Below are 1,062,672 nucleotides of genomic sequence, written 5' to 3' on the forward strand. Positions count from 1 at the left end.
CCTAATCATTATATAAACACAAATAACAAATTTACAAACATTACCTTCACATTCGCCTAGAAAAATATATTTGTCTGTTGAATTAAAAATTTAAAATGATTTACCCCATAGAGAAGTCCCATTGACATTGTCCGTTCCTGTCTGACAACTTTGTTTCTTAACTGTTGGGTTGTCACAATCAGAGTAGATAATCATGACGTACTGTTTTCCTTGTCACAGTTTCCTTTTTAATGATCATGTTGGTTGAACTGGTTTAACCACCACGGCTAAAATAATAACAACAATTCACAAGGAATGTTTTTTCCAGTTACTATTGTCACTCTCAGTTTAAAATGAGAATAGGTTGATGATTTTCAGTATTGGAAGTGGAAGGAGTGTATGTCTAGGAGGTGGGTATACTTTGACCCCAACATCCAAGTCATCACCTCCTGCAAGGCTGATCACATGCAAATCATACAATATGCTTGACCTTAACAACTCACTATTTGACAAGCAGCCAACTGCACAATGCCAAGAATGTGTCCTCTGAAAGACAAGAATAAACTTGTTTTCTTTCAGTTGATGAGAAGTTTATCAAGTTCAGCCTTCTCTCTTCCCATAATGCTGGATGCTGAATGTCAGAATGGTACAGGGATATGAAAGGATAACCAGGAAATCTGCAAACTACAGAAGGGGCACCGCCCTTCCTGAATCTGAATCATCTAATTAACCATCTAAATAATCAACTCAGTGTGAAACATACAGAAAGAAAATCAACATCTTGTAAATACAAAAAGGTGATTTTTTTCAAAAGAACCTGAGTAGATGTGAATACTAAATGATTAGAGGAGCACAGGTGATTAACAATAAATAAATAGGAGACCAAAACGCATTAAATTTATTAATAGGTAGGTGTGCAAATGAGTAGCAACAACAGTAACATCGCAGTGCTTACTAATTGGCACATATAAATTTTCTTAGTTTCAGCTGTGTTTGTGTTGCTGACAAGGTTTGGAAAGGGGCCCAATTGCTGTTACCAGTGCCATATAAAGAAGTATAGAATAAGATGTCTGGATTTGCAGACATGCTAATTTTTCTCTCTGGACAAAGAGCATGGTGTCTGAATAGTTTTTATTATTTTTTATTTTTTTCATGTAGAGCAATTTTCTTCACCTCTGAATTTTTCAGTTATTGCTTCATTGAAAGTGGCAGCACAGCACCTCATTCCCATCAAACTGATGACATGGCCATATCTTCATTTCAGAATGTTCTTTTAGCTTGCTAGCAGACCTATCACTGACTTGTCTAGTTTTTATTTTTGTCAGTGATATTACTTTTTTCCTCCCCTTAAGTCAGCCAGCTAACGCAAATTAAATAAAGGATAAGTTGAATAATGACTGTTGCACTGCTCCCATCATACCATTAGGTACGTTTTTTGTTTGAACAGGAGTTAAATGTTGCAGCCTCTTTCCCTTTACTTGTACCATCCATTGTACCTCATGGAACAAACATTTTCTTCAGAACTGATTAGTATTCAAAAAATCTAGCAGTGTGCATGATGGCTCACTGGTAAGGCTCACACTTCCGTGGAACTGAGCCATCGTTACTGTTAATTTCACCTAGGCTTTTTTCCCATTACTGAATATCTTCTTTGAAAAAGCCATTCATGTTTATTAATGCACAAGTATATTATAGAATCTATTGTTTCCTTGTGGAACTTATGCCAAAGATTATTAGTCAAATTAATAATAATAATTAATCAAATTAATTAATAATAATACACTTCAGGTGCCTCATTTATACAACAATATTACAATCCAGTGTCATTTTAAAGCTACAATAAGCAACTTCTGGAGATCAGGCTAGCTCTAGCATGAGACTCGAAAGTACAACACTCCTCCTTCTCCCTGGGAAGTTAGAATCAGAATCAGATTTAGTAACAAGTACAAGGAATTCAGTGTGGTCCAGGTGTCAACATAACACTTGACAAATTACAAAAACCTCTGTGTAGTGGGGGTGGACTATGTGTATGCATTTTAAGATATACATGTACATGTAAATACACTGTAAAACCCGATAAGTTTGTTTAACTCAAAAGTTGTTGAAACTGATTACATCGATAATTTTGAGTGAAATATACTCAATTGTTTTAGCTCCAGAAACATTCTATATTAAGTAGCTTTTACTGGATAATGTTAAGTGACACTGACTTAATTTTAGAAGTTAAAGTAACATTCTTGATTAAGTCACTTTTGCTAGGTGTTTTTAGGTTCACAGTACAAATTAAAATCAAGTATAGATAACTCAAATTTTAATGACCTTTATCAAAGTATATAATTTCTCAGTAACATTGTTCATGTTGTTAACTTAAAATTTTTAAATTCAATGAAGATGTACAAACTCTGCTATTATTAAACACTTTAATTAATTTCAACTCAAAATTGCATGAGTGTACATAAATTCCTTTTTTAAAGTAGACACTTGTTGAATGTGAATATGTTGCTTGGTTTCTGATTTGCATCTACTCCAGACCATTCTAACTCAGGCAATAACTACAACTCTAATGGATATATTCAAAACCTGCAACAAGAACCTGAATAAGATCTGAGTGGCAGGAGAGATAAACAGTTTGATGGAGCTATTCCTCACTGACACAATGAAGGTCTGATGACAGCAGAGAAGATTATACTTCTGCAAAAGTTACTTTTCATTTATTTTAACTTTTAATGAAAATGAAGAGAAAATTCTTTCTATATTGGAACGTTTGAAAAAAATGTAACTCTTTGTCAGACAAAAGAGATTAATTGTATCCCATGAACTGTCACATAAATTCTAACAACATGCTCACTCACATCCCAGGCCTTCAGAAAGCTGGAGTCATCCTCATGCAGATTGGCAGGCAGAGCTTGGAGGACAGCAAAACGTCTGACATGGATGTCAACTTGTTCCTTCACTGTGAGAACATTGTTGATGTACTATGGATGCTAATCAGCACAGCCATAGAATACTATGCACCTATGCTCCAAGTCCTCCAAGTCTCTGATCAGAATAAATCTTTTCTGTGTGAACACCATATGTCTATCGATAGTGTATACTGTGAGACTTACTGTGTCATTTAGTTCTGACAGCTGATGCACGGAGAAGTTGTCTGATGATGTCCCATCAAATGATCCTAAATGCTCACTGTAGCAACACTTGTAATTCCTGCAAAAGCAGTATATGTTCAATCCTGCTAAATTTTGGAAATTCCTAGTGCCTGGCCTGCAAAAACAATCATTCTATTGAATTTTTTTAATTTATGTGTTGTGCACTCAATATTCATTCCACATTTTAATAACCATAGGCAATAAATGTCTATTAAAATAATTGTTGACCTTCAACATACCAGACTGAAAACTCTTTACATCAGCTGGCTGCTTCAGTTTTAGCCTGAATAGAGGAAGATTAAAAGTCCGACTGTAATGTTTTAAAAAACACCAGGGAAAGTCTCTGTGAAGCATTTCACAATAATCAGTTATCAGGCATTAAATGCATATATTGTGCTCTCCCTAGATCCACAATACAAACCCCACCTCAACAAATTTGTTTTCAGTGGCAGGTCTTAACATAAGCTTTGCTGGTTGGACTTGGGTACACCATTTAAAACATACTATTGCATTTAACCTCTGTAATGCTCCATGTCACAAAGCAAAAGTCGTCTCAAACTGGTTTCATGAACATGACAATGAGCTCATTGTACTTCAACGGCCTCCACAGTCACCAGATCTGAATCCAGTAGATCACCTTTGGGATGTGGTAGGATGTGGGGTTAATGCTCATTCAGTATATGGGTTGAAGATGGGTAAGTGCCTGAGTATTGCAGCCATTTCAAATAATAATAACCTTTTAAAATAATTAACACTGCAACACTATCTGTGGAATATTATGTATGACTGACAAGATTTGGTGCTGTGTCATGTGATCATATGGTCCACACGGGATAGGACGTATGGATACAACATATATGGAAATAAGTTACTGGGTTTGCATGTAGAATATTAGGTAGATGAAATAGTGTACATAACAATGCTTTCCCTGTGTTTTGCACCGGTGCCAATAAAATTGTGGTGGATTATTGTAATCAAGTGGTATTTCAACAATTTAGTATTGTACTTCCACAAAGCAGAGACTGTTATATCCTGACTTTTAGTGCCTACTACAGGATCAACCTCCATCCTACAGTTACCCATAATGCAACCCAGTACCATCTTCAGTTAGACCCTCCCTACTCAGTCTAGGTCTTTCAGAGTCCACATCTCCAGTGTGTAACACAGGCTTTTTGTTGAAAAAATTTGTGTTAAAAGGTCTCAAAGGAGGAGTATGCGATTCTGGGGAAAGACTGTTGATATTTGAACGAACGACAAAACAAGGCCGCGACACTAACAACTGGGCTAGCTGACCAAAAGAGAAATATAGCGGCATAGAAGTGGATACTCTTTCTCATAGCTGAAGCAAAACAGACATTGTAATAAAAAACGTCATCAAACAAAAAGTTTGCACACAAACAAAGCATCCAAAACACAACGGAATAAAACCAGTGTGAGTTAGTTGTTTAGATTGGTTTACAAAACTACAGGGAGAGAGGAGAGGACCATAGGTTTGTAGCTAAGCTAACAAGAAAGGTAATGTTACCTGGCATAGCATTTCAAATTATGCATCAAACCAAATAATCGTTCATTTACAGAACAAACAGGTATAGAACAAACAGCGAGACAGCAAACTGTGGTTACAGTTGCTGATGTGAGGCTAACATGCAGAGAGGACAAGATGGTTTCCCAGAGCCAGCTCCAGACAGCAATAGTAACAACTCTCCTGCTATTATAGCTAATATCACACCAACAGCATATCTTGGCACACTAGAAAATAAGCTGAATGTCCCTGGGCAAGTAATTTAATGTTACCAGACACACAAATGTGAGACAGGTACCTGCTTGCTAACTAACCAGTTGGGTTTAGCTATCACAGACATTAGCAAACGGGACAAAACAATGCTGACCTATTGGCTCTGTGAAACATAGCAAAACTAATGTTACCCAGCTGTCAAGCAGAAACAGAGCAACTTCTACATCCCTCTTCTTGCCTTTCTCTTCCCTGAGGTCTCTCCACCATTGGAAAGGGATGTTACCACAGCTCTTAGCCCTGGCCTGACCATAGCACTTCATTTTCAGTTTTTGTTTTTCTGACCTTCTCCTCTTTTGCTGTTTCTCAGCCATCTCTCTTTCTCGATAATGCAGTTATATTGTGGAGTTTGACATGTTAGCATATGCCAGATTTACTGTTTCCCACTTCCACCGCCCTCTTTCCCCCATCTCCCCTCTTCTTCTTTCCCTTGTACTGTGCAAAAACACGAACACCCCCTGTTGCTGATTGGCTAGAACAGTGTTGTGTGACTCGGTCTGAGCCACTTTATTTATTTCCCATTTACAGAGCCGGGGTTAGGTAGGAACTCTGGACGTTTTTAGGTACACACACAGAATGGACAGCTTGCAGACCGTGAGGAGATATTTACTGAGTTCGAAAAAAAGTGCGTTGGATTAGAATCGCTGACTATACCTTTTAGGCAAAGCAATCAGTATTTACTTGAATTAAGTCAAACTGCCTTGCATAGGCAGCACAAGATAAACCAATGCATGCAAAAGATAAATCATCCTAGATCCAATAACTATAATTTTGGTTTTATCCTCATTTAATTTGAAATTGTTGTTACACATCAGAACTGTAGTATCTCCAAGGCATATGATTTTAACTGTTGGGATTGTCATTCACTAACTAACTAACATGAATAGTTGTATGTCGTCATTATAGCTAAGGAAATTTAAATGGTGTTGTTGTATAATTTGACTGAGTGAAATCATGCATATTGAAAAAAGGAGTGGAAAATGTATTGAACCCAAGTGGATCACTATATGGAATGTAACAGGTATTTGAAACATCAACGTGAACTAGTAGCTGGTAAAAGTCATCGCCACAGATCCTGCTACACGGTGTACACCAAAGATTTAGATACAGACAAAGACACTGGGGAAATTAACTTGGACAAAGAAGAATCCCCTTATGAATCAGTGGAAAGAGTGGCACTCTATAAAGTTTTTGCAAACATTAGGTAAGGAACATCATACAGTGGTACCATTTACAGACATGACCACTAAACTGGTGACAGAAATGGCTGAATGTGGTGTAACACAAGTGACACCTTCTACAAAGGAACACCTGCAACACCTGTGAATCTTATCATACCAAATGACAAGGAAAGCTGTTGGTGTACCTTGACAATTTGACAATGGATGAACTTGTAAAGGTTTACCAGGAAGCTCTAAGATCAAGTGAAGGGGAACAAATTGAGCAGTGACAAAGAAATTCTATTATAAATGGCACTGAACATGAGGGATGATATTTGGAAACAAGATATTGCTTAAGCATGGCCAACACATACATCGGATCTTGAGAGGATGAACAGTGCTCCTACATCTCTAGTGGAGTTTCTCTACACAATCCTAAGAGGTACATCGATAGTAGGTAATAACGAATCTCAGAGCATGCAAAGGCTCACAGCTTCATTCAGCCAAGACCTAGTTTATGCTGTTACCTGTGGCAAAGTCAAGCCTGCAAAACACATTGTGTTGCACTTTGCTGTCAAGTCACTTACTGGTTACGTGGAACTGATACAGATACTGAACAGTTGGCCATGTGTTTTACATTCTCAGGCAGAAGAAATTGAGGATGGAGGAGGATGAAGAAGTTGTTGTGAAATTGGTTGACCATGATGATAATAATGACAATGATGCTGACTAAACAGAATATGAACAGTAAAGAATGCATGTTAGCATGACAGTATAATATGATGTTTGTGATCATGATGATGACGATCATCGGTACATATAGTAAATAAGTGAATGAAAGAGGGAGAATTCTTGATTTTGTCTATGTATGACATGTTCTGTTCAAATGAAGTGACAATACTTTTTCATTCTTTGGATCAATGGTTGGTGTCATTGAAGGTTGACAACTGTGACTAAGCTAGCACTTGGGGAGAGTTATCATTTTGAAATATTATCTACAGATATAGACTTTTTCAAAATACCTGGACTAGGTGAATGACAGAAACTCATCAGTTGCATTACAGGAATTGTAGGATCAAGCATTTTGGGAGTGTCCTTTTACTAGATACTAAAAGTAAGGACATCTCAATCTATGCACAGCACTCATTCGATCATTCTTTTTAAAATCTTTCTCTTGAAAGTCCCCCAACGCAATGGAAGTACAATAATAAATTGAGTACCCCTATTGATAAGGATCAGTATTGTTTTCTGACCAATATCAGTGTTGTACTGTTCAGATGAAAAATATTTATTTTTCAAAATGTTTAAAATTTATCAAAAAAGTTTTCCTATTCTAGCTTTTTATATGCCCTGAGATAACCTCTGTCGATATATAAATAAAATTGAATTGAATTGAAAATTGAATATTCACTGACAAAAACTCTTGACCAAATCAAGCAATTAATTTATCTTAAGACGTATGGTCTGTGTGGTCTCTTTTAAAGATTCAAAAAAGACCTACCACAGTAAATTTTATTTACATAAAGTGCCACCAAATAACACTGATTGCTGGGCTTTTTTGACACATGTTGTGCATGTCTGGAATGATAATGGAAAGCAAAATGAAGCAGTTGTTCTATTGAACTTTAAATATTAGTTGAAGAGAAGACACTTTTGGGACTGTAGACATGCATTCATCCCACAAGGAAAATGTTTTATATATTACTGGAAAACATAAATAGCATGATGTCAGCCCAACAAATAGGAATTGGATGGTTTTTGGCTAATCTTTTAAACTCGCTTGACTGGATCATTTCTGTAAATGGATAAAAAATAATATATCGGTCTACATAATAAGTGAGTATAACTCATGTAAAAAAGTGGTCAGTCTGCGCTGATAAAACAGGTGCAGCGGCTATTTGTATACATTTCCATTCCCTCCTCCCATATGCTGGGCTTCTCAACAGAAACACTTTCAGCGACATACTGCATGAGACCAAACACATAATTTTCAGCTGTGCTGCTTTTTGTCCATTTCACTGGTGCAAAGTCTCTATGGGGCCTTAAGTAAATAAGCACAAACACAATTTGACTGTTTAGCAATTAAAAAAAACTGCAAATCCTTAGTAAATGCCCCCATCTGTCTACTACAGGGTGCTGCTGTCCTCCTACTCCAGGGGTTTTCAGTCTGACACTGTCAACCCCCCTTCAGTAAAAATCAAGACAACTGGGCCACCCCCCAACAACCTCTGTCGTAATCTCCGTCAGGGATTTCATGGAATTTGTTGATAATGATAAAAGATTAAAAACCAGTCTCACCCTTTAACATTGTCTTTAGAAACAGCAAGAGTGCTCCCTGTCTCCCCATTAATCAACCTCCCTCTTCCTATGTCCCTGTCTCCCTCCCTTCCTCCCCATCTTTGATTCACAGTAATGTGAATGGAAGAGGAGGATCCAGTTGGACTGCTGGTTCAGAAAGGCCAGGTGGGAAGGACAGTACACAAAGAGCTCTTGGGGAATATGAATGAGTGTTGGGGATTTGCTGCATTGTAGAAATTCTAATGTTTTTCCCTTAGCTAACTGTTGATGCACACACTCACACAAATGGATGAGTCGCTGTACACAAACACTTAATCTGTGAAGCACAAACAAACACACACACACACACACACACACACACACACACACACACACACATACACACACACACAGAGAGGCTAGTTCTGGATAGTGCTCAAGCCCTTTGCATTCTCGTTTTTACACCAAAACGAGAGGCACCTATCCGTCAAAGCTGCTGGCTAGTCCTGTGGTTCTTCAGAGGACGTTTGATGGTGCAAAGAGTGAGAGAGTGCTGCACTAAAACGGGAAGAGAGTAACTGAAGAGAGGAGCTTGTCTGATAAATGTAATTAGATTTTCAGGTATTTGGTCACAAACCAAGACAATTAAGAAATTTGGAGAGTTAAAGGATCACCAAAGTTTTTTTCAATTCATCCCTATTTCCGACCGAGTCACTGAGCCACACCGCTAGCATGGATAAAAAGAAAGTATAGTAAAACCAGAGAACCTTTCTACAGTAAATAGCCTTTTAACAACTAGAATTCTAGCTCAGTTGTCATCACATAACCTAATTCTAATTATGGAAGTTTTGTCATGTAATAACAGTTGGTTGTATGATGATGTGTAAAAAAATTAAGTGGACCTCAAATCAAGATAATTTTATCAAACTATTGCTCTCATGGTCAAGAAAGAACTTTAATGTTCCTACTATAGTATATCGGTGTTTTATTGAGATTTTCAATGCAGTCTTCGTAGTAAAATATGAACTCATGTCCTTTACTACAGCAAACATCTGTAATGTTTGAAGTGAACAAATACAGGCTGGGAAAGCACTCCAGCAGTCGACTCGAACACATAAAGTGAGGTGAGAATTCACTTGAGAATTGTTAGTAGCAAAGAATCTTTCTCTCAGTGTAGGTTTGGAGTTGCATTTGTGTGTAAGTGTTAGATTTTTGTTTTTCCTGCTGTATCTCTGATTTGGATGCAGACGCAACATGTGTAACAAGGTGTAGTTACATAGTGCAACACAACATTGCAGTTTAAAATTTTGAACAACACGCAGTATAGAAAATAATAAAAGTTGAAAGATGACTTTAAAGATATCAACTAAACTAAAGCTTAAACAGTCACTTTAAAGTTGTATTCTATCCACTCCACTGAGTCAAAAGGCTGAAAGTGGGCCTTCAGTGTGGTGAGCAGGAACAAGAACAAGGCCTTGTCTCCAGCGTCTGGGAGTTCAAACACTGGCTGTAAGCAATTACCCCTTTCTCATTTCAGCAGCAGACCGTGTTTCAGACACACACTCTCTCTGAAGGACTCTAAGGGAGTGCCAGTATACCATTGCTTATCTTTTAGCCACACACACACACACACACACACACACACACACACACACATACACACACAAACACAGCACACAGTGAGAACTACTTAATCACTCCAATATGTTGGAGCCTTAAAATGGTTTCTTGCTCCTGTAGGTCTCACTCAGAATACTGTTGATGTTGTTGTGAGGTAAACCACATAAATCTTGATGCTCTATTCTGATTTCAGCAATGGTGCATGAGAAAGAAAAGGACGCATTTCCAAGGACAAAGAGTTGACAAGCTGGCAGCAGTTGCAGCGTCAGGAATTTTTCTCTGGTTTGGTAAGGGAGAACCATATCATTATTTGGTGTTGCAAATGAATATCAGGTGCTGCTGTGCTGCATTTTGGCTCTGTCATGTCTGTGATCCACTGCCACTCAAGCCGGTGTGCGAGGTTCCAGCAGATGTGTGAGCAAAACAACTCTTTCATGTCTCATATGTGGTTCCTTTTCCCTCTTCACTGTTCTTATGTGATGAGTCTATTTTTGAGTCTATCTCTGAAGTGTGAAAGTCACCTGTGAGTACATCCAAATGCATATATTTATATTGTTTTACTTAAAAGTTTTTGAAGCAGAAAAAGGAAGGCCACAGTTTTTTTTTTAAATAAAATAAAAAAACAGAGATAAGATGATATGCTGCATACAGTAATTAACACAAGTACAACCACAACATATATTATATTGTAGCACTTTATTAGGAACACCACATTCCTGGGTAGGGTGTCCGTTTGCTCTAAAAAAAAACCCCTCAGTTCTTTGTGGCCTGGGTTCCACAAGATGTTGTAAACATTATTTTGAGATTCTGGTCAATGTTAACATGATTGCATCAAATCTTTTCTGCAGCCTACGTTTGCTTTGTGACATGGTGCATTATCATGCTGGAAATAGCCATTAGAGATTTAGTAAATTGTGGCCATAAAGAGATTCACCTATTCAGCAACAATATTTAGACAGGCTGTGAAAGTCAAACCATGATTGGCTGGTATTAAGGGTCCCCAAAGTGTGCCAAACATACCCAACACTATTACACCACCACCACCGCCACCAGCCTGGACTGTTGACATAAGGTAGGTTGGATCCGCGGATTCATGCTGTCCAGCCAGATTCTGACCCTACCATCTGTGTGCCTCAGCAGATTCATCAGACCAGGCTACATTTTCCAGCCTTCAACTGTCCAGTTTTTGTGACCCTGTGTCTTGCCCAGGGGCGGCAGAGACAGGCAGAGGGACCCAAATGCTGGCACAGAGGTAGCAGGTAGGAACAGGCACGTGATGTTATAGTGAGAATTCAAAACTTAGAAGAATGCAGGCAGGCAGGTGTAAAGAGGAAAACAGGTGAGCACATGAACTGGAATGGAAAAGGCAGGAACATATGAATGCAGGAACACCAACGAGATGAAACTGACCTAGACTGTGAGCCGAGAGCAGATATATACAGTGTAGATCACTGCTTATTGCAGAAGACAAACAGGTGAGGTGGGTGTAGGAGTCAGGACTGGGTGATTGACAGACTGTAAGGTCACGTGACTGTACTTGAGGGAACCAAAGCAAGAGGGAATGGCAGGTCTGGAGGAGGGAACAAGAGAGCCCAGAGACGAATCATGAAAGCCTGTTTCCAAGATAGATTTCTGTTTTTGGTTGACAGGAATGTGGTCTTCTGCTGTTATAGCCCATCTGCTTAAAGGATCGACGTGTTGTGCATTCTGAATTGCTTTTCTGCTCACCACAAAGAACGGTTGTCTGAGATTACATAGCCTTTCTGTCTGTAGAACTGCTGCTCAGTGAACCCAGGAACTGAAAATCCCAGGAGCAGTTTCAGAAAATATTTAAACGAGCCTGTCTGGCACCAACACGCCATGGTCAAAATCACTGAGATCTCATTTTCTCCCCATTCTGACATTTGATCATTAACTGAAGCTCCTGACCTGTATCTGCATGATTTCATGTATTGCACATGACTGGCTGATTGGATAACTATGCATACGCAGGTGTACAGGTGTTCCCAGTAAAGTGTTCTGTGAGTGTATATGAACACAAATAAGCTGCAATTGTATATTCAGTATGCTTAAAAATTAAAAAAGGGGGAAAGACAGTTGCACCATAGCTGGAAAGCCAACCACTCACTGATGGAGTACCAGAGTATTCTACCTGTGAGAAAGGATCGACGTAACCTAAATACACTTCAAATAAAACACCAGACTAATAAAATGTGCCACCACAAACCATGTGACTATCAAAAAGTGGGTGAACTCCCAGGACATTTACCACAGCCGTGACTGGAGGCCACCACCAGCCGCAGCAATAGAAACAAGGGACTGAAACACCGAACTATATAAAATCAATTCTACACTGAACAATAAAAAATTAAATACCTAATACTAAATAAGTCAGTCAGTGTTCTGCCTGTAAACCAACAGAGCACTGTTACAAATTTGTTGTGAGGTAACATTGATCATTTTCAATGTTAAATTAATACATTGCATAATACCTCTGCACCAGCTAACAGTCATCCATCCCTTTTCAGCTTTTCTACCTACTAGAAAAGTTATGGCAGACCCACTATCAGTTATTAACAAATTCAATACCTCAGGGTGCTTGCACTCCTACAGTACCCAAAAAATAAAGACACTAAAATGAATATAAAACATAGTTAATGATAAAAAACCACAGGTTTGGTTTACCAGAGCCACAAGTGTACAAAACGTTCTCAGATTGGCTATTGCCTCCTGCATGGTTCCTAGTGTCCCTATGCCACTCAAGTTCATGGTGTCCATGAATGTTTTCTTCTTATCCTGACTTTTGGACAATGCTTTTGCCACAAACTTACCAGCAAAAACCTTTGGGCAACCCCACAAGTTATACTTATACAGTACAGGGCCATCAGCAGTAGCAATGACAGCTGTTATACGGGACAATTTTCAGCTTTGGACAACTCAGTGTGCACCTTCTGTGTACACCCTGGCAGTACATATGTGCAGCATCTTTATTTGGGTTATAAAACAGTCTGCTTCAATTTAAACATGTACATTACTTAAATGATACAATAATGTTTCACACATTAAGTTTCACACAAGTTCAATGGGGGGGGGCATAAACAACAAGAACACTGTTAGATATAGGCCAATGATAACAATACTGTCATGACCAAATTAATTAACAACATTCAGATTTTGCACCTTTTGTGCAGTGAAACTCTGCTACTGCCACCAGAATCTCCTGGCTGGAGACTGGCAGAGTATGTTGGACTGTCCAACATGGAGTGAAGGACTGCCGCATCTTGCTGTGAAACATGGCTACACAGCAACAGTCTTGACACAGCCATCATGCTGGATGGGCTAACTTGCTACTGAAACAACAGGGAATCATTGCTTTCTGTTCAGACTCGTGGCAGCGGACTGTGAGTTTATATCCGCAAGGAGCGGTGCACAAATGTTGTGGGTGCATCCAAAGACTGTTACAATTGTCAAGTGCTGGCCCTACTATCTGCAGAGAGAGTTCACTGCTGTTGTTATTGTAGCAGTCTATCTGTGAGAGCTGTACAGTGGCATCAGTGGTCAACAAAGGGCACACCCCAATGGATTTTTCATCATCACTGGTGACTTCAATTATGCAAAATTAGACTGTTTTTGCAAAAATTCTCCCAACATGTCAAGTTTGTAAAAGGACTAGAAAATACAGTTGACCTTTGTTTACATCCAATGTGTTTTTGCTAATGTAAGAGTACTCACTCTTGCTCCTAAGACTGTGTGGTGTTTGTATGTCTTTTCTATGTTGCACTCCATGAGGAACGACATTCTGTTTCCTTGTATGCATGTCCAGCTTAGGTGTGGAAATGATTATAAAGCTGAACCTAAACCTGAAAGTGGGTTTTCAGAGGTTTTTCACAGAAAACCTCCCTGCTGCAGGCAAAAACAACACTATGCGAGTGGTGAGGGTGAACCAAAACAGTCAACTTGTTGCTCGGACAGCTCTGTAAAACCAAGGTGAGCTGCGGATTCAGGTGATAATTTTCTGTAAGCCCATCACTACAAGCAACCCTTTTCACATTGTAACACCATATTCACATGGTCACTTGATATATTATTAGTATCATATCAATTGTAAATGCTATCTTGTGGACAAATGGGGCCTCGATGAGCCTATACTGCCAAATGTGAGACCCAAACCTGAAATGAGGCTGTATTTTTACTTTATTTCAACCACTAATGGCCATTAGCTCACCAAGTTAATGCAATGATCTGGTTACACCCTGTCTTTCTTCCTCCTGGGTACTGCGTATCTACCTGCAAACCATGACATGCATTTGACAGTTTGCACAGAGAAGAGAGAAATTTCTTAGTAAATTATATTTAAATACAATTGACCTGATGCTGATGTAGGTTATACACCAAAACGGCCTGAACCAACTCAAAACCCAATACATTCTTGAGATCCATTGGGTTTGGTTCTGGATACTCAACCGTTCTTGTAAATTTGAAATGGTAAGATTATTGCCGGATTTAAGCTGGAAGCTATGTGTTAGTTGCAAGACTACCTGATGCATGCATGTGTGCTTTGATAGTTCTATGCAGAACTGTGAAGGTTTTACAATATAACCCTGGCTTGCTCCCAAGTATTGCTCTCAATGGCTAGGACAGACACAAAACACAGCCTGACTACCAATATGGTTCAGCTTTGGTGAGGCAAAGTGAACTGCCGTCTACTGTAAAATTAATGGCTTAATTTGGTTGGCCATGAAACATTTAGTACATTCAGAATTCATTCAGCATTAATTCATTATTCCTGCCTTTTTGTGACTTTTTCTCTGTGTATCACCTTTAACTTGTTTTTTAAATTCATAAACTTTAGTTGGTCATACTTCTACGGAGCAACTACAGTACTATGAAAAGAACAATAGCCAAATCCACCCCCTACATACACAAACATGTTTTTCACTCTCTGTCTCTCTCTCACTCCACTTTTTTTGCACATAACTCACCCTGTTTTGTGTTGTTTGTATTCTGGGCCATTTCTGACCATTTCAGGTTAAAAATGAAATAAATTATTAAATTGATTAATTGGCACCCCTCCTGGCTGGTAATATTTTTCTCTATACCTGGGGGTTGAACAAATCCCATCCTTGGAATTTGCTTGCAGTAGTTCCTGTACTGTATCTGCTAATTTACCATTATCCAAAACACACCATAACTTGTGTCTTTTGGAGATTTTTAGCCTTGCTTGTGGCATGGCCGTATGGCAGTGTGGCTAACTTAAATCACAACAAATCATCAAATCGACAATCATCTTCCCGATGACGTTACACACCAGCAGTGCACCCATGAAGGCATTGCCAACAGTATCAGCCTAAGCTTAGCTATGCACTTAAACACAATGGTTGTAGGAGCTCAGACAACAGTGACAGGAAAAGAACATGATGGCAAGAGTCGGGCTGGTCGGAAAAAAACTGGTTGACATTTGGACCCACTTCAAGTACTGTATAATGGCACTGAGAGAAAAAGTGAGGATGTAGTATAGGAGAGAAGCCCTACGACTACACTATCACTAGGAAGAAAACTACAAACTTGACGAGACACCTCAAGCCTTACCACACAGAATTTGAGGTATATTTAATAAGTTAAATAACATTATGTTATGTTTAAAGCAATATTAAGCCAGCTAATACAGGTAGTGGTGTAACGTTTTGTATGAGCATCTGACAACAATGGGAAATTGCTGTGTTGTGTTGTGTTGTCAGCTGTGTCTACCAACCTTTTGCTTGCCATACATATTTAAGGTCTTGTCAATTTTGAATGGGTCCATGCAGCTAAATGTAGTCTATTTGAGACCTCTACTGGTTATTAAAGTGTAACAGCATATTATGTAGAAAATTGGTTTGGGGCTTGAATAACTTCTGTTCGGCAGTAATTAGCTGTCTAGTACTTAGCTTAGTGTTTTATGTAAAGAGGTTCTAAATATTTTCTTTACAAATGTATTTAATTGGTATTGCAAAACCTGTTATAAACACTTATTGTATGAGTATAACACACTCTAGTATAACCCTACTGCTAATGCCCACAAAATTAAAGAATAAAATCAACAATTTTTCTGGCACAGTCCTGATAAAACTTATTAAGGCAGGATTTATTACAGAATTAATCGTGCAGGGTTCCCTTTTTCTGGATTCTTAGGGTTTGTGTTATTAAACAGAAAGTTAAGGTCATAGCAATGGTTGAGTTGGATAATGCTGGACTTGCTCAGGTTGCTGCATCTTTCCACACTTCCACATTGTTTTATTGTCTTTGATGTCTGGATGTATTGTTAAAATTCAGACCAGACACCTTCTCTGCAAAGCTGTATTCTTAATCATACAACCTGTCACTTTGTGGCTTATTTTCATTTTAATTTGCTTTTAGCCTAAAATCAGTTGGAAGAAATCTTGAATGGAGATCGCTGAAGTTTGACTTAATGCCCATCTAATGCTCAATACACATTTTTTTCAACTAATCTTCCAATGACTAAAAGAAGACTAAAATGTCAATTATTTTCGTCGACAAAAACTAAACTAAAATATTTGAGATTTTCTTTGACTAAGAGAAAACTAAAATGTCCAGAGTTCTAGTTGACTGAAAATTTACATAGAATTAAATGAATGAGGTTGACAAAATATGACTAAAACTAACACAGACTTTTTTTTTTTTTTTTTTAAATCTCAGGACTAAGACGAAATCTAAAAACTTGTCAAAATGAACACTACACTACATAAAACTTGATCAACCCATCAGAGTAAAAGTCTCATACTGAGAATACCTGTACATCAGTACAGACAGGACAGAGACTGTTTGATATGGAGACAAAGATGCTTCTGAACAGATTATCAGTAACCTGATCATGTTAGTATCATACAAAAATTTATAATTATTATATTTATTATTTAAGCATACTGTTCAGAATACTACAGTTTGTATGCCCAAGCACCACCAAGACCATAAACATTGCTTTAAAGCGGCACTAATCAATCAATTTCACATAACCGTTGGATCAGACAGATTACACAGATTTTGGTTACACTGAGAACAAAGAAAATTTCCAAGTTCATAAATTTAGAAATAATAAGCAGGGAACATCCTACAAGCATATGCATTCTGCAAGGTACAACCAGATAACATACGCCAGTGAATGTACTTTTCTTAAATGAATTGAGCTTGATGAACAGCTTTCTATTAGTCAGTGCTGCGTGGCCTTTGGAAAGTATGTGGTTTATTTTCATTTGAAATTGTATCTCACCGTTATCGCTCACCTCCAACAATCTGACATCCGTTACGATGGACCTCTTGCCAGCTAGAGCCCTCGGCACTGAGAGGAATCTTGCTGTCATTTCATCATCTTCTTTATTAAGGAAAACATGACAGAGGTTGCCAGTAATTATCTGGAAGTAGCATTTTGTAAACATTCAATGAAGGATAAAGTAAGTGGTCGTATGGGGCAGTCCCTTATTTGTGATTGATATGTTGTCTCTTGACAAATTGACCATATTGGGAAAACTTCTCAACTATGTCAGCTTTATTATGAATGGTGAGCTACTGAATGATTATGTTTGTCCTGTATTAAGTTACCCTGTGTTACATGTTAAAATATTAGTTCCTCCCAGCAGAGGTGTTATTAATGATGCCTCTTACAATGACCAAGTTTTACAGATAGTTTTCCGCTACCAGCCAGTAGTTACAAAATAAATTCAGCATTAGTGTCAAACTAACTTGACATATGATACAATGGTGAGCTCCGTACCTGGCAAAGAAGCCCATTGAAGCCCATCAAGCCCATTAATGAGAAATATAAAACAAACATATAAAACAAGATCATACCTAGGAGAAACCCAGCCAGACAACAAAACCCGTGACCATGAACGTGCAAATGTTTTAACCTGCGTTAAAGACCGCAGCTGTCCTTCATTTAAAGTATTACCACAGTGTGATCAGACAAGCTGAGTTTATAAGTAGACCAAAACCATGACAACCCAGAGTTGAGACCAGGAGGCAGAGCTGCGGTCTTACACGCTTCTTTGTGCTTCCATTACAGTAGTCACCCACCCAAAACCCCATAAAGACTGTTTCTGAATGACACTGAGTCCTGGGGATGTAAATTTGCTTCTTGATGTAAGCATGTCAACAGAAATTCTTCCAGACTTAGAGGAAAGGCTTTCTTGAAAGTTTGTTTTAGTTTTTAATAACATTAGGGGGTTGTAATTTCTGTGGCAAGTCTTACAGTAGCATTATAAGACACTGAGGAGTTATGTGCTTCATTGCAAACCTCATCAAAATGAATCACATGGTTTATTAAAGTGCTTTGGAGCTGGTGGCAAGCACAAACTTTGTAGATATGGACCATATAAAGTTCATTTTTACTGGAGGCATAATGTATCTGCTCCTGTTAATGTTATGTGTGCAATGGCATTGTGTGAATGCCAGTGTCAACATAATAAGGATCTAATAGCTCAATTAAAGGAGCAGAGTGTGGAAGGACATGGCGTGAGTTGTCCAGTGGGAGGATGCACAAATGTTTTTAAGGTCAAATCTTCATTTACCCCCTATGTCACGGAAACATAGATTTTACAGACAGCAGTATCAGTGACTTATACAGAGAATCTGCTTCTCAGTCATTATCTTTTCCAACTGAATCAGATGAATTTGTCCCTCAACTGTATGAGCCAGGTAGAGAGACAGGCATAGATGAAGGTGATATGGATATGTCAGAAAATTTCAGTGATCGTTTTTTGGAAACGTCTGAACATTGTTGAGATGCAAAACAAACATGAGTTGGGTCAGACAAATACTTTGAGTAAACTTACTTCATGGTAAAATTGACACTTTTTTATCAGATGAGATAGCGTTTGTTTTGCATTCTGTTCTTGTGCATCCTTAGAACCATTTTATCAACTTTAAATGGTGTCGTTTGCTGGTCCAGCTCCACTTCATTCATTTTGGAGAAGAACAGTCCCAGTGAAGCACTTGTTCTTGCCACAGGGAAGAAGCTGACAGGTCAAACTCGGAGGATCTGTTACACTCATGCCTCATGACAGTTCATGCTGAGTGTAGGCCACAAGGTTGTGAATGACCATATTCCCACCTTAATCTCTGCCATCTGTTTGATGTTTTGAAGATATTACTGCCTCAATATCCACTATCCCCTGGATTTGGGCTCCACATTTGAGTTCCTTTAGGAGTAAAGAAATATTCATTTTTTATTTTTTTCCTTTAGAACAAATCACTGTATATAGTGGTTGATTATGAATTCTCGTGTTCACAAAGGTTTTTCTCCATCATCAATCCAGAAAAGGGCAAAGAAGGTGAAAGAAATAAGCACAAGAAGCAACTGTTAGTGAACCCAAAAGTCATCCTCATCAAAAATCTCTCTGATCATGAGTGGAGAGAGATGTGTTAAAGATTGGCCAATGAAGCTGTTAAGACTGAACTCTTACACAGCACTAGCTTTATGGGACAGTATACACTTCACTGAACCTAAACTTTGACATTTGGAACAGTATACTTTGATATTTTCAGTGAGCCTTAGTGTTATAAAAAGCAGTTTTTTTGGTTATGTTAAATCTATGTGAACTGTCTTATTGTATATTTTGGTGGAATTACTAATGCCCAATAATTACTTGAACAATAAGGTCAAGGCAAAGGCATTTTATTTACTGTTTTTATTTATTTATTTATTTTGTCATTTTTGTTAGAGGCTGTTGTTTCAGTTAGGTCTAACAAGGGGAAGAGGGGAAAACTGAATTAGATAATATAATTCTGAAACTGGCATTCAGTGATTTACTTTTTTCAAGATTTTAAAGAAGGGAGTAAGCAACTTGTTCAGAAGATTTGGCCACTTATTCATTTGAAAAAATCTATGCTACTTGCAGGGAGTTTGCATGGATATCCATGCATTTGAGCTAATTAAAACTGTCTCTGAAGAACATTTCAGCCTTTGTTTCAGTGTGGCAGCAGCAGCAGAGATGAACAGAAAATACAGTGGAGAGAGAGGGGATGATATGCAGCAAAGGGCCCCAGCTGGAAGCGAACCTTTGCCGCTACGACAATATGTGGTACATGTTCTACCAGGTGAATCACTTGGGAGGCACAGCTGTTTAAGTTTTTGAGTGTAAATTTATCCATTTGATTGTAATTTGCAAGCTGTGCATTGAAAAAAGTAAAAGAGTTGAACCTTGAGATGATTTTGTCTTTGACTTAGGAGGATGTAGAGTGTGTAAAGTGTTATGATAAATCTGCAGCCTCTGATTTGAGAATTACCACACCAGAGAGCAGTGCCTTTACACTCGGCTGTCCACGGTGTTTACCTTTATTTAATCAGGTGCCAATGACACCAGGCTGCTACTACGTAACCACCATACTATATTGCAGACTGTAATAATAAATACACACCATAAAAACTTGGATTGATGAAAAATGAAGTGACAGCCACAACATTAGTGGCGCAAAAATTGTAAAGTTTGGCCCAAAGGAGATGTCAGAGAAAAGGCCATGTTGTCACTTATCACAAAAGAGTTTATCCTCTGTCTGATGAGTATAACAGTGTTGAGAGATTTGCAGGACAGTTATCCTTATGTTTTGGTCTGTAAAGTTAACAGAGTGACAATACATAGGATCCATCCTCAAGTGCCACAACAGATTCACAGTAATCTGGTCTTGGAGTGGCTTGATTAGTGCTTGATAAAAGGCAGGTGCACTGGGAAGGTGTTTTGCAGGTGCAGATCATTCTGTGAGGATATTATTGCATGTGGCTTTTATTATTTTCTTTTTTAGTTCTTTTTTTTAGTTATTTTCTTGCTTTTGAATCTTGTTCTCCTCCTGCTTGTTTTGAGTCTTGCTCTCCTCCTGTTCCTCTGAATTGCTGTAAAAGCTTCTGAAAAGATAAAAGCAGTATTTTTATTCAATATCAAAAAGATGTTCCAAAAATATGAACCCAAAATTCTCAAGCATTCTGAAACAAGCTGATTGTTATTCTGAGCTGTTTGTTCTTGGAGGTGAGGAGGCTGATCTGATCGTCAGTCTGGCTTCCCTTTGTCCTCCATTCTTCCTCCTTCCTGAGCCATTTTTCATCTCCTGCACTTAACTCCACTTCCAGCTTTCGTTTCTCTGAGCCAGCTGCTGTTGCAGGCTTGCCTCCGGTGCATCACACCTGATCTTCCACTGTTCTTCACTTCTCTTTAGCTCTTGGTCATTTTGAGTGAGCAGGGCCAGGCAGTCTATGTACACTTTAGTGAGAGCCTGCCTTTTTCTGATGACTCCTTTGAGGATCTCATATTTTTATCTGAGCTCCTCTTGGAGCTGAATCTCCATCTGCTTCCATCCATTTTCCAGCAGGTTAACTTGCTCCTTTAGAGCCTTGTTTTCCTCTTTGAGACACTTAATCTCAGTGTTGCAGAGTAGGGGGTATCTCTGAGGCCCTGTACAGTTTGCTGCTGTTGTACTGCAGCCAGCCTGTACTGCTTTGGCCCCAAAAGGGCAGCACTGAACTACATTGGCCCAGAAGCCTGAAAAATACATTCATTCAGTACATGTAGTTCATGTCTTAAACTCCAGTCCCACCTTCACACAACCTGGAGATGTATTTATAGAGTTGAATCTACTTTAGTCTAAAGACAAAACTCTTGAAACACTCAACAGAGGGCAACTGCACTAGAACTGCTGTATCCTAGTGTATTCATTTCACTCTGTTCATACTGTTAATACTGCTCATATTGTATAGATATTAGGGTATTCATAAATAACCCTCACTGTTGTGTATATATCACTATGCATGTTCACTTTACTCTGCACTTCGCTGCTTTTGGCACTTCTGGTTAGATGTTCAACTGCATTATTTTAGACAGAATATGAATCAATACTAGTGAAGAGTAGGCAGGCCTAGAGAGGCACAGCGATGAAAAAAAGTTTCCAGTCAAATGAGAAAATCTCACCTGGTTTCTTTGTCTGTGCATTTCAGCTCAGTGAAGATACTGAATGGCAACAAAGGGAGCAGTCGTACTTCACAGTTGAAGCTCAACTTGAAACTGTATTGGTGTTGTTCAAGTTACTGAAGTTAAAGCTGTAGACGTAGATTGTTGTTGTTTTGCAACAGTTGACGGTTCGTTTTCACCAAAGACAGAGACAGAGCTCGCTTCAGGTTGCTGAAGGTGAATGAAGTTTTTCTGCAGAGGCAGGTTCCTACCGGGACGTCCATTATAGTGTCAGTGTTCTACAGTGATGAAGTGATAACTGAACATTCTCATCATGTGTTGTGTTTCATCAAGATTCTAACAAAGCTCTTGATGGCATTTTACAGCTCCCATCTGATTCAATTTGAACATTCATGAACTTATGGTAAAAGCACTATGGGAAAATATTGACATTACATTTTCTTTTAAAAAGTTCAAGCACAGAGAAAGCACCAATATCTTTTTATTGGTAACAAGAAGTGAACAGATTTTTTTTCTCTTGATAGTATAAGAACAAAGTGGAGATGGCACAGTGTTTCCTGGTCTGACCCCCAGTCAGTATCTTGTATTACTACTTTAACATCCTGGGCCCACATTGTTAAAGACATACAACAAATCAGTGAACACAAAAACCCCATAAGGTACAAAGACTCAAACTACCAAAGGCCCCTCACTTCAGTGACTGTTGATAGTACAGTACTCTATACTGTATATCTGTGTCTTAGGATCCATGATAAAGAAAGTGTTGATGTTTTTAGAGTGCTTTCCTTTAATAGATGTCAATAGACTATATCAGACGTCAGTAAATAGTGGGTTTTCGGCTAAACAGCAACAACAACATTTTTCATTCAGCTACAAAGCAGGCCACATTTTTATGTTGTGTGGATAGCCATTTTTTTTAATAATTATATTCATGGGATCATGAAATGTTGATTTATGTTGGATGTGTATGGTAAAAAAAAGGTGGGCTATAATCATGAGTATTTCCTTATTGCTAAATCCAATTGCAAAGTATAATTTGATTAGGTCAGCCACTGCAGGCATAGTGCAGGGCAAGTGGTCACTTCTGTGGTGTGATGAGGTTGATCCAACCTTGCAAAGTGATGTGATGTGGTTCCTTGACGAAACAAAACGAAACAAAATGAATGAAACGAAACAAAACAAAAAAAACCCAATTATTTTTCCAGTTTTCTTTCTTGTAAATTTACCACTTTAATCTCAGAGAATACCTGGGTATTTTTCTTATAAATTTACAATTTTACTCTTGGAAATTGAGGGTTTTTTCTCGGAATATTACCTCCCTCCCCATAGTTAATTTTTTATACTTATAGGTAGTTGTATGTTTCTAGTGTGATTTTATCAACAAGAGCAAACTAAATACACAGAGCAAATGCACGGCAATAATGGAATAATGCTTATCATGTAAATGAATACCAATTTGAACTAATTGCTCTGCAGCCAATGGAGGCGTTAAATGGGCTTTAAAAAGTTAACGTTTATTGCCTTTAAAGCAGGAATGTCAGTAAATCAGTCTGCCTTTATCTATAAATGAGTAGGAGTGATTCTGACAGTATCTGTTGTCCACAGCTGCTTTATTGCATGTAAAAAAAACCCCTGCAGCATCTGAAGGCAGCAGGACACATACTGTACATCCTCATGTCTTATTTTATCTCCTTACTCTTTCTTTCAGGTCTTATTATATATCCCAGTGGTTGTACTTGACATGGACCACATTAACCTCTTTTTGTCCCTCTAGTCCACCCTTCTGATCAGATAACAATCGTGTCACGGATAAATAATGGTAAATGGTTGTACAGGTAACGATAATTTAACAGTCGTAGGCTTTAAGTTCATGTCTTTTAGTAAGCACTCTGTAATAATTTCATGTTCAAACAGTTAACGTTAAGCACTGCATATTATCAAGGCATTGAATAATCTTATGTGATTTTTACTTCTTGCTAGTCTCAGCCATCCAAGTCCCTTTCTTCAGTTGTTTTGGGCCTTCTCAATATTTGATTACTGTTTAATGAGTCTTTTATTCTTGATGATTTTAATAACTACCAGAATATACATATTATATTTTCTTGTGCTACCCCCTGGTGTTGTTGTCTATATATATATTTATATATACATATGTGTGTGTGTGTGTGTGTGTGTCTGTGTAGTATTAAAACCAGTTGTCGGTCTTGACCATCATGCTTGCAAGCAACCAGAGAGCATCGAGCAGATCCAGCAGCTGACGAAAGGAGCCATTCTTCATAGTGAGTACTTATACCTTTGTCACTTTAGTTCATTTCAATGACATTACTTACGTATTTTTCAAATTACATTGTGGTCCTTATTAAGTAAAGAGTGTGAATACTTATTTCAGAAATATTCAAATATTCAATTATTTAAGTTCTGTCATATTGGCCCTGTGGTTCTAGGATTACAACTTGCTTGCCCAGGCTTTGATAAAGAGTCCATTTTGGTAGTTAACATAGAGGCAGGCAACTGTGTAGAGTTGACTGATGCTACCTGTGAGTTAAAGAGGGATAACTGTACTGAATATCTTGTGCTCCTTCACCCTTTGAATGAGTTGCATAGACTCTAAGTCTTGCGATAGACTCTGTCTCCCTGACTTCTGGCACAGACAGTCGTGCTCTCTGACTGGAAGGCAGGTATGTAAACCTTACAAGTAAAACAGTCCTCCACAAGGAAACCCTTGTCTTCCATGCCAGCCATAAATATATGAAACATTAAAGATTTTTAAGGTCTAACTTAAACAGCTGTCAAATTAGTAGGACAGTGTCTTGTAGACACTAACAAAAACAAGTAGAAACCAGAGTGCTACAATATACTGTATTGTATTACAAAACAAAACAATGCATTAACTTCAACATTACATTTTCTGTTTCATAAAGGCAAAAAACCTACCGCTGTATTGCCAGTGTGAGGGTCCTCATTAGTCTTAGCTGCTGTTCCTGTCACCTTGCGTGTTGCTGGCTTTATCTCCCTCCAAAAGGCCATCAGATGAATAGAGTCGCAACTCTGTGAGACAAATGCAAATATGTTAGGAGTGTGCAGTACTAAATTGCAGATACAATAGCATCGTTTTTTTTTTTTTTTTTTTAATCAATACAACAACATATCAGGGTATTAAATAACAGCCTTTCAAGAGGGTATGTGCAAAATTGCCTAATCTATGCCAACATTTATAGAAGAAGAAACGACATTTTAGCTTACCTTGTGTAAAGCATGTCATCGTTTAAAGCAGAAAATTGCTCAAAGCCAAACTTGTTTCTGATAGACATTTTCTCCAATTGTTTCTGTAGCCTCAGCTCTGCATGTTTCAGTTTCAGTGGGGTCCAGGACTAGATTGAATGCAGCAGGCTCAGTAATGGAGCTGTAGTCATGATCTTGGTGATCTACACCAATCAGCCACAACATTTAAACTGGTATCTTGTTTTAATGTTGTGGCCGATTGGTGTACAACCGTTAGGGGATCCTTATTTTGGACTGTGCCTGGATTCTGTGGTCCATTTCTTTTGCCAAACCCCAGGCTGTGGGGCAGGCACGGTAAAGTTGTTCTTCTCAGTCCCATTTTTCGGATGTCTACATGTGGCTGGAGTTGCTGGCTTGATCAGGTCTGTACTATGAAAGTGTTGGCTGCAGACTCTTGTGTGATTGGTAATGGTAATTTTATCTCATCAGATATTAACTTCTTCTGCAGTTCTTTGTCTTTTGGAAATGTCTGGAAACTGAGAGCAGAGTTGAACCTGGCAGAATCATCATCAAACCATCTATGAATAATGAACACTTTTGAGGCAGAGTAAGGGGAGGTTTTCTCGTTCTCCCCATTCTGCTGACCAGTTAAAGTAGTGTTAGCTGCTTATGCTAGCTTTACCTGCCTTGTGTTGACTTGGCACGTGTCCCTCTTAAATAAATAGCGAGGTCGGTGGTCCCACTGGCAGATTTCACAATACCGTTGATCTGAAGATTTCAGGCAGCAGTGGACATGACAGTCCAATGTTTCTTTTACTATGGGAATGGATGGCTTGAAGCAGTATTTAACTGGAAATGGTAGTTGATAGCAGGTGAGGGACACACACATGGTAAAAGACACAAGACTGCAGAAAGAGAGAGAGAGAGAAAGTTAGTTAAAAAAATAAGATTTTGACAGCCATACTGATTTTTTTCCGCCAAATATCATGCAAAATTTGGTTGGGATGAGTGGTTGTGTATTTATTATTAATATTATTACTTAAATTTAACAGGGATAGTGCACATAAAAATAAAAAAAACATTGCTGGAAATGCAATTTTACATCTGTAGTCCCTGGACAGATGTTACAAAGTCACCCTAAAAACAGAATAAAAAAATATAAGATTAAAGTCACAAAGTTATTGAGATCATTTATAAGCATGCAGTGCAATAATAAAAGAAGAAGAGAATATGAACGTTAGTAAAAATCATCATATACAATACTTAAATTACATTCCCAGGTACTATATAAAGCATGCAACAAAGAAACACATAATACAAAACATAATATTTAATACGAATATATGTTTCAATTAGACTCTAATTGAAACATAAATCAAAAGCTCGGGCAAAAAACCACAAAGGGAGCATCAAATACATACTGTACATCATTCTGGCAGAGCCACATGCATGCAGATACATGAGGACAGACTGGCAATAGACAGTTACATCTGACTAACAGAGCTGAATGTTAATTGACCATTTCTTTAAATGAGCTCGAAATAAATATGTTTGCTAATATTTGCTGGGACAGAGTTCTATTCTTGTGAGGCTTTAACACAAAGCGCAGACTGACTAAAATAACTTGATAACTTAATGTTTGGGCTGAATCGCGTATGTATACTGTATATGCTTATTTCCAAATGCTTATTTCCAAATGATTTCCAAATGATTGGAAATAAGTATATCTTGTTCCAAATTAGATCCCCCTGTTTCCTTCATGTCTCCTCCTCCCCTGTCTGTCTGTGTGTGTGTGTGTGTGTGTGTGTGTGTGTCTATTAGTGTGTGTGTGTGTGTGTGTGTGTGTGTGTGTGTGTGTGTGTGTGTGTGTGTGTGTGTGTGTGTGTGTATTTGTGTGCATCATGGGCTTGGCTTTCCTCAACAGGCTCCTGTTTCGGTTCCAGAACCTATCTCCAATCATCTTGTCGCCTCGCAGCACAAGTACCCCGGCTATTCTTCCACTCATTGTCAGATTGTGCCGTCACCTTCAGTGTTAGCAACTGTCTCACCCGCTCTGTATCGTGCACACTAGAGTTTTGCTGTCTTTTCTGGTGCTGTTTTCTAACAGTTTTTCTCCTGTCCCAAGGATCCCCAGTGCCTGCTTCTCCGCCAAGCCATCTCATCTGCCCACGCCACTTCAGCTAACCATCCAGCCCTTCCACTCCTCAGCCAGCCAGCCATCTGCTTCCGCCGGTCTCCGCCACTCATCTCACTCGTCAGCCTGCCTGTCCCCTGCTTACGACCCCCATCTTTACCATTCCAATTCCAATTAAACTCACCATCCACATCCATCTATTTGTGTCTGTGTCTGATTTTGGGTCAGGAAAAGAACTTTAGCCTTAACAGAAATGTCAATTCCAAAAAAAGAAAGTTGCAAACTTGTAACAACTCAACAGTTATAAGAACAAAACATAAAGTAGAATGAAAGTAGTGCGTTAACATTACATCCATATTTACAGCTCTTGACATTAAGGTTAGCTTACCTTTATATAAATGTTGGCGTGCTGGCCCAAGTTTTTACTGTCTGTCCCAGCAGTTTTGTAACTACTTCTTGTAGGATTTACAGTAGGATTGTGGAATTACTTAGTCACATTAGTAGTTCTGTTTTTTTTTTCCTTCCAAGACCTAGTTAAGTTAACCAACATTACAGGCGTGTCCACACAGAAGGCATAGCATGAGCTGCACATTAGCAGAGCAGCAGCAGGAGTGCTGGTGCTCCGTCTTTGTCCACACAAGAGGTGTTCATGCACCATGTTGAGCTGTAGGTCACTTGTGTTTTCACAGCCAAATACACAATCGATGTATTTACGCGTGCAAAACGCAGGAAAATAGACTGGGAGCATAAAAATACGCTTCTGAATAAAATGGTTTGGAAAAACATATCAGAAACACCTCTCAATTTATTGTAATACAGTAATATAATACAACACCAGCACAGTCCATCATTACCATACAGATAAGCCAAAACCTCTCTGACACAGTGTCGACAAAAAAAGGCTGTTATATTGAATTATACTATTCTACAGGATAACATTAAGTAGGGCATAACGTCTTGTTCAGTATATACACTGTCTATGATTGACGGAACCATATTATGTTTACTACACTATATTGTATGTCACAGAGTTGCATGCTGCATATACTGTACATATAAAGGGAAGAAAATTGATGATATAATGTTTGAAGCACACAGCTGAAGTAACCATAATTCTACCACAGGCATGTGCTAAAATTAGTTGTATTCAAGGTATGGCAATTCAAGAGCCAAGAACCCAGCCATTGTGAGGCCCCCCAATTAGTCTCTCTGCCAAAATAACACTTTTCCTTGTTTAACTGACAGATACTCTCTCATCATTTAAACAGAAATACAGACTGACTGCACTTGACAGCATGAATGAAAGGCACAGTATTGAGTGTAGGTCACCCACGTTTTGGCAGCACTCAGAGCCCAACACACAATCGCTTGAGTGAGGTGTGTAAAACAGAAGAAAATAGATGTGAACCTGTAACAATAATACGCTTTTGGTTCGTTTATGTGTGTACTGAGAATATAAACATGACCTGTTACACAGCCTGCCTAGACAGCAGGACTGATTATAATTGGAGCGTATTTGTTCATCAGACCTGTGTGAGATGAATGACTAAAAAAATGCAGCTGAAATCTGTGTAGAAATGCCGTCAAAGCCAGTGCGAATTGTTACATTTGAAGTGTATCTATTCTGTGAGACAAGTAAAATGCTCTTTGGTCGGACACATATCCATCGAAATATTCCTGTAAAGATTTCACACAATTTTCCCCGAAGGTGGTACATGACATATAGTATTGGGATTAAACATACACATATCCTCACCGAGTGATCTTGTCAAATTTGTCCTCTGTTCATACTGTTGAACAATGAGAGGAAATGATGAGGATTTCTGAAAAAACTCTGCAAGATGCAGCCTTGTGAACCCACATTTCAAGAACCAACAGTGCTACTTTCCTGCAACTGCCCTTGACGATTAATGAGATTCCACGTCGTACAACCTAGGACTTTTAAGGCTGTAGCTCAGTTCTATTTCTTTGGAAAGTTCTCTCGACTTTACTCGTGCACTGAGAAGATGAAAAAATAGAAAAAAAGAATCTGGTGAACTGAACGTCTCCATCCATTAGCTACCTTATACTGCTTATCCTTTGAGGGTCCCGGGGGGGCTGGACACTGACACTGGGCTATTGCCCCTGGACTTTTTCACTGGCCTAGTGCACCTGAAATAATTTGCTCTGATCATATATGTGTATGAGGGAGTGTCATAAAAACCTTACAGAACCATGGACTGCATCAAGAGGGGGAAGAGAGAGAAAGAGAGAGAGAGGCTTTAATAAGCTATCACTGCCACTAATACCAAATATTACAGCTTCTTAGTGATAAAATTAGGCCTGTTTTTTAGCTTCATAACTAATTTGATTTATAATTCATCTGTGATTGCGTGGAAACATCCTATACCGATGTTTCCACGCAATCTGATGAGATGAGAAAATCCAGGTACAATAATTACGCATAGGCACAGAAAATACAAAAAAAGCAGACCATAATATTGACCTGTACTGGATTGAGGATGACAAAATATTAGGAACACCTTTCAGTATAACACAGTAGTGGTAAGCCATTTCCAATTAGCAGATCTTGGGTCTCTGTCTGAAATAGCCCCACACTTTAGATGATCCTGTGCGAGGTTTTGTAGCTGCAGCCTGTTTTCCTGTGAATCCATGCGTTGTTCTTTATTTAGTTATTTAAATAAATACTAAACAAATAATGTGTACTCTGTTTCTGTTTCAGTAAATACACAGTGACAGACAAACAAACAGGGTAATGTGCAGAAACTGACATAGTACATATATATAAAAAAAACAAAAAAGGATGGAATAGTCATGATAAGTATAATAATGATGCAGTTAATGCAAATAAAATTAGTGTTTTTTGGGAGATCTATTCTAGTACATGTGTTTTACATGTATGATTGTATGTGATGTGTATGGAAGAGAAGAGAAAAGATGAATAAAATAATAATTGCAATAGTAATAATAATAATAATGAGGATGTGTCCATGTGTCCATGTGTGTATGTATGTGTAGTGGTTTGTGTTATATGGGAAGCCAAGTCAGATTGATAAATGGGGTCCTGCATGTGTGAAATGAATCTATTTGATTGGTTTTTTAATGCTATGTGTTTTCTGTAGAGATGTATTCAGGTGGAAGTATGTGCGACTGGGATGTTGAAAGCTTATCTCTGTCTTTCTGGTGTAGGAGGATTGTCTTTGTAGCAATGTTAAAGCGACCTGTATGGATTATTTGTATTTCAGTGGTTGAATTGTTGAAAGATCTCCTCGCTGGCATAAAAATGGGGAGATCGGAATGCTGCGACCTATGGCTGAGAACAGTCTATGTGTGATGTTTGTCCGGAGTGTTTGATAGGTGGGTAGAGCCAGGTGGCATGAATCATCTGTAGTTTTTAATTTGTGTATACAGGTGTTATTGTTTGTGAGTCCCATTTTGTGTATATTATATTGGGTGAAGTGACTAAGTGAATAAGTTTCAGTGTGGAGTTTTTGACATTGAAAAAGATTTTGCAGATGTGCATCCAGGAGCTGAAGTCTAATGTAACAGCCAGATCTTTTTCGCAATCTCGGACCCGCCATGGGAGATTATTGCCTGTTTTTATTAGATGTTTGTACATTTTTCAAAATGTTTTGAGTTGAGTTGATTGAACAGGGAAGGTGTTTGCAAATGGTTGCAGACAGGTGTGAATATTGCTCCTGATGTAGGTTGGACCAGGGTCATAGAAAATAATATAGTTTATTTTGGGTAGTATGGTCATTTTTACTGCTGCTATTCTTGCAATTGGTGAGATGGGCAAGTTGTTTCCACTGGGTGAGGTCTTTCTCAATGCTTTTTTGTAATGGTGCATAATTCAGAAGGAGATTTAAAGCAGAATGTTACAATTTTTGATTGTTACCAATTTATGGAATAATCAGAAATTTTTCAGGGTAAGGATATGAGATCGAATACTTCTGGAAGGGTTGTTTTAGGGTCAGTTAGGTATAACAGGATATCATTTGCATATAACATAATTTTGTGGTGAAAATGATCAGTTTTTATACCTGTAATACAAATTTGAAAATGTTTTAATGAAAATAGCAAACAGTAATGGAGAGAGTGGACATCCCTTTTTTTTGCCCAGCTGCAATTTGAAGCGTTGCAAGGTGTAATTGTTGGTTATGTCTGATGCTGACAGGGATTTGTACAGGACTGTTGGTGTGAATTAGAGCTACTTTGACTTATATTTCGCACTCAAACATTTTGACTTCGCTATTCACAAGAGGCATCTGCTGATGTGAACCATGCTTTACAAAAAAGAGGTCTCAAAAGACTTTTGATCAACAATTGTTGAAATGCATCAAGATGGAAAGGGTAACAAACTAATCTCAAAGAGTTTACATATTCATCAGTCCACAGTTAGACAAACTGTCTATAAATGGAGATGATTTAGTGATGTGGCTACTCTCTCTAGAAGTGGGCGCCCAACTAAGATGACTCCAAAGGCACAACACAGAATGCTCAGTGAGGTAAAAAAAGAAGCCCATAGTAACAGCCAAAGGCCTAAAGGAATCAGTTGAGCTAGTTAACCTCTCTGTTAATGAGTCTACCATAAGTAAATCATGGTTGCGTGGAGCATGGTGTCCATGGCAGGACATCATGGAGGAAGCCACTGCTCTCCAATAAAAGCATCACACTGAAGTTTGCCAAAGAACACATTGGGACTCCAGAATGCTACTGGGAAAAGTTTCCGTGGAGTGATGGAACTAAGGCTAAATTGTTTGTGAAGAACATGCAGCACTATATATGGCCTAAAAAGAGCACTGCATTCTAACATGAAATCATCATCCCAACGGTGAAGTACAGTGGAGGGAGCATCATGATTTGGGGCTGCTTTGCTGCCCCTGGGCCTGGACAGCTCACCATGATTGAGGAGAAAATGAATTCCCAGGTTTATCAGGGTATCTTACAGGATAATGTCAGGGTGGCCGTCATCATCTGAAGCTCGGTAGAATTCAGTGATGCAGCGGGACAATGACCCTAAACATGGAAGTAAATCTATTACAGGATGAATTCAAACTTAAGAAAATTCACCTTTTGGAGTGGCCCCAGACGGAGCCCGGACCTTAACCCAATACAGATGCTGTGGAAGGATCTCATGAGAGCTATTCACACCAGACATCCCAAGAATATGGCTGAGCTGAAGCAGTTCTGTGAGGAAGAATGGTCCAACATTCCTCTTGAACGTTGTGCTGGTCTGATACACCAGATTCGTACTCACTAAGATCAGATCACATTTCATGAACAATTAACACAGAAAACTAGGTCATTCCTAATGGTTGACATACTTTTTTTCCCACTGTAGGTTAAAGTTTACTGGGCTATGGTCTGAGATGATTATTGGATGAATTTTATTTGGATGAGTTATTAATTTGATAAGTGATAGAATTACTAACTAAGAGTTTGTCAATGCAAGAGTAACTTTTGTGAGAGGGTTAGTAGTAGGAGTATTCTGTGTGATGGGTTCTCAGATCGCCAGCAATCACTAAGTCCTAGATTTTCCATGTACAGTATTTTTTTTATTTTGTTTTATTATAAGATGAATGCCATGATCTGTGAATATTGACAAGATCTGATCTGAGTAGTTTTGGAATAAGGATTGTATTAAAGTTTCCCCCTACTATGATTGTTCAATCAGAGAGACCGATGAGATGTGAAAATACTGTATGAAAAAAAGTGGATTGTCGTCATTAGGTCTGTACGTATTGGCTATTTTTTATTTTTTTTTAAATTACTGATGTCTCCATTTATGACAACAAAACAACCATCTGGGTCTATTATTGTGGTTTTGTTGTTGTATGGAGTGTTTTTATTTATCAGAATAGAAGCCCCTCTGTTTGAGAATTCATTTGGTCTTAGGTTTTAGATGTTCTGATGCTGTGTGATGTGTTTCCTGCAGAAGGCAGAAACCGGGGTTCATTTTAGCGAGATGATTGAGGACTTTTGTACGTTTTGCTGGTGACGTAACTTGAGAGATGATATTAGTAATATGGTAGGTTAATGTTGATAATTACTTTCAATTGCCTCTGCTAGCTTTCCCCTGTGATGGGCCTCTTATTCACGCAGATTACTCTATGGTACCAAACGAACAATCAACATAAATAAAGAGAAGAAGACATAGTTACACAAATACACAGAGATGAACCAGGAGGTAAGGAGTGTGTGTGTGCGTGTGTGAGAGGGAGCACGACAGTTAGTAGGAATGAGGGAGAGAAAGATGAGGAGAGAGAGAGAGAGAGTTGTCAGGAGTGAGTGATTGAGAGCTATTGGTATATGGCCATATGTTATCACATGGACCAGCTATCCCTGCAACCAGGGTAGTCCGTTCAGCCTTTCTGTCTTTGTTGTTTCAGGATTGGGTGGTACAATACCTTCCGTCTTTCATTTATGTCTTTTGGGAGTTGGTCATTCGACCAAAATGCCATCTATTTCAGCTCCCGCCCTTTGCTCTTCAAGAAAATCCATGCTTTGACCGGGCACAGCCATCTTTGCAACGCACCTTTGTTGTAATCAATAACATCGGTTGCGTGGATGAGTCGCCCCAGCCCTAACATAGTCACCGACTGCCGTTTCATGTTTTTCTTTTTACGTTTCTCGAGAACCGCTCATCCAAAATACTTCACGGGCGACACTTCCTTGGGTCCTCAGCAATACACCTGCCAAGTTTGAAGTCCGTTGGATGAGCAGTGGTTGAGAAGATCAAAATACAGACAAACAGACAGACAGACAGACGGAGATTCCTCCATTTATAGTTAGATTGTCATGAGTTAATTTCACAACAACACGCACTGGTGTTGTGAGTTCATGCCGTGCTGTTCTGCACCATCCAGACAACAACAGGTTTTTTTTCATTTGCTGAACTGACATACTTTCAGTGTGACAAGTGATGTGACTGGCTGACATATGTATTAATTACCAGACCCTCCCATCTGTATTCCACATCACCAAGTCTGTTGTGACTCGGCTGTATGAACCAACCACAGTCTGTGAGCCCAAGACCACTGTTTATTCAATGGGAAACTGTGGGTGCCTGTTGGGACTATCAAAGACTAAGAGACATGTAGTCTGTCTTTTGTCTTAGAAATGGTAATTACTGCTTTACAGAACGGCTTGGGGATGGTTGGAGGAATGACTTCATTTCATCCACAGCTTCTACCTTCTGTATTTTCACAGCGGAGATCCAGCTTTTCTTAGTCTGCTCATCATGCACCATGAAGCACACTGATTCTCTTTGAATTTCTCTGTAATCACCCAATTTTTGTTTTGACGCTGTGTTCTCTATTCTTACCTATACTGTGTTTTAATGAAGATTAATTCACGACATAGTTGCTCTCATTTTCGCATATTTCTGTTTTTGTTGTCAAACAACGGAACAAGGAAAAAATAGCCCATTGATTTCATTGCGGTTCAGATGTCATTCACGCTGTTGTGTCACGGTGGTAACTAAATCCTTAGGCTTTCTTATCACTATACAAGGTAGTCTGTCAAAATCATGACATCACATGAATAGGTAAATGACTGTTGTAATGTATCACTGGCTGTATCAAAATTTAAAACGAGTGATTGCACAGAAAGTTGGAGATGAGAGAAGTTTGTCTTCCTAACTTCACGGCCAGACAGTCCCAACAGAACGGGCAGACACAGCCTGTCATAAATACAAAATGGAATTATACACCGATCAGCCGTAACAGCACGTTAAACCTCTGGTAAGTCCCCCTTTGCTCTTAATTACCTCTAAGCCTGCTGCGTTTGTCAGCCCCTGTCATATATATCAACATTTAAAACGAGTGATCACAAAGAGGTTGTCTTCTTAACTGTACATCATGTTTAATATTTGCACGACTTGTGCCACAGTGTTACCCATGTACTAGATCTTTGACAAAAAGTCTGCAACCCTGTTTGTAACTTATCCAGTATGATATGAAATACAGTGAAAGAACCCATTAGCACTGATATTGCTTAGGGAGTCCTTGCTTCATACAGGTAGAGTAGGGACGGGGGAGTGACTGTATGGATTTAATGAAGCTGTAACTGAGGGGATAAAAAAGTGGGACCTGTGCTACCGCTTTACAAAGATCAGCCACAACATAAAACCAGTTATAGTTTTAATGTTTTGGCTGCATGGTGTATATATATACCGTGTATGTATCTATATATATCTATATATATATAGATATATATAGGTATATATACTCCATTCAGCTACAACATTAAAAATGGTAACTGGTTTTAATGTTGTGGCTGATCGGTATATATATGAGATACTGTCAGTCAATTGGAATTTTTTTTTTTTTTTTTTTTTTAACTTCAAATCATTGAGGTGAAATTTCCGGGTAAAATCAAGGTTAATGGTGCTAAAATATGAGTGATAACTAGCTGGGCTGTTAACATTATTAAAGTGCCAGCAACTACTGTAAGTCTGGGAAACATACCATTCACTAAACAAAGAAAGAGGACTCTGCAGTGTACTGTCTGCAACCACACATTGGTTTGTATGGGACTGTATTTTTGTGAATAACGTGCTATGTCATGGTGACGCCCTGCAATTGAATGAATGGCGCTTGAATGGGCATGTTGACTGTGAAATCCAGACAGCCCTTGTCACGCAACTGGACTGGGGGGTGGGACCGTAGTGTGTTGAAACTAGCTGGAATCTGGCAGGCAACAAGACCTTCGGCAGTATCTGGGGCTGTGAGAGATAGGAATAAAAAGGCAGAGGAAAGGAGGGAGAGAGAGACAAGACCCCCTTTTAAACAAAGATCCTGCTATATTGCCGTTAAGATGACCCCTCATTATGCTGACTTTGCTTGTTTACATTGAACCAAACAAAGCCGGCACAATGCCGCCTCAGTGTGTCCTTTTAGATAGCATGCTGGTGTTCTGGAATCAGAGGCATGGAATGAGGCTCCAGAAGCCAGTGGAGAGAGAGAGGTCCCAGAACAGGCAAAGGTCCAGCACAGAGAAGCCTGAGTGAAAAGAAAGGACAGGGAGGAGCTATAGGGAGAGAGAAAGAAGAGATAGAGAAAGTGATATGTATACAGCTTTGACATCATGTGCTTGAGGGACCACAAAAACATATGAATCGGTTTCAAAGGAAGTTTACAGTAATCTTTTAGCCAGGTCCTCAGAACCCAAAGTCTGATCTGACAAGGATAAGGCAGCGAGGGAAAGCTTAAATCATGTAATGTGGTCAAATTTTCTAGTTTCAGTTAAAATTCTAGCTGCAGCATTCTGACCCATTTGAAGACTTTTGGCGTGTCGCAGACCTGAAAACAAAACCATACAATAAACAAGCCCGAATGATACAAAGACGTGTATCAGGGTCTGGGATCTCAGTTTTATCAGAATTTAAGAGCAGGAAAATATTTGACATCCAGCTTTTCACACCAGACAAGCGGGCCTCTAATTCAATAATTTGAAAATGACCATCTGCCTTTACTGCCTTTGATGTAGTATTATTATAGAAACACATTGTGTTCAAGAGCAAGGTCAGCGACTGCAATTTTCCAATCGTTTTAGGGGTACAAAGATCTATGGTATCAAAAGCTGCATTTAGATCCGGTAAGAGAAGCACAGAGGTGGAATCTGAATCCATAATAAGCAGAAGATCATTCACCACATCAGTAAGCGCAGTTTCAGTGGAGTGACAGGCCCTGATCAAGGGCAGAGGTTTCACTACAGCGGTCTTAAAGCTGGTGGGGCAGTGCCATTTGTGAGTGGTAAATTAACAAAGCAATGTGGATCCCAAAAATGGCCTGGAGGTCTTCGGATAGTTGAAATGGTAGAGGGCAGGTGATTGGTTTAGAAGCCAGCAACAGCTTAGACAATGTTTTAGCCTCAAAATTTGTAAAAATGGAGACTATTTAGGATTCAACATAGTGCTTGGCTGGTTCTGCAGAAGTAGCTGGAGATGAGAAACTAATTTTGTATCTAATCTCATCTATTTTACTGCAGGAAAAGTCTAAAAAAAAATAATGTGCTGTAAAGGGCGAACAGCTAAGAGAGTGTTGCTTTTGAGAAGGTTTGGCTGCAATGTCAAATAGATATCTACAATTGTGGGGTTTTTTTTGTTTTGTTTATTGTTACTAATTAAGTGAGAGAAATATGCTGCTCTAGCAGCTGACAGAGCATGCTTGGAATTCAATACATGCTAATGCCTAGAGAGATCGAAAACTTCCAGTTTTAATTTACACCATTTGTGTTCCAATCTCCTTCAAGCCGGCTAAAGAGAACGTGTTTCTTCAATAAACCCGGGTGTAGATTTCTTTTGTTGTGGTAATAAGAGGAGCAACATAATCCAGGAGACTCAAACAGGCAAACACCAAAATATAAATGTAGTGTATGTACAGTATATTTTGATATTCAATATGCATAAAGAAGTGACGTAAGATTGCTGTCTACCAGTATTACAAATAGAGTGGAAACCACTTATAGTGATCACAGTTACAGTGATCGGCCTCTTACATGGTTCAAAAAGCTTGGGACAGAATCTTTCCTTTACAGATGCTGTTTGAATAATTTGCTTATAGTAATCAAATAGTCTGCTTACGCTGCTCAGTTTGGGTCTTTTCATACATGACAACATATGGCTGTTGTAGTCTGCTACAGCAAGCTGTCATATGCCTGGACTCCCTGCGAACTTATCTGTACGAGGTTTTTGGACTGCCACAGTGTGTAACGACCGGCCCTTCCTACTCTCCCAAAATAAGTCCATTGTGTGAGTTTGTGTGTGTGCGTGTACGTGTGCTTGCTGTGCGCCCGTATGTGCCAAGTGATATCTTCCTCTACTCACACCGCCGTGGCTCAGTGAGTTATTTTGCCCTCCTGTTCCTGCTCTGCTCGCATTTTTGGACTCTGACAGTTTGTAATTATCGTCCCCGCTCTCTCACAGCAGCAGGTATGTTACCTGAGGGGAGTTTAATGCTTTCACCCTGACCATTTGGACTGGACATAGAGAAGGAAAGGGCCACGGCACAGTTTTTGTTATTTTATCTATAAATCAATAAATAGCAAAGCTGTCGTTTCATTACTTTATAATCATGTAATAAATATACAAATGTCAATTAGATGCTAATCTGCATGAGAAATAAAGAAAAACTGAAAAAAATCTGTTATAATAATCCTCCACTTACAGTGATCATTTTGACTCGGACAGACGTGAACTCTGTAAGTGGTTTCCAATGTATATAATGAACTGAAGGAGAAACTTCTCATACACTATAAAGCAGCTGTGGACAACAGATACTGTCAGAATCACTCCTACTCATTTATAGAAAAATGCAGACTGATTTACTGACATTCCTGCTTTAAAGGAAATAAACGTTAACTTTTTAAAGCCCATTTAAACGCCTCCACTGGCTGGAGAGAAATTAGTTCAAATTTGCATTTATTTACATTTTAAGTACTATCCCAATATTACTGTGCATTTACTCGCTGTATTTAGTTTGCTCTTGTTGATAACATCACACCAGAAACAGACGTAGTTCTTTATGACAGCATATTAGGGCTTCTGTAGCTAAATAAAAAAGAAAATGATGGAGCTGGGGAAAGGGATTAAAATTCTGAGAAAAAAGATTTCAACATTAAAGTGGTAAATTTATGAGGAAAAAAAGTTTACTTTCTGAGATTAAGGTGTTAATTTTACAAGATGATGAAGTCACATATTTACAGGAAAAAAACAACCTTATCACAGATGCCACGCTTGCCATGTGTTATGCCTGCAGTGGCTGATTTAATCGAATTATACTTTGCAATCGGATTTAGCAATAAGGAAATACTCATAATTATGGCCCAGAAATCCCCATATTATTATAACCATCTGAACTCTGATTGCTGTGAATGGGCATATTCAGAAGAAATCAACAAACTGATTTGGAATGGGTTGATCAGGAACTACAACACATTTCTTGCAAATTTCTGACTTTTTAATCTCAGAGAATATTCAAGTTTTTTTCCTAATTTTGTATGTCTTGTCTTTTAAATTTACCACCCTAATATCGGAGAGTATCCAAATTGTTTCTCGTAAATTTCAGAATATCATTCCCCTCCCATGGCTCTGTGATCACAGTCATTGTTCTGAGACGTTCACTCCCAGCGCAAAGTCTTGGAAATATTTTCCACCAAAACACTAACAACTGTATTTTGGTGGAAATAGAGTTGCTGAAGAACCTCCCACCTGTTTGCATCTGTCCTACCACCTGTTTTAACATACACATCAAACATAAACCATCATTTTATGATCCCATACATTTGATTATTAAGGAACTGTGACCAAGATATGTACATGTATGAGTGGGCCATTTTATTCTTCATCGCATTTTCATCAACAAACTGAGTCACTACTTCAAAATGATCTCAGACTTATTTTTAACATATCTGACTTCATATACCAGGGGTCAGCAGTTAGGTTCAACTGCTTCAATCAATAAATGATTTTAGGATTGCATCTGAAGAAAGATGTAATTTTTCCTGTTTGTAATTAAGGACTAAAAGATAAATTTGTCAATATATGTGAATATATCCTCTGTGTTCCACCATGAGACAGGAGAGGTAAAGGATCCACACAACATAAAGAGTGGCCTACTGTATGGTTGAATGAAAGATGTTGTTGCTGTTTGAGGCCCACAACCCACTATTTACTGACCTCTGATATAGTCTATTGACATCTAAGGTCTTTGTACCTTATGGGGTTTTTGTGTTCACTGATTTGTTGTATGTCTTTAACAATGTGGGCCCAGGATGTTAAAGTAGTAATACAAGATACTGACTGGGGGTCAGACCAGGAAACACTGTGCCATCTCCACTTTGTTCTTATACTATCAAGAGAAAAAAAATCTGTTCACTTCTTGTTACCAATAACAAGATATTGGTGCTTTCTCTGTGCTTGAACTTTTTAAAAGAAAATGTAATGTCAATATTTTTCCCATAGTGCTTTTACCATAAGTTCATGAATGTTCAAATTGAATCAGATGGGAGCTGTAAAATGCCATCAAGAGCTTTTTTAGAATCTTGATGAAACACAACACATGATGAGAATGTTCAGTTATCACTTCATCACTGTAGAACACTGACACTATAATGGACGTCCCGGTAGGAACCTGCCTCTGCAGAAAAACTTCATTCACCTTCAGCAACCTGAAGCAAGCTCTGTCTCTGTCTTTGGTGAAAACGAACCGTCAACTGTTGCAAAACAACAACAATCTACGTCTACAGCTTTAACTTCAGTAACTTGAACAACACCAATACAGTTTCAAGTTGAGCTTCAACTGTGAAGTACGACTGCTCCCTTTGTTGCCATTCAGTATCTTCACTGAGCTGAAATGCACAGACAAAGAAACCAGGTGAGATTTTCTCATTTGACCTGGAGAAACTTTTTTTCATCGCTGTGCCTCTCTAGGCCTGCCTACTCTTCACTAGTATTGATTCATATTCTGTCTAAATTAATGCAGTTGAGCATCTAACCAGAAGTGCCAAAAGCAGTGAAGTGCAGAGTAAAGTGAACATGTATAGTGATATATACACAACAGTGAGGGTTATTTATGAATACCCTAATATCTATACAATATGAGCAGTATTAACAGTATGAACAGAGTGAAATGAATACACTAGGATACAGCAGTTCTAGTGCAGCTGCTCTCTGTTGAGTGTTTCAAGAGTCTTGTCTTTAGACTAAAGTAGATTCAACTCTATAAATACGTCTACAGGTTGTGTTAAGGTGGGACTGGAGTTTTAGACATGAACTACATGTACTGAATGACTTTATTTTTCAGGCTTCTGGGCCAATGTAGTTCAGTGCTGCCCTTTTGGGGCCAAAGCAGTACAGGCTGGCTGCAGTACAACAGCAGCAAACTGTACAGGGCCTCAGAGATACCCCCTACTCTGCAACACTGAGATTAAGTGTCTCAAAGAGGAAAACAAGGCTCTAAAGGAGCAAGTTAACCTGCTGGAAAATGGATGGAGGCAGATGGAGATTCAGCTCCAAGAGGAGCTCAGACAAAAAGCCAGGAGGGAAAAGCCAGACTGACGATCAGATCAGCCTCCTCACCTCCAAGAACAAACAACTTCAGCTAATTTTACCCCAGAATAACAACCATTTTGTTTCAGAATGCTAGAGAATTTAGCATCTTTTGGATGTTAAATAAAAAATGTAGTATTTATCTTTTCAGAAGCTTTTACAGCAGTACAGAGGAACAGGAGGAGAGCAAGACTCAAAACAAGCAGGAGGAGAACAAGATTCAAAAGCAAGAAAAGATGGAGATCAAAGACAATGAGAAAGTAGAAGATATACATATACACATACAAATATAAGATGTACTGTGAGCTACATGTAACAAGGCAGAAGGTATGGACATATAGTGAGCCCAACCTTAGGAGACCTCAACTGATTTTTCTGTTTTTATTAACGTAATTACAGTCTTTCCATTACCTTAACCGTATAATAGTTGCCATGAATAACTTGCCAATGAACATTGTTATTGAAGAGAAAAAAAAAAGTTGTCATAGTCATCACCACTGAAGTTTTTGTCAATAGGGCAGAGCTGTATGGATGCCTAAGGGGTTTTGCATTCCCTTCCCTGTCTGCCTGTTTCCTCCTCTAAATGAATTAATCCTACTCTAGCTCTCAACGACATTTTGAATGATCCAAAGTAACAATAATAATACAGCACTTTGAAATGTTCTTCTTAAATGGGCCATTAATTTATATTCAAAGAACATAAGCACAGATTCCAATCTAATTAATTTCGAAATTTTAGTTGGACAACTCCATCTCTTTCAGGTCTTTGACAGTGAAAGCCAGATAATCTAATTCAGTACAGCTGCATGTTTGTTTCAATACAAGTCATAGCCAAAACGATAAACACAAATTTCTGCCAATCTCTTTTCCAGTGCCAGACAACATATTAACTAGACACTTTCTGCTGGACTGGCATGCTTAGCTGAATTTACCAGAACTCTCAGAAAAGCCAAGTGACAGCTGTTAAGCTGCCACTTGGTTTATCTGTATATTAATTTATCCACAGGCAGGAGAGAAAAGATTTCTGGATAAATAAAGTATTCGTGTGTAAGTTATTTACAAAGGGGTAGCAGCTGAGGAAACATTTCTTGGATATACATGCAAAAGATTAAAGGGGAATAAAGAAAGAATATGAGCAGAGTGCTCAGCAAACATTTTATCTTTGCTTAAGTACAGGGCCAAGATGAAAGCTGAGGCAACATCAAGACCCATCAAAGAAATGCACTGGCCTCAGAATATGAATATGAATTACTATTATTTTTTCAGAAATCAGTTGTTTCAACAGATTATGTAATAAGAAGGCAGATTCTTTAATGTGACTTTTTACCCATTTGCAAAATGAACAGCATGATTATCAACAATCTTGTTCCATGTAATACTTCCAGAATGGACTTGGCCTACATCGTGATCGACCAATCGATCAAAGTTTTAAAGCTGGAGGAACAAAACTTATGTGACGCTTATGTGACATCAGGACTTTGGCTCTCTGTACTTTGAACAAATTTCAGTGGTTAATGTTTGTTTCCCATTTGTTTTTTTTTATTCTGATGAAATAGAATAATTACAGCATTATTGGTATGCACCAAGTGGCAACCCACCATGATGTCACCCATTGGTTTGTGAACTACCGTTCTGAAGCCTCGATCTGGCATTTCGGCCGCTGCCATCGTGTTTGTTTGGAGCCAGAAGTGACCACATTTGGATGAGACGGTGGAGCTGGGGAGGGACAAGGGGTGAATCTGACTGAGAACCAAAGGACACCGTGCACGGCCACCTATACTGGCAACCTGATTGCACCAGGCTCCAGCAGCCAATATGATACATTTCTCACCCATGCAATGTTTTTTTTCCGCCCTGGTCTAGATCATTGGGGACAGCTACATCCGGCATGGGTCCTAGAGAGCTTCAGGCACCATAGGGAACAACCTAGGTGTTGATGGTATCTACATCTGTTGGTTTGGCTGGGGTGTTCTGAGGTGGAAGAGCAGCAGTATTGGATGTCCTCCTCGTCCACTGCGGTGGGAATGACCTGGGGGGTGTCTGAAGCGTCAACCTCATTGCAGCAATGAAGGAGGACCTGCACCACCTCCACCTGTGGCTTCCAGACATGAAGATCACCTTCTCTGGCATCACCCAGAGATGCAGGTGGAAGGCTCACTAGGCTTGCAGGTTTATGAACAGTGTTATGGCTACATACACCGATCAGCCAAAACATTAAAACTAGTAACAGGTTATAGTATTGTGGCGTATTGGTGTATACTTGTTCCTAAAAATTATGTTGCACTAAAGTTTCGACTACCTCTTTTATTATGCAAACTTGTCTTGTGACATTTAAGTCCACCTGTACATTGATCCACGGCTGTATTTTTATTTTGATTTTTTTAAGGTAGTTACAGTCAATTGTAAATTTCACAACTACATTATTTATTTCATCCATTCATTACATTCTTTTATGCATCTTTCCAGTATTGCTGGAAAAATGTGCTATAAAGGTATTTATTAATGATTATGTCATTTTTATGATGCATATCTGTTTGAATTTTAACGATAGCAACATGCACAGTATTATAATTATACGAGAACACATGATGGAGGTTTTGCTAGAATTTGTAATGAATCAAAAGGCTATTTCTATGTTGGCTTTAAACAACATAAATATTAGAAAGCTTTATTAAATGTTGCTGTCCTTGAACATTGACAACAATGATCAAAAGTCGGATGTTAAAGTTTGTGCTTTCCTCATGTGTGTATTATGTACTTCTCCATTTTCTCCATTACGAGGCATAGGGTAAATTTGTTCTGTAGTGTTCTTAAAGTGTTCTGCAGTTACTGGAAAATGCACTTAGTGCTGTTAAATCATGATAAAACTATGATCACACATTAAACACATTTTTCAATTACAATAACTGTAGTTATGAATCAAACTAATGTACATGAGCTGTACTACACTGACATTTTAGAAGTCTCCATCAAATGAAAAACATACAAAGACATGTAATATTAATTACCTAACCTAACTGCTTTGAAATCTAATCTATCAGTTTTTCCGTACACACTTAAGAGTTTGTATGCCTGAAACACACCTCTAAAGTGGTAACAAGAGTGCACATCTATTACAGGAGTCACATTTTGTTCCTGGGTGCACGTCTGGTTGGTCAGTTCTGGCTGTTTCTTAAAGAACACCCTTTTGATGTCAAATTGGGAAATACTTTCATCTGTGAAGGTGTTGAGTGTACTAGAGTTGATCAAACACTTAAATACAGTTTATTTTTTTCAAAATTCTGTTTTTAAAAATGTTACTACATTCACCTTTCTAACAACAGCAGAAATGAAGTCAACTGGATTTGGTTTTCTAGTATCATCAATGCAACCCATTTCAGAACTTAGGATGTTGTCCATGCAGTCTCTCTTCTCCACAACCAGATGAATGGCACCAAATACACTGCTCCTTATGTGAGGTCTTCCTTCTGTTGGCACAGCGTGGCTACCGTTCGAATTACAGTGAAGTACAAACACTTTACTAATGATATGGTGGATCACAATGAATCACAGGCAGATACCAGCTTGTCAGGATAGGTGCATGAGTGTCTGCTTCAGTTGAGGACTATTGTGTATTAACTTACTGTGTTGAATGAACAAGTTCCTGCATGACAAATGTTCTTCTATACATTGTGCGTTGTACATAAGAACACATTTCTAAAATTTTTGTGATATGATCAGTGTTTAAATGAATGGCATTTCTAAATAGAGACTCTAACATGTGTCAGTGACTCATCTTAAAATAGTCCCATGCGCTAACAGAAGGTCCTCATACTGAACAGCAGACACACCAAAGTGGAAGAAAGACATCAGTGTAGAAGCAAAGTAATACGTTGGCAAGATTTCCTGTTTCGGGTTTTCCATGTACGTTAAGACAGGCCTGTAGTCACTTGATGTTGGTAAAAATGAAAAGAGTGGCATCATGATCACAGACATCATAAACGGTAACTGATGATTTCATTAACTGTTTTCTAACCACACATTCAGATACATTTTACTGAAAAATTACCCCATGTTAGGGTTTTGTATTTCAGCAAATTTCACCACTAAGTATTGGTACATTTAGAAAATGTGCTGTGTAATTAGTGCATAGAAATGTATCTGTCTACCTTCTTGTCCATTGTTTCATCATAATCACCTAAAGGAAAACTGTCTGAACAAAATAAAGTCCTTACAGTTCCGACTCTACTCCAGAATGATGTGTATATTAACATTTTGCACTAACAAGGCACCACATCTGCACGTGTGCGTGTGCAATGAAAATGAGAATTGTTTATGTTTATTTATCTAAGAAGGGACAATGCACATGAATTACCATAAGCATGTGGGTGAATTGTGTAAATGTGCCATACTTAGCCATACAGGCTAATTTTCCTCTACAGTCCCCGGCAGGTCGATGGCTTATAAAAACATTGAAGTAAAACATAGAAAAGCATATAAGCACAGACAAACAGTAAAACTATGCAAGAATTAGAAGACAAATGCAACAATTGGGACTAAGAGCAAATTAAAGCAGAAATAAAGACCCTGGCACCCAGCAATCCAACATTCAGAGCATAGGGGAAATCATTTAGCCTGGCAACACGCAAGTTTGTAACATAGAAACTCACAAAGCATAGCATAAAAATCAATATGACAGCACATCAAAAGTAACACACCACAATTAACACTTGACATCACAATGACATAACTACTAGGCTTTATGGTGACCTTAAATTTTTCAGTGGATATAAATGAATCTAATTTTAGATCTTTCTGTAGATTATTCCATATCCGGGGTGCATAATAAGAAAATGCAGTTTTCCCCAGATCTGTCAAAACTCGCAGTACATTTGAAAGCGATCACCTAGAGGAGCATAGCTAATAACTACCCAAGCTGAGGCAAAGGATGGTACAGAGGAATTTTACCCAGTGTCGCTTTATGAATAAAAATATACTAGTGTTGTTGTCTGCGAGTGGTCAGTGATGTCCAGCCCACCAATTCATAAAGAATGCAATGGTGAGTAAGCGACCTTGCATTAGTGATTAAAAACATATTGGTTGTACACTCGAAACAGCTGTAACTGGCCAACCAAAAGTGCACCCAGGAGCAAAATGTGACTCCAGGTACACGAAATCAAGGCTCCATAATATAGAGGAGGCTGCATGAATACACAATATATCCCCATGATCAATCACAAGCAGAAAGGTAGATTATCAGCATTAAAAGTAAAAAAAGATGTATTTATAAAATAAAAGCCTGTTTCACTCTGAGCTTCCTAACTAGATTAGCAATATGTACATCAAATAAAAGTTTGTCATATATCAATATACCTGAGTACTTGTACGAGGGCACCAATGGTTTGATTTACCATCAGATGTAAAAATGTTAAAATCATCAAGCAACTGTAGGTGAGCTTTTGAAAAGACCATGAACTTTGTTTGTTGAACTTTGGCATTTAATACCAATTTTAAACTAAACAGAGCAGTTTGTAATGACTGTAGTGCAGTCTTAAGATCTTGTACTGCTTGTATTATGAAGGGAGCGTGCATATAAATTACAGTCTCAACAACATAGAGTTGAATTTTTGCTTGACTGTCCTTAGCCAATTCATTTGGCCCTAAAATGGAACCCTGGTGGACACCCTTAGTTATCTCAAGAAAATCTGATGTATGGCCCGCCGCATAAACACACTGGGTTTGGTCAACAAAATAATTTCTGAATCATTTAACACCCTTAGGAATAACGCCAACATTCCTGAGTTTGTTCAGCAGCAGTTCATGATCCGCTGAATCAAACGCCTTGAGGAGCCTTCAAGGATCTTAGCCAAGACTGAGAATTTGGAAATTGGACGATAGTTGTTAAGTTCTGAGGGGTCTTTATCATTATGTAGGGGGAAACATGGGCAGCCTTCCAAATTTTAGGTACGAAGACTCAAAGATATGAGTACTATCTTCTTGAGTAATATCTTCATCTTTAAGAGACAAGATCACGATTCTCTCGACCAGTAGGCTTTTTATGATCATGTCTTTCAGAGCCTTACAGACTTGAGCAGCTGAAATAGGTTTAAACTTAAACAAATACAGATTTCCATCAACTGCTGTAGGGGTATAACATGGGACAGGTGTATTTACATTCAAACTGTTAAGAAAGACCCAGCACGAATAAAATGTTTACTAAATGGACTGATCATGGCAGCTCTGTCCTTTATGTTATCTAAGCCAACCAGAATGTGCTCAGGGAGACCCGAAGCAGCATGTGCACCTGACAATGATTTAATTTCTTTCCACAATTGTGAGGGGTAATTTAGGTTCTCTGTACCTGATGTAATATAAAACTCTGATTTGGATTTTCTAATCATTAAGGTGCGCTTGTTCCTTAGAGTCCTAAATGTAGTCCAATCAGCTAAGGAGTTTGAAAATCTAGCTTGGACCCATGATTTGTTTCCTAAATTAAATAGCACTGAAAGAATGTCCGAGAACAAGGGATTATCCCTACCTTTGATCCTAAACTTCTTAATGGGAGCATGTTTATTAGAAATAGAGAGGAATATCGAGTGAAAATACTTCCATGTCAGTTAAACATCCGGAAAAAAGTAACTGTGCTAAGATCACTGGAATACAAATCATGGAAGAATGTCTGCTCTTCAAAACTTCTAAAATATCTTTTAAAAATGAAACAAGGTATTACATGGGGTATTTTTACATAGGTAAATGCTGAGTGTACGATGTGCAGGCACACCACAAACATGTTGTCCTGAGATAAAAAACTACAAAGTTACTTACTGTATTAATGGAGCAAGATAAGATTCATACTTACTCAATTTGCAGTCAAATTTTTACAATCAGTGGGTGTCAATCCATTTAAATCATCAATTGAAATTGACGGGGGAAACAAAATCTCAACCCCTACCCTCTATTTTCCTTTTTCCCTCTTTCCCTCCACCTCTATTCTGGATTTAGTTCCTTCTTTTCTTCAAGCTTTTCCTTTTCCTGCCTTCAGTGTTCAATCCTAACATTATCTTACCTTTTCACTTTACCCAGACAGAGTAGATTGCTGCTATTAAAATTTAAAATGCTGTGTTGATCTTGCACTTCGAGCTCCTACCAGTGTTTACTGTAGGGTGTTGTCCATTTGTGGCCACCCCTTGTTCTGCTCACTACATCTAGTGGAGACATGGTCCCTAAACACAGGTGTTGGTCTGTGAAGTATTTAGCACTCCAGAATTTTTGCGGGTGCTATACCAAACAATGCCACTTAGCTATAACCAGTGGCTTTTTAGGTGGTAAGAAAGATGGGGTACCTACTTGGGATAGGTGCAAGACCAGAAAATTACACAATTGGACATAATGCACTATTGCACATTTTCCAAACAGTTTAATACAGGTATGAATCTGACTGAGTACATACCTGTTCTCCTCAACGTGCAAGTTCCTGCTCAATTCCCTGTTTGTATGTATATCAGTCTAGGCAGCTATGCTTGCTCTGCCGATCATGCCCAATTTTACCTGTCTGGATGACTCCAGCTGCTTTCATGTTTAATAATCCTCTCTGAAAGATGCCTGAGATCTTGAAAGGGAAGGTGTTTAAGTTCAATTTTTTCTTCAAAAGGCAGCCTTTCAAATTCGTGCTGTAGAAGATAATCCACTTCATTCATGGTGACTGCAGTTTTTCTGCTTTATAAAAGAAATACTAACTTCTGAAAAATAAAAACAAATGACAACAGAACTTGGTACAACAGTACAAAAAGCCAATCAAATTGCCATGGGACAACTGGCAATCAGACCCACCAGGCATAAAATTGTGCCATCCACTTTCATCACCAAAGACTTTGAGCATGCGTATTTTTGCTATCCCCACATAATAAAGTGCAAATAAACACACAATTCTTAAACCATTCTATCCAACCACTGGCCTTAAATTGTAGAATAATAAGTAACAGCAGCAACTGAGGATTTTTTATGTCATGAATTTATCCAGAATTATAGTAATTCCTAAGTCACTCAGAACCACTAAAACCTCACTTTTTATCTGCTGCCAGCAGATGGAGCTCGCCCCAAATGACCTGCCACCACTTGCATTAACACAAATGTTTCTAGCAGTAGATGACTGTTTTTCACAGACTCAAATATTGTTTTTGCAACAAACGTGGAGGTTGCATCTGCTTGCTGATACAGTATTTTGCCGGACTAATATCTTTTTTCCCCTGGCATCTTATTTGACTTTCTGCTCCTCCAGTCGAGGTCCATAGAACTGTGTTGATAGTACATTTGAGTCTTTCAGTCCTTTGCATGTTGTAGAGATTATTGTGGTCCTCTCTACCCAGAGGAGTAAGGAGGGACAGAATAGAAGGAACACTCCTTCTCCTAGTGATGAGGGAAGGACCTAACACAGGTGAATTTGAGGACTTTTCCTTCTACAACTCCCAAACTGATTATGTTGTACTTAAAAACAGATTTAAACTTGACAACAGCTGGTTTACTTTGTTAATTTCTCTTGATACTCTAAAAGTTGTATACTTAAGTAATGTTGACTTAGCCTACACACGCAGGAATCCCATGTTCGTGACTCCTCCTTTCTCCACAGTCGCAAGCTCCTTTTTGTACTCCTCGTGAACACATAATATCCCATCCCAGAATAAAGCCTCAGTTTTCTTATCAGTTCAGCTTGCCTCCATCTCTGTAGAAAATTTGAAGTCTACTGCCTGTAATAAAGAATTAAGTAGACAAAACAAAAAGAGACAAAAAAAAGACAATGTAATACGTGACATATTTTTTCATATAAACCAAAATAGTATTTTCATCACCTTTGTAGCCTATACACTTTTGTTTAGTTTTGTTCAAAACATGTGGTAGTTAGTGATAAAATTAAGTTAATTTAAATAATGGTAAGGATTGACTGAATAACAAGAAACAAAATGCTGCCTTTTTCGTTTTGCTATTTTTTCGTGTCACACATACCAATTTAAGAAATTTTGGATTTGGTTGACTATATGGCTTTGAATACATCTGTGAAAACAACAACAATATCAATAAAAAATAGTTAAATGTACATTTAAGGTAAATGACACCTCTCTAGAACCACAGCTGTTGAATGGATTGCTATGAATTTTTGCAAAGACATCCATTGCCACCATAAGATTTTCAAGTGAGATGTCTTGACACCTTATGGATTATTATAAAATTTAGTACAGACTTTCTTAGGTACAGAATCTATACTGTGCTCTGTGGCACCATGAACAAAGTCCTCAAAACTCTGTTGCACTCTTGCTCAATTCCTTGTCATAACCTGGTGCCTTCAGTGCCCATAATGCAACACAACTGTCAACAGTTCAGTAGGAGATTAGGGTGTTTTATGCTAGTAGTGGCCAATGTACAGTAGTCAGAAGCCTCAAGCAGAGATGAGGAGTGGGCAACAGAGGTCTGGTACGCTCCACACCACCAGGCTTTTTTTTCATTTTCAAATTTGTAGTCATCAATCCCAACCGACTCACTTGAGGCAATTTATCAAATTTTTGTGCAGTCACACATAAGCAGTAGTACTCCCCAAAACCTGGAAACACACACCAATGTGTATTGCTGGAGTTCCACTTTATTATATTTTTCATTGATTTGTCACCTTTATTTTATGAAGCAACTGGAGTAATGTATTAATATTGTATCTACCCAAGTCGAAGCCAAAGTCCGTGACTAACTGACTAACTGAGTGATGAAGTTACACCATAAATCAGCCGAATGCTGCTTGACTGGGTTCTAAAGTTACACCACTGGTTGGCTGGCCAAGTATTGGAGTTTGCCCATCAATTCCGAAGGAATGCAGTTAAGTTTAGAGGTGAAGTGGAAGGAGGAAAGGTAGGGAAAGCTACAAGACTACAAATGCAGAGAAGAGGTGTGGAAACTGAGAACCCGTCATAGTGCTTGAGTTTGAAATTGTTATGCCAAAGACAGTAACAATAGGATATTTGAGTTATGATGTCAGAGGGTTTATCCCTGCACCCCTGTTATCTTTCAGGTGTCAATGAATGGAACACACTGCAGGACAATGTAAAGGAAAGCTAATATGCGCTAGATGTGGAGGAGAAGATAAGTTGGGTAAATGTGATCAAGATACAAAAATCAGACGCTGCAACTGTGGCAGTGAAAACAGTGGTGCTTTTGGAGAATGCTCAAAGACAAGCTTAAGAGATGAAGAAATATAAATCCAGATCCAGTGTCACACGTGTGGTAAATTGCACAAGAGAGTCTGAAAATAAATGACCGATAGAGGCTCAGTCTCCCATATCAAGTCAGAGGCAAACAGAAGAAAATCCATCTATAAGAGGATTGATGATGATACACTGATGGTGGATAAAATCAGCTGTGCTTTCATCTGTAAGACTGTGATGTGGCAATGCAACAACAGAGAAAAAGTGATAGAGACACTGGGGATTAATAAAGTTAAAGCTGAATTGATTCATGAGATGTTGAACCCTTCTAAATATGATCGACTGTCTGAAGGGGATTTTTTTCATCATGGTATTTCATATCCTCCAATGGAATGCCAGACGTTTAATTGCTAATGGGCAAGAGTTCAAAAAGTTGTAGCTGATCTGGAAGTTTTACCTGATGTTATTTGCATACAAGAAATGTGGTTAAGACCACACTTGGAATTAGGGCTTGAATTTGGAGTTACAGCTCTGTTAGATGTGACAGAATTGGAACACAAGGTGGAGGGTGTGTAACATTCCTTGCGGATACTTAAGGTATGTGAATTTTTACAGTCCTTGCAAGAAATTTTCAATGTGAATATTTCATGAGATCTCAGGAGGTGTTGATAGATGAGAAATAGGAACTGGACACTTTAATGCCCACAATACTCTATGGGCCAGTGATCACACAGACACAAATGGAGAAGTAGTTGAAGAACTAATGGAGGAGAGATCACTTGCTTGTCATAATGATGGAAGAGGTACCAAAGTGGATGATACAAGAAATTCAGTTTCATGCTCAGATCTTAATCTAGTCTCCGAATATCAGTAATTTATGTGAATGTAATGTAATGAATGATACTAACATAGGTAGTGATCACTTTCCAATATTGTGCTCTATGAATTTTGATTTGCATGTGCAAGAAGGTTATTAGAAAGATGGTGTTTTCCTAAAGCTGACTGGGAAAAATTTTTAGAATGTTGGATTGAGTACATTGAAAGAATTTTGATGGAGGGTGATGTGGTTAGCTATGCAGAAGCAGTGATGTCCATGATTATTAGTGCTCCATCAACATGTATTCGTAAGAGCACAGTGAATGGGAAAAGGAAACTGGTTCCATGGTGGAATGATGAATGTAAAAATGCTTTAAAAAAAATAAATCATGCATTCTGAACTATAAGAAATCATTTGAGTCAAGATAATCTGATTGACTATAAAAGGAAGAGAGCTTTGGCACAGAAAATAAATAAGACATCCAAGATGAATGCATGGAGACAATACTGCTCCTCCATTGGCAGAAAAATAAAATTGGGTGACATTTGGAAAATGATTAACAAGATGACTGGGAAAAGAAAATCTATTAAAATCCCAGTGTTCATATGTAGACGGAGATTATCTGGCAATTACAAATAAGGAGAAAGCTGATTTAATGGGTAAGAAGTTTGTAAGTGTACATAGTGGAAGTCATTTAGATGAATTACATGAACAACGAAACAATGACATTTTATGAACAAAGACTGATGAAACAAAGAAAAAGGACAGTGATGGAGCGTCATGTCAAGACAAGTCAAGTCAAGTCAAGTCAAGTCAAGTTAATTTTATTTATATAGCACCAAATCATAAGAGAAATTATCTCAGGGAGATAAGAATGCAGATCTCTTCATAATAATATTTACAGAGACCCAACATTCGTGAGCAAGCAATTAGCAACAGTGCCATGGAAGAAGTCCCTTTTAACTGGTAAAAACCTTGATCTTGGCTATATGAAAAAGGGAAAAAAACAGACATTTGACTAAAAGTATTCAGAGTGCCATATTGAAGGTTGAAAGATGGTCATATGACTGAGGATTTAAGTTGGCAGGTGCAGAATCATGCTACATGTTTTTACCAGAAAGAGAAGGTTAGATAACGTGCAGCTTATTTTATAGTGAAAGTATGGAAAAGGTAACAGAGTTCAAATATTTAGAGTCATGGTTTGATGAGAAATGCATATGGAAGACTCATGTTAAAGTGGTTGAAACAAAATCTAAAAAAGTACTGAATCTCCTGAAATCAGTTTCTGGTTATGAATGGGGAGCAGATAAACAATCACTACTGGATATCTATAAGGCCTTAATTAATATGAATATGTATTGATTATGGGTGTATGGTATACAGAGCAGAAGCCAAAAATTAGACACAATACAGTTCAGAGCTCTAAGACTCAGTATTGGTGCTATTAAAACAACTCCTACTAGTGCGCTTCTGGTGGAAGCTGACAAAATACCAATATATATTTAAGATGTTCAAAGTTGTCATAGGCATATTGGGTTAAAATTAAAGGGATATGGAGAGGAACAACCTATAACAAAGGTGCTGAGTGATTGTTGGAAGTATTCCTAACAACGAAAAGGTAAAGGATTTGGTTGGAATATTAATACAGCAGCAGGAGAATATGATTTAAATAGGCTAGAGTATGGGCCAAAATGGGTAGCATTCCCCCGTGGATATTTCCAGTACCCAATATGGATTTGCAACTCATGGAGCAGATGAGAGAATGGATTCAAAGGAATGATGATAACATTGGATATCTGGTTCAAGATTATGTAGATAGGAATTATTATAACTATATGCCAATATTTACTGATGGATCTAAAGATCCAGGGCGTGAACATGTAGGAGCAGGAGAGTACATACCTGAGTTTGATGTAATCATATGGAAAAGCACAGCCATTGTATCTAACTTATGTTTATGACGATTTTGTTATAAAATCAGGACTTCAGCAGTGCAGAGCAGCAGCTCGGAAATGGCTTGGAAGTGACTGCTGGTCAACATGGAGTCTTAATGGGCACGGTTGCAGGCACTTTTGCATTCTTTTTCCATTGTCTGACAACAGAAACAAAAAAACATGTAAATGAGAACAGCTTTATTCGGAATTTGGCTGTATTATATTACTACTTAACCTAGTCTTGTTCCATTTTGCCTTTGACTCTGCCATTTATTTGTTCCTCTCCATTTTCCCTGCCTTCTTTCTTTCATCCTAACTTTCTTTCTATTTCCTTGCCTTGAAATAAAGTCAGTAAATGCTCATTATTTTATTGCTCGATTTAACTGCTGTGACTGTTTAAATTACAGTCTTTTTGTCTGTTTTCTCTGACAGTTGTCACACATAGTCATTACCATCATCACTATCATCATCATCTTCATACATTCGCCCAAAATTAAAAAGTCTTACATTTTGTATACCAAAAAAAGTCCAATGTCCCTGTCTGGATGCCACTATTGACTTTGACCTCTTTTATCAGCTGACTCATGTTCAAAGCACCCGGCTAATGCTGTCTTAATCTCGTGAACTTCACATAGCTAAATCTTTCACCAGTGTTCATTACCTTTGCCAAGGAGGTTGTGTTTTCACCCATGCCTGTCTGTTTGTTTGTTTATTTGTCAGCAGGATTATGCAAAAAGTACTGAACCAATTTGTACCGAACTTGGCGGAGGGAAGGGGCATGGGCCAGGGAAGAACCCCTTAAAGCTGAGACAGATCCGGATCATTTACTATGAGCTTGGATTTTTTTTCTCTGAAGTCTGGTGTATTTTGTTTGACAATGGATTTGGCACAGGTATGTGCTCTACTGATTGCCATTCTAGTTGAAGTATGTTATCAATTTGTGGCTATTTTATGTTCCTTGTTCTGTTCATAAGGACCTGCTATTTCATTTAGATAGGGACTAAATATTCACAACATCTAAATTTACTTTGTTATTATTTCCTAATACTATCTGACAATTTCATACTAAGGCAGGTTAGACTTGAGGTATAGACGGAAATCGGAAGAAGTTTTTATCCCATCCAAGCATACAGCCTCAGTTTTCCTCTCTGTTCAGGTTGCCTGAAAATTCCACTACCTATAATGAAAAGTTAAAAAGCAGAATCTTTGGTTTTATTCCAAATATATGGTATTTGAAAATGTCTGACAGAATAACAAGAAACAAAACCAGCTACCTTTATGATGTCCTCTTATGTCACACATACTTTCCGGGTGTGATCAACTATATGGCTTGGAAGACATCTGTGAAAACAACAATAACAATAAGATATCAGTACATTAATGTTAAAGGATTCCTTTTTATTAAATGTCAACCCATCCACCACTTTGGTCCAGTGTGAAATGTCTCAACAACTGTTGATTGCATTTCCATGATATTTTGTGCAGACATTCATGTGTCCAAACAATGAATTCTAATGACTTTGGTGATCCCTTGACTTTTTATCTAGCGCCACCAGAGGGTGAAAGTTTTCTGTATTTCTCTATCTCAACATCTAATCTTGGATTGCCTAAGATTTTGTACAGTCATTCATTCTTCCCTGGTGGTGATTCTTAACGAACTCATTATCTAATTACTTTCCCTCTAGTGCCAACATAAGGTTGACTCAATTGGGTTAATTGTAACCAAAGCAGTGCCATATACCCAAACATTGCCTGAAATGGCATTTTAATTTTGTGATCAGGTAAACAATGCAGCAGCAGTGGATTCACGATGCAACTTGCTACATACCTTGCAAGAGAATGACTCAAGCATGACAAGTAGTGGAAGAGGGACATCAGAACTTCCCTGAGAAGTATTTATTTCCTGGATTAAACATGCAAATGAATTTAATTGGTTTGTGTGCACATGTGGGGCGCTGTAGTGGGTGTGGTTAATCACACTGGTTACATAAACTTGGTACAAGGTTCTGGTTGCATATTCCAAAGGATTATTTTCTGCATTTCATTGCAGGCTCACAGGGGGGTTTTATGTGAATTTGTATGTATCAAAAGCTGATAGGAAGTTTAAAGGGCCAGACCTCCATATTTTGAACATGGCCTTTTGCCTCACCAAGTTTTGGTAATACTGCATAAAAAGCATGCGTTTGTTTGATTTGAACACTTCACAGTGATAAAGTAATACATTTCAGTAATGAACAGTATCCTCGGTTGCATTAGTATATTCTACTGTGTACACGCAGTTGTAAGTTTATTAGGTACACCTAGCTAAAACTACTGCAACAGTCATGTAATTAATCCCCCTTCATGAAGGTTGTGTCAAACAGGTGTTTATTTAACTGTATGATAATTTTGGAGGCTGTAGTCTGTGTTGCTGTTGAACTGTATTATGTTATGTTGACAGCTGTTCCTATCATTTTGTCCACCCCATTCAAATCAGCAAAGATAGGTTAAATAACAGAAACACCTCTCTGTATATGGCAATACAGGGATGATTTATTGTAGGACTGATGTATTAGACATTACTTTTAGCTAGGTATACCTAAAAAACTGACAACTGGATGCATGATTATTTGGAAATGAGAAGCGAGCAGAAGTGGAGAAGTGTTTTCCCCAATGTCCTCAGAAGGGGATTAGTTGCCAGAAGTTAGATTTTCAAGTAAGAAGTCTCTCTACTCAGCTTTTACTGAGACACTCAAACCAACCAGAGCCCTGCGGGGATTTACACCTGCGGGGAATAACACTCAGGGGATGCAGTGCTCAGAGGCTTTTCTCTGGCATGTCAGAACTAGGATTCCAAAAGTTGCTATTCTTAGTGATCACTTTTTCACTGATGTCTAAAAGGGCAAAAGGGTTGTTTTTTTTAGTGTTGCATATCTCCAAAAGCCCTTGACTTCTCTGTAATGTTGATGAGGTTGTTGATTACCAGTGGCTGGTTTTCAATATTCTTCTAGGTGTTGAGATTTCTTCACTCCATGTTGGAACAACATAATTTTGATCATCCCTCTGTGATCCCTGTTGTTAATAGGAATTAATATCGGTAGTAAATTACTACTGGTTGGACTCTCTCTGTTCTCCTTTATCTACATACTGTTTTTGCAAAAGACAACGTACAGACAGTTATTTCATTATTGCTTTGGTCAGTTTTTTATCATTAGTGGTCTCTTTTTTATTGACTTGTGAGACTTTGTGACATTTGCTTTAGAAAGGTGCTAAACTTCTCTTAACTGGATGGACTGGATGACATGTTCCCCAAGCTGGGTGTGGCCTTGCAGGATCCTGGTGAGACTAGGTGAAAACGTGTACAGAGTCAAGCTGCCACCAAGAGGGAGGACAGATGCCCTGCATCTAGGGAGACTGGCCCCCCACCAGGGCACAGCTACACCACCAGTGACTGGGGCTCAAGGAACCCTAGACAGCACCCTGATCCCCCATCAGCCCGTCTCCAATAATCCAGGGGATTCACCCTGCCCCTCACGACCTGAACCTTTTCACTTTAGTGCTGTTTTCCCCTCCCTGACCCCTTCCCCTGTCTCTTTCATTGCCCTGGCCTCGCCTCCAGTTCTTTCCCTTCTTTCCCCAAGATGTACATAGCCTCAGAGATATCACTGGCCCCTGGTCGTCTAAGAGATTTTCTTTGCCCCCACTTCGGGCTGAGAGACTTTGAGAAGGGGGGGACGTGAATTGGACTGGCTGACATGTTAGTGTTTAACTGTTATCCTGTGAGTGTCACTGTGTTGAGAAATAGTAGTTCAGCTAAGATAAAAAAAAGGAGTGTTATTGCTGTTACTGAGTTCTCCATGTAGTCAGTGAACATTATGTGCTTAGAAGCTGTGAAGCCTGTCAGTCAATTAATCCACCTATGACAGGGATTTGTGTAAAATAGCATACCCGTGATTGGCAGAGAGCATGTTGTTCTACCAGCTAGCTGGAAGGAGTTCGTCTGCAAGCGAGAGCTGAAATGAGAAGTCAGGTTTGTTGTTTGTTATTTAAATTGCCAACAAAACCAGATAACGTCTTGCAGACTTGTTACTGAGGGAAGCTACAATACAGTCAGTGCACATACCTAATTAGACTGCATCATCACGGAAAAAAAAACAATAAAAAGTGAAAGGCCATCTCTTTATTTTCTCTCTGTGTCTACTGCAGTCTGAAGGTCCCCTCTAATTAGCAAATAAGGAATGCATGTCCTTAATTGAAAGAGGTTAGAGTAACAGTCTGCTCTCTGTTTTCTCAAAATGGACAGTGCTGATGTTTTGTATTATCTTTCTTTTTGTTTCTTTGGAGCAATAAAAGCAAATAAAACCAGGCAGGTATTGATTGGCATCATCGATTAGACCAATGGTGCGACACTAAACTGCCTATATAAATAGAGGAACCTTAGGGAAGGGAACAATTATCACAAAATAGAATTAGCAATAACCATAACTTCTTCCTGTGTTTAATGTATCAATTGAACTGATTTCTATTATCACAAACAAACATATTAGTTAACTTCTGAAGCTGGCTGGCTTTTTCAACTGTACGTCAAAAAATTAAACAAGTAAACTGTCTGTTTATCACGAATCTGGATGTACATGACTGACAACAGTTATATTAATTATTAGTATTACATCTATAAATTGTTTTTGCAGCAGTTAAATTGTATTTTAGGTTAGACTAGCACACACTTCAACTTCTAGTCTAAATGAACAGCTCAGGCCCAGACGTGCTGCTTTATTATGAATTATGTAAGGGCGCTTTCACACCTTTAGCTCAGTTCATTTGATCCCTGCTTAGTGAAAAATGATACAAACAAACAAACAAACCAAGAGTTGTAAACATAAAGTCATATGCCCTGATAGGTAGCTCATTGGTAACAAAGTGGCTGTTATCCTGCATCATCAGAACATCATCAGATCATGTGGTGAATTCAAATTCTAGTGACTGACAACCGACCATCCTGCACTTTAATGCTTCTGATGTATATACGGTACTTACTGTATGTTTTCTAGTATCACAGAGAGCTCACCAAGAAATAACTGATCATGAAAATTATTAGTATTATTAGACTGCAAATTGACTGCGTAATATGAATAATGACAACCAGGTAGAGAAAGGACGAAAAAGAGGATTCTTATACCACAATATTAAGGACTACTGTGCATGCATACATGTTACCCCAGATAGATAGATTGAAGGCTGCCAGGGGTGACCTGCTGGCGTAAGGAAACTGCACTGGGGTGGAGAAGCTAGTTACCCATTCCACACATCCTTGAAGTGCCTGCTGCATGGACTCCCCAAACCAACCAGAAGCAGAACATGAAGAAAACAGTCTGGTGGTCCACTGAGAGGCAGGATATAAATGGACAAATCCGGACGGATAATATGGTATCACATCATCAACGAGAAAGACAAATATTTGGAGAGATGCCTCAGAGGCTGATAATTCCCAAACAGAGCGAAAGATGGAATGGGAAATCCTCAAGCTGGTAAAGGAGCAATGCCTTTTGCAGAAATCGTGGAGGAAAGCCAAGGACCAGGAAAAGGAGGGCTAGAAGAACCAGATCTATGTAAGACTCATACCTAAAGTAACCTGAGAGGACCAGGAAACATAAAAGCCGCAGGGAGAGAGCAAGGGTGAGCTTCTCCCAAAATTCCTTCAAGTACTCCCAAAGGCCTGCTGGGGGGGGGGGCAGGACACTGCAGACCACCGAGCAGGAGCTGGAGGCATGCATCAAAGAGCAGGTAAGTGACAGCCAGTAGGTAATCACCAGGGCACGTACCTCACCCACTCAAGCCCTCCTCGCAGTTCGACACCACTCTCCCCTAATAGTCTTAAGTAAAACAGGTGGTAGAGTGAGCAAGACTGAATCACCACCAAACAGCGTACCCTATGGGGTATACAAGAACTGCCCCAGGCTCTTGAAGCGTTTGTGGGAGCTGATGGGTGTTGCCTGGAAAACCTAATCCATTCCATCAGCGAGGAGCACAGCACACAAAGCCTTCATCCCAAAGGAGAAAGACTCCAACAACATCAGCCAATTCAGAGGCATCACCCTACTAAACGTGGAAGGGAAGATATTCTTCTTGATGGTGGCAAAGCACAACACCATCTACCTCCTGAAAAACAACTACATCGACACCAGTTGTCAGAAGGCAGGCATACCAGGGTTTCCTGCCTCTGTGGAGCACTCGGCCATGATCTGGGAACAAATCCAAACAGCCAAGCGCAACAAATTGGATCTCCGCGTAATTTAGGTTGAATCTAGCAAATGCCTGTGGGTCTGTTCCCCACCAGCTCATCACTTCGCTCTTAACCTCTTCCATGTACCATCATGCAGTCATAGCCCAGGAATTATGCCTACTTCCCTCTCTCTCATGGCTCTGCGTGGTGAGTGGATAGGTCCCAGCATTATAAAGTAAATGCTTTCATAAGTCTGAAAATCAGTATGCAACTTTAAGGACTGTCACTACCAAACACCTATTTTCTCCAATTAAGCAAACCTTTTTGGGTGTTATTGCAGAAAACCTGAAGTTTCATTTATGACATGATTATTTTGGTAGAGACGAAAGGGAACACTTAAACTTTTATTTGAAGAGAATTTCCAAAATTTTAGCACAATTATGCGTATCAAAAGTATTTTAGTATAAACTAAAATACAAAATACTAAAAGTATTTTAGTATATATTTTTTAGTATAAAATAGTCTCTATATGTTTTTTTTTTCATGAGAAAGCAGGGCTTATATGAAGATTTTAATATCAAGATATGGAATGAAGAAATAGGGGAAGCGAATGATTTCAAGCTCTCAGGAATAATCATCGATCCTGAACTCAAATTTGATAGATACACAAAGAAGATTTCAAGAATAGTAAATACCAACCTTAATTGGTTCAAATTCATCAGGCACTACATACCCATTTCCTCTCATTTTTCATATTGTATGGCAGTATGGGCTCACGCATCACCATCTACAGTCAGACACCTCACATCCTTATACAGTCAGGCTTTGAAATGAATGGACAAAAAGCCTGTCTGGTGGCATCCCTGTCACATTCTGAAAAGATACAATCTACTTAGCTTTAAGGGCTTCACTCATTTTTGTTTTTTCAAATGAGTCTTCAAATGTAACAACAGTATAGCCCCAGAACCTCTTTCCAGATGTATCTGAAAACAAGACAGTAACAAAGTAACTAGGAGCATGGTGATAACAACTGTTAAGTACCACATTGTAAATCTAAATTTGGACAATCAGCTTTCTCCATTAAGGGCTGTCAACTCTGGAACACGTTACAAACTAGAATCAAATTAAGTACAGATATAAAATCCTTCACAACAAAGGCTAAGGGCTGGCTAAAAGCAAACCAGAGCTGTAGCCATTTTCCTCTAATTGTACTCGATAAATTGTACTGTTTTTTTCTTTTCCTTGTTTGTATGTCATGATATTTCCATATTTGTAGTGTTGTATGGTCTTATGAGAATGAAAGCTGTATATTATATTGTGAATGTAAAAGCCAAACTGGGGGCATGAGTTGAAAATTAGCAATAGCTATAAACTGTGCAGCACATCAGTTTCATGTTCTGTATTGAAACTATGTTAAACTGGATCGTCCCTATCAAATAAAATAAAATTCAAATTCAATTCAAATTCAAACTCCATGGTTTGAATACAAGTTGAAATACAACACTTACTTGTCGCATACGTGCAGTATGCGATTTTAGTGAAATGTTGTTGATTTGAGCTAAACAGCCAATCAAATTACATTCCTTCCTTCCATCTTCCTGAGGCAACGTGTTGATTGGCTAGAATAGTGTATGGTTCTGAACCACTTTGTTTGCCATTAATAGATCCACAACAGATATTTACTGTCAGGTGTGTGTGTGATGTATGTGCTGGCTGCATATGCGCAACATATATGAGTCATTAGTAATTATTAATAACATAAAATTTTGACAGTCCGATGCACCCTGGGCGAACAAATGATTGTGGTCACAACCAAAACATTACTGTCACTATCGAAACACGGGACGTTTTGTCAAAAATACAGTCTATTGAGTAATCAGCTAAGATGTTATGATACTGTTTGGTTCAGTGTATATAAAAACTCATGAATCCTTAACTTTGAAATCACTTAGTCCAACTTTATGCCCTTTACAAAAAAAAGATTGGATTAAAAATACAATGATTATCATAAATTACACCTAAAAATTGTTAAAAAAAATAATTGTTACTAATTTACCTTTGAAAACCTTTTAATAAAATAGTAAACATATATATTTACTAGGTAAATGTAAATTAAATGTTAAGAGGTCGAGATAACCCTTCTTATTATAAATTACTGTGTTTCGGTAGTGACAAATTTGGGGAGAGGAAAAATATTCCAAAACTGTCAATACAATATGAGAATTAACTGTACAATTATTAAAAATGTGTACTTTGGATATTATACAATTGACATACATACAACGTTTGGGGAAAAAGACACGTTTATTTCAAGTTTCCAACGCCGACCTATATTATTGTTTATACAGATGTCTTACAGACAATTGCAATCAGCAGATGGATTAAGTAGTAGATTTGCATAAAATCATGCTATAATTACATATCCACCATCATAGAATGCTGTGGTTGGTCCATTTGCTTTCAGACCACAGATGAACTGCACCAGAGTCGGCTTGTGAGAAACAATCTCAGTCCAGTTGTTTGGTCTGCACCAGAGTTTGATTCTCAGCTTTCAAACCAGCCCAAATGAACCTGCTAATTGCGCAAATGCATCAGGGTTCATTTCAACCAAACCAAACAGGTTAGTTGTGAAAGCACTCTAAGATTTATGCAATTGTTTAACGCACTGGACCTTATCATATAGCAATGGTCTAGGTTTGACAAAACCAGAGGTTATACAATCTATCTTAATATACTCGACTTACTGTAATGGCAGATACACTTTTGCTAGTTTTGGTTTTAATCCTATCTTCACATTTTCCCAGATATTTTCAGATCAGGAGTCATACCAACATGTACTCTTGTACATGTTGAGTTGAGACTGTGATCAGAAACCTATTCAATGAACATACAGTAGGTTGTATACCGGGGAAAACTAAAAAGTCCTCAGCTGCATTTGAGTTATAAATGTCATTTATGACTTATAACTCAAGCACTCGAGCACACCCCCTCTTCCTCTCCTTGGCTCTCATGTCATGGAGTCTCCAGGACTAGAAAGTAGTACCAATTATTTTATTCAATAATTTGGTGTATACGTGCTTTAGATAATAGGGTAGACTTTGTTGGCGCAGCTTTCAGTTTGCAAAAGTTGTTTTTATCCAACTAAATCTTCAGCTCACTGGCTTATCCTTCACCAACGACTGTCATCAGTTCACTAATTAGCGAGCTGACACTTTCTGTCCTCCTCTGGGACTGAAGGGAAGCGTCCAGTTTCCACAGCCAAAGGCACAATGCTAGAACTTAACTGAGTTATAACTATATCACCACATACAGACAGTTTCGGGACAATTTTATGCGAATCCAAAAAGAAATGCACAGCTCTGTTCTCCACTTTATCACTTTTTGTTTGTCTACAACCCCAGATCCCTGCGGCAAAATCCAAAATTGGAAAGATACAACATTTCAAGAAACGTTGCATGCACATATTCTAACCAAGATTTTTCCAAAGCTTAACCCTATTTAGAACAGTCCCCAGAGTCCTACCAGCGGAGTCTGACAGGATTCTTATTCCTTTTTCAAAAGTAAGATGATCATCTAAGGTAAAAACCTCAATATTTGTAACTCTCTGAGTATGATAAAACACTGAGCAAATATGAAACACAGTACGTTAAGGAATCCCCTTTTCTCTATAATATATGATCTGAGTTTTATCCTTATTTATTTTTGTTGCCATTCACTGCATCAGCAATGTACAATATTTACTCTGAAGATCCTGTTCAGTCTCTGCCAGAAGAACTATATCATCTGCATGAAGAGAAGTACTGACTTTAAAATCAGAAAGTCTGACCCCCAACACCTGCTCTTTAATTTCAACCAACCTTTTTTAGTCATTATTTTGCACAAATGCAACTAACACTCGCTAGAGAGCTTTCACAGCTTCATAAAATGTCCCACAGTGCCAGATTCAAGTAGTTTGAAGCAAAGGAGATCATGACTCACACTTTCGAAAACCCTCTGGAAATCTATAAAGTAACAAAAATTCGGGCACAAACGATTGTGCAAGAACACATTGAGAAATGGCTCAAATAAACCTTAAACTGAAATTTGTCCACATTGTCATAATGCAACCAATAAATTACTGGGGCTGAGAAAATATGATGATACATTAGAATTAAAAACAAAAATACATGTTTGATGCACACATTTGTTTTTGGTTTTTATAATACAAATTCAACATGAACCAACATTTTATGATCCCATAAATTTGATTATTAAGGAACTGTGACCAAGATATGTACAGGTATGAGTGGGCCATTTTATTCTTCAGTGCATTTTCATCAACAAACTGAGTCACTACTTCAAAATGATCTCAGACTTATGATCTCGGACTCATTTGTTACATATCTGCCTTCATATACCAGGGTTCAGCAGTTAGGTTCAACAATGGGCCAGTTTTTTACAGAATTGTTAAATGGGGGAGAGCAATTAATTTTATCTAAGAATAAATGATTTTAGGATTGTATCTGAGGAAGGATGTAATTTTTCCTGTTTATAATAAAGGACTAAAAGATATATTTGTCAATATGTGTGAATATATTATATAATATATCCTAATATATCCTAAGACACAGATATACAGTATAGAGTACTGTACTATCAACAGTAACTGAAGTGAGGGGCCTTTGGTAGTTGGAGTCTTTGTACCTTATGGGATTTTTGTGTTCACTGATTTGTTGTATGTCTTTAACAATGTTGACCCAGGATGTTAAAGTAGTAATACAAGATATTGACTGGGGGTCAGACCAGGAAACACTGTGCCATCTCCACTTTGTTCTTATACTATCAAGAGAAAAAAAATCTGTTCACTTCTTGTTACCAATAAAAAGATATTGGTGCTTTCTCTGTGCTTGAACTTTTTAAAAGAAAATGTAATGTCAGTATTTTTCCATAGTGCTTTTACCATAAGTTCATGAATGTTCAAATTGAATCAGATGGGAGCTGTAAAATGCCATCAAGAACTTTGTTTGAATCTTGATGAAACACAACACCTGATGAGAATGTTCAGTTATCACTTCATCACTGTAGAACACTGACACTATAATGGACGTCCCGGTAGGAACCTGCCTCTGCAGAAAAACTTCATTCACCTTCAGCAACCTGAAGCAAGCTCTGTCTCTGTCTTTGGTGAAAACGAACCGTCAACTGTTGCAAAACAACAACAATCTACGTCTACAGCTTTAACTTCAGTAACTTGAACAACACCAATACAGTTTCAAGTTGAGCTTCAACTGTGAAGTACGACTGCTCCCTTTGTTGCCATTCAGTATCTTCACTGAGCTGAAATTCACAGACAAAGAAACCAGGTAAGATTTTCTCATTTGACCTGGAGAAACTTTTTTTCATCGCTGTGCCTCTCTAGGCCTGCCTACTCTTCACTAGTATTGATTCATATTCTGTCTAAATTTATGCAGTTGAGCATCTTACTAGAAGTGCCAAAAGCAGTGAAGTGCAGAGTAAAGTGAACATGTATAGAGATATATACACAACAGTGAGGGTCATTTATGAATACCGTAATATCTATACAATATGAGCAGTATTAACAGTATGAACAGAGTGAAATGAATACACTAGGATACAGCAGTTCTAGTGCAGTTGCCCTCTGTTGAGTGTTTTCAAGAGTTTTGTCTTTAAGACTAAAGTAGATTCAACTCTATAAATACGTCTACAGGTTGTGTTAAGGTGGGACTGGAGTTTTAGACGTGAACTACATGTACTGAATGACTCTATTTTTCAGGCTTCTGGGCCAATGTAGTTCAGTGCTGCCCTTTTGGGGCCAAAGCAGTATAGGCTGGCTGCAGTACAACAGCAGCAAACTCTACAGGGCCTCAGAGATACCCCCTACTCTGCAACACCGAGATTAAGTGTCTCAAAGAGGAAAACAAGGCTCTAAAGGAGCAAGTTAACCTGCTGGAAAATGGATGGAAGCAGATGGAGATTCAGCTCCAAGAGGAGCTCAGACAAAAAGCCAGGAAGGAAAGCCAGACTGACGATCAGATCAGCCTCCTCACCTCCAAGAACAAACAGCTTCCGCTAATTTTATCTCAGAATAACAACCAGCTTGTTTCAGAATGCTTGAGAATTTTGTATCTTTTGGATGTTGAATAAAAAATGTAATATTTATCTTTTCAGAAGCTTTTACAGCAGTACAGAGGAACAGGAGGAGAGCAAGACTCAAAACAAGCAGGAGGAGAACAAGATTCAAAAGCAAGAAAAGATGGAGAACAAAGACAATGAGAAGGTGGAAGAGGAGACGAAGAAGAGAGAAGATAAACAAATGAATGAGAAAAAAGAGCAGAAGCCAAAGAAGAAGAGGGAGAAGAGAAAAAATAGGGGTTAGCTACAGCAGAACATCCCTCACCCTGAAACCCCCACCCCTTTCCCCTTTCCCCCGTACCCTAACCCCAAAATAAACTCTTCTACAACTAAAGGGCTACATACCCTTTAGTTCAAAGTAATTGGAATCTTGATGCCACAGCATACAGTATATTTTAGACAATAGAGAGATTCCAACTTTGTGGAAATGGAGAAAGAATTTCCTGTTTCATCATGGCCCGATGCACAAGAAACTGTTTTTCCTGGTTTGGTGTAGGAGAACTGGACAGAACTAAAAAAGAAAATAATAAAAGCCACATGCAATAATATCCTCACCGAATGATCTGCACCTGCAAAACACCTTCCCAGTGCACCTGCCTTTTATCAAGCACTAATCAAGCCACTCCAAGACCAGATTACTGTGAATCTGTTGTGGCACTTGAGGATGGATCCTATGTATTGTCACTCTGTTAACTTTACAGACCAAAACATAAGGATAACTGTCCTGCAAATCTCTCAACACTGTTATACTCATCAGACAGAGGATAAAATCTATTGTGATAAGTGACAACATGGCCTTTTCTCTGACATCTCCTTTTGGCCAAATTTTACAATTTTTGCGCCACTAATGGTGTGGCTGTCACTTCATTTTTCATCCATCCACGTTTTCTGGTGTTTATCTATTATGACAGCCTCATGAGGCTGTTATTGTTCCTATAGACTTCTAGTCTTTTAGTCTTGTTGAAAGAAGATGACAGAGGAAGGAGCAAACTTTGTGAAAGGACTTACTGAAGTATCTTTAAACAAGTTATTTTTTACCACAACTAATTTGTTAGATAAGGAGTCACACACAAACACAGACGCACACGAGTGTATCTCGTGTCATAAATGTTCATATCACCGTAAAATGTGACATGAGCATTTGCACTGTAATGCATTTCATGAATAAAACACCTGAATGAGTAATCATGTAAATATGCAATAAGTACTCCTGTTCAGCAATGCTGCATTCATGGCAGTGCAACCAAGATACAGGATTATGCAAAACAAATCCCAGTTTCCGAAACAACATTAAGCTTTACTTTGATTAAAGGTTTCAGATTATGTTCACTGTTTAAAGTTGCCAAATTTAATACAATTATGTCAGGATATTACCTTTGCCACTATCTAGAGGATGGTAAGATAACAAAATACAAAACAAAGAAGCCATTGTTGTATGAGCCATATTAGTGCTTAGCACATTAACACTGCACACAATAATTTGACATCACACATCTTGTCATACTTTGATAAGACATTTAGCATTGAATTGAATGGGACTTCTCTAGATTGCTGCCATCACTGATTAATATAAATTCTGGGAGAATTTATTGTTAATTTTTTAGTAACAAGTCGGAATGTAAAGTCCCAGCATCACTTATTTCTTAGTCCATTCCAGGTTTGCTCATGAATGCCCCTCTGTCTGTGAAAGCCAGACTCAGGGGCCGACTGTCTCTTGGTAGGTACAGTCAGGGACTCAGATAGTAGCCATGTGTTGAAACCCCAACACACAGCAGTCATCCCTGGTGACACTCCATCCACAGCAGTCATTCCTGGTGCCTCTTGAGAGTTAAGATCTAATCCTTTGAAGTGAAAGAAGATTTTATAAGTTTTTTTTATATGGTTTAAAACAAAAGTCTAGGTAAGATGGTAACTTCAATGTGAATCTGTTTTAGTAAAGTTTTAGCCCAAATACCTCTCTGGACTGACTGCTGTTACGTCTTGCCAGCCTGGGACAGATGAACAAGGCACAGGGGGCCTGTGGGTAGTGGTGCGAGCAAGAAGTCCTGGAAAGCATACAGGTAAAAGTCAATCAAAAGCTTTAATGGAGCTATTTGTAATTATTCTACTTTAAAACATTCAAAAATTAACTACAGAATGGGAAGAAACAACAGTCTTGAAATTATGTCAGTGATGTCTATGTATTGTGTTGCTGCGACATCTAGTGAACTTAGCATGCTAACTAGCTAGCCTGGGTAACCCTTGCCACTTTGTTCCTCCGGAGGGAATAGTGAGTCACTAGCATCCAGTCTGCCCTCAGTCCAACATGAGAGGAAGAGGAAGTGACGCTTCCCAGTGGGCGTATTCTAACCTTGCACCAATCATGTTGAAGGTGCTGTCCCTGGTTAGACTGGGTAGCCAGTGAAAAGAAAAACAGGAAAGGCAACGATGGTTGAAACTCTTGGCAAGCGACCACTTTGGCCACCACCACCACCGCTGCTCCCCGCAGGAAACCAAAGAAAAGAAGTGATAGAAATAGGAGCAAAACAAGAGGAAAACATTGCCGTTGCTTTTCACCACTGGAGACAGCTCGTGACGAGTGAGGGAATGAAGTTGGATGCTGAACTCACAATGTTTCTTCTAGAATGGTAAGTAAACAGCTGTTAATGCTAGCAGTGGCTATGTAGCATCAGTTTATAAAGGTAGCTGCTGTGGTCTTGCTAAAAATTGAGCTAAAACTGACCTTAGCAAGCTATAATGTAAACTATAGGCTGACGCCATACGTGAGGAAGATTATAAGATAGCAGTGATGTCTTGACCAGCTCGACTGTCAGAGTTTTGGCAGTAGATTCGAATTTTGTATATTCTTACACTGCCGTTAGTTAGTAGTTGGCTGTTTTTTATTACTGATTATTGTATGGCGAGCAGTTCACCATATTGATGGCACTTGGCATCACTAGAATGAGATAACCTTGGAAGGTTGGAAAATTCGCTATACGTTTATGAGGACATTGCAAGGTTTATTAAGAGTGTCTAGCTGTACACAATCTTGAACATTCGTCATCGCTGCAATTAGTAAATCATGTTGTTCTTGCACAAGGTATGAAGGAGGACCTCTGACACCCACCCCAATAAAGAAAGGAATAGAGATCCTAGTGTATCAAGCACTGGATCAAGTTTTACTGACAAGTAAGTCTAAGATTGCTGAAGATCCAACTTATTTTATGTTTGCTCTGTGAAGACAATGTGACCGTCTAAGGTAACACAGAGTGTCTGTGCAGTTCACATTTGTGTTATGTGTGATGATATAAAATTGCTAGCTTTATACATAAATGCTCCTTACTCTGCTTCTGCACTGTTTATTTGTTTGGTAAGAATGCTATTTTTTCCTCATTCATAACAAAGACAAGCCACCTTCAGAAAACAGGAGCAAAGGGACCAAAGAAGCACTGGATTTGGCCGGGCTTGAGTGCAGGTAGAATGCAGTATATTGCACTGTGCATGCAGTTTGACCAGATACTGTTCTGATTTCACAAAATCTTGACTTGGGTATCTTTGATGGGTAATAATAACAAACATAGTACATGTGTCTTTTTTTTAGCCTCAGTGAAATGAGCATTGCTGAAGAAGAACCGAATGTTGATGAAGGAGTCATCGATTACTTGAGGAACAGCATCAGCCAGTTATTGAGTTTGATGCAAGTTATTGGGTTGGATGAGACAGTGCATGACACGACTGCTGAATCTGACCCTTCGCACAGCCACACACCTCCAGTGAGCCTGCACATCATTCAAGTGCACCTCGAGTGTTGAGTGCGGATGAAATTGTTGGTATCAAAGCAGCCACTGTGTATGATGAATGCTTTAAGTACCTGGCAGACTTTATTGTTCTGCTTTGATGAATAAAAATCAATTATTATTATAAATATAATAATAAAATTAATTATTATTATTATTATTATTATTAAATCATAACAGAGGTAGGCACTTTTCATGTAGAGCAGGTCTAGACCCTACTCTTTATAATATTATTTACAGAGACCCAACATTCTCCAATGAGCAAGCACTTGACAACAGCAGCAAGGGAAAAACTCCCTTTTAACAGGTAGAAACCTTGAACAGAACCTTGCTCGTGGTGGGGGGCCGTCTGCCTGGTCTGATTGGGTTGAGAGAGAAAAAAGGGGGGGGGGGGGCACAGCGCATCAGACTATGTATAACATAAAGATGTGGACAATAATGAAACTAATAATAAAACTAATAAGTATGATCATATGGTGAATAATAGTACTAATAAAATTAAATATAATAATAGAAATGATAATAATTGAAGCAGTGGGTGTTGAGCAGGATCATGGGGGCAGTAGGTGGTTTGCAGTCACAGATCCAGACTCTGCAGCACCAGGGGCAGAGATACCTGCAGAAAGCGACAGGAGGAGAGAGGAGAGAGACGAGAAAGATAAAAACTAAGGGAGAGAGAAGAAGTCAATTATTAGTTTATTAGTTTATTTGTTTATTTATTAGTTTGTAATCAGCCTTTCATACAAAATGGCTTCAGAAAATTTTCCCTTCAGACTAACAGAAGGCCAAAAAAGAGGATTTTGATTATCTGGCTTTTAAATTGTGTTTGCAGATAGAATAAATAAAACACTGTGTGAGTATTGTCTTTGATTTTAACAAATGGTTGTTATTCATATAGTCATGCGCATAGACAGAAACACACAAATACATGTTTGGGGAAACCTTGATTGATTCAAACTGCCCACACACTTCAAACTAACTTCTGAAGTGTATTAGTTCTGTACGAATAAAAATCTAAACGTTTCCAATATATTTTAATTGTATAATATTACAAAACCACTGCAATTCTATCACCATAGTAATTTTGTTGCTTTAGTAGTTACCAAAATACCGTTAAATTGTTTATTTGGTAAAACAGTGTCTTGTTTTAGAACAAACACTGTTGTTACAAGTGCAACTCCCCAAATAGCTGGAAAAGAGAAAAAAATGAAAACGAAGAAAAGGTTGTAAGAATATTCAGCATAAAACTTAACTATACAACTGTAAGCCACAACTTTAAAACTAGTTGCCGGTTATAATGTTGTGGTTGAATGGTTTATATATATATATATATATATATTTGTTTATATATACAGTATATATATATATCTACACATAAACATATATAGTGGCATGAAAGAGTTCAGGCAACCCTGGTCAGAAATTTTTTTACTATGAATTGATAAGTGAAAATGTGTGAGTGAAAGATGAACTGATTTCTAAAAGTCATAAAAATAATGGTGAAACATTCTTTTAAACATTTTGAGCAAGAATAGTGTAATATTTTTGTTTTGTACAAAATTACAGTGAAAAAAAGAAAAGAGAACCATACAAACATTTGGATACCCCAAGAGATTTGAGCTCTCAGATAATTTTTAGCAAGGTCTCAGACCTTAATTAGCTTGTTAGGGCTGCGGCATATTCACAGTCACCGTTAGGAAAGTCTAGGTGATGCAAATTTCAAAGCTTTATAAATACTCTGGCTCCTCAAACCTTGTCCCAACAATCAGCAAGCATGGGCTCCTCTAAGCTGCTGCCTAGCACTCTGAAAATTAGACTAATTGATGCCCACAAAGCAGGAGAAGGCTGTAAGAGGATAGCAAAGTGTTCTCAAGTCGCCATTTCCTCATTTTGTAATGTAATTAAGAAATGGCAGTTAACAGGAACTGTGGAGGTCAATTTGAGGTCTGGAAGAACAAGAAAACCTTCAGAGAGAGCTGTTCATAGGACTGCTAGAAAGGAAAAATCCAAACGTCAGTTTGACTGCAAAAGACCCACAAGAAGATTTAGCAGACTCTGGAAATGATGGTGCACTGTACTGCTGTGCAGCAACACCTGCACAAATATGACCTTCATAGAGGAGACCATTCATGCAGACAGCCTAACATTAACCACCAGAGGTTTTAATGCTCCCACAACACTTGTTGCTTGTTACTTTTGTCACTTTGTTACACTTTGTTGTTGTTGATCTCTGTTTGAGGGCTGTACCATTAGAGTCCAACCCCTGGATCAGATCTAATGTTTCTCTACAGCTAATATTAGTAGCAACCTGGTCCATGTACAAAGCATAATTCATCTGAGATAGTTCACCTTGAATATTGATACTTGATAATAGCCAAGTTCAAAGCACAATGCTCGGCCATGCAGAAACAGTAAATACGCTTTGATGTGGGTCTACTTGTGGGATGATGTGTAGCTCTTTCTTGTTCTACACACCTTGGACATGAAACTGTGGAAAAGCAAGCAGATGAGGCAGAACCAGTCCCCAAGATTTTCTGGATAAATGCAGAGTCACTATTGCACAGCTGCTACGTGTGTGTAATCATGGTCTTGTTGTGTGCATGACTTCACTCAGTTTTCCTGCCCAACAGAGGTGCTAACAGGCAAACTAGGTAGCCAACTCTTGTAGTTAGCTATCAAACACTTGTCTGCTAACGTTGCTGCTCTGCATCTCAGTGGTTATTCGCTAATGTAAGGCTTCTTTTTATTTCTATGGATCATAGAAACACAGACAGTTTAATGAATAAAAAGATTTGACCCCAAATATTACATATATGATGACTATGGTTTCTATTAACTGGTCAAATTATCTTTGGTTGACTAAAATTGGAGGACTAAAGCTACAATTCCTAAACTGTTCATGTGTAGATGTAAACCCCCCTCAAATTAAAGAGGAAAGATTAACCTAATGGTCATGGTTTCATTTCAAAGCCAGTGTGATGAAGCACAGAGCAATTACTACAAAACAGACAAAAAAAAGTGACTGAGAAATTATTATTGCTGTGTAACAGCAGGGCCTATTATACTTCCCTCATTAAATCTTTGCTGATGAAAAGTTATCATTACGTATGCGGCTCTATTGGAGTTGATAATAGGTTTGCCTGTATGTTGTCCAGGTTGTTTGCTGGCACCACCACAAAGTGTCCCCCTACACCTTGTTCACCTGTTCCAGGCTGGCAAGTTGGCATTTAAGGGCATAGAAGTATGTCTACTAAGAGTTTAGTAAAACAGATTCACACTGAAGAAATGTATCTTTAGCAAAATCTTCTAAAAACTTTTTTTTCACTTTGTTGCCATGGGCTATTGAGTGGAGATAGGTGGGCAGAAATGGCAATTTTTTTGCCAGTTAAAATTAATCTAAAACACAATAAAATGAGGGGGTCTGAATATTTCGAAGCCACTGTAAACTTATTGCAGCTGTCCACAGTGCTGAAAGTTTTGAAACACTTTGCTTTTGTTTTTCTTGAAAGACAAACGTGGTAATGAGGACAGTCCCCTCACAGGAGGAACCTCCACTTGGAGTGGAAGTGCTCCCCTTTTACGCCGTCCCTGCTATTACCCTGATTCCACGTGTGAATACATGAGATGGAGTAAGAGTCTCACCGCCTTTGTGCGGTACACGCACTCATTTTGAGGCGCACACTGCAGCCTTCATGCAGACCCATCAACTGTTTGTGCATTATAGAGGGCTTTCCCAGAAGAAACATCTTACAAAACAGCAGCTGTCTAACTGGTTGCAGGAGGGCATTACACAGGCCTATGTGTCAGCAGGAAAGGACACCTCATAGGGCATTCGTGTTCATTCTAAGAGAGCCTCTTGACCTCCTCCGTAGCTCTTTTCAGTAGAATGATAGTGGGGGATAACGGTGCAGCGGCGTTTTGGGCTTCCCGTGTCTTTTTATCCTTTTCTCCTATGTGACACATCTGAGTTTTCCTTAACTCACTCGGTGTTGAGTGTGCTTAATGACCAGTGGCACACCGTCGTCTCACAGCGTGATGGGTGTGTGTGTGTGTAAGCACAGGTTAATATGTGTGCTACAGACACACACTATGCCCTCTTACCGTGTCTTGCTGTGCGCAACCACTAGCCATGTGATATCTCCTGACTTCGCAAAACATTTAGCTTAATTATGGAATGCGCATGCGTCAGTGTCTGTGTTTGTCCGCCAGAGGCTCTGTCAGTTTGACAGTTTTTGTCCCGTTTTAAGCCACATTTTACACTATTCTTTTAAATCCTGTTTGTTTTACCTATTTGGTGGGAAACGAAGTAACGAAGAAGGAGCTGGATCCTCCAGCGTAGGCCTTTTTTCATTCTCTGAAGCATTTTTTGGTCTCGAGACCCGACCGGTGCCTCTGTTTCCAGGTTGGAAAATTGGCCGTTTAACCGCTGTGCAGACCCCAAGTGACTAAGTCTCTCCCGGCTCTTCTGATGTCTGTGTTACAGCCAACAGTCCAGTGCAGCTGTCTGTCTCAGTTTTCTGTTTTTTGCTGGCTGTGGTTTTCCCTCTTTTGCAGCTCCACTGATGGCTCCATCAGGGGAGGCTGCTGAGTTGAGGGCTAAACTGTGATAAAATTGAGTGGCTCATCTCCTCCAGCAGTAGAGGGAGCTATGTTCCCGGCTTACATGTCTCAAGCTTATGGGTAACCAGCGGCCCCTTGGCCTTGGATGCAGCGGCTACTCCTGTCAACGGTCCTAGCCCGACTTCACCTTGCTCCTCTCCCTGGACCCAAGGAAGTGTCGACTTTCAAGGGACGAACGGAGTCTCGAGAAACATAAAAACAGAAATATTAAATTACAGTCGGTTCAGGCTGGGGTGTCTCATCCATCCAACCAGCCAACCAGCCGACGTCATCAATTAGACAGCAGCCCTTAGCAAAAATGGAGGTTGGCCATTGTACATTTTCTGTTTCTTAAACAGCTACGTATCAGTGAAAATGGCTTACAATAATGTTAAATTGAAATCTCTGTCAAGCGTGGAACACAGTGTTGCACTTTCTAAATCTTCCACCTGACCCTCAGACTGCCTTCCCACTTGTTTTTTAAAAACTTTTTCAGATGGTTGCTCCTAATAATTTAGCTTAACTGCACCTCTGTCTACTGGTATTTTCCCCTCCATTTTTAAACATGCCACAGGTTACCCTCTTTTAAAGATGCCCTCTCTAGAGACCCTTCTGTTTTAAGTAATTTTAGATTTAATTTTAAATCTGTAAGCTGCTGTTGTTATGGAAGATTTTAGAAAAAAATTGTCTCAACCCAACTAATTTCTTGTATGAATAACAATTTAATCTTTTAATCACAGCACTGAGACAGCTCTGGTCAAAGTCACCAATGACCTACAGCTTGAAGGTTGCACAGGCCAGGATTCTATCTTAATTTTTCTTGACCTCAGCTAAGCCATTGACACAGTGGACCATCATCGTCATCTATGTTGGCATCAGTGATGTGGCTATGGATTGGATCGCTTATCTGTCAAAAAGGTCCTTCTCTGTAACACTTGGAAATTCCTCCTCCTCTTGTGCTCCTCTATTTTGTGGGGTCCCCCAAGGGTCTATTATGGGTCTCCTCTTATTTACTATATACACGCTACCACTGGGGCTTGCATAGCCATGATTTTGCCTTCCATTGCTACGGGGATGATACCCAATTGAATGTCCCAATAAAACCTGGTTTCACGGATGCATGCTGTATTTTGTCCCGCTTTGCCAAAATTAAAAATTGGTTGTCCCAAAACTTCCTGCAGCTGAATGATGCCAAATCAGAGGTAATTATAATTACCCTTGGCACCAGCCCTAACAGCATTAAGAATCTATCCTCTAGTCTGGGTACTTTATCCAATAATGTCCAAAAAGTCACCCACAACCTAGGTGTTATTTTTGACTCAGAATTGTCCTTTGATGCTCAGGTGAGTAAAGTGGTGCAGTCCTGCTTTGCTCAACGGAGAAAGCTAACCCAGATAAAGGTCATTTCTTTCCTCTGCAGACTTGGAAAAGTCATCCATGCTTTTATCACTTCCAGACTTGATTATTGCAATGCACTATATTGAATTATCAACAAGCAAAACATCCAAAGACTGCAGCTGAATCAAAATGCTGCTGCTAGACTGTTAACACATACCAAGAGAAGTGACCATATTACTCCAATCTTTCCATCCCTTCACTGCCTCCTGTGAGTTTTAGAATTGATTTTAAGATTTTATTGCTTGTTTTTAAGGCCTTTAATGGTCAGTCCCCCGCCTACATCAGTGATGTGCTAACTCCCTTTGAGCCTGATTGCTGCTTGAGATCCTCTGCCAGGGTCCGACTAATGGTTCCTAAATCCCAACTTGTCACCAAAGGTGACTGAGCCTTTCAGTCCTCAGCCCCTCAGCTGTGAAACTCCCTGCTGGGAAATCTCAGGCAGGCAAATTCAGTGTCCTCTTTTAAATATCTTCTCAAAACTCACTTCTATTGTATGGCTTTTTCTTGATAGTATTTGGTGTAATCTTTCAATTATTTTATCTTTTGTATATCTTAAGTTCCTGGTTCTTTGTTTTTGTTGTAAATTGTATTCTTATTGTTATACACTTTGTAATCTTGTTTTTGAAAGGTGCTATATAAATAAAGGTTATTATTATTATTATTATTATTATAAACATCAAGCCCCTGCGAGTGTTCTGCACCCTCCTTCCTGCTCTGTTCAAGTCCACTTTTACAGTTCACAATTATGGTCCCCACTCTCTAACAGCAGCAACCCAATGTTGGGCTCCCCACACAGCTCCCTCACCCACGTTGTTAGATCAAGAGGAGCAGGATAAGGGTTTAAATGAACAAATTAGACCTTACCACGATTTTTGTATTCATAGTTTTACCACCTGATATCCACTTGGATGGGGCAAAGCTGCTCTCTGCAAACACTGACTTTGCATTAGATAACCTGAAAAATGCGTAGGACTGTCTGAGTGAGTCCATGTCAACATGAGGTAATCCACATACACACTAAAAATCATGTTTACTGCCTCCATAAATTTACTGGTGAGGTCCCTGTTATGAGTGAAATGTCTGCAATATCTGGCCAATTTCACCCCCTACCTCACGGGGCATAGACTGTGAAACTCAAATTCAGCTGCCCCATGTGTAAATGACATTCCAACACCAAGACAATGTAAACTTTTCTCCAAAATATCTCGTTCATTAAACTTTAACAATCTTATTACCATTACACAGACTGTAATTCCACCATACCTCCCCCTTCCTCCAGATCTGGTCTGCTTAATGAGAGATCACTGTCAAAAAAATAATTTATCTGTCAAGATTTTATTTTGTCCCAAAATCTAGATTATTTCCTTATCACTGTATCGTGGCTTACCCCCGATGACCTCTTCCCTCTCAGTGTAGCCACTCCTAGAGGTTACTCTCACTTTCGTTAACCCAGGTCACATGCATGAAGTGGTGGGGTTGCTGTAATTTACAAAAATGCAGTAAAGTGCTCCATTATTTCTATAAACCCTTTTTCATCCACTGAATTTCTGGCTTTTATTATTGATGGCACCCCACTGATCCTATGCCTACTAGTATACAGACCCCCTAAGCCTAATATTCATTTCATTAGTGAATTCTTTGATCTCCTCTCCCACATTGCTCCGGAATTTGACAATATTCTCATTCCTGGACATTTCAACATCCACAATTGCTGTCCCTTCGATGTCGTGTGATTTTATCAATTTACTTGAATCTTTTGGCCTCAATCTGTGAATGGCCCAAAACATGTTAGAGGACATATTCTCAATTTAGTTCTCTTCTCAGGTTTCTACATACCCTGCGATAGAAGATGTTCACCTATGTGACCAGATGACAGTCATTTTTGATTTCGATGTGCCACACTTGCCCTGTCCATCCTGCTGTTCTCTGTTCCCACATTATATGTTCTTCAACAGCCACTAGGTTTGTAGAAGCCTATAAAGAGGCTCCTATCGTTACCAGTAATGAGACTGCACCATCATCTCATATCAAATTCTGAAGGATCTCTTGGGTAAATACCAGTTAGCTGTCAAAAATACCAGAGCACGATACTTTTCTAAACTTTTTGACAAAATATGTCACAATCCCAGGGTACTTTTAAGTGTGTTAAACTGTGTCACTTCCTCAACTTCCACCTCATGCTTAGAAGATTCTGCCTTCAAATGTGAGGATTTCCAAAATTTCCTTAGATACAAAGTACTTGACATCAGAGCTAGTATTATTCTACCTGTAACTACTTTAAACATCTCCTCTGAGAAGACTGCAGTGCTAAATTCCCCGAACACCATCATTCTTCCAGAACTTCATCATATTATTTCTTCTATGAAAACTTCCACCTGTTCTCTCAACATTTTCCAGCTAAACTTTTCAAAGAATTTATTGGCACCATTGGCCCAAGCATTCTCTCTATCATCAATAGGTGGCTGGAAGCCAGCCATGTTCCACAGTCTTTCAAACATGCAGTTTTCCAGTCCCTTTTTAAAAAACAGAATCTAGATCCTTCAGTCCTCAATAATTACAGACCAATGTCTAAGTTTCCCTTTCCCACTAAAATTCTTGAAAATTTATTTTTTAACCAACTGCTGTTCTATCTGGCTCAAAACAAAATATTTGAAAAATTCCAATCTGGTTTCAGAGCCTTTCAAAGTACTGAATCTGCATTACTGAGAATAACTAATGACCTCCTTCTAGCTCCAGACTCAGGTAACTGCTCTATCCTTCTGCTCCTCAATCTAACTGCTGCCTGGACACAGTAGATCATTCAGTTCTCATTCACAGGTTAAACAAATGGGTGGGGCTCTCTGATACTGCCTTAAAGTGTTTTTCTTCATATTTTTCCAACAGACCCTTCAGTGTCTCTAATAGCAACTCATCTTCTTCCTCAGTCCCCATCTCATGTGGTGTCCCTGAAGATTCATAACTTGGTCCGATCCTCTTCTCCATCATTTTGCTTCCGCCAGGCCACATTTTTCAAAAACACAATATTTCTTTCACTGTTATGCAGATGATAAACCATTCTACCTTCCTCTAGAGCCTAATAACTACAACCAACTATCTGATAACTATCTATCTTAATAACTGCCTTCAAGACATCAAATCCTGGGCGGCTGCACAATGTCTTCAGCTCAGTGAGAATAAAACAGAGGTTATTGGACTGACCAACATTATTTCTCCTCATTTTGGCCCACTGGCCCCCTGTGTTAAATCACATGCAAAAAATCTTTTGAGTCATATTCAATTTCAGGTTGAAGTTTGACAAATTAATCAGGTAGCAAAATTAAGCTTCATGCAGCTCCACATCATCTCCAAACTCAGATCAATTCTCTCTCCTTCTGACCTGGAGAAAGTCATCCATGCCTTCATATCCTCCCAACCTGATTACTGCAACTCCTTACATATTGGAATCACTTATTCTTGTTTAACTCGTCTCCAATTAGTACAAAACGCAACAGCAAGAGTTTAAACAAGAACAAAAAAGAGGGAGCACATTCTTGCCTCCCTACACTGGCTGCCTGGTAGCTACAGAGTTCATTTTAAAATCCTTATGTTTGTCTACAAGGTGCTAAATGGTCTTGCCCGTTCATACATTACAGAATTACCTATATCACACTGTCAGAGACCTGACATCATCTGACCAAAGACTTCTGTCTCTCTCGAGATCTAGGGCTAAGTGTTATGAGGACAGGGCTTTCTCTATCACTGTCCCAAAACTATGGAACTCCCACCATGCGATTCTTCCCCACTATTGAGATTTTCAAGAGTCATCTTAAAACATACTTTTACTCCTTAGCTGTTAACTGTGCCTAACTTAACCAACTCAGATACTTCTTAAGTATCTCTAGGTCTACGTTTTGTCAGTTTGTGTTTTGTGGGACCAGGCGCCTAAACCATTAGTGTTATTGTTATCATCACTCTGATTTCTTTCTCTTCTGTTGTGTATCTTTCCTTATTAAGTTTTTGTTTTCCTTTGTGTATTCTGTAAAGCACATTGGATCAACTTTGTTGTGAGTAAAGTGCTATGTAAATAAAGTTAAGAGTTGAGGCAAGACACAACCCACTGTACATACCAGTAACACACAGTATATCTGATCCCGGTTTACAGTCACAGTTACAGTCGCCCTTTTACACCTCTACCATGTAGCATTAGCAAGATATAGACACATGTCTTTCTCACATTTCCTACTCATTCTCACAGAGAATAAAAAATATTGTTTTACTGTTTTCCTATCATTAAATTGCCAGTTAAACTACTTCCATTCCTCCAAAGACATGAATAAATACACTGATACAGCAGCTACAGCTCCAGAGAAAGAAATGCATTGTCCATTTTGCTCCTTGTGAATATTACATTTATTGGTCTTCTTCATCTCTTCTGAGCAGAGCAGAGCTCTTCAAAGGCAATTAAAACTTTTTTTTCCTACAGATAACAAATAGGACTTTTGCTCAAATTCGAAGCTAAGTCTTGACATTTTATTAGCTCTTTGAGAATTTCCCCCTCTCAGCAAAAGGCAAAAGGAATATGAAAAATCAAACACCAATTTTAGTAGACTGTGTTCCCGTGTGATGTCGGCCTTTGACAAACTTTAAATATTGTAATATTGACTGAAATGCCTCCAACTTCCCCAGCGTTAGGTAGTACAGTAAAAGACTGAATATACTCTGGTTAAAGCTTCGAATCTAACACCCTGTGTACGCAGAAGATGTCGCCTGAGCAGCATGTTAGCATAGCAGCAGCAGCTCTGATGCTCTGTCTGTGGCTACACGGGAGACATTCAGGCACATTGCTTAGTTGTAGGTCACTTGCCTTTTGGAAGCACTCAGCAGTTGAAGCACTGCTTTAAATCAAGAAGGAACAATGTTTTGTGTTTAAATGATGAAGAGCAGAAGTAGATGATAGGGAGGAGACAAGCAGAAATATTTTTGTTTGTCTACCAGAGTTGTCAATCAGTGTTGGGCTGTCTTTTTCTGTGGGTTGGTGTAGTTTTTTTTGTTAGATCTGCAAAATTATCACTGTCAACACTTTTCTATTGCCTACTTTTTTAAAGATCTGTTCCTTACAACTGCACTCCACTGATTTACCGTTGCAAATTACATACACATACACACACATACACATATATGTATATATATATATGGACAGTTTTAAAATAGATGAAAAATCGATGCATCAGAACCAGAGAAGAACCTTTTTCATTCCATACATTTTTTCACATATTCAGTAGTTTTCCCCAACACCTGTAAGTAGACTTTGACCTGTAAAGTTCCCCTTGAGGGTTTCCTCCCCGGTTGATTCGGAAACACGTTTGGTTATTTGTAGCAAATGGCAAGTGTGTTTTACTACTACAGGTCATATGTTGTACTATACTGTATGTAATGTATGCTAACAGGCCATTAAAAGTTACTCTGTCTACTCTGTCTGAAATGCAACAGAATCTGCTTACGGGATACTAACAAGGTACAATAAGTGCAACCTCGAAGGGGAGGGTCACTTGAATGATGGATAGCTAAGCTAACACAGTAGAAAGCTAATTTGCAAGCATGTTTACTACAGCCTGATCATACTTTGGTTAATATTACTGCAATTTTATCTAAAACCAAACAGGCTGTGGGTTTAACAAAGCGGTTTTATAAATTTTTTCTTAAAAAAAATGTTACAGTGAATACATTTCAGAAGGTAGTGTTTCATTATGTTTTACATAATACTCATGGAGAGTATAAAGTCATATTTTGGAGAGAGATTAGCTTGTTATAAAACTTTAGTTTGTTTCTCTTATTGTTTCTACATTTAAATCAAAGTGATTGTCAAAACTCAGTTGATGTGAAAGTATAAAGAAATGACGCATGTTGATTCAAAACCTTTACTGAATGTTTCTCTTTGTTAACAGTTGCATTACGCATTTCATTACTGGTTATCTTCTAAGTGTACAAGTAGAACAGCTAAGAGGGTAATGAAAAGCAGCTGACTGTTTTTGACTTGACTGTCAACCTTGCTGGTTGTCATGTTCCCTTTGAGTCTCCCATTTGTTTACTGTGAACCCTACTGCTACACTGCTGTCCTGCTGTGTTTACTGTAGATTCAAGTTCTCTACACTCAGTGTGACTGCGTACCTTTTCTGTATTAAAAGATATAACAAAAAAACAGACAGAAATAATTTACATAATGTAATTTACGGTAAAATACTGGCAAACCTCACCATAAAAAAATCTGTGCAACAGTTGGTTGGCATTATTTGAAATAACAAATAAAGCCCTTTGTAAACCTGGGTACAGATCATTGATACACTTAAACTGTTTTTGTTTTTACACATTCTCTCTGAAAAACAGATTGAACTGATCCAATAACTTTTCCAGTATACTCACAAAGCAGTTTGGATATCTTGAGAAGACAGCATGTGTCCACATGTGTGAATCCATGGTGAAATGAATGAACAGCTTGAAAAAATGAGCCACTTGCCCTGGTTGATTAAGAGTAATGAGTCACTGAGTCCAGACTGGACTGAAAGGGCGCTCAGCATTTCTGCAGCTAAAAAACAGAAACGAAGCAAGAGTTAGATTGATGCAGTGCTTAAGCATGATGCCTACACAGAGATAAACTCACAGCCTTCTGTTGTTCCGAGTTCCAACGAACTAGACACAGAAGAAACTAGCACTCTGGAATAAAGTTTTGCGGGTCACTTTTATAATCAATAGAGTATCAGGGCTAAACCTAGAAACAGACACATTTCAGCACTAAGCCATCATCAGGGTTTGTTTCACCAGCCTAAATACACAGATGCCTCCAGTGAAGCAAACAGACAATAATCATGTTTGCTACAGCACTGTACAGTAACCAGCCAAATACATGACGGTGGTGAAAAGGATTTGCAAATTGATGTTGTACACCATTCAGTCAAAATATTAAAACAGGTAACTGGTTTAAATGGGGCTCATCGGTCTATGTGGATGATTTTAATTATTAATTTAATCATAATCCTCAGGGATGATGACACCATCAAGTGTAGGAAGTGAATACTGATACTAGAGGGTGCTGCCAGGTAGAGCTGACCAAAAATGAACAAACTAATCTTTTGTACTGGTATTTTAGTAAGTTTGATACGAATTGAGTGTACACTGGTTTGTACTGCCTCCAGGAAATAGCCGTATGCCTGCACTCTATGTCTGACACTGACAAAACTTCAAACTTTCTCCTGCCTACTCGCCTTTTATATGTAACCAAACGAACAGCAGGCCGTATAAATGAAAGCAATACAACCTTAAATAGTGTTACGAACTCACTTGAGAAGTGTGTGACAAAGATTAGCTTGTTTTCCCCCACAGGGATTACTGCTGCTGAGGCAGTTCAGTATTACAAGCCCATACTGTACTTCTCTTAGTGCACCAAAGGACAGGTGGGACAACAGACATGCCACACTGAGTAATGGGCTGTCTGATACAGCAAAGCTTCCAAATGGTTCCATCCTGGTTGCTTCCAGCCACACAAGAGCAGGAGATGCTAACCAGCAAATCTGGATCTGAATCACATAAAGTGATCTGAAACACACACAAATAGAAACTGTGAATGCACTAAAAGAATTGTAGAGTTTCCAGTACACCTGTTACTGAGCAATAAAGTTGGAAAAGGTAAAGATGACTGGACAGTTTTGAGGTGGAACATAAGCAGCTGAGTGAGTAAAAGATGACACAGAGATCACGAATATAATACTACCTAAATGTCCCCTTTGTTTACAGTTTTACGGACTGGCTAGAAACCATCTTAACTTCTACACTCAACTACCCTCTAACTGCATTACCCCTATTTCAGTGGGAGTTTTGTTTTTGCGTAAGTCAATCATGAATATCACAGCATTGCATTTGCATTTTTATTCTTCACTATGTATAATATCAGAAATTCTAGTTAATATAAACTGTTTGCATCAGTGGTTAGCCAGAACTGTAAAAAATCCAGGGCATGTTCTACTGATCTTGACACATGTAGTCTTAGGTCTGGGCCACAGCACCTACCTCACCTGTTTGGACGGTCGCAGAACCTCCTGCCTTTCACTTCGTTGCCAATGTCAACAGGTTAGAGCAGCCACACGGCCTGCGTGAGATGCCCCATGTCTGAGGCACGGCTCGAGCCTCAAACATGGTGCATCATCTAGAGTTTCGGCGCGGAGAGTATTTGTCACGCATGAGGTTTACAGCAAAATTATAAAGGTAAAAGATCTGTTGATAGTCATATTGACATCATACCAGCAACATTACATAACTGACACTTTTCACTATAGTTTCAATCACTAGGCTATATCTGAATAAATTTAAAAAAAAATTGTCATTATTTTTTTAAACCATTTTGGCAATTGCATGTTATGAAAAGAGAAAGTGGAGGCTACATGTGTACTACATAGCCAAAGTAGAAACCCAATGTAGGCTAGAATTATATTATGTCAATAAGTTAACAGAACATTAGGTGAAGGGCAGTAGTTTTCCAGTGCTGTTTCTTTCTCACTCTGTCACTTTCTCTCTCTCTCTGTCTTGATGGCCATTATCAAAGGCAAAATTCAATGTACAAAGATAAGGGCTGGCAGTAGCAGTGCCGCAGCAGAAACATTCGCAGTGTGGACGTGTGTGTGTGTGAGCCGCAGCAGTTCAGCGAGGTAGCCAGGGATAGGGTCCATAAAACTGGTTTAAAAATGCAAAATTCAGAAGGACGACAGTGACTCAAAAATAAACAATACAGTAGCTATTCAGCAGTACTGCAGTGAAAAATTTATGGACTGCTGAAAAAGCTAATGACATTTACACCTGTGTAAAACTGCCCATGTTTACTATTGTTGCTACAGTAGACTTAACTTTCTGGGGCATTTGTGATTCACTGCTGATTTTAAAATTAAGAAATTAACTGATTACTTTTAGCTAAATTTTATAAGTTGATTATATCAAATCCAAATCACAGCAAAAACACATCCTATCGAATCAGTTTAGAATGAATTACTATTGCAGGTGCAATAGTGTATTATCATACACTGTCCTTCACACAAATGTGCCCGCAGACATATCTTAAAATCAAAGGTTCTCAAATACAGTGTTACATATATACAATTTATACTTGATAATGACTTACAGGTTGAATAGAGAAAACCTGGGGAAAAAAAAGCATATTCATTGCATTATATGTTGCTCCCTATATTTGCGACTACTGTTTATATCCTGCTTTCAACTGCCACCCACCACTGCCCTGCAGATCATCGACAGAGCCCGCATGCATCGCATGTGCTAGTAACCTCTCCATGTGGGCTGACCCTCTACCACATACAAAATGGGTGCGTCCGGAGGCCCACAACACTCATTTCCTATTTGACATTAGTCCCCCATGGGGGGAATTGTGGAAGTGAGAACTGAGAAATAAGTGTAGTCAATAGAGGCTGTAACGGTGAAAGGTCATATCGCATTGTGGAGGCCCATTACCGTATTACTGTTACCATATGTATCATTACTTATAATGTACTTGTATTTTATAGTCTTTATAATCCCATGCACAATGATTTCATAAGGCCAAACACAAAGTTTATCATACATTCATTCAATCATTAACCAAGCTTTCTCTCAACTGTCTCCTACTTATGCCTTGGTTATAATTACTGTAGGTGGCTAAAAGAAAGATATTTGGTGGTGGCTGAGAACAGGATGGGAGACCTGGGAACTGTGTAAACTAAATTAAGTATGCATGTATGTATGTATGGGAGTGATGCTGAAATTACCCCTTGAGAATGGAGTTAAACTGTAAAACTAACAGACACACAATGCCACATGCCAGGTCACTGTGACCTGGCATCAATCCGATGGGACCCAGATTGTGCAAAACAGGAAAACTATTAGGTTAAAAATACACATCTTCAAGGACAAGTCTATAAGTGTGGATGTTCCAGATCTCAGGCCTGTCAACCCCAGAGGAAACTTTTCAAGTCTGACAGCCACTGAGGTATAAAATATTGAGACTATTCTTTGTCAGGCAGTTGCTCTCAAGATGACTCGGTTTGCTTGTACTTGTTGTCAATACAAATAACCCAAAGTGGATTGAATTATAGTCTGTGTCTGTGATTCTTTTATTGCAAAATCTCTAAAAAGCCCATCACTGTATTTGAGGGTTGTGGTACCTGACCTACAGTTTTTTAAGCAAAATAGTAAATTGCTGAATCCACCACAAAAACTTTAAAGCCTATAATATTTGTTATAGTTTCCGCGCTCCTAGCCCATACTCTGAATTTTTATCTAAATTCTCAGAGTTGTTATCAAGTTTAGTCCTTAGTATAGATAAATTAATTACAGTAGGCGATTTCAGTATTCATGTGGACGTTGATAATGAGCCTTAGAACTGCGTTTATCTCATTATTAGACTCAAATGGCTTTGCTCAGAGTGCAAATAAATCCACTCACTGTTTTAACCACACCCTTGACCTTGTTCTGACTTATGGCATCGAAATTGGACATTTAATAGTGTTTCCACGGAATCCTCTTTTATCAGACCATTATTTAAGTTCTTACTTTAGTTCCTATTACTAGAACACACACCATTAAAAAAAAATGTCTTTACTAGATTTCCCTCTGACGGTGCTGTTGCTCTAGCTGGACCAATTCTGTTTGACCAGTGCTATTCACCTTATATATGTTTATTTATGCTTCAGGTTGTATTATTAGGAAACACTCCATAAACTTACATTGTTATGCGGATGATACCCAATTGTACTTGTGAATGAAGCCTGATGAAACCAATCAGTTACCTAAACGTCTACCATGCCTTAAGGACAGAAAGACCTGGATGACCAGCAACTTTCTGCTGTTAAACTCAGACAAAACTAAAGTTATTGTATTTGGCCCCCAACACCTCACAAACACATTATGTAATGATATATTTACTCTAGATGGCTTTGCCCTGGCCTCCAGCACCACTGTTAGGAATTTCGGAGTTATCTTTGATCAGGACATGTCCTTTAACCCCCACATAAAACAAACTTCAAGGACTGTCTTTTTTCACGCAGCATTATAAAAAAAAGGCACATCCTGTCTCAAAAAGATGCAGAAAAATTAGTCCATGCTTTTGTTACTTCTAGGCTGGATTATTGTAATTCCTTATTATCACGCTGCCTACACAAATCTCTAAAGATTCTTCAGTTGATCCAGGATTCTGCAATGCGAATACTTGCAGGAACTAGGAAAAGAGCTCATATTTCTCCTGTGTTAGCATCATTGCATTGGCTCCCTGTAAAATCCCGAAAATCCTCCTCCTCACCTACAAAGCCCTTAATGGTCTGGCACCATCATATCTGAAAGGGCTCATAGTAACCTATTACCCCACTAGAGCACTGTGTTCCCAGAATCGGATAGGATAGGATAACTTCTGGTTCCCAGAATCTCCAAAAGTAGAATGGGAGGCAGATTCCTCAGTTATCATGCTCCTCTACTGGGGAACCATCTTCCAGTTTGGTTCCAGGAGGCAGACACCCTCTCCACGTTTAGGAGTAGGCTTAAAACCTTCCTTTTTGATAAAGCTTATAGTTAAGATTGGCTCAGCCTCGGTTTGAACCATCCCCTAGTTATGCTGCTATAGGCCTAGACTGCCGGGGGATTTCCTATGATGCACTGAGCTCCTCGCACCTCCTCTCCCTCCCCATCCATATGTATTCTTATCCCATTAATGCTCATTACTAACTTGACTTCTTCTCTCTCCCGTAGTTTTGTGCTTTCTCGTCTCTTTCCTCTGTCTTCCTGTCGCTTTCTGCAGATATTTCTGCTCCTGTTGCTGCAGAGTCTGGATCTGTGACTGCAAACCACCTACTGCTGTCATGATCCTGCTCAACACCCACTGCTACAATTATTATGATTATCATCTATTATTTTTATATTCAGTTTCACCCTATTATTAAAAATATTAGTTTTATTATTAGTCTTATTGTTATTATATATCTTTTTGTGGAACCTACATTGTGCAATGTTCTCTTGCCTCCTGCTCTCTCTCTCTTTCTCTCCCCCTCCCTCTCTTTTTTTTAACTTTCTCTCTCAACCCAATCAGTTGAGGCAGACGGACACCCACCATGAGCCTGCTTCTGCTCAAAGTTTCTACCTGTTAAGGGAGATTTTCATGAAAGACTCTTTTTTTTAACCTGGCTTTTGATTTGTTTTACACTGGCTTTAAATTTAGTTAATATAATTATTTAATAATTGTCTTTATTTACATATTTTTCTCTTGTGGCCTGGTAATTCTTGTTACCTTGTAGATTTCTGTTGTAATTTAATATGTATTTCGTGTGCTCCCCTGTGCTCTTTTTCTTTTTTTTTTTCTTGTATTTATTTATTTGTTGTTTGTTTGTTTTTCTTATGTCTGTAAAGCACTTTGGGAAATATCTGGCTCTTTAGCTGCTAAATGCTCCACTGCATTCAACACCTGGTCTCTAACTGAGTCTCTCTGCTGTTTGGCACTGAGCAGGCAGTGTACATTGGGTTTTTAGAGCTTTTTAATTGAAAACAGCTGCCTGTTGCACCAAAAAGCAATGCTAAGAGAGCAGAAGGAGTGAACCAAAACAGTAAAATTAGGTTCATCACCTTGACTTGCCTTTCAAATTATCACGCTTACACTGTCATTTGATACACTGTTAGCATAAAATCAATTATAAGTGCTTTAAGAATTTTTAATATAGTAATTGACCAAGTTTGTGGAAAAACATCAACACATCAGACACATATTATTTTTCCAAGCAGAGTATTTCTGAACGTCTTAAATCATGTCTGGAAGGGATCTTTCAGAAATCAAGTTTGTGATTCTCATTTTTTCTTCCCCTTTTGTTTTAAATGAGAAAGACCGTAATACCAAAGGGGAAAACACATATCTTGACATTGACCTGTGTAAAGTACATGACAGTCAGTGGTGTGTGGACTTTCAAATATGGCCAGACATCGAGTTCCCTTACAAATGCATGTACAGTATATACTGTATATGCAGACATTATGTAAACATTATTATCTGCAGGTATCTGTAGAGTCTGGATCTGTGATTGCAAGCGGCCTACTGCCCCCAGAATCCTTCTAAAATTATTATTTTTTAATTATCACTATTATTACCCTCTATAATTGTACAATAATTGTCATCTTTATTACTTGCCACTTACCATACATCTGCTGTATTTAATAATTCTTTAATACTGTACTTCAGCATAATTTTCCATGTTGTTGGTTTGTGTGGGGGCAATTAGACAGGAAAACATAAATCTCATCCTGTTTGTGTGCAGAAAACGTGATTGACCTCATGATAACGTAGCTGGATTTAAACTTTGTATGTAACTGGACCCAGACGCGTGCCATAATTTATACTGCACTTTTACTGATATTACCTATACCAATATTTACTCGACGAATGATTTTCTTACAGAAAAGTATCAGGTATTTACTCGTGCTAAAGTGGTTTTGTGCGGCTTTTTTTCATTCATATTATTCCACAGTAGTCGGATCTAACTAAACCTTACCAAAGTTATGAAATGATTAATATCCAGTAGGTAGAAGTGACTAAAACATTTATTTCAAATGTCATCCCAGTGGCAAATACAATCGATTTTTATGAATTTGAAACTTTACTGTAGTTGCATAAAAAAGTCTCAAACTACTGCACATGGTGCATAATGTCTGCACCATATCAAGAAAAGAATGTTTTATCAGACGAATGTGAGAAAGCAGACATGATAGACATGCCTTGCCCTTGTGCTATAAAAATATGTTTACATTCTTGAGTCAGTGGGGGTTCATTGTATTTGGCAGAGTGTAATATCAAAGACTTTGTTAGATGTAACTGCTGTAATTCAATTGGCAATGTTTTATCATTCTTATTTACATCTTAACTGGCTTAACTACCTCCTCAAGCTAAAAATACATTTCATTTTCAAAGAAACTCCTCAGCTGAATTAATTGAAATGTGGAAGTATCTTATCCTACCATGTCTCCTTAATTCCCTGCTGGCTCCGGGAATTATGGAACGGCAGGTACACGGCAGCAAGCCAGCTACCCCTTAAAGTTTCCCGAAAGAGACTTCTTAGGCCTGCTTATTGAGCCGTGTGTGTACTGGCCTATCGATCTTTCCCAGGCTTTGAGGAGAAAAGGGGAAAGGAGGGGAAGTTGAGGATTCAAGCTGTGCTGCCACAACAGCAGGGTTAGCAGCCATGAAAAGGAGAGGAAGACCCAAAGCAAAAGAGAAAGAGACAGGAAGTGTGAAAAGAGGCAAACACACATACCCATGCCAGTCTTTTCATCGCCCACTCCTATGTGGTGCCCTTAGGCTAGCTAAAGTTTAATTCTACAGTGACACGTTCGCTTGACCAAGAACTTTTGGTACATAGACCTTGACTCTTATGTCTGAATTGCCATGTAAGAACCAAGAGACTCTTGCAAAATCCCACTGAGAAGCTTGCTCTTCCACAAAAAATATCCAACATTTCTGAATTTCCATTCTAGCATTTGGAGAGTTAACCAGCGTGGCGTGGCATCCGCAATATTTTTGCCCCCAGGACAAAAATGCAGTGTTGATGAGCTGAGAGGCCAGCAGGGTCAGTAGAGACCTGCTCAAGCCAACAGGCAAGAAACCCCCAAAGAAACACCTCAATTCATAACAGTAACATTTGGTCAATTCCTGGATCTGGATCCCAGTAGAGCTTCTTTTGATATAAGATGGAACTCGGATCTTCAAAGTAAAAAAAAAATCACTGAAAAATCTGCAAGAACTGCATGAGTGAGCAAGTTTTCAACCTCTAGCTGAATGTTAGAAATTCCTAGTAAAGGGGAGGCTCACAGTGCAGTCAGACAGGTACAGTATGTTCTACTGCTCTCTATATTTGTTTTATCGACAATTTCTCTTGGCAACATCCATACAAGAAGTAGGACAAACTACAAAAAATGAAATGAAACAAAACAGTAATTGTGTGATTAGACTGTGAACTTTCTGTCCAACCACAGCCGATTTTGTTTAATACTGAAAATATAAAAGTCAATGCTGACTTGAGGCACAAGATGGGACACGTTGCTTTTTCAGTATTTACCCAAAACCATAATCTTTCCATAACCTGTACTCATTACTGAAAGAAACTGTTGGAGCCAGGAGTCGATTAGCTGGGGTAGGCTCTGTCCAACATGCAAAAAATACACCTCTACAGTTCACTAATTAACATGTTGCGGATGGTTTGTTTGCAAACAGCTTCACATAGAAATTGCCACAGCATTTAACAACTCCACAAACCCACAATCTTGTCTTTACATTTCTGTTTTAGTACAGGTTAACCCTTAAATGCAAGGGGTTTTTTTCAATTATTTCTACAGTGACCTGGCACTTATATGACACAGATAAACCATATATTGAAATTGTATTGCTTGTAAACTTTTTAGAGTGTATTATCAACAATAATGAACACGCACAAAATGTATTATTTGGCATCTGTAAAATGTACTGTATAATCATAATCATCCATTTTAGATGTCATCTTTTTGTTTTTTCAAAATTTGTCAATACAGTTAATCCAGTTCATTGATGCAATGTGTAGTATGAGTTTAAATCCAATTATCAGTAGACCGAGCGGCATGACATCAGACTGTGCCGCTGTAATAGATAATACATTTACAAATATTATGGAAGTAGCACAGTAAGCGGGCTATTAATTAATGACGTCAGTGACAATTTGCCAGTTTTTGTGACCTATGATTATGGGAAGGGTAAGGATCCTGATAAATGAAAATACAGGTGAGTACGGAGGAATCCATAAGCACATTCAGAGATGAATCATTAACACAAAACTGGAAAAACTGAGTATATGATGAAGACGATATTGACAAAGCCTACGAAACAATACATAAAACAGAAAAATTATACAGATAGGCTGTGGATAGCAAAGGGGATAGAAAATATAGAAAATATATATAAAGATATTTATAAAATACAGAACTATAGAGACAGAAATAAATAAATGTAATAAATATATCTGGCCTTTAAACAAAATATGACTTGGAATGAGAATAATATTGATTTGCATAAATTGCTATTCATAGTAAATTGTGTAACGAGAAACATGAGTAATTTTAACGCTTTTGACGTTTACTGAATTTCTAAATTATTAAAAGGTCTTGTGGTTATTATCTGTACGTTGGTTTTAAGGACACTAAATAATGTAATTAATCTTCAAATGCGCATTCAACGACGGCGGTGCTTTTCCCGGCAGGGGTGCGTAGTTCCAAAGGTGGAGGTCAGATGCTGTTGGCTAAGTTATGGCTCTGAGTGACTTTATGGTCCTCCTGGATTTGTGAACTTTGTGTGACACAACAACGCAGTAGAACAGTCTCAAAAGGATCCACATGAATAGGTTGAGATTCACAAATACATTTACATTTAAATGCTAAGTTGATGTACAAACAGTGATATACAAGTTGTAAATTAGAGGCACAGATGCGAATACAGATTTACAGATCCAAATCACTCTGCATTTACTTGTGCATTGTGTTTTACGAGTTATTTAACTTTACATTTGTTTGTGAATAGTATTGGCACCATAGTGCAGTTCAGACGCCTGCATGGACAAGAGCAGGAGTTTCGTACACATGGACGGTTGCAGACAGTGTGCACGTGGCCACAGAAGAGATCATACTGAGCCCTCAAGATCATCACACTTCCTGAACTGAAAGAAAATGTTGATGTAACTGTCATACAGGCATCAGTTATCTTTCCTCCAAAACATATTTAGAGAAGCAAATCAGTAGCATATACAGTAACGTTATTCTGTAGATGACTGAGTTGGGAGCAGAGTGGTTACTACAGTCGACACAAAAGCTAGCAGTGAGGTTGTGAATCATCATTAGTGATGAATAAAGGACAGGGTGTAAGAAGAGTGACCTTAAATCGCAAGGACACATGCTGCTCTAGACATGTAAATTCCAGCAAGTGCGTACCAGGAGAAACCTAGGCAGGTCAATTATTAAACGAGAAAAGCATCCCCCCTCACATCGTCTGTAGCTTCCTGCAAGAGTCTCTGATGTCACATCTGTTAGTGAAGACCAAACGCTGATGGGGACTGATTGGTTTCTTCATGTACATCAGAGAAAGACACATACTGGATACACCCAGATACCAGAATACGCAAAACCAGACACACAGGTGCAAGTGCGCAATTAGCAGATGGTTAAATACACACGGCCAACCTAGACAAACACACCTGAAACAGAAGATTACATACACATGCACACCTGTTCTGGGGCCACATTTATATTAGCACAATCTTAAGATAATTTAATACATTATACTTCCATTTAATTCATTAAAGAATTGTCAGAGCAGCAAAGATTTTATAAAAATTTTTAAGAGCTGTAATTGGTATACAGTAGCCTCTTAAAGAGTGTTTACAGAATCCCAAACTGTGTACCATCCCCCATGTCATGAGGTCAAATGCTATTTCAAGCAGCAAATGGAGCAAGGCTCTATGAAGCTGACCTGATGACGGTGCTAGATGGAAAATCAGGAATCACCAAAGTCATTACAATTCATCCAGAGGGGAACATACAGTAAAAGTCTATACCTCACTTAATGGCAATCGATCCAAAAGTTATTGAGACATTTCACTAAAACCACAAACGTCGACCTCCTGGTGGCACTAGAAGAAAAAAATCAGGGGATCACTTTGTTATGTTTTGTCCAAGGTTGCATATTGCCATTCCCTTTACCTTCATGACCAGCAGATCCGATTAACTTTCTAATAAATATAATGTTTTCAGCAACCCTAATATAGCTTGTGTTTGCATGCTATAGAACCAATCTACTGCCCCTGAAACAACTTAACAATCAAACTTACCCAAAAGAGCTATATACTGTTGTACTGTGTGATAAATTCTTTTATTTCAAGGGCAACTGTAGTTTATTTTATAACAACTTTCTGACTGCATTTTTGATCTCTGACAGTAGCTCTATATTTACTCTGCTTTGCTAGTTTGAAAGCTAAGAGGAATAAACTGTATTGTTAACTGTAATGAACATGTCACCCAATGCAGTGTGTGTGTGACAATACTTGTTAGTTGGATACATTCAATGCTAGCTGTTTTTTTCATGGGATTTAGTTATTCTTGAAAGAATATGAGGCAAAATATTTTGATGAAGCCTAAGGCTGGTTCAGGCAATTTCAGCTGCTGCTGCCACTGCTGACAGCGTTTCAGAAGACCGACCTCCACCCCAGCATCCACCTATGGGCTCCGACCTTGTCGGTGCCCACAGGACAACATTGAGCTCAACTCAGCAGGGAATGGGGAGCAACAAGGTCAGAGCCTAGATGGAAAATGTTTATGCTGTACATATTCTACATTTACAGTATATAATCTTAATGATCTATTCTACTGGGTTGGTTGACTAAAACATTTTACAAACCCTTATGCTTTCAAAACATTTACAAGAAACAATATGCATAACAGGGTGCTTCAGAAATTAGTGTAATAAATATAATTTTCAGTTAAATTAGTTGCTCCCCCCTTGTTACAATGTTCAATTATTCAGTAATATGAGACTGCAAATGGCACATTTTACTTTGGCAGCCTATAAGTTCTGCATAGATAATGAATCAAACTTAAATGCTGATATCAACATTCGTAAACAATTTTCACCAAGTTTTCTTTATTGATAATTTGTCCTCTTGGGCCCATGTCTCAACTAAATTGAGTGGTATAAAACATGCAACCAGACATGGCATTTATGTTTTTTTATAATTGCATACAATTAAGGCCACACATACAGTATACAGTACAAACACTGGTACTAATCATTGATGTCCTGGATGTTTGGTTTCACTATGGCCCAATTTACTTGTCATCTCAACTATCTTGTAACCGGATATATCCAAATGTGAATTAATTCACTGTCATTTACGCTGAGCCACATGCTTCTTTTTTGTCTGAATGACAAATCTGATTGCATCCATCATGCAAATACTACTCCACTCCAGAACTTGGTGGTAATGCTACTGAAACTTCTCAACTGTAAAAAACACCAGAAAATTAACATGTGCCTAAGCAGTTTAGTTACAACGATAATAGTTTCGCTGGCTAGTTAACAAGTACAGTGTACACAAACTTAAACCAATGCACAGAAACATTGCATTTATGGATGAAGGGAAGCTCTTACTCACGCTGTGCCCTTCCCCCATGGTTGTAATGACCTGCTACCAGCGTGACTCTAATGTTTCTTGGATGCATTTACAATTACCTTTTTGGTATTCGATAGCTATCCAGTCCGTCCATGACCCATAGGTGGTTTAGTGTAAAGTGGGTCATACAGTATGCGAATCAATAGCTCTGCTCTCAACTGCAAATACAGAGAAAAACACATCCTTCACAAAGATCACAAAAATGCAGATGGTTTATTTTAAAGTCAAGGTTGTGTACTTAAAGAAATGTGAAATGAAAAATAAGTTTTCTGAGTTCTAATCCTGTGTCCCTGTGTTAACTCTTCATGTATCTCTTCTTACATGCTCAATACATGTAAAAAAAAAATCATTTTTGAGTATATTTATATCAAAATCCCTCTCTTTCCTCTTGTAAAACAAGATTGCTTTTGTTGACTCATCCTGCACTAGGGGGCAGTTAAGTAAATGTATCCAATCAAATGTGATTTGAGTTGACTACCTAACCCTGTCCACAATTTGGCTAACAGCTAGTCCTCTGGCGGTCCCCTAGCTCCATAGTCGGGTTTCCATGCAATGTCGTCAGTGAAATGAGTGTGGCAAGAAAATGAAAACAAAAGGGATGACTGAGAGCTTATAGGAGCAACATGTGGAGTTGTTTTCAGTTTGTGATCTTTAATACACTTGCAACTATTTCTCAAAACACATTTTCAGTTTGTCATTATGGATTATTGAGTGTAGACTGATGGGGAAAAAAAATACCACTTTGGTGGCTGTGGCTCAGGTGGAAGAGCAGGTTTTCCACTGATCACAGCGTTGGCAGTGCGATCCCCAGCTCCTCCTGTCCGTGTGCTGTAGTGTCTTTGGGCAAGACAGTGGACCCCATGTTGCCTCACTTGAAAGTTGCTTTGGATAAAAGTTTTTGCCAGATGAGTAAATGTATAAAAGTGTGCAAAAAGTGAAGGGGTCTGAATGCATTCCGAATGAATTTGTCTTGTTAGCTAGCCAGAGCAGACAGATGTCTATCTTAGGTTGCATGTGGTAAAGAAAAGAAAGTGCCAGGGTGAGTGCTGATACATATTTACCTCTAAACAGTAATTTTACTGGTTTCCAGAAGGTTTCTTTATGTGTAAATAATAAAAAAAAATTGTATATAAGCTATCATATGACATTGTGGCAATGAGATTCCATCCTCATGGTGCGCGTGCATCCTTGGATTGTTGTTATTATTGGGTATTGTGTTGCCATATTTGCTAGTATAAAGACATCCTATCTACCGTTTCACCGTGAATTTTAAAAATGACACAAATCTCTTGTGCACAGGGCCCTGGTGTGAAAGGCGCTGTAGGCGAGCTGGTAGACAGTGTCAGCCATTAATTGGTTGGTTTGAACCCTGGCTCAACTGTCTGCCTTTTCTCCTGATGTACAAGTATGGAAGAATGTAAGTCACTTTGGACAAAGCTTCTGCTGTAATGGCTCATGGGGATACCGCAGGTCAAGTAAAGAGAATCGTATAAAAAAGAGAATAACAAGACATTTTAGAATCTTTGTGCATATTCAGCATTTTTCTAAAGTGTCTTGACCATGTATAAGAAAATCAAAGTGCCTATCTTTACGTTTTGAAGTTTCGAGGGTGCTCACTTGACAGTACAAAAGGGTGTTATTTTAATGGGCACACAGTGGCCATGAGGGATGGTACTGTGGGAGCCCTGAAGGTGCAGCTCTCCTGTCTTTCACTGTAACTTTATCAAAGAAGTTAAGAAAAAAGTTTGCAGCAATTATTTGTCTCTGCTGTAGCGGCCGCCCTCATCTCTGCCTGTAGTTAGTCTGAGCTAAATGAAGCACCAACTGCTACTCGCTGCTGAAACATCTGATTTAGATGTGGAGACAGAGAGGAGACATGGGGTGACGATGGGAACAAGATGGGAAGAGAGAAAGTCACAGAGGGGAAAAAAAAGACGCCTTGAGAGTTTTCCTCTCCCTTCTAACTGGTGTGAAAAGATGGTTTCCTGCTGAATGATGAAAGAAGCTTAAAACTGGTTTGTGCCTTCTCTGGTCTGCAGTGACTGCACTGTTTCTGCTTTGCTTGTGAAATTAGGGAGGCGCTCTCTTTGTTGTCTTTATCCTCTTCCTTCCTACACCCCCTTACTGACAGCTCAACACTCTCATCATACAGGGAGAGTTGAGAGCAAAAATGGCTTTCCTTCTTTGCCTTGTATTTCTTCATGCGTTATCTTTCAGTCTATTGGAGCACGGATTCCTCCATGCTGTAGTGACAGACGCTGGCACAATTATTTATTGGAATTTCATTTTACCACAGTTTTCATTTCTGATCAGTGCAACATGAAGAGATTAAGAATCAGGGGATTATGTTGTGACGTTCACAGTATGAGAGTCTGGGAGAGAGAAACATATTTTTTAGTGGTTTGATAATTCAGCCATTTACTGTATTTACACCAGTTCAGTAATTGAAACGCTAAGTGCGTGTTTAGCAGCAAAATAATACATTAAAAGCCAAGTCATTTGGTGACTCGCGGTATACAAAGAGGTGTACAGATCAGTGTAATGGACCTGTAGTGCGTAATCTTTGACCTTAAAGGGCATTAGGACAGGCTGTCACTACAGAAATTTAACTGTTTTTAACTCAGGGGCTGATGTGGCTCTCCAACAAATAAAGACCTGATTGAAAACATTCTGCGGGTGTCAAATTACCAATGGCTCACAGTAATGGCTCAGTATAATGTACATATTCAAAGCACAAATTCCATAAGTAAAAAAAGGTGTGTATTATTCTTTGTTATGTTTTTTTCTAACTTTACGGAAGTTCTGAGAGGCAAGGGAAAACATTTTTTTGCTAAGTGTTTTTTGTTTTTGTAATACTCAGTCCGGCCATGGGAGTCTGAAATGCACCACTACCCCAGTCTTTTTTTAATAAAATCAGTTTTAGTTAATAAAATATCCATAGTTACTGAATAACAACAACAAAAATGCTTTCATATAGTGAAATAAAAAATACAGATATAAAATGTACATTTGACACAATTATTGGCACCCTTTTGAGGAATTAAAATTAGCTTCCCAAAAAAATAAAAAACAACAAATATGACTCACCTGTGCTTAATTTTCAGTGTTCACATGTTCATTGATTTAACCAATGAATGATGCTTTTACTGCATTTTAGGCAGTAAACCGATCTTATTGTTTCCAGTTTATCTTTCACAATTGGCAAAGCCAAGAGAGCTGTCTGAGAGCATCAGAAATGCTATTATCAAAAAAACATAATTATTCCAAGGCAATCGACAAAGATCTTGAAATCCCTTTTTAAATAATCTGTAATGTTATCAACAAGTCTCACAGTCACAAAAAAACTGTTAAGACGCTTCCAGGACATGGTGTTAAGAAGAAACCCGAGGAGAGAGGTCTGCAAAGGTTGATGCGGATTATGGAAAAAACACCGCGCAAGACATCTAAAGATTCCAGGTTGACCTGGAGCAAACTGGAGTGGTGGTTTCAGTCCGTACCATTCACCACACACTAAACCAAGTAGGGCTCCATGGGCGAAGGCCAAAGAGGAAGCCACTACTGAAAGAGAGGCACAAAAAGGCAAGACTAATATCTTCCAAAACACTTTCATAGTTAATCCAAAGGACAAAGACCCAGCAGACATCCAGCAGCTCAAAAGAATGGTTGAAAAGGAAAAGATGTACCTGTTGATAAAGCTGAAATCTGCCATCGCAAAAACGACTCCTGCAAACTTAAAAGAGCTTGAACGCATAGCAATGGAAGAGTGGCAGAAACTACCAGCAGACAGGTGCAAGATGCTTGATTTTTTGTTTGTATTAGTTCACTACTATGCAAGTTTTATTTCTTTTTTTAATTTTCTTTCGTTCAGTAACCTTTAATATTTTATTAAATATTTTGATTATACAAAATTGGTTCATTGTAGTATTTTCTGAAGATTCTAAATTCTGCACTTAAAATTCAGGGGGATCAATAATTTCACATAATTTACCGTCATGTCTTTCTTCTGGCTAGAAATGTATTTCAATCGGCGAAGGCACTCTGCCAGGGAGGAAGTCAGGTGAGATACTGTAAAGAGCAACAAAGTCCACAAAATTAGCAGGTAGTGAGGGATGCATGGGTCAAACACAGGACTTTCACCTCGCAGACAGTGGTTTGAATCCTGTATTTGCTCATTTAGTTAACTTAGTACTGTCAGTTTTTTCTTCATTTCTCTTCTTTCTTCTCCCATGTGTAGGAACTATAAAATCTCATGTGCACCCCGGATGACAGGCACACAGAGAGGGCTGGTAAAGAGACCGACAGGGACAGTGCACACTTTATGGATTTTTTTGACAGTCCACCAATGTGGCGGCCCACTGGGATTTCTCCTGGTGCTCTTGTTGGCACGTCTGACTATGATTCACAATAATCACTCAAAATCAGCAGGGGGAGGCATGTAGAAACAGCTTTTTATGGCTTGCACAACTTTATCTCCATTCCCCCCTCTCCCTTTGTCTCTCTCTCTCTCTCTCTGAGTGGAAGGAGTGAATGTGCTGAGCAAACGTGTGAGAACAGTTGTGGGTGATTTCTATCTTTTTTCAATCTTTATCATTCCCTGTAAATGTTGTAAATAGTGCATATTGTAGGTGTTATTGTGTTGGTGAGCGCATAGAGGGGTTTTAGGGAGGTTGTGTGTGTGTGTGTGTTTGCAGTCGGCCAGTGTTTGCAGGTCTATGGGCTCAACGCCAATATGGGTCTGACCAAACTGAAAAGGAAGCACGGTATTAGGATCGCACCAGCTTTGCTTGTTCAGTAGAGGACTGTAGCCTGTCTGTGGGGCGGGTCATCGGTCAGCGTTGCATTAAGTCGCACAGTGCGGTGGTTATCTTCGTAGACAGTGTTGAAAAGGCGACTTAATCATAGTGAATGATACGTTTGTGTATGTTCTGCCTCGTGACACAACAGCGAAAAAACTGACTTTTTCTAATGTTCTCCAGTTCGTTACAGATGAAACACTGACAAGGGAATTATCTCAACATGGAAAAATGGTCTCCCACATGAAGCAAGTTCCCTCAGGCTGCCAAGTACCCTCTGTTAAAACATGTAGTGTCACGCAGGAGGCATCCACACACGAGTCTGAACAACAGGAATGAGGAGCTGAACTTAGCCTTCAAACTGAGTGTGGATGACTTTGATTGTGTAAAATTTGCAACATCAGACACTATGACATGTTTTAGTTGTTGTAGAGAGGGGCATCTCATCAGAGCATGTCCAGGAAAAAAACTCTACATCAGGACAGACTGATTTTGATAACGCAACTGCTGGAAGAGAGGAAACTGAGAACCAGAATCAGAATGAAACAGAGTAAAAGAGAACGACAGCCAGGACAGTGTTAAGGGACAGGAGGAGACAGGGGAAGTACAACAGGACTAACAGGTAATTGAAGGAGGACAGGAGGGGACAGGTAAGAGACAGGAAGCTGTAAAACAAGAGGAAAATTGTTTAAGTGAAGGAGCTGTAAAGGATGTAGTGTTGGGAGGAAGACAGGTTTTACGTGGAAAGTGATGATGAGCAGCTTAAAGTGCCTCATCTGAAAAGGAAAACCAGAAACAACAGTGGAAATTCAAAGGTGAAAAAAAGGGGCAGCAAGCGTGACAACTAATATGGTGGAGGAATCCGTTGCTGACAGCGGGAGTGAATCTCCTGGCTCCAAAGTTGTTGGTAGCCATAGGATTAAAAGAGCTTACAGTGTTGAAAAATCAAACTATTCTTACAGAAAACAAAAAACATGAAGGGAGTGAAAGTAGAGGATTACTCCTCTGACAAAGAGCTGCTCTCTATCTCCGCCCGGCTACACAGGAGCCATAAAGGGAGAGGAGGGTTTATGGACAAAGAGATGTACAGACTGAAGAAAACTGTTCAGAAAATCAGACAAGAACTAAACAATGAAGATGATGATGACGAATAAGATCTTCTAAATGTAGGTGTTGTCGATATATATGCTATCTTGCCCTGAGTCATTTCAATACCAGAATGCTGAATATAAATGGGGCAAGAGATGCAGCAAAAAGGTCTCTGTTGCTTTAATGAAACTTAAAGGTACCGATGTGAGAGAGACTCAAAGCAGCATTTTTACTGGTGGGGGGGTTGACATGTCGCTACTGCTAACTTGAAGGAGAAAAAAAAAGGAGATCTACAAGAGGCAAGGTCTGGTAAACATAGAAAGCAGAGTAGCAACATTCAGATAACAGTTTGTACAGAGATACCTTATAGGTCCAGGAGATGTTGTTTGGAGAGACTTGACAAGCTGCATTTTAAGGAGGACAGCTGGTCTGGTATCAGACACTGCACTGTTTTTAATGTTTTTGAAACTGTGGGGATTACCTCCTTTTTATCAAGCACTTTTTAAACATGGAGCTTTTTTAAATGGAAGAGACTGAAGCCTGCGAGCCCTCTGTACTGGCTATTAGAAGAGCCTCTCATTATGGAGCCTCGGGCAGAAGTCTATTCGACAGACCAGGAACTTTTTAAATAGGTGGACTGAGAGACTGACAGAGGAAGAGGTTAAGATGCCGCTGGAGTACAGTGGTGGGTTTTGAAACTCCTGATAAGAATGATCGATTTCCAGAGCTGGTTTGTGTTCCAAATCTGGATGGGTTCTCAGGATTGTAAAATTGAAGTTAAAAAACAAACAAAACATGAATAAAGGGTTTTGTGTGATTTCAGAGAAGTTTATATCTGTATGACTTCACCAAATAAAGTAACAAAATATTATGTAACACAATTGCAATGAGCTGTCGACCTTCTCTGAGTGGGCGGGCAGTGGACCGCAAGAAACGTAACTCATGGCACCCAGAATGCAATACACTGCTGGATTGGCATCACCGCACCCTCTACTGTACCTCTCTTCCTATTGGGGCGCACAGCGAGTTACGAAATCAAAGCAAGAACACTGAAATAAAAGAACACTGAATTTACAGGGTAGGTTCTAAAAGGCAGCATAAGAAAATTTCTACATAAATGTACAGATTGGTGTACAAATAACATACAGCCTCTCTCTCACTACTGGATACTGTGTTTCCCCTTTGCAGCATCCCCCTTCCCACAACCAACTCCAAGGGCTCCAAAGAAGTCGCCAGCAGAGAGCCATCACTTTGTCCATATGGTCACTGGCTCTGAAGCTGCTGACCCAGCAGACTGCAGCAAAGAATACTGCATTGGCCACAACATCTGAAACATCTGAAACATCCTGCTGTACACATCAAAGGACCTAAGCTTCCTCAAGGAGTAGAGTTTGCTCTGTCCCTTCCTGTAGACACCCTGTGTTGCATTTCCACTCTAGTCTGTTGTCGAGGTGGAGTCCACGGTGTCTGTATCCTTCCACAACCTCCTCCTCCTCTCCAAGAATGATAATGGTGTTGACTATAGTCCTGGTCCTCCTGAAGTCCACAACCATCTCCTTGGTCTTGGCCACAGTCAAGAGCAGGCGGTTGTTCCCACAAAGTGGTCCACCAGTTCTCTGTGCTCTGCCTCTTGTCGACCGCTAACACACCCCATTACTGCCGATTCATCTGTAACCTCTGCAGATGACAGGACTCAGAGTTTTACTGAAAGTGAGAGGTGTACAGACTGAAGAGGACAGGTGAGAGGACAGTCCCCTGTGGTGCGGCTGTGCTGCTGACCCACAGACAAGACACACATCGCTGCGAAAACTGTGGTCTGTCAGGTAGTCAGTAATCCAGGAGGTTGTGGAGGCGTTTACCTGCATATTCTGGAGATAGACTATAGAAGTCAAAGAACATGATTTTCACAGTGCTGCCTGCTTTGTCCAGGTGAATATAGGGCTTGCTGAAGCAGGTAGATGATGACATTGCTGACTCCAACCTTATGTTATTTTCCATTAATTTCCTGCGGCCAGTTATGTTCAGTAGCTCCACTAAACTTTTAGCTGAGGTGAAGGCACACAGTCACATCGGGAGACTGATAATAATAATATTATTATTATTAATAATAATAATAACAATGATAAACTATATTTATATAGCACCTTTCAAAAACAAAGTTACGAAGTGCTGTTCAATGAGAACAGTAAAATTCACAACAAAAACAAAGAGCCAGCAACTAAAGATATATACAAGATAAAATAATTAAAAGATTACAACAATTACCATCAGTTAAGAAAAGGCCACATGATAAAAGTGAGTTCTGAGAACAGATTTAAAATAGGACACTGATGTCCCAGCAGTTCCCCAGCTGAAGATCAGTCACCTTCGGCGGGATTTGAGAACCATTAGTAAGGCCCTGCCAGAGGATCTCAAGAAGCGATCAGGCTCATAGGGAGCAGATCACTAATGTAGTCAAACAATAAAATCTTAAAATCAATTCTAAAACTCACAAGAAGCTGGTGAAGGGCAGCAAGGATTGGGGTAATATGGAGCATTAAAGGACAGTTCTATGTCGAATATAACACCTAGGTTGCAGGCTTCTTTTTGGAACTTATTGGATAAAGCACCCAGACTAGAGAAGAAATTGTTAATTCTGCTAGTGCTTGGGCCAAGGGTAATAATAATTACCTCTGATTTGGCGTCATTCAGCTGCAGGAAGTTTTTAATTTTGACGTAGCAGGACGAAATATAGCATGCATTTGTGGTATCTGGCTTTATCGGGACATACAATTGGGTATCATTTGTGTAGCAATGGAAGGCAATTTCATGGCTATGCAAGATTTGCCCCAGGAGTAGCATGTATGTATTACATAAGGGGGGACTTAAAATAGAACCTTGGGGGACCCCACAAAATAGAGGAGCACAAGAAGAGGAGGCATTTCAAAGACCTTTTTGACAGATGCGAGAACAAAAATCCAGAGCCACATCACTGATGCCAACATAGTACTGTAATAATCAGACATTTTTTAAAATGCCAACAAGAGCATTTCTACTGTGTTTCACTCTGGTCAGCAGGTGTAAACTGCAGCCCCTACAGCAGCCAGTGTAGGGAATAAAAACAGTTTGTTATATCACCTCCAATAGTCACACAGTCACCCAGCTGCTGAGCCAATGTCATTATTATTAATTTGATTTTCATTTCGTCGCTCACTCAGCAGGTGAAGAAATAACATGAACAAAAAGTAATGTCTGTGGAATTAGTGCTGACATAGAGACAAAGCGAAACCAGAATTAAGACTACCTCATTCAAAAATAACACTGATAAGGTAGGGCTCTACAGTGTGAGTATTGCACCTTCATATGCGAGTGAAAATTACAGTGTGCAAATGTGAAAAATGATTTGGGTGCATCGGCATAAGTGACTCTGAGTTCCTAGGGATGCCAGTTCTAAACCGGCTCTAAAGTTGCAAAGACCCGGAGCATTTTGTCAGTACAAGAGGAGACCAGCACGTGAGGAAATGTGGGTTCGGCACTCATGGTACATGCAGCTTCTCGTCTCTGTCTTTCTCCCCACCTGCTCTCTGTGTCTGTGTTTGACTGAGGGCATGGCTGAACCTCTCCAACATACACAAACACGCACAGAGCGACAACAAGGCAGAGAGGCCGCAGAGGAGAGAATGACATCGTGTGAAGTGGAACGCATTCGTTAACCACAACAATTCTTGTTACTGTACTTCAATAAAACCTTTGCAAGTAAAAAGCCAGTGACAGTAAGGTGTCAAAACACCTGTTAAATTAGCATAAACTTGCAGAAAAGCCATATTTTCAGCTTTACCTGCAGTCTCCCATCCACAGCAGGCAATTCCTTTTAAACTTCACCCAATACTTAATGTCAGGAAGACTATTTATTTTATTTAGATCTTACATTTGTTGCTCAGGGAGATATTATTGAGTTAAGTGACTTTGCTGTTGTAAATATTCTTCCTGTTCTGAATTTATTATATTTTTTTGAATATATTTTTACAAAATAACAATATTTAGTAAAAAAAAAAAAAAAGGAAAAAAAAGATGAAACTATCAATAAATTACTTAACAGATAAATTGTATTGACAAGAATAGCAGAATTGATAAAATCCTAACCAGACACATTCTTTGTTCTGACACTCGTATTAGCGAAGTTCAGTTTACACATTATAAATAGTATAATATATTATATATAGTATATTCAGGTAGGAGCTTCAATTTTGAGCCAATGCTGATCGCTGCTTTCATCAGTTAAAATAACAAAACTAGGTAAAAACCTAGCATGTGGCTGGACTGCCCTTTATCTGTTTGCTTCTCTCCTCCTATCTGTGCTCACATATACAGTAATTTAATACAGTCGAATTCCCAATCAATTCCCAATAAAAATTCCCTAATTGACATGTTTTCTGTTTCTGTGGTCAGAAACCAGAACAAGAATTAAATAGTGGCTGAAACGCGGCCCATTAACACTACATGTTAAAAAGGAGTTAGCGTACATTGAAAAATGCATCGCGGCCCTGTGTTAGGTCTCAAGTACCTGTCATCTTTCAAAATTCTTCAGTAATCTCCTACTTAAGTCAGTTTATCCCTGTGTCTTATGCATATTGTATGTTTAATATTTTAAAAAAAGACACATTCATTTTATGCGTTTAAAAAATAACTATGCCCCTAAATGTTTGTCTGTGCCACCAGTGCCCCTAAAATTAAATGTAAGCATAGAGCCCTGAGTGGTTGCCAGTTTGCTCTGGAAAAATACAGAATGCTAACTTCAGGAACGGGTTTTAATTTTTTCAGAGAGACCAATGAGGGGAGAACAGAGGGTAGGTGATGTCAGGACTTCCACGCTTTATGTTAGCAAGCAGCGCAGTGTGTCTTCCCAAATGCTGAATGTTGTAAAGGGACAGATGTCTTAAATTGCTAATGGTACATAATCAGTGCTATGTGGACTTAATTGAAAAAGCGGGGGGGAATCTTATCAACATTTGTAGGCTATACGGGGTTATCGCATGCTACAGACACGTCAGTGTATGGAGTTTAATTAATTCATTTTGAGGCATTTGCGTAATTATCTCACACAAGAGATGCTTGTGAGTTTTCTCTATGATCCATGTTAGCAGTGCCATACAAAGTGTAAGGCAGGTTTAAAGATGACCACGTAGAGGCCTGATGGGTACATGTGGAAACGTACAGCAACACGTAGATACCAAGTCAAACTGGCCACGTACTCACAGTCGTCTGTGAGCACACTGGGCCTAATGTACTCTCCATTTGCTGTGCTCTCTCCAACACAAGTAAGCTTTAATTTCCCGAGCGCTCTCTCTAGTGCACACATGCAGTGCAATCCACACACAACTAATACTTCATGTATGGCTGAGAGTGACCTTGACACATCCAGCGAGCTTTCACTGTTCATTTCAATTCGCTTCTCCCAACTTCCCACCAGCCATCACCCACAGCAACCATCCGCACCACCCAAGGCCAATAAAGTGTTTTGAATTGGAGACATTTCTCTTTCTGCATTCTCTATACTCTCTTCTCTGCTATCAAGTCTTTAACATCACAATACTGTGTGTCCTACATGATGTCCTACAACTATATTCGGGTTTATGTCAGTCTTTTTCCTTTGTTTATTTATCCATCACAAGTAACTGGAAAATGTGAGATTTCAGTTTTCACTTTTTTCAAATTACATACATTTTGCTTTTTTGACTAAAAGTGCTCATAATGTCAAAATCATGAGATAGTAAATGTTTTTGTATTTCATTTTTTTACAGGTGTGTGGGAATTTGGGAGAATTTATAGAAACCAATTTATGCATAGCAAAAAAGAAATAAAAAATATTATCATATATAAATATTATAATTTATAAAAACTTTAATGTCACAAAACTTCACCTTCAGCAACCTTCAGCAACCTGAAGCGAGCTCTGTCTCTGTCTTTGGTGAAAACGAACCGTCAACTGTTGCAAAACAACAACAATTTACGTCTACAGCTTTAACTTCAGTAACTTGAACAGCACCAATACAGTTTCAAGTTGAGCTTCAACTGTTAAGTACGACTGCTCCCTTTGTTGCCATTCAGTATCTTCACTGAGCTGAAATTCACAGACAAAGAAACCAGGTGAGATTTTCTCATTTGACCTGGAGAAACTTTTTTTCATCGCTGTGCCTCTCTAGGCCTGCCTATTCTTCACTAGTATTGATTCATATTCTGTCTAAAATAATGCAGTTGAACATCTAACCACAAGTGGAGGGTAAAGTGAACATGTATAGAGATATATACACAACAGTGAGGGTTCTATATGAATACCCTAATATCTATACAATATGAGCAGTATTAACAGTATGAACAGAGTGAAATGAATACACTAGGATATAACAGTTCTAGTGCAGCTGCCCTCTTTTGAGTGTTTCAAGAGTCTTGTCTTTAGACTAAAGTAGATTCAACTCTATAAATACGTCTACAGGTTGTGTTAAGGTGGGACTGGAGTCTTAGACATGAACTACATGTACTGAATGACTTTATTTTTCAGGCTTCTGGGCCAATGTAGTTCAGTGCTGCCCTTTTGGGGCCAAAGCAGTACAGGCTGGCTGCAGTACAACAGCAGCAAACTGTACAGGGCCTCAGAGATACCCCCTACTCTGCAACACTGAGATTAAGTGTCTCAAAGAGGAAAACAAGGCTCTAAAGGAGCAAGTTAACCTGCTGGAAAATGGATGGAAGCAGATGGAGATTCAGCTCCAAGAGGAGCTCAGATAAAAATATGAGATCCTCAAAGGAGTCATCAGAAAAAGGCAGGCTCTCACTAAAGTGTACATAGACTGCCTGGCCCTGCTCACTCAAAATGACCAAGAGCTAAAGAGAAGTGAAGAACAGTGGAAGATCAGGTGTGATGCACCGGAGGCAAGCCTGCAACAGCAGCTGGCTCAGAGAAACGAAAGCTGGAAGTGGAGTTAAGTGCAGGAGAGGAGGAAGAATGGAGGACAAAGGAAAGCCAGACTGACGATCAGATCAGCCTCCTCACCTCCAAGAACAAACAGCTCAGAATAACAATCAGCTTGTTTCAGAATGCTTGAGAATTTTGGGTTCATGTTTTTGGAACATCTTTTGGATATTGAATAAAAATACTGTTTTTATCTTTTCAGAAGCTTTTACAGCAATTCAGAGGAACAGGAGGAGAGCAAGACTCAAAACAAGCAGGAGGAGAACAAGATTCAAAAGCAAGAAAAGATGGAGAACAAAGACAATGAGAAGGTGGAAGAGGAGACGAAGAAGAGAGTAGATAAAAAAATTAATGAGAAAAAAGAGCAGAAGCCAAAGTAGAAGAGGGGGAAGAGAAAGAATAACAGGGGTTAGCTACAGCAGAACATCCCTCACCCTTTTTCACTTAAAGAGAAACTTTTTTTATACAAAGCAGCTTTAGACAACTCAAAGTGTAGGAATCGCTCCTACTCATTTATAGATAAATACAGACTGATTTACCTGATTTAAGTTCCTGGTTTAAACACAATAAATGTTAACTTTTTAATCTGATTTAAACGCCTCCACTGGCTGGAGAGTGATTAGTTAAAATGGCTTATTTACATTTCAAGCATTATTCCATTATTACTGTGCATTTGCTCCGTGCATTTAGTTTGCTTTCGTTGATAAAATCACTGAAGCGCTCTGAGACGTCACGAGCCAAAGAGATAACATAGGAAGACGAATGCATGATATATTCATCAATTTTGCACATGTCACACAGCTGTTCCGATTGAACGCGTTGGCGCATGTAACCCCCAGACTGTATTCAGTCACAGTTATAAACAGTTGACCTGAAATCTTCAGTCAGAATGAAAAAACATATAGATGGAACTGCACCTAATGAAATGACATTCTGAAATGATCTTCCCAAGTGACCTTGAGCTGCCCAGCGCTTCCCCCTCAATTTGTATTCATCTGCAGTTGTGCCTAAGCCTGACCAGAAGATATTTCATAGTACGTCGAAATGCCATGTAGGGGCACATCTTATCCAACCACCTCGGAGTATGGAGAGGAGGAGGTGAAATAGGGATGGAGTGAGAGGATGAAGCAGATGGAAAGAGAGAGAGAGAGAGAGAGAGAGAGAGAGAGAGGTTGAAGGTGAACAGGGAGAGTATGAATATTGAATGCTTAATGTAATTTCCTCCATCTGCGCAAAAGAAGATTGACAAGGGGCCCAGCTACAAGACTAGTTATGGACAACCCCACCACTTTGGCCCCGCCACCCCAATCTGCCTACCTCACAAAATGAACCGATGCTATACAGTGTATTCAGTAATTACTACTCATTTTACAGTACACTTTTAATTTCTTTTCCATTTAAAACTGAAGCCTTTATGCAGATTTCCACAAGGATTGCTTGCCAGGTTGCCTGTGCAGTCATGAGTGGTGTGAACAGAATGATATGTCAAGTAAAAAGAATTCATTGTAGTTGTGAGTAATGTTCAGGCATTGCAGACAAAGTGATAAATTTACCTCATGATCTGATATTGAAGCCTGGCACCTTACAAAACTTGACATTAAGATTGGAATCTGATGGGCTCCATTTAGGGACTATCTTAACCGTGCATGCATAATAACCAAAAGGGACTTTTAGCCATGCTAACCGCATGGCTCTATGGATGGCAATTGGCCCAGACTGACATATCCTGAAAAAAAAACTTAATGGACTGCGATAAATATGCTCAGACATTGATGGTGCTCAGACAATGAATCCTAAAGACTATGGTGATTTCCTGACTTTTCCTCTTGCGCCACCAGCTGGTCAAAGTTTTCACCTTTCCACTTATCCTAGCGCCATTCTGGTCAGCATTTCAAATTGGATAATACTTTGGTTTATGACTAAATACTTGCAAAAGCAATGACATTCCTTTCAGCCTCAGAAGTACCTTGTGTTTAGTGAAAATTAGCAAATGTTAGCATGCTAACACCCTAATTTAAAATGGTGAACATGGTAAACATCATACCTGCTAAACATCAGCATGTTACCATTGTCATTGTGAGCATGTTAGAATGCTGATGTTAACATCTCTCTTAAGTATAGCCTTACAGCTCGCATGGCTGTAGACGCTTAGGGCTGTATTTTAACCGTTCAATCGCAACGACAAGCAGAGCGTGGTGGGTCTTGGGAAGCTTGGACTGTGTGGGTTTCTCCAAGTGCACCTGCTATTTTGGTGTAGGTGCAGCGGCGCAAAGTGCAAAAGGGCTGGCGGAGGTGGAATACAAACAGGAGGGTGTGGTGTTTATAAATTCACTCTCAGCCAGTCACATCACTGGTCTCCGTCGCTCTGACACGGCTGTGCCAATCACAGCGACGCACGGCAACAGCAGCTCAACAAATAGAAAGAGGCTCCTCCAGCAATGTTGTGTGGATGGTGCAGAGCGGCACGACCTGAACACACAGCACCTCAAACCTGCAGCCAGAGGCAGATGGTGTGGCAGTGACACACAGGATTGATGAGCCGCTGTGATCCGACATCTCCTACTTAAGCAATAGCAAACCGACTCTTATCAGACCATCAGACCAGATCTGATGTGTGTGGTGTTTTACGGGGTTATTTTTCAGCAGCTTGGTGGCATTTGCATGTGATTTAATGAATCAGTCGTGCATTCTGGCACTGCGCTCTGGCACGGCACTTCTCAAATCAGAGGATGCAAGATTTATCAACATACGTGTCCTGTTGCCTTCAGATGCTGCAGGAATTTGATGAACTGAAGGAGAAATTTTTCACATACAGTATAAAGCAGCTGTGGACAACAGATACTGATCAGCCAAGATCCTTGCTTTAAGCACAATGATATAATTTTTTAAATGCCAATTTAAACATCTCTACTGGCTGGGCAGCAATCAGTTAGATTGGTTTATTTACATTTTAAGCATTATGCCATCATTGCTGTGTATTTAATTTGCTCAAACTGCACTGATAATAGTCATCTTGGAACCACCCCTGTTTCTGGTGCAATGTCAATCTGCTGCCATTTTTTCCACCAGACACGAATCCATTGTTACCCCTCAAGCATTTGTCTGTACATTTATTGACTGTACCACACTTTAAGTCAACATTGGGATATAGTGAGGTAGCTGCAACTTTTTGCTCAGCCCAAATAACTCCAAACCAGTAACTCCAAACTCAATATTCAACCTTGAAGTACATCCAACGTAACACATCCGCATGACACTTAATATACATGATGGTAAAGAGGTCAAAACAAGACCAGGACAGAATTCTGCCTCTGGAACTGTAAGACTACAATTAACAGTAATACTTTATACTGAAAGCTGTGGTGAAGTTTGATAAGATATCTTAAAGTGACAGGTGAAATCTTATTGTGCATATCTGCCATACAAGACCAAAAAATGTTAATCATGGGATTTGTACAGGAATGTACGCTGTGGAGCACAGATGTTATTTTTGATCCGCTTAGCAAGCTCTCAGAAGTGTTTTCACACACGCTTGTCTGGAAAACTGTCTGAAGCCTCAGATGTTTTGCACCGCAGGGTTTGCATGAGTATTTCTGGCCTGCAAGGTGATAATTACAATTTACACTCTGCAGGCTGCTGCAGAGATGCAAAAACCAGTAGGAGTAGCAAGCAAAATACAAGAGGAGATAACTGCTGGGTGCATATGGGGGCCAGGAAGAGACAGAAGTGCATGACAAAGTTGCTCCACAAAATAAATCACCACAGATTTTGGACTATACATAGTTTTTCCCTTTGACGTTATGGGTTATTGACTATAGATTGATGGACAAAAAATGACAGCTTCCATCCATTTACAGTTAAATTTACAACACAGTAAAGCCTGCAAAAAGTGAAAGGGTCTGAATACTTTCTGAAGCCACTGTATACTGTATGGTAAATATACAAAGATGTAATTATGGATTTGTGAAGATACATGTAGTAAATGCTTTTCTAGGTCTATGCAGAGAGGGTTGTTATGGGTAACAGCAGGTCACACAGGCTCACAGAGGAGTTGACATGCACATCTCCCAAACATCAACAACACGTTGTGCAGCTCAGTCAGATAATCAGATTGGATGATCCAACTGCTGTTGCGGTACGGGTTTAAAACAGAAAGGGAAAGAATTGCATTCACTAATCCCAGTCAGCTCCATTCCCAGCACATTGCAATGGACTGGCTTGTTTTCTGTCGCACCAGGTGTTGGATGGGAGGTTTACACTATATTGGCCCGATTACAAGAAGATCCTGATTGTAAGATTACTCCCCTTTTCCAACAGCTGTTTTTGGACTGCTTTTAGACTTTTTGAAGATACAGCACACTCTCACACCAGTCCTGTTGAGATACCACTATTCCAAGGTGAAGAGACTCCTCACCCTGGAAGCCTTTTCTCTTGTAAAAATGAAAATTGTAAAAAACAACAACATTTAAGCAGAAGGTAAGTCCCACATTTGTGGAGTTTGTCTGTCACATAATCACACTATCTCTTGCCAGGATCTCGGAAGAAGTCAAAAATATTTTGTTTTTGACCTTGTTTTTTGTCTTTTTGAGCTTCTCATCATTTGTGACAGTTGTGATTCTATACTGCTTGAGAGATGATTCAGTCCATGTTCCATTTCCGCAGTAAATACATCCATCCATCCAGAGGTCATGGACTCGTTTTCTCTTCCACTCGTCATGAATTTATTTCCTGTGTGGCAACAAAATGCAGGAGCATTCCGAAACTCCTGTAGATTAAACTGATCTAACAAAAAACTTTTAGGGTTGACTAACTTTAACATGTGCACTGTAAACAGACTTGAAGATAGCTGTTAGCCTAGCAATATAAAGATTATGTGATTACTACATCTACAGTCGTTAAAAACAGAAATGCTGGCATGTGCGTGTGATTGGTTTGAAGTTGTTGGAAGTGTGATCACATTTTTTTGCCCCAGAGGCCATGTGGCATAACTTAGTTAAACTATATTTATGACAATATTATGTTTCTAAACTAATTTGCAAAGTAACAACGTTACCACAAACTAACAGACACACAATGAATCTACGAGCTTTGGGGGTCTTGGTGATTTGGGCCTCATAAGATCAGTTGCCGTTGGGGCAGTGGTCGCTTTACCACAAGTAATTTAACTAATTACTTTTGCTGTTAAGTAATTAGTAATGTAATTTTTAATTCAATGCATAACAAGAAATGGATAAGTAATTTAATTTTTCAAGTATGTTGCCCAAAGTTCTGCATAATGTGTATAAAATCAGTGAGTTTGTATAAAATTAGTTACCATATACCCTCTTGGAAACAGAGCAGCTTTAATAGAGTAGATAGAGTTTTTAGGAAGCCAGTTTCTGTTAAACCCTGAGCACTTTCTTCAGTAAAAGGCTCAGTGGAGGTTCATAAACTTGAAAGTGGAAAGACGGAGACTGACTGAGTGAACTTTGCTGCTTTTGCCATTTTGCCAGTTCAGCTTCACTGAAAAAGATCTATTTTCTTCATATCTCACTCTTGCACTCAAACACACAAACATACACACACACACTACAGGTCACTACACAAAGCCACAAAACTGTCACTTTGCTTTCACAAGTCATTTCTGATACTCCTCGGCGGTGGAGTATCAAAAAACACAGCACACAGGGTGTTGCAATTCCCAAAAGCAACACTTCTACTAAGAATTGTAATTAGCCTCTCAGCTGACACCTGTGCTGGTTGTCAATACCAATAAAGTCAATAAAAAGCATTTGCAAAAGAAGTGATGTGTTTTCCATCATTTCTGCATTTTTCTATATTAGTATCAGCAGTACCACCAAGCAACATTCTTCAAGTTTTTCAGTAGAGGGTTTGTATAAACAACAGCTAGTCTATCTCTCAGTACTTTTCAGCTTCTTTACTCCATCTGTCGCACTCAGTTCCAAGCCCATCCATTCATCCTGAAAGCACGAGTCCCATAAATATATACTTTTATTTTTTTTAAATGGCAAAGTAATTTCCAAAAACAGCTGGGCACTGTTGTTTCCACAAGCATTACTCAAATAGGAAAAAAAATTTGCATTTGTTGTGGAGTATTTTCAGCAGCAAATTAATACACATTTGGTGCTCTAGTGAGTATTTTTGGCAGCAGGGGGGTTTATGTCAAAATAAGGTGTGTGTGTTTTTATGTCACCCAGTACAACATTGTGGCTCACTGATGTGTTTTTGATCATTTTTGGACACCAATGGAGTTCTGTGGCACAAAAGACTGAGATACATCAGGCTTTGGATACACAATACTTGTTATTAAGATCAGTACATTGTTGGTTTGGGTCATTTTATTTGTTGATCAGACAATAATTACACAATCTCACCAGCCTTATCCTTTTTATTCTTGTTGTCACTGAATGTCAAAATGTGAAATTCCCAACTCAGTGTACTCTGGTGATACAACATATCAGCTTTTTGGCAAAAAAGTTAGACAAATCAGTTGTACACACTTCAGACACTTTGGGATAACTGTAGAGAAGCAGGACGTTGATATACAAACAGGTGACAATTAAGGAAAAACCAGCATAAAGTGTCTTAGTAAGGTGTTGGGCCACCGTGAGCCACCAGAACAGCTTCAATGTGCCTCGGCATTGATTCTACAAGTATCTGGAACTCAACTAGGATGAAAACATTTCTTCCAAAAGATATTCCCTCATGTGATGTTTTAATGATCTTCCATAGGGAAGCAACAGGGTTATGATCTGGTAACTGCAAAGGCCATAACATATGGTTCACATTGTTTTCATACTCATCAAACCATTAAATGAGCCATCGTTCCCTGGACGGGGGGGGGCATTGTCATCCTGGAAGAGACCACTCCCATCAGGATAGAAATGTTTCATCACAGGATAAAGGTGATCACTCAGAACAAATTTGTATTGATTTGCAGTGACCCTTCCCTCTAAGGGGACAAATGGACCCAAACCATGCCAGCAAAATGCCCCCCACAGTGTAACACAGCCACCGGATCCCCGCACTGTTGGGGTCAAGCATTCAGGTCTGTAACATTCTCTTGGTGTACGCCACACATGCACTCTGGAAAGACTGGCTTGCTTTCCCCGATATAAAGCATGAATATACTTAGTAATTTTCACCTCAACTACGTTAATAAGGGGAACTGATTAAATTATCATTATCGCATATTGAAAATTCAAGACAGCATCAAATATCATCAAAGAATTGCAGAACAGAGCATCAATAGTTTTTAATAATGTTTTCTATTACTGTGCATGTATCACCATGTGCAAGATTAGTTTTCATATAGTTTTTGTGTGAAAAATTGCTGCAGTGAGTGAGGCAGCCAGTGGTGGTTGCCACAGACACTCTGACTCCTACAGCCACCTCACCTGACACCACCTGCATTTGTAATCAACCGTGACAATGAGAGAATCACCTATATGCTGGATTTTGTAGTTAAATACAGTAGTTTATGTGTGTTTTCTATATTTAGTGTGTGAATTCATCAGCTATGTACTTTTCTACATCCTATAGAAGCTTAACAACCAAGAGGTGCAGGGTAGTGTCTATGTGCCTCCGTTGTTCAGTCCATACTCTGATTGTGTGCAAAAAACTGTTCAGGTCACCCACCTCCATGTCTGATCACTTTTTTAATCTCAGAAATTGTCCTGTTTGTTGCATTAACAGCTGCTGTAGCCATCAGCCCTCAGACTTTGTTTTGTTTGGAACACTGCCTCCATTCTCCACAGGAACAATATGTATATCAATATTCATGAGGGCTTTGCATTGACCATTCATGGTTAAAGTGTTTTGGGCGGAGAATAAGGCTTGCCAAATTGTGCATGTTTTCAAGTTGATTGTGATTTATAAAGGGAAATTGCGTGAAGGTGTGCATGTGCACAGTTTTATAAGTGATTACTTTTGTGAGTAAACCATTTTTGGCTTTTGTGTGCCGTACACTTTTAGTATGGATCCTACACACTGTTTTATAAATGAGGCTCCAGGGGCTGATGAGTGGAGAGGAAGCAAGTTTGGTTGGGAACTAATTAACCTGCAGCACCCATCCCGGCATCTCGTGTTGTTTTGCTTCAACCCGACCTTTGTCTTCTCTGCTCATAACGGCTCTCACTCAGCTCACTCAACTGTTTCTCGAAGACTCCACAAATGAGAAAAACACCAATTGTCAGCAAATATCAATTTACTTTTCCCATTCTGCACGTCTCAGAGGAAATTTACACTAGAATAACTGACTGTGGTTAAGGGGTGTCTGAGCAAAGAAGCAGAACAGAGATGAGGAGAATATATTGTCTGAATCTATGAAAATTTGACCCAGAATGTAAGAAAAAGAAGATAATTTTCCTCTATAACTGATGCCTAACTAGTACAGCCACCTCAAGATATTAAAAGTAACAATAGTTGGTGAAGTACATTAGGAGCAGGTGGAAGTGACTAATCTGAGACATTATTGGCTCCTGGTAGACTCATCTTTCCTCTCTTCTATTATCTTCTCTCAGTACACACCCGGTCTGGACCTCTAAATGTATCACCCTTTCAGGCCATAAGAGTGTATGGCACACCAAAATCATATGCTGGTGTGGAGTGAAACAATATACTTCATTAAGCTGTCGGATACATAAAGATGTCAACTTATGAAATCAATAAGTATTTTTACTTAACTTACTGTAATAATTGTGTATTTTTACAGTAAATAAAAAAAAAAAATTACCAACTCAAAAGTATGCTGTATCATGACAGTAGTAGAAATAAGAAAAAAAACTGCAAATGTTAAATGTATTTAAATCAAAATGCAGAATAATTATTAACAATAAGAGGCACTAAAAGCTGTGTAACTGTAACTAGATTGTAGCAACGAATCTCTCCAAAGTCCGAATGCAGCAGGAATCTGGAGTAAAATCCACAAGATAAAAGCTAACAGGCACTGAGTCTACTGTCTGACTCTGGTACATGAATGAATCTTGCAAGCCCCAAAGCTCCCCTATTCTCTGCATTCTCTGGCATAGAGGCTGCAGTTTGGCATGTAGTGTCGAGGGAAGTGACTATGTATGCTAGTATCAGTGAGTCCAGTAAACGTTTTAGTACTTAACGGTGTCAGCAGCTACAGTAAGTCCGGAGGAGAAAAAGTTATTTAGTCAGTCACCTGTCTAGCTGCTCTAGTGAGCTAAACTTTGTCATACAGTACTCAAGTGAGTTTGTAACACTATTTATTTATATTTACATGCTTCCATTTATATGGCTGGCATTCAGTTTGGTAATTCATAAAAGCTAAGTAGGTGGGAGAAGGCAAGAGCTTTTTTCATGTCGTCCTGGAGCGCAAGCAATGGCCATTTCCTGTAGGTCGTACGTACCAGTGTTAGCTTGTTTCTTATCAAACTCGCAAAAGTGTAAGTAGAAAAGATTAGTTGGTTCGTTTTTGACCAGCACTACACTCAGCCTAAAAGTGTTTGTTGGTTTGTCTTACTTTCTCCCTCACGTTTCTGATGGCGAGATGAGAACTTTTTTTGTAACTTAAACTGATAGCATGCCCACTTCACTCAGCAATTTGCCAGGTGTGTGAAGTGGAGAAAGTATGCAAAATTTATACTGTTTTTCATTCTTCACACAAATATTTCCTCTAGCTTTCATGCATACACTCAAGTGCAGCATAATGAATACTGAGGAAAGACTGGCCAAAAGTGTGCACCACTATTATACGAATATCACATCTCAGGCCATAATGGCAGGCTTTCCCACCCACCTTTAAGTGTGAACATACAAAACAGCTATAAAGATATTTAATCCATTACAGACAATATATGAATCAATTTGTAAAGCAACTTTGCACATACCCTTCGCCACCTTAACGTAGAGGGGTTTGTGCACCCCACTGGTCATGGGACCTGTGTTGTCTGAATAGCAATAGCAGTCCCCTGCTAGGGTTTCCATTATGTTGGAGTTTTCCTTGGAGAATGAGAGGGTCGCCTTGATGCGACTGTGAGTTGCTGAGATGAAGACTGCCTTTGACACTATTGACCATCACATGCTATTACAGAGACTGGAACATTTAGTTGGCATTAAAGTAACCGCTCTTAGCTGGTTTAAGTCCTATTTATTAGATCGATTTCCGTTTGTGCATATTAATGATAAATCCTACACATAGTCAAAAGTTAGTCCCGGAGTTCCACAAGCCTCTGTGCTTGGACCATTTCTATTCATCTTATATATGCTTCCTTTAGTCAATATTATTAGGAAACAATCAATAAACTTCAATTGTTATGCAGATGATACCCAATCGTACTTGTCAATGAAGCCCGATGAAACCAATCAGTTAGCTAAACTTCAATCACGCCTTAAGGACAGAAAGACCTGGATAACCAGCAACTTTCTTCTGTTAAACTCAGACAAAACTGAAGTTATTTTACTTGGCCCTGAACACCTCAGAAAAACCTTATCTAGTGATGTAGTTACTCTAGATAGCTTTGCGCAGGCCTCCAGCCCCATAGTTAGGAATCTCTGAGTTATTTTTGATCAGGACATGTCCTTTAACTTCCGAATAAAACAAACTTCAAGGACTGCCTTTTTTCACGTAATTAACATTGCAAAAAACAGGCATATCCTGTCTCAAAAAGACAAAGAAAAACTAGTCCATGCTTTTGTTACTTCTAGGCTGGATTATCTCCTTATTATCAGGCTGTCCAAACAAATCTTTCAATACTCTCCAGCTGATCCAGAATGCTGCAGCGCAAATACTGACAGGAACTAGGAAAAGAGATCATATTTCTCCTGTATTAGCATCTCTGAACTGGCTCCCTGTAAAATCCTGAATAGAATTTAAAATTCTCCTCCTCACCTACAAAGCCCTTAATGGTCGGGCACATGGTCATATCTTAAAGAGCTCATGGTACCCTATTACTCCCAGAACACAGGCTTGCTGAGAGGCCGAGCCTTCAGTTATCAGGCTCCTCTACTGTGGCAGGCACCCTCTCCACGTCTAAGAGTAGGCTTAAAACCTTCCTTTTTGATAAAGCTAACAGTTAGGGCTCACTCAGGCTTGGCTTGTACCATCTCCTAGTTATGCTGCTATAGGACTTGACTGCCGAGAGACTTCCCATGATGCATCAAGCTCCTCTCTCCTCCTCTCCCTCTCCTGTAGTTTTGTGCTTTCTCGTGTCTCTCCTCTCTCTTTCTGTCGCTTTCTGTAGGCATTTCTGCACACACTGCTTCAATTATTATTATTATATTTAGTCTTAATATTATAATGATTAGTTCTATTATTGCTATTATTTGTATTATACATCTTACGTGGTACCTGTACTGAGCTATCTCTCAGCCCAACAGTTATGTCACAGAGTCACCTGTATGCTACTGGCTGCAAGGTGAGAGGTGCAAAGAACATAAAACAAATTAACATAAATAAATAAACCACAAACACTTTTGAACATAACTTACTTTATATTGGTAAGATGATTTTTCAGAACACACTATGACGCTTTGTCCCAGTGCAAAAACAACAACAAAAAACAAACAACTCAGACCAGCACTACCTCTGTTTTTTTAAGTATTATTTTTTTAATGAATCTATGCCAACTGCATATTCTCTCCAATAACATCTTATGTCTACATGAAAATTGTATATAAATGAAACAAAATCAAAGGCTTTTTAGGATACTCATGAATATACTGAAGTGCTTTGGACTTTCATTACTTCCTGTTATTTGTATTGACATCACACATCTTTGATAAGACATTAGGCGTTGAAATATATTGGACCTCTCTAGATTGCTGCCATCACTGATTAATACAAATTTTGCAATAATTTATTATTAATTTTCAATAACAACTTGGAATGTAAAGTCCCAGCACCATTTATAAAGTATCTTAGGCCTCGTTCAGACTGAGAGCCGAGATCCGTTTTTTGGCATATCCAAATTGTATCCAGATTGATTTTAGAAAGTCTGGACAGCAAAAAACAACATGAAATGTGATTTTTGCGAATCTGATCCAAACCACATTTGGAAGTGGTTTGAAATGCAATTCCAATTTGATCTCTACAGATGTGTTTCTGTCCGGATACTCTGGCTGCTCAAATCATATTTCATAGTGTCTCTTGAGTCACTTGCAAAGAAACACACAACAACGTCAAATCCAGTGTGACGGTAGGTGCGTAGTTACTGATCCCTATGTCGCTACTATGGCAAACCCATGCGAATAGGATGTCAGGACACACAAATCCAATCCGATGACTTGCAAATAACAGTGTTGAAAGACTGTCCTAAAGGTCAAATTTGAGAAAAAAATGGATTTGCCTGCAGCAAAAGGAACCTTCATGAGCAAACCATGTTTCTCTGTGAAAGCCCGATTCATGGGCCAATGCATCTTGGTAGGTACAGTCAGGGACTCAGATTGCAGCCATTTGTTGAAATCCCAACAGTAGGGCATCCCAGGCGAATAATACACCATCCACAGCAGCCCTCCCTAGTGCCTCTCAAGCTCTCTGCTCTGTGCATCTGCAGTGACAGAAAATGTTGGTAAGGTTTAAAACAAATGTCTCTGTAAGATGGTTACTTCAGTGTTCAATGTCTGAGTGCTTGTACAACTTGCCAGCCTGGGAGAGATGAACAAGGTGTAGGGGTCCTCTGTGTGGTGGTGCGAGCAAGATGACCTGGAAAAACTCAATGAAAAACTCCCAATGCTTTATCTACTCTAACAGACATACAGGTAAAACCCAAGGAGATCTCCCAACATATTATCTATTCCAATAGAGCTGCATATGTAATGCTTACTTTTCATGACCAAATTTAATAAGCGAAGAGTAACAGACAGGAATAAAATTGTGCAAGAAAAATATTTTGACACTTACATTTTTTTGGTTGTTTTGTATGATTGCTCTGTGCTTCATCACACTGGCTTTGAAATGAAACCATGACTATGAGGTTAACTTATCCGTTTTAACTTGAGGGTGTTTACATCTACAGATGAACAGTGTGGGAATTGTAGCTTTACTTTTTACTTTTAGCTATGGTTCTCCCATTTAGTGGACCCAAGATAATTTGATCATTTAAAATAAACTTTAGTTATGATGTCTAATATTTGGGCTCAAATAATTTCATTCATCAACTGTCTGACCTCTATGATCCGTAGACATCAGATGATACCCGGTATCCCCCGTGGTGACGCTGTGCCAGGCATCAACTAAAGACTGAACACCTTTGGTCTGATTTTCAGTGAGGGACAGAACTGCTTAGCTGGACTGAGGACAGTTGACCGCACAGCCTTACAATAGCAAATACCCACTGACATGCAGAACAGCTGACAATAATAATAATGTTAGCATACAGCTGTTTTTCAGTTAAGTAAACTAGAACAGTTTGCTACCTAGTTTGCCTGACAACCAAATAGTAGCTAGCATTGTCTGTCTGTTTGAGCTAACAGTTAGCTTCACTGTTGCTCAGGAAAACTATTTAAACACTATAGTCATACACACAACAATACCACAAACACACACATAGCAAGAAGCTTAAATCATCTAACTGACTCTTTGTGCAGCAGTGACTCTGTGCAACTTGGTAAAACCTTGTGCATTTATTTTGAAAATCCTGTAAGCTGGTTCTGCCTCCCCTGCTTCCTTTCAAATAGTTTCCTCTCTAAAGTGAAAAATGAGCTATAACTCATCCCAAAGGTTTCAATGTACCACTTAGTAGGAAGCAGCAAAAGCCGTGACAAAGTGTATTTACTGTTTTTGCATGGCTGACTATTGTACTATGAACTAGCTGGTATCTCTATTCATTTACAATTATGAGAAAAAGTCCAAGGAAAAGCACCCAAACGAGCACAAGACACATTATCCTGTTTGTTAATGTTATCACAAAGGAAACACCCTTCAAGGCCCCTGTGTTATCACCCACACAGAGTGACCTTATATTTACCATTTGCAATTCTAAAAGTTGAAAAAAAATTAAAAGGAAGAACACCTGACTCCAGTGAACAGGGAAAAAAAAAAAATCAGGGTTGAAAATACCCAACCAGAATATGACCAAGACGCCTTGGCAGGAACAGAGGAACACAGTTTCTGCTCTGAGAGACCAAAATACGTCCCATCCATGTTTGAACGTGAGGAGCAATCTGGTTCACTTCAGAGATGGCAGTGTGTGAGTGTGCATGTTTGTGTGTCCACAAAAGGGACACGCAAACATGATCTGGGTCCGATCTTTACACATTTGAAAATATTCATAGCAATCCAAGTTTATTCAGGAGATGTGCATTGCTTAGAGTGTTTAAAGAACATTCAACAGCCAAAAAAAAAAAAAAAAAAAAAGTCACACTTGTAACAGAGTACATATATAAAATACCTTGGGGTTTTTCCAGAGGCGCATGCATCTGTTATGGACTAGATAGACCAATGTGTAAAATGCCTGGGGCCTTCTCATAAGTGGAGAAATAGGTCAGTATCATGCATGTTGGCCATGAAGTCTCGTCCAGACAGACTCAGCCCGTCAGATTTCACACTTCATGTCTGTCTCTGGTCCCAGCAGAGATTTGCGGTCCAGTGGACATGATTGTGGAATTTTAATTGTGAGCCTTTGTTTTTGTATCTTGTGAAATTCATTTGGGTTTTTTAACTTGAATATGAGTGTGTTTTTAAATATTTTATGCATTATGCATGACTTACCTCACATCTCCTCCTGAAACTTATGTTCATGTACAACAAATTTACTTGTGTTTTGTACAAAATATAATGCTGTCTAGATTACAGTTTAATCAATATGATAAGGAAACATGTATAGTGAACATAAACTTGCTACTGTCAAAGCAAAATGTTTATAGTTAACATTTCTGCAAAATGTTCTGCGTCAATGTATTTAATTTTCTTTCCCTACAAAATCTGATATTGGCAACTAAAACATTATTAATGTTTTTATCATTCTTAAAGCACTTTGATAAGGTATTGCAAAGCTTGTAGTCAGGATTAGATATTAAACAATTCAAGGATGACCTGAAGCAGGGGATGGAGTGTATTGGCTTTTTTTTCAATATTTTACCAAAACCATTATATTTTGACTATATGAGTTGCCTTATCTTAACCATACTATAAGTGTTTGTGTTGCCTAAAAATACCTTAAACCATAATTTCTTTGCCTTAACAACATTTTTTCTCTAACCTTACCTATAGTTTTCCTGTAGAGATACTGTAGAAAGCGAGAATTTCAGAGATGTTGGCCTTACATGTAATCCTGAGTTCTGCAATATCAATATTCTTGCGATAGATTTGGGAAATACTATGAGACTACTACGCATTTTAACAACCTTAGAACAAATATGGCGTCCTGTACACAAACTGTGGGTTCAGACTACTAAATCACTTAAAACCGCTATAATCAATAATGATTTTTTTTTCAAAGAACAACGTATTAATTGTGAAAACAATGCAACAGTGAACGGAGTCGCTTGTAGCGATGAATCTACCAAGAATTATCACATGACTCTGCAACTCCCCTCAGCTTTAAGGGGCTTTATAGCAAGTGTCGTGTAATTGTTTAGCTGTTTGGCCCACAACCTTACTGTTTCCGTTAACTCTCAATGCTATCATAGTGTCAGCCGCTGTGGGCAGCTGTTTTCAGCGAAAAAGGTCTAAAAACCCACTGCACATTACCCGTTCAATACCCAACAGCAGACAGCCTGGTGGAGACCAAAAATAGGGCTAAAAGAGTGGGTAATGGACTTACATTCACTACGAACTCTGAGCTTTTGCATGACAGTTATACTTTAAGTCCGACTTCAAGACCACAGAAAAAATGATGGTTTGTGAATTTTTTAGGGTAAGTCATTTTCAAGCCGGTAGGATGTTAGATTTCATAGGAAATGCTATGAATCATGTTTTTAAAAAAACCTTACTTTGATGTGATATTTCATGACTAATTCCTTTATCTGCATTGAAGTTGGTTTTTCAGCTCTCTTTCACAAATACAACCATTCATCAGCGTTTACCTTGGAGGAGAAAAGACAGCGTGCCACAGGTGTCAGTATTTTGGGGAATACAGATTTCTGAAGAGCAGAGTGGCAGGAGGCAACCGTGGGTATGCTTGGGAACGGGGACCCAAGGGCAAAACAAGCACACTGTGCTTTGATATAGTGTGTTGATCAATTGGTCAAGAGGCAATTGATGTCACAGCTAGTGTGCGTGCGTGCGTGTGCGTGTGTGTGTGTGTGTGTGTGTGTGTGTGTGTGTTTGTTTTTGCCAGTCAGGAGTCAGGAGGCTATGAAACACAGGATCGAAGGACAGACAGAAGCACTAAACACATCTTTGTTTTGTTTTTGTTTTTTGTAGAGATGTATATGATCACATTCAGCAAGTTCAAAGATGACATGTTGATGTGTCCCTCATAGCACTCCAACTGAAACACTCCAGAGATGTTACTGCTAAAAATACTTCTGTCAGAAAGACATGAAAAAAGTGACAAATACACTTTCAGATAATTTCCGTATTAAAATTCAGAGTGCCATACATACTTTTGCATCTGTTCAAATTGAAACATCTGGACTAGGGCTCATTGGATGAATGGCTCACCCGATGTGCAGAGAAAAGAATGTTGTAAGGCTGAATTAGATATTGCAGAAAATAAAACAGCTGCATTATGGTATTTTCAAGGCCTGACTTGATTGAAAGTTAAGTTAAAAACTAGAGGTGCCTACTTTGTAAACATTACTGGTGAAAGCTCAATCCTTGCTTTTTCTGTACTGTTGACAGGTTGACGAACCTTGCAGCACAAATTAAAATATAGTTCTATTCTAATGATAAGTGCAATGAATTTTCTGGATATTTTAAAGGATGAGTCCGGCAGTATTCTGTATTTTAGTTCTTGTCAACAAATTGCTTGGAAAATCCAAAACCAACAATATGCAAATACTTTTTGGCTTTGTTTCTCAAATCAGATCTTTAGGACAGACTGTCCGCAGTGTTATTTGCAGTTGATCAGATCAGATATATGTGTCCAGACATCACCAGCCTACCCGCATGGGTTGCTGTGGTAACGATGTAGGTGTAGCTAAGCTGGTGAAGCGGCTACTAACGCAGAAGCATGGGAAATGGAGGTCCATCATCCCGCCCTCCAACCACGCTGTCAAGTTGTGGTGCAGAATTCCTCCATTGCACAAGACAAGTTCAGCGACGGAGGAGGCTGATATACATTGCAATGTTCAGGGCTGCAGTCATGGCGGGCTTCACTGTGCAGTGAGAGGTGTACTGCCATCAGCAATATACTGATTGGTGGGAACGTGTAGTATTCCGGACCTTTTATGAGGATAGGTGGCTTGTCAATTGTAGAATGTGCCGGGGGATGTTTGATAGTCTCTGTGGCCATCTAGACCCAAGACTTGTCCGTCAAGACACTCACTTAAGGTGGCCAACGTCCATGGAGAAACAGCTTGTAGTCGCCCTGTGGTGGCTAGCCACCGGGTCAGGATACCAAACGGTTGCACGCCTCTTTTGGATGGAAAAAAGAGGCATCTGTGAGATTGTGCATTAAGTTTTTACTGAACAAGAACATCAAGCTTACAGTAGGCGATCTCATGCGATCTCATGCAAGGCTTCGTGAATGACAAGTTCTGGTAAGAACATACAGTAACTTTATAACAGTGAAAACAATTTTGCCATTAATGAACAATAGTAATTGAAAAATAAGAAATTCTGTCAAATATGCCTACAATTTAAGTAACTACACAGGTCTGCTCATCAGGACTCATTACAACATATTGGAATTGTATTACCACTTCCACTTATATTTGGCTATAGTTTGTGGCACTAATAGTGTGTGCTGTCTGATGGTCTCTATCTTTACATCTATCCTTGCAACAGGTTCACAGGAAGTCTACACAACTGCAGGGTGTTGCAGAACTCTGACATTAATGCCAGAGCTGAGAGGAGAGCATTCTTTCCTCCTGTCATTAAGGTTTTTTACATTTTTTAATTAATTATTTTGGTAATAAATAGTCTATATAAGTATATTTGTCTATAGAAGAGTAGTCAGAGGAATCAAATTAAGAAACAATCAGTTAATTGTCACACTTTTCTATCACCTTAGAACACTTAATTCATCTTTGGCACAGCAGTTCCCATAATGCTCCTCAGTGATTCAGCCTACCACCTGTGCAGCTGGATCATGAAGGGATGCGATGACGCAGTGAGGCTCACAGCGGACCAACTTCGCATCAGTCTAAGATTGAACAGAGCAAGGATGACTATTGAGTGCACCTTTGGAGGGCTGATGGCCAGGTGGCAGTGCCGGAGCAAACATCTGGATGTGGACATTATGAATGTACCAAAGGTCATCACAGTTTGCTGTGTGCTTCACAATGTCCGTGAGGTCCAGGGAGAAGTTTTTGAGGATCTCGGCCATGTCCAAGAAACTAATGAACAACAACCGTGTAGGGCCACAGAGACTGAGGGAGCATGTTAAATTATTCAGTTTACTCCCGGCTTGCAGTCATGTAAATATATACTTCTTTTGGTAATTTTCAGCACTAACAATTAATATGTTTTAAGTTTTTATAGGGCTGAACAACATGAAAAAAAAAAAATTACTGCAAATATTTTTGACAGATTTTGTGATAGCTATATGATTCATGATTTCAGTGGGAATAATAACTTTTTGCATAGCAACTTTTGATTTTCTCTGAAAACTGTATTAATTCTTAATAACATGATCAATTTTTCACATGTATAACCACTAGAGAGAGAGGAAAGTCAATATTGTTGTGTAAGCTTTAGTCTTTATAACATTCAAACCACAAGTAAACTTTGAGCAGTAACCAGTGTTTTCAGAAACAAATTACAAATATAAAATAATTCTCCACAAAGAAATCTCAAATTCTTCAGCATTGTTATAGACATGTAAATATAAACAATAGGAATTATTTCCCCATGGGGACAGTAAAGTACAACTTAGCAATCTAATTTAGACAACACTGAGAAGTAAATATACCCATGGTTTACATGGTTTAATTAAAACCCACTGGGCCTTTAAATGTAGCAATGTATACGAAAAAGTTACGTTTAACTGCTGCTTTTTCTTTTAAGTTTGCAGGAGCCCTTTTTTCTATGGCGGATTTCCGCTCTCTCCAGAGGTTTTCAATGGGATTTGGGTCAGGACTGCTGGCCAGTTTAAAACAGTCCATCTTTTCCTTTTCAACAATTCTTTGTGCTGCCGGATCTGTGCTTTGGGTGGTTTTCCTGCTGAAAGGCCCAAGACCTTCACCTGAAACCTAATTTTCTGACATTGAGTAACACATTTGGCTCTGAAATGCCTTGGTAATCTTCTGATTTCCTCCTTCTTTTGATACATTTAATGCCTCTAGCACCAGAGGCAGCTAAGCGGCCCCACAGCACAATAGAACCTCCACCATGTTTAACTGTATGTAGGGTGTGTTTTTCCTTATGGGCTTCATTTCATCACCTATAAATAACCTAATGCACTGCAAAAATTGAGCACAGGTGAGTTTTACTGTCTTTTCTATTTTGTTTCAGGAACTAATTTAAATTCATCAAAACGGTGGCAATAATTGTGTCAAGCTTACACTTTTTGTCTGTATTTTTTGTTTCACTATATGAAAGCATTTTTTAAAATTTGTTTTGTTTCAACCAGGACTGCAAGTTAAAAAATGTATGTAAAATAAGACTTAATATTTCGGATGGATAGTAAAGCATAAATATCTTTTCTTCCACTTCCTTCTAATACAGATCCAGTGAAGGAACATACATAGCTACAAACAAGTCATTGTTTGGTGAAATTCAACATTTTGAATTTAAAGAAATTACACATTGGACTTAGGGCATGATAACCAGCTTGACCTCTTGTTGGTAATAAAAACTGTTTTTGGATGCTGCATCTTGAAATGCTGCTGTTTAACTGAGCTTCGGTAACATAAGCTCGCCCAAAGTGAGCCTTGTTTTTCTGCTGGCTCTTATCAGTATTGCTAACGGTAACACAATCAGCTCCTATGTGAGGCTCAAACTGGAGAAACAATTAGCCAGGGTTTCTGCTTTTTATACTGGGCTATTTCGTCACACTTAGGCAGGGGCCAGATAATTTCACTGAACCAAACTTTCAAATCCAAGCAGAGAAACATAAGATAGTTTTGAGCACAAAATAAGTTTAGTACACACAATATGAATTTTGTTGGATAAAATACCCTTTATTAATAACAAATCTCAACCAGAATCCATGAGATATGTGTAGTGGGGGGAAGACAAAAATTTTGAGTAGTTACCTTAGTACTTTAGCTTTGTTTGGCCTAGTGGCAGTGGTGACACACTGAAAGTGGTGCATTGCAAACTAAAGTTAAGCCTGCGACCTGTCACCTTTTTTCATCCAACTGGAGTTTGCAGGCCTTAACATGACAACCAAGGCACTAGTCATTGTGCATTTACATTTTGAGTTAACATGTTTTTTCTTAACCAGGTAAGATATCCAGCTTTAGGCAGCATGTTAATACCAGGTGTAAATGCAGCCAATGAGACCTCTTTCAGTGGCTGTGGTCTAGCAAGTGCCTCCAATAATTTTAAACCAGCACCCAAAAGGGGATATTTACTGACGACCTGGGGCCATTTAAGAGGCGCTAGACAGTCAAACTGTGAAAATGGCATGTTTGGTCTTATGCAACATTTATTTTAAGGTGTTCCTGTTCAGAGGTGCAAAATTTGGGTGGAGGGAATTTAAAAATATCTTTTTTATCTGATTTATCACCACATAATGACACCTGTAGCTAAGGATACTGTGTGAAATTTAACATCAGGAAAAAGAAGGTGTAAAATCTGCAACATTTTATCAAGGAGGGAGAGAGACTATAAACAATTCCTATGAGGGAAGTCAGAGAGAGCAAGAGAAATAGAGAAGCACATTAAAAGATGCATTATAAAGTTGCTTTACCAGAGCTCTCTGCTCAGCATTACAACACATGACAAAGAGCAGCAATGCCACAACCTGTTATTTTCCACAGATTTGATCTTTGTTTCCTCTGTGGCCTCCTGCATGAAAATGTGTTTTTTTCTGATTTTTAATCCCAGCTCACAGCACGTCAAGACCGGTGAAACATGATTTAAGCAGTTAATACTTATTATGTAAGCTGTTATGTTGTCATGATTATCATTATTTTAAGTTTTAAAGAAGACTCTAAAAAACTCTCCAACATTAATTTTCTTATGACATTCAATCATTGATTATTTTTTTGAACTGGCAAAATCAAGCTTTTAACTATTTCCTCTCATATATCCTTCCTCCTTCAGAATGAATGCATGCCTGCAGTTCCAAAAATATCTTTTCTTAAAAGTTCAGCTGCATAAAGCATTTTCTGTTGCACTCCATGCTTTCCAGATCTTACTTCGCTGCACTTTTATGTAAATCAGATGATCTCTGGCTCAGTTATATTGGTAGTGTTAGTTAATGCCCTGCTAAACAGAACAATTGCAGAAGCAGAACCCTGTGTGTTAATGTAGTTGTATTTTTTCCATTTGTTTATAACTTTTCTTTACAAGGGGAAAAAAACAATACCATCTATTTGATACTGCATTCTCTTTTTGTTGCATTAAGACTGCACATTTTTCTTTTAATCTTAATTGCACATTGTTCTTGCTGTTATTTTGCACATTTTTGTGATGTATTCACATTACACACGACAGCCTATGCATGTAACAAATAAAAATACTTGTAGCCTCGAATAGCATTTAGGGTAAAGTAATGTACAATACGTAAATACATGTATGTCAGTAAGATATTTCCTAGTTACTGTAGACAGCCCTTCTTAGGTTTTACAATTTCACAGTATTTGAGAGTGGTGGCTTGAGTGAAAGGGTGGACACTGCAGGGTGTGAACTGGTTAGATGTTTTTTTTGGAAAAACTCTGCTTTGGCAGAAATAGTTATATTTTTCCCATGGTTGATTCAGCACAGTAAAATAGGTACAATACAAAGTTAGAACTTTGCTCATTTACAGACTTGCTAATTATCTGCTCTCCGGTTTAGGCGCACTAATAGAACATATACTGCAGAAATCCCTATATGCAGCTGTCTTCATTAGCAAATACTAGGTTGGGCAGTTATTAATTCTAAATACTTGACCTTGCAGTACATAACATGCTATGCTACATTACACTTAGATTCCTCTGGGAAAGACAGATGTTTTTTTTTTTACGGCATTCAGTAATTGCACTAACATGGAGAGAGGTTCAAAGTGTTAATCAGTACAATCACTCAATTTGATTTTGTCCATGTGGTTGTTAGCAATTACAGTGAGATGGCTCATGCCCAAACACAATCTCCTTCTCCCTGTTGGAGACCATATTTAACATGTCAGCTTGAGGTGTGTGCAATAGCTGACTGGTTCTCCACTGGCTTAAAATCAAATCACACCAGAGCTTTCATTCTCAGGTCTCCTCTACTCTGTTTCACAGCCTACTTCCCGCTGAGCAAATCAATGCAACAAAATAGAACTAATTATGGTTTGTGTACTGCAATCTGTCCTTAAAAAAATTTTAGAAATTTTGCAAGTCTACTTGTACTTTAGGGGACATACAGTCCCTGTTGAAATTATTGGCACTTCTGAATTTTAAGTACAGAATTTAGAATAGCTTCAGAAATAAATGTGGATTAACCGATTTTGTATAATCAGAATATTCAATCAAATGTCCAAAGTTACTGAACAACAACAAGCAAAAATGCTTTCGTATAGTGAAATAACAAATACAGACATAAAATGCCGCTTGACACCCCTTGATTAATTTAAAGTAGTTTCTTGAACAAAATAAAAAACAAATAACATTCACCCTTGCTTAATTTTCAGGTCACATGACCTGATTTACCCAATGAATGATGGTTTTACTTCATAAAAAGGAGCTGATTGTTTCTAGTTTCTTTTTCACAATGGCAAAGACAAGAGAGCTGTCTGAGAGCATCAGAAATGCTATTATCAAAAAAACATAACTATTCCAAAGGCTACAAGGCAATCGACAAAGATCTTGAAATCCCTTTTTCAACAGTTCATAATGTTATCAAGAAGTTTCACACTTCAGGACATGGTGTTAAGAAGAAACTCAATGAGAGAAGTCTGAAAAGGTTGATGCTGAATGTGAAAGAAATGCCACATAAGATATCTAAAGAGCTTCAGGCTGAACTGGACCTCCTGATCTGGAGTGGTGGTTTCAGCTGGTACCAAACACCCAACACTAAACCCAGTGGAGGTCAGTGTGCGGAGGCCAAGGAGGACACCATGATTGAAAGAAACGCACAAAAAGGCAATGTTTGCTAAAACTTTCATAGATAAGGTACAGTGTTTCTGGGATAATGTGCTATGGACAGATGAAACCAAAGTAGAGCTCCTACTGAAAACTGTGAATCAGGTTGTTTATTGGTGACAAAATGAAGACTATAAGGAAAAGAACACCCTACATATAGTAAAACATGGTGGAGGTTCTATCGTGCTGTTGGGCTGCTTTGCTCCCTCTGGTACTAAAGGCAGTGAATGTATCAAAGGAATTATGAAATCAGAAGATTACCAAGCCATTTCAGAGCGAATTATGTTACCCAGCATCAGAAAATTAGGTTTCAGGAGAAGGTCTTAGGTCTTTCAGCAGGACAAAGCACACACCCAGATGACAGACATCCACCAAGATGGACTGTTTTAAACTGAAACTTGTTTTAAACTTAAATAATTCCAACCAGGGTTGTAATCATGTCAGATGTGTATTATTTTTTCCAGTAAACAAAAATCTATCAACTTGGCCTCAGGGGAAGTTTCGGTCTGTCACCACCTGGACTACATAAAGCAATCTAAATTTTGTCACAAAGTACTGAAAAGGTTTGTAATAATTAAAAGACTTAAAGTTGTAATGCTTCAAATGTGTTTTCTAACAGTTATTTTGTTCATGTATAAGAGCTGACTAGGTGGAAGAAAGTAAGAACTATGAGTATGAGGCCGTGGCTATTTCCTGGATGCAGTACGCACCAGAGCAGATCCTGTACATACCGAACTCGCAAGAGTCTCAGTAGAAAAGACTTGTCATTTTTTACCATTATCTAACACAAAGTGTTACAGTTGTAATGCTATCTGATCACCTCCACCTGTGGTCTAACTTTGTATTGTGATACGATTTCAGCCAGGCATACGTGTAATCAGTACAGTTTGACTAAATTCTTAGGAGAAAAATACACTCAGCAAGTTAAGGATCTCCTAACTCCACTCCTTCCTGCTATTCCAGGAAAGTCCCGAAATCTACCTCACCCTTTCCTCAGCAAAGGGAAAATAGGTAGAGCCCAGCATTGCTTCCCTTACCTGCCGTGCATAATGTTTGTTACATAATTGGCATTTTAAGATCACAATAGGGACAGAACTGAGATAATGAGAACACTTACTAATACCATGTTACAATGTAGATGTAAGGCTGGGTCAAGCTACCAAGTATCTGCTCTTTGCTTTGGCGAGAGTAGGAGTTATTTAGCAGCTTAAATTTGCCATGGGGCCCGGCAGAGTTATGATGGAACAGCTTGATACCCACTGTGGAGCCTAGCGATAGGTCAAAACATCATTTAATATGAATGCTGGGCTTCCATTGGAATTGTTACGCAACTTTTGGCACTTTAAGCTGTGTATTGATAACTGAGTGGTGTAAATGCAGATAAAATTGCACAAGGCGAAAATCTACTCTTTTCTGGAGACTTATTATAAATCTCCAAGCATCAAGAACAAGAGCACTTTAAATGACACATTTCACAACACAATGTTCACTGAACTGTTTATGTAGCCAAGGTATGAAAGAGATAAGAGATAAGAGAGTGGGACTAAGAGTGGGACTCAAAGAAACAACAAAACCACATTGACACTTGCACTGTCTTGGAATCATTATTAAAAAGCTCCAAACGTTCATGAAGAGGTGTTTGTAATATTGTGTAGATGATTTGAGAATTGCAAAACTCAAGTCAGTTTCAACCCTGCTTCACTGCTCTTGCTGACAAGTGGCACCAAAAGTGGATTACATTTCTAGACCCAGGACTGTAATCAGAGCGGACACCGCCAACAGAGCCAATGCTGGCCAATTGACCCACAGACAGTAGCCTTTTTTATCATCCATTTAAAGATCAATATGAAGCTCATCAGCTCATCAGCTCGACTCTACCAAAAATAGGACAAAATAAAATGTAATAGCTGTGGCTACATTAGAATAAACCCGTAGCAAGGGTTAGAGAGAATAATAGAGGTTTCTTTCTCTCTTGGGTCAGGTACAAGGAGATTTTATTATGTCTCTCAGGAGAACCAAAGGAAGAAGAAAGCCTAGACCATGGTGGAGGAAACGAGGACAGTAGAATGGGAAAGAAAAAATATGGATACAATATGGGGTTAAGAGAAAGCTGACAATTTGCAGAAGGAAACTTGGCAGTAGTTATATTGGATCTAGATGTAAATTGTTTGAAACATTTCCAAAATTTGCACAATTTGTTTTTTTCTGTTGATTTTTGTTCAAGGGCAGTCTACATCAATAAGCAAGCAACAAGTCTCCAACAAATGGTTAGACTTTAACCATAACTTAGCAACAAAAGTTATGAAGTAACCATAAGTGTCTGTCTTTTTTAGAAACTGAAACCCATATAAATTTTGACATTGATACATAAGATTTAGCTAGTGCATTTACTTAGCTTTATTGTATAATAAGAAGGTGGGTGTCATGGCCTGTTTATCAGACATAAAATGCTTGATGTCTCAAAAGTTCCTCCGAATTAATGACGCTAAATCAGAAGTCATATTATTTGGCCCTCCTGACCACTCACATACAAAGGAACAATAACTTTAGACACTCTGCATGGAATCTGGTTGTTATTTTTTGACTCCAAGCTTATCAAAAATGCAGCCACCAGACTGCTGACAAACTCCAAGAGAGGAGACCATATCACTCCCATCCTTGCCTCTTCACAATGACTAACGATCAAATTCAGAATAGCTATTAAAATTCTATTGATTGTTTCTAAAGTGTCAATCTCTAAGATCTAAATAAATGTCTGATAATCTATCGCCACTGATGAAAGTATTGCATTGTATTATGCATTAAGCATTATACATGCTTTATATATTTGCATTATTTCGAACTGGGTGTCTGGTGACATTCCCGGCAAAAATACAGTATTAAGTTACTGCTATTGCAAACCAAACATCTCTTACTGCTGCAGCTTCACATTAAAAGCATTGAACGAGTGAAACACAAGTGACTTTTATTGACTTTTATTCTGAACTAGTCACAGGAAATGCAATGTGTATGTCAGTGAGCTTAGCACTTACCGCTATCGCTCATCACAACGATGACGTCAAATCCAGAGTGGTGGTAGCTACGTAGTTACTGACACCTATGTCATTACTACAGCAATCTATGCAGATAGGCTGGTGATGTCTGGACACACAAATCCAATCTTATCACTTGCAAATGAACAGTGGGGACAGTCTGTCATAAAGATCTCATTTCAGAAACAAATCTAATTTGCCATAGATGAAGAGCTGCAGGCAACAGGCCACACACCTCCAACTTCTCAGTGAAAACTCCCCCTACCCTGCTGTTTGCAGACTCATGCTATGTGTAGCATAAAATCAGACCACGGATGCTCACAGAATGATGCAAAAAAAGCCAATAATTGCCTGATTTCCTCATTAAAACAACAGTAGTTTGTTTTGCTGCCCCCAGAATTCTCTGACCTTTAGTATTAAACCGCATTTTCTGTTACCACAAGTCACTATAGGTGTTGCCAAATCAACCGGGACTGAAATCTTTGAGATTGCCAATTTAAAGTCCTACATATATTATATCATATTATACTCTGTGGAATGTATGAAAATGATGAGCATGCCCAGTTGATTCTGATTTTGTATCAAGATGGCAAGAGGAAAAGATCTAGGTGACTTTGAAAGAGGGTTCATTGTTAGGTCACAGATGGCAGGAGCTTCTGTCACAAAGATTGCAAATGCTGCTTAGAACCATGACATAAAATACAATGATATCTTCATTTTGATCTGTGGAAAAGACATTAGTGAATAGGGTCGGAAATTTTTGTCAACAGCGTACATTTGATGACCGTGATGCTTGTGCATTAGTGCAATATGTAAGGAAAAAGAGATGTAGTGAGAACACCCCTCATTTTCATAACAAATACCTTTAGGAGACAAACAGTGGTCTTTTGATCAAAGTTTTGTAGACTTTCTGGACCCAATAAGTGACCTTATGACCACTTTATAGTAAACTCTTCAGACATGCTCAGGACTTTTCAGATAATCTTCTCACCCTATAATAAAGGTGTCAGAAGTAACATATGCCAGACCTGGCACTACCGTCCTCAACATGAAGAAACGGACGTTTTGATCTGATAATACAATTAATGACAGGGTGTGAATTTTTGTTATCACCCTGGTGGTCACCCCAATGTGGAACTCTTAAGACAAAACTAAAAAAAACAGGACAAGATACAAATGTCCTTGGAAAAAGGGACAAAAGACTGCATTCAATATTCCTGTCTCTGCACTACTACATGCCCAAGCACACACACACACGCACACACACACACACACACACACACACACACACAAACATAACACCCGGGGCTGTCTCCAAAGAGCCTCAATAGACTATCATAAATTGCCAGAAACATACCAGGATGACATCCTATTGATTTTCTTTGTTTAAAGTACATGCTTGAAATTAATGTGAACTAACGTTAACTATTCAGTAACCCAACTAATATTATTCCTCAAATGTTTTTTATGAAAATTAGCTCAACAAGAATTTAATGCAATGTTCACTGTAATGTAATGCTGAGCAGACCTCTGTGAATTTGGTTATTTTGAATATTATATATATATATATATAGATAGATATAGATATATGTGTATCGTTATTACACTAGACTCTAAGACTTTACCTCAGTACATCTTCATTACAGTATCGAAGATCATTTTGATCATTAACTTGTCTCATACAATTCTGAATAATCTCCCTAGTGCACTGTGATTATTACTATATGCTTTTCTTTATATTCTATGTAATATGCTCTCGCACATAATACATGTTTATCAATAGTAATTTGACCGTAGCAAAAATCTGAAGCGTGTCATCTCTGCGCATAAAACTTAAATCTAATAAATGTCTATGGAAAGTAATTTCAAAATCAGCTCCTTCCTCCGTCTCTGCAAACAAAGAAGAAGGATGCTCATTGGAGGAAAGTTTCAATTTGGCGTGATAATCCAGTTGATAAAAAGAATCACACCCTTTATTTGGATGAAATCTTCTTGGCACATTTTGCACTTTGACACTTTGGTACCTGAACTCTTTGCAGTTCTGTCTTTGTGTGTAACTCAATACTAAACTAAGTGAATGTAAGTTTTGTAATGTATTTCCATACTTTAGTAAGTCTTGCCTGATATTATTTTGAAAGTTTTGTTGCCCACCCAGCGAAATTACTTTGACTTTTTATGACTTTTTAACGAGTTTCGTTAAGGAAAGGGAAACTATGAGAGTTTATCTGACACCAACTACAATGGACCAAGGACCCAGCTGAGAGAGTGCATCTGCCTGCTTGCAAGAGCTCTTCTCAGCCTAAATAGCTGAATTATTCATTTTTAAGCCCTAGAGAAATTATTCATTCCCCTAGCGCTATCTCTGATAATCCTAATTCACACACTTTTTATTTCACTATTGCCAAAATAAAGTTATCCAGTTCATTTTATCCTTCAAAGATCAACTTTGTTCATCTCTTTGATTCTGGCCTCATTACTCGGTATTCATTACTAAGGCTGCATTTATTCAGTTGCTTATAGACTTTTAGTTACAATAAATATCTTCATTTATCATTAAGTTGTTGTCTTGTGATGTGTGTTATTTTAAGACAGTAACAAGATAGCATAACTACTTCTGATTATAAGACTGATTAATTTGATAAATTAATTTCCCTATCTAAAATATAAATTGGTGCTCTTCAACAAGTGCAAACTTAAATTTACTGTGAATCTCAAGTGCAGCCTTTTTTTTAGACAGGGATATTATAGTAGGGTTGCAGTGTATAAACCCCTCATTACAAGAATGAATGAGATTTGAGAGTCCAGTAGCGCAAAAATCATAGGCACTGGCACTATCACATAGGCATCTCTACAGATGTGTGGAAAAAAGTCATATGGTCAGATGAGTCATCCTTCACCATATCCTGGACAAGTGGGTGGGTGTATGCGTGGCGTACAATGGCATAGGCCTGAATGCTTGACCTCAACAGTGCGGGGATCCGGTGGCTCTGTTACACTGTGGGGGGCATTTTGCTGGCATGGTTTGGGTCCATTTGTCCCCTTAGAGGGAAGGGTCACTGCAAATCAATACAAATTTGTTCTGAGTGATCACCTTTATCCTGTGATGAAACATTTCTATCCTGATGGGAATGGTCTCTTCCAGGATGACAATGCCCCCATCCATAGGGAACGAGGGGTCATTGAATGGTTTGATGAGTATGAAAACGATGTGAATCATATGTTATGGCCTTTGCAGTCACCAGATCTCAACCGAGGTGAACACCAACATCATGAGGGAATATCTTTTGGAAGAAACTTGTTAATCCCTCCTGTAGAGTTCCAAAAATGTTTAGAATCATTGCAAAGGCGCATTGAATCTGTTGTAGCGGTAGACACTTAATGCCGGTTTTTCCTTTGATTTGTCAACCATTTGTTTTGATAAATCTGCAGCCTCTGATTTGAGAATTAACACACCGCAGTGCAGTGCCATTAAGCATGGCTGTCCACTGTGTTTACCTTTATTTAATCAGGTGCAAATGACACCAGGCTGCTACTATGTAACCACCATACTATATTGCAGACTGTAATAATAAATACACACCAGAAAACTTGGATTGATGAAAAATGAAGTGACAGCCACAACATTAGTGGCGCAAAAATTGTAAAGTTTGGCCCAAAGGAGATGTCAGAGAAAAGGCCATGTTGTCACTTATCACAAAAGAGTTTATCCTCTGATGAGTATAACAGTGTTGAGAGATTTGCAGGACAGTTATCCTTATGTTTTGGTCTGTAAAGTTAACAGAGTGACAATACATAGGGTCCTCAAGTGCCTCAACAGATTCACAGTAATCTGGTCTTGGAGTGGCTTGATTAGTGCTTGATAAAAGGCAGGTGCACTGGGAAGGTGTTTTGCAGGTGCAGATAATTCGGTGAGGATATTATTGCATGTGGCTTTTATTATTTTCTTTTTTAGTTCTGTCCAGTTCTTCTACACCAAACCAGGAAATGGGGTCATGATGAAACAGGGAATTCTGTCTCCATTGCCACAAAGATGGAATTTCACTGTTTTCTAAAATATACTGTATGATGTAGCATTAAGATTCCAATTAATTTGAACTAAAGGGTATGTAGCCCAAACCATCAAAAAGTCCCAAACCAAAAGTAGACAAAAGAATATGGACAGGGAGTATAATTTTATGGTATATTGCTTTTGGGACATTGGATGGCCAGAGGTGGAAGTTTTTCTAGACCGGTGAACACAGCTGATTCAGGGAGTTACCATTAGGGAAAGGGCTGTTTAAATCAGATCATCCAAATGATATTTTATTTTTTACCCTCTCTTTTGTCAGATTAAACCGTGCCAACCAAGTACTCTTTCAAGGGTATTAAGACTAATTTGATCACCCAATTGAATCTCAAATACACTTGAAAGAAAGATTCCCAAAGAAAACTGTCTCTTTTTCCAGACCTCCAAGATTCACAATGTGTTGACCTATTGTCTAACAGAAGTCTTAAACAAGTGACATAGTTAAAGGTAGAAATAGAACATTACATCGGATGACTCTTTTGAGGAGCTCATCTTTTTGTCTGAGCTCCTCTTGGAACTGTCTCTCCATCTGCCTCCATCCATTTTCCAGCAGGTTAACTGGCTCCTTTAGAGCCTTGTTTTCCTCTTTGAGACACTTAATCTCAGTGTTGCAGAGTAGAGGGTATCTCTGAGGCCATGTACAGTTTGCTGCTGCTGTACTGCAGCCAGCTTGTACTGCTTTGGCCCCAAAAGGGCAGCACTGAACTACATTGGCCCAAAAGCATGAAAAATACAGTCATTCAGTACATGTAGTTCACGTCTAAAACTCCAGTCCCACCTTAACACAAACTGTAGACCTTTTTATAGTTGAATCTATTTTAGTCTAAAGACAAGACTCTTGAAACACTTAACAAAGGGCAGCTGCACGAGAACTACTGTATCCCAGTATATTCATTTCACTCTGTTCATACTGTGAATACTGTCTTAGGATCCATGATAAAGAAAGTGATGTTTTTAGAGTGCTTTCCTTTAATAGATGTCAATAGACTATATCAGAGGTCAGTAAATAGTGGGTTGTGGGCCTCAAACAGCAACAACATCTTTCATTCAACCATACAGTAGGCCACTCTTTATGTTGTGTGGATCCTTTACATCTCCTGTCTCATGGTGGAACAAAGAGGATATATTCACATATATTGACAAATATATCTTTTAGTCCTTAATTACAAACAGGAAGAATTATGTCTGTCCTCAGATACAATCCTAAAATCATTTATTCTTAGATAAATGAATTGCTTTTCCCCATTTAACAACGCTGTGAAAAACTGGCCCATGGTTGAACCTAACTGCTGACCCCTGGTATATGAAGTCAGATATGTTAAAAATAAGTCTGAGATCATTTTGAAGTAGTGACTCAGTTTGCTGATGAAAATGCACAGAAGAATAAAATGGCCCACTCATACATGTACATATCTTGGTCACAGTTCCTTAATAATCAAATTTATGGGATCATAAAATGTTGGTTTATGTTTAATGTGTATGTTAAAACAGGTGGTAGGAGAGGTGCAAACAGGTGGGAGGTTCTGCAGCAACTACATTTCCACTAAAATACAGTTGTTAGTGTTTTGGTGGAAAAATGTGACTTAGACTTTGCGCTCAGAATAAACATCTCAGAACTAACTAACCCTAACCCTAATATTCAGAGATTAAAAAATTCCAAGATTAAAGTTGTAAATTTACAAGAAAAAAACTCAAATATTCTCTAAGATCATAATGTCTTTAATATGCATTGTAGTTCCTGATGCACAAAAGCTATCACCTCATCTAAATTAGTATGTTGTTTTCCTCTGAATATGCCCGATTCACGGCAAAGTCTCTTCAAAGTCCGGATGGTTACGGTAATATGGGGATTCTGGGCTATAATCATGAGTATTTCCTTATTGCTAAATCCGATTGCAAAGTATAATTTGATTAGGTCAGCCACTGCAGGCATAGTGCAGGGCAAGTGGTCGCTTCTGTGATGTGATGAGGTTGATCCAACCTTGCAAAGTGAAGCCATGAAGCCAAAAAAAAACAAAACTATTTTATCGTAAATTTTCTCGTAAACTTGTGACTTTATCATCTCAGAATATAAAAAATGTTCTTGTGGTGTTCTTTGGAGTTCTGTCCAGTGTAACAGAGACACTGTTTTTTTGAGATATATGTTTTACAACCCTGTGAATACCACAAACCAAATAAAACTCATAAAACCAAAACTATGCATATCTAGATACCACTAGGCCAGGTTGGGTGAACCAACCCTTTAAACTTGGTCCTCCTTGTTAAAATACCTGGGAAACATTTGTGACAGAGGTTACAGAAAAAAGTGTCAAGGGATTTGACAAACTTTTTTTGAAAGTACAGTATAAAACTTTTGGCCATGAATGTATTCACTTAAAGGATGCTTTTGTTCTGAATTTCCAAGTAAATGAGAAGAGCTTTTTTGTCTTTCAGAACATTTCATGCATTCTAGATAGTGCATTCTGAAAGTGGAGGAACTGGCTGAACACCAGAACATCAGTGATCTTCTCACTGATGTTAGCAAAGAGAGCTGTGTGGAGATATTGTGGTGAAGAAGAAAAACTGCTCTCCTTTTCATTCTCTCCCTCAGTGAATATGGAGATTAATTTCAACTCCATATTCGGTACAGGACTCATTCCATCTTCTCATTATGGTGTTTATATAGACTTTTTTTTCTTGCACTTTCTCAGGATTAAAATATTTTCACATGAAAGACAAATATAACCAAAATATATCTTCGGACTTGGATAATGAATATCAGAGAGGCTCTGCAATGGTGTTCGTATGTTGAGGAGATATTGAAAAGGGATATCCCCCTTTATCTTCTGGCATGACTGCTTTAAGCACTGCTCTCTTCAAACAACCACAGAGGAGGGGGAAGTGAATGCAATGAGAATAAAAAACAGACTTTCAAATTCGTTCTACTCATGCAAAGTTGTCCTTTGAGTAAACGTGTATTATTCTTTTTAAATCATGATCAAATCCTTATGCTTGTTTAATTATTTATTCAGCCTTAAATATGTATTTACTTATTTTTGCCCCCTTGGGTACAGTGCAACAGGCTTTCAACACAACACTGACACATTAACACCTAATACTTAACACAGAGTCCATTACTTACTCTACTAGCTATGGTCTAATCTCCACCTACTTCAGAGTAAAATGATGGCTCCTTAGCTGCTAAATGCTCCACAATGTTCACCACCTAGTCTTCAACTTTGTCTGTCTGCTCTTTGGTGCTCAACTTGTAATGTACAATTTGTGAGAACTTTTCAGTTGAAAACAGTTTTGTGTTGCTGCTGGAAACAAGGCTAATGAAAGTGGTGAGAGAGACCCAAAACTGTAATGCTATGGGTGGTAAAACCAAAACAATGAGCTGAAAGATGCTAAAAACTCTGTATACCTGCAGGTGATCATTTTCCTTGGGTTCATCACCAATACCTACATTTTTGACGTTACAGAGTCATTTTCTCCATTGTTAGCATAACAATAGTGATACATGCAGTTTTAATCTTATATTAAAGTTTAACAGTTACCAGTTCACACTAAAATGTGCCAAAAGTTGCGAGAGCATTCCAATGGAAGCCCAGCATTCATGTTAAATGATGTTTTGATCTATCACTCAGCCCTGCAGTGGGTATCAGGCCGTTCTGTCATAAATCTACTGGGCCCCATGACAGGCAACAACATTCTTTCGACCTGACCTGGCAAGAGGGTGGAAAGAGAACATAGCACAGTGCAGGTACGACATAAAGATGTATAATAATAATGAGACTAATAATAAAACTTATAATAATAAGGTGAATAATAATACTAATAAAACTAAATATAATAATAGTAACGATAATAATAATTGAAGCAATGGGTGTTGAGCAGGATCATGACAGTTTGCAGTCCAAGATCCAGACCCTGCAGCACTTGGGGAAGAATTACCTAAGGAGAGAGACGAGAAAGCACAAAACTACGGGATAGAAGTCAATTTAGTAACGAGCATTGATGCGATATGAATGCGTACAGATAGAGAGGAGGAGAGAGGAGCGTGGTGCATCATGGGAAGTCCCCTGTTATTCTAAGATGATAACTGAAGGCTCTTCCTCCCATTCTACTTCTGGAGACTCTAGGAACCACAAGCCAGCCTGCGTTGTTGGAGCGCACTGTTCTAGTTGGGTAACTGGGTACTATGAGCTCTTTCAGATTTGATGGTGCTTGACCATTAAGGGCTTTGTAGGTGAGGAGGAGGATTTAAAATTCTATTCAGGATTTTACAGGGAGCTAATGCAGAGATGCTAACACTGGAGAAAAATGATCTCTCTTCCTATTTTCTGTCAGTATTCGTGCTGCAGCATTCTGGATTAGCTGGAGAGTATTTAAAGATTTGTTGGGACAACCTGATAATAAGGAGTTGGGATAATCAAAAACAAAAGCATGGAATAGGTTTTCGGCATCTTTTTGAGACAGGATGCGCCTGATTTTTGCAATGTTACGTAGGTGAAAAAAGGCAGTCCTGGAAGTTTGTTTTATGTGGAGGTTAAAGGACATGTCCTGATCAAAGATAACTCAGAGATTCCCAACAGTGGCTTTGGAGGCCAGGGCAAAGCCACCTAGAGTAAATATATCATTACATAATGTGTTTGTGAGGTGTTGGGGGCCAAGTTCAATAACTTCAGTTTTGTCCAAGTTTAACAGCAGAAAGTTGCTAATCATCAAGGACTTTATGTCCTTAAGGCATGATTGAAGTTTAGCTAACTGATTGCTTTCATTAGGCTTCATTGACAAGTACAATTGAGTATCATCTGCATAACAATGAAAGTCTATGGAATGTTTCCTAATAATATTGCCTAAAGGAAGCATATATAAGATGAATAGAACTGGTCTGAGCACAGAACCTTTCGGAACTCCGTGACTAACTTTTGAGTATATGGAGGATATATCGTTATCGTGCACAAACTAAAATCGATCTGATAAATTATGCCAATTATTGGCAATTAAATGTTCCAGTCTCTGTAATAGGATATGATGATCAACTGTATTAAATGCAGCACTAAAATCTAACATGACATGTCCTCTGTCCGACGCAATTAGAAAGTCATTTGTAACTTTCACCAGTGCTTTCTCTATGCTATGATGCACTTGTCTCTGTAATAGGATTTGATAGTCAATTGTATCAAATGCAGCATTAAGATCTAACAAGACAAGTACAGAGACAAGTCCTCTGACTAACGCAATTGGAAAGTCATTTGTAACTTTCCCCAGTCCTATCTCTGTGCTATGATGCACTCTAAATCCTGACTGAAAATCCTCAAATAAACTATTACTATGTAATAAGTCTGGTTGGCGACAGCTTTCTCAAGGATCCTAAAGAGAAGGGAAGGTTAGATATGTGTCTTTAGTCAATTAAAACGTCTGGATCAAGAGTAGGCTTTTTAAGAAGAGATTTAATAACAGCTGTTTTAAAGGACTGCGGTACATAGCCTGTTAATAAAGACACATTGATTATGTCTCATAAAAAAGTGCTAACTAAGGGTAAAACTTCCTTAAGCAGCCTAGTTGGGATGGGGTCTAAGACACAGGTTGATGGTTTAGATGAAGACATTGTTGAAGTTATTTGGCAAAGGTCAATGGGAGAAAAAACTGTCTAAGTTTATCAGGTTTTTACAGCAGTTTCTAAGGTTCCTGTGTTTGAAGATAGATAGGTCCCGGTTGAGGGCAGGAGGTGGTGAATTTTGTCTCTACAGTTGGAATTTTATCATTAAAGAAGCTCATGAAATCATCACTACTGAGAGCTATAGGAATACATGGATCAATGGAGCTATAACTCTGTCAGTCTGGCTACAGTGCTGAAAAGAAACCTAGGGTTGTTTTTATTTTCCTCTATTAAAGATGAGTAATAGGCTGCTCTGGCATTACAGAGGGCCTTCTTATATATTTTAAGACTATCATGCCAGTCTAAGCAGGATTCTTCCAGTTTGGTAGAACGCCATATCCTTTCAAGTTTTTGCGTAGTTTGCTTTAATATGTGGGTTTGGGAGTTGAACCATGAAGCTAAACTCCTTTGTTTTATTATCTTCTTTTTTAGAGGGGCAATTGAGTCGAGTGTCATTCTCATTGAGCCTGCAGCACTATCAACAAGATGATCAATTGGGAGGGACTAAAGTTAGCATAAGAGTCCTCTGTTATATTGAAACATGGCAGTGAATTAAGTACTGATGGAATCACTTCCTTCAATTTAGCTACAGCACTATCAGATAGACATCTAGAAAAGACATTTCTGCCTAATAGTGTGTAGTCCAGTACTAGGAATTCAAAAGTTACCAAACACCTGTCCAATAAAAGAGGATTCTGTGGAAACACTATTAAATGTTCAGTTTCGATGCCATAAGAAAAAAGGTCATCAGAAAAAGGTCAAGGGAGTGGTTAAAACAGTGAGTGGGTTTATTTAAACTATGAGCGAAGCCAATTTAGTCTAATAATGAGATAAACGCAGTTCTAAGTTCTTATCAACGTCCAGATGAATATTGAAATCACCTTCTATAATTACTCTATCTGTAATAAGGACTAAACTTGATAAAAACTCTAAGAATTCAGATAAAAATTCAGACTATGGGCCAGGAGCGTGGTACACTATAACAAATAGAATAGGCTTTAAAGTTTTCCATGATGGATGTGTAAGACTAAGAAAATGGCTGCGACTCCACCTCCTCGGCCGGTGCCTCGAGGAATGTGAGTATTAATATGACTGGGGGGAGTGGATTCATTTAGGATAACATATTCATCACGACACAGCCAGTATCAGTGAGACTAAATATATCAATATGATGATCTGATATTAGATCATTTACTAATACAGCTTTGGATGGGATAATATTTAAGAGTCCACATTTAATTCGGCTGTTTTGTTGTACTTCTTCAGTGGTGGTCTTCATTTTTATTAGGTTTTTGTGCACAACCCCTTTTCTGTTTATTTTTGAGTTAATTAATTTTGGTGGTCGGGGGGCAGACACAGTCTCTGTAGGGTTTTGGGTGGGTGACTGATGGAATGGAAGCACAGAGAAGCATGTAAGACTGCAGCTCTGCCTCCTGTCATCAACTCTGGGTTGTTATGGTTTTGGTCTACTAATAAACTTAGTCAGATTTCTAGATATGAGAGCTGCTCCATCCAGTGTGAGATGTATGCCGTCTCTCCTAATCAGACCAGTTCTTCCCCACAAAGTCCGCCAGTTATCTACAAAGCCCATGTCGTTTGCTGGACACCACCTGACAGCCAGCGGTTGAATGATGATGTGCGGCTATACATGTCATTGCTCGTCAGATTAGGTGGGGGCCCAGAGAAAACTATGGAGACTGAAATTGTCTTTGCACATGTACACACCGACTCACATTCATTTTTTTGAGCTCCAAATAACAAACTTACTATATTTATGTTTATCCTTAGCCAGCAGTTTCAAATAGGATTCTACGTTGCCTGCTCTGGCCCCAGGACTACATTGGACTATGGCCTCTGGTGTCGCTACATTCACGGTTCTCAAAATAGAGCTGCCAATAACCAGAGCTGGATTCTCACTGGGTGTGTCGCTGAGTGGGGAGTATCTGTTTGGAACATGAACTGGTCGGTGGTGAATCACGGGCTTCTGCTTAGGGCTACGCTTCATGTTATGGACCGGAACCCTGCCTCCCTGGCTTCCTGAGTGCTTGGGAGCTTCCAGGGGTAGAGTAGGAGCTACGTGGGGTTGGCTCGCACTGGCTACTGGGAGCTGGCAAACTACCGCGGCTAACGGTTTGGTTTCTGTGGTGCGGAGCCGTGCTTCCAAATCACTGAGCCTCGCCTCCATCGCTGCAAATAAACCACATTTATTACATGTACCATTATAGCTAAAGGAGGCTGAAGAGCAACTAAACATAAGACACACCGAGCAAGAGAGAGCAGGAGAGAGAGGAGAGAGAGAAGCCATCGCTAACTGTTAAGCTAAAGCAACTGGCCAATTTGAAAAGCGTGTATACAACTGTGAAATAGTGAGAAAATCGCTAAAAGAAGGAGAGAGCTAAGGGTGCTTAAGCAGAACTAATGTAGATTGAAACGTACAGCTGGCAGTTAGCGCTGTAATGAAAAAAATAGCGAAATTAACTGGGTAGAGCCAAAGCAGCAAAACTCCTACCACACAGACGCAGACAACAGGAAATGACACAATACGCTTACCTCAGCACACCAGCACATCTAAAATGTATCTGCTCAGGTGAAACTACAGTGGCTGGTCAAACTGACTAAACAGGCAACTTTATCTGGCCTGCTCAGTTGTCCAACCACCATCACTGTAAAACTTTTCACAAATCAGCAACGTAACTGACATCATCTTTTCTTGAATCATGTTTCTTTACCTATCTTAACAAAAAAAGGGTAACATGGAATCAAAATTAATTTCCACGACAAAGAGAAGGCTAAACAGTGGGTTCCAGCATTACAGAACCCCACTCCCACACCCTATCCTTCCACCCCTACCTGCACCCACACACTAAACATAATCTTCTGTAACTGGTTATCGTAAATGTACTGCACTTATATAATGCTTTTCTATTCTTACCGACCACTCAAAGTGCTTTACACTACATGCACCACATGCCACATTCACCCATTCACACACACATTCATACAGTCCTTTTCTATACATACAGTGCTTTCTATACATGCACACATACTCAGACATCGATGATACATCGGGGGCAATTTGGGGCTCAGTATCTTGGCCAGGGACACTTTGATATGCCGACTTGAGGAGCTGGGGATAGAACCACCGACCTTCTGGTTAATGGACGACCCGCTCTACCTCCTGTTCCACAAAGTGTTACATTCACTTTTGGCTATAATATCATCAGCTAACAGCATGCTAACCAACTACTACCAGTTAACACCATGTCAATGGTGCATGCTGCTCAAACCCAAGCAACAGCCAAATAACACCCTCAGCTCCCTCATTTTAGAAAGCAATGAAGCTTACACTACTATCTACCTATCTAGCCCACTAAGCTAACTAGCATACTAACAATGTGCTAAGAATGCCAGCATCCCGCCTTAGCCACCAACAGACCAAACAACAAACACCATGTTTAAGCCAACTAGTATACTAAGCAAACTTGCATGCTAACTAGTTTGCTGCTTATATATAGATTTGCAAATACGATTACAGCAGATCAAATATACTGCCAAATAAAGAAGATGTCCCTTTTGTATTGAATTAACACTTCTGGACATGTTGAAGATCCAGCAGTCACCATATTTTGCATGTGTAATAATGTGTCATTTTTATTCAACATTGCATCGATATAATAACCTTCAACTTTCAAGTAAGATAAAAATGTAGTCATTATGGTAATAATAAAACAAAATAGTTGTATAAATTGAAATTTCAACTTGATCATGGCGCTAGATAAAAGTCAGGGAATCTGCAAAGATTCATCCTGTGGGAAACATGAATATCTAATCCTAACATGAATATTCTATGGAGATCCACCCATTAGTTATAGAAACATTTCAATGGATTAATTAAAACTTTGACTTGCTGGTACCCATCAGGGATAAACAAAGTCTGTATAGGCTTCATCCTCTCGAGACCATGAATGTCAAGATATTTCTGTCTGAACCAAATTGGTGGACCAAACATCCTAGGACCCTATTGCCATCACATTTGCATATAAAATGCTTTGTGTGCCTCAAAAACATACACTATATGAGTGTTTTTGCATTATTTAAAGATTGTCAAATCTCTGTTCACAAATCATGTCTGGATTTGGTGGCATTTTTGGATTTTTCATTCATTATGGCACAAAATCATCTGTAGAGTCAGCACAGCCTGATGTGTGCCATGTGCTCATTTCCCACTTTGCAGATACATCATTTGATTATTGATTAAACTCTCAACTATGCACCTATGTGTGTGCTCTACCTTGGATTATAACATATGAGAGAGTAAAATCATGTTTGTGTTCATTGATTGTTTATAGAAATGCATCAGATGTACAGAGGACACGTCTTTGAGTGGAAGACAGCTATAACAAAATGTATACTTAATGTTCCTGAAGGCTCTGCATGCATGCAGGTCAATCTGGGAATGGTAGTTGTGAATTCTGCATAATGTACATTTCCATAGCATTAAGTCTATAAGCAAAAAATCATTCAGGTGTGTCACAAATCTGATGCAGACTTTTTAACAGATATGCTTTCCTTTGTCACAAATTAATACATTCTGCTGATCCTTCTTTACTAGTCTGTCTTAATATTAAGCTGCTACCAAATTAACTCAACACTTGCTGCAGTTTTGTTTAAACACTAAAAGCCCTCTAGAGAAGGAAAGGGATTATACTCCCTGTATGGCTTGATAGGTTTGACTAGAAAATGTGACTGGACTTCTACCTAGAAAATGACAAGATATACTTAATATAAAACAGAGGAAGGAAAGCAATAAGAGACCAAAAGAGACCAAAACAAAAAATAAACAAATAAAACAGTCTAGTAATAACCTCACAAGACCAGACTCTGACCAGACAACAGGAGTCCCTAGACATATTGACCAGCTGTAACAGATCCACACTGTTCAATGAGTAGTTCATATTGTCCACCAGGCGTGATACAGAGATCAATTCTTCCCGTGTGAAATAAGGGCTTCTCTAATAAAGGTCTACTTCTCTCTAGAGTTGAGGTAAATCAAAGGTTTTGAAATTTTACAGTAGCTTTCCTCGGTTGCTTAGAACCACCCCTGGACTGGAAATAATCTACCTTTTGCTTTATTATTAAAGCACTACTTTGTGTCTGGTCAGTAGAGATTTGACATTTGTTTGTTCATTCAATTTATCTTGAGTACGAGCAAGTGTGTGAGTGGACGCTTCTGATTTTGTAGTTTGAACACGTTGCCAGTGACAATTTGCCGGAAGAAGAGGAGAAGCGTGTCTGTGGTAGTGTGTATGACTGTGGATCTGTGTGTGTCAGTGAGAGAGTGCATGAACCTGTCTGAACATCCCTGAGAGATGAAGGTGTTTGTATCTGACATTTGTCATGGTGCAAGATGTTTATCTTGCAAATAGAAGAGTATTGGAAAACAATGGCGGATCGATAGGCAGGACCCTGGACATGCTCCAGGTACAAAAGCAGCAGACAAGGTTAAAGTGTTCTTGTAAATTGTAGTAGTAGTGTTTGTAGCGTTTGAACCTATAGACATGGTCAGGTTTCTAATTTTTTTTTTTCTCAGACACAGTTGATTTTAATTACTTTACATTTTCTGGCTATATATCGTGAAATCAAACAGACCATTCACCCATAATTTCATTTTTTATTAAGGTTGTCACTATTGAAACAAATGTTTTCAATACTAAAATGGTTTGCAGGGTGGTATAGTATACAGTAGCCTTTGTTTCTTTCTTACTTTATTTTATTCACTTATTTTATTTTTTATCTACGTTGTTAAATTGTATTGTATTTTATTTTATCTGTCATTTTATTATTATTTTTTATTATTATGTTTTTGTTCTCTTTTATCGATTTATAAAAATATATTTACCAGTTTTTAGTCTAGTTTATTATTTTTTTCTATTTTACTATTATTGTTATTTTTATTATTATAGCTTTTAAAACGATTTTACTGTATTTCATTGTCAGCATTTTTATTCGTTTTGTCTTTTTAATCTATTTTTTAATACACTTTTAATCCACTTTTTGGATTTTTGCACTTTGAACTGCACTAACCTGTATGGAAGGTGCTTAAAAAATAAAATTTGATTGATTGACTGATTGATTTACCTGGTGTCAAACCCTCTCAGGCATTCCCCCTTTCTGTAGCGTGCTTAAGCGATACACTACCATATTTAATAGTATTGTAACTTGTCTTCACCAAAGCTCTTTTCCTCCTTACTCCTCCTAGAGTTATTGAAGTACTCACTATATCAACTGAGAATGCTTGTAGTGTTCATGTCCAAATATACATTTAGATCATCTTGTTAACTTATTTTCACAGTGCTCTTTAGTGGTATCAGGAAAACACATCTGTCAGCATCAACAGCTCATTAATGTTTAGGTGATTACCTGATTATTAGCTTTCCAACATTCAACAATACATGATGCTCAGATACAGGATGAGAGCATAGACTGTAATGTTAGCAGCTAATAATGTCATCAGCTGTTAATCATTTCCACTTAGTTCCACTTGTTCTGCTCACCATTGGCCTAAATGCTGAATGAAAGAGGATTTAGGATATAGGATGGTTTTTCTTGTTTCTGTGTAATAATGGAATTTAAATTGTTCAAATATCCCTCTGTGCATGTTTTTGATGCAGTTCACATTATAGCTGCATTATCTAACGTTGTTATATGAACATGGGTAAAACGACATTGTGTCATGTGTAAGGGATTGCCTGTAGTAATGCTCCTAGAGAGAATTATTAACCATCTTTGCAGTTTCCCTTAGCTTTATGGAGGATTTTAGCATCTTTCAACTCTGCATTTTGGTCCACTCTCACTGCTCTCATGGTGCCATTTCATGCAGCAGCAGGCAGGTTTTCAGTGAAGAAGCTCAGATAAATCCACTGTATTCTACCTTCTCAGCACCAAAAAGCAGATAGACTAGCAACAATTTGGTGACTAGCTGACGAACATACAGTAGTTGAGCATTTAGCTGCTGAAAAGCAAAATATTTTTGTTGAGTTGGTGGAGACCAGAACAGAGCTAAAAAGAGAGTGAATATTGGAATTATATTTGTGAAATCGCCAGAAACATGACTTTAAGTCAATGCTAATGTTGCACCATGTGTGCTTGATGTGTAAATAGGCAAGTGTTTCCTAATATGCCAGGTTGTCTAAGGTGACAACATGCCAATGTTGTGTTTACAGCTTGTTGTGCCACCACCAAGTGATAAAAAAAAATTGATTACCGCAGTTTTAAGTAAATATCGTAGCTCTATCTGCTTGGTATTGTTTGTAACTTAAATTTTTTTTTAAAGTACATGGATACAAAATTCTTGGTTCTGAAACTTTTTCAAGGCTGAATGTGGTTTCTCAACTTGAGATTCTTGAGTTGGCAGAAAATAAACGGACACTGTTTCACAAATCTTTACCACGGTTATTAATTGTCTTTAACAGAATCCATGTTGGGCCATTTAAACTTCTGGAGTCTTGATGAAATTTAAATACAAATACCTAAAGTTGTAAATCATATTCTGTCTAAATATTTCAATCTAATGTAATGGTGAAGACATAAAATATGGCATTTTTACAATGGATATTTCACACAATATAAGCATCATAAAGCTTCACTCAAGGGTTGAAACAAGCAGACACTGAATATGGTGAATTTATGTGATGCTACAGTGTGGATTAATTTTTTTCTTATTTTTCTTCCTTATTTTTATTCTTATTGTGCTTTTTCCTAAGAAGAAAAATAAGTGGGGTTAAAGATGTTAAGTAGTAGAAATACATAGAATCAGTCAAAAAATGTTTCCCTTTAAGTTTTGAAGTAACTTGAAGAAGAAGCCATCTTTAGCCTCAAACTTTTTCTTACACAATAGAAAATTGAGCATTCACTTTTTTTTCTTTTTTTTTCTTTTTAAGTTTTTTTGAAGTTTTAATGCATAAGAATATAAAACATGTTTACAAAAACTGTTTCAAACCATGCAGGGCATAACAGGTGGGGAAAAAAAGGCATTTTTCTATTATTTAGCTTTCAAGTGAAAATCCAATTGACAGAACAGACACTGGCCTGTTTTGCACCATGTACACAATGAGAAAGAAGTGGAATTAACTGTAAATCTTTAAGTTGTCAGTTAGGTGAGCGTGTTTGTGGCAGTTTTATCCATTCAGCTGTAGTATCTGGCTATCTGTTAGCGCCAAGTTTAACTCCCGTCTCTGAGGCCTTATACGTCCGTCAGCTGCATACCTGCCACCAGCTCTTCACTCTTGAATCAATCAGAATTTGGCACTCAATAGAGCAGAGCACTATGGTCTTTTGCTGTCGAGCTGTAGACCTGGGTTGACAGTCTGCAGATGAAGAAATGGGCTAGAAACATTGAGAGAGGTTTAAGAGAGAAGCTGAGGAGAAAAAATAGAGGGAAGGAACAATGAATAGAGGGGTGGAGGAGAGAAATAAGAGTAAAAACAAAGGTGGAGGGAAAAAGGAAAGGATTTTCATAGATCCAAGTAATTTGAATGTGTCTAGCGTAATATATTGTATATATTATTTGCATATGAACAGATAATATGAACAGATAACATGCTCTGAAAAGATATGAATCCAATTTTTTCAGTAGTTATTTTTTTCTTCTCTGCCACTGATCTGTCAATGACACAATTTGCCAAAAACATCACAATAGCTATTCTACTTATACTGGTTGTGATCCAATTTAGCAAGGGAGATGTTAGTTTAGTTATTTTACATTTTATTTTAATGTGCTTTGTTTCATTAAGTGACCAAACTAAGACAAACATCTAGAAAAGCCAATCAGTGTATCTTTTACATGTTCAGTTGTATTGAGCCATTTTTTGTGTTTATTTTTCAGGGGAGATGGGCCCTAGAGTAGCCATGCAGAATGCATGCTTTATGGTTGAGTCGCCCTATCTTACTGTTTGTAGGGAACTTTTTTTAGTGGTGTTGAACTTGATTCAAATTGGATTGTCTGTAGTGTTAGTGTTTTAATTTGCAAGTGTATCTGGTGACAACTGCCCTCCAAATTTGCTTATAGTACAGTATATCCTCACATTTATTTATTTATTTTTTTTGGTTGTTTGAGTCCTCTATTTATTGTTTCTCATGCCCTTTTTTGGCTTACAAGCTCTGGTTCCAGTTTAGTCTTAAACTTATATAATTGAGTATCTCTTGGTCATATTAAAAACAGAAACAGAAGTGTAGATCCAGTAGTTTTAAGTTCAATATTCACACATTCAGGGAGATTCATCCTCCGTAACCTTTCATCAGTTTTCACCAGATGTGACCTTTGTAGCAAACGTCGTTTTTTTACCTCATGATTCAATATTGAAGTATTTCATTGACACCTGGCATTTTTCCCGGACATTCCTGCTCCCCTTAGTATGAATTGTAATAATTTTGTTAATCCTCTTACTTTTCCCTCTAGTGCCTCATCGACATTATTACGTCCAATACTTTGGTTTGTGACCAAATACCTGTAAAACAAATGACATTCATAGCACCCTCAGCTGCGATTATGTGTTTAGTGCTAATTAGCATATGTCCACATGCAAGCATACTAAGGTAAGATGGTGAACATGGTAAACATTAAGGCTACCCCCTAAAAGTTAAGATTCGATGCATCAGTTGAGAAGACCTGGAGTCGACTTGCATTTTGAAGCCCGTTTTTTTTTTATGACACCAATTTTTTTTTTGCTGCCTCACAGTACACAGAGCAATGCATGGGGCAACAGTGTGGCAAGTTGTTAACTTTACAAACTGATTCTTTTCTCAAAATGACCAAACCACAAACCTAACTGTTGTGGAAGTAGGGACAGATGATGGAAACGGAGGGCGACAAAACGCTGGACAGTGTAAGGCAGAACATACTCTGAGCTCCAGTGTCTGGCTGACAGAAACTTTTAGTAGCCTGACAGGAGAGACACTCTGTGATGTGGTAGGATATCATAACTGAGCTTTGAGGAAAACACTAATTTTTAGATTTTCTGTGTGGGAATCTCATGTGGAAATCAGACAAAAACATTAAAATGTGAGTATTTAGGTAAAACCTGAGTCATGTACAGGAGTATGCTGTGAGGTGGCCATAAAAACGAAAAATCTAGATAAGAACCAACGAATCGCAAGCACCTCACCAGTGAATATACCAAAGATCATCTGCAGACTTTCTCCATTTAATGTCTAATTTGTTTATAAACCCAACAAGCCAAATGTACATTCATTGGAATCTCCTCCTGTTACCTGCTCAAAATCTTTTATTATTTTTTAATTATGCCATATGACTCAAAGAGCCATTAAGGCCCATCTTTTTCTAAATACGTTTCATTTTTTTAAATGTCAGATCATCTTTACATTAATCTGGGCCTCCTCGCATTATACAGTGCTTTTGGAAAGTATTCAGAGCCTTTACATCTTATGTTGCAGCCTTATCCTAAAAAAAAAACAAAAAAAACATTTCCCATCATCAATCTACACTCAATTCCCCATAATGACAAAGTAAAAACCAAATTTTTGAATTTTTGAAAATTCATTGAAAAGGAAAAACTGAAATATCACATTGACATAAGTATTCAGACCCTGTACTATGACACTTGAAATTTAGCTCAGGTGCCTCCCATTTCTCCTCATTATCTTTGAGATATAGATGGTACTACCAATTCGCACAATATCAAAGTGTGAAATGACCAATGAAGATATGAAAATTTACAGCAACAAGCAAACTGCATGCCAAAGCCAACTATATTCAGAAGTGGCTTTGACTTCCGAGGTGCCTCTCCGATGGTGCTCTGTTTGGAAGGGATGCACAACATCTCACTTGGGTACAGGCTGGAAAAGATCAGACTGGTCCTGGAACTCAGACAGTCAAGTTGCAAATTCATCAGGATACCTGGTACCAAGATCCTGACAGGGAGAGTATGAAGGGCAGAAGACTTTGTGGACCAGGCAACTTTAGATTAAAGCACCAAGAACTCTTTGGAAGAACCCAACCACTAAGATGTGGTCTGGGCTGGAGAGAGCCACAAAAGCATCCAGGAAGAGAGCATCCAGGAAGCATGTGAAAAAAAAAAAAGTTGCGGTATGCTGAACTATTGACAGAGGACAAAGGCTGGAGAGCAACAACCCATCCAGTAGAATTCTGCTGGCGTGGCTTTGTCAGCTTTTCAACCAAGCACTTCCCAAAAAACATTGGTTTCACATCAGCGAAAGTCAAAAAAGTCCTAAAAGGTCTCAAAAAAGAAGCAGAAAGGGGAAGTTTTTCGCTCTGGCTGCGAAGAAGAGAAAAGAGTTGGGGGAACCGAGAAACCCCATAGGGGAATCACCTGACTATCAAAATCCAGCTGCAGGGAGGGCAGGGATACGTCCCTGAGTAATACTGTACTCCACTGCCATTCAGGCATTTTGTTTCACACTACAAGGCGAGATTAATTTAAAGGGGGGGGGGTCGAAGAGAGAAGAAAAAGAGAAATATATAGCTCTTTAATTTGCATGGATTAAGACGATGAAATTAACCACGGTGTGCAACAATGATTCAGTGTGTGATGAATTGACTTGGGATGAGGCATGAAGTGGTTGCTCTGGGCTCTAACCTCTGCAGATAAATATAAAGGGGGATGTGTCTATGCAGGCAAGTAAGTGTGTGAAGGGAAAATGAAACATTCATGCAAATGACTTATCTTGTACGGTGGGTTGAGTGTGGCTACTTCAGCGCCAACTTAATAATAGCATCATAGCACCACACTCCATCCCACCATATTTACATATTTGTATTAAAATGATGAGATACTTTTAACCCTGAAACCCAAACTTTTAAAACTTATCTTTAAGTCTTCTCCCAAATTTCACCCAATCAAGTTTTGTAATTTATCATTATTAGCACCAGTATGAAAATGACATTGTCCACAATATCGAATCCAAATGTACTTCCCCACCCATCCTATCCTCAGTGAGAGAGATAGATTTGGCTTCTAGTATGATGCGATCTGCCATCTCTGCTGGGCATAAAAATCACCTGGTTGAATACGTTATGCACAATATGAGCAACTGTTTTAGAAAATGCTGGTTCTTTAGCAAAAGAACAAAAGTTCAAACAGATGTACATCAACATGTAAGGAGGTAAGTCAGCTTGAGCTCCCAATGCGCATTTTGGTAAGAAAAATCCACTCAGCCAACTAGTGCCTTGAGGTTTGAGTATTATTTTAGCTCAGTACATACTGGGTCTGGACCTCTAAATGTATCAGCCTTTCAGGCCATAAGAATGTATGGCACACCAAAATCATATGTTGGTGTGGAGTGAAACAATATACTTCATTAAGCTGTCGGATAAATAAAGATGTTAACTTATGAAATCAATAAGTATTTTTGCTTAACTTACTGTGATAATTGTGTATTTTTACAGTAAATAAACAAAAATCTACCAACTTGCAAGTATGTTGTATCATGACAGTAGTAGAAATAAGAAAAAAAACTGCAAATGTTAAATGTATTTAAATCAAAATGCTGAACAATTTTTAACAATAAGAGGCACTAAAAGCTGTGTAACTGTAACTAGACTGTAGCAGCGAATCTCTCCAAAGTCCGAATGCAGCAGGAATCTGGAGTAAAATCCACAGGATAAAAAACTAACAGGCACTGAGTCTACTGTCTGAGTCTGGTACATGAATGAATCTGGCAAGCCCCAAAGGTCCCTAATTCTCAATCCCAATCATTCTTTGGCATAGAGGCTGCACTTTGGCATGTAGTGTCGAGGGAAGTGACTATGTATGCTAGTGTCAGTGAGTCGAGTAAACGTTTTAGTACTTAACGGTGTCAGCAGCTACAGTAATACCCGAGGAGAAAAAGTTATTTAGTCAGTCACCTGTCTCGCTGCTCAAGCGAGCTAAACTTTGTCATACAGTACTCAAGTGAGTTTTGTAACACTAATTAGGGGTCTACATGCTTCCATTTATATGGCTGGCATTCAGTTTGGTAATTCATAAAGGCTAAATACGTGGGAGAAGGCAAGAGCTTTTTTCATGTCGTCCTGGCGCACAAGCAATGTCCATTTCCTGGAGGTACGTACCAGTGTAAGCTTGTTTCTTATCAAACTCGCAAAAGTGTAAGTAGAAAAGATTAGTGGGTTCGTTTTTGACCAGCACTACACTCAGCCTAAAAGTGTTTGTTGGTTTGTCTTACTTTCTCCCTCACGTTTCTGATGGCAAGATCAGAACTTTTTTTATAACTTAAACTGATAGCATGCCCACTTCACTCAGCGATTTGCCAGGTGTTTGAAGTGGAGAAAGTATGCAGGATTTGTATTGTTTCTCATTCTTCACACAAATTTTTCCTCTAGCTTTCATGCATACACTCAATTGCAGCATTATGAATACTGAGGAAAGACTGGCCAAAAGTGTGCACCACTTTTATACGAATATCACAAATCAGCTCATGATGGCAGGCCTCCCCACCCACCTTTAAGTGTGAACATACAAAACAGCTATAAAGATATTATTTAATCCATTACAGACAATATATGCATCAATTTGTAAAGCAACTTTAGTAAAGCTCATACCCTTCGTCACCTTAACATAGTGGGGTTTGTGCACCCCGCCGGTCATGGGAACTGTGTTGTCTGAATAGCAATAGCAGTAGCCCCTGCTAGGGTTTCCATTGTGTTGAGTTTTTCCCTGGAGAATTAGAGGGTCGCCTTGATGCGACTGTGAGTCACTGAGATGAAGAATCTGACTGGTTTAAATCTTAGCGCTGCCTTTGACACTATTGACCATCACATCCTATTACAGAGTCTGGATCATTTAATTGGCATTAAAGGAACTGCTCTTAGCTGGTTTTAGTCCTATTTATTAGATCGATTTCAGTTTGTGCACGTTAACGATAAATCTTCCATATACCCAAAAATTAGTCACGGAGATCCACAAGGCTCTGTGCTTGGACCATTTCTATTCATCTTATATATGCTAGGCAATATTATATGGAAACACTTCATAAACTTCCAATTGAACTTGTCAATGAAACACCTCAGAAAACATATTATGTGATGATATAGTTACTCTAGATGGCTTTGCCCTGGCCTTCAGCACCACTGTTAGGAATCTTGGAGTTCTATTTTATCAGGATGTTTCCTAATTCCCACATAAAACAAACTTCAAGGACTGCCTTTTTTCACCTACGTAACATTGCAAAAATTAGGGACATTTGTCTCAAAAAGATGCAGAAAAACTAGTCCATGTAGTTTCTTCTAGGATGGGTTATTGCACCTCCTTATTATTAGGCTGTCCCAACAAATCTTTAAATACTCTCCAGCTGATCCAGAATGCTGCAGTGCAAGTACTGACAGGAATTAGGAAAAGAGATCATATTTCTCCTGTATTAGCTTCTCTGCATTGGGTCCCTGTAAAATCCTGAATAGAATTTAAAATCCTCCTCCTCATCTACAAAGCCCTTAATGGTCAGGCACCAACATATCTGAAAGAGCTCATAGTACCCTATTACCCCACTTAGAACACTGCGCTCCCAGAATGCAGGCTTACTTGTGGTTCCTACAGTCTCCAAAAGTAGAATTAGAGGCAGAGGGTGTCCTCTAGCTATCAAGGTATCACTGCTTAGCCTCCCAGGAAAGCAGGAAAGGATGCTCAGACTTACCATTAATCCTGTCAGTGGACCGGTGGACAAACTCTTTACCCTTGCAACATTACTACAGGGGCAATAGGAGTTTGCCCATCCAGTCTACATGTGTTTTGTGGCTTACAACTGTGTCTCTTGGGGATTCTTGTGGGGGAGTGCTGTGGGAGGATAGGGTACCAGGGTGGTTGCTATGTGCCAACCGTTCCTTATATAACTAGAGTCAGAGTTGTGTACATATTCTCAGCAGAAAGTCACACACATTTCCAATTGGTGATGGCGTCCGTCTGGGTTGTCTCTTAACACTGATTATGTTTGTGGTTCCATGGAGAGGATTTTAAGGAGCTCTTTGCTCTTTGCAGAAAATGTGGTCCTGTAGGCTTCATTTGACAGTACTCTTCAGAATATGCTGGGAAAGTTTTCAGCCAAGCGTAGCAGCTGGGATATCTAGCTTCTCCAAGACTGAGGCCATGGTTATCTGCTGCAAAATGGTGGATTGCTCCCTCCGAGTGAGTTGATGGCCCAGGTGAAGGACTTTATGTTTATCAAGATCTTGTTCACCAGTGAGGGTAAATGGAGTATGAGATTGACAGGTGGACTGGTCAGCAGTATTATGGGTGTTGTACCAGACTGTTGTGGTGAAGAGGGAGATGAGCTGGAAGGCAAAGCTCGGAACGTAGATCGATTTACCAGTTGATCTATGTTCCAACCCTCACCTATGGCCATGAGCTTTGGGTAGTGACCATAAGAATGAGATTGCAGATATAGACAGAAATTAACTTTCTCTTTAGGGTGGCTGGGCTCAACATTAGAGATGGGGTAAGGAGCTCAGACAGCTGAAGGGAGCTCGGTTGCTGCTTCTTCTCGTCAAAAGGAGCCATTTATCATGTCGTCATCTGATTAAAACACAATGGATAGATCTGGCCTAGGAATGTCTTGGGATCCCCTGGGAGGAACTGGAAAATATTCCTGGGGAAAGGGATGTCTCGGCTACCTTGATAAGCCTGGTGGCAGCAGGATAGATGGATGGGTTCATAGATGTTCTTTGCACATAAGATTGTGGTATGAATTTATCTTTCACTCGATTGAAAGATAACTTGATGATGATTGCAAGTTTTAGCTATAACTACAGATCATGTATACATCTTATTTTTGATCCCTTCACTTTTAGGTTGATTTTCTTACTAAAGTCTCTCAAAATATGACTGACTGACCGACAGAAGTCCAGATTAGAGAAAATCTGATCTAATCAAAATGTTGAGACCCATATCTGAGTCAACTTCAGTTATTAGTATGCACTCACAGCATCTAAGCAGTACAAGCACTGGTGAGATGTTACTTCATGCAGATGTTCACCTTAATGGATTGCCCAACTCAAGCAAGTTTCAAGAATCTAACAATTTTTCATACCATATGGAAATGAATAGATAACTGGAATTTTGAAAGGACAACAGCACCATTTGGAAAATGATTAGCTGTGAATTAAAGTATATATCATTTGTATTGCATGAGCTAAAACATAAAAAAAAAAATTTGGTATGTTCTCACAATAAAATGATTATCTATTGAGCCTTTCTTTCCTTTACATATGCAGTTACCAGATGGTCTCGGAGTTGTATCTTTTTTTTTGACTGGAATAACAGCAACCTCCTACTGTTATAAGCAGTAAAACAGTCCAGCTGATTTGCCTTGAAATCCAACCTGGTGGCACACACATCTAAAATGCAGTTTCAAGGCCAAGAAAGGCTGCCAACCTTCTTGGCGATGGCCTTGCTTGTTTATGGTTATTATACTAATACCTCATAACTAATGTAGTGATAATGATTGATTTTAAAATTCTACATGCTGCAGCATTAAGATGAAAATTATCACAAAATAGCTGCAGAGGCTGGGATTTTCCTTTACCTATTCCATAATTACTTCACCCCAAGTCTGCCAAATGCCCAAAATGCCCCCCATCCACCAAGACATGGTATGAAATGTGTACACCATGGGAAGCAGACTACTAGAAGGGACTGTCATGGTTTGAGTTGGAAAACTGCGTTCCTCAGGCTAAAAAAGCTGTTAAGATTTCAGATTTCACATAGGAGGTACCCCTGTATCAAACTTCCTGCAGACTCAGGCTATGCAGCCACATATGTGATCATCTCTGTCAGTGCTTGAGTACATATTTTCCCCTCTAAACTAAACTAAGAGAATATATTCCAAAGAGGTACATCAGAAGTTCGCTCTCCTTTGCCGCGCCTTGATTTTTGTCAGCCTGTATTTTAATTTCATGTAATATGGTATGAAAATTGCTTTGTGCGGTTTAAAAGACTGGAAAGTTTGCTGTTCTATACTCATCCTTGCTTATTCTTTTTGTTTCTCCTTTATGGCAATACAAATTCATACTCTGTGTCAAATTGGATAGAGGAAGAATGTCTGAGTTCAATATGCTTATGAGACTATAATAGATGCGTTAAAAATAGAGAATTCATGAGAGACAAAAAGCAGACAGCTTCAGAGATGCAGCAAAGCAGGAAAGAGCAGCAGAGGTCTTGCATTCTTGCTCTCTTCTTGCTGCCTGGCACACGCTCAAAGACAGCCCTCAAAGGACAGATTGGAAAAGACATAATCATCATCATCAGCATCATCATTATGGACTATAGGAATATGGAGTCGTAGAACATACATAGAATATAATGTTTTCAAACTTTTCAGGTTTTCAACATATAAGGTACCTAAACCATCCCGTGTGTGTCTGTGTGTGGGTGTGGGGTGTGGGTGTGGGGGGCAAACTAACTGTATTATTTATTTGGAATTGAAATTAGAAATGAAATAATTTGTATTAATTTATACTTGTCACATATTTCAATCTTACACTTACAGTAAATGTATTAGATGAAATTAATATCTGGATATCCCATATTTTTGCTTCACGGTTTGTGAAAAAATATGTTGAGGATGTAATAAAAGTGAGCGCTGGATGTGACAACTTTAAGCATAACAATTTATACGACAGACTATATGAAAATAATGGCAATGTGGTAAAGTACATCATGTATAACACTTCTAAAAAGTGGTGCTAAGAATGGTCCTAAACGTTGACTTATGAGTCAAACAGAAGTATGACTTAGCTTAGTTCTGTATAAACAAGTCAGGGGATCGCTAAAGTTATTATGGTTCATTCTGAGGAGAACATGAATACCTGTACCAAAATTCATGCCAAGCCATCCAATAGTTGTCGAGACATTTCAACTAAAACCACCAAAGTCAATAGGATTCATCTTCTGGAAACCCGAATGTATTGCCATCCATGGAGCCATGCATCTAGCATTGCTAAAAAGACATTAGAGAACAATATAGTGACAATATACTAGTTAATAGGTTATACTCATCTGTGGAGGTCCCTGTGTAGGTAAACATGTTGTTGTACTCATTCTGAATCCATCACATAATGAATTGGAAGCAAAGCCAGCGAACTAGTTCAGGCAGCCCCACTTGAGGCTGCTGCTGCGCTCACATGACATACTCCTTTCACTGCACCACATATCCAACACACCCTTTTAATCATGACAATGTACTTAAGCCATCAGTGCCCTGCCTTTTCTTTTGCAGCATGTCTGCACACACTGCTCACCTGCAAGCAATGTGCTGCTTGCTGCCACTGCTGCCGCCCGCAAGCTGTCAGAATTTCAAAAGCCTCACCTCCACCCCAGCATTCATCTGTAGGCTCTGAATCTAGCTTACCCCTGTATCATTGCTCCCCACTCCTTCCTAAGTTGAGCTTTTTTGAGATTTTTCTTGTGGGGAGCAATGACGTCAGCACCTAGACACCAAACATTAATGTTGTACATATTTTTTGCATTTATATAATAATCTATTCCACCTGAGTTGGCTGAGTGAACTGAATTAAGAGATCTCTGGAGCTCTCTTAAATAATTTGGGAACTGATGCCAAGTCTGAGGCTCAAAGAATATTTCTACCTGACACTTAATTTCATCATTCTTACATTTGAACACATTTTACACCAGAATTTTATCCTCAGTAGCTTTATACTGTGTATGCTGGCCCTTGCATATACAATATATAAAGGGACTTATAGTTTACACCGATCAGCCACAACATTAAAACCGAGCTGTCACAAAGAACATAGTGTATACAGGCACACTCAACACATGGTGTGTGCATACACCGCTACTTAGCAATAGCTAACATCTGCACAGCTGGTACAAGAAGCCTCCAGCAGTCACATTTGCATAAATAACGTATGGTGAAAATTTGAGGTTAAGTGAGGTATTGGTAAAGTCCTCCATCGACTGTTAAAAATAATATGACTGTTTTCTGATTTGTCACCAGGCACAAAACCTCTTGGTGTAGGTTGGTAACCAAGAAAAAAAAAATAGCTGTTGGTAGGAAATGGGATGATAACAACGAAATGTCTGTGCTCTTTACCATATTTCTAAGGGTGAGCCCAGCCACCCTACAGAGAAAACATATTCTGGCCACTTGTATCGATGACCTGATTATTTCGGTGACTACCATACCACTCATGACCACAGGTGAGTGGTGGAACATGGATTGATTAGTAAATCAAAAGCACTAAAACGAGTAAGCATATTTCTTGAAAATTTCAATATACAGTTTTTAGCAAAAGTGTGGCCATTCTCTGGACAAATTGCATATTTTGTTGACTTTTGAAGTCAAAAGAAGTAAATAAAACCTCTGCAGCAAACAGGCATTAAAAATTTGCATTTCATCAGCTATTAATGTACAGTTTATTTCATGAACTTAAAAAAAAAAAAAAAACTAAATAAAATAAACTAATTGTGGCATGTGCAAAAGTTTAGGTACCTTTATATGTGCAAAACACTCAGAACTTAATTAACTTATTATGCCTTAATTGCAGGTAAATAAATACAGTGCATTTGTAAAGTATTCAGACCCCCTTTTTTCAGAATTTGTTATGATGCAGCCTTATGCTAAAATCAAAAAAAAAAAAAAAAAATCCCTCATCAATCTACACTTAATACCCCATAATGACATAATGAAAAAAAAAAAGATTTTTAGAAATGTTTGCAAAATATTAAAAAGGACAAACTGAAATATCACATTGACATACATGTATTCAGACCCTTTGCTATGACACTTTAAATTTAGATCAGGTGCCTCCCATTTCTTTTGATCATCTTTGAGAGGTTTGTACACCTTAGGTGGAGTCCACCTGTGGTAATTTCAATTGATTGTACATGATTTGGAAAGGCGCACACCTGTCCATACAAGGTCTCACAGCCGACATACATATTGGAGCAAAAAACAAGCCATGAAGTCAAAGGAATGGCCTGCAGAGCTAAGAGACAGAGATCTGGGAAGGTTCCTATAAGCACAGTGGCCTCCATTATTCTTCAATGGAAGAAGTTTGCTACAACCAGGACTCTTCCTAGAGCTGGCCACCTGACCAAACACAGCAATCAGGGGAGAAGGGCCTTGGTAAGAGAGGTAACCAAGAACCTGACGGTCACTCTGGCTGACCTCCAGAGATGCTGTTTGGAGATGGGGGAAACTGCCAGAAGGTCCACCAATTCTAAGGGTCACGTGTGGTTCCTCCAGACGTGACGCTTAGAATTGAGGCCAAACACTTCGATCTTGGTTTCATCAGACCAGAGAATTTTGTTTCTCACAGTTTGAGAGTCCTTTAGGTGCTTTTTTGCAAACTTTCATTGAGGAGAGGCTTCATCTGGCCAGTCTGCCATAAAGCCCAGATTGGTGGAGTGCTGCAGTGATGGATGGAGGTGGAATCCAATCAAGATGTAGAAACATCTCAAAGATGTTCAAGAGAAATGGGAAGCACCTGAGCTAAATACCAAAAGTGTCTGAATACTTATGTCAAAGGGATATTTCAGTTTTTCCTTTTTAATACATTTGCGAAGAAATCTAAAATTAGGTTTCCACTTTATCATTATGGAGTATTGAGTTTAGATTGATGAGGGAAAAAATGAATTAAAACAATTTTAGAATAGGCCTGCAACACAATGTGACAAAAATTGAAAGGATCTGAATACTTTCCAAATGTGCTCTATCATAAGGAACTTTCAGTTGATGAAGCTTGATAAATTTTTTTGAGATTGACTTTTTTTTTTTTTTTTTTGAGATGCCTCATAAGAGCAGTCCTAAAGGCTGTAAGGAAAATATCCAGTTGCAGAGTGGTTAATACTTTTTAGGATCTCCTGTGTGCTTATGTTAGTATTCATCACATTTTAAAAGTACAGTTGCCTAGCACCTGAATTGCTTTGTTATAGATCTTAAATTTTTCAGAAAAAATGTACCATCTGGTACCATCTGCTCTGTGCGATCCGACAGTCTCTCTTCAATTCAGTGATGTCATGATTTTTCTATAGCGTGCTCTTTTTTATAATAGTTTATTTTTTATTTTTATGGGAGCAACTGCATCAAAGCCTGTAGCCAGCGTCTTATTAAATGTATTTACAAGATTGCTGGAGGGTTGCTGATGTAGTGGGATTTTTAGAAGTATGTTCCAGGATGTTTGAGGTCAGTTAAGGAGTAACACAGCATTTTTTAATAATTTGCGTGGTAGTTGGCTGGGTACAATAAAAAGACATTAAAAAATATGCAGTGATTGTCCGAGGGAGCCAAGTTAACAATTGAAGAAATGCTTGCGCAAAAGCCCATAGGAAATTACGACATCTAAAGTGTCATCTAAGTTATGAATTGGCTCACTGACATGATGTTTAAATTCAATACACTCACCTAAAAAATAAATTTTAAACTTCATTTCCTTTGGCAACTGTCTCATTATAAATGTGCATATTAAAATCCCCCATTACAATAGCACTATCATATTTACCGTGAATGCATGTGAGAAATTCACAGAATCTAATTAAAAAGTGGCAAGACTGAGTTTTGGGGGTCTATAGATTGTTACAGCTAAAAGTGGCGGTTGACATTTCAAAGTTATAGCATTAGACTCAAAAGCAGTAGATGTTCTAAGGTCAACATTTTTTCCTTTAGAGTTCCAGAATATATTGCAGCTGTTACCTCACCTTTCCTTCCCCCTCTACAGGAATGGGAGAAAGTAGAATTTTGAGAAATCTTTGTTGGATAATGCCCTTATATTCAAAACAGCCATATTTAACTTTGCTGGCAGTTGGACTGCTGTTATATCTGTAATTTCAGGAGGTTTTGTATTGATGTAAACAAAACTGTTCATAAGAATGCCACGGGATCTTGATTTCAGCCAAGGCAGGCGTGCATTTGCTATATTAACAACTAAAGTTATATGAGGGTATTGAGTACAGGGGATAAAATGATGAAATTCATTAAAATAATAAAAATCTATCAGCAATGAACAACTAACATTTGTTGAGGTAGTCCCATAAATAAGGCAAGGGTATTGCAAGATTCAGTATGTCAATACATGTAGGGGGTTTTGGAACTTGAGGAGACTATGGGCAAAGAAAAACTGTCAACATCAGAGTGGCACCAGTGGCACAGGTGTTTTAAGTGGTCAGTCATTTGCTTGGACAAGCTGCAGCGTAGCATCCAAGTCCTGGGTCACAGAAGAGACAGCGGGTTGCAAAGAGATGCTTAGGCTCCCACAGATGGTTGCACCCAGAGCTGAGATTTACTTCACTTCGGTAGTTACATCAGTAGAAAATCCCAAGATAAGTTCATCCTTTTTTCATAATTCATGTTGAATGCGTTGAATGTTCTGTTGTAGCTGTGTGTAACCATGTTTAGAATGTACACATACCACCATTGACAGGCAGAAGTCAATTAAAGCTACTTAAAACACAATAAGGAACCGGACAAAAACACCAGATTGAAACACTGATTAATGCTAGATTTTAGATATGTACTCATCTAGAAAAAAAAGGTATGGATTGCAGTTCATAAGCAAAAGCGCAGATATTATTATCAATTGTTTGGCGGTAACCAGAAACCAAAGTATGAAAAGCAACATCTGGATAAGGCAAACTGATTTTAGAAACAAGTGCTGCAGGCAGATGAAGGTAAAATTGAGCTCTTTGGCCACAATGACCAAGGTGTGTTTGCAGAAAAAAAGGACCAGCATTTCATGAAAATAATAACCTGCCAACTGTTAAGCATGGGGTTTGAAACATCAGTCTTTCGGGCTGTGTGGCAGCCAGTGTAAAAGGAAACATTGTGCAGATAGAGGGAATATTGGATTGCACTAAATATCAGCAAATTCTGGATGAAAAATGTCCTGCAGTCAGTCAAGAAAGTGAAAGAGAAAAGAGGCTGGCTTCCACAATAGGACAATGAAGCTATGCAAACGTCAAAACCCATAAACGAGACCAAGATTCTCAAGCTGAAGCTTTTGGTACAGCCCTAAAAGTCCTCCGACCTGAACATCACTGAAAATCTGTGAGTACACATGCTGTACATGCAAGACAGCCTAAATATATCTCAGAACTTGAAGTGATCTGTAAGAAAAATTCCCTGAAAATTCTTAAATCGAGAATGGAAAGTGCTGTAGTTGGCTACAAAAAGTGTTTGCAAGCTGTGATATCTGCCAAAGGCAGGGTCACTAAGTTCTGACTGAACAGGGTACCCCAGCTTTTGCACATGCCACAATTACAATATTTATTTTTTTAAGTTCATAAAATGAAAAAGATTAAAGAGAGGCTCCTTTTTAATGACTGTTTGCTGTACGGATTGTGTTTATTTCTTTTTGGCCAAACTTTTGCGTACAACTTTATTTCTAACATACATTAACAGGGGATTGAGGTTAAGTCATCTGTGTTGTTTCTGGGAACCAAATTCTTTGGGTTTTAACAACCTAAGGAGGATTTTACATTGTATAACACATATTTTACATGTGGTGGGTTTTTAAGGTTGATTCTGACATATTTAGGCTATTATAATAAAAATATCTAAACATTTGTCCAGTTTTATGCAAACATTATTGAACTAAATGAAAATATAATAAAGATATTTTGTATTTATCCTTTAGAATTGTATGTTGGTAGAATGTCATTGACTTTTAAAGAGCATCCAGACCATTAACAATTAAAGAAAATTAGATAAATCAGAAAAATATAAAAGTAATCAGAAAATTGCACAAGGTTTTTTGTTGCCTAGTGCTGAATTTGTCATGCTAGTGCAGTTACGCTGAGTGATGTTTAATTGATAACCTCTGTATTTTTTAAATGGCTACAGCAGCTCACTGGCTCCCACAGGCTCAGTGTTGGCAGCAGTTGGCCAATAAAGCAATTTCTAATACAGTCAAATATCTTCACTTGTGGAACTCGCTTAATCTTCACACACACTCAGCTGGCTGAAAAAGTAGACTTCTCACCTGTAAGGTAAAACCAGTCAAGTGCTTCTCATGTTTTTATTCATGACATATCGAGGATTTAACTGGTCTATTGCGCAGATTCAGCTTTTCTCTTAATACAGGGACTTGGGAATTGCTTCATCCACTTAACACACCCAGTAGCTGACCCATGCTTTGAAAAACAGTAGTACACATGCGTAATAGTGTGCCTGGGGCTCAGTTGTGACCCATATACCCCATACCAAGTCAAGCTGAGCGGGTAATTACAGTATGCTTCTCAAGCACGGTGTCTGCCCACTGGGGGATGGACGTCGCTCTAATTGAGGTATTACCAATTGCTTCATTTGGAATTAATCCCTTGGTCAAAATAGGCAATTTAGGAATAGTTTAAATGAAAATCTACTCGTTGAAGTGTGGGCCATAGGAGTGGGTGGATGTGCTCATGTGTTTTTGGTGTTACACCAGCCACTGACAACTCACTGTGGTTGATTTTTTTGTAAGCTTTCAGACACAAATGGAGGAAGAAAAAGGCTACAGGGGAGTTAAATGAGTTTGTGGCCTTCTTCTAAAAAGTACTGGAAATAAATTTTTCCTCTGGGATTTTTATCAAATTTATTTAATGATATGAAAGAATATGATTCAAAAGAGGTTTAATAGGATGTGGCACATTAATCATTCATATCAAATCATTTGAGAGGTTGGAATTTTATGACAAACTCAAAATACTCTGTTACAGGTCACTTTAGCATTCATAACCACATCCCATAGTTTAAATCCAAACCGATAAGTAGGTAGAACATTTATGCAATTTACGGGGCAATTTTAAATTTTTAATATAAAAGAAGCATCTTCAATTTAGCCTGAACAACTCTGGCACATGCATTTGATGCTTCTTGAAGCGTTGGCCATATTTCTAAATGCTACTTTTTATTACCATCAGTCTTCCCTGTAGGGAGCAGGCAACAGAAGGAGAACAAAATTATCCAAATGTGTATACTCACACAGCCTAACCGCAGCAGAATATATTACACAAACACGCAGTGGAGAAGGATCACCCCTGTACTGTGTGTGTGTGTGAGCTGTATGCATCTCGTATGCCCCCTGAGATATGTAAGTTTACCATTGTTATTCCGTACTAGTCGTTGCATTCCCAACATGTGCTACACCTCTCCCATGTGTATGAGTATAGATCGGCTGGTGAGTGCATCTGCAGTGCTTCAGTGATCCGTCTCTCAAAGTGACTTCATAACATGCCCTCCAAATGACACATTCTGTGCATTCCTGCAACATCTCTGTGGCAAATCCCAAAGATCACATCAAACAAGCTTAACTCACAGCCGTGTAGCCAGCTGTTGACATGCATATAGTATATGAACACACATACATGTTCAGCTTTCATATAGGTTGTATGAGGATCTTCAGGATCCTGGAAGAAAGGAAGTGGAGGACATAGTCACTCTTGATGAAAATGGAGCAAGACAAGTGTTCTTCCTTGTCAAAGCCCAGCACCTACATTGCCCACAAAGCAACTTGACTCGATTCACTCTACTGTACAGATTCAGCTGAGTTACGTTAGTAGCGACAAATATAGCCTCAAGCTGCTGGCCTCAAGCAGATATGAGGACTGGGGTTCTGGAGAACTGGTAAGTACTCTTTTTTTTGTCTCCAGTTTTTTCATTTTCAAATTTGCAGTCTTCAGCCTGACACTGCTTCAAGTGACATCACTTGAGTCAGTTTTATCAGATTTCGAACAGCTCCCTCTGGAGCTACAAAAGGCTTTATACAACTATTTTCACATTTTGTTCCGAAGACCTGTAGACAGACTTCAGTGTGCATAATTGGTGGAGTTCTCCCGTAATTTCAGAAGCCAAATCTAAGTTTAAGTCTTTCACACTGATGTCCACTGCACACGTTATTGTTAAACCCAATGCTCACAATGCAGTAATACAGAGCGGGAGACAGAGGTTGACACTCGATATCATATAATTAACTAAAACAGCTGGCTGTTGCTAATTTGGCCTTGTGACTACAGGAATGTTTTACCAGGTGACCAAGAACCTATTGAGAAACTCAGGAACTCTTTTGACCGGAGTAACGGGGAGGAATTTAGATCCTCTACAGTGTTTCCAGCTAGCTAGTTTGCAGGGTAGACACAGACCACGTGACTGTTTCAACTTGTGTGCAGCTTCATTGACAAAACAAAGTAGAACTTGTGCTTGGGGGGCCTGTGGTTCAGGAGGTAGAGCGGGTCCACTAACTAGAAGGTCGGTGGTTTGAACCCCAGCTCCACCAGTCTGCATGTCAAAGTGTCTGTGGGCAAGATACTGAACCCAAAATTGCCTACGATGTATCTTTGGTATGTGAAAGTGTGCTTTTTTTTATAGAAAAAGGGCTGTATGAATATGTGTGTGAATGGGTGAATGTGGCAGTAGTGTAAAGAGTTTCGAGTGGTCAATAAGACTAGGAAAGCGCTATGTAAGTGCAGTCAATTTACCAACTGGGTGCCGCTGGCATTTTTAAGAACGAAGGGTGATTATTTCTTGTTAAGTTTATTAACATTCAGAAGCGAGAGTAATTGAGCGTGTTCTCACTCCACCAATAGACTTTACGTTGCAATGATGTCACAAAAACAAAACACACTTCTTTAGGCTGTGGGAATATTTTACAACCATGAAACCTCCATGGATTAAAAACTTGTGATAGAAAAAGTAATAACCACTCCTGTTTGCAGTACAAGGTATCTTGTCAACAGTTTTACAGATGTATCTTTCATAATGGAGGTCTATGGGGAAAAACCTTTTTGGGGCAGCAGAGGATTTTTTGGCTGCCACACCACAAATGGCCACTGGGGACAATTGGCAGCCAAGTGACTGCGCCAGCTCTCTTAATACGTCAATGCCTTTTATAGGGTTCTTGCTTGACAACAAGTCAACTGGAAACAGACAAGACGTGGAATGAAACTGAATAAAGTTAAGTGAAACTAAAATAACATTAAATTATGATAATTAATATAAGTTTAATGAAAAGATCAGTCCAATCAGAAGCACCAGATGATGCCAGACCTATAGATCAACCACCAAGATGTCCAAAAATGCCCCAGGTTGGTGGTATTGGTCACCCACACACACACTGACACACTCATGAATACAAATACCCATTTTTCTCCACATGGATTAGCTGCTTCACAGTTAAGTAAGGTAGTAGGAGCGTAAAGTCAAACAATGGAGCTCCTCCATTGTTATGATGGAAGGAAAGGAAAAAAAGAGGAATGGGCAATTGTTAGAGAAATGAAGAGAAAGTGACAATTGCTGGGGGATAGAAAGAATAGAATAATAACTTGAAAATGAGATTGCAAGCAAACAAGGAGTTATAAAGAGAGTGTGACAGGGAAGACATGAAATGAGTGGTGGAGAAAGAACACAAGACAGTAAAGGTTGGTAAATGCTCGAGAGAGAGAGAGAGAGAGAGAGAGAGAGAGAATGTCTGTAAGAGCGAAATGGCTGAAAGAGCAAGCCAGATATGGATAGTAAAAGAAAGTAAGGTTGATGGCACATGCTGGAAAAAGTAGCATGATATTAAAGGAAAAGGAGGGAGAAAAATATTTTAATAACCAGAATGTGGGATAATAAAAGAATTCTGGAGGGAACACAAAAGCAAAGCAGCAAAGAGATTAAAAGAGAGGGGAAGGTTGAGAGAGTAACACAGACAAAGGCAGAGAGAAGAGTTAACACCAATGAAAAATAGGGTAGTGCTTAGGTGCATGTGAAGTATCAGGATTGCTCTGTAAAATCTCTTAATTGATGTAATCAGCTAATCTGATGTTCGTCAGTTTCAAGAAGACCTAAAAATTCTGGAAGTTTTGATCATGCATTCGTCTATTTCAGTTATATTATGGGTGTCAAGGATTTTTCACTAAACAAAGAATGAAAAAAAAAAAAAAAAAAAGTCCTGCCCTTAGGGTACTGATTTTGTTTTAAGTGATCACTGTTGCAGAAAAAATAAAACTTCCAGTTTCAGTTGGACTTAAAGCCACAGTAACGCTATTGCTCAAGTAGTTTGGCAAGGTGTGTGTTTAGACTGCAGTATATGAAACTTTAAACAAATGTCAAGTTAGGTAATAAGAATCATGACATTTCACTGGTAAGGTTTAGTTTTATGACTCCGGCCAGTGGTTTTCAATGTATTTATGAAGTCCTTCCTGCAGTGTTGCAAAGACATAAAGAGAGTGCTGTCTGAGTAGCAGATGAAGTGCTTCTATTCTCAGTGTGAACACTAGGTGGAAAGCTTTCTATGTAGTTTCCATGTTACATCATATGAGCAGACATCATGAATGAAGTAGTGGGAAAGCTGAGTGGCGGCATCTGGTGAAGGGAGGGTAAGTTAATGGTATTTCTTCTTTGGCTCTCTCCATCATGCTCACACACTAACACACACTTACACACTAACACTCCCTTCCCCATCTCTTTTGCTGCTATTATTTCTGCCCATGGGGATCTCACTGTCAATTCTTCCCAAGACTCATAATTGCTTTGCTGGCCTCTCAATGTAATGGCCCCATACCGAGTAATCCTGAGCACTGGTCCTGTGCTCAGCCTATGACTAAAGATTACTATTGATTCCTCCCTCTCTCCCCTTCTTCCTATCAGTCTCCGTCTCATTTCTTCACTTTTTCATGGCCAGCAGTAATTTCCTCACTGTTATCCTTTGCTGTTTCCTACCCCTGTGCTCACATGTCCTCATGCGGTCCAAAGCAGTGCCCGTATGGGTAATTCTCCTCCTGCGTGGCGGTCGATGCTTTGCTTTTTCTTCCATGGCTGACTTAGTCCGCTAAAGATTTATCCTTTTATGAAGTCGTAGCATTGCAGTAATAGTGCAGAATATAAGTATCTCTTAGGGATTCGCTGTAGGTTGTGAAGATAGCAAAATAATGAGCAAACACATTTGTTTAGCTGAAGAAGGCCATTACAACACTTAATAGGAGAAATAATCAAAGAGGAAGAGCAAGTGTGATGAGCTACACACTTGGCATGAGCCAGTGGTGGATTGACAACTACACTGCAGCAGAGCTGAGGACGTTTGACTCCGGGGTTGGTGTTAAGATCGTAGGTAGCTTTTAGATGTGCTGCCCACTCTTGCATTTCACACAGAATCTGCTGGACACTGAGTTGTTCAGAAACTCATTTCACAGTCAGTTTAACAACCCACTCCAGCAGGAAATTTTCCTACACTTATTCTTTCAAACCACAATCTCTTCTGAGGAAACTGAAGCTCAGATTCTCTGGGAATGAATGCCATATTTCTTTTGTCTATTGTAGAGAGAGACAGAGAGAAAAGTTATAAAAATGACAATCTCATGTTCTCAGAGTGAGTGAGTGTAGAACAATATCTGTTTCCTGTTCCTGGCAAGCAGTAATCCAACTGACTATTCCTTCATTTTCTATTTTACTATGCAGCCATAAACAGTACAGTATATTACATGCATTGCTGAACAGAGGGCCACGAATGACACAAGTTATGAATCTGAAAACATGAAACCAAAAAAGATCCTCACAGGGATAATAATATGCACAAAGACAGCTCATGTATTAGAAACTGGTGTCAACAAGGACAATTATCTATAATAAAATGGAAATTTATCAAAATGAAAAAGGGTTATGGTGGCTTATAAATGCAAGTGTTTAATTCGTTTGGACTGCGGGCATTTGTAACTGACTTGTACAGTTGTAACTCTCATGAAATATGAACTAAAGATATTTGTTTATCAGAGGTTTTTCCTGCCCGTATTGACTATGGGCAAAATAAATTTATATCTCAAATAAAAATCTCTCATCCTCATTTATGGTATTGTGTGGGCAGGCTCATACCTTACCATCTTGTCGTTATTTTTTTTTATAAAATATAGACTTTATAGGATGTACGCTTTATGTTTCTATCGACAAGATTTAGATTGTCTTACATTTGGTTTAATTTTCAAGCTCTTAAACGAGACATGCAAAACTTATTTGTAGTTTAGTTTTAGTTGCTGCTGCCTGTTACAAAATGACCTGATATTAAGAACAACAAATCAAACCTTTTACATCTACAATAAATCAGTGTGTGCTGTGGTAGGCGTCAGCCCCCGTCACAGGACTTATTTGTTGATGGTGTACCTAAAATTACTAAACTTTAGGAAATGGGCAATGCAATATCTGCATTCCTCTATTTTGTGGGAAAATGCTTTCTAAAGTTAGAATTAGCTAAGAGTTAGCTAAGTCAAGTGGCTGTTTCCCAAAATTACTATCTTTTAGTCCTGGAGGTCGCATATAGTTTTATTGCCTGGTCAAAACACCTGCACTTAACATACACTCGAGTGCCAGGGTGAAGATAGCCTCTCGAATCGGCTAACTCAGACTTCGGAGGCCTCAAATTAGCTTAATCTGAACTTTAGAATTTTGTCCCCTATTGCAGCGTAGTTTATCTACCAAGGAATCAAACTATGTCCAGTATGGGCGGGAGAGATGATTATAGCAAGCCATGACTCTTTAAATGTCCATATGGCATTTGCCATAAATGTTTACTTTCTGCATTATATGGGCTTTTATTTTCCAACAAGTCCTCCCAAGTCCTTATTAACAACAAAAAAGTTTTCATCGCCTTCTAAAATGACTCATATGAGTGTTTAACAGTTTCTTTCTGGTGCCCCTGTTGTCAGGACAACATCATTTGTCAAATGCTTGATATCTGCAGCATTGTACTTCTCTAACATTGTCTGACTCATGTTAGACAATTTAAAGAAAAGGATGAAAATCGATGCAGCAGAGATATTGTCTTCTTTTGTTTGCTGTGTTCTTCTTCCTTGGTAAAACCTAGCACCTGCATTACCACAATGCAACTCGAGCGCCAACAGTTTGGTTAGATATTTGCTTTGTTTCATTGGTCATTAAGACTGCATAATCTACGAAGAACATTGTAACGATGCTATATTTTTACTACAACCTTAACAGAATTCCACCATGATGAGTGTAGTGGTTCTTATGTATATGTTTTGTGAATACACTAGAATACACTGTAGGCCTCAGACTTACTTTTGTGTGTATCTGTATATCGATGGATCATTATATTTGCACCCAGCATGTACTGTATGTGTCTCCACTGTGTACATCTAGTCCACACTGGATATGATCGCACTTTGTCACTAACACTTCAGATAACCACCACTTCAACAGTTATCTGTCAGGTTGTGCTTTCCTGTACTTTTGCAAAGGAGTCAAGAGAATGGGCTGAAAATGAGCTGTCTAAAATAGCTTACAAATTGTAGACAACAGAGGAGAGGGCAAATGCTTTGATCTCAGCTGGGCTGGTACTCAGATAACTGGATGGATGTGAGGAAAAAAGTCAAGACAAGTGAAACACTTCTGGTTATACAGTTACTGTGTGTGGATTGAAAACACTATTGCATTTAAAAGGGTTACACTGTGGTCATAATGCATCTCTGACCATCCCTAGAGGTGGATGGGATTCATATTCATCCTCATTCCAATAATATGGCAAGGTGCAACTTGATCACCTGAATTCTACAATACTGTGATCCCATATGTATGGGGGCTATCATTTATTAGTAAAGGGGCCAATTTATTAGGTACACCTAGCCAGTGGTGGAAAGTAAGTACAGGTACATGTACTTTACTTGAGTATTTCCACATTTGTTATGGTACTTTATACTTCAGTTCTACTATATTTCAGATAGAAGTATTGTACTTTTAACTTCACTACATTTATTTTACAGCCATTGTTGCTTTTCAGATTAAGAGTCTAAATCAAATCACCTATGATAAGCTTATAAAAACCATTGTTCAAGATGAAACCATCCTGACCTTTCTTGCTTGTGACACCTCCAGTGGTGGAATAAGTACTCTGATATTTTACTAAAGTGAAAGAGTAAATTCAAACTTCCACATCGAATTTACTGAAGTTTGTTGCCTTGATATTTTGAGTTTTCTAAACTTTTTCTATTTTACAGTGTAGTAACTGAGCTTTTCAGATGCCTATGAGTTGTTAGCACTTCCACCAAACACACTTCCCATCAAAACTTTTCAGAGGGTTTCATGTAAATATCTGTTCAAGGCCCAAAGAGCTCAAATGATCTAATGTTTCACACACACACACACACACACACACACACACACACACACACACACACACACACACACACACACACACACACACACACACACACACACACACAAGCACACAAATGAAAACCGATTTTAGTAGTAGAACTTTATTTAATATTCTTTCCTGTCTCATTAAAAATCTTACAACCCCTCAGATTTATCTGGTGACCCTGAGGAGGTCCGACCACCATTGCACCTAGCTAGAGGTATGCACTGATGTAAATGAAGGTTATAATGTTGAGATATTTTGATTCAACTTTCTGATCATTTTTTAAGGCTGTAGTTTGTGGCACTTTTGAATTGTATCACATTATACTGAGGGATGTTTCTCAGTATTGTGTGTTCAGAGAATTGCTATGAAAGGTAAGATGTGTCCTTTTCACATGTCCACTCCATGGATGTGTTGAACATTGATGCTGAGATATGGACTGAGGCATACACCAAATGCTATAAAAGGAACTGAAAATGTGTGGCTGTGAGACAATCTAGGTATTTCACATCAAAACAGTTCATCCACAACAATCCACAACAATAAGCAACCTTGAAAATGGTATGTCTCAGGTCTCTCATATTGCAGAGTTGAAATACACACATAAACAGATATTCAAGACTGACTAATAGAGGCAACTTTTAAAGTCTGATGAAAAAAAACTGGATACTGCTCCAGGATTTATTTCCTTCTACTTCCATACAGTACTGTATTTCACTTAATATCATTTAATAACAGATTTTCCAAAAATGGACTGATATATTTTTGTGTGGCTTAAAATCTCATTCTAAAAAATAAAAAATTAAAGCTGATTTTCTTTCACTTTGAAGAGGTAAAATTTGGCTTGTAATTTGGTTTTAGCCATCCATATCAGTGTTTTGAAATCATTATCCAGATAGTAAAATAATTTTCTAGTCTAGGGTGGTGAAGATTGTTTACAACAAATCAAGACAAACTATGGAACCTTGAAACTGATAAAATGTAGTAAAAGGTTATCAGAAAAGTCCAAAAACATAATTGAATACATCAATAAATAATATTGCTATTTAAAAATTTAAAAAATTGTAAAAAAATAGAAATGAAGCTTCATATTTTTCCTTTGACCTACAATCACTTAGTGAAAAAGCAAAAAGCTTTTTGTTTTTTTGAACATTATTTCTTTATCTATTCATTTAATTTTTCAATTATATTCACCTTCACTAAATACTTTGTGACCTGATGAACAGTAATGTTAACCACTATAACAACAATGGAGCGACAAGGGAGTGACACTGACCCTCACACGCAAGAAGAGCCTCTCGTAGCCCGACTACAACACAGGTGCCTACACAGTGCCTTTAGTGACTGTGGAGGATTTGCCATCCTCCCTGTCTATTCAGCAGAGAAGCTGAGAGCTGGACAGTTGCTACTCATGGCCGTCTAGCTCTGATGACCAGCACTACCCATGCACATTGCTATCCATACACAGAGTGATGATATGGTCAATGTGCCTACGTCCCCTCACCTCCCGCAGGGTCAAACCCTACGTATCCAAACCACATCTCAAGCAGAAATCTACCCCCCCCCACCTCTCTGTTATTACTGCCACCAAAGAGGTTATGTCTTCACCCATGTCTGTTAGTAGGTTTTTTTGGGTTTGTTTGTCAGCAGGGTTATGCAAATATTACCAAACCAATTTGCACCAAACTTGGTGGAGGGCTGGGGCATGAGCCAGGGAAGTAGCCATTACATTTTGGGGCAGATCTGGTTAAACAGGCAAATGCAGGAATTGTTTCTGTCCTTAACATTGCGAGATAGGCCATCATCAATGGCCTTGGCGGAGGTATGCGCTCTACTGAGTGAATAAATTGTATCTATGGTAATTTATTGGTCACATGATGGTTCAGTTAATTGTATATAAGTACTTATACCCATACCCTGATGAAGGTGAAACAGGTAAAAACTTTTGGTAAATGAAGTGTCATGTACTGGAAAGCCATTGTGTGATGCAGTTTCATTTTGATTAAATTATTCAAACCATTAATATATCCATCTTGGCTTTCTCATGGCTTTTTGGGTTGCAGTTGTTCTGGCAGTTACAAGTCTGATTCAAAATGATCCGAATTTACTCTACTGTTCTTTCCATTCAGATGAGGCTACTGAAAGATTGGTTGCTAAGGTCCCTATGAGCAAAAATTATGCCAGTGTATCATGGCACAGCACACAGAAGAGTCCATCTTCCCCCTATGGTACTGAATAAAATCTACTTTGTTTCCCTCTTGGGTGCCGATGCATCTCTTTCTTTATGTACACATCAATGGCTGTTCTATATTTTTCACCTCAGAGAGGGAGAAGGATTCAGAGGAAAACTTTTTTTGTTCGAATCTCTCTATTGAATATCCAGTCAACCCAGTCTTGGATCATGGTGTCTACTCAATCTCCAGTGGTACTAGACTCAAGTAACTTCCAGCTCTAATACCTGAACAGTAGTCATTCATAGCTGAACTCAGCTCAGCCATAACAGCATTTGGAAACCGCAGCTGGATTTGTAGTTGTGTAGTTGTTCTGGAGTAGCTGTGGAGCTTATTGCAACTATGGAGATAATTTTGGATACTGTTCAAGAGTCTTGAGAGTAAAGACAGCATCAAGCATATTGAAGAAAAGCTCAGTCGTAAACGTCTCCTTTTCAGTCACTTGCATCTGGCAAAGCTATCTCCAAAGCAGACCTTCTGCTCACCGTGATCACTGCTCTCTATCACACTGAATAAAGAACGTAAACTCAACCGTTGCACAGCAGTTGTCTCCTATTCAGTAGTAAAACAAGTCAAACCTTCGCATTGTCAGTCTATACTGCAAACTGAATGAAAAAAAATGTCCTTATCATGTCGAATTTATCAGTCTAGTGCTGCAGTGGTGCTGTCAGTGGGTGATTTCTGATACTGAACTATAATTCAAAACTTGTGTTGTAGGTATTTAATGATGGGACAGCTATTAACCCCCTGAGACAAGTATAAATAAAGTTTAATATCCTGGTGACACCCATTTCCCCTTGTGGTTGCCATTTGTTGCTGCAGAGGAAAAGTAAGCACAAAGCAAATCCATAAGAGATATAGTTAACCACTTTTTTCTTTGGAACTACTTTTTTTTTAAATGTCCGGTTTAGCTATTTATGCTATGTTTTCATTTACCTTTCAAGTTCTTTAGATTTTTGCTTTTTCACAACAATTTAGTTTTCACAGAACCATATGTAATGAATTTCTTTCCATAGCATTTTGAAAAGACACATATCAATAATTAATATAATTAATAAGTAAATATTATTAATGTTAATATACAGTATATATAGTATTTATAGTAGTATATATATACATACTACAGATTCCGCTTTAAAAGATTTCTTTTAAATTTTGATATATTTCATAGGTTTTATCTTCATAACTTGGCCAAAATAAAGATGGCGGCCAAAGAAGCTTAAATGACTTTACACCATCTTTTTGTTTTATGCCTTTTTCATATATAATACAGTGGTAAGTGGTACAGTTCTGCTATTTAGAATTTCATTTGAAGTTATTTTTGCCATATTATCACTGCCAATTCTATTTTGATCTAAACTGATCTTCAAAATATTAATCAGGTTAAGAAAAAACACTGATGCGTGCGATATGCAGCAGAATTTAAAGTTAATCCCTCTGATTACAATGCAGCAACACTCAACATAATTTTGTTTCAAACCTTTCTGCCATTGCTGCCCAGGAGCAATAACAATGCAAACAGCCCCCAATATTCCCTACAGCAAAAGACAGACAACAGGCAGTTCCTCCGGTGCTGTGAAAAGACTTATCATCCAACAGAATCTCACTAAGGAGTGCTAGCTCCAGCTGACAGCCCTCTCCCCCCAGGAGGTCGCACCCTGATCCCAGCCGGTTCGACTCAATCACAGTTTTACTTCTGTCTGTGACAGAATCTCAGTTGTCTGCTTTAATGTGTAGTAAGTGACATAATCCTGATGGACAGTTGAGTTTGCTAGACCTAGTAACTTTGACGTAGTTGAAAATAATCAACCAAAAACATACAGATACAGTTTTTGTGGTTTACAGTTCAAATCTCTAATTTTAGTCGTTAAATTGATTTAATATTATTACTCCAAGCAAGGAAACACCTGTTCATTTTTCCTCAAAGTATGTTTTACAAAAATGCACTTTTCCCCTATGATCAGTTTTACATAGTATGTATTTAAACTGGTAATGTATAAAAGCCAGTAGTGGGCAGAGGACGGCAACTAGGAAGAGTTGTTGCTGGACTCAGTTGGAGGCCGATTTACTGGAAGCAGTGTGTATCACAGTAGACTGCAGCCTGACTACATATTGAACCAGAGACTGAACTGGTACAAAGGAGTCATTTGTACTGTTTTAATAGTGACTCACTGAAAAATATTCACGGGTATCATTGTGTGTACAAGTGCTTGTGAGTTCTCTGAGCCTTTTTTTTCGTGGTATTCATGATGTCTTCTTGCCTTCTGGGTTTTATTTGATGATAATGCGACCCTTTTTAGAAAATAGTAGAAACACATCCATTTTGTGTAAGTATTCATATACAGTATACTGCACTTATATATCTCTGGACTGGACTTCAATTATTAATTGTTCTTGTGCAATAATACAATTTTATTGCATATATTCTTTGATCTTTAAATTAAAATGAAAGTAGGTTTTAGCTACATTTCCGTAGTGGCTTTAATCTAATTTCCCTCTTTGCTCAACTAATTTAATCTCAAACGTAGCTTCGCTATCCCTTGAAACATTAATTAACTTTTTTGGTGACAGCAGAACAAAGCTGTTTTGGTGAATGAGTGAGCAAAGATTTGCCTAGTTACACATCCAGGAAATACAGAGCAACATTAATATTAATTTGGAGTGTTGTTTGAGTGTTGTCCACCTGATAAATGTTAGTCGAAGTCAGTCTCCCTGATGCTCCATTTTGATTGCCAACTGCTAAGAAAAATATCTGGCTCTTTAGCTGCTAAATGCTCCACTTTGATCACCAGTGAGTTGCTAACTGTGCCTGCCTGCTGTGTGGTGCTGGACAATTAACTTGAAGTGGATTTAGCAGAGGTTATTTTATTTTTTATTTTTTAACTGAAAAGAGCTGCCTGCTGCAACTGGAAGTAAGGCTGATAATGGTGCTTAGACTGAACCAACAATCAGATGGACTGCCATTGAATCTGGTGAAAGTTGGGTGAGCATTCCGGTGGAAACCAAGAATTCATCTTAAAAGATATTTTGACTTATCATTAGGTCCTGCAGTGGGTATCTGCTTGGTGCCATGACAGGCGACACCATTCTCTAGCCCTGACCTAGAATACCTTTAAACTGACCGAATGTATGTTTAGTCCTACTCTCCTGCCCTCACCAAAGCAAAGAGCAGATACTTGGCAGCAGGACTCAGCCTTAGCTTTATATTTGCCTAGGACAAGCAGCCATGGCCGGCCCCTCTAGCTTGACAGGCAGTTTCATTTGAATGCCATGGCCCACTCAGTAGTCCAGCCATCATCCCTACTTATCTAGCTCCACCAGTCATGCTAGTAGTTACTACTAAATCAGAAAATTTACTCTCTCTGACCCTGTGCACCTTTGAAACATTCTTCAATGCCATCCTCACCGAAGCAAAGAGCAGATACCTGGCAGATGAATTTATATCTGCTCTGTTTTTGCTCAGGTTAAGCCGCAGTGGCTGGCCCAGCTGGTTAGGCGACAGTTTCACAGACAAGGCTTAAGCCATGTACCAGACTAAAATACCCGTTTGAGTTGTCTTAACTCAAAGTGATTTGCACAGACTTATCTTAAACTAGTTGTAGATTTAGCCTGTTCTAGATTAAACTAAGCCATTTGCAAAGGGGAGGGTTAGAGCTACTCTAGGACTAAATTGTATCTAAAATTAATCCTTCAAGGAGGCAGGTATAACTTCTGACTTCTGGCTGTAGAGATGGATGTCGTGTTCCCATCAAGTGTCCATCAACTCCTGATGCTGAGGAATAAAGGAACCATAAGAGTTGGTTTTCCATCGTTGTTTTTAGTGTTTGGAATGTGAAAAACTCATTCCAGTGTTCAAACGATAATTTTTTTTTCAACCCAAGAAGATGCAGCAACGGGATCATTGCTATAGTTGTGCTGCAGAACTACCTGAAGCAGCATTGCTATGCGGCTCCTCCAATTGCAGATCAGGATCAAGCAGATGTGCCCATGGCTGAGGCAGGGGATGACCAATGAAGACTTGAACACAGAGTTGCTTTCACATTGTAGCATTGAAGTTAGATGAGGTGCATTTAAATATGGAATTTGTTTATTATTTTTGCTTTGATAATGTTGGTTTTCTACAAAATTAAAATAATGTGCAGTTAAATGAGTGACTAAACCAAGGCTGCTTTACAATGTAGTTTGTGGTGATTAAAATACTCCCAAATGACAAAACATTTATTTTTTTACAAATAATATTGTCCATCGCAGCTGGTAATTACAATTGCCTCACTACTGTATCTTTTTTGGATTATAGCTCTCTTGTCCAACTTCATATCCAATTCAACCTGTAGAATTCTCATTTTCATTTAATGTTCCTCCTTCAGACTTTTCGTTTTATGCTCATGGAATTCTCTGTCTTACATTTCTTGCATGGTCATCTTTTTCATTAAACCTCTTCAGAAAAAAAAAGAACAGTTAGAAGCACAAATAAACTCATATGGTCTTTACAATAAAAGAAAAATAGAGATTGACACAAACAATGGAATATATTCACCAAAGCAAGTACCAATTTAGTTTCTTTGGTGTATTTACCATTTGTGCTCAGGTCTTCATCTGAACAGGCCAAATGGTCATTGTCTCGTATACCATCCAGAGGTTGCTGGTGCTCTATTATTCCAGAGAGCAAGTCATTCAATTCATCAGACTTTTTTTATTGGTAAGCCACCACTAGCTTTAGTCACTCTCTTCTGATGTCTGCATTCTCTATTTTAAAAGCCATTTGAAGGATTTTAAACTGAGTCAAAATTAGACGTCACTCGATAATTTGGTTACATTTTCAATAGCAATGAATTCACTGCAAATTGCAGCACTCAATTCAATTCAGTTTTATTTATATAGTGATATAACGCTATAACGTTAGCAGTGCTAGCACCAGCAGCCTTCTCTTACTGCAGGTTAAGTCCACATGCCTTTGCTGAATGTGGTTACACATTGGTGCGGTCAAGTGGTTATTCAATTCAATTCAATTCAATTCAATTTTATTTATATAGCGCCAAATCATTACTGAGGTTATCTCAGGGCACTTTTCATATAGAGAAGGTGTTATGGAAGATTTTGTCAATGGATCAATGGAGCTATGACTGGGTACCGTCAGTCTGGCTACAGTGCTGAAAGGAAACCTAGGGGCTGTTTTTATTTTCCTCTATTAAATATGACTAATATGCTATTCTGGCATTACAGAAGGCCTTCCTGTATGTTTTAAGATTATCATGCCAGCCTAAGCGGGATTCTTCCAGTTTCAGGTTTTGGTGTAGTTTGCTTTAATATGCGGGTTTAGGAGTTAAACCATGGAGCTAAGCTCCTTTGTTTTATTATATTCCTTTTTAGAGAGGCAATAGAATCGAGTGTCATTCTCATTGAGCCCGCAGCCCTATCAACAAGATGGTCAATTGGAAGGGACTAAAGTTAGCATAGGAGTCCTCCTTTATATTTGAAACATGGCAGTGAATTAAGTGCTGATGGAATCACTTCCTTAAATTTAGCTACAGCACTATCAGATAGACATCTAGAAAAGACATTGTCTAATGGTGTGTAGTCCAGTAATAGGAATTCAAAAGGTACCAAACAATGATTCGATAAAAGAGGATTCTGTGGAAAGACTATTAAATGTTCAGTTTTGATGCCATTAGTCAGAACGAGGTCAAGGGTGTGTTTAAAACAGTGAATGGGTTTATTTAAACTCTAAGCGAAACAAATTTAGTCTAATAATGAGATAAACGCAGTTCTAGGGCTCATTATCAACGTCCAGATGAATAATAATCATTTATCTGTGCTAAGGACTAAACTTGATAAAAACTCGGAGATTTCAGATAAAAATTCAGATAAAGGAGCACGGTAAACTATAACAAATAGAATATGCTTTAAAGATTTCCATGATGGATGTGTAAGACTAAGAACCAGGCTTTTGAATGAGTTATAATTGAGTTTAGGTTTAGGGCTGATTATTAGACTTGAGTTGAAAATGGCTGCAACTCCATCTCCTCGGACGATGCTGCGAGGAATGTTAGTATTAATATGACTGGGGGGAGTGGATTCATTTAGGCTAACATATCTATTTATTAGGTTTTTGTGTACAATCCCTTTTCTGTCTTTTTTTTGAGTTAATTCATTTTGGTGGTTGGGGGCAGACACAGTCTCTGTGGGGTTTTGGGTGGGTGACTGCTGTACTGGAAGCACAGAGAAGCGTGTAAGACTGCAGCTCTGCCTCCTGGTCTCAACTCTGGGTTGTCATGGTTTTGGTCTACTAATAAACTCAGTCAGATTTAAAGATATGAGAGCTGCTCCATCCAGTGTGGGATGTATGCCGTCTCTCCTAATCAGACCAGGTCTTCCCCACAAAGTCCGCCAGTTATCTACAAAGCCCATGTTGTTTGCTGGACACCACCTTGACAGCCAGCAGCTGAATGATGATGTGCGGCCATACGTGTCATTGCTGGTAAGATTAGGCAGGGGTCCAGAGAAAACTACGGAGTCTGACATTGTCTTTGCACATGTACACACTGACTCAACATTCATTTTTGTGACCTACGATTGGCATAATCAGGTGCCGCTACCGCCGGCGTGAATAACAATCTTACTATATTTATGTTTATCCTTAGCCAGCAATTTCAAATAGGATTCTACGTTGCCTGTTCTGGCCCCAGGACTACGTTTGACTATGGTCGCTGGTGTCGCTACCTTCACGTTTCTCAAAATAGAGCTGCCGATAATCAGAGGTGGTTTCTCAGTGGGTGTGTCGCTGAGTGGGGAGTAACTGCTTGAAACACGAACTGGTCGGTGGTGAACCATTGGCTTCTGCTTAGGGCTACGCTTCATGTTACAGACAGTCACCCCGCTGTGCTGGCTGCCTGGCTGTTCGGGAGATGCCAGGGGTAGAATAGGAGCTACGTGGGATCGGCTCGCATCGACTATTGGGGGCTGGTTAACTACCGCAGCTTACGATTTGATTTCCAAGGTGCAGAGCCGTGCTTCCAATTCACTGAGCCTCGACTTCATCACTTCAAATAAACCACATTTATTACATGTAACATTATCGTCAAAGGAGGCAGAAGAATAACCAAACATAAGACACACCGAGCAAATGAGACCAGGAAAGTGAGAAGGAGAGAGAGAAGACAACGCTAACTGCTAAGCTAAAAGAAGTGGCTGATCTGAATAGCATATAAACAACTGTGAAGTAGCGAGAAAATCGCTAAAAGAAGGAGGGAGCTAAGGGTGCTTAAGCAGAACTAATGTACGTGAAAATGTACAGCGGGTAATAAGCCGCTGTAATGAAGAAAATAGTTTAATTAACTGGGTAGAGGCAGAGCAGCAAAACTCGTTGTCAGTCACACAAACGCCGGCACAGGAAATGACAGAATACGCTTACCTCAGCACATCAGCATGTCGACAACATGTGCCCCAGCAGCTGCGTGACATCTTAGATGCAATAGTTAACTGGGATTGTACATTATATTGTGCAGAGGACCTCTGAAGCGCTGTTAGAGTGAGCGTTAGGTTCATGGTCACCTCCCTGGCCAAGGCCCCTTTTGCCCGGTTACTCAGTTTGGCTGGATGGTCAGCTCTAAGAAGGGTCTTGGTGATTCCAAACTTCTTCCATTTCTTAATTATTGAGGCCCCTGTGCTCCTGGAAACACTCAAAGCTTCAGGATAAGTGAAGCAAAGAAGATCCACCTGACCACAATTTGGTCAGGTGCCACAGCAAAGGGTCTCTATGCCTTTGTAAATCGGAGAAAAGAATAATAATTGAAATAATTTCTAAAAACATGTTTTTATTTTCACATTCTGGGTTATTAAGTGTAGATGTAGATAATCATCTACAATTAGCATTTATCCATTTAAAATTAAATCTACAACACAAGAAAATGCAAAAAGTGAAGGGGTCTGAATATTTTCTGAAGTCACTGCAGATACAGGTGTGTTACACTGAATCAGATGGTGGGGCTGCAATAAACAGAGGCCTTGTCTGTGAATTTGATTCATCTTCCTCTTTTCTCACCTGACTTAAATATGTGGGTTTATAAATTCTGACTTTGCTCCCCAAACTGTGGATCCATATGGTTCTCCTGATCCTAGACAGTTTAATCAATAACTGTGAGCACAAACAAGTCTCTCCCAAATACAGAAAGCAGAGAGCCAAAAATCTCTTGGTAAAAGCATCAGTAAACAAACCCTGGAGCTGCCTCGCTGGCAGTTAATGGGGGACAGACTTTGTGAATAAAATTGAGCCTTGTGGTTTTTTTTTTGTTTGTTTTTTTGTTTTGTTTTTAGTTCTGATCTTTAGTAGAAAGTTCACAAAGTACACTTACACAGAATTTGACCAAGCTGTAAAAGTCCAACAAGAATGACATTATGCTTTATGTACAGTATAATTCAGTATCTGATCTACACAGTCTACAATATTATGGTTTAAGTGTTTGTTTATAACTACGTTGTGGGCAGGTAAATTTATGTTTGCTTCTTCTAGTGCTCTAAATTCTCCTGCTAATGACTGTAGAAACAGAAGAAGTTGCGAGTACAATCCACCTCCTCTTGGTTATGTCATAGTCAAACCATATTAAAGGAATGAAACTTTGTCTCACACTAAGCTCTCCCCTTCAAATCAGTTACAAAGAAGAATTTTAGAATATCAAATTGAAGCAATCCCCAGGATAAGACCTTAGAAGTCATACCTGCTTTGATTTTTTCACTGTCCTTTTTTAGTATTAGACAGCACAATAAGTGCTATTACTTAAGTATTTCACTTCTACTTTCAGGCTTTTAATCAAAGACGGTATATACAGGGCTACGTGCACACACACACGCAAAGGCAAACACATGAATGAGTACAAATTCGCTTGTACTTACAGAGGCTGCAAAAAGGCAGACTGAAACTATAAACTATAGTCCAATAAAATTATTACATGTCAAGGTTTGTAAAGATGCTGATGTCATTACTTCTGCCCACTGTGTCCTGTTGAGCAAAGACAGTAAACATCTAGTTGGTACTATGACTTACTAGGTACCATCTCAAATCATATTTTGCTCTAATCAATTTGGAGAGCAATGCTTATCTATACAATGCAAATCAAAGAGGATGTAGGTAGTTGAATTAACGTCTTTATCATTGGGGTTTGGGAGGGAAGGGAGAGTTGGGTGGGGTATGTACCCCTCACTTTTCAAAATCATTTTTTGTTCACCTCCCTTTATTGTTTCAGGTTTATTTTTAACTTAAGTCTCTTTGAAAATTGTTGTATTACTGTCCAGCAACCAGTTTCCAAATGAGAAGATCTGGGTTCTTAAAAATACTGACACACTTATCTGAGTCACCTTCGGTTATTGCCATGATGCTTAAAGCAATGAGCCTAGCAGGTGCAAAGAGTGGTATGCAGGGGTTTTTAAATTTTTAGTATTATTATTATTTTTCAGTCTCTAAGGCTACATATACAGGCAGCTCTGCCTTATTGTTAAGGGTTGTTGGGGCTGTATGCATCCTGAAACAAATACCTGCAGACATTACTCAGAGCTGAAAAGAAGGTATTGCTATCTACATTTTTCGGTTGAAACAATCATTTAATCTGTGTTTTTAATTTACTGTTAACCTTGTCCTTTAAAGACACCAGAATTGAACATCAGTCAAAAATAAAATAATAATGTACAAAGCTTGAAATACAACATTAACAGAATTATCAAAAAGTATCGCATATCTATAAAGGAAACATTATAATACAGAGGCCTGCCTCAAAGTTTGACGTGTTGTGCATTCTGAGATGCTCTTCTGCTCACCACAGTTGTGAAGAGTGGTTATCTTAGTTACTGTAGCCTCTCTGTCAGCTCCAGCCAGTCTGGCCATTCTCCTCTGACCTCTCTCATCAACAAGGTGATTTTTTTCATACCATTCTAAATAAACTCTCGATACTGTTTAGTGTGAAAATCCCAGGAGATCAGCAGTTTCAGAAATACCCAATCATGCCACAGTCAAAGTCTCTGGGATCACATTTTTCCCCATTCTGATGTTTGATTGAAATATTAAGTGAAGCTCCTGACCTGCATCTGCTAAATTTTATTTATTGCCATTCTGTATCTGTAATAGTTTTAATTTTACTGACGAAAGCTATGACTAAATATGTTCGTCAACTACTTTTTTCTTTCCATGACTAATGACTAAATATATTTGGTTTGGACCCACTTCATATAAAAACACTGCTAAAAGAAAAAGCGAGTGTGTAGTTTCTGGCTACAAAATCACTGGAAAGAAAATCACAAACCTGAGGAGACACCTCAAGGTGCACCACACAAAACCTGAAGTAACATAGCGAAAAGCCATATTAAGCCAGCTACTACAGGCAGTGGTTTAACGTTTTGTATTAGCATCTCACAACAATGGGAAATTTGCTATATTGCTCACAGACTGGAGTTTAACCTCACTGAAAGTCAGCCCAGTCAGCTATGTTTACCAACCTTTTGCTGTTTTTGTGTATTAATCATGCTATCCATGCTAAAGCATGAACAATTTAGTTGTCAGACAAATTTAAGGTCTTGTTGATTTTGAATGGGTCCATGCAGCTAAATGTAGTCTATTTGAGACCTCTACTGGTTATTAAAGTGCACAACATACAATCTAGAAGGTTGTTTTGAATAAATTCTGTTGGGCAGTACTTAGCTGTCTAGTACTTAGCTTAATGTTGTATGTAAAGATGTTCTAAATATTTTCTTTGCAGATGTATTTAAATGGTAGTGTAACACCTGTTATAAACACTTACATAGCTAACATGAATCTGTGATGACGTTGCTTTTCTATCTCTCAAGGAAATAAGCTTGATGTATCAATCCTCTGATGGTGTGGTCACTTTGGGCCAGCCTGATCATGCTTTGGTTACAACTGATCCAGTTTCTGCAAAGCATTTTAGAGTTCAATGCACTTCCCCCTTAGAAAACTTTAGTCTAGCCATAATTTGATGTGTACAATGCCCCTCTTTGCTTAGAAAAACATATTGACTTTTGACACTTTCACTTAGGTCTGATGCCATATTTCCCACTATCACAATGCTACTTAGTAAGCAATGATCTTCTGGAAACCTGAGGCACAGCGTTTTTAGAAAAGGTGAACACTGGTTGCAAGTTGAGTTACTTGAATGAGCCTCTGACGAGTAGATCAAACCCAGGTGAGTGTCATCTGAACGTATGCTTCAATGGAAGGGATACAACTCAAAGAAATCTGACTTTTTGTACAAAGGATTTGGTCGATTCCCCAAATATGCTTCATTTGATTGCTGACCTAGAAATAGAGCAGAGTCTTAAATATTTCTTTTTCATTTTAGATTACATACCTTCCCATATTTTTAAATGTTTCTGATTCCTTAAACGCTCTGATTATTTCAAAGTTTAATTGAAAATATTAGAGATTTCAACGTGGTCTCAGACTTTTGGACCGCACTGTATATTATTTGTTAATTCACACACACACCCTGTATCACCCTGTCATTTTGTCATGTATTTGATTGACATTGTAACATAACTTTCCTTTTGGAATAAATTGAGTACACTATCTATCTATCTATCTATCTATCTATCTATCTATCTATCTATCTATCTAAAGGACACTCATTGTTTGGTCATACTGGCACATTGCCTACACAGACACTAAAGGCCTGGATAATTAAAGGTCATGCCCTTTTAGTACATATGGAAACATTCACACAGCACAGGTGTCATAGTTGACTACCTTTTACTCCACCATGGAGTCCTTTCAAATGCACATTGATGCTACACTGACTTTAATGCTGTTATCTTGTGGAAGTATTGTTAACTCCAAATGCTTTTGCAGATGACTTGTGACCATCACTGCATGGTCAACGGTGTTGGCAAAATGGTGCAAAATGATGAAGGGCTACAGGGTCAGGATAGAAATTATATTTGAGGTACTTGAAAGCCTGCTTCACCTGCCTACATGGGCTCAGAGTGGCCCGGGTCCGGGCTTCCAGAATCACACAGCAATTTTTTGCCTAAATAAGAACATTTACATGTCTTTATTCTTCAATTCTCTTGTCCTTCCTATTGCTGAGAACAAAGGAAAATACATTTTAGTTGAATTGTTTCCCATGGATAGAAAAAAATTATGTAACCTAATTGCCTTCTTTTCGTACTCTAGTTTCTCCACCTTGAGTTTCACTTTTTTTGATTAAATGTTTCTCGTACTCAATAATGAGTTCTAAGTTCCTCTTGTAGAGAGACCTCACATTGTGTGCTCCAACCAGAAACAAATAAAATACATAAAACAATTGCTTTAACATTTAAGCATTTTCCCTTTGCAAGGCTCACTTGAAGAGGGGTGCAAATCTCAGATTGACAACCCTGTTTAAAATAAGGTTAAGTTGTTACCACTTATGATCCTATTGGCCAAGATGTAGAGGCCACAAGCTCAGGGGGAGGAAGATTTCCCTCTTCCTGCAAAATTAAAATCATAGCAATGGAAGCAATTGATTCATTTTAGGATAGAGAGCACTTGAAGCAGTTATTAGTCCCATGCGCAGACCACCACCATCAGCAAGTAATTAAAGATAAATTAATTACAGCCAAGTGTCCATACTCTCACAATCTGTGTTCAGATGGGTAAACTGAAAACTGCATAAAATTAGTAACAAAGGACTAAAGTGTATCCCAAAGCTCTCTGAGCATACAGACAGCGTCTTTTCATCTAGGGCCTCCAACTGAGAAAATAAGACATGTAAAATGGTCTTTTTAATCCATCAGCAACCACAGATGACATGCCAATGTTTATATAACAGGTTGTTTTCACCGTTACCTCTGTATGGGACAGTGTTTAGGTGGGTGGCGGCAGCAACATTAATGTCTCCCATCAACTGTGGTGAAAGTAAACACATGTTATTCACTCCCACAATAATTAGTATATTATGTAATGGTGTTTTATTAGCAACCCAATAGTTTAACATTGACTGATTAACACATAGCCCGCACAAATGTGACCTGTTGGGAGCTGCCCTTTCCACCAGGGTCTGATGAGACACCCCGTTCCACCCCTTCTATTAAGGGGCGCCCCTCATTATTTCAGAGGTCCAGCTCCTCAGCAGGAGTGTACTCCTGTGTAAGAGGTCTCCCTCCTGTCTTCATTTCATGTTTTTCATGTTGGCTGCAAGCAATGTCAAAGCCATTTCATTGTGCTTTTGTATACTAATTATATGCTAAGACAGAGAGTGATTGAAGCACTAAAGCCTTGTACTTATTGTACTTATAAGCTATGAGAGTAAGCCTACTTCATACTTTGAATTATGATTTTATATTTATTTTTATTTTCTCCCAAGCATCTAAAAGAATAAGGCTGTCGTCATACACATGCGAGGAATACATATAAGCAACATATTAAGTTAATCGAGTACATAAATGTAATGATAGTCAGATGTACTCATACCTTGATGATGTGGCAGTGATAATATTAGCATTAACTTACACATTCACACAACTGGTGATTGTTGCCAGATGTCCTTCCAGCATTTGGCAGCTGCAGCTGTTGCTTTTAGCCTGGATCATGTGTTTAACTTCTTTGTATTTGTTTAATATTAGAGTTTGCTCTTCATTTGTAAAATAAGCCACTATGCTACCAGTAGACTTATCCATGTTTGCAACTGGTCATATGCTACAAACACCACCCCTTTTTATGTGAACAAGCTCATGACTAGATTGGGAAAACCTGGGTTGACTTACTAAATTGATAATGGCTATCTTATGACCATTTAGCATGACTTTGGTTGTTAGGCTTACTGAAGCCAGATAACGAAAGATATCCTAGGTATGTTGAACAGGTATGTTGATGCAGAGTTTGTTTGCACTGCACCAAGCCTCCGGTTGTTTCACCTCCTGCCTGTACTCTGACCCATCACTGTGATTAGTACCACTACTGCTGTGTCATCTGCAAAATTTATAATGTGATTGCCCGGATGCTGGGCTGAGCAGTAATAGGTCAGTAGGGTGTAAAACAGGAGTCTCAGGACTAATCGCTAGTGGGAATCGATGTTAGGGATGGTCGGGAAGGATGACATGTTGTGAGTTCTAACAGACTGTGGCCTATTTGTTAAAACGTCTAGTACCTAGTTGCAAAAGATGCGCTCAATCCAAGTAATGACGGTTTTTTTTAACAGTGTTTGTGGCATTGTGGTAGTGAAGGTGGAGCTAAAGTCCAAGAAGAGTAGTCAGAAGTAAGAGTCCCCTCTCTCCAAGTGAGTGTGGATTAGGTGAACCACAGATGAGATGGTGTCAGTGGTGGAGCAGTTCTTTCTGTACGTCTACTGATGGGGATCCACTGTGACATCGTCGGTGTCCCTATAAGTGGGCGATGACCAGCTGTTTGAAGTACTTCATGACTATCAGGGTAAATGCTACCGCGTGATAATCATTCAGGCATGACAATGATGAACTCTTTGGGACAGGGATAATGGTTGAAATCTTGAGGCATTTTGGTACAGTTGGCTGGGAAGGTTAGATGTTAAAGATATCTGTCAGCACCTCTGAAAGCTGGTCTGCTCAGCCCCTAAAGACCCAGCCTGTGATGTTGTCTGGGCCTGCAGCTTTGCGGAGGTTGAAATTCTGCAGCGACCTCCTCACATTTACTGGGGTCACACTTGAGGGGCAGCTCACCTGGTGGCGAGGTAAGCTTGATGGTAGGAGAGGTATTACAATCCTCCAAACGACCATAAAAGGTGTTGAGGGCATCAGAAAGAGGTGTGTCCGTGGGGTTTTTTTTGTTATAGTCTATGATGTTCTTGATGCCCCTCCACATGCTCCAGGTGTCGTTGGTGGAGAAGTGACCCTGGATTTTGAGAGCATACGTGGCTTTGGCCCTTTTAATGCCTGCAGTCAGGTTTCTCCTTGCTTCTATGAGTGCAGATGCATCACCAGACCTGAACGCAGAGTCCTGGGCTTTCAGAAGAGAATGGACCTCTGTGTTTAGCCAGGGTTTGTGGTTTGGGTTGATGGTGATTGCTCTGGTGGTGGTAACAATGTCGACACACTTATTGAAGTAGCCGATCGCGGATGCTCGGAGGCCCACATCTCCAGTGTTTATTGCTGCCTTTCTGAAGATCTGCCGGCTTGAAGCATAGAGGCAGCGTCACTGGGGCACACTTTGATGGTCTTTTGTGTTGATTTGCTGGACTTTAGCACATGACGGTAGCCAGGTACCAGCATGATAGAAATGTGGTAGAGAGGCAGAGGTGGAGGCGGGGGATAGCTCCGCATGTCCCCTGTCTGTTTGTGTACATGCGATCAAGCGAATAACTTCCTCGGGTTGCAATGGTGAGATGCTGGTGAAACAACGATAAACACCACTTTGAACTCCTATAGCAAATAACGTGGCTGGCATTTGATTGTTAAGTGTTCTATTGCCTCAGAGCAATGGCTACTAATCAGGGAATAGTTTAGGCACCAACCTTTGTTGATGTATGTGAAGAGGCCCCCCTCCTCAGGTTTCCCCTACAGACGCTTTTGGTCTGCTCGTAAGAGTAGCAGCCTGTCAATCTGAAAAGCAGTGACATGTTGCCATTTTGCCAGGTTTCTGTCAGGAGAAGTACAACTAAGTCCCTCATCTCTCAGAACACACTTAGTCTCAGTTGGATCAAATCCGTTTTATTGTCCAGTGAGTGAACGTTGGCCAGGATTCACTCCTCACTCTAACCAAACTGCTAGTAGATGCTCCATATTTACAGGGTAGTATTTACAAATACCATTGCACAACTAACAGGACTTCGAGCTAAACCAACCTCTCAGACTCACTAAATATGCGCATAAAACATGACACACTTTCCAAGAGGTTGGTCTGTGGTTACTCCGCTTACAGAAAACTCATGAGAATACACAGATCTAGATGCTGGCTCATTGTTGGAGGTGGGAGAGGTGAAGGAGAGACAGATGGGTGTCAGCTGGGGTTTGAAAAAAGCTGCTGTCATCCAATACAGGGGCAGCACTCAATTTGAATGGACCAATCACAGGACCCCACCTCTTTCATCACCAATACACACAAACACACCCACTGAGGGGAGGAGAGAGACATCCGCCAAAATCCATATCCAAACTTTAGTGGCTATATTGGGACTTTGGGGGCTCGGTAGGTTACATGGTTTTGGCTTAAATGCACTGAATCAGCTTTGTACTATTGGTGATGTCCTTCATGAACACATCATTTTCAGTTTTGATTGATTACATGAGAAATTTCTGTCTGATCTTCTCTCACTCATTTGAAGTGGGTGGGGCTCAGTTGGAAAAAGATGATGTCAAGAACTTCTGTGCACCAATCAATATTTAGCAACATTTGAGTAGCACTCTGATTAGAGTTTGTGGTGCAAATATCTGCCAATTTTTCGAAACTTAAACTTTGGTTGTTGCTTATTTTTGTAATGAATGTTTAATGTTATAGAGAAATACTTAGGACATGAAACCATGTTTTCAAGGACATTAACTGTAATTTTAAGTATATTGCAATACCTGATTTCTGTATAAGAATGAAGTTAATAAAGATTAGTGAACAGTGTGATAAAATGCATTAGGTTTAATACATGACACTGAATAGCAGAGTCAATCTAAAAGAAGGATGTTCCACAATTCCCGTCTGTGGATTTTCCTCTGTTGCTACTCCCTGCCTCTTTTCCTCCATCAGGAAAGGGCTCGACCATCACCTTCAACCCAGCCTGCCCACTCTCCCTGTCCTATTACACCACCGTATATCCACTGTACCTCTCCAGTCCCCTGGTAGGTCAGGGATCAGGGTAGTTTGTGGGTGCTACTCCATTAATCTAGTCGGCATGATGAAGAAATTCATCGGGGGGGGCAAGAGGGGGAAGTAAATTGCTTGATTATATGAATTGATTAATTATCAATATGAACTGAAGAAAACTGGAAAATTATTGTTAATCGACTGTAAAAATAATGCAGTAGAAAAAACAATTTAAAAGAAAGAAATCGGTGTATTGGCTGCATTTTTTATTTTTTATTTTAATCTTTGTTTAATTTAGGTAGTCTCATTGAGAATGAGATCTCTTTTCCAAGAAAGACCTGGGAACAAGAAAACATTAAGACAAACACACAATCCGCAAATACAAATAACACAACTAAGACACGAGTCATAAAAAACAAAAGATAATAAAGGTTTAAAATCTACAAGGGGTATGAAGGACTCCAGTTTGAGGGCAGTTTGAAGTTCATTCCATTTAAAGGGTGCAAAATAGCTGAAACCAGTTCTGCCAAGATTAATGGGGAAGTAAGTAATATCCAAGGTTAAGTAGTTAGTGGATTGTGCACTTTAGCTATAACATTTAAATGTTAAAAGAGATGTGAGGTATTTTGGAAACTTTAACAATAGAGCTTTATAGGAATATCATGAAGGGAGACGAAATTTCGGATTAGTGATAAAGTGTAAAGCACTATGATACAGATGATATAGTTGCTGAAGTAATGATGGGGAAGTATGGAAGTTCAGAATGTATCCATAATAAAGTACAGACATTAAAGTTGACTGCACAATAGTTTTACAGTTTGAATAAAAACCGAGCTTGATTTTTAATTTTGATTAAAATGTTAAATATGAATCTTAAATGACATTTGAATTCCTAAGTATTTGTATGACTCAGCAAGAGTGAAGTGGGTACCATTTACAGTTTTAATGAGGGCATAATCCGATTCACTGGTGGAAGAGGATACAACTTGTTCTTTTCTGCATTGAAGACTACTCTGTGATTAAGAAGTGATAATTGGAAAGCATCAAAGGTGGATTGAAGACAAGTCAGAGCCAGGGCTGGGGTGGAGCCAGGGGCATATAAAATCATATCATCTGCATTCAATTGGAAGAATGATGTTATTTATATATAATATACATATTAGTGGACCAAGCATAGACCCCTGTGCAAATGGTACATTTTGAATGGGAGATGTCTAAAGAATGAGAAGTAATATTCTGTATATGGTAACAGTCAACCTTTCTCTCTAACAGTCACCAGAAATAGCACTCTGTCTTTTCCGCTCGTCTTCTTTTAATAACACCACCAGGAAACAGTGATTCTGCGTGTGGGATTCTGAGCTAAAAGAAAAGCCACTGTGTCATACGCTGCAGAAAATACTGACAGACGTACAGTACTGTATAGTGTTATGTCTGTATCTCTCCCCTTTTTTCTTCTTTGACCTTTTGTTTCCTTGACAGAGGTATTTTTCTCTTCCTGTCACCACTATTTATTTGGGAAATGCTGATATATGAATATATGCTGCAAACAAGCTTTGAACGTCTTCTGAGAGGCGATGAATTTTGAAGCAGGCTTCAAAAGATGAAGTTTGGTATTCTTTCAAGACAGCCGTCAGTTTGTGACTATGGCTTTTTTGAGGACGTCCATGGATTTTTTTATGCCAGCGTCTTTTGCTTCTGCGGAATACTGACAGCAGTCTCTGCCAGCATTTGTTTTGAATGCCAGTGTAAATCTACATGGAAGCAAAGAAATTCTTTCAGAAATACATGAAAGCCATTTAATTTATTTCCAGCTGAGCTGCAGCAAGAGAAGGAATGTCTCATTTAATAACATTCTTGGGAGTTTTTTTTTTTTTTTTTTTACAGTTGAAACAGTTTAAAAGGATTCAAAAAAACTGTAATTCTCAATGCAGGTACTTAATTTCCACATTGTTATGATTCTTCTAGAGTGTTCTTGCAGGGCAGCTACCAAACCTAGAATAGCTGGCAGCTGTGTAAAGAAGTCAGCCAGCTTTTAGAGTCTAGGAAAGTGATTTTCAAAGTGGGGCATGGAGATCTACATTGGGTCCACAGCAAAATCAGATAATTTACTGTAAATTTAAACAGAAGAGTCAGATGTACTGTAAATCCAATTAGATATTTTAGAATAAACTGGCTAATCATGGATTTCACTACAGCCATCTTTATTAGATACCAACTGCACGGTTATCAGATTTTGGATTATGATTGTTTCTGTGGCTCTCATGCTATTTTGATAGGCTTTTAACAACAAAGTAACACAGTGTAACTCAGCTGAACTGAAAAAGCTATTGATTTGGTCAGTGACAGTGGTGATTCAGTAGAGTCAGTTTACTTTGAAGGTTATTATATACAGCTACAGACTACTAGTACCAGATGCTTCAACTATGTAGAGCTTTAATAATCACTTTCAGCACAGATAGAACACAAAAGTCCACACACTAATACATCTGCTTCTGGTGTTTGTGTTTTTTAACTTGGCTGGACATCAGTACAAGTTTACACCACCAACCCAATTGGAGTATATTTTTCCATGTTGAAATTGGATCATTTGATATTAGCGTTACTTAATTTCTACTCGGATAGTGAATAAATTGGCTTCTTTACAGAACACCAATGCAAGTATGTAATGATATTACATTTTTAACCCTTATCTTTATAGTGACATTTGGTACAGACAATTACATTCCCCTCAGGATAACTTTGGCGATCCTCTGACTTTTTATCCACCCCCATCATCAGGTCAAAATTTTAATTCACAAGCAAGGACCATGCCACAACAATATGACTTAACAGGTTTAATGAGGAGAGGAAGTATTGAATGATGGGGATAAATAATGGAGGTGAGGGTGAGGATGGATGGAGAGGTCATCTGATTAGTCCAGTCTGGGGCATCTTGACATTCATTGGCTGAGGAGAAGAAGATCAGGCTAGGGGTTCTTTCTCAGATGATGGTTTGTCCAAGCTGACTATAAACCCCGAAAAATTCAGGATTAAATGGAGGTGAGCCATTGACAGAGGCTGTTGAGATTATTGTGAATGTAGGTACGATATGCCTGAGATGAACAGGCACTAAGAATTTTAATTGTTTGATCTGAGATGACCAGTCTGGCTGCTGAGGAAGCCGCTCCAATGTGGAAGGAATGGATCGAGGAGCATTCTGGAGATATGTTGTAGATATGATGAATTTGTTGAAAGAGTGGGGCTTGAGTGGGTGAGGTGAGGGGTTGAACAGACATACTGAGATAGCAGCCCATATGGGCTGAGGCAGGAGTCTAGACGGAAGATGTAGATGGGAAATGATGAATGACCTAATTGGTCGGTTTACTTCTCCAGAGTGTGAATATGAGAGAATCGGGAGTGTGAATAGTGATGTAGGACAAACTGGGATGAAGAGAAAGACCATAGGTAGATGAAGTTGAACATTCTAATTCTAAGGTTAGATGGACTGAGGGAGATGAGAAATCTTAGTGTAGCGAAAGGATGCAGAGGCTGAGAAAATCAGATGTGAGCAGCAGCTGATATATTATACGACATCATTAGATCATTAATACTGAAGTATCAGTCTGTAAGCAGCATGTAACTGTTGTAGCTGTTGGAAGTAGAGCTAGTTTGAAATACTTTATGTACAGTTTTATATACAGGGACACCAGATAAATCTGACAGGTTATGAATTGATTAATGGGAAAGAGGAAAATCCTAATCTCGCATAGGGCACCTAAGTGGCTAGAGCCTGCCCTGCCCGTGCTACATGAACAACATGTGCATGATGAAAGGGGTTTTTTATTAAAAACTTGTCACTTCAGTGGAGTATGACAAGCGATGTCTCTTATCCCAGGGTCAAACCTTGCCATGTGGTTATTAAAAGAAAAAAAATTCACACTTTGATGTTAAGGAGGAAATTGGTTTTGATCCTAGACTGCAAGTGCTTTTTTCATGTCTGATTGTGGGACCCAGTGGGTTTGGAAAAACCTATATTGTAAAAAATGTTTTGGAAAACTGTGAACATGTGCTGAGTGTAGAACCTGATAACTTTGTATGGATTTATCCTTCATTTCAACCTATGTATGCTGAACTGCAAAAGATGAATAAAAAACTTATATTTGATCACAGGCTACCTGATTATTTTGAAGATGAAAACCTTTTTCCCCCGACCAAAATCACTTGATTAAAGTGGATGATATTACGATACCTTTCAAGCTGCTGACCATCCAGAGGTGGTAAGTATTTTCACACAACACATGCCTCACAGAAACATGGCTGTTTTGATGCTGACATAACGTTTTTCACCAAACACAGACATCCCATCAATTTGAATACCAATTATCTGGTATTGTTTAAAAATCCTTGAGACAGATTACAGCTGAACATATAGCTCAACAAATCTTCCCAACACAAAAAGCCTTTTTTTTTAGAAAGTTTTGATAATGCTACAAAAGATCCGCACAGTTATTTAATCATCAACCTCACGCCTACCTGCCCAGAGAAATAGAGACTAAGATCATGAGTACTACCCGATCAGTTGACAGTTGTCATACACATACAGACCAAACAGCATTACATAACAGTGCAAATACACAAATACAGACAGCTCGCTCACCCTCTCCCACCCAGACCCCCAGACCTCAGCTATTGCACAAGAAAAATGATTTAAAAAGACCTGGATAATAAATCAATTACATCAGCATAAAGAGGAAGTGAAGCAGTTTGTCTCCAGGTTATTTGTAGAACAAATAAAACGAAGATTGAAAGTACGCACAAATAAAACACATAAACACGTTGCTTTAAGATGAGAAAATAAAGATAACCTGAAGAAGCACAAAGACTTCAGAAAGATAGGAAGATTATTCCTATTGTAATGAGCTTTGTATTGGAATGACTTGCATCCGACTTCTTTGAAAATTCTAGGTAAAAAGAAAAAGGGATATTGCATATGTCTGGATATGAAGATTTATATGGAACAGAAAACTATTTCCACATAGGAAGGACATTTAAAATAAATACATCTGAAGATGAACTGAACCCAGTGAAGTTGACTTCTAGATTTAGGTTGCAACCAATTAAGTGAGTCATACACCTCGAAACAAATCTGTAATATATCAGAAGAAGTGTAAATAGTAGCGTCATCAGCATAAAGATTAGCAAGCCAATTTGAGCATTTGGAGGTAGGTCATTTATAAAAATAGAAAAAAAAAAGTAATCCCAAGGTGGAACCTTTTGGAAAATCCTTTTCAACAATTAAATAGCTAGACTGAGAATCCTGAAAGACAACACACTGACATCTATGATGAAGATTGTGAGTTAAACCCAACATACCAAAAGCAGCTTATGGTGCTTATTAAACTCAGGTGCTAAAAGAAAAGCATGCACCCAAAGATATATGGTTGTCTATATGTAAAAAACAACCCCTTATATGGAAACGGCATGACAATTTGAAAAACTGTCCTTGGGTGCTATGTATTGTCTTGTCTTTTTCTACCTCTTTTTCTACAGATAAGTTGTTAAATATGGGAGAGTCAATCATGTCCAGAGTGAAATGTCCGTACGAGGGAGGCACATACCTGAGGAGTGACGGAGGTCTCAGCCAATAAGAAGATGACTGTGCCGACAATGTTATTTACTATGTTTAAACCTAATATCTGCTGGACCAGGGAAAGAATAGTCACTCAGACTTTTTGAACTGATGTGAATGCTGTATGCTTGTCAAGGATGCATAGTCTGGTCCAGAGCTCTGTAAGCAACCTCAATCTTTAAGACACTGCTGTATTTTAATAAATAGATGTGAATTTAACTTTTTGAGTCCTGCATACTTCACTAAACGAATGGGCGAGTCCTGATGTTTTGAAGGATGGACTCAACATTATTCACATCGCATGGTTCTCCACCTTTGAAAAGAGGGGTAACTCTGGCACATTTCTATATGGGGGGAATTTTAAAAGTAGACAGAGATATGTAAAATAAATCTGCAAGGGGATACATTATCACATGAGCAACAAGTTTTACAAATTTGGTTTCCAAATTGTCTGGACCAGCATTAATATTAACTCACATAGCATGAAAAATACCAGTTGGCAAGATTTTTCTAAAGTAAAATTAGACATTAGGAGTGATAATGTTTGAGGAACCGGTGGTACCATAGAATTTAAGTGTTGGGAACAACAGAGAGAAGAGAAATGTTGAATAAAAGCATGGGAAATAAGTAAACAATCAGAAGTAATTCAATTATTAATTAATATCTGGTTTATAAAGCTTTTGTTAGTTTTATTGAGAATATGGTTCAATTCATTCCAAAACTGTCTAAGGTATTGAAAATCCTGAGAAAAGCTATCTTTATAGTTTTTGGATTTTGCATCCCTTGTTTTGGTCTTACATAAAGTCCTGAAGTATCTGTAGGTTTTCCAGTCAGCAGAATCTTCAGATGAACAATATTTTGCCCAGGCTTTATCATTTTGTTTCCAAACATTGATAAGATATGAACTGATCCAGGGTAAATGTCTACCTTTAACTCTAATTATTTTCATGTGAGCATATTTATCATTTACGTTGGTAACTTCAGAATAAAACAAGTTCCATGCATCATGGAAGCATTAACTGAAATCTGCCCTGGTTGATAGCAACTAAATATTCCATGATACATTCTACGTTAATATTTTTGCATTGTCTCAGTATAATATATTTAGGAGGAGAACTTGGAATATTAATTTTCCAGACACAAAGTATAACAGAATGATCACTAAAACAATCTGTTATAACACCAGTTTTAGTTATCCTTTCAGGATTAGTGACAATTATCCAATCCAACAAAGATGAAGTCCCATAATCCACTTTAGTATATTCATTAATTAACTGAGTGAGGTTTACACTACCAACTAAATTTCTATCTTTAGAGGAGGAATGATCAAGCCAGTTGCTATTGAAGTCACGCAGAAGAATCGTTTCATTATTCCTCTCAAGAAAAGTGATATATGAGAGAATACACATTGCAGTCAGTTGGAGCAGAGGGAGGACATTAGACATTAACTGGCTTGACATTAGGAATGACACATTCAGAAACAAGATTTGCATAAGGAAACATCTGGCCACTCAAACTCCTCTAGAAGCCCTATCGGCTCTATACAAATTAAAATTATCAGTTTTTTTTATTTCATCATCAGAGATTTTACTACGCAGCCATGTTTCAGGAATAATCATAATGTTGGGTTTATAAAGAATAACCCAGGAACTGAGGAAATCAATTTGAAACAAGGCTCCTAATATTAAGACGAATAACCTTTAAACTTTTGGCCGATCCAATTGTGCTTATAGAAACAATAAAAAGAGGCCCGAAAACTGCATTGGGAGGGAGAAAGTGATGGTGGTGGAAATGGGGAGCGAGAGCAACAAGCAGGACAGAGAGACAAACACCATGTGTATACACACACACACATACACAAACACACACAAACACACTTACAATGAAAACATAAGAGAGGTGAGTGACACGTTAATTAAACCACAGGTTCAGACTGCTACATGGCCTATTATGGAGAAGAAGAGAGAGTGCCACAAGAGTCAAATAAAATAGATTATCCAAGAATCATGTAAATTATATTCAGATGACCATAGAAATACATGGCCTCAGATAAAAAAACAAAAAGCAAAACAAAACCTCCAAAACAAAGAGCGTGATTAGGATGGGTCTAGGAGAAGATGTACAGCTGGAGCTTGAGTCCTTTCGATTACTCAGCACAGTAGGAAAGTTGTCCTTGTCAAGAAGTGGGATCAGCTGGTTCAAGAAGGCAACCGTTTCTCTTCCTTCACTTTGTTCGGAAACATTAATAAAATGAAGGTTGGATGACTGACTTCTGTTCTCAGCATCATCCTCAGCATTATCTTCACAGTGAAGATAAAGATCCCTGAATGTTAAGACCAGTTTGGATGGCCACAATTTTTGAATCAAAATGAGCAGTCATTTAAACTTTTATTTGTTAAATGGCGTCCCAGAATGTTTTGAAGGGAAACAAACAATCTGACCTGACTGACCTGACCCATGGCGAGAAGCAAACGGTGATTATCTGCTCACGAAAAAATACTTGGTGGAAAAGATCAGCAGCAGGAGAAGAATTAGAATTATATACTTAGAAGTAGATGTACATCAGTCGATGAAAGCAGTTATAACAGGCCCAAATTAAAAGCAGACTTTGAACTGTAGCAGGCAATCAAGCTGTTGCAGCCATCTCAAAAAAGGAACACACCCTTACCGAAAGCTCTGAGCCATGCATCACCTCGGAAAGGTAAAGATATTTTCCACCATTGTTCCTCAGACCTTTGTCAGTCTCTGTGATTGCTTTATATCCTTTAAAAGGAAAGATGTCCGTGCCAATACAAAAAACTAAGAAGGCAGAAGAAAATTATTAGACTGTTGGCCGATAAAAAAAAAAGGCCTAAAACGCAAACTCCAAGCTCTAATGCAGCAGTCATAAGGCTTTCTGATTACCTCTACCTTACGCAGTAGTTTCTATAATCAGACAGCTTCTAGGAGGACTGATAAAAGGTCATTTTTGTAATTATCTCTACAACAGCAACAATAATAAGATGCCCTCGTGTCAAGTAGTTGTTGCTGTTGAAAAAAGAAAAATGCGCTGACGACGACCTAAAGATGTTTCTGGTGTTACACCATCTGAGTCAGACAGCCACAACTGTCGACGGAGGGGAAACTACTGACTGAATGAATGACTGAATCATTTGGATGCGAAAATGAGAGCTATATTAAACAAGCAAGGATAAATAACTAATGAAAAACAAGGTGAGAAGGAGGACCATCATATTACTTTGACTCTGCCTAAATAGTCTGATTTACAATGCAGGGAAGAGGCAGGGGTGGAGACTCAGGAAGACAGAGGACTGGATAAAACAAATGCGAATGAGGTACATAAAAGCCTTCCTGCACGTGACTGTAAAAACGCAGAGCAAATCATGAAGAAATTATTATCCATGAGCAGAGGTGGATAGAGTCCAAAAGTTGAATTTGTTCATAAGGATCTGAAAGGTTCTCATATGACAGACTTGTTTAAAAATCTATCCATCCCATCAGAAAAATCAGACCCTACCACTTAGAAGTTGGATGGGTTTTTTGTAAATACTCTGACAGAACTCAATATCCCTTTGTACTTTGTGAGATACTGTCAACTCAAAATGGACTGTATAGCTCAAGGACAAGAAATAGAAGAAGAAGAGGATGCAGCATTGGCTCAGATAGTGCTAAAGAAAAAACATAAGCCCCCACACTGGATCAACTTTTCCACTTAAAACTCATATAATACTCACATACTCATTTTCTATTGGTAATAAAGTCACCCAACATTTTTAACCATCTCACAAGTTGTAATGATGACAATCTATAAAAGACCCCTGCGTTGATACCATGACGTCATTTTTTATCACATCATCTTGATACAAAGATAGCAGACTTTAAAATGATCCACATCCTGTGTTGGTTTTCCAAAAAGTGTAAGATGCTTCAGGGTTAATGCATAAAATCTAGGGAGAATCCAAACAAGTCAAAGAAGGTGACTCTCCAGAACCCTGCTTGTCTTTGACTCAGAAGGAAGTTCTGAATCAAAGACAAGCAGGGTTCTCCATATTGATGTCCAGCATGGGTGTTTATGATAAAGTAGTAGAAAAATACATTTCCCACTAAATAACATGAGACCTTCCAATTAGTGATTGTTCATTTTAAAAAGTTTCTCAGTAATAATCCACCAACACTTGTCGTCGTGAGCTTATCTCCAAAATAGATTCATAACAAGCGTGAAACAGAAAGCGTGGTCATATACGCTAAGGGAATTCTGGATCTCATTACCAATTTTAAATTTCTGTTGGAAACGGGAGAAAATGCACCACTGTCTTCGCTTGAGTTTACATTAAAAACAAATAAGGTGTATTGCTCCTGAAAATCCTTGATGCGTAGAGGTAAATCTTTAAATCTCCACGTAGCTGTAAACTGGAAAGCTTTGGCAGGAAACTGTCTGCCATCTTGACACAGGGCCATGTATTCTACATTGTGGATAAAACTGAAGGGTGACAGTTCATTTCTACCTGTGAAGACTTCAATGTTAACAACTCCTAAAATGACAAATTTAGGCATCATTCCCAGGAAGAGATTCTCTTAGTTACACAGAAAATATACTTCCAGCTCTTGAGCTGATTCAGGTCTCTGTGTCTGTATGAAATCTCTGTCAGGGCTACCTGCCATGGACCCATGAAGTTGATATATTTTGCTAAATCCCCGTTGTAACTAGAACTCTTATTACTTTTAAATCATCAAGCCTCTCATTGGAGGGCAGGGTTACGTAAACCGATGAGGGGTTCGAGTATTTTTTTTAAACATTTTTTGGGTCACAACCCCTGACCCAGCTGTTGAATTTCTCTGGCCAATATTTCCAGCATACTAAAATATGCTTTTCTCCCTTTAGAGTAAGTTCATCCAAGCTTTATCGTACTTGATAGATCTTGTCTTTAGCAATTTTTACTCTTTGCAACTCTGTTTCGTGAAACATTCCTTCGATAGGTTCTCTGTCATAATCTTTCAGATTGTACACGGGGAGGATAAGGTATGCATTCTGACACTGTGAACACTTTGTCCGTATAACTCTGTCCCATATTTTTCATTTTCTTTTTGTTTTAAATAGCCTTAATTGGTAGCATACATAAACAAAAAAAAATTACTTAGATCTGTTCCAAAGTCCACAACATCTCTGATCAATGAGTTGCAAATCTCAGCGATTCTATTCTTCATCTGCGATGGAGACCATTGGTTTTAGTTAATCAAGAAATGCCTCCATAATGCCTTGGCCCTGTAAATGGGATAAATTAACCAGTTTGTCCAAAGTCTTTTCATCAACTTATCATAGTGGTGAAGGTAGAATCTCAGGCGACATTTGTGGTGTTTTTTGCTTGAGTGATCGACTTAACACCCATAACAGTTTTCTGACCTGCTAAACATTGTTGAGAAGTCGAAGATTTCACTGAACACAGATTTCACTGTGTTCAGAAATACTGAGGACAGCAACCAATCAATCATTGGCTTTTTCGCTCTCTTATGCACAGGATTGCTGGGTGAAAAAGCTGAAGGAGAGCCAGGTGAAGGAGATCCAGTATGTCCGATCAGCGAAAAAGTCTGATTTATTCGGAATTGATCCACTTTTTCGTTTCTTGGTTGTTCAGTCACCTGCTGATGTGTGATTTGCGAATAATTTTGTACAGTAGGTCTGCAGCTAGTTGCTTGTGAGAATTTTATCACCCTTGTTTTTCAGTTGTGCTGTAGTAATGAGCTTAAAGAAACTAGAATACTCTAGGCCTTGAAGGCTATTTTTTGTATTTCATGCCTATAAATAAGAGTGTTAAGTCAAATATTTAATACATGCATCAATACTTTATGATGTGAACATACAGTTAAGTGATAAGTATTTGGACGGTGACACAATTTTCGTAATTTTGGTTCTATACACCACCACAATGGATTTGACGACTCAAGATATGATTGAAGTGTAGACTTTCAGCTTTAATTTAACGCCTTTCACAAAAATATTACATTAACCATGCATTCCCATGCAATAGAACTTCCTCCAACATGTTTGACAGATGATGCGGTATGTTTTAGATCATGAGCTGTTTGTTTCCTTCTCCATACTCTTCTCTTCCCATCATTCTGGTACAAGTTCATTTTGGTTTTTCATCTGTCCAAAGAATCTTGTTCCAGAACTGGGCAGGCTTTTTTACATGTTTTGTGGCAAAGTCTAATCTTGCCTTTGTGTTCTTCAGTGCGAGCAGTGGTTTGCATTGTACCTTGTGGTAAATCCTCTGTTTACATTCATGAAGGCGTCTCTTGACTGTAGACTTTGACAATAGTACACCTACCTCCTCAAGGGTGTTCTTGACCCGGCTAGATGTTGTGAAGGGTTTTTCTTCACCAAGGAAAGAATTCTGCGATTGTCCACTTTAGTTGTCTTCCGTGGTCTTACAGGGCTTTTGGTGTTGCTGAGCTCGCCATTGTATTTCTTCTTTTTAAGAATGCACCAAATTGTTGATTAGGCCTCTCTTAAAATTTCTGCCTTCTGTCTGATAAGTTTGTTTTGTTTTTTCAGCCTAATGATGCCTCCTTCATTTGCATCAACACCTCTTTGGACCACATATTGAGAGATCCCTTGAACAGCTGCCAAATGCAAATTCAACACTTGGAATCAACTCTAGACCTTTTATCTGCTTAATTTCTCATCAAATAAGGAGCCAAGAGGCCACACCGTGCCATGAAACTGATCAATTGTCATTTGTTCAATTACTTTTAAGCCTCTGAAAATGAGGGACCATGTATAAAAATGGCTGTAATTCCGTAACAGTTAATGTGATATTTTTGTTAAACCCCTTGAATTAAATCTGAAAATCTACAGTTCAACCACATCTTGATGGCTTCGTTTAATATCCATATATTACAGGGTATATAGGCAAAATTATTAAAATTCTTTCCAAATAGTTATGCACCTAACTGTAAATGTTTAGATCTGTGAATGTTTTTAATGTTCAGTCTTTTCAGTATTCAATACTGAAAAGACTGTATTGCCTGTATCAGAGTATAAAATCTTAAGTACTATATCTATTTCCATATGCTAAGAAAATCTCTTTCTTTAGATGACCTGACTGACTTGGCTCTTGAAGCACTCCACAGCTAAAATGAATGCTAGGTTTCAGAGTTAATTTAACAGGTCCCTCCAAAAAAACAGCTGGCCCAAGTGTTGACCCAGTTTTTTATATGGGCTAGAACCAACACTGAGCACATGCTCCCTTTCCCCATGCAGTAATCTGTCTATGCCTGGGACAAGGACTTATCAAACAGCACATCCATGGGCTAATGAGTTACTTTCTTGTTCTACATGGCAAAAGTAGTTGAGAACTATTACTGCAGCAGTTGCAAATTTGTGCAAATGCTGATGCCTTTTTGTGTGATCCTCAATTTGTGCAATATCCCTTTATATGAATTTGAAACAAGTCATTTGTATTCTCCAATAGAGTAGTACTTTAAAGGCATTGTCCATAACCCCGTGAGAAAGCTTATAAACATGGAATAAAGAAAAAAAGTGAAGGCTCATCAACTGTGAAAGAATTACATTTATTTGCTGATGGCATCAGTAATGGTAACCTGAAAATGAAATGTGAAAATCAAAATAACATCAGGATCAGGCAGATGTAATAGAGGTCAGGTAGCTGTCAAACCTACATCATACTGAATGGGTTGACAAGCAGCAGTGTGACAAGCAGCAGTATGATGGGAGACCTTGAAGCCTCTAAAAAAGTAGTGAACTGTGTCAGGCACACTGAGGGAGTTGAGGGGGTGAAACGGGCATTAAAGGTCTTGCCAAGATCATTTTCCCCACATCAGATCCCAGAGTTGTCAGCATATGAAAAAGACATTTTATTTAAATTTATATTTCAGCCCTCTTTTATTCTCTTTTTCTCACTAAATATTTTACTGTCAGATTCTAACTTTTGACCTTAAGCTTCAGAAAATCAACTGAAACAGTATAACAGTAATTCTTAGATGAAGAATTAAGGTTTGATTTACAACGCTAGAGTTTGAATTATGAGAGGCAGAACCTGAAGATGATGACAACTTGGATGATTTGGATTTAGTTTGTTTTGTTGGGCTGTTAGGTGTGCCAAAATATTACTGATGCATAGATAGTAATGGTCTTTTAAGTGTAAAACATCCTCTCTTCTTAGATATAGACATATTTAGTTTAATGATTAATTTCCTCAAAAATACTATTTTTGTAACTAACTAACTCCAGTAAACTCATAAGCCACTTGGACACCTCTCTTTCGTCAGTTTTGTGTTTGTTGCTGACTCTGTGAACAACTCTGAACTTTGACCTTTGTATCTTCAGTGACAATTGGCACAATTTGACAAATTTCTCTTGACACACTAATTCAACCAGCTGGTGCGTCTCCAAATGCAGATTCAAGGGTGCGACAAAGTGCCCTAGGCAAAACTGTTGCCAGGCAACAGTTAAATACTGAACCATTCAACCAAACTGTTAGAGGTCTTTATGAATGGCAACAGTTCTCAGATTATATTCTGCCCTTATCTGTTCTTATTGTTAAAGCCCAGTTTATTTTATTTAAAACTTTGAATGGCATAGTTTTATTTTCACTGTGGTTGATTAACACAGACATTTTAGAGTATCAACAATAATAGTAAATTGCAGTCACCCCTTTCCCTCCCGTCTGTCTCAGTTGTCATTTTTGTTCATTTTTTCGTTTGTTCATTCGCAGACAGACGGATAGCATTGTACCATTTGTATTGCTCAACTACGCATCATTGACAAGAAACTGGTCCTCAAGCTGTCAGACAGCGACCTGTTTGATGACCAGTCCATGGTCTCCGAGGCTCCTCCATCCATAGTCACCAGAACATCTCTCAAATTTCTCTGCAAATTTCTCTTTCAAATTTCCCTTCAAACTGAGAAACTCCACTGCATCTTTCTTAACATTTTCAACTACCTCCTTGCCCATAGATGCACCAAGCACAAGCTCCTTTCCCCATCATTCAACAAGGATGACAAGGTTACTAAAGCAGAAGGTGAGTCACCTCAAACTGGCCACCTGAGCGTCATCACTCTCTTCTACATCCAGTTTTTGCAAGCCATACCCCATTGTCATCGCAGCCCTTCTATGGGGCCTGAGTGGTCCAAAAAGGTCATCCTTATTCACATAGACAATGACGTAGACAATGAGGATCACTCAACATCATGCATTCGCAAACCCACCTTAATCTCAGCCCAACACCAATTAATTATCCATGTTCCAGGCTAAAAGATTTCCATTATCTTCCCCATGTCCTGTTTATCTTTTCAGAAATTCAAATCACTGGTGCCTGACTCGGATTACCATCCAACACTGGGCCATTTATTTTCATCCACCATCTTCAACGGAAACCCAGAGCTACTCCACCTGATCACTCCATCCTATGTAGCCATCCTAAATAGCCTTTCTTCTAAAACAATCTTACTCAGGTTGGGTACCTCCTGTTGCCTACCATTGCCCACCCTTGACATCATATCTTTAACAAGCTCTATCACCTATGCACATTCAGTACTCAAAATCAGATCCTTCACCATCCAAGTTTGCATCAGCTGTGTCAACTTCTTCATTGAACTGCTCACGGACACAACACCCCCTTCCATTTCCTCACATGAATACACTAATCAAAGGCATATGAACTCCAACTTGCACCTAAATGTTTGCCCCTGACAGCAGACATCCTCATCTGATGCATCGAAACCCTTTGTGCAGGATAACGATCCCCTTCTATCAACTCTTGAATCCATCTTTATCCTAGGGTTTTTTGTGTGATCCTCCAACCACACTATCCAAATCTGTGGCCACAGGTCATCACGTTTTTACTTCTAAGTGCTATATGAAGACAACTGTTCATGCTTGAGGTTCTTGAAGACGTTTCACATCTCATCCAAAAGGCTTCTTCAGTTCTAACTGACTGGTGGGGACTCAAGGCATTTAACCTCTTGTAGTGTAATTAACTACTTGAGAATTGTTGATGTCACATGTGACTAACCTGGCCAACATGTGATTCGTTAGGATCACATGAATCATGGTGTGAATGGGTGTTCAGCTGCCTGGGGAGGGATCTCAAGACTGCATTGTAAGTGGCTGATAAGCGGTGTTGTAGATCACCTCCTCTGTTTAGTGATGATTATTCCAGCTTCGTTCTCTTCCAGGTCCAGATATTCCGGTCTCTTTGTAGCAGAGCCAGTGCCTTACTTTCTCGGATGGTGAAAAGGGTAATAAACTGCCTACAACAACTGGAAAAAGAAAAAGCCATTGACCAATCACTGTATTACCACATGTACCCCAGGGAAGCCACCCCCTGCAGCCTTGAAGCCACCATCCCCAAGATGCACAAGGAAGGAGCCCTGCCCAGACCCATCATCAGTAGCAACAACTTGGTTACCTACAACACTGCCAAACACCAAGCCACCATCCGAGCTCCTCTGGTCGGTAATATTCCACACCAAATCAAAAAGTCCCAGGATTTTGTCAACGAGGTTAGAAAAATAAAATGGTACTCAGATGAAACCATGGTATCCTACGATATCGCTTTGTTCTTCTCGTCCATTCCTACCCCGGAAGCAGTAAAGACTGTAAGGAAACAGCTGCTAAAAGACAGCACTATGTGCAACAGAACCAATCTCACCCCAGACCACGTATGTGCCCTACTCGATCTCTGCCTGACAACTACCTATTTCCAGTACAATGCGGGTTTCTACAGACTGAAGCACGGCTGTGCCAAGGCCTCATTGTTGTCTCCAATCGTGGCCATTCTCTAAATGGAAGAAACTGAGAGCAGAGCCCTGATCTCCTGCGCAGGAACTGCTCCCTGCCACTGGTTTAGGTACATGGATAACACATGGGTCAAAATCAAAACACAGGTGGAAGCCGTCACAGAACACATCAGTGCAGTTGATAGCAACATCACTTGGAAGGTTGTAAGAGGAAATAGTCTGGTCTTCTTGGATTGTGAGGTGTACACAGAAGATGACAGAAGCCTCAACATTGAAGTATATGGAAAACCCACACACACAGATCAATATTTACTCTTTGTTTTTCATCACCCACTGGAACACAAGGTGGGAGTTATCAAAAACCTACACCATTGGGCGCAGAATATGCCCACAAGGACCAAGGGGAAGGAGAAGGAGAAAAAAACACATCAGGGACGCACTTGAAACGTGTAGTTACCCAAACTTGGCCTTCATAAAAACCACAAAAAGATACCAAAAGACCCAGTAAACACTCTGAGACAGAAGCTTGTCCACCCTTAGGACAAAAAACCCAGACATAATCAGAGCAATTTAAGGTCCAAACTTCATTGCAGCAAGAAATGAATAGACCTGTAAAATGGGGAAACAACCGCTTCACAAGCGAATGACACAACACAGGAGAGCCAACTCTTAAGGTGAGGACTCAGCAGTCCACCTACATCTGCAGGACAAGGGACACTCATTTGAGGACAGCAATGTACACATTTTAGCCAGAGATTAACAATGCTTTGAAAGAAAAATGAAAGAAGCCATCTATGTCAAACTGGAACGACCATTGTAGCCAACATGCTTTCATCCCTCGATCCGTGACCCTCATTCAACCCATCATGACCATCCCTTTCATTCCGATAAACTAATTTGTGTAAATAAATGACATGGTCTTTGTTAATCAAATGCTTATTCACATTGTTGCCCCTTAGAAGTCACCACTAAAGCTCACTAATTAACACATAATATCTCATCTGTTTAAACTAATAAAATCTAAAATGAAAAAAAAAAGGTGTGCCTTTACAGCAAGTTAGGAACTAATAGTTCCAGCACATAACTCCCCATAAAGCCATAATGTTTTTTAACATTTAGTTTTTTTTTTGTATGGATTAAGTTAATTTGTAAAAACTAATTTTACTTGCCAATGCATACTTGCCATTAGACAGCTTGCAGTATAGGCAGAAAAAACTCAGGAACATGTTTCAGCTTGCAAAAAGACTGACACAAGAAACCCTGCTGGAGAAAACCCACTGTTTTACAGTTGCTGTTAAAACAGAGGTGGGACTTGGGCTGTGGCTAAAACATGCATGTGAACTTCATTTGATGAAGGGAATTGAATGTTGGATATTCCACAGTGTGTTTGTTGTATGCATATATACAAAACATATTGTGATGTGACTGACAGGCGGGACTTGAAAACTGGAGTGGATAAGCATGGTTGATTCTAGGAGTGGAGAGTGATGTAGTAGGAACAGGTGTGTGTGATCAAGCGTGAGAGTAAGATGCTGAACAAGAGATAAAAAGGGGGGAGCTGTGCGTAGTCGGGGAGTGTGTTCAGTCACTGTGATGCGTCACTCTTTGGGAGGGAGGATGTCATTCACAGCTTTAAGGGCTGCCAGCGATGATGACAGTAAGACAGGTTAGTGGTTCCTGTGTTAGGAGGGGAGGTTTAGTGCTTCCTATAGATAGTCGGGGCCGGGGGTTTAGCCAAGTGCAGCTGCCGCTACTGCTCTCCTGTCTTCCATCCCATGAAGCCATTCACCGGGGAGGTGGTCAGCACATCAAGCTCTGTCCCCGGGTAGGGGTGGGGGGTCTTGCTGGCTGGGTGACATAAGTGAACTTTTAAAACCCTTTGTATGAACTTTTATGTTTTAATAGCTTGGGGAGGGGGATAGGTGGATAGCTGACAGGGCAATTGTATGGTTTCCCTTATATTGCATGTTGGGTTACAGTGCCTGCAGATGAGGATGTAATGCCTGTTGTCCCCGTGGATGTGGCTGATCTCCCCTCGTTGGGTCCCTCCGTTTTTTTATGAATTGCCTATTGTGATTAATGAAGATTATTGTTTTGTATTTTCAAGTGTCTATTGATTATTTAAAGGCTCTGACTCGAAAGGCAGTAATTTCCTGCCAGTGTCAAACAATATACATCAGACTTCAGAGGAAAAAAATTCAAATTCAGTAAACAATCCGGATCTGCCCCAAAATTGATTGTGTTCTTCCCTCGACCATAGCCCTTCTCTCCACCAAGTTCGGAGGAAATTGTTCAGTAGTTTTTGTGTAATCCTGCTGACATACAAACAAGTGCAGGACTCTGGAAACAGTTCAGAAGTATAATCAAAAAGACTTTACTGAGAAAAAAGGAAATGATACACAGGAAGGCAATCAGTCGGGCAAACAATCCAAAAAGGGCTAGGCAGAAGCAAGGTCAAAAACATGAGCAGAGATCAAGAAAAACCGGGAAAACTAAACACTAGGAAAATGCTGGAATGCTTGACACTAGGGACAAAGAGAAACTAAATAATTGGACAGGTGAAACACATCAGGTCAAGGCAGACAATCACGGAAGCGGGAAACACACGAGGGCAGGAAGTGGGGATGTGAAACAAGACATTAGGGGAGTAACGCAAAATAAAACAAGAATTAAGCAAAAAAATGTGAAACAAAGAGAACATGACCTATGATGCTGGACAAGACATTACCCAAACAGACATGAATGAATACATAACCTCCTTGGCAGAGGTAAAAAACAGATACAGGTGAAAACGTAACCTCCTTGGCGGAGGTAATAAAATAAGGAATTAATTCGGAAATTTGCTATTTCATCTTTTTTTTAACTTTGAATATAGCTTTACTGTTGTCCCCAGTGTCCAGTTGGTGGTATTAGATTTGACTGTGTGATCAGGCTGCCCACAAGCAGCCAATTGTGGAAGGTCTCGGCAGCACCTGGCAACCTTGCCGCAATCAGCCATTTCGAATGCCCTCAGTCACAACTTAGTTTTACTGTTTGATGGTTGGCTGTTCCTAAAATATACAAACAAAAAAACAAACAAAAAAAGCTGTAATTACTTATTTACATTAAACACTGTATATGCCAAAATATTAGGTGTGGTTGGTTTCTATCTCTTCCAGTATTTACAGTTTACAGTTTATTAATTAGAACTTTGCCATTCCCACAGTCTGCCAGTCACTCAATGTCTTTTTTCTCTTTAAGTTTCTTGCATTGGATGTGCAGTGGCCTGCTTGCCAATGAAATGGCTACAGTGCAGGTGCCAAGTTAAAACCAAATCTGTCCTATAGCACTGGAGCTATAGTGCATCCCTATCACAGCACGTAGGTTTTGCACTATTTTTCCCTTTTTTGGTATTTGCACTGGTTTTCTTATTTTGGAGATTATTTCCATTAGCAATTGAACCTTCATACTTTATATGCTTCCATATTTGTCATGTTCTAGTATTTAAATTGCATTTGGTTAAAGTTTGTGCTTTGCCTTTCGGGTGTGTGTTTTGCCCTCAGGGTCGACCTCGCTACACAGTAGCACGTGACCAAGCTCCGCGAAAAACATGCACATGCACAGCATGTCCATGCTTGTCAGGAGGCAAGTGGCAGTACAAAGAGCCCTATGAAACATCAAGTGGTGACTTCCACACTAGCTCAGGGGTAAGATATTTGACCTTGGAGAGCTCTCAAATGCTTTCCTTGCTTTCAGAAAATCACTCACACACTCTGCTCTTTTCTTCTCCCCTCTGCTGTCTCCTCACTCTTTGAATCACAAAGGAGAGCCCTGATTGTGGAATATGCTTTCACACATCACTGATTTCTCTTCAGTCTAAGCTCTGTCACTTCCTTCTGCCTCTCTCTATTTTTACCTTTGTGTCTCTCACTCACCAGTTTCCCCCTACTGTGTATCTCTTGACTGCTAGAAACGAAGATTGGTTTTAAAGAAAGGTAGCTCAGATACGAACAGATGTCAAGTAAATGTACCTCAAATAAAAGATAGGTCCCTCTGTCAGGTAGACATTATCACTCAGAACAGATAACCAGTGGTAAAAATGTTCTTAAAATGTGCTTTAAAACAATGCAGTTCATTTCATCAAGTTTTGATAGCCACTTGACTGAATGAGACACTTTAGGTTCGAGTATATCTGTAATGCTGGTGGTCCATTTCAAAAGGTTTTTTTTCCCGACCCGATGGAATTAAGAGTGAGCTGTCTCATTTTTAAGCATATTTGGTAGTACATTTTGATAAGTATATATAATGGTTTTCATAGATGAGGTCTGTCATTCTGGGATGAAGTTAAAGGGAAATCCACCTCATTGGAACTGAAGTGCTGATGACATTGTAAATCACAAAGCTTAATTTCTAATCTCATTTGTATCTATCCTAAGAAGAAAATTGAAATACTAATTCAAATTTAATATTTCAAACATTAAATATGGATTTACAATATTTAACATTTGTTTGCATATACATTAATATTACATAATGTTATGAGTTTCTGTTTGCTGGCAAATCCTGCTTCTCTTTATGTAAAACATTAACCTAAATCATGTGTTTGGAACTACTTGACAATGCATCAGTCATATGATTATATATTACTGTGCATTTCATTTGGCATAACATTAGAGAAGTAGTGCAAACATACATTCTAAACGTGACTTTATATGGTTTTTTTTTTTGCAATTATAATAACTTTTTTTCAGAACCTCCACTGACACACCACCTCACTAAATGAGGAAATGTTTTGCATATGAAGAAGGACTGATGAAGCTATTTAAAGTTGCTGGAGAGTCTTTCTTTTTTTTTTTTTCATTAACAGCAGGACTTTGGCCACACTGCTGTTTGCTGACCAGAAGTATCTGTGGTGGACCAGCCAACCATATGCCATCCAATTCCCTGCTGGTAACCTTCAGCATGTAACTGATGTGTTGTTCACTCTGGTGTCTTTGCAGAAGGTCTCCAAGGTAGGTTTAGTTGCTGATGAATCCTTTCACATCTAAAACTTGTGATGAATGTATATTTTACTTTTTATCAACATTAGGTTATTACATAGCCATTCTACTGTGGTGGCAACAGAAATGTCAGATAATATGGAGAATCTGTGGCACAGTGCTTGCAGATGTAAAACTGGGACGGAGAAATGATTGTCGTGGACAGGAATGTTGCAACTATAAAAAAGTACACAATTTGTGTTGCCTCTTTAATCTTCAATATAAGTACAAGCCATGGCAAAGACTGAAAATTTCATTTGTACAGTTCCTGTGCTGTCCTTCCTTCTCGCAGAAAACATGGGGATAATGATCCTTACATGACTGCCACATTATCCCCAGAACACAGCCAAGTGTCTGCAAGAGATTGTTTTTGTCAAGATTGTTCCAGCCCAGATTTTAGGTTTGGTTTCCATTTCATTAGAATGCAATTACATGCTATGGCAAAAAATGTACACTTCAGAATATCATAGATTTTAATAAACTCATCCATAGGATTTATTGCAGGCCTGTGGCTTTGGACTGCATTATATTAAGAACAAGGTCAGGTCACAAAACTAGTCATGGTTAAAACCAAAATATTTTCTGTATTGAACTAGTAAATGGAGAAAAATGACTAACTACTCAATCAACACTTATGCTAAGGTTAAACACTAAAATTTGTGCCAGTCCCTGCCATGTACTCTTTTGGATCTCTATGGACTCAGCACTTCCAGATTCAGCTCCAGTCTCAGGTTCAGAAGGAACTGACCCAGCCAGAAGTTCAATCAATACAGCTCCGGGCTTCAATGTCATCTGGTTTAAAATTGTCAGAGGGGGTGCTGATGGGGCTCCACCTTCTACATCTCATTTGACCCCTCCGTTGGCAACACTACCTTGAAAATTGTTGCTATTTAACCTTTTACTAGGTGATGATGGAAGCATGGCTCTAGGGATATGGGAAATTTTTCAAAACTATTGGATGGATTGCCATGAAAGTTGGTGTAGATATTTATGGTTCCCAGACATTGAATCCTACTGACTTTGGCGCTCTCTTAAGTACAAATGCCAACCTGCTAATGGTGTAAGACAAAAAACATGGAAAACAGCAAAGTAATTAGGACTCTCCTCTGGGGAACACGAGTGTGCCTACAAAAACGTGTTCCAGCCCTCCTATATGGATATGTATGTAACAATTTTGACCTCCTGATGGTGCTAAAGGAAAAGTCAAGGGCTCACCATAGTCCTTATGATTCATCCTTATGGGACCATGCAACTATATAAAATTTTCATGGGGATCCATTCAATAGCTGTTGATATTTTACAATCTGGACCAAAGTGCTGGAACAGATTGCCATGGAGCCATGCCACTAGCATGGCTAAAAACACAAGATGGCCAATCACAGTGCTTGGGTCTCCATGTGGTATCACTTTGGTGGCTTAGCTGCACCTATTTTTTCTATTTTTGAGGGGGGTATAAATTCAGCTTTATGCATTATGCCAGCATGTTGCTGATGATAAAGAGGGTTGTAATTCAGCTCCAGTTAAAAAATATTGCCTCAGAAATGCTGAAACTGTAGTTGATACAAAAATGTTAATTTCACCATTCTTCTATACAGGTGCATTAAGGTGGATGACGGTTGTAATTATTTGTGTGAAGGTATGTGTGCCCTTAGCTTTACATTATTTTAAGGTTAAGACCTTCCAGCTCCCAGCCATGTACCATCAATTGCTAAGCAAACATCCCGTGAGTGTGCAAATTTTTACATCTCTACATCCTTAAAATTCCTCAGAGACAGCCCAAAGATTTCCGGATCTTCTGAGCTTCCAAATGAGCCATACCTATTCACAGAAGTCTTGTAGCTGGTCCTCAACTCCATGTGCAATAGCTCGAAGCAGAATGTAGAGATCAAGTTAGGTCAGCTCGCACTCCTCTGCTTTTTATTTCATTATTTTCAGACAGCTTGTGCAAGCCTCTTCTCTACTCCCTGTCCTCAGGATATGATGATGGTGAGTCAGTTCCCTGTACACTCCTATTTTCTGCTTGCTCCCTTGTTTCTGACAGAGTAGCTATGAGTGTTGCTGTTCATAGTCATTGGTATCTACATTCTCTTTCTCCCTCGAAGTCTGAATTTAGTTCCTTCTGCAATTCTTTCACTCTCCTTCCCTTGCAATTTTGTTTTCTCTCAATTTTCAGTTGAACCCATTCTTTGTCTCATTTCTCTAACTTTGTTTTTCCTTCCACTTTTCTCTGACTTTTCTCCCTCGTCTCTCTCTTCTAACTCTCATCTATATAGTGGTAAAAAAATCTCATTACCTGGATCTCCTGTAATGGGCCTCATTGGAATATTGGTATAAAGAAGTATTATGGGTACTGCCTTTACAAAAATTGACATACTGTACTTTCTGCAACACCAAGTAATATTTTATCAATATATTGCAACCAGTAATGCAAGTTTATCCATCTAGGATAGACTCTCCTCTCAAGGCTGATGGTTTGACTGTATTGCTTCAGCTGTGTACAGTAATGATAAATGTTATTGTTTATACAATTATATACATGTATACAAGAGAGCTAAACTGTGAGCCAGTACAGTTTATATGTACAAGTGAGAATGACTAATTTATATCCTAGACAAACCAAATTTCCTAAAAATAAACTCTCCTCTAAGTTTCATTCATACACAACTGTCCTACATTAAGCAAGACAGCATGGGTTGATTTGTATAATACCTTTACATTTTTCCCAAAACCTTCCTTTCTTTGTTAGTGCTAACTCCACTTTTGGACTGCAGAGGTTTAGGTGTTTACAATCTGCCCAGATTCCACAATCACCTTAATACATACGCCCCAACCAACCTGCATGAATTGTTAAAGCTGTGACAGAAACATTTCCGTTTCTTTCTTTTTAACCAAGTTTCATCAAGTTGTTCCATTTGTTCTCTTATGTGGTAGCCAGGTTAAAGTGATCTAGAGGACATCCAATGTCCAAACCTATCTTTTATGATGTACACTGACTTAGCACTTTATTAGGAACGCCAGTGCAACTGCTTATTAATGCAATTACCCAATCAGCCAATGATGTATTACCAGTGTAATACAAGAAATCATGCAGATAGAGCTCAGGAATTTCAGATACTTTTCACATCAAACATTAGAATGGGGAAAAACTGTGATCTCAGTGACTTTGACCATGGTGGGTGTCAGACAGGCTTGGTTTGAGTATTTCTGAAACCTCTGATCTCCTGTGATTTTCACACACGACAGTTTCTTGAGTTTACTCACAATGGTGTGAAAAACAAAAAACATCCTGTGAGCAGCAATTCTGCGGATGGAAACGCCTTGTTGATGAGAGGGGTCAGAGGAGAGTGGCCAGACCAGTTGGACCTGAAAGAAATTCAATTTAATCTAATTCAATTTTATTTATATTGCGCCAAATCATAACAGAGGTTATCTCAGGGCACTTTTCATGTAGAGCAGGTGTAGACCGTACTCTTTATAGTTACATTTACAGATAACAGATATACAGATATATCTAGCACCAGGGGCAGAAATACATGCAGAAAGCGGCAGGAAGAGAGAGGAGAGAGATGAGAAAATACAAAACTACGGTAGAGAGAAGAAATCAAATTAGTAACAAGCATTTATGAGAGGAAGAGAAGAAGGGAGGAGCTCTTTGCATCATGGGAAGTCCCCCGGCAGTCTAGGCCTAGAGGAGCATAACTAGGGGGTAGTTCAAGCCAAGACTGAGCCAGCCCTAACTGTAAACTTTATCAAAAAGGAAGGTTTTAAGCCTTCTCTTAGACATGGAGAGGGTGTCTTCCTCCTTGACCCAAACTAAAAGATGGTTCCCCAGTAGAGGAGCCTGATAACTGAGGGCTCTGCCTCCCATTCTACTTTTAGAGGCTGTAGGAACCACAGGTAAGCCTGCATTCTGGGAGCGCAGTCTTATACTGGGAAAATAGGGTTCTCCCTATTACCCCAGTAGAACACTGTTCTTTAAGATATGTTTGTATGTTTGAGACAGGATGTGCCTGATTTTTGCAATTTTATGTTTGTGAAAAAAGATAGTCCTTGAAGTTTGTTTTAAGTGGGAGTTAAAGGACATATTCTGATCAAAGAGAACTCAGAGATTCCTAACAGTGGTGCTGGAGGCCAGGGCAATGCCATCTAGAGTAACTATATCATTAGATTAAGTGTTTCTGAGGTGTTGGGACCAAGTAAAATAACTTCAGGTTTTGTCCGAGTTTATCATCCAGGTCCTTCTGTCCTTAAGGCATGATTGAAGTTTAGCTAACTGATTGTTTTCATCTGGCTTCATTGACAAGTACAATTGGGTATCATCTGCACCTGCAGAACTGGTCCAAGTACAGAACTTTATGGTTATGACTAAATTTCAGTATATGTAGGATGCACAAACTGAAATCAATCTGATAAATAGGACTTAAACCCGGTAAGAGTTGTTCCTTAGATGCCAATAAAATGTTCCAGTCTCTGTAATAGGATATGATGGTCAGTGGTATCAAATGCAGCACTAAGAACTAACAAGACAAGTACAGAGACAAGTCCTTTGTCTGATGCAATTAGAAGGTCATTTGTAACCTTCACAAGTCCTGTCTCTGTGCCATGATGCACTCTAAATCCTGACTGAAAATCCTCAAATCATTTAGAAAGTCACACACCTGGTTGGCGAAAACATTCTAAAGGATCTTAGAGAGAAAGGGAGGGTTAGATATGGGTCTATAGTTGGCTAAATCATCTGGATCAGGAATAGGCTTTTTTTTAAAAAGTTTAATTACAGATGTTTTAAAGGGCTGTGGTATATAGCACTCTTAATAGGCTGTACCTGTCTCTGTACTTGTCTTGTTAGTTCTTAGTGCTGCATTTGATACCATTGACCATCATATCCTAGGTAGGGTGATATCCTATCGTTCTGACTTATGGTGATAAGTCGTTCTGACTTATGGTGATAAGTCAGAACGACGTTGAGGATTTGGTTAAAACAGTGAGTGGGTTTATTTAAACTCTGAACAAAGCCGATTGATTCTAATAATGAGATAAACACAGTTTTAAGGCTCATAATCAACATCTAGATGAATATTGAAATCACCCTCTATAATTAATTAATCTGTACTAAGGACTAAACTTGATAAAAACTCTGAGAATTCAGATAAAAGTTTTTAGGAATAGGCTTTTTTTTAAAAAGTTTAATTACAGATGTTTTAAAGGGCTGTGGTATATAGCACTCTTAATAGGCTGTACCTGTCTCTGTACTTGTCTTGTTAGTTCTTAGTGCTGCATTTGATACCATTGACCATCATATCCTAGGTAGGGTGATATCCTATCGTTCTGACTTATGGTGATAAGTCGTTCTGACTTATGGTGATAAGTCAGAACGACGTTGAGGATTTGGTTAAAACAGTGAGTGGGTTTATTTAAACTCTGAACAAAGCCGATTGATTCTAATAATGAGATAAACACAGTTTTAAGGCTCATAATCAACATCTAGATGAATATTGAAATCACCCTCTATAATTAATTAATCTGTACTAAGGACTAAACTTGATAAAAACTCTGAAAATTCAGATAAAAGTTTAGAGTATAGGAGCGTGGTATACTATAACAAATAGAATAGGCTTTAAAGTTTTCCATGATGGATGTGTAAGACTAAGAACCAGGCTTTCGAATGAGTTATAATTGAGTTTAGGTTTAGGGTTGATTATTAGACTTGAGTTGAAGTTGCCAGTTATCTACAAAAGCCCATGTCGTTTGCTGGACACCACCTTGACAGCCAGCGGTTGAATATGACGTGCGGCCATACATATCATTGCGTGACAGATTAGGTGGGGGCCCGAAGAAAACTACAGAGTCCGACATGGTCTCTGCACATGTTTGCACACCGACTCAAAATTAATTTTTGTGACCTCCGATTGCCATAATCGGGTGTAATTACCACAGATGTGAATAACAATCTTACTATATTTACGTTTATTCTTAGCCAGCAGTTTCAAGTATGATTCTATGTTGCCCACTCTGGCCCAAGGCCTACATTTGACTATGGTCGCTGACTTCACTACCTTCACGTTTCTCCAAACAGAGCTGCCAATAATAAGAGTTGGTTTCTCAGTGGGTGTGTCGCTGGGTGGTGAACCATTGGCCTCTGCTTAGGGCTAGGCTTCATATTACACACCGAGCAAGAGACAACAGGAGAGTTACAATGAGAGAGAGAAGCGCTAAAAGAAGGAAGGAGTGAAGGGTGCTTAAGCAGAACTATTGTAGGTTTAAATGTACAGCGGTTAATTAAGCGCTGTAATGAAGAAAATAGCTAAATTTACTGGGTAGAGGCAAAGCAGCAAAACTCGCTATCAGTCACACAAACACCGACAACAGGAAATGTCACAATACGCTTACCTCGGCATCTCAGCCATCACTCATCAGACTTTACTTTGGGCTATGAACAGAAAGGCTACGGTAACTCCGATCACCACTCTTTACAACTGTGGTGAGCAGAAAAGCATCTCAGAATGTAAAACACGTCGAACCGTGAGGTGGGTGGACTACAAAGGTAGAAGACCACGTTGGGTTCCACTCCTCTAAACTGGTGGTGTTGGTGTAATGCGGACCACAATTTACCCATCCTCTAATGGATACTTCCAGCATGATGATCGTGAAAGAAGTGGGGATTGGCAGCATGAATGTGCTGCTGACAAATCAGCAGAAATGATTTGATGCAAACATGTCAACGTGGACCAAAATCTCAAAGGGCCCTGAGGCTGTTTTAATACCCGGTATTAGTATCCTGTTTCTAATAAAGTGCTTATTGAAAATTCCTATGCAACAATTCTGCGTTAGCAATTTCAGTTCGGTAACAACATTAAGTGCTAAAGGCATAAGTAGTGTGACATTAAATGCAGTACAAAGTAAAGGAGGTCAGCGTGGTAGATGGCATACCAACTGTCATGTCGTTACTGTATATGTGTGATTCAATTAAAATACATTTTCAGTCAAAGTGTTACAGTGGTATTCAGTGCAAAGGTTCTTTTTCAAGTGTGATTGAAAATTGGCATTTAATTTCTCCAAACTTCGTCTTACTAAATGAAAAAAAACAAAAAAAACCAAACAAACATAAAAGCATCCTATTTTCAAGTTCGGGGATGAATTTTCAAGCTCAACTTTTAAAACTTTTAGTTCAGTTCAGGCAAATAGGCAAGACACCAATGTGTATTTTTTTATATTGATACCCACCTGCCGGGCCCCTGACCCCCTGCCTGTTATAGCAGCCGCTTGACAGTGGCTAACCGTAGCCTAACTTTTTGCCTCTCACACAGAGCTGCTGGAGCAGTTAGCATTAGCAAAATGGATAAGTACCAAAAAATTCCATTGTGCTTTATTCAAAGCTTAACAAGATATTTAGGGATGACAAAAAAGTAACATTAACTGCAGTAAACAGCTGAGCTATGGCTACGTACTAACACTTCCCCAAAGACATACACTGGACAACCTCTTGTAGAGTTGCTAGCTCAGCCTCAACATAGGTACCCACAGAGTTACTCTCTCAAAGGGCCATAAATGTCCTTTGGTGACTTGGAAAGCTCTGTCAGTCTCCTTGTCTTTCCATCAGAGAGACAGAGAGTCTGACATTAGCTTTTCATGGCTGATTACCCCTGACTAATGGCTCTACATCTCTTTCCATGCTACACGGAGGGATGGTCAGTCAGTCTCCCTCATGTCCCCCTGACCCTCCAAGTCACACACTATAAAGTCACAAGGCCATGCCCCCTTGCTCCCTTCCCTTGCTGGAAGAGATGCTTCTTGCTTCTTGCAAAATTTCAGGGTGAGTTAGCCCTTAAGTTAACATACAGAAGTCATTAAAGTGCTAAGGAAAATATGGAAATTTGGATCATATCACATTAGACGATATTGCCCAGTTGTCATGGAATTGAACATGTTCAAAGTTCTAAAACAACTGCTAAATGGTCCTTGGGGTGAGAATTTTTCATCAAAGAATTGATAATAATTGCATATGTAAATATTTAACAGAAAATAATATTGCAGTGCTACATATGAAAGCAGCTCCTTTGTGACCAGTTTAGAACATGTTGCTAATGGTGCCACAGACCCCAAATTATTATTTGTCTTTCCTTTTAAACTATGGGTAAAATCATCTAATTCTTTGTTACAATACCAGTCCATACAAACATTTTTATATTTTTACTCCCAGGTGAAATTCTCAACTAGGCAGTTCTGACCAATATACAAGAAAGTCTAATATTTTGGAGATTTTGGAAAATTCCTTCATACTATGAAGATGATATTTTGGAGTTTGTATTTGTGTAGGCTTAGGTCATTGCAGGTATTTAAATAGATATTTGTCGGTAGATGCCACTGTGTGTATGCATATTTGCACAGGATGTCTATAAAGGTAGCTGGAGCGAGGACATTTGGGAAAGTGAGAACATTTTGGCTAGTCCTCACATTCTGACACACCTTCAGAGGACTGTTTGAGAGTTCAGACTTGGTCTTGGGGTTCAGGTTAGAATCAGGTTTAGGTTAGGGCTAGGGTAAGGGTCGGGGTTGGGCATTTAGTTGTGATGGTTGAGGTTAGGGTAAGGGGCTAGGGAATGCATTATGTCAATGAGTGTCCTCACAAAGATAGAAGTACAGCGGTGAGTGTGTGTGTGTGTGCTGACAGGCATGCTGCTGATGTGGTAGAAGACTGAAGAAGTGGGGGTGAGTGTTGGCCTCCACATACTGAGCATGTCCACTTGATGAACAATTATCATTCATTACTGCTAGCTGTCTCACTCTCTCTTTCTCTCCCACCTTTACTTAATACTCTGTTTCTTCACATCCTTCGTTCTCTTGCTTTTCCTCGATGTCTTTCAGTGATTGGCATGGAGCTGTCATTCTGTCAGCCCTCCATCAGCCTATCGATTCACTGATCTTAGCCCGACCGTGGACAAATGCTTGCACGCCAATTTAACTCTGTTTTCTCCTGCACTTTCCTCCTCCCCAGTCCCTTCTCTCTCTCTGACTTGTTCTTTAGCTCTAAGTAGTTTTGGCAGGGAGGTAAATAATCCATTCTAAACTTTATTTCACTGTGACAAGAAATATTGCTCTCTTCGACTGAGGTAAGAATTGGTGTGCCAGTGGTGTTTTGAAAGTGATCTTTTCATGGCTCAGGGAAAACACAGCCTGATATTCAGACTGAAAGGCCATTTTGTTTCCACTCATTATTCACTCTTCCTTTTCCTTTGTGTCTGCCATTTTCTGGGGGGAAGGATTTGTCTTTGCCGAAACCAATCACCAATATGCAATCACTCTGACATTGTTTTCCTTCGACACAGAAAATAAGCGATAATACAGGATGAGGTGTCATAAAATAATAAAAATAATAGAGGAATCCTATTGAAATATTTCTGTTATCAAAAATAAGAGTTCACTACCCTCGACCAATAAAGTTCTGTGTTACCAGGTATTTCGCCTGAAAAACAACGCTGTTGTAACATAAGAGGCTGCTGCCATGCTAGCAGCTCTGTGAGACTATACTGAGGCACAGTGGTTCCTTGAGCCTGCTAAAATGCTGAAAATGACAATGATAAAACTCAAAAATTCTGCTCACCATCTCATTTCAGCACACTAGCATGCTAACATTTGCTAATTGCGACAAAAAACATAAAGTAAAGTTGAGACTATGCTAATTGTATTGGATACAGAAATTTTGACCTGATTGATTTGACCAGACTGATGTCTATGGATATCTTGGCTTGGTTACCTCACCCTTTTTCTTTTAGAGGCTGAAACACTTTTCTGTCTAAATTTTAAGATAATGTGTTACTAGCTTTTAAAATTCAATTTGACATAGATAAGAGACAAATTACTTTGTCAACAGTTTCGGCTTCAGTCAGACTACCAAAATCAAATCATTTGACAAAATTTGAGATATAGGTAGTGATTTGGAGGTCTTGAACCAGGTAAGGGATATAAATGGAAAAAATAATCACAGAGTAATGAAAGTCGGACGATTTGAAAATCTGTTTTTTTCCGGCTGTGAACAGTAGGTTTAGCTTACGTATTATCTTTAGGAATTTTAGTTTTCTACCAGTTTATAGACATGCATTGCCTGCATAGACATTCTATCAGGTGCACTGTCGTAACGAAAAATGCAATAGGCAATATATCTAATTTGCAGCTCACTTCACAAAGGCAGGAAACAGTTTAAGCACAATGAGAGGCACTTAGACAGTTGCTACCCTTGCTATCTGTATCTTCTGATCATGTATCACCCATGTACAAATCTTGTCTCTACTCCACAAAAAGTTTATTGACGGCTGATTAACATTTAGTTCATTTGATTTCTCATTTCTCACCAATGTGTGTTCATTTTTTCAAACTTCATCATTAACAATTGTTGACTAATGGTCAAGTTCGCTTTTTATCTGAGCCTGTTTACTCGTGCCACAAATCCAAGTCTTTTCTGAGTAATATGGATTTAGTACCTTTAGTTTTATCACCATATTCACCAGAGATGTCCCAAGCCCATCCTTGGGATCAGCACTGGGGCTGATCCAGCCACATTTTAAAGGGTTGGGATAAGTTAAAATAAAACCAATCGAATTCCTATCCTGTACTCTAGTGTTTTGTCAACCTCAGCCTGCCAGTGTTGCAAGACTACAGTGTTACTGTAGAATGCAGAATTTCGCTTGCATTCGCTTGCAAATTAGAATGTGTGGATGTGAATATATTTGTGTGCACTGATGTGAGTCACTCTGAGTTCTGGCACCTGGATTGGCAAAAGAAACAGATTTGTGAAGCTCTAACTTGCTCTTAGCAAAGTGTAATGTACAAAACATTCAGGTAGCAGCTTCTTGCTTTTAGCCAGCAGGCCAAAATGAAATTTGTCTGTTGTTAGGTGTGTCTGTGTGTCTCTCCACAGCTGGTGTCTGTTCTCTGCCAAATATCATTTGTTATGGGGAAGAAGCTCCACTCTGAAACACCACTGTACAACCGCAAATGGACTGGTTGTTTCTATAGTTCGAACCCCAACAGAGTGATACAACTTCTCTCATTCATTGCATCATTTCATCATATCAGTTTGAGGAGTCACATTCTCCCACTCTACCTTGACTAAATTTGTATCCGGTAATAAGTTTAATACACATAACTTTCAGCTCCACCATTCTACCTGCATGCCTGCACACCCGCTGTTCATCAACTAATCAACTTCACAAGCTGCAGCAGTATACAGCCCCGGTTCATCTCTCCAGACTCCGTCAGATTGTTCAGTCCCTTTTGCTCTCAGTGTTTCACCAGTTTTTTGTTTTTTTGTGCTTTCCTCAGCCGATTCTCTGCTCTGCCATTGCCTCAGGTTCACTACGCCTGCTAACCAGAACACCAGCCACGTTCAGCCTCATCCTCGTCCCCGTAACAGGTCCACTGTTACCTGTCTGGATTGCTGATCCCCTGTCTGCTCTGCCCCACTTTGAGCCTGTCTGCCTGCTTCGCTCCTGTGCCCAGCTCAGCTGCCTGTTCCGCTCTGCCATTCCCTTCCCCTCTGCCATATCCAACCCCAGAGTATTCCACTTAGCCATCTGACAACCTTCAAGTCAAGTTACAATAAAATACCTTCTAGTTGTTTGTCTCCTGGTCTGTGTTTTCATTTGGTTCCTATGCTGCACTGTTATAACAGTTGTTGCTAGGGACTGATGTTTTGTTTCATACTATTAATTGATATATAACTCATTCCTTGGATGTATATGTTGTAAATACTGTAAACAACTCGTATGTGCAGTGTTATAAAACTGACGGGAGGGCCGTTCTGGAATCTACAGGTGTAGTCTGTGCATTTGTCTATGTAATTTGGTTACATGCTGAGTATACCTGATGAAGATGCAACATTAAAACGTCATAACTGTTAATTTAAGGGGCGCATGAATTCAGTATGCGGGGACCTTTTTTTTCAAAGTATTTTCTGTGACCTCCACCTTGAATGGCAGTGAGAGTTTTTTAGTAGTAACACAATTGTTGGAACACCTGCAGAGTATAATGTGCTCTATCCAAATCACTCTCCAGATAATTCTGTCTTAATAAACTTGATAAACCTTAGCTATGTATGTATATATATATATATATATTTCAGCTATGAAATGTGCCATTTCAAAAAGGACTCTTGCAAACTTAAAGGAGCTTGAACGCATAGCAATGGAACAGCAGCAGAAACTACCAGCAAACAGGTGCAAGAAGCTTCTAGATGGCTACAAGAAATGATTAGAGGCTGCCATTGTTGCCAAAGGTTCTGCATCCAAATATTAGCGAAGGAAACCAATAATTGCATCCGGGATACATTTTGTGTTTGTGTTTTATTTAACTACTATGCAAGTTTGTTTTTTCTTTTTTTTTTTTTTTTTTTTTGTTCAGTAACCTTGGACATTTCATTAAAATATTCTGGTTATACAAAATTTGTTAATTTCTGAAGACATTCTGAATTATGTATTTGAAATTCAGGGGTACTGGTTACCCCACTTCCTGGTTTTCTGCCTGCTGGCGGCTATTCCCCTGAACACACCTATTCCCATTTACCTATTTACCCATTACCCCTCTGTATGTATATACCTCCCTATTTCCACTCACCAGCTGTCAGATTGTCTTCGTGCTCATTGCCAAACTCTTCCAACTTTTTTTTGCTTAAATGCCTGATTTGCTTGATCATCTTGCCTTTATCCAGTCTCATACAACCACATGTTGCTTTGTCATATGGGGATCCAGCATATGACGAAACTTGGACATGTGTTAAAGCCTTAAAGCCTTTTCCTACAAATGAGGTTCTTGCAGCATAAAAGCACAACAAAAATGAATTAAAAACCTACTTCTGTAATCATTTGCATGTTGGTTGCTTTTCAGATCATATTGCATCAAAAGGAGGGAAAGAAAATGTGAGAACTGTCTTAGTTTTGGCAGAGTTTGGATGGTAGACACCAGGGAGTTTTCTGATAGGTTTTGCATTTCAAATTTTCACGCTTGCTGCCTTGGTAAGCTTCAAGTGAGACTTATAAGAGAGAGAGAGGATATCAGGACAGAGGGGCGCAACAGTCCGTTGGGCTTTGACACAAATTTTAATTCCACATAACTACATAATTCCAAGCTATTGTAAAAGTATTTATAAGAATTTTATTGAGAAGAAAATCACAGTTTTTCATCCATTCCAAATCTACTCAGGTGCAGATAAGATTTTCCAAATATGAAAACTTGAGCAAGCAATGTCTGTTTGTTTATAGCAAATGCTGTATTCTGCTCAATAGGTTTAATCAAATGTAAGTCAAAGTGCATGCATCAAGGGTACATCAATCATTGCTTGTGTGACAGTGTTTGTTGTACCAGGTACATGCCAATGCCAGGGCCAATGAAATTTCACAATATTTTCACATCATCCTTTTTGATTAGTTTTAAAACAAAATGACACATTATGTTGTAGTAGTTGTATGCAGTGGACCAGAAGTGTGAGGAAGCCTGTGGAGGCTTTTTTGCCGCACATTTCATTGTTACACCAAGCGTAAAAAGTTTTTTTTTAGAATTTCGGGCTTGAAAATGCAAGTAATGGGACAGTACAGGCTGTTTGAAATCATGAGAACAAAATATGAGGAAGTGCATTGGAAAATATTTGGTTCTTCGATAAAAAGTAAAAATTACAAGACTGTGTACATAAAATTGTAAGCAGAGAAGTTATTCCCAAGGTGCATTTTGCCTAGAGACATCCTTAACACTGTGTTACATGTGTCGATGATGGATGGTCGCTTTTCGAAAACTGATAACACAATCTGCAAATTAAATCGATTCACTTGCAAATTCTGGGTCAAATTTGGATGAAATATGAAATTGTTGTGCCTTGTTTTATTCTCATCTGTAATGACAAGGGAGAACTGCACTGAATTCACCACTATTCTGACTGGGTTCGTTCACATAGCAAAGGAGGCCAAAACTCAGGGGTATTGTAGTATTTACAACCATCTGTCATAACAAATGGACTGAAAAAAACATTATTCTCATAAACAAAGCTGAAATAATTATAACTGCTTGCTATAACATAAACCTACACACTGTCAAATGTCTATGTTGAGTAGTAGTAAGGATATCAATACAAGAAAAATTTGAAAATAGGAATTTAGAGTTGGTAAAATGAATCAATCAATCAGTACATCTAAAAATGTAAGATAATAGTGAAAATTGCCCATCACTGTTTCCCAGAATGAAAGGCAATGTCTTCAAATTGACATTTAGAGGATAAACACATCAGAAGATATAAGCAGTGAATCGTTGGCATTTGTGCTTGATGAATGACCTGAACAAATATTCAATAATCAAAACTGTTTCAACTGTCTGTCAGCTGACTAACTTATTAACTGTCAATAATAAACCCTAACACTTAATATATTCTCCCCTTAAAAGACTGCAACATTTTTTGGAGGCAATAATTGGTATGATATTGGCTATGAGTTAAGTGATGCTAATGTATAGTCTTCATCCCTTTGTCAGGGTCTGTTTGCCTCAGAATTGTGGCAGCAGTCCCCTCACTCTGCCCAAAAGGATAAACTGTCCTCTTCTGTTCTATGCCATCCTCTTCTGTTCAGGCTCTTACTCAAATGACAGGATCACTATCACGAGGGACAGCTACATCCGCTGGGGAATATTTGCATGTCAGCCAGCCTGTCTGCCTCTTTCTCTGTCTCAATTTGTCATCCTTTCATTGTCTTATTCTCTTGTTTTCTCGTTCCCTTTTTTATTCTACCCAACATACTCTTTCTGTCACTCATTCTCTCACTGTATGGTAGATGACAAACAGTATAACAGCTGTGAGGAACAAAAAGGGCCATCTGTATGAAAAAGGAAAAGTCTTACATGAAACCATGGAGACAACTGTTTTCAACATTGGTGGACAAACAATCGTTCTTGCTTGTTGCTGTATATATTGGTGTTCTTACAATCACAGAACAAAATGATGCCCAATTCTCTACACTGGCCCCATAGCTCTTCCAAACAACCTCTTAGACTTCAATATTGTATGTATGTAGAAAGCGAGTTCCAGCATCCTTCTTTTGTGTAGTTTTACACAGGGAACATCAGCATCTTCTCAGTGAAGGTGCTTTCAGAAAGTGAGTGATTAATGCTGCATCTACCCCCGGGAAATTTTGAGGTTCTGTATTTGGAATGGGTGGCAGCATCTCCAATCCTACCAATGACCCGTACCACACACAGCACACGGGCTGCTGCTATCCAAATGCTGTCCACTATGACCTCATCATGCAGCTAAGCAAAAGAGGTCGTAGATTAAAATAGAGAAAATGATCAGCAATATAACACAATTAATAAAACAAGTTTTGCTTACTAATATCATAAACATTGTTAATTAGGCTGATGTTGCTGCAAGATTGCTTCTCTTCTCTCTCTTCTGTGCTTTCTGTGTTCGCCATTGTCACGGGGATGGAAAAGTTGAGCCATTATCAACACCGACAGCAACAGCAAAGAGCTGTGCATGTACTTGAGAGCAACAGCCACCCTCTCTCTCTTTGCTGCCGCCGCCCATTTCTGTGGTATGGCTGCCATCGTTTTCAATGTATAAACGATGGCAGCAAAACCACTGAAGACAAAAACTGCTCTCTGTCTGAAAGCGACTGCTTGGCCTAAGTGTCGAAGCCATAGTAGTGGTCATAGCTGAGCCACACTGCTCTTTCCTGTTAAGCTTAGGATGAAAAAGAGGTGTCTTACCCGTTTAGGCTAGAAGCTGGTCTGAAACAGGTGGTGTAGTGTCAGACGCCACTTAGTAGCTTAGTGAACTGATCGTGCTCCAGATGAAAAAACAATGCAAGCTGACTTAAGAGATAACAACCCTGTTAAATACAACTTTCATTCCTATGAATTTTGGTCACTTGGCACAGGAAAAGCCTCTACAGGCTTCCTCACGCTCCAGCCAAGCCAGTTGAGAGCATGTGTGTCTGAAACATGGTGTGGTGGAGCTGACGCTACCATATGTGTAGTCTCCAAACTCAGCCCAGGATGATCCTAGTGACATCACTAGGCTTATGTTCTCAGTCTAGACAAATATCCTCTACATATTACACTGTTTTCACAAAATGTGAAGTAGTTTTCCTCACTGCCAGTAAAGTGATCAGTCGACATTCCCTTTAACAGATGTGTAGAAGATAAAGAGCCACATGCGTACAGGCTATTATAGAGACACAGTACCCAAGTTTCTCTAGCACTGGTGAAGGTCACTCTGTTGATGCCAGGAGCCTGACCAGAAGCTAGCAGCTGAATGACTGTGGTGACCTCCTGCAAGATGGCTCTAAACCAGCTGCTCAGAGACCAGCTGAGGCCTGTCCTGAAGCAGCTGTGCAAAAAAATCTATGTCAACATCCTCCTTACAGTCCAGAGTAAACTCGAACTATAGACCATCTTGCGATGGGATCACACAAGCCACGATGCTCGTCAACATGCTGGTGTTATGACGAATGAGTACTAAGCAGTCATTACTACATTATTACATGAGTATTCAGCAGTCATGGGTCGGACGACACCCCTCTTCGAACTCAGCTTACATTTTGATCTCAACTACACACCTGTAAAGTTTCGTGACTGTATCTTGCACAGTTGTGACGTTATCGCAGGGACAAAATCTGTCCAGAGATAGACAGACGGACAGAACTGCCAAATTACTAAAACTACCTAAAACTACCTCTGTGGTACTTCCCACTTCAGTAGGGATCTCAAAAACCACATTTTACCATGGTCACATACAAACACACACTCACACACACACGTGCACAGACACAAACACACACTCATAAGGATTACTTAAAAGAAAATAGCATCTATTTCTTTAGAAGTCACTATACAATGTGTGCCCTTTCACCTTCCACCTCAAAACATTGGTCTTTAGTGTCCTCAGCGAGACCAATAGTATATGTGCACACAAACTACATACAGTTTTTTTAATGTTCTCCAAAGTCTGATCATCTTCTTTGATTCCGGTGGTAGCTGAGAGGTTTAGTGCTGGCAAAACATCCATATTGGAGCTTTGCCCACCCTTAGTTTAAGGAGTCAAAATTCCTCTTTCTCTCTCTTCCTCAAGTGCTCAGAGAAATCTTCAAACTGCTTTATTTGCAAAAATCGACATTTTGCCACAGTTTGATACTAAATAGGCAATAAGACTTAGATTTTACTGTTGGGATAGGCATACGTTTCTTGTAGCAAAATGATGGGCTTTAAAACCAACAGAATATTGATATAAAACAGCTTACTATTTGAGAACATAAAATAATAAGATATAGATCCAGTCTAGCCTTGCTGTACTGATGCTCTTATTTGCTGCCCTATCTTGGCCCTGCATCATAGCACCAGAGTTCCTAACCCTCCGTGAATTGATTTAATTGAGCTAAATCTGAAGCTAATCCTAGCAGACAGGTTAGTGAATCTATTGTACACGCCCAGGCAACTTCTAGAACACTTTGAATTTGCTTGATTTGCAGGAAAAAGCTCCTTCAGTCTTCTAAAGACCTGTAAGCACTCTGAATCCTGGTCTGCTGCATATACAGTACATAGACAAAACAAGACGTTATGGTATGTAGGTAAAACTACATAGTTAAAATAGCATGCCATCGAATGCCATCAGTTGCACTCCTGTGAGCACTGTTGGACTCAGAATGGACAGTTTAAAAAGAAGTGATAAAAATTGGTGCAGCAGAATCATAGATATTGTTTTTATTGATTCCGTACATTCGTCTTTCTTGTCGAAGCTTTGTGCCAACATTAACCGAAATGCTACTCACCTGCTGAAAGTTCAGGCGGAGATTCAGATGTGTTATGCTAGTTGTGGCTAATCAAGCCTTTACCCTTGAGCAGAAATGATGTTGCTGTTCTGTTTCTAGAAAAGATAAAGAGATGCACTCTCAATACAACTTTTTGTGTGATCAGTGATGACGTAAGACACAACGTATGAATCAATGGAAAAGTGCCACTTGGAATTGATTGAATGAAAATGTGTTCTTTTGGAATCCGCCACAGCTTCATTTTTAGAAGAATAGAACATATTATTATTTCCAACTTGGCTCTCTCCAAATGCACCTAGCATAAACATAATCCTTCTACCTTCATCTAAAACCATGATATTTACACATAGTATTTGGACAGAAAAAAGGAAACTGTGGAATGTTGTCTGAAACATTTCAAAATCAGTGAGGGCTGGGAGTCTGGGACTGTGGTATGAAAGTTTTATTTGAGTTTCCCAATTTTTAATGTATAAATGTAAACTCTATTTAATGCCCTTAAAAATTCAGCAATGGATCGAAAAAAGTAGAGTCCATGACATGCACACTACCTTCTGCTAACAACCCCATAATGCATACTCTGCATTTTATAGATGGGAAAATCATTGTTTTGCGGCTCAACAGCTGTCAGTGATGACATAAAACGATGATGATTACTAAGTGTCTGAAGTCTCATTATTTAGTAGTAAATTGATTAATTGTATGGTTGAGTGTTTATTCTATAGGGAGTAGTGGATGAGTGAATGATATTGGACATGGCCCATGGCACTCTCAATCATACATACCCATATACTGTTAAATAATATAATAAGGTTTTAAGAAAATCCTTTCCGACTTCCACTGGACATAAGAGGAGGCAACCAAAGAGTTTGTTATGGCAAAAAAGTGAAATTTTCTTGACTGCCGAAGACAGTCACCTTATTGCAACTGAGCATGTCCTTCAACTGCTGAAGACCAGTCAGAGGGCAAAAAGCCCCACCACCATGACACCAGGAATATCTGTAGTTTATAGAGAGTTACTGACTTCAAACTCTTTGCAACAAAATATTAAGTATGATTACTTTATTTAAGCAGTTTGAATTTGTCCAATTTCTTTTGGTTTTAGGGCAAAATATTTCAAAAAGTATTAGTAAACTCAAATTAAATCTGAAAGTCATGAAATTAAACATTCACATCAATTGAGCTGCAGTACAGAGCCAAAATAACAAAACAGTACCACAAAAAAAAGATAAAATAAAACTGTTCCATATGACAAATATGAAACGATGAACATTTTGAGGGCAGAATGCTGCCTGCACGCCTTTGTTACTGATAGTCTGCCAAATGCACAGCCAAGCTTGAGGTGCTTCACCCACTTATAAACTACTTCAAAAAAAATCATACACAATATGAGACTAAGATACCTTGCTTCTGTAACTGAGCATATTTCAGGCTGAAACAGATTGCTGCCAGGGCAGGAAAACATAGGGAGTGATCCTTCTTAAGTGGGTGTGAATGGAAAATAAATCTGTAAAAGTGGATTCAAGCTTGTGTTTGTCCTGTTATTGGAGAAACTGATTCAATTCAATTCAATCCAATTAAGTTTTACTGATATAGCGCCAAATCATAACAGAGGTTATCTCAGGGCACTTTTCACAGAGAGCAGGTCTTGACCATACTCTTTATAGTTATATTTACAGACACAACATTCCCCCATGATCAAGCACAGATTTTGTGGTGTTAATTTTGGCATTTGATTAGATTTAGTTTTAGTCTTAGTCCTTTGAAAAAACTGTTCTTCACTTGTTCGCCAAAATACTATTCCAGGTTTAGCTTTAGAGGAGCAGATAAGAACTTAATGAAAACCTATTCTTTTAGCAGACATTTAGGGTAAGATTTAGATGGTTGACAGGCTACATTAAACCTGCACTCATTCCAACTTATAAACATGAAAGCAAACCGACTGAAAGGAACATTAAAGTAACATCAAGATGCAGCTCTTGTTAATGTGAAGTTAACGTACCGTTTATATAAATGTTGGCATGCTGGCCTGCTCATGGTTTGTCCCACCTGTGCTGTTGCCACTTCTTGGCTAATTTTCAGTGAGACTGTAGATGCATTGAGTCCATCAATCTGTTTAATGCTTAATGAAAATTGTAATACATTTCATCATATGTTTGTTTTCAAATGTTACTTTTTATTTAGTTTGTATAATTGTCAAATTTTTTTTTTTTCATAGTTTTCGCTAATGACATTAAAGTGGTACTGTTGAAAGTCCTGTCAGAGTTGTTTGCTTGTAGGCTCTTTACTAGTTGTAGGTTCAATTTTATGATTATAACCTCTAGAAATATTTCATCACATGGTAAGAAAAAGAGTGCTGACATGATTTATTTTACCATCTTTATTAAATAGAGGCAGGATGTTTGGACAAACTGTAGTATTGCCAGGGCTAACGAGCAGTTTTTCGCTGCAATAGGTCTTCAAAATGCTGACAAAGAAAAAAGCCTGCTGCTGCAATACGAGGGAATTTGTAATGTGACCTTGTCTATTCTTGGTCAGAAGTAATGAGATTGCCCAGTGAGTCTTGGAAAGCAATATGGGGAATAAATTATTTTTGTATCTTTTTGTAAGCTGCTGTGAAACTGACAAGCTCTATATCTCCCGAATTTCAGATTTGTCAGCCATGATGCCACTGTTGATACAGTTATAATCAACCACCTTATGATAAGAGCAACTCAGTTTGCTTTTGCCTTCTTTCAGTCAAGGTCAAACAATCTCTAACTTAAATAGCCGTCTCCTTCTCACACCGTCTCCAGACATGAATCATTTCTCTGGATACATTTGTAATAGTGTAATTTGAAAGTAATTTCAAACCTCGAAATCTGCACTGTTATTGATGACTATGTCAAATAACCTACCGGCAAACACACACACAAAGTCTGCACATTCACACATACACTCGTGCCAGTCGATTTCACCAATTCTACCTCATTAATTCAAACAGTCTGACTTTCTAAACATCATAAATCACTCCAAGACTAGCAGCCCAACCCCTCTCACCTTTTCTCTCCCTTCCACTTTCCCTCAACCTTATCTTCCCTCCATCTCTCCCTCTATGTCATCTATTCCCTCTTCAATCACTCTCATTGTCTCTGTCTTCCCCTTCCTTCTTTGGGAGGTTCTGAAAGTTTGTAGTATGCAGTCTAAATAGTGCTCTGATAAATTGGCTGTCTTCCATAGGCCTGAAGATTAGCCCAAGGGCAAACCCTCTCCTGTTTCCTGGGTGCCATGCTGAAGATGAATAACTGTTTATTAACCCAATGCAGAGTGAATCCTTCCCCACCTCATTATGGGTTAGAAAAAAAAAAACACATACAGGTAGCTCAAGCTTGTCAACGTAGCACTTTCTCTCTCTCACTCCCTGTCCCTGCCACTCTTCCTGTTTTCTCCTCCTCTCTTGCTTTCTCCAGCAGATAAACCAGTAGCCTGATGTAATGTGACAGTGTGCGTTTGGTTCTTGTTTGCTCCTTGACAACACAGGAAATTGGCTTTTCATCTTACAAAAAACACTTTACTCCGCATATTAGAAGGCATTCATCTTATTATGAGGGGCAGAGGGTAATTGGAATTTTATGCATCCGTTTTTATGGTAACATACTGAGGGCCAGATTTACTAAGGCTTTTGCAGTGTTTTTTCAGTTGCAGGTGCGACATATTCTGTCCCAGGTACATGTGCTGTAAGTATGAAACAAGTGCAACAGGAAGAGTTGCAGTGTTCATGTTATTTTAGCAGGTGTTTTCAAAGTGCTTGTCTCTCCTTATTACAAATGCATGTAAGAGAGGACCACAAGTAATCGCTGGATATCATCATGTATTCCCTGATTTATCAAACCTGCACTAACTGATTTTTGGTCCCTCTGGGGCAGCGGAAACAAATTATGAACACAATATTACTATATCATCTTTTAAGTTGATATAGCGAAATTGTTAACGAACGGTTGCATATTTGTACATTCATGTTTTCACCTGACGAATGTAAGATAAATATTTGTCACTCTCTTTTTGCTCTGTTTTTGGTCCCTACCAAATTCTGATGGAAATATCTGGCTCATTAGCTGCTTAATGCACCACTGTGTTGAACAGCTACTCTTAAACGGTTTCTGTCTTCCGTTTGGTGCTGAGCAGGTAGTGTTCAGTGGGTCACAGCCACCACTTGTGGCTGAGAAAGACGATATGAGAGTAGTGAGAGTGAACCAAAACAGTAAATTTGCAGACTAGACAATGATTGTGAACAAAAGCTGAAACTTTGCTATAATGTTGAAGCTTTAGAGAGCTGCAGATGATAATTCTATGCGGGTTCATTACCGTGAGCGACCTCTTTCACATTGTCACGTTCATTCATTATGACTGTAAAATACTTTTTTATAGCTGATTTAAGTACAGTTTTGCTTGGAAAATTTTCCACCTTTGAAAAGTGGCCATAGAAATAATGCTGATCTTTACACAAGACACAAGGATGGTTTTAGTTAGGAAAGAAATATGAACTAGCCCTTACGTTGTACAAAACGCTATAATGAACTTTTCATCCAAATTTCGTGCAAATTTTAAATGAATTCCCAGAAAATTGGAAAAAGAAGATGCAAACTAGTGGCTATTTCCATCCACTACTGTGTTGCAAATATTAGGAGTTGGATACTTTGAGATAACAGTGGTGCTAATCTCCAATTGGATGCCATGAAACCATTGCAGAAGAGGAGGATGCAGTGAGATGTTGTAATTAAAGGAGCAGCAGTTAAACTGCAAACAACGGAAAAAGATGTGGAAAATTTGATGAAAATATGACATCTCTGTTTGTTTCATGTATTAATTTGAGTAGCTTTACAGTCTTTTCATGTCTCCACACATCTGATTTTTTCATCTACCACAATTTTTTTGTCTCTCCAGTCGGGCTAAAGGTTGAGCTGAAATTTAATCCTTCATGTATGTCCAGTATTAATTCACTTGGTCTGTTTCTATTGAACTTTGTCACATTTTGCTTTGATCGGTATTCCAACTTTTCCACATTAGCTCAGTGTAAAAACCTTTTTGTGCTATTTCAACTTTTTTCCAAAATTGTGGTGTTTTCAGTTAGGTCTTTTTGTGCTCAAGTTGAAGATGCACATACAAAGGTTGGATGGAAACCCACTTAGAGCTCTATATTCGTGAATCCAACGTCCTGGTACAGTTTACAGTCAGATTCACTCAGCTCAGTGTGTCGGGGGCGAGCCAAGCGCATTTCGGTATTTTCATGGCCATGCTTTCTGCAGATGATGTCTCTTTTAAGTCCAGTTTACTTTTGAATTCCCTTTGGATATGTCCTATGGTGATCATGTTTTCCGTGCATAATAGCATGTAACTTTTTCTTGTCATCACATTGATCCAAAACCACCTGCAGTTCAATAACACAGACTAAACATGGATTTAAAATTTCAGTCTAGTTTTTTCATCTTGCATTTCCATGTCTCTGTAATTATTGTAAAGTCTTGTTTGGTTTGATTCAAGAGTTTTATATGCAAATATGACAGTATGGTAGTTTCCTGCTTAATCTTCATATTGCAACATAAACACAATCCTTGTAATGTTCCACATATACATAAGGATCTTTAAGATATCACTCTTTTATAAGCAAAACAACAAGTGTGATATACACATAAGCACGGATGTTTTTGTGGTTATTTTTGCAACAGTCTGATGCTTTTGTTTCACAGTATTACACCAGTGGACCTGCCATGTGTAACTGTTGCTTGAAATTACATGAAAGACATTAGAGACTGCAGATGGAACTGATACATCAAATAAAATAATTATGTTGTTAAGACAATAACATCAGGTGACAGGACATCCAAACTGCATGCTGTCACACGCTGCTAGCGAATGCACTCTACTGTGTGCGTCTGAGCGATGAGAATTTTCGTCTAGCTGACATGCAGTTGGTAAACTGTAGCTTGTGATCACACCATGACCCATGCTTCACATGGTCTTACTGTTGTCCAATAGTGAGAATTAACTGTGGAATACACTTTGTGTACATCCAGCTGAAATGGGCATGGATTTTGTTGTCATTTTGTGTTCATTAAACTTGAATTTGAACTGGACATTTAATAAACTGTGAAGTCACTTTGTGTTTATTAGGGCATTTCCCTCAGTGAACACCCCCCACACACACACACACACACACACACACACACCACCACCACCACTCCCACCAACCCTGTGTTCTCACATGGTAAGAACAGTAGAAGAGATATATATTTGAGCTTGATTTGTCAACACCTGAAGACAACCTGTTTGGTAATATACATTAATGTCATTTCATTGCACACATTATAACATTGAGGGTTGAAAGCAATTACTGAAACAAGGAAAACATGCCAGATAGATAAATCACTTTGTTTTTAATTAAGCAAGCTGAGCACAGAAGAACTGCTGAAAATGACATACAAGGTTTACTGACTTTCAGTGTGAAATTAGTGAAGTAAATGTAAAATCATAGCAAGTTTCGTCCTGCTAAATTCTCAAGCTCTCAAGAATTCCATCACTGCCCTGCGGAAATCTTGTAAGTCCAGTCGCTGTGGTAATTGGCAGCTGACATTGGACCCACATGTAAAAAAAAACAAAAACAAACAAACAAAAAAACAGTTTCATTGACCTGAGACTAAACCAAACCATTAAAAACCTTTTTTAAAAGCATAATAAAGTCAACCAGGTTCTATCAGTTACTGAAATTCTGTCTAACTGGAGATAGAAGGATTTTGCAGAACAATTACAGTATGCAAGTACTGGTGTGCAATGTGAATAGTGAATCAAAGTTTCACAACACCAAATCAAAACAAGTAACTGCAGAAAGTATGACTGGCATTTACATGGAAAAGCTACATTACCACATATTCTGGAGAATGTGTCTGTTGTTCTGTCTTGGTAGAAATACTGAAATATAAAAAGCAATACAGCCTTTGCTGGGAAATCAAACACAAAAACTAAATGTGCTTCTTGTCTTAACATTGAATCTCCATATAAGGCATGAGTTTGTTTTGTTATAAACATTTTTTTGGTCTTTGCACTCAGTTATCTAAAAAGCAATGTGCACTTGTCCACACCTGGGGTTAGATGGAGCAGTATTTACAGCATTGTATCTGCACACCTTTTTGTTACCACATCAGAAGATTTCTTTATGATTTTCAGCTCAAAAAATAACTCAACATTGAAGATATTTTGCCATTCAGGTTGCTGATGTGTTCACCTTCTTATGGTATAGACACACCACCAAGGACAGAACATCACTAACAGGCTTCTCACTCAAATGTTAAGCATAGATACTTACATGTTTTCAAATGCCAGATAAAATGGAAGGCAGGGATTAAAAAGAAATATTCAAAGACAGTAACAGGGTTCAGGATTATCAAATTTTAAACTGTTAAGCATAACATAACAACTCATTCACCACATATATAATATTATCCCATTTTCCCTTCCCCCAAGAGTGTTCCGTAGCCAAAGAAAAAAGGCATAGAAAAGGGGAATCCTCTTCCATTAACTCATTTTTGAAGACCCCTTAAAAGTTCCTTTTAACTTATCAAAATCGCTTTCATCTATGCACGGCAAAGGTCTTAGGCATACTTCATGACATCGACTCTCTGAGGTTCCAATTCACAAAACCTGTTGGTGTAAGCGAGTGTTCTTAGCTTCAAGCAATCGAATACAGTTTGCCAAAAGCAGGGCAGTAACAGCAAACGTAAACCTCCAGGCTAGTACAATGGAGTCTCTGAAGGAGAGTCAAAGTATCAGCTGTTCTCCCACAAAATGACTCTATTTTGCATCAAATAGCTCTGGTAGTAATTTTGTGATAAAAATGTTACACCAGAAAACCAGCCAAGAGTGACCATAAGAAAAGCCCAGTCAGCCTTTAGAGTTGGATGTTCTATCAATCCAGACAATTGCGGTCCAAAAAGCCAACATAGTAGGACGTCCCATGCTCAGTCTAGGGTTGTCCCTGAAGCAGCAACTCCATTTTCTATGTGTAGTATCACTCCTCAACTGACTCGTGTGCTAAGCTAGACAGCTAGCTGCACAGCTGTACCAGCTCAGGTTCAGGAGAAGCATTGGGAAGCTTGGAGTTGAAGATCTGCAGAGAGTCCTTGATGCGTGCCACCTCTCCGGCTGACAGCTTGAGCCGGTGGCGCAACAGACAAGAAAACAGATCTAGTGGCTGCGGTGCTGGTGGAGACAGCCGGTTAATCCGGTCTCTCATCTCCAACAACATCAGAAAAGCAGCATCCTGTGTACCCTGCGTGTAGGGGTAATCCAGCTGGAGAATCAGATCCTTGATGCCCTCAGGGTCAAAGTGCATGCTGTATCCAAACACTTTCAGCGTGTTGATCTTCATATACCCCAGATTGGACGTCTGGTCATCCAAGTCCAATGGTTCATAGAAGAGAGTTTCATTCACTGTTGGATCATCTGTGACAATGCGGCTTCGCAGGTAGATGTGCACTGTTTCAAAGAAGGACTTCCATTTGCTGCCCAGAGACAGTGTCCAGTTGTAACACTGTGCCGTGACAACGGCGTCCAGTCGAGTTCTCTCCCAGTCAGGGAAGTCAGGCTGGTTCACTGGCATGAACCAGCTCTCTGAATGACTTCCACCAAACGGATTAACATAAACCGCAGGCACAGGCTCCAGTGTTGAATTCTTCGTCGAGCATATCTGGAAAGAAATGCCCATCAGCATGTGGATGAGATTGGACTTATTTTTGTTACTCTTGAGGGTGAGCAACATTCTCTTCCTCCAGGCCGGATTGAACCAACTTCCTAGGCGGACATCGTTGCTGATGTAGATGGCATGGACCTCTATTCTGCTGTCCAGTCGTTGAAGCAGATACTTCACCTGAAGAGTGATAAATACAGGTACACAGATAATATTAGAAAGCACTGGTTCTCATGTTTTATGTTGTATATTAATGTTTTATATTTATATATTTTATTTGGATTATATTTTTAATTTTTATCTCCAGACCCAAGCTAAGATAATTTTTCTTACTTTCAGAAAGCTACAGGACATTTTTTTTTTTTTAACAGGCTGAGTACTACCCCTAATGAAGAGTTTACTGATCTGTATGTATAAACTCTGTGGAATGGCCTGTTAATGTTATAGAAATAGTGTGAAACCTATATCTATTTGCTACAACCTGCCTTTGTAAGAAGCTTCCCTTGCACACACTGCATACACAGCAGGGATGTGCAGAGAGCCCATTATTTGTATTTGTATTTGTATTCGAATTAAGGTAGAAAAAGGCATAACAATCCTGCTTTTTTTTTGTTTTTATTTAACTTTTAATTTTAATATATTAAATCATTAATTTAAGTGTTCTTCAATAAACTATTTTAATAATTATGAAGACTTTAATGGTATGTGGGTTTGTGGGTTTCAGAAACCCAGCAATAAACATGTATAACCATAAACATCATTGAAAGGGATAGGATATGGCTCTGTTGTTGATGTGGTACTTCAGGGGGGGTGGGTGGATACCAGGGTAGGATGCTTGATTTGTAAGTGATTGTGCATTGCAGAATTTGACAGATGTTTAACATCTTTGCCTGAATTTACTTTTGCGCACGTAACGGATCACCTTGGTTGGATCTGCACTGACTGTGAAATGCTACCAGACAGCATTGCATGGTTTTTTGGCTGGGGAAGCACTACAAGTAGGCCCAGCGCGCACCTCCTGGAATAGGGGGTGGAGGACTGTAAATGAGTGGTCAAAAATAGTAGACAATGGAGCTAACAATTGTTTAACACACATACCAGCATTTGGGGGCAGTGACCAAGTCCGGTGTTGGAGGTGCAAGCAAACAGATTATCGGCATTGAGATTGCAAGATCGATTGGTTGTCACTCTGAAACATTACTATTTTTTGGCCTCCTTGCGACAAAATGTAACACAATGGATAGTACAAGACATTCATTTATAAGCAGTCAGATTAATGATTTTCTCACAAGTAGTCATGTGCTAAATGAGCTCCTTTTAGGATGAAAGTTCATAAGTGAAGAAAGACAGGGGTACTAAATGATTCTAATCCAATACACTATGTCATATTCAGTGAATGGTCCACTAGCTGTCCGCTCTCTGTATGTGTTGAAAAAAAATCCAGTGTCTTTACACAGCCCTGGCTCTATAAATGGGAAACAAACAAAGTGGCTCGGACCGAGCCGAACAACAAGGCAACAGGCAATCTGTAGGGACCATCGCACCCCAAAAAAGCACCTCCTATCGTCTTTGTTTGCACCTCCAACAAGTGACGTGATGTATGTAAAAGAATGGAGCTAACTATGGATCTTCCTTTCCGGAAAAATGAGAGCAGCCTAACAGGCTATGCAAATATCCCAATCCTTGTCAAATGAAATTCGAAAAAAAAAAAACACACAAAAGGTAGACCGAATTTTCCACTGCCAACAATATAGGCTAAGTTACATGGCTAACAGGCGGTTAGAGTAGGTTAGAATAGTGGCGCTTTATTTCTCCAGTGTGATATCTGCAACAGTGTTACACACAGGGTGACCGAGCAGTGAGCACAGCGTGTACTTTAGGTAAACTAGCTAGTAACTACACTGCCAGAGCTACCGTAGGCTAATCTCTTCCTCCAAGTAAAACAAATTCTGCTACACATATTGCAGGTCCAACAGGAAAACAAAAGAAAAGTAACATTGTAATAAACTACCTCAGCCAACCAGTTAAGGTAAAAAAAAAAAACAATATCAAAACAAAATAGTCTACTATGTTTGTCCATATTTTAATTAGGCTGTACTGCTCTTTTTTTGATATGTGCTCTCTCCCTTTCCACTCCACTCTCCTATTGTCTTCCTGTCACGTCAGCACAAGCAGGCAGAGCACAAATGCAGTAAGCGCTCAGTTATGAGGAACACCAGCTATTTGACGTTTTTTTTCTTTATGATAATAGATATTAAAAAAGTATTTGTATTAAATAAATATTTGTAGAAACCCACTACATGTCCAGCCATCCATTACCAATACCGCTTATCTTTTTGAGGGCCATGGGGGGGCTGGAACCAATCCAAGCTGAAATTGGGCGCACTATTTGGGCTTTGCAAAATACCAAATTCGGATTTGTCTCCACCACTAATACACAGTAAAACTGATTCTGAGCCAGATCTGTATTTGTCCCTAATACTGCAAGGTTTTGCTTGACTGAACTTGCTTGGGTGCGTACATTGTAAACATTTGGGTTTTTGTTTAACTTGTATGCTTACTTTTGCATGCTCGGTATGTTTTGAGTCTGTGATGGGGAAAAATAATGAAATAAATAAATAAATATGGTTCACTCATAAGCCCAATTTACACTGCCATATTTCATGTTTGTTTTTGTAAGAGAATGTAGAACTTTTGCAGCACCATAGCATCCATGTAAAAATACAATACAAACATTTAGTTTGTCAATTTGTGGTGTATTTTAACGTGCGATTATTATTAGAGTTATGTTTTTTGCCTGGGCACAAAGAAACCAGTATCAGTGTCTCTTTTGATTTTTCTCATGATCTTTACGGTAATCAGAGGTACTGTATCATGTGGTCCACAGAGGTTATATATACATATGAAATAAGCTCTGAGAACCTCAGCGTCAGGCATGTCCAAGTCAAAGTTCAGATAGTGGTCCAGGGATGCGGCAATGCTTGGCTGGCAGGAGCCAAGATGGAGGAGGTTGCCATGGTGACAGGCTCCACAGCGGGTTGCATTGTCAGGGGCACAGGAGGAGCAGGAGGTGAAGGAGGTGCCCACAATGCAGGGAATGACTCCCTGGCAGGTGGGCTGCTCCACAGGGCAGCTACAGCTCTTCGCCTCCTCAGAGAAAGAGCCCAGCACTCCATGCTCATTGCAGTATAGCAGAGACTGGGCCCTGCTCAGCCAAAACCCAATAGACCTGCAGAGGGGAAAGAGAAAACACAATAATGTAGTTGTGTATACATACAACATATGCCAACACAGAAAACAGGTAACTGTTTAACATTTAATTTCAAACCAGGCTGAAAAGCAATGTTTCACTGCCCTTTTGGTTGGAAGTTTCAAGTCTGTTATATTTCTGTCTACACTGTGTGGTTGGGTGTGGCCAAAAGTGTGCCCTGTTGCACCTGTAATCACACCCATCACTGTTGTCCCAGTGTCCTGAAATCAGGAATACACCTGTACATCACAGCACCAAGGTGACAAGTTAAACAGCTGGAGGTCAGTGAAGACAACAAATCCAGGAAGCTGTTAAGTTGCTCTTATTGCACTCAGGGAGTTTCTGTTCTTGTGTTTACTAAACTGAAATATAAAATTGACAAAGAATTCAGACCTTTTGCTATAACACTTCAAATTTAGCTAAGGTTCCTCCCATTTCTCTTGATCATCTTTGCGATGTTTCTACACCTTGATTGGAGTCCACCTGTGGTAAATTCAAATGATTGGACATGATTTGGAAAGGCACAAAGCTGTCTGTACAAGGTCTCACAGCTGACAGATTATTAGAGCAAAAACCAAACCATGAGGTCGAAGGAACTGCCTGCAGAGCTCAGAGACAGGAATGTGTCGAGGCACAGATCTGGGAGAGTCTACAAAAACATTTCTGCTGCATTGAAGGTTCCCAAGAGCAAAGTGACCTCCATAATTCTTCAGTGGAATGCTGCAACATAACAAAATTTGAAAAAAGTTTCCAACAGATTCTTGGTCCCTTCTCTTACCAGGGCCCCTCTCCCCAGTTGAGTCCTGGGACTTCTTCCATTGAAGGATTATGGAGGCCACTGTGCTCTTGGGAACCTTCAGTGCAGCAAAAATGTTTTTATAGCCTTCGCCATTTACAGATTCAAATCCCATGTGGCTTGACCATGATTTCTCTGCTAATGTTAAATGAAGTAGTAAAAGGTAGTTACAGTACAGCAAGTGAAGCACTATCCAAAGCATCATAAATTCAACCACAGATGCAGTTGTATTCCAAGCATTAACCATATCCACAGCCACAGCATCAATCAGCACAGCCAGGCAGAGCAGCTGCAGCTGTGCTCACAGCTGGTGTCTGTATACTGTCGGAGCTCATCCTTTTGAAAGGCGGAATGAGCAATAAATGCTTTATGTAAAATGTCCTATCATCTCTCTGTAGCAACTTTAGAGTCTAACTTTGAAACCTGCCAAATATAGTAGATATTGATATGTTACTTGAGAACAGAATTACTATATGTTAATGAAACATTATGTATTAGTTGAGAGATAACTAGGAATCGATATACTGACAACTCTTCGTGAGTGGTTCCTAATTAACTCGGAATCAGCTGCTGAGTGGCACAAACTACTCATTGAGTATGAATTAGTTAGAACATTAGAACATTATCATACTGAGTTATTATTAGTAATGATATACTGTATGGGCATGTATGTCTGTATAATAACCAAAACACATGTCACACAGTGGTACATATACTGTATGTACATATGTACATATGTGTATTTCAAAATATAGCAAAAATGCCTGTTTTCAAAAATATTTGTTTACAGATATACTCTGTATATATTGTAACATAAATACTTAGATATATATCCATATCATATTTGAGGTATGGGTATTAATATTGTCATATTAATCATATATTAAGATATTTTAAGGATACATGCACAAGAAGATGAGAGAATTTTCCCAGTATCTCCCCAGTATGATGTAATAATTTACTTTAGGGAACACAATAAAGTAAGTAATAGAAAGGGTATCATGAAGCAATGAAAGATTACTCTCTCAGTACGCTGCACCACTTGCAGGGAGCAAAAATAATATTTCAAATTATATTTCAGTAATTGGAAATGAATGAGTTGTTATTATTTTTGTGATACTCTGCAGATGATTTAGAGTTAATCAGGTTAGACTCTTCAAGAAACTGGTCGGTACATCAATTAACAGGCATCTATGAAGTTATCATACATTAAACTTACCTCAACCACATCATTCAGTCTTAATTGCTTAATGGTATGGAATATTTGAAATGCCTACATGAAAAATATAAAACAAAGACATAAAGTGAATCACAAAATGATGAATATGTTACAATTATATAGCTTAAACAATTATTTAGACGGAGACGCATCATCCATGTCAAAATGGAAAACAATAATTTGCCCAGTCACAGCTTGGGGTTACATCTATGGGTGGAGCTTATCATTACTGACATGAGCTGGTGGCAGCCAGGACAGACAGCCTCTCACATTAAAACAGTTTCCTGTGGGACTGCCACTCAGATGCTATGGATCGAACATTTAGTTACATGTTTGACTGACTGATTTCTGATTGACCTTGAAATGCAAGAAACCTCTTTTTTTTTTTTTTCCTGTGATGTGATTTGATTTTAATGTTGCATGTGAAATTCATGCTGCTTGAACTATACTGTATGTTTTTCATTTAATTTTGTCACAGTAAATATATACATTAAATGGAAATACACTATATATATATATATATATATATATATATATATATATAGTGAAACACTACAATGTTTGTAGTGTTTATTTCTTTGTTTGATTTGCTTGTCTAGGCATTTTAATTTTTACACAGATTTGTTCCTCACTCATTCCTTGGTAACAACTCAAATATATTCTGTACCTTTATGTAGGGTTTATTTAAGGGTTTTTTTGTTTTGTTAATGAGGGGTAGTGACCTTCCCCCATTTCTTGTCCTGTGTGCTACTTCTATTCTTTCATTCTCCTTAGAGAGGTGAGAAAATCTCTCATTTCATAATATTCTCAGAGTTAAAAAGTTAAGTTTAAGTTTGGGAGTTCGAAAACAATTTTGGTGCAAAATCTTGGATAAGAACCTTACACACAAGACAAGCCTTACACTGCTGTTTACCTCATATGCATCCCATTTTAATGGGTTAAAATCGAATTCACAGTCTGCTCCATATTATCTATAAATGGAATTATTTATCCATGACAATTTGACACTTTTTTATACAAGGGTGGCTGTTTGGTATGACTGCAATAGAGATGAAAATGCAGACATACTGTACATAAATTACCATGCACTTTGGTGCAGTAACAGTAGCAACAAGTTCAGACTGAACATTGGCTCTCCAGAGATTCTGTACCCAGGCTAGGTTCAGGAAATCTCACATTGCCCAAATGCTTCAACCCCAAATAAAAAAAAAATTAAAAAAAACAGACATAAAATGTAAACTTGACACAATTGTTGGCACCTTCTGATGAGTTTAAATTATTTCCTCAAATAAAATAACAAACAAATATGACTCACCTGTGCTTAATGTTCAGGTCACATGACCTGAATTAACCAATGAATAATAGTTTTACTGCATAGAAAGGAGTTAATTGCTTCCAGTTTTTATTTTTCACAATGGTGAAGACGGGAAGGCTGTCCGAGAGCATCAGAAGTGTTATCAAAAAACATAACAATTCCAAAGGCTAGAAGGCAGTCGCCAAAGATCTTGAAATCCCTGTTTCAACAGTTCATAATGTTATCGAGAAGTTTCATAGTCATAAAACTGCTGAGATGCTTCCAGGACATGTCGTTAAGAAGAAACTCTATGAGAGCAGTCAGCGAAGGTTGATGCAGATTATGGAAAAAACACCGTGCCAGACATCTAAAGAGTTTCAGGATGACTTGGAGGAAACTGGAGTGTTGGTTTCAGTCTGTACCATTCACCACTTCATTGTTAATCCACAGTCTTTCTGGGATAATGTTCTTTGTACAGATGAAACCAAAGTAGAGCTCTTTGGAAATGCAGTGCATCATTGTGTTTATAGGCGACGAAATGAAGCCCATAAGGAAAAGATCACCCTACCTACAGTAAAACAGGGTGGAGGTTCTATCATGCTGTTGGGCTTCTTTGCTGCCTCTGGTACTGGAAGCGTTGAATGTATTAAAGGAATGATGAATTCAGTAGATTACCAAGCCATTTCAGAGTGAAATGTGTTACCCAGTGCCAGAAAAATATGTGTGTGGCGAAATTCGTGGCTCTTTTAGCAGGACAATGACCCAATGCAGACATCCGGCAGCACAAAGGAATAGTTGAAAAGGAAAATATGGACTGTTTTAAACTGGCCAGCAATAAGTCCTGACTTAAATCCCTTTGAAAACCTTTGGAGAGACTTGAAACCTGCCATTGCAAAAATGATTCCTGCAAACTTAAAAGAGATTGAACTCATAGCAACGGAAGAGTGGAAGAAACTACCAGTAGACAGATGCAAGAAGATTCTAGATGGCTACAACAAGCTGTGCTGTCATTGTTGCCAAAGGTTGTGCAACCAAATATTAATAAAGGGTGCCAATAATTGTGTCCAGTGAAGATGTTGTGTTTTATTATTTCACTATTATGCTAGTTTTTTTTTTTTTCCTTTGATCAGTAACCTTGTGCATTTTATTAAAGTATATTGATTATACACCATTGGTTAATTTGTATTTATTTCTGAAAAAATTCTAAATTCTTTACTTAAAATTCAGGGGGGCCAATAATTTCATGACTGAGTTTCATGTGTAATTGAATAATATAAAAAAAGCTGTTACGTTCTAATGAACTGTAATTACAAAGTAAACACCTGTGCTTCGATCTGCAGTTATACTCATTCACCTCGCCATTAGAAGCTCATTGTATTCACAGTAGCGTCATTTGCAACATTGTTATTAGAAACACTGCCGACTGACAGTATGCTGTCACATACAGATAGGCATTTTTATTTATGTTGTATTTCTTTCTTTAAAAGCCCACACAAGCCAGATGAAAATCCATAATCACAAGTTGAATAGACCGATAAAAGCGTATGGTAATATGGTCTAAAGCCCAAATATGGATGTAAATCACACAAAATCCTGCAGCTGTCGCAGCAAGTTTGTGTCAAAACCCAACACAAAAAGGAAGGTTTGATGTACATTCAACAGATTTTCTTTGAGCAAAACAAACATAAAGCAGTACTTTAATGATCTGTTGAAAACTTAAATGCATTCTCATCCCTTCACCTATATACTGTATTATCGTAGCATGTTTAATTTTTTAGAGGAGATTGGTAGCTGAAGTCAAACTACTGTTAAAACACAGATTTGTAAATTGTGATTAGAGCCAGAAAAATCCCCAGTAATTTGGATTAATTTCTGAAGAAATTCCAAATTCTTTACTTAAAATTCAGGGATGCCAATAATTTCAACCCGGACTGTTGTTATACTAACCTGGGGGATTGTTTAAAGCCTGTTTAGTCATCGGACTGCTTGTGTTTCTTGTCCCGCCTGTCTTATTTTTTGCGATTTTGCTGTTTCTCAGCAATTGCCTTGGTGAATATGTTATCATAAAAGAGAGAACCATGGTACTCTGAAAAAATAAATCCCTATTTGTATTTAAAATTTCCCTTAACTTTGTACAACATTATAAAGGAAACAAAACTAGTCACTGTTCCAGGCAAACTGGACATGTAAAACACATCACTTCCTGTGTGCCAGGGGAAATTTGCAAGCAAGACCGAGTGTAAGGCAATTCTGTAATCTGTTACAGTTGGATTAAGTCACAAATTATGTGTATTTGGATCTTTATTCAGATTTATAATGGAATTTGGTGTGGCTCATACTGGATGTTGTTATAATTTCTCTAGTCTGCATTACATTGTTTATTTAATGGCATCCATGCTCAATGTTCATATATAAACTATATCTTTAAATTCAGCTGCCAACAAAATAAAATCATTTTTCAGTTATGTAATTTAATTAAAAAGTTCAATAAATAAATAATTTTTATTTGGACAGCACCTTCAAAGAGGGAAAAAGTCAAAACTGAGTCCATATAAGGTTGTATTAAATTGTATTGGACCATATGCATGATTTTCTTTAGAAATTTGAGTTTGTGTATATAATGGGAGGAGTCTTAGATGAATGTAAGGTTGTTCTAATGGTTCTATGAGTAAAAGGAGAAAGCTACAGAGAAAAATCTGAAAAGCTCCCTTAGCCCATTAGCATGCACTTTTGAGATGGCCCACAACTTCTCCTCATCAGCTTTTCAGTTTTCTGTCAAGCTGAGAAAGGTACCAGGCTTCAATATAAGATCATGACGTTAAAATAACAGCTGTGAAACATTGATGAAGATTTATTCTGCACAATATTTCTGCAAATATTTGAATGTTTTCTTCAGAGCACACTGTCTGTGCATATATGAATAATGTTTTTGCTTACACCCCTAAGGGAAAATCCAAGACTAGACAATAGATCTGTTAGGCTACAACACATGTAAGTAGCTAAACAGGTTTTGCTGATATAAAATGATGATAATTATTCCTGTTGCATGCAGTTGTTGCTAGGCCACATTACTGACACTCCCTCTGGGAGTGTTGTGAGTCATTGATGTAGATGATCCAAGGTAAATGCAGGGTACAGCTACTTTATCTAGTGGTGATGGTACTACTGTGTCATAATGCCCAGCAGTTTTACACACTAAGACGTATTTATTACTGTATAATCTGTTGACAGCAGAGACAACCCAAAGCTGAAACATCTTAAATCGATGCCAGCATGTTTTGAATGGTAATCTGCTTAAAGGGAGCAAATGTGTACCCCACTCGCATATTTCCCACCTTACTGTACGTATAAATTTTAGGGGTTTACTAAATTTAAAGCTGAGCTCTTTCCAGACACATAGCTATGGGTTTTCCCAGTGTGCCCCACTTGAGGCGGGCTTTTAGAGAACCTGCAGCTGTAGTGAATCAACACAAAGCAGCCACCTAAATTCCCAGTAATGAGAAATTATGTCTTCTTCATTTAGTTTGTTTTCTGCCAGTGTATCCCAGTGGGTTACCTCTCTCGGGGCAGACTGATGCGAGGTTGGTTCGGGCAACGTTTGCTCAGGGTGAACAGTTTCCTGACGATCTTCTGGGCTTTTCCCAGGACCAGGGCAGTGCTGGACTCCAACTGGGCATAGCGCTTCTGGAGGGACAAGTCAGCCGACCAGAACTTGGCGATCATGGACACATTCAAGAACCGGTCAGTGGGCAAACGCTTCAGGAAGGCTTTGAATTCATCTGCAGGGAGTTTAACAGACATAGGGAGAGGGATGGAGGTGTAGAAAGGGAAGGTACAGAAAGAGAAAAAGAACAAAATTAGATGCTCTCATGTAATTCATATATTAACAATGCCCTTTTTTGAGCACTACAAACCTATTCACCATATGCTATTTTATCCCTAGTGGCATGTGTAGATAATGACTGAGAAAATGAGGGAGTTTCATGTGTAATTAGAATACAAAAAAAGCTGTTACGTTCTAATGAACTGCCATTACAAAGTAAACACCTGTGCTTCGATCTGCAGTTATACTCATTCACCTCACCATTAGAAGCTCATTGTATTCACAGTAGCATCATTTGCAACATTGTTATTAGAAACACTGCCGATTGACAGTATGCTGTCAAATACAGATGGGCATTTTTATTTATGTTGTATTTCTTTCTTTAAAAGCCCACACAAGCCAGGTGAAAATCCATAATCACAAGTTGAATAGACCGATAAAAGCGTATGGTAATATGGTCTAAAGCCCAAATATGGATGTAAATCACACAAAATCCTGCAGCTGTCGCAGCAAGTTTGTGTCAAAACCCAACACAAAAAGGAAGGTTTGATGTAAGTAAATTCATGATTTCAGCAGTTCATTTAATTTTATGCCATCCTAACATCACCTCTGCCACTTCCAACAACCTGTTAAAAACCATTTGAGCTTCTGAATTATTGGGATTTGAAAGAGTTTTGTGTTTACTGGCAGTAAGCATGGTAATAAAATGTAGTACATTCAACAGATTTTCTTTGAGCAAAACAAACATAAAGCAGTACTTTAATGATCTGTTGAAAACTTAAATGCATTCTCATCCCTTCACCTATATACTGTATTATCGTAGCATGTTTAATTTTTTAGAGGAGATTGGCAGCTGAAGTCAAACTGCTGTTAAAACACAGGTTTGTAAATTGTGATTAGAGTCAGAAAAATCCCCAGTAATTGATAGCCTTTATGTAAAATTAATGTTGAAAGGTGCAATTTTGTATTACACTTCCATAAAGCAAGGAGGCTCACGTAAGACAGGTTAAGAGAAGAACGGTCAAAATCAAATCAATCCTGACTTTTATGCTGCATTCACATCATAGCGTTTAAACTGTAATTATGGAAAAACAGTTCAAGTCAGCCTCTGACTTGTCCAGCAATCCATTCAGCTAATTTAAATGGAGCTATACACTTTTTGTTTGTATATAGTATCACTTGGTATTGAACTACTACAAATATATTTATATATATATTATAAATTTGTAGATTCTTAAATCCTTCTGAGATAACGCTGATGATATCATCAGGGTTCTTTAGAGCACTCGTTCCCTCCACAGCCACAGAAGACATTATGAATCTGTTTTCACAGGATGACTAGCACTCTCGACGATGAGTTAAATTTATGAATCTCTCTCCCCTTGTGCCCTGCCAAGAGCACATAATCATCAACGTTCAGATGGAATAATAAAGCAAGACCTTGGAGCCTCTGCTGAACAGCAGCCACTGTGGCCACAAGTGGGGCTTACAGTGTAATGACACACTGATTTTCCCTTCATTCCCAACGATCCTCTAAAGTCAGTAGCCGTAAAGATGACATACTTAAGTAATCTGAGTGAGAGTGAGCCCAGGCTACAACAAACATGCCTCCTGCAGCCTGTGTAAGCTTTAATGTAGGTTAGCTTAAACATACTGTGGGAGTTACCCTATAACTTAGTAGAATCTCTATACAGGAGCAGTTAATTCACCACTTGGCTGCTTGTAACAGAAACTTGTAACTGTTTAAACGTTGACATCAGCTGAATCTTTTTTTACCCAGATGCTGCACTAGGTGAAATGTCATATTCTGCTATAATGTCATGATTACAGTAACTTAGTTAAGTTATAATGTAAGTGGAAATGGTGCAACTGAACAAAGTGCCGAGTTTAGTGTCAAACAGGCTGTCGCCAGATTGTAGATTGCGTTATGTTTTCTCTCAAAACCCAAGTCCAGCTGCAAAGTCATCGTGCTGACAGCATCTTGTTCATGCACTTAGCTGTACATCAACAAGTAAAAGGCACTTCAGGATAATTTAAAAATCTATGCATGGTTATTGTTTTGGCACTTACATACGTAAGCTTTAGCTTTTATTACAAGTAAAAACTCTCTGGAATTAATTGAGTCATGCTATTCTGAATAAAATGTTAGTAACAGCCAAATTTTCCCTGATGGGTAACTTAGTCAGAACAGTTCCTACTCTGTTGCACTAGACACATGGACATCTACTACCCCAGGCAAAATGAAGAGAGGAATTCAAAAAAAATGGATATCATTTCACAAGTGTGTGTTTGTGTGAGTGTAAAATCTCCAACAACAAAACAGAAACTATTGGAGTAAATTACACCGAGAATAATGCTGGCACAGAAGACACAACTTGTACACTGTGCTGGGTTTGCCAAGAGGGTTTTGTTGTTAAGATCAGTTTAGTTCCATTATGGACCAGTGGGCAAATATTATGCCAGTGTGAAGCCTCTGGGAAACTTGAACCTATTATTTCTTTTTCTCCCAAAGCCAGCTAAGTGAGACCTTCTAGGATTGTTGGTCTGCTGGAGAATCATATTCCCATGTGCTGTTGTTGGCAGGTTGACAATGAGGAAATCTGCTGCCAAGCCAACCTGAGCTGAGCCCAACTGACGATGCTCAAGCCTATTACAGTGCTCAATGATCCCAGATAACAGAATGGTCTGTCTCTCTCCATCCTTTTATTTGTGTATGTCTGCTGCTTTCTCTCAGTGTGATCTTCCTCTTCTGGACTAGCTTGTTGGGAGCGTCTCGTTCTCTCTCTTGAATTTTCTGTCTCTGTGTGTTCCTGTCCATCTCCTTCTGCATCTCTTGTTACTCTCAGCTCCTTTATCTCTTTCTGTAGCCTATCTTCCTTTCTGTACTGACATGAGGTTAAATTAGTAGGGCAACATTAACTTTGTCATTACTCTGTTTACTGGGTACATTCCTCAGCTAGTCTGTTTTTAGTGCTTATTTAATTTCACCTCCACTGATCTTCACAAAGAATTAAAAGCTACGCTGAGCTGCAAAGTTTGAAGTTTACACAGGACAGGACAAAAGAGTCCATAGGATACAAATGGGATTTTGGAGATCAGATATTACTACATACAGTACCTATCGATCTATCTATCAATCTATCTACCTATCTATGCTGCTACTACCTAGCGATGAATAAGGTATTTTTAATGTTTCTTATTTCAGGAGAAATAGCAGTGGAATTTAGAGAATTAGTCACTGTTACATTTGAAATCACTTATTAATGTGATTATGAAATTAACATAATTCAGGTTTACTTGCTGACAGCGCAGTAAACGTGTACATAATAGTAATGAGGTTGGCAGTCGTCACCAGCAGACTGCTGATAGGGTCACTTCAGGGCTGAGTGTCCGACACATTATAATGTAAAATATTATGGGTTGTATCTTTATTGATTTATTTTTTCATTTTTGGAATCTTAGTTTCAGTTTTGTTTTTGGTATAGTTTTACAACGTTTTCAACCTCTATTCAGAGTTTGTTTTTGTGTGTGGAAATGACCTGTGTTATTCAGCTTTCATTTAGCTGCTCTTTCATTTTTTGTTTTATTTATACCAATTTAACTATCAGCCGTTTCTGTCTGCAATGTACCCATGGATGTACCGACAACCATCGCTGGATTACTTTGATAGTGAAGGGAACTTAAAAATGGGATAATTCTCAGGCAAGATCTGCAGTTATGAGGGATTTATATCATGTAATAAGGAATTTGTATTGCATCATGTCTACATGTTCAGATTGAAGAGTTAAGACTCAGAAAAGCAGTATATATTTTGATGCAATGCTGAGGGTTTTAAAATATCTACTGCCTCCATGAGCTCTGTGTTCAGTGTCCACTACTGCTGCTCCAGCTGCTGACTGCATTGATGAGATCTAAGGGATAAACTACAAAAACTCACTTCCTGTTGTTTTTAGAACACCTTTATTTACCTGTCCCTTTCACCTCCCACAGTACCTTTGCTTTATATCTCTCCCTCCACGGCCCTCTGCAACCCCCCAGAGAGGTGTGCCTCACAGTTTGTAAACCTCTGGCTCATAGTGTATGTATCTGTATCTGCTTGTTCCAACACTCCATTCCAGCTATATAAGGCTATATAAAATGTGTTTTTTAAGGCTGCACCATTACATCAAATTGAAATCTTCTACATGTCTTGTGCTTAGAGTGTTTACCCTAAAATTCAGCTTAACACACATGGCATCTTTAAAAACCTTAGCTAGAGTTTGAAATAAAGTTTTGTACATTTGAACATTGCTTTGAAGAAATGCTAAAACACCATAAGTTTGGATGAAGGGGACAGACTTGTGCATGATTCTGACTGACTAAAGAAAAAAATCAATTGGTAACATGATAATGAGCTCTCGGTCAAAAACCACTTGGAATTTCACCATTATTGTCCATTTCTGTAACTACAACGTGTCATCCATAACTACTGTTGACTGATAGATTCAAGTATGGCTGCCTAGATGGCATTTTACCCCATCTGTGAGCCCTCTGTTTATAGAGTTAGCTAATTACAAGAACCCATGTGAATTCTGTTTTGAAGGTAGATTTTTTTCCTGCGCACAGATACATGTAGTGACTATGACTATTGGCATCCTTCTGTTTTTTCAGCACCTTTCCTTATCACTCCTTCTTTTTCCTCACATCAGTGATTAACACCTCCCCTTGTATTTTTCTTTTTTCTTCTTCTGTTTTCCTCAAGTCTTTGACACTCTTCAACGTTCCTTAAGCATCACTTCATCCTAGCCTCTGTCTCTCTCTCTCACTCCCTTCTCACATACTCTCGATAGTAATCATTAGCACTGCCATCAAGCTAGAGGAATTTGTCTGTCTGTTTTCCTCCCTTTTTCTGACATTTATGACTCCATGTCCCAAATTTATGGACAATTTGGCTCACTCAAAACCTCTCCGATAAAGAGGCGGGGGGTTGTTTCCCTGATGGCTAACCGCGCAGGCCTGAAATCTCCATTTCTGCGCTGAGTTAGTGATTCATGACATCATCAAGCGGAGACGACAGCTAAGAGACTGGCTGGCTGAGGTCTGTCAATTTAACTCCCTACAAGGACATGGGATATTAAAAAGCAAGAGCCAGGATTTGAAGAGCCCAAACAGCCATATACAGTAAAGTGCAGTGGAGAATGAAGTCCATCAAACTCAAAGTATTCGCTGCCTCTTGATTTTAGCCAAACTAGTGGTGTGGCTCTAAGGTTGACAATGTCAGTCGGTTGGTCCAACTCTTTGGTCCAATATGAATCCAAGTATGGATTGCCATTAAACTTTGTACAGACATTCATGAACCCCAAAGGATGAATCCTACTGACTTTGGTGATCCTCTGACTTTTCCTGTAGTGCCATCGCAAGGTTGAAATTTGTAGTTCTATGTGAAATGTCTTGACACCCATTTGATGGATTCCCATAAACTTTGATAATGTCCCACATGGAATGAATTGTATAACCTGTGTAAACACACAACATTTTGTCTAGAGCAATCCTCAGGTAATAATTTTAAATTTAAATTATTGGCACCCCTGAATTTTAAGTACAGAATTTAGAATATCTTCACAGATGAACCAATTTTGTATAATCAAAATATTTTAATTACATGTCCAAAGTTACTGAACAAAAAAACCTAAAAAAGTAAAATGCTTTAATATATTGAAATAAAAAAATAAAAAAATTATTGATATCCTTTGATGACTTAAAATTAGTTCCTCAAACAAAATTGAACACAATTAAGACTCACCTGTGCTTAATTTTCAGTGGTCACATGACCTGAATTAACCAATAGCTGATGGTTTTAGTGCATAAAATGGAGCTGATTGTTTCCAGTTTCTTTTACACAATGGTGAAGACGGGAGAGCTGTCTGAGAGGATCAGAAATGCTATTATCAAAAACACATAACTATCCCAAAGGCTACAAGGCAATCACCAAAGATCTTGAAATCCCTGTTTCAACAGTTCGTAACGTTATCAAGAAGTTTCACAGTCATAAAACTGTTGAGATGCTTCCAGGATATGATGTTAAGAAGAAACATCAATGAGAGAAGTCTGCAAAGGCTGATGGGATTGTTGAAAAAACACCACATCTAAAGAGCTTCACGCTGACCTGGAGCAATCTGGAGTGGTGGTTTTATCCTGTACCATACACTGCACACTAAACCAAGTAGGGCTCCATGGGCGAAGGCCAAGGAGGACACCACTACTGAAAGAAATGCACAAAAAGGCAAGACTACTGTTTGCAAAAACTCTCATAGTTAATCCAGTCTTTCTGGTATGATTTGCTATGGACAGATGAAACCAAAGTAGAGCTCTCTAGGAATGCAGTGCATCAGTGTGTTTATAGGGGAAAAAAATAAGCCCATAAGGAAAAGATCACCCTACCTACAGTAAAACATGGTGGAGGTTCTATTGTGCTGTGGGGCTGCTTTGCTGCCTCTGGTGCTGGAGGCATTAAATGTATCAAAAGAATAATCAAAGATTACCAAGGCATTTTAGAGCCAAATGTGTTACTCAGTGTCAGAAAATTAGGTTTGAGGTGAAGGTCTTGGGCCTTTCAGCAGGAAAACCACCCAAAGCACACATCCGGCACAAAAGAATGGTTGAACAGGAAAATATGGACTGTTTTAAACTGGCCAGCAATGAGTCCTGACCCAAATCCCATTGAAAGCCTTTGTAAGGGAGGCCGAAATCTGCCATTTCAAAAAAAGGCTCCTGCAAAGTTAAAACAGCTTGACCCCATAGCAATGGAAGAGCAGCAGAAACTACCAGCAGACAGGTGTGAGAATTTTCTAGATGACAACAAGAAACGTTTAGAGGCTGTCTTTGATGCCAAAGGTTCTGCATCCAAATATTAGTGAAGGGTGCCTATAATTGTGTCTGGGGTACATTTTGTGTTTGTATTATTTCACTATAATGCAAGTTTTGTTTTGTTTTTTTTGGTTTCTTTTTTTTCTTTGTTCAGTAACCCTTTTCATTTTATTAAAATATTTTGATTGTAAAAATCAATAATTCCAACCAGACTGTACATGCTAAACGCTAGGAGATTCCCAACTATACTGAGAAAAAAGGTAAAAATATATATAAAAAATATATATACAATATAAACAAATCCAATGTCATGAATATTATTTATTGTTTTAATTTATGCATTTAACAAAAATGTTTAAATTTCATATTTCTATTTTTACCCTTGATTGTTTTTTGGTCTCTGTTGTATTTGACCCTTCACATACATGCCAAGGATCTATAATGCGAGGGTTACACTGCCATGTTGTTTGTGTGTTAAATAATTCTAGCATGCTAACATGCTAAACTAAGATGATTCCAGCTAATCCTCAACATGTGAGCATTGTCACTGTGAGCATGTTAGCATGCTGATGTTAAAAACTTTAACCATAACACTGAAACAACATTAAACAAATTTTCCAAAGGGGGATCGGATTAGAATAAGAAAACACCTTTATGTGTTTATTTTGTCATTTGATTTGGAGGACTGCAGTGGGCAGCCATTCAAATCACACAATCTTCAGATTAAATGTAGGCTGTGAACGTGTTAACTATATACAGTGTGAAGACTGATCAAGGTCCTCAGTTTCACCGTGAGCTTTATAGTTTCACTACGGGCAAATACAGCTATGGCAGGTAGGGTAAAGTAAATACAAGAATCGGTAATATACTGTATGCTATTTTTTCCAGTTTATGTGTCATGCTCCTTGAAAACAGTTTTTTTTTTTTCATTGATTTTCTGACAGCAATCAGTCTAGAGACGACAGTTTGTCAAAAATGGATGGTGGATTTGGTAGAGCTTATTGTTTCATGAGTGACGTGAATTCTGTAGTAGTCCTGTTGAAATAACCTTCACCTTCCTCTGTGGGGATGATGTGAATTATCAAGTGTGCATCTTTGGTGCCCTGCCTGCTGTTTATTCTTCAGATTTTGGAATCATGTTATACCAGAAATCATTCATTAATTACCATTGGTTATAAATTGTCATTCTGACATTATCTTCTTTATGCATGGCAACTGTTGACTTCAACATAATTTTCTTTTGCAGTTTCAGCTCCATATAGGTTTATTCTGTGATGCTGTGTATAATTAAAATATTCTGTCAAACAAATGTACATAAATCAGTTTTAACCCATGTATATACTCCGTGTCACAGCTGGAATTAGAATTGATGGGTTTAAAACTACCTGTCATAGGTAGCAGTGAACACTTGTGTCTGGAACATCTCCTTTCTCTTAAGATGCCTTTTTTTTCGGTGTTGTGCCCCTGTCTGTCAGTTACATCTCATTGAAGATCCTCTCATTAAGTCTCACATGATTTCTCGCAAGAACAACTTCAATGGTCATCTTTCTCCCCCCGTGCCTTTAATGCAGTTGCAAAAATGACAGACAATAAGGTTGGAGTTTGGATGTCTTCAGGCAAATGCGGCAGCGCTCTCCCTCTTTCTAATTCTGCAGTGATCCTGGCTGGGAGAGACGGAGAGGAAAACAGAGGGTCCAGAGCTGACTGTAAGCTGCTATCTCCATCACTTCAAAGTGTCTGGAACACATTAAAGGCGCCATCAAATATACATTGCTGAAACTGCTCACAAAATTGTTGGTAGGGAGGATTTTATGTTTGGCAGTCTCTATGGATCCTCTGTATTAAAAACTAGACCTAATGTACTTTTTTGAAGTAAGATTAGTAATTTTTCAATAGATAGATTGAGAAGACTGTCTCAATAAAACCACTTTATGTACCTCGAACATAACTTAAAGTAAATTTTGATTTTATCTAAAGGTTAATGGAAATGAAGCTCCAGTAGAGAGGAGACAGCAGAAGTCATCACTCTTAATTTGAAGAGCAGAGGAAAACTCTTGAGTTGATCAGCCTCAACCGTAAAACTCGTAACTGGTTTAAATGTTGTGGCTTATCAGTGTATATCCCCAGGGTAGTTAATGCTGATTTTGAATACCCATGAATCCTATGGAGGCATACAGTATGTGCTAAAATGTGTAAATGTTATGCAAAACTAAAGCGTCATTTAAGTGTCCATGATCTGATAGATTTCTGATCTGATGCTTTCTGATACAAAACCAGTAACAAGCAATAAAAAGCTTATAGTGTCTGCTGTTGCACATCCTTAGCTACTAATCCTGTCAAAAAAGGATCAGATAGAGAGAAAAAGAGTAGAAAACTGGTCTTAGTGAGTGATTCAGTATGATGCGCTCTAATTACATTTGCTTCTTAATAAAGTAAGCCTTTTGTTTTGATTAACCCCTAATCCCCTAAAGAGGATAAAAGCGCATCTTCTTACTTAACTGAAGTTGTGACTTGTCAAATACTTAAGTTAACAAGATACTGTATCTTCATTATGTTAATATAAAACAAAATCCGTTCACAATTACGTGTTGTACAAAAATATTTGCTATTGTGGTTTTAGCTGATTTTAAGGAGAGATGGTTAAGCATTTTTAAGGCAGCAGGGGAACTCATATTTCTATGTTGAAAAAAGTTGTATAAAGCCTGTTACGTCTCCAGATGGAGTTGTATGAAGTCTGATAAATGCCTCAAGTGATGTGACTTAACTTGGGGTTTAAAAATTTAAAAAAAATCTGCGGGTATAGACTTAAAAAGAAGTCAATTTAGCAGAACTCGGTTGCCCATTCCTTATCTCTGATTGAGGCTAGCATCCCCGAGGCTACATTATTCGCTACTAGCATAACACACCCACATCTCCCAACTAACTGTTGGCAGTCGAGTTGCATCGTGGGTAATGTAAGCGCCAGGTTTTGACAAAGATTCTGGTTCTGCTGCATCCATTTTGGTCCTTTTTTTGTCTGTCCATCATGAGTCCAACAATGTCGTAGTGTAATGCTAGAGTACTTTTTTAAAGTCCCTGTGTGTAGGATTTTAAAATGTCTGACTGGCACCTCCCAGCTGCAGTACAAAAAAGATGTGTAAGCAAACAGCAATACACACAGCCACTGACAATGGATAGGCCGAAATCAGCACCTTTAGTGCAGAAATTGACATCTGGATTGTCTCTTTTTTGTTACATCAAAAATTCTTGCCACCAAGATATGAAACTGAAAGATGCTTATTGAGCAAATAACCATTTATTGTTTTGAACCATTCTTACTCGCACAGTAACCTTACCTAAGTAGCACTACTTCTGCCTTAGTAATAAAAGTGCTCTACTCTTGCCAACACTGGCAGCTGTTCTGCTATGTCAGTCCCCCTGATGAGCGGACAGGACACCATGTACTAACAGCTCTCATTCAAATTCTTCACCTGAATCACTAAACTCTGGTTTTCAGTTGAATACAAATGGACCAAATGACAGACCAATTCCCTCCATGTCAGACATTGCTGCAGGGGAAGTCTGGCTTTCTAAGCTGAGGAATTGTAACTTTGTACTACTAAAACCCACAAAAGACAACACTGCATTCGAATGGCCAATGACTCAAACTGAAGTGTGTTTCAGTAAAGCCTGACATGACATCACACACACACAAATCCAAACAGTGACAGAGTTACATTTAACATCTCAAACACATTCACTGGCTCTATTTTCAAACTCATTGTGTAACTGAGAAATCTGTGGTATTTCTGTTTGGGAACCCAATATGTGCAAAGGCATAACACATCAAGGAAGAAATACTATTAGGGAGTGCACTTATTGGACTCTTGTGGGTGATGGTAACGTGAAAATAAAAATGCTTCAGTGTTGTACCTTCAGCCTCCACCTATTCATAGAGAAGATCAATCTCAATTAGTAGCACCATTTTCCCTTTTCCAAAAGACTGAAATATAAAAATAGTTATAGAGAGGAGGGCTGAAAGCCAGAGTCAGGATGACAATAGTCAGCAGGAAGTCTTTGTGGGTTTAGAATCCACTAACAGCTGAATATGGCTCTTGTATAGGAATGACTGATTTGTATACATGTTAGTGCCAATGATACATGCATTATGCAAGTTGCACATGGACAGGGGATTCAAAGATTGACTTACCATCATACACAAGAACTATGGTCCCTCTAAAATGTCAATCGGTTAATACTGCTAACACAGTGAACATGAAGCTTGAAAGAAGCATCCAAGATGGTGCAGAATGGAATTAAAAGAGCCTGACAGCCCCTATATACAGTTCATGAAATACCTACACTGACTGCAAGGCTTATTTCAAAATCTCAAGTTGATTATGTAAATCTTTCCGGTGCCTTAGATAATTATTGTCAGAAACAGTGAGTGTTTGAATCTGTGTGGGTCTGTTTGTGAACTGACTACATAAGCATTTGAATGCTAGGGTTGCTCTGAACTGAAATCAATTCCAAACATATTAACACCATGGAAATCCTTTTTTATTCCAATTATTGAGTGATAAAAAGAAAATTTTGGACTCATTGCACTTTTTACTGCATCGCTGATTACATGTGTTGCATGCAGCTTCCATCTGTGCTGGTAGTGGAATAGTTATTGTTGGGCAAATTACTTGAAAACTGTAATCAGTAACTTATTATGCATTACTCATTGAAAAAAATTAACAACATTACCTCACTGATTACTCAGCAGAAAAGTAATGTGTTACAATGTTTTTCAACACCCCCACATTCGCTTCTTTTGTAGTTAACACAAGTAGAAACAGAAAACAAGACACTGCATTTCAAAAAGCAGGCAGTTCTAGAACTTGGAGGGATTTACTGACCACCAAGCAGCTATCTTAGCCTCAGTGACACAGCTTTCCAGAAGTCGTGACTTCAAAAGTGTGGTTACACACCCTCTAATACACTTGAAGTACACGGAATACACTGTCATGTTCATGACACCAGTTTTAGATGACTTTAGCTTTGTGACATGGAGCATTATCATGCTGGAAGTAGCCATTAGAAGAAGGTAAATTATGGCCATAAAGCGTTGTACAAGGTCAGCAACAATAGTCAGACAGGCCGTGGCATTCAAACCATGAGTGATTGGTATTAAGGAGCCCAAAGTGTACCAAGAAAACATTCCCCACACCATTACACCACTAACACAAGCCTGGACTGTTGACACAAGGCAGGTTGGGTCCATGGATTCAGATTCATCTGACCAGGCTACGTTTTTCCAATCTTCAGCTGTCAAGTTTTAATGAGCCTGTGCCTACTGCAGCCTCAGATTGCTGTTCTTGGCTGACACGAATGGAACCCGGCATTGTCCTCTGCTGTTGTAGTCCATCCGCCTCAAGGTTCGACGTGTTGTGCATTCTGAGATGCTTTTCTGCTCAACACAGTTGTAAAGAGTGGTTATCTGAGTTCCTGTAGCCTTTCTGTCAGCTCCAGCCAGTCTGGCCATTCTCCTCTGACCTCTCTCATCAACAAGGTGTTTCCGCTCACTGGATGTTTTTTGTTTTTAGCACCAGTCTGGGTAAATTTTAAAGACTGTTGTGTGTGAAAATCCCAGGAGATCAGCAGTTTCAGAAATACTCAGACCAGCCCGTCTGGCACTAGCAATCATGCCACGGTCAAAGTCACTGAGATCACATTTTACAGTTTACAAACCTGACAAAAATGAATGGAAAATGGTACAATGTAAAAATAATTAGTAAACAAATGAAATGCAAATGGTTGTATTATATAATTATATTTCAGTTCTACAGTATGAAAAGTTATTATTCCATAGGGGTTATTGGATTATGTTTTTTTTTCTTTTTTTTGGTCAAATCTTTTTGGCTTTCGATTCTGTTGGATTTTTTTGGTGCCTTTGGCTAATAGATGGTGAGCATGAATGCACATATGGGGAAAAAAAGTTAGATTCTTTTTTTTTTTAATTCTAAAAAAATTAAGTTTTGGGGTTATATTTGTACTCGAGGACTAATCAATTAAGTTTTGTTACAGTATCATATTTTCTTTTGAATGGAAAGGGTGCCTCCTACAGAGGCATTATGGGTTGTCAGTAGCCATGATGTTGCTAGACTATGGAGGGTCTTCAGCTCTATTTATAGTGTCTTCTACAGTAAGTCAGCAAAGTCCTAGTTAGCCCAGTTCAACCTGCAAGAGTTTCTGAAGGCTCGTGTAATGTATTTTGCTGCCACACAGGAAATAGATTCCTGACAAGGAAAACGAGGTGAAAGTGACTCCCAACGTCAACTGCAGAAATAGTCTGAAATATCTGTCCAGCAGCCAAGAACTACAGCTGTTACAGATGACAGCCTATAAAGACATTTTTAACTGTGTCCACAAGCCTGACAGGAGAGCATGTAAGTTATGTGACTAATTGACAAATTACACTAATGTGGGAGTGTGTTATGCTTGAATGGATGTGCTTTATGTTTTAAATTTACATTTATGATCAGGTTTGTCAAACATTTGGGCCAGTACAGTAGATTCCTCTCTGTGAAATTTCTTTGCTTACTATTACCATTATTATCTTGTCAATCAAGTATTTTACATGACTACTCAATCTGTGAGAAAAACAAGAATCAAACTCCCAAATTCACTGTAAAATCAATATTGAAGAGAACTGCAACTGAGGCTCAATAATGCTAAAACAAAATATTAGTGAATTCAGTCTATTAAAAAAAAAACATCAATAAAAAATACAATAGTGACAATAGTATAATTTACGTTTATACTAGTCTCCTCTTTTTTAACTACCTGTCAGTGCAGCCAGACACCTTCATAAAAACTGCAACCTACTTCCTGTCTGCATGAGTAAAATCACTTATCCTTCCTCCTCACCCTGGTATTGTATTATCACCCAAGTCAAATTTGGCCTAACCTAGCTGAAACAAACACCTTAGGAGGCCAGTGCCCCTTTGGCATAGCTGTTTGAAGAGAAACTGCCTTCCTGACTCCTGCCGAGAGATCAGAGATGGATAGCTGATTTGGGTGAACGCAAGAGAGGGTAAGGGAGTTAGTCATTTATATCCAGCAAGCTATTTTCAAGTGCTTCCACCTGAGGGGAAACATCTCAATCATATTTCATTTTTTCCCCCGTTTACCTACGGAGGGTTAACAGAACACATATGCTCTTTTCAGCATTGTTCTGCTTCACGCTCGCATGGTTACACACTTTTGGGAGCTGTCCAGGAAACCGCAGCCTTGCATGGTCGGCTGCTGGGAGCTTCCCAGTAAAACAGAGTTTTCTGTCAGCAGGTTAAGGCTGCTCAAGGACATTTAACAGAAGCTTTTAAAAACAGGATAACATTACTGGTTCACTTCACCTGCCATCCACCATGATTGAAATATTGACTGAAGATGTGATACTTCAGGGTATTACTGAGTGCAGATTGTAGGGTGATTCTGAGGGGAATAAATTGGGGGGTATTACTGTCAGGCAGGACTGCTTTGTGTGTTTGTGTGTGTGTTTTAGTGGAGGTGGGAAGGGGGCTGAAAAAAAGTTACTATATTCTTCCGTATGTGTTTTTATTCATCTACTCTGCTGATATCTTATGTGTACGTGAGGTTTACATCTTTGATGCAAACTTTATAAGTAGCTATCAATCACAATTATTCTGTTTCCAGCGGAAAAACCAACTGGTCTTCTTACAACTACAACAATGATTTTCACAGAGCAAATAAAACTGCCTACGTAATGCATCTATGTTTTTCCAGATAGTGAAAAGAAAATATACACTATGTGCTGTCCTGTGTACAACAAGTTACTTAATACCAATTTAAAAAAATACATTACTTTACTAATTACTCAACAGCACAAGTAATTAAGGCCTCTGTATGCTACAAACAAAATGCTTGTCTGTCTTGGTGTTTGAAACCCCTTCCCCGATAAGGGCATCAAGTACAGCATTTTCTGGAACTCTACGAAACAGACAATCCAACAATAATGGTATATTTATAGGATTTATTGCAACTTGAGGACATCAGGGAGACAGCGGGATGCAGTGAAGAGAAGGCTATGACAGTAGGCCGATAAGGTATAAACACTTTAGTAGCCTTTAGTAGTTGGATAACGTCATATGAACTAGTTTGTTTTAAACACGCCAACGCCTTTAGTCACATTATTTGTCATTAGCCGTTACTCAGCCTAGCTCCGTCAATGGTGCATTTCACAAAAACGTCTAGCCACCACACGCAAATGTTACATCTTCAGTAACGGGTAGAAATAGAAAACCAGACTATGCTGTTTAACAAGCATCTAGCCTACATTTTGGAGGTATTTACTGACCATTAACAGCTACCATAGCCCCGGTCACTCCAGACAGGACTCCATCCTGAGGTCATGTCCTAAGTGACACACCCCCCAATCCTTGACAAACCGCATGATACCTGATTGTAGGCTTACCAGTGGCTGTTGGTAGGTGAGTTTATAATCTTTTTATAAATGATATCGTCTCCACACTCTGTATAGGGTTTGATAGCATTTTACTGAATCTGAATCCAGTATCAAATCTGCTTATCAAATCTCATTAAGTACCTTTCATTTGCAAGTAACTAAAGTCACCTGTCTGTCAACTGCTGTTGGACAAGAAGCAAGAAATACTATAATTTTTTAGCTGTATTTACTAAATTAATCAACATTAATATCAATTAAGCTAGCCTAATTAATTTTCTCCATCTGTATATCCCACCTGAAAATCAGATCAGCAGCGGAAGAAGCTGGAAGGGCACTCAGAGAGCGTAGACCTTGCCAATTTCAAACAACTTATACTACACTTCAGGGAAAAAAATTCAAATTCATAGTAAATGATCAAGATCTGCCCCAAAATGTAATGGGTTCTTCCCTGGCCCATGTCCCTTCCCTCCACCGAGTTTGGTGCAAATCTGTTCAGTATTTTTAAATCTGTTTGCAGGTATAAAGAAAGGCAACCAACACGTTTTACTGTAACTCCCTTTGGTTTCACTTGCAGCATGTGAGAAAACCTACAGCAGCCTCCCTATTATTAATAAAGGATAAATGGAGGACAGATACATGATGGCGAATCTTGGTGAACCTCTGCTTAACCACTGTAAGGCATTCCTTAGCATTCAGACTTTATACATTAAGGGGAAGCCATTCTGGCATCTGATGGCTATACCTAATAAGGGTGCATTATCCTTAAATACTCCCAAGGTCTCAGATAGCAAAAGGAATCCAGATGGGCCAGGGCTGCATTTGTCTGTGGACAGATGGGTTTTAATGGGGCACCCACTCGAGCTGCAAATTATCCCAAGTTATAGCAGCACTCTGTTTATGTTTTTACACCTTTGGCATTATCACTGAGTTCCTTTATGTGTGAAGGTTAAGAAGCCAAATGGGTAAGTAGACTATCTGTGAAGCAGAAACGCGAGTAATTTGAAATGATTTATATTGGAGCTACCTTACAAGTTAATATTTGGATTTTAAACTGCACTTAAGGGGAAATTATGGTATGTCTGAAATGCATTTTGGATGGTTGGATAACAACAAAACTACAACTCTCCCCATACACCTTTCTGACGTCGGATAGGGGTGCCTGTGTTGACCATTTTCTGTAACCCTCTAAAACTGACATTCACATCCACTTCACACTACGATTGGCTGGCTATGCATACATGAGAGAGGAGCCAGGCATTTTACTTCACTCTCTAGCTCTTTTCATTCATGTTTTACACAACTATTTGTGACTCTTTTAACGTGAACAACCAAGTGCAACATGAATGCCTTCAGGTATTCATGGAGACACAGTTTGAACATACAGTATGTGCCATTATCCCCATTTTAAATGATATGGTGTTTCTCCCCCTCTCTACAATGCCCGGCTTTTCACTCCACCCTCCAGTGTGGCTGTTTGGATCAACCCTATACACATTGGATTTCTGGCATGGTCGGACAGCACATCTTTAGAAGTAGTTGGAGAGGCCATAAACCAAAGTTTAGAGTGTTTCATATTAGAATAGCGCATGCCAAATGTTCAGTTAAAGCTCCTAAAATCATTTGAGCATATATGTTGAAGGAAATAGTGTTCTGTTAGGCCAAAAAAAAAAAAGAATCCTAATTTTGGGTAAAATGTCACATGGATGCAGCAGGTATTTGTACATATGAAATGCTGAATGTATAATATTGGTCAGTTTTATCTCCCGTAACAAATAAGGAGACTTTATATTTGCGCTTTTTTTTTTTATGTATTTTTAATTCAAAGTGTTTTACCCATGCTAACAGACTGAAACACACTCACTGAGCACTCCATTAGGAACATCTGTACACTTGCTTATTAATGCAATTACCCAATCAGCCAATCATGTGGCATCAGTGCAATGCATAAAATCATGCAGATACAGGTCAGGAGGCTCAGTTAATATTAACATTAAATATCAGAATGGGGGAAAATGTGATCCCAGTGACTTTGACCGTGGTCTGATTGTTGGTGCCAGATGGGCTGGTCTTAGTATTTCTGAAACTGCTGATCCTGGGATTTTCAGACACAAATGTCTCTAGAATTTACTCAGAATGGTGCCAAAAACAAAAAAAAAACATCCAGTGAGTGGCAGTTCTGTTAGACGGAAACACCTTGTTGATGAGAGAGGTCAGAGGAGAATGGCCAGACTGGCTGGAGCTGACAGAAAGGCTACGCGAACTCAGATAACCACTCTTTACAACTGTGTTGAGAAGAAAAGCATCTCAGAATGCACAACACATCGAACCTTGAGTTGGATGAACTACAACAGTAGAAGACAACGATGGGTTCCACTCCTGTCAGCCAAGAACAGCAATCTGAGGCTGCAGTGGGTAAAGGGTAACCAAAACTTGACAGTTGAAGACTGACTGGAAAAACGTAGCCTGGTCTGGTGAATGATGGATTTCTGCTTAGCCACACAGGTGGTTGGGTCGGAACTCGGCGTCAACGGCATGAATCCATGGACCCAACCTGCCTTGTATCAACAGTCCAGGCTGGTGTTGGTGGTGTATTTTTTTTCTTGACACACTTTTGGCCCCTAAATACCAATCAATCATGGTTTGAATACCACAGCCTATCTGAGTATTGTTGCTGACCAAGTGCTTCCCTTTTTCTTTACCTTCTTCTAATGGCTATGGCTAATGGCAATTTGTACAATGGCAATTTGCACAATATTTTGGTTTCTGAGCAAATCCCCACAAAACTAGGTAAAGGTCTTTATTTACCTGAGTGGTGGAGAGAACCAGGCCTTTACTGACTTATAGTAGAGACAGGCCTTTGTTTCTAATTTCCCCTGTTCCCCCAGTTAATGTAAATTAAACATTTCCTCCAGGTTTCAACATTTCCACAACACTAACTCCATCAATACAGCAGGTTTCATGCCATGCTGTCTTTTCCCCTGAATTATGCTAAACTATCATGAATGAAACTCTTCATTCTTTCATTCATTGACATCAAGGTCTATCAGCAGTTAGTCATGCATTTCTTTTCTTCAATCTATATTTCAAGTGTTCTCTGAAGCACCGTCCTCCTGAACTGACTCGTTGAAGAGTAGGCTGATGGATATGTTTTTCTCCTCTTTCAGCCTAAAGAAAGCCATTTTGTTTTCAATCCTTGGGAGCATTCACCTTGTGATTTTTACAAGCTGTGCCTTTAAATAACTATTCCTTTGAACACAAGAGGTGAAATCTCTCCCTTGCTCTAACTTTGCAGCTTATATTTGATGTTTTTTTTTATTAACCTTTAACTGTGGTTTGATAATGAAGCTTTTACAAAATGTACTGTTCTTGAGCCCACAGGAATTCACCCCCCCGGCCCCTCCCAAGCACACACACACACACACACACACACACACACACACACACACACACACACACACACACACACACACTAACACTCACACACACACATACGCACACAGTCAAAGACAATCAAGTAACAAAAGACACAAATGCACGCAGTTTATCTATGTGAAAGACTTCTATGGATACTGATACAACACACAAGCACACACAAAAATCCCCTCATAACATAAATCATCCTTTTTACCCTTGATGGTCAATGGCATGACGACTGAAGTGTTGATTGCTTGAATGTGCACATGCAAATGTTGTGCCTGCTCTGCTGAGATGTTGAATTTAGACTCTATTTATTGATGAAAGTGCGTTTATTTTCTGCAGTACCAGCCTGGGTGCTGACAACCATACAATGTCCTATAGCAAGCATGTCAACAATTACAGTCAAAAACATCTCTCCGTGATAAAGAGCATGTAGTGAGCTATATATCTTTGTTCTCTCAGTATGAAGGCGTAAATAAGCCTTTGAGCCTGTCCTGCAAGATGTCTCTGATGTTTGGAGCCCAGGGCAAAGTAAAGGTGTGTGCAAGAGGCTTAGACTGCACTGAGCTCTCTGCACTGAGGCAATGGGAATTACTTTGTTCCCTGTGGGGCCTGGAGGGTCAGGACGAGGAGAGACAGATTAAAAGAGATTGGCTGAGAGGACGAGAAAGATAGAGATCACTCTAAGGGATTTGGCAAGCGTTGGCACTGGTCACTCAGAAGATAAACTTGTACTGAAAAATTTAAATAGACTTTTCCTCCGTCCTCCCACAACTTTTTACACAAAGGGGAGATAATTAAAAATCCCAGTGAAGAGCCAATCTTGTATTTATGAATTGCAAATTTGGTCCCAATAATCTCCAACCAGTAAGATGTCATGGCTGAGGTGAGTAATGAGGGGCTATAAATATCAAGTGTCATCTGGTTTGAAATGAAAGGTGATCATCCCCTTGTATTAACTGAGTTACAGACTCATGTCAACTGTTTAATGAATTAAGTGCTTCATTCATGAAATGCTTAGACGGTGATTGACATTTGTTGACAAGTGTTCAAGCTGTCTTTATAATGAGTTTAGCTCATGTTGTAATGGACAGCGAATGGAGATGTCTTGTTGAAGAGTCTGCTTCTTATGTTGAGGTGTACACACTGTTTCTCTGACCAGAGCAACTTCCCCAAAAACAGTACAGTCTGACATGCAATGGGTATTAGTGACATTCTAATGTGATATACTGTAATACAAACAGCGCTGGTAACTGGGAGCACTAGGAGATTTCTCAGTGACCTGTCCAGCAGATTGTCCCCAAGTGTCAGACCACTGTTAAGAATGCAAAATGAAATGGGGGTAAATCTGAGAGAAAACAACAGGGGATAGGTGCAGTCATTCAGAACTGTAGACCATCAACCCGTGCCTACTTTTAACCTGATGGTATGATCTCTCCCATCACATGCAACTGGTCAAATGCATGTATAGTATACATCAACACAAAGGTCAGGGGAGGTGTGGAGTGCATGTGGTTGAGCAGTGTGGAGAAAAAAGGGAGAGCCCAGTTGAAAGAGAGAAGGAGAAACAGAGCAAAAGAGCTGAGCAGGAGCACAAAATTAAACATATGTTTATGAACAAGTGACATGGTTAGTGTTTCCCGAAAAAAAAAAAAAAAAAAAAAAAAAACAAGCTAGCAAAGCCACCCTCAGCATGTCATAATATCTTACCTACACCTCTGGAGTCGAATTTATGTTTTAACAAATGTAGCTCAACACTTCAATCATGCTACAGTACATAGGAATTTGGGAGATGAACTAATATGGAATAATAAAGAGCTGTATTCTCCTTTCTGTCAGGTTGAAGTACCTCCAGTTACTCAGAGCTACCCGAGATTCATGAAGATCAACACAAGTCGAGTCAGAGCTCTGAGGCAATGCCAGGTGCCAAACAAGCCCTCCAAAAGATTAAGAATATTAGAGATACTGTGTTTATTCCTGTAGCCTTAATTAGTGCAATTGCCCAACTCCAACTTTTTTTAAACTATTCTGGATGTCTTTTGAAGCAGTTTCTGTGTCTAGTAATAAAACAGAAAGATATCTTGCTGGCAAAAACAGTAAACACAATATTTCAGCAACTCTCTTACATTGTATGTGGTCTGTTGGGAATGAGTGGAGAGTGACCTGGGCAGACATCAGATTACAGTCAAAGTAAGCACTTAAATGGCAGACATGTTGTAGGATCACTTGTCATTCTACAACATACACTTAGGCCATTTTTTTTCTGTTTTATGCAGTTAGAGAAGGTCTAGAATGTTTGACAGTTTGGGATTCCGTAGATACAAACTTCAGTTCAATAATGTAAGAACACAGTTTTGATCCACCCCTCTTTGTCCAGTGTCACTTTAACTTACTGGAAAATCATAATGTAGACAGAACTAGGCTAAATTAATATCCTAATACAGGTAAACTCATCTGGCCTCTAGCTCTAAAACTAAAACAGTGTGAATCCAGAGCTTTCATTGACTCAGTTTAATCGCCCATCAATAGTCTGGTTTCAGATCTGAGGGAGAACAACATATTCCAAACTGAAATTCAGAGAGAGGTGATATATTTTAAGGTATAGATCTACCAGCCTTACAAGAACATAAAGCAGCAGAATAGCCACCTGGCGTCTCTACAGGAATTAAAGATTGCATTGAGTAGAATGTGGCACTGCAAATCTCCAGGCCCTGACGGCTTCCCACCCGACGTGTTTCTGCACTTCTGGGACCTCCTTGGGCCAATATTTCTGAGGTCAATTCAGACTACTTTAGAGAAGGGTGCCTTCCATGAGCATTCCAATGTAGGCAAGGATTTGCTAGTCTGTTCTAACTATAGACCCATATCTGATGAAGTCATACTTTAAGAGGTATATTCTAAACTGCTGGTCATATGTTTAGAGAGTTATATGGACAAACCTTTTCACACTGACCAGTCTGGCTTTATGAGAGTCTAGCATCAGATAATCGATATGCTTGATGCATATGATTAGAAGAATCCAGACAACTACACACTCCATGTGTCATCCTGTCTCTTGATGTTGAAAACGCATTGGACAGGCTTGAGAGGAAGTATTTATGGGCTGTATTAAGAAGTTTGTCAAGCAGGTATGAGTTTTATATGCCAATCCCTCAGCTATGGTTTGTACAAATAGACCTAATTCTAATCCTTTTCCAATTTTTCTTGGTAAAAGACAGGGCTGTGGGCTGTCCTAAAGTCTGTTCTTTATCTCCCTTGAACTGCTGGCTCAACGCTTGAGACAAAACTCAGTCACCTCCCGTATCAAAACATTTCATATTGTATCGGCCTTTGTGGATGACATTTTCATATACTTAATGGAAAATACACCATTCAGCTTGAACATTAAAACCAGTTACCTGTTTCAATCTTGTGGCTGAATTTATATTTACAGTATATTCAATATAGATACATATATATATATATATATATATATGTATATATATATATACACACAAACACACACACATATATATATATATATATATAAACAAAATTACATTACAGTACTTAGGTATTCAGATATATACATCACTCCAGAGCATAGGGAAGGAAAATTATGTAAAAAAAAATTAGGAAGTTGAACAAAATCTCGCAATTTGGACCACGAGACTGGAATATCTACTATAAAAATGAATGTTCTTCCTAGCATTACCTTTCTAATTATGATGAATCTGCTCTCTCCCCCATTGGATTATTGGGATTCATTTGATAAATGAAGACGTAAATATATCTGGAATAATGGCCATCCTAAATTAAAGTTATCAGTATTGCACAGATCTAAAGATAAAGGTGCACTTTCCATCCCTAATTCTAAAATTTACAATTAAAATCTACCAGCTCAGGATGTCATAGCTTGGCTTAATACTGTAAATGCACTTTAGTCTCATGGAACATTTCGAGGAAAAAAATCCTAGGAAACTAGAGGATGTTTTATTCTCTGGTGTAAAAAGCTAAACACTGCACGCTACATTATAGACCTATTATTGTCAACACAACTAGAAATTTGTGAGTTGTAGAGATGTAGAGAAACATTGGAGTGGAACCTTAAATGGCATATATATTTTCTTTTTGGGTTGTTAGTGGTTAGCACTGTTGCCTCGCAGCAAGAACATTGTGGGTTAGAACCCCTGTGTGGAGTTTGCCTGTTCTCCCCGTGACTGCGTGGGTTTCCTCTGGGTGCTCCAGCTTCGTCCCACAGTCCAAAGACATGCACGTTAGGCTAATTGGTGACTCTAAATCGCCTGTAGGTGTGAATGTGCGCACAAATGGTTGTTTGTCTCTATGTGTCAGTTCTGCGATAGACTGCCGACCTGCCCAGGGTGTACCCCGCCTCTCACCCAATGTCAGCTGGGATTGGCAACAGCCCCCCCAAGACCCTCAAAGCATTAGTGGTATGGCTAATGGATGGATATTTTCTATTTAAAAGAAAGGTCAGCACTTAAATCGCATAATGCATTATTAGGGGCTGTGCTTCCCTTTCCCCATTTAATGGACTGGATGAACTGTCTCTCCACCATGAGATTTGTGTCATGAATATACTCCCAACTACTGTCTGGGCAACAGAAGAACATATCTATGCTTAGAGCATGGAAGAGAGACTTTGATATAAAGGACGAAGACATATTCTGGGACAACATGTGGGAAAATACCTTCTGCTCCTCTAAGAACCCAAACTACCAACTTATCCATTTTAAGTTTTGTCACAGAATTTACTATATACCTCTCACTAGGTTTCCCATGAAACAAATACAGAGACCAAACTGTAATATGTGTCAACTTAATTCACAGGGAATCTATAACCACATGATGTGGGAGCGTCCCTCCATGAAAGACTTTTGGGGTAAAGTATCCAACATTTTGTCAGAACTGAGAGGCAAAACTAAGCAACATAATCCAACGTTGGTGCCTCTCACATTGATTCTCAGAAATGAACAAAGACATTGCAAGTTGTTGCTGGGAGTTCTTACCAGCCACCAAACAATGTATTTTGTTTCCATGACATTGTGCTATTGGAGCTGTCTACAGCCCGAATTAATAAGGCAACCTTTTCCACCTTGGAAATGTGATCAAATGCAGCATTGCAAATTGAGAATAATGGCCATGGTTCATGAATAGAGGAACACCGTATATTATACTCTACCTTTCTCAATAAGATACTGTTAAACAGTCTATGAGAGACCCCGGAGAGGATGTTTGGGGGGTTATTAAGAGCGAGACGCCTTGGGGAGGGATGATGAGAGCGATATATGTATATAAATCATCCGAATTGTTTGTATCTGCCATTTTCTGTGGCATTTGCAAATAAAACTTTGTTCAAAAAAGAAATCAGCAGTTATACCCCGACTGGATACGATTAGTAGGAATACATATTGTACCTGAGAGTCGTGATGATTAAAAAAAAGTACATTTTTGCTGTTTTCTCACATGTGGTGGGTGGTTATTACCAGATAAATGCATACTTTACCAAAAATATAAGTTATAATAATTTTTTCAGAGGCCTTAGACTTTTGCAGATGAACATTTATAACAGAAATGAACTGGCCCATTAAATGATTAAATCTGAGAACACATCTGGAAAGCTTTGCATGTTTAGACTGGTTGATGGTGATACTGAGCATGTTGTTGATCCTCAGCTTTGGTGGCTTTCCATTTCCCGTGCAAGATTGAGTGCAAATTGCACCTACCGTTTGAGTCCATTTTTTCATCTGCATATTGTTCTACTGAGGTGATGTAATTACTTGAACACATTTCAAGTCTTTATGGAAAGACACACACAGATCCTTTAGCTGATACAAATGAGGAGCAAAAAAATTACACTTTCACACAAACCCTTATTATTTGACTTTGAAGCCAGGCTCTACAGATGGGAGCAAAACAATTGCAATTACATTCCCATACAGGATAGGCTGCCACTTCACAAAATGGCTGCCTGTCGCACATACTACATCTCCCAGGATGCCTCACCACTAAGACAGATGTAGGTGCTTAAGCCACCTAACTGATGCAGGACTTGGGAACTTGAGGGAAGACAAACAAAGGGAGCAGAGGGACAGAGAGCGCATGGCTGGAAGGAGCTGTGCAAACAGACAGAGAGACCACATACATTGAGGAAAGTACCTTAATGCCTAAGAACTGTTCAAGTGGAAGAAGAAACCTTTAAAAGGGGAAAACTGACATTTCACGTTGAGGACTATTTGGAACCCTGTTGAATGTATAAAGAAGCTGTTTCTCCTCCAGGATATTTTTAGTGGGATATTGGACTTTGATTTTGATGAAGAAATCACCTTAGTTACCTGCTCATTGGAGAGTAAAACTTCATCTTCTTCTGGAACATTTATTTTTTGCCTGTTTTTTTCATTTATATTGCACTGCCCCACCCTAGTATTCCCTGGAGACCTTTCATGACATTACAAGGACTAGACGTAGATCCGAGCCTGAATAAGTGATATCTATTTAAAATATGACTATTGGTGTATGTCCTCCAGTCTGACTATCAAACCCTTCACCTCATACAAGTTCATTCCAGAGAGGATGAACTTTACAAACCCTGAAAAGAAAAAAAAAAAACCGTCTTTGGCTGTAGAAGCTCATTAATGAGCACCTCATTAACACGAAGGCCTGTCTACATGGTCATACGCAGCTGTGAAATGCACACAGATGCAAAAACACTTGTGCATTAAACAGAGATGCATAAACACACACACACACACACACACACACACACACACACACACACACACACACACACACACACACACAGCTACACACACTGAAGTGTACTTCTGTCTTTGTGAGGACACCCATTGAAATAAAGCATACCCTAGCCCCATATCCCAACCTCGACCATCACGACTAAATGCCTAACCCCAAACATTACCCTAACCCTAACCCTAATCCTACCCTAGTCCTAACCCTGAAATGGCCCTTTAAAGGTGTGAGGACCGGCCATAATGTTCTCACTCCCATAGTCTGGAACTCAAACTGGTCCTTACAAACGGATAGAAGAAGAAGTACACACACACATGCACACACTCTCACACACAAAAACACACACACACTGTGATGGCATTTTATACGCTGTGTCTCTGTGTTCTAATTGAGTGTCTAGAGAGTCATGTTGGCACTTGGCACCAGGAGAGCCTCGATTCAGTCACTCAGACCAGCAGCTGTAAGCATGCAACAGCAACAAAGAGTGGTGCAAACACAGTCTTTACAAAATTTGAGCTTTTAAACAGAATTTCAAACATCCAGACACAAAACAATGTGAGCATTTATTCAATTATTATTTGGAGTCATGTGCCTGTCTACTAGCCCACTATTCTCCTTTTAGCTCTGTTTTGGTCTCCACAAACTCCTCAGGTAAATATCTAGCACGCTGGCCAGGCAGTTGTTTGATATATATATATCTATATATATATATATATGTATATATATATATATATATATAGAGAGAGAGAGAGAGAGAGAGAGAGTGAGAGAGAGAGAGGGAGACTAACATTGTATATGACGACCTCATGATAAACTCTCTTGGGTTTTATCCTCTGTCTGACTGCCTGATTGAGCCATTCGTACTTTGGTGTGGTAGTGACAGAATTCAGCAAACTCACCTCATCTTAGTCCCCAAAATGATGGGACTGATGTATCCTCATAGCACCCCTAGACTACCACCTTAGTGACGCTTCACGGAGGTCGTCTCCACGTCTGAGGAAACGAGGTGGGTGAAACGATAAGACCATTACGCTGACCAACCCCCGCAGGTGCCATCTTTCCTGCCATCAGGAAAGATGGCACCTCCTTCTTCTCCTCTTATCTCTATCTTCAAGAAAAAAAAAAAAGGGGGAGTTTTACCTCAAGACTTGGAGAGGGGTAGAAGTTAGGGATCAAGAATAAAAAAGCAGAGGCTGAGAGTATGTGTAATTTTCTGTTTGTGAGTGTGTGTTCTATCCTAAAGCAAAGAATCTCTGCTTACCCCTTGCTGTGAAAAAAACTCTCTCAAGCTGCTTTATAAAAGCCAGTGCTCTTAAGCCTGACTTGACTCTTCTCTCCATTTCCCTTCTTCCGATCTTGTTCTGTCTTTCCTCTGTTTGATCATTTTGTCCTTTGCTTGCCATTTCCTCTCCTTACTTTTTATACTTCCCCCCTTCCTTTAGGTGAATACCGTATTTCCTCAAATAGTGACCTGGGCCTTTTATTTACCTCAACTGCAGAAGGTAACAGGCCTTTATTTGAAGCAGACTTGTATTAGAGGCAGACCTTTATTTCTTATTCCCTCTGTTTGAGTAGTATAATTGGTCAGATTTTAGGAGAAGCCTCATTTTGATCCACTACAGACTGCCCAGTTGTAGTTACTGCATTACGCTCTTAATGCCAACTCAACAATTCTTGTAACTGTGTCAAATTAGAAGCCCTCTAGTGGTTCAGTGGACAGAATCGCTTCATTTCTTAACATGGCTTTTATATTAGTATATTGTTTGCAACTACAGCTGGATGGGATCAAAGGACAACAAAGCAAAGTGGATATACACACCCACAGTGACACAGTGACTGAAATAGGACAATAATACTTTAGATGAGTAACTCAGAACAACAAAGTGTTGAAAATGTCATGATTATACTGTTGAATTTATTAAACTAAAGCGGTCGAAACATTATATGACAGGTACCAGGAGTTTATCCACCCCTTTTTTTTTCCTGGCCTGTATTTGGGTGGCGGCCTTTATTTGTGTCGTCCACACCCCTGGCCATTTTCGGAGACCCAGATTTTAACTCTAACCAGACTACTGATTTCCCCCCTCTCCTCTCCTTCATATCATCTCCTGGTCTCCCCTCTCCTTTCTCCTCATCTATTCGACTCCTTCTCTATAATCTCATCACTTTTTCTCTGCTTTCATGTCCTCCCCTCTCCTCTTGTCCACTTTCCCTTCTCTCTACCTTGATTTACTCTCCTCCCCTCTTCCACCTCATCTTTTGCTCCTCTACATGTGTTGAAGGATTATTAGCTACCAGGTTATGCCTTGCAGAGCCACGACGTAATCTCCCCTCACCCGGAGCAACATTCTGAGATGAACTGCCACTGCCTGCGTTCTTGTCAGTTTGGGGCTCATGCCCTTGGGCCATTTATAGGCCTGGATGTGATATAAGGAAGGCAAATAGCATATTGAGCTTCACTGATGAGCTACTCTTTTTGAGCATTTTCTGGCATCTGTCCCCTTCACTCCGCCTCAGGCTCTTTTGTTTCTATCAAAAATCAAACTGTACCTATCTATGTCTGTGGATTGTCACGCCTCTGTCTTTCTGTATAATCCTCCGATCCACCACCGTCTCCATTCCCCTCGTGCCAAAACCTCCTTTCGGCCACATCTGTGCTGGTTTGCTGATGCCAGCGGTCAAGTCTTTTGGGAGATCATGCTTTTCCACCACAACACGGCTAAAGAAAGTGATTGTCAGCTCTTTCTCTCTTCCTTGTCTTTCTTCTTCAGCCTATCTCCTTCTATGCATGCATTCATGTTGCTATGACGAAGAGTTAATAGGAATTGAGAAAGCTGTTGCGGCAGGGGGAACAGATGAAGCAAGAGATTTACTACAGATACTGTAGCTGCAACCCCATACCACTGGAGTCAGCAAGAGAAAAAAAAAATAAAACAGATGAAAAAAGATTACGAAACAAAATGGAGGGTGAATAAATAAATAACAGTTTGAGCTATGAGAAAATAGTATAGATACATTCTGATTAGATCTAATTTTAACTAAGCTAAAAAGCCATTTGGCTACAACATGGCTAATCCCAGCAGACAATAGCCAATGACAGCTATTGTGGAAAGGGGGGCTTTAACCCTCCAAACAAATGACAGACACCAAACAGACTTCAAAGAAAAAGTGCCTTATAATACAAACACACACACTGTTTGATTATGCTGTTGCATTTTTCCTGAAGAAAATAAATTACTTCATTTTGATAATAAGGCCTATTATAATAATGGCAAAAACCCTGAAAACTGAATAATGCTACCATTCAAAAGACCCTCTGATATATATATATATATGTAAATATATATATATATTTATACAAGCTTTTCACTAATATTGGTTTCTGCCTTTCAGGCAGTAACTGAATAACATCTTGATGGCGTAGGGGCGACCTTCACTGAAGGCTTCATGAAATCCACTAGAGGTGAATTAATGCTTGAAATGTGTGTGTGTGTGTGTGTGTGTGTGTGTGTGTGTGTGTGTGTGTGTGTGTGTGTGATTGTACTGCGGCTTCAGTGGGAGTTTAGCTCGGCCATTAGAAGTAGGCTGTCAAAATTGCAGCTTATAGAATAATAATGTTTGTTATCATAATTAATATGGTAAGTGCTGATTAAATCTACATCTACAGTATGCCCCCTCTCCTAATCACACACCACAATGGTGTGAAGAACCTGATGATAAACCACAAAAAAGCAAATTCCAACCTCTTGGGAGCCGATTTCCAGCTTCGCCTGCTGCTCATCATCCGTGTCCTTATCCCCCCTATCACCACACAATATGTCAATATTAGACAATTTTTTGCATCCGATGGTTTATGTCCGATGGTTTTTTAGAATACCTGTATGTGGCAACTATCATATGGTTAAGGTTAGGGAAAGATAGTCATTATGGCAAACAAACTATGGTTAAGGTATGGTTAGAGGTATGCAATTAAAACATCTAGTAAAGTTTAAAGAAAAATAATAGTTATGGTTAATTGCAGGTTATTGATGGGACAAAGACTCTGGTTTCTTGCATGACAGTCAAACATGCTACAAGTCCATCCACTACCCTGACCTCCACACACTTACATTCCACATTTCTACATAAAAGGCACACTGCTTCCTGCATTGGAGCCAAAAGTTTACATGTGACGTAAATCTTAAAGTAGGGAATTTATAACCTCATAATCCCATACAATAATCCCATTTCTGAGTTGTCAAGACTCATTTACACAACACAAATGCCACTTATTCGGTTTATGTGCAAAACCTTTGCCTTTTATCATGTATCTTACGCTCTGCTCTGTAAGATCTGACATGTTGCTGACTTGGTGGTAGAGGATTTTGTTACTATTTTTTAAAGTCTATTACACCTGTAATTAACACTTTTATTGGCCATGGTGTACCCTGTTTCACACCCAGTGCATGTCGGAATAGCTCCAGACCCCATGACCCATTACAATAGTTTAAAAAACCATGAAGGAAAATGTTTTTTCCATTACCGAATAGTTCTCATGATACGAAACTGACTAAATCATCTAATGTATAGTTCACAAAGATGTATAAAAGACCTTAACGTTCCATGCGTAGTTTAAGACTTCTAGTAGCACAATGGAGGTGTTTTTCTATGAGTGGGTCTCCACTTTGTTTATTTTTTGCATTTGCACGAGGATGCACAGGTAAGCGTGCACATGTGTTATACAATACACAGTGATACCAATGGTGTCACGCTATTCCACTGAATAACAGCTGGCAGTACCATGCCAAGATGATTGCGCAGAGAGTCTTAATGCAAACAGCAATTATGTGTATACAGCCAAACCCTAGGTTTCCATTCTTCCTTCAGCCTTTCACTGCTGATGTTGAACCTGAGGCCCTGAGGATCAAAGATATCAAGATTTTGATGGGTGAGGATAACTTATTATATATATGTTTCATCTTTCTAATGCTTCCAGCACAGTCATTTCAAAACTGGCTCAGGTGGCCCCTCTGTATAAAAATGGAAAGCGATGACCATAATAATTATCGGCAAATTTCTAGACTGTCCTGTCTGTCAAAAATGCTGCAATAATCAGTTAAAGCTCTCCATTCTAAGTCAACATCAGTCTAATTATAGAGCCAATCATAGCAACATTTCAGCTGTTACCTTAGTTTGTAAATAATTAAATTAAATGTTAGGACAAGAATAAAGACTGTGCTTGTGTAATAACAGATAATAGTAGTAGATAGGTAATAATAGATTCCTTTGATTAAACTGGTAATTCTTTGCTATTACAAAAGTTGGAGATGTCCATAACTGGTTCCAGAGCTAGTACCCTGTCCACTTTTCAGCATTATTGTTAAATACATCTTTATGCAGATGATATAATTTTATACTTTTTTGCTGATTGTGTTCAGTTGCTGTAGCTACCAAGAAATACAGTATCCTCTCTCCTTTAATACACCTCAATATCCTCTTATCATTTTAAAATTGTATGTTATGCAAATAAAAATATATTCATGCCCTTTCTCACTGACACTAGTTTTAATTTTGAGAGGGTCCTATAATTACAGTAATTTGGCATGGGGCTCAGAGCCGAACCAGCTCCCATTGAGTTGTTGGAGTATGATTGTAGGAGTTATCATTTCTACATTATGGAGGCGTTTTATAGCGATGCCCCATTCTGAGGCCCTTAGAATCTGTTTAAAATCCCACAGTTACACTACTCATCAATCCTTTTTTTAAGAAAATGTGACCAGTTTTCTCCCCATTTGATCGCCCACTGAATTCTCTGGGATTTCATAAAATGTATGATATGCAGATTTTATTTGTTACAACAGACTATGAGTCTGTTGCCAAATCATGATGAAGAGCACACTGCTTTTGCAATTATATTGTAATTTGAACCGATCTAGTTTCGTGTATGGCTTTGTAATTCTTTAACCAATTAATTTTAATCGAATTTTTCATTTCTCATTCTCCCATTAATCTGCATCAGTATACTGTAGCTGATTGTGAAAAGCACTTCATATCAGAGAACTCATTTGGACAACATGTTGTTGTTGTCTGTTCTGATTGATAAAAACATTTTTTAAGATCGGTTTCCTCTTGAGGTGTAGCAGATCACGGCAGCAGGTGATACAAATTTAGACTTATAGTGTTTCTTTCAATGTCATATCTTTTTCCCTGCCTCTTACATTACAAATGAGTACAGTGCCTACATGCATATGATTGGCTTCTGATCAAGAATTGCTCAGTTGCCTTGCCATGAGTTCAGAGCTGAGTGCAGGCTTTTCTTTAGATATACAGTGAGAATCATCAATGCACAACTCTTATCTATAATAATCCTTCCTTGTCTGCCTGCCTTGCTCAAAAAAGCCCTCAAGGAAAAATCTTAATGCTTTCCAAGATTTGTTCTGTATATAACATGTTTTTGTTACGTAAAATAATTTAATAACAAAAATATTCTGATCAATGATTGTTTTAATTCAAGCAGGAAGTGATGGTTATTGACTCTTTCTGCAAATGTAAAGTGAGTGATACCTGTTGCAATATCATAATGGTTTAATAATATCTAAATGGTTTATTCAGATGAATAAATCCCTGAACTATGAAATCACATTGGTTTCTACACCTATACATTTCTAAAGAATGACATTATGTAAAGGCTCTGTGCTTGAGAGTCTGGCAAGATGAGCACGCTGGACTCTAAAGAAACCCTCCTTTGTGTAACACATGCTTATGCTTGCTTTCATTCAAACAGTCCTATGATACACAGTGATGACAACAGCTATACCAAAATCATGCTAGATGAAAGACTTGGATTGGGATTCCTACTGTAAAAAAATGGATGGACAGATAGAGGTCAAGAAAGAAAAAACTACAATGGAAAAAAGGAATACAGAGGAAGCCAAGAAGACTGCCTGTGCCAAACATAGTCCTCCTGTGAAATAAATGAAGGAAGTGCAATAAAATGGTGGAGGAAGTGTTGCCAAATCTTAAGCTGAGGTAAAATACATCTCTGGGACTAAAATAATCCCTCCTTCCCATGTTGTTTTGGTAAATCCAGAAAGTGCTTTTTACATCTGCACCCTGAGACAGCATGCTTTATGAAAGCAATAAAGGTGAAAATGGGCAGACATTTAAAGCAACTGTGTCCTGACAGCATTGAACGGAATCCATGCCAGGATTATTTGTAGGTGGTACCAGGTATCAAACAGATACCTGTTACCTTGCAGGGAGGCTTTTTAATTAACATAATGGCGGAAGAGAGACAATTAAAAAACGTGTACTGTGTTGCAAAACTACAAGAGGAATACTAAGATGTAGAACAGAGAAGGTGGAGAAACCAGTAGAAGATGTGTACTGAGAGAGAGAGATGTAAACATTTATTATCAGGATTTATGGATTCATCCCTGATAAATGGCTGTCAACTGTTACAAGTAAATGCCACGTGTAACAAGGAAACAATGGTTAAATAGTGCTGTCTGTAGCTGATCTCACAAGGTAAATACTGTATAGATAAAAGACGCTGAACAATCAGAGCTGCAAGTGTTTACACACAAATTAATGCAGTCAGTATGTGTATTACTGATGTTAAATAATATTGTTTGCAATAACAATTAATATTGTTTCCCTAAAGCATAATGAATTCAGGGTTTGACTAGTGTCAAAGCTCTTCTTTGAATTCTGTTTCTCTGTTGATGTATACTTTAACAGAGGTCTTTCAGAGAAGCTGTTCTCTGTAGCATATGAGCACCCAGTCTGACATCAGTGTGTGAGTCACAAAAAACTTGGTTGGTTGTGTTGATGTTTAATCTAATGTGCCCTGTCTCACAGTCCGACAATTGTTCACCTTATATATGCTTCCTTTAGGCAATAGTATTAGGAATGTTTCCATAAACATCTATTGTTATGCAGACAAATACCCAATTGTACTTGTCAGTGAAGCCCGATGAAACCAATCAGTCAGCTAAATGTCTATCATGCCTTAAGGACAGAAAGACCTGGATGACCAGACACTTTCTGCTGTTAAACTCAGACAAAACTTGAAGTTATTTTACTTGGCCCCCAACACCTCAGAAACACCTTATCTAGTGATATAGTTACTCTAGATTGCTTTGCCCTGGCCTCCAGCACCACTGTTAGGAATCTCTGAGTTATTTTTGATCAGGATATGTCCTTTAACCCCCACATAAAACAAACTCCAAGGACTGCCCTTTTACACCAAAATAACATTGCAAAAATCAGGGACATCCTGTCTCAAAAAATGCAGAAAAAAACAGTCCATGGTTTTGTTACTTCTGGGCTGGATTACTGTAATTCCTTATTATCAGGCTGCCCCAACAAATCTTTAAATACTCTCCAGCTGATCCAGAAGGCTGCAGCGCGAATACTGACGGGAACTAGGAAAATATATCATATTTCTCCTGTGTTAGCTTCTCTGCATTGGCTCCCCGTAAAATCCTGAATAGAATTTTAAATCATCCTCCTCACCTACAAAGCCTTTAATAGACAGGCACCATCTGGAAGAGCTCATAGTACCTTGTTACCTCACTAGAACACTGCGCTTCCAGAATGCAGGCTGGCTTGTGGTTCCTACAGCCTCTAAAAGTAGAATGGGAGGCAGATCCTTCAGTTATCAGGCTCATCCACTGGGGAACCATCTTCCAGTTTTGGTCCGGGAGGCAGACACCCTCTCCACGTTTAAGAGAAGGATTAAAACCTTCCTTTTTGATAAAGCTTACAGTTAGGGCCGGCTCAGACTTGTCTTGAACCATCCCCTAGTTATGCTGCTATAGGCCTCCTCCTCCTCTGCCTCTCCATCCATACGTATTCTTATACTATCAATGCTTATAACTAACTTCACTTCCTACGGCTGCCATTATTAGTCTCATTGACTATTATAGTTAATCTAATTTTTATTATTATTGCTTTTATTAGTAATTGTAGTGTTGGTATTGTTATTCTTATTATTAGACCTATTAATAGTCTGATTATTGTCTCATTATTATTATTATTATTATTATTATTATTATTATTATTATTATTATTATTATTAGAGTAAACATTTGTGACCAATTTCCAATATAGTTTAAAACAGGGTTTCTTTCATAAACTATTATATGTTGGAGTGTATTAGAGCAAGTGAGATGTGCTGACATCTGAGACTAAATGTATAATGAGAGTGAAATGAACTGTCGGTCTGTTAAACTACATATGTTTATGTAGAAACTTTGAGTAACTAAATCTGAAAAACGTTGAACCCCTGTGAAGGTAAGACGCTCCGAAAGAACTTCTAAGTCGTTGACTGACGGGACATAAATAAGGCACTCTTTATTAGGCATCTGACACAGTATTTTTATTCACACCCTGTACAGAAGTAGGCAGAATCTAGTGTTGAGCCTCAAAGCTGGCTGTGTTTTGCAATTCCACAAAACCAAAGTTGTGATCTTCCAGACTCAACTTATTCATACCTTCCCAGGACATACAGCCTCCCAAACTGTACACGAGATCTGTCCAAAAAGAAAAGAAAATAGCCTTGGAGCAGGGAGCCCTTGTGATTTGTGTATGTGTGTATAGCTAGCTAGCAAGCTAGCCTTGGGTTTTGGTTGGGAAATAACGGGTGGCTTAGATTTGAGGGTATTATTCTCCTGTTTTCTCTCGCACACAGACACATAAAATGATTTAGTCTCTTCCTTGTCCTCCTTCTGTCTCTCTGACACACACATGAATAATCTCATACACACACAGAGTCCTCCCAGTTGTTTTCCTCTCACCACAATAAATTTATCAGCCCATCCCAGCAGACGAGAGTCAGCCCAACTTCCTAGGCACACCCAGAAGCTAAAGAACATTGTGTGTGTCTGTCTGCGTGTGGGTGTGTGTGTTAGAAGAGAGGGGGAGAGATAGAAATACAAAGAGAGAGAAGGAGGGAGAGACAATGAATACTAACATAGAGCTCTGAAAGTCAAACACTATTTGCCATGTAGATTACCCTCCTGTCATCTTTCTGCATTCATTTTTCATCCCAACTTGCCCTGTGTGAGGCGAGTGCATATGTGTGAATGTTTAAGTGGATTGTGTGTGTTCCTTAAAATTAGATAAAAGTTTGATGATCCCCTGGATACATGCCTGTGGGTGTACAGTATATGCCAGTCTGCGCTGTCTGTCCTTGTGCGTGTGCGACTAACCGGGAAGCCTTTTATGATATTTTTAGCTCGTTACTCAAACACAGTCTCTGAAAGTACTAAAGGCCTCATTTTTCATGACAAATAGCACAAAGTTAAGCTCTTGACAAAAACCATAAAGTCAGCAGAACAAGAAAAGCCTAACAAATACTCATCCTCCTCCTCTGTTTTCAATACTGTGCATCTTTAGGAAGATTTGATATGCAGCAAAAAAAAAAAACACCTTGCAAAGCCAGGTGCTGTCAAAATGAGGCTAAGTGAATGCACAGAAATGCCATTTACCTTTGTGATGTCCCTTACAAAGTTATTTCCAAGCAATTGGCAACACACACATGCAATCACCCGAACTTTAGTTCAGTTGAAGAAAAGCTGCCAGAAACCTGTTTCCAATTAAATCCTGCCAACACCTTCCAAATAATTAAGAAATGAGCTGGTGGTGTGTTGATATGTATCAAAAAAAAGAAAAAAAAGAAAAAAAGCTAATTTAGGAAGTGACGCCCAACTTGTTCTTCATTATTGCTGTCATTACATCACCCACCTGTGTCTCACTCTCTTTGATGAATAGTTTTGATAAAGCAGCCCAGCTCGCCGAAATCGATTTCACAAGAATTAGATTATACACCTGATGGAGCTCGGGATGCTAAGACACAGATTTCGGCTCTAAACTCTGTCACACATTACTGTACTATGTTTAAAAATGCAGCACTTTCAAAATGTAAGTCAAAAAAAGATTAACAGGCAGAGTTCCACTGAGTAATAAAGTGAGGCCTAAGTCTTGCTTTTTTAGAGAATGAATAAGTTGAGACAATATTGAATTCCAATTCAACTTTTCTTTAATTATCAACTTTTATAAGACAGCTTAGCTCAGTAGAAATGAGTCACACTGCTCTGAAGATATCTTTTTAATTTCATGAGGGGAAACGGGGCTCCACCCTTTATCGTGATAAATTAAGTTGTTTTATTCTGAAATTATAACTTTCAATATTAGTAATAAAATTACAACAACTTGTATTCCTTCTTATCCCTCTACTACTTGTATACAGTATATTTCCTACTATTACTACTTGTATTACTACAACTACTATTCCTTCACATCCTTCTATTGCTACTTTCAGTCACCCAAGAAGTGGACAACAAAGGTAATAGTGATGTTGTCTTAAATAGTGGACAAGTAAGGAGTTAAGGTTTGTCATGTGAGAGAATTGAATATTGTGAGGATCTTACATTGGAATTAAAGAATGATTCCAGTTTATTACAACTTGGGTTTTGTATGCATAGTCTGGGCCATCATTCCCATCAATTATGACAACATTTTACTTACCTAAGTAATTGCTGAGATAATGACCAGATTAACCAGTTAGGAAACTCCAGGAAAAAAAATAGGTTGAAACCCTGTTGACACCACCATCAATATTAGCTAAACATAAAAGGTATAACAGTGTTAGATCTATATTCTGACACTGGGATTATCTACATTACACGGCCAAAACATTAAGTAATAATGCTTAGTTGATATTGTAATTTAATGGTGTGGAATCCCCAATTATTTTACAATTAAACCAATTATCAAAAGCCCACAGCTTTGCCTTGAACCTGGAGGTTTATGGCTCCTGGGAGTCTGAGGCCTATTTGGCTGTGGGCAAGAAACATTAGAAGTCAGATAATTAAAGCGCACTATTTTGTGAGTCAAACTGAAAGTCAGCACAAAGCTACAGCAAGCATCACGGGTCAAAATTGATCCAAAAAACATCTCCGTAAAATATAATAGAGGTTTATGATGGACAGTTTTTCCCATAACTTTACCAGTCACCTTTGTTTTCTCTTCCACAAAGGTTTGGCTTCCCTGGAGGTTATGCCTATGACCTGTCTAACTGTGTCTCTTGCCCAGTCACTAATTACAAGAGATATTGCTGCAGTCCAAGATCTTGGTATTAACTTAGTGAAGACTATGTTACTACCATTTAGTTATGATTATAGTTTTAGAACTAATACAATAAGATCCAAGTTGAAATAAAATGGAATTACCCTTTAAAGCAAAATTATGTCAACTTTTATGGAGGAAATAACACAATATTCCTCATACAAAGAAAAAGAAAATGAATTCATAAGCCTCACTCAGTTCAGCACACTTAAAGGTTATGCTGTCACAGCCTTACTTGGTCTAACATGACCACTACCTTATGGTGGCTAATGTTCACTAATGTAGCAACAGTACTGAGTTAGTTTGCTAACTTAATGGGTTTCCTCTACTTGTGGTACTTTCATACTGTGTTTTGGTAATTGCCCGTATCCCATTATTGTAACTTGTGCCCATTGTCCAACAAATGTGACATGGTTAGCCACAACACTAAAATGTTGCATGCCAGCCATGTGTTACAGTCAGGGAGATTTTGGATTCACTTCAGTTGCTAGCTTAGTTATAGCTTACTTGACAAAACATCCCGGTGAAAATAAGGGCTATAAACAGCTGGCTGATAGACTTATAAGACAATGTCCCTCAACCTTGCTTCGGACTGTCACTTGAAAAGAACAGAACAGTGCGTTGTTCTGTCTTTACTCCAAGAGCTCTGCCAGAGTTTTAGCCATACAACACTAAATGCCACCTCAGACACATCATAAAACATGCAATAAACAGCATACCGAAGTTATCAGAAGCTCACGCCAGTCTTTTATATAATGTGTTTTGTTTTAATGAAGAAAATGATCAGTAACTGAACTGTAATCCAAGTAGATTATAACACATCATCAGTGATTGTGCTCTATTTGTCAGTAAATATCACGAGTGATTATGAACATAGTTAGAACAACACTTCACAGGTACACACCACATGAATGGAGTGTTATTGAGAACTAACAATCCAACTACAATCCAGATTGGAGATATAAATCATCACCATCCTACCAGTTACTTGTGGAACTGGAACAGGAACAATTTTATGTAACACAACCCCAGTCCAGCTGTCCAAGCCTCAGCTTTCTTATTCACTGTAACACCTTCAGTACCTCCTCAGCTTGTCTGAGCCAAAATGAAAACTGTAGTAATATGTGAATATATATATATATATATATATATATATATATATATATATATATATATATATATATATATATATATATGTCTATATATATATATATATATATATATATATATATATATATTAAATTAGTAATTTTATCAACTGAACCTCATTCACTATGAAGTTAAGGTCTTAAACAACAAATTATTAATGTGTTGATATAAAGGAATGAAGACATTTTAATCAAGCAGCACTTTCATCAGTGAAAATATTGATGATTGATTCATCCACCCAATTTCATTCACATTTTCAATTTGCACATTGAAAAACTTGAGTGGAAATCAAAAACATTCAAGAAAATTTCAAAATATTGCTAATGTGACAAAGTGCAATGTAAAAAGACTAAAAAAATAAATCATTCTGTACATGGAGCATGTGGCTTTAATTTCCATTGAAGCTTCTGCTCCACTGAAGAGACAAAAAAATAGAAACAGATGAAACATCAGATCTTTGTTAAGCATTGAAAGGACTGTACCTTTGCTCAAATTAATGCATGAAACAAACAGAAGTGTCAAATTTCCATCATGTTTTCAACAATGCTTTCTCCATTTGAGGTTTGACTGGTGGTCATGTAATCACATCATCTCGTTGGGCCCTCTTATTCTGCAATGATTTAATGGCAATGACTGGAAAATTAGTGCCACAAGCTGTTTATCTTGACTACTAACATTCCAACTACTAATATTCCCACAATGGTAGTGGATAATTCTTATTTTTCTTTTGCTGATTTTCTCAAAGTTAGGTTAAAATACTCTGCTATAGACTGGATTTTTGAATTTTTAAGAAAACAAAAAACTTTTGCCATCAGAATAATTTGAGAAACGCTAAAATCCCACACTAATTCTACCTATAGTAGCTTTGTTATAGCCTCATTTTCAATCTATTATATCTTAAAGCTGTCTATATAAGTATTAAAAAGTTTCATTGTGCCCACAACAGTCATGCCAACTAAGCCTGCACATGAAAGGGTTAAATGTTGGGTAAAGTTTGGGCCTTGAACCTCAGACCATATTCACTACTGACACATCCACTGGTAAGGTTTTGAATAGTCATTCCAAAAAAGACTTAATGGATTCCCTTTGCCAACAAACTCATTCAACACAACATCATAAACAGTTTGTCCACCTCGACGCCAAGTCAAGTTTCATATAAACCATTACAGCCCATACCTGATTCCATGAACTCTTGGTTGAAGCTGCTCCAGGCGTCTTTGCTCTTCACCAGGTTCTCCTCCATGACCTTAATGTCAGCGAAGGGACAGTTGCATTCCGGGAAGCGGGAAGAGCACCGGCACCAGCAGTCATTGTTGCGGCAGAGCAACTCGCCCTCTGAGTTGCATGCCACATAGCTAAGGGCTGCCTCCACAAAACGCCCACGCAGGGACTCTGGCAGGACATCTTGCAAACCTGGAAAAAAGAGAAACATATGGTAAAGTATTTCTTCTTTCTTCTATTGTTTTTACAAGCTGGTTCCACATGAGAGTTTTGTGAGGCTGGAAATGTAAATGTTGTGAATGTGGCATTGCATTTTAGCCTTTATCCTAAAAATGATTTTTTTCAATACATTAAAGATATCAGCATTGTACCTGCCATATCATTCCTTGCATCGTCAGGGTGTTGAAAATTATATTTCCTTAAAAGCAACATTCATTGCAAACTTAGCAACTAGGAATCGCTGCTGCTGGATGAAAGTCTTGTTTCAAAAGGTATCTTTTCACAAATTGCAACGGAATATCCCTTTAGTGTACATTTTTAAACATGTAACATGATTTTCAGGTCTGTCAATCAGTCTATGACATCAAAGTGAAAGCTCTTATTCAAGCACCAGTATACACATCAGAACATAGCTATTAAAATACTAATCTGCAGTATAGCCAGCATACCATCACTGAATAATGCATAGAGATACTGACACTAATAACACATCTTATAATGGGATGAGGCCAATAGAAATGACATGTGCAAAGACAACAGCTAATCAGCTGGCTGTGTCTATTGTGTGGGGGCTCTTGCCTGAAAAGAACAGTCACTTAACCACATTTCGAATGGCTCTCTGTTCTGTGGTTGACTGGTGAAGAGACTTCAACTACATATAGTTGCCGTGTTATTATAACAGGGACAAGAAAATAGGTTGTTTTCTATGAAGCAGCTCTCCTCACATCAATTTCAGTGGCAGCCCTTACTACAGGTACTGCAGGTGCATATACAATAAGTTTAGAAACCTGCCCAGGGGCATATTTTAGCAATTTTGGGAGCTGTTATAGCATCTGTCACCTAGTCTGCAGTCACCATAAACAACCTGCTATTCCGACCTGCCATGTACAGGTTGTTTCCTATTATTACTTCTTCCCACTCTGTAATGGAGATGCTCAAAGGATCATGAGAGCTCTTACAGTAGTAAAAGCCTTATTTTCATGATCAATGCATATTCAATTTGCAGACAGAAATGCAAAAGAAAAACACTAAACCTTGGTTTTCCTGCTCTGCATGGTATTTTAATTTTTTTTTTTCCATTGAAAATGATTCACCCCTACCCAGAAAGAGTTTTTTATTTCAAATTACTTTTAGACATGCAACCGCCTAAAGTTTTCCTATGTCAGGGGTTGTAAGGAATGTTCATGGTTGCATATAAAGACTTGACAAAGACACAAGAGGAATAAAGCAAAACTGGAATTTTCTGATGAAGGTGACCTGAGGCTTAATAAACAAGAGGAAAAAGGATAGAAACTGGAATTTATTTTATTTTATTTTATTTTTTTAATTAAGAGAGTCTGACTTGTGACATAATAGCACACAGAGACAGACACGGCAGAGACGTTTCGTGCATACAATGCTGGCTAACAGCTACAGCTAGCTTCTCTTTGTTGCAAACATGTACAAAACAAAAGAAAATAAATTGAGGCAAATATTCAGTTACATTTTTTTTAAAGAGCAAATTTGCTGTTTTTTCCTTCCAACAGATTTTTACTTGGTTGAGTATTTTTTCACAGCTAGTTTAGCTACCCCTTGACTCTTTGTTTTGTGATAAATTGTAATGATGAAGAGTAGGCTTCCGTTTCTGTGATACCATTTATTTTCTGGATAAGAACAGAATATACTGTACTGTATTGCACTGTGCTGTGTTTGTAACTTTTTTAGTTTAACTATCAACCAGATAAGAATAATAAATGCTAGCTAGCTTCCAGAGTGCAGTGCACTTTTCCATCCTATATGAGCAACTTAGCGCTGTAAAATGTATTAAGTCGTGACATTTGTGTGGAATGCATTAGCTGAACAACCTAATGAGCAAGCCTTTTTCCCAGGAGACATTTTGACATGTCACAGTAGGCAAAGGGCGGCCGTCAATAATTAAATTAAGGACGGCTGAATTCCATTTGGCTGCTTTGGTTTCAAGGTCCTGCAGTTGCTCATGATGGCTCACTGTTACACTGTCATGGGACATGGAATCTGAGTTACTGGAGAAGAGACAAATGCCGTGTCTGTGTCGGGTCTCATATGCCATATATACGTCCCAGCCCATATGTTAATGGAAGATTCAATAGGTATAAATCTGTATTGTCCGTGTTTACTTTGTATATTACTTTGGTAAGTGTTGGTGTTTGTAAAATCTTTCTTTTACAGTATGTTGTCCAGAAAGTGAGTATTTCTTTTTTTTTTTCTTTTGATGGGTGGCTTAAACGATGTTGGAAAGTTGGTATATATTATGCAATATGGTGAACATTGTGAGAAAAACGGTTTAGCTCTAAACCTAAAGGTGTAGGTTTAGGTGTAACGGATTGAATTGCTGTTTCATTAAGACAAGAAGGGTGGAAGCATTAATATGTAGCTCGCCGTCAATGAAAATATTCCACTGCTTTTACCTTTTTACCTTTTGGCAAATTTCAAGCGAGTGGACCTTGTGCTGACAATTGTTTGTCAAACTACTATTTTTAAGGTCAATAAGGAACTTTCAAGCTCAACTATTATCAGTGTTTATTGGTATTAGATGATTATTTGTTTGTTTATTCTTAGGTTTTTTTTTTGTCAATTAAGCACCTTTTTTGCTTCATTAGTCACAATTATCTGTTGACAGGATGACCTCCATAATAGCAGAATACCTCTTAACATTAGTAGAGCTTGACATGAATGTTCTCTATATATAGTATCTACAATAGAGAATATGGTTGTTCAGGTTGGAGGGCTTGTTGCTGCATTATGGGGATTTTACAATAAACAACTTCACATGAGAGTAAAAAAAAAAATTGTTTTGGTTTGATATTCCAAAGTACCTTTCAACCTCTCTGCTTCCTTCTGAATATTTTTTAAAGCAGTTTTCTAGCTACATTATTCGTTATGGTTATTATGTATATTAGAGAACGGGGGAAAAAAAGCTGTACATTAGTACTCCTCAAAATGTTAGTCATATCCATCATGCAGCTCTCATCTGCTGATCCAAAATGAATAAAAGTGCACATTTCACGTCTCTAGGGTGAATATTAACGCCTATTCGCCATTTCATATCATTTGATGCCACATAAACCCCAGCGATGCAATTAAGCCAGTATGCATGTTGCTGAGGTGGGGATGATATGGCAGGCTTATGTTGCTTGAAAGAGCCCCTCAACGGGACTCTTTCTGAACTGTCAGGATACACATAAACTCCGAGAGGGGGATTAGCTGAAAAGGAGTCACATCCTCAAACATTTGAATGGAAGCTAAAATGAAAGCCTTTTCACCAGCCAAGCAATCAAGTGAGCACATCGCTGGATGAAGGTTTTCTACAATATATATCAACTTTACAAGAACCTGGACAGCCTTGTTTTCAGTTGGCCCACTAACTTATTTCTAATGAATATCAGTGACAGTTCTGGGACTGTTTTTTTTTTTTTTTTTTGGGGGGGGGGGGCATACAGAATGGTGTTATCCTGCATTAAACTAAAAAACTTAAATTAATTTTTCATATAACATATTTCATGCACAAACTGGATTTAGGAGCATTTCACTTGAAAGTAATTAAAGACAGTATCACTTAAAAATAGCATATTTAGTGACAATGGTCCCATTTTTGATATACAAAAACGGATGACAGTAGAATGAAGGTGGTTGATTTACCCATTTCTTCCCTATAAAATGTACATTCAGGTTAAAGATATCGATATGTTTTTTGGATTACTACGCTGTTTAAAAAATAAAGAGGTTATATAACTCAAAATGTCAAGGCAACATATTGCAGTAAAATTTTGAATTAGGCTAATTAACTTAATTTCTTAAGATTAGGCTTTGAGCTCATCAAATGTATAATGTTTAACTCCGTTATTATTACAAGTTAGAATAACGTATTATTTTACATTAACACAACTCCGAATTTTTGCTTTTGTTAATTTGTTCATTTAATAAAGTAACTCTAATCTGTATGCTGTGCCCCTTTGAAATTTCTTTAAAAATGAGCATGAATTACTTTTTATCTTTTTTAAAACACTTACTGTGTCCAGCCTTATATTTATCCCTCGGGACAGGTTTTGCTGTACTGCCAGCGCTCACAATAATCCCAGGGACGTTGTTCGTCTTTATCAACCATATGACTCAAGTGTCTTACACAAGAAGGTTGCATGAAGCATCTGAGGTACAGACCTGTTTACTTCATCCTTTGCGCTGTTTTACTTTTGACCAGAGAGACGACCATCTGACACTTCAGAGATATGTATAAAAAGACATATAACGATCTCCATCTTTTTTTCATTTTAGAAAAAAAGAAGGATTTCTGGGGAATTTTAACCTTAATGCAATGCATGCTGGGAAGTAAATAACTAAATAATAACTTAAGTTGATGAGTTAAGTAAACAATCCATTGGACATTTTGTCAACTGAACTCATGATTTTTAGTTCTGAAAGTGATAAAAATTTAAACTTGAATCCGAAAAATTCAAGTTAGCGGAACTTTCTGTATTTGTAATGAACCAGATTAAGATTTGAAGTTTTCATGACCCTTTCACTTTTGTTTTTTTTCTCATGGAGTCAGCTATATTTGTTGAGAGAATTTCAGTTTTTACTTTAAATGCTGATTATTTAAGTTTCTCAGGCCTAACCACCTGTAGTTGTTATTTATGTCATAGAATATGAGTTGCAGTTTTTACAGTGTAGTGGCGCGACAGAGTGATGTTGCCGCTCGTCCAGTGTGTGAGCTAAGAGAGAAAGGTTTTCCTTTCCAGGTTTGCTTTGGTACACTTTTATGTTGTGATTCGCATTAGTGTCTCCGCGGCTCCGCCCGCTCAGCCTGTAGACTTTACAGTGGGCCTGATGTTACACACATAAAAATCGGTTTTCTAGAAGTTCTGTGAAATTTGACAAATATCAAACCTTCATGATTTAAACATGCATAATACAAATAGTAATTATTAATCTTCTTTGCAGTTCACCATCTTTTTATATAATGGTGATCTTATGGGAAACTGATTTTTTGGGCCGCAGGTGATTTTTTTTTTTTTTTCCCAGCATCACAATTGGCTACTAGAACAAATAGGCAGCAAGGCTTTTTGCTTTTCGTTTTGTAGCAGCCAATAAGAAACATTGTCTCTCATAAATCCTTGGTCGACACAAAAGAGGTGACCCCATGGCCAAGGCGAAGGGCAGCAGTTATCTCACACAGAGGGACGTAAAAACTTTATAGCTAGCAGAGATTACAAATGTTGAGGTTGAAAAATTACTGTTAAAGAGAGCTTTTGGATATGGATGAAACCAAGTAATGGTAACGTAAGTATCGGCTTCCGCGATGGTGATTTTTCATTACAGCTGATAACCGTACACTCACAAAGCATTTTGTTTCTATTGATACACCAACTTTTCGATCTCAGCCAAGCATAAAAAAGTTTTTTTGCGATGTTTTGGGATTTTTTTAATTATCTGTGTTTCCACTCAGGCTTTTTGTGCACAAACTAAAAATGCGCATGCAAATAGATGGATGGAAACCCACCTACTGCTCTGTTCCTGTTCCGTACAATTTTTATCCCCAACCACCTACGGTACGTTAGATAGTATCAGAACTGCTTTTGTTTTACAGCTGAGACAGAGTGTAGCTTTGAGAGTTATAGATGACACAAACAGTGGTCAGAAAAGTTCAGCCAGTGCTCATAAACCTCTTAGACAAAACTCCAATCTGAGTATCACAAGAAATGCCTTAGATAGAAGGGCATGATGATTAGGAAGGGGAAAACTGAAAATACTCTTAAGTCAGTCGTTATGCATCCAGGTTGCTACCTTCATTGTTATTACACTTTTATTTATAGCCTATTTTAAGATGAATTATAATTAATCTAACATCCATGTAATGTCCTCTGTTTGGTCGAGGGAGTATTAAGACAATCATTTCATCACTCAATCATCAATCAATTATCAATCCTCCATACTGTGAATTATTCTGATGATAAAACAAATGTGTTAGAAATTATGATGAAATGCTCCATCTGACTTGTCTTGACATGACTCTTATAATTTGTGTTTTTGGCTGGCAACAGTGATTAAAAACAATCTTAGTTGTATTTTATCTTTCCTTTTTTTTTTTTTTTAATCTTTCCAGGTGTCTGTTTCCACTCCCCACCCTGAATTTCAGGAAAAACCTGTGGGTATCTCCTTTTGATGGGGGCTTTTAGGGTCATTACCCATAAAGCTATGCTTCCATCCAGCCACAGATTTAGATCACCCCAGAAGACCAGAAATAGCAGGCCCATGGTTCTCTCTCTTTCTATCTCTAAATCTCCAGCAGGGACCACACTTTCCATTTTGGGCAATTTGAAGCTCTTAAGCCTCCCCCATGATCTGTTATCAGTGTGTGTCTGAGTGTGTGTGTGTGTGTGTGCATGCTCTCTCTAAGCTTTTCTTTGGTGAGTGCTTGGTGAGTGCTTGGTCCACTACACTGGAATGCACTTTTGGCTGGAGAGGAGATGGTGTCGGTACCCTTGGACTGTGCTCCCGGTATCAGAGCCTTTTGGTTTTGGCAGGGACCCAGCTTCAATATACAGTACATTACTTGCAGGCTGCCAGAAATGCTGCCGTATCACACCCTCTTTCTGTTTCTCTTTATGCTAATCTTTATGGCTGCCTGTCTTTTTCTTTCTCACTTGTGACGTTTCAGACTGTCAGTTGAATTTTCTGCAAACTCGTTGCAAAGAATGAATGCATACATTTTCCTCAGCTGGAGTCCTGGATTGTTTTGTGCCCTCTTTTGACAGTTTCTTTGTTCTTCCACAAATACTCAGCTACATGGTGCATGTACTGTATGCAAAAAGCAGGGCATTAAGGTTGGGAATAGTTAAGGCATGCTTGGTGGTGAATGAGTAAGAGCCTATAGGTCTTTCAGTTAAAAAGGAGTAGCTCTCTGTAGCTCTCCCTCTCTTTAAACAACCCTTACATTTGAGACTGCCACTTAGGGCTGTGATGTAATTGAAGGCACAGATAAATATTTGGCAAACGGTTTTTGTGCCGCCTTTTACAGTGACATGTGGTGAGCTGAGACTTTGTTTCAGTGAGTGCCCAGACTTAGGCCTGAGCACAGAGAGGCAGTTGACAGATCTCTCACCCCGGAGGAACTCACAAGTGTCGCACAGCATCTGTCCATAAACCCTGCTCCTGCTATTGATGGAACTCCAGCAGAGTTCTAAAGGCGTGTTCGGGGTGCTTTGAGGGGGGATCTGTTAGAGGTTTTCCTGGAGTCCTTCTGCAAAGGACAGTACACTGAGAAACTACTTTGACTGCCTTCTTTGACATTGGGAGTAAGCCTATATTGTTCTATTCTGGACTCATATTTCCGTAAGTGGGCTCCTGAACAGACTGTGATAAAATAGAAGGAGGAGCCTTGCTTGTTGTTGGAAGTGAAAATGGCTATCACTGTGTGTGCCACACATAATCTCTTTGTTTAATTTTCTGAGTTTTTGAGGTTGGAGATGCTTTAATTGGGGATAGGCTTTTCTATTTGGGGGCTTGTATTTTGGTCATAGTCAAGGTCAATTAAGAAAACCTATTCTCCATTTGGTGTATACAGTATCTTCTTCCTTGACGTATAGCTAACAGATTCCTCCAATAAACACCCAGGCAGCATATCTCAGGTTTGAATGTATACTGAAAAAAACTTTGAAAAACTGTGATGCAAAAATAAAGAATGCATTACAAACTGTCTCTTTTACATACAGAACCAATAGACGTGCTAGTATGAATAGTCTTATAACATTTTTATGTTTGTTACAGTTTACAGAAAATAAATAACAACATAAAGGGAAGTATTTTAAGGTAAGTATTTTACAAAAGTTCAGGAGCTAGCTGTTTTTTTTTTCTTCGGGTATAAGTATGCAAAACTCTTACTCCCAAAGCCCCTTTCTGCTTTCTTACCTCCTTCTTTCTCACTACGCGAACTACAGGGGGATGTTGAAGCAAGAAGCCTCATTAAGACATTGCCACAGAATCTTCTGGCCATGGAAATGATGATGGGTGTACATCATCAACCCCCATACTACTTAACTTAAACCACTTCATTTGGAGGTAACACCAAAAGTGAGCGCAACTAAAATGTTGGCAACAAAACTGTGCACACACAAGTATAATAGGTATGGAAGGTTGACCACTGTGATAGATGTTTTTAAAGGATAGTTTAGGTAAAGCATTCAGAATTTCCTTTTTTTTTAGCTATACTGGACTTTCACAACCTGTCTGATTGTCTGCAATATTGCTACATTCCCAGATCTCAGTAATTAGCTTGTACATTGTCATTATAACTGATTATGGCCTAAACGGAAAAACACAACAAAAGGGAGTGGGTCTTTCTTTTTTACAGCATGTTTTGAAATTATGACAATAATTCAGTAAAAAATTATTTAGAAAAAAAAACAGACAGTGGCAAATTGTACAATGTTCTTAGTCTGGAGGGTGAAGTCTTTTGATGGATGATTCTGGGGACTTTGCCAAGGAACAACGTCACTGCAGGTCCTGGTAAACCTTCTGTCAGGAGTAACCAAGCTGCTTATCTGAGATTTGGGGGTGAATCATTTGTAGGGCATGGATCCTGTACTCTCTGATTCTGTACACTTGCCTCAGGGTGCTGTGTTGTATAGAATTTTGTCCAATGAGTCCTTGTATATAGTCACATTGGGCATTGTGGTGAGAGCGGGGTTGCTTTCTTTGGTTTTGTGAGTGGAGATTATGTAAACTAAAGGCTGCCCAAGCCAACTGGTGCACTGGTTTCTATATTTTGTGTCCCTGTGTCTCCCCACACAGTCCTGTGTGTTGTTAACAGGCTTGCTCTTCCTGGACTCTTTATGTGTTGTTGATGCACTCATCCTCAAGTACACCAACCACACTCACACACACACAACACACACACACACACACACACACACACACACACACACACACACACACACACACACACACACACACACATGTTCATATACACAATGCAGCAGCACAACTAATAACTGAAGAGGTTTAATTTTGAAGGCAAAATGCTTTGCAAAAACATTCAATAAAAATTATAATGGTTTCGCAACTCCACTTCAAAGCATTGCTCTGACTCAAGGCTAAAATCAGGCTGTTTTTGTCAACCATTAATGATGAAAGCAGGGTAGCCACCGTTGGCACTAAAGCAGTGGTCTTCATTTCACAGAAGCACATATGCACACATGCACAAACACCCAGGCAAAGCCTACAGGTACACAGGGGCATGCTATCAGACAGATCAGAAAGAGTAAGAAGAGTGGAGTGCTGAACCATGAGGGGAATAGAAAATACAATGAACTATATAACTCTGATACTTGTTTTTTTTCTTTTTTTTTTCTTTATGATTTATCAGTGGTGCAGAGGCTCAAACACAAAGAGGTTGTGTAGGTAGAGTGGTACATCCTGTTACAATGGCGACACGAAAAGAATTGGAGGAATGTAGGATTTACTGGGGAGTATTCATCCCTTTGACGAGGCCAACATTCAATTCTGGAAGACTCTTCTCGTGGCTGTATTAGGACGTGTTTTTGGATCTTTAAAAATATCCTCCCACACAGATACCTGTTTCAAAATATCTATGTTTGTCCCATGCTTGTTCTTATTATTCTACACCAGATACTGTAACATAGATTTCACTTGGTGCTACAAAAACCAAAAACAACTTGCATGACATAATTTGTGTTGATTGGGCTCAAAGGAAAAGAGTTCGGAAATTCCAGTTAAATTGAACCTATCAGGCTAATTGGGTGGAATTGGATGAGTTTACCCTTGGACATTGCTGTGGTTGCACTTTCTCCATTTCCATAAAAAAAAAAAAATCATAAAAACAAACACATCACGCATTACACCATTAGTAAATAGAAAGGGAAATTATGTCTGCTGCTGAGGGCTTTTTCCCTCCTGACACCACTATTTAATAGTCAGTACTGTCTTAAAAGAGGGGAACCCTATCCACCACTGGAAAAAAATTAAATTTTAGCAAAGGCACATTAACCCACAACAAATAACTTAATGTACTCACAAATACAACTTCTCTAGGACTGGACCTGACAAGCGAGATATCTAAACTAATTTCCTCAACAATCTCCGTAATGTAACTGATAGGGTCCAACGTGAACACGCAATTATCTGGCAATTTTGAAACACACTGATTATTAAACATAACAGATGCCAGCATTTGTGCTTTTTCTTTACTCCTCTCACTAGTTTAGAGGGCGGGGCAGTGCCTGAATTGTTAATATCAGGTATGTCTGTGCACCAATAAGAAATGACCAACATAGGAATCGGAATCTGATCACTATTGTAAGTTGTTTGCATGTAGATTCTGCAAATCTGGTCAAACTGCACTTAAACAGTCCTCATGAAGCTTATTAACTGAGTTTTAATTGTTAAACTCTTCTTAATTTATAAGTAAGGAGTTTTGTTTTTTTTCCCTAACTTTAAAGCAACATTATTTGACATTTTTTTTGGCCATTTGGGGGCAGTAGAGCAAGTTGTAAACACAACATTGACATAATCTTAAGAAGTTGATATGGCAAATGTGTTAGCAAATAGTTCATTGCTGCACTATGTTCACCATCTAAGTGCTCACATTTGGCGTCATGCAAACAAATTCCTTCTTGAGTTGCAGAGCAATATAAGAGAATCTGTGGGACTCACCAATTAAAATTTTCTCTATGGTACAAACAAATATTCACGAGTGGTCAAGACCTTTAATGCGAGTCATGTACAGTAAGCTGGGATAAAGGTGAGATTTTAGAAGGAGGTAGTAGTGTGTGCAAATAAGTGCCACAGACTAATGAACCATTTCAACCATACGGGGGCACTATAATAAATACAAAAGCATTTTGTTTAATAACTCACTAACTGTACATTGCACAATTATATATTTTATATCCATGTGTTCTCTATATTGAACTGTGTCTTTAGTATGATGGTAGTATAATATAAAATAGTGTAATGTCTAATATAAGCCACACCCAATTCCACCAATAAAATTTTTCACAAATTGGTGAAATATGCAAAACTGCTTTTTGTTACTAGTCTGTGGAGTTTGGACTCAGGGAGACAAAACTGGTGTCAAAAGAGTGTCTTGAAGCTCCTTGTCAATAATTAATTTGCACATTTCTGATTTTGTACTTTGTATGCTATCTACATAACTTTGATTTCTGATGGCACAGGGTCATTTTTAGAAGAACAGTGTATTACCAAAACAATGTTCAGATTTCAAGAAATTTTACAAGGATGAATGGATAATTTACCATGCAATATCTGGTGTGAGTCCACCACTAAGGGGAGCAACGACAAACTTTTAAAAAAAATAAATAATTAAAACAGTTTTCAAATTACATAATATTTGTCATGTACATCCAGTACATGTTCCAGACTCAAATGATGGTGCTTCTACAGTTTTCCAAAAATGTATGATAAAGAATTCTTCCAAAGTTACAAATACAGGCTCCAAGTGACAAAACATCCATGTGTTATGCAGTAAAAATATGGCTTGCAGTAAAAATGAATCAGTTGTAATAGTAGTATTTACTTCGTACTGGAAAAAAGGTAACTTATCAAACTGGGGCCAGTGGCAAGGCAAGAAACGCTGTCCTGTGTTCTTTGTCTTGTTCTGTACAGAGACGTATCCCTATTGATGCTGATGCGGAGCATAGCAGAGAGCAACATTGTGGAGTGTAACCGTGGCCTTCATTGATAAGATGATGTCATAGGTCTGTGAATGTTGAGTCCATGGGCGGAGTAACGGTCGAGGTGTGATAAATGGAGGATTGTGGGAGTCCATGTGAGGTCCTGCAAGACTCTGTCAGAAAAAGTGACGTCTTCTATTCGACTGGACAAATACATCTTTACAACATTGGATATTTCTTTTTAAAACGGAAAGAGTCAGTTGCTTGTAGCCTTAATGTTGTTGGGATAGCGAGCGTTTTCAAGTCAGTTTATAGTCAAGTCAGTTTATAGTGATAGAATTAGTCAGCCCTAAAAGTGTTTTGTTTGCCATATTAACCGGCAAAAGTTTTTGAAGACTGGTATACACTAACATCTTTTGCTGCCATGGAGGAAATAATTTCATGACGAGTGACAACAAGATCATAATCCCCCAACGTCTTTACTGCCAAAATGAACGAGGGAGAAAATCTGTCAAATAGCAATTACAGCTGTCACAGAAGATGAGTCGGTATTGTAAAATACTGTCTGTCAAAGAAAATGACTCCGGCCACTTCAGCAGTCTGACAGGAGAGAGTTGAGTATGAGTCTCTGACAAGATACACTAACTTTCACAGAAGGATGAGTGTAAAACGGTTTCTTATCCATAAAAAATGTCTTTTACTCAGCTGTTGGAAAAGGGGTGTGTGTTAGATTCAGGGTTGTCTAATTGTCAGGCCAATATGTAATTAGTCAGTGGTTTACCTTGTTCCATCACGTTGTAAATACTGGTAATTAGCATGGTATTAGCATTGGTAATTAGCATCTTAATGTTCAGTTTTACAGTCTTTACTTCATAGTTCAGCTGTGTTAACTGATTCAGCATCATAATGCTGCACTTCGAATTTGTTTTGTTCATTTTCCCAGTTTAACTTGTCCTATTGAATAAAATCAATTGTTTAGGGTCCTCTAATACTGACACAGCGGACCCTGTGGTGTCAAATTTTCCTTTTTCTCTGTGGTAACATTTTTGTGAATAAAACTTGTCCACAAACTGGTGGAATAGTGGAATAGATAGCCTTATATGGCAATTTTAGTGGCATCAAATATGTTGGTTCCTGCATGAGATTCAATGTCTGTCGTTTGGTAGGCACAAAATGTACAGTGGGTTTACTGGAGCTTTTCTGTTGGTAACAGTTGCCTTCTGCTAGTGAAAACAAGGTTGACGAGAGCTGTGAGACTGAACCAGACAGTAAAATTGTCATCTGTTAAAACCAAAACAAAGAGCTGAGAGACAATAAAATGCTCCGGAGAGCTAAGTGGAACTGCAGATTTGAATGATAATTCTCTGTGGGTTTGTCTCTACAAGTGACACTTGTCACATTACACACAGACATCATTTGATGCATTGTTATTGTAAACATGTTGATTAGTGCAGCTTTAACTCTGTTGCCTATTCAGTCCAAGATACTTGTTGTAGAAAATGTCTTCAGGTGCTTTAAGTTAGCCTTAATGGGGTTATCAATGTTTTAGGTGTACAGTTTTAATACCTGCAGGTATGTGGAATGAATAAACTAAACTAATTGCAATACATTCATACTTGTTATAAAAATGCCTTGCAATGCCTAATCCAATTCAAGATTTTACATAGAGCTTCTGGTCTGAAAACAGGCTATATTTTTGTATTTTTTTTACTTTGTTAGATGCCAGACTGCAGCCAGATTCCATGCTGATAATAGTAATCATTTCAGAAGCACAGTGCACACTGACTGCATTCCAACAACACTATTGCCTTTGGCCTAACAATAGAAAAGCAAATTATACTTCAGCTTTGGAGAAATCTGAAGTACCCACTGTGAAGCAGTGGCTCACTGAAATGTGTGGCACCTCACTCGTGGAACTAGGTACAGTCTCAGGACAAACTCATATGACCGGAACGTTTGGAAGAGGCTACAGATCATTGTTAGTAATTATTCCATATAGTTCCTTAAAGTATAGGAAAGGACAAGGCTGGGTGGCCAAGGAGGAAAATGGTATTTTGATATTCTATTCTTTATGCTTTTTTAATCTTTTTGTCCATTAGATGGTCTGCCCCCAACCTTCATCTGTTATAGTCTGTGCTCATGTGGCCCAAAAACCTCAAGAAAGTTTTGACCATCATTTCAGTAGTAGTAGCAGAAGCAGAAGCAGTATCTGCTACTGGATTATTAACAGCTGAAGTAATACAATCTAAAGAAATTGCTTCAGAGGTAATGAGCTGTATTTTTCTGAAGAAAAGAATAGGAGCAAGGTAGTAAGCATGAGCAGCGACAGCCACCAGGAAAACTAACAAAGCAGACTCCATTGAAACTCCAAGGAAAACGACAGAACCCTATGAGCCACTGTTTGATTAACAAGCGATCTCTGAAAACTGTGGTGATGGCAGTTATAAGATAAGGTCAATTAGATGTAACTCCAAAATGTCTGGCTGTTCATAGCTTAATTTTTGCCATATTTGTGTTTACCGGGCTTCTGAAAGTCTACTTACTGTGGAGAGATTTTCACACACAGGAGGTGACATATATAATTTTTTATTCAATATGAAACTGCGATTTACTGTATTTAAGAGACTACGGCCTCTAGTTTCATGGCGGTGTGGTAAAGACCCAGGGCGGTATATGCAAAGCTGCTGACAGAGGTGGGTAGAGTAGCCAAAAATTGCACTCAAGTAAAAGTACTTACTTTGTAAAAAAAACACATACGAAGGTAGAGGTAAAACAGTCATCAAATAAACTGTAGTACTTGAATGAGAGCACAAAAGTATCTACTACAAAAACTACTTTAGTAGCAAGATACTTAATAAGTTAAAAAAAAAGAAAAAATACTGGCACAGTGCTGTCTTTTTCCCACTTTTTTATGTTAATATGACTAAAGTCAGATGGTTTCCAAATGGTTTTCTTTGGGTAAATATTAAGAAGTGAACATACACCTGTGTATAATATCGTACTTATAACATAAAATGTATTACCATTAACACAACAGACACACTTACTGCTCTCTCTCAGCTCAGTGTTAGTTTGGTTCTCTCATGTACGGACCTCAGACCAGCATTGACGACCACAGCTCCTTGTTTGAAAGCCATATTCTGACAGCGGGTGCTTAGTCTCATCTGAATCTCCCGTTGTAGCTTAGGCCATTATCAGTGCCATGAACGCAGTCTTGAAGGGAGTCGCTACAGTACAATAGAGCGCCAGGTGACCTGGGATCTGCAGACAACCAGCCTCCAACAATTATGTGCATAAATGAGTAAAATAATAAAGAAATAAAAGTAGTGTGATTAATGTATCCAATTGTAAAAGAGAATTGATGATCTTTCTCTAAAATCTACTCATGTGAGAGTAAAACGTATGCTGCATTAAAACTACCCCAACAAGTACAATTTACTCAAAAAAGTAACTTCAGTACATTTAATTAAGTGTAACTTGTTGGTACCCCACTCTGGGTGGTGGTAACAAGACAGAAAAGATGGGAAAATACAGAGTGGGTTTTCCCTGTACATGTATATCAGCTTCTTCTATCCTAAAACTCATCACAGAAGTTCACTGAGACGCATCAGCCTCCACTCAGACAAATCACATTTATCTGAGATAACTCGTTCTGTCATCTTGAAAATAAGGGCATGCGTCTCCTTCGCCGTCAGATTAAGTCTCCTCAGGTGGCAATTTCAAGCAATTTCATTTGTTTATATAAAAAATTACAATTACCGTAAACAGAAGATAGTACTTTCGTGTTCCTTACTAGTCTATTCCTGCAAAGCATTACACTGCACCTTAAACTGATTTACATAATTTGCTGCAAGACAGGAAGGTTATGAAGCCAACAAAAGGACCCCGACTTCTTTTTGTAGCATGATTGAAAGTAAAAGAGAGGTTTCGTATTCCACCAATATAAGTTTTAGTAAACAAGAAACCCAGTCTGAGCTTTACTGGTGCATTGAGTGTTCCAGGTGTGGCTGAAGGGGTTAGGTTAGGGACAGTGTGGCCAGACACGGTCCATCTACAGCCTGGTAGGATAACAGATTCCCCAGGAGACTGAGAACCAGTCATGCAGAACAGACATATAAACTACTGCAGCGAAAAGTAAAGGGTCATTCTGCCCAGCTACCACACAAAGGAGGTGAGAGCCTTGGCCATGTGGTGGATAGAGATGGTGGCAGTGTGTGTGTTCAAGTATGTGTACGTGAAAAGTCCTATCTTCTCAGCTGACCTTTACTTCAGGGCTGTGACTTGTGTGTGTGCATTATTTTAAGAGGATTATATGTGAGAGAATGTGTGTGTGTGTGTGTGTGTGTGTGTGTGTGTGTGTGTGTGTGTGTGTGTGTGTGTGTGAGAGCGCGCGCGTGTGTGTGTGCGCGCACAATTCAGCCTTACCCTTTAGGTGGATCTTATTTTCTGGGCTGTGCACCAACACAGAGCTAACTGAGTCCAAGCTGTCGTAGTTACTGCAGCCGAGAGGGCCCGTCCTTGTTTCGGTTACCTAGAATGAGAGGAAGGAGAGATGTATTATATATTTAATGCCGCATCAGCAGTGAAAGCCCTCCGACAGCAGGAAAAAAAACTACCTCCATCTTGTGCTTCCCTCCCACATCTGCAGCCAAAGTTGCCTGCAGTGTGCTGGCTATCTGATGGAGACGAGGGGGGTGAAATGTGGAGGGGGGGAACAAGTGCAGGTGTTTGTAAAAGATAATTTAAACGTTGAAGTAACAAAATCACAGATAGAAAGGGAGGGTTAATATTAAGTTGAATGCCTTTTTTACTAGTAATGCCCTTTAATAAAGGTCTGTTTGGTGCTAAAGCTCCTGTACAATGGGTTTTTAGAGCTGTTTCCCTACGAAAGCGACAGTGCACCAGAAGGGGTAAGTTGTGGGCCTGACAGCTAAACAATGTCATGGAACCCACTATAAAAATCGCGATAGCTGAGGGGAGCTGCAGATTCAGGTCACAATTCCCTGCGGGTTCACATTGTCACGTTGCTGCTATAAAAATGTTGATTACAGCAGCTTTAAAGGCATCAATAAAATCACAGATATCCATCCGTATTAAACAGCCTAGTTTGTTGCTTAAGGCCAACTGGCCCTTAAAGACCAAATCAGACCATCAAGGCTTGAAGGTTGGGGAAGCCTCGTGGTTTGGGTTAAGATAAGTACTTTGTTATGTTTAGGGGACCTTGGCTACTAGAGGGCTTTATCATTTGTCCATCAACTTTTGTCGTTTTGGAGGAGTTGCTGAAACAACCGATGCCGTTGTGCTTCTTGGGAATTTAATCTCGTTTAATCACTGTTCAAAATCCGTATGCAATATTAATCTGTAGGTAACCACAGCAACCGTACAGCTGCTTTATGCTGTGTTACTCTTTCACTCCGGCTGGTGAAACAGACCTAGCCATGTGTTAAACTTACTCCAAAGAACTCTTTAAAAAGTGGATGATGATTTGAAGGGGATGCCTTCATGTCATATCTTCTTGGCCTTCACCTTGGACATTATCAGTACACCACATTGTGTATTATGCTGTCTTCATATTTTATTTGATATGATGTCTATGTGATATTTTTGTTGGGAGAATTTTGTGATCACCTTTAGGAAGTACTGGGCATAATGTCCTTGTATATATTGATATTTATGCACAGCATTAAGGAGCCAGTGACACGACTCGCTTTATTGCTAACCATCGCACATTTTACCAAGCAGATTGTGTGTGTGCCTCGTTGAAACCATTTCTGACCACACCAAAGCCGTGACCATCATTGGCCCCTTATGATGCTCTCATATTCCAATGTAGTTTAGCTACACTACTAGTAAAAGAAATTGAGATTGGATGAAAGAAAAATGAAGTCAAATTCCTTCTATGCCCTACACAGCATAACTTGATGCTCTGCTTTTTAAGAAAATGTCTATTATGCTACACACTTCCGGAGGCAAAAAAGCAAAAGGCAGAGTAGCATATAAAAGTGCTCTGAAAATAAAGGATTCCTGATCAGCTTCTTGATATCCTTAAATTAATTTCATAAATTTAAATTCATTTCTGTACTTTTGTCAACACTGTCAACACATCTTCATGCACTCTCTCTGTCTCTGTCTTCCTCTATGGGGACAACACAGAGGAGATAATCGCATTTACAGTTTTGTGTGTGTCTCAGTAGGAACTAAATGGAGTGTTGTCTCTAACAGAAACAACAGAGTTACAAAAACACTACCAAGTTACTCTTTTTGCTGAAAAGACTTCCCAGAAATTTCTACTGTCAAGGTCAATGAAATATTAATTGTAGTACATAAATCTGACCTGGATATTGGTGCTGCTGAGATACAAGCCATGGAAAAAATGATACATTAACAGTATCCCACTTGACATGCTGTGTATGATGCTCTGCCGTAGGGGCTGCAGATTGAGGGGGAAACAAAAGAGCAGACAGAATAATGATAGAAAGGTAGATGAAGGGAGCGAAGAGTCAAGTATATAAAGAGCCAAAGGGTAAACACGGGAGAGACAGACATGTTCAAAGATCAAGCACAGGAAAGAAATAATGAGGGATAAAGGCAAAGGAAAAAACGAAAAAAGAACATTAAAAAGAATAAGCAAGGATACAACAAATAGTACATTTCTGGCATGAGTGTTCAAGATAGGACAATTAGCATAAGAAGATTGATATGGCCTCTGGCAAAGCCATTTTCTAGCTTAATCGCACTATTTGGCTAATAATGCAGTCTGGGTGAATTTTCCATCCCTAAAATATCCTTGGTCCTCACATCTTCACACTCTCCCTTGCATTAAGATTGCATCTATTATCAAAAGAAACGGAACTTATCCTTCAAGGCGCTATAAAAGATACACATCTCAGACAGCTCTCAAATATCATCTCGCTGAGATGGAGTTAAAGATTAGCAGGAGATAATGGTGAGAAGCAAAGGAGGATTAGTGAAGGGGAAAGAGGCCGTTTCGGGTTGTTGTTTAAGCCACAGATGTGGTCACAGATAATCTCTGCTTTAACAATGAAATAGGAAACTGTTGCACCTCATTCATGTTTTCGTCTTGACTATAGAACAAAATCAGCTGAAGTGTGTTCAGACTTTCAGACAAGAACCTGTTGACGGATGTCTGTGGCCTGGCACGACGCCAGAGACAAACAGCGGTTGCCAGAAGCAGGGTCAGGCTGTCACTGACTGTCCTCTCGCCTGTTTTGTTGGTTTCTGGTAATATATTTTCCTAAAAATTGTTTCTTTTTTTCCTCTCAATTTTACGATTTTTGTCATGTAATATTACGACACCTCGTAACACTACAACTTAATTCTCGTTACATTACGTCCTTATTCTCAAAATGTGGCCCTGGCACTGCGTCGCATCTAACAAAGTGTAACATTCTTATGCCAATTTAACCTCTTTATTTTGTTGCACTTGTCTTGTCCTGCCTTTAAGTGGTGTTGGGAGTTAAATTTAAATGGGCCTCAGGCAAAACAAAAACAAGTATTTATGAGTAACACTGGATTACCATGCAGGCAACTGCTCTGGAGCCCCAGACTTACAAAGTCCCCAAAAGCACCAGGTTCACTGCCTGACAGTTGTTTTATGGTAACTTGATTAACTGCAAAAATGATAGAAGAGTAAATTGTCTCTGTGCAGTTTCCCTGCGGATTTTGGCTCTAGACAACTGCAGCGCTGTGGTAAAAATACCCTGCCTTCCTCTGCGTCATAGAGAGCCAGTTCCTCTCTCTTTTCCAAACAGCAGATTTCACACAGATGTTACAGAAGGTCTTTTTTTGTCTCACAGTACTGTAGTCTAAACTGGATGTGTTATTGAGGTTCCTCCACTTTATTGCTGGAGATAAAGATAATGTATTTCACTCCCACCTCCTACTCGGTGCTACAGCGACACAGAGCCCAGAGGCGTACATGGACACAGGTCAAGTACATCCCACTCAGTGTCGTTTCCTCTTGGGTGATGAGTTGATCTAGCAGAACACGGCACGGCAGGTGGCTTGCATACCAGAGATCCTCATTTAGCAGAGACATGCAACGGATGCTCTTCTCCTAGTGGGAGTAGCTATGTGTTTGTTGTGCGTGTGCTGGTAAATGTGTGTGTGTGTGTGTGTAGGCGGGAGTGCAAAATCTCTGGGTGTTGGCATTTGCTGAAAAAAAAGGGCTATTTACCTGCCTGTCAGCCTTTAAGGATGAAACAGCTCTATTCTTATCATCATGGACGATTAAACCAGATGTGCATTTTTAGTCTATGGATTTTTTATTCGAATGTGTAAAATTATTAATTCTGAAGATAATGAGCGAAACAAATTAATGCACACATGTGTCATATTTCTTAATCTATATGCACATAACAAATGGTTGGTATGCGCTCACCTTATAGCATTAATGAGTTGAGTAGTTTCTGGAAAATAGATTTTATGACATTACATAATTTATATGCAAATATATGCAGCACCAGTAGGTGTTCCAAAATCTAATTAGATGAATTTGTCATTAGGAGAAAATAGTGAAAGTATATGGGCTCACTTATAGAGTTACTTTGGAAAATGGCATCAGGTGTAAAACTTTAGACTTTAGACATTTGTTTAGCCATGTAATATAGCAAAAGTGACATTCCTCTTAGATTTATAAAAAGAAGTAAAAAATCCTGAATGTCCAGGATAGCCTGATACTACATACATGACTGCAGAGTATTGTCCTATCTTAACAAGTAACAGACTGAGAGGAAGTTATGGTGGTTTGGGCATCTGATCAGGATGTCCACCGGACACGCTTCTGTTGGAGGTTTTCCGAGCATGTTCAAGTGGATGGAGACCCCCGGGGTAGATCCAAAACATGCCGGAGGAATTATAATGTATGTTTCATGGGGCTTGGAAATGCTGTGGGGTCCCTCAGGAGAAGCCGGAGGTTGTGGCTCGCTTGCTTAGCCTGCTGCTAATGTGACTCGGACCCTGACAAGCAGCGGAAAGGGGATTAATAGATGGATGGAATAATATTTTTGAGGGTATTTTACAGCCCCTGAAAGTGTGGATTAAAATGTTAAGTAATTCTCAACGTTTCATGACTAAATGAGAAGCAATCAAAGCTAAAACACTCTTAGTATTAATTATGAAGAGCTTAACAGTGAAAAAATCCCCTAATGTGCTTCATCAGGACTGTGTAGGCGTGGTTTGATCAGGTGGCATGCACTGACATGATAGTCTGTGCTTACCCCTACCTTTTTAAAAACATTTTGAAACAACAGTGAACTCTTTAAACTACAACTGCCTGAAACTGGAGTGCGTAAGGACTTCTTCATTTTTACTGGTCACAGTCAAAAGAAAGCAACACTGACCTGGCCATTACAGTAAGGGATACTGTCCATGAGAAGATATCTTCAGCCCTCTCTACAAATTTGAAACTAGCGAACAAAACCATTAAAGACTTGCATGGAACAGTGTGAGGAAAAGGTTTGAGCCCTGGAAACGTTCACCGCAGAACAACTTGAAAATCTTGCGAGCAAAAACAAAATTTCTTGAGAAAGAGACTAAAGCTCTAAAAGAAATAAGTTGATTAGCTGGCATACCATTCTCGGAAATGTAATTGCTGACTTTTTGGGGTAGATATGCATGTGGAACCAGAAATCCAGCTCCAGAGCACCGTACGGGTTCTGCAAATAACACATCCGGCTGTATCATCGTCCAACTTTTCAGCTCGAATAACAAAATGACAATTGTTAATTTGGCAGTAAAGATGACTCCATGTGTCCTCCACACTTAACTTATCCAGGGATTTGTATGAATTTTTTGAGATCAAATGAATAAGAAATAAATCAATTAATTAAAGATTACTCCTCTGATATGTTGGCAGTTAAAGCCCCATGTGGATGGGATTAACATTATGAGGGGAGATGGGGAATTAAATATTTACTTTGCTCCTCTGTAATTTAACTCATCATTCTGGGATTCCAGATTAACCATCGTGAAATTATAGGATGTGGTTCTGTAATAGACATGGACATTCAGCAGGACAAAGGCAAAAGCCTCCCCAGGGGTGCAGCGGAGAGTTGGATGTGAGACAAAGATACTGTGTGAGGTGAATTTGCTTCAAACATCATACCTCTCGCATTCCTAACTCAGTCAAATCCTAACACACAGACATGAATCACATAGTGATATCATGCAGTCTGATTTACACTTCCTAAGGATATCATTATCTCCAATGTCCATCACGAATAAACATCCATAAATCTATTGAGAAAGGACAGAAGAAAGACATTTCAGAACTTGCCTTTCATATTTATATATTATTATATTTTACTTTTTTCAAGATTTATTCAGTATCAAAGTAACCCCGTTATAGTTGTCTTTATATCCATGGCTACACTGCAAACAGGAGCTGCTAATAGTTAATTCAAAAAAACTTTTAATGGCACCAAATTGCCAAAATGCAAAACACTAAGCCCCTATTTTTGCCAGTGCCCGCCTGTAGCTGACATTACAACAACCCATTGGATGATCTCTCACGAGGTCTTGCTCTCCTGGAGACTTTAATTATTTATGTCGGCATTACAATGGTTTTAGCATGTTTCCATCTTTCACTTTAGCAGTTTTCCAACAAAAGTTAAATTTCACGATGAGCTGATAAAAAAAAGAAAAATAAAGTAGAAAGACAAGCAGCTCTTCACAAGGAGGTTGCTCCAGATGGGATTTAAATTACAGGAGGACGAGCAAGCCAAAAAATAGTAAGTAATTGCGGCTATAATTATTACTGGGATGGAAGTGCAAAATATCCACATTTTTGCTCAGGACACAATTAAAATCCCTGATTAGAGCAGGTACACTTAAAGTCACCCCACCTTCCCTAGAGAAATACAGTAAATCCCACTGAAATGGGTCTTTAGTCAATACATTAGACATTTGCGGGATATTACAGTTATATACCTCAGAGAAAAACGTGCCACCAAATGAAATTAATGTTTTTCTTAATAAATTAAATTTGGCATCCCTGTCTTCAGTTGAGCCTTTATCTTTGGGAGCCCTTTTGTCTCTCCAGAGCTTAAAGAATCCCTACAGCAAAAGAAGAAGACTAAGGCTCCAGGATTGGATGGCATTATGATGTCCACTTTTGGATATGTTTAATTTTCCAGTTCAAATAGTATGCTTTGGAAGGGATGTAAATACTGCCTTGATCACTTGGAAAAGGTAAAGACTCTTCCTTTGTGCTCAATATTTTCCTTTATCACCGGTGAATGCCAATGATATATTATTTTCAAAATCCTTATGAAATCATCTGGAAAATTATCTACATAAATTGGTTCATCCTGTTAAGAGAGGTTTTGTTAAGGAGCGCTCGCCTTTAGATAACTCCCATCATCTCCTACATATTTTAAGTTATAATAATACACGCACATAACACATCGCTAAACTGATTGGTGCACAGAAGTTTGTGAAATCAAGTTCTTTCCCAATTCACGCCAGTGAGAAAAGTATGGGCAAACACACAAATATATAAACCTCTCATATAATACAACCTAAACTTTGATCTTTGGTGGGAAAGTGTGTGTGTTTATGTCTGACCCCAACACTTTTGGTAAGATGCCGATTGAGAAAATGGGTTTTTCGAGGCCTATAAAGCTTCTAGCACTTAACAGTAAACTGAAGGGTAATGCTGAACATTTTATCTGGAATAATTTTTGGGGCATTTTTTTTTTCTTGGGATGATAGGATGCGGTAGAGTTACACAGGAAATGAAGGGATATAGCAGAGGGATGAAGTGCAGCAAAGGCCCCCAGCTGTACCTAAATTGTGGACATAGCAAATATGTTGTCAGTATCCTGAACCCCTTGGTCAGTGGTTTCCGACCTTTTTTTGTCTGACATACCCTCACAGCCTGACACTAACTGGCATTCAAATGTCTTCATTTGAACTGATTTTTAAACGAAAACCACTAATTTAGAGTGGAAATTATTACAGTTAATTTAAAAAAAAAACAGAGACATAGAGATTCTGGATTTGTCAGTGATAAGGCTTAAGCTCTGGTCAGGTTTAGATTTGCACTGCTGCCACTTTGAGTGCCAGAAGCCCACTGTCAGTCCTTGCATGAGTTGTTACGGTGTTACAGATGTGTTCACTACTACAAGGAGATAAGAATGATTGTTTTATTTAAAAGCTCAAAAAATATTGCAGGTATTTGTAAATGTAAATCATGTGTTTTTCTCTGTTCCACGCGTTTGGAGAAAGATTATACAAACTGTCTACGAATTCTCATGTCTTCAGTTTTTGTCTGGACATGATCCTTTAACAGAGTTTACTCTGAATGGAAACACTACAGAAACCAAAAGTCAAATATGCTGAATTCCATACACGCATGCAAGGAGAGGGTTTTCTTCATTCCACACTTAATTGGGAAAACATGTTTTCACCTGCAAGCAGCAGGTATGAATTGTAATTTAGGCTGATTTCTGCCCTTCAGTCGGAGTGTCTGGAGCAAAAGGCCGTGGTAATTTTAATGTTAGTTTTACTGAAGCTTTCTTCATCAGAGAACTTCTAGAAATGTATGAGGTGGGCGGACAGGAGGACTTTCACTTTTTTAAAAGAGTTTGAAAAAGTCCTTGGTATGTCCTTTGCTGTTGAGTCTGAGTAACACCAACTGCCAGCAGTCAGTCGAGGAAAAGTAAAGTGGCTATTGTAGAATTAACCCGTCATATATTTCTGAGCATTTCACACCTTTTTACACCAAAAAAGTTTTTTTTTTCTTTTTCGTCTTTAATACTAAACCAAATCAAGAACTGAAAATCAGGAAACAAAAATTTGGTGGCAAAAAATTGATGTAGATACAATACAATGTCAATTTATCTTAATTAATTTAAAGTATTAACCTCTGACAAGGGCCAAGCCCTGGTAGAAAAGCAAACAATGATGTATAATGGCACAGACAGTGGAGCCATAAAGGGTCTGTAGCCATGAGGTATTTGCCAGCTATGACCGGTTAGAAAACCCAGACTTTTGCCCAAGTTTTCTGTATCTGTCAGTAAGTTTGAAGTAATTTCATTAAACACAACTTAGTTTACAGCATGTTGTGCTCATGATGCATATTCCTTTACGAGTCACTTAACACCAAAGTGAAAAGCAGTGCTTCACCGCCTGTTGGCGGTAGGGCCAACAGCTTGTGGGGCCCTTGGTTTGCCCTGTTTGCCTGGCTTGTAATGGTCCATCTTTAACTTAACTAGACTAATTATTGTGACATCATATGCATTTACTTTAAAATAAACATCAATTCAATTGTATAAGGAAAAAAACTTTTACTTTAAGGATATACCTTTTTTTCACTGCTTTGGGTATAACTCACTCTATCAAATGTTTTGCAACTTTTGAATTATACATAATTCTGCATTACTTTGGCATACACAGCTCCATTCAAACCAAACAACATAATTTCACAAATTGCCAGAGAATTCATATTTTTACTGAAGACATGCTGTTTAATAGGCATGAGAAGCAGCTTGCAGCGGAATTTCTACAAAGTAGAGTTCACTGCATAGACATAATCGAAAGAAAATTTCATGGCTGCCAGTTGCTTATTTAACTGCTATTGTTGACTTATTTGCTAAAGACAGTGGATTGTTTTCGTGCACCAGTCATTCATTTGCCTCCCCCCACAGAAACAAATGAGCAGGATCTCAATTCATAATTAATTCAGGCTTACCAGATAGTCTTACGACTGAGATTCAGCATTTATACTTAACATGCTTCAGTAAGCAAGACAAATTCAAGACAGTTATTGTTCGTTATTTTTGCTCACATATGAAAGTGGTGGTTTGCTGTGCTAAAGCTTTTCAATAAACCTAAAAACTGCATTTCATTCAAGTATGAAGAGGTCTATTTTTCCTTTTTTTCCATCTTTTTAGACCGCAGCTAAGTTTGTCTAGACACTGTTTTCAATCTTTTTCTCAGTCATTAAAATTCAGTTTCATGTTCTCATAATAATCAAACTTTTCTCTCTTGGTAAAAGTAATTTGTAATGAGTTGAGGAGGTCTTTCTTGTGTACAAGTCACTCAAGGCTTTGTGGGGAAAGACATTTTCAAGCAGAAAAGTGCCTCAGTGTCCCTCTTAAAGGTACTAGGCAATAAAAACGGTCTGAGTGCCTCTCATCGGCCATCTCACCTCTGCATACTGCGAGCTTGCCATGGAGATAAGCCACCTTATTCAAGGTACACACAAAGTTTACACTTAGCAATTACTCATTTCAGTCAGATTTGCTATTTAAGCGGAAGCATTAAAAGAACCGTCCACCCACCCACACACCTGCTGCTATCACTTGAAAGCCAGCAGATCTGTTCCAAAGTGAAAAATGTATTGCTTGGTTGTGCTTCACTCCCAGTTGTCAAGGGGCAAAAAAAATAGAATCTAAACGAGGTAAAGCCCGGTAAAGGTGATAATAGGATCTATTTGTCTCTGTTCTTTGAGTGGATTTTCAACAAAAACTGTGCCATTTGCAATTAACAATGAAAAAATCTAGCTGGAGGTGGACTTTGGGTAGATGATGACTCACGACGTCAAGGCGCATTTAGTGTGCAGGTACATAAAACAAGCAAAGGACCGGCTTATGTGCCATAAAAAGATGTTAACCCACTTAAAATTCGAGGGTCAGAGCCACGCTGTCCTGGAATCAAACAGAATTTTACAAGAGTGATGATCATTTCCAGATGTTCTTAACCCCTGTGTGACACAAAAGCACACACACCTACAGGAAAGCACTCGGCCTGTAACCCAATCTGGGTGGCATATAGTCGAGTACAGTATGCATAAATATGCGTTTCCCACTGGGACTTTAAGGATCACGACATTTGCCATGCTTTAGTGCCTCTCTGCATTACACTGTGCTTTTAATCCAGTCTGCCATTTTTTAAAAATATCTCTTTTGTCTCTCCCCCAGCCTTTGAGCAATGATGCACCTTAAAATAAGCTTTAAAAATGATTGTTTGTGTTCATACTTTGAGAACAAGCAGAGCTATTTGTTTTAGGTGCAACTCTGAGGAATATATCCAAAATGGAAAGTTTTTACAGGAGTGTTAACATTTTCGTGTCTATATTTATGGGTGGTTGTTTGTGGATCTAAAGAACCGCGAACACAAGTCTACATACAGCAAAGAAACAGTGCATTTGCGTGCTTTATATTGAAATAGCCTTTTTTCCAGGGCTGCTCAAAAGCAAAGAATATGTATCTGGATATGTTCTGTAAGTAGGGCTTAGTCACTTGCTCTGTGCATGTGAACCTTGCTTACCTTGATTGCAGACGTGGCGATCTGGAGGTGGTGCAGTCGCCTTAGGGTGCTCTCTCGATCTGTGAAGTAGGAAGCCGCCAGCTGATGGAGCAGCTCCAGAGACACCACCGAGCTGTTGCTGTTGCTCTCTGACTTCTTATTCAGCCTATGCTTGTCCAGGAAAATGGTCAAAGATTCCTCTCCTGCGGATCAATAATAAATAAATCGGGTCAGTTTTTCTTTCACTGAATCTCTATTTATCTTGATCATTTTACCATGTACTGTAATGAACCCTTTTTACTTAGAAAACACTCCTTTTAATTTGACATTTCTTTGGCGGGCCTTCACTGTCTCACTGTGGTTTTGTGGTTTGTCTGTTGTGCAGCATATAATGTATCATTTGCTTTTACTTCACTCCCTTTCGTCAGACAATTAGAGAACCATTAACACTAAAGCCATACCAAAAAAGATAATCGGCAGCATTTTTCCATATACTCTGATGGTTGTTTCAAAATATGCTTGTGGCCCCTTCAGATAACTGAAGAGGAGAATTAACTGAAAGTGTCTGGGAATTATGTGTTGTCTTTGTTCAAAAATCTAATGAAAGCAAAATTTCTAAAATAGACACTGATTTCAAAGAGCGGTGAGTAGTACCTTATGGTCTCATAGAGTGCGGCTGATCAATACCAGTCACTCTGTTACCTAAATGGCTGGTGACATTTCAACCTTTCTAAAAACAGTCAGAGCTAGCACGGCTCTGTTTATTAGCTGGAAATGCTCCTATCCCCCAAATTAGCCAACGTGCAATCTTCACTCGGTTTAGTTTCAAAGCAGCGATGGAAAAGTGGAGAAGAAGACGTGGGAAAAGTCCGATTTTTAGGCCAGTTGTTCGACAAGTAAGGATTTTATCGTTTAGGTAACATTAGAAACTAGCCATAGCAAGCTAATGTTACGGCAAATGTCAGCTTGCCACAGTGTCATGTTCACTAACATTTTTAAAACATCCAGTGGTTCTCTCTGCTTCTGCTGCGTCTTGCCAGCTGTTTGCCAGTTTAAAGAGGGATTAAATATACAGGGGAACCTTGCATATGAGGCATGACAACTATAGCTTCTGCTCCTAGCTTTTGTGGTGGAGTTTGTTTATACCAGGTGTAAATGTACCTTATTGTCTTATCTTTAAACTTAGAGGTCGTGTCAGTTAGCTAACAGGCAGTTTGACATCTGTAAGTCAGATCCGTAAAAAGCAGGTGTGAAGGAGGTTACCTGGTGTTGTTGTAGTTTCCTACAGCTGCCGCTAGGTTTTGCTAGTGTCATTTTTTTGATTGCACCTGCAGTATACACTGATCCTCTGTAAAGTGTAATATTGAATCAAATTGGCCTAAGTTTTGCCGAAATTTTTATTTCCCTGGTCCTAAATAAAGCACATTATTACTTATGTATATGGTAATCACAGTTAAAGCCAAGAGACCAAGACTTTAAAACCCTTCAGAGAATCACAGAGAAACAAAAAGAGCAACATTAGCATGGTTTCAACAAGAGCTGTGTCTGTATTGACTCCCTATTTATTATATAGTGCACTATAGTTACCCTTTTAGTTACCATTTTATTTGAGTGTTTGTATTCTGAGTGTGAAATTTTCTACTATTTAGTGCCCTAAAAAATGTACACAGTATAATGACAAAAGTAGTGTCCATAATATGTTCACAACTTTCTGCTAACAATCCCACAACGTAATGCAACACCGCAAATTATCACTGTTCAGCTGAACAACTGTGATGACATAAAATGATGAAGACTAAGTGTCCAAATTCTGAATTTACTCCTTGCTATAGAGTAAACCAGTGTCTATTTTATGGGGATGAGTGAATGAGTAAACAAGGGAGTGATTTTTGACACAACCTCAGAAAAAATGGGTTGTAGAAGCAAAACAAGCTAAAGATGACCACGTGACCAATTACCAAGACTAACTTATGATAAACGGATTCTCTACATTTTTCTGGCAAGTTAAGTCTATGTTTTTCATTTTAACCCAGCTAACATTCGTGCAAAAAACAGTTCGAAGTAGAGGAAAAAGTAGAGGAAAAGTGGTAGAGGTAGAGGAAACCGCCATGAAAGCAAAACAGAATGAGCTGGAAACAGCAGGAAAAAAGAGAGGAAAAAAAAAGAGATCTGGGATGTGTGCATTTACTCAGCGACAATCTAATCACTATGCAGAGTGGCTCAGTCCAATTAGTTGGGGCTGTTAATTACATATAGAGTCTAACTATAAGTCTGCAAATGCATTCATCTCTGTTATGTCTCCCACGCTAATACTCCAGTGCATACGCCCGAAGTAAGTTGTCCGTGGGTGCAAACCTAACACAAAGTATCAGAGAGATTGAAGGAGACTGTGTGTGTCAGAAAACAGGATTTGTCTTCTGTGAACGGTGTGTATCCAAATTGGCTGCATTGTCAAATACTGGTGGCCCAGTCTCTGACAGCACTGCTGGGCGAGGGTAATTTCTGTATTAAATAAAAGTGTTTTGTCAATTTAAAGTCCATTATATCCCTTTTAAATGAGTAAGTATCCCCTTCACCATATATTATAGGGTTTGACCGGTCTAAGTACCCAGGGCTTGTAAATCTCCCTCTAACTCTTTTGAGATGTTTATACTCGCTATAAATTTTCTACAATAATAAAAACAGCCAACTGTAAAAATGTACTCATATATCTGTGCTGCTACGTGATGACCAGGATCAACAGTGTATGGATATCATGAGGTTGTTGCTCTGAACAGAACACGGGTCTAGCTCTTGTTTTGTGAGGCGCACGCAATCGATACTGCTGGCAATTCTGTTTTGTGAGTTACTTCTCTCCTCTGAGATCAAGGGTAAAAAGAAATCCAATAAAGAGAGGAATATACTAAGAGATGCGTCAATTTAATCCCTCTTCTGCTTTGTGAGGCTCTTGCAGCTGGGCACAATGTTCATCAGAGGGAAAGAGGAAGGGAAAATTACTGGGGAAAACAACCTTGGTTTAATGCTGCAGGTGCAAGGTATCACACTATTGCAATTGTTGCTTTTCACATTTTTCCTTGGAAAGAGGAAAAACACCAATAGATCCTGTACTTCTGCAGCACCACTCTAACACAGGCTATAACTCCTCTGAGACCTAAAATGAGAAGCTCCTCTATTTTTGGTTTGTCCCGACACTTCCCAAGCTGAGAATTAAGGTGAGTGTGTCATCTGCAGTCCCTCCTTACCTCCCAGGGTAGCAGACACTAAGAAGTGGGTCCCATACTTCTTGATGAGGTTTTCGTGGATTTGCTGCAGGGTTGGTCGTCGCCCCAGTAACCGGAGATTGCGCAGGAACTCTGGCGCTAAGGGCAACGGAGCTTTGAGGAAGTCTCTCTTCTCCGTGGCCAGGCTGTTCACCTTCCAGTGGCTGAACTCCCTGAAATGATCAAAAAAACATTAAAGGGTGAATACACCATCAGTTGCACTCGCTTTTAAGGTGGAGACTGTAATATGGTATACACACACACACACACAAACACCGTCACAAAAGATGGTGTTTGTGTGTAAAGGTACCTCAGCAAGCCAGAATAAAAAGGTGTATAAATGGCCAAGGAAAGTCAGTCTTATTTATAAAGCCCAATATCTTAGATTTGTCTTAGTGGGCTTTACAGTCTAATGGACATATGACACCCTCCGTCGTTGGATCCTCATTTCGGATGCGGGGGCAGAAAAGAGAAACTTCAGCAAGAGAAAAAGACAATAAGATATCCAGTGCAATGGTGATTAATTACTCTCTATAATGATATGCAAAAACAAAACAAAAATGCAAAAACTATACATTGGAGAGGGACAACGCTGTTGTCGGGATTTGATAAGAAAAACAGAGAATATTGTCAGACTTATCCTTTAAGGAATCCCTGGGAACTGGCTGTTCCTGCTCACTGTATATGTACAACATTCAGCTTCCTACACTTCTCGTGCACCCTGTTATCTAACTGACCAGACAAATGACAGGCAGTGGCAAAGACCTTATATCTGTTCAACTGGTCAATAGACCAACTAGTCTGGAAAATCCTGCATATCCATTCCCACTTGCTGATAATCATTTCATCCCTTCACTCCTGCCACCGCGGCACCCCGAGGTCTGCGAAGATTATGCAAATACCAGCAGAAGTACGGATCCACCTCATCTGCATGACTTTGCTGACAAACAAGAGGCGTGGAATATTAGCACATTATGTAGGAACTTCTCCGAACAAAATACCAGCAGCGACGCACTGTTTTCCCCACAAGTAATCTCTCCCTCTTACCCTCTCTCTCTCTCTCTCTCTCTCTCTCACACACACAAAAACACTCAAAGTGAACCATACACAGAGGGAGGTATATGTACTGTATCACTGTCTCAGTTTCCTACTGGCTGCTCTTACAGTGCCTTTTGCGGTCAATGGTTTACTATTACAAACAGCAGGATACTATAATTATGCCGTTGACAGGATTGTGACTACACTCGAATACATATAGTAGGCCAATTCCCTTAATAATACAAAATGAATACACATACGGTCATTCGGATGGTAGCAGAGTAAAGACAGCAAGGGGCCATAATTAGTTTTTAGTTGCTGCTATGCATATTAGTCCTCAAAAGAGAGCTCAGATTTGTAACCATTTAGCACAAACCATGACAAAGCTTCCCTCTGAAGTAATGGCCCCGGGAGCATATAGTCAAACTGGTGCTTCATTAGGTGGTTCATTCTCACATAATGCACCAATTAATGTCTCTAGCCAGGCCACAGTCACAGTGCAATTCATGCAAGATATCATTAACTCTGGCCACATTGTTCTTTCATGGAAGTAGGGCGGCTCAGGGATACTGAGTCTGAGGGGTGCGGTTTGGAACCGCAAGCAGAATCCCCGCACGCTTATCTGTTTGTTCCTCGTCAGTGTGTAGCAATTAGTTCATTTATATCAACTCAGATAGCTGCGTACTCTGATCCGATATTCAGATGCAAGTAATCTGTTACATGCAAATACCTGCATGTCGGATTTTCCTCACATGAAAGTATGAAAATATGAACAGAAAAATGTACTTTAGGTATCAATAGTAAAAGTACTGTATTGTTTTAAATTTGGGCGTTGTAGTAAGAGGACTAGTGGAACTAAGTACCCAGGGCTCCAACATGGGGACGGCCCTCAAAAAGCCTGGAATTAAAGCTTTATCCACAATTTATGTTATTATAAGTAAACTCATCCTGTTTGCTGAATAAATAGGTTAACAAACTGTTGTCGCAAATCTCTCTTGTTTTCTCTCCACCAGCGTGGGAGAATGCGTGACGTGCGTCAGGTGCCTGTGCGTGTTGTGCGCCGGGACGAGCGGGCGGTTGGTCCAGCAACCTTCCGGCTCCCACGGACGATCAGCTCTCTTTGAATGACGGTTCCCTATATGACGAGCCGAGATGGCCTGGCTTCCGTGCATGGGGGGAAGTACCCATCCGCCTCTCCTTCCAACCCGCCACGCTTGCATCCTCCCACCGTGTACCTGTGGCCTTTGGCATGCTGACGGCTTCTTTGCTATTATTACTTGCTGTCACTTAACATTACTCCCTGTATTAAAAGCAGTCGGTGTGAGAGGGATAGCAGGTTCTAATCCCATGTTTTCAGTTTTAATACTACCTTTTTCGTATATGGTATGCATGCTACTTCTATTTTGCAACAGACTCTTGCTGGAAACTAACTGACCTTAATTCTGCAAATAAAGTGTAAGATATAAGCCAGAGCAAGATGTTTCTCCACCCTGAAAGCGTTACAGAGCAATTACACTATGTTGTGCAAACAGGGCAGAAATATGCAGAGATTTCAGATTGTGCAGACTTTCTTTAATGTGTTATAAGCACTTCATTACCTTTCATTCTAAGAACTACTACGCATGCATGTGTTTATTTTTTTTTGTACAGGTTTGGTGAAGGATGTTCTAAAAGGGGAAGGGGGCCCACAGAGGCTGCATATGCGCAGAGCCCAGATTTTTGTGCTACACTACTGTTATTTTAAATTACATTACTGGACTATTATTATTATAGATTTAGTAGCATATAAGCAGCATTTTAATGTTGTAGCTGATCATGATGAAAATATTTGGAGCTATATGAATTTATTTATACATTAATATTAATGATATCATCTGCATTTATGTATATATATATACCTCAATGCAGATTATTCGAAAGGGTTCAACTTTTTCTCGACACTGTATGTATTTAATATAATGCATATGCTCATAAAATATTAACAAAACACACAAGAGAGCCAAAGTAATATAACTGCAAAGCATTCCATTTAACACTGACGACTGAAATTGTGAACGTAAACTGAATAATAAATAAATAACATCAAAATGAACAAATGTTTACATAATCAATCACTGATGTAAAAGTATGTGCTCCCTTTTTTACATACAGACTCTTTCTTTCTCCTTCTAGCTGATCTGCCAAACTGTTTCTCAGGCACGTTAATACATCTCACTCGTCAAAGGTGAACGCAGACTTACATCACTATCCTACGAATACCCTCTGAACACCCATTCCTGCCATATGAGTAATTACCTTGATGTTTTCAGGGGCACCTACACTGTCTTTTCTTCTGCCTGCACGTACAGTGTAGCCTTTTATCACACTCAGTCCAAGAAATTTCACTCTGTCCAGGCAGATAACTCGATCATATCTCATTTCCAATGCACGAACGTAGCATAGCTCAGGCACTCTTTGTTCTCGCTGTAGAAACACTTCTCTGCTTTATCCGTTGCCCCGGCCCTGTTTCATGATGATTACTGCAAACATATGTCTGCATGTTTTTCAAACTGCCCTCTTTCATCTTACCCAGGTTGCACACAATAGCAGGAAAATTATTAAGATCTATTGCAATCTGTTACAATCCAATGCAATGGCTCTGCAAGAAAGGCTATCCTTGTGACACTTGTACTGTTCGTTTTTTCCTTAAGACTGTGTCTATGAGAAAATGTTTGGTGGGGTTTTTGGCACTGCTGTATTGGACTGCATCAAACTGAAAGTGAACCTTACCGAGTTAATCATCAGCATTCAAAATTAAAAATCCAGCAATTTTATACTGGACCTTGATAAATTAATGAAACCTGACATATTTTAAAAAAAAAACAATGGTCAAAATTGATGTTGCAGGGGTCGGGGCATCCTGACTTCCCACTTGACACTTCCCATGATGCAAGTTAATAATATCTCTTGTTAGACCCTCTATGCCAAACCCTGGTGACATCGCTCAGTTTGTTTTGTCAAAATTTCAGAAACCTCCCATCAGTTTCCTTTTCAGAAAGAGACTTCTAACACCCCCACTGCTATTGTTTACTGCAACACTTTTTACAGTCACAGTGAGCTAACATGGGAAATCACATGGAAATTATTATATAAATATTTTCTGACCAAAAAAAGCACAGGATGTTTCTTTCAAAGTTATGCAGCAGTTTTATCCTGCAAACCCTTTTCCTTCAGAAGAGTGGCATCTGTGTAGACTGCAGTTTCTGTAAATGTAACCTAGTAATGTACTTTGGCATTGTCCTTCTGCAGAATTTTTATGAAAAGATATTACAAGATTCATAAGCTGACAGATTCCATGTTCAATTCAAAACGGACAAAAAGGAATGCAATGTTTTAATGTAGTAAGTATGTTGGCAAGTTACAATTATAAATATACAAATCCAAATCCTGTATTTTTAGTATTGTTAACGTATAAAAAATAAATAAAAATAAATGAGTAATAAACAGTGCAATCACACAATCTCCTGACGACTGATGTGCTCTATTTTATGTTTTCTAGAGACATACCCTTGGACTTTTGTTGTTGTTCATGAATGATTGGAAAAGATTTTTTTTTAAAAAGTTGCAAAGATGAAAGCTCCAACCAGGGACTAGAAAACATTTCGGCTCTTTTCTCAGTAGTACAAAGATATTGATATTTAATATCAGAGCAATACCCCTTTAAGACTCATAGAAGAAGTAAAAAACAGTGCTGAAAGAAATGTTATACTGGCACCAAATACAGTACAAGTATCTTGATATTTTTTAACTAGTTGAGAGTCAAGTGCAAAGCACCACACCAAACCATCATCTTCAACTCCTACTCCATCTGTTGTTAAGGGACTCAAGTGATTATAAAAGCACAAATATTTATTACTTTACCGACTCCACATCTCATCCCTCACTGTCCCACTTCTCTCCTAGAATATTGGAGAAATCAGTGGATCCCTTAACGGCAGGTCTGGGACACTGCCTGAATACAGTGTGTGTGATGTTTTTGGTCTGTGCCGAATTTAATATAAAAAGGGTGAAAAATAAGGCCTATTGCATTCTGAAATGAAATTTACAAAGTTTCCCAACTGAGTGAAACAAAATGGCCGAGGTGATTTCAACTACAATGCTTCGAACAAATAAAGCTATTCTAATTCCAGCAGCAGTTACATGACAAATATCCCGAAGCAAAGGTTAGTCTCATTTGAAGGCAGCAAACTACAACAATTAGTCTGCTGCTATCAAATGCATCAGCAGGCATTAGTTTTAGCTTAGTATTTAGTCCAGCAAGTCACAGGACGTCAGCCAGCAGTTGCAACCTGATTAACTGGAGATGATTTAGACCGATGTGTTTTTTGAGCTGCTCTACAGTGACTGAGCACAGGGAAGCAGAGCTGACGGCAATAGGGCCAAAAAGCAAAGAGGAGCAGTGCATCATTTACTTTTCTCCGTGCTTCGCGCTCTAAGACTTAACGGTGAGACTGCTGGCTGACTATTTGGCTAATGATGATAGATGGTGTTAATTAAGAGATTTTAGCACAGTGCTGATTGCTCCTGCAGCTCTTGCACATGGTTTTGCTGAAGCAGAGTTTTTTGTTGTTTTTTTTTCTTTTTTTTTTTTTATAGGAAAGAAAAAAAAAGGAAAACAGACTCTGCCTATGTAGACATGTCCCTTGGATGTTCTTCCTGCCAGCATGTTGGAAAATAACATCTGGATGTTATGAGCTGTCCAACACAGAGAGAGCAGCGTACGGCCCCTTCCAGGAGAGGGAATCCTGTAAAAAGGGGCCACAGAAGAGTGGGTGCAAATGTAGTACTGTATGCCTGCAAGCATTGGTTAGGTGTTTTATACTTAATACTGTATATTATTGTGTATGTGTATTATATACTGTTGTTCGAATCTGATCCAGACTGAAAGATTTCAATAATTATTGGATGGATTAAGATGAAATCTATTATAGATTTGGTTGCCAGAGCAGCAGCTGAAAGAGTCAAGACCCCCCATAATAATCAAACCACTAATTCCAGGAGGGAAACAACAGGGAAGTGAAGATATAGTCAGACAGAGAGAAACAGAGCTGCAAACCCTAAAAAGTTGTGAATTCTTTGATTAATAAATGTAAATAAGTAATAAACAAGTTAGCCTGCTAACGTTAGCCAACTGTTATTGCTAACTGCTAGCTAATTTGTCAGATTTGTCTTAATTTATTAAATTACCTTTGGTGCCCTAAAATTACAGGACTATTTCTAAATAGGGCTGATGATATCATCATAGGTCCAACCACTTATTGCCTTTTCTATAATGTTAATGTCAAGGCTCAATGGGTTCAGTATTGAAGGTAGGTTAACATTGGAGTCCACTGGAAACCCTGAGCGTCACTATACAGATGCCAAAGGGTTAATTGTGTGTATCTCAACACTAGCTGAGACCAAGTCGGAGGGAAAGTGAGAGAAAGACTAAAAGAGAGAACTGCAAGTTCACTTTACTGTATGCACTTCTGTATTCTCCACAGTACACCACAAACCTAGCCGTTCCGAGTTGAGAACTGGGCTCCAACTTTATAATGAGCGGTTTCACCTGAGTCAGGTGCAGTCTCATTTAAACCTCAACTTCATAAGAAGTGGCCCACTTACAAATTCTGGGGATTTCTGGAGTTGGTGGTTGGTGACGTGCACAACCCCTAAAGTTTCTCCATGAAAATTTTGCGTCACTGCTCTCAACCAGTTGTCCATGGAAATTAGCCTCGATCCATGAGAAAGCGTGGTGATATATTCCAACCATTTCCTTCAAAGAGTGTTTATTATGTTCAGGTAAACTTGCTTGTTTTTATAGCAAACGAAAGAATACAAAAATGAAAAGAGTTGGGGTTGACAAGGACACTATTGCAAGTACAGTTAGCTGAACATACAGTTCCGATACAAAATGGTACTTTTTTTGGTCCATTTTTTGTTCTGAGACTGTTTTACCTAAACCCACAGTAATCTGTGATGTTTGTTGCTCTCTCCTAATCCAGATTGTGTTCTATTAATGCAGTGTTTATCTTACCTAATTATAATTTATTAATGATTGCTATCATATTCACTATTTCAAATGACTACTAAATTTTAATGTAGCCACATGTTGGTTTCTCCCTATTCACAAAATTCCTTAGAGCAACATTTACTAAGACGGAAAGACTCTTAAGGACCTTATCGTTGGTTTGACATGTTTTAGCTCATTTACTAAAATCACATATACTTTATGTAACAGTTACTACAATTGCAAACCATCCTGCTGCATGTTTTTGAACTTTTTCTACCATTTCAGGCAGCCCTGCCTTGAGTACATGGAGTGGTAAGAGAAATAAATAAACAAAATGTAAAACTCTAGCGCAAATTCAAAATTGGTCAGGAAAATGGTAATTTTATGTAATCTAAGGAAGAGAAAGGGTGGGTTTTATTCCACTACAATGGATGACCTCCTTGGCCGGTTGATAAGGGACTGCTCTGTCTTGTTGAAATCATCATAAAAATACAGCTTTGTGTTACGATTGAAAACAGCACTGATAAGAGCAGTGAGTTTGAACAAGAACAGTAAAGTTGTGGGCTGTAAAACCAAAACCAATACTGAGTTTAATAGCAACAAAGCTCTGTCGAGCTGACGAGAACTGCAGTCCAGTGATAATCCTCAGTGGGTTCGTCAGTATGAGCGACCTCTTTCACATTACACATAGTCATTTGATCCATTATTATTATAAATATATGAATTATAACCACTTTGATTAATAAAAAGTGTGAGGGCTGCATGTGATAAGTTGTCTGAATATGATATGTCTGAATCTACAGTATGTCTACAGTATGTGAACATATGTGAGGAGCCACACGGACCCCCCTTAAGTGTGGCCCAGCTGTGACATGAACCCTCTTAAACAGTAGCACAAGCGACTAAAGAGTGGAGGAATCAGAGTTCAGCATGGGCACCTGGCAGGCATGTTCCGTATAATAGCTGCTATTATAAGCCATTTTCCCTACCTCTTGAACACTTTTTTGATGTTGCATAACTTCTTTACTTCATATCTATATGATTCCTAGTAATATTTATCCATATGTTATATACATCATAACTTTAACACCAACGTCAAAGACTATATGTCTGTTGTAGGTGTAATAATATGGAAGAAATCTTATGGGTGGCGGGTTTTTAAAAGCTCAATGTAACTAAATCTCTCAAAAGCCCTAGCCAGCTATGCCAGATCACCAGATTACCAACCATAGCCACAGGCCTATTTATGATTTGGTCAAAGTAGAAGCTGGTTTTAGTGCTAAAGTGCAAATTACTTGGGAATTACTCTAAGATGAAAATCTTAAAATTAGGGACCGACCCACCCATGAGTTTGCCTCTTATCAGTCAGTTAGGAGCTAACCTGCGCATGAATATGGCCCAACATTTACCAAACTCTCTTGTCAAAAACTCAATCAAAGGTTATGACTCCCAAATTGTATAAATAAATGGAACAAGGGTTGTTTAACTTCTTCAGCCACAGTCCATTCTTTTGTCATCGGATCTGAGTTCATTAAAACTCTCCTCTGTCTTTTGGGAACCCACTAGAAATAGGCGCCCCACCCAGCCTGGGGGGTGGAGGCTTGTGCTTGACTTTTTTAATGATATCTGAGTTGCTCCCGCCAGAGTGATTATACATCTCCTCAAAGGAACAGTCCTGTTATGACAGTTAGTGGGAGCTGTGACATGAAGGGAGAGGGGAGAGATTATTTGTACAAAAAGTTATGTATACCTGCAATAGATCAGTTTATGACTGATTCAGTGGGATTTTAAGGTGATCACAGTAAAGTTTGTTCAGTAAGTTTCAAGTCTGTAGGAGTCCAGGTTTGGATTTCACATTATGGAGGGGAAGTCAAACCAATTTAATGCCTGGTAATGTTAAATTGTGTGTGTCCCGAAACTGTACAAGACATCACCTGCCTACTTACGAGGCTGGCATATCTAGGTTGAGTGTCTCTGTCAGCTATTTTTACAATTTGTCATGCTTCAGCTGAATCTTGTTGGCTTAAAACACCAAACTGTATACAATCTATATTAATGCCACTGCTGAGATTTGACATGATTACAGCACATTTGGAGGAGCCACTTTTAGGTCTGCTTTTCAATGTGTTCAATGTACATAGGTGTCTGATGCTGCTCAGTTTTAACAAAGAAGGCAAAAAAGTAATGAGATAATAATGTAATGATCCATCCATGGGAAGAGAGAAATAACTAAGTACATTTACTCAGGAATACTTCTGACATACTTGTACTGTGCTCAAGTATCTTCAATTTATTCTGCTCCTACTCAGCTTCATTTCAGAGGCAGATTTGGATGTTTTTCAGTTTATTTCGATTTACACAGGTACTAGATATTTTTCAGATTAGGATTTAAAAAAAACTAATAATAAGGATCAAAAAAATCACGCATTGATGCTAACATTGCTGTGTGTCTGCCGGCTGTATTATTACGGAACTTTTTATTGCCAAAACAATATTATGAGGGGATATTAGGCCAGCTGTTGTATATCAACCCTGTTTCACTTCCACCAAGTGGAAAAACAATCAAAACAAGACAAACCAACCAAAAACACCAAAAAAAAAATCAATTAATCCTTCTTTAAAATTAGCTCCATCTTAACCAGCCAACCACTCCTCCAACCTAAATGACCATATTGACCATAGGTCACGTGTCCCTACCCAATGATATGACCCATAGGAGTATACCGACGGCCTTCATCACCTTGGTTACAATAATAAACACGAGGATAAGACTGTGTCATGGCTTGGTTAGCTTTAGGAAAAGATCGTGGTTAGGGTGAAAATGAGTACTTCCTTAAGCTTAGAGGACCTTTGTCATCATGGTTACAATAATGAACAGGAGGATAAGGTTGTGGAACGGTCAGCAAGTCCCGTGGGACACAAACAGTTGTTTCCTGTGTGAAAGTGTTTTTTGTGTGTTTGGTCCTATGTTTGTTGACTCGAAAAACAGGACCATCCTCCTCCTGATGAAGACTTTGTAACCTATATACTACGTCACCTAACTTCCCCCTTTTGCCTCTGTCAGAATTTCAGCTAACTATGGGATGCTATAAGCTGCTTGTATAGACGACATATGGGCTCCGTGGACAGTCTCCAAACAGCTATAAGATTCAAAATTGCTGCTTACACCTTAAAGCAGCAGTAATTATAATCCAACAATATAATAAATAAAAATTATAGGAGGCCACTCTGCCTGCATTATTAGTACTTTTACTCATGATACTTTAAGTACACTTTGCTGATAATAGTAGTTTTACCTGTAATTGAGCAAATACTCATAGTGGTATTGCTACTTTCCCTAACATAAAGGGATCTGAGTACTTCAGCCAGCACAAATATTACCTTTTCATTAATAAATCAAGTTCATGCACTGAGCTATTTGTATGACCAGCTGTAACATAACAAACATAAAACACAAAAATTACCTCAACATATTTGTGTAGATTTGTAAATCACATATAAAGTTTAAAATATTCACAAGCAACTGCAGATTCCTATGCAAACCTGAATAGTTAGTATATCTCTTCCAAGAACATACAAGCTGTACATTACGTATGCAGAGGAATATGTTGAGGTCAACCATATGGATACAAAACAAAAGGCAATGCAGATGGGTGTATCAGGTAGCGCATGCATGAAATTACTGCATGTCCGGAATATTTACATGTGCATCCTGTCTCCTTGTAAATATGCATATGTTACAAAGCAGAATATGATATTCCACTAACTAACTAGTAGAACCATACCAAATTAAACTCAAGCATGTCATTTCAAGAACAATACATTTCTTATTTGCTATTTTGAGAGCTGTGCTATAGCCAAACGCCCCCGTGTGTGTGTGTGTGTGTGTGTGTGTGTGTTTGAGACAGGGGGCTGATGTGTCCTAAATTCCTTCAAAATTTCCTTCAAAACCTAAAAAATTAGGTTTAGGGTTTATTAATATTTGTATCCACTCTTCTGGTCCCCAAAAGAGAGACAAGGTCTAGCACTTCAGCACGAGTTACCTGTTTTTGCATTAACATGAATTCATTTCAAATGAGAAGCCGTCAATTTGATTGCTTCTCGGGCTGAATAATTGTTCTGAGAGAAACTGAGATTAAATATCTCTGGAGTCTTTGACATGTAACATGCCCTGCAGTGTTAATTTGTTGAGATATGCTCTGTCTGTGTCTGTGTGGTACTTCTTTTACTTTCCAGAAATACATTTCTGAAACGGCACAGCTACAGTATATGGGCAGCTGCATTATTCATAACTATAACTGAAAGGGTGAGATTACTTATTGATGTGCATAGGTATTCCCAGATCACACAGTGAGAAAGTTTCCAAAGTTCTTATACGCCTGGTGATAGAATTAATGTACTCCAGTGTGGTTATATAGATAGCAAGCACAGGCACATGCACATCTTTAATGAAAAGATTTAGAGAAGAGACATGGGCAATTAGTACCAGTTTCCTTTTCCCATGTGTCTTCTGTGAAGAAATAGCTTTAACAATGAACTGGTTAAATACTCACTGGGATGCTATTTGACAAGAAGCTCTCATCTCTTTTGTCTGTCCGCTCTTCATCACTGTCTTTGTGCCTCTCAGGCTGCTCCATTTTTCAATCTCTGCAGTAGATACTGCTTTATCATTTGTGTTGAATTACTTTTACCTCCATTTATACTTCATATACAGATACAGATGGGCGACAAATGAAAGGAAAACCTGAAAAATGAGTGGGGAAATAGGATGACAATGCCCCCATCCATAGGGAATGAGGTGTAAACAAATGGTTTGATAAGTATGAGAATGATGTGAATCATATGCTGTGGCCTTCGCAGTCACCAGATCTCAACGCAGCTACACATCCATGGGAGATTTTGGTCCGACATGTTAGACAGCGCTCTCCACCACCATCAACACCAAATGAGGGAATATCTTTTGGAAGAATGGTTTGCATGCCAGAGAGAGTTCCAGAGAGGTTTACAATCAATGCAAAGACACATTGAAGCTGTTCTGGCAGCACGTGGTGGCCCAACACCTTATGTTGTTTTTTTCTTTAATTTGTTACCCATCTATATACGTTTAACTGCCCACAAAATTTACAAATCAACATTATATTTTAACCATGTAGCTATTTTAACTGTAGCATAGTTAAAATTGTGAACATTTCAGTCTCTAATAGTAAGTGCTGAAGTTGAGCCAATTTGTTCTACAATATTGGAAGTAAACCCCAGGAACACCAGAGATTATACTGAATTATAGAAGTTATTTGAACGGAGGCTGGCCCAGACGTGAGATCATGACTTTGGCTCTGTCTGGGAGGCCTAGATGAATATAATGTTGTTGGTCTTAAGTGTCTATGATTAAAAACTGAGAAAAATATCAATAGAAATGGGCCAGAACAGCTCATTGGCTCATACTGCATAGTTTAAGATAGAAGTTGTACATGCAATGGGATGAAAATAAAGTTTGTTTAAAACATAAATGAAGGAAAAAAGTCTGAAAAGCTCTCTGCACTTTTGCACTTTTGAGATGGTCTCTAACTTCAGCTTGAGACTTTCTTCCCTACATTGTCAAGTCATGCACATGGCCAAGCTTCAACATTGGACCAAGATGTAAAACTAACACCTGTAGAGCATCAGTCACATTTTATCCTGCACAACAACTAATCTGGTTAAAACCGATTCAAACTTATTGAGGATGAACCTCAATGAGTATCAGAAAATCTAACTGAGAACACTCTACGCCTGTGTATGTTTAGCCTATTTGTCTACATTTTTGCGACATTCTTTGAGTCAGGCTGCTTGTTCTTGTTCACACTGCACAGACAAAAGACTGAATGATCGTGAACCAAGTTCTTAACTTATAGGGAGCTGCCTTTTTTCCATGATTTCTAAATGGAGTTATGGACGAATATCCTCAAGACTGACTCAAGAGACAGTAGATGGAGTGCTTTATTAGTCCCAAAGGGAAATTGTAGTGTTACAGAAGCCACTTCACAAGAATCACAAAAACAATGAGTTAGGTAAATAACAAACAATGCAATTAAAGGCTTAAGTCTACACAATAACTCCATCCATCCATTTATCAGCTATGCCGCTTATCCTTTCGAGGGTCACTGGAGGGCTGGAGCCACTCTCAGCTGACACTGGGTGAGAGGAGGGGCACACCCTTGACAGGTCACCAGTCTATCACAGGGCGGACATATAAAGCCAAACAACCATTCACGCTCACATTCAGACCTATGGGCAATTTAGAGTTGCCACCTAACCGGCATGTCTTCCCACAGTCCAAAGACATGCGGAAGCCAGAGTATCTGGAGAAAACCCATGCAGGCACGAGAACATGAAACCTCTACCAAGAAAGGCCCCGGCGGGCCGGCAGGTCCAAACCCAGAGGCAACGGTGCTAACCACTGCGCCACTGCGCCATCCTGTAAAGCTGTGCTGCTGACCAACCGATGACAAACATATCGCTGCACACACTGTGGTCTGTGGATCTGTTGTGGAGGCGTTTACCTGCCAATTCTGGAGATTGACTAGAAAAGTCAAAGAACATGATTCTCAAAGTGCTGCCTGCTTTGTCCGGGTGAGAAAGGGCTGTTTGAAGCAGGTAGATGATGGTGACATTTGTTCATATTCAAATAATGTATCATAATGAATTCATTTGCACCCACTATTTTGTCTGTATTTGCGTCACTCTTTCTCTGGTTCATCTCCAATGGTCCACTGTCTATGTCCCCATTTGTTCTCCTCTCTCTTTTCCCACTGTGCCACTTAAACATGCCCCATCAGAAAACGTAAACTGCTTTATCATAAAATGAAATAATTCAGCATGTGGTCAAAAGCAAAAAGGAGAGATGTCCATTTCTCTTATTCTGTAATGAGATCAGGTTTTGTTAGAAACACCAGTGAATCATCCCCCTCCCCGAATCTGACTTCCTCCACCACCACCAACTCCCGCCCTCCACTTATGGAATACAGACCAAACCTTGGAGATATAATTCAAATTGACTCATGCTAAATTAAAAAAGAGAGCGCATAAGTATCAAGCACACAAGTGCAGGTAATTCCATTGCTTACTGTATTGCCCTGGAGGCATTTCCCCACAGACAATCTGCAGAATCAAAAAGAATGAGTTTTTGGATTTTTTTTTTCCAGCTGGGATGAAATAATTGAATCAGTACGTGTTTATACACAGATGCGGTGACACTTATTATCGCAGCGAGCTGTTGACTGTGCCCTGGTGTGATGCCATTTCGCCGGCACATTCACATACTGCATGCAGACATGTGCACACATGCGTGTATGAGGACCAATTACAATCTAATTCTAATGCACCAGTATGGGGTGAAGATTGTCTGCTGCCCCTGAGCTGCCAAGGACTCAGAAATATGACAGTTATTAGAACCTGACGCTGGCAGTGCTGATGAATACAACACCTTTCTAATAAGAGGCAACCACTCTTATATTACTTCCAATTTGACACAGCGCTCACTGCAGTATATTTTAAAATATCCAAACCAGGTTCAGTGTGAGATGAGTGATAAATAACCCATAACCTTTCTAAAGCCACAATTAACAATAAAAAAAAAAAAAAAATTCAGTCTAAAGTCTAAATAAATTCTAATGTCTTGTCATCAGTAATTTAAAATGTATGAGTGGGGCTCTGCTGTAGTCAGTGCGCCTGACTTTGTATGCTGTCAGTAAGGCCTGGTACGAGATTGATCAGGGAATGTGTAAGGTAGCCCATTTTTTATTTATCATGGCTCATGGGCTGCTGTCACGTGTTGCTTTGTGCACCTATGTGTCATTATTTTGCGTGGATTTGGTGTCAGATCAGTCAGTTTCAATGACCGGCCACCGAGAGTGCACCTCCAGACCGCGCATTCGGTTGAACAGCCTCTCTCTCATCTCATCAAACCCTCCCATTAAAATGACAAATGCATTGACAAATGAATAATGACACAAATTTGTTATGAAACTAGACGCAGGCCTAAATTTCTCCCTCTGTATCAAGCTTTTTATTGTTCCTTGTAATAGGCTATTCGATGCTATCTCTCGATCTTACCGAAGCAGCCCATGGTTCTCACAGGTTTTTGTGACAGGAGAGTAAAAATATTGGATTAGTCAGGTGACCTGATTAGAAATGTTGCTCCTTGTATCTTTGTAAATAGGCATTTGTGTTGCTAGCATGTTAGTCATTAGATTTTTGGACCTAAACGTATCGCTATCTTACAAAACTCCAACACACTTGCGGGCATTGGAACAAGCTGTAAACACAAAACTGACATCACCTTATAAAGTTGTTGGCACAGTGTTAGCAAACAGTTTACATACAAAGCAGACATAGCATTATTTTTCTGGTAACTTTATGAATGGAAGTCAAATATTCACTCTACATTTAACTCTGCTTTGGTCTCCACCAAATATTTAGGCAAATATTTGCCTGCTATGGCTGAAAATGAGCTTTAGTACACTTGAGTCCAATCCAAAACTAAAAATGTGTGATCTGGCAACCAAAACAATGAGTTGAAAGACATTAAAAAGCTTCAAAGTGCTGAGGGCAACTGCAGGGTTCGTCACGATGAGCGACTGCCGTCACATTACACATACTTATCTAGTGGACCAAACTGTGCCAGAATGCACCTTACAGCATCCTAAAAGCCTTAAAAAGTCTGACATCGTGGTAGTTTACTTGTTTCCATTGGTTTGCCAGTTCCCAATGTGCTAAACATTAGGCTTACTGCCAAACAACACAATGGGGTAGAACTAACTGGTTCTTTGCACAACCTGGCTACCGTCTGCTCTTATCCATATGGTCAATTTGTCTTCGGCTCTCACACTGAAGGGAATACAAATGAGCACACACACAGATATACACATACTTCTTCTGTTCCCTTCCCCTTTCCAGAAACAGCACTGCCCTCCTACATCTTTCATTAACCATTCCATTTCATCTTGTTCTCACTTGTTTGTCTTTTTCTTCTTAATTCATTTCCTCCCTGTCTATTTCTCTCTATCTTTTCCTTGCTCCCCTCCCCAGCTCCTAATCTCCCTCTCTTCTGCCCAGGTAATATTTGGACACATTCAGCTCTTCAGCTACTTCCTTGTTTTGCTGTTTGGAAACTCGTTTTTATGCTGTTTCACAATCATTTTCTAAATAAACTGTTTGGCTTCTGCTATCTCCGCCAGAGAATTTATTACACCAAGAGATTTCTACGTTGATCATAAGCCTAAACAGCGCAAATATAATGGATCAAAATTATAATTTCACAAATAAGTTAAGGTAATTCATGAAAGGGAAATAGTTTAAAAATTCTGTTTTTCTCGATGGTGAAAGCATCTTGACACTGTGCTTGTTTCCAGGGTGGCTTAGGAATAAGGATAATTATCGTGTTGTAGGCTAGTTCCTGACCCAAACTTGTGATGCAGTCTTGACAAATTATATAGAAATCATTATCAGAATTTGTTTTCTTTGGCATATTTAGCAAAACTTGCAACACAATTTAAGACAGGGTGTAAAAACTGATGTCACAGGATGTTTGCCACATCATGAGTCATCCTGCCTCTAGATACAGCAGGGAGCGAAAAGCTGTCAACTTGCTTGTATAATTCTGCTAAAATAAAATCAGATGCCAGCATACATGGCAACAGTGTGAAATACCCAACTGGGGTTTGTCTGGAGTTTTTCAGAGTACGGTTGCCAGTTCTTACAAAGATCACACTGCTTTGTTACTAAAGACTGCAACTTGTTTTTCTCAGAACAAAGAAAGAAAGAAATGCATAATTCTGCTCAGCTAAACAGTGTAACATTGTATTTGTTAAATGCCATGGACATGCATTCTACTGTAGGTTTTCCAAAATGTGTGTGAGTGAAGAAAATTAGGAAAATGTTGCTGGAATACAGACAAAAATAGAGTTGGATGACAGGCAGCCAAATTGAAACTGGCAACTGGCCATCCAAAAAGATAACTTTAGTGGTAATGATGTATAAAGACACGACATGTACTCATCCTCCACCTCCCACTATGAAGCAGCACACAGAACAGATAGCGATCTTGGCTGTTCCTGGAACTAGATCAATGACACTGGCTTTTCTCAGATGGACACCTCTAAAAACTCGGACTGGGTTCTTAAAGCAGCGATGAAGAGCCACTTACAGTTTTTCTCCACCACTAAGTTAACTTTTAATGTGTTAAAGTCTTAGTTTAAGTTGATCAGATGCCTTCAGCTGCCTGATAAGGCGTCTAATATTTCAGTAGCCTTCGAACAAACCAGGTCGTACAGTAGGGATGGGTAATGATTATGATTTTATTTATACCAATATTGACTGCTTCCAACTGTGGATTAATTTGAATTTGACTTGAGGTCAACATGTGACGTTTTCTCTGGGATTACGAGCTGCCTGTGTGAAGCAAAGTTGGTTTATCATTTATTCAGTTTTGGTGATGTTCCTATAGAAGTTTCAAGGTCTCTCCCAGGGGCCTTAGACAGATGTTTTACTAGTCCAGGTCGGCCTACCTATGGAGCAGCCTGCAGCTTTACCATAAATGGAAATAAGCCAAGCTATGCTGTGTCTGAGCTTCAATTTATGACCAGTGCATGGGCAGAGCGTGAACATTATATATGTTTCTATCTTATTGGGTGATGTGTTTGGGTTGAAGTAAAGATAACCAATTGGGACTAAGTTACTTGTCTCAAGAAACACAATAAAGATTTGAAGGTTTGTTTGTCTCCCAAATTGTTACTTACAATATATTTCACTTTAACCCCATCAGTGTTTTGTGTGTTTAATTGTGTTCAGAGTCTTTTGTAGAAAATCTTCCACAACACTTGCCATCTCAAGCCAACGGGGAAGTGGACTGGCTGCAGTGCCGGCGGGCCAGCAGCCATTTTGCTCAGGAAATCCAAAACGGTGCTAATATGCACACTGTCCCATTTGGTTGACGGTGTTAACCCCATTACACACAACAGATGGTATACACGCAGCATTAGCTGTGTTTTCTTTTGCTTTGCTACAGTTAGCCTGTTCTGTGGAGCCTTTCAGTTTGTCCACAGAAAGTAAACACATTAACAACTTAGTTGTGTGAGAAATGCTACACATTGGGTCAAATTTTAACAGCAGAAGTAGTGGTGGTCATCAGTTGCCAGACTGAACAACAGGACAGGATTTGCACACAAAAAAATGCCTACGTACACAGCTTACTAATTACTAACATGTTACTAATCGCCCTGTACTGAAGTGCATTTTTAAGAAAAAAAATACTAAATGTCCTATATTTTCACAGAGATCAATAAATTCAGTAATTTCTGCTTAAACTTTTAATGGCACAAGTGTCTTCCTCAGTTCAAACCATGAGCCATGGTTCTGTGATGTTTGAGAAGTTATCAAGCGTTAAATAGAGACATGTAAAACCAGCAAAAATAGGCCCAAAGCTGCTGCTGAAGAAAGGGGTTAAATTAGGGTTCTGACTGATCAGGAAGTGATAACAATTCGTGATTGGTCCTCAGTACCCATCCCTATCATATGGCATCTGAACATGTCTACAAGTGAAAGAGTTTCTACCTCTTTCGAAAGGCCACACTCGAAGCTGAGGTGAAAAGCCTGCCGTCAGAGCTGGCTTCATCAGATTTCCTCCCTGATCTCCTCTGTCTGGTGCGGGTCTTTATGGTCTCAAAACGAGCTGAGCAACGCGCTATTGTACAAGCCCTTTGTATGAAGCATACTGATGCCTGTACGCCTCATCTGGCTCTATTCTTGACTTTCTTCCCCTGCAATAGAAGTCTTAGAAGATTAATCATTTCAGCACCTCAGCAACGTTACGTCACACAACTTTTCACAACGTAAACGATAATAAAACTACATAAAAAAGTCACATTTGAAAATGAGAAGACAAAACGCACTAAATTTTTCATCAACTAATAAAAACTAAAAAAATGTGAAAGATGGGCAAACGGAGAAATGAATAATTACTGTTTCAATGCACATACATATTAATACACTTTACTCTAGGTCTTGATCAGTAAAGCAGAATCCTCCGCTGCCCAAAATATGTCTTGTTCTGAGAATGATTTAGCTTGTTGACTTGTTTCATCGGCTAACATTCTGCCTCTGTCATTCATGTTACCTGATGTTACTGGTTCGTGGAAGAAACAGATCTACGGACTAAAGTAACCTCCAATCCCACTTACAATCAGACAAGAGGCAGCACAAGAGGAGATGTAACATAATCAAGTGCTGTGGATGTGAATGTAACATTAATGTTACTTTCAGTCAGCTATATGCGCTGCTATCATCCTTTACAATCATGGAATGTGCAACTTGTTGGATACTATCCCTTAAATATCATTCATTATGCAGCTGACGTCCCTACCAGGGGGATGTGACTGTGTTCAAATACTTTTTAGTCGGCTCTCACTGAGAACCCTCTTTGTGCAAATTGTCTTTATGATGTGCCTAATTGTGATCAAAGTCTGAATCATTCAAAATAGCCCTCCTCGCAGAATACCTCTGGCTGAACGCCATCCCCTGGCAAGTAGAGTAGGTCAGAACACCTCTGGAGCTCTCCGAAATATCAGCAGAGATAGTAGTGATATCCTAAGTAAAGAAAGTTGATAAAGTGCCTTCATTCCTAGTCATAACAGTAATTAAAAAAAAAGCATCCGTTTTTGGCCAGTTAGGAATCATTTCCTAACTGGCTTTCTAAGGTCCTTTCTCAGGTGCTTGATAAATACAGGTCCTGAACAATGAGAGAACCTCATTGCTTTAAACTGTGGGGAAATGTAGGGAACTGTGTTTCCTGCAGCAGAAAACACAACAAACATCATGTGGTGTACGGACGAAAAATATTGGCTTCAAAAAAATCAGCTGAAGCTCATCTCCTTGTGTTTAAAAAAATCAGCTTTTAGGGAAAATCTGTTAAAAAAAACATGATGATAAACATACTCAGGAGTCCAATTTCCTGATGTTTTAATGTGTCCCATTGAGAGTAAATTAAACCACATTTACAAAAGCAGAAAGCAGGATTCAACATGAATCTGAGCCACTTGAATTGATGAGGATCAATTCCCAACTCACACCAGACTGCCTGATTCCTTGAACTCATCCGCTCTCGTATTCTGTGTGTTTGTTAGCGAAAGATGCAGAGAGCGAGAAGTCATATGGAGAGGAACAGACTCAGTGCTGAATGCGTGTGTGTGAGTGGGGCGTGGGGTGGGGTGGGGAGAGGAGTGTTTTATTCAGAAAACATAATCTTTTGATGATGAAAAAAGAGGAAAATGTTGCCCGGATTTCCATCCCATCAATGTTGTATCTAATGTAATCTTCTTTGACGGAAAGCTCTTTTTGATGTTGTATTGTCTCTGTGCAGCTCCAACTTCTCCCTCTCTCTCTGGCACATAAACATACACACACGCGAATGCACAACAGGAGGCTGAGGGTGTAAATGTGCATTCCAACGTTGTGTGCGTGTTCCCTGATTGTTCTCAAAGGGACTCGGGAAGGCAAGTCTCAACATTTTGCACTTGCTCCTACTGGGAATCTATACATGGAAACTAGGAAATGTAGTTTCCACAGCTCTCATTCTCGCTCTCTCTCCCCCACTTATGCAATTTGTGTACCTTCTGTTTAGTCAGTACTCGGCGTTAGTACTCAGCGTTGTGGGTGCGTTAGGTTTTTCCGAATATGCAGGTCAGTCTCAAATTTCACTGTTTTGGCTCACAAACCAAGAAACAAATAAATAAATACTTTAATTAATTAATTAATTAAATTGTAGTTTATGGATAAACTCAACCAGAATAGCCCGCACTAAGAGGCTCTCTTCCTTTTCATATGAATACACAAACGCTACCTGATTTTAGCCAAACTGTTTCAGTTTTACAGCCCACAAGCTTTACGGTTTCGGTTCACTTTTATTGTTGTCATTTGAAGATGCAGCTGTTCTCACTGAGAACGCTTTGATAAACCCAGCGTTAAAGTTCCAGTCCAGCTCGGCCGACAGGCTAAACCGACGGGTGAACATAGTGGCACATTTAGCAGCTAAACAGCCAGACAATGCTTTCAGGTGTTGGTAAGGACCAAATCAAAGTTAAAAGGAGAGTGAATATTGGACTTAAATTCATCAGTTGGAGTCCAAATGAATGCTAATGCTGCTGCAAAACAATCAAATATTTTAGACATAATTTAGCTAACGTTAATATGTACATTAAAGAAATGTGTCATAATTGTCTGAATGTTAGAATGTAAAGGCCCTGCATACCCATGGTAAACCCATGGTAAAGGTGACTGTACTGTGGCTGCTTAGATCTTTCCTCATGGCTGTGTAGGCATGGACAGACAGAGCTTGACTGATGTCTCCCTCACTCTCCTTTATGGAGAAAGTAAAAATGTCTGGAACAAACTGACAATACGAGCCAATAGTGAAGAAGGGCACTATGCTAGAGAAGTGGTTTGAGAAGTTTCTATGGATATTTTGAGACACACCGATATGATTTAGGTCTGACTCTAGGTTGCCACTGGAATCCATTGTTACTGCTCTGTCTACGTCTGTTGTCTGCCTGTCTGTCTGTCCTCTGCAAAGCAGGAGGCTACAAACTTTTCAGAGCAGCCACAGTTTGAATGTTATCACCCCGTTAAATGGCCATTATCAGTTGTCATTGCTCCCATAACTTTGCTTCACAAGGCGCAAACCTCCGGGCACCTACCAGGTGGCCAGGAGGTGCACATCATCATCACTTTCCTCCCTTGAAAAATAAACCTATAGGTCGCCCATACAAGCAGCCTATTACAACCCATAGTTACCTTTTATAAGTAGACAACCTCTATCACCGTAGTAATCGTGACGGGAGCAAAAGTCTAGGTGATAGTGGTGACGTCGCATAAAGAGACACATACACAATACAAAGGACTTTCAAACAGCAGACAGCTGTCCGTTTCCCATTTTAAACCCATAGCCAGTGTCTTTACTTTCATCCAAACCATGTTCTTTCCATAAACCCAACAGAGTAGTTTTGTGTCTAAATCTTGTTTCCTGCTGTGTGCGTGTATTGTTGTAACTATGACGACAAAGATTAAGCACGTGATAACAGCCCACTGTGCCAACTAGGAGGTGGAGTAGGGTCCTACTAACCCACTTCTATGCAATCAATGACAACTGACACTGGCCTTTTAATGGGGAGATGTCATTCGAAGCAGGTGTTCAGAGCCACCTTTCAAATCTACAAGGGGTGAGCTTTTACTAATATACAGATTTTTTTTAGCGTATTCCTTTCAATTTGGAGTTCTTTATGAACTCAAGGCAAGTTAGTGAAGCCGTTTTCTGTAAGTTTAAATTGGAGTGAGGCAAAATGGAAAGGAGCACAGTTCTCTCTCTCTCTCTCTCTCTCTCTCTTTCTCTCTCTTGTCCTTTTGTTTTGACGGATTTAGCTTTACATGGCATTTTCAATTTCCAAACCTCTTTCTGATGGCAAATAGCGCATATTCAAGGCGAAAAGCTCAATTCAATGTGCTTGCTGGCATCAATTTGCACGTAGTCCGTTTCTAAAGACAAAGTCTCTTGTATATTCACCTGCTGCCTTGCAGGCACTTCATTTCACACAGTTACTACTGGCTTCTCCTTAAACAGATAATACATCACTCATTATGGATACCTCCCTTAGTGCAGCAGGTTAATTCATTACACTAGTCCCTGATGTAGCCCTGATTGTTGGTTGATTCCTGTAGCACATTTAAAAGCTGACATAACTGAACGGCTTATCAGGGATGTTAGCTGATGATGTCCTTGTCATCTTTAAAGCAGTGCACCGAGGAAGTCTTAATTCTGTGCTGTGTTGCACGAAGACTCATTCATTCACTAAAAACCAAACAGCAATCATACGAGGGAACTACCAATTATCTGATTTACACAGCAAGTCATAAAAAGTAAAAACTTTTTTATAATGATTATTGTACAAGTAAAAGTTGTCACTAATTGGAGGGGTCCAATGAAGAAAATGGTTATTCACGATCTTAATTCACCTCCTGGACTTTGCAGGGAGAAACAAAAATAATGATCAAGCCCTCTGTCTCTACCTCCCCAAAACAAAAGGGCTGTGTGTTGCTGCTGCGAGTGTTAGAAGTCAAATAACGTCACACTCAAAATCCACAGCTGCGCATCAGAGTGAACTTGCTCTTCTTCACTTTGAAAGCTATAATACATGATGCGTATATCGATAAATGGAAATAACTAACAATTACGCTTTTGCCATGGCCACCTTGCGCAGGCAAAAAGACAAGCCGCGTTCTTATCTTCATTCATTTTTTGAAGTTAGTGTGTCATCTGTTTAATTCATGCTTAGGTCTGTTTCATCAACCTGGTAACATATCACCAAGCAGGATTACTATTGCTATGGTCGCTCTTTAATATACCGTGCACACTGATTTACAATCTTCAGACTTTTCACCTGAACCACGAGGTGTCCGGATATTTGATGGCGAAGGATCAGGCTGATGAAGCTTATAAACACAGCTGAAAGGGGCGACATGTTCCCCTCATTACCATGAACACTCCACTGCTTAAAATATTCCCCAGAAAATGCTCTATTTATTCATGTTTGAGAAAAAAACCACAGTGCCCAGCTTTTTAATGAAATTACTAAGCATTTTTGAAAACTAAAACTATGAATGACCTGTATTGAGTATCAAATATTATGACCTGTTTTTAAAGATTTACATCTTTAATAGAGATGAATGGACTTGGCACTGAGCGTCACAGACGGGGTCGTCAGAAAATATTGCTAGACGGATGAATATTTGTTGGTTTTGGTCATTTTAGGGGATGTGTCGACAATATTAACAAAACAGAATAGCACCGGCCTTGTTGTTTTGCAAGTTGAACTACAACAGCACCTGATCGAGCACAGCCAGCTAGTTTCTTGCAGACATTACAGTATCAAGCCACAGAAAAAACTTACATGTGCAGCACAGGAACAAGATTGCTCTGTAATCCAGGAAGGAGGAAAATATTTTTCAACATGTAAAATAAAGCCAATCAGATATGCTTCCCTAGGAGTTAACACAAATATACTGTATATGGTTCATTTTTTCTTACGTTTGAGTGTAATTTAAAAGGTAAAGTTAATTACCATGTCTTTGCTCCAAATTTGCACTCAGTTTAGGGGTTTAATTTCAGCATCAAAAAGGCCCCCATTTAGACCTTCGCTTTCAATTTGTCTCACTAAATGAGAAAGGACTACAGCCTGATGAGTTTCGCTTAGAGACCAAAATTCCGGAGCCTGATCCAATGAGGCGAGGTGAGGAAGTACAGATGGAGAGGAATGGTGATGGGGATTGGAGTATTGACCATGGCCATTTAAGAGTTCACCTCTTGCTTTTCTGGTGGTGCTTAGCAGTTTTGCCCAGCAGCACAAAGACAGTAAAATAACTGGAACCAAAACTGCATAATCAAAGTATTTTCAATTTTAACAACCTAACTGAAATTGAGCTAACCCTTCTCCCTCGAGGAAAAAGACACTAACATGCTTTCAAAGTTACTCTCTTCCCCTTTCCCTTATTCTCTCACTTACATATATACATGTCTCTCCCAGAGTTATACCGTCATCTCCCCCTCTCCGCCTTTCTGTGTGCGTTTGAACCCAGCTGGTGTTTAAGACCAGTGGTAATGTGCGCGGCAGTTGGTGCCTCTTTTGTTTCCTCCCTTTTTGAAACAGAGAGGTTAACCTATGAAACCGAGTGCAGAGACCCTCTGTGTACGTGTGCGCGCGGCAAGGCGGTGTGTGACCCACATTTCTGTTATATTCACGTTTGCGTGAGATGTGGTGGTCAGCACACACAAACGCATGCACAGGCACAGGCACAGGCACACACACACGCACGTAAAAACGCACGCACAAACGCACGCACACGCGCACACACAAGACAGCGTGCCCAACAGGCAATTGCTGCGCAGGCTGTTGCCTCCTGACTGTTTCCATCACAGAGCCACAGGCCTGTTTCTGCCCCGCTGCTCTGTCCACACTCAGCTATGTGGCTGATGCTGCGGACCAGAAGACCCAGAAGAAGAGTTCTGAAGTCAGTGGCAGCCGGTCAACCGAGGGCGCACGTGCGGGGCCCCACCAGCCACAAAGCTTCATTCAGAATCAGCAAGCTAAATAAGTAATGATTAAATCTTGGAGAGGAGCAAATTAAATAGTTTTTACCTTTAAAGCATTTAGATATGACTTCAAACGGAGTTATACAGTATGAAATGAGCGGCAAAAATGAGTCTACTTTGTTTCCTGTTACACGTGAACTCAACATTAACTTCCCCCTGATCCCGCCTTCATCTAATACAAGTAAATGGGTGTAAAAGAGGGCACAGAGGATAGTGCCCCAATAAAACGGTTGAATTCATGAGTGATTGGCTGAGCTGCCAATCAAGGCATCACACAAGGGAGGCGACTCCTGTTTGTATTTCTCATGCTCTCAATAACCGTAGCATACATCATTAGAGAAGCAGAGACTTTTAGCCACTCTGTTTCACTCTTTTAAGAAATAAAGTATTGAACTAGGTCTAATATTTGTGCTACCAGTACGAGGCGGGCACACCGCAATACTTTGAGTTGATTCAGCTTCTTCCTGTTTCTATCTAGCCATAGTACAATAGGACACACAATATCAGCCTTTGCCAGCTCTAATGGTCCAGTCTAGTAGATGGCAACAACGCAATGAACAAGCAGGGATCAATAACCAGATGGCATGATAGGCTAAATGTAGGGTGTTCCTATATTTATACGCACTGTTGCCTACCGTATTTGCAGTGCTATAACCATCACAGAAGCAGTAGGCCTTTAAGCATCAAGTAGAAAAGCCGAATAGGACGATCCATGTTTTTGTTTTGTTTATGAAAAACTGGAATGACTCAGCATTAATATTAGATTTAAGTGTTTATATTTAAATGGGTCAGTTGTTGAGTAAATGTAACAGGTTTCTGTAACTGGAGTCGAAGCTTGGTGCACCAGGCTAGACAACAACACTGGTAGTATGTGAGCTGGAGCCCTCAGTGCCCGCAGCCCCACCAGCCGCCACTTGTTAAGGTGGAGTTTCAAGTCTTTGTTGATTTTCTCAATTCTAAAGTCATCTGAGTCATGAATTGAGTCTGACAAGAGACCAAGTAATGCAACCAGAGTCCACACATCTGATGGTAAACATGTGGAAAATCGGCAATACTATGAAAAAATAACAATAAATCTTGGCACCTAAAAATCAATAGTTGCTGGCATTAGACACCAGGCCCTATTAACCAACATTATTACATTCTTCATAGATAGAGATAAGGGCATTAGCTACAAGCCTACGTGCAAAAAAAAAAGAAAAAAGTATATGATCATTATTAATTATTTATATATCATTGCCACAAATGGACTGACTCCAAACAATCCCTCTCATGTGCTGTTAGAGTGGGAGAAGATAGCAAACGCACAGGAAAGTGCAGACATCGCAACCTCATCCACTGTTAGTTTTCAAGCTTGTTTAAGGCTGTAGGAGCTGATGTAACTAGTGCGATGATGAGATTAAAGGATTTAACGGATTAGGGTTAGCCCAGGAAAATGTAGCTAACGTGTATTCCCATCTCCATTACCCCTTATTAAAAGCTAATGAGAGCAGCCGATTTTGCTCTAGCTCTTTGGAAAGTTAATGCAGAGAGAAGCCTGCCGGCGTCCTAAATGAAAATCAGATATTAGCATTAGTAAAGGTCACAGGGGTACAGTGAGAAAGACAAGAGAAGTGCTTTTTACATGCGACTGAGTCATTGTTTACTCCACCGTGTTTACTTTGTGGCTGACAGCTGGCTTCCTGCTCCATGACATATGTACAAAATAACTAGTTTCCAGCATATATAATTATAATCAGGGTCTAATTACAAAATTCTGAGTTTGATCGGGACTGTCAGTCTCTTCATTCAGCTGTCCATTGTTCTACCGTGTACATTATCTCCACCATCACTGATCAGACTCCTTTTCTGTTCCTGAAAAGATGTTCCACATTACTCCACTCAGAGCTACACTTTCCATTAGTGCACTGCAAATGATTAATATTTCATAGTGTAAGTCGCAAGCAAGTGAAAATAATAAGAATTTAATTAAACAGAAAGGCTGTAAAAATGAGCTGAATCGAAAAGAAAAACAAAATTTAAAATGCTTCTTAAAAAAGGAAATTAATATATAAAAGGACTGCCTGGATCCCAGGCTAAAAATAGGGTTGTTTTCTCATTTTTGTCTTGTGAAAAAGTAGTCATTTCATTCTGGCTTGGTACTGTTTCCTGGAAGCACATGTTTCCGGGCCCTTGCCAGCCTTGTTTCACAGCCACTGTCATTGTTTTCGTACGGATTGGGAGGAAGTGTGCCAGTGGTCCTGAGGAAAACGTATTAGGATGCGTTGGCTGAAAAGTACAAGTGCATTTGCTGCTGTTGGTGGTGGGGAGAGGCAGGAATCAAATCGCGAGAAAAACGAAATCCCAGAAATTTAGGGCTGCTTTTACACAGTGCACTCAAAAAGAGGGAGGGCAACGAGTCTCTAATAGCGAGGAGTGACGAGATGTTAAATATGAGTGAGTCATGACCAGATTGTACCTGAAATGAAGGCTCGTCCTGCCATTAGAGCTTCCTTAAGTGATGAGTGAATCCAGTCGGGACGAGCTGAAAGGACAGCCTGTTGTTCCGGTTACTTAGTAACTGAGAGAAGTTTTATATCAAACAGTAAACAGCTGCTAAAAGGAAACAGAAGTGCATTTCAACATGTCATTAAAGAGGCTGACAGTAACAGCTTCACCTCCCAGAGTCAGAATCAACCCTGTCTCTAGAAAAGGTGTTTGTATACAACTAATTTGCAACACCAAATACACTTTGCAGGATATGTAATATGTTTGCTATTGCTATAATGAGGGAATGCTGTGAATGAAGGTATTTGCCAGTGTGTAAAAATGTTAGCGTTACAACAACTATGACGTATTTCAATTGTTTTTCACCAGAATATCTGATCTTGCAATAAAACCTCTGCTTGTAGTGACTGCAGCACAAGACCGCAATCCGAACCCCAGACACATGTCCAAGCCTTGTGTTTTCTACACCCATCATCCAGCCAGATCACCTCCCTGCATCTCTGATGTGGTACATCAATGAAGAGCTTCATTCATTCATTCAAAAAAAACCTCCATTGCCTTCCAAGAGCCTCCCAACAGCCACATAACCATTACAAAAAAGATTCAACCTCTATAGTTAAGTTTGGGGAAATAAAACTACTTGACTAAGCCAGGAAGTGTAAAGAAAAAAGAAGCATTTGCCAAAAACTGAAAGCCAGAAAAGTTACGATTTCTGTCATGGAGAGAGAGACACACATCAGGAGGAGTTTGCCATGCTGCCTTCTCAATGATTACTAAAGAGGTCCTGCAGCTAAAAGCAGAGTCATATGACAACCTGCCCCACTTATGTCATGAAAAATTCACCTGTCATTTCACACTACACTTTCCTTTTATCTGTAAGTGATGCTGTCATTTCCATTGGATTCAAGCTGAGGCAGAGGGAGGCTGAAAGGAAGGGAAGGCAGCGGAGAGGGACGACGTAGGAGGGGGACAGGAAAATACTGTCAATTTGTATTTGTATAGGAAAAACACCTCAAGTTTGAGACTCCACATAGGAAGATGTGGTCAGAGCTCTATGAGCAACTGTTAAATGCAGACATTTCTTACCTCCTCCTGTCCAAGTGACCAGAGGGGCAGCAGGAAACCGAAACAGGCACCATCTGAGGGTGTAAGTGACTGTGTAACTGCAGACCAGCTCGTCACATGGCTTCACACACTCAGCTGACTTTTCCTGGGTGAATAAAAGCTAGCAAGAGAGGAAGAAAGCGAGCCGGAGCCTGTATGATTCACTTCAAAATGTTCTGTGAGCAAGTGTACGTCTTTTGAAACATAGTCGAAAGTCAACTCCTCCCACGGTCAAAGAACACACAAAAAAAAGAGCAGAAAAAGGAAAGCCACAGATAATTAGAAGATATAATTTTCAGGCAAGTCTACGTTTCTGACAGTACAAATGGCTCTGACAACTTTCAAGGCTATGAGCCAGGAGAATCTATTTTTAAAGAGCTCACGGATGGAGGGGGGGGGGGGTAAACGAGGAGCCAAAGGATAAAAAATCTGAATATATATATTCCAAGTTGAGGAAATGGAAATTCAGACTTCAGCCTCAGCGGATGCAGTCTATATCTATCACACTTGGTATTAAATTTGGTATAATGATAATGGTGACAGGGGCTGACATGAACTCTGGACCTGGTGCAGGACTCCAATGCATCATTTACAGACCAACCAGCTAACAGCCTCTAGACACACACAGAAACCTCCTGTGTTGGCACACACACTATCCTCTCCAGCAGGAAGAAGGTTTTTCTAGGTCCCATCCCAAGAATCGTAGGGTATAAAAGTGATTGACAAAAACTATGTCCAAATGAGCTAGTTTTGTTTCCGAGGTTCTCTGCTATATAGTGTATTTCTCTATTGCAAGCGGGGATTAGATAGATTAAATGAATATATAATTATGTTAGTCAATTAAACTAAAAAGAAACCCAGTGAATTTTTAATCATCCTGATTATTTATAATTCATTCATAAATAAAACTATTATAAACCCCAAAACACAAATGATGGCGGGGTTTGCTCTCTCCTCAGTACTCCACAGTCATAATCTATAGCTCTTACAGTGCGTCCAAACAAAGCATCTCGTTCCTTCTGTTTCTCGGCTTCCACGTGTACGTCACCAACAACCTCTCCTGGGCCGCCAACACATCTTGTCAGTGTAAAAAGGGTGGTCCAGCGACTCTACTTCCTGAGGCGACAGCCAGCCTCAACGAACAGGTTCTTCAGACCTTCTACAGGTGTGCAGTGGAGAGCATCCTGACGTGCTGCATTGCGGACTGGGACAGCAACTGCACTGCGGCGGACAGGACGGCCCTCCGACGGGCGGTTAAAACTGGCCAGGGGATCGCCGGCACCCGTCCCCCGGCCGTCGGAGACATCATTGCGGAACGGTTGACTATTTAAAAGCATCTTTAAGGACAACAAGCTGTTTGTCCCTCTCCCCTCAGGGAGGAAGCTATGCAGCATCTGGGCCAGGACCACCTGGTTAAGGAACAGCTATTTCCCCCAGGCCATCAGGCTGGCCAGTCCACAATGAACACATAACTATTTACTACATATGCCGCTGCTACCTCTTCAGATTTTGCGTACGCCCGCACACACACACACACTCAAACCACTCTGTTGTTCTCTGTTTACATATTGCTGCTACTGTCTATTTACTCATTTATTACCTTCCCATAACATTTGGTTCTGGTTTTAGTGGTGATTGTTAGCTTGGTGATTGTATTCATGCTCTCAGAATTACTTTATCTGTTTTTTGAAACTTGTTAATGTTATTTTATGCTGCTCCTGGAAACAGACAAACCATAATTTTGTTCATTTACATTGCGCCTGAATGTGGTCAAAGTGATCTTGATCTTGATCTTGATCTTGATCTTGATCTTGATCTTGATCTTGAGCTTGAGCTTGACCTTTCTCTGTCATCACTCATAAAGGTCAATATAGCAGTGTTGTCATTAAGCTGTATTCATGTTTATTTTGTCAGATGATTTCACAATTATATTATAGTCTAAAACAACCTCTTGGCAGAAGCAATTAGTATATGCCTGGTTAAAAAAACACCGGTGTGGACGCACAACATTTAACATGTAAACAACATTTCAAAAATTAGCTGCCAGGATGTGAAAAAGGTCATACTTCTGAGCAGGGTCCAACTATGCCCACTAACAAAACTTAAAGATGATCTGTAATAACAAGAATTATGTTCTCATTTGGCCTTATTACCGTAATCAGTGATGGATGTTGCTTTCTGTGTATCCATTATCCTGCTGAAACTATTTTTAAAAATGCATTCTCCAAATCCCACTCACTGTACTTTACCTGTTGTAATTATCGGGCTGAAATTATATTCTGCTTTGTTGTATTTCATCCAGACAGGACCTGTAGAATTCTGTCCTCTCCTAATATTCTTTGGGGAAGCTTTATGATAAAATGGATTTCAGAGTCTAGTGTGATGTATTATAAAGATATTGTAGGACCGTGTCTCAGTCCACCTTTTAAATGCCACAGTTCTGCTGAAGTTGCCTTTTTAGTGAATTTGAAAAATAAAAATATTTTGTGTCTGTTTTATGAGTTTGGAGTTATGAGCTGTCGAGACGGACATAATCCTATAAAAGCTTTAAATTGCGTCACCTGAGAAAACTAAGAGCTGACTTTTTTATTGACTGTAATGACCATCTACTATACAGTATATTATTTATATTACAAGTTGTAATTACTGCTCTTTAACTAGTTCAGGCCTGCGTTATATTTTCCCTGGTCCTGCCGGGCTCATAATTCAGAAGAGAAAAGGTCGCATGAATGTTAACACTTTAACCCAAATTTAAATTGGCTCCATTCGGTAACAAAGGAGTTTGAGCGAGCCCTGGACGAGAAAGTGATGAAAGCTGCCATCGCTGGTGAGTGCAGCCATTGACGCAGACGCAGTTTTTGTGCAGACAAACATGACACTTTTGAAAGTGGAGAAATGGCTGAGCCACTTCACATTATTTCTTTAGTTGGTTCAACAGAATTCCACCAGAAGTTGTCATAAGCCAAAAGGATTCCTTTTTAAAGTGCACATACACGAAGGTGCAGACCTCTCTCACCTGTAAATCTTGTATCTGGTGGAAAATCCCTGCTGGAACCTCTCTCTGAACTCGGTGTACTCCGGACATCTGTGGAAAGGTCCCTTCTCCGACAGCAGCCAGTCCAGCTGCCCCCCACTCTGCCTCGTGCTGAAGCCCCATGGTGAGGAGCTGGAGGGGGACGAGGAAGATGACGAGGACGAGGGAGACGTAAGGGAACCGTGGATTGCCTTCCCACCATGTCCCCCGCCGCCCACTTGTTCAGCTCGGGTGGGCCACGGCTGCCATAGTAACACCCACGGCACCCATAGGAGCATCAAGGAGGATGCCGACCATTTAGAAAGGCAGGTGGAGCCATAGGAGCACCTCTCTCTTCTCATTGGCCAAGGATTTGCCATGGTCCCGGTGGTGATGTACTAGGGCACCTGGGACCGGCATTTCTTCGGACAGTCACCTCCCACTGGCCTGAAAAAACAAACACAGAAACATTTGGCTTGGATTACACTAGAGATGGTGGTAGGAGGTTGAAACACTTAATCTTTTATTGTATTGTTTTGCTGTCATTGATAAACATTGCTGTCCACACATTGTGATTACAGTCCAGGATAATGAAGGTAGCATACCTATGCCCAAAGTGGTATTTATCGAGTTAACATCATTCATAGCATTATGATTGTCTTCATGTTGGTTCTGAATGTGAACGTGAAAGGGATTCTCTACATGTCAGAGACAAACGGAATTATCGCTATAATACCATGGCCATTAATTACATGTAGAAATCAGAGGGGCATTGTTTTTGTTCCTTCAAAGAAAAATTCTGTTGCCATAAAAATGATATTCTACTGACGAGGGAACTGCCTTTGGTTGATATTTACGGTATGTAAATGTGAATCTTTGGCCCCATTTACACTTTACATTTCACATTTCTCATATCAGGATTCCATTACAGTTTAATCGTATCTTTTTTAGCCAGACAACAAATCTGAGTAAAACCCTGCAAATGTGGGTTGGCACTACTCCCCAGTTCCTCAGGATCCCAAAAGGCCACATGTTGTTTGTGTGACATATGCTTTCTGTTGATTTGATTGGTTATATTATGCTCCGATTTGTTTAGTTGTGCCGTTATTGTTTTGTTCATTGTGTTTTTGTGATTGCTTCTTGTACTCAGGTCTCTCTTGGAAAAGAGATCTTAATCTCCATGACACGGCCGGATTAAATAAAGATTGAATAAGTAAATAAAAAATAAATATCCTTACATACTGCAGATTCCTAAAACAAATGTTTTATCAAATTATCACAACCAAAACATTTGTTTTGTTGTGTTATGTTGTGTTGTGTCGTAATCTGCCTTTATTCTGCACGTACTACCTCTCAAACTGCTTAATCCAGTGATATCCTGCATTTCCCACAATGCCTTTATACTAACTCCACACAATGAGCATGAACTAAACCCACTGCTGTGACCGGAGTACTTGACAGGAGGAACAGTATCTAAAACTCTTCCCTCTCAGCAAGATGAAAACATCGAGTATAAGCACATGCAGAATGCTGCCATGAGCTGTATGTCAGTCGTAAACTGTGGTCAGTCACTCATCATCTACCAGGTGGACTGTCAGTAGTTGTCCAGACATGCACTTGCATGCAAACTAGTTTTCTCACAGGTGTGATCACTCGTTTTCATGCAAATGAAGGTCAAATGAAACTCAGCCAACCTCGTGGTTCAGCAGCTGGAATGAGATGACATTCACCTTGACACAGAGTGAGCTGAAACTGTGCATCATCTACTGTAACCTGTAGGGGCAAGTTTTATTTTTGTCACTGTTACACGAACAGGAAGACTGATTTGTTCTGACACTGGATAACAATATTATAAAGAATATTCTGAGATGCAAATTCCATTTAATAAATTACAAAATTTTGCTCTACAGGGTTAAAAAAATATACAATTTTCATATATTAAAGGGAGGGATTACATTTTTTTCTCTTTCAGTATTGAAAAGTATATTGGTCAATTTATTTTATCCATGAGAATGAAAAACCCTAGAGGTCCACTTACTACATGCCGTTACCATTCAACACCTTACCAATTTATCAAATGACGATGTGCTCGCAGTGATGATCCTACGGAGAATTATCAACTGAATCTGCAGCTTTCCTCAGCTTTACAGAGCTTTATACTGTGCTCCAGCGCATTGTTTAGCAGTCTGGCCAACAGCTTTACTGTTCTGGTTCACTCTCATCCATCTCATTGTGTTGTTTTTGGCCACAGCAGGCAGCTGTTTACAGCGAAAAGCTCTCAAAACCCACTGTACACTACCTGCTCAGCACCAAACAGCCGACAGACACAGTTAGTGACGAGCTGGTGAACATAGTGGAGCATTTAACGGCCAGAGAGCCAAATACTTCCCTCAGGAGCTGGTCGAGACCAAAAACAGAGCTAAAAGTGAGTGAGTATTGGACTTTTCAAATGAACGATTGCATTCCTCCATAACTGCTGGATGTGTGAATAAGCTGTTTGCCAACAAATGCAGCATATCAGCCTGAAAGGTATACTGGTACAGGGACGACTGAAATGTTTTCTGCGTAGATGCAGCATAAGGAATGCTTGAATGAAACAGAAAGCTCCATGGACAAGCGACTGAATAAAGACCAGGACCAGACAACAGAAGCTGTCTGGTCCAAAAGCACTCACAGCATTGGGAAGTTTTCAAAGGTCATCTACTAGAAATCAAGGAAGCCATTCACATCAGCGCCAAAGACCACCTTTGACAAAGATTGAGTTTACCCTCTTCCCCTACATACAGTTTGACCATCTGTTATCTTGTGACTCGAGTTTCATACTTTTACATTATGACTACTGAGCAAACTCCATCTGCTGCGGAAGAAACGAATGTATGATTCAAAGATTTGGAGTAGATTAGTAAATAGACTTTAAGCTGGGATTGTTTTATCAAAATGTTATGTATTTTACAGGTTTTTGGATTGAAAACAGTGTTATGTTCACGTTAGCACAATGTAAAAAAAGGACCTTTCAGAGATCTGCAACTTCTGATGAATCAGAAACCAAGTCTGGTGATATACTATTCTGTTTTTTACAGTATGACAACAACCCCTGAAAGGTGTCGTTGAAAGCTCTACAAAAAAGCAGCAAGCGGTAAATCTCTCAAACTGTTTTATACTTGTTTGCTTTAAATTGCAGCCCTGAAGCTAAACAGAACATGTCTTGCAGCTGTGGATGAAAATATATATATATATTACTGTTTGTGGAGCAACTGCTGAGTCTAGAATGAAGCCTTACGTGTGTGCTATTGCCAGTGCATTTAGCCATTCATATATATATAGTGCATGAATTATATACAGGCAAATAATACAACTGACCCAGGAGCGCAAGATGCACTGCAACGGCTGTTTTTGTAATAGTCCTAAAGTGATTTTAACTGAAGTTTTCCTTTCAACATACTGTATGTTCATTTGATGGCTTGGTAAAATGTAGGCATACACTTTTCACATTGAATGAAAAGCTCTGTCTTTTGGTTCATGAATCAAACAAAAAGCATTCAGATGGTCATCAAAGCACTTGGTTTTTGTAAAGATTGCCAGGTTGATTTCATAAAGTTCGACGGCTGATCCTGACACAAAGACAAGCCACTGTGAAATGTCCTTGTGATGTGGCAAAGTTACACAGCTGTCAAAATGTGGGTGATCACAGCTATATAATCTTTCAAAGTTCACAACTGACATGACTTTATTAGAAGTTTCCAAATGACTGAGAGTCACTTGGAGGAACACAGAGTGGAGAATTTGCAAAGCAGCTTCCCAGCGTGGTGTCTGTTTGCTTTCTTGATGCCTTGTGTGTTTGGACAAGGATGTCATCACCCGCCTCCATAAGGATCAGGAGTGTTAGCGGCACACCAAATCACGCTACAGCTCAAGTGTGAATTCTCAGCCTTTAATACCAAACTCCTTTAAACATCGCTTTAGTTTAGTCAAAGCAGGCAAACCCACACTGTATTAACATTTTTTAAGGTGAGACTCTAAAAAGACTTTACAGTCCCCTTCAGAAATGTGGAGGCTCGCTCTTCATTTCACTGGTAATGACTAGCAAGATTGCTGGGTGGAGTCTTCAGGGGGAAAAATCTGCATTTCAGAATAGATATGTAAAGTAGTGGAGAAGTTGCTTTAAATGGATTGGGAAGCAAAGTATTCCCTATTTATCTTACAAACAAATTAGAGAATTAATTTCGGGTGGATAAATGCAGGCTCAGACATGAAAAAACAATACTCAGGGCACTGCATTTTTAGTTTTCACTCGCTGCACCAAGACATTACTGAAGTTTGAAAAGGCAATTAGTAAAGTCATTTGTCAAATGTATATATGCAACTAAAAGCAGGATGAACACTTGATAATTGGATGGTATGCTGTTACTATTGCATGTGCTCTATGGCCCAGAGGTAAAGATGGTGCTAATTAAAAATGTGCCAACTTGTGGATATGTAATTTCTCTTTTTGTTATGTCCTGGGAGGAGCAAAAATAATATACCGTGGAATAAGACAGTTATACATTCCAGGCCTAATAGCGTCTGGTTACTAAGTATAAAACAACAAAAATTTTAATACTCCATATATTTCTGAACATTGAGAAATGCCATATTAACATAATATACATATACACATACACATACACATACACATATATATATATATATATATATATATATATATACATACATATATACATGTACATATATACATACACATACATATATATATATATATATATACACATATATATACATATACATATACATATATATATATATATATATATATATATATATATATATATATATTAGAAGTGATAACGATTCACAGGACAATTCCTGCCATAGTTTCCCATTCCAAGGAACTGTGATATTTGCCTTTCAAATGAAGTTCTGTAACTTTTTAAAACCCCCTCTCTCTCAGAAATAAGGCATCCCCATAACTGCCAGGCCTCCTCTCCTCTGAGGCTCCCCTACTAATTATAAAATGCATAAAACATGCTGCGAATGGCAGCGAGACAATAGAAGGAAATTGTGAATTTTTAGCCCTGACATTTAATGTTCGCTTTGCATTATTCACACACCCTTTGCGTATTTACACATCTCTCTCCCCAGCTTGGGGGAGCAAGAGGTAAGGCAAAATGGCACGAACATCTCGAATCCATATTGGAGATGGAGAGGAAGAGGAGGAGGGGAGTGAGGTCTTCCAGGTGGAATGGAAAAATCGACCATGTGTCGCGCTTAAATAACATCTCAGAGATGACAGCAGAGTCAAGGGGGAGCTCAGGCTTATGTTTATTGGATTTTTTCCATCGCCTACACTGGGCTTGGTGAATAAGGAGCGAGTTGTTGTACTGTGTTTGCACAAAAAGGGAGAAGGCAAGAGGGAAATGGAAGAAACCAGAAACATGAGGAAAGCTGGGAGCGGTGGCAGAGGGACAAGGGGGAGAAAACCAGGACAGACAGAGGGAGCATGCAGGCAAAGTGTCTCTTGAAAAGCAGCTCCTTCCCCCTAGAACCTGCTCCTTAAACTTCCCACCCAGCCATTGAGTGACCGAGCCAAAGGCTGAGGTTTTGACCTCCCGCCTTGTCTAAGTAATTTGTGCTTCAGTTAGGAAGGCAGAGAATTATGTGGCGAAGCTGTTGTTTTTTTCTGCAGCAGAGAAGATAAACCTGCACAAGAATTCATTAGCTTACTCTCTGTGTACTGCAATTACTGCAGCTGGCAATCCTTATTGGATCTGGCATACATATGTGTTTCATGTCAGCTCTGTGTATCCCTGCAGATTTTGTGTGTGCTTCTGTGTGTGTGTGTGTGTGTGTGTGTATGCTGCTTTGCACCTGGCTGGGCCTTTGGCAAACATTAGAACAGGTGGAGGTCCATCAGTATAAGAGACCAGCTGTATTTCTAAACCCCAGCAGCTCACAACTCACCTCTCAGTGTTTATGCAAGTCAGCAGCATTAGCTAGCCAGTTGCACACCTGCCCCCCCCCCCCTCGATTCAGGCTCACCCCGCACCAAGGTTGGGAAAGCTAGGGATGGAGGACTGATGCTAACGTAATGGAATGACAGTCAAAGAGCGACAAACAGGGAGGTTAAGAGAGAGTAACAGAAGGAGAGACAGATGAATCCAGTGGGAGAGACAAAAGAGAGAGGAGGATAATGGCAGAGACAGAGAGGAGCTCAGATCTACATTTAGATGTGGGTTTGGGTTGGGGTGTGAATAGCAAAGGCTGGCTGGAGGGTAGAAAGTCGATGCCAGATTTTTCTGCTTGGACCTTTGCTTAAAGGTTTGATTTGGTGAAAAGGACAACAGAAAAGAAGGCTTTATATGTGCTGTCCCATTCAGTGGCTTGTGAAACACTTGTTTCACAAGCCACTCCGTTGTCTCCGTTGTCTCTTTTATTTAACTTTTCAATTTTTCAATTTTAATTTAAATGCTTTTAATTTAGTTTATGTGTATCAAGCCTTGCCATAAGAGAGCAGATCTCTTTAGAGAATGGGACAAAATTTCTCTCTTTGATACAGGAGATGAACATATGACATGGGTCTACTGAAAACATATGGTCAAGCCAAGCCCCCTGAAACAGCACTGGCAGTGAAGTCATTTTGGCGCAGTGACCGAGGTAAACACACTCAAATATTCACAAACGATCCAAAATAACTTGTATTTTCACAACCTAAGCTACTAGATACAATAAAATTTCAAAAGTAGCTGCGATTGGACTGAATTGGGTGCTTATTCTTGGAAACCTGTACATCCATGTTCCCACCAACACTGAACACATTCATATGAAACAGCAGCAACATGATAAAGGCGTTTTTTTTTAATGTTTTTTTTTTAAGTTAAGTTTATATTCAGCATTAATCACCAAAACTCATTGGTCTAAAACTTCATCCTAGAAGCCTTATAAAAATGTTGAATGAATTTCATGCCTCATAAAACATTTGCGGGCCGATACATTGTTTATACCCATGTTTACTTATGTTTACATATGTATGCACATTATTGCCACCAACTGTCAGCGGAATTGTTTTTAGTATGCCTGGGTCTCAAGTCTCCTGCGCGCACACATGCCTGAGTTTCCAAGACATACTAACAAAATAGGGTCCCACTCTTAAAAACATTGCTCATAGTGCTACTTGTGGTCAAAAACTCTACAGGGTACCTTTAATTTCTGGTTGTTACCTCTAACAGAGATTCTAGTCTGCAGCAATTCTACACTGTAAAACTATATTATTGTAAATAATTGAACTGCATAACTGGAAAATTGTTACTTCCTGGAAAACAGTAAATCATCAGCGGTGAGCTTTTGTTGCACTAGTAGGCGTAATCAAAGTCCAACCAATAAAATTAAAACAAATTTTGAAGCAATCTCAATACTCTGTCCATCCTATAAAACCAAACTGCCCTCATCTCTATGATTGATAGTTTATTGGTTTACAGTTAAAATTGGTCTTACATTTTTATGTAGTTCTCACTCTGAACAATCTGTTCCAAGATGAAATATATCACAATGAGAGAATATACAATGCAGTTTCAAGGGCTTTAAAGGTGAAAATCATTACAATTATTTCCATCCCTTATAGAGAGGTCCGAAAGGTCAACAAAGGCAGGCATTATCCAACCAATGATCAACTCAGGTCAAAGGAAAGGTCATGAAGGGGGGCTGACTGACACATGTTCAGACAGACCAAAGAAAGACGTGACAGGCTGGTATATGTCTGTGTGCATGTGTGTGTGGCCAGCAGGAGTGTTTTTGTGTGATGTGTTGTGGCTCTTTTGATAAGTACGGCTTTTTTTTTTGGCTCCTGTTGTCGGACTGCTTTGCCACACATTTGCTCTTAGCTGCAGTGCACAGTATTTCCAGGTTTCATATATAGCAATGTGGTCATCTTTGCAGGGGGTAATATTTGCCAAGTGACTCTGCCAAGCTTGTTGTAGAAATTTCAATTGTGCAAAACCAATATGACCTTCAAAAAGTCATCAATAAGTCATCAGCTGAATGAATTGAATAATCAAACAAGGCTTAAGACTTAATCAAATTGAGCCACTTCGACTGATCCGCGGCTTAATTCCAGTGTGGTTTTTTTCTGGGGCTGGCATAGAGTTTTCAAGCAGCTTGTTGACAAACCCAAAAAAGTAGAAAAACTTCATGATTCAAGCAGAAAAAGGTTGATAATTGTGCATGAGCCTATTCCTACATGTTGTTGTCAGTATTTAATGAGGCCTTTTCAAAACCCGAGATGAGATGATTGGGAAGCCACTACTGTGATGAAACATACCCATTTTCAGATGTATACTGATCGGGACTCATAATTCACAGGGGTTAACATTATTTTCTGCTAATCCTGTACTTAGTATTTTTCAGTTCTGGCACAATGGTTCGGACTTGTGCTTTTGACGGCTGCAGAAGCACCAGACCTTCATATGGCCCGGCAGCGGTTGCTGATGCCAGCAGGTCTCTCGATAGCAACACACTGCTATTTATATTTGAAATCGGCATTTTTCACTAGAGTGATATTCTAACTACATGTTCGGCTCCGAGAGGTCCGGCCTCAGGTATTAGTGGGGCTGGAGCCAACCGCTCAATTGATACGGCTTGAGAACACCATGGTCCTCCACCACACTAAAGTCTGCTTCAGGGGATTCTGGAGCGGAAAAGACCTCCACCTCTGATGAGCCGCTCCAACATGTCGCTCTCCATTTTTCTCTGGCCTTGATGTACCTGAGCAACTGCTGCATCAACACATCCACGCCCCCACCCCCGCTTCCCAGCCCCTTGCCCACTTTTTTAGCATTTTTCAAAATTAAGGAGTGGACGGAGTTACGCTCAGAGCCGGGGGTGAGGTTACACTTTGGGATAAAAAGTGTTCTGCAATTTAAAAAGTGTGATTGGATTAATCAGATGAGGAACAAAAAGGGTCATGAATGTACATCTGATTGAAAAAAAAAAAGAAAGAGAAGTGTGTAATCATCTTTTTCTCAGACTCAGTGCCTACAGGCTGAGTATGGTTTTGAACAAGCAGGCGGTTGTAGCCCCACCCACTTGTACACATGTACAATACACACACACAAGCACCACAGGATTAAGAAGCAGCAGAGCCAATAATAATTTCAGCATAATGCCGATAATGTTGGGAGACACACTCTGAAGTGCTTTGGTTGGAAACTAGAACCACTACAAATTATATGCTGTCTAGGCTCCCAGTGTGTGTGTGTGTGTGTGTGTGTGTGTGTGTGTGTGTGTGTGTGTGTGTGTGTGTGTTTATATAATGTCCCCAAAGGTGACCTAGGTAAATATGTGTGTGTTTGTCTGTAGAAGGGTTGTGTGTGTGTGTGTGTGTGTGTGTGTGTGTGTGTGTGTGTGTGTGTGTGTGTGTGTGTGTGTGTGTGTGTGTGTGTGTGTGTGTTTGTGTTTTTTTTGTGGGGGGTTTATTAATGTGCAGTACATAATACATACTGCATCCATCTGTGCTAGTGAGTGTTCATGAGTGTCTTATCAGTACATTCTCTGGCCAGTCTCCAGCTAGACAAACAAACACCCATATGGTCAATTAAGGCCCATCAATACCTCTGTTAATGTCTTTACCAGCTGATAATTAAGAAAACAAAAGCCTGTCACCAGCACACTCTGCTGAAAGTCATATTGCCCCACCTCACATACCTTACCTGCTGGTCAGTGTTGGACAGTCAGAAAATGGTATTACCTGGCCTAAATTGTTAGTTTCAACACATTAGGACAAGTCATTGTTAGTGCATTGCTATCTCAAAACAGAGCAGGTTATTAATAAAAACATATAATTGCTTTTCATAATATGAGTTAACCATCATGACAAAATAGCAAATAATGTGAATGGTATTTATTGCGTACGGCATAATTGGAAGTATGCTGGTTTACGACTTTACTAATAATAGGAAGAGGACGTTAGGAAAAAATAAGGTCCCAACGAACCACCAGTGGTGGAATAAGTGTCTGTGTAGTATCCTACCTAAGTACATTAATATTATCAGCAAAATGCGCTGAAAGTATCAAAAGTAGTTGTTAAGCAGAAAAATGGCCTCTGTGACTGATGCACTTACGTATCCAATTGTTACAAAATTGATGCATGTGCGTGTTGCATGTTATTGTTGAAACTGCTAGGTTTCAGAATATATATATGTATATATATGTATGGAATATATATATGTACAGAATATATATATGTATATATATATATATATATATATATAGTACAATATACTATATAGTATATTTAGTATATTGTTTATAAAATCATCTGAGACATTTAGAGGGGAGATCTCTCTCTCTCTAATGAAACTGCTAACTCATCTGTCTTTAAAAACTTTTTCTAGGGAATCAGGTCTCAAAGCTACATGGCCTACAGAAACAGACTTTTTGATAACTTTAGTTACCCTTTTGTAGTCACTGGCAGCAAAGCTGTTACCACAGTATACCACAGCATAAAACAAGCATTGGTCACAATCCAGATGATCCGAATAGATTTCCAATACAATGAAAATGTATAATTTCCCTTCGTTGCACATATGGGGTAAAACAAGCTATTCAAGTAAATCAATAGCAAGAAACTCCATCAGAGACCCCAGCTGAAAACACCATACGTCTGAGCAGTAAACAGAGAACATGAGAGGTACAAACACCGACTAGCATACCCCAGAAACACGAATGCCTCAGTGGCTGGCATGTTACAGTCTCATTCATTAAGCCTCTGAAAGTGTCAGGTACTAGATTAGAGCTTCAATAAATAATGAAAAAACTAGTCGACTGGGAGTTTAAAAATGCAATCAGTCGCAGGTTTCTGATTACCTGCCTCAAACCGGTATTAAGAATCGGTGAAAGAATCTGATTTCCATCAGTTATGTCCACAATAATTGGCCCTAAAATGTATCGATGATAGCATAAAAAGGCTTGTATGAAGTATATCCTGAAGCATAATGCATACAAAATTAGCTTGGTGACCGGCTTCGTGAGAACAGCATTTTCAGAGAACAACATGTACGTTGTGTGTTATTTTTCACATATTAAGAAGAGTAGAGCGGTGTATTACCAAGGTGCTATTAATTACAACATGTGCCTCGGCACCAGTATGACTAAATAATAGGCCAATTTTCCAGGGAGCTTTAGCACGAAACCTTTCAGGGGTTGTATTGTGGGTTAGAGTTGCACTCTGTTTACATTGCTACTTTGTTCCTTTCTACTGTGTAATTGCAGATGCAGGGTTACAGTCCTGCAGATGTGTTTCTTTGGATGAAACTAATTAATCACTTTATCTTTCAGCACAAAATATATAAGACTCAAGGGTGAGCACTGAAGCATATTGTAAGTTATTTCCTATTTCTAAAAAGAATCATTTGGTGTTATTCAGTAGATATCATTCTTCTTTATAAAGCCCCACATTAGACTAACCCACCCTCTGTCTTTTCATCTTTGTCACTCATCTGTTATTCCCTCCTTCCTTCTTCCATCACAGCACTTTCTCCCTCCCTCATTAGCTCCCATTCCTTCTCCTGCCCCCCCCTTCATTTTTCTCCATTTATGGCTCTGATAATTACACAAGCTGCTCACTACTGAGTCAAGCAGCCCCATAAAGACCCTATATGCAATCTGCAACATCTCCTTTATTAGTTGCTAGCTAGTTTAATCCTTTCCAAATAGGTCCACACAGAGTCAGCTGGCCCTCAGCTGATGTTTTGCCAGCAACAGCAGAAAGCAAATTCTGGTAATTGAAAGGGCCCTGGGGGATGGGGAACTCAAATTAGACCATACCGCACAGCAATATACAGTAGGTGTACCTGAGGCTATGTTTAGAATATACATGAGATTCACTTGTGTCAATACTCCCATGTGCATGAACAATCTGCTTCCTAAAGTCATGGTAATGATGCTGAGTGGTCACTCGTGACATAACTCAGAAAACATTTCAGGCGAGGTCCTAGGGAAATTGCCTTGAGGAAGAACAGCAAGAAAAGCAAGTAGGAGAATGAGAATATAAACTTGCAAATATTGAATTTCTCGAAACACGAATAAAGAATATATTAAGGCTTAATTTGATTTTTTTCTTAGAGTTGCAGTAACCTTTTTTTTTTTAACAAAGGATCAAATGACTATGTGTAACGTGAGAGGGGTCTCTCATTATTGAGTCTATTTTCACTCGATTTTGCACTTACCCTTAGTTTTAGAGAGCCTTTCAGCATATTTGAGAAATTTGTTTTGGTTTAACAGTCCACAAACTTTGCTTTTGAGTTTGAGTGCACTTATTAAGTCACTTTGAACGAAAGCCAAAAGAGCATAATGTAATATAAACACTGCGGGCACTCCAGCACCGAAGGGCAGACAAAGAAAGTTGGCGGCTCAATAGTGAACATAGCATTTAGCAAGTCAAAGAGGTGGATGTTTTTCTCAAAAGTTGATGGAAAATGGAACTACAAGGAGAGAGAACATTTGTCAGCCAACCAGAAACACCTATTGACAAGAATGCTACGTCGCTACATGTCTGCGAGACTTGTGAATAGAAATAGCAACTTTATAAGGTAATAATATCAGTTTTGTGTTTATAACTTATGTGACGGTCAAAAAATGTTTTGTATGGCCAAAAAAAAAGAAGACAAGTCAATGAATGCAGCTTTAAAATATAACATTTTTGTATATTTTGTTCATTTCCACAAACTATTATACTACTAAATAGTTTGTCAGGCCTTTTGCTCGTTTTCACGCCTCATTGATCCTGTTTATAGTGCCAAATGTAAGCTAGAAAGGCTTGCCAGCTGCCTTGAAGTTGGCTGAATAAAGAGTCCTGAAAATGCTAACTGCCTGGGTAACTTTAGTCCCAGTACACAAACTTAGGGGGAGAAATAATACAGCAAAATTCAAATGTCATACATGGCGGTATCATAGCTCCTAATTACTGAATCACCCCAAGCTGATGCTAAATATAATCAATTTTGCCTGCATCCACCCAACAGACAGTGAGCTCACAATGTTAACAAGCTCTTAGCGGAACCGTCCACAGCTGAGTAAAATCTTTACATATACAAACAGTTGGCAGATAATTGAGTGAGCATCAGGCCCCTTGTGGGCCATCATATGTTTACCAGTCTGGCCACGTAGGCTTATAGGGCAGCAGTGCAATTACTACTAGTCCAAATGTAGCTGTAATGATTATTCTCGCTATTACACATACAAAAGGGCTTTGACCGAAAACACTAACTAACCACAATGCCATTGTGATAATAGCTTGACTAGACACTGGACAAGCGGATTCGTAACATATTCTGTGCAGTAAAGCCACTTTGTCAACAAAACAAATCCATTAATGAGCTTATGGTAGTTTTTCTGGATGCACAGCTATTTGAGTGAGTGAATGCACAGATTCTGGTTGTACAGAGGAGCCTCTTGGAGAAATATAAATAAATATGTTCTAACTAAGCACCACTGCAATGTTAAATTAGGACAATATTGGAGTCGAGAGGTTAGCTTCTCATCCATACAGGGATTTGCTGATTGATTTTGCGCAATTATTTGCTTTTGTTATATTGCTGGCAATATATAATGGCATATCTCATGCCAGTTTGAAGGTTGATCTGAAGTTGATTGATTTTGGAACTGCCTCAAATTCATATTAACATAGGTTGTTTAAGAAGCCTCAGTGATGGTGTCCCTTACAACATTTGGAATGCCTCCGCTATTACTGTGACAAGCGGCAATGGCCACAGCGTTGACCGGCAGCATCCATTAATCAGCTGTGTAGTCAGCTCTGCCATCTGTCAATACTGCTAAGTTGACAATAACAACTATTAATGAATAGAATTAGCCATAGCCGGAGGGCAAACCACTTTTTAAAGGAAATCCATAGACAAACAAACAGCTGTCATTTACCACCGAATAGGGTCGCTTACTGCCGTCAAAAGCTTCATGAGAGTCTGACAGACATAGAGGACAAACCAAAGCCATAACCAGTGGAGACTGTGCTGAATATCCTGCTACTTAAACAGAGTACCTCATGCTCGGTTACACGCACGCACTCCTTCGAGACGATGAAAATAGAATAAAGCTCCCCTGACAGTTGTTTACCCAATAAGTGATGATACTTATATGCAATCACATTGTAGTTGGAATTTTTGTTTCTTATTTTTCAGGCCAGCCACAACAAAAGGCTGCCAAAGCACTGTTAATCAAAATATCAGTTAAGCTTTTGGTACAGTTATCACCAGTGTTACAATTAATGGGACTATGAGAATAGTTAGCACTACTGACTGGGTATCCCGGGTCATGTCAAAGGAATACTCTAAAGGAACACTTTAATTGAGCTGTTAATTGAGCAAAAGCACTTATGGCCAATAAGAGCATATCCAGGCGGGCCAAATTATGGGCTAATAGGCCAACCATGGTGTTAGAATGAGTCCAGTAATATGGTGTTGAAAGTTCCCCCTTGGCAAATCGCTCCTATCCACACACTAACCTGGAAACACAGGCTGACTAATTCTCATTCCAAACACACCCTGTATCAGTGATCTATAACCTTAGCTATTTTTTTCATGGAAAGAAGTCATTTTGGGCTGCTGTGACCAGATGCTCGGCACATGCACCCAGTACTTGGGTTGAATAAGAATGAGAGGCTAATTAAGCGTGGGAGATTTGCAAGGTTCAAGGGAACATGCTTTTTCCTCAGTAAGTTAAGCTTCAGTGGATTTCTTCTTTTAGAGAATGGAATGAAATCTAGAAAGATCTGTAGTAAGAATCGCAGTATATCCAGTGTTGGAACGTAAGTACATTTACTGAAGAACTGTACTTAAATCCAAGTTTAAGATACTGTATTTCCTCCAACAGGGACATTTTATTTACCTCAACTGCAGAAGGTAACAGGCCTTTATTTGAAGCAGACTTGTATTAGAGGCAGACCTTAATTTCTTATTCCCTCTGTTTGAGTAGTATAATTGGTCAGATTTTAGGAGAAGCCTCATTTCGATCCGCTCTTGTTTGCTCTGTTGAAGTTGCTGCATTACACTGTTGATACAAACTTCACACTTCCTGTAACCATTTCAAATTAAAAGCCCACTAGCATTTCAGTGCACAGAAACCCTCTATTTCTAAACAGGGCTTTTATTGTGAAATATTTGCTGGCATACAATATGTTAGTGCCATTTATTGGCACTTGTACAGTTGGCTGAGACATTAACACACATACACCCACAGTGACACAGTGACTGAAATAGGACAATAATACTTTAAATGACTAAGTCAGGTTAATAAAGTGTTGAAAATGTCATGATTATACTGTTGAATTTATTAAATTAAAGCAGTAGAAATGTACATTATGCTTAACTGCCATGAACATTATATGACAGGTACCAGGAGTTTATCCACCCTTGTTTTTTGCCCGGCCTGTATTTGGGGGGCGGCCTTTCCCGGCCTGTTTGTTCGTGTCGACCACGCCCCCGACCATTATCGGAGACCCGGCTTTTTACTGACTACCGATTTTTATTTGAGGAAATACGATACTCGCACTTTACTTGACTTGACATACTTTACTGTACTACATTGTAGAGGGAAACTTTGTACTCTACTAAACCTCTCTGACAACCAGTTACTGGTTACTTTGCAGTTAAGGATTTAACAGACAGAATTGATCTTATAAATATTTTATAAAATATGGTTTTAGACTGAAATTATAAAATAGTAATTAAAGCAAACATTTAGCTGTGTTACAAGTTCTTTTAATATTTTAAGTACATTTTGCTGATGATACTTTTGTACTAGTATTAAAGTACTAGGAGTTTTACTTGTAGGGTAGGGATGTCAATACAAGACCGTCAGTCAGTCTACCGCTTTGGACTAGACTCAGAGTAAATGTCCCAACACATATTGAATGAATCACCACAAAATGTTGTAGAGACAACCCTGGTCCCCAGAGGATGAATCCTAATGACTTTGGTGATTCCTCTGAGTTTTCCTGTAGCACCATCAAAAAGGTTTTCACTTACTCTGTAAAATATATTAACATCTCCAAGATTGACTGGCACAAAATTTCAAACAGATATTTGTGGTTCCAAGATGATCTCGTAAAGACTTACGTGATCCCTATCCTTTCCTCTAGCGCCACTGTGAGGTTGAAAGTTATGGTTTTTAGTGAAATGTCTAGAGAACTATAGGATGCAATATCATATAAATTTGGTGAAGCCATTCATGTTTCCCTCGGGACGAATTCTAACAACATTGCTGATCCCGTCACTTTACATCAGGCCCCATCATCAGGTCAGCATTTTAGTTTGTCCTAGACTGAATACTTATCTAATGACATTTCTATGACCCCCTGCTGTAATTCATGTTAAGTGCTAACACTAGACTAATATTTTAGCATTTAGCAAAAGTACCGCTGTGACTGAAAAAGCCTAACAGAGCCAATAGCATAGCTGCAGACTCTTAGTCTTGTTACTCCATTACATTTATCTGATAGCTATAGTTACTGGTTACTTTGCCAATTAAGATTTAACATAAACAGTCTATAATCTGCTTTTAAAAAGTGATTATATATTTAACCATTCAATAGTATATAAAGTAGCTAGAACTAGGATTTTGTGCAACTAACTACAACTATATACATAACAAATACTTTAATACTTTAAGTACACTTTGCTGATAATACTTTTGATAGAGTAATATTTTGAATACAGGACTTCTGTTTTTTGTTGGGTATTTTTATAATGGGGTATTGATACGTTTACCATAGTAAAGGATCTGAATATTTTTTCAACCACTGAATATATATGAAAAAAATATTTCTTGTATTCTTTTTTATTTTATTCATTTATAAGTATTATTTAATGAAATGTCACATACAGACAAATGCAGAAATCCTTATTCTCAAAATGTGTAAATGCGGTTGTATACTCGTGTGTCATTGTAAACTTGAAACTGGTGTTTTATGGTTTTGTTTTTTTTTTACATTTATTAATTTGATCATTGACTTATTTGTCTGGTATTTTACTCTTCACAATTCATTTCCATTATGACCTTTTAAATGCTGTGTAATGCAGACCTTTTTTTAAAATTTGCTGCTCGATCGAAAGTGCACTTTGAACTGATATTTTGTTACATGTTTAATGGATCCTTTTTTTAAGCGAGCCAGACTTTATGGTGTTTGGTCACATTTGAGGGTACAAGGGCCATGCCATCCCTTTTAAAGCCATTTCACAAGGTAAGTAATGGCCACTTTGAAGTCATTCATCTTCAGTAAGTGGTGAACAGGCAGGTAGAGCGCCATGGGCCGTCTAGCAGCCATGGAGGCAAGTGAGTTTGTTCTATTTGTCTATTCTCATTCAGCGCTCACCCACACAGCGGTTAAACCAGAGTTTAATCATACAGAGATTTCTTTGCTTGACCTATGAAATGACGCTCAATCACAGAGAAAGTTAATAACATATAGTAACAAAAATTAGCTGTGCTGTGTCCTTTCATTAAATTATATAAGGTTATATTCACATAACCTTATCAAGTAAATAAAACGTACATACTTCAGTTAATTCCACTGCTAATGTATTTAAGTTACACTTGTTATGTAGTATTACATGTAATTTCTGCCAAAATAACAACATGCAGAAAGAAAGAAGAGTTGAGAGACCACAGACTCACCGGGGCTGCCCAAACTAAATCTTTGGTGTTAATATGACTACTGGCAGGGAACCACAGCACATAGGATGCAGTAAAAATTGAAACAAGCGTCTCCTTAATTGTAGTGAATGAGAGCTTTGTCTGGAGAAAAGGTAACGGCAATGGCTGAACCTCTGTAGGACCTTGTTACATTACCAACACTATCACCATGAACGAGCACCGATATAATGACGATTCTGCTAAACCCCAGATTACGACAATGTTTACAAAATTATTTTTTTCTAGAAAAACGAGGGAAAAGACTCTGGTTATGACAAATACGTTACGTGTGACTTATTATTAGTTACTGTTTTTCTTGTATTGAGATTATGAGTTTAGAAACATTGCAATCTTATTACCAAATACTTCCTAGCAAGCTTTGTACTTTGGGTGGAATTTTCTTTTTTTTTTTCCCTGATATGAAGAAAGATACAGAATAAAGGCTCAACCAGTCCCTGATATTCTTTCTATAAAATCCACTCACACTTTTGGTCAGGTTTTGTCTAGCACTTCAAAAACCTGCATAGTACAGAGGCTACATAAAGTTACGATGACTGGATGCAGTGGCTCATGTGTGATTAGATTTGGCACTGTCTTACCACAAGTAATACAGATTATAATATAAAAATATCAAGCGGGTACAAAAGTGATAATTTCATTTTGTTATTTTGTTATGTAAAATAATAACATAAAATAACTGCACCATGAAGTAAAACAAAGAAGTGAAATTTCACAAAGTGGGACAAACTCAAAGTAAAAACAGAAGAAATCAAGTTAAATTGTCCCTCTTAAAATTGAATTACATTGATAATTGAAGTTTGTTGCTTTTAGTTTTTAACTTTTTGACAGTGTAAAACACTTGGTTATTGGTGGGGGAAAAAATAACAAAACAAACTTTAAATAATGGTTTGTAAAGGGACCAAACTTGGGTCTCCCACACAACCGTCAGATGCATTACAGGCCCAGCCCCCAACCCAACCTCCGCAGCCTTACTTTCTGCTTAGCTACGTAAAGGACAACTTCCTGTGTTGCCCATGAATGTCAGCACTGTAAGTAAATGCTAAGGATACTGAGCTGTGCAGTCCATGACTTTCAGCATGACAGTTGCTGCATGAATAATACCCACCTCACTGACTGCTGATAAGGATTTTCTGAGGAGTGCAAAAATACAAGTGGATTATGGTCTGAATAGACAAAGAGAGGAGTCCCAGGGCTAACATCGACATCAAGGTGCTGTAGAGCCAGAATCGCCACTGCGACTCTCAACCACTAAACTGACCGGAGTTTAATTTTCTAAAATGAACCTCACTGGTTTAAGTACCTCCATCTCACCCAGCAGCATCAACACTGCATCAGCATCACAACACCTGCATAAAAAATTAAGTTTAAAAGGTTTATCAAGCTGTGGTGGGAAAGAATGTGCTCTAACACTATAAAGAAGAACCATACATGGATTCAGTTTTAAAGGGTACTGTCAGATGAGGGGGGGTTATTTATTTATTTATTTTAAACGGAAGCCATGGTAGTGTCTAAAAAGATCAGATAAAAACAATGTGAAATGAAAAATTAAGTAGTGGGAGCTGGTAAATGATGGAGAGTTCCACCATTAATCAAAAACCTTGCAATGTCTAACCCAAAGTAAGTGTTCATTGACCATTCACCAAGTTGTGTGCGTTTTTGCTTTAAAATAGTATCTCACTTATCAGTGTCATAAAAGAGAAGGCTTTCAGGATGAGGATTTACCATTGTATTTAACAAACGTAACACTATCTTTGATAACAAGTTCGGCTGGAGTTGCCACCAGTGTAGAGATAAATACAATACAAGGCTGGACAGAGCCACCCACTTTATCCTCTGACATAAAAGCATCCTCGACTATGGCTTCCATGCAGTGGGGGAAATAATACACAGTGACTGTTTTATAACAAACCTTTTTTTTTTGGTATACTGTTTTGATTTTTTTGATTTTTATAAAAATGTAGTTAAGTAGTTAGCCAGACATGCTAACACTGACTCGAACAAGTCACATCCCTGCAAACTGTTTACATACTGAGTATCACTCTTGTTTCAGTCCCATGCAAACTGATTCAAAATCTGAAGAAGTCTAAAGCGTTACATTTTATTTTTATTTATATTTTATTTCACTAGTTTGTTCATTGGTAAGGCTGCATGAGATGATAGATGGTATATTGCATGCCATCTTTATCCCTCCTTGCCTTGAAGTCATAACATACGGATAAATCCTAGCATTGATTTTAATCAATGTCTTCTATATCAAATAGTTTCTGGGCACAGACAACGCCTGGTGTACTCCTACTATTCATGTCGGAGCAGGCCAGTCACCATTGGTAAAGATCACATTCTGCTTTCATTAGATTGGTATTTTGTGAAGACATTTCTTATTTGGTCTATTCTAGTTTCATGTCCGCAGACAAATAGCTGCTCTTTTCATTGCACTCTTATGGGCCAGATAGCATTCGTTCTACTCCTCTTAGTGCTTGTATCATTAGGAAATCTCAATACATCTCTTTGTTCCCAACACTTCATCCCCTTAAATAACCTCTATATCAGGGGAGGAGGGGGGGGTTGAAAAACAATTTGGCATCTACTGCATAATTCAGAGGTCCTCAAATTTATATCTGTTCTTCACCTAAATGAAAAACATAATTCCATCCCCTGGGTCCCATGCAGTCTCATTATGCTTGCCACTAGTGTCATGTGGGAATTCCAGCTGAGGTAGGATGAGAAATACTGTAGGTTCCAGCACATAGTTTAAGAAAGAATAGGGCATGATCGAGTGTATGAGTGGGCAGCATGTTCTATTTGTTTCAATTCTGTGTAGGCCATGCCAGTCACCAGGGGCAAGCATTGTACTATTACTACATTACCATGGGGGATGAGTATGACAGGGCAGGAACAGGATGACCCTGTCATCACACAAATCCTGTGCATACCTCATTGTAGCAGTATTGCTTCTGGTGGTGATGCTGAATCAAGGCCAGTTGAAAGGCCGGCATCTCATCTCTCCAGCAGGCAGTGCATGTTGACACGCGTCACTTGCGCTTCATCCAAAGCACCTCAGCCATAATGCATTCAGCTGGTGTTTGCATGATGGGCCCGGATAAAAAATTACAACCTTGGACCGTTTTAAAAGAATGATCTGCAGGAATTTCTCTGGGGAGCATATGTTTCTATTTGAACTTTATTGAAACCGTGCAAATGGAATCTAGTTAGCTACAAGCAGTGGAATTTGAATTTCTGAGATTAGTGAAAGAGGCATGATTGAAGACTTATTTCCCCTTCCAACATCATCAGTGGCAACCTGCTTCCATTACAGTAGTGCATTAGCAGCTGATAGTCAGTTCACTGAAATGTGTTTAAGAAGTCTGTTCATCTGTAACAGATGTACCACAGTCTCCTGGGTTACAATGGGTCTGTACAACTCATACACACACACACACACACACACATGCACACACACAGATGGGGAGTAACCGTATTTCCCACTGCATCACAGATAGATTGAGAGCTATTTCTTAATGATCTTTTCCCCTGGGATTCATAGAAAGGCATTTAGTTAGCAGCACTGCTCCTAAATAAAGCCCGAACAGGTCCTGTAATTGCTTCACAAGGCCACAGTGGCAACGCTTCATTTTGCTGAGCAGAAACTGCAGCAGCAGCATCATAAAAATGGCCCATCACGTTTCTGTGCTGTATTTAACCTCCCTCCGAACTACTGTGATCACTTCAACCTTTCCAGTCTCAAATCTCATAAATCTAATTAGCTTGATTGAAACTAAAATGTCAGTCAAGTGGTTCCCCAATCATCACCAACTTCAGCAAAAATGATAACTACACGTGTTAGGTCATTATGAACAATATCAGAGATGATAGGCATATGTAATTCTATAGTCATATGTCATTCTTCAGCCTAGGGATCCACTCGAGGCTTGATTTGTCACAGTTCATTATCGCTCATTGCAGACAATCATGTGGCTTGGCCCTTGTGAATATGGAGGATTATCTTTTCAATGATCTTCACCTTGAGGAAAATCTACAGTAAACCGTTTAGCGGCACTGTTCTGTTCTTCAAGCATGGTTAGATTAACATTGGGCCACAGTGACGATGGAGCACCAAGGAGACCTCAATTATCAATGGAAGAGAAACACACAAGGCAAACACATAGCACAAAGCTAAGAGTATGTATGTATCAAATGCTTAATTGAAAAGAACTCCCATTAAACAGACCAGTTGTACTGCAGGTAGCAGCCTGTTCAGTCAAGACTTGAGATATTACAGAGATATAACATCTTCTAAAGGTAATGCAGAAACCGAGACATTAATACTTTGCTGACACTTGCTGAATTATTAGACAGTGCCCATGATGATTCCTGGCAACATGAACATGTTTTCAGTTTAAATTGATTCGTATTTTTAACAAAACATTGTAGAAAGTATTCCTGAATCCTGAAGGTCTGGATAACAGTCAGTGTCAAGAGTCAAGATTTTTTGGGACAACATGTAAGTTTGAGTTTCAATTTGAACGTCCCCTGTTTGGTGAAAATATGAATGTTTGAAGGCCTTGTCCACTACAGTCACTTTCTCCATTAGGAAAAGCCTCCTGAGCATCCAAACTGTAAGTACATAATTTTTAATATATATTTTAAACATCTACAGTATACACTATTTCTACCTTTCTACCTCATTTCTACCATACCAACACCAGTGTGTTGCAAGATATATGAATCTTATTGGAATTTCTAATGAGGTTCTTTTTTATATGGTTTCAGTATGTGCATTAATACCCAGTAGGATAGTCTGTTATTTACTGTTTAGTGTGATCAGGGTTTACGGACAGATGCGGTACCAAAGTAGTCGAAATGACAAGTACAGAACATCCTCAAGGGTACAATGGCATATATAGAATGGCTCTTAATGTATATGAAAGCTACTGAGTGAAATGTCTAATATAAAAGAGTGTACACATGTAAGCCTAATAAATAGATTCCATCACTTAATCGCGCCCTGCTTTCTGTGAGAGATAGAAAAGGACCAGATAAAGGCAAGTTGAGTTATCAGCATGTAAGAATCATGTATTAGGCTGCTTGGCTGACACTAAATGTTGTATAAAGTCAGTGTCTGTATCCTGATTGGATTATAATGCACTGTATGCGCTCAAAAAGAAGCTTATCTGCTTATGATAGCCTTTAAACAACTCTTAAAGCAAATAGTTACCTATGTGTCGCTCCAAAACTGTACAATTTCATAAAAACTCTCTCTCTCTCTTTAAATTTCTGCTTGTGTCCCAGAGAAAGATGTCACACTCAGAACTGTCAAGCCAAACAGAAGGATTGTTATTTAAGAGCAGCAAAGTTAATTCCAGTATCAGTCATAATTAACACATTTAGGAGTTTTTCTTTGACGCGGTGTAGACTGCATACATTTTACGTGATATCCAAGGTTTCTAAAGAAATGCCAAACAACTTGGTGTATATGGTCTAAAGCTGCAGTCAGACCCAAAACCAGCGGGCAAAATTTACTTGTGCGGTTTGGCCAAAAGTTGGGGGGACAGGAAACAGCATGGGTAGGTTTGTGAACATAGCCTGCATGATCTTGGACGGCTAGCCATTTTATATCCTGCAGGTTATACTGCTGACAGCAGCCAATTGTGAATTATTTAGCTTTTTCAATTCAATTCAATTTATTTATATAGAGCCAAATCATAACATACATTATGACGAGGCACTTTACAGAGTAAGGTCAAGATCTTACGATATAGAGAGGAACCCAACAGTTCTCAACATGAGTAAGCACTTGGCAACAGTGAAGAGGAAAAACTCCCTTTTAACAGGAAGGAACCTCTGACAGAACTGGACTCAGGGTGGCTGGCCATCTGGCTCGACTTGTTGGGTTGAGAAGAGAGAGACTGGGGAGAGAGGAGAATGGGAGGGGAGAGGGGGAGAGAGAACAGAGAAAGAGACTAGGAACAGCTGTACAATAAAGTCACAAGCTGCATTGATCTTATCGACACTTGACAAAATTTTTCTGTCACTTTTAATCATGAACGTAGCTGGGTAGCATGTTATCTTCCGGTTATGAAGATGTCATGCCAATAATCAGTCCCACCTATTAAGTTCTGTTTTTTTGACTGTTTTTCCCTTTAGTCACCTGTCAAGGCCAGATCTAATAAAATCGCTGAGCAGATTGAGAACCTGGAAATCTAGAAACTGGTCTAGCACCAGGCTAGCACTACATGGCCTTGTAGAGAACTTGCGCAAAGAGCTCCCAACAGACAATATACCTTTGTTTAAATTGGTGTATCCGGACAAATCCCAGCACTGTTTAAACCAAACCCTTTAGGAGACTGTTTCTTTCTCAGTTTGATAGTAGATTGATGGATCCTTTGATAGTATCCAGTGACCAAGCCAAACAGGTTAGGGCTGAAAGCACTCCTATATATGGAAACCATAAAAATTGGTTATAAACACACTTTCCAATTAAGTGATTTATTGTGTGTCCTTCACTTGAGACAAATTAAGATCCACTGAACCATTTGCTTAATAACCAAGCAACCATAAAATCTTGTCTAGTCTTCAAACAAGTGTTGCATGAAGGGTAAATCATATATTCCATACTACTGAATGTTGAAAAAGGGATATTTCTAATCAACCATGCCTGTCTATGTGATTTCTTTACCATAATTTCCTCATTCATGTGCACCAGACCATCATTGCCTCGGACTGTATCATGGAAACCTTTAATGTGATGGCACCCAAGAGACATGATACCCGAGGTGTTCTTTACTATGATTACAAGTTAGCGACAAGGTTAGATACAACAGTGAACCAGGAACTACAAGAAACGTCTTTTTACTCATGCCTGTGCACAACCTATTTTTTCAGACCAGAATATCAGACAGTAAGGCTGCAGCTATAAGTTGTATTATGCACCCTAAAATTAGTTTGCAATAAAACTCAACAGCTTCACACACTTGTTACTAATTTTCACTCACACACACACACACACACACACACACACACACACACACACACACACACATTATGTAGAGTGCACTCTTTCATCCTCTCTTTATGACTCTCATATATGAGATTTAGATGTGAGGTGGGATGATGGGTGGGTGGGTGAGAGTTAAAGGTTGACAGAAGGGATCAATAGAAGTACACTACATCTGCTGACATATCTTGAAACAACTCCACTTACTATCTTAAAAAAAATTCACAACACACTGAAAGGTCAGTACTTTGACTTTCTACTTGTCTGTAGGGGAGTGTATGTGCATCTTTATGAATGTCTGTGCATTAAATTGGTGCGGCCTGACCTCTGTGAGTTCGCCAACACTTCTCTAACAATTAGTTTAATGGACCATTACTCCAGTATCTGGGTTAGCACAGTCAATACAATGACGTCCCACTAGTACAGCCATGGAAACTCTGCCAAACGCTTTAGATTAAACAGAGAAAAATCCACTTTTAGAAGTGATCTTCAAAGCAGGATGTTTATGTCACAGCACATGCAAGTGATCCCAAGATGGGATACATTTGTTGCCTTATACATATTGTATTCCAAACAAGGCACACAACACCCACCTGTAAAAACTGCATAACATGCTATAAAGCTAACTAATATTCTAATTTCAAAATTCAAAAACCTAGATGTGAATTGCTCTTTTTGCACTACTGAGGCTAAAATCAGGCTATTTGACAAATCTATGTTGTTTTAATATCTAATAATATATCTTGTAATCTAGTTTTTGGAATCATCTCTTTCATAAGGTCACTCAAATGAAACTTGAAAAACTAAATTGCAATGGTGCTATTAATGTCCCTCTATTTTTTTGAAAATAGTACATAAACACAAATTTAATGGAACAGCTTCCACTTTCTCCTTCTTTCAACATGAGTAGATTCTGCTGCTAAATGCATCCAAATTACACAAATTACACAATTACACCTCTAACTATTTGTGATCCAATACAGTTTATTTTCTGTTTTTATTTTTAATCTCTATTGGTTTTGTTCAGGTATCACAATTGTATAATTTACATTCCTACCCAATATATTTAATTTGCTTAATTAATTACATTTTTAAACATCTCCAAAGCTCACTGATTAACACCTTGTATCCCCTGTATCCTTTTGTTCAGTCTGTATAAAATCAGAAGTGCAGAAATCTTTTGGTTTTAAGTTGAGCTTTGTAGTATAACTTTTTTTTTTTAAATGACAGCTGAGTGCAGGGTCTGCACTTGGTATTTCAGAGTCATGTTGCCACAGTGACACTGCCAAATTTGGTACCAATGAGTTTGTACAGAAACCTGCTACCTATAACATTTGCTCACTGACCGCAGGGCAACCTGTGCTTTAGCCGGAGATGCTACATTGAAGTGCTGGGCAGAAGGCGTAACTGTTGTTTGTCAAGAAATATTTGGAGCTTGAAACACTACTAAAACCTAATTTTTCCATTTCCATTTGTGTACAGATATAATAAACAAGATACGTTTCATATAGTCAGCTTCAGGGTTGTTGGTCTTTATTCACTTTGAGAGAGCCACCCAAGATTTTAAGTAAAGAATTTTGAATATCATCAGAAGTAAATGCAAATTAACCAATGTTATATAATCAAAATATTTTAATAAAAAAATTAGACTTGCATAATAGTGAAATAATAAAAACATATCTTCACTGGACACAATTATTGGCAATTGTTATTAATATTTTGCTACTGAACCTTTGGCAACAATGACAGCCTCTAAACGTTTCTTGTAGCCATCTAGAAGCTTCTTGCACCTGTCTGCTGGTAGTTTCTGCCACTCTTCCATTGCTATGAGTTCAAGCTCTTTTAAGTTTGCAGGAGTCCTTTTTGCGATGGCAGATTTCAGCTCTCTCAACGGGTCCATCTTTTCCTTTTAAACCATTCTTTTGTGCTGCTGGATGTCTACTTTGGGTCATTGTCCTACTGAAAGACCGAAGACCTGCGCCTCAAAATGAATTTTCTGACACTGGGTAACTAAAATGCCTTGGTACTCTTCTGATTTCCTCATTCCTTTGATACGTTTAATGCCTCTAGCACCAGAGGCAGCAAAGCAGCCCCACAAGACAATAGAACCTCCACCATGTTTTACTGTAGGTAGGGTGATCTTTTCCTTATCGGCTTCATTTTGTCACCTATAAACAAACTGACAAAGAACATTATCCCAGAAAGACTGTGGATTAACTATGAAAGTGTTTTGGAAGATATTAGTCTTAACTTTTTGTGCCTCTCTTTCAATACTAGTGTCCTCTTTGGCCTTCGCCCATGGAGCCCTACTTGGTTTAGAGTGTGGTGAATGGTACAGACTGAAACCACCACTCCAGTTTGCTCCAGGTCACCCTGAAGCTCTTTAGATGTTGCGTGGTGTTTTTTCCATAATCTGCATCAACCTTCGCAGACTCCTCTCAGAGTTTCTTCTTAACACCATGTCCTGGAAGCATCTCAAAGGTTTTATTTCTGTGAAACTTCTTGATAAAATTATGAACTGTTGAAACAGGGATTTCAGCAGCTTTGGCGATTCACTTGTATCCTTTGGAGTTGTTATGTTTTTTTATAATAGCATTTCTGATGCTCTCAGACAGCTCTCTTGTCTTTCCCATTGTGAAAAATAAACTGGAAACAATTAACTCCTTTTTATGCAGTAAAACCATTATTGATTGGTTTAATCAGGTCATGTGAACACTAAAAAATTAAGCACAGGTGAATCTTATTTGTTTCTTATTTTGTTTGATGAACTAATTTAAATTCATCAAAAGGGTGTCAATAGTTGTGTCAAGCTTGTTTGTATTCTTTATTTCATTATATGAAAGATTTTTTTTTTTGCTCAGTAACTGAAGATATTCTAAATTCTGTATTTAAAATTCAGGGTTGCCAATTGTTTCAAACCAGGACTGTAGATGTCCCTTTCACGGTTCAATTTCTCCGATAAAAAGGTTCCAAAACTCGCCCTCTCGTTATCTTTTATTTCTGCCTACAAATTGATAGTCTTCACAAAACCGATTAAATTTTAACATCTTTTTCAAATAGATTAAAATCCATTAAACTAGATTTAATTAGACTAAACAGAATACATTTGAGGACTGAATTCTCACAGGGATAAGAATCTCAGTGCTGGACACTAACTGGCTGACAACAGTATAACTACTCTAATTCAAATAAGCTCAAACTCCTAAACGAGAGCCATTCAGTGTAAATGCTACGAACAGCCATATCTGAGGGATTCAGGAGAGCAAGAAATGATAGATAAAAAGCACAGACCTGCAATCTTGCATATAAATCTTGAGAGACAGGTGTTTCTGAAAACCATCACGATGGACAAAAGTTAAAGATCCTAAACACTCCAAAGGTAACAAAGAGAACATTTTACTCACAGAGAGTGAGCAATTTCAACCATAAAAGCAGGGCATCATGTCACCCATGGTCAAAATTAAACACCTTATATTTATCTATGTTTAAATAACCTACATACATATTTTTCTTCACTTCCTACTTACTACCGAAACATCTGAAACATCAAAGTAAATTTGTTCAAAAGTATGCAAGGCAAATATTTCCCCACCTGAACGCTCAGCACTTTTCAAGCTTAGAGAAATTAGCCCACAGCAGCCTGGGATACTGTCAGCAGAAGACATCTGTAAAAATGCACCATATCTAACCTTTTTCCCACTGACACTAGAAATGAGAGCTTACTGCAAGTACACCACAGTGATCTTGTCACATCTCACCAGCAACATAGGCAGAGTTTGCAAACGTATACCCTTTTTCCTCCTTATCCCAAACCAATGTTAAAAAGAGAGGGGGAAAAAGGACATTTAGATTTCCTTTAATCTTGCCACTCAAAGTTTAGCTCTTATTCCTACAAGCACTTTAGAAACTGACACGCAGGCAAATTCTCCTTTATCCATTCAGCATGGCTGCCTCGCTTCTTTGCTGTACATGTCTCACGCACGGGTTGACATCAGGTCTGTATACAAGCTATTGTTACACTCTTATTCCTCACAGCCCTCAGGTTACAATGTGCATCCACTCAATCCTGCTGCTGCTGCAGATGATGATTTTTCTGAGGTTTTTTAAAGGTTTCTTTCTTTCCTTTTCACATCTGTCGTTCTCACGCTCTCTCTCTCTCACTATTTACCTTACTTAGGGGCAACTTAGGTCATAAGCAAAGGAGATTTAAAGCTGTGAAACCAAACTGATTTGAAAGATGCATTGTATCAAGCACCGAAAGAATTATTTCATTTTTCACCCGGTTCTAACACCTAGTGCGGCCCCCCTCAGTCCTATGGCACATTTAAGCATCTTTCAGCTTTACATTTTCGTGTTACAGCACACAACTTCCTAATGTTTTTGGTTCACTCTCCTCGCTCTCATTAACCTTGTGTCTAGTAGCAGCAGGTAGCTCTGATAAACTCACTGTACACTATAGTATCTTCCCAGCACCAAATGACATGCAGACAAAGTCAGCAACATACTGGTGAACATAACAGCCAAATATCCTCTCAGGACAGAGCAACTAAAGAGTGAACAATGGCCTTAAAAGGCGACTAGAAACAAATGTTTGTGCAAATCGTTTAAATTAGCAACTTTTTGCAAACATGTTCGCCACAGCAATTTTATAGGGTGATAATATGGCAATGTCATGTTGACTGCTACCTGCCTGCCCCCAACTGGCATAAACATAAATAAATGCCGGTTTAAAGTTTCCTTGTACTTGGCAACACGTGTGGTTACTGATCTTAGCAGGAATTAATAATAAAGGTCTCGAGTTCCTTCAAAGTATGTGTTTTGACCACCTGGGGCAGCAAAAGCAGCAGAAGGAGAGCAGCTGGTGTATCTGTTCATAGCACAGCATTGTGGTTTAAGAGGATTCATCACTGAAGACCAAAGAGAACAGTCAACAATGTTGTCTGCCACTGTAATATTAGGCCCATACATGCATGCAGACTTTTGTCTTCTGACTCAAGTCCACTCCATGCATGCACCATTTCCCGTGATTCCGTTGTGTGTGGGTGCACAACTGGAGCGCTGCACGGGCAAACTATACAGAGAGGTAAAAACAAAATGTTAAATTAAATGGCTTTTGCTGAGAACATGCATGCCATAAATAATAGCAAAAATGGGTTTCAGATGAGGAAAATTTTGAGGATTGTAACCTAAGGTCATATTTTGGTGCATTCAAAGCCTGGTGGGGAATCTCTGACATTTGTTTGCTGTTAAACGGCATTGGCTATATATCTGACGAATCAAGCCAACCTGTATGAATAATATGATTTCGATAGCTTTTTCTGCTTTGTAATTACTGGCTGAAAACATTCACAGACTCTGGTATGATTTTTACCCATCTGATATATCCCACTGACACCAGGGCTTCCAACCTTGTAGGACCTCTTGTGATATGAATCTGATCAGACCGACAATGAATGTGAGCCAGCCTCTGTTTGCTGTATAAGTACAGGAATATTTGCAGTCTCTGTAATCCTCCACACACTGCAGGACAGTTCAGGACCCTGTAGATGGCTGTAAATATCAGAAATGTTTGACGTTCTCGGGGCGGTTTATAAATTGATTGTTGTAGTTAAGACTGAATCCGGACTGTAAATGTCTCAGAAATGCTAGGTCCAAGTTATCATCTGTTTTTTGACTGCCATTATAAATTTCTTTTGCCTCTGTGCTGCCCCCTTCTTCTTCCTTCCCTCTTGTCAATTTTGAGTTCAAATATTAGCTCTCAAATACGCACATTGATATCTGATTTTTTTTTTTTTTTAGGGTGAGTTCAAAGACTTCTTTACCAAAAAAATCTTGTAGCATGACCACCAAATGACCAAAATGTTCTTTACACATGTGGTACTGGGATGAATCAAAAACAACCAAACAATTAAAAAAAAAAAAAACTTGAAAATTTTAGGAAATATGATTATTTGCTTTCTGGCCCAGAATTTGATTAGAAGATCCATACTACTCCCATGTCTGTAGGGCCAATTCAAAGCCAACAGTCGATTATCTTAGCTTAGCTTTGTGTCCCCATCAAGTTGTTTTTTTATGGGGAGTTACATGTTGTCATTTTGACACTTGTGTTAGGATTACACAAAGTACTACTAACAAGATATGACACGGTATTTAGTAAAATGTAAAGATGCTGGTAGGCATTTTTTTTTTCTAACATTGACTGTTTCCCTTTGCTTCCAGTCTACAAGCTAAGCTAATCACTTCCTGGCTGTAGCTTCCTATTTAGCATACAGACATGAGCATGGTGTTGATTTTCTAATCTAGCTCTCATAAAGTGTATTTCCCAATATGTCAAACTATCCATTTAAGTTACAGATGTAAAATCTTCAGCCTCACAATGATCTCAAAACAAGATCATTACCTGACTAACTATGTTAAACACCAGGATTTCCATTGGACAAACTGGCTGAATCAGCGGTGTCTCTATTAGTTGGGAAGTGATACTTTGCTCTGTTGTGACTTTAATTTGTGATTTAGCCTAATAAACCCCAATTAAACGTGAAAATCCTGCCTAGCACAGTCTGATATGTAAAATCCACTGCTATTCCTGAGCTGGTAGCATAGAATTACACGACGTGTTTGGTACTGCTTCATTTCTGACAATCTTAATTCCCTAGGCACTGATGATAAAATAACGTAACTGGTTAAACCAATTTTATACCGGGCACATTTACCACAAGACCTTTGTATCTCTTTGTTATGTTTTAGCCTTGATAACAAAGCCCATTTGTCGAACACATTACTTACACATTACTGCTCTGCTGCTGATTTTAGTCCTGCCGGGACACAGAGAAAAAGTGTAACTTGGAAATGTTGAAATTTCTTTAACTGTCCACATTAGATGCAAATTGTTTTAATTTAGCCTGAGTCCGTTTCTTACTCAGGGGAAAGTGGCAAGGTTTCTCTGTGGGTAGGAAGAAAGCTAGGGTTCTCATATTAGAGGTAACATCAAATCTGTCACAATGTGTTGGTTAAGGTGTAGTGTCCTCAGTCACTGTGAATGATGATTTACCAACCCTGTCTCCTAGAAATTACGTTTCTATACAACAAAACTGCAATAGAAAACACGTTTTGTAGGAAACATAATACTATTTATTTAATTATGTTCAGAGGCCATGTTTTGGTTTTTGGGTTTTTTTTGGAATGAGGTGGTTGGGGTTGGTGTACAAAGTGCATGACTATCACACCAGAGACCGGAGTTCACATCCACAGCTCCATCTATGGTTTAGGCAACAAAAGCACTTTGGTTAAGGTTCGGGAAGGATCGTAGTTTTGGTTAAATGTGAATAAACACATTGTGTATGAAGTCCCTGTGAACTTTTTTTAGACCAAAATCTTTTCCTAACCTTAACCAAGTGCTGTGAGAGTCTAAACATAGCCATTAAAATGTGTAATAATGTTGTAGTCACAGTGGATAAGTGGATTTTGTACCGCAAGATCCGATATTTTGGAAGAAATTAACATTATATCCCCTATTTTTAAAAATGTACTACATCCTGATTACATTAGTAGAAATCATAAGCAGCAATTACGTTTCCTACAAAACATATTTGCTGTTGAATATTATATAAAAATAATTTCTAAGAGACAGGGTTGAATGTATTGGGCTGTGGTTTTGAAAAAATACTAGTCTAACCTGTCCTTTTAATCTAACAGGTTTGGTGGTTTACTGCTCCGCCACCATGGTTTCCTCCTATTTCTTTTCAACTATGATATTCTTGCGACAGACACATTCACCTTCGCATGATGATAACTAATGGTAGAAAGGTGACCGAAAAAAAAGGAAAAATAAAAAAGAAAGGAACCTCGTCTCAGTGTCTAAATTACTTTTTTTTCCTTAGATTTTAAACTGGTCTTTCTCAAGTCTATCTGGTGTTTACTCAGCAAATTCAATCCAATGGGAAAAATTATGAGAGGCAGTTCAAAGATCTGGAAAAACTGACTAAGCCGACCTTGAGTTCAGATGTCTTTTGTTGTTTTGCATGAAAAAAAAAGACTTTTCAAAGTCAAGAATGAACATTTATGCTCAATGGTAGAAATGGTTCAAAGATACAATTTAACAAGACTTTACAGTAATCCTAACAGCTCTGTGAGACTATACTTTGGCACAGCACTGCTCTGAGATAAATATGAATGTCAGTTTACTAACATGCTCACAATAACAATGCTAACATGCTTATGTTGAGCAGGTATAATATTGACCATGCTGACCATTTGTTGAATTGTACTAAACACAAAGTACAGCTGAATCTGTACCAGATCTTGTGGCAATACATCCATTCTCAAGGCATTTCACTCAAAAGCACAAATGTCAACTTGCGGTGGCGCTAGAGGAAAAGACTAGCATGGCTAAAGTGCTTGCTGGTGGCCCCCGCTGGCTAAGCCATGCTAATGTTGATGTTTGCAAAGCAGAATAGACCATGGGTACCTTAGGCTACCTTAGCTTGCAGCCTGATCACGTTCACAAACTTCTCAAACACTCAGGTGACATAACACCATGTCACTATGACAGACATGGTGTTACGTCACCTGACAATGTGACAATTACCAAGAAATTAATCAGAAATGTGGTATGTTTTTTATGCTAATTTGTTCATCACTCAGCATGTTGGAGAAAATTCAAATGAACTCATACATGCCTTTCTGATCACAGCTACATGGAACTCTGCATTGGGTGAATAGACAGAAATAATGTAGAGTTCAAACAATCATTCTCAAATGCAACAGACTTAGTCCAAGGTCTTATTAAGTTAATATTAACAAGGTTTTTTTTTTTTTTTCTCTCTCACAGTAAAATCTTGAATTAATTCTAATAAAATGCATGCATGGTTAATTTAGGAAAAAAAAAAAAAGAAAGGGCAGCAGATAGATGAAAAAAAGTTAATTATATTGAAGAAAAGGGAATCAGAGAAAGATGGTGAACAGACCACACCCTCGGAAGTGGGCTTGAAGTTATTGCCACAACAAATCAAACCAGTGAAACTGCTTAAATATTCATGTCAGAAAATGAGAAAGTATCAGTCAGGAATATTCCAAGATTAAATTATCTCATAACCACCAACCCTGCCATCAACATCACCACCATCTCCCACAGTGGCCCAAATCAGAGGTCCTGGGCTCCCTAATAAACGGGTTTGGACACATCATCGGTGCTCCACAGTGCAGCTAAAATTAGCAGAACTAGTTTGGTTTCATTCACTTGCATTAAGGAACATGGAGAGTCACTACTAGAGTAATCTCACACTCTACCTATCTCTTTAGCTTTAGCAGTATGCACCCGGCTTACAGGGTCCCACCGCTATTTTTTTTTAATCAATAACACATGTATTGGCTTTTCTACTAGAGCTGCACTTTGTGGATCGATATAACAATAGTTCTGCGTGGTGCTCTGAATTAATTACTCACAGACTAGCATGCATGACTCACCTTATTCCTACAGTAAAGATCTGGACACTGGAAACATTTCCTTAGGGAAGTCATTTATTTCTGTGGTCTGTAAAAGTTGTTTCATACTGCCAGCCAGGACTGCCGGATCCTTTGCACTGTGTGTATGTGTATAGAGTGCACACTCTTTGCTCTCTGCTCTCTTAGTGCAGCAGACAGTTTAAAAAAAAACCCTTTGCCTATCAGCACTTTGAGGGAAAATACTATTGCGTGGCTGCTCATGGGGCCTTTTTCAGAAATCAGTGCGAAACGGTTTTTCTGCATCACAGACAATAGGAAGGGAGAAATTGATCACCTAAAGTATTCCCAGGCCTCAGATTTAAGCAGCTGTATGGGGCATGGGGGGGGGGTTGTCATAGCTGCTTATTTCCCACTATGCAAACATCGGAACAAATGCTGAAGCCATTTGACAAATCATTTTCTCCAAGTGATATGGTTGTAAAGTAGCTGTGTGCATGGGGTTCCATTCCACTCTAATAACACCGAGCTGAGCTGAACTGAACTAAGCAAAGATGAGATGAGAAAATAGATTGGGCCACATTGAGCTCTGTGATGGCCTCACATATAAAATTGATGCTCTGTTGAAGAGGGGTGACATGACTAAGTAAAATCGGGTCGGTTAGACTGTAATGGACAAAAAACAAAAACGTTCCAGTTCAGCTGTGTGTGAACTGGTTACTTCATTCATTCAATTTATCTAACCTCTACCCTCGTCCTCACTTCCTCAGCTATGCTGAATTGCCTCATGTGAATATGCAGAACCACCATATCCAGACCCACATTTTGGGGGCTTTACAAAACTAGCAGAAGCTTCATGCTAAAACATTTTCATACTCCTAACCTAAACCTCTCCTGTTTTCTTCCGGTTAGGTTTGCTTGCTTGTACAAGTGCTCCAAGTCAGATTCAATAAATCCTCTTTAGTGCACAAATTTGTAGTTAATTATTTTTTTTCAACTTGATGAATACTACTACCTGTTAATGAGTTAATGAGATTTGATTGTTAATATAATAGAAAGCCCCAATTATAAGGCTACCTGTTCTGCTCCATTTTTTGGACAGTGTCATTGAAGTGTCAAGAATTTCTGTGTCCTGCAATCAGAAATCAGCACCCACAAAGGCAGGGAGCAGTTACTACAGAAGACTTGAAGATGAGAAAACGGGCTTAAAGAAACCGCATTACATAATTTCTGCCCTTTAAGGTTGAAAGGGCAGACAAAAAAAGGCTTTAACCCTCAAAAACTCATTCCCCAAGAGCCTACATAATACAAAAATGCATTTACTGCACACTGCATAATATTCAGAGAATGAAAAGTAGCGAATGAAGTATCTACCAATGCTACCAATTTCTTCTCCACTTTAAGCGAATTGCTTTACAAAATCAACTCTATTTTGATTATCTACACTCCATAGCTTATAGGAATTAAATATATCCCTGTTTTAGTCATGTGTCTAAGTGCTGAAAAAATATACATTTAAATCAATACCAGTAATAAGAATCAAAAGCCAAGATGGCAGTTACTGACACTTAAGCTGTAGATTAAGCTAGTTACCTTCATCAGGGGTTTAACTGGGATTTTATTCTATAAATGAGGCTCCTGCCTCATAGTATAGATAACAACTAGGGGGAAAAGTTAGCTGAAGCTAGTTGGTTGAGAGTGCAGTACTGTGGGGTGAAAGCCATTTGGTTTTGCTTTGTTCTGCAGTGACTTTGGTGGTGCAGATTTATATTATTTACATATGCAGTGGTGTTGTCGCACCTGTATCTCCCTTCTCTGTTTGACATTTTTAAGAACACATTTTGGTACAAATTTAAGCTACACAACGTGTAGACCTGTTTGAAAGGTCCAAAAAATCTAGTAAGTGGTCCTTTGAGTTTAGATTATTTTGTGACAATCTATGTGTTTCTTTCAGTCCCTTCATCTCAGTGTCCACAAGTAGGTCTACCTGGAAAGGGAGGTTATTGGCCTGCATTGCTGTCAAGCGCAGTTTCCGCTTCAATGCCTCCACTGAAGGGCACCAAAGCCAGAAATTCTGGCCTCATGGATCGCTAAAACCAAAATTCATGTAACACGAAAGTAAATTGCACGGATCTTGGACCATGAAGAACTCTTTTAAGTGTCTGGTGGGAGTGGAGGTAGAGAAGTTCATCCATAATTGGTGAATCTAGATTTCTCCAGACAGGGAGCTCACTTGGTAAAACTTAAGAAATTTGTTTATGTGTTATTTCCCATCAGTGGTCATTCCTACACCGGGATTTACAGGCCAACGTGGCAAAACAGCATTTATGAATCTTCTCTGTTAACTTGTGAAAATTGCCAATGAGTGTATTTCAACATTTAAAATCAATTAATAGTTTTAAAATCTAAGGATGTTTCTTTAAGATACTAACAAATATGCTAGTTATCTACGGTATTGCTCTACCGAATCAGTTGTAGACAAACCCCTGAAATCTTGCAGTCTTCTTTGAATAAGTTGGTGTCAAACGCAGACTAATCTAAATTCATGCTGTTTTCCAGTGGCAGAGAATTACCAGCCTACTTTCTCCGTCTCAACCTATTGAGGAATCAGGAATTGAGTATGTGTCAATCAAACATTTTAAATTTATTTCCAATCCTGCAAATTTCAAAATGTCAGTATTTTCCACTAGTATGCCTCACTAAATAAAGGCTAATAATACATCTTTTGTCCTTGCTCTGCCTAATAGTGCCCGGAGAACATTTTAAATTTCCTCTTTAAAGAATAAAGTGTTGCCTTTTGGGTAACGAAACACCTGATACAGAGAACCTTCTAGACCTTATCAAATCACAGTGAAATAAATGCACCTGCCAAATACCTAAAATGTCAGATGTCTCTGGTTGTAGTAGTTTAGCACGGCACTCTTGTGTAATTTGTGTATTTGGCAGACCTTGTAGACTTTGCAGATTTTTATATGTAAATCTCTCCTTGGGCTGGTTACTCCTTACTTGTGTATATGCATAAGCTCAGAAACCAAAACCAATATGGCCTGTGTTCTTAAACTGCCGCCTCCACCCGGAACAAGAGATTTATTACTCTTCAAGCCAGTTTTCAAGAACTTGATAAATAACACTTGGTTGGTTTTTGTTACCCATTCTAATACATTTGCATAATCACTTTAAGTGGGTATTGTTCTTGCTCTTTTGTGGCGTGTGTTACATTCTCTTAGTCTCTTTAAGTAGTATTTTAGTTGTTTTCTTGACAATTTCATATTTGTTTGCTACCTTCATGACAAGATCTCTTTTGAGAAAATATTTAGTCTCTATGAGACTTTTACCTAGTTAAATAAAGAAAAAAAAAGAAGAAAATAGTTCCCCCTGTTTATCAATGTTACATAAAGCTTAGTTTCATGACTTACTTTGGATTCATACAAGCACAAATGCATTTTAGATGTTTCTAGGGCTTCGGTGTGCACTATTTCCAGCTTTGTCAAACTGTGGTGTTAAATAATTATGAGCAGGTGAGTTGGGTGCTGAACCTTGGATCACATTGGGTGCAGAGCAGCATTTCATGCCAACTCCTGGCCCTCGGGGTAAAAGAGGAGAAAAGGGGACACGGGCTAAGAGGAAAGGTCAGTCGCTTTAAAAATACCAAGTCACCTTAATGAACTTGGCGATGAAAACCAACATGCCTTGTTTGATGTTTACACAAAATATAAAGATGCAAAATAGCAGGCAGACCTGTGAAGAACTGATTATTTCAATTACCGCCAGGGGGACTTTAAGGTGAGAATGTTGAGCTTTTTTGGCCACTGACATTTTCTTGAGTGTAGGCATAGGGATGTGAAGCTGGAGGCACAGTGCCCCTGGCAACACTGCCATGCCAACTCCAATCATGTGTCCCACATCACTACAGAACAGCAGAGTCCACCGGGGGGGATGCAGCCAATAGCTAACGAGAAACAAACACCTCTCTGTTCCTGATGCTCAATGAGAGACAGCCTTGAAGAGAGAGAGATGATCAGAGAGAGGGGGAGAAAGATGACTGGGATGAAGGCAGAGGAATGAAGAGAGAGCAAACAGAAATGGAGAGTTTAATCTGCTGGCTGCTGCCACAGAAAAGCGGGAGGCCACAGAAACAGCTGGTCCACTGTAGCTATAGTTGTTAGCTGCAATGGTAATTTCTTTTGGCAAAGACAAAAGCGCCTGGTGTGCTGTGTGTGAGAGATGACTGTGTGTGAACTAGACTGCAAACAAGTTACTTCCCCACAGGGTCTCTTTAAAAGTAAGGGAAGAGGTTTAGGAAGCTACCGATAGACAGTTTGATAAAAGACTCAGGTTTTCCAGAAATAAAGGCATTCCTGTCAGATGAAAACAGTCCCTGGGTTAGTAACTGATATTAAACTAAACCAGTTTGATTTAAGATGTCCTAATCAATTTTTTTTTTTTTTTTTTTTTTTTTTTGCATTATCAGTGGATGACGGATGTGTAATTAATGTGAAACAAGTCACTCATGGTAACAAATCCACCACAAATGACCAACCACCTCTATGAAGCCTTCAAACTCTTTTTTAGCTCATCTTTTGGTTTTCTGGCCTGCAGCTCGGCTCTCATTAACCTTGTTTCCAGCGGCGGCTGATGCAGATGCTTTTCTATGGAGTTGGTGGAGACCCAGCCAGAGCTAAACAGAGAGTGAGTATTGGACCTATACTCATCAGACGGCCAGAAGAACAATTTGGCCTTTGGCCCTTTGGATGTGTAAATGTGCCCACATGCAGGATGTATTAAGAGGGGTTAATACGATACCGTCATTCAGGCTTACCCCAGTGGCCATTTACCTTACTTCAACCCCAAAATCCACCCAAAATGCATTTCCCCCCAGACTGCCATAACAAAAGAGATGTCTATAACACTGTAACTGGGAAACTACTCCAACTGCAAACAAGGTTATTACTCTTTGCATTATTAATTTCTAATCCAAGAAGGCTATATATAATGTAAAATGTTCCCAGAGCCTAGAAAAGTAATTTTTTTTGTGCATGAGCCCCCCAGTATAAAGTCTATAGGCCGATCGGGAATGCATGGGCAAACCTGGAAAACAAAGAATTTTTTTTCGGTTGTCACTGTAAAAGACACGTGTCTATAAATGTTAACAGTATATCACAAACTACAAACAAGGTAACTATTACTCTTTGTTACACGTATTCTAAATTTTCAGACCATGAAGATTTGATATTTGTTGTCTATAAAAACATATTTTTAGCGGAGTGATGTCATCTCAATGTACAAGATTATCAAACATATTATCAAACAAATTCAATAACAGTGTGCAGGAAGGTTTTTTGAAAAAAGCTTCACTCTATGAAAAGCTTTATATTTACCTTAGCACTTTCTTCCTCTAACACAAAAACGTTTATTAGTTTGCTACTAATTTCTACAATGTATAAATGTATCGGAAAGACTGGCCGCCTGAAAAGGTAGAGAACTTTATTTCACAAATAAAAAGGTTGGCTAACTAAGCATTAATGGCTGCAGTGATTACTGAAGCGCCCTTTAATGAAAGCTGTTACTCTCCAGCTCTGCTCCACAGTACAGATTACCATGATTGCCTTCCTCCACAGTTAGACATGGATGTTAGGGAAGAGGAATCACCTCGCTCCTTCTTCTGTGGCTACAGCACCGTTTAGTGCAGCCCCACGGGGTAGAAGTTTGAAATTAATTTACTAAATTCCAAAAGTTTATAAAAAATGTATCAGAAGATAATGGAGGCCGCGGCTGAATCCCGTCTTTGCTGTATCTGTCAGTTGCCTCGCTCACACTCTCTTTGTATTCCTCTTTTCCTGTTCATTTCTCTATTCTGTCTCAGTCCCTTTTTTCTCACATAACTCGCTTCCTTCTCGCCCCTCTGAATCTATATCCACAGGCGTTTTCAGACTCTTCTTTCAGCTTCACAGCTATGAGGAGCAGCATTATTTTCAGGCTCCTAGCTTCATCTGCCTGCCTCTCTTATCGCCATGAATTTAAAAAAAAAAAAAAAACAGTTAGAGGAAGGGAAAAGCTCTGCTGAGGACATTTAATATGCGGCCTACATGTTTTCAATGGGCTGAACATTAATGTATGGCTCAAATTTTTATGCAGCTTAATGTAATGACTAGTTTGCTAGAAAAAGTCTTAACCTTCCCACCTCACTGATAGGAATATGTGTGTTTAGCTTTGCCAGTCAGAAGCATTAGAGGTTAAAACAGCAGTTTCAGATCAACTGCAGTGAGCTATCTTGTGGATTATATGTTGAATTGCAGCCTGAAGGTTCTGTGTGAACCTGTGTGGGGTTAAAATGGTTATCCATTTTAGTACCCCTAAAAGGCAACAGCAGTCTCCTCTATCATGGTAGTCAGTATATCAAAGTAATGTTTTCTGACAGATAGGAAGAGGAGCTAAACCCATCATAGCCAGTGTTGTAGTGGTAGCTGTGCAAGTGCTTAAAAGGTTGTTCAAACGTTTTAAAACCCACAACATGTAACTTTGAAATCAGAGACCGCAGCTCTTGTCCAGGCTCCAACCTACAGTCATCTCTCTTCTTTGATCTGTGACCACGACTGTTCCTAAATGTTAGTAGTTTTAGATGGCTAAACTTAACTTGACCTTAGCAATGGAGGTGATGATCAGATAATGCTCATTCTTAGAACAGTCTTATGGGTAATTTTCGAAGGCACTGACAGACCAATCTGTCAGTAAGGACCATCTTTTCACTGGAGAAAGCGGTATAGTGGTATATTACTATCACAGCAGTTTAAAAGTGTTTGGCATTTTTGTTTTGTTTGTATATGTGTTTCAAATACATCACTGTTGTTAAAACATAATGTAAAGCCTGAGCAGTCATGATTTTGTTTTTCTATGAGGTAGGAGCATGGCTCAATGCATGACAATGGCAGTCTGTCGGTCGGTTGGTCCACCACTTTGGTCCATACGGAAATATCTTAATAACTTTTGGATGGAAATCCTAATGACTTTGATGTTCCCTTGCCTTTTCCCTTATCACCACCATGACGTTGACATTTGTGGTTTTTTAGTGAAATATCTTAACAACTGTTTGATGCTGTAGCAAAGAAGCTATTTATTAAGGACTGGACAAGAACTAACACGACATTTGTGAAAGGACACTTCTCAAATTTGTGAAATTTGGAAATATCTAGAAAACATGAAAAATCTCGTTTTCATCTTGAGGCTCTGAACAAGATTGCCACATTAATATTGTGGCAAAAGAACATAACACTGCTAGGATGGTTCATTAGCTGGCTTTCAGGTCAATCATACTTTTATCCTGTGAAGGAGCACCTCTGAGAGGCCAGTGTCACTGTTACGGTGTATTATGGCAACTTCTGCTTGAGCACACATACTCACTACTGGCAGATCGAAAGTGGCTGCTCAGGAGAAACAATTGGATGTCAGACCCAGTGAATAATGAAATACCTGAACATTCTGCACATGCTGTTCAAGACTGTGCAAGACAGTCGCTGGGGCATCTGTCTCTCATTACTATGGGCTGGCCGCTGAAGGAACAATGGACATTGGGTCATCTGAGCAGTTCTCTTGTCATTTGCACTATGTGGATTCAAACCTTTCCTAGCAAAATGTATGTTTGGGATTTTATAATCCACCTCATCAGAAACCCTCTTTTACTCCATCAAGGACATCTTGCGACTGAACCTTCCTTTGGAAAAACTACAAGGATACTGTTTCAATGGTGCCAGTAACATTACTGGTTGCTTCTCTTGGGTACGAGCACGACTTCAGGAGAGTTGCCCTGGTTCATTATTTGTACAATGCTGCAACCATGCTCTGGATCTGGCACTGCAAGAGGTAGCACGGGATGTGCATCTTGTAGCGGATGGACTCAACTTTGTGCAGAGCATTGCCACACTCATCAGAGTCAGCAGAGCACAAAAACTGGTACCAGTCTTTTTTTTTTGTGGTGATGAAGGTGTCGCGTGCAACAATCTTGGGTTGTGTCCAACAAGGTGGCGTGCAAGGACAAAAGCAATATCAAGGACATGGCACACCTATGGCCTAACCTACCTGGATCCCGCTCCAGCAGGTGAGATACAGGCAAAAGTAGCAGGGCTTCAAAAGCAAGCTATGGAGGGCAAAAGTTGAGAGCCTTTACAGGCCGTGGCAAGAAGTCTGCAGAGTGCACAAGAAAGCATTTCTGGTGGGCTCGAGTGTATACATATCTCAAAGAATGCATGCGTGCACTAAGAGAGGAGAGCACTGCAGAGGACATTTTGGCTAAAACAAAGGCATGTGCATCAGCAAACAACCTGGATTTGCTGCCAGACTCTAGCAGGATAAGCAAGACGCTGTCTCGTTTTCGCAGCACGACAGCGGTGGAGGATGTTGTGTCAGAAAAGAGTGAATCCCTGTAGCGACATGAATATTGTTAGGCACTTTGATCTAGTGAAATCAGAAATTGAGCACAGGTTCAATCAAACCGGGATGACAGTTGCTGCACAGAGGGAGCAAATTCTCGTGGATTCCACAAAAGGGAGAGTGTTCACAGAGTCCGACCTGACTTCCCTTCAGATTCCCAGTAACATGGACAGGGCGTCTTTACGCCTGCAACTGAGGATGCTGGGTAACCTCACCAAACAAGAAACACTCCGCACTTTCCAGGAACTTGGACTTTATATGTGAAACCTTCATCCACAAACAAGAGGACTCTTAAAGTCGGTGGAAAAGCTGCTCCAGTTGTGTTTGTGTTTTCCTGTGTCCACCGCTTCCTCCGAGAGATATTTCTCCACACTTCGTCATCTGAAAACTTGGCTCTGTAGCACTGTCACTCAGAAGAGATAAACTGACATGGCATTACTTAAAGTCCACCGAGACATTTTGGATGATATTAATATTCAGAACCTCACAAGGGAGTTTATCAGCATCACTCCAGAGCACAAGTTCACCTTTGGAGTGCCAACACTTCGTAAGGCAAGATGCTGTTTTATTGGCATCTATTACACTGTGTGTCCTTGTTATTTGCTCCTGCCGCCGTGCAGTATGTTTGTATAATGATTAGTCTCCATGGTTTGCGATGTTTGACAGAATTTTAAAAAACAGCAGAGAGCCTTGTGGAGTAGGGCTGTATTCTCATTGCTGGTTTAGTGGTTTTACCTGGTTGAGCATCTATCAGTGGTTGCTGTATCTGTCACCTGCATCGAACCAGGTTGTTGTAGTCTGGCACTCCATCTGCTCTCTCTCCTTCTCTCTCCTTATCTCACTCCTCTCTGTGCATAATTTCTCTGGTTACCCTGATGTTTACAGTGTTTATCAAGAAGTTAATGTTGGCTGTTTTTCTACTCTCTTCGAAACATTTAGCATTGCCTACTAATTGCCTATTAATTCAGCAGCTGTAAGAATTAAAGTTATTGAACTGATGCATGTATTGTTAAAGTAGTTTTTGATAACTGAGTATAAGAAGGTTTTGGCTTTCTGCCTTGTGTGCGGTTCTTTGGCTAAAATCTTTAGATATAAATCATCCTGTCCGTGTAGTTCAATGGGGTACATGTACATCGTATCGTAGGATTGTAACTCTGTATAATTCTCAGATGAATAGCGTGAACTACACTGCAGACTGGAGTCTCTGTTAACAATCTGACAAACAGTGACAGTCGATGAACCTCTGCGGGGTGAATGTGCATCAGAAGATCCACATATACTCTCGTCTCTTATGAAATGGCTGCATTCTCACTATCCTACATTTTTATAAACTACAATAATCTGATTATAGGTCACATCTCTCGCCCACATCCACAAGCTGCCTCTTCCTCTCCTTGCAGTTCTCATGCATCAGTTCTGCATTAGTTAGTTGCTGACTTTGTAGCTGCTGTGGCGGCTTCGACATACAGCGTGTTGCTGTTCAAGTTTGCTGTCTGTTGTAGTGTAAAATGTTGTGAAATTAATATATAATGTTAACTATTAAATATAAATGATCCTGGCCATTCAAATGAATGCAAAAACCATGAATGTTGCACAGCAGTTAGTGTGATGTCATTATATAGACTGACTTTCTTTACTACCTTCTTATGTATACATGAATGAGAATTCATGAACATGAACCTCAAAAATGATCAGAAATGATATGATCTGATTATGTCTAAATACTTTCAGTGTCATAAATCAGAAGACATTGGTAGAGGATATCAATACGATAGAAGTAAAAAATGACCAGCAAAGAAGCTTTAAATCTGGGCCATCTTGCTGTAACGGTTCATCTTTGATGAACTGGCTCACGGGGGAAAAACAGTTGACCAGAAAACCAATTAACAATCTTGTACCATGGTTCCTTATTTTGTAACAGGGTGTGCTGACAAATAAAATGGCACTACAGGTACGGCACTGAGCAGTGGGTTAGGACCACCTGATTTTTGGATTATTGCTGTTTCTTCTGAATTGTTGTTACATGTAGAAGGCCAAAACATAAAGCATTTTCAACTGTTCAAATGGTTGTCGCTTCACTTTAACACCGGCGATCAGTTTCGATCATTAATTTCAATGCATTTTGAAGTTGATCAATGATGCTCAATGTCCTTGAGTCTTCTCTTACACAATATATCTGTGTTTTCATGTAAACAAAACAAACAAAAAAACAATATAAACTCTTCTCCCTATCTGTCTCGCTCTCTCCATTTAAATATATGTATATATGTGTGTGCATGTAGGTGTGTGTGTGTGTGTGTGTGTGTGTGTGTGTGACAAAATTTTATTTTGAAACATATAATTCATTCTATTGAAAGAATCCCTGTGGGATTAATTTTCAGGAAATTGATAAACGGCACTCGCATCTGTTCAGAGTCCTCGAATTTTCCCTTCATGAAAATGTTAATTTTTCCATAGATAGCGAAATTGAAAGACCTTTTAACCACAGGCTAGAAGATGCTTTTAGTGGGTTTCTCTAAAACACAGCAATCGTGTATACTGCATGCAGATAACAAAAATGAAAGATAACCAAAAATTGAGTACATTTTGTCTTCATCTTTGTTTTATTTACCTATATAAGATTAAAAAAACAGTTTAAGACTTTTTCAAATTTAGACCCTAAATAATAACATTTATGTTCTATCAATTCTGTCAACTTTCTCACCTACATAAGTTTAGGTTAGCCTGTGATAAAATGTAACAATAAAAAACAAAACACAACTGCCGAGAGAAAACCACTGAAAGACTCTCCCCTCGCTGACGTGATGATGAGCCTTGGAATGAAAAGTTGATTATGTCTATCGGAGAAACATCAGGAAAAAATGACATGGTTTATTTGGTACTCCCAGACATTGATGCTTGGATTTTTATCTGTAATGTTGTTCATCAGGTCTACGGAGAAATCCCCAAATCAATATTCCAATAGCGCTGTTGAGCATCACACACATTCAAAACTTATTATGAGCACATCAATTGTGTTTAATTCATGTGCAGAGAGCCAGCCATCTCAGCCAAAGACTATAATGCACACATGTTATGCACCCAAAAAATAAAGTCTGAACTTTTTCAACATGCCAACCTTTCAACCGCCATCTTGCGCCCTGTATCCAGCTCCCATAATACATCCGTGCCCGAGCCTGTCACAGACCAGCTGTCCACTTCAGACTGCTGTATTTGTATGGCCGTGTAACCGCATTACATTTCCATGCTACTTAAGCTGATAGGCAAATAAGTTTTGAAAAGGATGTTGAATATTTTAGTTGGCCCTTAGCAAAGCACCATAATGATTAAATTGGATAGTCATTTCCAGTGGAGATGGGAATCAGCAGTATAACCTGGCTCATCAGGGAGCGTTTTCAGGGCAGGACTGCTGACAAAGCTCCTGCCAGAAATAGCTCATGACTTGCAATTTAGATTGGACGAGAGAAGAGATCATTTTTAAATTAACACGATGTGACCCTCCCCTCTGATTTCTGAGAGACGTGGAGCTGTATAGCCTGACGAGACAGTGTATGTGATATAATAGGCTGCACAAATAAACTTGCAGTATGCGTTGTGAGGCTGTAACCTTACTTTTTATTTGCAAAGTGGTTCCTTCACTGACAAGACTTTTGTGAGACATTTCAGGTGGGTGGTAACACCTTTGATGGAGATGGTAAATTAGGTCAAAGTCTACATCAGCATGTAGAAGACAGACGGGTGTTAAAAATGGTTACATAGATATTATTATTAACAGCGGTCTGTGGCAGGATCTATTCATTTGTCATGGTGTCAGGTATTAAGCTGAGCGTGTCACCGATGTCATATCTTATTAATAGTCTGTTACAGTGTTGGGGCATAGTAATTAAAATGTTTCGCATATTTTTTATTACCTCTATTCCAGTCACATCTGTCTGATATGCACTGTCCTCCGTAACATTAATTCATTTATTGACAGATAGCCATTATCCATATTTATGATATGCAGACAGATCTACTGTGGAAATGATTTTCAAATAAAACAAGCATCAACAGGGAGGGATTTTTAAACTGAAAAAAACCAGCCACTGTGTTTGCTTTGCATGCCCATTCTGCAGAGTACAATGTCCAGCAGGAATGTGTAGCCGGATTGGATGTCAAGGTGAAATAAACACATAAAAGAGATCTAAAGAGTGTTTATTGAGGCTTTCACATGTAGTCAGGGTGGTGCTCGAAACTGTAGGGTTGATAGGTCCCCTGTTATCCATCCATCCTACACTGCAGCAGCAGCTGCCACTGTAGCCTATCGTTCCCAAGTGTTCCCTGTGACAGCTAACTCTCTAGTATTTGGATTTCTTCTGCTTCAGGCAACACGGTTCTGACACAGGGTGAACTTGTCTGGAATTATGAGGTGTCAGGCTGGACAAAACGTTGTTGAATGTGTAAAATGTACAGGTGGGAACAACACATCATGAATTTGTTCTTCAGTAATAATGATTAATTTTTTGTTTAACACACACACACACACGCACAATCACTATCTGTTAAGTAAAAGAAACACATGAAGGTTTTCTACATTGAAGGTGCTTTCATAGATGGACTTTCTGTTATACCTATACTTACATGCTATACTACATATAAATAGCTAAACTTGAAGCTGTCTTCTTTCATGGATGTTTGTTATTCAGGTTGTAACTCACAGATAGATTCTGTCAGCTTGTGTAGCTAACAGCTATCAACCCATGTTTCAAAGCCTTTGACTCTAAGCAAACGACAGAGTTTAGTACTACAAACTGCTACTTGCTTGTAAGCAAGGCAGAATTTGATCAAAAATACCTTAACACAGAAAAGAAAGTACAAGAAACATACTCTCAGGATGCCAATTTAATCTATTGATTATCTTTGTGCTATTTGAATGTCATCCATTGACATTAGTGTATAGTCTTGGAGGAAAGTAGCTGTGTAACATTAGACATATTGATCATAGTAGAAAAAATAGAGTTTATACCCTGAATAGCCGAAACATTAGAACCGGCAATTGAATGGTGCATACATACAGTATATATCTATTTATACACAGTTTATGTAAATGCTGCATACACACACATACATATATATACACATACATACACACACACATATACACACACACATATATATATATATATACACACATATACACTCTATATACGTGTTCCGATATGTGAAATGGTTACATGTGAAGTGTATTTTATATGTGTTAAATCGATGTGCATTTCATTGGGTTGTAAATGAATGTACATTTTAGAAGATAAAGATGCTGCATGTCACAGATAAGCTAATTAAGTCTATTATGCTTGTGTTTGCATTACCAAACAGGATGTCAAGTGATCATATAAGTGATTTTTCATTAGCTCTGTGGCTGGATGGTTATTTAATTTTAATGATTCTACTACTGTAGATCACTTATAAGTGACTTAAATTGCGTAAGATAAATCCATCTTTGGATTATTAAAAGCTTTGCCTTCACACAGTGAATAATGTTTGCTGGCTTATTGTAAGAGGTAAGTTTATTACCAGTCTTCTTATATATTGTGTGAGGTGGCCAGCATGTCAGAACAAATTGGATTGTCACGAAACCACACATTTTTTATGCACTATATCAGTACTGTGCAGTACATTTTCTGCTCTGGCTTTTGTCAAGAACAATAAATTGTCCGTAAATATAGCGGGGCTTAGCATTGTTTTAATAAAAGATAATATACTAGAAGTCTGTTTTGGCCCTTACAGGGCAACTACAGAATATGTTGGGGAAGATATCAAACTATCTCTTCTCTCATCTTTGCTTACAAGGTTTCAGGCAGTGTTTCTTTGCCACAAATAATGCAGTGGTATGTGGAATATGCAGAGCTGCAGATTTAAAGAAGTGTGGGTGTGTGTAGGTGCATTATAAAGCTGTCTCATCCTTTCCTTATCTTAAATGCAGTTCTGAAAGGTGCTTTTTACATTTAGCCTCCAGGCGTTATCCAACGTATCTCTGTCTCATCTAACAGGCAGATATGCACATAGACTTATTCGCACACACACGCACACATCCTTGTGAATAAATCTCAAGTTAAAACAGCGGATGTATACATATCTTGTACCTGACAGAGAGGGAATACATAAACCATGACATTTGGACTCTCAGAGTGCATAATGGAAAATGTGATCAATGGCAGCAGTCAAAAATGCATAATGAGAAATGTAATAGATGAATGTAATGACACTGGCCACGCCTGTTTGGTTTTCGCCCGAAAACGGCACAAAAAGCACAATAATGAATGATTTTACTTAATGAAACATGATGCCCCACATGAGGCCCCACAGTCAATATGTAAAGCACCTCGGAAAAAAAAAAGTCACTTTGCAAAAAAAGTCATTCCATGGAATGTATAACAACTAATGATATAAGGCAAATATTTGGAACACAATTCTGCATCCTCTATGTTACCATGTCATCGGACAGGAAAGAAAATGTATTATATTATTAGTAGGTGTTTTCTGTAAGGCAAAAAGAAGACTTCAAGAACGGAGGGAAAATGAATTCTCATGGACTCCCTTATCTTTCACCATTTTCCCTGTCTTAGCAGAGACTTATTCTTTGGATCAGGAGTCGCATTCATGGAAAAAGAAGACAGAAAAAGGTTACCTTTATCTATACAATATTAATTTCACATAAATTTAAGAAATACCTTCCATGCTGGTTTGGATAAAGGAATGACAGGCTTTTGGTTTTGATTGGAGGTGTCCTGAAATATCTGCAGGTATCTCCTCTTTGTCACAAAATTTAGCCACAATTAATTCACTATATATATATATATATTTTCATAGGTGTATCCTTTAAAATGTTTTCTTTAAAAAGGTGTTTTTTGCATATATTAAAGACATTTCCTACATTCCAACATAACTCTAATATAGTAGTTCACTCACAGCTGCCTGTCTCCCCTCCTGGAGCAGACTCTCATCCATTCTGGCGGGTCTTTGGTAAACAGGCCATCTTGTACAATACACATGGCAGAGTTCGCTCCCGGCCAAAACTGACAGATAGGCCTATTAAAAAAAAAAAAAAAAACTGCAGGGAAACAATGAGCAAAACAATAAGTTCTTCCATGTTTGACACTTTCTGTTTACACTTCCTCTTTCTCCATCTGTTCAGCCTGAGCTGACTCACTGAACACACTCCCACGTCGACGTTACCTCAAATGTACACGCTCATCTAATACACATCCCTGAAAACCAACCATAAAAGTCACGCACATCCCGATACGCACAATCGCATACATGCTTACACATCACTACCATCCCTCCTTCTTCTTCCCACCATCTGATTTATTCATGGGGGCTGATTAGGCTGTGAGGCCAATATAAGCCTGGTGCATCATTGTGAGGATAAATTGTTAGTTGGAGCCGCTCGGAAGATTTACAGCTCCTTAATGGAGCAAAATTGGAGGAGCGATGGTCGGTTTAATTAAGGAAGCTAAAAGAGCTGAAGAGCACCTTCCAGGCCACTGATGTGTACATGCAGAGAGCACAGGGTGAGGATGACTCATGGCGAGTAGATACGTGTGTTTACATGTGTTTACCATTATTTATTCAAGGAACCTGTGCTGAGAACCTCGCTCCTTTTTCCAGCACAACTTTGTCACAGTTCTATAATACCACTGGTTCCCCCGGGAGCCGCCAGACAAAGCAGTCCTCTACTGAGCCTCTGCTAGAGAAAGTGGACATTAAAGCTATGTTATAACTGCAAGCTTGAAAGGATCGTTCTAGTTTATAATAACCTTATTAGCCTTTGGCCATCATCATCATCATCATCATCATCATCTTTGTACTCGAAATTTAATAAGATCTAGGGATGACATAACATAAATTAAGTCAGCTTGGTCAAAAAACATGATCGGTAAGGGGATTATGCAGGTCTTAAACAAAATGCCATTTTAGACTAAACCAGTTTACAGGCTGACTTCCTGGTTCCACACTTACAGCAGTTGTGCGTGTAGTTTTCCTGTGCCATTTGGGATTATTATCGACATTTTGGATGGATTTACCTCCAGAAAACTGGTTTGGATAATCCTTCTAAACTGTCAGCTTGTTTACAACCTTTCTATTGTCTACCGCTTGGCTCTTGCCCCTTTAGACTTTTTGTTTGCGTTAGGAATGTTGCTGTCTTCCCAGATCTCGGTTATTACTTTGTGAGTGTGCACTTTAGCTCGCTCAGAACCATTAAAACAACAAAACTGTAAAAGCTGATTTACTGCCACAGACTCGATATGAATTTTTTATTCCAAGAGGGTTAACTGTATGCTTACTGGGAACACGTAGCTGATGCTACTTTAGCTAATTTAGCTAGACATCCAGTGGAGGTTAAAGGAAGCTACACTTGTTGAAGCAATGCGATTAATGCACTAACTCAACCCACCTTCACGCTTCCTTCAAGCTTTGAAGTTTTAATGTCAGTGCTTTCTATACTTTATGCCTCTGCACACAGTAAAGTACTCAGGCAACAAAAAAAGAAGAAGGAAAGAAGTAGAGGATCCATGTGATAAAAATGCCGGATTTTTTTCCATACTCGGAACCATATGAAAAAATAAAATGCCCTCACTAAACCACATCTAAAAAGGCATTCCAAAGTATGCACAGTAAAACTGCCTTGCAACAATGACTTTAGCACTAAACAGGGGACCAGTAAAGAATGCACGTGCCTGTTGAACCATGACAAGCTAAATCAGAAACTGATGTATCAAACAACTGAATATTGGACTTAGATTTGTCTAGTGGCCAGAAGTATGACTCTAATACTAACCTTGACTTGATAAGCTAAAGGTATATCAGGGCTGTGTGTCATTTGGCATTTTTCTTTTACAGAAATCTACTTTTGAGGAAGGGGGAAATCCTTGCCAGTAACACTGACCCACTGATGAAGACTTGAATGCATCAAGGGTTGCTCCCCATTGTTGAACAATGAAAACCCAACTAATCAAGATATTAATTGCGTGCGTGTGTTTGCTTGCTGGAATCCAGTATTCATCTAGTTCTATAGCATGCAATTAAATCAAAGTTGACGTGCGTGTGTCTCCCTGTGTGTGCGCATGTGTGTCTCTGTTTTAACCCAGGCATTATGTAATTCCCTGCAGACTGACTACTCTGATTTTATTTTGCAGGAAGTTTACGGAGCCATCCTGCTATGAGCTTTCTGTGAAAAGCTGTGGGCAAAGGCACCCCGAGGAGCTGCCCAGCCATTCCCTGCTTGCTATTAAAGACAATGAGGCTGCGACACTGGTGGCGTAATGAGTTAAGATCTGTATCAAGAACTTGATGTAGAGTCCAATATTATCAGTGATATTTGTCGCACATTGGCTCCCATTTTGTCCTATTTTACATGAAATTCTTTAAACTAAAAGATTAAATGGCCTTTATTGATCAGTACTGGCAATCATTAGGAATTTGATCAGTGGAAAAACTGATCTCCACAAAAACAGCTCTCATTGAGGCTCAGATACAGAACAACAACCTCCCTCAATCTTACTCACATACACATATGAGAAAAATATTACTTTTGCCCCTTTGAGGTGGCGCACCGAGATAAACATTTTTGTATCTGATGCAAATGAGTTGTATTTGAATGTAGGGCTTCCAGCTGTGAGTGAAAAATTGCCCCCTATCCCGGTCAAATCACCACAGTTGCTGGCATTGTCTCCCAGGAGCTGTAGCATTATTCACTGTCTGTGGAGCAGCTCCAGGATTTGTCTCTGGCTGACGTTATCACTACAGGCTGAGAAGATAAACAAGAAACTGGTACAAAGCCTTAAAGGACACCTGAGCTGTAAAATACTATACTGTATGAGCCAACGGCTATCTCAACCTAAAATGAAAATCTTATTTATGAATGTTTTGGATACAATTAATGTTTGTTCTCATGAGTAATATGGGCAGGGAAATAGATGCATATTTTCCAGTATAATTAGCTGAGAATCAAAAAATTAATGATTTTTTTTTATTTTATTTAATTCAAACTCATTAATTATACATGCGAATGTAGCCCACATTCATGTTGTTAGAAGGTTACAGATTTGGCCTTTAAATTCATCAACTTCTGATTTAAGATGGCAGCTCTATTATAAACCCCTTCATAGCGGAGGTATTTACAATTTGTAACATTTCTTACCACAGTATGTGAGACACACAAAAGACCAGTTAGATTTTTTTTTTTACTTTGTATAAAGCACTAATGGAACTTGCAGCCACTTTCTATTGAAAATAGCACTACAGGTAACCTAGTTTGCTGCACCATAGTGGTTCAGAAAGAGGCAATTTCTCTGAAATCATGATGGCAGGTAAAAGTTATTTCCTCTTTGTAACAGATTGTTCATCCTTTTCGAAAAAAAGCTCGTAAAAGCCGGAGTCTGCTCCTGAAACTGCTGTAACAATTACCATGGATCTGTTTTACTGACAGCATCAAAGTCTTTCCTCTCTATTACAGGCTTAGAAAAGCTGGATAGTACTGCAGAGGAGGTGATATAGTGGGATCCTATTAACTGTCATAATTGTATTAGTTAATAAATTTTGTTAACTAAATAGAGCTGTGTACTTTCAGTGTTTTCTCAGTGTATCCTTGAAGGTCTAACTAAAGTGTCATATGTATTCCCTTCCTCTTGTGCAAAAATCATTTTCTGGATATTTTAATTCCTACATTGTTTACATTCATGTTTACGTCCTAGCAGTTTTCTTCTTCGCTGATTTCGCAGACACATCGGTACGCCACTTTGTGCATTGACGCCCGTTCTTGTAGGTCAGTGAAGTAGCTTGTAACTGGGGGCACGGCCGTGTATCACTTCACACGTGTGCTTGCGCAGGTGCTCCACAGCACCCCCAGTGGTCATAAAACCGAACTACTGCAGGGTACCTTTAAATGCAAATGACCCTTCAGTGTAATATGATTGCTTAATATAATTTTTACTTGTCACTTTATGACCCCGCCTTGTCTCACAGCCTCGGTAACATGACAACAAGGAGGGAGGGAAAAGCTGCAAGCAAGTCAACCATTGTAAAGTTCACTAGTTAGTTCCAATCTACATACAATACTAAACTACTGTAAAACAGGTGAAAGCAAATTATGTCTTTTGAAAGGATTTTGTGGACTGCAGCTTTTGCTCACATTCTTTCTAGCTCCTGTCTTCTTTTTGTCTTTTGATATCCTGAATGAATCATATGAGGATATGTTAGCCGTGACGTTCCTCTCGGGTTGCCCTGTTTAGGCATCAGCACAATGATCGCACTTTGAGACAAACTAGTGTCCTACCTAATTTCAGGAGTGGAATAAACATGCACATTTCAGCCCCAGAGAGGTTCCAGTATTTTTTTTTTTTAGACACAAGAAATCATCTCTCAAACTGTTAATTCATCACCCAAAATAATTTACTTGTGAAGCTAATAAGGAAGAAATTAAAAATTGCTGACAAAATGAAACTTAATTCCAGGCCCTGCTGGTATTTAGGCCTTGGGTAATTAGTTGCACTATTCTCCTCATTATGACACCCCTGATACACATTTGACTTAAGCATTTATATATCTCCTCCTTCAAATAAAGTGCATTTTTCTATGAATTGCTCACAAAGACAGTTTGGTAGATTTGATCCTTGTAAAAATGATACACATACTATTATAAAATTATAGTATTTGATACAACACTATTCTTGTGTTCTTGTGTCTTTCAATATCTCTCATATTTCTGGCGCAGTAGCTCAAATGTCACTGATTAATAATTCCATCTCAGAAAACTAAAAATTATTTTTGCTATTGAATTTTAGTTTTGGCATCTCTTCTACTTTTTCATTCAGTCTTGAAAATAGCTTTTATTCAATAGAAAAAATGACCACAAGCACAGTCAGCAGGAAAGGAATGTATCAGACAGTGAGCGGAACCCAATGCAAGTTTCGTAGTCTTTTTAAAGCAGCTGCTTGAAAACTAAAGAAAAGGCAAGTCGACAAAACCATCTTCCCTAATCTCGGAGCATTTTCTCTTGAAGGTCGTTGTGATCCTGATAGAGCCATCCAATCCTTTTGTTTCTTGTCTTGATTTCAATATGAATCTGCTTTTACTTTGTGTTTCTTTGTGAGGTTAAAAAAGACGTGATTTAGAAGTCTGACATGCACTCTGGCTGCTTCAGAACTTAGCACGGCTTCCTTCCGGCCTCAGCGCTTTTACCTCTACCTGCTTAAAGCCCTGAAATTGCAATCAGAGATACACAGACACAGACACTCCCGCAGCGGTAAAAGCAGAGGCACAAACCACTGTACAATAATTTATATTTCATCTCTTATTCATTAACCTACTCAGCCCCAGACTTACAACCTCATCACCCCAGTTTTAAATGCTTTATTTGTGGCTGTTTTTTTTCCTGTGTCTGCAGTATCTGTGAGAATGTGTTTTTCTGTGTGTGTGTATAGGTGTGTGTGTCTGTGTGTGTGTGGGGGGGAGTCCAAAGGAAACAAAAGGGCCAGCTCATGTGCATTATCCTCCCTTGATAAAAAGGCAAAACATGAACCCATTAAGGCCTTAGGGCTTATCTATTAGCCGGGAACAATCTCAATGACCTTTCTGTCTTTGCTAATTTAACACAATGGCCTGACCTTTAAACAAGACTGTCGCAGACATGCGGCTAGTTAAGGATCTTTGCCGCAACAATGCCGCTTTATCCTGCCTGCAGACGATAGAGAGGGCTGTAATTATCTCCTCTATTATTACTGAGCCTCTTGTATTTTCTGTTCTCTAGTTGGGGAAAGTTGGTATTAAAATTATTCATTTTCCACTTATTGTGATTCAAAATTCATGCCCATTTGTAAATAATCTATATCGAGCTTTTTGCTGATGAAATTTCATGCTTCAAACTCAATTTCAGCTGTATTGTAGTGTTGCATTTATGATTAGTTTTAAAGGCTTACGATACAATTCAATGTGTTTGTGGGTTTGTTCTTCAATTACTGAAAAAAGTACTAAGATCTTTTACTTGAGTAAAAATGTCAACACAACAATATAAAAATATTCAATTTCAAGTGAAAGTCATGCATTCAAAATCTTTCTTAAGTAAAAAAAACAAAAGTAATTGACAAAATATACTTTAAGTGCCAATAGTAAATGTAATGGTTCTGCAGAAAAATACCCCCTGTGACTGAGATGTGATTATTTATTACATAATTAGACTGTTTAAGGAATAGTTCAGCATTTTGGGAAATACACATATTTTCTGTATTACTGAGACTTAGATGAGAAGATCGATACCATCTTCACATCTGTACGGTAAATACTGTATAAGGCTACACCCAGCTGCCAGTTAACTTAGCTTAGCATAAAGCCTGGAAACAGGGGGGAGCACCTAAGCTGGCTCTATCCAAAGGTAACAAAATCTGCCTACCAGCATCTGTAGAGCTCATTAACACGTTATAGTTTGTTTGTTTAAAGCGTACACAAACCAAAGAGTGAAAACAACATGTGGGTTTTCCAAGATGTAAAATGTTAGCTTGACAGCTTTGGAGGTGCTGGTAGGCAGATTTTGTTGCCTTTGGATAAAGCCAGGCTAACTAACTTTCTATGGGTTATGTGCCGGACTACTGTTCCACCTTCATACTTAGAGACATACCGTGAAGACATGAGAGTGTTATCAATCTCCCTCTGGGCAAGAAAGTGAAACAGTGTGTTTCCCAAAGTGGCAAACTATTCCTTTAATACTGATGCGTCCATGTGAAAGTAGAATTTTACTGTTGTACCTGGTCACGGTGTAGCCGGTCAAGGTCCTGCAACTGCTACTACTTACAGTTCAGTAGTTTATTCCAGTGGTTCCCAAGCTCAGGGTCGCCCCCTTAAAGGGGTCATGAAATAAATCTGGGGGTTGTGAGATACTGAATGGGGAGAAAACAAAGTTCTGCTTCACAAATTTGTGCTTAGTTTTGGAACTATGATCTTAATTTTGTGAAATATTGGACAATTTTACCTTTTAGGGCCTTGAACCGTTATTTCTGTGTATAGCTGTCAGATAAATGCAGTGGAGTACCTCGAACATTGCTGAGCACTTTCTTTAGTTTACCAGGTGTTTGTGACCTGCTGTCTGTCAAATGGAAAAACTTCTTATCTTTCAATTTGTGGCATTAGAGAGAGTTTGTTCAAGCATGTCTGCACACTGCCACATTTGTCTTCACTTTTGCCAACAATCTGGTCATTTGATTTTCCTCAGTGACTTCTTTAGAGCAACAGAATAGAGGCTTAAAGATGAGCATAAACTGAGCCCTTTTTCCTCCATGGCTTCATTTAATTGACTAATCTGCTCTGCCCTGCCCATGAGTGCAGTAAGCCAGTTGTCGACTCAAAGAGGCCCCTCACTTCAGATAAATGAAAGAAAAAAGGAAAAAAAATCGGGAGCTGGATTTCACCCTAAACACAGAGAGACTTCTGAATTCTATTAAGATGTATGAGAAGACAGTTGCCAGGGCCATTTAATCGCGCTCCCGTTCTGCCTAATCCTAGCCCGGCAGATGCGTGCCTGTAGGTGAAGCAGGACAAGGAGATGGTGAGTCATGTAGCCAGCCGGAAGAGAAAAACCGGGAAAACAAAAAAAAACAACAAAAAAAAAGACACAGAGACACATATCTTGCTCCTGCAGATGAAAAACTATAACTCAGGTGACAAGAGAATGAGTCAATTTCCAAGTAAAACCGCGACTCTCTCTTTTACGTTTGTCGCTGTGAAATATGTGCGCAGACACAAAGGTTTCATGAGTGGGCACTGGATATGGTAGGTCCTATATTTAGATGCTGAACTGTGAGAGTGTCTGACAGAGAGGTGTCTCTGTCTTTTTTTCTTAAGGCTTATTTGTCTACTCTGCCTTCCCCTGCTATCATCGGTGGCATAAAACAGGGGGCATAAATCGTGCTGTGGACTTTAAGGAGAGGCAAGTCATATAGCCATAAATTAGCATGATGGACAAGGGCCAAAGGGAGCACAGAAGAGGGTGGACGGCTGTGGATAAAGTTCCCGACAAAATTCCCAAATTACCAGCGTCAGATCTGGTTCCGGCGCATCCTTTTGGCACAATGTCAAAGACTCAGTATCTGCCTCTTTTGTTATAAAGTCCCCACTTGTTATGCCCCATACACACATAGCATAGTGTGCATATAGAAAAACAGCACAGGCACTAAATTTATGCCACTATATCACAGGTTAAACAAGCGATGGGAGGATGCCAGCAGTGTTCACAATACTTTGGTTACATCGAGGTCAGGAAAATGCCAAAGAAGTAGTCGTGCTCTCCTTGTATCTCTGCTTCCTACATGACTTAAATGGTAGGATTTGTTGTTGATTAATTGTCTGTCGACTGCCAATTGTAATCAGGACTCAAAAATATCTGACAATGCTGAAACAATAAAGGAATCTGTGTTCCATAGAAATGGGCAGCGCATTGTGTCCTGGCAATCTTTCACATGATAATTCCTGTCATCAGACCTAAGTAAAAGGGCTGACTGAGTGTTTGCTACATAGAATATAAGTGATTGCTGGAGCTATGGCTCAGTTGTGCTCAGCCAGTCTACTGTTAAATACTGTGAGGCAGACAGAACAGCATGGGTGTGTCACTGTCCCTGTCAGTAAGCTCCCGTTATTAATACATAATAACCAGCCAAAGGCTTTATAAATAAGTAAGCATGGGGGTGGGATAAAAAGTACGTTAAAGGACAAATCTGATTTAAAAAACTATATTAAAAGAGCTATTTCAAGGTCCATTCATTTTGTTGTTTGCTCGTGTGTATTTCTCCTTTCCCTACTGATAAATGGACATCATCATCATCTTTAAGCCTGCAGATTAGCGAAGGTTATTCTGGGAAATGCAGGAAATAACTGCTGTCAAGTTAACAGAAGTGTTTCTGTGAAATAGTTATTTGGAGCCCAATGCAAAGTCAATCTTGGAATGTTTTATATGTTACATATTGGTGATATTACACAGAAATTAATATACACAACTATGATGCACATCAAAACAACCCACAGCTCTTGTTTTGTGTGTAAGCCCACACACTGAGGACACTCCTAATTACCGGTTGACGCGCAGCGCCAAGTCAAGATACGCCATATCCTATCTACCATTGTCAACACACGTCAGCCTTTCCAGAAAAGCAGCAATTCAATCACATTTACTTTCATGACATGTTCTTCTTTTGTCACATACTACTTATTCTGTGTGGTGCCTCTGCTGTATGCTACGGGAGAATGAAAAAACAAAACATGACACAACCGATGTGTTGGCCTTAAAGCCGCACTAATCCACCTTTTTTTATATGAACAAGCCAAACGACCATGTGAAATATGAAAAGTGTTGCTCTTAGTGGCAAGCCGACAGTGAAACGTCAACCAACTCAGTTAATCAGGCTGGTGTCACATGTAGTGTTGAACCCATAGGCGATTGTCGTCCAACTGTGCAGTTTCCCTCGGCTCTACAGAGGTTTTGAGAATCTTTCAGCTCATTGTTTTGGTCTATAGCTCAGCGTCATTGTTTTGATTCAATCCAAGTGCTCTCATCAACCTGGTTTCCAGCTGAACAAGTAGCTGTCTTTGGTGAAAAAGCTCTGGTAAATGCACCATGCTTTAACTGCTCAACACCAAAAAGCACACTAACAAAGTTAGCGACTAGCTAATCAACATAGTCAAGCATCTGGCAGCTAAAGAGCCGCATATGTTTCTCAGAATTTGGTGTAAACCAAACCAGAAACAAAAGCAGATTGACTCTTGGCTAAGTGGCATGAAACACAACTTCATACAAATACTTATTTTGCTCTGTGTCTGCTGGATCTATAACTGGGCAATTGTTAGCACATTAGCCATTTTGACTTTATATGTTAAAGTTGTGTGTGATGTTCAACTTGTTTTGAAGATCTGACCCCAAAGAGGCCAAAAATAACAACGACAAAGAAGAGACTAATGCAGCTTGAAGATTATCTGAAGACGTCATTTTCCCCTAATGAGTGTAGATAGAGCTCAGCAGGAAAGTCCCCTGCATTTAAAAGTACAGTACTGGTAAATAAAGTATTAGTAACACATTGTGTTTCGGTTTGAACGCTGGTAGGGAAACATAACCCTCAGGGGTCTAAAAACCCAGACAAAGCCATTTGTGACACTGACATGGAAAAGGGATTGTGCTTCTTTTCAGCATGGAGTATTTATGGAGCAATGCATAATGTGGGGAACTGTGTGGCCTATTAGGATTAAGACAAAACTTAAAAAAGAAAGATTTTTGGGAAAAAAAGAAACATGGAGATAGAATCAATAATAAAAATAAATTATACCAACATGTTCACCCAGACTTCTCTTCTTCAATTATTCAGGTTTGTTTTGATGTTTGTGTTTTATCTAACCATTGCATTTCCTTACTTTTTTCAGTGGATTGCTTGCTCATGCCCTACATACCATATTGGAGTTTAGAATGATCCTTTTGCATACATAAGGTTTACTTCACATGGCTTTTGTTACCTGATGATTTCCTGAATCAGAGTGTGGGATTAGGTTTGACAGCTGCTTGTGTGCAAATTCTCCTGTCAGCAATATTTTTTCTCATCTATAAATTCATGCAAAATCCAGCTTCAAAGATACATACAGATCCAGATAAATAAAACACAACTAAAATTCTATCTAAACATTCCATCATGACATAAAGGCGGATTCAATGAGGCATCAATGCAGTCGAGCCAGTTTTGAAAAAGAATTTAGATTCCAGCCTGTTGCCTGAAACGTTTTGACCTTCTCACTGACTTGTTCAAACACTAACGTAGTTGCCTGCTCTTTCACCATTAGCAAGTATCTAGTTTGAAATGCTGGACAATCCAAGAGAGGTCAGTCAAGAAATGCAGCTACACATCTTGATGTCAATACAATAATATCTGCAGTCCAAAGTTCAACTCGGCTTTTGACCCATAACTTTGGAATCTCAACATCTGTCATTTTCTTGAGTTTCCTGGCTCAAGAGGAGTCCAGCAAATATTTTGTGGTCTATGGGAAATGTGTTTAAATGGCTGGAGTCATTGGAAAATAGATGATACGACATTTCCTTCTTCCTTTTTTATAAATGCTCAGGAACAATGATGGACATTACAAAAAAAAAAAAAAAACTTCCATAAGACTTCCATAATACATTTCAATCGGCAATATCGAACTTGAACACTTAAAAGACGTCAACAAGCCCATGGGTGAGCAGTGCATTTTTGTTACAGCTGAGATCTCATTGTGTAATGCACTGCCTGCCTAGTGTACTTTTGTTTGAATCCAGATGCTGCAAATTAGCTGCTTGAGATATATTTGTCTTTTTCTTTGCTCTGTATCTTTTTTTTTTCTTTTTTTATTGTTCTGATTTGACTGAGGGCAATAAAGAAAATATTTAACAATATAAATAGTTGGTTCCCTTTTCAGGTTTCAGCATGAAAAAAAAGTTGAAAAAAAAAAGGGATAAACTTCACTTCACCTTCTCAGGACTTTGGATTAGAGTGTGTAAGTGTATCTCTAGGATGTTTAGTAGCAGTCTGTGTACATCTCCTACAGACTGAGTAAGGGCATCTAATCGGAGGAGCATTTCCATACCTGCCTCCCGCCTCCGGTAATCTGAAGTACATCACACGTCTACCTGAGCTTTATTTCAAGAGTCTAGAAAATAGATAAGCAAGTGACATAGATGGAGATAACACTAATCCCAGAGCGGCATCAGGTAGAAAGGAGTGGCCACGGCACAGTGACAAAGTAATGAAGGGCCTGGGGGCCACAGCACAGCCGCACTGAAATAGAGGGAAAGAGAGAGGGGGGATATAGAGAAGGAGGGAGAAGGGAGATAAGAGGAGACGAGGCTAAGAGAGAAAGCAGAAAGATGATAGATGAGGACACAATGAGAGAAGAAGGGAAGAGGAGGAGGAAAAGATATAGACAGGGAGAGCAAGAAAGAGTGAAGGAGAGGGAGGATGAAGACAAGAGGAGACAAATGTGGGGAAGAGAACTGTAGGTCTGTGGGCATGTCCACTGGAGGTGTGTGTGCTGTATTATTACAGCCATAAAATATAGTGTGCTGCCAGCAAGACGGCTCACCATGGACATCCTACACTTCCACTCCCAGTGTCTGTATAACTGCTAGCTGGTATTACACAAGCACTGCCCTCCAAATCAGTAGTTTGTCATTGCCTTCGAAAACTGTTTCTGAAAATGTTTCTGATCCTGGATCCGGACTGACACTACAAAATTTTTTGTCAGCGCCTTCCAAAATGCATAAGACTGTAACAACGCACAGTTTGACTAGGTCTGGGCAAAACCTCTTTGGCTATCATTAGATAAAGATTGTCCTTTTGGTTAGAAAGAGCGAAAAACAAAACACAAAAAACAAAACTACTTGGTTAGAACTTCAGTTGTTGGCCACTTGGCCAAAACAATGTAAAAATACAACATCTTATAAAGTTGTTATGGCTAACATGTTAGCAAATAGTTACTTACTTACACACCCAGCAAACATGGAGCTAAATTTTCATTTATTACAACACCGTCCTACCAAATAATGCAAAGGTACACAATACAGCCAGTGTGGCCCTGCTTTAATTTAATTCTTGTGGCCACTTGGTACAACTCAATTCTGTGATATTATCAGCTTACTGAGCTGATGTCAAATGTAGTAGTAAACAGTTTCCCATTTACACATCCAGTTATTTCACTCTCTTCGTAGCAACAAGTTCTCCAACTTAAACGACTGTATCGGTCGCTTGTCTCTACCCTTGCATACGATCCGGGGAGTGTACCAATGGCAGGCGTGCCAGAGCTTTGCAGTCATGGTAACAATAATAATCAGCGGTTGAGGTTGTTGTTTTGTCAACCCATCCATCCACTCCGTCCTCCTCCTAAAGTGGACTTTGTTAGTTTGCATACTATGTCAGCTGACTTCCTCCTTTGCTCCCGTCATAATTACTACAGCCCCTTGAGGCCTCTAACAGAAAAACTAAACTATGGGTCGTATTAACCTGCTTGCACAGATGACACGGTTTTATTTTTCACAGGAGGACAGTCTCCTTTTTAGCTCTGTTTTGGTCTTCAGGGAAAATACATGACTCTGTTTAATGCAGTGTTCCTCAGCTAGTTGCTAGCTTTGTCTGTCATCGGCAGTATTCAGTGGATTCCAAACCCAGTCGGGTGATAATTCTCTGTGGGTTTGTCACTAACATTGATTCGTGCTGTTTTATGGATGGGGAAAGATTGCGGGTATCGTCTGATGGTGGGAAACTTGACGAGAACAGTGGTCTCCCAAGCTGACCTCCATGCCAGGATTAGTGGCTCTAAGACAACACTCTATTTCAGCCTCGGCTCGAGAAGCCACTTCTCGTGGCCATTCGCACAAAATGCTTGTCAGGTAGAGGTAAACATAGGCGGCCTTAGGCATTTGAACACCCAATGTTGTCATTTTCCTGGTGGACCATCTTGGTTATTATTTTTATACTCTGTGAATTTAAGCAACCCTACCCCATGTTAATTTATTTTTATTTATTTAATTATTTATTTTTTAAACTGAACGACAGTGGTCGTCCCCTCAGCTGACATACCAAAAGCAGTAAAGGTAACAAACCGACACAATAAGCGTAACACAACACACAGGATAAGCCTAGCATGAGATGATGATATGCAAAGATTTAATGAAAACAACCTTATATTAATTGTTTAGAGCACAGTCATAGCAGTAAAATGATTTTTCAATTACATTTTAATATCACTGTAAAGTATGTTATGATAATAAAATGCACTTAGACCTTAATGCAATTTCGTGTTAGGTGAGAACATTTTAGTTTCCAATTAAAAGATCATCACAGATCACAGGAATTATAATAGGATTGTTTTCCAGGGGGGTTGGGGAGGGTGGGGCCAGGGGCTGCTGAATGAACGCATTTCAGTAGTTGACTGTATTAGAGCAACAGTACTGTCCTCCCCAGCTTCCATATTGTGTGCGCAGCGCCTGTATCTGGCTGTGATGACAAGGACAAGAAATGACAAATCTCTTCAGGGCAACCTCTCTGTGACAGACCTGAATAAAATGTTTGACTAAACAGTCAAATATTTGAACTCCTTGAACCCCCTGACGTGCTCTTGATCTATCTCACCAGACAGTCTCAAAAGTGAACATGACACCGTGGTAGAAAGATCCGAGAAATCAAGCTCTGTGTTCAAGCTATGTCTGCTGTCTTGCTGTGATTTGGAAATGACTATGAAATATTGGAATCACAATTGTACTGTAATCAAAATAGTTTTAGTGTCCCAGTATGTTAAATAAACAAAGTTAAACAGAATCTTTAAAAAGCATGAAGATGTATGGGTCATTCCTCTGCATTTCATCACCTTTGTCTTATGCAAGATATTTTATTTGAGTTGACTTGATCCTTTAATCATAGCGCTACAATTGTGCACAGACGCTATTGCACCTGGCTATTGGCAATTGCCGACATTTTCACACAGTTAATTTCCAGTGTTTGTTCACGATATCTCCATCCTGGGTAGCGAGATAGAGTGTACCACCAAAATAAATGAAGTCCCAGTGGTTTTCGAAGAAACTCATCCTCTGAATCAGGTCTGTGACTGTCACCGAGGCTCATTGTTTTACACAAACCAGCTGTCACACATTCACCTCGTCATCCATAATACACGTCTGCAGCCAGGAAAGAGTCTCTGTTCTGTCTCCTTGTATCATTTTTCGCAACACAAATATCAATTCTTTTTCTGTTGTTTTGGAGCTGTCAGAATGGCACCAGAGCTACTTCTACATAGTCCTCCTCACCCTGTATCACCTCACTGCAGCCAGAACTTTGCTGTCTTTGTTTCTGAGCTCCCTATCATTTTCTCTCCGCTGCTATGTCCTTCTCCTTAACTTTCTGTTATGGAAGAGCAGGTGTATTCAACACCCCTTTGCTACCACTCAAAATTAGAGCCGAACTGAAACTGGAACGTTTAGTCCGACACAGAAATGGATGGTAACATCTGATATGAAAAATCTGCTAAAAGCTACTCAGCTCTGTAACCACTGACTCTGCATTTTAATGGTTTTGTTTCGGATATACACATACCCCTGCCTTTAATTTGTCTAGGATACACTTGCTGCTGACATGGTAGGTGTGAGTGATATACTATTGTGTGTGACTTTATCTCATGTGTGTCCTGTTTGTCTAGCTTGTCTAGTGCTGTTCTTTGACTGTACATACTGTATGTTTCAGTTGTGACCTGGTAAAGGACAGCGGATGAAAATTAGTTTCAAGCTAACTCTGGTTCAGTACAACCAATGGTAACGTTAATGTTTAATATTCTACATGGTCCCTTACAAATAAAATCACACCAATTGTGATCAGGACATGTTATGGGTTTTGAACCATTGGTCCGTCAAAACACGTCATATATGTTAACAAATAATCAATAACTAGATGCAATAATTGGCCAAACAACTGATAGTGAAAGTCATGTTTGTAAGTCTGTTTAATGTTTTTTTTAATGCTATTACTACAATTTGCAAGTAATCAGATTATGTATAATAAATGTACATGCAGTGAACGTGGGGCTTATGGGGTGACAGTGTTTCTAAATTGTGTCAAACATATCTTTGGTATTTCTGTACTGGGAAATCTTGTTACTGCTTGACTGACATATGGGCTGATACCTATATATCCGTAATTAGCTAATCCCATCTGATTATATCAGCCTGCCAAATTTATCAGGCAGTCTATACTCCAAGATTTGATTTTTAACTGATTATAATAAAAATAATGGCTTTCAGTTTTTTTTTGGGGGGGGTCATGTTAAGCCCTTAAAACTGACAGTAGAGAGATGACAGAAAATGAAAAGAGAACATTGCAGTTCATGGTCCACCAGCGTTCCCAATAAAAAAGTCATCATGCCAGTAACACAATACTAAACACCTGTATGTTTCAAAAATCCACCAAATGGCAAAAACTGGAACATTAAATTCGTCTTCCGAGTGAGAAAAGAACCCTGTCTATACTTTCTTCAGCATTACTTATGTGATGAATCCATCAATGTTCGCCAGTTATTTATGATACCTTAACAATATCACCTAACCGCATACATCAAAACTCATTTCTTTTCATTAGGATTGAATGGCTTATGTCACAATGATGGAGAATGGTTTAGGATGGGAACATTAATGTGTTATGGAAGCCATCGAGCTGTTACCCATCATGCATCAATTCAGCATCCATCCACCCTTAGAGCTGCAGCAGCTCTATCCTTCCTCACACTGGGATAGAAAGAAGTGGCACTGTCACAGTAAACTTATCTCTCTCTATCAACTCACAGGCACATCACCATTACCTAAAATGAGGGAAAAGGAATTTGTCATTGTTTTTTAAGCGGTGGAGATGTAGCATAGAAGTAACCCTATATTTACAGTAGCAAAAGGACTATTAAAAAAGTGGGAATATAAAATGTCCATTTTATATGATCACACAATTTCTCCAAAGCTGCCATGATACTGCCCTGTAAAATCCTTGTATTTTTCCACTTGTTCCACCCTCACTCTAGGATACTGTTGACGTTGTCCCCCAGGTATCAATTTACGACCATGGGACCAAGCCAATCTACTGCATACGTATTATAAAACTGTCCAAAATGCCACCGAGTCTTTTTCTTAATGGCTGAAAATCTGACTTTTTTGGAGATACAAGGAACTGGCATGATATTCATGTAATATTTATGGGTGAAAGCACAATACAGGGGGGAGATTTACAGGGGTGTCAACAGCTAAACTGCATGTTGCATAAGCCTGTATGTACACACATCAAAGCACACCTTGATAGCTCAATTATCAAGCCAAACTCACTTCCAGCTACTCCTCCATCTGTGTCATCGAATTGTCGAAATTCACAAGAGAGAAAGGATAGGGTATCGTTTGTGATATGTGTCAAGACAACGAAGCCCGACCTTCTTACCGTTTTTGTTCAGCATAGAGGGAAAAAAATAGCAATTAATTTAAAGAAGTTTGAGCATGATGATGTTCAGCAGTCCCCTTCTGCCTGAAAAGTGTGTCATCACTGCTGCATCAGCTCAATTCCATTAGGAGTCTCTGCTTTATTCGTATTTTTCTCCCTACTCTCTCAATCCTCCAGTTTTCCAAAAACATCAGAATGCTAATCTCATTAGCTTGTGGGTACGCGCTCGATGTGTGTGTAAAAAATGTGTTTGGGTTTGTGCGTGTCAATGCATTTTTTGAGAACATTTGTTTGTGTGTGTGCGTGCAAGTATAGAAGGAGGCCTTTTTCCGTGTGTGTGTGTGTGTGTGTGTGTGTGTGTGTATGTGTGTGTGTGTGTGTGTGTGTTTATATATATATAATTGCTCCTGGTGCTTTTCACATCAAAAAAAAAAAAAAAAAAAAACCACTTCTCCTTCTCACTCCTCTACTTCTGGTTTTTGATTGAGAAGACTGAACTTCTTGGCTTCATCAGAGAGGAGAGATTCCTCTCAGACCTGCTGCTGAGGCCCCAGCCAGCATGGTATTCTGGTATTCTATTCTTTAATCCACAGGCTGCATGCATATGCAGCAGCAGCAGCAGCAGCAGCAGGGGGAAGGGAAAGGCAGAATGCAAAGCACAGAGCAAGCAAAAACCATCAAAAAACAGACCCACTGTGTGAGAGTGAAGAGAGAGGAGGAGAGAGAGAGAGAGAGAGAGAGGAGAGAGAGAAGAGAGAGAGTGAGAAGAAGAAAAAGAAAGAGAAAAGAAGAGAGAAAGGGAGAAGAAAGAGAAAGAAGAAAAAGAGGAATTATGGAAAACCGCTTCTATCTGAGTGTTTCCTGTGAAAAATGGTAGTGGATAAGTACACCCTTGAACTTCCTTCCTTGGAGAGGCAAAATTAATCTCGATGACCAGGGATGAATCACAAAATGGCATGGGGCATAATACTTACTTTTTTATTTTATGTGGCACAATAGAATCACAATCAGAATAAAATCGGGGTTATAAAATGACTTTATTCAGAATCACAAGGAATCCTTCACAAGGATTTCCAAAATCCAGCCTAAATCAAGACTCAACTCTAAACCATCACAGAACAGATCGATTTAATGATAGTTTTCTACTACTTTGTTCAAGTAAATCATGAGATAGATTTTACGAAAAAAGCCTGGTCCCACCAGGATGGGGCACAGTGAAGTTCGGCGAAGTTTGAGCATTTACATAATCCCTCCGAAAGAGTTTTAATCCACGATCAACAATCGAAGGTTAACCTTACTAATCCATCTCCACGCTATGGCATTGTTGGGTAGGTTTGTAGCAGGTGTCTCTGACAAGCCACAGCGTTCTGTCCGACGATTTTTATTGTTCCCGCATAATGTTCATAGCCTGCTGTAAGTGCTGCCTGATAGACTTACTGCCAGGCAAGAGAGGCCACGTGTAATACCCGACCTATATTAACGTCCAAGAGGCAGACTAGACACAACTAGGGGAATAAAGAGCTAAATTACATCATCCTCTGAAACTAACAATGTGTAGTAACAAGTCAACTTTGACAGCAAGTGTGATTACAAGTAACGTAACTCTTAATGTTCCCCTTATTATTTACATTTTATCCTGTAACTATTCCCATAACACATAGTTTAAAGTTTTTCAAAATTAAAAATGATGTAGGTTGCCAAAACTCTGGGACCATTAAAGCAGTCCAGCTATACACAATCCAGACAGTTGGAAGCAAGATTCCATATCAGTGTGTCTACGTGTTTCATTTTAACTGCCAAAATTCAGAGCTGTGCGATATTACACATCAATCAAAAATGGCACACAGTACAAATAATAGGTAACTCTAACAAACCAACATTTTTTGATGTACGTTGATACCTGAACAAATAATAAAATTCAAAAACTGTTCTGATACAACAGTTAAAACTACGATTTTTCTTTTGACCATACCAAGAGATTCAAGTTTGCATTTTATGCAGAGGATGTAGATGGTAGATGAATATTTAGCAGTTATAGCAGTAAGATTAAACTCATCCATGTGTCAAGGCCTTTACACTGGAGGATGCACTCAGCGAGCTATTAATCAATACAGACATCATCATCAGTCAGTGGCTAAAAGTGATGATGTTAACAGTTGATGTGTATTTCTCAATCAGATCAAAGCTTTCAGAATGGAAAAGCATCTCCTGGATATAAACACGTTGCCGTGCCGCTGGTTCAAGCTGGCGTGTGACGAAACAGCCCACTGCTGCTCATTAATCTTCCGCAGGAAACTGCAACGCAGCCGACAGGCATACGAGAGCACAGGGGAGAAATTCAGCAATTCAGGTCAGTGGTAACAAATACTGAATGATTACACCACACCTGACAGACGTGCTAAATTGTCAAATAGTAATTAGATGTCTCAATAAGTGAATGCTGTTCTTGCTGAAGCAAACAAAATCGTGTAACTCGAACACAGAGGCCAGAGCTGTGAGCAGGACATGAGATGGTTACGGGCCGTACTGAGACAAGGTGAGGAGCAGTTCATTTTGAGTAAATCTTCAGTAACTCGGGCAAGTTAAGCTACTCAGCTACTTTTAAATGTTAGAGCTTTCAAGCATCCTCGGCTTCTTAAATTGGTTACATTTGAAGTCAGTTCAGCCTGCTGAGCCCTCAGGAGGAACAACAATGGGATGTATGAAGTTGGCGTCATATGCTGCCACATTCAAGCAATGCAAAAATCAAATTAGACTGTGATGATGAAGAGTGAACTGAGAGAGACAGAATTCAGCAGCTTACCAGCTCCACTACTACACCGTTAAAGTCCTAAAAAAGATTCACAATTCATACTCAGATGATATTGTAGGTTATAAATAAATTATATGACTGGTTACCCCTTTAATTTTAGTAAAACTTTACTGTTCCGTATCAGAAATTCTCTCATTTTTAGGCATGTCTATTAACAGAATCCTTCATGGTGCTATTAAGAAAATACATTATAAGAAATTACAAACATGTTTATTACATTATTTTGCATACCTGGGATATATTATGGTATGCATATGGTAAATTCTATGAATGTGTTAGAGGTATAAAGATTAAATGACACATATTGGAAAACCAATATAAGAGTCAGAAATCCAGCTACACAACCGCTGATCGGAAACATATTTAGTGTGAAATTTGTCAAAAAAGCTGTTTTTTTAAAGTAACTCTGTATGTGCATATGTGCTCATGTGCCTCTAGCATATGTGTTTTTCACTTGGTGGGTTTCTGTCCATCCGTTTCTGTGCACATTTTCAATTTGCAAATGAAAAAAAAAAACGCAAGGGGAAATGCCAGAAATTTGAAAAAATCTTGAAATATCACAAAAAAGTGGAGAAGTAGGTGTATTTACCAAAGCAAAATGCGTGAACGTGCAGTGGAAACAGGCTTAGTGAATAAATCATGGCGCACGTGAAGCATGCAACCTGAATGTTCACTGAAGCTTCTGCTCCACGAAGAGACTGAAAGTAGCGGCAGACGAAAACATTAGATTTGTGTGGAGCGATAATGGAGACAGTCACATTCCTTAAATTAAAACATGAAACAAACGTACTAATATATTCCATATTTCCATCATGTTCTGCCCATTATTTTTCACCATTTGAAGTTTGACTGGCGCTCTTTTAATTGGTTTTACTGGCTCAGCTATTTATCTTGACAAACCAACTCCTGATATTCGCCTAACAGCAGTGGATGGAAACAGGCATTAAAACACATTTTCTTTTGCCAAATTTCTGAAAATTTGATTAAAAAATTTTACTGGCAGCAGTAGGTAACCTCAAGTGAACAAAAAAAGTTAATGCATTATCGTTGCAGCAGAGTGTTAACAGGGTGTTTAAAATCTTTCACAAGCTGGAGGTTGAATCACTATTGTTTTATCAATAAGCCATAAAGAGAGAATAGGGTACAAGAAAGTGATGAGGACACCTGCTTCATCTGCTGAACACATGCTGCGCCAAACACGATCTCTGCATGACATGGATGACATCATATTGTGAATAGTTACGGCAAATATGTAAGTCCATATTTCATCACAAGGGTTGCAAGGATGGGGGACTCGTGTGCCCACGGGACCACTAGTAGAAGCCCAGTCTCTCCCCCACACCTTCGGCCACGGTTGCTTAACTCCTCGACAAACAGCATACCGAGCTCATCGTTCATCATTACCCATACAGAGTTCTAACGATCCTGCTGTTGAGCGACCAACAGACTGACACCGCAGAGACAAAACTGCAGCTCAATATAAAGAAAAGAGCAAGGACCTGACGTTGTACACGAATCGGAGATGGGACACACAATCAAAGTTCTGTGTCCACGTTAAAAACCTACCTGTTTGAGAGCGTGTGTAAGAGTCTTTTTTGTCCTCAGATTCCCTTTGTTCGGTCCATCGGTCCTATTTTTCATTTAAAATCACCTCATCTACTTTAAAACCTTCTAGGAGTTGATACACCCATCACTGAGGTCAAGGACACGCACACACACACATTCATTTTTTCCAGTCAAGGGGATGAACACACCTTCACCGCATGCATGCACGAATCTCACCTGATCACACAATCTCCTTTCGAGGGTAATAGTCTTCATGCCTGTAGGAGACACACACTTACTGTGCACACGTCTACACATTTTCAACAAGCTCCCAATGTTGGACCATTTGCTCGATAGGTAATCCCCGATGGCAGTGGCCCCAGAAAGGTCAGTGGACCCCAGCATGACGCCAGGGGAGGGCAGATAATGACAAACATCCATCTTGACGTACGGGAGGCATTTGAGGGGACATGAAAACCACTGGGGTCTATGATATGTTGTGATGTGGTGTGTGTTATAAACTGCCACTCCAATTCTTATTACTTCCTCAGACAACGAGCACAGCTGTTGTCTGCCCAGCAGCTCAGGTTTTGAGTATTTTCCTTTCTGTTCACAGTAGTTTCCCAGAAACTGTCTTCACTTCTGTCCAGAAGTGTCATGTATTGTGTTTTAATGGATCAGTACATCATTGTCGGACGGAGTGTATTAGTACAGCTGTGTGATATACCAGAAAAAGATAAACAACAAATAAGCGAAACATAGTTGAGGCGACTGGCAGCTTCCGTATCACAGCAGTGGTATTCCTAGTCACTTATTTTGAAATACTAAAAAACACCTTGTCTTGACCCGCTCGTGTGTCCTTCCTCCATCATTGCATGGAACTACCTTGTAACCATGACCCAACCATTAGAAATAGATGACTCAATCTCCCCCAAGTCGTGGAGAGAATGTGCTTTGGCAGCTGATAACTTTTGGACAGCTCCCACTTTTCCAGTGACATGTAGAAACTATTATACATAAAGGAGATCACGAGATGGTCACAGTCTGCTAAACTGCACTATGAAACCGGGCAGAGGTGGGAAATTTAATCTATAAGGAACATTTCAATTTTCCCACCATTAGCTTCCGGAGATTTTAATTAAGCATAAGCCATAAATCTCCATTTTTCCCTCATTTCTCTGCTGTCCTTACAGTGAGTGCACTGCATAAAAACCCGCATTTAAAGAATATGCAAACAAAATCTTTCGGTGCATTAGTTTCAGTACACATAGTAGTGTGGTTTCACTGCAGTAAATATCCGGCACCATTCTGAGCTGCAAATGCCCGCCCAACATGGGTTTTCATTATTTTTCTGTAATGAGACAAAAAGGACAGATTAATAATGATGCAAAGCTACACAGCAAATGTATAAATTATGAATAACTTAATTTTGTATATTATATATAACCCTATTATATATATAACCTTATTATATATATATTTATATATATATATAGATATATATATATGAAAATACATACACGTACATACATACACACACATATACACACATATATGAATAGATATTCACACACTCACATATATGTATAGATGAAGATTTTGTTTAAGTTCTTTTGGATAAATGTGTATCAAACCTTTATTGATTTTGCATTTTGTGGTATGATGAGCATTTACTCAAATGTCAGCTTTTATTTTTACAGTCTCATTCCTCTTTGTAACAATATCTGGGCAGCACCTCATGAATAATGCGTATTCCTCCACTAACCGAGCATTCGCATGCTGATGTTTTTCCAATTATCTCACAAGCTGTAATTCTCCGGTGCTGCAGTTCAGGCTGGAAGTTATTAAAAAAACAGGAGAGGGAGGGGTGATTCACGGGCTTTATTTTCTCATTCTGGGCCAGCAACAGGGTTTAATATGATATTGCTCTCAATCTTGGGAGCAAATCTTCTCTCTTGTAAAAAATCAATAGCTCACCTTTTTTCACGCTTTTAATTCTCTTGCCTTCTCTTCCTCTGCCGCAACCTCTGCAGTTCCTCTCCTCCATCCCCTTCGCCCTCTTTCCGAATCTGGAGACGGGGCAGCGGAGTAATCTCCGTGCATTTCAACGGACACTCGCCCGGCAGTGTAATCAGCCTTCCAGCGACCCACCACCCGAGCTGACCCTTCCCTGTCCCTTCCCCTTCAGTGACCCTCCCTATCTTCTCCCTGAGTAATGGGCAACAGCCTGAGCTCTCTGGTGACCTGCGGAGCCCCTCAGCCCTCCCCTCCGCCTCCTCACACCTCGCTCTCTGAGTAGCCAATTAAAAAGCAGCAACAGCAGTGATAGGTGCCCCGCTGGTGCGAGTGATTGGACAAGTCCCAGCCTGATACAGGCCCGCGGTGTGAGTCAGAGGTTCCTCCGTCTCCTCTGATCTCCGCCGACTTCCCCGTGTCCAATAAATCATTTTCTCAGTGCGCGGAGCCTCTTTGACCGAAGCAATCAAGAAATTCCACCCTATCTGTTGCTGATATCAAAGCCAGTCTGGCTGTTAAACATTAAATGGTGATTTTGAGATGACCCTGGGATAGACTGGGCCGCTTGGTAAGTGCAGTCAAATGTGATTTATCGTATATATATATATATATATGTGTGTGTGTGTGTGTGTGTGTGTGTGTGTGTGTGTGTGTGTGTGTGTGAAAGAAGTGAGAGACCCACAGCACAGTGCACTCAAACAGAGGAAAACAGATTTACACATCCAACCACATCTGAGCCAGCGAGATTAGTTGTCATCTTGCAGCATTTTCAGGGAATTCTAGATTACAAGTGTGTCAGTGTGAAGTAATTGCCCTGTACACTACACTGTCTTAAGATCCAATGGAGGGAGCAAAACATATTATTTCACAGAGGAATTACAATATGGTTCTTTCTCCCTTAAAAGGGTTATATTTTGTCATGTACAATACCTAAGGTGTTGTCTTCATATTTCTTGTTTTATCTGACCCTAAGTCTAAAACCAAGAGATAATCGCTTTACTATCATATGTTGCAAAGAAAAGCAACAAATCTTCACATCTCAGATGCTGAATAAATAAATGTTTAGTATTTTTGCTTGAAAAATGCCTGAAGTGACTAATCAATTATTGAATTTTTTCTCAATTCGTTTTCTAAACTGATTTATCAACAAATTGTTCTAAGCATCTCTACAGTGTCTTGTCATAGATAGTTTTATTTGTCCAGGTGTTTAGATATATGATGAGAGACGTTTGCACTGGAACTGCTTCCTACTGAAAAAATAGTCCCTAAACATACAGCTGATAGAGTGTTATGTTGCTTATTATTATAAAGACACGTTCATTTTGACACACAATGTACAATGTATTTATACAACTGACTGTTGTAAATATAACAAAATGAGATTAAAAACACAGGAAAAATAAAATAAAGAAAAATAAAAAACCATGCTGAGAGCAGGACAGATGAAATTCCATTCACCTCAAGAAACCACAGAACCAGGTATCTCAAAACACCAAACTAAACCCAGCTATTTTGCATGGCTAGATAGCAATGGAAGTAACTGAGGAATAAAGTTTATTCATTTGGGCGAGCTGATCCTTTTAAATCCCTACGATGGTGGATTTTCAGAGGATCCTGCTTTATTAATTTGATGCATGCACAGTATGTCCTGTGAAGCCTCTAATCAAACTAGAATTACCGCCTCCACCAACCCGTCAAGCTGCAGTTCATCCATGTCTGTCCAGACTCGTATATGAAGTGAGGACTTTGAAGGAATTTAATAAAAAGGTATTACGTTTATTTGCAGAACATTATGATGTCACAGTGAAGTTGACCTCTGACCTTTTGGATATTAAATGTCATTTTATCCTATTAGACATTTGTGTGACAGTTTGTCAGAGTTAGCGTATGAATTCTTGAGTCATTGTCAAAAACAAGTTTTGAGAGGTCACAGGGACCTTTGACCTTTGACCTCCAAATTCTGATTAGTTCCTCCTTGAATCCATGTGAACGTCTGTGCCAAATTTGAGGAAATTGATATCACGTTCATGAGAATGGGACAGACGGACCGAATGCCTCCGGCCAAGGCTGTCGCCGGCGCGGAGGCATAATGAGAGATCAAATAAGGGAGTAAGAGCCCGTCAACGTATGATCTGCAATGATACTATTATTAAGAATTTGAATTTCTGCCTAATGGTTCAGTATATGAAAACCATTGCAGAGGCACTGTTTTCCTTGGAAAAACATTGATAGGAAAATCCAAGAGAGCGCTTCTTTTGCAAGAAAAGAGAAAAAAGAAAAATACTTTTGATTATTGTCATGGAACTTTTTTTTTTTATATTATGGAGATGCAGACAGAAAAACATTGGGAGAGAGGAGCAGATTATGAAATTCAATGAAGGCCAATAAACTGGAACAGAATAGGAGACACAAGCCATTTTCAATTATGAACGTGTGGCAATGTCCGGAGAAACAGGTCCGGACATTGTCACACGCATGCAGCACACCGAGAGAGATGGCCCGTGTCAGACGCGTCCTCACCTGCTGGAAAAGCGCCGCCTGGTTTAGGTGAGGGGTGGAGCCTGGGTAGAGCGTGGAGGAGGCAGGACAAGGACGTCTTCAACGCGCCCACTCGCTCGCTGTGAATTCTCTGGACAACGACCTGCTCTGTTCAAACATCGGCTCAATCGGACATTACACTGACTTTGTACTAGGGAGCTGGCAGGGTTTCCTCTTTCTTTTCCAATAAATAAAGATGCTGACATAAAGCAGGTTAACAGTAGTTAACTACGCTCAACTGGTGTCAAAGTATAAATTAGTTTTGAATTTAGAATTTAAAAAAAAATTTAAAAAAAAGGCTAGACTGAAACCCAGCCTACAGGTAAACTTTGGGAATTGTTAAGTGCCCTTTCAGAATTCTTCCTTAGGGCAGAGATCTTTCTCACTTCACTGTGGGACTTTCTTACTCACAGAATTATGCATGGGATCAACTCAAGCTGACACAATTTTAGAGAGCGATTATACAGTACCCACAGATGATAAGGAGCCTTTCAGTTTTTATGAGATTTTTTGTTTTATTACTGTTTTGTGTGACTTTGTATCATCTCCTCTGTGTATTAGAATAAAGGCACGTCTAGGGAAGGGTGTAGAACACTAGCTTAGCCCATAAATGGATGAAAACAACACCATTTAGACAGAGAAAATCTATCAGAGCTCATAAACTGGAAAAAAATCACCACATCAGGCCAATGGTGAAAAATTTCATCCATTATAAAGATGCTCTAATAGAAAAGCACATTGTGTGTCTCTAAAGAAAAACGAGCCAAATGCTCCATCACTGTGAACCCACATAACTACTAAATGCAATGCAACTCTCTGCTTTTATCACCTAATCTAATAGGGAAGCATGATCTCACTCTCCGTCACATTGAATTTCTCCATCAATACACACATACACATACTATTAGCATGTGTACACACACTTAAAGGCTTATTATTTGGTCGCTAGGTGCAGATGTCTCCACGTATACGGTCATAAACGCAAGCATTTACGAGCTAAATGCGCCTGGTGCTTACAGAAAACATGTGTACGCCTGAAAGTCACACCTCTACACGATCAAACACACAGCGAAACATGTAAGATAAATCCCCTACAACACCAGTGACTTCATCTCCCTCCATGTTCTCCCAGTCAACAGCAGCAAATCCCCTCACAGCTTTTAATCAAATGGGCAACTATCGGAGCTAAGCTAATGAATGCACTGGGATAATATAATCTCCATAATCTCTATGAAGCCTTTAATTGAACCATATGCTAAATGTGATGTATGACTTCATTAAGAACCGACGTCTTCTTCTATGTGAGGCTGTTAGTGACCTTGACTGGCTTAGTGCGTCACCGTTAAGACAAAGGTCGGATCCTGTCAAGGCTATTCCGTGGAGCTGGCACATCACGGCTGACTGCAGAATCAGTCAGACACCAAGCTGAAAGTGACACTTCAAACTTAATGTAATAACATACAGAACATTATGTGAGAAACCTGCATTTGCCCCATAAGACCTTGCTTTGCTTTGATTAAATTAGACTAAATGAACTCAGTATAACCTCTAGGTAAAATTTAGAAAGAAACTGTTAAAATGCAATACAAATTTGGAAAAAATGATTTTATCAAAAGCAATTAACAACAAAACATCGTGAGCAATTTGGACTTCAGTGCCTTGCTCAAGGTCAGGTGGAGTAAAAAATGCACAGTCCTTTCCTTACTTGATGGCCAGCTTGAACAACTTGGGATAAATGTGGTGCACGACACCTGTAGGACACCTTTCTCTCTGTTTTGTCCATTATTTTACAGCCACAACATGCTCCACCAATCAGAGGGTTAGGGCAACCCTGGCCCGAGGGTGTCGCCGCAGCTCCGCAAGCAAAACTGAACATTTCAAGATTTTTTATCAACTTCTGACATCTGGATTTTGGCAGCTGGACAGTAAACAGCAAAGCAAACTTAAACTGGAAAAGTGAAGCGGAAAAAAATATAACTGGACGGGGACATGTCCAGTCCATATCTAGGGTATATTATATTCTTAATTAAAAGTTAAGATTAATTAAGAGTACTTAAAATTGTGACATGAAGCTATTGTATACTGCATGTCAATCAGGCCATATCTGCCATATTGCTCTGTATATGTTGTGCGGCGTACACTGTTTCATGTATTCTATATTACAGTTAATTATACTTGAGATTAGAGATACAGCATGTTCCCCATAAAATTAACCATCCTGCCTTTAACCCTGCTGTGCTCTCTTGTTCTGTAGCCGCTCTGAGCTGCTTTTCAACTCAACTCATCTCACGTATCCGCCTATATTTCTCCCCTTAACTGCTTTATTATTTATAAATATTGACTAAGATCAAAAGACCTCTCACTTCTTTCACCCCTTACAGATAACACGCGCACACACACACGTACACACACCAATCTCCCTAAGCATTTAATTTCATAATATTCATCCCCTGGAATGGAAATCCATGTGTGCGCCTTTGGTGTTGTAAGATGTGAAGTCAGATTCGCATGAGCGCTTTCCCACAACCGCACGCATGAGTAAGTTCAAAGGCGCACACTGGGTTAGTCAGCCAAAACGCGGGAAGAAGGGGGGAGAGCGCGCATTTTGGAATGTCTTCTCATGAATTAAATATGTAATCAGGCATGCAAACTGAGCCAGACAAATTTGGAGTTTTAGCGTTGCTGAAACTAAGCCAATGAAAGAAGAAAAATGACTTTTCAACGAATAAATTAGCATTATTAGAGGCACAGTTATTTGGAGATCATTGTCTTCCTTTCACTTGGAAGACTCTTTTCGTGAGGTATCACATTTCCCTGTAACAACAGAAGAAAGGCTGACAGACTATAGCTGATATTCAATTTCCGACAGCAATTAGAATAAACACAAAATCTCTTGCCCTTAAGCGGCCTGTCTGTTCATACTTAAAATCACAGTGATCCAATTTGTCAAAGTGTTGCTTTAGAAATTCTTTAATATCATCTAATATCGTGGACACTTAAAAATGTTATTGTAAATCTGAGCTAAGTAAGATATTTATGTGCAAAATGATATCTTGTGATTTATGACGTATCAAATCTCTTCAGTCCTGAGAAAGCTGAACATGTTAACAATGGACAATGAGAAATTCCCTTGAACTCCACTCCCAGGAGACACTTAGAGAAGAAAAATCGGGCTCCTCTGGCTGCTAATTGTTGATCTTTCCTCACCCTGAGCAACCAGCGAGTTGCTAGCCTTTGCCATACTGCTGTTTGGTGTTCGGCTTTGATGAGAGTTGCGTGACCCTGTCGTACAACGGGGATGTGGTTAAACCAAAACAATGAGCTAAAAGAGACTAAAAAGCTCTACAGAGTTGCAAAGTTGAAACATAGTTCGCGTCATCTTACATCACTGCTAGGAGCCCCTTAGCTTTAATTTCCACGCTCTTGTGAAGTTTTATTCTTTGTGTACCTCTTGACTTTCTCCTGCCACCTGTTGGAATGTGTCTACGACATTAAACCAATGAGAGCAGTCCTATGCTCTCATCTTTATTTCCCTCCTAAGGTCCCCTATCTGTACTCTCCACCTCCTCACATATGTAACCACAGTGGTACATGCTTTCCATGGGAACGGTGGTGACATGTCTGAGCGAGCAGGAGGGTTATTATCACGCCCTCCCAGATGTTCTTGGCAGAGTGTGTTAGGCCGATGCAGCTGCCTGATAGGTTTTTAATAAGTGCACCCAGCCGTTCCACTTCATTCCACTTTGAAGCAACCCGCTCGATCTCAAGGGAATAAGGCCAATGTTTGGCCGTAAAATGTATTCCAGTGGCAAACGAGTATCTTACTGATGTGAGCGATAAGGTGAAGCCATGCTGTTTGACTTGATTTTTTCTTTGGCGAATTCTGTACCCTCCATGCATGAGGTAAAACGGCATGAATATAAAGTAATGTGCATGTGCCAACCCCTCCTTACTCCCTCCTTTCTCTCTCCACTTCTTTCTCCTCCTAATATCGAAAGTCTGTCCTGTACCCAAAGCCCAGACTTAATGCCTGTGCAATCACTGAGCCTGATAAAGCAGGTCAGGGAAGTACAATTGGTACAATTCTGCAGCGTAACCGGTTTGGCTTAAGGCTTGTGTGTGTGTTAGTGAGAGGTAGAGGGTGGTGGTGGGGTTGGTAGTGGGGGGGGGGGCTAAATCCCTTTCAACAGCAACGGTAAAAATCAATGGGATGAGTTTGGATGTCAGAACCAATGACTCAGGATGATATAGCTCAATACACAGATCAATGCCGCAACTTATAATCATTGTATTTTTCACCACTAAATGTCTTTCCTAATCATCGTCGGAAGGTGGATGAGGAGAATGTAAGAGAAAGAGATTCATATGCAGCCTTCGGACAAGTCATGAATAATGTACTGCCTTAGCGCTGGGAGAGTTTGGTGTTCCTTCCTCCAGCGTGCGTTTGACAGGGACCTGGATGACAAGTTTTAGACTGAATGTCATTTATACATGAATTTAAAGTAACAATGCACTACATTTTTATGCAAATGTATGTCCATTTTTCTATATCACTGACAGATACAGGAAAAAAGCAACACAGCCCTTGAGGGTTGTTGCTTTAGTAATCACAGATGCATGGCAGAGTATGTCTGTTTGGCAAAAATACTCTCTTGCCCGCAGAATGATGTGTTTTCTGATTAGCATCAACAGCAGTTTATTTGTTGCGGATGAACAGAATAATTGGAAGGGATAAAAGAGTTCCACCTACTGAAAATTTAAACAACTGATAAAAGGGAAAAAAATATCCGCCGAAGGGTAAAGGAAGAATGGATTAAATCACATCTGGATTTTATCCAGATATGAGACACTTGAAATGACAAGTGTGAATGGGATCAAAGAAAGTTGGAAAAGATTAGAAAATGTGTATAGATGTATTTTCATTTAAGTGAATGTATTCATGTAATGTCAAAACCTCTGTTGGGTAAAGAATAGCCTACGTAAAGATGATCTCCAAATCAAATTATCTGGGCATTTTGATGTCACAGCTTTTCTGAGACGTTTAGCTTCTCAGAGTTCAGTTTAAAGGGGACGACAAAACTTTGATGAAGAAGCGGTCATTTTGCACACATTTTGTGCTTGTCTTTCCTGACACAAGTGTTTGCTGAACAATTTCCCCAAGCCTTATGGGAAAGACTGACTAATCCCACAACTAGTTTTCCGAAGAAAAACGTTTTAATGAAACAAGACATTTTTGTATACAACTCAACTGCTCGGTCCGTGAGATTATTTGGAGGTGGTTTAATAAAATCCTCAGTGGATTTAATAAAACAGAAAGCTGTGTTTTTTACTATGCAGTGGTAACAGTCGTATTAAATACACCCCACTCTCATGTACATATACACACAGAAATACCCAATCACTCTCATCCATCCCAGTGTAGATTGAAATGTCAGCGAGGCTTTGCCCTGCTACAGTCCATGCTGGAGATCAGCTCAGGATTAATATACATATTGGAAACAATGGAGCATTCACACTGTTCTCTCAGGCCAATCCTCCTCATCCTCTCCTACTACAGCTGCTGTGGGATGCATGTGGCTTTTGCTTAGAAGAGACGAGCACTTTGATGTAAAAAGAGAAGAAGAGAAGGGGCAAAAAGGAGCGAGAAAGAGAGCGAGTTTAACTGCCTTTCATGCCCCTCCCTCCCAACACTCCAACAATCCCCTGTTTTGTCTTTAACAAGCCACTGAAGCCAGGCACATCTCCAAGGTTTGCCACGAGAGGCATGTCAGCGCTGCAGACTGGAGCAGCAGTGGTGGTGTTGGTGGTTAGGGCGATTGTTTCATCGTCTCCACAACTAAAAATAATGTACATTTACAATAGGTACCTACCATATGACTGAAGGGATTTCTAATTTTCTATCAACAAATAGGGATAGGGTGGTGCTCAAATGATTGGGTGAAAAGATAACTGAAAAAAAAACTTGTAATCATGGAATAATTGTTTGGGTCATTTATCAGGCAAGAATTCCAAATTTGATCTGGTTCCATTCCCTTCAATATGAGGTTTTGCTGTTTTTCTTTGTCTTTATATGATTAAAATTGAATACATGTGTGTTGGTCATATTTGATTGTGTTTCAGACAAATCAAGCAATGTCATGTCAAAATCTGGGAACTTCCAATGGAAATTTTTCACTTTATAAAAAAATAATAATAATAATATATATATATATATATATATATATATATATATTATTTAGTTTAACAGTCTCCAGCCTGAAAAATGCTCTTCACAAAATCCCAGAGACCAAAATGTATACTTAATTTTTTTTTTTTAATCTTTTACGCTATTTGGCCAAAGGTTTGACAGTACTGACTTTTGTGTACTTTTTGTCTGGGGCTTGTTTTTTTTTTTTGGGCCAAATCACTAGGTACCAAAATAAGGGAACCCCTGCTACAGCATACAACAGTATTTAAGACAGTAGCATTCTTCCAACTTCGTGGCAGCAGTTTGTGTCTGGCTGTGCCCTGATTCAATATGACAATGCCCCCGTGCAAAAAAGCCAGGTCCATAAAAACATGATTTTCCCAGTTTGGTGTGAAGTACTTGATTGGCCCTGACCTCAACCCCATTCAGTACCTTTAGGGTAAACTGAAACAATGACTGCAGGCAAGGCTTTATCACCTAACATCAGTGTTGGATCTCACTAATACTCTTGTGGCTGAATGGGAGCAAATTCATGCAGCCAGGTCCAAAAATCTGATGGAAAGCCTGAAACCAAAAGAACAGAGAGGCTGCTATAGAAGCTTATTAAAATCCTTAGTTTTGGAATGAGGATCACATAGTTTTGGCTATGTAGTGTAGCAAAGAGATTTAACGTACAGTGATATAAATGAGAGAAAAGCAGCATCATCATATGATCTATGTCTGACAACATCTATACACTGATCAGCCACAAGATTAAAAACAGTAACTGATTTAAATGTTGTGGCTGATCATAGTTCACTGGGTAGAGTGCTTGCAATTTTTAAGTGTTATGCAGACATCTAGTGAGAATTATTATATCCTAATGTATATACCTCACTCAAATTATCCCCACAAAGCACCATAAAAATAATGCATAATCAATGGTAACCAAGATTTATCATCATGCATTGAGCACAGGGAAAAAAAGGAAAATGTAGATGGCTCCCAGATGAGAGGAAGGACCCGAGTAGCATCCAAAGTTGATTTGATTTGCCATGCTACACGCATTATAATCATCCACATTGAATTTTGAAGGGAGCAAATATTAAACAGTAATTGAATGACTTCGTTTTGTTTGGCCGGGAGTAAAAATGGCTCCCCAGAATTTATAGAGACTATTTCTTCATTAAAAGGCTATAGGATGAATGGGAAGTGAGGTCTGTGGATTATCCAGAGAAACTGGGACAATGATTTTGGAAGAAGATGTTTTTTTTTTTTTTTTTTTTCTTTTTAATGTAATTCTACAATTAAGTTCTGTTCACCTCCACTGTGCTGATGTCAGGCAAAAATCGAAGAGATAAATATCTCAAAACCTGCACACATGAACCCAAAAGTGTCCGCTTACCCATTTTTATTATCAAGTGTGGTTTGATTAATGTCTTTATAATATCATGAACCTAATTAAATTTAAATGATAACTCGGTCTTTTAAGAGAGGCTAGGTTAATCCTTTTATATAATAATTTGATTCCTCTTCAAAATGGTCGATGTAACTGAAAACATTAGTCTGTCAAACTTTAGTACTTATCACTGCATGACAGTCAGTCCTCAATTAGTGTTTGTGACTGAACCTGCAGCCGGTTCAGCCACAACACATCCAAGAGAAGACTTGCATCAGTTTAGTCACTGACATCTTCACCAAACCATATTAGTGCACAGAGATACAATGGTATTGTACCTCCCTCAGTCAATAATCAATTACTCCAGGACCAAATTGGACATGAAAGCCTTCCTGTGCAGCTTGAGAAAAATTGCTTAAAGATTTTTCACCGCCACATACATACTGTACATAAGGCATCATGTGTGCCAAGCAATATCTGTGGGTTTGATTCCTCCATGATTCGGTTCACAGAAGGCTAAAATATAGCTGCTTTGGAGTAAATGTTACATACAATAGAGCAGGTAGACAGTGCACAAAGTTTCTGCTAGGCGTATCCGATATGGACCTGAGGGTATGAGTAGTTCATACTTGGAAGATAACTTTGAGTCTCTACAGTGGAAAAAAATAATTAAAGCTGAACTCATGTGATTTCAGCTAAAATGGATCTTAGCCTGGTGCAGCTTTAACCCTTTACCACCCTTGACTGCTTTAAACGCTGGGAGACAACATATTTTTAAGATTTAGGTTGTACGTTTTGCTGTGTCTTGTACCTGGTTTTTAATTAATGAGACAATTATAATATCATTCATCACATGAATAAATTGTGTAGGGCTGCAACTCACAATTATTTTCCTTACTGATAAATCTACTGACAAATTTCTCAATTCACTGATTCATCATTTGGTCTATGAAATGCCAGAAGGTAGTAAAAGAATGTACTTTATTACTTTATTACTTTAATTATTTAGAAAATTCTGAAATTATTTAACAATTATTTCTGCATGACTTAAAACCATCATCAATCCAAATCATGTCAATGTCCGGGGAATAGCAGTGCAGCAGTTACTGAGAAGATGGATATTTTCTCAACCCACACTGAAAAAATACAACCCACTGTTAATCCCTGCTGGCTGACAGATGGATGGTATTGTCACCTACACATCCTATAGAAAAGGCAATCTTTGTATATTTTTGAAGAACTTCAATTATACTGAGATGTGACCACAGCCTGACTTGAACCTTAAAAACCTGTATAACACTGATCTTGAAAAGGACAGCATACAATTCTGAGAGATGAGACCGGTGGCAAATCTGAAAGCCTGCTATTATGTATCAATCGTTGAAAAGGCTGCATTTTCAATATGAAAATCAAACTACATGTCCTTGCAGTTTGAAGGGCACAGCTGTATCATCTGCACAAGTCAATCTCAAACATTTACAACTAAACTTCTCTAAGACTGGACTTTTACTCATCCCGGCCGATCAATCTCTCCATCACAATATCAACATCCAAATCGCCCCTTCATCTCTCACCCCAACCAAGGTCGTGACGAACCTGGGTGTCATGTTTGATGACCAGCTATCCTTCTCTGACCATGCTGCAGCTGTCTCCCGGTCCTGCCGCCTCGCTCTGTGCAACATAAGAAATGTCAGGCCTTACCTGACTCAGTACGCCGCCCACCTCTTGGTACAGGCCATGGTTATCTCTCGCCTCGACTACTACTCTGCCCCTCTGGCGGACCTCCTTTCACGCACAGTGAAACCCTTACAGGTGGTCCAGAACGCGGCAGCGCATCTGGTTTTGAATCAGTCTAAAAGGGCACATGTCACTCCGCTGGTAAACCGGCTAACCATGGCTGCCCGAATCAAATTCGAGTCACTAATGCTTGCTTACAGAATGACCTCTGGGTCTGCAATCATCTACCTGAACTGGCACTGCCCTCCCTGCACACAAGGCAGTCGCAGTCAAGACTGTTCTTGTTTGTGGTTCCCCCGTGGTGGAGTGAGCTACCAAACGTTACCAGAGCGGGGGCGTCCCTCTCTATCCCTTGAAGACTCATTTCTTCCGAGAGCGCCTCCTCTCCTAACGCCTCTAACACCCCAACTTATTGTGCTTTTCGGTGCACTTCTTTACCTGATCTCTTTGCACTTAGTCTTATTGAACAGATGTAGTACCTAGCACTTAATTCAAGGTCTCCTACTGTACTGAAGCTTCAGTGTTGTCCCTCACTTGTAAGTCGCTTTGGATAAAAGCGTCTGCCAAAGGAGTAAATGTAAATGTTATATACACACACATTTAGCTGACGCACTTTTCTGCAGTGACTCACATTGAGAGCAACAGTAGTTCCAGCTCGGATTTTTAGATGGCTTATGAAGCAAAGCAAAAGTCAGAGACAGACAGAGAGTATCTGGAAAATATGCAACCTTGGATGACCATGTCAGAGAGAAATTTGAATAAAAAATAAGTCGGAGAAATAAGAGCTAATAAGAGAGGTCGGATGGATTTTTCATTTAGAGGAAGACAATAGGTGAGCAGAGATATTATCTTTTCTGGTACTGAATGTGCTTTCACTAGAACTTTGCAATAGTACAGCATCTGACTGCTGCTTCCAGTAGATTCAAAGAAATTCTCTACCTTTTCTTTTGAGTTTTGCTTTAAAGGTAAATTCAATAAACCTAAAGCCTTGTTCTTGGGAAAACACAGACTCAACATAACACACAGATGCCATGTTGTTATGGAAACATTTTTAAAGGAGAGATACATAACTATCCACAGAATTAAACTAGAGAGTATAGTCAAACTGACGTCTTTTAAGAGATTGGATCTGGAGTTTTTAGCTATGAAATGTGTCTGTTGAGGCCTGTTTGTTCCAGCTGTGGGATATTATAATCACATAAACTAATTTCTGTACAGAGGAATGTACATTTGCACATTTACATCATTTCCAAAAGTACAGACTGGGGCCTCTAAAAGGATTTCCACAGGCTCCTGAGCAAAAAGAGAAGTGGTTTAATTTTGCTCTTGTTTCATTGCTTTGCCAAAATGTTCACTCAGGGAGTGCATAAAGATAACTGGTGAGTCATAGGTTTCATTCCACCTACTGTGGTTATCACCGTAGAAACTGCCCGCTTTATGATTCTGAACGAAGACGACAAACGGCAACAAAAACTACATCAGAATGTCTGTTTTTGTCTAATGCTGTCTATGTTCTCATGTGGGGGTGGGCAATAATTTAATAAAAAAGCAAGGCACAATGCAAGTGCATTAATATCTGTAAGTATTCTAGAGGTTGATAGGGAAAAATGGGGTGGAAATTATGAAGACTGGCTTCTTGAGCGTGCAACTTTCTGGATTTTTTCCTTCAATACACTGTCTCTCAAGGGTCTTAGTATCTTGCTATTAAGCCATTCTTATAAATCCTCTCTTCTTGTAAGTGCTTCCTCTCCAGTTTTTTTTTTTTTTTCAATAGTTATTGGATGTTTTTAATGGTTTAAATATGTTTCAAGTATTATGATGCAGCTCCCTTTACCATTATTTTCTTGTCAGAGGGGTCTGTTGAATCACATAGAATGGTATCATATCATGCAACAACCCCCTTAAGAAATATGTTTTCCAAAAATATGCTAAATATTCCATAGCATTTTTTATGTCATCAGTCTTTTGGTAACTTCTTGCAATTATTTGTTTGTTAACTATTTTGAGTCTCTTATTTAAGTTTTGACAGACTAGTGACAGATTAAAGAAAAAACCTGAATAAATCAGTGGAGAAACACAATGTTGTTGCTGTTTGTTGTCTTGGTTCAGAATCATAAAACAGTTTCTAGGGTGATAACCACAGTAGGTGTAATGAAACCTATGACTCACCAGTTATCTTTATGCCTTCATTCAGCCTACAACATCCTAGCAAAGCAATGATATAAGAGCAAAATTAAACCACTTCTCATTTTGATCAGCACCCTGTGGAACCAATTTAAAGGCCCCTAATGAGTCCCAGTCTGTACTCTTTGAACCACTGATATAGACGTGCAAAAGTACATTCAACAGAACACATTTCATAACCAACAACTCCAGATCTGATCTCTTAAAGATCTCAGTTTGCCTATTCTTTGTTATGTAGGACTGTAATTTTCAGGATATTTCTGACCTCCCCAAAATAATTCCATGTGATTGCCCAGGACCTCTCACTGAAGATGGCAATCAGGTTCAATGTACAGACAGGGATGGATCACTGAACTGTTGTCCTGGGCACAGGCCCAGGGTCCCAAAGGACCAGAGGGCAAGAGGGATGCAAAACAACAACAAAGAGACACAAAACATCAAGAGAGACACACTATACAACTACAAAGAGACACAAACAAGGATGATGCTGCATGGTTTGGTGTCCCTTTCAGTCTGGGTACACTCCTATATATAAGGAGTGGAGGGCCGTTTACGTGTCCGTAAAGGGACAACAGGACCCGTTGCTTCACAATCAATCCATGCACACAGCTGACAAATTAAAGATAAAATCTGAATAAGTGGAGAAACATAATGATTTCAGATGCTTCCATATAAAAGGAACGAGGGCTGGTGAAAATGGTGTGCATCTCTCCACAATCCCCGGATCTCAACCCCACTGAATACCTAAGAGATGGGAGATTTAAGAGCGCTGTGTTAGACAGCGCTTTCCACCTCCATAGTAGAAACACCAGACAAGGGTATATCTTTTGGAAGAATTTAGTTCATCCCTGAAGTAGAGTTCCAGAGACAAGACATACTGAAACCGACTTGTGGTGGAAAATACATTTTATATTGGACTTTTTTTTAATTTGTCATTTGTCCCTCACACATGAAGAGATTCTCTAATGGACACTGTTTCTGCACTGCTCAACACCCATCATCACAAGTAGGGTTTCCATCCAAATGTATTGCAAATGTTAACTGCATTTTCAGAAAAATCGGCAAAAGAAAATGCAAATTTATGCACGTTTCCATCATTTCAGGTGACATTATACAACTGCACGTAACCTGCACGTTAATGACATAATTAAAAGAGCATCGGTCAGACTTCACACAAAGGAAAACCATGTGACGGAAAACAGAGAGCACACTGGACAATGGAAATGGAAAATTTTGAACAACCAATAGTAAAGCTATGTCCTCTTGGGCGAGTTCTGGTAACAGTCTTGTGTGCATACATAAGAAATCCAGAGGTGACAAAACGAGCTTGCAGTGACATTTAAGTCAGGTGATTTATGTATGTCACCATTTATTCGCTGAATCTGTTTCCAATTCACTTAGTCAGATTCACCTTTTATAGATAGACCAACTTTTCCACTTCTCCCAAGTGTAATTGAAAATGCGTATGGGAGGCCCCTGAAGTCCGCTGAATTCATTGTCATGTTCATGAAACCAGTTACAGACGACTTTTGCTTTGTGACATGGAGCATTATCATGCTGGAAGTAGCCATTAGAAGAAGGTAAATTGTGGCCATGAGGGGATGCACATGGTCAGCAACAATATTCAAATAGGCTGTGGTATTCAAACCATGATTGATTGGTATTTAGGAGCCATGGCTTCATGCTGTTGATGCCAAATTCTGACCCTACCATCTGCGTGCCTCATAAGAAATCAAGATCAGATCAGGCTACATTTTTCCAATATTTAACTGTCAAGTTTTAATGAGCCTGTGCCTACTGCAGCCTCAGATTGTTGTTCTTGGCTGACACGAATGGAACCCGGCATTGTCTTCTGCTGTTGTAGTCCATCCGCCTCAAGGTTCGACGAGTTGTGCATTCTGAGATGCTTTTCTGCTCAACACACTTGTAAAAAGTGGTTATCTGAATCCGTCATACAGCATGCTCAAGGCGTGAATGTCGCGCCTTTATTGCTCCTTGCTGTTCTGTATAAAAAGGTATGCACACGGAATGGGTGGGTGTTGCTGTTCTGCCCTTAAGCCGACAGCGGAGGTAGTCACAGAACCAAATCGACATATGTGTTAAAGGGAAAGCCAGTGTGGCCGGACAGATGCTGACACTGTTGTGTTACACGTCATGCCTCTGATTCCAGAGCACCAGCATGCTATCTAAAAGGACACACTGAGGCGGCATTATACCGGCATTGTTTGGTTCATTGTTTGGTTCTTTTAAACAGCAAAGGCAGCATAATGAGGGGTCTTCTTAATGGCAATATAGCAGGATCTTTGTTGAGTTACCGCAGCCTTTCTGACAGCTCGAACCAGTCTGGCCATTCTATGACCTCTCTCATCAACGAGGTGTTTCTGTCTGCAGAACTGCAGCTCACATCAAAACTGGATGTTTTTTGTTTTTGGCACCATTCTGAGTAAAACCCTACAGACTGTTGTGCCTGAAAATCCAAGGAGATCAGCAGTTTCAGAAATACTAAGACCCGCCCATCTGGCACCAACACTCATGCCACAGTCAGAGTCACTGAGATCACATTTTCTCCCCATTCTGGTGTTTGATGTGAACTTTACCTGAAGCTCCTGACACTTAACTGCATGATTTTATACATTAGATTGCTGCCACGTGATCGGCTGGTTGGATAATTGCATGAATAAGCAGGTGCACAGGTGTTCCTAATAAACTGCTCGGTGACTGTATACAGCGGGTGAAAAAGCTATCGGGTGAATGTTTGAGTGTCCATGTGGGTGTATGCATGGATTTAACTAGTACAATATTTAAAGGTCAGTAAGATGTTTTCCTTCCAGTGCTTTGAATTTCCAGCTTGAAGAGTTCGATTTTGATTTTTTTTTTTTCTTCCCCTTCTTTCTCCTCCATTACTTGTGTGACAAGACCTCTTTCCCATCTCGGGTGTACAGTGGGTGTACAGTATAAATCCGAGGCAGCAGCGCCTCTTCTCCAAGGATTTCTTACGGCCACATACAGTATTCTCGACAAAGTAGCTGACAGGTAAACGTTCAGCTTACACGGTTCAGAGAATCTCTGAGAAATTGCACAGTGCGTAGCAGGCATTCACGGTGACTGCCACAGCAACAATATCACACACACACGCACAGGCAGAGGGAGACCCACAGACAGGAGAGGGGCAGGCGGGCAGGAAGGTATTCATTGGTCTGAAAGAGACAGATGGAGCACACGCGTTGGTGAGAGGAACCGAAGCGGAGGTTGAAGGACGGGTCAGGTCCAGTTTGTATGTTCAATAAAAAAAAACACGCACACACACAAAAAAAGGACAATGCAAAAGAACAGCAAAGTTGTAGTATGCAAATATACTACAATTCAGCACTCATACACACATTTCCACAGCGTGGTCTGACTTTAGGGCTGCGCTAAAGCACCTTCACGGCTTTAAAACGTTCAAATCAGACTCATTTACACAAATACACAACAATGTATGAAAAAAAAGGGGGGGGCGTCTCAAGACCCACGTGTAACCTCTGATATTTGTGTAGTCGTGCACCCTCCATGCACAAGGTTCATTTTCCGCACAAATATTGACGACAGGGAGCACATTCCTGCTGGCCGTCCCTGCTGATGTGGAGACGGCTACACCAGCCTCCCCGTCCGATTCACCTAAAAAATCCGAAATCAAATCCCCGTCCCTGCCCTTCCTCACCCTCTGCCGATCGATCACGCGTCACGTCTTGAACTCTGTCACCCTGCGACCGGCCATCCAAGCCCCGCGTATTGTCTTTCGTGCTGCGCGTAAAGTCGCGCCTGGCACGAAAGCGCACAGCACCCTCACACCGCACTCTTACATGCCCCGTTTTTGTGACTAGCCCGAGCGTGGACACACACGCAGACTCACCCAGGGTGTGAACGCAGGTCCTTCCCGTGCGTCTAGTGATGTGCTGCCCCTGTATCCAGTAAAGAGAGGTGGGAGAACCCGAGCGGCAAAAGGCGCTAACGAACTAGTTGACGGCAGCCATACGCCACCGACTTCCCTCTTTCTTCTCCTCTTCTTCCTCTTCCTCTCCTTCTCTCTCTGCTTCCCTCACTTGCCACCTCTCCACCGAGGCAGGCGGAGCAGCTGCTGTAATAATCCCGGCATTGTCCTCTTCCTCAACACGTTTGAAAACACAGATGGGAAAGGGAAGACTCCGCCACCACACACAAGTTTGCAGTTCGGATGGATTCTCCTTTCTGATTGGAGACGCCGTCCCAAGTAATCCGCGTCTGGAAACAGTCTAGGTGAGCGGTCCACGAATTTAAAAAGCTCCCATTTACGATTTTGAGTCAAACTATGAGTTGAAACGGGGCTGCAGGTGTTGGGGATGCGGAGGAAGTTTATCTTTCGGAGTGGCCGAAAAAAAAACCCCGATGAGACCGGGCGCGAAAAAGGAGAAATAATCCCAGAAAGATTTTGTTCTTCTGCTACTTCCCCTTCGGACCAAGAGAGAAACTCTGCCCTCAGAGGGACCGTAGCTCACCTGCTGCCAGAGACGCGCAGGTATTCACAAACCGAGCATCTCCTCCTCTCCTCTGTTGTTCCGCGTTTTTTATTCCCGGTCGGCTGAGTCTGTCTGCGCCACGGTCATCACTCACAGTGTCAAGCCTGGCGTTGCTTTTCCAAGTGGCTCAGGAAAGCGTCTCTTTTCACCAACGCTCTCTCTCCTCTCTCCCTCTCTCCCTCCCCTCCACAACAAGCCCCGTCCGTCCTCCTGGCTGGAGGCCGCGCCCCCCTCGGCGGCGATTGGCTGAATACCGCAGAGAAAGGAGGAGAGGGGAAGGAGGCGAGGTTGCGATGATGCGCACTGAGGAGGGGATGAGGGAGAGGGATGGAGGGAGGACGAGAGGATAGAAAGAGTGGATAAACGGAGATAAATCTTGGTGAGAGAGAGAGAGAGAGGAGAGGATGGAGAGGAAGATGAGAAGAGTGGGATGAAAGAGAAGTGAAAGAGGAGGGAGAGTGTGCCAGGAAAGGAGGATAAAGGAGGCTGGGACACAGTGCGGGTGTGTATGAGCGCGTTTGTGCGCGCGCGTGTGTGGAAGGGCGCAGTTCATGCACTGAGCTCTATGTGTTTGAGCCCAAAGGGACGGGCTGGCTAATGAAAGTGAAAGTGCTTTCCTCCTTTTTTTTTTTTTTTTTTTTTCAATCATTCGCAGTGCTTTAGCCAAATTTGTCCGCAAATCTCCTTTGACTCCGGGCAAAAATGAATTCTGAATGAAAACGTCCCCCATTACTGGGCAGAGTCACACACTTCTGTCTGCCGTTCGGTCTTCTTCTCTTTATAAAATCTGGTGTCCGTCAGCTGAGCAGCTCTCTCGTTGAGTCTGTGATGAATAAGTAAGTGGTTGAAGGGAGGCTGGAGAGTGAAGTGCATGTTGAATATACTGCCCAGGGGCGTCGGGAGGGGAATAAGTAACAGCCTGAGCCGCCTCTGTAATGGGAGCAAATGAGGTGGGCCGGATATTGTCTTGGCGCAACCGCACACGGTAGCAGGAGAAGGCAGACAAAATCGCTTGACAGCCACTGGGAGAAGGCTTTGACTGATGGCAGCGCTCCAGGGGGGTGTTCCAGTATGAACTTGGTTAACTGGGAGCCACGTGAGGCATTCATCACTAGCTGCCACGATGCTGGCTACAAGGTGGGCAGCATTTTTTATTTAGAAAGGCACCCGAGGAGCATCTTCACAGGAGCAGTGCCGGCCTGTTTGCAGACATTTTGAGGAGCACATTAGCACATCTCCAACACTCTCTCAAGTTAAAGAATTAACAACCTAACTGCAGCTGCTTCAAGTCGCTCATCGGGTTTCAAGGGTCTGCGGATTGAGGGTGTTATGCTGTACAGATTGTAAAGCCCTACAGGATACATTTGTAATTTTTGAAATAGGCTTTATGAATACAAATGGTCTTGACTTCTAAAAACATTTTAAACAGTATATTCACAGCACATTTATATAATAATTAGACCCATATGTCATGTTGCAAGGTACCCTACAATGGATGGATAAGAATGGATGGAATGGATGTTATAACAAAGCCATAATAGATTAAAGAATCAAAGACGGATGATTTGATGTGATCAAACTGTTTCACCTGAAAAACATAATGGAGGAAAGTTGCTAATTCTGCCATGGCCTTTATTTACCACAGCTGCATAGATGTTTTTAATGTTATTTACATGGCCTTTATCAAAGGAATAGTCAGGGATTTTAATCAAGTGCACTTTTTGTCAAATCCAGTGGTCCGCTAGCTGTCCGTTCCGGTGTCTGTACACAGCCCTGGGTCTGTAAATGGGAAACCAACAAAGTGGCTCGGACTGAGTCACACAACACTTTTCCAGCCAGTCAGCAACAGAGGTCATTTGTGCTCATGCAAAGGACAAGAGAAAGAAGAAGGAGAAGAGGGTGGATGGGGGAAAAGGGGCAGTGGGAGACACTAAAGCTGCAAATTTAAGGATTAGCAGAGGAAGGAGAAGGAGCAGTCTACCCTTCGCTGCCAGACCATGTGGAGTTTTGAATGGGATTGATTAGGACTGCAGACCAGAGAGAAGGAAGGAAAGAAGGAAAGATGGCCGAGAAACAGCCAGAGAGGAGAAGTTTAAAAGAACAATAACTTAAGGCAAGGGCGAATAGCCAGTTAACATTAGCCAGGTTGTTTCTGCTTGACAGCTGGGTGACATTAGTTTTGCTATGTTTCACAGCTAATGTCTGTGATAGCTAAACCCGACTGGTTAGTTAGCAAGCAGGTACCTGTGTCACATTTGTGTGTCTGGTAACATTAAATTACTTGCCCGGGGACATTCAGCTTACTTTTTAGTTTGCCAAGATATGCTGTTGGTGTGATATTAGCTATAGTAGCAGGAGAGTTGTGACTATCGCTGCCTGGAGCTGGTGTGCTGGCTCTGGGAAACCGTCTCGTCCTCTCTGCATGTTAGCCTCGCAGCAGCAACTGTAGCAACAGTTTGCTGTCTCACTGTTTATATCATGGTATCTGTCTGTAAATGTGTGAGGGGCTTTATAGCCGCAAAGACCTAAAAACATGAGTTTACTAGCACAGTGGGATTATTTGGATTGATGCATAATTCGAAATGCTAGGCCAGGTAACATTACCTTTCTTGTTAGCTTAGCTATAAACCTATGGTCCTCTCCTCTGTCACTGTAGTTTTGTAGAAACAACTTAGTTTTTACCCCATTGTGTTTTGGATGCTGTTTGTATTTGCTTGTCATTTGTTTGATGACATTATAAATTTTAAGGTATGTTTTGCTTCAGTTATGAGAAAGAGTATCCATTTCCATGCCATAGGCTATAAAACGCTCTGGATTCCGCCATATTTCTCATTTGTTAAACTAGCCCAGTTGTAAGTGTTGTTGCCTTGGCAATGGGTGTCAATGAATTTTGGGGTGTATTTGTTTTGCTGTTGAGTTCAAATATGAACAGTCTTTCTCCAGAATGGCTTACTCTTCCTTTAACAACTAGCCTTTTCCATTTAAAATCCAGCTTTTATTTAGCATGAAAATTTCTGTAACTTTCAATCATAGTTTTTCATACTTTTGAGTAAGACTTCCTTCTATATGACCTGCAGAAGGGAGGTTAGTTACAGTATATGGATTGACATCAGAGGAGCAGTCCAGGCCTGTTTGGCAGAGAAATAAATAAATAGATGCAGCATGCACCCAAAGGTATGCAGCTTCAGTGGGATAAGGACATCAGTAGGACACTGAATAGTGTCTCAAGCTTGAGCGTGATCAGATGAGCAGAGAAGGTAATGTAAATTTAAATTTGGTCTCTGCCAAAACATTCAGGGTTCAAAAAAGAAAAAGAAAACAAGACTAGGTCAAAACCTATTATGTGGCTGGACCACCCTTTATCTGTTTGCCTTTGTCCTACTGTCTCTGCTGACACTTACAGTAATTTAATACAGCTGAATTCCCAATAAAGCTGATCTAAATTGCATGTTTTTGTGTTTCTCTCGTCAGAAAACTGAGCAAGTATGAAATAGTGACTGAAACGCAGTCCATTAATACTACATGTTAACCAGCCATTTCCAAAACCTCCGCTCTGCACTGCTGAAATCCTGATTTTATAACCACGACGCCGTCTGTCAAAATCATCATACACATAAGTTAAAGACAGCGGGTGTGCTGTGATTCCAGCAAAAATTATTCATAAACTGATCACTAAGAGAGAAAGTTAAAGCTCATTCACGTCTTAGTCAGCTACCACGTGGACATTTGAATGAGATGTATAGAGGGGTGTACCTGTGGAGAGAAAGTACAATACTGGCAACTCTCTTCTACAGAAGGTAGCTAAGGTTTGTCCAAAAAGTCGCTAGATTTGTCGCTGGGTGCTTTTGTGAAGAAAAAGTCACTAAAGGGGTCTGAAAAGTCGGTAAATCTAGTGACAAAGGTGCTAAGTTTGCAACACTGCCTGTAAAGGACCCCCTAATGCTGCAATAGAAACTGTTTGTGCCAAATACTTTTGAAAGAGCAACAACCAATGGGGAAACTCCATCACTCGGCCAGCCGACCAATGGTGTAACGTCATCATTCAGTCGCGGCATTCAGCTGACTAATGATTAAATTTTATCACTCACTCACTCAGTCAGTCATCAGTCATGGACATTTGTGCTTATAGGCCTGGCCCCGCTGATGCTGTCCAGCCAAAAACTACTCAGGCATTGTTTTAATGTCTATTTGCATGCATATAGGTGCACATACACAAGCTTTAGGGCAATTACTGCAAAAAGCGTATTTGCTCATGTTTTGTTTCTGCCTCTTATTATTTATGTGTTTGTTCTTCCTGATGCAAAATACACTTCTTTAAATATAGATTTGACAGTACAAACAGAATTATTAAAGTACATCGCTTACCTCAATTTATGGACATGCACCAGAGCCAAGCTCACTTCAATATCAGCTACAGTGGAACATTTTATTGGCAGGATGAGCACTGTTAGTGCAAAATCATTACATTTTGTATCTTGAAAGCCAAGTGTTCTTTATTATGTGTCCTCATCAGGATATTCAGTGTGAGATCGCTCACTCCTGTTCTTGTCATACCTTCATTTCACCCCACCCCCACCCCCCACCACCCTCCCTTGAAACAAATGAGGGATTAAAGAAGAGACATCTTGTACAGAAGACTGTGATGGGAGAGGAGCAAGTGGATGATAGCAGCACACTGAAATCCACAGAATATGTATTTCTTTTGTCTTGGGGGCTTAGAAAGTACAACACCCACTCAGTAGCTAAGCTTGATCTCTCTTTTTTATTATTTGCCTTTTTTTCGCTGTGAGCTGTGATGTTAAATACTGGACAGCAGGGACATTTTTTTTCATTAAATAATAATCATAGGTGAAAGATATTCATGTACTGTTTTTTTGTTTCAGTGATACATGCACTTACAGGAATCTCTCATGGATGTTATCACTAAATTGTGTCCATTCCTTATATTTAACTTTTTTGATGTAATTCGTCAGTACCCTATAGGTTTTGTGCATGTAACAGTAGCTGTCCAACAGCTTTGCCAGACTTTTCATTTTCTCCCCCAGCTGGCCTTCTTTTTATTTATTTCGGCAGGTAAAAAATGTTTTGGGTAGGTTGTTATAATTTAGGCTACCTTTTGTACCATTTAGGTTGGTTCCACCAATGAAAAAATGCGATATACTCCAATAAATCTGCTCCACCTTTACTGTAATTAGTTTGATTGAGACTGATAGGGCACTTGGTTCAGTGAGCTTGGCTTGACATGCAATTAATGAAAGCTGATGATCATCAAAACCAAATGTTGTTTTAGTTTATTACTACTAGGCTGAACATTTTTTTCCTGTTGAAACTGTTGTTCTTTCATAGCTTTGTTATCAAAGACTTGTAAAAGTTTCCATCGGTTGCTTTTAAGTGAAGAAGTTTAAGATTTAATGTAATATTATCCATCAACCAATAAGCTTTGTAGGAAAGAAAAATAATTGGATTGTAATCATATTAACATCACATTTTCCTGAATGAAAATTAAAAATTGGGCTACTTTTATGACGAGTGGGCAGTTCTAGACTCTGATTGGGCCACTTTTTTAATAATCAGTTAATCTTTTAAGTAAATTAAGAAGCCAAAAGGCCAAACATTTGCTGCTTTTAGACTCCAACTGTGATGGTTTTCTGCTTTTCTCAGATTTATATCATTGTTAATTGAATATCTTTGGGTACTGGGTGTCACCTTGGGCTCTGGGAGGAAGTGATAAGCTTTTTATAGACTTGACAATCGACACAGACAGTAATTGCTAGTTTCAGCCCTACAAATGGGAAGCAAACTTTGATTACTTGGTCCAGCATGGTATTGGTAAGACTATGGTTCTTGGACCTTTTTAGTTCATTTGTTTGTTTTCTGTCACCAAAATAATGTATTAAAACAATATATGCAGAGATATATACAAGACACTTGCAAGAAAATACACAATACTACAAAGCACAGATATAAAAATAAATGAAAAAAGAGTAAGGACAAAACCTAAAGAAGTAGTGTTGCCTAAATTGCCCACAGTGAGAGAGTCAGCCTTTATTAAATTAAAAAAAGTTGTTGGTGACTCCGTGAGTATCAAGAAAATCATCTTTCACCCACGGGTTCTGATCGCAGACCCGTGAAGTCACCTTTAAAATCTGGGCCTGCCGGCTGTGAAAGATTTTCACTGATTTTATAATTTCTCCACAAAACATGGTATTATGTCTCTATGTTATTTAATACTGAACCAAACCTGTTATTTTGGTCCACTGAAGGCTTTAACTGAATGACTTTGCAGACTAAGTAAACAAAGAAATGTCTCCTCAGCACAGTCCATGAAAACATTAGTGTTTCAGCTTAACAAGGTCCAACTCATTCTGTATGTAATAAATGAAAGGCAATGCATCGAGGTAAAAGGCAATGCATTTGTGTATTTTTCAGATCATGAATGATCACAAATACAAAGTTTACAATAATAAACTCAAAGCTTGAAATGCAGATACTCAATGTTACAATTCTATCATACTACACACTACACTGAGCAGGCAGAAAATGCAAACTCTGTTTTGGTGTAGTTTTTACTTTAGCAGACAATTCAATTCAATTGTCAATTGCCCATCAGCAATCACTTTTTACTGTATATTAAATGTTGTTGTTCTCTGTCTGCAGCTAATGTTAATAATTCAATCTATCCACCTCCAGCTTTTTAACACTAGGCAGAAAAAAATATTTCCACTCGTAATTAGGTTTTGACAGTTTCTGGTTGTCTATAGAGAGCCGATGTGAAACTTAAACCTCTTCCTTATTTTCCAGCAGTAAGAAAATCTATAAACCACACTGACATTTGTTAAAATAAAAATTTGAAGAAAAAAAACGTTAATTTAATATTTATATTCTTAGCTGTCTTTAACTGATCCCCATTCCCCAAAAGTTTAAGACAATTGCAAGTGAAACATTAGACTGACAGACTGAGGCAAGTCCAGCGGTGAGCTATGAGAATGTACAGTGAGGGCCAAATGGCGAAGACATTTTCTTCGAAACAGAAATTTGAGGCAACAATGTTGGAAAGATGACATTAGAAGAGAGCATGAATCAATACCATCGATTAGGAAGAAACCAACAGTTGACATTGATATAGCTGAATTCAAGTCGAGGTTGAGGTAAAGTACAAAGTAAAAAGTAAAGTGGCATTTCACTTCAATGACAGGGTGTGTGAAAGAATTTTTACAATCCCATGTGTCTCCAATTTTTTCTGTGGTCAAATTTAATCTATCTGAGGGAGAAATTGCAAACCACGATCAACCCACGTGTTGACAGTGAATTCATTCAGTTTGATTCTGTCACAGCAACAGTGGTGGCAATGGTACATCAGCCAGTCAATTTTTTAGCTTGAATGCTTACAAATTAATCATTGCTTAACTGTCTTTACTCATCAAATACTAATAGCAAGTGATACTCATTAGTTTTACTTCTTCAGAAAGAAAGACAGTCTTATATTCCATTGAGTTACAGAGGCTAGCAGAACAGAGGCTAGCTGTTCCACTAAAGTAGCTTCCTCTGAATCTCTAAGAGGGAACAGTGTCTCAATATTTCCAGCTAATGGAGCCAACTACAGGCTACTTTTCCATTCATTATAATAGGTTGTACTGACTAAATGCCCCGGCTACATTTCCTCTGATCGGTTGGACTGTCTGCAGGCTAATATTTTAATAATTCTGATTAGTAGGCGTAAGTACATGGTAATATTCCGTTAATTTAGATTGGTGGAGCTGACTACAGGCTCTTGCATCACATACTAATTTGGCAGGGAGATGCTACAGAATTCTGGGAGTATAGAAATATTAACAGATACTGGCTCCAGGCCGGATGAACTGCAGAGGGTACATTTATAGACGGGTGACAAAATAAAGGAGAAACCTGAGAAATGAGTCGAGAAACAGGATGACAGTGCCCCAGTCCATAGGGCTCGAGGGGTCACTGCATGGTTTAATGAGTATGAAAACGACGTGAATCATATGTTATGGCCTTTGCAGTCACCAGATCTCAACCCAGTTGAACACCTACGGGAGATTTTGGACTGACATGTTAGACACCACCATCGTCAAAACACTACATGAGGAATTATCTTTTGGAAGAATGGTTTTCATCCCAGAGACTTGGAGAATCAATGCCAGGGTGCACTGAAGCTGTTCTGGCAGCATATGTTTTTCCACCACCTTACTAAGACACTTTATGTTGGTTTTCCCTTTAATTTGACACCCGTCTGTATTTTCATTGTGTAACAGTGTTATCACATACCATCAGAAATTAGCTATCTTTATGAGAGAAAAAATGCAGTGTACACATAATCACCTGAACATGTTAATCTTCTGTAATGTCTTGTTTTCACAACCACCGCATTACAAGTGTGATTCTACTACAGCGAATACCCTGTAAAGGCACTGAAGCCATTTCTTCTCTAATTACACCAGAAATAGAACATGATGGCACACCTGTCGTTCCCTCTTTATCCCCTCCCCTTCTGAAGGCAGCAGTCCATAAAGAACTAATGGGTACACAGAGCAAGAAATGAAAAATGAGCTTTAAAATCAACTTTGATATCAATGTTACTTTCAAAAATACATTTTAAAGTCAAACTAAAATCAACAAAGAGAAAAGTGGTATTTTTTGTCAAAATACACACAGCAAAGTACACAGAGTTCACTGTTTCTAGATTCTCTCTATTCATGACACTACAGTTCCACAGTCTGTACAAGTGTGTTCGTGAAAAGTTGTAGAAATTAGTGGTAGATTGAAGACCCATTCAGGCAGGATTAACATTACAGGGGGAGATGGGGGAATCAAATATTCACTGCACTCCTCTGTAATTTAAATCACGAGTCCGGGTAGCATTTTAAGCACGGGATGAGGAGACTGAGAGAAAAAGACAAGAGAGGGGATGGCGATGAGGAATGAAGCGCAGGTGCTGCCCACAGTGCCCAGGAGAGGATTAGCATTATGTCCCTGTGCTGTTCAGCACGAACAAAAGTAACCTGATCACATTCAAACAATGTAGGCATAATTACCACAGAGATATGTGTTCTTTGATAATTACAGTGGAACCGATATAGTCTCAATTTAACAACAACACAAACCTAGCATAATTTTAGTGTCATATTATAGTGTTATTATATAAATGTATTACTTTATAAAACACATTTTGCATGTGTTTCTGTACTGTTTGAGACATATTTCTGTAATTGAAATCCCAAGCAAACCAAATAAAGCTATTGTTATCCAATTTTACCCTCAAACGTTTTCAAATGCACATATGTAGATCAGGGAAATCAAAATTTTTGCCCCCAAACCGACCTAGCAAACTCAGTTTTTGAACCTTGGTATTTCTAAAACCCTGTGTATGGCTATGACAGGGGGTGTTCGGAGGCAGAATGGTTGATGCACATACCACAAATATGGTTTGATTCCCACCCAGGGAACCCTCATTGCATGTCGTACCACTCTTTCTCTTCCCCTATTTCCTATCTCTCTCTCTAGACTGTCAGCTATCTAATTAAGGCAAAAAGTCTCTGTTAGCTAATTCCGAATACTTTTAATGGGGCCAATATGAAAAAAATGTAAACAAATATGGGCCAAAAAACACCAATCAAAAGAGAATACCATTACAACAGACCATTTGAGGAACTATTATGGGGTATTGCTCTCCTGATGGCTTTCATTCTTGCTGGTTCTGGAGCGCACCAGTGTTTGCATGTTTCTCACAGATTAGCAAAAACCATTTTCGACATCCTCTCATATTTCCACACAAAAGTCAAATTTCACACTGAGCTGGTAAAAAAAGGAAAAAAAAGTGATGCTCTTCCTGCAGAAAAAAAGAGATCAGGAGGAGCAGCAAGTTCACTGAAAAACAGTAGGTAATTGGGGTTGTAATTACTGCCGCGGTGAGAATGAAAACTTACCTCCATACACACTCAGGAAGGGATTAAAATCACTGACCAGCACAGGTAACATTAAAAATCACCCCACATCCCCCCAGAGACATAGGCCCTGTCCATACATGGCATTAACATGCATCTCGGGTGATTCAATCACAAGTGCGTACCTCTATGTTAGTTCACACCTGGCATTAGAATGAGTCTCCACGTGTCTCGAGTGACAACTTGTGATCGGATCACATTTCCCTGCTCTATATGCAAATAAACACGTACATCACTTCTGTTTGCAAAGATCGAATGCGTTGTTTTTTTTAACCATCAGGAGGCAGCAATACACTTCTCGTGCCTAGTCTTCCAGAAACGAATAGGAGAAGAAGAAATCAAAACGTTACAGACTGGATCTATTCTGTGGCGTGTTCCAGACAAACCAATCGCCCAAGATGTTTGATATTCTAGTTGTGGAAATGCTTTAAACAACTGTCAATTCAAACTGGTTAAGCCTGCTTGAAAAGTTGCTAAATGTTGCGAGATGATGTACTATGCTAACTAGCACATTCAAGACATCATTGAGTCGCATTTGCGTCCGGTTTCAGCCTTTTATGTGCCTTTGTCCTACTGTCTGTGCGCACATATACAGTAGTCTAACACAGCTGAATTCCCAATAAAGCTGAACTTATTTACATTTTATTCCGCTTCTGTTGTCAGACAACGGAACAAGTATGAAATAGTGACTGAAATGCAGCCCATTAACACTACATGTTAACCAGCAGTCACTTCCAAGCCATTTCCAAGCTGCTGCTCTGCACTGCTGAAGTCCTGATTTTATAACAAAATCACCATACACATAAGTGAGAGAGAATGGCTGTGCTGTGACTTTGACCATATATACTTGTAAAATGATCACTCAGAGAGAAAGAAAGAAATCAAAACGTTACAGACTGGGTCTATTCTGTGGCGTGTTCCAGACAAACCAATCGCCCAAGATGTTTGATATTCTAGTTGTGGAAATGCTTTAAACAACTGTCAATTCAAACTGGTTAAGCCTGCTTGAAAAGTTGCTAAATGTTGCGAGATGATGTACTATGCTAACTAGCACATTCAAGACATCATTGAGTCGCATTTGCGTCCGGTTTCAGCCTTTTATGTGCCTTTGTCCTACTGTCTGTGCGCACATATACAGTAGTCTAACACAGCTGAATTCCCAATAAAGCTGAACTTATTTACATTTTATTCCGCTTCTGTTGTCAGACAACGGAACAAGTATGAAATAGTGACTGAAATGCAGCCCATTAACACTACATGTTAACCAGCAGTCACTTCCAAGCCATTTCCAAGCTGCTGCTCTGCACTGCTGAAGTCCTGATTTTATAACAAAATCACCACACACATAAGTGAAAGAGAACGGCTGTGCTGTGACTTTGACCATATATACTTGTAAAATGATCACTCAGAGAGAAAGAAGAGAGAAAAAAAGTCACTAAAGGAGTCTGAAAATTAAATGCCCCCCCGATGATGTAATAGAAACTGTTGCCCAATCATTTAGAAAGAGCGATCAATGGGGAGACTCCAACCCTGTAATCGCCGGCTGGAATATGTTCACAGACAATGTAATTTTTGAATGAATGAAGTGGTACATTTATTAACGGCAGCGGATTCACCAGGAGGTGGCCAGAGCGGATGGCAAGTATACAAAGCATTGTGGCACCAAAGACCAGGGTTCACAGTCCCTCAGTAGTTAAGTTTAGGCATGAAAATGTTTGGTTAAGGCTAGGGAAAGATCGTGGTGTTGATTAAATATTAATAAACACGTTGTGTGTTGAGTGGCTGTGAACTTTTCTGTATTAAACACAACCACAGTCTATCTCTAACCTGAGCAGCACCTTAGCCAGCACCTAAGAATAACCATAGAACAGTTTAATAATGCCGTAGTCCCTGTAAGTGGATATTGTAAGCTACTGCTAAATCAGATAACAAACATTTTACCGATTATACCATTTTACTGATTTAGCTCTGTTGTTTATGACATACTGTGCTGTTGCATTTCTCACGTTTGTGCATGGTTGCTCCAGACTGTGACTGACTCTTTAGTTTTAAATGTCCTAAATACACCAATCAGCCAGTTTTAATGTTGTGTACCTGCAGGGAAGATCTGGGGATGGTTTAAAGAATTACTTCACTTTACCTCACTTTTTCCAGAGCTTTCTTTATTTTCACAGTGGTGACCCAGCATTCCTCTGATGAACTCATGATGCACCATGATGCACACACTCATAACCTCTCTCCAAGGTTTTCTGCAATCACACAGTGCAGCTTTTGTCTCAACCCTTTATTTATTTATTGTTTATGTTGTCAGAGGACTTAATGATTAAAAAATAGAGATTTGATGGACGTCTCAGTCGGTACCTTTGTTTTCACACATACAGCAAGCAGCCTTTTCTGTAGATTTAACCAGTTTATGGGGACAAAGAAGCAGTAATGTCTAACCCATCAAACTGAAAGAACATAGCCCAGTTTTTCTACTAATAGCCCATTATTACGATCCTCACAGAAAAAAACCAAGCAGGACTCATTTTGTTTATTGTACATATTTATTGGAAAGGTTTTTGCAAACATGCAGGGGGGTACCAGAACAACATATGTAAATTGTATTAGCATATGTATAGTTTTTGTCGCTCATATCGCTCAATGGTTTTTGGGGGGTCTCTTGGCACACCAGGAGGTGGGGTGGAGGGTTAATCCATGTCTTTTGGAGGCCATGCATACATCTGTCATAGAAACATGTCGGCACCCCAGGCAGCCTCAGGAAGGGAGAGAAAGGAAGAGAGAAAGAGAGAGAGAAAGCTATCACCACCTTTAAATCCAAATATTACAATGAAACATAAAAAGATCACCACTTTGTGAAAAATCTAGGCCTATTTCTCGTTGCATTATGGATTTGTTGGATATTTATCTTTAATACAAGACAGAAATGATGAATGAGGCTGCTAAACTGAAAGCTCTGGCGAGAGGTGCGCTCCAGAATCGGCAATTCTAGAGCGCAGACTGCTAAATCCACACACACAATAATTTCACATGGGTGTACAAAACAGCACAGCCGAGCAGCTCATTAACCACGATACATAAAAACGCCCTGCAAATGTCCAGATCAATCACATTACGCACTCCCTGGCAATGTACTAAGTCTCTGCCTGAACCACTGTTCTTTCCTCCTGCCTCCTGGCCTCTCTGGTCATCTAGACTGTGTTTGGACGCGGCCAAACTGACAAGCTTTTCTCAATTACATATCTTTCTGTACTACTGAATGAGTGAGAAATTGCATGATGACTTAATTGCTGGTTCACGTGCCAAAATGTCCTTCCCAAGCAGCCATTAAACCTCTGCTGTGTTCCTCTCTGTGGTCAGCTATACTTTAACGAAGCCGAAATGACAATATAAGTGTCAGACATCGGAGTGGATAAGAAACACATAGAAATAGAGTTGGCGTCAGCAAACCATTGTTAACCGGAAGCCATTGCAGGTTGGGCGATGATGAAATCTATAGGCTATTTTATGACAAAGTCAACACCAATGCAGGTTTATGAAAGCAGCTGCTTGATGTATGGCATTTAAATTGGGTGCTCACAGAGAAACTGTTCTCTTAAAGAACCAGTGTGAAGGGTTTAGGGGAATCTATTGGGAGAAATGGAATATAATATTCATCTTTTTTTTTTTAATTAGTGTATAATCACCTCAAACTACGAATCTTCGAATGAGCCCTTCATATCTACATAGGGAGCAGGTCCTCTTCCAAGAAGCCCGCCATGTTGCACCGCCATGTTTCTACAGTAGCCCAGAATGGACAAACCAAACACTGTTTCTAGAGAGGGTCTTCTGTGTTTTTACGTTACCTGAAGGCAGCCGTAGGATCTCCAACAAGCTAGGAAAGGGAGGGGGGGGTTCATTCAGGTGGCTGCAATCTGCGTTCTCACCAATAGATGCCACTAAATCCTACACACTGGTCCGTTAACTGTGGTCTACACTGTATTTCAGATTTTCATGTGGTACTGTGTTAAGCAGTATACAGAGGTGTATTATATGTGGTACAGTGAGACAATACACAAGCTGCTTTGCGTCTCCTCGCTGCATCTATATAGAGCATTAATGAGAGAGCGACTTTGTGACACCTGGTGGCAGACAAGAGAACAGCATGTTGGATTTAATGAGGCTGAAGCAGAGTCAGGGGATACTGCACTCTTACCACAACGACCCCGCAGGGGCTCTGCAACCACAGCGAGAGTGGAAAAGTATGAAGTGCTGTCACTGCATTGATGGGATGGTAGCAGTTAACAAATATATATAGCTAACGATAACGCTACTTAGAGTCAAGCTTGACTTCCTTTTCTTAAATTAAATTTTAAAAAATTGTATATATATGTAAATGGATATGGTGTCACAGATATGCAAATTGGCAAAAACAAAATATAGTGAAATCTAGCAACTTTTCAAGCAGGCATTAGCTGTCATGCTAATGCATCACCTGCCAGGTCCTTCTCCTGAGCCAGCTATTAACTTTCATGTTCCTGCTCCCAATCCTGTCTGCTCCAGCATCGGGGGTCCCGGCCGACGTCACGTCTGTTCCTGAGTCAGGGGCCCAGCCAACATTCCACCTGTTCCAAAGTCGGCCATATCCGCCAAGTCTATTCCTGAGACTGCTCCTGAGTCTGGTTCCCGGCCAACACCTCGTCTGTTCCTGAATAAGTTGTCCCAGCCGACAACAGGCCTGTTCCAGGTTCCCAGTCGGTGGTCCGGCCAAAATCTGCCCCTGATTCCCCGTCGTGGCTCCTGCCGACAATTGCTCCTGGTTTCCCTTTCAGCGGCCCAAGCAACTCCTGCTCCTGATCTCCAGCGGGGCGGCCCAGACAACACCAGCCTCAGATCTCCTGTCCCAAATTCCTTATGACACACTGCCTTACCTCCCAGATCATCAGTTGGCCATGTTTGCAGACGTCCAGCCAAATCTTCAGCTGCCCGCCTCCTGCCCTTCAGCTTAATCAACCTACAGCTTAATCTTCTGGTGCTGGCTGTCTCTCCAAACCTCGAGTGTCTTCGCCAGCCTCCAGCCGGGGATTCTATCATGATTTGCCCCTCTAAGTGAGTCTTTGCCCGGACTCTGTATTTCCTGTTTTATTTTGAAATTAATTTACTTATATGTCCGTTGGTTGTCTTGCTTGCTGTCTTTGTGTTTTCTTTTGAGATTATGTGCCCCACCCTAACTAGTTTCGCCTGTGTCCTATTGTCTTTGCCTCACTAATGTATTTAAGTCTCTGTGTTCCCTTCACTACTTGTCGTTTGGTCTGTGTTCAATCCCTCATGTTTCTTTGTGGACTTTCTACCTATATTGGATTATTTGTTGTGTTCCGTGGTTTTCCTCATGTGTCTTTTCCTGTTGCCTGTGTTCCAGGATTCCTGCCTGCCATCTTGTCCACCTGACTGCCTGTAAGCCTGTAAGCGACTTCACTCGTCCCGCCTGCCTCCGCGGGAATCTGCATTTGGGTCCTTTCCTGTGTTTCCTGGCTTCTGCAATAACATTTGCTACTTTCCATTGATAATGGCAGGCAACACTGAGCTACTCAGCAAAGCATCTTAACACACTGAGGCATTTTCACATCAGGAAACAAACTGTTCCAATACAAAAGTCACACTTTTTTTTTGGTGTAAAGTAATACTCCAGATGCTTTCTTCAATACAGATTGGCTACTGGTACTTCTCTCTCTGCTCCATACCACCACCCTGCACACTCTCTATGTCCTTGTGAAAATAGCTGTGTTACTGAAGTGTAGCTAATCTTAAACAGCATCGCCTCTAGTGTGACTGAAACACTGGCTAACATATGTCAAAACATAGAATATAAATTTCTCCCTTTTGCTTCCTGTTTTGTCCTCAAAAGAGAGCACAGGAGCTTTAATTCACGGAGCAGGTCTGTATACTCTAGCGCTAAAATCATACAAATTTCATTTTTTTTATTCTGCTTTTTGTTAATCTTCTTATCTTGTTTGCTTAGCAATTCATTTGTTCATTAAAATCCAGTTTACAGCTAAATTTGATTTGACTTTGTGTAACTCTCCGTCTTCCATTCTGTCCACTTCACTTTTGCTCTGTTTTTCCACCTCTCACACTAAAGTTTGTCGGTCTCAATGTCACGGCAGCAAGGCAAAGACAATTAAGGTGTATAAATATGTAAATATGGTCATGGCAACTCAGCGGGAGGAGAAGCGTAATGACATTTTCTGCCCTCGTTTGGCTAATCCCCGAGACACCTTCGAATTAGAAACCTTAATGACAACCAATAATGCACAGATGGTCAAACTCTGGGGGCACACCGGCTCTTCTGATGCTGCCCAGGCTCCTTGCGGCATTGCTCTTCATGCCAACAATACACACATACGCGCACACACACAGACACACACAGGCGGAGGGACACAGGCAGAGGGACACAGATAAACACATGCAAACACGCAAACCAGCACTGGCATGCAGGGAAGCAGGCACACAAGCACATATGATACAGAACACACAGGGCGCACACACCCATGCACATTACCTAGCCAGATGCCACTTGTGCCCATGGGGGTGATCATGGTCGTAGCTAGAAGGTCAGGTCTTGGCAGGCCAGTTATGGCCGCGCAGGGCTCTGCTTCAGTGTGTTTTCCGTGTGCGTGAGTGTGTGTGTGTGTGTGTGTGTGTGTGTGTGTGTGTGTGTGTGTGTGTGTGTGTGTGTGTGTGTGTGTGTGTGTGTGTGTGTGTGAAGAGGTTATTGTTTGGAGTCTCAGGTAATATGTCCGGTGAGGCTTTGTGGCAGATGTTGACCATCCGTCTTGCAAAGCTGACATATTGAAACACTCCCTGCGGTCACATCTCAGAAGAGAGAGGGAAAGTTAATGCAAGGAAAGGGTGTATGGAGTTTATGTGTGTGTGAAACTCAGAGACAGAAAGCAAGCTAAAGAGACAGAAAGGGAGATGTTTTGGCTGGGTTCCTATGGTAATTAGATCAACCTAGCTATTTGTTTTTCCTACCTCTTTTAGATGGGAAAATGTTTCATCTGGGAGTGATCAAGTTTTTACAAAGGGCAAAACAGCAGAGAGGAAGTAGAAAGATTTTTGGGAGTTGCCAGACTCAGTCAAAAGATCTAAAGTAAAAGTGCATATTATGTCAGTCAGCTGATAGATAACGTTTCAGCAATACTTGCTTAATAATGTGCATGTATACCACACCAATTCATGTCACGACGGCCTCTGCATTTCCTTTGACGACTACAAGGAATTGCTCTCTCCCTTTTGATATTTACCAAATATCTGTTTGTTTCTTACCTCTCACATACTCTGGTTACAGCCGTGTCCCTTTCTGGTTGTGCCACCACTCAACTGAGGTTCCAATGTCTACGGGGAGCATTACAGACGTTTTTACGAGCAAATCGAGAAAACATTTGCAGCTCATTGTGGTAACAGATACTTTGTACTACTGTTACTATGCACAGAACACCATCTCATTTATTTTTGTATCTCCTTGGTCATTAACAGTTAATAACAAAGGAAATGCATTGTTAAATATCAATTTCATATCATTTTAAAATAATTGCTGGTATTTAGATCCATTTACAAGTGAATCTTGTGAATCTTGAGAAAATGCTACATCAAAATAAGAGTTGTAATATGTTTCATGGAGGAAAATAAGACACACACAACAGTGATGTCATCGTTCACTGACACACCCTAGAGTACACTGCATCACTGCAGCAAGATGGGATGTTAAAAGCACTAGAGGTAGGGCAGGGTGAAATGAACAAAAAAAATCAAATCCTTATTTTTTTACATGCTTTTGGTCGATTCATAATCTGTTTTTTTTCTTTTTTTCTTTTCCCCTGCAAAATTCAGGGATACTAAAACTACACATCAAACATCCTATTTTCAATTTACATGAAAGTTAAGCAAGAGTAACAAAAGACCTGCAAGGCTGTCATCATGATGCCTTAACACCGGCGAGCCCTGACAGTCCTGTAAACTGCTACAGGTGCACAGATAGTGTCAAGGCAGCCAATGTAGCCAGGTATCATCTACATTATTTTTTTGCTGAAAAAGTCTTTTAAAATGATGAGCCACAACATTAAAACCAGTTCTAATGTTGTGGCTGATCGGTGTATCTGCATGTTGTAAAAACCAGACTTTGATGATACAGATGTTTTACACATCGCTAAACACACAAATTCAAATTAACTCAGTTAATTTGAATTTGTCACCCAGGCCTTAACTGGAGGTCAGTAAAAACAAGATCCTCACTTATTATTAAGTACTGGCTTGTACTATACTAAAAATAATTTTAATATAGTGCATTTATGAGCCAAATTTTGACACCCTGAACACAATCTTGATCCTGAGAAGCAGTTTTGTCAAGAGCCTAATTACAATCACGTCTCCTTGGCAATCACCAATCAAACACACAGGAGTTTGAGCCTCCAGGTGCCTCATTTCCCATCTTGGTGCATTTTGTATTTTCAAGCTGTGGCACGAAAAAGACTTTACAGGACCTGAAGTGCATCTCAAACCTTAGATCGTGTTTGCCAGTCGTTGGAGACACAGGGAGAGGGACCGATACACAGACTGTGCCTCCACCGCTCAGCCGTTATCCCCACCTACAGCCACTACCCTCCCTCACACACAAACTCCTCATACACCGTTGAGATATAATATTGTTCTGAGCGAGAGAGCCTCATTACACGCATCAATAAATTATTAATGGCCTTAAAAAGGTATCCATCCCCCAAATTTGTTAAAAAATGTATCATCCAACTAACTCACACCATAATTTGGATCATTGCTGCTAATTACACCGCCTGCCTGGGCAACACAGCACAAGATGGGATTTTCGGTAAAAAGTGATTCCTCGTAAAGACATACCTGTTGATGGCCGAACCACAGGGGAGAATCAGCACCGACTGTACTGCGCATCATAGATATCTGCAAAGAATACCAAACACATTTAATTGGCCTGTCAGATCAAAGCTTTCTAACAAATACCACTCCCCAGAGAAGAGGATTACCAACTATATATTTGCACAACAGTCAGTGGTTTTAGGGTTGAAAATCAAATTAGCACTGTATAGAGATCATGTGGTGTACAAGTCCAACAAGCACTCCTTTCATCTGTCTTTTTCATTTATCTTGATAAAAGTCTGTCGCCTTTAATATCTAAAACCCCTTTAATATGTGGAATCCCGAAAGTCATACATTTTGTTTGGCAAAACAATAACAAATGAATAAATAGATAAATAGATAGAAATTAAGCGTACAAAGCTGGGAGCCTTGTTGTTATAGTCATGGAGTCATGTTAAGACTCAAGTAATTCATGAAAAGGCATCGGACAGCAATAAATGTATTTACTGTGAAGGAGACATTTCCATGGATGTAGCTTAAAACGTCCATCTATCTGTATTCAGCAGCTCTGGTGGGTCCAAGTTGTGGTGGTATCAAATGAAGCAAAATACGTCAGATGTCTCACTCCCCACTTCCTCCAACTCCTCCTGAGGGATTCCAAGGCACTGCCTTAATCCCTCTGGTGTGTTCCTGACCTGACCCAGTGTCTGCCCCCAAATAGACGCAACAAGGACACCTCCACACCCCAACTGGTTCCTGTTAATTCACAAGGCTGTGTTCAGAGTGTCGTGAACACTCTGTGAAAAAATGCAGCCCCCTCATTCATTTCACCAAGACCACAGTGACACAACTGGGGTCCCAGTGCAAAGGGCTCCAGCAAAAAAAAAAAAAAAAAAAACTGCTGGTCATCAGCCTTTCTGGAACACATTTCAACATATCTGTGGTACCTGAAACAACAAGCCTCGTGACCTAACCAAGGCAGCTGTGCTGTTTTCAGATTTCCAATTATGAAACTAGTGTCAGGTGCTTGTAGCCAAAATCCCATTCTTTCTGTCACCACCCAAAGCTCATGACCATAGGTGAGGGTTGGAATGTATATCTACTTGTAAACCAAGAACTTCACCTTCTTTTTTGGCTCCCTTAATACACGACAATCCAGTGTGATGACCTCTGCAAAAAAAAAAAAAAAAATCAAAACAGAAAAATGTCCCTTATTTCCAATGAAATGACCACGATCAGTGGATTTGCTTGCAGGAGCAAAGTAAATGGACACAAATTTTTCAAAGTCGAGTTCAACTTGATAGTGCTGATCTTTGACAGAATAGAGAGGTGGTGATCAACTTTTATTTAACCTCTTTTGTCATAGTATAAACTGCTCTACCAATCAATCAAAAGTCTGTGGTCATTTATTAGACAGGAGTCAATGCTAGACATTGTTTAGAATAAACTGTATGAACTCGTTGTTCTGCTAGCCAGTGAGCTAACGAGGGTTAGCATACCCGCTAGCTTAAAGAGCTAAAAAAGCTTGGGGAGCTTAGTGCTAAGTGCTGGCTATCTTAGCTGGCTATCTTAGCTGTCAGCTTGCCATGAGTAGTCACTACTTCACAAAGCTGATGATCTCGCCCTTTGACAGTAAACTGTCACTGTTACAAATGTCACTGCTGCTTTGGGGTAATTTCTTAATTTTGCATGGAATCCTCAACCTGTTCCCTAAATTTTGTCCTAAACTCCACTTCAAACCAGTCAAGGTCAGAAATTTACATATTATCAACAGATCTCTGCAAAATTTGGCTGTGGGCACTGGGATGAATGTCAACATAGATTTTTTTTTTTTTAGCCTGTTGCCTGTTAAAGTAGCTCCTGCTCGTTTTACTTAGGGTTAGAGTTAGGGGAAGGCGAAGGGTTAGGGGTTAGTAAACAGAGAAATGATTTGGTTTGAGATGACACATGAAAAGCAGGATGGAAAGGAGTGTGTCTCCCTTCTGTCATCATGAGCAACGTGAGATCATTGGACAATAAGATGGATGAGCTAGCGGCCCTGTTGAGGAATCGGAGGGACTTTCTGCGAGTGTAGTGTGATTTGTTTCACAGAGACATGGCTACAGGAAGATATTCTGGATCCCATCACTATGATCGACGGCTTTTCAGATGGTTTGAGCGAACAGGAATAGATCTGAGAGTGGAAAGAAAAGAGGTGGCAGGCTTGCCACTTTTGTTAACAACAGATATTGCTTCTGCAGCCCAGACATGGAACTGTTAGTTGTGGGGCTACATCCATACTACATATCCATTAGTTCTCACACTCCGCCTCGGTTGTTGTCTACATCACCCCCTCCGCTAACCTGGCAACAGTGTGTGACGTCACCCACTCTGCACCCCAGCGCTTTCTCCATGACCCCTGGGGATTCTTCAACTGGACAAGACGCTCCCCACTTTCACTCAGTTTGTGGACTGCACTACCAGACGAAACAGGACCGTGGACCTGCTGTATGCTAATGTTAGGAGGCCTGGAGACTCTACCTCACATTACTTTTTAAACATCTGCATTCGATCTTTTTTTCTATTCACTTACTGTGTATTTATTATTATTACTATTTATTTTTACTTTTTTACTTATTACTTAGTCTTTCCTGACTGTGTGTTGTGCAGTTGTAACAAAGCAATTTCCCTTTGGGGATCATTAAAGTTTTTCTTATTCTGATTGTGATTGAACGGGGAGCATCACTGGATATGCATATTGATGCACAAGTTAGGATGATGTGAAGTCCCCGGAGGAGATTCACACCGCTTGGCAGAGGAGCTGAATGTGTAATTTTAGCTATGGAAGGAAACCTGAGCACCTGAGAACAAGCTTACGCCTGGCAAGTTTGTAGCCTCGTTATCCTTTATAATGTTTCGCTGCTTCTGTATCCTGAGTGTGGTCAGAGCATGAACTGATTTCTTTGTTCTGTGCTATATTGTGAAGCCTCTGACACAGAGGAACCCCCTCCAGTATCCACTCCGCTCTTGAACTCATGTCATCTTCACTAATCTTTTGAACAGATTTGTTTGCCACATTTAGGGCATTTTGCACAGTTTTTATTCTTTAATGCTAAAATCTTTGAATGTAAGCAGTCTTCCTGTCAAGTATGGAATTGGATTTCTCCAAGTGACCTTTTCTTGTCTCCGCCAGACATTTTCTGCAAAGAGCAAATGGCATTTTCTGGTGCTAAAGCTCTAGTGGATACATTTTTCTTGTTCTTTTGTGGTGTAAGTCAGATCATTATTGGTTATATTGAAATATACCACATACACTGTCATGTTCACATCTACCATTACTGATATCATTTCACTAGTGATACACTTGGTGGCTTTCATATGTACGAAATGGAGATTACAGTTTCGATTAATGGTTCAGCAAAACTGGCGGATGATTACCACACTGCAAAACATCCCTTTCAACAAAAAAGCAATATATTGTATAATCTAGAGCAACCTGAAAGTACCACTGCCTGTGGGGTAGGCGATGGAATATAATTTCTTTGACGTCTTGAACCTGTGATAAAAATCAAACCACTACAAAAGACTATATGATCTTAAACGCTAAAAAAAGACTTCAGAAATTCAAAATAATGGGCTAAAGTTCGCGAAAAAATAGAAAGCTTGTTTTGTATACTGTAGTTATTTTTACACATACAGCTGTGGTGTGTGTGAGACCCCAAACAATGAGGAGGTAGAGCCAAATTCAGCAAAACACAATGACTGGAAAGGCTAACTCAACTTGTTACGAGAAATTTGTATAGTCAAGTCCAGTCGTCTGCCGTAAGTCAATCAAACATATATTTTATGTTAAAACACAAGATACCATGATACCCAGTTGATATGGCCACGTCCCATTCCAGCAGTCCAGTCCAGACAATTCACCACCATTCTGTGCGTCAGCCTGATATTCTGGGTGTTTCTTGCCTTTAATTGACAGTGGACAGCTGATAAGTGACAGGAAACAAGAGAAGAGAGAGAAGGAAGATAATATGCGGATGCTGGCCAGTATGAAATGGGGACACTGCCAGGATTACTGTCATCATAGTGTATGGCATGCATATGGTATCACTTAACCACCAGGCCACCAGGATGCCCCATATTTAAAGGAAAATAGACATTAAATTATTATTTAATAATAATAATTATTTAATAATCTAATCAAGCCATCCATTCTCTATTTTTGACATCAATTTCCAGTGAGAGTGAGAAGGAGTACAACCACATAGCAAGTAAGAATCTGAGTATCTGTAAGCACACTAATCATAAATGAGCTGCAAACTGCAAAAAATGTGCAATAGATCTGTCTGAGCCACATTGCCTCACACTGTATTTTTAACCAGTCCAAAAAAATTTTAAAAAGAAAAGTTAGATTTTCAGTTTTGTTTTTGTCTTGTATAGTTAAGACATCCAGTTTTCTTTTAAAAGATGTCTGGTATATAAGAGTGGTAACCATGCAATCCACTTTTTAGACATGTTTCTTATCAGCTGTGGCTAAAAATAGGCTGAATAATTTACTTTGAAAATTCAAGACATGTTACCTTAAACAAGTTTAATAATCTAATGCAAATGGTGTATTGCAAGATGTTTCATTCCAAATAGTAATAAGAAGGAACTGAATTAAAACAAGGTATTATAACTGTCACAAATTGTCCTCTTGGCAGTGTACCTGCATTTACTGATACCATAAGTCAAAGCGCAAGCAGTTTACTGTAATCACTTTGTTTAATCCTATAATACAGAAGTCCAGGCTTGGCATGGCTAGCTAAAATACACTTCTGAGTGATAAAGCCTTTGCTGCCAGGTACCAGCGGTTCACCTTTCGGCTCATCTTCACCACAGACTCATTCAATGCAAAGTGATGCTATTATAAAGAAATGACTCCTGATGGGAGAGCAGCTTCACTATGACACAGTAACAGGATTGACAGCAGCAGTGCTGCTGAGGTTGCAAGCGCTTTTCTGCATGAATACTTCAAGTGTCTCATTGTGAAGGAAAGCTCTCCAAATATTTCCCTAGCCAGGGGTTTACACAGTATCTGTTTCTTATGGTAATTCCTCTAGTCAACCAGTCCCTGGTTACCATGGCAATCATTCATTCTGCAGGCACTGGTTGGTTGGGGAACTGGAGCTAACAGTGATCATCTGACACTGCATATGACTTACAGTCCATGTGTACTAAGAAGTGAGTAAATGGTTCTAATGTTGATAAAGCAACATAAAGCAGCCCAGAGAGTGGACATTTTTCCAAAATAGTAAAACACACGTTGGAATGAAGTTGATTATCAACCTCTTTGTTTCTATAGTTAACAATTTGCCTTTCCTTGTTAGTGCTATTGATCAGAGACGTCCATTTAGTCAAACACAAAAAGCCTCACTGTTTATCAGATTCGGGCCTGTTTTTCATGTAAAACCAGCTCCACTGATTCAGTGCTTTTACAAAACTGCAGAGCACAGCAATAACTTATTTATTTACAGTGTCACATTCAAACCTAATTTTGAAAGATCTGCTGACTAAAGGCTAATTCCTACATCACAAAGCTCTAGTTCACTGTCAAGTAAAAAAGAAGGCAGTTTTATTTTGGTCCTATTTTCTTGGTGTACTGATTTTTTTTATTTTTTTTTATGCAGAATAGCTAACTCTGCTTTAAGCTAAAATTAAAGGATATAAACACAGGGGCACTGATAAAGCAGTGACCTGGATGTCAGTCCCCCTGGTTAGGTCTTCTTTCTCCTTCCATACATACTGTTCTGGCATAAAAGGTGATTTGCTCTGGATGTTACATGTTTTATCTGACTCTACCGATATCTTGGGACCATGTTAGAAAAATTCTCATTTTAATGTGTTATCTGTTGAATTGAGTTTTTTTTGTAGATCCAAAAATGTTGTTTTATTTATAATTTCACAGCAGAAATTTTGACTTTTGTAAAGCAGGTGTAAATAATAACATTAATCGTGGCTGCATTCCATCAAGTATAACAGTAAGCCTTGTCAGGTTGTGAGCATGAACGACACCAGAGTGCCGGACCTGGTTCACCTAAATGGGAAACAGCTATCATTAATGTTATTACTTCCACCTGCGTTAAAGGTGCTATATGTAAGTTTTTGCTATCACTACATGGCCAGCGTTAGCATTAACAGCTGTCTACTCACCAGTCTGGAAGACAAGTTGCGAGTTCACCATAAAAATTAATTCCTTCACTCGCCAAAAGCTTTGTTTACCCTTGTTTTGCTTCTGTTTCTATCACTTTTTTTCTTCTACTGATGTTAGCATGCTAACCAGCTAGCCCCTACCTGTCCCGTCTAGTAATACAACTTTGCAATGGTGAGTGACTGTAACGTCCAGTCTGCACCTCAGTCCAACATGAGTGGATGAAGAAGTAGCGCTGTCCTGAGGGCGTATTCTAACCTTTTTATCTTGTAAACGCAACAATGACTCTTGGTAATTAAAAAATTGTTAATGCTAATTTTGGAAATATAGTAGTAATAGCAGAAACGTACATAAAGCACCTTTTAAAAATCAAAATATCTACCGTGAAATGGGTCTATGTTGTTTTATTTAGTAAGCCAAGTAGCATGCCACTCACATATCTTAACTGCAACAACCTAGGATCCAAAATACCAAAATTTATGTTGGCAGCCTTCACTGGGAAGTTGGAATTTAAAAGTGTGATACTGTGGAAGAAAGACAAAAAAGGCAATAAGAAATGAAATTGTTCAAATTTATAAAAACAAAACAAAAAAAGACAGAAACAAGGGAACAAAATTAAATTAAATTTTAAAAAAAAGACAGCCACAACAGCCACCGATCAGCCACAAAATTAAAACCAGTTACTGGTTTTACTATTTTGGCTGAATGGTGTTTATATATGCATATGTGGGTGTATATATATATATATATGTATATGTATGATAAAAAAAAACAAGACATTTTTTCAAAATTTATTATAAAGGAAAAACTGAAATATATAACATAATAACATAATATATGACATTGACATAAATATTCAGACCCTTTGCTAAGACACTTTAAATTCAGATCAGGTGCCTCCCATTTCTCTTGATCGTCTTTAAGATGTTTCTTTACCTTGATTGGAGTCCCTCTGTGGTAAATTCAATTGATTGTACATGATTTGGAAAGGCATACACCTGTCCATACAAGGTCTCACAGCCGAAAATGCATATCGGAGCAAAAAACAAGCCATGACATCAATGGAATGGCCTACAGAGCTCAGAGACAGAGATCTGGGAAGGTTCCTACGAGCACAGTGGACTCCATTATTCTTCAATGGAAGAAGTTTGCTACAACCAGGACTCTTCCTAGAGCTGGCCAACTGACAAAACAGAGCAATTGGGGGAGAAGGGCCTTGGTAAGAGAGGTAACCAAGAACCTGATGGTCACTCTGGCTAACCTCCAGAGTTGCTGTTTGGAGATGGGAGAAACTGCCAGAAGGTCCACCAACTCTAAGGGTCACGTCTGGTTCCTCCAGAGGTGACGCTTAGAATTGAGGCCAAACACTTCAATCTTGGTTTCATCAGACCAGAGAATTTTGTTTCTCACGGTTTGAGAGTCCTTTAGGTGCTTTTTTGCAAACTTTCACTGAGGAGAGGCTTTAATCTGGTCACTGCCAGAAAGCCCAGATCAGTGCTGCAGTGATGGTTGTCTTTCTGGAGGTTTCTCCCATTTCCACACAGCATCTCTGGAACTCAGCCAGAGTGACCATCGGGTTCTTTGTCACCTCTCTTACCAAGGACTTTTCCCCCCGATTGCTGAGGGAAAAGATTTATTTATTTATTTTTTAGCATAAGGCTGCAACGTAACAAAATGTGAAAAATTGAATGGGTCTGAATCTAGCCTACTTTCTGAATGCACTATATATATACTATGTATACATACGATGTATATATATATGTGTGTATATATATATATATGTATGTTTATATGTGTATATATATATATATCTATATATGTGTGTGTGTGTGTGTGTGTGTGTGTGTGTGTGTGTGTGTATGTACTTAGTGTTTTGATGATAAAAACAACTTTGAGACATGGCTTTGTCAATAAACAGATTATTGCAGAGGATTACAAGTACATAGAAATAAACTGACAGTGTATTCTTTTTAATCCATAGGTACACTTTGGATCCAGATGGTGTGTGAAAAATATGGCAGTTAGTATGTATGTGTTTTAGTTTTATTTTTTTTAAATGAACACAAATTTTTGCATTGCAAAAGGACAATGTTTGCATCATGGCAGTGCAGTGGAACAAACCCACCGCTTTCATCCACCTAGCAACCACCATCCTCTGAACTCACAACATACAAACACACACAAACATAGGTATACAAATACATGCACAGAGTCATGTAACCAACAACTGGCCATTACAATCATCCAGCAGTGGGCTAAAAGGCTCTGCATAATCCGGACCAGTTTGTCTGAAGTGGCTCATCTATATCATACTTTGAACATTTGAAGAGGCTGTAACTATAACTGCTACAGGATGATTTGAATCAGTTGTTGGAGCTCCAACAGCATGATGACAAAAGCCTTTCCTAGGCTGTAATCAACTTTGCAGCCCACGCAGAGGCTGAGGGGCGAGCGAGCTGAAAAGATGAATCTGTTTGCTCCTTTTCACAGAACAAGCCATACAGTGGGCCAAAGCCTTGCTAGTTTGGCAATGGGAAGAGTCTCAAGATTAAACAGTGAGATCTTTCTCTTGATCAGACCTTCGGTCTACCCTTCCCGCCATCCCTGCACCTGCTAGTCACAGCCCCTGATGTATGTGCTCTCTTCTTCCCCTCCCTCTCTTTTTCTCTCTCTCAACGTTCACTGACTGTCTTTCTTCTACTCCCCTCCTCCACCTCCACCCCTTTCAGCGCTTTTGATTATCGGCAGCGACCCAGAACTCATGCGAGCAAATCTATCGGAATTTCATCTCTGCTTCACTTGCAATCACTTTCACATGTGCACGCTGTCTCACAATCTCTTCGTACATACATTCATTCTCTGGTCTCCATCTCTCTCTCTTTCTGCACACACACATTCATAGAAACCTATTTTGTCATTCTGTCTGCAAGTGCTTCCCTATACCCTTTAATCATAAAATACTGGAACTCTGTATAATCCAGACTAGACTCAAGCTGCTCAGTCAATTTGTCTGTTTATCACTGTATAATACATGGAGGAGACACTTTTCCAATTCCACAGCAAGAGCTGATGTTACAGTCATTCTCACCGAATCATGGAAGTTTCAGGTGAGTTGTTAAATACAATCTCAAGACTAGCCGAGTGCTAAATGCCCCTAAAGTAATTGAAGAGAAAGAAAATGGTATTTTAGGGATTCCTTTGGGGAAATTCTCTGCAGCTCATACTCTAAAAGAGAGATCAGAGGTGCAGAACAGAGCAGGTTAAGATTCAAGGACACTGCAGAAGGGTGGATGCTTGGCAACACCAGGGTTTTAACCTGAGCCCTTTGATTGAAGGACATACTGTTCACAAGCGAAGGCACATTTCTGCTTGCTATAAATCAATAAATTAAAGGACAAGGCTGGCATTATTGTGCATTTTTCTAACTGTTGACAAATCCCATGAAAAGACCAAAACCAAAAATGTGTCTCTCTTTGCTCTCTGACTTTGCTACCCATTCTGTTTCTCTCACTCACAGAGTGTGACCCTGGAAGATTGGCCCCTTCTTCAGTAGAAACTGACCTATTGCCAGACAAGAATGCTGGTATTGACAATTCTGCAAAAAAAGGAATTATGTTCAGTGAGTTTATCTCCATATGGCAACCACTTCACGGTTAAGGTTAGAGACAGATCATGGTCATGGGAAAAAAAAAAACAAAAACAAAAACAAAAACAAAACAAACAAACTGTAGAGCTAGGCTATGAGGGTTTGACAACTAAAACACCAGGTCAATGTTAGGGAAAGATCACGGCAAAGGATCCTATATAAGCAAGGTTAATGTATAAGCGATTTTTAAGTGGATATCAGTACGGTATATGAAAACAGGACAACGAGATATTAGTCTTAATTTTGCTTTTACGTTTACCAAAATAAAGCTGGACTTAAGCCTTAAAAGTTAGCCACCCTATCCCCAGGTTAACTCAGACCTGAGACTCATGCTTTCATGGTACCAAGATACCTGCTGACCAGTGGAATCAAAGTACAAAAGAGGAAAACATGGCTTGCAAATTTCGGTTTGCATATAAATCTAATGAGAGGGGCAATAGTTTGTAGAGAAAAATTAACCTGCTACAGCAGTGAGGAGAAGGTCAGTTGTTTTCGTTTGTTCAGGGAAACTATCTGAGCTCGACTGACCAGCCAACAGAAGCATTGAGGCCTGCCACATTAACAAGCCAAAGCAGCTCCATCTCAGCCACAAGTCTGTGCTTCGTTGAGATTTAATGCTCCTGTACGTATATTATTACACTCCTAGATGACTATTTTCAGTGAAACGTCCTTGTAACTGCTGAATTCTCTCAGAAGCCAAACTTTTTTTTACTGGAGTGAACAGAAGTGATTAGTTTGACACCGGTGCTCTGTCAGGCATGTTTTTTTTTAGTTTGAAAAAGGTCTTAACTTACCAAGAATTTATGGAAAATTAGTAGAGATGACCCAAGATAATCGGGGCAGATTTGATCTATATTTTGAGGGATTGATATCACCCGAAATACTGTCAATCAAAATCTGATCCTAAATAATGTCTCATGGATTCACCAAGCTGCAACTCTTACCTCCCTTTTTCCCATTATCAAAGAGCAGCAGGCGAAATATTCAAGTAGCAGCACCTCACTTAGCCAGTGCTAGTTGTCGCTTTTGCTGGTAAAAATGACAAATGGCAGTGGTGGAAGGTCGTATCTCTCTCACTAATTAAGATTAATTCCGTGAGTAACTTGATTGCAGGCTAAAAATAAATGTGTCTACTGTCGGGTTAATGTGCTCTCTGCAGCCGGTGTCTGTACTCAGCCCAAGATCGTTTGTGAGGGAAGAACCCCCACTCTGTAACACCACTGTACAAACAGCATGCATTGAATGTTTCTTTGGATCCAACAACTCCAATTGAGTAATCTTTATTTTTGATCTTTCCCATTGCTTATCCCTTCAAGTCAGTTTTCAGGAATCGCAGATAAACTTTCATTCATATCGGATAATTATTTTATTTATTGTCACAATAATTTAAGCTTATCAACTTAATAGTTTTGTAGCGGGACCTACAGTATTTGTATCATGTAGCTTGTGCAAAAATAAGGCGTAATTTAGTAGCCCACAGCCATTATATCAGTCTGTTAGATACTTAGATACCAATAAGTATTGGATCAAAATCAGCAGATATCCAATATTAATATAAAAGGAATCTGATCAGGGTCAAAAAAAATCCTCCCTGCAAATTAGTCCTGCTTAAGACAGTCACGAACAAGACAGCTTTGTACAACGGATGAATTTAGACATCTATCTGAAATGTGTCTATTCGTTAGATCTAAATCATAGTCAAAGTTTATCTTTGTAAAACCAGCCCCAAGTCTCTCGCATGAAAGTCGTGCTACAGGCCCATCCACACCCACCCCTTTACAACCTCACTTTCCACCTTGCCACATAGAGGCCGTAGTGCGTTCTGCATTTTTCACCTTCGGTCTTAACTACAGTCACTCCTCATCAGAGCCCCCGTGTCTGCCGCCAGGCCTCTGCAGGTAGTTCAGGAAGCTGAATCGGACGTTCAGCCTCCGCAAGTTTTTCCACATCACTCCTCTTCTTCACGCACTACATTAGCTCCCTTGTTGCAATCCGGTTAAAGACTCCGGTGCAAGCCTGCAGGGCAGTGAACGGAAGGGCTCTTCCCAACTTCCAAGCCTTTTGGCAAACGTTACTCAAACAGGACTAATTTAAAATGAGGAGCAGTATTAGTCCCAACAGGTTTTCAGAGCTCTGTTTTTCACTGAAACATTTTAGTTGATACATTACATTATCTACAATATATTTACAAATATTTACAGCATCTAAAAACTCTATAATATTAAACAATAGAACAGACTAAATTATATGATTATTACTATTGCAGCAACAACAACAACAACAACAACAACAACAACTGAAAACTAAGCAATAAAGAAACTAAGTCAAACCAAATCCAAACTAGGTAAGCCCCCATCTCCAGCCCCAGCTGGTACTGTCCAATAAAGCTGAAGTCTGCTGGTGTATTCTCAGGTGCACCCCTCATGAAAACATTGCCATTCAATGACCAGAAGTGGACCTCGGAGAGAGGGGGGTTGATAAAAAAGCACCCAAACAAATACTCCAAAGAAACTCAGTCGAAAGTACAGAAAGTAAATTATATTCTGCGAATTACACTCCCCTAGGTTAGATATCTATAGCAATCACTGAAGCATCATTTAACAGAAAGTCTCTGATAGCCTATAAAATAGGTGTGCATCACCTGTGCAGTGAGGGGGGTGTCTCACAGCTCCCTTGCAGGAACTCTTTTTCAGGTGTGGATTAATAGGCATTTGGTGCCCTTGTGAGTATTTACGGTGGTAAGACGGTGTATGTAGGGTTGAGCCAAAATAAGTCACAGTGCAGGTGCTCAGAGGAATAATATAAATAAAGCTCTGAATGCAGGTGCATAGGATTCAATCCTGGTTGGTTTTGGTCTTTTCAAGGGACTTGTTGACATGGAGAAAAATACCAATATTGCCAGCCCTATCCCTTAACTCCGCAGAGAAACGACATTTCATTTGGGACTGACACTGTGTCTGAAAATCTTCCAAATGATCATTTAAAAGTTTCTCTGGGGCCTTCGGGCAAAGTACCAGAAGCGATTCACTCTGTCTTTCTCGTTGCTGTCACTTATTTCTTCTGGACCGTCCATCAACAGAGAAGCCTGAAATCGACATAGGGACAAACACATCCATACGCAAAACATTTTGAAAAACACTCACTCTCATTTGAATACTGATGAATTTACTTCCATCAGTGTCCTGAGGAACCACCAGTCCACCGTCAGGAACGAATGCATGATAATCTAGGCCCTGTTTATTCCACTTATGTTCTTCAATCACTGTCAGCTTGTTAATATTTCACTGCGGGAAGCTGAGGTCAACCCACTTTACTGCTCTTTTTATAGCTTCGATCCCAAACATAGCCCTATTTTGGACTTTGAAATATTTTTTGATGGATCAGAAAGAGAGAAAAAATTGTGGTTAATAGGAGACCACAGAGCTGCTTAAATATTAAATGGACAGTGGTGACACAGAAAACACAATCTTCTTTTCTTCGGCTTTGCAATCCAAATCTAAATGACAATTTAGAGTCCGGTCAACAAAACAGTCAAGGGATTTAGAGTATGAAAGCCCTCTGCAAATTTTATTCTCGGTGCAATTTCAGAGGAGTTCTGCTCTTTAATTTTTTTGTAAAAGTTTATTGTTGTAGAAGTTATGTCACTGGGAATAAAAAAAAAAACACTATAAAAAGAATATGGTTCTTTCAAAATGTAGGTTTCAAATTCTTTCAAAAATAGGCTCTCCAAGTGTTTCATGAAAGAAATGCAATCAGTGTGTTAATTAGGCCCCGAGGATACACACAATGCATCTGTAAAAAAATGTTCCGATCAAAATATGGGTATGTAAAATTCAAGAATTAGGAATTTTCTCAACGAATCAGTATTGTTAACAAATCAGTAGTGTGCCATTTAAAGTAAAACTAAATAAATTTTACTCTACTACACCTAACCATATGCTTAACTTTCTTTATGATTGGTCAAAATTATGCCTCTTACTTGCCTCTTATTTGACTGTAGGATCTATCTCCGTGTCTGCAAACTATTGGCAGACATCCCATTGTTGACATCACATTTGAGAAAATGTCAGATAAAGCAGAACTCCAAGGTCGCGATTAGCATTTGCAACTCGAAAGCCGTCGGAAAAAGTAAGTTGGAGGCTGAAGTTACCATTTCTTCCAACCTCTTCCATATGTAACTTGAACACTGCAGGATTTCAGCTGTGGGTGGTACTGCCGGCCTTTCAAAAGCCCAAACCAATCAGACGTGGGTCACAACAGATACGCAGGGAGCCAGTAGACTGGGCAGTTAACAACTTTACAAATCTCAGCTTTATATCCAGCTTTATCCGCATGTAACTTGGCTTTATCCGGAGCAATCCCCCTCCAGCTTGTTTTAATTCAGCGTGGATGATTACATGTTCAGTTCAGCTACCATCAGTCTTGACTACTAATAAAATTTCTGCTCTTGTCGCTGGATCGTAACTTACCGTAGTCATTATTAACACCGAGCTGCATGATTGTAATGCCCCGTATTACTCATTTGTGCATCTGAACCTCATCCAGACAGCCAGGTACTAAAAGTCATTCAGCAAACTTATTACATTTCCACACACACTAAAGCTAAAACAGTTACACTTGCTTATTTCAGTCCGTAACATTTCCATGACTGTTTCTAAAGGCCCTGGACAACTACAGCAAACCCACACAGCTGATTTTCATCATGTCGCCTGATTCGACCTTTTCTCAGGACTGTGGGAACACGTATAGACTGAGTTTGACTGACATGTACCTCTCTCTCTCTCTCTTGTTAGGTTTGATGCCCTTGTTAGGGCGGGACATACTCCTATATCATTTGGATTATTACACAGTGGCCTGATATAATTGGGTGATGTTTCAGTTGACTATTTTGTCAGTGTTGGGGTTTCCAAACATCAGCATCTTTCACGTTCACACATTTTGTTCTAACGTTTCAGTTTTAACTTGTTTGCATTATGTAGTTTTATTTGTGTCACACAAGTTTATTGAATTGTGGTGAGGCATGATATATATAGATATATTTTTTGGTTGTTATTCGGGTTATCTGCTCAGTCGGTGACAGCTGTGGTGGTGGTGGTGTGCATCATCAGGTGCTCTGATAAGTGGGTGACTGAGCACTGTCAAATTGTGGAAAGAAGGGTAAAACTGTGCAGCTGTGTCAGTGTCATTGTGTTAACCTGTCTGCATGTCTGCACATAGATAAATTCCGACCATCAGCAGCAGGACCTCAGGTTCATGTCTTGTTTCCGTGAAATCCTTGGGACGCTTTGTACTGTCCAGCTCACCCAAGCGTATCTGAGCAGAGAAACTCCAACTACGTTGCATGGCCTCTTGCCCACAGTTCCTTCTCCCACGTCTCACTTTAAAGTCGCCCAGTTCCAAACAACATCTTCTGCCCTTGATATCTGGGGTGTTGGCACAACACGCTGACAGCGAATTTCTTTTCAAATCAACTTGGGCAATCTAGACCAACAATTAGAACAGTTATGCATGCGCCCGCTTGAGTGTGCACCCAATCACAGAGGTCAGGCAAACTACTCAAGATGCTCAGTGGGTTCGAGGATATGCAAATTTGTATGTGGCCCAAATGTACAATTAAATTAAAAGTAGGGATGCTTTTGGTGATGGGACCTGCAGGGCGTTCTGGGTGCACGCCCTGCTGGTAATCTATGCCTAGCCATTACGGAGCCATTTGGACTGTATATCAATCAATTACAGTAAAGGGGTCAACGGCATTAAACCACTCTCAGCAGCCACACAGTCAGTGTCCCGTTCTGTATCTACAAAAGTCCTGTGACTGATGCTATGTGAGAAACAAGAGGCGTTTGTTTTCCGACGCTGTGAGAGCCCGCCGGTGTATCACCCCCCCCCCACCCCACCCCACCCCACTCTGCCGCTCTCTCATCCGCCGGGCTGAGAGACTGAAGCAGCCTGAGAAAAACGGCGAGGAGGGGAGAGGAAACGGAGCGACGGAGATGGCGAGCGTCAACATGGTGCCGCGACCGCTGCTGCTGGGGCTCGTGGGGGTCCTCCTGGCCGCCCAAACGGCTCGTGTGCGATGCCTGAACGGCGACGAGGACCAGAGCCAGGACACCGAGTGCAAGATGAAGAGCGTCACCGTGTCGGCGCTGCCGTTTCTGAGGGAGAACGACCTGAGCATCATGCACAGTCCGTCGGCCTCCGAGCCCAAGCTGCTGTTCTCCGTGAGGAACGATTTTCCCGGGGACGTCGTGGTGGTGGACGACCTGGAAAACACCGAGCTCCCCTTTTTCGTCCTGGGTGAGTTTTCGACACGCGACGGTCTGCGCGGCTCACTGGCCGCTAACTGGACAGATTAGAGCCGCCTCACTTTTTTTTTATTATTACCCCGGAACATCTGTCTATTAGCTTAGGCCCGGCTACACACCATCTTCTCACTGTTTTGAAAGACACCACGAGCCTGTATCCCAAGCGGCATCGATCCCCAACGCGGCCAGCTGCTTTTCCGGGCCGTTCTCGTGTCATTCGGTTGCTGAGAGTTAGCTTGAAAACCCCGTGGCGGGCTTCATCGACACTCCATACTTATTATTGCACTAATAGGCCGCATAGCATCCTGAAGCTAGCAAAAGTGTAGTGGTCTCCATTCAGTTCTAGCGAGCAGTAAACACGTTGGGGAGCGGAGCGCGGTTTTCATGCCTTGTGTGTGGCTGGTGGGCATATTTTCCCAGTTTACACACGTGGTTCGGTTAACTACATGTGGAGGGGGGGGGGGGGTACTCATCAGTCAACAGACTGGCAACTCTGCAGCCAAACTATTCTCGCTTCACTACAACTTTTACAGCCGTCGCTTTTTGCCCTCGTGTTGTTGTTTGGCGCTTCGCGCTGTCCAGGCGAAGCCAATCCACGTTTTTAAATCTTTCATTAAAAAACGCCACAGTGTCACGCTCTCGTCGTAGTTCTCTGGCCTTTTGGAATCAGCCCGGAAAAAGAAAAAAAAAGGGAAAAAAAGAACTGGCCGTACAACTATGTTGGAACAAGTGAGTTTGGCAAAAGGCGGCCGCGTTTGCATCGTGGAAGTTTGCTGGCCGCTGTCCATGGTGCTGAACCGCCGCAGCGGCGCCGCTGCCGCTGTAGCTGCTGCCGCTGCTGCTGCTGCGGCCGCCGCCGTCGAGGGGCTCCCTCTGTTACCGTGAGCACTGAAGCATCGAGGGGCTCTGTGTGGCTCCCTGTGTCACACCATTATTACCTAGTTCAGTCAGCGCCGTGCCGTTGGGCGTCCTGTCCCCGTGTGAGGGTTTAGGGTTGCTGCTGGGTAGAACTGGGCCTGGTTGTGCAATGGTGTAGCGCCCTGGTCAGCAATCAACGGGGAAAAGGCGGTTAAAACGGAGCTCCGTCCATGTGTGTTTGTTGTCATGCTTTGAAGCCTTTGCCTGCTCCACATTCCCATCGTAGCTTTCTTCGACACAAGTGTCTTCTTGATGTACCACATTTTCATATGCAATGTGGCTGATAAACTAGGCTTCATCTGGAAAGTTTTCACGGGTTTTATATTAAAAGATAAACAGTATGCCAGCCATACGTACAGACTTTAGAAAACCGTAAGATAACTCCAATCAGGTAATTGTCAGCATAATGTCGGGGGGAATCTGTTGCTCCTAAACGGTGGCATGGCTGACACAGATGCTCTGCAGACTTTCTCATAAATAAACTATTCAAAGCATTGCTGAATTTATGTGGAAATTTAGACCTTCCCCAAGTATTTTTGAGGTAATTTATTTATTATTATTATTTTTTTTTTTTTTTTACCTTTGTTAGATAGCACACAGTGAAAGCCTGATAGGAAAGGAGGAGGGAGGGAGACAAGGAGATGACATGCAAAGGTCTGTAGCCGGACCTAAACTGATTACATGTCCGGCATCTTCAACTCCGAGACCACCAGGATGGCCACGGTAATTTGACTTTGCTGGAGGCATACAGTTTTACAGCTAGGATTCAGAAGAGTTCAGTTCTAATTTGCATAGCTTAAAATCGGTAGCATTCAGGGCTTTATCCAACTTCACCAGCTACAACAACACATGACCAATTTTCAACAATATATATGTATAGGTGTGTCACACACACAATATATAAAGGCTTTCAATTGAAAATTCAGCAAGGAGAGCAGCTACTTGTGACAAATTATCAGGCTCTGGTAAGTGGTATATACAGAAAACTGAAAATTACTAGGAACCATCGCTTAAACACAGCTAATCCCAGTTAAACCAAAGCCACTCTGATTTAGGTAAGATTTCACACTAAAAAAGTTGTGTTTTCCTTGTGAGACATGAATAGGAATGGGTATTGTTTAAAGATTTCCTGTATTGGTGTCAATGTCATACTTGAGTTTGCACCAGTACTAAAGTAATATATTTTTTGGACACCTTAGTTTTGGGAAATTTAAACATTTTTTCACCAGTTTTTGCCATTTAACAAAATATTCATAACTGTTCAGTACATTAGTGTTAAAAAAAGTAAACTACCTGAATTAAGTATAGTCTAAAGATAGAAAAGCGTCCTGATTTAGCTTACGACATATCAGACTGAAGAATAAAAATTGAAGAATAAACACACCTAAGAATCTGAACAAGCATTCAATGTACAGCTACTAATTTAGTAAAGATTGCAGTACTTTCATCATTAATTCAGTTAATGTATTAGTCTCTAAAATGTCAGAAAATAGTGAAAAATGGCCGTCACAGTCTCTCAATTCAGCAAATCTGCCCATTGGAGATGCTGAAACCAGAAAACTTTTGGCTATTGCTTGATAAATGTAGGATTGCAACTAAAAATTATTTTCACTATCAATGAGTCTGACTATTAATTTCTCGACTAATAAATTAATCAGATAACTGATTAATTGAAAAATGCCCATCACACTTTCCTAAAACCCCCAGTGATGTCGTCAATTTGCTGTTTTTATTTGACTAACAGTCCAAAACCCAAAGATATTGAGTTATATAACAAATAAAAGTAGCATTTCTCACAAATGAGAAGATGGAAGCAGAGAATAGTCTGCATTTTTGCTTGAAAAATGACTCAAATGATAATCAGTTATCAAACCAGTTGCCGATTATTTTCCTGTTGATTGACTAAGCAAAATAATTGACTAATAATTGCAGCTCTAGATAAATTACTCAAACAATTAATCAACTAACAAAACAGTTGTGGATTAATTGTCTGTCGACAAATCGCTTCTGCACTAACTCCATGCCAACTTTCAATACCTGAGACTTTTTTCATACCTGATGCTTCAGGCGCATTTAGTTTGGTACTCCAAAAGCATAGATGCTCCTAACCCCGCCCTATCCAGAGGAAACTGTTGGAGTTAAAAGCGAGCAGGGCAGGTATAGCAGAGACGGTCCTGGCAGAATTTCGGTTTCATTGTTAATAAAACCGGAACACTGGCAGATATCAGTGTTCCGGTTTTATTAACAATAGTATAAGTATAACTTATTACATGTTTTGGAAACATTAATTACTTTTTTTTTTTCTACTTTGACCCAGCAGAAGAAGGGTGGTGCTTTGGAGAGCCAGCGTCACAATAGATTGATTCAGTTGTATTGTTCAGTACCTGAGAACAGTAGGAATAGTCCTTTATAAGCCCCTAACGATGTTTGCAGTATTACAGAGTGTTTACACCATGAGACAATGGTGGCTCTTTGAATAGTTAGAATAGTTTATTTAAAGGCCTAATGTAGACAACAGCTTTCCATTATTGGTTGAAGGGAAATAAGTTAAGGTAAATGCACAGCACAATACATGTCTCAGGACTGGTTCTGCATATTAATGTGTCTGATGTTGTGTCTGATATTGTCTTACATAGCATTCTGCTCTGGAAAACATTTGATGAAAATTCGCACAGGGTAGCCCATAACAAATTCACCCCAGGACAAACATCCGTGGTGCGAGTAGCATCCCTGCTACCCATATAGAAACAATGGAGCAGCTGCAGCCTTTTACTTTTTTATTTGTTTATTTTTTCTTTTGTTTGTTACTTGATTTCCTTTGGTGTTTATCAAAACCCCCTTTGTGAAAATAAAGGGTGGCAGCTTTGAATTACAAACCAGAACTTTTGCATGTTGGAAATACAGACGGGTGATTAAAGGAAAAACCTGAATAAATGAGCGGAGAAACAACAAATGCAGATGCTTGCACACAGGTGCACTGCATGGTACAATGAAGTAATTAACATCCCATCATGCTCTGTGTCATGAATAAAAATGCTGAGCAGGCCCTGTTGATTGTGATTTTGTGTCAAGATGCAAGAGGAAAAGATCTAAGTGACAAAGAGGGTTTATTGTTGGGGCAGATGGCAGGAGCTTCAGTCACAAGGCTGCTCAACTGGCTGGTGTTTCAATAAGAACAGTGACCAGAGTGACAGCTGCATTTAGATCTATGGGAAAGACGTCAGCAAACATGGTCAGAAACTGTCGTCGTCAGTGCACGTTGGATGACCGTGATGCTCATGCATTAGGGCGATATGTAAGAAAAAACAGAAGCGCAACCCTTCCTCAGGTGACTGAGACTCTCAATGCAGGACATGATCAGACTGGGTCAGCATGAATAGTTAGTCAGCATTTACATAGAGAGGGATATTATAGTAGGGTTGCAGTGTATAAACCCCTCATTACAAGAATGAATGAGATTTGAGAGTCCAGTAGTGCAAAAATCATAGGCACTGGCACTATCACATAGGCATCTCTACAGATGTGTGGAAAAAAGTCATATGGTCAGATGAGTCATCCTTCACCATATCCTGGACAAGTGGGTGGGTGTATGCGTGGCGTACAACGGCATAGGCCTGAATGCTTGACCCCAACAGTGCGGGGATCCGGTGGCTCTGTTACACTGTGGGGGGCATTTTGCTGGCATGGTTTGGGTCCATTTGTCCCCTTAGAGGGAAGGGTCACTGCAAATCAATACAAATTTGTTCTGAGTGATCACCTTTATCCTGTGATGAAACATTTCTATCCTGATGGGAGTGGTCTCTTCCAGGATGACAATGCCCCCCCCCCATCCAGGGAACGATGGGTCATTTAATGGTTTGATGAGTATGAAAACAATGTGAATCATATGTTATGGCCTTTGCAGTTACCAGATCATAACCCTGTTGCTCACCTATCAGAGATTTTGGACAGCGCTCTTCACCACATTAAACGCAACACAGAATGAAGGAATATCTTGGTAAAAGTTGTCTGTATGTTTTCTCAGGAAGCACTAGAGGAGCATAAAACCAATTTATATTAACATTGTGTGGCTGTATTGATAATTACCCTAATTAAGTTTAAACCAGTGTTTCAGCAGCGCCGGGAGAAGCTGACTGCTGAATGTTGTTTTGTAAGCACTAAACTCTTGGTTTGGTGTTAACGATTCAGGTGTCGTCATCTCACACTGGACCACTCCATGGCTGTTTGGATCTACCACAGTGTCATTATGATTAATGAGGTACATGGTTCCTCTCAGTGTATTTTATTTCCCATCACCAGAATACATGGTGTGCAGGACATTATGCTAGGCGCCGGAATCTCTGCTTCTGTGTGTAAACACATACTGTAGGCCAACTCAGTTATGACAGAATATAGCAGCAGCTCCTTTTTGTATCCTCTTGCACTTTCATGAGGTAAAGTGACATTCCTTAAGTTAAAGGAACTTCCTGAATACTTGCCATGGCTCTGGCAAGTTAAGAGAATGTAATGCTGAGTTGAACTGATACTTCCCCCAAAATTGGCCATTTCAGTATCATAGTTTAGTAGGGTATAATAGTAGATGTGTTCATCCTGAACTGTTTTGTACAGGTCATTCAGAGTGGTTCTTGGCTTGTTTTTCGGTATGGTATTCCCTATGAACAAAATACAAATAATACAGTCCTGTGATTCTTATATAGTCAAATTTTAGTTTATATCTCTAGGCTTATACAAGTATCATTAATGCAAACTTGTTGAAAGCTTTGGTAATGGCAAATAAAAAGCCAGAGCTGGAAGTCACTTTCATATCATTTAGATCCCCTTGTTTCGGATCGTAATGGTTCCTCAGTAAAATGTAGCTTATTTTGTTTTGGGATGCCTTAACCATTTAGTATTAAGTGACACGTCCCTTTTAGCATTGTCATTTCCTGTCAACACGGGGGCTGTGGTAGTGGTTGAAATTAACTAACCGTTTTTCACAGTGATTGCAGAGATATCCAATTTCAAAAGGAATCTTTTTGTATTTCCTCAATTTAGGTTATGTTCTCATAGTTGTAGCCCAGTGTTTCCCATAGATTGAGAATTTACTTGTGGTGGTGGGTGGCGCGGTGCGTGGCCTATGGGCATGCAGAGACTCATGCAGTTTAGGGGGAAAGAATGTAACCCTAGTTATTTTCTGTAGCTACAATTTACAGATGTCCCATAAACGCGTCACATGCAGACAGTCGGTAGACGCTACAATTAACCACTGTTCCCTAAAAGCCCTACATGCAGGCTATTAGTAGACACTAGCTTGGCCTCTGTTTCCTACTCAGTTAGCGCAATTCAGACAGGTGTGTGGCCTAAAATGAGTTAGCTTGAAAACAGTGAATTAAGGCAGGAGGTTGAAAATGAGTGAATTTATCTACATGAGTGGCTCTTAATCTACATGGGCAGGCTGCCCGAGTAGAGTCTATGCATGGGGAAACAATGTAACCTTTCTCAAATAGGTAATGTTATAACGTTGCGTTCACCATCTTCGCTGAGATTCGTGGAACATGGCAAAACAGCGTATGTTGTGGTAAGCAGCACAAGCCCTCTAAAGCTTTCCAAATAAACGTCAGTTTTACACGAATCGTTCTAAATGCTTTCCCTTCAGTCCAACACACACACTGAGTATGGCCTCCGGGACTAGCTATTGTAGCTAAATGCATAGGAAGATGATGGCTAAACAAAGTAGCTGCCTATTCTTTCTGCACATGCCTGGCTGATTTTGCATTTGTAAAGGCTGTGAACTGCCGGAAGAGTAGTAGCAAACGAGAGAAGTTTTTTTTTTTTTTTTTCCTCTAAGGAACTGTACATCATTACATGAGTGTCTAGTACCAGAGCAACAAAAAAAAGTGGAGTGTTTATTGCTATTCTACAACAGTCCGACAGACTTGACAAAAGTTCAGTTTAATCAGAATATGCTGACTGTGCATTGTCCCGGCCATAGTGTTCCTTCATGTGCACATTATTTTGTAGTAATGTTGGAACAACACTTTCATATAGCCTATTGTATTCTTGTTTATAAATCACTTAACTGCATAACTGTATGCTCAGGATACAATTGCCTAAATATGCTCTGTAAATGTACCGTTTACTGCTTCCCATTAAAGTAGTGTATTTCAAAAAATATCAGTGTTTGGAATTTAAAGGGAAAATATGTATGGGAAGTGGAAAAGTAGCTTATGCTTTAGGAATGGTGTCAGAAAATTTGTCTGGACATTTTAATACTTTCTTGTGCCGTGAAAATGTGTCACCACCGGAGTACACTGTAACTGACATACAGTAAATTCAGCCACCTTTCGGGCTGACAGTAAAGTTCGGCTGGGGGACTGCAGCCCCTCGTTAGTGTCAGAGAAGCCCGGATATGTTACTAGAAATTTACCCTTTTGCTGTTGTGTCATAAATTGTGTCGGAGGTAAGGTAATAAAGTTGCGCTCTGGGAGAGACTCAAGCTGTATTTGCTCTGGCAACGATTTGCACATCTGGGCCAGAGGCTTGGAGGGAAGTCAGCTCTTAACTGCCTCCCATTCAAGCTTGCTCAGCCCTTTGGAGCAATCATTTGGCTGGTACAATTCAAGTCCATGCAATAGAAAGTTTGCTATTGTTGCCAGTGAAATGGCCATTAAACTCCAGTGGTGCTTGTACTTTACATGAGTCCTGGGTACAGTGTGCTCCTCTTAATATTTTTTTCAGATTCTCAAAGCAGAACGAAACTGACAATACATCTTGTGTTGCAAGCTGTTTCACCTTGTTGCTGGTGGTATGCAGTGAAAATGTAATTGACCAATCCTGTAATTTGAATATATTACTTCCTCATGTAATGAAAGTGGACTGTGTTGGTGTTGTCAACTAGAAACATGCAACCTGAAAAACATGAATTATACTATAGTTACAACTAAATTTTATTTTTGTTGTTGATTAATTTTCAGATTATTTTCTCAATCAGTTAATTGTTTAGCCAATGAAATGTCAGAAACTAGTGAAAATGCCGCCATTGTCATTTCTCAGAGTCCAAAATATGATGTTTAAAAGTGTAACTGGGCAATTCCAACTACTTTTTCACTTTCTGCCAGCTGTCCATGTTAATCCATATGCAACTCTAGTAGGTAGTTCCTAGTTACCTGTTGGAAAATTACATGAGAAGATCACCTTGATTTTTTTTTTTTTTTTTTTTTTTTTTTGGAACAGTAAAGACAGTCCACTCTCTATCCTCTATTGGAATGATACATAAGATTGCTTCTTTCCCGAGGAAACAATCTTTGGCTGAGTGTAAAATGTACAAACACTTGTATGCAAAATGCTTTATAACCAGAATTCAGCCAAGAGTTTAATTTTGTAGATTGACCACCTCATGAAATTAACTTTAACTATAGTATCTACAGTCGACTATATTTGCAGGTGACAGTTGTCTTTGTCGTCTGGGATTTCGAACTAGATAATTGCATAATTGCATGACACTGTGTTTAAATTCAAGTGAAGATTAGACATTGTTTGGTGTTTTGCAAAGCCCAAGAATTATCACAGTTTTCTAGAGCCCAAGGTTTCATCCTTGTTTTGTCTGACAGGCAATCCAGAACCAAGAAACAAAGAATAGCAAAGATCCCAACATTTTATGAAGAAGGAATCATTACTTTTCTGTTGTTTAAATAACTGATTCATCGATTAATCATTTATCCTTTAAACATGAACATCACTTATTGATAGCAGATTAAGGACATCAACTCCAACCACAGTAAATGTTTCACCACACTGAAGCATATACTGTAGATGGATACAGACACCAATCATTAATTAAAAAGCATTTTTTGAGTTTCAGTTTGGATGAAAGTGCACTCCCACAACATCATCATGAAAACTTCCCCACACTGTGCCTTTCCTGTTTAAATGGAAACTAACCAGTTGCTCTCTGGCCTCTCGGTGAAGTGAAAGTCATCATTCATTCAAATTTCATCAAAGAAAAAAATGGTGGCGCAAAGCTGCTGTGCGGACCTCGATTTCAGTATTGCTTTTAAATCCTTGTCCAGTTGTGTGTATCACTTTGAATTACCCAATGTTAATATAAGCTTTTCTTCCATATAACGCCAGTGCAGTAGCTGTAATCCAAACGAGGCTTATTTGTCACAATCGCCTTAACCCAGATTCTGTCACAACTTTCATTCTCATACCTAAGACATTCTTTATGCTGCAGTACTGCTGTTATATGAGGTATTGGGTTGTAAAATCATTAACGATCATTGGTGAGAGGAATTCCAACTCTGTCAAATAACAGCAGTTTCTACAATTGAGAAGAACTTTCAGCATGGGATGACACCCTGGTCTAAAAGAATGGGCTGAGATGCATCCCTCTGCAAATTTAAAACCGGCTTCATATCCTCCTCTCATAATGAATATGTTACAGAGATATCTCGTTACTGTACGTGTACTGTACGTGTACTGTACTTCGCTGAGCTTATTGAGCGCACAGTTAATTTATTCACTGGATTTTCATGCTAACTAAAGTGATTTTTTTGTTTTTTTGTTGTTGTTTTTTTTTCCTCAGCATAGGTTATATACATTATATACATCATTGCAAACCTATGAACAGTTACAGCCAAATATGGTCAGCATGCCTTGCTCAGAGCAAAAATTTGGTTTATAACCAAGGTTTTATTTATGGCTATCGGTTATAATAACATTTTACTCAAAAAGTTTCTTGGAGATCAATGGATGCAGCAGCATCACAACAACAATCAAAAAGTCAATGAACATGAGTGAAAATACAATAAATGTTATGATAATCAGTAATGGCCCAAACTACAAAAATGGTTGTAGTTGTAAAAACAAAAAAACAAACAAAAAAAACCCCACTGGGTTAGTGGTGAGGTAATTAGTCAATTCATTAATTGGTGTAATTGACTAAAAACATTAATTGCCCACTATTTATATAGTCTAAGTCATCCATCAAGCAAAAATACCAAAAATTCACTGTACATCACTGGTCAGACAAAGACATCTGATGACAACACCTTGCCCACAGTGGAAATTGTGAGTGACATATGTCACTATTTTCTGATGTGTTATAGATTCAGTGATTAATTTATTTATTGAAAAATCACTGAATAGATTTGGATGTCATTCAGGCCTCTGGTCATCATAGTTTGACAGTCAGCTTTTAGAAAATGTAATTAGAAAGGATTCCTGTCATGGGCCCCCATAGAACAGTTTCAATCTACGAGAGGTGACAAGTTTGTGGCCTAAGGTAGAAGGCGTCAATTTTAGAAAACCTAGCAAATTTAATTTTCATCATAGTCCCCTAACACATTTACACACTTAATCCAGTGGTCTTGGAGCATAGGGATCCCCTCAAGATCATGTCATGGATCTTGTCAATGGTCTCCTGTGTTTTGACAGTGACCGGCCTTCTTCCAGGCTCTCTCTGCCATGTTTGAATTCAGCACCCCACGTCTTCACCATGCTGTAAAAAGGGGCACCTTCCCCTGGTGTTGCCAGCATGTCCTCATGGACTTCCTGGGGTGATGAGCCCCTTGAGACCGAGATAGCGGATCACTGCACAAAGGCCGATGTCTATTTTCTCAGACAGCGCTGACTTGCAATTTTCAATACCTGAAATAGAAATATCACAAAGTTATTAACTTCAAACTTTCTGCATAATCACTCAAAGAGTTGAACTGCACATGCATGTAATGAGAGCTGTATGACTCATCTCCTTCTACCTTAGGCCATGAATTTATCAGTCACCCCTTGTAGGATCTAGGTCAGGGGTTTGCTGTGGAGTTATGCTGTGGGCTACAAGTTGAGCCCTGTATTTTTAGCCTATATTTGTTTACATTTAGCAAATTGGCACCATTAAAAGTATGCTGAATAACCTATTAGCAGTTCTTGTTTGCAGTGTACCCATGGATGTATAGTCAGCTATCCCTGGATTACTTTGAAAACTTAAAAACATGATGATTCTCAGGCAAGCTCTTTAGCCATAAGGAGGATCTTTTTTTTAGAAGATTTCTCTATTTGCCATCAGTGATTATGATATCCTTGGAAATTGTCAGTCACACTAAATCTAAAAATATGTATATTATATATATGTGTGTTTAGATTTGACTGAGTTATGACTCAGAGCAGTAACGTAATGGCATTTAACGCAGATTGTGGCAATCTTTCACCAAAGCTTTTATGTATCTTTATTGCCTCCATGAGCTGTGTCACAGCCACTGCTGCAGGTCCCACTGCTGACTGTGTTGATAAGTGGGCCAAACAACAGGCCAAACTACAGTAACTAACCAACTAAAATAACTTTCCCTTTTTTTTTTTTTTTTTTTTAATAACACAGCATTTGTCCCTTTTACCTCATTTAGTACCTTTAACTCACATCTCTCCCTCCGCATCCCCCCATGCAACTACGGTCTAGAGGGTTACTTTTTTCCACTGGCCTTGTACCTACATGTGATGTGCATATAATTATGCTTTGGGCATTGCCATGTTGCATTATACTAAATTAGGGTATACTTTCACTATAGTGTCACAGTGGTGTCAACCCAAATAGGCAGGACCACCACATGCAGTTGCAAAATAAACTTGATGGGGCATGGGATGCAACAGGATATGAATCAGAGGGAAAAAAATATCTGCTAATTATTGCCGTTTTGTTTTTAGACTTACTTCTAAAGTATACTGTTTTTCTAGTGGATTACTGGGTAATTTAACTTTTCCAGGCCTCTAAAAACAAACTAAAGTTTGTTTGGCTTAAAAAGGTTATGAGACAATGTTTTAAGGAGTCATAAGCCAGAAAGGTTGGCAACCCCTGTTGTAGAGGCAGGTACAGTAGGTTCAACCAATCAGCAACTAACTTGTTTTTTTTATCAATGTCTTAAAATGAATGTGATATTCATTTATTGATGAATGCTAAATGTAGCTCATTTGGGCTATGAGGATAATGTAGCAGGTCATAATAACTAGGTGTGGTGACTTTTTTAAAATGTAAAGGTTTGAATAAAATTGGTATTTGCTTTTGACAAATGCAGCCCTGTTATTATTCTTACTCTGCAGACTGCAGCCCTTGTATTTTCAATCAAGAAACACAGAGGATTAAGTTAGTGATTTTAATTTAACAATTATTTTAAAATGTAACCCCTTTACTGAATTATTGCAAAAACCTAATATGATTAAACTCCGATTATAATACCAGGAGCTTAATATGCAAAGGGAAGATGGGAATTTCACTCTTCTTTCACTTAAAAGATGTTGACAGCATCTCAATCACAGGTCAGCACATTCTGTAGTGTTCTGTCATTAAGGAGTGCACGTGGTAGTTGAAAAGTGGAGACTTTTAACCTGGTTATTAAAGGTACTAATTAGCTGGCTCATGAAAAAACTGCTGTTTCAGGCGTTTCCAGCCTTTTATACCACTTTCTATAACTGATTTAGTAGAACTATAGTAAACAGGCTTCATTTGTTTTAAGCTGCTTTTAGTAGTGGTTTTAACAGAGTAAACAAGTGATTTGTAGTTGTCTTGCAAGATGAATATTGAAACCTACGTGAGACAACAGTTAAGCAGTAGCAGTACCACCTGTCTTTTTGGAGCAGTTCAGTTACTTGTGGTGTTTTGGACTGTTTTCAAGGCTCAGTTGGTGCAGTTATATCCACAATCTACACAAAAACCTTTTATGTGTTACTTTTGCCTCTTTTGCCTGACTTTAATGTGATCAAGGCATTAATATCAGATTGTGCTCAGATTCTTAACCAGCATGTCATGCACTTGTGAAACTATTCCAATTATATTCTATACAAAAACACTTTTGTAATGACATATTGAAGATTCTAGTTACTATATACAAATTTTAATGGTATTCTCAGCCAACAAATGTTTATCCAAAATTTCTCACCTTTTTCCAGGTCAAAGTAGCTCTTTCATCTCTGTTGTCCTGTCTTACACTGTACTGTCCATCAACACTACAGTCAAAAAAAACAAGGAAGTCTTTCAATATATTTTGCTTTGTCATTTCCATTGGTGGTGTATGTAGAGGATTGTGCTGTACATCCAGGAGTATACTCTTGCAAACTAGGCCAAAACATTTTAGCTGAAATTTGGTAAGCTGTTCCACACAGTTTCCAAGTTTGTACAATGCACAATAAATCATCACATATATATGAATAAAGATGGTAACTTCCTGTGGATACATTGGTAAGGTAGAATACAAAACTCCATGTAAGATCTTCACAAAATTCTGAATTTTCTTTCCTTTTTCCATGAACTCTCAGGATTGCCCGATCCTAATTCCCAGTCCGTATCCTCATCCAGAAATTCTGGTAGGATTATGTAAACTATCCACGTACATTTATGAAAACCTTTACTGGAAGTTTGGTGTGAGAATTCAGAAAGTTTTTCCCAGTTGTAAGAAAAATGTTAGTTCATAAAATCACCATTCAAGTCTAGATTATTAAAAACTGGCAGAAATGTAGTAGCAGTTCATCTTAATTGTAGCACTACACTTTACACTTTTTTCTTTCCCCTATTGAGATACGTCTCTCTTGCACTGTAAGGCCATGCTGTTAAGTGCAGCCTTGTCTGAGCCCAAGGACTGTATTTATTCAGGTAAATCGGATATATACCAAGGTGAATATGTCTGAATATGAAGTACAAGATGAGTCAACTAATTTGAATGATGCTATAGCCTATTTCTGGATTTTTACAGCACTTTCAGGAAGTATCCGTCAATTTTTTCACATTTTGTTCTGTTGAGGCCACATGCTAAAATCATTTAAATTCATGTTTTCCTCATCAGTCTACATTCAGTATCTCATAATGACAAAGCGAAAACAGAATTTTTGAAATTTTTGCAAATGAAAAAACTGAAATACCCACTTGACAGTAGTATTCAGACCCTTTACTCAGGACCTTTTGGCAGTGATTACAGCCTTGAGTCTTGAAGTGTATGATGTGACAAGCTTCGTGCACCTGGATTACGGGATTTTATGCCATTCTGCCTGACAGAGGTTGGTAGGTCGGATTGGGACGGTCGGTGGACAGCCATTTTCAGTTCTCTCCAGAGATGTTTGATTGAGTTCAAGTAAAGCTCTGGCTGGGCCACTTAAGGAAATTCACAGAGTTGTCCCTAAGCCACTCCTGTGTTGTCTTGGCTGTGTGCTTAGGGTCATTGTCCCGTTGGAAGGTGAATCTACGGCCCAGTCTGAAGTCCTGAGTGCTCTTGACCAGGTTTTCATTAAGAATATCTCTTTACTTTGCTCTGTTCAGCTTTCCCTCAACCCTGACCACTCTCCTGTCCCTGCTGCTGAAAAATACCCCCATAGCATGATGCTACCGCTACCATGCTTCACCGTTGGGATGGTATTGGGCAGGTGATGAGCTTGTTCAATCTTGGTTTCATCAGACCAGAGAAAATTGTTGGGTTTATTTATTTATTTATTATTTTTATTTTTTTGGAAACTCCAAGCGGCTTCCATGTGTCTTTCACTTAGGAGAGGCTCCCGTCTTGTCACTCTGCGTTAAAGCCCAGATTGGTGGAGTGCTGCAGGGATTATTGTACTTCTGGAAGTTTCTCCCATCTCCTCACAGGATTTTTGGAGTGCAGACAGAGTCAACATCAGGTTCTTGGTCACCTCTCTTACCAATGCCCATCTCCCCAGATTGCTCTGTTTGGCCAGGCGCACAGCTCTAGGAAGAGTCTTGGTTGTTCCAAACCTCTTCCATTGAAGAATTATGGAGGCCACTCTGCTCTTGGGAACCTTCAATGCAGCAGAATTTTTTTGTAGCTTTTTCCAGATCTGTGCCTCGACACATTCCTGTCTCTGAGCTCTGCAGGCAGTTCCTTCAACCTCATGGTTTGGTTTTGGCTCTGATATGCATTGTCGGCTGTGAGACATTGTATGGACAGCTGTGTGCCTTTCCAAATCATGTCCAATCAATTGAATTTACCACAGGTGGACTCAATCAAGGTGCAGAAACATCTGATAGGTGCTTTCTAAAATTCTGTTTTCACTTTGTCATTATGGGGTATTGAGTACAGAGTGATGAGGGGAAAAAATGGATTTAAACGATAAAATGTGAAAAAATGAAGGGATCTGAATACTTTCTGAATGCACTGTTTGAGAACCATTTGTTTTTATGTATGTTTATCATAATGATAAAGTAATATATCTTTGTGGCTGCATAGAACTGTTAATAGAACCTGTTCTAATTGTTCATAGTACATTTTCTTTTAAGATAACATGTCTGAAAACTCCGGACAGAGGATGAGATTAGCTAATTTTACACTGATACCAGGATTTAAATGTTCCTTCCCTTTTAGGACTGTGCCTTCTTTGTGATCCTTTACAGCATTTTATCTTGTCCAAAATTTACCAGAAATCTGCTGGTCATGCTCAGAAAATTTTGGCAGGTCTGCGTAAGCTATGTGCCTTGAATCACAACAACAGTACAATCCATACTTCCTTTATTACCCCCGTGCTACCTTTGTTGAGGATAAATCTGCGATTAATATCAAGCAGAGATCAAGGCAAGCCAAGAACTGAGAATTGTCGAGGAGAGCACAACAGGAGGAATTAGACAGAAGGAGAGCAAAAGGATATAGGTAGAGAGAGAGGCAGAAAGAGAGACTGTAAAGCATATGTAGCTGCTAGAGAATGGTTTCCAGGGCAACATGATTAGGTGCTTAGACAGGACTTCTAAAGAAAGGTAGCATTTTCACCGCTGCAGTAGGAGAAGACAGGAAGGAAGGAGACATTTGAGGTGGCACCTTTAACTCCACACACTCCGACTATCTGAATAGTGGTTACCATGATAGAACATTCAGATATCAAAAAGTAAATCATCAAATATTGTTCAGCTCAGGGGCAATTTAGTTTCAGTTACAGCTTTTCATCTTCATTCCTGTTCAATTGTTTCTCTCCATAATGCCAGAATCAAGTCAAAGTTGTCTGAGAGATGAAGAGCCACAGGGGAATAGAAAGAGTGTCTCAGAAAATCATGCTGTTACAGAAATGCCAAAACTGTTTCTTCCATATGTTTTTAAGCCTTTTGATTGCAAATAAATTTTCTGTTCAGCTAAGAGTTATTGTCAGAATGCTTTTGTTTATTTTTTACACATTAAAAGAAAACAAACAAAAAAAAGACTGGGAGCGTAATGTCCACATTTTCATTACCATTCTTTCTGAAACGCAAGCAGTACTGGTTTCCCTTTTTAAAAATTATTATCATAGGGCTGGGTTTTGAACCTAAACCTCTTTTGGCACCGACCAAAATGTCGGAAAATGTAGCAATGTCAAGTACCAAAAAATTGCATTGAATTGTTTGTTGGTTTCGTAGTCCTTCTTATTGTCTGATCCAAATTACAATGTAAGTTTGCCAATTTTAGACTGTTTTATTTGGACAGTTCTTTTGTCAAAAGAAATAAAATGTTTTGCACAAACAATATTATTCTATTCTCAAAGTAAGGTATGGAAATCTGAATCCCTTTAGCTTTTACTTTCAACATTGGCAGGTGTCTTAAGTTTTAAATAGCAAAAGTTCAAAGGTCTGTAGCCACCATTTGGTGGCTGAGAAGGCAGAAACAATTTTGAGTGGCAGACTAATTAATTTCCAAAACTCCTAGCTATAACCTGAAAATTATCTAAACAGCACAAGATATGACATGCTGATTAACTGTGTCGGACACATTGAAATAACAGTTGTTGCTTACTTAAATTTACATCTTGCTCCAAATACTGAAGGTGCCAAAACAGATCTACTAAGTTGATATACTGAAAATATTGATATAACCTGCTTGATCATTTCTCTGGATAAGACTCATCACTATGTTGGTCTTATTGTACTACAAAAACACAGTCCACTCATGATTGTAGAGTGGTATTACAGAGTGATGCTTCTTTTATCTTACAGACACTGTCTCGCAAAACGCTTGTTAATGAGACAACAACCAAAAGTTTCAATGTTACGTTATGGAATTAATAAGAGACTGTACAGTTGATATAATCTAACACTAGTGACGTTTGTCATTTTAACCAACAAAGCAATGGTCAGCACCATCTAAAAATGAGAGGCCTGCCAATCAAGTGTTTTCCACATTGGCTTTTGCTCGTTAAGAAAAAAAGAAAAGAAAAAAGAGCAAGGAGTGGTAAATACTGAGTGCTAAATAAATACAAGATTAAAAAAAAAAAAAAAAAAAGAATTCCAATAATACACAGTCCTCATAATGTCTTACTTAATCAGGACCCATACATGGGGCTGGTCGTTTGAAATTGTTTGATACTGGTGCTCATACTACCAATACCAAAACATACTTTTGACCTTACTTTTATGCAGCTACTTAACTGAAACTTCTGAAATGTTAAATGGTGTCTAAACACAATCAGCCATGCAAGAACTTAAATATAGTCTAAAACTGTGTGAACATTGCCAGCTTTTCGATACTTGTCAGTTTTCAAAACTCAGTTCTATGAGTACATTTCATTCAATCAAAAAACTATTGAAGTTTGATGACCAGCCTTAGTAACACATGAGCCCTATAGATTCTTCTACATCTTGGTACTGCTACTTCGATGAAAAAGGGAAACATTTCCAATATTAATCTCATTCCCAAGAAAATCAGTATTGGGGGGAAAAACAGATGCAAACAAATAAATCAACAAATGGCAACAACATAAATGCCCACTTGAATATAAAGCCAGATTTGCCAGCTCCCTTGCAGCTTGTTGATATAGTTTTTAAAAATGGTACTGCTGCCCACATGTGTTTTATTAGGCTGTCATGCTGGGGAGATCAAGGGAGAAAGAAACTGTAATCTGTATGCAGGCTCACAGAGACCAGTGGGAGCGGGTTAGGAGCTGGGCAAACAGTCAGACACTGGCTAGAAATATTTTTCATCCTTGTTTTAAGATTAGGGTGTGATAATTTATGGCACCCCATGAACACACTACCATGAGAGTTCTTAAAGCAAATAAAATGAAAGATTGAGGAATCTGGTTATTATGTGAATTCACAAGCATGTGGAAATTCACCTACATAAAAGAAATGGAAAATGAATTCCCCAGAGGTTCTCAGATTAGCTTCCGTGCAAGGAAGCACATGGAGAACTTCTTGTGTTGAGCGCAGCAGACTAGTTCCTGGGTTTCCCCCTCTGATGTCCTAATTTCATCATTCCAGTAAAAGCAATATGTCTTAATTTGCTACTGTCATCATAGGCTGGCCTCGATCTTTCAGTTTCTCAACCTCGGGGAGAGGTGTTACTCACAAGAAGGACATTGGTTCAAAGGCAATACAACATTTTACCTGTCATTTTTTTTTTAGAGGAGTGGTTAGTTGTAGGTTGATTGAACTCCATACAGCCTGATTTGATTCTCCTGATGTGTTGGAATGAGTAAAAACTCTCAAGTGTTCAGACAAACGGGACTTCAGTGTTAGAAATGCTTTGATAACTAAGGTGACTTTGATCATCAGTTCCGTCAGCAAAATCTTCAACATACATAAGTTAAACATACAATCCATTTCTTGATTTGCCATGAAAGATGTTATTACACTAGATAATTTATAAAAATTCCACTTGATTACATTTTCTATGCAAATAAGGTAAATTTTATGAAGCCTTAAAACTAACATCTACTTATTCTCCTGATTTGAAAAATCAAGAGTCTAGGAAAATGCAAATATCTCTGCAGATATTGTTCATTTCCAAAGCACAAGATGTCTCCCACTTCACTGAAGAGTCCATTATCAGTGTATCTGCACTGAGAGTTCAAGTTTCCACATCTGACCTCTGTAAGCTACCTACTGGACCACATTTAGCTTCCACACGAGTTGTGATGTCACAGAACATCTAGGTGTTTAACTGAGATTTAAGGTGGGACTTTCCTCCTTCACCAGGTGAATGTGAAAACAACACTGTAGTGTCTCTCTGCACGTACAGTACATAATTCTGCACAGTGAAGCTCAAACATAAGGTAACAATGAGTGAAACACATTTTTGAGTGTTGGTGGACTTTATTTTACTGATTTATGTTTAACCAATTCATTTTATTCTTCAACATCTTAACTTTGTTTCGGTTGTGGCACGCTTTTAATCATGTATCTATTCTACACTAAGTTGCTAGTGTCAGCAATTCTGCCAGTTTGTCCCAGTGTCCACTTACGGTGTTGCAACGAAAAAATCCCCTGCAGCCGAAAAAGCATTTTCCCCATAGACTACGATTATGAAAGAGACATTTGTAAAACTGGTGACAAAATACCTCCAACTGCAAACAAGGTCACTTATTACTCTTTGTATTATGACTTTTTAATCCATATAGGTTTTACACATATAAAACTTTCCAAGAGCCAACAAAAGGGATTTTTATGTTTGTGATGTCACCACAGTGTAAAGTCTAGGGGCCATGTGGGAATGCATGGGCATGGGCCAGCAGAAGAAACGCAAACTTGCATGTGCAGCGGGCCACACAATATTTAAATAAACCCGGAAGCTTCTCTGACTTGTGCTAGGCGAGCAATTTAAATTCAGATGAAAGGGTGCTAATATGGTGTCCAGAATTCAGTTCTTACAATACATCCATGGGCTAAGGAGAGTTAGCACCAGCCTTTTCAGGCAGCTACCTAGTTTGTCATAAAACTGCACGAGTCAGTGCATGTAATGTTACCCGCTCATACGCTATACTGCACCGCTTTAGCATCATTGTATACACTTCTGCAATAATAGCTAATGCATTTTAGGCAAGCTGACAGTAACAAAGCTAGCTAGGTAATGCTACTCAGAAGTTCAGACTTTCTTCATAACATTATATTCCTCTTCAAGTTTGTGCAATAGCATGTCTCTTCATCAATGATGGAAATACCAATGGACCATCGATGGAAATACATTAACCATACATTTTACCCATATAGTCAAACTACATCAGTATAACTATGTATGTCAGTTAGAGTTGACAAAGTAACACTGTTGATCATCTCAGTTATATATTACAGACTCAGTAAGTAGTCTTACATTTTCAAGTTCTTTTTTGTGTTTAGTTTACTTGCTTGATATTTATACTGGCACATCTCTGTATCCCTTTGGCATCTCCTGACCTTGTTATGTCAGTCTCTCAGTCTGAACCCAGGGAAATATGGTAGTTTAAGATCAATCAGTCAGAACCCAAAATAGGGCACAGATTTCCTTCTGTTGGTTCGCAAGAGAGTTAAAAAAAAAGTAAAGATATGTTTGTCAGGGCCTGGGTCAAAGTTGAAACAGGAAAATTTGCATCGGTTCCTTTCCAACATGGCCTTGATATGTCAAGCCTGGTATGTTCTCTGACTGAAGTTGAGCAGAAATGTCTGATTTATGTAGATCTAGGTTTTTAGCAGGCCAGTTTTATATTTGCAGTTTTAGTTTTTAAAGTACTATAATAATGCAGAAAGTGTGTTAGAGCCGCTAGACTATTTGAAAAAGACAAAAACTAAACTATAATAAATAAAAAAGACAATTATCTATCAATGTGAGAACTGACACATTACTGTCAGCATATCATTGGGATTAATTCTACGTTATATTAGACTCACGTCAGTTTGTTTTTAGGCTTTGTGGCAGGTCTTCCCTGCATTCTGCAGCTGCCAACAACTCATTGTACAAAATGGCCTGTGCTCACAAGGACTGAGAAACTGTATATTACATTATCCCTTTTATGTAGCATTTATTGGGATTGGGAGTCCAGCCTAATTGTCAACTAAATGACACAGATTATGAACGGCATCACATTGTCATACACATTCAGGGTTAAAACATTACCACATTATATGTCATAAATGAGGAATGTTCTGATAAAGAACTGTCTCCCCTCTGCTCCCAGATAGTAAGATTAAGAACTTTCTGCAAAGGCTGAAGCTGATTGGTCAATACAGTATGCCTGAGTTCCTGACATGTTGTTTTTAATAATCCAATATATTGAAACTTCAGTAGAACAGTGGTCATATAACGCTATCCATTTTAAATTGGCTTGTAGTTAAGAAATTATAATTAAGCCCTTAAAGCTGAAGAGTAAATGTATTACCTCATAAAAGTTGATGGAAAAGTTGGCAACATAGAGGGAAGAAGTTTTGGAATATTCTTGAAGGGCTGAACTTTAATGTGAGTGAGGCAAAACCAATGAGGGGAGACCGTTTCGCCTTCCATCTTTCCTCCCACTTTGATTCTGCACAAGGTATCAGACAGACAGTGCTCAGACTTCCCAGGAAGCCTCCTTCCTATTTCTATCCACTTAAGCTACTGCGAGGTGCAAAGAAAAGAAATATGCAGTAGGGGAAAGCCTCACGTCTTCACTTTTTTGTTTTTTTTTCATTTGGCCAAACGCAGCACAACTACATTACCAGTGAGATGTCTCATCGACCGTGTCAAAGGAAGATATAGCACCTGGAAGTTTAAACCAAGTGGATTAATGGGGACTTTATTTGTTTTACACAATGTCAAGACTGGCCTGAGGATGGTACTAGGGCTGTGCCAGACAGCCGTAACTGTGGAGTGCATGCCAGCCATGCCATATTAGTGAAATACTTACATGGTCTGGAATATTCAATTTGTCAGAGATTAGTTTATCGCCTATAAACCATACAGGCAACTGGTAAAAGTTGACCTATTAATTATGAAGTGGACAATAACAGGGGTTTGGGGATAAAGAGGAGCAAAGGTTTGGCTTGTTGAAGACAGGTATTGTACCACCATGGGCTAAATTTTTAACCACTGTTGCAGTGAGTTTCTGTATTTTATTTCAGTTATTATAAGCTGAAATTTTCTGCTGAGACTTTTCATGCTCCTGATTATGTTTAGAAATTTAGCTGTTCAATTCCAAAATATTTAGCATGACATTGGTGCAGCTGATGCTGGTGCAAGTAGATTTGTGCTGATATCTCTTAACCAAGATCAAACAATAAAAACATTTCTCATAGATAGAAAATCCTATCTCTTCTGAGAGCAGGAAGCTGTACTAATGTATTGTTATGCAAATTTGCTTTGTGGAGGGTTTTTTTTTTTGGTAAACAAAATTATGCTTTTGCAGGTTCAGTGCATTTTGTGTATCCTTGAGGTTTAACAAATGTGCTGAATATTTTCATTTCTTCATAAAACATTTGCAAAGCTGGTTGTTTTTAATGTATTTTGTATTTTTCTTGCCTGCCTTTGTTAGTGTATTGCTATGCTTTTTTGCACATTACCACCGACAACTGTCAATCACTGGTAGGGCTGTGCGATATGACCAAAATCTCATATCCAGATACATGTAGGTCGTTTCATATCTAGATAACGATACATATCATGATATAGCACATTTTCTGTAAATTCAGTGAATAAATAAATATAAAATAAATAACTGTGGATTTCCTCGTCTATTTCGGCCTGACACCCTTGATATAAATGAGGCAACTCGACTTGAGAGAAGTGTTTGCAGTATGGAATTGTGTACCTTGGGTCAAGTGTTAGCACCAGCTCCCGACTGTGAACACTGGGGCCATGTCTTTGCAGACGTAAATTGCAACCGCAGCTGCTATCTCCTTCGATCTTTGCGATTCTTTGCCATACGGTGTAGTTAAAAGCCTCTTGTAACATGTGAGTCTGGGGTTTGTTTTGAGCATTCGACTGTACTTTTGTGGCTCTCCTCACTGTTTGGCCTGATTCTTGCGTAGGTGGTAAAAGAGGTTTGTGGTGTTTGAGTCTGTTGTTGGGGCAGGTCTGTGGCATAATTTGCCAAGTACTGGGACAGAAGTAGCCCCTCTTTTAGGTAGGAGGTCCTTGTTTTGTCTTGGCTGGTCAGAGTCCTTCTCCTGTTCTGTGTCACGTTCACTTGCCTCCATGTTTGTTTGTGTTGCCTTCATGCAAATTTTCTGCCTGCATCCGTGCCATGTGGAAGAACGCAAAGCGGCGTTCAAATGATAAAAAATATTGGCATAACAAGTGTGATTGGTGACACCATGAAATATATGGTGGAGCATCATATTAAATGATAGACAGTTTTCTATTGTCACACGATATATTTCGTCATATCACACAGCCCTAATCATTAGAGTAGTGCGCTACAAGTGAAAGAAACAAATTGATCGTCGCACTACTAGTGATAATGAAGGGTACCTTTAATATATGATATCACATGCAGCTCTGACTGCATTGGCTACTGTTCAAACTGCTCTAAATTGTCTATCTAACAGTATGAATAATTTTAATAAATGTTTCTTTTCCAGAAGAAAGCACAGTCTCAGTAATTAATCTCACTTTTTCAAGTGCCTTTCTTACAATTTTGCAAAACACTAAAACTTTTGGAAGAAGATATTACACTTTCTTTCTCTTACAAATGAAGTTTTGAACTCATTAGCAATAAAACACACTCTTGCTCAATTCAGTACATTCAGGGCTTTTGCAGGTAAGCAAATTTTAGCTAGATATTGCTGTTGAACTGACATTACTGAGTCACTTTGCTTGTACATGTACATGTCTTTGCTTGTCTGACATGTGTCTCAGCTTCTCAGGCTTCCTTGACATTGACCAAATTTCTTTTTGGTCTCCAGTAACTTTGAAGACGGCAGCAAGTGGTAAACTCAATTCAACAAAATGCAACAAAATGTTTATTCAAAAACTAAGAAGCGATGTCTTTTCTAGTGGATTAGGTGCGGTTAGTCTACTGATGTTGCCATCATGAATAAATCAATAAATTTATCTGTTTTTATTTGAATTATTTTTGTATAAATATTAAATGCTGTTTAGCTAATTTGTGCTCTAAAATCCATTTTGCTCTGACTCCTCCAAGTAAGATTTATCAATTAGGAAGTTTTTATTGTCCCTACCAGGCAGCTACAATTAATTCTGTATTCTCCTTTGAGCTCCCCTGTTATCTCCATTCTTCTCTCAGTCTCTGCGTTAACCAATCACAGAGCTGCCTTCCCCTGATGTCTCAAAATACAATTTGGCATCAGCTCCGCATCTGTTTGCGACTAATCCTCACCCAAATGATCATAGCATCCCAAGTGGCTATGTACTCAAAGATATGTTTATCACATACTTTATCAAGGATATAAGCACAGCAAGCTAACATATGCAAAGAGAGCTCAGCAGTCTGTGTGTGGGAGGGCTCCGTCTTGTCGAGCGTGCCTTTCAACTTGCTTACTAGTTTGTAAAACAAAGCTAAAGTAGCTGGAATTGTAAGAACACCAGCAACCAGCAGGAAGGTTGTGTTGCTGTATGTGTGTCTGTGTCTTCAGGCATTCCTTAAATAAGGTGGGACATTAAGCTGATGATTAAAGCACTCGTGGGCGGCAGGTGAGGGAAGCAAGCGACAAACAAACAAGGTGGCAAAAGACAGCTGATGTGAGAGCAAGGAGAAAAGGTGAGAAAGAAACAGGGAGCTGAGGACAAAAAAAAATTGTGGAAAGAAAGACAAGGTCCATGCGACAGACACCAACGAGTCAGGGAAGGAGGAATGATTTGAGTTGGGAGCTCAAAGACAAACAGACTGATAGAGAGATGGGCCAGTCCATCAGTTTGATAAGTAGCAGTAATTGTCAGGGAGTCCGGGCCCCGAAGCTGCTGCTGATGAAGCTTGGCTTTGTTTGCTCTGCAGTAATGTAATTAGCTGTAACATACGGTCATCCTCAATATACAAATGCCGAAACATTTATTTACTGCCGCTGGGTCCATGAGCAGAAACACTAAACTAAAACACTATGCAGCTGTCTACTGGTGAAATGTGTACAATGAGGCCTCTTGCACTTTGTAAGAGACCATTTGAAGAATTCCACCAACATCTTTGCTGCACTGCACACACTATTTTGTAGCGCAAGACTGTGCTGACCTTTAAAGAAAAGGCAAAAAAAATTTAAAAAAGGGGAATCACTGTATCCTAAAAATAACACCACAATGAAATGGAAGCCCCACATTTAATAATGTTGTATTAACAAGGCCTACCAAGTCAAAGGCATGATATATCTCTCTAGCTGTCAGAGGCTTGGTTGCGTAAAAGCTTTGTGGTGAACCTTGGCACATTTCTATTTCCTTCTTATTGAAGCAGCCTCCGCCTGTAATGGGTTCTTCACACCTCCTGACTGTCTTTGTGTTTTTGATCTGTCCTACGCAGCTCTTCACTGGCTGACCAAGACTAGGCATCTACATCTTGGCCACGGCTGGAATTTTTTGACTAACTCAAACTTAATTTTTTCTCCATCTCCTCTGACAACAGCCAGTGAGAAAACATCATTAGAATGTTAATGATCTCCCTCATGGCTTCATCGAAAGAGATGATGATGCAAAGATGGACTAAAAAGTGGAAAATTGGTTCAATGAAAACGGTCCGGATCCATGGCTTGTCCTGAGACTCCAGGATGCTCAGATGTTTGTTTTTTGAGTGCTAAAGACAAACAGGGTGAAGGACAGATACATCCGAGGAATTTTTACAGGTGCTGGATCAAAAAACAAACTTCAGGCAAAAGTCAGATAAAGATAACTGCACTGATAGCTCACAGCAAATTAAAGTTAACAGAGCAAAGCTCTGATTTCACCGAGATCTTTGTCAGGCTATGTCAAATAGACATAACACAGGAGAACAAGCATTATATAAACAAACAATTCATCACTGCGTATCTGCATGATTGAGACTCAATCTGTTCTCGAAATGGGCCAGTCACAACAGAGATGGATAACACTGTCAGATACTCCCATATAGGGGGCAAAGCATGCCTTTATGGAAAAGACAAAAATAGAAAAAATACATTAAATACATTAAATATACAATACAAAAACACAGTTAATCTAATAAATCAGAAATTTAATCAAATGTAAGGCAGGAATCAAATTAATCATCCAAAAGAAATTATCATAGAAATTACAATATTAAAAAAAAAACACAAAAAGTACAAGAGTAGAAAATAATGATATGGCGCTTCCCCCAAAGAGGTTTAAACAACCAAAGCAAATAGAGACTAGCAACGGGTGGGAATCTTAATTGTATGTCTGATGAAGATCTCTGTTAAAGGGAAACGTTGCCCTGGGAGTTGCCAGTGCAGTGTCTGACTTTTGCCTTTTTATGCTTCCACACCAGTAGCAGTTGTGGCTGCGGGCACTATGATTTTGGGTTACCTGTCTTTCTGTCCCTCTGTCCGTGTGTCTTTCTGTCTGTCTGTCCGGCCCTCTGTCCCCTACTCGTGAATGCGATATCTCAAGAAAGCCTTGTGTCAATTTCTCCAAATTTGGCAGAAACGTTCACTTGGATTCACTAACTTAAGAATTCATATATGTGCAATAAACTTAATACCTTTAACTAGATTCCTTCAAAGTCTTCACTACATGTATTATATGAATCTGTACAGATATGGATGTACTCTCCAACTTCACTGGATGGCAGAGGCATGCAACTGTTGAGTTCTAACATCTACAGTTCAAGGGCGGTGAACATACTGCAGCGGACCTATTTCAGCTCAAGTTCCTCTATGTGAAATAGCATATTCCGTTATCCAAATAATGCCCTATTTCACTCTGCCACTGAATTGTTTTTCCCTTTACACATATTTGCACATGGAGACCATACTTAAATGTACTATCATAGCTATGAATCTAATAAAATGAACATGATGGAATATTTCATACATTAAGCACATGAGGGGCTGCATATGTGCTGGATGGACCTAGAAATGGGTCCACATTCATCCTCGTTATTTAGAAAATCGGGGCAAAGGTCTAGAGGATACGTGAAGATAGTTCCAACTGAAAAACCTAAGTCAGGTTGTATTTTGAGGAAATTTTTGCACAAGACATAAAGAATATTTCAATTTAATGGAATGGTATAGCCAGAGAAAAAAATAAAATTCTTCATTATACAGCAAAAACATGCTCATACACAACAAACAGTATGGGGTACGCTGTATTTATCTGACCATGACGAATATGGTGTTTTTCCAAACTTAAAGCTACTTAAAAGGGAATCAACAGGAAATTTGATGTTTAGTGGTAAAAGGAGTCTGTATAATATTTTCTTTTATATTTAGAATGTGCTACTGTGTCCAAAAGTGCATAGGCAGATTTCCCAAAATGTCGACTACTCGTTCAAATACATTAATTTAAAGAAGCAGTCAGACACTTTTTTTTCTGTTAATGACCATTATTCAAATTCAAAACCTTTAAGATCATATGCTTCTTTCTGGGCCTGCATATTGTGTTTAATTAAAACAGTTGTAATCATATAATGGATCAGAATTGAGTCCAGGGGAAACATGAACCTATTCATGGAGTCAGTTGTTGGATCATTGCTCTGCAAAGTTCTCCTTGCTTTGACTATTTTATGAAAACTCTCAAACGGACACTTAAAGGTTATCATACTCCAATCTCTCCACTGACCTCCAGTGTAAACTTTGAGGTGATACACTCCTGGGAATATGGATTTTCAGTATAACAATGTATTTTAAGTATAATGATCTAGGAATATGTTGACGTTTTCTGAAATTGACAGCAATATGATACTGTAGGATGATGGATAAGAATAATAGAAGCTGTAAAAGTTCTGTATAAAGGCAGTACCTGTCTTGGGGTGAAAAAAAAAAATCAGTAGCACAATAAACAGTGCAAGAGGTCAAGAAGTGGAGTTTTTGCACTCTACTTTATAAAGATACAGGGACAGCTGGGTGCAGCTTTAAGTCCTGTGTTTAATGTAGCCATGTGGCTGTACATGTTATATGATACAGAAATGCAGATAAGCTCTGCACCTCTTTGCACAGTGTAAGCCAATATTTACAGGGTGCCCATGAGGAAAAGAGAATGGATTTCATTGATTTCCAAGACACTTATATGCAAGCTTTTGTTTTCTTTCTAGGCAGTATATCGTAGGATGGCTGAGTCTGTATTGGTTATTTGTTGCAGGCAAACAATGCAGCAGACCTCCAATAAGGGAAGCTAACTGTCAACAGTAGTGAACTGATGTCCTAAGCTGCTATAATGGCAGTAAAGCAGAGTGTCCTGGTCAACCAGCAGCCTGAAGCTAAAATTAAGACATTTTTTGTACACCCGCTATACCCTCGTCTGCTTCCTGTCACTCAGCCACTGATCTGAGACAAATTAAATATTTTTTTTAACCTTTTGTTCAGAAGGGCTAAAAAAAGAATGACAATCCATGCAACCTTGTAATATACGGGATTCCTTTTAACAGAAGACTGTCACATTCATTTCTGTATGCAAAGAAATAAAATCAACCCCGAGTCGTTCTATGCTACTATCAGTGTGTAAAAACAAAGGTCAGTCTCAGATTACAGAGGTTTGACTGCATCATGCACAAGCCCCAGTTATACAAATTATCTGTCCTTAAAACAAAACACATTCCAACATGACAAGATTAGAAAATAACAATGCATCGAGAATTATGTTGCCAGAGGAGCTACACCCCATTTATAGCTTCCTTTTCCTTCACACATGCACACTGTCACACCCTCTCTCACACATTCATACTGTCTCCCCTTACTGTCAGGAGATGGGGTAATTCCAGGGTAAATCGGGCTGAACTTCCTGTAATCCAAACTGAGTCTAAAGGATAATACCACTGCATTTTATTTTCCCATCACCATTAATGCTCATGGAATTCTAAACGCACCGATAAACAACTCTGACTGTCTGTACTGCAAGAGTGCTCCCAGAATTCATTGGTTCACACTGTTTTTCAAAGTGCAACAAAATTAACTCACCCTAGATTACTGCATCTCTGACAAATATGATCCATTATTTTAAATAGCCTTTATTATTTAGTTTTCTAACACAACTTTGGAAAAAAACAAAGAATAATGTAGTTAAAGAGTGGAATGGGATGCACATTAGTCTCTAGGGATACACAGTGATCTGGGGTCTGTTTATGCACAGTGTTTTCAAGGCTTAACCAAAAGGTCTGGGTTCTAGAGATTGTTAAAAAAAAACTTTATTTTTTTTCTTTTTTCCTCACATAACATTAGAAAACTACAAAAGAGTATGAATGGGGATACATAATAGTCACTGGGTATTCACAATGATGTGGGGTTTGGGAATGCAAAGTACTTTCTAGATATGCACGATGGTCTCATGCGATGCACAGTGATCTTGGATCTGAAAATTCACAGGGTTTGTAGGGATTTGGAGTCTGGGGATGCACAGTGGTTGCTAGGGATACCCGGTAGTCAGGATTCTAGAGACTTTGAAAAACCGCAGTGGTTATAATATGTTATTTCCTAACACCACACCAGAAAACCACAATAATACAGTTAAACAGTGGAATGGGGATGCATAATATTCAGTGCTCTGTGTATGCATAGTGGTTTATAGGATTGCACAATGTCTTTTGGTATGCACGGGGTACGGGGATGCACAGTGGAGGAGGATCTTGGATGCACAACGGTCTCTTATCGGTCTACTTTGCATTTTTTACATCTTACAGAAAAAGGTGAAACTGCAATAAACTTTGTTTTTGAAGTGATGGATTACATTCATCAGTGCAACAGCACGCCTCTAACAGCTGTGTGCTTGAGACAAAGGGGAGCTAAAAGTCAAGCAAACCTGCCGTACAACAGATAGTAGGAGCTTCAGACTGTGGCAAATATATCAGCAGGTTTAGACTTTTCTTGATCTCTGTGGGAATGAAGTAAAATTGTTCTTTGGGAGACAAATGTCCTCTCTTTTAGAGCTTTTTCTCTATTCAGAGATGGACTTTATGTTTCAGTGGCTGTGGTTCAGATAAGAATAGAGCATATAGAGCAACTGCCGGAGAAGAAATGCCATAAACAGATGTCTAATGAATTTGCTAAATATTTAGTTTAAGGTGCATCCCTCAACATGAGTTATTTGGCTGTGATGTCGCTTGACAGTGACTATGGCTCTATGGTAGAAGGTTAAGTGAGCAACTGCTAGTCTCAAAAGATACGGCCATTAGGCTGTGTGAATGGCAGTGCAGAAGAGGGTGGAGGCAATTACTATTTATCTAGCAGGACCTTATAACATACCTTGTCCACAGAATGAATAAAGAGGGCTGGAAGGGGCAGCCCTGATTGAATCAACTTTCAGACATACAAGGCATCTTTCTTTCCATATAGACTGGTCTGGGAGTCTCTCGTGTATCTACCTCCTGATTCTAATTTCACTTTAATTTACAAATTCATGCGTATCAGTTCCTCTCGTGAAGGTCACATCAAACAGACGGGAAAGACATCTTTAATTCAGTAGGACTTATTATCCGATATCTGTCAGGCAGCTTTTAGGGAAGACGTTACGCACACATTCAAAGAAGGGGCGGGCAGAGCAGCAGTGAGGGAGATGTGATTACGTTTACAAAAAAGGCATCTACATACATCCATACATGCAGTGACAGTGCACAAGATATATAGGCCTGATTCTAATCAGCATATGATTTTTGTCCTCCATTCACAATCCTTGTTGTCATTGTTGCTGCTAGATTTACAAACCTGCTCTTTTCTGATGTGCCATATGTGCTAACAGATGTTATCATCTTGGCCGTGAGGAGGAAGACAGACGACCTGTCTTCACAACTGAAGCTGAGATATTGTGGTGTTTTTTTTTTTTTCTCTCTTCCCCTTTGGGTGGTACAGGGTGGCAGCTCTCACATTTGCATTCCACACCACACTTTTCACTCCAGCTGCCTGCACCATAACAATAGCTTACTCTGCCTCTCCGTCAGGAGGCTCATTTTTAGGGAGAGAAGAAACATTTCAAGTTTTTTAAGGAAAGCCAAAGAGATACACCTTCATTTCTGAGGCATACCAAAAGCAAAGTTCGCCACACATTGTCAATGTGAATATTGCTCCAGGAGGCTATGACAGAATTATTTTTATGGATCAAATTATCGAGGAACATAAGAAAGCACTCCTCTAAGTCTCTACGGAGCTCTATTAATATGCCACAATCTCCCAGCATTCTTCCTGGACACTATGCCAACATTGCAATAAACCAAGGCTTACTTTATTTACAAAACCATCACGTTTAATTAATGTGCCTACAATTCAGCAGCCCAAGCACCCCTCAAGAAAAGAAGTGCCGCTTTGCTTAATTACTGCAGATGAAATTTTAATAAAGCTAACAGAAGAACTCGACACGCAATCAGGAAGCCATTAAGTAGATGAAGGTAATCCAGCAGGACTGGAGTAAAATTAGAAATCAGCTGTGAAACAAAAAGCGAGGGAGCAACAAGGCCAAGCGCTCTGAAATTGACATTGTATTAAAGCTTGGAAAGATGCACTGAACAGACACTAAAAGTATTTTTTTTTTCATCAATTAGACTGATTTTTCAGGGTAAATTTCAAATGGGATAATGTTACCTCATCCACACATTTATCTTTAGATCGAACAGCTATACTTTTCTCTAGTACGGCATGACAACAATATGATCATGACAAAACTTATCTGTACCACTCTGACAGTATCACAATTTTTTTTTCTCCTATTCGGCCGTTTTGAAAGACATCACAGCTAAGCAATGAAGCGTCATGTGCTGCGATTCGTATCACGTGGCTATGGCACCGCATCTGCTGCTGTGTATGTGAAGAATAGGACCAAACGCTGGCCGGGCCTCAGACAAATGAGAATTTATATGTGCAATATGACAGATAGTGAACATAATTAAGATTGATGTGGCGTTAGTTTCGCTTGGGCTGTCACAGTAAGACGGCATTCTCGCACAGGAGAAAGAAAATGTGTAGCATGGTAAACATCATTTTGGATGGAGCTGTGCTTTGGCCCCCAGGAAGGGGGAGAGGATGCATCATTTGTCTGAAAATAAGCTAACAAAATATATTTTTTATTTCTTTATGATGGCATTCATAACCTGTTCCACCGTGATGCAAACAAAAATTGGAAAAATGCATCTGCACATTTTCATGAGTATGAACTCTAGCCGGTAGTGCATGTTGTTTTGTTAGAAATCATAAAAACGATGGTAAATGAGGCTGATTGCTAAAGGCACTGTGCCACTGTTGTGTCTCCACTCTGCCAGACACTCACTGTGAGTCATTACATGTGAATGTATGGCTGTTTAATGACTCCAGTGTCAGGATTGCTGGAAATGTCGAGGCTTAGTCATTGTGACACAAGCAAAGAAACTTGTTCAGAATTGTTACATTTTCCATGGTGCTTAACACAGCTGTCAGGAGATTAAACATCTAGATTAAGTGACTGCACTGCATGCCCTGAACAGGGTTAGAGATTGATTTCATGTAGTTTATGGCATTAATGTTATCGCCATTTACTACAAGATATATTTGAACCTCATCTTCAGATGAAATTCATAACAGAGGTTATCTCAGGGCACTTTTCCAGAGCAGGTTTAGACCGTAAAACCCTTGTCTTCCAAGAAGCAGTTTTTAATGTGTCCTTTTTGTTGAGTTCCTGAAGATAGTTGGCTTTGGAATTTTGGCATTTTGAGGTCTACATATGCACATTTCCACAAGGCCACTTTAATGAAGCCACAAATTAATAAATGGGGGGGGGGGTTCTAATTCAACCATTTTCTTTAGAATAAAGCAGCTGATCTTGGTTGTCTTTCATTCCTTCCTAATGAGCAAAGAGGATGCCAGCAGCCTTTCTGAATTCAAAGTATTTACCAACCTATTAATCATCCTGTTCCTGTTTGGAACAGCTATAATTGCCTGAAATAATGTAATTCTTGCTTGCAGGACCTCACAGTGGGAAGAGCAGCCTGCCTGATAAGGTCAGTGAAATATTAAGGCCAGTGCTGTAGGGACAAGAAGGCAAAGTTTCAGCGGAAATCAATCCATGTATATACAGTACCAGAGTAACAGGATTATTTAGGTACAAGCAACCAGATGCTGGCCTATTCTAAAATGACTTTCTTACTGTCATCTACAGTGATCAAAGAGGTATTCAGATATTTTACTGAAGTAACAAAGGTAGAATTATAAAACATTAATTAAATAAGACTGCAAATGAATTGTGAAAAACATTTGCCTAAATACCAAAAGCCAAAGTACTCATTATACTTACTTGCTTACGTGCTGATAGGTAGTATAATATATAACAATATATGCTGCTGGTTTATTTTTTCAACATAAAATCTTAATCTGCTACTAGTAACTTTAGCTGTCAAATAAATGAAGTGGAGTAAAAAGTACAGTATATTGCTTTACACTTTCATAATGTTGCATAAAATGGTAATTCTCAGTAAGGTTCTGTACCTAAGACTTGTATTTAAGTTCAGTACTTGAGTAAATGTCAGGGGCAGAGTGGCGATAAAAATCGGCCCATGACATTTGACTCAGATTGTTCAATCAAAATCCCCTGGAGACGTCCCATGTCACACTTTGCAATAACTAAATAGTCAAAAGGAATCTGATTTATTAAAATTATTATGACAATTTGTAAAGAAATACATGAAACAGAAACCCATGTACAATGTTATACTGTATTTATATAACTAATGTAATGTGATTTTCACTTACACCATATCAAATCAGTTAAACAATAGACATTTAAAAAGAGGTGACTGATATTTGTTGCAGTTGCGTTTGCATTGTATCACTTTGTACAGGTATTTACATCTTTCATGTTCAATCCTTTCTATTTTGTCAAGGCTATATTTTTGCTTAAATTCATCCATTTCTAATGAAGTGCAATGGCTACATTGCATATATTGAAACACATGATACACATGGCTGCAGATGACAGGCACATTTTATAGAGAGAAATATCTGACATAATTACTTTCAAAAACCAGAAAATGTGCTCAGTAGAGCACAGACCTCTGCCAAGGCCATTGTCAAACAACATACACCAGGCTTCAGAGAAAACAATTGAAGTTCATAATAAATGATCCGGATCAGCACCAAAATTAAATGGTTTCTTCTTTGGCCCATGCCCCATCCCTCCACCAAGTTTGGTGCAAAGCGGTTCAGTACTTCTTTGTGTAATCCTGCTGACAAATAAACAAACAAACAGACAGGCATGGGTGATTAGATCGCCTCCTTAGCGGAGGGAAAAAAATCACAAGCCTGGCCTGAACCTGAAGCGTTCCACAACACAGTGGCCTGATACAACCTCAAACCTGATACTTAGGTCCTGTAATATAGAACACTACTGGGCTAGATGTCCAGTAGGACTGGATAACAATATTAACTTTTTGAATAATCGTGATTTTTTATTTGAATGATACAAATCCCGAGATCGATCTTTGCACTTGCACCTGTTCTCAGTAAACATGTACATCTGCCCTAAATGTTCTGTGCATGGAGTGGTTACTTGTTGTAAGTGGTTCAGTTAGTGCTGCATGATGTGTAAAATGTCTATGTGCACAAAAAGGTTATTTTGAGTTAAAAAGTGGTGTAAATGTTAGCTGCTATATGAGCTTTGTTGAGTCATGGCAGTCACTTAAAGTTAGTAAACTGACGGGAATAATTCCAGTCTATGCGGACCCGTTTATGGGACTGTTGTGGCTCCCGATGGTTAGCTGACTCTTGCTATCTCGTAACAGATCCAGTGATCGCATTTACGAGAGGGTTATACTGAAGAAAGTCCTGGCCTACTGATCCGAGGTCTGTGTTTGTTGAAGAGTTCATCTCTGGCTTTGAGATGTGAGGCCATGGAAGTCGGCTGAACAGGGTGTGAATCCAACTTTTTTCAGTCTGTCCCTGCTCGTAGCTAACACTAGTTAACGGCTCAGTGCAGGTGTCAGGCTGATGTCTTGTCAACACAAACAGTGCAAATGAATTAGTGAGCAGACTCTCAGATTCTACCCTGTCTTTGCTCAAAGTGATCATTAAAGTGGATGTCTGTACTTGAAGCATCTGCTACTGACAGTCCAGGCGCTGCTGTATGGGATAGAATATTTTTTTTTAAATATGCATAATGATGAAGCCCTTGCAAGTGGTGCAGTTTTTTTTTTTTATTATTCTTGCTCAACTGTTTTTGCACATAATAGGCCTAAAACAATATAGATGTGTCATGTTTTGTCATTTTGTCGAGGAAAATAAATCTTTAGTCCAAAGTAACCTGGAAATGTCATACAATTTAGCTTTCAATATGCACTTTATGCAGTTTTATATTCCAGGAAACAACAGTGTTGTTCACTTGTTGGATGTAGAAGAAATTTAAGTTCCCAGGGTAAATTCTGAGAAACATTTACGCAACATTGGTATTTATCTGATGTAACTGAATCATCTAGAAATGAAACAAATAGAATCAAATCGAATGGAAATTAACTGATTCTTGTCTTTGTGAATCTAGATCATGTCGAATAGGGAGATCAATACAAATATCCGCCCTAATGTCAAGTCAAAGCTATTGATCACGGTTCACTGAAGTTAAACTTGATGCTTGAAGTGATTGTGAACTGGAGGAGTTGGTTGCAACTTTTACCTTCAAGCTGTTAAACTTCCGTTTTCTACAGTTTAGTGTTGCATCAGGGTTAATGCTTTACAGTAGTTAAATAAGGAAGCATTTGATATTTAAATAATCTTTTAGCAGTGCATATTATTGTCGTAATGCAAGGCACTCTATTGTTTGCATAATTAATTATTTTCCAATTCATACATAAACAATACTGATATGTTAAATGTCAGAATTCAATTCAACTATGTGAATGTGAGTCAAAATAGTGAACAGTGAATAGATCATATCTGACTTTGGGTTGAAACTATTCCCCCCGTCAGGAAAAAGGACGTTTGCCAAAGCTGGGGACAGCTCCATATAAAAGGTCTTACGAATGAAATTTTGATGTACATGATACAGAAGAGCATGTTAGCTGTTGTTTCTGTCTATCACAGATAAACATTTCACCATAAAAATCCCACACTGCTTTGAAGCAGCCACAGCCGTGAGGCTTGATGAGGAACAGAAACCTGTACGGCTCAAAAGGAGGAGGAGGCCACTGTTGGTTGTCAAAGATGAACAGAAACATAAAGTTTTATTTTGGGAAACTTTGTCACATACAACTTCAGACCCAATGTAGTTGACTGGAAGCACAGAGATTCACTCAAAAGCATGCTTTTGTTTGTCACAGAAATATTTGTTTAATTAGTCGTCATGTGATCTCTCGATTGTATTCTGGTGTTGATATCGTTTGACCAACTGTTTGTATTACCTGTATTGTAACATTCAACATTTACCAATTAAGTTCAGTCCCTTCTACTTGGCTGTGTTTTTCCATCACTGTTAAGCTGTTGTTGATTAAACACAACGGCTCTGCCAATGTTTCACCTTGCACTTGCTTCAACTTTTCCATTTTTTCAATCATTGTTAAGGTTTCACATTAGAGACCCACCAATTCAGTGAGCTAGGCTGGTAAACTTTGAATATAAAAGAGCTCTGCAGGACTATTGAGTTAGCATTAACATTTACAGTAGCATAACACTGATTTTTTAAAATGGAGAAGTAGAATCACGTTTAATTAATTAGTAAGTGAATTGTTGTGTTTGATTGGGGCATGAAAATACTGATCTCATGGTATATTTTGTATAATGTACATTTTCACTGCAATGGTTCCATCATTGTGACAGCAGACAAAAATGTTCTCACCAGAGTTTTACTTCCGAACAGAAATACTGTTTTCATTTGTTTGTTAATTCCACTTATTCCACTTTTTTTTTTTTTTTAAATCGCTGTTAAATTGCCATCAATTAAACTCAACACTTCCTGAACAATTCACATTAAAGGCATAACAGCAAAGGGGGAGATTATCCACTTTGAGCCACTGGATGTCTTTTAATCTGAAACATCTATACAGGTAGTGTTGAGTTTCATTAACAGAAGCTTAACTTGGATCAAAAAATCAGCAAAGTAATTGTAAAAAGTGGGTGAGTCTTGTACTCTGTTGAAAAGAGATTTCAAGCAGCACAATAGCAAGTATGACTGTCATTTGAATGGAATCAGTGATGTGGAAATGTATATTATAGTAAAGTTATCATGACGACAAGTAAACATGGAGTAAAAGTTTGAATTTGAATGAACGGAATCATCAACAAATTAAAATGGAAACGAGAAAATTGGGAGACGTTGTACTAAAATGTGATAAGATACGGAATCTCGTAGAAGTGGGGAAATTATGAATAAAGGCCTGTCTCTCATATAGGCCTGTTTTAAATAAAACTCCCTGTAGCTGAGTCAAATAAAGGTCCCAGCCACTATTTTACATATACAGTGTGCAGTTTTATTAACAAAATCTCATTTACTGGAGGTGCAAAAATATTCAGCTAGGATTTTTTTTTTTTTTTCAGTCACCTCCTGTGGCTTTGAGAGCTCATATTACAGCACAGCAAAAAAAATGGCTGGTGTCAGACCTGTTGTAAGATGACACATTTTGTTAATTGAGATTTAACATATCACTTTTCTAATGTATAACACTAATATCTTTAACAGTGGAATTAGCTACTACTATACATCAGCTCTGCACTATGAAGTTTTGAGAGAGAAACAGTTTTGAAAGAATGGGAAAATTCATTTGTAATGCAAATTGTAATAGTTTGCTGTACTCAACTTATTTCTTTAGCTTCTGTCTTTGTTTGACTTTGCTTTGACTGTGTTTCATTTTGTTTGCTTCTCTCTCTCAGGGAGATACATTTATTTATGTTTCTTTTCTGGGTTTTTGCCTGTTATTGCTGTTTTTTCATATTGTTATTTTCTATTTTTCATTACAGAGTTGGGATCAAGGATTGTTGAACTCATGTCAGCAATGTTTGCTCCCACATCTGTCTTATCACAGATGTTCATAACTAAGATTAAAGAGGGTTGCAGCTTTTGTGCTTTTGCTGGTTTCACTCTTGTTTATATGTACCATAAATTTTTTAACTCCATCACTGCTGCTATTGACTTTGTGTTTCAAGTCTGTCATTGTTTCTCACCATCTATGAACCCCAGACTCGGGGTTGTGTTGTCAGATGTGAAAACCAAGGCTGCATAAATTCTTGCTGTAAAAAAAGAGAAGTTCACTGAATAGGCACATTGTGTTCTCATTGATCAGAAGAAGCAGAATTTGGTGAAAGCCTTCTTCTTGGACTTGTACCAGTTCTCGTAGAACCGACGCTTGCACTCATCGCTGACATGCTCGGCAAAGATGGTCTTGAAGGAACGCAGGCCACGGGGGGTGTTGACATAACCCACAACTCCAACCACAATCATGGGAGGTGTCCTCACTCAAGTGAGGAGCTATAAAAAATGCTAAAGTTAAGTGTCTTGATTGCAATATCAAATAGATGTGACAATAGATAATAGCTGTAAAGTTATGTATGAGGAAAATGTGAAATTTTAAGCATGTTTCCTTGTCAAACCCAATACTTCAAATATTTCAGTATTTAATAATTAACAGCTTGTCAAAGCAACTTCTGAATTTTTTTGCAAATCTGCTGTCAGCATTATTTTGACTGAATAGTCTTAATGCACCCTGATTGTAATTGCTCTCTAATAGTCTACTTTTTTTCTTTCCATGACTCAGAGCAATTGCACATCATGTCAGAGTAAAGGGGACACGAAGATAGACATAAGTTTGCACCTCCCGAGAGTCACAGCCAGTAAATATTAGGTTAATTGCTCAAGCACATTAGCACTTGTTCCTCATGGTTGTCATTAACTTCTATTAACATCAATTAAGATTAGCTTTCCTTTAATTCAACAAGACAAGGAAAGACTGGGTTATGTTGCTTGGAGCAATAAAGTTTGGCTTGGTCACTCAGCGGTGGCAAGGAGATGTGAACTCGTGAGGCAGCAGGGTAAAAAAAATAAAATAAATAATAAAATTAATAACTATTCAAGGACGCACAAATCATTTGAAGTCATGAAGCTCTCAACATAGATTAGTAATATGAGTTCATGACATTCAGTATGGCATCCTATATTCCAGTATTGTGCATCATGCAGCAACATGTCCCACGGATCCATGAGGTGCTTGGCAAAAATTCATAGGACATGTTGGGAGGTTCCAACACTGAAATCTTTGCCCATCCTTTTATTAGTTTGGTGTCCAGTGTAGTGCACATGTAGGAGAGGTGTATTGAGAGGGAAGGCCCATGCTGATGAGGAAGTGCATAGTGAGGTATTGGCTCTGTAAATTGCTAAAACTGGTTTGACATTTCTGCTGAGATTAGAAGTCCAAGACCTAAGTCTTTCAGCCCAGTGTTACTCTAGTGGATAATTTGGATCATCAGTTACCTCTAACTAACAATTCAATCTGAATGTGCAACAGCTACAGTTTACATTTTTTTTATGTCTTTTAAACATAACCAAGTTGTTATGTTTAGGGAAAGATCATGGTTTGGGTTAAAATAAGCACTTAGTTAAGCTTAGTGGACCTTTGTCGTCAAGGTTACAATAATAAACGTGGTTAATGTTACGGAGCAAGTCATGCTTTAAAAAACCAATGCTGACTGTTGGTTCGAGGCTGGAAACTAACAGCGGCCTCCAGTATTAAAGACCTCCTCTCTACTCAGACTCTGTGACTCTATGACAACGCCACCTGACTTCCTCCTTCCCTTACGTCAAGATGAATTTGCTCGGTTTCGTCAGTTTGAACGTAAACACATACTGAAATGACTGGAGACCTTGGAATCCTTTTAATCTGAACAATCTGCAGGAAGTGAAAAAAGACCAATTGGAAAGACTGGAATTACTGTAATTAGTGAAGGATTTTGTTAGCGAATAGCAAAATCCTTCACTGATTGATATGGGTGGTTTTAATGAGAAGGACCTCAAGGAGAATGTACACATTATTACATATGCTGAGTTTTTAAGGGCCTGCATGGGTTTGCTCCGGGTTTTCCGGCTTCCTCCCACAGTCCAAAGACATGCACGTTAGGCTAATTAGTGACTCTAAATTGCTTGTAGTTGTGAATGTGAGCGTGAATGGTTGTTTGTCTCTGTATGTCTATCCTGTGATAGACTGCCGACTTGTCCAGGGCGTACCTCGCCTCTCGCCCAGTGTCAACTGGGATTGGCTCCAGCTCCCCGCGCCCCTCGAAAGGATAAGCGGTATAGCTAATAGGTGGATGGAGGGAGTTGTTAAGATTCATTATTATATTCAGAGAGTATTCAGTACTTTTAATTTTTGCTGTTTTTCAACCAGTAAAATAATATGAAATAAAGGGATTTAGTGTTGTCCCATGAGAATAAAATAATTATTTTTGCAGAGCCTTTGAAACAACATTCAGAGTGTATAATTTACACAAAATATAATTTAAAAGCTAACTGAATATATAATATGAATCAAAAAAAATATAGACTTGTTTTGATTGCTTGTCCTCAGGGTGTAGATTGGGCTGTGCTGAAGGAATTTGACCTTCTATAGATCCTAACTACAGTCCTGTCTTCATGAGGACTATTTTGACTATCATAAAGTAGTTTAGGTGAAAACTGAAAACTGTTCACAGAACATAGCGCTCTTTGTGCTCTTTTCGTTATTGTTACTATATTTTATTTAGGCTTATGCAATGAAACAGCTGCATATGTGTAGCTGGGTTATCAGCAGGCAGATTGCCAGAGTGACTTATAGAGGAAATTAATAACATGCCTTGTGTCAGAAAGGACTTACCTTGTTAAATCACTAGTTCATCTCTGACAGGCTCTTAATTATCTATCTTCAATGTAAGACCACTTTTAAATCAGGCATTTGCCATTCACTCTAGTATCTTTTCAATCCGGCTTAATCCTGTCATTCAGCAAACTAGATGTCAAACCCCTGATAATTGGGAGGGACAGAGGACTGTTGACTTTCTAGGTAACACACAGTTCTTCCGGGAGCCAGTATATTTCCCTGGGAAGAAGAAATTCAACTGGCTGATTGTGTTGTGCTCTTACAAATTAAGCTATTAACAGAGATCAGATAATTACATTCTATCCGTGAAGATAATGAAAAAATGTAAAATAAAAAAAGTGGTTGTGCTGACATTGCTTGAAGGTCTGAAAGATAGACGTAAAGTAGATGACTCAATGCTCCTTTGTCATAAGCATAATTGGATATGACATTTCATCACCCTGTGGGCTATTATTTTGTCGTTCCCCTGCTGTTGAAAACAGAAAAGTAAATTAGAGTTCGGGGCTTTGACATCAGTGGAATCAGTCATGTACCGTACGTGTGACTCTTTCACAATGAGAAATTTCAGACATTCTCAGATGAGGACAGGTGTTCAGATCTTGAATCACTGTCCAAGTCATCAATTGTGGCCACGCAATCTTCCGCCATGACCTGAATACTTCAGTCCCTGCTGGCCTTTGTTCCTCTGTAAATCACCAAGTTTCCTTGAATGTAAAGGATGCTAACTTCAAAACTGGAACTCCAGTGTATTGGTAAATCTTCTATTCCCTCTGCATCCTTGCCCACAGAACAACAAATGGCAAAATCTACCAGTATGCTGACAACACACAATGAGCACTAACAAAATTGGCAGATGCCTTTATAACTGCATACATGCATTTGTATCATCAATAGACCTACTGACTGTAATGTCTGCACTTTCCTGCCTACTAAGCTCAGATTGGTCACTTGTTTCTCTAACAGAACACATTACAGATGCTGGTGGCAATTCAAAGGTGTGGGATAAGTCTTCATATGCACCTTCTCGCATTCTTACAAGTGGACCTCCAGTAATCTCAAGAATTAGCAAGAAAAAACTTGGCATTGTCTTTGGAATGTCCCTCCTTTGTCTTTCAAGAGACAATCACAGTTAACAAGACCAACAAGACCAACCTTCTTGGTCAGCCCATTGATCCAATGTTTACAGCTGGCTGTGGTTTCAAACTTAACTGTGAGGCTGACTTTTTAACTTTGTTGTTTTGTGAGCCAGTCTTGATTCTCAGTATTTTTGTATGTGTTGATTCTGTTGTAAAATGTATTGAGACCTTATTGGTGAAGAGTGCAATTAGAAAAAAAAAAACTGACTTGCCATGCTGAGGCTTTCTTTTTCATTGGAGACAGCTACTGCGCTTCATGTGCCATGCCTCAGATGATAGGCTGTTAGACTGTCTTAAAACGTCTAATATTCAGGTGCACTTAAACACAACCCATGCTGACCACGTTTCATATAGATGATCAGATGGGGTGATTTATTTTTATTTTTTTAAATAATTTTTTGAGTTTTGTCATTGATTTCCGTTCATTTTAGTGAACCAAAATAGAATCTACTTGTGGAGACTCAAAACTTGTTAGATAGCCTTTCAACCACAGTGAAAAGCCATCTAGGCCAGTGGTTCAACACCTGTGGGTCAGGACCACCTGAGGGGGTTGCAAGATAAATGTGAAAGGTCACAAAATAATTAACAAGATAGAAAAGAAGAAAATAAATATGTTGCACATTTTTTCTGACCTCCCTTTTTCTTGTAAAATATTGGATAATGTTTCCTCATGAAGTCTCTAGTGAGTTAAAAGAATTTAATCATATTAGTCTAAGAAGGGAGAATCACCCTTTTGTTGTATGTCAGTGATTTACTAAGGTACTTATAGACGTACTTCCTGCAACTTGATGAGGGGCCGCAAATAGACATAGCTGGTCTTGAATGAATCTCACACCAAAAAAAGTCGAGAGCTACTGTTTTGATATTGTTGTGGCATTGTGATGCAGTTGAGAGCAGGAACTGTTATGAAAACTCTTGTGCCCGTGGGAGGGTAGAAAAACCCCATTCATCAATAGAAAACCCTAAAGCAAGCTTTAGGTAGGGCTCTATCTATGACATCCGCTCAAGCAAGGCAATAAAAATTAAAAAAAAGTGGATATACTGAAATATTTAGTCAGCGTAAAGATTGAAAATTACATAACTATCTGTTGTTATGTGAGTTACAAAGTAGCCTAAATACCCTGTTCTGATTGAATAAACCTAATTTTTACTTTTTCCGATTCTGCATAATCTTTTTTTCTTTCAGTCACAGTCCCCCTCATTAGTATCTCACTCATCTGCTGTTTTGTTTATCATAAGGACTTTCCTGACTAGCACCGTTAACCAATCTGCAATTAGCATTTGCAGATTTATCATAATTGAACGTGTGCTCACACTGCACAGGGCTAGCAGCACAGGCATGAAATTACCTTTGAGATACCCTCAGTTTCAAACACTCAGACCATGACACAAAATGGTTTGGATAATGACAGAATTAAAGCATCATTTACCAGCAGGTGTGTTCTATCTCCTCTATTCTCCCCACTCACTCACACTGCAAGTCCCTAATAAACACACCCAGACACACATACGAACTTAACACATCCTGTCTTCGCAAACAAACTCTAAATGATAACTTACCATTAAACTGATCATATAGTTGGTTGCCTTCATAGCCCCTAGCTCCTTTACTGTCAAATAATTCGAGTTGGAATAGCAAGGAAAAGGGCTTAGGTGCATCCATTAACTAGTTACCTAAGGTAGAAATTCCATTCTTTTTACTGTTTTGTGCCTTGCAACTGATCACCAGGTTTGCTGGGGTGTTGTGAGACAGTGAGGTGCTTCGATCAGTCGTCAACTGCTGGCAAAAACATAATAAAGCGGTGCAATGCGTTGATTTCAGGTGTGAAAGCTATCTGAATTGATTTTAAGTGTTGGAATCAACAAGTCAACAAGTCAGCCTGCCACTGAAGATGTGTTGAGAGACAAACAACCTGCAGACCTTGGGTTTACGCAGCTCAAAACCCCGTCCTGTTTATGAAGGTCTGAATGATGAAATTGAGAGGGTTCCATTCTGCAGAGCTAGACAGAGAAGAGGAGGAAATGGTGTAGCTTAGGCAAATGTAAAAAAAAAAATGTCATACTCAGCTGCTATGGTTTGAGATGAAAATAAAGACACTGACAATGTCTTATTTATTTATTTATTTTTTTTCAACTAATGTACTAGGGTTGTATTCACAACACATACACTAAAAAGGCTGAGTTGTGTGAAAAAAAGGGCTTTTCTTGTAAGTTTTTGTTGGTGGTACTGACAAAGCATTTTATTGCTCAGCTCACAACTCTAAGAATTTTGAGGTAGTCAAAGGGCGTTTTTAAACCTATAGTTAATTTGTTCTTGTCCAAAGCAGTTGATGAATTGCTAAACTTTACTTTGGTTCAGTTTTTATTCCACACTGAAAAACAAATTAAAAATTCAAGAGAACCAAAATACATCACTAAAAGCCAAGTGCCAACGTTCACTCTGCTCAGTGGTTAGATGTGCTTGGGGCAGGATTTAGAAACTAAACACATAAATAGGGTTTTATCTGCCCAAATATCAAAATGGCAGCATACTTCATTGCTATTCCAGGTCAGATCCTGATTAATTTTCTGGCTAGCTGCAAGCAACTGTTGATTTTGCTCGTCAGCATCCCAGTACACATTGTAGTTGGGTCAGATCGAGATTCAATCATTCTCCCACCGCAAGCTCTAGAATTTGTGAATGAGCCGAGACCACGTCCTCTAAGGGTTTCAGTACAATTGTTCTGCACCTGAGTGTGTTTGCTATGTTCAGATCTTCCCAAAGGGAGCGTACCAGGAGGGAAAACAACCAATAGTCCAATTTAGCCAGACTCAACAACGTAGCTTTGAAAATACCATAAAGGACTCAGTCACTAAGCCCTATTTACAATCTAATGCACTTTATAATATCAATCTTTGGTGGTTTAATAAGGAATTAATGACCAACAAATCAAAACAATCAGAAGATTATTACTGTCCACTTCTTGGACATTGCAAAAAAGCAGTTTCGCTGATAAACTGAATATCTCAGCTGGTCTGTCAGACTAATTAATCAAACCAAAAATGCACTCTTCAGACCTTTCTTTGTTCTATAGTCCATTAAGTGCAGACCACTGGATTACTTAAAATTAAAATTGGCACTATATGTAGAATTACTCCATCAAAGCATAAAGAATTGTTTATGATATTTGACTTGTCTTGTGGTTGCCATTATTTTCTGAAGTTCCAGCAAGGTATTGTAGTGACAAAAGTCATTGTGTTATTTAAGTAATTATCTAGGTCAGAAAACAGGTATCCAGCAAAATGTAATTGGACTGCACTTATATGGCTCTTTTCTAGTCTTACCGACCACTCAAAGCACTTTACACTACTGCCACATTCATCCATTCACACACACTTTCATACAGCGCTCTTTTCTATACATACTGTGCTTTCTACACACACATATACACACTCACACACACTGATGATACATCAGGGGCAATTTGGTGTTCAGTATCTTGCCCAAAGACACTTGTGGCCTGGAAGAGCCGGGGATCAAACCACCTTCCGGGTGGACGACCCACTCTACCTCCTGAGCCACAGCAGCCGCACAAAAGACTCATACATTGTACTGTTCATTGCTCACCATCAAACAACTCAAGTTCTCCTGCTGAAAACACCTATACAATAGGAAAAAACTGAAAAACCTGAATAGGAGTAAATGCTTCAGTAGAAGACAAGAAAAATAGTGTGTGTTTGTTTCTGTGTGTTTGAGTGTGTGTGTGCGTGTGTATTTGTACAAAGTGAGCTATAGACTACAGAGTGAGGACATTTTGGCTGGTCCTCACTTTCTAACACAACTTCAAAGGGCTGTTTTGGCTGTTTAAGGGTTAAGACTTGGTTTTAAGGTTCAGGTTAGAATTAGGTTTAGGTTAGGGTAAGGGGCTAGGGAATGCATTTTGTCAATGAGTGTCCTCACAAAGATAGAAGTACAAGTTTGTCTGTGTGTGTCTGTTTGTGCTCAAAAGACCGTATCTTACTCTGTGGAGAAATAAATGCACGTAAACTCAGTTTCTCAAAATCCAGATCTTTCCCAGGTATTTACGATCTTTGGATGTCTTTTTTTAGAGTTGAGTACACTTCCACAGTTTGCAGAACTATCTGAGTGAGTGTGCACTGATCTGGCTCTGGCCGGCCACCTCTCTGTAGACAATCAAATAATTTCCTAGATATTCCATTCAATCAAGTTACCAGCAGACAGACCGACAAACAGACATTGCCAGCCCTAGAGCCATGCTACTATCATGGACAAAGTTAAGAGTTTTTGGTTTGAAAGGGAGAACTCTCTTTGAATTGTCTTACTTCAGGCTTTGTAAAGAATATTGCATGAACATGAACACTCATTTAATATCTCAAAGTCTAGACATATAATCTTTGAATCATAGTATCCCACCAGATTAGACAAATGAAAGAGGTAGATTTTACTTGTTTTTCTGTCTGCACCCATGTCCCAGTAGAGTAATGGTCATGATTAAATATATATTTTACAATTTTCCAGTGTTTTATTTGAAGTTTTGATATCCATGAGAAGATATATTTGTGGTTTTATGTGCCAAAAACCATCTCAATGTAGTTTTACATCTCTCTCACACTTCCCTCTGGAGCTCTAGCAAGGACAGGGCATTTTGTGTCATCCACAGGGAATGGATTGTAGCCTACTATTGTACCTTGGTAAAATGGTGATGGTCAGTCAGCCAAATGAGCTGACATGAGCCGAGCAGACAGTCAAATTCAGACTAAAATGCTCCAGCTGGCCTTGGGCCTGGTTCCGGTGCAAACCCCTGGATCATCTGGTGGCGTTGGGTTGATGGAGCATCCAGGTCTAACGCAGGAGTGTTGGAACCTGCTGCCCCTGCCTCCAGCTTACTCTTCTTGGCTGCTAGACCCTCCTGGCGGTTAGTACAATACCAATGTGTAAAGAGGTCAGCCAGGGGAACGTGCTTGGCTGCGGAATCAGAGACCATCAGGATATCAGGGAGGTGGGCGATCGGGCAGCTGGAACAGCAAGAAAGAAGTACGGCAAAGATGGAAGACAGATGGAAGACAGCTATGGACACTAAGCCGTCAAGCAGCTTATCCCTTTTTTCGGAGATCTGACTCCAGGCAGTGGATATCATTCTTTGACCGCTCACAATTGTGGGAAAGTGCCAGGATTCACAGGTTGGTTGTTGGGACAGTTTATGCTTATGCAACATCATCTGGCTTTTCCTTAATTAAAACAACCTCTGAACTTGAAAGTCAATTTGCTCCCATAATAATTAACATTCACCTTGGCCCCTCAGCGAGGGTCAGGCCCTGCTCAAATGAACCTGACATTTAGTTCAAAGGAATATTAATGTCAGGGATGTATAAAGCACAGAGTCAGATGTCAGCATGCATGTAGCTGATAGGAAAACTGATTGAGGATGAAAAGGTGACAAATTAGTTTCCCCCTAGGGATCCTAGATTAAACCGTTTTTTTTTTCTGTTCACTGCTTTTTAAGAGGTTCTCTACTGTGTGATCGTGCACAGATAATTTGGGAAGCAGAGAAGGACATAGCAAAAAGGTAACATTTTGGTGCAAAGAGTAACAGGTATGTAGGTTGCTAATGAAACAGAGTTAAGCGTGACTGCTATGTCATACCTAAAAATGATCTTTTATGGAAAGAATGCGCCGTTAAGTTATGTTCTCGAATATTTTCTTTCTCCTAGAAATCACGTTTATAAACTGCCGAAAAGGAAATTAAATTGCTGCCTGGAATATGTTCACTAGAGAAATATTTTCAGCCAAGAAAGTGCTATTTTCTTCTACCACACAGAAGTCATGGGAAGGTGGTCAGAGTGGCTGTAGGGCATACAGATCACATGGCTTGAAACTGGAGAGTGGGGTTCACATCCTGAGTTGTGCATGGGGTTAGGTTTAGACAATTAAAAAAAAAACTTTTTAAGGTCTTGAAAAGATCATGGTTTTGGTTAAATATTTAAAAAAGTCAACACATCTTGTCTTGTGCTTCAGGCCACTTTTGACCTTTTTAATATTTAACAATGCCAAAAAATTTGTTATCTATATGAAACAGTAAAACAGTAAAAAACAATATTATGCTTTAGTTGCTTAAATATAATAATTATTAAATATGTTGCCATTAAAAAAATGCTCATCATTATGTTGATGAAAACCATATATTGGGCAACAGTTCATTTCTCTCAAAATGTATTTGCTATTGAACATTAGTAGTATATACGTCTTTGGCATCAACTTATTTAAATGTGGATGTTTCTGGTCAAGTTAAAAATAAAATAAATAAACTAAAATGTATATTTAAAAATGGGATTTAGTCTTTATCCACTTTGAAACAACATTTAGACCATCATGTAAGAATAAAATATATATAATATAAAATATATGATATAATAATAATAATGTGACATAAAAAGTTTCTGGTGACAAGGGGGCTGGTGTTGTAATATAAGGTTTTGACCTCTTTCTAAAATCCTGGATACGGCTTCAGTGGCAGGTGTGTCCTCCTTACCAGGATTTCCTTTTGATACTAATTTGTTGTTGATACAACTGCCTACAGCACACTAGCTTTGAAAACCTGTGTAAATATTCAAAAATAAGACGTTTAGTTATGTCTTCAGTCATCAATAAATGCTACCTGTTTCATTTGATCCCTTTCTGCAGTAGCTATTTAGGGCCTATTTCTGCCTGATACCTCTATTTGATGCTTAAAAACCTCTCAAGTAAACATCAAAGAACACTGGTTAATGGCTTAAATTGAAGAAGACTATTGTACCATCAAATGTAAAAGCATAAATTACTTGATTTCTCTAAAAAAAATTAGGATATTGAATACACAAATTCTTTTAAAAAATTAAATCAGACTTATTTTATTTTTATTTTATTTTTTGTGCAATGAAACTACTAAACTCTTTGCATTTTACATCCCTTTGTGTGCCAAACCAATCCTAAACCTCTCCAAAATAACTCAAATGAGCTTTCCAACATTTCAAGAAAATAATGTTTTCCTTTTTAACTGATAAAATCTTTGACAACAATATGAAGCAGTATAGTCCATTTGTAGAATCTGACTATGGTTGTTTGGGTGACTATTTGCAATTATTTACATGATCTGCCTGGCATGGCTGAAATTCAGCTCTCAGTCCTTTGACCCTCTGCAGGTCATGTCACTGAGGTCAGGTCATTGTCACTGAGAACCAGAGACAATCTGTGAATAAGCACAGAGGGCCATTACCAGACCTGCACTTGAAGATTCTTAAGTCTTTCTTCTTCTAGGAAGAGCAGAGGACACAATACTTCCGTCCTGCTTTTGTCTTACCCTGATGATCTGTGGCGCCAGCAGCCAGTTCGGTCACATTGAGGCACCATAACAGACATAAGAAATCACACTCGCAAATGCCATATGAAATATGAATAATGAGTAATATGAAATAAAATGTGTTCCTCTAAGTACAAGCATTTCCATGTTTGTACTGTGAGACTACCTAACTGTATAGATGGTGCTACAGTGGCTTCAGAAAGTATTCAGAACCCCTTCACTTTTTCTATATTTTATTATGTTGTAGATTTAATTTTAAATGGATAACACTGCCATTTTGGCCATCAATCTAGACTCAGTAACCCATAATAACAAAGTGAAAAAAAATTTTTAGAAATGTTTTCAAATTTATGAAAATTCAAAAACTGAAATCTCTTATTTACAAAAGTATTCAGACCCTGTGCTGTGACACCCTACCTCTTTCCTTTACTTACAGAATTTAGAAAGGCACATACCTCTGTATATAGGGTCCCACAATTCATATTGTATGTCAAAACAAAGGCCAAGCCATGAAGTCCACAAAACTCTCTGCGATAAAAATGTGGCGAGGCATAGATCAGGGCGGACGTTTACAACAATTTCTAAAGCTTTGGGATTTCCCAGTAGCACAGCAGCCTCAATAATTGTGAGATGGAAGTAGTATGGAACCACCAGGACGCTTCCTACAGTTGACCATCTGTCCAGGGAGGTGACCAAGAACTAATGGCTAATGCCATCCCTACGGTGAAGCATGGTGGTGTCAGCATCTTGTTACGGGGGGGGGCTTCTCAGCAGCAGGGAATGAGGGAATGATCATTGCAGCCAAATATAGAGAGGTCATTGAAGAAAACCTGCTGCAGAGTGCAAACAACCTGAGACAAGGTCACGATTGACTCAAAGCTGCTGCCTATGAGACTTCAACAAAGTATTGAATTAAGGTGTCTAAATACTTTTGTGAATGAGTGATTTCAGTTTTTGAAAAATGTTTTCACTCTGTCATTTCATTTTGTCAAGATGTCATTACAAAGCAAACAGCTAGCTTACAGCCACAACACACACTACAGTTTACTAAATGCAAAATGATAATGAAGAAAAAATGTGAGTACAAGTATTAGAAACATGATTAATTAGAATGTTGAGGAGACCATTGGTCTCCTCCACAAATGCGTCCTCCACGAAAGAGTCTCCTGGTATCAGAGCCTCTGTCGCTTTCTCCCTCTGATTTGCTCCTGAAAATGTCCTCCAACACCACCAACCAAGACAAACGTTGCATTGCCGTGGTTTTTAGTGAACTAAAGGGCTAGAAAATATAATAAAAGCACTGCTCAAAATTGCTTATAACTCAGCTCTTGCCAGTAAAAGTCTGGATTACGCACAAATCCAGAGTAGTGAACAAACCAGCATATCAGGCGTGTCATATAGATTAGAATGAGCCCTACTGGATGAAAAAGTCATGCTGCAGCAGGTTTTGTGTATTCTGAGTGGCTATTTTTCTTCAGCTGCTGTTGGGAGAGTGCATGATGGGAATGATGGAGTTTCATTCCCTGAAAACAGATTAGTGCAAGAGAAAAATAATCACAGAATCATTTTCTGGACACCTTTGGCTTTCAAATGAGAAAGCACATTTATTCCATTTTTTAAGGAGGGTTTGGTCAGCAGAAAAATTGTTTAGTGATACAAGAAAATCTTATAGTTATCTCCTTATGAGTCAATCACAAAACAGTCATATTAAACATTTTATTGGCATATATTCAGGGTGAAAATTGTTTTTTTTCTTTTTGCTACAATGGTAAATAATTTTTTTTTTTTTAAAGATGTTCAACGAGTTTTTAATTGCCTTTAAATGACTTTTATATACATGGTGCACTTGCTTGTAATAAAAATAAATGGGGGATGGAAGATACCTGTATTAATTCAAAAATAGAAGTAACACTTATACACGTATAACCAATTAATAAAGATTATAAGTTGCTGGTAAGTTTGAGTCCTTCATTTGTATGATATAGACCTTAGTTTTGGTTAATGAGCAACTCGTTTTACATGTAAACAAACTCTGGGCTTTTTTCAGAGACCAGAGCCATTCCCGAAAGAGGTTAAAAATCAATCCAATGTATTTATGATACTTTTTCACAACACATTTACAGTTCTTTAATGTAATTTTTCAATGCCATAACAGAATACTGGTATGTATGGGGAAAAAAAACAAAAAAACATTTGCAACTACATACAACACACAATCTGAATCCTATTCTCTGAAGGCACTTTGTGTAATGGACCACCAGTCCTGTTTAGATCTGCTGCGGTGCAGAGGGGCCCAATTTATTGTTAATGGCCCTCCACCATCCCAGCTCCTATAAGAGCTCAATGAATGCCGCACACAGTTTCTTTCATCAGCACCGATTTCGTTACTGACATCTGAGAATGGATCTCACATTCTGGTGACAGAGCCATTTTCCACAGAGATTCATTTGTGCAGAAACAGATGTAGTATTTGCATAATTCATAAGCAGCTTGCATTGTAGATGGATTAAGGTAATCATTGGTTACAAGTAAATCTGTCTACCTGTACATAGTGAAGGGAGAACATTTGCATAATAAAACCAACTTTGACAAACAATGTCTAAGACCGAAATCTCACTCTTCATACAGAGTGCAGATCTGTATCTGTATACATATTAAGTACATTTACAGTGGGGTCCTAAAGTCAGAGACCACTTTCCCATTCACTTGAATGCATACATTCCTCTACATAAAGTACCAATATACCTATTTATATACAGTACATTTTTATTTCAATGAAGACTTTATAGTTGGGATACTCTTGAGAGACAGATTAAGAAAAAAATTCTGATCTTTACTTGGATCATTTATCTGGATAAAGAAAAATCCACATCAATGCACAGAAAACGCATTTCAGTTGGAATACTATGGGATCTGCCAGACCACATCTGGATTCTGGCACGTACAGTGCCACATTCACAAGAAAAAAACCTGCACAAGTTGTCGAAAATTCACCTAACTCTGCATCTTTATGTTATCTGAAGCTTTTGATCAAAAAGTTACAGTCAAGCCTTTCCTCTGTAAAGAAAAAAAAAAAAAATATGGCACATAAACCAAAATCAGTCTATGAGACTCTTGGACAGCTATGACGTGTAAGACAAGGCTCACATGCCTGACAGGGTATCGGAGCAACTACGATTGTGATGTTAGCCTAATACAAGGCTACCAGATTCCTTTGGCTTTCTTATCTGTCACAGGCCGACTAAAGGGACAGCTATGATCTGCAAAACAAGGCTCACTTGGCCCAACTGAGGCAGCCAAGCTAGCCAAGGGATCTATTATTAGCCATTTGCCATTTGCTGTGTATTTGACAATGTTGTGTCATGAGTTTTCATAAATACAATTTTAAAGTGGTTACCATTTACTGTGTTGTCTTTTCACCAAAATAGCATTGCTTTAGAGCTTAACTTCATTGTCAGATATTTCTCAAGTCCGTCTTTTACTGGGCATCCTACTTACTGGATAATTTAATAGAAAATTCTGTTACAGTAATACAGAAATTATAAAGTAAATTTTGTAGGCTACTGAAGAGATCCAGCTAGTAAGAATACTACGAAATAGTAGCCTAATAATTTCTTCAGCTTTCTCCATCTGTTGTGTGACCATTGCCTTGCAGGTTGGAGCACTGCTTGCCCCTTGACCTTTGACATAATTTGAATTTGCATACTGACATCTGATTACAATGTGGGCAGAATAAAGATAACAACAACGCTTACCAACAACTGCTGTAAATGCAATGGCATGTGATCAGATGTCATTATCCAAATAACATATCAGGGTTAATGATCCCATATTAGTGTTGTCACTTCATCTGTCTTGGGCTGATGGGATAGATATCTGATCTCAAAAAAGTGTAAATGCAGCCAAGAAGCACTGTTGATCTCTGTCAAATTATGTAACAAGGAATAACTCCTGCGATTTCTAAGGTAGTGTTTGTCTTATCCATGAACAGTTCGACCACTGGATCATCTATATGAGTGGGAGAAGATTGATCTGTATGGGTGAGGGATTGGCGTGAGTTACAACCCTGTGAAGACAATAAAACATTTGTCTCAATCGCAGCTCATCAATACAGCTTTGTGGAACGTTATGTATAGTTGTTAGCTAACACCAGCTAAACTGTTTTTGTTTTAACTAAACTACTAAAGTGCAGAAGTTCCTCTTCTTCTGGCGTCTTTGACAGTTACCACACAGCTTAAGCTGCAGTACCCAACCCTTTTAAACTGGAGGATGGTCAACCCTGTGGCGTGGGACAACCAAGACAGATTTTTGATCTGACCAACTGAGACACATACTATGCAGTAAATGCAAATTAAAGTGTCTTAAATCTCAACATGGATTTTTTTTTTTTCAGGATATGAGACACTTGAAATGACAAGTGTATCTATGTCACACTGGATCCTGCAGTTTCCATAATGCAACTAAACAGTGCATTCACTAGACCCTAAACTCCACACCACCACTTTGCAATACTGGATTTCTGTTAAAAAGTGTAAGTCTCAAGACTGTCATGATGTCAACAAGGTTATGTTCTCAGGAAGAGGCTTTTCTAGAGCCACAGAAGACTAATAAAAGATAAATAAAAATGATGAAATTATATAATATAATTTAAAATTACTAAAAAAATAAATAAAAATAAATAATGAATTGCTCTGAGCAGTACACTAATCTTTAAATCAGTATAGTGCCCCTTTTAAATCACAGTACTTTGAAGCATTAACAATCCCTGTGATGTTAAGTTACTACAAACTTTAAAAAACTAGACAAAACATTGTTGCCCCAATGCAGTTTGATCTAAAACACATGGAATAAAATTGAGCTATTTTCATGTAATACAACCAAACCAAAGAAACTGAATACATTAATTTAATCCAGTATTTGTTCAGTACATGTGGTTTTTCGCGTGTCTCTTGAGAAAATGATAACAAAATGCTTTTTCTTAGCATTCTAATCACTGCTAAGCATGTTGTGTGTGTAAGTGTGTGACTTTGACACAGTGGGTGGTATCTGTGTGTAAGGTATTATTGTAGCAGTATCCTGCCGTGCAGCCTTTGTTACCACCGTACTTCTGGCCAACACCAATTGAGCAAAACAGAAGGCAAACACCAAATACAAGCTTGTTGGCAATTTGTTGTGGAATGGAGCTTTGCGTATGATTTAGTTGTTTGCTTAATATGTTTAGACATGGTGGGTCCATACTGAATGTGAGCCACGACAAAGATTATTATGAGGATCGTGATTCGTTCTGACACAATTACTCATATGTTTCATTTAGATTAGTCACCGGAATAGCTTTAGAGGTAGCAGAACACAGGGAGCAAGAGAGTCAGATGATGATAATGATGATGATGTTGGAGCCAAAATGTTCTCCACTTCCCATCTCTGATCAAGCCAAGACTTTCTGAGCCAAGGCTGTTTAGCCCTGGTGTCATTTGGGGAGAAAAATGGGTACTTTTCTGCACCCCCTGCCATAAAACAGTTTTCTCCTTGTGAGTTGGTCTGCAGGGGAACGTGAAACACCATTTTCCAGACAAAACTATAATTCTGAGTATCCCAAAGGTTTCATTGACTCTGCTGGCTCATGCAGTCATTTTTCTTTTTTGTCACTTTCTAACTTGTTGAAAGAATGACGAGTAACTTATCTTTGGAGGTTAAAAAAGGATTTTATATGGCCCAAAATCACAGGTTAGTCCCAGAGCGTTTTACAATCTGGACAGCATAAGACATCTCTATCATCGTAGGATAGAGGCTTTTAGGAAGTAATGATGATTGAGAAATACCATAATAAAATGTCAGCTTTGAGATAATGTAAGACACCAAAACTTAATATATTAACCACAAAACATCACAAGATTTGCTTCACAAGTGTTTGTATTGTATGATTGATCCCACTGACAAGTACTGTGTCCATATCCAAAGCCTGATACAGTGTATCTTATTCCTCTGTGCCACAGAGCTCCAGTGTTGTCAAAAAACTATTAAGAACACATGAGTGAGCAACACCATTGCATTGGGTGCCATCTTCCGTCATTACCATGAACACACACACACACACACACACACATAGTACACAGACATTTTTACCTGCCGCCATATATTCTCTCTATAGCACCAAATGTGTATTAGTCTGCCGCTGAAAATAGTCAAACTACAGTGTCGAGCTGTTTTAGTTAATTGCGAAGTCTTGTTTTGAAAAAAATGTACATCTTCAGAAGGAACAAATGTTTGGCTACCAGTTGACTAATAGCTTTCAATCATATTCATGCAGATGCAGAGTGGAGCCAATATTACCTTACACTTCTTAGTATCATTCTGTTTATACTTCATGGCAATGCTGTTTGTTGCTACAGCTCTCCCAACCTCCTCCTTTTGTGGTGGTGTTGTTGATTTAACTATGATGTAATGCTCATGTATGTGTTTATTATGGAGGATTAGTTCTTCAAGCAGAATCCTTGTTGCTGCTCGTTTTCTTTGAGAACTCCGTTACAGAGCAGAATGTTTTACACCAATACTAATTAAAATTCTTACCACAGAAATTTAGGAACCTAACGGGCAGGAGACTTTTTAAGTCAAAAGAAATATGTTTGGGGGAAAAGTAAATGATTTCTACTCTTATCTTGACGTGAGTCCAAAATTTCAAAAGGTTCAGATTCAGTCTGACTTTAAACGCAAAAAAGACTGCTATCATACAACCCCTATCAGAACACATTTCACACTTGCAGCACCACAGCCATCACATCCATGCCTGTAAAAATACTCTTCAAGCGAGAAGCATAAACCAAGCTATGATCCACTTGAAACACAGAGAACATCAGATCGTCTTTTCTTTAACAGCCTGTCAGATGGAGAGAATGACTCTGATCTGCCTATTTCCGCTCGTCAGCACAGTTATTGAAAATCACCTTCAATTTGCTCCAGATATCGAGATTGTGAGGGGCAAGCCGCTGTGTTCCATTTGATGTGACGATCTCTCCAATCCTTGCTCTAGACAGGACAGAGGGAGTCAGGCATGACGGGAAAAAAAATCCACAGAATCAGTCAGCGGGAAAGTACAAAAGGCTTAGATAATAGGGGCTATCTTTGAAAATGGAACACGACTGGGGGTGTACATGCCGTGCATCAAACTAGGATTGCTCCCATAGCTTGATTGTACAAACACAGACAGAGAGGAGAGAGGATATTGTGCCCAAAAATTTCATCATATCAGGTTTAAAAGGCTCTGATGATTCTTATATACAACCTGAATGAGTTCTCTGTATTGTCTGCGGTGGCTGTGAAATATCTAGTGACAGTAACTGTGTCAGAGCCTAATTCGTCTGTCTGGGTATTAAGGTAACACTCCTGTTTTGTTATTCCGTATGTAATATCACATTGCATGCTTTAGAAATTTCCTGTATGGGATGGTGCCTCTTCATTTTCACTCTGACACCTCATTTTTGTTGCTGCTTTCAAAGCGTCACAGCCGGCAAATAGACTGAGAATCATCTTTGTTTGTATTAGACTTTGTCCCAAAAAGAGATTTTTTTCCTGACCCACGATGGAACCCTCCTACTAAAACTTTTATGTATTCTTGTGGCACTGTAACTGATTCGCCAACAAAGAAAAATGAGGAATAGAAAAGCCCTGCTGTGAGCTTGTGCAGAACTTCAATCAAAATCCTGGAAGCTAGTTGACATGCAGGGTGTGGAGGTCCCTGCGAAGTTATTGAACTTCTTTCTCTAGTTTTTTTTCAACAGCAGCTTTTTATATTACCTTTTTTTCTGCCCTTTCTCCGTCCAAAGCCGGAGCCTGCGGTTTGAAAGGCTCACTGTCCCTAGATTAGGTTCTGCTGGTGTGTATGATCAATGAACCGGAGCCGGCTCGTGGTCAGAGCAGCACGGTGGGGTTGCAGCTACATGCCGCCAAGTGGCTGGATGGCGATAAGTTCATTGTTGTGCCTCCTGCGTGCCCCAGATAAGCCCCAGCATGTCGGGAGTTCGGCGCAGCAGCCACAACAGCGGCAGCGACAGCCCAAGTGTAAGCCAGTTACAGCTGGTCAGACTGCACCGTTCTGACAGACTGTCATTTCCACCCCTCAGGGTGTTTAGTGCTAATTTACCAACTTGATTACACAGGCACACAAGTTTGCCACATTTAACACAAGCCTCTTGGAATCTCAAAAGAGACTGACTGCGCACTGTATTCACAATGAAGCAATATAAATGTCATGCAACTTGTGTTTATGCACCCTAAAAAAACTGTAAATAACCAGAAAACCGGTAGTTAGAATTCTACAGTGGATGGGAAAATCAGAGGAGGGATAGTCAATGAAAAATCGTCTCCCCTCTCTGAACAACTCTTGCTGAGGTACTCTTGAGCAGGGAATTTAAAGAGGAACTTCACTGATTTTACATATGATGTTCACTGCACTCTTCATGACAACAGCTGCATAATGTCTTGTAAAATCTGAGAAAATGACCATAATAATTAGCCCATCTTGTTGAAGCCCGCATTACAAACTGGGGGCATGTAGTTTGAAAGACTAGGGCATCTGCAAAGCATGGAGGGTCTCAAGAAAGATGCTATTGAATTGAATTATAGGAAATGTGGGATTCATCTTTTTGGAGCCTGATCCATAGTTAGATACTAGAGTATCCTTCTAAACAGATATAGTGAACGTTGATCAGCATAGCACAGAAAAGGAGCACAGCACAGAGTCAACTTTACCTGAATGAATGATGGGAAAAAATTGTTTTGCACCTTCTGTGAAAACGGAACAAGCTTTTACTGTGAATGTAACCACCTTCCTTTATGTAATGCAATCAATATGTGTTGAAGCCTGCAGTGCTTTTTTATTGGAATTAGGAATGTTGAGCCTTATTTTTGAGCGTGTACCCGGCCACACACAACAGCTTACATTGCTATTCGATCCATACAGCATTGGCGTTTTGTCTAAAGCCAACCTTCCAGTGGATGATCATGCCTTAACCGCAGTGAGGGGGCTCAACTGACTCCAGAGTAATGGATTATACAAATCACGATGCTTTTCTCATATCTTTGCTTTTTCCTGAAGTGGAATAACACAGAGTGGAGAGACTGAGTTGCTCAATGGATAGAAAAATTCATCAGTACAAGGGTTAGAGATTCTGTCAGTCTAGAGTTCAGTATTAAAGTTTAGCAACTTTAAGTGGAGTCACTACATTCTGTTGTCTGAATTAATGGTTTTAGGTTTAAAGTAATTGAATAATATAAATGTTGTTGAAGGTTTGTCTGATGTAACAGCAGGACTGAGAATCGGTTTGATTACAATAATGTGATTTTGAATACAAAATCCTATAAATGTTTTGATACTGATTTCAACTACATTGCCCACCTCACATGTAAATGTGACATTCTTGTCTAGTAAAAAAACTCAGCAGGACTGTGTGTCTGACCTCTGCAAGGGCAGTAGATATTAATGGGGAGTGTCTTTCTGCCCTGCTGGAAGTCAGACTAACTGTTCCTTTTGCTCTGTTGCTGTATCCGTTGTCATTAGCTTGAATTGACTTGGTTTCATGGTTGGCCATGTGTGTCTATTAGCCTCATCTGTTTGGGTCTTATTTTCATCATTTCTATCAGTTACGACAGCAATTACTGACTGACTTTATTGTACGCATTGTGGATTAGGGCTGGATATTGGCACTGATCCCCCGATTTGATTCAGTTTCGATTCACAAAGTTCAGAAATTATTCATTTTGATTTGATTCGATTTCGATTTGATTCAGTTCTCGATGATACATCAGAAAAAAACCATTAAGTGCTCCTGAGCTTTAACTGTGGACCAAAGATTGGTTTTCCTTGGCACATGCAAAACAACTAAAACATGATCTATATATTGTGTTGGGCCTACATGAGTAATTGAACAGTTGAACAGTTATTCAATAAAAATCCCGAACCACCTGCAAGGGCGTCATCATTATGCATACGTAAAAAAAATAAATGCCGTCACATACAGCTATGCATGGATTGTCAACTTAGTACAGCACATTTTAATTAACAGTTTCAGCATGAACAGGGTCGAACGGGTAGTCTGCTCACTAACTCATCTGAACTGTTCGTGTTGACAAGACATCAGCCTGACATCTGCAGACAGCTGTTAGCTAGTTTTTGTTTAACGTCAGCGACAGACTGAATGGAGTAGAATTCACACCCTGTTCATTTGAATTCCACGACCTAACATCTCATAGCCGCAGATGATATCTCTTCAACAAACACAATACTGGCTCAGATCAGTGAAGAGTTTTTCAGTCTGTCCCTCTCAAAGACACGATCTCTCGATTCGCTATGAGATAGCCAGAGTCAGTAACCATCCTTAGTCCCGTAAACTGCAGCAGGTCTGCATAGACTGGAATTATTCATGTCACAGTTTACAAGACTGTCGTAACTCAAGGTAGCTCATATAGCTCATATAGCAGCTATCATCTGCGGTACTTTTCAACTTAAAATATAAAATAAAATACATTGTTTCCAACAAAAAGGGCTGCAGAGCAACATTTTACACTGGTTACACTGGCGTGTCTAACTTTTTCATTTAGCTGCACCAGCAGATACTTTAGGGGCAACTAAAACTTTTCACCATGCCTTTTGGCGCCACAATAATACATTTCAGGCGTTACCTTTTCATCAGTTCCAATACACAAAGGCAATTTCTTAACACATTATGTAAATGATTGTAAACAGGAATAAAGGTGCAGAGTGCTTTGGGTGCACTCTTTGCAATAAATGCAATGCATGATGTTGGCCATTTTATCATGAGCTGAGCTACTGAAATTTGACAAGCCAGTCTCTGCCGAAGGCATATTTTTTGGCCTTTTTGTGTGTTGTAGGCTCTGGCTCTGGCTCAGAGTCAGATGAGGCCATCCCCGCTGACGATGTTGGGTCAGGATTCAGTGTTTCCCACAGGCTGAGCAAGCTTTGTGGTGGGTGACGTGGCATGTGACCGATGTGCATGCAGAAACTCGTGCAGTTTAGAGGGGCAGAGAGATATTTTTCTGTAGCTACAATTTAAAGATATCCCCTAAATGCCTCACAGTCAGATTATCAGGATATCGGTTACCTCAGCCGATGATGTCAGGTCTGGGCTGAAAAAATTATAACATACACATACACACAGAGAGACAAACCTGCTAAATCTCAGACGCACTGGTGTGACCAATGAAAATGTTTAGTCGCAGATTTTTGGAGTCCTTCACAAAGGAGACATTTTACACATCATGCAGCCCTAACTGAACCAAACACAGCAAGTAACCACTGCATACGCATAGCATTTAGTGTAGCATACACATAGTATTTAGTGCAAATGCACATGTTTACTGAGAAAAGGTACAACTCATTCAGGATTCATGACGTCAGTATTTCCAAAACCATAAGTGTAAGCCTGAGTGGCAGTGAAAACCTGGTGAAAGTTTGAAAGTAAATAGCTAGAAAAACGTTAGATGTGGAGGCAGGTACCCTAATTTGCTATGTTTTTTGCTTTCTTAACTTCAATGTTCCTGCCAAAGAGGATTAAAATTGGACAAACCATTTATTTACAGTAGAGTGCATTTGTTGATAATATTACACAAGCCTTTTTATTCAGTAGTTTATTGGCAAAACTGCCAGCATCATTGAGGCATGAGTTTCTCGCTCGTACTGTATATACTTTGCACCACGATGCGAAATAAGTAGTTATTCAAGCAGTACTGACATACTTATGCTACTTGGCAGGCATGCTAATTGCCCAAGGAGTGCAAAGCAATCCCCCTGGAACACCATGCTAAAGGAGTTAGGGTTACTTGAGTAGCAGGTCCACTTTAAATGTTTTCCCTCAGCCAACTTAACTTTTTTTCTCCTCAAATAAGCGTACAGGGCACTTGTAATTTGGCCTTATGAAAGATTGACAGGTATATTGGCAGAGTAAGCTATTGTAAAATATTCCACATCCTTTAACAAGTAGATGGTTTGAAATACACCTAAGTAGCGCCACACAATCCTGCACTTATTCATTTAGCATGCAATAAAAGGACTTGTATATATTTAATATTGCATGGAAAGTGTCTCCAAGTGTTTTCTTGACGCAGCCGTGTGGAAAAAGAAGAAAACTTCAAACAATGTATCCATCTGCTAGACAGCACAATACGATGCATGAAGTACGTGCAACATATGAAAGCTGACTGAGCGAGGATGTGAGTGAAATGGGGATAAAGATCTTTTCCACCATCAACATATATTTCTTCATTTCTCATACACTGAGATTAAGCTGTTTTCCATATCTGTGGCTCTGCAGAAGAACAAATGGGTTAACCAATGAGACATAACAGAAATCGTAATTGCTATTCGTCTCAGGATAGAAAATGGCTTTGGTGTTTGTTTGGTCCATTGCACTTCATGTGCTTTCTTTGTGAGGGCTGACGTGCATGTTGAATTAAGTCAACATGTAGATGAGATGACTGCATTACAGGAGAACAGCGGTGGTGTTTAAATGCCTGCTTCGTTAATCTCATTCTACATGGAGTCAACATTTGAATTTGTGCTACAGGTTGATGCTGTGTTTCTTTGTTTATAGAAGATGGGGATATATTTTTCATTCGTAGCAAGAGGAACATTTTTTGGCAAAATAGTGTAGCATAATTGTCCTACTGAGAGCTGAAGAGTGCACGCATGATGAAACGTGTTTTCATTTTGGCACGGTGACTTAAATGGTTGGTTCCACCTACCTCAATGGAGGTAGGTGGAATTTTGAATTTTTTGTTTCATTCACAGAATTGAAAAAACACATTTTAAAAATTCAACAGAAACCATAGTCCACAAACTCATAACCCCTCGCAAATAAAACTAACTGGCTTGATACCATTAGAACTAATCAGTGCTGGTAATGCATTACCGAGTAACATGTTACAGCAATGTGATTATTTTTTTTCGGTAAGAAGTAGTGTAAGGGATTACAAAGTGGACTTCAGTTATGTAGGGTGACTGATAATTCTTGAGGCTTTGAGAATTTAAAATAACCAAATGGCAATCTATTTGCAGATAATCAATGTCACAGTCCACACTCAGTAAGCTAGAGAATGAGGGAGACGACGCAGGGTTTAACCTATTTTATAGGGCTCCCCCCTCTGTAATGTATAAAAGTGTTAAAAATATTACTAATAACATTCTTTCTCAGCCCTGAAAGTATACCATCTTCTGATGTCCCCCAAAAATATATATTTAAATAGTTACATAAATATCATAAACATGAGACGCCTAGTCAACTAGGAAAATCTTTGGTTGGGGGCATTGCTGTCTTTGCTGACTTGCTAATGTTTGCCACTCCTGAACCTATATTCATTAAGCCACTGGGTGGTGAAGTAAGAGGAGGAACCCTGCGGCTTCACTGAGGACATGACATCAGGGGCTGCTGAGTGCAGTGGCCAGGCCGGTTAACAGTTAACTGTTGATTGTCAGTATTACCTCCAAAACATAGCCTAGTTGCTTGTTAAACCATGTCATCTTGTTTTATGTTTCCTGCTTGAGAGTAACTGGAAGGTACCATTGATGGAGCTGGCCTAAGAAACAGAAAGTACGGTAACAAGTAACGTTAGTAATTAGTCCTGCTGTTAAGTATTTATCAAATTTTTCAAAAAGTATTAAGTAATGAGTAATCGATTACATTTTTTAAGTAACCTGCCCAAAACTGGAGGTAAGTGAGGCTCACACACCCATGATAAACCCACACCAGTGTTTCTGCTTATTTCTTGCTGATTAGACTTCTTCTCAGAATAGGCCTTTTTCACTGAACACCTTTTGACATTTCACAGCAGGAAAAGCACATGTGTAAATAATAAAATAAATGATGGCTGAATTCCATTTAGCTGCTTCATTTTCAGGGTCCGATTATTTCATGCGGGCTAACTGTCACACTGTCATGGCACGGTCATTGTACTCCTAGGTTAAGTATGCTTGTACGCTACGGTTGATGTTAAAATTAACAGCTGTGTATTTCCCCCTACAAGTCAAACTGTCTGCTGCCAAAAAGGCCTACTACATCCAAACCAAAAACAAGAGGAAGAAATATTATTCTTATTAGCGTAATGTAATGAAAGAAAAGATTCCCGAAACATAATTTGTTCAAATATCTTAGAGAAGAAAATAGATGGGTTACAGAAAAAAAGCATGTATAACTCTACCTATACACATTATTGGAGTTACTGCAGTTAGCAGTCCTAGCTTTACTTTGTTTGCCTTTTACATACAGTGATACATCATGCCTGAGCGCCTTTCTTTTAAACAACTTAGCAACCTGTCAAAACCATTTTTGAAACTTCCAGTCTTGGCAGCAATGCGATCCATCTGCTCTGCCTAACTTTTAACGGGATTCATCTGTGTGATCACATTCAAAGAAACTCTGCGGGGTGTGTGACTCCACGAGTGGAATTTTTACATCACAGCCAAGTGGGGTCAGTCATGTTGAATCTCATCAAACTGAGCACTCCATGTATTTTACAGCAGCGCCTGGTAGAATCTCCTGTGATCTTGGCTCACCTTTAAGTGGATTGTTCAACCTGTCCTCTACGCTTTGTGTCCCATACATAATCATCCGACATGAAATTTTAAACGAAGAACTTCTTAAACTACCACAAATTACCATTTGCCAGCTGTCTTGATTAATATGTAGAGTCCCATGTTGGGTAGCTTGTTAGGAAAGGGACCGACTTTGATTGATTGCACTGTTTCCTATTCATTCATGTAGAAAATTGGCAAGGCTGGATGATGTACACCTTAAAACAAGGCCAGAAGCATTCTTTGGGGAAATGGGAGTGTTTATTTTTCTCTGTGAATGACTCCTACAGGTTTTATTCCCCTCCTACCTTTCGTTTTTCTGTAAGAGACAAAGACCATGAGTAGGCCTAAACTTTTACTCTTTGAAAATCTCTCATATGCTTTGTTTGGTGTCACCCACTGAAGTGTTTTATTCCTGAACCTCAGGGTAATTTTAGCAAAGACATCAAGGCTTCTCTCCAATCATGGTGTTTACTCCGTGGTTTGTGGTAAATATCCAGAATCATCATGCCGATGAAATTGGTGTAGAAGTTTCTCAACATGCGCTCGCAGTGTTTCGTATTGGCAGCCCTGTCTTTGCTGACTGTGTTGTGGGTGGTGGAGGTGGTGGTAAGGAGGTCTTTGATAAGGATTCTAGACATATTTGGGCTGCTGCTTGTACATGCCTGTGTAGTTCACAGTTTGGGAACTGTGTGTGTGTGTGTGTGTGTGTGTGTGTGTGTGTGTGTGTGTGGGGGGGTGTATAGCAGTGGTGGTGTATTCATACCCTGAAGTTTGAATTTAGATTAGACCTCAGATCAAAAACCCAACTTTCTATCTTTCTCGTGTTATTCTTCCTCTCTCGTGTTATTCTCCCTCTCTGCCTCTTCATCCCATCAAACCTATACTCCACCGTTCTCCCCATCTAGTCACACCATTACACCTTCGATTTTAATGCCTCCCACGCCTCTTTACTATCTTCCCTCCTCACTTTAACAAGAAGCTATGACTGTGAGAGGAGAGGCAAGAGAGGGCAGCTTCCCCCCTGACACCGCATGAGGATGTGAGCAGAATAGCTTCAGCTTTCACCCCCTCTTACCACCGCACACACACACACACACACACACACACACACACACACATTGACTCACACACACACACACACACACACACACACACACACGAACACACACACCTCTCTGCCGCCGTTAAATCCCAGTACAAGCACATAGCTCCGTGGCCATATGGTCTCCTCCCCCTTGTCCCCTCTCCCACTGGGCAAACAGGCCTCAGAAAACAATCCTCTCCGAACGTTGTTTAGCTCTTGATCTCCCTTAAACAGATCTGTTCGCCTGTCTCATTACTTCTGAACGCCCCTGTCGATATCTTCACATTAACCTATCAGCCGTTCGGGCATGCTAAAATTTAAAACAGACATGTACCTTGTAGTCTTTTGTTTGCCTTCACCAGGTGTTGTATGCTGTTTTTATAAGATATAGTGCCTGGGTACCTAACACAGAAAACAAGATATTTTTTAAAAATGCACCTGTCTTTTTGAACTAAATCACAAGGGGTGACTGGACCAGAGAAGAACATCCCATTAGCTCCAATTCAGATGCTTTATAGATTCACCTACACCATTACACCATAACATCAGAACCAGTAACTGGTTTTGATGTTGTGGCTGTGTTGGTGTATATGCCTGAATTAAATTCTGGTGAGGTATTAGCACTTATCCACCAACAGGAAGTTACAAATTGAAATGTAAAATTGAAAAAAGCAGTGAATGAACTCTCCAGAGAAAGCTGGACTCAACATAACTGAGCTTTTTGCTTCTCTTATTGTTGCAGGCCAGCATTTGCATTTCCTGTTTTACTAGCATCACATTTACATTCTTCAGACTGAATGGTAAAACTGGTGATAGTCTGTATTTCCCATTTTTTCTGAGACCAAAACTGAAACCAAAAATGAATCCTCCAAAAAAGAATTTTGTTGGTATCCAAATAATGATTTCCTATTCCCCCTCTGTACAATAAGCTTCACTGTCCAAAATTTATTAAGAAAACATCAATAAGCCACACAGGCACATGGTGACATGCTTCTTTTATACTATGAATATAGACATTCTAGTTTAATATATGATGATCCTACATACAGACCATCCTGCCGCTGTAAATTGTTCCTAGGGCACAAATTTAATGTTAACCCACAGCTGAAAATAGTCCCCAACATATGCACTCTTTAGTCTGGTTTGAGAAACATTTGCTATAAACTACAGTGCCCAGCTGCTGGAAATTGCCAAGACTTTTTGAAACATTCAACTATACTGTATATTTGTGACACATTTTTAAATATTTACATCCACAGTATACAATCAAATTTGATTGTATACTGAGTGCTACAGATGAGAAGGGAAGTCGGAAAGTTCTGACAGACGGATAAATGCATTGCTCCTGGTCTTTCCATCTTAATAGATGACAGTTGCTGTTTTTCCATATACTGACACTGTCAAGTGAATTTGAAGCAAACTTTTGAAATGTCGCGAATTAGGTGAATTTCCATCAACTGGTTTGGGGCAAATAAACTAGGCTGCGTAGTGTTGTCAGAAGATGGCGATATAGGGTACGTTATGGCTTTAATAAAAAGAGTAGAAGAAGTAAAGGTTGCTAACTGGAAACATAAGTTGCTTGCCAACTGCCAAAAGACCTCAAAGAAGAAGAAGAAGCAAAACCAGTCGCCTGGCCATCTACGAGAGAAAAATAGAGAGACAGCTTTTATTTTTCGCCTTCTTCTTCTTCTTCTTCTTCTTCTTCTCTAGAAGCGGAATCAGCTGTTCACTCATGTGAGTTAAATTTTTGCTACGTCAGAACTTATTCGAAACAGGTGTTTCCATCTCCCATTAAGTGCATTAACTCACCAGTGTTTCCATCAAAATTTTCTAATGCGACACTTCAAAATGTGCATAAAAATACATTGATAGAAACACTGCTAGTGAGAAAAATATGGAATAATGTCAACCTTATCTTTTAAGTTTGCACTAAAATTTTGATCCACTAACATTGAAAGCGCTGCAGGTTTAAAGTGAGACTGTGAAATTTGCTGAACAGCAGCCACTGTGGACACAAGTGAAAATGACAGAATGATTACAAGTGCTACAACATAGTGTAACAATAGCACAACTGTAGAAGAGTCATAAAGCCATTAAACTGACCCGGTAAAGTCCATCACACAGTGATAGAAACTTTAATATTAGCTAATATTAGCAACTATAAGGTGTGTTTTTTTTCCAATTACTTCAACTTTTTATTTGTAGGCAAGACAATGCAATTTCTTCTTTCAAATGTGTCACAGTCTTGCTTTCATAAAAAGGTTTTAAAAATTTATTAGAGAAGACTTCAGAGTAGATCTTCCTAGCCAAGGTGAATGCACAGGCACACACACAAAAATGCACACTAAAAATGTTGGGTACGTGCTTGGTAGCAGTATTTGGCCGCCATCCATAAAACAGCTCTATTTAATGTACAGTCTTTCTAGGGTGGATATTTGGCACTATCTACAGGTGGCTGTGCCAATAAACTTTTGATTCCAAGCATTACATGTGCACATGTTTCTATGGGAGGCATATCCAAAGTAGCACATTCATAAAATGTCACACGGATATGGGATATGTTGATTAGATGCCCCAAATTGCTGAATTAAATAACATTACATGGTCTTATATCTTATCCTGCCAGATGAGTGTGATGAAGTTTATGACATATCATTTAGCAAGGTAATATTCCAAGGCTGGGTTTTTGATAATTTGCATTATTACAAATGTGAGTGTGAATTTGAATGATATTTTCTTAACCATGGGTAAGAATCTGGAAGTTCTGGTTTCACTGTGGCTTTGTATTAAATTTGCAGTGCCAATACCCTGCTGTGAACATCTTTCACAAGGGCTTTTTCTTTAGTGTAGTAACTATCTCCGAAAATTTAGAAATATGTATAAATAGTACATAATGTACAAATACAAAATCACCCACAGTATTAATTAAAAAATAAAACAAAAGACTCTAAATCCCAAATATCATCACAAACTGTAGTTTCAGTTTGAGCTGACACTCCCAGAAGTTGTAATGCCACATGTGTATTGTCTCTTTAAATTCTTTTCCACTGAGACGACGATAACAATCGTCACATTGCGCGGTCACCAGAGGGCATGGCGATAAGCAGAAATTACTTTGGAGTTGTTGATTCTGAATTCCCAAAACTTAGCAAAAATAAACGACTATTCTCCAGCAGAGAGCCCGGCAGCTGAGAGAGGAAGTGTATGAAGGAGAGACAGGGTACTAATTTCCAGATCATTATTCCATTGTGAACAGATGGAGGTCGTCCTTCAAGCCTGTCCTCTAACTACACCAAGTGGGGCTGATTTCTGAGGGGCTGTGAAGTATCCACTTAACACAGTAAACACAGCTTTTAGCCATGAGAGAGGTTTAAGGGACGACTTTGACATGATAAAACCTTAAAGTTTCATATATTTATTGGATATATGATTATCTGAATATGTTTTGTGTCCTTTGGAAAATGTCTTTTTCTCTTTTACATCATCTATAAGTCATACCAAAATTTTCCTCGGGCAGTCAAGTCCGTTAAAGCACGGAGTTTCAGATGAGATCATATTCCTATGCTGCATATATTTGTTTGCATGTGTGGCATGGATGGAATAATCTAAATATATATCATGGAAACGAAGCTTAAATGGATCCCGAAAACTGTCACTCAAAAAGGAAGGCCGCAATACAGTATAGCACATATTGTTATATCAGCACATCTTGGCTTTCATTTTTGAGAGTCTTCTGAACAGGATATGACATTATTCAGAATATGTTTAAGTACCGACTCATGAAGTGAAAACTTAAATATATATGAGTATTAAAGGAAGGTTTTTGAGCAGGTAAATTGAAGCTGTGTCCTATTTCAATACGACATACAAACAATGTAAAGTATATGCTATATACTAATACACTCGTTTTTACAGTTATCATCAAAAAATCACCAAACTTTACCATTTTGTATTAAAATGAAGTGATGCATTTATGTGCTCTCGGACATCAGTCAAGGGAAAACATTGCAATGCCACTGCCAGTGGGGCTTTACAAAGAGAAAACTAAATGTTTTTAAAGAGATTTAATATCGATTTTGTTGTTGTTGTTGTTGTTTTCCTCAACTACTGACATTATGCCACCAGCCAATTTTTTTTTCATCTGTTCTATTTTCTGTTTATCTAAACTTCTCGTCAATATCCAAGGTCCAAACACAAGTCAGTTCCTGATCAGTTCACATAGCCTACTAGTGAAAAAAGTTGAGAACACACGTCCACATCTTTTGCGAGAGCTCATTAAAGAAGTCCATGTGACGGTTGATGTTTGGTTATCATCCTCTTCCAGCTATGACATTACTTAACACTATACGTTGCACAATCAAATTGGTGAAATCTTTGCTAAAGTGCAGGCACACAGTGCAAAAATCAACACATTCCCACTATACATGACCCTTTGCTGTGACCCTGTTCCTCCTTGATTACCCTTGAGATCTGTCTAGAACTTGATTGGAGTCCACCTGTGGAAAGCTGAATTGACCGGACATAGTTTAGAAAGGCACACACTTTGCATACAAGGTCCCACAATTCACACAGCATTTCAGAACAAAAACCAAGCCATGAAGACCGAGGAACTCTCTGTAGACTTCTGCTATAAAATTGTGGCAAAGGTATTAAACCATTTCTAAAGCTTTGGGTGTTCCCAGGAGCACAGTGGCCTCAATAATTGTGGAATGGAAGAACATTGGAACTACAAAGACTCTTCCTACAGTTGACCATCTGTCCAGGGAGATGACCAAGAACCCAATGGTCACTCTAACAGAGCTTCAGAAGTCCTCCACAGAGATGGGAGAACGTGCCGGAAGGACGATCATTACAACAGCACTCCATTAATCAGGCCCTTATGGTAAAGCGGCTAGAGAGAAGCCACTTTGAGTAAAGGCATCGGACAGTCTGTCTGGAGTTTCCTAAACATTTAAAGCATTTAAAGACTCTGAGAGCATGAGGGGAAGATTATCTGGTCGATACAAAAAAGAAATTAAACCCTTTGGGCAGGACTCCAAACACACTCTTCTCACCAACACCAGGCACTGCTCATCACCTGGCTAATAACATCACTATGGTGAAGCATGGTGGTGTCAGCATCATGCTGTGGTGCTGTGACTAAACTCTATAACATGGACAAATAAAATTCAAACTATCTGCATGGTTGGATCCTACTAGAAGTAAATTAACCAATGTTTTTTTTTGTATTTTAGGTAAACTGATCAGTTCATATATTGTAATGACAGTAGGCATAAAGACAGCCTAGTGACATTGTTAGCAGTAAGCTGTAGCCTGAAGGGTCCCAGAGGGAATGTATGAATCTTCTGCAGCTCTGGTTTAACACTGAGCTCCTCACCTCATCCAGAAACATTGTCCAATAAGATGAATTATTTTATTCCAGTGTTGACACTTCACTCTGATGTTATTGCCAGGGAAAGAACAAAACCTCCCTGCTGAGTGCAAAAATCTGACAGCCTTACATTGCTGAACTCTCCAAAAATGTGCCCTGCGTGTCCCTAAAACTGCACCAGACAGATCACATTACTGTAATTTGTTTATTTCCATCCTGACAGATTTATCTTGCGACAGTAAGAATCAAATTCATTTTTTAATTCTTAAATCCCCTCTGAGGATTTTCTAATTATATCAGTTGTGCTTGGATAGGCAGAGGTCTTCGAGACTCGTGACTTGGAGAAGGAGAACGAGATTTTCCTGAATTTGTCATCTCATTTTAATGCAAAGTACACTTTACCTATGCACATGTAAGCAAACCTGTGACAACCACAAAACACGCTCCGATTTCTTGGTAATCTACCACATTGTGGCAGTCTCTGTGAATCATTTAGGGAATGGAGAAATGCATTGTGCTGGGATCCTCTCTGGTGGTACTGCCCATTTGTTTATGCTTGGATTAGAGACTTCAAAATGCTTCAGACAGATGCTATGTCAATTTAATTATAAAGGAATTGTAACTCCTTTAAACTAAATGGTTCAGCGATTCGCATTCAGGGGAGCAACACTAATAATGCAGCGTAATCAGATTACTTTGATCCATTTTAATGCTAGTGGGTGGCCACTTTCTCTTTTCTGTCTCCCTCTCCACCACTCCCTTCATCCCCTTTGCATTTTTGTCTATTGGTCTCTCCCCCAACCTTTCTTCCTTTTTTTCTTTCTTTCTTTCTTTCTCTTTCGGTCTTTCTTCTGCTGCCTCTCTGCTGGGTGGTACTGTACATGTTGCCGTGCGGAAAGGCGGCGGTCTCATTAATCCTGGTCTCATGGTAAACTAGTCCCCAGAGGGAGAGAGAGCGCAATTTTTAAAAAGTGCCCTTTCACACTCCAGCACAACATTTGCATTTAGGTTAAAACCAGTCGGGACTCTTAAATCTTATTTATGGGCAGAGGGAACTCCCTCTTCACTGCAGCATGAGGGCATCAGTGATTGTTGTACTTTTACAATTACAAACACACACACATGCACTGCTGTGTCACATTAAAAGCATTAAGTGTTTTGGTTTGTAAACAGGTTTTAATCTAAATAAGGGTTATGGCTATTATCCAACATGCAACTGTTTCTTCTGCCAGTAATCAGTGTAATGGACTATCTGAAAAAGAAGGCGGCGTACACTCGCACAGCGTGAAGTAAAGTGCTAGTTGGTGCTGCACTGTAACGTTTTGCATGTACAATGTGTGCACCAAATATTAATGATGTCTGCTCTTACCATAAATACTTAAGGTCAGGTAAGTGCTTACATAGAAGGCGCATAGAGAGTGAATAGGAAATTTACATATGAAACATTAGCTAGCTACTTTAGGAATGCCCGGGAGATGAAAAGAGGCTCTTCAACGGGATGACAAGGCTAAAAGTCTCCAGCTACACTAATGGCTCTGTGAGGCTGCTCTTAGTCAGAACAGCTATGAACCACATACTAATATTAGCATGCTAACAGGCTCATAATGACAATGATAACATGCTGAGTTTAGCTGGTATTACCTATATCATGGTCATCATCTTAGTTTTGTGGGTTAGCACGCTAACATATGTTACTTCGTGCTAATTGGTGCTAAACACTACAGTGTCATTTGACGGTTATCAGAACGCCATCAGTTTTGCAGGTATTTGCTTATAAGCCAAGGCATTATTCTCATTTTGATCTAGTGATGGCGCTAGAGTAAAGGTCAGGGCATTGCAAAACCTACTACAGTTATTCTAGACAGAAACATGAATGTCTGCACCAACTTTCATGGCAAAATAAATATTTAGATTATTATGCAACAAGCGTGGTTGTTCTCCTATTTGGTGAACATTCAAAGGGTGATGCCTCTGGGTCTATTGTATAATGTATTTAAATTGTCTATATCAATATGTTATGTACAGTTTTGTATTCACACATATAATGCTATGAATGATGTTTTCATTTAGCTTTGAATATAGAGAATGTAGATTATGATTTATTTTTTTTTTAAGATGTTGGTATTTTACTTATAATGATGCCTTTTAATCCCATTTGGAATGAGATAAATGTTTGAGATGACATGGAAATAAATATTAAATGCTTGCTCCTATGATTTAATAAAATAGCTTAAAACATTTTGTCGAAATCGATATTCTGACCAAACATCATACAACTGTTTCTGCAGGCTGATTAGCACTCCCAATGACCAGTTCGCTGTGTAAAGTTGATTCTAACTAACTAACTAAATACAATACTATACTAACTACAAGGGTTTGACCTTGGATCCTTAATCGTTTGTGTCAGTATGCCAAGTCTTGAATCCCAGACACAAACGAAGCAGACAATGCAGATGAAAAGGCCTTACGGCCCTGAATCACTTGAGACCCAAATTGTGCAGGTACAAAAGGTGGTATAACTGGATACATGCTCCTGAAATTTTGCACCCTGCGTCAAAACCTCTGATCAGCAAGAAAATCTTGCTAGCAACTAAATCTTCGGCAGTAATCAGTGTAATGGTCTTGTGTAGCATGGGGTTAGGCTGTGTTTATATATAGATCCCTACACAAGGCTTACAGATGATGAGTAGGTTGGTAGGTGGTTTGAGCTGAAAGTCGTGCTCTCCTCTGCACTGCTCTTCCGCCTTCCCCTAGCTTCACATTCCCTGTTATTTCTGTCCTTATTCTCATCTCCCATGCTAACACGAATGCCTTAACTTAGTACTTGAGTCACTGCATTTCTAGAATTTTCTTTTGATCAGATCTAACCCTCATTATTATTTACAGACCATAATTCCTCACCGTAACCACTGCCACGCTGCAGAGTTACACGAATAATCAGCGCATAGTATGGACTTTGATCAATTATGGAATATTCGCTAATGGACTGAGTCCCTTCAGTGCACCCCCACCGTCAACTTTTGCTCTGCATTGTGCTTGCGCTTGCTTCTCTGTTAGGTTCATTTTGACATCTGTGTAAAACGAGCTTTAAATTATTTAATAGCTTGTATACCAGTAGGGCTAGCATAATATATTTGGATAATAGATTTGTGTACTGCACTGGGTCATGCTGGCAATTAGTGTAATAGTCTTTTGCAGCGGCAGAGTGTCCAAATTAATCCATAAACAGAATAAGAATATGCACTGTGTACCATACTTTAAATGGCGGTATTAAACAGGATGTGATGTGCAAATTCCTAATTAGAATTTTGTAAGGGATTAATATCCCCAGCTAACAACAATGAAAACTATAAATAAGTGTTTACAGAATGCAAACAGGCTGAATGGATATAACTAAAAATATGCTTGTGAGAAATGTAGCCCATATACTTTCTTTATGCGACAATAAAAGACAACGTAGGACTTAAACGCCTTGTAGGGTCTTTGAATGTTGTACATTTGGTCACTTTGTATTCGTTTTATATTTCTGGCTTCCCTTGTTTATCTTTTGGCAGAATTTTGTAGTAACACAGTCCTCTACATTGAATTATTTCTGCATGCATGTACATGGCTTTGAGACACTTTATGCAGCCTTTGCACTCCTCTGTCAGTTTCATTATATTGATTTAAAAGAACAATATGATGCTGAACTTCATGTTCTGTCGTAACCTTCAGTTTGATGCTTCTGAATGAACCTAGACCGATGGCCTCATCGTGGTGACTTTTGTTCTGTCAAGGAGAAAAATGCAATGGTGTCTACTCTCTATACTCTCTAACACTCTATATATAAAATATAGTTATTTTGATAAATGTAGTACTCCCGGGTATAATATATTAGAGAAGAATTGGGGAAATAGGAAGGCATGTGTCTGGGTGTGTGACAGACTTAGAGTACTGAACATATTCTCAGAGTTGGGATCCATGTGGGAGAGCCGCACAAAGATGGGTGTGTGTAGTATTCTTAGGCATGCAAATACTGTACGTTATTCTTAGTAAGAAAAAAGATGCATGCAGCAGATTCTTACATACAAATACAATCTATATTTCAGAATCAAAGCTGAAATTTTAGATCCTAAAAGTGACGTTACACAACATTCTCATCCAACAAAACGGTGAATTGACCGTGCTTGTTCTAAAAGGGAGTTTTCGGGACAAGAAGTTCGATTTTTGGTAAACAGGACATTTATGAAAGTGAGTAACTTACATCGGTTAAAATGCTTCTGTAACAGAATATGTTAAACTCACACATTCATCAGTTTTGCAGAGAAAGTGAATGATGCTTGTTCCGTGCCATCTGTACGTCCGACAGACACATGAGGCAAACAGACTAACTGTGATTGACTGAGTAGATTACCAAAAGAAGTAAGAGGCTTTATGGATCCATGAGGTGATCACTGATCATTACTGTGTGTTGCAAAATGGTTCTATGCAACCTCCAAGTCTAGACATCTTTTGACCCACAAATCCCCAAATCACTGCCTACTTGGCACCGCTGTATCTCCAGTGAAACTTCAAAATCTGGTCAGGAACATTCACTCTATTAATTTCCAGCAGCAGCCAACTGGAGCAATTTGATGGTAGAGTTGGGGGTAGGATTCAGTATGGAGTCCTAGTTGCACTCTCTGTGATCTCCGTTTCAATTTATGTCTTCCAGTCAGCGCTCTCTCTTCTCATGACTTGTGAGCCTGATGCATCTTTGCTACTCTTCACACTTACATAACACAAAAATCACCCATAGAGCTCTGTCATGCATTTATAATGTTTTCCATTTCTGCACTGAGTAAGTGTTTTGTCATACATAACTAATATTTCAAACAGCTTGGAGTGGGATGTATTGTCTGTGGAAGTGAGGTATGACAAGGCACAGGGTGTCTTATTTGCCACTGCTTTCATAGAATCACTGTTTACTCATCTTTATCTTTTGAGTTTAAACATTTCCACATATTTTTGTTCTCCCTAGCATGGATGCAAACTCTGGAAAACTCTTCAAAGTGCATGTGTCATGTGTAATATTTGCCAACTAGCACTAAACATAAACTAAACATGAGGCTGGTGAGAATGTCATTAGTTTAGCAGGTATTTGGTCATATAGGTGAAAAGTAAGAAGATTAGGAATCTCTTGTCTGTACAAGCTGTCAAAACCTGACTGGTATGGCCATGAAAAAAGTGGGAGAGAGATCATTTCAGCAGTCAAACAAAGTAATTTATTTTAAAAAACTGACATTATTTAAATACATAACAAAAACAAAACAAAACAAAGAAGAAAAACACATGGAGCGTGGGGGTCAGTGGAACCAGTAGTGTAGGATGCACATGAGAGTGGAAATAGTGTGTGAGTATTGTAAGGTGCATGAAAACAAAATAAAAGGAAAGAACTGAAGAGGTGATAAAACAGCATAACCAAGCAGCTGCCCATAGGGGAGGACAGAGAGAGAGACGGCCAGCAGCAGCCAGAGCTCTGTAGACTGGGAAAACCAGGTCCAGTGGTTCCCACTTGGCACTGACGATCCCTGTCCCACCCACCAGACATCTGAAGCACAGGCAGACAAAAACACAGATTGGCAGGAAAGGGCAGGGGTCGTCACACAATATTCATGGAATTCATCCATCAAATTTATGGCGATATTTATGTCTGGACCACAGAGGTAGACCCACAGCTACAGTGGCTCAACAGGTGAAATGTCACTTGTCCTGGTTGACAAGTCCAATGAAAATCTAGTCAATACAACTTTTAAACCGGAAGAAATTGTTAAAATTGACACGTCACATTCATTAGCTGCTGTATCTTTCAAGTTTTAAATCTTGGTTATTGAACTTAATCCCACACCATGATATGTCTCTCTTTTCTGATAAATTGGTCAAAGTCCAGTGGATCTTCCTTGTGATGTCAGGAGTGGTTGCTAGGAAAATGTGTGTCCCTAGCTTCTCATCCAGTCCTCTTTGTTTTCTTTTGTATCTGACAGAGATCTCTGGAAACTCAGAGGACATCCCTCTGGTGCGCTGGAGGCAGCAGTGGCTGGAGAATGGCACTCTGCTCTTCCACATCCACCATCAGGATGGCAGCCTGAACCTCCCAGAGCCAACTGAAGACCCCGCCAACAATTCTGCAAAGGAGGAGCTCCGCATCTTGCACATCTCTGTGATGGTAAAACTCCTCTGTTCTGGGCCTTACTGTTAACAAAGCAGCTAAAAATGGACAAACTGTTTTGAAGTCCAATATTATACTTTCTTTTCTTTTGACATAGTCATAAAAAAACGTAATTACCCAAAATATTTCATTTGCAAAATGAAAATGATCAACCAAAAAATAAATAGAAGAAAAAGAAAAAAAAAGCTTTTCTGTCTTACAGGTTGGATATAGATTTAAATATATAAAATAATTTTAGTCTGGTTGGCATGTTTTCCCTAAAGCTGAAGGGTCCTCAGAGATGTCATCTTTAAGATAAGATAACACATCCCACCCTCTTGTAACATGAAGTATGGGTTTCTTACTATCATGAACACATTGAGGGAGAAACGGAGGGCTTCAAACATAAAAATAAATGAGGACCCTTCCCCTTTCTATGTCATCAAGACACTATTCAGACTATAGGCAATGAAAAATTTGGTATATCTGTTTAGAACATACATTTATAAAGTTTCACATTTCAGTTATACAATGTAGATTTTTGTATGCCTGCACTGTATCAAACCTTATCTGCTATGTCGGCGGGGTAGGAAATGAATCCTTAGATCTCACAGCTTCCTCCTCTTGCCTGAGGAAATGTATATTTATTAGATCTTAGATATGCCACACCTACTCCCAGTGCCCTTTTCCAGCCCAAAGACATTACAATCGGGCTTTGATGGATGATATGTATTTTCAGACATTGAAAGCATATTATTGCTGAATTCACAAATGATTACTCAGCTTGAGAAGACCTGTGCCAGGAGCTTCATCTGCTGTACAGAGGCAGGGAGCCACACATTGAAGCCCGCTGAATGTCAACGACCTTGAGACCTTGAAATAATAACAAACGACTGACCTTGACTATCTTCCACATGTTTTGCATGAATTGGCAAACATCAAGCCAATTTACTGGGTGCGCAGGTTTGAGTAGTGACAACATTTTTATGTGGAAATGAGACTGTGCAGAGGTTCTGCTTCTTACCTCTTTGATTTTCCTCTAATCTCACATTTTTACTTCCTGCTCCATCTGCATTTCACATCCCATCAACTTCAGGTCCAGGTCTTTGTGATCCATGCTCTGCTAATTCCTCATCCTGAAAGAGCTGCGGCAGTCGCACTGCCACCAGGGTGTTTTCATGAAGGTGTGTGTAGAGACGGATTAGCATGCAGATATAAGCAGACCGTGACAACAGATGGAAGCCGTGTTGCCACTGCGATGCCCAGGCTCTGCTGCAGCTTGCCTCCCGGCTGGAGACCCTGACCTATAAATCCAAAGCCATGTCATTTGTTCAGCTCCTTGTGGATACAAAAAGGGTCCTGTGAAGGCTACTGTACGGGCTTTAGCTCAAGCGCACACCTGTCACTGGGCCTCTTTCCATTGTATGTCATGGGAGGCTGTAGGACAGTAGCAGTCAGCCCAGGGAGTAGTATGGAAAAAGAAGCAGCGGTACACACTTGTGAATGTCTTAATTACTTTAGGTCTCATAAAACTCTTAGGAAACCCTTCTGGTATTTGATTATGCAATAAACAGCGGGGGAAAAACAGTCTAAAAGAAGGGATAATTCTGGTTAAGTTCAGCTTGGGTCCTTGTGGCTTTGGCAGTCATTTTTATCAGAAATATTAACATTGTACACACCAAAGTAAGTGCTAAGATCTGGCAGCATCGTCACAAATAAGTCCAGTGGGGCACTCCTTCTGAGAACGCCTTTAGACTGAGAAGCAACAATGTGTAAGTTGACTGCTGTGTCAGACTGCGTGATATCACTTTGAGGCTGGCAGATTATGCAATGAATACATGGTGAATCACAGCGCTACAGTGTAAATAGAAAAAAGTATAGTATATAAGAGCAGAGGCATATCATAAGTTGATGTCATAGAGTGACACATTCCTCATTTCAGTTTTTTTTGCCTCATCTTTATTCAAAAACGGCACTTAGGAGATTTTGCGCTTGCTTAAGTATCCTGTGTCAAATTCTGATTGGTTTGTTTGTAGACATGGGTCGTAGCAGCAGTCACACTGTGAGAATTTAGTCCTAAATTTCTGACACTGTTAGAATTTTGCTGCAGGTTGTCTCTGGTCGCCAAAGCTCCAAATCCGTTGTCAGTGAAGGACTCTCCGAGTTCAACCTAAGACCATTGTTTTGGATCGACGACCAAAGATTTTAAAACCATTTCGCTCATGATTGTCAGCTTTCATCTTAGACAGCCAAACGTTGCACAGTTTAAAGGGGCCTTATCAGAGAAGGATGTAAATAAACAGTTTAGCCAGATAATCTAATCCACTTTGCTTGGAGGTAAAACCAAAGCACACAAAATTTCAATAATAATTCCTCATTGCACAAAAAACTGTGTGCACACAGCTGTGGCAAGTACAGTGGGTCAATCAGTTTTGTGTTTCTTGTTCTGTCTGCTTTCTATGAAGTAGTTATATTTCCAGTAGAGCTCTGTATAGACCTAAGATCCAAACCTGGCCCCTTCCTGCTTATTTAAGACCTGACCAACAGGCCCTGACTGGTACTACCAAATTTGAGACCCGATCCCTCCTTGAAACCCAGAACTATATTTTTGCTTAGTTTTATCCATTACTGAACATTAGTTTGCCAGGCTAATGAAATGCATTGGATACACACTCTTTACCTCAACTCACTGGCTGTTGCGTACATACTACTCTAACACATGACCCATAAGTGCAGAGACGTTTGTCACAGAGAGAAAAAGTGAAGTATGGGGTCCACTCAGTCATCATAGCTATACTTTTTGGGATAAACGCCCAACAGAATCTACTTGAAGAATTTTTGCAGATACATTTTACACGTTCAAAGAGAAACATCAACAAATGCCTGTTGAGCAGAATTAGGCAGATAAAAACTGATAATTACCATTCAGAAGAGAGCGCTTGCATCTTTTAAGCACCTGAAGTCCAGCCCCATTCCAAAGCCCTCCAAACCCAAGAGCTGAGCCCAGAGAAGAGTCCCGTATGTTTTGTTCTGAGACTAACTGCCCACTCTTAAACACACTCAGACTGTCTCACAGCAACTCTGCTTTCCAAACACCAATCAGAGTCAACCACATTATAACACAATGTAAAGAAACCTACTTGAAACACTGGAAAGAAGAAACTAAAAGCCAAAGTAGATTAGAATGGTTTCTGTCCCTAAACAGAGATTATGAATTGGCAGAATATGTCTTAACTGTCAGTGATAGAAAGCGGAGGCAGATTCTAACCAAGAACAGGCTCAGTGACCACGAACTGGCAATCGAAAAAGGAAGACACAAAAAAAGCATGGCACCCGAAAGAAATAATACATGTGGCCACTGTTCGACTGGTGACGTTGAGACAGAAATGCGCTTCCTTCTAAAATTGAAATCATTGAATGAAATAAGGAAGATTTACTTTACCCAATTCTGCAATTCCAAATTTCAATGAACTAAATGACATGTCAAAATTAAAGATGCACATACATACAAATTTATATATAAAATATATATATTTATATTTATATATAATAATGCTGTATATGCTTTGGCAACATTGTTTTTTGAAACTTTCATGCCAATAAAGCACCTTTGAATTTGAATTTGAAATTTTAAGAATGTGAGAAACCTGGCCTGTGCTTGAAGCTTTATGCAACAAAATGGCCAGAACAATGGTCCAAACAAACAACAGTATTGTAATATAAAAAGTACAATGAAAAAATAGTAAAATAAGACCCAGGTGGTAAAAGTGTAGAATTTTCATTTAAAGCTGTTTACACAAGCCTAAAACATACTGCAAATCATAGATATTGATAGATATTAAAACTAAATGCCAGAAAGGTTAAGCATCAGTCACATTTGGGCTGTTTGATTATAAAACTGTTGCCAATTAATTTTCTGCCAATCAACTAATTGATTAACTGATGAATTAGCTCAATTCTAGATATAAGTATTCGCATTCTATTAACAGGATGTTAAAACTCACTAACTTTCTAGGGTTAAAAGGGAATCCTTGCTTTCCTTTATCATTTGTCTTGAGGGCTGTGTTTTACAGCGCTGGTGAAAATGAACTGAACTGCTCCAAGGTCTGCACATCCCATCCAGGTAGGCTCAGCCAGGAAGCTGAACGTCTAATCTGCCACAGTTCATTGCCTGTCCACTTTGCCCACCACGAGAACTGTTTTTGCCTAATGGATGTGGCTGGGACTCCAGCATTTTTAGGCCTGAAGACAAGCCAACCCTTAATATGGGTCTGATCCGAAAGGGGAATCAGGTGCAGCGAACTGCACCAAACCCAGGGTCTGAGGCCAGAAAATTGTTTTTTGTCTATTAGACTGGCCAGGCTGTAATCTTACCTGAGAACTTAGGTTTTCCGCACAGTTTTAGTTTTTCAAAATACAGAACTGAAGATGATATCAAAATTTGCACTTAGAGGAGAGTAATTGTCAGCTGTTATACTCCAGTAGTTTTGATGCACTGTTCTGGAGTTGGAAGCTTCCTCACGCAGGGTTCAAAACTTCTCCCTGCGCTTTCGCATCAAACAAGGTGACCGTAGTGTCCTCCACTGGCTGTGGCAGGTAATCCATAATAGATGACTAACATTGTGTATGTCTGTACCAACACCAGATGAGACACTGGTAAACACGTCCTAAATTTAAGCTTGAATCCCACAAAAAGCAAATTCCTACACTCCCAACAGAGCCAAGTGAAGACAAATAAAAACTCTATGTATTTAAAAGAGCATTAAGTATTCAGTATGGCATGATTGGTTTATCTGTTGGGAGTCTTTAGCTCCAGTGTGTCATTGCCATACACAATTCTCCCTTTTTAATTTCCAAATTTTAATCAGCTGCTCTTTTGCCGAAGGGCTTCAATCCAATCATCACATACAGTACGGACACATCCAACCCAAACCGAGTCAATTACATTATATGAAAGACTAATATGGGTTTCAAATTCAGGGGTTAGATATGATTTTTTTCCCCCGTGGATCTCTTTTAGCTCTATTGTTTCTCTACTGTTTTTTTCCTCGGAGGTGATAAAGTAACTTTTTAATTTGTGCAAACATCATTGTAAAACCAAAACTCAAAAGTAGGTATCAAAGACTTAACAAGAGAACAGATATAGTGTACACTGATGATGCAAAAAAAAAAAAAAAAATGCACAAAATCCAAAAAGGTTGCAGGCCTGGTCCACATAACTTCTGACACTTTCCATTTTGCTGGATTCTGCAGAAGTCGGACAATATGGCCAGATTTAGTTTACCTCAGCTTTCTGGAGGCCCTCGAGGTATGAGTTTTCTGTGGATCAGTAGTGTGAAAATAGCCCCTCACTGTGCCCACTCAACCCAAAAGGTGAGGTGCAGTTGAGTCTGTCAGAGCCGTATGGTGTCTGATGTGAACAGTGGCAGACACTGCCAGGCTGCTCCTTCGTTTTAGTCTGCTTTGTGCTGGCTTTGACAGACATACCGTAGGTTTGAAGAGTAGTTATTTTCCTTTTCCAGAGAAAATCCAGTCATTCTTTCAATTTGACCTAGAAAAATCTGTGAAAAATCTATGACGTACCCTCCAGGACATGGCCCCCTGGATATACGAAGCAACGTCACCCTCGCCCCTCACCTCTAATACTTGCAAGCCAGTAGTATACAGTGTTTTTCTGTGTTGTACTGTTTGTGTATAGTGCAATGTGAACCTTCCCTATTATTCATTCACATCCCCTTGTCTGTCACTCTCCATTGTCTCTGTTACCTCTGCTGCACCCTTGCTGAGCTAAAGTGGCGTGTATGAAACATGAGCCATTACCAGCTGGTACAGATGCTAAAACTGGAGTCACATGTAACTGCAGTTCTGTGAATTCTTGATAACTGTCGGACATTATATCTTGGCATTAAACATCTGAAAATGGCTGAAACATGTTGGTTTAGATGGGGAGACGGAGAGGTACACAAGAGCAACGGTCTGACAGAGCTGTGGTCTCCAGGAGGAGGGTTTTGGTGGTGGGAGTTGGGTCATAACTGAGTACATTTGCTAATTCGAAACAGCAAATACATTTTGAAAGAAGCATAGTGACGACCGGACTAGGCTACATACTGTATCCACACAGGGAAGAAACATTTCAAATGAATGTATCCTCAAAATAAAAGCACTTAAAAGATATATAACCCCAGTGTTAGGCGTACTTACCTTTGAGGATGCTGATGTCATGCCTTCAGTATTTTGTTTGGACATTTGGGGCTTAAGCAACCTGGGAGGAAGTTGCGTCCCATACTTTCGATTACTTTTACAATAAATAGAATAAATGAAAGATTCAGATATTCCGTGCAGTGTGGGAAGGCTTTGAAACGGCATTTAGACCTTCATGTTGACAAAAAATACAGAACATATTTAAAAAAATGGTTAGCTGAATAACTAAAATAGGATTTTTTAATTTCATTTTATTCAAAGATTTGTTTTGGAAGATTGCCAGCTTTCCAGCTTCAGGACTAAATTGTAAATTTTCTACAGTGGAAATAGGGTATGGAATATGGTTTTAATTAAAAACGTTCTCCCATGCCTCACAGCACCAAAGTGGAGGAGGAGGGTGTTGCTCCTCTAGCACAAACCCAACTAAAGCTTTGATGACAGATGCAGGAAGAAAGGGGAGTCAGACATAAAGGAAAAAACACCTCCAACATGAAGGAAACCAACAGGTTTTATGTTATGACATGCTTCCTTTGGGCCTTACAAATCTTTGAAAGTGTATGGATTAGAAAAACATGAACACAGATGCCCTTTTATTTCATTAAATGATTCATATGTATGTGTCAGAGCTCGGGACTTTTGTGTTTGTTGACAAACACTTTACATCCTGCGGAAACCCTTTTAAAGTAATATTTGTGCTGATAAAACAAAATTTAAAAGACTTTCAACAGGATCTTTTGATCTCGTTTGTGTACACAACTATGGCAAGTTTGCAGGGCTGTAGCCAGGAAAGTCCCCGTGGTGCAGCCCCACCCCCTTGAGGGAAACTGACCAGACCGACCAGAAGATGTTTCTTTGATTTAATCTTTCACTTATAGTATCTGTCGATTTTTTCTCCCTACATGATGCTATTTTAAAGCCCTCTGCTAGTACAAAAATTCTGCTGTAGAAAATATACTTTGTCGATATTTTCCTTTTTTTCTGATTATTTATTTGTCCTAGAAACAGCCAATTTTAATATATTTATTCCAATCAGCTTAAAAAAAAAAATATCATGTATACCTGGAAATTGTAAACAAAATTTTAAGGATTTCATCTGGATCTCTCGACATATTATTTTACCATCAATTGTTAAAGCAGAACATGGTAATTTAGTCCCTGAAAGACTGTGAAAATGACTGGTAATTCATCCTTTTTTTTCCAGTTTGAGTGTGAAAATTTATTTTTTTTCATTAGTGCATAACAATCTATATTATACCGTAATTCATTTTACAATTAATAATTTCATACTTTCCAGTAATGTCTGGAAAGTAAAATATTGATCCTCTAATGGAATAATTATTACTAAGAGACACAGGGATTCACACACACACACACACACACACACACACACACACACACACACACACATAAAGTAAAGTGTCAGCTCGTGGGAGGGGATGGTGATAGTGACACAAATGTGCTCGTGGGATATTGACATTCATGTGGTGACCCTCCTAAAACCTGCATTGATAGCAGTGATCATATAAATCTTAAATCAATGCGGCCCTGACCACTTGTAAAGCAGTAGCCGCAGCTGAATCCCAGCCTCCAGAGCTGCGCTCTGAGCATCACGGCATGGCTTGTTTTTGAAAAGCCTGCCGAGCGAGACAAACCAATCCATAGCTTCCCTATGGGCTATGAGGAAGGCACACAGCCCAAATGCCTGGCCTGTTTTTATTGCTGCTGAATCTCTGATGCAGACAACAGAGCACCATGGGTTGGTTTATCCACAAAAACAAAACAACAAAATGAACAAAATCGCTGTTTCAGTAGAAAAAACATTACACCAGCACTAAACAATATTTAACATGTTAACAAAGGATCAAATTACACAAAGTCATTTGTAATCTTCACTTGACACTGTGGCTGTGTCGTGGTTGCAAGAGGCAATTTTTCATGATGATATTTTGTTATATTTCTAAGAGTTGTTATATCCACAAATCAACTTTCAACAACTTGTACTACTTTGTTGATCTCATTCAAGCTTGTCAGCATTATTGAATATAATATACAAAGAGAGCAGGAACAATGGATTATACATACATATTTGAGCAGTTTTTACCGCTTTTAATGTTGTGGCTGGATGGTGTACATCAAACAAAAACAAATAAGGTCAAAAGAGAACAAAGACATCAAAGCTACAGCACAGTAAAAAAAAACAACAACATCTAACTGTATATTATAAATCAATAGAGAGCAGATAGGACTTAGTGAAACTAAGTAAGTAAACATATACATAATATAAAAAGAGTGCAAGAAACCTTTGCATTTGAGGATAAAAAATTTTAACCATCAACATGTAAAATTTGGCAATGTACTGAACAATTGATTATTTTGCAATGAATTACTCTTGGGTCGGAAAATACAATTAAACCATATAAAGTAAAAGTATAAGGGTTGTAAAAAAAAGTAAAACAAAAAAAAAACAAAACAAAACGGGGCAAGCTCTTACCAGAATGCCTCACCACACCTTCACAGCGAATGGTGAATACGAAAAAATACAAAGACGTAGCCAGCAAGCCAGATAAATGAGTAGGTCAGCATTATTAAACGTGTCTGCATAGCTGTGATTGGTCAACTCTTTCTTCTTCTGCCTGAAATGGCTTTCAGTGGGCATAACACCAGACCTATTTGAATGGCTGAACAAATAGGAGATATGACTAGCAGTTCAGAGGTCTGAAACCATGCTTGCTTGTAGTGCCAAACCCACAGAGAATCATCACTAAACTCTGCAGTTTCCCTCAGCTCTACTGAGCATATTAGCCCCTTTTATCTGCAGCTCATCCTTGTTTCCAGACGCAGCAGGCAGCTGTTTTCAGAGAGAAAGCTCTGATAAACCCACTGTCCACTACTTGCCCAGCACCAAACAGCAGACAGACACAATTTGTGACGTGCTGGTGAACATGGTGGAGCAATTCCAAGCTAACGAGCTAGATATTAGTCTTTGGAGTGGTGGAGACCAAAAAAGAGCTAAAAGAAGAGTGAATATTGGATTTACCTTTCTTAGGTATGCAAAAACACGACTCCAAAAGTATGCTCCATCAATTTCTATTAAGCCTAAGTAGCTGCCATGATATTTTGATTTTGAAAGCCATCTCTCACTAAGGAGTGAATATACAGACAGTTTTGAGCTTGGATGCTCCTGTTTCCTTTTCTTTCACAGGATGAACTATTGAAGCTTTCCTGTTAACTGAGCTAACTTAAGATCACCTCTGTTCTGACAGCACACATTTCTTTCATCTGTCTCCACATGTAGTTTCTACACTAATGAAGCACAAATTAGAAACAGTCTACTGTAAAATAACAAAAGTTGTCTCACAGTTCAGAGCAGTGTCTGATAACTAGGAGGTTACATGACCAGACTACCAAACTATGAATTCTGTGATGTACAGGGTAATTTTCCTGTGTTTCTTTCCACTCTGTGTCTCAGTGAGCACACAGGAAAAGTCAGTCATACTTGATATGGCATCAGCATCAAATAATTTCCGCTCTGTGTTGGGATTTCAGTGATGGTGCCAGTGTCTTATAAAGCAGACAGCAGGTTTTTAATAAATCAGACTTGCACAGGTTCTAAAGTGTTACATGCTGCTTTGCTGGTTTATTGTCCCCTTGCAAATGTAGAGGACATCACATCGGCTTTATACCGAAGGAAAATGATCCTTGGACTGTTAGCCTCAGTTTAATTTCTTATACACACAACCCTGGCTGAAAGAAAGGACAGAAAAAGAAAAAAACAAAACAAAACAAAATGCAGAGGCAGCTTTAGCTGTGTCAGTACCAATGTCACCTTTCCCTTTGTTCGGTGTTCCAATCTGCTGCCATACCTGCCTGGTTATATTTTGCCTTATGGCTGCTCACACCATTGAAGAATAAAGGGACATGTTTCTACTGCCACTTTTATTCAACTCAAAAATTCAGGGATTAAAAGCATTGATGTTGCTCATATTTTATACTGCAATTACATTTTATATAGCATAATTAGCAGGTGTAAATGCTCTATAGAGGTCCTATAAAAGTCATCTTTTTTTTTTTTCAAAATTGAGGTTTGACTCTTGGAAAAGATGTTAAAATGGATTTTATAAAAAAGAAAGAGCTTACAGAAGTGGCAAAATGTGTTTTCAAGTGAATCAAATTTAAAGTGTGATTATCCCTTGCATTTGCATGACATTCTGTTCCTCAGGACAAGACACTCTATCTTATCTGAACCTGAGGACTCAATAATCATCACAATTCCCCAACTAACTGAATATCATAAAGCTTTATGCAGAACACCTAAGCTATTATTTTCCTTGCCTGCTACCATATATTTCTAATTTTCAGAGTATTTGTAGAAACATGTGGAATTGCTGCCTCTCATTCACTGCCACCAAATGAATTAGTCACGCCTGAATAAGCGTAAAAATGAGTTTTGGATTTGTGCAGATGAAACTTTGGGAATGATATTTGCTTGAACAGTTAAACATTTGTGCCAATTGAGATTCAGAATATGAAAGTGTACACATACATTACATGCACCAAGATTAAAGGGAAGTTATGAGGAGTTTATGGGGAAGTATAATTAATTATGAAAGAGACAATCATAAAACATGATTGGTATCAATGAGGCATAATTGGAAAAATGCATGTAAATCACATGTGGATGCCACTAGAGTACAGGCGACACAGTATTAAGTAACACAGAATTTTATGTGATATTGCACAATAGTAAGTCCTATTCCGTATAATTACATCAAGTATTAAAGTTTGCTTGTAGTTGCAGGACTAAAAAATGGTCTGACGGTATGGTTCTACATATATCAGGAAAAAAAAGAGAAAAGAAATGATTGAATCCATTTCTGTCATTAATACTCATTTTCAGTGGAGAAAGCCTCATGTGATGCGTATGAAACGGGGTTGTGACTTTCACATTTGTTCAATGTCAAAATCAGCACTGGATCATATGGTCTATTTCTAAGAATCTCCACAACTCAAGTTTCTCTTCTTCCAAATCATTTTCTTTCAAGGTATTAAATATATTACTTTGACAATATTAACCCTGGATTCAGGAGCATCATAACATAATAACCAATGCATAACAGGATTAAGTGTATGAATTATTATAGTCAATTTACAATAATATTGGAATATGACAATAATATTGTATCCTGATATCAAATTCAATCAGTGGCCTTTTGGCTACGATAAAGTTTTATTATATTAAAAGCAAGAAACTTCCTTTTACTCTCTTGTAGCTGTCAGATAGCCTAGATCTTTCTGCCTTCCTGCGTCTTAATGCCCTGCATCCGAAGACTAAGTGACAGATTGATAGCTCAGTTCTAATACCATGCCTGCTCTGTCAAGCTGAGAAAGGCCATGTCTTCTCTCTTCCATTCAGAACTTACATGACAGGAGTGTAAGTCATAAGGAGCGCTGGAGCCATTAGAACATCATCCTCATCCGTTAGTAAGTGGATTACGGGCCTGGAGCGCTGGCATGCTTCGATATGTGGGTTGGTTTTATTGGCTCTATAAGAGGACACAGTCCACTTAGTCCTCACTTTGATTCCAAGTAATGCCTTGTATTAAACAGTTTTCTTCCCATATCGTCTATATTAGCCCCTCTGTGCATGGGCGCTAATGCAGGTTGATGGGTTTGAATTACATTTGTCACTGAGGTAGATTTCATTGCGAACCATTTCAAGTACTTGACATTTGACATCTTATTCTAGGTTACTCGGTGCTGAATGAAACAATGTCAGCCCTTAATGTTAAATCTACACTTTAATAGTTAAATCGTTATATGCTCAGTTGTCAAATTAGAAAATTCCTTAACACGACTCTTTATTTTACCACATTAATAACAACAGAAGCCAATTTAAACCTGTTTTCTAAAAGTATTATATCTTAAAAAGTGACACATCAACTCAGAAAAATGTGTCTTGTGTTTTTTTGAGAAACATTAACAAGAACTTAACACATACTTACATTGCATTCAAATCCACTCTGAGGCACTGCGGAGCCACAGGAGAACAATTAATTCTCCTACCCCCCTCACAGTTTGATAGATCGCTTCTCCAGTGTCCCTTTACTTATACCCCTATCTGTCTACACCGGCCGAGTTTCAGACACATTTTTTATTCGTCCGTCTACCAGGTGGTATTATGTTTCACTCACGTCACTGCGACCCATCTTACTGTTGGTTGCATGCTTTGAATCTCTCTTCAGATTACAACTCTAAGTGGAGCTGTGGTTCTGTGAATTTTACATGATGACCAGACACAGTAATATATTTCAGCAAGAATGAAATAGACATCAGACGGTTGGGTTTCTGTTTTTATATGTCTAAACAGGTGGGGCCTGGCCTAGACTGAATGTGAGGAGTGAATGTGATGTTACCTTGTACTTCAGGGGCTTTACAAGGCAAAGTCACAAAAAAAGGGTAGAGACAACTATAGTTGTATTTAACACTATGGACTTGGTTAATGTACTACATTAAATGTATTAATATACTACTTTGTCTTGGTCCTCACCAACTCCTAAGGGAAATATCTGGCCATTTTGCTGCTTAATGCTTTGCTATATTAACTTGCTAGTTGCTAAATTTGACTGTCTGCCTTTTGGCGCTAAGCAGATAGCATACAGTTGGCTTATTAGAGCCTTTTTGCTGAAAATAGCGTCGTGTTGCTGCTGGAAATTACCTTGATAAGACTGGTGAGGCTGAGCCTAAACAGTGAAATTGTAGGTTGCAAAAACCAAAACAGTACGCTAAAAGATGCTAAAATGACTTGTAGAGTTGCACACTACAGAGTTTGGTGAAAATTCTATTTGCATTTCTTAGTACAGGCGAGCCCTTCCACATTACTTGTAGTCATTTGATTAATTATTACTACAAAAGTATTGATTAGTGCAGCTTTAAGCATTACATATGTAGTATTAAACCTTAACACATACGTAATCAAGCTCAGCTTCATTTGTTGCATCTTACAAAATGACTCAAGACCATATAAATGTATACCCCACAAATTCAGGTATCATCAGATTTTTGGTGGCTAACATACAATTGTATTTAGCGTCCAGTCATTGTTTTATGTGAGTGTGAATAGGAAACTTCATCAGCGACTTTCAAAGTGCGGAAAATTTAATCATTACTAGTCTTCTTTTTGACCGCTGTGCATGAAGATTTCCTGCATAAATGGCCCATATCATGCACTCATTTGTTAATGTCCTTGACTATGCAGATTAAGCAAACAATGTATGCAAATAGACCTCTACTTTAACCAATTTAAATTAATATGAGACACTGAAACACCCATTTTTATTCATCTGCAGAAGTCATATATTTGAAAAGGGATTTTTTAAATGTAAATTACTGATTAAGATCCAGCTTTCATCTCATCATTTTTGCTTATCTTTCAATCACCCTGCTTATTTGACTGAACTGAAACTGTATAAATGTTTTGACTATTGCTGCTTGCTGTCATTATGTTATTGTTTTTAAGAATGTGATTAATGAATTTTAAAAAGGAAAACTGAAATTCTGGATCACTTTGTGTCAGGGTAAGTATTGTTTAACCAGTTATGACAGAAACATCTGTATGCATGTGGCTGGAGGGATACCTTACCCAGTTCTTTTTGTTGTAATTTTAAATGGGCTTGTAATTGTCTGACTCAGATAGATTCACTCTTTTTCCTTAATCCATCTGCAGTGGAAAATTGCAACTGTCTTTTCATGCTGTCACCTTGACATTTTCATAACACTGACATTTTTCAAATAGGACAAAGTATCTGATTTTGATTTCAGTTCTCCGCTGGGTAGCATCAGATTGGGCACGAGGATGTGGTAAATTGCGCATACTGTACACGCAACATTATGTCTTCATAGTCTTCATGTAGTCCTGTCTTTCCTGTCACGTTCTTTAAATTATCCCTTTTCTGAAACCTTACAAATTGGATAAAGAATGAGTAAAATCAAACTGCCCAGACTGCTCTCATTGCTTCTATTCATGGGGGAGATATTATCTGATATTCAAACTGACAATCATTGTCTCTCTCCTGTGTTTCTACAGGCTGTGTGCTTTTGACTTGCCTTGACTTTGATCCAAATCCTCCTTCTTGGCTAGATTCTCTGAAGCTGCTCTCGTCTTTGACTCGCTCCCTCTCGCTGTCTCTCTTTCTCTCCACTTTCTCTCTGATTCTGGGTCTATCCCCCTGCTAACCCGTCCTCAGGGCAGGCTCAACGCCCTTCATCTGTCCATCTCGTGCCCTCGCCCGGTCCTCTATGCCCGCAGGTGGTGGTGTGGATGCTGCTGCATCCCTCAGCCCTCATAAGTCATTAAAATCAGAAAGAAAATGAGTGAAATTAAAGTGGTCGTGTGAGTTCACCCAGCCATCTGGTATCAGTGGATGAGAGCATCCTGGAGTACATGTAAACAACGAATACACTCAAACAAATGATATCCCTCTCAGTCATCACTTATGGCCCATTAGACGTGTGTGGCAGTGTATTCATCTGCAGAGACCCTGCTTGCTTCCTGTATGTTCTTATTTTCGTCTTCATTTGCTGTGTTTGGGATTTTTCTGGGCTGCGTCCTTTGGGCAGTAGGTGTGTAGCCCCCAGCCAATGACAGCGCGCAGGGTGTGAGGGCGTCTCCGCCTCTCTCTTCTGCTCTCATTCTGTGTCATAGATGTATAAAGAGCTGTAGGTCCGTTTGTCTGTTTGACCGAGGATGGTGTTGAGCCACACACACACACACACACACACACACACACACACACACACACACACACACACACACACACACACACACACACACCCACACAGAGAGCAGAGAGGCCACAGCAGACAGAAAGAAGCATGCGCTTCGGCTGCATTCACACAGAATCGGCAATGTGGCCCCTTCCCGCAGGGTTGTGTGGAGGTGTTTATGTTCGCTTTAGAACGTAACTACTGCGAAAAGATCAGAAACTAACGTTATATTTCTCTGATTCACTGCTTTGTTCTCGCTAACGACGCTGCCACTCCCCATTCATTCTCTGGCTCTCTCGGCCGCCGCTGCTCTCCCTCTCTCTCTCTCTCTCTCTCACTTGTTGACCCAACTTTGAATGGTGTGTTTACAAACAGTAACCAACATTTCCTGCACAGTATACCTTCAAAGTCACAATCAGCTTCTATCTTCTGTCTTTCCAATGACAGTGCTATTTTCCTTCTGACTTTTTTTCACATTTCAGGGTTGTGACCCAAAAAAGACTGGGGGAAACTTCGTGAATGAAAATTCCAGTTTATTGTAACGTGGGGCTTACTTTTGGCTGTCATTACTATCAGTACTAATGACATTGTACTCACCAAGTCCATTTCTGTTATCTGGAAATGTGGTGACGTTGCTAAAACGAAGTCAGGTGGGGGAACAAAAAGCAATCAGTGGTCTCAAACATGTATTTACATGAAACCATCTCGGAAGTTTAAAGGGGAAATGTCTCCATTGAATTTGCTACATCTAAAATGTGACAAGGGATCCTGACTAGACACAACCATGGTAACACAACACATTTTCTTGCATGTGAGTTTTCTAAGATAGAAACAGTATTGCAAATATTTGTTACTGCGAATAGACATAGAGATGAATGAACCTGAGCAATCCAAAGTTTTACTATACACGGTGAAAGTTACTTAGCCTACGGTTTTACGGATAGGGTTTGAAATCTTGTGGGCCACAGATTGCGGTTATTAACTGACTTTGGAATCAGCCATTCCTAGAATTTTATCTGTGAGCACTGGTTTTGTAGTCCCTGGAATATATGGAAAAAAAAAACATAGACATGTCAAATGTCAGTGGGGTCAGACCCATGGACTGAGCTATCTCCAGTCTCTCCATGCATCAAGTCTTGTCATCACTGTGAGATTGCCAGGCAGTCAGTGGAGTCCAAGTAGGTACTGAGCGAGGTGAAGAAATGGAAATTTGGAACCGCTGCTTTGGCGATTTAGCATTGATCTTAGTACAGTTTGTTTAAAGAGAACAAATCACAGAGGAAAGTAGTTGGTTATAGCTGTTGACCCTTGCAAACATGGCCACGGAGCCTTAAATCAGGGTTCCTACGCAGTACGGAAAAGTATGGAATTTTAATTTTGTAATTTCCAGGTCTGGATAAATATGGAAAAATATTTGTGGTCACAGAGTATTGCCCATATTCTGTTTTCTAAAATATGAAGTTTCCGAATTTTAAAAATAAATAGCTTATGTAGAGATGACCAAAGAACTACTATAGTCAGCTGGCTGGGCAAGACAGAGATACCAGGGAGGGAGAGGGACAGAGGTACCAAGAGGGGGCGTACACAATAAACACAGAATTGGATGGTGTTACAGGACGAGATGGGCCAACTCAAGATGAGGAGAAGAAAGTTTTAGAGCAACATAAATTTCACAGTGGTTCACACAGCACTTTGTATTTTCAGAGAGCAAGTCGAGTTTGAGGATAAAAAAAGCAGGTAAATGGGAGAGTGTTAAACTTTTCGTGACTGATGATATTATGTTTTGTTCTTATGCATATTAAGGCCTCAAAAGGCATTCTTTTAATGTACGACTACTCATCATTATTGATTTTATTTATAGTTATTTGTTAAACAGTGTTTACGAGTATGTTTTATGTTTTAATCCATGTAATAGCCTATTAAGCAAAGTCAGTGGACTTTAGTTCTCTTTTCTAGTTCCCTGTTGAATTGTACATGAACATACCTTATATTACTGTAGGGGCTAAAGATATACAGTTATTTTAATTTACATCACAAAAACTAAATAACATTTCTCTTTTAAGGACTGCACTTTGAATAGAATGCTGTGCATTGAACTTGTCTGGGTTTGGTGTTCAAACCTTTTTTTACATAATAAACATCCAGCTGTTTGTACTCAGATGTCAAAAATGGTCTGAAAAATCCACCGAGAAGTCTTGAAATTTGAGCCTGGGAAAGTTTCGAATTTGGAAATGGAAAATGTGTACGAACTCCGTTAAATTCAGTAAATAGCATCTGCAATGTTTTTCAAATTGTACTGTTTGTACTCAGGACTGTGATTTTGATCCTTATTCTACTTGGCAAGAGTCTCTGACTCTGTTCTCGCCTTTGACTCCCCTCCCCCCTCTCTCTGCTTTTTTCTCCTCTCCGTTTTTTCTTTCTCTGCTCCAATGCCATCCTCTTCCCCTCAGGGCGGGATGATCGCCCTTCTGCTGTCCATCCTTTGCCTGGTCCTGATCCTCTACACCCGCAGGCGCTGGTGTAAGCGCCGCCGCATCCCTCAACCTCAGAAGAGCGCCAGCGCTGAGGCAGCTAATGAGATCCACTATATCCCCTCAGTGCTGATGGGAGGCCAGGCCCGAGAGAGCTTGAGGAACTCACGGGGTCAGGGGCCAAACTCCAGTGGCACCCTCAGCATCCGAGAGACACCGATTCTGGATGGGTACAAGCGGGGTTTGGGTGGATGGTGGATGAATGTTTTGTGAAATGGTTAACCCAAAAAAAAATAAGCACATGAAGTAGCTGAAAGCAACCAGATTATAACATTGAGATGAATAATCAGTGAATTTGGTTTGTCATCCGCATTTTACACTGGTTAGAATTGTTTGAAATACAGTCCAGAGAGTAGTATTAGTTTACTCCTAAAAAGTAGTAGTCTGCAATTACTTGAGGCTTAAGCTTGTAAAAGTCCTCCCCTTATCGGTACATGCTGTCTCACTCTAAACTTCTGACCACTTCACTTTTGATATTTATTCTAATTTAGATAACTCAAGATAATGTGACACTAATTGATACCTACCTCATCCCTAGGTATGAGTACGACATAACCGACCTACGTCACCACCTGCAGCGGGAATGTATGAATGGTGGCGAGGAATTTGCCAGCCAAGTCACCCGTACCCTAGACTCCCTCCAGGGCTGTAATGACAAGAATAATATGGACCTCACACCTGGTAAGTTGACTGATGCACGTTACGGATGCACGGAAGGGTAAGGTCAGAGAAGAGAAAGTGTGAGAGTGTTGGAGGAATAATTTTTAAATTAACAGTGAATCAAATAGACTACCCTGATGCTCATCAGTATTATGACCAGAATGGGCACTCTGCCGCTACACAGCAGGGTGTGATGCATTCTGTGTTGTGGCGCATTCCTCCCATAACCACCATTAAACTTTTATGCGACTTGTGCCACAGTAGCTCTAATTCACTTACATTGTTATATATCCCAGACCCTGACATGCGCCGTTGTTACGAGATGATCGTTCTTTGCTTCATCTGTGAGTGGTGGGGATGTTATGGCTCATCGGTGTAGATGTATTGTGAAAGGGGTCACTTGCAGTGATGAACACACCGAGCATTCACAGAATTACTCTTCAGTCTGTGTGTAGGTTTTTTAAAACCCTTTCTGCATTTAGTTATGTGGAACATTTACTGCATTTTTCAGTCTCACCTCTTTATAACCTAATTTCCAGCAGCAGTACGCAGCTGTATTCAGCAAAGAAAACAGCTCGTAAAAATCCACTTTATTTAGGCCATTTTATTTTGCCACTTTAAGTTAATTGTTGAAGTGGCCAAAATAAATCAGTAAATGCAGGTTTAATGCTTAAGTTAAAGATGAGTTTTGTTATTTCCAGCCAGCATAAGGCCTGGTGCACATTGTTGTAATGGTTACATCTCTTTGGTACTTTTTGTGCAGACATTTTTTTGTCTTTATTTAATACCGCCAGTGCCAGTCTTGCTCATAGAATAGATGACTTGATCAGCACATTACTCTATTATTAACACATTGACAAGAAAATGTGTGTGGTTGTACCCTCATCTATACTTGAGCTTTTTTAAGTGTCTTTCAGCTTATTGTTTTTGTTTTCCAGCCCACAGCTTCACTGTTCTGGTTCAGTCTCACCCCTCTCATCAACCTTGTTTCTAGCAGCCACACAGAAAGGAATAGCAACTAGCTAGCGAAAGGAGCATTTAGCAACTAAAAGCCAGATATTTTTCTGAAGAGTTGGTGGGGATAAACATAGAAAAATAACTCCAGACGAACTCTACTGTTGCTGCCGTAACTAGGTTTCTATCCAAAATTTAGTACAAAATTTTACTGAATTTTGACAAAACCTGCAAAATAAAATGCAAATTAAAGACATCCACTACTGTGAATATTAGGAGTTGGTCCTTAATGCTAATTCTCCAGTTGGCTACCATTAAACTGTTGGATAAGAAGAGGGCCACAAAAATATGATGTAATTTAAAGACTAACAGTCCAATCTCAAACAGTTAAAAAAACAATGTAAAAAAAAATGATTACAGTAAATATGGGGAATGTTAAAGTTTCCTTATTGTTCCAAACAGACCTGATGTTTTTGTCTACTGCTGTTTTTTGTCTCTTCAGTGGAGCTGAAGTAAACTTCATTGGAAGTTTACGTCACATGCTTCATGTACTGTACGCCATGATTTATTCACGAAGTCTGTTTGGAGATTTCCTATTGAGATTATTTATTTAACTATTTTTACCCTTCCACTTAAAAAAGAAAAAAAAACAGGTTTTTCTCTGAAACAAGATGAAAGTGATAAAAGTAATTAGCATCCACTATTCTCTACTCCATATTTAGACACAGTGGTTTTGATTTTCAATGGAACATATTATTATAAATAATACAACAAATGAAAATGGCATGGCAAAAAAGTATTGGGATCCTTAACCTACTATTTTGTAGCACATCCTTTTGCTGCAATCAAGCGCTTTGATAGTAGCTCTTAATGAGACCTCTTCTCTTCTGAACTGGTAGTTAGTTCACTCTTCTCTCAGGTGTGATGGGTGCCATCTTCCAGCTGCGAGTTTCAGCTCTTTCCATTGATGTTAAGTTAGGTTAAGATCAGCACTCAGAGCAGGCCACCTCAGAACAGTCCACTGTTTTCTTCTCGTCCATTCTTGGGTGCTTTTAGGTGGATGTTTTGGGTCATTATCCTGGTGGAGGAGCCATGACCTGTGCCTGAGACAGAGCTCTCTGACACTGGGCAGTATGTTTTGCTTCAGAATTCCTTGGTATCTTCTGATTTAATTGTATCCTGCAAAGACTCAAGGCCCCCTGTGCCAGATTCGGCAAAGCAGCCCCGTAACATAACTGAACCTCCTCCATGTTTCACAGTGGGGATGATGTTCTTTTCTTTGAAAGCATAATTTTTTCTTCTGTGAACATGGATCTGATGTGACTTACCAAAAAGCCCTAATTTTAATTCATCTGTCCAAAGGACGCCCCCGCAGAAGCATTGTAGCTCATCAACATGCATTTTACCAAACTCCAGTTGGGCTTTTTTATGTTTCTCTTTTAAAGGTGGGGTCTTCCTGGGTTTTCTTCCATTAAGCCCACCTCTCATTCAGAAAGTGAAATATGGTGCCAGTGGGGACTTTTGTACAGTGCATTTGGAAAACATTCATACCCCTTAATTTTTTTCACAATTTGTTATGTGGCAGGCTGATTAAAAAAAAAAAAAATTTCCCTAGTGCGAAGATGGGAGAAACTTTCCCAACCGTTTCGGGATCTCTAGAAAAAGTTCTGGTTGTTCCAAACTTCTTCTTCTATTGAAGATTAATGGAGGACACTGTGCTCTTGGGAAACTTCAATGCAGCAGAACCTTTTTTGTTACCTTCCCCAGATCTGTGCCTCGACACATTCCTGTCTCTGAGCTCTGCAGGCAGTTCCTTCGACCTCATGGCTTGGGTTTCGCTCTGATATGCATTGTCAGCTGTGAGACTTTGTGTGGACAGGTGTGTGCCTTTCCAAATCATGTCCAATCAATTCAAATTACCACAGGTTGAGAGAAATGGGAGGCACCGAGGCTAAGTACAAAACTTGTATCTGTTTTGAAGCTTTCCTTTGTTCTTCTTCCAGCATTCGAACTATCCCTCTGTTCAATCTGGGGTTAATTTTTCCTCTTGTGGCCACTCCCAGGGATGTTGGCTGTGGTCCCATGAACCTTAAACTTCTTAATAATATTAGCAGCTGTGATCACAGGAACGTCAAGCTGTTTATAGATGGTCTCTGCCTTGACCATGCTCAGCATTTTTTTCTTCTTCCTCTCCTCAGACAACTCTCTTCTTTCTCTTGTCCATGTTCAGTTTGGTGCACACAGTGATACCAAAAAGCACAATGACAACCTTTCTCCATTTAATTACATTGATTAGCTGATTATAAGATCGAAGACGCCTGTGGTGCTAAATGAAGGGGTACCAATAACTTTGTCCAGGCCATTTTAGAAGATCTTTGTAGAATAAGCAAGAATTCATCTCTTTTCACAGCTTCCTTTGTTTTATTCTTTGCAAACCAAAAGCATGCAGGTATACATGACAGGCTTTAATTTCAACATTTTTCAGGAAGATTGAGCAATCGTTGTTTCAATTAAGTGTAACGGTACCAACACTTCCATCCACATCTGCAATTCTGTGTTTCCACTCAGGTTTTTTTTATGGGCAAAATGAAAATGTGTATTAAAAACAAGTACATGGAAGCCCACCCAGTGCCGGCTTGAAAAATAGCAGTTTCTAGCATTTTTACCACAGATTATACAAATTAGGTACTTGTTTATCTGTTTTCATAATGCAGACTTTACATCAGATGTAAATATTAAAACTGCAGATATTCTTTCAAAGAGTTTATTCCTCACATTTGAAATAATCAAAAGGTCCCCATGTCTGCCAAGAATTTGTTTTAGAGAATACATTTTTCATAATCAGTGGATGCTGGAGCTTCGCGTCACTCCCATAAGAATCATGCTATAAAGTGGAGTAGTTTTGATGCAGGTATACTCTCTGAATTTCAATTAGCAGCACATTCAGTGCTCTGATTCATCAAGAGACTGGTTATGCCTACAGCACTCTCACATGGTGTTCTTATAAAATCCAAACAGCCCCACCCCAGACGTGATCCTGTGCTTTATGCATTTAAGATGGTTAATGCGATGGGCTAGAGAAATAGACAATGCAGGAAGCAGTCCATGAATGGAATATTGAACACTTGGAGAGGTCACCCAGAAAATGGCATTGGAATTTCAACTAAAATAACAAAGATTTCAGGAATTTTTCTTTGGCTGCTCTGACCTTTCTTCTTAGTGAACAGGTAAAAAAAAAATAATGCTATGTCACTATTAACTCATGCCAGTTTTCACAGGTAAAATTTACATTGCTTCAATATGCTGTAGTCATGCAGTATAACTGGTAGAATGGCTGCTTTGTTGCATCAGGATCTCCCATGTAAATGTTATAAAATATTCTGCCAGTTTCCTGCCAGAGTTGTCTGCCAATACGAAGAGTAAAGAAGATAATAATGAGGCTCAAAAAAAGCAAAAATCTATTGCAGCAATGTCAAAGATAGTTGGTTTGCCAAAATCATCAATGGAATTGGTAAATTCTAAAGCAGAAGTTTACTTTGTATGCATGCTAACATTTGCTAATTAGCACTAAACACAAAGTGCAGCTGAGGCTTATTACATGATTACAATCACCATGTGTAATCACCAAAGTGATTATAATTTATCCTGAGAAAAACATGAATGTGTGTACCAAATAGCATGGCAATCCATCCAATCTGACTCAAAACCAAAATGTGGACCTCATGGTGGCCCTACAAGAAAAGTCTGGTTATCGCCAAAAACATATGAAGATTCAGCCTCTTGGGATTATGGATATCTGAACCATATGTCACAGCAGTCTATCCAATAAGTGACAAGACATTTTATTATCATATTTTATAATGTGACAAGACATTTTATTATCATATTCATGTCCTTAAATGATGTCCTTTTACTGTTTCTGTGAAACTTCATCTCTTCATATATACTAAACTGATGATTTCATCATCTGAGACTCATGTCTCAATGCTTTCTGTATATTCCCTTAATGAGAATTTTAATTTCATGCCAGCTTTTCTCACTCTTTAATTCTGGCTGTTTTACTCCCCCAGTAAACAGCATGCTGGATGTGTTTTCTTAGCATTACTTTACTTTATGCTTGCTATATTGAGGTTTAAAGACCTCCTACATCCAGCCAACACATTTTTTTCCAAGTGGCTGCTTTCTCAATTTTGAGAGAAAGCTTTCAGTTTGTGCCTCTACTACTCCTATTTATATATTTCCCCATTTGTAAATATATCTCGCTTCTCCACAGTGAGTGACAACACCAAGCTGGCACTAATGAACAAATACAAGGACAACATCATCGCCACAAGTCCCATCGACAGCAACCACCAGCAGAATACGCTGCTTCCACACAACACCTCCACTAGCCAACGCAAACGCCTCTCCAGCAACACCCGTGGTGAGTCCCTCTCTCACACAGATTTACCCTTTGACGAAGAATAAAAGAAAATAGATCACATCTAACACCACCGCTCCATGAGTCTACCTACTACCAGCAGCAACAAGCAGTGCCTTGTGTAATTATATTGTTTTAGTTTTACATCCAAATACTATGACTGTCAGGTAAAAGTCTGTTTCATCAGGTGGCCAGAAACGCCATTCCAAATTAATGCTAATGCTGCTCCGTAACTGCTTGATGTGCAGATTATCATCTGTTTGTTTGCAAGTTCACCATATCAAGTAAAAGGGTGATGATATGTCAATGTTGCGTTCACAAATTTTTTTTCGATGACCTCAAGAGGCAAAAGAAAAATAATTTATTCCCCAAATGTAGTGGAAGGTAGTTAGCCTAGCTTGCTAACATTACCACTGATTCCCCCTATATTAAATTGTTTTATGTTATTTTAACCCGCGCTGAGTCATTGGCAGCCCCTGAAACTCACTGCTGTTTGTCCCACATTTTAGAAAGGAGGGGATCTAGCTAGCGTTAGGTGTATTTTTTTGATGGGTCCATTTGTGGTGGTGGCAAAAGACCAGACTTTCAAAAGTCACAGAGTGAAAAATCGTCCTTTAACCTCAGCATTCAGATGGATACTTCTTGATTCAAACCATAAAACACAGTATTGTAAGGAGTCAGCGAGTAAAGAGGTGAGTTCTGAAATCACAGATGGGGCTAAGCAACAAGTGATATCAGCCCTACAGCTGGTTTACAACTAGTGTTAGTCTGTTCAAAAATGGCGGTTAGGCTGTTGGAATTAAATATTGCACCACTCTAATTTCAGTGCTGACACTGTCACTCAGTAACAAAAATCCATGCCTCTGGAGGACAATAGAAAAGTACATTAAATAAAAAATATATCTTTACAGTGTATATGGCTGTTGCCTGATAGACACACATATGTCTAATTCATATTATATCTATATCTAACATTACAGATCATATTCAAAGGCCATGGCACACTCAAACATGCATTTTTTCTACGGTGAAAATGTATATTTGCTTTCAATAAAAATGAACCATGAAGTGGAGATATTAGGTGTTCATCTCACAGCAGCATTGACCAAAGCCCAGCTGCACATATCCTTTATCTCCAAATGTTGATCTCTCATAGGTCTATAGCCTGCAAGAAGTCACGGTGAGTCACTGAATGCCACCACACAGGTTTAATTATTGCAACATTATGAATGCCCTTTGGAAAACTCCCAAGGACCCTGAGACATTTTCAACTCGTTGGACAAAAGTTATCAGTAATGCAGTAAAGAATACAAAGCTATGTCAGAAAATTTAAATCAGGATAAACAAGGTATTGGCAGCACACTGAGGATAAACCCACTGTTAAAATCCATATTATTCTGAGAGATGAATGCCCTTTGAACAGTGAATCAATAATAATGTTTAGTGTGAATGTGGTGTGAATGTGAAACCTCAAACGTAAATTTTTTTTGTTTATTGTGGTCTTTCAACTGTATTACTTTCCATATTCCCATTCAAAAATCAATCAATCAATCTGAGGTACTTTTTGTTCTTGTTGTCTTCATTTGTACTCCCCACTGTGGTCACCCCCATCTCCCCTCACTTCTGCCTGCGAGATTGGGGAAGAAAGGAAATGATGAGAGAGGTTATTGTTCATGAAATGGAGAGAGACTATCCAATTATGATAAACAAGAGAAAAAGAAGGCAGCGACATTTTTAAAATGTCATTTTGGAAATTTTGGTTGACCCCAGACCATAATTCACTTTCCTCCACACTTGGCTGCATGGATGCTTATTTCAGCCCAATTAAAAACAGTTCTCTAGTGTTAGTGTATGTGGAGAAACTTCAGAAATAATCTTATTTCTAGCAAAAAATAAATAATAAAAATTAAATGAATAGAGAACGCATTGCACAGAAATTCAATTCAATGGTCTTCTCCAAACTGTCAGGAAGGATTGTAATTGTAAAACTGTACTCAAGAACACTAACAGTGTATTCATCTCTATGTTTTATCACAGACACCGCCCATGTATTTGCTCTACCATTCATTCTTTTTAATTGTGTTTCTTGAATGATTGGTAGAAACCCAACATTATTCTTGGGACATTTTAGTTTCATGGTTTAAAGGTAGAACTGCTTGTCTTTTTCTTTCCTTCTGTCTGGCTTGCTCTGACCTTTACTGTTTCAGTGCACACCTTCAGCCACCAAGGCTTTCTTGGAAAGTGATGAGAGCTTGAATCAGACAAACAGAGTGGAGGAAAACTACATTCACCTAACCCTTTAATCAGTAATAGAGGGTGAGAACAAAGTGTGAATGCCGCCAACATCTTACAGCAAGTGGCACTAGGCACTGGTTGCAGTTCCAAATGGCAGTGTTGGAATAATAAAAACTTCAGTGCCCAGAAATCCTGTAACATGGTTTCAGTGAACTGCAAACACCACAGTGATGTTTACTTTCCCAGTTAGTCTGTGAGGCTTTATACTCAAGAGATGAAAGAGTCAAAAGGTCGAAGGACATCTTTAGCACTGTGTCAGAAATAAGAAACAAACCCAAAAAAAGAAACAGGCTCCTCCTTCATTTTAATGAGCTAAGTGTGTGGCACAGAAGGGGTGCTGACACAAAGGGGTTCTGGTAAAAAAGTTCTTGCCCTGGCAAGCATATTAGTTACTTATTATTATTAGTTACTATTAACTTGACAACTAAAGTAGTTCGCTTACTAGCCCTTAAGATAGTCTCTATGTCATCAAGCTTCTAGCATCATGTGTTTTGGGAATATGGAAAAATTAATTTAAAGTCAATGGCACAAAACGAGCCAGAGGTATGGTAGGTTGCTACCTATTCGTCCCTCGCTCAGTGAGTGTAGGGTTCTGTCGATGGTCAGTCAGTTGGTTCAAACCAGTTTTGTTACATGGAATGTTAGGGGCAGCAGATCCCCTAGGGGCCACCTAGCGAGATATATTTACAAATGGGGAAATATATAAATAGGAGTAGTAGAGGCACAAACTGTTTTGAGTTTGGGCGTATAACTTTTGCCAAACTTTGTCATATAGTTACAAGAGAGTTATGGCAAAGGATGCTCACACTCAGGGACATGAGATGCCATTAGAGTTGAAATTATGGCTGAGCATTATTCATACTCATATTAATTTATTCATGGACAGTGTTTGATAAATACAGTGAGTGTGCATACATTTCTGCCACTGGCTGGTGAGTTGGGACTCTCATTTGAAGTAATTTTGAAGGAATAAACTGAATAGTAAGATTTTGCTCCAAGAAATCTCTAACATGTACTATGTCTGAGAATACTATTATAAGTTCTTAGATATCCATAGAAAATGGACATTATATCATTGGAAACCAAGTTGCATTGTTTCCAATTGGTATTCTGAGAACTTTGTATGCCTAACAAAAAGCACTTTCCTCCAAATAATGCTAAAGATCCAGTCTCTTGCAATCTAAAGATCACTCTATCGCAGTCTAGCAGCAATCTCTTTCAATTTTAGGTTGTCTTCCTCAAGTAGTCCTCTTGTCTCTTGACCCTTGTCTCTTTCTCTGAATGCATCTGTGAGAGTTCAGCCAAGTCCTTGGTCTGCTTTGTTGTCTCCGTGCAAGCCAATCCACTGACATTACTGCTCCACGCTTAGAAAAAGAAAGGAAAGATCTCCTCCTAATTAATTTAGTAACATTTCTTAACTGAATTAATTACTATTAATTAATGTGCATTGATTATGATTATGTTTGTTGATTATGATTATGTATTACTGTATATACAGTACACAAACAGTATATACACCATTCAGCCACAACAAAATTGGTAACTGCTTTTAATGTTGTGGCTGATTGGTGTACACACACACACACACACCACCTTTAAATTTCAGAGCTTCCAGATACAGGATAGAAATCTCCAAACGCAGCTGCATAGGAATGAGGCTGTCTAAGCAGACAATTAGATCTGCCTCATGCAGTTTTGAGTCGCTGTTGTTGGTGTCTCCAGTCTATTTTCATCTTTGTCGTAAAATATGCACAAATAGAACTATTGTTGTTCTCAGTGGACAACTTCTGTTTATGTGTGAGGCAGCCATTACTGCATGGTGAGGTAATGACTCTTTCCCTTTTTGCTGAAGATGCCCAAGTGTCTCTCTTCACTCCATATGTCAGCACATTTAATGGACTCCAGAGTTACTTCTAAACCAACTAAAAGTACCAAAGGTGCCAAATGGGAGAAAGCAATGTCAGAGAGAGTGACTGGTGCAGCTCCAGGCCTGCGGGCCCCATCACTATTTCACTATTATTATTGCTGATCAGGTGTGTCATTTACTCCTAATTAGTTGTGGACCATCCGAAACAATGAAGTTAACAATGTCTAATTTATTGGATAAGGTTAGAATTACTTTACTTCTGCATACATAACAAAGGTTGCCTTCATAAATTTTCATTAATGCCAAAGACATAACAAATGTAGGAAATTAGCTCAGTTATAGATTTGTGGAATATTAGTATTAATATTATAATAATATTAATCAGAATTATTATTACCAATGGCATAGCCAATGAAAATATTTGTCCTCTGAGATGGATTTATAGAGTCAGGTGTAATAACACTAACAAAAATTTCCAATTTGCCAAGGAGAGTTTACTACCTTTTGGTGAAGAAAATGACTGACTAAGCAAGGTAACAAAGAATGTATACGCATTAGGGACTGTGATGTGAGCCAAAGAAAAACAGAGAATTACTGAACTTAAAGATACATATTTGCTACTACTACAAACTAAACAATTCCACAATAATGACAATAAAACACAAAACAAACGAACTAAAAACAATGAACAAAAAAATTGCTTGTATGCCATCCATCGACAGACATTCTTCCCCAGAGCTGGCCCTGACCTGTCTGGGGCAATTAGCACTCCTACCGGATGCATGAGCCATGGAAACGAATTCAAATGTAAAATATTATTTAAGTTATGGCTTGGCTGAATACTTGATGTTTATTATTTACCAAGAGCTGTGCATCCATATTGTCCAGTATGCCCAGCTAATGAACATTTTAAATATTTTCAGTACGTATTCAACAGTCAGTGTCAATCCATTGCTTTCCATCCTGCATTATTCTGGAGTTGTAACTAAACCTTGTCGGAGAGACTAGATAATCATTGTCTTGTTTTAAAATGATGTGAGCACTGCCATCACGCCCATATATTGTCTGGGCTGGTCCCCACAGAGGTTGCTTCTCCGAAGCGCAGGTTTCGTTCACGCACACGCATGTGAATGCACGTTCACGCGCAACGTGGTTATCTTTACCGCACTGCGGTTTATGAACACTGTTGCCTGTTGGTGTTTATCGAACGTGATAAATAGTTGTATTTCACTCTCACTTTTGTCAGGCACAAAGTCACAGAACAAAGCCCTGGGAGTGGCTGGCAAGCAAGACACAGACAGACCAAGAGACACGCTGCCCAGCAAGGTTAGCGAGACAGACAGGGGCATTTCAAGAGCTCTTGGGGGCCGTCTGGTGGCCACGGGGGCCTTAAGCACCACTTAGTGCGCTGACGCATTGGACCGACTCTTGTTCTTTCCTCTTACTTTTGATTAAAGTTTGATGAAAGTCTTTTTGGTCCAGAGTAAGGAGGACAATAGAGTGTGTGTGTATGTGCGTGTGTGTGCACATCACACATGCAGCTCATGATAACAGTTCCATTACTCAATCTCTTGTCCTTCCATTGTTACCCAATTTCTTTAATTTCAGATTTTATAGTAATCCATTCTGCCTTTTAGAGTTTTGGGCTGGAGAGAAGAATGGCCTTTGGCACATGTCAGCCATGGCTTGCACAACACCATTTCCCATGTCTGTCTGTCAATTTGATACTACATAAATAGAGGGGAAAATTATGAATTCACTGAAAACATGACTCAGTTTTGTGGGTATCTTGTCATGGGATAAAAATGAACTCATTTAGACCCCATTCAGAGTGGTATTTGTGTGCAAAGGAGTTGAGGGGATGTTAACATTACCCCAGCAGGTCAGTAATTTTAATTCCTTCCTGATCACATATGTGGGTATTTTTTCACCTCAACCCCAGCAATAATTACAGGCACAGTTACCCACAGTTTTTTTTGGTGAACTCGCTGGTCCTCCTGTAATTTTCTCCTTTTTTTAATAAAGTGGATCTCTGAGTTGTTTTCTGCAAGAAGAGCTGCTTACTTCTACTTTTTTCAGCACACCTTAAAATCTGACTTTTGTGTGAAAATGGAGGTCAAAAGTAATTCGATAGATGGAAACATGTTCACATCAACATATAGGCCTATTTGGGAACAAATATGACAGCAGAAAAACAAGACCCTGAAAAGCTCATCAAATGGACCGTTGTAAAGTCAGCTACATGTAGGTGCTGGTATTCTCTTTTGAGCCCTGTTGTTTAGCTTATATTCGTTGATGTTTTGGCAAATTGTGATCATTTCAGCATTTCATGCGACCTTTCAGATGAAGGGTGTGCCATATTTATGTTAAAGCATTGTTGTCCCTGTATGGAGCCCATCTTGTTATAACAGTCACAGTTGTTTGGTCCCTAGTTGAAAAAGGTGTCTTGTCACATATTGCACTGTGGAATCTTTCCACGCCAAAAAGTTTATTAAAACGAAGAGTGGTGGAAGCTGCCAAATCAGCTGTTCTAAGCTTTATGGTAAGGTTTTGGCTTTTGGTTTGATTCTCTCGCTGCTCAGATATTTAACAGTGCTTTCAAACCTCAGGTGTACTGTTTTTGGCCACTCCAGAACAAAAAGGAAATCTATGACTTTAAGGCTGTCGAAACTGTGGGTAAGCATTTTTATTTGTAATAACATCCAAACACATTGTAATAACACTCATAATTTGCACTTATTATTAAACACTTCGAGTTTATTCAGTGCACTACAGGCAGGTGATGGATGCATCAAAAATTACTGGCATCTGTATTTCTTCACTGTAAATTGCCAGCTCATCTTCCCTTTATTATGTCATGTTGAAGAAACAAAACAAACATAGAAAAACAAATCTGTGTGTACAAATGACTATTAAATCCTTTTATCATTCATTCTTTTCATAATCAATTAGGAATCCATAATGGGAAAATTAAAAACCAACTTGTTGTTTGGATATTCATTTATGAATCCAACACAAAACACAAATGACAACTTGTTTTTTGTCCTTTCAATTTTGTTTCTTGTGAAAGTTCATCTGATCACACAAGTGAAGACTTTCAATGTGAGATTTTCAAAATTACTTTGTTGGAATGACAAATCATTTTTCATTTTCCGATTTTGGATTCTCAATTGAATATGAAAAAAACAAATGATACACAGATTCTATTTCATGCTCTTGAATTGCTTAACTCGTGTGCATGAATGGAACATTTACTTATATACTTATCAGCACACAAACGTATGAGGGATTTAAGAATAAGACAGTATTGTTCAAAATCCTAAGTATATCCACACATTTCTGTCCAAAATCAATACAAAACTACATTACACTTTTAGATTAGATTGTCCCTGCCAACGTCCACTATGTACTTTGCACCACATTAACATTAACACCAACACTCTATACTGAGCTACTGTAGCAGCACAAATGGAAGTTCCAGATTGTTATAGCTACAGCAAGAAGGGAGGATCACACTGCTGTGTTAGCAGCAGGCTACCTGCTAAGTTTTGCTATTGAGCTGCCTACAAATACTTTTAATTGATACACTTTTTTATGGTTTTCTAGGTTACTCTGGGGGGTAATCTGCAGCTCATTTGCATTTTCACCCCATTTTTCATATCACTCTCCGATGCGGGTAAACATGTTCTTAATTGTCCTCACTACAAGAGAATTTTGTGGTCTGTAAACTGAAAACAAACATCTCAAGGATATAAAATCCACATTGACGTTGATCTGCTCCTTTTTTAAAAAGAGAAACACAAGTATTTTTGTCTTTAAAAAAAGATGAAAAACAAAAACAATCACTTGACTTGCTTTGATGCATTTCATTTTTTTGCTTCGTTAATTAAAATTGCTATTAATGATTGTATTTCTCTCACAAATTGTTGTTTCCGCAGCAGCTATTTGTGATATCAGTGCCGTTGTTGTTGCTGTGACACCCTTATTCTCTTTACTTGTTTGTTTGTATGTCCACTTCCTCTGTTACGGTAGATTGTCCTTCTGGTGCGATTTTCCTCTCTCGGTTCTAGCACCCTTCCACATTTATAGAGTTGTGGCGCATTGGACATAATAGCTTTTTTTTTTTTTGGTTTATAAGAGGTACTTGTGCCTGCTGTGCATGCTGAGTTGCAGGTGAACATCCAGCAGTGAATACTTAGAGGGGTCTGTCTTGTTTTCATGGCAGTGTTGAGACCAGCACCTTTTGGCTCTTGTTTAATGGCGAAGGCTGACAAATATCTAACGTGTGAGATTTAGTCTTAATTCCTTAGGAGACAGTTATTCTCCTCTGTAAACCAGGCAGGGACACGGCATTTCAAGTGCCATCCTGGTGAGAAAAGGGAGGAATCTGTCCTTCTGTGCTGAAACCTAACTACATGGAAGCATAAAGCTGAACCTCTGAGTCCTGTGATACAATGGACTTGTTTTTGGAAAGCCTTTTAAAGAACACTTACCACTAATTGGAAGTGTTTCAGACACTGATTTAGTAAACCTTCATAGTTGATGTATTAATGTCATCCCTTGCACTCGATATATTTAGTTTTGAAATTTGAATTTGACGTTGATCTTGTGCTATGAATGTTATTTCAGTAAAGTTCAGCTGCAAATGTCTGATAGGTTAGCTTGCACTTACCTCAGAAGCTGTAAGGTACATTTTCTCTTAACTGCCACTGAAAATACTTTTCTTCCTGTACAGCACAGAGGCATGCTGTTGCACTTAAACACTTTACATTATTGCAGAGCAGAACATCGGAGCCAACACTTCTTTTATGTTCTCTCCTCTCTGAAACCTGTGCAGCCACAGAGCTTTCAAGGGTGGCTCTGTTCTATTCAGGGTTTTAGAGAGCGCGTGACAGTCAAAGTTTCATTTCCTGTAGTTGCAAACGTGAAAATTCTAATGAAATATCTCCAAAATAACAGATGGTTTAGTTTGGTTGATTTCACCATTAGAGTTGGTGTTACAATTTTCTTGCTCAGTTTATTAAAACTGAGTACAAACATTAACTGAAAGCCACGTTGCACAAAAATAATCCAGATACTTTTCTCACAGATCTGAACCAGGAACACTGAAATTAATGACCTGAAAATTACACATAAACAGGACTGATTTTCAGCAGGCTAGTCTATTTTTTCCGCTTACAAAAACTTGTGCCATCATTTCTACAGTAAAATCACATACTAATTCTATACATGGTAGCTTTAATGCAGGGCTGGGGATGGGCAAGTCAGCGATATCTATCAACAGTCAGTGTTTTGGGATTCTAGGATCTCTAGATTTTCATTAGTGCTGAAATGATGAATTGATTAGTTGACTGACAGAAAATGCATCAGCAGCAATTCCGATAATTGATTAAGTCATTTATAAAGAAACAAGACTAAGGGTCAGGTTATGCCCAAACAGAACTAAAGTATGTTACTGTACTGTGGGCTGGATATCTGAAAGTGTTTATAGTTATTCTGAATGGCCACACTGGGAAGTGGACTGAAAAGCCGACCACCATAGAGAAGGGGAGATGCGGTATCGTTGAAATGCAAAATGGTGAACATTTTCAGACAGTCTCTCCTTGATGGCATTCAGAGTGTTGCACTCGGTTGTTCACACGAAAAGTGCCACAAATAGTTATGTATCAAATTAAAGAAGAGAGCTAGAGAGAGAAGTGCAAACCCTGAATTCTGTCTCTACTCCGCACAGCTGGACAATCATGGCCACAATCCAACAATCACATCCACCACAGGATGTAAATGTTGGATTGTCGGTTTCAAAGTTACAGAAGTGGTGGGACACAGACGCCCCTTGCTTGATGTCAGAAAGGTGTTGGGGCAGGGGGTTTCTGAAGTTATTCGACCATCTGACTTGCATTTCTGATGAAGCATACTGGCAGCTTACTTAGGCACAGCAGCGCTTTGAACTAAATACTAACCTCAACTTGCTGACATATTCACAGTGACATGCTAACACGATGATGTAGCAGGTATAACGTTGTTAACCCGTTAAGGTTAGTGTATTTGTACGCATTGCATGCAACTAGGAATGTGCATGATTAGGTGACTAAACAATTAAATATTACTGCCCTCGCTAGTTGGCACCAGAAATACTAGTCATTTGAACTAATTATTAATATTTTATTAATGTACAACGCCAGTTAACTGTTGCATCTAAGCTGTTACGTATAACGTAATATTTTGCACCATTGCTTCATTGTAGAGCTGCGCGTAGCACATTGATTCTCCCAGCCCACTCCTTGCCCCACTCTCTTTCTTTCTCTCTGTCTCTCCCACGAACACATTTACAATGGACTGTGTGTCATAGTTGGACTGGCCACCTGGAGAAATCTCGGATCAGTGGGCCGAGACCTGATGATGGCACTAAATGAAAAGTCAGGTGATCACCAGAGTCATCAAAATACATCCTGGAACAATGAATGTCTGTACAACATTTTATGCAAATCTGTCCATTAGATATCGTTATATTAAACCAAAAAAAAGTTAACCTGCTGACCCTAGAGGAAAGTCAGAGGATCCCCAATGTCTCTACACTGTAAAACATTTTACAGGAATTTAGTGGCATCAACTAATATTTTCTTGTTAACTTAAAATAAAAAACTTAAGTTTTGTTAATTTGAAGTTAATTCAACTTATATATATGACTTGTTCTAACTTTAGGTATTTTGACTTGAAATGATGAATTGAATGAATGAACTGCTGATAGTTGACTCAACTCATTAAAATTAAGTTTTTAAAGAAGTAAAACCAGCATATTGACAGACTGCCCAGCATGCATTGCTTGAGAGTTAAAACTCTCCAGAAATGCTCCGTTTTTGTAGTCTGAGGAAAGTAGTCATGATGTAAACTTGCTGTGTGTCTTTAATACATGCGAAGGTAAGTCATGGCTGTTTCTTGTCATAATAATGTAAATAATGCTAACCAAATTGAAGGTTGGTATTGAATTCAGTCCCTACTGAGTACACTTAGAATTAACAAAGTCACTGGATCAATTGACTGTTGGCTGAACCAAAGCAGCGGGGCTAGCACTATAAACGCGAATGTCCATGACTGACTTAGTGAGTGATGAAGTTACACCATTTGTCAGCTGACCAAATGCTGGAGTTTCCACATCAGCCATTGCTCTTTCAAGATGAACTGGCACAAACAGTTTCTATTGCGTCATTGGGGGGTGATTACAGGCAGTGTTGCCACCTTAGCACCTTTGTCGCTAGATTTACCAACTTTTCACAGCCCTTTAGTGGCTTTTCCTCACAAAAGCACCTAATTACAAATCTAACAACTTTTTGTACAAAAATTGGCTACTTTCGATAGACGAGAGTCGCCACTATTGCCCTGCAAGTGCGAGGGCTTTCCCTCCACAGGCACACCTATCTGTGGCCTCTTTCAACTGTGGCCTCTTTCAATTGTCCGCACAGTAGCTGAGACAGACGTCAATGAGCTTTAACTTCCTCTTTGACTGATCATTTTAAATGTAAATATAGCTGGAACCACAGCACAGCTGATGTCTTTATCTTATGTGTATGGTCATATTGTCAGACAACGTCCCAGTTATAAAATCAGGATTTTAGCAGTGTAGAGCAGCAGCTTGGAAATGGCTTGGAAGTGACTGCTGGTTAACATGTTGTCTTAATAGGCTGCGTTTCAGTCGCTATTTCATACTTGTTCTGTTGTCTGAGAACAGAAATAGAGAAACATGTTAATGAGAAAAGCTTATTGGGAATTCGACTGTATTAAATTATTGAATATGCGACCACAGAGAGTAGGAGAGAAACAAACAGATAAAGACCAGTCCAGCCACATACTAGGTTTTGGCTTAGTCATGTTGTCTTTGTACTGACTGGTACAAAATGGCTTCAACAGCTGCAGCAGAAAGGTTCTTCGTGTCAAATGTGTTTCTAAGTTTAACAAACTTAAAAGGACTTGCAGTGTGGAATTTATCTTTTATACCACATCACAAGCCATTCCATCCAATAGCTGTGGAGGCAAAAATTTCAACCTCATATCAAATGATCATCAAAGTCAGTGGGATTCATTCTCTGGGGACTGTGAATGTCTCTACAAGATTTTATGGCAAATCATCCAACAGTTGTTAATATATTTCAGTCTGCACCAAAGTGGTGGACTGACCAACTGGACCAAAACTGCCATACATAGAGCTGTGCTGCTAGCATGGCTAAACACTTCCAAGCAGTTGCTAGTTATGTGGCTTATCTGCTTTTCTTATGTCATGGCTGGACAAAAAGAGCAATCTGAAGATGTCATTAATGGCTGTTAGAATATATTATTTTTAAAAATTTCTTGATTAAACAATTTAATGAATATTACTAGATTAATCAATAATTCAAATATTCATTAATTTCAGTCTACTTAGACTAGAAAGAATACAGTTTCACAAACAGCAATTACAGGCCCAAAAACTGCAACCAAAAAACTAATACTTCCTGAATCCCATCCATAGCTTTAATTGAAGTCTCACTATAAGGCTATGACCTTCCTTAATTATAAATGCTCTCATATGGATTTTTAAATTGTTCGGGAGGATTTCAGGCACTTACCTAATTGGAATGAAAATTCATTGTCTGTGTTTTGTTCCCCTATAGACTACACAAAGCTTTCCCAGTTTCATAAATGGTGTTTCTAAGCTCCTGTCATTGATCCTGCCCAGATGTGACAGTTTCTCAATACTGATTTAATGTCCGTGTTTGTTGCCTGACATATTTTCCTTAGAGTTCTTTACTCTCACTGGACCTGCTCAGTCTAAAGCCGTTTTCACATATGAACTCTGGACAATGTCTGGAGAATCAGGTCCGGACATTTTCCGGAGTTGCCTTTTCACACATGCAGCACACAGCCGGAGACTGTCTATGTGAGATGTGTTCACACTTACTGGAAATACTTTGTTTGATTTAGGCGAGGGGTTGAGCCTGGTAGAACGTGCAGGAGGCAGTATAGAAAACGTCATCAATATGCCCACTCGCTCACTGTGAATTCTTCAGACAACGACCTGCTCTTCACACATTTGCATTGGAAGGGTATATCTGTGTCTGGTTCAATGACTGTATATAAAGATAAATGACGTGTCTCCACTGGCAGTGGCATTTTTGTACCCATCGTATAAAAATTAAGCCAAAATATCCTGGGTACTGGTACTGCCACATTGTGCCGGTGACGCCATTTTGAGCTGGAGTCTGCGCAGTAGTGATCAGTGGGTTGCGCCACGGTATCGAGGTCCCGCCCATACAGCCGCTGATTTGGACATCTGTGTTCACACATATAGCTCCTCCAGGTAAAGTCTAGAAAAGGTTCAGGGTTTTAGTGCATGTGTGAAAACAGCTTAAGAGACACTCTTGCATTATCTGTGTCCCAAATCATGGCCACCTATCTCGTCTGCATTTCATCACTGAAGATATTCGAACAGACTGTCCCATTCTAAGTCTCAAATGTGGGCAAGAACTGTGTCCTTCTTTTACCAGTATTTGAAAGACACATTTGCCCTTTGTGACCCTCAGTATCTCACAGTCCCTTCAAGAAAGCTTTTGGAATATGGAACCTTTTTAGAACTTGTTTTTAGTCGACTTGTATTGTACACTCGGTTACCATGAAGTTTGCTGGATCTTGCCCTTTTAGTTACAGTTTTATTGACCATTTGCTAAATTGCTGCTACTAAACTTGAAACCTTTTCAGCCCTCCTGCTTGATGAGGACACAACATTATTATTTGTTCTCTGTTAAGCCAGAGCGTCTCTTTTGCAGGAGAGAATTGGGATGTAAACCCACTAAAAAAACATGAGTCATTTTGGTATTGTCCTGCAAAAGACCATATCCAAATACGTGTTGTGTGTGTTTAGCTATTAATTTAGTCCCTAATGTTTTCCATCTCACATATTGTATGTATATCATCCATTGTTGTCCGTCTCTACTTTTTAAAATGACTAACTTTGAAACAGTGTCACTTACCCAATTATATCCCCAAATATTACCAAGGAGCAAAATATAGATCAGTTACTGCATCCAGTTTCTACACAAAGCTCTGTCAAGCTGTCACAGATAAATAGAAATTTTGTCAGTAGTGTTAGGCAAATGTTTATTTACATTCTGTTTAAAATAAAATTTTATTCATCCTGGAGGGAAATTATGTGTGATAATCGATATTTATGACACTTATCAAGCAAAAGTACAAAATTAGGTGGTTCCAGCTTTTTCAAATGTGAGGGTTTTCAGGTTCAACCCACTAACTTTCTGTCCTCTGAAGGCTACATCTTCATAGGCTACATTCACTGAGGTGGATGAGCCTTGAATTGGCATGTGTCTTTTGTATTGTCATATTTCATGACAACAAATGTAAAACGACATGTTTCCATTTCTGTGTTTAAATACATTTATTCAGACCTTGTAGCAAAGCAGATCATCTCTGTAAGGTCTCAGTTCTCATTTTCCAACTGTGTGTACTATAAGAATGAAATCTTTTTAAAACATAAAGAAATTATGTTTGATGTATAAGGAAGATGGTAGAACACCCAGAGTTGTGCTAATACTACTTACTTTTTCCTTCTACACAATGTATTGCAACCACAAGGCCTACTGTATATACAGTACAAACTATGACAGGGCTGCAACTTGATGAAACAAAAAGAATATATATAGCATCCCCTAGCTGATCATTTTCTCCTATGGGTCAGTATAACAATGTCGGTCGGTCAGCCCGCCACTTCGGTCCAAACTGATATATCTAAAACAGCTATTGAGTTGAGGATCAGTCATTTTTGTACAGATATTCACTGTCCCCTGGGGATCACACCTAATGATTTTGGCGATCCAATGACTTTTCCTCTGGCGCCACCATGAAGTTGAGATTTCTGGTTTCCAGTGAATTGTCTCAACAATTATTGGAAAAATTGACACGCAGCTTGATACAGACATTTATGACATGACACAAACTTAATTAAAATAATTTCAGATAAAATAAATACAATTTTCGTAGGGAAAAATGCATTGCATTCTTTCAGCATGATGGAAATTAAACTAAAGCCTACTTATTATTTGTTCTCATTTTGTGGCTATTGGAGAATATTTTTGCTGGAAGAAGTACCTCCTTCTTCCCCAGTTTAGTGCAAAGAGATTTTATTTGTCTTCATTTCACTGCAGAGTTTTAATATCATGCTGAATAATGATCCAAAGGACTTTGTTCCCTGCCAGTAAACATTTCTGGGGGGAGAGTGTGCAGTGAATATTGCTTTATTATTAAATCAGTCGTGTGAAATGCTGATGAAACAATGGTGTCATCAAAAAAAGCCGTCCCACTTGTGAAGTAAAGCAACACCAACATCTGTGCTGTCAGATAGTCATGGCTGCCAATAATATTTACACTACATATTCATTAAGTGCATATTGTTATAAAACCAACAATATGAAAAAACCGATGAAGCTGCTGTCATGAAAAAGTACTTCTCAGTTTGTTACATAAGCATTGCTGCCAACAGTCTTTTCATTCCCCCGTTGTTTCTGAGGGATCTTCTCCAGTTTAATCAAATTCTTTGTCTTGTTTGGGGATTTTTAGAGCCCTTGTCACTGAGCAATGTTAGCATGAATTTTGTTTCGATTCACATATATCCCGCTGAGGCAGCAAATCCTTGCTGCTTTGATGGATTTTCCCCCTCACTTTGTGATTCGCATTCCACTAACACTTGTAAGACAAGCTTGAATGCATGCCCTCTAAATATAGCTAATGCCTCTGCTAAAACACACTCAGCTGAAATGCATTATGGACAAATTTTTATTGTAAGAGCAGTTTGTTTATCCAATTGTTTTGCACCCACTTTATATCAGTCCTCATCCTTAAGATCATAATGTAGTTCTAAATGACAGATCAGTGAGGCTCCATTCACTGTTGAACAGAGGGACAATTACTATCTCCCTGAAATGCAAAATGGAAAATCACAGAAGAGTGTGAATGGGCTTATTTCCCCAAACAAAGCCATTGATTCTCCCATCTTTTACATTTATCCTGCACTCAATCCTTGCATGTGAAATAGCACTTTTCATGAATCGTCAAATGAAAAAGGTAAAAACAAACAAACACACGTCATGTTGGTATTGTCCTACAAAAGACCATATCCAAATACGTGTTGTGTGTGTTTAGCTGTTTGTTTAGTCCTCGTGTTTTCCATCTCACATATTGTATGTATACCAGCCATTGATGTCCATCTCTACTTTTTAAATGGACTGTGAGACAATGTCACTTACCTGATTTTATCCCAAAATACTACCAGGCAGCAAAATATAAGATCGGTTACTGCATCCAGTTTCTACACAAAGCTCTGTCAAGCTGTCACAGATAACTAGAAAGTTTGTCAGTAGCATTAGGCAAATGTTTATTTATCCATCAGAAGTACCAAATATTACGTGGTTCCAGCCCTTTCAGGTTTTCTCACTTTTATGTGATTGTACTGTACATATAATGGTATTTGGTTTTAGACTGTTGATGAGACAAAAAGTGCTATTTGAAGAATTATGAATGATGAGTACAAGACCATCTTGGACTCGTGTTGGGCAGTTTTACCTATTCTCTTTCATGTAATTATATTTATAATTCATTATTAAATGAATGAATAACTATTGTATAACCTATGAATACCCTATATAAGGTGCTCCACTGCAAATATTTTAATTGCCAAGTACTTTGTGATATACACAGCTCCACTGCCTCACGTTGCCCCTCACCTGTTGCTTCTACCTTAGCCGGCTCCCCCAAAGCAGCTGCTGTCCTCCTCCCCCCCTCCTACACCTCTGTCTTCAGCAGCCACCGCTGTCCCTTCCCGAGAGCCCCTCGTGCTGCCGCAGCGGCGCTGGTTGGCAGCCTGGGAATACGAAGCGAATGAATTGGATCGGTAGAGAGAGAGAGAGACAGGCAGCGGGGCGAGGGGGCTGAGCGAATCAGTGAAGTAAGATCTTACCACTATGCAGAGAGAAAAATAGAAAATCAATACGTGGCAGTCAACGTTGATATTGCGGCCGGCCACCGCAAATAAATCAATGTATGGGAAGCACTTTATAAGCTATAAAGGACCTGAGTTTCCATGGAAACTACAGGGACAGGTACCGACAACATCACAGGACACTTACTGATTCACACTGCGTTGATCTGTGACAACATGTTTAATTTCCAGTGTGTTATTCCAACCGACTCGGGGGCTGTAGTACTATTAAGTCCAAAAGGTACAGAGTCATATATTTATATAACTTCGAAGTTACAATAAAGCAGCATTTTAAAAGAAGTGCGACTGTTTTATACAGGCAGACAAGACAAGAAGAAGCAACAAGTCAGTTTACAAGAAGTCTGATTTTTTCAGCCATTTTAGATGTCAGTGCTTTCTGAAGCTTTTTCGTTGCGTGGGGCTGTTTGAAACAGGTGGAATTAGCCATCCACATCATGCTAGAAACAGCACATTTGTGATGCAGAAAACATTAAATGAAATCTCCATTTTGCTGAAGTGTATTACTGCCTAAATCTAAGAACTGAGGCCTTACACACAATCCCCAGTCCAGCCTTAAAGTGCCACTGGGAATTTAATTTTCATAGCCTTGCAAAAAATAGGTGGATCTAAGAGCTTGATGATGTGGTTGCCACTTGGACTCTCAGTTGCTAACAACACAATAAGTACCTCAACCCAATTCAAGGCAATGCATTGTACATTTGTACCATCCACTCTCTTGTCAAGACTGACTGTGGAGAAGTTTATACTTTATACAGAAAAGGGCTATGTCAAATATGATGGAGCATGCATCTGATATGCTACAGTAGCAGTAGTACAGTAGTAGTGTAGTATCTCAAAGGTCTCCGAACTTGAACTCTGCTCAAAAGCACTGTGCAAACCTGCTTCGCTGATTTCAGCGATTTCACTAACACAAATTTATTTTATTTGGAAGAATTTGTTTTAAAAATTTGTGTTTTAAATGCTGATGTGACCCAATTGTCGGCCACACAGTTCAGTCTCAACTCCAAAACTGTTAAAGCCACAATACAGCACTGTTCATAAAATGAGGACATAATGAGACAAATACTGAAACTTTGTACAGTAGTTTAAACTTGCTTGATGGTTCTGTAATGTAAAATGAAGTTCTAATATTTGTACCTTAAGAAGCAATATCATTACTGCTTCATGGTGCAGTCCGTGTACAGTACATAAAGAATGGCTTATTCTTTTCTGGTGTGTCTATTGATTTGTGTCTATTAACTTTGCTCAAACTCACACATCCAACTTGATATTCTACATTATTATATCAGATCTCTTCAAATGTGGATATTTAGTATCCACTGTGAAAGGTTCAGGCTTCCAGGCAAACCTCGACGTGAGGTGCAGTTTGCTCAAATTGCATTCCCCCAAGGACTTCTTACAGAAAACCCATTCAGTTCAAAATTGATCCAATCAAACTCCAGAGGCTGCATTATGTACACTTCTGCACCCACATCTGGGGTGTTTTGTCTGGCTTCATTGTCTGGGGAGGCCGTAGCAGGTCTTCTCTTAGTTTACTCAAAGAACTATATTAATACACTGTTGTTGGGTTCGTAAATGAAAATGCTAAATCCAAAGTTGTCAATAATGTTAAACCATTACACCAAAATAAAAGAAAACATTTTTTTCAAGCCTTCCTTTAATACAACTTTCTGCTTGGCTTCGATCTCCAATAGCCTACATTTCAATTATTGATTGAAGAAAACATTCATGCACTGATCTGGTTCCACACTGAATCTAGCAGTGGGTTCATCTTCCATTGTGGCTGCTCTCCCCCGCCATCTCTGTGAGGCCAACTTGAAGAAAAAGTCCCCACCGCTGGTCCAGGCCTTTTTTTCACTGGAGGTGTATTTTTGTGTGAATCCCACAGCGGGTTCAACTTTCTTGAACCCAGACGGGGACTCTGGGACGGAGGCAGACAGCGAGCCTCAGCTGGCCTTTTACACCGACCCAAACCGCAGTCGCCGCCGGAGTCGAGGTATGAGAAATGGTAACGCCAACAGCGCGTGGGGCTCAGGGGGTAAGGAGGACTCAAACACCTACAGACAGTTTATCCCGCCGTCTGATGGTATTATCATCGCCACGACGCATGACAAGTAACCTTTACAGTGCATATAGTAGATGGATAGCTCCAGTGTTGTTTGTGCTCATGACTTTGACTCCTAAAGGAAGCACATAGAATTTGTGTATATGCTGTGTATATACATAAGTGTTTGTAAAGTGGTTGTGAGCATGTAAAACTGATCTCAGCGCATCTGCATACAATCTTGTTGACTGAAATCATACAAGATGATGAGATCAGAGGTTCCCAGTGGAGGATATTTTTGATATCAATTGCATCTTATGACATAAAGATCACCATATTTTGAAATAATATTATAGAAAAATATTATTTCTAAGGAGGATCCTGTGCAAATGCTGCCAAAGTGGAGTGGTGCAGCACGCTTTATCTGTCAGCATGCCATGTCCTTGCAGCTTTGATGTACAATAATGGGGTGTGGAAGAGAGATAGAGAAAGGGAAAAAAAAAGAGAGAGACAATGCCCTCAAAATAATAGCAGCTGTCAGAAGGCCTTTACAATGCCTCCAAGCCAATTATTCCCCCGTCATGTGCACAGGTGTCACAAACAAAGCAAAGCCTCTAGAAAAGTAGCCAACACCTTTAATTAGGGGTCTAAGAATAGAATGAAGTGGTTGCAACAATGCCCTAACTGTGTTGTTTAGATCCGGAGGAAAAAGATGAATCATGAAGGATGACAAAAGTATTTCTTCAAGTCAGAGGAGTGATGAGAGATGGGTGAGAATAGTAAAATATTAATTGTTTTCCATGTAATAGAAGAATATCTATTGGAGATCATTATTCAATGTTGTAAAAACTGTAGAAAAGAAACTTTTAAAATGCAAGTCAAAAAGGGGGAAATTTTGCTCCACGTCCAGTTTCTGGGTAAGTTACTTGATTAAATAAACTAGCTTTATACATAATTTGGCAGGCCAGCTTTCTACTTTAGCTTTTGTTTAAAGGATTGCCTCAGGCAGCTTCTGAATGACAAAGTTCTGCCGGAGTAATTTAAAAGTGACAATGTAATCTAGAGCTATTCTGATAGTAGAAAAAATAACCACTTTGTACAAAGTATGAGTGGCTGTATTGAAGGTCACCCTGGGATTTTGTTTGTGTGTGAGTGTGTGCATGTATGCATGCCCCTGTGGGTATGAGGTCACGTTTAACACTTTCTGTTTTGCACTCTGCAGTAGAAGAGATAAGGGAAAGGTTTTCGATCTAGCAGGGAGGCAAAGAAGAGGAAAGAGGGAAGGTTGCAAAACAACCTCTGAACTGTTTTTTATTTACGCCCATGTCTCTTTTTTCTCCCCACATCCCAGTGTGGATGTTAATACCCTTCAAAAGTAAACCTTATTTCTGTGCCACTGAGCCATGCCTAGTCTAAACCTCCTAAAGGCAGGCAGTTTTTGATCCAAAGGTCCTTTTCATGGGTGCTAAGCCCATTTTTTTTTACTTGTGTGTAAAATCACTCTCTGTGTATGCTGTCTATGTATATGTTTTGTGTGTTTGTATGCATGTATGTTTATGGTATGGAAGGGTTGTGGGGAATAAAGTGCTTCACTTATCTCCACCATTTGTTGTTCCCATCTCCCCCACTCCCGGCTTGTACATTTTTTCCCAGCAGCAGGTTCCCCCCGGAGCCCCATCAGTAAGACCACCCTGACTCTGATCAGTGTCATCAGCTGTGTGATCGGCCTGGTTTACTCCTCTCACCTCTCCTGCAGCCTCTCAGTCCGGGTAATCCTACATGTGCCGGAGCACCTCATCGCTGACGGTAAGGCTTTACAGCGTCCTCAGATTGTGAATGCAGCCTTTCCCCACACACCTCGATGGGCGCTCAAAGCCCTGTGGGGCTGAGCTGGCATTTTTCTGCCATTCTCCAAGGAATTAAGTTTACTACATCTCTCAAACCGTGTCCCTGCTCTTTGCGGTCGAGCCGCCGATTTGCTTTGCTCTCTGAAAGACAAAGGTAAATGTCAGGTCGACCACCCCCCTCCCCAGGTTTCCCTCGTGGGAGCACGCGACAGATGTGCCCTCAAAGGATCAGAGCACATTGAGGCAGTGACCACCTGCAGCAAACCCTCCATCACTCTTCGCCTTGTACTTTCTGATATGTTCAACCACCTTGCTAATGAATTTCAGTGTAGTACCTGCAGAAGAAAAAAGCACCGCGGGGGCCAGGCACTGGCTCCTGCTGGTTCATTGGCATTTTTCAGCTGTCACAGGAGTGAGCTGGCAGTCCAGATATATTATAGACTGTGACTAGGCCCACTCATCTATCATCTGGAAGTCTGATTTGATTCGCAGCGCTGCTGCTTTCCGGTGGTATACGCTGGCCTGCTAGGGAGATATTAAAATTCAAGGGAGGCGTCCAGGGTGGGAACTTTGAATTGAGAGATGAAAGATGGCGAATTCGCCTGTTGAATTACAAAACTAGGATCGATTTAGAATGTTTCCATAAATGTCTCCACAATCTCATCAGACTTGATTTGATGTCATGGTGAATCAGATGAAAATCTGAATTCTACCACAGGGGAAAGAAGCTATTAATGCCAACAGCTGCGCTGTGTCTGCCTTCAAATACTGTGAAGAAAAGCGCAGAAATGTAGAGTCACACCTTTCTCCTTGCCTTTCACATCAGGGAAAGTAATCATCTGGTCTTGTTTGCGTGCTTACACAGGATAACAATATCTGGTGCTATTAAAGATACATAACAAAGGACAGGACAAACTTTTCTGTATGACTAACTTGGAGATAGTCTAAAATAGAAATGTGCCTGAGGGTTATTATCTCTGATCGTATTCTGTAGGAATAGGTTTTCTACTACCATCTGTGTCTTGCATGAGACGTATCCAAATTAAAAAAATATATATCTTTGGGGGTGTCCCTTTGGCCTAGTGGTATACGGAGCATAACGTGCTTGTACCAATAGCAGCTGGGAACCTTCGTTACATGTCATCCCTACTCCTGGTCTAGGACTGTCATAATATCATCCTGGATGGCCGTCTGCTGGAAACTGGACATTTGGGTCATTCAGTGGCATATAAAATTTGGCGAATGTTGAAAATACAAAATCACCGGATGGTAGGCAACTCCTTTGCAACCAACTATAGAGACATTCTTTTAAATCCACAAATGTCAACTTCATGGTGGCATTAGAGGAAAAGTCAGGGGATCACCATAGTCATTGGGATTCATCCTCTGGGGACCATGAATGTCTGTACAAAAGTCAATCTATCCAACGGTTGTGGGGATATTTCAGTCTGGACCAAAGTAGCAACCGACCAACTGACTGACCATCCTTAGAGCCACATCACTAGCCTGGCTGAAAAAAGCATAAGTTACAATGACCAAGAAAGGTTTCTTACATTAAAATGTCCAGTTGCTGGGAGATGGCTACCTAGGACCATGATACGGAGTATTACCATGAAATCCCTCCTTATGCTTCCTGCTTGTATCTGCTGTCAGATATTGAATAAGAAATAAAGTACATAAATAAAGTATAAAAGCCCAAAACATTTTTTTTAAGGTTTTAGTAGAAGACTTATTGCTTTAAAGTTGTCTTAAATGTTTGTTTTTTTGTCTTTTTTTTTATGGTTTATGATTTTTCCATTGTTTTAGTGTTTCAGTTAGGAAAAAATTTCGATTTATCAATATTCAGTGTGGTATTGCCAAATTTCTGCCTAACAGCCCCATTTAGACCATGACCGCACAGTGGTGCTTAAATCAGCTATTAAGCTTGGTGGCCACACCACGGATTTGGGGTCCTCTCAGGCATGCATGGCCTCTTGTGAGATTCACACTTAAAGTGATGATGAATATCTGTATCGAGTTAGTTTCGGTTTCATATTTGGATAAATATTTTTTTTTTTGTCAGAAGTCAGTTAGTGAATTCATTTTTGTGTACATCCATAACGAATTTATTTTTAATATCAGAATCCGCTTCACGATGCAGAAACAAAAATATTGCAAACCCATGATTCCCAAAGACATCAAACAGGGCATAAAATGTGTCATAAAAACAGAAACATGGCTGATTACTTTTGGAAGTTTGGAAGTTTTTCTAAGCAATTTTTATGTCCACAATTAAGCAAACACGATACGTCCAGCCATTTGGAGAATGTGCTCTAGTTTTAAAGGGATCATCAAAGGAGATGGCCCTAACTAGGGCACACAGAGCCTGCCAAGAAGTCATTAAATATGCCTGGGTTAGCAAATGCCCAGTGCATCCCATGTTTGCAAATGGACAGGACTTTGGTCAATGAGTCTTGCTGCTAATTTACAGAGATCACACAGCAGATAACTGGGTATCCTTTTCCAGGCAGTTGCAAATTGACAAGGAAACGTTTCACAAATCAACCTGGTTTTGACTGGCTTCCATCAGTAAAGAATTACTGATGTCCTTCCACTCAGACAACAGCATCTGAGCTGCAAACCCTGTGACAACTCAGTCCTTAAGTGTATTCAATGTAACTGATTGATTACACCTTTTAAAGGAAAGGAATTTTTTATTTTGCACCTTTCAACAACAAGGCAAGTTAGGATCGGTAGTACAAAACCATTAAGATGCTCTAGTGGTTCTGTGCCTCACTATCCTCCATTACAGCATCACAATGGCATGTGTCAACTGTCAAGATCCCAACTCATTTAAAGTTAGCCTTTTTCTGAAACTAAAAAATAAAAAAAAAATCATTTGTATGAGGGCGGCAGGGTGGTGCGGTGGTCAGCCTCACAGCAGGTTCGGGGTTCAACCCCAGGTTTGGCAGGGGCCTTTCTGTGTGGAGTTTGCATGTTCTCCCCATTTTCTCCTTCATGGGTTTCTTCTGGGTACTCCAGAGTCCTCCCACTCAAAGACGTGCAGGTTAATTGCTCTAAATTGCTCGTAGGTGTGAATGAGAGCATCAGTGGTTGTTTGTCTCTACATGTAGGTCTTGTGATAGACTGGTGACCTGTCAGGGGTGTACCCCGCCTCTTGCCTACTGTCAGCTGGTTGGCTCCAGCCCCTCAAGTTTGTACATATGTAGAAAAGATTTGTATTTATAAAAAAATAATAGACTGTTTGAATAAAATATGTGAACAAATGATATCAGTGGTGAGGTTACACAAAGACACTGTGAAAAAATAAGTGCTTTTTTGAGCGTCTGTGTACAGATACAAAGTATAATACAAGTATGAATTTGATCCTAATTTCATCCTAAACGTAACTGAATTGAATGAACTCTGTATGTAAAATCATTGACTTAGCAAGAAACACTTGAAAAGGAGAGTCCATAACACAATTTCCCACTACACCAGTGGGCATGACAAGGATCAGGTTTTTCAATAAAACTGTTGTCAAACAAAGACACAACCAGATCATTCAATGCATACATGAAACACTCCAAACTACACTGACATTTGTAGTTTATTTATCAGATAGTCTTAATCTTCAACACTTGAATCCCAGCAGATATCTGTTCAAACGCCAAGAATTACTTTATGTGTACACAAAATTCAAATCTCTATTTTTTTTTAACTGTTGCCCTCCCCCTTCTGGTGCATGTGTCTGGCTGCTTCTGTCTACTGATAACAATAACAAACATCTTAGCCTTGTTATCATAGGCACTGCTTCATTAAAATGTTTCTCACGGTTTGCATATTTTTAAATTTTAGTTTTTCAGCTGTCAAGGTTTGGTGTGTTGGTTGGATGTCAGCTCTGATTTTAATGATGCTAACTATTAATAATAATAATTCATTTTCAAATATAACATTAGTTGGTAAGATGACAGCCCTAGGCTTTAATTCATTGAAGCCAAATAACTCCTCAGCTTGATTTTTTTTTCTTTTATCAAATATTTATTATCTACTTTTTAAAACTATTTTATTTTGAAGGTTTTCTAACACTTAGGGTTGAGTTTTTCTCACCTACCTCATTGTCCACTTTACTTATTAACTTTTTTATTGATTTATTTCAGTTGGAAGATTTAAAATATTCTGTGTCATTGTCCGTGTTTTTCTTTAAAGAATATCAAGGAACATTTTGAAATGGCAAAACCTTCGGTCCAATTATGTATCTTGCAGTTATTTGGTTTCACATTTTTAATACATGCTTTTTTTTACATAGTATCCTATTTTTTCATTCCTGTTCATTCTTTCTTGCTTTTCCACCCTCCCTCCAACTGCCATCTATTTATTCACCATGCACTTCCCTTTGCTTCTGATCCATTGTTCCTTCTCTTCAACACTCTGTCCCTCATTTCTTCCCTCTGTATCTTCTTCCCTCATACTCCGTCTTTTCATCCCTCCACCTTCTGTCCTCCTCAGGATCAAGGTTCATTTTGCTGCAGGGGAGCCAGCTGGACGCTTCAGACTGGTTGAACCCTGCCCAGATCTTGTTGTACTACCAGCAGAATGCCAGCGGGCCCTGGGTCAGCGAGCTGTGCGGGCGACGCCTCCTGGACCCCTGTGAGCACCAGTGTGACCAGGAGACAGGTAAGCAAAGAGCATGGCATAAACAAGTATCAGTTCTGCACGGTACCGAGATTTGTCACCAAAGACACCAGATATGTAGTGGTACATATACACAGGTATTCTGCATATACTCACCTCTGGCAAGGGGGGGTTTACTTACAGATACGTATCAGTGCACATCTGGCAGGGTAAGGCTGCAGGCAATTATTTTACGGCTTTTTCTGTAGCATTTGGCATTCACTATGTGGAGATTTTTGTCCCTTGACTTAAGAATTTAAGGCAGTGACTTCTCCCTAGCAAACAGAAAAGCTTCACCAAACCTGGTTAGAAGCATTTGTCTTCAGAACAACCTCAGGGAACAAAAGCCCCCTCCTGCCCCTTGTTGTTCCATAACCTCATAGTTCACACAACTACAGATATGAAAGAAACAGACCTGGGGACTTTTAACCTTTGTCCACAAGTAAAAATGGTTGACAACAATGAAGATGACAAAGGCGGGGGAAGATGAGTGAAACGTAACTTTAGATAATAACATTACACCGTGAGCTGCGGCACCGTGGGAGTGCATGTTGACGAGTGGTGTAAGTATTGAAATGCTGCAACATAGAAATACACCATGGCAAGTACAAGCTGTGTATTTAAAATGTCAGCAAAATGAACTTAAAGTACCAACGGTAAAAGTAGGCTAGTCTTAATTCAGGAGAGTGGCCCTGTGAGTGTTATACCGTTACACAGTATATTATAGGATTGGATTAATATTACTGATGCATGAATGTGGAAACGGGAGTGCGGTTGAAGCCACAGTGCACCCAGCTACCAAGACACCAGCACACCGTTGATAGAAACCTTGTTAATTATTCGATGATTTAAACCAGGTCTCGGCTTCCATCATCATTCTGTAGAGATACAGTTAGGTCAGGTATAACATTAGGCTGCTCAGCAACTTTATTGGTGTGGCCTAGTAAAGATAGTATTTGCAGTCATGTAGATAAGTATTGCTTCTATAGTCGATGTGCTTTTAATAAAATGCTTAACTAATGATATGCTATATTTTATTCCAAAGGTTATTGGTTGTGTCAAGCAATTTAACATCGGGCATCAAGAAATTACACCCCACGTCTGCCGGCATGTCCTTCCTGTCACATTTAACAGCGTTTAACAGCTACATGGTCAAAAGTAACGGCCATAATACTTGACATGCATGGATACTGTTTTCATAGATATTGGATATGTTTTCTTTAGAAACAAAAGAGGTTTTAGTGTAAAATTCAAAATTGATGAGGCCACTACTGACATGAAATCAATTAATTTGCAGACAAAAAGGAAGTGTTTCAGTTTAACAGCTACCTTGTGACCCATTCAGTTCCTTAGATGTGACTGCTCTAATTGAAAAGATGCATATAAAACCGAGGGGACAATTTAAGAAAGCAGTTGCCTGTGCAAAGTTGGCAGGATGGTAGCGTTATTGAGCACTGTTTTGTTCATTCACTCAGAGCCACTTGCTTGTAAACCTGCTGTTGCACGAGACAGACGAGACAGACATTCCAGGTATTAGCCACGGCACAGCAACCAGTCCTGAAAAGTGCCACCAGATCTCACAGTGTCCGTGTGCATCACTCACTGTTTGCTACTCAGCAGTGACTCTTGTTTGAGTGCCCGAAACACAGTGGCAGTCACTCAGTCTGTAGGAGGAAGGAGCCTCTTCTAAATTGTTTGCAGGTGTGACCATGACTATGCTCAGTCGTGCTGCAGGGCCTGAAATGGAAAATTGATTGCCTGCAGCACTTGACCTGGTTTTCTCCAGGGGGGCTGTGTGTGGAGCTGATCAATTAGTTTGCATGTCTCCACTGTCAACTTCATTTGTACTCTGGGTAACAGCAGGGAGACTATCAATATCACAACATCCAATTTTAAATTGGATGGTTTTTGGGGAAAAGATTTGAAAAAAGAAATGTTACAACTATATAGATAAACCAGAACGGAAATTAAATGCAGTATTTGTAATGCTTTGTTCTCGAGCTACTACAGGCAGTAAATATTTTAGGGCTAAGATTTTGTAAAGATTGGGCCCTGTTTGGGATTTGATAGAAAAATGCACCTTGATTTTCACTTAGTGCACTGTGTAGGAGCTCAGAGATATGTCAGCATTCAGCTTAAACAATAAATATCCTCTGTAGATTAACAAATGCTTATATGTCAGTTATACAAATAAGAATACATCATACTTATTTATTTATACAGTGCTGTTCAAGATACTCTACGATGCTTTATGCAAAAAATTAAATAAAGAATCTAGAGAACTAGGTGGAGCAGCACATATTGTGTTATGTCATCGGACTGAGCCTGTCCGGCGCTGCCACCTCTGCTAGTTACATCTGATGTTTCTTTCACTGTGAGGCTGACATACAGTTAGCAGACTGCATTATGATGAATTTCCATTGCTCTTCCCGCATCTTGTTGAAGTTCAAGTATGTGTAACCTCACAGCGGATATTTTTGATACTGATGTTAAAGGATAGGTTCACAGTTTTTCTAGTCTTTCTTAAAACAATAGTCAGGTGCCCATATGAACATTTAGATGGGTTTGGCTTGCTGTAATCTTTCCTGCTGTTTGTACTGGCCATTAAAAGGACTGTTGATTATGTTCCCCATCAATTACACTGAAAGTGCATGAGAAAAGGATCTTTTAATGGCCACTATGAACAGGTGGAACGATTACAGCGAGAAAAGCCTGTCTGAATGTTTGCATGGGCAAGAAAGATTTGAATTATTGTGAACCTATCCTTTAATGTTATTGACCCTCATCTGAGTCCATATACGACAATCCAACATATAAAAATAAAGGCAATTTTCTCTTCTTTTCAAAAATCTACTTCTCTCCTCTCCCCTGTTGCACCGTGTATAGTTTGTTTTGTATAGCGCACGAATGTTTGCCCCCAGTACACTGTAGAGGGATAGATGAATAGTGGCTTGACGTGATAAATGTAAGCTTGATGGCATGCGTGAAATGACTGATAAATTAAACTGGCGGTATGCTCATGAAAAGCAACATGCCAATAACTGATTGATGGTACACTATATAAATTCTTCTTTGTGACCCAAAGACTGAAGAATGGAAGAGTTCAGAGTGAAAAGTAAACGCTGCGTTAGCACAATCTTGTTGTATTCTTTAATGTAATCTCTCGGCCGGGCTCTCTGTGATCACACAACTCTCAGCTGCTTACAGTTTATATCTCTGTGGTTGTTATAAAATTGCTTGCAGAGGCTGTCAGCCGAATACTTAAACATGACACTGATGTGAAATGCAACTGGGATTTTAAAAGCAGCGCCCTGGCTGCAATGGCATGACTCACAATTGCTGATTGATTGATGTGATACATAATGCAGGCTAGGTAAAAGCTCAGATCTGGTCTTAAATACATGGAAAATCAATTTTGCCTTGTTGATGTCACTGGAGATATTTTCTGAAACATGGACAAACAACCAACAATCATGAAACACAAACATAAAACATATGTAGAAGGACAGTAAATTTCATACAAAATATGGAGAAAATACATTGAATGCGCACCAATTTTTAGCAACACATATAAAGTCTTATCATTGTACAGTGTGTGTCTCTACCCTCTCCTCCCAAACACTTGAAATATGAGCCGTGTGCAGCTATTGTACATAATGTTTTATTCAAGCCACAGACCACATTCAAATTCCAAATGATGAGAACAGTGTGCTGATAAAACAGAATTGTAGAACATTTTGTTGTTTAACAAGCTCTTTATCACTCTCTCTGCCAGTGAATACATTTTTATCCCCCCCTGCCTCCAAATTCACTATGAAGAAAGTGTGAGCCTGTAAAACAGAATAGTATAATACATCTTGTAGTTTTAACATATTAGACATACTTTATCCAGAAAGGAAAAACGAAAAACAAAAACAAAACAAAACTCATTTTGTGCTAGTTGTACGGGGACAGCGCAAACTCAATAAGTTTGTGCTGTAGTGGCCCTGGCGACATTCTTAAACCTTAGTGTAGTGGAGATTGCTGTGAACTTTGATGTGGGAGACCTGGATTCAAATACCACGTAATGCACAATTAAGTGTTGGTGATTAGTATTCTAATTTGTGTTGCTGATTAGCATTTGCAATTCGCATTAGGTGTGTGAGTTGGCGGGGAAGGTCAGGTGATGGGGAATTGCAGGAACATAGGAGTCACTGCGGGGCGGGTGGGGAGTGGCTGACAGGAGGGTTGGTGCATGGCAGGAGAAAAGGAGAATGAGGCAAATGTCACATTAACAGTTGGCTGATGTTGTGACACCATTAGTCGAGGTTCCACATGTAACATAACTGAACCAGGGAAATGTATCGCAAACTGACGGTTGGCACTTCTAGACAAAAGCCTGTTAATGCTTTTTTATGGTAACATTTGGGCTTTTGAGCGTGCTACTTTATATCAATTATACGCAAGTCAACACAGCTGAAAGGTTAAACAATGGATATTTGCAAAATCATGAGATGTATGGGAGATAAGGGGTTTCCCAATGTCATAATGCAAAACAGATGCTGTCATCACGTTCCTCGTCAACTCAAACTGGAATGCGGGGCCCCTGAGCAGATCCCTGCCGATCCAAACCCGTCACAAAGTGACAGCTGTCATCTTAGAATTTTAGAGTACTTCTGTCACTTAATGATGATATTTTGGCATATGTGACGTGCAAAATATGCATATTTGACATGTGTCAGTACAACTGATGGGCTTGCCCTAACCCTAACCCATTTTGGCTAATAACTTCTGAACTGTGAGGACCTGTCAAGAGATTCTTGGTACAAAGGTTCTCCCTGAGCATGTGGTCAACCTGTTGAAGCATGGTACCAATAGCCCCACCATGTGGCCAGTTAGGGTATGGCAGCCCTAGCCCAAAGACTTTTTGGCTAATACCTTACCAGTCACGAGGCACGGATAAAAGCACCAGTCGCAGCAGCGACAGCAGCAACTCCCAGCACTCACACATTTCCTTCAGAAAATGAGTGTAGTTGTACAGTACATAACGAAGGCTAAGAAACAACAAAAACTGAAATGACTTTTTTTATGAAACATGCCTTAAATTTCCTCTCATCAGATTAGCCTTAAATGGGTGTCAGCAATCATGTTGTTTGCTTCAAAAGAATAACCAGCCTCAGTTTTACTTACTGTAAATACATGTAAATGTCTCAACTGGCAATGGAACTGTGGTATGGAGATAGGAGGTGTAATGCCAAGCTACTATCTGTGTCTGTTTATCTCATTAGAATAGCTGTATTCAAACACATAATGAATGTGGGTAGCCCTACAACAGAAGTTGATAAAAATTGTCTAGACTGCCTCATTAGTTTGCTAAATTGTTTTTCAACTGCTATTTAAACTCCTCATGCATATATGTAAAAGTTTAGCTGCCTACCTAATATACAAATTAACATAATATGTTAACCATTTACCAATATTAATAAAAAATAAAAGCTTGATTTGTATTCGAACCCCACATCCAAAAAAAAAAAAAATGTCACAACTGGATTTAAATAAAAACTGTAACTATTACTGAATAGGGGAAATATGATGTTGTAACAGTGGGGCAATACAAATGCCTTATGCCATATTGCATGTTTTTTCTTAAATAACTGGAATTTGTATATTTAATAGGAGGATTCCAACCTCAATGACCAATAAAACAGGAGAAAGCAGTTATCCAAAAAAACAAACAAAATGGCTTTAATAACTCATTGTATTATAGTGCAGTTTTTTTTCTTGAATAAGGAACAAATGGAAATAAAGCTGGTTTGTTGTGCCTATGAAAATAAATAAATAAATAAACTGTTGATTTCCAAATCTGAAAATCTCTCTTGGCCATTTTCGATGCACTTTTGAAACGGTCCCTAACTTCAGCTCGTCAGTTCTCATCTACTGTCAAGTTGTGCAAAGCAACACAGCAATATCAAAGCCCGCGGTAAAATTAACACCTGAGCGACACTCAAGGTTTATTCTGCGCTGTCCAACAAATGTAGTGAAAACTGATGAATTATTGAGGATGAACCTCACTGAATGTCTGAAAATCCAACTTAAAATTCGCTGCACCTCTGTTTCAGCATTTAGCCAATTTATTTTACATTTTTTTCAAATCTGGATCATGCTGCTTCTTCATATTCACACCATACAGACATCAATCACCTGGGTTTCTGTGATATTGAAGAAATGCTGTCAACTGATATGTATGATTAAGATCTGAATTTATACATTGTGTCTTTTTGTATGTTATCTAAGCAGATTCATTGATGTCTATTATGAATGGACAAAAAAGATCTTGCCACCGCTATAAAGTGTGGGTTATGCTGATTGTAGCAAGGTATGTATGTTGTCACTATATTTTGATTTGAGTTATGATACAAAAGTGGCGTGAGAACTTTTTTAATCGGTGACAGGTTAGTGGGGGCAGGGGGCGAAAATTACTGCAATAATTCGGTTTGTATCTGTTCAGAGTGCATTATCAGTTCATATCCGAATAACGTATTGGTACACCCCCAGTGAAGACTAGACAAAATGGACAGAATGAGGCATTTTAGTTTTACCTTGGTTTGGCTAGGTTGGAAAGTCTCTGCGAGTCCATCACTAAAATTATGAGTGCAGGAAGAAATCTCACACTTAAAAGCCCAGGAACTGTCGCCCTTGTTTTGCATCCATTATTCAGCCGCCTAACTCTCCCCTGAGCATTACAGAGTGAGTTCTGAGACCTTTCAATGAATCAAAAAGCTGGACCAGTGTGTCTCATGCCTACCTTTCTTGGAGTAATTTTTGAGACTTAACCACACACCCAAACCCATAATCTGCCCTCTCCTTAAAATGATATATGTACCAGCAGCACCCGGCAGCAAGGCTTCAGTAATTGTAATGTATTTTTCATATGATGCATTCGTAATGAAACCATTGTGCATATGTGTGCTTATGTGCGTGCGTGCGCGCGCGCGTGTGTGTGTCAGTGTTTGTCAACGGGACAGTGTACACATGAGAGTGAGTGAAAGTGTGTGTGGGCTGCAAGGAGATTGCAGAGGTGCTATAGATAGCTTAAATCCAATCCTCTTTTCCGGAGGAGATACTGATGAAAACTGAGATGGGCTGCGACAATATCTGTGCTACTCCTGCAAGACATTAAAAAAGATGGCGGATGTTTTAACGCGTGGTGCTTCCATTCCTGCAGGGCCCTAAACTTGGACGATTAGGGTGCTGATATTTGTAGGCCATTATCCTCACCCTCTTTCCTTCTCTTAGTCTGCCCTGCTCTGTGTGTGTGTGGGAGTTTTATGAAACACAAAGAAAACATGTTACGCCTCTGGAGACGCATGTTCCCATATCATAACATGCTGGCTTGATTAATGTTACTGCATAATGCATCAGTGTGTGCGTATCAGCTTGATGAGCTGAATAATTTTATGCAGAACTGATACAAAGGTGAACATGAAGCAAAACATTCATCCAGTGCTGCTTTCGATGATACTCACACAACAGATCAAGAAGCTATTGAAGGGCAGTCTGTATACTTTGCCCAGCCAGGGTGCCCTAAATACAGATTTGTTCTATGTGTTTGAAAAGGTGACAAAGAGCAGCTGTGTGATATGATGAAAATAAAGTGAGGAACTTAAAGCCTGGCTTGGTGCCTGTATTTGTGAAATTAGGGAATGTAACACCTTGTAAGTGTCAAACAAGTTTGAGCTGATTACCGTGACCTGAGAGTTCTAATTAAAGCAAGATGAGGCGTTTCGCATTGTTCAGAAGCTATGTAACAAATCCAAATGAAAAGCTACAGCTCCTGGCATCTCATTGCTGCTCCAGCATTACATCATGTTATTTTATTTTTTTCTGGACACAATTTAGACTGTCAATCAACATGTAAAATTGGCTTTTTTAGTGGCAAACATTTCAGCTCTTTGACTGCACATTTAACAAAGCAGCAAAATAGCAATTATGTTCAGAGCTACAGTATCTGCATGTTGGGAGTGCCGCCAAGGATAGTGTCGGAAAAGCAGCCAGGTGATAGCAAAGACTATATGAGGAGGCGGTGTTGAGCTCCCGCCAGGGTTGTCACTTATTTCAAAAAATCAAGTCTGAACATTTCAAACCTGCATGTAATTTGCTTAAACTAATATGAACACAATCCATATACCAGGCTTCTGGCAAGAGTCCTGAGGATAACTGTGGTGAATAGTAAAATGTAGTCAGATGAGGTTGTGAAGTTGATGTGGCTCCAATTTTGATTTCTGGTGCCTCCGCTGCTTCACTTGGGTGGGAAGCTAGCAGGTGAGTCCTCAGATTTGTTTTTGTTGTAGGGCAAGGTAACTTTTTTTTTTTAAAGTCAACAAACAGCCTTATCTTTGTTGGTAATTTTGCCATCCATGGTGAAGAACCCCAAATACTTCCTCACACTACTTGTATTTCTCCTGATCTTTTACTGATCCATAGGTCAAGCTAATAGTGAATTATAAGAGCGCCCTCTGCTGGAGCACAAGGCAACTTCAAACGCTCTGATGCCGTTATAGACTGTAAACTTTGAATTCAAACAGGTCATTACAGTTCAAATATTCAATTTTTTCCCAAGTTTGAACGAATGTTCGAATTTCAAATAAAAACTGACAGCGCTAGTTCCTACTATGGCACATCAATAATTATAATAATCACATGAATAATTTCAAGTTTGGAATGGCGGGGCATGTCTTTGGATGATGTAGCTTAGCTGCTGTCTGACATAATGAGAATTCAACCTTATTACTACGAGTAACATAACTCCAATACAACAAAACATTTTTGATAAAGATCTTAAACATTTGGTTATCTAAGAATTGTGTTCAAGATATGTACTCAGCGGTACATTTTTTAAATTGTTTCTAAGTTAACCTTGAGTTAGCCTCAACCCGTGGCTTGTCTGTAATGAAGCTCAGCAAAAGTTTGATCAGAAAGACTATCTCCAAGCTTACTCTATTTACCCTCTATCTCTCACTCCCCCTCCCTCTCTCTCTCCCTCTTCCCTTTCCAACACCTGACTGAGGGCGTTCACCACGGCCATCCTCTTGTTGCTGGCACTATTTAAAACTGTTCCTTTCTCTGCTCATTTCAGCTGTCATATCAGTGCATCACCCCAGTTTTCGTCACAACCAGCGGCCATGGGCCCTTGCACAGCCCGACGTCAGTGTCTAGACTGCACAGTTTTCTTGTGCAGCTCATGCCCCTCAAAATGAGGGCGTCACAAAGGGATTTGAGGAAGACTCCTCACATGTTTCTTTATCTTTTCTATGGTGCACACTAAATCAAATAAATGAATATAATTACTCTTTAAGCATCTCTCATTGTTAGTCTCTTCTGAAAACACAGATTGTGTTTTTTTTCTCTAACTCACTCCCCTTTACTTACTTCTGGCTAAGCAATTCAAATAATTGAAGCTCTCAAATGTAAATAGCTGTTGAATGCTTGTAGAACCCATACAGTCGGATGTGCAGTGCTGGAGAAGGATATTTATTGAACAAGGCACAAAGTATTCACATCGCTTTCTGTCTTTGTCTTTTCCTGGTCTCTCATTCAAAGCTTTAACTGGACCTAGTCTGAGAACTGATGTGGACTCAATTCAAAAGCACACAAAGATGCTCTTGAAAATAGGTATGCTATCAAATATAAAAACAGACTCAAAAGCACAAAGTGCTTGATGTCCTTTTGCCTGGCAGGTACTGACCTTTTCCATTAACAGCGGTGAAGAAAAGCATGTGCCCTTCACTTGCCTCCTATTGAGCATGAGTAGAACATGTTGTACATGTTACTCCTGGGTAACCCTCTAAAACAAAGGTGAGACCCTATCAATCATACTGAGCAAAGTCAAGGCTGACATGTATCCTGGGAGCTGACAGCAGAACAAAGCTGATGCTTCACTGTTCTTTGCTAAAAGGCTTCACTTATCAGGAAGATGCCAATGTAGACCGTGGGCCAAATCCAAATCCCTCCACCTATGTATTGTTCTCGTCCCACTGGTTAGATCAGAGTTTCTCTCCTTTTTTTCTTTTCTTTTTTTGTCTTTTTTTATTTTCCAAACAGATATCAGTAGATAAGTCCCAGAAACCTTCAGTGACCAAGTATCTATATTAAACACATGGGTTTCTGAACCCAGGGTTTAGAAGCAGTTTTATATGATCACAGTGCCTCAATCTGAAGGTAGTGCAGATGAGCAGTGTTGCATGTGATCCTATTAACAGTTGCTCTAACATTTTGCCTTAGACCTAAGTCCTAACTGGATTTTGGGACATCACAGTGACAGACAGATTTTGCTTTAGTAAGTAATAACAGTTCTAAGTGTCTGTTCAATAGACTAATTAATGATCTAATCACTTCCCATTTGGTAGGGGGTTATTCAGTGACTGGAACCAATCAGATTTAGGATGTTGTGCAGTTAAGCCCCGGGAACTAAAAAGTAAGAAACTACAGAGAAACCCAAAGTGTTTTTTGTGTTTCCACTTTGATTCAGGAACTGTAAAGATTAGGCAATTTGATGGACACGATGTTAACAGTAACCATGTGATTTGAGAAGTAATTTTTGCATATGGTCAAACAGCACAGAATCATAGTGATTTTTGTGATTCACTGTTGCTGGTGGAACAAAACATCCTCCAATACATAAATATGAAAGTCAGAGCATCGCTGTTATTTCTCACTCTGAGTTAAGAAGACGGCTGTTTCTGGATACAAAATTGAAGTGACGTTTGCCATAGTGGTATTTCGGGATATGCGTTTTGGCCACAAGCAATACAAAAACAAGCGATGTGCCAGCTCAGACAGACTGATTTCCAAATCTGAATGAAAATTGAGTTTCTCTAATTCTTTGCGAACTCTCGCTCCTCTAAATTCACAGCGCTTCATGTCTTTCCTTTGACTTTGTTTGTATTCATGTCTAAATGTTGCTTTATATTGTAAAATGAAACAGAACCACAGAATTCACCACATTTGCTTTTACAACATACCTTTGTGGGTAACTAAGGTGAGAATGTTAGTCCAAAAGGTTGATACATTTATTCTGTATTTTCAAGAGAGCATTTTTATTATCCAGGTTTTTTTTTTTCTTCTTCTTTTTTTTTTCTTTTTCTTTTAGCTGGCCAACTACTATAGCTTTTGAGCTTACCAGTATCATGCTAGCTAGCCCTGAACATACCAGTACTAGTCATCCAAAATAGCCTACCAAATTGCTAACTGACAATTGCCGAACTTGATAGCAAATGATCTAACCAACCGTCATGAATGCTGCTTTGACTGGACCCTTAGGGCTGGTTTATGGTTTCTCAGAACTAGATGTTAAGACGTGTTGTCCGACCACATCAGAAATCAGAAGTATTTATAGTTGTTCTGAATGGCCACACCGGAAGGCGGAGTGAAAAGCCGTCTGAGTTAGAGAGCAGGGGGGATGCAGTATCGGTCGGTGACATGAAAAGTGCCACAAATAGTTGTGTAATAAATGAAAAAATAGAGCTAGAGAGAGAAGTACAATGTCTGGCTCCTCTCTTAATTCCACACAGCTGACCAGTGACGGCATGAAGTGGATGTGAATGTTGGAATGTTGGAAGTTACAGCTCTCACTGGACATCGACCCTTGCTATCCACTGTCGGAAAGGTATCCTGGGGGGGGGGGGTTTCTGATGCTATCTGACCATCTAAGCAGTTCGGAAGGAGCATAAATCTCACTTAAGAATTATAGTAGAATTATAGTGCTGCACGCCTAACGGGAACCAAATAAGAGCATTTTATTTAGTTTATTTTTGTTAAAATATGTTTTATATAAGCACTGTTATTGCATTGAATCTTATGAATCCTGTATTGTGAATTGAACTAAACTGTTAGCTGCCTGTATTGATGTAATTCAAAGAAGTTGGTACGTATTGTACTTGTATTAGGTTGACATCTGTATAAGCATTAATTAGAGGAGCTCTTTGGTTTGCATTTTTCCCACATAAGAAATTCAAGACACTACCCAAGCAATCAAGTTATTTTCATGCTAATGGTTCTTTTGGGTAAGAAATCTTATTATGTAACATGAGGGCTGTCAATTGCAAGAGTCAATTAAAAGTGCTCCTGCTGGAAAACTCGAATGGCCCAAAAAAGTAAAAATAAGTGATGATTAAGACTGCTCTATCTGCCTGAAGAGGATCCTCTTTGGGATAGCTCTCATGGAGAAAAATGAAAGGAGTGGAGCAAAGGGAATTCTCCAATGAATTGAAAAAAAAGGTTGACTATAATGAACACATGATTGAATCATTGCCTTTCTGCTTGCAGGAGAATGCCTTTGCCTAGATGGCTACATGAAAGACCCAGTCCACAAGCACCTCTGCATCCGCAGTGAGTGGGGGCCCAATCAGGGGTAAGTTATTATAGTCACCTGATGAGGGTTTATGATTGCTCATTACCAGGCCAAGACGAAATGGCCTCTAAATCATTTACAACAAGGGACTCCTGCTACGCATCAAACAAAAGCATTAATTTTCTTGGACAGATGAATCAAACAGAACTGTGATGTTGCCAATGCCAATTTTTATTCAGAGTCAGACAAAACTAAAGGAGCACCTAAGGTACACAGATTCATAAGCAACTAATTATCTGTATACATAAAATACAGAGTTATCAGCGGTAGAGCATGCCAAGCAAATTAATTGCTTAATTAAAAAATGAAAAAAAATGTCAGATTGGAGTGTATACAGTATATGACGCTTAAATAGATGAACAGACATTACTTCGATAGCACTGTCCACACTGACAAGGAAGATATCTTAAGTGCAGTGTCAGTGGTTGTGACATGTTTAACTCATGATAACAAATGAAGTCTCTTTTGAGTTGAGGATGTCAAATGCGAGATGGCCAACAGTTTTCTCCAGCTTAATGAGAGTAAGACCGAAGTCCTACTCATTAGTCCCAAAAATCCAGTTTTCCTTGGGCTCCATCTTCAAATATGTGAGAAACACATATGTGAGAAATCTGGGTGTCATTTTGGACTCTGCCTTATAATGTGACAAACGCAAAAGTTTTTGGAGATCCGGGGACCATCTTACATGCTTATATTACTTCACGTGTTGACTACTAAGTCTTACAATTAACTTACTATATGTGGGAAACGTTGCTATGTCACCTGCAACTGTTTCAAAATGCTGAAGCGAGACTCTTCATTGGTTCCCAGAAGAAAGACCAATCCCCGTTGCAGTAACCTCCTTTAACCTGTCAAATGCAGAATTGATTTTAAGATTCCTTTACTTGTTTTTAAGACTCCTCAGTCCCTACTGTACGCTCAGTCCCCAAGATCCTCTGATCAGATACTCCTCACTATTTCATGTTACCAGTCAAAGTTCAAAGGTGTCCAAAACTTTTCCATTTCTGTTCCTAGACTGTGGAGCAGTTTACCCTCACTGTCAGATCTTACCCTTCTATTACCATCTTTTTTTTTATTTCCAGCGTAAGACCCACCTTTTTACTGAGATATGAGTCAAAGTTCCAGAAATCTAGAAATCTAGAAAATCTAGAACTCCTCACCGCTACTTTGTGATGCGGGCCTTTTGTTATAAATTTGTAGCCTCCAGGCCCAATATGGAGGCTACTTGCTGATTTGACAAAACTCTTCCAGAGCCATAGCTTCTCTTCATAGGCTGAAGTAATCCCCTAGGAAGAGTATTGGTATATAGATTATGTGGAAAATTGGTGGAGTGCCTCTAAAACAAAAATACTTCCAAAAAGACAGTTGTATTATTTTAGCACTATCAGTAGATAGTGAGATAGATTCTAGACAATGATGAGTCAGTAAAGCTGGAGGTGCTTTATCATGCTTTTTGCCCTGCTCATGTCTTTGGAGCAAGGTGACTTCTTCTATATTATCATAATGATTCTAAGTGATGATTTGATATCTTTTGGCTTTGAAAATTGCTGTTTCAGACCAGGGAGTCATATAAATGCCTAATTGGGTCCACATTTGCTTGTGTAAAAGTCCTTGACATTTGGCTAACACCACTGCCAGAGTGCCAACCACTGGGTGACCACTAAGGGTGTATGTGCAGGGATTTTACTGTCCTAGAAAGTATAAGTCACCTCAGAGAAGACAGTGTTGACCTACAGGACACTTCCCTCTGTGACAGGGATTTGGTGGCGTGTTCTGATGTGTATAAACATATTATGGGATTTTTTTAGTTGCAAGATGTAACATATTTAACAGGACTGCTAAATAGCAACATTGGATTTTTATGTGATTTGTGATGAAGTCTCTTGATTTTTCAGATATTTAAGTGACTGAATTAACCCAAAACAGTCAGTCTGGATATGTTGTCTATGAACAGTTTGTAAATTGATTTAACAGAAAATCTATGACTATATTGCAATATATAACAACATTTTACATAAAATTACATGAAGAATGTATTTTTTATTGTTTGTTTGGTTTGTTTTTTAACAAATTTTTATCACAGCTCTGTATTAATGATGGCTCTATACCACACATCCCATTGAGCAACATCATCGAGGAGTGAGTTAGTGTGTCTTTAGGGGTCTATTAGGGGTTTAGTAAAAGACACATTTATTATGACACTATTTCTCATTTAAAGTAATGACACAGCTGCCCTTTATCATGTTTATTTGTACTATACAGTAATTCAGATGACAGTTTGCAAATAACCCTGTGCTCTGTTTAAATACATCTTTGTGACCTTCAATCATCTGCTAAACCTATAGAGAAAAATGCATTGTTTGCTTGTGTGTAGGTGATGGAATTAGAGATACCCTGTGGACTTTTCTTGTAAAAAAACAAAAGTTATTTTTACATTAAGTGTTTCTCTCCAAAACTTACACTATGTATTCTTGGGGAATCTTTGACCAAAGTGTTGAGTGCATTTCCTTTCTTTCTTCTTTTGCATTCAATTGTGCATGGTTTATGTACATTTTTGCTAGCTTGCAGTCTTCTTCTTACTTGCATTTGTTGGCGCATGGTTACACCAACTGTAATTCAGTGCATTAACATGAGACCTTCCACAGCAACATGTACTGGATCACCTGCATGCTTGTACTCGTGCCTGTGCATCCTCGTGTGCATGCACGATACAAACAAAGAGGGGATCCATTTGTCAAAATATCCTCCATAGCATTACTTAATGTCAAAAATTCCACAGGGTTCCAACTTTTGAAAAAAACCCACCTCTTAAGTGATGCTGAGAATGAAAAAATACCCTACTTTGATTATTTATTTATTTATTTTAAATGTATGTGTTGCGGACTGGCACTGGGTTCTACTACCACCTAAAATTAGTTTATCACACAGTAAGAATGAATGTATCATGAGGCAAGAAAAGCTCAAGCTACATTCTAGCCTAGAATGCCACCAGTCTGTGGCTTGCAGCAGACAGAGCATGCTATTTTCTCTTTATTTTGACTCTATCCCATCTCAGCCTCAGTGCACGTTCAAAATGTTGATTCTTTTGGTCTGCATTTTTTGAGACATCTGAATTTTCCCCTCAGCCCACCCAACCTGCGGATCTCATTTTCCAGGTGCTCTCCCCATGTCCCTGTCACGGCGTGACAGAGTGGGCACCCTGGGGGGACTTAAATGTTTAATGACCATAGCCTGTGGCATGGAAGCCGCTCCCCTCTTCCTTGATGTCCTTTTTGCTTGCAGTATTGTAGGAGTTTGGTCAGAATGACATTGGGCCTCTGTCACTTCTCCTTCTTACACTCTCACTTTGCAGACTGTTTAGTCCCCGAGCTGCCACTCCCCATTAATCTCTATCATTCTCCCTCTCTCACTTCAGCCTCTTGGCATTTGTCTCATCCCCTCGATGTTTCTCTATCTCTCTCATTCTCGCTGTCTCTCTTTTGCCATCGTCTGCTCTCTCTGTCACCCTCCATCTCTCCTTCCTTCTCTGTCTCTTTCTCCTATTCTCTCTCATCCTGTCGTCCTCTCTCATCCCCTCCCCTGCTAAATAGATATGAGCCAAAGTCACATTGCATGTCAGCTGTCAGAGAATACATTTTTTAATCAACATGTTTACACATATAACTCATCGTAATGCTGCTTTTGATTTCTGGGGCTTTGGAAGGCAGGAATGTCGCTAAGTTAGACATTGAAACATGGCTATTGATTTCCAGGGATTTTGATTAAGAGGATGAGTACCCTGAAAAATGTAACACTACTCTGGCTTTGATTGTAATGCACAGTTTTATACTCTCTCCTCTTTTTTGTCTCTTCCTCTGATCTATTCTTTTTTCATGCCAGTCCCTGGCCTTACACCATCTTCCAACGCGGTTTTGATCTTGTGATGGGAGAACAACCCTCTGATCGCATTTTCAGGTATGGATAACTTCACAAAACTTTATTTTATATGACTACATTTTCCATGGTGCTGCACCTTGCATTCTGCACAAAAGATTTTATAAATAACTTGTTGTAATTCTTGCACATCTTAATTGACTTTCTCCCTCATGATTATGGGAGGATCCTGAGCTCTGGCTGAGTTGAGACTGTCAACTGTCAACTTGTAAACTCAAAAGTTGTCCTCCGCAGTATTGTGATGTCAAATTTGCAGTTGTTTAAAACTTTATGATACCATTACATGTGTCGTCTATTTCAATATTTATCTTTGTATTTCCTTAAGGGATAAGGTTGGATTTGTTCTATATTTTTCTTACTGTCAAAAAATCACCAAAACCTATAATATTTTAATCAGTCTCTTCTCCACTAAGTCTGTGGCACACGACCCCAAGACTATTCATTCCAATTGAAGGTTTAAATCTTAAAAGCAGCTTTGATCAATATTTTCATAATAGTAGTGTATCAAATGACAATGTGAAAACAAAGTGACAATGTGATAGGGGTCACTTGTGGTGATACAAGTTACAGAGAATTATCAACTGAATCTTTAGCTTTCCTCATCTTTACAGAGCTTTAGAGCAAGTTTCGGCTCATTGTTTGGCTGTCTGGCCCTCAGCTTTACTGTTTTGGTTCACTCTCACAGTCACAGTCAGCTGTTGTCAGTGAATACCTCAGTGACTACCTGACAGATATAGTTAGTGACCACACGGTCTCAAGTGAATGCTAATATTGCTCCGCAACTGCTGGATGTGTAAATAAACAACTTTTTTGCAAACAAATATGTCGATGTTGTATTCACAACTTGTTTCCACAACCGTCAAGTAGCCAAAGGGTCAGTTATTGCAGATAATTACATTTATTTGTAAACACAACGCTGACATATTATCACCTTCACCAGAAATTCAAGTCCAGTCTTTAGTCTCTTTTAGGTCTGATTTGGTCTCCACCAACTCGGAACTGAAATATTTTTAGCTTTTTAGCTGCTAAATGCTCCACTATGTTCACCAGCTTGTCGCCAACTTTATCTGCTGTTTGGTACCAGACTGGTTACATAAAGTGATGCTGGACTGAGAGTGAACCAAACAATAAGTTTGTGGCATCTTAAAGCAAAGCAGTTAGCTGACAAACATGCTTCATAGAGTTTAGGGAAGTTAAAGTGTTAGGTGATAATCCCCTAAACATTTGTCACTATGAGTGACCCCCTTCACGTAACAGTGAAAACATTTACGCACAAGCAAAATGCTAACCCTTACGTGGCCTGCGTAGACAGCGACACTGATTAAAATAGGAGCGTATCTGTTCCGTGAGACACATGAGATGGACAACCGAAAAACACAGCTGAGACACCTCCTGTGTTGACACACCATAACACATAGTAAAACGCAATGATAAACCACTTGCACCATCTGTGCCCAGTACAAAACAGCAACTAGTCAACGTTATCAACTAGCTGGTGAACATAGTTGAATGCCTACCTGCTAAGTTGGTGCAGATACAAACCAGAGCTCAAAAGAGAGTGGCTATTGACGCTATGATGAATGCTAATGTTGCTCCAAGTTTGCTGGGTAAGTTAATAGGCAACTGTTAACTAACACAACTGTTTGCTAACACATTTGCCTTTTAAGTTGATAATATGTCACTGTTGCTCTGCACAACTAATCAATTAATGTCGCTTTAAGGATATAAGTTAAATGTAAAAAAAAAACAATTTCAGAATATGATTTAATAATTAACATGCTCAGTAACCTTTAGCCTTGTGTCTCATGACAGGAAATGTGCCTTGAATAGAACATACATAGTCTACAGGAAGCTGTTCAGTGGGGACCATTTCACAAAGAACCATACAGCAGAGCACTTTTCTGTGATAGAGGTACCTAACAATGTTTATAACTGTTTTTTCTTCCCAAGATGATTCATCCCCTGACTTGAGAAGGAGCAGGCTGTAGCAGGGGATGTGCTACTGCCTACATTACAAGTCTCTGACTCCCTCCATGACAGTAAAGCAACAAAAACAACAAAAGAGTGTTTGTGCTACTGCTTAAGATAAAAAAGGGAACCCATACAGTTCATTTTGCCCACTCTTGTGGCTGTTAGCATTGTCTTTATGTTGGCAAAAGACAGAGGCTGGCATCATGCTAAAGAAAGCAGAGTCCATTCACTGTGACAGCTCCCATGCTTTACATCCAGCATGTCAGATCCTACCCTCTGGTTCTCATTTGCCAGAAGTAACAGATTGAAAAACTAATTTGTCCCCTGTGCCATCTCCGTACTTGACTCTGTTAGGAACAGGTGATTTAATTTCAAATATCTTGCATTTATTTATATTTTAACTTTTTTTTAAAATGATCTTTTAAATGGTTTTAACTTATTCACTGAGTTTCTTATATCTTAATTTGTATTTTTAATGTGTTCATATGCCTTGTGTCTTATCTTATGTTCCAGTGCTGTACAATAATTGCCCTTTCAGGAAAAATAAAGAGATTGGTTGATTTAATATCTCCAGGAAGTGCTTTAATACATAGTACTCCCTGCTAGCATGTTTTCAGCAAGGAGTCTTTTCCTTCTCATTCTGTCCAGCCGTGCTGTTCAAAATTTCTATATTCTCAGACTGCTTCCACCCAGCCATCCATCCTAATTGAAATGTTTCAGTCTCTAGCTTTAAACTTTACCAAACAACCCTGTTGGCTCCACACATCGGTAAAAGACCTTGAATGTCACCCAGCACTCAGAGAGCTGTGCAGCCATCATCTTGTTTGCTTAAACGGATATTAACATTAAACAAAGAAGCAAATGAGGCAATTAGAATCACAGTGGTACAGAGAATAGAGTGAAGCAAAGCAAACTCAAGGATGCATGCAAAATTATCCTAAGAGTCAGCATTCAACCACACAGCATTTGCCATTTGCACAGTATTAACTGCCAGGAGACCCTCTGAGGACTACAAACATGTTTTCAACTCAACAACTGTTTTCTCATGGGAACTCTTAGTGTTTTCCACCTCCAGTTTCTCTCAGGGTGAACCACATAAGTCATATAGCAGCTAGTCCCCAGTTGTCCATAAAGCAGTGCTCGTTAGGTGGGTGCTAATTTGTCCTTTGATCACCCATATACGTCATACTGCATCACAGGGAATTTCAGTTTTCCTGTTGTACACAGTCCCATAAGAGATGGTGACATGACTTACGAGAGAGGTGGAAACAGCTTCCAAAAAATAATACTGAAATTTTACCATTTTGATAGAGTTACCACCTTATAATAACTTGCGAGAACCTAAGTTTTACGATAAATGGAAGAAAAGAAGCACTTTGATCCACTGAAAACCTGATTTTGAAACAAAGGTAGTAATTGGGTGGATGTAATTAAGTGTTCTGCTTTTACAGTGTTTTAATCATTCTGTTTTTAAAGTGACTGGTAATGCGTGTAGTCCCCATGATTCACTGCCCTTTCTTAATGCTAAGTTAGCATTTTAATAAATGCAAATTGAACAACTGTGAATGAGGAAATGTGTTTAGTCTGCATAAAAATGGCTGTTAACCATTTAATTAACAAGTTCCTCTCTTTTGTGCTACAAGTATGCATTTATAATTTGATGTTAATCAGCGCAGACTGTTTCACTTAAAGTCGGAAGTATTACATTTCATGTGTAAAGTGTTTAAAGATTGATGATATTCATTGACTCACAAATAAAGAATTGTTTTAGCCCCCTTGTTCCAGACATCTGTTGTTTACAGATTTATAGCCGTGTTTTGTCTCAGGAGAAACCCTTATTGGTCCTTTTTTGTCAGGGTTTCTAATTAGGTATGCATTGCGGCCATTAGCGCACACAGTGGCCTTCTGCTCAAGAAAGAGTTATGCAAAAAGGATAACTTTGCTGAAATGTAAAATAAGTAACCTCTAACCAGCTTGATGCCATAATTCAGAATTCAGAAAACATTCATCTTTGAAAAGTAGCCATTTTGACATGACGGGGTGGTTATCTTTACAATCAAGGAAGACTAGACACTGATGCACTGTTAACGTCACTGATTTTATCATTTTAACATGAAGGTTGTTTAGAACTTGATGTTTATGGTCCTTGTGGCTTTCTAAAGTTTGAGAAGTTTGAGTTTACGCTCTGATCTGTGGAGTTTTTTTGCTTTGTTCAGCTCTTTGTTTTGGTTTTAAAGCTACAACTTTTGGGGCAGCTGTATGTAGCAAAAATGCTCTGATGAAACCACTGTACACTGCCTGCCTGCCAGCAAACAGCAGACAAAGTCACTGACAAGCTGGTGGACATAGTGGAGCATTTAGCAGCTAAAGAGCCAGATATTTCCCTCAGGGGTCGGCGGAAAAAAAATATTTGCCTTACATTCATCAGGTAGCCAGAAACATGACACCAAAGAATGAATGATAATGTTGTTCTTCATATGGCGGGTGTGCAATTTTTTTTATTCATCGTTTGCAAACAACTTTCCGTTATCAACTTAAAAAGTAATGACACACTCAGACGTCAGTTTATTAGGAACAGAAAGCTAAAACCAAATGCAGTCTAATGCAACAGTCCTGCCATGAATCCTACCTTGATAGAGGTTATAATGTTGAGTTTTTGTTGAAACTGTTGTTTAGCCTAACCGTGAATCAACACCTCTTTAACACAGTCAAAACAAAGACTGAACATTGAAACCTTCATCAATGAGGATTTATTGCAGGACTGTTCTATGAGGCTTTTGTATGTTAGTGTTGTGTTTTCAATTTGCTTCCTGCCCTCTAGTGACCAAATAGATGATTTATTTCAGGTTTAAGCAGATTGCTCAAAGGCCTGCTTACTTACATAATGAAACCAAGCACATTAAGTTTGATGAACCTTTCCCATCCTGTTTCAAAGTTGAAAACCCAAATAATGTTGATCAGAAACAAATTCTATACAATTTTATACAACTTTATCAATCAACAATAATATATAGAGATTTTTATATTCACATTCATTTTTCTCCTCAACCACATTGTATGGAGATGTATTTGATTTCTTGCATCAGGTTTTGTTTAATAAAGTCAGTTCAGTTCATCTTAGCTTTGGGTCGCTGACAAATATACAGTATATTGCTTTTTGTTTAAAAGCTTTTCTCAATGGTTTTCACTGACGAAAATGAGGTGTATGGTCATATATTTAGAATTGAAGCCATGTGTTGAAAATAGAGGCATGGCTCAGAGGCCCTATGTCAAAGGTCCTCAGAGGGTGCCTCATAGCTTGAAAAGGAGGTTAATGCTTTGGGATTGAAACCATATGTGAGTGACAGTTTTTAGGTAAACAACTGCCCTATTTAAGAGTCGGTGACCAAGGCTGATTTTCAGAGTGGTTCATTGGCTTCACACCCTCTCACAAGCAGATCTGCAGATGCTTGACTTGACGCTGTACGTCTTTGTAATAAACTTTACATGCAATCAAGACAGCATCAGCGGAGTCTCCTTCATCCTCCTCACATCATCAACACCCTCTAATAAACTACAAAATCAACACAAGTCAAAATGATATTGTGTACTGCACAGTTAATGTCATTTTGTCTGCAATGACACTGGCACATGTTTTCTTGTTTTTCTCTGTTGTTTCCATCTGCATTCCTCTGACGTCATCTTGTTTCAAAATGTTTTACGAAAAGCCTAAACCTGTAACTCTGCTTGTCTCATGCACCCACCTTGTCCTCTGCAGGTTCACATATACGTTAGGAGAGGGAATGTGGTTGCCGTTGAGTAAAAGCTTTGTCATCCCCCCTGCTGAGCTCGCCATCAACCCCTCAGCTAAGTGCAAGACGGACATGACAGTCATGGAGGATGCAGTGGATGTACGGTGAGAGATGACATTTACTGGTACCCTTTTCACTCAATGTTATTCTCTAGTGGGGATATGACCACCACCACTACCCCTCGCAGAATGTACAGTAGCTGCTGTTGTCTCTCTGCAAGTCTCACTGTTTGCATTCTCACTTAATCAGCATTTGTTTTTTATTTACTATTGTTGCAGCGAGTCTTAAGGATCCCTGTGAGGTTGGTGCAGAGGTCTTAGCAGTCATGATGTAGAGGGTAATAAAACTCAAAGATCTAAACATAATCAATCATAAAGAGCCAGAGAAAACTATAGTTAAAAAAAAGAATAAGAAAGAATCACTTGGCAATTCAAAGCCATAAGGAGCATTTCGATTTTTAAATGGTTCATAACTCCTTCAAAGAAAAGCTGTTCTGTGTGCAATGACTGTATTTGTGGCTGGGGTGCAGAAAGAGCCATAAATGGGCCAAAACACTGCTGCAGTATTAAACTGGACTCAGCTGTCACAACAGTATTATTTAGCTATTTTGCTTTGCTAGCACTGGAGGGGGGATTCCAGACGTCCAAGACGTGTGTTTCAGAACCAGACATCTTAATAACAAGACAGAAAAGTAACGGATGGGCCTAGAGGTTCCCTTTCCTTTTGGTGACTCCATCACTTTTTGTCTTGAACCACAGTCAAAATTTTCCCTTTCACCAACTCTTTGGTCCCTGACAGGTATCACAAACAAACTAAGGGCTGGATGTCCATGAAAGTGACCTAGGACATTCCAGGGAATCCTGTTGTTTTTTTTGTTGATCCCCTTTTGATCTATAGTTCCATGAGATGCTATGAGGCCACCGTTCTTACTTGGATACACAATATCACACATAATACCAAATGCCTATTTTGTCTCCAAAATAAAACTGCCTCTACTATCAAAGGCTAGATTTTTAGTTTGAAGTTTAACTGCAACAAAAACAAAAATATAGTAGAATCACATTTGGGAGGAACCCCATATGGTCAGAAAGCTTTTTGTTGTCCTTAACACCATAACACCAACCATTATACCCACCTTGTAATAGGAATTACTTTTTCAAACAAAGTTGACAAAATCTCCACCAAATTATAGACACTGCATAATGTAGCTGTCTAAATAACTTATTCTGACAGATGTCTGATTCTTCTTGACAGTAAAGCCTTAATTTACATATTTTTACTATATTGGTTTCAAATCTCCTCTGACCACTTCGGCAACAGTTTAATTACAATTAATTGCTCTTTTCTTGAAATAAAGTTAAAGAAACAAAGTAAATCCAAACCATTACAGTGAAAGCCTAAACCTAGCAATGCAGTGCCCAACGTTATTTTTTAAAATATACTATAGATGTAATTTCAGTGGACCTTATGCATAAAGATGGCAACATCCTGGTCTACCTTGGTTTCCATCTGTCTCTCCCAGCTGTTCCTAGGTGTACTGTAGTACAAGTATTTACCCATATTCTTGTGAGGGACAGGCCCATACACTTTGTTTGCTCATTGGTAAGCAGCATTATGACTCACCAACAGAGTTAAGATGACTGCAGCTGGTTTGGTACGGATGAAGAGCATTATGTTGTAGCATAAAGTCTGTGTGAACAGGAGTAGTTTGCAGAGAAGAGGAAGGTTTATGTAATTAGAGGTGGGATTGTCTTGTAGTGTATGCTGAAAATGCCCTGTCAACATGTTAGTATGCACAACTGTGTTAGATCCAGCCCTACGTTGCTAAAGGTTATTTGTCCTGTGAAAATTCTGTTGGGCAAAATTAGTCTTGCTCAAATGAATATCCCCATCATTTCTTCTCCTTAGCATGTAGGTACTCAAAGAATATCAGTCAGTAGTTAATTTCAAGCTGGTGGGTGACTGAGATGTGAAGAAGTCGTAACAGGAGGAACACTATAAAATAATACAGATTAAAAGGACAGTAAGCTGTGTGTGCTATTTTTATTTTTTCACCTAATTATTAAAAAGGAGTGTGTAAGGTTTCCAACACAAAGAACATGTTTTGTAGAAAAATACAGTAGGCTGAATGTGTGATGACATTTTGTTTAAATAAGTATTGTTAGAGTTGAGATTTCTGATTTTGAACATTGAATTTGGAACGTTACGGTTTCAATTACAAAATATTCAATTTTTAATGTTGCTTTCACTTAGTGAGTAAGTAAGTAAGTAAGTAAGTATGTCCATCACTGTGCATCTTGTTTGTTAATTTATCATCTGTCAATAATGCACATAACATAACTTATCTAGTGGCTGGATGTATAATTTATGTATAATGGCTGAGGGGCTCTTTCATATAGTATTATCATTGTTTCCACAAAGCAGCCACTCGGTATGGATAGAGAGGAGAGAGCTCAGTTGGGCCTCAAAATGAAATTGCGATGGTCTGGTGGTGAAGAAAGCACCTGGGACACAAGGACTCTGGTGATATGGTGGTCTTAAATAGATGAAGGGGGTTGCTTACGTGATGATCCTTATGAAACATCTGTCATCTACGAAAAACAAGTAGTTGAGACATTTCACAAAAACAACATAAATGTCAATCTCATGGTTGCCCTAGAGCAGGGGTTTTCAAGGTCTGACGCTGTGGGGCCCCCCTCAGACAAAACTGAGACAACTAGCATCCCCAACACATACTCTGAGTTTTTTAACTACAGTTCCCAAACTTTGGGGGCTTTAGGGGATGTAAATAGGAAGTATAATGTTGCCTTGGAGTCAGTTAGGTAGCTTTGGGCTACTATATTTTTTTCCTGCCTATATGTTTTTACATTTTGGCAAATCGGCACCATCTAAAGTCTACCAAATTAGCTATGAGCTGTTCTTGTTTGCAATGTATACGTGGATGTACAACTGTCACTGGATTACTTTAATACTGGGTAAAACTTTTCAGGCAAGTTCTGGAGTTATAATGAACAACTTTTTTGTGTAATCAGATTTATGGATGTTTATTCTCGATGGACATCTGAGATAATGTTATCCTTAGGAAGTGTAAGTCAAACTGAATCTAAAAAATATGTATATTATGTCTGTGTGTTAAAATTTGACTGAGCTACCACTCTGAGAAGTGATTTTTTACGCAAATTGTGGTGAATGGACACTAAGGGTTTTGAAGTACTCTAATTGCTTCCACGTGTGTGTCCCCGCCACTGTTCCAGTTGTGACTGTTGACTGTGAGGATAACCTGACAAAATCAGGGGGCCAAACTGCAACAACTAACTTCCCGTTGTTTTTACAGGTGTTTTAGAATCACGCTGTATCTTTGCCTCTTGTGTCCTTTCAACATTCAAGCCTCCTGTGCTTACCTCTGCGCTAAAGAAAACAACATTAGTTTGTACCAAATTCCATCCCAAGCCATCTTATATTTGAGATATGTATGTCTGAACCAAAGTGGACCTACAGAGGGAAATTTACATCCCTAGAGCCTGGTAGCTAACGTAGCTAAAAAGAAACCGTTAAAAGTATGTTATATTGCTATTTAACAGCTGTGGGTTTTTTGTTTGTGCTGTACATATATTTATGTTTCAATACATGGAGCTCATTTCATAAAATATCCATTCTCGAGTAACATATATAGGCTATATATCTCAGTAAGAGAGTGATGTACGTGATGTTGACTTACTGTATTTCCTCAAATGAAAACCGGTCTCCTTTAATGGCCGGGGGCGCGGTCGACATGAAAAAATAAAAGGCCAGCCCCCAAATACAGGCCAGGGAAAAAACAAGGGTGGATAATGGGAGAAATAATAGTGCCTTGCAATACTGTAATCTGTTGTTATACGCTTTGTTTTAAGAGAATATTTCCAATATGTTTTACAGAGTTCAAACTGAAACAATGGCTGTGTTTGATTGATTCATTCTGAGCCACTTTACTGTATCGTCCTTTGATCCTGGGCAGCTGTTCTTGCATATGGTATGCCTGCTACCATATGCTATGTTTCACAATAAAAACCCTATTAAAAAATGAAGGGTGTCTATCCACTGAAACACTAGGGGGCTTTTTATGTGAAACCTTTACAGCCAGTGTTTAGTTTGTATCAATGCAATGTTACTGCGTAATGCAGTAACTTTAACAGGGTAAACAGGAGCGGATCAAATGAGGCTTCCTACTAAAATACGACCAATTATACTTACCAGACAGAGGGAATAAGAAATAAAGGTCTGCCTCTAATACAAGCCTGCTTCAAATAAAGGCCTGTTATCTTCTGCAGTTGAGGTAAATAAAAGCCCCCGGTCACTATCAGAGGAAAGAAAATATGTCGGTAATCGATGATAAGTATGTTTAACACTAGCAAAGGGAATACAGACATAGATAACTCTCTCAGACCATCAGGATGAATATTTTTGTCACTTTGGCATCTTCCACTGAGTAATAGATGACACATGGCTATGTCCCAGCTTGCTTTAAACATGCTGATCAATAAACCTCTACTCAGACCTGTCTGTTCCCAGTAATTACTGACCAATCTCAAAGCTCTCATTTTTATCCAAAATTCTTTAAAAAGGTAGTTTTCTCTCATCTCATCTCCTTCTTGGACAAATTCAGCATACTCAGGTCCGTCAGGTTTTAGGACACATCATAGCACAGAGTCCGCTTTCTCATAGGTGAAGAATGATTTGTTCTTGTCTTTAGACTCAGTAAATTACACTACTGTAATTCTTTTTGATCTCTCGGCTGCCTTCAACACAGTTAATCATTTCATGTTCATGCATTCAGGGACAGACCCTTCAGTGGTTTACCTCCTACCTCCAAGACCAATCAGCCTCTGTTAGAATTATTAATGTGTCCTCTTCCTCTGCACCCATCTCCTGTGGAGTACCACAAGGCTCCATATTAGGCTCTTTTTTATTTTCCCTATATATGCTTCCTTTGGGGTCTGTTTTCAGAAAATATAATATCTCCTAACATTGTTATGCCGACGACACCCAGCTGTACCCCCCACTGAAAACCTTGTGATCCTTGCAGTCACAGCTCCCTTCTAAATTGCATTGAGGATGTAAAATCATGGATGGCGAAAAGTTTCCTTCAATTAATCCAAAATAAAACTGAGGTCCTAATCCTCAGCACTGCAGACAACTCCGCAACCACAATCAATGCTCTTCCACCTCTGTTATTGAATGTAAAGTCCCACGCAAGAAGTCTCATTATTATCTTTGATTCTAGTTTAGAATTTAATTTAAAAAAGCTGGAGTTTTTTCAAAATGCAGCTGTGAGTGTCCTCACGGCTGCCAAGAAGAGAGACCACATCTCACCTGTACTGGCCTCTCTTCACTGGTTACCAGCGAAGTACAGAATTGATTTTAAGATTATTTTATTTGTTTTTAAAGCTCTGCATGAACGGGTACCAGTTCATATCTCTGAACTGCTTATTCCCTATTCCACCTCCAGACCCCTCAGATCTGCTGACCAATCGCTGCTCTCCATTCCACAGCTGAGTAGTTCCAGTGCAGTTTTCAGGTGGAGTTGAAGCCCGGTATTTAAAGCAGAGGAAATTGGAGATGATTTGCAGCTTGCAGGCTGACAGCTGTGCACCTGATCCCACTCCTCTAACCAGAGTACACACAGACAGACAGAAAGAGAGAGAGAAAGAGAGACACCGAGACAGAGAGAGAGAAGCTCCTGGCTAGGAGGGAGAGACGGCAGAAGAAAGGGCAGGACACTTAATTGTCATCACGAAGACATTCCTGTCCACACTCTGGCTTTTTTTGTTTGCATTTTATTTTTTGTTTGTGCAATGCTCTTTGTATTAGGATTTAATCGAAATTTCCAATGCTTTTATATTCAGTTTTATTAATATACTCCCTGGGGGTATGTAGCGAATCCACCTTTCAGGAGATGGTAGTTTGTGTCGCGTCACAGACCTGCAATTAATGTTTGCCTTTTCATTAACCATAACCACCATGTGTTTCAGTCGCCTAAAACTGACCGTACCTTTACTGTAGTTCATTTGACACAATCACAATCTCTCCCCAACCTCAAAGGGGAACTCTGAGGATTTTACACATCAAAGTCTATTTACAAGGTTTGGGGACTACTACTACATTTGTGAAAAAAGTTGTTTAAAGCCTTTTGTGGCTCCAGGGGGAGCTGCGCAAAGTCTGATGTCACTATAGTCAGCATTGGTTGGGGTTGAAGACCACTAGTTTGAAGATTAAGAAAAATCTTGGTATGCGGACTTAGAAAGAAGTGAGTTTGCCAGACCTCGGTAGCCTGCTCCTCATCTCTGCTTGTGGCTAGAGACTCGAGGCTATATTAGCCACTGCTAGCATAACAAATATAAATTATCGGACAATAGTATAATCACAAAATATTTATATTTGATCTTAACATATTTTATGAATTACAACATAAACTATAAAAGTCAGTAGGGTGTAGAGCAGTGGGTGTATATATATATAACCTCAGTAAAAGCCTTCTCAAAGTGCTTAATTGGAGGGATTTTTAGAGGTTTTGAGAGATTAAACTATTCAATATTTTCACAAGAAAAAAGCAACAACTAGAGACAATGTAAAAAGCTTTTTGTGTTTCTTATTTCTTTAATCATCTTGTGGCCCGTCAGATTTGTCTTGGGACCTCTTGGAGAGTCACACTGATGTATAGAAAATATTTTAGCTATCATCTCAGTAATGGTTTCATTTGTTTATTGCACATAAAGCAGGGTTTACAAGTTAATCTGAAAATAATACACAGATACTTAAAATGTGACGTGTAGCAATAAAAGAAAAAAATCCAGTCAATAAGATTTCGTGTCAGTAAATCTCAGTTTAAATGTTATGGTTTTGGTTTGTTTGTTTGTTTGTTTGTTTTTCTTTTTTTGTTTTTCCCTAAATTGCATTCCTCTCTTTATTTAAATCATTTTGATGTCAAGACTCATACAGTCATGAAAAAAATGGAATCCCCACGTCTTAACTGACAAACACTGCTGTTGGAAATTATGCAGTTGTTTTTGATATGGGAATGTATGAACCCGATGCCTTCTTCTGGCAACAGGACTGCAGTTCACTTTGTTTCATATACTGAACTTCCACCCATCGTATTTACTATAAATGTAGTCTACCCAAGCTTACACATTTCAATTCCCCCTTCTATTTCAACCTTTTATTTTCATTTGGAAGCTGTTTTCGAGATGCTGTGTAAATAACTCATTTTCCTCTGATCTATGATGTGATGAACGCTATCTTCAGCTTTCCCCGGGGACCACAAGGAAGCACTGCTAACACCTTCCAGAAGCTGCTGATTTACTTTGCCTTTGAGCTGCCTTCCCCCATGTTTGATAATCATTTGTCACTCTGTCTTGCTCCTGAGCAGATTGTTAAATAGTGATGAGCCCTGATCTTCCTTCCCTTGATTAGCTGGCTTCATGGCAGTTACGACTGGATGAGGACTCAGCCTTAGTTTTTTCCTTTCTTAAGTATTTATTAGTGCTTTTGTAGCGGTGCCTTGAAGCTGTATTGAAAAGATGATCTTGGTATTCATTAAAGTGTTTATTATTTGTGCTTTTCTCATATTTTTACAGGTTTTTACTATTAAAACACAAGCTGTAAAGCAAAATTTACTAATTGAAAACTCAGTTATCCATTTCTCTAAATGAATGGATATTATTGCAGAAAGAACTATTTTACATCCTGTATAATCTGAAAAATCAAACACATCAACGCAGCTATCTTCAGAAATACCTTTATATTGAAATCTTTTTTTTTCCTGTTAATTGTCGATGGTAATTTTCACTTCTCTCTCTGAACTGAATAACTAACTAATGCAAGTAAATTGCAGGGCATAACTAGGCATTTAAACCTTTAGTGATACTTTAGTGGCAAATGGGCTGAATAAATGGTTTCTTTATATGGCTTGTTTTGACGTGTAACCCCCTCATTGTTTAGCTCTCCATGTTAATGTTGCCCATAATTGAGGCTTTTATCTATCACCTCTTTCATTGAAAGCAGCTGTCTTGGACAAAATGTAAAATATATTGCACGTAGTGCTTACTGGCCATTCATTTTAAGAGTTTCCTATATATAGGTTGTCAAAATTATCCGTATTGTTTCTTTTCTTTCTTTTGTAATTTACATTTGTTTTTAATATGAACTTGTCTCTTCCAGTTTTTAGATGGATATCATATCTGTAAAGTCACTATAATTAACTGAATTTTAGCATTTTGGACACACATTTACTTAGCTTTTCCATTTGAAGGTTAAGGTTAGATAAACATTGTGTTTGTCATTTTAATTAGATAAGTACATGAGGATGCAATGCCACAGCCTCTTTAAAGCCCCTGAAAACTTGACCTTAACTCTTATCTATTTCTCTGTTACAATAATAAACAAAATCAAAATAAACAAAGAAGAAAAAAAGATCTTTAGTTACTATTTCTTACAAGTTAAATATCCAGCTAATCTGCTTCATCGGGACTGTGTGGGTGGGGTGTACTGTGATCAGATTTGATTGGCAGTGGCCACACAACCCAGCAACTGTCGTCATATTTAAAATGTTGCTAAATCCTGAGTGGGGCACAGAAGTATTTGACATCAACTTTTTCTCCACTGAGCCCCACTATGGCAGAAAATAGTGTGTTAATGTGGGACCCCGTCATTCACAGCAAGAAGCTCATTGGGAAAAGTTTTCAATACCTTTAAAGAACTGGAAACTTTTTATAGTTTTTGTCCCCGTGACAGAGGGCCCTAACCAGGTCAACGGCGGCCCACTGGTCTTTTGAACCTGTTTACACTGTACATTAACATGCAGTCTGTATCCGGATATTTTATCTGAATAGGGGCCTGGTGTAACATCTTGTCTACACAGGCTGTGTAGCAAACGCAGCACATCAGCAGTGTAGCACCCTTAGTCCTCTATCACTGTCTATGATGGTTCTGATCAGTCATATTGCAGACTGCATACTACTAATGCTCAGATGCGTTTTGGTATAGCTCACAGCCCAATACACAACTGCAACGGCCACAGTTCGAGCCAGCGACCTCTGTTGCATGTCATTGTCTGTTCTGTCAGATGTGCATGAGACAGGTGACTGGATAAAGTAGTGTCCCGTGTAGACAACCTAGAAACTAAATAGAGTCTATATGTTTTGCCCCGCCTACCTAAGTTGCATGGTAAGGTCAGAATATAATGCCGGTGGAGTCAAAATAATAAGATTGATTATTATTACCATGTGTAAATGCAAAGGCACGTGATTAGATGCCATTACCCAGATAAAGTGTCAAGAGACAGATCACAACTTATTAAGAGATGTAAATGAAATATTAATTTACCACCACCATTAGGTAGGAATTTCCCCTTGAATACTCTGTTCCATGTCAAGATATTTAGAAGACTAGTTGCAAGATTTCTGCTGATTAATTTAAATATTTTTGGTACCTCCTTGACCATTTGATTAGAAGCTCCGTTAGGACAGCATTTAGTTGTACGCACGAAATACTATGCATGCTCCCAGGAGAATTTACCCTTTCATTTTTTGTCGCTAAATAAGCTTTTTTCATGTGCTGCCCTCAGACCAAATGTCATCTGTGCACACAAGACTGGCAGATTTCCCCGAAATTTGCTCAGTACACCTATGCTCCTGAAGGAATAAATCATCTTGATTTTCCTGACACCATGGTGTTTCCTTTAGTACAACTCTTAGGTAATGGATATTGTAGTAGCCTCAAAAAGTCTCTAACATGACTTTTTTTTTTGTCTTGTGTAATATGTAATGCTAAATTGAGTTGCCGTCTGCAGATGTTTCCTGAGTTTAATTGGACCTCGCAAATAATTTAGCATTCACACTTTCTGTGAGTTTCATCATCTGCCGAGGCTCTGCTCTATAGGTCCCCTCTGAATAAATGACAACAAAGCAATGGGCAATTATAATAGAAAAATTGGTTTGTAAGATAACATCAAGTTGACTGTGAAATGGAAGAAAACTCACAGTATAGAAAGCAGCAGTGTACCAGGAGTTGGGAAAATATATTTATATATATATATATATATATTATTATTTATTTTTTTTGAGTGCCTGAGAGGTCATCATTTTCTTTACCAAGGCAAGGTTCATGGCAATGCTATTACACAAGATTTTGTTTATCATCAGCAGTACTATTCCACTGCAGAAATAGCTCTGTAATTTAGATTCCATGAGAAAACATCGAAGTCCTCTCTGCTTTGTTCTTCCTCTCCACCAATCTCAAATACTTGTCTTTCTGCTGGATGATCTGCTTATTGACCTTGCGAGAGGTTCACAGGGAACAGAAAAAAAATAAACAAAGCACAGAAACACAAAGTGACTGCTCATAGCAAGGTTCGAGCAATGAATTCAGGGTGCATTTTATCTCATAGGTCTACTACTTTGCATAGCAATTCTGCTGTGAAAAGTCATTGCTTTTCTCATGTTGATTACGCAGACTAAATTAAACATGCAGGTATTTGTAATTCATGAAAACAAAGATCTCTTCAAGAAGTTAAATAGAGAGCAAGGTGTCACAGGATGTCTTGCAAGGCAGCATGTTGAAGCACTGCTTTGACAGTTGCCCATTCTTCCCTCAGACACATTGTAATGGGATCTACAGAAACATGATATTTCAATCAGTTCTGATGAGAGCAAATTGCATGTTGCTGACAGCAAGGCATAACTAATTGAAAGCTAAATTTCAGTCTGAATCATTGCTATCTTTAAAGCCTATAATTTGTAAACTCTTCATTGAAACAGTATTAATAATTACTAACTTTAGGCCAATCAACAGTTGTTGTTTATTTCTTTTTTTTTTTTTTTGTAGTTCCAGACCCATCCTACCAGTGCCTTTACCACTATCTTAATTTAGTCTGAGCACACAGAATCAAGGTATTCGATCTCAGTAAGTGGCTATGGGGCATCATTTTGTCACAGCCATATGCTATGAATTATGCTAATTACTGCGCTTACAAAAAATAAAAATAAAATACGGCACAGTAAATCTGAAGATTTAAAATTGAACTCTGTTCTAAATCTGTCCAAACTGTTATAAGTTTCACTTCATCATCCATCAAAGGAGATGTACAGTCATAGTACATAAGACTGTAAAAAAAACAATCCAACAGGTTGGTGTGTCCTCCGTGTCACTCTATCAAATGTTTTTTGGCCAAAATGCAGTCTAATTATCTTCCAAAAAAAAAAAAGAAAAGATGGTACAAACTAATAGTCTACCAGTTAGACACAGCAAAATGAGTGTTGCTGGAAGCTTGGTGCATAGACAGTATTTGTAGGGATAGTTAGCAACCTAGTGTGTGAGCTACTAGCAAACTGGAGAACATTCTGGTTTTAGCCAAACACAATAGCTAACCAAGCTAATGTCTCTGGCTGGCGATAAGCTCGGCTGCTAAGTGGACAAAATATTCACGAAGTTAACAAGAGACATAGTATTACCATCGACTCCTGTTTCATCATTCCAAAGCATAGCGTTGTATCCAATCATGCCCCTTTATACTCTGGCATAACAGGTTTATACAGAAGTGTGCAGTACAACGCAGCTAATATGAGAGCTAATATTCCGTTAGGTCAGCACTTGTCAAGACAGCTTGCTATTGATCAATGTCGCTGATTTGCATGTCTAACTTCACTGAAGTTGAAGTCGTCGTGCAAAAGGTCCTTGGGGTTTTTAATGCCTCTGTGAGTGATTCCACTCATGGTGATGTTTTCATTGAGGTACATTTAGATGCTGGTTGGATCTGGTCATGAGAGCTATTCTACTTTTTAAAGAGCCACTGCAACAGCAGCAGAAAAGATTTTTGCTGACCTCTAGTGGTTTAACTTGTGACCTCATTGCAGTGATGTACACATTGACATCATTGTCGTACACATTGGGTGTGGTTACAGGAGTAACAGAGATCACTTCTGACCATGCCCAACCACTCCCACGAGTGACACTGGGCTTGATCAAAAATGCAACATACTTGAAAGCTTTCACCAGAGAGGTCAGAGAAAAACTAATTTATCTATTAAGCAAGCTTAAATGGTGTGCTGTATTCTCAACAATCACATCAGTCTGCAGCAGTAATAACACACAAACACAGATGCTAAACAGCTGTTCTCTTACACACATTTTCTTCCTTCTCAGGGAGGAATTGATGATCAGTTCATCCTTTGACTCTTTGGAGGTTCTCTTGGACTCTTTTGGACCAGTTAGAGACTGCACCAAAGACAACGGAGGCTGCAGCCGCAACTTCCGCTGCATATCTGACCGAAAGCTGGACTCCACCGGATGTGTGGTGAGTCACCTTTCTTTCATAAAACTCTACCTGAAAGCTGCCATATTAGCCAAAAGAGCAGAACATGATGTTCCTCTCAGGTTTCAATATTAATCAAATTCAGAGTACTTTGTAGACTACTATACAGCCTGTACTTGTGCTTTTATGATTGATACAATATGAGAGCATGGGACTGAATGCCTTTACCTCCAATACTGAGCACATCCAAGCCTTAGGTATTTCTGACCTGATGCCCACATATGTTTTTGGTCTCTTCACCACTCTTTCATATTCTAATGCTGTATGAATATCCCCTTATGTTCATCAGTGTTTAGGTCCGTCTGCCTGTATAAATATTCATGAGCATATCTGCTGGCCAAGATGACCCATTTCAAGGACAAGCAGTAGACCTGCTCTCTGTAATGTGTCTGAGTAGACAGTTTGACTTCGCCTCTTGTCTCATGTGCCTCTTAGGCCAACAACACATTCATTACCTCCAGGTGGTGCTTAGCAACCAGGCCATGTAGCAGCCAGGTTTGTTTTCTTCTCCATCTGGTGGGAACTCCAGCAATGCTGTTCTTGTTATTTCCTGAATCTTAGCACCGTCTGCTAGTGTTTTGCTTCTACAAAATCTCTCACTTCTACTGATAAGCTGTCAGGCAGCAACTCCCCCTAACTATTTAATTTCTTTTCAAGTACTTTGATGAACTTGAGTACAGCCTTTCAGGTAGGGTGGGAAGATGCTATTTATGCAATTCTCAAGGAGAGGGAAACAGCTTGTCAAATGTTTTTATAGGAAAATGTTTCATTTATAGATTAGAGCATATTAGTGTATTTCCAAGAATGATATTTGTAGGTAGTATCGCAAACATTAGCACAAAGGAGTAAATATTAGTTTGGCCAGCAGACAGGCATGTAAGACACATTCTGAACTGCATTTATTGATCACTTTCTTGCTCTTTCATCATCTGACTTTAATCTTTAAGTCTTGAAGTGAGACTTGAGGCTAAAAATGAGTAAGCTGTAAGTCTACTCTCTGGGAGATAGTAACTGGATTTCAGATTCATACATTTGGAATCGTAATAATTCTGATAATTAGTGAGATGGTCGAACAATGGTGAGTGTCAAGTAATCATGTGATCATGAATGTCATACTTTTAAGGGAAAGCGTTAAAAAAAATGGCATTTTACATTATAATCATCAAGTAACATCAGGTAAAAACAACAATTCAATTTTTCCTTGTGGAACACAAAATGTTTTTCTTTTGTCTAAGTAAAGGCAAAATGTTGGATTATTCCCAGTTTTACTGACGGTCTGGTGCCATTGCTGAGTTACTGTCTCATTCTCATTCCCCCATCACTGGAATGAGCTGTGAGTGCGGAGTAAGAGTCTAACGCCAAGCTAGTGGCTGTGTGAGGCTTTACTTAGGTACAGCAATTCTTTGAGGTAAAGGCTAGCATGTTCACCATTCCAGTCTAACGTGTTAGCATACTATCATCTGCCAGTTATCACTAACCACTACGTAGAGAGGTGAAGATGGATGGGTATGTCTCCAGTTTTGTAGGTATTTTGTCATCAACCACATACACATTTTACAATGTTGTGCGATCTGTCAACCACCAGTGTTTTTCTTCTTTAGAGATTCAAAGATTCATTTTGGCACTTTGTGCTTCACTTGGTGCTTCAGAAAAAGAAAGATATACTAAAAAGAACATTAGCTGTTATCTAAAGCTAATGCAATGCATTTCTGAGCTTTGGAAGGTCGAGCAATTAGATTCCATCACAAATGTATTACTACTGTCTGAAAGTGTCCCCCATTCACTGGTTCTAGTTGCGTTAAGGGGTTGCTCAGGCCATTGTTGTCCAGTTATGAGATTTTATCACAAAGGTTAGTTTATCTCACTTGTTAGTATATCTTGCGAATACCCTGTGAATAATGTCCATTACCTGAAATTGCTTTATACACTGTGAAAGGAGTCCAGTGCGCTGCAACAACATTGCACTGGAATGTCACAGACCAAAATATCCGTCCAATTTCCATCTTGTACCAAGAGATGACAGAGTGGAGATTTCCAGCCAGGGCTTTGAAGTCTCATGGGCATTTGATTATGTTTTACTTAGTTAAGACATTCATGTGTTTTTTTTCCCTGCTCTTCCCTCGTGTGGGAGAGTAAAAAGAAAGTCCAGATATTTTGTAGTGATATTATTCCTTTAAAAATAATTACTGTCTTGTATTCCCCAGCATGTAGAAGGCTACTTCTTTATATTGCACTATGTTGCAAATCCTTGCCAAAAGCCTCAGGGGAAAAAAAATCAATTTTTCCCCCCTAATACTAGTCTCATATGGATCCAAAGAGAAACAGTGCTGGCACTTAGAGGTATCATGAGACTCTCCTTTTGTATCCATATTAATTATTTATTGTTCTGTTATATTTCCATCCCTGTGAGCATGTTGAAGAATACGGTGATATTTTTATTTTATTTTTAAGAAACTTTGCAAAAAATACCAAGATGAATTCTGCACTTACTGACAGTACTTTTCCTTACTTTATCCCCTCATATATAAATGTTAACCAAGCTCAATTGTAACCACAAATGAAACAGAAATCCATACTTAAAATAAATCTATTAAATTCACACTTGAGTAGAGCTCCATTGAGAAGGAGCTGGACAATAATTTTAAAGGATTAGTTCAAAATACTTCTCAAACCTAGGAAAAAATTAGATATTCAATTTGGAATGATTTGTCAGGGTTCCTCTTTATTCATACTTTATAAATGCAATGGGCTGCCGATACGACACTAAACCATTTCAGAGATAATGTGAAGAAGTATTTTGAATTTGACACCTACACATATGGAAAATCTTTGACACATTGATGGAGCATCCTAGATCAAGCCAAGGCTGTTCGCTGACTTTGAAAAATTGCAACTGTTGAGCAACACTACCACAAAAACAAATCTGATCAAATCACCTGTTAGCCTTTTAGTCAGTTTTACAATCTAATGCTACCATAGAAACAGGCTATGTGGCTTGCATTCAAATTATTTCAAATAAAGTACGTGTTCGCTCTTACTTATTCAGAGTTGAATTCCTTTCGAAAATAGTAGCCCTATCAGCCAATTTAAGTATACATGGTGTGCCTTGTTTATGCTGTATTCCCCACTTGCATTCATGCATGTTAATTATCAAAAAAAAAAAACCAGTCTACCAATTTGTTTATTATCTGAAGTGCACTTTGCAGTCAGTGAAATCCCATCAAGGGATTCAGAAGTATGGAGGACATAATTAAGTAAAACAAAAGAGGAAAAAAAAGTATATCCTCAACTTATATACATCGATCAATCTTCTTCCTCTGCATTTTTGGAGGAAAAATATATGTAATTTTACATATATGTAACTTAAAGTAGGCACTTTTTTCAGTTATAGTTGCATTTAAATCAGTCTAGCTGAGGTTGAAACTGGTTACAGTGCTTTCCATAATAATGGTATTAAAATACATGTAAACGTCTGTTGTATTTCATTCCACTAAACCTACTTAAAGTCATATTTAGTTTACTTGATAGAGACTGATATGGTAGATAACGTTGTAGTTGCATCTTTCCTACAGAGAGACCTTTGCTTTACAGCCTTATCTTTGATTTATATTCCGGCCCTGAGTAGTTGTCAAAGGTCGTTAATCTCTTCTAATGCGTACAGTAAGGTAGGCTGTATATAGCCTGTGAGGTGAACCTCAGGGGAAAATACCACCTGCTGCAGGTCAATCACTGGAGGTTATTTACCAGCATTACTTTCAACCCCTTTCTTGTCTCATTTTTTCCAGCCACGTGCTGGCTGGACAGTTGTACCAGAGAGATTTTAGAAACAAAATCAACTTGAACAACAAAAGAGGAGGTACTAAAAATAGGATTTTTGAAAAATAGGCCAGTCATTGCATTCTTTTGATGAGGCATTTGTTGCATTTGGCTGCATTTACCTCTGTATTTTATTGATACATCAATCAAAGCATCTTATCCCCGTCACCTGCTCCACTCTGAGGTTCTGCTGGACCGGCTTTTCTGTCCCACTCACTTTTTCTGTGTTTGTTTTTGATCACCAATGTTTTCTTTTCTGCATCTTATTATGTCATTCCATTGCTTTATCATTTTCATTTTCTGTTTATGATCCTCATTTTCTTTCATGGTTAATGGCCCCTATTTCATTTAGAATTTTAATAGGCCTATAAGTTTAGGTTATATTGCAGGTTATTGAGGAAGGGACAGTATTTCAAAGGTTGATTTGAGCTGTGGCAGTCCAGTAAGCATTTCTCCATTTCATTTTTTAACTTGGGGATCTCATCCTGCTCCTGAACTGCATTTTTCTGAGCTCTCCTTCATTTGCTGAATCTGCCTGGAGGTCAGTCCCTAAGCTGCTACTGCTGTCTTAGTAAATCAGACACTAATTACACACAGATTGCAAGCACAAATTGAACGAATGAGGGAGCATAAATCTGCTCTGCACTTTTATTTTTGTAAATCTGGCCCTGAATGTGTCAATCACATAGGAGAAGTAGATAAGAAGAAGCAGGTGAGTTGAGGAAGGATTTTTTTGAAGGTTTTTCTTTGTTGTTGTTGTTGTTTTGCTATTCTTACATGGCCAACGTTAGCATTAACAGCTGTTTACTCACCAGTCTGGAAGACACGTTGCGAGTTTACCATCAAAATTAATTCCTTTACTCGCCAAGAGTTGTCTCCAGTGGTGGAAAGCAACGCCAGTGTTAACTCTGGTTTTGCTTCAATTTCTATCCCTTCTTTTCTTCTTCTGAAGTTAGCATGCTAACCAGCTAGCCCTGGCCTGGCTTTGTGATAGCATGTCACTGTAGCTTCCTTGCTGCCCTGAAGAAGCTTAGAGGGCATATTATAACCTCTTACCTTGTAAACGCAATGATGGCTGAGGCGCTTAGCAAGCAACCATCACCATCACCCAAACCACGTTTGGGGGCAAAGAAAAATTATAGATAGCCCCTTTAAGCCTTTGAGACAGCTGGGATGTAGATTGTGATATGGTGCAGCTTAATTTGTACAGATGTCCATAGTGGTTGACTATTTGCTGATTTCCTGAGCTTTAAATAACGTATTACAGTTCCCTAAATTGTTTTGGTATTCTGTTTGAATGACACATTTCATTATTATGCTGTTTTTCTAACAACCAACTCCTAATGTCATTTGCAAGTAAGCTAAGCCTTTGATCTTCACCCACAAACAAAACACATCCCGGTACTGTCCATCACCACGCTGCTCCGCTCCCAGCTGCTGTGCATATATTACTGGGTATTTTAGTAATTATCTCGTGAGTGTCGAGCTTATAAATGAGCCTCTCATCCATCTAATAAGGGTGGTAAACTGGCTAGGCCCCAGCACTCTGATTCCCCCTAATCAATTAACACCTTGTCTGAATCTGTGCTGCCAGTAGCTGTCCTGTCTGAGTTTAATATCTTTCCTTGTGTGAGAGTCGACTGATGTTGGCGGTCTGTGCTGACCGACCTGCTCCATCTCGCTGATATATTGCACTCCTGGGGAGAGGCAGCATGTGGCGCCTGTGGAAGTGAGAGCGTAATAATCACAGGATGATTGTGAGATTAATTAGCTCCGTCGTGTCACTTGTCTTACCCTGCAAAATGGTGGAAAACAAGGATGTTGTTGACAGAGCAGATTGCCACCAGGATGGAATTACGAGAATAACTGGATCCTGTCCAAACAGCTCATACATCGTATGTGTGTGTGCGGCTTGACATATAAACCAGTGGTACACAAGAAATGTTCATCATTAGTGCAGTTTTGGCTCGTTTTACAGCTGTTCGTCCTGTACTATGTGTCTGCTTCATAGCACTATGCTGTGGAGAAAGAAAGGGTTGTGTGCAAAAGGTATAAATGAGAAGATGATTAAGGCTTCAATTGTTGGGACTTTACAGTGAGCCTACATGGTAGTTGGATTCCCAGTCTTCTATTTAATCCCTCAGATAGATACACATTTTCCAGGATATAATTAATTACATCTTGTTTTCCCCCACTGTTCTGAAAGTGTGTGTGTGTGAGTGTGTGTGTGTTCATATGTATCCATGTGTTCCATTTTTGCCCTATGAATTACAGAGGGCAGAAAGTGCTGCCGTGCTGTTTCCTATGAGCTTTAGGGTGAGAAAGTAAAAGCAGGAGTTTTGATTTTGAAAGCTCGTGAAAACACCTTGACTGATTGGCCGGAAGGGGGCCTTGGCTTCAGCATGCTTTTAAGTTTCAAACGTTTAGTTTCAGTGTAATTTCTGGGAGTTTTTACTTTAAAAGGAATACATTAAAGAATGTAAAAAAGTAAAGGGCAAAGAAAAATGGAATTTCCTTACACATTTGTGCAGAAGAAGGTCCTGTTTGTTGCTCCTTCGCAGAATGATGTATGTGACGTGTTTGACACTAGAGGCTGTTTTTACATTCAGTTGCTGAAGAGGGAAGGTTTCTCTGTGCTCACCTTTAACGTGAATCTTCCCTGGCCCCATCCCTCCACCACATTAGCTGCAAATTGGTTCAGTACTTTTCGTGTTATCCGGCCGACAAATAAACCAACAAAGAAACAGACATGGGTGAAACATTACCTAGTTGGCGGAGGTAATGAGACTCTACTCATCAGCCAAATTGTGAAGTGTTTTTTGTCCATCTCTGGGTAAACTCGGCAATGCCAGTTCAAACTGAACTGTGTCATCTTCATCAAAACCCACATTCTGTACAACTGGCTCCATGATGCTCCATCCAATCATTGGATAGAATAACAGTCAAAAAGACATTTTCTATAGTACACATTGTATACCATACTCCATAATAAGGACAAAAAACACCACATACAGTTACATTTAATAACTTTCTTGCCAGCCAGGTGTTTTTTTTAATAATAATTCTGGACAACATACTGTATGCTGCTGGCTAAAGCACTTCGCTCTCCACTTTGTAGTGGTGTAATTCCCCTTAGGCAGCAAAAACCAATCTTGACTGGGATCACATTTTGGGACACTAAGCAGTGTTGAGTGGAGTCAATACCTGGCAGAGATATAGCTAGACCTCAGACCTACAGACGAATAGGAGCACATTAGATTGCCACTACTGATGTTTTTTCCTCTCCTACGGTCATTTGATTTATGTGGGAATTCGTGTTTAGACTCGGACGGTTGACAAAAGCATCTGCTGGAGATAAGGCACTTTATAGATTCATACTTATTGGGGTAATTTTTGAAAAAAAATGTTGATATTCATGAAGTGGTTTTATTTAATGAGTTAGTATCTACTTAAAAAGAAGAGGAACATTTTTAGATGCCATCAAGATGAAGAGACTGTAGGGTAACATGGTTCAGGTACAGACATAAATTGTGCTTTTTCAGTAAAATGGCAGGACATAACCCACATTTACAGTTTCATTTTGATTAACTTCATAAAATCCCTATAAACAGTTTATCCAACTGGTAAAATCCTGATGAGAGAAGAGAGGAGGGAATAAAAATGCCCATACGCTCATCTAAGTCACCCTCAGTTATAACCATTTGCTCATAGCAATTTGGCTTTGGGATCAGCAGTGAGTGATTTTTGGCCTTTATTTGCTCCAGGCAGCATGGAGGTCGTTCTATCTCAGAGGTTTTCTAACTGTGCGGTGAGCCTCAACAAGGGGGAGCGGGAGAGTTGAAGGAGGATGTGGAAGGAGAGGTGTGAGGTAAAGGTACTGTGTGAGTTGAAAAGGACAGGATCATGCCGTCAGAGTACTTTACGTAGCAAAATGAAGCAATTTTTGATACGGGAGTATTACAGCCTGAAACAACAGGAGCTGAAACCACCCATCCATGGAATCAGTAGGTGTCTTTCCATCCACCTGCTTTTATGCACATGTAAATGCATAAAAATTAAAGAAAAACAGCAAAAAAGTTTTTACGCCTGAGTGAGGAGGAAAAGCTGGTGTATCGATAGAAGCAAAATGTGACAAAGTGCAATAAATAATATCATAACAATTAATAAATCATAACATACATGAAACGTGTGATGGAAACATCCACTCAAGCCCCCACTCAACTAAAAGACAAAAAATAGCAGCATATTAATACATCAGATCTGTGTGGAGTGATAAGGAGACTGTGACATGCCTCATCATCACAGTGCACCTTCTTCTCCTGTAATGATTTAATGGCTTTCAGCTGGAGAATTATGGCCACCGGCTGTTCATCCTGATGAACCAACTCAGAATGCTGGTATTTGCTTAGCGGTAGCGGATTGAAACACACATTAATTTACAATTTTGCAGATTTTCTAGATAATTCAGTTGATATTTGCACTAAATTTAGATGGAAATCTGGCTAGTGTGTGATTTGTAAAGAAGTGATTGATAATGATCACACATTGTTAGAGCTACCCTACCTAACCTTTGTTGGAGGTTGCTGTCTGAAAAAAAGTTTTTTGGGGTAAAAAGAAGAATTGTTCAATCTGTTTTTATTTACAGTTAATACTCTTCTAAAAGGATCCAAGACTGGAATATTAATAATAGAAGGAAGCAAAGCATTGCCCTTTGTAGTAACAATGGAAATACATTATTTTTCATGAAGTATAAGACCCAAACACAGAAACTAAGCATGACTTTAGGGTTAGCATATTAATAATACAGTAATTTACAATATTTATATTTATAATCAAGCATTTCAAAATTTTTCGTTAAACTTCCATAATTTTGAAATTTCATCATAATGTGTATAAATGTATATAAATGCTTGAAATAGCATCCAACATTTTTTTTATCGAAGAACCTCTGACATCACTGCTTTACTCCCCAGGGTTCCTATGCATTATGGAAAAGTATGGAAATGTATTGATTCTGATTTTAATAATTTCCAGGTCTGGATAAGTATGGAAAAAAGAAAAGAAAGTATGGAAAAATATTTGTGGTCACAGAGTATTGCCCATATTCTGTTTTCTAAAATATGAAGTTTCCGAATTTTAAAAATAAATAGCTTATGTAGAGATGACCAAAGAACTACTATAGTCAGCTGGCTGGGCAAGACAGAGATACCAGGGAGGGAGAGGGACAGAGGTACCAAGAGGGGGCGTACACAATAAACACAGAATTGGATGGTGTTACAGGACGAGATGGGCCAACTCAAGATGAGGAGAAGAAAGTTTTAGAGCAACATACATTTCACAGTGGTTCACACAGCACTTTGTATTTTCAGAGAGCAAGTCGAGTTTGAGGATAAAAAAAGCAGGTAAATGGGAGAGTGTTAAACTTTTCGTGACTGATGATATTATGTTTTGTTCTTATGCATATTAAGGCCTCAAAAGGCATTCTTTTAATGTACGACTACTCATTATTATTGATTTTATTTATAGTTATTTGTTAAACAGTGTTTACGAGTATGTTTTATGTTTTAATCCATGTAATAGCCATGTAATAGCCTATTAAGCAAGTAAGTCAGTGGACTTTAGTTCTTTTTTCTAGTTCCCTGTTGAATTGTACATGAACATACTTTATGTTACTGTAGGGGCTAAAGGTACAATCCTCTGGCAATATTTGGCAACATAATAGGATAAATAGTCAGACTGTAACATACGTGTTAACAGTTGGATTTTTTAAAACATTTTTTTTTATATAATAAACATCCAGTTGTTTGTACTCAGATGTCAAAAATGGTCTGAAAAATCTACCAAGAAGTCTTGAAATTTGAGCCTGGAAAAGTATGGAATTTTGAAATGGAAAATGTGTAGGAACCCTGACTCCAACTTCCATGCCCCAGTATACTACAATAAATTGAGGACTTGAAGTGGAATTTGACAAGCAGTTGTGGTATTTTTACAGCAGTCACGTGTATTTTCAGAAACATTAATGAACTATAGCAAACTGATGGAAAATCCTGCAGTGGAGGTACTCAATTAAACATGTCCTTAATATTAAATTTAACAAGGTTAAAGCTTCCTTTTCCAAACTGAACTGAAAATAGCCTTTACATCAATCATTTAGTAAACTTTAAAATGGTGGAACTGACAGAAGACACAACTGTTAGCCATTTAAAACAATAAAATTATCAGAAAATCAGCACATTTACAGTTGTTGCCTGAATTACGCAGTGAGCAGCTGTGAGACTCCGTTGCGTGTTTGTTAGTCCTCACCAGTGCTGTTACATGTTTAGTGCAGCAATCCCTGACCTGTATTTGATCTTGACTTGATAATCCTGTTGAAAAATCTGGCTCCTTATAGAAAAAAAGGGTGTCTGGAAACAGGCAAAAAAAACAAAACAAGCTACACCATCTCATTAGATTAAGAAACCTCAAACTTAACCTCAGACTTCAACAAGCACTTGCCACACGCTATAAATAATGCTTGTGTTTTTAAAAATAATATATGACTTCCTTTTTTTAGGAATTCAGCTCACAATAACAAGGTTCTTTTCAAGTTTGCAAAGAAAGTTTTTACCACTAATTTACCAAGTGAGAACTCTCTCTGAGTCCACAAAGTTTAGTAAATAACCTCAATTTCTTGAAATACTTTGTGGGTAGCAACTGAAGGTAGTTCAATAGAGACTGTTAGATCATTAAAGTTTTAGATGAAAAGTGCCAGATTTAGTGATACTGACAGTACACTATTAGCTCCAGCAGTCAGTGAATGAAAAAACCCAGGGTCAGAGAATATGGTCTTTCTCTTTAAGAAATGTCTTTATTTGCAATGTGTCCATTTGACCTGGAACCCCATCCCTGTTGTGCTTTTGTACTTCACTGTGAAGGAGGTGAGGGGGGTTACTAAATGTCCAAGTTTTTTCTGCACTTAACTTACTCACCACAACATCACCACACAGGAGACCAGATTGAAAAGCCAAGTGCTATGGGATAAGCTGACCTTTGGCAAACACTGCTTATCTCATCACACTGGCCTGTGGAAAACTCTCTGAAGACAACTTTCTCTATTAAGAAACATGAAAGGAAAGTTGAAATGTTGGAATATGTTGAAATCACAGAATGTGATTTTCTTTAACAGACCTCGTCTGAATAGATAAGTTTCTCTGTGAACTTGACACAGATGCTCCTGTGGGCTTCTCTCTCTGCAGTGTGGAGAAAGCTTTTAAGTTTCCAAAAAATATGTCGTCCCAGTTCTCTGTTTGATGGATCAGTCAATATACCTCTTGATGATATGCATAGACCTATAACAAGCTGTTTCACTGCAACATGAAAGTTATACATGGCCCTAATATACATTGTTATACAAGAGTATCCTAGGAGAAATACTACACTCAGCCATAAACCAAAATACAGCTTTCTGAAAACTCAACAATCCTCTTGTAATAAATAGATAAATGTACAAAACAAAGTAAAGCCTTTTAGGTTAAAGCAACATACTATTTTTTGGTCACAGTTTTGATACCATGAAACAAATATTGCATGATCACATCAATTTCCCCTATAGGAAATATACTGAGAATATTTGTGCTTCTGAATTTTCACATTTTAATAATCAGTTTTGCTATATAATTGAACAACCTCCAAACTAAAGAACACTATACGTCATTTGTCACTGCCTTTCTCAACGAGCGATATGAGCAAAGAAACCAATGTCGACCATTGGCAAGAAAATGGGGTGTAGACAGCAGTCTCCCATGTCACGTCATGTCCAAGTCAAACATTAGTACTACACTATGAATGCCATGCAGAAAACACTGCCAGAACATGTGCGTCATTATTGCCATATTTAAGCATTTAGAGGGCTGACTATGATGGCAGGCTTTTGACTCTACTTTTGAGTTTGCCCATTTGGAAACACCTGTGCCTCCTTTCAGATGACAGAATGAGGGAGGGACCATACCCAACAATTTTGTAACTTTCTAAAACGGACAGACCACCATGCCCACTTTACCCAGTGATTGGCCATCAAGTTTTGTGTGTACAACTGAGTGCAACTCAATGAATGTCTTCAAATAGAAACTGTCTGAAAGTGGACGCTTTTACCCCCATTTGTACGATTCAGCATTTCGAAACTACAAAGATATACAAAATACACAGTAATCAGATCAGGAAAGCAGGAGGAGAAGGCTCTGATGGTAGCTTCTCGCCTCACCTTCAAGTGTGGCTATTAAGAACAGGTATGGGAAATTTTCCGTCTTGCCTTTAGGCGTGGTCAGACAGTAACACAAATTGTGACCAAGAAAACTTGAAGCTTACTTAGGCCTTAGCAGCGTTATGCTGCTTCCCTTTTTATTCTGAGAGAAAACATTCATTATTCACACATCCCCAAGAGGTCGTTGACAGGTCTCTGTGAACAGATGTCACTTCAGGCATTTGGACAATTAACCAATGCTGTCATTTTTCCAGCATGGATGGTCTCTAAATGAAATATAACTACAACACAAACAGTCAAAGTCTCACAGACACAGCCATGGAAACATAATGAGGCTCTATGATACAGTTAAAACCCTAAAGCTACTTTTTAAATGACCTTTTCACTGCACATGTACAATACACGGCCAACAGAGATGTCAACACAAATTCATTGGATGGTAAAATACAATGCATTGCATACTGTGAAGAAAATAACTAGATCCTTGGTGTTATCATAATGACATGCTGAGCTTGGTGCTGGTGTTTTGCAGATATAATCTTACAAGACTAAGGACTAGTTTTTGGTCTCTCAGAAACAGAATGTAAGACGCGTTGTCCAACCAGGCCAGGAATCAAAAGTGTTGGTAGTTTTTCCGTTCTGGAGTGAAAATCCAGCCATTATAGGGAGGGGTGAGACATGATATTGTTTAAAAAAAGAGGGGATAAAATTTTCAGACACACACCCCTGGCATTCATAGTGTTGCACTTAGTGGATGACATGAAAAGTGCCAAAAGTAGTTGAGTAACAAATGAAAGAAAGAGAGCTAAAGAGAGAAGTACTATCCTCGGTTCCTTTCTCAACTCCACACAGGCAATCACAGCGGGAAGTGGGTGTGAATGTCGGATCGTCGGTTTTGTAAAGTGACACTAATGCCCGCACACACACCCTCCTAATCTGATGTCAGAAAGGTGTCAGGGGACGGGGGTTTATGAGGCTATCCGACCATCCAACAAGCAGTTTGGAAGGAGTATAAAGCCAGTTTAAAATGCTGCCCATGCTTTGAAATGACTTCCAAAGAAGGAAGCTTTGAATGTCAGTTCTGAAATATTTTGTTTGTGTGCAGCGCATCACCCAAGATAAAGTCTGGAATTTATAGTAGCATCATATATACTGTAGACTTGTGAAACGGGAGGAGCTATATTGGGTGTTCCTGGGGCCGGAAGTAAAAATCACATAACTATTCCCATAGAAAATGTTATGTGAGTCACGATTGGAGCACCTTTACAGCTTGGATCAGCCTTAAACTCTCTCTTTCAATCAGCAGTCGAAATGATTAACAACTACTTTACAAAATATCTGGTTCTTTGATAAAGGTTCGAAGGTACAAGCTTGTATACATACATTTTTTGGGCGAGAAACTAACTATGACTCCAATAGAGCATTTAAGCAAGAAAAAACCAATCGCTGAGTTTAAAAATTGAGTCACATGAGCTAAAGATTATACCTATCAGTCACAACATTATAACTGGTTACCAGTTTTGAGGTTGTGGCTGATCAATGTATGCTGCAGAGAAAACTGGAAACACAATCTGCAGCTGAAAAGTAGTTCACTTTTAAATTCTGTCAGTTTTGATAGAATTCAGAAGCTATAGCGCTGCATTTTGTTAGTAAATTCAAGACAAGGTGTTATTAATTTCCTGCTGTTCCGATTTGTGCCTCTGATTGGCTTCTTCTCCTTAGCAATGGCTTCCGAAGCTCATGAGTATTGTAGTATTTAGACCTGTCTGCCATGCCAAAATGACAGATGAGACATGATTTTTTTCAGAAATGGAATTGAAATAACTGAACTGGTGACCATAACATAAACCAATAGGGTCGTTAAATCCCGGAGAGTCTTGTGTCTTGTCTTTTTAAGTAACATTAAGTATTCTGTTTAAAGAAAAAATTGATATTGGAATACAGAATTGGGAAAAACACTGTGGAACCAGTGGCCCCTCCCACTTCGCAACTCTATTGATTCTGGGTGTAAATGTTCCAAAAAAAAATTAAACATGTCGAATACTATATGTTTCTTATTTACTTGCCACCAAAAACCACTTTTGAGTCCATCAATATCTGTATATTACTGTGGCATATTATCTACACAGACAGGGACACCAAGGTAAATATATATATATATATATATATATATATATATATATATAAAAGTGTACCAAACAAAGAACAGTAAGAGTGATTTGATAAAGTTTCAAAAGACAGTTAAATGAATTACGACCTTGGAATTTCTTCATTACGAACCTTTGAAGAATGATTAATACTTTCCTATGAATGCATTGCCGTGCTGTTTAAGTCCTCAATCACTGCACTTATCCACTGATGTGACTATCAGACAAATTTGAAAAGTGCATAGCTTATCCAGCTGCTGTTGCAGGGATTTGTTGCTGTTTGGCAGTGGAACAGTACCGATTCCCTTAAGCCTCAAAAGCACAGCAGGAATTCATCTCCATTAAGAAACAGGATTAAAAGGCATGGTGGTTCAAGCGTTTTTCCAGAGCAGGCTTGGTACTGCTATCCTCTCGCCTCTTCTCCAGCGGGACAGGCAGCACTCTCACTCACTGTCCAGTTATGAAATGGTCTAAGATAAATGGTCATTGCTTTGTCTTTAAATACGCTTTTGTTAGTGTCAGTGAATGGTCATTACATAGTGATCTGTTTATCATTTGGAGAAGAAATATGCCCTGTGCAGTTAGTTGCAGATATAACATGATCAGCCACACCCACACACAAACACACATATGTATTTGTATATGTTAGTGTGTGTCTGTCTGTGTGGTGTATATTTATATATCTATATGCTGTATATAGATATATATATATATATACACATATGTGTGTGTACACACCTCGGTGTAAAGAATTTCACACAGGATTCCTGAGTATGTTGTCATTGGCTCAGTTCTAGCGCTTTTCACTGCAAATTGTAATGAGGTTGACTAGGACATACTGATCAATGGTCATCCATTTTCATTAAAACTTTTGTAATTCTTTGTTGAATCTAGTAAGGGATATGTGTTAAGGCACTAAACTGCTTTGGTCCTGAGCCCACTTCCCTAAACCTTGGGCTTACTAAAATACCTGATTCACCGGTGGAAAATGGCTATGCTTTTACCATCTTATCTTTGAGAACATTGTCAGTTGCTCAAAGGCTTTATAATATGAATGTCTGACCTGAGATTGAGGGTTGTAAAGTTCACAATTCAGCCCTACGGAGGTCTCTGCTGGTGACAGACTGTGTACCTGTGTCTTTCAGGTGTCTCTGCAGCAATCATTCAAAGCCTTTTGAATGGTGCTACATAACACTTTGACCTGCAGCAAACAACGATATAGAAGCTTGTCAGTTTAAAATGATACTGATATGTGCCACAATTGAACCCTCATTACTGGACACTTTATGCAGCTTTATTTATATAAGTTGTATTTAAATTTGCCTCTGCTTCTTAGAGCCCACAGAGCTTTTGAACTCTAAATAATGTAGAATAGTGTGAAATGTCAGCAGAATTTAAAAGTTCATATTTTTCTTAACCTGGATGAATTGAGTCATAGTGAAGTCTATAGGGAGGTTCTCAACCTTTTCAAATGTTGTAAAAGGGTGTTAGACATCAAAATCGAAGTGAGAGCTAATTATTTTTTGCTAAAAAATTTCATATGGGTATCATATAATTTTAGAGAAGACTGCAATATATAAAATGATTGAATAAATATTAATATCCTATACTTTTGTGTGAATAAATCACCTAGAATAAATTTTAGAAAGCACTTACACTTGCTTTCTTCACCTAAGCCCTACAATACTTTCATCAAGAACTTTTAATAAGGATTATTTCCTTATTATGCCTCTTATGCTGAGTCATTAAAAGTATCCCACCTTTCATGGCCATAGACTCGTTCCAAACAAAAAAACCAAGAGAAGTTTTTAATCAGATAAATTTTCAAGGATTTGGGGACTTCAATTGGGGAGTGGTTTTATACGGAGGATTATTAATGATTTATCCCGGATTATAGACGAGATTTGTGGAAATCTCAAGTGATAACGGTCCACAGACAAAGACTTTAGCTGGCACATACTCTTAATGATAATTATCCTTCGGACAGCTGGAAAATTGCCCCGAGTTATCGCTATTCCGGCATGTCGGAAACCTATTATGGCAGTCAGTAACCAGAGCTATCTGTTGTTGGCAAGCTTTAGTGCAGCAACCCATCAATACAAATTCCTCTCAGCCTGCACGACATGTCCACACATCCATTGATTACAGTTCCGATGATTTAAAGACTCTGCACCACAGATTCAATGTTTCATGTGCTCTTTGCATTACAGGTAATACATCATTTGTCAGAATGGTCCCTTGCAGGGTGACAAAATCAATATCAATTTATCTAGGGAGCAAGATCAGGGACCACTCATTCAACATGTGGCCCCATTATGTGCCTGTACTACTACATATTTAACTGGTCAGGAGGTCTTTATGCGGTAGATACACTGAAGCAGTTATACATTAGATAAATTCTCTGCCAGTACTCTTAGCACATTTTTTTTTTTTTTTTAAATAGTTATAAGTGGACTATAAATACAACAATTTAAGAACAGTATACTGTCAGTCACACACCTTAAAGATTAAAAAAAAAAAGACATGAATTACATCATAAACCAACTTTAAATGGGTCTTACTTGGGGTCTATGATAAACTATGAGAAGGTCTAGTAGTGGACTGGAGTTTACCTTACGCATTTACCTTGTAATGCAGAACTACTTTAATAATTATGTTTCTTATCATGTATTTGAGTTGTTTTACAAACTGTTATAAAATGAGAATCCAAAACCCACTGAGCCATTGTGAATATATTGTAGTTTGGTGTCTCCTACTTCTCAGTCTGCAAAGTACCAATTTGTCACTACATGCATACTGTTTGTCACTGTCAGGTTGGCTGGAAGCTGCCAAAACTCAACAATCAATGAGAAAAGTGGTATTTCTTATTTTCATTTCCTCAAAACACATAGAAAGTCTCATTTACCCTATTGATGCAGGTTAATGCATAGCGACCCAACTAAAAATGTCAAGGGGACACCTGCCCTGCCTCTGTTCTGTCCCCTTTCAGCTTCTCAACCTCTGTTTCCCTGTGGCCCTTCATTGACTTCTCCAGACCCTCTCCTTCTCCATCTTTCCTCCTGATGTCCTCAGTGTGTTCCTGCCTTTTCCAGTCACCTGATCACCACACCCACCTGTACACCTGCTCCTCATTTCCTCATTTACTCCCCTAGTATATATACCTGCTCTGTAGCCCATCTTACCAGGTCATCTATGTTGCTTACTTGTCAGAGCTACTGAGCCATTACTCCCCAGTTCTGCCTGTAAGTAATCTGTTCCCATCCATGTTACCTTGCCAACTAATTTGCTACTCATAATTGTCTTTGCCCATCCTTTGCCATTGGAATTTGTTTGCTGCTTGGACTGCTTTCTTGGTGCTGAATGGTCCCCTTGTTTTAAACTGTATGGGGTTTCTTCCTTGTTGCCTTTACCAGAGCTGTTAGCTACAAACAAACACGCACATACTACAGTGGATAAGCTATATCACTAGCATAAGTTATCTATTGGCAAGGCATTCCATGCTTTGCCCTTTCTTTCTAAACTCTGCCATCCATAGATCAATATAATGTATAGCTTGAAACATCAACACACACGCACACACACACACACACACACAGAAAAACAAACCCATAGGTCTCTCATTAAGTTGTTTGTTTTATCCATGACTGTTCCACAACTTTAACGGCATGTTTATTATTGTTACCATGACAATGAAGGTCCGCTGCACTTGCTGCTGGTACGCTCCTATTGGTCATATTCAAGGGTGGGGAAAAAATGACATGTATGGTTGTTGAGGTGGGAGCACTTGTTGTACTGTTTGGAGGAGCAAGTATACTGGAGTGAGGAGACTGCCTGGAGGTGGCTTTGAGTGAGGATACAAGAGACCATCTGTCGTAGAAGTCTTTTTTATCAAACCAACACACCCCTTTAGGAGAAACCTGTAGTGCTGGATACTGCAGCTGATCGGCCCGATCTAATCACTGCAGTTTTGTACCGTGACAGATAACCAAGTTTAGATTTTAATAGATTTAATTTATTTTGTAGGCCTTATTAATAAAGGAAGCAAAAAACAACTTTCGGCATTTATCAGAGGGTTTTCGTTTCAGTTTTTGGGATTTTCTCTTTAAAGTGTCATAGATGATCAGAGAGAGGAAGAGTCTGTTTTCTACAGCAGTAAAAACATTTTAATTAAATATCAGATTCTATCAGGTTGAAAATCTCTGTATGTGAGGTAGAAAGAATATTTTGACTTTAGATGGTTACTTAATTCCACTTTCCCTAAAGCATATATGCTATTAAGAATATTTCTACATATTATGATACATACTCATAACCTAGCTAATTACATAGTGAATTTACTCACAGAACACCAATAAATGCAACAGAAATATTTACAAATAAATAAAGCCTAGATTCTTGTTAACCATGTTTAAGGGTAAATGTGAAGAGAGATTTCACATTCCCTTTTGTCATGTTGGAGGACATCACTGCATTGCTGTGCTGGCAGTATGGCAATGGCTTTCCCATTGTCATCAGAAACTGATATCATTTCAGATGATGGCTAGGAGGACAGGATGTCTCATTTCTCCAAACATGTTTCCTCAAATCCTCTCTCCTTGCATCTTCTCCTAGTATCTCTTATAAGGTAAGACCCAAGTGAGGGGAATGAGCAGACCCTTTAAGGTAATGAGTCGCAACCATAGTTTAGTTCTGAGTTAAGCCTCTCAAAAGAGTTTCTGTGTTCAAACACATTCCATTTATAAGATAAGAGCCAAAAAAAGTAAACTACTATGTGGATTCCCTGTTTAGGATTTAATTTTAACATTGAGATACTTTAAATAATCAACAGGTAACTCCCGCTTCTGTCATCCCCCATCAGTTCATCCACCCAGCAGATGGTATCGCATTTGTGCAGTACACTACAACAGGTCATTCAACTTTACATGCTTGTTGACTTTGAAGTGAAAAGAAGTGGCTTGTGCAAAAATTTGGACACCCTTCTATTTGTAAAACACTCAGACCTTCAGTTGTTAGACCTTAAATAACTCTTTAGGACTTGTAATGCAGGTCAAGAACTTCAATAGGAATTGCTGATGACATTTCCAAGCCCTGATAAATTCTCTGATTCTTCAAACCTTGTGCTAACGCTCAACAACCTTGGGCTCCTCTAAGCAACTGACTGGAGATCTAAAATGAAGCCAACTGATGCCTACAAGCAGGGGAAGATACAAAAAGAGATCAAAGCAATTCTTGAAATTTCCACTGTCTGAAATGTCAGTAAGAAATGTCAGTTAAGGTGAACTGTGGACTAAAGTCAAGACTAGATCTACAGGACCAAGAAAACTTTTAGATAAAACTCCACATCTCCTGGACAGAAAGGGAAAGCAGAACCCCCACATGACTGCAAAGAACCTGCAGGGAGGTTGAGCTGACGCAGGAATGGTGGTGCACATTTCCACTGGGCAGCATTGATGAACAAACAGGGTCCTTAAGGGAACCTTACCTGCTATGTCATCACAAAATTCAATGTCTGATGTATGCAAAGCAACATCTGCCAGAGTTGTTTTGGAAACTAAATTAAATTTAAGCACTTCAATCACAAACCACAATCACCAAAGGTGTGTTTGGAGACAGGAATGAAAAAGCAGCATTTGAATAAAAAGAACATTCTGACAACTGTTAAGTTGTTCAGTCAGTCAAGAAAGTGAAAGTGAAAAGAGTCTGGCTTCTGCAAAAGGGCAATGAAGCTAAGCAAACCTCAAAGTCAACCATGAGCTACTTCAAGCAACAAAAGGTGAAGCTTTTAGAATGCCCCTCACAGTCCCCTGACTTGAATATATAATTGAAAATCTGTTGGTAGATCCTAAAAATGCTGTGCATATAAGACAGCCTAAATATACCACAGACCTGAGGATTCTGCAAGGAAGAGTGGATGAAAATTCCTAGATCAAGAATAAAAAGACAGTGGCTACAAAAACATTTTTGCAAGCTGTGGTACCAACTCAGTAGGGTGCCCAAATTTTTGCACATGCCACAAATGTGTTTTTGTCTTTTTTTTCCTTAACAGTAGCAGTGAATTAACAAAAAGGCAATTTTGATGTGTTTTTGCTACAGGGGTTTACTTCTCTTCAATTAAAAATCAACAAAATATGTAATTTTTCCAGGGGGGCCCATACCTTTGCATACAAGTGTATGTACACACTCTCACTTTATTAGGAACACCATATTAATACTGGGTGGGGCCTCCCTTTGCTCTCAAAATAGCCTCAGTACTTCATGGCATAGATTTCACCAGATGTTGGAATCTTTACTTTAAGATTCTGGTCCATTTTGACATTTGTCAGCTGCACATTCATGCTGCCAGTCTCCTGTTCTACCACGTCTCAAAGGTGTTCTGTTGGATTCAGATCTGGTGACTGGGGAGGCCACTGAACTCATTGTCATGTTCATGAAACCAGTTTGAGACGACTTTTGCTTTGTGACATGATGTGGAAGTAGCCATTAGAAGAAGGTAAATTGTGGCCATGAAGGGATGCACGGGGACAGCAGCAACACTTAGACAGGTTGTGGCATTCAAACCATGCTTGATTGGTATTAAGGGGACCAAAGGGTGCCAAGAAAATGTTCCCCACATTATTACACCTCCACCACCAGCCTGGACTGTTGACACGAGGCAGGTTGGGTCCATGGATTCATGCTGCTGTTCTGCAGGTGTCAGCAGAAATTTAGATTCATCAGTCCAGACAACATTTTTCCAGACTTCAACTGTCCGGTTTTGGTGAGCATGTGCCCACAAGCCTCAGCCTCAGATTTCTGTTCTTGGCTGTCAGTAGTGAAACCTGACGTGGTCTTCTGCTTTTGTAGCTCATCAGTCTCATGTCTCGTGTTGTGCATTCTGAGATGCTTTTCTGCTCACCACAGTTGTAAACAGTGGTTATCTGAGTTACCATTGCCTTTATGTCAGCTCCTACTAGTCTGGTCATTCTGTTCTGACCTCTCATCAAAATGGCTTTTCCATTTGGAGAACGGCCGCGTACTGGATGTTTTTTGTTTTTCGCACACCATTCTGAGTAAATTCTAGAGACTGTTGTACTTGAAAATACCAACTCATCTATCCCATCTGGTACCAACAGTCCTGCCACTGTCAAAGTCGTTGAGGTCACATTTTTCCTGATTCTATTGTTTGATGTGAACATTAACTGAAGCTCCTTACCTGTATCTGCATGATGTCATGCATTGCACCGCTGTCACACGATTGGCTGATTAGATAATTGCATGAATAAACACTTCTTGCTGATAAAATGCTTGAGTGTATGTATGCATAAACCCACCTCAATAAACACACACAAACATTTAAATTTAGGCAAATAAACAATAACAGAAACTAGGGACACAAGAGTTTAGGGTGGTGGAGGGAGCTGCAATAAAAACGGTGATTGGATGAGTGTATCAGCAGAGTAATAGTAAAAAGTGACAGGTAAAGGCTGGTGCGAATGCCTGCATGAGTATGACTGGACACTACTATTCAGCAAAACCACACAAAGTTAATGAGTTGGCAGTTCATGACTTAAGCAACTGATGCTGATCAGTTAATAAGAATTCAATGCTCTGCCATAACTATCGCTAAGCTCTGTATGTATGAATAATACAGGATAAATACTGGGCTTTAACAGACTCAGTTTAGCTTGTACCAGCTCTTCATGAGATATGTACATAACAAACAAGTTCTGACACATTTTAATAAATCAAGATTTCGGCATTTTTTACAAGTTGTTTCCATTGAAATCAAGAAGTTAAATTGTAAAATGCAGTGATATTTTATATATTTTAGTTTTTTTAAATTCTTTTAGTAGCATAATAAAATAAGTAAGTAAATAAATAAATAAATAAATAAAGGTATACTGTACTTCCACAAAAGTTGTTAACTAGACTGGAATCCACACCAAGCAAGGGAAGTTTATTAACCAAATGAGCCACCTGGACTTGCTGATGAATACACTAAGCCTAAATAATAAAATAAGTAGTTGCTGATCTGTCAGTGCTTAGAGGAAAGCAACTGCCTAGTCGCTGTTCTGAAGATAGTGGTGCCTTGTTAAAATGCACTCCATCAAAGTTTCCTTTGAAGTAATAGCTGACAGCAAACATAATGTGAATTTGACTTGACAGGTCTCTGAAAAAATGCTTGGGAAACATTGAACAAGACTGTAGAAGGAGGGAACTGGGGTGAAGTCAGGTCTCACACCTCTTTTGTACATTCCCCCAGCACAGAGTGCATTTTAATTAAGAAATTGTCCATGGTTCTGTAAAAACTTAATAATTTAGAGTCTTTTTATTAATTTCTGAAAGTTTATCAATGACACCCATTGCTGTTTCACACATTTCAAAACTAAAGGATTTCATTTTACTCTTCAAATATGAAGACAGTGCTCTCTGGATTGTATGCAAATGTAAATTTAAACCCGAAGTATTGCCTCATCTCCCTCAACAGAACAAGAATCCCTTTAAAAAGGTTTCTGGTTGTCTGCCATTTCATCACTGTTCTTGTCATTCCCTGTGCTGCATTAAATAATTAAGTGGGACTGCTATGCAATAGGTCTTTTGCTTTGTATTGTATACAAGGCAAAACTTTGAAACTCCCACTGTGTAAACCAAGAATTGATTGTGCAGTCAAGAATTTACCTACCGTGGCTGAATGTTGAATGAGTTAAACAGGGGCAGGAGCAATGCACTTTTCTTTCATTAAGACACAACAATGTGACAGTACTCGGACTAGTAATAACATAATTTTTCCCTGTGGCTCAAGGGATGGAAGTAACAAGGTCCATCAACAGTCAATCCATCACTTTTGTCTATACTGATTTACCTTGGTAACTACTGGCTGGATTACCATAGAATTTTGTACAAACATGTGTGGTCCTCAGTGGATGAATCTTATAAATAATTTCACCATTTCTGGTGAAATATCTCAACCACTGTTAGATGGATTGTGATGAAAAATGGTTCAAATATCCATGGTGACCAGACAATGATTCCTATGACCTTTGGTGACCCCCAAACATTTCTTCTAGTGCCACCATTATGTTGACATTTGGGGTTTTGAGTGAATTATCTTCGGAATTTGATACAAATATTCACATTCCCAATAAGATAAAGTGTTACCTCACTTTGGTTGGCTCAGTTATCTTAGCTTACATAGCATTTAGCCTGAAACACTGCTGTGCCTGAGTATATCCTCACATGGCCATTAGCATGGCTGCAGACTTTGTCTTGTTGTTAAAGTTGCGATATGAGAAAGAAATTATGATGCATGACCCAACGCATAATGCAACCTGAGAGCTTTGCTCTGTGGGTTGGAAATGTGATGCATGAATGTTCCTGTTTGTCCCTTGTGGGCTTGTTTGCTTCTCTGGTCTGGGGGAGCAGGTTTTACCCACCCTTAATCACAGAACTGAACTATGTGTCTCCAATGCAATGAGTCTTTTGATGCACTTTTTGAGGTAGGCAGCTAGGGTTTTATTTTATGGGTGAATAAGTGGCTCACACTGTTGAAGTTTCACAGTTCAAAACAAACAAATCAAACAATCCTTGAGGGATTGTCTTGGCCTGGCAATTCCTTAATACTCCACCGAGACGTCCCTGCATTTCTTCCAGTATAGTGCATTGGTGGCTAATAACAAATCCCCTTGTGTGCTGACCCATCTGATCTCCTCCTACACATTCTAATATAACAATCTAAAAAGACATATTATAACACTGCTGATAATTGTTCTGAGTTCAGCTTTCTCTGATCAGATTGCACTACTGCAGTCTGGCAGAAGCTAACATATTTGTCATATTGATTGCCCACACAGAATTTTGTTTTGCCTGACCCCAGCATATTAGATTTACACTTACAGAAGAGAAAAGCAGCAAATCCTCACATTGGAGAAGCTGAAATCAGCCTTGCTACTTGATAAATTACTTAAATATTTAATAGATTATCATATTTACCAGTGATTAAAACCCGTAGTATTGCTCCTTGTGATGCAGCCTCATGCTGTTATGTAGGTTGATAATATGTGAATTTTACATGAAACAGCTAAGCTAATGCAAGCTGCATTACACACAAAGCTCAGTGCTCACACGAGTCGCACTAATGGGAACAGAAATCTGTCATTTTGCATTCTGTGGCACAGATGTTATCGGGTCTGTTTACCTGTCCCATCTGGAAGTAGTGTTAATGTGGCAGTTTCTCACTGATTAGGCAGTTCTAAGAAAGTGTTCCTAAATGACGCAAAAATCTGTAATTGCTAAATTAGTTATCTAAACCCTTATTCCTCCCACAGTGCCCTCCAGGGTTGAGTCCTATGAAGGATGGGACCGGGTGCTACGACCACCACATCGGCATTGACTGCTCTGACGGTTTCAATGGAGGATGTGAGCAGCTGTGTCTCCAGCAGCTGGCCCCTCTAGAGGATGACCCAACACTCTACAACATCCAGATGTTCTGTGGGTAAGGAAGAACAGATTCACCCCAATAATTCATAATTATTTCATTTCATACCCCTGTCTTATTGAGTCCTTTCATCATTCACCGAATATCCACTGTCTGCACATTGTAAAAGAGAGCATTACCCTTCTTAATATAGATGGTTATGAAATATGTATTGGCTATTGCAAAAGCATCAAGTGAGTAACAAAACATTTCACAAGTCATCTGATGAAATGTAGTACGCATGTATCTTCTTTTGATGGGGAAAATGTCCCTGTACTTACAGCAGTTGACATTAAAAGTGGGAATGGTTCCCTGCTTATGTTTGGTTTTCAGAACACTGATTATTTTAAATTTATGGGCAATAAGATGATGTGTAAATGCGCACTTGCAAGGACAAAAAGTTGTCATATTTACTGGAAGAAAGAGTGGGGAAAGAACACTAGATAACCCAAGAATACACAATATATACAGCAATACAACCTACACATCTTCAGTACACACTTAAGAACAGTTTTACCATTTTATTAAAGCAAACTTACAGATGGATGCCAAATTGGCACAGATGGCCAATATAAGCAAAGTGGATGTGAATGTCGGGTTGTCCGTTTCGGAAAGTTACAGAAAATGGTTGACGCAGACACCCCCTATCTAATGTCGGAAAGGTGTGGAGGGAAAGGCTTTCCAAAACTATACCTGTACCTATACCACATCAGCACGTGAGTGCTGGGATTTTCCATGGCTGATCTAACAGTCAAAAGCAGGTGAAAGCGCAGTCTGTTCTTGTATCCTACTCTGTGTATTTTTGGAGTTCATTAAGTCATAGTAATCTCAGTCTTCTTTGTGACCTCTTTGTGCAACTAGAGAACATAAATTTACATATATTAAAGTGTTGTTGACCTGGTGTCAGTGACCGAATTTGATTTTACCACATGGGTTTATGTAGCTCCGATGACACAGGATGACAGTCGCCAAAACTGTCCAAACATGGAGTTACCTGTTGGTGTGTATGGCTTAGTTAATTTGTATTAAATCAGCGTGAACACAAAACAGACCAAGAATACAAGGCAACAGTGTATATCACAGTGCCATAGACACTGATCAACCACAACATTAAAACCAATTACCTGTTTTAATGTTGTGGCTGATCGGCGTAGCTAAGGCTTTTGAATGGTACTTCCTGTCAGTCTGACAAGTGACCCTTGAAGAATCCCTTAAAACCCTTAAAATGCACGAGTCGCATTTCAAACACTCTTACATAACTCAGGTTTCTAGCACACCAGCACTTATATAGGGCAGATTAAGCCATAAATTAAAATCATTTTGCTGCATAATTTTTAATATGCATAAGTATTCAAAATAACAAACGCACAGGAAAACACTTTTACAATCATTTATAGACAGATAAATGCTTTTTTTTTTTTTTTTTTTTTTTTTTTAAATTCATCAACATTTCTCAGTGCAGGCGAATTACATCTTTGTATGTCTCATCTTAAACACAGCCAGCTGTAACTTCTCATAGACTGAAACCTACCAAACCCAAATGAATCATCGCAGTAATCACTAATCACCTCACTATTCACTTCCTCATGGTTGTTGCAATATGGTTATTGCACAAAGCATGCACCACTTAACTATTTGGCAGTTGAGCGTCGTTGGACAGGTTTGGTAGACCATGAGTAGATTTGGGACATTTTCAGCCAGAGTGTCTGTCTTTCTAGACAAACTAAGGACTTTTAGAGCATCCATCACATTTTGGAGTCGTGGCTTTGGACCGCTAACTGGAAGTAACTTGACCATTGTGCCATTTAGAGCGCATAACGTCTGATATTGTTCTAAATGGCTTTGTCATGCATGTCAGTTCCCTCATCATCACACCCCGGGTCTGTACCAACCTGAACACTTATTTTGATTGAAAAACAACACTTTTTGTAAATATTGACATTCTAACACTGGACTATTTGTTAAAGACAAGTGGTTCAAGGAATATCGGCAAGTTTAATGCGTAAAGTTAAAAAATGAAAAAAAGAATGAATATGACAGAGCTTAATACCCACCCCCCTTAATGCCCACAACCCGAGGCACAAACCACAAACCTTTCAGGCTTGGATTCAGATTTTACCAGTATCCGGTGCTAGATTTGTGGTGAAATCACTTCCTGCTCTTTTCCACCATTGTGATTCAATATAGAGGGCCATATACTGAGGAAGTAGATTTTCTCTTTGCTCACTACATTCTATAGAAATTAATGCAATACTTTTGTTTGGGTACGGCAAAGTCAAGCCAAAATTGGCCTATTTAGCCCAATAAACAGTATCAGTGTCATACTGGTTAGGACAAAGCAAACAGACTATTAGTGAGAAAACACCCTTAGGAGAGTTGGTAGAGTAGGGAGAAATTCAGCAGTGGTTGGTGTTCTTGGCTGTAACTGACATGTATGACATCTTAGAGGAAATTTTTTGGAAGAGGTGAATGTTTGTGGGTGGCTGGCTGTATTTCTTTATATCAGGTATCTCCTTCATGGAGGATAATTGACAGTGAGTCACTCGCTCTGCAGTGTGGGCAGCAAACTTGCAGATGTCCCCAGACTTAGATGATGTGGAGGAGAAATAGATCATGACCAGGATTGGTTGTAAAATAATGACCTTTTACAGCTGCCAAAGTCTGATAGTTCATATCCATTAGCAGGCTGCTACTGAGTTTGTAAGATATATTTCCTAATTAAAGTTATCCACTTTTGAATAGAAAGAAGCTTCCACCATGGCGACAGATAAATGAAAAGTTAGTAGAACTTGAATTAAAGTTTATTTACTGTGTACCAGGACACCTGAATACATTTCCAGTCTTTTCATAGTAGGCCTTGAAAAGTATAAAATCCTGTTGGTGACACTGAATACTTGGAATATTTTAAGTTTAAAAAAAACAAATACTGACTGAAAGTTTCAACCACCATCTCTTGTGCAAAAATATCAGCATTTTTTAAATTTATTTTATTTTTTATTTTTACTGTTAGCATTATAAGTGCTGTTACAATGTTCAGACTGTTGCTGTACTCAATGTCTGGATGTTTTTTCTGTGTCTTTCTTGTAATTTTACTGCAGACAATGGATGTCACCTGCTTTTCAAACTCATTCTTCAGATTCCAAGCTGAAAGATGTCACTGTTGTGTTTGGCTGACATTATTACTGCGGTGTCACAGACAAACTGAACACAATCAGCAGTCTCAACCACTGAAAGAAGACAGGGATATGTATGCTATTCACTTTTAAAACTCTAGGCTGGTATTGGTTATGTCATAAGATTTGGGAAAATATATATCATTAAATTAACTACGTTTGCCTGACTTTCACAGGATGCATGTTAAAGGACTGTATATTAAGTTCGCTCTAGTCGCACTTAAGTTATAAACCAATAATTTTGCAATCAATATTTTTCATTGTAAGCAGGTGAAATATATAATTAAAAAAATATATAAACAAATGAAATTATAAAGTGGATTAAAGTAAAATTTTCCTTTTTTGTGACAAGGAATCCTTACGAGAGTTGTTTCATATGGAGCATGTGTACTTAATGGAGATATAATAAACTCTAAGACTTCTTGGTGCAGTTTTTAAGTTTAGTTTGTTTGCTAGTAAAGGTAAAATCCAATGTAAAGGCATCTGCAAACTGGGCTAGATCTTTCCTGGTCATATAGCTGTTTCACCAACATTTTGGTGACTCCATTCCAATTTGCAGCAGTTACGGATCTCCTTTGGACATACAGTATTTCTTTATATACATATACAGACAGTATAGACATTATTATGAAAGATGTCAAGTAAGATGCCACTGCAGTAATGAAGACTTGGTTACTTCCATCGACATTCCATCATACACTGTTTATTAAGGGGTTTATAACATGATTATATTTGTCGCAATATATTCTGGGGATTTCTGGTTCCTTCGTAGTTCAGTTTTTAGACATACACAGATGTCATAAGACTTAATAATGAGCAAAAACTTTTGAACTTGTTGAAATTTTTACCTGATAAAATAAATGTGTAACACGACATATTAGTACTAGTCTTGTGAATAAATATGTAAAGCATAACTCTTGTCTTAGTTGTCATGTAAACATGTATAAAATATTACCATACATAGACCTTTTTCACAGCATTTCACATTTTGACGTGTCATAGCAGGACAAAAACAGTTGGAAGTAATAACATTAATTGTGGGCACATTCCATTTTAGGTTGCTGGTTTCAGGAGGCCTGGTATTGTGCATGCTGGCTCACTGGCTTTGCCTGCTTGAACACTTAAATGGAACAAAGCCACGGTTACTGTTACCAGTCACACCTGTGCTTTTTCTGCTACGATGAGTTGCAATGTGTGGCGAGAAAAAGGTCTCTACCGGGACCCTGAAAATGAGGCAGCCATCATTAGGTTGTGGTTAGAATAAGTACATGGAGACCTGTCTCATCCTCCATAATCTAAAGCAAATACACAGCCATGGTTCAGCCCCACAGGTGTTTTCACTCGTGTTACCTGGTTAGACTTCCTCTCAGGACAGTATAGACCGTTACAGATTGATTGACATCTTCCTCAGCCTCCTGTTCCTTATGGTACACCTGTTATCACAGAAATCTGGTGGTCTCACATAAATTCCATCATAGTGCCACCTAAATTCAATCTTAGCAGAGGTTTAGTAAGCTTGGATAACTGAAAATGCATCTGTGGGTATGCAGAGCTTTAGTCTAAATGTGATCCGAAGGGTGAGAGCTGTTCATATTTTTTGCTGCTAAATATCCATACAGTGTCGTTATCACCAGCATGTACGACTGTGCACTATGTGGAAATCTGCCAAGATCCACTTTAAGTCGTACAAGAAGTGAAAAAATTGGACAATTATTTTTCATTATCTCCACTGTGAAAACCATCAACACCACCAGACCCTGTAAACAGCAGTTTTCTAATTGAATACAACAAGACGCTGTTTTTCTGTAATCTTTACATTAAACATGTTGCAGGCACAGTATGTCATGGGAAATTTGCATAAACAGTTGATACAAACTGCTGTTTAATTTAATTCTCAACTGCAACATTTTGTTGTTGTCACTTTCCATAGTGAAGATGTGGCTAATCCTCCACTCTTCCCACCGGAGACTTGCATTAGCTTTGCGACATTTGGCATCCAGGAGAGAGCTTCCCTCAGTGTAAATCCTTGACAGATTATCTTTCGCTCTTTAACCCCCACATCTTCAATTTTTCTCTCTCTGCTTCATCTGCCTTTGGTTCATTTCATATCATCAGTATGAAGGAGACTTGAGAGGTTCGCTGATTTAGCTGATTCTTCAGTGTTGAACTGCAGTGTTGAACTGAGTTGTGCATATTTTGAACCCAGCAAAAATGTTGTACCCGATATCTTGGAATAACATTCAGTCACATGACATAAATCAATATTCCTACAAGTCTGCTTTTAAGCATTTTTATATATTCCATGTGTATCACATAGGAATGGTAATTAATGCTTAGTGTTGGGACTGAACGATATGAGGAAAAAGAGCGTTCTGATCAACATTGCAGTTGTGGTTTAAACTGCAATTTTCTCAAATTCAAACTAACGGTACGTGTGGTCTACATAGTATTAAACAAGATAAGTTTGAACCCAACATTATCAAACATGTGTCTATGTTTCTCCTTCATGAATAGGATCAAATAGAATAATGCAGCTGGTTGTTATTGATATCCTGCAGGGTTCAACTTTACATAAACTTGTCTAATTTTCTTTAGAAAAAAATGTTCAATTTAGCCCAAATTTAGCAGGATATTATATAATATTAAAATGTAATCATTCAAAACTGGTGTTATATTTATTGATAAATGCTGCATAATAGTGTACTAATTGTAATAATGACAAACGTCCAACAGTGTTCGAGATCAAACTGACAACACCTAATGACACTGCAGAAAGCTCAACACAGCAGCTGCTTGAGCTAACGTTACTTCAGTTTCACAGACTGCTTCATAGACAAGGGGCTTTGGGGCTCCGCATCCTGGAGGTCCTGATTAGGGACTTTTTAGGGTGGTGAGCATAAAACAATCTCATGATTTGCTTAAAAGTGAGATCCAGAAAACTCTGTTCAGCAGCTGTCTGGTATTTACACTCCACAGCTGTCGAGCTACGGGCTAGCTACCTGTCTGAAACTGAGGTGAGTTTATCACCTAGACTGATGATGCAGAAAACCATTCATGTCCTTATTTTTTCAGTCATTAGAATTTAACCGCGCAATGTTTCGTTTTTGATTTCAGAAAAAGAAAAAAAAAATAGCACAGATGCCGTCTGGTGAGACTGGGCAACAGACATCAAGGAATTTCCTTTATCGATTTCGCCAGTTGGTGATGAGTTCATGAACTGCAGTCGAGTTAATTTGGTGTAGTCAATGAAAGCATTGCTTGCTATATTAAAGTATCACTTGTCACAGCCTGTAAAGCGCAACTGTAATTTGTAATTAAAATTGCAGCACTTGCCATTTGAAAATCGCACTCTTTCAAGTATTCAGTTTGGATACGGACGTAATTACACGTTCAGGCGAACTTTGTGTTAACATATCTGCAAAGATATGCTGTTCCCCTGTTTTGTTAGCAAACACACACACACACACACGAGTGATGCAATCCACACTGCAGCCAATGGTTTCACATTATTCCACTAATTAACGGGTGGTTGTAATGTGCCAAGATGTGATGCAATAAACCACCAAAAGCAGGTAAGAAGCTGTAAACATGTAAACAATGCAGACTTGGCAATGTTTTATTAGGAAGGAAAAACATTCAACACATCTATGACACCTCAAAGATACACACCATGCATTCTGGTGAGTGACACAAAATGTAAACATAACTTTTGTTTGATTACAAAAAAATGTACGTTTTTAAATAATAATTTAGAAGAAAAGGGATAAACATATTCTAAATGTGTAGCATCACAGCTTGGCTTTCACTCTTAAATAACTATGCATTAAAAACTTATCTCAAAGTTTTAAAAAGGGGAAAAAAAAAATAAAAGGGGAAAAAGAAAGCACAAGCCCAACTACTGATGGCTTTCATTCGTTTTCATTTTCCACCAACACACAGTAAGACATTCAGTGTCGGAGCACTCTCATTACGGTCGACCAGTTGGAACAGAAGCCAAGCCCAAACAAAAATTGACTCCAGATCAGATGCTGCATCTTATTGATCCTTTTAATCTGCTATGTGATCCTGCATTATCATGTTGAACTCACCGAGAGAGCAGCTCCATGTCATATGGTTGAATATTTAAATGACAGCTATAACCGTTTTAAAATTGGCAGTACAACCAGCACCTAATTAACTTAATGCTCTTTTCTGTTTTGTTCTCTGTAGACTTATTTCTTACCCTAAAAAACTACTGTAAAAGGCAGTCAGGAAATGCTAGAGCAAATAAAGAGAAACAAGCTAATTTAGTGACAATTAAGGAATAGTAAGTAGTAAAGTAAGTTCTCAGGATGGAAGGATGGAAGGAAGGAAATATATGAATCAATTAAATGACTAAAGCTTGTATTACTCCAGGTGCATCGAGGACTACAAGCGTGGTCCAGATGGGAGGTCATGCCTGCCGCTTTCTGAGGCCTGCACGGAGGGAATCGACTGTGGGGAAGCAGCGGATATCCCAGCTAACCAGACTGTGTTCGGAGACCTTTTCTACGGATACAACAACCACACCAAAGAGAGCACCTCCGGACAGATCCTCAAGGCCACATTCAGGTAAACACAAGCTGTTTGTGAGGTGGAGCATATGGGACATTGTTCTGCCATTTGTATCTCAGCAGGGAAACCGTTTGGCAGGGCTTGGGCCTTTGGCTCCGATAGTGGTGATATCCAAAATAAAACTGTTTGTCACTTTTCTTTAAAGTGGCTTGGATGAAGTGGTCAAAAGTTAAAGTTGGACATGGATTAAGAGTTACAGTTGTAAGCACAGAGAGAGACCCAATTTACACCTGGTATGAACATGCAACCTGTATCTGAGTCTCTGATCTGGATAAGGAAATACATGTAAATTCAGGGTGTAAATCCAGGCAGACAATGTTGAGATTAAAATATTATTGGATTGGTGTTCCAGCTCTATTGTGATTTGATCTCAGCCAGCTGAATTTGCAGTTTGGCCCCTTTTTTAAGAGGACAATCCACCTAACACATTCGGGCATTTCCTGCCCTCTTCCTGCCATCTAAAGCAAGTCTGGCAAAAACTACAGATGCCCCTTCCTCAGCAAAGAAAAACAAATAGATCCTATACAGCAGCGCAGCTTTCCTTGACCTGGGATGCTCCATGATAGTTAACAAGTTTGTGGGCTCCACCAACCTAATTAGCATGTTGAGATCTGATCTCAGTGCAGGCATACTGTATCTGACATAGAGAACACGTACTAAAACCCGACTTAATTGCAAAAGCTTATCCAGACACATGTCACATGTTACTACCTTGTGTAAATGGGGTCAAAGACTCACTTTTGCACAAATGGCCTGGACACACTGGGATTTAAGATTTTGGGGCGAAAACAGTTTATTGCAAAACTGCGATCAGAGCATTCCCTCGAGGAGGCAAAATTAATCTGCCCGATCGTTTCACATAGACTTCAACTTTGGTGAAGTTTGACACGCCAATTTGCGCCATTTACCAACAGCGAGTTGTCTTGATAGTGCTGACATTGGTGGGGACAGAGAGCAAAAGAGTCCAAAATAGAAAAACCTCTCGTGGCTGTGTGGCATCATTCACTTTTATTGAACCTCCTCTGTCTGTGTGAAAAGTTTTAAACAAAACAGGAATGATTTGCAGACCATTTTGAGACAGTTCTGTCTTTAAAATAAACTGTCCAGTTAGTGACTAAGCTAAGCTAGCTAGCTTGTTAGCTTGGAAAGCTTTAACTTTTTATTGAAATAACAGGCAGAAGTAAGTACAGACAGTACAGAGATGCCCTGGGAGCTAACAGTTAAACCTGCGAGTAGTCACTATGTCGCTAAACTTCCAACCCCAACCTATTCTACTTGGACGAGCAAATTTCCCTTTTAGGTGTGAAAGACGAATTATCCTTGTATTTACTTTCAGGTTGGGTGGATTCAAACACCCTCTCACAGCCAAAAACATTTATTTCATATCAGGGTTAAATGCCAGGATGCCAGGAAATGCCTGGTTAGACCCCAGTACTCAGTGGGAATTCTCACCAAAACCTACTCCCTTTTCCTGGGACACGTGTCGCAGAGTGCAAAATCTGCCAATGAAAAATAATTGGCTTAATCAGACATGTAGACATCCAATCACAGTGCAAAGGTGCATTCAGCAGATGGAGCATGGAGATCATTGTAATGTTACAACTAAACATCCAATAGTTATGAAAAGCCAGAGTGTTACGATTAATAATCCGTGTAGTTAAACAGAACTAGTTCCCTTAGCTTTTATTATGAGAGAAAAATAATATATTGCCTGGTAGTAATGATTTTAAAAATCATGGGAAACATTTAACCCTACTACATACGTAGACCAATCCAATAAAATCAATGATTTTTGAAATTGTTAAAGGAGATTGTGTTAGGTACGAACTGCACCTATGACCACTTTCAGGAATGGAATGAAGTAAACAAATTACATATTTCCTTTGTAGAATATAATAGCACCTTCTATATTCCAAAGTTAAAAAGATTGTTGTTACAAACACACCAGAGGGGAAGACACAAGGATAAGCAAATTACAGGTTGCTTATTTATCCTATTTTTATTGAAACGCCAGCACAAAAGCAATGAGGTTATTGAGAAAAATGTCTTTGGTGGGGATGCTTGCTCCCAAATCCCCTATACAATACCAATGTTATTGTTGATAGTGGAGTTACTTTACTAAGCGCTATACATCGCAACCTTTCAGATTCTTTCAGATTGGAATATGGTTTAAATCACTCGATGGCAAAATGGAAACAGTTTTATTGCATACATAATCAGGAGGTAGATGTGTCTTCCCAGGTTGTCAAAGCATATTGGATTGAATATGTACTTAAAGGTGTTTAATGTCAATTCCCTCCCATTAAAAATAAATAAATAAATAAATAAATAAATAAAAATTTCACATTTCTCTTTTTATTTCTCAGGCAAATACAAAAGAAGAAAGAAATACAAAAAAAAAGAAAAATCAGCCACAACATTAAAAGCAGTTACCGGTTTTAATGTTGTGGCTGAATGTTACAGATATTAAGCCATACAGGTTCAGAGAGATGCTGTGTCACTTTCATAATTTGTACAGGGTTTGATGTGGATAGCAGAGTACTTTGAAGGTGGTTAATTATCACTGTCCACATGCTGCAATCATTTCCACTGAACTCAGGAAGCCAGAAGGTCAACAAAGTCATCTGCGGCCCAGGAATTTAATTTGAGCTGTGCACAGATTCCACTGCCCGGAGGCAACTCACACACTTAGCGATTCACCACTGGAGTTGCAGAGAGGGAGGGATGAGTGAAGCAGGAAAGTTAACATCATCAAGAATCTAAATCTCAAATGCTCTGATCTCATTTGAAAGCGCTTGTGAATGGAAAGCAGGGTCTGCAGCAGACTTTGGAGAGCACGGAAAGCTTCCTGTGCAGATGAGGTGGTGGAAGAGGAAGGCAGACTCTATTGGGAGGCATGGTTTATGCAAGGCCTAATTATAAGAGATGGCAGCAAATGAATTAAAACTGACCAGGCAACCCTGTCTTCTAGAAATTACATTTCTCTACAACTACACTGCAACAACAAATATAATTTGTAGAAAATGTAATTGAGACCGGATTACATTTTCTATAAACATAATGAGGAAATGTTAATTTACATTTCTGGCAACTCGCAATTACGTTAATACAAAATGTTCACCGACAATATATTTGTTTTCCACCAAAATATCAAATCTTGCAGTTCAACATCCACTTGTAGTGACGACATCATTATTGAACTTTTCATGGTTCTGTTTAGACACTCACAGCACTCTGTTAAGTTTAGGGAAGGATTGTGGTCTGGTTTAACAGAAAAAGTTCACCGTGACTTCAGACAAAATGCGTTTATTTAATTTCAACCGAAACCATGATCTTTCTCGAACCTCAACCGGAAGCACTTTTGTTGCCTCAACCAAACCACAGACAGAACTGTGGATGTGAACCCTGGTCTCTGGCGTGACAGTTGTTTGCCTTGTACACCCACCATCCACCCCAACCACCTCCTAGTGATCCACTGCTGTTAATAAATGTATCACTTCATTCCTTCAAAAAATACGTTGTCTGTGAACAAAATCCAGCCAGTGATTATGTCTATTACAAAAGGTATTTGCTGTTGCAGTTTATTTGTATAGAAATATAATTTCTAGAAGACTGGGTTGGACCAGGAGCCCATGTGCTGAAATTGAACCTAATTGGCCCAGATGAAAATTTGAATGTAAAATGACCAAAAGTTACGGGAAGAGCACACTGCAATTGAACACAGATGCAAAATCCGTTTGTTAGATATGAAAGACAGCAATACAATGCCTGGTATGAGGTGGTAAATATGTCCCCAAGAAAACTAAATGTCAAATTGAATGTTTCAAAGCAGGAATGACTGTGCTCTGGTCAATATCAAATGGATACTCAGGCAGCTGAATGAAAAATGAGGTTCCTGTTGCAGTGCTTTATTTTAAAAATGTATCAGATTTCATCCTCCATTATGTTGCAATAATCTAAAAAATGTTAGATGGTAAGTGGAGTTACTGTTAAAGGGGCACTCCATCGGGTGTAGATGTCAATTTACTTGTCATGGGTAGGATTAACTCAGCCTCTGAAAACAGTCACTGTAATGTTTCCTGTGGCTCTGGAGTTTTTGTCAAGTCAACAGAAAATCATTGGAATGACATCACTTGAGTAATCTTAATTGGGCTTAGAAAGTAGTCATTTTGGACCGCATTACAAAATGGAGGCAATGAGCTCGACAGATATCATTTACCTGGCAGCAAGGTTCAAAAGACACAAAGTTGCATTATTGGTAGGGTGGGGGTTGACAGCAACGCAAATCCAGTATCAAATTGATCCCAATTCTGTCATATCCCCCAGCAAATCCATTTACTGTAGGTTTAGCTTCCACCATTGGCAAGTAGAGCTGCAATGATTTGTCAATTAATTGATTATAGAAAATTAATCAACTTAATCAACTTTTTTGATAGCCCGTTTGCCTAAATAATTGCAACCTGAGAGTGAAATGAATAGTATAAGATATGAAATGTTGATTAAATTGATTTGACTTTTTTTTTCTTTTTTTTTCTTTTTTTCTACTGAAAGCCTACTGACTTTTACACCTTAATTTTTAAAAACCTCTCCCAAGTGTTGGAAGGCCTGATTCCAAACTATTAAGTTGATGACTTAAATATTGTAGGATATGCATAAAATTTTAACTGGCAGATCTGACAGCTATAATTGATAAGATCAGCTCAAGGATGGATTATGACAAAATGGATCTTTGGGCACAGACATGTCAAAGGTCCCACAGATCTGAAGACATGCGTTTTGGTCACTTTGTGTCTTTTTTTTTTTTTTTTTGGGGTCGTTTTGCATCTCTTTGTAATTAAAGCTAATAGTAACTTCAAACAGAGGCTCTGGCCCAGGGGCTCCCTGACCCCTTGGGCCCCTGGCCCGTAAGCCCGCTAGTTTACATTAACTCATCCTTCTGCTGGTCTTGTTGGTTTGCAAAAGACTTGCAGTCACTAAGTGGCGTTGCAGAGTGATTTCCATTTCCTCACAAATGGTGTTTGGCAGGTACAGATAGCAGCTTGCAGAGAGCACATTAGCAAAACAACAGCCAAGTTAATAACACAATCAATGTTAATTAGCCACAGCTCACATAATCTGATCCTGGCGGTGTTTGTTATTGTAACCTGTAAAAGTGATGGTCAGCATTTACCAAAAGTAAGAGGCCTGCTAACATTACCTGAATGTTTTGTACGTTGCTCTTTGCTAATAAAAAGAGTTTGATAAGAGCGTTTTTTGGAGCTTGACCCATACTAGGGTCTAGTAAACCTGAGCTTTTGCTACATTGACTATGAACATTTTTTTTTTTTAAATCCGTCTCTTGAAAGACCCATCAACCAAAATACAATATATAAAGTTAAAATAAAATATATAAAATGCAATGTTATACAGTAGATTTAGTGGCTCAAATGAAATCTTTTGAGAAATAAATGACGCTTTTAAATGCTGTCCTAAACACTGGACTCTGGCTGAATCTGTTCATCACTCCCTTCACTCCCACTAGACAGTGACACTGGTGACCAAGGAGTGTGTAGTTAAGTGAGACTGTGTCAAACTACCTCTAGACAGAGAAACCTTTCAAACATCAGAAAATTCAGTTATTCCGGCCACTTGAGGCTGCCATTGACTTAGTCAGTGGTCACCAAAATATGCAAGTGGAATAGCACTGTGGCCTGTGTCCTCCCATAATTTTGTTAGATGTACTCTTTGCCCTTGAGAGAAAGCAAGCAAGAGAAACACAGACAGAGGGAGGGGTAATAAGGAAACCTTTCGTTGGTGTTCACTGGCACTTCTTCAAAAGCTTCTACCCCGCTGCTTTGGAGAAGCACAAAGCATCTGTCTCCATCATTCTGTGAAAGATGCAGTCAAATTTTAGTATTGTTTAATCATAAGTGGAGGTTTGTTTTTTATCACTCCAAACATATCACGTAATCTTTGTTTCTTAAATTTTGACCATTATCTAGTAAAATTTTCTCTTAACTCTTTACTTCTTCCTTTATTCTCTTCATCATGCTACCGCACACAAAATCCCCCACTCGTCTGCAGAAAATTGTAAACAATCCCCCCAGGGTAAAGTTTTGACTGGGGGTGGATGGACCAGCTCTCTGCCCCCCTGCTCTCTGTCCCCTGCAAGGTTTTTCTATTTAGACTGTCTGGAACAACAGCAGGAAGAGGGGCAATAAAAGGAGAGCAGCAAGTGGTGTGGACAGGTGCCCAGCGGCATAACATGCACGCGCACACACACAAACACAAATCACCAGAGCACTCAGGTAAGCACACAAATGCATGATCTCACACATTTACCCATACATACATGGCCACACTAGGTGAGTGGACCCCCCTGTCTACTGGACAGCCAAGCCCTTTGAGCTACATCTCCGGAGAGAGTCATCTCACACACACAGCCAGTTTGATTCTCTCCACCCAGCATGCCTCCCTCATGGTTCGGCTTTCAAGCTCACCGGCCCTGAAATGCTTCTCATGTTTTTCAGAAAGGAATTACACACCTCCCTCCATCCCTATGCATGAAGCTTCCCCTCCCGCTTCGCAGGCAGACTTATTATCATTTCAAAAACACAGGGTTTATTCATTTGATTTTCCTCCTAGGTAAAATCCAGTTGTATCGTTGTCATTGGCAGCAGGCTGGCAGGGCATAATGTAATTTTAGTCACAAAGCAACATGAGATATGTGTCCGTGCTCAGGAATGAGGTCATGGTGACATCTTGGGAACATCCGGCTTGATATGATCTGGGTTCATATTACAGAGCTCAGTGACAGGGGTCTCTGTCTTGCTGTCTCTCTGGGAGCCAGAGGACTCCAGTAATGCGATGTTAAAAAGCTAACCTCCTCACATTACTTCTGACGCTGTCCTTTCTCCCCTCTCTATTCTTCTTTCACACGACAAGCACAGAGCAGGGTTTTAATGAATATTTTAGTGCCCTTTGTTCTCATTTGGGTGGCTGCTTGGGATCAATAATTAAGACCACACTCCCACCTGACAACCCCCAACCTAGACTACTTTGTGCGGACATCTTTTTTTCTCCCTCTTCATTTTCTGGCTCACCTCAGTCTACTGTACCGCACCTTCAAAATCCCCCCTCAAGAGGTATACCTTCATCGACTCTGTTAATTAAAATATGAAGTGTGTTTGAGGCAGACTGATGGAGCGGATGGCGTGTGAAAAAGGTGGATGGTGGGCCCCCGTTGGTTCTCATTGAAAGTTGTGAGTTTATTCAATCACATAGTCCAACCAATAGTCAGGAGGATCAGCGTGTAGTAAACAGAAAAAAAAGTCAAAGGGTTGTTTTTAATGAACAGTGTCCTTTAGTCATTATGTCACATTTCAAAAATTCACCACAACTCCTACTAGAGAAAACAATGTAGTTTAGCATTAGTAAGTTTTGGTAGTTCCTCAAATTTAGGAGAGATTTCATTCTAAAAAAAATGATTTGACATGCTTACACTCTGCCAGATGGCTATTTAATGTCACATGTCATCATCTAACAAAAGGAACAATGAAAATTGTCAGACATGAATGCAGTGGTAGGAACCCACTCCATATTCCACTTAGCATGCATCTATGAAAGAAGAGAAAAATCGCTGTCTTCAGCAAAGACAACTGAGATTTACTCATTATATTCTCAATTTATGTGTTTTGTTAAACTGACAGCTGAAAAATGCAAAATTGCTTTCAGCAGAAAACTGACACATGTTTGACCCGATTGACAGTAAATTCCCAACCAACCTTGGTTTCCATCATTTTGGGCTGGAAATGTAACAAACTGTGTGTCAGTAGAAGCTGATGATACATAGATGTAACCAAAGGAGCAGTAGGATTGTAAATTCCACTTTGTTTTTTTTTATTATTCTACTGTACATCATTATTCCACTCCAGAGGGTCAAGCTGTATGAAGAAGTGTTAGCCCACTTTAGTGCCTTACCACCCAGCCACATCAACACAGAGGCTTTGTTCCACATAACCAACAGCTAACTTCACATTGTTTTTATGAGCTTGATTTCCATCTAATTACATTACTCCACTGGCCACGCCATGACCGTGCAAATAAAATGTCATTTGAATGAAATACTGGCATTTGATGCAGCCACTCTAGCGCTGTTTCCACTCCAAGCCAGTGGCTTTTGTTGTTCTCAAGCTGCGACTTTCCCAAAGGCAACAGTTTGCAGTTTGTAAATATTTGTGTACCCCCCCCCGCACACACACCTCAGGCCCAGAGCACTGCATGAATCAAATTGTATACTACGCATGGTGTATATTAACAGGAAAACTGAAGACCTTTTCATGTTTTTTAATGGCCACTGCTATGCATATTTTAAAAGTGGATGGCTCTTATAACAGATTTTTTAATAAAAAAAAATGTCTTAAATGGGACTGCAACTGAAAAGAACATCCATTTAGTCCAAGTGAGATGCTGTAGATCTTGCCTAATTTAATAAGTGGTGTCAGATATGGTCACTGGTGGGAAATATTCCCAGCATACAGGAAGCGGTAATTTGAAAATTGAGAGAAACGAACAGCATCAAATGAATCATTCTTCCGGAGATGTCTAGACTCCGACAATATTTTTTTTTCTTGCTTCTCTTGCCACATTGGTGGTATTTTTTTTTTTTTTTTTTCACAGACCAGCCATGTTGGTTAACCGGATCCTGCTGATTTTTATGTTCAGGAGTGTTTCCATTTTGTCATTGCCTGGGTCTTACATCATTCCTAACAGTAAATATAACACTGTACACACATGTTAATTGCTGAGATGTGCGAACACAACAACTTCACTATTAAGATATGACAGGGTACGAACAGCTAGACGATCAGTTTTTAAAAAATCCAAACAGGAATCAAACTCTCTCCTTGTAATGAGTTATTATACCACTTAATACTTCCATTATATATATATATATATATATAATATATATATTATTCAGATAAATTTTATTCAGATAATCTGGCCTAACTCTTGGCATGTCCAACATTCCTGATCAGCCAGTTTAAGGTTGTGATGTTGTGTTTTATAGATTCCAGTTTAAAGTTTAAATATCATGGAATTATCCTTTAAAGTGGCACTCATCTGTGTTTTTATATGAAGCATTGTTCAAATTAGTTTGTGTAATTTGAAAGGGTTTATTTCACTGGTGGAGGCCAAAGCAGAGCAAGAGTAAATATTGAACTTACATGAATGCTAATGTTGCTCCATGCCTGCTGGAGTTGTAAAAAAACATTTGATTGATAGAATGTTAGCAATATCATATAACTTTTTAGAGCGTAATAATGAACACATGCAGATTTTTAATTTGTTAATGAGCTCTTCCCGCAAGGGGGAAAAAAGAAAAAAAAATTCAGCTTAAAGTGATAGTATTTAATAAAACAATTTTCTCTGGCTGCCCAATGTGGCCGCAAATGTACATGATTGTCTAGTTATGATTCTGGAGTCATACTAATCAGAGAACGATGGATCCCTGCAGAAGAAAGTAAAGATATATTCTCATCAGCTTTGGTCTCAAGACACCTGAGTGACTTAAGTTACTGATTTATTGAAGTTATTCTGTAGTGGAACCTCGTGAACCTATCTGGCATTGAGACAAAGAATGATGGAGTGGACAAAATAAGTGAGTTCAACCAAGAGTCACAGGCAACAGCAGACAAATGAGGACATCAGCTCTCAGACTTAAGATGAGTCACGTTGCAGCGGAACAATCAAAATAATGAAAAATGGCATGCTTAATGTGAGACTTTGTCTCTTCAATACACTGCGCAGTCCTGTATAATTGTTACACTATATTGATTTTCCCTTAATGATTTGCCAGAAAGTGTTACTTTACAGTCTGCCACTTATGAGAACACTTATTTACCCATCTTTGATCTACTCTGTCCTTCCAGCCTTCATCCTGGCTTCATTTTCTTCTGACTCCTTCACCTTTGTCTATCACCACAGCTTTTAATAAAGGTTGTCATCCCAAAATGATTCTTTGTAGAGCAGGTTATTTTATAGTCATAATTAACACAAAATGCTGCAGGCACTTATGTCAGAAGTCAACTACATCTAAAAATGTTTTTAAAAAACATTGATGCCAAGGTCCCACTATTCATGGGATTTCTAGACTATCATGGGAGTTTCAGAAGCTGAAATTCAGACTTGGATTTACTTCCCAGGTGATCTTACATGTTCTTAAAAGGTTTTCCAAATGGGTACCATAACAGGAATGGGCTACGATTTACAGATTTTGCACTTTTTTGGCTTTGGTGGTCTCGAAACCAGGGCCGGATGCATGAACCTCTCTGTAGATTCATGACTAAAACACTGTGTAGACGTAAACAGAGAAATATGCGTTTGCACTCTTTGTCTGTTTTAAAAATCTCAACAGGAAACGATGTACACGAAGACACGCCTGACTTCCGCACAGTTGGCCGTGGATCTAACAACACTCTCACTCACGTGTTTAGACCTGCCTGCTAAAACATGGTCAACGTAATTTCACTGATGTGTCACACCACTGAGGTTCTCCAACGAGGCCACAGCAGTCGTCCTTACAATCTGTATCATTTATAGTGTCAATTATTCATCACATAAACCTGTAAACCATCAGTGGTGATGATATCCCACACACTATTACCATCAAACTTCAGAAAGGTAATCAGAGATCTAGTTATAGCATTTAAAGCACTCCATTGTAACAGAACAGGCAAGCACGACAACAACATAAACACAAGGAACTAAAATTAAGCCTCAGAGTAAATGGAAAGAATATTAATACTGTGCAGACAAAACTGATTGGTTGAAAATCCTTTCATAAGTGTGCCTATGAGCAGCATGTTAAAGATAACAAACCATCCTACACCATACACAATGAGTGAAACTGAGTGACAACCTAATCAAATAATGCTTTATTATTTAGTGTCTCTGTCTCACCCTATTTTTGACACAGGCTTGAACATAATCTCACTGCTTTTGCTGAAATGGTTTATGCAAGGTTTTTGTACATCTGGCCGGAGGTTTGGTCAGAAATAGTCACATTTTAGACAACGGAATAACGAGTAAATTGATTATAGAAAGGTAGGCATTTTTAAATTAGCGCTATTGCATAAGTCCCGTTACTTTAATTGTTCAAATTAGTCAAATTGTCCGTAAAACAAAACATCTGGGCAAAACATCTGTGATTGTGTTATGTGTGACTGTTTGTCATGGATGCACTCACTGCTTTATGTACTTCAAAACCCAAAAAAAAGAAACTCTGGAAAAGCTTTGTTGACTAAAGCGTATGCTGCAAATTGTTGACGTATTACCTCCCCACCCTTGCTTCATCACTTTTATTTCTCCCTTACATTACTGTATTTCCTCATTTTCATATGTCCCCCCCTTACGTCCCCCTTGTTTCATATCTCCCTCTTCTCTCTTTCCCCATGTTAGACGGCTGACTACTCATGTCTCTAAACAGGACCCCCTCTCGTATCTCTCTTCACATCAGGCAGAAGAACTTTGCCCGAGGCATCGAGCAGCAGCTCCCAGATGGCATGGTGGTGGCATCAGTGCCAATGGAAGTTCAGTGCCACGAGGAGCTGTCGGACCCTGTGCCCGACCCAGAATACCTCACAGGTATGAAACCATATTTCATAGTTCAGTCCGATAGCTCATACCTGTACACTGAGACGTGACCCAGAATCCAATTTGAGCTGTGTCCGAGCTATATTTAGGCTAACTGGGTTCTGGTAAGGTCTTGTTGCAGCATGTCTTGCATCTGTTTGTTTACATATCTAATACCCAAGATGATCCAAGTGGACCTGCTAGAGCTCTGATCACGTGGTGCGTCATGGTGCTGTTTTTTGAGGCAAGCTGTTTATATACTACTAATATACAACAGAAAATATGTTTTAAAAGGAAGGAACAAAACGCCGGCCAGATTACATTTTTTATCAATCTAAATAGGAAATGTTACAAATTCACTTATCAATGGTCCCATTTATGACCACTTTCCTGGCACAAAACGGGGCTCGAACAATGTGTACGCCACTTTCCATGGAAAGTTTGGGATTTAGAGAGAAAAACTTGACAGGAGAATGTGCACACCTGAACGGAAACGCTTGCTGGGGAAAATTGTTGACACAGGTGGTGAAGTAGAGAACTGAAGCCAGATTTTATAATGACCCTTGTCAAAGGTTTAATGTCACTTCATGACAAACCAATAATCATATATCAATGATATGCTAAACATTCAGGCCTTCAAGTGTTATGTTGTGTTTTGTACTTGTAGTAAGACACTAATTATTCCATGAGCACCTCTCTGTTATAGAAGAAATAGACTAACTCAAATATTGACCATTTACATCTGCAACTCATTACTAAACTATTATTAACAATTGAGCACCTACCACTGGCTCATCACCACATTCCCCAGCCCTGAGGGTTTTGGGCTGAATGGCAAATGGATGCCAGAATGAGAGAGCTGACAGATTCTGGAAAAGTCTGCTTCGCCTTTACCCAATATTAAAACCGAATATCCTGATTTCTTTTCATCTCAACCACGTTAACTGTTGAAATGATCATCGAATTGCATCACAATGCTTTATAAAATCGGAGAACAAACGTTAGATTTCTAACAAAATATTCTAATAACTGTGAATATTTCACCAACTATGATTTTAATTAGTTTACATGTATTCATTCATCGATTCATTCGTTTTGTTTGTTTTGTACAAAATCCCCTCAGCCAACACATGGCTGTGTTGTCAGGGGCACCATGCAGTCGCAGAGAGACCGACTAGAAATACCGCAGCTCTGCCACACACTGTGCCTTCTCCAGCACCTCACCCCACACCTCTCCACCACCTGCACTCCTCAACTGTGAAAATGAAACGCCAGTATAATAGTATGTTTGTTTGTTTGTTTTTACATAATCATTGTGTGGTCTCATTAGTTACGTATGTGTCAATGTACATAGATGCTTAACAAATGCCAAGAGGCGAGCTTCGGTGTCCCTGTACCTCTGCCGGGCGGTCCATGCTCGGGCGGCGTGCAGCAAAGCTATCGCCATTACATAACAACATGCATATCAGTATTCATGAGGGAATTGACTATTTATGCTTAATTGTGAGTGTTCTGAGTGGAATATGAGGCTCAAAAAAGTGCATAATACATACATTTTTATAAATGAGGCCCCTGGTAAGTCGCAGCGTGTTAATACTGAACGTTTCTGTGAATAATCAACTGACAACATATTTCATTTGTTTTCCTACAGTCACTGCTCTTGCGATACAAAATCTGCTTGTAGCAACTAAAAAATGTTTTATTTTGACACTCCCAGCACTCGGTTAGGAGCCGTGGTCTTAGTTTAATTCTGAAAACAGTGACGTGAAGCCCAAGTAAGGACACGTTTACTAAATCAGTAAAACCACAGTCAAACCCTAACCTTAACAAAAGTGCTTTGTTGCATAAAGGGGTGGGTTGTACCACCACTGTCTGAATTCATTAGTCGGTGTCATCAGAAGCCATCTCGCTGTTCTCTTCATTATTAGTGCAGCTCACGGCTTCGATGTCTGAGCAGCACGTAGCTTTTCAGTGTGAAACAGCTGCCATTAACACAGAAACGGGGAGAAAAAAGAAGAGGAAATATCCTGGGCTAGCCGTATATCAAACAATTCCAGAATGCCAAAGACTCTATCGTCCATCTGGAAGCATCATTATCTACTGAGTTTGACCTAACTTTTTTTTTTTTTTTTTTTTTTTCCCTGCTTAGTTTCACTGTTTTGTATTCTAAATGTTTGAAATTAAGTTGCGCAAGCGGGGGTATCGGTGTTTGATTGTCTAGTTGAATAGGACAGAAATCAGGTTGACAGAAAAATCGTCTGTAAAGAACCACTCCATTTTGAAAGAAGATGAACATAATATTCTCAGTACATGCATTTAAGTTGTAGAACAGGCAGGAATTTTATAAAGAGCCGAAATCTGTAATGGTGAGGAGAACCTCCAGCTCTGCCGGCATAGGCAATAACCTTTTTCTTCATGTTCAGAGTGCAGTACAGAGAGTACTATAATAGAGAGTGTAAAATTAATCATTTTATTTCAGCATATTTCAGGGAAATGCATCGTCCAGGTAGCCTGCTGGCTAAACTTATTTCAGACACCTTTGTAACTGCCTTTGAATTGCCTTACATTAGAAAACGGCAGATTGCAGGATGGTTTTATTGCTTGTTGTTAATATAAAAGCAGAGATACAAGGCCAGTCAGGGCGGCAATTCAGAACGACTTCATCTAAGGTTACGTCAAAGGTGATGGACAATCAAATGATGACGGAACGCCAGTGGTTCAAACTGCCATATATTGGAAACTTCAGAGGATATTAAAACTGCCTCATCTAAATGGATCTTCTGCCGTCACATCCCTGAGCTCCTGCCCCCCTCTCTTTCCCTCCTCTGTTCCCCCTCTGCCTGCACAGTTCAAACCTTTTTATCCCTACATTGCCCCTGGGCTTGCAGTGCACACAGCCCAGAACAGAGCCCGACGTGGCAGCACTTCTCTTCTCATGGCTCTGTGTTGGGCCTTTGCTACAGCAGTCCCGGGCTTTACTGAAGAGTAATATTATGAAATGAAATATCATTTCAAAGCATCCAGCTGGTTGCCATAGAAGCACACAGTGTGCTCAGGGGCACAGTGGTGCAGTTTTTCACAATGTTCCCTACCGATGCTTGAAGCGAATTGAAACCTGATGCTAGAAGTTGAAAGGAAAGTACAATGCAGTGGTCCCAAAGAATGGGATGTGGAACGACGTGAAAATCCATCATATAGAGAACTGAATTCCTGCTGTCACATCTGAGCTAGCCTTTGTTCCACTAGCTTCTGTCTTTTCTTAAAACCTGAAACATGTACTTGGAGCTTATTGTCCTTATACTAAGTTAAATGAGTTTTATAACTTGCGATTAGAGGCAGAAACCTTTTGTGATTTTATGTTAATCAAGTTACAACCCTAGTGTTCAAAAGACTACAGCTCCCATATTTTTTCCATGGCAGCAGTGCAAGAATCAAACTTAATGTTAATTATATCTCCCTCATTCATTATATCCGCTCACAGTTCCCTCTTCTAGCCGTAAACTCTGCTGTCATGGCACATAGCTCACCAACTGACAGTCTGTCAATCTAGTGACTTTAACTTTGCAAAGGCCTCGGCCATGTGGAAAATTATGTTTTTTTTTTTTTAAAGGAATTGTTTGTTGAAGATTATAACCCCTCTCATGTCTGCATGCTAAATATGCAGCTAGAACCAGCTGGAAGTTAGCTTAGCATAAAGAATTAGGAGGAAACCGCTTCATAAATCCTGTTCTTTTAAAGGCCACAACAAACATAAATATTACTTAAACAGCTGTATTAAATCATCACTGAAAAGGAAAAACAGCTTTTTTCCTTCTCAAGACAAATAGAGTAAGCTGCATTAAATACTGCTCAGTAAGGTTATGTTACGAGGCGGAGTTTTCCTTGCATTATATTTTTGCATTGTTCAACATTCTGAACAGCCATGAACAGCATTCATTACCACTGATACGCAAATGATAAAAGTGAGAAGGCATCATTAAAACAGCATTGTCTCTATTATGATCCTGTTGATCCATGTAATTATCTTTATTGTAGTGATGGTGGTGAAAATAAAAACAAAAACAGATGGCACGCTGTTTGACATAATAACTTACCACTTATTTGCTTTTTCTGAAGCTTTTCACCACATCTCATGGTCTTCCTCAGCAGATAACTCATTCGTTATCACATAACTTGCTACAACAATTCAGTTTTCTCAGTGACAACTAAGCAAACTCTGTCTCTGTTGAATTATTTTGTAAAAGTACAGTTTTCAATTTAAAGAATGAACTTTCAAGAACAATTCTGCAATTCGAACATGTTTGGCAACATTAGTCTATGATGCTGTTTATGATCTATGATCTCCAAAAAGTGCAGCAAAATAATGACTTCATTCAACGTGTATGCCCCTTTTAAAACAGCATACAATATCTGAGAATAGCTCTCTAACACAGTGCTGTGGTTACAGTGTTGGATGGCGTGAGGAAAGAAGGCACTACCCTCGAGCTCGTTTTATATATTTGAGATATTTTTCAGTAAAATGACACACTGTTCCACTGTCTTCTCAGAAGTGACGCAAGTATCATATAAATGCCTCATGAAAGCTGACAAGCATTCACTTAGTGTCCATAAATGCACCCACTGGTGCTTCAGGCATAATTAATGTTTTACATCGTAGAATTTATATTTTTTGCCATATACTTATTTTTATACAAGGGGTAAATAAAATAACAGGAGCAGCTTATAATATAATACAGTCCAGTAGAATAGCTCTGGAATACATACTCCTGTTCCTTTCTGGTAAGTGTCCTTCAGTCAGTGTTATTCAGTCATTTATTCACTGGTAATTTTTGCAGCTGCATTTTTTTTCTGTGTTTGGCACATGGTCATAATTTTTAAAACATTTCATTTTCCACATTTACGTAACTTTGCAGTGATTGTGATTGGTGCACCAGCCACTAACATAGCAACAACCTGCCCTGTTTGTTCCAGACACTTTCTTTATGTTGCCTCAAAAACTGATGATGACTGACACATACTGATCATTTGTATTCAAATTGACATCTTATTTACCTGCCTGTTATGATTCACAGGGGGTTGGGATTTTAAATCTAAAGTCCCTAAAGCCACATTCTCCAAAAACTCTCAAAAATCACAATGAAATCCTGCATTAGCAGATAATGATGAAAAGTGATCGCAAATTCTTCCTCACCAAGACAGGATGAAAAACAACTCACAAAGCATTATTTATTACAAAGCTGAAATGTGAAGTTTTCCTGTAATTTTGTCTACTCTTGATTTCTGTATTTTTAATTGTTTCCCATCTTTAATAATGTACAATCACTGCACTGCCTGAGTAAACTTACTGTGATACTACTGCTACTGTATTTTGTGTGCCTTAAAATTAAATATTTTTATACATTTTCAAGTCCCTGCCCAATATGCTTTGAAACCTTGCGTTAATGTCATTTCATTACAGTGGTAGTTGAATAAAAATAAAGTTTTGGGACCTGCTATAATCAAGTTTATATAAACAATCGATTAAATGACTGAATGAAAGAGGTCACTCGTCGTGACAAATTAACAGAGAATTATTATCTGACTCGACAGTTGCCATCAGCACCAGGGAGGATTTTAACATCTTTTAAGTCATTGTTTTGGTTTTATGGACGGCAATTTTTACCAATCTAACAACCTAGCTAAAGAGACTCCAGTTGAATCAAAATGTTGCTCCTTGTGTGCTGGACGCATGAATGAGCAAATGTTTGCTAATTAGGTTGCCATTTCAACTGAAAAGGTGATAATATGTCAGTGTTGTGTTTACGGTTTGTTTCTGCTGCCACCAAGTGAGCAAAAACATAAATTAATGGGGTTTTAAAGGCAGTAGTTCCCACTGCTGCTCGTATAAGGAGTTGGACGGACTGTCGGGGTTATTTTCCATCTTTCCATGATGTACTCAGAGAATTATGAGATATATGTGTTTAAACAGTCAAGAGCTGGAAGATACCAATCCATGATTTAAAATAAAAACAAACAAACAAAAAAAACCAAACAAACAAACTACTTAATTGAATGTGGGCAGAGCAGGGGGAGATGGAAAATACTGAATGTAGGTCTCCAGGAAAAAAGAAACCACTGCTTTAGTCTTGTCTCTTTTGGTCATTTGAAGAAGTATTAAGTAATATATGAGTTATGCTGTATCTTTTTTAGCAACAAGTAGGATTTGCAACAATGACAGCCGGTTAATTAGAGATCCAAAATAAATGAAGATCATCTGCAGTGGTTGAAAGCTGATGATGAATCTAGGGGGACCCACCATGAGAGGACCAAGAAAAATTCTAATAAGATCACTGAACTGATTAAGGGGAACAAAGAGAAATGTTCTTACTGGGGTCCCAGATTTCCCTCTATTCCCCTGCCTACTTTCATACAGAGTATTGTAACAGTAGATCTGAGAAACCTTTACTTTTTCAACCTTTCAGTTTTGGCACCTGAAATGGGAAGGAACAAGTTTTTGTCCCAAGAGTTCAGACCAGAAAGGTTTTGAATGCCAACACCTCACCAACTGGCATCATAATCATTGAGTCACTGGTACTGATCAACAATCTTGTCACCCCCTACATGGATATATTATAGTCATTATGTTCTGCACCGCAGTAACAATCTTACTTATCGGCCCTTTAAAGCAGATGGCCCGTCACAAGTTCATTGAATTCATTCTAATAAACATTTGCTAACTCTCAGCTGTATGACACCGAGTTGTGTATAGGCAGAGGAAAACTTGTTTCAGCTTAGGAATTTTGGCCAAGAAGGTGCTGGCACCGTCCTCATGAAGCCACCTGGGGCATCTTCTCACCTTACTGCACCTGTTCTCTTGGCCTCCACATTTCCACTGAGTGCACAAACACAAGCGTCAGCGCTCTCTCCAGCGCAGCAGCCACAGCACACAGCACTTCCACCCATCTCCTGGCAGGCTGTCAGCATTATCACTGCCCCTGCAGTTAATTGCACGGCTCAAGTAATCGTCCATGGGGTAGATAGACGAGCAGAGGCGGCGTCGGCAAACGGAACGTCTGTTGGGCTGCGATGAACGCATGCCACCCCTCCGTCCCTTGCTGATTCGGCCAGGTTTGGTTGCTATGTGCTATGGTCAGTATATTAGCCACAATGTCAGCATTCCTTGTTCCAGCCTACTCTGGCCCTTGCAGAGGTGAAATCATTCATCTTCCTATTCATCTGCGGGCTTGAAAGCCATTCATCATGAGGCCAGAGACCTCCATCAATTATTCCAATGGGAGAAAGAGTCAGGAAAGGGAGGTTTTTGAAAGGCAAATACATCTTGATTTAATTGGAAAGCAAGTATGCTCAAGGCTGCTAAGCAGATTTCCCCCAAGATGGAACTTGGGAGATAAGGGAGAGGAAGAGAGAAGATAGAGGAAGAAAAATTAAGGAGAAAAAGAGACAATAGAATAAGAAAGATGGAAAGAAAGACAATGAAATTTTAGAGGGTGAAAGATGGAAAAGAACAAAAAACCAAAATAGGACCCAACAAGTGAATGGATAACAGACATTTTTCTCCAGGCAGAGGGAGAGCAGAGCTGGGATGAGGGAATCCATTGGCGGAGGTCAAAAGGGCAGCAGGGGGGACTGACCTGTTCTCATCCTCCGCTAGCAGCCATGTAATGACACTGCCTCTGCTCTCTGCAATATACACATCATATCTATGTCTTTGAATGGGTGTCTATGTGTACATGTCGTTGTATGTTCAGACAGATTTAACACAACAGAGAATGCCAAAGGTGAAATAGACCCCTTTGCCAGTCACCATGGCTCTGCAACCGTTCCCCTGTCGTTTGTCGTCAAAGCCATGGATTTATGCTTATAGGTTTGGAGAAATAGCTGACACCAGAATTTAGGTGTTGAGAAGAGAAGCTTCAAAAGAGAGAGACAGATCTGGAGAGTTCTGCTGAGGAAATTTTTGGAAGTTTACACATATTGTGAGTTTCCTTTTTTTTTTCTATGTAAGAAGTCATATAGAGTAAGGTGTCTCTGACCGGTAAGATATACTGATTCCAACCTAGGGTTACCTACAACGGGGGCGACTGTCCTCAGTTTGGCAATTACTTTGTGGTAATTTGATAAACTGCAATTTTGTTTAGTAATATGCACCACTAAAACACTATAAAAACTGAAATGGTAAAGGTTTGAGGTCGTTTCTGCAATTTTGCCTTTATCTTGACTCTTAGTCTTATAGAGGGTCTTTGTCAATATGTATTTTTAATACCTTTAATATTTCAAGTGATATAATGCTCACATTTAGTGCATTCTCAAATCAATTTGTGTTACAATTATCAAATTATCACAAACGATAGGGGAGGTCGGGGTGGTGGGTGGGCGTATCCCATCACAGGCCTGCAGTCGGTGTTTACCTCTTTCTTAACTGTAATCGTGATCTTTTCCTAATCTTAACCATACTATAGTAACTTTACTATATAACATCTGCATTTAAAAAAAAGAAAAGAAAAAAGATGTGAACATTTTTCTGAACAGACCGAAGTTGATATTCTTATCTGAAGTAGGTTTGTTATAGAATGAAAGAATGTAAGTTGATGGTGCTCTGGCACTTTGTTGCAGGCAGTAGGTAACGTAAGCATTTCATCAGCCAGAAATTGCAGTATTAGGTACTGCCCCTATAATAGGTGTTTTTCTACGCTTTCAGACTACAACAGCCATTATCTACCGGCACCATCATTTAGTTTTTTGGTAGTTTTAGTTTTTATTTTTATTTTTTTTGACAACATCCACTTTTGTAAGTCCATTTGATATGATAAGAAGCCTTTATACCCCTGATATGCCCCAAGAAGCACGTTGAACCCTACATGTTGATAACAGCATCTCATATTTCATTTTAAAAAATGGGCAAAATTCAGTTCCATGAAGTAAGGCTCATTTTCATTGACAAGGTTTGTCTTCTTGTACTGCTCGCCACTGGAACGTCTTTTTTTCTTGTGACTCACAGTGTTTGGTATGTGTGTGTGAGAGAGAGATAAAGTAAAGGCGAGACTTGCGAAGCTTTCACGGTTTTCTATCATGCGTCCCTGCGAAAATGTGAAACCTTGCCAGCAAAGTTTGTAAATCTCGTCACTGATCGTCTTTCACGCCGCGTTTCAGGTTTGAATATATGTGGGTCCAGAAAGACATTTGAGCTGAAATGTATGAAATCACTGCTGGATGAACTTCAAACTTTTTCTATTAGAATTTGACTTGACATTTATGCTGAAAGGTTAAGACACAAAGTTAAATGCCAGTTGTTCCAAACTCAGCTCGTATCCATTAATAATACATGGTTATTGGTCCAGATTGCAGTTTAGGGTAATGAATATCTTTGCAATCAGTGCATTTTAATATTTAGAGCCTTGATTAGATTAGAATGGATCACACAGTCCTCTGGAAGTGAGCCTCTTAATTGATTTAATTTTCTTTTCTTAGCCAGAGCAGGCCAACTTTTCCTCATCAAGGTCATCCTTTGTGTTACTGTATTCCCCTCATCTTGTCATACTCAACCTAGCCTCCCTCCGGTTCTCCCCTCGGACCCTCTGCACACTCCCCATGCTACAAGCCTTTAGATATGTCAGCAGTGAGATGGCACATAATCTATATTTTATAAGGCCTTGATATAATTGGTGGCAGTAAGGGAAGGTCATGCCTTCAGGGGCTCTCGTCTATCCCCCATTGGATTTCAAGACGAAATCCTCAAACAGCAGCCCTCTAGTCAAGATGTGGATTGGACACGATGAGGCAGATGAGGCAGTGAGTACGGTGTCACTGGTTTAAGCGCCGTGGAGTTGCAGAGTGTGCTGGAGCGCACTAATTATTCAGCGTGTGTGCGTTGAAAACATAATTTTTTTTTGGGCCATAATTTATTCAGCACTGAGACACATTTTTGAGTGAATTCTTAAAGGGGACAACAGTCCTGTCTCATAGGGCTGCTGTGGTGTCAGAATAATGAAAATAACTGGTGTTTTACAGGAGGCCTCCAAATTATGTTTGAAGCTTTTTTAAGATTGTCAGTTTATTATTTTAGTTTTCTGGTATGGTAAATGGTAAGCAGCACAACTTTTTTTTTTTTTTTTTTTAGTTGTGTTTTAGATGCTGGACAACAGTTCTGTCAGCTTTCACAACCAATTTATTTTATAAGAAGGAGAAAGAAACAGACACTTTAATTTTATCTTTTTGCTGGGGGGCTATATTGAGTGACCTTCTAGATTTTTCTCTCTCATTTCTTCTCTCTTGATAGCAGTTTACCAGTTCAACTCATCTTTTATCCCATTATCTTTGCAAATTATACATTTTATTGCATAATCATAAAAAAATCAATAGGCTAATCAGCCATTTAAATGCAGCAATATTTATTTAGAAGCTGTTATTCATTAACTTTTTATTGTTGCATACAAATTAAACTGGAGCAATGTAACATCCGGATGTTATATTAATAAAGTGAAGATTGGAAAATGAATAAATAAAATGAACAAAGTCTGACCACACAGGCAGTTTCATGTTCAGTTAACTTCAAGTTCCTATCAACTTTATTATCCAAATTCGGTAACTACTAACATTTAATATGCCACATTTAGCCAGCATCAAACCAAACATACAAGACTGAGAAACATACAATGTCAAAGACCTGCACTAATGTACTGTATGGGTACTGTGTGTCCAACACTGCTTCTTTGAAGAAACCTTGTAGGACTGACAGTTTAATTAGATGACGTAGTTATTGCATTTGTTTTATCATTATGGAGTAGGTAAAATTTTGTTGTAGTTTTATGGATACTATTTGACTAAAGTTTTACACAAGGACCTCTGTTAGAACCGAGCTTATACAGGAATAAAACTTGGGACAAACCTGTAGAATAGTTGAAATCTACAAAGACAGAACAAACCACACACAATTGTTTCCAACAACTTGCACACATTTTTTCTAGCCTTTAGCTGCTTTCACACATCCACTGCAACCTTGAACTATCTGAACTTTTCTCGACATTACCTGGAAGAGCTGTATGTGAGAACACAAACGTCTGAATCAGTTGAACCGGACATTTAATAGACTTTACCCTGCCAGCTCCCTAGTACAAAGTCAGTGTAATGTCCGATTGAGCCGATATTTGAACAGAGCAGGTCATTGTCCAGAGAATTCACAGCGAGCGAGTGGGCGTGTTGATGACGTTCTTGTCCTGCCTCCTCCACGCTCTCCCCGGGCTCCACCCCTCACCTAAACCAGGTGTCGCTTTTCCAACCGGTGAGAACGTGTCTGACACGGGCCATATTTGACCTGTGAAGAAGCATAAACTTTACGACTGAGCAAATACTATGCATTAGATAACGCACCGAATGACTAGTCAGTAACCACTGCAGGTAGCAGCCCTGCAGATCATGTGAGAATGCAAACTGTTGTGTGTTCTTGTACAAAAGCAAACATGGACAGCAACCAGTAGCTTACATTATTTATATTCACTGAAATTCGTGCTGAAAAGGTCCTGACATGGACGCCATGCTCCATGCAACCATGCACCCGCTAATTAGGGCAAAATTTCTCTCAAATGTCTTATAGGATGAAATTGTGAGGTGATATTTTATATCCGAAAGGTCAATGTTCAACTTCACTGTGACATCATATGCACAAATGATTGCATTGTTCTGTCATTGTTCACACGTGTTTACCTCATCGAGCATCTCAGCTGGGCACCCACTTCTAGGTAGGGTAGCCACAGAACGAAATCGTCTCCATGTCTGGATAACTTGTTTTAACTGTGGACTGATCAGTGTCTAAACTCTTTGAGATTACTTTATAACCCTTTCCAGCTTAATGGAAATCAAAAATTCTTGATCACAAGTCTTCTAAGATATTTTTTGTGAAGCATGATTCACATCAGCGGGTGCGTCTTGTGAACAGCCTACTCAGAATGTTTGAGTGTTTTTTTTTTTTTTTTTAGAATTCAAGGTAGTTCTAACCCACACTTCGTTGATTGGACTCCAGGTTTACTAACTCCTGACCACTTAGCTTTTGTTGATGTCATAGGTCGAGGGATTCGCGTGCTTCTTCCAACCTACACTGTGGATGTTTGAATGATGTATACAGAACAACGCAATGATTTGTGTGTTGTTTGTTAAAGTAGACTGTTTGTTCATAATCGTATCTTAGGCGATGATCTGACGATATCTTAAGACAAATTTATACATAAAAGCAGGAAATTCCACAAGGTCCACTTACTTTTTCCTTGTCATTGTATTTAGATGTAAATTTTGAGTGCAGTTAGAATAGGGCAGTGTAATTATAATTATATCATATGTTTTTATCTTAAGCTGAAAGGACATAATGCAACTGTATGTAGAGTTATAATAGCAAAGTGCAAGCTGAATTGCCGTTGTGGGCAAAGTTTTGCTTCCTGTTATATTATTCAGTAGTTGCCACAGCAGATAATACAATATTTGTGTTGTTCCTGGTAGTTAATGTAAGTGATCAGAATGTGTACAAGTCTTAAAATTGTCACCTGATAACAGTTAAAATTATATTTATACAGAAAAAAAAAAGGAATCATCAGTGGCACCTGCAGTACTAATTCAGGGCAGATGGAGGATAAACGATGAAATACCATTATGATCATCTGCAGAACAAGCCTCTTTATCAAAAGGTCTCGGTCTGAGTTGTTCATCTTCAGAGGTTGGTGAAGGGCATCTACAACCAATCATTTCACCAGCTTTGTCATCGCCTCCTTCCACTCCCCTCTACTCCCTCCCCTGGGGAAAAAAGGAAACAGTTAATGCTGACATGGTAGCTCCTATACCTTTGTCACCTTCTTCAATGTGACGAGTCAGCCGCACATGCGTACAGTGCAGTCGGATATGAACACGCGCACTTTGTTTCACTCTTTTTACACTCTGTATACTGGACCACTGATATGCTTTGTCAGTCTCTATGCGTCTCTTTTCCCTAATTTCTTCTCTGTTTTCCACTCCCTCTTTCTCTCCCTGACCCTGACACAGTCTGTTCAAGTTTTACACTGGGATGGCATTGATGTTCTGCAATCAGCCACCTTCATCATGACTAGATATTCATAAATGCATACAGTGCATATAAGTGAAACTCTTGTGTATTTTACAATATTAAAAAGAATATGTTAGAGAATGTTGAAGGAAACAGTTATACTTACCCTGTGGATGGCGTTGCTTGTCTTGTCTGTTTTTGAAATGTTAATACTATTTTACTAAAGTTGCATTATATGATTACATAAATTATAAATACTCTGTGTTTATGATCAAAATGAGATAGATCTTTTTGACGGACTTGCAAACTGATGAAGACTATCGCATAATTTGTTACTTTATTTTACTGTTATTTTTATTTAGGCTCCTGACTTTCTCACGATCAGCAATACTCCATGAGTCAGTATTTTCCTGCCTGTTTTTGACCAAATTGTTCCAGGAACTAAACTCAAGAACTAAAATAAGATTAAAGTCCCTTTCACCAAACCTCTCTCCTACAAATTTGTTTATATAATACGTGATGCTTTTGCCAAGTATATTTTGGAGAAAATGTATTGCTGCCTGTACTATGTTTCCTTGCAACATTTCTTGCAGCCCAGGCAGTTTTATATTTTTGTACTAAAACACATTGGTTAAGGTTAGGGAAAGGTCATGGTTTTGGTTTAATAATAAAAGTACAAATGTACATAATTCATCATTCTTTTTTAAGTTGCAGATCACTCTATACCCGTTTCAATCATTTCCGTCGACTCTAACACATTAGGTAAAATAGAACAGGCAAACATAAAACGGGAAGAAGATTTAAATTTTAATCCAATCAAATGGGGCGTTGTGTAAGGGGCGGGGGACCGACAGCAGCCAGGCATGCCTAATAAGATGTTCAACTTGCAGGGAAAAGTGTCCGTGACTCAGTTCACTGCCAGAGACCTCTTGCAACATGAGCATGAGAAAGTCATTCAAGTGGAGAGCATTTCAAAACCTGCTCTGCTTCACATCACTACTTTTGTTTTGGAACTCAATTAAGTTCATTTACTATGTAAATGAACTTAATTGGGGAAATAACTCAGGTGTGCAGCTCACAACAATGAGACATGTTACTGCTGTATAACAGAAGAGGCATTGTTGCACATGAAGGATATTTGGGATTATAGCAGGTTTAGGAATATATTTGTCGTTTAAATCCCAACCACACACCCACTTACTTCTGAAATGATTCCCACGCCCTTGATTCAGGTTGTACTTCATTGTCCTTTAATTCATTCATCAATGGTTTTGTTAATTAGCAAACTAGAGAATCATGTCAGGGAAGGTTTATTACCCTTTTGTCTGACTTATTTTATATAGTGTTTTTCAACTATTTATGGGGCATACATGTCAGAGACACGAATGTACTGCTATTGATCTACAATGGGTATGACATAAACAGTACCCTTTGAACATCAGTTTTGTTTACATGCTTCTGCACTGTAAGTCCAACTGAAAATGTGACAAGCATTGGTTTTGCCATGATTATCTTCGGAAAAAGCAGTTTTGCAAAAGTTTCAGTGGTGGAATTTGATTTAGAATAGGCTACCCTGGTCACAACTTTACTTGCGCAGATTAAATGCTTGGAGGGGTTGCTAACTGGATGACTAATGGCAATATTAAACGTAAAACCCATGAAGGACATGGAAGTGTGTGTGATACATGAATAGAAGATGGAATTTAAGAGCAGTTTTATTTCCTTCAAATGAGTGTATTGTCACAGAATAAGTAAGAGTAAGAGCTGGAGCAGCCGTTAAGACATGAAGTAACACAAACGTCAAGGGGCCCGAGGAAAAGAAAAGTGAAGAAAAAAAACCTCACTGAGTTTAAGGAAAGCTGTGAAACAGGGCTGTAGTTTCATGCCAAGGATCTCTGAGCAGAAATAGAACCAATTAGGACAGCAAAAATGACTGATGTAGATTGCAGTAACAAAACCCATACACCAGTCGCCAAGTCTTGATCAGGACTTCAAGGTGGGTCAGAGTAGACTAAAATTAGAAATCAGGGCCCAAATTATTCTTGAGCTACGCTGCTTCAAAAGTAAGTCTTCTAAAGTACTTACAAGGCCTAAGCAGTTCTTATTCGTTAGCAGTAGATAGGTGCACATGGGTAGCACTCCTCATGTCTCCTGCTGTACAGCTGGAAAAAACCTTGACCACTGGAAAAATAACATGGAGCCTAATGTAAGATGAAAAATCCTGTGTATACTATGGTTTTAAAAGAGTCATTGGATTGTAGTGTAACTATACTACCCATGACATGCTACGTTACTGCATATGATTACTCAGCAGACAGATGGTGATATTTTTCATTCCTCTGGCAAAGATTTTGTTTGGCAGAGGTCCGGCAGAGTCAATCAAAATTTATTAGTGTTTAGTTCAACATAATAATTGGACCCAAAAGCAGCACTCAGACTCAGAGACGTTTCAACAGTTCAGAAAGGCAGTTTATTGTTGAGAAGTTGTGAAGATGGTTTTGGTCAGTGGAGCGGGGCAGGCAGGGGGATCAGGAGGCTGAACCAGGGTAGACAATGGAGAGGAACAAACAGAGGTCTGGTTCTTCAGCTGGCACTGCAGACAAACTGGGAACTGAGTGAAGCAGGCAAACCAGGAAGTCAGGGAATGGTGAACCTGAGGCAAAAGCAGGCAGAGGATTAACGGGGATCAAACAATAAGAGAGGAAACACAAGCAGAACTTGACAGGTGGCCATAGTGTTAGTGCCACGTTGGCAAACTGAATGATCTGGCGAAGACTGGAGTGAAAGACCAGGGTTGAAATGCTGCAGTTGTTTGCTGCGTTGATGAGTTGATGAACTGCAAATCCAAACAGGCAGACAGAGAGAGAAACAGGGGACAAACAAGAAACACCAACGAGGGGAGAAAACAGCAGAAACACCAGGAATGAGAGAGAGGCACAGCCAAGCATAACAATTTGTCTCCACATAGATGTTATCAGGTGACAAAATAAATAAATAAATGGTTACAACAGGTAGCAGGAAGCTTCAATAATAAAACGGAGGGTTTCTATCTACAAGTTTTACATTTTAAACTCATACAAGCGGGACAGTATTGGGCCTCGGATGCAGTTATATAAATCAAAGTAAAACTGAATCAATATTCTAGCTCTGTGAGAGACTGTGTGAAGTAGTCCATTGGGAAGTAGACTCCAGTCCTGCTATGAATCCTCCAATGAGGACCAAAGTTCAATTCCCAACTACTGGAGTTTTTTGCTCTGTGATCCATCTTTGTTAGCCTGTCTGCTTTTTCATTTTCCTGTAGAAAGATAAAACACCAAAGTTAAGCTGCACGAAGGTAAGATAGTTTCTTTTTCTTTCAGTGCGTCTGAATCTGTTCAGCAGGTCGTCAGACAAAATGACTTTGTTCTGCAAGTATAGACGAGCCCCTTTAGTGCAAGTCTTCTCGAAGAAGTTTATCTTAATGGCTCATCCAAATAAATTCCAAGAAGATGGAGTTGACCACATGAAAGCTCCTTTCAAATTCTGTATATATGTTTGTTTGAATGTAATTTTGTATGGTAGAGATAGACGCAGGGGTTTCTGAACACACAGGCTGTACTTTGACACTGGTGGCAGAATAAATCGAAAAATGAAGGAGAATTTATGTGCTCGTTGTTAAAGAGGGCCAACACACTTTCGCAGATTAAAGATGGTGAATGTTTAAAGCATTACAGCCAGTATATATGCAGTGAAGTTACAGAAGTAGTCATATATACTGTAAGTCCATAATGTAAACTATATGTTGGCAAAACCCTCTCCTACCTGCATAAGTAATGGGTTGTTGCAGTTAAACGATTCTCTACTAGTCATAAAAGTGTTTCTTTTTGTTTTTTCTTCTTTTTTTTACAAAATACTAACAAAATTTTTTGTATCATTTTCATTCAAAGCACGAGCAATCATGTATAGTACCAATATACATGCCCTAGGTCTTTTGGCATTTTCCAGATTTTGGGAATACATTTCATCACTATATTTTTATTTTAAGATTAGAAATACATGTTTAAGCAATTAAAATCAGCTAAAACACTCATTTCAAAGCAAGGCGTTCACAGTTTTTGGAAGGTAAATGCATGGCTGAGAAGGCACCGAATAATCACCGAAACCACCTACTTAAATTCCACTCCACTAACCCTTGAGCATGTGTTCGGTTGCTGGGATTATCCTTTTAAAACATGGCACTGAGTGAAATAACAGTGTTCAGGTGTCAATCCAAAGGTCAGTGGTCATGCCCTTTTTATGTGGCTTTTCAGCCTACAACACAGTCATAGAGAAATAGCTAGAGAGCTGTCAAATTTTTGACGAAGCAGTAAACTCCATTAAATGAGTATTACATAAATTAGATTACATAAATAGCGCAGGTAATGAGATTTACAAATCCCAAAACACAATACACATTTTGAATAGTAGAGTTTCTGGATAGAGAAAATATCACTCAATATCACTTGTGATTTCTATTGAGGAAAGAGAGAAGAAACTTCCGCCGTCTTTATTGCAGCTCCGATTAGACTGCCTGGGGAATGTAAATTGAGTTCTCTTGTTAACATTTTGACTCCATCCCATCGGGAAGCAAGACAGAGAATATCTGCCCTGACAAGAGCAGGGCTTGCTGATGCTCGAGAGTGAGAGCATAGAGCTGAAGGAAACAACCTATCTAAACACCCAACAATGCTCCTATAACTTTGCCTTATGGCTGGAAGTGGTCTGTTATTTTACTCACATCTCTAAGGAAGATTCATAGGAACGAGCTCAGGTAGGAAAGTAATCTTATGGCTCATAGAACCCCATTAACTAGCCCGGCCTGTGCTCCATTTCACTCTCGGATAAGTCTGGGAATGAATGATTTAGTGAGAAAGAAAGAAGGCAGAGTGACTGAGGAGTGAGAAGCAAAGACATTTTTTTGGGGGGGGGCATTCTAATCTAATGGTAAACTAAATGTAATACAGCATAGCACTGATTTCTTCCCCAGACAACTCTGATGAGAAAAAACAATGCTTGAGCAAAATGTCGACCCTCAGAAACGGTGAGCAGACACCATTAGGAAGGTTAGGTTAGCCAAATGCTTTCCATAATTCAAGGCAAAGAAAGATAACTGTTAAGAATTATTATAATACATACCTTTACCACTTGTGCTGATCTCCTTTCAGGCAGGTAGTCTCCACAAAATGCTTACACTATTCCCGACATTACTGTTGTTATGACCCATGTTCAACCAGAAAATGTCCTTGGTGGTCTCAAAAGAAACATTTAGACCGTGACAAAAGTCAAAATTAGTGTTGCTGAGAACTACTGCAAAAAAGAAGGGGTTGCAGCCATGTCCTGTGAATACTCTTATTCCTCTAGGCACTGTGGTGTGTGTAGGTCGGTCCTCCTCTTTGGTTGATACTGAAATATCTTGACAAATATTGGATGAATTGCCATGAATTTTTTTTAAAATTCATCGTCGCCAGAGGATGGATTGATGTTGGTTAGCCCTTACCTTTTCCTCTAGTGCCACCAGCAAGTCAAATTTTTAACATATCCAGTAAAAATTTTTCAGCATCTACTTGACAGATTGGCACAAAACCTGGTACTGATGCTAATGCTTTCCAGATGATGTATCTTGTCTTTTCTAAACTTTGTTTTTTTTTTTTATCTAGAGCCACCAGCACGTTGATACTTTTGGTTCAAAGTGAAATGTCTTGAGTACTATTATTGCCATAAATTGGTAAAGACATTCACATTTCCCAAAGGCTGAATTTGGTGATCCTCTAAGTTCTCATGTAGCGCCAGTGCATTAGTTTTATGACCAAAGAGTGGTAGAGATAATGGCAATACACTGACACAAAGGTTTTATGCACCCACACACGAGGGAGATTCACAGTGCTGTTATTTATAAGATGGGGTAGCATTCACGCTATCTGTTTACTGAAATGTATATACTGTGGTGCGGTGTAAGTCTAAACTGAGGATTGCAGAACATAAGATTGCGATTAGCTCTTAGAATTTTGAGCATACAATGGCATGTCACTATGTAAATGAAAATCATGCATCGGCCTCTACCCTGAAATTGCTTAAGTTTAAGAAGATACTTGTCCCATTAAGCATAAAATGACTTATTATCAATATACAACATTGAATACATATTTTTTATAGAAAAAAATAAAATTACACTTAGATTTGTTTTGTTGTACAATGAAGCTACCAAAATATAAATTATGAAACTCTTTACATTTTACATTTCTGGGTTCCCACACTTCTTTCTTTTTACAGAGCATTTAGTTAGCACTGTACCGTTGCATCCTTATGTTTCCCAAACCAATCCATAACCTGTCCAAAATACCTAAAATGTTCTTTCCAATATTTCAAGAAAATAATGGGCTTTTTTTTTTAAACTGATAATGTCTTCGAGCTTATGAAAACATTTAATAATATAAATTACTACTTTACTAATGTAAATTAGTAAATGTCATTAGTAATTAATTACTAATGACAACATTTACTAACTTTTTCATCAATAACTAATTTACTAATCATGTATCATCAAGTCAAATGAAAAGGATCATTTTTGTCTCTAATTTTAATAAAATAGTTTCAATTTTTTATGGTTAATATAAATCTGAGACAAAAAATGTATAATTAAAATGTATATGTATAAATGTATAATCGATTTTCAAGAAAATGTTACAAGACAATAAATGTGGAGAAAAACCTGTTGGTTCAACCAACTGTCTGCTTTAAGCCATTTTAAAATCTCACCTGAGATATCAGTCTGGTCCCCCCAGATCTTGTTGTGAAAGTTTTCGGAAATGTCTGACATAGGTTTTTTTTCATGCTGTTTCATTCCTATTTATTTGATCTTATTCATTTTATTGTTTTTACATCTTCTGTGCTCATGTTCTTTTGTCTTAATCTCTTTTTATTTTCCTTATCTGGTTTTATTTCTTTTTGTAAAGCACTTTTAACATTGGTAAGACAAGTGCTATATAAAAAAAGTTTGTTATTATAGCTATTATTATTGTTATTAATGGCGTATGAATAACACACCAATTTCCTTAGACCATTTGCCATGTTATCACTACACATTTTTTGCTTTTTGTTTGTCATTTCCCACCATGTCTTTCCTCTACTAACTAGAAATGACACGCAAAATGAAAGGTTTTTTAAATGCAATCCTGTGAGATCGTATTAACGTTCTGTAGATCTGTCCTTCTGTCCATTTTATTCAGCGTAGTCCACTCCTTCATTATTTAGCAGAGTTGTGTTTCCTTAATGGATGATTAAGTTGGAATCCTATTGTTTGTTACATTCACTTTTTAAATATGTGTATTCAGCTGTAATACATCCAAGAAATAAGGCATTGATCCATTTATAAACCTATGATTGTCACATATAGTCCAAACCAGTAACAGCCTCACGATTTCGGTGATTTGCAGTTGAAAAAGCATCTAAGTTTAGCGTGACCAATCACAACATGTATTTGTTTATTTACAGTGATTACTAAAGTAATATGGTAATTTTTTCAGTGCAGTGGAACTGATTGACAACCTGACAGTTGTCCACAGAGTCAAGGTGTTATGAAAAGTGAAATTTTATTTTGAGCTGAGGATGGATCCACAATGTGTAATATTTGAATGTAAGAACATCGCTCACACTATCCTTAAATTGATGACTGATTGATTATGTAAGCGGTAAGGTTAGTAAAGATAGGCCTTGCGTAGCAAACTAATGTCTAACCGGGATTTAGATTGTCTCGCAACATAAACTTATGCAGATTAATGCATTCTGATATGCACTTTAACATCAACTACATAAATGGGGAAATGAAACAGTATGCCAGACAGCTTCCTCAGGCTCAGCAGGAGAGGAGGACACAGAGAGAAACTCAGGGTTTGTTGAAGAAAACCTGCCAGCCAGCAGGTTCGGTTACCACAACAAATGACCTTGAGTTAAAGGGATCTCTGTTTCTGGGGCAGGATATTCCCGCAACCCAGGGTTAACAAACTCTTAGTATTAACTAAACCCGCTTTCTGGAATACACAACTAGAGTAGTAAACAGCCACCCTATCAGGCATGTCATATATTGTAAACCTTAGAGTGAGCCCTTTCGGATGACAAAGTTTTCAATCAAGTCAAGTTAGGTTGCAGCAAGTTATCTGCATGCATTCTGATTGGCTGCCTTTACGCAGCTGCTGTTTTTGGACGGTGCATGCTGGAAAACTGAATCTATTACTCAAAAATGGATTAGTTCAGGAAAAAAGTAACCACAGAATCATTTACTGGGTACATTTGGCTTTCAAATCAGGGAAATATTGCAGATTTATATCATATTGTAAGGGGGTTTTGGTCAGCAGGAAAACATTGCTTGGTAATGCAATGCTTGATAAGATGATAAGGTGTTTGATAAACAAATTCAAAATTAAATCAAAACTTAAATAACATTCTGTGGGTCTGACAAAAAGGACATAGACGAATCACAAATTTGGAGGCTGATCCAAGAAATGTAAGCAACAGCAACTGTGGCAATGGCGTATGGCAGTTGTGGCCATGTTTATAAAGCCATTTTTTCTGAAAAATACCATTTAACATACTGCATTATTGGTAAGGCTCGACCACATGGTAAATAGGATGACAGATGTGGGTTGTGACAACTCAAGGTGACACGCCTTTCATTTCTTCTGCTCAGAAGGAAGGCTGAAGGGACTGTTGTTGCCAGCAACGATGAAAATAAAATGCAAAAAATGTTGAGCAGATACCTCTGTGCTTGCATGGTCACAAGACCATATGCTTCAGCTTTAATTATGAGGGACTTTGGGATAGAGGGACTGTGGGTCGAACTATGAATCACTGCCACTCTGCCTGCCTCAAAAGCCCATTCCACTGGATTTAAACATTGCCCACACAGGTCTCCCCCATTCTATAAATAAACTACTGTTCTGACACCATAGTTTGCTTTCATGTACACATTTTTTCCAAGCTTAATTAAAATTTGAAAGTATAGAACGTTTACTGGTATGAGTAAATGAAAAGAAATTAATTTTGACCATACACACTAAGCTATACTGAACCCAGCCAACCTCACCTAAGCCAGAACCACAGAATTTTTTTTAATGAGCCCAAACAAATTTGAAGCATAACCAGGGCTATAAAATGATGCTTGTAATTGCAAACTTATCAAATGTGCAAAAAAATGAATTGTCAAGGTATGCCAACTTGTGTTGATGAAAAATCATAGTCCTAATAATTGCAATGGCAACTCCAGCGTTGTATTGGCTGTACGCTTCAGGTCATTGCCATGCTGAAAGGTGAACCGTCTCTGCAGTCTCAGGTCACGTGCAATCTGGAGCAGGTTTCCTCCTGTACCTGCCACTGAGAAGCCCCCCCGGAAGCATTAGGCTGCCTTCACCATCCTTCACCATAGAGTCGGTATCACCCAGGTGATGAGCAGTGCCTGATGTTCACCAGACATAGTGTTTGGAGTTCTGCCCAAAAGATTCCTTTTCCTCATGCTCTCGGTCCTCTAAATGTCATTCGTCAAACTCCAAACACGCTGTCATATGACTTTTACATAAAGTGGTTTGTGTCTAGCTGCTCTACCATAAAGGCCTAACTGACGGAGTGCTGTTGAGATGGTTGTCCTTCCAGCAGGTTTTTCCATCTCTACAAAAGACTTCTGAAGCTCTACTTAGAGTGACTGTTGGGTTCTTGGTCACCTTCCCCACCAAAGCCATTCTTGCTTGATTATTGAGTTTGTCCGGATGGCCAAGTGTAGGAAGAGTCATGATGGTTCCAAACTTCTTCCATTTCACAATTATTGAAATGGAACTGTGCTCCTGGGAACACTTAGGGGACCTTATACAAACAGATATGTACCTTTCTAAAAAATTTTCAATCAATTCAGTTTACCACAGGTGGACCCCAAACAAGTTCTACATGCCAAGGATAATTGAAGAAAGGAGGTTGTGAATATGTTTGTCAGTTCAAGTTTAAAATTTTTAATTGTTACTTTCAAAACTTATAATCATGAATTCAGTTGAGTAACTTAACTCATCAAATTAAGTTATTTAGAAACATTGTTGGCTTATTCACATATACTTCTGATCTAAAAAAGATATGTGATGAAGGCTGTTGTGTGTCTTTTTGTACTTGAGGAGTTACAAGTTCTTCTCTTTGATCAAAATGAAAAAATCAAACAATGATGAAGAGAGGTGTGCACATAAAACACTTCCGGTCATAGTGATCTAATGAAGAGACGTTGTTCCTATGTTTATCATGACTGCTGGCAGTACAGCATAAGCTGTTATTAGGGATAAAACTTGACTCAAAAAATAATACTTTTTTTTTGTTTTTGTTTTTTGTTTTTTTAAAGGGAATCCAAGCTCATTTGTTAGCTGAGAATTTCAATTGGGTACAACAAAGATTTGAGTTATGTCACTCAAAATGTTTTGAAGTTTATTGTCTTCAAATGCTCTACTTATTGTTGTCCCAGAGGTGCAGATTGACAACATACAAACATGTAGCTTTATACATTTAATGAAAAGGCACAGTTTTGTTCATGGAGATATTGAAGGTTTGACGCCATATTTGACATTTGTAGTGATACTTTTACTTTGAAGGGCAGCGGTACACACAGAGTCATATATGCTTTTATGGACTCTGTAGTCCAAGAACAGGAATACAAAGAAATAAAAAGTATAAAGCATGTGCACACAACACACTGCCAAACTGTTTTACATGCTCTGACATACACAAAAAGAAAAAGAAAAAGACATACAATAAGACCCAGCCTGATGAAACACTAAAGGGAATAAAACAAACGAAAATATATATGAACTGTTTATTCGTGACCCACAAGGAATTAGGCCTCTCTAGATCAGTTTCAGGCTGAGAATCAAAGCTGTACTGTTGTGTGTGTATGTGTGCATGTGGAGGTTGGTGCAGTGAGGGGGAGTAAAGACAAAACTAGTGTAAGCGATGGGCTCTATATGCCCTTCACCTAGCTCCAAAGACAAACAACTCATACTCTGTAGGCTTTGATGGAGGGGCTTGCTCCACAGATGATCACAGGGGTCATTATTTATCCCTGTATTGTCCTGCTGCAGCACACGAGTGTCTACTGCAGCCAAATTCTTTTTCAAATTTGAAAACAAAGTGTGAAGAGCATTCTGACTCGAACCTCAAAGTCTCATCAGGTAGAAAACAAGCCTCCGGCAAACACTGACTGTAGGTTTCTACAAGGCAGAGAGGTCCGTGTCACCAGGACCCCAAGCCCAAGATCCTCCACCCTCACACCCACCACAGTTACAGACTGTGACCCACAGTTGTATTAATTATTGTTGTCAGCTAATTAACAGACGTTTAACCCAGGAAATGGCTTTAGCAATTCCACTCAATTAATCAGTGTTGAAAAATAAATTAAAAACCTTCCTAAATGTGTTTACCATCGAGGGCTTGGATTCAAAATTGAATTTTAATTGGGCTTTAAATGTTATATTTGAGTAACGGCTGAAAACAGAAACAGCCCATGTATTTACACTGCAAGCTTTTTCTAATAGAATTCAAATTAAATGAGCCCCTGACAGCAGATAAGAGTCTAAATTCAGAACTGTTGAAGTAACTAATATAAAAATGCAATTAAGTTATAAAGGGCAAATATTATAAAGAGTACCGTGTGCATGTACAGTGAACATGTTGGACAAGAGTAATATTTACATTTGGAATTAATAAAAAATATAAACTTATAGTTGGAAACTGTTGAAGCATTAATGGAACAATAATTTAGACTGACACCAAAAGACAAAAATATTTTGAAGCACTACCATTTTTACAGAGGCCCAAGAACCTATTTAGAAACCAGGGTCTAGATGGTTTCTCAGCCATGGTTGCTGCCTCCAGTTCTTGGTCTGTGAGTCGTTTTTCTAAAGGCCCAGAGATATCATGTTGGAGTTTGCAGTGCTGAACACTGATCACACCAATCCCAGGAAAAGCTTGGGTATAGCTTCAGTCACACAGGAGGAGTGACAGACATTTCCCCAAATAGTCTAAAAAAGAGGGAGACAGACAAAGATGACCTCTGTAAATTAGCTGATAGCATAAGTGAACAAGTGAGAGAGAAAGGAACCAGTGATGGAGAGAGCTAGTGAGTGAACAAGAAAAAAAAAAATAATTTGATATCAAGTTTAAAGCAGAAATAAATGACCAAAAAATACTCTGCAGATCGTTGTTACTTTGGCGTTTTCAGTCTTCTTTACACCACTGCATGTCACCTCTGTGTCTATTTGTTAAATCCATTGGAGCATCAAAGTAATTTGTCTATTTATTATTATAATCTTTATTTAAAAAGGGGGGGTCATTGAGCATTGAGTACTGAGCAAGCTCTCTTTTAAAAGGACGCCCTCATTACAGTACATACAGTATAAAACAGTATAAAACATATTAAAGAATAAAAGCACGTAAAAGAAAAAAAACCATATATATCAAACAATAAACAGGACAAGGACATCAACATTAGGCATTAGCAATTCAAATAAATCAGATGTCTTCACACTGCTCTTTGCCAGTCAGAATGTATTTAAATTGATTAAAAGGGATTAGCTTCTCCAGTTCAACAGGCTTCTGCAGATTGTTCCACTTGTGTGGAGCACAGTATTTAAAAGCCTGTTTCCCAATCTCAGTATTAACATGAGGATTTTTGAGGACCAAAAAGTCTACGGACCTAGTGTAGTGTGAAGTTGGTATGTAGTTAAAAAAGACATGTTAGATACCCAGGAAGTTCACCAAGAAGTTCTTTGTAAATATGTAAAATGCAGTACCGTTCTCTTCTCACTGCCAATGAACTGCCACCCACCTTTCTCATATAGTAAAAAACAATGCATTCTAAAGCCATACCCGGGTATGAACCTAAGGGCGGAATGATAGACTGCATCAAGAAGTTTCAGAGTTGAGGCAGGAGAGTACCTATAAATTACATTACCACAGTCCATAACTGATAGAAAGGTTGTTTAAACAATTTGCTTTCTGCAGTTTTGGGCAAAAATTGCCTTATTTCTATTTTTTTTTTTAAATGCCAGTTTTGGGGATTTAGTCAGTTCATTATTTTTTTTTTAGGTATTTATAGGAAGATACTCTTTCATTTAATGTACTATCAAGAGTAGTAATTTGAACTTTAGTGGAACTGTTAGTTTTCTAGAAAAGAGCATGCATTTTGTTTTATCTGAGTTTAACATTAGTTTAAGATCAATTAAAGATCAATGAAATTTTGAACTGCCTCAGCAACAGAGGGCGCCGTTGTATATAAAATAGTGTAATCCACATACAGATGAATTTTACTGTTTATAACTTTTACATCTAACTCATTTATAAAAACCGTGAATAAAAGTAGTACTAGCATAGCACATTTGTTAATGCCTTTTAACCATCAGCGTTGTTCTACCACTGAGATAATTTGCTAACCAGTTACAGAACTTTCATCAAATCCAATAGATTCTGGGCATTTCAAAAGAATTTAATGATCGACAGTATTGAAATCCTTGGATAGAGCAATGAAAAGGGCAACACGATCCTGCTTGTAATCTAATACTCTAGCAACTTCTATTGAGACTGCTATCGATGCTGCTTTCACAGTACTAATCTTCGTTTTTCTTCTGATAAGATGGAAATGCAAGCAGGATTGCTTAAAAGCAACCTTGTCTCCCAGAAATTACCTGTACTGTGTACACTACTTATTTGTAACATTGATTGCATTTTGGAGAAACATAATATATTTATATCAACATAATGAGGAATAGTTTCTTCTAAACAGTCCTACATTATAAGTTTCGGTAAAATGTTCTCTACTTCGAAAATGACTCTTACCGAGCATAAAGTGTGATCTACTTGTAATCGAAGGGTTGGCCCCAACATTCAAAGAACAGGATTGCAGTATACCTGCTATTTTATCACTTACAACTTGATCGACAGCTCTGTTTTATTTGCAGAAAAGCACTACACAAGAACTACAAGTGCTTCAGCAATGTTTACTGATTCTATTAAAGGTTTAAAGTCAGTAATGTTTGCAGACACAGGAGTCAGACAGAAACGGACTGTATTTTCAATTAACAAAAACAAAACGTCATTGTCAAATTCCCCTCTCATCATCCATACACCCCCACCTCCCAACAAATAAATAAAGGAAATCAACTGTCATCCGTTTGGATAGTAATAGGGTTGTAATTTGCATGGAGAGGTTCTGAATATGCCACTGGGAGTAGTAGTATTACTAGTATTTCTACTACTACTACTACTACTACTAGTAAGCTAATACATGTAGTTTACAGTGGTGATGAATGTTAGAATGTTTGAATGCATTTTCTGGCTTTATGAACAGAGCATGTTGAAGCTAAAAATGATTGTAAAGTTGCTCTTTAAAGTCAAAAATACATTAAATTTATGACCTTATTTTATGTTGCAACTGTAAAAATGTAATCTGCAGTCTAACCTGTAAATCCAGTTGTCACTATTTCCACTGGATTAAGGTAGAGTAAAACTGCACTCAAACACAGCTTGAGTATCTCAAAAGTATACGTAGACACAGTACTTGAGTAAATTTATTCAGTTAATTTCCACCTCTGATCTAAACTAAGCCCTAAAACAAAGGTATAGCTGTTTTGACAAGCTGTACACAAATACAGTTAGGGCCATGGCAATTTTATATAAGACAGCCATATTTGTTTCACCATCTGCTCAACTGCCTTAAAGAAAATAGTGTTTATTTATTTGGTGGCTTTTAAAAGTATTTTTTCCCATGCGGTTTTGTTATGAGAGACATTTTTACACCTTGCAATATTACAAAGGGAATCAGCAGCAGCACATAGCACAGCCCTGACCAATCTGCTTCTCTGAAAGGCTCTGGCACTGACTGCATGGAGAGAAACTGAACTTGGGATGTTTGCAAAGTGAAGTTCACTCAAATGAATCATTCTGTCAGACAATGAGAGCAGAGCACCCCAGGGCTAAAAGGGAGACAAGGCCTTTCAGCAAGAAGAAGAATACGCTGCGCTACTATATATGTTTTGGGCTTGTTATTCATTTTCACTAAGGGAGGTGGGGGTTGGGTATGGGGAGGTTATGTAGTGGTGTGCTCTTGTTCTCTCTGTGCTGGGGAATATATCCATCGTTCCGAGGAGCCATTTCCCATAAGAGGGGATAAATGGATGTAGCTGAAGGTGAGGACAATGCAGGAACATCACATTTAGTGGCTTATTCATCAAGTTCATAGGTGGTGTCAGGCCTCTGCCAAATGTTGCATTTTCACAGCACCCTTGTAAGGGAACTGTTACTGGCCTTGTACGCATCCCAACACTCATCATACTTCATATCTAATTTGTGTCTCCATTTTAATGCTCAAAATAGATGATACAGGGCTGCATTTGTTGGTCAACTTTAATATTATTTTTTATGTAATTGTTCGAATTTCCATTTGGAGCAGGACCTACTCTATCTAAACCTTGTCTCAAGTGTCATACCTAATTTTTAGCTATTTCAGAGGTTAAGACTTAATACTAAAAGCTCGCCATGACTTTGCAGACTGTAATAGCCTGTCTGTAACTTTATGCTTTTTGTTGTTTGTTGTTTGTTAGTTCTTAATCATGATGTTTTCTGCCTTGTCTTAAGCCCCTTTCAGACACGCACCTTGTTACATAAATGTTATATGAATTTAACACATTTGTCTCATGTCTGAATAAGCCTGTGAGTCACTTTTAGAAGTCACAACAGTAGTCTCCGTAGGTCAAACTTTGTGAAGTGTTGAGGCTCCTCTGTCATATCAGAATTAAACCCTTACGGAACATTTACGTAAAGAGCACTGACATTTGAATGTGAGAAAGACAGTACTTTTAACAGAAAGATGAGGCCCGCAATATTACAGATTCCATGTTTAAAAAGGTCTTTACATAGTATTTTTTAGGCACAGTCTTCTTGAGGTGAATAAGTAAAATTCTCAATTTACTTATAAAATAACATACAATAAAAAAGACATGGATTTCGTTTTACAATATCTTTGTTAATGTGCAGCACTTTATGATTTTACAGCCAGTTTAAAGACTTGCTCCAAATGTTTCCGAGTTTGTTTATTGCTTTCATTTAACCAACTGGCATCAGACAAAAATCATTGTCACCACACGAGTGTTTTCAAGTACTGGATGTGTTCACACAGTAATATACAGTATTTATCAAGACATTATTCCTGCATGTGTTCCCTAAGCCTCTGCTATAATTACTGCCAGATTGTGGGTCTGAGAAGTTTAGTTGTATTGCATATCTAAAAGCTTTACATTGGTAATACAGTTGTAATGAGATATCCTTAATAAGATGTCCTAGGTAGTCTCTCCAAATAACCCCGAATTGGATTCCTTACCTATAAAAATCTGTTTTGTTGGCCATATACACACACACACACACACACACACACATATATATATATATATATATATATATATATATATATATATATATATATATATATATAAAGTATGTTGTATAATACCGAATTGCCACAGTGTTTGGGAGGTTACAATTTGGTAATTTGTTTCTAGATCTGGGGTGCAATCCATATCATTTACTGTACATCTGAATTACACAAAACCCTCTAACTAAACCTTTTGGAGTTTAGAATGAGGCCAAACTTGGTGATCAAAGGACCGGCAAAAGACACACTAGTGTGGTTTTTTTCTTTGAATAGTACAAATCCCCTTAAATGAAATTTACTGAAAAATGTACTGGTTGGACATATTCGTCTCACTACAAATATTTGAATAAAGTCTGATTTCTGGATGATTTTCCTTGAAATGAAATTTTTTTAAAAGTTCATTATGTGGTAACGTAGTTTTCTAAAACGATATTTACATACAACTAACTTGCAAAAGCAAATATGAAGAAAACCGAATTGTGACCGGATTACATTCTGTATAAACATAATGAGAATATGTTATTAATTTACCTATTTAGCACTTCAGTAAAATGTGAAATGTTAAAATAGGTTTGTTTTAAGCCAGAATATGCAATCTTGCAGTACAATATCCACTTGTATATATTGTATGACTACAGCACTATAAAAATGGTTATGGTTATGTTTGGACACTCACAGCGCTTGGTTAAGGTTAGGAAAAGATCATGGTCTGGTTTAATACAGACAAAGTTCACAGTGACTTCAGACACAAAATCTTCATTAACATTTAACCAAAACCACGATGTTTCCCGAACCCTAACCAAAGCTCTTTTGTTGCCTAAACCTAACCACAGATGGGACTGTTGATGTGAACCCCGGTCTCCGGTGTACGACTTTTGCGTTTTCTATGCTTGCCAATCACCCCAAACACCTCCTGGCAACTCCCCTGCTGTTAATAAAAGTACTGCTTCATTCATTGCAGGGTATTTGTATAGAAATTTGAGGCGTACCGGTAGCTCAACTGGCTAAGCACATACTATATATCAAGGCTGAGTCATTAATATTTAACCAAAACCAACCATCTTTCCCTAACCTTAGCTATAGTGCTTTTGTTGCCTAAACCTAACAGGACAGGACTGACGGCGAACCCAAGGTTCTGGTGTGACAGTCATGCACTTTGTATGCCCACCATCAACCTCAACCACCTCCTGGTGACTCTGGTGCAGTTCATAAATGTTGCACTTTATTCATTCGAAAAAACGTTGCCTCTGAACATAATTGATGACATTGACAACACAACATAAAGGTGAAAACAATTTATTGATATATGAATGTAATTTCTAGTCTTCAATTCTGACTATGTATCACCAATTGTGTTGGTTTCTGCACAACAATGCACACAAAACCACCATCCTTCACTGTAGATGACAATGATGCTCTTTTTTATCCATATTCTATCATTTTCCTTCCCCTTACGCATTTAGTAAATACACCTTTGTTGCCATTTCCTTTCGTATTGTCTTCTTCTCATGTCTCAATTCATCTCTCACATGCACAACCAAATCTCCACCTTTCCCTTTCTCTAACACATTTCATTTCATTTTCTTCCTTCTGTCTTCCTTCCCTTCCCCTCTTGTCTGTAGTTGCAGGAAACATGTCTCAGTCATCAGCATTATCCAGATACCTATTGGATGTGCTTGTGAACATGGTGGGAGCAGTCACGGTGATATATGGCTGTAATCCCACCAGTACAGCATGACATAGCTGTCACGTGCTATGGGAGATGAGATGATTTATAGTCTGCACCTCTGTTTATGGCCAGTATAAGTGATGTTAATGTTAAAGGCCTGATCCTGCATTCTTAAAAATAGAGAGGTCCTGCCACTGACAGTTTATTCAAAAAAAAAAAAAGTTTGTTATAATAAAATACTCTTATATGTGTAGCCATCATCAAAGAAGAAGGGATTTAGATTATTTATTCACACCATGTTCACTAAGAACCTGTGCCCTATCACTCCATGCTGTATCTATAATTGATCTGTTAAAAAAAGAAGCCGATTGGTCCTTTAACACTAATTTGTCTTAGGACAGCAGAGGGTCTTTCCCACTGCGGTGAATAATAAATGTTTTCCTCTTCCTCGGGTGTCCCATTGCTATTTCATTTACATGTATGCTGTGCTTTATTTGCTACTGACTATTTGTATTTGTAGATGTGATGACAGGTCGCTGGAATGGTGGAACATCCTACATACATAACGTTTGATAGCTCATGTAGTACATCAAAATAAAAATAAAAAAAACATCTTCACATACTTGATTTCTTCCAGAATTATTGATTTCAGCAGGGAGATTGGCAAGTGAGACAAAATCAATATAGCTAATATTCTGAGTTGTAAAGGAACACTGTTTTAGTAAGCAACATGAAAAATATGGGGGCAGTATTACCTATAGCTACACTGAAGTATTTAAGTTGTGTGTCAAATCTTACAGAATGCATGCAGTAGATTTACAGTGACTGAGAAATTGAGTTTCAGCTAAATTCCATATCAACCTGTATGTTGAAACTATTTGGTGATTAATTGATTAATTGATTAGTCAACATAAGGGTTGGAGTTTGATAACACTTCATCAAATATGAATCCAGTATCAGATCTTCTTAATGAATCCAATTCCTTTTGAATCCATTATTGAATCTATTTGAGTTATATTTAATCATTAACAACTAAAGTTGAAAATAAGTAAAAATCAAAGTTTTGATTGAGATTTGTACTATTTGTTAGCTGAGAAGAAAGAAACACTACAGGTTTTAACAGCAGCATAATTATTCTTCACGAGATACAACATGATCTTATGTTAACCTCTTTTTTTGTTTTTTTGTTTGTTTGTTTTTTGACCACTTTTGTCCAGCAGGAACAAATTAATCTTTTGGATTGATATGGCGAACTTGTTAGCAAACTTATTTACACATCCAGTAGTCACGTAGCAACATTATCATTCATTTGGAATTGTATTCCTGCCCACCTAGGTCCAGTATTCACTCTCTCCTAGCTCTGTTTTTGATCTCTACCAACTCCTGAGGGAGTTCCTCCTGAGCAAGTGGAGTACAGTGGGCTTTTAGAGCTTTTTCACTAAAAACAATTGCCCAGACAGCTAAACAAAAAAAAAAAAATGAGCCCATGGGTCGTCTGTGCCAGAAGCTTATCATTACTCATAGCTATGTATATTTACATCACATTTACTTTGGCAGACTTTTATTCAAAGTGACTTACAAATCAGGGACAACACTAAAGCTTCAGTACAGACATTGAAGTAAGTGCTAAGTGCTAGATCTGTTTAAAGGCAAAGTGCTCGGAGTTCAGGCAAAGAAGTGCACCAAAAGTGGGCAGTAATTGCTAGTTAGGCCTGTTGGGGTGTTAGAGGTGTTAGGAGAGGAGGTACCCTTGTAAGAGATGAGTCAGTTCTGATAACATTTGTGGCTCGTTCCACCATTGGGGAACCACAAATGAGAACAGTCTGGACTCTGATTCCCTTGTGTGCAGGGATGGCAATGCTAGACGACGTTCCTTGGAGGAACTCAGTGGCCGAGAATGAGCATAAGCCTGTATGATTGAGTTCAAGTAAATGGGTGCAGACCCAGAGGTTACTCTGTAAGCAAGCATTAATGACTTAAATCTTATTTGGGTTGCCATGGGTAGCCATTGGAGCAGCAGAGTGACATGTGTCCTTATAAGTTGTTCGAAAACCAGATGCCCAGCCACATTCTGGACCATCTGTAAGGGTTTCACTGTGCATGAAAGGACGCACACCAGAAGGTCATTGCAATGGTTGAGGTAGTAGAGGTAACCATGGCCTGTACCAAGAGGTGGGTGGCATACTGTCAGGTAAGGCCTGATTTTTCTTATGTTGTATAGAACAAAGCGACACAATAGGGAAACAGATGCAACATGGTAAGTGAAGGATAGCTGGTCATGAAGTATGACACCCAGATTTGTCACGACCTTGGATGGGGTGAAAGATGAAGGGACAATTTTGATGTTGATATTGTGATGGAGAGATTGATTGGTTGGGATGACGAAGAGTTCAGTCTGAGGGGATTTAGTTGAAGGATAGTAATCACTCATTCATGTGGATATGTCTGAGAGAAAGGCTGAGATCCATGCCAAGACCGTGGGGTCACCTGGCAGGAATGAAAGGTATAGTTGGGTGTCGTCTGCATAGCAGTGATATGAGAAGCCATGCGAGCAGATAATTGAAACCAAGGAGGTGGTTTATATTGCAAAGAGGAGAGGCCCAAGGACCAATCCTTGGGGCACCCCTGTGGGGACGGGATGGGGTAAGGACGCATGTCCTTGCCATGACACATTGAAGGAACGCCCAGTGAGATAGGATTCAAACCAAGAAGTCGCTTTGCCTGAGATGCCCATATCGGAGATGGCAGCTACATACAGCTAGCAGGATGTGGTGGTTCAAAGTGTCAAAGGCTGCTGCAGCTCTGGCTTCCCTTAGGGCTTCTGTCACAGACAACAGAGCTGTTTCAGTGGAGAGGCCGCTCTTAAAGCCTGACAGATTTGGGTCAAGGCAGGCTTTATGTGAAAGGAATTCTCAGACCTGTTTGAAAACCGCCCTTTCGATAGCATTAGATAAGAATGGAAGTAACGAAACGTTGGATACTTCTCAACTTGAGTAGGGTCAATTGAAGGTTTTTTGAGCAGAGGTGTTACCCGAGCCTGTTTGAATGCAGATGGAATTGTTCCTGAAGCCACTGAAGCATATATCACATGTGTGATAGCGGGCACAATGGTGTGAGGTATTACTTGGAGGAGTTTAGTGGGAATGGGGTCCAGCGCACATGTAGTAGGACAGCTACCAGTCAGGAGCGTTGATATTTATGCCATTTACCTGGGAAGACAGAGAGGGACACGTAGTCGGACTGCAACACGTTACGATTTTTGGTGCCTTGCATTCAGCTAGGGTGGTGAGTGAGGGAGTTGGTAAGCTATTGTCCGGCGGAGGAAGAGAAGGGTGTGAGAGCAGAGAGGGACTGCTACATGTTTGGTTTGCTGGTGCACTGCCTTTGTACCACTGAGGAAAAGTGGGTGGGAGACAGGTTGCAGAAGTTTTGGAATAATGAAACCATAGGTGGTGGAACAGAGGGCAGTTCTTTACAGATCTTTTCCTAAACCTAAATAGGTGCATTTTATTCCAAATCCTAGCCAAACCATCACCGTTCCATCAGCGTGACAGTGTGTTTCTTATTGTAACCATGACAACGTAGGTCCGATATGCCTGCGCCATAGGGGTGCTATTTCAGGAGACACTCCTATGGGTTGTATCAGAGTGCAGTGACAAACGACCTATATCGTCGTTCTGGTTGGAGGACTTGTTGAAAAAATGATCTGAAACTCGATATATACCACCATATAAGGCTGAAGGGAGCTGCAGACTCAGATGATTGGTGGGTTTATCACTAACCAAAAGCCCTTTTACACCTTTACACCATTTTTCACAAGCTCCCTCGAAAACCTGCCAATTCAGCTTTGGAGCTTAGAGAATACAGGTGTTTTATCAACCTATAACCAGATCTTGTTGACAGAAAATTAGTCACCAACAATTTTGAGTAATCAATTAGTCACCAATTTTACAAGCAAAAATGGTAAACATTCACTAATTCCAGTCTGTCAAGTATAAAAAATGTTCTGCTTTCTCTGCTGGATATAATTGTATTTTGAATATCTTTGGAATTTGGTCTGTTGGTCAGACAAAACAAGCAATTAAACCTTGAACTCAAAGCAATTGTGATGGACATTTTTCTCTGTTTTGCATCTGAGACTGCACTTCAACAAATTATCAACTTAAATAATAATTAGACGCAGCGTTATTGACTTTTTGGCCAAGCAGCTTTCATTCTCTGAACAGAAATTGTTGTTGTATCTGACAACATCTGCATCTTTAATTATTCCTAATTATGCATAAATCATGCCCTACTCATTGTCAAAATGGGGCATTTTATAGGTGATGCAAAGTAAATACTCTGAATTACAGAATTTTTTCCTTTTTGTGAGAGGTTTTAGCTCCTAAATTAAGAGTTATTGCATTGTTTTGCTGTTTTACTGCTAGTCCCCTCTTTGATCAATGCCTGCTTTCTGTGATCAAGGCAGGTACTGTGCTAATTAGTATAAAAAAGTGAATAAAAACAGAATCTAGAGAATCACTGAAACTATGATGCATTACTAAGGGTCCTTTTTAAATTTTTATTGTTTTTATCAGACATGATAAATGATACTGAGGTGTCAAAAACAAAATTCTCTGAACCTCATCTGAATTTTTACATTTTCAGTGTCATGCAGAAACTTTGTGCTATAAAGAGAGAATCTTTAAGAAAATTATGAGAACTGTTTATGAGAACTACTGTATCTGTAGTGTGCGATTGGTATGAAAATACTCTTGTTTAATATGAATGTGCTGTATATTCAAGTGATATATTGGCCTCTGCTTTCATCCAACAGCCTGCCTTCTATATCACTATTTCTGACTAGATTTTCTGTTAATATTACAATTTACCAGTTTTTTTCTGGTGGAGGGTGAGCTGCAGATCAGGCTCCACTTTGATCTAACATTGGAGACTTTGCTTGCTTCTCTCTCCTGTCATCTAATATAACATTAATTAAATATCCTTCCTGATTCTCCAGGTAAAGTAAACAAGAATGAGATGTAGGGCCACTCTTTGATCAAGCACTGACTGTAATCTCCCCTGACCTATGGAGGAGTAAATACTGCATTAATATGACTGTTTTTCTGTATGTTTTTATAGATGTGGTGGTGAAGTACCCCAAGCCACACTTTAATCTAGCAACAATTACTGCATCAATGTCAATGAATGTTTTTTTGTTTTGTTTTTTTTATCGCAGGTATGGTGAACTACAGCGAGGTTTCCGGCTACCCCCTTGTTCAGCACTGGAGTCTTCGCTCTGTGCTATACCACGTCAAACTCAATCAGTGGGTCCTCTCTCAAGGTAAATCAGCCTGTGCTTCTGGCAATTAATTATATATAGCATTTGTTATTGCTTATTGTTTATTTATGCTGGAGGAGACCATGCTCTGGTCTCTGTGGCTTAAACTCTCAAGTTCACTGTGCAGAAAAACAGCACTGGCTAGCAATTATTTATAACACTGTAATTAATATGACACATCAAGGTTAGCAGCTCATCATAACAGCTTGAGTACTTTGTTTAATTTTCATTTTTGATCAGCTATGTGACTAATAGGCAGGCTGTCATCTTTTGATCAGACTGGCACATATTCTCATTGTGTTAGTGCTTTAAGGTACTTTAGTGACATCTTTACTCATCTTTCAATGGCAAACTTCTTTTAAAAGCTTTTGAGACACTGTACGTTGCATGCTGTACTGTTGAAGAAAATACATCTTAACAGAATAATGTGTGTCAAATTGACTCCAGAAAAACACAAGTTCTAAATCTATTCCGCTCAGCAGCAGAAGCAGTTTTATCATAAAAAAATTCTTGAACATATGAGGACTATCATGATGGAGCAAATTGCTGACAATTTTGTAATTTAGTACTAAAAGGTTCAAGATGGGTCCATTATATCAAATTAAACTCTTGTTGGAGCAGTCAACTATGGACTGATTGTGGTGGTGCTTTTCCGCTCTGGTGCTTGGAGGGAATCCTGAAAGGCAATAAATGGGTGAGAGTCAACTTCCCTTTAATCACAAATTAGCAAAATGTCACTTCAAAAGGGCACAAAATAAAAGGCTGCTCAACAAGCACAAGCAAACAATGGGTGTAAGACACACCATCACCTGTAATTGCAACATCAGCTCCTCTATTAACTATCTAATAAGTCATGATATATAGGTGTAATATATATATACATATATTTGTAAATATATATAATAACTTTAAATATGCATAGGCACATTTAGTCAGGGTGTTTATGAAGACAGATGTATCTAAACAATGTAAAGACCATCGTTAACATGTTTTTCTCACTTTCATTACCAAGAGAGGTGCTCTTGATAGCAAAGGTTTTCAGCAGTTCTCATAAAAGCTGGCTTTTCCAGGGAACACCCAAACCCAGGGCCTCTTAATGGGATAAAGTAAGGTTACTGCCTCACAGCGAGAGCAAATGAGAACACAGTTGTAACAGCCAATGCCTGAAAGAAATGATATTCCCTTGATTTAATATGGCAACGACAGACAGATTAATAGGTTTTATGATGGCAGTAAGGAGAGATGGAGCATTATTTTGGAAATCTGTTGTCATCAATGACAACACCTTTTTTTTTTCAGCATCATATACAGTGCTATACAGTTTGAATACAATGCCACAAAATAACATTCATTTTTCTCTATCCAGTTTCCAGCTGAATTAATATACTTTCAGCTATGAAAAAAAAAAACATTTTTAAATAAGCCCAATAGATTAAGCTGATCCTCTTCCCCTGAGCTTTTCAAATAAGAGTCTACAGCCATGCAGATTTAGCTCCAAGCTGGTGCTTGGAACTAAATGTGCATCTTCTTATAGTTTAGCATTAGCACTTAAAGTTTAGCGGGTTAGCATGCTAACATTTGCTGATTAGCGCTGAACAGCAGAGGCTGATGGGAATGTCTTTAGTTTTGCAGGTACAGTATTTGGACTTAAACCAAAGTATGGGACAAAGAAAAAATTCGACTTGATGATGGTGCTACATAAGTCCGAGATCTTCATATTACACATCATCCTGAGGGGTCCATGAATGTGTGTACCAAATTTCCTAGCAATCCATTCAGTTGTTGTTGTGATATTTCAAAACCATAAATGTCAACCTCATCTTGGCACTAGAGGAAAAGTGAAAAGGGTCAACTCAATCATTAGAATTCATCACCCTGGAACCAAGAAAGTCTCTTCCACATTTCATTGCACTTCATCTAGTAGATGTTTGAGGTATTTCACAGGATAAGTGAAAACTATGACCTGCTGATGGTGCTATAGGAAAAGTCAGGGATCATTACAGTTATTAGGATTCACCCTCTGGGCACCATGATCTTTGATCTTCATCAGCTTTGTACCAAATTTCATGGCCATCTGTTCGATAGTTGTTGATATATTCCACCATGAGACAAAAATATCAGCTGGTGATACTAGAGGAAAGATCAGAGGATCCTCAAAATTACTACAACTACTACTTCATTCTCTGAGAGCCATGAATGTCTGAGCAAAATTTTAATGGCAATTTCTACAGTAGTTAATGAAATATTTCAACCTGGAACAAAGTAATGGACCAACCAGCTGATATTGCCTAAAAGGTTGTGATACATTCCTCATTTTCTACATTCTCCCATTCTATTTTCTGTTTGGTATTCTTCAATTAAAAAACAAACAAACAAATGACTTTAGCTTAAGAAATGTATGACACAAGGATGTAACAGAGATATTGCATTGAAACACCACCCAGGTCTGACTTTCTCATTTTTATATGTGTATTTTTTTAGTCCTCTAAACTATTCACTGTGTGTTCCCTTATGAACCAGTATGGATGCTTTATTACTTTCAAGCCCATATACACATACTAATAAGAGCACATCTATTATTTAGTGGAAGTATGTGTGTGAAAGATTTAGTGTGTGTACCTGTGCGCCATTGTGTCATTTAGCTTGTTCCTGAGAAGTACAGGTTAAAACAATTCATGAATTATAGATGGCAGAACTTGCCAGATTGTGACACCAGTGATTCAGGCACCAGGCACACAGCAAACAATTAAAGAGCAGCCTAGATACAGTATGGGTTTACTTAAAAGCTGATATTCAACTTGATTCTTTCTGTTTTTCTCATTCTCTAACATGATCATCAAAAAGTTCCTGAATGTACAGAAGCTATTTGGTTAAGTAGGACCATTTTTACAGGTACAAATTCGATGTCACATGCAAATATGATGACAAATATTGAGACAGATATATCTGGATAGATTGATGGATAGATAGAAAGGAGGTCAGCACACAGAAATATGTATTTCATTTTATTTTCCTTGTCTTTTTCTCTGTCTCTCTGAAAAGCCTGTCATATATCACAAAGCTGTGTATCCATAGCAAGACCAAAGCATTCTGACAGCGCCTGCCATGGAAACTTCACAGAATAAGATAACTGTGGATAGGTATTTAGTCAAGCAGTACTTATTCTGAAGGCTGCTCCTGGCTGCTGACATGTCAGGGATTATACTTAATATTTTATGACGGGTTTCTCACCACTAAATGTATTATTCTATAAAAATATATCTGCCTACATACAGTTTGTGGAAACATTGCATTCAATCATTCTCTTTGGCTGGGATGAGAATGTCATTCAATAATTAGTTTGTTTTTTTGTCATGTTTTACTCTGATCAGCCACAGCATTAAAACCTTTTAATGCTGTGTCTGAATAGTGTATATATGCAGTATATACATATGTGTTTGTGTGTACATATGTATATATATATATGCATTATTCATAAATCCATCATAAATGGTTCCCATTCTGATAAGTGCAGCCACCCCTACTGTAAATACAACCATTACACCTCAAATGCATTTCCAGTGGTGCTTCTGCGGTTTGAAAGTGGCTGTAATGTCTGCTGAGGATACAGTTTCTATTTTCTCTTCACTCAGAAGTGACGCGGCAGCCTCCGTCTTTTTTACTCCTATTTCCCACTTTAGCTCATCATTTTTCAACAGGCACCGGAGGGGTGGGGCTACTGATTTTTACATCTGATAGCAAAGCCCCCATCGCTCATCCTCACTGCGCTCTCTGTCTCTTACTTCAGTGGCCTCCTAATTTAATTTTAGAGGAGAAGTGGGAGCGAGCAGAGCGTGAGTGCTGAGATATTAATACTGCTTCTCCTGGAAATGATAATGATAAACCGCTATTGCACTTTTGCTTTCCTATGTTTGCCAAGAGAGAATCCCAGTGAGCACACGGTTATTTTGAAATAGTGCGGTCAACGTATCATATCAAACATGCTTTCCCGTGCACTTTATTTTCTGGTTTTTAGTCGGTGAATTCTCTAAAACTAGATTAACATTGTCTTTTGCTGGTTTTCATTGTGTCATTACCAACCAAAAAAGTCCATCTTCATGTTGACAGGATTATTCTCATTAGCTTGAAGAAGTCCTTTAATCCCACCATTGTGGATAAAAACCTGTCATTTCAGTTTAGGTCCCTCCTAGGACACAATAACCCTGAGGGAGATTCACTGTCTAAATTAGCTATAAAAAGATTCTTTAACCCTGAGATTTTTATTGCCACTTATCCCAGTCTAAATGAAGAGGGGAAACACTAATCTTTAACTTTTGTGTCTCTCTGAAACACAGCTAATGATGGTGTTATCATATCTAGTCAAGTTTGCCTGTCCTATAATTTTTACAGTTAAAAGCTCGGCTGGTTGGTGAATGGACAAAATACTTTTTAGTGTAAAAATGTACAGTAGATGAAGGTAAACCTCTATTTATGTTGAAAAACTGTCTTTAAAATCAAGTGATATCTTCAAAAAAATTTTAGTAGTAGTAATAGTATGAATCTTTTTAAATTGCAAGAGTGGATTACCAACCTGGCAAATTGGGCAACTGCTGCAAAGCCCGAGAAGTTTAGGAGCCCCAAAAGCTACCATATTTATTATAGAGTATGTATGTTTGTTTGTGGTAATAAAGGTATTTTCAAATTTGAGCTTGAAAGTTGATTTTGGACTATGGCAAAAGCGGCTGACAAAACATTCTCAACTCAGAGTGTGCTAACTTGCTTTTTCCGGGGCTTTCAACCATATCACACAGTCTTCATCCGCAGTTTGAGTTAACTCAGTTGCCATGAAACTGTAGAATTCAAACCTGTGATTCTAAACACATCTAGGACTTTTTATTTATTCTGACCTACAAGTCGATCATGGCAGTTCTTTTTGACCTTGGAAACAGCAGTGAACAGATCAATTTCAACTCAAGGTCCACTTACTCGCTTGCCTTGGAGCTTTTGACCATGCGATGTGGTATCAAGTGGACGTAGAACTGGGATTGTTTTGTCATTTTCAAATTTGTTCAATAAGAAGCACTGAACTATGAATTTAACCACATTATCAACTGAAATATAAGGGCCTTAATCAAAGCATTCTCTTGAAGATAGATCCTGCATCAGAATTTACATGGCTCATATTTTCACATATTTTCACATAAGTAAAATTCCTACATAATTTTGTGTTAAAGTGAGACTATCTAGTTTCTTTTCATTTTCTTCCTCTGGAAAATGAAAAGAAAAATTCATACACAGATAACTCCTCCCTTGTTCAATGCAGTACTTATGGCAGCTCATGTTACCAAACCCTAGACAGATATTGTTGCATAACTTTGTGGTAACATTATATTACATTTCAACATTTACCATTATCATTAGTACAATCAGATGCTCACAGCCCTTTTTTGGCCTGGGACTCAGTAGTGGGTTCACCCTATGGTTCATTGGTGACCCATGTAAAACATGCTATGCTCTCAATCATCAGTAAAAGACAACTGATAGTAAAAAAAGGAAGAAAATAAAGAGAGTTGCAGTAAAAAGAAGCAAATTGTAAACATGAAAGCTTCTGTGTTCTGTTTGAAACTGTAGATTCTCAAAGCATAAACAAAAATGTGCTGTATTTTGTGCTGAAGTCTCCCATTCACATTCATATCAAATTCTGATTCAGATCCTTCATCAGGTATTATGAAACAGCCCCAGAAATGTAAACGGGACCTGAAATCAGCTACTGCCGCACACAAAAACTGTTTAACATCCACAGAATTTCATTTTCACTGTGTATATGTATGGTAAATTTTTGTTTGTTTGTTTTATGTGAACCTATGCTTTTTCATATCCGAGGGTGGACACGGTGGATAATAAACACGCTTTGTTTGAAAGGGTTCATGAATATTAAGTAGCTTACCCAGATGTCCACTAAACCTGTTTAAGACACGTAGTTGCATATACGTGACAGAAACTGCCACTTCATCCACTGTAATTTCAAATACCTATATGCAGTTAATAAAGTGAGACACACCCAGATTAGAAAGGATAATGCAGGTCTCTACTTTATTACTCAACAGGACACCTGCGCCCTACAAAAGTTTGCTGCTGCTAGGTCACACATCAGCAACACGTCATATTAGAGGAAATTTGAGTGTTCTAATACATGTTCGAAATTTTATAAGGTCAAGGAAATTAACCATTGACAAAGACAATTTTATATAAAGTTTTTGAAAATTCTGGTCTCTCTGAGTACAAAAAGTTTTAGTCACACCAGTAGCATGGCTCTAGAGACGGTTGTCGGTCGGTTAGACTACCACCTTGGTCCACACTGAAATATGTCATTAACAATTACATTGATTGCCACTGCATTTAGTAAGGACATTTATGGTGCCAAAGGGATGAATCCTACTGACATTAGTGATGCCTGACTTATCCACTAGTGCCAACAGCAGGTAAAGGTTTTCACATATCCAGTGCAATAGCTTAACATCTACCAGATGTATTGGCACAAAATGTTTGATGACCTTGGTCATTCATTCATATTTCCATATGAAGTTGACATTTGTGGTTTTGAGGGAAATGTCTTGACAGCAATTGGATGGATTGTTATGAAATTTGGTACACAAATTCATATTCCCCAAGAGATGAATTGTAATAACTTTGATAATGATCTAGTTTTTCATCTAGCGCCATCATCAGTCAACATCGATTTTTTATTTCATTTATAACCAAATACCTTTGCAAGTACTAATGCTAATTTACCAAACAATTATTAACCTGTGAAACAAAGATAAAACCTATTTTTCAGGTGAATTTGGTAATCATTATACCTGCTAAATATCACCATGTTAGCATTGCCATTGTGAGCATCTTAGCATGCTGATGTTAGCATGGTGTTATAAGTACAGCCTTAAAGAGCCACTAGCTTGCTGTAGACTTACTCTTGTTAAACCACTGAGAGGTAAAGGTATGTTTTTATGAGTTCTACTCCAAACTCTAGTACTACTTCCACTACGCTACTATCAATACATAATGGTGTTGCTGATGTTAATAAAGATTGGGAATAGACTGCTGAAATTATCATGCAAATCCATCAGTTGCTAAGCCACTACTATCAATAAATCATCAAAAATGGTCAAATTACTACCGCATCCCATCTTTAAATAATTTAACTACACTTCACATGTTAGATATTATCATGGTATGTACAGTGGAAATATACATTGATTCAGTGGCTTTAATGCTTATTATTCTGTGTAGTGGAAGCAGTAGTAGCAGTAGAACTTGTCGTAGGGATTTCCTCCAGTTAGTGCCAAGCGTCGGTACTGTATCTGTGATCCATGCCCAGCCTGTGAAACCCTGCAGCTTAGTGTGGCTTACCTGTAAAAAAAATCCAAGAAAACCTACCTCTTGAAAAGATGAATTTTTAGACTGTAGGGGAAAATGGGGAGCGGCTGAGCAAACAAAAGAACATGTCTATATTTTCCTTGTAACACCAAACCCTGCTTCATCTTCTCCTTGTGAATCTCATTCAGGTTTTAGTTTCAACCAAAAACATTCAACTCATTTTTTTTTTTCCCCCCCTCCGTCTTCCCAGCCTTCAGCTCTGCCATCCATTCTCTGGACGGGGCGACGCAGCGGATTGACTTTGTGTCCATCCTCAGGGAGTTTGGGAACCACTACGTGCAGGAGGCAGTGTACGGGTTCCAGGAGTCCTGTACCATCTGGTACCCCAACAAGCAGGTCCAGAGACAGCTGTGGCTGGAGTACCAGGATATTAGCAAAGGTAGGACACACACACACTCAAACGTAGTGAGGGGATTTGGTGAAGAATTATATTTATAAATTAAAAAAAACTGTATTAATTTGCCTGGGCATTAAAGGAAAAGCGAACATGTGTGTCTGTGACTCTATGGGAAGTTTGAGGAACATAGTTTAATTCCTGCAGTTATTTATACACCCATTGATTGTGCCGATTTATAAGCTTTCATCGCTACAAAATACACTGAGGCTTGTAATGCCGAATGTTTGTGTTGGGGCGGACTGGACTATTATGTTACAAAGCGTAAATGCTGGAAGAAATATTTAAACCTCACATGGAGCCTCTTTTAACAGAGCTCCTTTCGTTTTCTTTTCTTAGCTGTACCCTGTTGTAGAGAAATATAATGGGCTCTCAGGGTGGCAACCTTTCAGAAATCCTCTCGAGGCCCTTGTTTCAACCTTCACTTCTTATTTTTCGACACCTTTTATGGAAGTATGCCTTGTTAATTGTTTTGGTAGGGGTTTGGGTTGCTGTGTGGACAACAACAATCATGCAAACAACACAAACCAGCACTTCCCATCACAATGGCTGGATATTGAACGTCGGTGCTTTTTTGGTATAGACCAAAGCTGCTGTATAATGTCTGGTCAGATTTAAAACTTTTCTTAGATGGTGTTTTTTTTTTGTTCTCACTAGATATAGATTTATCACATTTACTCGTTCTCATACTTTTCAACCCATGGCACCACTTCATAGTGATTTTCTTTTCATGGCACCCCCCATGCCCACCTCAACTGCACTACATGCATGCACATGCAACATTTTGAGCTACAAATGTAACTATAGGTGTGTATGATAAGAATTTATTTGATAAGCTTACAAAACAAATAAAACAGTATTGAATATTAAATGTAAAATATAAATACGTAAAATAAATAAGGACAAAATTAGCATGCAATTGGTTAAATGTATTTCATACATTTCATGTAAATGTAACCTAATTTTTGTGGTGAAAGACCGAAATAAACAAATTATGCAACATCTTTGGCCCATTCACAGTTAATGTACAGCTGTTTCTGTTTAGATAACATTTAACATTTGTGAACTTCTTTTGTTATATGGAAAAAACATTCTCAATGTAAGTAAAAAGTATTGTATTAATATTGTTTTAGTATTATTGCTTCTAGTATTGATACTAAAAATAATACTTGGTGTGGTATTGGCACTGGTATTAATCATTTTGAACAACACCCAGCCCTACTCACCAGTGGATTCGTTAAAAAATGTTGAAACTTAGTGAGACATTGAACTTTGTCACACATGCTCTATGTAGTGAACAGTAGTGTGAACGTAACTATGTACATGTGAGTAAGTTTCAATGTATGCCTACTTTATTTTCACTTCACTACATTTCAGAGTCAAATATTGTACTTTTTACTCTGCGACGTTTATCTGTCTGCTATATTTTTACACACAAAAACTAATTGATAAAAATATAATGTAATTACCAAAGAGTCTATAAAGTGCTTAAAATCAACACCCCCACCAGCTACAAGATAAAAATTTTGTTTACAGATTAATGGATTAGTATTAAAAACCCAGCAGTACAGAATAATATATAATATATCACTCACAGGGGGGATTTTTCTGCAACAAGTACTTTAACTTTTAATACTTGGAGTACATTTTGTTGCTAAGGCTTCTGTATTTTAAGTAAGTAAGAGTTTGAATACAGGATTTGTACTTGTAGCTAATGTTTGTATATTGTATAAATATTTCAAATCCAGTTTAGGCTGGTGATCATGCCCTGAGAAGCCAAGCATCATGATGCTTTTGTTAATGTCAGGTTTCCGTCATTCATCTGTAGTGGCAGTACCTTCAGAAGTAACTTAGTAGGATTCATCCATGTAAATGACAGCTCCACACACTCTACAGCTGTTTAGAGAGAAAGATCAAATAATGTTGGCATGTTGCATCTGCTTGTCGACCGCGCCATTTGTGTAACACGCATTACAAACAATGTAATGCCACTATGCTTTTACCATCTGTTTGAGTCCCACATTGAAGGAGAGTGTGTGTTGAAGATCATAGTGTGGCTTAGCACTACAATCAGCATTGTTCTATCTCAAGCAATCACATTAAAACACAAGCACTCTCCAGACGCACTTGAAGCACTTCTATTGAAATGAACAACTGAATAACCAATGCGTTTATTTTATTACCCAAAAACCTGCATGCTGAAAGTCAGCCATCCATCCTTTTCTTACCTGTTCTTGTTTTCTCAGTAAGTCGCAGCGCAGATAAGTAATAGCATGTCTCTCCCCGCAATTTCACCTCAGTGGCTCTGAACTGTCCTCAGTGGTTTCCTGTTTTTTTTTTTTTTTGCCTCGGCCACTTTTCTTCCCTTCCTCTGCTTTGTCCAAGGACACCCCCTGCTGCGCTCTACTGTTCACTCCCAGTTACCTCCGCGCTGACAGATGGCATTAGATGACTGAGTTTTCCCACCCGTGTGAAAAGTGCATTACTCTTCATTTTCAGCCGCCTCTGACATACCGGTTGCAGATGCTGCTAAATGATTCACCACAATCAATAAATCCCATGCTCCTTCTTTTCAGGTCCTTCTTTGTAAACTGTGCAGGTTTTCCCCAAATTCATGCTTGAATCACGGCAGTTTAAGAAAAGGAAAAATAAAATGTTCTTCAAAAAACGCATTTAATACAGCTAGTTTAATGCTGATATGTTAAAATACACTAGATTAGTATTGTCAGGTCATTTAGATTGACAGATTTGTGTAAAAACAAAAATCATGAACAATGTAAAGTAACGCTTTATTTTCAAAGTTTCCTGTGATCTTGTAGAAAAGAATTGATATGTAACTAATTTCTCGGGAAGGTTTTGGGAAAGGAATTTGTAATTTGTTACTAATTTTAGGGAAAGGTATATACAGTATTCAGTAGGTACGCTGCCAGTTGATTAATTCCAACTGGCAGCGGTCAGCTTAAATTTGTGTAAAGGCAAGTATACAAGTGAATATTCTGAGTATCAAGCTTCCAGTAATAAGTGAATGATAAATGAATATTTACTTGAATGTAAGTGATTAACTCTTGAAAGGAGATTCCTCTAGAAATTAACAGCTTTTTAACACAACAAAAATAACTAGACTCAAAAAACTGTCTCAGAATTTTGTCTTTATTTTCCCTATGTTTAGTACCCAGATGAAATAGATTTTCCCAGGAAACTTTGTAGGAAAAGTTTATTAAAAATATCGACTGGAAAAATACCCAAAGTTACTACAGTTATCACAAAGTACTGGATATGTCAGACAAACAGTTGCCCACGCAAATAGGTCTTACTGCACATCTCCTACATCTTTATCTTTTTAATATTTATCTTTATAAAGTATGTACAGGGTAGGTAGGGGCTTATGTTGTCGCCCTCTTCTGCACTCTACTACTACTGAATTCATAAAATGCAACATAACACAGTTACTTTTTACAATGAAAATATTGTGTGAATGTTCATTATAATATATATTTGCTTACAACGACCTCTACCACTGCTTTTCACTTTGTTGACTGCCATGGGCTCTTGATGTAAGCGGTAACAGGGGACTATTTTTTCCTCAGACTACCTTCCTGTTGCTATCAGTCCACAACTTGACACAAAAATAAAAACATCCGATTTGGTCCATGTGGGACTGTAAATCTGATTGTCTGAGCTGGTGAGAAATCTATCAAGAATCGGTTTTTCCCATCAGACAGAGAGCGTGGTGATTACGTTGGGCTGTGACGATCTGAAACGATTCAGTCTAAGTGAGTAACTGTATCAGCCTGGCCCAGGACCATCCGTTTCAAGGAAAAGAAATAGATTCCACTGGTAAAAACTTGAAAATCACAGTCATCTTTCTTAATCTCTTCCTGGCTTCTTGGAAACGTCCTGGCTTTTTGGAGGGAGTAATGAGCTCACAGGAGAGTTTGATGATCCATGTCCTCGCCCTTTGCTCCAAATACAGGATGGGCCCTACTGCAGCCTCCCTCCATATTTAGTGAGAAGCCGAGTTGATCATTTTCAGCATCTTAGCTGCCTGGGGCAAAGCTGCTGCCAGCTGTTTTAAAGTGTATTTATGTATATGGTTAATAATGATATCAAATGGAAACAGGTTTTTTTTTTAAAACGTACGATGAATGATATTGTATGTTTTTCCAGTACTTCACAGGATACTTTGGTATACATGAACAAACACCAGCCCCCTTTGCAGAAAATGGACAAATTTGTTGCACCTACCTCATTTAGTGCCAGTGTAGCAGCTCGGAGCTTTCCATCTGTATGAACTGCAGATGTCATAATTATAAAGGGAATGTCATTCTGATCAACTACTGTGTGGGCTGCAGTAAGAAAAAAGCAAACAGCTTTTGTGAACTCTCATAAATATAAAATCGCACTGTTAGCTAAAACAACCACTCCCCCGGCGTGGATTTTCACTTTAATACAAAGTCAATACAAGGTGTTCCAGAAACTGTGATATTTTGTGGCAATTATGCATCGACTATGAATTATAGCTCAGCCGACGGGAGCTCAGTGGGTAAAAGAAGCACATAGTACACCACGGTCTGCAAAGTTAATTGAAGGCTAACACCAATTGTTTCCTAATAACCCAGCAACTTGAAAACAAGAACACACACACACTGACAGACATATGTACACATACACATGGCTTAGTTATCATTGCTGTATCAGTCATGTTTGTAAAGATGTGGCCGTGGCTCATAACCATGGTCAGTCAGTGTTGTGTGTGTTTCTGTGTGCATGTGTGTGTGTGTGTGTGTGTGTGTGTGTGTGTGTGCGTGAGTGTATGGGTGAGAATGTCTGTGTGTTTGGGCATGATGCCTTGTCCGGGTGATTAATAGCGCTTTCTTCCCTGCACTAGGTTGTGATATGAGTTTCCTTTTGTCAGACACATGACCTCAATTACCACGCCAGAGATCAGACAAGAACAGCAAGAAAGCCACTGCTGCTCTGTTCCTGTTGCAATGGCTTATTGCATCAAGAAAATGCATTTGATTGGAGTGTTGGAATCAGCTTTAGTTATCATTGGAAATTTAACTAATACAATACAGATGTATTATCCATATTAGCTGGATTTGGCTCATCTAGAGACTAATGCTTTTCATAGAACTTTACTTGCATACCTACCAACTACCTGTAAAAAAAAAAAAAAAAAAAATATTGACGTGGTGCTGGACCACCTGCAGCCAGGATTAAAAGATCACTCCACCAATTTAGCATTGCAGCCCTAGTCACATGAGCAGTAGAACTCCCCAAGATCTGTTAACAATGTAAAATTGTTGGAGTTTCCATTCAATAGACTGGAATTAAATCATTTATAGCTGCACTAGTATTTTTTTAGCAATAAATCAAAAGACTATGTTTAATGTGAAAGGGATTGCTTGTAATGATGAACCCACAACGAATTAGCACCCAGCTTTGCAGGTTGGGTGATAAACTATCGCATTTTTAGCTTTAGCGATTTTAGCTCATTGTTTTGTTTTTCCAGTTGGCAACTTTACTGTTTTGATTCACTCTCACTGCTCTCATCAGTGTCGTTTCCAACAACAGGCAGCAGTTTCAGCAAAAAACTCTTGATAAACTCACTGTTCACTACCTGTCTAGCAATGAACAGCAGAGAGACAAAGTTCCCGACTAGCTAGTGAACATAATAGAGCATTTAGCAGCTAAAGAGCCAGGTAAGTTGGTGGAAACTAAAACATAGCTAGGGGAGTAAAAAATGGGACTTACATCCATTAGGTGGACAGGATCACAACTTCAAATGATTGCTGACGTTGCTCAGTATCTATTGGATGTATAAACAGCTGTTTGTTAACAGCTGCCTATTATGGCAGTGTTGTTGAAGTAACTTAAAACCCCCTGGAAACCCTGTTTTTGCTGGCCTCCAGTGTTCTAACTTCTCACCATGCTGCAGTGATGTACAGGTGTACTCCAGGTCCATTACAAATCCAAGGGAAACCCTGATTTAATGAGTGGAGAAATATAACAAATATAGATGTTTCCAAACAGCACATGAGTGGTCACTGAATGGTTTAAGAGAGTGACATGACGCGAATCATATACAATGGCTTTCACTGTCACCAGATCTCAATAATAATGTTCCACGGACTTGCCAAGGTGCAAGTCCAGAGCTTTATTATTTAGTATTTTCTTTCTTATTTTCAAAAGTTTGTCTTTTGTTTCATCCATTTGTCTATAGGTTTTTAATCTCACAATATTTTTAGTAGTTTCTTCTACAAAATGTACTTTGAAGAACTGCCTCCAAAGTTATTTAAAAACTTTGATTAAAACGGAGATAGTACGATACCAGTATCTGAAGGTTATATGATATTTTTCTGTACTTATCAATTATAGAAACACTTACCACAGAGTATTTGATGACTCTTGCCAAAAAATGTTTAAAGAACTGCCTCCTAACTTGTTTAAAACACTCCTAAAATGGGGACAGTACCACACCTATCTCAAAGTGCCTTCACAAAATAGGCAGAGTGGATGTGAATATAATTGGCCTTATTCAGCTTGTCTCCTCTGTCGTTCACTTAGTGACCCGGCACACAAAAAATTTGTGAAGACCACTTTTCGTGAAACCAGACTTAAAATAATTAGATGCTTTGGAGTTCAGTCAAAACATTCCAACAGCAATTAAAATTTGAATATCCTTCAAAAACCCCTTAAGGTGACTTTACAGAGCTGGATAAATTGTTAAATGTTAGACTAAATTGAAAATATTGTATAAAGATGTAAATTTCAAACTCAAGCAAAAGTCTGTCTGCAGTAAACAGACAGCAAACAGTGTCACAATGAATTTAATCTCTTGCTATTGTTTCCTCTATCAGTCTACCTCTTTTTCTCTGTCACGGCTCCCCAGCTATACTCCTTTCTTTCTCTCTCTATTAAATCACCATGACCTCCTTCCTCAACCTCAGGGCCCTCGCCTATCGAGTCAGGTGTCAGCTCTTTACCAAGCTCCAGAGCAGCGTGCTGGTATGTGTGTAAGTGTGATCACCCTGCCAACAGCCAGGTAAAAATAGGTGCTTTATTTATCCTATTAGGGCCTGTCATTTTAACAAAGAATCAGCAGAGGAAGTCTCGCTCCAGGGTGAAAGAGAGGAGCTGAGGAGGAGGGGGAGGAGAGCAGTGAAGAAGAGCAAGAAAGACATGGCAGAATTTCTTCGCGACTGGCCCTGACTTCCGTGACCCCTCTACACCCACACACAATACACACAGCTCAGATTAGCACCACCTGCCCTGCCTGGTTACCAGTTGGGAATTACACAATGCCCACTGCTCTTACCAGACAACATTCTTCTCTCTATTTATATATAATTCTCTTTTAATGCTTTCACACATGCACTGCAACCCTCAACTTATCTAGACATTACCCAGAGGAGCTGTATGTGAGAACACAAATGTCCAAATGTCCACTTTACCCTGCCAGCGCCCTAGTACACAAAATCTTTGTAATGTCCGATGGAGACCATGTGTGAATAGAGCAGGTCATTGTCCGGAGAATTCACAGCGAGCGAGTGGGCGTGTTGTTGATGTTTCTATCATGCGACTGGTGCAAAACTGGAAGAATACAAACATCCAAGGGTGAAGAAAAAGGGTAATTACCTGAAGACGCCAATGAAAATGTCAAAAATGGAGAGACAACGAGATTCGGGAACTTCTGTCAGTAAGGGCCGTCATGTCCACCCCTCACCTAAACCAAATGGAGTAACTCCAGTACGTGAGAACACGTCTCACAAACTCACAATATCACAATCAAAATCTCTGGCTGTGTGCTGCATCTGTGACAGGGCAACTCCTGACAATGTCCGGACCTGATTCTCCGGTCCATATATTAGGTCTACCCCCGAACAGAAAAACAGAAATGGGACCGTGGAATAGTTGCTTCATTTGGCAGACTGATGTGCTCGTGTGAGTCATTCTCTGGGCTTTAGAGGCAGGGATATTCTGCCCTAACTAATTGGTAGTGACTGGCGTATTCATCCCCCGGACGTAATTTTTCAGTCAACATGGAAGCTGCCATAGCAACTGCTAGGGGCAGAAATGTTAACATTCGTCCCCAAGGCATGTCGCCATTTTTGTGGGAGCAGTTTTAGCCATTTTTCTGGTTTCAGCATAGGAAGATGACATTATTAATCCCACCTACAAAGTTCTGATTGGTTGGGTAATTTTTCCAACTGGGGAAACAGCCATCAATGAGCAAAACATCAGACCTATTTGAAATGCTGGGAAAAAAACTTTAAAAAAAACTGGGATGCGGGTGGCAATTCAGAGGTCTAGAATCAAATTAAAGGATTTTGGACTGACTGGACTTGGTAGCCTAAGTGTGATAGGTAGTTGTGGCTATTGTTGGGATTCAGACTATATATTGAAAACTGCAAAGACACTAAACCTAGGTTAGCGAGAGATTCACAAAGTTGGTTATCCAGTAAATGTGCTTTATTGTTCAGCCACAGAAAAATATGATATTAGGACTGCTTTTCACAGATACTATTTTTAATCCGTTCCAAGGTACCTGAAGGGGATTATTGTTATGGCTGTGCAACAACTAAAGGACTGGACTATTTTGAGTTACACTAAGTTTCAGATGAATCTTAAGGCAACACACAGTTTAGAACTCTAGAGAATGTTGGTGTCCAGCTGTTCCTGTACTCATAACCTTATGTGGAACTAGCTCCCTGATTTTTCTTATGAATATTATTCAAGATACATTCATCGGCAGTCTTCTGGTGTGTTGCTGCATTTTGTCGATTTCCTCTTCAAGTGTGCATACTATTTCCTTATCAAGACAAAAATAAGACTCAGAAAATGTGAAATTTGTTGTGGTGAAATGTCATCCAGCGAGCCTGTAGCCTAAGGCTATATAGTATAAATATTCTACATGTTCCGCTGTAGGTCTAGGTCTTCAAAGGTCGGTTAGAGTCTTGCACTTTTCTGCAGGGGCCATACTGCTATCATATTTTAGTCCTGATATCTTATAGTAGAGCCCTAAAATTCATCATATAGAGAGGTTTTTTTTTTATAGAATATTTGTGTAGATCTTTTCCAGCAACATGGCTGCTTGTAACCATAGGTCACAATTTCCACAAGAAAAACACTTTCTTTACAGTTATAAAGCAGTTAAGCCTTGAAAAAAGCTGAAGTTGATATTACTACTCTATTGTGACTTGTTTTGAATATCCAGCTATAAGACACATATGCCATGTTCACAATATATTGTTAGAGCGGAATTACGAGCAAATGCGCCACCACTGGCAGTTACATCAAAATGAAAAATCCCGTGTTAACACTAATAAAATCAATTTGGCTAATATCAAAGGGGTTATACACTGTTTGTGTCTTTCACTTGGCAAAGAAGTGATGCAAATATATTAAACAACAAAGTAGATAATTAAGGCTGTTTATCTGGTGCGACTAGCAGGTTAACACGAGCGCTAACTACCTTGGAATAATGTCCCCAGTGGGAATAAGGAGTGTTTTTCCTTTTCTTCCCATTTTGCTGATATTGTGTGAAAGCAGCAATAGCAGCCTTTCCAACATGAAGATTTAATAGACATTCCAGAAAATTCACTCTATATAGAGCTTCAACAGGGAGGGACTCCATCTCCTGAAGATATGAGTCATTCGTGTTGACTTCTGAGGTAAAATAAGGTGCAGCATTTTAAGAATCTAAAAAATAGCTTTCGGTTGGTTTGTTTATTTTTTGTTTTTATCACTCTTCTGACAGCTTTTCACAATATTAACCTGGAGCTGATATACACCAGGGAATTATAATGCTAGTATCATTGTAATTATCATTCAATACAGTAACAGAAGAGGTTATAAAACTTTCATAACAAAAACATGATGTATCTATAATGAGCTCTCTAAGCACCGAACGCAATAACAAGATGTCTCGTCTACAGATGCAATATTTCCTGCGATGTTTTAATAAAATCCTTTTCAGATCATTACTGATGAAATGCTACATAACAACCCAAGAATCTTTCTCAGTATCTTCAGTAAATTTTATTGAAACCTATTAGACCTAGATGTAGTGTAATGTTTATACATATTTATTTAAGTTGAAAAAGCAATTCATTTGCAGCAGTAAACTAGTTGCTGAGGTTGATTCTTTCTTATAATGTGATATCATACCGTATGTACTTTGAGATGTGCTTTGCACACCGTGTCACCTTAGCTGCTGGATGTTATGATGGCTCTGGTTTGTGTATTATACCATTTTAATATGTTCATGCTGATTTTGTGGTTTTCTTGGGTCCTGCTCAGTTGCACTCTGTTTTTGTAGCTCGCTGTAATATTTAATCAGTCCCCGTCAGTGTAGAAGCACTTTGTCTGTCTAAGATGATAAATGTGATGCACTTGTTACCCAAGACATTACACTACCTCATAACACATACCTTCATTTAGAAGGCAATTTTGTCCAAAGCGAATCACAATAAGCTTAAACTAGAAGTTCAGAGCATCTGCATTACTTGGAAGTGTCCCACTCTGTGTTCGAGTGATGGAAGGAGGAGAGGCAGATGGCCGACTACTGTATAGTGGGAGGACTCTCAGTTTTGAACAATTATTAAGTTTAGCAACCTGTGAAAAATATGATAAAATAAAACCTGTTTTTTCCTCTTTCCTGATATGAACTGCTCCCTAGACCAGGCAGTGTTAATAAAGTAAAATAAATAAGTAAAGTTATTTACTCAACTGAATAGAATATTCAATATACTTTACTGTGCACTGCAATAGCAGATTAAGATTTTAGACACAAACTATATCAACTCATAAAATATGAGGCATCATTATAAATTATGCTGCCCAACAGTACATAAGGTAGTTAACATTATAGTTTAAAAAAAACATTAAAATGTTGCTTACATGTTATAGGTCTTTAAAAATAAGAATGCAAGTATATTATATCACACAAGTGAAACTCTGAATGCTGGACTTGTAATGGGGTATTTCTGTATGGCAATGTTGCTACATTAAGGATCTGAATACTTCTTCAAAATAACATAATAAAGAATAACTGTATCCTTGTTATTGGCCCACCTCAGCTGGGGGACCAAGGCAGCTGTCTCACGGTATCTCTGCACCAGCAGGGGTACTGTGAGTTTTTTATAGCTGGGAGGGAGCATTTTCTAAATCACAAACATTCAAATTGCTGCATCAGGATTTTGAAGGCGGGGGGTAAAGCACGTAACAGTACCAGGCAAAGAGTTTCATCAATCAATAGTCAATGATTCACTAATTTAACATTTATGGAATTAATAACAATAACTATTTTATTCGATTGTTATCGTTCTTCTTCATCAACAACAAATGTAATAAAGGGCATTGTGAGGCAAAATCCTATCCAAGTTTGGGTACTGGACAACAATGTGGTTTTTCCACAGGTCTATCTGGGAAGACTTAAGAACCTCTGCACACTACCTTTTTTTTTTTCTGACCCCTTTTTTTCTCTCTTGCCAAACCTATTGTAGGTGTGAGAGACACGTAAGGTCAAGGAGTGACAGTAAAGCATGAGTCCAGTCCTCCCTTTAGGGAAAAAAAAGATGAGAGTGGGGAGGGCCAAGAACAAGATTAAGGAGGTGAAGAAAATGTTGAAGCCATTAGACAAAAGATGGACAGAGGAGCTGGATAAAGAAAGCACAGACTTCCCAAAAAGGGATGAGTAGGAAAATAGAAAGAAAAGAAAAGAGGAGAGGAGAGGAGGTGAGAGGAGCAGAAATAGCAAATCATGATTATGAAAAGGAGGAGGATGAACAGAGGCGATATGAGGGAGAGGAGGTGAACAGTGGAGCAGCTATGATACGGATGAAGCAGAGAAGACACCGAGGAGGTGTGGATGGAGGTGTTGGAGGAGATGTCATCTGCCTCTCCAAGGCGGAGGCCGGTTGATAAATGTCTTCGGCTTGTTCGGTCACCAGACGATCCTAGACAGATGTGGAGCAGATGTCTGCTAACTTGAAAACGTCTTTCCTGCCAGGGTGTGTAAAAATGCATCTTCGAAGGTCTCTGCTACTGCCTGTGTTAATGTTTCCCTGTGCGTTTTAAGTATGCATCTATTGTGTGCACCACTGTGTGCCTGTGCTTATGTGAACACTTGTAAATGTATGTCCGAGTGTGTGTGTGTGTGTCTGTATGAGAGAGAGATTCTCCAGCAGAAAGATAGAAAAGAATCTCTTCCAACTCGTCAACTCTAACGAAGTGGAACTGCTCCAGCAGCTAGTGTTGAAGTTGAAGATAGAAACAGATTGTCTGGCTGCTCTGCCATAAAACTGGTTGATGTTGAGCCTTGTCAGCACAATCACAGACAACTCGCCTCACCAGAACAGACAGAGCCAAGAGTGTATCAGTTTACATGCAACAGGATTAGACAAATCACATGACCACAGGATTATCTGAAAATAAAGACAGACAGAGAAACATGCTACTGGTACTCACTAATCCAAAGGCAAATACTTTGAGGGATTTTAGATCCGTGTTTTTTGTTTTGTTTTACATACACTCATCAAGCACCTTATTAGGAACATCAGTACACCTGCTTATTCATGCAATTATCCAATCAAGTAATCATATGGCAGCAGTTCAATGCATCAAATCATGCAGGTAGATGTCAGGATCTTCAGTTAATGTTCACATCAAACATTGGAATGGGGGAAAAAATGTGGTCTCAGTGACTTTGACCGAGGTCTCTAGAGTTTACTCAGAATGGTATAAAAAACAAAAAACAACCAGTGAGCAGCAGTTCTGCAGACAGAAACACCTTGTTGACGAAAGAGGTCAGAGGAGAATGACCAGACTGGTTGGAGCTGACAGGAAGGCTGCGGTAACTCAGATAACCACTCTTTACAACTGTGGTGAGCAGAAAAGCGTTACAGAGCGCACTACACGAGACATGAGGCGGATGAGCTACAACGGCAGAAGACCACGTCCGGTTCCACCCCTGTCAGCCAAGAACAGAAAGCTGAGGCTTCAGTGGGCACAGGCTGCACCAAAACTTGGAACAAAAGAAAAAAAAAAGAAAAAAAACCATCTGGTCTGATGAATCTGGATTTCTGCGGAGGCATGCAGATGGTATAGGTAGGATGTGAGGATGAGGTATGAGCCTGCATAGTGCACCAGAGACTGGGGTTTATGTGCTGCATGCCGAGTGTGGTTACATTTAGGCAGTGGTAGAATGTAACTAAGTACATTTACTAATGTACTGTACTTAAGTAAAATTTTGAAGTAGTTGTAAATTACTTGAATTTATGGACATACTACTTGTACTTCTACTTCACTACATCTCAGAGGGAAATGTTGCACTTTCTACTCCACTACATTTATCTGGCTGTTGTAGTTACTTTACAGATTAAGAATTTACATTAGAAAACATATGAAAAATTTACACAACACACTGTTAAAGATTAAACCAGTTTAATCCAATCTTGACTTGTGATCACTTACAAAAATTGAGTGTGTCGCGTGGGCTTCTTGTTTTACCAAAAAAACATTTCCCTTCTGAACTTCATCTTGTGACGTTTTCGGGTGGCCTATCCCCTAGGTTGGGAACCACTGGACTGAGCAAGCTCAATGTATAAAAAAGTAGTTAAGAGTAGCGCCACCTCAACCAGCAATAATGATAAAATGCTGCTTACACATTGATGCATCAGTATTAACAATCTAATAATTAAAGCTACAGTATATAACTTTCTCTAATACTTACTAGTTAAAATATGCCACATATCTTAATTTGGAAAGGTGCTGTCAAAAGCTTCTGTGACCCAGACTCTTTGAGCAGCCTGGCAGCAGTGCAGAGCTTTTTCCTTCTAACGTTTTTGAGCGAGCTTCACCCATCTAGCCAATCAGAGAAGGCCAAAGTCAGGGGTGGGAGCTCGTGACTGTCAATCAATACGTGAACGCTCTACTGGTCTACTACTCCTCTCGCACCGAGGCTTTAAAGATGCTGTACGTAAATTTTTGTAGCACTACATGGCCAGCGTTAGCATTAACAGCTGTTTAATCACCAGTCTGGAAGAAACATTGCGAGTTTAGCATCAAAATTAATTCCTTCACTCACCAAGAGCTGTCTCCAGCGGTGTAAAGCAACGCCAGTGTTACCTCCTTTTTTGCTTCTATTTCTATCATTTCTTTTCTTCTACTGATGTTAGCATGCTAACCAGCTAGCCCCTGCCTGTCCCGTCTGGTAATACCACTTTGCAATAGTGAGTGACTGTAACGTCCAGTCTGCACCTCAGTCCAACATGAGTGGATGGAGAAGTAGCGCTGTCCCGAGGGCGTATTCTAACCTCCGGTGTTGTAAACACAATGATGGCTGAAGCTATTGGTAAGTCAACAGCTGTTAATGCTAACATTGGCTATGCAGCAAGGGCAAAAACTTGCATATAGCACCTTTAAGCTTTTTTTTTTAGCTGCTGGTTGACGTTGCTATGGCTGACTCACAGGCTAGCAAGTTCCCAGTACCTGTTTGAGCTGAGACAGACTACACAATGAGGATGTAGGTGAAGGACTGGGCGGAGCGTAACAGAGCAGGAGGAGGGAGGGGTGGGAGGAGTGGAGTGGTCTGCTGTTGAGTCTCATGCTAACTCTAGCTTGATTTCCAACTGTAGCGTTAAATACTAATATATATAGTACTTTTACTTATGAGACTTTCAATACATTTAGCTGATAATACTTCTTTAGTTTCACTCTACTAATATTTCAAACGCAGTACTTAAACAGTACATAAACAGCATGTTTATGCTGTGGTTTTGATACTTTTACTTAAATAAGCAATCTTTTGGGGAAAATATTGAAAAGAATTGACATTTTTAATATTTAACCAAACCCAAAATTTACCAATTTAACAATTTACCTCTGACTGTAGAGTAAACCCCTGAATGTTTATTATGAGTGAACAAGGGATTGATTTTGGACACATTCAAGAGTTTTATCCAAATTCTAACAGCTACGTTTCGGTGTTGAGTACAATGAAAGTGCAGTGAGCAGTTCAAAAGAGAGATACATTTTTATGCTTTGTAATTCTTAACAATATTGACTTACAAATCATGTAAATGTGTCATCCAGCCAAATATTACTCCAAGCTCTAATGAAGGAGGAAATAAAGGTGATCATTGCAAACCACGTTTCACTTTTTGTCATTATTATGAGATTTGTATCTCACAATTAAAAGATACAAATGTTGTAATGATGAAATAATAAGTTATAATTATAAGATGCAGCAACATAATTACAAGATAACAAGACAACAACGGCAGCCGGTAGCCTAACTGATCTTTAATGGCTCATCCCTTCACTGCTCTATGGATTCAGTAAGACATTTTCCAGGAAAAGATATGGGTGCAAGATAGGCTTAATAATGATATTTGCAGGAGTTACTCAAGCACTACATTCAGAAGGACATCACCACAGCTTGCATGCATTTCCATTGTTTGACTTTATATGCTAAAAATCTTCATGTATCCTTGTCATCTACACACTGTGTCAGTAATGTCGTTTACACGACTTTCAAGCAAGACATGATTTTCTGATGTATACATAAATATGCCTGGAAGTAAACTCATAAACTTGAAGAAGCCAGGTATGAGGAACACAAATATACCTAATGTCACTGTAGGGCAGGTACGGTACAAAACAAATGAGAAAGAGAAGAAAAAAAATGAATCGTCTTTGTTCTTCTTTAATTTCATCTCCTGCCTCAGGTTTGAATGTACACTAAAGATGTTATGTTGCAGAAGAACTTGTCTAATACAGTATGTGTTGATTCTCAAAGCAGAGGGGGATTTAATGGACATATCACAGAATTCTTAAAGACCTTTTTTTCCTACATACACAATATACAGCGCTTTATATTTATATTTCATTGTTTTAATCTAACCTGGAGCCAGTAAATGTAGCTTTTCAACAGAGTAGACCAACCATCAAATTATTGTCTTAAGTCAGAGTCGCTGCAAAACCTTTCATCAAATTCTCAAGAAATCTTTCATTCAGATTGTTGAATCCACATAACGTGTCTGTGATATGCACAGACACGTTCAGTAGTGTGGACAAGCATGGAAAATTATCCCATATGCTTGTGTGAACACACCAATGTGCATGTACATTCACACAGGGAGAGACAGGAAAAGAAGGGCAGGCAGCCTTAAATTTGCTATCTACCTCACAGCTGTGAGTCATTTTCCTTTCTCAGCAAAACAGCCATGTTAGGTTTATTCCATCAAAAGTGGAAGCCTAAAAGATATCACGAGGAATGAATAGTCTGTCCGAGTCAGCTCAGTGTTTGATAACTTGGGGCTGTTTTAAGTTTTGAGGAAAAGGATACCGTGAGTAGGGAGTTGAATACTGAAAGTTGCAATCTATTACTTTGTCATATGTATTGTTGTATATCTTGTATATTGTGTATATGTACATTTTGTTCTTTTTGCCTTGCTTTACCAGACAGTATTTTGTGCAGAGCATATAAACAAGGACAGACAAGGGTCTGATGTTTTTTTTTTTTTTTCAGAACAGTGAACCAGATTAAGAAATTGAATGAAGCGATTCAATTTTTTTTTTTCTTAATTTAAAACGTTCAGAAATTTGCATTTTATCATAACATTTGGTTTTAAAAAACTAGCAACTGGGGGCATACTTTACATTTTTATCAGTCTTTTTATCCTTTTTTGTATCTTGCAAATTAAAGCGTTCATATGAGTGTCCTAATTGGAAAACAAAAGCATTGGTCATTTGTTCAAATGAAAACTGATTTTCTGATGTATGGTTTGAATGGCAAAAGCAAAAGTATCCCAACACTGTTATGGCACCACAAAACTTAGGGGCAAGATTAGGGTGTATGTGCAGTCAACAAAGCCGCTCGGAGATTGCTGATTGCATCACATTTCCTAAAAAGAGTCAACACGGTGTCTTTTAAACATGACGGCAATCTGTCCTTTACCTTAAACCTGCATTGACATATTATCACCTTATCAAGTTTATATGGCTGATATGTTATCAGTTAGTTGTTTATTCAGCCCTGTCCCTAACAATTACATTTCTATACAGCTAAACTTCAACAGCAAATTGTTTTGTGGTTTTGTATGAAAGATAATTGCAACCTGATAATGTTTTCTATTAATTATATGAGGATATGTGTAATTTACGTATTTGGCAAGTAGCAAATACATTGATACTGAACTTATTAGTAAAATGTTCACAGACAATATATTTTGTTTTCCGCCCAAATATCTGATCTTGCAGTACAACATCCACTTCATTAAACTTTGTACGGTTATGTTTAGACACTCACAGCGCTTGGTTAAGGTTAGAGAGAGACTGTGGTCTGGTTTAGCACAGACACGTGTTTATTTACATTTAACCAAATCCACAATCTGCTGCTTGGTGACGGGCAGGTAGTGTGCGGTGGATTTATCAAAGCTTTTTCTTCACTGAAACCAGCTGTTTTCTGCTGGAAAGAGCGCTGATTAGTGGTGAGAGTGAACCAGAACAGCGAATTTGTGGGTCATAAAGCTAAAACAATGAGTTTAAAGATGCTAAAAAAAACTGCCACTGTTGGTCAACATGAGGGATCCCTCTTACAATACATGTAGACCTAATCGATTGTCAGTATAAAAATATCCAATATAGCAGTGATTGCAGAAGCTTTAACCAAGTACTCTTTGTAGCTAAACCTGACAAAACCATGACCACAGTAGTCGGAGTCACATGAATCAATTTTGTACCAGTTACGTGCATTTGGAGGGCACTCACAAACTATGCTACCCGCGCGACAGATCAGAAAAATGCTCATGCAGGTTATTTCTTAAGGTAAAAACAGAGTTTTAGTTTGGAGGATCTTCTTTGTTCCAAGCCTGTGTTGCTTGTGTTGTAATATTATGAAGACAGGATTCATTATTTTAGAATCTGTAGTTCGAAAGCCAGAGGCGTACAAGGAAATGTTAAAGAACAGCATGTGCTTTGAAATGAAAATAAATGCATCAGGTGTAGTGAGTGACTCACAATAGCACAATAGTGTGCCATCAGGAACGCTGAAGTCACTACATCATTTGGCTCTGTAAAGGTGGCAGTGCAGACACAAACAGGAAAGTGGACAATATTTCTGAAATTTGAAATGTACTGTATGCAATGTTGTTCGATGCTTGCATTAATTTTTTTGTGTGTGTGTTTGTGTGTGTTTGTTGGCCTTAAACTGAATTCCAGTTAACAGTAAAAGTCTTAAATTCAACTTAAATGTGTTTCTTATTGTTGGTTTACGTGCAATTGAATCGTATATAAGACTGACTCATCTTTTCTGTAGCATAAGAGAACACGTTCAAACAGACTGCTTGTCTTAAACTTGAGCAAATTACCCATTGAGACGAAGTGCGGCATCCCTTCACCCTCACCTCTAATCTGAAGTACACTACTCACTGAAGTACAGGCAGCAAGCCAGTTGTGATTCATTACGTATTGTAGCCCTCCCCATGTTATTCAGTATTTTCTAATCATGTCCTACACAATTTGTTTCGGTCTAACCACTCGAACATCCACTCTTCTCCACAGAAATTTAATTCCACTTTCAGCCAGTCAAGGTCATCCCACAGATGAAATTTAAACATTTTATTCTCCTTGGCGGGAAGATGTAAGATGTGGAGGAGGAGATGGAGGAAAGGGGGGCAGCTGGCATGGCAGCAACATCGCTTCCCTCCTTTCAACACTTTCTCTCTCTTTTTATACTTGGTTTTGCTCTTGCAAGAAAAGTAACATTTTGACCCGTTTAGTTTCTTTTCTTTTCTGAGGAGTGAGCTTTTTGCTATTTCTTTTTCTTCTCGTCCTTTTTCTATTCTTTCCTCCCTCCGTCTTTATGTCCTGCCTGCAGGGAATTCTCTGGTAAATGTTTCCATTCTTGCATTTTTCACCCTCCTGCATTTTTCTATCATCTTTCTTGTGCCTGTTTCCATCTTTTTCTCCCTCTTTCTGTTGGTCATGACAGATTAGACAGTAATATCTGTTGTCTGTCTGCAGCGAAAGCTTTTTGTATTCCGACATGAGCTGTGTTGGTAATTTTTTAGCAGATGAAGCAGTAAATTTTCTATGAGTCATTTGACGCATTTCTGATAGCTTAGAAAGCGTCATTTAATAATTCTACTTTTTAAATTGAGGTATGACTGAACGACTCATGGAGTATGAATGACGCAATCCAGGATGATATATAATTTTTAAGTCTCATCTGATTTATCTGATCTGCTCTGACCGAAGCAGCACAGCTCATAAGAAGCAGTGACACTGAAAGTGCGACAGTTACCTTGACCAAGACTTCTTCATTGATTCGGTGACCAGTGTCACTGCTTCTTATGAGCTGTGCTGCTTCGGTGCTGAAGCAAACTAAATAAAGAGGAAAGGGGCGAAATAAAGCCGCTCACTGACTGAGATAATAAAATGTCAATAACAGTGGAGCGAATATATACTTTACTACATAGCCTACATAGGCACATCTTAAAAAAATCACATATTTCAATCTTATTTGTGTAGATGTACAAAGCAGGATCCATAGTGTCTGAGCACTCCTGCATATTAAATATTAAACATTGAACCCCCTGCTGTCTAAACCTAACGTGGTACTGAATTAAAGTCTTTGTCTGTGACTCTGCTCCCACCTCCATCACCTCGAACTCCACAGCACCACACCCCATCCTATCAGTCAACCCAATTTTCTCAACCACCAGCTTCCTCCGGGACAATCCAGTGTGTTGACACTGATGAGTGAACAGGCCATTTGTCCTCTGCAGCATGTCCTTCTGCTCCTCTGAGCTCCAAACCGCAGTATTTATCACTTCTTTTTCTATTCATTAACCCTTTTCTCTGTCCTTCTCTCTGTCTCTTAGCGCTTCGTCGTGTATATTTACGGTAGAAAAAAATCCAATGGTTCCTTAATGAGTGGAGGAAAAAGAAATCCTTGGTGTTTTTTATGTTTTATTGGTCAAATCACAGCTGGAAACAAGTCTTTCCAACCTGAATGGCAGTTCATTTAGTTGTTCTTTAGTTTGTTATAATTGTGGTTTTACTTTGTTATCTCCCAGTATAGAAAAGTAAATGTGTTTGATTTTGATGAGATACACCAGTCTTATTATAGAATTGGCATTTTTTATAAATAGCATTATTTGCACTGTGGATTTATAAACACTGGCAAACTGCAAGAGTTTGTTGGACGCAGTCTTCTCTTCCTTTCATTAACTAGGGATTAGGCAAAGCCTGTCTGTGTACTGTGCTGGGTAGTATGTTCGTTCATCTACAATAGTGTGTGTGCATGTGTGCTTTGAAGGCATTTTTCTCAACTTACAGTTTAGCTGGTCTATGATTTAATGAGGACGTGCGACAGAAATATCTTTCCCATAGAGGGACAAAAAGCAAGAAGGAAAGACAGGCAGAGAGAGAGAGAGAGAGAGAGAGAGATATCAAGGACAGTTGGAGAAATCTCTGTAAAGTCAGCTGGGATGTCTAAGTGGTAAATCCATCACCATCCCTAGTGTCTTCACAAATGTCTAAAAGCAGCAGCTCTGCCAGCTTTGTAATCTGTTGCCGGACTTGAGTCCATTTTAATTTGCAATCAAGGCACATTACTGTGCTGTGTGTGTTTTGATGTTGCAAATTCTGTCTTTGTGTCGCCATTGGTGTGTAGGCCTATCCGTGGACAAGTGAAACATGCTAATATCGTTGCTTCTTGTAGCTCTCATTGTGATGATGATCACGTATCAAAAGCCAACCTCCACCATGAATGCAGTCAAATGCTGTTCTCGTCGGTACATGAGGATTATTAGAGTAGCTGTAACATTTTGAAGAAATAATAAGACATGTTGCAAATGTAGTTCACTCAATTTCTGTTGCCTGACTTCATGACTCTTCTCTAGTTGCCACTGTTAACCTACAGTGTGTTTTGAGCATTTTGCAAATAGACATCACTATTAGCATTCTAGCACCTTAGCTGCCTTGCTAATGTGGTAACTAGATAGACATTAGCTTTTCAGCTAATATCCCTTATCCTCAGACGAGAACATAAGTCTTGTCCAGCAACTTAGATCGCTCAATAAGCTACCTGGGAAAAATTCAAAAGCAGGGAACTATTAATTGCTAATGTCAAGCAGGCGGCTAGTTTCCTGCGCAAGGTTGTTTTTACTGTATCTCTGTGCCCCTCTTGGCTCAGCTGTCAGTCAAACACAGACAGCAGCACATCCGCTGAGGCGTCAAAACTGTTTTACAAATCATGCTTTATAACAGCAAAAATGAACAAGTAATTGGGTTTTTAGATGGACTTTAAAGTTCATAACTGCATGGTACCTTCTTTCCCACAAATAATATGCCAAGTGACAAATTACGGGGGAGTGAATCTTGCAGAGCAAGCACTCAGATAGCTGGTAAACACTGTTTGACACCAGTGAAGTTTCATTTTCACTTCAAACAAAAGATAAAGTGTACTTAACTGTGTGGAATTCAAAAGCATCTATATTGAATGTATGTGGGGCAAACAGCAATGATGTTTACTTGTACAGTACACTCTCAAAAACTCAGAACATTTAGTTCCTTCCCTGTCAAAGGTGAGATAAAAGAGTGAATATAATAAAAGCAAACAGAAGGGGAATGACATGATTTTAAAAACTCAGTTTGAAGTGTTTAACATCAACTGCCAGGTGATGCAGAAAAATAAGGCCTTACCTTAAGCAATGGAACAAACTCAAGGCTAGTGCGACAGATGTAAACAAGCGCCTTTACATTATATTATACCCATAAATGTCAACAGATGGAAGCAAATCATAGTTTAAGAGGGCTCTCCAGATACTTTGACGTAAAAATTCCCCAGATACATATACATAAGAAATCCATCTGATCAGTTATTACTGAACATGGCAAAGAACTTGGTGTTTACTCAGAGATTGAAATGTCTTGTCAGAACAGTAAATCCTACAGTATAATTTATTGATTTGAAATTGCCATATAATGGAAAAACTTATTTCTGCATGGCGTTGTGGACAGCTTCAGGCACATTTAGAGTGAATGTATCTAAATGTAAAAAGGGGCTCCTGCTGCAGTCTCCACTGATTAATTGAAGCACTTTTGAGAAAATGCATGTAGTTTGAGGCTGGGGTTAACCAGTATAAGTATTTTTTTTCCCCTCTTAGCACGCAGCATGTATGAGGACCTTGACCCGTTGTTCAGCACATTACTCACTTTTTCCTTTAAACCCAGCGGTGAGTAGACAGAAGAGCTCACATACACAGTGAAATGCAGACAAATTGGCAACTGACATTAATCAGACTGTGTCCCATATTCTCCATTTAGATTGGAGTGATTGCTTGGCAGAAAGGTTGCCAGGAGAAGTTTGTTTCTTTCTGGTTTGAATCCTGTGGACTGAGTTTGTGTAAATATGATCGTCAAAACGAGTTTGAACAAGGTGGTTGACCAGTCGAGCTGTTTAGTGATTAACGAGGAAACACCTACTTTAAATACAGGTTCCCAACCCGAATAAGGAAAATACACATAATACAACTGGAGAGGTATTTTTCTGTCAGCTATTGCATAGAGGAACATTCTTTAGACTGATTCATCAAAACGGCTGTCGCACTTTAAATGTATAACAACATCCTTTCACAGGCTTTTCAGTCCATTTGTCATTATAAAATTAGATTTTTGCAGCTCTGTTCATAATCAGCGCATTTGGTGTGTTTCATAGTTGAAAATATCGCCAAGTCATGGCTCTGTGCACCTGTTCTGCCATCCGCACATCTAGTCTGGCCCTCCAATCTGTCATTTTATTTCACTCTATCAAACACAGTTGACAAATGAAGTTAGTTAGCTCCACCCTTTAAGCGTCAGTGGCACCCTGCAGTTGATCATTTCGGATGCTTTTTAAAGTCAACATCCAGAGTGGTGCAATTTCAGGCCAGGTAAAAGCACTAGTCAAGATTTTGTCAGTTGGAATAAATGTAAAAATGACTTTCTGTGCCTGCGTGCATGTCTGCTATTTATACATGTATCCTGCATTCATGGGAGAATCTTACAAATGACAAAAAGATAATAGAAAGACAATGGTTTATTTCAGGTCTGCTGGATTTGCAGAGGTTTGTGGGATTTGTGAGGGTCAGTTTTGCATGGAAATTCTCCACTTCTAAGTAGGTGCAGTCTGTGTAGTTACAGTAGAAGAAAGCTTTGGTGAAGAGAAATTTTAATTAGCTGCTTTTCTATAGAAACATAATTGGCACAGAAGAAGCATGTCAAATGAGTTAAAGAAAAAAGACGGACACAGGCTTCCAGCAGGGTGGTCATTAAACCTGAACATGAACTTGATGTTTACTGAACTTCTAATGAGCAATCTTTTTGAAATTTAGTCTTTTTCACCTTTAACTTATAATCACTTTTACATATAAGCCTAAATAGAGTTTAATCGCTGTTTATCTTTTGTAAATATTTTTGGAATGTTATTTTAAGTGCGGCTCTATGGAGGCCAACGATCTGTCTGTTGGTTCCACCACTTTGCTCGAGTGCGAAATATTTCAACAATTAGAGGCTGGATTGCCATGAAATACAGGTACAGGCACTTGAGCAAGGATGGACTATAATAACTTGTTGACTGAATTTTCATGTGGCACCGTTATGACAATTTAAACAGCCTCTATCAAACTTGTGTTTGTTGCCAATTTACGCGTCAGCAAATGTTGACCTGCTAACATACTAAACTGACATGGTGATCATGGTAAACTCAACCCTGTCTCTTTTTAAGAAACGTAATTGTGTTTTCTATTAACATAATTAGTATATGTTGTTCATTTACTTATCTGGTAAGTTGCAAATATGTTGATACCGAGCATAACATGAAAATGATCACAGTCATCGCATTTGTTTTCTGCCAAAATATCCAATCTTGCAGTGCAACATCGATTTATAGCGACTACATCACTATTACATTTCATTATGGTTATGTTTAGACTCTTACAGCACTTGGTCAAGGTTAGGACATAATCTAAAGGACATAAAGGACGTAATAACATAATCTAGCCAGTGATTATTTTGCCACCACAATGCAATACGGAAAACAGTTTAGTATATGAATGTAATTTCTTGGAGCGTGGTTGAATAATCTTTACCTGCTACAAATCAGTGTCTTAACATTGTCATGGGGAGCCAGTGGAATACCAACCACCAACATTTTAAATTTACTTCACCAGGACTAGTAAGGATCAAAATCCTTCTTTGGACCTCAACTTAACATTGATCTTAACAAGTCAAGATTTCATCCAAATAGCGCAAATTTTAACCACATTTCCAGAAAACTGGCAACAAGAAACTACGGATTCATGCATCTTTCCATCCCCTTTCGATATGTGAATCAGAAGTTGGCTGCATAGGGATAAACAGTTGGTAGCTCTAATTTTCCACTTGGGCGGTGTTAAATCATTGGAGAGGAAAAGGGTACAACAAGATGGCATAATTAAGAGTATCCGTCAAACCTGATGGAAATATGGTATTAATGTTTGTTTTATGTATTAATTTCGTGGAACATTTCAACATTTTTGAATGCTTGCCAGGTATCTTATTCAGCAAACTAATTTGCATACAAGACATTTAATTCTACCTTTTATCTTAACTTTTCCAGTTGTTTTTGCCATTTTTGACTCTGTTTTTATTTTTCCAATTTCTAGCATTTCCACTCTAGTTTCTTTGTGTCTAAATTGAAGAAGCGCATAAAAAGAGGTGGAGCGAAATGCACTCACTGCAGCAAGCTTGGCCATAGACTCTGTGGACTTTACAGAATGTAGCTGTCAGACAAATCAGATGTTACTTACCGGTGCACAGATTGAATGAAAGGCTAAAACTGACCCTGGCTCTTCGTGACTCTGTCCCTTTCTCTTTGTAAAATTCTTAGAATGGTTATTATTATGTATGTCTAAAAAATATGCACTACATCTACACACTGATGAAGCTTCTTGTTTAATTTTAGACTGAAAACAGTTCTCTACACTGTGCATTATTTCCTGCAACTCCTGCCACTGGTTTCTGCAATGGAGACCTCAACTTCCTCCCATGCATTAAAGAGCATTTTTTCACAGTTGGAACTGTGCAAGGTTCTCGTACATTAGCTTCCGTCTTCCCAAGTCTATGTATTAGTTGTTAACATTTTTCCCCATCAGGAATCATGATCAAACAACCGTGAGCCGGACACTATGTAACTCTACCACTCATGCGTTTCTCTTGCTCACCCAAAACACTAATTGTAGTTCTGTTACTGATCAAATTGTTTAAATAGTGACTGAACAGCCACTGAACAGCAGCTGAATCGATTGTAAATTTGAGTTGAACTTAACAGCGGAAGCTTTAGCTTTTTTTTTTTAAGAAGCCCTGCTAATTAAACTGAGAATGAAACCTTTTTGCCCTCATGTTAAGTGAGATTGGGGGTGCAGTTTGGCTCTTTATGTATTTTAATTACCACTCATATGCTGAAGACTTCACGGTCCAGTAGTGTTTTTGTTGCTAAAGATTGAGATGGTCACGGATGAAAAATTGCTGAAGTTATAGAACGCAGCATAATGGATGAGTCAGATGAAAATACGATGAGATAGTAGATTATGATGATGTGTGTGTCTGCGGGTGTGCTTGTCTGTGTGCGGGTGTGTGTGCGGGTGTGTTTGTGTGTGTGTGTGTGTGTGTGTGTGTGTGTGCTTGTGTGTGTGTAGTGGTAAATTAAGCTGGTTCTTGTGATCCACAGATCAAATGAAGAGTGATGACGACTCTACTCAGGAGGTTTCATCAGTGTGTCTGAGTGTGTGTGTGTAGCTGCTTTAGGCCATTCCCACCTCCATTATTCTAACAGTTTATCATTCATGAGAGTGGCCCTTCACTCATACTTCTCTCTTCTTTCTGTGGTTAAACTAGAAGAGGGATGTTGCAGCTTTATTTGAAAACCGAAAACTTTATTTAAATTTGCCCTGATTGTTCTGTTCCCTCTTTCCATTGCTGGAAGTAAATAGTCTCCTGTCTGCACAAAATCAGACACAAAATCTCTCTCCTCCTCCTGCATTATGGAATAAAATGGAAGAATGAGCTTTCTGCCCTGCCATGTGGGTGTGTGTGCGCGCCACAGAAAGGAAACTTTGGCACCTCAAAGTGACAAGCTCACCATAGCTGGAGTGTGTGTGTGTGTGTGTGTGTGTGTGTGTGTGTGTGTGTGTGTGTGTGTGTGTGTGTGTGTGTGTGTGTCTGCATGACTATAAGACTTCTGGGAGTTCACGTATTTTACAGCAGATACACACACACACACGCTCACATACATCCAGATTTAGTCCAGCCTATGCTGCATTGTAAGATAAGCTGTGGATGAGACTGTCAGGTGTGTGCTTATCTAACAGATGGAACTGAGGAGGTAACGCTTCATGTTCAACACATACATTCCTCAAATATATTCAAATATATTCATAAGGTAAACTCAGGATCCGGTGCAGTTTTTTGTTTGTAAGGGGAAAAAATATCCAAAACTAGAGTATTTAAAGAGGCTGAGCATATGGCTGCTCTGTATCATCAGCAAAAAACCTGCCTTGGCATTTTCACCATCACCCATGGTGTTGATGGAAAGTTTGTCATCACACACTAACGATAAATGTGAAGCTGCTGGAGAAGTAATGAACAACAACGCTGGCTAATGACTGTGTTATCCCCTTGTCCTGTGACAGTTAAATAAAATATGGTCAGAACCATTGTGACTGTTTTTTCCAAGTAGGAAAAAACAAGCTTAAGGTAACACAGCTGAGTGTGTTACTGTGAGATGGTTTAATAAGAAAAAGAGTTTGTTGGCTTTTATTTATGATCTGTGCTTTCTTGGTCCATGTAACGTCTGACTGTGTCAGTGCCAACAGCTGCCAGTTAGTCGTAATTCCAGTTTAATAGAGGAATCAGATTGATGATTTTGGAAATTTAATGACATTTTTGTGATTATTCACAGAAAAATAATCACAGATGTTAGTTTGTCCCATGATTCAAGGGTGTGCACAGTCTCTTTCATCTTCCTCATTGACTTATAAATAGTTTTATTTTATTTATGAAATCCTTTATTGACAGTGTTATTTTAGAGACATTTTCCAATATGTACATATGAGCTTTTGGCATATGTCAAATGTGTGGCATATTTCACTGGCAAACAGAGGAAAAGTCATTTATGTTACCAGTTTTTGAGAGTTAGGCATTGTGATCTTACTTGGCGCTACCATTTTTTAGTCTGGGACACTGTAAGAGTCATCTTATCTTTTACCACTCAACGACTGACCAGATGAGCAGTGTTACTGCCACTAGCCGTCATGTCTCAGTGGACCCTTTTCACAGCAAACATTTTGACCTAAAGCAGCAAAAGCACAGCGCAACACATTAAAGATGGCTGCATTCCGTCTGGGTGAGCCTAAGTGCTCTGATATTGTCCATTGTCCAATGGAATGAAGCCATCGTTAACGCTATCTTTTACAGCTGAGCTTTTCCTGTTTTGACAAGTCAGAAGGTCTGCTGTGAAAAGGGTCCACAGTACACATCTTTCTCAGGGCAGACATTTTGACTTGTCAAGGTAAGAGAAGCGCAGGTGGTAGAACGGTATTAACGAAGTGTCCCAATAAAAGCCGTGAGAGTGTGAGCGCGAGCCAGGAAGCGCACCACCAACACCCGGACACTGAAGGCGCTTTGTTAATGTTGTTGTTTACAACTCTGCTTCCTCTATAGCGTCGTCTGTGAAAAAGGGCTATCATGTTGTAAAAAAGTTACACGTCTTCCATAATGTAAGGCTAAAATGTCCACACCTATTGTAAGTTAGCTTGGCATTGTGTCTGTGTCTTTTCTGCCCTCCGGCTGTTCCCTCGCTTGCCTTTTTTTTGTTTGCGAAAAGGAAACGGCAGGTTTCCTTCAGCAGGTTTTGCTCTTTTGCTTCGTGGCATTCCAGTCCACTGATAGGATGGTCACCTCTCCCACCTCTCTGGATGCTAGATCGTTGGACTGAGCCTACCACATTTTAGTTGGACTGGGATCTGCAATCACAAACAACTGGTAAACACAGTTAAATGCAAAGCAGAGGGGCGATGTCCTGCCCGACTGTCGGAGTGAACAAAGATCAGCAGTGTACGGTGTGCTGCTGCTTGTGAGATGTGTTTCACCCACAGTGGATATTGGTCAGTAATAGAAAAACAGCAGGCATGTGTTGGAGGAAAAGACAGTGCCTTCGTACACTGTACTTTAAGCAATCACAGGCAGTTAACGTTATTTCAACTATGAAGATTTTTTTTCTTTCATTTCATGTTTTTAAAAGATGTATAATAGATTTATAAGTCAGATGTCTGCCAATCAAATTAATTTTCATAGTGGTATAAGAACGCCATTCTAGTTCCTGCTTTGCCACTGAACCTGTGATAAGCTGTCGTTGATGGCATAACTGCGGGAAGTCGCTGAATAATGTAAGCATTTCTAATTCTTTATCCATTTGAACAGACAACCACTCCTTTGCTAAAGTGCCGTCTTTATAGATATCAGCATGATATCAGCACAGCTGTCAGATCTCGCTCGTGTGTTGACAGCTGATCAAGATAAATAATATAGTAAATATTGCTTTATAGAAATGCTTTAAATGTCTGAAAGGGATTTTAAAACCTGGCTGTTGTTACAGTTCCTTCCCTGTGTTTGTTGTTGTGAAGTTGTCATAAATCATTCGATATTTACCACTCTTCATATCTTGTCAGGTGGGAAATTACTTCAGTTTGTTTAGTGCTTTACGTTACCGTGAGGTACAAAAAAGATGCAGGGAAAAGATAATGATAAGAAAAGCAGAAAACTGAGTTCAAACCAGCAAAAAATCATTTCTCTCCACTCTCACTAATCAGCACTCTGTGGAAGGTGGCTCCTTCAGCCAGCATGTGGAAGCAAAACATCTTGATTAACATATCTTAGCAAAATCAAGGTCCTGCGCTGCAGGCTTGTTTTCTAGGTAAAGTGTATACATAATTCTGTTAGTTCATCTTTACCACACATGAGCATGCAAGCCAAAAAAGCCCAAAGCTCCCCAGAGGGACACAGCTAGTAGATGATAAAATCTGTTTGACTACAGTTACATTTCATCATTGCTTCTTTGTTCCTGCAGCTGTGCCTGTGTTGCCACTGAGATGCTGCACTCCCTGTCACACGCTAAATCCCAGCCATATTTCTTTTTCATCAAAGCGCACGCACGCGCGCACACACACACGCACACACACACACAGGTAAATAAGCTTTCACTTCCAAATGTAGATTGAGACAGTAATTAATTTGTAAATCAAAAACAATTCATCTTTAATTATTTCTAGTTAAGTTGGAATTGTCAACCTCCTCCTGCTGAAGGCTGTTCAGTATTTGGATTTTGCAGGAAATCAACTTAAACAGAATGGATTTTGAGCTGAGGCACAGACGCTCCTACAATCACACACACTCCTGTTACCATGGCACAAACACACTTGAAAAAAGTACTTTAGTGCAAATGATGTAATGCTACTAAATTGCCCCCTGCAGGCCAAAGCAACCACAGCACCTTTAGTAGAAGAAGGAGTGTTAGTCCCAGCAGTTTGACTGAATGCACTGTAACAGAGCCTGGGGGGCCTCAGCCAAATCCGTTTCAATGGAATTATGAATATTAAATACTGTAGGCACACGAGACTTTCCCATACCCTCCCTCCCTCCTTTTGTTTGCTAACTGAGCTGTATCAGTCCTCCTAGTTTATTCTCACGTCTAATTATCCTCGCAGAATGCAATAAGAGTGGGAGACTCTCATTCTATTCTTTTGTTTAATTACGTCTGAAGATGAGGAAGGAGAGGGGAGGGCACACACTCATCTAAAGAAGAGGGCTTTTGACTTCCCAGGGCTTTTCCTTTTGTATGCAGAACATATTCTCAGTCTGAATCAAGCATAAGTCGAATCCATTTTATTGGATAATGAAATTTGTGTCCTACAGAAGCCTCCCATCTAAAATTATACCTGGGGCTTTTAAGGACATGAGGACATCCAGAACAAAATTTTTATGGTCCTATCTACACAGGAATGCAGTGGAAGGTAAATCAACTCAGAATAAATTTACACGCATTTTTATTTGTCAAACACAGTGATTTCACCATTCTGGACTAGCATAAATGTTTCTGACAGTGATTCACGGTGTACAATATTGGAGGTATATCAACCTGAAATAAATCATGTAAGGTCTATTGGGTCGCGCTACAGTATTTTTTTCTGGCATCTTTACCTTTATTCAACAGAGACCATAGCAAGATGACAGGAAATGATGGCCGAGATTTTAAACCCTAAGCCACCAGAACAGCCCAACTATTAGGTCTTTTAGTGGAGAAAACTGATACATTTTGGCCGCCGATTGCCAGTTATAGCTGCTACTTACTTGGACCCTCACATATAAGGCATTAGCTAAGGTTGCTAATCAAGGCACTGGGTGCAAAGTACAGTCCTGTCTGCAGTGCACGGACAGAACGGTGGTACACTTGAAGTATTTTTGTAGTTGGAGGTGGTGCACTCCAGAGGGCATATGGGGACAGGGTGCATTTATTAGGAATTTGTTGTCAAACTTTATCATTGGTTGCATTAGAGATTAGCACAATATTGTAATAAATCACATTGGCTCCTCTCCTTCCCTTTTTTAAGCGCCCTCCCCACCATATGCAGTGCACTGTTGACCTGAGTACAGACAAAAAAACACAAAACAGACAAAAGTCCTGTCACAAATTTCAGCCTGCTGCTGGATTGCTAGTGATGTCCCATCCACTGAGGTGCACAACGAGTCAACAAAATACCAGAGGCACAACAAAAGAGTCCCAAAAAAAAGAGAACTATCCAACTGCAGCTCAAGAAAATGCAGTACATCGTGCACCTGCATGAAAATGAAGCCCATAACGTTCTTCAGTCCTACAAACATTCATCTGAACTCCAACATGAGTACTCTGCAATGTCTGCAATATCAATATGATTGATATTCAACAATGCACAAGTACCTTGCTTAATTATGTGCAAAAGATAACAAGCATGGGGAGAATTGAGTTTCTTTGCTATTTTGTAGGTAAACAAGCATGTTTTTCTATTTTTCCCATTTAATCATATATTTGAATCACCACTGCTGGTATGCTTGTTCTTGTCACTGTTTAGTTTGGACTTTTAATGCTTTTTGGAGAGAACCCTTGCAAAAAAAAGAAAAAGAAAAACAGTAATGCTCCATGGAAAATATTTTTATCAAAAGTATTACCAAAGATACTGAAGGACTCAACTAAAACACCTGGTTAAGGTTAGGGGAAAATTCATCTGAGGAATGATTAAAGTGTGGTTAAGTTTAGGCCACTAAAATCATTCCATTTCCTGCCGCATTTTACTGCATTTTGCTTTATGAGTGACTGTAATTCCTGCAACAGCACAAAATGTTGCCACTTAATATAAAATGTTAAATACATAGCTGCATATTATTACAATTTGTAGTATGAATGGTTGGTCAGCTCAACCAAAGTGACTTCCAGCCCTCTTTATAAAGGCTCCCCAACCAAAGAAGTTACTTGTCCACAGACCTGGTTGTGATTCCCCATTGGTGTCCCACCCGCAATCACTGTAAATTGGGCTCTCCAGGTCCAATGTTTCCAAACGGGATGGTGGTTCTTCCTTTGCACTACTCAGGCAACTCATACTCATAATTTATGCATACTGGGACTTATATCAATATTAAGACCAACTAGGAGTCTATTTCCAGACCAATTTTCAATCCCTTCAATAACAACTGCATATCCTTATAAAATGAAAAACAGTCATCTGTTAAGACACAAATCCCTGACAAAGCTCTTTGCCCTCTCTGGTAACGTTTGATGGTTGCCTATAAGATTTTGCTTTATATGGTAATAAGCACCCCAAACAACATCAGAAGATTGTTGCAATTCACTACTTTATAAATCTGCAGCTGACTGATTCAGAGTGGATCTCCATCGCATGCTGCGTAGCAAAAAATGTCTGTTTGAAAACAGGGATCTAGTGCAGTGGTTTTCTCACTGAGGGAATACAGTCAGATCGGTATGAAACATACACTCAGACATTCTACAGTGTATGTGTGAGTGGATTTATTTTACTGAAATCCATGCTGAACATCACAGAAACTGAATGCTCATGCCATAGTCCACCAATGATAGAATGTGTATTTTTCTTTCAAAAGCTGTTTTGAAAAATTAAAAAAAAAGGCAGAATTTGTGTCTCTTGGTCATTTAAAGTCCAATTCATTCATAATTGGTAAATAATAAAGAAACTAGAATGTCAAAACCTGTCAGTGGTGGTAATTCTTGCTGCATGGGAAGTACAGTAGTTAAGATATACAACGGGTCACATTTTTACTCACGATTTCTATGACAGAGGTACGACAGAACTGCAGCAGCCTTTTGAGGCTGTCTGGCGACATAACCCTCCGAGCAAAAGCGTGAAAGAATTACACAAATTGATAACCATATATTTTGGATAAAAATATACTTTGTATATTCTACAGTTGTGGTCTGTGCAATCTTTTTTTATCTTCCTTGATGGAAAAAGACATTATATCTCAAATTGGTCTGATTTTATCGCACAGAGACAGTATTCCCAAAGTCTCTGAATAAAAGGAAATTATATTTACTTTATTATGTCAGGTAAACAACAGACCTAGTTTTTATGTTCTTTGGCCCCTTCTGTGTATCTGGCCCCATGACTCATGACAATCTAAAATGTTTTCATCCTTAGCCAAGGTGTCTAGCAGCAGACTCACAGTGTCGTTTTGATAAGAGTCACCCTACTGAATCCCAACAAGCTGTCTGGCTTTGGACAAAGCACTCTAACTTTGAGCACAGAGATGGCAGCTGAGATGTACATACATGTGTGTGTGTAGGGATGTGGGCGGGTGGGTGTGAGTGAGTACGAGCTGTGTTTTGATTAAGTTTGTCATTGACTCAAACTTGTGAGGAGGTACTTCCACTTCCACTCTTTGGCAGTGATCTGCATAATCAAAAGAAAAGAGTAAAAAAAAAACTGCTGGCAGCTGTTTGAACAGAGAGATGGATTTGGTCGAAATCAAACTCTTACACAAAGGACTCTTGTTTTCCCAAAGGAGCTGGAGAAGATAATTTGATGTAGCAATATAGAGTTGGTAATAAGAAAGTAGTCTTGCTCTGAATCAAGCTGTGGTGAATTGTGTTTTTTTTCACACACTCCAACCTTCAGTGTGAGAAACTGCTGTCAACTATGAGAAATAGGTCTGTGGTTTTAGAGTGATTAAAGAAGCACCTGCAGTGATGAAATCAAATTCCTCTTGTCAACTTGGTTTTGTCTGTCCTTGTAAGAAAATGCACATTCATCAAAGGCTTTTACAGGGCAATTTTTGTATTCCTCTGAAACTTCCTTCATCTACACTGCAAAGGGTATTTTTTAGATGAAGAAAACAGAATAGTTCTTTACTTCATTGAATCTGTTAGATGGCTGTCTGGACTACAGAGTGGGATGTTGGATAAGATTTTCCTCACTAATATTTTAAAGGTGTTTCTTCCATTCGTATATGCTGTGCGTGATCTGCTGTTCAAAGCTTTTGAAGTCACAAAAAAGCATTAAATACCAGCTAAAAAGAGTATTCTGACTTTTGTCATGGACGTGTAGACTCGAGGATGGTATAGGCATTGATTGGATGCAGAACTGGGAAAGGTGGTTGCGCTGGTATGGCAATAGACATATTTTCCACAAGTAAACAGCTACAAAATGAATTTTTTTAACCAGGTGAGCACTTAACATGCTCAACTGAAAATACCAAAGTGCAGCTTCACAATGTTCAACCCAACTAGAAATTGAATGGAAAATGACTTTGTGCTGAAAAGTAACACAGTATCCATAGGCTGCATCTGAGGACTGAGACCTGATTGTGCGCCAAATTGATTCAGTAACCCCATGAATGACAAAACAAGCTCTGTATTTTACTCTGTACCATAATTGCACCAGAGAAAGAGGGACGAGGTCAGTTAAACAAAACTAGGTAAAAACCTAGTATATGGCTGGATCGCCCTTTATCTGTTTGATTCTCTCCTACTCTCTGTGCTCAGATATATAGTGATTCAATGAAGCCAAATTCCCAATAAAAGTTTTCATTTACATGTTTTTCTGTTTCTGTTGTTAGACAACGGAAAAAGTAGGAAATAGTGACTGAAACACGGCCTATTAAGACAACAAGTTAAACAGCAGTCACTTCCAAGCTGCTGCTCTGCTCTGCTAAAATCCTGATTTTATAAATTTGACGATGTCTATCAAAATCACCACACACAAGTTAAAGACAAAAGCTGTGCTGTGATTCCAGCTATATTTACTTGTAAAATTAGACTCAGAGAGAAAGTTAAAAGTTCATTCAAGTCTGTGCAGCTGCCGCTTGGCCAATTGAATGAGCTGCATAGAGAGATGTGTCTGTGGAGGGAAAGCCCAACCTCGTGCTTGCAGGGCAATAGTGGCGACTTTCTTCTATGGGAAGAAGATACAACTTGTCGCTAGGTGCTTTTGTGAAGAAAAGTTGCTAAAGAAAGTGTGAAAAGGCAGTAAATCTAGTGACAAAGGCACTAAAGTTTGTAACACTGCGTATAAATGACCCCCTGATGATGCAATAGAACCTGTTTGCACCAAATCAGTTTAAAAGAGCAATAACCAATGACGAAACCCCAACACTCGGCCAGCCGACCAATAGTGTAACGTCAGCAGTCAGTCATGCGGCATTTGCTGACCAATGGTGTAGCTTGATCCCCCACTCATTCAATCACTCACTCACTCAGTCACTCATGGACATTCGTCTTTATAGGACTTGCCCCGCTGTTGCAGTCCAGCCAAATAAGCAGACTGGCTGCTTAGCATTGCACATGCAGCCAAAGTTAATCCAGCAATGAAATAGCTGTAAAAATAAAACCTTTCATTATTCCAAAGACAAACTTCATAAATTCTTTTAAGGTGTATCTTAAGATGTCATCTGAAGCCACTCTTTCATGTAGTTATGCTTTCTGAAAACAACAAGCATCTAAACCAGGAAATAAAGATGATAAAAATTGAATAAAGAACAACAAAGGAACACGTATCATTATTTTTATTCAAAAAAGCATTACAAATCTATGCATGTAATGTAGGGGTAATGAATGAAGAATTTAGGTTTGAGCAGAAAAGAAGTCACAGTATAAAAAATGAATTGTGTACAGAAATGTGCTAGTATTTAGATCAGTTTCAGCAGGCATCCATATACATGTACACAGCAGAACTTAACACCCTCATATATACAGCAGAGGAGTACATATGCCTCCGGAGGCATGGGTCCATACCACTGCACTGATTTGTTTGATAGTAACACGCTGGCTTCTATTTCTCAGGGTTTCTGTGCCATATCAACAACTGAGGTATACATATTTCATGCTTTTCCTTTCCGCCACTGGAATTGTGATGAGTGCTGGAGGTCCACAGGGTTCAGTTACACTATAAAGATCAAACGTCTTTGTGTCTACACAGTCAGAGCAATTCTTAGACGTGTGGACCTCACTGGAGTGAAGGGATCATGCAAAGCAACATGACCTGGCCTCACCAGTTCTTTCTAATCACTCCAAGCAGTGGTAGCCAGCAGTCTGACAGATACTGTATGTGTATGTGTGTGGGTGATTGTTGAAGTGTGTCGATTTGATGGGAATATGAGTAGTGATGTGACAAGACTGGAGTGCATGTTCGCAGGATTTTTTTTTTTCTCCATGTCATTGATTTGTTTGTTTCATAGTTCATTTGTTCCTTACTTTCGTTCTTCCATTAATGTTGGCATGATAACTTTAAAATCAAGACATTATTTGAGGGATAATCATGTTCTAAGTTTTGCCAAAAAATGTTCCCATAATGTTTTGGGGGATGTAAACAGAAAGTACAATGTTGCTTTTGTTTCATTAAGCTATGGGCTACAACTACAAACTGTATTTTCAGCCTATATTTGTTTGAATTTTGGCAAATTTGCTCCATTAAATGTACAATGAATTAGCTATTAGCAGTTCTTGTTTGCAGTGTACCCATGGATATACAGAAAACTATTAGTGGATTATTTTGATGCTGAATAAAGTTTGAAAACCTGGTGATTCACAGAAAGGCTCTGCAGCAATAAGCAGCGTCTTTTTTCTATGATTTCTATGCAGATTTATGGATGTTTATTCACAGTGGACATCAGAGATGATGATATCCTCATTAAATTAATCTAAAAAATATGTCTGACTCTGACTGTTCAGATCTGACTGAGTTAAGACTTAAAGATGGAGTGCGATTTTGATGCAAGTTGCAGCAATCAGGCACGGGGGGCAAGGGTTTTAAAGTACCATGAGCTGTGTGTCGCAGCCACTGCTGGTGCTCGCTGTGTTGTTAAGCAGGCCAAATCAGTGCACCAAACTACAATTACTGAATTCCTGTTGATTTTAGAACACCGCCATGCATCTGTCCCTTTCACCTCACGCAGTCTCTTATCCTCACCTCTCTCTTTCTACAATGTACAAGGGTTTCTATTTCTCTGGCCATCCGTACATTCACCAAATGGTTTCTACAAGGTAAAACTGCATTACAGGGTAGCATCCAGTCAGTGTTCGTGTGGGCGTTTGAATACTTAAAAGGAGCAGAAGGACTAGAACTGTCTGTCACAGGCTTGCACAGCAGTGGACTGTGGCAGCACTTGGTCACACAACAGAAAACATGACAGCTGCCAATAACAGTTCACCACCACCATCTCGATCTGAATCCCAGACTACCCAGTCTGGTTGACCAAGCATGTGGAGAAAAGCTAAATATAAATATGGAAGCATTTCACCTACCAAAACTGGACACAAATGTCAAAACATTGTGAAACCCCAACCACATTGTAAAATTATCTGAATTTTTTTCTGCGGTTCAAATAGGTCTGAGGGGTGGCTGTTTTCTGAGTTGGAAACACAGCCAAGCCAGTGGGAGCTTTATATGTGGGTTTAAGAATTTGGATGTCATCATCTGGTGCCACATACATTATTTAGCATCTTGCCAACCAATGGTCTTTGACAATGATGTTTTAACGCTTGATGGTGTTTCTTGTTTGCCATGCTTTTGGTTGTATTGAAATGTTAGATTTCTTTTTTCATCTCTTACCCTTTTTTGCCTCATCTCCTGCACCACTATTTCTTTTTTTCATCTATTCATTCAATACCTCATTACGTCTTCCTCTCATCTATGAAAAATTATGTGAATTGAAAATATTCTGCTAACTCCAGATCTGTCAAAAGACCTACAGTAAACCTTTTAATCTGGATGAATGTCTCCGACCACTTGCAGAGATGATGTGAACTCTCTCTCTTTATTTTTTATTCATGAGCTTGATTTTTTATTTACACTGTCAAGTTTCATAGTTCATTCTGACTCTGGGCCCTCTGCACTTTCCTACATCTCATTGTGAAAGCTAAAGAATAGGCATTGTATGTAAACTTACTATATGTTGGTGAGTGGGCTACTTACTTTATGACTACTGGTAGTATATATGATATGATATGAAATGATACAATACGATTCAATATGATCAGCTGTAATGTCAGGAGATCTTATTGTATGTATATTGGACACTTGGTAACATATATCCACAGATGTTCGCTTTTTGAACCCTTGTTGAGCATTTGTGAAGCTCTCTATAGGTCATCTTTTCTGATTTATCTTACACCTAGAGTGCATATATGTAAGGAAACGGTTATACAGTCAAACTTTGACCTGGTGTTGCCATGACAGTATACAAGACAGAGGTCAAGACCAAGTATAAAACACAAGTTGTAAATTCTCTTTGATGAATTCTTCTGGCTCAAGTCTTATAAAAAGTATGTATAATCCTAATCCTAAAGTTATTCCATTCATGTCTATGTGAGTTGTGTGGGGTCAATTGAATGACAGGCAGAGGAGGTGTTCCTGCTGAGGGAAAGCCCGATCTCGCACTCGTGAGACAATACTGGCAACTCTCTTCTACAGAAAGTAGCTAAGATTTGTCCAAAAAGTTGCTAGATTTGTCGCCAGGTGCTTTTTTGAAAAAAGTCACTAAATGGGTCTGAATACTCTGTAAATGTTGCAACAAAGAAGCTAAGTTTGCAACACCGCCTGTAAACGCCCCCCTGATTGTGTAATTGAACCTGTTCATACCAATTCATTTTGAAAGAGCAACAGCCAATGGTGATACCTCAATACTCGAACGGCCGACCAATGGTGTAACTTCAGCACTCACTCAGTCACAGACATTCGAGTTTCTAAGGCTGACCTCGCTGTTACGCCCATTTTTGGGTCTAGCCAAAAATGAGGCAAAAAAAGCCTGCATTAACATGTTTTGATGTAAAAACATTCAGACATTCCTTTAGAAATATCTTATAGGACTGAGGTTGTGTTTTTGAAACCTTCATGAAACTCAAGTAAGTGTGTGGTGGACTTTGAAGCAGTGGTTGCTGTCAGCCGCTTCACCCAGAATCAGCTATTAGAAGCACCATGCTCATCGCTTGAGCTCAGTTGTCACTGCTAATTACTGCAAAGTAAACTTTCTAGAGAACACCTGTTCCTAGGCAAACGGAGCAAAGTAGATTTTTCGGTCTTTGTTTTGATAAAAAAAATTATGTATATATATCTCCACTCTTTTACAGCAGCTAGCAAGTTCAGACAAACTCACCATCTTCAAGAAAGGTAGTTATAAGTTAGGGAAAAATGTCTCCAGTCAGATATAAATGTTCTCTCAGCCACAGGCCTTCACAAATGCAAATCTTATCCCAACAAAAGACAGTACATCAAACTCTTGAATTGTTTAATAGTCTGTCAGTGTAACATGGAGACCCACACCATGTGTTCATCTAACGCATTTATCCATTAACTAGTCTGATTAATTGCTTTCTCACACCACTGTGCCAGCTTCGGATTCAGCTCACAACTACAGTGACAGAGATTGAACAAATGCTGAAAGAGGATAGACGGGAATGTTAATGAGCAGAGGGGCAGCCAACCTTGCTACGTACCTTCCATCCTGACAAGGGGAATGAAATGAGATGGAAAATATTAAAAATAAACAACAGCCGAGCAGTGATATACAAATTCATCTGTGGTTTTGTAAATATGTGCTTGAGTGTGGACTGCCTGCTAGTCGGATGCATAGAGACGAGATCATACTTAATTAAGTGCACGAGCACATATTTATGTTAAGTTATTTCGTTCTTTTCCCCTTAATCCTCCTGCTTTCCTCTCACTTTCTCATACTTCAAACTGCATCTATGACATCTTCCTTTCACTCTGAATATTTATCTTGGTAGCTTCCTGAGAGCATTTTTGTTCTTCCTTTTTGTTAAAACCACACAATGCTGGGATCATATATTAAGATTCTAGCCCAGACTCCCATATTAACCTTCATTTCTGCCTTTGTTCTTGGCTGGCATAGTGTGATATTAAACTAACTGCATTGTGATACAATTTGCATGAATAAACACAGTGCAAAGCTGCTGTGTAATGACCTATGAAAAAACTGTAGGCTTTACAGTCTGCAATGAGATATGCAGGAAGCCAGAGGGCATTGGATGTTGAATAATTATGCTGAATTTTCAGGTATGTAAATGAGCGGGGATTAATATTTAATGCATCTCCATATGATACATGAAATAAGGTTAATGAATGTATCCATGGACTTATAGGGATCTTTGCAAGGCCAGTACTTACAAATAGACTTCTGATCCACTATGATCTTTGTGTTTGTACGTGAGAATAAATACCGTATTAGCTCATATGTAAGACCACCCTGATTATAAGACAACCCCCTCATGCAGTCTTCTGGTATTGGACGAAGCCTTTGTGAAGCTAAGAAACACTTAATAAAACAAAGCAGGCTGGTGTACCATGTTTAAATGCATTGTCATAGTGGTTATGGTAAATCAAGAAAAGCAAAATAACCAACAGACATCCAGCCCATAGTGGTGTTTTGAATGCCATTGTACCACCTCAGAGAGAATCAGCATTGGCCAGCTCAGCAGTTTAGTAGTTTCCATAGCTCTCACCTTAAAGTGCCTGAAAACTTGGTTCCAAATCCAATGTATTTCTGTCTATATTAAATATTCATGACTAAATAAACAACAATAAAGTTGAAGTTCAGGAAAAAATAGTCATTACTTAAGAGTTTAACACTAAAAAATCTTTGTTTATTTGCTTCATTGGGGCTGTGTGGGTGTGGATTCATCCAGTTTGAGTTATAGTTGTCTGGCAACATCAGCAAACAACCCCACAGCTATCATCAGATTTTGATTCACATGTTGCTAAATCCGTTTTGGTGCACATAAGTATGTGACATCACATTTTCCCTACTGAAATCCTGCCCATTAAGCTTACAATATAAGCACTTTGTCTGTTAACACAGGAATGTGTTGCTCATGGTAAGAAACAGACTGAGAAAATACATTTTCAAGGCCTTTAATAAAGGCTTTGATAATAGCCTAGCTGCTAGCCCTCCCTGAGAAACATTTGCCTAATGTATCAGTTAGTTCCCATCTTTCATCCCTATCATTCCTGTTTTTGAATGCGGCTTGTAATTGGCAATCCCTTTATTATATTTCTCAGTCACATACTAACACTGTTCCCTTGAATTTTAGGATTTTTCACATTGTCTTTTGGGCCCCACCTTCTACTGTAAAATGATATTCTGTGATGTTGTTAATTGTTTGCTACTTTTCAGATCATTTTGTCCCCAGCCCATTTCCGTACCAAATGACAGGACACACTCGCCTCTGTTATCTTTGTGGTACAGATTACACAAGCCATCTCTAGGTCAAGCCAGTCTCACTGGACACATCTGGAGCTGACTAATTCAGAGACACTGTAGCTTGACAGTGTGATTACTAGCCTACAAATATTAAAACAAGACTGCGTCACATTTTAAAGAAGAAAGAACACTTTTGTGCACCTGCAAGTAAATAGTTGAATTAATTAACAATAAAAGACTCTGTTTGTTAATTCAATACTCTCAGGAGTTTTGCTGCAACAGCCTCACTTAGTCCAGTGTGACCAGTAGCGTATGCTGGATAATGTTGGCTAAGTTTAGATTTATATATTGCTGTGACATTCATGAGTCAGTTTCCCTGACTTTATTACTCTGCACTACTTTTGATACTTTTATATTGCATTTTAACATGTCACATATGAACATTTCTATGGTTCCATCCCAAAAATAAAACAAAACGTAAACAATAAATATCTCACTAGGAGACATGTTTGTCATTTCCTACTTGTGGTTCCATTCCTTTTGCTCATTAAAGTTGCTCACTCAACTCACTCAAGAGAATCTTGGGATATTAAGGAAAAGTCAACTTGCTATTATCCTGTTATTGCCAGTCGTGGCCAAAGGCGCTGCTATTCAGCAAAAGCTGTCTCTCGTCTCTCAAGGCTCCAAGCAAACAACACTTTTTTGTAGTAACATACTCGCTCTGCAGCAAACTGAACATCTGCTATTGTAATTAAGCAAATGTCTCTTCCTTGAATTTTTTACGATCCCCTTTTTATAAATGGTCAACGTGGTGGTGCAGTGATTACTGCTATATCCTCACGGCATGGGTTTAAATTTTCTGGTTAGCTACTGGGATTTACATGATCTGAGGTTTCCCCCCACAGTCCAAAGACATGCAGGTTATGTGAACTGCCCATAGGTATGGACAGTTTTCTCTCTGTAAATAACACGTCTGTATATATCAGCCCTGTGACAGACTGGCCGTCCTTCCAGAGTGTTCCCCGCTTCCCTCCTAAAAGAACCTGGGATAGGCTCCGACCTCCCACAATCCTATATAAGATAAATAGCTTTAGATAATCGATGGATGAATTTTAATAAAATTACTTATAAGAGTCTTATATTCTGCTTATACTCTGTCCAGTATTGTATAAATTCATAACTTGTGATGTGACAATCCTCTTTTTAAAATGTGTCCTCATCCAACACCTAAGACCCTAAAAAGAAATACTCTGACGTTTTGAAGTTTTGCGCCAAGATAATTAATGGTGCCCAGGGGAGACAGTACTGATAATCATATGATGATGCTAACTGCCGCTGTTAAAAACTTACCACCACCACTACCACCATTATCCATTACCTGTACCATCCTTCCCTCCTTTCCATATCTTCACCTCTGTCCCTATTATACATGTGACTCACATTACTTGTAGTCATTTGAAGCCATTTAGCATAAAGCCTCTCACAGGGAAGCTAAAAATAAGACAGCCAGTTAGAATTTACACTATGTCTTGCCTAAGGGGTCTACCCTGCCTAACAGATGCTATCTCAATGCAGCCAAAAGACATTTTATATGTAACTTTTCCTCAAACTCTTATCACATTCTGGGTAAAAGTATTCCTACACTGTCACCACAGTCACCTCAAAAATTGCTGGTAGCCATCATTGCAGAGAGCAGTTGGTAGTGCTTCTCTGCATGATTATTAGAAAACTTCCTTCTACATGTTAGGCCATTAAATTCCCTTGTTAATCCTGTGCTCCCTGTTTTTTCAGATTCCTTCCCTTGTTTTTTTCTCCTCATACCATCAGTCCTTCCCTTGGACCTTCTTTACCCATCTCCTTACAATTTATTTTACATATTGACTCTATATAGACCCCTAAGAATAAGTTTCGAGTGTGGAGCTCCCAAAGAGCTCTTTTCTTTCTACACAGAACCTGGCACTATTGATTCCCTCCAAGGCTTTAATCTCCTCTTTCCCTTCTTTCCACCAACCCGCATCCTTCCTTCTCCCATTCATCCCCATCCTGCCTCCCACCATCCCTAGCTCTTCTGTCCACATTTTCATATCCCAGGTGTGTTTTTTTTAAGTCCACTTTTGTCTCCATGTCTAACTGTTAATATTGCAAGAAACTACCCACCCCCCACTGACTTTCCCTCCATCCTTTTGTCCCCTAAGGTTTTTTAATCTCCAGCTTGACCTTTCTTTCTGCTGTCTTTGTTGCCTCCTTTCTGAAATTCTTCACTGCCTGTCTTCCTTCCCTACTTCTTCTCCTCGTGTTTACATGCTCTTTTATATATGCTGCCATTTCCCAAGTGACCATATCTTGGGGCCTTTGGAGCTTGGAAGAGATGATGAGACGCTCAGCAGTTTCTGCTCACAGTTGGAAGGAAAACTATCCCATACCACTGATTCACACTAAAGGCATTACTACTCTGTCCTCTCACCTTCCTTCCATTCTCGATTCCACCTAAGCTCCCATCGAAGGTTTCGAAGGTGCAACCTCCAACCTCCACACACTTGCGCTACTCCCACCTGTTCCTGTCCACTGAGTGATTACATCTGTATGCCATGGGCATGAGAGAGAGAGTGTGAGAAAGGTACAGGATTATGTCTACTTCACCTGTGTGTACAGGCAAGTTCACACTGGTTCACCAAAAAATGTGTGAGACAGAGGAGAGGAGAAGCAGAAAAAAAGGAGGGGGGCAATGGATTAGTATGGAGAAAGAGGGGAGAAGATAGCGAAGGAGGAAGAGATCAGAAAATGTAAACAAGGAATGAAAGGACAGGGTGTAATGGAGAGAACAAAAAAGCGGGAGAGGAAAAACCCGGAGCTGTAGCCAAGAGAAAGGAGATAGAGCATGATAAAGAAAATGCTAGGGAATGGTAAGGATGAGGAAAGAGAACAAAAAGGATGGGAATTGGGAAATGAAAAGATGAGAGATGAGAGGAGAGAAAAGACTAGAAAAGAAAATAAAGGGAAAGGGAAGAATGGGAGAGAACAAGGAAAAGATAAGGAAAGGGAAGTAGAGAAGAGCAAAGGAAAGATAAACAAAGCAAAGGAAAGTGAGAAAAGGGAAAGAAAGACAATGAGGACAGAAAAGGAAAGGAGTAAAAAAGTTAAGACGAGGAGAGGAAAGGTAAGGAAGGGAAATATGATGAGAGGCAAGGAAAGTAAAGGACAGAAAAGGAGTGGAAAGGAAAGGAGAAAGGAAGGGAAAGGACCAGAGGAGTTTAGAGGAGAGAGCAGTGGCTCTGAATAAGTAGGCCAATGGAAATTTCAGAAAAATTGATTAGCATTCAAACAGACACAGTAGGCTGCAGGGGGTGTGGGTTGGAGTGGATGGGAGATGGGGTGGCAGGGGCAGGGGGGTGAATGAATATTTATCAGAAAATGTCTTCCAATGGCTGCCACATAGACACCCAAAGGCTGTGGAAAGAGAGCGAGAGAGAGATGCAGACAGACAGAAACAGCAGGACTGAGCTCCAGAAGCACAAAGAGACAGAGACTCAGAGAGGAAAAGACAAGAGTTTGAGACAGACAGACAGGACGGGCAAGAGAGTGACTGACAGAGTGAAGAGTAGAGCTGAGGGCTGTTAACACATCTACAGGCTGTACCCTGCTACTATCACACTACTAGGTGAATAGATATAGGCTCTAACTGACTTGACTGAACAGAATGTCTCACAGCGTTGCCCATGCATGTGTGTGTGTGTGTATATGTGCATTTATTGTTTTCACCTTGCCCAGCCATGTTTGGTTATATTTTTCCTCAGCAGTATCCCTGGGGTGTATCCTTGCATTAATTAGCAGGATTCAGCTGAACATAGCTAGATGGCCAGAACAAGAGCACAGCAGCAGAAAAACCAGTTCCCCATCCTTGCTCTGGCTCTGACATTCTCTCATTTATAAATTCATATATACTGAGTATTTGAAAAGTAATAACTTTTTGTATTGTACTTACAATACATGTATTTCCTAGGTCAGATAAACAAATAAATGCTGCAGCTAGAGTTCAAAATGAGCCATTTTTCTCAGCTTAGCCTGATATTTGTGTTAAATGTGAGTCAGTAGCCAGTGGTGATTGCTGTTTTTGTTCAGCCACAGTCCAATGCAGCAATATCTTGTTTTTGGATATAATTTTGAACTAAAATTGATTTATCTTGGCTTTTAATTCCCTCCAGTCTTTTCATCCAGAGCTTCTGCTCTATCAATTTTAAAAAAAAGTTCTAGTTCACATTCTGCCAACTCTGAAAAACTGTTCTTGACAATCACCACAATAAGATCAACCTGTACAGCAAAGCTAATTTGGCCTACATTTTATAAACATTGCATTTTATAAACATTTAAATAATTCAAAACAGACTAATTTATTTATTAAATAGTGACTAAAACATAACTTACTTGTCAAATGAGTATGAATGTTATTTTAAAGGCTTATTGAAAGTTTCTACAATAAAGTTACATATTTCTTGGTTACAGTAAAATGTGCGCTGTAATATAGTATTCATTTGTGTTTCATTTGTCAACAGACAATCTTTTTATATATAGATAAATGTTAATGATAATGTGTTAATATGTTATGCATATTTGTTATGCATATCATGTATACTGATCAGCCACAACACACACACAAACACACACATACACACACACATCATTCAGCCACAACATTAAAACTGGTTGCTGATTTTAATGTAGTGGCTGATCAGTGTCTATGTGAGTGTGTAATGTCAAGGGTCAAAGCTGCAAATTAAGGCTATTTACTATTTACTTTCATATGACAAAAAAATAGCATATAGGATAGGATTTACAAAAAAATGATATATTGCAATTCCAAGTCAGATTAACTGAAAAAACTATAATTTTTCCTTGTGCTGTGAATTTAGAGACTAAGGTGTAAAGAATTATTACAAATCTAAGAATATAAAAAATAATAATAGAAATTGTATGTGTTTAGGAGCTAAGCTATCCCAGCAATATTGGCCAAGATTCATGGCAATGAACTTGTATTGGGATAACTAGTACTAAATGAAGTACTATGGTGATTCAGCAGGAGACTTTGATTCTGATTATGGCCATTACTGGGACACCAATGTTATGAATATACAGTATGTTACAATCAGTAATTGTTTATCGGGTGCATCCGATTTGCAGTTGCCAATTCATTCATTCTAAAAGTCTGTGGCTATTGATGATATACGGTATATGTAGGTAAAATCATGCATTGCTCTGAAAGGCTTTTCTCTTTGATGCTCTATTGTAAGAGAAAGTTGTTCTTTTTCCTTTTTTGCTGAAATAAAACTCACATTCAAGTGCACTGACAAAACTCACAGCCAGTGTTAAAGTTTATACACCATTCACATTTTTTGCCAAAATGATTTTCTACTGCAATACAGATTCATGAGAAGCCAGATTCTCCCAACTTGATTGTATCCATATGTGTGAACATGCTGTGAAGAGTCTATAGCCATGTCAGAAGCTCTATGAGTCTGTACTCAGGCACAGCAGTGCTTTCAGCTAAATGCTAACGTCAGCATGGTAACATGCTCAAAATGTCCGCATGGTCATGGTTAGCAAGTTAGTCATTAGTTATCATTATCGTTGGTTTTTGCAAGTATTTGGTCATAAACCAAGGATCGGACAAACTGAAACTTTACCATAATGATGACACTAGATGAAAAGTCAGGGGATCACCAAAGTTATTACAATTCATCCTGAGGAGAACATGAATGTCTGTGCAAAATTTCCTGATTAATCTAATAGTATTTTTGAGATTTTTCACTCTGAACTGAAAATGTCAACCTGCTGTCCAGATATTTTGTACCAATCCATCTCGTAGTTGAGATGTTGGACTGAGCAACTGAGCAACTGACTGTCCACCCGGCACTGTCATGTGTAGAGTCACACCACTAGCTTGACAAAGAGACAAAATGTTTTTTAATGTGATCAGATGTTTTGTACAATCATCCAGCATTCTTTCTGGCAATAGGGTTAGTCCCATAGACAGCAGCAGTTTACCAAACTGAATTTGTAAAACCTTTTAGCATGACATGATAGCCTTTGGTTTAATGTATCCAGAGAGCACTGACTGAGCATAAAAGCTATTTCCTGATCACATACTGTTCACAATCATCTCTGAGGAAATGGTGGGAAAGGTATCACAGACACTGTGACTGTAGTACAGACTACAGTCATTTACTTTTTCCTCCACGGGTTTAGGGGTTGATTCTTCCACTTCTCTATTCCCTGGGCTGCTGCTGCCTTAGTTAGCCTGTCAATCCTAAAAGCTTCTCAAAAGCTAAAATAAACGGTCATGTCCGAGCTTTTACTGCTTGGGGACTCTCTACTATAGCAGTGTTTACGGTACATCCTTGCATGAACTGGCAGTCGTATATTCCATACATTAAAATGGGCTTTTTGTATTCAGCATTATCAGTGTAGATGGGTTTTGTCTTTTCAAATCATTATCATTGAGAGGAGGAAACATTGATTCCCTCATCATACGGAATTGGCTGTCTGATTAAATGAGCTTTCATCATCTCCTTCACACATCCCTCCCCCTAATCTTTGTCAGTGTGTATGTGTGTCTGCAGTCAGATCATCTTCCTTATGAAGTCATCCGGTAATGAGGCGAATCACATTAGATGAATGGATAGGCTTACTAATCGCATAAAGCCTGTTAATTGGATGCATATTGTCGTGGCTAACTGTTATAGTATCATAAAGTCAGGGAGCTGACGCGGGTGGCGCTGCTCTGAGGTCGCATAAGCAGTACTAACATGGGAGCAAATAGGCATGACAAATAAGTGAGAGGAACCTACAGGCCTTATGTCGCACTCTGTCTTGCTCTGTCTCTCCGTCACCTCTCTCTCACTCAGTGTTCTCACTCATCAGCCCCCAATAATCATTTTTAATTCCAGACTCGAACACACTTCCTGCCTGGCACTTCTCCCTCCCTGCCCACCTGGGGGAATTTCATCAGCCTTTTCTGCTTAATTACCTCAAATACGCTGTCAATCTCGCCTAATTATAACTCAATTCTCAACATTCTGTCTCAGAAGGGCGGGCTCTGATTTGAACCGTCAAAATCCAGTTTACTTCCATGACCTCTGGAACATAATAAGAACAGATGTTACAGTTGTCCTCAAAGGGAAACCCTACCCTAAAATTTGCTCTTGTTGCGACCCTGAACGCCTCATTAAGTGTCTATTGACATGGATAAATAGGCAAAGCTTCAGAAACCCTAACAGTTGTCAAGCTCTTTCTGTGCCACCAAAACTGAAAGTAGTTTATGCTCAATAGTACTAGTCATTGCATATTTAAAATTTGGTGTTATGACTTTGGCAGCACAATTTTTTAGTTGTGCTACTGGTATGGATCTAGGGATGGCAAAGTTGGTCAGTCGGTCCACCACATTGATCCAGACTGAAACTATTAGATGGATTACCATGATATTATGTGCAGACATTCTCCAGAATATGAATCCTAATAACTTTTTGGGATCCTCTGACTTTTCATCCAGTTCCATCAAGTCAAAATTCCAAGTTGTCCAATACTTTGGTTTATGACCCAATACCAGCAGAACTATTTACATTCCCATCAGCCTCCATTTGACTGTACGTTTATTGCTCATTAGCAAATGTTTGCATGCTAAAATGATTATGAACATGGAATAAACATTTTACCTTCTTAACATCAGCATCTTAACGTTGTCACTGTGAGCATGTTAGCATATGTCATTCACCTTTAATTCAAAGCACAGCCTCACAGTGTCATTAGCATGGCTGCGACCCCTAGTCTTAGTCTTGTTCTACTATTTTCAATAAATTAGCCTGCTCTTATTGTTAGAAAGTAAAAACTTTCGGAGCAGCTGTGTTTGTGAGTAAAGAATAAAGTAAAGATTTTGAAGTAAATAATAAAGTCAGTCACAAATTCACATTAGAGTTTTTGTTCCTGCTTACATACTGTTAGTTTATGTTACAACCTTAACAAAACAATTAGAATATCAAGTTGAATTTTAAAGAACTGTAAAATGGAAAAAACTAATAAAAACTAGCAGCAGCTGGAGTGTCAGCTGGCCTAGAGTATAGAGGTTACCACCACGGGCTGTACAGATACATAAGTTCAAAAAGGTCTCTGAAAATCCTGCAGTTTCTTAGCCAAATCTGCATATACTTACAGTGTTTGCCATTCTTATGCATAAAATCTAGAAACCTCTTTGACCTCTTGTTGTGTTCTGCTCGGGGTAACAAAATAGCCCTGGTGACCAGTGTTTCACAGTTAAATTCACAGTTTATTTTATGAAAGTAATGCACCCGAAATTCATATATTATACAAATTAAGTTAACAACAAAGCAGACCTTTGGGACTTAAACATGTAGTAGTTTGGAAGGAAAATGATGGCGGAGGTCACTGTAATGATGCAGTTGATGAACTAAGCTGAAAACACACTGCCTCCGCAGCGCCACAATCCGTCATATGAGGCGCGTCGAGTGCTGCCCCTAGCACAAATAGGAAGCATCGCACTGCAGCACGCCAACAGGACCAGGACCACACACACAGAGCAGGATCATAGATCATTGATGATATTAGAGTAATAAAGTGTCTACCCTAAAAATGTTTTCAACCACGTGTAGTCATGTGTAGTCATCATGTGTAGTCACCCACTACTTTAGCTTGATTTCTCACCTGAAAAGCGAATCTCCAGAGCTATTGCTCGGCAGGCAATATCTTTTTTGCCATTGTCTTTGAAATAATGAGACTGTGGGTTGTATAGCTTTTTATATATCTCGACCTCGACAAGTAATCTCTCCTCATCCATTGTACACACAGGAGAAACAGCGACTGAGACAGTAAGAGGTGAGGAGAGGGAAGTAGAGCCGCTACAGGTGCCGGGAAGTACAAAACAGCCTATTCTCTTGAAAAAAAGATGCATTTTTTTAGGGGCAGCGAGGCCTGAAATAGGACAGTGGCGTCAGGTGCCGGTGCATCAACGCATCGCAGCGCAAGCCTAGCCGCTAGTGTGGGGGTCGTGTTAAGAAACACAGCAGATTGTTTTGGCCATTAGACATCTGCTGTCAGTGAAATATTCATTTACAGTATCTTTTTTTAATGAGTCTTTTTTAGCTTAACCTTGTGTACAGCAAGCTAAAGCATATTGTTGCAATTGCCACGCTGAATCAATGTTTAAATTGTTCCAAGAAACTGCATATTTGTAGTTGTAATAGAGGTTTCCTTATTTTTCCTTATTCACACAAGTGTTTGTTGTTCACCTTATTCCTCTCCTGATCAAGAGTCTCTTAGCATCACTGATGAAAAGTATAGCTTGTACCCTTGGAGACAGTGCTCATTTAAAAAAAAATCAGAATGAACATTTCATCATCCAAGGAGTATCACTGATGAGGGCAGTCTGATGTTGGCTTTCATCTTTACAATGGCTTTCTGTACACTTTCATCACTCAAGGTGATGGGTGCATCAACAGCAGAGTCAATGAAACAGAGTGAAGTATTTGTACAATGCATATCTACACAGATCTGCCACAACATTCAAACCAGTTAACAGTTTTAATGTTGTAGCTTATCAGTGTATGTTTCTATTTGGGCTTGTACAGCAAAAGGACATGTTTAACACTGGTGTGTCACAGTGGGTAATAAGTAAGTAATAAATCTTTTCAACAACACTCCTATAACTCTTGAGCCTGTTCCTACGAAGTATCTGCAGGTAGTCTGTTTGCTAACTGTGTCCTACAGCTCCGAAACATTGACTAAGACCCAGATTAAATGCACAGATAAGATAGATAGATATCTGCATGTGTCATTGATCCCATGAAGGGAAACTTTCATGTTACAGCGGACTGGAGATAACAATAGAATTAAAAATGCAAACCACAGCTGCAGAATTGCAGACCTGCTGAATAAAATTATACAATATACACACTAAAAAACAGCACTGGATAATAATAAAAAATATACAATATATACATCAGAAACAGCATTAAGCAGAAATGTGGTGTGCAATTTAAGAAATGTTGGAGTGCAATAAGAACTATGCAAAATGGCATTGTATAATAAATGCAGTAAAAGTATGATGTGGACGGTATGTACAGAAGGCAGTGGAGCAGTGTGTTCACCTGTCACACAGAGGTGAGCTGTTGCAGTGTCATGGTGGACAGTAGGAACGATTTCCTGAAATGTTCTTTGTGACAGTGAAGATGAATGGGTGTGTCGGGGGGGGACGGAGAGCAGTTTGTTCAGTGATCTCCCGCTCCTCACTGACTCAAACGTCTCCAGGTTCTGTCCAATGATGGTCCTGGCCTTGTGGATGACTTTATTGATCCTGCTACTCGCTCCTCGCTGGTAGAAGATCTCCAGCATCTTGCTGCATACACTGAAAGATCTGAGCTTCCTAAGAAAATAGTCTCCTCATCTTCTTCTTGTACACAGCATCAGTGTTGGTCCAGTCCAGCCTGCTGTGTAAGTGGACACCCAAGTAATTGTACTGCTCCACAACTCCTACCTCCTCGTTCATCATGATAATTGTTTAGGTCGCAGTTCCCCTCCTAAAGTCGACCACCATCTCCTTGGTCATGTTCACATTTAGGAGCAGATGGTTCCTGATGCACCACTCCACAAAGTTCACCGCTAGTTCCCTTTACTCCGACTCCTGCCCATCTCTAATACACCCCACCGCCACAGAGTCATCAGAGAACTTCTGCAGGGGGCATGATTCAGGGTTATACTGGAAATCCAAGCTGTACAAAATGAACAGAAATGGAGACAGCACAGTCCCCTGTGGAGCTCCTGTGTTCCTAACCACCACATCAGACAGGGAGCTCCCCAACCAAAAAAACTGGGGCCTAACTGACAGATAGTCAGAAGGGGTAGGACGGAGGATGTTTTGGTGTCTGAGAGGGTGTGAAGACTGGTCCTGTGTGGGAAAGCACAGCTGAGGGTCCATGGCTGAACCTATTGAAAAACACATTCAGCTTGTTGGGTCTGTCTGGGCTGCCAACAAACCGACGGTCTTTGATGTTGAAGCCTGTCTGCTTCATGCCAATCCACATATCCCTGATGTTGTTCTGGAGTTTATTATCCAGCCTCTGTCTGTAAGAGTGCTAGGACTCCATAAGTCTCACCTTGAGATCATGCTGTACCCTCATTAGTTCGTCCTTTTAGACAAACATGAATGCTCTCTTCTTTTTGTTCAGCAGATCCTTCAGATCACTGGTGATCCAGTGTTTGTTATTGGGAAAACAATGTACAGTCCTGGTTTGAATGGTTTTATCCTCACAGAAGTTGATGTATTCTGATGCAGTCAGTAATGTTATGAATGTCACCCCAATGTGGTTTGCAGAACACATCCCAATCTGTAGTTTCGAAGCAGTCCTGGAAGGCCTTGCTTGCCTTGTAAGTCAGCCTCCACAAAGTCCTTGTGGAAACAGGCTGCCTCTGAACTGCAGGAACATACTGAGGTGTTGACAAGACTTGGTCTGATCTCCCGAGTGGGGGCAGGAAAGCGGTACTGTATGCATTTTCAGCATTTGCATACAAAAGGTCCAGTGTTCTATTTTCCTGTATGGTTCAGTCAATAAACTAGTGGAAAGTAGGGAGAGTGGAGTCCAGATTAACCTGATTTAAATCCCCAGTGACAGTCACAAAAGCCTCATGAGAACACATGTACATGCAGCACACCATATACTCATGGCATTACAACTCTAGACACTGCATCTCCCCAAAACTATTCCAAATGCTGCCATTGTGCATCTGCGAATATAGTACAGACTGAATAAAATATTCTATATAGCAAATATCACGGATTGTATGTGCAGGAAAGTAGAACTGAAATGACACGTTATCATGGACAACCCAGTCAACATAGGCGCAAGCACCCCTAAGTTCGAAAAATAGATTAGATCAAAGGGTTTTCAGTAGCCTGATACTTACTAGGAACTGTTAAAAATTATTTTTATTACTATCGGTCATCATAAAATCTGATGAGCAAACAAGTTAATTGTGATAGGAAAAGGTTTAAATTTAAATTGAATTCATCACACTTCTTTTGTAAAGTAATATAAACTACCATACTACAGCCATTGGACAGGATAAAACCATTTTCTGGCTTAAGTGGAAATTATTGTTATTTTTGTGTCTAAGTCTCGAGTGACATCAGCTGAATGGCAGCTGAGAGCAGGCATTGCTAGAAGACCAGCTGTCAACAAATTGTTTTCATTTTGGCCCTTTTAATAAGTTTATATAGAATTTTATAGCAGTTAGCAAATCTATAGCAATTTAGGCCATCTGTCCATTTACAACCTTCAACATTTGAGAGGACCCATGCCGATTTTAAGTTTGTATTCTAATTGCAAAGTGAAACCAAAGTGGACACTCGTTCCTACATTCATGTCATTTCAAGACGTTATTTATTTTCATTTATTTATTTTTTTGGTACATGATGTTGTCACAGGTGATTTTTTTCCCTACATTTCCTACACAATTCCTACTGCGTGTAAAAACGGCTTTCAATGCTGAAATTTAGATAGTTTCTGTCTGCTTGGGTTTGAAAGTTTGGTTCAGCTGAATCTTCTGTTCTCTCCTATCCATGACTTAATGGGCAAGAGTTCAATTTCGTACACTGACCCTCCCGCCTGTGATAGCAGCCGCTTCGCCATGCGTAAAAAGCAGAACACTGGCTAGCTGTAGGCTCAGTTTTTGCCACTCACACAAAGTTGCCAGTGACATTAGCATTAGCAAGCCATTAGCAAGAGCCATACATGAACAAGATTTATTCCTCTGCAGTGGCAGTAAACAGAGCACATTGGGCAACCATTAACTGTGCTGTCTTCAGAGCGTAACAAGATATTTACAGATAACAAACAGTAAAGTTAATTGCGATAAACAGCAGGGCTAAAGCTATGTATGGACACACCCCCAGAAAGCTTCTTGTAGAGAGAGCTACTACCTCAGCTGCAACATAGGTACCAACACAATGTCTCAGAGGGCCATAAAATGTCTTTCTGGTAACTGGCAAAGCTTCACCAGACTCCCTGTCTTCCCAGCAGAGACATAAAGAGTTCAACAGCAGCTCCTCGTGGCTGGGTAGCTGACTACCAGTTTTACGTCCTCCTGTCCAAGCTAAACTGAGCAGTGGTCAGTGTGTTGTGTCTTGTCAAATACACCATAGACTACGTAGCAACAAGGCCACGTCTCCTACACTCTCCCCACTCCTCTGTTGGGTTTTCAAAATATGCTAGAAAGGAGGCTTCTAGCTGAATTTGAGGGTGTGGTTACGCTTAACTGCTTGTTAGGCTGGAGGAAGTAAATGATAAAACAAACTAATTGTAACGCTCAACCACAGCAAAACTTTCCCCAAACTATTCTGCACTACCATTAAACAAGGTGCTAGATGCAAAAATCAAAAAAAGTCATTAACTACAAAGAAAAAAATAACATGTACTGACTGAAAGTGTGCAGATATTTTAATCGTTGGTTAATGCCCACCTACACAAATATTGCACCAACCAAAAATGTATTCTTTCTGAGGAACACCAATGCAGGCACTATCAGTTAAAAAAATAAATAAAATTCAAGATTATTGTTTTTTGTTAAATACAGTTTTGAATAAACGAATCCATAAGCTAGTGTAGCCCAATGCACGCTGATATGCAGCAGAGGGAGAGAGCTGTGTGAGACACTGTATGATTTATAAGCTCCGTTTTTTATGCACAGATCATTTGGCTTTACACAACAGGTCATATGTAAAAGAGAAGCCACTGTATAATGGCCTTGTTTACTGTTAGGCTGAAAAAAAGTGCATTGATGAACTCATCATATTTGCTACATTAAAACGATCAGACCACATTAGAATACCTAACCAGATACAGACACAGTTTGGTTGTCCTCTGAAAACTTCATCAAAGACACAGATTGTGATGGAATTACAAACAAAGAGGAAACAAAAAAGGAAGAATGAAGAGAGCCCTGTGTGTATGTCTTTCAATTAGTAATCATTAGGAAAATACTGGCATGTTTTCAAATTTCAAGTGTGCAGAAATCAAACAGAGCAACACCTTGCAAAACGTCGACCATTTGGTTTATTTACACACACACACTCCATTGGGGGGATTAATTTGTTAGAAACAGCATGATTCTCAGAGGGAGAGACAAACAAACACAAACAGACCTGATTAGCACATCACAATTAATTTTGACAGCTAATTTTGAAACTCACATAGAAACTGGACGTGTGTGGCTGTACGTGCTGATGCATACATTGATCAAAAGTTTGATGTGACTTACAGCTGTAAGACTACAGTCAAGTTTACATTTGTGTGTGTGTGTGTGTGTGTGTGTGCAAATGTGTGTATATATATATATATATATATATACTGTGCATAGTAAGATAGATGGAGAAATTCACAGAAATGTGCCAATATACATTCAGTATAAGAATGTCACCTATTTATCTTTGACAAGTCGTTAAGGATGATTACAGTGGTAATGATAATAATACTAGCAACAATTGCAGTAGTAGCAGTAGGCATAGCCCTAACCTCAAACAACTAGTAACTGAACTTCTGCCTTGTTCAAATTTTTCTCTTTGTCCAAATTGCCTTTTTCTACCCTAAAATAATGCAGAGCTGCCACAGGGAGCACAAAAGGTGATCACTTTCAAAAAGAGCTGCACTTGATAATTTTGTGGAACAGCACAGCACTTTCAAAAGTTCAGAGAATGGTTTAACTTCTCAGAAGTTCAGACTGACATGAACAACTTTTTTTTTTTTTATTTCTTTTTCTCAGCTAACAAATCATGGTGAAAGAGATTCTTTGTTTCATGCTCCCTAATTGGGTGGCCACAGCAACAACAAAGATAGGGATATAGCCAGAGAAGGAATTGGTTGGTTTTTATACAGTAAATAAGTATCTGGAGTACTTCTTTGCTCAGCGTCAGGAATTGTTAAATAACGTATTTGTTGCAAGCTCTGATGTAAGTAATGGGGTCAAACACAGCAGAGCAATGGGAAGCTGAATAGACTGGAATACATGTTGTAACCATGTGCAATATGTACTGGGATAATACCCAACAAGTTCCCTGATTGTAATGGATGATAGTTCTTATTTCCCACTTCACCCTTGAAAATCATAGAATGGACAATCTTGGAGGGTATTACCCTGTCTCTGCCCATTGCCACCTACCAACAAATGCCATATGTAATCAAGCTAAAAATATTAGTCATTTAATCACACACAGAACTAATTTTGGTCTTGCTTTTCTGTTTTAAGTATGATCAAATATAGGCTGCAGAATTCCTGCTGTTTGCATTGATAGGCATCATGTAAATAGGAATGGGTTCATAACAGGGGGCCAGGAGTTTCAAAATCCTGACAAGTTTTTCAAATTCAGAGAGAGAGAGAAATTTCCTGATTGCTCTCAATCTCAAGAATAGAGAATAGCACTGCATTCTGCTACATGAGAGTAGCCTCAAATGGTTACTACTAAACTACTGAAATACTACTGCCAAACTGCTTTCCTAATTCCGTTGTGGTGGCAACGTTATCACCGGCTGAATTATGTTGAGAGGCAAGCGGCGGCGGTGGAGTTACCGTGGAGGTGGCTGGAGTGGATGGCAGGCGTACAGAGCACACGACTGTCACACCAGAGACCAGGGTTCACATCCACAGTCCTGTCTGTGGTTTGGTTGAGGCAACAAAAGTGCTTCCGGTTGAGGTTCGAGAAAGATCATGGTTTAGGTTGAAAGTAAATAAACGCATTTTGTCTGAAGTCACGGTGAACTTTTTCTGTTAAACCAGACCACAATCCTTCCCTAAACTTAACAGAGTGCTGTGAGTGTCTAAACAGAACCATGAAAAGTTCAATAATGATGTCGTCACTACAAGTGGATGTTGCACTGCAAGATCGGATATTTTGGCAGAAAACAAATATACTGCCTGTGAACATTTTTACCGATATGTTCAGTGTCAACACGTTTGCGACTTGTCAGATACATACATTAACAACTTATGCTCGCTACAATAATAGAAAACGTAATCCAGCTGCTGTTATGTTTCCTAAATTTGCTGGTACAGTTTAGTTTTATATAAAGTAAGAGACTGGGTTGTTTTATCTAGGTCCTCTATTTAAATTCTCTCTCCTTCTGGAGACTGTCATTGATTTGGACCTCCAGATTCACAGAAATATCGAAAACATTTTAAATTAATTTTTTTGCTGTTCTAACGGAGAGGCTATTTATCCTTTTTTTTTTTTTTTTTTTTAAGTCCTTGCTGGTTACACAAACAACCCTAGCTCCGGGCTGTTTAGCTAAGCCTCACTGTTGCTGTCCTTACCCACAATTTAATACTTTTGCATTAATTTAGAACTGCAGACACTTACTTCATTGGTGCTTTCATCCAAGTCCAGAATTTTTAATGGCTATGGAATAATCTGACCACAGGTGAAAGCAAAAATCCTGGTACTTGATCCTGCAGTATCAAGAATGTGGAGTCAGTTTGAACTTTAAGAAGCTCTCTGATGAGAAAACTGGTTTCCCAGAGCCATAAATACTGTATGGAGTATGATACACAGCACCCACATGTTTTCGAGGGCGGATAGTGTCTCAAATTGAGGGGATTTTACATTCCAGAAGACACTGATATTCCTGTCCATTCATTGTGATGTCAAGTTATTTTTGAAGATAATGATATCTGTGAAATTCGGTAACAACTAAATTAAATTATAATACAGTAAAAGTGTTGCTGTGTGTTACGTTTCATTTTATTAAGTGATTTAAAATGTTGCATTTAGTTAGATATGTTAGGTAATTTCTAGGTAAATTTGCTTGTGCACGACAGTGCCATTACTGTAAAATAAATGGAACATAGGCATTATTCCTTCTTCACCATGGCTATAGGTGTTTAATAGACGATAAAGCAGTGCACCTTATTCATGCTACAAGCAAAAAACAAAGTAATATTATAAAACTTATATTCGGATGTACATTTGAATCTGTACTAGATGAAAACATGTAAATCAATGTGACAGAGAGGCAAAGCTTTACATACATGAATAGGTGCCGATAAAGGCGCAATTTCGTGCTAAAATGAGTACTCACAGTAAACTGTAATGCCTCCAGCTGCACATCTCCACTGACGTAAGCACACATGGGTTTGTTTAGAACACCAAACAGGTACAAACAATGGCCACGAATCAAACAAAACCGCCATCTTGTCTGCATCGGAGGCACTGCTGGCATCATAAAGTTAGAAGCCCAAGTGTTTAAACCTCTCAGCCTCAATGCAGATAACTCAGCCTAGTTAAGTACTGTATATCAGTATACAGTCGGCATTGGTTGTGGAGGACAAAACTCTCCAAAGCACCGTGTGTCTCAGAAACCTCATCAGGGGGAAAATGTAAATCATGAGTGGTGGAATGTAACTAATTACATTTACTCAAGAGTGGCACTTTAGTACAAATTTGAGGTATTTACATTTTACTTGTGTATTTTAATTTTATGCTACTATAGGCTTCAACTCCACTACAGTTCAGAGGGAAATATTACACTTTTTTGTAAGTACATTTGTTTTACAGCTTTAGATACCAGTGACTTTACAGATACAGATTTTACGGACAAAACATGAGATGTGCTAATACAATATTGTAAACAACCCAAATAACTAACTACAACAGTAAAATGGCACATTAATACACCAGTAATGAAATTATATATTAAGTATAACACCCAGAGGTTCCAGTTTTCTGAATTATGAGTGCCTCTACTTTTGATGCATAATATGTATGTATTTGACTGCCGTTATCATTGAAGGACTTTTACTTTGGAGTATTTTCAAATTGCAGTATTGCTGCTTTTACTTAATTAATCTGAATATTTCCTCCACCACTGGGAAACTGACATGTTCCTTCCAAAGACAGCAGTTGTGCAATGGGAACTTTGGAGGGGGGCATAACATTTTTTGTTGATAGATTAATAACAATGAGCTTGTAATGAGGCCAATATCAGCTCTTCACACCATGCTTATGGCACAAATAGTCATATTGCAAAAGCTAATAATATGCCACCCACCAGCACAGTGTAACCTGGGTCGGGGTTGGTATTAAACCTTAAAAATGATATCTGGAACTTCTGGTTGGGTCTGGAGAATGGGCCTCACTGTGCTGTGGGGATGCCACTGATATGAATGTGGCTCACAGTTCATATTGCATGCAGCACTTTGTTTAATTTCTGTGTCACTTGCTGTGTACTTACTAATCCAAACTTATAAAAAAGAATTCTAGACCTTTTCAAATAAATGAATAAATGAATAAAAAACTGCACTGAAAAGATCCTCACACTGTCTCAAACCCTGCAGAGCCATACGTATTGCGCTCTTCCTCACCAGCTGTGCAGTGGTCTCTGCAGGTATTAAAAATTGATAACGGTAATGTGTGCATGAATATAGTATGCTTATCACCACGAAAGATGCTTGGAGATTTTTGAAGCTGGCGATGTGAATCTGGGCTAATAAACAGTGAGATTTTTTTTAAAAATGTATTTATTTACTTAAAAACAAGCTTACTACATGGCAACATCTAGATCTAGATCATATAGATTCAGTTGATAATAGATCTCATATAATTGTCCGTGGTGATTTTATTATGTCAGTGCTTAATGATGCAATCACTTGCTCTTTACATCCACTGAGTCTTTCTAGAGCAATCATTTAATGAATCTTAAAGTGTAAGCTTTGATCGCCTCCATTCTACTTGAGTCCCGAGGGAGAGACAGAGATGAGCATCAGGGGAAAGGTTCATTAAGATATATATATAAATATATAATATATGTGTGTGTGTGTGTGTGTGTGTGTGTGTATTCCTCCTTGACACCACAAGAGATGTGCAAAATGAAAAGGAACTCAATGTCAAAGTTAATCCCAATATTTTCTTTTAAGGCTCAGTGTCGATTACATGGAACGGATTTATCGTAAAAGTCAAACTTTATGTGTGCACCAGTAAAAGCTATATTGGACAGCACTTACAAATGCATTGTGCCCTATTATTAATAATCACAACTGAACACATAAACCCAGTATCCACTTGCATGTCACGAGACCACTGCATTTGCACCACAGTGATCACTGTGAAGGTCAATCAGATACTGAATATCCATGCATCAGTACCAGGAAATAACCTTGTAGCAATTGGCACCTGTATCTGAAGAAATATGCCCACAGCTTTTTTTTTTTTTTTTTTTTTTTTTTTTGTAGTGGTGCTATTTTCCATATAAAAGCACCCTAATGCTGTGTCCAGGCATATACAGAAGCTCTGCAGTTAGTCCATACCTGTCCTTTTACTTCCTTTGATATTACAGTCAGTGACCATTTTGTAGTGGACATTTTAAATCTCCTCTTTGTAAGTACTTCAAACAGGCAGAAGTGTGAACCACACAGTACTGTCATGTCTTTGATTTTGGGGTATTGTATGCTAAGTAAGTATTCTGAGGTGTAGTCAGCTATGATGGGATTCAACAGCTCAGGAGGATAGAGAGTGTGTATTTGTATGTGTGTGTGTGTGTGTGTGCGTGTGTGCTTGTCATTCTCTCTCTTTTATGTTTCTTTGATGTTTGAATAAAACCGGGTCCCAGCCTTGAGCAAGCTGGTCCCAATGCTGCATTCATGTGCGCTTCCCCAGTATGATGACATTTATCCTAGAAACCTTTGTTTCTCCAAGGTTTTGAAGGAAGTAGGTTTGCCTCGTTTGTACTTGTTGTTGTTTTTTTGCTGGTTTGAGAGCAGGACGATAAACGACATATGGGCCATTTGGCGGATGCCATGGATTTAATTGCGATTGTGTCTTTGTGGACCGTCCTCCTCTTAGTAAAAAAAAATAAAAATTTTAGTTGACTAGGGGTCTCCTCTGATAACTCAAATCATTTACTACTTTGGAGGGTAGCCCCATCATTGCTGTTTTGGAGATCCAGCCCAGGACGTTGGGGGTTTCGGAAAAAATCTTAGCATTCACTGGTGCAACATCTTTATAGACATCAGTCTCTGTTTCTCTTTCTGCAAAGTTGAAGCATCCTGTTGAACCAGACATTTTGGCTCACTGAATTCTACGGAGAGAAAACCCTAGCTCACTATAATAAAGAAGTGAATTAATTTGCTCATTGCTGAATTTGTTTCATTTAGTCCATTTCAAAGATTTGTAGTCACCACTATGCGGTTCGTTCACTTCTTTTCCAAGCTGAGTGATGGCATCACTGCTCAACACATAACCTTTCGTACCACCATGTCGCTCTGTGCTGATTCTGTCTTCATTTTAGTATAATGTTCAGTCTGATCTTAGCTCAAGTTGTAAATTTAGTCCAGTACAAAACCAGGTCAATATAGCATTGTTTTGGTTAGTGGATCAGCATCAAACTAGTTGTAGTAGTTACCACATTATGGGGTTTCGTGGTCTATCAGTGTACAATGGTCATACAATGTACCATTAATAAACCATGATTAAATGTATAATGCAAACCCCCCCAGTAACAGACAAGAACATCGATATTGGACAATTCTGCAAAATCCCAGATTACATTCAGTGACAAAATTTTTATAATGTTTAACTTCAACTTTTTAAAAATTCTCACGTTCTACAATATCTGCACAATACAACTAGAGTATGGTTAAGGTTAGGGAAAGACTGTGATTATGGTTACTAAAAGGACGCACATTGGGGAGCCTTGGAGTATCAACTAGTGGAGCACGTGCCACTATCAAGGCTGAGCCCTTACTGCAGTGGACCGGGTTGGAATCCGGGCCTTTGCTGCATGTCATCCCCTCTCTCTCCCCTGCCTTTCCTATCAGTTTCTGCTGTCTCTATGAAAAGAAGCAGAAATGCTGAAAAAAATAACTGCTGTTCTGTGATGGGACACACAGTCCAATCGCCTGCATTAAAACCAGGCATCTCCAGACGCTTACTCTCTACCTCATTACATAGACGCATAAACACTGATTGTTGCCACACGATGTAAATTGTGAAGTGCAGAATTGTCCAATATCAATGTAATTCCTGGGGCTTCGGGCTGTTTAATCCTTAGTTTAGCATGGTCCCAGGGGTGATGAAATAGCACCTAGACATAAAACCCAACAACAGTTGCCACAGAAGAGTAGATTCTGTCTTCATTTTGAGTAGTTAATTTGTGGTACTGTATTCTTTAATGATTATTATACCAACTAACATCCTCCACCAAGCACTGTTCCTCCTATACAATCACCACCAGGAAGACACCGGATGTCTTGTGTCCATCAGCAGGTACCTAGAAGCATGTTCAAATCACATGCACCTGACACACACACACAAACATGTACAATTTACATGGAGCGATAAGCTATGCAGTGCAAATGGCATTCAAGGGTTTTGATTGTGCTCTTGTTCCATTCTGACAAAACATACCAGCACACACATTAAGTCATGAAAAGACACGCATACACATACACGCTGAGCAAAGTATAGCAACCTGCTGAGGACACACATAATTTATTAGCAGGACTCTAATCACAGCATCAATTGAGCTCCAAAAGAACTCATTTAGATGGCGCGTGAAGATCGGCCCAGACAATAAGACAGCTTGAGGGCAGGGAGTTTGAGTGGAAGGAAGACAGACAGACAGACAGACGGACAGATAGTAAGATAGACAAACATGCAGCATATTTGATTATAAGCTGAACAACAGCTTGGTTATTGAACTTTCTCTCCTCCATCCTGGTGTGTTATTTGTGCGGAACATCACACAGACCTGTGTGCAAGTGAGAGATGTGAAAGACTCTCATTTGAATCTTTTCTTCCCACTCATGTTTTTCATGTTTTCACAGATGCATGTCAGGCAGTGCACAGAGTGAGTTGCATTGTGTTTTGCTCTATTAAAGATCTGGCATTGTCTCCGCTCTGTAATCCAACATGAGAAGTGTCAGGAAATGGCTGCCTTTTGTCTTTAAACTTTCCTGGCTTTCTCCTTTTAATGTGCAATCAGAGGAATTGTGTTGAGTGATACTCTCAGCCAAATTTGGTTTGACTTTCTTTAAACGGATGCTTGACAGCAAGTAATGGTCCGTGTGCGTGTGAGACCTGGAGGATCTGCACTAAGTCTTCTTTTCAGGCATCACTTTATTAGTCTTTCATTTCATAAAATGAATATCTATTTTTACTTTTTATGACTCTGAGTTTGCGGTCATGAATGCATGTGTGTTTATAATTATCAGCCAGCAGGAGACTGACCAACATGTCTCTTCACTTTGCAACACAACTCGCACAGTGTTAGCTGGATTCTGACAGAGTAGCAGACTGCGAAGCCCTCCTGGCGGGGTTATTTTCCAACTCATCTAAGGATAAAATGATTTTTTTTAAAAGATTCATAGCATCAACTGTAAATAATAAAGTTATTTCCGTCCAACTAACTACACCTAGAAGCAGCAGAGCCTTATTATGCCCAAACCAGCCCAGCAGGAAGTCCAGCTGATCTAGCAGTTCACCGCCCCGTTCCCTCCTTCCTCTCCACTTCCACCCACAGCACTGTAAATTGGGGGACGCTGTAATCAGTGGTGTGACTCGGTTGGTAAGTGACGGCATCGATCGTCTGGGATTGAAGAGTCAGTCTTAATACCGGCGGGTTTCAGGAGTGGAGTAGTGTTGAGGCACAGGACGCCAGGGAGGCAAGAGGGGGTTTTTATAACAAGGATGGATGGACAAGGCGGACGGAGGGAAAACTGGTCTCCGCTCTCATTTGGAAACGACCGCTTCAATCAAAAGACGCCATGTTTTAGAGGCTTGTGATTTAACTGTTCAATCCCTAGCTGAGGCTAGAATTACGGTTTGAAAAGTGTTGTACATTTACAATGAAATTGCGTTCAAAGGTTTCCAGAGTGTTGTGCCCCTGAGGGACCCGAGTAATCTCCCAATTTTGGGGTTATAAAATACAAAAACAACCAATGCAGTGCCTCTTTCAGAGACAAAGTAAGATTAAGCATGAGGCTTCGGAGAAAATAACAATTCCTAAAATGTGCATATAGACATAGACAAAGAAAGAACTGACAGCTAAAGTCACTGCTGCTCATTAGTTTACCAAAAAAAAAAAACGAATAAAACAAGTGTGAGCAGTTGTTCTCTAATTATTCTAAATACTGTACACTCTTCAGTCTATGGTCATTCAGTTAGGTTTACTGGATTACTCTGTATTTATTAAGCAGATGGAAACCATAATGGCATTAGCACCCAATGTTCTGAGGTAATCTCCCAATGCATACTGGTATTTAACCATCAGAACAGAGCAAGACATACATGATATGGCCAAAAGTGTTCTGGGCAGCTGAACATTACACACATGTGCAAGTGCAGGACATCTAATTATACTCTTTTGGGTTTAAGATTTCAGGTTTCAGGTTTTGGTCAGGATGATTGCATAGCCCATGCCTCAGTTTCCTTACTATCCCCTGTTGTGATTAAGAGTCCAAAAGTAGTTGTCAAGTGAGAAGTGATAACATCAGTGGGTACATGGTTGAAATACCCAGGTTCCCAAACTCCATGGTGTAGCGGTGTGACTGCAAAAAAAAAAAAAAAGGATCAAGCCTTAAGATGAACAATTCCAGGATCACTGTGTCATGTATGGCTTTGCATGTGCCACAGATCCACCACTGCTACTTTCTCTTGAAATAATAAAAAAAAATCTAATGAAGCCATCCCATCTACAAAGGCTACGATGAAGGTGCACGTGAGCCTATCAGTTAGGGCTGTGGGGATACACAACAGGGAACAAAGCTAGCCCCAGCCCCGGACCAAAATTGGAAAGAGCCCTCCACATATTTTTGGCCATATGCTGTAGAAGAAATCTTTATGCGAATGTGAGAATGTCTGAGTGTGTCAGTGTGCATGCAGACTTTTCTGTCTCAGGAGTGGTGTCTGCCAAGCTGCATTCAGCCTTTTCACACTCCACGAGCCTCCTGGGGGTAAAAGGAAAAAAAACATACCCTCCCACATGCATGCAGTACAGAAACAGTACAGAAACCTGAGATTTTATCATGAATGCCATTATAGTCGGGGAGTTTACCGTGTGAATGATGTTTCAGTAACACCATAAGATAAGATGTTTTTCCTTTGTCTTGTTTTGTGATCAACAGAAAGAAAAATAGATTCCCAAACATCAATAGACACAAAAAACACTAAATGCTATGACAACTTGTGACATAGAGTCAATCAGGTTTTTTTAATGTCCTCTTTATGTCTGTTCTATTCCTATTCTGTTCCAAAATTATAGGTTTTGACAATACAAACCTATATTTTTCGGGGGGGTAAAGGGCAGTGACAAAATTCATACCTTGAAATTAAACTTCTTCAAAGGTTTATTTGAAAAAAACCAAAAACTCTGACACTCTAATAAAATCTGCGACCGCCAGCTTCAGATCTGAGACAAAAATTCAACCTGAAAATAGCTACCTGTCGTGCACAGCAGGCGTGCTTTAATTTAAGTTGGCTAATTTGTTTGTTTCTTCCAGCAAGGTGGGAAAGAGTTCAGGCGCTGCCGCAAAGCCTTTCGTGCCTGAATGCCTAAATTAGAAGAGATCCAATTTATTTATAGAGCCAAGTTTAGAGTAAATGTTTGATGTGTTTGGTTTGAATGGGTTTAATTAGAATGCAGACATTTGTTTTAGAGGAGCATGGGCAGAAGAGTTGGTGGGATGAGAGTCGCTTCCTCTGGTTTTACAGTTGTAGTTGTAATCTGTGAGGTATTTGTGTTACTGTGTTCTGCACCACTCTATTTCCTCTCCCCTGTGCTGTGGGTAATACTTCTGCTTTTTAACATAGTATTTGCCTTTGCGGGGTCTTTGTAATATTTGTATTCTTAGGCTATTTTTGTTTGTGTAAATGAATTGTCTGTATGTGCTTTTGTTTTGGAAAATTGCCTGCCTCAAATTGCCCCTTGAGGGATGAAGAAAGTATCTTGAATTGAACTCAAATATTCACTTCTAGTAACAAAAGGTAAGTCTTTCACTTGCCTGAGACCCTGTCAAGTTGTGGTAAAAGTCAATTTCTAGATTGTATGAAAAATCAGTTACTCTGACAGCTCGCGTTGCCACAGGCCAAACATAAATCCAAGCAGAGTAGTAGCTGAGCACAAGCATCTTTATCAAACAAGCCGGGGCCTACCAAGTTATCCAGATCAATTCAGCATTTTGTGGAGCTGCAGGTGGCTAATAAAAAAGAGTTTATTGTGGCTGAAAATTCCACTGTATTGATTAGTCTTTCCATCTTAGCTGTTCGTTTTGTTCTCCCCCGCCTTAATGTGCCCATGAGTATCACAATTATTTTAAAGTGATCCATTATTTTGTGACTGTTTAAGTGCTTGGTTGAATTTCTGGTTTTAGTTTTAGTTTTTAATTTACAGTCCCAAATAAAGATGGATTCAAATAAATCAACTGGTCACATAAAAGATATTAACTTGTTCACATGGTGGTTATTACTGCAACACATGCCACAGTCTAAAATGATGGAGCAGTGTGATTAAACATACCTGTCAAAAAAAAAAAAAAAAAAAGTGAAAATGAAACTAGTAATTCCCCTTCCAACGGCAGCTAATCTGGCTTGTGTTTGTTTGCGAGCTAAATTTTGGTATTAGTATTTCATACTAGTAATTCAATTTTAACTGTGAGTTAATGAAATTGATTTCAATACTTCAGGTGTGATCTGGGTGTCCCTGTTACCTGGAGAGTCTCACCACAGCAATGTTGTACTGATAAAAACTCAAATCTCAAATTTGAACTGTAACAGAACCACCTGAGAAGGTACATTCAACCTGGAATAAATGAGGATAAAGTCATGAGGTATAAATTCAGAGAAATATAGGAATATTTTAACATATTATAGTGATGTTAGAATGTTACGTATATTAAGTTCCCTGAAAAGTCACGTAAACTAGATGTATGTGTGTTCTACAGTCCCTAGGAATAGATTAGGGATATTCAAATGGGCTGGAAATGAAAAAGTAAATGAACTAGTGCCCCCAAATTTAGTTTTTCTTTTTCATTTTTATGAAATAAGAAAATGCAAATGCTTATTGTTAGCATTTGCCATGCTATCGTACATTTTTCCTGCAGTCCTGTTCAAATAATAGAACACATCTCCTACTGTTTTCATGGCAGAGAAATACAATAAACCAATAACAAATTTCCCATTTAGGCAAATTTTTAAATTTATATGCACGCAGAAATGGAATCGGTCACCAGATTGATGCTTCAGAACCCAAGATCTTCTCTTTTTCTGCCTTGTCAAAACCAATTGTGTTTTTTTCTGGCTAAAGTAGCCTCCAGCCAGTAGCCTCAGGCAGATATGAGGAGCGGGCTACAGCGGTCTGGTACGTTCACTTCTTTCTGACTCCACACCCCCGGAATTTTTTATTTGACACTGACTCAAGGTCCATCAATTGAGGACATTTATCAGATTACACACAGCTCCCTCTGGAGAGACTAAAGGCTTAATACACCTTTTTCACATTTGCAATACTCTACCAGACCTGTAAACATACTTTGATTTGTAAAGCTGACACGTATAGGGCACATACTGTATGAGTTTGTGTGAAGCTTGAAGAATCTCAGTACTAAACTTCGGCACAGCCGTGATCAGGTTTAGGATATCAATTTGCTGACATTCTGATAAAGAGACAACCCATAAAGCCGATTATTTCTGATAAGCCCCACCTTTTCAGTCTTGTTACTACTGGCTTTGCACATACCGAACAGAAGGTACTGAGGATGTACAGTAACGTGTTGTCAACCTGAGGTACAGTATGTCAGCCTGAGGATGAGTTGCACAGGCGAAGTAACCTAAACTCGCCGTGTTCTGCAGAGGAGAGATGACAGCAGCTGATCTTCTATTCAGCCTGGTAGCTGAGATCTCATCAAATGAAGTGCTAATTCATTTGGTCTGTATGTCGTTGCCATAAATGCACCATGGGTCTTTTTAATCACGATCTTTATCTCTGATTTTTGGCCACCCCCCACCCCCACCCCCCCGTCTTTCCATCTCTCTCTCTCTCTCGCTCTCTCACTCTCTCACTGTACTGTAATGGAAAAAGTGATTAGTACACTTAAACGCTATGAGAGACACCCAGAGCCTTTGGGTGAATTGTTCTGCCATAATTTCTTTGTTAATTGCTTCTCTGGGGACGCAAGACAGTAAAGGAAGGCCCCCGGGTAACTTAGTCTGCCACACTTACACACTGGCCTGCTTTTGGGAGACACCCCCCCCTCTCCTCTCCTCCTCCTACTCCCTCTGCCTATTAACGTGTGGCTTCCTCCCCGCGTTTTATTCCGGTTTGGAAACCTTGCTCGTGATTCCCTCGCCTCTCACCCATGCATCACCTCTGTTTCACACTTCTCTCTCTTACCTCCCCTTCTTTCATATGCTCCCCCTCTCACATTTCTACACTATGGTGATTTTTCACCTCCTCCCCTGTCCCTCTCCCTTTCTTTTCATGCTCTCTTCCACCGTCCTTCCTACTTTGTTATTCCAGTGGTCTTTCACACTGTAGTTCTTCATCCCATCTTGACAGAAAAATGTACATTAAAGCACAGCCACATCCTTGCATCACTGATTTATGGCACTTGACAGATAAAGTATCTTTAGGCACACAAGACAGGCATCATGAAGGGAATGAAACGCCACGAGGTGGCAGGCAGGCTTCATTTCTGTCTTTGCCCTGTGGTTAATTATGCATCTTGTTGCCCAGAATGAGTGAATGTGGAAGTTTGATACATAAAGAGCTCCAGTTTTATCGGATCTTACTTTGATATGTCTACTTAAACATTCATGGCTCTTTTTAAGGTGGAATGCTCTGGCATGTAAATCAGCTACACGAAGCTAAAGAATGTTTAACAATTTGTCTATCTTGAGCTACAAGCAAATCTTTGAGCAAGCTTCATCAGTCAGCATGTCTCTTACTCTTTATCCAACAGTTAAATATATGCATGATTTATATTTTGAGATCTGATCAACTCTTTTTTCGAGTTCTATTCGGTAACCAAACATAAGAGAACAGAAGTGAAGACTGGAAGGCAAAATCACTCGTCTCTTTCCTCAGCTTTTATTCAGTTTCTCCCCTTACCGCTCAGCTCTTACATAAGAAAAGAAGGAGCTGACTGTCCTCACCATAAAATCAAAAGTACTGGACAACTGAAGAATAACTTGTGCACTTTCACAGCTCAGTTTAGCTTGATGGCCAAAAACTTTTCAAGAACTCAAATCAGTGGAGATCACTGTTTGCATTCCATTTCTCACTGACGGTCGATGTGGTTTTCTTTTAACCACGGCCACAATCTGCGATAAAATATTTTGAATTTAAGGATTTACACACAGTCTTTTCCAAACCTCTGCTAAGTAGTCCCAGTTTTCACAGACACTCACAATAGTAATGAAGATCATGTGATATGATCGAAAGCCCCAGAACATCTATTAAATGGACCTTTTGGTGAGATTGTTTTCTCAAGCTCTACCAAGTACTAATTCTTATAACCAAATCGTTACCAAGTAGGTTTTTTTTCTTGTCTTTTCTTTCCCAGATCATGATCTATCTCTAACCTTACACAATGCAATTTTTTTTTTCTTATTTATTTGTCCACACTGGGATGGTGGATGTTCCCACCTTTAGAGCGTGCTTTTGATCACGGCGTCTCTGATTTAAATCATCATCACTAATCATTACAGAGGTCAGAGAGACTGGAACTTAAATTGGAAATTGCAGAACTACTAAACTTACCTTCCCTTTAGAAAAACTGCTGGTGCACCTTTGAGTGAAGCAATTACCCTCCAATTACTTTGCCCAATGGTAGAAGATTGGAGCTGTAATGGTGCGCTCCCACCTGTGAATGAGTGTGAATAGAAGGGCTGCTGAAACACAGAGAGGTTCTCAGTCAAACTTTCCCGGGCAGATAAAAGGTTAAATCAGAACATTTTTCCAGAGTATCCTGTCCTCTAAAAATCTGCTCAGCATTTGGTACATGAGTGGGTGGCATGGGGATTCTTTTTGACACCGTCAGGCGTTAGTCAATTTTCACACTTCAAAAGGTCTGGAACAAAAAGCGCCAGCCGTTGGGTTGATGGAGACGGGCTCACTCCCACTGATGGAAATGCCCTGGAATAAGTTGTCAGAACTGTTAGCGCTGGCATTTACAAAGAAGGTACGTATACTAAGTGACAGCGTTGCTGTGGTGATAACCTTCCGTGGTCTCATCCATCCCAAAGTACATTCACATACATTTAGATCCTTTTAATTATGCAGTTATGTACACAGCAAATGGGTGACCTTTGGTGAGCGTAACTGTTGTTTAGTTAGATGGCTATGACCTTTACTGGAGAGAGTTTGTATGTATGAGAACTGAGGGAGAAGAAAGAGCATCCACACATGTTCAGCATTTACTGCTGAGATTTTGATGTAATAAAGCTTTTTGCAAAAATGCTGAGGAAGAAAATTCCAACCTTACATATTCCCTTCTGCCTCTAAGCACACACATAGCAGCAATCAATAAAACACCCAAAGGAAAACTATATATTAACTTAAATTGTATTTGTGACTTAATGTCTGCAGGTTAACTGTACAGTAAAAAATAGTACCAGGCCAAAAGTACAAAGCAGTAACAATTACTCATTGTAATTTATTATAATACTATAACTAATGTGATGGCCAAAACTACTCAAATAACAGGATCAGGTTGACTGGCAGATTCCTCCGTAAAGGGACAGGGCACATACACCTGTCCCTCAAACATCAACACCGAATTACGTGGCTGACTTCCCCTCACTTTATTTCTCCTGACTAACCTGAACAAAAATAAGCGTGAACCCTTATTTACAACCGTTCAGCCCCATAATATAGAGTTTTTTTGTTTGTTTGTTTTATTTTCTGATGGAAGGACAAAATGTTGTAGGATAAGAAAACACCCGGGGTGGGATTCACAGCCAAGTCCAGGACATTTCAAACATTCTCAACAGTGAAATGATTACCCTCTATTAGCCATTTAGGAAAGCAGGTTATGTCCCTCTCCTGTCTAGACTCACCCCGTAAAACCGTCTGCCAGTCTCCAACCTGATGCATCTCTCCGGCAGACCGCACTTTGACGGTTGGTGCCCTCCCTGCATGACCCAAATAACAAAGCTTTTATAACCCTCCTGGTTAACAGGCTGATGATCTCTCGTACATCCAGAAGCTTATCTCTGAGCCCCAGAGGTACTGTCTGTTCTGAACTACCACTGAGATATCATTACTGTGGGCACAAACTAGCACAAATAGCATTCTTAGCGTGGTCACTCGGGGACTACAGTCTGTAGAAGACTTGAATCAACACGTTATTGCAGATTTTTTGAATGACCTGTTTGCCACTTTAACTGATGACGCCGACAGTAAGTATCAAAACGGCCTGCAGAAATCTGTGTATTTGGTCTCATGTGCTATTTTACATGTTTCTATTAAAGTGATTTTCAAAACACAAGTGAATTAGCAGACCTGCCTTCAAAGAATGGGAGACTCGTCTTTAAATCCGTATGCTAAATTCAGTTTGTGCAGTTTGCTTTAAATTTACTTTATATAATCTATTTTTTGTAATAGCACATGATTGAAAGTAATGTTATGTCATAGCTAATAAAGATAGAGTAGCAGCATTATAAGATGACTTTTGCTTAAAGATTCATTTGACTTCAAGCTCCAGGAACTAAAAATCTAGCGGCTACTTTCCTAAAGTTGGCAAATTTAACCTTTGACGAATACACCAGTGCCAGATGTCTGTTGTGAGGCTTGTTTGTCAATAACAGTCACTGCTGTAGACTTCACCCTGATTTCACCTAGCTGAGTCAGAAGTATTTCAGGAGCAGGAACTTTCCGGGAAGCAGAGACTATGCCCCAGGAATGGAAACCAATGTTCCTGCGGGCAAAATACACAGGAGGTTTCTGAGTTCCTCAAAAGGCTCATAGGTTTCGGCAGGGACAGGATCACCAGCACACTATGCTCTGCCTCGCTTTGGTCAGAACCTAACTGTTAAACTACCCAGAATTTCATTAATCCCAACCCAACCTCTCTGACAGCAAGAGAAATGGCACCATGTCAGCACCTTGTCATTTTGCAGCCCCGGTTGCAAGTGAAGTTCGCCTTTCATCTGAAGTCCCTGAAAGACATAGAGACACATACACACACACACACACACACGCACACACACTTGTACAAAGATGTGTAATAAAAAAATCATCAGCCTGTATGAGTGCATACAAGCGTAGAAAAGGACGTTTGCACCGCAGATGCACACACACACTATCTTATTTGCACGTACAGGATTTTCTTTCTCTCTCTCTCTCTCATACACACTCACCCGCACATGCACAGAGAAATCCATTTCTCATCCTCAAATATACTCATAGGCACACACATATGCTCAGTCCCACAGGGAATGTAGAGTAAATCACTGAATTGAGTTTCGGTGAGTAATGGTGACAGGATAGACAGGATAGATAGATGATGGGAAGGAGAAGAAGATGAAAACCGAAAATGGATTTCAGAAGTCCAAGACTGTACACTACCCTCTGGTTTCTGTCTTGTGTGTGTGTATGAGTGTGTTTCTTTGTGTGTGTGTGTATGTGTGTGACTCAGATCTCTGTTGTCTATCTACTCTGACAATGGGAAGAGAAGTCCTGGCATGATGAGACGGTATGATGGAAGAAGGCATTGTATAATGTGTCAGTCAACTTACACACATATGCATTTACTGTATAGTGTATGTGCAGAAATAAACATGAAGATATACGGAATTCACAATTTTACACATGTGCACAGGAATGCTTCGCCTGTTTCTCTCACGTTTTGTTACTTCCTGTGTCTCTAACACACATACACACACACACATCCAGGTCACAAGTGTCAGAGAGCCCAGCCCTCTGCACCAGGGCTCTGAAGAGTGTCTGTCAACTACCATGGCTCCTCTCCTTCCATACTGAACCAGAATGACAGCCACATCATTACTTCTACGTGTGTGTTCGTGCACCAAATTGTCAACGTGTGTTTGCACGTGTGTGTAGTTGTTACTATGCCAGTGCCCATCTGCTCTACCTTGACAAAGTAGAAAGTTTCTGACCAACTCCTCCCGATGGATTATAGATATATCTTTCTTTTAAGGCTTTCATGTCTTCACAAATATATGTATGTGTATGAGAGAGAGAGAGCGAGAGAATGATGATGGAGGAAGGGAAAAGAAAGATAAAGACACAATGGAAGGGGCGATGCAATGATGGCAAAATGGAAAAGAAAGATTCGAAAACAAGTGAGAAAAGGGAAGACATGGCAGAAAAGTTAACTCAAGAGAGAAGGAATGAAAGAGAGTAAAACTAATGATAGAGATACAACAACAAAAAGATAGTTTGACAAAATGTAAGAAGAAAGACAGTGGTTGAAATAGTATGCTTGTGAATGGACAAAGAAAAAGTGAGACAAAAAGAGTTGTACAGCTGAGAGAAGAGATTGATAGACCACTAGATGGAGTTTTGAAAGGGTAGTTAGGGTTTTTGGCTCTCTTGAAAATGGCACAAATGGATAGACAACTCCACCAATACTGAGAGATCAGGCCACTCCGTACAGACATGGACTTGGATTCAGTGATACCAGCTGAACATCGGCAGTTTCTGCCCTCGCTACGGAAGACGACATATAGGTCTGAGAACCGCTGAGGGGTTGTGTTGCATCATTTGTTACATTCTATAAACCTACTCCCAAATAATCGAGTCAGTTTCATTTCTTTAATCCAAAATCACACATTTGTCACACAGGGCTTTACAACTGACACCGTCAATTTGGATAAATAAAAACTTGACAGAAAGAAGAGTAGAAACCTCAGGAAGAGAAAGAGTGTAGCGATCTGTTTAAGACAGACAGACATGCATTAGATGTTGTATACACAAATTAGATAGAGTTAGCAGTAATATGGAAAAGCACTACGATGATACTGTATGTAACTCTAAATAGTGTTTGTTGTAATGGATAAAGCAAAAACTGTGGTGCTGCAATATGGTCACTTAATTAAATATAAGTTGATAAAATAAGAAAGAAAATAACCATATTAGATAGTAGTCAAACCAAGTTAAAATGTGGAGTTGGACACCTCAACCAATCATACAAGTGGACACACACTGCACATGGCTACAGTAACAGGGCAGAAAGCATGTCAGGTGGGAGCTGACTGTGTTCCAAGAATCATTCAACTTTCTGCAAAACCAAATCAGTAGCCAGACTCTGCTTTCTCTTGGTGTCCTGTCCTGTCTCACAGCTTGTCCACACCAACTATGTCAGTCTGTTGCCATAAGCTAGACGGTCATTCATTTGTAATGAACCACATGTATTCCCCATCTGCACTGACAGCTGCAGTTGCGTTTAGGGAAATATGCTTTAGATTTATACAAAACATGCATCAAATTCCCTCCATGTACCTGGGCAGCTGTTTGCTGTTGTACCAGCTTTTAGATACCTTATAAAATTTGGTAGGCTTAAGTTTGGTTTTTATAGCCAGCATTACATCAGTGCATTAAATATGGCAGATGTTTGTGGCTGTCTTGTAACTGCAACCACCTGCTCCCAAACCATGGTTTTTGCACGTACCATATACGTCAGCTGTGCTGTCAAACTGAATAGACCAAGACAGATTTATGAGCTTTTAGTCCAGTTTCCTTTTTTAAAATTGAAATCAGATGTATTCACGCAACAAACTCTTAATGTATGAGACAGAAGCTAGCGCCTGTGGTATGCTATGTAAGAAAAGTGTGAATAAAATGCCACTTTTTTTCTTTCTGTGATTTTTAAACATTTTTGTAGCGCATGGGTCTAATAAGACAGCATTTTGCAGCATTGGGTAAATGCATGTTGTGATATAAACTGCAAAAAAAACCTTTTTTTTTGTACAGAGTCTTTAAAATCTTATTTTCCTAAAAAATTTAAAAAAAAAAAAAAAAAAAAAGGCCGGTGCAAACAACACATCAGCCTGCCTCCAAGCAGATCAGTTTGTATTAAGTATTTTGTGCAGTGTACACTTGCTCTGTGCAACACAAAATAGGTAAATACAATATTTTTAACATGAAATAGCCTTTAATGGCTTTACTGGACACTTTGCAGTGCCTATGCAGAATGTGTGCTCCTTCTCCCTAACATTCTTATTTGTCACCCAGCATGGGATGTCTCTGTGGCCACCTTCCAAAAAAAAAAAAGGAAAAAAAAGTCAACTGTAATTTAGATCAACTTGTCTCAGAAATGTACTAATCTGCTTTAATTTAACATACAGACACCAAACCGCCAGAACAAGTGGAAACAAATGGTAGTATTAATGGTATAGTCAGTACATCTAATCTAATACACTTTTTGTCATCCTCTCATAGTCCGCTAGCTGTCCGTTCTGTGTACGCACTGAAAAAACTTGAAACGCAGATAACATCAGAGATATTACCTTGCCAACTTGGTAAAAAATATTTTATTTGCTGCGGCAAACCTCACATAATTTCACTCGGAATTACACGTCTTTGCCTAACATAACTCGTCCTGCCTATGTGCTCTAATGTGGAATTTCAGATCAGTAAGAAGGAAATCGAAATAATGTCAGAGATATAACCCTGTTATGTTCTTTTCCTCCTTGTTTTTTTAGAATTCACGATAAACAAGGTTGCTCCATGTGTCACTGAGGGTAGAGTATAAGTTACTGTTACTGCTGAAGTTACAAGCGATAATGTTACCGATAGCTTAGAATTTGGCTTAGATAAGTATTTGGCTTGAAGAGCTATTTAAATACTGACAGACTTATTGTCACACTTGTCACAAAAAACAAATGCCACCTGTATTTTCATAGCGATAAAAATTGCTTCCCGTTATTGACGAAATAGCCCAGTTGTTAGTGTCGCTGCCTTGGCAATGGACGTCCATGAATACGGTGGCCAGAGCTTCCGGAGGAGCACTAAAGGGAGGGGTGTATTTGTTTGGCTGTTGAGTTCAAATGTCAACAATCTTTCTCCAGAATCACTTACTGTTCCTTTAATTCCGAAGGCCTCTTTTTTCTCTTTTGTTACGTACAGTAAATCAATAGTTTGAGACTCAGCACCAGCCTAAATGACTTGTTAAGGTGGATGTGGTGACAGTTGGTTTCAAGGGCTGTCAGTGAGCAGCGGGTCAGTGGCCAATTTTCTGACATAGAGCAGCTTAATACAGACAGGACGTCATCTCACTGGTCCTCTCTGCTTGCTCTCTATCTGCTCTTCCATCACCCACATTAGTCTATTTCCTTTCATTTGTCCTTGCTCTCTCTCTCTCTCTCGATCATGGCGCATCTAAATGGCTCGAGTCTCCCTCTTTCACTCCCTCTCACCCTTCTCCTCTACAAATTCTTGCCGTTCCATCCATCTCTCTTTGGTAATGCATCCAAACTGACTCTACCTCTCTAATTCTTCCTCTCTCCGCCTCTCTCTCTGTCTCCATCTCTCCTATCCATCTGCCCATACTACTGTGTCTAAAATGCATGGGGTAGTGTGCTGTGCCAAGCCTAGTGCACAGATTTGGATAACTGCTGTCTGGAGATATGTCTGAGATAACCGCTATAGTCACTCATTCCTGGCCTGGCTGCCAACCACGTGTGTGTAAATCTGTGTGTGTGTGTGTTTGTGTGCGCTCGAGATAACCCTAGAGCCTCTTGCTCCTGTCCCAGCCAACAGTGGTTTACAGCTGATAGCGACAGCAAGGAAATTTCACGCATCACAAAAGTGGACACCTTGAAAAATTGATATACTGCAGAGGGGAAAACATATGGAAGGTGATAAAAGTTTGCCAGCTAGTCCTGGCAAATACTGTATATAGAGTAAATGGAGATGACAGCACATGATGAAATATGAAGACATGTAGGCTCAACACAAACTGCCTAACATTGACGTTTATCCCGTTTTGCTAGCAGAGCAGCTTTTGTGAGTCGAGGCACAGACTCTAGCAGGTTTCAACAGCTCTTCACAGAGATGTTATTCCATATATATTCAGATGCTTTCCACTACTCCAGCCAGCCCAGCTTCTAGTGCATCTCTACTTGGAGTACCTCTTTTCTAGCTCATCTCACAGATGCTTTGTTGGATTTGCGTCACTGGAGTGGAGGGGCTACATACCCCAGCATTCTGCTGATGGGCATTTGAGAGGCTTGTCATTTAATTTTTTCCAACAAATATTTTGCGGGAAAAGACTTTTATCAGTCTTTCCCACCAGTGTTTTCCTTGACTTTGGGCTGCCACCTCAGGCGGCCCCAGAAGGTCCAGGCTTGCTGGATGGACATTTCGTTTGAGAATTTGCACCACCAAGGCACAAAATGCACTAAAGTCCTACTTCAATCTTGAGGCTATGTCTTGTGTCACCATGTAGCAGTCTTGGGCCAGGTAGTAAACCCGCATAGAGGAACTATACACTTTGCACAGAGAGTAGCTCATTTTTAGCCTGTGCCCCCCCCTAACATAACTCTGTTGTTGTACTGATGGAACTGGTGCAATAGAAATGGACATTATGCTAAATATACCATGCAAGCTATTGGCTATTGAGGCCCCTCAATGGCTTTTGACCTGGCCTTCATTTCTTCATGCTCACCACAACTGATCATTACTTGAATATTAGCTTTTATATTAGAATTTACAGTAAGCCTATCATACTTTGTCTTTTTTTCTCACACAGATTAAGTAGTGCATGTTTATTTAACTTGGGTTTAATTGTTCTGGTTTGCTTCTTCCTGTTCCTCTGATACCCGCATACCCTTTGTTGAGCCAGTGCAGCATGGCCCACAACATGCAAAGTTAATGTTAATATACCATATGTGAAAACACTTCATTGCCATGTAGCTGGTTATTACATTTTTGAGCTATATTCACTATTTGTATGTAATTCAATCTCCACAGCCCACACAGACCTCAATGTGAAATAGCTGCATGTTCAGTCATTTCTCATGAGGGACCAAAAAGTGAAGATATCTTTGACAGCTTTGACCTCTGTGTAGCTATTTTGATTCCCTTTACAGTATTTTTATCCTTTGTAAAATCAAGTATATTCAACAGATTCTGTTATTTCTATGTTTCTGCTTGGTTTGCTTGTGTCGCCCATGTGGACATGCTTCTAAAACTGTGACTTGTCTTTCCAATTTGTGCCTGACTCTGTCAAACTGGCTCTGTTGCAGCTAGTGTCATACCGGGGAGGAATGCTGCAAACCTTATCTGGCTCACAAGGCTATTTAAAAACTATTTAAAGTGATTCTGGAAACTGCAGATTTCAGAAATTCAAAACAGTTGAAAGCTGAGCTTTGCATGATTAAAATTATTTGACTGCAGTGAGTCAATTTCTGTATGTTTTTTAAAACTGAGAAGTAACTGGAATTGAATAACTGAGCTCAGTTAATCACTTGTTACTACACATTGAAGTACTCAATTGATAATGAGAGAGAGAGTTTACAGTGTTCAGTAACAAGCCTGATAGGAGCACTCGAATAGAGACATTGACCAAATGATCGTTCAGACTGATTGTTGTTCCGTCATCTGTGCGAGTGAGGCATCATCATTAACCATGTCAATCACACTATAAAGTTACAACATATGAACAGGAAATTAATATGAAATTTTAAATGAAATACCGTGCCTATTCTGTTCAATCATGCTTTTCCTCGAATGGAGGCGTAGTAATCTAGTGCAACTGTGCCAACAATCACCATGGGTTTCGGTTTGAGTCTCTGCTTTTATATCACTGTCCGACTTTCTTGCCATGGAATGTAACTTCAGATTGGAGTGATTCAGCCCGAAGCAGTGAGAAAAAGTGTGCCATGAGTAGTTTAACTACTGGACTCTTCTGTCTCCTTTTCCAACTAGACATCAGATTAGTTCAGTTTCCTTTCATATCTCAGGTGAACCCATAACTCTCAGACACTCATTTTAATTTCTTGGCACACGTATTAAGCAATGCACTAAAATGGAATGTTAACTCAGACCACATCACCAAAAAGCCCAGCAGAGACTGCGGCTCCTTTGACAGTTTGAGAAATTCAAAGTAACACACAGAATCCTCCTACAGTTTAAAACAGCCATCGCTGAAATTAGAGGTAGAATTATATCTGACTCATCCCACCCTGCTCACTGTTTGTTTCAGCCTGTCTAGGCCTCTGCCCTCTGGGGGGCGCTACAGGTCCTTGTCTCCTTAAAAAAAACACACTCACATTTTAAAAACTAAATAATAAGGACTCCAAATTCTGTCGCTTAATTTCTAATTCTTGCACCTTCCATTGTGATACATGCAGCTCTTCATTGACTGAGGAATATTGTGATTTTGATTTATTGTGTAATATGACACATCTGCTCACATGTTGTGCCGGGGACACTGTGTACTGCTTTTTCCATGCTGAAAGCAGAGTCTACAGACTCTGGTCATGGTGCCATTAAAGTGAAGTAAAGTGAAGTACACTATAATGTGTAAACATTAACATATCCGGTTTCCGTCCTGCAACTTTTAGCTTTGTTCTGTGAAAGCAATAAAAACAACTGGCAATGAATGTGCATGGGAGGCCAGTGATGGATCACATCCACTAATGAATCAATTTCCTGCTAGTTTGTCGGGACGCCTGCACAGAAAGGGGTGGGACCAACGGGTGACATGAATCCCCATGTGCATTTAACCCTGCACACTGTAAACAAGACTAGATCAAAACCTAGTACATGGCTGGAACGCCCTTTATCTGTTTGCCTCTCTCCTACTGTCTCCTACTGTCTGTGCTCACATATACAGTAATTTAATCGACAAATTCCCAATAAAGCTTTTCTCATTTACATGTTTTTCTGCTTCTGTTGTCAGACAACGGAACAATTTTGAAATTGTCACGATTTTTAGACTACATGTTAACCAGCAGTCACTTCCAAGCCATTTTCAAGCTGCTGCTCTGCACTGCTGAAGTCCTGATTTTATAACCATGGCATCGTCTGATTAAATCACCAAACACATAAGTTAAAGACAACGGCCGTGCTGTGATTCCAGTTATATTTACTTGTAAGATGAACACTCAGAGGGAAAGTTTGAAGCTCGTTGCAGTCTGGGTCAGCTGCTGTGCGGTCAGTTGAGTGAGCCACATAGAGAGGTGTGCCCGACCTCGTGCTCGCGAGGCAATACTGTTGACTCTCTTCCTACGGAAAGTAGCTAAGGTTTGTCCAAAAAGTCGCTGGATTTGTTGCCAGCTGCTTTTGTTTAGAAAAGTCACTAAAGAGACGTGAAAAGTCTGTAAATCTAGTGATAAAGGCGCTAAATTGGCAACACTGCCTGTAAGGACCCCACTGATGACTCAGTAGAAAGTGTTTGTGCCAATTCATTTTGAAAAAGCAACAGCCAGTGGGGGAACTCATAGATACTCATGGATACAGTTTTTCAAAAATCACACGAGAGAGTAACTATCTATACCTAGATACCCCAGTTACCCCAGTTCCAATGACATTATGGAATGAGAAAACACTGTCTATAAGATAATTTGGGTGTCATGAAATCAGCTCTTTCAAATCTTTGTGCAGCATTTAGGTGCTTGATTGTTAAGCCATCCAGTACCTGAAGGAAAAAATTTGGTCAGGATGAATTACAAGACAGGAAAACATTTCATTACTGGTTAATTATACTTACATAACACATTTTTACATTTGCATTTATTTGTACAGAAAACGAGAGGAGAGGGGGGGTTTTTTGTTTTTTTTTGGCTTTTTTTGGCTTTTCTTTTTGGCCAGGCTCACTGAACATAAATCTTGGCTGAAAAGGTGTGATAAGGGATTTTTTTTTTTTTTTTTAATGATTTAAAAGCAGTGATTTTACACCTTAATAGTTAACACCCTCTCTGTGTGATAGCTGCTAATGAAATATCTGTACAGATGAAGGCTGAATATATTCACAAGTAAAGTGGACACTGCTAAAAAAAAAAAAAAAAAAAAAAAGCAGAGATATTTTAATTATGGTTTCAGTGACATGTCAAATGTGTTTTCCAAAAATTCATGTTTTAAAACTGGAAGAGTAATTGAGCTTTTTATTACAAAGATAATAAACTATAAAAAATGGCAAGTATATCGCTTTAATGAATTACCGATGACCCCTTTTGTCTTCCTTCACTTTGTAGGTAGGTTCCCCAAAGGCAATCAACCAACTCTCATGGATCAGCCTGTTTATGAAGCACCAATATTTCTCATACAAAGCCTCATGTAAAACTCCAAAATGTTTTAACATATTGCTTGATAGTCGTTTGACAGATACTGTGAGATAATCCAAGGTCACAATCCACTGAAATCCTGTCAGTTAAAGGTGCTATAAGTTTTTGCTAGTGCTACACAGCAACAACCTTAGCATTAACAGTTCACCTACCAGTCTAGAGGAAACGTTACAAGTTCAGCATCAAACTTCATTCCTTTACTAAGAGCTGTGTCCAGCGGTGGAAAGCAGCGGCAATGTTTACTCTTGTTTTGCTTCTGTTTCTATCACTTCTTTTCTTCTACTGAAGTTAGTATGCTAACCAGCTAGCCCCGGCCTGGCTGGCCTGTCTCGTCACCTTCCAATAGTGGGTCACTGTAGTGTCCAGTCTGCCCTCAGTTCAGCATAAGAGGGTGGAGAAGTAGCACTGCCCACGGGGCATTTTATAACCTCTTCTGTTTTAAACGTAACGATGGCCGAAGCTCTTGGTAAGTGACCATCACCACCACCACCCTCAAGAAACCAAGCTCGCAGCAGAGAAAACTTACAAATAGCCCCTTTAAAGCACTTTGAAAGTCAGTAGATGGCAGAAATTAAGGCCCAATAACCTGTGGAACTCATTAAAAATAAAAAATAGAAAATAAAAAAATAAATAGACAAGTATCTCACCTGGAAATACAGACTTAAAAGACAGACATCAGTCCAGGTTCATGACTAACACTGAGGAGACTGAGGACATTTCCTTCCATTTTCTTCATTTACTAATTTTTCATGAATTTGTACTTTTAGCAACTACTATTAAAACTTAGTGTTTGTTTTATAGGTAGATCCAAATATTTTTAGATTTATTATTTCTAAAGTTTTGCACTTTTAGATCAACAAGGAGGGAATAAAGACTGTATTGCTGGTAGTATGACGGCTTTGAAGCACCATTTAAACCTAAATATTTGGAAATCTAATTTTAACTGAAAAAATAAAATATGAAAGATCCAAATTATAAAAAAGCATTAAGCAACTTGCCTTTTGGCTTCTGGTCAGAGTGGTGAGTGGTGGTGGTCATGACCTCAGTGTTTCTAAAATCCTGGGTGCAGTTTTGCATCGGAAGATAGAAAAAATAAAGTGGAAATCTTCCAAATGTCTGCCTTTCTTGTCTTTTTTTACTGTCCTTGAACTGCAGCTAGGCAAGTAAACACTGGCAAATTAATTTACTTTAATTCTAAAAAACCTATAATTCTATCATTGAGGCAATTTCTGTACAGAGAAAAGACTGTAGATCTCTCAATAGCATCACATATTTGTGAGGTAAAAAGCAACAATGAGAGCTAAAGTTTGACTGTCTGGGTGGGGTTTGATCAGATTTGACAAACAAAGCAGCACCAGCCGCCATCAGATTTTGATTCAAGTACTGCTAGATTCCAATTGGTGCTCGGCACTACATGGCATCGCGTACAGTAATTCATCGGTAAGAAAAGCCGAGACAAGAACACAAGTAGAGAAATCTGCCCAGTGAAATAACCAAAACTGTTTCAGCTGATTGAGAAAATAGGTCTTTAGAGCTTTTAAACTCGTTAAAGTAAAACCATCCTTATGCCGTCACTGATGGTTCCCCAGTGACACCTGGATGTATTAAAAATAGATGTGCTTGTGTTTGTCTGTGTATATTTACCTACTCTGACTGCTCTAACATGGCTCTGCCCTCTGCATATAAACCATCGGTACATTATCCCTGACCAATTAGATGTAAAAGAGAGAGCAAGCAAAGAGACAGGCTTATTGCATAAGTATGTATGAGTCTGTGTATCTTGTTTGTGCATTTGTATTCAGAGCCCTCCAGCAGTGTTTGCTTGCAAAATATTTGAGAGGTGTCATCGGAGCTTTGGAAACTGTGTTTGCTTCTTGTTGCAGTCGCTATACATACTGCTTGACAAAGAGCTGGAACACAGAGGAATCAGTAGGCTGTTCACAGTGACCACGAGTCAAAAACTGCAGCCAGATCTGCAATCCTAAACATAAAAAATCATGAACTGTAGAGGAGACAGAATGTCTCATCCAAAGAGAGCCACTAGTTATCCAAGTTCAGTCTTTGGAGCAGAAAACCCTTTTTTTAAAGGGCAGTACTATAATTTTAAGAACCTTAAGCACCAATGAGCATTTAGAACATGATGGTTATTTTGTGGCCTTTATTGTAAATAATTGCCGCTGCTTCAGTAAATGCTGTAAATAAGTCACCAGGTGCTCGCGTAGTCCACTGGATTTAATTAAACCTTTTCCACAATTTTAAACTACTTACTACTTAACTACTTTCCCACAGGTAACGCTGTGGGCTTATTAACAAGTAGAGGTCTCAGCACTGTTGGGAACAGTGTGTGCGTTTCCATTGCACTCAGCGAGAAAGAAGCCGGTGGTTTCTTAGAGAGGGGAAGGTATGTTCCTGATAGTCCTGTCGTGAGCTGTGCAGCATGAGCTGACAGTTTTTCTTTTTCCAGAGAAGCAAATGTTGAGATTCATTTTCTGTCAAATTAATTTGCCGAAAGAAGAACAATAGCTTCGAAGCGAATCAAACCTAAAGCTATATCCCTAAAAAATACCGTGTCAACCTAACTTTTTAAATGATATCCTCTGCAGTATGTTGCATGTAGTGGTTGTAACTGGGCGGTATATCAGTTTTAAAATTTGCTGTCCAGTGAGGCATGAAAGTCCTCAGCTTTGTCACCTTACTTGTTTGCCGACAATTAGCAGGAATAGAAAGGAAATAAATGTTTGGGTTTTTTTTGTTTGTTTTTTTAGGTTAGAGGGTCTGTAGAAGAATTAAAAAAATTAAAAGTAGCACAATCGGAGCAGTGTGTCTCCTGTGGCTATTTCCATACTGCTTGAAAGAACACAAAACCAAAATGTCACCACCCCAATTTTTGCAAACTTTTGCAAGACTTTCATTTCAACAACCTTTATCTGATTATCCGTTATGCAGTCTGTAATTGCATTTGTTTGAAAGACTATCAAAGACTTAATCAATGCTTGCAAATGGGTGCCACTTAAAAGGCACTGCACTCTTCACTATTCACTACTGGCTTTGTTTTTCTGATTTTTCTTTCGTGGAACACATATTGTCAACTGTCTAAGCTCCTCAGAAGGACTGACGGTGACTGTCCTTATGACAGTTACACTGGAGCCTGTTACAAAGCATTCATATGGTTTGACACACCCAGAGTAAAAACACTTTACTTCGGAGTTTGATGGCTTCGGGAAGATTTTCTCCAACTGTAACTCCTTGAGAACATTTGCAGACACACACAACCTGAAATTCAAGCAGTCCGGTAAATTCCACATATTGCAGTATTTTGCTTTGGCTCAGCTCTCGCAACCAAGTTTCAAAGTGACAAACTCTTAATGCAAAGCAAAATTAAAGTTTTCACAAGTCAAATTGCACATTCTTTTCTGACTGCTGTTTGTATAATCTACTACTACAGACTCTCTTTTGGTAAAAATTAGGTTTTGTTTGTACTTGATAGTGACTGTGTTATTTTAATTCAGTGGTGAACATGATAAACGTAGTGTGTGTGATGTGTTAGCTAATTTAATGCGGATGTTCTCATTTTGAGTTGTTTTAAGTCAAGAATCGAGAGTACAGCATTTTGTGAGTTTTTAAAATTTAAACTATTGAAATGATTTTGTGTTCTTGTTATTCTTGTTTGTATTGTGCTCACAGGGTACATATTCTGTTTCTGAAATGAAACTGTATTCAATAAAATCATCACAAACTAACAGACACATGTGGGCCAAGGTCACACTCAAGCATCGAAGTATTAGTTGGACTCTGGGACTCTGGGTTTATGAAGAAGCCGCCATCTGTGGTCTACAGTGTGCACTGTGAATGAGGGGAAGTTGGAGGCAACAGGGTACACAAGTCACTGCTGTCCAAAAAAATATTTTCTGTTCCCACACAGAAGCTTTGGTTATGTTGAGGCAGAAAAAAAAAACACCATAGTGGGGGGTAAGGAAAGATCGTGATGTGACTTCAAGTAAATACTTGGTTAAGGTTAGGAGACCTTAGTCATCGTGCTTAAATGATAAAGACCTCCCTCTGCAGACTTTGTGGCTCTATAAGAATGTCACACTATTTCCTCCTTTGCTCCCAATGGACAAGAGTCAAAATTCCTATGGTCGCTGGGACTCTGTCACTTGAAATTAAACATTTGTCATTGTTGGGCATTTGCTGAAATGACTGATGCTGTCATTTTTCTTTGGAGCATATAATAACTCCAGTCTTTTTTACTTGAATGTTGATTTTTTTTTTTTTCCCTTTGTGTGCTGATCTGAAAACATCCTCAAAACCTTTTTGAAAATCTCAAAAAAAAAACATGTTATCACAGGTCTTTTATTTATTTGGCCCGTTAAATGCTTTTATTTTGAAGGAATGTGAAACATATTTTTTACACAATTTATTTTTTTTAAATAGATTTTTCCACTTCTCAATTTGCCATGCTGTGACACTGCTGTCATGTGAACACTATGTACTTTAGGTTTTCCGAAAAACAATGGATGTCCCAGCACAGATTGCCCCGCATCCATCATCACACGAATGAAGCTTGGGATTTCTATCACTAACTCTAGTCTCCCACCAGAGGCAAATCGATTTTCTCTGAATATTGTGTTTATATCGTTGTTTCTGTGTAAAGTTTCAGTTGATGACAGAACAGATGGAAATAAGAGATTAAGATGTTGGGGGATGATGTGTGACAAAGGTCGCCAGCACCGTGGATATAAATCAACTTTATTGCTGTTGCTACCACCCACTCCTCTGCTAATGAAGCTACCAGTCCCCACTAACAAGCTTAACGAATGGCTCAGATATCAGGCAGTAATTGCAGGGAGACTCTTCTTTCTGCTTAATTACTGATGTTTCCTGCTGCAACGATTGGACCTGCAGCACACAGGGGTGGAGGTGGTGGTGTGTGTGTGTGTGTGTGTGTGCGTGCGTGCGTGTGTGTGTGTGTGGGGGGGGGGGTTATTATATGTGCTAGGACAGATCCTGCAGAAAGGCTTCACTCTTTGAAACGTCTTCCACAGGTTTATTTATAATCACTAGTAAGTGGTAGAGAGAGAGAGAGAGGCTTAGATAGAGTGGGAGAGCAAGAAAGAGAATTTGTGACCAGAGAGAGAGAAGAGAAGCAGAAATAGAGGAGAGGCACAGAGAAAAGAGCTATGGTACAGTACAGTGTCAGTGTTTGGGAGTAGTGGTGCAAGAGTTTGTATGTGTGTGTGTGTGAAAGAGAGAGAGAGAAACTGAGGTCTGGGAACGTAGGCAGACTGGCGTTACTTTTCGAGCTCTGGTTCAAATATGGTCCACATTCCTAATCCTACCTGCAAAGCTGTGATAGGTAAATTGTTTTTCCAACCGGGGACACACCATCAGTGTGCACAACGTCCAACCGTTTAATAGGCTGAAAAAAATGAGGGATTTGTGTAACTGTTCCCACTCTCTCTCTTCTCTCTTTTCATAATGCCTCCTTCCTTCCACCCTCCCTCACATCTTCTTTTCTTCCTTATACTTTCTTTTTTAAGGTAGTCAATTTCTGACACCTGGGGAAAAAATTCCAGCTCCTTTCTTTTTTTTTTTTTTTTTGGATTTTAGTTTCTCATAAATAAAAGTTACTATCAAATAATTATGATTTAGTATTTAGTATTTCACAATTATGGAGAAAAAAAACCCTGTAATTATTAAATACTAAGTGATATTTTGGAGTGAAAAAACACTACATGATGAAAACAATGGGCTTTCATAATTTTCTTGTCCCATTTTTTTCTTTTTTGCCTGGTGTCCTTTTTATACGTCCTTCTTTGAGTGCATCAATAGTACATTATATCTTTCCTCTCTATTTATTTGCTTATTTGCTTTTATCCTTTTATGTCAACCATGGAAAATGTTGAATACATGACAATACTGAAAATATAGATTGGAAAAAACACACATTCAGTTAACAGTATAGGTAAGCTCTCTGGAACTCTCCTGGAGATAAAGAATAGCATTCTTCTAAGAGATATTCCCTTAGTCAGTGTTTGGATGAAGTTGGTGGAGAGTGTTTACACTCCAGAATCTCCCATTGGTGTTCATTTGGGTTGGGAGCCGCTGTCAAGTGACTGTGAAGGACAGCATATGATTCACTTTATTTTTAGACTCCTGCCGTGCATTTGTTATGTTTCTCCACTCATTTATTTAGGTTTTTCCTCTAATTTAGCAACTGTCTATGCGTCTGTATACTGTCAGTCAGCCAGTCGGTGACTCAGATTGTAAACAGTTCCGTGTTTGACATTTCAGGCATATCAAACCTGTGATTTGAAATAAATACTAAATGTTTTTTCTTGACTGTGATTCTAAAGCTTCATGGAGGCAGAAATACAAAACGACTTACCAGCCAAAGCAGCAGATAAATCATACGGTGCTACTTCCAATGTGTCTGATCAGTAGAGCTGGTATGAAAAACCATGAGGAATTGACTTTTCGAGTGTCCTCACACACTTGACCACAGCATCCTCGTGTGGAATCGCTCACAAGATGGATAATTAAAGAAAAATAACAGGATGAATAAGGGAAATCAAACTAGAGACGGAGAATCTTCACATGACCAACTGCATTCACTAAGGTTGCACAAACTAAGATCAGGATGCATACATAAATCACATTTGACATAAAACTATAAAAATTGAATTCATACCCTGTACAGCAGCTTTGCACAAATTAACAATGACAGATGGTGAATGTATTATTCTAAATTTGTGCAATATGTGAGGTGACAGGAGCTGTTGGAGGATAATTGCTGCAGAAGTGGGCTCCCCAGGGATGTGTGTTTTGTCATTGTTTTGATTCTACCTCCACAGTGAGAGATTTTATGTTAAACCCTATAGCCTGTCAACAGCCATCAGCAAGCCTCTGCTTCTGAGCCTCCGTAATGAAAAGTGATTGAAACACACCCTGGATAAAAGTGATTCTCCTCTCTTTCTGCTCTGAACTCTACACAGGTTTTCTCTGTGTAAGCCAGGAGATGACGCACTCGATAATTCAATATTTCCAACCCCTACCAAGCCCTCTAATGCTACCTATTTCAAGCTACACTGCAAAAATTACCAATCAAATTTATGTGAAAACACCTGACAGCATATATGAAATACAGTTAGCAAATTTGGTTGCCATTGCAGTAAGTGATTTTCACCTGATAAGATTTCGTAAAATAAAAATGGTTAGTGTTCTTGTTTGTGGATGACAGAACAGCAAAGACCTGGATTCTGTCTGGAACAATTGGGTTTTGAACCAGAGACCTTAACGTTGGAGGGTATGTGTGCTAACCACTGAACCATCACACAATCTGACAGCTGGAAAGGTTTAGCCATCTTAATGTCGATCTAGGTCCAGCACTCTGGTCCAGACTGAAATACGTCGTCTCATCAGCTATTCGATGGATCGCCATGAGATTTCGAACAGGCATTCATGGTCACTAAAGGGTGAAGCCCTATGACTTTGGTGTTCCCCTGACTTTACTATAGAACTATAGTTCTGGGACTATCAGTTTTTTTTTGTTTGTTTTTTTGTTTTATAACTGAATAAGATGTAAACTATTTTAAGCATTGCTCTCATCAGTGGAATGTGACAGGTTGCAAAGATGCAAAACTGCTTAATAAATATTAATTAAATATTTTGTCCCTTGAATGAGATGAGAATATACTGTCATGCAAGACAAAATATTAAAACTTGAAATGAGATGTTTTGTCTTCACATTTACGGGAATAAAATAGGTGTTAAAGCATACTGGCCCTTGGCTCTAGCTAAGACATAATCCCAAATAAAATAAAATTGCTATTTTAGACAAGGCGAATTACATTTACTTGATTTAAGCCTTGCATAGTCAACACTAGATAATCCAGTCCATACTCAGAACAAGTCAGACTGGATTATCTCACTGAGAAATACAGTTTCTCGGTGTACCGACTGTTTGAAATTTTTGTTGGCTCTGTCTGAGATTAACAGGGGTTGATATGCAGGTGATTTTTCACACGCCTTTCTCACAACTGCTATTCTGTTTTCCATTTCTCCCTGGGGTTGTTTGGATGAGGCGAGAGTTTAGTGGTTGGAGCAGTGTTACACCCTGCTGTGAAGGTCAGCACCGTGTCCGATAAAAGTAGTGCAAAGAAAACTTTCCCTCCCTCGCCCTCTCTGTAATCTCTATGTGAAGAAAATGCCAGCTGCCAGTCTAATTTGGGGAGATAAGGGCCTAGCCCCAAATGCACCTGCCTGGCCACCCACAGCAGAATAACAGTGAGAGAATAAATATGTAGATGATTAAGAAAAAAAAAAGAAAAAAAAGGGAGGAAACGTTTAAAATAAGAGTATCTCAACATGCAGCTCCACACTGGCAGATCCCAGAGAAAGTAGAGCCAGGTGTAAAGCAGTTTAATATATTGTGTGTGCGCATGCATGCTGCTGTTGAATCATCACTGTAACTCCCAGCTGGCAGGGTAAAATGGATGGCCTCTACTATAGATTTTTGGCAGACAAGTCCTCCTACAACCATCTTATATCTTATTACCAACAGCCTGAGACGCTCAAATTGATCTTTATCGGTGTCAAAAAAAGAAATTCCCCATGGCATCGTCAACCTCTATGGTCCTCACCTTTCACTGGTGAATTTGTGTGTGTGTGTGTGTGTGTGTGTGTTTGTGCGTGTGTGTTCCATGAAACTGGAAACTCCAACAAGCCTGATGGAGAGTAATTTCTGAAGCAGCCACAGTAGTAAGCGTGTCCAAGGTGACAGCCCTCAAGTTGTACTTAGATAGGAAGGGAATGAGATTTTTTTTTTTTTTTCAATGAAAAATCGAGCTAGTACCTTTGGCTGAGTTGCATCAGACTTATCTGTCTCCTAAAAACCACCATTAGCATAAATAAGCTGAAACTGCCATGAGCCTTTTGTTGCTTAAAAGAAGTCATACTTTGTTGACAATCAAAATCTTTCTTTTGCATTTCTTTCCCTAGCTGAAGCACACAGTAGTTCAGTGCTGACGCATCACCTCTACAAACACTCTGAAAATTGTCATGACAAGCAAGAACCTGTTGAAGCAGTAAACACTGTTGCCACTTTTTCTGCATTTTTGTTTTCCTTGGGTAATAATGTCAGGATAAATCTATTAATTTGTTGTCTTTGATATTTAACTGACAAAAGCTCCCTGCTAACTCTAGAAAAGAGGTTGATGGGAGATGCCTTTCTGGGCCATAAAAACCAAAACAATAAGCTAGAGAGGGCTAAATATGTCCTATATAGCTTAGGAGAATTGTGTTTTCATCTCTAAGGGTGCTACATTTCACATTATACTTAGTCATTTGATCCATTGTTGAAATGAAAAATGTTGATCTGTGCAGCACTAAGAATCCAAGGAATTTAAAGTTTACATATCTGATTGTGAGACTTCCTCCTCAGACTTCCTAATGCAGCATTAAAGAGACAAAAGATCTCTTTATCGACATCGTGTAACTGACATTTCCATATATAAGAACTTTTTAACATGGGATTGTTGTTGTTATCATTATTATTAATAATAATAATGATAATGATAATAATAATAAATATCGTTAATTACTCATCTTCTTTCTTAAGTTTTAATCCCTTTCATGCCATCATATCTTCTTCACAGCATTTTCCTGTTGCATTTTGTTCTATTTGTTCTGCCTTCCTTTACATTCGTATAACAGTCTGGCAGAAAGTACCCTGTTAGAGCGGTGTGTTTGTGTAAAGTGAGAATGCAACATTTTGGTTCTGTTTGATAGGAAAGCGTTAACAGTATTAACGAAGACAGATTGGGGAGCTCCTGAGGTGATTTAAACTTTAAACTAAAACCGACATACTAACAGCAGGGCTTGAAACTGTCTCTCTCTAAACACAGATTTATTTATTTTTTTTTACTCACATCCTGTTGTAAAACACTACGACGATATAATATCTAACTGATTCTGATTTCTAAATTGATTGCTCTAAATTTCTAAATTGTCATTGAGAATTTAATTTGTGATCATCATCATTTACCTATTAGTTTGACACATCCATGAATGTCGAACAATCACAAATCTAATATTTGTGTTATATTAAATGCTTTTCCTACTTTTGTCGCCCTGTAGCATTAAATCAGATCACAATAGCAGTAGCTGTTTTTCTTTCATCTAATATGTATTGTGGCCTTTTCACACCACCTAAAAAACAATTTCAGCAGCAATGATAATGATTAATGATAATTGGGAGGAAACGAAAATCTATACTAGTTATTTGTTTATGATAATGGCTTTTAATATTACATTGTTTTCTTGTGGTATGGGTGCATTTTACTTTATAATTATTCCTATTTGTATAGTAAGGATTTGGAGATCAATGAAGAACTACTATGTCTGTTTCATCTCACTGTATGTCACACTAAATGCTTTCTCTGTGTCTTCCACTGATCTATGCAGCTAAAGTATAATTACATATACATTTATGATGAAACTGGTCAAATTGTCCTCTTCATGTCATTGACATTTATTGTTAATACTATATATGAAAACCAACACATGTCCAGAGAGCACATACTCTTTTAATTGACATTTAGGATTTTTCTTGTGAGTTCCTTGTTGGGGAGCTATGCTAATTTGTTAACCAGCTCCAATAGCACTTCAAGTTAAAAGCCTGGGATAAAAAAAAATTTTAAAAAAATGCAATCACATGCTGAGATATGCTGTAAAATTGTGTGCTCTCTATATAGAAGCACAGTAAAATATGTCAAATGTTTATGAATGCAACAAAACTGAATGAAAGATTATAATTCTTGAATTAAACAACAAGACATAGTCCTCAGTTCCTGCTGTGTATAATAGTGAAAACAAAGAAAAGGTCATCAGTCAAAGAGGTTTTCTTCTGCAGTCAGTGACAGATATTCAGGTCTTGTAAGGTCTCAAGCAGCGCTGCTTCACTGATGCAAACCTGGCCTTTTCTAGTCATTCTTCATGTTATTTCTCAACCCCCAGCAGCTTCTAACATCATTACACCTTATTCAGTTGTTGCTCTCCTGGATCTCAGGTTCATTAGAGCCTCCTAGAGCTCCTGTCATAGGGAGATGCAACAGAAACAGACATGAGAACAGCATCAGCTAAGAAACATTTTGCTACACTACATTACTCTGGTCTTTAGTACCGGGCGAGTTCACACCGCTCGGCATCAAAGCCAGCAACAACTCACAGGTCTGTGAGAGCAAGGCGCCGGTGGTGTAACTTTTGACTGTGAGGCATGCAGGAGGAGAAAGTGATAAATCGCTCTTGGCTAAGATCTCTCCACAAACCCACGGTGTTGTAGATCGAAATGCAGATGGGGTAGATAGAAAAAGTACATTCTAGAGCCAAAAACTGAGAAATGTGGTGGATACTGGCTTAGATTCGAGTTAAAATTGTGTTTCCTTTCATTTTTAACAAAAGCTAACCCCAAACTCCAAAACCTGAATGATCCTTACCCTTACTTAACCAAGTGTTTTAGTTGCCTAACCTTAACTGTAACTTGAAGAACCACTCAAGAAATATTCAAGGCATATAAAAATACTCTTCATGGAATAATAATTTGTGTCATCAATTCCATTACCTGGTCAAAAATTCTTAAAAGTACGTCAATTCCGTCTCCCTAACTGAAAAATCCAGGATCTATGAATATGCAAATATTGTTCATTTTAAAAGTTTATCTGCTGGACACAAGATGTTTTCTACTTCACCGAAAAGTAGTTCTCAGTGTGTGTGTGTGTGTGTGTGTGTGTGTGAAGGGGTGGTTCAAGTTTCCACATCACACGATTTAAGTTGCATATTGGACCTTGATTGGCTTCCACGTCAGTTGTGATGTCACAAAATCCTGCTCGAATGTACAGTTGTTAAACTCAGATTTAAGGTGAGCACAGACAAACTTTGCCCTGAACCAACCAATTAAAAAAGTTGTGATAAACAGTTCTTTCCTGATGATGGGTTATTGAGCACATCACTTTTTTTTTCTTTTTTTTTTTTGTGTCAATGAGAGTTTGCAGCTGCTAGGAATACCATTAATACCATAAGAAACTTGATGCTAATTCCAACTTGATTACTTTAAGGTTTGGTTGGTATTTAAGGGGATATTCATGTACAGTAGCCCTTTGCCAGGAAAACTCTGAAAACCTCAGAGACAATAATGTATAAAGAAGGAGAAAGCAGTCGGATTCAGCGAAGGGTTAAGAAAGTGGAGCCGATGAATATATACGGAGAACATGGGAGAAACACACTGACAGACAGACAGAATTACTGAGTCCTTCAGCGTCCATGAAGGAGATGTCACTAATGGGCCTGTCAGGCCCCGGTCAGCAGCCCTAATCAGCACTTAGACAAACAGCGTCTGCTCACAGCCCGCCGTGCGCCACACACTGCTTTAAACATAAAGCCTCCGTCAAGGCTTCCAAAGCTTTGTCGGATACTGCTGTAGATGACTTCTCTGCGGGGTCTTGCATGTCTGGTTTTGTCGGTGGATTGGAAGGATAAGGCAGAAAACGCAGCAGGATAAGGCAGAAAACGAAGGGCCCTACCCAGCAGGCTTGACTCTAAAAGCCTGCAAAGGTTAAAAGGATAGGGGGCAGGGAAATGCTGCAGATGTATCGTCCCATTAAAGCCATGTTGAACTTTAGGAGAACTTTAGGTTGTGTTGTTTCCTGGATATGATGTAGGACCAGATATTTCCCATCTTCCTTATCCACTGATCCATCCCTAAATAAGGGGAATATTTTTTCCCTGTAACCCATTCACCCATGCTTGCCAAAATGGGTCTCAAAATCTCACTCTTTCTATCAGCCTTTATCTCATCTTCTCTCTGTGGATATGCCAACTTTTCCATCGATGCCAAGTACAAAAATGTGATATTTGTGATATTTTTTCTTTAGCTTTTGGCATTTCTATTCAGTTTTTTTATACATAGAATTAAAATAGTCATGAAAGCCGGTGGGTGGAAATATATCATGGCCAGAGAGTGAACAATTTAATATTCTACCAAAAGTAAACATCACTTAGAAAATAGGACACCACTATTCGTATGATGACAGAATTGCACTGTATTTTCCCTACTTTACCCTAGTTAAGCTTAGATCTGAGGGGGATAGATGCCTATCTGAAAAGCCACATTCAAAAAAACACGTTATGTTTTGTTCTGTACCTAGATACCAGACCTGTGGCTCCAAAAATAGAACTCCTCTATGGGAAACTGTAATGAGAGCAACCAAATTCATACAGCCACGGTATGAAATACAGTACGAGGAGGTGAATTTAGGAAACTTTTTTTGCTATTGTGATCTTACCTAACCTGAATCGTCATCTTTAAACCATCAATTATTTTAAGATATAGATTTAAAGCTTCTGACAACTTGGTGTGAAATCTTGAGTTTTCTTTATAACATTAGATTTCCATGATTTAATGAGAAACAATCTAAGTTAAAGTTTTGAAAAAACAAACAAACAGTAACTTAATGCCCCCTGAAAAGTGTATTTTGGCTGACCCTCCAGGGGTGTAACTCCACATCCTGCCGCAGGGATGTACAGCTATAGTCCAGGACCCCATGACATCACTGTTGCATGTGGTTTAGGGTGCAACAGAGCACATATCTGGCCACACCCAACAGCATCCATCCGTGTAGCTGGCTGTGGTCAGATGTGAAACAGGTTTCAAACTTTTATCCAGAGAGGACAGCGGAACACTGCTTTTCAGCCTGATTTTAAGTTTCTATTTAAGTATCCTTCGTTAAGACTTGTACACTAAATCCTTAGCTTATCTGCGTCATCAGGACTGTGTGAGTGTGATTTGATCAGATCTGAATGACAGTGGCCTGAAAACACAAGCAAAAACCCCATAACTCTCAGCACATTTGGACTGAAATATTGCAAAATAACTTTTCTAACTTTGGCAGAAAATTTAGGTTTAGTGTAGGATTTGCTTTGCTCATAGTCAGAAGTGGATGAAGAAAAAAATGTTTTCAAGGGCCATTAAAAATCTCAGCCCGGATTCACGGGTAATTTATTTGTGTGCACCACAAACCAGAACTGCCAAACTTAATCTTTCCGTACGTTGAGTGTTGCACTACCAGTTCATGTGGCACAGCACTGAGCTCAGAGATCATTTAGCATATCTGGCCTGCAGCAAGCACACTGGACCTGATGGTGTGAGATGCATCAGTCTACACCATTCACGCATAAAGCCTCCACCGACTGCAGTGCGTCCTTGTGAGCAACACTAATGGAGACTATTGAAAACAGCCAACAGCTAAACAAGAACTGTAGCAATGCAGCATGCCCTGTATCTGAATAATTCCTTTACTTGTCTGAACATTGAAATATGCATGTGTTTTTTATTCTCTTTTCGGATCTATTTCCTTCATTCTAAAAGGGAAGAAATCATTAACACATCCATTAACAGCCCGCTTATTTAAATAAACAGCTTTATATGTCTGCTGACAGTATGGTTTTGAATAATACAGCTGTAAAGATCTGAAGACTGCTGAGTTATTATAACTGCTATTTAATACAAAGTATCCATCTTTCACCAGTAAACAGATTAGTAATTACCAGTAAATCATCAAGCAAATTACTATAATCTGTTTCCTGAGTCTCATTCTTCCCCATTACGAAGTCCTTAATTTGAGGTTAGTGATAAAATCCAGGTTAATGAGCAGTTAGAAGAGTAAATTAGCAATTTGTAAATTGATACAAAGGGGAAATGTGTTTTGCCTTCTGGGTTGAGGTGCAGGTCAGCCAGTTAGCAGCAGAGTGTTACTGTCTTCCTCAAGGATACTTCAACCATCGTGGCCACACGGGGACTGACCAAAGGCCTTCAGGTGGATGATGACCTGTCTAATCACCAGCACTATTTTGCACAGTGCAATTATTTGGTGGATTTAAAGGGTAAATTCTAGGCGGTTGCATACATTTGTTGATAGATATGTGTGTAATGCATTACGCTTCCTGGGAGTTTGTGAGTTGGTGCTGATTGTCATGTTGAAGTGCTTGATTGTGCTGCTGACATGGATTCACAGGGGAGTCCAAGTGTTGTTACACATGCTAATGCGTATCCTGCCCCACTACACACACACATTTCTCTCTCTGTCAGTCTTCTCAACCTACCAGTTTCTCACTTGCTCAAAAAACATACATCTTCACGCTGCTCCTGCCCCTCCCTCCGAATCACACACACGCAAACGCGGTGACAAACAAATGTCTTCTCTTTGCCTCGCCTTTTTTTCTCATACGCTCCGTGTAGGAGCAGTCACACCAGATCTCAGCTTGCCTTTGCAGCCAAGGGAAAGATGTACATTTTTTATTTACAATTTGCCTTAGCTGGCTGCGCAGAGCAGTGCCCTGCTGCCATGACTTATCAGGAACAAACTGCATGTGGCCAGTTGCTTAGGAAGGTGTCATTTCACACCTGCACACATATATGCGCACATGCAGAGAAAAACTGCACAACACATCCGAGAAGATTTGCCTGTCACACAGATTTGTTTAAGCGCTCTGATGTATTCCATTTTGCATCTTTGTAGTTTAGAATGTATGGCAGAGACAGACACACAGCACACAGTGTTGTTTATGTGGGTCTCATTACGGTTCCTCTTTGCTACCTCTAATTCTGTTTATCATTTTTCTCGTCTACATACAACAGCCGTGATCCAACCGAAACTCCCCCTTTTTAATGCAGTTTTCCATCTCATTGCTTTCCCATTTACTAAGCTACTGCCTGCTTTGATTTCCAACACTCTCACATCAGCAGGCCCTCATGATTGCATTCCTTAAGCATGTAATGTTCATCTCGGCCAAGCACATTTAAAAGGTTAGGTATGATTTGCCCTGCTTTTGTCTCCTGAACAGCTGAGCAGGTTCATTGATAGCTCCTGTTTCCAAACCTTGCAGCCATGTCAGTGATCCACTAGCATCATCTAGTGGCTACAAACGGTACCTCACAATTCTTGAAGTCAGTGGAGTCACAGTATATTGTATTATTCCACACAGGATGGGAGAGAGGTGGGTTCATGCTGGGAAACGCAGGAGCCTAGTTTAAAAGCCTCCATTAAAAATGATGCTGATGGTGTCAGGGGCTAAAATCATGCGCTTTGATCATGACGATGTATGAGGATTTAAAGTGTCATCGTTTCACAAAGAAGTCTGATGAAAGGCGATGGATGGATGGAGAGAGATCTGCCTGTCTTTAAGAGACAGGAAATGAAGGCTTTCATTCCAAAACGCTGTGATATATTAACACAAACAATATCTGAAGATTACATGCTTATGTAGATCTTTCTCTCCCTGTTCTTCTCTTTCTTCTTTTCTCTCATACCCATACACATTTATAGGCTTGTAAATATATTTTCGTAAACAGGAGGACTGACTTGAGTCAGTAAGTGGCAGATGAACAGGAGTTATCTCTCACTGGAGAGTGTGGGAGGACGGGGCGGATGTAGAGGTATCATATGAATCTGAATAGCTCTGAGCTCCATCTGTTGTGAATTAGAGAGATGATGAGTCATTCCACTTGGTACAGCATGGTCAAAGTAGCCCCAAATCCCCGGCTTCATACCAACACACGCACACAAACCCATGGATAAACACATATACTAATACATGCTCATGCTGCGAGTTTCCCATCATACATCTGTCCTGTGTCTACAGTTTGTGGGAGGCTATTAGGTCTCAGCTGGTAGCAAAGATGGGTTTGTAGGCCGTGTCCACACCTTCTGTTGGGAGACATATCTTAAAATGTTAACGATCACCACCACTGCAGTGTTACGGTACTGCGTTAAAAGAGTGGGGGTGGGGGGGGGGCAAAATCTATGCAGCTGAACCTGACACATAGTCTTTTTTGAATCCTTGCACTCTTCTCCCTTTTCAAGACCTGGCACTTACATCAGCCGCCATGCAACTCAACCACAGACAGCTCTGTCAGAGAACCACATTATTTTAGTTTTTTATTTTATTGTCATTATTATTATTCTTATACGCCTTAAGAGTTAAAATAAACACACTATTAAAGAATTATGTTGCCTCTCAAAGTTGCTATGGCTAACGTGTTAGCAGGCAGTTCCGTATCTACTGTACATGACCAGCAGATACAGAGCAACATTAGCATTCATTTGGAGTTGAATTTCTGGTCACTTGATGAATGTACATCCAATATTCACTCTCCTTTCAGCTGTGTTTCAGGTCTCAGCCAGCTCCTGAGCACAATGTCTGGCTTTTTAGCTACTAAATGTTCAAAACTATCTTCGCTAGGTAGCTACTAACCTTGTCTGCCTGCTGTTTGGTTCTCTATGCAGTACGCTTATGGTTGGCATGTCGGAGATTTTTCCCCTAAAAAGCCAAAAGAGCTTAAAGAGCTTTTCATTTAAGTTCTTCAAATTGAATTTTTGTTTCTGAACCCAGCTGCCTGCTGTTGCTGAAAACAAGGTTGATGAGAGCTGGGTTAGCAGGCTGTAAAACCAAAACAATTTGCCAAATTAGATATAAAGGCTCCATGAGGCTGAGCAAAACTGCAAAGGAGATTATTCTCTGTGGGTTCATTACTTCGAGAGACACTTTTAACATTATACGTAACCATATAAGATATAAAAAATGATGTTGATTAGTGGAGCGTTGATCTTCACCTGCATGTAAATCTTAAGCTAGCTTCAATGCTAAACTCATGATCTAATCACAAATGAAGAAGTAAGGACTGACCCAAATCCTTTTCAGCACTGAACTATGTTGAAACTGAAATGCGTTTAAACAAGCATAAAAATATCAAACACATTCACGCACATAGGCTCACAAAGGTAGTCAGTGCTCACCCTTGTGGTCAGAAATAAATCAAATTAGGAAGCAAAAATTGGATAAAAAATTGTATTTCAGGAAGGATGAAGCTGAGAGGAGGAGGTGGGGGTCCTTTTTCTGGATTTCGTCCTGTCATCACTTTCCTTTGTGAAGTGTCTGACTCTGTCAAACACAGATTACATTTAATGAGTTTTGTGAGTGTGTGTGGTTGCGTGTAAGTGTGCACCTTTTCCCCAACGTTTATTCTCTTCAAAGTTATATTCTGCTAGTCATTAGGCTTCCCTAAACACAGATGTGTGGGTTGAAGTTGACATCAGCTTAAATGCTTAGATAAGGTCGTGAATGCACCTTTTAGACTCTAAGATAGTTAAAAACTGACAGAGAAAAAAGAGGGGGAAATAAAAATGCGAGTAAAAGAATTTGAGAGGTAGAGAGAATGCAAAGGCAGAGGAGTCAGAGAGTGTCAGAGAATAGAGATTGGTTTCCTTGTTTTATTACTCTTGCAGACCAAGAGTATTATAGTTCTCTCCCTCAAACCTACCACACATGTATTCGCATTGCGAAAAAAGGTGTGATTGTGCCTTTTACCGAGAGAGAGATTGGAAGAGGAATCATAAAGGGGAGGTGCAGCAAAAAAAGACACAGGCTGAGAGTGACAAAAGGAGAAAGATGTTAAGTGAAGTTCAAAGATGAGTGTGGGGCTCTCTCGTTTTCTTTTGTGGCACTGAAAAATACGACTTGTATATTAGAACCTATAGTTGACCTTGGGGAGATAGTTGGGATGGAGACCATACACAGGAAACCATATTATTCCCCACCATAATGCGGCTGTGTCCCTCAGTGCATCACACCAAGCCTCGCACCTTCATGTACAACAACATTTGTGTGAAAACATGGGCGTTAAAACGCCATTTTCTCCTGTTAACTTGATTCACATAGTAGCCATTTTTGATACTTGATTGTGAAGAGCATTGAGTCGGTTTAGCACCTAAAGGCCACTTACCGGGTGATGGACATTGTATACCTCACCTCAGACAGGCTTTATCAAATAAAGTGAAATTCTTTAAACTGTAAGGCAGTCTGTCAGGAAATAAGTAAACACTCAATAAGCAGTTACTGACCCCAGGAGCTCTTCTCCAGAGGAGGTGGTGGGGTGAGTCTCGAGTGACCCTTGATGTATGTCAGTGACTCACTAAATAGCCAACAAAGGCTTTTCAGAGAATGTTCTGGAGGGCCATTTTCCCGTATGTTGAAGGGAATAACAGTTGTTCTGTGCAAAAACAACAGTAGCTGTGTCCATTTATGAGAAATATAGAAACAAAAGAAGTAACTTGTGTGGCATTAGTGGACATTACAGAAACAGTACAGAAAGGGGTAGTTTTCTTTTGGTTTGTTCCTTTAAAACTAGGGGCAAAATCCAAGGAAATAAAGAAAACACCTAGAGAGAAGAATGTTTTATCTCTTATGAGTTCAACTTTTGTGCATTAATGGGCCATTTTCTTTTTGAGAAAAAACACAGTCTTGGATTAGGGTACATAATATTATATATCAATGCTATCTATTGTACTTAGCCCCTATATTCACAGTAACAAATTGAAGTAACGTGGGAAGGACATGGTGTGATAATATACTGTGTATGTTTTGCCATCAGGTGTCTTCAGGGCAGGCTGTTCGCCCCCCCCCAGTCCCAGCTGACACTGAACGCTGCAGAACTAAACCAAAACTATACTGAACTAATCGATGCCAATGTTCTTTGCCCTAAAAGGCTCCCAGCTGTCCTAATATGACTGCCACATTTAATTTCCATCTGCCAGGAGGTGGCAAGTGAAGATAGAATGATGAGAGGTGATTAGTGGGAAGTGAGCCAGCTTGACAAGGATAGATTAAAGTTTAGCTGGTCAGGAGTGCAAGGACATTGACATCCTTGGCGGCGTTCAGTTGAATAAGTCTGAGAATACGAATATTTTGTGCACATGCCGAGATACACTCACATGATCACACAACTGGGTTCTAGATAGTTTTCTTCAAACTCCTAGCCTCTTTTTTTCCTTTTCTACATCTCTTTATATCTCATTGATTTACTTCTACCCACCCACACACACCCTTACAGACAAAAGCCCAAGCTTCTTTATTGCCTTTGATTAGCCATGTGAAATCATGGCCCGCAGAGTGCCCCTGCTTAGACATTTTATTCTCTCACACGCACCAAGCACACACGCCTCTCAGGGGTCAAAATGTGCGAGCGTCCTGAGCTTAATTTCGTGCTCCCTTGATGTGACTCAGCCCTTAATCAGACCTCATTTACGTACACATACCTCTGACTGGTAAGACCTTATCTGTCGCAGTAGCCTTATCACAAGGCCTTGAGGCTTCATGCTAACATTGTCAAGGACATGTTCAGTCAAGACGTGCACACACATGCGAACATTACAAATGAACAATATTTTTGAACCAGGAGTGTTCTGATTTTGTGGTATGTATATACACTATGCACAGAGACATATGCCTATTTGGACACATATATACACCTGTTCATTTGGGTTACAGTCCATTACTGGTTCTGGAAACAGCTGTGTTATCAAAGGAGACTTACATTCAGTGTATCAGTAAAGGTGACTGTTAAATTTCCTAGATTGGGTGTCATTTGTCTTTGATGAGCGTATTAGTATGGATATTGTGTTTTGATTATTCAGGTTAACATACACAAAGAAAGAAATTTTAAAAATATGTATTTTCTTACTAACTCCTGACTGTTTGAATTATGTTATTCACCTTGTGATAATACTGTAATTGTAATAATATTCACCCTATGCTGAGTAAACACAACAGGATGACTTAAGAATTATGCTGAGCATTTCTGTTGCTTGATTCGACCGAAACTTTATCACCCTTATTCAGCTGAATTAAATTTACTGTAACTTTTCAATCATGACATTACTTGGAAAAGCTTTGATACTTAACGAGTCAAGTGGTGTTAGAAGTGAATGAAGTGTGTGTATATTTCAGCAATGTGCGGGATATGAGGTGTAATCAACAAGGTGATAATTACTAACACACCGACACAAAAGCAAATACCGATATTGCTACTATGGCACTTACATTTAATCTCTTTTTAATGACGAGTCAGTAATACACACACACACACACACACACACACAGACACACAAATGCGGATGCATGCACACATCCAAACACAAAAACTGTGAGTGTTCTGCTGCTCTCTTCTTGGTTTTTGTATTTGACTGCTTAGTTGTATTGTTAAGTTATTTTCTAAGTCAGATAGAGACATGTCGTTTGTCTTCTAAATGCCAAAGAGAAAATATTTGGTCGTAAAAGTTCCGGACAGGTGTGGCTTTGGGTGTGTGAGTTTGTCTTGATGTATCAAGTAGGAGAATTTGTGTGTTTATCCCAATTTACATCAATAGAATAACCTTGATTTTTATGATTCCTCTGCTTACAAACCAAACAGCTCAAATTAGGCTGACACCAAATGGAAATGCAGTAACATACTTAAGTTACAGTCATACATCTCTTACACTGAGTCAAAAGAGAATGAGTTTCAAATCACAGTTTCACACATCACGAGTTACATTAAAAAATAAACAGTAATGAACATGAGGTATTAGACATATTAGAAAAAAGTGGCTTTGCCGTCATTATTGTAAACATGTGTGCCAGTCCCTGAGCTTGTGTGCAGTCTTTTTCCCATCATCCCATGGCTCAGAAACCTGAGTTGTATTCCATCAAAAGCAGCTTGCACAACAAGTCCACTCTCTAATTGGTGCTTGAGCTTTTAAATTGCCTGTGTTTGCTCACAGCCAAGCAGTCTTCCAAAATGGAAATCTGAACCCCCACCTACCCATCCCCTTTTTAAACAAAAAAATTAGGCATCAGGCGTGTTTCCCTGTCTTGCTTCTCCCTGGCTTCTGGAAATGGAAAAGTTGCTCTGTCTGAGACAAAATAGCATTTAATGGGGAATGATTGATTCACATATTTACATAATACAACTTAAAAAACTTTTGTATGGCTCTGCTGCGTACAGAACTCCATAAAATCACCAGTCAAGGTTTATGCCCCACCACTTGTCACTCATCTTGATGAGATGTGTAGTTTCTAGTGGTATATAGCTGGAGGCTGAATTAACAAGCATCCAAATGGCAAACACACAATACAGTTATTCAACACCTTCTTGTTTTTGCATGTTTAGCTTTGTTATTCCATCACTTCTGAATATCAAAGCCAAGCTTTAGGACTTCCCTTACTGTTGGTTCATTTTGTACATTTGAACATAATTGCTGATTTTGACCAAAGGATCATATTATTCTGTCTTCAACACAAAGTTAGTGTTGAGGGTATTGTGGGTAATTGTTCTCCTAATTTGGCATTAGAACCTTTCCGGTACAGGCTATCTTTCTTCCGGTCAAATCTCTTTCATGGTGTCCCAGTAAGGGTCCATCCTAGGTCCTATGGTCTTTTCGAAGTCATCCATAAGCAAAGGCCTTCCATCACTGTGCAGATGACGCAAAGCTCTTTCTCTCTTCAAAAATCAGATGACCAGTGAAAGTTAAACGGCACTACGGGTTGTCATGTGTACATCAGATGGTTAATGGCACAGTTTTTTTACTCTGCTCAACAAAATCAAAGCTAAAATTGCCTCATTGGCACTCCCACCTCTTTTTGACTGATTTTGGAGTCTGCTCCTTGAGACTGCACAAAGTAAGCCCTAATTTAGCCCCTCCTGCCCTTAGTAAGGTTTCAGTAGATTTTGAATTTGTGTGATTTGCTTTAGAGGACCTGAACTTGGTTCCCCCCTCTAGTGTCAAACTGCTGACATCCCTGTACAACATGTGGATCTCTCTGTTCACAGGTTAAAGCGCTCCCAGCTGTTTCACACCAAACGTTGAGATCAGGGGTGATAGCGTCGTCTTCATTTTAGAGCCCTGTCATCAGACAGAGCTGCTTCATTAAGTGTCCTCAGCTCAGCTACTAGCAATAAAAGAAACACGATGTTTATAGTAAAATTATTATTAAATAAGTGATGTGTTAACATGTAAGCAGAGTTTTTATAATTTAACTGGTCGAGCTACAGGCTTCCAAAGTTACAGGCTTTTACTGTATGTACAAATGTAACTGTTTTTGTTACTGTCCTCCCACTGCTGCTCAACAGGGAAACACAAAGAGGAAATTTAAAGACCATACCCTATCTTCTGTTTTAAAAATGTAACATGTGAAACAAAAGGTTGAATTCCCACACGCGGTCAGCGCTGAGTTTATTACAGACACCTCATTTGGGTCAAGCAGCAGAGGCTTGACAAAGGTCCACGACTGTGCTAAGAGTGTGTGGGAATTCAACGTATGCACCTAGTCGACCAGTTGTACCTTAAATAACCTTTAGTTTAAGTAAAAATGTGTCAGAAATGACACACAGGGACCCTACACTGCCATTATCTTCCTTGGTTACTGTATCTTTGTCTCTTTTTTTGATATTTTTAAGAATTTTAATCAAATTCCACAACCTGAGCAGGGAAAAAATCATTAAGGTCAATAACTACAGCAATAGTCCCATTAATACAACGTTTCATTGTTCACTTGAGATCTTCCCAGTTCACTTTATTTGCTAAAGATAAAGCTGTAGCTGTGGCCCAAATAGTTACGCTCCTGCACGTATTGTGCCTGTGATGTAGAAAAGTAAAAAACAACTCCTGATGGGAGATGTGGGATTTTGGGAACACATTAAGGCTTTGTAGGGGTAAGAAATATTCTCTCGATTCAGCTTTTTTCATTACTCATTACTTATCTCATTAGTAGGAACACGTGACCTCACCATCTACAGTGTCTGGTATATTAATGTGTGTATATATATATATATATATATATATATATATATATATGTGTGTGTGTGTGTGTGTGTGATTATCAATAGTAATATAAATACGAGAAAATCTTTTTAGACTTGTCTTTTTTTTTTTCACAGTCTAATGCCATAATTTTTGCCTTGCTTTAATACCTTTGATCGCTTTTGATTTGTGCTTGGTGAACTGGTGAAATTGGTTTGGAAACCTTTTAATATTGCTTTTTAAAACAAGTGCATTTATGGTTTAACCAGTCAAGGGGCTGTAAATCAGTTAACCAGTTCCCTTCCATCTGTCCATTCAGGTAACTCACCTTCAGAGGAGTCAGAAGAGCGTGACAAGGAGCCCAGGACGCTGACTTATCCTGCATATATCGCCAGTCTGCTGGACACAGGTGCGAAGCGTATGGCGGCCGGTGTCCGCATGGACTGTACCAGCCAGGGCCAGTGCCCACGCTCCTGCCACCTCTGCCACATGAGCCCGAGGGCGGCACAAGGTCGGCAGCAGTCTGAGCCTGTCCTGCTGCAGATTACTAAGGCTGCACCCATCTATGAATTAGTGTCCAACAATGAGACATACCAGGTATGTACAGTGTTTTTTGTCTTTATCATGTAGGTACATAGTATAGCCAGCTATCTAGGACAGTCTAATGTCTGATAAAACAATCCTTACTGCACACGTTATATAATTTTTCTTTTACATTTTATCTCCTCTTGAATTGGATTACCTCACTTGCCTTTCCTGTGTATGATTAAATGACAAATTTATTGTAAAATCGGTTTTACATCAGTCAAGCTCAGTAAACTTTTCCGCCATTTTTCTCATGAAAGCTACCTTAATGTGTGAGGGAAGCAGCCAATAATGCAAAAAATCAATCCAGGCATGAGTATGGGTGTGTGATCATTTAACCACAGAAAGTCTACTAACTGGCATCCTGCAATGAAATGCACCATGTTTTTGTGAAAGTACAATATGCAGGGGATCCATCATGCTTTGTCGCTCAAAACACCATGGCCTCATTGTGAAACAGGTTACAGAAACAGAATTTACAGGGAAGTCTTTTAGAGTATCATACCTTACTCTGCCGGCAGCCTGCTGTTCCATAAGTTGCCATGCTATGCTGGGACTTATTTGATTCCATTGATACTGGATGTCGACACTGCTTCTGGTCCTCCAGAAGAAAGGTCAATACGATGCTGCCCCCCCCCTGCTGGGCTATCAGGCTTTCATTGTGAGGCTCAGGCAGACGGATACAGTTATTGACGGAATCTGTTTGGAGGTTGCTAGTGCTTTTACTGTGCAGATACTGGTGTGTAGACACAATTTACAGGCAACATTTTGAATAAATTTACATTTGAGCCTTTTGGCTTGCACATTTCTCTATTCTGAGTTCACTTTTTCAAAACTCTTCACCCACTTTCCTTTACCGACATGCAGCTCAGCGCAACAGTTAATTTCACCTCCGAAACGCACTGATCCAACTAAAACACTTGACACACATCTGAGAATCAACTCTGGTTCCAGAACACTGACAACATTTGTCTCCCAACAGTAATACTTTGACCTAAAACAACACTAACAATAGGTGGCATCACAATATGTTTTTTTTTTTGACTTGTCAGAGAATAAAAGTATTAGTTTTGAGCACCCAATATTGAAAAGAAAATTAATATTCAACACAAATTTCTATTCCATGCACTGAATCATTGTCATCCATCTGAACAGTGTCAACAGCATTTTATGATGCAGTCTTCGACTTTTGAAGACTGCAAAAGTAGTATTAAAATTTCAGACACCACGGGACACGGTAGAGTCTGACATTGTTTTTCGTCTGGGAGTTTATTTTTCAGGATGTGGAGACCTTGATGTAGGTAGGGTATCGGGGAACTCAAGTAGCTAGCAGGAGTCATCTGGGTCACGCACTCGACAGTAACACAAACCCACACTAGAGGCACAGAAACAGGTTTTTGACAGCCATATCTCTTCGAAGAATTTTAAACAATATGATTATTGAGATGTCAGGTTTCATAACTGGCTCTGTCTGTCCTTTTGAAAAAATACATGTAAACCCACATATATATTAAATGTATAACATCTGTCAAGCTGAGAGGACTGTCTCTTGTAGTGTAGCTCTAAAAATGCTTTTTGATTAAAAAAGTTACCATATTCGATAACAAATAAAAACATGGAAAATAGCCTGGGAGTTAGGACACGGACCATGAAGCACAACATTCCTGATTTGTGTTGCGTGTCGTTCCCCATCTCTTTCTCCCCTCATCATCTCTCCACTGTTAGATATCTAATAACAGTAAAAAATAATTTAAAAAAATTTATAAACTGAATTGAAGAAATTAATTTTAATATCCCCATTTGAAGTAAAAATTTTAATAAACTTAGTGATGTGAGAATACAGTTAGAGAGTTACTGTTGACGTATGAATATTGATTGTTCCAATATGATGTGCTTTGAATTTAGGTTTTCAAGTTTTTCCATCTTCTTGTCTCTCTCTCTCTCTCTATCTATCTATCTATCTGTCTATTTATCTATCTATCTATCTATCTATCTATCTGTCTATTTATCTATCTATCTATCTATCTCTCTATCTCTTCGTAGGCCCTTCAGGATGCAATGATGAGCATGCTGTGGTGTTCAGGGAAGGGCGATGTTATCGATGATTGGTGTCGGTGTGATTCCAGTGCTTTTGGCACAGACGGGCTGCCCACCTGTGCCCCACTTTCCCAACCTATGTTAGTAACTTATAAATTACCTTTCTCCAAACACATTAGTCTCAGATGGGTTGTGGTAAATACCATCTATCATTTTACTGGCAGAACTCTATCTCCCGCTGCAGTGGGCTTGAGTAATGTGCCATCTAGATGGATGTGTACATCTAATTTTATTGCAAGCAAATATAACAGCCAAGGATGGATTACTGAATGAGCCTACTGAGCATAGGGCCAGAGGCCAGGGGGGAACTGAACCAGAGTCTCAGTTTGAAGTGACTGTTATCATTTCTTGTTGTAAAGTCAAAAAGCTCATTTGAAAGATGCAAAACAACCACAAAGACATGCAAAATTGCTGAAAAGAGATGCACATCTACAAAGAGATGCAAAACAGCAACAAAGAAATGTAAAACAACCAAAGAGATGGAAAATGATCACAGAGAGACAAAAACAAACACAAAGAGAGACAAAGTGACCACAAGGAGACACAAAACAACTACAAAGAGATGTAAAATCGACCACAAAGGGGGTGGCAGGATCATGTCTCATGGATCATGTCTTATCCATGATTACAGCAGCCACTGATTTATTTCTCCTGTCCAGTTGAGGTGGGCTAATCAATTAAATTAGCCACTTTATTCAAGACTGCATTAAAGTACCATGGGCCCCAGGGCTACAACTTTTTCAAGGTACCCCCACCCATCACAACTCAACTATTGCCCCATCCAACCTGCACAAACATCCGTCACACTTAATTTGCATGCAATAATGCCTCAACAGTCACTCATGACTGCAGTTTGAGTTTATGACTGTTGAGACTCAAAATAAAAGTCATATAATCCTTAGAAGACCATAGTGAAGCATACACGTACGACACAGAAACTGCAGCACCAAAAGGTATAGCCCGGCTCACTGTAGGCCAATATCCATCTCTCTCTCACATAATGCATGCATGGGCATGATTACACACACACACACACACACACACACACACACACACACACACACACACACACACACACACACACATTTACCGCTCCTGAATTGAAAAAAGGGCACAGAAGACTAGTCACTAGACAGGCTAAATCAAAACTGTATATTATCGGTAATACTTTATAATAAGGGTACAAATTGTATGCTCAAGTAATGCTTAACTAATGCATAACTCATGATGATCTAATGCATGAATTAATGCAGGATGTATCATGAAATACTATTGTCAGTAGGACTTTATGTGATTAGAGTATACATTTAATAGATCATCAATTAAGGAATGATAATTCACAGTTAATTCATTAATTAATTTATATGCAACCAAATTCACTGGATTCCTCTAACATAAAAGTTCATTTCAGGACCATGTGTTTCCGCAGCCTCTCTGATTTAAAAAAAAAAAAAAAAAAAAAAAGCTTAATATTTTCTATGAGAAGAGACCCAATGTAGTTTTGACACATTTACAACACATTGGGTGGCACATGACTTGTTTTTTTATTTTTTTTTTTTTTTTTATTGTATTTGTGTTGTTGCACAGTAGAGTGAGATTCACTAAAACCAAAATCATCCAGCAGGTAACAACTGACAAATTGGAGAATGATCCGACAAACTGCTTTCAAATAAGATTCCATCCAACCGATTTTAATAATTAAGTCTGAAAAGATTCGACAACATTAGCAAATCCAATGCAATGTAACTCTTCCAATATGGGTCAATCAGAAGGTGACCAGAAAAAAGAAAACCTTCTCAATCAAAAAGAACCTTGTACAACAGCACTGCTATAAATCCTACCCTTATAATGTTCAGTTTTGTCAGGACTGTGCCAGAAAGGTGTTGATTTTATTCTGCATTCTTTTGTGGGCCTTAGTGGTAGTGTTATACTAGATTTTGTTATACAGTAAGTGTTTATAACAGGTTGTACACTAACATTTAAATGCATGTGTAAAGAAAATGTTTAAAACCTCTTTGCCCACAAAAAAGCCAAGTACTAGACAGCTAATTACTGGCCATCAGACTTTATTCAAGCAATTATTCAAAACATTTAGCTGCCTGGACCCATTCAAAATCGACAAGACTGGAAATGTGTCTGACAATTTAATTGTTAATGCTTTAGCATGGAGAGCATGTTTAATACACCAAAACGAACATTTGTCTTAAGCAAAAGGTTGGCCAATGCAGCTGACAAGGCTACTGACTTTAAGTGAGACTAAATCCCCGTCAGCAAGCAATGTAGCAATGTTCTGCTGTTGTGAGAAGCTAATAGATAACGTTACAGCACTGTCTTTAGTTGCTGGCTTAATATGGCTTTAAAAGGAAAGTAATGTTATTTAACATCTTTACGTTAGGTTACCTCAGGTTTTGTGTGGTGCACCTTGAGGTGTCTATTCCGGTTTGTGGTTTTCTTCCCAGTGATTTTGTAGCCACAGACTCTCTCCTGACAATACTACACACTCAATTTTCTCTCGGCGGCCTTATATTTGAAGTGGGTCCAAATCTCAACCCATTTCGTTGCCGTCATATTCTTTCCAATTCACTGTATGTAATCCGATCTCCATAGCTAGGTCCAGTATAGCACTGTTGGCAGTTTGTTCGTGGGTCCACTGGTGCAGACTCACCAGAAAGATGATTCAAGTCGCGGGAACAGAAATGTGAAGCGCAGCCATTCAAAGGACATTATGTCATTGTTTGAAAAACAGGCTACCTGATTTCGTCTCCTCTTTTTTCATCAACAAAAATATAGAGAGATTTTGGTAAAGTTTTTATTTTTTAAACTACATTTTAGTCTCGTTTTTTCCATTAACAATATTGCAAGTTGATATAGTCACAGTTGGTGTTTAATGACGTCGGTGCCGTCTTGTCATCATCTCGTCTTAGTCATGGAAAAAAAGGATGTTCACTACCATATTTAGTCATGCTTTTAGTTAACAAAATTAACACTATCATAGAAATATGAAGCTATTTTGTTTATCAGGGAGGCTGAGCAATTGTTTGTGAACTAATCGCATACACTAATACTGACTTGAACATTTGTTAACGTGAGCAACAGGAATTCATGATACATCCTGCAGTCATAAAATGCATTATGTTGAATCGTCATGAGTTGTAGCATTACTTAAGTATAAGATTTGTACCACGATTATAAAGTGTTACCACATTAATGCTAGGCAGCTAGGCTGGGGGTCTGGGATAGCATGTGTTAGCCCAACACTAGCTACTGGTAAAACCCAAACTCAAGACTATTATTATTATTATTTATTGTGCATGATAACATTAATTTGTTTGGGATTGTCATTGTTTGTTCACTAAATTTGCTAATGTTGTCGAGCAAGTTAGCTAACTACCCGAGACCTAGCCTGCTAGCCTGTGGCAGCAGGTGTCCTCACCGATGTCCTTGTTTCCCTTCCTGGCTATGCTACTTCTGCTGGAGGGGTTTCGGTCGTCTCCACCTCCGGGCTTACAGCTTTGTAACATCCTCTCAGCTTGGGGATTTTTCTAAAAGGCCGTGACTCCCACTGCACTTGAGCTCCACTTATACAATTCTTTCCAGACATTTTTGCAAACGCGCCCGCAGCTGAAGTAAATTTCCACTCCAGCCTGGAAATGAGAAACAGCAACTAATTCATAGGACAATAAAGACAGGCGCGTCATACGGCCGATTGACATACATGTGATTGACACTTAGTGACATTTAGCATGCAGTGGTTTATTTTTCGGGAGTAAGTACCACACAAAGTCAAGCATGATTTTTTTTTTTTCCTCCCTATGAATTTAATTTTTTCCCCCCACGAGCCCTTACATCGTCAGGCCCTGGGGCTTGAGCCCCGGTAAGCACATGCATTATGACGGCAGTGACTGTATTGAATGGTTGGTATGAAAACCTCTGTACACGTGTCCCCAGGCCACATAGCTACAGATGACCACTCCAAAGTAAGTCAATACAGGCATAACATAAGGGGATAAACAACTAGATTTTCTGTTGACAGAAGCCTTTGTGACATTCTGGAATATGTTTTCACTTGATTACAGTTTTGCAGAACGGGAGGGATACTGTTAGCAGTCAGTAACATTAATGAGACCTGTTTGCTGACAACATCTTTCACTCAGTGGCGTGTTATAACATCTCTGTCTCTTTTGCCAGGCTGAAATTGTCTTACACCTACGAGCCCAGCAGCTCATTGGTCATCATGGAGTGGAACCACACTGAGCCACCAATCGGTGTTCGGGTTGTTGATTACCTCATCAGCCAGGAGAAGGTGACAGAGAGGACTGACCACTCCAAAGTTGAGACAGGTACGTCTGCCCAGAACTTCCCACATCAAGAGTTTGGCTATTGATGATTGTGAAATAGGTTAATGTTGCCAGGCAACAAGTGATGCCAGTTCAGTTCTTCTAGACAATGCCAAAACATAGTTTATCCTCTGTCTTTCCAACAGTTACTAATCCAGCAAGAGGCACTGTTGATGTTTTGGATGTGTACCACTTTGAGAGGGGTAATGAGTAAGTCAGTTGGCCTCGATTTGTACGGGCAGCTGTTGTCCAGTGTTTATTATTTATGCTGGCTCAAACCGGCCAATTTCTCAGCACCATGTGGCCTCAAAAGCCTAATTTGTTTTTATCTAGTCTACCACATGGAAGGAATCCTGGTCCAGAGGTGAAAAAGGGATTTCATCAATCTGTGGCTGTACAGTTTACACTTAGGGGTTACTACATGGCATCGACCCCATATACTGCTGTTGTCACGGGAAAAGCTTTTGTGAATTTTCATTTTTTTTTTATCAAAGAAGTTTCCTTTATATTTTGGGAAACAATTCCACTACAAAAAGCAGTCAAAAGGAAATAAATTAACTAAAAAATAAGGAAATCTAAATCTAAAAGAAGTCATAGCTTTGTAAGCACTGATAGCAGAGAGATACTGTACCATTCTGAACATTTGGCCTTCGCCCAGTTTTAAACATCACTGTTTGTTATAGGCTTCTCTCACTTGTAATTTTTACAGACTCCACAAGATGGTGTGCACCAGTAATAATAATGGAGTGCTGGAGTATTTATTTGTAGCATTTAGTTTGTTGATTAGACTGGATTCTTCCAAACCGATTTTATAAAATAACCTGTTCTGGTAATTGTATTATATAGTCATTTTACACATCATCTAATGTACTACTGTAAATGCTTTCAGTGTTCCCGAAAAGGAGTCTTGCAGTTTGTCATATGGGTGATGACAAATTAGCAGTATGACAGTATGATATTTATTTAAATCCATGTTGTTGTTTTTTTCTCACAGTAGCAACGCATTTGATTAGAATCAACACAAAGGTATTTAAAACTTTACAGTAAAAATTCTTTGCTTTCTTTTTTCCAAGCAGCTTTTCTCGGTTTAAGTGTTTTGAAAAGGTTTTATATTTTGTCGCTGTTTAATTCATATGGCTTCAGGGATGTACTATTTAAAGTACGTTTTCTCTCATGTTTTCACGAAAAGGAGGAATCCATAGGAGAAGCCACAGGAGCAGCAGCAGTGTGTGCGGCTTTGTCATCCATAACAGATACTCCAGCTTATTTGTTGGACCTATATGAACCGAAGCTCTCAAAACAAGGGCGGTTTATTTTAGCAGTAATGACCCAATCCATAATGGAGACTGTTCCTGTGAGTACCAGAGTTTGTTGTAGCTTAATGAGAGAATAAACTGCATTAGTCAGAACAGTCAGTATCATTAATCAGTCCAGCAGATTCAGAAGAGAGAAGCCGGAGTGTGTTTTTTTTATTACTGCTATTACAGTGAGTATGAGTTGTAGGTCAAGGAGTTATGTTCATTTCAGCTGTAAGGGATTTTATTTTCTTAAAAGAAGTTGTACCGTTTTTATGTAAGTGACGGTCGGCGCTTTAAGCAGCAAACAGGTTCTTGTCTCTCACTCTCCTCCCCTTTTGAATTACAAGTACATATTGCAGTATAACAGTATATTCTTTATATATTAGTGAAGCATATAACCATGATTAGCCATGATCACAGGCCATTCTCTGTTTTCTGCTTCATCGTTTCTTTAAAATATTTGTTTTGATAGTGTCGACGTGCAGCTGTCTTTTGCTCATTAAACATCAGCTTGGTTATATCGTCTGTGTCAATAAACAATGTTTATGACTTTAATTAGCAAAACTTGCTATATTAAGCCATATAGCAGTCATATAGCTAGCCATTTTTTTTAGAAATGAATTTTGAAGCAAAGTGATACAATACTATGGAAATGAACTCCCGTTCAGATTCACAATTGTGTGTTCTCTGCGACCAAAACACAAAATCTAACAGTGAATGCATATTGGTGAATATACCCCGTTTGACAGAGACTCAGTGATGTGATTCAGTAGTTTGTTTTCAGTTATTGTATTTTCTTTGGCGGTATTTCAGAACAAGGAGTTTGTTACTTTACTCTAGTTTTCAAAGCAAATGTAAGACTCATCCTTATCATTATGCACTATGTCACAGCATGGCTGGATTAACCTTCCTGGGGACCCCGGGACAAAAATAAGTTGCTGGCCCCTTGGTCTTGTTGGACCATGTTGGTCCTCCTCACTACTCATTCTGTGTAGCGTATTCCTATTCTAGCCCAAACCTATATGCAGTTTAACTGTTTGTTTAACTTGATTTAGAAATACACATCATGTAAGCACAGTATCAATATTATCTTAAAACTTGATTTTGACACAGTACTATATGTTAAAATCAGATTGGACCAATCTACAGGTACTTATCATATCAGTGGACACTCTGCTTTAGTAGTACACGTTCCTATACTTCCAAACAAAACTACAACTACTACAGAACAGGTCCCAAATGAATCCTTGCTCTTTTGATGTAGTTTTCCTTTTTGCCAGGGTGGGAAGTCCAGCTTTAGCGTCGATGGAAAGTGTACTGTCAGTGGAACCTCAGTGCTTATGTATAGTGACTGTAGGAGCACAACTGAAACTTTAATGCAAGGGAGAATTTTGACAAGGGACAATGAAATATCAATATAATAGCAGCTATGACCTTTCAGTTTCTTTTTTGGAATTTTGGAACATCATTTTTTTCCCATGCCCTTTGAACAAATCGTCTGTGTCAACTCACCATTACCACTGCGTTCCATAGCCTTACAAAACAAATGTTTGTCCCATCCCCCAATCTGTGCTGTCAGAGAGAAAACAGAGGAGATGAAGACGGTGGCTGCTCGTGTGTCCGGTATGACTTCCTGTAGTTGAGTTCACCTTTTGGGCCTGCAGTGCCTTGATATAATGTTTACTTAGGCTTAACGTTCAAACTAACACCTCGACGTGCAACAAAGTCAAGCTTTTAGGCTTCAGAATAGTACTTTGGTACGAGATCAAAGTTTACAGTTGTTGGAAAGATTTATCGTGATCAGATATATTGAAAGAAACACAACTTCTTTTTGACCCAACAAAAACGGCTGCAATCTCAAGTGCAGATTAAGACATTACTGGCAAAATAACCTGCCGCTGTTATCAGTTAGTGGTTGATACAGAGATATAGAAGAGATAGTGACAGATCTTCCAATCAGATCTTAAAACATATGGTCTTGTGTCTAACAAGTACTATAACTACCACGGAACTCACGGCAATGTTTTCATGGAAATTAGAATTGCTACTTGGCAAGAACCACAGAAACTGTGGCACAGGAATATTCCACTCTTGACCAGTTTGTTACGTTCATGCTGATCCTTTCCAGTTTACAGATTCTGTTGCAGATTCTGTCTAAATAAGACATTTCTTGTTTCCATGGTGTCATGCACTTCATCCATCCTCATTAAACTAATGAAGATTACTTTCTCACACAATGTCTTCACTATCCCTTCAGCTCCTCCAGCTCCACACACGGATCATTTCTAGAAATTTTCCAGCCAGTTTCATAGCTAATCAACAGCTCTTTCTAGGTCTTTAAAGGATGGCATACTATACAAGTGCTACTGCTATGTTCTCTTTGGAAAAAAAGACCCCAGTCTTTTCATTAAATGCTTCAAAGCAAACTCACAGATACACCACTTGCCTGCGAGGTATAATCTATCACTGCAAAACTGAGGCAGAGGATGAGTTTATCAAACGTTACGCGTTTGTTGCGTCAAGCCCCATTTTATCTATTTTCCGCTACAAAAAATTCATGACATTACACAGACACTATTCTAGTTATGGTACTTGAGCTGTCTTTGAGAGTAAAGATGTGTTTTATGTATAATGTGCACTTTAATGTCTGCCTTGCTACTTTTAGCCTAGTAAGTTTAATGTTTTGATAAGCAAGTCTCAGTGAAGTTCTCCCATTTTCTGGTATTCTGAACCTTATTTGTGATAATAAATACTGTATCTTCATCTGTATGATTTAGAAAGTAAAAGTCCCCTAACTTGAATTTATGAAAACCAAATTGAATATAAGCCAGACGCATTCTGAAATAAGGCACCCGTGTATTTTGATGTGGAGTAAATTTTGGTATGGGCACAAAAACTTTAAGCTTTAGTCGACTAACACTCAATAGTCGATGCCCCTTCACTAAATATTTCATTAACGTTTTCTCCCTAGCAAAAAAAGATATTAGCATCTGGTCCAATTATGATAAAGGGCCTGTACCTTTCACTGTGACTGGCGATGAGTCAAGTCCACCATGCACTGCAAGTAAGAGCTCCACATCCGTTCAAGACTGTTTAAAGTGCAGGGCAGCTGTTTTGACTTTGTGACCTTACAGAGATATATGATGTGCTGTTGGTTTAAGTGTAAGGAGAAACTAGGTACTTAAGTACATCAAAGTGTCTCGAATAGGAAATAACATTTTATGTAAGGAATAAACAAAAAAAATTTATAAGTTTTTGTTTCTTTAAAAGTGATTACATCTGCCTCTGAAATTGCATAAAAAACAAATTCTTTTGACTATATAACTACTATATAACTATGACGAGAGGCCTTCCATTTCTAACTGCCATAAAGCAAAATTGTAAAACTACTAGTTTAAAGCTGCACAGCAAGATTTGTGTAAATGTCAGGAAGTTTGAAACTTACGTTACTTTGGTACTTACCAAGTGCAACATCTAAATATAGAACTTTTGTGCTTTACAGGTTTTTGAATCTTAGACATTGTGAACCTTTTAGGCTAAAAGAGTACAGGGCATGCTTAACATGTTTTGCTGATTTAGAGTGTTAAAAGATGTTGAACATACGGTACATATTAAAGTAAAGCAATTCATGAAATCCCGAGGATTTGCATGTTAACCCAGTATATATCATTTGTTTTCACACTGGTGCATACAGCTCCACTGCTATCAGAAACTGATGCTACATAAATATTTTAAATAAGACAATAAAGCTGCAAGAGAAGAGAATAAATCCTCTCTGATATATATATTAAAAAGTTTGCCTTGGGCTTTCCACCCACTGAAAAAGACACACTAAACCTTAAGAGCAACGTAAAGTGCATTCTCCTAAAGAGCAAGAAGTGAGTGCTAGATCCAGAGAAAGCTAGACTCCCAAATATATTTGAACCCCTTCACCTTTTTTACACCCACCAGACACCAAGAAGATAACATATAGGTCAGGGTATTACACAGTTTACTGAGATCACATTTCTCAACTTCTGAGTGTTGAAATTGTCAAAACTTTTAACAGCTCCCTCTTGCTGCCATTTAGATTCTCCGATGTGTGAAATTGGCCGCCACAGCTCTAATTACACCGAGTCAAAGTTATCCATCTCTGGTTGGTGTGGATCAGCTGCCACCTACAGTATGCATGATGCAGTGAGGGCTGTCCGAGTATTTAGCAATGATTGATTACTTTGGAGAACACACCCCGATGTGAACAGACAGGCAAAGGTGGCGGCGTGGATGCGGTGTCGCTTTACGGGAGAAAAGGCGGGGGAGGAAGGGGAGAAAGAGATCTCCAAGGAAAGAAGAGGAGTGAGGGAAAGAGAAAAGGGAACAGTAACCTCGGAGAAGGGCAGAAAAAGATGGAAAGATCTGGAAAGCTGGCCGTATGGTGTGGTTTTGATTTCAGCTGTCATTTTTCTGTCATCTCAGAGAATCAGTCTCACATGATCTCATCTACAATTCTCTACAGATCTCCCTTTGGCTGCCTCTCCTCTCCCCTTTTTGCTTTTCCTTCTCCACTCCCTCGCCTTTTCTCTCATCTGTTCACCTTTTTCCCCTAGAATTCTTATCTTCTCTCATTAAATCTTTATCTTACCACCTCCTCTTTTCTAATCCCTGCCTCCTCTCTTATGCTCCTTTCTTCAGGTTTGCTCCTACTATGGCCTCCTCTCTCTTTTCTTTCTTACCACATGCTCCTTCTTTCCCTCATGGATCTTGTTTTCCTTGTTTCCTCTTCATACTCCTTTGCTTAAATTTCCTTTTTTTTCCCAAAAGGCATCAAGACATGGGTAAAACAGCATTGGATGAAACGTCTACAGAATATACAGAATATTTTCTTACAACTGTATCTGTTTAAAGTATATTATATATGAGTAGTGTGCCATAGGACAAGCAAGGCAAGCAGGGTTTGACCAGTTAAAGCTAGAAAATAGACATGAATTAGAACGATACCGAAGTGGAAGCGATATCTCTCCTTTCATCTCAGAACAGCGTTCTGTCCCATAAAGGATCTGATATTGCCTGTTTGTATTCATTTTGTAAATTACTGCTCTCTTGTGGCCGCAGTGGGCTATTGTCTCTGGAAGCTAGGTTGACCGACAGCCGTCGCATCTCTCCTTTCTGTCATTTTGATTGACAAAGGCTGGGGCTTGTCCAGCAGAGGGAGGGGCAGCCTTTTTTTTGGACATTTGCTACAGACAAGTGTGCTTGTCAAGCTGCCCTTGACTCAGCTTCCACCGTTCTGAGATCAGTGTTGATATTCCACACATTATTATACACATGTGCAGACGTGTCTGGAAACTGTACTTGCGCATTAGAAAATTACTTCAACAGTCTTTTTTTCCAAAGAGGTAGCAGCAGCAAGTAAACAAATAAATTCAGTGATTTATCATCTCAAATCGGTATCAGTTGTTTTACTAATCACCTTCGTCAACATGTGTGACGACGAGGAGTTAGAGTGTACTTGTATTGTGGACCAGTTTTTAGTAACTCCTTTTGCAAGGAAAGCTTTTAAGGACATATTTATTGAATTTACATATTTACAGTTAACCATGTAACATAATACCCAAGCCTTTTAATTCTGTTCTGCCTTTTAGTTATCATATTGCTATCTTTTCCTCCCTGTTAATCATTGTGTAGAGTTCGCTGTGCACAATCTGCAATAAGTTTGAGAAGTTTGAGACCACATATTGAGCCAGGAAAATACAGGATTCTGCATTGGGGTTTTTGGTTCTTCGCCTCTGCTCGCCTATCTATAAAAGTCACCACAAGCCAGTGCTATGTAGTGCTTAGCAGGAACTCTAAGGCTATTAAAGTAGTTTTTAATTGCAACTTCTTGTAGAAAGGGAAAGTGTAAACCGCCAGCTCCATGGGTGCTTTCAGTATTCATGACATTATATATTGCAGAATAATAAATCAGGAGTCACGATGAATGTATTGCAGCATCTTTGTATCAGCATTAGTGATACTTTAAAAGGCACTGACGTAACTCCATAATGTAGTAATACAAATGGAATCACCATTCTATATGAGAGTCAAGAGAACTTCATCAATGAGAACACATGGACTTGTTTTCTACAATTGTCAATGTGCAGTATGTGACTGGGATATTCTTTAATAAATAATGGTCTTGCCAGCTTACTTTGGTTCCGGTGATTGTAGTGAGGCTGTATAATGTAAATGAATGCCATTATTGCTCTCAAGTCAAATGAATTTGCTATGTTTCAGTGACCTCTCTACCCAGTTTTCTCTTAGAAACCGAGACAGTGAAAAGGAGGTAAGATCAGGTCCAAATGTGAGACTGTGAAAATGCGATGGATGAGAAGATAGTGATTGTAGTACATTCAGAAAGAGTTTCTGTTTTAACCACCTTTTTTCCTCTTAAATTTTACCCCTGTGTATCTTTCCCTAGTCCTCAACTACCCACAAAAGCTGATGTGAGTGGTAGAGTAGTAGGGCCAGAGGAAAGTTAAACTGCTATGTAACAGTACTGAATGAAGGTAGAATCTTTTCATCCTGTATTAACCAATTGTTCACACTAGGATTTGCAGGTTCACCCAGTACATATCATTTATTTTCACAGTGGTACCACTGCTATCGGAAACTGTTTGATGCTCCTTCAATATCTGAAATATTATTTCTTCTCCAAATTTAATCCCCAAACGGCTTGCTTGATAAATTCCCTAGGGAAAATGAAAACAGAGCATCCATTTACGGGAAAAGCTCTGAACAGACACTACCGATCATCTTTGCAAGAAACAAAAAAACACTAAAGAAGACCAAATATCTGCCCTTTACTTTCTCTGAAGGCTCATCAGAAACAGATGTCGGAATGCCCCGTTTTCTACAAAACATCGTTAAAGATTTGTTGTTTCCACACAAAGCATATATTCATTGACATCTGCATGGTTGCATTTGTGTGTTTTTTTTTCTTGTTTGTGGTTATGTAATGTTAGATAAGTCAACATACAGTAAATAGACCTGATGATTATAGCATCCAAGTCGCAGTTAGATTTGGAGCTGACAACAGCTTGTTTGTGTAATAATCTCTCCCTTAACAAGTTTCAGGCACACAAGGTGAGATCATAGTGTAAAGGCACACATACACACACACATACGCACAGTCCCCAGCAGATGTGTGGAAGCCCCATGAATAGGAAGTCTGCTTTAAGTCAGTCCACCACTCAGTTGGACAAGTCTCGCTGTGAAAACAAACATCCCCTGAGCTGTGACCAATACAATGATGTAACAGCTTTGATCACCCAGCGAGGGCAAGGTTTGCTCAAGGGTCAGTGGAACACGGAATCCAATCAATAAACACATTACTCACCTGAGTATCTACATCACACACACGTACATACACACAGACACCAGGGGTGACTATGTTTCCCCCCAAACCTAAACCAAGCTGAGCTTCCTCTTAGCACAAGTCACTTCCTCTATGCTGCCACTGCTTTGTCCCTTCCCACCTGCTTTCTCTTTACTGTAGTGAGCACAACACTATGTCATCTTGAGCAATAAGAAGTCATTCCCTTCATTTCTCTTTTAGTTGGATGTAAAATAAACACTCTCATTGCAGACATGTGAAGTGTAATTTTACATGCATAGGCGATATTTTAACCCCAGCACCCATCCAGACACTTTCTCCTAATTTTCTGGATCTAGGTTGTACAGAAAGCAGCAGTGCAGAGGTTCCTGTAACACACATTCTAGGTTCTAGGTCCACCTGCCAAATCCTGAGGTATTCTCAGGCTAAACAAGATATGTAAAGCCCCAAGCTGTCATGTTCTGCCCCCTCTGTTTGACTACTTGCCTAGACTCTGTTATTAATTGCTGTTTTATTTTGAAGTTACTTTCCTTATGTGTCTGACGAGTTTTTACTCCCTGCCTTTGTGTGTTTTTTCCCGCCACTTTTCTGGGTCACCTGTTTCCCATTAGTCAATTGGTCCTCTGTGTATATATAGCCTTGTCTTTCCCTCTTTCAGTTGCGAGAACATAAGTTTAGTTACTGTGTGCTTTTTGCCCTGGTTCCTTGTGTTTTGCCTGTCTTCGACCTGTTTGTCTGTTTTCTGGATTTTAGATTCTTGCCTCTGCCTCACTGGACTTGTTTGCCTGTTTGGACTGCTCTGTCTGGTTTTGACCTTTGCCTGCCTCTCCATGCCATAAGCCTTTTTTTCCTGTGTGTTGTGAATAAAACACCGAACTGCAATAGCTCTGCCTCGGCATCTGCATTTGGGTCCTATTATCGCTGTTTCTGTTACCCTGTTGCACCAGTTGTGGCACAGGCATGTTCTGGGTTTTCCCCAGGTCTCGTCCTACTTCGATGCACCCAGAATTCTTCCACAGGAAGGTCTACATAAGGTGTCCATATCAGAAGACTGAACCACCTGCCTCCTTTCATTGCATAGGTGCAGCATTACTCTACACTCATCACATTGTCTCTAAAGGTGTGCCCAGAGACTCTGCAAGGGAAACAGATTTTTGATGCTTCTATTCACAATCTTATTTATTTAGTCACAACCCTATTGTTGTGATTATAAGGAAGAGATATAGCGCTTCCAGGATCAACTTGATGCGTTGCCATAAGTCTGGAAACTGGAGCAATCTGAAAGGCAATCATCTGTCAGCATGCCACCCTCATTTTTGGTTAAGACGCCAAGACTGAAAAACATTCACATGGGACAGCAATTCACTTTCGAACCAGTGCTGTCACTCCACCAATTTAAAGAGTGCCATGGTCTCAGACTCGGTGGTGCTGACCCTCCAAATTACTGCATGTCCTTAACCTCCCCTTGAGTGCAGATACATTGGTATCGTCTGAACAGAGGCCCAGTTCATCCTCACTGCATATGAAGGTTTATCAAGTCTAACAGCTTCCCCAACAATCTGATCCAATTTACCACAGGTGGTCATTAGTTGACACCTCTGCATTTCTCTTTACTTGAACGTCCAAGAGATATGCTTCAGATCTAACATTATGACTGCAAATTTCAACATCAATCTTTACCCCATGATAGTGCAGTTCAATAACAAAATACCACTTGATATTAAGATCCCAATCACTCCAGGTTTTTCTTCTTTGCCAACATAAGCATTCATGTCTCCCTATGAAGTCTCGAGGTGGAGCTCTCTCCAGAATCCCACCAAGGGATTCCAAGAAAGCTGGGTTCTGTGAACTCCTTTTGAATACATAAACAGAGCGGAGTCAGAGCTTTCCTGTCTGCAACAGGTATCGCTGGAGGTGATCCTCTTGTACTCATGGGTAAAATTTAGTATGCCATATAGCTGGAGACTATTGGGCATTCTCACACCACCCAGTGCTTTTTCCTCGCCCAACAACACAAGGTCAGAACTGCACATGCACCTTCCCCGGGAAGGACATTCCATGTTTCAATAGCCAGTTTGCATAGCCATGGTTCAGTCCAACAACGCATATGCTTTTAACCATGTCAAATTTCAAGCACCCTACCCAAGCTTGTCTCAGGATGTCTCACTGCGCCATGGGGGGGGGCTCTACCAGAGGCTATTGCTCTCTGACAGTACAGTGCTGCAGGAAGCTTTTCATGACATCAGATGATGGGGCATTTTAATGCAGGGTTCTTCATCTGTTTCTAATCTTCATCTACTAAGGCATACCTACAGTAGGTATAAGATGATCGACGTGCAACACATTCATATATAGTTTCATTTACTGTATGCCATCTTTTATGTTACTTGTTTTGGCCCATTAACAGCTCAGTTACTTTATCAACTCAATTAACTCGAACATTCACCAAAGAACTGAAATCATATCAGAGTAATTCAATAATCTATTCTTGTATGCCATTACAATACAATACACTAGATACAATATATAGAGTGATTGGTTTAAGGCCTGTATTTTGTATTCATCTTACCTTAATGCTTCCCTGATGTCATCTTTAGAGAGGGCTAAATACTGTTCCTTTGCTAAACCATAGAGTCAAAGACATAAAGGCTGATTTGATAAGTAAAAGCCATGGCCAAACTACTATAAATGATGGTGTATGACGCCATGCTACCTTATCATACCTGCAATTTAATATTCAAGGACTTTCCAAATGATCCTTAACTGTATCGTTTTGATTGTTTGTGTTTCCATAGAAGATGTAGTTGGATTCTCCTCTGTAGGAGCTCATTTTCTCCCTGAGATGAGAGAAACAGCATCTCATCTTCGAGGAATGCTTCCCTACCAGGGTCTCACTTTGTCTGCTGGACACAAAGGAATGACCTAATACATACAAAGACACATATGCACATACACTCCTCTTTTGTATCTATTTCGTCTGCTGGTCATTCATAATGTCAGGTTATTCAGATTCACACTTCATAATTCAACTTCAAGGGCAGGCAGCAGATGGGAGACATTTTATGTTTTTAAAATCTTCTAATCAAGACGGGGTTGTACTAAACAACTTCATTAGATATGAAGAGAATATTTTTTTCAAACTGTGATGGCTACTGTCACCAAACTCAGTTTCACTTGTTACACAAGTCTGCATTTTCAGCATCAACTATTTCTGATAGCAGCTTTGAACTACCAAGTACAAAACGGTACTTTGGCCAAAATCTCTATTTGAAAAAGCTGATGGACCTCTTTGGGCCTCATCATGAATTAAATAAATGTTCCATATTTCAGAGGCTAAACTACACTGGTAAATCAGTCCCTCTGGCATGTGGTGATGGAATTAATGAAAAACATTTAGGTAATTGCATTCCAGTACTTTCTGATTCATCCCCAGTCCTGGTTGCTGCTCATTCTCCATGCGGATTTGTTATTATTCTTGTAAATACCCCATACAACCTTCTCTGTTGCCCTGTGCAAAACACCTCTAACAGTACATGCAAATGAACAGCAGAGAGCACTGTGCTTGTATGCTCTGATAAATGAGGCCGTTTGTTGCATTTACCTTGAGTGTTAGTTGCCACAGGACGAACGGAGTCCAGCGACTGAGCTCTAACTGCTGCACCATGACAGCTTAACATCACAACCAATTCTGAACCTTACCATTAATAGACACAGAAGTTTAGTGTTAGGGCTGAACCATTTTTATTGTTGTCAGTGCTGCAATATAAAGCAGGTGTTTCAATAGTGTGTGAGAATGGTGAGCTACTGTACCTTCACCTTTGTTGTTGCTGCTGATTTAATATTGTATTTTCAATGAGGACATAAGTGAAGTGGAATAATGCTGAAATTCACTGAAAACAGGGTCAAAATACATACAGGAATAAATAATTTCTGTTGAGCTAAGATGAGATTTTTCACACAGTATCTGAGCAAACGTGGGATATAATATAAACATAATGAACGATGACTTGAAAAATTTTGTGTTTTTAGCTGTGGCAGTGGTCTATGGCACTAGGGATGGCACTGTTGTTGTCATCATTCCACCACTTGGGTCTAGAGTAAAATATTTTGATATTTTGGGGATATAAAGGATACATGATGTATTGTAATAATTTTGGTGATCCCCTGACCTTTCATCTAGCATCATCATCAGGTTAACATTTCTGTTTGTCCAATACTTTATGACCAAGTAAGTACAGCTGTATTCTATGTTGGGTGCTAATTAGCACATAATAACACGCTGACATGCTAAACTTAGATGGTGACCTTGACAAACATTATGCCCGCTAAATATAGGAATGTTAATATTGTCATTGAAAACATGTTGTTTTTTGACATTATATGGGATGAGTTGACATAATATTCAGCTTAAAACACTGTTATGCAGCACCACCCCACAGAGCTGCTAGTGTAGCTGTAGGCTATTAGTCTTGTTTTACAATCAGCTAGCAAGATGTTTAATTAAATGATCAGTGTTTAAACTTGAAACAAATGGAGAACCATTTTACTGCAGCAACCACAGCAATGCATGTGCTTCTACCGGTCTTGTTTGAAAGGTTTTCCCTGACCGTAGTATGGTAACCTGGATTTCACATAAGAGTACTGCACCATTTTAGCAGTTATAAGTTATAAACGTATAAAAATTGAATTGAAAAGGCTTTACACAGCTTTTTTCATATATGCAGTCCTACTCCATAAGACATGTAAATAGACTTTGATGTGTAAAATTGGGACACTTCCCCTTTAACATGCCATTTTACCTATAATGGATGTGAGAAAGCTTAAATTTGGGAAAGAGATGCACTCTGTCTGTGCTGTTCTACATGAGAAACAATACGACATAAATGCAAGTCAAACAAAGAAGTATCTTTCATTGCAGAATGATCACTGGTCAGTGAAAACAAGGAAGAGAAAGCTTGTTGTTCTCAGGCACTGGTCTAGCAGGATCTGCAGTCTAGGGTGGTAAGAGTTGTCCATAATTAACAGAAAGTGAAGGAGGAAAGGAATGAGTTGTCAAAAGAAAGGAAAGAAGAATGTATGCTCTCTACAGAAGGAAACGAACCGTTATAATGACTCCGTCCTCTGTTAAATTCAGCACTATCCATGGAACTAGCCATCCTTTTATCATCACATCTCCTTTGGTGCTGAAAGGAAAGCAGCTGGCCAAACTGTCTTCATCATGATCTTCAGTGTCTAATACGAGGAATACCACCAAAACTACCTGTCAGATCAATAGAAAAGATTTAGTTTTTACCAGCAGAAAACCGGTAAAAAGGTTCATAGTGACACTGTGGGCCTTGATGGATCATTGCATATTTAGTTCACAAGTTCATATAAACTGGAAAATCTGCCTAATTTGAATGACACACTGTGGGGATTGTGCTTCACTTACCACATTCAGAAAAAAATAAAAAATTTGGAGCAAGTTGGGTGTGAACTGACACATTGCTACACAAGCTTATCGGTTGCGTGAGACGAACGACTGATTGACAGCACTTAAAAATGTTGTCATCGTGAATTGCGCATAGCTCAATTCACAGGGGAATGACGGAAAAAGGAAAAAGTGAGGGAGGAAAGAAAGTAAGAAAGATGAAAGAAATCGGAAATGTTGAGAGAAGCCAAAATCTTGACTTTCCCCATGTAAACCACATATAAAGCACTGATGAGGACATGAAGGTCTTTTTTTTATTATTTTTATATCTGTAGAGTTGTTTACAAGGTATGCAACCTTCAGACTTCAATGTGTGTTATTCACTGTTGTATTCCCCTTTGTCCAAGGTGTTTCATTGTTTTATTGACGTATTTGGCTAAATTTACGGTTGGCGTGCAAAGCTCTCTCATGGCAACTGCTATCAATTTGGTCAGACGCACTTCTATCAAATTATAAAACAATTTATCGCCCCTCTGAAGATGGAATGTTCTATGAACTATGCTGCCGTGACGCACATGGCAGCTCGGCAACACACGTATCAAACACAAATTGGGAGAAAGCGCACGCAGATTGGAGGGCTGTTCCTCCTTCTCTTTCATGCAAGGCTGTTTTTTAAAATGATACCTTCAGGCTATCCCACCCTCCTCTCCCTCATCTTCCTTATCGTTCTTCTTCCATTCCTTCTGTTCAACAATTACCCCTTCATATCCAATGGGACGCTCCTCTTCAGAGATTAAAAACAATCCCCTCCATGTGGCCAATCGTCATTGTCTAGTAGTGGTTGTGACCAGTGCTGAAATGCCAAGAAACAACAGTGAAGGGTTTGTCAGTGATTTTTGAGGGGCTTGGTGGTCTATTGTTGCTGTTGTGTTGCTGGTCTCTGTCTTTTATTCAATGGAAAGGTAGACAACCAAGCCCAGATGTTATTTGTTAAAGGTTTTGCTGCCAATTGCGTGTTGCTGTGTACGTGTGTGTGTAACTGCTAATTACAGCTAGTTACAAGGAAGCTGTCTGTTTTAGCTGAAGTGGATGAATTCCCAGGAAACCCATAGTGAAACCTGTTATAAGATGAAGAAAGGAGAACATTTAAGCTCAAGGGTTTACCTTTATAGGCAGCATCTGTGCATCTTGTGCATAATTATGTGTGTGTGCACTGGTGTTGCACTGTACACTTCCCATTTGCTCTCTCTCTCTCTCTCTCTGGCTCTGCCCTGCGCTTGTTTTCTTCTCACCACTCTCCTCTCAGTTCATTAGGTTCAGGATATGTGGCTCTCTTAACCTGACTTCGGGTTTAGTGGATGAGTGCTTTCATTGTGAGACATAGTGCTATTATTGCAAAAGAAAAAGAAAAATGTGAAACAATTAGGCTGCAGTTTGCATTCACCTTTGGGGTAAGTTTAATATTAAAACATTATAAAAAGATACAACCTAGTCATCATTTTATTGTCGTGAAGGTAGGATTTATGCACAACTTCATTAGACTATATTAGTTTTAGCCGGCTGTTCAAATGAACTGTTAACTGAGTGTATTTTTTACAACATTTTGAACATAGTTTAGGGTGATGCAAACTGCTTCCATGCCTCCAGTTCTCACATGCCACATAACTCACACTGTCCATTTTGACTTGTAAGTGAAGCGTCCTGCCTCAGAAGGCACAAAATGTAAACCTGTTACAGTATCACCTTGCAGTAATAGCATTTTGGGAAATATGCTTAGTTGCTTCCTTTCTAAGAGCTGGATAAGAAAACTGATACCACCCTGCCTCTACATTAAGTAAAGAGCTGGAGTCAGGATATGGTTAGCCTAGCGTGACTGGAGCAGCTGATACAGCTAGCCTGGCTTTGCCCAAAGTTTAAAAATACTTACCAACAACTTTAGAGGTCAATTTAATTATGTCATTATGAAATTATATAATTATGTTATAATCTACAAAATCATCTACAGCAAAGGAAATGTAAAAATGACGGTTGGTGTTTTTAGGGCAGTTGTAACCATTGCTCGAGGAAAAACAGCCAGGCACATTGACTATGCGCAGCATTCCAGAGACTTGTGTTCACAGTAATGGTGGTAGGTTGTGTACCACCATGCCTATCCAAGACAACATTATCTAGCAAAAAAAACGGACAAAGCTATTCAGCACTACTTACCACATGTGCCGATCAGCCAAAACATTAAAACCAGTAAGAATGGCTGAATACGAGTGTAATGTTATGGCTGATCCTTGTACATAAACTATTGTTTCACAAGAAATAGCTCCAATACATAATTCCCAATTAAAATCCCATATTTTTGTTTTTACATTTTCCTTTTGAACGGATCAAACAAACAAGCTATACAAACAAGATATGAAATTGCTGGTTCTCCGAGCCCACAGTCTTTAGGCTAAGTTAGGCTAACCACATTATAAGTGAAATCAATATAAACCTACTTATCTCACTCTTGGAAAGGAATCAGATAAGTGTGTTTCCCAAATTTTGTTAGCATGGCTGTGTGTCTTGAGTTAAGTATTGGATGCAAAGCACAGTCATGAGGGTTTTGTTATTTTATTTTGGAAGTGATATTGGCTCTTTGTAATCTGTAAAAATGCCTGGCATGGTAAAACAAACATTCATGAATTAAAGCATATATGCATAATTTGCACTATTATTTAAGTGTGACGTCTTTTATTTCTATTTAGGACTATCTAATGTCTGATAGACATTAAGATTCCACAGTAAAAACATTATCATCTTTAAAGCACCTGTCCTTTCCATTAAGAAACCGAGAAAAACAGCAGTGGATTGGCTAGAAGGGTCTACACACGCGTGCGCACAAACACGTGCGCCCGCGCACACACACACACACACACACACACACGCACACACAAATAAGCACACTAAGGGTCCGGGCCTGCACAACTGAACTGACGACAGCAGGCAGAACTTCAAAAGGTGAGACATCCCATAACTCACATCAGTCTCCTGGCAATCCTTGATTTTTCCAACCAATCATACTTTAAGAATGCTGAGGGTAAACAACTCCAGCTGAATGACAAGTTCCTCAGAGTTGTGGCTCTCCCCCTCTAAAACTGGATCTCCACAATCTGTGTGAGGTGTGTGTCATCTTATTTCTCTGCATAGAACATGATGTTCCATTGTAGATGGGACTTGGATTTATTTAGCCCGTCATAAATCCATTATGTTAATAAAGGCGATTTGGTCATGTTTAGTGTTGTGTCCTCAGTGTGAGTAAGTTTGTTTCCATCCACTTGTATTTCTGCACATTTTCAATTTGCGCATAAAACACTGAAAATTTAGGGAACCCTTGAAATATCGCAAAAAAGTTTTACATTTGGCTGAGATGGAAAGGCAAAATGCAACCAAGTGCAGTGGAAGAGAATTTGCAAATAAAGCATGTGAAAATATAAACTGGCTCTAATTCTGTGTCACTGTGTTAATTGTTAATTTATCTCTTGCTACATGTTAAATGTGTGTCAAAAACTAGCATTTGAGTATTTTTATATCAAAATCATGCTTTTCTCTTACTGTAAAAAAGAAAAAAATATTTTTGACGACTCATTCTGCACAAGGGGGTGGTTACATAAATTTATCCAATCAAATGTGATTTGGGGTGACTAGGTAACCCACCCATCAAATAAAACCACACTTGACCATTAGCTAGTGGGTTGCTAGCTGACAAGTATCATAGTAGGAGATATGTCTTTGGATAGGGGATGTGGCTCAGGAGGTAGAGCGGGTTGTCCACTAACCCGGAAGGTCGGTGGTTTGATCCCCAACTCCTCCTGTCGAAGTGTCCTTGGGCAAGATACTGAACCCCAAATTATTCTTTTAACCCTTATCCTCCTCTTCCTGATTTAACAACGGATATAAGGGAGATGTGAGTGAAAGCCAACACACACATCAATAAGATATGTTCACTTTTGAGAGATTCAATCACATGTTAACAAGGATTTCATTTAAATCCCTCAAGTAACTAAACCTTGCCCACATATTCCGTTTTACTTAGAAATACATCACTAATAACATCAGTAGTAACTAATATTTTACGCAGAAGCAAAAGGAAACAGGATTTTCAATTCTAGATGAAAAAAATGTATTTTGTCGGCTGAGATGATGAATGTAACTTGAAGATTTCTTCAGATGTGGCTTGCTAGCATAAGTTAATGCTAACGGTAAAACTCAATAGGTTGTTTGAAAATACTGTGTCCAGTTGCCTTTTTAATGTTTCCAGCTAATATGTTTTAAAACCAGAACCCTGTCAAAGGTTTTTGCTAACAGACTAAGGCTAAAACAACATGTCCGAGGAAAAATGTGGCATCAGTAGCTGGTGACCCTTGTAGGAGAAATGGAAATGAAGGAGCAGTTTTGTTCATGTATTGCAGGGAATTGGCAGTTGGTGAATTCTTTTTTCAAACAGGATGCTTCACTTTGATAAGAGAAAAGGATATGAGGATCAGGAATAACCAATTAGTTTATCAAAGATAACAATATCTAATGCAAGTTTGGCTTGGATATTCCAGTTTTGAACAGGTATTTTTCAGGTACAAGTATTCTTTTTCTGACCCGTCACCACATTATGTAATGTAATGAGCAAATGACATGTCCCTTGCCTTTTGGAAGAACACTATTACAACTGTAAGCTAGTTAGCCGGACATGCTAACATTTGCAGCTCACAGAAAAGCAGACAAACATGCAGTTTAACCCATTACTTATATTTTTGATGTTGGGTTTTGGTTTTGTAAATGCAAATAAAAAGAAGCATCACCCTCCAAACTCTTCATATACAAAGTGTTTCCCTTATTACAGCCCCCATGAACACTTTTTTAGCATGCATAGTTTCTGTTGCTAAGACAATCATGCTGCCTGGTTACTGGGTTTAGCGAACGAATTACTATTGCTGTTATTATTTATTATTTTTTAATATATATCACCCACAGCCAATTGGAGCCAAATCAACCCACAGCACTGAACCGCTGCTCCACATAAAAACCTTAAACTGGAAATTGTAAGTCTGACTGTGGCATGAATGAAAGTGGAATTTTATGGAGGTTTTTCTTATTTTCATTAGGTTTGTGGGTATCACCCACAGCCAGTTGGAACCAAACCAATCCACAGCCCTGCACAGCCCTGCACAGCTCTGCACAGCGCTGTGCAGGGCTGTGCAAAGACAAGCAGATCTGTGCCTTTAGCCATAAATTTTAAATAATTAACATTTTATTTCAATATCTTACTTTAAGTTCCACATTCACAGTATCTCCCACAGTGGCTGCCTGAAGTCTTTGATAGACACACACTATCAGGCTAGAATTTCCTCAGGCAGATTTAATGATTTTGCTAAATAGACAGATTTATAGCACTTCCCAACAGAACCTTTAAAAGTCTACCAGTGTCATCTTAGGATAAGCCGGCTGGCCAGCAATGTAGAAATGAAATGCAGGATCATGTTCCTCAGATGGTGGGAAGAACAGCCTGTTACACCAACTGAGAGAAAATACATTTCAATATGTTTTGAAAAATCTGAGCTACTCAAAATCTGCTCATTTTTTCTTGCCAACAGTTCAGTGGTCACTTCCAGGATGGCATAAATCATCAAACCTTCATTTTTCTTTTTTTTGATTCAAAATGTCATTCAGCAGCTGCTTTGCCACAATCTGTAATCTGTTCACTATATTAAAGTCATATTTCTTTTACATCAAATGTTTTATCCCAGTAAATGTTGAGCACCATAGACTGTAAGGATTTTGACTGGTAATTGCATTATAAGCCGTGCTGTGTTGAAAAATGGCTATTCTTTATGTACTGTGGCTCAAAGTAAATCAAGGACATCCTTGCTCTGTTAAAAGTTTGGCAATCTTGGGGAGGCTTATGAAAGGATGTGGAATCATAATAGCTCTGTGGGGGACCTGTTTGCAACCTGGGCAGAGACTCACAATGCCCGAAATGTCTCAGGAATCAAGTCTATAGATGAAATAATCATAACAATGATAACAATACACAGAAATCAACAAGGTCAAAACTCTTCACATACTGGTTTCTTAGGAATTTTCAAGTTCATAGTAACCATCACAAGCTGGCCCAATCAGCAGCCGTCAAGGGTGAAATACAGTTCTGATTCTCTTCCAGAATCAGTTTCATTTTTTTAGCTGTCTGTCAGCAATCAACACAGTAGAGAAACAGTTCGTGTCTATGTTATTTTTTATTCCCCTGTTGTTGAGTCATGTCCATAAATGCCATGGCAGCACACAGCGTTCACAGTGTTAAATGTCTCCTTTGACTGAGATATTTGTTATAGTCGAATTAGGTGCACTCTCTGTTCTCCTGGCCAGCAGGCCACCCGCATAAAGCATTCCTCTCATCATGACAGTGCACAGCGGGGTTCCTCAAAACAGTTTTTAATAGGCTGTATACTGCCCTTCTGCTGCCTCGGGTGGTATACAGAGGAGACTGGCAGGAAAGATGGGATTGAAAGGAAAGATTGGACAGATAAGGAGTGGATGGCAGCACTTGAACCCACAAAATAATAATGTTGTGTGTCTTAGTTCACCACAGAACAAGGTGATCCAAAGATTCTAAGGTATTTTCGTATCTTCAGACTCCTATATCTACACCGGTGCTCTGTTTTAATGGACTTATGTCTTTGTGTTTGAGCAAAGCCTTGTTAAAGGGTTCATGAACAGTCTATTTTAAGCCAGTCATCTCCTCCTTCTGCACAACTTAGCACCATGTAAGAAGCGTGGTTTGGGAGTGGGAGAGGGACGTTAACGTGTGAGAATGGATCATCAATCTGTACTTGGCTAACAATTGTCTAATCACAGTCCATTTGACACTGCCAGAGGCAAAATACGTGCCTTGACATCATTGTTGAGATTAGGCCAAATGTGCAATATGGTTCAAGAGAGCAATATAATGGTTTTTCTGGACAGATTTTCTAAAAGAGAGTTCCTGTTTATCACAACCTCGGGTCTTATGTTTGTGGTTTTGGCAATCGTTTTGGTTGATTTTGTACTCAGAACATTGCTGAGATCTGGGAACACATCAACATCTCTAAAATGAAGTCTGAAAGGGCAAGAGAAAAGAACGGTTAGATGATCAAACAGGTTGTAACAAGCCAAGAGTTTATCCAGAATATCTAAACCACTTTATTTGGAGGTAAAAATAACAACGATTGCACCTGATATGCCTGTAATAATTCATTGCACAGAAAACTGTGTGTGCATAACTAAGGCAGGTGTGGTAGGTCAAAGGTGAACCAGAAGATTCGGTTTCTGACTGTGCCTGATGTTTATAATAGACAATTTGGGTTGTAATTTGACTACTCTCCTTTGTGTTCTCCACTAAATATGTTTGATTAAACTCAGGAGTTATTTACAACCTGTCTGATTCTCTGCCTTCTCATGTTTGCTGTCTCATCAAACTTCTCTTTAGCAGCGTTGCCTTGTTGAGAGATCGCAGCAGATAACTTGTTGAATCCACTGTGATTATTAGAAATTAGAATAATGGTTAAAACTACAGAAATAACAACAACTATCCTTACATTTGAAAAATGTTAAAAACTTAGCTTCAGATTAATGCTGTTAAATAAGACTGTCCTCACAAAAGACACCAGTTCATTGGTTGTCAAGTCATTTGATTAATGTGGCCATTGGATTGACTGTTGTCTCTCCTCTCAAAAACAAAGGCAGGAGACGCATGACATTTTTATAGTGCCACAAAACCTCTTAGAGCAGAGTTTGGTGTGGATGGCTGAGTGTACAAAGTGTAAGACTTGCATCCCAGCTCCTACCAACAGTCTATGTTGGTTTCTTTTCAACATGATCCCAACCTTTCCTTGGCATTAGGTCACTTGCCTGAACTAAAGACCATTTTAAAGAATAGATTTCATTTTTTTTCATCTTACTACAATACAGGCATGCATCATGTACCTTGAAAGAGTTAAAGGTCATTTTGCAGCCAAATCTAATACAAGGCTTCAGTCAGTTTCTCAAATTGAGTGGGTATTTTCCAAACCTACAGCCTTTTTAGAGCAAAATGCCCTATTTGTGTTTTTTCCCCCAGTTTGTGAGCTGAGCCGCTGCAGAGAAAAACATCTTATTAGTTAAAAATGCCAGGACAACACACTGGCAATAAACCTCACCCTGGAGTGGTTGAGAAAGGTCCAGCCCTATGCAATAGTACTGGCCCAAAATGAACAACCAAAGACTTTCTACCATATAAGCCATATGAATAAAAGCATTACAACCCTAAATAGTGTTACAAACTCACTTGAGTACTGTGGGTCAAAGTTTAGCCTTCTTTAAACAGTGCAGGTAGTGACTGACTGACATGTTTTCCCCTCAGAGCGCACTGGCTGATGCTGATACCATCTCTTATATACATGCTGTTCCCGACACTTCCACTACATGCCGATCTGCCGCCCGTACGCCAAAGGATGCCTAAGAGAACCACATGGTTCGGGGCTTGCAGGATTCGTTGCTCAAAGTCAGACAGTAGACCCCGTGTTTGTTAGCCTGTTAGCCTGTGGATATTAGTCTTGATACCTGCGGACTTTGGTGAGACTCGCTACAGGAGTTAAATTACACAACTTTCTGTGCCTGTTAGTGTTAATAATTTTTTTTTTCATTTTGATTTAAATATTTCTGCCACTGAAATGATACAACATACATACGAATTGGTAGAGTTTTGTTTATTTACTATAAAAATACACGTGGCATCAACACAATTATCACAATAAAGTAAGTAAAACATTTCTGATTTCATAGGTTATCAGCTTTATGTAGCCTGTAGTTTAAAATTTGGGATGATAATGAAGTATATTGTTTAATTTCCACCGGATACCAACAAACCATGTTAGTTTGCCCTGCACTCTTGTGGCCTGAAAGTTGCACAGCACCCAATACTGGAAAAACTCGAATACTCAGTACATTTAGAAGTCCGCACCTGGTTTATACCGAAGGAAAAAAAACACTCGAACATCCCAACACTACTATTACTATGCAAATGTCCTCTGATGCGCCTGAGTGACAACCTGGAGAAATCCAATCCCTGCTATTTTCTACTCCAACTTAAATATGTAAAAGCACAAATGGGGAAAAGTCATCTGTAGTCACCGATTTCCCCATACGATGTGCCATGATTTTGATGAACTAGCTGGATTTGAAAAAGAGGACGAATGGATGCTCAAGACATTAACTACTTTGTAGCTCACCAGTGTTGTGGAAACAGGAGAAAATAACTGTCCGAAACTGAACACTACCATAAGTGTCAATTTTTGTGAATTTTATCATCATTTTCATTTTTAGTCAATTTTTAGTCAACTGAAACTCTGGACATTTTAGTCAGTCTTTAAATATACTGTAGTGAGCCTCATGAAGGCCAGCGTTATGAGACAGCTGTGGTAGACACAGTCAGTGTGTAATACAGTAGTTCATGTATTCAGAAATCTAAACTGAATTTCTAATGTTGGGATGCTTGGACAGACCGTGACTGCATATGGAGATTGATGTTTCCCATTTAGAACGCAACTTGCTCAGGTATTGAGAGAATTACTCAACATACAGTTTTTTCAAACTGTGTTATCCCGTGAGGTTTCAAACACTGTTTCCTTTTTATATGCCTCCTTACACACTAGACAGATATGCCTGCCAACTTTGCAATTAATATGCTAAGTGCAAAGCCTCACAATGTCACTTTTCATTTACATCTCTAGCACTGTTTATATCTTTCACTCGTATGTCAGTCCCTAAACTGGGTAAACACCTCTCTCTCTCTGACAGCTGCTACACACCATTTTTCATCCTCAGGCTCTCTCTCCATGTCTCCGTGGCACATGCTAGGGTTGACAGGGAAGACATAGGTGACCACCTTAGAACACCCATCACTAACACATACACATATTTACATACACGCAGAAGCAAGGCTCTTGTAGAAGAAAAGCACAGGTGATCACCGTAGGGCGTCCGTGTAGTGTATAAATACAGACAGACAGGCACTGCTTGTGCAGAGGAGGGTTACAGATGGCCACCTCAGAGCGCCCATCACTTCACACACCTCTGCAGACACACAAACAGTCTTGGCTTTTCCGAGCAGAAGGTTTTTTTCCTCTTTACAGTGAAACACACACCCCGGTGGCCAAATGCCCTCTTGACGTACGCAGTGCCAGCTGGGAAAACATAGCTAACTGCATGTGTCACCACCAGTCTGAGCAGCAGGGAAGGAGCCCTGAGGAGGAGGTGATGGAGGAGGTTGAGGTCAGAGGGTTTCGTCTCTTTCATGTGAGAGGCTCAGGTGAAGACAGGTGTTATCCCTGATTATATCTATTCAATCTACTGCAGATTTTTAAATGGAAAATCACAAAAATACAATTGACATATAACCGCAAATTCATTTCAGAATTATTTATTTTTTTATTTATAATGCTGGAAGGTTTTTAAAATAAAAAAAAAAAACAATTCTTTGCCCAAGATTCCTTTTTTAATCATGTTCCAAATCTAAACTGAAACTAGTAAATTTTGATTTTCTTTTACACAAGAGTTTCAGTTCCCCTTTATTTTTATTGGGGTTTTTTAAGGTTTTGACACCTACTTCATGTGAGTAATTGTGTGTTATTTTTATAACCTTGGAGATGACGTCAAGACTATTTTAGGCATCACGACAGTGCAGACAAGGTTTATGGAAAAAGTAGGGGAGGTAGACCTAGAGGTGAGAGAAAACTTTTAGATGAAACGTTGGTGTTTTAAATCTGCTGGGAAAGGTGGGTGGACAGTGAATGAGAAACACCGTTCTCCCTCAGCATCTACTGTCAAGGTGCCTTCCCAGATTCATCTGCAACAATAAAGGTGAAGACTGTGAATGGAGTGCATGTGTAGAGCTGTATCAGCGTGTCACCGAACACACTTTTCTTGTCTTTCTAAGAATAAAAGAAAGTCAATGGCTGAGTACAAGGCTGTGATCCAGAACCTGATCACTGGTGTCTAATGTATCTGACCATGCTTGTATCCCGTCATTTAGTCAATAAGATCTCATTTTCACACATGTTTGATATCTTTTTAAAGGAGAAATCTTCACTAATGGTCGACACACTGACAGACTCTCTGCCCCTGAAAGTGAAACAAAAAAATCAATTCACTATTCATCGGCAGCACTAGGACGCCGTAAAACAGCATGTGATTTTCATGGATGGACTCTACATGTACAGTACATACTGTACTTAGAGTGTGTGTTGTGGTAGAGCAAAGCAATGCCCATCTGTTTTACATTTTGGTAAGATGTCCATTAGAGCAGAGAGTTATGTCTAACGTCGAGTTGCTTTAATCTTCCCTGTCAAATAACAGGCATCTCCCCGTATCTTATATACTGTACTTTATTTCGCCCTGGCGAACTTTAGTCGGGCTGCCCTTATCTTACCTCAAAGTGGGTTGAAAGGGTAAAATTGAATTCACTAAATCGTGTACTATTTATCCAGTCGCCCCAATGTCTGATTCGGCAAACTGCAGTAATCTGATTTAAATAGAGATTTTTATAAAAGTAAAGTTACCCTTTAGAAAATAGTTAGGTAAAACTCATTCACTAAAAATCAAGACCATGGAAGGCAGTGACTTAAAAATCAATATTTTTTGTGGACAGACTCATTTACAACCCTGAACTACTGATTCTTCTTGAAATATACACGAAGCACTACATGAAACTCTTGGACGGTTTGTGCCTTCTGAACGGGAGTGTCCCGCTGTCTTTCTCTCTGCTACAGAAACCCTTTTGAGCTTCGTGGATGACATCTTGTCTGGGGCCAGGTCTCCATGTGTGATGTTAGGGGATATCCCCAACCTCCTGTCCACTTCAGTCAGTATGATCATTCGCTGCCTGGAGCCTGACACCACATACATGTAAGTCACTCTCTTTTTTTCCCATGAACATGTAAACTAAACAAGCTGATAACTGAACCAGTTACTGGACTGCAGTCCAAATCACGTTTAATAGAAGCTTCTGTACTGTCAGATGTGTCTAAATTGAAGGTAAAGCAACACTGTGCCTTGCTATATTCGTGCAAATTTGACTGCTGGACTGTTTGCGCAGTCGGAAATTGTGTCCCAATTCCATGCTACATACTGATATACCATGTAGTCTGATCACTCTGGAGAAGTGACAAAACTAGGAATACTCATAAAAGTTTTGAACGTGCCGTTAATGGACATTATTGGCCCACAATGCAATGCACAAAGGAAGTGGAGGAGCTACTCACAGCTGGAAAAGATTACGTTAATTGTGAATGTGGCGAGACAACTCAAGAGAGAGCATAGAGAACAAACAAAAAAGTGATCTTTGGAAAAACATTTGGTTTTCTCCTTGTGAAGTTTAATTGGCAGTGTCATTTCATAGTTGCATTTTGGTGGTCTTACACTGCGCAAATTTCATCATTTCCTGTCAGAATAAAACTGTAAAGTAAGTTAATTTTGTGTTTACTAATTATAAGAACAGTACACCGTAGTTATATTTGTAGTATATATAATTTTTGCCTCAACCCCCACGTACTGACAGACTTTAGCTGTAGCTAGCAACATGTGAAATGACTGGTTTCTGTGCATTCGTAATTTGTTTAGCCAAGTTAAAGTTAGCACAAAGTAAGCTATGAGAAATACTGTGCTGTAGCTAGCCTCGCTCTGTCAAAGGTGCATTCCAACATCCCCACATTGTCATATTTTTTGTTTTTGACATGTGTGGAGATAGAAACCAAGACTTTTAGGTTTAAAAAGCAATTAGCTCCCACATTTGGAGCTCGTTACTGACCAAAAACAGCCACTTTGAATGTGAAGCAAATTGTTAACTGTTATTGTCAATAGAAGCAGGTTGTCTTAAAAACGGACACCTTACCAAACTAGGCTACACACACGACTTAGCTATCTCTGTCTTGATTTGCTGTTGATGGTTTTATGTAACTCGGCACAAGCAAATTTCCTAAAATGGAGTACTCCTTTGAGCATGTAGTGAAAAATCAAGCACACTGTAAGAAAAAACATGTTCTTTTGAGAGTCATTTCTTTACATGAGGTTAGTCCCTATAAGTTTCTACTGTATGTATAAGGTTTTTATGTGGTTATCATCTTTCAAAGGATCCGCCCAAAGCTAAAAATAATTCAAACCCTACAAAGTGAACTGATGTACCTTAGCATGCCGTAACTGTAGCATATTTGCGTCAACCAAAACAGTTGAGGCTGGGTTTATCCTGCAATCTTTGGGGCTTGAGTTATTCTAAGTCATTAAATATTCTTCCTAAGTGACTGGGAGGTACTTGCTCCTCACAGGCCAAACGGAAGTTCATGACCACAGTATCTCCTCACGTGTCTAGTCTCGTATAGTCGATCAAGTCAAGACTGGGTTTGTTTTCAAGCGATGATCTCGCATTCTGTGCTGTGTTGGGTGGGACGCTTTCGCTGAATTGGGTAATTCAGGGTTATCTCAGAGTATTAGAGGAAGGGCTACAGCTAAGGTAACTTTTTGAATCGGGATAACTTGGGTTAATTTTCTGGGTATTTTTGGTCAAGGTCAGTGCTAAAAAATTTGTTATGAACTCTGAAATAAATTCTTAGTTCCCACAAAAGGTATTAGAAAAAAATAAGACAATAAAGGCGGAGTTTCATTCCATGTCACATTCAAATAGTTCTGTATTCTGTCTGCGTATGTGTGCGGAAAGCTTAACAATGTGACCAATACGTGGTTCTTCCTCTGAGCACACACACACTTATCTCACAAACAGCTTGCAAGGAATGAGGCCACACACACATCGCAGAGGAAGAGCAAGGTGGCGTGAAAAAAAAGAGAGCTAAAGAAGCACAGGCAATGTTTTTAGCAAAAGAAAAACTGAGGAAAGAGTGAGAACAAAGATCAAGAACAAGGTACAGCGGGAAAGAGAGTATCAGCAAAACAATAGCAAATAAAAAAGGGCAAGAGGCCCGTGGACAGGGTCTCCTCAAACAGTTTTGATATATATGGGCTGAGTGAGCAGCTACACATGCCCTTTTAATCCCAGCATCAGTTGGGCTTCTGCTCTCACTATCCTGTCTGACAGCTCATTCATCTCTCCGAGCCGCGGCCACGTCTCTCCCCTCAGGGCAGTGCACCCCCCTTATATTTTCTATACAGACAGAACCCTCATTAAGCTTGAGTTTGGCGCCTTGCAGGGGGGGGGAAATATCAAAAAACACACTCTGCAACCACATCAAAAGTTCAGTCTTTGAAGACATGTTGGGAAGGTCTGAATGTTTAAATGTTTTCTCTTTTCACTGAAGCATGCATATCAGTGGTCTACTAAGCGTCATATCTGTAACTGCAATTTGAATAAAACTCTATGTATTTCCAGGCTGGTGATAAAAGGCAACACACGTTTATATTCTTTTCCTCGGTTCTCTACCCTCTGCTACCGGTTAAGTGGCTGCCCCATTCTTCGCTGCTGCAGGTGGATGCAAGTTGCATTTCGGCCACCAGGTGGAGATATCCATTCAGTGAAATGTCAGCCGATTGGTTCGGTGAAGGTGTGCTCATTGTCAGTCTGGCACCGGGGAAAGTTCCCTATTGATAATGCAGGCTCTCATCTGCACCAAGGGGAGTCTTTTAATTGACTTAGCAGCAGCAGGAATGGCAGCAGCAGCTAGATGTTTGCTGCTGCTGGTATAAATTGGGTTCAGCAGATTCATCAAACTCCATTTCTGGAAATAGAAATGACTGGGTTTGGTTTTTGTGGAGCATTTTTGACTGAAGCGGACAATCAGCAGCAGATTTTATTTATATTTGCTTGTGTGTGTGTGTGTGTGTGTGTGTGTGTGTGTGTGTGTGTGTGTGTGTGTGTGTGTGCGTGCATGCATGTGCGCGCGCGTGACCCCGTGTGCTTATGCGTGCAGGTTCCGGCTGTGGGCAGTAGACAACACAGGGCGCCGTTCCAGTCCAAGTGAGGTCACCATCAAAACCCCGTGTCCAACTGTGGATGACGTCAAAGCACAAGGTGAGGAAAGAGACACAGACTAAAGTCAGAAAGGTGAATCATCTGTCCGTCCTGGTCGCAGGCAGCTCGCAGAGATTTGCTTTTCTGTGTGGTTGAAACGAAGAAAGAAAACATTTTACACTGTGCCACGGTAACGCACGTCCACAAGTATTTGGACAGTGACGCAATTTCTCGTAATTTGGCCTGTGTGCACCACCACAGTGGATTTGGAACAAAGCCATCAAGATGTGGTTGAAGTGTCGACTCTCAGCTTCAATTCAAGGGGTTTAACAAAAATATCAGATTAACCATTTAGGAATCAAGGCCAGTGTTATACATGGTCGCTCATTTTCAGAGGCTCAAATGTATTTGGACAAACCAGCATAATTATAATTTAAGGATTTTTTTAATACTAGGATGAAAATCCTCTGCAGTCAATGACTGTTTGAAGTGTGGAAAACATGGACATCACCAAACCATGCCTTTACTGCACAGCCACCTTCAGTTGCTGCTTGTTTATGGGTCTTTCTGCCCTCAGTTTTGCCTTCTGTAAGTGAAAAGCAGGCTCAATTGGGCTGAATCTGAGCAGATAGCACAGCCCTTTACACTTCAGAAACCATTCTGCTACTTCTGTCAGCCATCATATCATCAATAAACACCAGTGGCCCAGTTCCATTGGCAGCCATACATGCCCATGCCATAACACTGCCTCCACCATGTTTGACAGATGATGTGGTGGCTTTGGATCATGAGGCCGTTGCTTTCCTTCTCCGCACTCTTCTCTTCCCATTATTCTGGTACAAGTTAATCTCAGTTTCATCTGTCCAAACAATCTTTTTCCAGAACTGGGCAGGTTTTTTTTAGATTTTTTTTTTAGAAGTCTAATCTGGCCTTTCCGTTCCTGAATGTTGCCGGTGGTTTGCACCTTGTGGTTAAACCCTCTGTATTTATATTCATGAAGGTGTCTCTTAATTGTAGACTTTGACAATGATACGCCTGCCTCCTCCAGGTTGTTCTTGACCTGGCTAGATGTTGTGAATGGGTTTTTCTTCACCAAGGGAAGAATTCTGTGATCGTCCACTTTATTTGTCTTCCATGGTCGTCCAGGCCTTTTGGTGTTGCTGAGCTCACCATTGCATTTCTTCTTTTTAAGAATGCACCAAGTTGTTGACTTGGACACTCCTAAAGTTTCTGCCACCTGTCTGACAGGGTGTTTATTTCAGCCCAATGATGGTCTTCTTCAGGTGCCAAATGCAAATTCAACACTTGGAATCAACTCCAGTCCTTTTATCTGCTTAATTTGTCCTGAAATAATGAGGGAACAGGCCACACCTGGCCATGAAACTGAGTGTCAGATAAATGTCTAATTACTTTTGACCCTCTGAACATGAGGGACTGTGTATATGGCTGCAATTTCTAAACGGTTAATTAAACCCTTTGAATGAAGCTGAAAGTCTACAGTTTAACCACATCTTGATGGCTTTGTTTTATATCCATTGTGGTGGTGTAGAGAGGCAAAATTACAAAAATTGTGTCACTGTCCAACTACTAAAGTTTTTTCCCATTTTTTTTAATGCGATATATTTGGTTAAAAAATACATGTGAAATTGGTGAGTTGAATTTTCTTAATGTTCTACTAACCAAATATAATACTGCTAAAGCTAATTTACAGGGCAGAAATTTGCTCTATCTGTTGCAGTTATGCAGTTATTAGTTTCTGGAGTAGAGCTACTTGTGGAGACTGTACCATAAAAATGTGTTATTCCATATACTAAAAAAATAAAAGAAGATTCATAGCTGAAATCTTTTCCCACCTTCTGCACCATTGAGAGGTTCATAGTAAAGATAGTATTGGAGATCCTGCTGCTGATTTGAAAACTGCGCTATCCAGTGAAGTACGATACTACTGAGCTTCTGCTGTTAATTTTAGTGCCTGGAAATACATGGATGGTGTGAAATGCAATACTTCCACTCTGTGGCTCTGTGTTTTTTTTATTAGCATCGTTAACCAGACCAGGCCATGACAGGTGTCTAGCCAGGTCCTGACCTGACGACCCATGAAAATACATTTCGCCTTTTGAAGAAAATATCCACCCAGTTTGTGTTTTAGAGGGATATATTGATGATTTATTAACTTTAAAAGGAAATTTATATCAAGATATGCACATGACATTACGACTGTTTTATTAATCTAAATGTATAGTGGGGCTGCAGAAGATCATGGAAAGAGCATTGCATCTCCACTAATGAAAACCCTACGCCTGAAATGGTGGAGTAAGTGAAGTAACTTCCATGACTATCGTTGAATGCAAAAAGGGGGCCCATCATCGAAGTTTCTCGGGCTACAAGATTGATTTGCCCTATTTGTTTACAGAAACTCCAATTTATAGTACGTACTGGAGGGAAAAGTTCTCCGCCCGAGGAAAGAAGCACAACAAAGTTTAACAGTGTCTCCAAAACAGCAGCAAAGTAGCGCCCTGTCCAAAGACGGCTGAGTGGCCAACATTAGATCTTCTTCCTTCGTCTTCCCTGGAGGATTGTTTGGTATCAAGTAGCACCAGCAGATCAGTTTGGTAAACATTAGTAAGCTGTGTGCTGATTACTGACATCCCCCATTACTTCATACGCTCTGTCATTTGCAGCTGCCATAATACTGCACGAAGTCAGTGTTGCTTTAAGTTGCTGACCTCTCATTAATTTTATCCTTCCAGAAATAGCCGATAAGATCTATAACCTGTTCAATGGCTATACCAGTGGGAAGGAGCAACAAACGGCTTACAACACTCTGATGGACCTGGGTGCTCCCACACTGCACCGTGTGCTCTACCACTACAACCAGCGCTATGAGAGCTTCGGAGAATTCACCTGGAGGTGTGAGGATGAGCTAGGACCCAGGTACAGTTATCATATAACTACTTTGCCATATCTGGTCAGATTATTATATTTTTTCAAGCCTTAAAAAAATGCAATACTCTGAGTTTTTAAAGCAAACAACCAAAAACATCTCATTTTTAGTAAATGGATATTGATTGAAAGAAAGGAAAATGACAGAAACAGTGAGACTGTCAAACAAATGGAATTCTGTTTGTATTTCAGAAATGCCCACATTTCTGTAACCTCAAATCAGAAATATGCATTCCTTCAAGCAAATTGCTCATCAACTTTAGCTTGATGGCCAATTTATCAGAAGGACCCAACATTATACAAAGGCTTGTAGGTCTGTCCTCAGTCAGAATTTTACATAATACCAAAAGACTGAGCCCTTTTAATAAAGTGTAGACTGTGTTCACTGAAATCAGTCTCTGAAATTTGAGAGACTTGAGTGCCATTCAATAGTTGCCGTCCCACCAACAAAGTGCAATCTGTCTTACTGAACTTGTGCAATTGACAGTGACGTCTTCGAACAATAACAGTGCAGCCTGGCTGCAAGATTGAAAGTGGCAGCTAGACAAGGTTTGGATCACAGTTTGGTGTGAACACCACTTTCAGCAGACGGTCCTTTCAAAAAAAGAAATAGTCACCAGATTTTTCAAATATCTTGGAAAGCCCAGGCACTGATTCAGCTGTTTTCAGTTCATAAAAATTAAACATATGCCAGATTTGGACTGGACTAAAATTACAGATATGCTCCATTAGTGATTACTTTACCCCCTACTGCCTGCATGAAACTCTTCCCATCCTGACAATGATTTATAGACCTCACTCAGAGTCCAACTACTTGTAGAAGACTTGCTACATACCATCAAGTGTGCTGATCAATTCATAACTCGCCAAATCACTAAGCTGCCTGTTGAGGTTATAGGATAAGGTTTCTCATTTTCTGTATTTTTCTCATTGTCAACAAATCCCATGAAAACACCAAAGCCAAAATTGATCCAACTAACAAGTAGTCTCTTTCTATCCAAAGGAAATTATGTAGCCTTTTGAAAAAATAAAAGTATATATTCGGGACCCCTTTTTAAAGACTTGTCTCTTCAATAAGAATGAATGTGCAAGGGGCTGAGTGCCACAGACAGGTTAGGGAACTCTGAACATAATGAGAGATTGATTGACTGAAGTTTCGTAACTTTTCCACTTGTGTCCGCACATGTTTATGATGAAAAATGTTACTGTTCCTCTTACTTGAATGTTGCTGTTTAACTGTGGTACTATAATGTTACCTTGTCCAGAGTAGGCTATCTTTTGCTTTGTTAGGCCTACAATCAGCAGCGAACCCCGGAAATTGGAAAGTTCTATGCTATTCATTTTTTATGGGATGAAGCAATTTGCCTCTCAGTGCATCATAGCCAACAACATATGATGTGTAACAAAACACTGCGCCCAACGGCTTCTATGTAAACACCGTCTTGATGCACATTAACTCTCTGGAAAGGTACCAATTTTATAACTTCCACTTCCCAGATCAACATATCTCAGCTACTGTACCCTGGCCCTGCATTACATCCATTGTGTGCTACAAGTGTTAAATAATGTGACACTATGCAATGTGGTCAGTGCTGTCAGCCTTTCTCATCTGCAACAGAAAAGGAGAGAAAGTGGTAAAAGAATAAAAAGTGTCAAGAAAGGGATGCAGCAGTGGCTGACAGTTTTGGAACTGTCACCTTAAGCACTGCTGCACTTAAAACTGCAATAATTGATTTTTTTGGGCTATTTGGGAGCAGCGGAAACAAGTTGTGAACACAAAACTGGCACATTATCACCTTTTAAGATGATATAGCAAACTTGTGAGTAAACACTTTCTTATTTACACATCCACACATTGAGCAACGTTACCATTCATTTTGAAGCTGTGTTTGTTACAACCTGATAAATGTAGTATTCACTCTCCTTTTAGCTCTGTTTTTGGTCTCTACCAAGCCCTGAGGGAATATCTTGGTTTTTAGCTGCTAAATGCTCTACTGTGTTCACCAGCTAGTCTCTAACTTTGTCTCTAAATAAAACCAAAACAGAGGTGATCCTTTCTAGCCAAAGTATTTCCTTTGCCCATTTTTCAAAGCAAGATGTGATTTGTTCCAAATCGCCTTTTCCAGCCCAATTTCAAACTCATCCTACAAACTGCTCATACAGCCAAATCTCCATGGTATCAGCCCGTTCAAATCCCAATGCTATCCAACTTTTGCTTAGATTCTCAGAGGTGGGCAGATGTTCTGCTCCCAACTTCGAAAGTGCTTTTCTTTGATTGTAGGCGGTTGTTTGTGTGAATTAGAGTTATGGAGGAAATTCATTTAAACAGACTGAGAAGCTGAGTGAGATTAACATCCATGACATCAACAGGGCCATTTAGCAACACACAACCAGTGAGGGCCCCAAATTCCCCCACACTATGGATAAGTACCCCCAATCTAAAATTGTAGCGTTATGTTTAATAAACAGAGCCATGTGTCTGATATAAAATATACAGGCGGTCTGTGGTGCATGCTTTCACTTTGGCAGGTGAAACTGATTAGCCAAGGCTCCCTTAATTCTCTCTGTTTCTCACTCTGTCTGTGGGTTCCCCTTCTCTAAATGAAAGGTTGTTTTTAATAAGGACCGTGCTGGAAAGAGTTGATGTAATTGAGGGAGTTGCTTCTGAAGTGTTCCATTAAAATACACTTAGATTAACAGCCCCCCAATTTAGTTAAAGGGAGGGGTGATTATGTTAATAAAGGCACCTCAGAGCTGGAAAAGCAGTGAAGAAGTGCATTTAAGGTGAGGCCTAGAAGCAGAGGAAGGAAGTATTAACATGTTTTGTTTAGCCAAGTCATCAAATGAACATTATACTTTCCTATGTATCTGGTTTAGTGTGGGAAAAGAGCCTCTATACTGAACCTGAGTTGTATGCTGTCTATTGTTACCAAGTGAGCGGGCAGTCAGAGGGGTTAATGGTTTTAGAGCTCCACTGCTGTGAATCTAAGTGTGCTGACAACTTTCCTGCAGCGCCAAACAGTTTGTTTCTCTGACATTATGTGACCACTGGGAAAAACAAATGCAGTGGATAAATTGTTTCACTGTTGCCAGGACAAAATACTGATATCATTTTTAGAAAAATAATGGGAATGCAAAGTTTCTGACTTTCAAGTATCCAGTATTATGTTGGTCTGGTTCTGTAAAGGCATCTAAGCCAATTGTTTTTTGGTATAAATTATGCCAAAAAGCATAGTCTGCCTGATAAACAGCAGGCATGAGCAGAGATGCTACTGTTTTTTTTTTACTTCCGAAATCCCTGGGGTTTCTGTTGAAACCCTGTTGTTTTTGCTGTTATCAGTCATTGGCTCTTTGTGCTGGTTGTTGTTTCTGCATTTCGTCTTTTTCTTCTTACCTTACCATAGCTTAGTCTCAGAAACCTTAAAACCCATAGCAGCCAAACAATCCAGATTGATCTGAATCCTTACCCTGCCCATCTACTCTATGTGCCATTACTACTTGAATACAAGGCTATAATTTAGCATTAGAAAGGTATACTGGGGTAGCTGTTTCAACATATTTTACATTTAGGCCTATTATCAGATTTTAGCAGTGCTTATTCAGATTTAGTTTAAACTAGTTTACCCGTATGCTCTGTTACATAAGGTTCCCTAAAACCTTACTGTTCACAATAAAAAAATAAATTTGAAATCTTGAACTTATTCAGATGTATATGTATTTATGTAAATTCAATTAACTCTAGCGCGATGTATGTCCACCATTTGTGATTTTGGCAAAACCTCCTTCTGCTCTCCTCAACCTATGTCATTTCCAACTTTGGCATGTTGTGTCACTATACACCCATGACAACAGGTCAAATGTTTTTTTTTTTTTGTAGTTTTGGCTGATCCGTTCTGATCAGTTTTAGAGTGTGGTGCATATCTGACAAAACAAGCCATAAATCCTCTAATCAGAGTCATATTATCAGAAAATTTAATCATCAGATAGTGGCTCTAACCTGACTCATTATAGTCAGAAATGATTTCCAGTGGTCAGAATGTAGAATCAGATTAAGAGAAAAATGCTAGAAAAAGCTGACCTAATTGGTAATTTCTAACTCAGCATACCAAAATTCATTACATAATATAATGTGATTGAAGCTACAGCAATATCCAAGAAGAGTTGAATCGAGGGCAACTGGATTTGGTTGTAGATACCTTAAGACGTTTCACCTCTCATCCAAAAGGCTTCTTCAGTTTTGACTGAATGATGGGGAGTCCCAAGTATATAACCACTGTGGGGTCGTTACCAAGGCCATTGATGTCAGTTTGGTTTGTTAGTGCTCCTCACTGTGTTGGTTGTTAAATCTCCTGGGAAGGGATGAAAGGACAGCATTGTAGATTGGGAATAAGTGGTGTCATAGACCACCTCCTCTCTTGAGGGATGGTTTCTCTACTTTAATGTCAAGAGCCTCCTTCACTCCTCTCTCAAACCATCTGTCCTCCCTATCCTAAATATGCATGCTGTTGTACTTGTGTGTCCCTTATCCTTGAGGTGTAGGTAAACTGCTGAGTCTTGAGCTGCGGGGTTGGCCCTCTTGTGTTGAGCCATACACACCTACAATGCTGTCCTTCAATCCCTTCCCAGAGGAGATTTAACGACCATTCACACTAGGCCTCACGTAACCCCAAAAACTCAGCCGACTGTCGTTTACACCTAGCATCGTGACCCCAACGACTCTAACGGCTGTTGTTACATCATCTATGAACACTATTTAACCAAGTGGCTTCAATGGGGAGGTGAAATGAGAGGTGAAAGATCTTTAAGATTGACTAACTACAGCAATCAAAAACACTTGAGCATAGTTTATATCCTAAAAGGTATGAGGTTGAGTCCTTCTTTGACTGACTGACAGTATTGCTATATATACCATATCTTAAGACCACATCCAGCATTGTACATAAAGTACCTGATTCAGAGCAAGACTTAGAAAAGTTGTAAACCTACTATCGTTATTATTGTTATTATTGTTGTTGTCATCAGCTGGCACACCTTACACATTTCCCTGAACCTGATGATAGTCTTAAAGTAAAATCCACAACGTGAACTAGCAAACGTTTCATGCTCCTTTTTGGGGTAACTTAACTGTTTTAGCCATTGTGCTTTTGATGCAGTTTCATCACATTAAAAAGCGTTACGCTTTAACAGCACTTAAATAATATCCATGACAGCAAAATCTGTCCCAAGACTGGAGGGTCCTTGTTCTTCATAACTCTTTGAGTCCATTTTGTTTGTGTTTTGTTCTTAAATTACCATTTTGTTGGCCACTTGAGAGAGAATATACCTCTCCCACCCAAACAACAACAATAAACAACAGAACAGACACAAACTTACACACACACAAACCACATATGGTACATTTACAGACAACAAACAAACACACAGACACACACACAGTTTTATCTACCCAGATCAGCTCAACTTGTTATGAAGCAAATTCCCCAGTTTTTCTGCCACAAACAATGAGGGCTGAATAAACTACATTTTCATTAGCTAGTCAAAATACAGATAAGAAGAGCCCTGTGCAGGCTCTGACTCAATGTAAACTCATATCAGCCAAGTAAGCAATATCTGGAAGCAAATGAATGAACAAATGTGGCTATATCTTTCTTGTGGCAGCAGATATTCAGATCTGCTGTTTTTAGAAACATATTGAATCTCAGTGAGAAGACCAGTTGGCACCCACCAGAGGACATTTTTGTTGCCTTCTTCATGCAGCATCATGTGATGTTTTAACTCAAACCATACACTGACCAAAATGCTGTCTCTCCAAGGCTTGACACTTCTTCTCCCAAGGGCCAGACCTTGTCATTGCCAGGGGAATACCCATCATAAAGGCACGCTGCTAGGCTGTTGACTTAGAAACGCTAGATGTTTTGGCTGGGTTGAAAGAAAATCCTCGATCCTGGCCATTGCAGTCCTGACCATGTCCTTGGTTGGACCCCGTACCCTTTGATGAACTGAAAAATATTTGATTTTTTTTTTCAATTTTCTTTTTGTTTTTACATGACAGTCTCTCTAATCAGAGGAGAGCTTGCAATAATAAGTATTGTTATCATTGGAATTTCTCTCAGGAAATCATAATCATAATCACAGCAGACTGTTTACTTTGCTCTCTCACTTTTTATAGTTGAGAGAAGGGCAAATACACATAGTTGAAGTAGATGTGCCTTTCAGCTGCTTGTCCAGCAGTGATTTATTGGTTTCTGTAATACTGAATAGCATTACATACTTTGATATACGTTTCCAGTAAAAATGTCCCATTATAAATATTAGTATATATTGTTATGAGATTAGCTAACAATTAAAGATCCCACATTCTGGAAAGTGAGATTTCCATGTCTCTTTTGATTATAAAGCAGGTCTAGGTCCTATATGAAAGCTATGAAAGTATCAGACGCTCAATTCACGGAGAAATGCACAACGAGCAGTCAAGACTTCCATAACGTTGTGATGTCACGGCGACTGTATACAGTCCCTGCCCTCAACCATGCCCCCACCACGGCCCACCCAGACCCACCATCCGACCTTTTGTTTTGTTGCTGTTGTTTTCACTTCATTAACAACACAACACCAAGCGGTCGTTCCGTTGCTGAGCTAGCAAGCTACAAGACAGAAGAATGTTGAGTAAAGGCTGCGCAATCGATGGATGTCAGAGGCCAATATATTACTGCACAGCCTTCCCAAGAAAAACTAATATTAGAAAAGAGTGTCTAAAATTAACTTTTTTCAGAAATACTGGAGCATTTTAGTCTGAATTTGACCAACTGTTCTGTTCTGAGTGTGAGAGAGATGTAAAAAGGTTGAGATGGAATTTCGGTAAAACCACAAATATATCTTCTTGTGAATATCAAAACTTCAAATAGATCACCGGAAAAGTGGAAAATATGGGACCTTTAAAAGTACCTCATCTGCCCTCACTAGGAGAGGGTGCTGCTTTGACCGCGTACCATCAAATTAAAAATGAAGATTTTTTTTCAGAAAAATAATATTTTCATTGCAGAACTGGGCAAGAAAAAGGATAGAGAATGAAGTCTAAAACTGGATTATTACAGTGTTTTTAAAAATGAGCAGATTAAAAATATACTTCTGTGGCAAATTTTACTCTCCTGTTAAAAACATGAGAATAGAGGAATAAGTAAATTCATGCAGTTCAGCATAATGAGACAGAAGCTGTCATATTAATGCTTGCATCTTTGCCTACTGATCTTGAGCTTACATACTGGATATTCCAACCTGTGTGCTTAAAGGTACATTTAGATGCTACTAATTAGCAACAGCAAAGACATTTTGAATTATTTCAGTTATGATAATAATTCCATGGAAAGATGCATGTAGTGTTATTTATAATTCAACGTTAGATTTCTCCATATGTATACCACAAATAAAGATAATATATAAATTCTTACCCTCCCAAATGATGCCATACATATGGGGCCTTGAACAAACCAGCTTGTGTAGATTTTGTAACAACAATGAAGAATCAGTCTTGCATCTGCTGTGGCCCTGTCCAGTTGTAGCCTTATTTTGGGATCGAGTTCAAAATGGATAGTGAATTTTAATAAATATTACACAATCAACTTAGAATCTGTCATCTCAGGAGACTTACGAAATAGCAAATCACAGAACAGTAATATTCTAAACTTTTGTTGGAAAGCATGTGTAATAATACTTTCAAATAAGTACACAGGTTAAAAAGGTCAAGGGTCCTTAAATCACACTGGACGATAGAAAGATCAACATCAATTAGGGGTGTGTGTGTGTGTGTGTGTGTGTGTGTGTGTGTGTGTGTGTGTGTGTGTGTGTGTGTGTGTGTGTGTGTGTGTGTGTGTGTGTTTGTACCTATGTGTGTATGTATTGTCTGTGTGTCTTCTTCACATGGCATGTACTATATATATTGTAGATGTGTACTATGAATAGTTGCAGGATATGCTGCTCATCCTTAAGTGTTTTACTTGCCTAACAAAAACCAAAGTGAGACACAGGATGTAAACTCCATTCTCCAGTGTCATTAGTAAATTCCGATTATTTGATGCTATTAATATTGTGTGTGTGTGTGTGTGTGTGTGTGTGTGTGTGTGTGTGTGTGTGTGTGTGTGTGTGTGTGTGTGTGTGTGTGTGTGTGTGTGCATGCTTCTGCACTTTTCCATGCAAATGTATGCCTTCAAGTGTGACCATGTCTATATATGCAGTATATTAATGTGCATGTGTCTTACATATGACTATGCTCATGTATATACATGCCTGCTTCTACGTGCGGAGTCAAAACCACACAAAAGTTTTGCGGTGAGACTCACTCAAATTGTATCTTGGAGACTACATCTGCTCATATACATGCAAAGATTTATGGTGACAACTGTTGCTGTTTGGAACCAATGAAATGTTCCTCTGCTTTCCTGACAAATGAAAACATAAAAAAAAACACTTTTTTTTCTTTATATAAAGCCAATAAATATCCCGATTTCCTCAAACCACTGAAATTTGTGGCAAATTACTGGGAACATAAAGAGGTTTCAGAAAAATGATATGAATGACAGTATGGCAGCACACTAAAAGTACCAACACAAGGGTTCTTGTCTGCAGACAAGATGATCTGGAGTCAGTATACGACAGGAGATGAAATATTGTAGAGGAATCCACAGGGCCACAGTGTCTATATGATGACTTTATTATTGTTATTACAGTGTGATGGTCAGTGCCAAGTTTACGTTCATAAACAGCATAGAATTGTAGCTTATTGACAAAATCAAGAATAAAAAGAATTGTGGGCTATTATTTGAATGGATGTTGGACAAGAGGATATTAGCTTGTCACATAGACTGGAAAACACAAGTTACAAGTCAAAAACAAATTTTCTTGCCAAGCTCTATTGGTTGGCTTTATTTAGGACCAAGGACCAGATCCAGAGCAGACTGCAAATCAAAAATAAATAAAAAAAATGAAAACACAAACACACACAGACACACACACACACACACACACACACACACACACACACACACACACATATATATATATATATATATATATATATATATATATATATATATTTATATATATATATATATAAATCACTTAATAATTTTTGTAGAGATTTCACCATATACATAGATATATTTTATTGTGTTTGAGCATTGCCCATATAATTGATAATGCCACCATCTTTTATTAGTGTGTGTACAACATGTGTCATGCGTTGCAGACTGCAAGACTAAACAGGGCCACCTGTTTGTGTATGTGTATGCTGACCTGCCATCAGTTTCTGTGTGTGTGTGTGTGTGTGTGTGTGTGTGTGTGTGTGTGTGTGTGTGTGTGTGTGTGTGTGTGTGTGTGTGTGTGTGTGTGTTTGTCACTATGTGTGTATGTATTGTCTGTGTGTCTTCTTCACATGGCATGTACTATATATATTGTAGATGTGTACTATGAATAGTTGCAGGATATGCTGCTCATCCTTAAGTGTTTTACTTGCCTAACAAAAACCAAAGTGAGACACAGGATGTAAACTCCATTCTCCAGTGTCATTAGTAAATTCTGATTATTTGATGCTATTAATATTGTGTGTGTGTGTGTGTGTGTGTGTGTGTGTGTGTGTGTGTGTGTGTGTGTGTGTGTGTGTGTGTGTGTGTGTGTGTGTGTGTGCATGCTTCTGCACTTTTCCATGCAAATGTATGCCTTCAAGTGTGACCATGTCTATATATGCAGTATATTAATGTGCATGTGTCTTACATATGACTATGCTCATGTATATACATGCCTGCTTCTACGTGCGGAGTCAAAACCACACAAAAGTTTTGCGGTGAGACTCACTCAAATTGTATCTTGGAGACTACATCTGCTCATATACATGCAAAGATTTATGGTGACAACTGTTGCTGTTTGGAACCAATGAAATGTTCCTCTGCTTTCCTGACAAATGAAAACATAAAAAAAAAACACTTTTTTTCTTTATATAAAGCCAATAAATATCCCGATTTCCTCAAACCACTGAAATTTGTGGCAAATTACTGGGAACATAAAGAGGTTTCAGAAAAATGATATGAATGACAGTATGGCAGCACACTAAAAGTACCAACACAAGGGTTCTTGTCTGCAGACAAGATGATCTGGAGTCAGTATACGACAGGAGATGAAATATTGTAGAGGAATCCACAGGGCCACAGTGTCTATATGATGACTTTATTATTGTTATTACAGTGTGATGGTCAGTGCCAAGTTTACGTTCATAAACAGCATAGAATTGTAGCTTATTGACAAAATCAAGAATAAAAAGAATTGTGGGCTATTATTTGAATGGATGTTGGACAAGAGGATATTAGCTTGTCACATAGACTGGAAAACACAAGTTACAAGTCAAAAACAAATTTTCTTGCCAAGCTCTATTGGTTGGCTTTATTTAGGACCAAGGACCAGATCCAGAGCAGACTGCAAATCAAAAATAAATAAAAAAAATGAAAACACAAACACACACAGACACACACACACACACACACACACACACACACACACACACACATATATATATATATATATATATATATATATATATATTTATATATATATATATATAAATCACTTAATAATTTTTGTAGAGATTTCACCATATACATAGATATATTTTATTGTGTTTGAGCATTGCCCATATAATTGATAATGCCACCATCTTTTATTAGTGTGTGTACAACATGTGTCATGCGTTGCAGACTGCAAGACTAAACAGGGCCACCTGTTTGTGTATGTGTATGCTGACCTGCCATCAGTTTCTGTGTGTGTGTGTGTGTGTGTGTGTGTGTGTGTGTCCATTCCAATTCATCCACAAGAAGTGAAGTCTGAGATGTGCAAATGTTATTGCTAATGCTTTAGCAAAATATTGTTCTAAAATTTCGTAGATCACTATAAAGCTGATGAAAAGAAGAGACCTTCAGAGAAAATTCTGCATCTGTTTTCCTGCAGCTCTGCTAGAGTTGAACCATACAGTATGATTTGGTTAATGTAGTGAAACTAGATGACTGGCAGTTGTTTGTATGAGAGTTTTGTTCTATAATGAAGGAGCACTGATTTTTGTTTATTTCAGTGCCTTTGCGCTGGTATTGTTTTGGACCCTTTTACCTTTTAAGTAAATTTGTCAGTCTTCATCAACTCCATTACTTTCCCTGCCATCATCTCCCTTTTTAATGTCATCTTTGCTTCCATCATTTTCACCTCCCCGTCGTCATTTCCAAGACAATCATAATTACTATATCAACATCAGATCTGCCTCATGACTACCAGGTGAGAGACTATGACAACTGAAAGAACGTGCGGTCTGCCTTGTCCTGCATCCTGTTTTGTATCCTAAATTGAGTGCACAGGAAAATGAAATTGAGAAGGTTAGAGCTATGATATACGATAGGTAAGACATTTAGAAATAGAAAAAATCTTCTTTTTATCAGTGTGGTCATTAATTTCCTTTAACTGTTGCATATTGACTGTGTAGCCTGGGTGCTCTGATGTGTCATCAGATCATCAGTATAATACGCTGTGGATCTGGTGAGTTTGGTGCATCCAGCAGACTTGTGGCTTGGCAGTATGGGGACACTGTGCTGTAAAAGTGCTGGTTTGGCTGAAGAATGAGGAGAAACTGTGTGTGGAATGAATGAATTCTCCTCCCGCTGCCTTTTTCTAACTTCAGACAAACACTTGACAAGGTTTCACTACAAGGGCCAAATAGGCAGCACTCAGTGTCCCTACGAGATGTAGTTATGTGAACTCTGTGCATCATGTTACTAATGGAGATGATTTTTCAGCTGGCCTGGTTTGGCCAAAGGACAAGTTCAAGGATTTCATAGACTCTCCTCTGCCGCTCTGCAGTATTACAGCCGTCCATCAGCCTGTTTTCGTCCAAAGGACCAGCTCTTCATTTGCCACGACCATTCATTTCTTCATTCATTAACTTTTCCACTGTTTTTACTTTCATCATTCCTACCCAGACCTTAGCAGCCATTGTGTGCTTTGGGATAAAGTTGGAATGTGTCAGTAACAGTACACCTTACCCTGCGAGTTCCTTCAGACAGGAAGCAGTGGTGGATGGGTAGGTTTTAGGTTCTGTCATACAATGATGTCATTCTAAAGCAACAGCAGAGCCACTGTGTGATTTATGGACTGTAGACAGTCTACTGTATCTGAAGGCTGATGTACATCAACACTGAGATTCCACCTTCCTTCAGACACCTGGAAGCAAGTGTTTCCCCAGGTTCACTGCATTTCCTGGTCGCTGACTAGCTACTTGACTTCTATGATATTAACAACTTTCAAAAACACTTTCTAAAGTCCAATGTAGAAGGTTGTTTGTATATAGCATTCTGATACAAAAAGGTCAGGGGATTGCAGGGGAAATCCAGTTGATCATTGTAATTTTGGTCTCAAGAAGAACACAGTTTACACCAGCCACCTTGCTAGACCCGGTCAACTGTACAAAACACAAGTGGCACTATTGTTTACATTTTGTTTTGGGCACTTTATTTGACAGAAGTACACCTAAATAACAATCTCTGAAATCACGTAAAACCCACTTGCATATATGTTACACTTGTCTATTTCACACTGACAATATGGCAGTGATTAAAATAATAGTATCCAACAAAACTGTTGTGCATCGTGAGACATAGAAAATATTGAAGGCATATTAGTTGAGCAAGAAACTTATGGGAGAGGAGACAAACAAGAAGAGACAGGCGGTTTGCCTCTGGAGGAAGAACAGGGTACTGGGGTTCAGAGTAGGTGGCCAGTGACAGGGGGGCTGGACAGGCCAAAAGACAAAGCTCAGAACCAGACACCATGGAGGCTGGCAATTGTAGCAGCCAGGCAGCCGGGTTATCTGGCTGGTCGTCGGCGGTCAAGACGGCCAAATTACTCAGGGTCTGGCTGGTTATCTGGCTTGGGGTCCGGCTGGTGCTAGAGAGCGGAGCCTCCAGGTCACTGAGCATCTGAGGCTCGGGGTCACTTGGCAGCTGAGGGGAATGACGTCTTCGAGACCCACGCTTTCATGTAGGGGTTCCAACCCCTAGATACCTCATGGAAATAGCCAGGCGAGTCCCTAGGAAAGGGGACTTCTTGCAGCCTTCAAGGTCAGGATCAAACAGGAGGCTAGCTGGCTCGGGGACAGGAGCAGACAGCAGGCTAGCCGACCGGGGTCAAGGCTTGAAGCTAGTGGGCCTGAGGTTAGCTGACTGGATGGCCTAGCAAGGGGCTGGCAGGATGGAATGCATGCTGAAGACTAGCATGCTTGTGGCTAGCATGGTGGAGGCTAGCAGGCCGCAGGCTAGCCGACTGGGGTGCAGGCTGGAAGCTAGTGGGCCTGCTGAAGTGAAGTTGCTATAATAGGTGAAATAAGGCTTACAGGGAGACAGATGGACAAGCAAGCAGGCTGGTACAGACAACGGGATACTACACACAGGTAGCAGGTGCTCAGGGAAACACAGAGTGACATAAGCAGGCGATCTGACAAGGAACAAAGGAAGTGAACTAGTATATGTAGTGCAAGGTTGATTAGGGAATGAGGTGCAGTTGGGGAGAGGTCAAGTGACTGCAGGGGTGATGGGTGGGGCAGCCAGGTGAATGATAGTGACAGTGGGGATGGTAGGTCCAGAGGAAGAAACAAGAGAGCCCAAAGACGAATCATGAAATCAACCTTGTATCCTGATTCCTCTCCAAAGTCTGCCTTTTATGTCTTTTTAAAAATCCTGTTATTATTGACATTATTGACCTGATTATTGACCTAACTTACCCTGAGTGGATAATGAAATTACGAGAGACTCTGTTGCAAATATGTATCTTTGCCACGTTCTATTTCTGTAGTACTGGTTTTTGAGTGGAATTTGCGTTTTCTCCCCAACTTATAACAAGTTTGTGGACGTTATAAAGTCTTAAAAGCAAAACACAAACCCACAGTAATCGTCTGTATTTTTTGTTCCAACAGGAAGGCCAGCCTCATACTCTCCCAGTTAGATGAACTCTCCCCATGGTGTAAGGGTCTTCTCCAGGAGCCAAAGATTGGCCTTCGCAGGATGTCCCTGAAATTCCTGTCCTGTCGTTACACTGACACCAAGGCTTTCGGCTTGAACTGGTCAGACATGGGCCAGGATGTACACAAGGCCTGCGACGAGCAGACACTCACTGTCATGTATAATGACTATGGTGAGCCCAAGGAGCTCTAAAGGTGTTTCTAAGGTTTCATTGTGGATGTGCACAGGAATATGGGAGATTTGTCAAATCCAACAAAGAAGTAAATACAATGCAGGTTTTACATGTATTTCCATAAGATATATGCAAATATATATGTATTTATGGTGACATAAACAAATTCTAAACATAATTTGAAATGCCATTTACTCTACTACACCACAATGTATTCAAAAGTCTAATCAGAGTTTCCAGGAGGGAGGTGGTCTCTGCAGCATGATAATCATATAATAAAGTCCACTCCTCCCTTGCAATGATAACTGAAAATCAGCGCAAGCTTGAAACAATCTGCAGATGCTTGACAATAAAAGCCTTCCTAGCTTAATGCCTCAACATTTCTAATTGGTCCATCATTCATTGCTGTATAAGACTGCATAATAATGATACATATTTTCTTTGTTATACATCAAAATTGTATGGAGTGAAGCACCATTGGGAGCAAACATCTTATTGGAAGCAACTTTAAGAACATGCATTCTGTTTCACTTTTATTTCTTTGTTGGACTAAACGATCTCCATCTTAAATCTTTGATACTGAAATAGAACACTTTTATCTTTTTCTTTTCTTTACCCTTTGCTGCAAAAATCTTACATTTTCATTGTGTAGGTTAGATCAGAAGGTAATACCATTTGGCTTCTTCATATTCATTCAGGTATTAAAAGGTCAGATCTGGGACATAAAGGGTTATACATCAGCTCATTTGTGCCTGTTTAAATCAAAAGTCATAGTCATACCGTTAGAAATAATGAAAAATTATAAAAGGCAACTCTTGATGTCAAACAAGAGATCAAAAAAAAAAAACAATAGTGATAGTGACTTTGTATGCATCCCACATCCATCATACAGCCTGGATACAGTTAGTTGATTCTTAGACCGAACTAGTGTAAAATCGGTGCTTTGTTTCTTTGAAAGTTTACATGATGAATGGACACAGGAGAGACTGGATGCTGTAAAAAAAAAAAAAATTACAGTTATAACTCATTTTAGCTTTTAGCAGTATCACTTATACATTCCAACCACTGATAAATATTTTAGTGGTTCACAGCTTCCGGTGCTTGCCGGACGCATTTATTATGAATAGCTGCAACACACTCAGCAGGTGAACACTTGGGCTAAACATCAAGTATCTCCTCAAGTCGTTTTTCGGTACATGTTGCGCGATTGCGTGGAGTCAGTCATACATCGACACATGCAGTTTTCACTTATCACTTCTTTATTGACAGATTTGACTCCTGAACTAGTACTTACAAACCTGGTTTTGTTTTTTGTCATTTTGACATGTTGAAGCGCTAATGCAGTGGAAGATACATAAGGAATTGTCATGTAACGGAAAGAAAGCCAGTATTTTACAAAGGTATCTATGTTTATCCGTGATGAGGTAGCATGTGAGCAGTTTTTAAAGTAAAAGAGATTTTACTAGAAAGGTCAAATAAAGAAAAAACTATGTGGGAGTTATTTTAGTAGTGCCGACATATAGTTTTAGCAATATAACCTGCTGAATGTAGTACTGATTGTTTGCATGTGTAAAGGAAGCTGTTATAAAGGAGTTTTACTTAATGACAGACATCACAGCCCGGTCGATTATCTCTACATGCTCAACTAAACATGCCAAAATGATTTGACGGTATTTTCTTTTATCATTTTACAGTTTCGACATCATACCTGATCTAACCAATGAACTCTGTTAAAACTGATCATTCTAGATTGAACCTGTAAATTAACAGCGTCTCAATGTTTTCAAAATGCTTTTCTATGTTTAAATTTCATGCAATCGTTAGTCTTTAGAATGATCTTTTTGACATTTCTGCTTATACTGTGTGTTTATTGTCAGAATATTTTTACTTTCATTTGACTGAATTTGTTATGTTATTCTGTGTTATTTTATTACTGTGCAGTGGCCATATTGGAGATTGATGTCAAAGAAATGCAAATGCATATTAGTTGTTGATTTTTTTTTTTAAACAAATCTCATATGTGAATACTAAATTGAACGCTTGTAGATTTTTGTATAGACAGCAAAGTATTTCATAAATGCATCACATTCTAGCACAGTACTGTGTTTTAATTCTGTATATAAATGTACAACAGCTGATATTTTACAACATTTACGTGTGCTTTAGTAGATACAATATTGTACTGTAACATCTGCTGTGTAGCTTAGTCTTTGGAATCAGATCAAGTCACTCTTTCCAGTTTTAAAGTAATGAGCAGAAGGTTTTACTTTCTTAGATCTGATTGGACTGAACGTTTGTCATTAACTGTAAGTGACTGGTTGGTTAATTAATAGACCATGATATAATTCTATCTAACGAAATGGTAAAATAACAAACTTATTGAGTGGAATTGAACATTAAATGAATAGGGCCTGGAGACCTCCTGACCTTTGAGAGAAATGTCAACCCAACCATCTACTATCTGCATGATATTATTCCTTCTATACTGTACGCGGCTTCATAATCTTCAAATCTTCAAATCTTTTTCACTATAATCTTTGCTACTTCAAAGAACAATAAAGAATACACTATGAAAAGTGGCCGTATAGACACTTCTGATCTTTACTCTGAATCTTACAGAGCCTGTTAGCTCCTGCAGCCTGTCATGTGTTAGAAATATTTTTTTTAAATTTATATGCACACAAAATATGAATGCTCCAGTATGGCTGTCAAGTTACTGTAGCAATGGGCACTGAAGTTACTGGTCGTTGTGGTTACTCCAGTCAGTCAGGGAAAAGGACCCAGACTGTTAAAAGCCAGCCTCTTCCTGTGGGTTATCCAAATTACTCAGTGTACATGCACAGGAATCCACACAGGTGACATCCTGTGCCAATGGACATAAATCCAATAAAACCACCCAGAAACAAATTATAGGGGTCATTATAAAGTTGCTATTTATTTCATATAGAGTATAAAGTACTGTAAAATATCACAAGGAAGATGATTATACTTTCATAGATACAACATTTGGATGGCGTACTTCATCGTTTCTTGCTAATGGGTACCAGAACCTTTCTGACGTACAAACATGCATGCAGGAGAAAGTTGATGTCCGTGTTGAACCTCACAACTGCATCCGAACACAAAAGTATTACATTTTCGGCATCTTTTCAATTGGACTCCTTCTTCACTGATTTGTGGAGTGCCCTGACATTACTCGTTTTAATGGAAATTCCTGATGTTTTAGATCTTCCATTTTGACACAATAGTGTTCACATTATGCAGGTTGTATTTGACCCTGCTGCTTTTTGTTTGTTTGTTTTTTTCATTTCCAACTCCTAAAATGACACTAGATAAAAAAAATCTTGTCAGATGAGATATGTCATCATGACATAACTCCTCCGACAAGATTTTTTCGAGTAAATACGATCAAAAAACATGACACTTTTGGCAAGCCCTGTGCACATGCTGTGTGGTACAAATAAATGTTTGTATTACTGGATTTGTGATATAAATAAAGTGTTGACTTGTGTGACTAATAAGTGATCTAGTAGATATGGTAGGTGATCCAAATATATTAGTCTATACATGTTGGTCTTTACAGATATGTATCCTCTTACATTCCTAACAGCTATAAGTCATAAAGAGCTGTTTTTTAGAAGGATCTGGTGCAGGATGATGAAGATTATAAGTCATTTCAGTATTAGGGATGATTTTTTTTTTTTTTTTTGAGGACGGAAGGAATTTGGTTCTGAGGTCATTTGAGGTGGAATAGAAATGAAACACCTCTTTTCCTTTGCCCATTTGACTTAGATTTGATTTGACTAGTCCTCATCTGGTTTTGAGGAGCCATCAGACAAATTGTAAAAGCTGAACTGCCATTCAGCACGAGGGAGGAAAATATCAACCAGTCCATGTTTTGGCTTCAGCATGATTTAAGTGCGGTACTGAAATTATTCTATGAGATGCTAATAAATTTCCTCTAATGGGAAGCTAAAGGAAACACATTTAGAAGCGGTAGCCCTTACTATAAGGGGTTATCAGGCACAGTCAGTTCTTTTGGTTTCTTTATTCCAAGGCTAATCAAGTCCAGAAAAGTACTTGAATCCATTTACAACATTGATTTGATCCAATTATGATGACTTGATTTGTACAGGAGTGGATAAACCTTCATCCTTTTAACCCTATTTGAACTAGACCTCACTGTTTTCTCAGTTAGGCTCCCATTTTCTGCTCTTACACAAATCCAAAAGTGTGGCTAAACCTTAACATCTTAACAGGAAAGGAAAACATTCTGTCCACGTGTGGATGTTATTTGGCTGCACCGAACACAAGAATCAAATTTTAAACCAATATGGCTCATATGTGATGCTTTTTAACAGTAAGATCACTTATGATAAAATGAAAATGGCCTTTTATTGTACGAAATCTGACTTCAATTGCATTCTTCTCATTAAAAAAAATGTATGATGAATATTTTTCTTTGTTTATTGTGGTGTATAATCTGGTTTGACTGTGTTTAACACAAGTCCGCTTCTTTCACCCCTCCATCTTATTGCATTCCTCCTCCAGCTCCACCTCCTCCTCCTTCCAAGTGCTTGGCTTTGCTCTTATTCTCCTCAGCGTCTGGATCACGGCAAGTGCACTCATCCTGATTGCAGTCCGCCCCAAACTGAATGACCTGTCAGAAAACAAGCACAACATTCAGGCCTTGGCTTCCCAAAGCCACTATATGTAGATCTTTCAATCTGTGGCTGGATTCAAACAAAAAAACACGATGTGACTTTTCAGGCCCATCTGGTGTAGATGTAATTTGTAATGCATGACTAAACTAAGAAAACGCACGTTCCATTTGGTTGGTTTCCCTGTCTCTGATGATCTGAGATCAAATCTGATAAAATCCCTCTTACATATACATATACATACACAGACACACACACACACAAACACACATATATATATATATATATATATAAGAGGGAAGACGAATAAAAGCATAGAAAAGAAGAATGAAAAGTGATAGGGTAGAATGAAATATTACATCAGGACTTGCAGTAAAAGTATAGTCACTAAAAAATGCACTAGTTGAGGAGCTTTCCCAGTAGGGTTGTTACATGTCAACTGTGGCAAAGAGCACAACTTTGAATGGCAAAAACAGACAATAAAAAATAAATTTGCTTGAACTGGCCTCGCAGCTAGTGAACAGTTTTGTGCTGAAAGGTAAGTACTGCTTAGAAACCTGAGAGTGTCTTAGTAGACTTGTTGTATTTCCTCAAAGTTTCAAAGAGAACTGCTACAGCCCCCCGGAGGCCGATAAAGCACATGATGTCAAATGGTTCAACGTGGCCTTTGAATGGCGAGAAACCTTGAGGGTCTTCGGGAGAAGGAGGGAGGAACACACCACCGTGGAGGTGAACGGATGAACACATGTTAAGAATCAACAACAAGAGGCTGCCAGCTCTTGTCTAGGAAGCAAGCCATCACCACAGGTTGCAAAATAAACTCTGGTGCCCCGCGAAGCAGTCTGTTGCAAGAAATGTAAACATTCGCTCCTGGAGAGAAGGAGTGAGAGGAAGATTGAGAGAAAGAAAGGGAGAGGGGGAAAGGAGAGTGGGAGGCAGAGAAAGAAAATAAGGATGACGGCAAGCAAGGCAAGAAGGAGAGTGGGAGGCAGCAGCTTGTCGGCCTTCACTGCTGATTGCACTCGCTTTTGGAGGGAGAAGGGGTTGATGGCAGGGTAATAGTTTCACTGAGGGCTCTCAACAAGCTGTAGAAGACCTAGCTTCGCTTAAAATGCCAGCAGTCCCATTTAAGATGAACTGGCGCAGCCATTAAATGTTTCCTTTACAGCTTCATCTTTATTCAGTGATGCAGTCGCATAACAGCCTAAGCAATACTCCACCTCTGATGCCTTCTAACAACCTTTGGAAGGAGCAAAAGGGCTTGTTTTTGCTATATCCACAGAACCAAAAGCCAAGTCTTTTGGCTGTTTCTGAGTGATGGATTAGTTGCCTCCCTGCTGTTTACTGCAACATATTCATGAACAGAATTCATGTGAAAGAAAAGGCTTCAAAGTAATGAATTCAACCTTGCAAGGAATCAAAAGCAAACCTACAGTCTAACATTAAAGAATCATGTCCTCTTTGTGTACCTTCTGTTCACTCTTTGCTGCTTTTACTATTTGGCCCTTTGTCGGACTAACACACAGACTCCAGTTAACAAATCAAAGGAAGATTGTGTGTTTCCATAGATGCTGTGGCAGCTCCAATCTTTTCTGCTGGAGCTTTTCCCTGCTGGCCAATGACTGAATCCCACCTGAATCATCTCTCATGTATTCCTCCTCCCTCGTCATTGCTGCAACTGTCCCTGTAAATAAAACAAATACTGCCTGAGGTCCATAAAAAGGAGGCAGCTGGCCCTGTTAGAGCGATCCCGACACAAATAGATATGAATATTCAAACGTGATGTAGTTCAGATGTGGGTGACTTATACAGCATGATACTGGAACAGACTCTGAAGTGGTCATGTTTCATGCAGATTAATATAAAAAATTTAATTCATATTATCATCTGTGTCTTTATGATTAATAATTATTGAAACTGTAGCAAATTGGCATGGAACACCCCAATTCTATGTCCCATATGCCAAATATGTGAAGTGGGTTACACCATATTAAAAATTTCCTACACCTGCACAAGTCAAACCTCATAGAACCAGAGAGTTCTGTAAGCAATCCCACCCTCCATTGCTCCTTCATTACTCCACTCTGCTCCATCACTCTGTTGGAACCCGCAGCGACAGTCAGGATGCTGACTCTCATGGCGGTTTAGTTCACTTCCTTAGAATGACCCCCGCTCGCCGAGGTGCTGTTTTACAGTGGCCGAGTAAACCGCAGACTGTCAGACACCTCGCTGCTCCCACTCATATACCCTCTACCTCCCCCTTCCACTGTAAAAGAGCAGTTAGTGGCAATCTGGCAGCTCATTTATTATGACGGCAGCTACAGACTCACTGAACTCCTTCTCCATTTAGGAAGGAGCTGCCAGTGAGTCATGGCGTGCTGCGGACATGAAGGAGACAGCCCAGGCTAAGCCAACTGTAGGCCATAGGAATTAATAGGCAGGGCCCCTTGAATGAGTGTCATAAACGTGGCAAATAGTAGCCAAATCGGGTATAGTAAGGGGAGGTGGGGTGAGCTAATTCCCAACTGTCCACATGGGAGAGAAGTTCTCATGAAAGCATAGAAAAATAGGAAAAAGGATGTGTTTATGTAAAAGCAGTTGAGGGAATGAGTGGCCTGGTTTCCACCACTGGCCCAACCTAGGGTTGCTCATTATTATTCATACCATTCCTCTTATTCACCCAATATATACAGCAATCATTTAGAGCAATTAGTGTAATGTGTTACATTTGCATCTAGTAGCGAGCACGAACAACCTATCAACAGGGAGAGGACCTTAGGATGGATAAACACAACGATATCCAACATATTCCTCCAACTGATTAGGCCTGCAAGGGATCTTTTTCATTTTGAAGTAATTAGATTAGATCATACTGCAGGCCCACATCACACTATAGAGCTGCAATGCAAAAAAGTTTCTCATCTCCACTAAAGATGTGTGAAAATAAGTGGGTTCTTTTGGGACCATCACCAAAAAAATAAAGTGTGATTTTCACTCTTATCTGCAAAAATTGTGTAGTAATAATGTAATAGATGAAAATCTCATTAGGTATATTATGACCATATCCAATTGTGTTCTAATGTACTGAACCCTGACTAGTTCCTTCTGCAGTGGAGCTATGGCTTCAAATGAGAGGTGAGAAAGTGTATAGCAGCATGGAGTAGTAAAAACCTGCTTATTTACCTTTTTAGTGGAAAAGCTAGAGGGTACAAGTCTCCTCTGTTGTTTTTAAGTACATATGAGGGAGACTAAATAGGTGCAGTCGTTAACAGGAGAGAGGGGAAAGTAGCAGTGATCTGTGTTTGTTTGCTTAGTAGAAATCTGCTTAGCGGCACAGCGCTTGTGCCAAAAGGCACGGATTTCTACTACCGTAAAGAGGAAGAATCCGGCCTTGGAGCCAGCTTCAGATTCTAAGCTCCATCTTGATTGCAAGATGCGGGCCGAAAGCCAGCCACACATCACTTTGCCACCTTTCAGATGATTAAATAAAAACACAAAACAGTGTGTGTGATGAAAAGTGATGGAAGTTAAACTTTCCCTTAATGCGTAAATATAGTAGACAGGAGGAGAAGCATCGGAAATTTCTGTTTGTGTACCTTCCTGGTGGAGAGTGTGGACGGGCAGCAGTCTCCTCCGTCATACTGGCAGTAGGCCCGGTTGTTGGTGGTGTCACACCAGCCATCCCCTCCAAAGGGCTACACACAAGTTACAAACAAGAAACAGTGTTATGGACTGAGAAATCATTCTCCCCAAAATGATAGTTTTACCTCACACAGCATGAAAGGCTAGGAAGTAAGTGGCATACATTGTTATGCAGCTAAGCAATTACATTGCTTGGGGCAAATGTCTGCAAAACAAATCAAAATACAGACTTGTGCAGCATAATCCAAGTCCAATCCAAGTTTTACATTCAGTTATTCCAGAGTCAGTTGTATGCTCAGTGGCACTTCAATTCAATTTACAAGCAAGTCTGAAGCGATTTATTTAGCAAAGGGTTCACATGTACTGTAATTTCGTCACACCACAACTTCCTCGAGCAGGAGTTGTCACTTAAAACAGCACGCCACCAGATGCTGCATTAAACTGCTACAACCACAGCCACGCTGACTGCTAGTCGCAAAAAGAAGTAAAGCACCCCACAGTTGAGAGATGACAGTTAAAGATGGCGTTCTAGTCTTAATTTCTTCATATTTAATCTGTGTTTATGCAGGAAAGATGCAGACATAAATATTACTTAAAAAACTAAAAATTCTATTTTTTATTATTAAATGCATGATTATGTTTGCTGTGGCACAAGTGATCCGCCGCTCCGCAGTACTTTTAAATTTGGTCAGCCTTTGTTGCAGATGTTTAACCAAGGCAAAAAGGGTTAAACAAGTTCAGCCAGAATGATGACAAAATTCTAATGTTGGGGATGCACTGAATATGCCACGATACGCTTGTGAGTGGTTGTAGATGAGGAGGAGGTAAACTGTCCGAGGTACCAAATAGCTTATTAGATTAGCCTAGTTGTCTTTTAGCAATTGCGTTGAGCTAGCAATAAACTGGTCATATGTTTAAGAAGCATATTTCTAGTTGATAGTACTCTAAGTAAGGCTTTACATGTAAATGATTAAATGCTAAGGTAGGCTTACGTTAGCTTAATTCTTTACAAAAATCTTTGAGAGCCCTTAGCATGATTTGTCTGAATGTTTGCCACGTGTTGAGAATGGACACAGAGGGGGGGCGACCAGGATGTTGGTCTACTCTACTGGACCTTCATGAGGTGTTGGCATAACTCAGCAATACATCACAGAAAGGATGGCCCTGTCTGGTAATCATTCACCTTGAAAGCTAGAATAGGAAGGTAAATGGTGAATGTGGCCAACTATAGGAGACTATAGGGGAATGTTGGGTCTCTGTAAATAATATTATAAAGACTACGGTCTAGACCTGCCCTATATGAAAAGGGCCTTGAGATAACTTCTGTTATGATTTGGCACTGTATAAATGAAATTGACTTGATTTGACTTGACTACAGTGCTTAAGAATTATGTCTGTGCTGTCTGATGTTTGCTATGATAGTCATTCAGTGGTGGTATATCATCTGTTTAAAGTCTGAACTGGATTATGGCACAGGTGATTGCCATAATCATTCGATTGTACTGATGAACAACTGCATTCCTAAGACTTGGTGCACAAGTAGAAAAGGCTTCCACTTTTGTGAGGACACAGAGTAAAAATTATTTCTTTTGGCATTCCAGGATAAACAATGTGACAGAACGATACAAAGATTCAAACTCATTTAGCTTGCCTTTTATTTTAAGATAGGGAAAATAGAATAGACAGATGTCATTTAATGGCTGTTCAGGTATGCTTCACGTTACTTAGAATACCTGTTATTGACAATTCCTCAGACTGTTTTTGGTATGTTCTGGGCAGTGTGGGAGTCCTCCTGGAGAAACTGAAGTGGCACGCAAAATTTGTAGAATTTAAGTTTAACAGAATCTCTAACGCGTTATGATGAAAGTCTTTTTAATGTTTTCGACTAAACCTTGAGGGCTTTCCTGAAGTGCCAAAAATATGAAAATAAGTGCTGAGTGCCAAAGATACTTTTGGCTTTCTATGGTGGGCTGATGGAGTCATTTCAAAGACTTGAGGTTCTACCTAACCTGCGCAGGGGGAGAGAACAGCTGCTGAGAAGATTTCTGCAGTTTTCTCTTCACTTCAAAGAACTCCCTACTTGACGAATCCCCTTTCCTTTCCCAACTAAACTGCAGTGGCATAAATAAATCTATTTAATCGTTCTGTTTCTGAGTAAATACTTTACCAGCAATTGTACTAGATGCCTCACCCAAATCCCTACTAGTATCTAAAGCTTTGCATTACCTTGATAGTCTAAGGTAGTCATGCATATAACAGCTTAGCCTGATTTTTAAAGATTTCCTTAGCTTAGCTGTATTGTGGATTTCATCTCAATTTCACATGCACATCTTTCCTCGCTGAAAAGTGTTAAAATTCGCAGACCCCAAACTTTGACCACTTGATATTAATTTTAAGGCCAGGGCTCATATTGAGGTTAATTAGTATTTACATTCCCTTCCAGGCAGCATAAACCTTACTCTCAACAGCAGTGCACAGACCCATGAAGAGTATTAAACCAGCAAGGGTTGGCTGTGCACCTTAGTCCCCCATGGGTAATTAAAAGGTCAGCTGCTTTGTGTATTACCCTCATTCTGTAACTCCCTTCAAATCAGTGTAAAAGAGACATACAAAGCAGAAGCAGCCAACCCCACACCTTGCTAACATAAATATTCCTCCTCTTAGCATTACTCTTAGCATATTTCTAGGGCAGCATGTGCTGTCATCAGCACCTGGCAAGCTCTTCATCAGAACATTATAAAACACAGATATGAATTCTAGTGAACACTCTACTGTCAAGCAGCAATATATTTATTTTTTTTTACTTCCTACCAAGTATCTGTATCATTCTTTTAATAGCAGACATTTCATCATCTGCCCCTCCTTCACCCAGATCACCCCTCTTGCCCAGAGCTTGCTGTAAACAGTTGGGGGAGTGTGAGGTTAGCCCTTTTCTTTTCTCCTTTATGACTTACCAAGTGTTTTTCCTTTTGATAAGAAAGACAGTTCAGAGAGTTCAACACACATACACACAAACACACAAATCTAGACAGACCTTGGTGGATGTTCTGTAGTTTGGGTCTGGGGGTTGTAAAACATAGTCCACCATAGTGTGCCAGGCATGGGATATGGGATATAAGCCATAGTACCTGCTGAAACTCTGGCTATTTCTACTTGCTCATAAGGAAAAAAATGTGACAACTAGAGCAAAAGTGTACTGTAGATGTAGTGTGTACATGTGCTGCAGCAGTACAGAAAATACAGATATACACAAAATACAGATCACTCTAAAATCCCAGTTTACGTGCAGTCAGTCTGTAATCCCATACATTTACCATATTTTTGAACTATGATTGATATTTTAAGTGTGTTATAAGATAATGTGTTGTAGACTATTAGGAGCATGTTAAGTGGTGCCTATTTAGATTTTTTTTTTAATAGTTATGGTTAGAACCCTGGATTGAAGGCACAGTGAGAGGACAAGCTCTGGGGAGCAGAGTTTTTGCTGTTTTTGAATTTTACAATGTTAATAGTGAAGTTAATTACAGTTTTGATCTGACTTCATGCAAATGCATGTACAAAAGCCTGGTTATCCGTACACATGGCCAAGCATCAGGTTTCACAAATCTAGCAGTGTTACCTGTACTTTTGTAATCCTTTGACCTTTTAAAAGGAAACCAAGATTCTTGTTTACATGTTTTGGAAACCATGATCCTCTCAAAATCTGTGAATAATGAGATGAATTAACGGCACATAAACACATGATTGAAGTTTCATGGCTGCATTTTAAAATGTCACTTGCTGCCAGATGCCTGCCAACTTTTGCTGCTTGTGCTTCCGTATTAAAACATGATATGTCACCAGGACACCTGTAAAACCCCTTTTTCACGGAGGAACCAATTTATTTCAGGGGGGCTGTATGTCCTTGTGCATGCAGCCAATTGAGTGTGTGCAGCTTACACAGTTAGCTGCAGGGTAAGGGGCTTTCTACTTCCACAATGGAACCACTGAAAGGCTTTTACTGTAAAACGACACTGGGGTTACAGGACTGACGACCGCTAACTCCTTGGTCTCTGCAGCAAGATATAGCAGTTATGGTGATTCTTAAACCTCCTAGAACACATCATCAAGGTAAGCAACATAGTTAATCACTCTATTCTATCATATGGAAATACAGTCATGCAGATGTCACCCCTATGAAAATTCAACATCTGACTCAACACACTGCACCAATGGGTGTTTCTGAGCTATAAAGCATAAAAGCCCTAAATACGAGCAAAACAATTACTTGTGCAAACGCCTAAAAGGCTCTTGTAGGAAGAACAGTTCATCCTTATGAGAGCAGGGACATGAGTTGATGATTCCGGACCTTGTGAGCCAGTGTGCCCCCTACACCTTGGAGGTGGACGGGGCACATGTTTCCAGAAGAAGCTCAGAGTAGAGCTGTTAGATTATCCCAGTGGTTACCTCTTAAGTAACTCCCCCTAGTGATATTCCAGGCACTTGAAGTTGGAAGATTCAAGGGAGACATATGGGAAGATCCAGAACATGCTGGTAAGATAATATCTGAGTAGCCTGTGAACATAGTGGGATTCCCCCGAAACAACTGGAAGATGGATACCCTGGATAAATGGTTGGATAGGTGGAGAAGAATTAACCCAAAGCCAAATCATCTAACTAGAATTCCCACCTGGTGGTTGTTAGCCTCTACCAACCAGTCAAGTTGCAGTTTATATTCATATCTGTCCAGACTCATATAATGTATGTAGTGAAGACTTTGAAGGAATTTAATCAAAGATATGAGTCATATCATATCAATATATTATTAAGATGCCCAAACAGTTGTCTGTTGTCTGAGCTAAAAACTTCCTCTTCTGGCTGCCTTTAGTCTATAGGGACTCATTTGATTAATTTTCTTTTGTTGTGTTTGTCTTCAATTAAACAACTACAGAATGTCTGTAAGAATGAAGTAGAAGAAAAATAGAGCCATGCATAGCAAAAAACATTTGTTTGACTATAGCCTTGAAGTTCTGCAACTGTAATAACAGCAGGTGTTGATAGGCAAAAAAACAACCGTTCTGTCTGTTTGATCCAGAACTTGAAGTGTCAGATGAGTGTGACAGGTTAGAATCAGATTCATTCTTTTTGTCTATATTCAGCCTCATGTGGATCTACTGTGATATAATCTCTACTATCCCTACACTTCAATGTGAAACTTATTGTTATCGTTGTTTCAGATTGGAAAGGACCCTACAGAGCTCCGTGATGTGATCAAGGGGATTAGCATAGCCTCCACCAACCAAATGGTTAGAATAGATTTTCTTTGTCTAAATGCCTCATATGAAATCATGCATGAGTCAATGCATTTAATTGGCTTGTTGTTACACACTTATCACATTCTTTGTCCTTACTGGTCCAGCAAACATTTTAATTATGCTGTGAAAATTCTAAGAAAGCATGAAGTAGCTTCTAGAAAGACACAGTAGGTATTTCTTTTTTTGAGTTTTAAGGTTTATTTTCAAAAAAACTGAAAAAAGTTGAAAAAAATATTACAGAACACAATCTCAGCCAGCAATTGTACAGGGGCTGCTGGGCCGTTAAGATGTCTGACCTGACTTGTACAGTAATTGTCATCCTGGTGTTAAGAAAGAAAGGAAAGACAGCTAGAGTAAGAGAAAGTAAGAGAAAGAGAGGTAACAATGGCATCTGGATGAGCTCTGGCATAGCGCATATGCAGCACATGTGGTCTGGTATAATTTACAGTGTTGTCATGGAGGAGTGGGTTATAAGCAACTGTTTTGCCTAGCAACATTCAAGGGAAGGTGGAAGGGGAAAATGCAGTGCTGGCAGGTAGGAAGAATATTTTAATACCATGAGACATCAACAGTTTATGTGTTCCATCAGTAGTTCCAGCCTTTTCTGAACCCAAAGGATGAATGCCAAATAAAAACTGGGTTTATGATTTTAGATGATTTACTGTCACTGCTAAAATATTACAGAGCTGAGATCGACGTTAAATTACAGATCAAACTAACTTTCATTTATGACACAAACTGCAGAGCACACAAAATATTATGAAATTGAACAAGCCCAAAATTCTAAAGTTGCACTACACCGGCCCTAGAGGCTGCAATGTATATTACACTCCTTGATGCAAAGGTGTTGACTGAACGAAAAAACATACTGATCATTTTACAATTCCTTACTATTTCAGTAGTAGAGTAATGGGGAGTTTATCTCGATGGTGGCACTAAAGGGAAGACCATGAGGTAATCAAAATCAGTATTTAACGGAGCCACCTAAAACAAAAAAATCATGACTGTGAAAGTTCTTTCTTGACTTTGGAGATAGTCATTTGACAAAATAATTATAACTCAAGGTCCACTTGCCTTCCTTTCTTCTGGAGCACTAAACATAATATCACAGCTTTCAACTGTGGATGGAGATTGCTCAGTTGTCACAGAGATGGCTCACTTGTCCAAGGAGTTTCTTTGAGGTGGTTATGTAAACCTTGACAATGATACGCCTACCTTCTTGAAAGTGTTCTTTGCCTGGCTAGATATTGCGAAGGGGTTTCTGTCGGCAAGGAAAGAATTCTGTGATCGTCCACTTTAGTTGTCTGCCGTGGTCCTCCAGGCCTTTTGGTGTTGCTTTTAAGAATGTACCAAATTGTATATTTGGCAACTCCTAAAGTTCTTGCTATCTGTCTGATAGGTTTGTTTCATTTTTTCAGCCTAATGATGGCCTCCTTCATTTGCATCGACATCTTTTTGGGCTGCATATTGAGAGTTCCCATGAACAGCTACCAAATGCAAATTCAACACTTGGAATCAACTCCAGACCTTTTATCTGCTTAATTTTTCATGAAATAACAAGGGAATGGGCCACACCTGGCCATGAAACTGAGTGTCAGTCAACTGTCCAATTACTTTTATTTCCAAAATTGCATTGTGAGTTGATGCTCTCACGTTCATTCTTGTTATGTACAGGTTGGATATAATTGATACGGCAAATACATTTTTCAAAGCACAAAACGTATCCAATTTTGTATACAGTGAGGGAATCAGAGACACAGTGATGGAAAAATAGAAATGTGATTGACAAAGATCTAGTTTTGTCATCTTTCATAATTAATACTGGAGCAAGACTTTCAGATTTAGCTTTCATACTGAGAAGCAGATGAGACTTGGCTGACACTGGGTTCTCTCATGCATTTCTTTGTTCTGTTTGTTTGTGCTTTGCTCAGTAGGTGAACAACATCTAACAGGTAAAAATTCATCAATTCTATTTTAAACCCATTACCAAAAAAACAGTACTAATTTCTGACATACACTGACTTGCTACCACTTTTAGAATATGAGCTGTCTATATAAAGAATTATACTTATACAGTGGCAAGAAAAAGTATGGAGACCCCCCGGTCGAAATTTCTGTTGCTGCGAATAGCTAAGCTAGTAGAAGATGCACTGATCTCCAAAAAGCTTAAAGTTAAAGATGAAACATTGTTTTCAACATTTTAGGATTAGTGTATTTTTGAAGGTTTTGAGCTGAAGGTTTTGCCATGGTCCTCATAGTCCCCCGACCTAAACATCATCGAAAATCTGTGGATAGACCTCAAAAGTGCAGTGAATGCAAGGTGCCCCAAGAATTTTACAGAAGTAGAAGGCTTTTGCAAGGAAGAATGGGTGAAAATCCCTCAAACAGGAACTGAAAGACTCTTAGCTGCTACACAACGCGTTTAAAAGCTGCGATACTTGCCAAAGGGGGTGTAACTGTATGGAAATATAAATATATGGAAATAAAAAAGTAATCTTGTTTAAATATTAAAGAAATGTTTCATCTTTAACTCTATGCCTTTTGGAGATCAGTTCATCTTTTACTTGCTTAAGCTAATCACACAAAACAGAAATTTCATCCACGGGTGCCAGAACTTTTTCAAGCCACTGTAAACGGATTTTACTAAACTAAACAGTTAAACTGTACTACTAAAAGTTTTCAGCTGTTCTAATCAAAACCAAATCTATTTTCATTGCAAATGCACGTAAACAGGAATTCTAAACAGGAAAGTTTATCCTGCTCCCTTTGTAAGAATATCACTCTAGGTAGACTGTTTTCAAACTAGGCAGAAAGATTTAAAAGCCTTGTGTCAGCCGAAATGATTAGTTTAAATCTAACATAATCCAATGATTAATTCATTTCCCTTTATCAGATAATCCATTAGTCTTGGCAGGCATAACAACATTTGGCAATGCCAGGATCCCTGGAAAAAAAAGAGTTCTTTGGACAGATTTGAAAAGGATTGGAGTAAACTTTAAAGTGTGAGAATATCAATTTCTGCCTGATATTTGTCATCATAAAATGTGAAGCACATTGCACACTGGCTGTGGTATCTTGAGTAGTGATGACAACAGGAATACAACATGTTTTGCTTCATGTTTAATATAGTTGGAAAAGTCTGGCTAGGGCAGTAAATTTAAAGCAGTTATGCCCAGAAATGGTGTAATTGTTTTAAGGATTAAGTATTCCCTATCTCATTGTTAATACAATATCTTTGATAACACTGGGACAAAAGCCAAACTGAGATCCTCCTGACCTCAAGGCTTTGAAAGGACATACTAGACATGTTATGTACGAACATATGATACTTGAAATGAAAAAGAAGACACCACTTGGTTTAGCAACAGGTATAGTATCCGTTGCAGTACATGATACAGACTGTATGTGCTGTAATCTTAAATGGATACACAAGGACAACAGTATATCATTGAAGTTGTCAAATGTGTGGTCTGAAAAGGTACATGGAGCCAAAACCCCTTTGCTGATTGGAGTTTTTCACTTCTTTGATCCTGTTTTTTTTCTCTCTTCTCACTGCACTAAAACAGAGAGGGGCTTTGGGATATTTTTTGACCTGTGGCAGGTCAGGGCTTGGACACTGACCGGGCACGGTAAAGGGGGATGTTTCTTGCCCCACCAGTGGCTAATGAGTCGCAAAAAACGAATCACGTGTATTTTCTGGTGTGACATGCCGGGGGTGGAATTGGAATCAGATTGGAGATGAGCAAGAGAAAAATAAACACTCTTAAAGGGCAAGCACATCTACAGTACAAAGAAAAATGAATTGACAGTAAAAATGAAAATGAATGACTACAACAATGTACCCACGGCATAAGTTACCCTATACAGAACGGGGATAAAATATGTACTTTGTGTTTCAGATTAGAAGGGAAACACAATAGTCGTCATCAGAAAATGCTACAATCTTTCTGTCTAAAAATTAACAGCTGTGTGTCCAAAACATCTTTACTAAGACTGTTGACTATAAATGATGAAAGAGAGTACCTGTTTACCCATCTTCAAGATTTTTTCCAGCATGCAACAGTGACATCAATTCAGTCTTTCTGAGTCTTATTGAACAGTTTTGTCTCATTCTCTCTTAGCCTGAGTAAAAATGTTTTGGACATACAGCTGTTAATTTTTAGTCTGTCAGAATCTAGCATTTTCTGATGCCATATCCCATTGTGCTCTGTGCCACCCCACTGGATAATTTTAAGGAAAAATACAACTTTATATTTGTCTAAATGATCAGATACTGTAACCTTATCTGTGTTTCCATGCTAATCTGCAAAACTAAGCATAATATTTTATTCGTAAAGGATATATTGTATCCCCATTCTTTGTAAAGTAACTTATGAGTGGAGGTACATGCTAGTAGTTATTAATTTTCAGTTTTAAATCGCTGTATGCTGGTTTTTGGATCATGTACTGTAGGTGTGCTGGCCCTTTAAGAGTGTTTTCTTTTTTTTTTTTTTCTCTCTTGCTCATCTCCACTCATGCTGCCAGACCAGAAAATACATGTGGTTCACTTTCTGTGTCTCATATGCCCCTGGTAGGGCAGAAAATACACCCTCCACTATGCCCAGTCAGTGCCCAAGCACTTTTTTGCCACAGCTCAGAAAGTATTCCCAAGCCCTCCGACTAAAACATCAGATCTATGACATATAGATCTTAACTCAGGCACTCCCAGCTGCAGTAAAGAATTTTAAAGTCCTTTGCCAGATACAGTATTACAGTACATTTAACAGTTCTAAAGACATGGGCCAAACTGATATCTGGGTGTAAGAGTATGCCGTGTTGGCCTTCACAATATGCTTCATGGATAAATGGGCAGAAAGCAGATTGGAGGAAAAGATACTTCTGTGTTTGATGCAGGACTGCTTGGCTGTTTCTGACTCTTACCTCACATGACTGGATGCAATGGATGTGTTGAGGGTCAGGGTACCACTTCATCATCCCTGTACAGACTATGCTCTGGAAAACAAAGCACGTAAGAAGAACGGTTGAGCAATGCAGTTACAGGAAAGGGATAACCACTCTTTGCCATAGAAAAGAATATTCAAATAGGACTAATTGGGGTGAACCATCGATATAAAGTGAGCATCCTTTAAATAGCCATAGATCAGGATTATGGATGGATGGAGAATTACGCCAACGTCTTCAAGAACTACACCTGTGAATTTTTCCGATTTAAGACTCAAATATCAAATCACCAAATCATCCATTTTGCTCTCTGTTCAAATAGTGTTGCTCTCTTATGAGGGCTTATTAACAGAAGATAGAAGACATATTTTCTCTGTTATTGTGATACATGAATTGGCAGCTAAACAGATTTTTGATATCATTTTTAAGATGAACATAATTTGAGTCATCCAGTTTCTGAAAGATCCTTTCGTAATCAGTAATGGGCCTTATGATGAGATTGTTTTGCCATTTGCTGTTTCCAAGGTCAAAAAAGAACTTTCAATCTCAATTTTTAAGATAACAAAAGCTCCAGAACAGCTACTAATGGACCTTGTGGGGAGATTGTTTTACTAAGTTCTATTCCGTGTTTATTTCAGAATCAGTGAAATGAGTGAGTGTGGCTCAAATTTAAGGAGGCTACGTTTGCGAGCATGAATGGTTTCAACAAATTTTGTTGAAATACATCTATTGAATTATTAAAGAATTTGTGTAAAACGTTTTGGCCAGAAGGTGATCTGCCCATTATTTCTGTGAAAATATAAACTGTAAGCACTAGAAAAAAAGTAAGACATATCAACAAAAACATGAATTCTTAGGGAACCCTGTATAGGCACGGCAAGGTTCGTGGAATTCTGAAAATTGTGACAAAATATATTCATCAAGAAACTTTTTACCCAGGACGAAGACAAGACACTAAATTGCTTGCAGAAAGGGGTTTAGCTTCACTGAAAAGTCTGTAGCCCAGCCAGCTAAATTGGCTAACCCATTAAATGAGCTATACATGCTAAAGCATGCACAACTTAATTGCCATACACATTTGATAGTGAGGTCTTGTCGATTTTGAATGGGTCCATGCCAGCTAAATATAGTCTATTAGCGGCATCTACTGGTTATTAAAATATACAGCATATTATGTAGAAGACTGGTTTTGAGCTTGAATAAAGTCTAGTTGGCAGTAGCCATCTTCTGTTGTATGCAAAGAGGTTCCAAATATTTTCTTTACATCATTTAAATGGTTGTGTACAACCTAGTATAAACAGAATAAAATCAACACCTTTATAATCCTGACAAAACTGAGGATCATGAGAGTGGGATTTATTGTAGGGCTGTTGTACATGGTTCTTATCAGTGGTGTAGGGTTTTTTTTTTCTGCATACTCAGGGTTTGTGTTATGAAATATAAGTTAAGATTGTGCCAGTGATTGACTCATATTGCAAGAGTTACATTGCATTGGATTTTCTAATGTTGTTGCATCTTCATAGACTTCATTGTATAATCACTCATATTTGGATGTATTGCTTAAACATATAACATCACACCATGTAAAGTTTTTTCGTCAACTAGACAAAAAAGTTTATGGGTTTTTTTTGTTGTTTTTTAACTAAGATGCGACTAAAATATCCATACTTTTAGTTGATTTAACATTGACTAAAAATAAAAAGGACGAGGTTGACTTAATATGACTAAAATTTACATGGACTTTTGATCTCAGGACTAAGATTAAAACTAAATCTAAAAATGGCTACAAACAAAATTAACACTATGTATACGAGTTATATAAACTGTGCCCCCTGTATTACACAGTTTATTATCTTAATGATAAAAAAAAAAATAAATGTTCTTAATAGAGCAGTGATTACAGTTACAGGCACCTTTTTTGCCAACAATCCACTAGCATTTGGCCTGTCTTACAATGAACTGTTATACAAAAATGAATAAGAGTACATCTTGTACTTATTCTGTGCAGATTTCCTGATTGTTTCAAGGACACATACACTGCAGTATGACAATTTCAAGCTTTTGCTGCCTTTCTGCTGTTTTTTTATGCACAAAAACCTTGCTATGGATGAGTTTTATACCACTTAAGTGGATGCAAAACTCACAATTTTGTAAAATTTGGGTGAGGCTGGTCATTCATTTGACCTCGGGAATTTACAAGGTGGCTAGCAGATAGATGATTGACTAACAAAAACGGACAGAGAAAGAAGATCCTCCCCTGTGATTTCCTGTGCAGCCTGACCCAGCAAGGGAGACCTGATTCTGAAGTACTTGAGATAACACAATGCCTCGAAATCACAAGGCACCGTCAGAGATATGGCGCAAGTAACCGGACCTCCATCCAACTATTTGACCTTGGCAGGGGTGGATTAACTGGCTGGCTGGCTAAATGACCACCCAAAAGTAAGGTGAAACTGGAGCAGTGTGGGTGACAGCATTAACGTAGAAGCAAATCCTGAGATATGATATTGGCAAACGTAACCTACCTTCAAAGCATAACAACAGCGCTCTGACTCAAGCCCAAAAGCTGGCATTCCTACAAGTTTGTTCATGGTGACCTGTGTACACTGTTTGTGAAAGATATGTGTGTTTCCTAAAAGTCTTGACGTCAACTGGAACCTTTACTCTTGCTATCTGCCTGTGATTTCCAGTAATGCAAAAACACTTGAATGATAACGAACACACTCACATACACACAAGGTGGATTTTGCTGTGTGATAGTGTGTGGTTAGCTGTTGCAGCTGGGAATTCAATAAGTTTTCCTAGAAAACTCTAAAAGATTCTGTCTTGCCAGTGGTTCAGTCAAATATCTGATATGAAACACATTTGCACATATCATGATGGATTCAAAAATCTCTGCTGCACTTTGACTGAGGGATTCATTTTTAGGCACTCTCAGCTACGCACTTTTGAAGCCACTTAAGGTCATTTCTATTAAAAAACAAATTGCCAGTTATGTGTTACTATTACTAGTTTCTGGTCTCATATTCAGTTTTTAATACTACTTTAACTCCAAAGGCTTCCACAACAGTTTGCTGTAGTTTGTACAGACAATATGGCAGATCACTTCAGTGGATATTAGAAAATGACACCTGAATCCCGGTCTTTCTTATAAATAGCTGGAAATTTTCTCACCACATTGACTGAATTTTACAGTACATTTGTTGAAGACTCATAATTTAAATGACTCCCTAAAAAAAGATTTTTTTCCCCCAACTTTAGTTCCTTTTGAATTTTGAAGGTGGTAATAATTCATCTCCAGTATAAAAAGAAGTATTGGGGGCATATTGTATGTATCGGGCTTCCTTGTGCCGCAGAAGTGTAGTTCATTTCAATATAAGCTTAATTAAGAGTCAAAACTCATCATCTCCCGCCATCTATCCAATCACACACATTTAGATCTAAACCAAAGACACGTCTCCCGGGGTAACATGGAGGGACAGATGTGAGGCGTGAGCTGCAATTTGCATCAGAAATTGTACTCCTGCTCTGAGTAGTGACTCAGTCAAATCCGAAAACACAGACATGATACACATATTTTTTAGATTCAGTGTGACTTCCTGAAGATATCATTATTTCCAATCTCCATCACCAATAATTGTCCAGAAATCTGCTTAGAAATAATTTAAAAAATGCTCCTTATAACCACAAAACATGCCTGAGTATCATTCTGTTTTTAAGTTTTCTTAAAACTTTTCTTAAGTTTTACATCCATGCATGTATTGCAAACTTGATCCAGCTATTTCAGCATACTTTTAATGGTGCCTATCTGCCAAAATGTAAACAAATATAGGCTGCTAAAAATGTGGCTCTGGTTGTAACCCACAGCTAAATAACTGACTGCATGTCAAGATTATGCTCCCTGTTTGCAACCCTAAAGCCCTAAAGTTATGGGAACTGTAGTTCCATGATTTTAAGCATGATTATCTCAAAATCAAAGTAAAACAAAGAACAGTACTGGGAGTGAAAAAAATTTCAATTTATATGAACTTTTTTGATATTGGGAACAAAAAAGCAATATTAATATTTTTTGACATTATTAAGGCTCAGAATGTCCCATCAATACGGTTCCTGTATTCCTTAAACAGTGACACTTCTGTATTTGCATCAGACCTTTTGTAGACATTTTCATAGGCGTAGCACTTTGTGCTTATTTTATAAATATCCATTAAATGATTCACAATCAAACAAAGAAAGCCTTTGTTCAGGGATTTAAAGTGGCACTAATGCTAATAAAGACATAAGGTCGGTGATATAAATAGTAATTCTAAATCTAACAAGGCTCTAACAAAGTGAAGAGATGTGAGTTCTGTTGCAAATATGTAAGCAGCAAATCCCCTTTGTTTTTTTGTATGTCGACTGTCCCACAAATGAGCCGTCTTTGTCTTAAACTGTGAATGAACTTCACTTTGTGCATATGAGTAAAGGTGAGTCAGTGTGGAGCAGTAGCTCAGTTTACTCCATGCTGTTGTTCAGACCACCAGATGTTTGGATGTATTATTCATTCCGAAGGGTGTTTTTGTGTAAAAATCTCAGCGCTGTTTGTCAACGGATCGGCTTTCACTGCGCCCTGAACTGGTCGCATGGCAGCAAGCGAGCAAAACAATAACTGTTTTATAAAACCTGCCAAGAGTTTCCAAATGGTAGCAGAACCACAATCCCTTGCTCAGTTGTGGTTATTTAAACAAGTCAATCGCTTTTCACCATATCATGCTTCATCATGCAACATGAAACTGGTTAGAAACAGGTGTAACCGGTTGTGCAAGCTGATATGTACACCCCTACTTTAAGCTGTGTATTTTATTGAACTGAATCAAATAGGCATTCATTAGAAGCATATACAGTAACTATCTTTATATATTTAATAAAAGTTTGTGAATAAAATAAGTACTGTCAGATACTGTGAATTTTAATATGTCCACTATCAGCACAATGGTCAAGCCAAAAAAGCTAAGTGACAGGGATCTGATGTTTCTTCAAAAATGTTGTACTGGGAAAATCCTCTGAAACAGCATGAAGAACATGATGGGATGGGAACTTTAAAGGAGTTGAAATTTACAGGAGCACTCCAATGATTTTATATCTCAAAGTCAATTCATTAGTCACAGGGAGTACTGGTCAGCTTGTAAAAACAGTTCTATAATGTTTAAGTCTGAGAAAACCACTCAACTGATATCCTGAGTAATCTGAAGTTGCACTTGGTCACAACAGATTTTTAACAGAAACTGGAGATTGAAATATGTTGGCATTTGCCAGGCAAGGAGGGTCTAGTGAAACACATTTCCAGTTTGCATTATGGGAAGGATCCTATGGAGAGAAACTGGACTCAAAATGGACGCAAATGTGTATTACATGATCTACAAATGAAAAATAAGATTTACGAATGTGTGCAACTATTTGCGCGTAATTTTGGGTACTAACAAATGTGTGTTCCAATCCATGAATTGGCATTGATTTAGCTGCTTTTCACACCCCTTTAGCGACTTTAAAACAAACAAAAAACACCTAGGACAAACAGCTACTTTAGAAAAGGGTCGCCAATATTTGCCCCACAAGCATGAGGTTGGGCTTTCCCTCCACAGGCACACCTATCTCTGGTCCTCTGTCAATTGTCCACACGGCAGCTGACACAGACGTGAATGAGCTTGAACTTTCTCTCTGACTGATCATTTTAAATGTAAATATAGCAGGAATCACAGCACAGCTGTTGTCTTTAACTTATGTGTATGGTCATATAGTCAGACAACGTTCCAGTTATAAAATCAGGATTTTAGCAGTGTAGAGCAGCAGCTTGGAAATGGCTTGGAAGTGACTGCTGGTTAAAACGTTGTCTTAATTGGCCGCGTATCAGTCACTATTTCATACTTGTTCTGTTGTCTGACAACAGAAACAGAAAAACATGTAAATGAGATCAGCTTTATTGGGAATTTTGGCTGTATTAAATTACTGTACATGTGAGCACATACAATAAGACAAAGTCGAACAGATAAAGAGTGGTCAAGCCATATACTAGGTTTTGACTTAGTTTTGTTCATCTGTAGATCGTGTAATACACATTTGTGACCATTTTGAGCCTAATTTCTCTCCATAGGATCCAGTGTTCTTGGAGCCACACTAGGGATTAAAGGTCATGATATCTCGGCCTCTGCAGCCTCAAATTTGACAATTCATTTTTTTTAACCCATCTCTCTCAGTTCTCCCAACTTCATGCAGGCACAATTAAATGAAAAAGGGTCAGTCGAGTTGTTATGTACATTAAACATCAATAGGATCCTTAAAAGCAGGGTGGGCCCAGTTTCATACTGGCTTTTACTGACTGACAACATTTTAATTGGTGTTGTAAAAGGCAAAAACTGTCATGGTATGTCAGCAAACAAGCAGTTAGCAGAAAAAGTCAGCGTGTAGAGGACCAGTAGACTTATTACAGTATTTGTCTCCTGTCCATGAGGTGACCTTAAGTGAACTCAACTGGAGAAAAACCAAAGTGAAGTAACCTGACTCCCCTCCTCACCTGGATTTTTGTGGGCAGCATCCAGTGCTTTAAAGAGTCAGCTGTAGTGCCATGGGGCAGAACCACAGGGTCACGCAGATCCACATCCAGAGCCACAATGCATGTTGGATGGCAAATAGCACCTGCAAGGAAAAGGAAGAAAAAAATACTGTACAAATCAAATGACACTTATCTCTATCTGATTAGCATCTGTTACATTTATTCATGTACAAATATTCAGGAAAAAAAAGACCGCATACAGTAACTTATGACCACACCGTCTTTCATCTATGGTCCGCATTCTTGGCAACCATCACTATGAGAGGACTTCTACTATATCAACATTAGCTTGACAAACTCTTTATATCTGTTAAAAAAAACAAACTTTTTTTTTTCTAATAGCCAGTGTGTGATGTTGTTATTCGCTATTCCATTTTACACTGCCAAGCTACAATACCATTTAATGTTTAACACATTAAATGCATAAATGCAAAGTGCTTAAGCGTGCACTGTAGTGATTTAATTTACCACCCGGCACTCATATACAGAAAATGGTTCAAAACCTCCTGTAGTACTATTATAAGTTAGCAGAGATGATATTTCCTATATATTTGCATTGGGTCAGTACAGTTAGATGCATATAAAATGTCTCTGTATTTATACAGTACAGCACACTCAGAGTGTGAGATGTTTTCATTTGCATCTGGTTCTAGATCTGCATCTAAATACACATTATAGGCAATCATATGTGTATCAGAGGAAATAGCGCTATGGTGTAATTGGCCAGTTACACTTGATTATCACCATTGATTTTTCAGTATCTGTACCCCAAATTTTTCCTATCCTCCTTAATGTACAGTCCTACAGTTGAATCACAGCCAAATGCTTTACAAGTGTTTTACATAGTGTGAGCTTGTCAATGACTCAAATATAAATCAAGCACTGCCAATAGAAATGGGGAAAGGGTGTGAGAGGAAGACAAAAAGATGCTCTACTACCATGAATGTTTTTTTTCTGTTCAGTCAAGTAGTGTGTAACAAGACAAGCCAAAAACCAGCAAGCTACTGTGTATGACTTGATTTTGTTTTATTTTGTTTACTTTTTGATGGGTTAAACTCTCATCCCTGAAAGAAGGTAATGCTCACCAACATCCATCCCCTGGTCACAGTCGTACTCTACAGAGTTGAGATCAGAAGGAGGAGAGCACGATCCCTGGAGGCTGGAGCACATGGTGAACTCTGCTGTCCATTCACCATCCTTAGTGCAGCGAATCTCACTCTGGAAAAAAACACAGATCCTAAAATTCATTTTGGTCATTAAAGAACTATGTGTGCTCTACACTTTTGCTGCACTGTCTCTCCACAACTCAAGAGAAAATGTTTAGAAAATCATTTGTTCAGTCACTTTTGATGAAACTATACTTTGGCTCTTATTGTTTTACATTGTTGAGCAGTTAGGTGGAGAAATATAAAGCTCCCCACACAGATAAGCAGAAAATGACATGACAGACATTGACAGAAATTGTAATTATAAATTGACAATGTCAATCATGAAATGAATAAAGGAATGAATGGATAACTTTCTACGGTTTTATGACAACCTTCATATGTAGAACAAAGGAATTCAAAGTGTCGTTCTCCAGGTTATTCATAAAAAAATATTATTTTGTAGAAGTGGTTTGACCATGTTGTCTAAACTTTGGAAACTTGGTGGAAGTGCACATTTTTTTATTCTTTTAAAATTTCAGCCATTGTAGAAGTTCCCTCACACTTCCATGCATGGATGCTTAGAATACAGTAAATTCTCTTGACCTGGAGAATAGACAGCTGCTGAAAATCTTACATTTTCTGTTGCATCCGAGCACTGTAGGGTGCAGAGGGTGTCATAGAACAGGCCGTTGGTGCAGGTGTACATGCCCTGGAATACATCGTTTAGAGCTGGACAGGATATTGGCTCACAGCCGGTTTCCTCCCATTGCCCCTCTTCCAGGCACTCCAACTTGAAATACTTCCTAGAGACAGCAGGAGCAAATGAATACATCTCTAAGTGATGTTAATTATAGGCAATACAACGTTTTTTAGAGTGTAAAGTATATTTGAGGAGTAAATGGCCAGTGTGGGGGCAGTACTAATATCGCTTTTCTTTCTATAGGTGCCAGCCTACACCAATCAGCCACAACATTACAACCACCTGCCTAATATTGTGTAGGTCCCCCTCATTCCGCCAAAACTGCTCTGACCCATCGAGACATGGACTTCACAAGACCTATGGAGGTTTCCTGCGGTATCAGGCACCAAGACGTTAGCATCAGATCGTTTAAGTCCTGTAGGTTGAAAGGTTGGGCTTCCATGGATTACACTTGTTTCTCCAGCACACCCCACAAATACTCAATTGGATTGAGATCTTGGGCATTTTGAGGCCACGTCAACACTTGAACTCTTTGTTGTGTTCCTCAAACCATTCCTGAACAATTTTTGCAGTGTAGCAGGGCGCATTATCCTTCTGAAAGAGGCCAATGCCATCAGGGAATACCGCTGCTATGAAGGGATGTACTTGATCTGTAACAATGTTTAGGTAGATGCTGTGTGTCAAAGTAACATCCACTGAATGCCAGGACCCAAATTCTCCCAGAAGAACATTGCTCAGTGCATCAGACTGCACACCATAGTGATGATGTAAAAAAAATAAACATGATTCATCAGACCATGTCACCTTCTTCCATTGCTCCATGGTCCAGTTCTGACACTCACATGCCTATTGTAGGCGCTTTCAGCAGTGGACGGGGGTCAGCATGGGCACTCTGACCAGTCTGCAGCTACGCAGCCCCATACTCAGCAAGCTGTGATGCACTGTGTGTCCTGACAGCTTTCTATCATAGCCAGCAGGAACTTTTTTAGTAATTTGTGCTATCTGTGGGATTGGACCACGCTAGCCAGCCTTTGCTCCCCACGCACATCAATGAGCCTTGGGCACACATGACCCCCTTACCAGTTCACCGGTTGTTCTTCCTTGGTGGTAGGTACTAGCCACTGCATACCAGGATCACCCCAGAAGACCGATCGTTTTGGAAATGATCTGACCCAGTTGTCTAGCCATCATATTTTAAAACCAGTAACTGGTTTTAATGTTGTGGCTGATCAGTGTAGCTCTTGTTCAGTTCTTGATTTTTGTTTTCTTGTTGTTTGTTTCATTGGAAACATACATCTGTACCAGAGGATGTTTACAGTTATGATACACCCGAAAAATGGGTTAAGAACACAAAAAAAAAGTTATATTTCAAGTAATACAGAGCACCAAAGTAGGCATTTATTTATAAAAAAATGTTGGGATGAATTGATGTTTATTGAAACAACCTCCCTCGGGGAACCACATACACTACCACTGCTCAACTTCTCTATGTCCCATTTTACTTTTTCTGTTTCAATAACAAAAAATAACAATGAAGGTGTGGTGCATGTAGTATGTAATGCAACAATACTCTATGCGTTATGATAAAAATGCACATGGTACATAGGTCAAAGATAAAAGTAAAATCCTGTTTAAAGCTCTTAATATCGCTGTTGACTTCACTTTTCACTTTCACATGTTGGTCTACTAAAGCATTAATGGTTGAATGGTTGTTCAAATGTTTACACACATGTTTGAGAAAGTGAAAGACATTAAGATACCCTGCTGTAAATGTATCTTTATAAAAAATGGTTTTTCACCAAATTGGATGGAAATGTAATGCAATACACTATAAAATGTACTTTTACTGGCCTTATTAGACATTTGATACACTGCATTCTAATTAGAATATGAGACAATACAGCAAGGAAAATATAGCATTAGAACACACACACACACACACATATATATATATATATATATATATATATATATAGATAGATATATTTATAACTTAACAACTTGATCAATAGTAATACAGGCTGAAATGTGTGAAGACAGATAGCCGACTTCATCTAAGGTAGAATATAAACTACACCAGAGGCTGTGTCTCCTCCTATTAGGAAACCCTCATTAACAACTGAACTGCATTCAGTAATGAGCAGTATACAACTGGCAAAGTAATAAGGGCCCAGTTAGCAGCGGTACATGTTTTACTGGACCCCAATGTCTGTTTGTTCCAAAACAGAATGTTTTAGGAATTTAAAACTTTGTCCTTGGGATCTGGGTGTCCATGTGAAGTTCAACTGTTGCATAAAATATCTGAATCAAAGATCCTATTATTATAAAGCAGTATGTAATGGGAATCTTGTAAAACAAAGGAAAAGATGGAATTTCCTCCATTACGCAGGGCGGCATGCGTGATAAAACAATGCATTTACTTTGGTCTGCTACCTACGCAGACTTACTAGTATTTACAGGCATTCCATAACCCACAATACATGTTTAAAGTGCATTGTTCTTGCAGTTTTTACATCTTTAAAAGACATAAAAAAGAAATAATATGCATTAAAAGAAATCATATGCCTATAATTATGAATCTAATTGATAATTTAAGATGTAAGTCAGAACACAGAGTCCATTGGAAAAAAACTATGTAAATATGAGTGATGCTAGTATGACTGCCTCACCAAACTTTGGCAGCAGTAGTGTTCTTCTCTGTACACTGAGATGCGAACTGTCTCACAACACTTACCTAGGTGTATTCTTTTTGAGGCTCCCTATTACATAAAAGCCTGGGTTGCATTTGTAACGGCACACAGAGCCAACATCATGCCCCAAGGCCAGACAGTCGGCTGTAAGCAGCTTGGCATCAGGTATGTTTGGGACCTCTGGACACTCTATCTTGCAGTAGGCCTCTGGGAAAGACCACAGTCCATCCTCCAAACACACCAACCTGTCACTGTCACCTGAGGAGAGGAGAGGAGAGGGTGAAGGACGGAACGAGCATGATTTTAATACAACAGCGTTTCAAGAGTATATTTAGACCGTGAAAGGATAGTATGACTACCATAACTGTGTAGTGCAGAAAGACACTTAATAGACACTGTTCTCTAACTATTTTATTCTAAACCTGCATAAACCTTACAATCATACTTGTAGTTAATGTGTTTGTTGTTATGTTTTGTAGTGCTTATTTGAATTATATGGTTGTATGACCTCCATAGCTTCTACTTGAATGATGAGGTTGATGATCATCAGAAATTTAAAAAAATGTAAATTCCGGCAAGTTATTTACTGTGAGTTTTCCCAATTTTACCTCAATTTTTGCTAAACAGTGTACAACCATAACCACATGTGGTAATTACAAAATAACGGTACATTAAATTTTTTCATTCATCTCCTGAGATGTTTTTAAGTCAGTTTCTTTAAAGACTCCATTATTAGGCCACTTAAAGGTATAGTAACTGATTCTAATCCAATACACTTTTTTTCAAATTCATTGAATATCTCCTCACCATCTGCTAGCTCTCCGTTCTGTGTGTGTGCTGAAAAAAAATCCGGTGTCTGTACACAGCACTCGTGCTGTATATGGGAAAAAAAACAAAGTGGCTCGGACCGAGTCACACAACACTATTCCAGCCAGTCAGCAACAGGAGGGAAAGAAGAAGAAGAAGAGGGTGGAGGGGGGAAAAGGGGCAGTGGGAGTGAGAGACGGTAAATCTGGCCCATGCTAATGGATAATGCCAATTTAAGGATTAGCAGAGGAAGGAGAAGGAGCAGTCTACCTTTCGCTGCCAGACCATGTGGAGTTTTGAATGGGATTGATTAGGACTGCAGACCAGAGACCGGCGGCGATGTTAAGGAGAGTGCACAGAAGGAACGTTTACGGCGGCAGCGTTACAGCGGCATATACTCCATAACATGGTGCCGCTGTCAAGAAGGAAAGATGGCTGAGAAACAGCCAGAGAGGAGAAGTTTAAAAGAACAATAACTTAAGGCAAGGGCGAATAGCCAGTTAACATTAGCCAGGTTGTTTCTGCTTGACAGCTGGGTGACATTAGTTTTGCTATGTTTCACAGAGCCAATAGGTCAGCATTGTTTTGTCCCGTTTGCTAATGTCTGTGATAGCTAAACCCAACTGGTTAGTTAGCAAGCAGGTACCTGTGTCACATTTGTGTGTCCGGTAACATTAAATTACTTGCCCGGGGACATTCAGCTTACTTTTTAGTTTGCTGAGATATGTTGCTGGTGTGATGTTAGCTATAGCAGCAGGAGAGTTGTGACTATCGCTGTCTGGAGCTGCTGTGCTGGCTCTGGGAAACCGTCTCGTTCTCTCTGCATGTTAACTTCGCAGCAGCAACTGTACCGACAGTTTGCTGTCTCACTGTTTATATCATGGTATCTGTCTGTAAATGTGTGAGGGGCTTTATAGCCACAAAGACCTAAAAACCTGAGTTTACTAGCACAGTGGGATTATTTGGATTGATGCATAATTTGAAATGCTAGGCCAGGTAACATTACCTTTCTTGTTGGCTTAGCTACAAACCTATGGTCCTCTCCTTTGTCACTGTAGTTTTGTAGAAACAACCTAGTTTTTACTCCATTGTGTTTTGGATGCTGTGTGTATTTGCTTGTCATTTGTTTGATGACATTATACATTTTAAGGTTTGTTTTGCTTCAGCTATGAGAAAGAGTATCCATTTCCACGCCATAGGCTATAAAACACTCTGGATTACATCATCGTGTCATTGCCTTGGCAATGTGCCGCCATGAGTTTGTGGGGTGGCACTTCTGAAGGAGCACTGAAGCTCTTAATATAGCTGCTGCAAATGTATCTTTATAAAAAAAAATAGTTTTTCACCATATTGGATGGAAATGTAATGTAATACAATATAAAATGTACTTTTCCTGGCCTTATTAGACATTTGATACACTGCGTTCTAATTACAATATGAGACAATACAGCAAGGAAAATATAGCATTACTACAAATGTAGAACATATAAATGTACACACACACACACACACACACACACACACACAAATATATATATATATATTTAAAAATCTCCCTCTCACCCCCCTCCCATGGGGGGTGGTGGTGTGTCTTCCTCAAGTTCGGGTCCTCTACCAGAGGCCTGGGAGTTTGAGGGTTCTGCACAATATCTTAGCTGTTCCTAGGACTGCGCTCTTCTGGACAGAGACCTCAGATGTTGTACCCAGAATCTGCTGGAGCCATTCTCCCAGTTTGTGGGTCACAGCCCCCAGTGCTCCAATTACCACTGGCACCACAGGTGCCTTTACTCCCCACATCTTTTCTAGCTCCTCTTTCAGCCCTTGGTATTTTTCGATCTTCTCGTGTTCCTTCTTCTTGATGTTGCTGTCGCTTGGGATCGCTACGTCTATCACTACTGCCTTCTTCTGTTGTTTGTCGATCAACACGATGTCCGGTTGGTTAGCCATCACCAGTTTGTCAGTCTGGATCTGGAAGTCCCACAGGATCATGGCTCGGTCATTCTCAACCACCTTAGGAGGTGTCTTCCATTGTGATCTTGGGACCTCCAACCCATACTCAGTGCAGATGTTCCTGTACACTATGCCTGCATCTTACACCCTGCTACTATGTGCCGAACTGTCTCACGAGCATCTTTGCACAACCTGCACCTGCACCAAGTAACCCTGATGAGAGGGGCTACATGCAGAGGTTGTGGTATATATATATATATACATATATATGTGTGTGTGTATGTGTGTGTGTGTGTGTGTGTGGGTTCTGCTATTTGTTTTGTATTTATTCTGCTGTTGAGCTCAAATTTTGACAGTGTTTCTCCAGAATCACTTACTCCTCCTTTAACTGAGAGTGAGTGGACTAGAACCTCTAGCAGGATGCCGGTGTGTAAAGGTCCTGTTTTTCTTATATGACAAAACCCTTGAAATGTTTATCAGGGACAACTTAACACATAGTGTAACAACAGCAGAAGTAGAGAATAGTCATAAACTCAGCAAAATGACACAGTATTGTCAGATACATAGCAATATCTACTAGCAAACAGTAGCTAACATTACCCTCTTAGATACTGGTCATACCAGACCAAGTATGTTTTTATGAATTGAACTTTTCATTTGAGAAAGGGAGATTGCATAACTTCTTTTTACATGGGTGTGCTTTAAAACATACATTAATAGGAGTAATATATTTTGCACTTTAAAACTAAAGGACAAAGGAGTACATGCGAGAAGTACAAGTAGGTCAACATCATGGATTCATTTCTGTCAAACTGAACATTCTGGTTTTGTTTCATGGGTCTGTCTTTTACAGTTACGAGGAGACGGAGACTATGGCTTCAATGTTGCCCAGAGCTAATATTTTCTATGTGTATATGGCCCCACATGAAGAATGAGTTTTGGTGTGTGGAGAATCATAACAACCCAAACCTTTTGCAATCTTTATTGAGTCTATAAAATGTAATGACTCTTTAACACGGCATTACATTTTTATAAGCAATTTAAACATTTTGCTTGTGCTGTCTTTATCAAAATCCATTTCAGCTGTACTGGTGTGCACTGAACATATTCTTAAGAACTTTCACTGCTAAGTGATACATGATGGCTTTCAAACATATTTCACTAAACCAAAAGCCACAATTAGAATTATTTCTGTGCAATCTGTATTTAAATTATGAATAAATGGTTCTTACTGCTGACTCTACCGAGACATTTGAGTGTTCACTGTGGCTTTCTGACCACAAACACAAGGGTGTGGACATCACGCTTCTTCCATGTAATCACTTCAAGAATCATCTACTACATTGTGTAACTTACTTTACTAAAGACATTACACATTTTTGTGTGTAAGACGTAAAAAATAAATTATATGCGTTTCTTTTTTGTGTGTAACTATGAATTTGTGCATATGTATGTGTGTGTGTGGTGCTACTGCTAATTATGGGTGCCACAGGCAATATTTGTTCTGACTGCTTGTTATGATGAAGTGTGTGTGTGTGTGTGTGTGTGTGTGTGTGTGTGTGTGTGTGTGTGTGTGTGTGTGTGTGAGAGAGAGAGAGTTACATACCTTACAGGGGGGGGGGGCATTTCGGGAAAGTGAGGACATTGTGGCCAGTCCTCACTTTCTGACACAACTTCAAAGGGTTGTTTCAGGGTTAAGACTTGGTTTTAGGATTCCGGTTTGAATTGGGTTTAGGTTAAGGTTGGGGTAAGGGACTAGGGAATGCATTATGTCAACATGTGTCCCCACAACTAATGTAAGACAAGTATGTGTGTGTTGTGCCTGTAAAGAGAACAGGAATATGCCATGTAGACTTTTTTATCAGGCTTCATCCTGAATTTCAATAACTGTATTCCACATAAACATTTTAAAGGCCATAAAGCTGCATAGAGAAGCAATGTGAGGAGCAAGCCTCATAGAGAGAAGATATGCTTGTGATATTGTAAATGGCATTTTCAGTGTGATTTGATTGCAATACTTTCAATTATTTCCCCTTGTCTTAGCTGTGTTTCATACTAATTTGTTTGAATGAGCAATGTCTTTAACTATAACAGGATGCACTCTGTAAAAAACAGGTATCCAGTTATCAGCTGTGATTGTTTTAAATCAAGGTTTACTGTCTATTTCGTGTTATGGACTGTAGCTAGTGGAAGCATCTTGCTGTGGTTTGTCTGTTCACTATATTGGGCTGTAACTTTCAGAAAGTCGGTCATACGATACTGTAGCTACAGCTGCAAGTCTTTAAAGGATCTAATATGTCCCTCAATACTGACTTTTATCATTCAGAAATGTGAATAATTTTGAGAACCTCAAAAAGATGATGTTCTTCAAATTGAAAAGTGATAGTTTGATTGAAACTCATTGAAATTTGTTTATCTTATTAAGAACAGCAGCCAACAAAATGTCTGGCACTGTATCAGAAAACCGTTATGGATAGTTACTCCTGATTTCACCTGCTATTCCATGAGAGACCGAGGGAATTACGCTTCCATTCAGATGGTTTACTTTTCTTGTTGTTACGGCCAAACACGCCAAATACAACAGACTAGATAAAGCGATCCCTTACCTTGTAGCATGGCTGGTGATCCACAGGTGAAGGAACATTGTTTGCCAAAGGTGGTTCCCCAGGGGCAGCTGAATATAGCATGGTAGACATGAGACTGATCAGGCAGGCCACAGTCTACAGGCTGACAGCTAACTGCACGATCCCACGAACCATGAAAACACTCCAGCTCTGTCTTTCTCTGAAGAGGAAAGGGAACAAGAGTGAGAGAGAAAAAGACAAAAGAAGAGAGATGGGGATTTTTTGACTTGGACTTTGACAGGCAATGTCATAAGTAAAACTTTGCACACAAGACATCAAATCTGTTTGGTTTCCTCATCATTCACAAGAGATGTTATTGAGTTATCCCAGTTTAGGGAGGTAAAAGAGGCTGCAACCACAAATGTTGAGTGAGGACAAGAAAACACAGTGTTACAAACAGTCAAACAAATTACTAGTAGTAATACCACTCTAGAGGTTGTTGGAAGGAAATACTGCAAGGTCCATTCGTGTCAAAGTCCTTCTCATGAGACTTTGGTGCTGCCCATCTTACATTTTGGTTAAATGTCGATGGATTTAAAATATGAATGTATGCAAAATAGTCTTTTGATATCTACATTGATAGATAGAGGATAACTTACCATTCAAAGGACACTGTGTGTTGTTATTTCAGTAGTGTAACACATAATACAACACCCAGTTTACCTGGTGAGGTGGGATTCTCCTGCCATTGAGGACGATGATACTGAAACCACGGTGACACTGGACGGAGCAACGAGAGGCCTCCCCTCCTCCTGTGCACCTACAGAGACACACTGGTATGTAGATAGTTCTTTTGTTTGACGTTTCAGCTCTCTGATTGTTCAGTGTTTCATTCCAAAGGACCTACCTGACAGAGGCATGCTCTAACTGAGGAGGGCTACAGCTTTCCATCTGACATGGCTGCCGCAAACAGCTATTGCAGGGACGGAGAGGGGAGAGAGAGGGAGAAGGAGGGGGATGAGACGCAGGGTGAGACAAAGAAAGCAACTAGGAAGCCTAAACGGATCACTATCTCTGTCTCAGCAAATTCAAGTTAGACCAGATTAAAAAAATACTCCAGGTTCTGTTATGGTAACAGTTCACCAAAAAGATAACATGCCCTGTGTGGATCTTAATAATGCCTTGCACAGCAATGGCAAGCCTGAACACTGTCAATTGTAAGTCCGACAATGTTCTAGGAGTTCAATGCAATGCAATGCAATGCAATGCAATGCAATCGGTGGAGAACTATTTTTAAATTTTAGTGTGTACTCTTGCAAATATTCTAAAAAGTACACAGGAAAATTTTGTTTTTATGTTGTAACAACCAACGTAACAAACTTCCAAACACCAGACTGTTTCTTTTATAAGTTTCTTTATCTTTCATCTTAGAATCAAATGTTTTCTTTGCTTAAATGAGAACATCTGTATTCAGTATTACGAATTTGTACATAATGTATGTGCATTTTTAAAGCTGTCTGTGGTTCCTTTATCAAGCACAGTCTGACACTGACAAGCTGTGTGTGAAAGCATGCGTGTGTTAAGTAGGTAGCTGTGGGAGAGCCCACCCTCTGATGCGCACCCGGTCAGGGCGAAGGTGCTGAAGTGACAGGAGGTCCTCAAAGCCACACCTCCCACTGCCACAGAGGGGGAGGAGAGGAGGAGGATAACAGAGTCCGTGAGGAAGAAGGGTTCAGAGAGGTCATGGGTCACATTCACCACCAATGGGTTCCGATGGCATGACAGGTCATATGTCCCTAGGTAGATGGAAGGGTTTCAAATAGTCGTTTAGCTTCCAACCCCACCAACTCTTTGTTTCTACTATGTTTTGGTCTTATCTGTATCATATATCATTAATTTATTTTGCTTTAAAAATAATCAAATAAAAACAAATCAATACAGGTAAGAAGTACCTATTGAGTGGTTTTTGCCAGTTGTATCAGACAGGAAGATGGTGGCTGTCCTCCGGCACTCTTCCCCAGGCCATGACCCGTCTGAAGCCAAGTACACCATTACAGAGGCTGCTACTCCAGGATGGACAAATCCCACCTGGATCAATGGTAAAAGTGGCAACATTTCACTGTGAGTTACAGTTTATTAATTTTTGAATTACACCTTCACTGTACACAATTTGTTTTCATCAGTATGTTTGTCTTTTACGCTTTGTTAGCATCTCCTTCTGGTTGCTCATTCGCCTGCATAGTGAGGGGTGGAACGGGGAGGCTCCTTGTGGCAGGTGAAAAGCAGCTGATAACACCATGTCTCATTTTAGTAGCACGTGTCAGTCTGTAGTCCTCTCCAAGAGAGAGACGTGACAAGAATTGAGCATCCAAGAACTGGGAATTTACAAGTGGCCATTGAGTGGCTCTGACCATAGGAAGAGCAGGGGGTGGTTGCAGTAACATGTCCTAACCAATACACTTGCTTGTGTATTATACTGCAGAAGTATGGTAACTGTGTTGTGATTGGACTCCAGTGACTGTATAGCGATATTTTTGAGGAGTGGTGAGATGAGTGGTGAGATGGCTAGGGTTAAGAGAAATTGCCAGGGTCAGAGCCAATGAGGGGCAGGGTAGGGCTGGGTTTTCATGGACGATATGACAGCTCCCCAAAAGTGAAACAAAAACATGTTTATTGCCCCCTGGTGGCTGGCAGCAGTATAAGTAAAAAAAAAAAAACCTGCCCCCTCCATGTTAGCAGATGGGACATGGGCCAAACAAAAAAATTAAAGTACAAATAAACAAATAAAATTTTCCCAAAGATGATTGCTTTCATTTTCGGTAGTTATCACACTGATGTATGTTCAAGTGTTCGTTTTCATAAGTTCATAATTTTGGTTTTAATTAGTTATTTGAAGCTATAAAAAGGGAGTGTGATGTCATGATTGACAGCTCTGATTGGCTCGCAATTGAGTCGGGCGGATGTATGGGCAGGACCTCGATACTGCAGCTCTGACCCCGGTCACTACTGCGCAGACTCCGGATCCAAAGGACATCACCACCGCAAGATGGCAGTGCTCGTATTGGGGATATTTTGGCTTCATTTTTGTACAGTGGGAGGAAGTGGAGACAAGTCGTCCATCTTTATATACAGTCATTGCTGGAATCCAGTGTAACTGCCATGATTCCAAGTTGACTCTGGAATCTCTTACAGACCAACAACTTTTCACAGCCACCTGTCAAGCCTACTGACTGTGAGTGTTTCATAATCAAAGTAATCATAATCAAAATCTTGGGTAAAGTATCAGAAATTTTAAAGGCCTTTTAGAAAATGAGAAAGGTCTTCCAAATGAAGACGTAGAACTGTTGAATGGGACTGATGTTTTTCAGAGAGCTGGCAGAGATGGATATGATAGAATGGCTGAGAAATGCTTTTAAGATTGAGCAAGACAAGATATTTAAGTGAGGGAGGCCTATGAGAGACAGAAAGAACACTTCAAGGACAAAGAGGTGTTTCAGGGAGAGTTGGCAGATATGGGTGTTAAAATGAAGGCTTTTCAGACAGTGAAAGAGTTTTTAGGGTGAAGGCGGCCCTCTAGAGAGCTTGCAAAGATGTGTCTGATAAAGAGGGCGTCCATAAAAGAAGCAGGGGATGGAAAGCTGAGTCATTCAAAAAAGCAGTGGAAATGACGAGAAAGAAAAAAATGAATGAGTATTTGTGAGGAAGGAGAGAGGCAAGCGCCTGACTGTAAAGGCCTCTGTAACTCAGAGAATGATGGACAAGGTTGTGAAGCTATCAGTCAAATCAACAGCTAGCCTACGCTTAGTCTGGACCTGCAGAGTTGATGGTGGGAACTGTGGCTGTGGAAAGACTAAATAATACAAACTACTAAATATGAGAACCAGACACAGGTCTGGAATGGAAAGCCAGCTCCAAATACAGTGCAGTACACAAACCAGGACAGCTATGTGAAGCACTGTTAGAGTATGTTGGAGCTGCAAAGATAAGCAGGGTAATTATGCATATGAATCATTTTAACTGCAGCACCCGCTATTGTAATTCTCTGTCAACACACGGTTTGACAACAAATACGAATGTCATTAATTTTAAATGTTGATTTTTAATCAACAAACAATTAGTTAATGATATGGAATGTTCAGGAATCAAATTTAAATGATCAAGAACGTAGTGGGTAATTAATGTTTTTTGTTGCCCTGCATTTTCTGGAGCCATAATAAATTCTAATTATAAATTAAGTATTCAAGATTACAAAATTATTATTATTCCTTCAGTTGCCAGTATTTTAATAACTTATGAACCTTCTAAGCATTTAATTATGAATCATGAGTTAATTATATGACACTTGTTCTTCCACTATTAGTAAACTCATAATGATCATTATTGAAGGATTTTGATGATTAGTGACCTTGCAGTCAACGATAAAACTGCAAATACAGAATAAGTACAGTGTTAGTCATGATTTGGGAATCATCTACAGATCATTCGAACTGAAATTTACATTTGACCAAGAAAGTTAGTTATTTTAGTAAGCAACGAATTGTATGAATAATTGTTGTTGTTGTAATTGTTAGAAAGTAAGGAATGTGTGCGTGCGTGGAAGTTTGAGCCAGCAGTCTGTGTGAGAAGCCCTTCAACCCCATTTAAAAAACTATTGGAAAGTGCTGGAAGCTGTTAAAGAGTAGCCACCCACAGTCATTCAGTGGAGGGGAGAACAGATACAATATGTGCATACACACACTCACACATACAGACACACACACACACACATGTACCTTCAGCCAAAATGAATGTTTCGGGTTATTATTTGTGTCGGACTGGGCTGTGCAAGGGAACCAGGCGGTGGGCAGTTTCTCACTCACTTCTAGGTGCTGGTACCTGCAGAGCTTCACACAGAAAAAGGGATACTTCATGGTAAGTGTGCAACAAACAATAATAACTGATCTAAAGTCAGTTGTCCCTTAATTAGACACATCCAGCATAAAAAGTTAGACTATTCTTTGCCCTCGTGCCTTGTCCTTAAAAAGTGGAAAGAACTGTTATCAGTTGTCGTAGATCAGCATTGACGTTTCCATTCAGCTCAGACGACCCAGGTTCTATTCTCACTTTCCTACCAATGTTCTTTCTGTGCGAGTTAACCAAATCTTTACCATAACCATTTTTTATCTGTAATATTACTGGCACTCCAAACATTACTGTTTGAAACTTAACCTTTAGGTGATCTTTTAATGTGACAGAAACTGTATATGAAAATTGTTTATTCCATTGTGACATGATCTATCATGATCTAATCTGTGCTATCATCACAATGTAAAGTTTATTGTGGAGCAACAAAAGGTTTACATAACATGCATTACAGACTTTGTACTAATTTCATAAACTCTGTTAGAGTAGTTTGTGCCTCAGGAAGAGTGCAAATTCTCTAGTAGTGAAGCATTTAACCGGCCATGCTGACTTTATTCATGACACTTTGATTTGTTTTGTTTATTGCACCTTTCCTCATACGGACACTGTAGCGTGAAACATCCCAGGAGATTTGCCAGTTCTGAGGTGCTGAAACCAGTATGTCTGACACCATTAATCCTCCCATGTTAAAAGTAGCTTAAATCATGTTCTTTGCTCAGCTAAGCAGAACGTACTTAACACTGCATCATTTGTATGTGACCTACTGTGTAGAGAAGCAAGGTTGATGTGAGCATGTTTCTAAAACTCTGACATAATTTGGAACATCCACAACAATGGACCTGAGAGGCCTCATGTGATTGCAGAAATTTCATGGGTGATATCCCAGCTGGAAAATGACTGATGAATTTTGTACAAAAGTTGTAAAAAGGAAGAAGGGAGCTATGCCGTATTCAAAGTTGTTGTGCTGTCATAGAAAGTTGTTGTGCTGTCATAGAAAGCTCTGCCAAAAACTCCTCCAAAGTTATGTGTAAAGGATTTCCTCTTCAGGCTTGTCGTTACCAGTTACTGTTTAGCTGTGTTTCTTAGTCATCCATCCTGCAAAATAGAATAGCTTTTATATTAATCAATGATGCACTGGCTCATTACACGTGATTCTTGTTTTTTCATGCAAGTCACTGAAGAGTTGAAGAGCTTGGTTACCCTTTGTTAGCTGTTTTAAATTGTTTTTTCCTTAAATAAAAACAAGGCTCTTCTCTAAAAAAAAGGCTTTCGACTCACTAATATTTTGATCCATCGTTCAGGAAGTTAGAATAAAGTAGCCTATGCAAAGGGAGTGTGAGAGAGGTAAAGAGACCAATTGCGAGAGAGACAGAGAGAATCGGAGTAAGAAAAAGACAGCAAGGGGTGGAAAGTGAGAAAGAAACATAAAGATGAAAGTTAACTGAGGAATACTGCTACTTGCGTTTATCCTTTGGAGCTGTCTGCCTAATTGGAACTACTGAGGTCTCATGTAAAAGTTTAGTCACATGAGGTCAATCCAAATTCAGTCGCCATTCATTTGAATGAAAAAGGTCTTTGCTTTCTGTTGATTCACTGAGTCCAATACACCTGATATTTGACCTGTGGAAACTCATACTCAGCGGTATGACCAACCGGTCGACTAGAGTTATTGTGTCTAGTTCAAGGAACTGTTGTTTGTATAATAACAGGCTGAAAGAAATATTGATTTGGTTAACTGAACTGGTACATAGAAGTTCACCTTATGTCTGGTGTTTTTGGTTTTTGACATTTGTCCAAAGAACAATTTTATTAGCGCTAACTGCCTGAAAGGATTCTTCACTTGAATAGCCAGTCCGAATCATAATATGTACAGCAGTATAATGGTCCCACATCAGCAAGTGCAACAGATCCATTCTGTCTCCTGATCTACAGGTAAAACACACAAATACAGTACAGAGATTAAGTGGGCTGAAACAACCAAGTTGTTTAGAAACGCAGCCAGCTGCTAACATTGTTGCTCCAGAGTTGAGGATTTCCACGATGGCCTCAAAAAGGAGTTTATTATCATCTGGATGTTTTAGGTGTCCTGTGGTTTATACTTTATACCTTGGTATTACCTTAGTAAGTGATGGCTCCCCGGTGGCAGCATGGGCAGGACAGTGGTTGGGCTCCTCGTGAGAAGCAGTGGCAGTGGATGCCCACTGGTCCTTGTAGCCCAAAGGTGTGAAGTAACCACAGTCCTGAACACTGGAGCCCCGCTCAAACTCCTCACATACACCATCACCATCAAAAACATAACACTGACTGGGTTCACCTTGGGAGATGGAGACGAGAATGAGAGAGGAGGATTTATGAAAGAATATAAAGCCTGGTTTCTTAATCTGGCAGGGTATACAGTCATCCCCCACTGTTAGACTCCCATCCAAATATATTTGTCAGTGAACCAAACCTGAGCAAATCTATTCTGTATTTTCGTTGGCCACTTTTAATGTTAGCCACGTCAACTCAACCATATCTGACTCTCTGTGCTGTCAACAGACTGTAATTTATGGAAAGAAATGAACTTTGACTTCAATTAATTATTTAAAATCATAATAATTTTGTTATGTTAATAGGCAGAAAGAGAACCTAATATGTGACTTGGCCAGTCAGTTTGATTCCAAAAGCACCTCGATGGGCCATGGGTATCTATATGTCACCAGGTGACAACAGCAGCATTGTGTCACAAAGAACTGCCAAGCAATGGTCAAAACTTATTTCAAGTCTGGTAGACACAAAACTACACACAGCAGGATATTGCTTTTGGTTTTATTGTGTCTGCTAATAAATTTTGAATTTTTTTTTTTTGAATCAACTCAACTTTTATCAAGTCTCAAAAGTTCTACAACATTAATCAAAGGGAAAACAAAAGTCACTCAATACTTGTCCATGAGACCTGAAATTAGGACCAGAATAATAACACTTAACACTTAACCTAATGCAACATTATATACTTATTTTTTTAAGTCATTTTGTAAATACTGGACAGTTGACAATAGAGAATGACAGGACATTAGGGATGCTTCGTCTTGGTCAATAATCGACCGTTTGATTCTTAGGATCTTGATTGACCAGTATGCTTTTTCAGCGGTGTGTCTACATGACTGAATTAATCTACAGAGAAAGAATTTGGAGATAGAAGTTTTTGAGGATTTCCACTGTTTAACATAAATGTTATAATGTTGTGCCAATAAAGACTATTGAATTAAATTAAAATTGTTTTTCATGAGTATATACAGAATGTTTTTTACAGTACCTACATAAATGCATGCCCCACATCTGACTTTTATGGCTGTTCATGGTACATGAAGATATGTTAAACACACTTTATGTAATTTAATGCTGTTTTATGTATAGTTTGACAAAAGAAAAATCTTTACTCAAGGTCCACTTACTATTTTTTCTGGACTTTTCAACCACATCTCAAAATTCTTCATTCTTTATTCTTCTTGCTTTTTCTTTGTTTTTGTCAACCTACTATTTCCAAGGTCATTGAGGAACTTTCACGATCAAGTTTTCACATGCTTCGTTGGTTTGATTTTGTTTGATGTAGTATAAGTTATCTAGCAGCCATGTTTCTTAGTCTGGCTCTTTAGTGATTTGCCTTGGAATAAGCTCAAAGATGGTTTAAGTTTTGGTAAAAGGTAAAAGGAATATATAGTAAAAGTAAGACCCCAACAATTAAAGTAAAATCAGATAAGGTCAGACCTTGGTCATACTTAGTTTACCCAAAGGTTAATGGAATAAACTCCTTAGCCAGCAGGTCCTGCAGTGTTTCAAACCCAAAATGTATAAAAGATTTTAGACTTATTAAGGTTGTGATTGATTTTAGTTGCATTATAGCAGGAGGAAAAAACATGCTATTATGCTCCCTGTAATACAGTTGTACCTGAGCTATGAGCAATGGATATACTGTATACGTGCAATAGAGTAAGGGTATTGAGAATGGGATCGGGAAGCATAAGCTGAACATCAGCTTGTAAAGCAGCAGCTATTCATAAAAAGGGTGGAAAAAAAACTTCAGAAGTTTGGCTTTATTAAAATCTGGACAGCTGCAGAAGTTAGACAGACAGAGCTGTGTCAGAGACTCAGTGCTGCACAATTGGCTTCAATTAGTTGGCGGAAACATGTTTCTGATAAAAAGCAAATTAAGCCTAGACAATTCAATGCCATATTGTCATCCTGAGTTCATTTGGCAATACTATATTAAATGAACTCACCAAACACCCCACCCCTGCTTTGACAACACCTGTGAAAATGATTAAGTCTTTTTAATTCCAAGTCTTGTATTTTTTAAGCCTTACAAAAGAGGACTGATTGACAATCCTTGACTTAACTATTAAGAACATCTGTTCTTTATTAAAGGTCTGCATGCTGTAACCATATTGTGCAATTTAACCTTCATTTAATCAGGCAGTAAAAAAAATTAAATTAAAATCAGTATAATCTATAAAAAACAACCTGAAAGCAGGATTTTTTTAACAACCATAACAAATACAGCTTCTCCATGGCTTGTCCATGACAAGATGACTGTAAAAGTAGCTGGTGTTGTAACTGCCGAACTATAGTAAATTGTATAAGCCCAACAAAACTGAGCAAGAGCAAGACAATTCGGAATAGTGGGAGTTAACTGGGTCAAGAAAATGTGGCAAGAAAACCTAAACAAATATTCTGTCTATGACTAAGAAGTACAACTGAATAATTGGTTTTAAGAGTTGCAATTTGTAAAAAGCTGTTTTTGCCAAATTGTTTTCCTTCCTAGTCATGATGTCTTTTATTGTAAAACAAGAGATGTAATAGCTTCAGTCACGGCATGGCTAACCCGGGTGGGAGGAAAGGGGGGCGACCGATCTCTTCTTGTTTCCCCCTGACACATTAATTGACTGGATGATGGAAATTTTAGCCTTGTAACAAGCTCTTGTAACACAGACCCTTATACCACACATGAATTACTACCATCCAGCTCCTAGTGAAAACAATACATGGCCTAAAAAAGAAGCAAGTAACATACTGTCTCATCTCAATTGACCTGTCATATCTTCTTAGCAATAATATGGAATATTTGTGAAATCACCACAAAGTTGGATATTATATAGGCCATACTTATTCAACGTAGCTTCAGGCGACTGAGGAGCATGTGGGCAAACATTCCTTTTTATGGAGGACGAATTTCAAGGCTGTGGAGGAACACCACATACCACAACAGTAGAGCTGATTCCTTGTGTCAATGTGGCTAATGCTTGCTCTCATCTGGTCCAAGTCTTTCAATGAGAAACAGAGACACTTGGAGACACATGGACGTGTTAGCTCCAGGCCTGCAATGTGTATGAGGCTATTAAGGCATCACAATATAACAGTGTTTATATTCAGTGTGTGTCAGTGAATATACAAGAGTGTATAAACTAGTATACATGTGTAAACAGCTAATTATGCCTTTGACATTATGAAACTCTGCAGGAAGTTCATGTTCTCAATGCTTTCTGTCTGTCTTTACTCTACCACATTGCATTTTTGAATGTGTTCAACTAATATTAAGGTCAAAAAACACATGTTGACAGAGGCACAATCTTCCGCCTTCTGCTTACGATGCGGATTTTGGGTAAACTCTCTCCAATGTTGTGCTGTGGCTTCTGTTGTGGCCTGCCTGCATGTTTCAGACTGGGCAAGGGTGCAGACACAAAGTATTGTTGTGCTGTGGTGGACTCCCAAATGATGGGTGCACTCTCTGTGGCTTTTTTGTTTGTCTTCTGCCATGTTATGCTGCATGATTTTGGTACTTTGGTACCTGGCCTGGGGTTAGCTGAGAACATTTGGCCCTAGTCTCATGGGTGAAAAGTGTATATGGGATTCATATGAAAAGGACAGCAGCCTTTTTGATGGCCTGTATTTTAGTACATAGCAGTTATGGATATTCTGTACACATAATGGGAAAGTGGACAGTCATTGCAAACTTAAAAGACCCTTAAACTGTATCTATCAGCAATGACCCAGCCATGGCACTACTGCATATGTCACTTTTTGTTCATTTGGACACAAAAACATAACATAAAATAGAACCTGAAGGTCAAAGCCTAAAACTTTAAGAGCAATAACTGATGAATCTTTCTTCGGTGAATAAATCTTGAAAACCCACCAAGCTGTTTTCTGGCCGCCACATGACTCACTGCACAACAAATTAACTGTTTCTTAATGTTTCTCGTCTTACCATAAATCTTTGGTTGTTTATTCTAAGAAGAAATCATGCATTCTTGCCTAAACCTTACCAAAGTTAACCTGGCCTAAACCCTAACCACAGTTGTTCTTTCCTAATTCTAAGCTTCTTTTTGGATACAAAAAAAAAAAAAAAAAAAACAGTGCCAAGAACCCCCCACCCCTGCATGATTTGATTCTGGCGGTCAGAAATACAAGGTAGCCTCCAATCACTTAACTATGGGGTCATTGTATAACAATCGTAAGAAGCAAAGGCTTTTACAGCTGGTTATGATCTCTCACTGGGGAGAGCTTGCCAATTGTTGCAGATGTGATTTAATAATAAAAAACTTATTACTTACTTTAGATAAAGCATATCAATAAAATGAAAAATGGCAACACTGTCTAAAACACAATTGTTATTATGAGCTGATTTTTGCTCACAGAGTGTCCAAGCTAAAACCACAATATGATATTTGATAAAGATCACTAAACTTCATTTATCAATATTCACAAGATTGTAATGGTTCCTTGAAATGTTATAAGGGCCAAAACTTATTTTATAAGGAAACATTCCTGACATATAAGGAAACATTCCCGAACAGTGAACTTTACTGCTGAAAAGTGTTTTTCTGGTGTTTCCTTGCCAGGCTAATGTCAAAATGCCTCAGATTTCTAAACAAGACTTGTGACTTAGCAAATCAAAGCTCACTTTTTACCCTTCACCTCATCTGTTTTCTCTTACATTGCTGTGAGGTTACATTAATGGGTGATGAATCAGTTCAAGCCAGAAGCTTTTATGTCTTGTAAATTAAATTTGATTGGCTTGAATTTTTTTCTAAATGCTGCTGCATACACTAATGAGAGAATTCTAGCTATTTAGTAACTTGTCTTTTACTTTAGAAGCTTATATGGCATTCGTGTTTTACATGTAAGAGAGAGGGCAGAGTTGGTGGGTGTTGTGTATGACAATAAAATGTGTTGCCGTTGTTGTGAAAGAAACCCCACAGCTCGTCAGGCTTTCAGATTTTTTGTGTGTAAACTCAAGATGGACCAGAGACTTCTTTTTTTTCCCGCACTGGAGTGAGAGGAACTCACTCACCATTACAGTTGAAGCCCATCTCCTTGTGACATTTCTTAGAGCAGCCATCCCCATCCAATAGATTACTGTCATCACACTCTTCTGCCCTACAGAAAGACGACCATAATCATCAGCTTTACAATCAGGTGCATAAGTATTTGGACATTGACACAATTTTCATAATTCTGCCTCTGTACACCACCACATGAAGACATGAAGACGACAAGATTTAAGTGTAGACTTTCAGCTTTAATTCAAGAGGTTTAACAAAAGTATCACATTAACCGTTTAGAAATTACAGAAGTAATAGGACGTTTAACTGACACTCAGTGTCATGGCCAGGTGTGGCCTGTTCCCTTGTTATTTCATGACAAATGAAGCAAATAGAAGGTCTGGAGTTGATTCCAAGTGTTGAATTTGTCTTTGGTAGCTCATGGGTAGTTCATGGGAACTCGCAACATGTGGTCCAAAGAGGTGTTGATGCAAGTGAAGAAGGCCGTCATTAGGCTGAAAAAATGGAACAAACCTATCAGAGAGATGGCAGAAACTTTAGGAGTGACCAAATCAACAATTTGGTACATTCTGAAAAAGAGGGGCTGCACTGGTGAGCTCAGCAACACCAAAAGGCCTGGAAGACTTGATGTGATGTTTTCGTTAAACCCCTTCAATTAAAGCTGAAAGTTTACACTTCAATCACATCTTGATGGCTTCGTTTCAAATCCACCTTGGTTTGTACAGAGGCAAAATTACGAAAATTGTGTTACTTACCAAATACTCGTTTACCTGACTGTATTTCCAATACAATCTCCATTTTCAATTTTTAGTTTAGATTAGTCACCATCATCATTATTCATGTTAATATATCCGATAAAGTGCACAGACCCCTGTATGAGGCCATCCCCACAGTAGGACTGCCCATGGGTGTAGAGGAGAATTGGGGAGGGATCGCTGAGAAGACCGTCTGCCTCCACCTGGATTGTGTACTGGTACTTGACTCCCGGCTTTACGGAGCTTGAGAGGAGAAAAAATGGTTCTGTGAGTGCAAATAATCATTATAAAATTATTAAATAAAAGTCCATAGTTTGTTATGTTCTTAAAAGGAACAGTAAGCACTATTTTCACTGCTCTATAGTACAGACTGATCACGTAATCTTTACCAACTTGTTGATCAAAACAAGTGACTCATTCAAAACTAAGAAAGATTTATTGTGGTTATTTGTGCCAGTGTTGTTAATGATGACCTCATTCCCTTGAAAACATCATTGCTTACTTTGTTCTGTGTACTGAGGAAGCACTGTATTTACTGTATGCCCCCAACAAATCAATGCTATATCAATCCTAATGGATTCTACAAACAATGGCTCTTGGGATCACTGCAACAAAAGTGGAACTTTCACTCACAGTAGCTTCTACCTATAACCTTACAGCCCCAAAGCAGGAAGTGTGTGTAACAATACCGTCACACCAGTCTGTTCTCAGGAATATTGATCTGTTTTGGTGGGCTGTGTCTATAAAAAGATCCTCCTCCCCGTTTTCTCAACAAGGAGCTAATGCTTCTGTATCTGCCTGGTGCAACAGTTAACCAGGAGAAGCACAAATCACCCAGTGTCTGAGATTTGTCCAGTTTCTCCAGACTCCACAAATTTCCTTTATTAATTATGGATCAGAAAAGGAAATGAAGAATTAAAAATACTCCCACTTTCCCTATTTATCTTTACTGTATCTATATTTGGCTATATTCTCCAACCATCTGCAACAATTCCTTTTCTCTCTCCCTCTCAGTTCTCAGGGGCCACTCATTACTTCATGATATCTATGTTGAGGTTTAGGTAGTGTTTTTTCATTTGTCTTGTTGTACTTTGCACTTCCGCTTCCTCCCTCCATGTCTAATTTCCTTTAGAACAATAAAACAAATCAGCAAAAATCATAAAGCAATTTCGTTTTCAGAAAAGTTGCTAAATGACATTGACTTTTCCTTTTTTCTTTATTATCAGTAAATGGTGAATAGTTAAGAACCACTGCATGTGGAATATACTCCAAGGAAAAAAATATGCCATGGCAGCAAGGCAACACAAATAATATCTTAAGGCCAGGTAACAAGCTTGTTCGTACAAAATTTTGTGCAACCGTCTGAAGGCAAAGGTGTTTATAGCTGTTCCAAAAGGCCAAATGGGGATAATGACACACACTTTGAGACGGTCTTTCTTCAAACGCATTCACGGTGTCGCACTCAGTCGTGCACACCAAAAGTAATGGTAGTAGCTGTGTAAAGAATGAAAAAAGAGATTGAGAGAGAACTTCAATTTCGTGCTACATGAAGTAAGCATGCTTGTCGATGGCAAAAATTGTCAGACGCAGACCCTCCATTACTATGTCAGAAAGGTGTGGGTGAGGGTTTCAGGTGTAGTCTGACCATCTGACAAGCATTTCATTTGAACCATACATTTTGTGTTGTTTATTTTTGCAGCAAACTTCATTGGTTCATTCGTTTGTTTGAACATTACAGTCAGAGAGCGCCTGATTAACAAAGATATCTGAAACACTTATGAATAATTGTAGTCTCAAGCATCACGTTGGCTCGTGACATTTTAATGTGAAAATTTTTGATTAATTAAGCAGCCCGACTTGTCGTCTGCACTCATCTTTGCCTCTCTGTATTCTTCTTAGTCAGCCTGTGCTGACCATGGTGCGAGTTCAGCAGGAGGAAATGGCTAAGGACTTGATCCAAGCAGTTACTGGTGTTTATGGCCTCTGCTGCTCACATTTGGTTCATATTCAAAAATAGGAGAAAAAAAAATCTGCTTCTGCTTACTTTGCTTCACCTCTGCTGTGCTGTCGTCTCCTTCTGTCCCCCCTACTTTTCCTCACCCCTCGCTTCTCCTTCTCTCACCTACATTATCCCCCACTTTAAGTTTCATTTCTTTCCTTCTAACTTCGGTTCCTCCCACACCTGTTTTGTTTCTTTGTATGCTTATCTTTATCTTTTCCAATTCCCTTTGTCTCCACTCTCGCTCCTCTTCTTTTTCATCTTCTCTTCCCTCCATTATCCCACCCTCCCTTTGCTCTCTCCTTTCTTTTCCAAACTCATTGCTCTCAAACACTCTCTTTTCCTCACATCAACCCCTCTCTGCCCTCTTCAGTCCCACATAACTTAATTCCCATCGGTTCTTACATCTTTTTGCACTTAGACACAGCTTGTGTAACATAGGAGACGTGTTCCCTGAAAAATAAACTGTTTTTGAAGCTGTGTCCACCTAACATCCATCCTGCTCTGTAAAACAGCAACAGCTTCTCTTAAAATTAAGAGTGCCGTAACATTTAAAATCAGCCCCAAATTATCTGCAATCATGTGACACAACTGTCATATCCTGGCAGGTTCTTATCAGTTTTTTTGCCAAAGTTGTACAAGAATGGATGAGAGATTTAGGGTATTTTCAGGGAGGGCTGTTAGGTGAGATAAAACCAAACTGGCTTGTGGCTTTATATTTGGATTCCCGTAATCATTTGGACACTCCACAATACGAGACAGGATACAAGCTGATCAACTTAGCCCTGAAATGTCAGCTTGCTTTTGATTGAGTATACGCTTATTGAAACAGATTTTGATCAGTAGGCACAGCACAACATCCCCACGTTGGAAACATTTGTGTTCTGAGCTTTTCAAACAGAGCCAGACCAAAACACTTTTAAGAGACAGATATCTGCTGATTAGCAGATCTGAGGACAAACACACACACACAAACAGAGGTATGCTGTGGAATTTGTACTCCATGTTGGCACTAAATACCTTTTTTTACCCTCAGTCTTAGTTTCCTCTGAACTGCTGATGTCTTAAAAGCATGTGTGTGTGTCTAAGAGTGTGTGTATGTATCCAGCACTAGTAGTTGGCACTACATATAAATTTTCATCTACACCTGAGAGAAAACCAGACTCTGGAACTTGCCTCAAGTGAAGTCCTGAGTATTTTAGGGTGGTTTGGGCAGAAAAAACACCTGTCAATTCCTGTTATGCACTGTGGTTACCTCCTGCATAGCAAATTCTTGCCTGATTTATGAACAAAGAATGTCTCTTTAACCATATTTTGGATTGATATAACATTAGTAAGTCAATGAAATTTGCTTGTACTGCAAAATAACACTGAAAACACGACTCCAAAGTCATCTAAAACTAAAACTTAATGGAAGTAAGTAAATGAGTGATTTTGTGTTTACAAAAACCTGACAACATTTAGCATTTACCTGTCAGTGAATGTCTGCTGGGTCTGCGGTGATGGGGATTTGCTGGTGAAGGGCGGCTGCCGTTGAATCCAGTACAGCAGAGGCTGGCAGCTGGAGCACAGAGGGCTGTCGGGGCCTGAGGACAACATGGCCGCATCGATCTCCATCTTCTCATCGAAGGTGCACAGTTTTATGGCGGCGATGGCAGCGTTGTGAGTGTCAAGGCGCAAGGTAAGGGGCATATCACAGAAGACGTGCTGGGCTCCAAGGTTAATGCTTTTCCCCTTATCTGTTATCAGCTCTATGTTGGCTATGGCTGGGTTGTCTGGGAAAGGATAACAGATTTGTCTCTTAGTTCCTTTTGAGTGATGATTACCTTAGGGACTGCTCATGCACCAGGACTGGCCATGTCAGGAAAATTTAGGAAAAAGAGCTCAATACACAAATAGCAAAGATGTGGGAGGATGCCTGGATATAAGTGCCTGCAACAGAACCAGTGCCATGCAACTTAAGATACCCCTCAGTGCACGTACCATATCCCCTAGTCAGTGTATTAAGTTCAAGGCAGACTCATCTGCATCATTTCCTAATTTTACAATAGTGACCAGTAGCCTCAGACACTCAGGGTCATGTCACAGAATTCAAATATTCTGGCATGAAATATACTTTTAACCTGGTATGATAGTGACGGCACCCTGACAGCTACTGAGTGTTGAATCCATTTTCCCTATTACTTGGTATATCAATCATAGTTTTTATGTTAAGCACAGAAGAAAATGTTTGCAAGAAAATGTTTTTTTTTAGAGGTTCTGTATGTAACATTCAGAAAACCCTTGTTATTAATGACACCATTGGCCGTTAAGTGAACTGCAGTCAGTATCTTGTTGCTTGTGCTCATGCGCACGCTCCCACTCCATAGGGAGGAGCAAGCGAGCATCCTGGGCGTCGGCCAAAATAGTTAGGTGATGGTTAGACTGGGAAAGAAATTCCGCCAAGTTGCACTGTTATTATAGTTTTATTATAAACTATATTTTAGACTAGATTTGACTCTCCAGCGCTAGCACAGCGCTAAAAGGAAGTTTGGAGATAGGCCTGGATATGCAAGACTAAATGTTTTTTTGAAATAGGATTTATAAAGCGTAATAACATTATCCGCCAATGTTGACCCTAGTTTCTCCCCGATGTCGGTCAAATTCCTGTTTGGCCAGATGGGCTTCACTAGATAACTTCACTAGATTTTTGTTTGTTTGTTTTGTACGTGGAGTTTGTGTTTGAGTCTGTGTTGTGTTGGGAGCCGGTTGTGTCTTGACGTTAGCTGACTCCACTTCTTAAGCTAACATTAGCTAGTGTTGCCCACTGTTGGCATTGTAGGGGTGCAGAGGAGAGGCCTTGAGGCAAGGCACTTGGGAGCGATCATAAATGTCACATCCCTGGATTTTCCCAGAAAATCTGTCCCTAGTCCTTTAAGTTACGTTACAATTCGTTCACACATTGGCAAAAAAAAAAAAAAAAAAGCGAGCAAAACATGTAAATTATTTAAATTGGGTCACAGATAAGGAACTACGTTTAGCTAACTGGCACAGGGGTTATACTTGAACACGTCCTTTCAACATTTAACGCACTTAATTCAAAATACAATGTTTATCTTAAAATCTGGGACCCCTTTTTAACTTATATCAGTATTTGCATATGTGTAACATGGTGCTGAGGATGTCTTTTGTCTGTCTTTTTTGGTTGCTTGCTACTAACTGCTTTTGAAATGATACCACTAATGTGGTCCCCCAGTTACCTAACATCTAAATGCAGAGAGCTGTAATGTTCATTCTTCTTTTGTCACATGTAAAAATCTCCAAAAAATAATTTATATTAAAAAAAAAAATTATATATATATACATATATATATATATATATATATATATATATATATATATATATATATATATATATGTGTGTGTGGCTGTCCCCTACAGTATACTTGCCGTAACAACATCCAGTCACACAGTTTAAAAATTCTTGACTTGCTGGACAAATCAATCATTCTGAATCTGTTCAATTTTGGCTAAATAAGAATAAGAATCTGATTTTGTGGCTCTGACATCAGTCATCTCGATAGTGCGGTGGGATCCCAAGACATCTGTTGCAGGCTAAACAGTTGGCAGCTCAGCTCTGTTTATAACTGAACATCTTTAAATTTCTGGACTTTGGGGCACTAGCTACATTGATTTCTGCAGCTGTTTGCAAAAGGAGGCTCTTGGGTGCAGAGAATTTGCGTCACCTGATGTCAGTGCATTGCTTAGTAACTTGCTCTCTGTACAGAGCTTAGTTGTTTACACTTGCAGTCTTCCAGCATTTCACCAGAATTTTTTTTTTCAGGCAATTTTACAGTCAAAGTTCTGTTTAACTGTGATAAGGTTCTTGATATCAGTAGCTGAGATGACTGGTAGAGGTACAACCCATTAAGTTCATTTTTAAGTAGCCCCACCTTTTCAGTTTCAATTATGTCAGCTATGTACTGTATATACTGCTTTTTCTAGTCCCATAGCAGTTATTGCAACCTGACATATCAGGGAGAATTAAGTTGAAATATTATAAATCACTGGCAAAACTTAAAGCTATAGTATTGTCAGATCACCTAGAAAAGAGAGAGGGGAATCTTGTCATTTTATTCTAAATATAATTTACACTTTGGTTTTCGATATGCTCTGAAAATAATGTTGTGTCATTGCGATTATTATTATGGAGTGAGACTTACTGGAAGAGATGTAGGTGACCCAGAGGGTGAGTGCGTGTGGGACAATAGGGTGCAGGAATCTCAGTGTAAGGGTGCAGCCCTCCGTGTCTGGGCAAGGTGATGTCACATTCGTGTCATAAAGGCTGAGCTCAGGACTCCACGCCTGGAGACTGGGATCACAGGGCTGCTCCACATCAGGTGGGCCTGGGGTTAGGCAACATCACACAGACAAACACATGTTTGTATTAATGTATTGCGAGGGCTCTCAATGACCACATTCATTCCATAAACCTACAGCAGGGAACACACATAATCATTACAGTCATAAACACTTGGTGTGTAATAATCCTGATTCAGCCATAATGATGATAATAAAGTGTGGTGAGCCTGCATAAGCCTTTACAGAACAGAAGAAAACACCAGTTTGGTAACATTCTCTCCTCCTTTAACAACGACTGTTGTTCTTTTGAGCAAAGCCTTTCATCCTCAATTGGTCCAATGAATCTGCTACTTTACCGGCAGTAAAGGGGTGTAGCTGGACTGTGCAACTTGAAGTACAAATAAAATCACATTTGGCTATCCCTTTTTGCAGTGTAAAATAATTTCTTTGGGCTCTATTTTCTTGGAATAGGGTGCAGACGCAAATGCAAGCAAAATGTCAAATGGGCTTGAACAGCAATTCTTTGCAATTTTTGTGACCACAGGCACTGGTGCAAACTAGGCACAATAAGGCACAGCTGGGCACAACATGGAAGAAAGGCTGAATACACTATTAGTAGGAGGAATGCAGAATGAGCAGGTGGAGTCGGGACTAGCTTCAGTATGGACCAAATCACATAAGCTCCTCTCATCCCCTTTAAAAAGCAGCAGTGGAGGGAGCGAGGCTGGAGTCTCTGAGAGTGAGAAAAAGTTTATCTCTACGAACAACATAAAGTGCCAAAAAAAATACACAAAACCCAGAAAACTGACATACATGTCCCCCCAAATATGCTGTCAATGGTAGAATTAAGAGGCAGCTGTTTGTTGGTGCAGCAGCTGCTGGAATATTGGCCCGGTTGGTTATAGTGGTGCGAACAATTAGGTTAGAGGCAAATTAATTTAAACTCTGCAGTTCTTCTACTCCTATGCACATTTGAAAACACTATTCTATATCTATTCTTCTTAAAGTACCATAAACATATACGAGGGAATTTGCAAAATATCAGTCCTTATTTATCCAAAGGAAAAAATAAAAAAAAGACAGCCCTTATATATTCAAACAAACAAATATAAAATAGGGTTTGGAAATTTGCTAGTTACCATTTAGAAAAATGCACAAGGCCAGTTAACATTAAATCACAGTGTCTCATCAAAAGATTTCAATCATTAATCAAGGCATCCACAATGTGCCAGCTGTGTGAGTATGCGCATATTCCAATGGAGCAGGTTCTGAGCAGACGGAAAAACAAGTGAACATAAGCCACTGAAATTATGGACGATGTTCCTGCCTCTGCCTGCACTTCATGCATCAGTGCGTTATTATTTATTTTTTATCTCTCGTTACCTCTTGGCATTGTGTGACCTGACAGTATCCTGGGCCCTGAGCTTTTGCCTTTATTGTCCAGCAGCAGCTCCATGCCTATATTTAATTATGGGTCATGTCAGGTCTAATACTACCTGGTCGTCTCAGGTTCAGGTTTGATTTAGAGACAATTGCAAGTAACAGATTGCTTCAGGTTGAGATTAAAAAAGGACCTCACGTGTGAATTTATTTTAAAAATATTCTCACTTAGATGTTTTATTTGTTTTGAAGCATATAGAATGGATCATTTTGTGGTGTTAGTTATTATGTGGATACGTTTGTATGAGTATAAGCCACAACTGCAAATATCTATACACATGACTGCAAGTAGCAAAATGGAAAAATGACTGTTATAATCATTTTCAAATGACAGAAAAAAATATTCTCGACTCAGATTTGAGAGTTTTGCTTGTAATAAAAATGTCCGCACAGATTTGATGGAGCTCAGGACTCCATCCTGAGGACAGCTATGTTAGTCCAGATGATTTTACTGTTAAACTTGGAATCTGTCGGTAAAATTTTTCCAGTCTGAAGTAGAAAAACACAGAACAATAGTTAGCGTTTCAGATCCTGATCGATTGTGTCGTCGCATCTGGAGATTCAAATAATTAATGAAGTCATGCTAGAGTGCTTTCCGTTTGTAAAATAACCCACAGTCCCTCTCTAAAATCAGAGACTGTAAATGAAAAACACATCATTTCTGCAGTTGTGTGATGAATACAGGTGTTCAATCACCCACACAGAAAAGTTGCTGTATGCAGCTCACTCATCACAAAGAACAACAATGCTGACGTCTCAGGTCACAGGATTACACTCACGTAGATTATATTGTTGGTAATCTGTCACACTCTCATGTGTTTTGATGCACATGTCAATTTGTAGTAAATGGGGCAAAAGCTAACAGAAAGAGGCCACAATTGACATACAGTAAATGTTTTTTGATTTTGGAGAGATCTGTGTGTGCACTTTTGCCAAGTAAAGCCGTTTGCGATAAAAGGTAGTCTGACTAAAGCAAACACAATTTCATGCCAAAATGAGCACCAAAATTGCACAGTGCCACGTAAACACAGGCTCAACCGCGCCTTTCTCCCATATAAGCAAAAACACATTTATTTGGTGCCAACAAAGTTACCAAACAGACACAGACACAAAAAATAGACTTGTACCAGAAGAAAACTGTATAAAAACTGTTTTTGCCCTAGTGCTGGCATTGCGCTTACTGGAAAATCGAGCCGAGTGTGTTTTTTTAAATGCACTGTTAATAGTTTCGTATTATTAACAGGAAGAAAAAAGGTCAGTATCAGAAATGCTCCTTTTTGTCTCAGATGGCTAGAGGGGGTGTATGATTAACAGCAACTGGTAAGCTATGTTATACGATATGTAAGGAACCGGAGACAAACTTAAAAAAACTTGCACCATAGCTACATGCCATTGGAATACTGCGTGTGTGTTGTTGGTGGTACTGAAGTGACATTTGCAGGTATGTTTACACGCTGTTTAATGTGCTGCAGCTGAGCTGCTAATTAGCTACGTAGCCAGCAAATTGGGGTTAGCGGTGCACATTTTCCACGGTGTGTGAACTGCCTGTTCCATAAGCTAAGGTAAAGGACAAGATGTGTTCATGTTTGTAGGTTACATAAGAGGAAGACTTAGGCAGGAAAGCTAACGTGGGTTTTTATTCAGAGTCTGTGGCTCTTGTCTATGTGTTGTGTAGCAGGCTGCGGTGTGGCCCAGTCTGACCAGTTGCTCAGAGTATGATTTGATACAACCAACCATGATTTGATTGGTTGTATCCAAATACGGCATCTGGCTATATTGACAGATACCTAACAGTATTCTGCCGAATTCATGCAAAACAAATCAGATATATAAAATATACACTTCTCCTCTTTGGTTCATGATTTTCTTTTTCTCAAAAGAAAACACAGGACAAGTGATTTACAGAGCAGGTATCTTTGCTATAGCAGACCAAAAAAAAATGCAATTTAATATCAGTTGGACTTTAAAGCATGAGTGAATAACTTTGTTACTGGCAAACAGGACAGCACTAAAAAAAAAGGGGCATGAATCTCTTCCATTGAATAAAGCTTCAGGAAAAGAACTTTCCCAGGAAAGAATCTCCTTTACCCATTAACACATACACACACACACACACACACACACACACACACACACATACAACAGTGCATGGGATATTGGCTTGGTCTGAAGCACCGTCTGTCATTTGGACCTTGTGTGTTTGTGCATGTTTTTCCGCATGTGGGAATTTTTGCAAGGTAAACAGAGGCATGCCAAGCCAGGCTGCTAAACGGAGGAGATGAGAGATAGAAGCTGTGTGAATGTGTGAGGCAGTCTATCACTAATCTTTGTGTCAGATGCGAACGATGACTCAAGGAGAACTCAGATGTGCTTCCAACTAACGTATATTTCATTAAACTTGTCAAAATATTCATCACATATCAAATAGATGGTATTACCAAGGCCTATTGTAGGCCCTGAAAAGTTATTATTGAGATCAGCTTCTTACCATGAATGATAGGATCTTCCATGTACACACAATGTTCAGCCAAAATTAGGACAATTTTGGTCATTTCCCTTGAGCGATTTCTGTTGTTTTGTTTTTGCCTGTGCCCTTTTCGCTGGTTAGAAGTAGCGAGGCTCAGCTGGAAGAGGTAATGATATCTATTTTTGTGCACCTACCAAAATTTATCAATATTTGAATATGATTACAGCTGTGGGATGGTTTCTTTATGTTGCCAGGGAGATGCTACTGTCAATCAAATCCAATCAAACCAGACCCACACTGTCCTAATGAAGCAGTTTCCTGGGGTTTTGACTTAATAAATTATACCTTAGGGTGTTTTTTTTTCCTTAAGTTTATATTTCTTTTGTCCCATATTCCCTGACGCATGATGCAACAAATTTTCCAATATTACTTTTAAATGCACAATATGTAATTTTCAGCCACTATGGGGTCTCTCAATCAAAACAATAACAAAAGACAGAGTTTGGTGAAATCATGAAGAAGCATGGTATCATGGGAGTCTTCAACACCATTGCCATCGCTGCAGTCGGCTTCTCCCACTTAGGATTCCTTCAGTGATTATGTTTTTACTGGGAGACAAATTATACACAAAAGTCTCCTCCTCTCCAAAACAATCAGACTCGGTGATTAAATCCGGTAAAACCACTGAATAACGCATTTTCACAGTAAAAATCAGTATTTCCCCAAAGCTGTCCGCCATACACAGAACGTCTCAGAGGGGTTGCTGCTAATGTTTGCTCAGCTTGTTTCTCTGATGACTTCAGATCCAGACATCAGATGACTAAAATCGTTCATCCGGTTAAAATATACAGTTAAAAACGTCCAAGATGTAAAACGTGTATTGTCAAAATGTGGCTTAAAACTGGATAAAATGTCAATTTTGACTGCCTCTTAGAGACAACCACAACACTGACACATGCGCAAAGGGGATATGACGCCATTGACAAGTGACCAAACGAAACGGATCGTTACCTTGATTTAAAGTAAGTTTTCTCTAGGTTTGAAAATTGCTGGAAACATTTGGGATGATTTAAGTACACAACTCAACAAAATGCATAACATAGGTCTATTCATTTTCAGACATTTTAATGCGGGAAAGTTACATATTATACCTTTAACAACTACCAGTAAAATCATTCTCATTAGTAAAACAGAGAGCAGAAGGTTCCAGTCAAGAAAGTTACGAGTAATGGCCCCTTACAAAGCATGGCCCTCATTCAAAAACGCAGTTGTAACACCATTACACCAGGCACAATTAGTTGTTAATTGTTACGGTATTCGTGATTAGCACAGTGGAATCACATTTAGGTAGGGTTTTTATCAGCTGTGTCCCAGGTTAAAGTCAAATAAAGTCAGTAGGTTGATGAGGTGTTACATACAGTATTTCACACCCACTATGTTAAGCCATGTGTGGAGGATCGCCGTACTGTAGGAAAGTTAAAGAATGCCAGGCAAATTTTGTTGCAATTGGGCTCTAAATAGGTGTATAAAAGAACCGGAACTATAAACTGTAAATTCTCTAGGCTATTTTAGCTTCATACATTTTTATGGTTATTGAAGTATTATACGTATTAAAAAAATCTTAGATCTCAGATTAAACTTTAGCCTAATGTACTAATTATTGGCTGGAGGAATACCAAATTTGAAGTGCCTCCAATACTGAAAGTGAAGTGAAACTACTGCCTACATGGATCAGCTTGGATTTATTGTGCAGTTGGTATGCTTATATAAACAGCTAATGGGACATACAGTGAGATCGGAGGTGGGACTTGGCACCACGAGAGCAGAAGCTATAAAGCAGGGCTGGTAAAACATGTTCAGAAATCTGAAAATACTCTACTGGCACAGGATCAGCCATTTCTGATAAATGTCTTATGGCTACACTGTAACATGGGCTAGTGCGTCTGGTGAGAAGCCCATCCTAGTCGATTTACCTACTGTTCTGTGTCTAACTGCACATGTAAAAAATGCAATTGTTTGCTATAACAACTTTGTAAGGTAATAATATGTTATAGTTGTGTTTTTTTTTCTTGTTCCGTTGCCCCCAAGTGGCTAAAAAGTGTATTAGTGCAACTTTCAAGTGGATGATCAGGTACTGTATATCGATACCCCCAGGAGTTCTAGAAACCACGGCGTATTTTTGATACTTTGAGATGTGTTGTATTTTAATACTTTCGTGAAAAAAACGTTGAAGAACGCATGAGAAAAGTCATACCGTATGTTATCTGATTACTGTATTGCTGCATACACTGTCTATCTTTTTTTTTAGATTATTGTACATCTACAAAAATATGTGGAGAAGCAATTTTCCCTTTATTAATTAATGGATGTTTATGCTGTCTATGCAATATAATAATGACATTAGAGTTTAGTTTAAGCATCGTCTTTGTACTTGTGGTTTTCCGGAAACTCTACATACTTTCCATTTTCATATTTTGCTTGTGCTGTGTTTAATATATCTGATGTTATGTCTTCCTCTTTACTGATTACTTTACATAGATTATTACATGTTCATCCATCGGTCATCTTAGAAATGTGATATTAGATTTTCATGCACCCGTACAGGTATGGACTTTACCACCTTTCATCCCCCCTCTCTTTGCACTCTGCAAACTGCAGTACAATGAACAACACAATGCAACTTTAAAAGCCTTCTTTAAATGTTCTCATTTTAAATTATACCCCACATTAATGCTTGATGCAGCACATAAACCAATTCATTCCCCTCTCAACAGGAGCACAGAGTCCTGAAACAGTTTGGTGTTTTCCTTCAGCCTGGAAACTGAGTCAAACCAGTCAATGTTGGCACAAGCAACATTTTGAAAAGATGTAAACCGACAGTTTCGCCAACTATTCTAGCCAACAGTGTTTTGCCATTAAACTTATGTTTTGTGTTGCCAGCCATGATATCCACATTAAATTTGTCCAATTTCCCCTCTCTCTTTCCCTGCTGAAGGAGATATTGCCCATCTCCTCTGGCTGACAAAGTGACCCCGTGCATCATTGTCTTTAGAAGTGGGAAAGAGTGAAAAAGGATCTAGGGAAGCCAGCAGACTGGCTGTCTCCTCAGCTATGTGCATACCACTGTTTAGAGTAAGACTGTAATTGACTCTTTATCATCATTATGATCCCGCAGCGAAAGAGAGGGAGCTGTAATCCCCCCTGTTCCTCCTCGTCGCTTGTTTTCAAAGCATAAATTCCAGCAGAGGATTTCCACATATTTGGGTAGAGTTTCCATTGAAGAAAAGGAAAGTGTTATTGTGTTTGTACATTCATTTGTTCTTTCCTTCTGTATTTATCTTTCTCTCTTTTCTTCTTTCTTTCTCCTTGCTTTTATGTTTGCCTCCTTGTCTTCTTTTTTTTTTCTTGTTTCTGTTCCTTCACCCTGCATGTCATGTCAAAGGAAACTGGCCCTCTCCAGAAATTTTGATTGGAATAACAAGGACCATGTGCGTAATAATGAAGTGTAATGTTTCAAAGTACAGTACTAGAGGATACACTTTTTTCTGGCCTTTTTGTTTATTACAGAGGTTCAATGTTTGAACAGCACCCAAACTTTACCCAGAGGAGACGCTTTGCCTAATAATCCTTGTTCTCACATTGGCTAAAACAAGACTGAGACAGAAAGAGGTCTGTAGCTGAGGGCAATTATCATTTAATGATTTTCTGCTTTTTCCTCTTCCAGGAGCCATTAGCCTTGCACGCACCTGAAATTTACAGGGAAGAGATGTGTGTGTGTGTGTGTGTGTGTGTGTGTGTGTGTGTGTGTGTGTGTGTGTGTGTGTGTGTGTGTGTGTGTGTGTGTGTGTGTGTGTGTGTGTGAGTGTGCATTTGGAGGGGAGGGGGTTGATCTGCTATGTGGAAAACAAGAGACAGAAGTAGAGCTCAAGGACACAAACTCAAACCTGAAACCGCCACATTCCTCCCCGTCAATAATATATCAGGGAAAGAACTTAACTGAGTCAACTATAGATTTTCGGAAGAAAGATGAATAAAAACAATAATTAGCCTCCTCACCATGACTGATTTTAGTTTCAACGTCGCCATTATTTATTTGAATAAATTCCAATAGTGAAAAGTCTAACTCAAAGTGTTGATAATTTAGTTGCGGCTTTACATGCAAATCCAACAAGCTCTCATATTCAGTTTGGTTTACATTCACACTGATCTGAAGAAAGGGTGCACTCAGTATCAGTAAAGTAAAAAATTCTGTATGAATGTTGCAACAAGTAAAAGGCAACTATAACATATATGTATCTTTCTTTTAGACACACATATGCACAAACACTCACATACACACACACACACAGGAAATTTTTGACTGACCAACTGCCTCCTCAGGTGTCCAGTAGCCTGACGTGTCACAGATTCGAGGTGAGGTAGCCTCGTAGGCGTACTGGTGGAAAACGCCATCTTTCTCACAGTCTCCGCAGTTGATAACGGACATGTGGAATGAGGAGCTAGGGCAAAAGAAAACAAATAGAAGTTGCTGATTATGAAATATCAGATGCGTTGTCTGTCACTCGTCAGCAAGGTAATTACGTCTCTCTTAAGACCAGAACTAAAAAAATGTTGGACCAACCCGCTTTGTTTTTTTATCTCGACAAAGCAAGAAAGCTAAAAGAAACCCAGAACAGGATAAACACACAAGCAAAATTGGAGGGAGTTGAGTCGCTGTTGTCAGCCTAAAAATGATCATCAACCTGATGACTAGTGGAGGAGGTTATTTGAGGCTGCAGTCATAACATTACATGAATACATAACAAGGTATATCTCATTTCAAAGGCTCCAAATCAGGCTAAGAAATGCAGCATTCTTTCATCCAAATTTGGAGATACAACTGATTATATATGGTGAGAACACCATGATAGTTGCATAGTTATGCATTCTTTGTCCATGGCAGAGCCAAGATTATGATAGAATTACCTTTCAAGTTAGATGTGTAGTGCAGACAATAGACAAAACTCAATTTGGCTCAAATTACTTATTTGATATTCCTTAAACAAATGAATGAGATTAGGAATCTGTGCAATTTTACCTTTGATAAAGTGGTCCCCTTATTGGTGGCAGCCAATAGATAGAGACAGAATCTGGGCTCTGGTCAGTTACCATGGGGGCCAGAGGAATGGGGACAGGTTGACGGTCCATCAGCCACTTCTGGTAGACCAAGTCAAGATAACAGTGCATCCTAGCCACTTGGTTGGGAGTGAAATGGTTTGTGCAGTTGTCATCTGATGTGGTGCATTAAAAGAAAAAACCCAGTTAATCATCATGGATCAGGTTCATGCACTAGCCTTCATCTAAATGCAGTGCTAATCACGTGCGCCAGGCAACATGCAGGTGTAACACTTCAAGGGTTATTTTGAATAGAAATGACTAAAACAATCATGGATAATATAGGTGCAGGTGCGTTCAGATATGAAATGAAGTTACTCCCTAATTGACCAGGTTGAAACATGATAACACTATGTGAATTCATTGATATCTGAAATCATTCATTTTTAACACTGTTTTGTGGGCAAAATTATTAGTATTATCATATTAGGATTATTTTTTAATGATAAGTAATGTTAGCTGATTGTAGCTAAAACGAACCAATTTTAGACTTCACAAACCAAATTCAAAAAGTACTGTAAATTATTTTTATGTTTCAATACATTTTTTATGTTTTTAGTCCATTTCATAAAGCAATTTGAATTGCCTTTGTGTAGGAAATGTGCTATACAAATACACTTGCGTGCCCATTTGTACAAACTATATAGGATACGTCTTGTTCTTGCTTTGGATTTGTGTGGCTACGGATTACAAAGTTCAAGAGGTAAATCACTTTTCTGTAAGTGCCTCACAATTGTCCCTTTTTCAAATGAACAATATACATGAAATGCTGCTGACGTGCTGCCCTAAGCAAAAAACATTTGTTTGTGTTCCTACTGAATTTTGTCTCACACCAAAAAAACACAGTTTCAAGTTATGTAGTAGGACGTTACACAGTATGTCTTTTTCATGTACACTATCATCACTATTCTAATAATGTACAGCATACATTCTACAATGCCATGTAATTGGCTTCGTCGGTGGCTCGGTAATAATTTTCAACATGTTGGCATTACACATTATGCAAATTGAGAATGCTCATCCACTGTACCTGTGTAACTCATGTAATTGCTATAAGGTGTGTCCTGGTACGTGGTGACTCCACAGGTATCATTAACGGCTCCAGGATCCTGGCAGGCTTTGGATTTCGGTGTTGGGGCTGTGTCAGCGCATAGATCTCCAGTCTCCATGGACGGGGTGGTCTCCTGAAAGTGCAAATGATAGCGCTACTGGCAAATAAACACTGATGAGTGAAAGGCTCTATCCTGATAGGCATGTCTACATTTTACAGACAGCAGATGAAGAAGTACACAGACAACCCCCACTTATTTTTTGCCTAAGATATATCATCTTGAGGAATTCAAATTACCAACAGGTTCATGTGAAGCATTTTGCACATATATTTATATACTGGCCAGACAAATACACTCCCCTATATAGGAGTAACGTTGTAAAAAAGAGAGCAGTTAACAGCAGGTATTATTTCTCTGTTCAGTACATACAGCTTCATGTAAGGAATAGCTTCCAGCATGGTGATTCAAAAGCATACTAAGCAACATCAAGAAAAGCACATTTTAATAGTCCTACCTGACATGGGTCATCACAGGAGTCCCGCTCGCTCACCCCTTTGAAGACATGATACAGGCCAAAGATGTGCCCCATTTCATGGATCATGGTGTTATGGTGGCCCATTGTACCAAAGTAGGACGGGTTCAGAACCATCCCACCTGGCAATGAGAAGTCATATTTATAACACTGGTTATATTATTGTTACTATCCTGATTTTTTGGTTTGTTTGGTCTGTCGATACACATTAAATATATACGTCTTGGCTACAAAGTGTGAAAAAGACTTGTAGGTCTTAATAACATCAGGCAAAGGTAAACTCGGTCTCCCTTTCAAGACTGTAGCTCTCAGTACAGTGTCTTCTTCTTTGAATCCACCCTTTTAACATGTTGTAATGATTTGGAAAACTGTCCTTCAGCAGGTGAAGTGGATTAATGCCCTTTCACTGTACAATAAATAACCCACCAGATTCAGCTTCTGTTCTGTATCTAAAAACAAGATACCCTGTTCAGATCTATCCCCCACATAGGATTGTTTTCTGAGAAGGCTCTAAAGGCATCAAACAAATGATCAAAAAAATGAAGGTTTGTTGTGAAAGTCCAGATTCTAACTACCACAGCTACTACTGCTGGAATTTTTCAAAAGAGAAACAGACCGCTAAATAAAAAAGACTAAGCACTGTGATATTTAATTTAATGAGGAACGAAGTAAAACTTTAGTACTTTAAACCAAAGTCAGAAAAAGGAATCAGTTGGGTGGCTACGGGTGGATATGGGCCATCTGTGCCTGCTTTGAAAATATAAGAGTACTCTGTAGAAACTTTGTATTTACTATTTTCTTTCATCTCCCTAATTACTGATAGTTATCACCAATTCCATGTACAAAAGTAATTGTATGACGTTGATGTCAGCCTGTGCCACTGAAAATTTCCTAAAAGAAATACCATGACCACTGAAGATGATTAGGAAATTAATCAAAATTACAAAATAACTGAAAATCAATTGAGAAAGGTGCGTCAACATTGTAAATATAAAACCTTTATCTCGTTTATTTTACAATTGCTAATATTACTAGATAACTACTAGACTAAATGAGTTGCTGTTTATGATGCAGCTTAATATTCAAAGTGCAAGTGCTTTTTAAGTATCATGGTATTGTAAGTCAATTATCATATAAAAAGCAAAGTAATACATTCTGGCTGATCCGCATTCAACACCGTGTGGATTTTAAGCAGGCTGGATTCAGACAGACTGATCACAATGAGAGAACAAAGGGAGAGTCAGGCATCCTACTAGATCATGAATGGTTAGCCGGGCTTGGAAAAGGGGCTTTTTTCAAACATTTCGTTAACAGACAGACTCAATGTTTCCATAAACACATGATATCACTTTTCTGGTAATGATGATAATGACTCTGCTCTGAAGTCCATGTTTAAGTCTGACTGTTTAAAAATATACTCTAATAACCTCTTCTGCACTATTTCCTTAAATCTTTTTTGCGTTCTTTGCCTATTGCTTAGGCCAAGGAGGATATATTTTCTGTCCTGTTTGTTGGTCTGTCCATTAGTTAGCAGGATATCTCAAAATATATAAATTTGGTAGTTAGTCTGTGCACCATGGAACAAGTCATTAGTTTTTCTTGTGGATCTGGACACATTCATTTTTTTAAATGATATCTTAACAGGACAAGATAATGCATCTTTGGTCATTTTATTTTAGTTTTTGATATGTGTATTTTAACACAGATTCAGATGTGGATTAAAAAATAATTTAGAAAAAAAAACATTTTCTACTAAAACAAATTACAAATTTAATTCAAAAATTAAAGACTAAATAAAAATCTAAATCATCAACACAGTATGTCTATGACAGCAATTTTAAAATCAGCTATGGTTTGTGGGCTATGCTGAATGCTTACAAAAATGGCCTTTAAGTAGCGATACAGGTTTTCTGCAGCATGCTGATAATTGCAGAATCAAGAACAGACATGACAGTTATTGGTTTTCTAATTAGAAACAGTATGTGCAGTGGTGAAAACGTTGAACAATGAAGACATTAAATATCTAGACACTAAACAACAGGGCCTCCAAAGATGACTTGTCATCCACTAACTTGTTTTTAAACAGGCACAGATGCTGAGAAACTGAAACAAATGTCATGTGGGAGACATTCAGTAGAGGACTGAATTCAGCTGTTTAATTCGAAAGCATAGCATCTGCTCGGACAATATAACTAGTAGCATCAAAGTAAAAGCTCTGGCAGCTTCCCTCTGTTGGATACAATAGAACCAGTGAAACCCTTGCCTGAGATGTTTAGTTCCTCTAGTGGTTGCATGAGCAAATACATTTACAAATAAGGTTTGGCAAAGAGCTGTTTCTTTTCTTTTCCCTCAAAGTAGTCAGAAACATTTCAGGTAGACTTCTGCATAGTAATTAAATTGAAAAACAGAAATGGGGGTAAAAAAGCCATAGTGACAACTTATTCATCTACTAAATTTTGGTGCAACTATCAACTGAGTAACAGTGCTGCTGTTTATTTTGATTATGCCCTTTGAGCATTTTGAAGTATTTTTGATGAAATTTAAAAATATATATATCTTTGGAAGAAAGCTGAAATTAATCTGTGCTAGCTAATTTGGCATGTGTATCATTAACATAAACCTTCAAATGGGCTTTGTTTATTAGGCTACAGTTAATTATTTTCATTGAATCAGCAGAAAAACACAGGGAACTTGACTTAAAATATTAGTGAATTACTATCAGTAATTCAGATCAGTTGTAAAGTCAATCAATTATTCATTTCATCACTAGTTTATGTAAGGTAGATAAAACAAGACAAAACTTTCATTGTTGAAAGTGCTATGTTATAATGTTATAAAATCACAATGTTTCTGCTGATCTTATACTGATGGTATGAACATTCTGTCCCACCACATCTTAAAGATGCTCTATTGAGCCAAGATATGGAGGCTCAGCGCATCACCGAAGAACTTTGCAATGTTCTTGAAAACAACTAGGTCAGATGGATGTCATGTTGCAACAAAAATTGAGATTCTGAAGACCAATTGACAATTTTCTTCCACTCAGTTTGAGTGACAATGACCCTACATCCTCATCATCTTGTTCCTGACTAAAAGAAGCAGAATCAAACATGTGGTAAGTTGTACTGTATGAACCTCACATGCATTTCCACACAACACTATTGTACTGAGCTATGTGACCTTATGCAAGAAGGCACACATTATGTAACAATGATGGAAAAGGAAAAGAAAAGACTTCAACTTTGTCACCAATTCTTAATTAGGGTAGACCATTACCTCCAGTGCAACTTAAGAAAAACTCAAAAAACATCTACTGGATACAATAAATCACACATTTTCTTTCTCGCAAGGACATTTGTATTCTTCCAGCAAGACGTTTTCTTTAAAAGATAAATGCTTCTTCTGGAGGTACATTTACTCCTGCTTTTGAGTCCACCCGCTACTTTGTACTGGCACAAGAAGAAAACAGGGCATAGCCAACATAAATAATGAACAGCTGGCAAGTGGGCATGGGTGGAAACAGTGGTACAGAGCCCTGACTGCCATTTGTTTGCTTGGTTGTTGTTTAGTTGATTAGTCGTCTCCAATGAAAATAGGCCTAAAGATTGCAAGAGGAAAGAGTCAATGTGCCGGGAAAATCTCTGTCAGCTTCAGTTGCCCTCCCTATCTCATTTGGATACCGCCGAAGCAGACAACAAAGGATGGAGGGCAAAGACAGAGAAAAAAAAAAGAAAAACCGACAGAGAAACGAAAACACAAGAAAAAAAATAAATAACAAGTACATCTGGAAATGGAGGAAAGAAGAAAGGGGAAGATACAGGCAATAGAGACAGAAGCAAGCAACCTGAAGAAATGACATTCTGACACATATATGTAATATAGTTTGATGTAAATCTACTCACCTTGATGGGTAAGAGCCTCCTTTGCCCATGGCCAGGTTGCAGCTCCTGCCAGCTCTTCACGCAGTGAGTTGCTGGCAAAGAAAACATTGAGTGTGTCAGTGCTGCTCAGGTGTAGCTCCTCCTTTAGCTCTTTTACACTCATATAGGCCCTGCAGAAATAGAAAGAAGAGAAAACTCGCTAACATTAGAACGCTTCATCATTTAGGTTTTGGCTAATTTGTACTTTATAAACACAGTTTATGCACACTTTATAGCTGAAACTGAATAGGAATATGCAAATGATGTATACCATAAGCATCCGTGAAAGTAAATTGAGCTGAAAAAGTGAATCCAAAATTATACATGTCCGTGGTAAATCATGGTTTTGATGCTCCAGGCTAACACTTGAGTAAACTATATGTCGACTGATGGTGGGCATCTAGCTAAGTTTACTATTAAGTTACAAAAATAGCAGCTTTAAACTTTGACCTACTCTTTTGAGCTAAACAGGACTATTTCTTTTTTCCAAATGATAATGGTGGGTGTCCTTAAAATAAGAATCAATACATATACCAGATATATTGAGAGAGAATATATAAGTTTATGAATTTGTAGACCTTAAAATAAAAAAGAATTCACTTCTATTTAATACTTATTCGTTTATTTTAATTTTTAAAGTCAAATGAGCTACATACATTCATAAAACCCAGCGTGAGGTTATGCTAAAGGGTTTTAATGTTCAATAGTGAACCAATTTCCAAAAAAGTGGTACTTTAACATCATTTAAAATACTTTAACATCTTTAACATCTTTGAAAATACACCTGTTGACTGTCATACCAGAAGTTGGAAGAGTTAGCTCTGTGAGCTCGAGAGTGTGACTAAGAAGGTATTTAGCCTAGCTTCTAGGACTCCTAGCAGAGAAAACAGCAAGCTAGGTCTTAGGCTCTCAAACCTAATCCAAGACTGTCTTACTTTCACATATCTCGTTAACTAGGAAGTTAGTCACTAATTCTTCAACAAGTCACAGCAGTTTTTTTTTTTTTCTCAGAGTTAGCTAGGAAAGTGTTCAAAGCTAGCAACTTCATAACAAGACGGGAGGTGCTAGATGTAGTCACCGGCCTAGCTGCTGTCATTCAGCACCACTTCAGTCAAACTCCTTACACATCCATGGTCCACCCACACAGGCGTTGTCACTTTTTGTTGCTGCTGTTGCTGACTATAACTTTTCTCAGGACTGTGTTGACCTGTTAGACTGTGACTTGCATCTCCTATTCACTTTATTGAACCTGTTATACCGTACAGTTAAACCACTAGTTTAAACCACTGGTTTAACTGTATTTAAATCCCAATGCAGTATATATATAAGATGCAATGTGTAATTGTTACAGCTTTGGAGGTAGACTATTGTTAGGCTGGCTAACTAGCAGGAGAAAGTGCAGCTCTAGCTTTTGTGTTAAGACAGGCTAAAACCATCTTGAACAAATCTGTATTGTGTGAAAACAGATTAAATCGTCTCCTCTAACCCAATGCATGATGGCAAACAAGAGTGTTTTCCAAATCATTAGCGTTTGCTTTTAAGCATTGATATATCATTTCTGCTCAAGGTGATATTGTGATATTGTCAGTGGATAGGGCGTCTTTAGCAGACAACAGTTTGCTTCAGTCCATCAACATCAGTCTCTGCCTTGTAACTTCAAATCATAACTGTTTGAATTGGTCAAGGTACTTCAAACCTCTTTTTTTCTCTGACTGTGACAAATTTCCCTGAATGCACTTTGAGTTGTGAAGCCGATTTTGTTTTGCCTCGGCTACGGAAATGTCACGTGTCATTTCTCTCTGTTGCTTTCATAGCTGGAAAGCTTTTGTATCTATCCCCATAAGGCCCTACTGAGTCTGAGAGCCTTGCAGTGGGGTCTCATCGACTGCCCGATGCTCACATGCCAGATAGTTGAGGCTTTTAGCTGAGCCTCCTATGGTTTCTGGAGCATCACAGCTGCTTAATGAAAAAAAGTGTTTTTCTGTGATTATATCATAATGGATTATTGTTTCGTGTTGTATTTCTCAAGCAGGGAATTAAGGTTTTATGTAATTGATCAATTTCAGCTGTGGGTCTAACTTTGTTAGAACTACTAAGTCATACTTTAATCTTTACCTCAGTTAGTTCAAGTGTATTTAGATGATTTGTTTTATGTCTTTTTCTTAAAAAGGAATTTAAAGTTTATGCTTTTGATCAAGCTCAGCTGTAGGGCTAAATTTATTAATATTACTTAACCATGCATCAATCTTAAAAGGCTTACAAGTGCTTGTTTTTTTCATCAGATATATAATTTGTATAATTGCTCATTTAAAAAAAACTTTTCAGGTTTGGCTCAGTTCTGCTTGTGTTGTTCCAATAGCTTGAGGGATAAACAGGTGAGCTTGTGACTATAAGATCTCAGCTTTCAGTTGGGAAAAATCTAGATGGATGAAATAAGAAAACAGTAATCCCCATCTGTCCATACACTTCTTTCAATGTGTAGTGTTGTAAATAATGTGTTTTCTTAGGCACTGTGCCTGACTAAATAAGGTTTAAGATTTGAGATGCTTCAGGGAAACCCCGCTCTGACTACATTACTGAAGCTGAGTTCAGCCGAGGCTGCATACAGTATCCATCACCCTAGGCTGTTCAATTGCAAATGACAGAATGTTGACCACTAAAGAGTTGACTCTTAAACTTCGGGGACTCAGAGGATGCCTCAGTGGAAGTCTAAAGCCAACCTGGCAAATAATAAATGGCTCTACATGATTGAAGTGAAAACCCTGGTTATGAGTTAACAAAATTACCATTTGTGGGCAAGTCAAACGCTGCGTGAATCAACAGCAGAGTCAGCACTAGCACTGTCACCATTTAAACTGTAGATGTGCGTCCATTTTAAATATTATTGCTGACAAGTCAGTTACTGTGAACCTTCAAGAAACAGAAGACAGACTCTAAAAATATCACACCATCAGCAGTCAAATATTTTGAAATATTATATATGCCTTGCCTTTGTACAACGTTATTTGTTGACATAAAGTAAATACAAAGCATGTATAATCCAAACAGTTCCTCCTCAGGTCTTGATGAATACAGTGTTAGCAGAAGATACCAGCACTCACAGATAATATATTAAAAGTCACTTTTATTGCATGAGCACAAAGTACTTCGATGTAGGAGCATGCTACCACATACTGAGAACCGGTCTCCAAAAACAAGCCCTCAGCAGTCGCGTTTCCATTGTTTGCTGCAGTAAGAACTCACTATCTAGAGTTTCGAGGGGGGTCATTTTTTCAGCCTTTCCAAAACCAAAATCATAACAGCAAAAATGTAAAGAATGGATTAAACAGTGAGTTTCTCTGCTGTGACATATGATGCATCATTAACATGTCCAGCTAACTAACAGTAACCAAATCCAGCATTACTTCCAAGGCCAAGGAGCCTTTCATATTAAAGCAGTGACAGATGACGTTTTAAAAAGCAACTGTGCATCCCCACTATGTGGAAGACGGTCCTGGATGATACTATATCAGAGTTTAGGGTAATTTTAGCAGCTATGTCCTAGTCATTATTGGATTTGGGTAAGTTCATACTCTGGTAAACCCACCTGAGATCATCTGAGATCACCAATTAATCACCAAACTCATCCTAGAAGTCTTATCTCTTGTAACAGTAAAAGTAAAAACAAACTGTTCCAAATGTTGCAACGTTTTGTAAGTTAAGCAGACATGTTATGTTATGCTAGAAAATAGGACTCTGGTCCTCCAACCTGAACAACCTATGGGACCGTATGAAATAGCGCCCTTACAGCTGCAGGCATACCGGACCTTCGTCGTGGTTACAATAACAAACATGGTTATGATTATGGAACGGTCACGGTTTGGTCTGGTTTAGGCACAAAGACTAATTGGCTGGGTTTAGGAAAAGATTGTGGTTTGGGTTAACATAAGTACTTCCTTAAGGTTAGAAGACCTTCGTCGTCATGGTTACAATGATACACAAGCAGTCAAGATTGTGAAACGGCTATGGTTAGCACAAACAACTATGACTATTGGTTTCAAAGAGGAAATGAACAGGAGTCCCCTGTGTCAAAGTCCTGTGTTTTGTGGATCCATCCATCCACCCCGTCCTCTTCCTAATGTGGACCTTGTCCCTCTTTACACCAAATAACCTGACTTCCCCCCTTGGTCCCATCATAATTACTACGGACGCTAGAAGTCGCCTAACAAAAAAAACTTAACTATGGGTCATAATAGGCTGCAAGCGCAGACGATCTATGGGCTCCTTTTTTTGGCTGGACAGCAACAGCAGAGTTAGCCCTATAAACGCACATGTCATGTTACATGTCATGGTCAGCCGGAAGCTACCTGACTGAGTGCTTATGTTACCCCATTGGTCACCTGGCCAAGTGTTCCAGTTAACCAATTGGCCGTTGCTCTTTCAAAATTAAGTGGCAGAAACAGTTTCTATTGCGTCATCAAGGGCTGGAGCGTCAGAATAGGATTTGCTGATCAACAAGCAGATCACTCCCTCTCCACCCTTGCCTCTGTCTGCCCCCCCCCCCCCTTTATTGTGCTGCTAGAAACTGCAGTGTGCGTGCCCACCGCTCTGGAACTGGCATAAAAAAAAAATTTGGGGGGTTCAGTGCTCCACAAATGCCAGAGAAATGTCATCCTCACATTATTTCTCTCTCTGCCTGTGAAAGTTGTGAGTTGAGATCCAGGGACACGCACACATGCATGCAGACATGTCAAAGCACTCAAGACACATAAGGTGTCTTTTCAACAAGCTGGGGTCAGGACCTTTCCAGAGGACATACGCTACTCTCAGCCTGTTGGGCCCAGTTCTTATGCGTATCTGGTCTCCTCCATTGGCTGTTCATGTTGTTTTTAATGGAGGGTCAGAAGCTTATAGACAGGAACTCTGGCAAGATTCACTGCATAAGCTCACACGTAATGTGACATTTGAGTTTAGCTTTCAAAACCGAAGAGCAGAGGACTTATTTATGAAAGTCTTTCATGCAAAAAAAAAATTCTGCACAAGACCAGATCCAGACCCATAATTTATAAAACTGTCCTCATATCAAAATCAACACATGACTCTGATGTCTCCAATTCTTTGACATATGTCAACTAAAACAGTTTCCAATTATTACCCAAAGGTGGTGGATATATTTTCATTTGTTCTTTGGAATATTCTTTGCAATAAGCATCAAATTAAATCCAGAATAAATCACTGACCATTTGATGGAATTGAGACCACAGGACCAGACCCCCAAATAACTGCTTTTATTCAGTTTGTGCAAAACAACAGAGTAGACCACTGCTGTCCAACGTTTTTCATTAGTGTCCATGTCCTCGCTGCAGGGTATATAGCTTAGGCTGAGACAGGGAACATGTGACTATAACAACTACTAAACCATTTCTTTTTTCCAGTCTGTCATCCTGTGTCTATCCCACTAAGCTCAAGACAAGACAAAATAAATTAGCATTTACTTACACAAAGAAGTCCCTGCATGCGACCAAGCAATGAGACTACACACATGCACTTTTTTTTTTTTTTTTTTTACTTTTACCTAACTTTAACCTGTGTCTTCAACAGAAAATCAACCAAGCACCATGTTCTTTAACAGAAGCAGCTTTTTTCACATTCCCACAGCTGCACAAATTCAAACCTGGGAGCTGCACAACAACAATGCAACAACAATCTCTTTCTATTGGCCATTGGGAGCTGCCCAGTTAAACTTGTCTTGTTCTGTTGGACAATTAAAATGTTGAAGGTTTAGTGCCTTGGCCAATCGTACATTGTGTTTCGGATAAGGAAAGTGAGGAAACAATAAACTCCAGGTTACTCCTTTGCTTTCCATATCCAGATTTGGTAGTCATGTGGTCGAAAGCATGACTTAATAACCTTTGGGCTACTGCTACTACATAGGCAAAAAGTAGAAACAGGAAAAACCTAAGAATAAAGGATGCTAGGAATTAGAGTTGACTAGGGCCCCTCTTACACCTTCCTTTCCTCTTTTTCCTCAAGACATTTACCATGTGTTTGGTTGCTACCACACTTCATAGTGGAAAAAAGGGCTTGCTACTGGAAATGGTACATAATTTTGACATAGCAACATTATCCAAATGCTGCTGGAAAATGTAGTTAAATCAGTTGTTTCGCTACATGTAGCATCACTACTCCCCAAAACTGCAAATAAGATAGCAGAATTCTAGTTCTGCTTGTTTAAGTTTGTATAACATAACCCAATACTCACTTATATTTAATCAAAATTGTAACTTGGACAGAGGGATAGGTACCAAGAACCGGTCGTACAGTGGTACTAGTTCTGATTTGTCAGAATGAAAATAATATGCTTTATCGGTAATCGAACATATATTCATTTAACAGTAGGCATTTTCAGTTCTGCTAAACAAACATTTTCCTTATGTGTCTAGTGTACCGCCAAAGATGACACATTTGTAAGCATATACTGTATCTATCTTTTTCTTCTTTTTATTCATATAACACCAGCTATAAGCCACCACGGTCAGTAACTTATAAAAGGATGAGATGATGTGAACGGAAAAACATTAACACAACAGCTTGTTTATCATACAGAACGAACATCTAATCAGAGCCATAGCTACCACTGAGGACTATGAGGTCCAGTACTCTGTATTTTTTCAGGGAATCTGGGGTATTTAGCAACCTGGGGGGAGTTTACATTTAACCATTTAAAAAAAACTAACACACTGTGGGTATTTTATAGGGTGATTGCAGACTCAATATATTAAAATTTGATCATTCTTAGGATAAGAAATGTTGATATAAATAATAATATAAGGGACTTAGTATTTCTCCACCAAAATGTATTCCAAGTACTGGAGAAGGCTTTGAAACTGCATTTATACCTTTGTGAATTTGGACTCTTATTTCTTATTTCTAAAATTCTGGCTACGGCCGTGCCTCTAATTTACATAAGCCATACATACTGTATGTTGTCAATTATAACTATTACATAAATATGTGGTGTAGTTATTTTTTAGGATGAGTGTTAATTAGGATACGAAGATGCAGTATATTATCATTAACACACCCACTGAGTCTTTCAGAGATATTAATATGGAAATTTCAACTTTGTATCTCTGCTTAAGTGAAAAAGTTGTGATTTTGATTTTGGCACAAAGAGTTGTAATAACAAATCCTGTATATTGGTAATGAGAGATCCCTTTGACCAAAGTATAAATGGAAAAAATATCTATTCGAATGTTTTAAAAAACATTAATGCATCCTTGTGTTAAGCTGTCACAGTCTGTCAACTCCAGACATCAAGTACTAAATCTCTCACTTTAAAAAATAGCTCCAATTCCAATGTTCTGTTTTCCAGTGGCCCAGTGTAAAGCTTGTGGTTACAATTTGGATTAAAGATAGAGTCTTTAAGAACCTGGGCCGACGACCTCATGGCAAGACTTCATGCAAGCTATTTGGAACTCTGCGTGAGCCTGTCTGTCAGACTGAATGGAAGGCAGTGGGCTGCCACTTGAGTTGTTTAGTAAAAATAAGTGTGTACTTTGGCCTCTTAACCCACCATCCCCACTTCACAGAGCTCTTTCTAAAACCACTGGGGAAAGTGAGAGTACCAATTTGAACATGTAGCGTGTTGGGCTGTTCATTGCACAGCTCTGCTGAAGCATTGCAGTGTGCTACGGCAGATATTCACCTCATGGGGAGAAGTAGTCTTATTTGTGGCCATTTATGCCGAGAGACTTCTTGCCTCTGGAAAAACATGTTGTCTGTACTGGCTTAAAATTTAATCCCCCTGGTACTTTCTCTATTATGTCTCTACAGTGTAGCCTATTATATTCTCCTGCTATCTTAATACAAACAGATATGTAGGGTATTCAGTAAACTGTTTTTAACCAGCAACAACTTACACCTGAAAACAAATTACCTCATTCATTCCTAGTTTCCCCTGCCCCTCAATAAATACAAACTCAACTATTAACTTCACCAATTTCGTAAACTGCAGTAATTCCATAAGTACAGTACAGTAATTTCACACTTACCACTCTGCTGCTCTGAGATTCACTTCTGTAACAGAAATATTTTTTTATTCACCAATTATTTCCATTTGCTTCCATTTTGCCATTTTTTGATCATGGTTAGTGTTAATGAAACTTGACACTTCTTGCAGTTCTTCCAGTGGCTAAATGGGCATAATCCCTCCATATCCTGATGGGCTTTTACAGTGAAAAAATTACAAAAAGCGTTAAGTTTCATTGACAGTAGCTTAACAGCGATTGATGAAAACTAAAAGAGAAACTCAGAACAGCCAAGTGATGAGAATGATATGACATTTGACTGTTCACTTCACCTGTCAGGGGACTCTGGATCGAAGCAAGTCTTGAGGACATCAGTGACCTCCGGATCACAGCAATCTCCATCATCATAGTCATAGTGTATACTGTTACACTCCATGTTACAAACCCCATCCTGTCTCTTCCAGTTGTAGCAGGGCCCCAGTCGGAGGCAGTCCCCTCCATCATGGCCTGTTCTTGGATGGTCACACTCAGGGTCACATTGGCGATTCCCAATCTTTCCTATTCGACAGTTGCTGAGGATAAACCTCTGTTGGAGGCTGGAGTTTCTGACGGTGTGTACGCTCAGCTCTAGGGTGATGTTGTAGGGGCGAAAGGCCTCAGTCAGAGCCTGGTGTTGGAGCTGGATCTGAGCTTGCGACACGGTGGGGTTTCCACCGTCATCATTGGAGAGGTTGACGATCCGGTAGCGAACACGCTTGGGGGCACGGAGCTGCCAGTTGTTGTTGTAGCCAAAGATGATGTCAATGTTGTCGCAGGTTGTCAGGCCGCAGAGTGGTGGCAGGAATGAGGAAACAAGTTCTCGTTCAGGCACAGGAGTGGTTATAATGGTCGGATGGTGGCCAACTTTATATGGAGTCCATAGCTGTTCCACCTAAAAGTCAGAAAATGATTTCAAAAATAATATTAAAAAGTCAGGAGCAAAATCCATCATTATTTCAGTTAACTTTAATACTATTTCCAATTGCTTTGAATCCATAACAATTAAATAACTTATACTGATGAAAACCAAAATAAAATCAGTAGTAGTTCATAATATTATGACAACTTAAAAACAACTTAAAAGAGCTTATTTTTGGTAAGACAGAACAGCAGACAGGTTAGAAACTAAATCTAGCCAGTTACATCAGTGAAGTCAGCCCACATCGCCAGGACCGGCTCGCTCCTGTCAGTTTGAAGTGGCCGTTTCAGCAGCTCCTCGTGAGAGCGGTCGTAGTCCCACAAAACCACACCCCCTATATGGCCCCTGAAGCTGTTTCCCTGATCTGATAGATTACTGCCGAGGAAGAGGGTTCTACAGGTCCTCATGAAGGGGCTGTATAGATTTCCTGACTGGAGATTGCTTTCTCCCACCTAAGAGGAAAAGCAGAGAAGAAACAGCAAAGAGAAGAGGGGGAGAAACAAAAATCTCTTCATTTCATTACATTGTGAATATAATTAGTGGTTAATGATATAATCAAAGAAAATTTCCTAATTTTATTAGGCTTTTTAAAAAGATCATGTTAGCATTAAGTCACCCAAGTTTTACAGTTGTCAGTGTGGCAATTTAAAGTCATGTGAGAAGCTCTCCATTTGGCTATCACAAATACCTTAGTGTACACAATATCGGATAGACAATATCGGATATCAAAAGACAAGAAATCCAACTGCTTCCATGTCAAAATGATGTTGCATTGATGAAGGATTGTTCATGGGTGCTTAAGATCAAACACTGAATCCCCAAAAATTAAATTATTGATAAGCCAAGGGTGGACCAATGAGAAACTACCATAGACTCTAATGGTTCTACAACCCATATCTGCAAACATAAAATTTGACGTTAAAGCAAGGACAAGTCTCATATAGGTACTAAAGGTCTTTTTTAGCCTTGGAAATAGTACTTTGACACAGCAATCCCTACTCATGGTTCACCTACTAGTTTTTGCTAAGCTTTCAGCCACATCCCATGGTCTTCATTAAAAGAAGTTTGCTCAAATGTCATGATAATGGATCTGGTGACAGGCAATCTCAGCAACTGTAATGATTGAATCCAATCCACAATATTTAGGACTTTTTGTCCATGTTGGATTACAGGTTAAGTATGAAAGTCCGTTCTTGACCTTGGAAATAGATGAAGATCATGTATACTATCATTGTATTTCAAGAAGCTAAAAGTGAATCGCAGGTAAATAATCAGGCCAACCAAAGTGTGAACCATAGTTCAAAAATACATTCAAACCACACACCTTAGCTCCATCTACATACAGGGTCATGTTGTGGCCATTGTAAGTGGCCATTATGTGAGTCCAGGAACTGGCTCGGTATCCCTGGTGGCTATAGACAGTGGTAGATTTTACAGCTCGGTCCGTCCGCAGCATGAAGTAGAACCTTGCATCTTTAGTGCCGGCAGGTTCCACAGTGCGAATGCCTACTGACCAGCCTTTCTCACTCAGTGAATGGGAACAGTTGTCAAATACACCTACAGCACAGGGAAAATGCGGAAAGGTAAAATACATTATTTTGAAAGAATACTGGTGGAAAACATGTAAATATTCTCTTGCTGAGTCAAAGGCCAGCTAATTTACAAATGGTCATTGTCCTCAGGAAAACAAAAATAAATAAACACGCAAACAAGCAATCTGTCCAAGTGATTGCAGTCCTGGGGACATGGGAGGACTGAGAGAGAGGGGGGCAAAGACAGAGAGTGTAAGACGGAGACAGAAAGAACAGACAGGGCCAGAAACAGCAGGAGAGAACAGAGAGGGGAAGGAGGACAGAGGTATTTCACTCAGCCAAGGCAAGGCCGTGATGTTTCCATCTGCTGTTGCAACAAACACACACAGACCACATCTGTACCCCAGATGTCTAACGCTGGGACAGCAAAGGGTCAGGGAACCCCTTCACCCTCCTCAATGCCGTATGTGTGTACATGATATGCTTACTTGTATATGTGCGTGAGTGTGTAATGTGGGCACCTGTAGCAAAATATCCCCAAGGATATTTTTAGGATGTGAGCCAGTTTTATGGTTATGCATTTAATTTGGTTAAAGAAAGCAGCGGTTAAGAGGCCATAGCTTCGCCTCCTAACAGTATAATCAAATGAATTCGGTTTTACTGTATATATCGACTACTGTACTACCACATGTAAGTAGTATACATGTGGTATACATAGTATACATAGTATCACTCTATGCACGTGTAACAAATTAAATGCAGAGGTTGCTACAGCACTTAAAAGTCAGCCTTTACATTGCATTACCAAATCTGTACCAGAAAGTCATTCCTTGCAAAACCTGCTGAATTGTTTTACAGTGTGCGGTATACTGTAGCTCTAGCTCACATTTTTCCTACAACAGCAGATAGTAATGGTGGATGACAAAGGCCAAAGAAGCGACAATGTTTTGTTTGTAACAGGAAACAACGAGGTTCATGGGGAATGAGGTCTTCATGTTGTGAGATATTTGCAATACCCCACATTATATCGAGGCAATCAGTCACCTCCACCTCGGCCTCATTTGTTTTCCACAATTATAATATTTAATTCAATTAGATACTGATGTTTTAAAGCTATGTTTTTTGGCCACTTGTAAGCAATGTAAGGAATGTAATGCAAGTCCAACATTCGTTTTTCTTTTAACTCTCTTTCATTCTCCAACAACTCCTGAGGGAAGTATGCTCCACTATGTTCCCTAGCTAGCTGCTAATTTCTCTGTCTGATTTTTTTATGAGGGGGGGATAGCGTACAGTGGGTTTATCGGAGTCTCTTGGCTGAAAAGAATGCCTGCTGTAGCTGGATACAAGGCTTATGAGAGTGTTGAGGGTGAACCCTAACTGTAATTGCAGGCCAGAAAACCAAAACAATGAGGTAAAAGACACTAAAAGACTTTGTAGAGCTGAGGGGAACTGCAGAATCAGGTGATAATTCTCTGTGGATTTGTCACTACGAAGGACCCCTCTCACATTACACATGATCATTTGATCCACTGTTAATATGAAAATAGGGATTAGTGCAGCTTTAAAAATACAAATATAGAAGTTTTGGCTATTGAACATAATTAAATGCCATAATTTAAAAAAAAAAAAATTAAAAATCCAAAGGTCACCAATCGTTTTAGTGATACCCCATGTTGTACACTTCAAAGTTCACGAGATTGTATTTCATAAGACTTGGTTTTAACAGATAAAACATATTTCAGTTCTCGGAGAAGTAAAATATGAGGTGGTCTAGAATTAATAAGGAAAGCAAACTTTTTTAACCTCTTGCCTAAATTTGAAAATTAAATCCAGTGTTCAGACCCAAGCCATTTACTCTTTTAGCATGTGCGGCCCCATCACCACTGGGGCACCTCTTTAAACCTGTTTCCAACTTGCCATTTCATTGCTAACATGTATGTGAACCTTCAAGAGTTTTGCACTCAGAATTTTTTTAGAGCCATACTAATATATTGGCCACTATAGGTCATTCATCAGCATATACTATCAGATAACACATCAGTGTTGCTAAAAATGTAGGCCAAATGCAGTAAAATAATTACAATACATAACGCATCCTATAATAATGCCACACTTAAGGAAATGTAAAAACAGTGTCATCATTACGTTGTTTGTCCAGCAGCCTACTCTGAACTCTACTGTTGACAACATTCTGAAACACACACAGTAAAAACAATAAAAGGTGAAATGTACAAGCATATACAGTTATACGATTATCACTGACCATTAGGAGTCATCTAATGTCAATGTCATGTTTAGAGAAACAATAGGAGTTTGTTTTTCACTGTATTTGTCAAATTCATTCAGGACACAACAAAGAGAAAGGCCTATGCCAAAAAAATTCCAGCCTCACATAAGGAAGCAATGAGGGGAAAAAAGTAATGTAAGTAAGTAATGGAGTCGGATCTTTGATCAGAGTAAATGTGAGCGGACGTAACAGTTTGTGGTCTCCCTCACTATCTGGGCAGCTGTGCTGCTACATCATAGAGCTTTTATCCTCTTCAGTTTGTTTGATGTATGTGTTTTTGTGTCAAAACTGAAGCTTTTCAAACACAACATTCTTGTCGCAGGCTCAGTGGAAAAACAGCCATGTTCATCTTCATGTGAAGAGCCTGGTTCAGCGAATGTTTCGTAAGAAGGGATGTGTCTGCAGCCGCTGCTCGAAATCAATGGAAACCCACGGCAGGGCTGTCACTTTTTCCAAAAATCAAGATCGAAAGAATTTGAAATGACATGCAATTTGGTTTTATTTTCATAAGTCTTTATGTTTTCCCTTGTGGTGTCATTCAGTTGTACTGCGTGTGTTGAGCTTGTGGTGCGACTTTGAATTTTATATTGTGGCTCCAGTTCCGTCATGAAATCCCAAAACTCCTCAACCGAAATAGTGCCAATGGGCTGCATACCCTTGCATATAAATTTTGCTATCTTATCGGTGACAAACTCCTGGCAAGGGGCCTGCTCAAGCTGAGTTACACGGTCAGACAAGGTTCACTCGACGTTGCGCCACTCATTTCTGATTCCTCCTCTGCCTCACTTGGGCGGCATGCTAGCGGGGAAGTCCGCAGATTTGTTGTGGTTTTAGTGTAAGACGGCTGCTTTGTACGAAGCCAACAAACAGCCTTATCTTTGTGAGTTACTTTGCCTAATACAGTGCAGTACCCAAATCACTTCCACACACTGCTTCTCAGATGCTATGGTGTCGTGACACTCCGCTTTGCACGCTAGTGTCCTCCATTTTCGTAGAAAACGACATAATATTTCTAGCTTAGTTTACTGATAGGTCAATAAGACATGCCATAGGTCAGACTGATAGTGAAGTTTTAGAGCGCCCTCTGCTGGATCACAAGGCAAACTACTTCAAATGGTCTGTTGCACTTATAGACTGTAAATTTTGGAAACAAAAAGGTCATTAAAGTTCGAATATTAACGTTTTCCCCAACATTTGAACAAATGTTCAAATTTCGACTAAAAAGAGACAGCCCTAACCCACAAGCTAACTATAAGTGGGGAGACTGAATGAAAACCCTCGGAATGTTCATGGTTATGTAACCACAGATATATATATATATATATATATATATATGCAGAGTCTATGTCTTGAATATATATACCGTTGAATTTGTTGTGAGGAAAATGGCCTAATAAACAAATGTTATCATCATCAAATAACTCACTATGAGCTATTGTGGAAGTTACTAGCTCAGTCTCAACACTTTTGAGGCTGCAATCGCCTCTATTTATCACCTGGCTCTGGTTTGATGGCCATTTGATACACTTCACAATACAGCACTGGGTCTTAGTGCTTTTGTATACAGTTAAATAAAGAAGGGGTATTAACCAATGACTGTATATAAATATAGGCGACGCATCTCCACTTCCTCCCACTGTACGAAAATGAACGAAATGAAGGAATCGAGGTCCGACACGTACACCCACCCGACTCAGCTGCCAGCACACACACACACACAGCTGTCAACCAGTCAATCATGACGTCACCCCCTCTTTTTACAGCATCAAGTAACTACCTAAAACCCAAAACTTCAGGAAAAACGAACACTTGAGGATACCTGAGCGTGGTAACAGCTACCTAAAATGACAGAAACCATCTTTGGGAAAAATGTATGTGATGTCTACTTTGAATTTTTAGTTTGGCCAACGTCTCATCCGTTGACATGGGGGGGGGGGGGTTTAGGATCCATACTGCAGCCAGCCACCAGGGGTGATCGAACTGCTTTTGCTTCACTTTTGAGTAGCTGTCATGTCGTCCATCTTAATATACAGTCATTGGTATTAATCATCACCAATACCATTGATGATGTCATAATAACAATCAGCATCTTCACCATAACCAGCTTGGAATTTTTACCGTGGCTAATGCGATCAATCATTATCCTCGTCGTCATCATTACTAGCCATCAATCGATGCTCACCCTGATCATTATAATAATCTGATTCATGATCACTGCGGTATGATCATCCCACAGCACTGTCATCACAATCATATCATCTTTGTCAGTAACATTATTTCATCACACTCATCATAACTGCGCAATCACCGTCAGTGCCATTATCCAATTACAGTCACCATAATTAGTAGTGGTAGGGTGAGGTAAGATGGGGTTTTAAAATCTTAATTTATTAACCTAAATTTAACGTGAACAAACAATCTTGTTACTGATACTTTTTTCAACCAAGATACATTCTGAGCAGGATATATTACAGTTGAAAAATAAACTTGCCAGTGCTTATTGGGGGACAAACTATGTCATGGTGACACTGTTTTCTAAATGACCTAGTATGGCATGTCTGTATTGCAATTTCTTGATACTTATCGGCCAACATATTCACCGGTACCAGTATATCTGCGATAAACTAATATCAGCCGATAAAGTATATCAGCCTTTATCAGTCCAGCTCTACTCTGAAGCCACCTGTCTTGCATTTGATACACCTGCGTGAACACTATGCTCTCAATGGTAGCTGATGATTGTCTGACAGTTGTCGATATTATTAGGACTAACAACAAGGAGGAACATTTCCATCTTAATTCCTCCTCAAATTTCTTGTTTTGTTCCCCCTACAGTCTAACACCTTAACATGCTGAATTAACAGTTATATAAATCAATCATATAACACTCAGGAGAGTAGTAAATGGTAACATTTAAGAATCTGAAACCAGAAAATACTTGATCATTTTGCTCAATACATGACTTAAATTATCAATGAATGAGTTATCCTTCAATCAAATGATTAATCACCCAATTGCTTGAGCGCTAAATCAGCATGATTTTGTCATGAATTCCTAATCCTTGTGATCTTTGTCATCACTGTCACCGTGTCTGCAGTATAAACTAGGCTTAAGAGTAAACCCTGGATAAACCCTGTTGGACCTTTGCCCTGGAAACCAGCCTCCTGAGACCAGGGTCTTTTTCTTTGGAAACCATTTAATAGGAGAATTACACACAGCACAAGAGACCGTTGTCAAAGGGCAACCCGAAATGCTGTCAGGGTCACTAGATATGGCAGCTGGCACAGGCTATTTGTAACAAAATACAGCACCTTGTGTATCAGAATGATGGGTACTTTAGCGGTGCGTAGTGAGAGAGAAAAAGGCCAGCAGAAAAAGTAAAAGCACAGAAGCTGGAGACTCACTGGCCACAAAGCCGTTAAAGAGTCTAAATGAGGCTTCATATGCTAAGATACAGTGTGGCAGCCAACAGGGGCATAATATAAATATCCAAAAAGAGGTCAATGTTAAAGCAGGATGAGCAGGCAGAGGACCAAGTCCAGAATCTGTGACCAAAAAGTCACTTCAAATCTACAGTCTAGGCCAGTGAGATTGGGGTAAAAAATAATTGTCAAATACAAAATAATGTGTTCCCCTGCTACTGTCATGATGTCACTGAGCCAGGCATCTGTCCCAACGTACCCAGTATGGCCATGAGACTGTGGTTACAGCTGTCAGGGGGAAACTTTCTGTGACATGCCATGACTGTTCCATATACATAGGTGCCTCGGATGCAGACATGACCAGTGAACACCCACCTGCTATGACTGCAGGGTTGCTCTGCCCTCCTTCAGGCTTCACCCAGAGCTCCAGGCTGAACCGGTCCCTCGGCAGCTCCACCGTTGCGGCCGGCTTCACCTTCAGCTGCTCCCGACGCCCGCTGAAGTACAGGGCGGTCATCCACGAAGGGGGCACCCTGGGCACTGGGCTCCCCCACGGAGAGGAGCTGCCGACGGGCGGGTCCGCCTCTTCCACCTCCCCGGAGTAGTCCCCGGCGCCGTCCCCGCCAGTCCCTGTCGCGGACCGGTGCTGCCCGTCTCCCCGCTGCAGCCCGTAGAGAGCCGGGAGTCCCCCGGAGTCTGTTGGGCTGTCCCAGCTGGCGTTGCCCTCTTCGTCGTACCGAAACGTCCCGCCGAGGCTGCGAGCGAGCCTGGAGCGCGAGCCGCGTGGAGACTGCGCTTGGCCCGCGGAGGAGGCGCTCTGCCCGGCGTCTTTAAGCCCAGACATCCCGGGCAGCTGTGTGTCGTCCTGGCTGACATAATTCGGGGCTCTCCTGTCATTTGCGGAGCGTTTCGCATGCAGCCGTCTGGGCAACGTAACGTATCCGCCCTGCGCTCCCACGGTCGCATCCTCCGTGCCGCCCCAGCCTCCCTTCTCCCCGACCCGGTGCGCCCCTGTGTCACCCCTACACCCTCCTGCACAGACCGCGGGAGCGCTCTTAACAGCGTACTGCTCTCTCGGGCTCGTGTGCGTGCCCGGACGGGCCGCTGGAGGGCGGTGTTGGGGCGGGGAGAGGGAGCGGGGCTGCCGCCGGGACATCCAGGCGCCGGAGACGGTGCAGGGTTCACCTGCTAGCCTGGAGAGCTCGCCGTCTGCCCGCCGGGCCATGGCGCGCTTGTACGGGCGGAGTGCATCGGAGCGAACCGGGTTGAGCAGCCACGTGTTGGTGATGGGGACGAGCAAGATACCCAGTAGTCTGATCAACAACATTGTCTTAGTTTAGGGAGCGTACTTTGCGGGGTTTTTTCTTTATTATTATTATTATTATTATTATTGAGAATAAAGGGGGTGGGGGGGTTTAGCTCTTAAAAGTCTTCCCCTGCTTTCCAAGTCAGCAAGAGGAGCTCTCACACCAAACTGTGCTTATCAGATTTATTTGCGTCCATTTCCCCAGCAATAAAGAAACTCTTTTTTCTCTTTGGCTTGCCTGTTTTTGGAATTTAAAATTAACCTTTTTTTTTTTTTTTTAGTAAGCAAAGTGGGAGAGCGATCGAATAGAAAGTATCAGTGCATTCCAAAGGGATCAAACTAATAAAGAGAACGTTGCCTCCAATTTTCTCTAACGTGTACTTATTGAGGTTCTTGGCATAGCTATATTTGGTATTATTTTTGAACAAGGTAGATGTAACACCCCTGAAGAACCACAGAGAACAGTCAGAATCCTCAGCTAAGTTCACCTAAATCTTTTGTTGGCGCAGCTGCAGTGGGTCCCCGCACTCCTGCACTTTGCGCGGACCTCTAGAAGCGGAGCTTTGCCTCTTTTCCACTCATGTTTGCTGTCTGCGAGATGTCTGTAGCCTCTGGCACTTTGTTTCTGCTACAGGTAAAAAAAAATAAAAATAAAAAACAGAAAAGTCCAACTACTTCTGTCTGTCTTTCAGTAGCCCGAAGCCCATGAGGTCAAGAAAGACATTTTAAGCGCCACCGGGTCTGATTAAACTTTTTGAAATCACATGAAACAGACTTATTTTATTGTTGAGGCAAACGTGGATACAGTTCGCTTTCTTTGCAATTCGCATGAATAAATCGTGGAAATCAGATTTCACTCCACGGCGACTTTGCACGAAGCCTCTTGTTTCTTTTTACCTGACCATTGCGGCATCATTTATGCGTCCTGTTCCAAAATATGGCTGCAAGGTGAATCAGAGTAGCCTAATGAAAAAAAAACACAAAGTCAACTCCAGAGGCAAAATGACGTGCAGTGCAAAGTGCCAGCTCTAAGCTTTCGTATAATTTTTGAGAAAGGATTTTTTTTTTTTTTGTTTGTTTTTAAAAAATCAAAATGATTAATCCATTAAATCATAGTTCGGCATCTGCGTCTCAGCTCCTCCTGGTATTGTTGTGCGTCTGTGAGCGCTTCAGAGAGTGACTTGCTGCTCCTCTGCACCGGTCCATGCAGTAGTTGTAATATCCTCCTCCATTCACTCCTCCATCTCTCTCTCTCTCTCTCTCTCTCTCTCATTCTCCCGAGTCCAAAGGTTTTTTTTTTTATAAGGGAGCCCCTGCCCGCCCTGACATCACCGGTAGGGGAAGTGTGGCGGTGATGGTGCTGGAGGTCCGGTGTTGTGGTGGTGGTGGTGGGGGTGGGGGGTTGTAAAGTTTATTTATGTTTTTTTTTTTTTTTTTATTAGCATTATCCTTGCCCTTACCTCATTCATCCATCCACCCATCTCCTTTGGTGCCTTTTCAGACCCGTTACTTAGGTAAACGTAATTAGTGTCCGTCTCCATTTCATGCTGCTATACGCTCCACTACAGTTTGGAGGTGAGATGCTCCACTTTTTTTAACCGGCTGCTTTAGTAGCCCAGTTACTTCACTGACGAGCGACTTCACGGATAGACTTTCTGGAAACCGATCGTGTGGCGAGCCGAATAATCGAATATGACGCACCGTTCTTAGATCAATTTATGGGACAGAAGTACCCGCAAAACGACACTTTAGAATTGGTCCAATTAGCTCAACCCTCAATCTCAACAGGCCACTTCCACATGAATGCATCAGCTATAACATAATCTGGAATAGTGTAACACTCACAAGGGCCGAGTTTAGCCGGTATTCTCTTCACTTTTTGAGCCTGTGCGTGTGCGCTCCTATGGCTGTGCATTGTGAGGACCGGTTCGAGTTCATGACCTTCGGCGTGAGGAGGTTTTGGCCGGTCCTCACTTTCTGACACACCCTGGAAGGGCCGTTTGAGGGTTAAAGCTTCATTTCTAGGGTCCAGGTTAGAACCGGGTTCGGGTCCGGGCTTCGGGTAAGGGTCGGGGTTGGGCATTGAGATGTGATGGTTGAGGTTAGGGTAAGGGGCCAGGGAATACGTCGCGTCGGTCTGTGTGTCCTCACAAAGATAGAGGTACAAAAACGTGTGTGTGTGTGTGTGCGTGCGTGCGTGTGTGTGTGTGTGTGTGTGTGTGTGTGTGTGTGTGTGTGTGTGGGTCATCATGGCAAAATGTGGTCCTGGAGACACCTAGTGCAGTGGGAACTAGGCCTCTTTGAGGGGCCTACTTTGGCAGGTTCTCTCTCCGTCTCTGTCTCCTCCATAGCGTCGCAACTATGTATAGAAATATTCTATATTTATTTTTATTTTTTAAAAATACAAAATACTTGTTTGTCAAATACAGTGGCGTATAAGCATAAAGTGGCCTAAAATAAAAGTACTCCAGTAAACTCACAGTTCTAGCGAAGTACAGTACGTAGGGAAAATATACTAAGTTACTTTCCACCCCTGCCCATGTCTTCTGAATGGGAGGCTCCTCTGTCAACCTAGCAGTGGATGAATGAGAGTGGAGGGGGAGCTGGGGCTGGAGGGGGGGTTGATCCTGCTACAGTAATGTACGTGTGTTTGATCTCCACCTTGTTACCCCTCACTCCCTCCCTCCCTCCCCCCCTCGTCTTGATCTATCTGTCTCACTCACTCATGCTCTGGCGCTCTTCCGTGGTGCAGCGCGGACAGGCACAACATCTGTCTCACACATGAAGGTGGGGGGGGGGGGGGGTTTCGAGCTTTTCATCATCCAAATGCGCTACCTGCTTTGCACCGGACTGGTGTCCGTGTGGGCCGAGTCCGGGCTGAAAAAAGCAGGGAGAGGCAGCATCAGGTGAGAGGGAGGAATGAAAGTAGGGGAGGTGTGAGGAGAAATATATGGATGGATATGATTTGATAATGGTACAACTGAAGGGGAAAATGCCATCAAATTATATTTTTAATTATTCTATTTTATCGATGTAGCTACATTAACAAATACAAAAATGCTCAAATAGTTAAATAATACAAAAAAAATAATATACTATATACAACTGGATACATATATACATACATGTACATATGCAGAAACACACAGACACAAACACAAGATTATTTAAATGCATTTCTGGCTTCCATATGTGTATTGCAGTGCAGGTCTCTTTAGGATAATAAAGTAGTTTTATGCCGCTTAACAAAAAAAAAGGCCAAACTCAAGCTCCACTTGCACACTTTTCTGGAGCTCTCAACCGCATCGGAGATTTTTGCTCAGTGTGCACAAACTCCGTCAGTTGAAGAAGACTGCGAGATATGGATGAGGGCCCCCCACCCCAGAAAAAAAATCCCATATGTGTACAACAGCCCGTATAGTCACTCATTGTCACGCAGCACCAGTTTCTACTAAGCGGCGGAGAAATAATACTAGATCTTTCATTTCACCCCTGCTTAGCCAGCAGAAGAGGTGACTCCGCAGGGCACAGTGTAACTGAATCTACCCTCAGTAATACCCCACACTGAGCATTGCACTCATCGTAGCATTATTCAATTTTTTGTGTGGTATAAATAAAAACGTGCATTTTAAGCAGCGTGGAATGCTTCAGCATCCTGGTCTTTTTTTTCTCCTCAAGCCAAACTGTGTTTTTGCTGCTTATCTTGTACGAATGTAATGTTTTGACTCTTGAAAAATACCTTGCAAACGGAAAAGTAGCTTTGGCAACCTGTGTGGGGCTCCTAACTCAAAAGACAGGTGTACGTACTAACATGTTTCAAGACACTGCAAACAAAATCTATACTATAAAAATATAGCTACCATGTACTGCCGCCCCAGACCTTTTGTGTTTTACCACTCGGGTATTTTAAAGCTTCCATCCTTTCGAAGGATTGATCTGGGCAGTTCATTCATGTATTTAATCGTGATGCATTATCACTCATTTTTCGTCCTCTATGCGGTCATTAAAAAAATTAACAGTGGCTGCCGTAGGCAGTTGTTGCTGCTCCACACCTTCATAAATGTTGCCTCTTTCTCTTCCCCCAGACCCGACTATTTCTTGTCAGACTCAATTTGCAAACAGGGCCCTGGCTCGAGGCTGGAGATGGAGATGGAGGAGGAGGCCGCTGGCAGTTATGGCAGGGGCCCCCGAAGGGGCAAAAAAAAACGGTTCCTAAAGAGTGGGAGGCAGGAATTCCACAATCCCAGCCTGCCTGACTGAGGGATCTGCCTGCTAAACATTCAGCTCTTTCTGCTGGCAAAGTGCCCTTTGAAATTCAGCTGCAACTGTGTTGGAAAAAAAAAAAAGAAACAAGAAATAGGAGGGGTGGGTTTTAAGAGAATGCAACAAAAAAAGGGAGGGAAAGGGAGGATGAAGGAGAAGAGACAGAAGAGAAAGAGAGGAAGAGAGCGATAGAGGGGTGCTCAGTGTGTGGTAGAGTGAGTGTGTGTGTGTGTGTGTGTGTGTGTGTGTGTGTGTGTGTGTGTGTGTGTGTGTGTGTGTGTGTGTGTGTGTGTGTGAGAGAGGTAGAGAGAGAGAGGGAGAAAGAGAAAGAGTATGAATGGGTGTGCTCCACTGGGGCCTCACCCCCCACTGTAAGGGACCTCCACAGATTATCCTTCATCTGAGCTTGTCGGTCTTGACCCCAGCAACCCTGAGGCCCGCTCTCTGTCTCCTCTTCTCCCTCTCTCTCTTCCACACACACTTTTCCTCACTCACTCACTCATTTGTATCTCCACACACCCTCATTATTTTCCGTGTCACTCACTCTTTCTCGTTTACCTCTCTGCCGCTCTGCTAACCTCCACTGCAACAACACTGCTGACCCTCCAGCTCCAGCTCCGCCCCGCCAACACCACCACCAAACGCATTCCCCAAACACACACCACACACACACACACAACCTGGTTCTCATTGAAAAAAAGGGAGACCCAATAGGAGAAAATCCAGGCTGATGTGCAGGACAAATGAGGAGGGGAAGAAAGAAGAAAAGGGGAGAAAGAAAGAAGGCAAGCTTTTCACTACCACTGGTATGAAATAGAAAGGGAGGAGGGAGAGGGGCTACAAACGCAAGACAGTGTATATACAGTACCGCAGGTGTTTTGCTCAAAGGGTCTTATTCAGAGTCAGCTGTTGCATGCGTGGAGTATTTAAGGTGTTCAGATTATGAGCTATAACTGATATTTGTGTCTGACGTTACCTGCAGGTCGCAGACTTTATCTTTTTTAGTATCTCTCTTATGTTTCCTATCTCTTCTATCACTCTGCACTGTTTGTTATTTTCATAAAACCCGGAAATCATATTTAAAGATATGGAGACCAGATATTTGACTAAAAAAAAAAAAAAATCCCAATATCTAGCTTTAAAAAATATCCATATGATCCATATTTTTTATATGTTTTAGTGTATTTATGAGACTGAAAAATGCAGAAATATTGAGTGTTCTTGTATTAGCACTTTGACTTTATTTCGAGTCACATTAAATTAAACCCAACATGATTGACCTTTGCAGCCCAGAGAAAGACATCTTACATGGTGGTCCTCTCCAGGGAAAATCTATTTACTCTTCAATGTATCCAGTAGTTTTCCTCTTGCTGAAAACCTTATTTCACATCCTAACTGAGCTCCATAATGCTACATATAAACTTCTTCCACAAACAAAAATATGGGAAAATCCATGTTGTGCGTGCCTTCATGGAAGACCCCTTATTTGCCCATGTGGAGGTAAAAATGGAAAAGCAAGTAGCAGGCTGGATAAACTGTGAGCATGAATACGTTAGTGCTCCTTAGGTCTTATTTGCAAAGCTGCAGGTGGATGCTTGAATGACATGACACTGTTTTTCTTGGCGCGATCACTGGCTGCACTTTGTGGATGTGACCTAGCAACTTGTTTTTGATGTAAAGGCAATATCATCTGGAAAAGAGGACAAACCTGAGGAGGCACGCTGTATTTCTGTGGTAGACTGAAATCATTATCATATTCTTAGAGTATTCCAAAAGGAACCCGTGTGTCTGTGTATGCTTTAAGGTAGATTCAATATCCTGGGGTATAGTTATAATGTTCACATTATTTTTTGAAAGGAACTTGTCATTTTCATGCGATATGTAGCTATCACGTTTGCTCTCAATAGTGACAAGTCTTCTCTTGACCTTTTGGTTGTCAATTTGCTGATACATCGGTCTATTATTATATACTGGATATTGATTAAATGCAACATCATTGATATATGGCATCTTTTGATTTGAATGACTAAACGTAAAGAGAATGAACTTTCCATCTAAAACTACCGTTATCAGGATGACTTTTAAAAGCAAAAGGTGAACCTTGAGCCCGAGAACTTCTAGCCTGTGCACTGGGTGACCTTAACAAGAAAATGTAGTGCAAAATGCAAAACAACGGCCCTACAATAAACGTTCCTTCTTGTTTTTGTTAAGACTAATATTTTACTCGTCTGGGTGCGGACTGGAATTTTACGGCTGTAGGCTGTTGTTTGAGTCGGTGTATTGGATTCCTCATCTGTGACAAAATAAAAGGTCCATTTAATCGTCTGAGCTTTTAACGGCATCGGATGCAGATCATCACAAATAAACCTCTATGCTCATGATTTCATTATCCAGTTTAGTTAGATACATTGAGGGGGAAAGTAATGAACCGAGCAGTAGTTAAACTGTAGTCAAACTCCTTCTCGCTAGGGGGCAGTAATTGAAATCAAAAAGGACACTGGCTACCTGGGTAATCGAGGAAACTCAAGCGATTCCTGTCCGTAGCTAACAGTAGCTAGCCGGCTAATCTCCCGGACAACGCAGTTGTGGTTGTTTTCGTCCGTTTCACTGTTCATGTCTTTTTGCCTCTTGTAGTACAGTGACTTTCTAATACGCCGTCAGTGACAAAAGTGAGGCGGACTCCAAAGGACAAGTTTAAATACGCTGGATGTTTGGGCACTGTTGCTTTCTCCCAGGATGCTAGCATATAAGCCAGCCACCTAGCTAGCCAACCTGCTAAAGCAGCCGAAATAGCAACACTGTCCGGATGCTTTGAGCAGCAACGCAGCGGATTTCGGGGAGTTTCTCGTCGGCCTTGCATGATGTCAAGCAACCGGTCACAGCAAAGCGCTGGTGGCGCAAGTTCAGTGCCCAGCACCAGTAGCAGCAGCAGCAGCACAGGAGGCACTAATGGTGGCGGTGGGAGCAACGCCGTCACAAGTAATGGTAACAATTCTGGAAACGTTGTGCCAACCCGGACCTTGGCAGCAGCCGGCGAGGGTGGCTTGTCGGTGCCAACTTTGGCCGCCGTGCCGTCGTCCCGGGCTTTTGCTTCTTTGAGCAAACCCTCGGCGTCTTCAGGCAGCAGAAAGAAATCCCTCCACCAAGCACCTTTATACAACGGCCTCTTGAATTCATACGAAGATAAAAGCAACGATTTTGTCTGGTTAGTTTTCTCTGGAGTGAAGCGCTTTTGGAAAATGTTCTGTGGTTGCAGGGGTATTGAAAGCTAAGTGTTGCTGTTGGAAAAGTTTTGAGAGCCGAGTCCCGACTTGCACTTAACACGGCTTTTTGTCTGCTTTTCCAGTCCAATATGCTTCGAAATGATAGAAGAGGCACACATGACAAAGTGTGGGCACAGTTTTTGGTAAGTGTTCAGTCGTGACAGGGGCACCGGGATAGGTGTTTAAAAAGAAAATATTGCGGGCCCTCGTTTGTGAGATTGTCAGAAATAACAATTAATGTGAAATGCCAGTTTTTGTCAACAAAAATAATGGTGCACATTATGTGTATCAGTGATACTTACAGGTAGGGATGCAGGAAGCCACTACTTTCTTCTCCTCCACCTGTTCAGCAGTTTACCCAACTCCTAAACTAATCTTTGCTATAAAAAGTGGAAAACAAATGGTTTGTTTAAGAGTTTTCCACTTCAACAAACCAAAGCCAGTCTTTGCATCGTTGATAAATGCCCTTGCTATGCCCTCGCAAATATATAATATTGTAGTTGGAAGATTTAGTCTGAAAATGTGGCATGAATTATGAGACTGCATGTGTGCATACGGATGGAGTTGCTACCAGTTGTTAATTGAACTAATTTAAACAAAAGCAGTGCAACAAAAGGGTGAAACATTTTCTGAAAACCTTCAATGTGCAAAAGCAGTATGAGAATAGACTGTGTCACACTTGCCTGTGCATGGCATGGTTTCTTTCAGACTTTCAGCACAGTTAGGTGTAACTTAACTTCATTACTGCTAAGTCAGTCTGGCACAGTGTTATTTTGTTCTCATTTCTTTGCACAGGCTCAGTTATTTCCACAGTACTCAGTTCTTTCTCCTTCCTACAGTTTCAAGTGTATCCGCCAGAGCCTTGAGGACAGCAACAGATGTCCCAAGTGTAACTACATTGTGGATAACGTAGATCAGCTTTACCCGAACTTTCTTGGTAGGTATTAAGATTTAGAAGGTTGAGGTCTTTCTTATATGTAAGATGACCTTTGCTCTTTCCTGTGTTCACGTAATGATCCGAAAAAAGAACCTCTGAAATGGAAATATTTTCATAGCGATGGTCCGATTAACACACGGATTTGCGTGTTGACACACAGTTGTTTTGTCTCATAGTTCACATCCATTGTAGTGTACTGTAGAATAATCTTAAAATCAAATTATTTTAACGTATTTATCTGAGATTTACATAATTTTTAATACTACTATAAAATAAAAGGGAAATTCTGTATATTTTATTAAGTTAAAAAGTGAATGAAGATGAAGGTCTGCAATAGTATGAAAACCTCTTGTGTCATCGGGACTTAAACATGTCAGTGAGAAATATTTGACCAAATACACATGTTGTGATGCTCAAATCTCATATTGAGGTTGCCCCTACAGGTTTTGAGCATTAACTGCCATTCAAGGCTTAGAAAAGGCCTTACTAGGAATCTCAGTGGATCGCATGCTAATATGGATTTAAATTCCAGAAGACTAGAACATTGGGTGAAATGTGGAGTTCACTTATAGATTGCTTGGTGTATGTTCTAGCATCTTGAAGAGGATGGACTCCAGCAAAAAGTACATAACTCAGCCATCATCGTAATGAAACCTTTAGTGGTATTATTATTGGCTGTTTTTTTTTTTTTTTTTAAAACCATGGTATGTCAACTGTAACAACTAAACTGCCTTACCCAAAGTGTCATCGTTCTACTATTTTAAGTGACACCATGACAGTGTTTCTGTCACTTACTTACATTTCTTTTTCACCTTTCTCATTTACCTCCTTCCCCACCACGTACTCCACCTCACCCCACTGTGTTCCAGTAAATGAACTGATTCTTAAACAGAAACAAAGGTCGGAGGAGAAGAGACTAAAATTAGATCATCCTGTAAGTACAACAAATACAGAACTGCTTTGTTTCTCCTTTTCTATGGCTCCTTCAAACTCTTACACTCTGATTTCCACTCTCGCCTTACGAGAGAGATCGATTTATTTGTTACTGATCGGTGTCTCTGACTCCCAGAATGGGTCCAGGTGGCAGGTCTTCCAGGATGTGTTGAGTCCTGACCAAGAGAACTTGGACCTGGCAAATGTCAATCTGATGCTGGAGCTCCTGGTTCAGAAGAAGAAGCAGCTTGAGGCGGTAAGTAAGGGGTTAAGGGTGATCAGACAGCATTTAATATCCTTTTTTTTGTTTTATTTTTTTGCATTTTAGCTGTTAAGCTTCACCTAGGGATGTGCAGTATTCCATGATAAAAGGTATAATGATTTATATTTGCGTCACAGTCGACTCATAATATATAATTCAATGATAAAGGAGGAAGATACAGAGTCACTTACTAAATGCAAGATTCACAGGAGTTAATTGGGGTTAAGAATTAAGCTTGTTGGCAAAAAATGTCCATATTAATTTGCAAAAATTATTTAGGCAATGGTAGTAGGTTACAGTGAAAAATGGGCAGCACACTCAGTGGTTAGAAATGTTGCCTCACATCAGGAAGGTCCTGGGTTTTAATCTGTTTGCATGACCATGCATCACTGCACAGGATACGTTTTGAAACATAATCCCTTATCTTGACAGTGAGAATGAAAATATTCAGTAATATAAAAGATAGAAGATTCAAAAATGTGAAAAAGGGTTTTTTGTGGGGGGGGGTTTCTGTAGGAACATTGTAATGGATGTTTTTGAGCATGACAGTAGGCACTTAGCTAGATTTTATACAGTCTGAGGCGATGGTTTAGTAGTGGCAAACAACAAACATTGAACAGCATCCAAAATATATGAACAACTTTAAATATTTGTCCCGTTTTAGTCTGTGTCAATCAATTTGGGAGTGATAGCAGGTTCGAATCCTGCCTTTCAAATTTTGGAGCTGGGGCTGCTCTCTTGTTTTCATCAGGGGCAGTGTCTTAAAACAAACCTGCAGTGGTTGTTTTAGCTCACCTCTTCTGGTGTTTGTGTTAGTTTAGACCACATAAAGAAATGGCCAAATATGGGCATCCGTCCAACATATAACATGACTTCTTGTCCTCCAATCATTTTCCTTTGATAACGAGAAACTTGTAGCCACCGTTGTCAACGTTTGTCTTCTAGCACCTGTAAACTGTTGGTTTTGGGATTGTTTGCTGTAGTTGAATAAAATAACATATTTGCTTCTGTAATCTCTGCCTCCTTTTGCTAAGAAGAGAAATGAGATGAGCACTTTCAGGTGTCATGGTGGTGGTGTTTGTTTTAGATCAAACATTCTCATCTCCCCAAGTGTCTAAAATTTTCATTAAATGACTCCTGCAACTGCACACATCTACATATCAGTTTAGTTTGCACCGCTTTCCCTTGACTAGAAGCAAAAATGCAGAAAAAAATGACTGTTTATGTATGTCGATGTGAATCTAAGAATGTGTGTATTTGAGATGACAAGTCGGGACCTGTAGAATTACATTTCTTTATCATTTATGCTCTTCCTAGCAAAAAACAGAATTAAAATGAACACATTGAGGGACCAGAGCTTCAGCAATCAACACGTTTTCCACTGTGGACTAAAAAATTTTATACTAGCTTATTTTTTTTTTTTTTCGGATAAGCAAAGGTGTTCTGTGGGTTAACTTTTATTTGTGTGTGATTATGTTCTTTGTCTCTCCATTAGGAATCTCAAGCAGCTCAGAGACAGATCCTCATGGAGTTCCTTAAAGAAGCCAGAAGAAACAAGAGAGAGGTGTCATTGTTTTTATATACGTGATTTAAAACGTAACCATTCAGAGCTCTCAAAGAGCAGTCAGTTGACTATTGGAGAAAACTCTACCTTTTTACGATTTTAATTACTTGTAAAAAAAATCTATGTTATGATTCTTTTTTAAAAAGGCCACAGGCAGGAATACTTATGTGTTTCTGTCTCTGTCAACAGCAACTAGAGCAACTACAGAAAGAGCTCAACTTTCTTGAAGAGGACATTAAGCGTGTTGAGGTAAAGAAACAGAACTTATCACCCACTTGCATAGTACAAACCTGAAGTCTTGAAATTATGAGGTGTGCCTCTCCAGGGAGACGTGAGAAAGTTGTTCAGGGGTGTCGTGGAGGGAGAAACGTGGTTCAAAGATACATGAAGCATGAGGTGAAAGGGACAGATGCATATTGGTGTTCTAGAAACAACGGGAAGTTAGTTATTGTAGTTTGGCCCACTTCTAAATATGGTCAGCAGTTGCAGCAGTGGCTTGTGACACAGCTCATGAAGGCAGTTAACGTACTTTAAAACCCTTACAGCCCGACAGCAGAAGTTTGTGTCAAAATTCATGACTCAGGCAACTGAACACACGGACATGATACACATACTTTTATTTTCTGAATCAGGAAAATAAGCTTGAGATAGACAGACACATTATTTTATTTTTGTTTAAATTTCCAGGAAATGAGCGGGCTGTACTCTCCAATGATGGAGGCAGAGTGTACGGTGCCTAATGTCGAGGCTCCCTCACCAGCACCCAGGTACAGCTGAGCAGCTCTGTGTTCTAACAAATTACACCTGTAAAGGAAATGAATCCATCAGCATCACAGCCACAAGCACCTTCTTAGAAATAGAAAATCATTCCCAGTACAGATGTGAGCTTACTGATGACAATGTTTGGCTTTTGCTCTATAATAACTACTATATCTGTATGAAGCAGCTACTTAGCTAAACATATAAAAGCACATACATGCTGTGTAGTCCAGATGTTTGGGCATCATTGTATAATGTGCCTTTTGTCCGTCTCTTTGTTGAGCAGCTGTAGTAGTATTATTGAGCCACCAGACTACAGCCAGCCTCCAGGATTTGGTGGAACAACCCAGGTAAGTCAGAAACACACATGCTGTCTGGATGATCGTTGTTTTTTTTGTAATCCTGTTTGAAAGTAGCGCCTCTTATTTTCATTATCTTTTTAAATTTGAATGGAATTGTGTAAGTATTTATTTGCAGATCTCCTAATAGAAATGTTGTTGTTTTTTTATGGATGCAGGCCATTGGTTTTGCCTGAAAGGAGTAGGAGAAAAAGTTCCTCATTGATTTCTAAAAAATCTTTGTACACAAGTTTCTGATATTAAACTAAGGGCCTGTCAATTTAGGTATATATTTTATTATAATGTTACCAAAAAAATCACGCATGTTCTCAGTAAAACTATAAATAAGTTTTAAGAGAATAAATGTAAACATGAGTTGAGCACTGATTTGACTGCAATCTTAACCACTTGGCTATGTTTTTTCCAGGGAAAACGACAGACCTGGTACAACAGCACCCTGGCGTCAAGAAGAAAAAGGCTGACAGCTCATTTTGAGGATCTAGAACAGTGCTACTTCTCCAACAAAATGTCACGCATCACAGGTACTAATCCTGCAGAGAATGGTATCATGCTCTCGCAGTTGCTACAACTGAAGTTCGGTCAGATAAGTATCTGTTGTTCTGATCCTGTACTGATAATTTGAGAAACGAGTTCAATGGAAGATGTACATGAGTAAGGCTTCATTTCAAAGAATAGTGTCTGTCACTTCAGAGGATGGATGAATGTTAGTGTCTGTCTCACCAAAGTGTTACTGCTAAAGTTAATATTTCTTTAAATGAAGACCACATTTACCACAAACTCAGCTTCTTGCTATCATAGATATTTTTCTGGTGAAAAGTCTCAGCTCTTAACTTGGAAGAGGGACACCATCGTTCTGATTTGTGCTGCAAAGCAATTCAGCAGGTTTCCAGATAAATCTGATAATAATGGTACAAACTCCAAAATGGTCTTCTTTGTTCTTGGATATTATATGAATGTAATGACAATTTATTTATGTTAAAATGTGGCAGAAAGCTTGCTCAACATTCAGTATGGTTATATTCTCTCTTTTTTCACAGCATATAGTAAGTTCGTGTCCCCATTGCTCCTTGTAAAGGCCATATTAACAGTGTGTTTCTGGTGTTTTTAGATGAGGGCAGGAACCTGAACCAGCTGGATGATTTTATGGAGTGTTTGTCCAAGTTCACTCGCTACAACTCTGTGCGGCCGCTGGCCACCCTCTCATATGCCAGTGACCTCTATAACGGCTCCAGCATTGTCTCCAGGTATGAAAAGAAACAGACTAAACTTGTATTGTCTTACAATACAGAAAAATGTTTTTTTTTTTGTTTTTTTAGTGTGATCTTGATCAGGCCACTAACTATTTCTGACTGTGTTCTCACTTCTGTTTCAGTATTGAGTTTGACCGAGACTGTGATTACTTTGCCATTGCTGGTGTGACCAAGAAGATCAAGGTGTTTGAGTACGGCACTGTGATCCAGGATGCAGTGGATATCCACTACCCTGTCAACGAAATGACCTGCAATTCCAAAATCAGGTAGGGGAAATAATTTCTTCTTACACTGCAGTGTTTGCAGCGGCTCTGGTATCTTTGTAACGTGTGGGGTATTCCAGAAAGCAGGCTTAACAAACCTTGACTTTAACCCTGAACTCTGAGTTGACCAACCTTGATGTGAGGAGCTGAGTATCTGCATTCTATCAGTGGTGAAAAACTCACTGCCCCTGCTGACAGCAGATTTCTGTGAGATGTTTCTCCTTTGGGTCAGCCACCAAAAAGAAAGACTGGATGAAACAGAAAAAAGAGACTGACCGGCCATCTGTTGCTAATATCGATCATTCACGCTATGAAAGATTATTTGTGAATATGTAAAAATTTCTCACTGACTGGAGAGTTTACTTTTACATGATGGCATCTAAATAAATGCACTCCGTCTCTCATGCTCGCCATCACTAGCACTGTCTCTGTCCCTCTCTCTTTTGCAGTGGAATCAAATGAATGAACCTATTTTAACTTACTTTAAAAGTTTATTTTTTTTGTTTTATATCTTACCTTCTCTGAATGCTTTTTTTGAATGTGCAGTTTGTTTTCACATTTGTTTCTTTTTTGGATAATTTTTTTTGTCCAAAGTTTTCAATGAGGGAGGAAATTGTGGAAAACCCATTGTCTTGTAACTTCAAAGCATTTCTTGTGGGGATCTTTTAAAGTAGAGTCGGCATGTTCCATCATCTGGTTTCATCAGTCAGACCAGCCATAAAATGAGAAATTATCATTCATTGATCAGTGTCTTATGTGTTGAAATCTTCACAACCATTTTTTAAATATAGTACAGTGATTACTGAAGTAATGTATGGTAAATGTTTCAGTGCAGGGGACCAGATTGACAACCTGACAGTTGTCTTAATGTCCAATGAGTCACACTGTTATAAAGACAGACAGTGTATAGATTTTATTCTGAGCTGAGGATGAATCCATGCTGTGTAGCCTAGTACTTGAAGGACAGAGATCACTGTCTCTGGTCTTACATTGATGACTGATTGATCATAAAAGTGGTAACGTTAGTAAAGATAGGCCTTGGGTAAAAAACTAATGTCCATCTGGGATTTTGGTTCTTTTCCTTCCCACGTAAACTTCTGCGGATAAATGCAATCCATATCAACTATACTGACTCACAGGTAAAATCATCTCAGGTTGTGGAACAGAAAACCCAGAGTTTCCCTCATCTCAACTCTGAATTTTCACCAAACCCGCTTTCTGGAATTCCCCGTTTGAGAAACTGTTTGTTTCAACAAAGATAATGATGAAGACAAAATCTGCAGACCCCTGCAGCACTGGTTTCCACAGTTCCACAATTAAAATTCTTTTGATTAGTACATGGTGTGACAAAACATTTTACAGCCCATGATATGACTAAAAAGGAAAACGAATGTATCCGTATTACTGTTTTACTCGGCCATGAGTTGTAGTGTTGCACAGGCCTCATCCAACGCCAGATCCAACGCATCTTTAATACAATACTCTTTCTGTGAGTTGTAAAAACGTACTTATTCAGAATAGTTCTCGAAACCAAGGTCTGAGTCAAAAGACATAGTGACTCACTGTGAACCGAAAGTGATCCCAACCTTGTTTGTTGTAGCTGTATCAGCTGGAGCAGCTACCACAAGAACCTTTTAGCCAGCAGTGACTATGAAGGTACCGTCATCCTATGGGATGGATTCACCGGCCAGAGGTCCAAAGTCTATCAGGTAGGATACACAGGTCTTAGAGCATCACTTTTTTGTGATAAGGGGTCAATTTCAAATCTTTATGGGAATTATCATTAAGGGCTCAAGGTTTCAAAGTCTTTATCGTCTTTATACAGACTTCATATGCACAGGGCAACAGATTACACTATGCAACAATATTCTTACTTCGCAATCTCTCTGCATTGCTGTTGTTATTAAGTATAAATAATAAAAGTAGTTTAGAGTACATTTTAAAAGGAGACACAAAAATAACTATCTGGTTTATGGAGTTAGAAATAGAGTTAAAAATGCACTTGTGCTGAAAGAGAACAAGAAGGATAAAGCAGTACAGCCTCATGGGTTGCTTGGTTTAAACTATCCATTTTATCAATAATGTTTGTCATGACACCTTTTCAAGGTTTCCTCTGCTTTCTTGTCAGGAACATGAAAAAAGGTGTTGGAGTGTTGACTTCAATCTGATGGACCCCAAGCTCTTAGCTTCTGGTTCTGATGATGCTAAAGGTAACTGAGGAATCCTATGTCTGACAGGTTTTCAGACTTGGATTATCTTCAAGCTTTCCAGCCTCTGTTACTCCCTACTTTTATCCAGGGTCAAATGTTCTCTTGTCTGTTTTTTTTTTTTTTTTTTTTCAGTGAAGTTATGGTCAACCAATCTTGACAACTCAGTGGCCAGCATTGAGGCAAAGGCCAATGTCTGCTGTGTCAAGTTCAGTCCAACCTCCAGATATCATCTGGCCTTTGGCTGTGCAGGTAAGATTAAGACTGGTTTTATGTTGTGAGTGTCAGGTTTCTCTTGTCTTTGCCTTCATTTTACTGTTGGTTGTGGACAAAATTAATGCAAACATGCAATTGTGAGAAATTTGGATATTTCCAAAAAATAGCAGTTATTTTTTTTCTTCTCAAATTTCTAACCTACATGTTACCAACATGCCACATGGGAATGCACTTTAAATTCCCTAACATGGTCTATAAGCAGATTTACAGGTTACGTTACAAGGTCAGAACCAGGCCTAACAATCAGCTTATTTTTTTTTTTTAGATGTTAAAGGTCCATACTGAGTTTTAAAAAAAAAAAAAAAAAAAAAAAAAGATGATCTGGTCAGGGCACCAGCTGTCTCCTGTCAAAATCACAGGCAAAGAAACTTGTTTTTCTTCCTTTGAGATGCATCATCATTGTTTCATTTTGACCCTGCAGTTTTTCCTTGTAGACCACTAATTTATTTCATGGTCACGCAGACTCTGGTGGTCCAGACAAACTTCTGACAACTATTTATTACTCTCCCAAAGGAAAAGTAAGAATTAGAAATATTGTGTTGTACATAGAAACAATCCTTCAAGAAACTAAAATTGGATGAAGAAAATTGAATTGATTTTCCCTGGCTTATTTACCCCATCCCGTGTCTCTGCGGTCCAAGTCCACAAAGTCTGAAAAAAGAAACCCTTCCTCGACCTTGGAGTTGTTGGTTTCAAAGACATTGGACCATCATTTCACCATGGCTGCCTGCCTTGGTGGTTACTTGATATAGCTGACACTGAGAAATCTTTCCAGTTATGAAGGACACCTTGCTCACATACAAGTTTTTTTGTGTGTTTTTTGTTTTTTTTCTCCCCAGACCACTGTGTCCACTACTATGATCTACGCAACACTAAGCAGCCAATCATGGTGTTTAAAGGCCACAGGAAGGCCGTGTCCTACGCCAAGTTTGTCAATGGAGAGGAAATTGTTTCTGCGTAAGTCAGTTTAGCCTTATTTCTTATTTTGAGCAGTGGGGTTTGGAAATTATTTTTTTAAACAATGTATAACATCAGAAATTTTTTTTCTGCAGTTTTGAATATTTAATTATACCATGCTTAATTATAATCCATTTAGATTCCTGCTACAAAGACACTCTAACACCATTTAATATGTACTTTTTTACATCTAATATCCCTAAACTGTTTTATTTGAAATGACAAAGACACTTGGGCTGATATTTTTTTAATGGCTCATTTGTTTTCTTCTCTTTTCTAAACTATAATTAAAATAACCAGATTTCAAGAAAAATGTTTGGATTGATGGGATAGCAAGTTCTAACACACACTACGGACATGCAGTTTCCACTTGTCTTATCACCACATGCCCTTCAGTTGTGGACTTGTTATGTATTTATGCCCTTTTAATTGGCAGTTCAACAGACAGTCAGCTGAAGCTGTGGAATGTCAACAAAACCCACTGTCTGCGCTCCTTCAAGGGTCACATCAATGAGAAGAACTTTGTAGGCCTAGCTTCCAATGGAGACTATGTTGCCTGTGGTAAGCATTTACTTTGAATAAGACTATACCGGCCATGTTGCATGATAATCTGTATTGCAGCATTTCTTTGATGTGGGTTTAGCAATGCGTCGGCATCATTGCATGAAATGTTGAAGTCTAGAAGACAATCTGAAGCTGCTCACTGTGGCTACATTATGACCAGATTTCAAACTCATTTCCTATTTGCATAGGCAATAATAAAAACAAATACTACTCTGAAAATAATTGCAAATAAAAAAAAAATCACCTTTTATGTGTGTGTGTGTGTGTGTGTGTGTGTGTGTGTGTGTGTGTGTACGTACAGGCAGTGAGAACAACTCGCTGTACCTTTACTACAAAGGACTTTCCAAGACACTGTTAACATTCAAGTTTGACACAGTGAAAAGTGTCCTGGACAAGGACAAGAAGGAAGACGACACCAACGAGTTTGTCAGTGCTGTCTGCTGGAGGGCCCTGCCTGATGGAGTGAGTTCACCTCATTATTACACTGTTGTTGGTTTTGATATATAATACAAGGAATATTACACCAACTAGTTTGTACCCCTACTAACCAGATGAACTCAGAACCCATTTCCATCTCTATGCTTTTGGTAAGATTGAAAGGTGTGTGAGCCATGAAAAGGAAAAATTAAGTTCTCTTAAATATGTCTTGAACCAAATTGTACAATTTAATCCAAATATACAGTTATACTAATTGTTCTATAGGTAATTAACTATCCATGCAGCAACTTCAATAAGGTGTTTTATTAATGATACTTTGTTTTTCAGGAGTCAAATGTGCTGATTGCTGCAAACAGTCAAGGAACAATCAAGGTTTGTATCTTGAAACATACTAATAACCACAGGCCCACTCTATGAGATGCCAGACTGTTGTCATAGACTCCAGTCAAGGTATCATGCCTCGTTAGAACTGAATCAGTTGGTCGATTGATAAGATAGCAACTGTCTTGATAAGAGAATGTTTGACATTTTTGAATGTTTGACATTTTTGCTTGAAAAATGACTGAAATGATGAATTGATCATTTTCAGTTAACTTTCTGTCAACTGTCAGTCTTTTCAGATCTAAAACAATAGCAACCTGGTCTCAGTGTGCAATGCCTCGGACAACTGTTCGCAGTCGAAATACAGAGAAAGTACTGTATACGTAAACTGTCATTTCTGGAATCTTTGAGTAGTAAAAAGGAAATGCAATTCGCCATCATTGTACAGGGTGACGGCAGGGAATTCAGCAGCAGAGAATTCAAAACCTTACTACATCATATCAAAATAATCTGCATGGCTGGATACCACAAGAGTTGATTAGGAATTAGTATCTTTTTGTGATCTGGGTTAACTGCACCCTTATATTGTCTCAAAATGGAGGTGACTGTGTGGTGAAACGGGTGCTTTTAAGGGTACATGTCCAGTCTATGTTGTATACAGAACAGAGCAAGCATGATTTTCCTGCTTAATGTATTCACTTAGTCTGTATTATTAAAGTTAAAATTTCATTTAACTTACATTAACGTGTTAAAACGGGCCTTCAAATCCCTTTTGTTACCTTTTATCAATAAAGATAGAGCTTTCAGTATTACCTGTCAAAGCAATGACTGCACTCATCCTATTTTTTTAAGTCTTTGTTTCCAGCGACCGCAAGCTGAAGCTAAAATAACAGATCTATCTTTTCTCTCCACACAGGTACTTGAGCTCGTCTGAACGCCCACTGTTTCTGCTGTGGGTTATAGAAATACCATCAGCCTCTCTTTGTTCGGTAGAGGATCAGTCTGGGGCAGGAATTAGGATGCCCGCCAAAACCGGCAGAGCCGAAATAAACTGAACCTGTCTTATTTTAACGAGCTACACTTTTTTTGGACAGCAGTAAAGACTTTGGACCAGTACATCAGTATAGCAGGAGAAGATGTGCTGTCATTTTACAGCAACAAAACGAGGACCTAGTTTGGGCAAAGAATGGAACAAGAGACTTTAGAAAGCATTTTTGTTTATCAGCTACAATAGAACACCTCTTTATGGTTTTAGGTCAAATCAAAACTTGTACCTTTTTAATTAAGCAGTTGCTCTTGAGGGTACATCCAGCCAAACGCTACTTAGTGTGATGCATTTTCCCTTTTAAAGGCCAAAGCACAAGATAAAATGACATGCAAAAATGATGTCTTTACGTGAAGCTTTTAACCCCCCCCCCAATTGTTTGTCAACTTCCTGTTTTTCCCCCCTTTATGTGTACTTTTGTGTTTTTCAGATTGGGAGAAACCAGTTTTAATAAATATGACTTGAATTTCATTCTGTCAAGCGTATCGTCAGTTCATTTTCTGGCTTAAGAGTGCAGAACGTGAGATAGTGTATGGAAGTCAAGGAAGACCAATGATCTATGGAAATGTTGAGAAACTGCTGATATTTCTGTTACTATCAGAACAAAATGAGATTTGACATGTTTGTAATCACAGCGATTCTCATGTAACTTAAGGCATTGATTTGCAATGCTACATCGAACTGGAATTTATTTTTTCCATGTATGTGAGCTATTTGTTGCTTGTTGAAAAATGAAAACCTCAGAATCATATTTTGTTCTTTTAAAGTAGCAATGGAGTTTCTTTTCACATACTGTAGGTTAAAACATTTGATCTAAACTGAGCTGCATTGTAACGTCAGGCAACTGCTGTCAGTTTTTGTGGAGTGGTGAACCATGACACATCGAGGGGATTTGGTATACACCACCAAGACCTACCTATTTTATGATAACTGAGTGAGAGAGGTGTTTTGTATTTGTATAACTGAATAAATTATTTCCAAACAATTTTGTCATGTTTGGTCATATTTTTTTACTTGACATTTTCAGCATTGTAAGGTTTCTCCCGAGCGTACTTATATGACTGAGTTACGTGTTTACTGTTGGCAATGGGGTCTCACATGGGGTGTTTAAACCGTCTGTTAAATGCAAATCTGTTAAAACTTCAATCTCCCAGAAAACATCCGTATTAGCTGAAACACCAAAGAGCCACAGAATGTTGTCTTTACTCTGGGGCTGTTACATGTTGTGTGAAACGTACTGCAACAGGCATCCATTGTGGCTCTTTACTCAGGAAATTTCACGCTGTCTTCAGAAATGACATGATAAACAGGGAAAAGGGGATTCGCAATCTTAAAATCCGTGTTCATTAATTAATGGCCTCGAGCTCATTAAGAAGCAGAATTTCATTTATTTACCATGCATTTAACATTTAATAATTTCCTAAAAAAAAATCTTTTGCAATTCGTTTGCAGTAAATTGAGGTAGTCATGATATGTCAATCATTTCGAGCTTGTACGTTTACAATTGAGTAGTTTGAAATCTTAAAACTATTAATAAAAATGATAAAGATGTATATAGGCTTTTTTCTCAGCAGACATTTTGACCTGTAATAGAAGGAAAAGGTGATTCTTAGTAAGCCATGATGGTGTGACCATGAGCCAGCAAGCACAACATCAGGACCCTGAAACTGAAGCAAGCCAAATGAAATTCAGCCATTATTGACAACGCTGTGAAATCTCCACATGTCTAATGTGGAACAAGGCCTATTGTCCGATTCTACAATACAAGTAAGAATTTGAGGGAGATGTCAGTTAGTCAGTCTGTGCACACATGCAAAGTTCCAAGAAGAGGCCTATTCAGGAACCACAAGTGAAAATACCTGAGTGAGTGAAAAATGGCTAAGACCTCTGCTCAGGTTGGAGTTGGGTACAACTATGCAGGAAATTATGTGAGGTCACTAAACTTCTTATAAGAATAATATTATAGGATATAAGAAGAAGTTATAAATAGGCCTTATTTACAGTAGATACTTTGGCTTATGGTAGGGAAAGTACAACTGTTAGTAATTACATTAACGATGACTGTTTTATTCAAGAGTCCCAGTAGGATGTGAGGGAGAGCCCGCATGCAGATGCCAAGACTCTGAAACCAAACTACATGGAATGGTCATCATGTCCGCATAGCAGACTCCAGGAAAGGGGCCTCTCCCAGATTGGGACCGGTACCTATTTGATTGGACCCCGCACCTCCTTTGTAGCTATCAAAATCTCTGTTTAAGCTTAAAGTATCTATAGAAAAATACAAAAAAATACAAAAAAAAAAAAAATGATTGGCCGAGATAGATGTGATTATTGCTTAGCTGTTGTCCAATGTGCTCCAGGCGTTGCATAGTCGGACTGGCCATCGGGCATACCGGGACAAATCCCGTCGCGCAGCCGCATCGGTGAGCCTGTGGAGCATTGACAAATCCAACACGTTTTCACGGCCATGTCAGTCTCTTCACCTGCCCTCTCTGGTGCGCAAGAGAGCGTGCTACGTCAAAAATACTGGAGAAAACATTCACTTTGTCCAAAATATGAGATAAGAAACCCGGCTAACAAGGTACAATGTTAACAGACCAAATTATGGTGTACCAGTTGACATTGCTGACATTGAAAATCAGAATGAGATATTAAGTCAGATTGAGATTGTGTCTCTTAATTTAATGATAATTATGACTTTTATCGAGTCAAAATTTTGATATTAAAATGTTGTACTCAAAACAGTAAGATAGTAAGTAAAATCAATGCCATGATTAGGACTTCTGAAAAATGTAAACATTTTGGCTTGGTACCTCACGATCTTGTGTGTAAAAAGTTAATATTATGACTTTTTTGGTTTCTTTTATTTATCTTTTTATTTTCCCAATTCATTCTTATTTATTTTATGGCGGGAATCGGTTCCCATAGAGACAATTGTGGCAAGGAGGAGGGGGGGGGAATGATCAATGTGAAACAAAAAATGGAACAACTGTTTCGCGAGTCGCGGCGGGATGTTTTAGCGGACGGACCACGGACAACTAGCTAGTTAGAGGCCGCTGGAAACAAAACCTGACCCCACTGGAAAGCAAGTTCAAAACCTTGACTGTATTTCGTTACCCACATAGCCAAATATCTGATCAGTTTGGACCGCATACTTATTGGATCCACAAGTTAAGAGTTTTGCGCTGAAGATGGGGGTACCGAAATTTTACCGATGGATTTCAGAGCGCTATCCATGCCTCAGTGAAGTTGTCAAGGAACATCAGGTAGGAAACCAGTGATGAATATCGTTAGCCTCTCAATCTACTGTTACCGAAAGCCGCAGCGTTAGCTTAGCTAGCTGCTGGCTATCAGGGAGCTAAGTGCAGAGGGCCGTGGAACTTTTATTCCACGTAGCATACCAGTGTTATTGGCCGGCCACAGGACAGTTCTCTTGTTGCAAAACACCTTTGACCCCGTTATTTTATTATACTCATCAAAAACCTAATGTTATCTACCAAATTACAACACTTACTAGCTTGCTGTTGTGGTCTTCTACGTGTACACATTTTATCGTCAATCAGACTCAGAGTGAATATAACTTAATAAATGTGAAACCACTGGATTGGTTTAGGTCTTTGCTGGGCAAGAACATTCTGACCAACAATAAACCCCTCCGCTAGCTACCTGACTTTACACCAGTAAGAGATGAATGGAGGCTACAGCTCGTTATTGTCGCCAGCTGGTTTGCAGCCACCGTGCTTGGCGGTGTTTGTGAAGTTGTTTGAAAATGCAGTAGTTACGTAGTCGTCGGCACCAGCCCGTAGCTGATACCAAGGGGCACATTATTATTTAACCTTACGTCACTGAGTGTTTTCGGTTACTTAAGCGGCAGTGGGGTGGACCCCAGTGACCGAGTTCCCCGTGTGGTGAGCAGGAGAGCACTTCCGTGCTGGAGCGGCAGCGTTGTCAGCTGGTCGTGGTTCAGTGTCACTCTCATTGCGGTGAGACAGCATTGGTGCGAGGGGTGAAGACAATTAGAAGGACGTTTTATGCCAGCAACCTTTATGTGGGGAAAACACTGGGTTAGGAAAAAAAAATGTTGTATGCCCACCTGTGACACTTTATGTCACTACACAGTTACAGTTCACACACACACACACACACACAAAACATTTACCTCCCTGTTACTACACCTAGGTGTCAACATTGTTGTCAGTGTTGCTGGAAAAGGTTTTTGGGTCCTTTGTCTGTATCAGGCTGGAGGAGGCTGCTAGAAGGCTTTAGGTGACTGACAAACACAAGCTGACCCTCTTACTTATGGCACGCAGAGTTTGCCATGTGAAGGATGTCCCATCCGGCCGACGCACAAACTAAAAAACCCTAAAGAACGCCACACAGGAGAGTTATTGTTGTTGAGATGCATTTCAGACAGTCAAGGAATATCAACAAATTTTACAAGTTGGTCACTTTCCAGGAACGCTGCAAAATATATTTGACCATTTATTATCCATAGTCATTGTGTGTGTTTTTTGTTTCTTTCTCTCTTCAGATTCCAGAATTTGACAATCTCTATCTGGACATGAATGGGATTATCCACCAGTGTTCCCACCCCAACGACGAGGATGTCCATTTTCGCATCTCTGAGGAAAAGATTTTTGCCGACATCTTCCATTACCTGGAGGTGCTCTTCAGGATCATCAAGCCCCGCAAGGTCTTCTTCATGGCTGTGGATGGTGTGGCGCCAAGGGCAAAGATGAACCAGCAGAGAGGGCGGAGATTCAGGTAGAGATGGATGCAGGGTGAAAGAAACATAGAGAGATACTTTCCTCTGCGTGGGTAAAGGGTGACACCCAGAATGGGTCAGCTTGGGTCAACTTGGGTCATCTGACCTGGCTCCGTGACCCTGTTCCAGACCTGAATTCATTGTTGATGTGTCTCTGGCTTTGTTATGAAAGGGTGAACACAGCTTCCTGTTATAACCTGTTATAACAATTACCAAAATATTTCTTCTTCTTCTTCTTCTTCTTCTTCTTCTTCTTCTTCTTCTTCTTCTTCTTCTTCTTCTTCTTCTTCTTCTTATTATTATTATTATTATTATTATTATTATCATGACGATGGAATTATTTGTTCCCATAGTAAAAACTTCTAGCCCTTTCATCCATAAATGCTACTCCTCTCAACCTCAGAGACACTTGAACATGATTGTTAAATTTAGGTTGTCCGCGTAGCTTTTCATGAGGTGACCAAATAAAGAAGTTGAATTTTATGAACATGCCTGCACTGTGATGTTGAATCTCAAGTGAAAATAATGCTGCATTCTCTTTTAGTTATCTGATCAAGATGACAACTCTGTTCCTATATATGTTTACACACCACCTGGTATAATTTTGTGGTGTACAAGTGATGTCTGTGGGACTACAGTTATAAGCCTGTGTCCTGTATGAACTGCCTAACAAGGCAGAATGAGCCCCAACATTTGCTTTGCTAAAGACTGAAGAAAGCAGACTACAGGCAGGAACACAGCCCAAGCCTGTGAGTTTGACCTGCCGGGGATGGGTGTCTGTGTGTCTAGGTCGGCCAAAGAAGCAGAGGAAAAGATAAAAAAAGCCCTGGACAAAGGAGAGGTCCTTCCCACAGAAGCTCGCTTCGATTCCAACTGTATCACTCCCGGTAGGGATGCTCTCAAGCTTTACACAAGAATAACATCACACAATTGAACTGATAACAGGAGCTGTTGCGGAATATGTAAAGATAGCTGTTCATCTCAGGGTAGTAAACTCTGTTATTTTCTAACCTATTAACACGAAAACTTCTAAATCTAGAAAAATGATCATTTGTCATTTCTAAATAAATATGGAATCACTAGAATTGAGAATTGGAAAGGGTTTCTTCTCCATCAATGTTTGAAAGTTTAGTCCGCCATTAGCAGTTGCCCCAAACATGTTAACTTGCACTGCGATAGGTGATTGTTTCTACCCATGTAGCATGTTACAGTAACGCATCAGTCAGTCCTAACAAATGGCCCAGTTCTGCTTCACTTAAGCTTTGCAAATTTGTATTCTAGTAGTGCTAGGAATTTTCCCCAGAGGAAAATTACAGTTGTACTGTGCTCGTGTCCCGCGTGTTCCTCATTTAAAATGGACAGAAATGTTGCGACCGCACAGTAACAGTCGTGCCATTTTGTTACCTCTTGTAAAAATGATTCCAATTTTCTGCAGTGAGGTACACAGCTTTTAAATTTGGAAAAAAGAGAGCACCGGTATTGGATCATAACCCAGCATCTGCACATATCCTGACTGAAGTTAAGGATCATCCCTAACTGAGACCCCCTTTTCCGGTGGTCTTGGCCCCATTGTTTAGTGGGCACCGGAGTTTGACTGGAAGCTTTCATAGCAGCCATAAAAAAAAAAAAGTGAACCAACTAGGCAAACACACCAGATGAAGGAACTGAAACATAGTTTAGGTGTAAAGGAAACCTAACAAAGTTTCAGGGTTAATGTGCTGATGGTAAATTGCTTGTCGTGTCCACTGACAGTATCTGTTGCATGGTCATCTGCTTATTCTGTACTAGAGTGAAAAGAAGTTCACATTGCTGTAATCGTCTATTTAGGCAAAGATACTGTATAGTGAAATTTAGGCGGTGTGGGTCAAGGTTATTTTGAACTTCAGTGCAACTGCATTTTTCTTGTTAACTACATGCACACTACAAGGTGTTTTATTCAGTATTAAGGTTTCAGATGTAAAGAAGTCTTTTCTCAGAAAGTTGGCAGCAGCTCATTTAATCACATATCCTCTTTCCAGGCACTGACTTCATGGCGAGACTCCAGGAGCAGCTCAAATATTTTGTCCACAACAAGGTCTCCACTGACAAGCTATGGCAGAACGTCAGAGTCTACCTGTCTGGTCATGAGGTGCGTGAACATTGTTTTAAAGAGAACAGGCCCTGCAGTTTCAGCGTTGGGGCAAACCTGCCTCCTGCCAACTTTTCAGTTACTGTGATTCTTTTACAGCTTCGGTCAATATTGCTTGTACTAAGTGTGTGTTTCTCTTTTAGACACCCGGGGAAGGAGAACATAAGATCATGGAGTTCATTCGCTCGGAGAACGCAAAGCCGGGTCACAACCCCAACACCCGCCACTGCCTCTATGGCCTGGATGCTGACCTGGTAGTGTTTGTGTGCCCATGGTTTAGACTTACACGAGTACATACATGACTGCTCAAATCCTCTGTGGGTTTCGAAGAGACACTCATACCGTCTTTGCACTCTGTGTTGTAGATAATGTTGGGTCTAACCAGCCACGAGCCAAATTTCTCCCTGCTCAGAGAAGAGGTCCGCTTTGGAGGAAAGAAATCCCAGAAAAGGTGTGATATGCTTTTCTCTTCCTCTTTTGTGTTTTTTTTAATTTTTATTTAATTTTTTTTTTAAATTGCTGCTATCTTTCATTTTGGTTTTTTTCCCCCTGTTATTTACATATCTGTTGTGTAATATGCTATTCTACCATTTCCTTTTACTTCTTAACCCGGCTCTTTTATTCTCAACCAGGATAACAGCTCCAGAAGAGACAACGTTTCACTTACTTCACTTGTCTCTGATGAGGGAATACATCGACTATGAGTTCTCTGAACTCAGGGTGAGAGAGACACACACACACACACGCGCACAAAATATGGAATGAACAGTGCAACTAGTATAATTATGCCAAATCCTAGATGAAGTGTGGAAACCAAAAAGTCATTTCCATGCCAGGGAAAGTTTTGGTAAAAGTTTTGGTGTCTTAATGCGTTCCACTTTTCGATACTCCTTGTCGGCTGTATTCTGATTATGTTTATCTGTGTTTTTCAGAATCAGATTGGTTCTGATTATGACTTAGAGCGAATAATAGACGACTGGATTCTGATGGGATTCCTAGTGGGAAACGATTTCATCCCCCACCTCCCTCATCTTCACATCAACCATGATGCTTTGCCATTGCTGTACAAGACCTACATCAGTGTACTGCCCATCATGGGGGGTGAGACACACACACAAACAGTATTATGGTACTTTTTCAGTTGCAAGTATTGTTTGTTCTGGGCAACCATTACAACAGAGAAATATTATAAGCTACTAAAATGTGTATCATATACATAAAAAAAACAAAACTGAATCCTGTTTTCTGACCCAGGTTATCTGAATGAGAACGGCCATCTAAACCTAAGAAACTTTGAGAAATACCTGGAGAAGCTCGCTGAGGTGAGACAACACTGTAAAGCTCAGTGTAAATTCTCCGTTAATCTTATCGTTGATATTGGCATTAGTCTTTCAAAATGTAGGAGCATGTTTCATCTGAAGTGGTCACTGCTGTTGTTGTCTTGCATCCCGTGTATGTGTAGTAATTATTTACTTTGTACAGCGTAGGCAGTAAGTTACTGTTGTTGACTTTTAATTAAAGTAACACTAATTATTGTAAGAATCGGTGTTAGGCATGTTCAGTTGTTAATCACAAAATTTGCATTTAGTTTGAGTAGTTCAGTTTGTCATAAAGTTGGTTTAAAATTAAGTGTTTTTCTTTTCAACGAATTATTATGTGATTGCATCTATTCTGGTAAACACCAGCAAATTGTTTAACCTTTTTGGAACCCTCTTCTTCCCCTTTCCTGCCTCCCTCCAGTTTGACCGGGAACATTTTAGCGAGGTGTTTGTGGACTTGAAGTGGTTTGAGAGTAAAGTTGGCAACAAGTATCTAAATGAGGCGGCTGGACTTGCAGCAGAGAAGGAAGCTGCTGGCAAAGACACCAACAAGATAGAGGTAGAGATGCAGTGATTCAAAATAAACCCAACAGTCTTTGAATGTTGTCATGCACAGTTTCTAACATGTGTTCCCTGTAATTAATAATACAATATAATATAATTTAATAATCATTCGTCGTGTGTGTGCATAGGATTATTCCCTCTGTCTGGCAGCTCTGACCTCATCAGATGAAGTGACTGGAGAAGGAAAGGTGACGATGGCAGAAGATGAGGAGGAGGAGGACGACATGTTTGAGACTGAGTTCAGACAGTACAAACGCACCTACTACATGACCAAGATGGGTGTGGATGTGGTGTCTGAGTGAGTGTATAGATGCAAACACACGCAATCCACAGAAACAAAAAACACATTACTTAGTATCCAGAGCTGATCACTAACTTAAAAGTTGATTGTATGTTGGTCTTATGGACAAAAAACAATGCCTAAGAAATTAAAGTGAAGGTCTGAAAATGTATCCCCACTAAAATGAACACCCTGCAATTGTTAATTGTTGCAGAAAGGGCAGATAACTCATTAAGGGTCAACCACCACACTGGCTGTTAAGGTTTTGAGACAACACAATTTCACAGTGTGAAATGTTAATGTCAAAGGCAACAGTATTACATTGTGTTTTGAAACTGAAATCAAATCCCTTTGTCACTTGCAAAACTTCACACAATACTTGAGAAATTAGAAAATAATCAGACATTAATGGGCAAGTAAAGTCAAATATATATGTGAAAATTTACCACAGTATAGACATGATGTTTAGCCTTTAATTAGTTGATGCCGATACATCGATTTGTAATTTGCAAGTGTCCCTAAAATATGTTTTTATCCTCCTATTTTCAGTGAGTTTCTAGCCAAGCAGGCCAAGTGTTACGTGGAAGGTATCCAGTGGATTCTGCACTACTATTACCATGGGGTTCAGTCCTGGAGCTGGTAATAACTTCTCTATTATATGTCACTGACTCTCCACGCTGTGTTTCTCTTAAGTCCAGTGGCCTGGAAAAGGTCAAAGAACTTCATACACTCTCTTGAAGAGTAAGGGAGTAGGGGATCATTTCTCATCTGGGTCACTTCACATAGGAACACATTTCTGTACAACAAGCCCAGTTTTAGTTGAAGTCTTTTCCAATCCATACAGAAAATAAGTCACACAAATCAGGAAAGAATAGAACCTCATGAGCCCTTCCATCTGCTCTCTTTAGTCTTTAAAAAATGTGCATACGTCTCTCTAGGTACTACCCCTACCACTACGCTCCCTTCCTGTCTGACATCAGGAATATATCGGGGTTAAAACTGACCTTTGACCTCGGGAAACCCTTCATGCCCTTCCAGCAGCTTTTGGCTGTCCTGCCTGCTGCCAGTATGGCACTGCTGCCTGAGTGTTACAGGGTAACACACACACATCCAAACACACACGCCCACCGACTTTCTGTCTTGTGCTTTTGACACTCAGTCATCAGTTTTTGCATATCACATGGTGCAATTATCACAAATTAATTTAGCTATTTTAAATAGTAGCGAACATGGCAAAATGTAAAAAATGTTCCTGAACAACCCACACAGGAAAAAATAAAGATGATAATATATTAATTTCATTGTTTCAGCACCTGATGACCAGTGAAAGCTCGCCCATTATTGAGTATTACCCCCTTGACTTTAAAACGGACCTCAATGGCAAGCAGCAGGAGTGGGAGGCTGTGGTGCTCATTCCCTTCATAGATGAGGTAAACATGGACACACTTGAAGGAAAAAATAATGACACCCATTAACGGTATAACCATATGTGTATATGTTTGTGTCGTGTTTATTGAACAGAGGTGCTTACTAGCGGCCATGGAGCCCTACAATCACAAGCTGACTAAAGAAGAGAAAGCCAGGAATTGCCACACAGAGTGTGCAGTCTACTCATATGACAGTGAAATAGACTTCACATACACGTCCACCCTGCCCCAGCTGTTCCCCGACATCATCCACTGCCACGCCAGGTAGAAAAAAACACACACGCACTCACCCACAACCCATTTGTAATTGACTCGGTTTTTGTGGATTTTATGTGACCGTGACATGTAGTCAAGAATTTTCCCTCCTATTCAAAGTGAATTTACTGTCCTCACAGTTACAGTTACTGTCAATAAGAGAGGCGAAGAGTGGAAAGTTTTCACGTAATGTAATAGTATTTGCCAATGATTACTGCTGAATTCAGGTGGTCATGGTTGGTCATGTCATAAAATAGCTTTAATTGTCCATGCTTTCACACACCTTAACACCACCAAACAAAACTAACTCAGCCTTTACACCCACCTAGTTCACATGCAGGCTGCTGTTCATTGCAAGTTGATTGTGTTGTGTTCGGTTGATACAGGATAGCGCACATCCCCATGGATGCCTGGCAAGTGCCTCTGGACCATGTCAGCAGGCGCGTCGACCGCTCAGCTCTCTACTTCTGTGGCTTCCCCACTCTACAACACATCAGACACAAGGTAGGGGTGCGTGTGCGTGCGTGTGTGTGCGTGTGTGTGCGTGTGTGTGCGTGTGTGTACGTGTGTGCGCGCATGTGTGTGTGTGTGTGTGTGTGTACAGTATACTTGTTGGATCGCTGATGACACCTAAAAGCTCTGAGCCCCATGACAGGTTTTTGCCCTTAACCTTGTACACAGAAACTGCAGTGTTAAAGTGTAAATTTAACACCCATACAACACATTTTAACAACCTCTAAATCTGCAGAAGTCCCTCAGGAACAATGTGTTTTGGTTTTTTTTGTTTTTTTTCTACTGCTTGTCGTGCAGGTTTGATTTTCAGCTTACTTGGAAGTATAACAAATAACGCTCTCTCTTTCTTTCTCTCTTCTGTCTCGTTTACCCCTCTCTCTCTCATCTATGGGCTCACTCACTGTCTTTAGTTTTATAAGAAGAAGAATGGGGTGGTTGTGTTCCAGCAGAGCAGCAGAGGGGAGAACATGATGCTGGACATCCTACCCAGCCAAGAAGGAGAGACGGTGAAGTTTTGTTTGTTTATTGATCTTGGACAGGTCGCCAGTCTATCACAGGGCTGACGCATAGAGACAACAGGCACAGAAGCCAGAACCGTCTTGCAGTGAAGTGACAGTGCTAACCACTGCACCAGCGTGCTGTTTCTATTATATCTAAATGTCTTGGGACTTTTGAACTCTCTTTGAAGTCTTGAAATACCAAATTAACAAGATACAAGGCTTTCATTCTTTTTTTAATGATAGCATAAAAGTAATTATTACAGTGGCTTAAGAAATGTCACCGGATATCCAAAAAATCAGATGTCGACCTACCTATGTCTGTAATGTGCGAATTTTATTATGTAGGGAAACAGAGTTAACATTAGGACTCATCCGAGGATCGGGAGCCCTAAATAATGTTTCTTCTTACTAGTTAGTGAACTATGCGTTGAAACTTCAAAATGAACAGTAAAGAATTTTAAAACTGCTTTGAATTTGAACTCAACTACAGACTTTAGAAAAGAAAGTTAGCTTTGGTGTGCACTTGTCTTACTCGCTGTATTTTTGTCTGTTTCTAAGCCATTTTATTTTGAATTTACGCGGTATATTTCTCTGCCTTTCACTCAGACTTGTCTCTCTCTTTTCTCTTTTTGTTTTTGCCTCTGCATCTCTAGCTATGTGATGATGTTGCCGCGCAAGTCCTGGGGAAGTCTGTGTTCGTGAACTGGCCCCATCTAGAGGAAGCTCGTATCATTGCAGTGTCAGATGGCGACACCAAGTAAGCATTAGCACAGCAAATTAAGCCTTCAGCAATGACGCTGAATGTGTTAAATGTGTCTGAAAACTTGATTTTCACATAAGTCTCTTGTCATGCAGGTCTTGTATGCTCTGGATATAGAGATTGTTTTATCACACCGTTTATTAGAATTGCAGTACTGTGTTTTGTTTTGTTTTTTAACGGGAATTAATTTATTAACCAGTAAGAAATGAAATCAAAGGATTATGTTGCTGAGAGAAAAGACTTGAATTGGGATCACGATAATGCTAATAACCCCTCTGCTCTTAAGACTCATGTAAAAAGTGTCTGCTAGAGTTTCTTTTGTGACACGACCACTGGGGGCCAACAAAGTAAAAAATGTTACAAATTCTACACAATTTCAGAAGGTGAACAAGCTCACCAACATTCACCAAATGTAGCATGTATGTCAATTTGGCCAGTTGTTTGGAAGCACTGGAGTTTGTCTTTGTATTTGGGAGAAGCTTGAATCTTGGCAAAGTGGCAAAACTTTCGCCCTGTTTTGCAGGTTTTGTCTGGAGGAACCGCCTGGTGTCCAAAGAGTGTATGACAGGCCCTCCACTCCTCCTCCCACCAAAGTCAACTGCCTGTCTGACAAAGAGCAGAAGGAATGGGTGAAGGATGTCCAGGGAATCACTGAACAGTAAGGCGCACAAAACAACAGAGACAAAACATTTTTTGTGAATCAGTAGAGAAAATACAGCAGAATTTAAACATCTTTTCGTAAGAATATTGTTTTGAAAACACATTGTTGCCGTTCTCATGTGTGGCTAAGAAGCCTTTAAAGCCGCTGTAACAAGAAGGTTTAACTTTTCTTGTTCTTTCCTATAATCATGGTAAAGCATCATGTCTGGCTTATTTCGTCTGTTCCTGATTCCATTCATATGTAATTTTTCATTCTCACAGTTTCCTGAGGAGGAAAGGCATCGTGGTGAATGAGACAGTGGTGGTTTTGTACGGCCAGTTGCTGACAGGAAGGAAGTATGTCCCCAAAGCCAATGGAGTGGTGGAACTAGAGAAACAGTGGTCCAAACAAGTTCTCCCTTTCGCCTACCAGACCGTGGTTAAGGTACAAGTGTACATGTACAGTACACGAAGGAGTACACAGATAAATGGAAACATACACTATACCCAACCCAGCTCCACTATGGTAGTGTGTTTGAAGCTGAAAACACTTGGTTGTGGTTAGGGAAAAACCATGGTTCCCTGAGGTTCTGTGGAATGTGGCACACGTGTTCCACGCCCCCAATCATGTGATTTTTTTATTTATTTATTTTTTTATCATAGACACAGTTTTATTTGAAACTTAGTATAGTAAGTATTGTAAGATCACTGATCCAGATCCACGTTCGCATCCGTATCAACTGATTGTCCGCTGATAATCCTGAATACACAATTGCACCCTTTCATCACCAATGTCCCCTACTCTCTGACTAACTCACTCGCCCATTTTCCGCGTCTCCCTTCATCTTCTCAGGACATCAAGGCCTTTTACTCGTCTCTCACCTGTTTTAAGAGCTTAGACGAGCTCTTTCCTCAAGCAACTACTGTCTTCATGGTGGGGAACCCGTACTACGGAGCCATGGGGGAGGTATGTGATCAGCTCTCTGCTTCCTGGTTTCTGTAAAGATCAGTTCATTAGGGAAGTAATCAATGGTAGACATTTTAATGAAAATGAGCTGTCTCATTTTGGTAAATCCTCCACTCAACAAAAAAATCCTCTAACGACACTGACTCTTCTCTTACAAACCTGGTTGTAAGGAATGAGAGAAGTTTGGGCCCATATTTAAACCCAAACTAGAGTAATAGTGAAGTGGACTTTAATCAGTAGTATTCAATTAATAAGTGGTTATGATAAAAGCAAATTGTATATTGTTTGCCATCTGAAAGCTGAAGTAAGTGGCATCTATGAACAAGGAGCTTGGAACTGCTGTCTCTCTTATACGGACATCACTGCAACGTGATGTTTTAAAAGCTCCTCCTATTAAAGAGCTTTTGTTCTACTTTGATCTCAGGAGTTTTTCTTGACTATCATGTATAATTTGTGGCGAGCTACATGTTCTTCCTAGGCTTGTTGGCGTATTGAACTGCGTCCTCCTGAATTGCCATCTATCTTGTGACTGGCTTAACAGGTGCAGGATTCTAGTGATGTCATTAAAGATGGTCGAGTGCGCGTGGTCTTCAACGTGCCACATGAGCCGCAGCTGGAGCCCTTAATCCAGAATCAGCATGTAAGAGACGCAAAGACAACTCTTAAGGCATTCGACTGAGAAATTGTGTTGATTCTGAGCGTATTTTTCATCCCCACACGTTTGTGCCTCATGCCCAATATGTATGCCCGCATGTGTTTGTATTTTATAGAAATACTGTGTGAAGTACTGTCCCGGATATGTTCTGGCGTCTCGTCTCGGCATCACCAGCTACCTTGTCTCCCGCTTCTCAGGAAGCATCTTCATTGGCAGAGGCTCTAAGAAGAAGTGAGTGTTACAGATATATTTATTTTTGACATTGCCACCTTTGTCCCTCTTAGTAGAAATCTTGTGTGCCGAATAGTTATTTAAAAATATCTCTGGTTAATTTGGCTATTGTTGACATGAATATTAAAGATTTTGCAGTGAGTCTAAAAGTTCTGCTTGTTTCTGCGATTGTCAAGAAATCAATTTTCAAACACGGGCGTTTGTCTGCTTTCTATTCTCTGCTTCAATCTTCTCCTCCAGTCCCTGTGGGGAGCAAAGAGCTAACGTTGGCTTGAACCTGAAGTTCAACAAGAAGAATGAGGAGGTTCCTGGATACACCAAGAGAACTGAAAAGGAGTGGCTCTACTCTGCTGCTGTGGAAGAACTGCTAGCTGAATACCTGGACAGGTAAAAAAAAAACAACCAAAACAAAAAACACACTGTCCTTTATTTTTTCGTAGCTCAATACAGCACAGAAAGTCTGGTGGTACTGGAATGGGTTAAATTCTTTCTTTTAACTATTCCAAGTCTAAAGTGGTATATTTGTGAAAAACTATAGTCAAACTGTCAAATGTTGCCCTGTTTTATCATTCTAAATTATGTGTGTTATGTTTTTATAGGTTTTCAGAGGTATTCAACACAGTGTCCAGAAACAGCCATGATGATGTTTTCTATGAAGATGACATCTGGCCTGGAGAGGACCAGAATGGGTAACACACACACACACACACACACACACACACACACACACACACACACACACACACACACACACACACACACACACACACACACACACCAAGACTTACATTATTTTGCCAGTGAGCAGGTGGTTTGCTAGGAGGGCCTGAGTTCTGCAAAGACTGCCACACATTACTGTACACAGCATTTAATGGCGGTTGAATCATAATGCAGTTGTTAAATGAATCCACTGAGTTGATGGTGTCATTAGCGATGAACCCTGATATTGATGGACATTCCACAGGGCAGAGAAGGTCGCTGAAATCACGTCATGGCTGAAAAGTCACCCAGTCAGCTCCATCAGCAGGGCGTCATGTGATCTACAGGTGCTGGACTCTGCCATAGTGGAAAGGATCGAAGAGACAGTGGAGAAGGCTAAGGTGACCCTGACTCACACACAGCTTCTGAAGTCTGCATTCAGTCCCGGTTCCAAATTTCAGACATGCTCTGTTTCAGTTTTATAGTGTGTGTATTCACTGTCCCCCTGCACAAACCTCTCCCCCTCGTTCTCTCTAACTCACTCTCAGGTGAAGAAGAGCACCAAGAAAGTCCGTGTGACCGTTAAGCCTCATCTGCTCTTCAGGGTGAGTACACTTTTTGCCTGCATGTCAGCCTATATGGGTGATTACTAAAGTGTAAATGTATATGTGAAGTCCGATTGGTGACATGGCTTTATAATTCCACAATAAGCATCTGTCTTTGTCAGATGGAAAGTCATGAAGAGATGTGAAATTACATGAAATATTTTCAAAATCATGTAAAAATATACTTCCGCTCTGCTCACCATGTTTATGATACGGTGATGTATTTTAATGAAAAATGTTATAGTTAGAAGTCATAATCCTTAAGATTTCAGTTTTAGTTGCTTTGGCGACACCTATGATTACTGGTGGTGTTAAAGTGTGTTTTAATAATACACTGCTGTGTTTAGTGCCACTCGCGGCAGCAAACATGCCTTTTGCAGCTACTCTGTCAGAGATCTATCATAATTTATTATGTATGCTGTATTTAAAAATGATTGAATATGTATGAATAAATGCCCATGTTTGTGTGTAGCCATTGGAGCAGCAGCAGGGTGTGGTTCCAGACCCAGATGCAGAGTATCGCCTCTTTGACAGGGTGGTCAACATCAGGGAGAGCTTCACCGTCCCACTGGGACTCAGAGGAACTGTTATCGGCATTAAAGGAGGTGTGTACATAAAGTACACATTATCATTTCTTTCATCCACTGATTTCTTTATACAGTTTGAGGGGAAAAAAAAAAAAAAAAAAGTCTACCAAAGCTTCAGCACTTGTCGCAGGACATGCGCATGATATAAAGAGAAAAGATACCACATAATTCTCACGGGTAATTCTGTGTCTGTGTTTGTGCTTTCAGCGGAGCGTGAGGTAGAGGTTCTCTATGAAGTGCTGTTTGATGAAGAATTTGCTGGTGGACTCAACATCAGGTAAGTGCATGTGCTGCGTGATTAAACAAAACTGTAGCATATAATATATATGTATACTGGCAAACAAAACACTGTAAAATATATGTCAGCTGTTGGCTAATTGGCTGATGATTTTGTTTTTTGACTTACACACATTTGACTTTGACTGGACCCCCCCACCCCCCACCAGACAGCTTTCTGACCAGACATGTGACTGCTGTGTTGTTGGTCTTTCCTCCTCAGGTGTACGTCACCTCGTGGTTACCGCCTACCCCCCTGCGCTCTCATCAATCTTTCCCACGGAGCCCGAGTGGATCACACCTCCCACAAACTCACCGCCATCGTCAAGCCTCAGCCCGCCGCTGGTGCTAACTTCAACGCACACCGCCAGCTGGCCGGCCTCAACCATTCGCCACGGTCACCCTTTGTACCCACACAGGTAAGAGGGGAGAGAATAAACACAATGCAGCCGCACACAGTTTTTTTTTTTTTTTTTTTTCCTGTTTGAGATGAGAAAACAATTAGAAAACCTCTCAACTCCTTATCTGTAGCATAACAACAAACACGGCGCGGTGAAGGCAGCCTCCCAGGGCAACAGGAACTCTCCCTCTAAGGGTCCCATCCAGAAACAGCAGGCCAAGGTAAGTGCAAGCTTGCCTGTATTCTCACTTCTACAGGCTTACTCACCATGTGACCTTGTAAATGTACATTGTATGTACTGCAGTATGCAGACTACGTGCATAAAGTTACAGATGTGCACCACTCGAAAATTTTGAATTAAGGCTCATAATGTTTTCTCCTTCTATCACAACATCTCCATCCAGAGTAAAGAGGAGTACAGTAATGTGTGGCAGTCTTTGCAGAACTCAGGCCCTCCTAGCAAACCACCTGCTCACTGGCAAAATAATGTAAGTCTTTGTGTGTGTGTGTGTGTGTGTGTGTGTGTGTGTGTGTGTGTGTGTGTGTGTGTGTGTGTGTGTGTGTGTGTGTGTGTGTGTGTGTGTGTGTGTGTGTGTGTGTTTTTTAACAAACAATGACACTAACATGGCACCAGTAACAGAGCAGGGTGTCAACAGTGGTGCTGAGCATCCTGTAAACATGTCATTATATCCATTATATGTTCATCCAGACTAATCATTATTGACCTTTGGATTACTAAGTGTCAGATTTTTGTACAACAGCACAAAACCGGTTTAGGAGAAGACATTATTGGTGTTTTCTGGTCTGACTGGTCTGAATCTCTCTCTGGGGTTTTCTTCTTGACTAATCAAAAATGTATCTAAGTTACATGCCTCTAACTCCTTTGTCTTCACTGTTGGACGCAGCCCAGCTCTGTGTCAGGGAGTGTAGGAGGCCTTAGCAAAAGAAGACAGTCAGTAGCCTTGACATTAAGCAGTACAAAGTCAGCGTGAGTTAGCAAGGTAATCGGCACAGAGGAGCATCCTGCTGTTACTGTTAGTTCTTGAAACACGCTCATTAAGACGTTTCAGCGTGTTTAAGTCAAAATTTTTAAAAAATAAAAACTTTGTCTTTGCCAACTCTAGGAAGGATACCCCCAACAGGGGAAAAACCAGCACACAACCTCCAACAAAGCTGTGAGTACACACACACACACACACACACACACACACACACACATACACACACACCGTACTATAAGTGTATGCTTTCCCAGAATCCAGACAGCATAAAACTGCAGTGTAAAAGTCATCTCCTCTGTAGAAGGAAGAGGCTGACAGCAGCTGCACTCGTGACCGATGTTAAATCACAGATGTTATCACAGATGTTAAAATAGATGTGTGTGCGCCCACATGTGGCAAGTGACTTGTGTGGGTTCGATTTAGGATGTAGACATTTGCTTTAACGTACATGTGTGTGCTTGATTTTGTATTTATATTTGTGTATGTATGTGTGGCCAGAGTAATGTTAGTCTGCTTCTGTACTTAGCAGGCTCCAGTTGGTGGCATCAGACTGTTGAAGAAAAATGAAGACGTTGACTCCCTTTTCCCCTCACAGACCACAGCCAATAAGGTACACACACACTTCTAGCCGCCTTTCTCAAGTCATCTGTTTCAACTACCTTGTGTGCCTCTTGGAGCTGTGAGGGTCAGTACAAGGGTCTGAGGTTTCAGCCAGGTGCTTGTTTTAAACCATAATGGTCGGAATCTTGTTTACACGTGTTTAAATCTCTCCACAGTGTATGTGTAAAACAATGGCTCCCCACTTTCATTCTACTTTGTCTTCTACTGTCACATTTCTCTCACTTAGGCTTCGACTGAGTTTGAGGACCTCATTGCCAGTCTAAAGATCTCTAAGGGAAGCCAGCAGACCCCACCCCCTCCTGCTCCTCCACAAGCAACCACCAGCCAGTCAGATGGGCCATTGTCTCCACAATCCTTTGCCATGGTGAGGACTGGAGGCATGGACTGGTTGAACACATGATCAGCATGCTCACATCTTAGTTATAAACATTCCTTAACAATAGTAGCAGACTACTTTCTGTATTGTGACATTATGGCTTTAAAGTCCTTGATCATGCCTCTGTAATAATGTACATTCTTATTTGGACATCATGTAGTATGGTGGCTAAGTATCGTATCTCTATTCCAGCCTATCTCTATACTTTTAAAAGTCAGCATTGCTGTAACAATTTTTAAGCTTTTTCCTTCTATATATATAATGAATGACCATTGCCCCCAAAAATTGATCTAGACTATTTTTTTGTCCCATGAAATCCTGAACAACACGCATTTTACAATCATTTTATTTTTGACCAGTGTTTATATCGCTGGTCACACAATTGAACTTTGTTTGTGCATTGGCTGTTGCTGTAGAAGGGAACCCTGGTACTGAAGGAGATGCTGAAGATTGACAGTGCTGGAACAGGAAGTCCCTCTCTCCAGGACACAGCTAACACCACCCCCTCCGTAGGTCAGCAGCAGAACAGGAGACGATCATTCAAGAAACTAGGTAAGTAACTGACTACTGCACCACGGCCAGATTTACGGCAGCCAGCCTTACAAACTGAGGAAGGGGCACCTCCTTTATTTACAACATGAACCATTTTTTTATTCATTTTCATCCCTGTTTCTCTTCTTCCAGCGGCAAATATGAATGCTCCCCATGGTGACACAGTTGCATTAGCTTCTCCTGCGTCAGCCCCCTCCACCAACCTCTCCAACACTGTGCTGACCAGTAAGGTGTCTGAGTTGGCATGTGTCTGTGTGGGTTTAGGCATGGCACCACCCGAGTTCAGCTATATACGAAACAGACAGGTAATACGGCGTATTTTACATTTGTCTTTCACAACACACAGTGGCTAAAGAAAGTATTCCAACCCCTTCACTTTTAGCAAACTTTGTGTTGCAGATTTAATTTTAGATGGATAAAAAATGCCATTTTTGCCCATCTTCACTCAATAATCCATAATGACAAAGTGAAAATGGGTTTTTAGAGAATATTACAAAATTATTAAAAATCCAAAAACTGAAACTCTTATTCACAAAAGGGTCTGATTAGACCCTTTGGTGTGACACTCCAATCTGTGGTCAGGTGCATCCTTTTTGCGTTACTTATCTTTGAGATGTGTCTACAACTTGACTGGAGTCTACCTATGGCCTCTGTGATAAAATTATGGCAAAGGTATGAAACCATTTCTAAAGCTTTGGGTGTTCCCAGGAGCACAGTGGCCTCAATAACTGTGAAATGGAAGAACTATGGAACCACCAGGACTCTTCCTACACTTGTCCATCAAGCCAAACTGGGTAAGAAGGCAAAAAAAAAGTCTTGGTGAGGAAGGTGACCAAGAACCCAACAGTCACTCTAACTAGAGCTTCAGAAGTCTTTTGTATTGATGGAAGAACCTGCTGGAAGGAAAACCATCTCTACAGCACTCCGTCAGTTAGAGCAGCTAGACACAAACCACTTTATGTAAAAGTCATATGACAGCCTGTTTGGAGTTTGACGAATGACATTTAAAGGACCGAGAGCATGAGGAAAAGGAACCTTTTGGGCAGAACTCCAAACACTATGTCTGGTGAACATCAGGCACTGCTCATCACCTGGGTAATACCATTTGTAGTGTTAAGCATGGTGGTGGTAGCATCATCTTGTGGGGGGGCTTCTCAGTGGCAGGGACAGGTAGAGGTCCTTTAAGAAAACCTGCTCCAGAGTACACGGAACCTTAGAGTGGGGCGAAGATTCACCTTTCAGCCTGACAATGACCTGAAGCATACAGCCAGGAAAATGCTAAAGTGGATTCAGGAAAAGTTTCTGACTGTACTTGAGTGACACAGCCAAAGCCCAGATTTAAACCCCATAGAACATCTGTGGAGAGACCTGAATATGGCAGTTCACAGATGTTTCCCATCCAATCTGACAGATCTTGAGAGGATCTGCCAGGAAGAATGAGAAAAACTGCCCAAATCCAGGTGTGCAAAGTTTGTAGAGACATCCCCAAGAGGACTTGAAGCTGTCATTTCTGCCTGAGGCTTCTACAAAGTACTGAATTAAGGGTCTGAATACTTTTGTAAGTAGGGTTTCAGTTTTTGGATTTTAAGAATTTTGTAATACTCTCTAAAAACATGTTTTCACTTTGTCATTATGGATTATTGAGTGAAGATGGGCAAAAATGATATTTTTATCCATTTAAAATGAAATCTACAACACAAAGTTTGCTAAAAGTAAGGGGTTGAAATTCTTTGTGAAACCGCTGTCCATCTGTATATATTTCACATTTTTTGTCACAAGTTGCGCACCTTGCACAAAGGGTACAGACTGATATGTTTTCATTCATAAATGTCCACTTTGTCTCCACAGGGTCTAGTAGTGTGTCAGGTGAAGCTGTCCAATGGGTTGATGGTTCACGGTCCGCAGTGCCAGTCAGAAAATGATGCCAAGGAGAAAGCTGCCTTCTTTTCCCTCCAAAGACTGGTACAACACACACACACACACACACACACACACACACACACACAAATGAGTGTTTATGTGAGAGAGTGTGAGAGATTGCGTGCTTGAGACAGCTGGTGGAGTGTGGGAGTCATCAGGTATTGCACATGAGATCTACGACCAAAGCTTCTCTGACTGTGTCCTCTTGTGTGTCTGTAGAACTCAGTGGGATCGGGCTTCCCCCTCCCACCTCCTCTATACCCAGGAGTGGGTCAGATACGACCTCCACCCATAGGAGCCATGACCCCGGTCTTCAACCAACAAGGTCGGTCTTCCCTCCTTATTTTTGTTGAATAGTCGGTTGTGAGGCAGCAGTAACAGTTATTTAACTTTCAGCATGGAATGGTAAACCTATACTGTGGGGAACAGCTGTCCCTCAAGATGACAACCCTCCATGTGGCCTTACCTGAAACATTATTGTCACCATGATTATCTCCAAGTCCTTGATCATTGTTTGTGGCATTGCCCAAAAGTCATAACCATATATTAGAGCTTTTGGAGCTTCGTTCTCTAAGATTTTTGCAGTTTCAGTCATTTGTCTGTTCTCTGTACTGAATTTTTTTACCCTTCATGTTAGTTTTTTCTATCACAGGCGTCATTTGAGTCTTTCTTTGTCTGTCTATATAAATGAATTTGAACGTTTCATATCCTGTTTTCTCACGCTCTGTTTTTTCCAGGTGGTTTGCTGTTGCCCCCCCAGGGCTATGCTCCTGCCCCTCTGTGGGGGATGGCGCTGCCTCCGCACCACCAGAGCCAACCGTTTTATGGAGCCGCAGGAACCTTCCCCGGTGCCGCCCGCCCCCAGCCTGCATCCACACTGCCCATCGGCTCACACAACCAGTTCATCCCGTTACAGGTAAACACACACCTAGGATGGGAGGTGTGCAGAACGAATGATTTTAAAAGTGTGTTGCTGCTTCTTTACACTTTACACAATGCCCCATCGTGGTAACCCAGCGTTCTGCTTGTCCTCTAACCCCGACAGGTAACCAAGAAGCGGGTCTCAGCCAACAAGAAGACCCAGGAAACTCGAGAGTTTTACAGCGCCGCCCAAACCGTGGCCAGAAACCAATCACAGAAAGCCCAGAACCAGCTGTCTGGCCAATCACAAATTCAGAGTGAACCACAGAGCGGTAAAGTCGACCAGCCACACCAACATAATGACAACAGCAACCCCTCTTCGTCCAGCACCAGTCTAGCAGATGCCGTTTCCATGACGACAGCAGCCCCGCACACACCCCCTCGACAAAACATCTCAGCAACAGGCCACAACCCCGGCTCTGCCTCCAAGAGGAAGCACAGGAAGCTGGCTGTCAACTTCGAGGCGGCTAAAGTCTCAGACTGATGAGCTGGTGTTTCTGTGTGTGTGTGTGTGTGTGTGTGTGTGTGTGTGTGTGTGTGTGTGTGTGTGTGTGTGTGTGTGTGTGTGTATGTGAGAGGACAGAGGTGTGTGTAGTGTTTTTAAGTTGCTGTTTTATAGCCTGACTCAGCATCTCTGATCAAAACCTCCTCAATCGGAAAGTTTCTTTCCGCTCAACATTTCGCCGTCGAACGCAGCGCCAGTTGAAACGGGGGCCCAGAGCAAACTTTGGATTTAAAAAAAAATCGAATTATGTTGTTCGCTTGAGCAAACAAAATTATTCCCACTTTTCCTTTTCCCGTCTGCCTCAAAACGCAGCTCAGAAACATCAAGCCTGTGCGGAGTTCCATTCTCCCTTCACCTCTTCACTCAGAGCTATGTCACTGCAGATGTCTACCAAGCCTGGTTATTGCAGTTCTCCACTCCTCCGAGATGTTGCCTTCTCAAGCTTCTTTGTGGCCAGTGTGAACCTACAGGGTGCTCTACAGTTAGCTTACTGGTGTGGAAAGGAATCCAGTATACCGGCTAGAAGAGTAGGGTGCATTCTGGGATGCGGCCATAACTCCTTTTGTCTTTCTGTGACGCTTTCTTCGAATAGGTTGAATTTGTGGACCAGAATTCCTCTTCATTAGCAGAATTGACTAAAGTTGTATTTCTTTGAATCAGAACACCAGAGCTCTGTTCAGCAGACTTAAAGGAAAACTTTGATTTGTTATAGGTTTTTTTTTTTTTTTAAATTCTTGTCCATTGAGCTTGGTCTGGTTGAGAATGCCCAGGACTGAAGAACATCTAGTGGAGTCAAACCGTGCCTAAAAAGTGCATAGTCTTTATTAAATATGCATTTTAGGGAAAATTCAGTAAACAAAGAGCTACTCACCAGTCAGCGTGTTGAAACTTAATACACCGCTCATATTGGAAAACGTAATAAATATTCTAGTCACTAAAATCAGTGCAAAACAAGTATCATATGAGTCAGTGTTACTGGGTATTTTTACGCCGTGCAGCCTCCACACACGTCAGCTCCACTTGTTGCCTTGTATGTTTAGGGTCAGGAGAGTTGTCACGCTGACTTTAGCTGCTGCTGCCGTCCCAGCTCTGGACCACGCGGCAGACATTCACGCCAACACGGACTGAGAGCACGCATTTGTTGAGACCCATCATGCTCCTGGTCACACAGTGGCCGCCATCATTTCGGAAAACCCTCTTGGATCAAATTTCGATCTTGGTTCTCAGGGACACGTAGCCATGGCAGAAGCCCTCTTCAGACGTTGGCCTCAGATTTGCACTGCAGTGGCAACCACTGCCTGCTTTCACTTTCATAATGGTAGACATATTATGTTACTTACATGTACGTATTTTAGAAAAGTAGTTTGGATGGACATGATGCTGTGTTGGCCTTGTTTTGTTTTTTATGGAGTGTTGGTAATATTATGCAGAAAGCAGCCTTCTCTAATGGCTACGATTGTACATACTGGTCACAGTCCATGAATCATTACAGTCATTTGTGTCAGGATACATCATCTTTGTCAGGTTTGGATCAGCGATGTTGTCTCCCATTTAATTTTGATTATTATTTCTTATCCAGTTCCACCGCTTTTTATTTCCCTCAGACTTTTGACACTTTTTCTGCATTTTTACACTGTGTTTATGGTGTGTTAAGTTAAATGCAAACTGTCTGAGCACATTGCAGAATTACATGGACATGAGAGCTGATCGGAAAAGAGCCCCCAACCCCTACACACACACACACACACACACACACACACACACACACACACACCCGCCCATACATGTGATTATAAAGCCACTGCAGAGCTGTTTTACACCAGCAGTTAACCCAAAACCTGACCCAACCTACAATAATAAGAGAGTTCAAATCTCCAGAGGATGTTTTTAACGTCCATTTTATTTTATGAACTGGACCCTGTGAAGTCCTCTAATTTTATTGCTGCAGTCTCCAAGCTAATTTTACATTTATTGACTTCTGTTGGACCTAGAGGATCACTTACACTGCCAGATTCCAAAAGCAACTTGATACAAGATCCATCTTTCTGTTTGTAATTGTAGGGTACCTGGAGATTGTGGCTGATTTTACACAGGTGCAAAAAAATTGACCTTTTTTTTTGTTGTTGTTGTTGTTGTCTATTTTCTCTCTTCCACTAACTAATTTAACAGTTTTCTTGTGAAAGTGGGAGCTCGCAAAGTTTATACCAATACCATGTACTTTTGAGATTTTTAATAGAAATGAGATAAATGCAATGATTTTATTGATTGTGTGAAGATTCCTGACGTGACAGAATTGTTTGTATCTGTCAAACATTTTCATTTCAGTCTGGACACCTTTGTTATTATAGTCTCTTAACATCCCTTGAGAGTCGTGTGGCATAGGATTTGAGAACCACACACAGCTGGTAATTGATGAAACAGAGGGACAACACTTAATACTATTAGGGTTGAAAATAGGTTATTTTGTGTCTGTGTAAATGCAGCCAAAGAGAACTGCAACTCTTACATAACGAGTACTGATATATTTAAACCATTAATATATATTTACATTATGTCCCCACTAAACTGAATATAACGAGTCTCTGAGATGCTTTTGAGAATTAAATTTTGAGCTTTATCGTGCAGCTCTGTACACATCTGGGCTTGTTTACATAAGCAAGCGTGTATATAAAATCTCTCCATTTTAAAGATCTTTTTTTCTTTTTCCTTTTCAAGCTATGGATTTTATGGATACCCCTTTTTACAGATATCTTAGGGGCTTTTTCTAAGCAGTCAGAATAATTATTGTTTGAGTCATGTTTGTGGTGACGCTACAGTGATGGAGGCAGCTGTAGCGATGAGTAAACCCTATTTACTTTGTCCTTGTTTTGAGGGACGCAGGCCTATAGTACGTTTTGTGTGTTCTTCTGAAGGCTGATCTCTGTCTTAACACCGACCCTGGGACTCAGGTCTATAAGGCTCTGGTGCAATAAGGGGAGGTTTGAAAACATTTAGGAAATTGAAGCACACCTGTTGTATATCTGTCTGTTTTTTTTTTTTTTGGAAAATAAACAAAGAGAATTCTCAATATTAAAAGATAATGACTTGCTGTTTTGAATCAGGAATGTGCTGTACATATCCATTTAATAAAGTGAATCTTTTGTTAAAATGTGGCTGCTTCTGTTTGGCATCAGAAACTGTGAGCTCAGCACCAGTTCTTTTTTCTTTTTTTTCATTAATTCAGTAATTTTTAATTGAAGTATTTGGAGGGTCGACAGGAAAAGAATAGGACGGATTACCACAGGACAAACTGGGCATATGCATACTGCTCTGGAGTCCAAGGTGGTCTTGGACTCCTGAGTCCTTGGATTTTTTAAGTGCATAGATATCTGTGTGAGAGGGCTCTGGGCTTTAGTGTAAATGAAAATCACCTTCCTGGTCGAAAAGCTGTAATGTGACAGAACCTAGATCCATACGTCTACCAGTACATTTCATCCCTTTTTTTTAATTTTTCGATTTACCTTTAAAGGGAGACTATGCACCCTTTCTTTGAATGAAGCGCTGAATTTATAGGCAATAAAACGCATCCTTACTCATGTTGAATGCCCTCAGAGGTTCTGCTGCTACAGCCTCTCGTGATCTGCTATGACCAGTAGCCTATAGTGGATCATAGTAGCTAATGTTAGCAAGGTTTAAATATGCTGTGTGTTTGATATTACTCGATGACTCTTCTTTATTTCTGCTGCCGTGAACGCTTAATGTTTTTGCGTTTGCCATTACTTTGTAATTGCCTCTTTTTGCTGAAGTGCTGTTGCGTTGTAATTGGCAAGTCTCACTTTCAAACAAAACAAAATGAGAAAATGTTAAACGTACATTAAAGCAAGTTCAGTCCACTCAAACACGATGAGATCATCAGTATTGCACCCTCTGACCCCAGTGTCATTCAGAAGTCAACCCTCGTTCATTAGACCCCCAGAAGAGTCCATCGTGGTTCATTTGACGTCTGTCCTTGATTTGCATTTGTTGGCTACAAGAGTAAAATTATTTCACCTCTCCGTGTTACAACATCAGTGAGGTGAGAGCAACAGAAGACCTGACGAAATGTTGATGGAAGATTTCAAACGGACGCAATAAGTGTCCGATGATGAGTGTCCATACTTCTGCGACCCATATTTAAAATCATCTGACAACAGACAATCTCAGGTCGTTTAAGTTGAAGACTTTGTCGCGCAACTAACTGCAGAAACCTGAACGGTGTGTACGGTGCTGGTTAGATTTCAGCATGTGGGATTTGAAAATGCTAATTGAAGACACTTGGAAATCACATTTCCAGGATTCCTTTAAGTTTTCCTGGACCTACAGTGAAATAAATGGAGGCACCACTTAAAAAAAAAACACACAAAATAAGACATTTATTCCATGAGCACCAGTCAGTACAAATGTTCTCTTTTCTCAGAAGCTCAAGTTTGAATGGAAACTTCATAATCAGACATCAGGAAAACTAACACCTCTTTGAAAATCAAAACATTTCAAGCATTCTGTGCCTTTTTGCCAGGCCTGTTTGACCTTTACAGGCACAACACTGGAACTACATCTCCATCGATGCGTGGTGAGAGTAGGGCTTAGTCGTTTAGTGTGCGTCATACAAAACTTACCTCTACAGAGTAAAAAACAAAAACATATGGACAACAACACTACATACACACACACACACACACACACACACAAACACACAAACACACATATATGTAAATATATGTATGTGTATATGTATATATATATGTGTGTGTGTGTGTGTGTGTGTGTGTGTGTGTGTGTGTGTGTGTGTGTTCCAACTTCATCAAGATCTTAAAGTGAACAGCCTAGACTATGTCACACTACAGTATAAATTAATGAAAATCACACATTGATTTCAACTCTAAAGCTAAAGCACAGATGTTAATTTTGAGGCTAGTTCAGATCACTTTGTCGAAAGCAGCAGGACTAAAGTCCAGCAGAGCTTCAGTCCTGTGTAAATATCCTGAATTTGACTTGAATTTGTTCAGGCAATCATTGATAAAGGGGTCAGTGTAAACAAAGGTGGGGGTGAGTCAGCAGGTTTTCAGCAGGGGGCGGCATACTGTGATTACGAAGTGAGCCTTCAATGTTATCAGCGTCGTAAGTGGAGCTAAGCTTCTCTGTGCCTTCGATCGTTTATTTTTTCATCTTGCATGACTAAGCTCTTCAATATGGATTTAATATCTGTAGATTCAACAAATGGAGACAAGAACTTAGTGGTAAAATGTTTATGGGAAAATCCAGACAGTTGTTGCTGGATTTAGGCCAGAAAAAAAGATGGAGGAAATGTGAGTAAGTGAGGCTCTGATTGGATGACTGTTGCTAGGAGGTCGTTTACATACAGTGTATTTACATCTAAACTATGTCAGGAAGAATATGTACACTATACTATCTGTTTTTGAAATGGTTCACATTGTCCTATGTAAAAGAAAGTCTGGTGATATTCCATATGTTTTTTTATTGTCAGCAAATCACAGTGAATGTATCCTACTAAGTATCGTGTGCGTATCCAGAGCCTGATGTATCTTATTCCTCTGTGTCACAGAGCTCCATTGTTGTTCAGAAACTGTCAAATACACTTCAGTGAGCCGCACTGTCGCACTGGGTGACATGCTCCTTCATTACCATGAACACACACACGCTAGTTTACTCGGACTCAATCAAAACGCCCACAAGAGCACTAAATATTGATTCATCCGCTGCTGAAAATAGTCCCCACCAAAAGCACATTTTCCTCTTGTTTGAGTAAGCGCTTGCTAAAAGCTGCAGTGCCCAGCTGTTTTAGCACATAACTGAGCCGTTTTTTTCTATAATAAAGCATACATCCACGAGCTGTTTTCTTGACCTTGTTTTTAAAGCTTTCTGTCTCCAGCAGGGCTCGGGGCTGAGGGCCACAGACAGGGTAGGAAAAGTGGGAAAATACCGAGAGAAGGATTAACACATCGTTGGTTTTGGTTTTTCATGGGATTTGTTGACAATAACAAAAATATCGAATCTTGCCAGTTTGATCCTCCACAGAGAAATCATCATCCTAAATGACTCACACCTGGTTATTTGATTTCTGGAACAACCTGGAAACTGTTAGTCACGTGGCACTGCTCCACAGTAAATGTTGTCCATCTCCTCACAAGTCTTCGCAAACAGCCGGCCTTGATACACAAGACTCAGTCTAAACTAAAACACTGTCATGATATCAGATATGAGGCTGAAATTCATACGTGGGTCATGTTTACCCAAATTTCTGTTCCATAGAAATGGAAAATAATGAGAATCTACAATAGTGTTGAGAAAAATTACAATTGGTTGTTTCTCTGCAAAGGAAAGCAAACACTGACTTAAAAGGCCATAGCAGTAGTTTTGCAAGTTTTGGGCCATTTACTACAAAGTTTACTGTATATTTTACATCACAGCCAACCATTTTGCAAACTACACTGTTGTGTGTCAGAAATTTTCCCGGCATCAAGCAGTGCAAAAAACACCGCTGTGGCCCTTTAAGTTACTCAGATCTACTCAGATTAAGACAATAAATGAGATCCCAGACATTTCTTTTCAACATCAACATGTGCAGAGAAATCCCCAAGTCCTCCGTGGTGACATGTTGTGCTGTTACATGTTCAGAGTGAATATAAATAATTGAAATCTAGACATGGACGGCTGCGTGGCAAGGTTACGCCTAGGTCCAGGTGGGAACTAAAGATGAAACCAAACAAAATGAAAGGAACTTTAATGTGTGTGTGTGTGCATGTTTCAGTGCTTGAGTGTGGGAGCCTGCTTCTGCATCTTAACATCTCTGACTGTTTTATCTGCGTGTCTGCATGTGTGAACAGAAGTGCCCGCAGTCTGTACTCGAGTGTCGTTTTTACGCGACCCGTGACATGTCATCATAGTGTGTGTATGTGCCTGCATGTGTTTCCCATTCACGTGTCACATTTTCTACTTTCAGCATGCCTGCATGTGTGTTTCTTTATGTGTCACTGTACAAATGTGTGTGTGTGCTTCCTCTGTCTCTTCAGGTCCTCCTGGGATGTGTGTTGCCCACATATGTGTTCTCTACACACAGCACGATGTAGTGGTTGGAGCAGGAGCGGGTGTGTTGTCCCAGCAGTCGCCCGGTCTGCAGCAGCGCGGCCTGGCCCGTCACCGCCATGTCAGCCGTCCGCCACGCCTCGCAGTAGTTGGTGGTCAGACGGATGCCCAGAGCACTGGAGCCGTGCCACACCAACTTCTCTGGCCTGAGGGAGGAGGAAGAGAGCGACCGCAGGTTACACGGGAAGCCCCTGTGCTACGTCAGACGAGTGAGGGAAGGAGGGATGAGAGCTGGGGAGACGAGACTAAAAAGAGAAAGCCGCTTTAACACTGTTGCCTCCCAGGAAGAAGAGCCTTTCATTCTCCCTGAGTCTGCAGGACTTTCTCCAAGTGCTCCAGTCTTTTCCCAGTCCAAAGACATACAGGTTAGAAGGATGGAAGCTAGCTTTCCCGTAGATGTTTTAAGTTCTGCAAAGGCCTTTAAGTGAGACCAGAACCCAGCTCATATCCATGTTATTATAACCCGACTCAACCCAACTGGTGCTGCCAAATTTGAAATCAAAACCCAAGAGCAAAGCTATAATTTGCTTATGTCCTCCCTTCCTGACTGTTAACTTATCAGGCTAATGCAACACACGACACACCGGGACTCAGTTGATTGGTACATTCAGAGAGAGGGAGAGAGTGAAATTTCCTACATAATTACTGATAATTACAGTCTACGCTATAAATTAGTACTTAAAAACAAAAGAAACAACTTCATTAATTAGTCGAATTGCCAATGTCAAAATAATTAAAAACCTGAAAAGTGACCAAAACCCCAACCCGCCCTGAGTTTGTTGGGACCGGTCATGTTCAGATCGGGCAGCAGAATAATTTCATGACTTATGCGTTTGAAAGTCTTTTTAAAGCCGTGATGGGCGCTTGTTCTACCCTGTCTGTACACAAATGCATGGTGGGATGGGCTCAAGCCCCTGCAACTCTGATCAGGAAACGGGGAGTACCGTATTCAGGTACTGGCATAACTGTACCGGTACTGGTTCTCTCTGTCCTTTTGCATGCCGTCCCCCATCCCTCTCTCCTCATCTGTCTCGCCCATGTGGAGCATGAGATTCATGGCCTGCCCGAAGTAAGAGCTGATTGGGTCCCTGTGAAATCACCAGTTTGGACGACTGGCGTTCACTTTCCAAGCACACAAATACTTTCCCAGAACTTGCTCCCGGGGCACGCACACACATACACACACGCACCATGCTGAATCAGTCATAATGTTGCGTCCGTCAAAGGAGTAGATGGGTGTGGACGGGTTAAATGTGCCTCCGTTCCCAGAGAAGAGGGACATCCAACTGCTGAACAGCACTTCACCCTGAGAGGAGAGGAGAATAAAACTGAATTAAATAGACTCAAAAGATGCTGTCGACATTAAATGTATCATATTCCATGGTATAATTCTATCTGAAGATTCAGAGAGTTCAGAGATATTGTATAAGAATCATCATTACTGCTTTAATTTTTCGATTAAGATGAATCTGTATTCTCTTTAAATAAAACTGTAAATGTGAATATAAATTTCTCCTTACTCTCAGATTAACCACTGGCATGTCATTGCGGTCCGCCTTCCTCACGATGGTTGCCAGGTCCTGGAGGTGGGAGGACAGGAAGGCCCTGTATGTGGCTGTGAGTCCCATGGAACGCGCCTGCTGGTAGCACTGGAAGTCTGCCCCCCGGATGCCGCGCATATCCCCTCTCAGAGGCGCGTTCAACGCTACCAGGTGGAGCTAGGACGGAGTAAAACACAGCGGTGATGAGAAAATACACTCGGTCCAAATCTGACCCATTATTCTTTACAAATCTGGCTTCAGTCAGGCATGCAGGCAGAGTTAGGCTGTTGTTGGGCCCAGGTCTGGTACAGAGTTTATAGTGTATGAGTGCATATATGTGCAGTATGTGTGGGTTGGTGTGTGTAAGGGAGTGCATATGTTTATTACACTCACCCCGGGAACAGCGTCGAAGGTCTGTGGTAGTAGATTATAGCTGGGCTGATATCCTCTACTGCCCTCCTGCAGCTCCTATTAAGAAAACATGAATTATAAACATGAATGTATGTTTCTTTCAGTTCCTTTCCCCCTAGAGTGCTAAATTAAAGCGATATTTCCAAAGATTACCAAAGATGCAAGCATTACTACAGAGAGTTTTAGATCACAACTGGCTCTTGTCTTATCACAGTTTCCTGCTGTGGCTGTAGTGTGTGTGTGTGTGTGTGTGTGTGTGTGTGTGTGTGTGTGTGTGTGTGTGTGTGTGTGTGTGTGTGTGTGTGTGTGTCAATGTGTGTGAACCTGGCTGTGAATCCTGTGTGGTCTGCCCCATTCTTCAGGTCTGCTGAGGGCCTGAGATGCCGCTGAGGAGGAAGGTCCGTTAGGGATCAACTCTCCAAGCTGTAAAATGGACACACACATAGATAATCTGATCCCAGGTTGATTTCACCGGTCAAATCCTCTTTTATTAGGTTAAATAGCATTTTAAATTTTATATCTTCTAGGAAATACTTTCATATATGTTTGTACACTGATAATAAATTACTTATGATAAAGAGAAGAGTGGGAAAGTCCACACATCAGACCAAACATATTCGTACCTGTCCGCACACACAATACACACCTGGATCTTGCGCCAGCCATTACGTGCTCTGATGTACAACTCGCCTCCCCTCTCAGACACGTAAGCCAGGGTTCCCTCTGGAGCCCGTTGACCCTCTCTGGTTAACGCGTGGATTGTTTTATAGGTGGTCACCTGAATAAACAAAACACCTTCATGATGCTTTGAAAGGTTACCATTCACTGGAAATAGTAATTTTATCCATTTCTTTTCAACAGGGTTGCACTTGAGAAGAAATGTTCTTGTGATGAGTTTCTCACCAGGTTGTCATATGCTGGAGATCCTGGTGGACCGGGAGGACCAGGAGGGCCAGGCATACTGACAGCTGAAGACAACACATATAATTTACATGTAACAGGTAATTTACTGAGCTTGATCTGTAACTTTTCCTAATACGCTGAGTCAAATTATTTCTCCATGTATTGCACTCATACACACATGTACCTGATTCATATGCAGATGGAGGTCCTGGGGGTCCAGCAGGGCCGGGGGGGCCGGGGGGGCCACGGTTTCCAGGTCGTCCGAATCCAGGGGCTCCAGGCAGGCCTGGAGAACCAACTGGACCTGGCGGACCAACAATGGACTCACCTTTTGGACCCTACAGGTATGGAAATGGAATACTTACCTCAGTAAAACTCGGGACTGAGATTGGAATACTATCATCAGGATGGAGCTTATAAATATTAGCACTCACCACAAGTCCTGACCTCCCAGGCAGTCCTGGAGAACCAGGCAGACCGGAGTCACCCTTTTCTCCCTTCTGACCTTTGTAGCCCTGATCACCTCTAGCACCCTGAAAGGTCCACCAAGAGACAACAGTGTACGGGATCAACCACAGTGCAACTTGAAGAGAAGTTTAGTAGTGTTAAGAACACAACCTCGCCCATCTTAGCAAGTAAACAAGGATTTAATACAGTCATACCTTCTCAGACTTGATTGATTCTGGCCACTTGGGGGCAGAATATCCTTGTAAAGTTCTTGTGTTAAACTTGTTCCAAAACGGTTGCCTATATATACATCCAGCAGACACGAAGCAACAGTAACATTCTTTCTGAGTCATGTTCCTGGTCACGTATTAAATCTAAGTCCAATATTCAATCTTCTTTTCGCTCTGTTTTGGCCTCCACCAGCTCATCTGACTCTCTGGCTGCTAAAATCTGTGTTGACAAGCCTGTTGCTGACGTTGCCTGCTGTTCGGTGCTGAGCAGGTGGCATACAGTGGGTTTAATGAGGCGTTTCAGACGAAAACAGCTGAACTGAAGTTGATCACAGCACTGAGAGTGGACCAAAAGATTAAAGGTGAGGGGAATTAAACCAAAACAATGAGCTATAACATGCCAAGAGACTCTGCAGAGCTGAGGGGAACAACAGAGTCTCTGTGGGTTGATAACTAAGAGTGACCACTTTCAAATTTCACACAGTCATTGTTGAACATATTTATTATTATTCGAGATAAATGCTCACTCCTGGATCATTTCTCGATACAAAGAACAAGGTTAATTTAAGGTGCTTTTTCACTCGCTGTTTTCTATGACCCTATTTGCATCACACCTTCTGTATGGGGTCTATAGAATAAATCAGTACTCACCACAATTCCATCTAGAAATCCAGGTGCTAAGGTGAAAGACAACACAACATAAATAAAATACCCGCGCAATCGTTTACTATCATAAAAACTAGTTTATTATATATTTTGATGAGTTTCCAATCAAACAAATATTTTTAATTCCCTATATGCTTTACTGTTTCCCTTAAAGTCACTGCTGTTGTTGGATTGAGCATGCTTTGATTTTAGTGTTAATCTGTTTAAATCTGATAGGGACACAACACGACGTGAGTGACCAAACCAGTCCCACGAAATGGGACATTTATGGTGTAGAGGTCTTACCGGGTGTGCCTGGTTCTCCAGGTATTCCCTCATCTCCTTTGTCACCTTTAGCTCCAACTGAATCTCCCCTCGTCACTGACTCCTACGCACACATACATGCTCATTAACATAACATGGATACCAGCTCATTTGTGGCAGCAAGAACACGAATGCGCACGTGGACGCAGTTAAAACAAATGTGAATTCATTTTTTTTTAAGTTAAACATCCGTAAAGAACATGTTAAAAAAAGTAAAACTTGAGTTATGATAAAAAAGTAGATTACAACATTGCTGTCAGCACGGCAAAACACCTGTTATATACAAGTATGCATGCTATAGACAGCAGCAAATACAAGCTTCACCTGACTGTACAGGTTAAAATACAAAAAGTTAGGGATTAAGGTTCAAGCAGTTACTTAGAAAAAAATAGATTACAAAACAGAGTTGGCTTAATAGCATGATGGCTAATGTAAAATGTTTCCTTATTTTATCACGGGGGGGGGTTACAGTACGTTACCCTCAATGACCTCCTGGAGGCCCCTGCAAGACCCCACCATGACAACTTAAGTTTAAGTAGCAGCTGACACTAAGCCCATGGAAAACTAACACTGTTCTCCCTCCCGCAAGCTTTGCATAACAAGAAACACGGGAATCACTGCAGCAGGTTGATATGTGGGCGCTCACACATGCAGGGTGCTTTCCGGAAAAATAACCGGGCAACATTGGACAGAATGAGATGACAGTTGGTTATGTCGATCTATAAATCTATAGCCTATATGATTAAAAGTCCTTATAAATGTCTGCACTTGGTTATGATTCTACTATCAGTGTGTCTGCTAAAGTGTAAGGATTGCAGACCTGAAAAAATTTTCCACCAGGGACACATGGACGGTTTGCTGATCTCCTAATGACAGTGTCCAGTTGTCCAATTCCCACACACAATCCATACAGTAAAGTGAAAGTTTAGAGATTCAAGGTTAAATATATTTATGGAAGAGGCCTTCACCATATCCAAAGTATAAGAAGGGGAATTTTTGAATTTGAAGAAACAGGGGCCAAGATCCAATCAGAATTCTTTAATATCATGTCCAACAAATCTTCATGAGTAGATTTTATTAGAATCCATATCCTGGGAGCTGCTCTTGGCACAATTTGACAATGATACTGAATTTTTGTTCTGTCACTGTGGCAAGAATATCTGTACACTCCCTGCATACAGCCTTTCACTAGTTTAGCTGATTGGAATTCAGCCAAGAAAAAAACTATAGCATCACCAAGGGCCACGGGTGACACTTACAACAGAAGGTTGTATAGCAGAACCCACAAACCCAACCCCATGAACAAAGTGAGTTTGATTTATCTCACTTTCAATGCAATTAATTTAGGAAGGAGCTTTTCTTGGAACAAATAACAATTTAAAGCTTATAGCCAACATGTTAGGAATAAATTCCTCGAAAATTTCCTTTTTGAATAATTGAACTGAAAGTGATTTGGCACCAAGTCTGATGTATGTACAGTAGAAAGATGAGTATCAACAGTTTCCAGACTTTTTCTGCTCCCTGTCAGAGGTTCATCCAGCTTCCTCCTCTTTGAGATGATGAGGAGAATAAGGACAGATGAGGCAAGCAGGATTCAGACCTAGACTCCCTTTAACACATGGCTTTACCATTTGTCCTGAGTGATCACATTGGATTTAACAAATACACAGAAAAGTTTGGGTAAAAATAAACCCGAGATGCACCGAAGATTCAAACAGCCAAATCACATTTCAAGGTGGCTAATGCATCTTTAATCTATCTGGCAACTACTTACAATACATTTTGCAACCACAGATATGTGTCAGGCAGGTCAAATAATGAAATACAACCTCTATACAGGACAAATGTTAATGCCTGATGAAAAGAGGCCAGACCCACAAACATGTAGCCTTTTCAAAGATCGTTAGGACAGTAGGAGAGCATAGAGGGAGAGGAGGAGAAAAACGAGAGGAGGTAAAAGAGGGGGGAGGAATGGGGTGCCGTTTGTAGCCCAGACCAGAGAGCTGCCATGCTGCTACACCCACACACCAACAGAACCACTGGATGGTCCGATTTCAAACTGAAACAGACCAATCAGATGGTCCGACTCAGACTTACTCGTCCCTTTTTGCAGTGCGGTCTGGGGCGCACCGGGAACACTGTCTTTAAGATTCAAAGAAGAGCAGTGTAATCAGACTAAGTGAAAGTTTTATCATTGAAATGAAAGTAAATCAGCCTGACAAGAGTCATGGTAAAAAAAAAAAACGTTAGATGATCTTTACAGACATCATTTAAAACAAAACAAACAACAAAAAAACTGAACACACATCCAATGATAGTGGTGCTCCGCCAACTGACACTTACTGACTGTTCTTATTTTTTTCAGAGGCCAAAACGTGTAGCATTAAGTTATGTGAGTTATGAGTTGACAGTATCTTTAAAATGATTCTGATGGCTGATTTTTTTCTTTGCGGAAAAATCCTAGTGAAGATTAAAGGCTGCTTAAGTTGGAACTATATGTATACACAGTGGCTTTAGTACACATCAACACAGATTCATACTTACTCCGTTGAGACCAAGAATTCTTCCTGGAAGTCCAGGTGGGCCTGGAGGACCTGGCGGTCCCTGAGACAGAGAGAACAAAACACTGACATCCACTTATAAAGCTGATCCCTTTGCTAATTTTGGCAAACAGTTTCCTATTTACACATTCACCAGACAGGGAGGAACATTAGCATTCATTTGAAGTTCTGTTTGTGTTCATCTGATGAATATCATTCCAATGTTAACTCTCTTTTAGCATAGTTTTACACTCGTCCAACTCCCGTGGAAAATACCTGGCTTCCTGGCTGCTAAATACATGTGGCTAACTTCGTCTGTTGGCTGCTTGGTGCTGAGCTGGTAGTGTGCAGTGAGTTTTTGGGGCTTTTTCACTGAAAACAGCTGCCTGCTGTGGCTAGAAACCAGACTGATGAGAGCAGAGTTTGTGGGCTGGAAAACCCAGACAATGACCTTCAAGATTCTTGTTTGAGTGTTTGGGCAAAATGCTCTGTGGAGCTGAAAACCGAAGAGTCCAGTGACCCCTTCCACATACATGTAGTCATGGGATCCATTGTTAATGTAAAAACATTCACTATAATTGTGTCACAAAAGGCTTATGTCTTATCTAGTGGTGAAATCTTTGATTCATTTTTAATGTGTTGATATGATATCGACTGATTGAGGCTTTAACCACTGGAAAATACCTTTCTGCTTCCTCTTACCTGCAGACCAACAGAATCTCCTCTATCACCTTTCCTTCCAGGCAAACCAGGTCGCCCCTGCAGAAGGAGGAAGAATGAAATCAGTATTTGTTCTCTGTACAAAAGCAATATATTCCCAACTTCCCCCAGTGTAAAGTTACTTTTAAACAGATGAGTCAATGAATAGCCTGAGAAAAGTGGATAAAAATGTGATAAAAATATTCGTATTTTTCTTGGCACTGAAAAATATAGTTTTACAGAATATATTCCCCACACTGGGTCTATATATCTTCCTCGTTGACTTTTCAGTACCAGTTCCTCAATAGACTCACAACTACAGAAGAAGTGTTCATTTCATGACAATATACATCCAAATAAATGGTACTCACCGGGCGACCGGGGAAGCCGTATTCTCCTTTTTGTCCAGTAGGTCCTACTGGGCCCTAAAATAAACACAACACATCAATGTACTGTACACAGCAGCAAAATGTATAACCGCCTCGGTGGACAATTTCTTTTAAGTGTTGAAAGCAGAATATTGTATAGAAATGTGTCTTACAAAGCTAATGAAAGAGTTTTCAGATGATATGAAGTTTTTAGATCATAATCTTCTATCTAATATAGACTCACCCTAACTCCGGCCGGTCCTGGGAGCCCACGGTCACCCTACGGAAATACAAATAAGATAAGAATATGACGAGCATGTGGCATATAGAGTTTTACGGTAATGGCAATAATAAATGTGCTTTCAAAGACAGCTTGTTTCTCTGACTGTAGGTTCAAACAAGTTCTTCCTCTACAACAACAGAGGAATTTCTCTAATCTTCACGAAACCCCAGATATGGGGTCAAGTATCTTAACACCACTGAGTTACATTGTATTTATTAAAACTTAAGTGAGTTAAGATTTTTGATCCTTGTGTTACCCTTGAGGGATTTGGAAACAATTAAGGTACATAGTGAAGGACAGTAAAACAGATCATTTTGACACTGACTGCTGTATAGCAGCAGAAGCAACAGTAATTTATAATATTCCAATTTGGCTGTGGAATTTTATGGAATGTTGTTACAATATAGTGCAGACAGACCTAGAGTCTTTTTTATTGTCCAAAACTGAGTATCTGCGGTGGGGGATGGAGGGACCAGAGCATAAAAATGACTGTGCAGCCATATGGGTTTCAGTGGTCCCAGCACTGGATACATCACCCTGATGCCTTTGACTACTGTAGTAAGGGTAAAGGCATCAGTAAGTGGGTAAAGTCAGTTAGGGCTGAAGGGTCGCTTTTCTGGTACCTTAATGCCTTTGGGCCCTTGGGGGCCTCTCGGTGCAGATAAGAGAGATCCGTCAGCAGCAATGATCACACCTGGCTCTCCTTTCTCTCCCTGTTAGAGCAAAGAAATTATATGTTCGATATTTTTCTGCATATACAGGGCCTCCTTGTCTCAACTGTTACATGTTAGAGGAGTGTCACTATTTCCTCTTAGGCAAACAAGTGCTTATAGACATGATGACATGATATGTATTCCAGGGCACATTTTGCTTTTGCAGCTCTGTCATCACTCCAGGGTCTAGTTCTCACCTTGAGCCCCGATTGCCCCTGGTTACCTGGAGCACCTATTTCTCCCTTTGGTCCTCTGGGACCCTGGAGAGGGATGAAAGGATAGTGAGGTAGAGTTGGTACTTTTAACCAGGGTGACAGCATTTTGTAAATATTACAGTTAGTAGAAGTTTTTTGGAAGACTATAAAAAATTCTGTCCAAGTAACCTACAATGACTCCGTAACCACCATCCATGGCAAAAACATTACAGCAGTACTGCTACCTACCCTGTTCAGCCCAATGACGGCAAAGGCAAAATCGGAAAAAATAAACGTTACATTGCTTTAAAATAATTGTTCACCGGTGGTAAAATTCTCATGTACACCCTAAATGATCTCTGAATTTTAGCTTGTGATACACATGCTCAGCATTGGGTCATAAGGCGAAACACTCTTACAGGAAATCCGGCTCTGCCTGGCCAGCCTTCAGGGCCCTGCAACACACAGACACACATGCAACACACAGACGAGCACACACATGCACACACACACATTCATATACATGCATGCATGCAGTAATCAGTACACGTACAAGCAAAAGCAGCACAGCTGGATTAATCATCATTTCTGGTACAGGCGAAAGCCACATGCTCACACTCAACATCATCAAACAACACTGCAGCTCCAGCAATTCAAAAATGTTAATCTTATGTTACAGAGAGAGATGTGAATAGGGGAGAGGATTCAGCAGTTCATCCTAACATATATTGTAGGGGAAATTACGGTAAAAGACTCCTCGTATTATAGTAAGAGAAATGTTTGTTTATATAACTGTATCTTTCTGCGCTATTGATGTCACAAACATGAGGGTCGATAATCCATTCATCAGCCTCCTCCTGGACTTATTGCTAGCTCTTGTCTATGTGCATCTCAAAACTGTAGAAAGAGGCAGCAGGAAACGTCTTAAAAGACATGCTCACTTTGCATTAAGAATTTATTTCTACGCACCATGGGCCCTGGTGGTCCTCTCATCTCCGTGAAGTTGAGAACACCTTCTGTAACATTGAGGAGCAGCTGCAGACAGAACATACACTGATTAAGTTGGGGTGCTATTAGCATGTTTTACATATTTAAAGCTTTGTAAAATTCACCACATAGGGTTTGAAATGCCTGTAGCACCTCAGGAAAGCAATTAAATCAAAGCTCTGGCTTTTACTGTAATCTATCACTTTACAATCCATTATCATATGCAGACCATATATTCAAATATGTACTGTAATGGTTGAGCACAGAGAGCACTGTACACCAGTCACAGAATGGGGGTGTTCTTCCATATTGCCATAAAAAACAATACTCCACCTAAAATCTTGGGCAGATTTTGGTGGAGCAATTGAGGTATTGATCGTTTTTTTTGCACTGTAAAAATTTTTATCATTAGATTCCATTACAACTGCTGCTCTTCTCTATGGAAGACAAATCAACCAACTTTAAAGCTGTAAATGCTTTGTGTCAACTCAAAACACAAATCAATTTTTCAAAACATAATTTTGGTTGTTAGTTAACCAGTGTCAGCCATGTCTTAAAATTCTTCATTCAACTAAATGTAATTTTATGTGTGTGTGTGTGTGTGTGTGTGTGTGTGTGTGTGTGTGTGTGTGTGTGTGTGTGTGTGTGTGTGTGTGCATGTTTGCATACATCCTGCAGATTAATAACAGGTCCAGGAGGTCCAACAGGCCCAGGCGGTCCTGGGATACTGCGTCCATCAGCGCCGCGATCTCCCTTCAGGACAGAAAACAGAGAGTGAAAGTGAAAAGGAAAATACAACCAAGAAGCCATAAATTAAACATCCGGGTTCAAGCAGTGTATAGAGGGTGGAACAAAGTGTGCAGACTACATTAGACCCTGTCTGATATTACTTAATACCCACACATCATGTTTTGTTCCTCAAACCTACCTTAGGTCCTGGGCTGCCTTTTTCTCCTTTGGCCCCCTGTTTGTGGAGTAAAGAGAAATGAAGAGTAATTAATATGTTGGGAACCGTATTATGCTTAAGGGTGATCTGCTTAGAGAGTTTATTTCAATTATGTTTTTCTGACATGTTATCACACTCAGTTTGGAACAGAGATAGTTTCTGTGAACACTTCAATGCAGCTAGTTCAGTGCTGTGTATGGATGCACTATACAAACATCAACATGTTCAAACATGGCTTATTAAAACATTCAAAAACAAATGGAGTTCAACAATTCGACAAGGTGCCTGAGGTACCTGCTACCAAACCAGCTAGCTAGTTACCGACTAATACTCTAGCTAACTCCCTTGCTAAATTCAAGCCATTTTGACCATTCTCACAGGTCGTTCCTGGTTCTGATGACAATTGTGGCTACTCTGCAGCTGCTATATTGTGTTGTGATCAGCAAGTTGTTTATAAAGAATTAAATTAACATTACTTTACTAATTGTTTAGCAGGGGCAGTAATTAGTTAAATAACTCTTTTCTTTAAGTCCTTACCATCCATTGTGGTTTAACAGTTACACAATGGGGCAACGTACTGACCATGACATCAATAGCTAACGCTAACTTTAGACCATGTGTCTGCAGCACCCCAGTAGTCCCGTCCAGTTACATGTTTCACACTTTCCCTGAAGCATAAAATTAGCAAGCTAGTTAAAAAGGTATAGTTATATAAAGTTGGATTTGTAAAAAGTTTTTTATTTGTTATTTTTTTGTTATTTTTTGCTTCTATTTTTTGTGCTAAGTTAAAGATGCTTTGGACATCTTATCTGAATGGACAGAAATGAAACTATATCTATGTGCTGCTAAGACAGCAAACAAGCTTATTTCTCATAATGTCAAATCAACAAAGCATCATTTGGATTTGTAAGACTGATGTATTTACAGAATTTGAAATTATTACCCCTTACAGTAATGGTAAATGGACTGCATATATATAGCACTTTTCACTACACTCAAAAGGCTTTACACTACCTGCCACTTTCACCCGTTCACAAACACATTCATACACACTGATGGCAAAACCATCAGGAGCAATTTGGGGTTCAGTATCTTGCCCAAGGACACTTCGACATGTGGATCGGTGGAGCCGGGGATCAAACCACCGACCTTCCGGTTAGTGGGTGACCCACTCTACTTCTGGTGGGCTCTACCTCCTGAGCCTAAGCCGCTCCAGTACTTGTGAATAATAAGGGAATCAAATTGGTGCCCCACACTGATTGGTGCATTAATCATGTGTGTAAAAAAACAAGTGTTTCCAGATTACTTCAACCCATTTCAAAAAAATGAAAAGTACAATCTTAACGTTTTTACCCAGTAATGGGTCAGTGAAATTGTAATTTTAACTATGAGTTAAATCACCTGTGACATTTCCATATATGTCCCCACCATCACTTTATTTTAAACATTTGGTCAACTTTGAAAAGAGCCATGCCAAATTGGTAAACTAACTACTTTTCAAACAATTGAAAATCAAAAATCATCAACACATTTGTTGTATGAACACTTGCTGCTTACCCTTGGACCTGGTAGTCCAGCAGGACCCTGAAGGCCCTCTGGTCCTGGGTCTCCTGGTTCACCCTGCAATCAGACACAACATAAGGAGAGGTAGCCCCAGTTTGTGCCTCACGTGTATTAGCATACACAAGGATTACAGAGGTAATCAGTTTCCCCAAAAAAATTATGTTTATTTTTAAATGTTTACAATGCATCATGCTGCATGTAGTGGACAGAACCCCCACCCCCCGGATGGTTAGAAAAGTCTCTGAGGATTCAGAAAATACCGTCAGAGCAGTGTTTTCAACCAACAACAGTCGGTTAATTATGTTTTAGAGAAACTGGTGGTTTCCTCTGTGACCCAAATGAATGTTAATACAAGACAGGCACAATCTGGAGCTAAGGCAGAAATAACACAAAGGTTGCACTGAGTGGAGGTAATTTCACCGTAAAATAATTAACCGGAGTTGTATACACATTCCCTTTCTTAATGATGTTTAAATCTAAATTCCATACACTTCTTTCACAAATAATGAGAAATGCTTTTCAGTCCCTCACTTTTTGTATCAGTACACCCAAATCATAACAAGACTGAAAAAATAACACAAAAAACATATCTAAATCTTATGACCACCAAATATAAACCATTAAGACTGAGAATAACAGAAAGGAGAGATGATTATGTACTAAATGACAAAGAAATCTAGAGCAGTGCCTTTTGAGAATCAGTTTACCTTGAGAGAGAGCCCTGGAGCTCCTGGGGATCCATCCTCACCCTACAGAAGACATGAGAATGTATCTTAAACTAATGAACAAGAAGGAGCAATAGGAGGTGTATGCAGGGGCACAATGCTCACAGAGGAATCATACCTACAGTATTATCAGCTGTTAGAAATATACTAGAATACTAGCTACCTTCTGCAAGCATAATCTGTACATTTAATGAATATTCATAAATACATTACCTTACGTCCTTGTGGGCCAGGTGGACCAGGGGGACCCTGGAAAAAAACAAAACAGAAAACACTAACTGTATGAAACAATATATATACTATACATAAACACACACACACTCTTGCACTCACCTGTGGGCCTTTGACTCCAGCTCCAACGAGCATGTCACTCTTCCCAGATCCCTCCATATCCTGAAAACAAAAGCACAATCTGATGTTACACATCAAAATGAGGTCTGGGGGACCCTTCTGGTGAGGAAGATGTTATTCTTTGCTGTTTTCTTCACTTAACTAACGTACTGTTTCGGTCTCAGCTTAATCAAAACTAGTCATTTTACCAGCAGTGATGTGTATGTGTAGGTGGTTGATATGAAATAGTGTCACCTCTACAAAGAATTTGGTTCCTGGAGGTCCAGGGGGTCCTGGTGGACCTACTGGGCCTCTCTTCCCCTGTGGGCCACTGGGCCCTTTGGGCCCTTGAGGCCCTTGAGGCCCTGCTGTGCCCAAAGACCCACATTCACCCTGCAGAGATAGAGAGAAACAAGAAACTCCTATTAGCAAAAGCTGCCTAGTTAACATTGATTTTTCCTTGTACTAAACTGAAAAACAATCACACGTGTTTATTTTGGGGATAAAATAGAAATATACACTAGCGCATGGTGTGCAGTTGATTTTTTTGCCTCGCTCTGTGATGAGTGTATACATTACCTTTGGTCCAGGTGGCCCAGGTAACCCTTGGTCACCCTAACGATGGAAAGAAGAAAGAAAGAAGTATTACTTCTGGAGTGAGCACGTCATGACTTCATTACCAGTGGTGGAAAGCGAGACGATATGAGATCTATATTAATAAAGGCTGTCCCTTCATGATCGAACATGGATATCATATGAGATTAGATGTGTATATAGAATAGAATATTATCAGACTGCTTCTAATCAGCAATTGTACATCTTCAAAAACGACTTTCCCTTTCCATTATCTAATTACAAAACCATGGTCATTTGGCCTAAAAGGGAAATGGTCTATTAGAGTTTGATATACTGTAGCTCACTGAGCTCCCAGGCCAGGACACAATCCATCTTGATGAGCATACCTTCTCTCCGACAGCTCCTGGTAGACCTGGAGCCCCATCTTTTCCTGCGAGACCCTGGACATACAAATACAGACGGTCACGAGTAGACATAGACAAATAAAAAAGTGATAAGTCACAGGCAATAGGCTAGTATAGACGCCAAACCCATAGGTGAAAGCATGTCAGTCTAAAGGAATACTCAAATTTTTAGGAAACTGACTCATTAGTCAGCTTCCATAAGTGATGATATCATCCGTGCCAACACTATTCTGCATCACCACAAGACTGGTAATGTCAATACATCATGCTCACACTCTAGCAATGATGAGTAATAATTGGCTATCGCTTAATCACGATAGACTAACTTTACTGTTGTAACATATACTTATTTTAATTTTACCAGCTGACAGACACAAAAGTGACAGAAGTGGCTGCATATGAAGGAATACAAGTTAATTTTTTTCTCCCATTGAGCTGCTTGTTTTTGCAATTGAGAGCATTCTGACTGCTGACTGTCATTCAACTGAAATGTAGCATGAAGCAGGGGAGTCAGCAACCTTAGAGGCAAGGATGATTTTGTCGTCTGTTTTCTCATCAGCTCACAGGAAAGTTGAAATTATTAAAAATTCAGTGTATTCCTTTAACCAAGCAGTACCAGACCAAAGCAAAGCAGTGTAGGCAAATGAAAAAAGTACCAGAGGACTCAGATTTTTTCAGTAACACGCTAAATACCAAGGCACACTGAATTAACTTACTTAAGCATGGCTTATTAAATTACTGGCTTCTAAAAGCCAAATGACAAACTTTGCCTCGCTATTGGGAGGTCCAAAGGATGGTGATATTGGTTGGTCATCCTATTGATCCATCACATGTAATCCGGTGCAGGACATCTATTGGACAAACTGCTATATGTGTGTGTGGGTTTGTGTGTGTGTGTGTGTGTGTGTGTGTGTTTGTGTGATGTGCTTATTCAGAATCTTTAGGATAAGTCCCAGTGATTTTGGTGACTCCAAATCTCTTGTAAACAAGTGGCTGGATTTCAATAAAACTAGGGACATTCATGCTCCCAAGAGGATTAACCTTTTCAATTTTGAACATATTGAACTCCCTTGCTCTGTCTTAACTGTCTTAATTTCCGACGCAAGATGTCTTATAAGATAAAAGGCAGATTACAATAACATTTGCTGTGCACATTCATGCTCTGACAAGAATAATCTGTTTCATGGACTTCCCTCTAATTCCACTTTTAGGGAATAGCTCTAAGTTTTTTAACCTCATAACTGATATGTCGCTAAAAAATTTTGTTCTTTGTTTCATCCAAAACTGTCATATTGTTAGGTCTCTAGGAGCCCTTGCAGTCTTGTTATCATAACCTAACTGGAAAACACATTAAGGGGCTGTTCTAGGATTATTTTGACCATTGGTTTGAGCAATATCTGAGCCCCATCAGTGTGCCTTGGTGGAGAGTAGCCGATGTACAACAATATACAAAAATAGAAAATAAAACAGACCAATGTAAAAGGCAGTTTTGTTCCTTTACCATGTTGGATATAAGAAGCATATGGCAGCTGAGACTGAGGTTATAAGCTTATACAGCAAGTTTGTGTTCAGTTCCTTTCAGTTCCATCACTTTATCATGTAAAGTGAAACTTCATGCTGAAATGTTTCATTTGGTAATGACAACATTTGAACTGAAAGTAAATGAATCAAAACAAATTGACAACATTCCAAGCAGGTCATATGTAAGCAGTAACTTTGGATTCCAGGGGGATTATCAAGGAGCAAAGAAAGCAGTTATTCCAGGCACACACACATTCACAGATACACAAAGCACCTCATTCATCTAGGTGAAACAATTTCAGTTTAGCCAGCTGCCAGCCAGCAGTTAAGACAACATGGTAGGAGATAATGTACAGTCATTAGGCTGAGCATTGGGGCAGTGAGCTAAAGGTGGTCTTTATCCTTTGGGTCACTGTTTAAACAAGATAAAAGTTCAATTGATACCAATAAAGCACTGTGATTGTCTCATTTGTCACATTTTATCTTGTTCAGTAGAAGAGTCATGCTGCCCCAATACACTGGCTTTTGACTGCATTTCTGCCTTTTTTTGTTTGCTGGTTTATAAGCAAACCACGACAGTATACCTCGCCTGAACCCCAAGCAGACCCGAAGACAAGCCCAGACCCAGAGGCAAAACTGGTTTCAGAGCTGAACCCAGAACTGAAACCAGAGCCGAGGTCTGAGCCGAGGTCGGAGGACAACTCTGAGCTCAAACCTGACTCATCAGGCCCAGAACCACTAAACCATTCCTCAAACATCTGAAACGGAGTGGAGAGGAGGAAGAGATGGTAGGAGGGGAGTGGAAGATGAAGAAGAGGTACAAGATGTGGGCAGAATAAAGATTTGTGAGGATATAAAGTAGGAAGAAATGGAGGTTGAGAATAATTACAGTGGGGTGACACATGGGAACAAAGGTAGAGAGAGAATAAAAGACAGACTGGTCAATGGCATGAAAACACAAATACTGATCACTACAGTGGGATTTAAGAAGAAACACAAACTAAAGGTGAATTTTGATTGGAAATTCAAAAAAAAAGATTGAACTAGATCTGGATAAAAGCATGTACAGTTATATGCTTGAAGAAGGATATAATTGATGACAATACACAATGATAATAAAGATCAAAATACACTGACACAAGTATAACATGAAAAAAGGCAACATTTCCGGGCATTAATATGGTAATTGTAAGACAGAAATACTTACAAAACATGAATTTTTACACACAGTACTGAAACTCTTAAATGCAAAATGGAACTCAAACAGCTTATATTTGTTTTTCACTGGCATTTCCATGTCTTCAATCTGTATTGCAGTCATAAAACCCTTCAGATTCCCAATAGTTTGGAAGTCCTGAATTCCTCTGGGCCCCAGTCTGCTTGATAAGGCACCAATGACTTGGTGCTATTACATTTGAGGAGAAGAACATGTGTGTTCCAGTGAGGTCAATTCAGTGTTTGCAGTGACAATTTTTAGTAAATGTAATTGCTCAAAACCAGTCCGTGTAACCTTTTGCCTCCTAATCATCATTCCGATGCCCAATTCGACGGAGTTCACAGAGATTTTGAAAGCAAATACAGATTTGCAGACTGAAGACATGTACAGTCAATGTTGTGCTGATATTATATAAATGTATTTAAGTTTAAGCATTGCCATACTGACAATGTTTGTTTAAGTATTCAGTGTCTGCCCGACAACATTGTTTTTGTCAGGGTAGATCATGTTCTGAAGCAGCTTTTTTGAAACATTACTAGGTTTCAAAACTTATTATTTAGTGAAATGTGTGTTTGCAGGTCATACAAGCAGTCTTTGCATGCCTCTTTATAAAGAATTAAATCATAAAGCTATACTTCTGGACATGGCTAAATATTTACAGTCAAAATTAACTTCCAGGTCTACATGTCTTACTTTGTTCTATGTATTTGTAACAAAATATAGTGAAAGTTGAATACTGTGTGTCTTTCAGCTGGATGACTTACTGGTATTCCAGGTTTGCCTGAGAGCCCGTCTCTGCCAGGGGCACCTGGTGGTCCAGCATGACCAGGAGGGATGCCTTCATCTGTGTCAGGTGACTGGCTGGGTCCAGGGGGACCAGGAGGACCTGGAGGTCCTGGTGGACCAGGAGGACCCTGGAAGAAAGAGAACGTTTATTGTTTTCAACTCTGACAATTCAAATATCCGACTATCTCATCTTCCACCCTGGTCTTTGTGTTACCCTGATGAGTTCGGTGTCACTCTCCAGGTCTTCAAAGCCAGAACCCAGTGCATCTGGTCCATACTAAAGCAAACACACAAAGACAGGCATACACTGAGAGGTTAGTGATGCATCAAACATCTTGTCCTTCACTACGAGTGCCAACTAGGCTAAACTCTCCTCAGCATTTTCAGCTGATTTCATCACCAAAAAATGCAAGGAATGCCATGAGTGCATGTTACTGATACAACAAAAACAAAAGTAGCAGAACCATGAACGGTGTTACTCACAGGTACACTGCGTGATCTCGGGGGTCCAGGTGGCCCAGGGAGGCCGGGAGGGCCTGGTAAACCAATTCCTGGGTCTCCCTGTAGAGGGGTAAGGCAAGAGGAAGATGATAGGAGAAGATCTGCCTCTTACACTACATTTTCTGTCATATCATAAAAGTCAACTGTACTTTGAATGAAGAGACATTTGTTAAAAGTTATTAGTTGCAACGTGGGCGCTTTAGTCATACCTTCTCTCCTTTGGCTCCAGCTTCTCCATCCAAACCTGGAAATCCTTGAGGTCCTCTCTGACCCTGAAGGTGAAAAAAGCATTTAGTTATCATCAGATACACATGATATAAAACAGAGCAATGAAGACAGACATAAAGAGATAAAATAACTTACTGAATCTCCTTTATTACCCTTGCTTCCCTGTGATGAACAAAAGGACAAAAGTGAGTGAAACAAAAAGAACTGGTACGGATTTAGGATTATGAAGAGATCTTATGAACTTAGAAGTTCAGTAAATAGTGAAACACAAACACACACACACACACACACACACACACACACACACACACACACACACACACACCTGCTGTCCATCTCTTCCTTGCAGTCCGGGGGATCCGGGGGTCCCTGGTGGCCCTTGTGGCCCCCTTGGTCCAGGCTGAGCTTGCCCAGGTAGAGGGGTAGGTCCTGGAGGACCAGGTGGGCCAGGTGGTCCGGGATCTCCACGCGCTCCTTTTAACCCCGGCCTGACATGACCCTGGAAATTCAAATAAAACTATCATAATATTTGTATGCGTAGTGATCACAAACTGCAATAAAACATTCTGCAGTATTTAAAATATGTTGCAATATTTGACTGAGAGTGACAGCAAGAGAAACAAAGACAGAGAGGTGACAAAGTGGGCGCCTGGACTTACATCTCCTGATCTCTCTCCTGCCTCCTCTGTTTGCTGTGGCCCTGCAAACGGCATATGACATCATCACGTGTTACCAAACAAATTCTTATGACGTAACTTTAACCATACTGTAGCTTGTCATAGGGCGAGAGAGTGACCAGATTCGCACGGACAAAATATAGTCCAACAGTTGGCAAACAGTGCCGAATGAAGTCACTCAATTTTCACGTTATGCACTGCGGCATCAAAAGGGCCAGACTGAGAAGCTTATGTGGTGCTTTAAGTATCGGGCATTTTCAATTGTTGGTTGCATCATATGTTTCCCCCTCTAATTGCTATATCTATTGATCTTTATTTAACTAGGGTACAATGGATTCACTGAAATCAGGTGGGAGCCTGTTACATAGCTTGCTCAAGGGTACCTCAGCAGTGGCAATAAAGGAAAGCTAAGCCTTACTCATTTCATTTTCCTGACCCAGGTGTACGGCACAAGTTCACACGTGTGCTTCTCTCAAACTTTGGTCCGAGCTGTCCCTGTTTAATTGGCTTTAAATATTAAATTCAAATCGTCGATAAAATTTCTTGTTAGCAATGATGTTAATCATGAAGTACTACTTAATCAACATGCCAAATATTTTTTAGGTACCTCTAAAAAGGTAATTTTTTTTTACAAAGAATACAAGCAAATGTTGACAAAAATCATAAAGGTTCAGTTTCAACTACCAAAATGTTCGGACTGGCATAGAGTAAATTAACAAAGGACAGTGATTCCTTCTGACCTCTCATCAGCATTTCCTCATTGGCCTCTGTTGGTGTCATGTGACCAGAATACTCATCAATCTCCACTTCCGGGACCTCCGTGGGTGGAGCTCTTACTGGAACACTGTCCTCCCCCTACAAGGGATGAAAAAGTCTAATCGTATTTCCGGCGTGAATTTGCTCAGGAAATGCTCTGCTTTTTGCCCTTCAGATGTGAGGTGGTATGCGCAAAAACGTGCCCGTCTGTCCTGAAGCTGATTTATTTTATGATCTGTATTATGATTCGTCTTTGGTGTGTCATCAATATTCATACCAAGCTTCATAAAAAAATAAGCACATAAACTTTTGTGGTATATATGACGTAGATAGCTTGAATTTAGACATTTTGTCCTGCTGGTGGCCTTTGATGAAAACTTAGGGGATAACTCAATACAAATGTAACAACTTGATTAACATAGTGTGTGCAATTAGAAATTGTTATATCAAGTACAGTACTTGAGGCACATTTAAGGGAAACTTCATTCAAAAAGCTGTCTCGTAAAGATAATATCAAATAATATCAGATCGTCAGTGCTGGTTGCAAAGTGTCTACACTGTTGCTGATGAAGGTCTGCAGACCAGAAAAGCATTCACCATTACTTTAGATAGCTGGTAACAGTTATTCAGCAACTGAAGGACAGTTTCTTTTGAAGCCTCAAAGTCAGTGGTGGTTATGGGACGTTTGGGGTCAGACTGACTTTCTGCTTGTGGGCGGATGAAAGATTGTATTGGAACAGGGAAAAAATACAGACTCACACACACATGTACATAAGGAGCGCTGTTTTAGGGTCCTGGTGATAAGAGGGAGGGTGTGTAATAACACACACACACACGTGCACAGACACACAGACACATGCACCCGGCCTATCCAAGAGCATCTAAAGAAACGACCATTTAGACAAACTTGTATTCTGCAGTTGTTGTTCAAAGCTGCAGAATGTTGTTTCAGATTCTAGTGGAGATCCCAAACTTCCCAAAGATATGAAATGCCATCAATCCAACCCACCTGTGCTGTGCTGTGTTTTCTCTCCTGTGTGTTCTTCATCGTTTCCTCCTCAGGCTCTCTGTCATCCAGAGCATCATCTCCGCTGGCGTATCCCGAGGCCTTTATCGAATATCACATCATGTCTTTGTTTTATAAAACAGGCTCACAGCAAAAGATCTTGTCAACCACTGATGATGTAATGCTCCACTTTAATCAATTATTTAAGTAACCAATTAGATAATTAATTACTTTAAATACACAATGTATAAAGTTCCTTGTATGACATTTACTTACACGTGGCATGAAACGATTAAAAGTTGTCAGATCACTGGTAAAATACACTCATTGGACCTATCAATGTAAATGCTGGATCACGCCGATTATCATATAGTGGAGGAAAAAACTAGGCCTGTAGTTTAGTAGGTTTTGTCTGGATGGAGACATTTCTATTTCTCCATCACCGTCAAATGCACATCTGACATAGTGGTCCAGAGATGAAAAAAGCACCAAGGTCATTAAATAAGCATAATGTCACTTGTGAAGGTCGGCAAAGAAAAGCCACAACCATAAGATTATGGGGGCTTTAATGACTTTTAGAGCAGTTACTCAAAATGTGTTTTTCACATAAACATTTTCAATCTACAAGGAAAGCCATGTGGTAAGAGACTGCGCCATTGTTCTTAGCACTTGGTAGGCAAGAGGATCAGCAGACCAATCATCAATAACGTCTTCTCTTTTTTCATTCAAGTCTTTTGACCACTAGGGGATGCTGTTGATTCATATGCCTATTTTACAGTATATACAATTCCTTAAACTGTTCCTGGCAGATACTCCTGTTTCAGTCAGTGTGTGTGTGTGTGTGTGTGTGTGTGTGTGTGTGTGTGTGTGTGTGTGTGTGTGTGTGTGTGTGTGTGTGTGTGTTTGTATGTGTGAGAGTGAGTGAGTGTTTTGATGACATCCTTCTGATAAGTTATGGGAAATTTTCAGGGGTGTTTTTAATTGTAGATGTATATCTTTTTCTGTTCTGATCCCAGAATCTTTTAATCCAGCAATTAGCATTAAAATTATCAATAAAAAGTGTGTTTTAAAAGCCCCATATAAAGAAAACGAATCCCTCCGTACATTTACTAAATCTAGTTTTTCTTTGAAGAAATGCTTTGGTTAAATGGTTTGTGTTTTGTCTTAAACAGTGGCATCTGTCTGTCTGCTTGGCAATCACCTCTGCTATATGAACGCACTACTGCGATTGTCTGTGTCTGTGTGTGTGTGTGTGTGTGTGTGTGTGTGTGTGTGTGTGTGTGTGTGTGTGTGTGCGCGTTTCTGTGCCTCACATAAGGATCATCATCTTCACACTGCTCCTCAGCTGCCCGAGGGTCATCTTTTATCACCAGCTGCTGGATGGAGCCCTGGATAGACAGAGTAAAGGAGGGACTGTTCACATGCACTTTAAAAATTGTTACCTTCACGTAAACACTGTGTTATCTGAATTATGATGACTCAGGTAACAGAACCGGGCTACTCCTGAATGTTTCAAATTACTCTTAGGATGGAAACACTTTCATCTTAACCTAAATACCCTCACACTGTTAAGTATCTTCCAAATTTGATGTTCGGAACATTCTGGGGCACTTTGCCTCATCCTGCCGTGTATACATCCACAGCCATAGGTAGTCATTTCCTACATTTGCCAAAATCCAAGGAAGGTTTTGTGCATAACAAGTGTCGTAGCTCCAAATGTTTTATTGCTCTTGTAAGTGGGGAAACTGGTAAATTTTTAAATTATGTGTATATGTTTGTGGTAATGGGAAATTTATAGTAATACATTAAAATAAAAATGTTTTAAGGAGGATTTTTCCTGTAAAGGCCTTTCAAAAAAGACACAACAAAAAATGTTATAATTTTTCCGAACACTGTCATAATATTTCAAAAATAATTTGACTAACTACATTTTTTTCAGGTCTAAAATTCTCAAATTCTAAAATTTTGAAGCTATTATTAGTTTTGTCTTAGAGAGTTTAGCCAAAAACAAAATATGTCAGTCTTTTGTTCTCTTTATAAAGAGAGGAGCACCACACACACAATGCAGTACAGTCACCATAGAGACCAGATTTCCAAACATGCACAACACTCAAACTCACTGCCTGGTAGTAATGGTACTGGTTTATATGGTTATATAACATGGAGAGAGATGTTAATTCCTTTGGTCAACATTTACAACATTCACATACAAACACATTCTGACTAAAAAGTGCCCCATCCCATGACTGTTCTCCTTTGAAGCTCAAGATAACAAGGACACACACAGAGACACATACTAAGAACACACAGAAACACACACACAGATACACACACACACACACACACACACACACACACACACACACACACACACACACACACACACACACACACACACACACACACACACACATACACACATACACACACACACACACACACATAGTGACCCAGATATTTCAGACTTGACCTGACTGCAGCTGAGCATGCACATATTCTGTGGGTATGCCTCAGATAACCCGTACAGAACGTCAGGCTAAACTGAACATAGCATAGATTTGTCTTTTGAGAGTAGTGTTGGGTTGAAAATGGACTGACATTGACTCCCATAGTAGTATCAGTGTGCAGAGAGTTTTAGAATTTAACTCTTGGGGTTCAGTCCTTACTCTTACTGACTAATATAAAGTATGTTGTCATGCCAATTGATTTATGCCTAAGAGACCCTGGACTACCATTTCACACATATTTCTTTAAATTACAAACACACAAACAGGTTTTGCTCCCAATCTGAATGTTGCTTCAAGTTTAACCTTACTACACTATCACACTTGAAAGACTTGGCAGCAAAGGCCTGAGTCAAGCCCTCGATCAAACCACAACTAAGCCTTGACCATATGTCAACCTTGGTGACATCTCCGACCTCCTCATCTACCATTGATTTACTCCTCCGTTCTCTCCTCCCTTCCACATACCGACCTTCTTCTTCTCTCTTCTTGCTTCATCCTCCCTTTTTTCTTCCTCTCTGTCTCTAATCTTCATAGTTTTATCCAGCAAAATTTGTAACAGAGCCAACACAGGTGGTCATGAAATTTTGAACCTGTTTAGACTTGGCTCTATACAGATCCAGACTGTGTTAGAGATGTATTAGTCTTGCATGGCCAGGCATCAAACTTTGCTTTGCTCGCTAGCTAGCTGGAAAAGCTCAGAACACTGATGACTGACTGGCTCCAGTTCAAACAGGTGTCATTAATGGAATGACAGATGACGTAAATTCTCTCCAAAATAATGTCATGTAAATACTTTCTAGGTACACTCAAATGCCCACTCCGCAAGCAGTTTATTAGGAACACCATACTAATACTGGGTAGGGCCTCCCTTTGCCCTCAAAATAGCCTCAGTCCTTCATGTCATGGATTCCACAGGATGTTGGAAACGTTCCCTTGAGATTCTGGTCCATGTTGATAAGATTACATCACATAATTTCTGCAGCTCTACATTCATTCTGACAATCTCCTGTTATCCACATCTCAATGGTGTTTTTAATGGATTCAGATCTGGTGACTGGGGAGGCCCCTAAAGTTCACTGAACTCATTGTCAAGTTCATTAAACCAGTTACAGACAACTTTTGCTTTGTGACATGATATGGAAGTAGCCATTAGAAGAAGGTAAATTGTGGCCATAAAGGGAGGCACATGGTCAAAAACAACACTCAGACAGGCTCCGGCATTCAAAGTGTGCCAAGAAAAACATTCCCCACATTATCACAACTCCACCATCAGCCTGGACTGTTGATACAAGGCAGGTTGGGTCCATGGATTCATGCTGTTGATGCCTAATTCTGATCCTACCATCTGCTGCCTCAGCAGAAATTCAGATTCATCAGACCAGGTGTTTTTTCCAGTCTTCATCTTTCCAGTTTTGATGCAGCCTGTGCCCACTGCAGCCTCAGATTTCTGTTCTTGGCTGTGAGGAGTGGAACCTGACGTGGTCTTCTGCTGTTGTATATCATCCAACACAAGGTCGTCTCGTGTTGTGCATTCTGAGATGCTTTTTTATTCATTACAGTTGTGAAGAGTGGTTATCTGAGTTCCTGTAGCCTTTCTGTCAGCTCCAACCAGTCTAGCCATTCTCCTCTGACCTCTTTCATCAACAAGGTGTTTCTGTCTGCAGAACTGCTGCTAACTGGGAGTTTTTTTTATTTCTGCACCGTTCTGAGTAAACTAGAGACTGTTGTACATGAAAATACCAGGAGATCAGCATTTTTCCCCATTCTGATGTTTGATGTGACCATTAACTGAAGCTCCTGACATGTACCTGCATGATGTTTTGCATTGCACTGCAGCTACATGATTGGCTGATTGGAGAATTGCATGAATAAGCAAGTGCAGAGGTGTTCCTAATAAAGTGCTCAGTGAGTGTAAATAGGCCATGCTCTTGCAAAATCATACTTAGTTAAAATAGTTGTTAAAGTGTAGGAGTTTCACATCAGTGCAACTCGCATATGTCTCCATTAAATATAAAGCTAGAGCAAGGAGACAGCTAGCATAGCTTAGCTTAGCTTGGGGTAAAGACTGGAAACAGGGGGAAACAACTAGCCTGGCAGCTACCCTCACTAATTAAAGTGTTATATCTCATTTGTTTAAGATCCGAAATGCCACAGAAACCTAAGTGTAAAAAGGTGTGGTTGTACTGGGAGTTAGATGCTGGTAGGGAGATCTTGTTACCTTTGGATGGAGCATTACATTTTTGATGTATTATTCTATCTGCACTGTAGATGTCTGGTATTGGCTACAACCTTATAAATACAAAGGGGAACATGAAGAAAACTCTCACATTCATTTTTTCATGCAGTTTTCATCCGTCATTTTTCTGGTTGATAGGCCTGAATAGTATTGTCCTGGTAACAGGGACAACGCTTAAGGAAGTCATTTTCATATTGTGCTCGTTGCATACTCAACAACCTTCAAAATACACAGAGAAAAAGCCAAACGGTCAGTACACAGACTTTTCCAGCAGACTGAATGCTTGGAAGTATCCAGAGGAGACAGACTGAGGGCAGACGATATTTCAGCTCTTTTACATGGTAATGAGAGGCCAGAACACACGTGCACACACCTACGCACACACACCAACAAATGTAATCCTGAGGCCCACAGCACAGATCAACTGCACACTGATATTGACACAGGCAGCCGCTCTTTTTGCAGCTGTCCATAAAAGAAAAACTCCTGGTCTTCCACTAGAAACAAACACACAACCACAGACACACCTACAGATACAAATGTTATTCACTTACCACAAATTTGACAAGCCCTGTGCTTCCTGCATTAGCTACAAAGATGCCTGAGTTGTGAGAAAAAGTGAGTCTTTCTGGCCTCCGATGGAAAGTAGCCCTCTCTGCCTCTCCACAGTCCATGTAGAGACGCACCTCATCATGCTCCACCACCACCTGACAGGCAGAGCAAATACACCCTTCAAAAAAGGATTTTTTTTTCCTGTATCTCTTAGAAATTTACTGTAGAGCTGTGATTTCATTATCTGTGCAAATTTAATAACTGTGAAGACATTATCCATCCTGGAGAGAAATTATCTTTTAAATTCCACCCTTCCGGGGAGGTCAGGAATAGCCGATCCGGGCGCTTCGGAAGTAAATATGCTTGATCCCAGAACAGTCGCTCTATCAAGCCTGCAATTATTTAACTGTGGTATCTTGATTTTAAGCCGGTCTTGAATACCCAGCAAAAATGAAAAACGTTAATAAACACTTGTAATAAACACTTGAGGGACACTAAGGAGTTCTACCACTTGAACATATTGTAATGAAAAAAAAAACTACCAATTAATACAACACATAGACCTTCAACATACTTTATAAACAGTGTTTTAAAACTACAGGGGTGTGATGATAATCTTTTGACAATTTATTTCAATCAATGTTGCATAAGTGTTTTATAAGAAACAAAGTGAAGTATTTTAACCGGACAATGGCCCTTTTCAAATGTGTTTTTTAAAAGTTTTTTTAACAACTCAGGAGAAGGAATTACAGCATTCAAAAAAATGGCACATACCTGTAATTCTCATTGAATTAAATTGACTTGCACAGTAACCAAGTGAAATAATCATACTGCACTGGCAAATTGTTTTTCACTTTCTTTTTCAAGAATAAAATTACTTGAAGAGATGATGATTTTGGCAATCATAGAACTGAAAATATGCAAAGAAAAAAATGCATTAAATGAAAATTTTACAGTTCTATCACTGACGCAGCGCATGAACAGATTTAATAAAAACCCAGTTCCAGCTGGCTAAACTGCATCTCTATAATTTGTCATATTACATACACTGTACCATATATGATGCTCACCGTAAACCGTGTCCACTGGTCTGTCATATCTGGGACACTGAAGGCTGCGGCTTTGTGGCTATGGGAGGCTTGCTCACTATCAGTGTAGTACAATAAGATGCTCTGGAGGCCCCCACGAACTGCAGTGAGGGCCAAACCCAGCTCCACCACCTTTTGACGGGCATCAGTGATGGCAAAGAGTATGCCTCCTCTTTGGCTGGCTGGACGCACCTGGAGTAAAGGCAAGGCAGAAGATGTCGGAGGTCACTAAAACTTACTGCTTCTGTAAAGCGCTTGCATTATAAGACATAAATTTATAAATATACAATAGTCCACAGAAGTCCCATTACAAATAGAGACAATACATTCCATTCTGTGTTTATTTTAACCAGCCAATATTAAAGTTTCCATGAATATCACGAAAGGCTAGGAGAAAAACTAGGACCTATATATTAGTCTTGCTTTATCATCAGAATTCCACAAGGTGGTGACACGGGGAGGCACTAGCTGACCTTTAGCTGTTTTACTTTAAAATAAACTCCTGCAATGCACTTAGGTATGATTTGACAGTAGATAGGCACCATTGTTGTGTCTCTTGACCACTGTATTCAGAGCCATGGTGACCCCTTTAAAAACCTTAATGACGGCATGATGGAGGTTTAAAAGGTTGAAGAATTCATTCTCAAGCGTTACCGTGACAATGATGGCAAAGTCCTTGTAGAATGACCCTGGCACGAAGGTCTTGGTGAGCCGACCGATGTTGGCTTCAGGCCCGAAGTTGTAGGCTGGAAAACCCTCATAGCCAGGAGTGAAAGAGACTGAGGGAGGGAGGGGTACGCCAATTAACTCAGTCAGGTCCAGATGACCTCCCGAGCCTCGCTCTGAAAGAGACATAGAAAGAAAACAATGTAAAAATGTGCAAATGGAAACAAAGAAAGAGTAACAGGTGGAGAACAGCTGAAAAAGACAGCCCTTTCCTTACATTTTTGATGTAATGTGTAATGCTGGGTGTCTCTATTTGTTCTCATGTGACTTTTTAGTTTGATTCCCAATTCTGAAGTTATAGTCATCAAAATTACCTGCAGAACTGGTCAGAGACACATGTTTTAGGAGTTGTTATAAGCAAATAATCTTGCTGCCCTGGCAGCGTTTCATTGTTCAGTGAGTTCAGCTGATAGAAGACACTAGATTACTGTTTCTAGATTTCTTTTCCCTGCCTGTTATTTTAACACTGCAAAATAGTTTTTCTTGACAGTGGGATCACTTGACTGAAACATCCACCTATAGTTGTAGCTTACTTTAGAGGTGCACAGTAGGTGTTCTGGCAGATGTCTGAACCCCCTTTCAAACTCTGCTACCTGTGTGTTGCTGGTTCGGTCACCAAATTAGAGGAAGGAAGAGAGCTACTTCTGAATCGTCGTGACATGCCTCTAATTTGACTTGATTTGATCCAGAGTCCGTCTGCGCCTCGCTGCCCTGCCTTACATGGACATAATCCTCCAAAACAGAAATGCACGCCCAACGGCCGATAATTAGAGTACTTAGTGTGTATGTGATGAGATGGTTTCACATTCCCTTGACTCCCCCCACTATGGAGCCTGTCTCCCGTAGCGACAAACTCTCACCTCAGCATTCCAGCCAGGCTCACCCCTGCTACCTATATCTTTGCCATTCACATACACACACTCACACACACACACACACACACACACAGATAGATGCATTTGCATACACTTGAACACACATCAAACACACATCTCACCCACATGAACACACACAAACCCCTGACCAGACAGGCCAACATTTGGGGCTCTCTAATTCATCAGCCTGACCAACTGGAAACATACCTGATTAGAGGGTTTAGTGTGTAAGTATTTGTGAAGGTGTGTGTGAAGGGCGTGCTTCTGTGCATCACTCAGACCACTACAAGTGGACTTCTTTACATTTACATATTTATTGTTGAAACACAGGTGGTCAGGCAGGCATTCAAGATATGACAAGACAAAACACACACACACACACACACACACACACACACACACACACACACACACACACACACACACACACACAGACACACACACACCAAACCCTCACACCCCCAATCCAGATGTGCAGTCATAAGTGCTCTGTAATGAAGGAAATGGAAAACCGCTGTTCTGAGAGAGCTGAAGTGACAACCAGCATGTTGACTAGTGGCCACTGTAACTTTTCATTCCTGCCCTGGGAGACATACATTTGAAAATATGCCAACCTTACTGTTGGAATCTGGTCTGACTGACTTGGCAGCAGAGACCTTGTGGTGAGTACCAGTCATAGCTTGGACTGTAGCCATTTCAAGATACAGGAGGACTATGTTCACACTGTTGCTGCTACCAAGAGTTCTCAAGGTCCAAGTTGGCCAAAAAAGAAGAAAAAGACAGGGGTCAAGTATAATGGTTTGTGAGAAAGGGCAGCAGAACTAAAAATGTCTCGGGACAGTTTTGGGGAGTCAGTCCCCTGCTAAAAATAGACAATATGCTAGTCTTATTGTACCAGATTATCATTCTTAATTTTAACAATGTGTTTAAAACACTGTTGAAATTAGCTCTTGTAGCTCATTGTATTTACTTTCTGCCCCACAAGCTACTATAATCAACATTGTTTTGACCAACAGTGTCCTACAAGGCAGTGGAAAAGCTGTAGCAAGGCCTTAAAAGGGTGTAAAGTTTTCAGGCTGAATGGGCAGATAGTATAACAGATGAAAAAGATATAATGCCTTCATTTTTTTTTTGTCTTTTGAGACAGATTATTTTACAATAAAAATCATTGGCGTAGACCATGGATAAACTGTCCTTTCAGCTTTCCATGTACCGTTTTTTTTATAATTATTGTACAAATTAAATGAATTTACAATTGAATACACGTAGAGATGTGATTTAAAAGTAGTTTAACCACACCAAATTATTGCTTCCACAAGAGCCAAAAGCTGACACGGCAGCTACTTCTACTTTCCTAAGCTAGGCTAGTTATCTTTTAGCAGGACTAGGTTACTTAAGCTGTTTCTGTGTTGTCAATGACCAGATTTAACAACTACTTTGTTTATACAAGATAACAAAAAAAAAATACCACATTTATTAATTGGTGCACTGATTTAAAACTACCATGACCAGGTCCAAACCCTCAATTAGTAAATCCTCGATTTATTCCATAAGCCGATGGTTAGAGAGTTGAGTTACCCAGGTCTCAGTTAGGCATGAGGAATTCTCTTGTGGAGAATTATAATACCGATATTAACTACCCCCTCAGCGTTGCCATATATAACCTTTTAAATCCACCTTGACCCTGGCATGCCACACAAAGGCTACCTGCCTTTTTGTCCTCTAGGTTTCTCAGACCCCAACAGATGTTGTGCAGAGCACATTCGGGTACTACCGTATCACATACCAGCATACTAAAGACAACAAAACAGGCTTCTGTCCCGCTTCATGAGACACACTGGGACATAATTGGAAAATGTTCAAGAACAAAAATAAGACTTAATTTGAAGATTAGCTAGTGTAGGTCAGGGACTGAACCACTGAGCCATCAACATGACATACTGAACCAATGACAGGCAATCTAAGGTTAGTGAATGTGGTGGACCACTTACACTAAAGAACAGGATCTTAGAGAGTAAAAGTTCTAACCTCTAACACAGTTTCCCTTAAATCACATGTTAACACAGGTACAACCCCCACACATTTAGAAAGAAGAATTACCTGATTGACAGTTAAAATCACAATTTTCTTTACTGATATTTACAAGTGGCAATTGCTCTGCGTTTTGGTTATTTAAAATTTCATACCGAATACTGGGTTAAATGACTTGCTTAAAGCTGCACTAATCGATATCTTCATATTAACAATGGTCAATCCACTATGTGTACTGTGAGAGGGGTGGCTCATAATGACAAACCCAGAGAGAATTACAGGATTACCAACTCTGCAGACCCCTTCAGCTCCAGAATTTGAGCGTCCCTTGGCTCACTGTTTTGATTTTGCGTGCTGCAACTTTAATGTTTTGATTCACTCTCCAAGCTCTTAACAGGCAGCTGTTTTCAATCAAAAACCACTGATAAACTAATGCTAATGTTTGCTTGTGTCTACTGGATTTGCAACGGTTTGCTAGGAAGTTCCTCATATTGACTTTAATAGGTAAAAATATGCCAATGTTGTGTTTACTAGTTATTTCTGCTGCTACCAAGTGACCAAAAAATAAATTAATGCATGTTTAAGGGCATTTTTTTTCATTGTCACTGAATGGTCTAATCCAGTGAACCTGAGAGATTATGAACAAGATAGAAAACAATATGATAAAAAGACATTTCTGCTCCACACATAATGTCCATTTTTCTGACCTTTCATAAATCTTTGCTCTTTTAGCAAGTAATGCTGGATAGTTTACATCAGAGAACATCACTTTTTGGTTGCAAGCAACTCTCTAATACTAAATATGAAGCAACTGAAACCAACCCTGAGTTAGATTTTTAATGCTAATGAGAGATCTAAGAAGAAAAATTTGAAGTAATGATAAAACTCTTAATGCCTATTCTCTTCAACACCCCGTAACACTCACCACTCTTCCAGTGTTTCAGTGGTTTGTATTGGGACCGGGTTTTGCTGCCTCCACCTGCGTTCTCCTCTGGATGTACCATCCCAGGTTTTGCAGTGCTATGGCCAGAGATTAACACTCCAGTCACCCTGTCCTCCTTACCCACCAGCTCTGTTGTCCATGGGCTGTCAGAGGGGCCAGGGGAGGTGATGGATGGAGAGGTGATGGAGGGAGGAACAGAGGTAGAAGAAGAGTTGGAGCTGGTTTTAGAGCTACCCCAGATTAAACGAAACCACTGGGCTTGTACGGGAGAGGAGAGGAGGAAGAAAAGAGCAAGGGAGAGTCGAAGGGCTCCCATCCTCTCTCTGTGTCTCATAGCTGTGTCCGAATACACACTGATGCACACCGATCCTTTTAACTGTGGCCACAAAATACTACACGAGTGCAAACAGGCATATAGCCAAGACAGGTGCTCTGTTTCTAGCTCAAGAGGAAGCACACCGTACTACTTGCACATGCAGAATCCTACAGAGTGTTCGCAAGTAAACCTCAGTACTTTAAGAGATCCATTGCCACAAAAAAATATTCAAGGGATGACTTTTTTTAGCCTCTTACTGTCCTCTCTGGTGTTTCTTCACATTTCTTCTCCTCTCTTGTTATGTCCTCGCTTTCTCGGTCTGTCTCTGTCTCTGACTCTGTTTCTAGCTCCCTGACATCTCTCTCTTTTTCCTCTCTCTCCCCTCCTCTCTCCCTGTGTAATTACTGACTCCCCCTCCTCTGGCATCCGCATCATAGCCGACTTGATTTTCTCTCCCCTCTTCTCTTGGGCAGGCAGATTAGAGAGTTAGTTAGTTCACTACTCCTCCCTCCTCCTCCTCCTCTTCCTTCACCTCCTTTCCTCTCTCTCCTCCCATCTGTGTGTGTTCTCTGGATCAAATTTGTGGTCTCTTGGTCTCTCGTCACACTATATAAACAGCTGTCAAGCTCACCAACACACACAGACACACCGATTTAGAATTCAGTGCATCATTCACAATGCTGCAGTTGCAAAAACTTTTTTGTCAATTACCCTCTGTCTCCTTTTCCTGTTGCTATGTAGTCTTCCCCAGCTAATACACCAGAAATATCAAAAGGAAAGCACCTTAACAATCCCACCATGATTTAATTAAAAAGAGCAAACATTGATCATCTAAACATCATATAGGTCTCTGCTAATATTGAGGCTTGTGATGAGATATCCAAAAAATACCATTTAAAAATAAAATAAATTAGTCCAGAAAACATTGTACAGGCACTTCTAGCAGGGAAGTTTCTTTATAAAGACATTGAGGCGAAGCATTCCTCCTTCGTCTCCTACTGGACATAAAATATTTATTCACAAATACACACATACTTTTTCGGCTACATGGCAAATTCAAAATAGTGTGAGAGAGAATGACCATAAAACATCCCTGAAAGTTAGTCATTTGTCTCCACCAAATGGTTGGCTATTAAGGTGTTAATAGTAGGTGTTATCGAACCAGAGGGAGACGAGAATTGGAATGTTAAGGGAAGTGAGAAAAAATTCCTGGATTTCCCCCTTTAACTGGATCTGCATCAAAATGGGATGGGCTCTTCCCGGCCCATTCCCCATCCCTCCACCAAGTTCAGTGCAAATCGGTTCAGTACGTTTTGCGTCATCCTAATGACAAACAAACAAACCAACAATCACACCAACAAACTAGAAATGCACTGAGAGAGTGCAAAACTCTGCCAAGGCCAACGTGAAACAACAAACAACAGACTTCAGAGAAAACGATTCAAACTCATAATAATTGATTCAGGTCTGCCCCAAAATGTAATGGGCTATTCCCTGGCCCATGCCCCATCCCTCCACCAAGTTCGGTGCAAATCGGTTCAGCACTTTTTGTGTAATCCTGCTGACGAACGCACAAACAAACCAACCAAAAAACAGACAGAGGTGAAAACATAAACTCCTTGGCGATGGTAAAAATATAAATTTACTGCCCTTTAATCCGACAGCATATTTGACTAATCACTGATTTACATACACATAACAGGAGAGGAAGAATACTGATTCTATTTTACACACAATATATTTTTAATTTTTGACTTGACTTGTTGGTTGGTTGGTGTTGTTGACCAATAATAATGTTCATCTCTGTAACCGAGTATCAGCCCCATAACAAACCTTTCAACAAAAACTTTCTCAGTTTTATACCTCTAAGCTAACAGCTACTGATTGAAACTTGAATTCAAGTGAGTTGTCCTTGATTTGGATCCCTATCATCAATATGTTTTCATTTGTTATGACATGTTCAAATTCTTTAATTCTTTCAATTTAAGACATCAAAAATGGCTTAACCGTTAACAGATAACATTCATCAGTCACCTGACTAAAATTAAGATGAAAAATGATTTAAAAACTACAAAAGGTTGAATGGAAATGATTCTCCCTGCTTCACAGGGTTGGATTGGGAAAGAAATTCAACCTTGGACTTACGCAGCCCGCCGGGATTTGTCCCGATATGCCTGATGGTCAGTCCGACACTGCTGTTGCAGCTCACTGATCAGGGAGAGAGGGAGAGAGGCCCCATGCTGATGATGACAAAGGGTTGCCTGTTCTGTTGTATTGTACTTCTCTAAATGTTTGGTGAGGTCCAGGATGAGGGCTGGAGTGCTGCTAAGGATGGGGCATTGAGTGGAGGTGTTTGTTCAGGCTGATACTTTAACTTTAGGGGTGTGGTCACACTAAGTATGTTTTGGTGCACTTTGTTTTTGGGGCTGCATCAATCTCAGTTTTTCAAGCAAAAAATAGTCCTTTCACATTTTGACTTGTGATAATAGGAAAAAGCACAGGTCTTACTAACAACATTAACGATGACACTGTTCTATTCAAGTGTCCCAGTAAGACATGACAGTGTGACAGTGAGCCAACATGCAAAAATACCAGGACCCAAAAACCAAAGCAGCTAAATGGAATTCAGCCATCATTTATTTTATTATTTACACTTGTGTTTCACCTGCTGTGAGATGTTAAAAAGTCTTCTAAATCTGTGGGTGTGAGTAGGACAAGATAAACATAAGAATATGTTTCAAAAATAATAATATTCTACTTTATGTTAACATTAAATCAAATAACTGTGTCATGGTTGCTCTTATAACAGACCCACAGAGAATTATCACCCAATTTTGCAGATCTTGGCCACTTTTCAGCCTCTTTTAGTTTATTGTTTTGTGGCCTAGATATTTATTGAATGGTCTCACTCGCTTTCATCAAAAACCAAGGCTGTTTTCACCAGGCAAGCCTCTATCAACCCGCTGTAGACAACCAGCCGAGCAGCAAACAGCAGGCAGACCAAAGCAGTTACTGGCTTGCTGGTGAAAAGACATCAAACTTTTAGTGAGAATAAGAGACAGATATTTTCCCTCAGGAGCTGCCAGAGACTAAAACAGAGGTCTAGAAGAGCGAGAGATAAATGGACTTATATTCCTCATGTGAATGAAACACAACAAAATGAAAAAGTGACTGAAAGGTAACGTTGCTCTGTGCCTGCTAACTAAGGGAGCTGTTTTTTTTTTTTTTTTTTTTTTTTATGATAGCATCCAGGTTGGTGTCGGTTGCACATCATTCTGTCTCCTAGTAGCCAAAATCACTTAATGGAATTTAAAAAACAGACCCACTTCAAACCAAGATAAAATCATTCAACTGGGGAAATTGGCACAGGCAAAGCTAAGGAAATTTGTGATTTCTTTGTCTTTGTTTACATTCAACAATAATCATTCAATCTAATCCCTTCAGACTGGGTAACACACTGGCACTGCAAAAATATATGTTTTCCTATAGGCTCTAGGTCCGAACAATCAGGCAATCATTGCTAATGTCTGGACAATCAAAGAACTGTGCTATTCACACTTTGATTGACTTGGTTATTGGGTTGGTATTTTTTGAGTGTGGGCAGCATGGCCAAGAAAGAAAAAACAAAGATCACCCATGGCCCACTTTTCTCAGCCGAAAGCTTGTGGACTGCACAAATTGTTGTTGTTTTGCTGGTTCCTGAGCTCTATAGAAGATTGTCAGGACTTGTTGATTGTGTTGCCATAATCTGAACATGTGATTAGTGCAAATTCAGGAATAACAAAAAATATGCATCCAAGGATGTCAGACAAGGATGCCAGCGCATATGGCACAGGATGAAAAACATTGGTTCATTTACTTTTTTCACTCATATGTGTTGCACTCCCACTTAATGTTCATATTTCCTGTGATATCACTCTCCAGTCCCGTGCTCCTTCTCCTTACTGCCTTACCTGGGGGATGTTGGTTGTAGGTGTTATCTTGGTAAATTTGATCAGACCCTGGGAGCCATGCTGGTCAGAAGACACTAACATAAACACTTGTGGGAAAAAAAAGGGTGGGGTGGTCTCTAATGGAGCAGATGATGGGTTTAAAATTTAAGGAGAGGGTAAGGGAGGAAACCCCCCAGGGGGTGAAGCTTGATTAGTCATGGATTAGCCAGGGATGAGGTGGTGTGGAATGGGATTGGGTGAGGATAGGTTAGAGGTGGTCAGGAAGATTAGCATGGGGGGCAGCCCTGATGCTCCACCACAGTGAAACCTGGCATGTCATACCAACACACACACAGCATCCTAGCTATGTACAGTATAATTAGAGCCCCTAAACCTCCTACAACCACTGACCCTTCTCTGGGTCCTATTAAACCGCGGTGATCAGAGAGGGTTGTTTGTGACTTTGATGGTTATCAATTACAAGCAATTCAAGACATCAGGATATGGCTTTAAAGCAGTATTAACAGATTTTTTTCCCCTTTAGTTGCTAAATGATCACATTGTTCACCAACTAGCTGCTAATATTATCTGTCGGCCATTTGGTGCTGGGCATGCAGTGAGTTTATCAGAGCTTTTTAGCTGAAAAAAATGCCTACTGGGGCTGAAGCTGGAGTTGATAAGAGCAGTGACAGTGAACCAAAACAGTAAAAGCCGAGAGACATAAAACCAAAACAATGAGCTGAAAGACCCTAAAAAGCACCCTAGAACCG

The 1,062,672-nt window shown here is 39.3% G+C and overlaps 6 protein-coding genes, 2 long non-coding RNA genes and 3 pseudogenes across 13 annotated transcripts in view; 5 read left to right on the forward strand and 6 right to left on the reverse strand.

The window, feature by feature from the left end:
• Nucleotides 1–145,890: 145,890 nt before the first annotated feature.
• On the reverse strand, nucleotides 145,891–146,742 carry LOC120798563 (annotated as a pseudogene).
• A 38,279-nt stretch (nucleotides 146,743–185,021) lies between these two features.
• On the reverse strand, nucleotides 185,022–194,024 carry LOC120798918 (annotated as a pseudogene).
• Nucleotides 194,025–194,223: 199 nt separating this feature from the next.
• LOC120798919 lies at nucleotides 194,224–212,685 on the forward strand (annotated as a pseudogene).
• A 28,444-nt stretch (nucleotides 212,686–241,129) lies between these two features.
• On the reverse strand, nucleotides 241,130–447,621 carry brinp2 (bone morphogenetic protein/retinoic acid inducible neural-specific 2). The gene is made up of 9 exons (XM_040143880.1): nucleotides 446,842–447,621; nucleotides 355,986–356,429; nucleotides 324,120–324,310; nucleotides 320,899–321,080; nucleotides 310,030–310,135; nucleotides 293,675–293,911; nucleotides 253,510–253,732; nucleotides 246,317–246,623; nucleotides 241,130–243,574 (listed from the first exon to the last, which is right to left on the reverse strand). Exons 2-9 carry the CDS (start codon nucleotides 356,360–356,362, stop codon nucleotides 242,753–242,755), a joined length of 2,445 nt encoding a protein of 814 aa, XP_039999814.1. The 5' UTR covers nucleotides 356,363–356,429; nucleotides 446,842–447,621; the 3' UTR covers nucleotides 241,130–242,752.
• A 17,129-nt stretch (nucleotides 447,622–464,750) lies between these two features.
• Nucleotides 464,751–467,056, reverse strand: LOC120798476. The gene is made up of 3 exons (XR_005708707.1): nucleotides 466,819–467,056; nucleotides 466,336–466,395; nucleotides 464,751–464,820 (listed from the first exon to the last, which is right to left on the reverse strand). It is a non-coding gene; the product is annotated as an uncharacterized LOC120798476 (long non-coding RNA).
• A 15,063-nt stretch (nucleotides 467,057–482,119) lies between these two features.
• On the forward strand, nucleotides 482,120–891,482 carry astn1 (astrotactin 1). The gene is made up of 24 exons (XM_040142993.1): nucleotides 482,120–482,423; nucleotides 558,377–558,558; nucleotides 575,955–576,205; nucleotides 576,574–576,716; nucleotides 581,923–582,072; nucleotides 601,159–601,308; nucleotides 602,971–603,120; nucleotides 607,650–607,817; nucleotides 620,118–620,202; nucleotides 624,082–624,156; nucleotides 629,864–630,001; nucleotides 642,075–642,225; nucleotides 666,750–666,916; nucleotides 674,467–674,661; nucleotides 686,162–686,289; nucleotides 722,648–722,752; nucleotides 730,356–730,544; nucleotides 835,642–835,919; nucleotides 837,951–838,084; nucleotides 842,193–842,344; nucleotides 868,205–868,340; nucleotides 871,349–871,449; nucleotides 874,140–874,323; nucleotides 888,326–891,482. The coding sequence occupies exons 1-24, from the start codon at nucleotides 482,120–482,122 to the stop codon at nucleotides 888,561–888,563; spliced, it is 3,954 nt and encodes a 1,317-aa protein (XP_039998927.1). The 3' UTR covers nucleotides 888,564–891,482.
• Nucleotides 891,483–891,486: 4 nt separating this feature from the next.
• On the reverse strand, nucleotides 891,487–974,948 carry pappa2 (pappalysin 2). The gene is made up of 27 exons (XM_040142992.1): nucleotides 973,997–974,948; nucleotides 967,705–967,937; nucleotides 966,605–966,832; nucleotides 965,755–966,353; nucleotides 957,396–957,544; nucleotides 953,476–953,615; nucleotides 952,940–953,093; nucleotides 951,833–952,025; nucleotides 951,121–951,254; nucleotides 942,710–942,892; nucleotides 939,979–940,282; nucleotides 936,623–936,751; nucleotides 935,762–935,847; nucleotides 930,549–930,745; nucleotides 928,302–928,412; nucleotides 925,482–925,617; nucleotides 925,151–925,325; nucleotides 924,437–924,502; nucleotides 924,253–924,349; nucleotides 923,572–923,749; nucleotides 918,253–918,466; nucleotides 915,453–915,621; nucleotides 914,756–914,888; nucleotides 913,632–913,753; nucleotides 907,061–907,132; nucleotides 896,801–896,899; nucleotides 891,487–893,203 (listed from the first exon to the last, which is right to left on the reverse strand). The coding sequence occupies exons 1-27, from the start codon at nucleotides 974,946–974,948 to the stop codon at nucleotides 893,075–893,077; spliced, it is 5,382 nt and encodes a 1,793-aa protein (XP_039998926.1). The 3' UTR covers nucleotides 891,487–893,074.
• A 6,715-nt stretch (nucleotides 974,949–981,663) lies between these two features.
• On the forward strand, nucleotides 981,664–995,573 carry cop1 (COP1 E3 ubiquitin ligase). The gene is made up of 20 exons (XM_040144317.1): nucleotides 981,664–982,395; nucleotides 982,537–982,596; nucleotides 983,293–983,390; nucleotides 984,260–984,324; nucleotides 984,460–984,579; nucleotides 986,081–986,149; nucleotides 986,339–986,398; nucleotides 986,837–986,916; nucleotides 987,195–987,258; nucleotides 987,674–987,788; nucleotides 988,376–988,511; nucleotides 988,640–988,783; nucleotides 990,381–990,489; nucleotides 990,909–990,990; nucleotides 991,123–991,239; nucleotides 992,103–992,220; nucleotides 992,657–992,781; nucleotides 993,086–993,246; nucleotides 993,550–993,594; nucleotides 994,460–995,573. Exons 1-20 carry the CDS (start codon nucleotides 982,049–982,051, stop codon nucleotides 994,475–994,477), a joined length of 2,133 nt encoding a protein of 710 aa, XP_040000251.1. The 5' UTR covers nucleotides 981,664–982,048; the 3' UTR covers nucleotides 994,478–995,573.
• Nucleotides 995,574–997,612: 2,039 nt separating this feature from the next.
• On the forward strand, nucleotides 997,613–1,020,315 carry xrn1 (5'-3' exoribonuclease 1). Of its 2 annotated transcripts, none has more exons than XM_040144097.1 (41): nucleotides 997,613–997,854; nucleotides 999,120–999,352; nucleotides 1,000,143–1,000,240; nucleotides 1,001,372–1,001,481; nucleotides 1,001,625–1,001,735; nucleotides 1,001,847–1,001,932; nucleotides 1,002,114–1,002,201; nucleotides 1,002,414–1,002,582; nucleotides 1,002,736–1,002,803; nucleotides 1,003,222–1,003,359; nucleotides 1,003,493–1,003,662; nucleotides 1,004,194–1,004,283; nucleotides 1,004,583–1,004,739; nucleotides 1,004,955–1,005,074; nucleotides 1,005,166–1,005,335; nucleotides 1,005,713–1,005,830; nucleotides 1,006,250–1,006,345; nucleotides 1,006,993–1,007,096; nucleotides 1,007,623–1,007,757; nucleotides 1,008,021–1,008,183; nucleotides 1,008,592–1,008,705; nucleotides 1,009,247–1,009,345; nucleotides 1,009,476–1,009,591; nucleotides 1,009,832–1,009,978; nucleotides 1,010,191–1,010,280; nucleotides 1,010,556–1,010,691; nucleotides 1,010,839–1,010,895; nucleotides 1,011,368–1,011,500; nucleotides 1,011,690–1,011,759; nucleotides 1,011,982–1,012,177; nucleotides 1,012,290–1,012,379; nucleotides 1,012,563–1,012,646; nucleotides 1,013,283–1,013,333; nucleotides 1,013,686–1,013,769; nucleotides 1,014,007–1,014,144; nucleotides 1,014,573–1,014,708; nucleotides 1,014,841–1,015,013; nucleotides 1,016,557–1,016,670; nucleotides 1,016,848–1,016,953; nucleotides 1,017,366–1,017,544; nucleotides 1,017,674–1,020,315. In XM_040144097.1, the coding sequence occupies exons 1-41, from the start codon at nucleotides 997,780–997,782 to the stop codon at nucleotides 1,018,031–1,018,033; spliced, it is 5,172 nt and encodes a 1,723-aa protein (XP_040000031.1). In that variant the 5' UTR covers nucleotides 997,613–997,779; the 3' UTR covers nucleotides 1,018,034–1,020,315. The 2 variants fall into 2 exon arrangements, with proteins under 2 accessions (XP_040000031.1, XP_040000032.1); XM_040144098.1 differs by having other exon boundaries at nucleotides 1,013,689–1,013,769.
• Nucleotides 1,020,316–1,022,418: 2,103 nt separating this feature from the next.
• The window catches only part of col15a1b (collagen, type XV, alpha 1b), a 58,034-nt gene continuing 17,780 nt past the window's right edge, over nucleotides 1,022,419–1,062,672 (reverse strand). The window contains exons 1-44 of one of the 5 annotated variants that reach the window (XM_040143346.1): nucleotides 1,057,637–1,058,369; nucleotides 1,053,734–1,053,921; nucleotides 1,053,062–1,053,271; nucleotides 1,051,994–1,052,146; nucleotides 1,048,010–1,048,084; nucleotides 1,046,700–1,046,798; nucleotides 1,045,675–1,045,789; nucleotides 1,044,917–1,044,957; nucleotides 1,044,583–1,044,756; nucleotides 1,044,393–1,044,419; nucleotides 1,044,239–1,044,301; nucleotides 1,044,012–1,044,089; nucleotides 1,043,743–1,043,805; nucleotides 1,043,507–1,043,656; nucleotides 1,042,111–1,042,284; nucleotides 1,039,988–1,040,041; nucleotides 1,039,605–1,039,640; nucleotides 1,039,281–1,039,418; nucleotides 1,039,029–1,039,088; nucleotides 1,038,909–1,038,944; nucleotides 1,038,678–1,038,719; nucleotides 1,037,965–1,038,027; nucleotides 1,036,390–1,036,425; nucleotides 1,036,131–1,036,214; nucleotides 1,035,444–1,035,509; nucleotides 1,034,894–1,034,929; nucleotides 1,034,478–1,034,540; nucleotides 1,034,191–1,034,280; nucleotides 1,033,529–1,033,564; nucleotides 1,033,288–1,033,341; nucleotides 1,032,920–1,032,976; nucleotides 1,032,222–1,032,281; nucleotides 1,031,775–1,031,819; nucleotides 1,029,660–1,029,741; nucleotides 1,029,360–1,029,385; nucleotides 1,028,466–1,028,564; nucleotides 1,028,216–1,028,369; nucleotides 1,028,032–1,028,096; nucleotides 1,027,775–1,027,906; nucleotides 1,027,453–1,027,551; nucleotides 1,027,111–1,027,185; nucleotides 1,026,697–1,026,894; nucleotides 1,026,367–1,026,482; nucleotides 1,022,419–1,025,322 (exon numbers count right to left, since the gene is read on the reverse strand). In XM_040143346.1, coding sequence (XP_039999280.1) covers nucleotides 1,025,100–1,025,322; nucleotides 1,026,367–1,026,482; nucleotides 1,026,697–1,026,894; nucleotides 1,027,111–1,027,185; nucleotides 1,027,453–1,027,551; nucleotides 1,027,775–1,027,906; nucleotides 1,028,032–1,028,096; nucleotides 1,028,216–1,028,369; nucleotides 1,028,466–1,028,564; nucleotides 1,029,360–1,029,385; nucleotides 1,029,660–1,029,741; nucleotides 1,031,775–1,031,819; nucleotides 1,032,222–1,032,281; nucleotides 1,032,920–1,032,976; nucleotides 1,033,288–1,033,341; nucleotides 1,033,529–1,033,564; nucleotides 1,034,191–1,034,280; nucleotides 1,034,478–1,034,540; nucleotides 1,034,894–1,034,929; nucleotides 1,035,444–1,035,509; nucleotides 1,036,131–1,036,214; nucleotides 1,036,390–1,036,425; nucleotides 1,037,965–1,038,027; nucleotides 1,038,678–1,038,719; nucleotides 1,038,909–1,038,944; nucleotides 1,039,029–1,039,088; nucleotides 1,039,281–1,039,418; nucleotides 1,039,605–1,039,640; nucleotides 1,039,988–1,040,041; nucleotides 1,042,111–1,042,284; nucleotides 1,043,507–1,043,656; nucleotides 1,043,743–1,043,805; nucleotides 1,044,012–1,044,089; nucleotides 1,044,239–1,044,301; nucleotides 1,044,393–1,044,419; nucleotides 1,044,583–1,044,756; nucleotides 1,044,917–1,044,957; nucleotides 1,045,675–1,045,789; nucleotides 1,046,700–1,046,798; nucleotides 1,048,010–1,048,084; nucleotides 1,051,994–1,052,146; nucleotides 1,053,062–1,053,271; nucleotides 1,053,734–1,053,921; nucleotides 1,057,637–1,057,988 — 4,287 coding nt within the window. In that variant the 5' untranslated portion in view covers nucleotides 1,057,989–1,058,369 and the 3' untranslated portion in view covers nucleotides 1,022,419–1,025,099. Of the gene's footprint in view, nucleotides 1,025,323–1,026,366; nucleotides 1,026,483–1,026,696; nucleotides 1,026,895–1,027,110; nucleotides 1,027,186–1,027,452; nucleotides 1,027,552–1,027,774; nucleotides 1,027,907–1,028,031; nucleotides 1,028,097–1,028,215; nucleotides 1,028,370–1,028,465; nucleotides 1,028,565–1,029,359; nucleotides 1,029,386–1,029,659; nucleotides 1,029,742–1,031,774; nucleotides 1,031,820–1,032,221; nucleotides 1,032,282–1,032,919; nucleotides 1,032,977–1,033,287; nucleotides 1,033,342–1,033,528; nucleotides 1,033,565–1,034,190; nucleotides 1,034,281–1,034,477; nucleotides 1,034,541–1,034,893; nucleotides 1,034,930–1,035,443; nucleotides 1,035,510–1,036,130; nucleotides 1,036,215–1,036,389; nucleotides 1,036,426–1,037,964; nucleotides 1,038,028–1,038,677; nucleotides 1,038,720–1,038,908; nucleotides 1,038,945–1,039,028; nucleotides 1,039,089–1,039,280; nucleotides 1,039,419–1,039,604; nucleotides 1,039,641–1,039,987; nucleotides 1,040,042–1,042,110; nucleotides 1,042,285–1,043,506; nucleotides 1,043,657–1,043,742; nucleotides 1,043,806–1,044,011; nucleotides 1,044,090–1,044,238; nucleotides 1,044,302–1,044,392; nucleotides 1,044,420–1,044,582; nucleotides 1,044,757–1,044,916; nucleotides 1,044,958–1,045,674; nucleotides 1,045,790–1,046,699; nucleotides 1,046,799–1,048,009; nucleotides 1,048,085–1,051,993; nucleotides 1,052,147–1,053,061; nucleotides 1,053,272–1,053,733; nucleotides 1,053,922–1,057,636; nucleotides 1,058,370–1,062,672 lie in introns of those variants that run through there. The other 4 variants (XM_040143350.1, XM_040143349.1, XM_040143347.1 and 1 more) reach the window with 4 other exon arrangements.
• Nucleotides 1,028,280–1,037,112, forward strand: LOC120798755. Its single transcript, XR_005708740.1, has 3 exons — nucleotides 1,028,280–1,028,375; nucleotides 1,028,902–1,029,070; nucleotides 1,036,140–1,037,112. It is a non-coding gene; the product is annotated as an uncharacterized LOC120798755 (long non-coding RNA).

Source organism: Xiphias gladius, chromosome 14 (assembly GCF_016859285.1).
Source record: "Xiphias gladius isolate SHS-SW01 ecotype Sanya breed wild chromosome 14, ASM1685928v1, whole genome shotgun sequence".
NCBI classification, from domain to species: domain Eukaryota; kingdom Metazoa; phylum Chordata; class Actinopteri; order Istiophoriformes; family Xiphiidae; genus Xiphias; species Xiphias gladius.

Excerpts from the sequence above, each read along its gene's own strand:
- pappa2 (XM_040142992.1), bottom strand. The coding sequence starts at position 974,948 with ATGTTGTTGATCAGACTACTGGGTATCTTGCTCGTCCCCATCACCAAC. Across the intron at positions 924,350-924,436 it reads TTAGAGCATGCCTCTGTCAG|GTGCACAGGAGGAGGGGAGG; the intron begins GTAGGTCCTTTG and ends GTGTCTCTGTAG. Across the intron at positions 893,204-896,800 it reads CCACACTCTCCACCAGGAAG|GTCATTCAGTTTGGGGCGGA; the intron begins GTACACAAACAG and ends GTTTTCTGACAG.
- brinp2 (XM_040143880.1), bottom strand. The coding sequence starts at position 356,362 with ATGGCAAATCCTTGGCCAATGAGAAGAGAGAGGTGCTCCTATGGCTCC. Across the intron at positions 253,733-293,674 it reads CCAAGAGTTCATGGAATCAG|ATGAATTCAAAGCCTTCCTG; the intron begins GTATGGGCTGTA and ends AACTCCCTGCAG. Across the intron at positions 243,575-246,316 it reads TGGACATGCCTGACGCTGAG|GTGAAGTATCTGCTTCAACG; the intron begins GTTCTCAGAGCT and ends ATCACTCTTCAG.
- xrn1 (XM_040144097.1), top strand. The coding sequence starts at position 997,780 with ATGGGGGTACCGAAATTTTACCGATGGATTTCAGAGCGCTATCCATGC. Across the intron at positions 1,002,583-1,002,735 it reads TGTACTGCCCATCATGGGGG|GTTATCTGAATGAGAACGGC; the intron begins GTGAGACACACA and ends TTTCTGACCCAG. Across the intron at positions 1,005,831-1,006,249 it reads TACAACACATCAGACACAAG|TTTTATAAGAAGAAGAATGG; the intron begins GTAGGGGTGCGT and ends CACTGTCTTTAG.
- astn1 (XM_040142993.1), top strand. The coding sequence starts at position 482,120 with ATGGCGAGCGTCAACATGGTGCCGCGACCGCTGCTGCTGGGGCTCGTG. Across the intron at positions 558,559-575,954 it reads TCTTGCACATCTCTGTGATG|GGCGGGATGATCGCCCTTCT; the intron begins GTAAAACTCCTC and ends TCTTCCCCTCAG. Across the intron at positions 835,920-837,950 it reads CCAACAATGAGACATACCAG|GCCCTTCAGGATGCAATGAT; the intron begins GTATGTACAGTG and ends ATCTCTTCGTAG.
- cop1 (XM_040144317.1), top strand. The coding sequence starts at position 982,049 with ATGATGTCAAGCAACCGGTCACAGCAAAGCGCTGGTGGCGCAAGTTCA. Across the intron at positions 984,325-984,459 it reads GACTAAAATTAGATCATCCT|AATGGGTCCAGGTGGCAGGT; the intron begins GTAAGTACAACA and ends TCTGACTCCCAG. Across the intron at positions 987,259-987,673 it reads GATTTGGTGGAACAACCCAG|GGAAAACGACAGACCTGGTA; the intron begins GTAAGTCAGAAA and ends TGTTTTTTCCAG.